The following is an 831,490-nucleotide window of genomic DNA, read 5'->3' as shown; positions in this document are numbered from 1 at the left end:
CATTTTTTTAGACTTTTTTTTCAGATCTTGAAGATTTTTAAAAGAATTTTTCTAAAACAGACAATATTTTTAGCCTAGAACTTATAAAATAATAATAAAATATTGTAATCAAATATTTTGTTAAATATCTTAATAATGCAATTTTTGTAAAAATAAATTTTTTCAACGATTATTTAATCGTTTAGAAAAATGTTTAGAAAAAATGTTTTAGAAAAATTCTTTTAAAAATCTTCAAGATCTGAAAAAAAAGTCTAAAAAAATGACAGGCAATTGAAACAGTCCGATTTCTAGGGAAACGCAGAAATTCTAGAATGCGGGAAATTCTTCTAGAATGAAACGGTCCGAACACGGTGTTCAATTGAGTTTTAAGATGCAACTTGAAGACTGGAAGACAAAAATTCTTCAACACATTATAGAGAAATAATTTATTATTTATCGCAATTTCTTAACGATGTTAAATATACTGATAATGAATTATTTTTTAAATTAATACTAAAATAATATATAGATATTTAATATAACATAAAATAGTATAATAATAATTAGGGATGAGAGGCGAAAAGAGCCGTTGCAAGGTGTTCGTGCATAAAATCGAATTATATTATAGATATAAAATACATTCAAAATCAAACGTTTCTGCCTATATTAGGCCTTCTTCAGTGACATTTACCATAAATTACAAAATAAATACAATGTCTTGATAGTCGGAACATTAAAAATTAAATAAATAAACGCTACGAGCTACGCATTGATTTCTTCCTATAAATTAGAATCCAATGTGAAGATATAATTGGAATTCTAATAGAAGAGCCAGAGATAGATTTTTGTTCCATGATTCGCCTTCAACACTCATAATGAATATTACGTTAAAACTTAAAAACCGAAGTGTCAAAATCATAGGAATAAATGTGTCAACTTGGTCAAATGGTTGAAAAGGTAATCCATATAACTAATTTTAAATTGTTAGTATAATAGTATTTAAATAGAAATTTTAAAAATTCTATGAAAAAGCAAACTCGCTCTAGAGAGTATAATAAAATATCAAGTTTTCTTGTATTTTCACATACCTAAAACTATGGATATTTCGACACATTTTAATAAGAATTTTTACGGGTTTTAATTGGGAAATATGTTCTTAGACTTTCGCAAACTAATGGCGAATCACCCTATATATTGTAAAATGCTGTACCAGGAGGCTTTTTAAATGAGAGAAAGAAAGAGACGGAAAGAGAAGTACAGCAACGGTTTGTGCCTTAAGTTTCTCAATGTTCTGAGTTTCTGAGTTTTTTTTTTTTTTCGATGAGATACACGTCAAGAGGGATGCTAAGAATGAGATTCATACCCCACGAACACGAGCGCTACACGTGATTCAAGGATAGGTACAAGAAAAACGGCAAGAACAGTGGTTTCAGGTTTTGAAGGAAAGTTTGAAGGAAGTAGGAGAGAAGAAGAAGCGTATATGTACAACTATCTTAGGGCTTGTTCGTTTTAGCTACACTGGGGCTGCTCTAGGTCTGCTCTACACAGGATAATACAGGACAGATAAATAGTTTGTCCTGTATTATCTTGTTTAGAGCAGACCCAGAGCTGCCCCAGTGCAGCTAAAACGAACAAGCCCTTACAGAAAGAAAAGAGGACCGACCAGGGCCTGACGGAGCCGACCAGAAACTGACGGAACAGTTAAGAAACAAAATGGCGTGCATGGCAGAATAGATGTTGTAAGGGTATAGTTTATGTGACGTTTGGAGCGTAAGCCACTCTATAAGATCAACAGAATAAAATAGAATATCGTTCGCACAAGAATAATGTGATTAAATGCACGTATATAAGAGGCGTTTTATAGCATTTTAATATGGGTTTAAAGGGAAAACATATATAAAATCGATGTAGAAAATTTGCCAACCAATAACTCATTTAGGAAATTCCTTGTCGTATAGAGACATATATTTCGCACTGGTATTCGGTTTTTCTTTAAAAAAAAACGACAAGAAGAGAAAACAAGAAAGAGGAAAATTAAAAATGTATTAATAACATAAGACAACACTCTGAAGAGACAGACTCAATAGTCTCGAGTGCAACGAGGCGCGATGATTACAATAAGACCCAACGAATTGCAACTCATTATCACGATTGTGTTTCAGGAGAATATGACACATCATGAAAGGAGAAGACGAAAAGCACAGAACGAAAGAAGGAGAGAAAGAAAAAAAAAGAGAGAGAGAGAAGAAACACCAAGAACGAAGAAAAGCAGAAAAGGGACATGGAAATGCGGGAAAAAAGAGCGATGAGAGGAGAAGGAGGAGGCGGCTTGTACGCATTTGTGTGCTGCACGCGTTTACGGACACTCTCTCACTGGCGCACGCACCAGCCTGGATATATAAGCATAAGTATACGTGAGCGCGTGCCCGTGTAACCGACAGCAGATGCGTTCGCAGAGCGCAGCTGTCCTCCTACAAGTGGTTCTCAACTTTTTCTCGATTTTTCTCCCCCCTCTCCCCCTTCGCCCTTGTCAAACGTAAGCGCGCGCGCGAGTTCGGCACAAAGGAAATCGCTGTTGCGACCATCGCGTTTCGTGTCGATAAACATTCGCATTGCAGCTGATCGAGCGATTTCTTTCTCCCTCTTTCTCGTCGAGCGCAGGGGGGCGAGCGCAACGTGCGCGTTAGAAAGAAATAAGACAGATTTCGGGGAATTTTCGAGAAAAAATACGCTTTATCGAGACGTTCGACGAAGAATAATATATGTAAAATGTTTCTGTAATGATTGCACTTTTTCAGTAAGTTTGAGGAATCTTGAGAAGTCGATCGTTGTGTCACAATAACGAGGACAGTGGAACGTTGTTAAAACCTGCACTCGACAAAGGCGAGAAGTAATATGCGTTGAGAATTTGGTATTTAAAACAAGAATCAGTCTTCTTCACGGCGGATTTGATGAATTTTTTCTTTCTTGGAGTCAGACCGATTATTATAAATCGAAGAAACTGAATAATGTATTACAGACTGTTAGAAAAATAAGGTAATAGTAATATAATTTCTAATGAAAATCCAATTGTGTGTGTGTGTGTGTGTGTGTGTGTGTGTGTGTGTGTGTGTGTGTGTGTGTGTGTGTGTGTGTGTGTGTGTGTGGGATATCCAATTAAAATATCGAAAAACGATAGTCAAATAATAATAGATGAAAAATTAATGGCAGAAAAAGAGTCGCAACGTGGATTTCTTTTATCATCAGATTTTAGGCGCAACAAGTTCTTTCCTTTAAGTCGATGTAATGATACGCTTGTCATCGATATGATATTTAAATATTGACAAAAATATTATTTACAGAGTGCATAAGGAGCCACAAAAGGGCAGGATAATGCGCCAATGCTGAAAAGCACGCTGCTGCAATGTCGAGGAGCGTTCCAACCTGTTACAGTGGTGCCTACGCGTTTTTAATGACGCGAACACGTGGTGAACGTAAGTTTCAGCTGTTCCAGGTGATACCGGGACGAGTGCTACTCGCAAAGCCCGACAAAACGCCGAGTTGCTTCAAATCGGGATGTCTCGCGATGGTGTGATATAACGTCCGATTGAAAGTACTACCATTCTTACATATTATTATATTTCGTCGATTTATAATCTGATGATTGATTATCTCATAATGCCCGATCAATTTTTAAGTCTCACCGCGTAAACTGAAATTTATACTAGATATTTCGGGTTAATTGCGAAATGATTATGATCGGGTAACACCCGATTGAAATGCCACAATGCCGTTCTTTCAGATTTTGATTTATTATTTCATCAATCTACAGTCTAATGATCGATCGTTTTTTTTTTATATTACTTATTGCTCGATTAATTTTAAATCTTTACGGTGTGCGAGGATTTATATAAAACATCTTTTGTATTGATCGAAAAAATTGATCTTACGACAAAATCGTCAGTTTTTTTTCTTCAAAATACCGCGAATTTTTCCATATTAAGTTAAAAGTAATTTTAATTTTGCAATCAATATTTCAAATAAATCTTAGAAAAACAGTCGATACAAGTTGAAAACACGCAGAACAAGTTCAAATAACCATGATTATTTGATTTATACGATAGTTTTATACCTAATCAATTTATAAATATTTGTCTATGAGAGATGACTTCAAAGATAATATTGTTCATAATTTTGAGATAGCTGTGTAATTTACATGTGTTTGTAAATGCGGCATGACGAATGCAATGAGCGGGTATATGCAAGTCCTGCGATGCATAAAATTACTGAGTAAACAAGACTAAACACCTTAGTGAGATGACGAGGCAGTCGCGCGGATTACAAAGCGTTACTTATAAAGTACTAACGGGCAAGGCGTTTCGTTACATAGCATGACAAATCGGCCGACGTTACCGCGCGATGAAAACAAATTTGCCGAGAAGCTCGCAGTGCGTGTATATAATTCGACGACGTCCCGAAAGTCGAATAAGAAATGCTTGCAAACATTAGGCAGAGAACACCAGGGCATATAATTTCTCGCTCGCCTCGTGTTTTTACATTCAAGTAGAATTATATGTATATAGCTATGAAACGAAATCAAAACATTTCAGATAAGAAATTGATTCCAAACTTCATATTTTGAAAATGATTATCGCTTCACATCTACTCGATTATATATTTCTTCTACTTATTTTACTTTAATATCAAATTTCACCGAACTTGCTGCAAATTTTGCGAGAATATTTGTCAACTATTCCTAACGTTTTTCAGATCTGTCACGACCGAGATTTTCGACGAGGACACCATTCTTTCCGTCGGTAAATCACAAAGCGATTAATCCGGTGCTGCGTTAAGAAGATGCAAGGGATTCCTCCAATAGGATTCAGTCGCGGTTGCTCAGATGGAAGGAAGGAAGGAAGGAAGGAAGGACGGGGAGGGGAGGGTAAGCAAGCAGGCAGGCAGGCGGGCAGGCAGGCTTGCAGGCGGGCAAACGGGCAAACGGGCAAACGGACAGGACGTAGGAGAAGATTTTCGTACTACGGCGGCGGATATCTGTCACATTCGTCGTAAATCACATACGAATGACACGCAAACCGTCGTCGCGCCTGTGTATAATCGTCGTGCGTTAATTATAATCGTCGTTCCGACGCCCGACGGGGATTCGCTCCGCCCAAAAAGCGAGATCTCTCCCCTGGGTGCGAAACCCAAAATTCTCGCATTCTCGATCTGCCATTGGTTCGTTACCTATACCTTACCTACCTGACGGAAGAGTGGAAACTGGAAGGACAAGGGGCGGTCGCCGCGCGGCTCTCTTGATAGGAGAGTTGAAGGCTCAAGAATCAGGACAGCTGATACAATTTTGGCGGGAGAACAATGCGAGAGAAGCAGAGGGAAAAGAAAAGATGAGAGAGAAAGAATGCACAAGGGATGCTGAGGAGCTGGAGAGAGGTGGGACACAACCGGTGGCGTGAGAAACGAAGAGAAAAGACCCAGCTTCGCCCCAAGAAAAGGGACGAAAAGAAAGGGAAGTTCGCTATTTGGGGCCTTCGCGCCGTTTTGCCGCCGTCGTCGCCACTCTCGCTGTTGCTGTTAAATAAGAGTAAGCCCGGGCGCGTCCCCACCACTTGGGGCCCAAAAAGGATAAGAACACACTCGCACCTGAACACGGCCTCAGATCGCTCAGTTCGCGGTTCGCTTCAACATTCGTCCGAGTGCGCTCCTAACTTTTCTCTCATATTCAATCTTCTCCAATTTTTGATCTCGGCCAGATCGCGCATCTTCGAACATTATTCAGAGCACAGATCGATTATAGTGTTGTGTAGTGGGCAAGAACAAGCTACAAAAGAACTATCTCTTCTTTTCTCTCTCATTTCGGAATACGGCGTCAACGCGATCAAAGGATATAGAGGTAACAAACGGAAGAGTGATCTATCGTGTGTGTGATAGACGTCGATCGGCCCGGCCACAGCGGCTCCTCTCTGTACGATCTAACATCTCGCGCGGCCGATTTATTTCCTGCGTGTGACGCACCTCGATCGAGCGCGCCGTCCGCCGGCGCGGCGCGTCACGTGCCGAAGAATATACGAGGATCGAGAAGGAAGAATAGAAGAAGACGACGACGACGACAACGAAGAGAAGGGGCATTGTGTGAAGAATCGAAAGACGGCGTCACGGCGGATTGACACAGGCGATGATCGTTGGCGCGGCGTCGATTCGCATCTCCGGATCTGCATGCCACACGGACCGCGCGAGTGACGAAAGCCGGGAAAGAGGAAGCGAGAGGCAGGTCGTATAATTCAACACAGCTCGTTCTGGGTAAGATTGTGACGGTAAGATTACAAAAATCTCACTTTACGAAGTACAATAATGATATAATGATTGCTACTGAAATATTTGTAGAATTGTAAATCGAAATATTGAAATATTCCAGTTTCTTTCTCTTCTCATATAAAAACTTGAGATAAAAATGAGGTCAAGTAGCGAAAAGGTCGAGTTAATGGCTGGAAAAAAGATGCGAGTTGCGATGAGCGTAACTCACGATCGTCATTTTTCGCGGCGCTTTGTTTTCACTTTTTTTTTATTTACAAATCTCTGCGTTTGTTTTTGAAAGTACGACACACGCTCGAGAATCTATCGTGCCGCAAGAATTGACGAAAATTCTTCGAGGATTCGTACATAGATTTTTGCGGCGACGATTTTCGATCGCGACGGTGCTCGATATAGCGCGAGGTGCGGGACATTGTTTGCGTTACACGCACCGAGTTGCCGGCGATAGAGATCGAGTTACGAGTTCCGAAGAAACGAGAGGCGCGCGATAAATAACGCGTTTACGTGCGAATATTTGCGCGGCTCGAAGGAGAGTCCGCGTCGAACAAATCGTGTCTTGATAATATTAGATCGCACGGATTCGAGAAGAGATCGAGATTTGCGCGCTGCACACACACACACAAACGCATTTCTGTATTATTTCAAATCAGTCGTCTTGCAAAATTGTGCCACTCTTGTATCGAAAAACCGTTTGCGTGTATGCATATATATATAACGCCGCGCGCGTTGTACGCCTATCTCTGTGTGTATGTGTTAGCAATGTACACGTATACGCGAATTAGCGCGTCGAGAACCCCGGTTTCTCGTTTCACAGAAATTCCGGTGGGCAAGGTCTTAGCAAGGGGGGGCCCTATTTTTCGGGTACGGCCGCGCGAAGCAATAGAGGACCGACCTATGATGTCCACACGAGAGCCGACCTCGGGCTATGATTTGTGATTCGAACGATGTTAGAGGCTCTACGATTTGGAGACTGTTACCAAGGCCACGTCGGAGAGCCCTACCGTACACGCAAGCAAAAGAGAGAGAGAGAGAGGAAGAGACGCACGCATTTCTCGCCCCCATCAATGAGCGAGCGCATGTTACGCTGCGACACGCGTAATCCCGCTCCGCCGTAACCGTTCTAACGAATTGCGCGTGTCGCGAATGGACTCCGCGTGCAATTTCCGGCGACGTTCTCGTCCGCGCGGTCGCTGAAGCGGAAAATTCGTCTCGTCGCGCAAAAATCCGTTGATGCACATTTCATTTAGTAGTTTTTGGTGATCGCAACACGCGCACGGTTTTCGTGCCGCTTTTCGAAAACTGTTAATTCATGTAACGCGTGTATTCCGCGGAAGTTTTTATTCATGAGTTTCATCCGGAAAAAGAATCGAGAACATATAACAATTTAATTGAATGATTAATTAATTTATTACAGTTATTAATTTGTTACAGATTTATTAATTAATTACAGTTACATCTTTTTTCAGTATTATTTCTGAAGGTAAACGCTTGTGCATATTTCATTTTTTTTTTTTTAATTTTATTTATTTTTTTTTATTTGCTGTCGATATTTGATTTTTAACGATTTAACTATTAATGCAAAAATTTATTGATTTCCGATTTTATTATTTGTTTCTCTACAATTTTTACATTTTCCAGACATCATCTAGAATTTTTTTTCTTTTTCCAGCTCCCGGAGAAATAAGCATGTGATCGGACTATGAGAATCGCAGCCGAGTCTTCGATTGAGTTTCAACCCTGGCTTTGACTCACACGATTCTGGATCGCAAATTGCAGCAGAACGATCATCATCGAATTGACAAATACATATCGTCGTTCGGGCAATTCATTAACGCGGGAAAAACTGTTACACATTTTGCATAATAGATAGGTCAGGATTCGTGACAATATTTAGCATTTATCTTAATATTGCACTAGTCCCGGCCTATCGGGATGCATCGTGTCTCATCGAGCGAAACAAAGGATGTGATGACAAATAAGAGAAAATCAAGAGAAAAAGAGATAGTTGTTCGAATTACCAAGCAATTGTCCGAGAGATGGAGATTTTCGAGGATTGGGCAGGTGGGGATGAAGGCAATATTTGTTGATAATATAATCAAATTGCACTCGTCCCGGCCTGCTGAATCTGCTCGACATATCAACGTATCGTCCAGCATCATTCGAACACGATCTTTAATTTTTATTAACAGCCTTCACTGAAGAATATCAATCTGTAAATCTTAACTCAGATTTATTTGATTATTTTTAAGAAATTTCTAATGTTTTGTGAAAGTACAAAATTTTATAAAATGTTATATATATAATGTATAATATAATGTTTTATAATCTACATCGATGAGATCTGTTAAATTTTATCTTGCCTTTAATTCAAAAAATCCCCAAAAAATATATAAAATGTTTCTGAAATTTTTTTTGTTTTTTTTTCTTAATTAGCTAGATTTTATTTTCTGAAGCACTGAATGCAGGAATAATGCAAATCCAATTAATCAAATCTTAGCGTAAAATTTTTCTATTTTATGTAAAATAAAATTCTGATCATAGCTAAATTTAAAAAAGTTAATAAAATTTCTGATCTTTCGATAGTGTTTAAACAATTATGATAAGCAGATTTTAATTTATTTAATTAATTTATTCAAATCGAATTGCGATGTGTGTATATTCGTATATATTTTAAATCTTTACACAATTAATTATATTTGCAACATCGTTGCAGATTGATAAATTTTGCAGAAAATAGATATCTTTTTATATTTTAATATTTTTGCATCGGTATTGCAGCAATGTTAACGTTGATACAATACAGTTAGCGAATTCTGTGCTATGGGATTATTATTGCTTTCAATTACTTGGACCTGTTAAATTCTGACTCGTTGCATACTTGATAATGTAAGAATAAAACGTGTCTTTTGTAAAAATGATACGCGCAAAAATGGGAAGCAATAAAAATTCGATAAAATCGACATATACGGTGTATTTTAGATGTGAATTATTGTTCATTTCCTTCTACTCTTCCCAAGTACATTTAAAGGAATAATCCAGGTATCAAATTGCAAGTAAAAATCAGACAGTTGAATCAGAGATGAAAGAAAAATTAGATCAAGAGCAATCTTTGATAAGGGAGAGCCATTTAAAGATTCAGTTTAAATGTTTGTAAAGTTGCTGCTGTCGACGAAAATGTAACAGACCCGCAATATAAATCACGAATAATAATATGTACGCATATATACACACGCCTGCGTTGCGTTTGCACGCAATTGCTTGTTCGAGAAAAAGAGAAAGAGAGAGAGAGCGAGCGTTTCTTTCGCAGGATGTTGCACGCTCCATGCATTTCCGGTTTCAAGAGAAAGAAAAATGACGACGTCCGCCACCTTCGGCGCGGTTATTAACGATCACACATGAATTCGGAAGGAAGAAAAGAGAAGAGAAAGAGAGGGGGGGGAGGGGGAAAAAAGAAAGCCGCGCATCCCTTTGTGCGGAGACCGAGTGCGATCGCATAACCGTTCTACGAAACGGTCGCACAGGACGGAAGGAAGAGGCAGGAAAAGGAGCGGAGAGGGGAGAACGAGGGAAATGTTCGTCCTCGCAGCGGTTTCTTACCGCTTATTGCCGGCCTCTGAATTTGCGAGACGAGGATTTGGACTCGGGTTTCCTGTCCGAGAGAAGAGACGCTCGCAATTGTGGACATAGTATATTTTTTTTCTCCTTGTTCTCCTTCCTATACGTCACCCCGTTTCCTTCCACGGGAGATGTCACGTGTAAAACGTGACCCTCCCCTCCCCTCCCCCCCAAAAACGCGTCCACTATGCCGCGGAGCGTTTTATAATTCTCTCTCGATGGCGCGGAGACGCACAATGAAAAAGCCGGAAAAAAAAGGAAGAGGGAAAACCCGATATCAAAGAACGAGGGGCAAACCAAGGAGCGCGCAGATGTAGGGGGTGAGGCAAGGGGGTTGCGTTACGTTCGATCGAACAAGGAAACACAATAAAAGTAGTGAGGGCCCCCGAAGTGCGCGGAGGGACGCGAATCCTGTTTTTCATTCGTCCCAGGTCCCTCTTTCCTTCTCTCTCTTTCTCTTGCTCGCCTGTTCGCCGACGACGACGACGATGACGACGACGACGACGACGACGACGACGACGACGACGACGACGAAGCGCGTGTGCACGTCGTGCAAAAGCATCCCTCTCTTAAAGAGAGTCCCACGGTTTGAAATAAAACACCTGGCTTCTCGCCCGTCCGCCCGCCCGCGTGCGTGCGTGCGTGCGTGTATGCGACCGGTGGACGCGCACCGCGATAGAGCTATAAGCTGCATAAAGTGAAAAATATTTCTACTCCACTCGTGTTTGACATCAGTCCCTTTGTATGATTAATGAATGATCGCAAGATAAGATTAAATCTCGGGATTAGTCTTCTTGAATTTTTTGCACGGAAAACATTTTGCGCACACTATATCGTTTATGTGTAATACTTTACGTGGGAGAAATTAAATTTAAAAACTTGAGATGTAATAAAATTGAAATAAAATATAAGCGAGAAAATATTTAGATGAGACACTTGAATAAAATAATCAACGTTTTCTTGAACATTTAAAAATTCGCAATTTTGCAAATATTTTGCAAAATAAAAAAATATTGTCTCCTCTTTTACGTCCAATATTATGAATACTTTCATTAACGATGACAATTTTACATGTTATCGGAGAAAAATATCTACATCATACTGCTTCAAACTTGAAGTATGACTTCTTATAACTTGAAGTGCAAAGTATATTCAGTTAGGATGTGAGATAGTGTATTAAAACTTGCCGTGCAAACTCATATAGCTAACTCCCTGCAGAATAAGAACGTTTCTCTTCGGCCACTCTTGCTCTCCATTGATGTGCATAAGGCCCAGCGTAAGGTATACACGCACGCGTTCTCACGGCGAGAGCCGCGAGAAGAGGGACCTGGGGGTTCCCTTTCCTCCTCTCCTCTCTCATTCTCTCCCGTTCTCTCCGGCCTCTGGCAGAGAGACTGGTTCCCTCTGGGTTTCCTTATAAACTTTATTGAATTCTTTGTAATATGCCAAAGGGTTCACCGTGCAACCGTGAACGCGACGCTCGCGCGCGCCATTCATATGCTAAACAATAAATTCGTTGAAAGAAACGAATCTCTATCTGCCGCTTCTCTTTCCCTCCTTCCATTCGCCGCGGAGAGGAGAGCGGCAGCTGCCGAAAGCAGCGGCTTACGTGTACCTACGTCGTTGTCCGGTTAAAAACCAAGGAGAGGATGGTACCTTGAGCTATTTAATGAAGAAGGTTGCAAGATGTACCCTCTTACCTGATGGCGATCGTGGTGGTGGTGGTGATGGTGGTGACGGTCGTGGTGGTGAGGCCAGCTGTTGCTAGAACGAGGGAACACAATGCGTTTGCCGATGATACACGGTGCTGAACAAGCGCACCCATAAGTGGGTCATCGGGAATCCTAATGTTATGCGGTGGGAATTTAATTTATTTCAGCAGAATTAAATTTTGTGCCACTGTGTTACGTGTTAATTCCTTGCGCAGATGGGATTCAATATCAATCTGAAAAATTACAATTAAGTCAGATTTGTTTTTCTAAAAATCACTTTTCATATGTATACATTTTTTTAATCCAATTTATCATAAAATTTGAAATCATCTGCAGCCTGTTCAGATTCAATTGCTAGAAACTAATAATATGTGCTTACTGTGATTTCTCCAAACTTTTGTACTTCAACATTAACAAAGCATCCCATTTCACATATTGGATATACTATCTCTATCAGCTCTATCATATCTATTTAAAGCGCAAATAAAGCGTAAGCAGTGGTTGGTGCGGTGGTTGACATTGTACATTGAGCTTCTCAATTTCTGAGAAATATATTTCCTGTAAAATTATCAATTAAAGTAATTTATAGTCACATAGCTTGTGCAAATTGTTTCAAAACAATTAACCTCAAATTAGACAAGAAATCTATCACAAGATATAATTCAATAAAAATCAGAGACATCCTGTATACATCTTGTGATATATATTTCCGTTATGAATTTTATACGGAGCTAAGCCTACAGACAGGCAACCAACCAGATGTCAGTCAATACTGCACTACAAAAGATTGACATAAGCTGGCCATGTGAATCCCGTCAACAAATCCCGTACTTATAGATGCAGGCCAGGTGAGCTTTTAGAATGCCGACTTTCAGAATGCAGTTCTAGAATGCTGCCTGAAAATGGAGATATACATCAATACATCAATTTATATGCCATCATGCATAGAATAAACGTTACAAAATTTTGATTCAAAATTTCTTACTTTTATCTATCTTTGAATCTTTTTATCATCTTCTTCCGCTTCTTAAATTTTTTTTTCTAGAAACAGCAGGCTGTTTGATGTAAACGGATGATAATAAAATGTGTTGATATCGACGGTTTCGACTGCACCGAAGATAACTTAGCATTTTAACTTATCAACTTCTGTTTTATCATCGAAAATTTGTAGATTTGTTATGCAGCTTTCCGAGAGTGCCGCATTTACCTAACCTAATCTAAGCGCTAAAAACGTAACCTTTAAAATCGCCGCTTTAAAGGTTAAGAAGCGAAAGCATTTAAGAAAAATTAATTCTTTTTTTAATTTTTAAAACTCACACGATGAATTCTTTAGCGAGAATTTCGCGTAGGTATGTACCGAGCTGCAATTCACTCGACTCATATATGTAAATCAATTACTTTCTCGAATGTAAAATGCCGAAAACACATTCGTTTCTTAAACAATTTAAAAATGTTTAAAGATGTATATAGTGTATGCCGTAAACAATTTTATCCATATTTTGAATATTTGTAGGAAATTATACAAGGAGTTGATGATACGGTTGCAATCGACAACCGCAACGTCATCCTCATCTTCAGAAATTCATATACCAAACAGGATAGAACGTGGCCCAACAGATATCCTAAAAGTGAGTAAAATTACTATATTTTATTTAATTCTTGTGAATAAGAGTAATTTATAAATATTTAATATTATTCATTTGATAGGCTCTTGAAAAAACAATATCCAGGGATTATACAGCACCACATTACAAATTTCACGATGATCCGTATTTGACACCCTTGTCGAAAATGCATGAACGCAATTATGCATTAGCAAAGGAATCTGGAAAGAAAGCTGCGATGTGGATTCGCGAAGAACATCGTGACTTGTTTGATCATAAATTAGCGGAGCCTGAAATACAGGTAATATATTAGAAGTAATTTTGTTGATCAAACATTTACATCCACTTGTTAATTCATAGAATATTCTATTTGTTATTTACAAAAGATGTATTAAGTCGATACATTGTTAAATCATATACATCATTATATTTATACACAGGCGTTTGTGCCACCTCCTATTTACACAGAAGAGAGTAAAGTAACGGAAGAAACATTATTGTATGAGATATCAAATGCTAATGTTGCCAATTCTATCACAATATACGATTTGCTGAAAGGCGAGGTAACAGTATCGACGAAACAGATTCTCTTGGAATTATTGTGTTTTTATAATAATAGCAAACCTACCAGCATGGAATTACTGGAAACTCGTTGGTATCAATTGAATCAGAAACATAAGAAAAACATATGGATGTGAGTTTATAAAATATTGAATACATTATTTCTCATGTTGATATAATATTTATTTCCGCAATTTGGTTTCTAAATTTTGCATGTTATTTTAATTTGTAGAAGCCGCCCACAGATCGACGCCCTGTTTCAATTTTTGAAGCAGCAAGAACCCTCAATAGCAGGCGCTGCGTATAGCGCGATGATATGCGGTTTGGCTAAATTTTTCAGTGTAAGACACTTAATGCGTCCTAAATCAATCATAAACGAAAGTTCATCAACATAGCACAGAGATTTAATGAAATCTTGTCATTTCAGGTGGAGAAGGCTTGGCAATTGTACACAGAATGTCAGGAAAACAAAATAGTGTTATCCATCGATGCACACAACGCTGTGATATGGATAGTGCCACTATTGAGGCAAGGAGAGGAAAATTCGAACACATTGCTAACAGATGTATACCAAACGATAACTTCAAGTGGGATCACTCCAAATATAGATACGTTTAACGCTGTCCTTAATTTAGCGGCTACTTTCCAAGCATCGAACTTTGTCAAAGCAGCTATGATCTTGACGCGCAGCACGCTCGCCGATATCAACAAGTTCGAATTAAAGCCGTCCTTAACTACATATTATTATTTGCTACGAATTTTAAGGAAATTCGGTAATTGAATGATCTCATTCCGCGATGATATTGCGATTGAATGCTCCCAAACTCATTTGAAACTTACTTCGAAACAGGTGACACGTCGTACGGCAACTTTGTGAACATCATGACATCGTTGAAGAACGAGACCCTCACCATCCAAGATGCAAAGGATTTAGATTTCTTCGGCTATGCGATGGAAATAGCATTGAGGCAGTTTTGCAAACGTGAAGCGGGCGAAATGGTGAATGAGTTGCTTCTTACCGGTGAAAATTATAAATTCATCGGTGACAACCTCAGAGTGAGTATCTTTTGATTTTCAACACACACATATTCACATATAAAGTCATTCAATAGTAAACTAAATCAATAGTAAACCGTAAAAGATAGAAATACACGTAAAGAATAATATAATTAAAAGAATTATTAATTTTGATGATTTTTTTCAAAATGGCGTTATTTGGATAAAATTTACAAGACTCTAAAAGTTCAAATACTTAAAGTGCTAATGCTTTATGGCTATTATAACTGCATTCAAAATATTTATCAAGAGACACGGTAGTTGTCGCGCCAAGTTCACGCGCAGCGCGAGACCGACCGTGTATCTTATTACATCATGCAACACATTATGCTTCTTAATTATTTCATTAACATATTGTACATAATTTGATATGTATAATGCGTTATAGCTAATATTTCTTTTTGTTTTAGGAAAATGTCTACTATCGATTTTATCTGGAGCTGATTCTGGCGACAGAAGAACTCGAAACGTTTTTCAAGGTCTACAACAAGCTCGTGCCGCACGTGACTATACCGGAACCTCATGTGATAAACGCTATATTGGAAGCCCTTCAATTACATCCCGCGGAGACCGCCACGCAATATATACCAAAACTCTGGTCGCACATGGTCATGTTCGGTCATTTAAACGTGGAAGGCTTATTAGAGAATATATTACAGTTAATAAGCGTACATTGTAAACCTGCATCCGATTCTCCACTGAACGCGCAGTTCGCAGAGATCGCAGTCACCATTTGGAATCATGTACAAGTAATTGAAATTGGTTTCGACATGCAGAATATTCCACAGTTTAATTTTACGATAAATTCTCTGATAATTCGCAATTTATTTTTGTAAATGTTTGCGACACTTCAGATACTTCAGAGAAACAAATAGATAACGAAATCACAATTAATTAATTTCAAGCAGATTTTAATGGAATTTAATTCTTTGGTATGAAGATAGTCTTGAAAATATTGCAAAAGTATAGTAAATGAAATGTCTCTCGGTACTTTCGTTAAAATCGACTCGAGATTAATCGGAGAATTTATCATTGAATTAAGATCAATGAGATACTTTACGGAATTTGAAAAAAATATTGAACTAATATATCTCATTTTGCAATACAGACTCAAAATACTAAAAGAGTGCAGCACATCATAATGACTCACACATCGACGGGCAATATGATAGTGTTGCTTTTACGCGGAAACAATTTCGACAAGGCAATGGAAGTTTTATCGTTGTTAATTAATTCGCCGCACTTGATAACCGGCACAATTACGACGGATTGTATAGACGAGATATTCGAGATCTGCTTAGCGCAAGCACACGTGCCGATGATTTTCGTAAGTATACATGTGTATTTTAATGTCAATGTAGAGCGTTTTATTCTCCAACGTCATTGTACCTGTGCTTTCAGACTCTCCTGGAGTACGTCACTTCTTGCAATTTGATAGGAGCTGAAGAAATGGCTAAAAAATTGTACAAAACTGTATCTCTTACCTCCACTCAAAAGAATATATTAATCAGCTTAGTAGGCAACGTCCTCCAGTTCTCCGACGAGAATTAGTCCTTCAGATGAAATAGGAACTGCGTATTTAATTCTTGACAATTTTTTATAGCGATTGCAATAATAAAGTAGTAGAAATGTGTACAGACACCAAGGATTATAATACTAATTTCTACAAAGATTCTTCTGAAATATAAAAATATATATCAGTCATTTTTTCTTCATGTAATTAATACATTATTGCAGAATGCGAACACGTGTAGAAGCTGTTAAAAGTATTTATATAAGTATTTTGTTGTACAAAATTGTATATTGTTCCGAAAGAAGATTGATTGACAAAAAGTTCTCTGCGTTGTTCATTATTTCGTGCCGCGCTTCGAAGACTCGGGATAGGAGGGGGATCTAAACGACGAGGCGTATGATTGACATGTATCAATGTCCTTGCCTCTTGGCGTTGGGGGCGTAAATTATTAATGAATTAAATCTGCGACCGGTGGGAGGCGGCAGCCCTCCAGCGCTCTAAGTCCGCTCAAATACTCATTTCCTGCGTCAGACGGCATAACTCTCCGGTCTACCGTGGAGTGTAGAATGTTAAAGCCGGCACTATCCGGAAAAATCGAGAAGGCATTATCAGGATCGTCATTGTATAGAGAGATCGGCGTTTCCGGTGGATCCGTTACAATGATGGACAGCGGCGGTGACGGTAGCAGCAGGCTCACGTTCGACGATGTGCGCGAATTAATTGCCGAGGACGAGCCCGACGTGGAAATTGATAGCTTAGACGAGGAAGAGCCAGGATCGGGAAGAGGCGACAATTACACCTCGATGTTGTATCGGGTGCGGGCGAAGGGGCGCAAGCTGTTGAAAGACGAGGAATGGATCGGTTACGAATGCGCCATCATCTACAAGATTCTGCCGGAGTCGAAGAAACGTCGCGAGGCGTTCAAGAGCGAATTGCTGTTCAGAAATGAGGTCACGTTCTACAAGCACGTGTGGCCCGCGCTGAACCGGCTGCAGTCGAACGGCAAGAGGGTGTTCAGCGGGGTGCCCAAGATATACGCCGCTAGAGCCAATCTTATCGCCATGGAGGACCTGCGAGAGCGAGGCTTTCAGATGGCAGATAGACGGAAAGGGCTCGAGGTGGAAAACTTGAAGCATGTGCTGCAGACTCTAGCGGGCTTCCACGCGCTTAGCTTGACGCTGAAGGAGTTTAGGTGAGATGCAACTATTTTCCATTTTTATATATGCAGGGTGTTTCATAATGTCCGTGCCAATGCTTCTCGTGTGCGGTAAACTGAATAGAAAAGTCCTTTGCCGATTTGCAATTTTCGCAATAATTGAGATATTAATTAAGAAGGATTGACGAATAATCGCGCGTTGCGCGTGGTTAGACCGCTCTAGGCGTGACAGCAACGAGGATCGCACGGCAACAAAAAATAATAATACGTGGCGAGAGCAGGAATAATGCGCGTTATTTTTCGTTGATGTCACGCCTAGAATGTACAGTCCACGGTTTAATTCGTCAATCCTTTTTAATTACTATTTCAATTATTATTGCAAGAATTGCAAATCGGTAAAGGACTTTTCTATTCAGTTCACCGCACTCTACCCGCACACGAGCGTTGGCACGAACATGATGAAACACCCTGTGTAGAAATATTAAAAATAATGAAATTACTATTTTGATGCGGTGAACCAGGTTTTCTCCGAGAGACAAAAAATAAACGCTTGAAAATCATTGTAATATAAAATATATTAATAATATGGAAATATAATAAAAAAAAAATATTAATAAAAGTGATTACCTCTTTTCGCACATAAGCTACATTGTTCTATTACATTCGTCTCCTGATTTTTATGCAAAGATATTACTCTTTGAAGGCCAGAGGAGTTCGCAAAATTAACGAATCCGGAACATGATCAAGGTATACAAGAAACGCTATTCCGACGAGATAACGAGGATTGGTATCGACAGTATTATCGCGTGGCCACAAACAACGCTATTAGAATGGTGTCCGAGGCGCTTCCCTCGCACATAGAACACAGGAGGGAAGAGATAATGACGAAGCTCCGAGCTTTCCTGAATGAGAATGTATTTTTCCGCACCATGAGCGAGCTCGTTTCCACGGAGGGGCCTCTAACTGTATTTTGCCACGGCGATTGTTGGACCAACAATATCCTCTTTCAGGACGAACCAAGCTCAGATACTGAGGTAAATCTTTTATTTTATAAGAAAAGTAAATATATAAGAAAATCGTAGCATATTGCGTGTTTGATGTATCTACAATAAAATGTTGTGTATTCAATGAAATATGATTATCGTGATGATACTTCGTATTTTTACAGATCATTATCTTTCCCCATTGCGCGTGATAACGAAACGTACACGAAAACCCATTTGTTCCATACCACTTTTTATTATATAAATTTATAAGATTCTTAAGTTTATGTTTCAAATATTTTTTTTTCCATCCGCGAGCTTATTAAAAAGACTCCAGTTTAGCGGAATTTTGGTCACACCTAAACCCGTGTAGCCGGTCACAAAGAAAAGACTCTTGCGTTATGTACAATTGCGGTTAAATTAAAGTAAACGTTGAGTTTCAAAAAGAAAGATCAAAATTACCCAATATTCAGAAGTATGAAAGAGTTACGAAAAAAAAAATGTATAATGTACATTTTAGAAGTCGCGTCGATCTTTCCTTCAACTACATACTCGATTTTCCATCCATACTAAACAATTTCAGACGAATCTCGTAGAGAATAGAACAGCTCGTGAAAAATACCAACACAGGAAGCGAAATACAAGATGCAAGAAAAAATATTTACCTCGCACAATTATAATCTAGTAAATCATATTCGAGACTCTGATCATACTGACTGGCACGGGTGAGGTGCGAAATCTCACTGCAAAATCCTCTCCAGACTTTTAATACTGTGTTTCTGCAGGCCGTTTATCTAGTCGACTTTCAACTGACGCGGGTCGGTTCCCTCGCTCTTGATCTTGCGAACTTGCTCTACTGCTGCACGAGTGGCGTTGTTAGGCGGGCTTACATGACACAGCTTCTCCAGCACTACCATTCCCATCTGATGTCGTCCTTGCGTGTCCTCAATCCGGAACAGCCATCGAAAGATCCATCTGTCATGTGGAAATTGTGAGTAGAACCTCGAGATTCGAATTGCGCGTAAAAATGGTTTACGATAATGTGTCTAGTGAAAAGCTTTAAAATATTTTAATAATCATTTTCAAATGTGGATTTGACACATAGACTCTCTGCGATGTTGTCAATTGTTATTCAATAATTATAGACTGAATGAAGAGATGCGAAGATGCGGACGATTCGGATTGGGACTGGCGTTGGACATTCTACCGATTAGCACGTGCACCAGCGACGAGGCACCAAACTTGTACGAAGCGAGCAGCACGGAAACCGGCGAGGAGAAGCACAGCGCGCTGGGAGCACCGCCGCTGAGCGCCGGAGGCGCCGAGTGCGCCCGACTCATGACTGACTTAGTATTGGAATTGATAGACAACGAGGCTTTGTAGATCAGATATCGCATTATTCCAGAATGGTGTATGTATGTTAATAATATGTATAACTAGTGATGGGATTTCAAGACTCTTACTTGCAAATTCCTATGCAAGTCAAGAATGACCGAAGATCAAAAGTGTCAAAACATCTTGCAAGACTGTTGTGACTGTGAAAAAGTCTTGAAAGTCTTGAATGTGTTAAATATTTTGAATAATATAACGAATAACATACACGCATATGCATATACAGATGTATTATAGGCATTCAAGACTTTTCAAGATTTTCAAGTCTTTTTCAAGACTGTCAATCATAAAAGTCTTGCAAGATGTTTCGAGACAATTTGAATCCCATCACTATGTATAACACGTCATATTATTTTTGTAACTCATCATCGAGAAAAGAGTGGGATAGCACACTTGTTCTGCAACAGATTTCTTCGCGTACATATGTGTATATAAGCGATGTACGAAGAAAAATAATTTCTCCCCGCGTGATATTTAATGTATGTCTCTAATAGAAATGAAAAATATGAAAAGGCTTCTGCGAATCTATTCCTTCTTCGAAATGCTAAATTCCTTGTAACGAAATCTACTTCTTTAAAATTAAAATTTTAACTAAATTTCGCTCGTCGTTTTACTTGATATAAAATCAAGGAAACATTCTTCAATTCAGAGGCAGACTATCCTCGCCGAAGAACCACGGAGAAAAATAAGGATCGAAAAGCGTAAAAATTGTACAATAAACGAACAACAAAAGATTCGTACTCACGTAGAATTATGCCTGTTGCGGCGGCGTATGCGACGGCGGTTGCGGTTGCGCCTGAGCTTGCGGACTTGGCGGTTGTTGTTGCTGCTGCTGCGCGCCAGGCGGCTGCCAGGGTGGATGCTGCTGATTCTGCTGTTGTTGCTGCTGCTGTTGCTGCTGCTGCTGCTGCTGCTGCTCCTGAGCCAGCCGCTGGTGAGCTTGTTGCCGCGCCCTAAATTCAGCCGCCTTCAACTGTTCCAAGTGAAATTGTTGTCGCTCAGTGATCAGCTGCTGTCGCTGATATTCGAGACCCTCGCGCTCACGCTCCATTGTGGTTTCCAGTTCCTCGAAATGACGTAACTTGATCTCTAGCTTTTTCATCTGCGTTTCTACTAGTAGCGCAACCAGTGATTTGATTTTGCGTTCCTCCACTGCTGCCAAATGCTTGGCTTTAACAGCAGCGGCTGCTAACGCTGCTGCAGCTGCGGACTGAAGCTGAGCGTCTCTTACAACCTGCGTCAAATATTTCGATAGATAAAATCCTGGCATTCTAAAGATTTCAATGTTTTCATAAAATGTGTAAATCGATTCGCGTCTGTGACGTTTTTACCTTATCCTTCTTCTCTTTCGCCTCTATGGCTTCAGGATCAGTGGTCGACTTTGCATCTTCTTCACTCTCTTTCGCTTCGTCTTCCTTCTTCGCGACATCAACCTGAGACGGTTCTACGTCCATCGCGTCCTTAGATTTCTCCTGTTCCTCTTTCTTCGCTTCAGTTGGTCCTGCCGAGTGGGGAGAGTTGGCAGCACCCGTCAATACGGAAGGAGTCGTCGCGGCGGATGCCGTTGTGTCATCGGGCGGTTCGGGCGGTCCTGTGCCAGCGATGCCCGACTGCGCCAAGCCAGCAGCTGGATCGAACTTGCCTAGAAAAATATATAAATTGTTTTTTATTTTTATAATTCATATACAATGGATTTTTGCAGCTATTATTCCAAAAAAAGTATTCATAGTTTTTGTTATAAAAAACAAGTCATTGCTATTGAATGTAGAAAAGATTACCGTCCGAATTAGCGCTAGCTTGCACGTTTCTTAAATGCTGATCCAGCAACGCGGCCGGTACTTGGTCCTTTATCGCTGCGAACTCCTCCATGGCGGCCTTTGCAGCACTTGCAGCAACTCTCGGGTCCACAACCGATGCGAGGAAAGCAACTGTGCTCATGACAGGATTGCCAGCCTTCGAGAACGGTACCGGCTGATAAGCTAACGGTCCCAATCCTTCGGGTCCGCCCTCTTCCAGATATGGATCTTCTATGGGTAGCCGTAAGAAGTGCAAGATACATTCGTCTTGCGTTCTCGAGCCTACGTGTTCGCATACTTTGTTCCAATCGTCCTTGTGCAACTCCAGTCCCTCCAACAGCAAAAGCGTTTCCTGCTCCGTCCAGTCGCGTGTAGCGCCAGCTGCTTGCTTGTTCTTCAGCACAGCCGGCTTCCTCGAATACTGATCGATCTTCAGGCCGAAGTTCGCCATCGCGCCTGCCGAAGCTTTTTCCTCCGTGCCTATGGCACCCGTTCCACCCGTCGGCTTCTTCTCCAGATCCAGCAGCAACTTCGCGGCGGACGGTTGCGGTGTCTTCGGCGGATTCGGATTGACCGGCGCCAAGCCGGACGGCGTGTCGGATAGAACATGGAAGTGCGAAGTCGGCGGAGGCCCCATGGGTGTCGGTCTCGATTCCGCGTCTACTTGATAATTAATGAGCCCCCATTGTTCCAGAAACGCGTGTACACGCATAATTGCACAAACATCTCCAGCCAAATTTCGTCTAAAAAATATTTTCGTGTACGTACGTGAGAAAACACTTTTTTCATTTTTTAATAACGCCACATTAATGCATTGAGAGTCTAAATTACCTGCAAGCGGTTGACGTGATGTATTCCGTCGGGTTCAGTCGATAGGTGTCAATCATAAAATTCCTATATGCAAGATAAATTTCGGGAGACTTGGATTTATTTTTGCCATTGAAGAATTCCGCTAAGGCTCTCTTTTCGATGGTGTGAATAGAGTTGTAATCGAACCAAGCGGAATAACTAGGAACGACAATGTGATGCGTTTGCTCCGTCACGTTGTCTTCAGGCTCGTCGCCTTTGCCACCTTCGCCTCTTTCTTTACTGGTATCTCTCTCTTCTCTGTCTTGGCCGCCTTGAGAGCTCCCCTTGTCTCCTATGTAATATCGATAGTTTATAGCATCTGTGCATTAGTATATTATTTAAAGGTACTTCTTCGAATCAATATGCACATCACATTGCTGATATTCAGTTACAAATTAAAATTCAATTATCCAGATTTTCTCACGTACCTTCCATTTGTTCATCGAGATCGGTCAAATTGCCAGATTTCAGTGGTTGAAGCTCGCTGTCTTGCTTTTTGCTACCGGTGGATGCCAAAGTGGAGTTGCCCGTTGTTGCATTGCCTTGACCCGTGATTGGCGGATTCGTTGGTGTGGCGACCACCTCGACGATGCGGGGTTCAGCAGGCGGATCCTCCATTCCTTGGGTCAGATCTTCCTCCTCCTCGCCGCCGCGCGATTTCTTCGGTGCCGTCGCCGATGATGCGGACGATGCGCTTTGAATACCCGACGGTGCTCTGCTACTAAAAACGGTAATACACAAAATGAGAGCAGCTTCATTCGAGATGTAACACTTGCTATCTTGTTTCTTCAATCAAACCTCACCTCTTACGTTTGCCGATCTTCGGGGGTGGGCTCGGTGATCGTTTTCGTTTGGGTTTCTTTGCGGGCGGCGGATGAGACGGTTGTGCCATAAAATCTTCTACAGAAAGCCTGTATTTGTGCACTTTCTTCTGACCGCCATCGTCTACTTCGTAATCTTCCTCATTCATCCATTCGTTATATTGATCCAAGTCCAATACCCATGTGGCCGATACTTTGTAAACTGATCTAGAATACAATTTTCAAAATTATTAAGTAAGTTTTGTATAAATATTCTGCTAGAAATTATTTACAATTAACAATGTCAATCAATTTATATAAAAAATCATCAAATACCTTGAATTTGTATTTGCCGGATTTCCTTCGGGAAAATCCCATGGAAGATCCAGTGGCGTCCATGTATCATAACTGTCTGGAAAGTAATACCAGTGAAGTAAAACTGATCTCTCGCGTCTCATGCAAGGGCGTGCATATTCCTCTTCTATCGGATCCACTGGAGGATAAATAATGTGTGTAGCATCTGCTTCATTCTCTGTGACATTTCCCTGGTGTTTTCTAACCATTTCTTTTACTTTTGTAGCTGTGTTCTTGTCGACATCCGGTCTCACAAAAACACTTGGCACAGTCATACACCTGTTTTGTATTAAAGCGCGTTCTGCTGCCATTAGCATGTCCACTGTACGATCGGTGCGAGATCCCGACTATAACAGTAATTTTCTTTATTAGTAATATTATGCGATATGTATTTAATTTTTCTACGAAAAGCAACATCAACAATTTAAAAAAAATATATAAAAGAAATTACTTTTCCTCCGGGAAAATCGAATCTTCGCCATCCTTGTTCCTGTTTAAAACGATATGCTGTTGCAAGTATGTGACATAAGCCACCTCCAGATTTAAAATCCAAGAAACATTTCATCTGAAAATATTAAATTCGTAAACCATTTAAAAACAATATTACATTTATTGTTCAAATCATGTATTTTACATACTGGAATTCTAGTCATAGGTGGTTTAGACACATTCTTGCCTAGATTATCTTCCTGAAATTGCAGAAGTTGCACTACTAATGTAGCTAAACTCTTGTTAGTAGGTGGATCTGTTTGCACATTCTACAAAAAAATCACACAAAAAATTATATAAGAATCATTCACACAGCAACTTTGCTTATGCAATACAACGAATATATAAAAGTAAGAAAACATTTTTCCGTAATACTCAGATTTGTTTCCATATTCAAAATTATACTTTTCTATAAATATTTTGCTAATTTTCTATTCATCTCTTTTATATGTCCATACATATAGCAAAAAATGAGGAAATAATTAACTAAATAGTTAATTCCATGATTACAACTACATTGACAAAGGGTTATCAAAGTGACTCTTGTCTACATTTATATATGGTACAAGTTATATTTGTACTTCATAGAAATATTATCCAAATTCCTTTCCATTTATGTCCGACAGAAACTGGTCATCGGAAAAATTGTGATTAACGGTACTGTACGCCGAAGAAGAAAAACCGAAGCCACTGAAAGATCACGGCGAGTTTTCGACGCCGGTTCCATATTCGCATGAACCAACGTACCTTTTTACAGTTCTTCAGAAGCCACTGCTTAACACCATCAAGCTGGGTGAGTATTTCCGGTGATTCGAAGAACTTGGCGTTGGGGCTGCCGTCCTTTTTTGGGCCTAACGACAGCATCTTTCATAGATTCTCAATGGAAATTCAACGATTCCAACCAGGAAACGCGTTAAGCACAAACATGACACGCCTCTGATGTTGGCTGTGGCTACACTGGGCGCATGTCTACCGCAACGAAATGTATCACTATACGATAAATATTATTGTTTCTCAACTCATCGCGCACGACAAAGTTTTATTAATGTGCAATTTTACGACGCTATAGTCTATTTTCATCGCAAATTTTAGTGCATAAATATTAATAAATATTTAGAAAACAATATAAACTTTACATAAATATTTAAACTACCACAAGGAAGAACACGTGAGTGGTGAACGCATTTTAGTTCATGGCTGCCACGCGAGCAAAAACAAAAATCTAATTCCAGGAACATTTTTCGAAGCGTGTTGGTACGCATGTACAGTTGCGTCGCTGCTATCTGTATGATTCATAACCCACGCGGAGGAGGTTAGGTTTGTTTGCGTCGCGATCGATTTGCTCGTCTTGGAGAGGGATGACTGACATAGCGGGAAACGCCAATTAACCTTGGAGAGAAATAAAGTCTATTTTTAATTATGGGCCTCCTGCGTGAGTTTTTTTATACTAAAAGATAAAAATGCCGAGATCAATAATATACATCCTTTTTTGTATCGCTCGCGTATGTTTTCCCGTGCGTTTCGCACGCGAGAGAACAGACGCACGCCGGGTGGCTTCGCGACTCGAGGACAAAAAAAGGGAATAAAAGGCGTGGATAGGTATAAAAAGTATACACGAACGGCACAGTCATGCCTGTGCTTCGACATCGGCGCTACACTAAATGGGAAAACATGAATTTTTTACAAATATTTATCGATGTTAAACGACTCGTTTTTATTCCAGATTAATTTTACCTAACGGTATATTTGTCTGTGATAAAAATTATCTACATTAAGATATATTTTACAGCGACGCTGTAGTTTTCAGTGTTCTATTTCGGTTGTACAGTTAATCATTAATTAGCATCATAACTACTATCTCTTTCATGCACACATTCATATTGAATGTTTTAATTATTTATTTAATCTCGTAGATTCTATACTTTTATGTATATTCTCTCAATTTGTTATCCTTCAAGTTCCTCTTTGATAAAGATATGAAACGTAAATGCGTTTCTAGAAAGAATACAGGAGAATGTAATTCATATTTACAATTACAAAAGCGTGAATTAAATATTCACTGCAGAGGGTTTTTTGTGGAGAATTCCACTTAAACGAATCGATAATTGTTCACACATACACACGCATCTGAAACTGTATCTGGTAACTGTAAGTAAAAGAAAATAAATTATTCATTACTTTAAATAAATAATTTTCTAACATTAACCAACGATTCGATAATATTTGAGTTAAAGCGTACGTATTTTCATATACAGCCTGCTATGAAGTATAACAATACTCGCATAAATCTAACTATTGTATTGATTCAAGGCTGAAATTGTTTCAACTACATCGACGAAATTCAAGCGTTGAAAATACATACAAATCGCGAGGTCAACGACCTTCACACGCTTGCAACGGGCTCGTAACTATTCGACGGTTTGTTATATGCGACTTTTTTCCCTTGGCTCTTAATGAAAAATGTGCTATAAAATCAACATCACGTTTATCAGCATGTATTTTATCATTTTCTCAATATTTATCGACGTTGGTGGCTTTCCAGCTTGCGACTAGTAAGAATACATAAAATATTATTCTGCTTGTTGCTCAGTGGATATCGAACAAAGACAGAATAATATTTTTGTCGACTTGTGCCATTAGCTAGAAAACAACGATTTTTAGTGAAATTTTTTCACAATACCTATCGAGATCTGTGATCTGATAGTCATCGTTATCCGTGCACCTCCCCTTCTGCATTCATAGTGCACGTAATAACGGCGTGTAACAGCGGAACGCCATTGCACCCGTTCGCGCCCGCTAAATCCCGCGCCGATCCGCGCTCGATTCCGCGCGCGAAATTCCTGCGCGAAGGATCCTGTTTCCTTCGCCGTTCACTCGTGGTGTTGTGAGAGAAAAAAACGACGCGCGAGAGATCCCCCAGAAAACCCACCGCGTCTCTCTCTCGGATCCGGCGTGGCCCGCTCGCTCCACGAGCAAAACGATCGTTTTTGATAGCGCGCGCGATACGCGGTCTTTTGGCGGGAATTCGTTAGCGCGCCACATCGGCCGGCAGCCGGTGGGGGAGAGAGAGTGCTTTAGGCCGGCTCGCAGCTCGCGGCTCAACGAATCGCGTCCCAGTGTATCGTTGTCGGTCAGTTGTAGCTTGCTGTCCCGGTAAGTTAGCTCGCATGCATAGCGTGTATATGTGAGTGTATGTATGTGGCATGTAAATATAAACGTATATTGACGACTCGACTTAACGGACAAACGACTTTGGTTAATTCACCGTCGCTGCCGCCGCCCCCGACGGTTCGTTTTCGCGCGAATCGCGCGCGCAGCGCGAGGGAGACCCTCTCCTCGCGAGCGGAATACCGCTGCCGGCCGGCCCACCGCCGACAGAGGTTGAGCGAGAAGAGCGGAGGCTGCGTTTGGCGGCGGGGCGTTTGCGTATGTATGCATGTGTATGTGTGTGTATGTGTGTTTACGCGCGCGCGATTTACGTGTGTCGGAACACGGCGGCGCCTACTAATATACGGCGATACGGCGGCGAAGCGAGCGTGAGTCGTGAAGCGTGCCGAGTGCACACAACGCGAGTGAGCGAGCAAGCGTGCTAGTATAGTGCAGCGCGAGAGTGCGTTTTGCTAAGGCTCTTACACAACGCAGCATCCCCCGCGATACGATACGATACGACGCAACGCGACGTGACCGCGAGACCGCCACCGACCGCCGCTGCCGCCACGCCACGACGCGCGCAACCAGCCGGCGACGCGAAGAGGATTGCGATATCACCCTTTGTCTCCGCGTAGCGAAGAAAGTGCGGACACCGCACGGCGAGTATTTTTTTCCCCCCGTGTGAGGTGAGTGAGAGTGCGTAAGCCCGCGAGTGAGCCGCGCGTCGAACGTATATCTCGCGCCGCGACATGTATCAGATTAATATTATACAGACGGAATATATTTATTTTGGGCGGTAAGTGCGCGCGACCGCGGTGTAAAAACACGACGGAAAATTCGCCGGGCGCACGACGGATCATTCCGCGGGCCCTACGACACCGTCGCGTCATTACTTGCAGAGATTATCGGCATTGCGAACCCGACGCGTACGTCCACCGACACGGAGAGACGCCGCGAAGCCACACGACTCCCCGACGCCATGATTCGCGCCTCTCTCATGGCGTCCCCCGGCAGCACAGCCGACGCGATCGTCCTGTCACCCGTGAATTTCTCCACGTTTACCACGCGAAGTGTCAGTTCCGCGGGCGCGAAAAATTCGAGAAAAAATCGCCGATTGCGTCGGGCACGTTTTCGCCGCGGGAAACTGTATTTCTCATCGCGCGAACGTTGAGTCGTTGCGTTGGGACTCGATGCGATCGTTTGCAAATTTTGAAAATGGCGGGCGCGGAACTTTCGAGGAGAGAAAGAGCGAGAGAAACGCCTCGATGTAAGCGAGGCTCTCACGGATATTCATGTTGACCCGCGATTATCATCCTCGTCCGCGATTGATTTCCCGACGCGAGAATTTCACCATTCGCCGCGATGCGACGAATAAATTATCGGGTTGTGAATAAATTATTTTTGATTGCATCGCGCAATGGCGCTACATCGCAGCGGTCGTTTTACGACGCAAATTGCGCGTATCTTCCCGTAAACTCGCGAGGCGCGTAATTGATAGTACTGATTTTCGCGGCGCGTTTGCGCATTTCTCCCGCCCGTTGGACGAGAGCGATCCCCGATACTTCGGAGCGCGCGGGACAACAAGCGAGAGGAAATATCGGAAGATCGATAATCGCGCTTGTTTTTTTTTCTGTTTTTCCGAGGTTCGAGAATTATTATTCCTTTCAATTTAGTAGTAACGATACGATTTTGTTTCATGCATACTCATACAAGTTAATACAGCCTCGAAAACAAGCATTTCACATATATTTTATGCACATAGTAGATTAATATCTCTACAATACATTTGGTACATTTTTTTTAATTTTTTTTTTAATGATATTATTGAAGAGAGATGGTAGGAGTGTTTACAAATGAAAGACATATTTGATGTATCTTGATGGAAAATGTTAAATAATGTACTATTTTCATTTTAATTGCACACCATATACACATGTATACACACACAGATGAGTTAGAATTCTTCCCAAAAGTTAGTTGCCACTTTTTGTAATTTATCTCATTGGAGACGATATAATCTGAAAAGAGACAAAACACTTATTTTACAGTGAAACAGGACAATAAATATGTCGGACGACAATGCTGCTGTGGTAGAAGAACAGAAAAAGAAGCGGGGTAGACCTTCTAAGGCAGATAAAAACGCTGCTAAGGAGCCCAAAAAGAGGGGAAGGCCCTCTGTGGAGAAAAATAACTCTGTACGTCCAGCAAAATCTGATAATGAGGATGATGCGCCACCTGGACCTGTCAAAAAGGGAAGAGGTCGACCCAAAGGTTCACACAAGAAGAAGGTACTCAGCGTTTGAATAAACAAAATTTGCATACAACATTAACAAGAACATGAGAACAAATGAGATGAGAAGAAGTCTTCATGTAATATGCTGTAATACTGTTCCTATGCGAGTGCAGTTGTACCATTTATGAGAAAATTTGTTAAATTTTACAGCAAGGACCACCAAAAGGCACGACTACTGCGTCACGCGGTCGCGGTAGACCGAAAAAGGCAGAAGAGAAACCAGAAATAACTGGTGAGGATGAGGACGAGCAGGAAGAGGAGGAGGAAGAGGAAGAGAACTGAAGTATTTGAGAAATTAGGAGAGGACAAAACTAACACAGCTGAATTATCCTTCGAAAGTTTTTAAATGAAATCAATTTTTAATCAAAGATCATGTTTTTTCCAAGTTTGCTTTCTGCATTTTAACCCAGAGACTTTTGAAGTGATGGATATTGTTTTCACCAATTATTGGAGTTTCCTAGAAATTCTAGTTCGCGGTGTACATTGCCATACGCTGACAAATTAAAAAAAATTGCTGGATACAAAAGTTGTGTTACGAATTTAAGTTCTTTTTACATTTACTTCACATTGCTACTATTAATAATAATGAAATCATACTTTTAACTGCTAAGACTACATAAGCGTAACTTTCTTCAACAGTAAGACTGGAATAAGATTGCAGATCTCAAAACTTTTTAATTTACACGAGAAGTGAGATGTTTGATAAACTTTTTCTTAAAAAAAAGAAAAAAATAAGAAAATTGTATCTTACACAGTATAGAGTATTGTGTCACATATTTGCTACCTCCTTTTCTCCTACGTATTACCTGTGTATTACAATTCATGAAGCCAAAAAAAAAAAAAGAACTTCATACTGATCTAATATTGTAAGAGATAGAAAAAGGTACACGAAAAAAAATACTTCTTGTATGTAACATATGCAGGAAATATTCTTTTCTAATAATAACACTATAAATCACATTCTTATGAGTGTATATTACTGTCGTTTTTGAGGCAAGCATATGTGTGAATGTCAAATTTGTATTAAAGTAAATAAACTCAAAGTACTCTTATTAATTCCGTATTATTTTTACATCTTCCCAAGATTCTTCAATAAACGAATTTTTCGTTATAAAGCTACGATGATAGAGATGGTAAAATAAAAATTTGTTTTAAAGAAATGGGATATGAGTAAAATGGGCTATATGAATAATAAAGTTGTGAAAAATTTCATATTTTTTTATATTTCTTATGAAATTAGTTCCATAAAAGTTAAAGTATACGCTTATAATATATACATAATATTGGCCAATATTTTGAAAATTGTAAACATGTCTATGTCATTCAATTTTGAAAAGTCAAAATGCGTTAAATGTGCGGCCTAGATAATATTAAGCTGTGAGAAACAGTTGAACTGGAATATCGTTAAATGTATTTCTAATACTATTCTTTTATAAAATTTCAATTTTCAAGAATTTGTATAAGAAAAAATATAGCCCATATAGGGCTAAAATTGTAAATTTCATTAGGCTTGAAAACTTTGATTCAAGTATATAAGAATGTTACAATAAATTATGAAGATATTTTAGTCTATGACAGTTACAGCATAATGAAAAGGAAAAACAATGATTTAAATGCCATGTGAAAATGTGCTATTAGTGACCACTGAACAGTTCTGCATTCTCTTCAGTATCCATGGATTGGTATCCTTGCTGTAAAATCAATTATTTCTTATTTTCAAAACACTCGCGTAGGTCACAAGTGAAAACAATCTTACACACTCGTCTCTGATGTGAACTATAGCACTCGTCCAGCAGTTCGGTTTCCCAGTCATCCTCCTCCTCTTCTCCAGGATCAAAGTTGTACATTGGCATGAGTCTATGTCTTAAACGCTCCAACTTGCGCTTTCTTGATATAATTAGCACCTTTAAAGACGGAATTGGATGTAAGAGCATGAGAAATCTTATTTATTACCTAACAAGAAAAGCAGGATGTAAAGCTTTTGCCAAAGAAAAATGTTTGCTGCACGATTTCGCGTTTATATGCGATTCTCGTAAGATAATCAATTTGCTATGAAATGAAACATCAAAACAGATATATGCTTATTCAGAACAATGTATCACGTGTGCTGTGTATCTTTTCTAATATTTTGTGCAGAGCTGCATCTGTAAAACGAAAACTGGGCAGGGGAAAAAACGTCACAAGGTAATGACAAAAGTGATATCGCTACCCATACCACAGCTGATAGTATAAGAACAGAGACCACTACACCGAGTGGTACAAAAATATATTCTACTCCTTCCGGCGGACCAAACTCATCGAAGGATTCGGTCGTTGTGTATATCGTAGTACTTTTGGAAGTGTTAAACGGTATAGCTGTAGGCTCAGACAGTGAAGTTACGGCGGTTTTCGACAGATTCCATAATCGTTGATTGTTCTCATTCTCCTGCGTCAGTTCTACGTACGTCGTGGACGTACTCTCGTTGTGGATCGTGCTCGCCATGCTCGTCGAGACTGTCGCAGAATCGTTCATTAGTATAGTGTACAAAATAGAGTCGGTAACATCCGTTGCGTTGAACTCTCTCATCTCATTTGTACCATTATTCTCATGCATTTTAATTTTAGAAAGCTTTATTAATTCTTGTTAAAACTGTTAATCACGTTGAACGATTTCGGAAAGCCGCTTATATGTATGGCACATACTTTTACAGTTTACTCCTGTGTTATAAGACAGTGTTAATAGAATTAGTAGTTCTTAGTAAATAATTAAGTCATGCATAAAATAAGATGCATTTGCTCTCTCTCTCTCTTTTTTTTCAATTGGTGTTATATCTTCGGTCTATATTGAAATAGATATCTAAGATATATGTTGTGCAGAGACGTGGATATCACAAGTCGACTAGTTTTCCTCTCTCGCTCTCTGTCAACAAATGTGCAATGCATTCCCCGCCAGTCGCACCTTCGATAGCTTTGCGTATCATGTGCTGTTCGATGAATACCTTGTCATTCTCCGATATCAATTTACACACGTGTCAAGACAGTGGACAGCAACGTCATTACTCAACACACAAGCATACTCAACAGAGATTTATCAATTATTCACTGTGACGATAAACGGATAACACGAATGTCGTTTTATCGCTGAGCGAGGTCGCGTCGTAAGATTTCACGGCATCTCTATGGATCGTCGATCCAGCTCCGCGTCGCGTCGCATCACATTCAGAATCGATACGCGAGGTTAATTTTACTATCACCCTGAGCGTTGTTGCATCGTCGACGAAGTTATCGTTCGGCGCGTCTCTCAGCGTCGCGCGTTTTCACTTAACATCCCGACAATGCGTACTTGAAACTGGCATTCGCTGCAAGCTGCAAGTGTCGTTCTCTATTGCACGAGAGAGAACGACGGCGCAGATGACAGACGCGAAATGTGAAGCTTCCAGCTTCTTCGCGGCTTTTTGCTGCCACCTGATGTTGCACACTTTACTTTAATGGTAGATTCACACTACACATTTATCGTGTACATACGAAATTCAATATTCAATAATAAAAATGTAGTTTTTACGAACAAATTTACTGTTCACAAAGTCTCTAGAAAATAAATTTTTCTATTGGATATCGGCATACGATACATTAATGTATATTCATAACCAACAAAAATGTAATAGCAGAGCAGCTGAATAAAAAACGTTAAAGTGGTCTATAAAAAGTATGAGAACCACTGATTTTGTGGGTTACTCTGCCCGCCCTATCTATGAATTGTGATTTTGAGCTTAGACGAAAAGCAGACGACAGTCGACCGACTGATTCATATACACTTACTGACGCTTACGTAAGGTGTATACAAAGCACGTGTTTTCTTGCCGGCTTACATCATCCATGTTCATGCTTCATTATGAACGGTGCAAATTCTGAAGCGCACGTACAATTTGAAGTATTTAATATTTTATAATAATTGTCGTAAATATCGATCGTCATGAGTACATGGAGTTTTCTACGCCGAGAAGTCTTCACGCACAATACGAGATAATCTTTTCAATCAGTGGCCACTATTTTCCTTTATCAGCTCAATGACGTTTCTTAAAATCTCGACACTTCTGATCGGATCTTTAGACGCCGAAGAAAAGCAAAAATGTTCCATGAGCAAGAAAAAACCGCAGGGAATCTTTCGAAAAAGGATGTTTTGTTCACGTCATTTATCGTAAGTGTTATTTTTTTCAATAATTATTTGATTGTGATCTTGCTACTTTACCTTACTAATCGATGTGCTAATCGTATCGTATATTAACTATTAACACAAGTTTTATCAATAAATTTGCACGATAATTTTTGTAGGTTTATTATATTTTAAATTAATTTTTATTATTTAAATTTGTCATTGCTTATTACAATATTTTCAATTTTATAAATTTTTAGTTACACATTTTGTACAAATATGTAACTAAAAGTATTAAAATTTTGACACAAAAATCAATCTATTTTCAATGAAAAAATAATCGATATTTGATGTCAGTCAGGTGCTCTTGCAGGGATTGTTTGTGACGTGACACTTTATCCATTGGACACTCTTAAAACTCGCTTACAAAGCCAGCATGGATTTTTTCAATCTGGTGGCTTTAAACATTTGTACAAAGGTATAGGTCCTGTGATACTAGGATCTGCGCCATCAGGTATGTATAGTTTAATATGTACATAAAATCAGAGATATGCAAAGAAAATATTTCTAATATTAATGAACATTATTTCATTACAGCTGCTATATTTTTTATAACTTACGAGGGAATAAAACAGTATTCACAACCATACATATCAGATCAGTATCACTCTATTATACACATGATTGCAGCATCATCTTCTGAAATGGTAAGCAATTGCAACACTGATAATTATAAAATATTGATGTAATTTTAATATATCAAACTTTTATATTATATACAGTAATAGTTATACGATTATATTATATAAATTATATATAATATAAAGTGTTGTACAAGTATTTTAAAAATTACTTAACATGTAGACAGCCTGCTTGATTCGTGTACCAGTAGAGGTGATTAAGCAACGAAGGCAGGCACTTTTGTCTGACCCACATCGATTAAGATTAAGGACATTATATCGGGGCTATGGAAGTACTGTCTTGCGGGATCTGCCGTTCGGTGTGATTCAGATGCCATTGTGGGAATATTTTAAACTTTATTGGTCTCGACACATGCAGCACGAGTGCACACCATTTGAAGGTGCTGTATGTGGAGCTGCGTCAGGTAAGAATTCTAAAACTCGCCTTATGATTCAGTGAAATAAAATAATAATTACAAGCATCGTTACTAATAGAATGTTGATTTTTCAGTTGCTATATCAGCTGCCATAACGACGCCATTAGACGTCGCAAAGACTAGAATTATGTTGTCCAGTACCTCGGCCGAGAAGGAAGAAGTTAAAATTTCCACAATGTTAAAAGAGGTCTACAGAAGTAATGGCGTTAAGGGGTAAGAATTCAGTGAAATTTCTATTTTTAATCTAAATTTGTTTCCGATGTTATAACAGATCATATTTTCAGATTGTTCGCTGGTTTTATCCCAAGAGTAACTGGTTTTACTATTGGTGGATTCATATTCTTTGGAGTTTATGAACAAGCCAGAGAATTTTGTATATCCTACTTTTCGCAATGATTGCGAATAGCCAAAAAATAGATAAAAAGTTAACTTATTGAAGTAATAATTTTTACGGATACTGTGTAGCAGATCGGCAATATCCGGAGTTAATGTCGAAAGGTAATTATAAGTTAATAAAATTGATCAAAATAAATTCTTTATTTACTCGTCTAACAAGTATTAAAGCTTAAGAGATCACATTTATCAGTTTTCAGCCTCTCAAGAAATTTTGGGGAAAGTTATAAGATTTTAAATTTCTATTTAACAATAAGTGCAAAATATCTGCTTTAAGATATGGTACGAAAAAATTTTAAAAGAAAAAAAAAGGTACTGCTTTTCCATATATATTTAAGAATGCGATAACATCGCAACGATCACAATTGTAATAATATATATGAACAAATATCATTCGCCTACGCAATATCAGCTTTAAACTCTGAATAATTAAGAATCATATATTTGAGAATATTTCTCAATAATATATTGCGCAAAGCTGTGATTATGAAAACTTGTATACATATCCTATCGTATATCTTTTTAGAAATTTACTCTTTGCTGAAAGTTCTAATCCAGTTTTACAAATTTGCATCATGTTGTGCTAATAATATCGCAAATACAAAATTTTAAACTATTGAAAGTTACTGAGCAAAACAATATCACATTGGTCTTCAGTAATACATTAAAAATACTATTTTACGTATTATAACGTTGTAATTATCTAACAGAAATTATCTGGTAAAAAAATAAGCTTGTAAGAATATCAATGGCAAGTATTAATACTGATTCTATTAACTCAGTGCACAGCAATACCTTCTCTCGGATTTTCTACTTAAAACAAGTTTCTCTTCCGCTTGTTGCAAATTCTCTGGATTGGACACGAAATCTTGTATAATTTCATCGAACAACTCAACTGTAAAGAAAAATGCACAAATATAAATTTTGCAGATAAAATGAGCAATGAATATTCCCTAAGCATGATGCATCCTTACCTACATTCTCTCCCGTCTTACTAGATGTTACAAAAAGTTTGGTCTGCGTGCCATTTGCATATCTTTCTACAGCATTATGTAGATCTGGATTGTCCGATGCAAGGCCTGCGTCACACAAGTCTTTTTTCGTGGCACAAAGGTACACTTTACAGTTCTCCTCGATGCTTCTGAGCTCCCTCACCCAGTACTTCGCCTTTTGGAATGTATTTGACTTGGTAATGTCGTAACACACTATAGCAGCCTTTGCCCCACGATAATACGTTCTAGTCATCGCATCATATCTAATATTGAATCGAAGTACAAATTATTAATAATATAAATGCATGTTGTACGAATCTTTGAAGATTTTGGAACAGTAATATGATGCAATGAATGTATATTTACTTTTCACTGCCAGCTGTGTCCCATATTCCCATGACAAGTGACACATCGTTCACTTGCACTCGCTTCGCTGCAAACACAGTGCCTATTGTCTGCAGCATAATTTTAACTGCATTAATTTGTATATGATCTCTCCCTTCCATCTAGACGATTCTCAGTGCAAATTTTAATAATGTTACTTTACAATTTTCCTTCCACAATGCTGCGGACTATGAGAAACAAGACGTGCCATGGGTTAGTGTTCGCAAAGTGAACTAGGTCTATTCTTCTTAGCTGCACTTTCCTCCTTGCTCGACATTCTTCTCTTTCCTCTCATCCCTTCTAAATATCGATGGCACAGACGAAAAAGTATTGCAATTGCAAAACTGCAACTTTTCAAAAGATTTCTTTGTACAATAGTTTTCTTTCTGCAAATTGTATATTCGTCACACTGATAGTTACACAAAATTAAATTAGATTCAAGACTATGGATTGGAATGACAATATTTCTTTATAAACATATAACTAGGAAAATAATATTGAAATGATTACAAGTGAAAACGCCCACATGCAGTTGCAACACTTTTTATTGGTGCCGTCGATTATTTTTAATTGACATGCAGAAAGCTAGACCGAGTTCAGCTAAGAGAAACAGTCCTACTGTCGGGAAGGATTCTAAGGATTCTAAGGAACTACTCTTTTTCTTTGTCTCAACAACCCCTTGTGTCGAATCGTCTTTTCCATGTAATAGCGATAATTGTGCTCGAATGAAGATACTTACGTTTTGATAAGGCCGACTGTCATTAAATGTGTCGTGTACATATCGTTCCATTAGACTCGTCTTTCCCACTGTTGCGTTACCCAGTAACACAATTTTTAAGTCCACGCGATTCATGTTTGAATTAGGTGGTAAATATATATCCTTCGGCCACACAAGAGAGCTTTGTTCTCATGAATTCGTGATACACATCCACCAACGTCGACGTTACAAAACCCACTAAGCGAGGCCGACTTTACGCTACACCCGAAAACAATGATTTATTTTATTCTAGATGAGAAACTGGTCTACAAAGTATATCCATTGCTATACATGGACTTGTGGAATTGTTTGGTGGATTTAGAACTGTGTTGCACATACATACATACACGCCGAAGCATCATTATTCAACGGTTGCACAACTGTTGTGTTTCTTAAACCATTATTACTCTACTAAAAAAATGAAAAACATATCAAAATAAAAAAAAATTTCTTAAATTAAATATTTGATAAAAATATCGAAATAAAGAAAAAATAAGTCATATTTTTAATATTTCATTAATATGCACATTTGAGTAAAAGTGAAATTTCATAATTTCTACACACTGGGGTATTGTTATATGTATATTAGACTTTTTTTTTATTTTGCTCACGAGGAATGCTTCTTCAAGCAAGAACGCATCTATCGTTCCTACTTGAACTACATTCTATCACAATGACGAAACTAAAGAATCATAAATACTTTTAATAGACATAACAACAGGTTTTTGTGTTTCGCAGATTGATAAATGTTTTTTCATTTGTATTGTTTCTTTATTTGGCCTTTCCTTGCGCGGCTACTGCGGCCATCGCCGCCTTGACAGTCTCTTCATCACCCAGGAATTTCATCGAAACGACTGGTTTGAAGTTCTCATCCAGTTCGTACACAAATGGGATACCGGTCGGCAGGTTTAGTCCCATAATTTGATCGTCGGTCAATTCTACAAAGAAAAAAATTATAACATACATTATTATTATTGTGATTTCATCAATATACGTCATTTGTATAAAAATGAGCTTTCTTACGATCCAAATGCTTCACTATGCCACGTAAGCTATTGCCATGGGCAGCTATAATGATCTTCTTGCCCTCCTTCAACTGCGGGATAATCGTCTCATTCCAATAAGGTAATGTTCTCTCGATAGTCAACTTGAGGGATTCAAACTTAGGGAATTCCTCAAGCTTTGGTCCGTCGGCGTAACGTGGATCTTTTACTATGGTGTCATAATATTTGTGATCCGTCCCCATCGGTGGTGGTGGCACATCAAACGATCTCCGCCAGATCTGTACTTGCTCTTCACCATATTTGGCTGCTGTCTCTGCCTTGTTCATGCCTGTGAGACCACCATAGTGTCGTTCATTCAAACGCCACGTTTTCTTAACAGGCAGGTTTTCTTGGTCAATCTCCTTCAAGATCGACTTGAGGGTTTCCTGAGCTCTCGTGAGAACCGATGTGTGAGCCAGATCAAATGTGTAACCTGCATCCTTGAGAGCTTTTCCTGCTGACACAGCTTCGCTTTTGCCTGTGAAAAATTTTTTCTTTAATGCAATCTTAATATTCAAAAAATTTCAAATATTTTTACTTTTAATATAGTGTGTGGAGTTTGAATTTAAAGTTTCATAAAATTAAAATATTTAGAATATAAAATAAATAAATAATTTTAATTTTATATACAATTTTATGTTATATATGCAATTTTATATGTTTATATAGAATATCATTTTTTACATCTTACTGTGAATCGCAATAACATTCTTTAGATCACATCGTTTAAAAGATTTTTTAAGGAGGCAGACAAATGCATTACGTCAACAATGTCATTCAAAATTAGGATGTTTCGAAGGTTGAAATCGTGCGACCTTTTGTCCTTGAAATAAGGTCGTTCCAAGTGTAGCCGGGTGATATTTACGCACCCTTGTCCGACAGATCAGCGTCGTACCATCCACAGAAGAGATTTAACTTATTCCATTCGCTCTCGCCGTGGCGAACCATAACAATCCTGTACTTTGACATATTTTCTGCGAAATTACGAGCACCACGGACAATAGAAGAATACGCACGGCGCGGACAATTCAAGATGGTTCGATACTTCTCGCTCAGCTGATTGACTCAAGCCTCCCTTCGCTCCCTTCCCTTATTTATCTCGATGAACGCTCTGTCGAATGAAAATACGAGAAATATTAAGTATGTTCTTTTTAGTCGCACTTTAGTAAACTGCTAACTAAATTTCCTAGAAAATAAATTCTCCCATTGGTTGTCACACTGAAGATCGCTGATCAGTCTCTTATCAAATATCTCATCTAGTTATTTGTGCTTTCTTGGTTCATCTCCGTGCACGGCTATATAACATGTGCCGAGTACGTTGTTTGTCACTATCGATCACTTTAATTCAAAGAGAAGCGAAGAAGAGTTTGTCTCGATGAAAATATTTTTACTTCTGACGACGTGTGTGCGTGGATCGTTGTGAATATATTGCCCTCCAATATCACAGAAGTGCAACAATACGTATCATTTAAAAAAAAGGTGATTGTCGATTGTATATGACTGTATCACTCGACCTACAGTACATATATTTTTTTATATGGATTTAACTTTTGCTTGTTTCCTAGGTTTTTAGATACCATCTACAGTATATCGAGAATTCCTGAAATTATGGAAAGCACGTTGGACGACAACAGAGTCGTCCATACGATCCCTTTTACAAATGCAGTACCTAAGGAGATCGTTCAGAAACATGAAGAAAAAAACCAAAATTTTTTAGTTTCGTGCAATTGGAAAGTTATTAATAACAAGCAGCTTCACAATGCTGTTATCACTGAACTATCACAGAATGTGAATAAACCTCCTGAAACGTAAGTAAATGATTGACGAATAGATTTCTATGTTGATTATTTTCTCACATTGTTGCATTGTGCAATGCCTCCTAAGATGACAGAAGTACCGTCTAATGTACACATTTGTGTAGAATATATTATGAGGAGGTAGCTAATGTGCATACCAGTATTGCTTTACAACGGCCGACTCCTGACGAAGGGCCATGTCTGTTCGAGATTAAGATGACAAACTGCCAGAAGATAAGTCGCATTGGTGTCGTTTCCGAAGGTCATATTTTGGAAATCTTTAAAGAACATTATGAAAATACTATATATCCAGACTTTATAGATGAGGATAATGAGAATAGTGCTTACTTTGGAGATGTCTGCTTTGATCCTCCTACAACAGAAGCTGGTATTAGAGTAAGATTGTTATTTAATAAATTGCTTTGTACTAATAATTTTTATATAATTTTTTAATCTAATCTGTACTATTCCTGTTTTAGTTTCCTAAGACAAAGGACACACTGTGGATATATGGTATAAAACTGTTTTTGACAGAGCCTATAAAAGTAGAACCCAGTGCCTTTGATTATGATAAAATTCAATTTTTAATTGGTAACGCCGATAACCTAATGGATAGAAAGGAAACATTGTTAAGGACAGTTCCTGCTTTTAACAATATTTCTAGGAATAGTGACAAAACTACAAACGAGGATTATTCTAATCTTATGCGCTTTTTAAGAGATGTAGAATCTTCTAATTCCTCTAAATGTAAAAATAAAATTGAAAAAGTAGATAATCAAGAAAAACATTCAAACTGTGAAAATAATTATGAGAAGCCAAGTTCTTTAAAATGTCACAATGGAATCCGAAATGAACAAAAATGTGTGAATATGAATGACAGTTATGCATCCCATGTAGACATAAAAAATTATATTGAGAGTAAACTTGATGACATGGAAGTGAGATTGAGAACAAGGATAGATCAAATGGAAGCAACCATTAACCAAAGATTGGATCATTTTTGTAGTCTTCTTTGCACTTCCAAAACTTTTCAAAAGGATAACTAACTTTTAAATAAATATTTCTATTAAGGATTAACTTTTGATAATAATAAGTATAATAAATATGTATGTATTGCTTCCTTCCTGTAAAATAACCATTTAGTGAGATTTAAGAATATAAAATTTTTTAACAAAATATTGAGTTTTTAAAAATTCTTTTTGTAGTTTTATTAGATTAGACCAAGTTTGTGTATCATGTATCATTATCTCATTTAGATATTTTGTATCAAAACATATAAAACATGTGCAATTTAAAAAATTGCAGATATTTTTAACTTTTATGAAAATTTAACTTTTATCAAGTCACTCGTACAGCAACTGAAAACTGTAAATGTTGCTCCAAAAGACATTAATATACATACATTAATTGATATCTTATTATATTTATACAAACTTGATTATATATACATAAACTAGTTTCCTTGAATACGATTATAAAATGATATAAATGAGAATAAAAATATTATTTCTTATCATTTCTACAAATATCTTAATTCTTATATAATTATTTATAATTACAAATATTTTATTTTAATCTGTTAACCATAAATTATTTTAATTATTTTAAACACAAGAAGCGATACGCAACAAACAGCCTAAATAAAAAGCAACACAATTGCGATATAAATTAAAAAAAAGATACCAGTGGCAGTATTTTAATGAAATGCTAAAATGATTGCAGTTTTTTAATCTGTCTTATCATTTTCCTGAGGAGGATCCCAAGAGTGAAGTTGTTTTCGCCATAACTTTACCATACCATCCCAGCCCCTTCTGCTGTACTTTATATATTTTGGCGGTGTTCTCGGATGTTCCCGTGTACGTTTCTCCCTAAAATGGAAGCAAATAAATGTTAAGATTTAATTTCAATATTACATATTAAATCATAAAATCAATGCCTACTAATCTCATAAGCACTTACTTAGGAATCATCTGAATATATCTGTCATATCCGATAGTGTTTTTTCCATAATCTATTTCTTTTTGTCTACGTGCTAGTACAATTGGATCTGTTTCATACTCTATTTGCTTTTTGCTACTCTCCGATGAATTTGTGGTTGAGCTAGAATCACTGGAATACCGTCTGCTACGAGAAACCTTAACATTCTCGTAATCTGCACTATCTTGTCTCATTCTTTTGCGCCAAACGTGAGAATCTTCTGGCTTATTCATTACACTGTCTTTGTATTCTATGTACTTAACTTTGTTTGTACTCTCTTTAGGCTCTGCCTGAATTTCATTGTTTTGTGCGCTCAAATTTTTATCATTCTGTATATTTAGCTTTTTTTCAGCTTCGATCACAACGCTTTTCTCTGCATTACACGAAACATTGTTTCCTGAATCATCTTCATTCTTCGTGACATTTTGTTCCGATTGAATAATTTCTTTATTGTTCATACATATTACCTCATCAAACAGTTCATCATCCTCGATTTCTATTTCCACTGACGATTCGCGTGAAGATCGATCCATTTTAGTGATATAGCTTCTTATCGACAACTTGACGTCCGATTACCTAAATATATAAAAGTAACATTTAATGTACGTCACATATCACGCTTAAGTTTAAGCGACTTAATTCTACATATATAAAATTGTGATAAAATATAACCTACACAGGTGTAATCACTTCTTATGATAAAATACCAGATATCAACACTGTTCTTAGTGTGCATACGCGCTTATTAGCCGCCTCTATTGCTAGTTTCGTACGTTAATAAATATGATTAAAAGTCGAGAATTTTCTCATCTGGAGTAGAATAACATCGCGAACGTTTCTGAATCTTATTACCTGCTTATTGCACACTTTACCATTCGCTGTGCGCGCCTTTTTGACAATGGTTCGCGCTAAGTTTGCAATTTCGATGCATCGAGAGTCGCACTTTCGATAAATTTCTAACTTCTAGGGACAAAGTGGCATTAGACAGAGTCCATAAAAAGCACGTTTTCCTATTTGATATTCGTGCATCTAAATCTGCATTAATAGGTCTGTTCTTTATAGCTAAACTGGCTGCACTAGTTCAGAGTTTATCTTTTCCCCTTCACATCGGAAGGAGAAAGATAAACTCTGAACTAGTGCAGCCAGTTCAGCTATAAAGAACAAACCTAATATTAGGTAAAATGAAGGGATTTAGGTTAAAAGTTGAGCGTCACTGGTTCGCCGGCGCGTGCGGAATGCTTTGACGACTGCTAAATTTGAATGTCATATTTGAATTGAACTTCCTTTGCGAATGTCGAGTGTGATTGTACTGAGTGATTCGGACGAACCCGCGTCGCCTGTTGAACGCAACGGGATCGAAAATGGATCGGAAGTCAATGGGAAATGTCATTTCGACGATACGAATGAGTTCGACTTTCCGGAAGTACCATTCTGTCGTGAAACCGCGGAAAACTCAGGATCGCAAAGCGACGATCTTCCTGATTTGAATGTCAACAAGCTCACTCATGGATCATCGCATATCACATCGGGTTCTTACGATTCGGAAGATAATCGGGTTAAGAAAATTTCGCGAAAGACGACGGCGCCTAAAAAGGACAAAACAGCGTTGAAGGAGGACCGACGAAAACGTCAACAAACTCTGGCGCAAGAGAAGGCGTTGAAAGCGATCGAGAAGAAGAAATCGAAAGAAATGAAGCCTGGGGAATGTATAAAGTTCATGGAAGTTAATCTTGATCAAGGTATCGATGATCGGAATGGAAATTGTCGAACGGAAATTGAAAGCATGTTGCAAAATGCTGATGTTAAGTTTAATGTAACCACAGAATTAATTCCGAACAGCATTACATGGCGGAGAAACATCGAGGAGAATTATATCGACGAAGATAACGAAGTGTGCGTAAGAAAGGGTACACAGATGGAAGAATTTGCTATAATAATCTGGAGCAGCTACGAAACAGTGACGCATGTAGCGGAGGACACTTTTTGCGCGTCTATCTCAAATATTACGACTCTGTTACCGAATTACAGTATAACTCTGGTTGTCTTCGGCATGGAGGAATATTTTGCATATTTGAAGAAGTCGGGCTCTGGAAGTAACGGTTCCAAAGGTAACACTAAAGGTAAGCGGTTCGAGGCATTTCCAATTATATCAAGACAGCAGCTTGAGATGTGCTTGACTGAAGTTCAGATAGTAGCCAAATGTAGCAGCAGATTAATTGAGAGTGCACAGGACTTGGCTTCAACGGTGTATCAGTATACAAAATCTATTTCGGAGATACCGTATAAGTTGCAGAAGAGAGAAAATCAGGAAAGTAAATTTGTCTGGTATGTTATGGGTGATAATAAGAATACTGTACGCGTGGACAAAGATGGGAATGGACTGAAGAGATTGTGGCAGCAGCAGTTGTGTCAATTTAACTTGAGTAGCTTGGAAACATCAGAGGCAATATGTACCGCTTATCCTAGTCCAGTGCAGCTTATTGAGGTATCGTTATAATTAAACATTGTATTTTATTATCTGATGTTACTAAAACAAAAAAAGAAATTTTATTCTTCACATAATAGAAAATAATCTTATTCTTATCTTTCCAGGCTTACAAAAATTGTACACCTGATGAAGGCATAAATTTATTAAAAGATATACCGGTAAGTTTTAGTTTTATATTTCTTCTTATTAGTAAATTAATATAACAATAAAATTATATTGGATATATTTGAATTGTTTCTGAAAGAAATGTTAATTTTAATTACAAAGATTATATCAATTTAACAGATTAGGAGAGCGGCGGGGCCTCTCACAGCTGTACGCAAAATCGGTCCGGAATTAAGCAAAAAGATATACACGATGTTTACGTCACAAAACGGAAACACTCTGCTAGGTGCTGAAATATAGGTAACCGCGAATTTTTATTCATATATAATTTTATTTGTAAATCTTTACATGTTAAATTTATAATACAAATGCATTATGTAACAGTTGTATAGTACGCAATTTACGAAATAGCAGTATTTTCTGCTATCAGTACTATTTATTTTTCACCTTTCAAATTCTTTGGCCAATTTGGAGTTAATAACGGACGTGCTATATATGGAAGAATATCTATAATTATTAGGCATTTTTCTAAGTTGAATAATAAATATAATTTTTTTTTTATGTGCAGACACATATGTTTTTTCCACTCTCGCGTTTATGCATATGTAACATATAAAGAACAAAGATGAATCACATTTGAATCTCATTATAACAACAAAGTATTAATTATCACTATTAAAGCTTAGAGACCAGTACAGTATGACATATATGATGTATAACATATGCAATAGAAAAAAATTAATCATCGTCATTAATATCATTAATATCGTCATTAATCGTTTATTATAATATTATAAATTAATCTTTAATCTCGAGATTATATAGCTTTCATTAGTCTTGTGATATATCAGTATGTTGTTACACATCTAAATACCGACATTGAAATGATATATTTCACAGGTATCTTCTCGCGTATTGCACAATTAATATATTATCAGCTTTCGTAAAGCGATTGTGTATTCTAGGTTTGCATTTCATTGGCATTATCAAGAGTAGACTGTTCCAGGTCCACCTTCTCGTCCAACTTCGTTTCATTCAAAATATCGCAGTCGTCGTCGTCGAGAGTCGCAAGCGACATCGCGTCAATTGCAGGCGCGGACAGGTACTTGCGTTCAATGATATTCGTCTTAATAGCGTCCTCGATCTCGAGCACGTTATCCGTAAGTGGATTGTTCTCCGTGAGAGGATCGCAAACGCTCGCTGCCTTGGAAGGTTGCGCCTGCACGTATCTGTGCTCGTCCTTCTCGAAGGTCAGGATTTTAGGCGCGCCTATGTCTTCCACAGTCCTCGTCGCGACCAACTGCTCGCTTCTCTCGGTCTGCTGAAGCGACTGCGGGTTTCTCTTCGCCAGGATGATCTTGGTGTACTTCACGGTGGGTTGCACCAGTCGATTTTCCATCGCCATGCCGATTCTGTTCTTCGCCAGGACACCGCTGCTCTGCGCTCGCGTCTGCAATATCAGCTGGTTTAGATTTTGCACGGGCATATTGGGACATATGACGGCTTGCGCGGGAGCTGCTCCGATCTTGTTCGGTGTCTGTTGCAGCTTGTCCTGCTTGTTACTTATCAGAACCACCTTAGTGGTGTTCAACTTCGGCCTCTCCTGAGCCTCCTTGGCCAGCGTCGTCTGCGTCACGACCGGTATCTTGTCGATGTTGCTCAGGTTGTCGTCGTCCTTGGCGAATATTATCGGTATGTCCAATATATTCCCCAAATCGTCATCGATCTCGTTCGCGATACTCTTCTTCTGGACGCCCTGCGGCTTTCCCTTCTGCAGTCTCTGTAAATTGTTGGCGTTGACCGTGATCTTCGGCATGGTCTTTATCGACTTGTGAGAGATCTTTAATTTGTTGGACAAGGGCAAAATGCTGCCGGTGCTTTGGCTGTTAAACGGGACTATCACCGACGAAGGCGCGCTTCTGTTGTGGAGGGAATTCTCGACAATGACTATGTTACCGCATGGCGTACTGTGGGAGTTATCGGTATTGTTGGATGCGGCCGCTTGTCGTGGTAAGTGCGCCAATTTCGATATGTCCAACAAGTGAGAGTCACCGCACATTCCCATCTCCTCCATCGCTACAAAATATATATATGTATATATTTGGCTTTAGATCTAAAAGGAATATATGTATAATATTATCATGTATCATTAACATATATTAATATTTCAGAAATATTTCCAATGTTACACTAGCATTTTAATTTAATATGTTAATACGTTTATGATTACCATAAGTACAGTTTTATTTTTAATGTATTTAATTTTTCAATATTTTAATTACTGTTTTTTTTTTTTTTTTTTTTGACATATTTAATTTTTTTCCGTTAAAATTATTTTTATTTTAGACGCATTTAACGTTTTAGTATTATAAATTAAATAATGTATTGTTTTACTAATATCTAATTATCTCAATATGTTAATTAAAAAGAATAAATAGAAATTTAAACTAAGAGGACTCTTTTATTAACTTTTTATATTAACAAAAAGTGCAAACCTTACTAAGCACGCTAGTGCGAAAGTTTACTGCTATAATAAATACACAAGTGCTTGCCCAATATATTTGATGCAGATAACAATTAAATATCCCAAAAACCAATTGTTTGTGCTCACATTACCTAGACTTGTTAATCGTTTGTTGCTCAATGGACAGGATTATAAGGTCAGGAATTAAACAAATTCGAATTATGTCACAAAAAATATTTATTGAATACAAAATAAAAGTTAATCCGGTGTCATGTTTACAATATTTCTTTTAAATATGCACTTAGAATGATTAACGATGCCTGTTGCTTATCCATGGATGTTAACGTATGTAGAACATAATGTGTGTATATACCTAAATGTAACTTTACTGTGTACATTCACATTATTAATTGAGGAAAAATTTTCTCAAGTTTTTTTTTCACGTACATTTTGGAATGTTTTATCAAAAGAGATTAAATGTCATACATAAATATGAGAGAAGAGATAAATATATATGATATAAATATATATATATTTAAATAATTAAAGGCAACAGAAAGAGAGAAAGAGAGCAGATCTCATTTTGCGGTGCTAACTACTTTGGCTACAAAATTAACAAAAATATATACAACGAGAGAGGAAGAGCTTGCGAAGTAAAATAAATTTAGTATCAAATTAACACTAAACAGCCTTTGGGGAAAGAGGATCTTTTCGCGCAATTGAGGAAAAATTTGGAATAAATATGAATGGAATCGAATAGACACTTATACATTAATATTCCGTTCATAATTTTTGAATTTTTATATACTGTATTTTTTGGAAGCTTTACAGTCAATGTATGAAATCGTAAGTCTTATTTTAGAATGTGTGCTTCGCTTCAATTTTTATTTTTTGTTATTATTATTAGATTATCGTAAATGTGAAATTGTAAGAAATTAAGAGAATTTTTAGTTTGTTTCCCTTGGATGTAATCTATGCATCAAAATCACCCAATTTCGAAAATCATTAGGCAATTTCTAGCGCTATCTTATATACATTTTATTTACAGGTGTAAATGTTTAGTAAAAATTTCCGTTATGTAATATTTCTATTACCCTTTTCTGAAAGACCAAGAAGAAAATTAGAAAAATGTGAGTTTATTGATTGTATACGTTATTTGTCATGTGTGTATATTTATAGGTACATATGTATGTCAGACATTAAATAAGTATTATAAAAATATAAGTCTACTTATCTATAGAGCAGCCAGTTCGATGATTGAAACTAATTTGTAAAATATAAATAAAAATGAATTCCGATTGTCGAAATTAACGTTATGACTATTGGACATGTTAAATACTTTCAATTATTTCGTTAAGTCAAGTGTGTACGTTCAATTCGAACGTACGTCTAATTTGCTAAATATAAAAAAAAAATTCGTTCTAAGTACATTCGTATATAAAACAAATTGTTACATTGGACGTCGCGTATGTAGGCTGAACTACGTTTCGGGCGAACTATTTGATAATTGATTAGATAATGATGATCTACCTTTTGCAACTGTCGATGTGGATGGCGGTATACTATTCGCCGGCGAACTGGTGGTCGTTAGTAGAATACTGGAAGTCGATGACACACGGGCGGAGGATGCGCTCGCGAGCGCAATGGTGCTCTTTCCGTTTTGCAAAAGATTCGATAGCGTGCCACTCGTCGCGGTCGACTTGCCGCTTCCCGCTATTTAATTTCAGAGAAGAAAGAATATGAATATTTCTAGTTATTTTTTTCTTTGAGATTTGTACACTCGTACAGAATGAATCTGCATCTTACCTCCGGAACTTGTATTAACTCTAATTTGATTTCCAGTGGTGAAAATGTTGACCAATTTTGCGTCTCCGTTTTTGTCAGGTATATTGACTTGTCTGTAATTGCTTGATATCATGTTTGAATAAGGTTTGTTAGAAGATACTATCGTCTTCATCTTGGGAATGCCCTGCAGCGCTACGTTTGAAATGATTTTCGGTACTTTGCTGGGCGTCGTCGAAGATTTGGACGCTTTGGGAGGCGATTGGCTGACAGTGGTGGGCGCCAGACGTATCGGCCCTATCGGCGCCAGACTTGCCAGTGTACCAATATTGAGCGTTATGCCATTTTCCGCATTAATGTTTGTCTGCAATAAATGTAAATAATCACATATTTTATTTAAATTGCAGTTATATATACAATGTATGTGTGAGAATTACCTGTCCAGGAAGCTTAGAAGTCTTCATATGTTCCGCGAATTGATTTTTCTGATTGCTCGTGGGTCGTTTTCGTCTGATAGTGGAAGAATGGTTTGTCTGCTGTCCGCTCACTTGCACCAGATTAGATTGGGTGTTGAGTGAACTGATTTTGGAAGTCGAGCTCGACGCCGTGTTCGTCCCAGCCGATAGCGCGGAAGATACCGGCGAGTTCGGTCGGGACTTCTTCGTGACCGGCGAATTAGGCTCGCTTTCCACGGAACTGCTAGTGGAGTTTCTCCGTTTGTGAGACTCCTTCTTGGTCTTGTTATCGCCGTTGGTTGTGATCGTAGGTCGCAGCGGCAATGGATGCGGTTGCAGTAGAATGCTACCGATAAAATCGCCGATCTCATCCAGTATACATTTGTCCACCATACTCTGAGTGATGCCCTCGAGTACTTTCTTGGTCGTGGATATCCTGAGATGATCGTCAGCCGTGCCTACGACCACCAGACTCGTCTGGACCTGTATCCTCTGTCGGAGATCCTCCAAATCGTCCGCTCTAACGAGTGTGGCATTTTGCCCGATGATGAACATAATGGGACAGCGAATATCCATTAACGTGTCGTCGGGCGCGCCACGTTGCCCCTCAGCCGTCGCAAAAGGAAATCCAATGCAAGTAACAGCGGTTACATGTTCCATCTGTGCGACCTATAATAAAAAAAAATGAGATAACGATAGAAAGTGAAATAAATGCAAGATGCAAAAAACATTATGTTGTAAAATTACCTGACAAGCAAGCGCCGAGCCAGTGTTGAAACCCACGAGTATAATCGGCCTGCCTGGACAGTCGCTTCTGACATCTTGTATCTTGGCTCTCGTAGCTTGAACTAATTGATCCATGCACACCAGCATGGTCATTCTGTTGCCCGCCAATCCCATGTGTGTATGAACGGTAACGACCGTACCTAACGTACCTAATTGCGTGATCCACTTGTGCTGACGAGAAGAAACGGTCGGGGAAATGCCGGACGGTACTATTATTAAGATTGGATTTCCGGGCAATTTCTTCTGTAATCGATTATGTTAATTTTCACATACTAAAGCAATATAATGATGCGTAGTAATGATCAAGTGGTCATATTTACAGGTTTAATTCCGTTCAAGCTCGGCGCGATCGGATCCCAGGAACGCTTCAAGAGCGATCCGAGCGTTTCCCACGTTATGGAACCTGTCTTGGAGTTAATATTCGGTTGTACGGCGATCATCTTATCGATTAGTTGAGGAATTTTCAGTCTTAGAACTTGCAAGATATCGAGATAGATGGCCAGATATTCGTGGGACAGATGCTCGAATAATAAATTGTGCAGCCATTGCGCCAGTCTCCAGTCCCATCCTGTAGATGCTAACGTTTCCCGAAATCGCCTCGCCGCGATATCAACCGACGTTCTTCGAAAAATCGATTCCGCCGCATTATCAGTCTTAGCTAATCTGCTGAGCCTTTCCGAGCTCAGTACTCGAGTCACTTTGGAAAATATCCGATTCTGCACTGGAGACCAAAAAGTTTTGTCTATCTTATCCTCCCAGTCTTCGTCTTCCTCAGGCCGCGCAAAGATCGCTAACCGTTCAAATTCGTCCATCATGTGTTGAACTCTGGTGAAGTCAATAGGCGGTATCATTTCGCTATCAACATCTTCCACATTGATTTCTTCATCCTTTCTGTATGTAGCACTAAGATGTAAAGAATAATAACTTTAAACATTTGTTACATTTCGGCAAAGATTAAATATTATGAGTAATCTTACCTTGCTGAAGTGTTTTTTGAGAAAAATAATTTTTTTACAGGTTTCACATAGACATTCTCTGGCTTCCAGTTCCAGGCTCGAGCATAACAATGATCCTTGACTATGACATCAACATCCATCTCATAATTACCAGCGAGATTATTCAGATATGTGATGAAACTATTTAAATTTTCATCGGATATTTCAGTGGTTGGACTCGGTAGCTCAGTGCTACCTACAGAAGTTGATGGTGTCACAGCCATGGCTGCTAGCATTATCTTTTATTCAAAGCTAAATCCACTCAATATAAATGCTTATGCAGTCGATATTTCTGAGTTTTTTCCACGTATCGCGTGTTGTGCAATATTATGAAACTCTTTAATTGGCAAAATTTTTCCTGAAAAAAAAAAATATTGCATCATTACATATCGTACATTAAAAATTGAATAGTATAAGCTCATTGTTCTCACGCAATGCAAACGACTATACTGATTCTATTGTTACGACTTACAGAAATTAGATAATTAAATCACGTTTCTTATATAAGGAATCCGAAAACTAACCCTATTTCTTATATCTGGCATCGCACAATGAACGTTTCTTTACTCAGCAAACTACAACCATGTGATATCACTTATTGCAATTTCGCGATGATACTGCGACTATTCATTTCGCTTCCACGTGTCGCAGGACAAATTAATGTACAAAAGTACAGTTGCAAACGTAATTTTTTAGCACCACTCAACTATGTACAATATGGCAAACGCAAATAATCATAACGATGTCCATTTTGTACAGGCACATTGCACGAGCAGCACGAGAAAATGCAACGGATCCATTTTCGTTTAATCGAATCGACTACTATTTTACTTATTTTATACGAGTATGTTACAAATTTAACCTTAAAACTAGATCGCTTGTTCCAGTTGCACTTTTTTCGTTTAAAATAAGACAGACGTATGTTCAAACTGCGCAAGAGAAAGTGAAGGAGACACGAAGTGCAAAAGTACAGTTAAAACAAACGATTCCACTTCTTGGTCCACGATTATAATGCATAAAATGGGAAAGGAAAGAGAAATTAAAAATACTTTTAAACTTTCTTCTAAAGTAAAATATATATTCGGATAAATATATATTTATCCGAATATATATTTCAGTTCGGTTCCCGTGATCGAGATTCGAGAATCGATAATCGTTCGACTTATTTTAATATCGACGTTTCATCTACCGGGTGTGCTATATAGAGTTGATTGCACTTACGTGTCGTATACAGTTGTGTCGTTATTACACGATGAATTGTTTAAGTTTGACGTTAAGATTTTTATATTTTCTTTACATGAACAAGGAGCATCGGCACGATCTGTTCTTGATTTAAATGCGTAACGTACGGAGATGTCTAAAGTACGTGGACTTCAGCTTTCGATGGGGCTCTGGTTTGACTTTCTGCTACGTATCTTTCTGGCAGTGTTATTCGTGTAAGTTAACATTCAATGGATGTGCAGTTAAACAATCAATATTTCAGAATTAGCGCTGCAATGTGTTATTGAACTTAGTTTAAACAAGATATCCATTACTATTAATTAATAATAATTTTATTCGTATTATATTTTACTTCAAAAGTACATGTTTTGAATTTGTTAATAATTATATTAATATATGATATAATTATTAAAAAATAATAGAGAATTTCTTTGAAAGATACATCTATGCTATACATTAGATATTCATTCCTTTATATCTTTTTTTGAAAAACAGTTGCTTAGTTTTTCTTGTCACAGAATTGTTATCAGTTAAGTAAAATACTTTACATTTGATGGTTTTCAGAGAGCTGGAAAAAGCAGAACCATTTACTAGGAAAATTCATCAAGATGAGCTTTGGCTGTACAAAAATCCAAGAACAGAATCTTTTGTTCCAACTACGATATTATGGGTACGTGTGCATATTAGAAATAAAAAAAAAGACGTAGTATACATCAGATAACGCATTTTAAATGAAATATTCTCTTTCCAGCCCCTTGTATTTATAATGCCAGTTGCTGTAATTTGTTTTTTTTTTATAATACATAGAAATAAAGTTGATCTTCAACAATCAACATTATCTGTAACATTAGCCCTAGGGTTTAATGGTCTTATTACAGATATCTTAAAACTTGTAGTAGGTATGTTATTAATCAAAATATTTAAATGAATTTAAATTGATAAATTTGTATTTTTCTTAATGTCATCCATTGACTTTTTCAGGACGTCCAAGACCAGATTTCTTCTGGCGGTGTTTTCCAGATGGACAAGTGAATCCAACATTCAAATGTACTGGAGATCCGGTTGTTATTAGGGATGGAAAGAAGTCATTCCCAAGCGGACATTCCTCGTGTATGTTAATGTATTGGCAATAATATCTACAAATATGTCTTGCGAATAAGTATATTTCTCTGTGACTGAGATGTTTATAATTTTTCTTTTAGTTGCGTTCGCAAGTTTTGGTTTCATCGCCTTATATCTAGCCGGAAAACTTCATGCATTTAGTTTAGCGGGAAAAGGACAATCGTGGAGATTGTGTATGTTTCTTCTGCCACTTTGCGTCGCTCTTGTTATCGCGTTAAGCAGGACATGTGATTATCACCATCATTGGCAAGGTAAATACATTCTTGTTAAAATAATCAATTTTGTCACAATTTTATTAATACATTACTTGTTTTAGACGTGATGGTAGGGTCAGTAATAGGCTATTGCTTGACCTACATCTGCTACAGACATTATTACCCTTCGTTAGATTCGCCATATTGCGACAAACCGTATGCTGCGCTTACGTTGCAAACTCAATCAGACATTAAATCTAACAAGAATGAACAAATCAAGTGGATATAAAGGTGAAGACTAATACTATAATTGCGCTACATATAACATTTTAAACAGTATTTAACATTTTTGTTAAAAAAACATTTTAGATATGTATTTTGTGTACTTATACCTACGAATAAATCTATGATTAAGGGACGAGCACAAATATAAAAATTATAATAAATTATATAATTAAAAATTAATATATTAAAGATTTGTTTGTCGTTTAATACGTTGCGCGCACCAAGCATTATTTTGAAAATGGCGCGTGTAACTCTATGACAACTCTGATAGGAGATTTGTATTTTAGTGACAAATGTAGCGGTTGATAAAATCCCTAAAAAAATAACCTTTTCTATTGGATATGGAATAATTTGACTTGTTATGTGGACCAATCGTGCACTCTCATTTTTGACATATCGATAGGCTGCAACTCTGAAACGGAGCAGCTTGTGCCGCGTTTCACGCGGCGTTCGTGGCCGCCGTTCGCTTCGAGTCGCTTGCATCGCTTGTCCATTCGTACGCTCGCTCGTCCCAGTTCGGCACAGTCTGCGCTACGAGTGAGTTCGGGAGGTTGCGGATATCGAAAGGAAACTACGTGCTGTCGCGGCGATATCGATATCAATATCCGTCGCGCCGTGAGAAAGAGAATCGAAGCACCTGACGCATCCAGCTCCATTCGTCGCTGAGTGACATAGTTATTTGCGAGCTGTTGTGTTGGTGAAATGTTGTCGCGCCGACTTCCTGTGGTGCATGGCGAGGGCTCGTAGCGAGCGTCGTCGTCGCCGTCGTTTCTGCTGAACGATCCCGAAACGCGGAGCCGCGTTTTCACGCCGAGAGCGGTTACTTCGACGCGGAAACTTATCAGCCATTTTCCAAGAACTTCTGTGCGACCTCGTCGCTCTTATACACTCACCAGTCGCGCGAGAAGCGTGATCGGAGAGCAACGCAAGCTCGAAGTCGCGTGTTAGCGCGGACGTTGCACGCATTCACGATACGAGCGGATAAAAGGATGATCAACATGGAAACGGACAAGATTATCGACGATACGAACGCCAGTCTGCAGGTGAGTGAGAAAGCAGCGGTAGTGTCCCGAGACTATTCGCGCGGCCGAGTAGTCTTCCCTGTCGCGAAAAAAAAACTTACCGCCATCTTGTGCCTTCGCGCGGCTGACCGTCGTCGTCGCTGTCGACGATCGCACGTGTTTCACTCCTGAAGACGCTCCAGGTGTTCGAGGCCGAATCCGAGTCACACGAGTGTCACGAATGTCTCTTCTTAGCGGAAGGAAGACGGGAAATTGTTAGGGACGATGACTCAAACGGGTTCAAATACATACATCGAGTGTTTACGCTCGTCAACATGTGACAGTTATCGCTCTAACGGAGCGGAGATTCGTTTTGCGTCACGATCGATTTTCATCGTGAAATTACTCCTTCAGGATTTGCAAATACGTACTCGTCAGATCTGTCTCAGTTGCGCCTTCCGCATCTTGTTTTCTATTTTTCCCCCCTTTAACTTTTTTTTATTCGAAAATCGGAACGCGCTTCGTATTTCCCTTTAAATACAGAAAATGTTAAGAATGCAGGGACAATGGAATTCATGGTTGCTTGTTTACACAGTCGGACGATGCGAGGAGCTACAGTTTAATTGTCGTCTAACGGGTGTTTGCGGATGCAGATGTTGTCCCTCTCTTTACGGAGAAAGAGAGAGAGAGAGAGATAGCGAACCGCTTCTTTTTCGAGTTTTCGTTTAAATCATTCGATCCTTGGCGCGGCGCCTTTTATAGGTCGTCACGATCGTACGACGTTCTACGCGGATGACGTGTAGCCATTAGGTGTTATAAATGCCTTGACATTCATTACACGCCTGTTATTCGCATCATCGCGTCACGTCCGGATACTGACACATATCGTGATCGGTCGCAGCGAGGTAAACAGTCAATCGTATTCCGTAATTAACCGCTAACTGACTTCACTTGCATCGTGTCACGTTAAGAATACTCAATCAATCGTATATTCTTAGAAAAGATCGATAGAAAGATGGCGGGTTTTAATCGCTTATTTTACATTTTATTTTTCATATTCTTCCTTTTTCCAGGATCGATTTTCAAACGCGCAACACGCAGGAAGGCGCAACTAGAACGCACACGAATCTAACAGTATCTCGCGAGTGACACACATAGGATTCGCTGGAATACGATTGTTTCGCAAATGAGCGCACTACATAATGCATCGATGTTTTAGTTGCTTGCCTTTTCTCGCCCGCAACACGCTCTGCTTTCCTCGATTCGTCACGCGACTTTAGACTCCGCAATTCTTATCTGCATTCTTTTTTTCTTCCCGGAGAAAAGCGCCAATGACAAGTGCAAAAGCATTGACGCAAATTCAGAACTGTAATTGACGTAATAATAATAATTGCAACAATAGTCCATTATTATCATCATTATGCCATTTACTGTTCCGCGCACAATTATTTGTTAGTAGCACGCTCTGATTTAATCTAAATTACTTTTATTCAAAGTCTTGTTTCTCTCCAGTTACGCAATTTCACATAACTTGGAAACGCTGGTTTTGTTTGCCTCCGAAGAATGCATTTTAATTGTACGTCTCTCGCAGTTCCAGTATTTGTTTGACAAGTGTTACGACAGATTGATTAGCGACTCCCAGCCAGGCACAATTAATCCACAGCGCACAATGCATATACGTGTTGTTGTTACGTCGCATGCGATAGTTTTGCGGTCGCGTTATGGACCGTGCGCGATAACAGTCGGTATTCCCTCGTAATTACCGCCGTTACAGTCGGTGCGCCGGAAGTGCACCTACGACTTCTTATCCCTGCGCTCGCGCGCGGACGACGGTCCCTCCTACACTCATTGCGCTCATAAATCATGCATCGCTTTAAACAAGCCGCCGCGTACGTTTTCCTGCGCCGGGAAATAAGACTTTTATTTCGCGGCACACAGAGAAGCGGAACGAACAACGGTTTGGAATTAATTTTAACGTTTCGATAATCTATTTTGTGACGATGAAGTCGCAATTATTCACATTTCCGATCGTGAATTCACAATTATTATATCAGAATATAATTGCGATTATTCTCATAATTGTAAAATCGTTCTGTATCGCGCGCATTTCGTTCTTGACACAGTTGGATATGTGCGTTAAACAGAAATGTTCTCTAATGAGCTAACACGAGATGCTTGTTCGCAAAATGCCTGCACCGTAATTAATCATCGCGCCATTAACTCGATTTCTCCATATTTGTGATTTAGGCCGTCTTCGCTATTGCTCGATAAATAACGATGCTATTTGTAGAAGCGGACGCTCTCAAGCGTCTGTCGATGAAGAGAAAGAGGACGAGGGAGAGGGAGAAAGAGGGAGAAAGAGGGAGTGAGGAACAGATTGCGATCCTTGAACGAGAAGGTCGCGCGAATTTACCTACGTCAATATTCGCAGGCCCATTATTGCTCTCGAGTACTAATGTACGATGTAACAAGCTGATATTTCAAGCCACTTCCGTGATCCTTTATCCGTCGAGGATACGCTTTTGCCATTTTCTGCCAAATTAAAGGTCCGATCAATAAAAGCGGAAAATAAAAATAGAATAACAGTGAGCATGTTTTTCTAATTATCGATAAAAATAGTCATTGTTTATCGCAGTTCACGAAACAATTCTCTTCATCGAATTTTTCTAAAACGTTTCTCGCGATAATTATAATAGACAAAATGACACTACGATAATTATAATTGCACATAATTACGCGACGCGGCGTTCCGCAAACTAATTTTTTATAACGATTCCATGTACAAAGAAACTTTCAAAAAAATATCGTGAGTAGAATTATATATATATATATATAATTTTTTTTTCACTATTCATTACATTAATTATATACAAATTAATTTTATCGGAGTATACATTTTCGAGCATGGAAACTCTAAGAGTCGCAGTTGTTTTTCAGTATTCGGTCTCTTAATTTTACTTCGTTGCAGATTCTAATCACGCACTTCGCTATTATCATTGTGTAATGTGAACTCGTGTACCCGGCGATGCTAACGAACTTTGTATCGCGCGATGAGGAGGACGCGAATTGTCGAAAAAAGCGCGTTCACGATAACGGTAGCAAATTACCGTTTTGCCGTCTGTGAAGTCGAGTCTGCGAATTTTTCTTTTTTTTTTTTGTCTAGATCCTCGCCGCGTCGCGAAGGAGAGAGATTTATCGTATCGAGCGAAAGGCAGTAAATAACGAGGGGAGACACGTGTACGGCGCGGATATATAAATTCGCGGCCGTGGCTTTTGCGTAATGACGCGTGCATGTAAATTCCCGCGTGCGCGTACGGCCGCGGGCCAATGTCACGCGGGAGGAGTGTTCCTTTTTAGGCGTCGCGTTTCGGTGGAGATACACAAGCCGCTGCGAAACGTTGTATTCGATCCGAAGGTAATAAAGCAATCGATTTTTTTTATCACGTTCGAATAATTTTTCCTTAAAGTTTATTCAGTTTTACTGATTAGAGAAATTGACGAAATTTTGACAGCAAGCAGGTTTGCGATCTCTCTTGCTCTTAAATTATATTCGACTTACGCATGATTTTCTGTCATATGTATTGCAGGAATTTTATTTTTAATAATCCGAAGTTAAAACGGCGGCAAATTGCCGATTCGCCGTCTGTGAAAGTTGAGTCTTTTTATTTATATCCGCGCTTTTTGTGCCTCTATCGTGAGAGATTCATCAGATCGGAACGAGACGCGATAAAGAATGACGTAATAAGATCCTACGATTGCCCAGAATAGAAGGAAAATGCTCTTTACGTGTCTTCTGAAGTATTTCTCTTGGCTCTTTTGAAAGAGAAGTCGATAAGAGGAGTTTCCGGGATATTTAGAGATATCTGGCGTTGCCGTGGCTCGAATATTTGCGCGGTGTGTCAGACCATTGTTCATCTTAATATGTTCGCTTTACGCTTTCTAGCGTCGTGATTCCTTGGCGGGCGCTTCTTAGACCTTCAGAAGTTGTCGACCTCTTTGTGCCGGAATAGACGAGCGAATTTGCGGGGCGCGAAAACCTGTTTCGCGTACCATTCCACGAAATCCGAACATTTCGGTCTTGCGACACTACTTCCCTTGTGCGAGCACACTCCGCAGCATTAAAAGACACCGGTTGAGTTTCGTCGAAACACGTTCCTGCAAAATCTGAACAGTCTATTAAAAATACATGAATCACTGCGACTGCAAACAGTTACAACGCGTCATTTGAATTCAGCACGCGAGATCTGAGCTTCGAAAAATTATAAAAAATCAAGCAGTCGTTTATGTATCGAATATTTAAAAAAAAAATTGCATGCAACGCAATTTGTGGACAATCGCAGTTTTAATTTCAATATTGTATGAATGGAATGCTCAATAAATGGAAATATTGATATACCTGGCGACACTTTTTATCGGAAATTAAAATATATTTCTTTCAAAAGATACCTGAACATAAATAATCTTTGTATAAGCGTTTATTCATTGAAAAAAAAATGGCACGCGAATAATTATCCAAATTTAGCCGCATTTCACGTCGAGAGGAATTCGTTGGCGCACATTTGTCACGCTTTAAATCTTCAAAAGCCGCAAATGAATGCCGTCGATTGAGTCGTCGTAAAAAAAAAAAAAGAAAATCGTTTCCGCTTTTGGCAAGGAAAAGGTTCGTTCATCACGCCTGTTGGCCGGACACTCTGCACACTCGCACTTTGACCATGGCAACAGGCGGTGCGGGCACGACAAACCCGGGGAAGACAAAAGAATCAGGAGAGCGTAGATTCGACACGAGTTCGCGATACCGTTACGCCGGGAGCACTCGAAGCGTTTTCAGGTGATCGCGCCGCGCACATCGACGGCCGCTAGACTCGTTCTTCTGTATTCTGTTACATTGACAGAAGGGGTCAACTGCCGCAGGGGGGGAGCTGTCTTTCGAGGGGATGTACAATAGGACCGGCTGCGTAAAGCGCTTTTTTTTGTTTTCAACGTGAACTTTCAGACGTGAACGAGAAATATCGCCATCCCGAAGACGTGGTAAATTTTCCTCCCTTTTCAGGAGAAAATATCCTAAAAATTGTAGGATAATTATCGTAAGACTCGTTTTTTTTTCGGATTTCTCTCGGCAGCTTCGAGTTTCTTGTTAGAAACGCGACGCGTACAGAAAAAAAAATCGCTACACTTGATCGCGCGTTCTCCAGCTGCTTCCACTGCAGTTTAGCTTTCATTAATAAATATTTAACGCAATACGGATCTTTTATGAAGTTTTCACTTCCCGAGGTAGACGCGGCAAGTAGGTCAGCCGCGAAATATGCGATTAGCGATTATTCCAGCTACAAATCGCTGTTAGCTTTAGAGCATAAATGGATTTTCGTATTGTGGCACACTTAGAAAAACGTATGTGTGTGTGTGTGTGTACGACATGTGTTATATTGTAGCAAAGCAGTTCTCCGTAAAATCGGCGGAAAGGGAACACGTTACTTTCTGCGAAATTGATATTAGCGAAAATGCCGGTGACGCGATTTTTCGCAATTTTCAGAATTTTTTAAAAGCGCAGTGATTAAATCTCCAATTAAAATTCTCTTCAAAGCCCGCAAATAGAATGAAGAACAATGCGTTTCATTATTTAACTTTGTCTTTGATGCTTAATTCGCAAAAGCTTTTTCCCTCCCCTCAAGCTTTGCGTGGCTCGAAAAATAACATGTAATCATTTTCCTTCTGTAAAAATGCGTTCGCGCTGACAAAGAGCGACCAGAAATTTCACGACGAATGAACGTGTGCGCTTTCCGCCGTGTGTAGAACGCTGCGTCAGAGTTGAGAAACAACGTGAAAACGGAACGGCATGTGAAAACAGTGACTCGGCACTCGCATAATAGTCTTTTTTTTTTCCTTCTTTCTTTTTTGACAATATCTCCGGCGCGCTCAACAATCGCACGCGTTGAGAATCCTCTTGCGCCGGCGTGTGTTGCGGCATTTATTCTTCCCATTGCACTCGTGGATGCACTTTCTCCGCGCGCGCAAACGTAACCCTTCGATTACAAAAATAACGCCGGCTCGCCGTTCGTACATCTACGTATATGTGCCTTTCAATTCCGTGATAAATTCACCGCCGCACGGTTACTAAGGTTCGTTGCACGAGGAAGCGTACAAACGCACACGTGGGATGATAAGCGACCGATAACGCCCGCGCTTTGTCGGAAGAGGCCCTCCGATTGCTGGAAGCGAGAAGTTAGAGTTGGAAGTAAAGTCAATTCAAAGAGTAATGTCGTACGCCAGTAAAGAAAAGGATAGTTGCGCAAATCGAAGACGAACGATCCGTAATGCATTATCGGTGCGCGCGAGAATAGCGCATTTATTTTGTCGTAGGCGTTTATTATGAGTTTCTCGGAAGAAGTTGATTTTTCAACGATAAAGCTCTGCGCCGATCGCTAGATTATCGGTATCGTTAAATCAAATTAACGCGATAATGTGTGAGTTACATTTATCCAGATTTTATCTGATCTAATCGAATTGAAGTTAGATAACGATAGGCAATTTCCGATGTGATGTGAAATTTTTCTGCGAAGTTGCAAATAATAAGCTTTTCTATCGTGCCTTCGTACGTGATCATTTTCTATTAATATTTGTAATATATATTATGAATATGACCTATTTCGCAATACAATCGATATATAGCTTTTGATGTGTGATTTGCTCTACAGAAAGTCACTATTAAACGTTATCAGATATGGTAGAAAAGATTTCCATGAAGGATACGCGAGGATCACGTCTGATCAATACGTTGCTGCGTTCTATTCTTAGCCGTATCAAAGGATATTTCTTTGATAGTCTCCACAGCTGCATTGTAGCTAACAGTTTATCGGACTATCGGACATCAATGACAAATACCGACGATAAGGACGGCGTAAACAGTGAAAGTGCAAACGTGTGCGACTACTTTCCTCCGTGAGAAGCGCACTTTATGCGCATTTATGCCGCACGTCTGAATTTCTGCTCGAAAGTTGATTAGTCACACACTCGAACTGCTACGTCAACAATCTTAACGATGACACTCATGTAAATTTGCCCCGCGTTCGGCCGGCATCATTATTTGTTCGTGTAATCGTATTTACATTTGCAGAATCAACAGCGCGCTGCGCGCCGGTCTTCTCGATTTTGATGAACGTTCACGTCGAAATTTTGGAACATCGTTATCTCCCGTTCGTAATTATTTGCTAAAAATGAAAATGATTCGTTTACGTGTCACTTAAAATGTGATTAACGGCGATTGCGATATTAACGAGGAAAACGAGATGCCGGCGCAAATCGGGACGCACGTAAACGAATTAATTTGTAAGAGCCCTCGTACGATACGAGCGAGAGAGAATGGAGCAAGAGAGGTCAAGAACCCGGTACTTCGCTCTACAGCTCAAGATGTATCCGCGATTTTAGCTTTGCAAATGTGCGAAATGCACGCTTATTTATCAAGTCAATCTACAAATCAGGAATTTTAGATTTGTTTTTTTTTCGATGAGAACGTACATATATTTTTTATAATATAAATATCCTCATTCACGCGTTATTCTCTGAATTTAGATGGCGCTGTTAAAAAAGTTATTTTTATATTATGCAATATTTATTATTACGTCTTTATGTTAAAAACATTACATTTAAATTTTGTAAGAAATGAATAATCATAGAGGATTGAATTTTATTTAATAAATCTATCAAATATAACATTTATCATATATGATATGCAGAGTTTAAAAGGTTAAATATTGTTGCTTTTCAACAACATTTTTCCCCTTCAGAAATTGATTTGGAGTAATCTGATACTTGAGAAAGTTTTGCACAAGCAGTCGGGTGATCTTTACAAAATGTGATTGGCGCTTTCTGTCTTTTATGGCTTATCTGCATCGTGACTTCGGGAGATAAGCGAGATTAGCAAAAAACAGAATACACATTTTATGTGACATCGATTACATTCGTACTTGCACTTAAGGGAGATAATCTATGAGCATAATTAAACATTTTTTTTCCTTCTATTTGCACCATCATCGATAATAATTATGTCGATACGTAAGAGTTTGTGAGCGTTATTTGCAACTCGAATGCCAATACGGTAGAATTTCAAAACTATCTGTTTTACATTTTGTTTCTCGATATTTTTTGAAGTCTCTGTTAAAAAGAGCGGCAACAATAAAATTAGCTCTCTTGGATCTAGTTTTAAGTTTTGACGAAAAATTGCGCAATAGCAGAACATTATATAAAGAAATCTAGAACTTTCTAAATTTTATTATGTTTATTTATTAATTTCTATCTATTAGTGTATATTTATAATATATTATAATATTTATAATATAATATACATTTATTGATAGTGAAATAATGTAATATTTTTAAAAAATATACATTTAAAAATAATACATTTTGTTATAAATTACGTATTTAAATTTTAATTGCTTTACTTATTAAATTTACACTACTTGATTAACAGTGACGGGAATAATTAAATTAATCGAGTTACGTGTGTGTGAGTGAGTGTACCGATAATGCATACTTTATTTGTAAATTTTGAAGTATAATTATCCATCTTTCATTTCCTCGACATTTCCTCGAAGCCGCGTTTTGCGAAACGCTGCACGTTTCGCACAACTTGTCGATTCTAATCCATTGTACGATGTCTCAACCGCAGTGACTAATCGAAAGACAGTGTTGTATGCATCAACATGCACATTGTGCAGTGATATTCTTAGCTGCATTTATTTTCGCTCCGATTACTTAGAACGCTACTGATCTAGTAAGAGTAAACATCACACACATCGCACGCGTATCTGGAAAAATACATAGAAATACAAAGTGGAAAAAAATATAAATAAAAAAAATGAAAGAATCTAAGCATATTATATTTTTATGATGGCACTTATAAATATAGCAATCCAGTGTCGATAATAAATTAAGACTTTTATCTGCAATCTTTAATGTGCATAGCATCCGGCAGATTTACGATATATTTTTCGCACATTTTAACGTATGGTTATTAATAATCTGTTGCAGTATCCGATGACAATACTGTACGATCCTAGTTGCAAGAAAGAACCGTCTACGGGGGTGTCCACGCAGTATGGACAGGAAAGAGAAATCTGTATGAAGTTCTTCGAAAGATGGACCGAGCCGGAGCAAGTGCACTTTGTCGAACAGCTGTTAGCGCGAATGTGTCATTATCAGCATGGGCATATCAATGCGTATCTCAAGCCGATGTTGCAGAGAGACTTTATCTCACTTTTGCCAAGTTAGTAACAAAATACTGTTTTTATATCGCTTAGATATTGCTATACACTCGATATGTTATCGCCCGCTCTTCCCACGTATTTCTAACTATACCGGATGCGTGTCTTTTTTGCAGAAAAAGGACTGGATCACGTGGCAGAAAGTATTCTCTCGTACTTGGACGCCAAGTCGCTAGTTTCCGCCGAGTTAGTATGCAAGGAATGGCACAGAGTGATCAGCGAAGGGATGCTCTGGAAGAAGTTGATCGAGCGCAAGGTTCGGACGGATTCGGTTTGGAGAGGGTTGGCTGAAAGAAGAGGATGGTAAGTGGATTTACGAAACAAACTTTCAATAGTCTAATATGCATATGCAAAGCGTTTCGCGAAAGTCATGACATACGTACGGAATATGCAAATGATTCTTCACATTTCTTTTATTCATCTTTTATCATAATTTGCTTTCAGGATACAATACCTCTTCAAACCGAGACCGGGCGAGAGTCATCCCAATCACAATTTCTACAGGTCTCTCTATCCGAAAATCGTCAAAGACATCGAAAGTATAGAGAACAACTGGAGAATGGGCCGGTTCAATCTCCAGCGAATCAATTGCCGTAGCGAGAACTCGAAGGGCGTCTACTGCCTGCAATACGACGATCAAAAGATTGTTTCCGGGTTGAGAGACAACACGATTAAGATCTGGGATAGAAATACTTTGCAGTGCATCAAGGTGTTAACGGGACACACGGGTTCCGTACTGTGTTTGCAATATGACGACAAAGCTATAATATCTGGTTCATCGGACAGCACCGTAAGAGTTTGGGATGCTAACACGGGCGAGATGGTCAACACGCTCATTCACCATTGCGAGGCGGTGCTGCATCTTAGATTCAACAACGGCATGATGGTTACTTGTTCAAAGGTCAGCTGATAGAGCGGTGAATTTTTTACACATCTCTCGTCTCAATCCTCCTTATTCAGTCGGATCGTTATTAACGGTTGATCTCTTTCGCAGGATCGTTCAATAGCAGTTTGGGATATGACGTCGCAGACGGAGATTGCGTTGAGAAGAGTGTTAGTGGGACACAGAGCAGCAGTAAACGTGGTCGATTTCGACGAGAAATATATAGTTTCTGCCAGTGGTGATAGGACTATCAAAGTATGGAACACGTCTAACTGCGAGTTCGTGCGAACGTTGAATGGACATAAACGCGGTATAGCGTGTTTGCAATATAGGGATCGCTTAGTAGTTAGTGGTAGTAGTGACAATACTATACGACTGTGGGACATCGAGTGCGGCGCATGCCTACGTGTTCTAGAAGGCCACGAAGAACTAGTGAGATGTATTCGGTTTGATAGCAAGCACATCGTCAGCGGCGCTTACGATGGGTATGTTCAGGAAACCTGAACTTATTAATCCTGACTGTAACTTTGCATTCGCAATATGAGATCAACAATATCTTCAGTGTATAGAAAACTTATATTTCTGAAAATTTTTTGTTCAACTTTTTTCATATTTAAGAAATTAAAATCAATTTTTATTTAAAATTATATCTTTAATATATAAAAAAGCAATTTTCTACATGATTTTTCATACTAAAATATTTTAAAAATTTATTATTGGTATAATATTTGCTGCTATTGTAAGATTGCCTAGAAGTTTTACTCAAAATTCCATTTAATTCAGAGTTAAATTAAAAGACACAATTTTTGCTTTAAGAATACATTAATTTTGTAAACATTATGAAAAAAGGTATTGTATCATTTAACTCATATTTGTTATTACATGTTACAGCAAAATTAAAGTTTGGGATTTGGTAGCAGCTCTAGATCCTCGTGCCGTTGCCAGTACACTTTGCTTGCGCACCTTAGTGGTAAGATTTTTATATTTTTTTGTACATGTTTTTAATCAACAATATTGTTTTATATTAAGTACTGTACGAGTGGCAATCTTTACTCATTACTAATCTTATACTTTTCATTTTAGGAACACACAGGACGTGTATTTCGTCTTCAATTTGACGAGTTCCAGATTGTCTCATCCTCCCACGATGATACGATACTCATTTGGGATTTCCTTAATTACAATCCCTCAAGTGGCAGTGTATGCAGTGGACGTTTACCAATGGATGGAGCGCCAATTCAATCTGACACTAGATCTCCCTCCCGTATGTATCATTTTATATTTACAAATATTTAATAATTGCAGATTTTATGTTGATTATCAAATATATATATTGGAAATAAAAATATCATTTTCATTTGCAGCATTTGAGTGACGCATCAATACGGAGATTCCTTTATTGTGATATAATTGTAAGTATATTTTATGAGGTTATTTGATTATTTTATTTGCAGGTAAGCTTTAGAAACAATCTATTCGATAAAAATATTAACGTAAATATTGAAAGAGAAAATAAATGGTCAGAATTTAATTGCGGGATTTTGAATTTCAGACAAGTGGTTAGTGAGTGAATCCAATGTGTTCACGACTATGTGCGCAAAGAATGAAATGCCGGAATGATGAGGAGTATTCAGTGAGAACGGTAGTTGAATCAGCAGAACAATTAAACGACTACAGAACCGTTTGACGAGAGAGCTTGGTTGGTCAATGACTTTGGTTTATTGTTTGCTGGCAGAAAAAAAAACAGCAAGAAAATTCTCCAAGAAATAGGAAAGTAAAACGAACACTGACCTGCGTGTAACTATAAATTATAATTTATATATGCGCTTGACGCACCCGCGTTTAGGAACGAACAGTATGTTTAAAGCCGCATAAATACATCCTATGGATGTAAACGATTGTCGTCGTTTGCTTTGGCCATATCTGAAATTCTTCTACGCTCTACAACATGATAGAAATCAAGACCATTTTCCTATGATAACAAAAATGAGAGAAAAAAAAGAAAGAAAGACTTACAAATACGTAATGAAACGAAATGTTTTAGGGAGGCTGGATACCATACTTAATAAGATGTTAGATGTATTATAGTAAATTAATAATTTTTTTTATATAATTAATTTATGAGAGATAAGAAAATTGTAAAATGTTTGATTGGAGTACTTATTCTGTGTGAATGTGCAAAAGGAAATTGTTACATGAAAGGATCATCGTGTTGCACCGTCTTTCGAAAATAGCCGATACGACGTGTTATGTATATCCCGTTTAGATTCATAAAAAAAGATCATTAATTGAACGTATAACAATTTTTGTAGACATATTTGAACTTTGTCAGACTTATGTTGTTTAAAAAAGCAATTGAGGAGTCGGCAACCCTCTGCACAGCCGTTTGGCACAATGCCATTTGCATTTAAAATATAAAAATTATTACATCAGGATGTAAATATTATTATTATTATTAATTATTAATTATTATTATTATTATTCATATGGAGAAAGTGTAGTGTGTCATCGTAAAAATGATCTTAGCTATTGTAAAAAAAAGGCAGAAGAAAAGCTACTATTATCATATCTTGACTATTGATCTCGTTTAGATCATTTTATTCGCGTTTTTATACGAGATATAGGTTTCCCATTTTTATATTAGTCTAAATTATCAATTTGTTTGTAATATATATTGATAAATGCTACTTTTTCCTTTAGATTGTTAAATTTTTCAGCGATTTGGTATTTCACTGGAATTTCAAGGAACACTTCAAATTCAACTATTATAAACGCAAATAAACGAAATATATTCCTATTTAGATTTATATTTATGTACATAACTGAGTATATATAAAGACCATACGTAGTCAAGTGTGGCATCACTCTAAAACGCCCGAATGGTTGTGACGTTATGAAATTTCTGCTTCCGCTGTGAGCGCGCCGCTAGTAATAATATATATACATACGACAATCCATATATACAATATTACATTAAAATAATATATGCATTATTAATGTAATATTCTATCATTACTAGCGCGAAGCGTTCGCGAAATAACGGAGCTAAAATTTCGGCGATATCGCACGATATTTTGAGCGTTATCACAGATATCCTCAAATGTTTGATAGTAAACAGTTCTACAGTGTAACTACTGAAAGTGTGATACCGAAAAGCAAAGTGAAATACCGAATTACGTTCTCCAAATATGTAGCGTTTCGTTAATAATGGTCAGTAAAAAAACAGAGCAATCTAATATAACGCTTATAAACATCTATTAATAAATGTAATGGAACACAGAACGATTTTTGTCACGGAAAATAATAATACATATTTCAAGATGTAACATCATAATGATTCGAATGTTTCAGCCCTGCAATAAGACGTTCAATATAAGAAAGAGATTTACATTTTCATTTCAATGTATGTGACATTAATTTCCGAGTTTTATACGAGCTGTGTACACAGAACGCAATTTACATGTTTAATACACGTGGACATAATAAGGCAATATATTGCAGTTCTACATCCAACATTTAGACTATGTGAAATTTGTTTACTCTTATAATATGCAATTTGAAAAAAGAGAAATATAGGTGGATATTTGTATATAATTCGTTTGCGTTGCAAGTGTTTCTACACCGAACAAAAGCGGAAATGAAGATAATAAATTAATCATAATGAGTTTGTGTGCGTGAGCTGGATACAAACATTGTGATTTTGAAAAAAATTAGTCTATTGGGTGGAAATTTTATATAATTTTGAGATATGTACATGTACATATGGAATACAACACGTATGCGAAAAAAAAGGCATACTTCTTTCTTTTGTAGAGTAAGTGGCATACACAGTTCTTGAGTTTGCGACTTATTTTAATAAATAGGGGAGATAAGTGATCATATAGCCAGACATTTAACATAATATCGCATTACGAACATTAACGCGTTCTCTCCATCGTCCCTCTGCTATCCACAGATACGCCTATGTAGGTATTATAAAAGAAGAAAAAAAGAAAAGAAAAAAACACGATTATTTACTCTGTGTCTTCCTGTAATATCGGGATTTCTTTTTCTCTTTCAACTGAAATCTGAAAAATTATTAACTTCTATCGCTTTTGAGAAATGCATTCACACCGAATTGTCTGTTTCGATAACCCAGGAATTCGGAGAATCTAGAAAACGTAAAAAAAAAAAACATACAACATGGAGCCAAATATTTGGAGATACGAGAGATATCGGACATAATAGTTAAGAAAATTATACCATTAAGAGTATCGTACCACACATTGCGATTTGACTGCACGTGGGCGTTTGCAATTGTCGAGAATACCACTGAAATACCCTTAGGAAGATATTGTGATGCTTTATTGTTAATATCGACATGAATCTTCGTGTATGTGAAAATAATTGAATAGAGAGGATACAAAGGCTGTGCAAAAGCTATATTCGAAATATAATACCTACACAAGAATACGGGGAATTTTTTATGGTAAAATCCATTATTGTCATCCTTCTGCATATATGTACATTAGTTATGCCATAAAATTATAATATTGAATAGCCTGAGCGAAAATAAGTATGCCAAACATATCGAAGCATATAAATGATTATCTTGAGTAACGTGAGCTGATAAGAGCGCGATGTTATTATAAAATAATTAGAAAAGCTCCCAGATTTATCATTTTTGTTAAATTTCCGGCTACTTGTTAATGTGTTTCATTTATAATTTTGAAATTGTGGCTATAAACATTCCTCTCTCAAAAAATCTGAATTAAAGCAATAAACATTTTTCATAATTAAAATATATTTAAATATAATTAAAATATATTTAGATATTTAAATATATTTTAATTATATTTAAATATATTTTAATTATATTTAAATATATTTTAATTATGTATATATATATACATTGTGCCGTGTTACATATTTTAATTTATATATACGCACAGTAAAATTTATTATTTGAAAATTCGATGAATTTAGAGTCGAAATCTACACGCCTCGTTTTTGGTATTGTAGTTTATAATTATACGATAATCATAGTGCAGCACACATGGTAACAATATAAACCTATATAAAGTAATGACTAAGCGCAATTATGTGTGCATCCATTATGACTTTTTGTAAATATCAATGACACATCCTTATCACGCTCTTATCAGATAGAAGTGTCTTTGATATAAATAATTTTGTTCAGTAGTTCCTAGATTCAAAAAATATAAGAAATTTAATTGTTTGAACGGTGTTTAATCAATGATGGACGAACGATTGATTTGAAATCAAACAAGCAGAGAATTAGCAATTGCGGGTGTTTTGTCTTTGCATTTCAGTTTGGGACAAATTAAATCTAAAAAGTTGCTTGCATTGTTTCGCTTATCACATGCGACATATATCGGGTCGCATAAAAATAACAACTTTTTGCTAAATATTTATTTTCTCTAAATAAGGATAAGATATTAATATGTAATTATCTTCTTCGGCATCTTTGTGAAGGAGAGACAAATTTTTCCAAATCGCTCAACAAGAAGATTAGGACTGACGAAAACTTTGATTGAAAAACAATCGGTGTTTTCCAGACACCATGTAGATCTTATCAAACACAGGGTGCCAGGCTGGCCAACCGTCGCATAGGTACAATTGTCGCGTGAATAATACAGTTGGGTGCATAAAGAAGACGTCGAAAGCGCCATCCTGCGAGCATTCCTGCGGCGGATCGCGAAGTAAAATACAGGTAAAGCACAGTTAGCAGATCATGGCAGATGGGATTGGCATGTGATCCGGGCTTCATCGTAGATAGGTACTGCGAAAATGGCGGACGAACAGGTGAGTCGCCGATCAAAATAACACGCGTGTTGCGTAGCGGCGCGAGACGCTATTACACGCGACGCCGCGGAGCGACCTCCGCGACGGCCGTAATCCGCCGGCGGAATCCGCGCCGGAGTCCGCGTGTGCCGTCACGTTGTACTTACGCGCCTGTTGTGTGTACACTTGTGCATGGTGCCGCGTTTACATTTTGTAAAAATCGCCACCGTACATTTCCCCGGGGAACCGCGGTGGTTCGTCGCCGGACCTGTGCGTGGCAGGAACGCCCGGATCCGGATAGTTAGTTATTATTTCCTCTCGTAGCGGTCGCGCGCGTTGACATCGAAAAACAACGCGAAATCAAAGCGGAGTCGTGCAGGGACGTGCCGAGATAACGCGCGTCGCGCCGCGCTCGATCCGCACCGCTGTGTTACGCCGTTTATTCTTCCTCGTTTGTGTCAGGACGAGGCTCCTCCCGCGACGCGGACCGACACGGGGACAATTAATCGGGATCGTCGAATTCGCGTTGCGCGTGCGATCGCGCGTCTCCGGCGTGTTTCTCTGTGATAATCACGCTACGTGAAAAAATGTAATGGGCTCGATGCAAATACGGTGAACGCGTGCAAACGTCACGACTGTGTCGCGCATCACGTCGAGTTGTTTATCTTGACGCGTGTTTCGCGCCGGGATACTGTGCATCTGGGGGAGAAAAAAAAAATAAACGAACATTCTATTCGGCGAGCGCACGATCGCGCGCGCCTCGAATTCTCGATTCCTGACGAAATCGCCGTTGGCGCCGATAACATGCGCCGTTATTTACAATCTATCGGTCGTGTATAACCTGTCGCTTCGTACGCGCTTCGTTAAATCTCGCGTGATAGCTGGCACGTTTTGGAAATCTTCCATCTGATAATCGTATCTCGTGCGATCGATCTCGGTGAAACGGACGTGACAATCAGTCAGCACGAGACAAAGATTTTTGCCCTCTTACTTTGTTGCGGCTGTCGTGCGTCTGAAAAAACGAAAGATAACATTGTATTAAGTTATTATTTCAACACGATTGTTTATTCTGAGTCATCAATTTTATTGTGATTGCTCCATTATATATTTCTTTGTGGCTTCTGTATGTACTGGCTATTTTTGACAATTGTTGTATTTATATTTAATTACTTATACATAGTTATACTTTAATGGGATGTCTTATTGGGACTGTTGCACTAGATGACCCTTGTTTACTTTATACAGCTTATGCACATTTGTAAATTGTGTTAATAAAACATTGCCAATGTTGCAATTGAACATCAATTTTAAACTTATTGTTTACTATAAGAAAGTATAACTCTGTCTTGAAATTTCACTCTTTAACACCATCTTTAAGTAAGTTGAAAGCATCAGTTTTGTGATTTGCCAGGTATAATGCGACTATATGGTAAAGTTGTAAATGTTTCGGACAGCAAGTTATTGATAAAGATTTGCGAAGCAAACCATATAAAAGTGGCGACGTTGTCATGAAACTGTTAGAGTTGTCGTACCTAAATGGAAGTAATAAGGAACAGCAGTAGACAGTGTCATTAAAGATGGATCACATACAGGAGGTACGGCAGCTGGAGTTGCTATGCAAGCAATTGTATGAGTCGCAAGATTCGGCGCATCGTGCTGAGGCGGAGAAGGCCCTCGTTGCTTTTCAAAATGCACCAGATACGCTTACTAAGTGCCAGCTTCTCTTGGACCGCGGGGACTCCGCTTATGCTCAATTACTGGCCGCCACCACTTTGACGAAACTGGTGTCGCGTTCGGCGCAGGGACAACTCACAACAACGCTCAGCTTACAGCAGAGGCTGGATATACGTAAGTGACTTCGCGGGCGCGAGATGAATCGTTGAAATTTTTAGCGGAACGATCACTTAATTTGTTGCACGTTGCGTGTTTTGCAGGAAATTATGTACTCAACTACTTAGCAACGCAACCAAAGTTACCGAATTTTGTGATACAGGCTTTGGTTACACTTTTCGCTAGGATATCAAAGCTTGGATGGTTCGATTCCGACAAAGAGGAATTTGTCTTCAGAAATGTAGTCAGTGATGTAGCCAAGTTTCTTCAGGTTTGACACACATTTTAATTAACGTTGCTCTCGTGCATGCTGTAGTTGTGCTATGTTTCTTATTCTATGATTAATAACATTTTATTGTAACAATCAACAAAGGGGTCAGTGGAGCATTGTATGATAGGAGTGCAGTTGCTCTCTCAGTTGACATGCGAAATGAATCAAATCTCAGAAGCTGATGCAAACAGATCTCTGACAAAACATAGAAGAATAGCGAGTAGTTTTAGAGACACACAACTATTTGAAATATTTAGGTTATCGTGTACTTTACTGAGTACAGCCCGCGAAAATTGCAAGAGTTTAAACTTCAATGATGAAGCACAGGTACGGTACGATAATTAACATCCGAGCAGCGGCAATTTTTTCCGAATTGTGCACTAATATGCTCGCTCTCTCCACAGCATGGTTTGATAAGACAACTGTTGAAGCTCGCACAGAACTGCTTGACATTCGACTTTATTGGAACATCAACTGACGAGAGCTCGGACGATCTTAACACAGTACAAATTCCGACAAGCTGGCGACCTGCATTTTTGGACTTCACTTCGTTGAAATTGTTTTTTGATCTGTACCACAGTCTACCTAATACGTTATCGTGTTTAGCGTTATCATGTCTCGTTCAAATTGCATCCGTTAGAAGGAGCCTGTTCTCCAATACCGAAAGGGCGAAATTTCTGACGCACTTAGTCAATGGTATTAAGCATATACTACAAAATCCTCAAGGTCTTAGTGATCCAGGAAACTATCACGAGTTTTGTAGATTATTGTCTCGACTGAAGAGCAATTTCCAACTTGGCGAGTTGGTCCTGGTGGAGGATTATCCCGAAGCAATACAGCTGATCGCGAAGTTCACCGTGCAGAGCTTGCAAATGTGGCAATTTGCGCCCAATAGTTTGCACTATCTCTTGACCCTTTGGCAGAGAATGGTTTCTTCTATGCCGTATGTGAAGGCGGGCGATCCACACTTATTGAATACGTACACGCCGGAAGTGACGAATGCGTATATCACGTCCAGACTCGAGTCAGTGGCAGTGGTGGTCAGAGAGCGTCTCGAGGATCCATTGGATGATTTGGGTGTGGTGCATCATCAGTTGGAACAGATATCTGTCATAGGTAGATGCGAATATCAAAAGACATGCACACTATTAGTCCAATTGTTCGATCAAGCAGCACGAACGTATCAAGAACTGATGGCGCAGACAGTGTCTCCGTCGCAACAAATTGATATCACGGTTCAGGAAGGACAGCTCACCTGGCTCGTGTATATCATCGGTCAGTGCAATCACGCATTATTGATTTGTCACAATTAAAACGAAGTACGCATCATTTCCCTCTTATCTTTCGCAGGTGGTGTTATCGGCGGAAGGGTCGCGTTCAACAGCAACGAGGATTTTGACGCCATGGACGGTGAGTTGGTGTGCAGGGTTCTTCAATTAATGAATTTGACCGATTCAAGGCTCGCGCAGGGTGGCTGTGAGAAATTGGAACTAGCGATGCTGAGCTTCTTCGAACAATTTCGGAAGATTTACGTGGGCGATCAGGTTCAAAAGAATTCTAAAGTATATAGGAGACTGTCCGACGTGTTGGGTCTCAATGACGAAGCCATGGTACTCAGCATTTTTATCCGGAAGATGTAAGTGAAGCGCGCGACGCTCGCGAGCATTGCACACACGCGATCTATTTTAATGCCGCCTCATGATTTGCAGAATAACGAATTTGAAGTATTGGGGCAGGAGCGAGCAAATAATTTCTAAGACGCTACAGCTTTTGAATGATTTATCCGTGGGTTATAGCTGTGTTCGTAAACTCGTTAAATTAGAAGAAGTACAATTCATGCTCAACAATCACACGGTATGTATTATGATCTGCCTCGCCTAACGTTTAACGATTAATTAATTTGGACAAACGTGCGACTAATGCGTTAAATTTTTTGCATCAACAGCGAGAACACTTTCCATTTTTGGGAAACAATGTTGCTGTGTCAGAAATGCGCTGTAGATCAATGTTTTACACGTCTCTTGGTAGATTGTTGATGGTAGATCTAGGCGAGGACGAGGAGAGATTCTATACCTTCATGTTACCTCTCACAAGTAAGGAAAATTGTCAACGTACAGTTCATTCTTTGTCGGAATCGTGCAAAGGACATTTTTTTTGGTACAATTTCAGGTGCATTGGAAAGCCTCGGCCAGCTGATGGGCGCTGCGGATACACCACTCTTCGCAGCGGAGGAAGCGAAGAAAGCGCTAATTGGTTTAGCACGAGATCTGCGAGGCTTGGCTTATGCGTTCAACACCAAGACATCCTACATGATGCTTTTTGATTGGATGTACGTACGCATGAGATACATTTAATGTCTTAATGTCTATTTCAAACGAAGTTATCGATTTTCATTCTAAGAGCTGAGTTTTTTTTTTTTTTTAAATTGAAAAGAGGATTCTACATAATATTTTTGGTTCTGTCATTAGATATCCTAATTACACGCCGATTTTGTTACACGCTGTGGAGCTGTGGCATCACGAACCGCAAGTGACAACGCCCGTCCTAAAACTATTCTCTGAGTTAGTACAAAATAGGAGTCAACGGTTACAGTTCGACGCGTCGTCTCCAAACGGGATTCTGTTGTTCCGCGAGGCCAGCAAAATAATTTGTAGCTACGGCAATCACATATTGAACGTCGAAGTACCGAAGGATCAGATTTATCCGTTGAAACTCAAAGGAATAAGTATATGCTTTAGTATGTTGAAGGCAGCCTTGTGTGGGAGTTACGTGAACTTTGGAGTGTTTAGGCTATACGGCGACGAGGCGTTGGATAATGCGCTCAACACTTTTGTCAAATTGCTCCTTAGTATTCCACAAAGTGACCTATTGGTAAGTATTGATCGCACTATCGACACTTTATTATTTCGATAAATCGATTGATAATCAAAATCAAACTTTGGTTTGCAAAAAATAATTGCATTTCTTTATTATAAAAAAAATATATATCTAAACTTTGCGGAATAATTAAAATTTTGAAGTCGAAATCAGAATTTTCAAGTCCCAAAGTATAAGACTAAAAATATGATCTTATGTTACTTTTACACATTGTTTTTGTTAGCATTATCCGAAACTGTCGGCGACATATTATTTGCTACTCGAATGTCTGGCGCAAGATCACATGGTTTTTTTATCCACCTTGGAGCCGAGAGTTTTTCTCTACATCCTCTCCAGCATCAGCGAAGGCCTCACAGCACTAGGTGCGCAAAAAGACTCCTATACAGGTCTGTGCGGCTGATTCTATCTTGCTACCACTACTCTCTATATCCTCAACGCCACGCCTCGAAGCTAAAATCATTTTAAATCGCTCAAACATATTTCTACAAGTTGAAAAAGTCGCAAAGAAAACTTTCTCTATCTTCCTCAGTTAATTGACAATATAGAAAACAGTTTTTAACATATAGGCTGCCAATTTGTGAAAGACAATAATTTAAACATATTTAATTAACAATTACAGAAATCACAATGAAGCAAAATTGCACGTTAATTTATTTTTAAAATTATATTACAGAAAAATGAGCATGTAATCGATAGAATACATTTTTTTTCAATTATATGATCGGAAAAAATTATTAAGAATTCTTGTAATAGTTTTTTGCATTCAGAATTATTCTTTAAATATTTACTATGTTAGATATTTGTTTTATTATTGTGAAACCAAATACATAAGAATTTGATGATTTTTCTTTTACATTAAACACATCACATGTTTTACCATTTCTTGCTTTTTTTGCATTACTGCTTGGAATGTAAGTCTGCCTATAGATATTAGACACTGCGACAGTTCGAAATGCAAGAAGCAGATATGCATATATTGATTATTTTTTTATGCACAGTGAAGAAAATTACTGAGAACACTTTACAAATAACATTTGGCTATAAGAGGATTGGAGTGCGTGTAGCCTGGACCCTAAATGTGATAAAGTTTGACACGCAAGAGCTACCTAGCTTATATTTTCTATGTCTTACGAGTGTAACGCCGTTTTATATTTCTATTAAGACAAACACAATGGGTCTAGCATAATCAGCCGCACAGCTGACATATTAACATCGTTATTATTAACATTAGAAGTTAGATGATGCGTTTTACAATTACTAATTTAACTAATCACAGTTGCATGTTTTGTTACCATATAATTTAACATAATGACATGATTCAATTTTTAAAATAATTGTATACAATGTGGTATAAAGTATGAAGTAATCAATAACGTCAAACTTGTAAGCTTATTATCAGCACGAACTTTGTTGGTTGCCTGATAAAAAGATATCTTAAGTTTGTAAGTAATTAGATGTCATTGGCTCATTATCTTCTTTTTTTAAAATAAAAGAACCCAAACTTTACAATTTTAATAACGATTATGACTCTGCATCATGGAATGGTAATTGTAAAAATTTTGCATCTTACTTTTACCTCAACAATTATTCTTATCGATACTTTAAATCACTTATAGACGTTATGTATTTTTTATCGGTAAAATAACGAGATCAAACTGTAAGTTTGTGAAATATTAAATATGCAAAGTGGGGAGATAACAAAGCTTGCAATGCTGCCACTTTGATTGCATGTGTTGTCATTTATGTTGTAACTTAAATTATACATGGTTCAAAATTATATATACTTTTTGGATAGTTGATAAAAGGGGATAGCTGTGACATGTGTGATTTCAGATACTATGGTTTGTACTGGTTGTTGTGCAACTCTTGACCACATTGTGACGTATCTGTTCAAGCAACTTTATCAGAAAGGTAAAAAACGTGTCTTTTCAATGAAATTGTGTTGATGCAAGAAATATTGTGCTAATACATACAGCGTGCTTTCAGGATATCCGGGAAGAAAGAACGCAGTCGTTCCCGGAGGGGGAGAGTTATTTTTACAAGTTTTGAAACAGCATCCTGAAATACTTCAACAAATCCTAAGTACTGTTTTAAATGTGATAATGTTTGAGGATTGTAGGAATCAATGGAGCATGTCTCGCCCTTTATTAGGTCTTATATTGTTGAATGAAGAAGTAAGTATTGTTGTAATAATTTCTATAAATATGTTTTTTTTTTTTAATACCTATTTTTCGCACGTCAATTTTTTGTATTAACGTACTATTTATTTGTTTGTAGTATTTTAATCAATTAAGGGAAAATATTATTAGAAGTCAGCCAGTTGACAAGCAAGCAGCCATGGCGCAGTGGTTTGAAAATTTAATGAATGGGATTGAAAGAAATTTACTCACAAAAAATAGAGATAGGTGAGAAGGCGGAGACTGCTTTAATTACGTTGATATGTCGTAAGCGTCTTTGTATAATGTTTTGCTCCCTTGCAGGTTTACACAAAATTTATCAATGTTTAGAAGAGACATAAATGACGCCCTAAAAGGACCTAATGTATCAAATTCAGTCAGTGACATGATGACATCGTAGTGATACTGCTCTCTCTGAATTAGATTCTTCTAGGTTCTTGCCTGCCAAATGCTTGAATGTGTGTGCGAGTGAAAACTCTAAATTAATGGTGAAATTAAGATACTATGGCTTTAGATGAGTATAAAGATAATAAATTAAATACTACTGTTTTACACATAAGCATTACCGCTTGGCTTCCTATTCTTTGTAACTAGTCTTTTAAACCGCTTAATCAACTATATACATCACATAATGATTAATGATCGATTAGTATCACATAACAATATTAAAATTTATATTTTATTCTTTTTGTTGTGCGCTACTTATGATTTTATACATTAATAATTTTAACGCCTGTCCAGAAATCTAAATTCTTTCCTTTTTTTTATTACCTTTATACTCGAAATTCCGTAATCTTATAAAATTATTAGATTTAAATATTTTTATGTATGTGTATTAAATACAAAAAAATTGGCAGTTATATGACTTTTTATATGACCAAAAATATACATTTGCATTTTTTGAAGCAAATCGTCTTTACTCATAGAATTCTCTTTTTACAATCGTTATAAAAATAATATGGACAGTCGTTTCCAAGTTATTATTATCTCAAATATTGCTAATTTATTTAAAATAGACCTTTTATACACGATATAGTTTTTTATAATAGAGATTTTAATTTAAAATCTGTAATTTTGTTAAAATTTCATGGAAAACAAGCAAATCAATTTTTATCTAAATCTAATAATTTTTAAAACGTCTAGAATTATTAGTAAAATTATTGAATCTTAGTCTGTCTACATGTCATTTTATCAATGAAGTTTTCGATATTGTGTTTTAGGATAGGAAGCCAATAACGGTTTTTTTTCTTTTCTTTTTTTGCGATACACTGTTTTATCTTACTTTTAACGCATAGCGGACATCCATTTATTTAAGAGATGTTAGTCGAGTAAGAGTACTGTATATACAAACGTGCAGCTTAAAAAGAGCCGTTTGTAATATTGCAGATTCTTGTATTGACATAACATCATAGAAGAGTAAGAGAGCATGTGAGAGAAAAAAAAACGAGAGCACAGACGCAAATCATTGAAAAATTATACACTAATTATTTAAAATTTATTCGAGTAAAGAGCTGCTATGAAACTATATTATTCAGTGAGTTGCGAATAATATGGATGATGTACATGAGAATGTCATTAAATTTATCATACAAAGACTCACTTAAAAAATATACAATTATTATTATATTATTACGTTATTACTGAGACATTAATTCGTGGAGAAGCAAGATAGATGAACAAAACACGAAATAGATATTACGAGACGTTAAGTGACGTTAAGTGATTCGTTAATTTTACGATATAGTAACTTTAAAATCAATTGTATGTAAAGGAGATTGTCGCATTTCGGGCAGTCGTCTGTTTCGAGCATTGTCTCAATCGTACATCTTACATCATGAACTTCTACATTGATTGAATATTTATTGAATAATAACCGTCGAATGTTCAAAATTTTCATCGATAACTATAGATAAATATCAAATAACTTGATATATTTTATAACAAAACAGGTGATTGGGGGATGACCGAAAAATCAAACACAAGTTGCAAAATAATACAGAATAAGAAAATATGCCGCGTTGGACCATCTTGAATCATCCTCTTTTGTTGTAAATATTATTGCAAAAAATTATTGGCCATAGGAGAGAGGAAACATTCCTTTATATTTTTTTACACATATATATATTCCATCTTTTATAAAATTTTGTAAATTACTTTTATAAGCTTTGTAAAAGTTTACGTGGCCCATTCGCAAAACGGATCGTTGACAGTAGTGAGATATATACATATATATTCCTCAGATTTAGTGCACACGCTATAATTTACGGATGTTCTTTTAACAGTGACTTCCTTTGTGAAAAACAGAAATGCAATAGAGAGGCCGCAACGCCACATTCTCAATCGTGTATGCCGCGTAAAAAATTTATTTGGTGCTCTATGGTGAATATAAAGCAATCAAACGATATAGAATACAGAAAAAAAATCCGATCTAGTTGTCTCTTCGTAATAATTGTATGTGTAATGAAGTTACATATGATAATATTTTCTATAATCGCGGATTGTTAGGCGAAACGCGCAGTTTCGCGATTCCGGTAGTTAAACTACCTTCATCGCTCGTAGGTACCGCGTATGCTACTATTCTTAGCGAGTTGTTGTACTACACTGTGATAGTGATGCTCTAAGACTACGTTATTGTATTATCTGTCGCTCGATCCCGTTCAGCGAACGAAAAAAAAAAAAAAAAAAAAAAGAGAGAAACAGTATCGCATTGAATATAAGACGTACCTGTAAAGTCTACGAGTTCCCACAAACGCGGTGCGCGATATCGCGAAAACAGTCGGATTCTACGATCTCGAGCTGATGATAACACCATTCCCGGTATGCAAATCCGATGTGTCCAACAAACCGTTCTCAGCCTCTTCCGAATTGCATGTGACTCTGTTTGGTATTTACCGAAGGAAACACCCAAGCGTTGCGTTGCGTTGCGTTGCGTTGCGATTGTAGAATCCATAAGAGCTTGTTCCCTTACACGAAGGCTATCATACGAGGCTGCGTGACTTTCTTTCGCTGATGAATGAGAGAATATCTGTGTCCTCAGCACAATCTTAGTTTCTGCGTACGTCCCACCGCGACGGACGTATCAATAGATTTTTATACAGATGCACCTGTGACAAAAAAAAAAAAAAAAGATTATATATCGGACGTGTAAATTTTTCCTACGTACATAAAAATACGAAGCAGCATTACCAAGATTATACGCGAACACTATACGGGTCGATATTCAGCGCTGTACCTTGACCAGATAATATTGTAAATATACATTGAACACAACGTAGTTGTCCCCTCAATCCCGAGTCGCACCTTCTTCTATTAATCTATCTGTAGCGCTTACTAAGCCCTATAATAACAGTTTGTATTAATTCTAGAATCTGTAACAATTCTGAAAATTTTTACAGAATAGCTTGATGTAAATTGCAATCTTGAAGTTCAATTAGTAATTTCTTTAGCAGATTTAATAATTCTGTCGTTTAATGTAATTTTACGTTTTTAGAATACTGTGCTTATTGACAGTGCATTCTTCACATTTACTCAGTTCAGAGCATTAATCTTTGAGCTTTTATTAGCGCGATATGTTCATAATTTCATGACGCGTTGAAATATAAAATATATACAAAAAAATATAATTGTTTCTATTACAATATGACTTTTTTTCTCATGAAGAATAATTGCCTACATCTATCTCATTTGAATATCGAGTGATGTCCTCCTCCCTTCATCCTTCACTCCCAAAACGCATCGAGTATCTAACAAGGAACTCGAATTGTGGAATCCGAGAGTTCATGAAAATTTCTGTCTGGATTTTTGTGTAGTTTTATTACTTTGCGGAAGAGTAAAACGAGTTAATGGTATACATGTGGTAATTGCAACATGTTATAAACTATATATGTTCGTTATGTGCAAAAAACGTAATATCAGATCGCGTATAGGATGTCTTTTGTAATCCCGGTGTGTCATTAGCAGGTTTGCGGTCAGGTCTTAGCCATCAGTTGATGCACCGCCAATTGAACACGCAGTTCCACACAGGCGTCTTTCTCCTCGATAATACTGCGTATGAGTGTCGTCATTTTTTTCTGTAACGAGAGAAACCGGTCAGTACGCGGGAGGGTAAAATTAACGCGGAGGAACATACTTCGAGCAATTGATTTTCTTTGACTAGCTGTATCATAGCCGTCATTTCGGCCTCGTTGGGGGAGTGCGTCCTTTCCTTGGGTTTTTTCTTCTCGGTGCCGAGTTCCGTCACCATTTCTATCAATCGCTTGATCTCGTTCCTCTCCTGGCTGATGCGAGACTTCAGCAGCGCTTGCATGTTCAGCAGCTCCTCGTGGATCAGTCTTTCTCGCAGCTTGTCTATGACGTCCTCCTCTTCAGGCTCTGTGCAGAAATTTGTGTTAATGCTGAACCGAAATTATTAGATTATTATCGTTAATGTACCGTTTGCTTTGTCGTCCGACGTGACGTTTTCTTTTGATTGTGATGCAACCATTGCAGTCTCCGCGGAGTCAACCGTGTCTTTTTCTTGCACATTCACGTTCTGTCCGTTTTGCGTGGCGCTTGCACTTGCCCCCCCCGCCGAGCAGGAGCACTTTTCTTTCGCCTCTTCTGTACCGTGTGGTTTGCCGTCTGTTTTTAACAAGGTCGAATTGGTCGATGTCAGAGAATCGGATTTGGATTGCCCGGAATCTTCGTCTGCAGTCTTTGGCTTTTGCGAGGTGGATTCCACCGAAATATTATCGGATGATTTGATTTCTTCATCCAGACTCTTTTGCGTGGCACCTTCCAATTTTTGAACAGTCTTGTACTTTCTCTGTGAAAAGAAAATTACGTTGATTTTTCTTTTCTTTTTTCCTTTTGAACGTGCAATACATTAATTTTTGAAAGATAATTGTACACCTTTAATTGCGTTATCATTCGCTGCACCTCCCACAATTGTTCCTCGCGAGATTTCGTCACGAAACCGGCGTTCATTTGCATGTGAATTTGGGACAGCAATGACTCCTGCTTGGACAGTTCCGCGGCAATGCCCTCCACGGAATCTGGCAGATTGGTACTGCCGGACGACAGTGGTGGCACGTATTTTGTCAACTGTACATTCGGGAACAAAGCCTTGCAATGGAACAATAAGGCTAACAGTAATCTGTGACTCATCTGCAGCACCGGGCTCAGTGTCATCGAAATCGTTTGCGCGTTCATCTTCGTCACCTTTTCCTATAGCAGAATTATTATTATCACGCACACAGAATAAAATAAATAAATGAAATTCCAATTTTATCAGGAATTATGCAATATATCAAGTTGATGCAAAAAGTTTGTTATTCTATTATTCTTTACTTCAAACAAAATGCAGAATTAAAAAAAAACAAAAAAAAAACAGGGTATTAAATATCATTTTATATGAAGAAAAAAATATGACAGACCTTTTGCACCAGGCTAATAATATTTTGAACATACTCGCGCCGTGACATGATCCAAGTGCAGCGTAACCCACGCCAGAAGAATCCTGTTGCACTCTGGTAATTGCTGCGTCAGCTGCGCCAGTTGCGCTTCCCGCTGCGCGACATCCTTGGTCGATGCGGCTTGTTCGAAGCGCGATATCGTTTCGCTGTTCTCCAGCACGGATTCTGGTAGCTCTCTACATCACCACAATGCGCACTTTTTCGTTTGATCTTAAAACACATGGTGAGAAGGTAGAACTCTCAAATACAAACCTAAGAAAGAGTATCAATAAGCTCGTAGCTACCGTGGGTTCAAATTCGGACATGTTCACCGGTTCTCGGTTATTGTACAATTTTTTCAAATATTGAACTTTTGATTTCACCCCGGGAACTTTGTACAGACCCTCCACGTTCATTCCGTGCTCCTCCACGTAATCGATGCAGTCTCGCACGACCAAGGGCAATTCGACTCCGTCGTGACAACAGCTTCTTTCAACCGCTAAGTGAAGACTAATACCAAAAATCGGTTGTTCCTCTAAAAAACATATATGAATATGGATGAAGATGTTATTGTTTTGTTTGTTAGAAATTATATTTGTGCAAGTTTCAATCTTACCACCGATATCCAAACCTTCGCCGCCAGCATGCTTTCCTTTCTTACGGTCTTTTAATTTTTGTTTAGACTTGTCTTTATCCTTGTCTTTCCGCTTTTCTTTGTCTATATCTTTCTCGTCCTTATCCCTCTTCTTTTTATCCTTTTCCTTCTCAGCATCCTTTTCTTTTGCCTCTTTCTCCCTCGATTTCTCCCGCTTCTCTTTCTTAGATGGAAATTTAAAGGCTTTGGTCTTCTTTGATTTCGAAGGACTTCTGAGCGATAAGTTACACATTAAAAATGAAAGATACCGCAGGAACAGTGGATGATAAATTAATTGTCATTTTGTATGTATATAATTAAGACTCTAATAATGAAATAAATGTTCACTGTACAAATTAGAATCAGTACAAGCAACAGCATCAAATCATAGGCGCTTGAAATAAGTCTGTTTTCCATTTACAAATCAAATATTAAGTATGCAAATATCAGATAGCTTGTGCAGACGAGAAATGCAAAGCATCTGTAAATTGATGGCTACCAATTTTAATTATCAAGCGTTTGTTAATAGTACAGCTTTATTTACACATGACTAACCAATATCAAATAAAAGAATCCGTTAATTGTGTGTTATGTTAGCACTTATTACGCAATATGCAAATTAACAATTTAAAACTTATAAAAATAACATAGTACAAAAATTACTTAGTTTCTTGATCTTCGTCCGGCGAACTTTCACCTTCTAGAGTCGCGTAGCCCCTGTCCTTTCTGTCCTTTTTATCCTTCCGCTTTCCACCCAGTAACTCCTTTTTGGAATGCTTATCATGACTGCCTTCATCACTAACTGCAGTACGAAGATTACCAATTACAAACAATTGTTATCTCATAAATATTTCTGATACATGTTAAACTTTACAATATATTTGTATAGGTATATAATATATGTTAAAATAATAAAAACAGAAACAAATGTACAATCTTTTGTGCAACTAGACTTTGACAGGTGCATAACCTCTCCTTCACAATATCTACTATTTAAAACACAAACGCGAGATGACGATGACCATTACGTACAATCGCTCTCATTGCTTTTCCTAGCCGATTCGGACGCGTATAATCCGGGGAATTCCTTCTCCACGTCAGGACTTTCAAAGTCCATTTTTTTTCAAGTGATGTGTATTTGACACTTCGGAAAAAAAGTAACATTTACACCAAGTGCCATCTAACGGTAGAATGCCATGTTTACGTACGCTACCACTAGATGACACTACTATTAAAAAAAAAAAAAAAAACCATTAAACGCAATGAGGCGTCCGCGGCGTTTGCGGCTGTAAGTCTTTGAATGAAACGAAATATATTTATCTAAGAATTTTTACTTATTAGTTTATTTATTAAATAATAATTACTTGAAAAATGTAAATTTATCATTGAGAGAAATTAATGCACAGAATTGTAGGGCTTATCGATCGGAATACGGAAATTCGTTTATCTGCTCGAATTTTTTAAATACTATCTTGCACAAAATTCTTTTCAAGATTTTGGAAATGGAAATTATCAATATGCACTGAGTGATGCACGCATTGAATAACTTTCTTGTTTTCCATCGTCGCGAATACAAGGTGCCCCATGCAGGAGGCATTTCGTAATTACTTATGTAGGTCACACAGGACTGGTTTTGTTGCGATTTTATACGGCGCGTCTTTGGAATTTTCACTGTGTCTCACCACACCTTGATGAGTTATCTATTTATCATTGATGGAATTTTTTTCTATTTGATCGAAGGTTAGAAACTCAGTTTACGTGAGCGTTAGTTATTATGACTTTAAATCAAAAGTTTGAAATACTAGTGCGAATCTTTATTCTGATTCTGTATCTATGATGTTTCATATATTTTCTATTGTAATTTTCTATTGTATTATAATTAAAATTGTTATAATTAAAATTTGTTTTAATTCGATTTTTTTTACATCAATTCTTTTACAATTCTTTTGTCTAAATCCAAATGCTAGCATTAAATCCGAAAAAAGATAGAAACGAATACAAGTCTGAAATGAAACAAACATTTAAAATTCTACAAATTAATTGATACATTAATTGATACCGCAAAGGAAAGCGTTGATAAGTTGTGTAACACCTTTTGACATCGTTTTAATCGCAACGAACGCAACGAACGCAACAAGTGGTCGACCTTGCCATTTTTTTTCTTTCACCCAATTTTGACTGTGCAATGCAGATGACCGCGAAGGTTTAATTCGCCGATCTCAGTATCGGAACGACTTTCGTAAGATCAACACGAATCTTTTTGTATTATCTGTCAATAATTTGACTTTTCATAAAAATATAGAACTCGGAAAACTTTATCACACGAAGCGACTTATCTGTGCACATGAAAAACATTATTTATTAATTTTTTTATTTAACAAAGTGCGTTCAGCAGAAGTATGCGCTGCAAAGCGCTTAGCAAGCAATTGCATTTTATTGGTACGTTTCAAAATATTTATAGTAATTACTTTGAAATGCACCAATAAAATCCAATTGCTTACTAAGCGCTTACATTCGCTGAACGCCGAAGAAAAAATATACAATTGTGTTTTGTGTAATCATCTGTTGTGATTGTTTTATTTTGCCAATTTAAAAAACGCTTGCAAATATTTGCGTTATCAAAGAAATATAAAAGGTATAATATTTTCCGTGCAGAAGATGGAATGCATAAAGCATCATATAAAGAAGAAATTCTATAGATACTTCACAATTGTCGAATGGTTTTTCGAGATCACATCTTGAAAAAAGTGAAGGTGAGAAAAAGAGAAAAGTGAGAGAATGATAATTGAGTTAAATGACCTAGGATAAGTATGCATTATCGATTTGGGATCGTTACGAAAGAGAGTTCGGCGGACCCGATTATGTGCTTCGCTATGAATCTGTCGTCAGGAAAGAAGATGCAATCGTTCAGTGACACCGGTGCGTTGATATTATTGTCTAAAATCGCCACCTAAAATTCATTAAAAATTTTCACCGAAATTCATTAATTTGAACTATATTTCGACGCGCAAGTTTCGGGAGTAGCTGACATGTAGAGTTAGCGTCCCACTGACACCGCGTAACGCACAGCGAAACCAGCGCGAAGTAGTTGCAACAGAAGGATTATTTGCAAAAGAACCAAAAATGCGACTAATTTTTCGTTATTACGTCACTCTGGAAAAGATCCGTATAAAAACCGCTCCGACTTAGGCAGCGCGATCGTCATTAAGAGTAAGTCAAGAGACACGTTATTGCGTGGGATTCCGCAAATGCGCAAAATACTCTACAGAAGCGAGGTGTAAATCAAAGGAGATCACTTGGGAAATAAAGGTAGGTCCATTACAACTATTCGGCTTCACGAATCATTGGCATCCTGGTTCTTTCTCACACACAGAGCGGCGGATAAAATCCTGAATTCACGGTGCTCTTTTTCCATCCACAACAATAATTTAAAGTCGGATGATTAGTATTCGTTCCGCACTTCTTTCATCGTGCAATCATGATCGTAAGATCTGCAAGCAGACATCAACTGACGTAGACGCGACCCTGTACTATTTAAATGTGCGGGTCTTTCCCGTGCTATCTTGTAAGGCACTGCAGTTGATATTGATCGTTGACATTGGTCGCATCCTGGAGATCAAGATAAAGTCGTCCGGTGTGTCGCGAATTGTCGGTGCTCGAAATCATGTGTCAGTCGTGTTTAATTAGAATTTGTGGTGGCAACGAGAAAACATAAATCTGTGCCTGTAAAGTTACTCGCGATATATATTATAAATTGTATTTAAAAAATGTGAAATTTTAAAATATTTGTATCTAAAAAATTATGTGTTAAAGACCGCGATAAATTTCTCGACGCATTAAAATTGGAAGCATACACAGCGGCGACAAGCAAATGACTTGACAAAACAAATTGTGATTACTACAAACTCAATGGTGTTAAAAAAAAATGTTCTAAAAAATCGTTACGCATCAAAGCTGGTAATCTTCGAAAACAAATTCAAAGAATCATAGAAACACTTTCTATCTTGACTCGACATTTAATATTAAGGTTTTAACTTTCTAAGAAGAAGAAATCAACGTATCATTGCACAAGTTTATCAGAACACACGCATTGCAGCAAAAAGCTGCATATTTCAATTATCTGACGCGGAAGAAAAACGGTTCTGCAATGTTCAAGGTTTGTGTGATAATTTTATTTCTGGGATACGCCGGCGCGATCTTGCCGCCGGCTATTCTCGAGACGATATATCACTTCTTCTCGGGATTTCCGCCGATGCCGAGTGATCTGGTGCAGGACGAGGATGTGATATCCAAGCAATATTCCTTCATCGTGATCGGCGCCGGCTCGGCGGGATCCGTGCTGGCGAACCGCCTGACCGAGAATCCCGACTGGAACGTCCTGCTGCTCGAGCAGGGCAAGGACGAGATCGTTCTCACGGACATTCCCTTTCTGGCGCCGATCCTCCACATCACAGACTACGTCCGCGAGTTCCAGGCCGAGCCGCGGCCGCAGGACGCGGACGGCCGCGGCGGATACTGCATGTCGATGGTCGACGGTCGCTGCAAAATTATAACCGGCAAAGCGATCGGAGGCTCCTCGGTGGTGAATTTTATGCTCTATACGCGGGGAGCGCCGGCCGATTACGACGGCTGGGAGGCACTCGGAAATCCTGGCTGGAGCTACAAGGACGTGCTACCTTATTTCATAAAATCTGAGAAATGCAGGCTGATCGATAAAAATGCGAGGTACGCGGCGAAGTTACGAGATACTTGTGCGAGCCAGTGATCTTAAAGATTGTGGATTTAATCTTCATTTAAATTGAAATATTATTATAATTTTGCAAAATTATTCAATATTATTCCTTTTTATCGCCTTATGTTGCACAATTTTTTTTAGATATCACGGATATAATGGATATCTGGATGTCACAACTCCTCCTTATGCCACTCCTCTGAGAGATCGTTTCTTGAAGGCTGGCCAAGAGCTCGGTTACGATCTGGTTGATTACAACAGCAACAAGCTTATAGGCTTCTCGGCTGTGCAAGCGAATTTGCGAAACGGTCACAGAGTTAGCGCCAATAAAGCCTTCCTTAGACCGATTCGCGACAGAGCGAACTTTTACTTGTCGAAATTTTCGACAGTGACCAAAATCGTTGTTCATTCAGAAACAAAAAAGGCTCTTGGCATTCAATTCGTAAAGAACCATAAAACATATTTTGTTTCTGCTACCAAAGAGATTATACTTTGCGCGGGTATGCATTAGAAACTCTACAACAAAAACAATTAATTTCTTTCATAAACAGATTAATTAAGTTCTATTTTTGTATTTTTTTGTTAAACAGGTGCTTTCGGCTCGCCGCAGTTGCTGATGCTATCCGGAATAGGTCCTAAGGATCATTTGAGTTCCTTGGATATTCCTGTAATTGAAGATCTTCCGGTGGGATTTAACTTACAGGATCATGTGAGCATGGCAGCTTTAACATTTCTAGTCAACGAGAGCGTGACTATCGAACCGCGCGAAGGCTTCAATCCAGTGAACTTCCTGAAATATCTGGTAGAAGGGACGGGTTTTTTGACGATACCTGGAGGCGCCGAAGCGTTAGCTTTCGTTAATACCAAGGCTGACAATTTGATAGCAACGCAGAGAAAAGACTCAAAGCTTAAATACAACCAGCACAAAAATAATGAAAAACTTGGTGAGGATTTTGTATCGCAAAATGGCAGATAATCGAATTGTTTTTACACATAAATCGAAAAAATTAATTTTTTTCTAAAAATTTATTTCTTACTATTTTCAATTCGTAATCCTTTGATATTTATCATGTGATTTGATGCAGAAATCATTTTGTGTATTGTCTTTTGCAGCTTGGACTGTTCCCAATGTGACTTCCATCACCGAAAATCGTGATTTCTTCGAGACGTATCCTTACACGAATGAAGTGTTAACGGAAGACGATTATCCCGATATCGAGCTAGTGTTAGGTGCAAGCTCGTTAGCCAGCGATGTCTCCGGTAGTTTTCGTAGCATGCTCGGATTATCGAAGGAATTTACGGAGGACGTTTTCAGCGATTACGAAGGCTTGGACTCTTTCATGATTATCCCTATCCTTCTGCGGCCGAAGAGTCGCGGCAGAATTACCTTGAGAAGTTCCAATCTATCGGATCCGCCGATCGTGGATATCAATTATTATGATCACGAGGACGATCTGCACACAATGGTGCAAGGAATAAAAATCGTAAGCGTCTTGCTTATATTAATATATTTACGTTGCATTTTTCAATGATTTATTTTTAATTATCTTTTTTTTTTTTTATCGCGCACTGCAGGCAATCGACGTAGCTTCGACGAGAGCGTTCAAGCGTTTCAACGCCACGCTAGTGCCAGTGCCGTTTCCGGGATGCAAACACGTAACTTTCAAGAGCGATGCGTACTGGGCCTGTGCCGCTCGTCATGTGACCACCAATTTGGGTCACTTCGCGGGCACGTGTAGGATGGGCGCGCGAAGGAATTCGAGCGTGGTGGACCACAGGCTACGGGTGCACGGGATCGACGGTCTCAGGGTCGTGGATGTCAGCGTGATGCCGACCCTAATCGCCGGTCACACGAATGCACCGGCGTACATGATCGCCGAGAAAGCCAGCGACATGATCAAGGAGGACTGGAAAGATTTTGTTCCGTGAGAAATGTGTGGGAAGAAAGTGAAGTAACACGTGGGACGCGTTACAGTGATAAGGTCCAAAGATTGTGAAACGAAATAAAAATCACTTCCGTGGATTCACAAAAGAGTGCATTAAAAGGGAACGTTGGTCTTTGTGTCGCAAAGTCTCTCAATACTTTGAGTCGAGGAAGGACGATGGAATATCATATTTGTAGAAAATATTTTATGGAACACGGTGAAGTATTATTGTTACGAAAATAGAACACAATTATACATGATGATTTACGTATGTGAAAAGATTTGCTCACACGTAGCCTAATCAATGACTGATTAAAATGTGCGAGAAAAAGGAGTATCATTAATGATTTAACAGATCCGCTGCTTTCGTAAAAGCACCGCTTCTCTTTGGCTGCTTATACTTGCTAGTTAAAGTACTAAATTTACATTAAGCACGATTTAAATAAATACGATGATACATCTAAATCAGATAAATTAATAAAGCTACAGCTAATTTATATTTAAATATTTTAAATTAATAAACTGGTGAATTCATAAATTTATGAAAAGTGCTGAACACATATTTGTTATTCATCTTTAGCGCACAAGAAATTTCGCGATAAAGATGATCAAGAGTATTCCGTGTATCTGCCGTATCGTTGCACCTATAAAAGAAATTTGATTCAATTAAAAAATTTATAAAATAAATAATTAGATTAATTAAAAAAATTGATTTAAGTATATCAATATTCATTGCGCGTTTTTACGGAATTTTTAATAATGTCGTGCACATTATAATTATATATATACAATATATTATAAATATTTTTACCATTATCGCTGAATTGAATGCAATCTTGCAGCTCATCCATCAATGTATAGCCTTCGGTACAAGCACAAAAGCCTAAGAAGAAGATTGCATTCTTTTAATATCTTTGGATTACGATAAGCCAATATTTGAGTTAAATATTTAAGAAATGATTCAGTACCTTCTACGCAATCCACTTTCGATTTCCAGGTCAAATTGGAATCTTTGAAAGTTCCGGTGATACAATGATGATGAATTTCACAACGGCCGCCTAATTCTAAAACAAAATTTTAGAGTTATTACATATCGATCTAAAAAATTAAAAAATCCGCATTTTTATTTATATTTAACACTAAATGTATGTTATTTGAATTGCATTTTTGAATGTAATTTTTAATTTTATTTATCACACAAGAAATTTGCGCGTTATTTTGGAACAATCCAAAACTCTTATTATTTTTTCCAAATTAAAATTTGTTTGTAAAATTGTTCAAATTTTGCTTTTTGAGACTAACTTCATGTAAATATCGAGTATTTGAGTATTTACCGACATCGACGAAGCACAGATGACCGCGTCTATGCGAGCCAACAACGCAATCGCACGTTTTGTTCACGCTACATTGGCTATGCTTGAATCGACACTGCGATTGCTGCTCGCACTCCTCGTCGATCTGGGTAGCGACTCTCAGACACCGCTGACCGCTCTCGGCCAGCACGTAATTCACTTTGCAGTCACATTTGTTTTCTATGCACTTCGAATTCTCCACAATGCATTCGTCGTCGCTCTTGCAAAGTTCGCCCAATTCTGAAGAAAAAATAGATTTAAAGTTTACAATTAAATTTTATCTTGATTTAAAAATGTACGCGTTTATCGTATTTTTCGTCCCAGAATAATTTATCTATTTCATAAATTAGCTTATTTTGTTTTATATGAAATAATATTTATAAATATACTTACTTGCGCTCGGTAGACAACCGGTGTTCTCAGGATTTGCATGATGGCGTAGCCCACATTTGCAGAAACCGTATTCGCAAAAAGTATTCTTAATATAACAATTGCGATTCGAGCGACAACGTTTTCCCAAACCTAAAAAAATACAATTATAATTAATTATGCGTCGATCGATTACACGTTCATTAATTTAAATAATATTTTTTGTATTAAATTTCATTGAAAACATATACTATAAATATAAATAAATTATATGTAACGAGAATTATTAATATCATCGGTAAAAAGTTATCATAATTGATAACGATTTTGTTCGTAACTTCTTCTCCATTGAATAAACTTTTCGTCGTATTTCTATTCTTCTTATAATTTATTATTGTGAGATATTCATTTTTCTCATAAATATGCATAATGAAGGGGTTGGCTAGTACGGCTTGGGATATTTCCCACAGGAAAGCTATACTCACCAATGGACTCGTAACACCTCCCGTCCGTGAAGTGAGAATCGTGGGCGCATTGACAAGTGCCTTCTCGACATTCCGATTGCGGTGTAAATGTAAACTCACACTGGATGTCCTCCTCGCAGGGATCGCCAATGTGAGTGGCCACTGTTGAAATAACAATTCTTTACAGGTATCTCACAAAAAATAAGGAACACTTTTCAGACACATAAAATTGAGCAATTTTCAAACCTTAAAGTGAATTTAAAAACTTGAAGTTTGTACTTTCACGTGCTTTAAACTGTTTAAAAAAATTTTTATCCTTACGCTTCGAAGCCCAAGAAAAGAATATATTGTTTTGTTTTTAAAATTATGCACGTTAAATATTCGCAGCGTTAAATACTCGATAAAAATATTTTCTCATAAAATTTATGATAAGTATCGAAAACTGCAACTTTTTTTTTTAATTTTCCTTTAATTTTTTTGTCCGAGTTACACAACTTTGAAGCTAAATATTTTTTTCAAGAAATTTCATAGATGATTTAAATATTAATTATTTATGAATAAATAAATTTGCTTTTATTTTCGTTTCAGTCTAGTTAAGTCTGTGATAGCGCACGATCGTGTCGAAAGGGTTGTACTTCGACGGATTTACGCCGTCTTGACTTATTCATAGAAATCATTCGTGATCTCTGTCGGGCCAACAAGCACGGCGAGAGCGACACGCTCCAGGTGAGACGGGACCGTGAGAAAGGAACGGATAGGAACAGGGATGAACGACTATCTCCGCGGAATCTCATTTCTCGAGGTCGATGACATCGTTCCCGAATATTCAGCGATTCGAATTTAGAGCACCGTTCGCTATCTCGGGATTTTTTCCAAAATTTTATTTAATTCCCGATTTAAAAGCGCATTATCGTGTTTGAAGAAACAACAAAGTACCTCTCAGACATCTGTAGTTGTTGTTACTCCTGTACTCGATGTGATTTTCTTTGCACGAGCAGGTCTGCTGGTTCCGGCAATACGCGTTTTCAATACAGTCGACATCATATTTGCATGTTGAGAAAGTTTCTGAAAAAATATTTGCTTTGTTTATAATACAATACATCATTTATATGAATCGAAATATAAACCAAACTTTATTTCTAAAAAAATTTACTTATTTTTTCTTACAATGTTTTACTGTCGAAATCTTATTATTGGTTTTCAACTCACTGATCCGCAATAAAAGAAAAAAGCTTACAATGATAAAATCTTTTTACAGCACGATCGAACTGAAAGATAAAAGAATAAGAGAGATGCTAAGCGGATGAAGCGACCGGCTCAATTATCCGCTGGCTCAATTTACCGTGACACAATAACTACTCTAACGATCGATTGGACACGATCCATGAAGAATTTATGAGAGAAGGATCGTCATATTTTAGCGGCAGCGTGTCGGCGTGTTCCGGTACACTGCTCTCGCAGCTAATTCGCGATCGTATAATAGAGTCAATTAGCGGTGCCGGAGATGTTAATGTTTGATTTAAACTCTGTTTGCTTACTATTTCTGCGATTACTATTACTGCGATCGTCGCATCGCGACGATGAGTCCCCGCTGTGGTCGACGTAGGTGATCGTCGCGCAGACGGTAACGGGTACGAGGACGAGGAGTCCCATGATGCCGCTTACCGTCCACGTCTTCGTCATCCTCGCGATGACGGCGGACGAACGCCGCGTACGAAACGTTTCATCACCGTCGCCGGCCGACTTATTGTCATTTTCGGTCCCGCGAGAGCACGGGAGATCGCCCGGCTCGATTCGATCGCGCCGAAGGCCGCCGCGTCACGATCGGCCGCGGACTCCGTTCAGCTTACGACGGCACTCTCATTGTTTCCACGCTCGTTCGTTGCGCAATCGTAGGCAGGAACACCCTCGGACGGACATCATCGAGGCGTATCCTGCATAATCATCGTCGGACTCCTCGACGCGTCCGCTTATCTCGATCGCTTCTTCGTCTACTCGAGGCGAGGCGTCGGTGAAAACTCTACAATTTAATCCTTTCTTTTTTTTTTCTCGTCCGAATTACGAGATATTGCGCGTGTCATGTGAAAACCTTTGACATTTCAATTTGGATTGTTTGAGAAAAGTTGATTTTTTAAATCAATCTTTCTAAACTGATGAATTCTTAGCGAAAGAAATATTTTCTTGCTCTGCAATTTATGAATAGATTTATGTCAAGATATTTCCACTTCAAGTTCAAGTTAAGGTACAACACACGACATTTTCTCATTATCGTGCAGTTCTAGTTGGGTCTAATTTTAGATGTTCTAATTCACAAGCGGTCGCGTGCAAGTTCGGTCGCTATAGCACCGCATTGTTTCGTCGATTGCGACTGTCGGAAAACACAGTTTTAGCGGACTTCTTCCGCGTCCCGTAACGAATTGAATCTAATTTAAACGTGCAAATATTGCACATTCATCGACGATAATCATTTCAAATAATTTTATGCGCTGAGTTGTCACTGACAAGTGACAGGTGCTAAGTCGTTCTAATGCATCTTGGTCCCGTTCGATATAAATTAGAATTGCACGTCGAAGCATCTAACAGCGAACACGCGGAAGTGTGAATTGAATTATATAACGTTATATTTGTTCAGGACGTAGATTGAACAAAGACTTCAATCAAATAGATCTTTTGATTCGCCACAAATATAAAGTTTAATTTAAAAACATTCTATATATTTTTAATAAAGAATATCGCATTATTTTATAAACTCGTAATTTTTGCGTTTTCACGATTTTATCCCGTAAACGAGGGTCTGTAAAGAATAAAGAACGAGTAATAATTTTTTCGTTGCCTTGAGTCTATCGACGCAAAACGTGGGCGAAGTTCTCTGCGCTGTGGATTTCAATGACAATCCTGTGAATGCCCGAAGGTCGATCGTGCCGAACGAACAAGTTTAGCGCCCTACGTTTCTATAGTTTGGGTTTGCGTTGCGCAACATTGCGCTACATGTATAACAGCGGAAATCATTGTTACGAGCGTTGTATTCAGTAAAAATTATTCGAATATTTTGTGTAATAAATTTTAATTTGTTGCGAATTGAAGCGTGATAACGGGAGATTCGCATTGTCATCAACTCGAATAAAAAAAGAGTTCTCTGAAAAAGATTAATCAATTAAATGAGCCGTTGCAATTAGAGAATAATGATAATAACGTCGATGATAATGAATATAATTACAGCGGTAGTGGATTTTACAGCGCTTCGATTTAATGATGTCCGACGTTATTTGTGCAGTGCAAACGGTTATTTCTGCATACTGCAAGCTTTGTTGAAGACTCGGTATGCCGTAATCCCACTTCTCCAAAACGCATTGTTAAATCGGAATAACAAGCAAGAAAAGGAAACGGAGCCCCTCTCTTTGTTCTTTAATTATGAGCAGTTCTACTCGACATTCACCTAACTGTGAGAACCAGAAGCGTAGATCCGGTCCCCACGACTTCACGATCTTCGCGATTCCTCACGAAGGAGAGGAAAAGATTTCTGGGTCATAAAAATTCTACCTTTCAAACAATCCGCATCTTGCCCAGAACTTCTTTCTTAAATGCATTTAAGCACGACAGTTCAATCTAGTGGAAACCATTTTATTTGTTTCTTTGAACCAATTTATCAATTGATCCAATTAAGCCCAATTATTTTTCAATCAAATTCCGCAAATTAGCACAGTATAAGCATGTCATGCATTAAAAAATAATTAAATGCGCTTTAATTCTTGCGATATACAATAATTTGTTTTATAATATTTTGCGTTTTTACGAAATTGCAATTTGACATTTTGTCGAAACAACATTAAATATTATTTTTTTACGCGCTCTTATGTGAAATAATTTTTAAAAACATATCGACGCAAGCCGCTTGTGATATTGATCTAGAAAGCAGGGTCAGATGACGAAAACTTTACTAGGACACTTTTGCTGTTACGATGATTCACCGACGCTTTGCGATCATATCGCTTAAGTAATACGATTAAATACTATTGATAATATTTTTTTTATTATTATGTGTGTTAATGTATAATTCGATTGATTTTATAAATATTACATCGCACGTCACGATAATTTTTCGGAATTTTTTAATGTTTTGACATCGCAATTATAATTTCAATTTTAATTTACATAATTTTAACTAAAAATTCCTCTAAATTTTTAGCATTATTCAATATTTACATATTCGCGATTAAATTATTAATATGTATTGCATAAAGACATAGTTTTCAATTAACTTTAAAAAAATTATTTAATATCTTTGGTTGCGCGATATTGTAACCGCATTTGTATATCAATTTACACAACTTTTGCGCGATATCTTTCAATATACTTGATTGCTTCGCAACATTCGATTCTTACACTCACAATAATTTTATGTTGCTGAAGTAATTTTATTTGTAAGACATTTTTTTTAGACGTTTTTCTCGATGCTCATTAATTATATTTTTTGCTGCAATATCGCAGCTACTTTTCTCTATCAATATCCGCAATTTTCGCGTAAAATTTCCCGATATTTCTCTCCAATCTCCCGGTAACTTTTGTACAACACTCGACTTTTACACTCACGTCGGCGAGACAGACGTTTGCTCTGGCCGTGCGCGTCGGCGACTGCACTCCGTATAACGAAGCAGAGTATGATCGGCAGTAGAACGTTCCGCAGCTCCCTCATTGGAGAACGTCTCGGCTGGCTCTTCAACTCTACCGTCATTCCCTCGAAGGATTTATCCTTTGAATCGACTTTGAATCCCAGTTAAAGAATCTCGCGAAAATACGAGCTGCAGCTGCGATCGATTTAGTTCTTATCACACGATTTTATCCAATCGTGTCTTTGAACTGATAAGTCTTCCTCGATAATTCTTATTTATCATCTAAATGACTGAATAAAGACTAGAATACGAAGTGTTAAAATTGAGCCTCTTATCGATGAATAAACGTTTTTTATAAGATACTTTTCTTTTTACTAAAACGTGTCGTTCTGTCAAGTTTTATTTCTTCCAAAATGTATGAGAAGTGAGAATAATAATTGTAAGCTTGTCGAGTTTTTTTGTCGCGGTCTTTTTCTGTTTTTTATCCAGATTTTTTATCGGAAATGTGTGACTTGAATATCTTAAAATAATATTTCAAAATTATGAGCTAGAAACGATGCACGCGGCTATTTGTATTTTATGCAATAAAAAGGATAATATATCTTTTTGATTAGATTTAAAATCCATTAAAAATTAGCATGAATCAATGAATCAATCTAATATCAGCATAAATTACGTGTGTGTTAAGAAAAAATAAATCTACTGAATGATACAAAACATCGTTGCACGGTATACTCGTGTGTTTTGTGCGGCTCTTAGAGAAAAAGCATGAGAATACAATGCCGAAAGGTATTATGCAAATCTCTAGTTATTTCCAAACACATTCGGCATGAAGGTAATGTTACAAGTGTTTTTACAAACGCATCTTACTGGGTGAAAAAATAAGCTTGGCTTATATAAAGAAAAGAAAACACACGTATTCGCATCTGTTATAAAATTTAACGTTTAAATAATTTCGAGCTCGTTGTCTCTTAATTATGCTGAATTTAAAATTGTGTTGATATTTTTATAAAATGTACATTGTATATATTTGTAATATAATTTTTACTCTCTTTTCTGTATTCTCGTTGTATCTTTTTGGGTTAATAAAATGTAAATATTTTACTTATGTATTTTTTATTTCAAGTGATATCTAAATTTATTATTAATCTAATTATATTTCGTTGTTTGCAAAAATTGCTAAATTTTGAATATTAATTATTTATGAGTTAAAATTAAAAAACAGAAAAGAATTAATTATAAATTCGTCAAATTGATCCCAAATGAGATTAAAATCTGATCGCGAGGTACAAGCGCATATTAATTATTTGTATAATATAATTAAATTAAAACTATTTATAATTTATAATATCTATTATACAATAAATATGTAACAAAATAATTTGATATATAATTCATTCAGTGTAAAAAATTGGACGTTGGTCTTTTTAAAACCGGATCACAGATACATTCTTACATAGATAGACTGATTATAAATATTGAAAGAATAAAGATTTTATTGTCATTAATTCTGTTGCCTTATTATCAACAATTAATTTAATAAACGCAAAAATAACACAATAAAAAGTTCTTAAAATATTATGGTGCATATAATACAAGTTCTTCATTTTTACCAAGGCTCCAAGTAATTTCCGATTTTCAATTTCATTCACGATGACTATAAATTAAACGAATACTGAATGTTTGTATGGTTCTCATTATTCTTTTCACAATCTGTTTACAGAACTATTTCGGAAAATGCATTAAAGCCTTCGCGTTTAAAAATAAAAATAAAAATAATAATAAATTAATTACTTAAACTATTTAGATTCGTTACGTTAAACTAGCAATTTTGAAGGAAAAAGCCAGTACGAGACAAACCGTTGTTGTGTACGTTCATTATACTGACAAGAGCCTTTCGATTAATATTTATTTAAAAACAATTTTTTATTTTATAATGATATCAATATCATTACACAATTACACAATTACAAAAATGGAGTATCTGAATTTTTTAACAAAGCAAATTTTTATAGAAAATTTATAAATATAAAAAAAATTGATAATGATATTTTTTAAAGAATTTAATAAATTAAAATATATTTACGCGTATTTTATTTTTGCAATAAAATTTAATATAAAAAATAACAATATTTGAAAACTTATATAGTCCTTCTAATATTACAGAATCTTTGAATTTACATTTGCGGAATTTGTCAACACTAATTCTTTAATAAAACAGGTTCTTGCTTAAACACATCGTTTTTAAGGAATTAGAATCAACTAGAAGAGAACTCATTAAAATGTTTTGTAATATTGAAGTGACTAAAAAAATATTGTATTCTGCATCAAATTGTATTATAAAAAATAAAATACGTAAAATATTCTTTAATTGATTAGGTCCTGTAATAATATAATTAGAAAAATTGAATTACATTCGAAAATAAATTGGCTCATACTAGTCTCAACCTTCAAAAAAATAACAATCGAGAACAATTGATTTTCATATCGCGCTTAAAAAAATTGCGCTAATCTATTTTATTTTTTAAATATTACTATAAATACATTATATTAGATATTTTTTAAATATATTACTACAAACAACCATCAAAACACACAAATTGTAATTTTTTATCGCACTCTGGACATGACGCTCGTAATATCTCATCTATTTATTATTTTTTATTTTTTTCCCTTGTTTTTGAACTATAGCATGAGACTTTCAAACATGCACACATGAACACATTTATGCAGAAAATTCGTGCTATTATATATCTTATTTTTTTGAGGTACCAGTTGTTGAATCTAGCGCACGTTAATGTACAATATTTTTATTATTTGTGAGAATTTCATGAGTTTTTCTCATGATAATATGAGTAATTGCAATTTATAATAAACAAAATCTACGGATCAAGTTTGTTTTAGGTACAACGCCGTTTGTTCCTACTTAGGATAAATTATTAAGTTCTTATCACATCAAAATATAGGATTAACGAGATTCTATTCACTTACGACGAGTGGTTTCCTTCTGTAAATTTGTATTTTGCGGCTGATAGAGTTTTACGAGAAAAAGATGCTGTAAATCAGCGATATCACAGACATGATTATTGGCAAGGATGCCATGGACATTGAGCCTAAAAGTGTAAATTGTGCTAAGTAAGAGTTTTTTTTTAAAGCGGATAAAGTCAAAAAAGATAAAATAATTTCTTTTAAGCTAATAAAATATTTAATTTAACGTTTTGTAAAACATATTAGGGAATTATTTTTTTTTTACGAACCAGCACTGACGCACTTATCATTTTCCCTAATATAATGATCGTCGCATGTACATTTGTTGGCTTTGCATATCACAGACTTGATCGAAGGATCTTTCTCATAATCTTCTGCCTGATAACACTCGTAATTATTTGCGCAATCATCGCCAATTCCTGAAAAATTATATAAGCTATAATTAGCAATTGTAATGCGTTTCCTGGCAATGTTTATCTTGTGCGATATTTTTTTGCAGGCGCAAAATAACACTTAAGTTTTCTAACAGTTCTTGAATCAAAAATTTATGAAGAAAATTCGAATACCTTTGTTGGGAAAGCATCTCGATAGATTATGTTCGTAATGATACTCCTCGTCGCACTTGCACATCTTGTCGAGACACAATGAGTGCTCAAATGTCGCTGTGCATTGCACCGATTCCGTACATTCGTCGTCAATCGCTTTTGCAGCGCTCAAACACTTTTTGCCGTCTTCGTTCAACACCATTTCAGCCGCACAATCACATGTCGTATTATTTATGCATATGGCACCTTCGATGTGGGAACATTCTTGATCTGTTGTGCAAGACTCATTGTATGCTGCAATTATGATTACGCTAATTATTCCGAAATCACATTGTAAATAAATCGCAAATCGGTTGCGAACTGCACGGAAAAAACTGATGCAAAAATAAATTTCTAAGGAAATATTCAATTTTTCTTAGAAAAACCATTTTATGGAATAAATTACTCAATTTTATAAATAATTTTTAATATTTTAAATTTAATCAAAAATTACAAAATAATAATTGCAATAAAAATAATTTTTGTAGTAAAAACGATAAAAGTTACTTTATGTCGCAAAAAGAAGTTCCTTATTTATAGTCGCTTTCTTTGTAACAAATAGATTATTATAGCACTTACGGGCCATTTTCCAGCATGCGTTGTCTACGTAATGATAAGAAGGCACGCAAACGCATTTATTAGACTCACAAGAGCTGTTCGCCGAAAACGCTAAACACTGATTTTTATCTTTGCAAGAGGCGTCGAACGAAAAAATCTCTATTAAACAAAAGTAATATAAATTGATAATATAAATTTTAGCTTAATGCTGTAAATCATAGATTAAAAAATATCAATTTATACTTAAAGAAAAAGTTTCTACTGTCTCTTTTATTTTTCATGAGAAACAAGAATCTTTCTATTTTTCCCCACTTACTTTTAATGCAATGAAGCTTGTTGCTCGCCGGCAGATAATCTTTTAAGCAAGCACATTGTCTACTAGTAGTGTTACAATGCCCACCCTCGAAATTGCAATCTTGAGCGTGCGTGCATTGCTTATAGAGCAGAGGACCTGAAAAAGAATTACTTTATGAATAGTTGCATATCGAAAAAGTCAGTAAACAGCGCAAAAAGCACAATATATATTCAAGTTAAATATATTTAAATATATTTATTTATAATATATTTAATTTGGAAAATATATTGGTTGTTTGCAATTGTATCACCTGAAGTTTTATTCGGTGCATGCATATCGGTAAAGCAAGTGCTAACTCCGTTGTCTGCATTAGGGCACATGCAATATCCATCTTTGCAAAAAGCATCGTTCGGAAGACGTATCGTCATGTTTCTACATTCTGTCGTGTTTCTGCATGGAATAGAAATGGCTGCAATCGAATCGTTTCAAAAGCAGTCATAAATGAGGAAATGTATTACAAATACGGAAGCACTTATCTCAGCGATAAGACGCCGATTTTATTAGTTGTTTATTATCAAATCTTCCGTTATAAAAATTATTCATAATCCTCCGTGCGAATATTCTTCACTATATATTTTTAAATTTCTTATAATATTATTTAAAAAGCGATAAATTAATTTCTCCATTTCCTTTAATAAAACTTAACGATTGTATATTTTCTGCAATGATTGATTTAATTAAAAGGATTTAAAATTTAAAATATTTCAACTTGAACATGTGTGAACTAATCGCATGTTTACAAGATTTCTGTAAGATTTCTGGCAAAAATAAATAGCATCCTCGATATCCAGAAAAAAAACATTAATATTTGAATATTCCGCAACTGTTACTGAATAGAAACGAGTAACACGTGTTAATGTTATGATAAGTGATGAATTGCACGTGTATAATTATGATGTTCACGTGTCATAGTAAATTGCGATTTAATAAATGAGTTAATAACACATATAACGAAAACACATAATGAAAATTTTGTCCAACGTCATTAAACAGTTGAGAAATATGTATACGTTCATAAGATGTATTTAAAGAGGTGAGCAATTTTAATTAGAGAATGTTTTACTTAAATGTTAAGGATATGTGTCGTTAGAAATGTATCCGACGATAAGCAAACGCGTGCTCCGCGTCTTGGTCTTTGATAAGAAAATGCTACATTGTTGTAATCTGTGTATCGTAAATCATAATCGTTAAAAGTAGAGCATTTTGTGTAAAATTTTATGCTCAGACAAGTCAAGTATTATAATAATTAACTATGCAAAGTGATCCGGATCTTTCACCCACGAAATCTTTCATCAATTTAACGTCATTTTTTTTAATGAAAAAATCTGAAAATGACGACTCGAAAAGTCTAATACACTGTTTACAGTATGTTGCTTTTAATAATTGCAAAATTATTATTTCTTTATGAACTCCATTAATAACAATATGAAAATTACGGACACGTGAAATTTAGATTTAGCGAAAGTTTGAAGAAAGACGCGAAATATAAATGTCGAAGGAAACTTTCCCGGGAGAAGAGGTCACCTGTACTCAAGTATTGGAACGCGATGTTTACACGACAGCGTAAACATTAATTCCTCGTTCTCTGTAATTGTATCAAGCGAACATGCTTCCATATGCGCCTCGCGAAGCGCGAAAATCCGACGAGTCTCTACAATCGTGTTGCGAATGAATTTTGCGAATGGAATTGAATGAAATGATTAGCAAAGCGATTCAATTGTGTTAATTCTGGGAGAAAATATTTTAGTATACTCACTGATTTTGTCTCCACTGGCATAACTGACCGTCAGCATAATCGCGCTTAGAACTACGTATATCTTCATATTGAATAAATAATCTCTATTTCTAAGTGTGACTAATAAATTACAATACTCTTGATCACCAGATTTCTAACCTCCTTTTAATCGCTCAAATTGCTCTGCGATCGGCTTACGATCCAGCATTAGCAGCCGCGTGCAACTGGCAAACTGACGAATCCGCAGTGCCGAGTATCCGAAGGTCTCTGCTCGTCCCGTTTATTGTCTCTCACCCCGCGACCGTGTCCACAATACATTTCTGTGTTTGTTTCCTCCCGTCCCCTCTATTCTCCCACCATCGTGTCGTTAATTTTCTCTCGACTTCCATACGTCCGAGTATACCGATGAATCTGATCGGCATTTTCGCGCGCGAGCCACGCTCGCGAACGCGACACAAAAGTACGCTAATTAAATTCTCCGATATTACAGACATTTATCGCTGTTATAATTGCGTTTTACAGGATCGTTATTCCGCATTCCTTTGTTTATTATACCGGGCAAGATAATTTGTTAATTATTTTACCTCCAGTTTTTCTGTTAATTCTTGAAAAAGACGCGTCTGTTTTCAACTCGAATAAATAAAGTTCTAAATCTTGCGAATCTTGCTGTTGCGTTGTTAATTAATTTAGGACGATCTATAAATTGCGAAGGAATTTCAGATGGAATTTTTTATTTATAATTTTATAATAGTGCAAAGCACATTTAAATATTGCATATACATATTAAACACTGCTTATAGAGATTCTCTGTCGTTATTAAGCCAACAGCTGCCGCAATATACCAAAGTATTTAACACATTTGCTTCATTTCCTTGTAATTTCCGTATTAGCATTTTGATATGATGCGTTCGCACATCACATTTGAGTTGCCAATCGGACAAACTAAGAAGAATGTAACTTGTGATGCAAATCGTCACTACGAATTAGACGATGTATGTAAAGTTCCACACGAATATAAGTGGATGTAAAGCCACGTTTTTCACATAGTAACCATAATAAAAAAGCGCATTGAATAAAGTCGAATTAGCAGAATTATTGTTTTCATAGCACTACTTTTAATTGAATAAATTTAAAAAACTAGAGTGATGATTATAATAATATTTTTATAATAATATAGTATTATATCGCTTTTCTAAGCTGTGGATGAAGTCAATAGGATTTTATCATAATAAATAATGTTAACGCGCAAACACTTTATACGCAGCATATTCATAAATCGACGACGCAACGTGCTTTTATTTTTACTTTACGTAACAATAATAGAAAATCAATATGCGGTTTTAATATTGTTCATAAACAGCAATTTATATTGCGGCTTCAGGCACATTCATTGTTTGAAATATTTTTTCCGCCCGAAATTAGCGAAATAAATCATCAAGCGCGGTCGAAAATAAAAGTGACTTTCGCGTTCCTCGTTTGAAATAAAAGTAAATTAAAGCGTTCACTCACACCGCTCTTAGATTGGCGATGATGACGGACGCATTTTGCTCGATAAATGAAACCTCTGATTCACGGACTGGATATCACTAGATATCCGTCTAGAGATAAGACATTTATCTCACGAGGGCGTAGAACGTAGCGCAAGGTGCGTATATGAGCTCGTTATCTGGCAGTCACCTGGATATGTTTCACGTTCACACCTGAACGTCGATTTCGACGATTTCCAATGATGCTTCTCATCTGCATATTCTTCCTTTTCTGCGCGCTTGCTGGTTATTCCACCTGTCAGGAGAATAGTGAGTCTTGTCTTTATAAATTATCGCGCAAATATTCCGCAACATAAAACTCATTACGTTCCAGACAATAAAAATATATCTAAAAGATTTAAGTAGATGCAGATTATAAATTTTTTAAATATTTTTAAAAACAATTTAAATATTTAAAGAAATATTTTAATTTTTTAGATGCTTTTAAGAGATTTTAAGAGAAAATTCTAGTTTTTCGAACATCTTTTACACATTTGAGAGAAACTCTAAATGTTTAAACATTTTTGATGTTTACAAAACAGATTTTTATCTTTTAGATATATTTTTCTCAGACGGTTTTCTTTTTTAAGCGCCTTTTAGTTTATTACGCCACTTGAAGTTGTTATCGATGTATTACTGATAGCAAACTGCGATAGATAAAAATTATTAGACCGTTCCTTAATTCGCAAGTACTTTTCTATCAATTGATCGATCATCGGTGTTAATTAAAACTGTTGCTTGTTTTAGCGGGGCATACCTTTGCGTTGGTCGGCGAGAAATGCCAAAGGGACATCGATTGTATCGCAAACGCATTTTGTCGCTGGCAGCAGACCTGCTCGTGCGATCCTTATTACTCACCAAGTCCCGATAAATCAATGTGCATCGCCAGTGAGTTTCCTAGACAATATTTTTTGTGTAGAAGACAATCGGATGGTGTTACGCAAAAGCGAGTTAACATCCGTCGCGAGAAATAGCTCTGTATACATTAACTTTAAAACACAATTCTGGATTTTTCAAATTTTTATACAAGATTTATACATTGATTCTATCATTGGATGAATAATCGCCTTAAGATATATATACGCCTAGATGTTAAATTTATATTTATTTATTTTTTTAATATCGGCATTTTTATCTTTCTTTGAATAACTACAGCCGTTGGATTGAGCTGCGAAAATAACATAGCGTGTCAAACGATGGCAAATGGTGAATGCAGACAAGGCACGTGTGCTTGTAAAGATGATTTCTTTTTAGACAGCGGTAATTCTTCAAATTGCATTAGCCGTGAGTATGCTTTTTATTACAGTAATATAAAGAAGAATGATGAAAAATTCATTATACCGTTTGAATTTAATTCATAATTAAAAAAAATATTACAGGACCTGCTAAGATTGGCGATCGCTGCCAAGTAAACACGGTGTGTCAAGAGAGCTTCAATTTCGCAATGTGCATCAACGAAAAATGCGAGTGTTATACGGGATATCATTTTGTAAACCAAACAAGAAACTGCATTCTGAGCCGAGGTAATATTTTCTTTATTGACAAAAAATCGATAGATTAAGACGCAAAAGGAGATAAGAAAAAAGAAGATTAAAATAAAAAAATTTTAATTTTAATTTAAAATATATTTAAAAAATTAAGAAAAATGTATAGTAAAATAAAAAAAGTAAATAATGAGTATTATATATTTTTAACATATGTATGTTTTTTTTTTTAGATTTGTACAATAGTTGTGATGATGACTATGAATGCTATATAAAAGACATGACTCTGGATACGCTGAAATGTGACAATCATCAATGTGTGTGTAAAGAAGGGGAGTCGTGTGCCAAAGGTTAATTACGCTTAATTGCATCGTTACAAACTAATTCGGTGAAACGCAAGTCTTTCAAGTTGCTCAAGTTATTGCTCTCTTTTCTAGGCTCGCTGATCACGGCTGCCGGAACACTCGTCACAATGTCGTGGTTGCTACAACGAATCGCTCAATAGCGATTAACAAATATAAATTATTCAATTGTGTTTTAATTAGTTTTACAATACCATTATTGACACACAAGATTAAGATAGTCAGAGTAATCATTAAATTACACCTTCGAATTTATAACATGAATATCTAACATGTTCCCTTCATATCATTTTTTATATTGTATTTGTACTTTTAATAAATGCCTATTAAACTAGAAAACTATTTAAGAAAAGAATATAATAAAATTATGTCTGTAAAATAATAGAAAAAAAATTACATAATATGTAAATAAATAGAAATATTTATTTCATATATTTGACAGAGTCGATTTTTTCAATTGTGCTTTCTGCATTTTCCTTGTAATTTCTTTAAATTCTATAATTAGAAATATTTTTAAATATATAAAGCAAGAAAAAGATATGTATATAATCGCAGACAAAATTTATTAAAGACCGACAGAGCTGAATAATTTTTTGTTACTATCCAAGGGGCCCGGAGATAAATGAAGAAATCTAGAAATGCGCCTGCCGACTCTAACACGAAAGCGTTATCATTTAGATAAAACTAAAAATGAGATTGATATTATCGACATAATGTCTGCGTATACGTATTTCTTATCGACTATTGCGCGACACAAGCGCGGCATAAACGATGCATCGTGCAAAGTGATGCATATAGTGCGATATTTCCGATTCGTTTTTCAAAGATGCAATTTTGAAACATAATAAAATTATATATAGTTGAATTCAACGTAAAAAATCGTACCATTTTTGTCGTTACAAAAATTTTGAAATTTGTAAAAATAATAACAAGGAATGGGAGTGAATTAAAAAATATAAGGTTTCTTAAAAATCCAACTATGCGGTTATAAAGTTCATAAAATTTTTATTGGAAACATTTTTTTACATCTCTTAAAGTTTTGATCATATTCTCTTAAAACTAAATATACTGCTTCAGCTTTCAGTAGAATTTTAATCTCTAAACATGGGAGAAAATAGATAAAAAAATGTGTCTGTTATTTTGAGCTATTCTACAACATATTCAAAGCTTGTCAAAATCGAAGGGAAATACTTCTGTCACTTCCTTTGGTTGGTTACAAGATTACATTTGAGTTGCAAAACGTCTCCAAGTATAGAAATTCTATAATTACATACGCAATGATTCTATGCCAATAGATGTAAAAATTGTAGGCTGATTTACGTTCGGTCGGGGAATAACTCATCATAAGTAAAATGTTTCATTATATTGTTAGCAGTTGAGAGAACAAATTTGGAAATAGCTTCTTCTAACGCCGGCGTAAAAGTTGTAAGAATTTCTTTCTCATTATTGCCTATAAAATTCGCAATAATTTCCTGTAATTGGTTTGATTTATCGTTTTCAAATTTAGTTTTAAAACCTTCGATTTCGAGATTTGTCGTTACTTTTGACATGTATAAGTATTTCTTGCCACTTTTGGTTGCCATTTTCAAATCGCAGAGTAAATTCAGATTTAAATAATCTGCAAAAAAACACAATCAGATAATATCAATGTAAAAACGGGTCTTCAATCTTTTATATTAAAATGCGTAGTTTTTAAATAATTTTGTCTTATTCTGGTGGAAAATCGATTATTTTACTTACTTGCAGTAAAAGATAACTGTCCCTTGGTAGCAATAGCCACCATTATACGTATATCGAAATCATATGTGGAATTGAAAAATATATTGTTCAATGTAGCATTGAGTTTTAATGTGAGTTTGTCAAGATCCACATGTACGTCGTTCAAGGTATAACCGCAAATTCCTAATACTTCTAAATCATCGATATATAATTTGATGTTATTCGTCTCGGAAAGGATTAGTTTGGGAAGACGCAATGGTTCCAGCGGCGGTACTTCCAATTCCGGAATTCCTTTGCATAACTTACTCTTCAAATTATTAACACTCTTCATGATACATTGATCAAGATTTGGATCTCTGCGGTTGCATACGTGAAAGTATGAAGCTGCAATTAATTTTAATCATTTTTCTCAATTTCCTAATAACTAATAACTAATAGCTATCGGTAGAATAAAATTGCGATAACATAGAATCTATAATAATGTGTGCAATATTTTTATGATATAATAATAATAATATATATATATAGACACAATAATACATTCATATACAGAGTGTTCCATTAAAGAAAAAACAAAATTGACCTTTATATGATCTTGGCACTTAGGTGTAGGTCAGTGCTCGAAATTAGTTGAACATTTCAGCCGATTTCCGTGGTATACGCCTCCTTTCCTCTTCTTACCGCGCGCGCTGCAGCCGCTAGAGCCAGCGCCGCCGAGCGTTAGGAGCGGCACTATCTGATTATGAGTGGGCTTTTCTCCTTATTTATTAAAATTTAAAAAAATTTATTAAAATTTATTAAAAATAAATTTTTATTTTTAAATTTATTAAGTGGAAATATTTCAATAGATTTCTACGTCACCCATAAAGTACTAATGCTGACGCGTTTTTTTAAAAATAGTGGTTTCTATCTACATTATATTGCATCAATTGTTCATTCTCATAAAAGGCCAAGAAAATGTAATTAAGAAAATCTCTTTTATACAGGGTGTCCGACAATTGCTGAATCACCTCTCGTGTGTAGATAGAGCGGGTTAAACCGAGTAGAAAAGTCCTCTACTGTTTTGCGATTTTTGCAATAACTAATGAGAAATTAATTAAAGAAAATCGGCCAATTCGTGCGAGTTTAAGTGCGCGAGTTTAACCCGCTCTAACTACACCCGAGAGGTGATTCAGCAATTGTCGGACACCCTGTATATATATTTTTTTTAAATTAAAAATTTGTTATTTTTATCTTTAGTGGAATAGGCCTAGTGGAATAGAAGGCGTATAGATCGGAAATCGGCTAAAATGTTCAACTATTCCGAGCACTGCCGTAGGTTAAACCAATGTCACCATTGGATGTTCCCCTCGGAACCCAACAACTTTTGTTTAAAACGTTTTTTTCTAAAACGCTTTTTTAAAAAGATATTCCAATGGGTCTTTTAAAATGGAATACTCTGTATATATAAACGCATTATTTTATTAATTCCGTAAGAAAAAATACATTTTTTTCGCGCGTGTATAAGAAAAAAACGTTTATTTGATCGTTTCTTAAACGTCTTTTGTCGGAAAAATAATGTTTCTCTTAATGTTTTTCGGATTGACATTTTAACCAACAAGAAACGTTTTTAAAAAACGTTATAAAACATTTCGAAAAAACATTTGTGAAACGTTTCTGAAATGAACATGTGCTACCTGGGATAATATAATATTTTGTGAGTAAAAGCAGTAATAAAGTAACTTATAATAAAAAAACATTAAACAGAGTCACTTTGAACAGAGAAATACACTTATAACAAATCGAGTTTATAATACACATTATTGTGCATTGATCTTGTAAGGATACTTTATGAGACGTTCTCTTTAATATGTTACATATCGTATCATAACACATAAATATTCAATTAATAAATTGATGTTAAAGTCAACATTTAATTACAGATTATACTTGCAGATTAAAATGAATAATCTACTTCGAGAAATATTTTATTAGTATGTTATTTTTTAAATATTTTTTCGAAGTCTTATGCAAATTCTTTTATGAGTAAGAGAGCAAAAAAAATTGTACATATATTGTAATAGCAAAATATCTGTCATAACAATATACAATAATATATAATATATAAAAACATAATTCAATTACTTACGTATTTCCGCTGTAACAAATGTTGTAAAAAGCGCAAACGTTATAACTGTAACTAACATTTTTTACGTTGAAAGAGTCGTTTTTCAAGTGTCTACTAAAGCGATGAAGAAAGTTCCACGTGAAGAACGTGAATCAAGACTGACTTAAGCTGACAACTGATCTAGCTTATATATGATTCATCCTCCTTCGATGACGAAATCCATCTTTATTCTAATGACTTGAAATATAAAATTTTTTGTATTTGAAATTTAGTTGCAATTTATTCCGATTCTTTTTTTGTAGATTTATGGCCGGTATTTATAGTTGTTTCTTATATTTCAGATCTTAAATCGTCATCATTACCTTAAAATACCAAAACAGTTTTTATTTGATAACTTTCAATTTTAAGACAATACTTAAGACTATCTTAAATATAAGAACGGACTATGAATACCGCTTTATGATCATATTTCTGTACTAAAAAAAAAGAAAAAAAGATGATCAAAGTAAATTTTACGGATAAATATGAGTTAATAAATATAAATATTTGTTATTAAATAAAAACATTTAAATAAAGAATAAACTATACTTTTTGTATAAACTATACGACACATACATTACAAATAAAGACGTTATTCAAATAAAAATTGATTTAAATATTATAAAAATGTAACTGTTACATCGATATTAAGAGAGTTAATCTAAGAAAATAATTTTTTTAAATAAGTTAAAAATAGAATATCAAGTACACGCATGTTACAAAAAACTTTGATATATATATATGTACAAAAGAAATAATATTAGAAATTAGCATTAAATTCAGAATAAAAAAGGAATACATACATCTATCAAAAGAATGTATAAAAATACAAAATAGTGTTGTTTTAATTAATATAATGAACTTGTGAAGCATTAAAGCAAAAAATAATTTTGATGAAATTTGTTTGTTATAAAACAAACATTGTCGTTCATAAAAATGTTGTTTTATATACAATACATGTTTTATTACATTATCAAAAAAATATTTAATGGAAAAAGATTTGATATAACAACAAACAATAAAAATGAATCATAATCAGTTTAATTAAACGTTTTATATTTTGTTAATTAATGCTATTTTTTAGATTATTTTTTTGTTGTAAATTATATGTATAACAGTGTTTTTATACTTAATGTATAGCGTTTTTGTTTATATTTTTTTAAAGAGTAAAACAAATTATTTTTTAATATTTAAAAATACAAATGTTTGCTATATTAAATACAAATAATTCTCTCTCTCTCTCTCTCTCTCTCTCTCTCTCTCTCATGTTAAAACCTATGTAATATCAACATAAAATGTTTATTATAAAAATACTTTTTTTTACAACCAACTTTTTTTTTAGAGTTGGAAAAATCTTTATAAGATGCTCTCCCCCGTCCTGTAGCGAGGGGTAATGTTGGATTCAATCGATCCTCGCATCATCAGACCGGATATAACGGTTCCCGATTATTTACCAACTAAAAACTGTTTCGATGACCCTGCGACGAGAGACGAACTGGAAGGCTTCGACGGCATGACATTAGTTCGGAATAACCAACTTATTTAAGTAGTACACAAGATGAATATATTAATCGTCAGTAATGATATGTAAACTTAGAGGATAATCAAGTTCTTTTTCTATTTTACTCCGCATAAATGAATGATTACATCACGTTCGATGTAATAAACGCAAAGTGTATGTTGTAATAAGCGTAAATTGATTTTGAGTTATAAGTTAATTATAATCCTTATTTTTAACGTAGCAACCAACTCATTTAACATTGACAGTATAATTAAATATAATTAAAATATGTTTAAAACGGAATTTATTTCATACATATTTGATTTGTAAACAATTTTTTTTTTTTTATTAAATGTTGTAAATGTGTGATATATATAATATCCCAGATAGCACATGTTCGTTTTAGAAATGTTTAACTTCACTTTTCTTAAAAACCTGATGTGAGCAAGTTCGTTGCCGGATTCGGATTCAGCGTACAAAATCACGTAGGAAACGACTTTTCTTTTCCAGAATGCAAAAACAAGTTGAAATGTTGCAGGCTTGTATAATTAATGCGCCAGCATGAGTCATCGATGGTGTATGCGGTCTGACTGAAAAGTTATGCAAAAATATTCCGGCTCGGCATGGAGTATGTTAATAGGTTTTACTTCAATATTGCAAGGTACATTGTAATGAGCAAACTTAATACTTAATGTTACAATTATTAATATAAAATAATGCACATTTATTTGAAAAAAAAAAAAATCAATAATGTATTGAGTTAAACGGAAAGTTCGTTCCGTTTTTTACTAAAAGATAGCATTAATTATAAATACATGCAACTAACTTTATTCCAATTGTCTTAACTTTATATCATTCGACATCTGACATTCCAATATGCATTAAAAAAAAAAATTTTGAAGATTAGTTGTGTTGTAAGTGTTTGATATAAGTTGAAAGATGACCAATAATAATGTGCATTTTTGGCATATTATGCTTTTTTACTTTAAAATAGGCAAGAATGCAACGCAAACTAAAAAAAAAAGTTTTTTTTTCAATTTTTTGCATTGTTGCATTTTTTGAAGTAAAAAAGCATAATGTGCCGAAAATGCACATTATTATTGGCCATCTTTCAACTTATACCAAACACATACAACAATTTATTTTATTATTATGACACGTATTTACGATACACATGTTTATCATAAACTGTATCTTTTAATTTTATAAGCTTTTAGAATATAATTTTCTCAATTAGCTCAAAAAATTCAAAAGTGATATTCAAAAAAATGGTATTCCGTAGAAAAATAAAATAAATATTTTAGAAACAATTTTAACAAATATTTTAGAAAAATATTTATTTTGTGGTATTCCGTAGAAAAATAAAATATTTATTTTATTTTATGAATCAAATTTTGAAATATAATTTTATTTTATTTTACGGAAAAAAGATTTGTAATATTATTCTTATGTGAAAAAAATTGCAGCTTAATAATCAAAATGCACGTATCTTGCAAATTCATAAATCGACGCAGAACATTTAATTGTGAAACAGTTAATTGATCACACTTTAAATATAATTTTTTTTTTTAATAGAGAAAGTGTAAAATGGTATTCTTGCAAAAATGTTTTAATTTAATAATCAAAATATACATATTTTAAGAGATTTTCAGAATTTACATTTATATATAATACGTTGTCACCTTTTTAAATATATTTTTTTGAGTTGTATCAATAAGAATTAACACAGCTTAAAAATCGAAACTATATACCGATTTGAAAGTTGAAAAATAGCTTTTTATTCTGTCAATTTAATATATAATATATACTTATTTTTAAGCAAAAGCACTACGTCAATACTAACTCAGAAAAAATATTAAATTTTTCAGTGTGATATATTTATATGAATTAAATTTTATTAATATATTTTTTTAAATTGCAATCAGATGTGTAAACGTTTTTTATGGTATGTACATTATGATAGTAACGAGTATGTGTCAATCACTCACATGTATTACTACTGTAACATATGTTGTAACAAATGTAAAAATCAAAATTTTAACAAACATTGTCCACACTAAAAAGATGTTTGTAAAACGTATACAAAGGATTGAAAGAAAAACGATTGAATTGATCGACGAATTGATCGAATCAAGACTGATTTAAACGACAAACTCAAGCTTACATGTATCTTGTTAATATATACATATATCTTTTTTATATCCCTCTATCTGTCTATTATATCACTTGATCAGATTTTTTTTACTTAATAATTTAATTTTATGCTAACTTTTTTGTGCTAACTCATTCGTGTGCATAACTGAGGAAAACTCAGAAGAGTTGATAATAAATTGTTTTGCAGAAAATCAATAAACATTGTATCACGTTTAAAAATTTCAAAATAAAATATTGAAAAAAATAATTGATATACTGTGTAACTCAAACTTTATTAACTTTATTAACTTCAAGTGGTTTTTCTTCCATCATAATCAATTTTAAGGAGATCGCGGAGAGTGCCTGATGAACTCCGACGCAATAGCGCCATTATTTCAATGGAACTAAAAATAACATTGATATTATCGGCGTCCATGTATACGTACAAGGTATTACATACGTATTTATTACATAAAAATAAAAATAAGGAAAGCATATAACATTTTCTCAATTAGATGTATGTATAGTATTAAATATATATACATTTCTCAAAGAAAATATTTTATTATATTTAATTTATATCTATTAGACCTTGTATAAGTCTATTTCGACTCGTATGTATATCATACAACCATACAATAAAATTTCAATCGAGTAAAAGAGTGCGAACTTTATAAATTATCTGATAAAACATAAACAGACTATATGTGTAGTGGATTGCTAAAAAGAAATACATAAAAAGAAATACATATTTCTTAAAAATTGCCAGTCCACATTGTCTCTGGCATTATTCATTAAAAATTGTCAACTCACGATAGATTGCCTCTGACAGTATTTATTACAAATTCTCTTCACGCAGATAAATTACCTTTAGCAATATTTATTCTAATTTGCCAGCACATGTTAGGATCGCCTCTGGCTATATTTATTAAAAATTGTCAGCTCACGTGTGATCGCTTCTGACTTTTTTTTTTCTAAATTATTAGTTTATGATAAATCGCTTCTGACAATATCACAAATTATTAGCTTACAAATAAATTATCTCAGACAATATTGATTATGAATTGTCAGCTGACATTAGATCGCCTCTAATTATATATATTAAAATTTGCCAACTCACAGTAGATTACTTCTGCCTTTTCTTATTCTTATTTGTTAGCACACGTTAAATCGCCTCTAGCTATATTTGTTAAAAATCGTTTTCTGCTGTTTTTTCGTCTACTATATCGATATTGGACGTACAGATTACCCAAAATTGTCATTAACGCATATTTTTTATACCAAATTTCTAAGATCAGTTTTGAGAATTCCACGTCGTTTTTCAGTCTTCAATCAGGAAAAATGATAGAAGTTGAATTCAAATACTTTACGCGTGAGTCCGCTATGTTTAATACTGTCGCAAATAATTAATTTTGAAGTTATTGTTTAACCAAGCATAGACATATGAAACTATTTACCGTAAAATCAAGCTTACTTCAGACAATTTATAATTTGCGACAGAATTTGAGACAAAAACCAGTTCATAATATTATTAATAGGAAATATTATTATGAACGCAATTCTTTCTTTCCTCTCTTCTGAAGAATTTGATATTTTTTACTCGTGTCACTTTTCTTGCGGATGTGCAATATGTGCAGTGGTAAATAAAAATTAATTTAAACGTATTCTAAAAATTAAAATGTTGCATTTATTTTAAATTACTTCTGTAAATACATAACTTTGTTTAAAAAATGTTAAATTTCAAATGTATCGTAATATCAGCTTTAAAAAATTGCGAAAAAATAAATGACGGGCTAATTATTTTTTAATAAGAAAATTGCGTTTCTGTAATTTTTGCTGAATACTCATTCTATCAATATTTCTCAATGTTACATCAACAATGACGAGGAAATATCAATATGTTATTTGTACTTATGTAACTGTAATATAAAAAGTATCATAAAAAGTAACATGTTTTTATTCTATGATTTCTTAATAATCATGACAGACCTGCAATTATGTAAAAAAAATATAATCGATAAGGCTTAATTTTTTTCAGACTTTTTATAATATGGCTGTGTGCATAATTTAGTTTCCTCGAATGATTAAAGCAAATTAAAGCAAAAGAAGTTTATGTCAAGGATAATATTTTATATTTGATAATATTTTATATTATTTTTTATATTTTATTTAGTTATTATATTAATATATTATCATATATTATATTAATGGTATGTAAAATACAAGGCATAAAAAGTTAAGGTCAAATATAATAGCCACAAAACAATTTACGTCAAAAATAATGATCTTAATTACCCTAATGTAAAAAATATAGAAGTAAAAAATTATATTGGGCGGGGGGGGGGGGGGGGGGAGATAGAAAACGAGATGATGCTAATGCGGAGAAGCGAAACTTGTTCCGATAATTTGTGGTGCAATTAATATGTTGCTATTGAATATAGCAGTTAGCGAATGAAGTTAATTAGACCAAACAGCCTTTTATCGATCACGGTTTAAGATAAAGTATCATTATCTAATTCAGAATTTCCATTTTCAGAAAAAAAGCAAGCAAACTTGAAGACATTGAAAACGAGAAACAAGTATATCCTGTATTTCAAAGCGTTGAATATAAAAAGTTACATTGATAATCTGTTCGATCTGTTTCATTGACGTGAGTTTTATATGTGTATGAGACTTATCTGTTTTCTCAAACGTGGAGCCAATTAATCACGCAATCACGGCCGAGCTCGTTTCTTCATAACTTTTGCACTTGTTTGCTATATTATAATACTGCAATGTAAATGTTACGATTAAAGAGAGTTTAATTTCAATTATTAAAAATTTAAATAATTTAGTAATTTATAATAGAAAGTTTATTAATAGAATGCTAAAGTAGCAATTATCTCTGAAAACTTATGGTATAAAATTACATCTGTGCTTGTCCTTGCAGTGCAGTGGACTTCGAATTGCGTAGTAGCATACTGAGAGCATTATTAATGCACTGCCATGCGAAAGAAGGTAAATAGCGTTTCCTGATCTGCAGTTGAACAATTAGCTGTCCTTGCATTCAACTTCCGAGTTGATAAATATTAAAGATAATGTAAATATGTGATGTAATTAATATGTATTAAAGTCTGAGGATAAATAAAGACAGGTCTAATAAATGTGGTCTGCAAAAGAATATTTTAAAACACTCAAGTCGCAGAATGAACTGATGATCAATAACAGTGCTCTTTGAAGCGTCTTTGTTATGATCTCCGAATCATCGATTACAAATTACATTTTGCTACGGAAAACTAGGACACTCTTAGATACTTCTTGTAGAAATCTCACGAACATAGTTTCACTTCCTTTGTTTGGATCTGTGTTGCAAGATATAATTGTAATATAATATTGAAAAAAGTTCAGGTTTCTTTGCTGCTTTTAAACACTTCTCACATGAGTAATTAAATGTATTTGTGAATAAATAATAATAAAATATTGCTTTCTTTATTCACTCGCGTCCGACTACGTATCTCGCAACAAATTCGCCAGGAAGCTTTGCAGGAATTATATTGCGAGTCATTGTCAGAACTGCCATTTTTGACCACTCAATATCGAGCGATAGAATACACAAATAAATAATCCAAATAAGATAATTTTTCTGCCATGGAATTGTTATCTGAGATCTTTTAAATATTAAGTAAAAGATATCAAGATTGCTAAATACTTTTTATGTAGCTGAAAAGAATGAAAATGTAACATTATTGCCAAATATTATGTATATTCTGTATTATTAAAACAAGTAAAAAGACAGAGATATTTATGTTAATTGTCATATTTTTACTTAGAAGTAGAAGTTTTATCTTATATTATTAACAATATTTTACAATTTAATAATAAAGTATGATAACATTTACCTCGATAATAACTGAGATAAATATCATATAATTTTAACAATAAATTGTTCTTATGCACTTACGAAAATTATGCAAGTATGTATTTATGCAAATTAAAAGAATTATTCTACTGGAAGAAAAATTATTTATTAATAAAAACGACGTAATTATAACTGCAAGAGAATAAATACAATAGAGATAAAAAAGAGATAATGACGTATATTTGCGCACCCTACAATTAAGGAAAAATAACGATTACCATCGGCAGTAGCATTAGCGTAAAAAATATAGGTTTAGCATCAAAGTTGTGTAACTCAGCTAAAAACATTGTAATAAAATTTAAAGAAACGCGTTTAATAGATAAAATGTTGTAGTTTTTTACATTCGTTAAATTTTGCGAAAACAATTTTTTATCGAGCTACAGAGTGTTGAACGCAATCTTTAGAATAAAACAATATGTTTTTAAACTTAGAAGTGTTAAAATAAAAAGTCAAAAAAAATTGTTTAAAGCTTGTAAAAGTACAAACTTTAAGCATTAAAATGCCTTTATAATTTTTTAACTGCAATGATTTTTGCCGAATTTCAGCAATTAAAAAATGATTCAATATTGTGTGTTGGAAATGTATTCCTTATTTTTTGTGAAGTTATGTATTAGAAATAAGCAATTTCAAGTTAATTTTAAAAGTTAAAAAATAAACAAATTTACGTTTTATTTGTTATTATACAAAACAAATTATATGTATCTTTTTACATTTGATATAGCAGATATATATTTGACCTTTCACATATTTTAATATTGCAATTATTTATTTTTTACTGTTAGTAGATGAATGTATGTATCATTATTTGTTATATTATATATCAAATTTAAAAAAATTCTGGTTGATTTTAAAATACAAACAGATTCTGGTTGAATCTACTAGATTTAATGCAACTTATTAAATCTATATTAATGCATATTAATCTATATTAATCTTATTAATGCAACCAGATTTTGATAGATTCAACAGAATCTGTCTGTATTGTTCAAAATCGACTAAACAGTTTTTCCAATACAGTTATATACATAAAAGTTCATCATACATAAGATTCATCTGTAGTATAATCACCACGACAGTTGCGACTGCTGTGTAGAACTGAAAAAAAATTGTTATTTTAGTCAAAATGAAAATGTAGGTTGCTTGTGTGCGCCCGCGCGCCCGCGTGTGTATATGTATGTACATAGTATGAAAAGAATTTCAATACAAAAAATAAAAAAACAATAAAAAAACACAATTTAGTAACAAACAATGTCGTCATTTCAAAATTTACAGAAATCTGAAAGAGATCGAAAGTAATACTTTATGATTCATCTGTATAATATTTTATATTTTAACAAAATGTAGCACATACCTGACGAATAAAATTGTTACCAAGGTAAAAAAGCCCCATACCAGAAAACTGGACTTTTCTCTGTTTTATTTGTAATATAAATTGTAGAACCTGAGTTAAAAAAAACGGATAAATGCAAAATTTAAACGCATTATGCACATAAGATAGTTGAAAAATATTTATAATCATTTTCATAATTTACTTGCTCACGTAAGACTTTGTCGGGACTGCTATTGGATAATTGGTAAAGAATTACAATTGCTTTATTCGCCTGAAATTATGTTTATATAAAATTAAAACTCGCCGTTTATGTCAAAAGTTTCAAACAAAAGACATAAGATCAAATAACTTGGAAAAAATTATTCAACATTAGCTTTATCCGCTATCTACATTCTTTATTGAGAAATTTGAAATGTTATTAAAGTTTCTATTAATCTTATATTATTATTTATTTGCTATTCAACTTTGTTACCTTTTCACAGACAATCTGACAGACATAATTTAATATGAGAAATATTATGTTACGTTGGATAAACCAAAAACAAACAATCAAGTTATCTAAAGTATGTATGAGTGTAGTTCCACTTCTTAATAATGCTGTATAAATCATGCAACATTCTAGTACGACAAATATAAACATAGTCGTTATTTGTAACGTCATCTGTACACTGAATATTTTGTTCAAGTCGCGTGATATGAGACATAGCTGCAGATGAACGTGCCTGCAATCAAATTATAATTGTCATCAACAAATTAAACAAATACGTACATAAAAAGCAAAAATATTTTGATCGATTAAAATATATTCAATTCAAGCTATAACAAAAATTTTAAATTTACTCGTTTTGTAATTAAATTTTTAAAGTTATTGTAAATATATTATAATCTGTAAAATAATGTATAAAATTACGTTCTTTAAAAACGTGATCAATATATAGTAATTTTAATTATTAATTAAACATATGTAGTAATTTAAAAAAATTACATTATAATCCACATAGATTTCCTACGTTTCTTGATTTTGTTAGCTTTTGTTCTTCGTTGAGATTTCTGATATTCTTCATTTAAAATTAAATTTTCTCGTTTTGTATACTTTATGTCGTTTTTTACCAGACTTTCAAGGTGCTCATTAATTAGCTGGAATCTGGAGCCTATATATCTAAATTTAATAAAGCATTTTAGCTGTAAGATATATATATAATTTTGTATTTGACGATAATTTATTATTCAAGCATCATCATTAATATTGTCTTCTTCTCATTATTTTAATTTTATTTTAGTTCATAAGTACAATTTTATTATTTTGCTAAATTTTATAACATTTGTCAAAATAACAATATTAATCAAATTTTATTGCAAATTATAAAAAATCTCAAAATATTTAAGAAACAAGAAAAAGCTCTATGTCTTATAGATATTTCTTAAATATTCTTATTAGATACATATTTGTCTATTTTGCAATAACTTTACAAAGTACAGATATACTGACCTTAGAATAATTCCCCACATTGCACAACCGAGGACATTGATATGGTCTATATAATTTCCCACGAACGGAATAAATATGTGAGTAATGCTAAAATAGCCGTAATTCAATAAAAAAATGTCCAATGTATCCAAGAAACAAACCAGTGCAATCCATATGATTATTACTCGAACTGTTAATTTATGTAACCACTGGTAATCCTTTGGTTTTCCAAACACTTCTAACGTATTATTTACAATAGAAAGTCTATGTAAACACGTTTTTAATTCCTTAAACATGACATTGATCGATTAAAGGCGTGACGAATAACATTATTATTTCTTAAATATATAATTCACTAATTTAAGATATAAAAATATTTGATATCGATAAATGAAAAAGTCTTTTGAAAATTCGTGTTTATGGCAATCGTTATGGCAAGATAATTAAAAAGAAAAACACACAAAAATTAAGATAAACTGCAAACTCAAAGTATATATTTCAGAAATTTTACCTTGTGGCGTAATAAGTTGACAAGCGTCGATACAAGTATGATGAATATTTCTAATTTACACAACAAATTGAAATATATGAACGCCGTAGGATTAGTATAAATTAAGTGGTAGAAAAGATATGAGTAGAGACTCCATTTGATTAAAAAATACAGGCAAGTAAAATATGGTCTGGATCGTTCAATAAGATATTCTAAATAGCTCAAGCCGCAGAACGAACAAATTATTAATAATGGTGCTAACGCTGACTGAATAGTTTTTGTCATGATTCTCGATTGAATTAAGTATTACATTTTATTTTTAGTAAATTTGTATTACATTTTATCTAAGAGAAACACGAATACTTTTCAATACTTTTCATAAAAATCTCAAAAACGTGTCCACTTTCTTTTCGTTGATCCGCCAAGAAACTTTGCAAGAATTATACTGTAACTTACTGTCAAAAGTATCACACGACCGTCGTTTATCGAACAAAAGAATACATAAATAGATAATCTAGATCAAATAACTTTTACCTTATGGAATAATTATCTATATATGCTTATGCAATTTTACAAAGCTAAAATGTGTATAAACGATTATTCATGCAATAATATAATGGAGTCATTGCAATTTCCCTCTATTTTATTAGCACAATGTCAATATATCAATTTGAATTATATTTAGTTGACATAACTGCACAGACACTTAGGATCTGACATACTTTTCATTTGTGCTATAACTATCACGAATGTTAACACCGTCGTACAAAACTGGAAAAAAAAATTTATTAATTTTTATTAATTATACATAAAAAAGCATTATTTCATTCAAACATATTACAAAATACTTTTTAATGTAAATATATTGTAAAAAAAAACTAAAAAATCTTACATAGCACAAAATTAAAAAATAAATAATAAGAATTTTAATAACATATGATCTTAAATATATAATATATAACGTAAAAATAAAACAAATAAAGATAAAATAAATAAAAATAAAACAAAAAAAACCTTTTGAATAAATACATTGCCGAAACAGAAGAGACCCATCTCGTTGCATTTCAATGGATTTTGCATTGTTTGTAAAGCAAATTGACAAATCTGTAAATAAATAACCATTAGTTAATCTTAAATAATACATTTTAAATATTATTGGCTATTATAAAAATTTAATACCTCTCTTCAAATGTCAGCATATCGAAAAATGTTTGTTGATTGATGAATTACTATGCTAATTTTGTAAGCTTAAAATTTTGAACTTGTTATTTGTAAATATTAGATTGTTCAAAAAGTTCGTAACAATTTCCAATTTCAAGCATTAAAATGCTTTTTTAATTTTTTATTTGCAACGATTTTTGCGGAATTTCAGCAATTTAAAAATAGTTCAATTTTGTGTGTCGGAAATGTATTCCCTATTTTTTGTGAAATTATGTATGTATTAGGAATAAGCAATTTTAAGTTAATTTTAAAAGATAAAAAATAAACAAATTCACATTTTATTTGTTATTATACAAAACAAATTACGTGTATCGTTTTACATTAGATGTAGCAGATATATATTAGAACTTCTACATATTTCAATATTGCAATTATTTATTTTTACTGTTAGTAGATGAATTTATATCATCATACGTTATTTCATATATCACATTAAAAAAAAAATTCTAGTTGATTTTGAAATACAAACAGATTCTGGTTGAATCTACTAGATTTAATGCAACCTAATAAATCTATATTAATGCATATTAATTTATATTAATTCTATTAATGCAACCAGAATCTGGTTTGGCTGCACAATCTATTAAAATCTGATTGCATTAATAGGAAACCTGGTAGATTCAACCAGAATCTGTCTATATCGTTCGAAATCTAGACAGTTTATCCAATACAATTGAATACGTATAAGTTATATTCATCTGTAGTATAATCACGACGACAGTAGCGACTGCTGTATAGAACTGAAAAAAAAAATTGTTATTTTAGTCAAAATGAAAATGTAGGCTGCTTTTGTCTGCACGCGCGCGCGTGAGTGTGTATGCATAGTATAAAAAACAATTTCAATACAACAAATAAAAAACATAATTTAGTAACAAACAATATCGTCATTTCAAAATTTACAGAAATCTGAAAGAGATCAAAAATAATACTTAATGATTCTCTTTTATAGTAATTTATATTTTAACAAACTGTAGAACATACCTGACGAATAAAATTGTTACCAAAGTAAAAAAGTCCCATACCAGAAAACTGGACTTTTCTTTGTTTTATTTGTAATATAAATTGTAGAACCTGAGTTAAAAAAACGGATAAATGTAAAATTTAAAAGCATTATGCACATAAGATGGTTGAAAAATATTTATAATCATTTTTATAATTTACTTGCTCACGTAAGACTTTGTCGGGACTGCTATTGGATAATTGGTAAAGAATTACAATTGCTTTATTCGCCTGAAATTATGTTTATATAAAGTTAAAATTCACCGTTTATGTCAAAAGTTTTATACAAAAGACATAAGATCAAATAACTAGGAAAAAATTATTTAACATAAGCTTTATTCGCTACCTACATTTTTTATTGAGAAATTTGAAATATTATTGAAGTTTTTATTAATTTTTTATTATTATTTATTTGCAATTTAATTTTGTTACCTTTTCACAGACAATCTGACAGACATAATTTAATATAAGAAATATTATGTTCTGTTCGATAAGCCAAAAACAAATGACCGAGTTATCTAAAGTATATATGGGTGTAGTTGTACTTCTTAATAGTGCTGTATAAATCATGCAACATTCTATTACGACTAATATAAAGATAGTCGCCATTTGTAACGTCATCTGCACACTGAATATTTTGTTCAAGTCACGTGATATGAGACATAGCTGCAGATGAACGTGCCTGTAATCAAATTATAATTGTTATTAACAAATTTAACAAATACGTACATAAAAGACAAAAATATTTTGATCGATTAAAATATATTTAATTCAAGCTATAACAAAAATTTTAGATTTACTCATTTTATAATTAAATTTTTAAAGTTATTGTAAATATATTATAATCTGTAAAATAATGTATATAATTACGTTTTTTAAAAACGTGATTAATATATAGTGATTTTAATTATTAATTAAACATATGTAGTAATTTAAAAAAATTACATTATAATCCACATAAATTTCCTGCGTTCCTTGATTTTGTTAGCTTTTATTCTTTGTTGAGATTTCTCATATTCTTCATTTAAAATTAAACTTTTTCGCCTTGTATACTTTATGTCGTCTTTTACCAGACTTTCAAGGTGCTCATTAATTCGCTGGAATCTGGAGCCTATATATCTAAATTTAATAAAGCATTTTAGTAAGATATATATAATTTTGTATTTGACGATAAGTTTATTATTCAAGGTATCATTATTAATATTGTCTTCTTCTCATTATTTTAATTTTATTTTAGTTTATAAGTACAATTTTATTATTTTGCTAAATTTTATAACATTTGTCAAAATAACAATATTAATAAAATTTTATTGCAAATCTCATAAAAAATCTCAAATTATTTAAGAAAAAAGAAAAAAATTTTATGTCTTATCGATATTTCTTAATTATTCTTATTAGACACATATTTGTTTATTTTGCAATAACTTTACAAAGTACAGATATACTGACCTCAGAATAATTCCCCACATTACACAACCGAGGACATTGATATGGTCTATATAATGTCCCACAAACGGAATAAATATGTGAGTAATGCTAAAATAGCCGTAATTCAATAAAAAAATATCCAATGTATCCAAGAAACAAACCAGTGCAATCCACGTGATTATTACTCGAACTGTTAATTTATGTAACCACCGGTAATCCTTTGGTTTTCCAAACACTTCTAACGTATTATTTACAATAGAAAGTTTATGTAAACACGTTTTTAATTCCTTAAAGATAACGTAGATCAATTAAAGTCCTGAATAACATTATTATCTCTTAAAAATGAAAAATATTCGATATCGGTAGATCAAAGGTCTCTTGAAAATTCGTGTTTATGGCAATGGTTATGGCAAAATAATTATTTAAAAAATTACAAAAGAATTAAAATAAACTGCAAACTCGAAGTATATACTTCAGAAATTTTACCTTGTAGCGTAATAAGTTGACAAGCGTCGATACAAGTGTGATGAATATTTCTAATTTACACAACAAATTGAAATATATAAACGCCGTAGGATTAGTATAAATTAAGTAGTAGAAAAGATATGAGTAGAGACTCCATTTGATTAAAAAGTACAGGCAAGTAAAATATGGTCTGGGTCGTTCAATGGGATATTCTAAATAGCTCAAGCCACAGAACGAGCAAATTATTAATAATGGTGCTAGCGCTGACTGAATAGTTTTTGTCATGATTCTCGATTGAATTAAGTATTACATTTTATTTTTAGTAAATTTGTATTACATTTTATCTAAGAGAAACACGAATACTTTTCAATACTTTTCATAAAAATCTCAGAAACGTGTCCACTTTCTTTTCGTTGATCCGCCAAGAAACTTTGCGAGAATTATACTGTGACTTACTGTCAAAAGTATCACACGACCGTCGTTTATCGAACAAGAGAATACACAAATAGATAATCTAGATCAGATGACTTTTACTTTACGTAATAATTATCTATATATGCTTATGCAATTTTACAAGACTTAAATGTGTATAAACGATTATTCCTGTAATAATATAATGAAGTCATTGCAATTTCTCTCTATTTTATTAACACAAGGTCAATATGTTAATTTGAATTATATTTAATTGACATAACTGCAAAGAATTATTTTGTATGGTGTTATACTCACAATAAGTGACATACTTCCTTTCTATTACTTTTTAGAAGCAAACTATCAGATACTTAGGATCTGACATACATTTTCATTTGTGTCGTAAATATCACGAATGTTAACACCGCCGTACAAAACTGGAAGAAAAATTTATTAGTTTTTATTAATTATATTTAAAAAAACATTATTTTATTCAAACACATTATAAAATACTTTTTGATGTAAATATATTGTAAAAAAAGTAAAAATCTTACATAGCACAAAATTAAAAAATAAATAATAAGAATGTTAATAACATATAATCTTAAATTTTATATGATATATACGTGATGATATAACGTAAAAGTAAAACAAATAAATGTAAAGAAAAACCTTTTGAATAAACACGTTGCCGAAATAGAAAAGACCTATCCCGTTGCATTTCAATGGATTTTGCATTGTTTGTAAAGCAAATTGACAAATCTGTAAATAAATAACCATTGGTTAATCTCAAATAATACATTTTACATATTATTGGTTATTAAAAAAGTTTAATACCTCTCTTGAAATGTCAGCATATCGAAAAATGTTTGTCAATTGATGAATTACTATGCTAATTTTGTTAGCCTAAAATTATTATAAATTTGTTATTTCTAAATGTTAGGTTGTTCAAGAAGTTCGTAATAATTTTCAATAAATAGCAGAAGGACATGTTAGTATATGTAAAAGCTATTGAAATCGATAACTGTTATGTCTAAAAATAATCGAAAATAATAGTGCATACGCTTCTAAATAAAAATAGATAAAAAATAAAAACTGTTTTCAATTTTGTCATAAGAATTGATACAAAAACTTACTAAATAACTCAATATATATTTTTATCATTAATATTGCATAAATTTACCTTAACACAGACATTTTCACAGATCAAATTGATAACGCAAAATCTTATAGAATATATAAGAGTCCATATTATTGTAACAGACCTATTGTATATTGGCATTTTAATTTGATATTTCCACATTATATATAAATAATAGCACAATGCTGTTACATGTAACAGTAATGACACCATTTCGAAAGTCATTTGCACTCCAAATATCAAATTTAATTCACGAGTAATGTGACATAATTCTAAATGAAGATGCCTGCCAAAAAAAATTTAATTACAAAATATAGATATTGAAATCTATAATCCATAATTTTTACAATTTATTTATAATTATTTTCACCAATATTAAAATAATACATTATATGATTAGCATATACTCCCGATGTATCTAAACAATACTTGTGCCGATTTACATTGATGTCCATAACGTTTGTTTGTAATTCCATATATATTGATGAAGAAATGTTACATCAGGTTTCTTCCACGTACATCTCAACTGATGATCATTTTTTACTAATAGACATCGCATATGTTTATTTACTTTGTCAAATCTGATGCCGATATGCCTGCGTTGTAATGAATGTCTTAGAAATTGTAGAATGACAGAACGACTAATTATTATCTTCAGAATAAGTTTTTAATATTTTAATAAATATAAATCTAATTATTTGCTTAAATATGTTATAAATAATAAAAAATAATGACATTATCATTAATTAATATTTTATTAACCGTCAAAAATATTTTTTTATAGTTTTTATTAAAGCAAGAATTACTATTTTAATCATGACTACACTTTGCCAATTAATGAAAAAATTAACAAACGCAGATTAAATGTGGAAATAGATTTATACAAAAAAAGCATATGTTAATTTTACATTTCTATACTTTACTTGCATAATTTGTTAATAAATTATAAATACTAATTATAAACTTAAAATTATATATTACAAATATTATACAAACCATAAGAAGATGATGAATAATAATTCAACGAATATATTGATATGAAAACAATGATTTAATATATGAGCTAAAATTAATCCCCAAGATGAAGTTTCTTTCTTATCAATCCAATATTTCGTATCAAAAAAGTTTGTAGTAAGATAGTATATAATCCATCCGATTACCACCCGTTTCGACAATATATGCATCTTCTGATACATTTTTGGAGTGCCTAATTTTTCTAAAGTATCGTCCACAGCAGTAAGCCTCATCATGCACATCTCCAATCTCTAGAAAAATATCAATTAATTATACAAAGGGCATTTACAATGTAATTATATCTTTAGGATATAAAATATGTACAAAATAAAATATTTAAATATATTTTATTGCTGTTATATTGAACTGTCATATATTATAGATTGTTATGTAAAATTGGAGTACTTTACACACACACACACACACACACACACACGCGCGCGCGCACGCATATATATACTACATCTATATTTTTTAAACACATTGTATATCTAATAATAAAAATTAAGTTATACCTTTTGATAAAAAAAGCTCATAATTACGGATGTAATTGTGGTAACAATGTTAGTCATTAACACAACTGTAGTAATAGTGGACCGAAATAATTCTTTTAATGTAAATATGGTTATCGCATAATAAAGAAGATAACCATAAGCAAACCAGATAGTTAAAGAATGCAGAATACTCAAGCATATAATCCTTTGCATTTCTGGCTTTGGTTGTTTTGTGGGATAGACACCTATACCATTTATGAAGCACATAACGAAAAAAGGACGTAAAACCTCTTGAATAGTAGACACCATGACCATTACTATTACAAACTGATGCGAATGTCTGTTGAAACCCATTTAGTTGGAGCATCGTAATTATATCGATTTCCAGATGCTTTTTTATTTTATAATATTAACACTTGTTCATTACAGCACTTACTTGTATTAAAATAATTGAAGCACTTCGTGATGTACGAAAGAGATGATTTATTATTCAGTTTTGAATATTACAAATTATTGAATTGATGCTATGTTAATACATTTTCTATAGTAATTTTCGAAGTGAACACATTCAATTTTGTTCTCATCAATGTAAAATAATATTTTTAATATTTTACGTTGTTGCAATGTTAGTTTTAGTGAGCTATTATTTTTATTATCTTTTAAACGGAAGTCATAAAATATTTTAAAATAATATATGAATACATATAATTTTGTATGCACAATATATATATTTAATTTTATTTCGAAATTAATTTAATTCTTATATTTCAAATTACCAAAAGATCGAATTTTGTTAAATATTAGACTTATTTATAATATAATCATCTCTTAATATAAACCAAATTATATAACCAAATTATGTAACCAATAAAACTTATCTTTTCCGTACGATAGCTTTGTTGTCTCTCTATTTTTGCGCGAATTGTAAAATAATCACAAGAGTCATACAAGATTAATTCTGGTTGAAGAGAATTTGTAAAAAATATCCGTAAAAAATGCAACATTATTTGCACATTATAAATTAATATTACAGTTCTATATCAAATTTACTTACTTGATATATATTATGAATATAAAATATGAATTAAGACGATTAAAATGCAAATTTAAATATTTAAAACAAACTTATTTATACTAATCTTTTATCAATTTATCAGACTGCTATTAGTATAAGTTATAAATATCTAAACAGTTCTAATAAATTTCTAGACAGACAAATTAATTTTTAAAAGCCTGAGCATTGGCTGCTTTAATTATAAAATCAAATCGCAACTTATCTGGTAATTCAGCGAAACTTTCTGATTTTATCACAGCCGTCAGATTATTTATGGCATACTTGAAGCAGAACTCTTCCAGCTTCTGCAAAATTACGTGAAATTTGACGAGCATATAAATAAAGATGTATAAGTATATTGCAATTAACAATAGCGTTAATTTTTACAACTCAACAATCAAGCATATACTCCATATTACATTTTATTCCAACAGTTTAAATATCAAACTATACTTGGCATGAATATTTAATCAAACTACAAAATATAAAATGTTTCATCTAGAAATATGTGTTTAATACTTTATTAAATTGTAAAATATAAAATGTTACTAAAACTGAAAATATGTTATGCATTATAATAAAATACAATGTTTCTTTTACTTTTCAAAATCGAAAATTTTTCATTTTATTATCAAATTGATAAAGAAAATGTTAAATTTATTATAGAGTACGAAAGTGATATTTAAAAAAATTACCATTATTTTCTGTAATATCGCCTCGCCATAAAAATAGATGACATTTGAAATGCTGATCTTTTTCTTTATTATCTTCAGATAATTTTTCTTGAAGATTGCACTGTCGAAATTAGTAGCTAAATAGTACGGCTCTGTAATAAAATGTTGCTTTAGTCACAATTTGTAAGTAATTACAATATCAGATAATGTACTTTACTCGAGCTTACCTAATAATTTCTCGGAAGGTATGTCAATTACACCAGTGTACAAATATTGTAAGAAGATTTTATATGAAATAGCAGAGAAATCCTCTCGGGTGATAACTCTGTTGAGAATACGGTGATATACAACATGAAATAAGTTTAAATTATTCTTAATAAGAACAATATTTTTGTCCTGAATGCGTACCTATCTGTGTAAAACCTGAAAAATTTTGTATACATTTTCGGACAACGAATCATTATGATATTCCTGTGAATGTACAAAGATTGTTGCTCCACAATCAACTCAGTATCGGCGGACGTCTATACAAATAAAAGATGAGAATCATTACAGGCAAAAAAACGAAATATAATATATATATGCAGACTATATGTATGTATATGCAGACTAGAAACAACATTTATTACAAATTTAAAAAATTTTTTAAATTTAAATTAATAATTTTACTTAAAACAGATTTTATCGAGAAAAAACAAATCTAACACATACAAATATTATTAATTATGTACATACAGTAGTTTCAGATTATAAAATCACTGTTCGAAATCAATCAATATGTTATAAAAACATATTGATCGATGAAAAAGGACGCGATTTTTTTATCCTCTAATAATTGATATATCACGTGAATTTTATCAGCAGCAAGTTTTTAGTAGAAACCGAATAAGCTAAGATAAAGTGTTTGATAAGACTGACTTCTTTCTCGCCGAGTACGAGAGCTGGAAATAAATTTTTATATTTCAAGCAAAGAAAAATAATTTTATATCCAACGACTACTGTATATGCATATATTCATTTATGCTAATAAGAATAATTATGTATATGTTTACTAATTATGTAATATAATTTTAGCTATGAAATTATTATTAGGTTTCTGCTATATTTTTTGTTTCTTATCTCTCGTTGCCTGCAACGCTTCTGCAGTAGTAAAGAAAAGTGTTTGCACACTCTCTATCTCTTTTTTGTAATAATTGACTACAAAAAAATTTTACTGAAAGTTATTTCTAACCAAGTGTACCAATCCAAATGTATTCAATTATTTTAATATATGTATCACAAAAGATGCACTTTGAATATCATTCTATTCAAAACTGCCCCAGAAAAACGGGGCAAATCTTGTTCATTATCCATCTATTTTACTTTATACTTTATAATATAAAAATATAAACGAAAATATATACGAAATAAAGAAAGCGACATACGGAATTGTTGAATGCAGTTTTTAAATATTTTTCGGACATTACGTATGAGAATTCTTGGATTTGAGCTAAACTTGTGCAAGGATTTTGCATTTTTATAACGTTTTGGAAATTTATAAATGCATTATCTATGTTGTTAAGGTTAACAACAGTTGGATCAACATTAGTAACACGACCATGATAATAATTATCATCTATGTTGTTAAGGTTGACAACAGTTGGGTTAACTTTAGTAACATGACCATGACAATCATCATAGGTTCCCCATTTGTAGATACGTTTATTTGTATTAATTGCCACACTTTGGCTGGAATCGAATCGAGCGGCGATATCCGTCACCTTCCCGATTTTCTTTGCATCCATCTGTCGATCATCAAACGCTTTAGTTATTGTACACATCTCTTTCTCTATTATTATAACAAATACAACAATAAAGTGATTACCAGAATGGGATAACAGGAGTTATCATAGTTCCCAGTGCCCAATTGTCCACCCTTATTATCACCCCAGACATAGAGCAAACCATCATGGGTAAGTGCCAATGTATGATTAAATCCGCATTCTACTTTCGCTGAAACACCACGATTGCTTGAATGAAATAATTTGCGTCGGCAAGTTTTAGATAAAATAAATGTCACAATAGTCGGACATTCAAATCAATAGTGAATAATTTTTTAAATAATTTTTCCTATCAAAGTAATATTTTTCTCATCTATTTTGTACACACGACAAAGATCAAAATTTACGTAATAGAAGTAAAATCAAAATTAGAATTATTAATTAATAGTTAATTACATATTAACAAAAGATATCAGTATCCAGGCATAATGTAGAATACATGCGCAAGATACTTTTGAAATGAGAAATTTAGAAATTTGTTTTTAAGATTAATTAAAAATGCATTTTTTCAGCGCTATATTAAATATTATTACTTTTAATAAAATAATTAAGGATCAATCTAAAATTGCTTCACATGACATGATCTCATTATCTTATAGCTCATTGTACTAATTATTATGTAATAAATATTATAAAACAATTTCTGATTCATTTTGTATGCAAAACTTAAATTACTAAAGTTCTCTTTTAAATATTAAATTAAAATTAATTAAATTTAATTAATTTTAAATTTTATAAGTATTGAATAGTAATTGTTTTGTTAATAAGTGGTCGAATATTAGAACATGTCTAGCTATTGAGATGTTTACTTCGTCACTTGTTTGCAACAAGCTTTCAAACAAATAAATTACCTATTGCGACGTTTATCATGATTTTCATCGGTTTCCGATGTATCATTGCGCTATTATCTCCAAGTCCAAGCTGACCACACGTATTTTTGCCCCAACCGTAAAGTTTGCCGTCGCAAGTAATAGCCATGCTGAAAGTGGAGCCGCAAGAAATGCTTTGAATGTCCTTTTTACCTAACTCATCCTCAATTATGACTTTCATCGGTGTTGGAACTATGTTAGCATCTGTGTCACCAACTTGCCCATCATAATTTGTTCCCCAACTGTATATCTAAATTTAAAAAATTGTATAATTCACAACAATCATAATTATCATTGTTATATCTTAACTTTACCTCTCTATCTTTGGTGAGCACGAGAACATGTAAATCACCACATTTAATGTCCACTACGCATTTATTTGCTAATTCAAACACTTCAAGAGGATAGGGTATTGTTGCATTAATTGTTCCATGTTCATTCACCATTGCACTACGTCCACATATGCTATTTATATTGGAGCCCCAAGAATATACCTAAAAAAGAGAGTAGATTGTCAGAAATTTCGCTTCCTTATACAAGATATTACAAAAATCGAGTATGAAAATGGAAAAGTTTGGAAGACTCGGCTTGCATCACTCAGCGTGCGGAATGCTATTTAATTTGGAAAGCTTGTAGAAATCTTTGCAAATTCTATAAAATAATCTATGGCTGACTTTTCATATCGGTGAATATACAAAAAATGTAAAGATTTTCTTATATATTCATCTAGCAAAATATTAAATATGCATATAATTAAAATTACATATACAAATAATATTATGAGAATAAATACACAAAACATGCATATTAGTTGCTTTGTCTCGATATTTATCAAATTATCAGAGTATGAAAAGAATGTATCGCAATACATATCTTAACTTTAAAGTTTCATGTTTAATTTCTACTCAACCAAAGAACAAAATCTGTAATCGTTTTACAATGTTGTGCTGTTAATTCCTTTTAAATTTTCCAACTTAAATCTCATAAAAAGAAACTATTTATCTTCAATAAATAAAATCAATATTTTTACAAAAACTCATCAATTTATATTCACGCTTTACCATATTATATATACGATAATTTTTCAGTATACCTTTCCTTGCTCAGTCAGTATGATTGTGCATCCATTAGTATGTATCATGCTTTTAATATTTTTTTGACACAGAGCTTTTACTTTTTGAGTCCGTAGAGTAATCATATTGTCAGTTATTATTTGATTGTTTTTATCGCTCAAACTGTAAACGTTCTTATCTATTGTTATAATTAAAGCCGTATTCCATTGTACAGCTGTTTAAAAAAATATTAAATACAAGTAACAATATCGTCAAAATAAAAATGGCGAAGAAAAAAAAAAAATACAAATCAAATTACGTTCGGCTTTCCATCCATACCACATGATTATTTCAATTTGCAAGAGAAAGTCTGTCTCCAAGATACATAATAGCGGCCAGAGCTTCAAAAACTGGTTTTGCAAATAATGGTTTTGCAAATTTCTATCTTTCTCTATCTCTAACTTTCTTTTCATGCGAGTTATTATCCTGCTAAGTATATTTATTTGCAAATAATGGTTTTGCAAATTTCTTTCTTTCTCTATCTCTAACTTTCTTTTCATGCGAGTTATTATCCTGCTAAATATATTTATTTCACATAACTTTTTGTTCAGATTCTATACATTAACATTCTATACATTTTAACATTAGTTGCACGATGGCAAAGTATTTCTGCTGACTAAAAGATAAAAAGAAAAAGAATAGGCAGCTTACTATTTCTTGCTAATGGATATCAGATTTGTTCGTGTCGCTGTCAATGTATTATTACTACTACTACTACCACTACTACTTGTCGGTAACGCTCTCGGTGACTCTGTCTGTGTTTCTTTCGATATCAATGTTTTTTTTGGTGGTAACTTTACTGCATGTTTTTTCGGTGTTTTGACATTTTTCGGCATGCTGTCCACAATGTTAAATCTTAAAATTTATGACCAAGTTTCGAAAGAGACCTTGTATAATTCCAGTTGTATTTTACATATATCAATGCTGCACACGACAGAACACTAACTGTTTAAATCAAATAACGGTTTTATTTTCAATCTTTACTTTAGCTAGTGTGTATAGCGAAGAAGCAATGATAAAAAACTTTATTGTACGAGCGTCCAGATTACATATGAATTATATGAATATTTTTATGTAATGTAATGAATTTACATTTACGTAAAAATGCTCACGGTAAATTGTGTAAATAAAGTGAAATTTAGCAGTTATTCGACACAAAAGAAAAACTGTATCGCAATATAATAATACAATTATTGAAGCATTTGTACGAATGTATGTTGCGTAATATTAAATTATTTTTATAATAAATAATTATGACAAAAACGAATAAAAGCAGGAGATAGTGCAACTTACCAGCAGATATATACTGGCCAAATACTGACTGATTTCTTAATCCACAGAAGACTGATTTCTTAATCCACGCGTGTATCGTCCTTATTAAACGTAAACAACAACAAAATTGCGCGCACGCGCGAAAGAAAGAGAAATAAACTTGTATTTTCGAAATAAAGCAATATAATATTTAAGTATATATATTTTCTTTCGTCCGTCTCTCTCTTTCATTCTTGTGATCGTTTTTTCTCTTTGTCTATTTACGTGTGCTAGCTACGGTTAGGCAACGCAAGTGCGAGATGCAAGCGTTTGTTCTTTCAGACTAAGCTTTTAAACTCAGTTTTAATAATTTTTTTTTATTCTTTTATATAATCCAAAGAGCGTGAACTAATAATTTTATTACAAATTTACATTTATACAAAATTGTTATATTGAATTAGGAGGAAATAAGAAGAAATTTATATTTTTAATTTTTTTTTGTTTTGATTGTATTATCTGTCTTTACGTTCTAAGTTAGCAGTAATACTTTAATTAGAAAAGAATTTTTTGTTTTAAAAAACCAATAAAAGTTATCTTAATTAAAAATTAAAGCATTTGTCGTCGGTACAACAGAAGACGTTTTCGGTCTACGTACCGCACATGCGCGTTTAATGCTTTTCTCAGCTGATCGCGTGGATGAATAACCTAATATCTTCGAAAGATCACGGTGATTCGAGTGTATGTGTTGTTTATTCCAAAGTATCACATAAATATAAGGATTTATAATTCTAATATACATCATATGGGAAAAGGTAAATTCTCATAAAATTTAATTAATACTTTGTAAATCGCTAAAAAACTTACAGAGAATAAAGAATATTTTGGAAAACTAGGTTATAGTTTATATAAACTGGAGTAAAACTACACACTTCTGTCATTATATTAAATTATTTTTCACAGAAAAATTGCGTGATAAATTATTCATCGGAATAATATATATGTTCTGTTATATCATTCACTCAATATGTCTCTTATTTTTTTTCCAGGATGTCGTGGATCGTGAACTCTGTACGCGCTGCGATAAACACATGGACCCCGCAAGTAACGCCGGTACGATTTCGCTATCACGCGAACAAGTTGGCAAGAGGCCCTTTATTACGGCGATATGGATACGTAGATCCTATAGACATGACAGGTCTCTTACCGCGTAATAGCAATAAAAAACTACCAATGCCGATCTATCGTCCATCAGATGTTTGGTCCGAGAAGAAGGCACTGTTCGGTCAGAACGACTACATCGACATATTGGGCTCCGACAAACTCCATCCGACAAGAATTCTCTATAAAGTACCTTCATGGTTGAGAGGTGTGCACGGCAATGAATTTCAAGTTCTGTTAAGAAAGAAAAAAATGTGGCAGAAAGGTATATATCCAATTGCGAGACCCACAAAGTGGAACCAACTAGAAAAAAGAATACGTTATTTGTATAAATTCCTGAATCGTAAAACGAAGAGTTAGTGTTCGTCTGGCTAAAGTGCAAATGACATATGTATGTATAATAATTTTAATTTAATTCTCAAATCTAGTTGAAATGTTTTCCAACACTTTTTGAATTTTTTTCTTTCTCTTCAGGTGACGTTTTGTAATTGCTATTAGAAACGATTCATTGTTTTTAATAATAATTATGAAAAATATAAAATAATGAATTTATTTATTGACAAATTATCCATCGGATATACGATTATTTCACAACATTGAAGAACGCAAATACTTTTCTCGCTGAGACGCGGATCTTCATCGTAGAAAGATGAGAGGCGTACGATTCCTTTCTATCACATACGATATATATACATAGTCACAGTTGAGATAAATGTCAACAGATATTGCGAAACGACCGCGAAACAAAAACATATCTGGAATAGTCTTTCTGATTAACTATTGTCAATAAATTGAGTATTGTCCATTCTCTTAAAAAGTAGTTAAAAATAACACATCATCGTAGTCATGAGCCTCAACAATAGCTAGAAAAATCTATTTCCAATGTTACTTATTTTTCGCGTTTCGTGATAATTTTACCGTTGAAAATTCGTATTCGGCACATATGGATAAATTACGCATATGTGTGAGTCGTTACAAATTTTCCGCTAGAAATTTATCTTAATGTTAATTACGCGATCGGTTAATTACGTGTATATCGGTAATCCACGTTGTGCTGCTGCGAATACTTTACATTGAAAACGTAATACTATCTTAATAGCCCGACAGAGGCACGTGTTTGTACAGAAACTAATACCTGATCGTCTGAAAGTACGTTTTTTCCGTAAGTTTCCTGTGTGTACATAAATTAATGGCAGTTGCTAAAAATTCGCAAGATCTTGCGTCGACCGACCAAGATCCTCCTACCACTGAACTATTGAACAATGTAAAAAAAAAAAAAAAAAAGAAAGAATATAAGTTCATAAGTGATGCTGCAAGAAGGACAGCAAGGTCGTCTCATAATGTTTGCTGGCGTCTAGACTCCTCAAACTGTGCCTCTCGTTAGGGTAAACCTGCAGCTGATACGGTTTACCAATCTTCACGAGCGCGTTAATCAGTTGGCTGGTGTGGTAGAAATGTACATTCTCATCTATGAGACCGTGAATAATCAACAATCGACTTTCTTCGTCCGGAAACTTGTTTACATATGTCAGCACCGATCCGGCCATATAACCGTGCGGATTGTTCTGCGGCAGATCCATGTAACGCTCAGTATATCCGGTGTCGTAAAAGTTCCACGAGGTAACCGGAGCGCCAGCAATGGCCAGCTGCGAATTGCGATAAAGATACTTTTAAAAATGAGTACATTAAAAAAGGAAGCAAATGCGATCAAGTCATGCGAACCTTGAACACGTCGGGATATTGTATCAAGCCCATTAAGCTCAAATATCCACCGTAAGACCAGCCGTGCAGAGCTACTCGATTGAGATCTATGTATCCTGTGGTCTCCGCCAACCACCTTAATACTTCGACCTGATCGTTCAGCTCTACCGTGCCCATTCTACGTCGTAGGTGGCTCTCGAATATTAGACCTCTATGCTGCGACCCGCGAGAGTCAATTAAAACTACGCAATAGCCTTGAGCAGCAAGCATGTGCATTCGTAAATGTCTTAAGCCCTGCGGAGGATTAAAATTCCAATTTAAATAAAGGTGTTTATTAATATTTATGCTCTGCGGTATTTGGAGTTCACTTACTTTAAACGTATTTGATACAAGTTGTACTTCAGGCCCCCCATAAACGTTCAATATCGTGGGGTATTTGACCCCGGGTTGAAAATTATGTGGCTTGAATATCATCGAGTAGATAGTGTCCCCTGACTTAATTTTATGCGTGAAAATTTCTGGCGCAAACAACTCGGATTCGGGCGCTGATGGCTCTAAGAGATAACCTACAGGCGTGAGCGATATACTCTCTACTGTCCAGTCGGTTTGCGATATTTTGAATACCTGTAAAGCGGAATGATTAGCGACAATGTAAAACAATTGAACTAAATAAAGAGTATTGAACATACTTGGCAAGTAGGCAAGGTTTTAATGGAACTATAAACGGTGACCAACATCGTGCACTCCTTGTTAAAATATATATTATTGTAACTGTAGCCAGGCCGCGTTAAGAGCCGTATCTCCAACGGCCGTCGCAGCGAAACGGCATAAACATGTTGCTCCAACGGCCCTTCCCGCAGTCCGCAGAAGTAGACGATGGAATTCACTTCGTCCACCCATATCTTCTTCCCCAGCACTTCCCAGTCGCCCTGCGTCAGGGCCACTTTGGAAGTGATACGCGGCCGAAGATATACACTATCCATTCTATCCAAAGGCTCTTCCACGCCATTGCTCAGGCCTGCGACGAAACACGCATTACATAAAACGAAGCCTCGAGCGACAAAATGTCGTTGAAAAAAATATAGCGATCAAACCTGCTATACTGGACGTTATGAGATACAAGTGTCGAAACTCGGACTCTTCGCTGCCCCAGATAAACTTCACCTCGTTCGCGTCGTCGGACTTGAGGAAGTACAACAGGTCGTTCACGTTGATCCAAATCGGACTCTGCTCCGAGTATATCACCTGAACGCTCGCCGACGTGGGCGTGAAATGGTTCTCCGTGTTGTACGTGTTCGGCGGCGGCTCGCAGAAGTTGTCTATCGATAATAAAACCAGCTCGAGCTTCTGTTGCTTCCTATCCAACAGTTGCACCCAGACGCTACGTTTCGACAGAGCGACATTATCAACTCGCGTCACAAATATTACGTTATTTATAAATATGTTACGATACTGCGATATTTACGTAGCAGTGGTCGGTCTCCCGTCAAACTTACTATTGAGCATCCGGCGTCCAACCGACCCTCACCATGTATTCCATCCAGGGGAACATGATGTGAAGAGGATACTGAAGCTCCAGGATCTCCACGTCGACAATCTGCAACGACTCCGTCAGCCGGAATTGCACCATCTTCAAGTTACTCCTGGCGTTTGGCATGCCGGCTCTGGGGAATCGAAACTCGTCCACCTCGTCGGAATTCGACGACGAGGGGAAGCAATACATCTTAACGTCGCTCTCGTCCACTTCCTCGTATACTATCCTATAGACACCATCGTACATAGGCTTCGGCTGCCACCAATAGCCGGTGTACCTAAAACAGGCAGAACGGATTTCCCAATTTTCACGCTTTCAGCGGGTGTATGTGCGATGATTAAAGAATCAACCTTGTGAATTCCTCCTGCATAACGTAGGAGGGAGTTCCGGCGGTAAGTGGATCGTCCGTGAGACTCCTGCCTCCTTTTCTAGCGTGTGTTAATCGAACTGAGGAACCTGTGATACTATGAGACAAGTACAGATCTCCTGAACATGTGTGAGCAATCAAAGCGTTATTCCAGGGACAGATCTGAGGACACAGCTTTGCACCGGTGTTTGACATCCTGATCTCCGATGGGAAAAGAGGTCCAGGCTAACAAAAGAATGCATAAAGTTAGACAGTTTTTCTCCCACTGATTGCAGTGATATGTTGACATCACCATAAATCCAGTATCCACACACTGATAAAGACTGCTGGCAGCTGGAAAAACCAGCTTTCCGCTCTCCGCATGGATCTCATAGCTGGTTATGCCCCATGTGGCGAGTCTCTTCCTCTCCCATAATAGCTGCTCCTCCTTTGACAGTCTATTTGTGCTTGACACACTGAAATAAGTGCACGAGGTCCTTATCGTTCCTGTCCTTGGGTATTAATAGCGCATTCAAGTGTCTAAGTCTACGTGTCTTTTTACAGCGGGTGTTTTACCTCTGAAAGTTTGCTTCTATAACGGGCTGCCAATGCAGGCGGTAACCGTTGGCGTGGTCCGCGTGTGCGATGTCCACATAGAGTAGAGTGGTCTCCCACCCATTGCTTGGCGTGCTAAGGAAATAGATTCTAGTCCTGCAAGGGGAGCGGAGGCGTGTTACTCATAAACTTGGCAAACTCAGACAAAAACAGAATCACGCGAAAGGTCACCGCGCGAACGCGCGCGCGACACTTCCTTCTCTTCTCACCGGCCGTCCGGAAGGGATCGGAAAGTTATGGACCCGGGCACAGATCCGGCCGACACGCCGGACAGCTTCCTCCTGAGATCGTTGACGACGGCGCGCAGCTCAAACCAGGATTTCCGCGGCACCGTGCTGTCCGGAGCGGTCTGCTCGCTCCCCGTCTCGCTGCCCGACGTCTCCATATTTTCCACGCGCTGCTCGTGCTGCTGCCGGTTATTTTGCGAAATCATTCGCCGTCCAACGAGCACACCCGCGATCGCCCCGGCACGATCATGTCGACATGTGGACGCGCTCTCCGGGGGGAGAGCGAAAGCGCGGAGAATGTTACGCGCCGCAAAAAGGACGGACCTTAAACGCGAGTGTACGACCCGCACCAGACGGACGATACGCGCGCGATCGCGACGGACGCAACGGAATGAGAGAAACAGAGAGAGAAAGAACAAGCGAGCGAGACTTTATTTTTAGGTTATGCACCGTTCGCGGCGCCGCAACTGAGACTCTCACTTTCACCTTGTCCCCGGCTTTGCTCGGTTTCTCGATGATCTCTCCCTTCTCCCGACGTCGCGGGACATTAAATTTCCCGAAATCACGTTGCACTCACACCACCGTAGTCACACAGCCGTCGCGATTCCTCGTGCCAAGAGTCCGCCGTGCGCCAACAAAGACTCACGCCGAGCTGCCGTTCTGCCACTGTCATCCAAGCGCCTCGCACATGACGGTAACCACGTCGTCGTAGTCGTCTTCGTCGCGCGTCGTCGACGATTCACGTCGGAACGCATCGACGTGATGCGCCGCGGACGCCGCGGCTCGTGTGCGTCCTCGTTTGCGGGGAGAAGCAAAACACGTGAGAAAGATGCGTGCGTACGTGCGATATATATACGCAGGTTAATCTCGGGAGAGCGCCGATGCGCCGCACCGCGTCGCCGCGCCGGTCGCTGCTGCCGTCGTCGCGATGCACCGCGCCACGCCGGGAGTGATAACGACCTTTATCTATCTATCGCACGTGATCGCACGACTCCTGCATTCGCCTCGTTACCTTGAAACAAATCACGCTTTGATGCAGTCGCGCTTCTTTTCATTTATCTACTTCCTTATCTTTGACACTCGCGTAAATTTGCAACTCTGAAAATATTTTTTGATCGGTCAATTATATGTAATTGTGTGTTTATTTATACATTGATTTGCGGTTAAAACTAATTCGGTATTAATTTCGGTAGTAATTTGTATTGATTGGTAGCAACGCTTAATTAAATGTTAACGCGTATCGGCTTATCATTTAATTGTGCATCGGCTATTTTTGGATTTATCGTTATTTGATTCAGAAAAACATATGGAAGCTTGAAAGAAACACTAATATACTATAAGTAAAAGTTCAAAATGTTTTATTTTTCAGCAGAATACACACGTGCAATGCATATTTTTACAGGAAGAGTAATAATATTGAAATGAGAATAAATGCATCGAAGGTAAAAGCGCGCTTTAATTAATTAAATTGAGAAAGAATTTTAAATCTCTTAAAAATATTTTTCGAATTGGAAGCCAAAGAGTTCTATTTGTAATTTCAAAAGTTTACATGCGTTTTTTATTAGTTTTATTGATTAAATGATTAAAAATAGATGTTACCTTAAATTAAATAAATCTTAATTTGAATTTATATTAAAAATCTTATCTACGTTTAATATAATAAAAAAAAATAAAAAGATTAATTAATGAAATATAGTTGGCAAAATAGCATTTGCGAATTTTATCTGAAAAAAAATATTCCTGAAGAAAACTAAACCGCATATACTCGAATGACACAGTCACGTGCGTTCTTCTTACATATTTCAATAACTTCTCTTCGTCGCGACGTCCATTGTGACCTTACACGTTTCTGAATAATTTTCCCCGCCGCTTTCATCGTCGTCGGCGGCAGACTCTCGCGCGTATTATGTAAAAAATCCAGTCCGATAATGCCAAGTTGGTTTTCTGCACAAAAAAAAATTTTCTTGTGCGAGAAAAAAACGCGTAATCTACCGTAAAAGCGAAACAGATACTTTTACGACTCGGTGGTTTATTGCACTAATACCCGAGTAAATTCGTAACGTTACATTTTCCATAAATTCATACCGCTATTTGCCGAGCTAGTTTCGTTCAAGTACAGCGATAAATACTACCGAGTCATTCGATAAACGATATTTGAGATAATCGAAGTGTTCCTGTATGTTTTTCCATAACTTGCTGTTTTATATAATATTTAAAAGCCAAATTTATATGTCTTACGTATCTTAACGTTTTATCAACTATTTAAAACGATCTCTTACTTTAAATAAAAAAATATCGTATTCTAAAATAATCAATTGCTTGAAATAAGGAGAGGGGGATTTTTCATCCTGGAAAATTATGATGATTCTTAAAATGTTTTTTTGCATTTTATTTAAAAATAGATACTTACCATTTAAAACAATATTATAATATATTTTTAAATTTTTTTTGTGAATGAGATAACTTTGATAAAATAATATTAGAAATTGAATGTATACAGAATAATTAAATAAATACTTTTCAGATTGCGATTGGGAACTAATGTCATTTAATGGAATATTATTTTTCACATTTAATTCCACAATCACATTATTATAAATGTTAGTCACCATGTATGCTGCGAATAGGTGTGCGAGTTAAGGGTGACTTCGACAGAAGAGACACGATTAACAAATGAGAAATACAAATATCTCTGACGAGGCATTTATTGATGTTTGGTACACTGTCAAAGCATATGTATATATCAGTTTCCATCAAATTATCCAAATTCGTTTTCCCTACATCGTCGCAAGTGTAACATTACAATATAAACAGCTCGCTTTGGGTAAGCAAAGGATCATATTTCTTCTCTTCATCATTTTACGTCACAGAATACGTGCATTAGTATAATAAACGAATCATTTATCTTGTCCTTGCGTGTGTATTATCTTGTCCTATCATGTGTGAAGCCTTTATAAGCGCTGCATTTTATTCAAGTATTTTATTAAATGATGACAGATTGTGTAATTCAATTAAAATTTTTATAGCAATGTTATAAACTATATTTAAAATTTAATTTGATTATTTTGCCATATTAATTAATATTGCTTGAAATAAGGAGAGAGGGATTTTTCATCCTGGAAAATTATGATGATTCTTAGGATGTTCTTTGTATTTTATTTAAAAATAGATACTTACTATTTAAAACAATATTATGATATATATTTTAATTTTCTTGTGAATGAGATAACTTTGATAAAATAATATTAGAAATTGAATGTATATAGAATAATATATTTGTATTTTGCATGCGATAAATTCTTTTTTTTTTCTAATATTGTGAATATCTCTAATAAATTATTTTCTTTGACTTAATTTCGATATATCTAGATCTTAATTTAGATATTTTTTACAGAAACGCAAAATGTTGGGTCGATTTAGAGTAACAATATATGGTGAAAAACTCAAGTATAAGTCTCAATTATACACTCTTGCATCGCTTAAGAAATGTTTTGAGGTAAGTCCTTTTAACGCAAATTATGCTGTTTATAATAATAAGTTAATTTAAGTTATAAAATTGAATATTCTAATTGAATAGCTTGATGTGAGAATTCTTTTGCTAAAAATACTATCCATATTAATTCAAGGCAATAATCCGTATTAAAACAGCATTTACAATGCAAAGTAAACTAAAAAATTATTTTATGTTAAAAAGGCTTTAAATAAATTTATCAATTCTTTAATTTTGAGAAAATTTTAAGTTCACAAAATTAATGTTATTTAATGAAATTTTAAGTTCAAAAAATTAGATGGAATTTTTCAATATGTGTTAAGCGATTTATTTTTAATTCATAATCAACATCTTTGTAATTTTATGTAAAGGTATGTAATTATTTCAACTTATTATCTGTGCTGTCTTTATTTAAACCTACTATCTTCTATATCACAATATATGCGCATATTTTTTGAATATAATATAATCTAAAATGAACAAAACATCACTTACCTTGAAGTTTCAGTCTTCATTGGGAAATAGGAATAATCGAGTTTACCTAAAAATTCTAGTCTAGGAAAATGTAATCGCAAATACGAAACGTATATCCGCTCGCAAAACTATTTTCTCTCTCAAATTTTTATTCCAACTATTTTACTTTACTTCGCACGTATAGCGAGATCGAATGTCTCGCGGACGACCCACACGTAGGCACAATTTTCCGACGGACTTGCGCTATCAACCCTCTCCTCGCACCCCAAAACCCTTCTCGCCGCTCGTCGGACGATCTACACGAGACCCGTATATTTCCTGAGATACGTTCCGGCGGCGCGAGGCACCGTCCAGAGCTCTCACGGGAGAGACCGAATCCCTTTTTCCCGTGTTCTTTAAGTATTAACGCGGCGAATTTCGTAGGCGATACAGTAAAACTTTCACGAATTAATTCGATATGTAACTAACGTTTCCATTTTCGCCTCCGCACACGGCAGCTAGATAAATAAATCCCATTCTAAGCAAATGATAAAAAAGAAGGATAAAACTTTTTCGATAAAATGAGACATAATACAATACAACATTTCGCCGCGTCTGCTATTTCTACAGAATGATTTCCGTGATTTCTATATATCGTTCTCTTTCCATTTCGCCTACGGGAGAACCCGTGAAAAGAATCGTTCGACGGAAATACGGGGAGAATTGCAGCGAATGTGCATTCGAGGAATGGAAAAGCTGCGCCGCGATCGTATTCTCTCAAAGGACGCATGATTTACGAGACAGTCCGATAAAAACCGATAAAATCAAAAAGGGAAAATGTCGCGGGAGTAAAGAAAGGGCTTGCGCGAATAATTAATATCCTTCGCCGATAAAAGATTGTTGCTGCGCTACCGTCCTCGCGAAATTCCGGTTGCATTCGCATGTTTTATTTCCTCACGACCGAATGTCGATGCTCGCAGAGTCCGGAATCACTGGTGCGGTCTAGAAGGGAGAAAGAGAGAGAAAGAGAGAGAGAGAGAGGAGAGAAGCGTCGGTGGTAGTTGGCATGCAGAGCCCGGTGTGCGACGTACTTTACTCGTCTCAACTTTTTCCTCGCGCCCCTCGCTCGTCCTTACCTTCCATCTCCTCTTCTCTTCCTCGTTCGAGTATCCTGTCCGAGTCCGCTACATAATGCAGCCGGCTATATTGAATATTTCGCCGCGGTAAAATGATAAAGAAATCCTCGGCAAGCTTCTCGGACTTATGTGGATATAGAGACGCTCACGCCGCCTTCCGCGGGAAGGTGCGTGCTCTCGATGTCAACGACCACCGTGCAACAACATCGCGATGTTGACGATTAATTTCAGGGATAACTGAAAGATGTGGTCGTTTCAAAGAGACCAGACGCATCGATGATATTTTACTCCGAGAGAATCGATCCTTCCCTCCCGCATTGCGCGTCGCTGAGTATTTTTTGTCAAATTTGAAATTGGTCAAATTAATTTTACACGTTTGGTCCTTTCAGATCCACAATAATTCAAATATAGATTTTGATATTTTTAATTGTTTACTGCGTGGAACATGCTGCAGAAAATGATGGAAAAATTAATTTCTCACAAATTCGAGGTAGAATACGAAAATTTTACTCATTGTCAGTACGTGTGTTTGACATGCTTTATCATATCTGAATATGAGAATTACCTTTTGTCATTAATGTGTACCTTTAATATGCGTATTTCAGATTTTTTTTTTATACACAGCGTTGCAAAATGACTCTCTTTTAGACTCTGCCCCTCCACCTCACCTCCCATTGTTACTGTTTGCAACGATGGCTGCGCTGATAAATTTCATCCATAAATGTATAGATGATATTCTCTGCATAGGTAATGTTTCTCATAACTTCTAAAACCTAACGCGAGCGGAATAATAGCGAAGGGAATTCCCCTTGGAAGCCTTTACGATCGCAGCTATAAGGCCGTTCATATGGCGCGGCCGTTCGGATATTCCGCGGTGTAATGGTCCTTGATGCAATATTTAATGTTATTCTATCAACATACTGTATGCTTTTATGTGTCGATTCTCGCTTCTGCACTAATTGTTTCTCCAAAAATATGACAGAATGCCCAATTTCGGGTATATGATTCGAACTCTTTGAAATCTAAATGTGCTTTTTTGATTATATTCATTTTTTTACTGATTATTGCAATTAAGACAGTCTCAATTACGAAAGTGCGAAACAATAAACAGACTGTTTCTAATATTTTATTAATTATGCACTCGAATACGCGTCTCATTATTTTAATGCAACCGCGTCAGCGCGAAGAGAATGCATCGAAAAGTTCAAGGATCTGAACGGCGCTGTAGAAAAGACGACATTTTCTGTAGTGCAGTGAGGCATTTCAGGCATTCCCAACGGTATTTAGCACAATAGAGCTCATGTAGCACAGAACCATTTTAAAATTGAAAGAATGAATATATCGGGAGACACAACTATCGCAATTAAAAAAAAAAAAAAAAAAAAAAAAATTTGTCCCATCTTTACTGCATGCTGACATTTTTCGATTTATGTATAACTTTTTGCCTGCAAAGAAATCACAAAGTGTTCACACGAACAATTGAATGTGAGATTTCTCAATTTTCTCTTTAAGGGGCGGGACAAAAGGAAAGGACAGAAAAAAAGGTTACAGGAATTTCAGTAACAGCTTTTCGTACGAGGTAGGGCAAGGGCTGCACTTTAGTTGACATGGGCGTACGTAACGCTGTGCCCCTGGGGGGTCGCAATATCGATTTCCCCCCCGCCCCTCGCATCTTCCGCGACCCGCCGCCACGCCGCACGTTCTCTCGTTCTGCGGCATATCAACAGCGGACAGCTCGAATTGTACAAACCTAATGGAATATATGCCTTCCGAGAAGCCTGTCGTTCTTCCAGGTAGAAAATTTCCGTATTCGGATGAAGCTGAAAATCCGTCGGTGAAATGTTGAGAGAGAGAGTCCAAACGTCGAAGGGATGAGGGTATTTTTTTAGTAGATGCGGTTTGCTTCAATCATTCCCAATCATCTCTATTTTCGACAGGAAAGAAAATAAAAGAAAATTCAGGACGCCTTTGCCGAACGCATCCATCATTTTCGTTTACATCTTTTCGTTGAATTTTTCATCGAAATTTTCTCAAACTGAAAAGTCAAACATATTCGCAAGATAATTTACGGTCAACAAATTTCCGAATGTATAAGGAAGATCGTAGGATCGTGGGAGCAATAGGGGTTTACATGACGTCTGCGTTGATTAAAATATATGTGTATGTATATATGTACATATATATAATAGCGATAATAATAATAATCTCATTAATAATAAAATTAATATGGTATAATGGTAATCAAGTGATCCCTCACGATGGGAATAGTCGACGATGCGCTGCTACCCTCCGAAAAATGGTCTTAGACGCGCTTAGACACACTCTTGCTCTTCGTCGCTCTCCTCTTCCCGTCGTGCGCTGTAGAATGCTGTCCTTGAAAGGAGTGGGGATGTCTTTTTTTTTTTCGCAACTTACTGCCACTCCGCGGCGTGCGCTGTTACGATTTTGGAAAAAACCCTTAATCATCCAGCCAGCTAAAACTTCGACTAAACTTGCAAAAGTTTATCGATCTCTTCGACGGCAATATCACTTAAGAACGTTAAGTGTCACTTAAAGCCCGAGACCTCGCAGGGTTCGATGTGTCGTGATGTACATAGCTAACATGTCGACTATCGGATCAAAAGTTTACGAAGAGAGAGAGAGCCGTTAAAGTGCCTCTCTCAGTAATGTTGCACATTTGCCACAGGATCCTTTCAGTCGAATGACACATCGATGATAGTCGAGATGTTAATGGAAACAACCACGCGCACAAGCAAAGAGAGACTACTGTACATTACAATTCTATTATTACAATTACTTTCCGTCGCTTTGGCGACGAGTCTGAAATCTCCCTACATCGAACGTCGTTCGCGAATAACACCAGGTTTCGCGAATGAATAATCTAATCTAAAATATCATTCGAGAGCCACTTAAGTAAATATATAGTGTGTACTATATGCACAATTTGTACTTGTAGTAAATATATAATAAAAGCATTCATCTATCACTAGCTTCCCTAAGACTTATAAATATAATGCACGCGGAAAAAAGCGTGCACAAGATACTATAAAATAATATCTAAAGTTAGAGATCGTTGTCTCGCGTCTTTGCGAGTTGCTAATGCAATTTATATTTATTGATACAATGCAATTAAATAATATATATATATATATTGATTTTTTGCTCTGTTTGTTCGCATCGCGCTTTTCTTCGCGATGAAACGTGACAGTTCCTATAATAGGTGTAAATCGAAAGCGATCCTTAAGATTATTAAGAATAGAGTCAAGTCGAAATTAAGGATCCAGCTATAATTTTCTCGAATTTTATCACAGACAACGATACCGACGCGTTTTTTATTCTTTTTTTAAATCGGAGATTTGACTAGAAATATGAACGCGTCGGATAACAATATTGAATCTTTGTACAATTCTCTCAGCACATTATTCGGATAACGGAAATTCTGTGTCGAAAAATCAAGCGCTGGGCAGAGTTGAAATTAACGTGATTGACACGAAAACATTTAGCATATCATGTTTCTCTATTTATATGGATTTTTATTTAGTTTATCACATGGTTCCTTGTTTCGTTCTTCATAAAAATTTCTCAAAATATGACACAATGCTACTTCTCGAAAAAGAAAAACTCGAGATATTTCTAATTATCTACTGTCTATCAATAAAAATTTTTATCGAACTTTTACACAGAAAATTCTACCGATTTCTACTTATTCTCGATTTCCTTCCTTTTATATTAGGCCGCATTACAATTGGTAATATCGAGAATTAAACAGATGTGTACTTTGATACTTCGTTGTAAAAACATTGAACCTCCTCATTAACCGTAATTAAGTCTCCCAGTCTCTACTTTGCAATCATTAACTCGTTATACGTCGACCAATTCGCACATGATGGGAATTTCCGCAATTTTCATTTTGTCATTCTATTATACTTTTCAGTAGTTATCGTGGAAATTTCAGATCAATGATTTCCGGCTTCTTCTTCGTCCGATTTATTAATAACGCGTATATATGAAAATCGATGGGGGACATAATGCGGACATCGATCGACGAGGACCTGGTTAATCGCGTATCAAACCGCACCGAATCACGATACACGATATTACGCGGTTACTGTGAAATTTCTGAAGCGTTCGCATAACGACGACCGCCGGAATGTCGACGGTATCAATGTCGTATCAGTAAGTGGGAAAATGAAAATTACGCGTGCGACGATTATATAACGCGGCGGTTTCTGACAGTAGAATTCCAGACTAAACAGATCGAGTCGATAATGAAAATTATGTGTCAAAGGTGTCGGATCTGCGTCATGAATAGTTGCGAAATCATGAGAAATGAATTTTAAAGCTTCTCGACGACACTGACGATGCGATAATGCAATGAGCGCGATTGCCGCGAATAAATTGCGCGATGCAGTTCGATCGATTTTCGACGAGTCACCCAAACATGTAGCGATAAAAAAAAAAAACAATTGTGTTGAAAAAAAAAATAATAACATCCTCTCTCTTTCTATCCCTCGCACTCACCTCTGACGTTTCCGGAGCACCCGCAACAGTGTACATTTACTTCTTCTACTTTCGTAATTAGTAACCATCATACCTACGCATATATTCTACTTATAAACTCGTCGAAGGTGTAATTAAAGTACAATTACGCTCAATACATGCTCCCCGAACAGTTGCGCCCCGAATTTACCGAACTCCCATGTAGAACGAGGGACGCAGGGAGGTCTACGGCGAGAAGAGGAAAAGTAGATACGTACGATGTGTGTACCAATATATTGAGGGGATCAATTAGCTACTACAGCAAGATACTGGTGTTTATACTGTATGTACATACGCGCCGCACGCGGCAGCGGATTCGATCGATCCACCGTATCGCCATTTCACGCTTTATATCCCCGAAATTTCACACGTTTTTCTTCCCCGCAGCAAATCGATCTTCGCAAAGACTTCCGTCACAGAGGACTTTACGGGATTGTACCGGGAATAGATGTCTTTACGTAATAATATATGAACAAGCTGACATCTACATATACAGTGTTTCAATAGGCACGGTTTCAAAAGATACGGTGGGACATTGTAGAGATACTTATCCAGGCGTTATATGTATATATATAAGAGTGATTCAAAACAATCTGATGTCCTTGAAATGTTCTATTCTTAAGACGATTTTCCCAAAATTTTGCCGAAGCTAGTTTTCGAGTTATAATTGAAAATAGTTCGCTATTCACACGAGTCCGATATAACGGGTGCGTACAAAGCATCGTAAGACTAACATAACACTTGACAGTGATGCGTTGTGCCAGACTCGTGAGTAGCGAACTATTTTTCATAACTCAAAAATTAAGCTTTAAATAAGATTTTGCAAAAGGAAAAATCGTCTTAGAAATCGTTCAAGAATATGACATTTCAAAGACATTTTGTTGTTTTGAATCATCCTCCATAGTGACATTTCGAAAATCTAGGATTTAATATGCTAAGGATTTTAATATATAGAATCACTGTCTACTTATCTACGAAAAATACTACAATACCTCGGATTCACGGAATAAACGCACTATTTGAAGACCTTGTAAATTTCTTGTTCGACACTTCATGTATTTCGTAATTAATTTTTTACGATATTGATTTGCTTGATCCGAAAAAGTTTTAAGCTTATTAAATCACGCGAACTGTTTTGAGTGCAAAATATTTTTAAGAGTGCGTGAAGTAAGTTCGAAATATTTAATTCTTAATAGCATTAATTACAAGCTTTTGATAAACTTGATGAAGCTGATAAGCTTGATAAAGCTGAATATACTTGATCAAGCTTATTTGCTACTTATTGTTTTGAGTTCCAAGCTTGTTAACGAATTGTTACAATGTTCTTTCCGCGTTACTCTTCGCTAATGTTTTCTCCGCGAACAGAATTCACCTCAATGAATTGTTTACAAATTTCATTGAACTTAGATTGCAATGTCGTTAAGGAAATTACGTTGGAAATTCTTTTTGTGTGTGCGAAAGACTACCGCGCTTGTCTCTTCGAGGGAATCGCCTCAAATCGCTTTACTGGGACATTTATTTCGTGATCCGGTTTCGTTTGACGTTTCGATTTCAATTATAGGACAATCACTTGTATATGTGGATAAACGGTGAGGGGGGGGGGGGGGAGAAACAAAGTTTTAGTAAAGCGATTAGCATGGAATAAGAGTATTTTTAATGATTTCAACAACAACAGGTACAGTAACCAGTGTTTACCTGCAGTAAATACGTTGGTAATTATTTTTTTCTCACAATTCTCTTTCTCTCTCTCTCACTCTCTCCCTCTCTCTCTCTCTCTCTCTCTTGCACGATGTTTCACCTCGCATTATCCTACTGTCACTTAACGCTAAATCTTATTACCGTCTTTTGCGCTTACCCAGCTATATATACGGATAACCAAATTTTTATTTACGTGATTACTACGTATTGTTACTAGTCGGCTGTCTAGCTAGCTAACTATTTTCTAGCTGTACGTGTGTGTATGTGTGTGTGTGTGTGTGAGTATATGCGTGTTACGAAGTTCGGGTTTTTCCGCTGACAATGATCTCATCATTTTTCTTATGACAGTTTACCGATTCGACGAGCACATACATTATTGAAGAGATGCAAACATCTCGAAGGATTAGAGTGACATTCGAAATGAGACGAGTGTAATTAGTACCATGCGGATCAATACCGTTGTCGCGCTCGCGACAACTCCACGCTTCTACGCGACGAAAATGGTCCGAGAACAATGAGATCATCGTCGGCGGGCGGAATGGGCGAAGGAAGTGCGCTACATCGAAACTTCACCGAAAGAATACGGGAGATACAGAAGTGTCAATCCCACAACTTCGTCCCTTTTTCTTTCCTCAATTAACTTACTACGGAATAAATACTCTCTCTCTGTCAAATAAATAAAATAAGTGCGACTACGTCGTGATCGTCGCGAGCGCGCTCGATACCGCGCGCCTCGGACGCTTTCGCACGCGGCTCCGGTCGCCGAATCGCAGCGATATCGGACGCGCACCGGACTTTCAACAATAATAATACTAATAATAATTAATGGCGTATATCTGATGGAAGAATATGTTGGAGGCTGTTTGATCGATAACAGAGTACATGTCACGTATAAAGCTAATGATATTAGTGATGGAGTAGATCTTTTCAATTATCACGTAAGATATATTGCTACTAAGCTACGTACGCCAAGTGCCGAGGTGGATTCGGTCTTCGAAATCCCTTTCGTCACGCATGAAAACGCGCAGTCCTCTTTATTTTCCGGAGGAAACGCTGGGAGAAAGACTTCTTTCCCCAATATAATCGGCGCTCACGTCGCATCTCGTGATGAAGTTTCTCGAAGAGCGGATCTCACCCCGGTGTGCCGTCGCCTGTCGTCACGAATACGACACACATGCGAAAGTCGATCGACCCGACTCGATGCTTCCGTTCCAGTTTCGTAATATGCGTGTATGTATATGTATATATATATATATATATACATATATATATGTATACATATATATATATATTGTTGACTATACCGTGTCATTTCCTTAAGGACACTATTTTCTAAAGCGTGTCGCAAAGTCATTCGATATTTCGAACTAAATAGAAGAGAAGAAAGTTCACGTAGCGAGCAACAGCAGCAGCAGATCGCGAGAGATTCGATTGCCGACCACTACGTTTTATCACGTTTTATAATGCCTTATCAAATTAACGAACTCACTAGTGCTCCCTCTCTTACTTGGTTAACTCGTCTCTATAATAAATATCATTTTGATATCTCCGAGAGAAAAATATTTACATCGCCTCGTACATTCGAAGAGAAAAAGAGTATTTACAGTGTGAACCATATAAAAGAATAATGCTTCTCTATAATGTTCATCACGAAAAAGTCAACATGTGTGAGAGTTAAGGCGGTAGGATCAACGTAAAGTCGCTCTTGTCTTGGCGAAAGATACGAGTATTATTTTTTTTTTTTTTTTTATTCTTTTTGGAAGACCGCGTTTTTTGATTTCCGATTATTGCCGTGCGACGTAACGCACTGACTTATCGTTCGATAAACGTTAAAATTGTATAGTAAAATATTCTACATGTAACTCACAACGTGGAATCTACAACAAGATAGAAAAGTCTTATGAGAAGAGTCGTGATAGAAAAAAATCTTCTTTTCTTTAATGTAAGGAAATAGAGGCATCAATTCCATCAATTTCTGCATAAAAAAAATAAAGTTTGTTGCAATAATTAAAATACAATCACGATTTAAATAATTATAAAATACAGAAATAATTCGTGCGCGTGAGTTTCAATGAATATTTTAAAATAAAATATTTTTTATCTTGACATATTATCCATTTTAAATTTTATAAAAAAGTTTATTATTTAAATTATACAAAATATCTCGTCTCATAATTCATGATAAAAAATTTTTGATTTTATTTTTGTCGACTCGATGAATGTTTTTGCAAAACGCAACGAGTTAATGAATAATAAAAGAGACAGGGTAATTAATTATCCGCGAATTGCACGCGACAAAAATTATTCTTTGGAATTTATTGCTTGTTTTCATTTTTTAAAACTGTGAATCACAACCCGAGTTACGATTTAGAGCGAATGTTCATCGCGTTGAGGAAATGAATCGATTACTTTTGTAAAAATGTGTACTGTGTCGTCTTAGCCCAGTCGAGTAGACGAGCAAGTAATCCGTTAGACGGAAATCATAGTTATAATTAAAGGTATCGTATTGCGAGCATTATTAAAATTCTCACCGTGCGCGACGCTTCGTCAATTAAGTCACGACATGCACATGATTGCTTTTATCTCGTTCATTAAAATTTATTTCGCTTCGAAAATCTGTGATGCATCTATCTATCGATATCTATCGTTATACGAAACTGTGAATATTCAACGTTACGATTGTTATCGCGTAAATAATAACATTCGGATCTTCACGAATTCGCGCAAGGCGGCCTGCGTCCGAATATGTTAATTATCGCAACATTTCATATCATATAATTACTTTCATTTAGATTATTAAGACACGTCTTTTTATATAATATCAATAAATCGCTGATATGAAGTGATGGATTGTTGCAAAAATGGTCCAAAAATGTCGGGCAACGTAATTGGAAAATAATTACGTTACTAAAAAATATCCAAATATTTGTTGTGGAATGTTCAAATATCTGTTATATTCGCTAAAATAAAATATTGTACGCTTGTGCGCAAAATATTCTCGGGTTCTTGTTATTGATCCACTAATATATGTATGAATATTCGCTATCACCGAAATAATTTTTACGAATTCAACGAACCGGCACAGTCGGCAACGTTGGCGAAGCGTCGCGTAACAAAACGATTCCGTGACATTTTTTCCCAGCACGGAAAATATCGAAAAACTGAACGCTCCTTCGTGAAATCTATATCTACGTTCTAGCGCACGCTCGGCCTTTTCGCCTGTTTTATTAATCGTACAACTGTTATATACGCATAAAAGTATATATATGTATAGATCAATTTTCATAATATATATCTATATATATTTTATATATTTGTTTTTATAAATATAATTACGTGTGTATGCAATGTTGTGTATATGTAATATATATGTGTATGTGTGTGTGTATAATATATATACGTATTGGAAGAACAAGACGCCGTCACGTCACGCGTGGTCGGCCTTAAAAAAGCGCTATGAAAAACGCGTGGGTCCCATTTCGAAAAAGTCACTCGAAAAGTAAAAGAGCAGTCATGGTGCACGCTCTCGTGTTACACAATGCACGATCGTCTCAATGCTCTCTCTTTTATTTTCTTGCTTTATTGTCGTGTCGCGACAATACGTCTTCGTCGGTATCACGCCTTTCTCGCCGTTTCTGTGTCTATCTTATGCAAATGCAAAGACTCTTGATTCGCGCATCGTTCTTACAGGGTGATTCATCGATAACAAGAAATTTTTGCCTGCGATTTGTCGCGAGTATCGCGCGGCATTAAGATTTCCATCGCGTTTCCTCGCCAACTCCCACGTGTCAAATATCGTATAATATTGTCGTTTTGTCACCGATTTTTGAAACATTTTTCAGCCGCACGACGAGCGAGAAACACGCACAAATAGATTTGCAATAGTGTTATGTTGTTTGAATAAATTTATCTTTTTCGAAAAAGCGAGTTTTCAAAGTTGAGTTATTTGATGTATATATATATATATCACCCATGTAAAAATCGATATGTGAGTGCACCACGTCTTTCACACGAGACTTTAAAATCGATTTCTTCAATAATCTCTTGTTGGTAAATGTGACAGTAATGATGGTGATAATGATAATGATAAAGATGATGGTGACAGTGATATTGGATGACAGCAATAACGACGAACCATTACAGATATTCAATGATATATATTTGTTTAAATCACACATGCGATTACGTAAGGCCTCACTGCCTCTTACGACGCGAGTGTCTCGCATCACGATAGAATGCGTCAATGATTGCGATATTATGTTATGTGTCCACCAACTTTTTCCAATAAGCAAGTAAATAAAAGAAAATAAAAAACAAAGTATCTTAAAACGTTTGATGTTGACTTGAAAATTTGCACACAATTGTAATACGAAACGTACGTAATGTAAATAGAAAAATAATGCCTGTAAACATTAATTGCAAATCCAGTTTCAAAAGTATCTTGCTTTTTCGGAACACTTCAATGAAATTTTTTGCTGGCGCAATATCACGGCGAGAACACAACATGGCACTGATTTATTCATTGAGAATCTATCGCGAACGTAGACAGCCGCTCAGAAATATGTTAGTATGTACAAATCGTTACACATGCACGGTGCATTCTCGTTGTAACCTCGATACAGGCGTTTTTCCGTCAACGAGTAGCCCCGATACTGTTATTTTATAATAGTAGACTATCGCCGTAGGAACGATACGTTTCCATTGTTGTATGAATCGCAAAACTGTTGAATTTTCCAGCAAATTTTGCATCACTATGTAACAATTAGTGCAAAAAATTAAATGTATAGTTAATTTTTAATTGAAAAATTCAATGCCTCTCTTTTATCCAACTACATAAAGCAGCTATTGAGAATATTACAGTATAAAATTTTGAAATTGCATCGTCGTTAAATACTCTAATGTTTCTTCCTCTTGCGAAGCGCAATCGAAACGCGATCGTCTCCACGTTGAATATCAGTCAATAACGTAATGCCCAGAATCGGATTCGAAAAAGTCAGATCCGTCGTACTTTGAGATCTCTGTGTAGCTATCACAGGTGGGATTCTTTGGCAAGTGGTTCTCCATGGTGGCAAGAAATCTTGAACTTCCCGATTCGGCGTCGCGAGCTTCCGACGACTTTCGAGTCCGACTCTGCCAGATCACTCCAAAAGTCGCAATTATGCACATAACTACGCCTACACCATCGACGTTTCTCTAGTCGCTAGTACTACGAACGACATTTACATATACAATACGTGATACGTCTTCTCTTCGTATTAACAGCGAGGAGTAAGGTACACTGGAAACGATATTGTTATATCTGATAACACCAATGCTCGCTATACAGAGACCCGCACGCATCGCATCCGTCCCTACAGCTTTCAGAGAACGCGACATATCTATGTCTCTGTGTCTCGCATTGACACATTTTTTTCTATCGATTCGTTCGATGAATGAGAAAAAATTTTCTTTTTTGTTATCACTATTCGTTACGTATTCAGTGTTGAAGACTTGAGACAGTGAACGAAACTGGGAATATTTATTTTTACAAAAAACTTGTTGGACATGTTTAAAGCGTTTGAGCGTCGCAAAGATGCTTTGAGGGAAAGCATGAATATCAAGAGCTGTCTTTACGCGAAACTTCGAACGTAAAATATGTCGCGAGCAGCCCCCGTGGCGACACGCGGTTGCGCCGACGGATGCGATGCTTTCAGAACTCCAAACACATTAGTTCCGATACAATGTCCGAACACAGTGTTTTTCAAACTATTCCCTTGTGCCGTGTGCTCGGGAACTCTTCGCCGAAGTAGACAGTCCACAGATAGTGGTTCGCCCGTTTCGTTTCGCTTTACTGTTGTGCCGCAACGCGTAAAACGCTAAACTGAACCCGCGTCACTCTTGCCGTTCGCACGCGACTGGAGCTCACTCTCTTTTCCCGAATAATTCATGTTTGAGAAGGAAAGAAGTTAACTGCAACGTCTAATCTCGATTTGAGAAACGTGACCGTAATTCTGACGCGTGCTCCTCGACTTTCGATCCCGATCAAGAGAAAGATCTCTCTCGCGGTCGGACCATGCGAAAAGTGTTCCGATTGAAAAACACCAGCTCGACGTGTCTAGGTAAGATCTACGAGGGCAATATCGAAGAAGAAAACAAAAAAAGAAAAAAAGGAGGGGGGGGGAAATGAAAAATAGAAAATAGTCTTACCTGATTCTGCCGTGTGCACCGTCCTTCGGAACAGTCCTCCCGGTTCGCCGGCCTTGTGTTCTCGCGTTCTCTCTAGCAATCGACACTCAATTCTACTGCCTATAGAAATTAATATGCGTCTAAATCGCGGGCGTTCCAGGGCTTTCTCTTCCATTTCTTTTCTTTATTTCTTTCTTTCTTTCGATTAAACGTGGAGAGCAAGATGGGGCATAGAGATCGGATTAAGGCACTCGGGTTTATGTCGAATCGATTGTTACGATCGAGGGGAGAAGATTTTCGACGAGGGGGGGATGAGAGTGATCGCACGGAGAAAGCGGTTGAAAAAGAGGGAAAGGTGCGCGAGAGGTGCGTGTATGTGTGTGTGTGTGTATATACTTTCGTTTATTTCTCCGGGTACACCTCGAAAAATCATACGAGGGGGAGAGGGAAAATCGTGGGAGAATATGACCGCCTCCTAGATTCTTCGGACATACTTCTTCGGCGAATAAAGGGATCTTTTATTTTTTTATCTCTTGTTTCCTTTTCTCTCTCTCTCTCTCTGAGATGAAAAAGTGAGTTGAGATTGGTGAGAGAGACAAGCGTAAAGCAGTAGCTTTAGTTACGCTTTAATCCTCGGCTCGCTGCCTTCGGCTCGCTTTTTATTGCTTCTACAACGTCTGTCGGAGGATAGACTCACTCTACTATCACATTTAGCGAGAATTATTCTTGGCTCTCGTGTATCCGTGAACCACTCCCCCCCGGTGGGGATGAAAAAATGACAAAGAGGGGGCATCGTGTGTTACCGACACGCGCGTGTAAAAAATTCACTACGATCTATTTAGAGTACCCCAGTTCGACTAATTACTCTCTTTCTTTCTCCCCCCCCCCCTCTCTCTCTCTCTCTCTCTTTCATCGCTAGTTGCTCTACTTACGATTAACAAGATTGACGAGATCGCGTCACAATGTACGCATGAGATCACTCTTTTTTTTCAAAGGCAAGACGACATGTGTTACGTCCTCGTGATATATCGTGTCTGATATTGGTCGCTGAGAAGACACGAGTACGAAATACACAGCGGCGGTAGGAAGCGCAGCTGCTTCGCGATTGTTTTCTTTTTGCGTCACGGGGAAAACGGTGTACGGGGCTCTCCGTCTTCTCTCTAAAACGATACTCGGGACTTGAAGGAGTTTCTTTCTCCGTGCTACGGTGGAGCCGTTACGCTCGTATCGGCGAAGCGGGTTTACCAATGAACGGAATTCATCATTCTCTCGCGCGCGTTCTGCTAACTTCTCGGATTATGAATCATTTATATCGCGTTTCTAAAGATCACAATTGCGGTTGTCCGCTTAAATGGCCAATCGATTACTTTCCGCCGCGTGGAAAAAAAAAAAAAAAAACGAAAAGTCTCGCTTCGCAGACTTTACCTTTTCCATAAATGCAACAAACAAGTCCGATAAATTCACGCTTTATCGTACAAATTGAAAAGGAATTTCGATTCTCAGGGAATTGATTGAATCGTTTAATTTGTCGTATCGGAGGAGAAATTAAACATCGCGTTGAGCGCGAGAATGAGAAGATAAAAGATTCGTGGATAAAAACACTTTCCGATCGAGCGCAGGTGAGTTTTGGAGTGGGATCAGGTGTGATCTCGTTGTTTTCGTACGACGAAAGTACGCCTACGCGCCTCCAAAAGCTGATAAAACACACATCTCTACTTCGATAGAAAGTAGCAAATTGTACGCGTTGTTCGGCTATGGATATGTATTATTTTTATACGTAAAAGAGGAGAAATTTGATACGTATTATTTATACTTGTCAGGGGAGACAATAGGGAAAAGAGAAAAGATACGGAAATTAGAGTAAAGGAGAACAATGTGAAGGACGAATATAGCTGGCGGCACCAAAGTCGATTATTATTGTTTCACGTTCAAAGAGATTGCGCAAATCCGCTATTTTTATAACGAAATTATTTTATAATAAAATAATTATTTTTATAATCAAAGCAGATATTTGCCGCAATTTATTCGCTTTTATCCGCAATTTCAATTTTGCGTTTATTATATATTCATTTATCTACTCGATTTATTTTTTATCGAAATCTATTAACATGACTGCAAAGTCTGATTCAATTATTTCTGCGACTTTTACAGCTAACAATCGTGTGTACTAAATATTTATGCATTAATAATTGCGTTCTAGCTCTCACTAGTCCGTTTCTTTTGATCAAAATTTCACAAGATAAATAAATATAAACAACTCACAATGCTTCGCTGCAGCTATATCGTTTCCAAGGAAAGAAAGATGGCTTTTTGTCCGCAATTGATATCAGTTTCGTGGAAGACCGTCAGTTAAGTGCGTTAACTTAACGCGGAAAGTGGAAATGGAAAGTGGATGAGATAAGGAAGGAATGTCAATTAAATACGTCGAGATATACTCTTACTTGCCGGTTAGAGTGCGCCAGAGGTGGTCTAGCTAAGATGCATGCGCTACAACAAATCCGCCGACTGTTTTAAACCATTTAAAAAGCATCAGGGATGATAGGGAAACAGGAAACATAATCATCAAGAGATGGCTATCTAGAGAAAAATGCGCGTTAATCTTTGGTTGGTCGAAACAAACATGGAAAAGATTTCGAATAATCTTTTTCATAAACTCGGTCGACTTTTTTCTGATATATCGACAGGAATCGTGTATCACATCATTATCGCACGAAACTGATAATTTGTAAAGCCGCTGGATGTGATTTGTTCACTAAAAATTTTTGGAATTTTCTGTTCAATTTTCTAATCTGATACATCGGTATCTCATTATCTCACGGAACTGATAACTTGTAAAACTATTTGCTGATTGTTTCACAGATTTTTTTGAAATTTTCTAATTCTGAATTTTACCAAAAAAAAAAACCCTGCGATTTTTGAGTAAGTAATAATTAAAAATAAATATATATATAGCAAAATCATATACCTCTGTTAATGTCAAGTGACTTTTAATAAAACTTGGAGAAGTGTGATTTCTCTCGATATTTTTATCCAAATAAGTAATCTTCAAATTTATTAAAGAAACAGTGGTTGAAGGGATATCCAGCGGTTTTGGGGCACGCTGTATAGCATGCGCGTCAGTAATCCTCTTTACAGACGGAGCGGCAAATAGAGCAACAAGTGATACCGAAGTTGAAAGTCGGTCGGCGTTAGCGAAGTAAATGTAATATTCTTCTTTATGAGATCTGCGCGGGTTTTTGATGTTTCTTGTATATTCGAGGAATATACGAACTCTCTGAGAGAGGAGGAAACGTCATGATCAAAAATCCGGTAGATATCCTCGGTGGTTCAACATCTCGGAGGGAGGTATAACGCCGCGCGATAAATTCAGTTACGCGATTAAATGAATTTTACATCGCGACTGGAGATGGCATAAATTTATATTACTATTTCAGTAGTGGAATATCGCCAATCGCATAATTTCTCAGACAATTGAATTCATGATGCACAAAACAGCGCAAATTTACATGTGAACGTACGAGTTATAAAATTAAATCTTCTTCTGTCTTTACAATCTTAAAAAAAGTTTTAAAAAATCGCATATGTATAAATATAAAAATTTTCACTTTTTTTTCTTCAAAACTTTAGATAACAGATCAGCGTTGTTTCGCATTTCGAATCGGATTTCGAGTTCGCAAACGATTTCTGCCTCATCTCACTCCGCGAGGACGCGACGCGGAATGAGCCATGAGAGTTTGGACCAACCAGAGAGCGGCTCGAAACGAGCGCCCAGCGGGGTTAACGAGACTAATTACGATTTAATATTAATTAGTCAATTAGCGGGTTGCCACCCCCGCGGGGCGCGCGATATCGCATGTTTCATCGAGGTTGGGGGGGGGGGGAAGCGCAAAACACAGGCGCTTGGTCGGGCGTTAGTGATAAGAAATCAAAACAATGATTGTTACGAGGTTAACAACGATTAACAAGAAGGCTGATCGCATACCGTATAACATCGTGCAATCAGCCTTCTTGTTAACTATTCCTCATAACAATTGTTGTTTTGATTTCTTATATATATAAATATATATATATATATTAGACTAAGAAAAAGATAGACAGTAGGAAGGAACAAATAAACGTATACAATAAATAGATAGAATAATCAAATATATACAGCACCAACGCAATTACTTTTTGCCAACAAGTTAGGCAAGAGATACGAGATTTGTCAATAATAAATTACAGAATGGACCGCAGAATGGGATCGGGAGTTCTCCTGGGGAGGAGCGGGGGATCTATAGCTATAGAAGGAATTGGGGGGGGGGGGCGGAGGGGGGGATGGCTGAGTGAGAAAATACAAAGGAGAGATACACAAATAGAGGTTAGCTACAAGTTTTAAACGACTACTTTATTGGCAATTTTTCTAGGCATCAACCTATACTATTTTTACGTTACGTTTTCGTTCGTGTTGTTGCTCTTGGCGTACGCCGTCGAGCGTACTCTTGCGTTAACGTCGTATATTTTCCTGTCCTTTGCACGTGTGTGTGTGTGTGTGTGTGTGTGTGTTTATGTGTGGGTTATGCGTGTTTCACATCGCGAGCGTGCTCCGATGAAAAATTGTCGCCGGGTAATCCGTCGATTTTCCTGTTTCTTCGATCGAAAGATAACGCGCCGGTTAAGTCAAAACAAGCGAATCAAGCGAAGCGGAAAGAAGAGCAAGAGCAAGCAAAACAGAAACGCGTGTGGAATCGGAGAGTTCGAACTTCTCGTTTATTTTGGCCCTCGTGCATCGTTCGTAACTAAAATTGATCTGAAAAAAAAGGGAGGGGGAAACCGAAGCAATCGAGAAAGCAAACGTTTCCTCGAATTTCGAGCCGCGCTACACACGACGCTGGCGACGGTTAGATAAACGGGGACCGCGAACTCCCGTCATCGATCGTTCCCCACTCCGGGGATGACTTTACATGGCGAGTCGCCCTCTCGCACCCTTCGGTCTTCCCGCGATACTTTTTTTTTTTTCTCTCTCTCTCCTCGGGAAGCAATCAGCGGCCAAATCGTTTACGCGCGTCGCGGGCGCGTGCATTAATAGCTTCAGCCTGACAATTATCCCCTTTTATGGCACATACGTGGCTGGCACTAGAAAAATAATGATAACAACAACGGTGTGAAGTGAATTGACGCAGGGGAGCTCCGCGGACGGCGATTGGAAAGGAGAGGCGTTAAAACAGACAGAAGCTGCGTGATCCGCGAAGCACGCACGCGATGCGCCGGTGTTTGTCGAGTGTGTCCGAGTACGAATGTGAATCATGTAGATCGCTAAGAATAATAATCATAATCGTAATCATAATGATAAGCATAATAATGATGTTGATGCGTAATAATAATAATCAATGATGGTAATTAATAGTAATGGTAATAATAATAATTATAATAATGGCGATAATAGTGATAATGAGTAGTAGTAATAGTAGTAGTAGTAGTAGTACGAGTATCAGCGCTTACGCAATTAGACATGGGGAGAATTCTGGAGTGCGTAATATATACAGTTACACAGTTCGATTTCACATTCTCGATCTTTCTCTCTCTCTCCCTCTCGCTCACTCACTCTTTCTCTCTCTCTCTCTTTTTCGCTACTCCCTTAGGATTTTTACCACCCTTTCCGTATGTATCGATTTTTCGTAAGAAAACAGCAGTTTTCGCCATACGTTCGTCCGCGAGTATTTCCGTCTGGATGTTCCAGAGTCGAGTGGATGGTTGGAGAAATCGCATGAATGGAGGAGAGAAATTAGGTGATCGGACGGTGAAGGGGAAGAATATAGGTATAGGGGAGCGGAAATAAAAAGTTCGCGGATATTTATTCACGCGGAAGCGTCTCGGATCTCGTCGACGATCGATCGTGTCGCGCGTTCGTCAGAAATCTCTCTTTTGAGCAAAGTGGATCGATTAAATCTCGAGCGAGAAGGATGGGATTAAGATGCGCGTAACGATTAATTGTACCGAAACCGGCATAATCGCGACCGCGAGAAAATCGAATCGAACAGGAAGAACGCGATGGCGAAGCGGTGACGAACGCATCTGAATTACGAAGCTTCAATACCGAAAGTGCCCTTGTCAGCGCACTGGCAGTCAGTTTTTTTATTATCTTTTTTTTTTTTTAGTTATTTCCTTCTTTTATGTATGTATTCCTACTGAGATGTTCAAGCAGCGACATTTGTATCGATGGGTAAGCAGAACTGCAAGCGAGTCGTAATAAAAAAGAAAGCGGAAGACGGGAAGGAAGAGGCTCGGAGGACTAAAGAGAGAGGCGGATGACGATTAAGTGGAAAGATATTTCAACCAGCATGCTTCACCTACGTTTCATACACAACTAGTGGTGGTTAGCGCTCATCAAAAAATACCAGCTACGCTAATAATTACTGTCAACCATTCGCAATATGAAATACATGATTATCAGAGAATGAGATACAAATATATATATATAAATATGTAATACATACTAAAGGGTTTGCGGAACTGGGACGAAAACCGGGAGAGATCGAGAGGAGTGGGGAGGGGTGGGGGGGACCTGCTGATCGGAAGAGAGAGGTGGTTTTCGCCGTGGTGACACATTTCTCGTATGATGACGATGTTATCTTTGCCACAGAGCAGATATTAGATCGGAGGTAAATATCAGGCAGGGCGAGGCTCGATCATCCGATACCGATGTCGATCTCGTCGTGCGAAAATCGTGGAAGCTTTTTCGTCGTCGACGGTGACGATTTCACGGTAATAATTACATGGCGGTATGATGATTCCACCTTACGAGACGATTGTCAGCGGGCATAATCGCTTAACTCTTTACAGGGCACCGATTTAGCTGCATGGCTTATAATTCACACTGTTGTATTTAATAATCAATAATTTGATAACGAAAAACAAGTCACAAAAACACTGTAAAAAACGAGAGTTTCGTACCAAAAAAAAAAATTGCATTTTATATTTTACTGGTAGAATTTGTTGGTTCTTGGAAATTTATCTTCGACTGCCCTGTAAAGGGTTAATACCACTCGAGCTACTATCGATCTCGCCTCTAAAACTTGACGCCCTTGGCTTCTTCGTCGTTGCAACGCGTCCGATAACATACATAATTACACGTTATGGGCTATAATGGATCAGACTATACCTCAATCATATATCGATTGTGCAATTATAATTTAATATGCAGATTGCATGTTCAAGATGCAACAAATATTTCATATATCGCATAACGAATTGACATTGTATATTGGGCGATACAACTCTCGATTGTAACCGAGTTTATCGAAGGCAATATCGAGTGAGATCAAGAGTTCCGTATTATAGCTCATAACGTTCCGCTGAAGATTGCAAAACCGTTACGGAGAACGCTCGGTAAAATCGTCACATCTCTCTTCGGGGCGATACACGACATCGCGATAAGACAATTCCAAAATGATAGCTCGGAGAAACGCCGAGCGACGCGTCACGACGCGGATAAACGACCCTAAAGTCCGTACGGCTAAAATTTATTGCTGAAATTTCATGAGATATTTTTTCGTTCTTTTTTTCTTTCTCGAGCCGAGAGGAATACCGCGCGCCCTTGATGCCGGATATGCCAGATGCCAAATTTCCGGGGACGCGCGAAGATTTGCAGTCACGGCGATGTCCGACCCGGTAAATTTGTCTCCCCGAGACGACTGAAACTTCGACCCGTATAGAACGTTACAGAAACTAGGCGAAATATTCTATCCTCAATCGGGGAGTGGAGGCGAAAATTTCGGTGCAGCAAAAAAAATTAATGCCAAATTACAATCGTAATGGATAACTTTAGGACCAACTTGTAAGAGCAAATTTCCGTATGTATGTCAATTCACAGATATATATATATATATATCATTATATATATATATATATATATATATATATATATATAAATATATACTTAGATATATTTACTTATGCAATCTCCTTTATTGCAACAATTGGTCGTAAAATCATCCACCGTAATCCAATTGTAGCTTCGCACCGATTTTTTTTACATCGTGATGTCAAATCCGACGTTGCGAACATACGCGAGGAAATAATTTCGACCTCTGACTCGCGAAAACGCGCAAGACGTTCGTCGAAAATCGAGCCCACCGAAAACTACACGTCGCTCCCAATCCCCGACTCTCGCGCTCCGAGAGAAAGTTTCGCGAAACGCGCAAGACGGTACCGTCGAGCGTTCGCAGGCGTCCGTCGCGGAATTTCTGCGTTTCCAGAAGGCAACTTCGAAAATAAATACATCGGGGAACGCTCGTCGGGACGGCTCGACGGTAACAGCTTGGTTCGAGACTTCCTTCGGAACACCCTCGAATAACGCGCCTCTCCTTTCTCCTCTCTCCTTCGCCCGCTCGTAGAAATGGAAGAAGTACTACGGTACTCGGATATTCGAAACTTCGTTTTCCACTTTCGCGGCCGATTCCAGAAGCGAGAGAAGAGAGAGAGAGAGAGAGAGAAAGAGCGAGAGAAGGAAGGGGGAGAAAGATGAAGTGAGAGGTAGATGGATCGAAGGCGGAGAAACGAGAACCAGGATGTATTGATATTAAACGAGGGGTGTCCGCGAAAGAAAGGTCCGTCAAGAGTACTCATACCGCACATTATTGGCATGCGAGTATACAGTAGTTATTGAGAATGAAAACTGGAACCAGACGTACGCCTCTCAGCCGATCCTCGCTCGCAACACTCGCGCGCGTGCACGCGTTTTACCTTCTCACCTCGTCGTCGTTCGTTCCGTTTCGTTCTGTTCGTTTCTCCCTACGTGTCTATTTCGTGTCACTCGTTCGCACGTTTTCTCACTCCTATGTTCGCTCTCTTACTTTGTAATATTTTCCTTAATACGTCATAAATATCACTCGCGAGTTTTGTTATCCTTAACGCTTTACGGTGTATGTATATAATTATATTTTTTTTTGTTCATATATATATATGTATATTAAAGTATATATATATGTATAGTATCACTAGAGAATATTACTTGTTCGGAAGGACCCGGATCCTCCCAATTTCTCGCCGCTCGATCCTTCCTCGCACCCCCTAAGACGCACTACCGTTTCGTTTCGCCGTTTTTTTTTTTTTTTTTTTATTATCCAAATCCTTTCGCTTCGAGTATTTGTTTTGTATAGATATCTAGGATTATCCTTCTATATCGATTACGCGCGCAACAGGCGCAGCCGCGACGTTTTGTATATTATCATTAATAATACTCGTAATAATAGTATAGTTTAAAGTTTGAGTCAATCGCTTATTGCTCGAAATTTCATATATCGCTCACACGATGCCTCGACAGAAACGCCCCGCGCTCGTCTCGCCGACGACGAGTCCTTTTCCTTCTCATCGCACATATTTTCATATTTCTCACACGATCCGACGTGAGATCATTCGGGCGATAATCAGCAAATCAGCGATATATCGCTCTCGACACTTAAAAGCTACTAATACGAAATAAAAAGCGAGAATTAAAAGAAAGTGAAAAAACATAAATTAAGTTAATATCGCACGGATCGCATTAAATACAACTCGAACTTTTACTTACAGACTAAAATACAAATCGATAGCTTCCTGCAACTGTTGATTTTTATGCAGCATTTTAAGAAATAATTTAATAACAAAAAAAAGGAAAAATGTAAAAAAATGATATCAATTGAAAGGAACTTTGCCTATTTACACGAAAGCTTTGCACGCAAGACGAGTTATAGGCGGGGGATCGTCGCGAAAATACTCCGTCGTGGCGAGCAGATCTCAGGGCGTGCTCCAAAACATTCTACGTATAAATTAAACCTTTATAAATACACTCGAAGGCGCGAAAATCTTCGAGTATATTTATAAAGACGCGTAATAGTATCTTTTAAGTATCTGTCTCTCTCTTTCTCTCTCGCGCGCGCACGCCGGGTCATCCCCCCCCCTCCCACGCGGATCGGAGGGGGTCCCTTTTTATTCCTTATTATTAACCGCTTAAATATCTACGTCCGCTATCATCAAGAATGCTATATTCGCTTAAGCTTAACTTAAATAGAATCGCCGACTCTCACATTCTCTACTCTCTTAGGAGCTCATTAAGTGACGCCGTTCACGCCGATCGCGTGCGGCTTGCGTAATGATACTGCTGTAATCAATCCTTAATAACTAAACACGCGTAACTCCACGTACGCGAATTACACTCGCATTTCACGCACTCGTACGTGTTACGTCGCTAAAGTCTTATCTTTATTTTTTTTTTTTTTTTTAACGCGATAGAGAGCGGAGAAATATTGTCTTCCATTATTTGAAGAAAAATATATGTATGTATATACGTATGTGTGTACGTGTGTGTATGTACTTATGCATTATACGCAGTTATATACGTGTCCCCCGTGTCGCTGTGTGTCGTACATACGTAATGTCACGAGAGAGCCTATTCGCTTGCTCGCGGGTGCCGCCGCGCAAAGTGGATTGTGTGTATTGACCTGTTGCCTCTGGAAAGGCGAGAAGACGCGGGTGGTTTCGCCGACGCGCGAGCGGAAGAGGCGCCGTCGCGCGACACGACCGATGAGACACCGGAATTGTCGCTCGTGCCGCGGGAAAGACACGAGAAAGGAAGTTCCGTCGCGCTCAGAAACTGCGAATTACGCGCTCGGCCGTCCGAAGTGATATCCTCCCTTCGATTTTCGTTTGGCACTTGGCGCTTGGCGGATGCGAATCTTAATTTTCTTTGCGTTTAATCTACGATTCGAGTCGTGCTGGGGTCCGAGCGATCGTGTGTTTTGAAGAAATTCAGCGCGTTTTGTATTGTACTTTCCGCAGTCTAATTGAGAGGAGCGTGTGTGCACTTTGCTCGGCGCGTCTTGTAACGTGCCACTTCCGCTGCGGTCGTCGGCGGAGACAACTCGGTCGAATGTTGGCGAATATACGCATACGGAGAAATTCTTAGGGCATTAGTGAATATAACGGAAAGGCAAGGAGCACAGAAATAAGGAGGGGAAACGATCGAGCGTTTTCTCGAGCTTGACGCGCTAAGTCGTTCGCGGCGTTGTTCACGGCCTCTCGGTTTTTCTTTATTTTTTTTTCTTTTTATTGCTTTGGAGTCGAGAGAACGACCGTGGCGGGAACGACCGAGAGGCCGGAGATTGCCGCGAATGCTGTGAAACAAGCGCCGCTAATGGATCGTCTTAATTAATCGCTGATTAACGTAACGGGCGCGGCGACGTGAAAGAGGCGCGATACGCTATACGCGCGTGTTTTCGACTCTACGCGTTAATCTAAATAGGAACCAAAGTGTGCTGAGAACGCAATGACTTGTGGTGATTCTGAGAAATGGTATATGAATCGCGCGAAAGCGAAGGGCAAAAGAAAGAAGAAGAATGATAATTAAAAAAAAAAATAATAATATACATAACGAGATTTCTCAGTCTCGATTTTCATTACAGTCGATACTTGGAAAATAAATTAATGTAACGCACGATGGGAATTGAACGCAAAAAATATGTTCATACTGATTTTCACTTAACACAGTCAATAGAATACAACTACGCAGATAACTCTGATCTTCCAGCTTCTCTCAGTATGTATGCTTCTGTTTCCTCATTCGCTGAGCTTCCGCGGGTGATCGTTCATTCCCTTTGACAATTTTTGCCCTCATCTTTACCGCGCTCTTCGCTCGAGTGCCAATCGATTGAAACTTGAGACTTCTTTCGTCGGGTTCGTTCCGCTTGTCCGCCTTTCGCGGTTCCATTCCGTGACAAACGTATCGACGACTCTATTCCTGCTGACGTCGGTGCCCGGCGATAAGAGGAAACGGCATTCGGAAGCATCGGCAAACGGAAGTCACCTTCGTCCGAGAGTTTACTTCTATTTTTATTATTATCTTCATGCTTGCAGAAGCGCGATGGGGCCATTTCCAGAGACACTGGATTTCCCAGATTCAAAACTTCGGAAACGGATGTGATCTCGCCCAGGATCGATCTTGGAGAACGAATAACCTCGTTATCGTACATAAAGCGGGAATCCTCTGCAAAGAGGATCCGCGTGGGATCCGAGAGATGAGAAGCGCGGGACGCCGCGCGGCATCTCGATATCCTCTCCTTAAACGTACATTCCCATCCCGTACATGGAACCCCAGTCGACGCCCTGGAAGCTCGACATGTCGACGTTGGTGAGCGAGTAGCCCTGATAGGGATTGCCAGGCGCCGCGGCAGCGGCGGCGGCCGCGGCAGGCGACGACGCCGCTGCCGCGGCGGCGGCCGCGGCCGCGGCCGCACCGGGTGCCGGCGCCTGTGCCGTCGGGCCGGTCGGCGCCGCTGCCGCCGCGGCAGCCGCCATCGCCGCCGGTATCGGATAGGGCGCGTATCGATACGCCGAGAGTGCGGGATAGCCGCCGGTCGCTGCGAAGAGTTTGCCGTAACCCGCCACTGCGTTTTGCACCTGCGCCGCCGCCGCCGCCGCGGCAGCCTGCACCTGCGCCGCCTGTGCTTGCGCGGCCACCAGCTGCGAGGCCGCCGCCGCGACCGGCAACGGCGGTTGCGGCGCCAGCCGCACGCCCAGCGCCCCGAGCACTACCCGCTTGCCGAGGGCGAGCGCGCCCGGCTGCACCGCCTCCTTCGGCTGAGCTTTCTTGCACTCGACCTTCTTGTTCTTGATCGTGTGGAAGTGTATCTCGCACACCCGGTCCACCACATCTTCATTCTCGAATGTGACGAAGCCGAAGCCGCGGTGGCGCTTCGTTTGCTGATCCATCAGCATCACTGTCTCCTCCACCTTGCCGAATTGATTGAAGTAGGCCTTGACCTCGTCGCTGCTCGTGTCCTGACTGACACCGCCCACGAAGATCTTCTTCGTGCGATTGGCCTGTTTCGCGCGATTCTTCGGCGTCGCGTGCTTCGGATCGATCTTCTTGCCATCCAGGGTGTGGATGGGACACTTGAGGACTTTGTCCACGCTGCCGGGCTCGGCGAACGTGATGAAGCCGAAACCGCGGCTACGCTGTAACCGAACAAGCCGAGAAACCGGCACGATGCACATGGACCGTCTATTGCGTCTCGACCCGCATTGTTGCCAACTTTGTTCTCGCTCTCGCGATCAAATGCTCCGGCATTCGACTGACTGATTTTGCGACGTTTTTTTTTTTTTATTCGCCTTCGCTCTGTTATCGCAAGACTGACTCGTTTCGGACAAGTTTTCATGACCATCAAAACTTTTCGCGCGATGCTGACGCGATTAGAATGAAACTTAATTTCAATTCAACGATTAATTTATATTTATTATCGCGAGTAAAGCGGCGCACTTTATATTTTCACAATTCTGTCGTGCGTTTCTGATTTTCCCCGCGAATGGTCACCAAAACTGATCCGCTCGTCTTCTCCTAACATAACGAGTTCGATCCGGAATGTAAGAACTAACTCCTAAACGTAGACTCCTAGCTCATTTTGAAATTCTTCACAATCCTATCCTATCGATGATCTCTTAGATCTTGTTATGGACGGTTAACTAGTGCTACCAAACTACCATTTGCATGCAAGACTGTCCAAGCCAATGTTTAAGACAAACATTCTAATGTTACGTGAAACAAAGACTGCGATAAAGACTCAAATCCATTACGAACGTTAAGGAGCTACTGATATGTATATATATATATATACGTATTACATCTGTCCCACCCTGTTCTGATTTCGCGAAGAAAAAAAAAATACCCCGATATTCCACCCCCCGCATTCGACATTTTACGCCTGCAACTCCGACAAAAAAAGAAACTGGCTGCCTCTCCCAATCTTCTTTTAATAATGCGATTAATGCGATTAATATAATACCTAATACAATCTACATCTCTCTGATACTTTATCAGCAATTAATTACACCGATTAGTACAACTTCTCATCTACTACGGTCTACTACGTATATAGTTTCGTGCAAAAGTGGAAGGAGAGATTGCTTGGTGCATCGAATCCTGTAAGGTAAACTTCTTTTCTCTCGCGATGTTTTTGCTTTTCTTTTTTTTTTATTTTATTTCTTTTCGCGGCCGACCCCCGCGAGATGCACGAGAGAGTTGGGGTGGGCCGTTGCGGCAAATCATCTGACGCGGCATGAACGCGATTTGGAAACGCGTGGGCAACGTGTGTATACAAGGCTGTTCTCACTGTAAATTTAATAATGCAAATTTAATTATCCCGAAAGCAATGAATACAAACATAATAAAAAAATCGATAACTTTCGCAAATAAAACACCTCTTTAGACATTTCTACATAGAAAATTTATAATAATAAATATCAAATAAATTTGTGTAAAAAAATAGTTAACGAAATAATTCCATCATAGATTATCATACAACTATATATATGTGATTTCTTCGAATCAGCAGAGAAAAGTAATTAAATAATTCTTTACATAAATTTCTGGAAAGTATTTTTCGCTCGCATTCTTTCAATCAATGCATTTCATTGATGCGGAAATTTTACAAACATTCGATCCACGAAAATATTTAACCAGACACGGACAGAATTTTTGCGATTATTATTATAATTTGGCAGCAAATTAAATTGCGTGCGAACAACCTCGTACAATGAATAACCGTAAATTAATCGGGCGAGCAAGTCGAGAGTTAAATTGGTGAACCGACCTGCGTGACCGGATCCTTCATGATGAGGACATCGGTGACAGTGCCGAACACGCCGAAATATTCCCGCAGTCTCTCGCTGCTCGTCTGCCAGGAAAGGCCGCCCACAAAGAGCTTGCCGGGTGCCGGGTCGCCGCCGTTCGGCGTACTCCTGCCGGAGCTGCCTGAATGGCTACCGTTTATCGGCACCAACGTGTTGTGGAAGTCGTGCTCGATCGCTCCGTTTGTCGCCTCCATGCCGGCGCTGCAAACAATCAAAGATAAATCGATCGTTAGAGGGGGCTATAATTAAATGAAGGTCTGCGTGACATTTTGGCTCGCGATCTCTACGGTAGATCGAACGCCGCTAAGCGCCACTGTTTATATCAGAGACAATTATCGTAAACATACATAATCTAATTTGATAAATCTAGAATTCTTTATACTTTTATTTTCATAATATTTATAAATGTTCACAAGTGAGCGCTTTTTAGTAACTGTGACGTGAGAGCCAAGCATGTTCTTTAATGACTCTCGTGTTGTAACAGCTGCGACAACTCTCTACTTATCACGTCATAGCTATTTCTATGGGAGAAAAAGTGTGCGTGCAGACGGCGATAAGCATCTCACAAATATTCAGCCGGTTTTATTAAGAGGCCGCGCTCGTACTTTTCGTTTCAGATAATACCGGTCGTCTTCATTCAAGCCTGTTCGTTGATCGGCATGCCCCTCATGATGGCCCATCGGGCATTCGTCACCACGATTGATGTTCAGTAAGTAAGCGCGCGTTTCACTGGTGCTTAAACGAAATAAACATCCTCTCTCCGACAAGGTGTGTAAAAATATGTCATTTCGCAAAACGGTCGCGTCAGCAAATCCTGGAAGTTGGACGGAAAATAGCGCGGCCCGTCTATTTCCGTCGGCAATCTACATTCTATGTATAACGCCAATGTGTTAAGGTCACTGTGTCTGCCGAGCCAACGGCCTTGGCACTGCGTTTCACGTCCGCTTCACGAGGAACTTTTACTTATGCCGTGTTACAGGCGATCGCCCGCGTCTGTTAAAAACCGCGAACAATTTTATCGTAAAAAGCGCGCGCGATCGAGAGACGGCCAAGTTTTGTTCGCCGTTTTCCCGATTATCATTTAGAGAGTTTCGCAAATTGCGAAACTAGGCGCGAGAAAGATATATTTTTTCCAAGCGAGCAAAAAGTATTATCGTCTTTCCAGACTGACCAGTTATCAGAGATTTGAGATACCATCCGTGCCGAGATTTTTCGACCTGCGAAAACCTCGTAGTTTGAAGGTAAGCTGTCCGCAAGATTATTTATTAGTATTAAAAAAAAAATTGTTTCGAGTCACGCTATTTTATGATAATTTTTACGATGAATATGAATAAGAAAGTTTTGATTCGGTAAGGTAAGCTTTTAGGCGGAGTTTCGCTCCAAACTACGGAATAATCGATAATTTCGTGAGAAAGGAGCGTAATGAATCTGTTTTGTATCGTAATAAATTTCCGGCCGATATCACTATCGCCATCGAATGTGCTTATATTTTTAGAGACACGGATAAACGCCAACATCGATTATTTATCGTGGACAAAACAAATAGTTAAAATCATTAATTAAATGCAATCTCGGCAACGTAAATAATTGATACGCGTGTCCTGTGTATTTTCAAGCGAGAGCAATCCTGACGAAAGAGAAAGATAGCGGATACCTTAACCTCCATTAATTATTTTTACAATTATATTGATTTATCGCATATCGTGTTATCGTTGCCTTGCCTACGTACGCTTATATTTGACGTCGCTAAATAATTCATGTTATGACTGCTGTGTATCGCGTTTAAAACTCCACGCGCTTTACTGCGAGAGAGCCCTTTTTGTGCAACAACGGCGAACTGCTCGTTTCATAATGCCGTAATTTGATTTTCAATTAAATGTAAAACGCCATCGGCCATATTTCGCCCGCGATAAAGCTTTGTCTTCCGCTTTGTGTTATTTACAACGTGGCGGCGGGCGCGTCGTGTCGCGATTTCCGTTCGCGAAATGAGGACATTCCGCGCGCGATGCACGCGCCGCCGGATGCGCCCTCCTCTCCAGATCAAAGATCTTATACCGCGAGCGGCGATTAATGCCACCGCGGCGGATTCAGGACGGCGGAGCTCGCGCGCGCCCATCCCGCGCGGCGCATGTGACTCGAGAGATACGGACGAAACTAAGAGAAACTACGGTCGCTCCGTCGTGTATATCTAACTTGAGATATACCGTGCCCGTCGCGGTGCCTTTTCCCTCAGGATCCACATAACGCGTCGTACGTTCACCAGTGGCCGTATACGTGGCGGCGGCGGCGGCGGCGGCGGCGGCGGCTGGTGGGTGCACGGGGAGAGAGGTTGCACGAATGGATGGGGCGGCGGGGTGTGTCGTGTAACGATAGGGTGGACGGTCGGAGAGAGGAGTGAGGGGAGTCGCGCGTTAGCCCGGTTCGGATATATCGCCGCGAGCGGCATGGTCGACATGCGCGCAGCGAGGGCTGTCGCGGGGGTGCGGAGCGGCGAGCGGATAGGGTTGAAGCAGGATGGAATAACAGGGTGGAGCGGAAGGTCCCGGCGAGCGAGAGAAAAGAGGAAAGAGCGAGCGAGCGAGCGAGAGGGAGGATGGGAGAACGAGCGAGAGAGGGTGAGCGCCGGGAGGGTCGAAGAGCGAAACGGGCGAGTCGTTTGGGGGTTGGGAGTGGCGCGGCGAAAGGGATGAAGCGGCGCGGGACGACGGGGGCGACGAGGCAACGTCGTGGGGCACGACGCCGACGAGAACGCGCAGCTGGTGGATCAATACACCCCTCCGCGGCGTTTCTTCTCGCCGTGTGCGATTCTCGCTCCGCTCGGCTCGGCGCCGCTCCGGTCATGTTGGCTAACCCCTCCCCCCACTCCCGCTCGCGATATCTCCCTCCATCCTTTTCCCTTCGCAGTCCGCGGAAGCCGCGATCGGCCTCGCCGCGGAAAACGTCTTACGACGCGCCGCCGCCGTTGCCTTTCTTCTCGCTCCTCTCCGTCCTCTTTCCTTTCTCGCGCTTTGCTCGGAGACGGGACGTCGTGATTATTAAACTATTTTTTTTTCTCTCCCACTTCTCGCTCTCCGGTCTTTATATCTTTCCTTCGCGAGAGACGGTTATTATTGTAGGTATCGGAAAATTTTGCCAGACAATTTTTTCTAGCGATTTTGCAAAAAGGATGCGGGTCGGGGAGAAACGTCTGGGTGCGATATATCGTTTATGTCTTCCCTCGCGATTTACCGAACGACCGACCGACGTCCGTTACTCTTAATATTCAATACGTCGGGTTTTTTTCTTCTCGAAACGCGATCTTTTCGGCACGACGGTACTTTCGAATTGTCATCCGAAATTTTCGGTCCGCAGGGAAAATCGATCGATGACACGTTCGCCGCGCGCGTTCGTTCGCCCGCATGCACGCATGTCAAATTGTACAGACGCGAGATATCTCGACGAGATGCCGATGAATAAAGCCGCGGAGGAAAAGCTTGCTGTCATTGGACTCGGCGGGAGATTCACCGTATCGTTTTCATCGACGAACCAGCTGTATTGATCCTTCGACTTTCCCCGATTTTTGGAGTTGCCGCAGCGCGCGTTCCACGCTGCGCTCGCTTTTTAGCTGAAAACAATGCGCTCGTATTTAAAACTTTTATCGACTTGTATATGGTAAGAAATTAAAATATCGCATGCAAAATATGGGTGAAAAATAATCTCGCGCTGCAGATTCGATATTTCTTTTGAAGTGACGTGCGCTTTGCGGTCGTCGAAAGCGCCGCGAAATTGAGATATCGCCGTGTAAAGCGAGATTAAAAAACATTTGATGCGGTCGAGTGGCCGATTGAACAATCAGCCGGCGTGATATAGTTTGTTGATTGTTTAATCAAGCTACATCATCGGAAAAAGTATCCATTCGTTGGATATATTGGTCTCGCGGTGATACGTGACCGAGCGATCTGCGGTCGTTTCGACGCAAAGCCGATCAAACGTGCATTATCAAATTCACGAATGTCCACAATGTGACGAACGATATCCTCTTCTACCGATGACCTCGATCGTCTTACGTTGCGCCGAGGACGGAGAGAGTGGAAAAAAAAAGAAAAAAAAAAAACAAATGAGCGAGAAGGAAGGAGGAAGAGGAGAAAGAGAGGGAGGAAAAAGAGAGACACAAAAGAGAGAATCGAGAGAAAGAGAAGCAGCGATACACACACACACACGCACACATAAAAGGATTGGATGTCGAAGGGGTGGCGATGTGTAGTTTCAGTATTTTCAGTATCGCTAGACATCCCAGTGCCTAGCAGCAGTCTCCGCGTCCGCCCCCAGCAACGTCGAGGGGTTGTACGCGGGGTCCCTCTCTCGCGCTGGCGCTACTCTTCCGTACCCTGAGCCCCCTACATCCCTCCCTGTATGCCGCGACTCTATCGTAACAGACACACACACAGACACACACTCTCTCTCCCTCTCGCGCATGCGTACGTACACACACACACACGCGCGACCGAGGATCATATTGAAGACGTAGAGGGTGAGTTTTCCTCGCTCAGGTGGGGGGAGGTTCGAAGGTAGAAGAGCTCCCCAGTTCTAGTGGGGGTGGGTGGGGAGAGGGCGCGGAGGCGCCGCCACCACCGAGCGACGCAGTGCCGTCGGGACGCTCGACCGAATGATACGGCCTTCGCAAAGGGGGTGTTTTTCGCCGGCCGCCATATCTCGCCACGGCGATCCGTTCGACGGCGATTCGCACGGAAAAGCAGTACAGAGAAACGCAAGCCGAGAGGGAGAGAGAGAGAGAGAGAGAGAGAGAAAGAGAGAGAGAGAGAGAGAGAGAGAAAGAAAACGAGAGGCTGAAGAACCGCGAACTCACGGAAGGGAGAAATGAGCGGAGAGATCAATCCCCATCGGCCGGGGATATTGTCCTGTCACAGCAGTACGCCTTTAAAGAGTTACTGGTGTGATGGGACATTGTCCTCGTCCTGGTGGTCCACTTCTGATCGCCGCCGTCGCCGTCAGGACTCGCCGAAAAGTACGACAGGATGTGGAAAGTGTGTCCCGCGGTTGTAAGTCGAATTCGTGTCGCGCGCTCGCTTGGTTTCTCGCGGCTAGGCCGGGAGGCCAGAGAGAGGGTGAAGGACCCATTCAGTGTGAGACGACACGAACGAGAGACCTTACGAATGTTGTCGTTCGCACTCGCCACTCGACGACGGGTGAATTAATGCGAAACGCGGAAACGCCCGAACGTCGTGTCACGTCGCTTCGAACGCAACCTGAAGATCACGGGAGAGCCAGTTTCTTCGTTCAATTAGCAATTTCTCCGTACAAATCATTATCGTTCCACGCTCGCCAGCGTGGATGCACCATGGCACGGCGATGGTGTTTCCAGTCGATAAAGCAGCTTCCAAGAGGCGCGGCTGATGCCCGTGGTCGATTCAAGGACCCGTTTCGCTTTCCTCGAGAGTCGCATCGCCAGTTCTCTCTCCGTTTCTTTCGTACGCGAAAATAATGTCAGACGATAGTGAAATTCATCCCCGAGCTGATCTGTTAAGGAATCTGTTGACAATATAAAGGAATCACGGAATGACGGAGGCGTTCTGCTATCCGGAACGCATCTACGTTGTGCCTATAGCCCGCAAAATGGCCGGAGCGCGTCCGTGGATATTCCTGCGCGTTATCGTCGCGCAGTGACCTCTCGTCGTGGAGCAACATCGCGTGTTACTCGCGTCGATCCGAATTCACCGCGACCCGGATACATCCCGGAAATTCTCGACGGTCGTCGCGATCGCGAGAAACGAGCGGGAGAGACGCCTCGGATCGAAAGTCGGAGCCCGAAGAAGGTCATAGGTCTCAATGTAGTTTCGGTGGTAGTCGAATGTGTCTGTTTGCCTCGTGCGAGGTCGATATTTGAATAGATAGAAGATTCACGGGGGGGAAAAAAAAAACAAAAAAAAAAAACAGATTTCGTTGGTTATTTGGTGGTTCGTGTACAATTGCGAGAAATTGATTAAAACGAAATTCGAGGATCGTAAAAAAAATTTACAACTCGTCGAAATTCATTTTGCAATTATCGTGTGGTATTTCGAACGCTATTTTGACTTTTTTCCGTAAATATTTCGCGAATACCTCGATACTCTCGTTGTTAATTAATCCCGCCGGTATTAAAAAGACGATCTGGCCTCGTTCATCATGGTTATTTATCTTCTATTAATCGCGCGCCCGTAATAACCGCGCCATTTACTGAGCAATGAGTCGGCCTTGTTTCCGTTTACGACTTAGCACACGGAATTGGAGCGACGCTGCGAAGGGGCGGCGGACTGCGGGGTCGATGAAAAGGTTAACGCTGGGGTTGAGGTCGATTGTAGGCCTTCTGTCTCTTCCCTTTCGCTCTTCCTTTCTCTCTTTCTCTCTGTCTCTCTGTTTATTGTCTTTATCTCTCCTGCGACCGCTTTAATAGTTAAAATGTAATTTTCACGAAATGATATTCTTAATTCGGTTTTTCTGCCGTCTAAAATTCGCAATCTACTTATCCGCAAAGTGTCTCAAAATTGTTCGTATGTAAAACAAGCTCGAAAATCTCATCAGACACTGTAAACAATGAGTCTTGGTACAGGTTTCTGGTGAAACCGAAGCGGACTTATTTTGCTGTTCGATATATTTTACACCGCCATTCTTTTTTCGTCTTAGTAACATGATAAAAAAAAAAAAAAAAAAAAAAAAGACCGAAATAATTGCGTCATCCCAGCAAAAATATTATCGATGCCAATTTGGTCTGTAACCTTTCGGTGGTCCAGAAAGTTTCTCTCGACCGAGTTAGATAACACGGAATATCGATTTCACTTCCAGAAGCGAGGAATTTATATTCCATCGGTAGAAAAACATTGTTCCTTAATTATGAAAATGGTACGAAAATATCGTTTGTTCGTATATTTGCTCCTCTCGGTCGGATAAAAGTTTTGGCGGAGAAAACTTTTCGTAATTTGTTCGGCGGAATTCCATCTGAGATTAAAGCAGAAACTTCGCTGCTCGCAAATTCAAATGTCCGCGTGAATCATTTCAATTTCTTTCATGACAGTTCAATTATATATTCTTCCACGATCATTAATTTTTCCTTACGCAACCCGTCGCATTCTCCGTGCAATATTCTTACGTCACAATTCCGAGTCGCATCACCGGATGCGTTTACTTTTTACTCTTCGAAGTGCAACTCGTCTTTCGATTCTCCGGTTTCTATTCGCGAGTAGCAACAAACCGATGAAGAAATCACGGTATCCCCACGAAGTTGGAGATAAACTTTAACGAGAAGAATTGAAGGCAGTGCGCATTCGGCAACACCGAGATAAAATACGAAAAGCATTAAAGCAACGTTCCTCGAGGCGAGATGTTCTCGCGGGCTGGAGCCCTCAAATGAGCGTGTCGGGTGAAACGGATGTCGGACGCGGCCAGAGCGGCACGTTCACCGAGGTTTGATTAGCCTGTCGCATTAGTCGGGCGAGGCATGTCAACGGGAGGACGGAAAGAGTAACAGCTCGTCGTGCTCGCTCCGCGCCGGCGGAGTTGGATTTCGCGCAGTCGGCAGTGGTGACGCGGTGGTGGTCGTGTGCTCGTTGATGCAAGTGGGGGACGCGGACACGGGTCGTGCCGTGTGTAGGGGTGGGTTTTGTCGTACAATCCCTCCCGGCACGCGGGGAGGAGGAGGGAACGATGGTACAGGGCACCGCCACGCTGTCGTTGATATTGCCTCCGTTCATGGAGGCAGTGTCGACGTCTCGTGACGGTTCCTCCTCCCGCATGCAGCGCAGCGCAGGAAGCGGATCGCTGTTCGCGCCGCGGAAGAGGGTGCACTGCCGGCCTGCGGAATGATCCACGGAAATTTCTTGGCGGCGAGTATGAGCCGGGGAGGAGAGAAAGATGGTGGAGAAGATCGATCGGACGGAGGAAAAGCCGGGGACCGGTGCTACCCATCGAGAGACGCGGAGGAACGCGCCCGGCGGAAAAAGAAAGACAGAGAGGCGAAGGGGAGTGGGCCACGCCATGTTTAAATCCCCGTGAGAGCCTTTAGATAGAGAATCCTATATAAGTGTGTAGCGTATAGAGTATACATTATCTGGCACACGCAGATGTGTTGTGTAGTTTTTTCGTTAGAGTATTATATATATATATATATATATATATTAGATATTCCGCTCTCTCTGTAACACAGTCTGTATACTGATTTTGAATAAATCTTAATCCGATCGGAATTTCTGTTGCTTACTTGGACGCTTTAACTGGTCGCTCCAATTCCGCTTTCGATTAGATTTCGATAACACGTTTATCCGATCAAGTAAAACCGATCCACCATTTAGCTGCGATTTTGTTTTGTTTTTTTTCAAAATAGGCGATTTAAGAAAATTTGAGAAATCTACAAAAATTAAAAAAAAAAAAAAATAAAAAAAAAAACAAACTGTCGATATACGTTTTTCTTGCGAAAATCTATTCGTGGTATTGATACAAATAGGTCGGAGATAGGTGTAAATGATAGAATATTTTAGTGAACGAACGATAAAGTCACATTAAAAACGGTGTATTCATTCGAGCAATTTGCATGCTTTGCACGTTGCGATCAGGGTTGCAATTAGACTGTGCACACATTTTATAAATGTGTTGGACACCGTATTCCAACAAAGCAATGCACTTCTTTTCGCTGTGTCTCCTTTTTCTTAATTTACGTGTCTTACCTGCATACATTCCCTTTTATCTGATAGAAAAAAAAAAAAAAAAAAAAAAATTAGCGCCAAGACTAAATCGCTTCACTCCGCAAATAAAATGTCGCAGCAAAATGCAAAATTGCAATTTCAGCCGAAAAGAGTCAAGACCGAAAAAAAATATTCAGAGTAACTTTTAAAGCGTGAAAAAGTGCAAAAGCAATTACAAGCGAACACACATATATAAATCTCTCATGTGATAACTCGCGCGTGAAAGTACACGGTTGGACGCCGTTATCTTTTTCGTTTTAGCATCCTTTTAAAGACGGCCTTTGGCGAAAACACAGCGGAACGTGAAGTCGAGTTGCCGGCGCGTCTTAATTTATTTTAATTTGGACGATATTAGTTTTAATTAAGGCACACAATTAACGTGGAACACGTCGACGGTTCGCGACACGATGTGCGAGACGAAGATAACGCGGCTTTAAAAGCTTTGAGGGAAACTGTCCGAGTGGAATTCACGGAGGGTGTAAATACTAATTGTGCATTGCGATGCGTATTCATTAGAGAAAACCGTTATCTCGTTTTTTTTTCTGTCCGCATTTTATTTAATACTCTAGCTATTAGAGAGCTTTCTTAGAAACGTGTGCGACAGCTATCGCGCGTAAAAAAAAACTATAGGATTCGTAAAACGGGAGACATGTCAAATGCCGCGCAAAATGTGATTTGATAAAACGTGATAAGAAGTTTTCTCACGCGAGACAGACGTGATACGAAAAAGAATTTAAAACTTCCATGTCGCTATTATTTCTTTCGCGTGAATCCATTGCGCGCTCCAATTTTTCTCGCGTCACAATTTCATACGCTCCTTCTATTTGTATTTCAATCGAATAGCCGCGAGCCGGCTTATTTCCTTTTCCACGCTTTTCGCACGTAATTTAACAGTAACGTCGAACTCGTTCCGGAGTTTCCGTATCTTTCTCTGCCTTTCTCCCGAGCCATCCCAACTTTTCCCTCTCTGGTTCGTGTATCCAGCACTCACGTTATTGGATCAATACGCGGGGTTCCAATTAATCCACGGGGGGTACTCACCCTCGACAGATGGCCGGAAAACGCTATAGTCTACCATACCGACCCTCCCGAAACCGCACACGCGCTACTACTATCATCGTCTTACGCATTATCCGGCGCGCAACGTCTCGGGAAAATGCTCGTGTTCGAAAGTATATGCAAAATATAGGCAAATTAATTAATACATACGGTAGCTTAGTGCACGATAATATATGTCACTCCATATTTGTCTTTAAATATTAACGCAATCAGTGTATTATGTAATATGAGCTATAATATGCGAAATAAAATATTCGAAAGCAATAATACATTATTCGTATTGATGCTTTCTGTTTGATGCTTTTTCTATTTTTAATATACATATTATATATATATTTTTTATACATATATATTTTGTTTAATCCATACAATTTTTATAAAAATTATTAAAAACTGTGTACGGCAAGCAGTGAAATGAAGACGTCGAAAATGAATCGTAAAATATCGATAAAAAAAACAACGTTAAAAGCGTTAAAATTTAAATATTTAAAGATTGGCCGCGCTTTCAATTGATTTGCAGTAATCATTTTATTCTATAAAAAAATTTAAAAACCTATATTAACTTTATGCTATAAAATTTATAGTGCTACGGCTGCATGCAAACGTAGCTTTTTACAGCCATTATCGGTGACTGGTGCGAATGCAAATCGTTCTTTTTCAATCGAGATTGTCTTTTGCTAATGGCATCATTAAGCAGATCGATCGGATGCGATTTTCGCCCGCGGTTACTGCGATTCCATTCTACTCCCGGCGATCGCATTATCTAGTCTAATCTTATGGTCCACCACCTAACATTCTCCCGCTCTTCTTTTTGTCTTCTAACTGAATCTGTCATCGGAATTAAGTCTCCGTAATCGCTTCGCCCGCCTTTTAATGTCCGCTCAATGAAATCTGCATAATCGGCGCGCAATTATGATCATTCGCGAATGCGGTATTTACTTCTTCCACACAATTTCTCTTACGTTCGGTGAAAACTTTTCTTCCGAATAATTTTCACATGGAACTCGAACTCTACTCTCTCGCGGAATCTCTGAATTGATTTGCGCCAGACTCACTTTTCATTTTAGCGCTTGCAAATCTTCATTATCGCGGTGTTTATTTTAAGATTGATAGCGACAAAAAGGGAAAGTCACCCTCTTTAAATGACACGGCGCCGACCTACATTTATCGCGAGATCACGCGTATCCCGTGGAGGATCGGTGGCATCACGTGTCGCCGCGCGGTTAATACGACCGCACGGTTATATATCCGTCTCGCCTCACCTTGCCAAACGGGCGTGGCTGTGTTTGCATTTAATTAATCATCTTGGCGCGGCACAATACCACCGCGTAATTCTATCGATCCGCCGCCCGTCTCGAAATCATTTATTATCTGGTATTATACAGCAGCTCATAACCGCCGGATATTTTCCGACGTATTTTCACACAGCTAAATTTCACTCGCTATGTGCAATACGTGCTCCGACAGTGGAAATCTATATTTCAAGAGTATGACAGAATTAATTTGAATTATTAAGCCGCTGTAATACTTCTATACAATTCAAGATCGTGACTTTAGAATATCTGTTAAATAATTGTGTATTTTTTCACGATTTTATAACTTCTTATTAATTTCATCATTGAAAAATATTCTAATGTTTAGTAATTGTTATTCTTAAATTTACCCCGAATAATAATAATTATCTAAATTAGCACTAAAATTAAATATCAATGTAAATACAATTTTAGATACGTAAAGAAATTTGTTGCTGCATTTTATTGTCAAATTAAAAAAAAAGCTCTACGTCTAAACTGATTATATTATTAAACTCATATCGATTATCACAACAATCGATTTGCGGATAAATAAAAGTGTGTTTTGGAATAGAAAAAAACGCGACAGGTAGCCGGTAATAAATTTATCTGTGGCAGATAAGGTAAAGTATCGCCGGCAATGCGCATTGCCACAACGTTCTACCTTGCCGACGTATGCGTCTTGCTTCCGGTGTACCAGCTGGCAATACTGATAAGCATCGAATGATACCGCAGTTTCATTTCGATATATACATTCGCGACATACACGTGACAACGTGACATATACTGCTGTTTCAACATATTCTTATTAAAAATTCATTTCTGCATTACATCCAAATTCAAATTGAATATTTCAATTAATTATGGTATAATTGCTATATTAACAATCATGTAAATTTATGTAAATTTATGTAAATTAATATATTAAAATAATTGATCAAGAGCATAATCAAAAACATAGAAACATATTGAAAGATATATTAAAATTTAAAACTATTAATAAACGTGTACAATGAGCAAAACGGAATAGCACGGGATTAATTGAAGTTATTCGAAATATGCAGTTTGCGCAAAGGGAAATTAATAGCGGAAACCGCGGGGAACTGTAAACTATCGAATAGTCATTCGACTATTTCGACTATATCGCTATATCGAGGTAGATCGGGCATTCTTCAGTCGTTATCGAGCGCGAGAATCGCGAGAATGCGATTCAATTAAGATACGAGTGGCTCAAAGTCCGGATTAAGTACGCCTGCTTCGGTAATTTTCTGTACTGATTTAAATCAAAGTTATTTCTATGAAAGAAAATTTACTTAACTCAAATTGGCTCTAAGCGACATCGTTATTTAGACCCCGCGACCCTCGTTAGTATAATCCTCTTTCAGGTTTCGGAGCCTTCTAAGTGATCTTCTAAGAAATTTGCGAAAGCCACAAACGTCTGAATTACATCTCTTTTCCGCTTTGCGGAATCTTGATTATACCATCGAAAATTTCAGCAGTGTATACAAGTGTTTTCGTTAATCTGTTCGATATTTAAAATACATAAATCAGCGCAGAATAAAATCTCGAGAAATATACAAATATAATTTTATTACTTCCTTGAGAAGAAGACAGTTTCCTACATTTATCGAATAATTACTTTTCACTAAGGTACGTTTCTCTAAAGTGAGATCTTTTCCTTTACAACTTCAGACTTTAAATGTTCAGTTTCACTTTCTTATTATGTACTAACGCCGCACTGCTAAAGACAAATATTTACGCGACGCCACCGGAACTTGGACGGAAAAGGATAATCTTGCTTAAAGAGCACTTTAATTGGATGTGAACATTTTCTCTGGCGTGGCGTGACTGCACACTGGGTGGGTTAGCAAAATCACGCATTACCAAAACAAAATGCGCGCTATAATATTACACGAATTGCATAATCCATTTTTTAAGCAGAAACAATAACATTTGTATTAATTAACGCGACCTGATCAGGATTGGGTTAACATTCATCGATCGAGGCGCGATTGCGCTGGCGCACGTTTGCCCTGCAATCAGAAAGGCGAACATAACGTACAAGCGGATTGCAGCATGTTCTGACCCCCTTCTTTCCTGCGTATCATAATTAGCATTATCTCCTTTTCAAAGTAAAGATATTTTTTATTTTTCATAAATAAAAGCTAGCTACGGATAAGCTATAGAGATTCAGTAATTAATGGTTAAAGTATGGAATTTCTTTATTGTTCTTATTAATATAATTTTTTTTTTCTATCTGCTAAAGCGAGAATCGTCTCTTATAATACAATAAGACGCTGGAGATTGGCGATGCTGAGACCTCTGAAACAAGCTGCGCATTCATAACCGTGCGCATCTCCATTCCAGCCGTCTAACGTCCAAATAAACTTCGCTCGCTAATCCCATTAGAGAGGTCTAAGAAAACTCGACCGATTTTTCGAGTCACGCAATTTGCTACAGAACCTACGTGGACAAACGAAGGGAGCGGCAATCAAATGTTTCCGCAAACTTCTTCCTACCGTGAAAAGTTCAACCTGTCGAAAGCACGATATTCGACAGCCGGAACAAAAAGATAGAAAGTAATAAAAGGTGAGAAAAAGTTAGGGAAAAAGAGGGACACGGACGTTAACCAACTCACAGCAAAATCAAACAACACGAAACAGACAGAGCAGAGAGGAACGGTATATCGAGACACTACTGTACATTGTATTAGTCTATGGATCAATCGGTGGAGCTACTGTTCAAACAAGATCCAGAGACCTGTGAAATATACAGAGAGAGAGAAAGAGAGAGAGAGAAAGAGAGAGAAAGAGAGAGAGAGAGAATATACGTTACTGCTACAACTGTTACAATTGTCGGCCACTTGCTTTTACTGACCTACCCGATGAACACCTTTTCTCAGCCGATCGGTAGCGAGTAATACGTGTACTCGTGCCTCGTCCTCTTCTTTCCGCCGTTTCTCGACGATCGCACGTGATGGTGGCATCGCGGGTGCGATCTTTTTACCGCTCCCACATCTTCGGCTCGACCGAGCGCGCAAAAAATGTTCTCTCTCTCTCTCTCACGAACGGGAGGGAGATCTCTCTTTCTTTCTCTCTCTCTCTCTCTCTCTTTCTCTCTCTCTCTCTGTGTCTGTTCAATCATGGATCTCTCGTCTCGATCGTATGCGTCTTATCACACCGATCTTCGCGGCTCCCTCGCTCTCTCGATCGTAGATCTCTCTCTCTTTAGAGTCCTCTCAGGTTTTTCCGTGCGTGTCGAGGAGGTTCGAACTTCGCCTTTTCTTTTCTGTCTCGTGTCTCCTCCTTCTTTTATCGTCCGGTGAAGCGAAGTGTGAAAGTCCAAGAGAGAAAGGAAGAGAGACGGAGGGGCGGAGAGGGAGAGGAGAGAAGGGAGAGGCGCCTTGCGTCAACCCTCTCGCAGGGCGTGGAAGGAAACGAGTCGCGCATGAACACCTTCGAGCGTCTCTCTTTTTCTCTTACAATGGGCTTTGTTCCCGGCGTCCTGAATCAGATCCAAATGGAAAATCACTTTATGCCGGACGCCGCGGGCCGGCAGCTAATTGTTCCGTATTCCCGACCATATGCTCGAAAACGAACTAATCGATTTCTACGGCTGAGAACACGATGAACATCGTAGAACCGCGGGAGTTATTTCGATAATGCTCATGCTTTGGTGCGAAGCGCTTATAAATATAAATGTTTATAAAAGGCTGCTTGTGAAAAAGTAGCAGTGCTCGAAGGGATAATTATAGCGATGAAAAAATCTTGCTAAATACTATAAATATTTTCTGAGAAGTTTTTTTTTTTTTTTAATAAAGATATGCAGCGTTAGAAATTGAATCTTTTGATGGCAGCAAACACTATCGATTTCAAATTGATCGAAAAACTTGCTACACGATGCAATAATGCGAATAAAAGTAAGGCATTCTGCGGAGTTTCGACGTCACCGTCGCGTTTCCACGTGAACAAACACGAAGATCATTATCGCACGCCGCAGCATCGAGGTATATAAACTCGTCGGAATGAAAGAAAGTCATACAAGTTCCTGCTTGCGAAACCGCGAAACCGATAATACCGCGTTTTATATGATTACTTATCATTTAAATCGCGACTCGAGCGCTTAGGCGCGCAGCACGAAAATCGCTCGCACTGCAACTTTCCACGATCTCGACAATTTTCACTCGCGCGTTTTCCTTGATCTCACGCGTTCTCGGCACAATCGCGCGGCAGCCGTGGCCTTTGAAGCGAGCAACAGGGTCGATCGTTACGATCTAATTGCTCGATACGAAGGAATCGATTCTCAAAGGGAACTTTGAGCTACTCAGGCCGTGAGACTACAGAGGGAAAGAAATTCCACGCATTTTTCATCGCCAAACGCGGCGTTACATTCTTACTTCGTTCCGAGCTCAAATATTTCTCGTCGACGGAATGCGATAAAAATCGACAAACGATGACGATACTTCAAAGACGCACGCAAGTTAATAATATCGCAACTGACAAAGAGGCATGCTCGCGCGCGCCATTATGCTCCGCGCTGCGGCAACGGACGGCATTAATCCGCTTTGAAAGTCGTTAGAGAGTTAAGGTCCTTCGTGCATTAATTCAGAAATAACGTTTCGCAAAAGTCGGACGTGTCCGCGCCGGAAACTCGTCTCGCACTCGGTTCGTACAGCACCCGCTCGCGGACATTGTAGACAAACTCGTTATCGGAGGGAGCCAATTAAACATACGCGCGTGTGTACGTGTGCATAAATGTTTGTGTGGATATGCACACACACACACACACACAGCGCACACAATGCACTACGTACACGCGCCGTTCGACCAGATCTAACGGTCCATAATCTGGGTCGCTCCAAGATGATTCTCATATCGCCGTTTTATGCACCCGGTGTTCCAGATCTATCGAATGACCCGCTGCAGATTCCTTGATTAATTTGAAATCGATTTTCCTGCATAATAAAAATGGACTGTTCGAGATAGCGATAATTTTGAAGCGTTAAGTGATCAGAATCGAATGTGTTCTTAAAAGTTAAGTTTCGTAAGTGCAAGCAAAATTCGGAGGTTAACAGCAAAATTTTATTTTCCAATTAGTGCCAATTAAATTTGATCTGAAGAAATTTTAGAAATAACTACAGATATATTTAAAATAGGAAATTGGAACACCGAGTCAAGTAATTTTGGTTTAAGGATTTTACAGCATTCAAAGGTGACTAGTTGGATATCCTGCACACATATAGGTATTTTTCTAAACTAGAAATGCTTACCAAAGCATTATCCTATTTCAAGAGAGACGAAAAGAAAAGGAAAAGGAAAAAAAGAGAAAAATGGGAGTATATGCGTACTTGTGCGAGAGCCAAAGATAAAATCGCAATGGACAAGAAAACAGATGAAGAGAGAAAGACAAAGAAGGAAGATAAAGAGAGGAAAAAGACAAGTGTGAAAGCGATCAATATGACGATAAGAGCAACGAATCCTGATCCGCGCCCTGATCGAGTCAACTGTTGTGGAAAAATGGCGCAAGTCAAGGTGATATCCGATGGATAATCGAGCGATATCATCGACATTCCTTTGTCTATAATTAATATTTCGCACTATTCTAAATACAGTAAAATCTCGTATATCAAGAATATCTAATTTTCATAAGTAGACAATTTATAATCTTCCTTCATTTCAACTATGAAAACTATGAAACTTCACTTTCATTTTCAACTATGAAAACTATTGAAATTTTCTCCTCGTAAATGAAAAAATCCAATTAATTAATTCAATATCTAGAAGATTAGCATTTAAGGAGAGTGTTCTTACAATTACGGTTCTGGCGTGCTTGTAGCTGAAAATATGCACATTATCCGATACATGCCTAACGGAACACAACTCGGAATGAAACGTGCAATTCGCACGTTAGACCGCGAAGAAATGTGGAACATGCAATAGTGGAAACAGCGAGCGCAAATTGCAATATTGCAGACGCGAGATTTGAATTCGCAGCGGTCAAGGGATTACGCGTGCATGATAATCAGCGCGCAATTTCAGCTACGGGCGAATTCGTTTGCATCTAATTGGTTCCACAACGCGGATCGACGCGGGGCACCGCCCTCTTCCCCGGCGTCTCCGTCGCAACGCCGCTGCCGCGCTGCCCGCTGCCGTGCCGCGCCGCGCCGCGCCGCGCGACGATGAACAACGACGTGGCCCGTTTGCCTTTCTCTCTTTACCTGAATCTCGAGTCAGGGTCTCTCGGCAAATTCGGAGGGAACTCACGAGAGTTAATGCACCGGGTCCCGATGGTCACCGATGATCCGTCGCCCGTGGCCGCACCTGGTGGTCCACCAGCATGATTTTACCAGACCCGGCGACCGGGAATCGTACCTGCATCCTTGAAAAAAAGAGACAACAGGGGTTCTCAGGTGAAAAACCACTTTGGTGGTGCCGCGGTGTCTTCTAAAGTCGCGTCGCCGCCGCCGCCGCCGCCGCCGCCTATCCTCTTTTTGTCGAGAAAAAGTTCTCGTGGGAATAGAAAAAAAAAAAACAATAAATAAATAAAAGGACAATCGACGGACGCGAGTCGCGAGAACTTTAGCGTACCAAGTTTCTTCCGATCTTTATGCAAATTCACCGAACAAACGTAAAGCGCGGAAAGAGTCGACGCGCCGGAGAGGAAACCCGTCGCGAATGCGGCGAATCGTCGAAAAGAGTGTCGTGGCTCTCTCTATATATATATAGAGAGAGAGAAGCGAGATGCTAATAAAGTAGCGGCGCTGAACTAGTGAACGAGTATAATAAACACATCGATTACTAATTAACTACTACTCAATATACGGGCGCGTAATATTTAACAGTAACGCGAAAACAATAGCTTCAATGCAAGCGAGATATATATATTGTTCTCTAGACCCATTTCGCCGCATATACTACCAGACACATAGTGTGTTTTATGTGTGTATGTGATATGTGTGTGTGTATATATATATATATGTGTGTGTATATGTTGTTTCGCCAATATTAAATTACTAGGAAGACTCGCAGATCAAAGTAAAACAGTTTTCAGCTACAAGCGATACTCTACAACAGCGATCGACCAACGGCGACTTGTCGTTCCATCGCCCATATACAAACGCTCACGCTCGCTACTTTTCGTTAGTCGGTCTCTCTCGTCGGACAAAGCGCACAAATCGTAACTAAACACTCACGACCTCAGCACGGCATTGCAAAACTAATTCAGCGTTCTACAAGAAGGAGTTTTCGTCAAAATCACTATACTAATGGCCCTATTTCGAGAGCTCCGCCTCCCTGTCTTCGTTTGGCAATCTTTCAACTCGACATTTGTACGAGTGTGTGTGTGTATGTGTGTATTTAAAATTATACTATGGAAACTTTTGCTCGAACCTACTTTTACGTAGAAAATCCATATTATTAGATCATAAAGAAATTCCAAGAAATTAATCGACGTTGGAAATTTCCCAAATAAATTCGAGCAGAGAATTAACGAGCTATATTGCGACAACGAAAGGTCGTATCGATTACGTCACAAAACACTTTAAATGTATGAAACATTGTTTAAATATCTGATGTGAAACACAGACGTGACAAATTTGGTATTGTAATAGAGCTGCGTGGAGTAAGGATTGCAATTTAATAAATTGCGCCCACTATCGCGCCCCTGGTGAATTTCCCGGAGGTGGAAAATCGGGGTCATCCGGGGGATTTTCCCGGATTCGCCGTCACCGGTGCAAGGTGGCGGACGCGAATAATGCACGTGGAGCGGCGAACCCACGCGCGCGCTGCCTACGCGGCCAGTTATTCCCGTTGGTGGCGCAGGAAGGTGGTGCGGAAGGGGTCCGACCGCCGCCACCGCCGGTCGATACTCTCCTCCAGGATCGAGGAAATTCCAACCCGTGACTTAGCTAATCCTCCTCCGGCAACCGACGGAACACTTCTGGCAGTGCCCGTCAAACGTTAAAGGGCTTCCCGATTAACTGACATGAGACGTCAAATCGCGCGAATACCCACGCGATTCTGCGAGATTAAGCGATCATTCCGATTGGAATTATTTAGGAGTCGCGCGGATCGAGCTTCGCACAGATTGATTTAATTTTCGAAGCAGAATGGTGTGATGTTTGTTGGTGATGTTATAAACCTCGTTAAAAGAGATAATGAGAAAAAAAAATTTCATTTCCGTTGCATGATTAAAGAAGAGTAAAGTAAAAATCTCGCGGTAACGAAAACGGTATAATTAAGTGACTATAAAGCTGAATAAAAAATGACCAGATCATTTCTAGCGAGTATTCCGCACTATTGGCTTATTTAATTTCCAAAGTAGAATTGATGCAACATTTGTTATGGATGTCATTTAACTCCGTTAAAATAGATAATGGAGATTTCATTTCCGCTGCATGATTAAAGAAGGATGAAAAGATCTTGTGATAATGAAAACGGTGTAACTAAGTGGCTATAAAGCTGAATAAAAAATGACATGATAAATTTCTAAGCGAGTATACCGCACCAAATGTTTTATCGAACGTTTTATTGAACGTCTTACCGGCGAATTTCCAAGTGATAAAATTCTGTACACAATAGCGTTGGTCGTTTATTTGGCTATATCTCTTATAACTCATCCTCATAAACTTGTAGATGGACGTAAGTGTGCGCCGCTAAATTGTTTTAATAAAGAACAAAATATTATTTTGACATTTAAAATTTTAAATTAAAAAAAATCGATACAAAATAAAATTTTGAACCCGATACAAATTCACCGTGAAACTATGAAAAGCATTAAGTTTTTTTAATAAACAGCATTTTACAGCGTAACATAAATATTGTAAATATAAATCACACATTTTATCGAGAAATTTGGAGAAAAAATTTTTCAACATATTTTATTAACACGACTGTGAACATCATTATATTTGTGCAATGTATCGTTAATTCGAAAGCTTGTTACCGCTAATTTGCAGTCATCGTGATGCGATAAAATATTCAATTTAATAAAACGAACAAATATAATTAAACCACATGAGTAATTCAAAATTCATGATCGACAGAGATTCAGAGAGTAAAAGAGAGAGAGAGAGAGAGAGAGAGAGAGAGAGAGAGAGAGAAAGAGAGAGATATTCAAGGTGACATTATAAATTGCGCGTCATTAATATATCAACTAGAAGAATAATGTAACGTCACGGATTGCGCATTTGCATAACCTGTAATTTATCTTTTATAATCTTCTGGTTTTTGGGGGAGGACGATAGTCGGTGTAAAATGGAAGTGTAAATATACATTTCATTATGAAAAAAAGCCGCAACTAGCTAATTCCGTCTCTCCTACCTCATAACGGATCAGCGACTGAAACGTGACATACGTGAGGTCGACGGCGGATTGAGAACCACCTGCGGATCTGTCTGATTCCACACCACCCTGCCGCCCGACCACCGGCACCCTCTTGCAGCCGCTTGCAAACCTCCCGCGAGCCCTCCGCCCCTCGGCAAAACGTTTCCATTCCCCGCTGGCGTGCCTCCTTCCAAGGAGGAAGGTCTAACCACACTCAACGCGGAGACACGTACAGACACACGGACGCGATACACAGCTGCTTACCGCCATGCAAAAGGGAACGGTGACTGTGTATTGCAGATCTGTAATACTCCTACCCCTTCTGAGAGAATAGCGGGCGAACCTCGGTTGCTACCTCTTTCACCCCCTCGCGCCGCCGTTCGAACCGCCGCCGTCGTTGCCGACGCCGCCTTTCCGCCCTCGTCCCCCTCTGACGAAGCCAAGTTCCTGGTCAATAACCTCGGCGGCGTGTACGCGACATAATCGTCAACGTTCGCGATCGGGATAAGTATGTCGTTCGGAAACCACCCTTCCCGCGCCGCGGGACTTCCTCCGTCGCTCCACGTGGCGTCAGACTCGCGGTGCGCGATAATGCGCTCCGATTTGCGTCACCGCACGACCGACGTCGACCGGAGGTGTAATATTTTACGCGGTTTTCTTTTCCCGGGGATTGCGGGGGACGCCCGGTGAGTTCAACACCTGGAGACACGCGGTGAAAATATGTATCTTATGTGCGCTGCCGATTGAATAAACATGACGATTATTTTTAGCCTGTTTAGCATCGGAATGGACTTGTGAAATATTACAAAACGGATTTAGAAAGTATCACCATTTTCAAGCCCCCGTATTTTTACCGCGTGACGCGTACACTAAGGACCTTTCCTCAAAACTTAGTAATATCGTGCTACACGAGAAGATAATAAAAACGCCTTGCCGCAAAGTGAGCTTTCAGAAGTTTGCGCTGTACATCCAGAAAGTTTCCCTTATTTATGTCTGTCTCTTATTAATTATTATGGAATGTAAGTACGAAGTTAATACGAAGTTGCTACGAGTTAGCTCGTAGCAAAGTGTTGGGAAGGATTTCATACAAGATGAATACTTCTTATTTTTATTCCAAAGTACAGCGCGTTTTCTTGAAACAGTTAAAAAAAAATATTTCGGAATCACTATTGCGATTTCCGTGTTTAACATTGCACTCAAAATCCGCACAAATATAATTAATTAAAAACATGAACATTAATTTAACAAATGTACATTTAATTGCTGAACGCTCGAGGTGAAAAATATACATTTGTTTATAGTATTTGTGGAAAATGCAATTTTTTAAGTGGACGGTACACGACAAATTCGAGGGTTTCGAACCGCGAGGCTGCAGGGTGATGCCATCTGTGGCACTTGGCGCGAAACTCGTCTTAAAAATCATCCCCCTGAGATCAATACGCCGTAGGGGTAGACAGCGGGTCTGCAAAATACAACGTAGCGCTCCAGGAATCCAACGTGCTTAATCTTCCGCACAATCGGAGGCGTGCAAAACGGGAGGGTAATATCGTTTACCTTCATTATTTATTAAATTAAACATGCTTGAGCCGAAGCCTTCGAGCGATCGCTGGCTCCAACTTTATATGAAATCTGCTTGAAAATTATTATCGCGTCATAAACTGTATGCTCGCGAAGAAAGCCCCGACGTTTCATTGGCCCTCCAGAGATTAAAAAGTTGCAGGCGCGCAATAGGCTGTCAGCGTGTCAGGTTTTAGTACGTCGCACGTGTATTATATAGAAGCGACGCGATTTATCGGGAGCGAGCACAGTTGGGCCAACCGTGGAGGCCAGTACGCCGTAAAGTCGCGTATCTTGGCTTTCCCGGATATTAGATATTTAGCGCAAAGTCTATCGAAATCTGATCAGCCGATTTGGGGCACACGTACGAGGAACATTTTCCAAAGTGCGGCGAGCTTATACGGCGAACAAATAACAAACTAGTGAGTCGCTCGTTGACGACTGCCGATGCTATGTGTATATGATCAATTATAGCGCAGTCTCAAATAATAGTATAGTCAAATAGAAAAGAAAAACCCTATTGTTTGCGCTCGAATTAGAACACCCGGCTGTCCTCATAAATATTAATTAACGTTAGTCACGATTTCACCAATTCCCTATCTCTGTCCGAAAATAGATTTGGCACCAGACGGACAATTGATTAAATCTCCATTAACTTTAATTTAAATTTATGGGAGTGCATCATACGAACAGTGAACGCGGCCGTGCAAATTTTCATCGTTATATGCGAATCCTTAAGATTTTAATTGCGAAAACAGATTAAGTGTAAAGATAGAAGTGGTTGCGCAATCAACGGGAATCGATTAAGAGTCGCTTTTGAAGCGTATGCTAATTTTTGCGACGCCTTGCGGATGTTACCATTAATCATTTCTGCCGCTTTTTGTCCTCTTTCTAAAAAACCAGCCAAATGGATTATGAAGAAAAAAATTATATTTAGACGATCGCATTATCCGATCTACGCGGCAGAAGCCGTAAAAAAACGATGGTCGATCGAACGAACGACCCGGCGAAGACCCGTGTGTATTCGGGTCAGGCGTTCGGCTTAACAACGAGGAGGTTTCGCAAAGGTTTCCGCGCGAGTGTCTCCTTTGCGGCTTCTAATGAGATAATTCGATTTCCGCGATGCCGCATTAAATCCATATTCGGCGATGTTGCGCGCGCGCTCGTTCGCCCGTCGGTGCCTCGCCTCTCTCTTTCCAAGCTTCCTCGGCTAAAAACGCCTCGCCAAAGACGCAGCCTTTCACCGGACGAACAACATTCACGCAAATCACATCGCTGCCGATCTCCGCCATTAACGCCGATCCACGATTGCGCTTCCGATAGATTTCGTAAAGCGATTGTCGTCACGCTTTCGCCCACGGCAAAAATTCCGCGCGCGGCAAAAGTAGGGCGGTACACGCTTCGATCGTGCCTCGTTCCTCTTGATTTGCCAGCACCGCCAGAGCAAACTTTGCGGAATTAATTAGCGACTGATGCGCGAAAATCAAAATATCTCCCTTACCGCGACGCGTCACGACTTCGATAATAAATACAAGTTCTTCCGCGAAGACTCAACGAGGAGGTGCTACAACGAATCTTGTTTAAGAAGGGCTGGCGCGAAGTCGGCGGCCATTGCTCCGGCACGAGGCAGCTTTTGTGCTTTTTGTTCGGCCGGCCCTTTCATCGCGCCATCCCTTCACGCGCACAAAAGAACTCGAGTAAATACGAAAAACGTCGCGCGGGCACGTCTCGTCGTCGTCCTTGCTTTCGAATCCGAAAAATCTCTTATCGGCGACGATGTCGGATGCTTTAAGGGTCGGAAGAACGGTTGACACGATCGCGAGATAAACGAGACCATCAGTTGACAAACCTATATTCAATTAAAAAAAAAAAGAAAAAGAAAAAGAAAATATGTTACAATTTATAACAGTGCTCAGCGATCAGCTATCATCCGATTATCGGCGTGCGCAATATTGTTCGACGACGCAGCGATTTAGTGTCGCGCAAAGGACAGAGACAGTCGCGATTCTTCCTCGTTCGCGAGCGAGTTCGCCGAGCGATTAATGTCGCTGAGGTCATAATGGCCCTCGTAACTATTGTCGCCATTGGCGCACGTGAAACGCGGCTCGGTTTAATATTGACAGTCGCGACAACGAGAAAGTTCATAGCCCGGAGGGTAGACGGTTTGTCAGAGAGGGATGGGGGATACACGGAGAGTAAGCGGCTTATTGCGAACGACGTCGCCGGGATTTTCGGTAACGACACTGCGCGGCTCTGTCACGTCGACTTTTCGGACGATAATGCGCCATCGTCTTCGCTCTTTTCCGTCTTTCATTAAGAGCCTTGCGTCACGTCGCGATGGTACGTGAGATACGCTTCGCGGAAATTTGACGTATTTCCGAGATAAGTGAATATTAATACAACGGACGTCAATCGATACTCTCGAGGAATTGTCAAACAGGCGGTGATTTTAAAAAATGCACATTCGAATTGATCGATCTTAATTGGTTTGACGAGATTATTCCATTTTTTTTTTATTTTTTTTTTTTTTTTTTTTATTTTTATAGCACTCGGCATACCAGCGTCAATTTATTAAATATTTGTTTTCAGGAAAATAATACACACAAAGCTACGTCAAATAATAAAATTGAATTTAATTAATGTTTCTAAAAATATGCGATGTATCAAAAATACGCAATGTATTGCTGAAAATCATTATCTCTGCTCCCGTATTTGTTTTAGTTCATAACGTTCGCGAAAGTCGATCCAGCGATACATCTGGACAATCGCTACAGGCTAATGAGAAACGAACCGATGTTAGACGCCGACGGTAAGGAAACCGATCGGATTGGAGACGACTGTTAATCGAGAGAGAAACAAGCATCGATAAAATCGGGGGAAGAGAAAAAAGTAACAAACTTAAAAATGTGTTTTAATTATTGCATATTGTAACAATAATGGCACTCGGCGATGATAATTGATGACGGGGAGAGAAATTCGTTAAGTCAATAAAGCGAGATTTAACACACATTGAGATGTCATTCATTCTGCGCACATCGAATATTATTTGTGGAAGACGTCAATCGAACGCGGTATCATGCGAGTCGTCTCTTTGACTACCGGGTTTGTTTATGAATCGATCCGTCCCTACCCCTCCGCGCCTCGCCGTGCCGCTCGATGAAGATACGATGCAAAAATACTGCATACCACTTCCAGGATGTTACGGATTTTAGCGGCCACTCGCGTTTAATCCGATAAAGTGCGCTTCGTGAATAACTGCACGAAAATACCGCATACAGCGGTATGATATTTATATTCTTGCTTAAACTGACATATTTACCGTGTGTAACGTGATTTTTGTCTCGTATTTAGCTGCCCGATTTACACGGATACTCTCGTGCACAGATGCGCGGGCATATATTTATCGTGTTCCGTTCTGAGCGCATTATATTTTAATCAAAATTCTTCCGCAATTTGCAAAATTAATTCTTTTGAACGATAAAACGGAAAGTTAACAATTTAGTGAAACATTTGCCATCCATAAAAAAAAAAGCTCCATAATTTATCACCTATTATTACTTAAAAAAACCACAATGGCACTGTTGCGTGGTGTTTTCCTGATATAACGTACACGTATTAGAGAAGGCCGATATACGCCACGCACATCTTCCTCCCTAATGGCCCTGGTGCACGATGCACAGGGCTTCTCCGCAGGACCGAAAGCAAGGGAAAGGCGCGGAGTGCACGGCCGGATCGAATCGAATCTCCGGCGGTAACCGCCACGTGGTATAAAGGTCCTGGTCTGTGTCAGGCCAGGTGGTAGTTTGCGCGGATCCAGTTACTACCCTATCCACTCTCCCTTCGTGGCCCTACACGCGACCACGCGACAGCTGTTGATCGTCGTTCCGGAGTAATGCGCGAGACTGTACCGATCGGTACACTCTCCTTTCTCATTTTCTCTCTCTCTCTCTCTCCCCCTCTCCCTCTCTCTTTGTAACGGAGCACGAATATCGTCTAAACGAACGACCGGGAGTCAGCTCAGCACCGGTTTCTGACGGCCTGCCTTGCTCCACGCCTTCCTCGGGGTTCTCTCGCCGTCGGCATACAAGCTCGGAAATCCAGTGGAAGCCGATGTCGGCGCCAACGCGCGCGGCTCGCATCATCATCGGCCCCCGGCCGACACAAAGAGCCCATTCAAACGACGTACAACGATCCTCTCTAGGGACTGCCGGCCGGCAGGCGGACCAGGCCGCCTCGCCTGTCTGCTCGCCTGCACAACATCGGCCTTCAGCAGATGCCGACGCGGCACACTCGGCTTGGAATGCATTTTCACGGAACTCGTCGAGTCGCTTTTTCCTTCGGAACGCACCGCCGCTCGGCGAGAGTCGAGACGGCGAACAAGTAGCCTATTTAGGCGATTCAATGGCGTATTAGCGACGCGATAACGAGTCCACTTATCGCGTGATTTATTAATTTTTCGGCACACGTGAAATTTTCTCGAAATAAATTACTAATAAAGAGCAAATGTGGAGTGTAATTGTTATATATTACTCGAATTAATTCTTTAATTAGTGCGAAATAACGATGTCATAAATCACGCCAAATTACGCGGAGTTCGTAATTCTAGTTGAACAGTGCTTAATTCGAGGATAATCCGCGGCGCAACGTATTCATAAGTAGATTTACAGAAAGCGAAAGTAGAGAGGAAACGGGAGAATCGGATGAAAAAGGAGCATTTCAGACAAGCTAGATCTAATCGGCGTTTGTTCTCCGGCAACAGAAACTGAATAGAATTGCAGCTGCAGTTGTATTGCGCAAGTTTGCATAAAACGATACGATAATAGTTGGAAAAGTACCTCTCGTAACACATCACGTAACATTATCTTGCGCGATTTTGCGTAAAAACGAGGAAAGTTCCGATCGATCGACTTTAATTTAATTATTCGCTCGAAAGTTAAGCAAAGCATCGATCGAATTAAATGGAGGAAATATGGAAATGCACATTTCTGTTTTTCCTCTTAACGAGTGTAATCGACTCGATTTACTGTAGGCGATTTCCTACAGAGCCGTCTCGCGGTATCGTCTGGCAGACACGATTAGGCACTTTCCGTAGCAAACTGTACACATTCCTGCACCGGAAGAGACCGCGCCAGCTGGTGAACGAAGCAGCAGGTACGGTCGGGTCTTACTCGACGTCGGAAGTCGGCACACTTTCGTCGTATTTCAAAAACATTTTCATTCGTTTCACATTTAAGAATCTTTTCTTCAAAAGAAAAATGTCGCAGCACGATAGTTAATTTTTTCTCGCACAGTGTACGAAAAAATAGAAAATCGGGAATATTCGCGAGAAAATTTGCAAAGAAAATATTTGAGAGAAGGCCGACGAGAGAATTTGATGTTTATTAATTAAATAAAATAAATAAATGTAAATATGTTAAATTGTTAAATTTTTATACTCATAAATGAGATATATTATATCTGAATATTTACTAGGATCAGATATATATCTTGCTTTATAATTTATGTAAATACGAATGCATTTGCATTGCATCACGATGACTGTATCATTCAGCGCCCGCTGAAAACCGAGGGAGAACGGCCGGCGAAACGCGCCTCGGTAGAGCGATAAATCTATTTCGCATTCGTCATCTTTAAATAAAATGCATCTCGCGCTGGCGCGTATAGAAAGAAGTTTTGCACGTATCCCCAACGCGGTGAGAGAGCAGCTGTTCGCGCACACCTGGCAGAGATTTCGGAGCCCTTGGGACCGCGTGTTGGCTGCTCGAAATTCCTCCGGAACCCACCGCAAAATTCTACATGCCCCGGGCTTTCAACAGCAAGTTGCGAATATCGTGCGTAATATCCATCGCGCATCCATCCAATTATAACGTGAAATTCATTAATGTGCGTTATTAATAAATTTCCCGTCGTATTGTTTTCGCAGCTGTTCGCAGTAGCTCGATCAATAAAATTCGCATTAAGATCCGCGCTGTCGTGCGATATTATATTCCTCTATTGCATTCTTAATAAAGTCACTCGAAATTATGCAAGAAGAACGCGGTAATTTCTAGGGATGAAATTCATATTGCACGCCGACTTTTTCGGACATGTAATAATTTCGAGCGAGTTGCTCGCCCGTAAGATCGGTAATTCGTCCTGGCGTATGTAAAACGCGAGGAAGAAACCAGGAATTATTAACAAAGAGCATAAATAATACACCCTTCATCCGCGGTAATTGAGAATACTTCATAAACGCAAATCCGGATGATAGTTTCAGTCTGCTCGTACGGACTTAATCCATATCGAAGTGAATAATTCGCCGTAATTGGTGGCCAGGTATCAATGAGAAATCGGATTAACGTTAATTATGAGGATATAATTAACAAAGCCTGAACGTCCGCCTTGATCGCGGATGACTCGCGAGTATTCCCCCGGTGGCAAGATAGCAAACGGCATTACGAACGATACTTCTTGCTTATATCCTCTTGCCCACCCCTGCCTCCGAAGACCGCGCCACCAAATCGAGATCGTTGTCGACGACCCGCCCGCGGCGAAGAAACTTCCGAATAGTCGTCGTTCGCGTTAGAGGAACGAGGCGAAACCTCATTGTTCCAGGTATCGGTTCTCGAGGAGCGGCGCGGTCGAAAGGAGAAGAAATACGAGGAGACGCTAAATAAACGAGAAATCGGCGAAGCGAGGACCGTCGCGCGGAGAATCGGACAGAGAGACGGGAAAAAGAGACGAAAAGAAGAAAGAAGGAGGGAGAGAGGGAAGCCGGCGCGCCGCGCGGAGAGGCAAATAAAAGAAGCAAAAATCGAGCGAGGTGAAGGAATGCTCGACCTTGGCGTCTCGTTCGCGAGGACTATGGCACCTCTCCTCAATAAGAGGCCAGATGAAATCGCGAGAAGGACAGCGTGTTCGCTACAGCGAATCTTATCGGCAAACCGCCGCTTTTTCGCGCAATTTGCGATCGTTTACGATTGAACCGATATCTTTTTAGAGTCAACTTCGCTCGAGCACATTTTTCCTTCGCCGTTTTAAGAACATTCTGCAAAGCGACAATAAATCGCGTTATTTGGTGGCTTACTTAAAAAGTATTATAAATTTTATTAAGCTGCAGTTTTACATTTCATTAATTGCGAGCGACGGCTTTTTTTCATGCGCCGCGATACCTGCTGTCAGTTAATTAAAACTGTTGGCGCAAAACTGGGCTAAATTCCAGCAGGAGAAACAAACAATATGTTTACGCGCATGCGGCCGGCTGTTTTTCAAGCATTGTGTGATCCTTATAATCGCATATGGAAAAACCGGTATAATTTAGCCGCATGCGAATTTCAAAAATTAAAAACACGGAAGTTCGACTCGTATCGCACGCATGCAATAAAATTTGCGCGATTTAACGCTGCCGGTGCAAAAAATATCGTGTGTGCTACGCGCGCGTGGGAAGCAATCGCGAACGACAGGCGAAGTGTGACGAAATATAGAATGTAACGCGACGCATATATGCATGTATGCATGTATGCGATCGGTATGCGTGCACGTGTCGCTTTTAGCCGCCTGCACGCATCGCTCCGCGAACTAATCTTTTACAAGTGGACGCGGGGAAAACGCGTGGACTCATAAATCATTCGACATACGCGAAACGATATCGGGCGAAAACGCTACGCGCCTCTTCACCCAGTTCGCTCGTTAAAATGGCACATTTTGCAGACAGGATAAATGCGTCGCGTCAATGCCGCGCGAGAGAAAAAGGAGCGAAAGAAACCGTGGCCGAAAAACTGGCTTTCAACAGCGGCGTAGCGCGAGCCTGACTTTCTTCAAAGGATAACCAACCGCGATTCTCGCTTCTTCGCCTTTATATATCTACACTTGCTTCTGTTACAAATCAAAAACGGAGCCCGCAGTCAGCGCAGAAACGCTATTGTCGTTAGTGATTTCAAGAGCGCAATTCAGAAAGAAGTCAAAGTAAAAGGGAAAAGAACCGCGCGCGCCACTCAACATCGTTCGGATAAAAATGCGCATTTGCTGTGTGATTTTTGACGATAATAAAAATCTCGATCGTGGCGTTTCTCGTTATAATTTACGGTAAAGAGAAATATTGATTTGTAATTCTGCTATTATCATCGCAATGATATCTTTAATTATTACTTTACTATAATTAAACATGCATTTTTTTATAAATTGTTTAATAAATTTTTAACTGAAGCTAAAATTCGATTGCGTGTTTCGAAATGTAGAAGCGTAGAAGAGGCCGCGAAGAAACGTAGGGATTTCCCGGCAAACAGGAATGCAAAAACGCTCGGCAATTTTGCAGTAAGGAACGGCGTTCGTCACGTGATTGCATAATATCGATCGCGAAGCTGCTCCGAGTACAAGATTGTGGAACGCGGTGTGTGTGCAAGCTACCGAAGCCGCCGAGTAACTCGATGCTCGGGTAAAGGTACCTCCATCGAGTCACGTTTCCGAGTGGCATTACGCAAGAGACAATGTCGTCGCCATGACAGCTTTATGATCGATAAAACGGATTCGATCAAATAAGATTCCGGCTACGCTGTCCCGCCAGACTTTAACCACTGTTCGAATTTCAAACCCGATCCACACTCGAGAAATTTCCTCCTCCGGACATTTCACGATGAATTATCAACGCCAGTCAAGTAGAAGACAAGAGAGAGAGAGAGAGAAAGGGAGACAACTACGCGCTCCGTTGAATAACGATAAATCTCGCGATCTCCGTTAATAGATCACCATGCGTCACAGATATTTGTCTCATGGTTCGATGTAAAAAAAACCAATCCTACGCGTGCAATGGCGCAAGGTAAGCTGAATGAACGGTTAGCGCGACATATCATTATTTCTATAGGCACTGTATTATTATTTCTATAGTATATATGAGATAACCTTGCAGAAACTGAAATTATTTTTAGATTTCAGAATTCCGGAAGTTTGAAATGCAAACATATATTTTCGTGATTTCAGTATTTCTTCGACATTTCATTCAAGAGAGAGATTTACACGAGAGATAGTGAAATATATGACACATTACACGATGAGCATTATTGAAATAAGAATGAATACGGCCTACAAAAATCTGCATTTAGATATTATATTTTAAGAAAGATGTATTATAGAATTTAAAGATCGCACTTTTCGCATTATTAAAATCTGTCATATATATTATCAGTGAATGATAAAATAATTTTAGGTCAAACTTTCCACGTTATACCAACCGCTTATTAAGCAACTTCAATTAGGCAGGTGTCGTATGACTAAAATACAATTAGAGATTAACCACGCGATTGTGCAACGATAATGTTATATATAACATCGACATATAACATCGATAATGTTACGTGTAACATCGACACATAACAGCCGATTGAACGACAAAATCTCATGTCGATTGTAGTTTAACGCCCCTTTATACTGTGCCGTAATTTCGCGTATACGCACATTAGTTAAATGCATTACCGAGCTCTCGTTATATTCAGCATTATATCTATATTTAACATTTAGATACTTGCGTTCCATTTTACAGTTTTCACAAAAAGCATACAAAAACTCAACATTCATCCTGCGTTTTGATGTTTCTAATAAAATTAAGAATTTTTATATTTCTAGAATTGTATTTTAGCCACACGACATATGCCTAATTGGAGTTGTAATAAGCGGTTGGTATAACGTGAAAAGACCTATAATTATTTTATCACTCACTAATAACATATGACAGATTTTAATAATACGAAAAGTGCGAACTTTAAATTCTTTAAATATAAGTACGACGAATTCAGAATAAAGATTACAAATAAGCAACCAAAATTCTGCGTTGGCTCCTGATCCTCCTTTTATCTAATTTTTTTTTAATTTTGGGAGCCGAGTTTGACTATTTTATAAAATTTTTATATTTCTATTTATATTTGTTTTGTCCGGATTGAAAAATAACCGTTGATTTCAATCTGCGCAGAGATTTTGCACGGAATAAAAATGAGAAAGTAATCAGCAGAGGAAATGTAAAAGTAAAATTCCGGGAAGCGGAAAGGATGCGGTAAAGGAAGTCGCAACAGAAGAAGCCCGACAATGTTGCGCGTCGACCAAGGTCTATGTCATTGGAAACCCAGATCGATTTTCCTTGTTTTTCTGCGTCCATTTTTTTTGTTCAGTGAATTCTATGTCGAGAATGGGATGATATCGCGTTTCGAACGACTCTCCGAACGACGCACGCGTTGAGCAAAAGTCAACGAGACTAGACAGGCCTTTTGTGCGCGGTGAAACGAGAACGCGAAATCTCGTTCAATTTTGAGAATACACACGTATACACATATAAATCGCCGTGAAACTCGATCAACAATGAAACGCAAGACGAGTCTATTTTGTGACATTGTGTAAATTGTCGGTATCACGCTGCATTCAATGTATCACTCGTTTCATTCAAAACTATCCGTATGTAAAAAAGATATTACATTATTCGCGTGTAAAAGAGCGTGAGTTTAATCTTTAATTTAAAAATGTAATATCATAAAGATTAAAATCATCATGCTCGCTTCGCTTGAAAATTACATATACATAAAATTACGATGTGTAAAACATACTATTTTTCAGACCTAAACATCTCTTACGGTAAACATAAACCCCTGTAAAAATGTGACCCTCGTTTTGACGTTACCGTTATAAAGCTAACGTGAAAAAAAACAATGGGAGAAAAGTTGCCGACTTGATTTAATGCATTGTTTAGAATATATAGAAGACACACAGAAAAGATAAATGGGAAAGATCATTCCAGAACGTGCCTTATCCATTTTGAAATTTACATGAAGATTTATCTTAAAATATAGAAGTCATTTATAAAAACTGCACGGGTTAGTAACCTGCTGATCTTTTGAATCTTTCGAACAATGGAATTTTTAAGAAAATTTGTATTACAAAAGATTAAGAGAAATATACGTATGACGAAGAATACCTTGCTCCAAAAATTTCCACAACTGAAAAAATTGTTTTGAAATGATCTTTATACAGCGTTGGGTTTCACAGACCGAAATGTGCTTCTCGGTAAAAGGATGATGAACATAATATCCTAACATAATATTGACAGAACACTTGCGAATCCATATCGCACAATCTCCAAGATCATCGTCAAGATTCTTCATGCATCGCTCGTTCCGCGTCTTGTTTTGACGTCGCCATGACGACCCGATCTCGCGGCGGACGTGCGATAGAGAAAGAAGGACGAAAGAGTTACCGACCTAACTTAACGTGATCGTGACAGCTCGTCGTCTCGTGCTCTCTCCCCGGCTGGCGGCGCGATATCGCGTTGCCAAGACGACGAAGGAAGCTTTCAGTGAAAAGAAACGAACGTAAAAGAGAGAGCAATCGCTGCCGTCCGGCCAAGAGTCGTGCCTTTTCTCTCCTTTCTTTTTTTTTTCATCCTTTTTCGCACGGAGATCAGTATGACGACTGACAATTTGATCCCTGTCTCTCTTCGAATCAATTCAATTGCGATTCGTCTGAGAAGCGCGACTCGGCGATGAAGCATCGTCGAGAAAATAAGCCGCCGGAACGCATGTACTCGCATAAGATAAATGGCGGAAAGCTATTGTGTGCCAAAAAAGAAAAAAAAATAGGCGAACAATGACGAAAGGCAGACAAAAAGAAAGCAAGCAGGGAGGTCTAACTTTATACCTAATGTCGTAAATATGCTTCCATCACTAAATGAGCATTTCTCAACGGAACTCATTTTACATGATATATTGATAAATTATTACGCGCTGTGAAGAAATACGTACTAACGGAATAGTTAAGTGAGCGATAATTGAAAGCTGACATTTGAGTTGCGTCAATTTCAGTCTCTCACAGCTGGCATTTGATGTGTCAAGAAAAAGGTTATAAGGAACGAGCCGATTAAATCGGTAAAAATATTGACGCTGTACTGTTTTTTATTTTATTTTACAACATAAATTTACCTGAGAACAAATCTCAATCGACGATTAGAAAGCTCCTTGAATGCTCATTTAATGAAGGAACACATTTGCGCCATGTGACGTACCTTTCGAAGGAAATCAGATTCAATACGTCGAACGAATATACACACTCACAACGCGGCAACGATCGCAGGCTGCTCCGTGAGCGCGACAGTGAACAAAAACAAACTGAGAAAAAGGTCGAAAAAGAAAACGTGCGGTAGGCAGCGCGTTCTGCCGTAAAGATTTATGCAGCAACTCTCGCTCGAATGTTTCTCACGAAAACGTCGTCATAAGATTCGTCGACTTTGACCATTCCTGTCACCTGATTCACCACGCTTGCCGGGTCAGCCGAGCGGGGAGTGGTCCATTGTTTCCGGACGAAACAGAAAAGCGCCGGCGGGATGCGAATGTTTCCACGAAAAGAAAAAAAAATTGTTCTCGAAAATATTCAAGCGCGAAATAATGTTGTGAAGCGCGATTACGCGTTTGCCTGGGTTCGACCGATGGAAAAAATTGTCACTGCCAGCGCACTCCGGAGCCGCTCTCGATCGAAAGGATTGTCAATAACGGTTGAGAAAGCGTCCCGGGGATGCCTGAACACGTTTTGCTGATGAAGCTTGACCGTTGTTTCGCGCAAATAAAAACACGTTGTCGGCATACGGCTATTTCTGCATGCGACAGAAGCATCGTTCCCAAAAACATCCGCGAATATCGGTGAGCGTGTTCGTGAACTGACGGGAAAAATCCCGAAATCACATGGCGGAATCGCTTGTGCAGGACACCCCGGGATAAAGAACAAAGAGAGCATCTTACCCCACTGCCGGGAAGGTCGCGTAAGGAAACATCCTTGTCGTTCACCTCCAGGATCCCGATGTCACACCTATATCGCCGGCTCCCGTGTCTCGCTCTTTCTTTTCTCTCTTTCTCTCTCTCTCTCTCTCCTTCTATCACCCTCCCACCCTCGCTGTCGTCTCGGGAGAGGGCGATCGGCCGGAGAACAGGCACAGGCACACAAGTTCAAGGTCGCGGTACAGGGGTAAGTGGGTGGACGAGCGTCGTCTGGAAAACGGCGAGGAAACACCGGCCCGCCGATCACGCCGTTAATATTCACGGCGGAGACGACGCGCGCGGAACAAAGGACCGCCGCTCGTACGCGAACGCGCAGTACAATACACAAAGGGATGAACACCGTACCGCGGCCGGCTTCACGGCCGCCCGGCGTCTCGTATTCCGGCGATTTTTAGGTTAGCGACCAACGCGCACACGACCGGCCGGACGACGGGAACGAACGGCGGCGTCGATGCGCGGTCTTGTGTCTCTTCGCGACGGGCTTCGCGCACTCCGTAACACGACGGTGTGGCAGCTGTACGCGCGCTCCAGACTGTCTTTCTCCGTACGCCGCGCCGATGGTGGGGCGCCAACTGAGAACGACGGAGAGGGGAACAGGGAAACCCGACGGTCGAAGGGTCTTGCGGGGAGGGATAGATGTTAGGTTGGGACGAGGGAGACAACCAGCGCGCCCTTATACAAGCGCGGCAATCGTGCGTACTACGTCGCGAATGCTCACGTGTGTCTGTATGTGAATACGTGTGTTCTGATGCACGCTCGTGCGTTTGTAGCCGTTGCATGCGCCGTGTGTGTATGCACACCGCATCATGCAGACGGAATAGAATGTGTGCCGATATATACCCGCCGGTTCGCAGTTTCGCTGCTCTGCCCTTCGCTCCGTTAAAAGACTGGCGCATGGCGTGCCGTACGCGCGCGCGGGCGCCCAAGGAGCTCTCACAGTGGTGCTCAGTTGCCCGATTCGTGGACTCGTGACAATGGCAATTGTGAAATATCGTTGTGAAAAGATGTTTAAAAGCGGCAGAAGGAACCTCGGTTCGGCTCCTCATAAAATGAGGATGCACTTATGCCAAAAAAAGAACTTGGAAATTTTCACTTGTTGAGTTCACTAGATTTACGAGTAGAAAGTAGTAATAAAAAAATTATTTGTGGTTTTTTCTCAATATCATTTGAATTTAATAAACTGCCTAATAAATCACCTTGCTTGCACTGCCATCAATTTTCTCTTTGTGAAGTGTATGTAAAAATGTAAAACGTCGCGACATCCCAGCTTGCAAATATCGAAAGCTTTCAGATATATTTCTCAATATTTCCTAATTAATAGCGAGATCCAATTAACTGGCGCGACCGCACCTGTCCTCTCTCCCTTTCCGCCCGATTATGTAGTAGAAAATTGATAGTAGATAAAATCTCCAATGCCGCACCCTAGAGCGTAATCAATTTTACAATATCGAATGTTTAATTAGGACGAGCAAATGTACGGATCACTCTGAAGTTGTACGAAACTATTTTTTTCAATTGTTAACGATTTAATTCTTTCACGGCTGACAGTTATTCGCGTGCGTCGGTTGTACATACAACTCTGAGCGGTTCTTCTGAAAAAAATATAAGACGATTTATAATACGATATATTGTCTTGGGGCCGCGCTCGACAATTTCCACGACAAACAACAGGAGAAAATTACCGCCACAGTATTGTTGCGAATCCGGATAACTGCGTGCGAACACAAAGGGACGTGGGCTCGTAACCAGTATGGAAACAACGTAAAGCGAAAGGGTACTGTAGTCCAACGCCATTGATTATGCAATCACGATTACACATGTCGCGCAATAAATATAAGAAAATACGTGTTCTCCGCGTAAAATATTGATCACGTTGTTAAGCCGAAAAGATTACTCGATTCGCACCTCTTCTTTTTTTATTTCTCGAGAAATGAATAATCTAAAGATCACTGTCGCTATTGCTGTCAATTAACTTGGCTACAAAGCTAAGTTAAAAGTGTATTTGCAGCATAAACTTTGAATTACGACACTCGGGAGGTAAACTGTCAACTAGCAAAGTATCTCCAACCCCGTTCAACAATCCTCGACTAATCCTTGGTTAAATAATGACTCAATCTTCGTCCTCTTAACTCGGCTAAACAATTTTAAGAACTTGTAAACACTTGCCGCCGCATTTCAGGAGATAAGAACAGTTCTCCGTGCGCGATCCCCGGGCGCGTTTTACGCGAGAATGCGACTACGCTCGTAGAGCGATTTTGCATAATTGAGAGCGGAAAGACATAAACCGAGGGATGATAGCGTGCGGTACGGAACGTGTGCAGGATGCGGGATGCGAAGTACACGTAACAACAATGGGCTTTATACGCTCAGCCCGCCCGCTCGCCGTTGTTGCAGGACGGGCGTTTATATCGGTTTGAGTGCCTCTGTTTTTCCATACACCCACGTAACCGGTCTCGCGCGCTCTCGCTCTCGGCCACGGCTGTCTCTCTTCGCGGCAGCAAACTCACGCGTGGCACGAAATCGTACGAATGTAACATACGAGAGAGACGTTGCTACAACACGGGGGGCAGGTCAGGATTCAGCGCTTGTTGGCCTGTCTCCAAATCGTTGCGCCGGTCAGATTCTGGATATGCGCGCGCGCGCGCGCGCAAGCTGCTAAGAGACCGGAAGTAAATGAGCCGTCCTTGCTGAACGGATGCGCACAGTCAACGCCAGGATAGTTGAAACGCTTTTTCTTTCGCAACTCTCTTATGGATTTTTATCGCGCGCGCTATCGATTCTTTAAAAAAATGTAAAGTATGTAAAGTGATGCGAATGTAACACAAAGTTATGCAATTTTATTGAATACCTTTTCGATGTTGCTGATTATTTCTCTAGTGTGTTGCATTTATATTTCACATTATATTTAATTTATTGCGAAGATCGTATACATTGAATATTAGTATTATTAATGACTGTATAAATAATTTTAATTGCTTGATATTGATTTAATCTTTTAACGCGGCGGAACTATAACATACGTTATCAACCTGTTTATCTTTCCTTTCCCGCAATCATATTATTGTGCATTTTATATCAATCCGTAGAGTGTTATTCTTGTAAACAGAATCAAATTAGAAGGTGAAGTAATAATCAAATTGCACAAATTAAAAATTTAAATTTATAGTTATAACGATAAGATTTAGAATCTACGAAGTACGTTTGTATAATAAAATAAGTTGAAAAATTAAACGAACTGTAAAAATTAATAATAAATGTGATCGATAAATACAGACACATATATATATAGCAATGAGCCCGAGCGCGCAAAATCTATATTCTCTTCATTTCAATATCTAACTTTAATCGTTTCTAACTCTACACTAAAACTAAAATTGGTTTTGAAATCATATAGAATCTTTAATTTTAATTATCAAATACGCTGTCAAAATGATTTATTTAACATTTTACGTAACAAAGTGCATTTATGAAAGATAGCAGTAATTTATAAGCTCCTCAATAATACTCTAATTTTAAGCATTTAATATTTTCGTATGTTTAAAATTAAATTCCAATTCAAGTCCAAAATAAATGTTATTGAAATTAATTAACACATTTCAAATTTAACACAATATTACGATTATATTTACGGACGACAGTAGTAATTTTGAAGATTTATAATAGTATATATGTTATATTTTTTTTTCTAAAAAGAAATTAAAATATGGGGCACTATATTCTTGGATTAAATAGAAATTGCTCAACTATTCGAGCATCCTTTATATAAATGTAAAGTAGTTGCGTAAAGATAATTATTTCTCGAGGTACTGTTTCTTGCAAAATAACATTTTGTCAGCGCTATTACGACGACGGACACGCTGGAATGTCTCTCACAATATATAGCAAGAAAATTCACTTCGTAATATTCTAACACAATAATCGTCTCTTCAGACGTATCAAAAATGGAGGAAAAAAAAACTTGCAGAAGAACAATAGCAATTTACAAATACGTGTCGCGGAGCGTATTATACCTCGCAGATAGTCGCTTATATCCGCGAATCTTCGAATACGATTACAGCGTCAAAAGTTTGACCTCTTGTAATGCCGCATCTACATCTGTACGCGCTTCACGGAGAAGATTTTCTCAGATAAGAGGCTGTGTGTGCAGTAAGCGAAGATTTCGCGGATGGTATCGCGCGATATAACAGACACGCGAATATACGCGCGAGACTATGCGTGCAAACGATTTCCGCGCGGATCGTCGAAGACAAAGAGCAGGAAATGCCTGCTCTCCTGCAGCCCTTCGTAGCCCTGTAACGCGACTCCACTCGAGATGAGGCAGACACCTGGGAGGGGTTTACCTCCGCACTCGTAGCGCTTCCACTATTCGTTTGGGGAGTTGTAACGCGGGGAGGACCGCCCCGCTTCCGTGAAGACGCTCCGCTTCCCGTTGCGAGTTCCGAGCTCTGAGCTCCGAACCGGGACGGCAGAATCGCGCAATTTTATTACGTAAATTCAATTTGCATAGTGCGACCGGCAGACAGAGCGCGGCAGCTCCACGGCGGCTCGTCGCGACGCTCGTCGTCGCTATATAACCGCGTTTCTTTCCTCTGGGAGATAACAGCGCGTCGAGCTAACGAACTATATTTAAATCGATTTTACTACAAACGAGGTAGGAAAGAGAGGATGTACTATTAGAGAAGCATTGGGTTACTAGCCGTGCAACGGCAGTCGAAAAACGTACCAAGAGAACCCGATCCGACGCTTAGAAAAAAAAATCCTTATCGATTCACATGTTCCGCCCATTCTCTTGTTCCCGAAGTGAAAATATTTTGGTCATATTTGTTCATCTTAATCACGGCGCTCTGATGTTGCGTACGCGAAATTAACGTTGGCTTAAATTAATATTCCACAGCGCGCTCGTATATTCGTCGCTTTCCAGGCACGAGTAACGCGTAGGTAGGTATGTATATTTGGCAAGGATTGTGTTGTATTGTACGTACTCGCTCGGCGAAAACTCCATCGAGGTCGTTTCTGGTTTGATAAATACCACAACCCACGACAATTATCAAAGATACAACAAAACTGATATACGACAAATTGGAACTAAATTAACTCGCAGTGAACACGCGCTGTTGATACTTTAAGTTGACTTTTATTCGGCCAACTACGCCTGTATCTATTAAATAAAAAATACATGAAATTTGTGATTCGAATCATTGTTCAGTAATAAAAGCAGAAAAAATTATCATGCGAATTAGTAACATTTTGTTCCGCTTCGTACGTGCAATTAATTCATAAAACAGACTACGTAACAATTGGAATTGCGAATACAGATGGAATAATCACAGCCGTTTTATTATGCCGCGTTGGAAAAGTAAAAAAAATTGGCGAAAATTCTATGCGTGCTCGCGAGCAAGCTCGATGGCGAGGATTTAGCTGTCGAGTCGTTTAAATATCGCGGAAATTGAACCTATAAATTTCTGAATGCCATAAATTGGTCGACTTACCGCCCGTAAACGGGCGGCCTTCTCTTTCATCTTCCGTCTACCTCCACGTTTCCCACCTTTGAGAACAGGTTGCAAGATGCCGAGATACCGAGGCGAGAAATACGAAGCTGTTATGTTCGTGTGTACCACAAGGAAACCAAATAAGAACCTCGTAAGTAACGCAAAATAACGATTACATGGCCAATGCTAGCCAAGATAAATATGCAATATCGAGAAGTTTTTACTTTCTTTTATGACTCTAGTAAATTGTAAAGAGAAAAAGAGAGAAATATTATATTTCTTGTATTCAAGAATTCTTGAAAATGCAGTTTTACAAATCTATGCAAATTTAATGTAATTTTTGGGAACATATAAACGTGCTAACATATAAAGAAAAATATATTTCGACAAATCGGCAAATCTCTTTCTTAAGATGTTTCGAAACTGACTCGAAACTTATTATTGCAGTAAGTTAAATAATAAATAATTCATAAGAGGAATATGAATTGCGAAATATCGTCTGAAAATGCATAGTTATGTGTGAGCAAGATAACGGGGTAGAACAGGAAGACATTAAACGAGGGCATAAACTGGTCCGCAGCAAAAGAGCTTTTACTAAAGAGAAAGAGAGGGGTGGTTAAGTGCAGCGCACTGTATTGAAGAAAATATACGGGGAAGACGCGCGCGCGCTTTTGCCTCTCGGCAATAATACAGAGTGGTTCGTGCATCTCTCACAGAGCGATTATTTTTCGAAACTCAACGTCCGTTATTGTCATAGTTTAACGAGTACTTGCGCGAGGCAACTCGCCCGACGAAGGGCCGCGGGTTCTGCACTTTTTTGAAATATAAAGATGAGTATTGCCGATGGAGATGCCATTGCAAAAATATCGAGTAATTTTTAGAGAATAAATTTACATTCGTTTTGCATTAAATATGACTTGGTGCATCAAGCCTTATGAAATTCATGGATGATTTGAATGCCAAGTCATTCTGGAACCGGATGTGATAATGATCTGTGACACCTCGCGATGTAACCAGGCCAGATTATTTGGCATGAGTTCGGCATATACATCGTTATAATTCACGTTAACTAGACGTAGTAGAAAATATAATATACACAATGTTTTTTCATATCTTTGCAAGCTGTGTGATCTAAATTTATTAAAAAATTAATATATATATATTTTTGTACTATCTCTTTAATTAAATAAGTAATTAAAGCGTATAATAATGGATTTTCAATGACAAGTGGAAAAAGAAGCGGTTGCGAGCGGATATAGCAGCGGAAGCTTTCTCCCAAGTAGTACAACTCGTTTTGTGCCTGGCGTGCCAGCTGGTACGAACGGCGAGTTCCCCCTTAGAGACAACCATCCATCACACTTTTAAGTTTCCTCACCGTGTAAACAGCGAAGGAATAAATAATTAGCGCGATAGCGCCAAACAAGTAGACGAATCGAGTAGAACACCTTATTCCACTACTGTTTATTTTCACAAATCACGTTGCTATACTTTTAAAAATTATACGAGAGACTAATAATCGATATCGAAAAACTGACAGGTAAAAACGGATTTTATAAAAAACGTTTTCAAGATCGTTAATTATTCAGAAACTATTAGCGTCTCGATATTTTTGTTAAAAAAACCAACTGTGAACTTCTCATTACAATCTGGTCAGATTTTTCGCTCGTTAAAAATTATAATTAAGTCTCTTTAAATTAAAATTCATGTTTAATGGGGAAAACGACGGTAACAAAAGACTACACGCTGACAAATATAATTTTATGATGATCTTGCTAATTGTATAAAAAATCAATATACATGTTTTTTTTATTTTTTAATTTAGTTGAGTTCCACTAGTTTTCTTTATTAAGAATGAAGGCATGAAGGATAATCTGACAGAAAAGATGTGAATTTTTTACAACGGATTACTCGCGTGTGGAGTCGCCTGTATCGCGGTCACATCGGTTTTTGATATCCTGGCGGCGATATCACCGGGAGAAATCGTTACCGAAAGCTTATCGTAACACGGACCCTCTGTTTCGCTTGTCAAGCTTGATATTGTATCGATCTGAGAGGTCACCGCAAAAAGGAAACGCGAGTATATATCCAGATACTTTCGTGACACACGATACGAATACTTTTATTACCTTTTATCTGCTAAATTATACATCGCGAAATATTTTCAGTTTTCATGTAATAAAGAAATTTTTGAAAACACTGGAAACGTTTGGCACTCGATGTGCAAAATGTAATTTTAACCGACGTACGTGATATACGGACAATTTTTAACAGCTGTAACAATGTTACGAGCCCGACAGAAAAATGCAGTCCTGAACAAGGATGTGATATCGAATCGCAAAGAGCGCCGCGGCTATTTCGATGCAACATGTGGGATAACGCTCGCTACATCGTAACGGGACAGTCAGAAATAAAACGTCGAGATTGCACGGTTTATCGGTGGCGATTTTAGACACGGGGATAATGCAGAACAGATTGCGGCCGCGCGGTGTACCATGGCAAAGGCGTAACCGGCCAGGGCAATTCTGCGACACCGGAAACTCGTGGGTCGAGCCACTTCCACCGAAAACTCGTTTATACGACCCTGCTATGTGGTATGTAGGGCCATCGCTGTGGTTTCCCCCGCCGGTGGTACGAGAATGTGCGACACTAGAGGCGATACACCCTCCTTCCGAGCCACTAAGATGGTCCCGAGGATTGTCCCTCGTGCACAGATTACGCGATAAAAGTTACTTCACATAATTTGCTCGCAATAATAGTATTATAAATATCAAACTTCATACATTATTTATTATCGCTACATAAATCATATTATTATCAAAATAACTTGTGCGCAATCAATTAAAAAGATGATTGAAAGACGATGAAAATAGTGATTAATTGTATTTATTCTTGATATATTAAAACGGGCGCGGTAATAATAATTTTTTTTTGTTACGGATACATTGCGTATCAAGCAGACGCATAATGTTTCCATTGGTGATTTTTACGGTAATGAATTTCTTCAGCGAATCAATGCGATAAGCCCCATTTAGCTGTCGGGATTTCTTGTTCCGGATTTACTTTCAAGCTTTTGAGGGATTATGAATGAGTGCATCGGCTTGTGTAAAATTCAAGTTAATGATACTGCGATGTGCAAATCATAGCCGCGCGCGCGCGCGCGCGCGTGAATTAATCCCGTCGCGCTAATAGAATTCCTAACGAAGATCTTGTACACCGATTGAATGGACATCGATCGCGCGGATATCGAAGGTAGGTTTTAAAAGGCTTTATAAGATTATTCCGGATATTTCGTAACACGTGAGAACATTTTTGGAAATATCTGCTTCAAAGAACGAAAAAAAAAAGCTTACGCAAATATCATTGCTATATGAATATCTTGTGGAATAAAGCGGAAATAGTTTGATCACATTTTGATTAGATTTAACGCCTACGTCATGATACAATTAAAAATAAAAAAAAAAACGCAAATTAAAAAAACAAACAAGAAAAATTGACTACAATAGATTTTAATAAAACTGAATATTTGAAAAGATGCAAGTTTATCGAATATTTAAAGCTTTTTTTAAAGTGTCCCTTCGTTAAACTAACTTTAAATCCAATTGAGTAAAAACTGAGAGGTGCGAAAAACAATCTTGTAAGTGAAAGAGGAGAAACAAACGCATCCATTACATTCTGTCAATACGATACGCGATATATCTAAATAAAAGCGAACGTCGGAGATAGCGGCGCAGTATTTCACGAATTCATCAAATATGTAAACTCGTTTAGAAGTTTCTCCGGGAGTTCGAGTGACCGGGCGACTGTCGGCATCGCGATACGACTACTTCCAGCCGTCGGTCGTGTCTCTCTCTCTCTCTCTATCTGGAAAAGTCGGCCAGCAGATATTTCAATCTCCATTTCCGTCGCCGTCGCGCAAATTAATTCCGCGCGCTGCTAGTAAAAATTCGAACGGTTCGTCACCCACGCGGGACGACGGCGGCGACGCGCGTACCGACCGCCGTCCGCGCGCTGGCGTAATATCAATTTACGATGTACGCGCGCGCTAACATCGGCTAATTGTGGACGCCACCTACTCCATCTCGTCGACCGATATACGCCGCGTGGGCGAGCTCACACCTGCCGTCGCCTAACACATACGCGCTTCTAAGTCGCGTCAACCAGAAAGGAACTGTCAACGCACAGCTGTCAGCAGCGCGGGACAGCCACCTTTCTGAATGAACCGTCCGAAAATACAGGCACAGCATTAACGGCCGTTCATGCTCTCTTTCTCTCTCTCTCTCTCTCTCTCTCACTCTCTTTCTCTTTCCCGCAGCAGAGTACAATGAGAATGAATTGCGACGCATTATTCGTCATTTAACATCCTCTCGTTACGTACGTAGGAAGTGCCCAAATGCCAAATATCCCAACGCACAGATGCACACGGATGCCATTTGCACAACAACATATCCGTAAATAGACTAATGCTCGAAGCTCAAAGAATGCTGAAACGAAATAATGTTGTACTCCGGAACACAGTGGGTCAGTGCAATTCCAAGCGTATTTTTGAATACGTCATAATAGGTCGGAATACAATATAAAACTCCAAACAATGTCTGAAAAATATCTCGGAAATATGATGCTTTTTTAAATGCCCCCCAGATATTTGCATTATTCGAAAAGATACGAATAATAATCACATAAGTGCGCTAAAATACTAAAATCACGTTTGAAATTTTTTTTAAGTCAATGTCCGATTTTGAACGATGAATGTCACGCGAGGCATTTTACGCTCATTATGGTGTCTGTCTATTATTAAATTCTTCCAACAAACGCAACATATCGCCGAATTTGGCACGAATCAGTCGCGGTGCACGATATAATTCTTCTCTTCACGCTAATACCGCCAATCGACATTCGAACGATCGATGTGGCATTTAATCGCTAGAATGAAAAGCGCTACAGTACGGCCCATCACATATATAGTTATAAATATCGCAAACATTTCATGATATACACATAATATATATGTATCTTTCTGTGTGTATGTGTGTGTGTGTGTGTGTGTGTATCCAGATATTACAAATTCACGTGTGTTTTAAACATGCGCGACTTCTCAACTATTTCGGGATTTAAAATTACGTCTGCGTGTAGCGCAACGTGACATTTCTCATAACATACCGGCGGCGTTCATCGTTTACCATTTCGTGAATAATCAGTAGTCGGTGCACAGATAACAATAATAATCTGCCTCGCGAACCACCTTAAGAGAACCTTTGCGGCGCAAAGGTCTTTCTGATTACTATTCTTCTCGTTCGATCTTCGGCGAGCGCAGTTCGCGAGTCAGGAACAAAAGGGCGCGTTAGAAGAAAGACCTAATCGCGAATGCAGTACTTCCCCCGTTTCCCTTCCGGCTAGAGAACTACTAGAGAACACGACGGAAATGTCGGAAGGGGTGAAAGAAAGGCGTGCGTGGCGCGCGAGTTTTCATCCGTCTGTATGTCGGTGCACGCGCGTGAGCGAAGAATCGCTATGTTCGCTCTCCACCTAAAGGAACTTTAATCAAAACTGGAAAATAGAAGAAACCTACTTTTTACCCCGCCGCCCTCGCGGGCTGCACCGTTGCAAAACCATTCCATTCCGTCCGCGACGGGCGGTGGATGATAATACGGCGTCTGACCTTCCATGCGAGGTATCTCGAAACGCATATATTACAACAATGCCGTATTGTCTAAGCCACTTTATTGTGCCCCGCGACGTTCAAATATCATGCCGGATCTCTCGACCCGCTTGGATGATACGCTAGAGGATGATTTGCGACTAGCGTATGTAACGAAGCGAGGCGGTCTCCTTAATTAAGATTAAGGCGAAATTAACAAGGAGTTTTACGTGAGATTAAACTTCAAGGGTTGCGCGCGCGCGCGCAAAAGGCGACAGAATTTTTATCGTTGATTAAGTTCAAATAGATTTAAAGTTTAGGAAAATTTTAATTCCTAGTTTAATTAGCAAGATATTTACTGCTGGAGATTAAACAGCTGTAATAAATGATGACTGATGATCTCGCTTAACATTCTTGGCAACCACCCAGAGATACCTCATTGGATGTTGCAGATTATTATGAGTACTCTCATTTCGCACATAGAGATTTTGTGATTCATTAACAATGTCTCGGAGAACATTCAGTTGCAATGATGCGGATAAACTTGTTTCATTTTTAAGCCGCTTGAAAGCATGTCGAGACCATCGTCTCGTCGTCTTGTCGTCGATGCAAATATACAATCTTACAGTGTGTTATCGTGCACTGTGTATATACTGATCGTAAAACAGCTTGAGACAGGAAGTACAAGTTTACGCATTACTGGCATGCAGACATAGCATGAGCCTAATCTATTTGCGATTAAAGCTGAGTTCTCATGCATTAAAATTTATTTATCTTCGATTTGAGGTCGCAAATATAAAATATGTATACTTTTAAAATTAACATTGCCAAGTAAGCCGCAGTTTACATCAAAATAACAAGAATCTAAATGATGACAGTCAAATATATATTATTTACTATAATACGTTTTTATCGAACGCTAAGCGGATTAATAAATCGGAGCAATTTAATCGGAAAGTCCAAGAACAAAAATTGCAATTTGCTTTCGGATTTTCGCTAATTATTTATGACTGCTCATCATAATAAATTATTGTTATCACTAGCGGATCCTGGGGGGGAAATTTTGGGGTTAAACCCCCCCCCCTTCCAAGTTAAAAAAAATCAATTTTGTTGGATCCGTTTCAAGAATTTTGGTAAAAAATGCATCAAAGCAGGTCAAAACCCCCCCCTATTATCGACATCAGGATCCGTTAGTGATTGTTATCAATAAAATAAAGTTCCACAGACATATGTAATAACGTAATTTTTCGTCTTTTTACAAAGATTACTGTAATAATTGGGATATATTATTAATAATAAATCTACTGATGTATTCTGGAATGTAGCGTCACTTCTAGATCTCAGCTTTTCGCGTAATAAAAGAAATAAGCTCGATTTGGTAACAATCTATTATTCATAAAGCACTCACCAATTCTCCAGTACACCGACGTTCGAGAAGTTTGGAGGAAAACTCGCGGCCGCCATCGATGGACTAATATCCGCTGATTCCGTCACTTCCAGATCTTCACAGCCTTAACACGTCACTGAAATGAAATATAAGCGAAAGATCAATATAAAAATATAGAGATGTCAATTAGAGTCGAAATTAGAAAGTTCTGAATTCTATTATTAAAATACTTTTCTGCAGAAAAAAAATTATATATAACTTTTCAGATGACAATCACATTTAAGAGATTGTGATGAAAATGGACAATATTAAATTACATGTACTTCTCTCATTTCGCTTCAAGCAAGAATAAAGATGTCTTTTCATCCGTCATAAATATTTTTATCAACGTGCAATATTTTAATTGATTATTTACAGATAGTTCCTGAAAAGTTAATATAATTTACCCAATTAATTTAATTTATGTAATTTAAGACCGCATGGTTAAATATTTATGTTTATATATTTATTACACGGCAACTGTCAAACAAAGTGGTTAAAAGCGAAGGACGATTTTATAAATTTAAAGCTGTCGGGCGAAATTTCATCGTAATTGCGATCCGTGAAGCTGCTCTCAAAAGGTATGGAGATCCGAAGCGTGACGACGACGACGGCCGCCATCGGCCATCTTTCTTAAAAGTACCATCCTTTTTATACGCCCGCCTCTCGTATTCGTTACGTGTGCACGATGTACTTATACACCCGTGTTTGCGAGGCGAGATCCACACACACATACACACCCACGCGCGTGCGAATGCAGTAGCCCGCCCGCCCCTTCCTCGCATTACTATCTTTCCGCTTTTCGGGGCTCCGGTATCGGTAATGAACGATCTATTGTGCCGGTGGATGCTCTTTCAAGCAGCAAGACGGCGAAAAAGAGAGCGAGCGATGTATAGCGCGGCTAAAAGTGGGCGAGCAAGGGTTGAGGGAGGAAGGAGAGAGGGCGACTACACGAAAGTGCCACAGAGGAGGTATGAAAACGGTACTCGTTAATGGATTCCTACTCTCCGGTACTTTTACTCTCTCTCTCTCTCTCTCTCTCTCTTTACTATCTTCTCCCTTCTTTTCCCTATCACGTTTCCTCCCTCTTCGCTCGCGGATTTTTAACCATCCGCGGCGCGCAAGGAACTCGTTATACATGTAAATCCCCGGGCGCGCTAGTCATACGCGATACCGATTTCGCGACAATCATGCGAACAAATGATCGAAACCATTCTTGACACGCCGCACATCTCAACGGCAATTATTCGATCGACGATATTTCGCTCGGTATATAATAACGAGGGGCTCATCCCCGCCGCGCGGAAATCTCGTTGAGGCTTCCGCGGGATGATTTCCTGAGAGAGTAAGGGTTGACTCACGATTAATGGATTAGCGGAGAACTGCTGTACGCTGTTGTGTTTCCTCGAGGATCGCGTGCGTCGTGCAAATTGCGACACAAAACTTGATAGAATGCGAAAGAAGTTGGGCAATTCGAAATGTTCGGAACGCCCAAATAATTTTAAAAATACTCGGGGCGAGATTTAAAGTTTTCCCTTCGTAATCGAAAAAATTCTACAAACTTGGCGAATTCAAACTCCGGGGCGTTCTGGGTGGACGGCCGTGTCGAAGTGCGGGAGAACGAGTTTTCGTTAATTAGCGAAAATATCCGAATGCGGAGAGGAATGCGTCGCGAGAGAGCGGCGCGGATTAGAGAATACGACAAAATCCATTGTCGTCGATCGAGCGCTGCCATTGTCCGCCGTCATTGTTTGTCCGCTCGTACGGCGGTGATAAGGGGCACGATTCCGCTGCGATTACCCGACTCGCGAATGACAGCGGGCGAGAGACAACGCCATTATCTCGGCAAAATGCCTGACGAGAAAGAGCGCGGCTTATTGCACCGTGCTATTGTCGTCGAAATATTTTCAACATTTCGAGGATAATTGGTAACAGAATGCGGAGAGTCATACATTTTCATCGCGCTCTTTTCAAAATGTGTAAAAATTGATTTTTTCTACATGCACGCGGAATGGAAAATAGATGAATGCGCGTGCGCGCGCGCGCGTGTATGTGTGTATGTGTGTGTGCCTGCGCTCTTAAAATTCATAATACAAAAAGCATTACTATGATCAACTCGCGAAAACGCAAAATGTCGTGATGAATATTTGTTATCGCGCGATCGCGCGAAAATCTGCGCTCGCATCGACGATGATAATCTCTGTCCGAATAATTATCTGTTTATTAACTTGTACGAGAAGCGGCTGCTCGCCGCTCGTCCGAAGTTCCGCGGCGTAAACTTTACTAACTGGCGAACAGGAAGTTGAATGGGATGTACATACGAGAAACAGAAGCTCGAGCGGGCTAATCAACATTGACGGAATCAAAGCGTATTAATTAATATGACCGGCGTGTCATGCGTAACGAAAATACCCGTCCGCATTTGCTCGTCTATGAAAATCGAAGATTCATCAAATTCAATTCAATTGTGTTATTCAATTTTGAAATATCGACAGTCGCGACGTTTAATCGCAAATAGAGTATATTTTTAACCTTCGCGCGTAATATTCCAGCGAAAATGTGGTTTGCAACGGCAATTTTACATTTGTTCGTTTATGAGCATCAAGGATTCACTAAATTTAATTGCACAGAAGTGTGAAATATCGATGATCTTACGACATTTGATCACAATTAAATTAACATCTTCATCTTTTGCTCATATTTCCATCTAAATAATATATCGAGATTTGATATGATTTGCAAACGTATTCGATTTCACGCGGAGACAAATCGACATTCGACTTTCTGTCGAAAATAGCGCGGATACGGCACGTAAACGGAGGCAACGACACGTTGCAGTCGTTAGAAAACGAAACGACTATCGCACATGGGTCGCTCCTGACTATAAACGGAAGACGGCGCGAGCGGCCGGCTGGCGCGGCGCGAACTGCGTCTACTTTCTCTATCTGGTCTGACTAGGAAGTCGTAAATCCCCTTCGCCATTCGCGCGACGCGATGCATTTCATGCAGCGGCAATAAAGCGAACGAACGCAATCGAAATCGGTGCCAGGATACGGGCGACGCGCCGCTCTCTCGTCGCGCAATCTCCTATTGCATGTTTCGCGCGTTGCGGAAACTTTTCCGTACGTAATAACGGAATGATAAGAGTCGAGTGTCTCGCAACGATCGACTGCCGAAATTCGGTGGCCCCGCATAAAAAATTTCCGCATTTACGATTTATTTACAATTCGTTACCTTGCGCTGTAACTACACTAGAATTGAAATGTTAAAACGATCGCGAGGATTTATAGACTAGAGGGAGTTATTTACACATGTGTGTGTGTATGTAGGGGGATGCCCGCAGCTATGCGCCCACAAAGTTACACGCTCAATCGTAAATGCCTTTCGAAAAATCCCGCGCACGTTCCCCGCCTATAAATAACGATCGTTCTCAGAATCCGCTATAATTTACAGGCATCGCGACCGCACTGTTCTCTGAACGTGAAACTCGCAGTGCGAAATAGCGGGTCGTACGACGAAATTGATTTTATCTCGCAACAGTGCGGTTTCCCCATCATTTAATTTTATGAAATTTTCATCGATATGAAGCGCAGTGACATTCAAATGCGCTCGCACGTATCACAAATCCTCCGAGCGGTCGTTTCCATTGGCATTTCCATCCATTGGCGGGAATCGACGTTCGCAAGCTTTGAGAGCTCCTCCAGATCGTTCATTGCTCCAAATTGGCGTGGCGAGTATATTTGGATTTAATATCCGTGCTGTTTGAACGAATGGAGTGCCGTTGCGGTGGTCTCGTGGCGGCGATCCATCATCGGCGTCGCGAAAGTCAACGACAAACGTTCGGCGCGATCGGATACTGCGCCAGAATCGTCGGCGGCGGCGGCGGCGGCGTCGTCGTCGTCGTCGTCGTCGTCACGTGGGCGAACCAGAATGGGCACGGTTTCTCGTTGGTCATGGTCCATGTACCGCACAGCCCGATTAAACCTCGTTCGCGGTTGGACAGACACGCTCTCGCTCAAGTTTTCTCTTCCTCTTCGCCCCTTCATCTTTTTATATATATATATTTTTTTTTCCTGCTCAGTCACAATGCAGCTTTCAGCGGTTGTACATCGAAGTGACAGATCGATAATATAATTATTTCATGTACCTATATTTAATTTCCATACATTGATGTTATTCAGAAGTAATTTGGATGCATCGAATTAATTGAATATTGGTTATAAATAAATCATACTAATTTGCGTGTCATTCTGATACTTCTGATTGGGAAATTTCTCAATTCGAGAGTTTAAATATGTTTTATTGTGTGTATACCGTAATATCTGCAATATTACAAAACTTGAAGATTATATTTGTGGACAGATATTTCTGGAAGAATCCGAAAGATTCGTCTTATTACTCTCGAAACTGCAAATTATTGGTTAAGCGAGGCGCGCTGGAAATCGTGCGTGGTAATTTGGGAGAATTTCAAAAGTCGCGGGAACTTTAATGGATTTCTCGGGTGCGCGCACTTTCGCCCGCCCGTTTTATCTCTCCGCAAATTGGGTTAGTCTCCTTGGCCGCTCGCGTTCTTCCCCGAGTGCCACCTGTCGTCTCCGCGACATCGCTCGCCGATGTAACGAAGCGGACGCGAAAGAGGACCGGACGTCGAACAGCGGCGAATCTTTAATCCGACGGTCTCCTAACTGAACCGAAGTCTATTAAAGGTAGGCGATTAAGATGGTTTAACGGGCGCTTAAATAAATGACGAGAAAAAGCGAACTCTCCCGCCCGGCCGAGTACTGCCAACGTGATTTCCTCCCTCCGATCGGCTCGTTAGTAATTGACGCGACGTTCACAAAGCTTTCATAAAAGTTGCAAATTCGAAAGATCGAGAGTCTTTCTCTCCGCTGCGATTATTTCGCGGAACTTGTCGTATTAATCAGCGTCGTGACAGGTTTCGACGGGGCCTCGATAAATATTAAAATGACGTCTGTTTCTGCCGAAAGGATAAAAAAAAGTGAAAAATAAAACGCGGCCTGACATGCAAAGCGATTAGCCTAAAGTAGCAGAGAGCTGAAATTTATGAAACGCTATACTTGGCTTACACGGCCGGGAATAGACGCGTAAATAGAGATAAATAAGAAATTGGCAAGGCAGACGCAGCCCTTCGCCATACATTTTGCCGTCGTATCGCGCGTATCATGCATCAAACAGTAGCTCTTAGCCTAAGCACGGATAATTATTACACGAGCGTCGTCCATACGCGCGATCGAACACGATAGTGGGCTATCGATCGCGTCCCTCCTATCGGGAATACTTTCCGGACGAATGCGCCTCCGGATATGTCCTTGCGATTCATGCTCGGATCAGGTTCGCCGTTTATGAATACGTTTCTCGATTTCTCGTTTCAGCGGCATAAAGAAATCTGAACGGATTTATCGCCGCAAAGTATCGTAAACCGCGGGAGAACGGGATCGCTGGAAAAGAAATTGGCACAAGCCTTGGACATTCAAATGCCAGGCCCGAGCTGGATCCAGCGCTCTTGAATGCACGCCAAGTCTATCGTTCGATGCATGCACGCGCCTAATTTCGAGTTCGGGTTCGGGTCAGGTTTTCAAAAAACTGCCGACATCGACGTATATTTGTTGATTAATTCGTGGCCTCTGATTCTCCGAATGCCAGAAAAAGGCGGACCCGTGTAGCCGTTAATTTAGATTTCATCGGATCGCGGAGTGTTTCTTTGGCGCCGGACCGCGGCGAAACCCCTCCTCGTCGGAAGGAAACAAGAAGGTGGAAACACGATGACGCAATATTGACACTCTGTAACCTCGTTTTAGTTACGTTCAATCTCGACGGAGATGTGTCCGGGCGGGAGGGGCGCAGAGGACAAGCAGGCGGACGGGAGGGAAATGCGCGAATAGAGGCGGAAGAAAGCGACGGGTGGCGGCACTTCCTCTTTCCGCCGCGAAAAAATCATCGTCGTGTCGACCATTGTCGTGTACCCATCGCGGAACAATCGCGATAATGAGAAAGCTACGCAGTCGAAGACTGTTTCGCTCCCGCTCTCTTTTTTTTTCCCCCACCCACCCACTCGAGCATCCACCTGCAACCCGGAGATGCCAAGCTCGCGCGCTCTCTCTCTCTCTCTCCCCCCTCTCTCTCTCTCTCTCTCTCTCTCTCTCTCGTGTCGCTTTTGTCCTCGAACCGACAACTTCCATCGCGTACGTCATTGGAAACTGCAAGAAACTAACCACCGCGCTAGCGTGACGCGCATTTAGCAAGAAACGTAAGAACGGAATTCCGCGGGGAGATTTCTCGTTTTAACGCAATACCTCATTTCTCATTTTACAATAATATCCAGGATGCGAATCCATCTATTCGCGTATCTCGCTTTCGTAAGATCAGAAATGCACGTCGTCGGATATTAAAGAATTTATTCGTCTAAAACAAAATGTCCCACGATAATTATAAATATTTTATATTTTGCATATACGTTAATACAGATTCTATGTATAGTATCTTTAGAAAAAAGAAACTAAATGATTTACTCTGTGCGTTTTATAAACTTACCAGCAAAACTCTTGTACATACACGACAACCGTGAGAATAAACAAATGTAATCGAACGCAATGACGTGTGAAAGAATTGAACGCAGTTATATCGACAACGCGGACGATTTATTACGTGATTTGAACGTAATCGCTTCGCCTATCAACGACGTCTAGGAGTGATTTGTCGTTCCGCATGACGAACCATAAACTTGGACATTTTACGGTTTTACGACATGCGCGGTAAAGCCGAAACAGCGAAATCAGCAACAGATCGCCACTCTAGAGTTGGCATCCCGCAAGATTCGGACCCGGGTCGACGGTCTTGCGCGCCCTGCACGTATAAATATCCAGAAAACAAAGTTGCGGCGAGTTTTCGGTTTACTCTTTGTTACTCTAGCCTTCGCGAGATCCGTCTTTCAAAGATAAGTGTGTTTAAATAAGCGTGTTTGCGCAAGAAACTAGAAGTAACCACAAGAGGATAGTAAAACAAATTTACGCGTAGACGACTTTGGGCAAACATTATCTCGGCAATCGTTAAATAAATAAATATAATCCCGAAAACATTCGTTATGGGTCAAATCTCCAGCGGAAGATATAGTCGACTGACGTAAACAACATGAACTACAATCCGAAATGCAACTCGATCTCTATTTATGCATCTCGTAAGATCAAAAATATCTTTCAAAAACTTCGTACGCAAGACAAATATTTTTCGCGATAATTATAGAAATGTACATTAAATAATATGTAAGAGCAATAACGTCTGCGTTGTGACTTTACTTTTGTTTTCTAGCCTGTTGAAAGATTTCAAAACGGATTATACGAGATTGTCTTTGAAATCTCGTATGAAGAATCGACTTGCGTTTCAGATCCTTCAAAACTCGACCTTTGCGAAGCGATCCGTGCGTCTCTCTACCGCTTTGAGAAATACTTCTTATCCCACTTGACGTTCCGCCAGAAATACACGCGCTGTCCGTCGTCACAGCACGCGCGCGTCTTACTTGCGAATGTGCGGCGAGCACGCAGCGACCTAGAGCGCGATAAATCCATCAGAATTCGTGACAATGTACAGAACGTTGTTTCTCAAATGCCACGCGTATCCAAACGATCGCGCCCGAAACTTTTCTTTTATATCACTTCCCGTTTTGTTTTAAACAAACAGGAGAAAAGCTCGAGCGATTCATCTAAATTTATAAAGTCCTTCTCGCTTTCTTAAATCTTGGACAGTGAAAAGTGCAAGGTTCTCGCCGATGTGCACCTTTAGAGAGAATGTGCCGTTCAAAAAGAAGGGAAGGAAGGGAGGAATCCCCGGTCTTGACGGTGATCGAGAGTGGCAATAGGGATAGAAAATGGCGCTGTGCATGGTGGTACCAAGAAGCAGAAGGAGAAGAGGGAGGCGAGGAGAAAAGGTCCATGTCGGCGGATGGTACGGATTTAGACAACATCTGGTCCAGTCTGTTTCGCCGGTTCGGCGGGCAAAGCACCACCGATCGAATTCGAAATAACTAACATCGTGTATCTCGCGATTTTCGCCGGTCCGCGCCAGCTATTCAATAAGAGACGTCTGCTCCGATAAGACCAGTCAGTTTAATCGGACATGCGGAATGCGCATCCGAAGCTTTGCGCGATCCGTCACTCATTTAGCGAAAATGTAAACGTTTGCCCCTTCTTTATCCTCCCCCCCCTCCTCCCCTCCTCCTACTATTGCCAAAATATACTCCTGTTCTGCCAATAAAACCGCGCGGCTTTTTACATAAATGTACATATTCACTTCACGTTGAACTGGAGTTTCAATTTTAAACGAATTTCGACGAAGTGTTTTAATATGTTGCAAAATGCGAATCGACGGCAAAAAATAAATTGCGCGCTGTCGGAGTTATATTGCTCTTCGAAAGTCTGCGCGCGCGCGCGTTTACAACGGGGTTACATTATGTACTTATATGTACTGCGGTACCTACATGGAGATACGATGCTGGGACAACGTGATCGGTGGCGATTCTCGGAGCGCCGCGATGCATCAGCACAATTGGGGTTGCACCCGGATTACGATCTCTCTGTATGCGCTGTACACGCCGCATGCTTCTCCCGTGATCCTGCAGTTATGTGGACCGATATCCGCGAGCGGCTGTGTGCATTCCTGGGAAATCACACGCCTTTCTTTTATTCCTCTCGTTTCGCCATTTCGTCCACGTATCCGTCTCCAAGTTTTATTTTTCTGTTTACCGTTTCTCTTTCTATTTTATTCGTCAGCGCGAATTAATGATCTGAATGATCGCACGGGCAAACTTCGTTATAGTCCGCATTAATCGTAACACGTGGCTCTCTCGATGGTGCAGCAAAAAAAAATATGAAAGCAAATTAGCATGCCGCAGCGAAACCGGAATTTGCATAGCGGGACACTGAGGTGTCTCTGGTTAGGAAGTGAATTTGCATCTATATTCAACATAATTACGTTACGGCAATGATATAACCAAAAATGATACGATCTCGCGGCAACCGATCGAGAGGCAAACGTTTCAGATAAGTTGCTTATTTAACCCTTACATTTCTAATTCAATTTAATTGCACGCGCGGTTTCCAAGGTAATTTCCACTGTAAAATAATAGTAATTTATTGAAAGCTAATTATATACCATTATTTAATGTAAACAATGCACACTCTGCTAATGCATTAATTACAATCGAAATGCAAAATGTAAAATGGAGGAACTTTATTTAAAACCTGTAATGCAAACAGGAGGAGAACCAACAAAATATGCAAGCAACATCTTCGACATATCTCATATCTCGCAACATTTTCGGCATCGAAAATCTCATTAGAAATTTAAGGGCTTCGCGTATACGTACGATCCACAATGTCGCGACTCGTGGCGTCGCGTCGCCTTGCGTCGCGTCGCGTCGCGTCGCGTCTGCCAGAACGTTTCGTGTCTGCCCCACAGGTTATCGATTTTGGCTCACGCACGTATACCGAATCTTTGATATCCCAGTACCCGGTTGGAAAAGGACGAAAGCGTTCTGCCAGAATCCCCGGCTGCTCTCGCGCGGCTGGATCGCCGATATCGAATGCCTCGGAATTTCTGAATATTCGCAACTATCGTCGGGCGAGCGCGATAAGAGGCGATGAAATCGCGATGCAGAATGCAATCTGCGAGAAAGCGTTGTCGGCGTTGAATGCGACGAGGCAAACATGCGAATTTATTCGCCCGGCTACTTCCACCCCGCTCGATCGCGAGACGACGAATGATAAAACAGAAGGTGAGGACCATGGAGGAACGAACCTGACACGCGTGCTGCGGTCTCTCTCTCTCCCTCTCTCTCTCTCTCTCTCTCTCTTTCGCGAGAGACGGCGAGATAACGCGTCTCTTTGTGTTTTATCGTACCTCGCGCGTGATACAACGATACGACACGGCAGCATACGCACACGCGCGACACGATATTCGGCTCACGACTGAGTTTGACATCGCCGCCGCCGCCGCCACCGCCGTCGCCGCCGAGGGTGTCCCGCGGAAAAGAGAGGAGAGCTCTACCCCCACCGGCGCTGTTCAGGCGCCACATGGAGCCGCACGCTCTGGGATGGAGGGGATCCCTCTCGATAGAGAGTATGTATAAAGCCTCGAGAGTGATATAACGTTACGTCAGTGCGCTTGCGCTCGGCGTTGGTGCGCTTGCTTCTCGTTCGCTCGCTCGCTCGCTCGCTTTGCCGCAAAGTGGCAACCGGTGGTACCGGCCGCAGCGTCGCTGGGTATTTATGTAGACGATGCATCGCGTCACGCTAATGGGCCCGGCCGCAAGCCGATACAGCCCCGCGCGAGTCAAGTCCTCCCCCGTAGCACGCCGCTCTCGCTGTGTGCGCTGATGACGCACTCAGACACCGCAACTACCTAACCCTTTATTTGGTAATGTTGCTGCACTCGAGCAACTCGAGTTTCTTATCCGCCCCGTCTAACCGCCTGCGCCGAATTTTGATCAACGTCGAGCTATTAAACCGGCATCCCATAAGCCCTTGGCGCGCGGCATCGGTATTTTCCCGTTTGAAGAGCGGCGCCTTCGTTTCAGAGCTCGGCTATTCTTACTTGTATACACTTGTCAATTATAGCCGCATCGCCGAGTAAAATTAATTTTCGAGATTTCGGTGAATTCCGCGGTTTAAGGATGCCAAGAAATAAGAGGATTTTGTTATTTATTGATTCCAGACGAACGTAATAAAATTCCGAGTCTCGAGATAGATCTGCCAAGATAAATTGATTCGTACAAACGTCAAAAATAGCGAAAGACGGCCGATTAATATTAAGATAATTCAAAATTCAATTAAACTCGAGAAATAATAATTTTCTCTCGCTCCTCCAGAATATCTTTCTAAGAATTTATTCTCGTCCGCTGCGGGAAAGAAATGATTTCAGTTTTCGCACTTATTACCGGGCAGCTTGTGCTATCGTGTACCGAGCGAGTATGACATTACCGGGTATGGCACGGCGTATCGTATTAATAAATCAATGCGCGTGCATCGATTTGCGTGCGCTGTCTCCGTCTAGCTGCCAACAGCGTACGCGACGTAGTAGCCTCGGGCGCAACGCGACTCATTTGTTACCGATGAAAGGAATGCGACTTGGACTTGCGTAAAGGGGCAGATAGACTAGATAGAGAACGACGGCAGGCGATAAGCGCGACCGTCTCGCGCTGCCAACACGTGGATCTTAATACAGGACCGACCGGCTTGGCACGCAAAAGCGATCCCGCCTCGCATCGTCGACGTCATCGTGCTCGTATAAATAATAAGAGCACACGCGGGACGCATCAACACTTCAACCACCGCATTATGCGTGTACAATTGCCGCCCGTAATTTCCCGCGAATCGTTACGCGCGCTCGTACGTACGTATCTCGCCACCACTTTGGCATTCGTATATATTTTCGTTTTCGCATAATGCGAGCTCTACGATAGAAAAGAAAAAAATAAATAAATAAAACTCTTGACCACAATGCGAACCACTCGGCACACGTTTTCCAAGGAAATGCAACGGCGATTTCCACGGAATTGCTACGTGGCAGTCGAAATGTTGAATAAAATTGCGGCGATCACCGGCGAGGAATATATCGCCGAGAAAATTCATCCCCGTTTTCCTCCCGGCGCTCCTGCTCTCCCGGCACATTGCTTCCCTCTCGCAACGCCGACCGCGCCAATAACACATCCCTACGCTATGTCCGCATTCTAGATTACGTTGTTATCTCGGCTGCATTTCGTTGCAGCGATGTTACGTCGACGAGCGGGCGGGCGGGCTTCTCGCCGCCGTTATCGGTCTTCCACTCAATAACACAGCGCGCTGCCGCGCGACGACGAATAGTGCGCGCGCGAGCGGGGACGGTATTATTATACGCGCGAGTCCCGTGAAGTGTTAAAAGGCTTATCTGTTGTGCGCGACGGCTACACGCACTTAACGATCTACCCTGTTTCGCGACGTGAAAAAACGCAGCTCGGAAAAATGTCCGTGTCGATGAACGCGGCGCGATCGATGCGCGCAAATACGACACTTCTCGCCGCTTTATAAATATTCTGATACGTTTTCGTCTTCTCAAAGTTATTTGCGTAAACATTATTTGTACCGTTTCAGTTATCTTCTTACTGATCGTTACGTTTTAATGATTTTCCGAAGCACAAATGGTCGCGCGAAGCTTCGCTCTGCATCTCGCGTCGCATTTCAGAAATAAATAGAAGTAGAGAAGCGAAACTCACGTTTTCCAATTTTTATCGGTGCTAAAGCTAAGATAGCACTTTTATTCTCTATCTTTCTGTGCGTTATTTGCAGATAAAAATGTGCAGTAAAAATGAATCAAAATTTCATTGAACTAATTTCAATTTTAGGTAGCAAAAAAGGGCTGCCTTAAATTAATAAAAATTAATTAAGCAAAATGAGATATTTTTGTAATACCGCATGTGAGATCCTTCAATTTTGCAGCGGAAAATATGAATTTCCAACTTTTCTCTCTCCATCCAACCGCCGTCGGTCTGCGTATGCCGGAAGTGTACCGTCGATACACAGCCCAGCACACAAACGTAATTTTTTCACAAGAGATTTCCCGGACAATCTTTCGAGCGCGGCGGTGCAATAAAGGTGAATACTCTCTTCAGCTTGACGGCCGTGTGAAGTACCTACGAGGCGTGTACATAAGTTGCCGCGTTGTTGCAACAGGTGCACTCAATTTGTGACCCTCCGCGACCTGCTTTTATACGATACATATAACTTCTATACGACACTCGCGCCGCGTTAAGAACGCCAAAGCGCAGCCCGGCGTAACCGTATTTTCACAAAATCGCGAGAAACGGATTTACGTCCTTCCTCGCGGCGCTCGACAGAATATATCTTGCTTTATCACTTTATCGGAGAAACTGGAACTCTAATAAAACAAACGCGCTTGCCTGCGTCATTTGTATATTCCAAAGCGTATTTGGGCTCGTGGCGTTGAAATCCGCGCAGCGAAGATGAGAGCGAGATGAAGAAGAGAGCGAAACGCGAAGAGGGCGACGCGGGGGGGAGGAGACCGAGGGGGCGGCCCAACGAAATACCGCATACATCATGCATATTCTTACGTTCGCACGCGTGCCGGTAATTCCGTGATTCGGCGGGTGGCTGCGGCACGGCAAGCCACCCGCGCCCGGGGTATTGTTGCCGCGTTAATTTACGAGCCAATTAATTAGCACCGCCGCCGAGATATTTCGTGGCCGTCGGAACGCGCATACGCGAGCGCTCGATGTACGTGCGCGCGAACAGAGAGGAGGGCGCATTTTCATTCGAACCCGCGCTCGCGATATTTTATACCGCTGAGATAATAATGTCGTTTCTCGGTCAGCGGCAGCCTCGAAAGTTTTCGCGACGGAGAGGAATATCGGCGGAAGAGCGGCGGTGCGTCGCTCGCTTTCGCCAGCCTCTCGGACGACTCGGAACTTGGTCGATTAATTTCTTCCCCTTTATCGGTCTTATAGACAACAAGGTACAAGAAAGCCGGCGAAATTCAGACTCGGCCGAACTTATTTAATTCAGACTGTTATTGCAATCGGGCACGTTTCTCCTTCAACTCCTCGCTAGTGTTATTTTCGCGCGAGAGGACTGAAGTGTTTTCGTGCTACTCGCCGCGCTACTCATAAAGTTCTTCCGGGGAGTCGAGGAGGAGGGCGGGAGCGCGCTTCAGAAAGAATTCCTTCGCGAAAAGAGCGTCGAGACGTAAATGTCACTCGTGCTCGCAGCGGACATTATGGATGACACTGTCAGCGGCAGAGGGTCGACACGGTAGACAGGATAACGTGGCGTCAGTGTCCGAGGGTGCAGAGTGCAAGAGACAACGAATAATTCATCCCTTGCCCGGGTCTCTCGTACCACCCGCCCATCCCTGTCGCCTCCCCTCCCACCCCCTCTTGTCCCCTTGCCAACTCTTTGCCTCGAAAAATGTGCTGCACATGCCACCGCGGTGATGTAGCCGCGCATCGCACAGTGTCTATCGCGGCGTGTGCATCGCGCATCATCGTATTAAAGTACAATCAGTCGGCGCAATTCGCCGTTTTGCCGGAGAATTTTAATCAACTGTCGTGAAGCAGAGTTTCTCGCGGAAAAGCGTGAGATGCGCGAATTAACCAATGACGGCCGCCTGCTGGCGAAAGGTAATAAAAAAAAAAGAACAGTCCTTTAGCGCGTTCTACAATTTTAATAAATTAATGTGCAATAATTATTAATTAATATTTTATATATAAAATTTTATTATATTACACATTAATATTAATATGAGAAATTAAATAAATTTGTTTTACCTTGGTAAAACAGATTTATTGTTTAATTTACGCGTGGCATGCGCCATTCGAGAAAAGAGGTCTTATGACAATTAATTAAAATTCATGTAAAAGAGGTAAATTGCGGTGATTAATTTATTTTGACGCATATGAAGCAACAATACAGACTGGGAAATTTTATTCGTCATTCCATGCGGAAAGATTTTGAGAGATTTAAATTTCAATAGCGGAGAGGTATGTGATTCGATTAGATTCTCATAGTTGGCATTCTTTTGCGGCAGGCCTAACGAATTAATTCCCGACAATGGCGCGACCAAGCGCGTTAAAGTACGCGAGCAGATAAGCGGAAGATAGCGATAACGGCATTGCGAGCCGATAACGACGGCCGGCGCATGATTATTAATCATGTGCAGGTTGCGCGTGCAACTGTCAGCGTAGCATAGGGTCCGCCCGGAGGGTGATCTGACTAATCGTTTCGCCATTACGGTATAATATACTCGCGCGCGCGATGATCCTTTTACTCGCTCTCGTATTCGTCGCCGCGTCGGGCCTAATCGACGCGCAGCGACGCGCGCTCGTATGTCATTTTGCGCGCCGCTGCCCTCGAGAATGCGTCCCGAAAATCATTTTATTCTGGAAATTGCGTCGTAGTTTTCGTATAAGTGATGAGCACACGAAAATGGAAGCAAAATTGATGTCGAAATTAGAAATCGCATGGCTTTCGATGGGAAAAAAAAAAAACAGCGCCACGTTTCGCGAAGTTTTAATGTATAAATATTTGATGTGCTTTGAAGATTTTCATTTGTTACGGACGGTAAACATACGGTAAAAACCTACGATGAAAAACTCCATTAAAAATTCAGTTCAAACAGTCATTGTTAATATTATTCCGCAATTTTTTACTGTTCAAAGTATTTCGCGAATCAGCGAAAATGTATCGTAACAATGCTCGAGCAAAAATGTTCCACTGATTTTCATTTCCGAAAGGCTGCCGGTCTCTTTAGATAATGGAGCTGATAACATCATACGTCGATAGAGTAAAAGATTTTTGTAAAGCTGACTGTTATGTTTCAATTTGCTGCATAATCGTAGTCGTTCATTTTATTAAGAGTCGAAAGAATGTTACGTTGCAAAAGGGAACAAAAGGAGAGAGGCGGAGAAGAGAATAGAATCAGTCTACAGGTAGCGGTCGTTTCCGGTAATGTGGAAACGGGAACGACAACTAGATCCTCTAGATGAGATATCTTTTGGAGAAACGAGGATGAGAGCGAGACAGAGGGAGAGAGAGAGAGAGAAAGAGGGGGGGGGGGGGAAAGAGAGAGTGCAGGATCCTCCGGTAAACCAACAGAATCCTACTCGAGTACCCTTTGCCAGAGGAGGGAAGAGGGTGTATGTATCGTGTCTTTAACCCTCTCTCTTCCCTGCTACTAATGTGGCAATAAACATGCATCTACATAAGGCTGGAGGTTGTAAACTGCACCCTGTCTCGTGCGTACGCCGCCATCACGGCGAAGGAAAGAGAAAATAACACGTGCGAGACTGTCTGTGACTTTGCGTCATTTGCAAGCTTCTACACTCGTTCCCGTGCCTCCGTTTTAACGCTCGTTTAGTATTCAAAATTTATTAACAACAAAAGAGGAGCAGGATAAACACGGAAAAGGAAAATATAAAGAAGTCTTTGCTAAAAAAAAAAAAAAAAAAACAAGATTTATCGATAAACTGTAATGAAAGTTCTGAAACATTGCGTGCAAGAAAGGAAACAATAGAAGACATCGTTGACTCGATAGATAAGATAGGAGAGATTTTGGCAAATAGAATGCATTTCGTTGATAATGGTGCGGCCGCTTTAATGTGAAAATTGTTTTCGCGTGGCGAGACCCGGCTGTCCCTTCCGCGCGACGGACTTTGTCGGCGGAGCCGCGTGCCGAGCATTTCAATCAGATCGTGAACGACTTGCAGAATGCGACAAAGTGATGAGCACGTCTCTTCCGCTCTCCTCGCAAATTATGCGCGCAGGCGCGGTTATTTTAAAAGATTGTCTCCTCCAGACCGATGTCTTTAATCTCGCGATGCGAATATACCCGCTCCACTTACGAATCTTTCCTTTACATTAGCGCGAAGATCTGAGAACATCTAAGTGTATCCTTGCATTTCTCCGACGGCAAACGTTATCTCTCGAAATCGCACGTACGTTACTTCAAATTTATGTTGCGAAAAAAACATAAATTTTATCGACGTGTCAATATCTAAATCAATAACAATAAATTATCATTCTTGAGAAAAAACAAAAGTGCATTCGATAATGTTAATACGATTTTATACATAATGATATTTATCTTATTATATTAATGTTTTATACGCAAATATATGCTCAATTATTAAAATTAAATTATGTTTAAGGCAAATAGCATCACCCCGCAGGATTTCGCTTGAAACAAATAACAATTTTATGCGGTCTTAAATCAACTTTCTGTTGTAATAATAATGTTGGTACAAATTCTATTATAATTATTATGTTATCTCATACATTATTATTATTGTACATTAATATACCCTCTATTTCGACGTGAATAAATGCTTTCTTCTGCATAAATACATATTTAAAGGTACCGTACGATGACGTATTTGGAACGAAGCCTTTTCCGATACAAATACTCTACTTATAACTTTTCTATCGTTAAATATAGCAACCTCAGTGAACTGATGCGTAAAGTTTGAAAAATCTTCGCAGAGATTTTACCAGCTGTAGTCGTAGAAAAAAAAAAAACAATTATCGCAATGTGAATACCGTACGCGATTTTCGATAATTTCACGTTAAGCGACAAAACGCCGTTACGTTTCCCTTTGCGGTTTATCACGACCCGCCCCGTTGCAGCGAGAACTCTCCATCGGCGTAGTGTGTCGGGCCATAACGCTGCGTCCGACAAGCGTGTAATTCACCTACCACGAAAAGTCATCGCGCCGGAAAAAACGTCGCGGTGAGAGTTCAGAAGAAGAGAGAAGAACAACGAGAATTTTCGCTCGATTTCACGAACATTATTAGGACGACAGGAAAATCGGTCTCTGCTGGATAAAGTCGTTTATCTCAGGCGGAATAACAGTCGAGGATACGTCTTAACTCTACAAATGATATCTACTCTTACAGATTTAAATTTAACAATTTTGCATTTACACAATTGAGACTCGTTCAATCTTTGCAAATTAAGCGCTTTTATGGGACCGCGAATTAAACGGTCGCATTAACGAAGCAGGCTCGCTCGCTCGCGCGCTTCTTTCTGCATAACAAAATCGCAAAATAATAATCGCGAAATTTTTTTTAGTCGATATTTATACAGATGACGCCGTCTGGCGGCTGGCCAGAACGGCGGTTCGATAGTGCCTAGTGTCTTCGGCTGGTTTCACCGACTAATCTTCGCATAACACTCGGTTTCCCTAATAGATATCGGGAGATTTATATCGGCCTGCTACCGAAATTAATCTAGCGAAAAGACCCGCGGTAAAGGGTCCGGTTTCCGCCGAGGTTAATATAAGTTGCGGCCTCCCGCCACGGAAAAACGTGCACCTGCGGCTACGACGAGAATTTCCGTCGAGATGGAATTGGATCTGGATGCGGGATGCATATCCAGGCGTATATACGTTTAGTGCCCGTCGCTATATCTAATTCATAGTAACCATCAGCGAAAGTTCCTAGCAAAATAAATTCTCAAGATACAAAATATGCATTTTTCTCGCTTAAGCGGAATCAGTATTAACAGTAATTCTTTTTAATTACAGTTTTTGCGTTTTAATTTTTTGCCGTGACGCGAACCAACGCAATTTTGAATAATGCAAAATTTGAAGATCCAAAAATATATAAAATGCGCAATAAGAGGATAAGGCTGACCAATGCAATTCTTTCCTTCCGTTTAGGATTACACGCAGATTTAATTTCTAATTTCGAATGGAGCTGCGATTAATATCGCGCTTAATTCGCGGCGCGATGTCTTTCCATAAAAAAAAAAAAAAAAAAAAACGTGTGGTTCTTACAATTTCTGTTTCTGTTTGCGGTCTGCTGTAACGGTCTCGCTAACGGCACGGACCAATCTCCATTTCCACCTCGATCATTGCACCCATTAAAATTCACCTGTCGCTGACATCCCACGTAAAACGCGACATTCCGGGTGGAAGGCGCAACCGTTTTGAACAATTCAATTGGTTTGAATACCAGTCATTTGTTTGAATGGTCTCAGACAAATTGCATTCTCTTCCAACAGGACATTTTCGTTGCATTTTTCAAAGAATCGCAAGGTAAAAGAGTCATTCGTTTCATACGAAAGTGTTTTTTTTATAAAAAATTCAGTGCGTCGAGCACCGAAGAATCCATTCGGAAAACCTTAATTCAAACACTCCGGCTGGATTTCTCGAAGCAAACCGATCGTTGTCTGAGGAACGGTAAAAGCATTACTTCTGTTTGGAATATCTGACCCGTATTCTCGCTCGCGAAGTCAACCGCAAATTGGCCCACGGGTTTTTAGCGTTTTTCCACCAGTCGATATCGGTTTCTCTCTCTCTCTTCCTCTCTTCTCTCGCTTTTCTCACAACATTTCATCGCGCTGCGCCCTAACGACCACCTTTGACCCTGTGTCCAATATCCGTAGACGAGCGGAACGACGGTAACAAACAAAGAAAAAAAGAAAAAAGAAAATAAAGAGGGCGGGGGAGAGAGAGAAGGTCTGCATCTGACGGCCTCTCGCACGGCTGATTGAGCCGAATGACCCGAGCGATTTAATGAATGACACAAAAATTATCGTCGCTTTTTTCCGACCGCGTGGCTCATTGTTGCCAGAAGGCCGAATTTATCGGCTGGATTGAATCGGCCGGGTCGGTCGCCAATCGGTCGATCGGTTGGTTGGAACAGCTCTACATCGAGGTGGATGGATAGGTGCACTCTCTCGTTACGTAACCGAACACTTCGATTTTCGATACGCTTGTCGTACGCGATGCTCGCTCTCGCGAGCCAACAAATATTTTTCGATTCCGTTATAATCTACTTTACGCTTAACGTCGTTCCGCTCGTCCGCTTTGAACAAAGCGTCGCAAAATAGCTCGTTAACGTTGCGTTTATTGCAAATGTAAATGTTTTTATTCGGTTACAGACTTAAAGCGCAAACGTTAATTATTAAATTCTTCGCGGAGCAGATGGGAATCACATTAATGAGATTTTATCGCGGGCAATTATATGCGAAATTGGAAAACTCACGTCGCCGAAATTTATTACCGCGTCTCCGTGACGCCCGGGTCAGGCCCGGAAACGTATACGAACGGTTAAAGCCGTATTTTTTTCTCCGCTGAAAGACTGTAAGTCCGAACGGCCGGCATTCAAATTGGAACTTTGCCAGGAACAAATAACCCCGCGTCCGCGCGATAGCTTTGTAACGCAAGTGATTTTCGGTATTCGAGAACATTGTATTTGCCTCTTTCAGCCGCCTGTGGCAGCCCTACGAGCGCAGTGCCCAGCGAGCCCAGCAAGCTGCACAAGCCTCGCCGGCACACCGACGTGCCGTCCTCCCACAAAGCCGGCAGCAGCAGCATGCAAATTGCGTTCCCCACTGCGCGAAACGACGACGACAACGCGCGCGCGTTTAGCCTGTGAATAGCTTTTATGGTAGACCGATAATCGAAACGATACTTCATTACGGAATAAGAATTAACTTTGTTTGCATCGGCGTGCAAAAATTTTCGCGATGAATAATTTTATTGTTTCTTTCTCAGCTAATTAAATAAATCAGTTGTTTCAATATTATTTTAAAACTTGTACTACTTGGAAAACAACATCAACATTCGATAGCATTAATTTGATTATACAAGAGAGTTCTACTACTTTATTACCACTTCAATATCGATGGCTGTAATAGAACCTGTTTTGAACACAAATTGAATTCACATAAAAATAAATAAAAAAAACCTACGTAGAATGAAACACTCCATTTTTTCGACATTTTCAGAATAAAATCTCTTCTAAACTGACTGAGTCAATTGTATTTGAATGTATTTGAAATGTATTTGAAATGTTGTGGATATACAGTTGTGGACAACGAAAAAACAATTTTTCGTACGCAAAACACTATCTCGAGTATTCTTCAATAGAAAAAGGAAACAGAGATAAATACCAATTTTGCAGTACTTTATTTATCAATCTAATCAACTGATCTTACACACGAGAGGCCGTTCTATTCGGCGCGACGAATAAAAACCACTGGAAATTTCATATTGACCGACTGGATTCGGAAAATGTTGGCAAAATAGAGAAAGAGAGAGGAGGTGAAACCGTGCTTAATCTACAGCGAGAATGTTGAAGCCGAGAACCATTCCGGCGGAAGCTCACGAAGTGCAAACAAAGATCGGTTGCGTCGGTACCTAACTGTTCTTTACGTACGACGAAGACTACGAGAGGCACGGAGATGGAGAATATAAAAGGAAAAGGAAGAGATGAGTATTGAAAAGAGTAGAGGGGAAGAGAAGGAAGAGGAAAGATGAAAGACGCGCCGAAAAGCTTCGTAAAATTGCTCATAAAAATCGACTACTTTCGTTGTATCGTCGCGTCCCGCTAGGATTTTACGTATATACCTTCGCGATGCTCTTTCATGAGCGTAAAATTTTACGGCATACATGCGACGCATTAAGTTTCAGGCACGCACAAAGACTGAAAGATTCTCTACGACACTTTGATTGAAAATTCAGTTTTGCAAAAAACAGTTTGCTACGCTAAAGTAATACGCAAACGTGACGCTAAGACATCTGCCTTGAATATAACTAAACTTTAAAATCTTTTTTTATTGTTTAATAAAATTGTATAATAAATAATGAAACAAATAATAATAAATAAATGCTAAATTCTCATTTTAAAGTTGCTCTCGAAATATTAAATATTTTCCAATATCTTAAATATGGCTCGCGGCATTTAGTTTTCAACGCCGCGTTTTCTTTATAACGCAACAGACGCGAAAGAGTAACGCCGCGCGATTGTCGCATTTTTATAATTATTGCTCGTATGATCGCGATATTAATTAATTAATATTTACGCACATGAGTTCCACAAAAGAGCAGCCATCGATGAAGCACGAAGGGGAGAAAAGGCCTGGAGGGCATCGGTGGAGCAACTTTAAAGTGAGTAATTTATTATTTATATATTATTTGCACTACTCGTGGAAATTTCACGTGGTCGAGCACTTTGAACAGTTCGGACTTTGAGATTGAACGTCAAATAGTTCGAGCTTTTCGAACTGAAAGTATGTTCGAACAGTTCGAGCTAACTTTACGAAAACTCGAAAATTATAGTCCGAACACATCAAATTATTAATATTAATAATACACCAAAAAATATTAATAGTAAAAATACTGGCAAAATCATGTTAAGAGTACTTACTTGCTCGGATATTTGTAAACGCTCGTTATTTCATGCGCGTAATAAAGTTTTCAAAGAAATAAAGCGCAAAGTGGAACACATGAAGGTATCTTATTCTCGAGGCGCAGCGGCGCTAATTCGGCACCGCGATTCTAACGTAGCAATTTCTCGCGGCAATTCTGCGAAATTGCATCACGCGACGCTCTCTTCTTCTCTTCTTTCCCCCCCCCTCTCTTTTTTTAACACGTCGCAGTGAAATACGACGCCCCGGTCGAGGGCCCGGCCTCGAAAGGAAAAAAGCACCGTGTAAAGAGTCTTTGTGGATGACGTAATAAAATCTTCCTGTCTCCTTGCGTATAATGAGCAGCGTTCCGGCTACGGATAGTAAGAAAGGACGAGAGAGACGAGGATGACACGACCAGGAATTAGATTTAGCTTCGCGCGCGCGCGCGCGCGTGCTCGCTCGCTTCAGCCCGGCGGGAGAGATAAAGGACCGGAGGGGTTTTATCTCCTCGCGTGATTAAGCCGCGAGGTAGTATATCATCGATTATATTCTCGTTAGACTAAGTAGTCTAACGGGCGACGGGCGTATCCCTGCGCCACTATGCGCAAAGGGGGGGGGGGCGTAGACGGAACCTGGAACGGAGATTCGCCTTTTCCCGTGTGTGCTCACGCGGAAAGATACGCCGTCTTTATTCGCACCCTCGGAACTGCGGCTGCATCATATTTCGATTTACGCGCCGCGAATAATCGATAATCGCGGAAGGTATTTATTTAGTCGTTCATTATGATCCCGGCGGCGCGTATTTCCGAAGAAAAGAAGATAACGCGCGGCGGGTCGTCACCGAAAATCGATATTAAATCGTTTTATTAACGTTAACGTGTGCTAAAATGTGTAATAAAACTCTTTTTTTATATTTAAACAATTTGAGGTATTCAATAATTTTGTCGTGACGTTGCGAGAGCGCTGAATTAGTTTTTGATGAAGCTTTTCATCTAAAAATATTTTCTCCTTTAATACGCGGAACTGAGTCCATTACGGTAACGTTGATGAAATTTTTTGACGCGCGCGTTACGGACGCGAGGTCGATTAAATTTCACACGGTTTCGACCGATGATAGCGTTCGGAGGGAATCAAAGAGAAAGAACCCCTTCGAGATTTAAGTACTCTGCTTCCTCCCCCATTGCACGCGGTACTTGCGGAACCCATAACTCAGCGTTTTCGCCGCTACAGCATTACTTTGCCGAAGCTGAAGAGTCCTTCAACGCGATGAGTAACGGACGATGTGAGTCAGCTTGACAGATATATTAATATTATGCGATTTTGAGAATTTTTCGGAGAATTTATTCGCGTATGCAAATAATTGTACATAATTTATACGTTTAGTAATCAATTCATGATTGATTATCCCTGTGATACCTAGAATGTATCTTTAATATCTGAAAATTTTTAAGACACCGAGGAAAGAAGTAAAAAAAGAAATGACGTCGTTCTTTTTTCATCGAGTGCTTTAGCTTTTAGCGGAAAACTGCTACAGAAGAAAGGACGCTTTCCATCTGTACGTAGAATATTTTTTCGCTTAGGTACAACTGATATCGTTTATCCGTCCTTCCGCAGAAAGCAGGAAGACGAAGTTGCGTCGAGGCAAGTTTCCTAAGTGGATTAGTCGCGAGCCGGATTAAACTGCGGAGTCTATTGTATGACGGATTTACCAAACTACGGGATAGAATGGGAGAGTCGCCCACGCAAAATGAAGAAAATCGGTGGAAGAGCAAAACATTCGCCGATACGCAAGATATCACGTACGACGATTAGGCACGTTTCTTCAAAATTATCAAAATGTTGTGAATTTATTAAAGTGCGAATGATTTATTAGCAAATAATTATTCCATCTGAAGTAAAAAAATATATTACATAAATATATGCATATAAAAAGAAAAGAACATTTTATTTAATTACAAAATATTAGAAAACACGATAGTGGTAGATTACGCACCTTTTATCGTAATCCGCCACTATCATGTTTTCTAATATTTTGTAATTAAATAAAATTTTCTTTTCTTTTTATATACATATATTTATGTGATATATTATTATTAAACTAAGATCACAAAATCTATCAAAATCTATCAAAATGAAAGATTGTATCTTTATTGCAATTATTTTTCTCCAATCATAAATGTGTATTAATGGGATTCAGCTGTCAAATCTATCAAAACCTATCAAAATAAAATATCGTATCTTTACTTACTGTAATTACTTTTCTGCAATCATAATTTGGTATTAATGGATTCAGTTGCAGAGAAAAAAAATAAATATTTCGTGAAAAGATCATCTTTTTCCTACATCTGTTAAACAAGTATTTATTTTTTATCGGTTTATTCAGAACGACGACATCTCCTGCATAACTTCATTTCCCCGAGGAACATTCTTAAATCATTGTTGAGTCGTATAACGAATTCAGAGGACGTCTTCGTCAAGATAAATCAGGTGACGAGAGCAGAGCAGAGTACTCTCGATGAAAGAGGGAGAGGACGATGGAGGGAGAGAAAAGGGTCCGCGTTTCATATAAATTCTCCTTCTGTTGCTTTTTCTGTCGTCGAGCGGAACGTCGAACGTGAAAGGGGCGGCGATAAACTTCACGAACAGATCGCGCACAAGCGTGCGTGCGTGCGCGATATATCGGCACGTAACGGCGCGAGTGAACGCAGCGCGGCAGAAAATTGATGTACAATATCTAATAACGTCTATATCGCGCAGTGTAATTGCGCACGCTTATCAAAGCGATCGAACGGCGAGTGCGATTAATTATTCATCACGCTCGTTAGATAACGCAATTGTCGATATCAATCTTGTATCTCGATGCTATCGGTGTCATTACCATAAAACAGAGACAGATCTCTCGATTTGTGTCGCTATCGCGATCGCTCGTTGTCTTTCTTACGGCGAGTTATCTGAAATTGCCACGAAAATTTTCTGCGCCACGTGCGATATAGCGCGTGCACGCATCTCAGAATATTTACGGCACGGCAGTTTCGCGCTATAAAAACGTCCGCGTCAGGGGCGAACTTACTCTACTCTACTGGCCCGCGAACTTTCCACCAAGTCGTAAGCATTAGCAGCGACTTTGCCCCATTATGTCCATCGTTGACGGCCGGATCGTAAAAAGAGACGCGCGAAACTACGGATACGCGGCGCAATTACGGTGCTTTCAATCGCCTTTTTTTTTCCACTCACTTTTTACTCTCGCCGTCGAGCGCGTAAACTTCGCTTCGCTTCACAGCTTATCAAACGGTCGGCCATTGAAATAGTCGATAATTAAAGGCACTCGGAGATAATAATAATAAACGTATTTAGCATAATAAATCCCGTGCTTGTTACGATACGATATTACGCGCGAATAGAAACCAGCGCAGATCGGAATAGTAATAATATGGTAATTCAATAATAGTTAGCTAAATGTAGAAATCTCTATCTAATTTCTTCGTTTACAGAGCAACTTAGACGATACAAATGAATCATTTAAATTCGATGAAGCTGAGCTTATTTTCCAAAAGTCATACGAAGACTCGCGGACCGTTATAATCGCGCGCAACCACCCGGTACTTTTAATAACATTTTTCCCTGAATATAAAGCCGGTGTACCCGCCACTTTTCCCCCACGACCGACCGTCGCCCACTTTTTACATATTTTCCCAACGGCACTGGAATTTTTATGAAAGTAAGTCGAAGGCCTTTATATACGACCGCACGATAAATTGTTATATTAATTATGAGGTATATATCGACCCACGCCGCTTTTTTTTTCTCCGAAAAAAAAGAGCAAGCAAACAATTCGCGTGATCGATGACTTTGTTTCCGAGGTCGTTACAATCGCGTCGCATTTTTATTTTCATAAAAATGCAACAATAATTAATTCACCGTTGATCGCACTGAAAAAAAAGTAATTAGCATTATAGCGGATATGACGAGAGTTTGTTATTAGAACGTATATGTAGCATGATAAATTAACAAAATCTGCAACAGACACTAGTAGATAACTAATGAGCCACCGCCGTCTGCTGCAACCTGCCAGCTCGCGTGCGAATTGAGCGTCGCAGGTTGATCGCGCGCCGATTACCGCTTATCTCGCTCCGCTGATCTCCGTCGCGGGTTGACCGCGCAAAGTCGCATGTCGCACGCGCACGATTATTTCCATCCGCATACTTACGTTCCTCGAAAACGGCGATTTGTTGATACGCGGCCGCATTATCGAGACTTCGACGGATAAACTGGGCGAGGGAAGAGGAAGACGGAGCGAGCGTCGCTCTCGCGCCGGCCGGAAAGGAAACTTGGCGATTCTCAATTTGCGGGAAGCTTATATAGAGTTCGCCGCGAGAGTAGCGGCCGCGGAGACACCTGGGTACCCTCGGTAAACGATGAAAACTTGGACCGAACTTCCGCTCCGTGTGCTCAAGAACAATCGAGACGCGTAATATCCACCTCGGTGGATATACGGAAAATTCTTAAAATGCACGGAAAATGGCGGACTCGGAAATTCGCGAAGAATTTATTGGCGAGATTTTCCGTCGCGAGTTATTCGCCGTGAGCAACGTCGGAAATGAGAGAGAGAGAGAGAGAGAGAGAGAAGGAAATTCGGTACCGAATCCGCTATGTATATACATGTATATATACATCTCGCAATGATGGAGTTCTGAGCGCGCATTTTATCGATATAACTCAATATACATAGACGTGCCCAATGTATATAACGGTGTGTTCCTCCCCGTCGCCGCATCGCGAAGTATGTAAACGCTATCCGTCCGAGAAGTATGTACCAACTACTTCACATGTCGTACACCGTCTCCGTGTTTTAACGTCAAGCAAGTTTGTTCTGATTTTCGCCCGGGTCTCTAAACTGTTAAGAGACAGTAAACCCTCGGTGCGCACCGCCGACGAGAGTTACAACTTACAACGGACGTCTCTCGTCTTTACGCGGGATTTCACATCCGCCTGCCGCCTGGCGAATCCTCCTACGACGATCTTATTGTTTCCGCCTGTCCCGTCCTTGCCCTCTTCGCTCGCTTCTTTCGTTACGCGTTCGCCGCGCCGTCGTTTTGCACGGCCGTCGCGAGCGTACGGTTTATAGTCGAGTCTCGCGACGTTACTTTTCTCTCCCGAAGCGCGTAGTATTTTCGTGTTTTCTCTTACAGCCGGTGCGGCGCGGCGCGGAAACGCGTCAACGGCGAAATAACTGCGCGGAGGCGTCCTTCGGAAAAGGCGACACCGGCGCGATCGTAACTCACGATTCCGCGAGGATTCCGCGAAGGATCGAAGCTGGCGAAGATCCCCTCGTAATACCCCGGAGGATCGAACGCGAGGTGGAAATATATGTGTAAACCATATGTGGGACAGTCGGTGCGCGGCGGCAGTGTCAGAGGATTTGAACGCCGTTGGCGTACTGCTAGCCTCGTACGTTATTTTGAGGTCGCCGTGTCTATCCTTTTCTCCAGTTTTTGTTCCCTCTCTCTCTCTCTCTCTTCCTTTCTCCCCCTCGTAGTAGTTTCTTACGTATGGTTTCGTTCGATACGCTATGTTTCCAGATGCTGCCGCCGGTTTCTCGTCTTCCGTTATAGACAGACTGGCCGACGCTCGTCAGACAGAATAAGGCGCAATCAAGACAAGGAATCGGGGAAAATGCAATTCTGTACGATACGAAGGAGAAATACCGTGTTGCCCCGCCGGAAAAATGTACCTTCACAGATGCGTGTTCACCTTCGATGCAGCAACGACTGCAATATATCGAGTGGCGCGCTGTATATATCGAGTTACATCAATAAAATCTGTATTAATAGAGTTCTATTATTATGATATATAGCTGAGTATTGATATAATATAATAATTGATGCGATAAAAAACACCGGCGTCAATTTCCCCCTTTTTTTCGTTGATATTCTTTTACTGTACATTATACGTACCTATGTATATACATACATATTTCCATCGTTCGCGCAATTTAAAATAAACAACGAAAGCATGATTTTAATAGCATTTGCCGCAAAAATTCGACTACCGTTGTTTTCGGTATCACAAAGCGAGCGCGATAAAAAGATATTGATTAATTTGGGATGACGGGCCAAAACGGATGCAATTTGTCAGGTTCATTCGAGGTGCGGAACTCAGTGACTGATTAAGAATGCCCGCAAGGTGTCCACCGCCCATAAAGACTACGGTGGGAAATTAATCTCGCGCATCATGGTACATGGACGATGGGGAAGGAAGCTCAACTCAATTACGAGAGGGTCAAACCCGAAGAAGTTCCATAGGGGACGATCGGATGGATAATGTGTCAGGATCGACGCCGTCTGCAAATTGTTTCCCGTCAATTGAATCTCCTTTGTCGTGATGCAATTCAAAATTGTGAAAAATATTTTACAACTCACTTGAAAGAGAAAAGATAAATTTATCCATAAAAAAAAAAAAAAACTTGTCACTCGACGTGACAATCAAATATATTTTTAAAAGAATTACTTAAAGATTACTTTTAAGTATAGACACAAATTTGAAGATGAATACTTTCATCACAATTCTATTTCGCGAAGCTAATTTGAGAATAATGATCGTTCTACCGACATGTTACTTCATCTAGAAGCTAAAACAAACATTTAATGGTTAAAAGAAACTTCAGAATAGTTTAAGATCTTTCAAAATAAAAATAAAAATTTCGAATATAATCGAGTACAATATTTTTTTCGTTAAATATAAGAGAACTTGTTAGTGAATGTCAAAATCAAAGAGGATAGGATGTATCTGTGCGCTGGATCACTTTGTCATATTTGAACGAAATGGCTGGTGTAGTCACTAAGGAAACAAGGTGCGCAAGTGGCAGATGGTTTTAACGACAGCTCGAGTTACTAAAGGGTTCGGCTTTAGCCGTCGACCTTTCACCCGGTCGCATCATCGTGCGCAGGTCTCTAAACAATAAAGTAGCCAACTAATCGCTCCTGCATGACTATGCTTCGTGCAGAAAGGAGATAATCCACTGATAGCCGCATGATGCAGCAGCATACAAAGTAACTAATAATAAGTACAACACAGACTTACGTGTTGTGCCATGCATTCTAATATTTTCGAGCTTTTATTGGCGTAAATATCGAGGCATTAATTTCAAAATTTTATTTTATAGTTTTATAGCAATGGAATCATAATTGATCGAAAAGCAAGAATTTCTAGTAAATTCAAAAATATAAATAACTAGTTCAACGTATAATCTGTTTAATTCGAATCAAATTTGTAATTAAATTTTAGTTTAATGTGATTAGTAACATACTGAATGTTTAAATATAATTTTATACGAAAATTTTGATTGGAAAATTTAATTCAAAAGAAATAGCTGAATGTTTTATATCTGTTCATCATTTGTTTTGGAATACGGTTTTAAATAAATTTGTTCCAAATAAATTTCTTAATTTACCACTAGTGATTAAAAATTTATAACATTTATAAGATTTCAGTAAAAAGTATTCGCAATGCTAAAATTATTCATGACCGACGTGCATAAATGGCATTGGGTTTTGCTCGCGCTTTTAACGCGATTGCGCCTCGCTTTTGCTAAAAACAAGTATTCCTATATCTCAAAACTTTGGCAATAGCCCGCGCGAAATCTACCCGGCCGTGGATTCCCACCCTTTCATATATGAGCATCGAAAACGCATTCTCTGCGAACGATGCTTGGTGTTCGGCCCGAACTTTCGACCCGAAACTGCTATAATTTAGAACCGCGGAGCAGTTTACCAGTGCGGCGCGGACTTTTCGCCGCCATCAGTATGTAGCGTAAAATCGATCGTTGCTTTCTGACAACGCACCCGCACGGTGTATAATTCAATAACCGACTTATGGGATAATCGTCGGTCGAAATAACGTTACGCAAATTTCCATCGGATAACATATTGGCGCATTTAATCATTTTCTGTTTCGGTTTCGCCTGTCTTTAGTGCGCAACATCCATATATTCGTCGATGAGGCAATAAGTAAAGTATCCGTAAAGCCTGGATCGCAATAAGATTGAATGGTGGCAGGTAAATCGTTTGACAAGAGCGACGAGCGACGAGCGAGTGCAAGGAAGGATGAGAGAGAGAGGAGGAGCGAGAGGTAGACAGGGAGAGAGAAAGTGCCGACCATTAACGTTCCTTGTAATTTGACATTAGCTGTCTTCCATCGTCAGCAACGCTAGCTTAATTACATTCCACAATGCTAGCCGCTTATTGTATTCTTGGACGGAGTTATGTTTCCAACAACGCCGACGACACCGCGATGCGACAATGACACGTGTGGACCCGACGTAGATGTAGCGTCGAAAGGGGCGAGTCCAAACGGATCGCTTGGCAACGGCGCGAAGCAAAAAAGACGTAAGTATATAACTATACTAGTTAGATACAAGTTAAATGTCCTTAAGAAACGTGCGATCTATCACTTCAAATTAAATTTGTATCTCTAAGAATAGCGGAAAAGCGAGCGAATTCTCATTTCGTTAAGTTTAGGTTGCACCAGAAACAAATTTTGGCTAGCGTAACAAAATTACGCAATTTTCTGGGACACAATGTTTATAATACAAAAACTAATTACCACGATAAATTATAATAAATATTGTAGCTTTTTGTCTTTTTTTTCCCCCCCCGTTATTTTAATATTTTAATTTTAAACTTTCGGAGCAGACAATTTAACTGTAAAATAAATATTACAAAAAATAAATATTACAAAAAATATGTAAAAATAATAAAAAGTGATTCGTATTAAATCATAACAGAATCGGTCTATTTGTAATAGAAACAATGAAAATGAAAAATACATAGATTATTTTTAGGAATAGTGTGAAAGTATCATTCAATTTTCTTCGACATGCAAGACACTATAATTTAGCTCCGTAAAGTTTGATTAAAAAATGTCACGCAATCCTTGGCTTGCCGCGCGCGCTTCGCCAAATTGCCTGATAACGTAAAAAGAGAGAGCTAGAAAAATGACTCGTAGAGCGAGATAGATCGGATCGGTAGCATCGTCGATCTAATTTTATCCGTGTCACGGTGGACCGAACCCGAAGAGGGAGGACACTCTTTCTCTCTCTCTCTCTCTCTCTCCCTCTCTTTCTCTCTTCTATACCGTGAAAAGGGAAAACCGAGCTTTTGCGCAACCTGCCCACAGCGGGATGGAAAAAGCTGCTCATCGAAGCTTGCGACGACGACGGAAAACAGAAGCGATCGACGTCATCGAGGCTCGTTAGGCCTCCTGGAAGGCTTTGATCGTTCGGCCGGACGCCATCTCTCACCGAAGAGAGACAAAGAGATTGCCGGCCGCGCGTACGTGACGTTATCGTCGATGTATTTGCACGAGGATGAAACGCGAAATTCCGAATTCGGGATCGAGTCCCCTCTATAAATCTCCTCGTATAAATTTCTCCTCGCTACATTTAATTTAATTTTGCTCTCCTTTTTTTTTAACGAGCACCACACCGCTTTTTAGGCGAAGAGCTATGGAAGCTATCGATCTTACTTGAAGAATTGATCGCGACGACCGACGCAGCTTCGCCTGCGACAAGAATCGAACCTTATCGTCTGTTCTTATCGATTTTGACGAATCTGCGCGGAAACGACGTTTCGTAGATAAAATAAAACACGAGAGACAACTAATGACTAAAAGTAAACGGCAAGACACGTGACGAGCCGTCGCGATAAATTGCTCGTTCCGCGCTCGCTCTTTTTGCCGCAGAAAAACGGTGGAAACGACGGATCATTTTCCGTGACTGCACGGCTTTTTGCGGTATTCGGATGATTAGAACCAGAGATAGGAGGAGTTCGAGAACGGATGCGATAAACGCGAAGACATTTCACGTGTTGGTCTATGAAAAAAACTCTCGCAAGCTACAAGCAAAAAACGAAGAACACGCCATTTCGCGGTCGCGTAACGTGCAGAGTAACCAGAAATTGCATTCGCGAGAGATTTCCACTAAAACATCAGCTGACTCGCGAATAATCCGATATAAAACAGTGAAACGGTCATTTCTGCAAAAAAAGATCGAGTCATCAAAAAGATAAGCTCTTTAATAAAGAAAAATTGCAGTAATTATTTGTCGCTACAATTTTTTTTCTTATACAAATAATTATTAAATATAAAAGATAAAAGAAAAACGAAAATGTTAAAGCGCGTTGCAGAAAAATCTTGTTTTAGCCGTTGCTTAAAAGCTTTCTACATGGATGTGACTAATTTAATTTCAGTTTCTGTTTTGTTTTTTTAATGTTACTACAGTAATCCACTTCCATAAAAATTCTTTGTTTTAGTTTCGCGAAAAAGCAATTCGGTGGAAATCATCGATTTAACTGAAACGAGAAAAATCTTGCGAACGCTCGCATCGCTCCGACGTTCGCGCGGGCCAGATCGGTCATCAAAACGACCCGGCGACACGCTTCTTTAGCCTTTTAATTGTCGTCGACGGCATTCCCCGGCTACGCAAATCGCATGACCAGCATGTAATTAGCCCGCCTGTAATTTCTCCTCGCGTAACGCGCATAAAGACCGCATAAAGAAACAAATGGCGGTTTAAAATAAAAAATAAAAAGAAAAAAGGAAGAAAAAAAAAACGACGAAAGCTGACGGGAAAAGGAGGCAGCGAGCTGTAATTATATTCGAGCGATGCGTGTACGCACAATGTTAGTTAGAGACGCGGCTTTTTTTTAATGTCACAAATGCATACCGCGGGGATGCGCACATTATTCGCATCGCACTCGAGCGACGGTAAACATGACTATTTAACGTGCATACACCGAATTAAAACTGCGAAATGCAGAACGAATGCGAGTCCATTTTTTCGACACCGAGTGAATTACGTAAGCTGTTTTATCTTTCCAGTGTACTATCGAAAATGTTGTAACGTGTATTATCTACGAATTTTCGCCGATCGATTGACGTTGTTTGACGTTTCGGGATTTCGATTACGGACAACAATGGTATAAGAACGTGTCCGCCGCGACTTAAGAAGAGCGAGGATTATCTAGACAAGCTCTCCCGCGGCGCTTCTCAGAATTTTTAATAAGCGATATCGACGACGTTCACAGATTTCGTAATAGCGGCGTACATAAATCCGCCACTTGCTCGATTCGAACGCGTAGCAGGAGGGGAGGAGAATAGTCGTTCGCAATGTCGACATTAAAATTGCAAAGCGCACAGACAGAAGGCGCTCTGCGCTCCGGCTTTTCTTCGATTTTCCCCTCTTTCTCTCTCACGGCCCTCTCTCGACGTTACTGGTCCCGCGATTGTCCTCGCAGATCTTGCTTCGACAAGTAGCACTAAATGAAAAACCCGCCGTCTCTCGTGAAAACGCGTTTGCGTTCGCGGATGCGTTATTAAATCCGCTATTGTTCGACAATGGGCACTCGATGACGGAACGAGCTAAAGATAAGAGGAGACCTTCGGCTCGAGGATTCCTTTACTCGCGAAATCGTCTCTCTCCGGGCATCGATTTGCACGAGAGAAACTTAGATGTAATAAAGATAATGAAGACCGATAAAATCGAAATGACTGATAATCCAAACGGTGTGGATGAGGATTACTCTCGGCGGAGTGAAATTTCACTTCGAAATTTCCCGGAAAATCGTCTGAGACGTACCCAACACTAGAGTCTGAAGTAAATTGATTGTAATAGCTAAGAAATTGTGAATGACTACGGGACTTCCAGCGAAAGTTACGGGTGTAAGAAGAAAAATGGAAGAAGTCAGCGTGGGAGCAGAGTAAATCCATAATTCGCAAAGTTTCCTTTAGATGTGACTTTATATCTCGGACCTTAGGAATTATGGATTTACTTCGCTCTTACTCCGACATGGATACTATTTGCCAATTCGCGTTGCATATTCATGGACGCTGTAGAGAATTAAAAAATTGTTAATTTTTGAGCCGCGTGGAGAAAAATGAATACCGCAGGAATTATAATAGAAGAAATAGCAGTCTGAATAATCATCTAAATTATATTACGTCTGCGAGAGAGAGAGAGAGAGAAAAAGAGAGAGAGAATTATAAATATAAAAAACTATGCAGCCGTAAAAACAGCTCGCAAAATAATCAAAATCAAGTAAAAACAGTTCCCACAAAACCGCTGCTACAAAGAGTACAACCATTATTTTTGTTATTCAATAATTATTTATAAAAATACCTTTTTCAAATATATAAAATTTAATAAACTAATATTTAATTTACATTTTTAAATTTAATTTAAAACTAAAAAGATTCAACAAATTAATTTTAGAACTGATTAAAATTAAAACCTTGTCTCACGTGATAAATTTCAATGCGTTCTGTCGAACTGTTTTCTTTTTTCTGAATACTTTAGCAATCTCAGACTTATGTGGCTTAATTAAGAATTCATCGCCAGCGAATCTCCGAAATTGAAATCGGCGAGTTTGGAGTAAAGTCAAGTGGAACGGTGAATTTTCGGATCGCCTGCGCGATACCTTCCGCCTCGCGTTTAAACTCAAAGATCGACGAAATTTCGCGGAACGGAGCACTGGCATACCGAGTCCGAAACGAAGAGCCGCCGCCGGCTGTGGCTCGTTACGTATTTCGGATGGTATCGGCGATCGAAATTTATGGAACGCTTAGAATTGGGCCGCATCGATCGGCGCCGCTGCGCGCGCGATTCGCACGCGTGTTGTTGTCACACTGTATCGGCGCACGGCAGGCGTCACGACGCCGAGAGGTATCGAAACGCGGAAACGGAGACGAGATCGCGCGTAAACAAATCGTTGTCCCCTTCACAACGCGACGTATCAATGCCCGCTATCGTAAACATATCCGTCCGTGTGGCAAATATTTAATGTCGAACGAGAAAAATATTAACTACTTTGATCTCAACTACTTATTCTCAGTTTATGCAATGCTGTTACAATATTTATATATACTTTTGTTTATCATCAAACGCATATTATTATTTATAATCATATCAATTAATCTAAAATCAACTGATCCCTGCTTTCCATATTAAAAGGTCAATAACCAAACCGCAAATCGACCAGCTAATCAATTTAGTTTCGTTGACGTATTTCGCAACAATATGTTAATCACTTTACTAAGTTACGTATATCGGAATGTGTCCTCTCGTTACCGGAATTTAAAAATGCAATAAAAAAGATATGTAATAAAAAGTATAAATGTCGATGTCAAGAACGTATTGACACACTTCCACAAGAATTATTTTTGCTACTACTATTAAAAGTGGAAAAAGAATAGAGAGAAAGAGTGCGATAAAAACACCTGACATTTGACGGTCACTTTTCCGCAACGTTATCCGACAGCTAAACGCTCAATAACTGAACTAGTAGCAAATTTCGAATTTTATCGAAAGCCTCGATGGCACGTCGTGGTAAATAATTGGCAAGCTGATGGAAATTGGTGCGATCGAGACAAGGTTATAGTCATAGCATGTAGCAATTAAACCTGTTCATTTCAGTGAAATTTTCAATACAGTGCGTCTATCCCTCGTGTTCTCTCATTTCACACCAAATGTGGCAAGTACAATGGATTACAGCCGAAACGAACAGACCTATTGCAGCGAGGGATGATCGCGAGGGATGATCGTGTCTTACCTGCGGACATTCGTCTCGAGGAGGCGCGGAACTGCTCCCGAAAGCGAGCACAAGCCGCTTGCCGTAAAGAATCGACGATAGCTAAAATGATCACTACGAGGGAAGCGGCGACGACATAATAGCGTAACGTTACGGTGCGAGGTGACACGAGACACAGATAAAGACGAGCCGGTAGGCCAGCCAGCCGCGCACCAACTGCAAAAGCCGTGTGAAAGCAGCAGCATCTTAGCGAGATTGCGCCTCACCTGATTGCAACTGCCGTCGGTAATGTTGGTGCTTAATCGATATGCACGCGCCTTATTTTACCGCAGTCGGTAAACAAGCGAATGTAATTATCAACGACATATAAAGAATAGTTACGGAAGTCGTAAGGATTGTAAGGGTTGATGACAATGCAAATAATACTATGATAATTTTAGACACCTATAAACGCTATATACATACCTGATGATGATCTTCATGCACCAATTATGCTTTTGCGTATTACGGCGAGAAAGAAGCCTATCGATGATTTTAATCCATTCCGCATACACACACAAAAGCCGGCACACCACAATGGCGATTGTACACGATATTCAACATGTTATGATAAATTGTCCAACATTTTACGAGACACTCGCGATAGATTTTGCGTGTGAGATATACTTTTTCACTTTTTGACGATAACAATTGTGACAGAGATAAAAGGAAAGCGATTAGAATGCGATTCTACAAATCGCCATGACGGACTTCGGCACACAGAAACAAATCGTCGATACGCGAAATCGCGGCGTTGTATAACGCTGATTATATGCGACAATTAATGCATTGCGATGAACATCCGGCACTTTAAAATACACTCGCGATCACTATTCGCGCGTAAGACTCACTTTCGAATAATCACACTCGCGAAAGTACGAAACAATTCAAACGCAACACCGCAGTCCGCCATAACACGATCGACGCCGCACACACAGAAACGAATCGGCACGGAATCGCGGTTTTGATGTATAACGGCGATAACACGCTGCACTTAGTGCGTCATGACAACCATTCGGCACTTTATGAAATACTTGTAGTGGTTATTTGCGCATGAGATTCACTTTTAAATAATAACAAGCACGAGAAATGTAGAGCGATTCTATGACTGTGCAGTCATCGCGCGCGTTTCCGTTACTAATTGCTATTTGAATAAGTTTATCGAAACGTCCAAGATAGCGGACCAATCGCATTGCAGCATTTAGATGTGCACGTTTCAATTGCACATTTTGCACTTAAAATGATGAGAGTACAAAAGCTACTATTAAATACAAAAATAAAATTCGCAGAATTAAAAATTTTATATGTAGGACAAAAATTTTACATGTAGTATTTTTTATTTTATATGTAGGACATATGGGCATTATATTGTTATAAAATTTCTTAATATGATTTTATTCTTATAGAGAAAACATTCTACAAGTCATTATTTTCTTTTGGGCAAAAAGATTTATTACAAAGATCTGATTCAAATCCATTAATCGCGAAGTTTTATTTGGATAATACATTAAAAAAACTTAAGCTTAAGGAATATTTGCAAGATAATCCTTGACGTTAGAAGGATCCAACTTTCTGAATCCGTTCGCGTCGCAAATGCCAACTTCTATATTATCTGCAGTCATCTGTCCTTCGAAACCTTCCTTCAGCGTTAGAATGGCAGTATGAACAGCGTCATCCAATTCCAGATCCTCGCTGTATCTTTTCTCTAGGAAAGTTTTGCCGTTGATAAAGTTTTTACCCATCGCAGTAGCTTTCCACGCGAAATACGTGCCGGACGGATCGCATTGGAATAAATAGGGCCTGTCATTGTCCCAGCCACAGATTAGAAGAGACACTCCGAATGGTCTGACACCTCTATAAATTAACAACAATAATTTCATATTATCACTTGTAATTATCTGATTATTACTTTATCTATTCATTCAAACAGGTTTTTTTTACAATTGGAAATATAACTTTTAATTTAAAGCCTGAATAAAAATACAAATTATAGCGATTAAAAACAAATAGTAAAGACATTATAGAGTATGTGTGTGCGTGTATGTTGTATGTATGATTAATAACTCACCCAGATTGTGTATATTCTTGCATGACCATTGCAACACGCTGTACGAGTTGCGCAGTTGGTATAGGTTCTCGATAAACTAGCAGATACTGTTGTGCCATTTTTCGAGCTTGTTTCACTAATAATCTATAATCTGGACCCATGCCACTGTAGACCATACCAATATGCTTCGTGATCATTTCTACTTTACTGACACTGTGCTCATCATAAAGAATTGATTTGTGCTTGTTTTCCGTGGCAAGAACAACGCCATTCAATGCTTTGATACCCACGCTTGGTGCACCAGCAGCTACTGCAGCCAAGGCATATTCTATCTGCACCAATTTGCCTGACGGACTATAAAATACAATTCATTTCATCATAAGTTCATCAATTGTTCATTGTAAGATACTCAATATAAATTCTGTATTTCAAATATTGTAAATAATATAATGTTTTTTCACAAGTTTTACATTTGACACATACACCTCACTCAATTTGACTAGTCATCCTGTTATGTGTATTATTCAATAGCATATATTTTTCAAACAAGATTAGGCGATTATTGATATGTTTGACAGTAAAACATTAATATGCAAAAAATGCCACTAATTCAACTATAAATTTTCATTCATAATAATTAAAGGATATGCTAAATGTAAACTCGGTTTAGAGGTTAGATTACTATTAAACTTATTCCTAATAGTACTTGTTTCTTTATTTTAAATACAGACATTGTTTCGGATTGCAATAATTCGCACACCATTATTATATTACTGTAAATGTATTTACCTAAAAGTCGTCAATGAAAAACTATACCGCTCCGAAGCCATGACAATTACCTTGCAACAATACTTTACACGAGTACTACTATCATGAAGTCTGTCATGAATTCTTGACGGTACAGCAACCATTACATGCAAAATGTTCCTAGAAAAGTCACGCTGAGAAACCTAATAACATAAAAACATGACGCTAGAAATTTAATTTACATGAAATTTTTTTATTGATTGGCTATCTTCACATGTGTTTTAAAATAAAGGAAGATTTTGTACTTGGTTATAACTTATAACGTATTATATTTTGTAAGTTTTGATAAACGATTTTATGTTACAATCGAAGCTAAATGGCAATATGTTCCAAAATTCTTCTGTAAGTCATACGCGCAACACATTGAAACGTAAAAAATAGTTAATTTGGGAATGTGATTAACGATTATCGATGAAGGAAGGAAAAATGATCGGCGACATGGCACTAAACGAAACGGATAAGGAACTTGACGCATGGATCGACGGGATTACCTTCTCCAGACAGGTGAAAAATTTGTCGAGGGACTTTTCGGATGCTGGTAATTATCGATTTTATTCCGATGTCATCATTTTTTACTTTTTTTTTAATCGATAAATTCAGCTGCGAGAAAAAGTCAAAAAGTAAAATGACACATACATTTTAATCCTGTAAGTAGTATGAAAGAGTTCCATATCTTAAATGTTCTTTTATTTTTTTACTTATTGTATATTTGCAATAGTTCTTATGGCGGAGATTCTGAAGTTCTATTATCCGCGATATGTGGAACTACACAATTATGTGCCAGCAAATAATTACAACACTAAGAAGGAGAATTGGAATACACTGAATCGAAAAGTGCTCACAAAAATTGACATGAAATTAAACAAGGACACAATCCATCATCTAGCAAACGCATCTCAAGGTGCAATCGAGAAGTTGTTGTTAGAACTGAAAATAAAAATTCTGAGAGATAGCGAAGAGTTTCGATTACATAAATCGAAGCTCAAATTTAACATGGAAGGCATCAACGTACAAATATCAAGTAATTGTGTTACTTTACGACTCTTCAAGTAATGTCGTTTATTTTTAAACATATATGCTTTACAGAGAAAAAGATTGTAGACAATTCAATGGACGATAATTCAAAACAACTTGATTTGGACCCAGAAATCTCACAAAAATCCGACAATAAAGAAATTTGTGAATTTAATTCATCGAAATTAAGAAGATTTCGAGGGCTATTTATCATTTTCAGTTGGATTACTTGTTTTTTTCGTATATGGAATATCATTAGTTACTGCAGATTTCCTCGTTTTGGCAAACGTAAGAGTGAGATATTTGTATATAACAATTTAATACACACATGAATTAAATAATTGATGGAAATTTAACAAATTTTTTAACGCATTCAAAGGCAACATACTTGTGGATATAGCAACTGAGCGTATTGAAAGTGCAAATGACGAAAATATTTCATGTGCAATCTATACGGAGTTGAAGCAGCAGTTGCGTGAAAAGGAAGAGATAATATCCACATTAAATCATAAAATCACATATTTAAAGAACTCGATGAAACTCAAAGACTTACGTATTTCTAGCTTAACAACACAAATTCTGCAAAATACCATCGGAATAGATTGTTCGTCAAAATCGCCGTCAAAAGGCAGTGCTCATGCAAAATTGCGCTCACGATCACACAATTTTCACGAAAACAAAACAAATTAAAAACTTGTAGCAATGCGAAAAAAAATTACGAAATTAATGATGTACATCACAAATCGCGTGTGTAAAAATACTACTCTTCTCATTACGACATAATTTAATAGATTTTTATGAAAATTAAATTTAACTTGCATATTTTGATTTATCAAGTAACCGAAATTTTCTAACTAAATAAACAGTCAATGAATCTCTCTGGTTATTAAAAAAAATTCTGATTTTTAATGGAGCAAGAGGTATTGCAATTTTTCATGTACTGAATCCTATTTCAATTCTTGCGTTAATAATTCTATCAGATAATAAATAATTAGTTTTGTTATTTGAGAGAATATTTCATAAAAATATGTATCTGTTAGTTTCCTCAGATTCACTCATCGAGATAAAAACAAAATCGACATCAAAGTTATGCATCACAAGGTCTCTCTTCCAATCACTTTCTCATCATTGTTGACCGCAAAAGGTGGGGAAGGAGTAGTTCGGTCACTCGAAGACTAAAGCCTAGAATCAGTAGTGTGCAACACTTGGATTATAACGGCACGCAAGATATTGGAAAACTTCAAAACAGTTGCAGTAAATGTGAGTATTACTGCGAACTTAATTTTTATCTTGTACTTTTTTTAATATTTTATCTTTGCTTTTATTGTACAGATGTACAACAAAATTACTCTCATTCTACGGAATTAATACAAATAAGAATATAGTGAAAAATCTTATTATCTTAAGCATTTTTAATTACATTATTGAAATCAATATTTTTATTAATAAAATTTAAAATAGAAAACTATCAAAATGATGAGTAAAATTATTATTAAAACTATTGTCGCAAAATTATTGTATTATTATTACAATATAAATTTACATTATATGCATACAAAAAGAATGTTTCACTATAAATTGATAAATTGAGTTGTAATCCTCAGTTAGTATAATTTGCGGCGGAGTTGTTTAAAGATCGATTTAAATTTAAAGGAGAAATGCCTTTGTAGTCCCCTAACTGGTTGGGAGAAAGTGGGAGAAGTCTGCAGATACCAAGAGAGTTCGAATAAGCTGCTTTCAGTGTCAAGTTTAGCAAGGTCCAGTTTGGACAGTTTTATCCGTTGAATAGTTATGCTGCATAGTGTGTATAAGATTATTTTTTTCTAATAACTTGTATTTTAATCGATTAATGAGTTCTAAGAATCAGATCTATTAAGTTCTTTGATCAACACAATATTGAAATCATGGAATAATTCAAGTGCATATGTGTGTTTTAATGAGCATTTTCTTGTGAAAAAAGTAGTTTTTTTACATCAATATCGTTAAGGTCATGCTATATATTGTTGAACTACTTCTTATAAACCACTTCTATTCTATTCTTATAAACTACTTCTTATGAACTTTATAGTTCTTAAACAACTTTATAGTTTCATAAATATATAATTTACAATACTTTCGCTATTTAGTAGCCTTGTGCGTGATAACTGATAATAAGCATGGACATTATTAATAATTGCTTATTATAACTTGAAATTACTCTTCTCTAACTTTGACGTAAAGTTTTATATTGTGTTTACATGAAAAGTTTTATATTGTGTTATGAAAACTTACATCTATTACGCATATTATAGTTTATTAAATAATTTCGTTTAAAATTATTGTATATATTTTAAATAGTTTTATCTTTTTGCTATTTAAGTTTATCTGCATTCTAAAAATATTGATTATTCTTGACAACATAATTTATTAGTTTTTACTCCACGAAACCTTGATTTTAATCTCATGCATGCTTCTGCGCGCAAATAAAATTATTAATTTGCCAGATTTTTAAAATAGGTTGGAAATTTATACTGTAAAGAGTAATTTCAACGTCTCTAACAAACACTACATGATATATCTAAAAAGAACGCAATCAGATTTTTTTATTAAATTTATTTAAATAAATCTGAAAAAAATTATACATGTACTACATATAAAAATGTGATGCGACCACCAAATGTAAGTCGTTCAGTCGCTATAACGGTCCATAAGCTTGGCATTTCCGCAGCGTGCCAATTTATTATTGATAACAATAACGATTGAACGACTTACTGTGGTTGCGTATTACATTTTTACCTATGATATGGTGGTGTAATTTTTTTCAGATTTATTGAAATAAATTTGAGAAACGAAATACCGTTTCTGTTAGACATACTGTACATGGTCAATGACCTTAGTACAGGTGTAGTGGCGGAGAGAATCCAGACATTATACTTTCATGTTCCGGCTGAGTTAGAGATGTGTAAAAATGTGCAGGTTGACCGCGAATTCTTCGTTCCAAGAAGATGCGCTTGAAGCTTTCTCTTCTAAACCGATAATAAGGTGTACTCGCTAAGAAATTAACATTTCGAAAGCCAGCACAAGTTTAATGCAATCTTAATTGTTTTATCGTATAATACATTGATTTGTTTTTTTTTTTTTTCTTTCCATTTTTAAACAGAAAATAACGCAGAAGTAATAATATGCATATTTTAATGTAATTAACGTTGAATTTTATTCGCTCCTATTTTATTTGGAATCTTAACACTTTTATTTTGTTTTGTTTAAGATAATATGATATTTGGTGGCATCCCTTGCACAACGTTGCTTTGCTGGGCTACGGGCATTGTGTTTGGTGGTGCGAGTCTGCTGCTGGTGGGCATTCGTCTCTACGCTTATTTCAGTTCAGGCGTCTGCAAGAGCAAAAGACAAATGAACGGAAAAACGGTGATCATCACAGGATGCACTTCCGGTATTGGCAAGGAGACCGCGAGAGATCTCGCCAAAAGAGGCGCGAGAGTCATTATGGCATGCAGAAACATGGATACCGCTAATCGATTGAAAGGTTTTTCCATTAATGTGATTATTCTAATGAGACATTGTTGAATGGGAACAGCCATAATGAGAATAGAACTATTCTATATATTTTATTCACAAATTTTTATTATTGTACGGCTACTCGGCTATTTTTCCAGAAAACTGAATTTATGTAAACGCAAAGGATGCAGTGTTATTTATTTAATTATTATTCAATCAATTATGTTTTAATAGCATGTTTACGTATATTTTATAGTAATTAATTCGCTGAATGATTTACATACTGTATAATCATCGGCACAATATCGTTTATAATTAGCCGTTCAACAAAGCGTTTTTTATAATCATGTATGTACATTTACATAAAGTTTCTAGGCTACTTGCAATTTTCTGCACTTCCTCGTTCGACGATGCATCGTTTGTTTTATAATATACACTGCGTTTAACAATCATAAATCGGATAAACGACATAATTGACTGATATGTAAAAGGAGATACAATTTTTTACACTTGTTTTAATCAATTTAAATTTATTTAAAACAAATGCAAAGGATAATATTCTGTTGAAATTCTTGAAGCAAAATATCATTAATTTTTGTTTATTATTTTTTAATTCTGACATTAAATAAATAAAAAATAGCACGTTTTACTTATTTATAAAAATAGACATTTTTTAATGTATATTTTTTCTGATAAATAATTTTACTTGTCTTTATTTATGTTTTTTTTATTCACAGATGAGTTTGTAAAAGAGTCGGGCAACAGCAATATCGTAGTCCGCAAATTGGATTTGTCATCGTTGCAATCAGTCAGAGAATTTGCGCGGCAAATAAATCAAGAGGAAAGCAGATTGGACGTGTTGATTCATAATGCCGGAACTGCAGGGGCTTTCCGGAAACAGGTGACTGTAGATGGATTGGAAATGACTATGGGTACCAATTATTTCGGGCCTTTCTTGTTGACTCATCTTTTAATCGGTAAGAAATCATAGAATATAAAGCCATGCAATAAAATAAGAATATATGAATCAATTTGCCTTGCTGATGCGCATGGAATAAATATGTTTGAAATGAATATAAATTATCTCCTACAATAACACATATCATATGTAATACATATTCATACGTACATAGTACAATATAGAGCATTTTATTGATTTGAAATTGTGTATCGATGTCTGACGCAATTCAAAATAATAATGATGAAATTTATGATAAAATGATTCAAAATGATTATACGTGTATATATATGTGTATGTATTTAGTAATTATTTAGTTTTTTACCTAACTTACGCGCGCGCGCGCGCGCGCGTAAAGCCTTCATAAATAATAAAACATACCATTATAATAAAATGACAACCTCGCCTAGTTAATTGATGCATGTACAAAAAATGAAAGTATTATTATATTATTTAACGATGATTTCTCAATGAATAGTGGAATGTGGAAATTTTTTTACAGACTTGTTAAAACGATCGAAACCAAGTCGTATCATAGTGGTTGCGTCAGAGCTTTATCGATTAGCGCGTTTAAATCTCAACAACATCAATCCCACATCAACCTGGCCGGCGTATTTGTATTACGTGTCAAAGTATGCGGATATAGTCTTCACGTTGGAGCTGGCGCGACGATTAGAAGGCTCGGGAGTAACGGCGAATTGCCTGCATCCCGGAATGATAGACAGTGGAATCTGGCGAAATGTACCCATTCCGTTGTCTTGGTTCGTGCACGTTATAGTCAAACTATTCTTCAAGACGCCCGAGCAAGGAGCGCAAACAACTATTCATCTCGCAGTATCCCAAGAACTCAACGGCATTTCGGGAAGATACTTCATGGATTGTTCTGTAAGAATTATATTTTTAAAGTATAATCTCTGAAACAACTTTTTAAAGTTATAAAATATGTAAATATTTTTTTCTGAAAGTCAGCAATATGCATTGATTATACAAGTCTTTGATTTTTTTAAATTTAATATTAAATGTTTTTGAATTAAAAGTTCTTCAGGATATTTTTTCAAACTTTACATAAATTTATTTCAGGAACACAGACTGTCTAATGCTGTGAAAGAGCCTGCTAAAGGCAAAAAATTGTGGGAATTAAGCGAGCCTCTGGTGGAACTGCAACCATCAGATCCGAAGATTTAAACATATATATTTTTTTATTAACTTCTATAAAACTTCTGTCATTTATTATATAATAATGGCCTTCTGCACTTAACATTTTAATTATACTTTTCTAAAACTGAACTCAATTTTATTTAATTATAATTTTGCCACTTATTATCCATACTTTTTAGAAAAATAAGTTTGCAGGGATTGCAATTTAAAGAAATATTTGTTTAGGAAAAAAGAAGAAATTTTTTTTTAAACTGATATAATTGCACTTACCGAGTAATAGAATTATGACATACTTTACTTAATGGTCTAACGGACCATGTATCAATTTATTGTTAATATATTACAGCTTGCGGAACTGATGTTAGGTATCAAACCGATCTCTGTTGCGAATTCAGAGGAAACAAGTTTTCACATTTTTGCATTTTATTGGCAAAAGAACTGGTTGTTATTTTCGATACCGCTGAAATATTTAGTTTTTTTTTTCCAGCACATATGGTTCCCAAATGACGTTGTTTGCTAAAGTCGCAGTTTGCGCAAAGTTTGACTACATGCTTGTCATAAGTTCTACCATGGAAATTTTCGGGTCATTATTTATGAAATATGGAAATTTGATCCACATAAAGAAGATATTGCAAACCGTCGTGGTGCACTACTCTTCTGGAAAATAATAAGATAAATAATGAATTAGCCACAATTTAATTAAAAGACAAATAAAGAGTGTGGGTGTGTGTGCAGGAAACTATTTCAACTTGTAAGAAGTAATATAGGAATAAAAAAATATCGTATGGCGTTCTACATGAAACTGTATCGAAACTGTTAACAAGAAAACAGGTAAGAATAAATCGGTTAATCTGTGTTTTCTGCGATTAATTTCATAGTACACGATGCATTTGAGTTAATATATAGTCGGTTTTGATTTGGAACGCAAAACACAATTATATGTGAAATTATAATAATAATTATATGTGATACATACGCCAATTACAGTAATATTATTAAATCAATGTTATTGTATTAATACTTTGCAATATTTGATGCATAAACGCGTTAATGTAATTTAATAATATTGTTTATAATAATGTACAAATATCAACAAGATCGTTGAAAATGTTCGGGTCAAGTGATTGAGTGTCAAAGTAAAACCGGCGCAAACGGTGCTTATATTTCTGGAACGGCGTGTCACGTTCGTAATTAAAACTGACAAAGGTGAGTCTATACCACTTGTTCAAGTCGTTAATGTACGAATTATTTTCGAGTGCGTGCTGTTTTGCGACGCAAAACTAGACTAGATCGCCCCAACCAAAATTATGTTAGCTAACATATTAATAATTTCTCTAATTTTATCGATTTTTTTTTGTTTTATTCTCAGAATGATTATTTTTAATTTCAAAATTGGAAATTGGAAATTACGTAAAATAATTTCTTACAACCACGCTGCCGAGTTGATCAAAAGGACTTTATCGAATTTCCCTTTTTGAAATAAGATCAAAAGATTGCTCGGACAAAAATCTTTTCACTCCGTGAACTTCTACTATTCCTGACTACATCAACAGCGGATGATTATAATCATTTCCTGGAACATGTAAGTATTTTTCATTTTTCAATCTAAAATTTTATCTGATTGTTTAAAAACGAAATGCATCTCTATTGTACTCTTTTATTCTACGATTATTCTCTAATAGTATTGTTTATTTTATCTCGTTTTTTATCCAATTTATTAAAAAATTATCTTTAATTAAATTATTAATAATTATTTTTTATTTATAAAGTTTTGTTTTATATAGGTATAAATATTCTTTACACTTACAAAAAATTTGTATGGCGTTCGTGAAGTTGGTTGATGGCTTGAATTGTCGAGCCTAATATGAGCAAGAAATTTAGGCACGCAAAATCAAGTTAAACCGGTTAGATGCATATACGTACCGTACGTTTGCACCGGTGAGCTGAAAATTTCAAGGGCGATATAAAGCTTTTTATACCCGTCCGCAAAGAGGAAGACGCGCGCGCAAACCGCAATTACCTTTTCAGGAAATCTGAGTATCACTGTATCTGAGTGTATTTCACAGCATAGATGAGGTCATGCGCGATTTTATAATTTTAATTCGTACATGTATGGAATTTTAAATCTAGATGAAATAATAATTAATGATGTCATTTGCGACGAGAAGTGCAGTGGTTAACGCGCCTCCCGCAAAAATATCATTTATCTCTCACGGTCAGTTTATAACATTTTCATTTTTCTTAGATAAATTTTTTAAACGATACAAACAGTAGTGAGTACAGTGGTATAAATCATATTTTCCTCATTATAGAGAAACTATTATAGTTTAGAGAGATAATAGAAAAAGGAAGAAAATTAAAAATCGATTATTTTATTGGTTTTTTTTATAAATTTTGGAAAATAAAAGATTTTTATTATTTGTACCTCGGAAAATGCATATCTATAAAAAAGATATTCTAATTTTCTCAGTCGTTGCTTAAGCATTTTTGTAAAAGTTTCTTAAATTTTTGTTCGACTTTGCAGAGAAATTGTATAAAATATTTTGTTAACAATAATATTATTTCTTCTTTGACTCTATCAAGGTGCGTTTAGTTTTATCACCATAAGTTTTAGCTGTGTTGGGATAGTTTGGTTCAAAGTTTGAAAAATAATCATTTTGATCGTTGCGAGCTTGTCTCTTCGGTTTAGCAAGTTCGCGCAATCGTTTAGGACAACGTCTATTATTGCTAGCGACGATACGGGCGTAAGTGTCGAGGAGGAAAGTCTTCTTATCAGCTTGTTGCAACGTTCCTTGTTTGCTGTCTATTAATTTAAAAGTTTGACGTTTACCTGAAAATTTGTGATTTACACAGCTGCGATGTTGGGAAGTCCAAGTCGCGGAACAAAATTAATTATCTACGAGCGACTAATTTAAATATATCAACTTTATTTACAAAATATCAACTTAGATATAAATTAAAATTACTCGCAAAATTTTACCTGCTATCGAATTAGTATTTTTTGTAGACGAAGTATGGGGTACCGGCGTTGAGCTAGAATTTGATCTCTGTTTTTGTTTGGTAGATTGATTTAAATTATCGTGCACTCGAGCATTGGATACTCCAGCGATTGTCTGAAATACACAGCCACATACATTAATGTTACACTCTGTATTTTCGATCTTAAATAATTACTTGGAGATTGTCCGGATAATCATGTTTGTGGATTTGTGCATTATGTCCCTTTTTTAGATCATTATATTTCGATTTATTCAATGGTAAAATATCACTGTTCATATCGCTGTTACAAACTATATTTTTTCTTTAATAATGATTTGTTTTCTGATTGATCAAATATTTTAATATGCAATGTTTTAGTTGAAATTACATCATTTCAATTATAAAATGAATAGGAAATTGTAAACTTGAAAAATTTTGATCTAAACATAAGATTTAACATGAGTTTTGACAGCCAAAGCAATGATCTTTTTTTGCATTCGTTATTCAATTGTAATTTCAAAGCTGTTTCAGTTTATTTCCGTCGCTTTGTCATATGAAACGAGCTTTAATGTGTGTTGTAAGTCTTTTTTTTAGATAAATAATAAGAAAACTCGGGTTAAATAGATAATTTATTTATTTATTCTCTTAAGATATTATTTGAACAGTTTAAAGATAAAGTCACATTTGATAAGCATTCTTTGACACCATCTGTGTTCTCCGCGACTATGTGTTCAGGACACGTCGCCGCCTTCTGGCAAACTTGTTTCTAACATTTTAATTGTTTTATAATTTGATTCAATATTACTCAATCATAATTTTGTCACTTATACCTTATAAAAAATAATATACAAAAATTGCAGTATAAAGAAACATTTCTTTTTATTAAAAAAGAAACTTTTCTTAAATTCTGATATAAATGCATTTGTCGAGTAACACAACTATAGCATATTCTTTTGCTTAATGACTTAATCAGATCACTAATTCATCACAACTCGCGAACATATCAAACTAATGCTGATCCTGTTGCGAATTTAGAGGAAACAAGCTTTCCCATTTTTGCATTCTTTCGGGAAAGAATCCAGTCATCATTCTCGGTACCGCGGAGATATTTAAATAGTTATCTTTTTCCAAGTCGTATGGTTCCCAAGTGACGTTGTTCGCTAAAGCCGGAGATACCGGCTGTCCAGTTTGCGCAAAATTCGACCACATATTCGTCATAAGTTCTACCGTAGGAATTTCCGGATCATCGTTCGAGAAGAATGGAAATTTGATCTGCATGAAGAATAGATATTGCAAATCGTCATGATGCACCACTCCTGGAAAATAATTAGATGAGTAATGAATTGGCCATAATTTATTCAGAAGGCAGATAAAGATCGTGTCTGTGTGTATGCAGAAAACTATTTCAACTTGCAAGTAGTAATATAAGAACAAAAAATAATACCGTATGGCGTAGTATCGTTCCACGTGACAAAACTGTATCGTCCTTGATAAGAAAACAGATAAAAGTAAATCGGTTGATCAGTGTTTTCTGCGAGTAATTTTACAGTGCGATGCATTGGTGCTAATACGATGTCCGCTTTGATCTGGAATACAAAACATAGTTATACGCGATCATACAACAAATTAAATATGATTAAATATGATTAAATCTATCTATGACGTTGCATTAATACTTGGCAATATTTGACGCAACGCGTCAATAATTAATAATATAAATATTGTTTATAAAAATGTACAAACTTCGCCGAGACCCTCGTAATTGTTCGGGCCGATCGGTTGGTCGCCAAAGTAAAACTGCCGCAATTCGGTACTTATGTTTCTGGAATCGGGTGTGTCGCGCGAATAAATGAAATTTATGGGCGCGAGTTTGTACCAGTCGTTGTTCAACTCGTTAATGTATGAATCATTTCCGAGCGCATGCTGTTTTACGACGTCTAGAACCAATCAAATTATGTTAGCTTATATATTAATCAATTTCAGCAATTATTTAATTTATATTTAATGATTAATTTAAAACATAGAAGTTGTAGATAAATTCGTACAAGCGACAGCGCCGCCGAACTCGTCTTTAGTGGCTCCTGCGATTAATGGGACCTTTTGGAATTGCCCTTTTTTAATAAGATCAACAGGCTGCTCGGGCAAAAATCTTTCCACACCGTGAACTTCAGGTTCTACTACTGCTGACCATAACAGCAGCGGGTGACCATACCACTCCTGAAACGTGTAAGAGTTCTTCATTTTTATATCTCAAATCTCTCTTATTTTCTTATTTAATTGTTCAAAAATGAAAGATATCTTTATTGTACAAAATTACTATTTAGTCTGCAATATTTCTATACTATTACTTATTCTACCTGATATTCTATTCTTTCATAAAAAAAAAATTACTTTTTATTAGATTATTAATAATTATTTTTCATTTATTAAGCTTTGTTTTACGTAAGTATAATATTCTCTCCACTTACAAAGAATTTCGGCATGGTGTTCGTGAAGTCTTCCACTGGTTTGGAGTTCAAGCAAACTAGCATAGCGCCCGTGGTGTCGGTTGGGCAGTTCAGTAGCTCAGCTTGCTTCTTTGCCAAGTTCGTCTGGTTCGTCGGATACGGTTCCATCGTCATCGAGCCACTCATCATGATAGCCCGATGGAACAATCCCTTGGACATCGGCGAGACCATGTGCAGCAACACGCTGAATCCACCGATGCTATAACCGGATATAGTGACGCTGTGAGGATCGCCACCGAAGGCGGCTATGTTTCGCTGCACCCATCGAAGCGCTACGACCTGATCCTTCATGCCCAAGTTTCCGGGTGCTATCGAGTCGCCGGTGCTTAGAAAGCCTAAAAAGGATAAACACAATTTTTTCTTCAGGTAAAAACGTATTTTTTAATGATGAGCGATAAGATATTATTATTTGATCTGTATTCTTTTTTTTTTTATTTCTTTGGGCGACTTTTTATCGCTCGTATTTGAAATGATCAAGAACGTGATTGCCGGAAATTTACCTAATGATCCCATACGATTGTTTACAGTGACGAGAACGATATCTTTGTCTAGCAAATATTGAGGTCCGTAGTTAGAGCTTTGACCGGAGAAGATGTAAAAAGCACCGGGATGGAAGAATACCAGCACAGGTTTCTTTACAGGCTCGCTCAATGACGGTAACTAGGGAGAGAATTGTTTAATTAGTAAATTTATATGTTTCAGCGAGAGAATACATGCTCAATTACTCACTTTTGTCGTGTAAACGTTCACGCGAAGACAATCCTCCATGATATTCTCCACACCTATTGCCGGGCAGGCGGGTCCTTCCTTGGTCGCATCGAAAACGTCGCTCCAATCTGCCGCTGGAATTGCGACCTAAAAGAAACAGAATTAAGAAAGTAAAAATAATATTCGCCAGAACAAAGTAATATTATCCTTTATGTTGTAATTTATTTTAAAATTTACTTAAACTATTTGCGAAATAATTTTTATGTATTATTACTTGTTATATCACAGTAGATCTTGTCTTTTTATCGGTTACGCTAAATTACCGCTAAATTGCGGTTACGCAAATTTGCGGTAATTTATTACGTTTATTAATTATAAATGCAAATGCACTTTACACAATGAGTTTTTAACGGTACAGTATAAGTTTTAACGGTATTATTATTAAATATCCAGTTGCAATATTTAATACTTTACTTGGAAACGTTGCTGTCCGGTTGGCGGCTCGGCGTATCTCACACCGCGGAAGGCGTAGATTGTTTTGCCAAGTCTGGATGTCAAGGTGGAACCACGAATTTTCCCAATCGGTGCTGTCACTACATGTTCCTCGGTGGAATTGTTGTCGGCGAACACAGCGACGATGTTCAAGACGATGAGGAACAAACGTTTCATGATAGCGGAAAGTAGCTCGCACTAACCGAGCCTGATGCGAGCAGGAAATTTACGCACGCAAAACAGAGTTAAACCGATTAAGTAGTATACGTGCTTTGCACCGGCGAGTACTAATAACTTCAAGGGCGACGTAAGGCCTTTTATACCCGTCTGCGAGAGGGAAGACGTGCGCGCGGACTGTAATTACTTTTCCAGGAAATCTCAGTATACCACACTTACATTTTACACACATACGCGAGGTCACGCATAACTTTGTAATTTAGATTTACACACGTACGAGACTTTAAATCGAGATGAAGTAATAATTACCGTTATATCGTGGCGAGAGAAGTGCACTTGTATATAAAGCGCTTCTCGCAAAAATACCATTATCTTCCACGGTCACAGTTCGTAACATTTTCGTTTCGTGATAAATTTATCACCATCTCTGTATTATCACGTATCGAAGAAAAAAATATGGTTTATATTACACTTTAAGTGTAACATAAACCATATTTTCCTCATTGTGGGAAAAACCTAATATAATTTAGAAAGATAGCATGAAACAGATAAAACTTTAATTTGTCTTTTATTTTAGTAGTTTTTTTTGTATAATTTGATAGAGATTTTTATTTTATATCTCAGAAAATGCAAAGGTATAAAAAAGATATTCTATACGTTTATATGCAATATCTTTCAGTTGAAATTGCATTATTTGAATTATGCAGCGGATAACAAATTTTAAACATGAAAAATTTTTGTTTAAATGTAAGTTTTTCGTGTGCAAATTTCTTGTCAGCCAAAGCAGTGGTTCTTTTTTACGTCCGTTATTCAATTATAATTTCAAAGCAGTTTTTTAAATCTATTTTTAGCGCTTTATTATTCAAAATTTTAATATTTTTTAACGTAAATATGAGAAGCCCGGTCAAATAAGTAATTTACTTATCAATTCTTTTCTTAAGACAATTATTTCATTGCATTACATGTGGAATAACGAAGTCTTATTCTGAAAATTCTTTATAAACTTTATTCAATATTAAATTTATTTAATATAAAAACATTAATGTGGACGGTGTATATAAAATATACATATATCAAATTATTAAAATGTATAATTCTTAAAATTATCTGAATGTTCTCAATTTATATCGTATTTGGACGGATATGTTTAGAGGTTCAACCTCCGTTGGACGGACACAAAGGCACGGAATTTATATATTGAACTCTATCTTTCAGTCATTTGTACTGCTAAAGGGCCACTTTTTCCAACGTCGGTTAACTTTAACCGACTGGTAACTTTTCAGAATAGCCAACTGAAAACTCGAAACTTGTATATGTATATGTATATACAAGTTTCGAGTTTTAAGTTGGCTATTCTGAAAAGTTACCAGTCGGTTAAAGTTAACCGACGTTGGAAAAAGTGGCCTAAGTTACACTTGTAAAATATGTATAAAACAACGTTTGACTAATATTTAGAATATGCCTCATATATAATGTTAGTGCTAGCTTATGTTACAGCGAGAAAATCTACTATGCTGCCAATATGTGATCAAACATACTGTACTAGATCTCTTATTTAACAGATCCTTGTGTTTCATTGGTAATCTCAACACGAATTTTTCGCGTATTCGTGCAGATCTTGTCATAAATCTTGATATTTATCTACCAAATGCAAAAGTGAAAATGATCATAACTATCGTGGCAAATACTGAATAGCTTACAGCGGAGGCGCCAGCGTGGCAATCCACGACTCTCCTAGCTCTCATAAAATCTTGTCCGAGATACGCGCTGTACTCCCGCTTCTCCGGCGGGATGACTATCAACTTTTGGGTAGCGTCTTGGAAGATGAGATCGCTGTAGGGCGGCAGGCTGTAATACATGCTGAAGCTGAACTCGTCCTGTTCCTTCCGGCCGTAGAATTGTTGCGCGTATGTGAGCAGATTGATGTACGCGTTAATCTGCTTATCGTTGTAGCCGTAATAATCGCCACGCGTGACTATAGCGTTAGCGGCCACCTTGCCCAAGTTGCAGTTCTTATAATCCGAGGTAGGGCGACGCGTGCCGTCCATACATAGCAGTTCGAAGTCCTTCGTGAAGGTATTGCGCGCCCAGAACTCTTTGCGCTTGCCGTCGGTGTTCTCCGCGACCGTCGTGTGTTTCACGAAGGCCACGTCCCCGCCTCCCTCCACCAAACATCTAAAAGCACCTGTATAACCAAAGTAATCTTCGGAAGCGTCTCTTCGGCAGTATCTCTGGCTCACTCCATGGCATAAATCGCACATGTTATCGTAAGGCACACCTGTAATAAAATAACAGATGAGAAGAGCTCGATAGAAATCATTTTTCCTACAGAAGATTCTTCTAAGGTTTTTGTTACTTTTAAACTGTTGATATACTGATTTAGAATTTTTTTTTTCAGTCAGCAATTTGAAGTACATAATTTCAGTCACCTATATTGTACTCGGTACTAAGCGCGCCTGGCACGCAAGATTTGCTGAAGTATTCGGCGGCGGCGCGCACGGAATCACAGCCGTATCCTCTGATCAAACTATTAGAGATAAGATGCGCCAATGGATAAACCCAGCCCGCAGCCATGTTGATTCCAGGGTGACAGGTGTTTTTGTCCTTAAGGTACGTGAGATCTGTGTTGTCGTCCTCTTCTTTGGCAACGGCGACGACATAATAATCTGGTGTTTCGAGATTATATACTTCGGACATAAACGGAATCAGATTGTAGTTCAATCCAGCAGTATACACATCACTGGCGTCTAATACAGCTATATCGGACTCTCTAAAAAAAAAAAAAAAAAGAATTATGCACATATAATTTTATACACTTAAATACAATGTGTATTTTATACACATTTTTTTACACACCCGTTATGTATTGATTCCATGCATTTTATCTGACTGTGACTTTTGCGACAATCCAAGTCTGGTTTCAAGAGCTGGGATCTTAAGGCAGTCTGCAACATTTGATGATATTTAAACAATTCTTAAAGCGATATAAGCAGTTTTCTTCTTGTGAAATATGTAGCTTATATCGTACTTTCATTTTTAAACATTTGTCCATTTCCGGCTGGGACGTAACGCACAATATCATCCGATTTACGGGGCAATGACGTATTCCCAATATAAGGTCTAAAGCTTTGCCCAAGTATTTTCCGTACGTTTGCTCTTCTTCAGGCAGTTTTTGAAAATCGATTGTAGAATCCTGGAATAATAATACGTGTATGCGATAAATCAGAATAAATAATAACAAAGTGAATAAACAATTCGTATTGTCTTACAGAAAACATTAAATTGTGCTGTTTTCCATATCTGGGCGCCGATTCGTACAAATCAAATACTTCTATCGGTCGTACTTGCACAGACTCATTGTAGTTTCTGGGAAAGTTGTTGTTATAATTGTTGTTTGTGTTATAATTGTTGTTTGTGTTATAATTGTTGTTTATGTTATAATTGTTGTTTGTATATGTGTCATTGATTCTGCCATCGCTACCAAAGCTTCGATTGTACCCGTTACGATTGTCCCAGTCTATGCTATATTCATTTGGATTGTTGAATCCTCTATTATTATCTTTATTATCTTTATTGTAGTCTGCTGTGCCAATTTTGTTCTTGTTGAATATTTGTGCTGCTTGCAAAAGAAATTGTTGGTATTTTTTAATATCTTCGAAGTTAACCGCGGAAGACGTGACTATCGCGCGAGATGGCACTGTGCCCCAATTGCAGGTTTTGTACTCGTCCACGGATCTGCGAGTGCCGTCTCTGCACAGTAGCTCAAATTGTTCCTTCCTCAAAGCGGCTAATAACAAAAATTAGATAAATACTTTGTTGTCTTCTCTTAAAGTTTTCTTCGTAAAGTTAACTACATACTGAAATCAAACGTCGTTGAAGTCATTTCTTGTACAGTTGTATGTATTAAGAAGGCAATGTCGCCTGCTTCAACTAAGCAGCGGAAGGCTCCCCCGTATCCTGAATAAGGATCTTGATTCGTGCACTTTTGACCAGGTACTTTCCCAATGCATAGACGGCATAGCTGATCGGAATTATCACCTGTGATTGATTTTACAGATTACAATTATAAGATAGAAATGTATATCTATTTTTTTTATGATGTTTTTGTCATCTTAAACTTACCAAGTGGATTATATTTATCAATCAATGAATTTACCGCACAGCTAGGCCCAAAGAAGTTAACCGTTGTCTGCACATGATTGTTACAATCAGTAATGTCCATTCCTCCATACTTCATAAGCTGAACAAACACATTTTATATATATAAACACATTAGAACAAAGGATTTGATTATGATAAAATTTATTTTTCTTTTACTTACAATATTAATAGGAAGAACCCAACCTGCTAATGTTCCTACGCCAGCAAAACAGGCCTTCTTGCCTTTAAGATCGTGCAAAGTTTGTACATCGGGCAGAGAGCCTTTTTTAACCACCGCAACAGCGTATTGATATTTCACACGATTCAGATCTAACTCTTGCATTATCGGTATGAGACTGTGATATCTTCCACCTACAAAGACCTCTCCAGCATCTAATGATGTTATCTTTGCATCTTCGTTCTCCACCAAACTCATACATTCTTCCTTGTTGAAAGCTTGCTTGCAAATCACCTTGAAATAGTTTTCACCAAAGAAGGCTTTTTCACGCTCGACTGCCATAGAAAAATTTGTACATTTGTACTGCTCAGCATTGGAGATAGTGCACCATGTGATATTGCTGTGTTGACTGTATGGATTGTATGAATTGTATGGATTGTATGGATTGTACGGATTGTACGGATTGTTTTGGTTGTATTGAGTATATCGCTGACCTGGAAATAATTAATTAACAATTAGCAATTAAAAATATTTAAGCATGCTATATCCTAATATCCTTCATAACATAAATAAATTGATGTAATCAAATGTTGTAATTATAATAGCGCAAGATCATAATTTATTTAATTTTGTGTGATTATTTTAGAAATTATTAAAGTTTGTAAAAAAAAACTGTTCACAACTTGACGTGCATTGCAGAGAGCAAAACGCGGTTCTGTGGCGTTAATTTCACATTTATAACGTTAATAAAAATAAATTCGTAGTACCATGAATTTGGTAGAACGTAAAACTGCACAAGAACACCAGTATCGCATAATTTTCGGGCCGCATTTTTCCTTTAAACATTGTTTGAATCAATTATGCAGACAACACCCTTAACATGACTCTTCCAGCTGCACCAGAGCTACACCCAAGCATACACAGAGCGTGACGTAATCCATTCATTAAACGAGGATAGAATGAGCAGGACCGACGCTGCAGAGTACGTTCGTTTTAACTGCCTTTCCTTATGCAAGCTTCATACTGCGTCCGACATTCGGTATCCAATAAATGAACGCGCTTTACGACAATTTTATTTAACACTATATTAATCCCTAGAAATTTTTTTATTATATAAATTGTGAATCTTGCATTACTTTCGGTTAATTTCAGAACACTGCAAGTGCACGAACGTGCGAATCGGTGCAAGCAACCTAACAGTAGTGCAAAGTGATCCAGGTTGATTGAAAATTTGCGAATTGTCGATTTGTGGCAGCGAATATGCCACGAGCAGTCGCAAAATAACATGAACAATACGAATCTTGGCAGTTTTGATTTAATATGTGATATAATATCATTGAAATATCGTGATACAATAAGAAACGAGTCGCATGCACAGATATATGATGCTTGCCAGTTCACCGGAGTTGTGTACATTTTGCACGAACATGAGAGATTCAGTCGTTCGAACTAGCGCGACAAACGATTCTCTGAAAACAATAAGAGAAAAATATGAAAAGATTTCAAAGAAAGAAAGAAAAAATTATATTGAGAAATATTGGTGAAACCAATAAAAACAGTATAATTTAATGTATATATCTCATGTTTTACGAGATTCTTACACAAAGATTACTCAGCATGGATAATATATGGAAAAGCATAAGATTTAAATATATCTTCGCTTGCATCTTGATCACCTTTATCACATCTTGCATAATCAGCATATCGCCTATCAATATTGGTTAGTCATTGGTATATAAAAAAAATTGCATTTTAAAGCGGATTCTTTAAATGGGATATTTTTCTTTCAGATGAGTGCAAGTGCGAAGCAAATGTGCAATCAGGTCAACATCTCAAGCAGGCGGCTGATGAGATTAGTAAGAAGAGATCTGTGCATCAATTAGCCATACTGGTGCCATTTAGGGATCGTTTTGAGGAGTTGCTAATGTTTGTACCACATATGCAGAAATTTTTAGACAAGCAGAATATAGATTATCACATATTTGTATTAAATCAGGTATTTATAAAAATATACAGAAGAAATTAATAAATATTAATTATTTGAATATTTCATATACATTGCATCTTTTTAGGTGGATAGGTACAGATTTAATAGAGCATCTCTTATAAATGTAGGCTTCCTCGAAACGGAGAAAGCATTTGATTATATCGCGATGCACGATGTAGATTTATTGCCTATGAACGATCAATTGTCGTATGCATATCCAAGTGCAGGACCTCATCATATATCATCACCAGACTTACATCCCCGTTATCATTACTTCACCTTCATTGGTGGCATACTACTTATTAAAAGGTACATTTTAATCATGACGAAAAGTATGCTAATAAAATATTGTGATATTAACAATCCATGTGCATATTTTCACATTTTAGAGAACATTTCATACAAGTGAACGGAATGTCCAATAAATACTGGGGATGGGGTCTCGAGGATGACGAGTTCTATGTTAGACTGAAAGAAGCTGGTTTAAGCGTCAGTCGGCCTCAAAATGTATCAACAGGCACACATGATACATTCAAGTGAGTATCATTTTATTGGAAAAATATCGATGTGTTTATCGCAAGCTGCAGAATAAAATATTTGATACTTGAATTTGGCAGTTATTAGACATATGGTATCTATTACAGGCATATACATGACAGAAATCATAGGAAGAGAGATATGACAAAGTGTTATAATCAACGCGAAGTCACTAGAAAGCGAGATAGACAGACTGGTTTGAATAATGTCTCGTATAAAATACTAGATACAATTAAGATGACTATATCAGACACTTCTTTAACGGTAATTAACATTTCGTTGCTATGTGATAAATCAAGCACACCTTGGTGCGAATGCGAGAGACTAGTCGGATCGAAGGATCAAGGGAAATCAAAAGAAAAAAAGAAGGCTAATAATAGTAAACTCGCAACTGGTTTATAATCTAATACTGATTCATAATGCTAATAATTTAATTGTTAATAATATTACAAATGTACTCGAGCAACAAACACACTCTTCCATTTTTTATGTACTCGCCTTAGGTAAAAATAAAACAGTTCCCTATAGTTTGTTCATATATCGTTTGTAAGAGAGATTCTGTTATAATACGTTATATATCTCAATAATTTATATAAATTTAATGGTTTATTAGACATTTATCAAAATTATTTTTAAGAAAATGTCAACAAACCATCAACATATATATTACATATCTCAACAATTTGTATAAATTTAATGGTTTATTAGATATTTATCAAAATTATTTTTAACAAAGTGTTAACAAATTATCAATTTTAAACATTTTTATACATTTTGTTATTTATTGTATCCTTTTTAAGTATTTTATTTATATTGAATAAATTGTATATATTTTAATATTTTGTCAATGGCACATTTACCTTAATTACAATTCTGTATGTTTCTGCATGATTTTGGTTTCTAGATCCGTGTGAAGTTTCTGCACGGTTCTAATATGTTTCTTTATATGTTGTTCTGCAGTTGAATTCTCTAAATCGTGGAGTTGCCCTCTTTGGGCTGCTTCCAGAGCTCCTTCAGCGTGCAGATGTCGCAGTTTAAGTAATCTTCCTTCATAGTGCAGTAGTTCTTCCTGCAACATAGCATATATTTCCATAAAATGGAATTAACGAAATCATCAACCCGCATTCAATTTATTTACAGAAATATTAAAAAATTTTATTAACCGTTTTCTTAGAAAAATAAAATTAATTTGATTGCAGTTTAACATGAAACTTATTATTGCTACAACTATATATGAAGAGAAAATCTGTGAGACTGAATTATATCTTACCTTTAAGGATGCTAGCTCTTCAGAAGAGAATTTTGCTTCTAATGCAATTCTCCATAATCCTTGTACTTTAGGTTCTGTGAACTCTCTATGATTTGGTCCTTTTGCAGCAAGCCTATCTAAGCGATCAAATCCATTTCTTATCTCCAAATGTTTTTCACTGAAATAGATACAATAATAAAAACTGTGATTCATAAATATGTATAAAATATTTTGACATATATACCGAAGTAAATTTGCCTTTTCCATGTGGTTTAACTTCTGATTTGGTATATTATTAGATAATTCCTCTTCTTCTTCTAATACATTCCAGCTTTCTGGTTTAAGATGCAGGACATCTAAAAATGTTAGGTATAATATATACACATAAAATATAAAAACCAAATAATCTATATATTTTACTTATATGTGCAATACTAACTTTCTGCTTTTTCTGCATCTCCTGACTGTTCTTTCAATAAGCTCTTGTATTCATCCACTTTGTCTTGATGATGTTGGAATTCTTGCTTTAAAGCATCAAGCTCTTCATCTAGAATATAAGCATATATATGATATATATGCAATGTGTAGACAGCTATTTTTCTATTGATAAAAAATAAACATACCAGTAAAACCAGCCATTTCAGCTTTAGCCCACAATTTGTTCAATCTTTTATCATCAAACATATCCTTTGCAGCATAATTGCTGCCATCATTCAGTGCTTTGTGAATTTTAAGTAATTTTGGATCTTCTGTCTCAGCGAAATGTTCCAGTATACCATATGTGCTCATTATTCCTTTAATAAAATAAAAAGTTACATCAGTGACATTCAGTACAGTAGAATAAATAAAAGTAACAATATAATACAAAATTACCAATGAGTTTCTTCCTCAGGCGTGCTTCTTCTAAGCCATCAGGATCTTTTCCATCAGATTTGAAATGCTTGTATGCGATTTCCTCCTTATCATGAATCTTCAGGTCACTGAAGATTGATTGCAGCTTAGTATCTGTCAGACGCTAAAGTAAAGAGGAAAACTCATATTATTTTTAATTTTAATCTTTAAGCAATCGATTACTTACGTTCTTCGCTTTAGCCCAAAGTATATTTAATTTGGCCATTCTAAATGGTTTATCCAAGTCTCTGAGAGAAGTTGGAAATTGCGAAGAGTCTACATGTTTAGGTTTGTTCGCTTCGGCCGAGTATTTATTTTCTCCTACACTAGTATGTATGGACAATAAACCCAAGTTTATTAACAGTATAAATTGTGCGTTTAAAAGTACCATTTTTATATTTTATTCGAAATTGATCAACCATGTGACAATATGTCTTTCAGTGGACAAATAAAATTGTCGTTACCATCACCCGATTTTTAGCTGGACGGAAGTTAAATTTGATATACATTACATAGCACACCGTGACTGTAGCAATCTTATTACGTGCCACGTCGCAGGTTAGACTTTTGACGTTTGAATTGATATTACCGGTACGTCGGATAAGAATCAGGAGAATTGCGTTCCATAAATAATTGTTTTTATTACAAACTCAGTGAGAGTTAACAATCGCAAAAAATGCCGCCGAAGAAAATAAAGGTTGTATTCATATTTCCTTACACATCAACATTAAATATTTCCTTTTTTTAAAGATCTCTTTTTGAGAAAATGTGATAAGTTAATTTGGAATATCAGATGTCAAGTACAAAAAAATTATGTATTTTATAGGAAAATTTAGTATTCAATAAATTTTATGAAGCAATGTCTAGGAGTATAAATCAGAATCTTTATATATTCTGTGTTTTTAGGAAAATCTAACTTTTCTTGTGAATGTGGGGACTGTACGTCATGGCACACAAAGCAATTCTCGGTTATTAGATAAAGCAAAGTATATCATGAAACATATTATTAAAAAGAAGGTATATTTCTTTTTCTTACATTATTAATGATATTTCTATTCTTGTATCCATATTTTTATAAATTTTCGACAACCATTGTCTAGATTCTTCTACGCCCAAAGGATGAAGTAGGAGTGATGTTGATGGGTTCAGGATCGGATAATGTACAAAAGTTATGCAATATGCAAGTTGGAAACTGGGATTTAATAGAAAGCATTGAGAAATTGGAAACCACAAATCAGAGTTGTTCCTGGATGGAGGCAATTTATCCTGCAGTCGAATATATGAAACAGGAATGTGTGTAAGTATGATTAGGTGCAGTATTAATTTTTTGTTAATACATAAGTAAATTTAGGTTTTTTATTTCAGAGACAATTCTGAAAGGAAAATAATCTTGCTGTCTGATTTCAATGAGGATGAGGACATTGTAAGTCAATTCCAAGCAGATGATATCGCAAGTACATTAAGTTCAGAGAACGTTTTGCTTATAGCAATGTATGTTGAATTAATTTTTTTGACTTTTGCTAAAAGATGCTCATTAAAAATTGGAATAAAAATTGTATGATATCTTGCAGTGGAGAAAGAGCACTGAATAATACAGATAAGGACTCTCAAACAGCTAGTGAAGTATTACTTATGGATGTTCTGCAAGAGGTAATTCAAACAAGTGGAGATTTGCTGAATAATGCTTGTAAGAGAAACATTGCATATATAATATTTCTTTATTTGAAATTAATTTTTTTCTTTAGATTGATGGACAGTATTACACTTTTGAACACACTATGTTTGATGTACGTTTCTACAAACGGCCATCGACTAAACCAATGCCTTGGTCTTGTCTCATGGAGTTAGGTGACTTTCACATACCAATTATTGGGATTTCTAAAGTAAAGCTCTTTTATGTAGATAAAATAATTAATTACAAATTTTTGTACATATTACATTTTGTTTATGTTACAAGATGCCGACTGAAGCAAAATTACCGCAAATGGTATCCATGGCTAAGATCGGTACATTCGATACGTCTGATCAACAAATTAAAAAAGCCGTACAATGGACGGACAATAATCGGACTGTTCACACAAAAGACGATACAATCCGTGGTTACGTGTACGGTGGCAAAGCTATTCCTGTTTCAAGTAATTTATATTCAAATTTACAATATATTTTACTTTACATAATATAGATTTAAACGATTAATGTATCGATTGCAGATGAGGTTAAAGAGTTCATGACTCCCAAAACTAGTGAGAGATGTTATAAGATACACGGTTTTACTGCACGGGAAAATGTTCCTATGGAGTACTGGCTATCAGATGGCTCGTACATTATTGTACCTGCTAACGAGGTAAAGTGACAAGATTATTTTTGTAGCATTTAGTAGCTTTAAAATTCAATAACAATAAATAAGAAATTTCTTACAGTCGGCAAGCGCGCCGTTTTATAGCTTGATGAGAGCTATGGTTGAGAAGAAGGTAGTTGCTATAGTGGAGAAGGTCTACAGGAAAAATTTGGAGGCTAACATGGTGGCATTATTTCCAAGCACCGATGTACCGAATGAACCTTGGGTAAAAATATTTTCTTCAACTGTTCTTATCTCGCTATCGTTAACCGAGTAATTATGTTGATAATGTTTTTGTAACAGTGTTTTATTGAGATCGGTCTGCCATTCGAGCGAGATTACGGTGCAATAGCGCAGAGACCATTGAAATTTATGATGAAGCAACTGTCGAAGGAACAAAGTGATGCTATGGATGACTTGTTAACGTCTTTAGAATTGCCCGATGCGTAAATATATTTATATATATTGCTTACATTTAATTCTCGATGAATACACAATATTAATATTTTTTATTTTATTTTTTCTGCAGTGATGATGATCCAACTGGCGAGAGTGAAAAATATTTGCCAGGCTACATGCCGGATCCTGGAGCGCAACATATGTGGGACATGTTATCAGCTCGTGCGCTTAATCCGGACAAGCCATTACCGCCTGTTGCCGATGATATAAAAAATCTGTTAGAGCAACCCGAGTTTGTGAGAGAGAAATGCAAACCGGTGGCAGAAAGGATAAAAGATTTGTTCTCTTTGGAGAAAAAGAAACCTCTTAAAGCTAAGAAGCGAGTATTCTTCTCACTTCATCATTTTTTCTCAAACAAAATTGAAATAATCAGAAGAAACTCAATACAAATTACTGTTTTAATAAATGTATGTTCTTTTAGACGCGGACGGTCAAGAGAGGAAGATAACACACAATCTGACAATAACGGCGACACGCTCACAACGCAATCAGCCAAAGAAGAGGAGAAGAATATTGACGAAGACGACGACGATGAATCGAACAATATGAAGATAAATGATATATGCGATTTTGATTTTGATGAAGTTGTAAGTACACAAATCTTCGCATACTTTATCTGATTGTATTTTTTTTTAAATATAAATATTATTACAGATGGATGATGCGTAAGACGTTGCTGGCAACGTCTATTTTGGTGATCGTGTATTGTAGCTTTATTTTTTGAATATTGCATATTTTTTATCATACAGTGTGAAAAATATATGTTGATATATTTTTTATACACGAATAGAATTAACAGAGTGATTAATTATGTTTGAATATTTTGCAAAAACTTTATATTTCAATAAGAATGCAATGTATCAATATTTCACTGAGAAATGTATATTATATAATTTTGCAGTAGTTTCGTATTTTTCGATATCTCTTTGTGCCAAGTGTAACGATGACACTATCGCCGACTGAATAAGGCAAAGCCGAGTCCGCTCACCCACATAACGCCTACCTTTTTTTTCCATCTTCAATTTACTAAAAATTCGTCGACGTAACATTGCGGTATACATTTAATTGAATAAGATATTATTGCACGCAGAACTAAATAGGCAAAAGTAACGCGTTACATCTTACAACTTTTACGTCAGTAAACATTTTAAACATTTTAACAATGTTTAATAAAACTTATAGTTGAGAAGTGATAATTTTAAATCTATTTGAGAGAAAAATTGAAATTTTATTTAAGAAAATTACAAGTGTGCAATATTTTTACAAATTTGCTTTTACAACGTACCGCCTTCATCCATTTGGCTCTTCAATTATTTCATTTGACTTGATTCGTGAGATGACGCTGGACGATTCATCCTACATCTATAAAAGGGCAGAGATCCGGCGCGGTGTGTCGCCGATTGTCTGTGAAACGTGGGATTCCTGCATTTGAAGCATCTTGTATCCAGCGATGAATCAAGACATTCTAAGGCCCTTAGATTATCATACACCTACTTATCTCAAGAAATATTTAATTATTTAAACTATTTTATGGAAATTACAGGTAAAAGTTTTACTAACACACATTGATACTAAGATAGATATTATTTAACATCGTTCTTTATATAAAAAGAAATATAAAATTGATTATAATAATAATGTACTACTTTTTTTAATTATTGTAATATTATTTTAAATTTAATTACTGCAATATCATATTTTTTACACTTATTAATTGTCATATTATTTCATTATTATCGTTCATTTTGTGATCTCTTTGTGCGTAAGGCCCCAGAATTGGGTTTATAGTCACTGTCCATGCTATCTAACGGGCGGCCTTCGAGCGGGGAGGAGGTAGCGGTTCAGTCGACGAGGAGACGCCGTGTTGTGAGGATCAACAGGTGCGAACGTACGTCCGTCGCCCGACAACAGCATGGGTAAGTCGAGCGCGACTCAGGTGACTCATAATTAGCCCGGCCCCTTTTTGACATTTACGCTACTATCATCTGATAAAATGGATCGAACATCGGATAACAAAATATCGCGCTTCGCGGATCTCGCGACCTCGCGACGCGTTGCGTTGGAATCCTGCCTTGTTCACCGCGGAGAACGATCTTAGATCCTTAGAATTCCCGCTGTGCAGTATCTAAATTTAAACAAGTTTTACTACGTTCGATCAATTTTTACAGCCGAATGTCAGAAATTTTTTAAAAGATGTTTTTAAAAATGTCGGAAAAGAATCCTGTGCTTTTTCTCAGACGTCTATTAAATATTTTTAATATAATTTTGATTTTTCGATATTACCGTGCGATGAATAATAATTTGAAAGTTATATTTCTAGAATATTTAAAAAAATGTAAAAAGAATATCTTAATTCTTTTTCTACACTTTTATACATTTTTTAGATGTTTTCTGATTTCTGATATTATTACCCGATTAAAACATAAGTATCTCGAAAATTTATTACAATCCAGTAATTTTAATCTAGCTTAGAATATCAGAAATATTAGAGATATCTCTTAGACGCTTTCTTGATTAACACCTTCATGTCTGACATTAATTATTTCAAACATGTGAAGTCCATATAGATGAAAGGATATACGATGAATGTAAAACATTCTGTACATGTAAGTTTAAATTATATATCTCGAGCTGCGAAAAAAAGAACAGTCAGAGAAAAAAGTACATATCCGTCGAACTGCAAGTGTTAGGAAAATTGGAATGTAGGAAAGGAAGAAAATAGAGAACCTTGGCAATTAAATGCCGCAATTATTATTTGATCCATGGATGCTGTACGAAATGCCACGGATAAATCTTTCGTGGTGAAAATGTCATGCTCAACTGCAACCTGGTGCATTTAAACGTTACGCAATCCTGTGCTTCATCTATCAACATTAGCGATATGATTCTTCGTTTCCTATTTATCGAGATGAACTGTTCTGTGTTCTTTTAAGAACAGTGGAATAACACGTTCTGTGTTTTGAATTTTGTGTAGATTTATAGGAATCAGCGAATTTACTCCAATGCGTCGACTGCCCGTTGGAACCAGGATACAATGTACAGAGTGTTTCCGAAGTAGAAGTCCATTGGTTCAAGAGGTCATTCACCTCCCTCTATTTCGGGAACGCGCGGTACAACACATCCTGGTTCACAGGCGGTTGCAGTCGATGCATTAGTGCAAATTCGCGCCACGCGTTACTCAATTGTCACATAAATCTCGACAATTGCGCGTTGCGCAAACGACGGAGAAAGTCCCGTGGGCCGCGCGGCTAATGTCAAAAAGCCGAGACGCTTCGAATTAATTTTGGGTCAGCGTGAAATAAGAGAAACCTTTCGTGACGCTTCGCAGCCGACTCTGGCCGTTGGCCGTGAAAAACGATACGTGTGCAAAGGCTCGTGCGATGCGAAAAAAAAGATACGCCTCGCGACGGTAAACACTGACCTAGAATCGAAAGTGTGGAAACGCGTCTATGCTAATTGGCTTGCGAGATGGAAAGAAGATCCGTACGTCACTTTTTTATCGAGGGTCATAATCGTAATTATATGACTATTACTAGAGGACTTTATTCAAATCTAGATTTTAATTTACGAACAGCTCTGAAGGCTCATACGATCGTAAACGAGATATCTAATACCGCATAAACTATAAAAAAATAAGTTCTTTATATAATTAAGCAATTAAATTACTCAATTGTTACTTAATTATTTGAATAATTCGCTTAGTTCAAAATCAACAGAAGCGATTTAAAAAGTTCCCTCCATTATTTCACATTTATCTGATCGTGTGACCACGTTTAGGATGTAATCATCTTTAGAATTTAATATTAAATTGAAAAAGCAAGTGGGAGACAAAAGATATTTTCTGGTCAAGAGTTGCACATCGAGAAACTTTTCTCTTTAACCAATCTTTAGCACAAATCAGTTCCACTTGTGGCGTTATGTACTGATTTGCATTAATTTGCATCACTATCTTTCGCTATCTCTTGTCTCATTAAAAATTGCTTTAATTATTTTGCTAATTAATACCTACGTTAACTGAAAGAAAATTCATGTTGATTACATCTTTTCACGTATATTCGTCTTTAAAACACAGTTTTTGAGAACTCTTTTATATATGTGTTAATTTTATTAATATTAAACAAATAAATACTCCGTTTAGCCAATTGAATAAATATAGCGAATAAATAGCGATAATTAGAGCGAACAAAAAAATTTTAGCAGAAATTATTCAACGCTATATTCTTGTCCTCGACATATTCTTTATCGACAGAAAATTGCGAGATTTATTTGCGCAAGACCAGTTGCTCCGGTAAATATTCCGGATCCTTTCTCTATTTTTTTCCCATTGTATATAGTAGACCATATTGCGCAGCTGATTTTTCCGCGCTGACTCAGCTTTTTACTTCGTCTTTTGCAGGGAACATTTACATCTGCAGCCTGCTCGTCGTACTCGCCGTAAGTGCTTGGACTTTCATTTGCTGTGAGACGCGTGTACTCAACGAATGCATTTTTCTACGTCTCCTGCTACCGGAAGCCGATTATTCTCTCCGTGCGCACGCCATTAGGCCGGGAATTTCTATGGAAAGATGAAGCGCCGACAATTTATGGCGGATAGGAAATCGCACGATTAATTGTCTGAAAAATAGCACATGAATAATTATTGCTAATCCTCGAAACGAGCGCGAGAAACTTCCTAGTATGAAATTAAAACAATCCTTCCGTAGCTCGTGAATAATTTTGCATTAAATATATATTAATCGTGAAGCATCAGATATAATTTTCTTCAATGTCTCAAATGTACAATTTTTTAATTTTATAGTTTTCGAAATTAGCGATAATATAAAAAATAGGCTAAAATAAATTAGACGAAGATAATTTTCATGCGATTTATAGGAGTTAGTTTTACTTACAATTTGGCATTTTTACAAAACCATGTTGAAGGAAGGAAAATAATCGAATTATTTTAACGGATCTCTTGTATTTGTGCCTACAATAGACGTTTCTCGTCGCGGTGCAATGCGGTGATATAATGCGCAAGAGCATCGTCTTCGACAAAAACACCCCGGACGTGTTTTACTGTCCGCAACACAAGCCGATCGGCTTTGAGAAGATGCTCGTCAAGGCGCAGCCGCTTCGGAAGCTCTGCGAGTTCGAGGGTCGCCCGTTACCCGAGGACTATAAAAGTGATTGTTACAACGACGTCGACGAAACCGAGTACGCTTGCAAGGAAAAGTACAGAATCATGGTGAGTGTCGAGTTTCATTCAAGATCAATTTACGTAAAAGTTGCTGGACACAAAAATCCACGATCAATCGAAATTAAATAATGTATAAATGTAGAATACCTTAAGCAAGTTTATATAAGAGATATATATAAAAAAAAATATCGCTCTCTTGTAAGGTTTTTGAAATTTATTCGATATTTAATTTGGTTAAGGTGCTACCGCTAATTATTAATGAGAGAAGAGCGCGCTGTGAGCTTGCATATTGAATCAAGAATTAATCCTTTAACTGCAAAAAAGATATTTTATTCCATTCACGCCATCATCGTAACATGGAAAGCGCCGCGTGTAACGGATTGGTGTCGGTCTTTTTTCTCGTTGCAGAAGCGATCCGGATGGATCAGTAATCCGGATGCGAAAGCCATCGACAACATCGACTACATCGAGGAAGTTGTCGACTACAAGAAATAGAGCAGGGAATGACGATGCACGGCCGCAAATCCACGCGCACGCAAACCCAAATAAAATCAAAGCCACACCACTACTAATGCCTTGGGGCCGCTACATTGTAGCTCGAAGAGCTCGATATATTCACAGAACAAAATAATACTATAAAATAATACTCAATACGGCGACGTAGATAATTTGTAGTTACTGCCTGAATCGATTGTCCATTTCTTCATGTAACAATGATTAGTAGTTTTTCACGTTGCACACATACTCTTGATAAACAATATAGCCAAGTCACTGTTGCACTGAATAGAAGTCGTGAAAGATTAATAATAGAAACATGATACTCGTAAAATAATTAATTCTCCATAGTGCAAATTTTTCTACGAATTTATCATAGAATACGAGATACAGTAATATCAGTATATTATATTGTTTAAGCTTCGAATTAATTTTTATAACATTATTAATAAAACTAACCGCAATGGAGCTGGGCAATTGATCATTAATCCTTTGCGTTTCGGGAAGTTTGTTGCTTTCAAACGTGAATCCAGATAGTTAGCAAGTTATTAATCACACCGCCATCAGTTAGTTTATAATGCTTAAGTACGATTAGTTGGGACGTTGTCTTGAATTGATCAAATTTCACTGACAATTCACAGTAATCTGAAAGAAATAATCAAATGCACTTAAAATTAAATACGAATCTCATTAACGAAAGGACCAAATTTAATTGTGTAATTTCTGAATAAAACTGTTAATGGTAGAAATTTGCCACCAACCTGTAAAATATTCCATCGCTGTATAAAAATTTTTACTTCCAAGACGCACACAAATAAAACATTTTTGTAGAATATTTTTCATCATATTGAATTATTTCATCGATTTTTATCGTACGATATCGAGGAACGAAAGTCAGGAGCATGTGGTACGTAGTCTTTCAGATTAAATGCAAATAAGTAAAAAAAGTTAATTATCAGTATCTCAAGTGCGAGAGGAAAATATAAATTACACAGATTAATTATTTCCGCTAACATCGTCGTGCGCGTAATTGTCTAACGTCGGCCTTTGTTTTAGATGCGGCTCCATCCGCCGGGAAGTGACACGCCTTATAACGGAACACGCTTGTCCAAGTTCTTGGCCTTCGACAAAGACTTGCCGTATGCGCGAGAAAAGAATCAGGTGTAAAGGAAAGCAGCTGCGTTCAAGGACGACGCGGGGATTTGCGTCCGCGCGAATAGAATGAGAATTCTGCAACTAAAAAGAATATCGCTGAGTTCCTGTAATCCAATTAACGAGAGCTGTTTCCTGATCTCGTACAGTCGATCAGGCCGGGACCTGCTGCTGATTGCTTATTTATGTTACCACTCACTCGTGATACAATGCATTTGTGTTAAACGATTTAATGTTCCTGCTCGGTTTAACGCAAGTGCAAACGCCTTCTCTTTCGAAGCGCAGTGTGATTACTTTTTTGTAACATATGTAAAGTGTTTTGTTTGTAACTTATATAGGCAGAGAGTAATATATTGCAAGGAAATGTATTATCCAAGTTTTTGCACGGTTACCTGTCAATCAATTAATGCAAATCAAAAAGTACGATATACGTAATAAAGTATGCATTTCGTGTAGATCAAAGTACCAGTACATTTATTAAGATGATATTCAAGAATAGTTTTCTAATGTAAAGGAATTACAGTGATTTGTAATGTAGCATTTTATTACAGAAATATATATTGAACGTTAGAATTGCATAGTGATAAAGGTTTGATTCCAGTAAAGTCCAATTAATTGCCGTCGTTGATTAATATTAACATTTGTAATGTTATAAAGTATGTATAAAGCAAAAGGCCTAATTAATAATTTTTTCAAGTAATAAATTTTTCACTTATATTAATGTATCCTATCATTTACGTATTTATCATTATAGTAACGTATTGCGTATTATCGAGTCAATAATGTATCTCTCAATAATGTCTTATTACCACTTCGTTCATTACGCGGCGCACCATCAATACTTTTTGTAAAACTTAAAATTAATGTCCGCTAAAAGTATATTTCTCGATCATCGTAGTTCAACAAACTAAAAGTCAATTGTGAATTTTTGTGCGTCCAATATTCGATTATCCGTTTATTCCTTCGATTATAAGATAAATCGATGTTCTCATTTTTTTAAAATGTATATTGCGATGGTGTTTCGCATTAAATTCTGATCCTTTACAAATCTGTAGGTCGAGACGTTAACATACTCTAGCTTATGCATTACGATTATTGTAATGATAGGTACCCGTAAAATTAATAGAACCTATGACTTCAATGCCGTTATGCTTCACATATAGTACGTTGTACCATATATATTTAATGGGGTAACGCGTAAACTGTACATTGCACAAGGGAATTAACTAGAACTAAGAAATAATACTTTTCTGAAATTGTACATAAATGAAAAATATTGTATAGAGAAATTGATCTGTTTCTAATTTATAAAAACATGAATACATTAGAGAAAATTCTTTCTGTTTCAACTTTCCCTAAATGCACGATCGTATATGCATGCATGAAACGATTCTAATTAACAATCGAGCTGATATATCAAAATAAAGTCGTGCAACCGCGCGTATCGCGACGAATTGAGAAGCGAAGATGTGCGCGATTCGCGCAGTCGGACAACCGCTGCCTTCCGCACTTTACAGGATCAATTTCCCTCCATTCGACGCTCTGATTTGCGCCACCTGTTCCGGCGTGAGTATGAGCTTGCTGCCGTTGGGCAGCGCCAAGGCGTAGTGACTTCCAGTCTCATTTACGACCACCACCAGCTGCGTGTTGCTATTCGCCGACTGCGGCGGCGGAGTGTTCTTCACAGGCGTGATGGATATACCGCCCTGGTTCATTCGCTGAATGATCTGCGGCGGTATGACGGTCTTTCCCGACGTGACGGTGATGTCCGAGGTGATCGTAGGTTTTTGTCTCGACTGGTCTTCATCGGGCGCTGATCGAACTCTGCTCGTCTCTTTCGCTTTCTGCGCGGGAGCTGGAGATTTCTCCGTGATGATCATCTCTATCTCGTCATCGCTATCGCTAATCACGATTAGAGATGTGGTCTTCTGGCCGCTGCTCTCCGCGCTGGACATCTGCGCCGCTTTCTGTCTCGCCGTCGCTCTGGAAGTCGGCATGCGTTGCTGAGGAGCGATGCCTCTCGCGGGCTGCGGATTGATGAATCTTTGACGACCGCCCCGGATGGGCGCGCTGCTGCTTCTTATCACCGCGCCATTAGGATACGGCAAAATCGGTCGTGGTGGATTGATGTTCTGGTTGTATCTGTTCTGCGCTCTCGGATGACCCATATTCTGAGGATTATGGGCCATATAGGGCACGTAACCGTTGTTGTTCACGTACGTCGTTCTTACGTCGGTCGAAACTATCTGCAGTCCGCCCTGCTGCTGAAATATAGGCTGCTGCTGCTGCTGCTGCTGAGGGGCGGGCAGAAAAGTCGGACTCTGGATCACGTAATTTTGCTGCACGCTTGGCTGCACGTAGTAGCTCTGTTGAATCGGCAGCGGGGCGACCCCCTGAACCGTCTGCATCAACGGAGCGGATCCCTGCGGTATGATACTCCCTCCCGCGATTCCAGGATTCTGCGGCGATATCACGTAATAATAGTTTTGCTGGGGATTCGGAGAGTTGTAGTTGCTCTGCACGTAATTGTTCGCCGGATTGGACTCGTAGATCGGACCCTCGTCCTTGATGTCAAGCTCAGAGTGCACGCTACTGACGGATTCGATTTTGCAGATTGCGCTCGTGGAAGACACCACTGCCTTGGAATTCTTCTTGCTCGTTGCAGGCGCGACGACGTTGCCAGAGACCTGCGCGGAGTCGATTCTCTGCGCTTTTCCGACCTCCTTGCTGTCCTGGAGCTTAACCTTAAACTTATCCTTGACAATTTTCACATTGTCAGGTTGAGGTACACTAGACCCTGCGTCGTTCGTATTCTCCGTGATGTTATGCAGCTTGTGTTGGAACGATTTTAGTCTGCGATTAGCGGCTGAAACAGTATATAAAAGTTAGCATACGAAGTGTACAAAATAATAAACAAGATAATGAATTATATTAGACTTTGTGTCCTATCAATCATATATTTTAATGATATATTTCAACGTAAAAAATAGATTTCAAAGAAAAAAAAATCTGTTATCAACGGAACACTCACACGGACGTTTATTTTTCCTTTTGCGAGAGCCCGGTAGAATCCAATCTTGGTCTGAGTCCTCCTCGTCCGACCAGTCGTCAGCGTGTCGGTCTTTTGGAGTAGCGTGAGAAGCGGATGTATCGGCCTGTGCGCCGGGAGCCGCATAGACTGCCTCAACGTCGGTCCATTCCTCCAGCTCGTCCTCCTCGGTCTCGCAATCGGAATATAATTGCTCTGTGTAGGAGGAGATACCGCGCGCCCGTAACACTCGTCGCGTCTGTTGTCCTTCATCTGCGGGAAACATATTTATTGTTGTTTTCGGCGCGAAGAAAGATACAAAACAAACCCGAATGGAAAATAGAGGCGGACGAACCTTTGCCGCTCGACATGCCTTCGTTCGCCTCGCCCTCCCGCTTCTCTCTTCTGTCCTCGACTTGATTTCTTCCCGACGGCGCGCCGACGTCCGGCTGCTTTTCCTCGTTTCTGTCTTGCCGCTTGTCGCTCGTTTCCTCACTCGCATTGTGACTTTGCTCGGAACAGTTTTTGCTCGCACTCTCGTGCTCGCTATTGACTGGTTGCGCCTGCTGTTGCGTGTTTTGGGCACCAAATGGGGATAGGGCAGGTTGCGGTAACGCTTGTAACGTTGCGTCTCCGGTAGTTGACAGTGAATCCCTGCCCTGCGATCCAAGAACCCACCAATTAGAGCTGAGACCACCCTCACCGGATGAATCCTGATCCTCCACACTGCTACAACACACCACCAGCTTGTCTCCATACACGCTCAACAAAAAGTGTTAAAATACGCCGGAAGTTAATGTTACTGGAAAAAGTGTGGTCGGCTGCCACATGTCAAAAATCACACACGAATTGTAGCAATTTCATGAAGCATCAGGTTTGAACTCTCCAATGAAAAACAGAAGCGTGAAAGATGTGCAATGTTGATTTCAGTGAATGTATATATATTGAAGCCAATTGGCGTCCAATTGAAACTTCAATCGAAAGCAATTCATTGCTAATTGAAATTTCGTCAATCTACGTTAATGCCAAAACGTCAAAACCGAACGGTATGAGATTTTGGCACTTTTAATTGCGTTTCTATGAACATTTCGATGTGTGATGATGTATGAGATTGTGAAAAATGACGCCTTATAATTATTTTGTGCATTAAAGTGCGTAAAAACGTGTCGCCATACGTACCCCTCCTTGAAGTTGGACCATTCTCTTTGAAGTTTAGCTTTCGCTTTCCGCGTCGAATCCTTCAAAGTCATTTCTACCGGTTCTAGCGACTTTAGTAATTCAGTCAGCTTTTCCACCAGCTTGACTTCACAAGGAGGATAAACTTCCGCCTGTAAGCGCAACGGAGTTTTCTTAGCAAATAAGTTGCGAAATATTCTCAATGAAATCGATAATCTTAGATTTGTCAGCATCGCGTTGCTCCAACATGCTCTTACTCGCTCCAATCTATAATATTACGTTACGTATACTAGAAATTGAAGCGTATTAGAACAAGTAGGAGCACGTTGAAGTATTGCGACGCGAACAAACCTCTTGTCAAACTTACGCTGTTGGCATTATTGTTTTTCGAATTCTCAAAACTAGCAATGAGATCTCTCAATCCTCCCACGCTGTCGACTACTAGTTGAAACTCGGAAACACTAAGGTCGGACAGCATCTTGTTGAAATGTCGCTTGTGCTCCTCTGTCTTCGGATCCTTGGTTCCTTGCGAATTGTAATCTAAGCTGTTTGTGTCGTCGTCCAAGTTGTCTTCCACGTCTTCCTGCAGTCGCATCTCGCTTGCGGACAAATTTTTTTTATCCGCCTCACTCGTTTTATTATCTTCTTCCGCTTCGGGTTTGCTTTCTTCGTTGTGCTGCGCCGTTCTATGTCGAGTCCGCAGTCTTGTTCTCTTCCTCAAGTTTCTTTCTGGAACAAGATGTTTGGATTCTGACTCTATCGGCGACGTAGAAGCTTCTCTCGAATCTTTACGCTCGGCTATTTTTTCACTATCGCTAGAAGACGCGCGATACGACTTGTGAGGCGTCACTACTTCAGTTAAACTATCTTTATTCATGCTAATATCACTTGTTTTCGTTTCGCTCAACTTCTCGTCATCCGACTTGGACGTCGACGTTGAAATGTCACTCACATTGTCATTGTTGCAGACATTTTTGAGATATAAATCCTCAGACAGCTTGCAACTCTCGGCACTAATTATTTCGTTCAGTTTCTCATCGTCCGTTTTCGAGCTGCTGGACAAATTATCACCTAATTTCTCATTCTCGCTTCTTTCCGCAACTAAAGTTTCGTTACAGGAACCTGTTTTATATGATTCTATGAAGTTTTCTTGCGATTCCCTATTATTGTTGCTCTTATATTCGTTCGTATTCTTCTCTTCGTTGATCTCCGACTTCAGATCGTCTAATATTTCATTGATCAATTCTATTTTGCTATGGTCGTTCTGAGCGTTAGTGAAACCCTTGAACATCTGCGGCGACGTGCAGATAGATTTGTTATCACCGGATGTGTTGGTGTCGTAGCCGCTGGACGACCTCGCGTTGGACAGCGTGCTTTCCTCGGACGTTTTCGACAGACTTCTGGAACGCTTTCTCTTTAAGGTGTCCAAACTTATATTATTGTTATTACTGTATGTGCTGGTACTACTCAAATTCGTATCCTCGCTGATAAACGAACTTGCGGTGCTATCGTTATTGCATTTGTAGCTATTAAGATCCTTATCCTCGATTTTGCAATTGCGCCTGCTCGATCTGCGTTCAGATGAATTATTGCAAGACTGCAATTTCTTTTGTTTGTATCTAGTCAACCTCGCGTTAATTAACTTGATGGTTTCCGTCTCTTGATTTGATTTGACAGACTGCAACGTGAGATAAAAAATTTATTTTTCCATACATAATTTTATGCACTGAGCAATTAAATTGTTTAAAAAATTATATTTAGTAAAGATTTTAATACCATTCTGTTCATCTGACAAATTTTTTAAATTAGATATTATAAAGCGTAATATTCATTCTAACACATATGATTACAAATTTATTCTACGATGGGCAAAATTGCACAAAAATTACAACATGTATTTTTATTATTTTTCCAAAAATATATTTCAAGTTTTAAAAGTTTCAGGGGAATAAGCGAATACCTTGACAGTCGATAGGATTTTATTGTCCAAAGAATGCCTGTAAATTCGGAGATCATTCGGCATAAATTGCGGAAAATAAATGTATCTCGCTCCGTAACGATCAACTCCTAAAACTGTTTCAAATTGGTCCTCCCACGGTTGCTTTGCTATATCTTCCTGAACTGTTTTTCGTGTATGCTTGAAAAATTAAACGACAGTTTAATATCATGGTTTCGTGTTTCTAGAATACTAATACTTTACTGCAAACTCACCATGATAGTATCACAGACGGTTTTCAGCAGCCAAACTCTCTGTTTGAAAGTCAGATCTTCAAAGTCCTTGCCGTTGAGACACAAGACGTCGGGGAAGAGATTCCAAAATTCTGATTCGACGCCGATGGTCTCTAGAACCTAAAAATCTTTGTTCACATCTCTGATCACTGTGGTGCACGCTGTTATGCATGTGTGTATGTTTAAAACACTGTAACATTTAACATAAAGCCATAAATGACGATTATCGGTTTGCAACACAAACTTGCGGAAATACGTACTTTGGTTGCATCTTTGTGCTTCGCGTGATAAACTTTGAACCAGCTGTTCATCTTGTGCGCGAGAATGTTGGTCCAAAATTCATACGGCATCGGCGGTATTTTACGCAGTTTTGCTTTGGTGATTGGTGAACTGCAATTAAAAGCAATCGTCTTGCATTCGTAAATCTTTTTGTCAAACTTGGAATATCGAATTTAAAATAATAACCTCAGCAAACACGTCATAATGTTTGCCAGCTGCTTCGAGGCTCCTGGCATTGACAGCATCCTCTCCATTTCGTATATAGACAGTTGAGGTATACTGAGGGACTCCCGCGCCAGATGAAGAAAGTGAGAAATTTGTGGTATCTGAAAGAAATTATTATAATTGCGAGAGATATTTTTTCACAAGCCTGAAAATTCGACGGATGATCAATTGCGGATGATTTAAATTACCTCCCACATCGTTTCCATCTCCGCTCTCGTCTCGTCGGGGAAAAAATTGTCCTGATCCCCATCGTTTACCTTTGGCTCTTCCTTCTCCACTTTCCGCTTCCTGCCTCTGCGCGACATTTTGCCTGCAACAAATAAAGTATTATCCAAAAATCAAATCGACAACGCTAAACTAATTAGCACTACATATCAATTCTGTTTTCGCCGATCCATTGCGCATGCATGGTTAATTCTTCAAATAAAGATAAATACCGCCATTCCGCCAATTAATCACTCGCTTTATCAGAGCTGAGTCCGAGATCTACTGCGCTCTCTCCCGCGAATCGATACATAATCCGACGAGATAATTATTAATTAAATTGTCGACGACGAGACGAAATGCCGTGGAACATCACAGAGTTCACTGCCGTCGGAATTTTCATAATTTTAATTTTGGACAATTCTATGCCATTAATTGCGTTCATAGAATCACGTGTGTATTTAAAAAGCGCGTCTCTCCGCATAATCATTATCGTCGTTCATGACATCGTCAGCGCAGAACAAACGATGGTGACCTAATAGCGCCGCTGTATAAAGAGTATTATCTTGGAAAAGACTCGACCTTGCTATTGCTCGCCAAGGTTTCTCCATTTAAAGTGTGCAGCTTCGTCTAATTGCTCACATTTTTACGAAATAATATTCCCTCCCCAAAATAATTCCCGCATAATTCGTGTGAATTATTTAGCAGTTTCTGTCGCGAAATATTGTTCATTAATCAGCGGCCGGGGTTTCATGAATAAAAGATTAATTAATCCCCCGTGACTAGCCTACGTAATTGACATATTCAAGCCATCAACTTAGATAAATCAAAGCGTGATGATGAATTGCTGATGTCCATCGAGCAAATTGCTTTCGCTGTTTCGTACAAACGCATCATCGCCGGTTGGCGGGCTGCGAGGAGGGGGATACATTTCGTTTCAAGGTACGACCATCGGCGACTCGCGTGAGGTGCCGCTAAACATCGATAAGGATAACACGAATGTTTGTCTTGTAATTACGCTGAGACGATCCATTAGAGAGGCGACGGTCACGAAACACTTCCACCGCCGGACAAACTCGTAATCATTTTGTCTTATTATGCATTAATGTTGTACGAAACTATCTCGAAACTATCGGTCTCCTGGCTGTTTCATATATCACTTGTAGTTCTTCAGCATTATTTTGTGCTACAACAACATTAAAATTCAATTAGAAGGAAATTATGTTGTACAAATATATTACGGAGCATATTTCCTAGCGCAATTCAAGCAACGTTGTAAAAGTAGAAGGAGAAATCATGATTAATGGCATCAATTTTATTTTAAAACAATGCGGAATGAAAAATTCCGTGCTAATAAAGTGACGTAAAAAACATGCTTATTCACGGTCGTTTTTATTAACTAATGTCATCTTTGCTTAAGGATAGCAATCGCGCAAAAAGAGATCTAGTCTCGTTTGTTACATCGCCGCTAAAACGCATAACAATGCATAATTGTTTGTTTTATGCATTTTTATACACGTCCCATCGATCTATCCTGCTTTGCATCAGTGATATTGTCTCTAGCATGTTCAATACGATGATGATAATAAATTCTCGTGTACTTATGCTTCTGTAATAAAGCGATAAGCCGGATGCACCATTACAGCACGCCGCAACTACATTTTGCATACGATAGCTTTTCGAGAAAAGTGTCGGTTGAAGGAAAATAAATGCTTTCGCGTGATCATCCAGCACGCGATTCGCACTCGATAAAACGCTTATTTCCGATCAAATAAAAATAAAGTGGCCCTGTAATGTCTATAAACTTGATGTCTCATTTCCTCGAAAACGTTTCTTCGCAAATATACCCTTTATTTATTTATTTATAGCGCATTTGTCACGACCGTAACACTGAAGGCAATGTAAAACGCAATTCTAATTGGAGCATTGGATCGCACTATAAATATACAGTATTTGTCGAGGTACATATATCGCTTTTATGTCTCAATTTAAAACATGAGATTCCACGCATAAAGACAATGGTCAAAGATAAGCCGTCAATTTCCTGTTATTTTAGCATAATTATGCTTTCAAGTGACGTTTACTAGGTTTTTTTTCATGTCAACAAAAATAACATTGAACAGCTAATTCAAAAAAGATTACTATTAGGACACGTCACGTACGTCGCAAAAAATATGATCCCTTAGGAACCAATTTTCTTGAAATTGATAATAAAATTTCGAGTAAAATTCACGAACTGAGTTTATCGAGAAATTTTTATTAAAAAAAATTTTTTATTTAAATTTATCAAACCATCAATTAATTAAAGTAACTAAAGATTTTCTACAAAAGATTAAAAAAAACTTGAAACCCTTTCAGTCCGTTTGCGATCATGTCGCATATGACGCTTTATTAGTGTGGAAACATTGGAATAATAATGTCCATTTATCTTGAAAGATCATGGGCGCGCGCACGCACACGAGTATGAGGGTTGCGGTATGAGCACCGTATCGCCAAAGTTGGAAGTTTGCCGCTATTGTTGCACGCCTCAGTCAACTGTCAGCTGTCTTCAGGGATAGTTTGAAAAAGCTTCGTGACAGGGTTGGGGGAGCTTTATCCGTCGCGTAATCAGGCGACAGTATTGTCTTACAAAACTGACGGCGATTCGCTTCGAGTTGTATGTGATAAAGGTAGCGGGACTCATTAAAACCGGAGGAAAAATTTTATGAGTCGAGAATGATTAACATACTTGGATAGCCACCAAGAGAAATATCCTTGTTTATTATTAAAATTCTCAATCAATAGTTTTTGTACAAAAAAAAGTGCGATAATAGATAGCCAAATCTTGTATAAAAACATAAATACAAATTAATATCTTTGAACATTCATTAATTAAAACAATTTCTATCAAGAAAAAAAATTTGTTATTTGATAAAATAGTCAAAGAAGGTAAGATTCAATGTGAAATACTGTGATTATAATGGATTGAAAGACACTGACTGTGAAATGGAGGATTCATCAATTTCGAATCTAAAAAAGAGGAAGTCGACTTTCAATCCATGGAACGATGCGCGAATTTTAACGCACATCATCGGTAAAACGTCTGATATCGCTCATTTGAAGCGTGTTGACGCGAATGTGATGCCGGCGCGAGCCTCCAGCCGCAACACCGCGGACATCGGGAAAGAGAATTACTACAATACCGCCGATAAAGTATCGCTTGGTTACCTGAATGCCAACAATTCCACCCTGCCGTATTCCATCAACACTGTACACCTGCAGAATCCCTATAGGCCGCCTCAGCGATTGGAAGGATTTGCATCTCGGGATCATTCGAAGGTAGGATACCGTCTAAAAAGGAAAAATTTCAAATAAAATATCTTTCATCTTTCAATATCTTGTGTGTATGTGAAAGCATTTGTGTGAATCGCATTGTATGTGTTATGGACAAAGTGATAAATGAGGCATACAATGCATAATGCCTCATTTATCACTTTGTCCATAAAATATGCATTATCAATTAAAATTGTATGTTCAGTTTTTATTCGAACTCGTATGTTCAAAAAAATAATTCATCAATTTAATAAAAAAATTTTCTTTATAACTATTTAACGAAGTTAATGTTTCTTATTGACATATTTAACTTCCAAGTGTTTTGTTATGCGTTTTTATTTCTTTGGATTGTAATTAATGAATGCACATAAAATGAAAATTGTGGAAAGCCATAGGCAACAATAAATATCAGTAAACTTAATTATGTTCAGGATATGTATCGATCGCAAGATTTCACATTGAGATCGAGATATAACAATAATTTGCTTATACCAAGGGAACCAGTCCCAAATAAAAACATCGAACAAGAGAATGAGAAACCCGAAAGGTAAATATGTTCTTTTAAAAAAAGAAACGTCCATTTATACCTTTGTCTAATTATTGCGGTTCCCAGACCGAAGAAAAAGAAGTACTCAATGCTCGCAAAATTCCTTGAGCTCCTCAAGCAATATTGTGCGAACAGCAGCCTTCACGGTTTGCGTTATGTCGGTGATCCGGAACTATCAATTGTAGAAAGGTAAGATCCGTATAGAAATCTGAAAACATTATTACTTAGTGAGTACTTTAATCTACGCAGCTCTCTACAGAATTAGAATTATGCAAAATAGAGATTACACGAAGCTACAGAAATTAAAAAAAAAAGAAAAAGTTTTCTGCGCGTATTATTACATATATAGTATAATGAAATAATACGCACAAATTATAAAATTTGTAATTGTTTACTGTGCAAAATTCTAAGATGGCAATGCACTAGTATTAAAAATTTGTTCTAGAATTTTCTGGATATTGTCGTTCACTGCCGCGTTCGCAACGGCTGTATATTATATATGGTATCTTTATCAGAAGTTGAACTCTGCTCCCATTATCATTTCCTTGAGTCCCGAGCCCGTTTCCCTTAACGAATTTCCATTTCCTTCCGTGACGATATGCAATATGAACAATGTCAAGAAAAGTGAAGCAAAACGGATCGAACGTAGGTAAAGTGTACAACATCAATGATAAATTATTATTAACATAATAATTACGATCGCGTTATTATTCGATTAATGCGAGCCGTTGCTTTCGCTGATTTCTTTGTCAGCTCCGACAGGTTGGACCAACTATTGGTGGAAGATTTCTGCAATTCGGAAAGCAACATAACTTACGACAACGAGGAGCAAGAAATAGAATGGAGCCGGGTGTATCCATTTATGATCAATGTACATAGTACTATTTACACATTTATTGAGAAATAACAATTAAAATAATTATGAGAATTAAAATCACGTTTTTCAACTAAAATTGATAATTGAGATTTTACCTCAATTCTTCTTATTCTGTTGCTCAGGTATCTCAGTCGTGCACAGATATGTTATATTTTTGCGCTTGGGTCGGGAATCAGACGGATTGCGAGAAGATTTTTAATCCCACTATGACCGACGAGGGCATTTGTTGCAATTTCAATTCGGTGAACAAAAAGTATCTCTTCTATAACGCGTGAGTAAAGCTCGATTAATCGAGTTCGATCAATTATGAAATTAATAAATAGCCAAATACATTTTATAATCGAAAATTTGGCTTCTAATCGTTAAGTGTGTCAGTTTTTGATCCGCGTTAATGACATTTTAGACGCGACTGGCCTGAAATGAACATAACATATCCATCCACTAGCATCGATTGGAACGCTGAAGATGGATATAAGGATATGCCGGCGGATGTTGTGCCGTGGAGACCGTACGGCGCTGGACTGTTTTATGGCTTGACTTTGGTCCTTGACGTGGAAGCGGATGAGTATTATTGCTCGTCGACCGCTGGCGCGGGCTTCAAGGTGCGTCCTTTCGCTACGAAAATCCTTTTTCCTACTCCCCCTCTTTATTTCACGCTCATAAGCAAAACTTTGAATGCCACAAGATGATCTCAGGAATATTCGTCTAAAAAACATGATTAATAAACAACGAGCTTCTCCGTTGCAAGTTGAGAATTTAAATTATTTTCGTAGAGATACAACTTCAATTATTTTTTCAGACATCGATTGTGAAGACATCTAGAAGAAATTTTGTCTACAGAGACAAAGTTATTTTCTAATGAAATGATTATGCTAAACAATGACTGATTTTATAGATGTTGCTCCACAGTCCTGTGGAGACACCGAAGATCGCCGATTTCGCGTTCTCGATCACGCCGGGCGAGGAGACCCGCGTGATCATAAGACCACGATTATCGTACGCCAGTCCGTCGATAGTTTCCATACCGAAAAAAAAACGGAAGTGCTTCTTCACGTCCGAGAGGAAGCTCAGGTACTACCGAACGTATACACAGAGGAACTGCATTCTGGAGTGCGAGGCGAACTTTACGCAGACGATCTGCAACTGTGTGCAGTATTACATGCCAAGTAATTATCACTAGCCTTCTTCAAGATCTCCTGATAAATTAAAAAAATTATTAAACAAAAATATTTAATCTTGATGAATTTATGAAACAAAAAATCATGTATTTTTTTTAGATAAAAAAAAGAATATCATTTAATATTTAATAAAAAATATATTTATAAAAGTTATTAAAAACTGCATTCCAGAATTAAAAATACTATCTTTAAAATTGTTATCACATATATTAATATTGAGTTGATCAGAAAGTTTTTTTTAGATTTTTCTTTTAATTCTTATCGAAAAATTCGAAAAAACTGTCCGATTAAGCCAACGTCTAACTAGAAACGCGAAAAAGTAGAGTAAGTCTCTTTTTCATAAGGTGGCAAAATTTTATTTTTGTCTATCTGTAACAATGTTATTTCCAGAATCATCGAAAACGCCGATATGCGGCAAACAGGACGAACAGTGCGCTAAACGCGCTCGACGAGCCATGGAAAACAAACTCTACGACGAGAGTGAATTAACGATTACGCTAAACGTTACAATGTGAGCTCAGAATTTTTAATCAGATTTTGCTAGCGAGGAGAAAATAATATGACTAATGAAATTTTTTTGTTACAGGCCGAGTAGTTGCAACTGCTGGCCAGGCTGCTTCGAGATTAACTATAGAACCGAACTTTCCCAGAACAAGCTATTATCGTCTTTTAACATCGATAAACGATACGTGAAGAAGAACATGAATTATTTTACGTAATTAAATTCGATTTGACGCGAATAAAATGGCAAAAGTCGCAGTAAATGCTCATTAATGCGAATAAAAGAACGCAACAGGTTGACATTTAGACTCCTGAATATGCAGGTGTTCAAAAAATATATAAGTAGACTATCACCGAAGGAATATTTATCCATCGAAATATTCATTATGTTATCACAAATTTAATGTTAATTTTAAAAAATTTATAATCAATGGTTTCTTTTTGCAAAAAAAAATCAAATTCATAGTTAAAATTGGGCTTTTTAAAACTATGCATTCTCGTTAAAGTGCACATTTACAAGCGCCTATTTACTTCGCAGTAAATTTTAATATATTTCTTTGTAATTTATGTGACACTTAATTCTTGAAATTTCTTACACAGGGAAAATATGGCGGTAGTTCACTTATTCTTCGTGGATTCCCAATTCACGAAATACGTGAAAAATGAACTTTTTGGATTCATCGAATTCCTGTGTAAGCATCTTATCTCAATGGCAATTAAAATAAAAAAATCATAAATACGTTTTACAGCAAGCACAGGTGGCTTGTTGGGTCTCTTCCTGGGCTTCAGCTTTTTGTCGTTCATGGAAATCATCTACTTCTTAACTCTACGGATGGGATACCGATGGTACAAACGCCGAAATTCGCCGAGACCCGCCGTGCTTAAGATACACCCGTTAGACGACGGCAAAAAAGTGATCTATCCGTTCACGAATTGAGTTAATTTCTTAAGATGCAATGTAAATAGCGGTTTAATGCGTGAAGTGTATTGTTGACAAATGTATCGAATTTTTAATAAATTAAGAATATTTATGATTCCCGACTCCAGCATAACAATTTTCCACATAAATTACTTTTAGTTAATATTCAGAAATCGGATATATTTAGAACTGATAAGCTGTTCGATATATGCTAAAGTGATCTAGAATTAACTAATCTAGAAAATCGGCTTCTCCGGTTTTAGGGATTAATTACTCATATGTGTAAATATGAATTAATTTCTGGATAAAAGAAGGAAATCTCAGTACGAAGGAAACTACAAAATGTACTACATATTGATTTTTGAGGACGGCTAGTTTTTTATTATATAATATCCATATAAACATATTTCTTTACGAGCACGTGTTACAAATTTTTTGACACACACTTTAACATGTACGTCAAAGTTGCATTAATAATTAACGACACGAAATGACCGAGTCAAATAGTCTAGAATTCAAGACATGGAAAAAAATGCGTTTTGCTGACGATCATATTTCACGAGTAAAATAGAGATTACTTTTGCGTGTCTATGGCATGCAAATCCGAACCTAAAAATCGCGCCGGTTTCAATGACGCTTAATAAATCATAAAATAAACGAGGAACGTTTCGTTGACGAAGAAGCCGAATTTTACTAACGACTTGCCATGTGATCGAAATGCCGAAGTCGGACAAATCGAAAATACGCGATCTGTACATACGCGTCAAAGGACTTCCTCCCTCGTTGTAACGAAACCTTCACCTCTTTTTACTCCGGATTCTCGGCCGTACGAGCCTCAATGATGACTGAGCGATGTCATGATGAATATCGCGACATATCGAAGGTTCTGCATGAGAATTCACAGCGCGGATCTCGTCTCAGTTAAGAGTTTTTACAAGACCGACACTCACGACGACGCCATAACAATTGCGGTTGATTTCACGTCATACGGCGTGACAGTAGCTGATTGATTACGGCGACGTCCGTATCTCATGTGGCGGAAAAGCTGAAATTAATTTGTGCAATTCAAACGTTTTATCTGAAACAATTAAAACTCAAACAATTAAAAAAAATGTCGAAATGGAAACATAATTATTGATATTTTTAAAAAGTAAATTACGCTAGATTTGAATTTTTTGCTGTAACTTTTATAGAAAAATTCATTCCAATCAAAGAATAAAATATTCAAATGCAATGCAAGTTAAATATGTTGAAATAGAAATTTATCAAGAGCTTAGAAGATAGTTCATATATCTGGTCGATTTTAACATTCATTTCGAGGCTAACTTATAAATATTATGTTAAAAAATAATAACTTGCTATTTACATTTCCGCTAAGAATTGTTAAATAATTTTTAAATAAAAGACTTTACAACATTTTAAGATAGCGCTCTGGAACATTCAATTATAAGAATTATAAGAAAATCAATAATTCATAACGAATAAATATAGCATAAAAAAGCTCGATAAAATCGGGTTTGGTTGAATGAAGTGATAAACTTCGCAAATAGTTATTGTGGCCTTACGAAATCTACAAAGTTTTATCTTTCCATAATCATCAATGTATAAAATAACATGTATGTTTCTCTTGACTCATACACGCCCACGCACGCACGCATACGCACGCACACGCATGCACGCACAAACGACGAAAAAATAAAGTTCACTCAGGAGTCTTCAAAAATGAAAATGTCCATCGGACATTATTTATTATTATTACCTAAGGTCTGATATAATCGTGCGCTAGTTTCCTTTTTAATCGGTACGGTTGCTCGTTATCTAGGCAATAGTCAAGTATGATACACGTTACATTCAAAATTATTATTCTAGTTATATTGACAGTAGACTAATCTAAAGTGACATTTTTCTTACGATTTCTCCTCTTTTCCCCTCACATATAAAATTGTGTATACACAAGTAAGTTTTTCGGTGACGGTCACCTCGCAGCCGACTCTTTATCATCCGAAATTAATTAATTTGACCTATATAAAGCAAATTATTTTAATCATTGTCGTTTCGGACTTGCTATTTATCTAAAACACGTTTAAACACGTATAAGATAAAAAAACGGTGTTTTTTTTTTTTTTAGATATCTTTTTGATCTTTTTACTACCTCATATGAATTTGTATTATTTCACATGAGTAATAAAACGCCAAAAAATTTTAGAAGAGTTAAACTAATTTGTTCAAATTTTTTTTAAGTAAAACCAATTATTTTCTGGATGACAAAAAGTCCACCAAGTTCCGGTTGCACTCGCGTGCGTAATAAGCGGAACAATAGGAAAAAAAAGAAAAACAACTTAACAATGGCTCTTCTCGTCGACGTTCGCGAATAAAAATTCTAGCTAGATCTAGATGATAGGTCGACGAAAGAGAAACGGTAGATCGAGAGAGAGAGAGAGAAAGAGAGGCGTGGAAATAGAGATAGAGCATGATAATGAGAGAGAGGGGCGATTTAACTTACATCAAAGCAACGCATTATAGATACATTCTTTCGTACATCATTGTCTTATATGATACAAAGCAGTCGAATTTAAATGATACGAGATAGAAGCGAGTTAAAAAGAAGACCGCGGTGTCCAGTATTCATCTGTAAAACTAATGATAAGAATACCGACGGGTAGTCATAATAATGGCATCCTAATGAAACTAACAGCTTGTATTCCTTCCACTTTACTTCGCTCGCAAGGACGTGCGGAGATATCGCGACGTATTCTTTTCTTTCTTTTTTTTACAATAGCAGACAGAATTCGTAATCGAAATGTTTCCTCGGGATGAGTAAACGTTAAGCCCACACGTCGTCGAGTTCGCGCGAGATAAACGTGTCGTAGATTATCTTAGAAAATTGCAAATTTCTTCGAAGGATCTTTTTTTAGTCTTCTTTACGCGTTACGAGAGGCCATTTTAATCCTATTTTACATTTCGTCGCTCGCGTCAGGTAACGATATCCACAAGTACTCACAATCGATATCCGAGTATTGCCCTTGCAATCGTTACGCTTAGTCGTACGATAAAGAAGAGATAATTCATTAGGAACGTGGTTTATTATCAAAAATTATTACGATCGCTGTTACGTCGTAAATCAATTCGGCAAGGCGTGACAAATTAATCTGCGCGTAGTAATGACCTCTTTCATTCGTACATGATTAGCGAGTCGAATGATCGTCGTTAATTACATTCATTGCGAACCAATCCGATGTAGGATAATAAAATTGTTACAATCAATGGAAACATACAAAAATTCGTGTGGACGCGCGTTATCGCTACACTTGGCGCGAATACAAAATTACAGTAATGCGCAATGAAGAAACGAACTGACGCTTTCTCAGGCCTTTGAAAATTACCCGCTGACAAGGGTCGAATGCTTGAAGGGATTTCGGTGATCGTACGAGGTATTCTTCTGGGAATGCAAGTTGCGTTATCAGACGGATAATTCGGCTTACGTAATCACCACCCCGAAACCTCGACCCTTAAGTGCGCAAGATTACAGTCCTTCTGCGAGTTTGTTCGCCGTTCGCTTGCAGATTCTTACATTCGAGAATATTCGATAATATTAATAAAGTGGTGAAAAAATATCTCCAGGACTTCGCACAGGTCTTTTGTTCTGTTTTACAAATGTATGTACAAACGAAATCGAGAACGAAGCCCCGGCAAATCATAGTACACTCGTGTGAGATTAAGGAAGACGCTTCCAGACGATTTTGATTCAAGCGGAAGCTCTAAGTTCTCTGCCTATGAAATATTATCTCGGAGCACGGAATCGCTGCAGAAAGATGCGCCGTTGAAAAATTACTCTTTTCCTTTTTACTTAATTTATCCAATTAAAAGGTGCATTGTAGAATATGAAATTGATTTCGTTAAAAGAAAACATTTTTATCTAATTATACAGCGATTGCGGAATAACTAAATAAACACTGAAACACGGCGCTGTGTTTGCTGCAACGATTCTTCACAAACTACTTACAAATTACTGACGCGACTAACAGTGTGTAATTACACTCATACACCTGGTATTATCCGATTTCTACAATCTTTCTCTCAATTAGTTCCTTAATTAGAAGTTTGTTGACATAGGTATAAGTATACAAAAGCATTCTTGAAAAAGGGGCTCGCACGCGCGCATTTGTTAACATAAAGTGCTCGCTCGTAAACAGCTTTGAAGTATTTGTCTCATGTTTTGTCGAGGACGCTTATTAAGCCGTGCGCTTGCCGTAAATTTGACCGTCAGATCACAGTTTCGATAGAGATAGAGACGTACTCAAAATAGAGGCTTCTTTTCCCAAAAATATGTTTTATGAAATATTAATTGAAAACGTTGTGTCGCGAGATGATTATCGCTATCAATCGCCATGAAGGGAAATTCTTATTAGTCTTTTACATTCTTCTTTTTACCGCGGGATAAATATACGTTTCTTCGCGATCATTAGAGCCCTCCTAGTTAATTTGGATATATCATTTTTTTTTTCACGGTGACATTTACGCTCTTATTGTATCTGCTCGTAGATGAATGTTTCATATAGATACAGTTCTGTCATTGACCGTACTCAAAATTCCTTGATTCTGCAGCGTAATAAAACTGTGAAGAAAAGAAACTTCGTATTCACGCAATTATAGTTTTACATCTGTGGGATAAAGTTTTTACAATTCGTTCGAGAAAGGCGATAAGATATATAAAAATATTTTCCAATTGTTACGAAATGAAATAAAATATGTAATTAAAGATTTACAGTGTCAGATTGTTATAAAATGGTATGGTTTGATTAACTCTTAACGCTAATATAAAAAAAAGAAAAAAAGAAAAAAAAACCGACTAATATAATTTCTTTTTCGCTGTCATTCGATATATACCCACTTAAAAAAATGAGACGATTGTAAAAATACTGTTTTACGCGTGAAATAATCGAGCTGTGTGCCTGCCGCTCTAAGCGAGTATACAGAATACTGAAATGACAATCCTGCTTCAAGAAACTGATTACAATGGATTATACATAAACGTTTTAAGAAACGAATTCATAGATATGTCGCTTCTTTGCAAAATATACGCAGTATCAAGATTGACAATTATCCTGATTCTTTTTTATCGTAATAATCGAAACGGAAGATCTATTAGTCGATTTAAAACGGAAAGTTTCATATAGATACGTCAGATTTTTTTTCTTTACAAAAACAAAGTTTCACTCAACAATTTTGTAAAACTTACGATGTTGCGTCATACGTACTGACTACACTTTAACTTAAGTGTATCTAATCTGTGACTCGTCAGTTTAGTTTTATGCGCGTGTATCATCACAGTCTACCTATATTTGTTCATGAAAAAATTTCATTTTTAAAAATTATTTTGCTGGAAAAAAATTCTACATCTAAAATCGATAAGAAATAATAATTATAAATACACATACCAATTAGAAGAAAATGAAAATAAGAGACAATATAAATTTCTAAAATCAATTTAGATTTGCTAAAGTTAAGCTGAAAGATACGAAATATTTTTTTACAGTTAGTTAATATTTTGTATATCTTCTGAATTTTCTATTAACACAGAAATCAATATTTTTTTTACATGTTCTTTACAAAGACACCATCACAATCATACTATATGCGCGATCATGCCTTTTGTAAACAGCTTTTTAGCTGAGTATTATATCAAAATTGCTATTCTTTGCATACCATAAAAAACTACAAGAACGACAAAGATAACACGAAGTGGTGATAAATGCGCAATTAATTGCTGACTTTGAGTCACGGCTTAGATAGCTCTACTTCCGTCCGCGAAAGACCGAAAATAAGAATAAGAAATTCAGCACGAAGTTTCTAATCTATTTGAAAATACTGTAACAGGTATTATGATCATATAAAAGTAAAATTATATGATTGCGTACCTTTACTTTACAAGTTAATTAGTAAAACAGAGATATATCCCCTTTTCCGAATTCTGTGCAAATCTCAAGTGACGATTCCATTGAAACTGATTGACGTGTCACATAATAGTCCGTGAATGTAAATAAATCCATTTTGCATAAAAAAAATATTTCGAACATCCTCAAATTATGTGTTTCGTTCGCAATTCTGCCCAAAACTATATCTAAAATTATGCAAAAGAGAGACAAAAACTCGGTGACAAATCCATGAATAAAGACGCCAAAAAAATTAAATAACAGTAAAAAGGAATATTCGCATAAAAAATGCGAGGCAGCTCCAAGAATCGACACTTCCAAGAGTGTTCAAATAATAGCTTGACAAAAGCGATATATCGCGACTATAGCACACAAGTTATCGATCTTGGATTTATATGGGGCTATTCATGTACAATCTATTCGTTTGGTGAATCTTGATACTTAAAAGTAGCGACGGTGCGGAATCGCTTTAACAAGTGGGGATATAAAAATTAATGTATATATATATAATATATAATATATTTATATTTATATATAGATAATCTAGCTTGGCTACCTGTTGTTACAAACTAGCAACTATTTTGTCAACTAATATATTTATATAGTTTGCGAAATCTTAAAATTATAAAACGGATTAGTCTGCCCGCCGATATTCACTATTATTATTGCAACTCCAGCGAGTTATATAGGTATGTCGTTCTATTCTTTCGCCGCCGTTATCGTGATCGTTGTCATCATCTCGGTAATGCAATGCTTTCTGACTGGACGGAAGAGGGCTCGCACAGATCGCGATGTCATTCCGTTCCACGCTACCCGCAAAAGTACGCTGCGTTACGTGGCGCCGTTTCTCGCACTCATTTATCAGACAAATAATTCTCGCGGTCGAAATTACATTTTAATCGAATTTTAGCAATCGAATTTAAAACAGTTTTAATCGAAATGACGTGCAGACTGTTTTTATATCGTAAAACCCGGAAGGGCCGAGGTTTGGGCGTTGAATAATTCTGTTTTTCTCGCTTGAAAAAGAGTCAATGTACATCTTACATTTGTTGAAAAAAAAAAAGAAAAAGGAAAACTCGGTACCCCATACTTGTGCTCTCCATCGCCGAAACGCACGGCGCCGCAATCCTCCGTTGTTACATTCATTCGAAAGTACACTTCGTCATTGATCTAATACCAAAATTTGTCAAAACTATTGCACATTGCCTATTCTCATCGTTATAGAAATGCTGGCAAGACGTCTAATAATTTTTGTTTTCCACAAAAGCATGGTTTTGGAAAGCAATGATTATTACACATATGTAAAAATGATTACAATTGTGGTTTTGTTTTGGAAAACTAATATATACGAAATGTGCCACGATACGATTCAATTCCATTTTTACCATTTTTTTTTTTTTTTCGAATGACAAAATATAAAGTTATATCTCTATTACTTCACAAGGAATTCGTTGATCTTAGCGGTTAGGAGTCGTTCAATAATCTTACGAGCCAAACTCTTCCGAGGATACATTCCACGAAATTTCTCATGACGTAATATCGCAGAATCTTTCCATCTTTTTTTTTGCTTTTTTCCTTTTTTTTTGAAATTTTTATCCATATTTCTAAGTCCAAGCTATCGACAGTCACCAAATATTATTCCACATTATTCTGAGCCGTCGCACATGAAAAAAAAGAGGTGCGCCGCTCGGTCACTCATACCGGACTCACTTGACTCGACAGAGCCATAGTTCTTAATTTTTTTTATATCTTACGACACCCATACGTGAATGTCGCAATTTTTCTTATAATTAATATTTATATTCTTCTGATTAATATTTATTAAAAAAAGGGTTAAAAAAGTTAACTTTTTTTACCAGCTTCTGAAAGGTATTCTCTAGCTGAATCATTTAGGCTCTGGGAAGGCCACCTGACACTTGTAGACCTCGTCGAGCATCACTTGGCCTTGCCCTTGGCTGACGGTGACGGGAGTGGTTGCGTTCACGACCACGACTTGGCCTTGCTGCGTCTGCTGCGGCTGCTGCTGCTGCTGCGGCTGTTGCTGCTGACTACTAGCGTTAGCCTGCTGTGCGTTAGTCGCGTTGTTCGTGTTCTGATTCCGCGACGTCTGACCGTACTTCTCGTGAATTGCACGGTGACGTTTAAGCGCGAAACGATCGGAAAAGCCGATCTCGCATATATCACACCTGGAAAGCGCGAGAGACGATTTACGTTTTAGAAAAGTGTAAATGCGAATTGTTTAATGCTTTAAATGTGAGATTACCTGTGTGGCTTTTCACCAGTATGAACTTTCGCGTGATTCTTAAGATGCGTGGCTTGATTGAAGGCGGAACCACAAATGTTACACCTGTACGGCTTCTCGCCGGTGTGGATTCTTCTGTGATTCCAGAGCGTCGAGTGTCTGGCGAACGTCTTTTCGCAAACTTCGCACTGATAGGGCCGTTCGCCGGAATGAATTCTCTCATGATTCTTTAAGTGCGGGCTTTGCGAGAATTGCATGCCGCAAACACTACACTTGAACGGCTTCTCGCCGGTATGAACTCGTCCGTGATTCTTCAAATAAGCGGCTGAAAAATGATAAAAATTTTACGGCGTAAACTTATCTTATCTTTATTTAGACACTTATAGAAATAAATATATCTCCTCGTTATACACCTTCCGCAGCATAATACTTCGTTTACTCACCCTTGGCAAATGCTAAACCACAGACTTCACACTTGAATGGTTTGTCCCCTGAATGAAGTCTCTTGTGGGACCAAAGTGAAGAATATCGAGAAAATGTACCATCGCAAACGTTACAATGAAACGGCTTTTCCGTTTGGTTCTGACTGTTTTGCTTGCCACCTGAAATTTAAAGTATAAACCAAACTTTAGTTTTCCTCGAAGGGCCAGTTCTACAAAAGTGATGAGCTCGAAGTTGACTCGTGAAGAATCTACGAACGCGGTACGAGCTTTGTTTACATCCAAAAAAAAAGGGATAATGTACATATGGAATATGAAATTACAATATGAAATGGTAATGATTGTTGTGTGAAACAATTTCATCATGCAGGTTGTTGTAAAAGTTAGTGCACTATCAGAAAATCTGTATGCCACAAGCGATATGAAACTTTGCGGCTTTATTCATGAAAAATGGTAAAATCTCTATGGCCTATCGTGAAATAAAATGAAAGAATCATAAACGGTTGAACAGAATGTCAACAGTAGCTATCTTATATAAGGAGACCGTTAAAATTTGGCGGTTTGAATTTATAAAACTGTCCCTTAGGGGAGATTTTATTCTGTGCCATCGTCCTTAAATTTAGATGTCGACAGTTCTACCAAAAAAAGAAGAAAAATAACAGCAAAACAAAATAGTCACAGACAGTCTGAAATCTGATAAAGCGGAAATATTAAACAAACAAAAAAAAAACAAACAAAAGAATATATTTAATCTACCAAAATCATGCAAACAAAAATAAAAAATTATCAACAGGAACGAATAACATCAAATTTGGTGTTTAAAAAATATCAATTTGAATTGATTAATGTTTATTTTTTATGTATTTATTAAAAATACTTCAAATTTCGTTTCGAGTGCTTTTAACAAATACATCAAGAACATATATATCCAATGATTGATTTAGAGCGATTTTTTTTTATAAATGTTAACTTTAAAGAAATCGGATTTTTTAAAATTTATAAAATCAATATTAATATTTCTCTATAGCAAAAGTCCACATTTTTTTATATAAATTATAAAAGTATCGGCGTATTGTTGACTCGAGCACCAATAAAAAACTATACAAATACGGAACATATCGTGAAAAATAAATTTGAACTGTCATCATCCAAGACAGACGGTTATTATTCGGACATACTAATCGCAAAACAGATCCCATACTCTGTGTTGACGGTAATTATATCCGACTTACTTCCTATGATGATGCGGCCTGTAGCCTTGCAGCCGCCACACTTTGCGAGGGAACTGATTCCGGAATCTAGTTTTTCGTCGTGTTTACCTACCATACATCATCCGATGTACGATCATGATAGCAATGAAACGTATGAGGGAGAGAAGAGGTGAAAGATGACCAAATGTTTAAACAAAATGCTGCTGATACAGATATGGTATTATGCGTGCAATTAATTGTAACGACTGTTCCGACAAGCATGAAAACGTAAATTTGAAACTTTGAAAGGGAAATAATGCCGCGTTTTATCAGCAACATCTCTTCGGCCTATCGGTGATATCAAGTGACAAAACCATAAACGATCAAAAGCTCAACAATACTCACCAATAAAAATAATTCCCGTGCCATTGCATTTGTGACATTTGGTGACACTGGTAACACCCCTCCGTTTCACAGGATGATGACCAGGTTTGATAGCTACACAAACGAATATATATTTCTATTTTGTCAAATAAGTTTCGCATGCCCGACTGCAAATAATACTGCAGCGAGACAGATTGTTAGAACTAAAGTAAAATCCATACATTCTAATATCGAATGTAAAGAATTGTACTTATGTTGAGAACAATTATTGTTAAAAATATTACGAGAATTCCTAGCTGCTGCAGAGTAATGTCGATTAAATCCTTTACATTGTCATTTTGAAATCAATGAAAACACCGTGAGATAGACACTGACTATTCGCAATGAATCGCAATGAATTGATAGGAAACATACTCTTTTTAACTTTAGTTGGCTGATGTTCGCATGGATCCTCACTGCCACAATCTTCACAAAGTTGCACCTTAGGTTTCTGATGCATGTTTGTTTTGTGACTTTTTAATTCTCCCGGTAATGCAAAACACGCCCCACAAACGTCACAAGTATACGGTCTGTCCGGCGTGGTGGCGACAGTCACTGTTGTCGGCGTTTGTACCACAATCTGCGGCTGTTGCTGCAGATTGCTAGGCGTTGTGTTGTGAATCCGCTTGTGATGCTGCAGCAGGCTCATGTGGCCGAAGACCAGTCCACAGATATCGCACTTGTACGTAGAGTTGGTAGCGGCAGCGGCAATACTCATCTGATTCAGTAATGTATTATAACCAACAGGTTGCACATCAAAGCGGTAACAACCCTTGTCGTCGGTGATCGCACTGATTGTGCTCACCGCGTTCGTCTGAACCTTCTGCAGCATGTTGACATTGTAGTAGAAAGAGGGCGGGAACTCGGCAGTAGTGGACTGCTGCTGCTGCTGAGACTTGTCATCCTTTTTGTCCGAAGTCACATACATCTGCTGGGATTGCTGCTGCTGCGACTGCTGACCCTGAGCAGCAGCCTGCTGCTGCTGGATCTGTTGTGGATCAAACATTGCTGTTTGTTGCTGCTGTAGAACAATATTTAACATAATTAGATAAAAGTTCTCTCTTTTTTTAAATTCTATATCTTATTTATTGAAAAATAATCAAACAAACCTGTCTTTGATCTCCGTAACTCGAATTACTTTGCTCCGTCTGAGTGAAACTATTAGTTTGCTCTGTTTGAGTAAACATAGAACACTTCAATGGCTGCTGCTCAATCGATTGACTCTGTTGATTAGAGAAAATTGGTCAGATAATGTCAAAAGTGCTAAAAGAGGGAAATTATATTCTGAGAAGTTTATCTTAAACATTGTCTAAATTCTTTTACTACAAACATTATCCGCAACGCTCATCACATACTGAACGCTTGTGAGTGAAATCGACCAGCATTTGATCATTGTTCACAAAAATATACACGCACCCTCGCTCGTCACTAAGCTACCTTGCGCGCAACGCATACCTGCTGTATTTGATCAGGTCGGGTTGTGTTCAACCACACCACGTTGTTGCCATTTGATTCTAGGGCCATTGATGTATTGCCTTTGACCCTGCACAATCAATAGGCGATTCTCATAAACTACCGGCTTATGAAACGTGAACGTGCGAGGTATGCGAGAAGCGGGAGATTCTACGGCGACAAGGACGACGTCCTCCTGATCAAAGTTATACGCCAAGGACAAGGAGAGACGCGACTTTGGCGCGATCGACGTAGCAGGAAGGTGCGATGATGCGAAAAAGATCGAGAGGAAAAACAATAATCGAGAGGCTCATTTGCGCTCGTTCGCGTTTTCTACGGGTTTGCGTAGCGCGCGAAAACGGATGGATGAACGCATAAACATACTCACGTGCGATAGTCCGACAAGCCGCGGGGTTACAGATCCGGCTGCCGTGCGGTAACCGACGATCTTCTAGTTGCCATGACGGCGGCGGCGGCGGCGGCGGCGGCAATGACGATGTAAACTGCCGCGCGGCGGACTCCTCGGAGACGTTGTCGCGTACGTGGGTTACGACGTCCGGGCTGCTGGCTGTGCACTCCAGCATCCGCAATGAGCAGAACGGGCCGGGGGGGAGCGTGCTCTCCCCCTCGTGTTGTGCCGCGCGCGCGACGCTCTCACCGTTACAGAGCGCGGTCGGGCCGTGGTCCCTCGCGGCCGTGCGAGAAATCAATGGCGTTCGATTTCGACGAACGCTTCGACGGACGCTTCCTTCCGGCACAGGATTCCGGCGGCAGACCGCGTCATCCGAAATCACGACGAGTTCGCGCGTACGTCCGTTCGCTCGGTCGCCCGCTGCGTTCGTCCACCTCGCTGGCCGCCTGGTTGGCTGGCTTGGCTAGTCTCGTTGGCTGACGCACACTTTTTTAGCACGCGGTCGTAACGCGCGCGAATATTACCTCTGAAATCACACGCTTGTCAACGGGCAGCGTTGGCCCGCGCAAATCATGGTCGGCCGCGTAGAGCGGCGCGGTGGCGGCGATTGTAGGTACGAAGCGCGCGGCCGCCGCTCCTCCTCGTCGTGTACGTCGTTTTCTCTCTGTCGCTCCTTTCTCCGTCCGTCCCGCTTCAACTCTCGCTCGTTCCCTCGCTCTCTGTCCCGTCTTAACGGCAGCGGTGGCGGCGGCGGCATAAAATTGCCGACGCGGTGCTTCGCGGCCGGACTCGACTCACGGTATATCCGTAGCACGGGCTAGGCCGGGGCCGCAATGTGGCGCGACGCGATTAACGAATGTTCACGGTGGCCATTACACGCGACGAGGACAACAATGGGCGACACAGTACGCGCGCTGCACCCTGATGCTGCCTCTTTCCGAAGCGTTTGCGGGCGCCTACCGTGAACGCAGCCGTTGCGCCCGCCAAGGTCACTGCGCGCCACGGCTGCGTGCTGCAATACGCTCTCTGATTCGTGCGATGCTGATCGCCGCGAAAAGCATACGTGCAGTCTACGTTCACGGAGCACGCTAAGCGTCTTTCATTTGGTCTGTTCTTTTTAGCGGTGCATTATATTGTCTACCTTTATAGTAAATAAATACATATTCAAGACCTGAAAGGAGAAAAGAAAGAGAAAAGTTGTGAAAAGTTTACAGAATCTCATAAAAAAAACCAAACTTTCATCCTTGTAAAAGTTTTTTACATTATATAAAACATTAGTATTTAATTTAATTATTTTTATTTTATCTTGATTATTATTTTAATAAATCTGTTGATAATACATATATAACGTTTATTTTTCGAATGCATTGTACAATTGCATTTCTTTGTATTTTTTATACATATTTTCTTTAACAATTGCTAATAAAAAGCTCATATGATAAATCTTTAAAAATTGCAAGTAATTTCAAAAGTCCGACAACAGATGGAGCTAATCCCACGTTTCTATTTCCGCCTAAACATATGTTTCCTCTCTCCTCTTGCAGTGTTTTAATATAGAATTACTTAGTACATTAAAAAATATTTCTCTATAATTTTAAAAATTATTATAATTATCATTAAAAAAATTTATCCTTATTTTAAATAATCAAGACACGGTAGCATCTGAACGCCATGGCCATGAAGGTAAATTAAATGTTTTAGTAGAAATTAAAATATTTAAATTAAAGGACTGGTTTTCAGGTTTTCAGGTTATAAATACACACAAGCAATGGTTAGAAATAAATATACATATTTCTTTAAATATGTATATATTTTTTAGAATATTTGAAAATTTTTGAAATGAAGCAAATAATGATAATTTTAAAATATCCTGTTATATGTATATTATCTTATTTCATCATTATGACTAATAGAATTATGTCATAGTGACGAACGAAATGCTTTGGTCATAAATTTTAAACTGTCCTTTAGTTTTTAAAGCACAACAGAGTTTCACCGCTAAACTTTGTGTTATTTTTATCACATAGACAGCGATACTTTAATTTTTTTCTTTTGCCGTTATACATGAGTCTTCGAACGGCTATTTCAGGCAGACTTTTTGTAATTTACTTTTTTTTTTTAATCTCGGGGATGCAGCAATACACAAATTTTTTAAAGTCGAAATAAGATGTATAAATATATTGTGCAGTGTGATCATTGGATTCTGAAACAAATATAAGTAAATCGATGTGAAAGAATATGTATTTATAAATAGAATCTGATGCTGGACGTCGCGAACGGGGGCGTACTTTTTGAGTCACCCGTTATTTCGAGAATTAACCCTTTGTGTCGCTCGTATGTCGCCAAGTGAAAATGACTCGAACATGATTTCTATTTCCGCTAAAATTTCGAGAAGCTACAGTGTTCTATAAATACATAGAACGATATTTAGAACCGTCATGAAATTATTATTATTGAGGAAAAGCAATAATCGCTAATTTATATATTATGATATATAATGTAATATATATACAATTTCTGTGATGTATAAATACATCAAATTCTTTATGCGCGCGTACTCCATTTCATATAAGCTTTATTCATGCATATGCTTTATGCTTTGTTACACATGATTAATGATCATATATAACAATGATCCAGTTACTTCACGAGCCTCGAAAGTACGTCGTAAAACGATAAAGCATTCTTGCCGGAGATATAAAGTGGAAAAGGCATGTCATGGTGAGGCACGCGCGAGTCCTACATCTGTCTGACTATAGTTTTGCATTTCCACTACCAATGAAGTGGAGATGTGCATCAAATGTATGCATTACTATTTTTCATGCTTGCCAGTAATCGCACTCGAAGCTTTCATATGCTCTGAATATCCGCTTATGTCGCTTATATATACGTTTATCCTCGCTTCTTGTCCGATTTCCCGATATTAGGTATAAAATCCTAGCGGGACGTTGAAAGCGTGCTTTCAAAATATATTGCAAAGTAATTTGATTTTTGCTCATTTCATATTTACCTTTAATCCTAATTCCTATGCAATAAGGATAGTGATGTTATGTTATGTTCGCAAACGAGTGTTTAAAAAAATAGATTTGCATTCACGATGTATGCGCATTTTTGAAGCATTCTGTACGAATAAAGTGTATGTAAATAAAGTCTACGTTTACACATCAGGCAATATTCTGCAACACCTGCTTCTAGTTATGTTCGAGCGAGTTTCGCAGGAAAATAACACTTTCTTTCTGAGCAACTTGTTTTCTTCAAGGAGATAGAAGCGGAAGCGGAAGACGGAAAGCTAATAATTTTGCGAAACGAGAAAAAATATATTTCTTGCGTTTCTCGCGAGAAAGAGAGAAAAAGAGATTTTCTGTCATAAAACGTTTCTATAAAAATATTATAAAGAAAATGTGGCTGAATTTTATTTTATATCAGAAGTTTTATTTGAGGATATTTCTATAAAGAAAAGAAATGACACAATATGACTATAAGTTACATGTAAACAAATATTTCTTTTTCAATTTAAAATAATAGTAGTTAATAGAAAATAGAAAATTATAAAAAAAACTAATTTTAACATCAATCAGATATTAAATCGAGATATTCTACAGACATCTGCTCTGCACAACAAGGATTTTAATGGAAATGTGCATCAAAGCGTATGAAAGTTCTATGCAAATGCATTCGCTGAATCTATTTTTCTTGCCTTCAACTCACCGCGCTTGTTATTACGATTGGATTCGATAAAACACCAGTTTTCTCACAAATGCGTTTAACGAGGCGATTCATTTCTGCTTTTCCATGTACACGGTGCATGACTGGATTTTCTTCAAAAGACAAAATTATTTTTTCACTGACAGCGTTCAATTATTACATTCGAGAGAACAATGCAAACATTTTTTTATTTTACTTTTCATGAGTCATTTATATCTAATAATAAATCTCCATCACGCACATTAGATTCCCCGAAATGACACCGATCGTCGTAAATCACGATGAGTCACTTTCTCTGGTCCGATTTTCGTTTCAACTCTCTGGGAAGTACATTGAGGTTGTATTGCTGGCAAGCATTTCGTGTTAACTTTCCGGTAGCTATTTCTACGAATATGAATGATGATACAAACTCGGTAGCGATTACGACTCGTTTTGTACGATCGTTTGGAGCATCAAGCGACATTACGAGCAACATCTGCTTGTGTCCTTGCGTTTGTGCTGCAAAAATAGATAACGATAAATGAATTGTAAGTTAACACATAAGTTGAATTTATGTGGTTAATTTTCGGGGAAACAAATGCTTTGTAATTATCGTATACAGATTCACATAAAATTATCATACTTTATTATACTTTGAATCCATAAACGCCCAATTATTATACGTAAAATCTTGTGAAATATTTATTTTTAATATTTTAATACTTTAGTTGCGATAAATTTGATTAAATTAATGGTAATAAAAAAATTTTATAAAATACTATCAAAACATGTAAATTAACAAAATATTTATTAAAAAATAATTGTGTCAATATTGAAAGGTTGAAGGACGTCATTCAATATTTTCTGGATATAAAAATAGTGATATAGATATGCAAAGAACTTTTTAATGTCGCGGCAAAAATTTTTTCGTGAATACACAAAACACTTTTTCGAAAAAAATTAGGTGATACGATTTAATCGATGCATCACAGATCAGGGCCGGGTTATCTATTATATAGAGATGAATAAAAGCTCGATTGAAATCCGACGGTGTATCGCCGAAGTGTGATGTTATTGAGACCGACGTTATTTGGTGTGTTGCTTGCAATTCTGCGCGCACTGGCAGAAATTTTTATCAGAAGCGTAAGTGATATGAAAAGTCGATAGCTGGAGAAAGAATTACGTAATACATTATTTTTATCTAAGTACTTATAGCATCATGTTTGGATATATTTCCGCACGAGATAAGAATGATGAATATAATGCATTGTCAGTGTCTGTTTTCTCGTCAATTACGGTCTCGAGAATTCCCATGTTTATAGGTTTTATCCAATTCTGTCCTCATAAAATAATGAAAGTTCCATCAATTTAATGATGATTATTATCGTCGATGTTAATAATGACTGCTGATATAATTGCAAATTTTTTTCTGTATTTCCACCTATTATTTCCTTGTCCATTAGTTTTTCTCTTCATTATTTTTTTACTACACGGAGAACAAACATGCATTTTCTTCCTAGATGAGTATTCTTTATACCTCAAGATAATGCTTTTCAATTATCTTGAATAAATACGATTGTATTATTTGCGTTTGATTAAAGTGTCAATTGCGGGGAAAAATAAAAAGGATTATTTTGTTTGCGTTCCGGCGAAACAGACAGATGCTTTTGCGAATAAAATTCATTTCAATGAGAGGCCAGCCGAAATCGATACGATGGTATGAGTAAAATGGCAAGGTGTATCCTTCTCATTCTCAAGATATAAAAGTACCCGTTAGCTTTTTTCTGCATTATGAAAGGATTCAATCAACGCCACGAATCCTACCAATTAGTTTACTTGTTTATTTTGCAGATTTTTCTTGCTGCATATTAATTATTACAAACTGTTCCATAATTAGTTTGATAATTATGAAACTATATTAATTAAAAAATTTTTATAGTGTTGCAACACTCGAAAAAAATTTAATATTATTTGCGGAGAAAAAAAAATTAATTTCTCATAAATATTAGTTAATAACATAATTAAATGCGTATAGAGGCTGCGTAGTTTGTATATATTACCTTTAATGAGTTTTCAATGTAGGCGTTACGGCCCTGTGGTTGGTAGCGCCGGTTTCAAAGCCATCCGAGTTCCGGCATCGAATATGCTCCTCAGTTGGCGTCGCGACGCCGCCGTCGGAGGTACGCGGAAGGCGTTTACGGTAGCACCTGACGGCAGCATCCACTCTTATCGGAAAGAAAGTCGCTTGTCTGAAAGAAAATTACTCGGAATATAAATTGTCAGCTGTGTAATTTCTGTTCAAAATTTGGATGTATTAAAAAAAATAAAAATTGCAAAAATATAAGACTATCGTAAAATGTGTCGCAATAGTGCATTTAAGGCCAACGGCTCTATAAAGATCGAGATATAAAAAAAGTGTATCAAGGGAGCAAGGAGCGATCGCGGAAAATTTGAAATTCTCCTTCCGCGGAGAGATTCCGGATATCGTCAATACCTCGGCATCAAGATGACAATTTTTTCACACGTTATTGAACCGTCAACGCATTCCTTCTGGATCACAGAATTCGAAATGATAGGGTAATACGAGATATTCGATCCGTTTTTTACGGGGGATGAAGTCTTCTTCCTTCAAATGTTGTGGAAAAAGATAACACGAAGCACGACGTCAAATGACGAACACGGACCGCCAGAGGAAATCGAAAAGGACATGCGTTGAGGAAGAAGGAAGGGACGACCTTCCTTCGCTGACGGAAATATCGCGACGGGCTTTCCCCAGTAATTTTCTCCCGTTCCGCGTTACTGACTCGATTATTCGAGACGGAAAGTGAATACTCTAGGTGATGTCTTACTGAAGATGATAATTAAAGATAAAAGTGAAAAAAATAAATATAATAAAAGGGAAAATAAAATTATTTGAAATATATACGTAAAAAAATAAAATAAAAAAGTATAAAACTGTTGTGAAGGCAAATTTATGGCGTGTGTAAACTTATAAAAATCGTGCAACGTACACAAAAGTTTTCGCGAAGAAAGTGCATTTGTCCGTTTTACAAAAAAAGTGGCATGATTAATGTGGATCTGAGAACTAATGTAATTTTCTGTAGCAGATGGTATACAACAGAAAATACTGTAGCAATACGGAAAGATTAGTTTCAGCGAAAAAAAAAGAGAGAATAAAAAGAGCAGCATCGACTTGCATCGTTAAGAAAACCGGCGATTTTATTTGCTCGTCGCTCGTACCAGATGATAAATCATCGACGACAATTCCCGCAGGGATGAAAGATCACGTTCGCGGATGTAATATTTTTTATAACGCTTCTATCGATAAGTCGAATCTGAGATGTACGTTTGATTCACGCTTCTATCACACGTTTCTATGTGGATTAAAATTGCTAATTGCGGCAATGAACATAACTGCCTTTGCACAGTCACGCATTATTGTTTGTGAACAGTTATCTCGCTTATACAAATAATTTTTTATAAGATATATTTTTCTTCTATCACATGCGAATGACGAAAAAATAGAAAAAATAGTTACACAGCACACATGTGATTATAAATTCGAATTGAAAACTGATTTAATTAATTTCGGAAAAATACTTCTTTCTCTCAAGTTTCTCTCAAGTCGAATTCCTAGATCATTTTGCAACGAAGATGCAAATTTTCCAAAGCAATAGACATGTTTTACACATTTAAATAAAGGACAGAATAATATTAGTATTTAGAAAATGCCAAATAATATTTTCTGTGCTAGAATGTTTTTCCATGATATTTCACCGCCCACATTCTACATGTGGCGTCACTTGACCGCACGTCGCATATTTTACTGCTTAATGTAATTCGGTTTTACATTCACAGTTTTATAAATGATAAAGCAGAATGTCGCTTTAATCACGTATAGTTTTCGCTTTATGCATTTTTGTATTATGAGCTTTACTGAAGTAAAATCGCGTAATACTGTAGGTAATTGCAACGAAGTGCGATTGCTTGCGTGATATGTTTTCGCGTCTCCGTTACCACTCATTCTGTCTAGTACTTCATACTTAGTCGTACTATCTATTGCTAGAATGCATCCGAGGGGGCCGTCGACCTATGGCTATGTTCGTCGACCGAATAATTTTAGATAGAAACAGGATTCGCGTAATAAGGAATGCAAGTTCGAGATTACAAGAAACACACCTGGCACGGTCGAGATCAATGAACACCTGCAATTGGCACGGTCGTACGCGTTGATTAAGCTGAAATTAATATTCTTTGAATACCGGAATGCTAACAAGCTCAATTGTCTAAAATAATAGCCTTTGAACATGTTAAATAAATGTTTTTAAAGTATTTAATTAATATTTTTTGGATAAATGTTCTTTGAAACAAGAGAGTTAATATTCTCTGGATATTAAAATGCATTAAATATTAAAATATTCGATTATTCAAAAGACATTTTCTACTTTATGAAATATCTCTGTAATTTTTTTGTTAATATCTGGACTGAAAATAAGATCGTTTTAATAAAGATTCATTATGACGATTGATTTATTACTTCCAGCCAATATTGCTTTCTGAGAGGACGACTTTCTTTTCATCGCAATTCTGCTTCTTACTGCAATATTTTAACCGAATTTCAGTTTCTGTTGCCGCGTTAACAACCGTTAACGATGTATTAATGGCTCTTCGCGATCGTTCAGGCCGTTTTGGAAACCGCGAATGACCCCTTTCGTAAACTCTGTGGAGAGACGTGCCGATAGTCACGCGGCACCGTTTTTCGAGACAAATCCCTCGCACGGAATCCTGGCTCTTAAGAGCTTGCCAACATTCTTCCGTCTGTCAGTCTATTTATACAAGCGCTTGGATAAAATTCATAGATCCGCGGAATAACTGATGGGACAAAAAGAGCACAAAGAGTGACACTTAGTCGTTTATATGCCCGACAAATTTATGCAATGTATGTGAACAGTGAATGTACGGATACTGAGTGATTTGGAGGGAATAAGTGGGGATTTTCACGCAAATCGCGTAGATCACGTACAAGCACGCGCGTCACAACCACGTCGAATTTTCTAGTCAACAGCTGAAATCGTGACCACGTATTTCTTGTAGACGACGAGGATTGCATCGAGGTGTTCCACGGGCGAACTGAGAAACAGTTGGAGGAGCAATGCGTCTCTCGGGTGTTCATCCGTCATCGGGCAACTATTCTCCCTCGTGATTCAGCGAGAATCTCCGACGATTAAAGAACCAATTGTGGAAAATCGTCGCATCGCGTAAGGTACCAAGGCACACGCACGCTCGTTTAAGTGTCAAGTGTTTCGTGTCGCACCCTCACAGAAACGGAAAGCTGCACAATACGCCGCGAAAATGTCGAGCTCACCGCGAGTACGGAACCTACCGCCCCGACCTAAGATCACGATTCCGATTCCCGGACAGTACTACCCGCAGCCTGTGACCGGCATGGGCTACGTGTCGACGCCGTACGGGCAAACGCCGATACCGATGACGCCGGTTTCCGGCCATCCGCAGATGATCTACGCCAACCGCGCCAGCAAATTTGTATTCAAGGGGATCAAGGATCTGACTAAGTCCGGGCTCAGTGTGGGGGAGAAGAGCGCCTTCTGGCTCTACGAGAAGGTAGTAAATATTGAATTTATATACTTGTATATTTATATATTTATATATATAGACAATATTTATCAATATTGTGTGCAGGTTAGTTCCTGGAGCAGAAGATGGTTCACGCACATTTTTTTATTCGTTATCGTACTTCTGTACAGCATCGCTGGAGCGATGATTTTCATTACAGTCGAGGGCACGCACGAGGAACTTCTTCATTTCAACATTCGGAAAGAGAGGTATACTCTAGATGTTCGAAGCAAAACGTAAAGTTTATAATTGTTAAGAAAACAGAATAACACAAGATTGAATTACACCCAATTAAAGATATAAAAGCTAGAAATAAAATTATAAAATAATTCCTTTATTACTTTCTCTGATTTAATATAAAGCACGGTAAAACATGTCAAGTACCAAAATATCAGAGTTCGAGAACAGCAAGAAAGCTCTTCAAAAATTTTATTTCTTTTTAAAAGCTCTATTATTTACTCTTTTATTAAAACGCAGTCTATATGGGACACGTGCCAAAAGATGCGCATCGCGATAGAAGAAATTGTTGATCGTTCTGGAAAAATGTGAGACAGATAAGCGAATCGAGTGGATCCTTTGTTGCGAATCAAATAAGTGCCATTTTACACGCGCCGACGATCGCACACAATGGCAATTCTAGCATCCCGGTTACGCGTTAGCTAACGCATGTATAAATTTTAATCTGATCCTCAATGGCGGATGAACTTGACGAGGTTGCGGTTTCGATTTAATTTTGTTGTCAATAATGTCATTCCTGGTCCCGTGATAGTTCTGTACAACAAATATTCACCGTAACCAGTATTGAAATTTGCGGTCGACCAAGCAACATTGTTTGCCGAACTGCTTTAATACTATGTTTTGACTTCACCGTATAATTTCTGTATTTTATAAAGCTTTATCAGTTGTTCCGAAGAATGCACACTCTAAATTGACTTCATTGATCAAAAAATTGCTTCCGCAAATTGTGACAAAGGTAATACATCAATATTAAATTTTTTCCACAGCTCGATAATTTAATAAAACTGATCACGACGATTACTTCTTCTCTGTAAAAAATACAATTGTGAAAAATTCGTGATGTTATTTATTTTCGCGATGATATCGCTAATAGATAATTAATTTTAATTAAATTTAACTGAGGACGAAGTTGCTCACGAGATATCGTAATAATAAATTAAATGTTTACGTGACATTTTTGCGCCGTGTTACTTGGTACTATCGTCACGTCGGCGATACGCGCGGCGTCACGCGCTTTTTTGAACGTGAAATAATCCCCACAATTTTCTAGTTCGATCGATTGACCTTATTGCGAAGGCCGAAAACCACGGTTGTTCTTATCTATAATTGACCTTGCGTGACAGGTGCGGGACGCACGACACGTAGCGTGAACCGGTTAAATGCTCGAACAATTGTACATTCATATGCGCATGATATCAGGAACATGAAAGGTAACGAGAAATGTCGAAATCATTCTTCCTCGACGAAGGCCAGGGTCAATGTTTGCCCCCAATTAATAATCAGAAGAAAGTATAGCCACAGTGCCTAAATAGCATAGTTACATTTTATGATTGGCGTCCCAGTATATTATATCGTGAGTTAAATTTAATCAAGACACAATCTGAAACGTTTGTATGATTCAAATTGGAAAATAACGACTTTTAAGCACTGTTATGATGACGATTACGTATTTAGAGTATATTTGATTGAGCAGAGAACAGATTTAGAACGTTTCCCCTAAAACGAATCCCCGAAATCAAGGAGTGGTTGAAGACGATTCCGCCTTCTCAGTGATAATAAAGTGCCATTAAATCAGATTAGAGTAGAATTGCTCGTTATTGGTCAGACGCGCCTTGTATTTTTCGGATATAAGTGAAATTTGGTAATGTTTTAATTGATATTATCTTCATGATTTTGTATTTCGTTAAAAACATTTGTCTTCATGAGCAAATATTATATTGATAAAATTAATATAGCGGAATCACATTTACACATTCGTTGAATTTTATTGAAAATACAGAGGTAAAAATGTCAATATCAAAGGTTTAAAGGCAATCATCCTTACGATTCGATATCGCCTTTTGTGATCCCTCTGTCAAAGACTTTACGGAAAATTAAATTAGACTGGTTGCTATCGGTGAATTTATGAAAAAGGACAACTCGAGTTTTTTCTCAATCATCAAACTGTATCAATAAGAAACTTAGAAATATATAGGTTTCTAAAATAAATTTTAGAATAATACAGAGAAAAATATAAATAATTTATATTTAATTTAATTAATATTAATATTTAATGTAATTTTTATAAAATGTAAAGAAGGGTTCCTTCAATTTGTATTTATTTTTTACAACTAAATGTTTATATTATCTTCAAATTATAATATGATGGCAATTTGAAATTGAGTCGCAAGCTTTCAGTTTTAATTATCTTAAATTTCGTTTATTGACAGGAACAAAACGCTCGATGTCATTCGCGAACTTTGCAATGACTCGGTGCTTGCGTCAAACACAGAATTTTGGAAAGGACGAGCCGCGGACGAGCTGATGAAGTACGAGGAACATCTGTACGAGTTTTTCAAGCGAGGAGTGACAGATCGCGGCGAGAAAGTGTGGACGTTTTGGAATGCCGTCTTCTACTGCGGCACTATTTACACGACTATTGGTAAGTAGAATATTTTTGCTCGCTTTAATCATCTGTTGGCAGCTCGTCTAGCTTTTTCTAAGACCCTTGGTCTTAGCAATTAGCAAAATAATTCTCAAAATTTTGCAAACATGGTTTTGCAATGATACAAATTAATAGAAAATATTCTGGTATCAAGCCTACATGCGCGACTGTGCACACATCAACGATATTATCTTCATTACGAACAATAAATTTGTCTTCACGGTTCTCTAAGATATTTTTAAATACACAAGATTTGTAGGCTGTATGTTTTTCTTCTCAAGAAAAAAAAACAAGCATGACACTTCTGTCAAAAAGAAAATGGAGTAATAGTGCATGATATACGTCCAGCTCGGAATAGAGCGATTTTTGTGTGTGAGACATATTTCTATCCACACGTCAAGAGCAGAAAAACCGGGCGGTGCTTAAGAGACTCGATTATTATGCTAAAACGTAATTCTGGCAAAACATTTTGCGACATTTTGTGTATGTCGAGTTCGTGCAAAGCTCGTAAGAATTATTTTTATTTATTTTTATACGTTTCTCGAGGAGACTCGGTTTATTTATTTTGCGTTCTTTTTCATGCAGATGACGAATGCTCGTAGTAAATGCAAATCGGAAGAGAAACGTGTATCGCGCTCTGTGTGTATCAATATGCCACATGTGCAACACGACTGATTTCAAGCTCAATTCGAGCGTATTGCCTTGCTCATATCAGATTGCGCGAAGCTCTGGTAATAAACGCATTGCTCTGAAACCTGTTGGATGTAACTAATTCAAGTTTGTTCCATGTGCGCGAGCGTGGCTTCATTACATTATTGATGGAACGTATTAATTGGAAGTCCTTTGCGCAGCGACGTTTTATAAAAACGGAAATGGTATTATTGCTGTTATTTATAACTCTATCAAAGTGATATTAATTTTTTACTGGAGAGATTATTACTTTTTAAATTTTGAATACAACTTTGAATTTCAACTTTGATTTGAATGCTTAATTAATTAATCTTAATGGACCAAGTTGTTTGAAAAATAAAATAATAGTATGTAAGATATATATTTGATGCTTTAATTAAAATGTACAATTTATTTGTGATTGTACAATACTATTAACGAATCTTTTATAATAATGGAAATTTAATAAATTTTATTACAATGAGATCAAATAACACACATTGCTGCAAATTTTTACGCGAATGATTCGCACTACTGGCTGTTATATGACCCAGTTTTGTGAGTGCTTTCCACAATTTTCATTCTCACGCGCATGGTCTATATATTTTTCAAGTATAGGAAATATTTTATTCGCTGACACATCGTCGTTTTGCATGTGACAAGTATACGTTAAAATCTTCTACGATGTATTACCATGCATCGAAGATGCGTTCGATCAATATTTAGACATTTACGAAGACGAAGACGAAGTTGACGGTTTCTTACATGATAAATAAAAGAAAAAATTTTAAACAGTTATTTGCAAGCAGTATGTGAGATTTAAAAATATCTAAATCTTTGCGTCTGTTTAATTACTCTTGTTTTGTATACTCATAATTTCTCACACTCTCAAGAGTGTGCTCATAGACACTTCCAAGACTGATCTAATTTATGATCTCAGACGACCGAGGAAATTCAAAACGAGCGGTGTTAGTCCAGAGAAGCCTGATGACACAGTTTATCTAGGAACATCGGTTTCTTCGTGGTTGTCCACGGATGAACAGATATACGCATACTATTTATATACGCGCTGAGTACACGCGTACTCCGCGTATCCGCATACAAAGTTATTTGAAATAAGCGCAACAATAAATTGATGAAATTAAAATGAAAATAAAAAAAATTTCAATTGTCATTCAAAATTCAAATTAAAATATCTACAATTGTAAAGAAGCATTGCAACTTCTCTGATTGCATTTACAAGCGCACAATACGTTCGTGAGTGAGATGTGTACGCTTCGTGTGTTCTGTTATGTCAATTGTTAAAACTTTGCGATTCAAACGGCGCATATCTATGGTGCAGCTTTCTGCACCAACGAAGACGTTGTATGTCCACGATACTATTTCGAGTTCTCATCATTATATAACGAAAAAGATGGGTAAGATGATCGTACGAAAACAAGGCATCCTATCATTTACGAGTTCTTGACGGATGTACGAAGAGCGAGAGAGAGCTTCTCTCGCAATGTTTTCTCGCTCTCGACCGAATTAAACACATTCATTTGAACGCAATGTTTCGTAATATCGGGTGGAAAATATCGCGTGAAAAAATACGCGTCAATACATTGGACACACCGACATTCAATTAGTAATTAATTCAGATCGTTTGATTATTTAGATGAGAAATCGTTCAGCAAATTGTAATTAAAGCGACCAGGTGCCAAATATTTGAACCAGCGTATTCGAAATTTATATGCACTGTTATATATACGTAAACAAATGTATATTATTTACCGATATGCCTCTTTCCACTCAATAAATAAAATTGGATTTGCTAATAATATTATATAATAAAGAATAATGTAAATTAATAAAACATTAGATTACTGAATTAATTTAGTTTTGCGAAACAATTTTGATTTAAACGATTATACATAATTTTACGCTGATATCTCAAGATTAAATTCGACGTAATCAAATTTTCTATCGGAAAAACCTGCTATTGTGCGCTCTGCCATTTGTGATTCCATCTGCGATAATGGTTATAGATGGATATCGTGTAGCGCGTTGTCGCGGCGACAAAACGAAGAAAGATTGAAAAATATATATATGTATACTTGTTCTGAATGTGGTAGATGAAAACAGATTTCGGTGAATTGTATTTTTAGTTTATAAATTGTAGTCAACCTCGAATCACTAACGAGATGACAGAAGATCCGCACAAGTTTAATGAAAAAGTTCTACTTAAATATATGAATTGTTTAATCTATTTTCTTTTCTTTAAAAAATTTTTGCTTTAATATGATTTAAACGCGTTATGTAAATAATCTCAATTGGTTAATCTTTTTTATTTAAAATCATTTTTTATTTAATTTCTGCAGATGTACGAAAAATGTATACAATTCTGCAAAGCGTCTCTTTCGGATTATTTATAGTCAGTATTTTGCGCGCGAAGCGGATTCATTAATCATTTCAATGTCCTGTCGGAACATTTTAGAAGATTGAGCAATGTATTTAACACTTTGCATTCTTTCTACTCATAAATAAAACTGTTAGGAGATTAGTTCTTCTTCAAGTTGTTGATGTCATTTGAAATCATTGCGCAGTTCTCCCTCTTTTCATTGTTCTCACTGAATTGCTTCATTTGAATTGAATGGTTGTTATTACAATCAGTCCAAATCACCCCAGTATTTGTAATTTTCTCTCTCTTGTGCTAATTGCTTCATTTGAGAGTTTAATCATTATCGATAACATAATAATCCGATTATAAAAAGTTGTGAAGCAATAACAATGTTGATAATCTATACTTTTCCACATGAGAATGCTGTTCATATAATTAGCTATAAAACATTACTTTTATAAATATATAAAATTATATTAAAAATTATTTCTATTCAGTAAACAATTGAATTTTTAACGTCAAACACGTCAACTTTTTTTGTCAATATTAAACTTCCAAAAGCACATTTTCGATGTAATTCACGTCTCGGCTCTGATCCTCAACACAAATACTTCTGATCCTGACGGGGTCACAGGGTCAAACGGTCACCGAGCCTCCTCGAAACCGCAGCGTAAAACGCAGGGTAGCGTAACGGGCTGCGGTGGATGCAGGCGGCGGCGTCGCGACGCCAGAGCGACCGGGCACCGTTGCGCGCGGCGCTTACCGCTCGATATCCGCTGCGGCAAAGCCGGTCGGTCATCCGTTTCCGTCGCGGCTGGTAGCGGCAAACATCACCGACAGTGGTGGGAGCAGCCTCCGTTTTATTTCTGTCCCGGCCTCGCTGCGGGCCGGTCTCGCGAGTGTACGCTTCCTTTCGCTCGCGAGTCGTTCCCGCGTACACGAACTACGACGTCGACAGCGACGACGGAGAGCCGCGCGATGGAAGACAGTTATACGGTACACAGGCGTCGCAAGGCGGCCGCCAGGAAGCGCGAGAAGACGCCCGATCCGTCGTCGAGGGGTGCAGCGACGCGTAGGGACACTACGGACGACGAAGATGAAGAAAGGCGCGCCAGGATGGAGAGAATGGCCGAGGAGGCGGAGAAGATAGAGCAGCAGCAGAAGGAAGGTAAACTGATGAAGCAGGAGCTCTCACCCGCGAAGGAACCAGAGAAACGAGACAGAAAGAAGGACGAAGTGGAGAAGCCTGTCAGAAGAAGAGACAGAACTGACGCGAGAAAATCTGCGAACGTGGATGACATGATCGCTATACGCGCCGAAGTGGCCGCCAAGTCGACGGCGGCTGGGAATAGTCTGAAGACACGTGAGACCGATGTCGTGGCTGACGACAACAGTAGCATGCGACCGGTAAAGCAGGCCACCGAAATGACGACCAAGTCCGATGACGGCATCACGAAAAAAGAGACCGTTAAAACCGAAATCGTTCAAGTTGCCAAAGAAAAGATCGTCCAGGATACGTCGGAGACGCCGCGGGAGACGAACGGCGAGACTGCGCGATCCGTTGAGGTCCGCAAAGTCGAGAGACGATTGAAAAGAAAGTCGAAGGAACGCGCGGAGAGATACAGTCGGTCGACGGACTCGAGCGACGCGGACGAGAAGAGCGAGTCCACTCGAATGAGAACAAAATCTCCGGAAGCTGCGAGGCCTCGAGTGAAGAAGACGAGCGCCAGGAGCCGCGCCAATGATCCGGAAGCGCAGAAGAGGGACGCCGAACGGATGAACCGAGAGAAACGGTCGTCGAGTCGGCAGAAGCTGGAAGATGACTCGCAGACGCAAGACAATGGCGACAAACCACGCGCAAAACCGTACAGTCAGACGGACGACACGGCTGAGGATCTGAAGACAATGAAGAAGAGCGAGACTTTCCCGCGGCCCACGGAGGAGCGAGTGATCAAGCGATCCTCGAGCGAGCTGAAGAAACAGATCATCCCGCTGAGCAACGAGAGTCTGATTGAGGATTTCGCGAAGGCGCAGCGAGAATATCTATTGAGGGAGCGTAGCATCCTGGACCCGGAGCCTGCAGATGTGTTCCAGGAAACAGTCGAAGCCAGTTCCTTGAGGAGACGGAAATTCAGTCTGCCGTACGGCGAGAGCGAAACCGAAGAGATCATTCGGGGTGAAAAGCAGTCCGCCGACGTAGTCGATGAGAAGAAGAAATCGTGGTTCTCCTGGTTGCCTTTCTGGCGCAGGAATAAAGAGGACAAGGAGATTGCAGAAGAAAAGATTGACGAGGAAGAAGAGCAACCGAAACCGGCACCAAAAGTCGAAATTGTCAAAGCGGAGAAGAAAGAAGCTCCGGGGAAGATCACTTTGATGGACTTCTTCAGGGCGCTCAGGGACATCGTCGGCGAATTCAAGGCTTTCGTGGCTCAGCATCCGCACGAGACGACCATCATCCGGCGGCTGCGTAATCGCTGTTTAGCCGGATTGCTGCTCGTGATGATCTACTGCGGTCTCGGCGCCTTTGTCTTCCGGTTCGTCGAGGGCGCCTTTGAGACGTTCTACAAGTGCGGCGTGAAACGCGTCAAGCGAGACTTCCTGGACAGCTTGTGGAACTATAGTCACAATATGAGAGAGGACGATTGGAAGAGTATGGCGCGCAGGAAGCTGATGGAATTCGAAGAGCAGCTTCACACCGCTCACGAGGCCGGTATGCACTCTTACAGCGGCCAGAAGAGTTGGAGTTTCTTGAACGCGGTTGCTTATTGCCTCACCGTCATCACCACCATCGGTGAGAATACGTCCTGAGGAAGGTTCGATGAGGAAACAATTTCTCTAAATTGAAACGATCGACTTCTAATATATTTCTCTTCATTGGTTCTTAAATTTTCGACGAAGTACGATTCTTGAGAGTGAAATAACGCAAGGCTGGGAAGAATATATTCTGGCAGAAGTTCAATCGGAAATCTTCTTTGGATTTCTTTGAATCAAAGAAGTTTTTGGTATTCTGTGAATCTCTATGTGTCTTTGTTTTATTTCAGCGAAGTATAAATGCTGAAGATGCTTTGTTATTTACAATACGAATGTGCAAAGAAAAGCAAAACTTCTATAAAAAGCACAATTTTAAGATAAAATTACATTTTGTGACTAATTTTATTTATTCTTTAACTCGCAAATCCAACACGCTTAAAAGAATTTTCAACGATTCTTCTTTCTAGATTTATATTATTTAATATTATTAATTGAATTAATTAATTAATTAATTGAATATTATTAATATATTATTAATTGAAATAAATATCCTATTAAATTTTTATTAGATAGCTTTCGTATTAACAGTTTAACGTTGACTATCGTGGAAGAAATAATTACTGTTTTATGGAAGAAATGTTTCATTCAATGCGACCACAATGACATGCACACAATTATACGCATCCAATGTGCGAGCCTGCGAATAGCTTTCGCAGTTCGTTTGACGTAAAAGATTTTATGGGTGGTGTATTGATTTTCTGACAGAATGCAGTAGAATTCTGGTATTGTCTATACGCAATATTTTAAAAGAAATGCGCACGCATGTCAATACTGAAACCAAAAACTTTAATAAAAAATGGAAAGTTGATTAAAAATGTTAAAAACCATTTAAAAAATAAAATAAAAGAATTGCATAATAAAATAAAAAATATCATAAATGAGTACTAAATTTACAACATTTTTGTCAATATGTTACGTTTCAAATTCCGATTTGTTGGGATGAATATACGTGTGCATTCGTGTTGTTCAGGTCACCAGGCGATAAATTTGGATCGTGGACGAAAAAGTTTGGGAAGTTCGTCTTCGACTCGCGTTATGTAACGTTCACAGTTCTTCCGATTAAACTCGCAGAAAAGCGCATTAACAGCGCAATCGCATTCTTTGATTCAGTCTTCTCTTATTTGATCATACAATCAAAGTGCATTCAATGTCCGAGAAAATAACCCGCCGCAGGCTCCGTTGCTTTGAACAATCTAAACTTAGATTTACTCGCGACGTGCACAAACAAGCCACTTTTGCGGCACATCAACACAAACAAGATAAATTACTGCGTTTTCATTCGTATATATGCGTATTTAAAATGTGTCAAAGTTTATTTTATATTAATATATCCAAGTGTGACTTTTAATCCAGCTATCGAATTAAATAATTTTGATTTCAGGATAAATATTGCATTAATAAATACAGAATTAATATTCTCGTTAATGTGATAGTGCCATAAACGGAAAGATTTTTTTTATTTCAGGATACGGACACATTTCGCCAAGTACGAATGCAGGAAGAGCCATGACAATTGTCTACGCTATCTTCGGTATTCCCATGTTTCTTATCATTCTGGCTGACTTCGGTAAATTATTTACGCGTGGTATGAAGTTCCTGTGGGCATTCGTGAGGAGGCTATACTACACTGGCAGCTGTCGTAAAGTTCGTCGCACTGGGCCCGTTCAGGTGAGACGATTCAAGTGCTTCGATGAAAATTCTCACACAATTCAAACAAGATATTAAGTCAACTCTTGACCTTCCGGAATTTTTTCCTCTTTAATTTCAAAGATCCCCAAAATATTTTGATATCTTTTCAATATCTTTTACATTTCACTTCTATCTTATTATTTTTTATTTTTCATTGCTTTGTCAATCGATTTATTCAACCGATTATTAATTTCATATCCTGTGTATAAAAAATCGCAGGAAGTCATGAAGGGCGTACAACTGGTCTACGATTTCGCGAAATTCCGGAGGCCATCGCAAATGAATCCCGAGGAGATCGAGGAGATGCAGAGGCAGCAGGTGCAACAACCGCAAACGGTCCTAAATCTAGACGCGAACGCGTCGGACACGCCGGGCACACCGACACTCTCGGCGTTCGCCATCGACGACGAGTTCAATCTGCCGATCTCGGTGGCGATTGTTATTCTTCTGGCTTACATCTTTATAGGGGCCACATTGTACTACATGTGGGAGGATTGGGGTTTCTTCGAGAGCTTCTACTTCGTCTTCATCTCCATGAGCACTATCGGCTTTGGCGATTACGTGCCAAAGGTGATTATCTTCGCACTCAATCGTTCCGTTCAAATAGTTACTCTCTTCGTGACGCGAAAAATCTCCGTAAATTTGTGTAAAAAATTTGTATTGGGATTTTTAGCGATTTTATAGACGCTAATATTGGTTGGTATAAATGGAAAGGTAAATAATGCAGAAGTGAGATGTTAATAGGAATTAGTGGGAGAGCTACATACTTTAGTATTCGTTACAATTCGCTGCTATACGTTATATTCATACGTTATATTCATTTCGCCTAGGGACAAAGCGACGTCCTTGAGCGAATCCGTGAATTTCATTTGATTTGCCCTTAGCGCCTCTTTGAATTCGCTCTCTCGAATTTTATTTGCGGTGCCATGACAGTTGCTATCTTGTACAGTAAATGATTAACTTACTCTCATATTTCTTTCTTTCACGGTGGCGTTCAGATGGTAAGCTTTTTGATACACAAGAACTTTCTCCACGAGAACTGTATATATCATCGTATATGTTCGTTATTTTTCACACGCTTTTTCTTTCGTATATCGTTTTGTTAATTAATGAATTTACAAATCGTGAGATCCATTCGCAGCACTTAATGGATTCATTGATTGATTTAGCACCCCATATACATGATGTGTTCGATAGTATACTTGGTGTTCGGCCTGGCACTCACATCAATGTGCATCAACGTTGTACAGGTGAGTGATGACAATGTTGAAAAATATTTTTTACTTAGAATATATATAATTATTTAGAGAAAAATAGTTCTGCATCAAACGTAGGATAGATGTATTCTAAGCCACAAAAAAATCACAGTTGATCACTATTCTTTAAAAAATTTTCAATTACGATAAATGTAGCTACATATATCAAAACGATCATTTGCTGTTATTATTCATAACATTTTTTTCAGTTTTGTTTCTAAATGGAATAACTTATATTGGTAAATTTTAATTGCGAGTAATATATGAAAAATATGTAATGATATTTCTTGTATAGTTCATATATATATATATATATATATAATTGTTATAATATTCTTATATATATTTATAATTGTGCTAATTTTGACGCAAAAATTAAAATCGACGATGCGGCTACGCATCGGAAAAATTAGTGCTCATAAATCCGATCGAATTAACCCAACCGCATTGTAACAGGTGATGCTGTCCGACTCGTTCAAGCAGGCGAGCCAGAAGATCGGAGCCACGATCGGTTTCGAAGTTGCCGAGGACGACAACTCGGTGAAACCGGCGGTGCCGCCGCCGGTTGAGATCGCGGATGTCCACATGAGCGTGAAAGAGTCCGAGAGTGACGAGAAAATCGCGCCGAAAGCTAAGCAAGAGGATGTCGACCTATAGATGCATTTCTTTCGAAGAAACTACATCCCGATCGAGCGCTCGCTCGTTTCGCGAATCACACGTGCGTTTATTCGGTCTTAAAAAAAAAAAAAAAAAAAAAATTAATCGTACGCTGGCTTACGCAACATACGAGAATAAACACTAATCATCTTGCAACACGCACGCAATCAAGCTTCGCGGCTCGACGAACAATCGTCGTCACGGGATCGTCTTTACGCGTCTCCGCGCCTGAAATCTATTCGATAGACGAGTGATTTTAGAATGTTCGACGTTTTTCAAGATTAAGTTTGTGGATGGATTTCAGTGAAGTCTTATTAATAACTTCAGTTGCTTCTAATTAGCTAACTTGCTATGCCAATTCGCTAATCCAATTTTAATTCCGATTCTCTTCCATCGACATAAAGACGATCTCGATCATTTCGACAGTGAAATTTTTGAAGCACCGTACGCTACTACACGTCCGTCTATCGCTGAAATCGCATCGAACAAACGCGACTCTTTCAAATGTATATATTTCTGAGACGCGCAAAAATGCGGATAGTGATTTTGTGAAACTGGAGATCCGATCGCGTGCGTCCGTCATCACGGTCGGTGATAATACACGATCATTTGCCTGAAGAGTTCTAGACAATGAGTCGATCGAATTTCGCGTGTAAAACGATTGTGCACAATTCAACGAAAGTATCGAAACAAATTTGTTCGAAACTATACGCACAAATGTATTCAGAACGCGTTTCGTCAGGCGCTAAACAAGTGATTTTGAAAGAAGTTTTCACGGAAAGTCGCGCCAATAGTATTGTGGAATATCAATGGCTCTATTTTATTTCGCAATTTGTGAATTTAAAAATAAGAAAATTGATCTTTTAGAATATAACTTATAACTTTGATTTTACAGAATTTTAAATTACGAATACTTATGTAATAATTATTTAAATGTGAATATGTAAGATAAGAGAAAGAGAGGAAATTTAATATTTCTATATATGTAATATTATGTATTATTAGATATCCCACGATGTTATTGGCGAGTTGTAGTGATTTTCGAATCTACGGTATTAAATTTCCGTTTTCGCGATATCTCCAGTGATAGTCTATACCTATTGATACGATGGAATGCGAAATACTATTTTTATCACATGAGTACATCGAACGAAGAAAATATTGCTACTCCGCAAACGCTCTCTTGCCAAATGCTCGCGGGCCAGATATACATCTCGCGACTTATTTTTCGTAGTGTAGTGTCTATTGACAATAAACATAAGGAAATTCGTATTTTGTATATTTTGTAGTTTATCGTGATGTGATTTTCCGCACTAAGTTGACTTTTATATATATATCTCGCGATGTGAATTTAAAAAAATAATCAATTTCCTCGGTAAGCGAATTTTAATCCTTTCTTTGCAACAAATTATTCTATAATTTCTGTAATGATTCTCTCGTTGGAGAACAGGATTGAAAGAAAGCTATAGTAATATATCTTTCTTGTGTAAAAATGTTTAATTTACGTAATAATTGCTAATCCCCCCAATACAGTCTTTCATTATCTATATACATATATATTAAAAATTTCATATTTTAAAAAATTGACAGAAATTGATTCTATAAAAGCGGAATGCTAATTTTAAAATTAAAGATTAGTTTTAAAATCTTGAGACAATAAAAGATCTTTAAGCTAATCACAAATTATAAAAATTAGAAATTATTAATTTTATAGAATAATTTCTTATCATTTTAAAAATCTTTTTTCTTAAATGTTTTAGATGTGTCATTATATGATGTAATAATGGGGGGGGGGGGATTGATCTCTGACGGGAGAATTCCAATTTCTGCGAAAAAAAAAAAAAACACTCGTGCCTTTTTAAAGATGAAACAAATTAGTTATTAAAATTTTATGGTGGATGTGTGGCAAAGATTCCTGCGTGTGATAAAGTTTCACCTTTAATCGTCGCTACTTGGCAGGAATATTATTTTTGTTCTATGTTAAAACAAAAGTGGACGGCTTGATGAATATATGACGTCTTCGCAATTTTACTACTCGTTGAAAATTCGCATTAAATTATGAGAGCTAAGTGTATAAATTTATTGATAATAAGATATTTAATTATATTATTGTAATTATCGAATTATCGAATTTACGTACAAATAAACGTTTAAGTAAGGTTAATATTCATATTTATTTGTTGTTATTCCTTATTTTTCTTGCTTAATAATTTCGATTATCTAATATTTATGATATTTGAGCTTCTTACTTGTAATTAAGCCTCTTCTTCTAAAAATAATGCTTGGTAATTTTTTGAAATAGTTGCTTGATGAATTATTTCAAACAATTGTTACTTAAATGATTTTAGAGACACTCTGTTAGAAGATACTGTAAATCTTGAACTTCTCTGAAGTTCAAATCAACAAAAGTCATCTCGCTTTTCATCAACAATCGATTACTCGAGCGAACAGCTGATCGATCAAAGTTTGCATGCTTTTTTGTTGGCAATCCTGCATGGACGAATGTAGCACCAGAGAGAAGACTGAAGCCGAGAGCACAAGCTTTTACATAATGCGTAATGCATAAGCATAAGGAAATTGATTGGTCTATATATAAGCATAAGCAAATGCATAAGGAAATGGACCAATCAATTTCCTTATGCTTATGCGTTATGCTTTATGCAAAAGTCTGTGCTCCGGCCATGAGAGTGGACATGCCCGCATTTTACGTGTTTTCGTGGGTTAGCGCCTCTATGTGCACAAAACATGCACATTGAACTACGTAGCCAATGTCCACGAATCCCGTAGGCAATGTCTACGATCTTTTGGGTCTCTTCCGTGCTACGTCCACGACTTTTTGGTTTCGATATGTGCTATATCTACAAAGTGTCGGTAATGCATACTTGTAAAACATGATTATGTATAATATACATAATCATGTATAATATACATAATCATGTATAATATACATAATCATGTTTTACAAGTATGCATTACCGACACTTTGTAGATATAGCACATATCGAAACCAAAAAGTCGTGGACGTAGCACGGAAGAGACCCAAAAGATCGTAGACATTGCCTACGGGATTCGTGGACATTGGCTACGTAGTTCAATGTGCATGTTTTGTGCACATAGAGGCGCTAACCCACGAAAACACGTAAAATGCGGGCATGTCCACTCTCAGTCTTCTCTCAGGTAGCACTAGGTAGCACTTTCAGGTTGCGTTCCGTAAAGCGCATTTGCGCTTTACGCAGCTTCAAGGCCATCACACACAAAATGACATAACTGCATATGCATAGCATAAGACCTTCTCGACCAATGAGCATGCTATGTAAATCAATATGGTGCCTTTATGCTAGATGTTCATTGGTCGAAACGGTCTTATGCTATGCATATGCAGTTATGTCATTTTGTGTGTGATGGCCTTCAGTTGGAAGTAGTTGGAAGCCAAGATGGCTGAAGGATGACAACATACAGTTGTGGGTACTTGGCGAAAACGGCTGGTATTTTGGAGGGAAAATGTCTCACGTGCAGTATGTGGATGAATTGGTCAAGGATTATTTGATCTTCAGGGGTTTAACTCAGACACTGAAAGTCTTCGACAATGACTTGAAGGCGGATAAGGAAAAGGGATTTAGGGTGAGAAAAATTGCAAAATAAAAATAAACAATATAACGATAAGGATATCGCTTGTTAAAATGAGTCAAGGTTCAAGATAATCGCGTAATATGTTTCTGTCGGTTTTACATCACTGTTTATCAGTCATGTTCGCTTCATTATGCATATGATATGCTTTGTATGTTTATATGTTTTTTATGCAAAAAGATATGTTATTTTATATATTAACAAAGACCTTACTATTAATTGTGTATATATTTATGCTTAGGAATATTTATGTTAAGCTAGCATAATAGTTTAAAAGTATTCTGCAACGCTCAATTGTTATAATATATAATTGACTAAAAAATTGTTCTGTTTGATAATATTTAACAGGTAGATAAAATGGTTGATCAATTAGTCCAATACATACACAATTATGATTTGACCTCATTGAGAGAACTATGGGGACACTTCGATACTAGAATATTTAGTCGATTAGACAGTTGTTTTACTCTTGCAATCAGGAAATTAGAGAACTCTGTGTTAAAAATGTATTTGGTGAATGCATCCATGAATGGCAAGCAAGATAGGATTCTGGAATTTTTTACTAAAATGGCGCCGGAATTGCAGGGCCACTCAGAATGGAAAGAATGGTTTGGTATGTTTCATATTCATTCACAAAGGACCCCGCAGAATCCTTATGGAAAATGGCTTTCGGTTAAATTTTCTAAAAATTTGCAATGTGATGGTTCTTGATATGTAGATCAAAAGTATCAATGGGCGCAAAATCTGAAAAATTATAGCTTTTGAGTTACAGCCGTTTGAAGTTGGTATTTTGGGCATTTTACAGCAGTATGAGGCATATTGCATTATGATGTGGCGATGCTCCTGAAGCACAGCGTCACGCGCGTGATCGGTGACTCGGCCATTGAGTCTCGAGCGATAGTGCGGAAAAACACCAACTTCGAACGGATATAACTCAAAAACTATAATTTTTCAGACTTTGCACCCATTGACACTTTTGATCTACACATGAAGAACTATCATATTGCAAATTTTCAGAAAATTTAACCGAAAGCCATTTTCCAAAAGAATTCTGCAAGGTCTTTTACGATATCACGGTTTTATAAAATTATAATTTGTATGTTTTGCTATATTACAGCACTCCCCTTTATTAAAAATCCTGAAGACAATCCAACTTATTCCGTTTATTTTAGTAAGCAGTGGCACGATACTATATTGATGTCCTTACATAATTTCCTAGCAACAATTTTTCAAGTAGGTAAAAAGATACCTAAGTTTATTGCATATGTGTTCAAAGTAGAAATATTATTTTCGTTATAAAAATATATCGTTTAAAAAATCAATCAAAATAAATACACACATTATTCCAATGTGTCTTTAAATGAGTATTTTATAATATTAATTTGTTATGTTTTCATATAATGAAGATAAGTTATGCTTATGGTATAAAATATAATACTACAAAATTTAATGTACTCTATTATTTTATAGTGTATGCCAGTGCCGACATTACTCACGATGGACGAGGACACAAATAAGTTAAAACGATTACAAGAGGAGAATGAAATGCTAAAGCAACGGTTATGCGAATCTGTTAGGATAGAAAATGTATTGGATGTAAATCCGGGCCCAACACCTCAACATCCCCCAATTATGGACGATTTTTACATTATTGCTCAGTACGTTCACGTCGATTATACTATAAAAAATAATGATCTATAATCTAACATGCTTAATGATACTTAAATAACAGAGAATCGCCATTACTGGAAAATCCTAAGACCCTGAGGAATCTCATAAGAAACATAGGCGGCGGGTCCAGTCCAATTTTAAGTAGAAAATCTGCAACAAACGCAAAAAGAGTTGCGGAATCTGAAACGATCTCGACGAAGCGGACAAACGTGAAAGGACGGATGAATTCGGTCAGCAAGTCTGAGGCAGTCTCCGCCAAGAGGAGCATCAGCTGTGATTCAAGATTAAGTAGTTCTAGGAAAAGAGACTCTTCTATAGATACTACTGTCGAGAGGAAAACTAAGGAAAAGATGGACTCCAGTTATATCCTTCTAAGTCAGGTGACAAATCATTACTAAACCTGAGAAATTTCTATTGCTACTTAATTCTAATTATTCGTGTATAATGTTTATAGGAGGAATATACCGAGCATAAAACCTCCATAATTCAATGTAAGAGTAACAGTAGTGGATCCTACGTCGCGACGGGAGACGCCGACGGTATCATCAAAATATGGACACCGATTCCTTCACCACAGTAATAACACGTTTACATAATTTTCTCTACAGATACAGCATTGACACGTATTTCTTACTATTAACATTTTATCAGGACTGTTAGGACATTCACTTCCGGCACGACAAATTCCAATAAAGCTATTACTTCGTTGGACTGGGTATCAAAAAACGAACGCTATTTTTTGCACGGCGACAGCAACGGTTTGATCCAGCTGAACGACACTCGAGACTGCAAGACACTCTGGGATATCCAGCACGAGAATTCGCGAATCGTCAATTTGCTTTGCAATCCAATGGAATCGACGTTCATTTGTTCCGTGTCGGATGCCAACGAGGGCAAACTGTTACTGTACGACATTAAAACGAAAAAACTTGAAAGAACATTGCCGCTGGATGAGTGTGCCACCGTTTTATGTTCCACGTTTAATCATAACGGCCAATTACTTATCGCAGGACTGTCTAATGGTAATACATTGGTATATGATCTGAGGCGATACGAGGTATTAGACATTTCCGACTGGCACTCTAGCCCGATAATCGATATAGAGTTAACAAACGACTTTACAAACTTATGTACGCAAAGCGAAGACGGTAATTTAATCAAAAGAAACCTGAATCACCCGAAAAATGTAGTGTGGGAGACCAAAATTGACATCGAGAAAAACCCTGTTCACGGAAAACTGTTCACTTTTGATCAGAGCGGAAATTATATGCTACTCTGCACTCAGGCGGGAGGAAAAATATATAAGGTATAGATTGTTTTATACAGTAACACAAAAATATGTGGATTTTTATAACTTATGCTGATATGTGTGATGTTTCTGTTTGACTAGGTGCCACCAGGCTCACAAGGAAAGAGTTTGGAGTTAGGTGGACACAAGGGTACTTTGTGTTGCGACTGGTCGAGTGCCAATCAATCGGGAATTTGCATAACCGGGGGTGCGGAAGGAAAAGTGCGAGTCTCGACGCTACTCTCACCATGATATAAAAACAAGATTAGCATTTGTGTAAATTCCTAAAACGGATAGTTGCTAATGATATTAATGAAAGATCTTGTAGATATTATCTTATTCACTGTATGAAACTCGCAAAGTATTGATAATTTGTGTAAAAGAAAAAGAAATCCAAATATTTTATGGTAAATACAATGAATGCCAACGTATTACTGGTAGTTGAGAAGTGGTGACTCGAATCATTTGTCTTTTATCTTTGAAAAGCAATCAGGGATACTACAAAATGTGAAATGTACAGAGGATATTATAATTATTATATGGAAGAATGATCTCAGAAATTATCGATACATGACAATTTTACTCACAATCAGTTTTGTAATATAATAAAAAATTAATGGTCTCGTGTAAAATCACGATTAGGGAAGTGAGAAACGTGTCCAAGAGATCAAGAAAATGTCAATAAATACGAGTCAATTTTAAAATTGTATGTGTGATGTATTATTCCCCAAGTTTTTTGTAACTAGATAATTATGATTGTGCAACAGTAATATTTTACGAAGATTTTTTTTCATTGAAATTTTTTAATGATTGACATTATATTGAGCTTCTTACCTTTTTCTTTAGATTTAACAGGAAAGGAGTTTTAAATGCGGTCTTCTCATCGACCATCTGTTGAATGGTCCTGTTATATCTAACTGCGGAGACCAATATCTCCTAAGGGCTTCAGTTATCTCTGAAGGAGTCAGTGCTTTTGTTACAAAGTTCTACAAAGAAAAATATGTAATTTGTCATTTAAAGTTATACATCTTTCAATAATTATAATACGTACTTTTGCATGATAATATGGTTTGTATGTGAACGGATTAATGTAATTGAGTCGTTGCCGATCTATGGCATCGCTACGCATTTTTTCTTGATCTTGCCGAACCAAAAAAGCGAAATCAACAATTTGAGCAACTGTCTCATACGCAAGATAACTTAAGATTGTGTATGCTTGCTTTGATATTGTATAATCGCCTGTAATTACAAAATATAGTTATATAATAATAAATTATACAATATAGTTGATTAAGACATTACCGTCCAAGCAAATCCAATCGCTGAATTTGTGGCGATTTTTGTTCGCAAAGGATACGCGACGGGATTTGCTAAATCTCATGTAACGTATTTCGTCCATTGTTCTTGTCGCAATGTCCGCACGAATGGATCGACGGTGTTTGATTTCATCCACAGTAGATGAATTTTCAAGAAGTTCACCTGTATTGTCAATCTGTTCCAGGAAACTCTGAAATGGCAGTTTCTTTTTGCTGTCTATTTCAGAAGAATCTACAATGTTTTGTGGAATATCACTCGTCAAAATTTTTTGAGCTGAGCTTCCCAGTTCCTTAAGTTCTGAAAAAAGGTGTTATTGTATTTATAAAGAGCAATAATGGATAATATGTGTAACTCAAAGATTTTATTATATTTACCAAGATATCTCACAAGACGCTGAAGCTTGATTTTGTCTTTGCGCAATAAAAAGAGAAGATCTTCTCCGTTAATGATGTTATTCTTTTTTGCAACAGCTCGCCTATCCGCAATTTCATATGCTTTCCTGACAATTGTTCTCATTTGTTGCAACACAACATCCTCTATGATTTTTGCAGACTCATGCAATGGTTCACTATTATCGCCAAATCCATGCATCATTTGTCGAATTTCTATTAAAAAAATATTAGAGATTTAGTGAGCATTTATTTTGTTACATTAATCCTGCAATAGTTATATTCAATAAGGAACCATGTTGTTTTATTAATGTAACAATTTGTGGTAAAGTTAGTCAATAAATGAGAATATAGTTTATTTGAAATTAATTCTTGTTATCTGGATTAATTAAATTTTAATAATTAAAACATGTCAGAAATGTGCTTTCTCTATTTGTTTTCATACTTCTTTTTCTATGTATTCTATGTATATACACGTGAATCAATATCTAACCTCACAAATTATGATTAGCACTCACCAGCAGTGTAATTTAATGTTTCAGTGTCTAGCGGCTTTGAAAATGATGCTTCTGCCATTCTCGTTTATTTGTGTTATATGACAATGACAATTATTGTGAAATATTTTAACAAAAGTAAATTGTATGCACCAACATGCACATAAATATTTACATCTAGACTGCCAGTGCTGCCAATTGTTAAGCGCTAACAATAAACTGACGGAAAAGGAATGGAAAAGGATGAATAAACAGTTCATCATCACTTAAATGTTAAATAAAACAAAAATATAAATAAAAAATTAATTGAAATTGAAGAAGTCGAACTTTTATTAGTCGTTGCAATAAATTACTGATTATTTTCTAGCAGCATTAATTATGCTTATATTAATCATATTATGCTTATGTTATTTATCATATTATGCTTATATTTTTCCACTTTTTGTTTGATTTTCCAAAATTGTTTGATAGTCCAAAATATATAAAAAGAATAATGTATTGTGTGTAATTCATTTGCTATTGGTTTCTGCTACAACATGTTCTGGCACAACTTTAGCAACTTTTCGGAATTCTTTGCTAAAAGATTTTGGGCACTGCATTTGTGTCCAGCTAATTGGTACCATGACATGGCCTGTATAAAATAAATCATTAATAAAACAAATAAAGGGAAGATAAAAAGATATAAAATTCTCACCTTCTTCACTATGAGCTATAACTACTCCTAATTCATTTTCTGCGGTACTCAATTGGTAAGTATGTGCTTCTGTCATTGGCATCTATTGAAAAGTATAGGAAACCACAAAATTGTATAAGTACTCCTGACATATAAATGTCTCATACAAAAGAAATATAGAGTTAAAGGATACAACTCTCGCGAGAATAATATCTCCAGGTCGATAACATTTGTACATTTCTATTCTGTCTTTTTCCAGAATTCTGACATCTTCTTTTCTCAAAATTCCCCTGTAAGGTCTTGTCAATACTATGTCACCTATACACTTGATGCTACATTTACAAAATCTTTGATTCACCACAGTGACCATAGCTGTTACAATGTCCCCTGGTGCGGGAACAATACTTTGCTCCGTTATGCCATGTACTTCAATTGTGCGAGTCTGTAACAATGTGCATTTAAAATTTATTTGTTTCAATATTTTACATACAAGAATGTGCAGGACTTACTTTGTCATCTGTTATTAATTTTACAATTCCAGCAAGCTTTGAATAGATGTAACCTTGCTGCTCATAAGTTCCAGGTCCGGCTATGTTAACTTTGTCAGATACACATAATCTTTGACCTATAAAATATTGAAAAATTTAACAAAATTTAGTTTAAATTTATATAATTAACTTATATAAAATGTCAAAATAATTACCGGGCACACAGATAATAAGTTCTTCGCTTCCGTTCATGATCTTCTATTTTATAATATATAGTAATAATTTAAAGTTTATTTATAGAAAATATTAATTCAGATAATACATTAATAATTTATATAAAAGATATCAAAAAGTATGGGTGTGTATATTATTCATTTTCAAACATGAAATCTAATAAAAATGATATATATTTGACAGAATATAATAGGTTACGTTGACCACGTGTTGTAATTTTTCAGGTTGGCATTATTGCTATAAGTAGTCGCATAGTCACGTGATTGCAAACAGCGCTATGATGCGCGATGGCGGTTCAGTGCAAATAAGTAATTAAAATAGCAGCAACTTCAAAAACCGCAGTATCATTTATGCATAAATTTTTAATCGTGATAGAACGCAGCGCATCACAATTCGCATTCGAATCGAATTTTCTCGCGATTGTTATCGTAAAAGTGACTCTCTCGAAAAACCATTGTAAGTGTCTAATAAAGTGTTCGCATATTCAGTTTTGTGTATCTTATATTGTTTACTGATTGAAGCAGATCTGGTGATACATTGAAAGCGTAATGGATGCATGGTCATCACCAGGTCAGTCGTTGTTTTGTAATCATATTGAACTTTTTCCATCTGCATTTTGACTACTAAGATAACATTTTCTGATTTATTATATATTTTATTACTAATACTAATCCAGTTATAATATATTAAAAATTGCAATTGGAAATGCATTAATGCAAAAAAACTAACCTTACATATGCAGAATTTATAGCACGAGCACAACATAAATTAAAAATTAATGATTTCAAATAAAATCCCAGAATTAGAAAGAGTTAATACAATTTCTAATACTTAGCAGTAGATAGATAAGTAAAAATAATTATTTTACGACATTTTTGGCGAGATATTGTGAAATGTATTTAAGATATTTTGATCAAAGCAATAATTATTTTTTCTTGCTAAAACTCTAAAATTAATATAAGTATAATTAAAAACAGATAACTTGTATTAATCTTATATCGGAAAAATTGCATGGCATATACAAATAATGCACAATAGTATTCAGTGCTTGTAAAGAAAATATTTAAAAGGTTTCACTCGATTCTCGTTGGTCTTTGTGTACAATATCGAGAACCGTTCCCAGTTTTATCGGCGGCTACGAGTTAATCATCGATAAATGATTAATGCGCGTTCCCGAGTAAATTAAAGCTCCTCGTCGTAAAGCTGTGAGTGGATCGCATCGCGCTGCGAATGCCACGGCGAACACATATCAGCGGGGTTTAATAATAAATTTCAACTTAATCAACACGTGGGAAGCTGTGCTGCTCCACGAAACGCGCGCCGATGTATCTCGCGGGTCTCGTTTTGTTGCGTTGCGAAAGATGAGCCGTTAATATGTGAGAAGTCCGGTTTTTAGATGAACGCGCGAGACACATACTGAGTGTCCTAAATGCATCGGATATCTTTTTAATCATTGTTTGACTAATATAAAATCAACGTTTTTTTTAACAAAAAGATCAATTATCAATATTTTTCAAGAAATTAACAATTCAGAATAAAGGTTTTTCCGCAAATAAAAAGTTTTGAGGTAGTAAATAAATAATAAATCAATATGTAGTAATTAAATTTTAATAGAAGTGCAATTTAAAGTTTAGTTACTAAGATACACAAAATTGCAAATTGCAAAATTGCTTGAACTTTTTTCTAAGAAAAAAAATGATTCAACGTATTTATTGAAAACTCGATGATTTCGGGACACTTTGTATATACAATGGGCGGCGATAATAATGTTATCGATATCATTAATCGAAAGAGCGCGACTGGCGGCTAACAGATTATTTTCGGGCATAAATTAATACGGCGTTCTGCTGAAATAAACCGCGATGATTAACAGTCATTTTGTTTGCGATATTTATCAAACTAGGTGCGACAAATCATTCCAAACGCCTCGTTCATCTCGGTGACTCGCTGTGGTGAGTCATTGAAAATTATAGCGAATAATATCGAGGCAACTATGCTGTATCTTTTCACATCAGAAGACGGCAAGCATGCGTGAAGGACATAGAAATTTTTGAGAGATACTTCGTAAATTTTTTTTTTCTTCAACATTCAACGATGAAGCGAGCGCACGAAATTGTAAATATTAAACGTGCGCGCGCGCGGATTTTGCATAACGAATCCGGCGGCGATTCCGGATGATTGATGAAGTATCGTCGAAGAATGCCCTAATCGGCGATCGGTTCCTACTAGGCCTCATTATGAGCGGCTCCGGAGCCAGCTGTACCGCGGCTTTATCTCGGATCTAGGGGAGACTAGCCTTGTTAGCAAGCTGAACTATGGACTATTACATTTATCTGACCTGATCCACCCAAGTCGGAACACCGTCGTGTCGTGGGTTTCTCGGTAAGGCAGTGATGGATACTTCACGGTTAATGTCCTGACACTGTCGCACGGCGAACCGAAAGCCGCGCTCGCTTCGCGCCGCGCCACGACGCGGGGACGTGCCTCGCAAACTTAATTTCGGCCCCGGCCCTTCCTTCACGATCGTCAGGACACGACCCCGGGGTCCCGAATTTTTCAGCCCGACCCTTTTTCGTATCTTATCAAGTATCATACTCTGCCGCGTGCACGCGCGCTTGAAAACCTTTGCTGTTAAAATATAGCTGAAACAACGCTTTTTATATTAAACGTTCGAGGACCTTCTTCGGAAGTATAAGAGCGCAGAAGTAGGAATGCGCGCAAATAAGCGTTACAAAGAGCGTAATTGCGGAGGAGAGGTGAAAATCATTGTGTAATTTATGGAATGGAGACTTCGAGAAAGCGACTGAGCCCGCGAGTCGACGCTCGCGTTATAAATCATCACGCGATCATATTTCATTACATTTGGAAGTCCGAGTCGCTTTTGGCATGATGATAATAATGATGTTCGCGCCGCGCCGAGTGTTCGCTTTGTGCTTTCTCTCCCGCGATTATAATTCAGCACCGCCGAACACAGTTCGATCTCTATTACTCCTTTCGTTATACTATTATCAAGTGTAACGAATCGCCTCGTCGATTTCAAAATCGCCATTAGTGCGCGAAGTCGCCGCGAGCGGGGACGAACGGCGAAAAACGTCGCGACGTTGACTGCGCGCCTGCCGGCTGCCCGGCAGAGAGATAAACTCAGAATTATGATGGTGCCTGTTTAAGACAATTAAGGTGGAACCGGTTAGCAACACGTGTTACAACGAAAGCCTTCCTCCGCGCGTCGGGCTCATAACCCGGCGTCATGTCTTCTAACTAGGGCTCCGCTTAAGCCACCCTTAAACGCGCGGCGAAAGTACTGACCGGTCGGGCTGCGTGTCGACGCGCGGGTTCGCACGACAACCCTTGAGCCGGCTCGGCCGTCCCGGTCGACCGGCCAAGTGTTGTCCAGAATCCGACGGGGCCCGCGGCGCCGTCGGACCCGGCAATACTTGCGCCGTCGCCGTCGTCCGCGAGATGAAGAGATAGCCGGCCCTCGACTATACTGTACGCCCGGTTCGACGATGTCATTTGTTACGGCTGTATCAGATGCTCGCGGATGCGCGACACGTACGCGCGGGACGGGGCGGGGACCGAAATCGCGGCCGCATGACGCGGTGACATGTGCCGAAGAGAACACGCAGCATAAAGGGGCCCCCGCGAGGTCTCCGGCTGAGTCCCTCCTGCCCGGGCCGGCACCGAAGATTCTCCCGCGCGGGAAAGTGAACTGGGTCGTGATGACGGTCGGGTCCGCTTTTCCGGAGACGTTGTAGAAGCGGGAAGGGTCGCGGGGAGATGGAGTTTAGATTAAGAGAGCCCGCTCCGCGATGTTGATCACGTTTCCGACGAATTCGGGAGGACGAAAAGGGCTTGTAGGAACGAGAATTGAGTCGTTTGTGAGTTTTATAGAGTAAACGATACGAGAATGGACTGCTTAAGACCGGTTGAGACATGTGGTTTCTCAGGCAATCAGCGTTTAGCCTGGCTCTTTCCACATTTTTCTTCTAACATCCATGAATATTAACTTCATTCTAAATTTATTCTTATCGGACAAATAATAAGATCTGATAAATTTAAGAAAGTATAAATATGTGAAGCTATTAACAACAATCTGGTGATTAATTTAAGGATTTTAAATATTGGCTGAATAAAATTTAGCGCCGAATATATTAAGTTTCACTTTTTAGTAAAAAAAAAAAAAAAAACGAAATAATCAGACAAGATTAACAATTTTTAAACTACTAAAAATGCGACATTAATTCAATTGAATTGTACGGCACGTCGAAGCGTACAGAAGCGAAGCGTCGATATATAGTGAAAGTCAAAACAGTGCTACTATAGTAGCAAGACAGGATGATCAGGATGATTCGGGAGATTTTGGTGTGGCGCTGCGGAATTCGTCGCGTCACAGGATGACAATCGCAGATACCGCGAAAAGTTTTATTCGTCTGACGTTATTAATAGGCGGCACGTGATGCGCAGTGCCGGATCTACACATAAGCTAGATAAGCTACAGCTTAGGGGCCTCACATTATAAGGGGGCCTCTTTAGTATAGAAAAGATTTAAAAAAATGTATTTTTTGTTAATAAGAGAGGGCCTCCTTAAGATCATAGCTTAGAGGCCACAAAATCGTACATCCGACCCTGGACACAATCCTGCACTAAACATGTTATTTTTTATTCTTTGAACAATTAATATTTGAAGAAATATTATTATTTAATTATTTATATCTTAAATAATTACTGTATCAAATACAATAGAATTTGACAAATGTATTGATATTGCGATAAATGCAAGTCATACACTCAGAAAGATGAATGATAGCAGCAACCCATTTTTATAATGTTTCTTGGCACCGATTATTTTTATAGATGTCCTAACAATATGGTTGATTTTTTGTCAATACAATACGTAAAGGTTATTAAATTGCTAACGTTATACTAACAATTTCTATAAAAATGAGTATCGTGATTACAATTATTAGTATGCTATTATAATCCAAATATTACACAACTTTCTTTCAGTGTACGTAAATTGCAGATATATAAAAATGCGTATTTATCTATACTTTTTTGTATTTTGTCATTTTGCATATATTATGCAATATTTTTATTTTTTTTTTACAAATAATTTGATTTTTTAATGATTTATAAATATTTTGTTAAAACTATATTGCTTAGAATAACATTAATTTTTGTTACATATTTTATTAATATGTTAATGTGATTTCCTTTATTTCGTTTAAAATTTCTGATATAAAGCGGAAATGTAAGTAGAGAAGAAAATTGTGCATAGTTATTCGAAGAAAATCTTTTTAATTTTTTTGTTTTTTAGGGTCATACGAAATATTTGTATAGAATAATCAAATAAAGAATCATTTTTATACGTATATTTTGATGCATATGTATTTGAAGTACAATAATTATTATCGCATGCCATGTATTAACTTCCACACTCAATCTCTAATTACACTTATATTAATACTATTAATTATGCTAAATTATTATAAATTACAAAATGTGTTATTACCATATTTAAAATTATGTATCAAACTGAACATCACGCAAGCATTGACAGCATTAAGTAAGTAATTTAAAAAATTTCAAATAAGCGTAATTTTAAAATAGTAAAATGACTTAATTTTAAAGATATTTGTAATATTTCAGAGATTAATACATAATTTATAGATTTGCTTACATTTCTCCCAATGTATTTAAGTTATAGTTTTTTGAAGTGTCATGATCGCAGCTTACATTTTTAATAAAAAATAATTATAAAGTTTAAAACTCAATGAATTTATAAGTCGTTCAAACCGTTTTAATTTCTTCAATTATATTTTTGATTATAATAATTAAGAAAATGTGTCGTTATAATATTTTGCAGATTTTTGTTGGTTGTAAACATTTGAGAAATCTTGATTGTCGAATTTAACTGACAGGCGTTAGTTTCTGATTAAACAAACGAATAAAAAAGTTACTAAATAAAATAATCAAATAATAAAATTAGCGTTTGTATTGAATATTTTTCAGTTGTATAAAGAAATCATCTCACATCTGTTACAGCATGCATTTCGTTAGTGATAAATTTATATTTTTATTATATTGAAAGCATTATCAATTTTATAGGTCAAATGTAATAAGAAAATTTAAATTTACATACTCGTATTTTACCAATAATCATTATTATATTAGTATCATAGTTCGGAAACCTCTAATATAATATAATAATAATTAAGGAGTCATAATAAGTCTAAATTACCTAAAGTACAATAAATGTTCAGGCTACACATATGACCAAGCTAAACGTAGAAACATAAGAAATTAAGATTAAAATAAAGTATTGTGACTGTGTTGAATAACTTATTGTCGATAAGATAAATTTTGTCTCTACCGAAAACTCGATTGTAAGTTCACAAAACTGTTTTACTTTATAAAATTATAAGTACTGTTTATAAACTTCAAGATAGATTACACATAAGCAAAATATACCAAATACATTCAAATACGTGCTTAATAAATTTAAAAAATGTAACATTGCATCTCCTATAAAACGTAAATTTATAAACATATTTATAATTTTATGAACATGAAACGAATAATCACACGTCAGAGATATATTATTTCATTTTCATATTATAGATTGTTTCAATCATCAAGTTAAGATTGTTTTTTGTACTGGTTGTCGTGCTAGCTGTCATGATCGCCATTAGCATTATTCACCTTTGGATAAACATATATAAACATTTATAAATATTTGTTTGAGAAACCAATTGTCTGTCAAATATATAGTTCTGTTTTGCTAGAATGCGACTCGAATAATGTCTAAGATTAATCATATATATATGTATAATTGTATTAACAATAATTTTAATTAAACTTACTGTCACTCTTTTTCATTTATGGTTGGCTTGCTGATGATCCAGCTATGTCATACGCTCTTTCCGTCAGCTTGTTCAGATCTGTATCTTGACAATGATAGTTTAAAATTATTAATTTAACATCAAGTTTCATTTCAAAGTTACAAAGTTTACATCGTACACGAAAATCATCACTCTTTGTACAGTATTTCCACACCCAATTACTGCTATTATGATCAAAGGGGAATGTGTCATAATGCGTTTTTGTTAAATGATGTTTTAAATAGTCGTCATGAGGCCTTGGAATATTGAAATCTTGACAGAGAAGACATTGTGAATTACATTTGTCATAATATTTGAAATACATCTACGGGTATCCTTCTCCGTTTCTTTTTTCGTATGAAGAAACTTCTTCATGATATTTCGTTACATGTTCTCTAAATTTTGTAGTATCGATATAACATCCTCGAAAAGTGCATCCTTCAAATTTGTAATTTGCTTGAAAATTCTCAAACATTAATGTGTAATTGTGTTATAGTTTCTCCTTATTTGTGACTTTAGTTGGCACACACATTCCGCCCGTTTGCATGTTTTTCAATTTGTTCTTATGACTTTTTAAATGCTGTTTTATATGATTTTGAATACCAAGACGTATAGATTCATTACAATTCAGCAGTATACACTCCACGTCAAAATTATTAATTTGTTTGCAATATTCTCGATTATTTGTTATTATTTGATATTCTATCATTTCTTTTACAGAATGTGAGTTTTGTATGTGATCGGGAAAATTTGCATGAGGAACAATGAGGTTACAAACTAAACATACTGACTTTAATTTGTCGTAATATAAATCTGGCATTTCGCTTCGCTTTTTGTTTACTATGAATTCCAAGTGGTCTGTATGCTTCTGTTTACGTAAATGACTTAAAAAATTTCCAAAATTGATGTAGATCAAAGTTGATTTGCAAAGCTTGCACTCTGCTCGCCAATTCTGCGGATTTTCATAATAATCCCACACGTTGTCTTTAGTTAATTTTACTTGTGACATTGTGTCTGTTTCAACTGACTAGCTGCAGATAACTGAATACGATATACAGGAGCCTTTCTAACGAAGTGTTTGGAAGAAGAAAACAAATGAAGGAACATGCTGTAGTTTTTCATTTGAATGTAAATAATGATACGGCAGTCAAGCCTATTCAATAGGTATCAAGAAATGCGGTGACATCTCACGTTCACTTTGCGTAGCAATGACACAATCAGTGCCGGATCTACACATAAGCTAGATAAGCTACAGCTTAGGGGCCTCACATTATAAGGGGGCTTCTTTAGTGTAGAAAAGATTTAAAAAAATGTATTTTTTGTTAATAAGAGAGGGCCTCTTTAAGATCATAGCTTAGGGACCACAAAATCGTACATTCGGCCCTGGTGATGCGCTCATTCTTTTAGGACGGCAGATGCAAGCCAGATAAGAAAAACGACCCTAACTCGAGTTAACGTTTTATAACATGTTACATAGCAATATGCAAAATTTATTCCAAAGAAAAAAACATTTTCGTAAAGAGGTATTAATTTCTTCATGTATCAAAAATCATAATATATTAACTATAATTTTATTACGAAGTTTACATTGCAAAATTAGACGACTAAATTTGTTGAAAAAGAATTTAATTGATTTGAAACATTTTCGTACGCGCGAGAAATTTTTTTAAAAGTTTGCAAGAAAATCTTTATTACTTTTAGTTAATTTTTTTTCTAATCCCATTGTTTCGCTTTTTTGTATATCCGCGATAAGTCTTACTGCTTCTTTCCGGCGGATAACCGTGTCTGGCTAACGTCTTAATTTACGAAAACATTTTATTGCTCGCGGCAACGGAATGAGCAAGACGAATTGCTGCCGATTTGCATTTAAGCGGCAGATAAAGCATACCCGGGAGCAAATTAATTTGTCGTTTTATTCTTTTTGCGGGCGTGATCGTATCGAGCGAGGTGGCTAATCTTTCGAGAACACGACGTGTATGCATATTCGTGCCCGGCTTAATTCCTCCTCGCTTTTGCAACCGATCGAATTGTCTAACCGACAATTATGCTCAAAATTAATTTATCAAAAAGCCTCCATTATTCATCACATTTGGTCATCAATCTTCTGATATATTTTTTCGAAACAAGGATTGCGCGTGGTGTTAAACAAATTGGAGATTTCTTTGACAGGTTTAAAAATTACAATTTAAAAAAAGAGGAATTAAAAAACAAAAAAATTAAAATTCTTTACAGTTGTTTATTGTTTCAATGGTATTATTAATGATACGCGAAAGCGATATAAGTTCGCACCGTTCGATTTTGTTTTATTTTTATGAAAGTATAACAAGCGTACGCAGATTAACATCTAATGCCAATTAAGCACCGCGATGTAACACAGGAAAACAGCGATGAGAATCGGAAGTATTGTCGTCATCATCGGATGCGATCTCTGGCTGGTTAATCGCGGCGCGGCTTTACATATACACGCGCGCGCATTAGGCGCGGATTTTTTTTCACGGGATATCCGGCTGGCAGGTCATTACGAATATCTGCGCGCAAGAATGACGTTTAATCAACGCGGTGCAGCTACTCGTCTTCGCCGAGGTTACCGACGTGATGAAACGACGTGCAATTATGTAATAATATAGAACGAAGAGTCGCAAATGTGACTTCTCGCGAATGACAACGAGAATGAGTCGCGGACGATTCCATCGATAAAAGTAACATGAGACGGCATGAGTTTGACGTTTCAATTTAGGTTGATTATAATTAATATTTCAACGTTTCTTCGCGCTTGTGAGCAGTATTGATAAATATTTAGGAAAGTAAATTTTTAATTAATTTTTTAATTAATTTTAATTAAAATTGATTTAATCAAATGACAGATAAGATGTAATATAAAACTCATCGCGGCTCAATTTTCGGTGTAAAGACGCGTAGTATCATGCTCACCGAGAAACCTCTCCGCGTCCTTGTGATCCGTCATTGGCGGGGCAGTAACGCTAGTAATTGAGACATACATTATTCATCGGCCGGGATACCGAAAAAAAGATGGAATCAGATAGGCGTAGTCGAAAACGCGTTGTCGTTGCGGAGTCAATCAGACAGTCAATTTGACGACGTCAGCGCGAGAGATCGACTGCTCGTTTGAATGGCCTTACGAACTATCCGAATAGATTCACACCTGCGAGCGTGGGTGTCGTCTTCATTTTCGAGTGGATTTGGAACACTAAACCCGATTCACTCGCCAATGATAAGAATTTATTTACAAAAGATCAATTCTCACAGATTCACTTCTGTAGATTCTTCGATTGAAGACACAAGTTATTATGGAAAAATAATGTGTACGTCGACAGTGAGCTGCATCTGTTGACGACGACGAAAAATGAATATGAATTAACCGTGGCGATAATTGTAATTCGGCGGACATAATTATCGCGAGTTACGTTGTTGATAACGCGCGCGCGATCCTGACACGTTGATATTTCACTACTCGCGACCCGCTCGCCCGCCGACGCCCGTTAAGCCCTCCTCGTCCCCCCGCTTTCTGCCTCGGTGTAATTATATTTGACTTGTATGATTATAGCACGTGCACACATTATTATTTCGGCCTGAATTATTCATGCCGTTCAGTTATGCGAGAGGTGAATTCGCGCATCGCGGCCGAAATTGAAGTTCAGATCGTATATCGCGCGATCTATCAAGATGGGCATTAATCCCCGTCGATATCGTTGTTTATTATTATTATTAGCGTGCACCGCGCCAACTCCCCGTTGTCTGATTTATATTTTTTTTCCCTTTCTTTTCCTTGGCGCATCGTTCGCGGGAGACGACGCGACGCGTCCCAGGTAAGAAGATCGTCGATCTCGATCTCGTTGAGGACACGCCTCGATCCTTCACCCCTCGCATCGCGACGTCTCGTTCTTCGACGATTCGACATTTTTCAACTCTCTCTCTCTCTCTTTCTCTCTCGAGTCAAGCGTTATTTAACTTGCTTGCGTATACAGCAATTCTAAAGCATCTTTTATATTTTAAATTAACACAGATATTATTCTTTTCTTTGATCAAAAGATTAAATAGAAAAGATTTATATAAAGTAATTTAAGGTTTGATCTATCTGTTAACGTGCTTTTATTCCAACATTTACGATATTAACTCTTTCTCGTCTCCTCTCCTTCCCTCCTGATTTAAGGCGGACGAAGAGAAGACGAGGGAGAGATGACTTGTTGTTACATTCGGCTACATTCGAGCCGAGAGATCCATCACGCGACTATTTCGCCCTGTAATCATACGGTTCTCTAACGCCGCGAGACGAGAGTTAGCGACGTTTAGGGTAGCAAGCGGCGATTCTGACGGTAATTAACTTTAATTAAAGACGTAGCGGTTAAAGAATCCTTCAAAATTCATAATCAACGCCCTCTCATTTAACCCCGGGAGACCGCCTGACCTGTACGGCTCTCGGAGAGCTGCCCCTTCTCGGTTCCCTTTCCCTTCGCAACAGTAACGTATTTATCGTGCGACTGTTTTAAATTATTTTTTTCAGCCGAAGAAATTCGCTTCTTATCTAATTCACATCTTATCTCACTTAAAGCTAAACAGTTGGTTAAATATTCCGATAATTATCTTGTCAGAAAAATGATATGCCGATTATCGTGATGATGGATCTGATTAGCATCTCACGCAATCTTGATTTACATAGATTCTTCTTTTTTTTTTTTTTTTTTCCTTTATGTGTACATTGTACACACACTCACTATCATAATTCATTACATGGGAGCAAACTTACGCGAAGATTAATTTTCGAACTGACATTTCGAGGGCCCGCAGCCTCACGTTCCTGACGTCCGCTTGCTGCGAAGCAGCTTTATTCGAACGATATATTAGAGCCGCAGGTTCGGTTCTACTCGAGAAACTATTTTGACATGTTGATTACACCGTGGACTAACACGGGGCCGGGGTCCACCTCCTTTCCTCAGAAGGCAGTAGAAAAACGGAATTCCTACAACGCCGGGCTTTCCCCCTAATTCCGATGGGGGGGGGGACTCCACTAAATATTTCGACCGTGCGCGCGTTATAATGATCTCCATAATACGTTTGTCTAACTATACAGTAACAGTGGAAAAAGAGGAGGGAATAATCGCAGGTGGAAGTCTCGTGTTAAACGCAAGTTGCTTGAACGTCCCAATTTTTCCAGATAGTCCCGCTTTTAGAGGATATTGCTGTCTAATCTCGGGAACTTGATAAATCTCGATAATCAAACGATATTTCAAATGTAATTTAAATAATAAAACCTGCAAAAATTTCTATTTCTATTTTGTCATATTTCTAATTTTGAGGCGACAAGGCAAAATATATTTTGGATCAAAGTTCATAATGCGTTCTACGTTTTGCCTCTGCAATTTAAAAATTCAGGCATTTCAATTAAACGCGTTAATATCTTTTCTTACATGAATATGAGTTACGTTGCTCAATAGCGTATCGTGTATCATGTAGCGTTTTTTTTTTTCGGTGAGGAACGCAACCGCGCGCAGTCTCGTTAGATATGTAAATCGTCGCGTATGTGCTCGCGATAAATAACGTTAATGCGAGTTGAACGGATAATATGCGGCGTTTTCTCAGTTCCTTTATGAAGACATAGACGCCCAATAATATAACGAAGGGAATATTGATACTCACGCAGATAGGACCTACGATGATGAATGCCAGCGAGCCTCCACCAGGTTGCTATCAAATGGCATCTTCAGCAGCTACTCTACGAACAGACCGATGCAAGTCATTCTCTCCGTGTTCGTTCGCGACAGTTGACGTAGGCGGTGGTCACGCATCAGAAAACACATTTTGAAATATCCTCAATCTGAAATTAAAAAAAAAAAATTGGTTATTTTACGTTTTGATCTCGTAAGTAGAAAAGATGGCACAAAAGATTGCAAGTCATAATTTTGACATACATAATGTTTTAATAGAAAAATCAATTCTTTAAAAAATAATATCATAGAATATAATAATTCAATGTAGATAGCTTTATTTTGATTATGTTGGATAAAAACGTTTCAGTTATAATATTTAACAGATATTTTATTTTTATTATAAAACGTATTAAAAATAACGTATTAAAAAAAATTCCTATCTGGAAAATCTCGATTCAACGAAAGTACAGTGGTTAAACAGGAAACTTAAAAAAGAGAGAGAGAGTCAATAAGCATTTATGCTCCGTTACGCGTATTATATGATATTAAATTGATAGCGAAGGATTTCCTCTACTTGAGTGCGGCTAACAGAATTGTGTGTAAATATCGCACAACACAATGTAATTTAATTTACATAGCGCTCGGATAGCTGAATAATTTTCCTTTGCTGTCTGAAACATAATTTATATCATAAAGTATCCATTCATATACTTTTCACAAACGCCTTGCTCCGCACGTTCTTGATATTTCTTCTTAAGAAATATCATGTACAGATAAATCTTAATTTTGATTCACGGTGAGCCTATCTTGATCGGTCTTTCGAACGTTATTTACCGATTCCGATATGTATAATGGTAACACGGTCACGCCGGCGTGACGTGCGATATTGCGTGTAACTTCCGCGATTGATCCTTCGATCCCTCAATTGACGTCGTAGTCCAAATAGCGTCCGCAATAGGAGTCCGGCGATACACGCAGAAATCCGATAGAGCATCGGCAGTCACGCCCCGCGGCTTTAAACTGTTGGTAGATGTGGGAGCGGTTTGTTTTAGACGCGGGTCTAATGCACGAGCAACCTGTAATCATCGCCGGGGGAATGGGTGGGATCGGATATATATCACAGCAAACGAAACGGAATCGGAACCGTCCACCTCGCAGCAACACTCCGGCGTTCGGCCAGAAATACTTTTCGCCCTGGGCTCTAATGATCTCCCTCTCCTCTCGAAAGAAACCAATACAAGTTCCATTGTATTACGCTCGTTCTTTTTTTAATAAATGGAGAATTATCCTTCGCACGTGAAATTGCGAGATGCAGCAGCCAAGCTCGATTTAAAAATTTAATTAGATTTAATTGATTCTTCTGAATTTGATTTTTAAGTTTTCTTAAATCTAAAACTTCTTTCGAAATTCTTTTATTAAATATGCGTAAACGCGAACGAATTTATGTATAAAAATTAAAATTAAAATGATTATAATGCGGGTAGGATCATATTTCGATGTTACAGACATAAATGACTTTTGACGTAGTTTAGCACATCCGCAATATCAGAAATTATGCTCAAGAATTGCTCCGGTGATTATGGCGATTACGCTGATTTACATGATGTTCGCGGTATCGCTCTGAATACCTCTTTACAACGTCCACACGCGTTTCCGCGAAAGTGCCCGCGTTTCGGTGCCAGCCAGTTCGTGCTGAAACGAAGGGAGAAATCGGCATTCACCGGGCGAATTATATTTTCGGCTACTTTGTGGTTCTACCTGCTTGCGGTTCACGAAACGATCGGCTATTCATTAATGACCTGTCATTAAGCATTCTATGAACGATTATCCTGCGGTTCCTCGGAAGTCTCACAATCGGGCCCCCGTTCGCCGATCCTCTTCCTGTCCGCGACGGGACCTTGACATTTAGAATCGATCGCTGCTCCTGAAAGCCTATTGCGGAGTTTGCTCCTCAAATTCCTTCGTCCTGGCTGCCTCTTCCGCAAAACGGTTTACGACATGATTCGTCAAACGATTAGGATACCTTCGTGACTAAGTCGAGCGTCTCTTCGAGGCAGAATCGCCCGGTCATCACGTGGTTCCCGCTCGCGTCTCGAAACTTTACGACGACCGTCGTTCGCGGAATCGTCATTGCGCAAGGCAACGATTTCCTTTTGCGAATTTTTCAAACCGAACGGATTATGTTTGCTATTGTTTGTGCGGAAAGATTTTACATCTCATAAAAATTAAGCGACCGTCCTAAAAAAATAATACACGTCATAAAAGAAAAAATTACAAGGAATACAATTACAATTATTAGGTGTTGTGAATTTTCATATGTAGTGCATAAGAGAGAGGATAAAATTAATTAAGTTTTCAATCAAATTATAGGTAAAGTTGCGAAATGCAGTTTGTTTATAATTAATACAATTGGTTAAAGAAGACAATTGATAATATGAATAGGAACAAAATCGTCTCAGCTCGCGTAAAGGCATGCGAGATCGTGAGATAAGGAGTTTTAAGTGGCAGCTAACTACGCGGATTTCATTTAATATGCAATTAAGTCGCGGGATTCGCAGCTTGCGAGCGGCAACGATCGGCAACGAGCGAATAAAGATCGGCCCTATTCCGTCGACGGGCATAAAACCGCCGATCGCTCCTTGATAACAGTTGAACAGCACGAACAGCACTTGAGAGACGTTCGTGCACGCCGCGTACGTACTAATCGTCGAAACTCCATGCCAGCTGTCTACGAAACTATTAATTTATCTCAGCGAAGAACCGCTAATTCGTACCCCGCGAAGTGAATCCTGAATCCGCGTCTGAGATGCGTGGCATCTCCACGTTGGCTAAGGCCAATTATTCCGAGCCGTCATCGATCACGAAGATCTTTCTCGCAGAAAGATCGAGACGATCGTTCTAAATCGAAATTATACAGATAAATTTAGACGCCGACGGTGGTTGCGTTTCGTAAGCATAAAAAAATATTCTCTATTGTAATTATTGGGGGGGTCCCTGAGTTTTAAATCATCGAGCACTCAAAGTTTATAATTCTAAAATTCCTACTTTTAGTCTTTTGAAAATTTTCTTACGTAAAATCTCGATGTAGGCGTTCATTTCAAATTTTGCTGCTCCTCGACGGAAATACGAACAGCACCTGTTCGCTACTAGGAAATCGTTGAAATTTAGCAATGACGACGAATCGCGATTCGTGCGCCCACGAATTGAACTCTGCGTCCCTGGCAATCGTCGAAACTCCGTGCCCCAGCTGTTATCCGGAGAAACTATTAATTTATTCTCTGCCGAGTGAGTCCTAAGTACGGTGTAAACGCGCTCGGAGGTATGAGATACGCGGTGTATAAGTGCCGATCGGTCGATTCGATGCACGGTCGAAAGATGCACGTTGGAAGAGGAGAGGAGACGAGGAGTGAGAAAGAGGGCCGATAAACCGAAGAGGTATGTTGTGTAGGTTGATTGCAGGGTGCCGCACGGTGTTTGCTTTATAAATCGTGCCTTGAACCACGAGAGAATGAGAGAAGAGTACGGATGCTGTGCTCGAAACGAGGGGTCCTTAAAGCAGGGAGGCGAGTAAGATAAAAGAGAGAGAGAAAGAGAGAAAAAAGAGGGGGGACCGTGCGATTGATATCGCTCTGAAATTGGGTTATGATTTATCGAATTTTCGAGGCCAGTCCCGAGTGCTGTAGAATGTCCGATTGAATATCGTACATTTTGTAAGACCTGAGATAAAGAGTATTTTATTATTACAAATCATTGGGTGCACCGGCAATTGTCGGATGATGCGCGAGAATATCGAAATAAAACCGCGATCTCGTTGGCGTTGAAAGTAGGATTGTTGATAGAAAATCTCTCGGGACAATGAATTTTCGTGACGGTTGCTCTATATAAATCTGGATCCCGATTAATCGATCGGTATAAACAATTATTCTTATCGCGCCAACACTTTCTTCTCACGTGTATTATTATTTTTAAATTCCCTGAAAATTTCACATGTGAAATTTCATGCTTGTATCGTTTTTTTCATAAAACCTTTTTTAATAATCACTTAACGTATTCCTGGAATAAACACATCTTATTACCATAATGATAAGATATCTTCCAAGTTTCGATTGCCGCGATTTCATACCAACTTTGGAAAAGTGCGGTTTAAGGATGATATCAAATCTACGGAAACGGGCGGGTCGAATCCTTTTTTTTCCCCCGCCATTTAGTTTGATATCGGCGCGGCTCTGTTTCCACTTCGATACTTAGGTAATAACCCGGTAATGATGGGCTCCGTTTCGAACGGATTACTTTTTACTCGCTTATCGCCGCGCGCGCAGAGCAAACCAGAACAAACACTCCAGCGCGGAAGATGATGATGATGACCACGATAATGATGATGATGATCGTAACGATAATGAGCGGTTTCGCGCAACTAGCTCACCACCAGCCCGTAAATGCGCATGTCTGCGTAGGTAAACATTTATTTTTCAACATCCAGCGGAAATTTCGATGATAACGCCAGTAATGCGGCGCGTATATTCTCTAATTGGTCAGACATTAACTTTTTATGCAGAATAATGTAACGATAAGATACAACAATAATATAGCAAAGATTAATTAATTTCTACTCGTAATAAATAATAAGCATAAATAAGTTTTGAATAAATACTATTCACGCCTGAGTTATTCAAACATATGTTGCCGAAAACCGTTGCTTTATCGTTTGTGTCGCATTTATTTGTCGAACGCGTGTGCATCTCATCGTTTCCGTTCCTGAAAAATGATTTTTTAATAGCGAATCGAATAGAACTAAATTCAAGCCCATGAAATTCTTCGGTCTCCCGGTTGACTGCCACTGGTCTGCGAGGTACCGCCCCCTTGTTTGAGAAACTAAGAGACGAGACATGCCTGCACGAGTGCCTGTTTCGCCTCTCATTCCTCTCCTCTCGTTACCGCATCGTTCTTCTTCTCTTTCTGCCCCATTTGCTCCTCCCGTCCCTTTCATTCTCTCTGCGTCGCCTTCGAAGAGAACGAGGTTCATCCGCTTCTTCGTCGCTTCTCTTTCTCCCGCGCACACCGGCTCACGGTGTTCCGTCTCTCTCGCGCGCACTCAACCCTCTCGGCCACCTTCCTCGTCGATGGAAGGTGTGCTGGTTCGCGAGGTGGCCAGTAGTTAGCACTCCATTACACATGGTTACCTATCATCAGAGCACGCCAAGCCACACGATTTGCTTCCCCGGACCCTATGGATATTCATGGCCCATAAGTAACGTATTTCGTGGTCATCGTGCGGATACAAGCGACGGAATACCGGCGACACGAATATCGGTGGGCAATATAATCGATCGCAAGGCGATGAAAGTATCAATAACCTGCGATATCTAGATTGCGATGCACTTAGGTGTGTTTGCACGCGATATCTTTCATAAATTAAAATACAAAAATGAAAATTTGAGCAATTAAAACTAGCTCCTGCTCTATCAGCTTGTTGTTTCAAGAATATTATTTTAATAAGAAAAAGAGCTATATATTTATACTATTGTATTTTTAAAATACAAAAAATTTGTACTTTTTTTTTGTAATTTTTATGTAACGTTGATATTTCGTTAATTTTTTTTTAAATTGCCTTCGACGAAGAGTAATAAATAGATTTAAATTGATATAATTTAAAGTAAACATAATTAAAACTTGCGCGCTATTATGTAATTGCCTGGAGATATCGTACTCTCATTAGCCTAATTTTTTTTATATATGCAATACTTGCGGGGTAACGTTCGCTATCTCGGCTTCGCGGTCGGAATAATTAAAGCTCATCAAGAAGTAACGCGGAGCGCATCGAGAAGGTATTTGCTCAAATTGCCGCATAATTGATCTGCCGGACACGTTATGGTTATAATATAAATATAGGCTATTAGATATAATGGCTCCCTGTCTAATTAAAAATGACTGCACGATATCATAGATGGAAGAGAATAAAAATGTGACGATATCTCCATTTGAATTATGATTAAAATTAAAAATTATACGAGATCTCAGGAGCGGAACGGCCGAGTCGACGAGCGTCTCGACGAGTCGTTTTACCTCGAAAATGGAGCTAATTGCGAGTGTAATTAACACCGCCGAGTGACGTAACACTCCGCGCCACTCTCGACCGCGGCTTATGGTTATTCATGAGCAATAAGTAACGTGAAGGATGTTGTTCCTCCAAGTCCTGCGCCGCGCTCTTTAACATAGTACCGCGGACTTAATTGAAATCCTGTCGGCGATAATTATCCGCCGGTATTTACATAAACGCGAAAAACTCATTCATGTTACATGTTACATGAACTTTAAGGAGAAAAATGAGCGCCGGCTACGCATCGCGTGGAAAAACCGAGTTGCTCAATACGACACGTAAAAGTCAATATAAACACGCTCATCTTGATTCTTTGAAGATATTTCATATAAACTTGATGTAAAAATTTGCAATTGCTATAAGCGGTAAATTTATGCAAATGCAATTGAGAATCTCAGATAATAGTATAATGAGCTACTTTTGTTTTGCAAATCACAGAATTATGTTGGAACAAAAATTGAGTATTTTAAAAATATTTGCATTAAGATCTTTAACGTCAATTGTGAGGTTATTATCGTTAATTAATTTCATCATCACATAAATTATCTCAGCAAAACGTTTCGACTGTTTCTAACTCTATTCTAATGTTATTATAATTATTAGCAAAGTGTGTTAGTTTGCGTATTAAACGTACAGTCGACAAGCTCTTATCTCATCTCGAAGAAGATCGCCTGTCTTCTCACGATCAGCTACGCCGCAACACCTTGGGCTTCCGCCTTCTCGCGCGCGCATCTCCGCGTTTTTACGGAGCGCGTAGAAAAAAAGCGTGAGTGCGAACACGGCCGATCAATTTGCCCTAAAGAGCCGTTAATTTTCGGTCGATGCACTCCCACTATCTTCGTGCCTGTCGAAAATTATAATCCGAGCCGGGCGATGTACGAGATGCGGCCGGGGCCCTCACTCTCTCCCGAAGGGTCCCGAGAGGGAGGTCCGCCGCGCACATAATAAGGCCGATCGGGCCTCTTTAATGAGGCATAATGGCCCCGGCAAGTATGCGTAATCGCCGATGATGGCCTCGAACATGATTCCACCGCGTTTTCCAGCCTCACGGCTCGCCCTGCTTGCACGCCCCGTATGCTGCATCGCCGGGCACCGTAGATTTACACGATACACACGGGGCATATTGTGCAAAATAATAAGCGTCGTGGCGACGTACGTTGTATTCAGCATGTATAATAGATTGTTGCATGGCCGTTAACGTTCAAGACTTTCCGGACTGTAAGACGCGCGTGTGATACGTATGTATATATATATATATATATATATTTTTTTTTTTTCTCCTATTTTATCCTATACATATATAATATAAACACGAAATGACTGATTACCATAATGCGCCGCGCAAGCATCAGCCGGTGGCTTCTTACGGGTTGCTGTAAAATTACATTTTGCCATAAATGGTGGGACCTCGGTTTTTTACGCGAGCCAACGCACCTGTAGTTCTTGTTGAGGAATTTTTTCTCGCAACAAAATAAAGTCTTCGACAGTGTCTTTACTGTTTATCTTTTTAATAATTACTCCTGTATTCATTGAATTTTCCGTGCACTTTGTCACGAGATGATTTAAATTTATTTACTTACTGAAGCAAATCGGTCCGCAATCTTTCTTTTGTGCCCTCTTCCGTCCTCCTTTCTTTCCCAAACGTTTGAGTTTGCGAATCAATTTAATCGAGCCGTTGGTCGTTCCGAGAAAATCATAGGTGCCGACCGGTTATTTAAGATACAAGGACCGTGAATCGTCAGTGGTTCTCAGCTTTATTAAAATTCCGCCTCGATATAGCAAATCTGTTATTATTCTGAATCTTTGTCAGATGTCAATCGATATGTGAATCGATGGTATGTACGATCTAAATTGTATATTTTCTTCACCATGCAATGTAATACTTTTTTTCTATAATATAGAACAATTTATATTTCCATGAAACTGATTATGTTACAGCTGCGAATAATGCTAAATCGTAAATTGATAAATTAAGAGTATTATTTTATATATATAAGTTATTTCTATTATATATATTTTTTATATACAAAAATTCTTTATTTATCCAAGAAATTCTTATTTTCGATTTTTTGGATTAGTTTAATGAGGTTTGAAGGAATCTCAATGGCCCGAGGTTGTAAAGAAGAAGCTAGTGATCAAGACTAATTTGAGAAACAGCGGATCGATCACGTATTCGTATCGATGTGTCGAGCCACGATCCGGGATCGTAAAAGACAACGACAGCGGATCTCGCAGGATAAGCCTATCTCATGCATCGTACCTGCGGGTAGAAAACCCCTTCCGTACCACGTACGAGATTTCTTATTAAGGACGATTAGCTTGAAAGTGGGCAGATCAAGTGGATGCACGTATAGCGGGCCTCGCCTATATAAGTGGACGATAATTGAATGTCAGCGTAACCTCGGTACTCCGGGACAGACTTTTATTCCCCGGGACGAAAGTACAGGCGTGCGTTGGCAGGATCGTTGGATACCGCTATCATCGCGCAAGTCCGCGTAGGGGTCATGACTCCTTGCAAAAATGCCGCCCATTATCTAAGCGCCCTTTAACGTCCGTAAAAAAGGCAAAGTGCTATTTTTAACGTCCCACAAAACGGTACAGAGTCAATTGACATCTATCCGGTGTCTTATTAAAGCGCAAAAAACGACGGACGAAATTTGATCTTAATTTTAATATTTTCTCAACATTTTTTAAATCAAATTTTGTGCTACATAATATTCGATTAATATTCAATTAATTGACGAAATGCATACTTTCTGTGAACACGGGATCGAATAAGGAAAGGTGTGAATGCGATCTGAGGTATAATAGAAGCTGAAGAATACCGAAGGTTTTAATATAATGTTTGCACGTATAGCTGGCTCGGCTTTCTCACAGCCCGAGAGAAAAGTGAGAGCGACGTTTTCGGAGGTTCTTTGGGGCGAGTCAACGGTTCCCGACGTCGTTTCATTATGCCGACATTACAAGCTTATTATAATTGCGTCGGACGCGCGCGATACGTATAATGTATAAAATACTGCGTTGAAGACGGCGGGGCCACTGGTAGACGTCTCGGGGGCCACAAAAGCTCCCTCGCTTTTCATACAATCGGGTCGGCCGTTGCTCGGCGAATAAATGGTCTGATTAAGCACGCCATTTTGCCCTGTAATGCAATCCTTAAGCATGCCGGGAGAGAAAGAGAGAGAGAGGGAGAACGAGACTTCGTTCGTCCCGCGCCACCATTGTGCCCTCGCGTACATACGCCTTCGGTCGATCATACCGGCCGGATTAGTCCCGCTCCTCTTTTATATGCTCGATTACATTCGATTCTCTCGCGTAACAGAAGGAACGCGCGCGGAGAGAAGCCGCGCTCTCTCTCTGAGAAATTAATCTTCCCTTACGCGAAACGAGCCTTTATCCCGCGACCGATTCTTAAATCGCCGACGTCTCCGGCAGATTTGCATAATTGTCGGCAGTTGCGATAATGCGTCGTGGTATTCGCGAGCAATGACGTATTTATTTTGAAAGCGACGAAAGTACAATTCTTTATTTTATTCAATTTTTATTTTACTTAATTTAATTGAAGTCTGTAAAACTAAAAATTCTGCCTGTACGTATGTTTTTTAATCTTTATGAATTATCTAGAATTTATTCTGTCAATCTTCTAGCTTCTCTATAAATGTTTTAACAATGACTACGAGCTGTTGGCAAACGTCTTCATTGTGTCACACAAGGTGCAGATTTGTCGAACGTGTGACTTGAAATCAATTGTGCTTTTTCGCGAAGTATCGGAATCTTGATTCATTCACACGTCTGCTCTCAATGTATCGTACAAAGAAAAAAAATTAGATTTCTCCGTTTGTTCGTGACGCGAGAAAATGCGACGTCAATAAAGGGGTCAATTTCAATCGGAATATTTCGATCAGACAGAAAACGCGTGGACAAAAGGAGTGCATTGCTCTGGGGCTATCAAACAATGGTGTGCACAATGCCGATACAATCGGCAATTGTTGCAGTAGCCGTTACTTTTTTCTATTTTTTTAGATCACTCCTTTGCTTTTCATCGTAACAATGGCGATCTAACGATTCTTACTAGTTAACGGAAAATGTCAACGGAGTTTCTACGACTTTTTCACGTAATCCTAGAAACTGACTTTTTTTTTAATAGAATCATGTTTTTTGCGTTTGTAAACGGATATTCTTCGATAACGGTTTTTCCTGTCAGAAGAAAGAAAACTGGATCTAACCGAAAGTTTCTTGAAAAACTCCGACATTTTGTAAAAATGTCTTAGAATCTTGGTACTATTGAGAGGTCAAGTAACACGGTGTGACTTACACGTGTCACAATTCTGTCTATAAAAGAGGGTTGAAGGCGAGGATTGAAAGAACACATAATAGTCTGCACGTTCCGCTATGGGGAAGATAAAAATGTTGTTACATTCTAAAATTTTTATTCTATACTCACAGAAATGGATAGAGATATTGGAGATGAAGTTTATTTCGTAATATATTAATAGCTATGCATTTATATTTAATATTGCATTCTATTATTAACAAAACGATAATCAATATTTAAGCAAAACGACGGAATGAAAACTTGCGATGTCAATTTAACTACGCAATTTCAAAATTTCTATCTTCTTATTAGCAACTTCTTTGCTAAGAAAATTCCATAACCGATATTCTTAGCCCTTCGAGAGATGCGAATAGCTTCATTTCTGGTATCTAAAAAAAGTTAACAGGAGGCGAGAAAATCTCGCGATCGGAGAAAAGACGCGAAGAGAAAGAGGAGGAGGAGGAGGAGAAAGAAGAAGAAGAAGCAGAAGGAGAAGATAGAGTCGAGGGGGCTCAGAAGGAAATAAGAAAGCGACAAGTCGTTGAAACGGGCGTGCTCGCAGCTCGGGCATTGGTGAACGTTATTCACGATGTGAGCACAGTCGCCATGCTGAATATCCCCTCTTCTGCTTCACGTGTCGAGGCACCTACACACGTGCTCGCCACGCCACTGTCGCGGCTACACGCGCCGTCTTCGGTAGGGCGAGAAATCGAGCTTCATCGGCTCCGCCATGGGGGCTGGTTGCCGTGCGCGGCGCGAGGCGGAGAGGGGAAATTGAAAAATACGAGGATTTAAGGGGTTGGATGCAATTTCAGAAAGCCAGCTCTCGCCGCGCAGCCTCCTCTAATAGAAGCGTTCCCGGCGATGTTGCGCATTGTGCGGACAGGATATTTATTAGGACACATGTAGTGTCTTCCCCCTTGCACTTGAATTATGATTGTAACGTACTCTCTGCGAGGGAAAGGAATATTCTTTGGCGCACACACGATAATGCCATTGTACTCTCTCGATTGCGGTCTGAAATTTCGGTCGAACGTGAGTAGCAATTTCGCGGAATTGAATCGATAAATTTCATCAATTACAGAAACCAGCGAGAGATATTAATCTACTGAAATGTACGTTCTGCTTCTCTTAACACAATATCATTTTAACAGAGAGCACACAATATTGCTGCTAAATTAATACGATTGAGAGTGTAATGAGCAAATCGTCGATCGCGAAACGCCTGCATTTGCGCGTGTTGTAAACGCCGTTCGATAACGCTCGAACATATGTAACATTAAAAGTTAATCAATTATTCCTGGTGAAATGGAAGCCCCCGCGATTGAACGTTTGCAATCTCACGCAATATGAAACGTTTCCGATTCCTCGTCCTTTGATATGTCGATTGATTCGTTCTAATCTCGATTAGACGTAGCGATTTAGCGCACGGAATTTATTGTCGCTCCCGCGTCATAATGGAATGTTTCTTCGTATAACATATTGAGCGAGTTAATGTCGATTTACTTGCAAATGTAATTGCAATACGCTTTAATGACAACAAATGTTTTATAAAGCTATGTTTCTAATTAACTATGTCTCTAATTAGCTATGTCTCTAATTAACTGTTACGTTTAAAAACTCCTGTCAGATCATTGACGAAGCCGTGCTTTCTCAAAAAATCACTTCTTTTTAGCAAGTGTACACTATAAAAAAAATTGTAATAATTATGTAAATTTACACAACTAAGATGTAAAAATTATACGATAAATAACAGAAATTTACTAAATATATAATGTAAATTTACATAATTTCACAAATTTTACTATTTATTTAGTATTTTTATATTTCCGTTATTTATCATGTAATTTGTACATCTTAATTGTGTAAACTTAAATAATTATTACAATTTTTTTACAATGTAGATAAAGTTACTTAAAAATTCTAGAATTATTTAAATGAAAAAGAATACTATTTCATAATCTATCAAACATTTAATAACGTAATTATCATCTGTAAATGCGATCTATTAATTATGCACAGAATAAAAGAAACTGACTATCAAACGTTTTCTGTGTAAACGCCAATAAATGTAACTGTAACGATCACATTGTCATACGTTCTAATTTTCAATGCGGCTTCGAGATCAATACTGACTTGATTATAACCGATACTTAAATGTCATCCAGCGATAAATGTCAATTATGAAATATTCGCTCGGTTGACAGCAGATTTTCACGGTGCCGCGAACACAAATGTTTTCAACATGACGGGAGTGTCAATTCCTGCCGTCGGCTGACATCTTAATCGTACAATTAACGTCGATCAAATTTTACGGCGGTGTCCTTTTAGGTATTATCTAAGGTATATAATAGCGCAGATTATCCTATCGTGTTTCTTTATAGTATTAATTTTTTCTTAGAATTTAATTTGTTTTCTCGAGTTGAATTCGCCTTTTCGATCCTCTTCAACCCTTTCTCCTTCAGCTTTTCCGCACGAAAAGACTAAATTATTTCCGAATTGAATTGACAGGCTGAAAATCTAACAATAAGATAGGATTTTTAAATTCTTTCGCTGCTTATGCTTGCAGCGACACGCGGCTCAACACTAAGAAGTTCGTAAAATATTTCTTACAACCAATTCATAAACCGCAATTACAGCTCTACAAAGAGATATTTTGTTTCACGGTGATTTTCCCAGCATCCTTACGGAATCTTTTGACCTCTTCACAGCTTTTTCCTTTCATCCCCGTCACCGGAGGGATTTTATTACTTTCCACAACACAGAAAAGAGCGCCGAAGGAACATGCGAAGTTCGTGCAGTCCGCAAACGAACGAGAACGCTTCTCTTTCGTTTCTCCCGCGGGAGGGAGTGGACGGTGAGGGACGCGGAAGGCAGAGGAGAGGGTTCGCGCGGGGCGGATAACGCGAGCGGAGGGAAACGCGAGTGGGAGAGCGAGAGCGAGAGCCAGACGTATTAATTAAACGACTCATTTTCATCGCATGACAAAAACGTGGATTTAACGCCCATCGCCGACTAATGCGTCGCCCCACTGCAGCTTCTACTGTATACTCACAGGAGCTTCTGCTGCGTCCGGGGCCTGGTATCAGTATCGCATCGCGACTCAACAACCAATCCGCTCGCGTGGTGCACGCCTAGTCTACATGCGACCGCCCATCGTGCGGTCGATTCCGCTTCGGGAGGCGAAACCTCGTACAGCGCAAATGCTCTGGTGGGGTATCGGCCCCTCTATGCGCCCGATTCCAGGCCTGGTCGTATCCCACCACGGCAACTCTCGGCGGTGTGAGCGCCTCGTTTAGCTTGTAATTTAGTCAAAGACTAGCAAGCGCTTGTGGCAGAAACATCGCACAGAGTTGGTGCTCGCTCTCGTCAGCGAGAGCTGAATTTCACAGAAACGCGCGACGTGTGCTTCACTTTCGACGTTTGACGCTCAGAGATCGCGCGAGCTCTTTTCCTAGGTTTATTTTTTTCACCGTGCTCGAGGTCGCGATCGTGCTGCGGATCGATGGAGAGTGTGACGTACGAGTGAGTGTCCGTGAGACTCCAGCCAGTGCGACGGCGGCTTTCGTGTTTACGACGGAGTCACAAGTTACGTCTCTTGATGAAACAAAACGGGACTATGTGAAACACATTTCGCAATCAACGGCAATAATTGTTAGCATTAATGAGCTTTGAGAAAGCCGCAAGGGGACCGTTAGATTTAAGCTGCAATCCATATTTGTCATTCTCGGCGATGTACTAGTCGCTCTCGTGATGTGTGAACAAAAGGTGCCGGGACATGATTGTTTGTTGTGAGTGACTGCCGATACCACCGGTGCCGTGTTACAATAACGATTTTCGTGGATAATGATTGCGATTGTTAGAAGGTACTCTGAGATTTAAAGAGTATTTTCGAAGAGACCGAAAATAATCTGGAAATATAAAAAAAATAGACATCATCGAAGTGGTGAATGTCTCCTGCGGTCTGACGGGAGTTAGTGCGTTCCAGTGATAATCCGTATACAGTGTTGATCGAGAATAGGCACGTCAGGGAGTCAACGATCAGCGGTAAACGCTCGATCGACTCTAAAGAAGACAGTTATCGAAGTCGCCGCGACGATGCGGCGGATCTAATCCGCGAGGCGCTCGCAAATTCTGTTGATCCCGTTAAAGTGGGTTGTCTATTCGGGAAGCGTACGATAATCGTACGATGATGCCGCTCGCGCCGACGCCAATCGTCCCGGTGCCATCTAAGCCGAAGATCGGCTTTAGCATAGACTCGATAGTTGGCGGCGGTGGACAGGGCGGTCGCGAGGATCGTCTGGACCGGCTCGAGCGGGTCGAGATCGAGCGCGACGATGGCAGCCCGATGGAGATAGTCGAGGGCTCTTCGTCGCCACGGGCGCGCCGGGCTGCCGCGAGATCGCCCGGCGCTCACTCCGAAGGTTCCGATCGGCCTGTCTCCAGGAGCTCGTCCGTCGAATCATACCCGAATTCGCGAAGAACGCCATCGCACGCCGCCGGCGGCGGCGGCGGCGGCCATCATCATCATCACAGCGCTAATCATCACAGCCATCCGCACTCTCATCATCATCACAACCTGTCCGCAACGACGCATCTGGATTTCGGTCGGACGACTGTGCACAGTCACAGCGGTGGGTCTACCCCGAACAATAGTCCCAGTCCGCCGCATAGGATACCGCATGGAGACTCACCGGTTGGCGCGCATCCTCAACCACCTCCGGGAGTCGTGAGGCCCAGTCCGAACTACCTCGCGCCACCGCCCAGCGCCGCGACGGCTGCGGCCGTAGCCGCGGAACAGCTCAAGTCTCTTTATGGATTGCCAGGCCACAGTCCGGCGGGTCCGCAAACTGGTCAGAACGAGTATCACACGCAGCAGCAATTGGCCCTGGCCGCGAATCTGGCCGCGGCCCAGCACTTCCAGGCGGCGAATCTTGCGGTAGCGCTCCAGGCGCATCACGGCGCGTCACCTCATGGACCGCCGCATGGGCCTTATTCGCACGGCGGAGCGCCGGGCGGGCCTCATCCGCCGCCCCATCCTCATCAGCCGCCCAGGGACAGCTACCCTTTGTATCCTTGGCTGCTCTCGAGGCACGGCAGGATCTTCCCGCATAGATTTCCGGGAGGTATGTGCTCTTCGAATGTTTGTTTAGTGGCTTGAACAGTGTTTGTATCTGTAGTCTCAAGATACTCGCCGGAAAATCAAGATAGTAATTTCAACGTTAAATGTTCGAGGGATCAGAAGAGGTCAGTTGGAATTGCCCTTCGTCTCGAATTTGACGCAACACTTGACGCATTCGGTGTCCCATGGGAAGTTAGTTGCTGAAACTAATTAGCTGTCATTATTCGACGCACATAGGAAGTAAGAAAAATGAAATATCTTTTAACAGAGGACATTTTGTAGTTTTATTTACGTATAAACTAAAGACAATATTTTTATTTTTCATTAAATAAACGTTTATTAAAAAATGTCAAATATCGCTAATTTTGATGGTATATATTTTTGACGTGCGCACCGTCAGAATTATAATAAAAATTAAGTCGATTTTGAAAATTACAACTGTAACTTTTGTTGCATAAATTTTTTATAGTTTCCAAAAGTGACTTAATTTTTTTGTTATAATTCTAACGGTGCGCATTTCGAAAAAATATATATCATTAAAATTAGCGATATTTGGTATTTTTTAATAAACGTTTATTTAATAATAAAAATATCTCCGATTGTTTTTAGTTTATATGTAAATAAAACTGCAAAATGTCCTCGGTTAGAAAATATTTTTCTTGCTCTCTATGTGTGTTTGAAAATGACAGCTAATTAGTTTCAGCAACTTCCCATGGAACACCCTGTATGATTTATGCGACTTCTCGGCAAAAATCGCAAAGTAAAAACTGCTGCTGTTGCGATACATTTTATTTCCAATTAAATTTCCCTGGAGTGATTTACTTGTAACTCATTGGGATTTACATATCTTGACATTAATAAGTATGAATCATCATTAAATTTGAACTGACGATAACGTTTATTCAAACGGTTGGGGAAAAAATTACCGAGAAATATATCTGTGTTCGGAAGCTGACATCACGTTTCTAAATAGTGCCAATTTGGCAAATATTTTAAGTTCCGGCTGGCCTCATTTCAGCTGATTATATTTATTACGCTTAATGTAAGGCTAAACTTGTGACCGAAGATTTCGGCAATCACTTTGTGGACGTAATTATTAGGCCGGGTTATCTCGCGGTAATTTATCTGCGTGAAAACCGCCATTCACTCGCGTTATCACAAAACATGCGAGATCAGTGTAAGCATAGAAAATACAATAATATTCGTGACAAAACGCGATTTGTCTCGTAGAGAGCGCCGTATAAAATTTCTTTATTTCACACAGTACACGCTATGATAACGTAAAATTATTTAACTATCGTTTTCTACGTTACAGAATGATTATACGGATAAAGCAGCAAGATTGAATCGTAGTACAATAATATAAAAATAACTAACAGTTAAAACTTTCTCATTTTTTGCGCGAGATGCACGGAGCGAAGATTATTCTACGGATTTTCAATAGAAAAATACAAAACTCTGATTATGAAATCTACTGTTCAGTTTATACATATTTATGTCTTAATTTCTGTCTTGACATTCAAGTTATTTATGTTTGTATTTTTCGAAGTCAAAAGACATCGACACACATTTTTTCGAATGTTATCGGACCAACCGTAAATGCCGTCAGACATCGAAATTGAATGAATCGACCGGCGAAACGCGATTGATGCGATCGAGAAAGCGAGATTGCGCGACATCAATTCATGATAATAATAATTATTCTTGTCCGGCGCACGCGCGATGGTCGCTGCGTTACGCAAGCATTTCGTAATTAGGATTTTGTAATATTGTTGTCTCCGACACACTCGCTTCTTATCGCGCGCCACGCCGCGCTGAGCAAAACAAGTGTCACAGTTTTTCCGCATCCCAGCGTAGTAATTAATTTATTTGCCTGTGTTGATATCGTGTCAGTCCAATTACGCGCGCTTATCATCGTTCGTACTATTAATGGGAAACACAGAAGAAATATTATTGCTCTCGGCCTGACTCCCCGCGGTTTGATCGCTTCGTTCGCGCGAAGTCGAAGCACGCATGCACAACTTTATGATGTATGACGCCGCTTATCGGTTACGCCGAGATAGCGATTTCTCTCGCTATCCGATATATATTATTGAACAATCACAAGTATTCCGATTAGACGGTTAATGTTTTTGACACGAAAGAAAGCGAGAAATTGCTGAGAAATTAATCCGACTTTTATTTAAAATATTAAATACTTTCACATATCAAGTTTCACGCTAAACTTGAAAGAAAGGCGTAACACCAACTATTTCCTTTACTATTTAACGCTAATATTAGTATTTTTCGAACTAAAGAATTCATTATAATAGTAAAGAAACAGGCTTATATAACCGCATAAACACATGGAGAAAAGAAAAACACAAGAAGAGTTAAAGTAGGAAAAACATACGATAAAATGGTCGAGATTATATTATCATCTTAAACAGATTATATTATCATCTTAAATAGATGATAATATAATCTCCACAACGGATCATGCGATTGAAATTATGGTTAAAATTGCGACTCTCGACAGATTTAGACGTGAATAATCTGACGGCAATAATGATTCGTAATTTGTGAAGTCCATTTTAAATAAATAGAATTCTGTCTAAACTGGATAAAAAAAATTTTGAAGCCAAGATTGATAATTTGTGCTTTAAGACAACTTTAAAAATAAAAGATTTTACTAAAATAGCCAAAAAAAAAAAAAAATACATTTATAACTAAACGTTGAAGCCGACGTAAATTATTGCGAGATGCATTACATTAGCAGCTGAACGATGGTCTTTAATAATCATTTTGTCGGTGGTGTAGTCGAAAGTTCACATCTCAAACAGATGATAATATAATTTCTACAGCGGACTTATCCGTACAATCGATATCTTATCCCCTTTGCCATTCAATAAATATTCGTCGATTAGTGGTATTAGTGAATATTTGTTGCTGTTGCGAATAATAATTTCGTCAATGATTTAAAACGTGATATTAACATAAGAATAATATGCAATTATAAAAAACAACGAAAAACAACGTCCTTTTTAAAAATAAATGTCAGTTCTGTCACAAATCATCAATCTTGGCTTTAAAAATCTTCTTATTTATTTTATAGACAGAATTTTTTACATTTAAAATAAATCTCATAAATTGCGAATACATTTTTTTATTGTTCCAAAGACTTCAATCGTTAATTAATCGTATGTATTCTGCGCCAAGTTCGTCGAACCTTTATATATCGTGGAAGTTCGTATATCGCTAGCAGCAGGATCGTCTATTTTGCAGACTTTCTGCAAAGCTGCGAGTTTAAAATGCCGGTCGGCGATCAGACAAGAGCTTCGTTTAGAGTTACTTACGGGGTCGGCCAGGCCCACGAGAGTCGAGCTGAGAGAAGATAGAGCATCCCCGGCAGGTAGAGAAGACGATTATCATAAATTTACCGCAATCGGCACGTATATGGGATGAGGCGTGCCACCCGGTAGAGAAATATACGCACAGAGTCGTCGTAAAACTAGTTTCTTCTGAAAAAAGCTCTCCAACCGCAGCCATATTAGTCCTCAACATTTCGCACATTTTTTTTCTGGAGATGTCTTCTTTTTTTGTAAATTATATTAGTGGATTTTGCAAAAAAGCAATGATCATTATTCACGCTATTAATTTAATAACTATTAATCATATTATTTTATTAATTATCATAATTACTAATCATTTTGTCCATTTTTTTCATAATTAAAAACTGATACTGCCGTATAGATAAATTATTTTGTTTTAAACATCTTATCTAGAATTTATACGCAAATATGCACATATTTAGAAATACAGTGTCTTTCGGTGAACATTATTTAATATTTTGAAATATTTTGCATCGATAACTCTCTGATTTACAGCGATTGTCTGTGAATAGCGTCGATCATGTAATAACGCGTGCTCAGAGCAGAGCTATGCGTGCAACATCGCCGTGAATATCTCCTATACTGGAAATTGTGCGAGATCTCGCGCGCCGATCGCGTTTCAACGCAATAAGAGCACCGGGACAGATCGCGATCCAGCCGATCGGAGGTTCAGTCACGTAGATGGGGCAGCCGCTTATCTAGCAATTAGTCGGTATCGGTAATTACTGTTGAGAAGAACGAGAGATCTTCCATACCCTTCGTTATTTCATAGCATACGCGTTGCATACCTCTGAATACACGCACGAATATATACGGATATACGCTTGTTTGCGCGTGATCGTGAAACCGTCTCGATAAATGAGTCTTTGATTATTTTCTCTAACCTATTTCACCTCAGTTCTCTGCCTGCCAACATCCTTAAAGGCTCTTAATAGCGCAAAGAGAATTTCCTCTTCGCCGAGTCTCCTGTATCGCCTCTCTACATTGACGGATATTGCCGCAACAGTTAATTGCGCCCGGCGTTTTTGTCGCGTCGTCACAGATTTTTAAAATCAATATCAGAAATTGAGCCTTGTAGAGTAAATTTTATTTTACGAACTAAGTGCGAGAGTGTGTGAAAACACATTCGTGAACCCCGTGCTTAGATTTTCTGATTTGCTAGCACATATTAAGCTAGCATTTAGTTTAGAATTAACGTTGAATATTATCGTAATTATTGCTTGCTTGTAATATTATTGTATTTGTATTGCGTAAAACATTATTGCGCTTATCAAGATTAATATATTAATTATAATTTTAAGACTGAGTTTTTTTTTTGCGACGTGATGAGAAACGATAGTCCCTCGGCACGGCCGTGTCGTTTGAGTTAGCGGCAATAAATCAAAAGTGTTTATCTTAAACTCTTACTTAGATCGCTTTGAAACTTCTTACAGAGAAATACTCAATAATGTTTCCCATATAAACGCCAGTTGCAGGGCAACAGCGATTCTTGTTTTTCCGGAGAACGTGTAATTTCAGTTAATTCATAGTTAATTCGCGTCCATTTCAAATCCCCGTCAGTCAATGACTAAATACCGCGGAGAACATTCCGCTATCGACGCCGGCGGGTATTAACGTTGCAATTACATCCGAGATCTCGCAGATAACGCGTAGCCTCTCATCCTTGAGAAGAGTCTAATCGTCGACGATGCGAAGACAATGCTATATTTATCGACGTGTCCAGTCGGCAGCGCGGATTGCAAATCCGTTTGAGATAACGTTAAATATCAGTTGGCAAAAACTTTCGTAAATGGAAGCCTCATCTATCATCCTAATGGCGATACGCAGCCGAAGGAAACGATCTTTCCTTCTTTGTACGAGAAAAATTTACTGTTTTTTTCCGCCGCACGATCGCCGCTTGTCGTCCCGCGCGTCGGCAAATCGCTCGCTTTTTCGCGCGGATCGTTATTCTGATTGCATTTCCATCCTTTCACTAGCACTAATTGCTACCGATCGCAAATTGCGTTCGACGAGTCTCCTCGTGCTCGCATTTGACGATTCGATTCGCGGGACACTTTAATGACTATCCCTCGTGGCAGCGAATGACCACCGCGATCACGACGGTTCTAATTGCCTATAATGAAGATGCACAGGACTCGGGGAGGATGCGATCGGGTGGTTGCACGCGGGTCTGCGTGTCGTATCCGCTGGATACCGCACTTAACGCTTATATGGAAAATTGATATTAGCGAGAGAGAAGTGCCACTCGGCGTGGCTATTCCCGAGATTGATCTCCGCGGCTTATTAAGTAGTCTGAAATTTTTTTTTCGCAAAGAAAGACGGGACTCCTGTGTGGTTAAAGATTGTAAACACGCGCGCGAAAATAGGAAAATCGCGTCCGTAATGAAGATCCCGTTCGCGGAAAGGATTGGCGCTAGCGTATCTGGATCTGTCATTATGGTTAACAGCGTTGTGCAATTTTGATCCGACGCGCATAATTGAAACGATATGAGGTATTAATACACCGAGAAAACGATAATTGAATGAACATGGCGGGAAATTTCAGGCGAACGTTTCATCTCGTAAAGCGTACTTTGTTAATGCTAAGCCGCAACTTGCTGGATGAGATACAATATTCGTAATTTGCGTTATATTGAATTACAAAATGTACAAAACGTATAAAGTGCCGCGGAATTATCGTCATTCTCTATTTTTCTGTACAGTCAAATCAATATATCATGAAATTTGTATGAATGTTAATTAAACATTTTTCAAAAATAGATCTATCTTTTACTGTGTATCTATTGTATTTATTTCCCATTTATCTGATGCCCATTCATCGGCATACCTTTTTGCTCTTTCTAAGGAAAATAATACAACTGACCTAGACATTATCTGACTGTTTCCTGACCAAAAAAGTTTCGAAAAATGGGAGTACAATGGCTACTCTTTATTAACATCGTCAAATTACCATTACTTTTAACTGTTGTTAGAAAGTGAGCATCATTTACAAAATGGTCCTATTCCTTTGTCAATTTTAGAGAAACCCTGTATGGATATTTTAGAAAGACCCTGTATAGATATTGATTTAAGGATCCTGGCCATCCTCTTTTGTTATCCTCGTAGCGTTTTCCTTTCAAAGAAAAGTCTACCGTCAGAAAACCTGTGTCGCTGTTATTCACACGAGCTACATTTTTCTGTGGCAACTTTTATCGATTATTTCGTCGCTGATTGGATCGTCGGCGTGCTAACTTGATCGATTTATCACATAATTGTAATGAGTTCTAGGTCGGAGATAAGAATATTCTAATCGATGCCATTTTTTAGTTGAGTTTCCACCTGTGTGCATTTAAATGTCTTCGTAATGGTAATCGCTCCGCGCGCCGACGCTCGTCGATTTTTCATGCGGGAAAGTATGCGATTATGAATGCGCAGGTGATCGAGCTATGCATTGCGTATCTCTCAATGAGAGTGCACGAATGCGTAAAATAAATCGGCGGGAGCAGGCGATAGTGATTGCATATTCTCCGCGACTATCAGCGTTCGCGATTTCACGTCGGCGTAATTCGAACTATTTCACCGAACTTTGAAGGATTTGACTTAAAGAATTTTTTGCGCAGCCGAAAATCATATACGGAAAACTATTCCGAGGTGACGTATGAGCTGTTCGGCGTTTATGCAACTCTTAAATTTTTTAAATCATAATTAATATATTTACAATTTCTACGATTGTGTAATACACAATTATACTTCACAAAAATCCGCAATCGCGCGACTAACACGTAATAACATTACACACTTACATAGATTCTTATTATAGGGATTAGGTGGGATTGCAACGAAGGTAGCGCTCTCTCTAAAGGAACAAATCTTTTACTCGTTTGTGAAACAGCGTCGGATCGTTTTCATTTACGACTATGCGGGCTTAATTGAACGCTATCACGAACGCAGACTAATGCAAGCGACAAGATAGTGTGCCTGAGTGTTAAATAATAACATATATCTGCGACTCTCTGTGATTTCTCGTGGACGTAAAAGCTGTTTCTGCTAACGATTCTTGACTAACGGTTCAGTTCTTCTCGCGGTAACGCGACGCGATTGTCAACAATCGGTCAGGCGTGTGAATTATGGCGTTAATTTTGTCTGCGCCTTTTGCGAATCCGCGTCTGTCGTGCGAGAAATCGCTGATATCCGGTATCGGGGTGAATTCAGGGCGAATTCGTCCGCATATGCTCCGCTGACGTGTAATTAAATAGTAATCATTCGTTCACCAACGCCGTTTGTGTGTTTATTGTGCATACGCGCGGAACCGACTGGTTTTGGATGACCAGCCAAGCGAAATTCTCTAATCTGTTCGCCGATTTAACTCTTTTTGAGCTGAGTTTATGTTCCCGTAAACTTTAAATTCCTACGGTTTATTTTTATATTTCTTGGAAACTTTTTTTAAACAAACAACGTTTACAAATTCAGATTATTTTTGCTTAGAAACAAAATCACATGCGGTACTAAATTTACATATTTTAGAACAACTTTAACAAATTCAAAATTTTTATAAATTATGTCAATCTGTTATTAATAACAAAAATAAAAATTGTGATGAATAGATTTCTATAAATTCAATAAAAATAATTTTTTGCTTTATTAGACCTACATCCTCACTAGCAAAATATGCGTATAAATTCAAGATAAATGTTTCCGTTTAGATCGTTAATATCCCTATTGCTCGCGCTATAATTATTAATTAGGCTGTGTAATTATTAATTAGACTGTGTGACAAATTTAAACTTTTGTTTTAGACCACAAACCAGACAAGATAATTCTTATAGATTTTTTGTCGTTGAAAACGAATCCGTTAATGAAATTACTCTATCACGTCACATTTTAGAGAAAATTGAACTTAAAGGTGCCGAAAATGGCATTTTTGGGTACTTTTGAGTTTCTTAAAAATGTGACGTGATAAGGTAATTTCATTAGTGGATTCGTTTTCAGCGATAGAAAATCTATAAGAATCACTAACTGTATTGACTGCTTTATGCAAGAAGTTAGTTATAAAAATTAAAAGAAAGGAGGACGGTAATGGTCCGCTTTTTATGTGATTTGAATAATCACCTGCACATAACGGTTTCTGGGGTCGGCGATTATGAAACCAAGGTCAAGATTGTCAAATATAATTTGTTTAAATAATCATAATTTAAACAAATTATATTTGTTTAAACAATTGTGAAAAATTATAATTAAAATCAAATTTTTCATAATTGTTTAACGAATCCGTTAATGAAATTGCCTTATCACGTCACATTTTAAAGATACTTAAGCTCAAAAATACCCAAAAATGCCATTTTTGGTACCTTTAGGTCCGATTTTTTCTGTGTGGTTTGTGGTTTAAAATTCGTGTCTCACACACACAGTGTTATAAGCGTTGATTCAGTGAACCGACGAAAAATATCGCTTAAATTGCAGAATTATATATAGATACATTATAATTTACGCCTGTTGCATCGACACCTAGGAAGTTATGAGCGCCATTTACATTTCAAATGGGTGCGCCTACGCGTTTTATGGCATGGGTTAGACGCAGGTTGTTGTCCACATTATCGTGCTGATATCTGCGTAATCGCGCGGCTCATATATCGGGCGAAGTGTTTTATGCAAGTACATGACAGTTTGCAAAACCTTCGTGAATATGGAGCTGCGCGCGACACGGGCTATTTCGATTGTGGCGCAATGTCTATGCAAATGTCATTCCCGGCGATTATCGTCTCTCTGTTTACGCGGTTACGCGATCGCAAAAATGGCGCGCAAGGATACGGCCGGAGTTATTTACGTTTTCGGCGTGTAATAGCTGTATTATGAGGCATCTTTATCGAAGATGATCGTATACACTATCTCTTGAATATTCCTGTTGTTGTAAAAAATGGCGGACATGAAAAACGAGCTACATCGGTTCTCATGCATAATTATTTAAAGTATATAAACTTAAATGTATATATTCCGCATTTTAAACTTTTAGATTTTGTTCTATATATATTTTAAATCTTTCTCTTTCAGTGAAATTTTAGATTTTGTACTGCCGTGTTCGAAGATTGTTATTGATTTCGTTGCGAAATCTGCACGCGCACGCGTTGGCGCTAATAATCACCATTAGCGAATTCGATTATGCTTTAAATAGTCGCTCTCGTAAAACCGGTCGCGCTCGTTTGCATCGAGGCAGATTTTACGACTACGACGTGCCAATCACCCTTTTGTCGCGAGGGAAATGAAATTTTCTCGTGTCGTTTCTATTCCGTTCGCAAATTACCGGTAGCGAAATCAAAGGGGACGGCGACGCCGACCTAATCGATCGCGAGCATTAAAATCATTAAACGGTGCGCGACCGGAAGGGTGACGTTTCGTAATTGCTGAGTCGAATATTTTATTAACTTACCTCTCGATTCCCGGGTGAGTTTATGGTCTCGCAGGATACTACGGTGAGGATACTTAAGCCTACTGCGATAAAGCCGCTTGATGACGGAACAGCGAAATATTATCTTGTCACGATATTAAGCGATCAGTCACCTGTACACAAGAATATTTGAGATGTATTAAATGTTTCACGCTTCACGTTATAATTGTGAGCTTGTGTTGTTCTAAGGCCTAATTAGCTGTATAAAAATACACGATACGAAGAAGCATTCCACTGCAGTCTCATAGCTCAAGGCTACCACAGGCTCGAATTAACTACTGGTTTAACTTTTAATTAACCTTCCGTCGTGTGAGATTAACTCTTCCTCCCGCGCGGTTCTCGATTCGCTGTATTTACGGTCGGTTGCTCTTTTAAATTACCTCGTAAAAAAGTTTGACGATGATTGCCGCTGAAATTACGATAGAAATAACAAAGTCGAGCAATCAGTAAAATGAAGTAATACCGCATTATAATTCCTCTATAATGCCGCAGTCTGACTTCTACTAGAAAAGAAAAAAAATTCTGAGAATCTAGAATGAATATTATATTTGGTACACTTTTTTAAATTTAGTCCCATAAATTTTCTTGAACTTGTTTTCGGTAATTAAGAGAGTTCAAGCGCGATAGTCTAAGCAAGGAATAAATTTGATCATGAGAGTCAGAAAAACAATTTTATCTGGGATTACGTTTCGATAATTTAGTTGATGATGAAATTAGTAATGTCAGAAATGAGACGCGAGTCACACGAAACTGTAGTAAGGAGATGATGTATACAGCGTACGTGTGCTCCGCGAAGCACATGTACGAGGTTCTCGTTGTGTGCGTCGTTCCCTCACTAGTTTCATGTGGCTCGCGTCTCATTTCTCAGCATTATTGAATAAAACTATACTACGCATCATTTTTGTAAACATGACAACGCTGACAAAGTTTATCAACTTTCGAGGCTTATATCTCGATAAATAGATAAAGTAAATAATTTTATACTTTTTTTTTTTATCTTAATTAGGTATTTTTCCATTATGTATTAGTTTTTTTTGACAAAAATCTTAAGAGCCAATCTTTAATTATATAAGACAATATCTCCGACGCACATGTTATGTTACATAAAAGTTAGATAATTTAAGGCAGTGTTATCACTGTGCTAAATTATCTAACTTTGACTCAATTATCTCAAATTCTAACAAGTCAATATAAATGAAAAATTTATAAATAGTTCAGTTTAATCTTAAATAACAAGTACTCTAAATTTCAACAATTTTGTAAAAAAATAAAGTATACGCTAGAACTCTTTTAAGAAGCACATTTCCCTCTTTTGGAAATTCAAGCTCTTCTTTTACGACAGATGTAATAACACAAATTATCGAAGACACGCTGGCGCATCCGCGTCCCCTTATTTGCATTTTCACCTGTTTCGTCGTGCGATCGCGTCGTTGGTTTCGCATGCGATCGTCGACGTCTCGTCGCACGCTTAGCGACAATTAAAAATGCATTAGTACGATCTGACGAGCGCGCGGGAGCGGCTTTCGCGATATCAGAGATAGAGATAGAGCGAATGAAGGAGTACACGGAGACAGAGTAAAGGCGAGAAAGAGAGAGGAAGAGAGAGAGAGAGAGAGAGAGACGGCCCGGGTGAAGCTCGGCTGGTCGCGCAGAGGAACGGGGGGGATATAATTTGATACGTTTACCATTTGGTCTTATTTTTGAGTAATTTCGAGTCGCTCTGGGCGTCTCAGCTGCGAAAGCCGCAGCACAAGCTTCCCGTAATTACAGGCCATTCGACTCGCTTCTTCGTCCTCTGCGCTATGTCGTCCTCGTCGTCGTCGTCGTGGTTTCTTCTTCTTCTTCTTCCTTTCTCGTTTCTTCTCTGCTCGGTTAAGGATGAATTAAACGTGCCGCTCTAGGCGATGTCTAGGAAGCTCCTGAGGAACCGCTAACGACGGAACCACGCGAGAGCGATCCACGACAAAGTATCCATCCTGTGATCTTGCAAGAGGATCGATAGAATCGCGAATCGATCTCTCTCATCCGTGTTTTCACAGATTATCGCTGCATATAAGATCCCGCGATCGTAATTTTCTACTCTTTGCTCGCTCAAGAATGTAAAAAATTGCAAATTTTGTTAAAAATAAAAATATATGTGTATAATTTAAATATCATAATCGAGATATGGCAATAGCTGTACTTCAAATACTGCGATAATAAGCGGTACATTTCGGTAATTTCCGTTCGCCATTGACTGCGAGATTATAAAAGCGCAGGTAACTATTTATCACGCGCGCGCATTATCTCGCACTTTTCTCGCATCGTTAAGCGTATGTACATATAATGCTAGCCGTCCAGCTAACTGATTAATTATTGGTGAAACGCGATTGTTACTTCATGGCTGCGGAACACAGTAGTGGTGCGCGACATATGTCGCGCATTCAAATTCGCGAGCCCAGTCGTCGCAATAAGAGCACAGTCGCAATAAGAGTCACCGCATTACTATTCATTACCCGCATAAATAGCGATTGCTTCACGCACGAGTGCGTTGCTAATGATCCTTTATTCCGTCGCTGTAATTAGTGCCGATCGTGTACCTGCAGAGAATCATCTGCTAGTGTAATTCGATGTAATTTATTTCGATGTAATTTACTTCAGATTCTTTGTTACGGAAAAAAAAAAAAAAACAGAAAAACAAATTATTATAAATTGGTACTTTGCTAATAAAATCATTATTTTTAAATAGTTAATACAGTAGTATTATGTAAATAATTATAAAAATTATGCAATTATCATCAAATCGTGCATTCGTTTAAATTCCCTAAGAACTAGGGATTAACGTGGATCATGCAAATTATGCCGGATTACGTAGACCACGGAAGCGGTCACGTTTTCGCCACCTCGGCGCGGCGCTGATTAATGCGTCTATTCGCACGCGAGGCGCTTTGATCCCGTCAAGGATTCAACCTTCGTCGCGCGATTCCACAAGAATGCGCTCGCACGTGGATGTGTATCCTACTTAAGCAGCACACGCCTGCGCGCACGTACGCGACGTGCTCATTAAGGCGTTCGTTTCGCGATTCTTCTGTGAAAACGCAATTCTAAAGAATGACAATGGCAAATGAGCTGTCGAACAAATTGCCAATGACATAAATCAGCGGCAACAAAAATCGTGCACTTCCAGAGACGTACTGCTTAATTAATTTTGTTGAAAAATATTTTTTCTCCAAGAAAAAACGAAAGGAAAAATAGAATAAATTTATTGCGTTTTCGCAACTTCCTTTATTTCTGGAAATACAGAAGATGCAATTTGTGCGATGTTTACACCGCGACGGAAGGTCGTCTAATGATACGCCTATAAAGTCAGCCATGAAGATTATATGGCGGATACTTTCGCGATGTGAATAAGATTAGTGCTGTCAGTATCGAACGAGTGGTCTCCACTCGAGTATATCGGCATACCCGCCCATTACCCAAAGTCACGGGGGTATCGACATGGGTGTCGAGCATTAAACGAGATGATTTATCGCACGATCGCGATCGACTACCGATCGATGCGTTTGACCTACTTCTGGATCACTTTGTCAGCTCTAACGCTGCAGTCGTGAATTCCACGGCCGGCAAAAATATGGGAAACGTACAGATGGCCGGAGGATATAGCAGTCGCTAGACTGTTCAGCTATTAAGTTGTCAGCCAACTAGAGGATCCTAGCGGATGAATTTTTCGCAATGCAAATGATACGATTCATCGTTGCAACTGGTCGCGTGTACGTTATACCGGTTACTAGCTGTAACCTACTGAGCGTGACTTATTTAGATCACTTTGCGCGCTGACGCTGTAATTTAGAAACCGCAATGAATAATAACACGAATAAATACACGCGGATGCTAATTGATGTCGTTCGTGGAGATCGTTGCGTGAAAAAAAAGAACGGAAAGGTCTACATTTGTTGCGTTTACTTTGAATTGTGAAATTTTTAAACTATAAATATTCATATTAATTTCCATGTAACATTGTCTGAAAACTGACAGATTTTCCGATTAATTTGGAGTCAATATACATATATATATATGTATATTAAATTCTTTGAATCCACACGAATGCTCTATCCATTTTCCGACTCCCTAACGTTCCGATTCCATCCCCGCAATTTCTCCTCGACAATTCCATTGCTAGAAATCGGATTAACACACTGTATAACACACAGTGCGAGAGGTATAGTCACGCGTCGAAGGGAAACCGTGCGGGCGACGTGGCGATTTATCGTCCCGAGCTTTCCGCTAAAGCATCTCGGGTGACTTCCGGCAGACGTGGCTATCGGTCGATCGACATGGCTCTTTCGTGGTAGAATACTCAATTACCTGGCCCCGAGTTCCTGACTCTGTACACCTTCTCTCTCTCTGCGCCTCTCTCTCTCTCGAATAGGTGTTCTGTTTTTTTTCTTCCCCGGGCACGCACAGATCCCGCAGTTTTCGAACGAATTTGTGGCTCGCGCGAGTTTGCGTGCCGATTATTTATTTCCAAGCCGAGGACTACGCTACGGACACCAATCGGATGACGCTGTAGCGTTTAGCAATTAATTAATAGTTAATAAATCGCGCGGCCTCCGCTCCCCCATCTTATGTCTCGCATATATATAAATAATATATTGCTTGTGCCAACCGACTGTCTGATTACGAGAAAACTTTATGCTCCTCGTGTAATTTAATTACGGCTTTAATTTGTCGGCGGTGAGTTACGCGTTTTTACCGTCGCCGATTCATATCGCTGATTCATTATTTAGATTCATTTTCTTTCCCTCTTAATGATATCTCATCAACTTCGTGGTAATTTTATCTCCTGTTTTTCCTTCTATATGTTTATTTCATTTTTTTAATTGAAAATTATTCCTTGATGACTTACATCATTTGTTATATTCACGTTGAGTTTTGTAATATTTATGAAATTAAATTAAATGAAGAAATTTTTGTAACAAAATCTAACACACTGAAAAATTTGAAGTTTTGTTTCAAACCTGTTCGTTTCAGGTCCTGATATACCTGGTTTTCTACTTCAACCCTTCAGAAAACCGAAGAGAATAAGGACTGCCTTCAGCCCGAGTCAACTATTGAAGCTAGAACACGCTTTCGAGAAAAATCATTATGTCGTCGGCGCGGAAAGGAAGCAATTGGCTCAAGCGTTGTCGTTGACGGAAACACAGGTGAGCACCGAAAAGGTATTAATGTTTTAAAACAATCTTAATCTTTTTCGTCTAAAGACAAATTAATTCCAACAATTAAATATAATTTTTAATCAAACACGATAATTCTGAACGCAGTTGGAACTGCTTCGACACTGCAATATCTTGATAAGCCCAATAATAATTACTATTCCGCGCAACGTGAAGATCTTCAAGTAACATCGGCTATCTTATTAATATCATTATATATTCAATAAGATTGAAAATTAATCAATAATTGATTAAGATTGATAATTAGATTAAGATTCTTATCTGACGCATACATGTTTTCTATTAACGAAAGTGGTACGCGGTGCAAACGCCACACTGAATTAATAAAGTGATGTGTCAGCGGCGAGTTGACATTAACATTCTCGCGCCGCGTTAAGCAGGATTGATACTTCTTACAAGGATCACGCGTGAGAAGCGAGATCGCGCATTGCTCGGTCGTGCGTTCGCGTGACGTTCGCGGCCGAACCTCATTGTTTTCTCTGTTCGTTTCGCAGCGATAATCGTCACCTTCACTCGCTACGCCGCTGCACTCTCGATTCATAAATAAAAAAGCAATTACCATATCGCGGCCGATGCAACACCGCCGGCAAGACATGCAAAACTGGTAAAAAATTGCTTTGTATACTCGGCGTATAAATTACGAGCCATGAGAGTGTGAATTGATTTTACACCGAAGTTGATTAATTGTAGTTTAATGGATCTCTCTAGAGCACAAGACCAGTGTAGACACCGGCAATACAGCGATTAGTGCTGCCTGACTTTGGAAGAATCGATTCTACATCGGATTATGCATGCGGAAGAAGCGGAGGGATTGACAATTACATTGATGACTTCATCCACAAGATTTGCTTACAAAGACCTGGCTCTATCGTGTGTCAACGGTATTAACGCAGCATTAGAATATATTCTAATATGGCAGATGTACAAATGCCGGACGCAACGGATTAATGCAAACCGTCGGCAATATTTATCGACGGTATCATTGATATTTATTATCATTGCATTAAGGATTACATTAATCTCACGTTAACGCCGCTGTGAAGATTCGCTCTACAGATTCTTTCTCTGCGCATTAAACAGTACTCTGCGATCCGCAACTGGAGTCTGAAAGACCCGCTTCGGAGCTCGTATGACAAATGGAGTCTCGTTAAAATTTCCAATCCAATTAGTTGGAATTCGCGTGTCAAATAGGGCTGCTTTAAAGCCCGCGGCTATCTGCAGCTAGGATACCAAGGCTCAAAACGAGGCTCGCGATCGAAGGTAACAATGGCTATGTGCTCGCGCGAACTTTAATGGCGCAAATCAAGAGCGCGAAAGAGAGCGCGAGCGAGCGAGAGAGAGAAAGAGATCGCGTCGGGGTTGTATAACGAGGGAATTGATATGCTAATCCGTGACCGAGGGGTGGCCGTGTGTCCTTCGGTGGTGCTCGACGCACATACACGCACAGCAACGAAGACAAACGTAGAATCATACATGGCGCGCTCCAGATGCGCTGTATCGCGCGCTACGTTACGTATTCCATGGGCGTAACGCGCGCCAAAAAAGGGCGAGACAGCGAGGGGCGGTTGATAGTATATATTGGGAATTAAGTCGAGAAAGAGAGAGAAAGAGAAAACGGGGAAACATTGAGAGTAGACGCCATCTTGGGCCGCCGGGATGCTCCAAACAGGCTTCTCCTCTTCGTCCTCTCCTGCGCGTCCGCACTCTTCCTTGTTCGTCGCGCGTCGCGATTATCTCACGCAGAAAATACCAGCCGGACGACAATTTCTTTCGTTTCACTTGTGTTCCCGTGCGCTTTGTTGGCGCAGCGAAATTCGATCACGCGCAGACAGACGCGCGGCGGTGAAATTTTGTAAAACTCATATCCCCCCCTTTACTTTATGAATTAAGAATTCGCATAAAATTTTCATTTCAATCTTAATTGGATAAAATTTTGATCTGCACAAAATTATAACGTCAGATTTTTCTCGGATAATTAAACTTGAACATATAATTGAAAATATTTACTTCCTTGTTCTTTAGACTGATGTCAAGGATGTAGAAGTTACCCTTTCACAGGTGCTAAATGCGAGTAAAATATTCATTATCCTTTTCCACAGTTAGAATCAATATGGATTGAAAAGAAAAGTTGAAGAAAAGAAAGTACTTATAATTTAGAGGAGGTATAGACAAATGACGTGACACATACACTGCCGTAAAAAAAGCTCGTGGCCACTTGGTAATGCAAATCGCTTTTCGTTAAAGTTCGCGCATCGCGAATAACACGCCGAACTGCGCAGAAAATTCATTTAACTGACGTTTTACGTTGTCTTTTCATCAGAAATGAGGTCAGCTCGCGATCTACCCGCCAATTCATTAATTTTTATATCCATTATACGCGTATATTTATAATGAGAACAGGATGGCAAACAAGCAATTACGTAATTTTCCAACTTTGTTATTAAACAGCGCGCGAGAAGAAGTGTGATTACGAATACGGCGATAATGCGCAATCTCGTCAACGTTGTCGTTAAATATCGTTTCGCATGAGGAGGCCTGAGAATAAGCGGTTGGTGCTTTTTTTTCCTCTCCCGGCGGACCGTTTACTCCACCGTGGGCGTCGCGTTAACAAGGCGCGAGCGTCGGTCTGTCGACGGAATTCCACGCTTCCAGGCAAATGCACGCCTCCAGTTCGACAATCTCTCTCACCGCCGCTACACATATCTCTCCCACGTCACACCGGCGCGAGATTCGCTTGAATACATCGGGAAGCACGCTACGCGGCCCGGGGACTATTAACTGTACTTTATTACGTGCTGTCTTCATGGACCGCGTCGTCCCGCGCGACGACGTACATACGTTGTTAATAAGGCGCGAATATATACACGTGGAATTCCGATGATCGGTCCGACGAAGCCTCCTCTTCGCGTGACTCGCGCCTCCGCGGATTATCGGTCGGCGGAGTTTTCGCACGCGGCACGTACACGCTGTCGGCGGTGCTAAGCTGCCTTCACATTACGTACAAATAGCAACAGTCGCAGATTAAGGTGTTTATAAAACTTGGAACAAAATACTGTTAAAATTGAAAAGTCAAGACATTTCGAAAGCCGATTGATTGATTAGACGATTATGTTCAACAATACGCGTAAACGAACGAATGATTTACGAGGTTAATTAAACCTCGATAATTTTTAATTAGTCAAATTGAAGCCTCAAGACAATTATTGCGACATAGCATCCGACGTGATGCGTGCCGAGTATTAGGCGTCACTTTTTTAGCTATTCTCGGCTGAGATGCTTCGGAGAGCGAAACCGCGATGCGACGCGAAGTTCGCGCAATCGCGATTTGGCGACTCGTAATGTATTCCGGGTAATTGCCGGGATAATCGCATGCAATTAGAGGCTCTAATGAGGGCCACCGGGTCGCGTGTAACGCGCGTTCGCCTTATGAATCTTAACAAGCGCGAGAACAACCGGTGTGTGCGTGCGCGCGCGCTCGCGCGCTTGTGTGCGTGCACGCGAAAGCTGAAGGATATAATGTAACTGCTAATTACGCGCCTCTCGCGACGCTGATTGGCTTCCGCGGAGAAGGACGTACCTGAGGGATACAGCTAATGGTGTATCATCTTGATTTGCATAACCGCGGTCGTTCAGGGGACCATTCGAAATGAGAACGAGTTGATCGGTGCGAGAGCGAATTAGCTATCGAAGCAAAATTGATATTAATATTAATGCTATGCTTTTATCTGCATTGTGCCATTTTAATTATAATATTCATAATATTATAAAGACATGTATAGATATTTGTTTAAATCAAATACCATTTTTCTTTTATTCAAGCGAGATAAATCACACGTAAATCGGGTTGATTTACGTGCAAAATGAAGACGCGAAGACGCTGCTTTTACAATTGGACCAGACAGGCCGCGATTTGCACTTAAACAACGAGCGCAGTAGTGTTACGCAATACAACATGGAACAAGTCGAAGAAAGAAAACTGGAAGATAACATAACTCGAATGCGGGCAGGTTTAGTCGGTGAACAATGGCGGATATAGCACATTGCTAGCAACGTAGGAAAGAATCGTATGAATTGATAAAGTTGAGAACACTCACAGATTCTATAAATCAAAATAAATAAGTGAGCTTTAAGAAGACTGCTAGGTGTTCATGTAAGTCTATCTTTATTTATTTTATAACGTCATGTGGTAAAAATAAATATTTTACAATTGCACAACCGATAAAATTAAAGACGGCATTGAAATATTGAAATTATAGAAGTTATTTCTACAATTTCAATATTCTATATAACTTTGATACTGAATAGGCATCAGTTGACCGAAATATTTGTTATTAATACATAGAAATAAAGGCAAATTTGCATGAATACCTGGCGGTGGTCTTAAAATTCAGTCTGTTATTTTGATTTGATAAAAGTTATTTCTTTTTTTTTTTCAATTTTTATTTCAACATTTTCCTCGCAATTGCATCTCGCAACAGCATAGCCTTTAATTCCTATTTTATCTCTCTTTACATCCGCGAGAAAGCAATATATTGTTCTTCCTACAAGCTGCTGCACTCTTAAAAATTGAACCAAGGATTCCATTTATTAACAAACGCAATTATTGCCGTATAATACACGCAATTTTCGCCGGCTTTCTCCGTATTTGCAATAATGTCCGTGCGTGACGTTAATTGCCGTTTGCGAGAATTTATTAGAGAAAGCACGTCGTATTTCGCGGGAATTCGCCGATGACTCGTTATTAATTTATTGTCGATTACGCCGACGCCGTTATTACGGCGACGCTGGCGTTAATCATGCGCGCGGCCTATCGTCGGAATCGACTCCGCGGATTTATCATTTCCCTCGATGAAACGGTGATTAATTATCGCGATTGCCCCGTCGGTATGCGAACGGCGAGAAGAAGCGCGGGCACTATTTAAGACTCATCCGGATCATCAATCTCCCTATTAACTCGATAATTTTTTTCGACAATTGTTTTCGCCAGGCGTGTTTTTTTGCGAATAGAAATGTTCATCGACACTTGACAGCTTTCTTCCATCACATCGGTGACTTTCATCTTTCAGCAGACTTTCTCGGCCCTTTTACCCGAAGTGCTGCGGCTATTTTATTCGATTACAAGTCATTTTCATACGCAGAGGAAATCTCTTAAACGCTTATTTCATAAAAGAAATAACCGTTTTATTATTTACGCAACTTCTGTTGCGCTCGAGGAATGCTCGACTCATTTTCTTTCACACATGTTCCCGCGCTTAACGAGCGGCTGCATTAGAGTATCGGTTGTGTATAAGAGCCATACTTACATGGACGATTGCGCTATCGCGGAAAATTGACGCCAATCAACTCATCGGCCTCCCGTCGATCCGACTAACGATCCGCTCGTACCGGCTAACTGGCGTATTATATTAATTACATCGATACTCTCCAACCGAAAATTCACGATTCAACGGCGCCTTATTGTCAATCGTAATTGCACGACATCTATAATCCAAATTAATTATCTTCGGGAACGATCGACGGGGCACACGATGATTAATGATGCTAAATCGAGGAGTTCATCCGCGACAATCAATAGGCGAGATATAAATCAATAGCGAAATTACCCGCGCGCGTTGCGTTACGTCTTGATATTTTCCTAAGTAATTTATACGAAAGTTTACCTCGTCCGCAAGCAACATTCATCGCGAATATTGCGTACACTTCATTAGCCCCGACGGGCATTGTTTGACCGAAAAATCCACGGACGTCGAGTGGCCGATAAATAAACGTCGCTAACGTTCTCACGCAGCGCCGTAATTTTTCCGCGAGAGCGCGTAAGTGTCCTCCTCCTAAAAAGGATTGTTACACACCGTCGTTGGCTCGCGCGGGGCGAGGAAGGGTGATTATTAACGGCGATAATTAATGACGCGTGTGGCGCGGAAAGAAGGTCAACGATAAATCAGACTGTGTCGCGGCGCAGTCATTCGTCGTTTACAAAATAATCGTTGTGGCCGGCAAGTCAAGTCTGTAAATCATGCTTTTAATTGCTCCTTATCAGCGCGGCCAGGCGAACGCTCTTTCGCTCGCCTTGTCGAAAAACCATCGACGGACAATGGTCGACCGTACGACTGCGAGACGACCTGACAGATCGTTTCGCGACTCCCAAACGAGCCAATAACGGGTTAACTGCCGCATACGGTCGGCGCGGGTGCGTCTTTTTTTCCGCTACGCGGTGGTCCAAGAAATTGTACACATTTATCTCGTAAGAGCGAAAGCACGTGACGCTCTTCGATAAATTCTGCAACAGTGTTTGCCCGACGAATGTATAGAGATTGAATCTTAATTATGTTGACACATCAAGATTTAAGCTACGTTAGGTTACGTTTTACGATTTCGATAATCGTTAACATTGAAATGGAATTTCTATAATCATCGTCGTAACAATTGTTTGAATATTGACTTTAATTTAAGAAAACCATTGCACAAATTTCTTCGAATAAAAACTTAAAATGGGCAAAGTGGAGCAGGACGAGTATCCCTAAGTTGTCGAATCGACCCGGCGAGGAGAATGAACGGCGTCGTATATTTCCGCGACGCAAATGCCCAGTGATACTCGCCGCGGCGTTATTAGCATGCCGCACTGTATATTGCCGGGGCAATTTGCATCCGCGTTCGTGCTGGTGGGCGACTGCCGCGTGTCCCGTTAACAGCCTTTGCAGCGTGAACCATATAACCACGCGTGATAACGCGGATGCGCGAAAAATCGCGAAACATCGTGATTCGACATCTGTTTTTTTTTTTTTCGCTCCAATTTGATTGTTCTGTTCGATTATTTGATGCTCGGCGAAGGTTTGATCATTTCTTTTTCTGCTCCTCTTCGTCTCATTAAACGCGCGTGATACCTCAAACGCAATGATACCTTAAATTACGCGTGATTGTGGACGCACGGTTACAACTTTATAACGAATTTATGGTTCGGTCGTTCTTATCTTGACGCGATCTAAGAATATATTGTTATTATCAATCTTACGTTACCTGGCAAACGCGTCCTCGCCAAGTCGCGGCGCGCCGTAAAGTTCGCGTGCGCGTATGCACGGAATCGTAAACGGTTTATTATGGAAAAAGCGAAGTGCAGTCGCACTTAAGAGCTCTTGTTTCCGTAAAATAAGAAAAAAAAAGGAGTTTAATAGGCGGTGGTGAAAGTTGAAGTAAATCAATTTTCTTAGAATACGCTTTTCATAAATTTCTTATGGCATATTAATTATTCTAAAATACGCGAAATAATTTATAGTGTATAAAAATAATATATATAAAATTTGGAGCCAAGTTCCATTTGAAATGAGAAAGAATTTAAACTCGCATCTAATTGCAAAGTTATTTGATGTTGAAGTGTTGTGCGTATGCGAGCTCTTTCGCGGTATGACGCCAGGAAGAAGAAGGGCCGTGCACGCATCATGCCAGATATATCGGCATGACAGCGCATGCTTTATTGTTAGTCCGACGACGACACGCCTCATTATGCATAGAGAATCCGTACGCGGCCTGCATAATATGTAAAACTTCTTCCATTACCGTCCGCGAGCGAGCGTAATACGCCGGTCGGCAGGTACGCGATCGGCCGGGAATAACAGCCGCGTTATTACGTTATGTCGTTTTACTCTCCTCCCTTTTTCGTTATCGTCGCGAGCATTTCGTGGAGCGTAACGGGACGCGCGAGCGATTTATCAATATTAAGAGCGGGAGAGCGAAGAAAATGGAACTAGAATACCGGTACCGTTACCGTGCCGGCCTCGAGTACACGAATTGAATTATATTGAGATATTAAATTGTATTTGTATTCTCTAAAACAGTGATATTAAATTATAATTAAAATGAAATTTTTTCTCTTTCGCGTGCAAATTGTATTTGTATTATATTTGAGAAGTCCAAATTCGCCGCTGTGAAAATCGCGAGTGAAATTGGGTTCGTCCGCCGCGACGAGAGCGTTGCCTCATAATAAATTGTCATCGATCAAGGCGTAGCTCGGTAACTCAGCATTCGCGGTATGCCGGAACGCGGCAATAATTTCAAGCGCGAGACATTGTCGCGGCGAAGCTTGTCACGCAAAGCGCACGGTCCCACGTCGGTGCTGTCGAGATAGCGCAAACAAACATTATCGGCCGTAATCGGCGCGCCGCGTTTAATCGATTCTATCGACAGCCGTTTAAATCGAATTGCGGAGAGCAGACCATTCGCCCGTCGCCCGTTATCGTCGCCCCGGCATGAGAATAAAATTACGCCAACAATATTGTGCTTATCCCATTTTTATGCGCATTACATCGCCGGCCTATTGAGGCGAACAATGGCTAATTAAAATGGGGAAATTTAAAGTCCCATTAATTTAGCTTTTAAGAGACGCGATGTTGCGACAGTGCCCCCACGGCGCGACTTATCGCTCGCCTAATTGCGCACGGTCGTATTTCACGGTCGCCTGGATATTTATCAATTAATTTCTACGAATTATGGACGATCACCCGAGAGGTCCCGCCCGCTCGCTCGAGCCCGTCCGTTTCGATCTGATACCAAGCGCTTCAAATGATATTTAGATCGTGAAACCTGTAATATATCGATGTAAGTTGACGTTTAATTTAATGAGATCCCGAGGAAATCTCTTAACTGTTTTATGTCGACATTATTTTATTACCCGACCAGCGATATTCCCTATTCCCGTAATTTTGTTCAATGCGCGTCATAAATTAACAATAATCATACGAAAGGTAATTAATGACGATAAGTGATGGTGGAGCTAACAACCTCAATATTCATATCTTTTTCCTTGACATTTATATCGAATATATTTCTATTTTTATTGCAATTATTTTCTATACATAAAATCGTTAATAAAATTATTAAAGTAATGTTTATTTTAGTGTTATCGAAGCAATAGCAGTGCAAATAAATATTCTCGCCGCACGATGGAAATTGTGTTTCGCTTTACGTATCAGCATTCTAATGCGCTGCTTGAGAAAAGAACATTGACGGAAATTTGCAACTTAAATCGCGGCGCGGCGGGGCGCTCAAAGGCAGCGATGTTCAAAGGATTCCGAAACGTGGAAACGCGAATAATACCGATTGGAACGATCGGCGTAAACGATAGTCACCCGGTATCGATTCTCTCGCTTTCGTCACCTCTCCGAGCTGGATAGAGGCAGGATAGAGAGGCTCCTTGGTTTTCTCGTCACGATCCCGGCATGTCAGTGTCATGCGTGTTGTCGACTTCGTGCATACCGTTGACTCGAGGAAGCTCTACGGGTCGATGTAAAATTGGACGATCGTTATTAAAATCAAACTCGTCCTCCGACATATTCTGGATGTTTATCGATTTAATATTTTCTTTTTAACAACGTCACATTAGTTATTTTGTAGAATTTAAAATACGAATTTATTAATATTTTCCGTGATAGTCCTAAAATTAGATTTCCAAAGTTCAACTGAAAAACTTGTAAAAAAAAAAAAAAAAATAACAATGTGTATGAGTGTGAAATGTTTATGTCAGGCACCCCGAAAGACAAATTGTCCTCTTGGATATCGGATGCTGCACGCAGGACACGAACGCACCCTGAATTTGACATGACAGTCATTTTTCTCCGATAAAATACAATTGTTAAACTCTTTTATGCTTCCTACTTTCGCCCGTCATGCGCCGGCGATTTCCCCTGGAAAGCTTCAACACGGCAACGATAACAATAGCGCATCAGGACTGCCAAAAAAAAAAAAAAAAAAAGGAGAGAGAAAAAAAGAAAACTCCGCGTTACGAGAATATGGCGGACGGAGAAACGCATATCCGAGGAAATTGGCGTCCCCTCGCACGAGATCATGCTCAATTTCGTCCTAACAAAACACGCGCCGCTCTTCATCCTGTAATCCACACCCACGTACGCGTCCGCGACGGTTTTTTCGTCCGCGCGAGCTAGCGCGTGCGCGCTTTTGTATCCTCGGAGCCGTGGCAATCGGGCCCGCTCTCTGTCCGCCTCTCTCATCCCTCTCCTCCCCTCTCTCGCTCTCCCTCTCACGTGATGTGTACGCTCGCGACGATTGAAAAATAATATCGCCGGGTTTATTTAGCCCGACGCGTCTCGCGCAATAGCGAGGGGTGGATTGTCGCGACCGTGCGGGGGATTAAAAATAATGTTTCGAGCGTGACCGCCGAGCCCCCGGGGGATTAAGGGGGCGACTAGCTCTCGCGCCGACGATTGGTTACTATCCAGCTGGAGATTTTATTTGAGGGCTCGCTCTCGTGTACATATTACAGGCGGCTCTGCCTCGGTGTCCCTCTCCTCCCCCCTCTCTCTCTCTCTCTCTGTTCGTTCGTGAAAAAAGCGAACACGACGAAAAAAAATCGCTCTGCACACGCCGTGTTGTCGAGCTGCCGTTTGGCACGGCGCGGCCTCGCCAATTATAAATCGCCGACACGACCGGATTTGTAAAGCGCGCCCGGACGGATAAAAAAGCGCTGATTGAAATCGAATACGCGTACGGCACGGTGGTAGGTAATTAAATAGGCGGGTAATAAACGAGGTATTGAGCGAATGAGAGACATGTGTCCTTTGCTCGTAACATTTTAATTCATTCGGTTAAATTTTATTTTAGTTTTAGTTTAAATATTTCATTTAATTTTGATTTTGTCCAATCTGTGTGATATTTTGAGATATATTATTCTTATCGACACCTTTTTAGGTGTTAGTTCATTCAAACATGTCAGAAATTTTAGGACTTCTCAAAAAATAGCTCTCTATCGGTTATATTAAAATTCTAAAATCACATCACACGATTGTAAATGCTTTCCGTACAAGTTCGCGACGCAGCCGGGAAATACGCAGCGAAGTAACGCGGCATTAATTTTCATTAGTGAATATCCAATTTGCGCGCGGGAGTAAAAGCGGCCAATCGGCGAGCGCGGCCGCAATAAACGTAATTATATTTAACGGGGGGACGTAATGGCCTCGATAGATTAGGTCTCTCCTTTCTTATGCCTCCACTTCCTCTTTTCCGCCTTGTTTCTAGCCGAGATTCATTTGTACGGCGCGAGCCTTCCTGATCGGACGCGCGGTCCAGGTCGCGTAATTAGAATATCAATTAATAATCCGGATTAATTAAATCCGCGATTACCGATGCACGCCGTGACACGGCGCGAGCTTTATCCGTGTGTGCGCGCGTACGTACACGCGCTACCGTAGATGGAAGGCAGGCAGATTAGCTCGCGCGAATGCATATGGCTCATGTCACTTTTTTGTCCTTGATGAGTCCAGTGACACATTCGTCCGCGCGCAGTTTATTGCATCGTTCTCGTCGTCGTCGCATTAATTATCTCGCGCGAACAACGCGTCCGATTTGATCCGAAGTAATTTCCTTTTCGGGCGAACGTCTCGCGCTTGTCGCGTACACCTCGGGTGTGATTTGCATACATATAGACAACTATTTGTATCTTTCTATAACAGTTCCTATCGGCGACTTTGAAAGTGTATAAACGCTTGACGTGTATAAAGCGCGAAAGATATCGTGACCGCGATGAAAACGTGTCTGGTGATTCACGATCGGCTACGGACATTGATATGCATAATGCAATCGCGGTACACATCGCAATCTGTACTTTGCTGCGTTAAAATTAGATAATTCTGTTTCAACGAATGTAAAGTTGGAACCTACTTTTTTTTCACCACGGATCGATTACATATTATTGGTTAACGCATTTCTCGGGTGATGTTTCACCCATTTACGACTTTTATTCAAGTACGAAAGCTATATATGGAATAAATTCAAAACTTTACCGTATAAATGATACGTTTGCAAAGTTAGACTTCCTACAAAAGTATAATAAATAAACGGCCAAACGTCAAGTACAATTATAATAAGAATGGTGCATGTAAATAGAAAAAGTGTGAGCAATTTGCATATTAAAAATTATTTTAAAAATTTTGGAAGGTTGCAGTAGAATAAAGATCTCTGAATAAAACACGAACGTCATCAAACGTGACAGTTAATACCGATGCATCGTCAGTCGGTGATTAAAACCGCCAGTTGATGAAAAATTTTCGCGCACGAAGGGGACCGTTCGAACGCGAATGCAGACGAGCAGAAAAGCGTCTGTCGATCTCGCGTGATAACAAGAATGCGGTCTCGCGCGGATATATATATACCGCGGCCGCGCTTACCCGCGTTAACTCGGCTCCTCGCTTACCTGGTCGGCTAACGCGGGATAAAGGCCGGGCATCCGCGCCGGTTACCTTTCAAACGCGTAATTGAAGCTGCTCCCGGAATACCGCGCCTAAGTGACAGGCGAACACCTTATACGCGAAGCGCGGACTCGTGACAGTCGTACGCGCGCGCACGGCGCGCCCGTCCGACGGTCCGCGTCGCTTTAGCGAGACGGGACGCAAAAAGTCGCGATACCGGGAATAAAATGTAATCTAGGCAGTGCGCAATAAGATGATGACCAGAGGATATAGCCAATCAGCGGGCAAATGTGATACAAAAATAAAATACACAAGACGCTCACAGAAATGCTTCAATATTACGATTTTTGTTGGAAATAAAATACGCGATGTCGCCCGGTGAAAGAAAAAATATTTTCGCGATAGCGTTGGTCGTCGCGTCGTTCCGTGAATATTTATTCGAACAGTCTCGTTTATTAACGGTGAATCGAGCTTATTGCGCGCAACGAGACGGACGTTTCAAGATAGTGCGTGCGCGGGGTACGAGAAATCCAGCTGACGCCGGCGTCAGGCCATTTTCCCGTCGATCTCTCTCCTCTCATCCCTCCCGCGCCACTCCCCCCGATAACAGCGAATTCCCAATCGCGCGTTACCGTCGTGCATTAAACTCCGTGGGGTAATATATCAGGGAATAAATCGTCGAACGTGTTGGAAGCTTTTATAGGATTTTTACAACGTGCGCGTCCGTGAAATACTGGCGCGGATGGAGGGTGCGGAGGACGAGAGGGACGGAGATTACGAGGGGTGAGGAACGGTTAAACTGAGTGTAAATCCAGGTGCCGTGTGAAGGATAGAGAGAGGGCGAAAGAGGCTTTTGCGCGACGGGGATGAAGCGTCTGGCTCATCCTGGGAGATGCAGCGCGCGGAAGGGGATGCCCGGGTTTTCGCGTGCGTGCGGATCCGCCAATCGGGCTTCAGGACCGCCCGCGATCGCCATGGCAACCCCGGGGGTCGACGGGAGGCGATTACAGCACGGCGGTGAGAGGAGAGAGGAGGGTAACTCGATTAAGCGCGCGCGACGCCGCTCCCAAAGGCGACGTCCGGGAACGCGCGGGCGCGTAACAGGATGGCTTTCGGGGGTAGGCCCGAAAGTACGGTCTGCCCGAAAGGGGTCGCTCTCTCTATTTGCCCTCTTAATCACCCGTTAAGTGCCGCGACCCCGATGCGGCTCCCCCGGGCACGCAGCGATGAGTTTGCTCCCTGCTTCTTCGCCTCACGATTGGCCGGCGGTGAATAACAAACTCGAGACGGTTTTACGAGGGGTGAGATATATTTAATTCTGGCTTAAAGGCGAAATGTTCCGGTTTGGGGTGCTCTTTAGATCGTTTAGATTGAAAATGACACGGGTCCGATTGAAGGGTTTCATGTAGCACCGGTTTGGCACATTTTTTAAAGAACTCCAGACACAAATCTAATTGAAATTAAATCAACTCTACCGAACTCTTTCAGTCCCGATGCCTTACTCATACTCATATAAATTTTTAACCAATGTTGAACCGTATGATTGTTTATTCGCGTCATATTTATTCATTGATTTTTATGATAAATAAATCTCACGATTGTTTAGCGTAATGTACATCAACAATAATTTTCCAACAGCGCAATATAAATTTGGGACTCAAAAAGTTAATCAGAATATTGTTAAAATAATACGCTGTTTAAAATTGAAAATTTACAAACGATTTAAATTGAACGATTTCTATGTAAAAGAAACGCATTCATTAATATGTATTTTGAAAACGTCACGAGAAATAATAAAAGAATATTGTTCACTAAGAATAGAGCAAATTTTCAATAATATGATAAATTCATATATTATGTATTTCATTCTTCGCAATTTTTATTATTATAGGCTTGAAACGTAAAGTCTTTTGCCTCGATTCGCCGCCGGAAGTTTATCGGCAGCTAATCCGGGTCTTGTCAAAACCGCGCAGCCACCCGAGCTGTTAGACAAACATCCCCGTCGTGACCCCGACTCACCCCTTTTACCGCGCGTGTGTGTCCTCGTGTCACAATGCTGATTTTCCGCGTAGATAGCTTCAAAATGGAGCTCATTCAACTCTTTTCTCACGGGCGGCGCGTATAATCTAACAGTCAATTCGAGGACAATGCCCGGATCAGGGATCCGTCGTTCTTCCCCACCCTTTGCGTTTTCATCCCCCTTTTCTTTTGCGTCAACGACACGTACCATTGTAACCGGATAGTCGCGTTTAGGGGTGGTTCCTTGATACATCAGGGGTTGACCGGGCCAGAGCTTATAACTAGTTGCCACTTAATTTGGCAAGCCCGGCGAGAACGAGGGGCTTCGATTCGCCCTCCCCTGTCGACGGGGGATTGGCCCGCCGAGATCGATTGGCGGATACGTCGGTATTCGCTGGGGACGGCCACGCTCGAATTACCTCTCGTTGAACGTCGCGTATCTTCTGCCTCCATCGGGTTCTTCGAAGAATTATCTTCCAAGACGCGTTCCCTCCGTCAAAATGATCGGAAATTCTTAGCTGCGCTCTCTCTCTTTCTCTCTCGTATGTTTCAGCTCATCGCAAATCAAACGTCTCGAAATATTCGAGTTTCCGTAATAATCGCGACATCAACGATGCTTTTTATTCAATTATTTTATATTGTTGTGAAACAAGCAGGATCTTTCCCCTTTAAGTTGAATAATTTTCACGCATTACGTATAATTTAAGTGATTTAACGCGCTTTGTATGCACAATTTTATATAATTTTTCATCAAGAAGAAGATAATTATCTTTTTCCAATATGAAATGCGAAGAAGTGAGTTATTTTTTGGTAAAATAATTTTGAAATCAAACAAATGATCTAAATATTGCGATTGTTACAGTTATGACATTAGTAATTCGTTAAATTAAAAATTAACACAACAAAATCATTAATGTTTCAGGTGAAAGTATGGTTTCAAAACCGGAGGACAAAACACAAACGGATGCAACAGGAGGAAGAGGCTAAGGCTCAGCAACAATCGGGCGGCGGGGGCGGTAACGGCGGTGGCGGTGGTAATGGAAACGGCAATAACAACAGCAACAATAAGAACACGCATCACGTCAGCAAATGGCAGCAGGAGACCGGTGACTACCATCACGAGGAAGACGAGGAGGAGGAGCACATCGATCCGGAAGCCGAGGAGTGCTCGAGCGGCTCTGAAGCGTAGCTAGACGTTCTCTGCCTGGATTAGGTTCCAGGAATGCATGGAATATCCCGAGTGGAGCTCCGAAAGAGCCTCCGTTTGAGGTGGGACCTGTTTGAGAGATCGCGCGAGACCGACGCGACCGACTTAGACCGCGCGCGGTTCGGATTTTCTCGCGACATTGGCTGCGTATCGAGAAATTGACTTCGCCGTGCGCGAACGAGGCTATCGGTTTGCGACTGTGTTAATCTTCGAGAAGCATGGAAGACAAGTAGTAGTGAGTGAGAATTTCCACGAGTAAGTTCCATCGAAATCGCGGCGCGATCACGACAGAATCACGGCTGTCGTTTTAAGTGCGAATCCCGATGCAGAGGAGAAAAGAAACTGGCAGTCAAAAGTCTCGGCGAGAGCTGTGCTTCGATTGTAGACTGAAACTCTGAACCCTGAAGAGTTCTCTATTAGCAAAATCACCGGGAAGGATTTCGTTAAAAGTTCTGCTTCGAACTTGCCAGATTAGTCGACGGGATAAATACGTAATATAGAATCTCGCATCATCTATCTTTTTTTTTTGTAGAATTCACATATTTTATATATTTTTAAGCGTAAAAACATTAATCTTTGCGAAAAAAATGTCATTTATATCTTGGTTTTTTTATAATCGTGATTAAATGCAGTAATTTTACGCGTACATAAAATATGTGGATAAAAGAATTGGCGATGGGAGCCCTATATTGGATATTTACCGTCGATAGGCGATGCTAGGGGAGAGAAGGGAGTGTTTTTTTTTCTTCTTCTTTTTCTTTCGACGGGAATCACGACGTAGTTCCTCAACGGAGTTCGATCTCCGTTTCGCGGCGTTGCCGAAGGCCAGAGAACGATTGCGGAGATCCGTAAATATCCTCGTGATTAGGACGAGGCATTCTCTCAGGCCAGACTATCTTATAACGGGTCCGGAAAAAGCGACGGAGAAATCGAAGGCGTCCATCGGAAACCGGCTAATGGAGGCATTGTCTGCGAGAGACGACGAAGCTAAATGGACGCGCTTCCGGCGGAAAGCGGCGACGTTCAACGTATCGAGAACGACCAATGCTTACTTTGAGCGAATCATTTTTTTTGTCAACTAAAACTTTAGAATTTTTAAAAGTAAAATTAAACGACAAAAACTTGTTTTCAAGTTTGCTGTAAATTTTATTTAAAAATTATTTAAAATTTTATTTTAAAAAAAACTTTAATTCGCTTGTAAGTTATTCCCGATGATTTTAATTGTAAAATAATTGTTAAAAGTTTATTAGAAATATTTTAGAATGAGGATTGATCGTGAAATATTCTTGATTCGCTTGGACGATGCGCCGATTGCCACCGTCGCGTATCGTTTACACTTGCATTGCCATAAAAAATTCGCCATAAAGACTAACTGTCGTCCGATGGTGTAAATAAAATGTGTAAAATGCCGACGGACGAATTGCAATTCCGGATCCTTTTCGGGAGCATTTCTGACGACACGCTGGACGCGAATGTAAATAGATAATCGACGTGAATCACACAACAAGATGCACTGAGTGCGCGTGTATACGCGTTTATGTACGCAGGAACGTAAGTAAAATAGTGAGTGCCAAACTTCGTACCCTTAGCGAAAGATCCCAGTGTAAACGAGTTGTATTTGCAGTTGTATTTAAGTCGTTGTTCCGCGCGAGCGAGCAGTATTCCTTTCGTCGATCGATGTTTCGAGATATGTACTGACGATTTAAATTATTATTGCTAATATATGTTAGACCGGGATCTCGTGCGCCGTAACCGAGCCGTCATATTTGTAAAATATATATTATATCTTACGTTCCAACCCCTCGAGATCGTAATATTGATATATGGACGTATTTCCTCGATATTTTAATATTACTTTAGCAAACGTGGTATTAACATATCGTATTCTCCCGATATTTTAATATTACCGAGCAGCGCGCCGTGTTTGGCATGAGAGTATTATGATTTAATTCGATAAGTTTGCTTATCGAGTTCAGTTACATGAAAAGAACACTTGCTGAAATATCTAACAATTGTGCCAAATATAGATCTGAAAATAATTTTTGTTAGACAATTAAAATTCATCAACAGAGCACTCGAATTTTTTGCTGCAATATGACCTCATTTTATTTCATTCGTCAACCAGATCGAGTACTTCGATTGGTGCATGAAATCGATAAATTTTGATTGTCCAACAAAAATTATTTTCAAAATTATTTTCCGTATCTGGCACAATTCTTAGACATTTCAGCGAAAGTGTTCTTTCCGTGTAGAGAGTTTATTTCTGAAGCGCTGCGCGTTTAAGTTCCATGCGGCGACGCTTTTCCACTCGCTCAAGAATTCGCTCGATTGCGGCGCAGGGCTTTCGCTTGTAAATAATCTTGTACATAAAAAAGATTATAGAAACTAATAAGTAACGGATATCGAATGAAACAATTCGAGTTCTTTAGCGATATAGCTAAATAAATTATAATACTATATGAAAACGTTCCGCTTTTGTTTCGCCTGCTCCAGTGACCTGCAAATCCCAAAAAAAAAAAATTCTTTGCGCCAACTGTGCTACGAAAATCGAAAGCTTATCAGAAAATTGAAGGTACGTGATGTCATTTTTAATGTATAGGAAGAAAAACATGTGCAATGCGCGAAAGTACTGTTGAACACTGCATTATGGCGGCGCCGTTCCTAATAATCTCGAACGCAACGATGTTCGGAGATGGCGAATCTGATATCGCAAGCGCGAACTCGAGCTCGTAATTTCGAGGCAATAAAACACACACGCAGGCCCGGCCGGAGAAATTGTTTGTTTTCCACGCGCAGTAATTTCTCGCGTAGCGTATTATTTTGGAGGCAGCGCACGGGGGAATTGAATAATTCTCGCCATCGGGCACATCGACGATAAGGAGGACCCGCACCGTGGTAATTCTTAAGCATATGACATTATCGCAATGACCGACCGTAATTACCGATGTGCGGAAAAGGGGGGGTGAGGTGTCTACGAGCGGCAAATTGTTTTTCACGAAGGTATCGTTGGCAACACGATGCATCGATGACGACGACGACGGCGCAGAAAATCGCCCGGGTACATCCCGCCGCGTCTGCGGTAGCGATCCTTGTCGATAATCGCTTTATAATCGCCGCTTCCAAAAGGAATAATTTACTACGTCGGACGTGGAACTCTCTCTCTCTCTTTCTCTTTCTTTCTCTCATTCCCCCGTAATTAAACACGCCGGATCTCTCCTTTCGTGCCCGGAACAACGGATGTGCGGACGCGGCCGATGTCGGTAGATCGTATTCGGAGATTCGCTATCATCGGCCCTTATTATTTTCGCCGAAACGTTGCCCCCACGAGAAATGTTTACGGACGCTGAGAATGAAATACCGCTTTTTTTCGAAACTGTCTGTCTTATTCACGAATTTTATTAATTTAAAGTGTTTTTTTTCTTAATGAAGGAAAAAGTATTGGGTTCTCAATATTTTACGGACAGATAAAAATCTGAGGAATTTTAAGAGATGGTTTTAGGATTTTTTTTTTCCACTCTCATGTATCTGCATTCCACAATGTTGATGGTGTTGCAAAGCAGGATTCGTAATTTACACGATGAAAATTGATGGCACGGTGGTAACGCGACTTGTAGGCGATTATCGATGTATTAATCAGTTCAAGCTAATGAATTTGTAAATTGAAAGTATCCGCAATTATAAACGGTTTGCAAACCTGTAGAATGAAATAAGATTTCATAAGGAAGAGAGAGAGAGAGAGAAAGAGAGAGAGAAATACATAAATTATACAACAAACAACGATATAAAACAAAGTTGGGCGAATTTTTAGAGATGTAATTAATGCAATTAATTTCAGTTTTTTAATTTCCGCTATTAAGGGATTGTTAATTAAGTTTTAACTTTTTCATTAAAAAAGATATTAAGGACAGGTTGTGTGAGTAAATTCTGCTATCGGATATGTCCTTAATGCAATTATTTAATAAGTATTTTCACGCTGCGAACGAATAAGCGCAGTTACAAATATCTCTTCATGTCATCTCGATATTAAATATTTAATGAAGTTTTAACGAAGTACGTCGCGCTAATTCATCCCTAACGTATTCATTAAAAATTTTTTTGCAAATCCTTGTATTCTCACGGTATATTAATCATTAATTGTCTCATTGCGTATTCGATGCGGACTCACTCGTCGGACCGAAAAGAAATTGACGATCGTCAAGATTACCCGACCCATTTCCACGTCGCGCTCGCGGTGCGCTTATTGATCGATCAATTAAGCGGCCAAATTAATCAGCATGTGCGGCAATCGCCGCGCGGCTACGAGGAATCGGACGCCGGGTGCTAATGAAGCGCATTAATTGGAATGTTGACCGGGACTCGTTAATTAAACGGCTCAGCCAAGCAACCGTCGTCAAAGCGACACGCCGTGCGATCGATCGGTCGTACGACGATCGATAATTAATAGATCTCATTGTTCCGCGTCGGTGCGCGTTCCGCTTCTTCTTATTCCCCCCACGTCGTTTTCCCGGATGATTCAGCTTCATTATCACGGGCGCGCCGCGCTCTCGTAATCGCTTATCCGCCAATTAACATGCGACAGCGCACCGCTTACTTCGCGCCGCGAAAGCGATTTTTCGACGTACTCGTTAAACGCAAATTTACGACGCATATATCGATCGCGACTATAAGTGTCGCTCTCGCGATATTACATGTGTTCTAAAACACATGCTTGAGAGGGAGAGATGGAGGGAGGGTAGGGGGACTTGCGCGAGGGAACTTTACTACAGGCGAAGGCGATATCTGCGCGGGAAACCTGATCGGGCGCAATATGATTATGTCGGATTGATAATAAAGTTAATTCCGCAAATATATACGAAATTATTCCGCTGTCTTGGCGCTCGAGACGATGTTAATTGCGCTGGAACGTTGTTGCGATAATGGCGTGGTTAAAAATTATCGAGCGAACTATCGCGAGCCCCCTCCGATGTAGGCCTTATCGTATTTCGCGTGCCGGTAAATGAGTTAAAATAATACGTTTCATTAAGTCCCGCGGGATTAGTTTCACTGTTACGAGCGTACCGGCAGATAAGCGGGCTGGATTACACGCGCAGGGCGCAAGTGCATGAGGAGGATATGCCGCATTCTTGCGGGAGTTGAGTTGTTTGCATGCGCAAATTATTGTTTACCGCGGAGTCACGCGTCAATTTAGCGCCGCCGTGAGTTTCAGCGAGAGTTTCTCCTTGAATGCAGGTGTTGTACGTGCAATATCCAGTTACCACATATTCTACGATCGACTATTGAAAAACACAGACGGTGCAATCTAAAATAGAATACATTGACTTATCTTTCCTTTTTTTTTTATTTATAACCCTTCCGCTTACTTTTTTTTAACAGGTTAATCAAAAATATTGCGCGTTTACGCTAAACTTGATTATCATTTCACGAAGATACGTTTCGCATGAATTTTCTTCGAGACTGATAAGTTCCACGAGTCTCACGATCTAGCGTATCTACGAGGTCGCAATTGATCCCTCGTTTGCCTCTCTGACGGGGTAACGCCTACGCCAATGTGCGAGGGGTAAAACAGAGACGTGTCGGTTTGTTGGGTGAAGAGCACACTACATAAGGCCCGCGGCCAAGCGAGGGAGGGGAGTCAAGGGGGAGACAGACAGCAGCGGTGGAGGCGGAGGCGGCGGGAGCGAGGGGGAAACCAGAGATCAGATGGGGTGGGGGGACGTCCGAGGGTTCAGAACTGCTAATTATGTAAATTGCCGGTGTTGCAAATTACCCTCACAGTTTGCGTTCATTCTGCACACAATCCACACGGTCTCCGCACACCTCGCACGGAATCCATCCACTTGGATACTGTTACTTCCTCCGGCGAAGCGAAGGGGGGAGGAGGCGAGGGAAGATGGCGGCGGATAGAGCGAGATGGATGATCTCCCCGAGGACGGAGCGAGGGGCCTCTCGTTCGAGGTGCCTCCTTCTTACCTCTCATTCATCATCACCGGTACTCGACGATGCGCGGATACCAGTATCCGCTAACAAATACTGATGTCGGACAGCTCGCAGCGAGCGATCGCGAACGTTTTCATCTCGAGTGTCGCGGACTGGAAATGCAAGCCGTTTAACGTAAAACGAGGTAAAATTTAACGGATTAATCAAATCGGATACCTACATTTTTGCGAAAAGAACGTTTTTTTTTTTTGCTAACAATTAACATTGATTTCCCACAAATCAAATATTTTGAATAATTAACTTGTTATTAATTATAATCGAAACTTTATTTTTCGAAACGCTAAGTGAAGAAATAAAATTCAATCAATTTTTAGGAAACTTGGTGTTAAAAAATATTTATTTTATGCGTGTTTCGCTGATTTAACTGTTACTGAACTCTGTTTTTTTAATTCTGTTCCGCGTAAAGTCAATAATGTAAAGCTTATTTGCATATTACAAAGAGGCAAACGAAAAATACGACCATTACAAAAGATATTTTTAGCACTTATAGCGTTTTGAGTTTCCAGCCCGCAATTTGTCTTGTCAATCGTAAACGGCGGATAACGAGACTGATTCGCGATGCGTGCTGCAATGTGGCGACTGTCAAAATCGGACGTTTTCGTCGGGCCAGATGTGTAAAATGCATGCAAATTTGTATTGCGAAACGAGAGAAAGGTGAGAGGGGAGAGAGAGAAAAAGAGAGATGAAAAATAAATTGAGGCAAAGGAGCAGGAAGAGGCGCCAGCGCAGCTCGCCAAGGGAAGAAGCCGGGGTACCTTTCGCGGCCTGCTTCCTTCATGCTTGCCTCATCGAAAAACCGGTACTCAACGAGAGGCACGGATACGCAGTTGAACGTGAAAGGACAGCCGTCGGAAAAGTTAGCGGAATGGCCGTTTTCATTTACGCGAGTCGCAGATGACACCAATTGGGTTGAACAGGACGTGACGCCGGCACGTATCGACGATACAAGTGCAGGCTGCAATCGCGTGACGGCAACGAGTTTCCTCGTTCGCAGGTGACGCCAAGTTAGTTGCATATCACGAAGAACGGATAGCGTTTGGATGTACTTGGACTGAATATGACGATATGAAGGATGCATGCGAAGAGTATATCATTCGAAATAATTGTAGTATGCGATCTGAATACTCTTAATGATCTGAATAAATCACAGTCCGATGCAGACGGCATAATTAGCTGTAATTAACGTCAATAAGCGCGTTAACAAGATACTCATTGCGCGATAGCGGCGTGCCGTAGCATTGTTGGAAGGAGAGCGAACTGACACGTAGTATACTCCGCGTAGCGTAACACCGCGGTGAGAATTTATAGTCGCGGCCGATGTGGGGTGATCCGGACTAAACTGTGAAGATAAGGTCGCAATTAATTACAATTAAGTCTGAGTTGTATTTAGCTGTGCGAGAGGAGGGAATATCCAGAATATGGACGGACGCATTGTCATTCAAATTCGGCGCAGGCCGCGGGAGGTGTTTAACGACACGAAACGTCGTTCAGCGGCGCTGAACGAAGCAAGCTACGTAAATTAGGGAAGATAAGTGGCCGCGCAGAATGAAGAAGTTCGGACACGCAGAGGTCTTTTACCCTCTGCAGGAAGTATTTGATGCCCGGATAATTGAAGAGCCGCGTATCCCGTGTCCGTGCAAACCGCCTTCGACCGATTAACTAAGTTTTACCGATCCATATTCATGGATTCACAGGCGCCGCGAATAAAGAAGAAAAAAAAATAGTAAAGTAGTAACAATAATAATCAGCATCAAGTGCAAAGTGTGCCTCGATATTATTGAAATCTTTTGCACCAATCTAATAATTCAACGTTCGTTTTCAACGGCCTCTTATAAACAATGAACAACTTGGCGCAACAAGTATAAATAGAAAAGATGTGAATAATTCTTCGTTAACGCGATGTAAATCTCGCCGCTTCAATATTTTACGATAATTACGCGCTGTAATTGCCGCTCTGTCCGCGCGAGATTATCGCGAGCGAGCGTTTAGCGGATCGCAGGGCCGAAATTTTATTCGTACAACGTCCGGCGAGCGTAACATTAAGTATCACGTAGGAGACGTCGGCCAATAAAGTAGAACGTGCACACGAACAAATCGTTTAATCCAACTCGAGGCCGATCGAGGTAATGACGGCCATAAACTGCAACGCCGAACAGAGAGAGCTCCAAGGTTTCTGGTCCCAAACGGAATTGGGCTTGACAGGCGAAATGGGCTCGAAGTCCCGGGGCATGTATACCTGGTTCCCCGTCTCGGCCCCCTCGCTCCGTCACTCCGTCTCACGCGTCTTTCTCTCCTTTTCTCCTTTTCTCCTTTTCTCCTTCTCTCTCTCTCTCTCTCTCTCTCTCTCTCTCTCCTCTCCTCCCGGGCCCGCAACTTGGATGCCACAGGCACCGGGCATCTCAGATGGAGAATCCGGTTCCAGGAACCGAGCGTGTAAAACACCGGTTAAAGCCGTGCTTTCCAAGCCGGAATCGATGGGAAAACAATGGCCCGACTGGTCCTAAAGTGTCTGACAAATGTTCCACGCGTGTCGCGAGGTCCGCCGCTCGGGTCCGCGCCTCGAATTTTTCTTTTCCGCCTGCGCGAAACCCCGTGTCCCGCCCGTCAGCATCGGTAATTGTATCGCTGAAACGTTTCGGGATAAGAAACCCTGTTTGACGCAAACGTCGCGTTTGCGACATCGTGATGCAATCTTTGACTTCAGACGCAAGTAAAATAATAGTAAAAGTAAGACACAAGACCGTTCGACGGCGTATAATTTATATTTATATCGGGGAATGTGCACGCCGCGCAAACAGCTTCACATCCCCGGATCGATCAACGTAATTCGCATTCAGATAAAATCCTTCGAATGAAAGTCATTCGATATCCCCGGGCCTTTCTCGGCGAAAGATCGGCGATCGGCGGCGCTAATAAGTCACCGAGTCTCGGGCCGATATCTCCGGGGCGTTGTCTGCATTTGAATAACACGCGAGCGACACGATCCCTTTTCCACGGATGCGTGGCGCGAAACGGATAAATTCACCGGCCAGAAAACCAGGTGAAGAGGCGACCGGACCACCGAGCCGATCAGGTAACGACGCTCGTAAAGTCCAAATTAAAGTTGAATTAAGCGGCCGCGCCGGGATCTGTCGATCGATCGTTGTCGTCGCTCGCTATCGAACGCTCGGTTCCCTGGATCTCCTCCCGTTGTGTTCCTGTCGAGTTTCAGCTTCTCTCGTTCGCCTCGTTATACGACGCGCCGCGCTCTTTTCCCTCGTCCTCGTGATCGATCGATCGCGACCGGACACGTTGTCGATTAAACGAGTCACTCGCCATTTGCAAATTAAGCGTGTAAGACGAGCGAGCGTACGGCTGTCGTTATACATTGAGACATTCGATTTCACCGGAAATTAATCATTTAATTATTGGCAGCTGCGCATAATTATTTTGTATAACGTTGTTAAACGCCGATCCGCGATGTAATCTTGATTTGTCATTGATAACTATCACAATATTCAGGTTATAGAAACTCGCGTTATAAAAAAGATTTGGGTTTATCCAAATTCAATTATTTTAGTTATATGTTGAATTTTGATGGACGAAACTCGGATGGAGTAGAAGTGGAAAATCGAAGACGTGGGTAATTTTTGCAAAAGTTTCGTGCGATTTCTCGCTTACACAATCGTGTAAGCGAGAAATCACAATTCATCACAATCACGTATGATTGCACCGACTAGTCTAGTATTCTAACAAGTTCTCATCGAGAATGCATTTGTAATCGAAGGTATAAACGTTGCCGCGTTCATCGATTTGTTCAGAGTTCCTTCCCGGGTATTATCCCCGATCGTTTCTGTCATTCGGCTCGAGCGTTCGCGGAAGATGGGGTCAAACACCGCGGAATCTCAATACGAGAAATAATCTCGCGAGGTCAATCGGTTGGCGCGGATTCGATTCGTTGCGAAATCAGCGCGCGCACGTCAAGACTGTTATTAGTATAAGTAGAAGCGGGAGAATCCTGCAAAATCAATCGATGCTGTCGAGAAAATAGAATTACTCGATTGTTTCTTTTTTTAACTATTATAATTCAAAACGATGTCGATGAAACATCTCGAAAAACACAGACAAGTCATGCTTTACAACCGCAATTTAGATTTAAGTGAAACGTTTATCTAATTATTCGTCAACTAATTATTCTTAGAAATAAAAGGAAGAATTTTTCTACGGAATTAAATAAATTTTTCCACATAGCAGAAAGACACTTGACCGAAGAACGCAAGAAGGTGAGGCAAAAGTGGAAGAAGAAGAGAAGGACGAGGAGAAAAATGCAGAAATAGAAGGGGCGAGAGGAGAGGAGAAGGCGATGCGTGTGGGTTCAGCGCAGAAGTGTCGGGTTACCAATGAAATAGTGGTACCATTTTGTTTACATTATTGTTGGGGGTGTGCACTGGGGCCGGGTATGTATGTGTGCTGGACTATAAGGAGATGCGGACGATCCGGCACGGACGGTCGCGGACGCGTGTGTTACGCACACCCACTGCAACATCGTGTAGCGTGTCCGAGGTGAAGAATCACGATCAACGCAAAAATTATCCTTCGTTCTTGGACGCGGCTTCGGGGGAGAGTAGTTTCTTGATTGAACCGATCCCGCCGCCAAGATATTTTCCCAGCGTTTCGGTGCGAAAACAGATGGCCGACGAGGGTATCGAGTGCTCTACGTCTCGAACGGATGACACGTGTAAAACTACGTGCGGCTTTGTTCTTCTCCCGCTCGGCGAGGGGGGGAAAGATTAGATTATTTGAGTTTCATACTTGTCTTTCATCACTGCGTCTGATTATCCCGTCAACGTGTTTTCTTATTCGTATTTTCATGCTCGAAATGCTTCAAACATTTAAATATGCATCCTTGAAGGTATTCAAGCTTTTTTCCGTGACACTAGTTCTTGCAGAACTAGGCGAAAAATGTTATACAAATAAGCTATTTATTTATATAAATTATTTTAAGTGATTAATAATTAATGAAATGAAGAAAAACTTTGTTAGAGATTTTTCAAATAAACATATAATTTGGATATTTCAAATATTTATAATAAATGTGTATCTTGCGGTACTTGGCGCTGTTAATAACAGTACCGTTCAAAAGTGTTGATCGCGAAACTGATTATCAGCTCGATCGCTCTCGCTCGCTGAAAGAACACTTCCGTCAGCGAGGCAACCAGCATTGTCAGATTTTTTCGCGCCGGATAATTCGCCCGACCGAATACTTATTCGACTAGCATTACCGCCGCGGGAACAGAAGCGACGGCACTCGTAGAAATGCAAATTCCGGGAGGAAATCCAGAGTGGCGGTATCGCTGGGAAGAGCCGGCGAGGCCGTGGAAGGAGGCAAGAAGAGGGAGCGAGAGAGTCGGAGAGGTTACCTGGGCAAACATGTGGTTACCGGGCCGAGGTTGGCCCAGGTTATGATAGGTTCGCGTGGTTGGCCCACATTAGACAGATCCACGGATCGAGATCTCGAATCGTAGAAACCCCCCCCCCTTCGTCCTTCCCCGCCCTCGACGGAGATGGTACTCGGTTATTAGACGTTACGCGCGGCGGTATCTCAACGCGCGGGGGCCCCACTTCGTCGCCCCTCGTCTTCGTCTGCCGCCACGGACTCACAATCCACGGCGCGACCTCGATGGTCCCCCCGATCGGCGACCTATCGATGGTATATTCCTCGCACGGACCAGGGAATCGTGCGGCAAAATCGTGTAATTCCGCTTCTCGGCTCAATTCTACGATTCCTCGTCGTGGCGCAAATCAGACGTAGAAAATCGCGGGACACTTATACACGTCGTGGAGCTCGTCTTCCGGATCGAGACGGTTCTCAGGTATGAGATCGAGTATCTGACTCCGTGAGAGTGTCTCCCGATATTATCTCGGGTAATCATTGACAGATCGACTATTCGTTTGATGGATATCTCGGCCCATGCGCTTTGTTTGATTCAACGCGTAGATTGTATCGGTCTTTTAAAATTTATAAGTGTACCTCTTTTTTCTTTTATATATATTTTTTCAAGTTTTTCTAGAGATAAACATCTCTATTTTTTAGAGAAGAAGATATATTTTCTTTTTATGTATATTTTAACTTTCTGATATATATATTCTCAATTTTTTAACATTAAAAAGCTTTGACAATTGTGCTTCAAGTTAAAGGCGCGTTTAATAAAAATTAATTGATTAATAAATTTTTCGAGACCATAATTCAGTGAAACTCCTCGCGCTGCTAGATACGCACCGGATATGTATGAAACTATGAAAGGGTCCATTCAGAGCGGCAATCACGCGGCGAGTTTCGCGGGTCATTTACACCGAGGTCCTCCGATCGACACGATTCACTTTATTCGATCGCTGGCAGGCTCGCGCGAGCTCGGGCACACCTCGAGTGCTCGCTCGCCGATCAGACGGGTTGTGAACTGCCATAAAAACCCGCGCACCCGGTTGACGACTAGAGAACGCAGCACCGGATGACGTTTTCTCTTCGCACCGTGACTGAGAATATAAATGGAACCGAACGATTGATTATTTCACAATCGGCACGCACCGATGCTTAACGATGCCCGCGCTTACACGGCGTAATCCTTTCATCAAACACAAATTTTGGTCAATAAAAACTGTTTCAGCCACGAATAGATATATATTTATCTCTCAAATAAACCGGGGAATCCGTAAATATAGGGATAATTCGCCGAATTTAAGAGTCATCTATTTACCACCTTAATTTAAAGTGTTTTTCTTGACGCCACTCATTTTAATTCGGGTTTAATTTTGAAAATTTCGGGTTTGGTCCTGCCGGCGAGTAATACGCGCATCGAGCCGCCTTTCCTTCTCTCTCTCTTTCTCTCAACCTTATTCTCTCCTCTCCAACTGCTGAATCCGAGCGCGTCAATGTATCCGATCGCATTCGAGTGTGCGTGCGCGAACCCGTGGCTACGAGCCCCACCGTAATTACGCGGGGCGACTATTCATTAAACTGATTACACCTTATTCCTTCTGCACTCCTCGCCTTCTCCCCCTCCCCCTCGTTAACTCCCCGCGCGCCGCAGACTCCTCTCTCGCCGCCGAGAGGAGTCGAGAAGCGCCGTTTTCGTTTCCCGCTGCTGGATGCAGAGCTCGGCGGCGCTTCATCTCGCCGCGCGAACTCGACCGCACTCCCTAACCGCGCCGTGTTCGTATTATGCGTGTTGGTGCTGCTTACAGAGTATTGCATATTACAGGCATTGCACGGCGCTGACAGGAATGCAAACAGGCACGTTGTTAGGGTGGATTTTTGCGTTGCGCCTATCGCTCCTAAACGATTGTCTGCACGAGCAGCTTGCTGGCTCGCGAACCCGCTAACATTTCAGATTTCTCGCTGTAATTTATGTCCGTGTTTACGTTCGCGTATGCATGTGTGTGTGTGTGTGTGTGTATGCGTCTGTGGAACACGGGGGGAGTAACTTAGCTGTTTCGCGGCAGCGACGGGCTTAATCGATCGATGCGATCGTGCATCGCCGTGAGGAGTCTCAAGGCGCGATTTCGCACAGGCACGGATTCCGAACTGGAACTCCTTCAAGCGTCACTTCACAACCGCCGAGGCTAAAGTGAAATTACTTGTTCTATCGGAGGCGGATAAGACCATTCGCAAGGATCGCTGAGCTCGGAGCGACGAATTATGTCACCTGGCATTATGTTGTCTAGCTACCATTAGTCCTTTTCACCGTGCGAGTTAATACGATTTTCAATGTTGTATTAAGGAATACCCGATCCGCTGTAATACGCGCGTTCGCGTGATTCATTATGAATATCGCGCGATCGCGAGTGGGCATTTGTCAATCGCGCGTTATCGATAACGGGTTGCATTTACGCGGTGCGTTACGCGAGCGTAACTATTATTACGGCGACGTTTGCGATATCGCTTTGCCCCCCCGTGAACAGACAGACAATCGACCGAGGAAGGGAGGAGGGGCGAGAGGGAGAGGACGATGAAAATATTCGCGCGCGCGTGATTTCCTCAAGGATTAATACGCGTATTACGACGCGGGTGTGGAAGTAGCGGCGCTCCACGTATACGCACGGCGCACACACGCGAACACGCTACCTCGCTGTCCTAGAAGATATACTCGCCGCCATTAACATTATTATGTGCGCCCGGACTCGTCAGTGGGGATAAGTGAACGCGCGCGGCTTATTAAATTGCTGGTGTAACATTACGATTTACAGGGCAATAAGAGAGTTATCCGACCGGCGGGAGGGGGAGGGGAGAGGGGCTCGCGATGTACGTTCGCGCTAATTCCGCGGCTTTTCGCCGCGCGACGCATTTCACGCGACACCGCCGGGGCCACCGGCTGGATCTTTTTTCGCCATTTTTTCTCTTCCTCTTTCTTTCTTCTAAACAATTATATGCGCGTTAGCGTTTTATAACCGTCGAGATTTACGGTACACGGCATCAAACGCGAGATCGCACGGCTGCGACACGATAAATTGGAATCGCGTGCTTCACGAGGGACGTGGGGCAAATCTGCGGGATCTACGGCACTAAGTCGGGCGTTTTATCTCGTTCAAGTGTGATAAGGATGCAGAACTGAGAACTCTCCGTCAAGCGTAAATTTATCGCGAGTTGGTGTAATTGAAAAATTAAGCATCAAATAAACAATTAAATTAAATTAAACATTAATAGCAAATACGAAATTGGAATAATAACAACACTAACACCGCGCAGTAATGCAATTAATTATCATAATTAATTACAGATCAGATTAATTTTGAAGTGACAAGTACGACGTTGAATTCTCGCCGTGAAAATTTAATCAAGCTGGGGAGAATTTGAAAAAGTTAAAGATTCCGCAAACAAAAATGCTTGAGCCAGAGCTCCTAACAGAAATAAAACTGCAAGAACGTCGACACGCTGTATCCTGGACGTTCAGCTTACAACCGGACGAGGATGCATTTTCGAGGGGCGCGCCGAAACGCCACGCGAAGGAAACGCGCGACGTGGCCGCGGGTAGAAGGAACGAGGAAGGATGGAGGGGGGAGGGAGGCGGAATAAAAGGGGCAAAAGGACTCCGTGGGGCCGTAGGGCCCCGGAGGTTGCAGTGACTGCGCGAGAGCTGCTCGTCTAAAAGGAGTCCTAGGCGGGTTATCGCTCGGTAGAGGCCCAACAACGTAGCAATTATCAGCCATTCCTCGCAAATAGCTGATGGTTAGTGATAATTATCTGCCGAGAACGCCACGCCATTGGGCCCAGCATCGCGTACGGCCGATCTATATACCGGGTGCCTAGAGCGAAACTCTCGTCTCGTCTCGCGCTCTCTTTCTCTCTCTCTCTCTCTCTCTCTCTCTCTCTCTCTCTCTCGCGCGCGCGTCCGTTCTCTCTCCTCCTTTTGTCTCTCCCTCTCTTTCCCGCGATCCCTTCATCTCGCTCCCGCTCGGTCCCGGCCATTTCACCTTCTCCTTTCGTCCCGTTGTCCCGACCGTCTCACTCGAAATTGGCAGTAACGTTATGATAATTCCCGTTCTTCGACCGCGGATAAGATCGTTCCGTGGAATTCGTATTTCTTTCGAATCGATCCGGATGTTGCATTAACCGCGAGTTAGCGTAATTTGTATAATTCCCCCGCGAATAATTATGAATGTTAAATGTAAATTTCGCGCGGTCGTTAACGATAGCACGCGTATGGACTTCCGACGATTTTCCGCCTGTCAAACAGCAAACGGCATTGAATATTTCTATTTTCTCCGTCCGCCACCGTATTAGCTATTATCGTTGTACGATAATTTAATCTTTATTTGGATTGAAATGGCCATCGTTCGCGCGTGAACGAGCAAGAAGAGTGCGTAAACGGACGCATTTGCATCCGCGATCGACGTCGCAGCGAGTTCGCCGGATAAAACGGGACACCCGGTCGTTGCCACGGCAAATAAACGACGGATATGTGCGGGCAACAGTGTGTTAAGTACTGGTATTAGGGTAATAAGCGTGCAAAGAGAGCTCTCGGCCTATCGGCGTCGAGATGCACCACAAGTAGGTGCGCGCCTCCACCTACGGCTGAAATTTTCTCTCTCTCCTTTTTCCCTCTTTTTCGTCCTCTCTCTTTTCCCCCTTCTCTCTCTCTCTCTCTCTCGCTCCGCTCTGATCCTGCATCCTCGTCCCGCGCTCATGCACGAATGTATTTCTACCGTATCTCGTTCACCGGTTTCGCGAGCTCGCCGGGAAAATTCTTCGAATGCGCGCGTTTAACGGAGGGTAAAGATCGACGAATGGCAGAGTAGCTGCATGCGAGTTATGCGCACTCGATAATTCGCGCTAGAATGTGGGAACTTTTCGAGAGCGTGACTCCGCGCGATCTATCGAGGCTGCCGAGTGGAGAAGTTACCCCTACTTATCGAATAAAACGTCGAGCGAAATTGGCGAGATGTTTTCTTAACATCAAAGTAATACGGGCTTGAATATGCCTTATTATTTAACAATAAAGATAAGTGGAACAACAACATTAAATATTTATCAACAATTAAAGTGCGTAATTAATGTATCTCAATTTTAGTTTATACGTTTACTCGCATCACAGTCGGTTCGATTCGAGTCTCACGTGTGGTTAGAGCCTTAAGATTTCGAGAGACGCTCTTGGTCGAGCGGCCGGCAGCGGATAGCATCTGAGGAACCAAATTGTTTCGGATTGTTAGTTAATTGGCCGCTTGTTTTGGTCCTGCACTTCGCGCGAAACGAAACCGAGAAGAAGATAAAGAGCTGAGGGAGAGCGAAGGGAAGAGCAAACGGGATAAAGAGAGAAGAGAGAGAGAGAGAGACAGAGGGAACGGGCGCGGGTGGATACCGCTGGATGCCGTCTGTAAATGCTGCCTCCACAGCCTCGCCCACCAACCCCGTGTCTAACCAATAATCGAAGCTCGATAGCGATGCAACCTCGCGTTATCCAATCGTGGACCTCGTTGCCACGCAATTGACAAGCACGTACCCAGGCGTCAGGGGGGGAATTCCCCGGGTGTGTCCGCGTTCCTGGCGGCGTGCAGCCGAACTGAAATTCTCCGGCAGTGTGCAAAAATCGAAACGACACCCACGCGCACGCATAAATCTTCGGTAAACACCGCCGTTTGTTGTACCGCTGTGAAAAATAATGCCGCCACGATGAGCCGCGACGTCGGGACTTTCGCGGGTCTCGCGGAAAATCCGAATAGTTTTTCGCGAGACTTTCCCGTTCGGCTCGAGTTGTATTAATATTCAAGCGCGGATCTGCGTCTACAATTAGTAACAGCATAGTAGTCGATCAGATATCCGCAGGAAGTATGTAAGAAATTTGTTACACTGATTAATTATCGAAAGCGAGAGAGAAAAGATGTTATTATCGATAATAACGACTGGCCGAGTCGCGCGTTAGCGTCCTAGAATGAAACTTCCATCAAACGCGTGTTAGATATTAGATATCAGACATTAGATATTAATACTCGCATAAAGATTGCATTTACAGTCAATCATTGCGGGATCATTGCGAATCTAGAACTGCACGCCGGTTCGCGGCCTGCCTATTGGAATTCAGCGTCTCGCATAAACACCTGTGCAATTAGAGTCTGAGCGATTAAGAACTTCCAGCGCCGTTATCAAGACATATCAAGTGATCTGTGTAATTACCGCGGAAATGTTGCTTCGATATGTAGCTATCGCCTCGTGCAATCTCTCTCTCTCTCTCTCTCTCTCTGTCTCTCTCTCTCTCTCTCTTTCTCGTTTTCTTTCGTTCTTTCCTTTCTCCCATCGGCCGACAAGTATTAAATATCCACAAAATCGCGTTATCGCCGCAGCAATCGCTATTTTCACAGCGCAATCCGGGGTGGGTTAAACTGCCCCGTTAATCGACCCAGAAACGGGCGTTTCGCCCGTCGCGGCGCGCTCCTAGCCTTTGTAACACTCGAATGCACCTGTAATTTCCTGTAAAAGAAACCCAAGTACGATGCAGAATTGTAGATTACGTGCCAACCAATCGCGGCCGGTCGCGGATCGTATGCGCCGAAGATTAAGTGCACCGCAACGAGTGCAAGGTGCAGCCCCACCCCTCGCTCATGCACTCATCGGTGCGTTATATCGCGACTGCGCTCCACGCTAATTGCGCCAATCCCGTCATTTTTCACGGACACGCCGTTCGCGTGCTCGTTATTTAAGACCCGGGGAGAAAACGCGCAAGACGACCGTCGACTGTGGCTTCCTGGTCGCGTTTATGCGATTCTAGATTTAATCGCGCGATCAAGATATAGATGTGGTTCGCGCATCGCCAGTGGAGCGTTGCGTTCACCCGCCCGGATCATCGCTGTCGCGATGCTTTTGTCGGCGTGTATGCGTTTCTAATGCGAGCTACGTCACTGCCGTTGATGCCGAAACGCGGCGGAATCATCGATTAAATAGCGATGCGCTGATTAATTGGCGCGTGCGACACGCGGCAAATTAAGCGCATAGGCGCGACGCGTCGGTGCATTCGCACCGTTCGCATTCGCCGCGACTGTTTTATTTCGCGTACGAGCTTCGTCGCGCATCATTGATCGCGCGGCGACGCATTATTCAGCAGTATCCAGCTGCGTTCGGCGCACTGCCGACCTGCAATCAATTTATACCGACCTAATTGCCGCTAAATAATGAATCGGGACCCGGTCGCGCGCGTTATTAATGGCGCGATTACCGGTATATCTAATTTCCGGAACTCGGTCGAGCGCGTTCACGCATGTTGCTCTTATTCGTTATACACCGTTTTTCGCAAATCTGATACCGGTTTCGCAATCGTCCGGGAGTGACTTTGTTTTTCTCAGTCTTACGCGATTCAATTTCGCGGATTTAATATCTTTCACAAAAATTCTGCAAATATTTGTCAAAAGACAAACAATAACATTATTTGTTGCTTGTTCCTTGATTTTTCACATTAAATTTAAGAAATTTTCAGATGTTAAAAAAATTTATGTATCATTGTTTCGAAAGAAATTAATATGTATCTGCTGCAACTTTATTTGCGTCAATGTTTCATATTTTATCTAATTTCACTCAAATTCCTGCGTTGTAAAACGCGAATCCGGATCGCGATGCATCAGCTGCTCGACTGAATCCGCGGAACGTAGATCGATAAGTCGCGATCGAAAACATACGTTACATTCACTATTGCACGTACGCACAGAAATAAAAATACATAATTATCGTGGCGAATGCGTTCGTATCCTCGAAGGCGACGCACGTAGCAGATAAAACGCGTTTAAGAACGACCGATAAAATCAATTGACGACGAGTTAACTCGCGTATCTTCTGCAATCGGCTCACTCGATCCCCTTCGACTGTCTCAAATGCACCCTGTTTTTAGCATTCGCGAGGGCCGCGCAACCGTCAAAATCGCGCCGGAGAAAGAGAGACGCGGGACAATCATTATCGTTCGGAGCAGATCGATGGGCGTAAGGCGGAGTGCCGATAATTTATAACAGCTTGTCTTACACGTGTCCACCGGTGTAACGGTGAGATAACGAGGCGACTCGCCGTAATTGTCCTTTGTCTAATTACAGTCGCCAGGTCGGCTGACTAATTGTTTCATCGAGCGAAAATAATGGGCCGGCGTCACGCGCGATGCAACATTTCTACCGCTTAAGCGGCGCCCACAACGTACCGTGCTATGAGAAAATCGATCACTTTCGGATCTAGGATTTAAACAATCTATCTAAAGATCTAAAGAATCTGAAAATCTAGGATCTGATCTTGCACGCGTAAAAAGTGGCGTACGTTGTACAATAGATTAGATTGTAATAAAATGTTTTGTGCGACGGAACTTTTTATATTCTCCAATGGCGAAAATAGAACAAAGTATATCGAAGTGAGATCGCAATACATTTTAACGTAACGCTCTTCAATCGACGCTTGCAACTCAACGGAAAAATTCCGCGTTTCTTCGCCTCGCGATTTCGCCCCCGGCGAAATATGGATTTCCACTTGCGTTCGCGAAAGGGCGCCGCTTTTTACGAGCAATAACCGCGAACGAGCGCGCTGCTCGCGATTGGCCGGGATTGTTGACTTAACCGTCGAGCGCGATTTTAGCCGACGAAACTGCCTCGGAGACGGTTAAGTGTCCGGAGTTACGAGCGAGAGTTCTCTTTTCTCTCTCTCTCTCTCCGCCCTTTCCCGCTTCTTCGTCATCTTCCTTTTCGTCCTCGCCTGTCCGTTCATTCCACCGCGCCGTCTCTCTCGCGCTCGTTCGCACCCCGCTGTATCGATCTTTCGCACGCACCCGCCCGTCCCTCCGCTACATCGATCTTCAGCGCTCTCTCTCTCTCTCTCTCTCCCGTCTACCTCGTCCTCGACGCGCTTTTTTCGCCGCACTCCCTCGCTCCCCCCCGGCTCCTTCTCTTTCTGGTAGTCATTACCTCCTTATTACTAGTTATCTCGTTACGTGCTATCCGTCCGCTCCGATGGTCGATCCTCTTACGGGCCAATCGGGCGCACGCAAGCGTGCTGACGCGCACTTTTTAGCGGCGAATGGGCGCAGCGAGTTACGTTAATCGCGCGCAAGAGCCGCGCGTTCTTGAGAATGTTTGATTTACTCGTTAATACGCCAGGTGGTCGTGATTTCCGATTTGTTTTATTTAATAATTACAGCGTAGGTTGTAGTTATTTGCGCGTTTAAAGTATGTCCAAAGCGTTGAAGACGCGTAAAACATGCCATCTCATATCGGAAAACAGCTTCGAATCATGTATCATTATTTTTTCACGAGTTTCTTTCGCGCATTTAATTGGAGGCTTATCAAAGGACTTCAGTTTGCAGAATGCTAAAAATGATATTTCTCCTTCCTAAATTTTAATTCACCGTGTCGTTTCAGCGACTTCGAAGTCGCGATTGTTATCTCTCGTTCCGTCGACTTGTCCACGTAGCTATAAATAGTTAACTAATTACTGTCATTTGTTACACTTCCTCGTAACAACTCTCGATTTTCCGCCCACCCTCGCGCGCGTTTCACTTCCTTTTATACGTCGAAACACGATCCCGCTTATTCAGCGGATGCTGAACGGAAAAATCCTTATCGATGTCTATCTCCGACTCCGAACCGGTCGACGAATTAGATCGATGGACTCGTAGATCCCGGGAGCGCAGCATACACACATATCGGAATGCACCTGCGATATCTAACGTTTCTCGGTTGGGAATCTCTTTATTCCCCATGTCGTACATATACACATATCGCGCGCAGGCACGACCACATAAACACGCAGAGTAAACCGTGGAGCGAGTACGGCCGTCAGTGATAATGTTGATGAATCGGCTCGCTTACACCCGCCTGCGTATCTGGATTTACACACCGTGTGTGTACCGAGAGTATAGACGGGCGCTATATAGCGAGGCATTAATGCTTGCCGCGGATCGTGCGTGACTATGGTGTGTTGGTAGCACGCGTGCACACACGATCGCTCTCTCTCTCTCTCCTCTCGGCTGAGCCCGCACGAACGCTCGCGCGAGCGATTTCGATGCGTACCGAAGCTGGGGCTTAAGGCCGCTTTCACGCCGATCAAGATGGGACTGCGTCTGAATTGTTAATAGGCAAATATTTCTTGTCTAGAAAAATCTTCACGCGGAACGAGCGGTTGTGAAGAAAATGCTACAAAAAGAGTTTAGGTATCGAGTTTTTATGCCGAGCAAAAAAAGCAACAAAAAATATTAGTAAAAAAAAAATCGTACAAATTAATAAAAAAATAATCTCGATTGAGATATTTATAATTATATATTCGAGATTTTTAGTGCCTCTCATAAAAAATATGTATTTAAATCAGCACCACAAAGCTACGCGGAATAAATTGTAAATCAAAGTCAGTGCGTAAAAGTTTTTCTTTAAAACAACGTTTCGCCGTTTACGATGTATCTGTTTAGCATATCACGGCTCGCAAATCGGTGTGAAATGAGCCTAAGGCACTTCCACGGCGCGCACGTACTCGCTCGCGTATATGCGTGGCTCCTTGCGCTCGCGCGAGCGTGTAGATGACCGGTGAGCGATCACTTTCCTCTCCACCCACCCGGGGTCTGACAACATAATCATTGGTTTAACTTCCACTAAACCATAGTTAAGCGGGCATTGCGGTTGGAGTACCTAAAATGTGTGTTTAACGGGCACGGACCTGTCCGCCGCCGCCGCCGCCGCCGCCGTCCCTCGTCCCGCGCTGTTCCTCCCGCGCCGCCGTATTATGCGAATCGTGGTGCGGTTTCCCTCGGCTCTCGATCCCGGGATAAGTTATCGGGATAAGTGGCTCGCTTAAGGTGGATCGCGCTTTCATAGATCCAGTTTAACTACTGCCGTTTCGCGGACGTTTTCTGTACGCAGAGTGCGTACGTGCGTGCGAATCATTTCAGGCTTCGAAGGAATAAATTTGAATAAAGCAGGCACTGCGGCGATTACTTTACGGCGCTATAAATGCTCGATGAATCATGTCGTTTTTGTAACTGAACGCAGTTACGCAAGAAGCGATTACACACGGTTTTTTAGATTTTTTTTAGTTTTTTTTTTCAACGTTGCTAGACAAGATAATATATTCTCGAACGATTGGCTGAACGATAACATTTCAGAGTTCGTCGCTTAATTATGTTCAATTTGTAATATTTTAGTTGAGGAAGAGTCACACTTTCAGCGTGGCGCGTTAATCTTTTCAGTGTCAGATCGGAGGCGCAATTATAAATTTCATATTTTGCGTAATGGAATTCTGCACATTTATCTCCAAATTTCTCGGTGGACACACCACAAGTGTACACGCTTCAAAATTATTACTCGCGAAAGGAAGTTTCGAAAAACTGAAAGATTCAAGCTGTGCACACACGAAACAAAAAGATTCAATCATTAATTAATGAGTGATGTTTCTTATCATATCTTGTCTTCCAGCTGTGACAACAGTTCTGTTAAACTTCTACCGATTCAATGTTAGCCGCGCGCAACACCCCTATACGTTAGCTGGAAGATACGTTAACTGGAGTCCGAAAGCGGTTAGAAAATTGTTGGGTAGAAAGTTTGGGCCCGGAAACCCTCGATGCAAGGACAACGTGTCGTCACACGTGAAAAGAATGAACACGTAATGGGTGCCTGCGGAAAGAGCGAGGTTAGACGAAACGAGTGAACGGGGGAGGGGGCAGAGCAGGTCCCATAAAAACGACGCCAGTAAATTACACGACGTTACGGGGAAATTGATCGTCTAATTATGCTAGAGTACTCGCGGTAGCTAAACAAGCAATTTGCTCGCCGACCAATGCACGGCCGTTCGCCGATTAGGATTCAGGCCGTGTTGCGACGTGCTCAATTTCGTCGGGTCCCCCGGCAGTCCCCTCGCCCCGCGTTCGTCCCCTTACGTGGCGTGTACGCTCGCGGTCTTTACACTGTTGATAATGATGACCGGTGCCAAAAATCAACTGTTAAATATTAATGGACCGATTAGATTAATAAAAGTCCGTTGTGAGAGAAGAGAGAAAGAGAGAGAGAGAGAGAGAGAGATGATTTTGTGACGTTTGTGCGCGCGCCCGGTCTTTCGCGGTTGCACCTCATAAATAAAACATGAGTATTTTGCGGCTCGAAATCTTAGGACACATCGGCGTCACTATAATGACGAATTCGTTTGCGTAGCGCGCGAGTGCGCGCAGTTATTTAATGCCACGACAGCGAATTAAACAACGTCGGGAGATCTGACTTTAAAATATTATTCTATAAATCTCGGACGTTATAAAAATAAATATTTTTACTCGCATGAAGGACGACTGAAATTTATAATAAATCTGAATTTCTACTTACATATCGTGCGTGACGTTGAATATTCAGTAGCGCAATTTGCGGCTAATCGCGAATCGCGATTGAGAACCGCAAGGTTTGCGATTATACACGCACATGCACAATCGTAGATACGATTGATAATTGCGGAGACCGCCTAAGCCCGATCGATACGTATGTGCGGAATGCTATTGAATGATCTCGCGGTACACCGCGAAATAATCTTGGACGCAATGTCGCGTGCACACGGACGCACGCGACGCGATGTCCGTGTATTAAGCTCCCCGGTAAGTCGTATACGGGTTCACGGATACGTGTGTACACAGCACAGGTTACTCTACGCAGTGCCTGAGGCTTGATAGAGCCGTCATGTGCCTCCGTGTAATCAGTGGCTCTCAATTGATGCACTATCCACGAATATCCTTAGACCGCGGCTTTCCGTTTAATCCTGACGGAAGCGCAATGCAGATTCATGAAATATTGAAGAGAAATTTTTCATTTAAAATCAAAACTGTTGCAATAAATTATTTAAACCCGACATATAATGATGAAAAAAAACAAAAAATTTTTATAAATATGTCACTAAAGTGCAAAAATAAATATAGTAATAAAATTATTCAAAACAAAAGCTTCAGTTTTTTTTAGAATTTTTAAAATAACTTAATAGAAAAAAGTGCATTGTATAATGTTTGTATAAAAATGTGAATTTTTTCAAGCACAAAATTTGTTAAAAAAACATTAAAAAATAATCGCTTAATTTTTCTTGTTACGAGTTTCGCGAAATAACGCGGAAAAAAAAACAATAACAAAATTAAGGTTCAATGTTGTAATATCTTTTTAAGATAATTCTCGCGCGCACAGTGTGCTCATCGAATCATGATAACGCAACATGTGCAAAATTTCCGCACGTGTTCCTCTCGCGCAAATATATGTACATACATATTTGCAAATACTTATCGCCGTATTATCTCGCACGGCTGCATTCTTTTTTTCGCCGTTCTTCTCTCCACTTTCTCTCTCACTCTCTCCAGCCGCAGTCGTGAGGCCGAATTCTTGGATCCGACGGGTGGAGAACTTTATTAAAGCTCGATCCGCCATCGAGATATCGGATTCCTTGAACCAAGAGAAAGAGGGAAACGGAGCATTCGGCCGGCTAATGCCACGGAGATGTAACGCGGATAATCCCGCTTTATTAATTAGCCGCTCTAATCTTCCTGGAACTTGTTCCGTGATAACGAGTCGACGACGTATCACGTTTCTCGCGCGTATATCTGCAAAAATAATCGGTGGCTGACTTTATGTACCCCCCGGTCATTCCCGCGCGCTCTCATGCGAATGTATAAATATGCGGCGGCGCGCGCATAAATAACTCGGAAATGCACGAAAAACAATCTAGGATGCAACGTCTCTGTGACTTAACATCGCGCGTGTGAATAAAGTCGGCGTGTTTATTACGTTGTCGGGGGATTTCGTCGCTGATACGGATAGTAGATACGTGCAATGATGCATAATGAACAGTCGCCGATTTATATGCTTGATCAAGAAATGAGTACCAGCTGTGGTCCGATGCTATTTCCATCAAGATGAGAGACAGAATCGGGTTTGATCAGAATTAATATTATCATTATCCACGATATGTGATCGCACATTACTGACTTTGTCGCTGCCTACGCTATATATCGTACTTACGTGACTTTGCTTTTTATTTCGATTACTACTGCTCTATGACAGAAATAGCTCCGGTTTAATCGGTTTCTCAAAAGCTGCATAAAAATTGAGAATAATTATCGCCGTAATTTGCTAGCAATGCGCGATGCGTTGTGTTTAGAAGATTAAAAAATCTCCAAAAATTGTTTTCGATGTTATATATTTATATATATATATTCTACATTTTTATTAATGCTATATGGGGAGTTGAATACCAAGCTTTACTCATGTTCCAGCAGTTTACGGTGGCCCCTTTTACAAGCTACTCCATTGATATATCAATCACCGCGAGTGGAAGCGGTCGCGCGCGCTCAATCGAGGCTCCGGTCGTCATTAAAATTCATTTGCCGCCGATTCACGGTCGCGCTTCACCCGCTTCTTCGTTCTAATCATCTCGACGCGGCGTGGAGTCGGCCGTTCTTCGCGTCGTCGTCGCCGCCGCCGCCGTCGCCGACGACGACGAAGAAGAGGTGCCGATGATCGCGGTGGCCGTACGAGCATCGCAGGCGCGCGTATCGGGCCGACAATGCCGGGGCCCAGCAGGATGATTAATGACGCGCGGGCAGTTCGGGGCCGCGTTAATGAAGCGATGACTCGGCCGACTCGTTAACCATCGTTAACCAGCGCGCCCTTCGCCGCGAGAGCGTGCCGATCGCGCGGCGATCGCCGTGACGTAACGATCCACTATTGCGAGAAATAAGGCGACTCATCGGGACGCGTGCGTGAATACGCTGCGCGGGTTACGCCGCTGCATTACGCGCAAATACTTATCGAACAGAATGTAGATACGGTAAAAATGAAAATTAAGAAGCTTACTCATTTTTTTTTAAACACCTAAATAAAGCTTAAATTGTCCCGTCGTGAAAGAGAAGAATTTTGCATCGAAGCTGGGGCGAAGGCTACATCTCTTTATCTATTTATGTCCTTGAGTCGGGATTAAAGGATGCGATGTCGAAGGGATACACGGCTATGCGGGTACTTTTGAATCCACCTCCGGTAACACCGTTTAATGTCGCGCGGGCGGCTTTATCGCGGTCCCTCGCCTAGCGCTACTCGCATCTCGCTCGCCGCATCTGCATACAATGAATGGCCGATGGAGCTCCCGTGGCACACGGATTCCCCGAACGCAGGAACCGGCATCGCGGGAACACGGTGCCGCGCGGACGGCCTGGCTACGCGACGCCGTCCGTGACTCGGCCGGATTCACGCTGCACGCAGGCTAGGACTTCCCCGCGGGGGGCAAATTAAGTTGTGATTATCTGTCGATGTGATTTAGTCGATTCGCCCGGGACTCGCTCGCTGGAATGGAACGTACGAGGCGGAGGTGGAGGCCTCGAGACGCGGAGGATCATCGGAAGAGGATGACGACGACGACGACGACGACGACGACGACGACGACGATGTCTACGAAGTGAAAAAAAAGAGAAGGAAGAAGATGGAAAGAGAAGAGCGAGAAAGACGTGTTTCTCTCCACCCCTTTCTTCCTCTTCCTCCTCTTCTCCGTCAAGGCAGAAACAAATAGCCATTGTCTGCGGCGTGCAACGGCAGTGCGGGTCCTGAGGAGCATCTATCACCTGCTTATCACGATTATACCACTCGCGCCTCGCCCGTCTCACAGCCTCCAGTGCTCTCTTCTCTCCCTCTCTCTCTCTCTCTCTCTCTCTCTTCTTCCTCATCCTCGCGATGTCTTTCACGATGCGCCTCGACTGCGCCGCGAGTGAGACGTCTTCTCCCTCGGCGCACCTTTTTGTTCGACTTTTGGCTCTGCCAATGACCTCTCCGCGCCTCCGCTCGTGCTCTACCGTGCGGATAAATAATTAGCGGAGGCCCCGCGACTCGGTCTTATCGGCCCCGGCTAGGGTACAGCGGTATCGCGCGTTGTTGCGCGCTCGTACTACACGCGCCTACCGTGCGCGGACGGAACGTCGCCGATAAAATCGCGCCTCACTGCCTTCCTCAAAGTATGTGTAACAAAGTCGATCTCCCGTTGCCACGCGGCCTCGCTCGCCCGCGATCGATCCCGAGATGCGTCGCGGAATTAACTTATCTGCTCCGACGTAACTATCGCTACGCCACGCTACGCGATCGATTTTAAATAAATGATCAGCATACGCGTCCGTGCCGTCCTAGCTTTAGCTCATGGAGATATGTACGCTTGCTTCTCCAGAGATATCGTTTTTAACGGATCGATAAGAATTCTTCCGGTCCGTTTACGATTGTTGAAATATTTGTAACAGCTCGAAAAAATTCGGAAGCGAATAGATATAAAAAGCTACAAATACTAATTTTCACAGATTGTCATGAATTAGCAAGAATATGCGTTTCAGGGAATGTCTTTTATACGTCTGTACATCAAGATAATAAAACGTCTCGGAATGCATTTTAATGCAAGTTGCATATTTATAAAGCGCAATTCCCGACTTCTCGACGACCATCGGCTCTCGATATGTGCAGTATTCGGCCATGTGTCGCCGGAGTAAGATGTCTACGTCCCGCCAAGGACACCGGGACACCCGAGCGGGAGAATCTCGAGTATCGGAGTAACCCGATCCCAGACACGGGGATCAGAATCGCGAGTAATCAGACGACACACGATGTCCAGGCGCGGCCGCGAGCGAGCGATCCTGCCGGGGCCGCGCTGGGGCGAGTCCACCTCCGTGAGCTCTTCTTCGGCTACATTACCAACTTGAGCTACGTATAAATATACGCGCGAGAGCCCGCCGATAGCGATCTGCGGCGGCAGGACCATTTGTTGCCGCCGCGTACGTACGTTTGTCCGTGCGTCCGCCGTTGCTGCTGCCACAGCCCGGGCGAGCCTTCGATCGTTCTGCGAGAACGGAAAGGATCGCCCTCGCGATCATCCTACGGCAGCCTCGTTCAGTCTATCGCGACGCGGGGACGTCGGGAAAGAACGCCGAGAGAATAATGGTATCTGATAAGGAGCGTCCCGACGTTTCGAGGCGCGTCATGCTTGCACTCGTCCTTGCGAATGGTGCCATTAGCGCGATTAATCGCCAAATGAAACTTCCACGATCATTTCTCCCCGTTTCGCGCGGCACCGTATTTATTTCCCCTAATCTTTCGGATCTTTTGCGTTTCTCCTCGCAGATGCAGAAGCGGACGCTCGCGGGCGAGCTTTGCTTTGCGGTTTACGACGTGTATTTTCACGAGGCCGAAGAACGTCACGTGGCGGCGCGGCCGCGGAACCGTTAAGTTTTCAAAACAAAAGGTAATTTGTTCGCCGAACACGTTCCTAAAGAGACCATAGCCACAACGGTACCGGCGAGATCTTGCCGCGGGATAGGATCGCATAACACGCCCGGGGTCCGTCACAGTGGGTCTCTGGGTTCTGGATCGTTCCGAAACTACTTCGTGGAAGCCGTATCTCGACGGAGACATCTGGATCGAGAAAAAGGGCGTCTTACCTGCCCTGAGAGAAGTTTCTTTCCCTCCTGAGTCTTCGGCTCAGAATTTAAATATTAAAATTATTTTGACCAAAGCTATCTTTGACAGTACAGTTTATATTAATTAAAAAAAAATATATTCTAGAGAATTTTTAATAAATTTATTATTATTTCCATAAAATACTTTTTAATGGATAATTTAACGCAATAAATCCAGCAGTTGATGCATTTTTGCCATGAATTGTTTTCCTTCGGTGAGAAAATCGTTGACTATTGAAATAAATTACTGACGTAATTCGTCCAAAGGTCGAGTCGTGGATCAATTTGCATGACTAATGTTCGATACCCATGACAATTCTGATAATGATTAGTTGCCACAGCTGACCTTCGGCTCTATGACCGGCAGGAACGGAAAATTTCGCATTTATCTTAAACGCTTAGGATTTAATGAGGAAGTCCTTGAACTTTAACAGCGCGCGTGTAATAGAATCCCGAGACTTGCAGTAACATCTATTCGTCCGTACGGACATTAAAGCGGGAATCACTATGATTAACGAGACAAAGGTGTTCGATTGTTGCCACAGCGGAGTATCTCGGTAATTATCGATTACTAACATTTTTGCGAGCGCGTAGTCGATGATAATTGGGAGTTTGATCCTTCACCACGTGATCGTTTATTATAAGTGTGCGTTCCATCTCCGCTAAATAGTTGATAGATATAATTTATTGATAGGGTATTGCGAAAGGAGAAAATAGTAGCTTTCTTCAACGATATATAGTATCTTAACCAGGGGAAAATAATGGTCTGAATATTTTTTTATCCTTTTTCAATAAGCCGCGGATTATATACTGAGGCGCGGGGTATTTTAAAATCACGCTTAATTTTAATAAGACTCTTTCATCGATTTGAAGCCCGAGACTGCCGGGATATTTCATACGAATGTGAGAGAGGTGAATTTATGCAACTGTATGTCGATCCGTTAATTCGGCCATCCTACCCACGTCATTATTTTTAATAAACACGGTGTCAGGGGAGATAAATGCTCTTTTGCTCTTTTCGGCGGCGTACAATGAGACCGCCGGCTTACGGCCGAGCCGCCTTACGCGTTGACCCTAACGAGTTAAGTGGGATTCATACTGACGTTGCGTTATCGCCGCCGAAAGGAAGCCGACGTTGATTTTGGAGGAATTAATGAACTCGACGATAGAGACGCGCATCTCGCGATGTAACTTTTTCTAAAGACAGGCATTGTACTTCAAGTACGAGATATCACATGGAAATAAATACATAATTTCAATCATAATTAAGTTCACAACAACTTATTTTAATGTTAAATAAATTTAATAATAGCAAAGATAACAAGAGCTTTAGAATTGATGTACTATTGCACACTTCATATAAATCAAGGGAATACTCGTATCCTGAAGAAGAAATTTATGCGACGCGCAAGGAGGGACGCTTCGCCTACGACAACGCGGCGACTACTCTCGTGTTCGCGGTGCGTTCATTCTCTCGCGGCCAACTCGCTGTCATCGTAACGACCGCGACGACGATCTCGAAGGGCAGCGGCGGGCAATAACAACAGCGGGATTAAACTCACAGCGACGGCCGTTCGTCAGGATCCGCGCGCATAAGTGGGCACTTACGAGCACTACGCCCCATTGACATCGCTAACGGCCGCAGAATCCTGGAACGGTCGTCCTACGAGACATGGTAAGCGCGCATCGCGTCGGAGAAGAGTGCACACGAGAGTTTGCGGAAAGATACGGAAGAAGAAGAAAAATATACTTTTCTTGGCGCAATTCGATTACTTTCCTCACGCCAAACTGGACAGCATTGACTCGGAAAGAAAGAAAATGTTGAAAAACAGCCAAGTGAATCTTATCTTGTTTCGCGCATCGCTTCAAGAAAATAAAAAAACCTTGCAACAAATATACATCAAACACAGATCAGTAATTACAAATTTAGAGAGTTAAAATATATTTTGGCGTGCAGTGCAAACTTTTCCGCCGCCAATTGAAGTAGTTTGAAAATCTCGAGACGCGTGAGCGTCAAGAATAAACCGATATACTTTCATTAAAAATGCAAAAAAAAATAATTTCCATTCTAAGACATTTGCTATAAAAATAAAAATTTGATTATCAAAATGCTGCTGGATTAAGCGCGAGATTTCTTCGTCTGAGATAAAATCATCCTCGGTAAAATCTAACATCGCTTTTCGCGCCGCCTTTCACGCAGAAGTGAATAATACTGCCGCGGGTGAAATCGTTTGTGCAGTTTCCTGCTGCTTCAACATGCAATAGTAATTGTAATCCTACCTTTAACTGCAATCTCTCCTCCACGTCTCAGACGCCCCGAAGATCCTGAAACAACGAATATGTTCGCTGTTAGATAACAAAGGCGTGATTTATTAATCAGACGTATAATAAACAGCACGCGAACATAATGATGGACAATAGCGCGTATTTTGCAATTCTCGCACGCATTAAATTTAATTAGTGTCTAAGAACTCTTTATTACATCGGTTAGATAAACTGTTATAAAGTTTAATAATGTTTTAAATTGAATTATTATTTCAGAACGATAGTTAACGAGTCTCAGAGGAAACTTCTTTCTGCGGCGCACAAAAACGGCACGGAAGTCGTGAAGCTCTTTAAAATTTTGAATGACAAAGGACAGTCTGGCATCGTCCTATTGAAACACCAAGCGAAAGTGTTTTATGGAAAAGACAAAGTGGATTGAATGGTGTGATTGGAGGATGCGCCACGTCAAACTGTCACAAAAACGTTATGAGGTGTGACAGGATCGTCAGCAAACTGACGAAATTGCAGCACATTGCAGTATTTGAGAGTACGAAAAACGTATTATTTCGCGCGCAGCTCGTTACACTGTACACATCTGACATCCCGAACGTGTTAAAAAACATGCAACTTTGTGTAATATCCGGAAGTCGTAAGTTTTGTCACGCCACAAAAAGCGTAAGTGAGCAGCCCGTTCGTCGCTGCTTCTTCGTTTCAGTGAAAAATAACGTCAGTTTTAGAATTTATTGATGCGTGACAATGAAGTCCGTGGTTATCCACTTAACTTCTACGAAGAATAAATTGATTAATCACTATCATTATTGCGTACCCATCTGTCGCGTATATTATTTCTTTGTATGTTAAATTAATTTAATATATTGTATTTTTTATAATGCGCGCCGTATTGTTCACATTTGCATTCCAAATTTAGCGCAAAATGTAGAAAAATAAATAATATTCGAGCTAAAAAAAATATTACGTAAAAGCTTTCAAAATAATTTGAGAAATATATTTAAACTGGAGGAAGGCAAAGCTTGTACAGTTGGCTAACACAATTAACCCGACGATATAATCGCCGACAGTAAGATGCATTACGCGACATAATGCGATTTAATATGAAGCGGAACGAGGGGACACGGCAGAGCGTGATGGTTCGAAGGTGGCAAGGTAGCCGAACGAGTCATTAACCAGCCGCGGCTCTAATGAATTCCGTCTCACTAGAGTGAATCGCTGTGCGCCACGATAGAGAGAAGGAGAGAAGGAGGGCTCCGTCTCTTCCTCCCGCGCGCAGGAATCCTCCACCTTTCTCGTTAATAAAAGCTAAGATGGCGAACGGCGGGGGGTCGGCGAGGCAGCGCAGCCCCCCGCGGCTTTGACGGCTCTATCCCCCGTTCTCTCGTTAGAGTTTAGGAGAATGTTACCGGCGATCCCGGCGCGTCGGCGGCGGGAAGGAGACGCACGAGCTACGAACGGCTCCCGTGGCGCGATGCACGTCGTTGCGGCACGTCACTATCGCGCGCCTAAACACACCTCGTGCATCATTCCGCCGATGCTCCTTTGTTTTCCGACGCGTTCTCCCCGCCGCGGCGCACCACCGATAATCCGTCCGATAAACGCCCCTATATCTCCGGTCTCGCTTGAATTAGTTCATCCGTGCCAGCGGTGCTGCGAGAGTCCGTGTTTTTTTTTCACCCATTTCTTTCAGACACTTGTCGATCGAAAACGCGATCGCGTAAGCGATGCGATGTTTCGAGAGAACGAAGGAGCAATATTATGTACAAAAATATTTTTTTATAATAAAATTCTGTTTAATTTTGCTTGCACATGCGGTGAAAATTCTATGAGAGAGAGAGAGAGAGAGAGAGAGAGAGAGTAGAAACATTATGCATCGATACGCTAACCGAGCTGGCGGGATAACTCACACATCCTCTCTCTTCTGGATGGCTCCTGTGGCGCTGCACGTGATGCAAGACGTTGCTATTACGCGCGTTCAAACGATGTGCCCGTCGGCGCTGCGATGCTTCTTTGTTCCCCGTTGTAATTATATTACTCGCGAGTTAATGTAATCCAGGAACACAGATACTGATTGAGTTGATACCGCTGTGCGCGCTGCTGCTTTATGCCGCGCCCGTGGCGAAGTATAAAGTTTCATATCATATCAATCACGCGGGGCGCAGGGAGGATATTATTACACTTACACCGGTCTCGAATACGGAAGAGATGTTGTTTCAGTTTCTCCAACAATTTCACCTCTCAATGCGCATTAAGCCATTGATTCGCAGTTGATTTAAGATGTAATTGAAAAATTATTCAATTATATATAATAAAAGAATTTCACATGACCCAAAAATTTCAGAAAAAATAATTTTATCAATATTTATATAAAACTTTGGTTACAAATTAAATCGTTAATTAGCAATCTAAAATTTATATTAAAAAATTTTTTTCGTTTAGTTTAATTTTCTATATAATTTTTTTTCAAAGTTCTATCCAATTTTCCATCGACATCGAATTTGTTTGCGAAGCACCACGGTACGTGATTCGCTTCAACGTGAAAGCTAAAGAAATCGTAAAACACACGTCTAGCACTGTGCTCTAGCGTCAGCGTTCTCGAAGCTTGCCATTTTACCTGATTATTGCGGCCCCGATAAATCATGCGGCGATGATCATGTAATTCATGTAAATAGCGACGTGGCAAAACGAAGGTAAGGGTGCATTTGCACACGCAACTATCCTTTGCTTAGGCCTCTATTAGTCTGCTCCTCATCGATCTTCTCCGTCCCGCTTCCGTCCCTTCGAAGCCTTATTATCGATCTTCTGCTCTAGCGACGACGTCACGGCGCTGAGCGTCGTAACGACCCGCGCGAGCTGCATTCGCGCCGGAAGCGGAGAAGAAACTTGAAGAACAAAATAGCAGGCGAGAAGGATATATGGGAAGGACAAGAGGGATGTACAGTGAAAAATGAAGGGGAAGAAGGTGGATATCAGAGACGGTGGTCCGATCGTGAGAGTAGGGTAAATTTAATGAAGCCATAAGGAAACAAGAGAGAGAGACGCAAAAACAAGAAAACAAAACGAGAAAAGGTTACGAATGAAGAAGACAGCTGAAAGTGGCGAATGGTTAATCCATCTAGCGGTTTATTCAGAATGTAGAAAAATAGCGGGAGGGCGTGAGAAGAGAAATTAAGCGAATCGAAATAATAATTTCTATTCAACTTACCACATCAGACTCGTCTATTTCACAGCTTAATGCAGAGACGCAAAAAAAAAGAAGCTATAAAATACGCCGACGTGGTCACGGAAGAAAGGTAAATTTGAAGACGTCGAAGGATGCCACAAATTAATGAAGCGTGTTACGAAACCGGCTGAATGAATCAAAATGAATAAGGAACAAGAGGAGTGAAAACAAACGTGAAAAGAATGAAGCGAAACCGGAGGTAGAGAGGAGTGAAATGAAGATGAAGAGGGCGATATCGGAGGTGAATGCGCGGATAGTTAGCTGGGGGGATAAATTCAGCGCGCGAGAAGGCTTACGAACAACAAGCGGAAGACAAGGGAGACGACGAAGAGGAGGCGCGAGGCAGGAAGGGCGCTTTGCCGAGCAAGGGCGAGGGACGCGAGCAGGCGGAGGGTGTTGAAGGAGGTGGATTCGACGTCTTGGGGAGGGTTTACCGTGGCGGGGAAAAGGAGGGTGAAGAGGCGGGAGAGGACACGGGGTCTTCCTATCGCAGATGAGATCAGATCTCGTCTGCTTCTCGCTCGCTCGCCCAGCCGGCCCGCGTCGGGCCCTCTCCGTCGATCGCACGATCTCGAGGCCTCGCGGCCCGATGTTGGTATAGCAAAACACTGTCGGGTGATGAGCGTCATTACCCCCACCTGTGGTCCGGTAGATCGGGAGGGCCGTACGCGGGCAGCCATCTTGGCATGAAATCGCGGACCCCGACGAAAGCCGCGGACGTACGCTGCCGGCCGGCCGGCTGGCAGGACGTCGTCCTGCACGACGATCGCGTGCCGCCCAGACCGTAATTACGATTCATTAATTAAGGCGTGAGCGGCGACCCCGCGCGCCGAGGTCATTCACTTACGTGCCTCTTGTCAAACGCTTTTAATTTTTAATATTACATGACTCCTGTAATCATAATCCGCTAAAACTACCGCTATCTCCTTTCAACTTGCGCTCTGGTATTTCAGGGAAAATATTTAATGGCTTCGGGACGCTCTCTAGTGACACTGTCACGAGAAAGCACTCCGACAGGGACTGAAATACATTTTTATGATAAGAATCAATACGTCTCTCTCGAGCGACACGCGTCGTAAGAAGACATTGAATAACGCTCCATAATTGCTCTGACGTTCGCGACGCCATTTGCAAACACCGCGGATACTATGTAACAGCGCGAATGAAATTTTGTTATTACATGCTGCACGCTACCGTTGCGACGCGAAATGATGGCGTATCAACTTCTGTCATTGCCGCGGACAGCCCCTCATTAGATCGCTGTCACGTGACATATGCCACGCACCGCCTCTTCCTACGTAGTAAGAGTAGTAAGAGAATGAGACGTTGAAATTATTGTTATCGGGACGGCACGTTCGGCGGACAAACGTATTTCTTACTGTACATTAATTTCCGCAATAACTCCTGTGTTTTTTCTTTTTCTGCCAAGTAACGATCGCCCGGGAGCAAGGTATCGTTCCACTTTCGAATCGCGGTATTATTAGTGCGTGACAAAAAAAAATGGAAATCCATTAAACAGGTGAAAAAATTCAATTATGCGTATTATGCGAACGTTTGGTCGCCAATTAATTATAGGATGCCGACATTGCACTATACTTATGTCCCTCCATTTTGTTATTCAACGGGTACGTCATTCATCCTCGCTTAATGATCGTCGCGGCGCTCAGCACGATGATAGTTAACCGATCGTGGTAGATTATTGCGTATTGACATGCGATGTAGCGAGCCGTCGTAAGAAGTTGTGAAACACGCAGGAAAACATCAATTACGTCATCTTAAAAGTCATCAAATTCTAATCTATGTAGTAATATCGTAATGTGATAAAAACCTGTTGTCCTGAATACTTTCATCAATACTCGGACTTTTTGAAATTATTTTAGAATTATTTTTATTACAAAAATAGTTGAGAATCATTTCAACGAAAAAAGTTACGCGCGTTTTCGCTCGTCCGCCATTGACCGCTCGTTGCCGGATGCCGAAGAGTATTTGTTTTACGCTCGCGATGAGCTCTGTCGCCGTTCCTCACCCTCCGTTCGGTTCTCCCCCACTCGCCGCTTCGACGATCTTCCTCCTTTTGTTCTTGTTCCCGTCGGGGAGAAGCCGCACCTCGCGCCTCTCGTTGCTTCATTTGTTTATCGGCCCTCTTTATTACCTGCAATTTGGCGCTCGCTCGCGCGAGGGTAATTTCATATTGGTTTTCTGCCCCGCTGCCCTCCGTCCCCCAAGCCGTCGCTTCTTCACCTCCTCTATTCTCCTGTCTTCGCCTCTTCCTCATCATCTTCTTCTTCTTCTATGGTTCCTCCGCCTTTCTAGTGGGCGCTCAACGAGCCCGGTTACGAGCGCATTCGGCGTCGATTGTTATGCGAGCGAGAAATGTCGTAAGACGACGAGATGAAATAGCGATAGATTGAACGCGGAATATTGTTGTTTGTATTGCGACGATTATCATAAATTCCGTAATGCCTTCGATCGCAGAACGTGATTAGATTTAGTTTTCATGAAATAGGTGTAATTGTGTATGAGGTTTATGCATTAAAAAATATATAAAAAATTTAAACAATAAATTACTCGAATAAATAAGTTTCAAAAAAACACATTACATCTTTGGAAAAGTTCCAAGTCAATTGAAAGAGCAGCCATTATTTCGCATCTATTCAGCGCACAAATGTCGATAGATGTACGTCTTAAGTCATACACCTCCTCGTACAATATTAACATTAATTCCATAGAGATATCAAGTGCGATAAGATCGCGTAATCTCGTCTTCAATATCTCAGCGCTGCGCAGCGTGCCTCTTTGTGCGCGACATTGCTAAGTGCAACGACTCAGGCGCGATTTCAGTCTCTTATCGGGTCCATCGAGGATGATCGGACGCACCAGTCGACGCGATAACGCATGTATAGACGAAGGCACATAAATCCTAGCGAAGCGTGAGGACGAAGATGAAAAATCAATATCATTGGCGCGCGCTTAACGACTGATCCGACGAATAGGGCACCGTGGAATAATGCAAAATGGAGGCGTATATTGGCGCTCGGTACGAGGTGGTTTGTACTCTCGTGCGTCTCGAGGTGATTTAAAACGCTGAGCGTTTCTCTTCACCACGCCCCTCACCCTTTTCCGACCGTGGCGAGGCCCTCGGGCCCGCGTAAAAAAAAGGCGCAAAAGGGCGGCGACTTTCAGCACGAAAAATCGCCATGCCGCGCGCACGACGGCGAGGGAAAGAGCGAGGGAGCGCGGGTGGCGACGGGCGGGGGAGAAGAGCGACGGGGTGGAGGCATGGGGCCCCGGGTAAATGAAGACGCGAGGTAATCGGGGTCCCCGCGCGGCCCGCAAAAATAATTATCCGCTCTGGGCGCGCCGCTGTTTGTTAAAATGTCAGAGGGGAGTGGGTGGAGCGCGTCGAGACGCTCGCCGTGCGTTTCAGGATCTTCCAGCTCGGGTTCCTCGGGGTCTTCCTCTGAGAGAGATGTGCGTACGCGTTCCCCGCAGTCTTTCGCCACGTTGGCGCTGAGAGAGCTGTATTTATAATTGCGTCTTTGTTGAGAAACTCGAACTCTCGAATCAGCCCCGAGAGATGTCTCGCGGTTTGCATCAAACAATTTTAAGTGTTAATTTGTTATTGTATTTATAATCGTGAGATTTTGCCGCGTAGATGGCGGAGAAGCTAATCACATAAATCTTGAATATTAATCTTATCTTTCATGATGTCACTTTCACAACTGCAATCGTATTAATAAATTTTGCAGAAAAAGTTAGTTTGTAATATAAGAACGTGTTACTGTAAGACAGTAATTTCTTAATTGATATTGATGAAGCTTTGAGAACATTTCGCTTGTAGTGTTAAATTGGCTTCATCCGATCTGAGACTTATATAAGGTGCAATTATTGAATTATCGGCAATTCGAGGCATGGAACTTCATCGTGAACATCTCACCCAATACACTCCGACGATTATAAATACAAACTTAGGAGAGCCGAGCTCTCTCCACGCCGACGCTCAACTTATAGTTTAATTTACGCTCGCGGCTCCTAAGAAACTCTTTGTCTACGGCGTTCAACACGGTAGAGTGGCGTCCGCACCGTAAATCGATGCGTAGGCGCGCGAGATTGCGGCAGCGATTCCGCCGGTTTATCTCGGCGCGAAGGGCGTGCTTTGGAATAGCCATTCTTCCCCGATCTTTCCGCATCGCGTAATTGTGAGGGTACGTCAAATTATGCGCGAATCCTCTTTTTGTAACACGGACAGATTAACGCGGCGGAATTATACTATGCTTCATTCACACGATTACTCCTCTCTTCGTCGCGTGCAAACGTCGGATCATAAATTATAAAATTTCGTGCAATTTTCTATTTTTCTTCAAACATTCTTTTCTCTAATAATTTTGTCGATTAAATGTTTCTTTACATATTTTAACTACAAAATTTTTATATTTATGAACAAATATTACAAACAGGTTATTTTAAAATAATTGCAAGTACCAGCATGATTCTTCCAAATTAATCCAGATCGCTCACAATAATTTATATTACAGGAATTTTCAAATTTCTTTTTCTAATAAACTCTTCCTTTTCATCTCAAACACATAATCACAAGGTACTTCATATCACGTGCGTCGTTTTACGCAATTAAATCGTCGTATCTCGAGAACGACACGTTTCATCTTTCTCCAAAAAAAGAGTTAATAACACATAATGATATTTCTATCGAAACCCGCGCCTTCGCGCTTCGCTTTCGAAGTTAAGATTTATCTTTTCCCGACCCGTCAATCACCGACACGTTAGAGACACGATAGCCTGCCAATTATAGTAATAACTCATCGTTGCGGATGATATCTCCGATAAAAAAAAAGAGAAAGAAAAGGAAAACAGATCTAACAAACACCAAATTTTTCTGTCAAAGCAGCCTATTGAGTCTCTGTCACACAAGGAAGTGTGTAAGATTATCCTTTAGTATCAAATAATATATCAAATCCTCTATAAGACCCTGGTATTTAAAGTTCCGAAAAGGTCCTAGAAAGAAAGAGAAAGGAAAACAGAAAAGAACTGTCAAACAAACTTTCTTTAAGATTTCTAAGATTGAGACTTTCAGGCTTAAAGAGCTTAAAGGCGGGAAATATTACTGAAATAACCATAATAATTTTTTTTTCAACAACCACATGAATGGTTGGTGGACATGGTGAAGAAAGACGAGTGAATAGCCTATAACAAATCTTTATTAGAGTTCAACAAATTTTGGAAATAGCCATTATGCCGCTGTTTATTCTTTTGAAAAGAAAATAGGATGTCTCAGGTAAACAAATATAATATTTGAGAAGAAAAAGGTGAACATTAATCATCACATGTAGTAGATAATATTGGTTGTCGTCACAGTACAAAAGTCATTTTCAAAAGCCACTTGAAAAGCTATAATGCTAAATAAATCAACACAATATTGACACAATGTTGTATCTCCTATCAGAAAACATAATCAATTTTGTTCCTGACACGATTTCTAACACTGCTGTTTTAACTATAAAACAAGATGTAGTCGAAACATGTGTTGTATTCTTGTAGTCGGACAATAAAATTCTTCCTATACAAACATATTCAATTCGGAAATATTTTAGGAAAGAAAGGAAATCCTGGATCAAACAGGATGTTTAGAGAGAAGTTACAAAGACCGGAAGAATGTATTGTACAATAGCGATTATTTTTGACGAGCTCGGGACAACATAAGTTCGAGAAAATATTATTTTATGACATTTATCATAATCAAGGTATTATGCTCTCATTTATTATAACATATATTATAAAAATAAAATATATTACATTTTTCCACTATAATTTGGCACACTATGCGAGTAATCAAGGCATAATAAAAAGCGTGAAAGCTGAAAATTCATTTACTTTTAGCTACGCATGAAAGCAGAAATACTTTTTTCTATATCTTTTCTTTATCCTTAATCAAAGACATTTCAGCCTTGCTCGGAAAGAGATAAGATATGTTTAGATCATCATAAAACCTATCTCTTGTGTGGACAATTCAACGGGTCTATCAAGAGGTCCTACGAAACGCGATTACGCCGAATATGTTAATCGCGGGTGCAGCTGTCCCATTTGTTGCCCTGCGCGTGTTTTCACAGAATTTCAGTCTTAAATACGAGATGTTCCAATGTGTGTTCACGGTGGAATGAGATCGTAAAAAGGGCGCTTACGAGTCGCCGCCCTCGATCGAAAACGCGATGTAGCGGTTTTTATAGTGAGAAGCCAGACGACAGAGAAAGAAAGAAAGAGAGAAAGTGAGAGATCGGAAGGTCCCGATTCTGTTCGGTGTCCAAGACGGTGCTACGTTAGCGCCGATTTATAGCCGGCGGATTTGCGCGACAAATTTTACTGCGAGCTTTCGCGGATGCCTCCTGTATAAGGCGAGATACAAGCTGTTTCTCCTTTTCTCACGCTTTCCCGCACCCTCTTCTCTCTTTTAAACGACCGACGAATTAATTCAACGCCGTGTTAAATTTATGAACCGCAGGTCTAACAAATTTATCTCGGCGACTAATAGCGTGTATTTCTTATTTATTATATTATTTATTATCAGAGAGAGAAATGCAATCTCTTTAAAATAAAAGCAGACCACTATTCATCTTCAATCGTTTATAATTCAAAAATTATGGCATGATAATTTTATTAATAAAAGCCGCTATTAGAATAAAAATCGGAAGTTGTGGAGCATATCTCGTTCGCATCGCTTAAGTACTCGCGCGAGGACAAAAATAATGGAAGTTTACGGCAAGATAATCCAATTAGAAATTGCTACGAAAATTGCCGATTTCCCTATCATCGTCCGCGAAATTATCTTGCCCGCGCGCTCCCATTTAAATACGACAGGAACGGAGATAAGATAATCGGCGATCGGACGATCGCGCCCATCGACTGGCTTTCCTCAATTACCCTCGTCCCCGCCCGGGGCGGGCATGGCAGCCGCGATATCTCGGCGTTTACGCCGTTTTTCCCTAATTCGACGTAACCTCGGAATAAATTGGATAAATTGACGCTAAAGCGAAAACACCGGTCGTTTAAGGGGCACTTGGTGCGCATCGGCGTCGGTTAACGACGCGACGACGATCCTCGTGCGATCGACTTGCGAGCGAGGGAGCGAGCGAGCGAGCGGGCGGGAGAGAAAGGGGAAGACGACGTTCACGTGAAAGCAGCGATGAACTGACATTGTGTGTGCATGTGCACACCTAACATCGACTGTATACACACCGATCCGGGCCGGCAGGCCGGCCGGTGCAACGATGCACCATGATTACAAGCGAGAGTCGGTGCTTACGTTGGTAATATTAATGTCTCGAAGGGATCCTTTACAACCTCATACCCATCAGTCGCACGCACCGTCGCTCCCTAACCAAGTTAAATAATACATACCTGGATGCGCGGCGGCCAGTGGCTCTCAGTTGGATTTCGATCGCAAAAAAAGCCGACGACAGCCGCGTGAGAATCTGTGACACAGAAAATCGCCGATATTCGGAAAGCGCATTGGCGGCATACGACTGATCTAGCCAGTCAGGCCAGATTTAAATAACTGTGAAAGGATTTAGATTCGCAGATTAGGATTGTCGTTAAATAAGACAAATTCTATTGTGCCCGCAACAAATATCGGCTTTCCGAAAGCGTGTAATCTTGATTAGATAAATAAATAAGATTAAATAAATAAATAAAATAAGCAGAGATAAGAAGCAAAGATTAAATTCAAAAGGAATGAACCGGATATGTCAAATGTCTAGAATAAAATGTCATGTAGAGCTTATAATTCTCATCGCTCATGATTCTTAGTTTATGTAGGCAGAAAAAGGTTTTCCTCTTCTCGAGAGTTTACTTTTTGAATCAATCAATGGGAGCGTAAGCGCACAATTACGTTGCAAATACTTTAATGGTGCGTCATTAAAGTGCCTCAAACAAATATAATTATTATCCATCCAAAACACACGCTACGTAATATATATGCACGTGCGATCGGGGGGGCATGCTGATGGCGGTCATTAAAGTCGATCGATTCGCTTATCGTCCCATTCGATTCGATGGGCGAACGGGTATTCGGAAGCGCGAGCGCGTCGCGGACCGCTATTAGATAGAAGACGACGCTAACCAGCCGAGGAAACTGGAAGTCCGTGGATGCAGCAGGTGCAGGCCGGACATAATTTCGGGATATGAGCACCTTTCGGCCGCGAATGGGGTACCGCGCCGCCGGGGCCCCATGAATCACACCCTCGTTAACCTACACGCGTTCTCGCTTTCTCTCTCTATCCCACTTCTCGCCAGAATCAGTCCGTCTTTCTCCTGATCACCCGCCACCTCGGGACGCCGATGCTCTCTTCGTTTCGTGTCTTCGTGTTTCTGCGCGTTCTCCCTCTTCCCCCTTCCCTTTCCTTTCCTTCACGTCTGTTTGTCTTCCCCCCTTTGCCTCTTTCTTGGCCCAACACTCTGAAGCCTCGAGGTTACGACCCGGCAACACCTCCGCATTCGAACAATTCGCTACGAAATCGCTCCAATTAACTGCACAGCTACAATGTTAGACTTGCTTGTTTTTCTCGCCTGTGCCTCAAATTGTAGATTTCCGCTTGAACGATCTCTTTTCGCGATTTCTGGTTGCTCCGTGAAGATTGCCTCTTGTTGGGTAATTTTTATAGGAATAAAACTAGGAGTTTTCTGTTCAATCTACAAGTGAATTTATTTAAAGAATAATTATAGAGTAAATTATGTAAGAATTTCTCTTACAAGTTATAATGTTGTTTTACGAAAATTTTTCAGATTTTCTTTAACTTCTTCTGAATTTGATTAACTTTTTATTACGTCAATATAATTATTATGATTACATTTACTATTTACAAATGAGCCTGATTAAGATGATAAAAACAAATAGAGAAAACTCTCATTTACGCGATGAGAGATATTTTCGAATAATCCCGGGATTTATTTGATGAGTCGGTTGATCGTTAATTAATTGGCATATTGCGCGGCATCTGCTTTAATGAGTTTAATACCTCACTAATTATCGGTAGCGGTGGATTTTTACGAGCGCTAAATGCTCGTCTAAACGATCGTTGTAAATCATAGTCTAATTGGCCGACGAAAAAAAGTACATCGTGGTCCCAAAAGGTGCATACGGGACGGGACGAGACGGAGAGGAGAGAAAATTATGCGGGGACGAAATTCCCTGTGCTCTCGAGTGTTCCAGGACATTAATGGTGTCCCTGCGTTTCGATAAATTAAGATTTACTCGATTGTCGGAACGATGTCATGCAACCCGCGTATCTGAAAGAGAAGAAATTTTACCGACACGCCTAGCTATTGAACATAATTGAAATGTTGAACGATATAGATCTAAATAGAGGAGAAAGAGATTTTCAGAAGATAAGAGAGAGAGAAACGAAACTTAAAAATACGACACGATCTTGTCAGATACTATCACGATGAGCCCGACACGAAATTCAGCCGAGAATCCGAAAATAAAAGATACTGCCGTAATTACGAGACGCCCATAGTGTAAATCTATGCATCGCTATCGTTTGCGTGACTCTTTTCAGCTGGGCTTTCCGGTTTAGTCGCTCTCTCGCGATGATGTATCTTCCCGCGGCGAGCACTCGTCCGTGCTCGAAACGACGCCCCCTCTAATTAACCAGCGTGCTGGCGGATTTTTCGACGCGTAAACACGCTCGCGGACCCGCCGTCGCGTCGCGGAGCAGGAGGGATTAAGAGGCGAAGGGACCCGTGAAGAAAATCCATTTGTCCGGCGATGACGAGGCTGCCGGCCTCGTAACGATCCCTCCCGTACGCTCGTTTTGGCGGTCGATTGAAAAGTCAGCGGCTGACTAATGGACGCGAGCTAATTGCCAACAAAGGCAAATCAATCTCCATCGCCGCGCGCAGCGCGGGCTAGTTGAGTCGTCGTCGCTCCGTCGACGATGTGTAAAGCGTTAAACGGCTCGCGATCGCCTCCCGGACGCGCTGACAGGTACCTTGAGCAATGGCGTAAAGCTCCGTCATAACTTAGGATATAATTATACATATCGCATGAACGAGAGATGCTCTTTCTTTATGCTTCCACCAGCGTTTTAACCAGTAAAATATCAAAGTGTCTAAAGAAAACGCAGGTGAATTGGATTTGTGGGCAGAACGGATCGTTTTCAAATATTTTATAATACTTTTCGCAATCGATCCAGTTCACCTGCGCCTGCCATAATTTATACGATAAATGCAGATAAATAAAATCAATTTTTTAAAATATTATAAAATATTTCGATTAATTCGCATTTATTTTATTTAAATATCACTGAAATACTTTGAATGTTGGATATCACTAAAAATTTTGATGAAACTTTTTTGGTAACGTTTTTAGAATTTATATTAGGCCTAATGTGATCATTGTGTGACTGGCTACAGGTGTAAACAGGTGCCTAGCTCTTTAATTGAAGTCGAATGAGCGCTGAGCATGGGAACTCACAGAAGATGATGGCGAGGTGCAGAAGAAGAAGCGTCGTAAAGAAGAAGGGGGGACAAAGATGAGATTTTATAGGACGTAGATGAAGGAGAGGAGGAGAAGCGAGGGATCTAGGAAGAGTGAAAGAACGGTAGAAAGGGAGAGACAAGGTAGAGAAGCAGGCAAACGATGAGTTTACTTTTTGCCGGACTCTAATTAGAGGCCAATTATATCGAGCAGGCGTTTGCCTCCACACAATGAACCGCGCGTTTAGTATCGATGTAGCCGGCCGATTAACTCCTATTTGTTGCACGTTTTGTTCCCTCCCGGGGTTTTCGGGGCCCGCCGTTGAATAAATACGACCTAAGGGTGCCTGCACACTGACGTGACGTTTACGTGAATGATTTAAACGACGATTAGTATGAAATATGCGAATTTAATAGCGTGCAATATTGTTGAGTCAAATATTTCGCAAAATTGCTTCGTAACATTAAATACGTCTAACATTTTTTGTAATTGAAAACTGCAGAAACATAATTATATACTTTTCGCAATTGTCATATTTTAATATAAAAATAATATCATTGAAAAAACACGGACAGAATCTCTATTAATTTTCACAATTACAGACTTCAAAATATATCATGTTACGCGGCGATAATAAATGCGGAGGTAAACGCGATTAATACATACAGTGGCACGTCGTAAATCTGAAAAATATCCCAACATTAAATGCCTTTACGGCCGTGGTGTATAAAGAGGCCGTCGCTTATGGGGATTTTTCACGCGGCCGCGGTTACGCCATCCATATTTCCTCGCGTTTGTCCGAGGGCATTCGCCAGACGGCCGGCTACACCCGCGGTAAACCATATATCCACGGTAATGCGGAGACGGTAGGGCACGTCCAAAACGAGCAAGGCGGGAAAATGCGTATAAATATGTACAAAGAAACGACGGAAGAGAGGGACCGTTAATCGGGCAACCTGCTTATTGAGCCAATTATAAGAACGTGGACAAATTCAAGCGGCTAATCAGCTTACGGGTATTATAATGCCGCTGGTAGCTGCAGGGGTCTGCGTGGGATCTGATAAAGTCCCTCTTATTTATTATGTACACCCCGTACATTCGTGGCCCGCGTATGTGCGCTCGGGATGCGCGCTATGTATGCGCGTTCACTCGTCCGGACCCACTTCGGTATGTCCACGTGTGCGAGAGAGCCACCGTGCGGAAGAGCCACTGACGGATTGCCAAGTGGGAATTTCGAATTATTAATCTCAAGCGGCATGTAAAATTTCACAGATTGTTACATAGTCGCTAAAAGATAAAACAATTGTATATTGACTGACATATCTAATGTCTTTCCCAATCTGAGTTAAATTTCTTTGCATTAGTGTTTGTAAAAAGCTGTGAAAGATATTTCATGCACAAATGTTTATTTCACTTATATTTTACAATTGAATTATTTTCCCTGAATTTCAACGGCGTACTATATATCTTTTTTTTTTATTGCAAAAATAGTCGAGTATATCGCGATCGAGATTACGCGGGGGCTTATGCGCGATGTCATAATCCGGCACTGGGAGTACGCGTTCCAGAGAGAGGTTACCTGGCGCATCCCACACGGCCGGTTCATATACCACGAGAGCCACCGTATATATATCTATATCTATATATATATATATATATATATATATATATAATACAGATTTCATATGCTAATTCCTTGATTAACAATGCCGGGACGGAGCGTTTCATCATCCCGCGTTACCACCGACGTCTTAATACCGTGGATTTACATGCTAATTCGCCGAAGGACGGCGCGTCTCGCTCTCGCCTCCTCCGCAACGGGGAACGTGTCCGGCTCGCAGCATCCGGAACGGCGGGCGGAACGCGTCCGAGCGTTTATCTCACGGCGCATTATACGGTGCGCGCGAGCGTCGGGAAACGGCCGATTATTTCTTGTCGCCGGTGCCGATGTAACAAAGTTACTGTGGAACACGCCGCGTAATCTCACGATCTTTTAGCGTAATCGATTTGCACGCCGCTTCGTCGCGGATTACGCCGGTCAGTGATAGATCGGCTGTTACGCGCTTTCCTCGATTACCAGCGAGCAAATCGAATTCTCAGGTAGACGAAAGATAATGTACGTGATTGAGACAAAAAGTAAATGAGATGATTTTATCTAAATATGTTTACAAAACGTGAGAAATTGTTTCTAAATTTTTTAATCGAATCTTTGTCGATGCCTTCAATTGTTTAGCGTTGAAGCTGTTTTTAGATTTATGCTTTCATGATTGTGTAGGTACAAATATTTATTTCAGGCTTTTCAAATATATTTATATCCTAATCGCGATGTGTCTCGTAGATAAAAGAATGATTATTTGAAGAAATTTCTCTCGCAACTTTTTCCACACGTACAAGACGTATTTTTTATGGTGATAATTTTTCAGCCCGTCTCCGCCCCTGCATGGAGCGAGTAACGGTGAACGGGCTTAATGTTGAATTAATTCCGGTGCCGCGCGCGGGAGCGATAAGGGTGCGTTGGCGCGCACCTACCGAGGGCACAGGCCAATCAAATTCCCATGATTCCGAATTAGCAGATGCTTTCGCCAGATCGAATGGGCGCCCCGTGGCGACCCTCGAGAAGAAACCCCGTGGAATGCGCGCCCGGCCTTAAGATATTCACGACAACTATATTAGCCGCCACAGATAGGATCGGCATCATACTGCGCCAACGACACGGACTCACGGCTAACCCCAGAAGAACGAGCCGGCCCACGCCGCAGCATCTTTTCTTTCTTTCTCCGCGCCACCTCCTGAGGCCCCTACGAATTGTGCGAATATATACGAAAGCGAAGTCTTTGGCATATTAGTCATTGTCGGTTATTTTCAATACGGGCTCACCGAGATCGCTCTTGTCTCAATGCACAGATCTTGAAAAATTTCTATAGCTTACATTCTTGTCATTCAAAAAAAAAATCTAACGCATTATTACTTAATAAAATTGAACAAAGTAGGTATATTTAAATTAATGACGTCATTCCTAAATTTAATAGAAGATATACGAACAATTTGTTACATTTATAGTGATATAGTTGAATGAACTCGAAGTTTTGAGTAAATTATTAAATTCGTTTCTCGTTTGATTGAAATAATCTCGCGCAACACTCGTAATTTCTTCCACGGACGTAATTACGTCGTGTTATAAATATCGGTGCCATTGGTGCCTGCTAAATTTCATGCTGCGTGCTGATAACGATTGCCGAGTCCCGGGACCGTGAGCCTGACTCGACGGGAATGAGCGTCGAGATCGGACGAGCCGATTTCGCGAGGCGAATTCACTGAGACATTTTTCGCATTTCGTGGAGGACCGCGGACACGTGTTGCCGACACCGCCGCCTCGGTTTTATTGGGATTCGCGAAATTTCTCCGATCGGCGGAACGGCCGCGCGCGTTCCCGAGGGGCCTGAAAAATGCGATCCGTGCCCGGATAGGCGAAGCCACGAGGGGAAAAAAAGCCAGGGGAGAAAGATAGGCCGGTGATTAATTTGACGAGCTGACAGATATATAGCAGAGGAATCGTCGGAATTCCCGCGGAGGGAGGAGGGAAACGCATTAGAATCCCGTCGCCGATCTCGCTGAAATTAATGTTCGCAAACTGCACGGCGAATGTCACATCTCTTCCTTTAAATCTAAGAGTCGTTCAAATTATCCATCGCAGATTAATGCGTTCATAAATGCCACTGTAATCTGTGTTCATCGACCTTAAATGACCTTTTTATTAAAATTCTAGTGGGCATTTATCGTCTATTAAAAAGAAATTCGAAACGTCCTGTCACGGCAATAAAACGTTCGCCCATAAAACAGAGGAAATCGTTATCGCCGTTGAGATTCCTCACGAAATCTAACGCGGTATGCGATGGCTAATTGTGCGCGCGTTACGAGTGTCAATTGGTATTCCGCGTCACTCAAAGATACTTTATCATACTTCCTCCGCGCGTGACGGCTGCGTTACGCGAGCGATCGTGGAAATCTGACGAAAATCTACGATCGATCAACAATGCGCCGAGACTGATATTGCCTACCCGCGGTGATACATCGCTCTCCGTCGCCGCGGACTTCCGGCTTCTGACGACTCAGCAGAGCCCGTCTCGACTGCACTCGATCGCGCATGCAACGCGCGTAGTGAAAACGGTTGAACGATGCAGACGGTGTCAACGGTAAATGGTTATGACGGGGACGCCTTGAATCTTTGATTTCCATGATGTCACATTACACGGAAACGCTCGTCGTCGACACTCGATCGCGTGTACATGATAATAAAGAGGCCCTGATGGATCGCCGGGCATAAATTGCGACTGCAGCGCGCGGCTTATGAATGACCGTTTAATGATCTTGCGGAGTCGCTTATCAATTCCACTTCTCGTTATTTATATTCCACCAATAAGGATTATACATAAAAATTATATACATATAAATATTATATATAAAAATATAATAAAATTAGCTATTTTAAATGTTTTTTTCAGTCTAATAAAACAGCAAGATAATAGAATGTTTCGAATCTTTTTGAGATAACACGCTAGTTCGCTTCCTACAAAGATAAAAGGGAATCTTATCGTGTGACAACGATAATCTGACATCCTGCAGACATAAAGGATCAGTATTAGACTACTAATTAGATGATAATTGCGTTGAGATAGCGGGACTCTAAATGATTTCGTAATTGTGGACGTGACCATTTCGGACAGATAAAGTTAAAAAAAGATAACGTTGACCAACGGAAAAGCAAGAGCATAAATAATCGATCTAATAATCATGTAATCATAAATAAAAATGAAAATATCCCCAATAAATTAAGAATGACAGAATTATATTTCTTATCGTTAATTTTTTGGACATCGGCCCTGACACGAATATCTTTTACTCAGCGTGGTTCTCGAGTGGTTCTCACTTGCGACCGATCGATCGACGACACGGAGCGGGAAACATCGAAACGACGCTCCGCTGCCGCGAAAGAACGGTGACTTACCAATGGATGATTAATCATGAAACAATGGCCGGTGCCAGCGACGGAAGGCCGGCGATGCGTTGCGAAGTCGCCACCAGCCCGAGCATCGACTGACTACCTGGAAGGCCGCCAATTAATCACGAAACCGCGATGCACGCCGTGTGTACCTAACTCGGCGAAGGACCGAGTTAGGACCGCCATAAACAAAACGCTGCTACAGACGGCTACGGACGCGCCCGAGGCGAGTATCGCCTGAAATATCGTCTGGGTGTGACTGACATCGCTGATGAGCGAACCTGGCAGGAAGGAAGTCTCGCGCGGTGTCGCGAAACGCTGCTCTTCGCGACGGACGGACCGAGAGATGTGACGGTTCAAGATGACTCTTTCCGCGAAACTCCTCACGGCAACATCGCGCGATTTTTCAAACGCCGGACAGACATTTAGATGTCATTAGATCAAAGTAATTGTAAATTCAGTCAATTTAAATTCTGCGCATTCGATAAGTTGGTTGATATTTGCTGAATAATATTCCGTGCGTCGACCGTCGACTTAAATTATATATATTTGTGTTGAGTTCTAAATTTAATATCGCTCTTCGATATTCAATACATCATTATGATAGACATTATATAATTAGAGATAGACATGCCTGATATAAATGTGTGTGCGCCTTTAATCGCGAATGCAGACGATAGCTATCATCATAATGAAATTCGTTATGATACCATTGTGATCCTTGTGACATATATTACATAATTATACATCCAGCTGGCTACAAGCGTACCTCTCTACGCCGCGCGCTTTCATTTGCGAATAGCGCAGCGAGCTATGCATTCTGCGCGCCGTTATCCGGCGCGAGGTATCTCGCCCGCGAAATCCGTCTCACCCGACAAAGTCATCGTCGTCGTCGTTTAAAGGACAAGGGGGTAGAACCCGACGCGTCATGTCGCGGGACTAATGATAAATGAACAATTCCGCGAGATGGTATCGTTAATTGCATGTGGCCGGCAACAATGGTGTGATTGTCTTAGACGATACAGCCTTTTCCGCGAGAGAAGCCTGCCCCCTTCTGCCCTTTTTTCCCTCACCCCGTTACGCCCCCGCTGTCCTCCCCGCCGCAGCCACGTTTCTCTTTTCTCGCCGCGCGACCGTTGTGCCCGCTCGCTCGTGCGTCCGCATGCCTGTCGGTGTGCCATTATGATCGCGTCCGTGTGGCAAGGTGGGCGCCAAACTTTTAAATCGACGCCTCCGCAATCAAATTACAGACCGGGACATGAGACGCGGTGCCCATGCATTATTTATGGATCATAGCCGCGTGCCTCGCGACCGAGTCGATATCTCGTACAACGTAAGGGTCCCGCGATGGGCGGAAAAGGGGGGGATTGACGTAAAGAAGGGGGGGGGGAGGAAAAGAGCCCCGGGAGATAGTTGCGAGAGCATATAGGTGTTGATAATTCGATGGCATTATGGAAATGCTAACGAGATTCCTGAATCGCGCGCGCGGCTCGCTCCCAGCGGAATTAAAGCGCGGGAGGGGGGGAGAAGGGGAGTGACGGAGTTGGCGATTAAGCAAACTTTGCTTCTCGATGCAGCGTGTACGTGCTCGGAAAAAATCGAACCTGCAGAGTGCAGAGTGTGCACTGTATTTTTTTTCCGAAGAGGATTATCGCGTATTCGAGAGATTAATTCCCGACCAGCGCGTGTAACGCGCAGTCTCGTTCGACGAGATTATTACGAAAATTTATTTTTTTTTTTTTGCAAGACGATATTAGCACGCGCGTGTAAAAAGATATTCAAATTTCGCCCGATTAACAAATTGATGCATTTGGTTTTTGAAAAGTGTAGAAAGTGCCGATTTCTCACAAGCTTGATGGCGCGAAGAAGGGCAGCTTGGAAAAGAAAATTCTTGCAACTTTATTCTAAAATTAGCAGTGCATTGAGAGTCAGCGAGCTGAATCGTTGCATCATCGTTGATTTTCCCGACCCTCTCGTCTTATCTAACATCGACTGACAATGAGAATAGCTGAGACGTCGATGGAGTTCTTCCGCGAATCGCGCGTGTCCGAATCCTCGCACTTTACAAGTCCCGGCGATTAGTCGGCAATTATTCGCGCGCGAGACTGCGGATCACGTGCCGATGCTTAAGCGTGTTTAACTATTATCGTCGGCGTTCTCGCATGACAGGAATATCTCGGGCCGGGTGCCACCCAGGTGGAGAAGCGCGAACGGTGAGCGAAAGAGCCGGGCGGGCGAGAGGGGAGGCAGGGTCCTCTTCGCGAATATGCACGCTGCCGCGCGCACACCGTACGACGCATACGTACCGTCGCGCATTATTATGGCATGTTCGTAATAAGGCACAGACACATTTCACACCCGGACGCCTTCGATCTCGCCCGCGAGGCATTCTCGGAACGTTCGCACATCGCACGACGATAGATTTATTTCAATTATTTAACGGGCAGCTCGATCTCGAGCGTTTCGCGCCGCGACAATCCCGGAATCGTAATCCAGCTGTTAACAATCTCATAGAAATAACTCAGACGTGACAGTGTGATAGGACTGCCAATGAATTTTAGCAAAGACCATCTGACTTCCGCATTACAATTTGAGTGATAATTTTCTTGTTTGACGCAATCAAATTTTCTTCCACAAAAATATAAAAATAAATTAATTTCCGAATTGCAGCTGTACTTGACAGCTACGAATTGTATACGTTGCAAAGATCATAACGGTATCGTAACTAATTTTTATGAATTATCGTGACGTAAGGAATTTCTTCCACTTGATAAAAAACAAAACTTTTTCTCCTGCTAATAGAACATTCATTAGCTTTTGCTTATTGCACAAATAAATAAATAAAAATATTTTTTGTTATAAAAATAGTTATATAGTACTTGTGACATTTAGGATTGATAGATCACGCACTAAAATCGCGATGCAAAGCCGCGTCGCCGGTCAATTAGCAGTTCATTAGGCTTCCGAACACGTTTTATTGCCTATATTTTCACCTCCTGTGCAGCAGCGACAAGAGCCGGATGGAATTCCAGTCTCGTTGCTCGCTACGTGGGTGTCTCAGTTTCTTTTTGCCATAAGCATTCGTCCTGCCTCCTGTCAGCCGACCGCAGAAAATCGCGCGTTCGAAAACGCGCATCGTAGAAACGCGCGGATGCCAGCACGCTCCGATGACGCCGACATAATCGATTCTCCGAACACTTAGGACACACACCCGTTAGTGACGACGCCGAGAAATGTCTATGTTTTCAGTAGCACAGATTTGGGTAATAATTAAGATCTTAATGAGCTTTAAAATGTCAAAACTAAAATTTACAAAAAAAAAGTAATAAAAAAATGAACTTAAAAAGCAATATAAAAATACAAATCAACTTTGACCACTGTGATATTTATTTTCTGGTATGAATAGTGCAAGATTTAGATGGATCTTTGTGTAAGATTCATCAATGGCTTGCGCCGTATTTTTCACAAAAGGAGCTAAGCGCTCACATTATGTTCAAGTTCGTAATCTCGCTGGCGTGGAAAATCATCGGCGGGCAACGCCCGACTGTGTCCTCGAGGCAAATCAGAAAATTAGATCTGCTCCCTCCGGAAAAGTACAACGGAGGACCGGTGGGCAGGAAGCGACCAAGGACGTCAGGACCTCTTAACTCTGAAGTCAAAACTCGGCGTTTTCGTCCGGCCCATTGTCGCCTTTAACGAGATTAAGCGGTCCCTTTTCAAATCGGTCGCACGAACCGCGGGTCCAGAAAATAAATATTTTGAGGCCCCATTGTCGCGGGGGTCGCGCGAGTGCAGATGCGAAATAATCGTCGGCACACATCGAACGGCCCGGACGACAAAAGAATGTGGGGGATGGCAGAAGTAGCGGAGGGATTCGAGGGAATCTCGTGGTTTTCGGATAATGCACTCGCTCGATATCGGAGCCGCGCGTGACGAGGATTTCGCGGTTTTTGACTCTGAATAGAGGCACTATATACTGAAGATTGAAACGTCACTTCAGTCCGGCATTGTCGGCTAATGTTGGTTTTACGAGCGGCACTTCGTGACTTCGCCGAAAACTCGGGCCCCGTCCACTGAAGCGGAAGTTAAGGGGACGCGTTCTCACGCGGGAAGTCGGAAAGCATACTGTTATTCGTGATGGTTCCGATCTCTCTTCGAATGGCATTACTTATATAGAGTCGCGCGCGCAAAGAAGCAGATCTTCGGTAAATTTCGGATATATTGGCTAGCTCAAGAGTATTTTTTGTAGATTCTTTCTTTATAAGTCAGAGGGTCGAAACGTCCTTATATATATATCTTAACGTATTGAATTTTCTTCAAAAGATAAATGTTTAAGGAAACACGGATTATGAAAGAAAGATTATAATAATATTAAAAAATAATTAATTATCTGTAATAAATAAAAATTTAAGAACAAAAAGTTGCTAAAACATTAAATTATTACATTATTTTTTAATATTCTTTATCATTTAAACCTGTAGTAAATAGCTAACATTTTTACTTTTAAGTTCGCAGCTCGCTGAAATTTTCTATGCCTGAATGAATATTTTCGCATCAAAGCAGTTCTGAAAATAAGCTGAGTCCTAAGACGGCGAATTATCGCTAATTTCGGAGTTTTTCGACGTTGCATTTCTTTGCCGCTACGGAATTCTTTGAATAAAAAAGAAAAACCGAGAGAAGGAAAGAGGGACGTTTTATGTCCGTGCGTTTGACGTGGGATCGGTTACCAATGGTCCACCTGGTGGTCTGCGCTCCTGCACCACCTCTAATCTAATCCGACAGGTCACCGATACAGCAGATTCGGATTAACTAGCGTTTTGTACATGTTAGCCTACCGATTTCGGGCTGATGTCTTCCAACTCCGAGAATCTCTTGCGTACCTTTTTTTTCGCCTGGATGATCACGATAAACTGCGACTTTGTAAGCCGACTTGCAAGAAATGTTTTCTTTCAGTAGAAACTTGTTGGTCGATTTACATGATACGATTCATTAATTAAACATCTAGTTAAAAAATAAAGTTATTTCTACAGAATTTTTCACTTCTTTTCTTTTCTCGTTTCAAAATCCTTTTTTTCTAATTTAAAAAATAATTATGAGTGTTGGAATAAGAATAGAAGCCTATCTTTCGACGCGGCGACTGACAAACGGGATAAAGCAAAGATGGCTTTTTCGAGAACGTGCCCAAAGGTAGGAGACATTTCAAATTCAGTAGTGGTCACCGTCGCGGTATGTAAACAAGAGCTAACCAACGTGATCGCCATAGTCGATCGATCGATCGATCGGCCGCGAGGCAACATCGTTTTCGCGGAACCGATAAAACGCAAGCAATGACTCGGTCACATGATTAGGAACTCCGTGGAATATCTCTTTGTGCACGTTTCTGCGATTTATCCTTCACGGAGATTCTCGTACATTGACCCTAAACAGGATCTGGGTTTTACGAGATCGAGTGCATCGGTGGAAAGATCAAAATTTCAAATTTGTCGAGAAACGGAAAAATTATACAAAATGTTATTTATCTAAATAAAACTTATGTCAGATAGAAATGGTTGTGGAACAATATAAAAGGACAAAACATGTCAAAGAGACAACATTTGTAAGTGTTCTATGGTGTTAAAAGACATCTAACGACTATCATTTCGGATTTTACGGGGATTTTCCTCGAACATAAACAGGGTTTTATGCCCCAGCAGGACTAAACGAATTAGAATCTTCAAAAAGCAACGCCTTTTCAAGTGCTCTTTTGATGATTCCTCTTTTCATCTTTGAATCTTTTCTCCGCACTGGGTGCGATTATGTTTATTCTGTTCGCTTTCGAAATTTCGTCTGCTCGAAGACTTTTTAAACTCGCCTTTTACGGGTTCGTGCTCGCGCCTTAAAAGTCGATGTAGCATGCCAGAGACGACTGGATTTTTCAAATATTTTATCCGCGTAAATTATCGGTGTCCGTAGCTATTTAAGGCGATTATTTACATGAATAAATTGTCGCTTGCGCAACATCGTTGAATCGTTTGACGTCTATATTAAATAACTAGTGTGAAAAATAACATTTTTAATTCGCTTGCAAATTAATAATACCAAGAAAAGACTGTTAACAGCGTAATCTAGATGCCAGCGTTTACAACAATAGACGTAACACAGTTCAATGATTGCGTCAGAAAATTAATGATGCCGGTGGGTTCCGCAGGAACTTTAGAATGATCGATGATGCTGTAACACAATTCACACGGGGTTTCTATAACTCTCTCTCTCTGGAGATCATAAACCTCACCTCACGATCGGATTCCTTTCGTCCCCGCTGCTGCCACAAATAGCTATCCATCGGAAGTCGGAATGGCAGCAACGCGATAACACACAGCCCGTTCGAAAGGCGGGTATTAGCGACGCTGAGAAAAATCGGGCGGAAGGAGATTGTGTTCGAGTCCTGGTTGTAAAGTCGATGGACTACCCACTGCTATTATGCGTCGCAACGCGTTACAGCAACGGAGCGCGCGCGCGTTCGTGTGCGCCGTATAAAAGTGTTACGTGTGTAAATAGTGGCCGACGCCGTCTCGGTCCAAAACCGAGACATTATATGGGGGTTTCTCATTTTCTCCGGTTATATTCAGGGCACCGGGAGATGCTTATCGAAAACCGAAGGCTTTGTGTTAAAGAGCCTAATTCCCAAATGAGTTATTACCTATAAAACGCGCGCGGTCCTTGAGTGGACGGTAATATTACCGCGGTAATAAACGGGCATTTATGGTGAACCGGGCCCCCCCGCCTCCTTCACCGTCTCGGATCACCGTCCCCCTTTCCACAGAAGCGGACGCGTTATACAACAGCGATGTAAAGCTCGACGAGGGTGGATAAAGCTCTCACTGCTTCTCTTTCTTTCCGCGGGCGACGCCGTTAAAATCTTTACGATTGCGGCATCGCGCTTAATTAATTAGCGCCCAACAATGTGAAGCACGGCGAAAGTCGCCCGCGACGTATAATCTGAGAAAATCGCGAATTGTCCATCGCGCAATTAGCGCATACGCTCCTTTTAAGGCGCGACCAATGTCACCGCGCAATGTCGCTTGCAAATAAGAATGTACAATATTTCATTACGTTTGTGAGAAAACATTTGAAAGAAATATTCGTGAGCCTAGTTTCACATAATTATTCCTGTTGATATATTACAAGTTTTTTTAACGCTAAGCGTGATAAATAATGCAGCAGTTTTTTAAAAAAACTTTGTAAAAATTTGTTATTATAATTTTTGAATATTTTGCTGATTATTTTAACAAATGTCAGTGTTGAAAGGTACAAGACATGCAGTTTTAATAAGTATATTAAATAAATTAACGTTGATATTGCTCATATTTCAAAGTGAATGACATTTCTGTTCCCGCTCTTTCGACCCGTAAATCATTTTTTTCCGCGAGAACTTTGCAAAACTGGTCGTAATAAATACGACACCATTTTAGAAACTACGCGTCTGCTAATGAGCCTCTTTAGATCGTTATTAAATTATAAATTATGACAAACTTATTTTCCATTTAATGGACCAGACGTTTTACCAGGGCCGTTAATTTCTCACCGACACTTAGGAGTCCACAAGATATTTCATGGTCTCGAAAAAAACTGGTTCGATCTATTCATTCCCGTCGAAAGAGCGAGGGTACAGAAGTTCCAATCATTTTAAATTCATGCTTTTTACACATCAATATCGATTCATTCCTTTCCATTCCTCCTCTGATAATTTTAAAACTAAAATTGTTATTATTAGAATTATGTCGTTGTAAAACAAGGTAACTTAATTCCATAAAAATTTATGGTTTATAAACAAGTGACCATTAATTTTGTTGAAAGCAAGCCTGATATTCAGCCTCCCAGAGAGTAATGTGTATTCTTCCATTGAGTGCACTCATTTTGTTTATTATTCTCACGGTAATAAAGCCTCGTTATACTGTTCCGTGCAATTACACGTAATTTCAGACAGTAGCGTTGATTGTTCCGAGTGTTTTTACTGGCGTAAAAATCGTAATTTGCGATGTCGCAGCGTATTACCGATTAACCAGCAAACGCACGGTTTCGATGTTCATACTTTATGCACGTCCGGCATTAAATTTTGTGGTGCATCGATATACGAAAATGGCGCGTTTAAACGCGACTAAGACGTAAAAAGCGATTCTTATTGATCCGTATGCGAGAGGGAATACGTATGAATCCGTGGAAACGGTACGAATCTATAGCCTCGTGCGACTTAATCCGATCTCTTGCCATGTGGCGTCCTGCGGTGTGCACGACGCTTTATTAGCCGTCAATTGTTTGTTCAACATTCCCCAAAAACCCCCGTAAACGTTCACAGTCTGATTTACTACCCGCTCGACGGGCCTCACGAGGGCCTGCCCGACCTCTCTCGCCTGTCCGCGCGACGAAGATCTCTAAAAATTCTCCTGGGCCCAGAGAGAAGAGTGACCATCCATATCTCGGACCTACGAAGGCGTTCTTTTCTCCAAGAAATCACCTTAATGTAACCCCACGGCAAATTCCGCTCTCTATCCTTTTTTTCTCGCTCGTATACCTGAACGCAGACCCGATCGATTTCGACCTTTAACCCTCATGCTGCAAATTAATCCCGACACGTGGACCATCAAGCATTTCATTTTAAAATTACCAATATTATTTGACATAATCATCAATTATTATTATTTGGAAAAAACATTTATAAAAAATAACAATTTTTATAAAGTATAATTTCGAAAAATATATTCTTTTAATTAATAAATTTAATTGTGAGCAAATGTGAGTAAAAATATACGGAATTAGAAAATATTATCTTCATCTCAGTGCGAGAAGGTGAGTTCTGTCACGATCGTCAATATTCAACGAGTACCCGAAACGATTTAGATACCATTCCATTGATAATCCCTTCGCGTCTCGCCGGAATCAAGAGGGCGAGCTGCATATAAATATAATAAGCCACCGCACGAGCCCATTAGTTGGATTATTAAATTTCTCGGTCGCGCCGGAGGGGGAGAGGTCCGAAAGCGAGCCAGCAGGTTTCGCGTTTAGGCAGCCATTAGCCCGAGATTTACGCCGCGCCGTAACTCATCGTACTCATTTGTTCGACCTGCTCTCTCTTTTTCTCTCGCGTTCCCTACTACGGCGAGTGAGTATGGTCTCACTCGTTCGGAGTCCACCCTTGGAGCTTCGACAGACTCCATTCACTGTGGCTACGCGATTGGTTGATCCTTCATTCGGCACGTATCGCCCTGTCACGTTTTCGTTATCTCGTATTGGCGTGTAAACAGTCTGTTTTAACGCGTTTCTCTCGTTAGTGGCCTCGAGCTTCCCCGAAGAGCACGGTGGCTTGCGTGAGTGTAAATGGTGGACACCAAAGAGAAGAGTGAGAGACCATTTCGGTATTTTTTGTAGGATGCTTATCGATCTCTGTCCAGTACCATAATCTGCATCTATTTTACGATTGGAATTATACAATTATCATTTTTCCAATTATTATCAATTTTTTATATTGACATTGCTGCTTATTCATGCTAAATTGTGAATTAGAAATACTCTCTTTATGTGAATTGTGTAATATAATATATGTATAATGTATTTTCAATTATAAACTTTCAAACTTCTCTTTGGTGTAATTGACGGATTGCGTATGACAATAGCAAGCGCATGGATTCATACCATGTTGCTTTGTTTCAAGTCGGATCGATAAGCATAAATGGATAGACTAAAAAAGATTAAAAAATATTGACGCATTATAAGAAAAAAATATAATCAGTAACTGTCAGTAGCACTTTTCTATTCAATAGGTAACTTATTTGCAATTCGTCGTATAAAATAATTTCATTTTCAATTTATGATTATCGTATTTTACAAAATTCTTTGAGTATTGTTTTACATCAATTTATATAATATTTAATTCTGAAAAAATAATAAATGTCGAATATTTACCTTAAATATAGGAAATATTTGAGAAAATAATTAATATTATATACAATAAAATATCATGATTATATTGATAAATAATATAAGCTTCATCTTATAAGCATGCATTTTATAATCTGTCCTGGATTATCCATTTTAAGACAATAAATCTATGAAATTTTGTATCTATTTATATGATATTTACGTATACTTTTAAGAGAAATTTTTTAACCCTTTCAAATTGGATATATTTATATACACATATAAAATATGATATTTTTAGAAAATAATTATTACATATATTGGTGTTTTTACTCAAATAGATATTTTGTAGAAAAATTATATAGTTAGTAAGAAAAATATGATTTTTGTATAAATATTTGAAATAATTATAAATATTAAATATGTTCAAAATATTCGCCTTGGTCAAGATAAGTGATTAATATATTTCAAAAACAGTTGATAATAGATAGACGGTAAATTACCTAAAGTTATTCCGCCGATGCCCGATGTTCTCCTCCTCCTCTCAGTTGCCCAGTCGATGGCTTTACACAACGCAACACTCACGAAAACAAGACTAATTGCAATTGAGCAATATTTTTCCGATATTAACCGTGCTTACGACACGAACTTTGTCATTTTATGGCAAAGAAAAAACTCGGGAAAAGCACGAAATCACACAGAATTATAATCACGGCGTCTGGAGAAGACAAGTAAACGACAGAGAGAAATCGAAAAATGATCTTCTTCTAAGCAGTTGATCTTTGTAAACTTCCCAGCTTTCCGTGAAAAATAAAATAAGATATATATTCGCACGAAATAAAATATCTGACTTGCTAGCTATAAGAGTTAATCACTCGTGCAAACAATAAATTGGAAATTATTGATATATAGTTAATATATTAACTATTTATCCTCATAACGCAAATATTTTTAATATATTTAATAATTACAAAAATCATATTTTTCTTGCTAATTCTATAATTTTTCTACAAAATATCTACTTGAGTAAAACAAATAAAAAAGCCAATATGTGTAATATTTATTTAAAAATATAAACTATTTTGACTACGTAGTAATTATAATATATTTATATTTTACAGATTAACGTAGTTTGCGACTCTGCTGTTGCCATCATATACCAGTGAGTTAAATCATTTTATTTAATTAAAGTAACGGATCTGCGAAATTTGTATCAAATAAAATACATTTGCTGATTTGATAAAGTTAAAAAATTTTAAAAGCTTATGTACAAATGTCATATAAATAAATATAAAGTTTTATAGATCCATTCCCAGACAGCACACATGTCCAAAATACATCCAAAGGATATCGAGAGAACGTCCTGTCGTCCCAAAAACGTCTTTGAGATATCCTCTGGACGTCTTTTGGATATGCTGTGCTGTCTGGGTTGTCTTAAAATAGATGAACTTATGCATATGCTAGATTTTCTAGAGAAGCATTTTAAAATATCATGAAGATTTGATATAATAAACATTTTATGTAAACGATTTTAGTATAAATTGTATTACATTTAAGGAAATACGTGAAGAACTCTTTCAAATTTTTTATCCAAAAATTAAAATTTTTATTGTAAAATTTTAAGTGTTATAAATATATAGATAAATGAAACGATAACGTAGAGAAAAGCTAGAAAATATAGTTATCGTATGAAATGTTCACTAACAAAAGTAGTTTCCGTCGATTTGATAAAGCTGTCAGATAAGTGAAGATAAGAAGAGGGAAATAGTAGCGTATAAGGCGAATATAACACGATATAAACCGAGAACGCGAATCCTGTCGCTCTTTTTATTTTACTTATCGCGCACATCGGGATCGACTCGCGTTCTTGCGCGTGGTTGAAGGATGCTTCATGCACTAACGAGATAATGCACGCTTGCGGCGAAAGAAGACAGTGCGGCCGATATATCCTTTTCATCCTCGCGCTTCACGTGCAAAGAAAGCGTTATTACGAAACGCGAGGAAAGAGGCCGGCGAGCCGTAACGTGCGCCCGGTCGATTATATTTGCAACTTTTCAAAAGGCACAGAAAGTTACAGTATACCGTCGGGTGGAATACGAATGCTTTCCCGAGCAAATGAGATAATACGTGGTTTCTGAAAGGAAAATAACTGCAGGCTAATGGCGCGCTCTTCCTTCTCTCTTTCCCGGGAGATACGAGTAAACCACCTCGCCGTGGTGCAACCACACGCGTCTGCCAGCTGCATTTTGGGTCGGCCGAAGGAATTCACGCGAGAAACACCAAATTGAATTCCCAGAAGCGAATTGCCCGGTTGCGAGGTGACGATGTAGCGCGAATAATAACTGTGTTTTCTGCGCCGGTACACAGGTAATAAGTCATAATTGAAGCTCATTCCAAGCTGTTTGCAAATTGAAATTTATTCGTACCGATCCTTTCCTCATCTGGCACGAAGAACCAATTGTGAGAGCCGAACGTGGATCGCGAATTAAACAGAAATGCGCAAGGATCGAGTTGCGGAAAGGGCAGTATTTATCTCTCTGAAAACTAAAACTTTCTCATGAAAAAATGAGAAATAGAGAGCTAAATTAACCGAAAATATTCGTAATTTTCTAATTCGTAAGATTCGCTTTATATCCAAATTATTTAGATATATTATTTTAATGTATATTATTGATTTAGATATATCTCCCACAAATTAAATATTGAATATAATTATAAAAGATATAAGTAAATTTAAAGTGGTCTTAAATAGAAGTTACAAATTATCGTTTGGATTTACTCAAACTCTAAACGTCAGTAATAAGAAAGTGTTATGGTCCGCGTTGATGCTTCCTTCATCGACACGAGCGTCATTATGACGCAAATGACGAACGCCGGCGCGGAATCGTGGACATTGTGCACGACGTTTGACGGATGACGGGCGATAAAGCGGCGCGTTCGTGGGCGCGAACACAGCGCGGGTTCGACGAGTGAGAAAATATCACTGAGGAGTATCGACTTAATGACCGGCGCCATTATCCTTATTTATTGCCACGTTGAGTTGCCAGCATTAAGCATAAATAATCTTAGGTAATTGCGGGTGCGCGGAACCGATACGTTCGAGATTTGGCGTGAGCGATAAGGTTGAATTGGCACTGCCAATCTCTGTATCTGGGGCACTAAATGCGCTTAATAATCGTCAAACTTGATATTCGAAAAAAAAACATGTTACTTTGATACAAAATTTCACAACGAAAAGTGAATAAAACGTATAGTTTCTCATAATTATTATTATTACAGAATCGCGTATATGTATCTGCTTTAGTGATCACTGCCGGTGATGCTAATTACGCTCGTAATGATCGACAGTAATTATTCTTTCTTTCGTGCTGTACAGCGCACGCTCGTCTACTCGCGTGATCAATGTTCGTGTCGACGTAGTCAGTACTTTTGCGGTGATAATAATAGCACGATTTGTTGGAGGGACTTTAAGACACTTAGCGCAACTTCGAAAGATTCAAGAATAACGATTAGCAGCATGCAGTTCCTCGCGAGAAGTTTAAAATCAAAAATGTCTCGATGTCCTTAAGATTTTCAAAATGATAGGCATTCCATTACAAACATCTCTGGCCATTCTCGTGCCAATTGTAAATGGCACGTCCGACGATTCTTTTTGAAAAATCGCGACGAAACATTTATCACGTCATTCGCGCGCGGGCAGCCGGCGAATTTCCCTGGTGCCTCGACAGCGTTTTCGTTCTCGTCGTCCGACAATTTCTGACGTATTTCGTAACGCGCCTATATTTCAGGATCTAGATCAAGCCGGTCTTAAAGCGTCCGTTAAATTCGGGCCGAACGATCGGGCCCTCGAGATGTACTCGCGTCGAAATACTTTTCAACGGATATTTAAGCGGCGGCGATAAACCCCGGGTCAGTCGCCGTTACTCAACACGGCGCCATTAATTCGATAATTTATAAACTCAACGTGAGTTGCGAGAGGCGCCATTACCGCTGTGACGTAAGATATCATTACCGGCGGTTTATATCTGCTCCAAAGCGAACGCCAAAATTTCGCCGGGAACTCCGCGATGAAGACCGACCGGCCGTCAACGGCGTAAGAAAATGATGATGAAGCGAAGAAGAATGGGCAGCGGGGTGGAAGGGAGAGGAAAAAGAGGATGAGGAGTGAAAGACGAGAGGGCGGGATGAAACAGACCCTGAGAGGGGTAACGTGGGGGGGGGGGGGGGGGAGCGCGTATTTTTTACACCGACGAATGTTGGGACTTCGGCTGGGACCGATGATTTGTACGTACGTCGAGGATTGTTTATAGCGGTCTAGGCAATTGTTTAACTTAATTGCACGCTGTTACGTCGGCACGGTTAGTTTCCCCATATAGCAGAACACGCGTGTATAACTAGCGGACAAGCGAGCAAACGAGCTGATCGAGCGGGCAAGTCCGGGAGGATAGAGTTATTACCTGTCCGGGACTTTTAGAGCCCTCTCTCGACACGCCCTTCCAATGTAGCAGTTATTAGTAATGCGGACTATTAGGATTTTTCATGCGGCGCGCGGGAGAGCACCACCACGCTTGAGTGGTCGCGAGAGTGTTGCGCGATACACCCCGTATCGTGCAATTGCCCCCGTGGCTAATCGCGTCGTCGAGACGTTCACGAGAGGTGGAATTGTTCCAACAAGTCCAACAAGTCCTTAAAAATAACGATATAATATATTTCTTCATTCAACAGTTCACGAAACCATTTTATTTATTTAATAAGCAGAATGTTTCAAATTGAGTTTTATAGAGTATGTGAATAAATAAAAATAATTAAGTAATTGAAATATACAGATTGCGTGAGCTGTCGCATGATATTGAGTGCAAATAAATAGAAGAAAATTTGTCAAGTAAATGAAATAAAGCTTATTTATATTTATTCATTGAAAGATTTTAAAGATTTGAAAGATTTTTAAGTAAATAAAATCAAGATTGTACAGACTTTTTATTTTATTTTATTTTTCTTTTATCGCGGCAGCTCAAAGAGTCGTCACTTCAATTACTTGATTCATTGATTTATTTGTTTTTTGTTATTTCTAATCGAAATATACAGGATGTTCCATATCGCTAGGTTTCCTTTGGACTACTGTCTCTGGGACACCCTGTATATTATAAATTTTTCTAACGCGTACGAGAAGAAAAATATATTCATTCTTTCTTTTGACCAAGCAAAGTCAATTCATCGTAGTCCTATTTTCAAAGGGACAAGATCTTTTCTCAAAGAAGTATAAAAGAAGCTGGAGATGTCTTTTATCGCAGAATTTTCTGCCTAATAAAGTGTGCTGGGCGTGGTGGTGTATGGTACGGCGCGTTTGAAGATCGTTTTCGATGAGAATTGAGAATCTTTCTACAAGGTTTATGACGTGGCACACCGTCGTCCCATCGTTTTTATTCGTTCACACATTTTCTCTCGGCGTGCGCAACGACAATGCGAAGTTTGCGCGCGTCGCAGCGACGGTCATTCCTCATCCCGTCTGTGTATTTCGAGCCATTTGTCCGCGTAACTCTTCGTGCTAATCCAAACGTGATTTTTACGAGTGAACGCACTCGAACGGCGTGCCAAAATTCCGCGAGCCAGTGTGCGCGCGTACAAGCGGAATGACTTCCTTAACGTTGGAAAGCGCGACGATTGACCCGGTTAAATTGCTATATACGTTGGCACACGAAATCGGAGATCTTTCTCCGTGTACTATTCCCGAGGAAAGTTACACGTTATTGTAGACGTTGGATGTAATAAAATGTTACGTTTTCCTTTTTACCGCAAGAGAAATTACGCATCAAACATCCACTTCCCTACGACGCTCTTTATTTATGGCGGTGTGAAAAAAAATCCGGAACATTTTGTCATGCAAACGAAAGTGTCGAGACTGATACAATTGTGTCAAGTAATAACAATTCGCGCTGTTCCTCGCCTCTTATTCCAAAGACGCGATCGATCCCATTATAACGTCTCGTCCGTAATTGCGCCTTCTTCATCTCGCCGGCGAAACGATTCTTCCAAATGAATTGCTCCGACGTGACATCTCAATTCGCGGCGTCGCTGCACGCCGAATGAATATTAGATGCTCATGAGAAGCCCATAGAAAATTTGTTTGCATTCATCCGCAGCACCGGCCAATAGCGGCAGGTGATATCTCTCGCTTCGGTCCCTCGTTTTGTCGCCGAAAAGCCAGAACGGGGCGGGAGGGGAAGCAGAGAATCGGGCAGCGTTCGCCGGGAGGAGGGCAACCTGCGAATTTCCACGCGGTCGGTCTCATTGTACCGTGATTTCGTAGCGCACGAAAAGACGAATGTCCCCGCGAGCCATTGTCGCGTCAAGTGTGAATTTCGGGGCCGCCCATTGTCCGGGACTTGAGTGCCTTCTTTACGACGAGCGAGAGAAACTCGTGTTCCGCCGCGATAGCCCCGGCCGACCATTGTCCGAGTCAATCTTTGCCTCGTTAGGCGCTTATTTTCGCGCTTATTTACACGCCCTCGACAATGTCGGCGCAGCCGGGGTGCCTGCGTGGAACCCGGTGTGCCCCGCGCGTAATGTCAGAGCGCGCGTATACACATATACGTCGAGAGAGCTCGCGATTTGTTTGCCTTTCTTCCTGGAAGATGTCATCGAGATCGTTTCTATGGATCGATCAATTTCGTGGAGGGACGCTGTGTATAGATGAAAGGCAGAAGTTATGGATGGATGGCTTCTTTAGGTGTCTTTAGTTCACCAGCGCGTCGAAATGATTATCGCAATATTATCGAATGTTAAAGCTCTGCAATAGTATGGATGATAATTATCTTCTTTACGTATTTTCTGAAAGATTCGAACATTGATAATTTTGAAACGATAAAATTTTCTTTTGGGACCATATTTGAGACCTTTGGGACAAATCTTTTGGGTCAATTCCTTTGAGATTTACATGCTGAAATTTACTCTTTGACTGAGATAAATTCACTCAATGACGCGCAAAAATTCTGACAATTTAAATGAATAGGTTTGTGTATGCGTGTGCGTGTGTGTGTGTGTGTGTGTGAAGGTTTTTTTACGGTTACTTTCCTGAAACAGAATTCTTCTCTTTACAATGGAATAATAAAAATCATTTATCTAAAATAGTTTTACAATAGAATTTACAATAGAGAGATATCTATAATTTTATGGTATCATTTTTCAAAAGAAAATTCTTTGAATTGAAAATTGAAAGTAGGTTATAAATGATCTTTTCTTCTTATACTGGAAATAACATAATCACAGATAATTACTGCAAAAATTTAAATAACTTAATAATGATCCCTTTGAGATCACACAAGAAATACTTTGTATCCATCTTTAAAAAGAATGTCTTAATAAAGAATGTCTTAATAAAAACGGAGACTGAAAATGGTCAAAATACAATTCTTTAACAATGCTTTAAATTATTATTATTAACATGCGTTGATTAATGATGAATAATAATTAACAATCATTAATAATAATTACTAGTATTATTATAGTCTGGTTGGAAAAATATGTTGATAATTCTACATGCTCACACACTCTGCTATTATTTTGTTCAAGCAAGGCAAGCAAATCGCGAGTTCTTTTTATATTTCTCATATCATGCATTTTTTTAATATTATCAGATTTTCCACAATCAGGATATTCGTACGATGAATGACATCTCAATTATTTGGTCGTGTCAAGAGTTTCACGAATGACCAATGCCACTGCATTGAGAATTAATTATGAGACCGAATGGAAATTGATGATTATCTCACAATTAGATATAAAATTTTTAATTCTAACTGTCCATGCATCATATCGTTAAATAGCCAATAACGTCTCCAATAAAAAAAATCGTCGTAATATCGTCGTTTTTTTCATATCGCATCAAAAAAATTCTCATTTGTCGCACTCGTTCGTAATCGTTATTCGGATCGAAAGCGTGCTTAAACGAATCGGCGTGTCAGACTTATCTGACAAGATAGTCCGTTTACGAGTTTCTGTTCTGAACACAGCGGTGTAACCGAACGGTTAGTTACTCCGTCGTCAGTAACCTACACCCCGAATCGCTTTCCCCCCTTTTTTTTTCTTTTCTTCGCAACGAGCGAATTTTTGCCCAGCCGTCTCACCGCGCGTCGCCGAATTTACGGCGCGATGTCGCTGACATATCGGTACCGACGATCTGTACGATCGCGAGTAGAAGCGCAATTTCCACGAAGTCGCACCGCTGTCCGGAAATTTGATGGCAAGCGCATCGGGACCGAGTTCGCCTAAACTATCCCGGCGCGATAATGAACATAAACCGGTGTATAAAAACGGACGTTTGCCGAGTCGCAATAAAATTATGGAATTATGACAGCTCTTTGTAAAATAATCGCGACCAGGTACACTTTTAAAGCTTATCTATCAATTCTCATCTCGCTGTAACCTTTTAATTTTCAATATATTACAATTTAGTAATTTTGTATTCGTTAATAACTTTTATACTTCGGCGTGGCCCAACTGCAACTTTCTTTTGTTCGTGGGCGCGAAACAGGTTCTCAACGCGACTTCGGCGTCCCGCTCGCAGCTGTGCATTGTAAATTAATGCGAAGCACGCCGCACTTAGCGCGGTAGATTGGACTTTCTCGCGTAATCAGGCGGCTTGAAGCCCGCGTGCGCACGGTTCCCGCGTCGATTTATACCGATTAATTCCCGCAAAGCGCCGTTACGATTATTACGAGCGGGCGATCTTGATTTATTAATGAGGCGAAAATAATTAAGAGCCGCCGGCATTATCGTGAGCGAGGCGCTTTCGGTCGGCGCGCGATTAATTTCGGGGAGATCGTAGAATTAAGGTCGGGCCCGGGCCCGACCCGGGTCGCAACAGTAGTATTTAAGGAACCTGTTCGAGAGAGAGAAACAGCGACGGAGGGGGACGCGAGGGGGATATGAGGAACGTTTTGAGAGAGAGCCCGTGAGAGGTGGGGCGGCGGTCTGGCAGCGGGATGAACGTGCTAATATACGTACGGACCATAAACAATCATCATAAATATTTCGGTCGACACATTAGCCGGCTCGTCTGCCAACACTGGGGCCCACCTTTTGCAATCCCGTGCGTCTTTAATCACGCCGAGAAAAGAAGGAGAGATGCGACTCGACACCCGGTGTCTCGAAGGGGGTTTCCGAATGCCTCGTTTCGTTTAATTAAGATAATAACATCGGGCCTGCCATTTATTTAAATTCTCACGAAATCTCGCAATTCCGCGCGATTACACGCGCTCGTTACATTTGATCCTCAAGTGACACATTTGCGGCACGATTGCGTAATTCACGCAAAGAAAAATTAATTTTTGTGATCGTAATCAAGAAAAAATAAAACATCCCAGCAAACACAGAACGTTGCAGTAACATTGCCGCAAATATTGCAGCAACATTACAGCAATATTGCAACATTGCCGCAATGTTACTGCAATGTTCTGTGTTCGCTGGGATGAATATTAGCTAATATCTTAATATTTTTTTGAAAAGGGAGAAAAGTATACTACTGAAATTGGATACATTGTTTACAAAATATTTCGTCTGCCAATGGCAAACGATAATAACTCGAAATCTCGATAACATCGAGCTTTCCCGATACCGAAATTTTTGTCGCACCCTACCGAGCGATAGCAGCGCAATATCTGACTGACCCTTTTCCTCTTTCCAATGGGCGCCGTTTGAATTATTATCGCCATTAGGCGTTGTTATTTTTTCGAAGGAGCTCGACGAGTTCTCCGAGTTGGCAGCGACGAGGATTACAGCTCACGAGAGTCGATCGATGCGCTCACGAAGAGGCGAGGCGCTAATGATATTGAAATGGATGCGAGTTATGTGCCGAGTTCTCCCTCCCTCCCTCCCTCCCTCGGGTCTCTCTCTCTCTCTCTCTCTCTCTCTCTCTCTCTCTCTCTCTCTCTCTCTCTTTGCGTTCTGGACCATTCTTCTCGGTCTTCCCTTCCGCCCTCCCACACCGGCAGCCGCCGGTTCAGCTCCGTTCACTCTTCCCGAGTCCCTGGGGTTAGGTTACCTTGTTAGTTCTGGCTGCCTCCATTGCCCGTGTGCCCTCTGGCCAGCCCGTGGAATTGCTTTCTATTGTAAATAACGGCTCAAAATATATACTGGCACCCCACGAAATTGATTTCTCGTATCAGCCGGCGCGGAAGTAATCGCCCCGCGATCTCGTTCCGCGACGATTTCCGCTGGGACTTGTTGGCATAGGCCTGCGGAAAGATGGTATTCGATGATTCTCTCAAGTGTTGTGGAGAATCTGGAATCCCCGAAATAGTTGAACTGCATTTTTCAAAAGAGACAAATTTACAAATTATCGCGAGACAAACGTTTATGCGTAGAGATTTTAAATGTGAGCAATAAATTAATTTGTCAATCAATAAATAAAATTATATAAATTTATCATACAAAAATACGTTTTAAGAATCTCCAAAAAATGTCTACCATGATCAAAAGCAATTTCTTACTTCAACCGTGCGAAGTTTGCTTTCACCGACTCTCACCACGCATACACGCGTATAATTGCCAAACGTATTAAATTAAACTCGCATAATCGAAGAACGCGATTTCGCGCAAAAGAGAAGTATGCGTGATTTCTACCTCCAGCATTCGTGATCGTTTAATTCACCTTCAATTCGCGCGGCTCGTCCTCAAAGAGCAATCGCGTCTGGAATCGTTATCGCGCCTCGGATCGACGCGAAGTGAGAAAGTTGGATTTCTCTCTGTTCTTTTTGACCCTCGCATAATGTCAAACAACGTGACTAACTCGCTTGATGCAATGTATTCTCGATTATAATCAAGCTTCAACTTAATAATTTCTGATTAAATATCTCTCATCGCGCTAAATTAATTCGCTCCCGCGAAATACGATAAACGCGCGTGTGAACAGTCGGTTTTTTCTTGTATTATAAAGTTTATGATACTTGACCTATTTGCTTTAAGAACATAAATATAAGCGAGATATTTGATACTGACAATGTTGATTGATTAAATTGATAATTTGATTATTAATAAAATATTTACAAAATCTTCCAAATTTTAGTTTTATATTTTATATGGTAATATTTTTTTAATAAATCAGAATAACAATTCTTTAAAATATTAATAATTTTATAAATCAGTATAATCAATCAACATTTCGTTAAAATATTTATTTACATAGCATAAATTAGCTATAAAATATTTAGTTTTAATTTTGTATAACGTATTTGCAAATAATAATAATCATAAGTAATTGCTATTAAGAACAAATAATGCATATAACAAAAATGATAAAGAAAATATATTCCGCGATGCAAGGCATTCAATATCCGCGTATTAATTACATCCGGCGATGCAGGTTCTTAAGCGCCCGCGGATAATTTCGCGCGCCATTGATACAGCTAATTTAGCATGTGTGGAATATTCCGCCTGTCAATGCAAATGGATCAAATCCTTATCGCTGGACTGCATCTCTCCGCGATATCTTTCTCGCTTCCCGCTTTGCGCGTGCGGAAAGAACAGGAAGCCGGAGTCACGCACACAGAGCTCGTTGAACACGCGTTATGAATGCACGGTACGGGCGGAGAGGTGCGTATATTTCAAAAGTTCGTGGCTCATTAAAGTAGCGACGGTAACGGAGTGTATCCTTTTCAAGAAGAACTGTGCGTGGAAGGATTAAACCTGGAAGGCGCGGTCGCCGGTCAAATTTGTAGCCACTAAAATCGCCAGTTTTATGGGATGAAATTTACAGCGTTTTCATGCCCGAAGTAACAAAGTAACCGTCGTTGTCGCTGCCGTCTTCTTCGTCAACGTCATTGTCGCCGTGTCGGGACCGCGTCGGTACGCACGCATCCGGCCATCGAGCGAGCGATTTGATTTAGCGATCTTTTATTATCGCCGATATTGATCACCGTAGCCGCCGTCTCGGGCGCGGACCTTTTGTCGACGTGTCCGTTGCGAATTTCCCTTTGTGCCACTCTCACGCGAAATTGCTGCCGCAAAATGCGCCCGCGCGCGACGCTTCGGTTCAAATTTGTGCGTCCATAAATCTCGGTGCGCGAATGGTCGACGAAGTGAAAAAAACGCTGGTGCAATTTGAAGATTATGAATGGAATGCTTGGATGATGTGTGTGTGTGTGTGTGTGTGTGTATACAGGGTGTCCGGTAACTCACGGACCAACGCTCGTGAGCGGATAGAGCACATTAAACAGAACAGAAAAGTTCTCTATCATTTTGCAATTCTCGCAATAATTATTTAAGTATTAATTAAAAAAGATGGGCGAATGAGCGCGCGTTTCGCGCGGCTACATAGTAGGATGTAGCTCTAGACGTGCCAACGATGAGTGTCGCACGGCAACGAAAAATTTGGTCGCGCGACTAGAGTCGCGGTACGCGGCGCGGGCAGCGAAAAGTTTGGTCGCGCGACGAGAGTCGCGATACGCGCGACCAAACTTTTCGTTGCCGTGCGACACTCATCGCTGGCACGCCTAGAGCTACATCCTACTATGTAGCCGCGCGAAACGCGCGCTCATTCGCCCATCTTTTTTAATTAGTACTTAAATAATTATTGCGAGAATTGCAAAATGGTAAAAGACTTTTCTGTTGTGTTTAATGTGCTCTATCCGCTCACGAGCGTTGGTCCGTGAGTTACCGGACACCCTGATTACTCGCGGACGCGCGCGAGCGCGCGCGGTTTGCGACAGTAACGCATGTTCTATTGAGAGGCATAATTACTTCCAGAGATTTTGAAGAATTTGTTAATTTAAATAAACAAACTAATATAAGATATAAATAGGCATTACTTTTTATTTTTGAAGATTGATAGACTGTAAGCAAAAAATGAGGAAATATTTCAGTAAGGATCGCGTAACTGATAATAATATTCATTTTCGGCAAACTTTGGGACAGCGCGAGGCAACGAATTAAGATAATTGTCGGACAGTCGGATCGCGAATAATAATTTAGCGACGCGTCTCGAGGCCGGACGCGTTTTTGCGCGACGGCCACGCGGAGCGTCATCATTTCGCGATTACGCGTTATTAATGTCGACCATTTCGCGGCGGCAGTGCAAGTTATTAAATCGCGTTATTCAATGAGATATATCATGAATCAAGGAGACAAGGCGGGCGGGCGGGAAAAAGTCGGACGAGAAATTGTTTTGCAGAAAACCGCCGCGAATTGTAGCACGCGAACAATTCGCGTCATTATAAGAGCATTACGTTTTATACGCTCGCCTTCCTTCTTCGGACTTTCCTACTGGTGATTTATGCAGGCGGTGCATATATCACGAATAAAGCATGTAATCCATGTTAACATGCTGCAAATCGACTCTATTTTTCATTATCAACTCGCATAATGGATACACATAAAACTGGAGTTAAATTGGCAAAACTATACGTTCGCGAAACATTGTAAAATGCGATGCAAAACGCGAGCGTCGATCTCGACGCAGTAATTGAGCACTAAAACCCGCGCGCGGAGCGCGGCGTGTTTCGCGTTGAAATTTCCGGCTGGATTTTTTATTCCTGAAACAAGCACGCACGCACCGCTCGTATCCGGGCTGAAACAATTGTTCGCGATGCCGGTGGAGGTGGGCGGCATGCAATTGCGACCGATGACGTCGCCGATAACGGACGATCTGTACACGTGAGGTCACGTGGACTAGGTCCATTAAACGCCCCGCAAAGTGCATTATCTGTGCGCCCGCGCGCCGCTAATGTCAGGCAGATTAAGACGAAAAGGGAGTAAAAAGAAACGGACGTTAGGCCGACGTTAATAAAGCCTGGGGCTCACGCAAGAATAAAATTTCTCGCGAAGGAAACGCGAATCGTCCTACGGAAACGCTACCCACGGAGATCGGGATAACAGGACTGTGTCGAATTAATTAAAAGTATACTTCCGCAAAAGTAAATGTCGAATATTATAGCGTTTAATTAAAACTTAATGGAATAAGATTCAAATAATATTCAGCGTAATAGAATCACGCCTCTTTTCGTCGAAGATGAGAATTGCGCGCACGGTTAAGATAAAATTTACGGGCGATGAATTCACACATGTGAATTAACATAACATCAGAATTCACGCTGCTGCGTTTCGAGACGCGAGCTGAAACGAGCAATTTGAATACATATCAATTAAATTTCCAGCGCGGCGAGGCGTCCCGTTGAAAATTCGCGCGTCTGGAAGATTGTATCAGCGAGCGCGACTCGATATTCAAATTTAACCGGTACCGTGTCAGGAAGACGTAATAATCCGTCCGGAGGCGGACGGTTTCCAGGATGGCACACGGTCGAGAGCCTCCAAGAGCGTACAATTTTCATCGTCGCCGCCTCTCCTTCTGTCTCTCTATCTCTCCCTTTCTCCTCCGAAATCCCCGTGGCGCGACCATTCGTCATGCTTAAGTATACTAATGCAAGCATAACGTATTAATAAACTGAGGCCCGGCTCGACCGCGACCATAAATTCCACGCGAGGCGCGGAGCTCCGCATCGTGCATACTCCGCGGATGCGCGCGTGTATATATCCACATACTTATGCTAATGACAGCGGAGAAGAGAAAGGTGTAAGCCTTTTTCCCACCTGCTGCCCTCCTACGGCGATTACAACTCGTACGGGGAAGCCCCTCCTCCCTTTCTCTCCCCGTCGAGCAACGGCTCGTCCCTTTTTCCCTCGCAAAACGGGCTCTACACCTTTCGACACGAAACACCTCAATTAACAGCGCTTTCGGCTGACATTTTTTTTATAACTACCCGATTGTTCATAAATAAGATAAGAAAATATCCGGGGACTGTTTCGACCTTTGTTCGGAAATAAAAGATTGTCAGGGTGTAGTTTAATCCTATTACAGATTGTTTAGCTTGTAACTGATCCTGGAGCCTGTGTCATAGAGATCTTGACCAGAGATAGTAAAGGCCAAACCGAAAAGAATTTCGAAGCGGTTTTTAGTGACTGAAATACTGAGACTTCTATGAATTAAACTTCGAATATATAAATGGAATTCTTCGTTTAATATTTCAAGCTGACTCGACTTTAACAGAATTTTAATTCGATAATTGATTACAGCGATTCCTGTAATGTTGAACATTAAGACGTGTCTAAACGTCAGCCCGTCGGTTTCTTCGTTTCCTCCTTGCGTTTGCGAGCGCCTTGGCATTTGTTCGTGTCAAACGCGTGTGATATGCTGCCTCGATTAAACCGTTAGCACTGAATTGTACTCTGAGATTAGCGGCAAGAGTGGGACGAGAATGCGCGTCGTTTCCATTCGACGACGATTATTCCAGCCGCGAAATCGATAAAGTGCGCGAAGGTGGCACGGCGGAATTCGCCGTACAGCACTGAACGCCGTCCGGTTCGGCCGGAATACTCACGCGTACAGAAGTGATAATTTCGTGATTGAATATATCGAAGGGGCCCCATGCTGGGTCGAACCCGTCCGAGGCGTTCGGGCCCCATAAGCACGAGCACGGTCCGCATACACATACGCACATAACCGTGGCGCGGTCCGGCCTCGATGGGGGGAGGGTGGTAAGGCATACATACATTATAACGCCATTAAAATACCCCGAGCGAAACACCGTGCGACTTGAACCCTTATTTTACATCCCGCGGCCGCGCCATCGTGCTGCACGTCGTTAAACGCGAGGATGTTTCATCGATTTCTTTTCACGGTTGCGTTTGGCCCTCGACGAAACCGCCGCTCGCGCGATTAGCATTGCAAACGGACACCGAAATTGGAAGACACGCAAATTCTGTTTTTTATTTCGCCAGATAAACTTTCTCATATTTTTTTGCCATGTTCAGATAAAATATGATTGTATTGCAGTTAAGTATGTTACCAAAAGTCCGTTAGTTTTCTTAGAAATACGAGTAGAAAATGACCATTGAACAGGAAAGAAAACTAAGATGCGCTATTCTTCGTGCATATGTATAATGACCATTTCTACCATCATTTCCGTTTTGTTCTAAAGATTCTAGAAACACATTTGCGACACATATCTTTCGCATCCTGGCAGGAAGGCTGCGGAGCGCGTGGCCGGTGGAAGTTTCTTTTACTTTCCGCGCGCGAGGCGTCATTAGATTCCTCTTAGAACGCAATATCTCATATCGCCGTTCCCGCTGCGTGAATTCCCTCATACGAGGTGATAAGTATCGCCGCGATACATCACCTAAACAAACAACTCGCGCGGCGGACCGATGGTGTCGGGCAAGTGAGACAAGAAAGTGAGACAAACGGGCTCGGGGAGGTGGGAAGCGGGCGACGGGGGGACGCGGTTTTATCCCTCGGCATTCGGTGGGCCCCATCGCCGAGAAAGACATCCATCGCTACCGCGGGGGGTCCACGGAGTAATTGTCTGCCCGGCACCGGCACCGGCCAATCCGGTGTGCCCCCCGGCTCGGCCCTTTAGATTAACACCAAACTAAATTCTGACCAGTGGCTCTCACCAGATCTCTATTATACGAATACAATATTGTTGTGCGTTGCTTGCCCGACATTAGTTTATATGACGGGAAAGACCTCATATTTTGTTGTCATTATTTCTTTCTGGGCGTTGTTAAAAAAAAAGATAAATTATGTGCATTGCTTCACGAGTTTAAGTTGCATCTAGGATTGCAGAGTAAGGGATAAGTAGTTTCCGGCGTTCGCATATAATGACCAGTCATCATCATTAACAGAAAATATTAACTTTTCCCTACACTCAAAGGGAATATTCTAAAACTCTCAAAGACTCGTTTTCAAGAGACCAAAGCATTCTCAGGATACTCAGCACTTCTTGCTAGTGATACCGTACATTGCAAATAATAATAACGCAGAAATCGTGAAGTTAATGTGGCTACGATATTGCCGTCTGATGGTTAGAGATTTTCTTCAATAGTTATCGCTATTTAATCGCTATCGATGACCGCATTAACAGCGTAATTATATTCACTAATGCATACGGCTACCATGATTTTAAATTAATGACAACCTGAATTCAACCGATGCACATCGTCGTTACGTCGTCGTCACGCTGTTTGTTTGCCCTCTTTAAGCGCCACCAGGCAAATATCATCCCCGTGGTTCTCACTACATTATTACATGTTATTTATTATAATTAATGCTGCGAGTGCAAAATAATGTTGCGCAGGCTGCAATCATCTTCCCGTTACGAATAGTTTTTAAAATATATATTTCGTTCCCGTCTGCAATCTGTTGGCATCAATTAATTCGTTAGAATTATTTTTTAGAAAGAAACTCTTTCATTGCAATTAAGTTAACTATCAAATAAATAAAGCTTCCAATGAACAACCGTACGCCTTCAAAAATTAATGGAGTCTAATCAATTTGATTAATGCTGATATCTTTTTCTACAAAATTGTTGCGCGAGCAAAATGAATCTGGAGCGTTGTGACGTGAAAATCTTGCCGAGAAGGATGCATTCACATTGAGCACCAGCGGAGCAAGGTGCGCCGAAGGATATCACACGCGATTTAACGCGGACAAATAATATTGTACGGTCCTGCTAACACCACGGAATATTACCATAAGACATACATCCGGCCAACTTCCACGGGTCTTACGAACGTAACGTCGCGGGTCCGATATTTATGCATTTATGTATTCACGCGTGTGCTGCAACGGTGCCCCCGCCGCGTATTGGTATTTATGTGTTTTGTGATGTCCATAGAGAGTCTCTACAGTGCACACACGTACGCGCGTACACACACACACACACACACACACACACACAGGCCGAAGCCTTGCTCGCAACTGCCCGCCGGGTGAGAGCCTACTGGCCCACAATTAAGCTGCCATTATGCGCCATAACCAATGCGTAAAAACTTATTACTTGAGATTTATGAAATCCGCTTCGTATTAACGAGGATGATTTTTACGGGCGGCTTTGCTGGATTCCGGACAACGAACTTTCTCGCGTTCCCCTCCCGCCCCCTCCTTCCACCCGTTCTACTCCCGATTCACGCGAATCTTTTCTTCCGAGACATCGCACGGCGAAAAAGAGACTCTTAATTGGGCATGCACGGTGCATAGGGTTTACTTTGCTGTGCCATAATTGTTTGATTTAAGAGCGACGCTCCTGTGGTTTCTCGCTGCCACTTAGCTGATTAATCGCATAAGTTCGCAGTTGCTTTTATCCACAATGTTGCGAAAAAGTGAATTATAGCTCTCCACACGTTCGTTGAAATATCGCGCGATAACTTAATTACAGTATCTTGAAGTGTATTTTAAGGTTGAAATACATTTTCACTTTTCTTACTTTCACTTGGCCAATCTTGTCAGAAAACTGACAGATCTTATTAAGAAATAATTATGTTTTAATATCGATACTTTCCAAATTGATAAAAAAACCCAATGAATTGAAAGAAATTCGCAATGGAATAAGTATGTAACATAATAATATATGTAAAATTCAATCTAAAGTTGTTACGAATCTTTTAAATAATTTCTATTTAACTATAAAAATAATTATTCCTTAATAAGATCTGTTTGGTTTTCTAACGAGATCGAGTAGTGAAAATAGTAAAGTATTTTTTTTTTTAGATTTTATAATACTAACGAAGATAATATCAAGGAATTTCTTGGGATAAAAACGATAGGCTCTCGTGTAATACAGACGGTAGAGGTGTTAATGATCTAACTAGGCAGTTTTCCACTGTTAACAAATATTTGACCGCCTGACGCTTTTGATCTAATAGACGAAGAGCGCATTCCCGATTTAGCGCATCAATCATCGCTCATAAACTCCCAAGGTACCGTTAACATCTCATTTCTACTTTGTTGGGCTTCATTAGGAAGGTTAATTCAGTTTGATGTGTGTGACCTTTCATCGTGACGCATATTAGGCCTCTCAGGTATGCCGACGCGAGAAAAATTAAATGTGAAATCATTTCGTTTGAAGAAGTGATTAGTCGTTGAACCGGCAAGTGCCGAGCGCGGATTGTCGTCTATACTTATTAATTTTTGAAATCGAAAGTGATTAATGTGGCATGCAGCTTCAGCATTTTTTCCCACCTCTTATAATATTTTTAGAATTAATTAATGTGATTGTAATCAACGTTTCTCTCTCATTTATTCAATAAAACTGCTGATGTATTTTCGTTCAAAATTCTTTTCAAAAAATCACGTTTCTAAGGCTAGGCATGTACCGTGCCATATATATAGGTTAAATCCTTTTGAATTCTTTTAAGACCCCAAGTTATTATGGTCACGAGTTTATTGTAACCTGACTACAAATCTTGCCTTTCTTCGTCACGTTATTAAGAATACCTGAACACCAGGTATAAATACACAAAATACATAACAAATCTTCTCTGTGACCACTGTCATAAAGCTATGATCGATCGTTAGCGAGGGACATTCTCGTCACGTCAGAGAACCTATCATGAAACGGATGCTCTTCCGTGAACACGTTGTAAATCGTCGTAAATCAATCGCCTCAGCCTGTGTTGACCGCAGAGACAATAACGAGAAGGTGTAACAAATCTTGGCGTGAATACTACCTTAATAAACACCTTAATTATTGTTGACGAAATTATAGGAAGAGTCTAGTGGTAGAGTATTTTAGTGGAAGTAAAGAAAAACAAAGATGCATGATGAAAGAAGTGTGAAATATTTGTAAATGAAGAACCTGTTGAAAAATTTCTTATGCTTCGAAATTCAAAGAAAGCTTTTCAAATAAAAGAATTCTTGAGATTCTTTTTTTAATTTTAATTCTTCCGGCACAATGATTGTTCAGAGATTTTCCCGGCTTAAGCGATACAAAGATTTTGTAGAGCAGGTAGAATTATAATAAATGTGTTCTTCGTTATGTGAAGTCACGATTTTCAAGTTTTCTACGAAGCAATTACATTCGAATGCAAAAATCACGTGATTTATTGAGGAATAAAAAGAAGTTTTTTAGTACGTACCATATGCGAAACACACATGCCAAGATTAGATCATTATATAACGGTGAAATCAGAGATAGAACATCGACGCCTGGCTAACAAAACCAAATGCTTAATCGGTGTGATGTCGAGAAAGAGCGCGTGGGCTCACGGATATGTGTTGCCGGTGTGGAGGCAGGCGATATCGCGACGTAAAGACGATTAACTTCGCATCGATTTCATTGTATTAACTCGTCTCTCGGACGCGATCCTAAACCGGTTTAGACCAGCTGGCGTACGAATGCCTGTGTCGGCCGTGGCATCTCGGCTAATTGAACCGGTCGGGGATTAGTTAGCGCGTATGCACGACCTCTAAATATTTTGGCATTAACGACGAATAAATCACCGCGGCTCGCTCGTGTATCCCGCACAAATAAATCCTGGAATTAGTCGAGCATTAGGCGCCTCGTTATGTTGCCCGAAAGCAAAGAGTGCGGATATGTGTGTACGGCTGTATCGCGCGCGTCATGCATTTGTATAAATTACTATGCCGAGAGATTTAAAGATGTGCTCCTTGAGAATAATTTACTATGATACCATCAATTTCTCACTGACAGTTCTTGAATACAATCTTTACGATAAATAATAAGTACTATTTCGCTCTGTTAATGAAACTCTGATACCAAAAAGGATTTATTTACAATAAAATTTCAAAATGCTTGTGCAATTTTTGTTATTATTGTACGCGTTGTTTGAACATTTGGTAGCTGCGCGCTACGTAATTCATGTTCGATCTAGAACAGATTAGTCGCATGAGGTATCAATATCAAGGCGCGGAATCGTGTCTCATTGGACACGTACACGTGCACGATCGAGCAGGTAACTGTTAACCGGCAATAAACCCGATTCACGATCGGTTTCACATGGCGGTCATGCAGCCGGAGAGGATAGCGGAGTGGAATACAAATGGTCACCATTGTTACCCGGCCAAATCGTTTTAATAGGTTCTTATAATAGCAATGCCCTCCCTTCTCATAGTCATACCAGCGGTGCGATCGCTGATTTGACGATCGAAAGAAACCAGATTTCTCGATCGATGAGAGCAGTTACGACTCTCTGTTATATCGCAAGTAATCACCGCGGCCATTAATACGTCTGATATTTTACTGCCGTAAAATAATCGTTTCTCCTATATTAATCACCTCCAAAGTTTCACTATTTCACGCTCCCGATCATTTCGACCTAATTAATCGTCTTTACGAATAGAGCTCATTACGTTGAAATTTAGAAAAAAAAAAAATATGTATAATTGTATGGAAAGCGATGTAAGAAGCGAAGATGACACAAATTAAGAATTAATTGCTAAATTATTAAAAACTTTCGCATAGAATTAAATAAGTTTTTAGAGCTCGTGTTAAAAAAATATCAATATTTAATAAAAGTAAAAATGTTAGAATAAGATTATAATAAAGATAATTTCGAAAGAGTTAAAAATCTGGCCACTTCAATGGCATAGGAGAGACACGCGATGCATGACTCGCCGATCCAGGCTTATCGATAAGGGCGCGAGACGGGCCCGGGTGGATGTACGAGGAGAAGCGTGTTATCGGCGGCACGAAATCGTCGCGTCGGGATGCAGACGTTAAGACGCCATTGTGTCAGGTCGACGCGTGATTAATTTGACGAGGTAATAATTGCCGTTCAAAGCAGATTCGGTAGATACGTACGGAAAGATAAACGGCGCGGAGTCCCGCTGGCGTTCCTTTTTACTTCGAGAACGCGAGAGGGGAGAGGGGGGGGGGGAGAAGGAGATCTCTCTTGGCCCTCGTCACTTCCCCGGTCTGCTCGTCAGAGCATCGATTTATCTTCGAACGATCTAGTAATTAATTTTAAACGCAATATAATTGGCTGCTCGTAATTTAGGCGGTGCTCGCTTTTCCTCCGACGATGATTAGGCCAACGCACTCGCTCGAGAGCCTCTTAATTGACTCGTTGCCCCCTTTCTTGCTACCCCCGTGGCTAGTTCTCCTCACTTTTCTCCCGTCGCCATTATTACATTACGTATGTTGCATGTTGCGAGCGCAGTCCGAAAGATATTTGCATAAATTACTCCGGAATTATGGTTTACTCAATTCTTCCCTTTTCTGACGGACGAAGAAAACTGACGTTTTCGTGCATATTTCAAGCCTCGTGTCAATAAATATCTCGCAACACTTAAAAATATTATTAAACTCGTGATTGTAAAATAATATATGCGCGCGTGCATTTGAATATACAGGGTGTCCGGCAACTCACGGACCAACGCTCGTGAGCGGATAGAGCGCATTAAGCAGAACAGAAAAGTTCTTTACCATTTTGCAATTCTCGCAATAATTATTTAAGTACTAATTAAAAAAGATGGGCGAATGAGCGCGCGTTTCGCGCGGCTACATAGTAGGATGTAGCTCTAAGCGTGCCAGCGATGAGTGTCGCACGGCAGCGAAAAGTTTGGTCGTGCGTATCGCGACTCTCGTCGCGCGACCAAACTTTTCGCTGCTCGCACCGCGTACCGCGACTCTTGTCGCGCGACCAAACTTTTCGTTACCGTGCGACACTCATCGCTGGCACGCCTAGAGCTACATCCTACTATGTAGGATGCGCGAAACGCGCACTCATTCGCCCATCTTTTTTAATTAGTACTTAAATAATTATTGAAAATTGTAAAATGGTAAAGAACTTTTCTGCTGTGTTTAATGTGCTCTATCCGCTCACGAGCGTTGGTCCGTGAGTTACCGGACATGTTACCTGTATTCAAAATTATATTGGTCTAATCGTAAGCAGAAGATACATGCAATATAATATAAATTTATGCTCTAGAAGAAACGTATTATATTTTCAATAGTTTATTAGTTTTCTCGAGTGCTTTCATATTTCTAGTCAATGACCTTGTTCCTTCTTAACTCTAACGCTGTTTCGTTGGCAGTCGACGACGATTCTCATCGCGTTTCTGCGGCCGCAAAAAGCGGCAGCTTGAAGGAATCCGACGTGAATCGAGGCGGTTTCCGCCTGCTTGCTTCGTCTCCGCACATCGAATCTCAGTTTCGGCTCATTTTCTTTTTCTCTGTCTTTTGCCTCGCGTGGAATCCGCGATATTCGCTCTTTCTTCCGCACCGCTGGGCACCCGTCGGCCCGTCCGCATTAAAAATGTATCAATCTCGCCCAGCTGCGGTGTTTTATATAGGTAGCTTGGCGTGGAATCTTAAAGGTGTCGTAAAGAATAACGCTTGCCGAGACTTTAGCGATGACGAGTGAGAAAATATCGCGTCATTTGGAATCCGTGTCTTTTTCTGATACCGAAAACGTTCATATCGGGTGTTGAATTATGTAAATTATGTAAAAAGGCAACATCAGTATTTCCAATTAAATTAATCAAAAGTCTTCACGTATATTTCTATAAACTTTATTGTAAAAATTTATAAACTAAAAAAATAAAATTAATCATTATTATAATTTTCTTCTTTTTCCTTAATTTTGTATTATCTCTCTAATTGATTTTGACTCACTTGATTTATACGATAATCGAAAAACTGAATGGATTTTGTATTTAACAACTTTAAATATGCAAAAATTTTATTAAATAATCTTTAAAAATACAGAGAATTTTATATTTCTGCATTTTTATGCAAAAATTTGTTCCTAAGTTCGTTGCCACAACACTATATGATTTATGATTGCATCTTAGGCTAATTTTATTAAATATTTATCGTTAAAATAAATTTTACGAAACAAATCGAGTCTCATTAATTCAGATGGATGTTCCATCCTTTGACATTGTCTGGAATCTCAGTGTAGCCTTCGGCTTTAAACGAGTATCGCGGCCCGATAGTCGCGCGAGTAGATCTTCCGCCGAATTTTACATCAGGCCGGACCAGCGCCGAATATGGTCCGAGCCTGAGAAAGAGGGGGAAGGGGATGACGAGAAAGGGGCCTCACGGTAGAGGCAGGAACATCACTAAAGTGTCAGCGGCATCACAATTCGCGAGGAGCAAAAGAGCGCTTGTTAGCGGGCTTGGAACCGGCAAAAAAGCCAGCTCGTCGTTCAAGGAGCAAATAAAAATCGGCTGCACCTTCTGGCCTCTTTCCTCCCTCCCCTCCCACCCTCTTTTCCCTCCGTCTCCCGTGCACGCGTCTTTACGTCGGAGAGGAAGACGAAAGATTGAAAGGGAGAACGAGCCGCGCGCTGTTTGTCCAACGAAGGGCCTCAAAAGTCCTCAGCAAGACAAAAGGACGAGTATGCCTTCCTTTGATCCTGTCGAGCGAGTGTAAAACGTATGTTTTACACGCAGAAAAGTTATGCGGAGTTAATAATGTGTCGGAAACAGTTAATTGCAGCTGATTAGATTCTGGGCACAAGTAGAGAACAAAATTCTACGAAATTTGATTGATATCGAAATGCGGGGCAACGAAATCAAGAGGTGAATTCCAACCACTGCGTCTAGCACATCACTTATTAACTTTAGGACTCTACATTTGAACATTATGTTCTATATCGAAACACAAACGTCCGTATTTTTTCGCACTAAGCCTTCACGTAACCACCACTTCATTTCAAACGCGAAGATACATCGTACGCAAACTTCACACGCACCTCACCGCTTCAAATTCTTCGCGTTTCCTCCACGTTCTTCGCGATTCGGTTTTAACGACATGAAGGCCTCCGTCCGTGCCGCGGCAAAAGAGACCTCGAGAAACTCCGCGGTGAAACAAAAGGAGCTCTTCTTCGCCGTGCTCCGTCCTTTTCCGTCTTTCCCCGGATTCCGCCGGATCCCGGGGACTTCCTTTCGCTCCCCCGCCCACCCCCTCCATGTCCAGGGGCCCAGTTTCTTCGGTGTCCACCGCGTTCCTGCCTACGTCGAATTGCAATCGGTCTTTGGCCGGAGCCGACGGCTCCTCTGCGCGATGTTTCGATACAAATTACATGAAGAGCGACACGGAGGGACGGAGGAGAGGAAAAGAGGACCGGGGTCCTGCGACGCAGAGACAGCAGAGACTGATGTTATCATCAACCGTCGCGGGCCCGGTCTTTTTGCACCGTAATGCAACCCTTCTCGCAACTCCTCTCCCTTCGCGTCGCTCTTCGCACTCGCTTGTGCGTTTGTGCGATGCCGATCATTTGCGATACCGGGGAAAGGAACGCGCGATGAATTCGGGACCATCTCTCTCTTTCGGCTCGAGATGATTTATTAATACACGAAAAAGGACCTCGCAAACGCGTAAGGATGTATTTAAAAAAAAAAAATCCGGTGGAAAGAACGTATTATTTTAAATTAATATTTTAAATTAAGTAACAACATTGTTGCAAGTTAGATTAAAAAAATTAATTTCTAAAGTTATATAAATAAAGCTAGTAGCACGATATGAAATAAATTACCGCGAAAAACGGATCTCGCTAAAATTACCTGTTCTTTATTCGATTACCTAACGTGAAATATCTATCCGCCATCACCGAATTACTCGCGATACATCGATCTCTCTATTCCGCGACTATAGAACCAACGCCGCTTTCTGACTGCTCATTATCCCGTTCCCGCGCGAACAGGTAGAAATCGAGCGTACACGCACACTTTTGCACCCGCCGTACACTCGTCCGTCTCGCAATCACTCTAAGTTGGGAATTTGAGTAACGCGGCGTAATTTACGGCGTTCCTTTCCAGCCTCGAGAGGCCGCTCATAATCATTAGCGGCGGATTCGGTCGTTGCAACAGACGTAATAACGATATATCCCCATATCGGCCAAACGGGGAAAACGTCGATGGAGAGATCGAGCTCGCCGGGAGTTTCGCGCGCGGATAGACGAGAGAGACGAGCTCGTAATCCCTCGGCGTGGCAGTTTTGCACGAGTTTATGGGGTTTCTTGCGCCCGTGCTGCCAGTACCGGCACTAACAACCGTCACTAATACGCCCCTCGTTTCACTCTCCGCCCCGCGCTGCACTCCGCGAGTTACTTAACCGAGTAAAGACTCTGTCTCTTTATGGCGATTTAGTGAATCGCTTCATCGCGCTCCGCCACGCGGAAACTCGCCGGTCTCGCTCGACCGCGACTCGAAGAACTTGAAATGTAGTCGGACTGAATAATCTCGGCGAGTGACTCTTTTAACACTTCCCGTACCTTTTATGGAATATTTATGGAAGAGAAATTATTCTACGCGTCACAATTGTACCATGTTTCACGAATCAGAAAATTTAATAAAGGATTAACGTCGCAATATTCAATGAGGAAATTTAATGGAGAATAATGTTTCATTGCTGACTCAATTTCCCGAAATTTTCTAGATTATTATAACATTTTTTATAAATAAAAAATTATTAGTATCTCGAAATAAAACAAAAAATGACATTTTTGGTCTCTAATATTTACGACATAGTTACCGAATGAATAGAAGTGATACGATCGTACGCAGACTCTCCAGCTGCGGCGTACAATTGTCGGGACGACACGGAGAGTCGCGCGAGGAACGTCGGTTACACGCTTTCGTTTCTCGAACACGGCGTGAGGTAAATCACGCCGCCTCTAGCTGGCTGACTAGTCGCGCAAAGATCGGTAACGTGGACGCGTGTATTCCCGCATGCGATATCGTTGTGGCCGTCGTATGTAGCCGTGGCGACCTAAAATCTAGCAAATTGGACGAGCGGCGAGTCTTAATCGTGGATCTGCCGCGGCGAAAGCCGTCGCCGTCGTCACCGTTGTCGTCGCCGATTCCGCCAGTACGATCGTGCGTACGACAAACGCGCGTAATGCGTGTGTCCGGCTCGTTAGTAACGATCTGACTAAATTGGCAAAGCACCAACACTATTCAGAATAACCAGAATAACCAGAATAACGTCTTTGCGGAAAGCAGAACTCGGCGCGATACTATTTAGAATTGTTATATCGATTAATTTAAAAAAGCATGAAAGCATTAATTTATTTGCGCTACATTTCTACAGTATTGTAAATGATGAGATTCTTTGATTAATTTAAATTACATTATCTCGAATAGAAATTTAGTTACAATTGTATCTAATTGTGATTCCGACAAAATTTAAGCGCGCAAAAGAAAAAAACGTACATCTGTCGCATTGCAGTAAAAGCAAATTGTTAACTTTATATTGTCCATCTCTTATTTGCCGAATGCTACTAATTAGATTTGCTTTGCAAGAACAAAAATCTGAATTATTATATACATATTGATAAGTATTTTAATTGTTAATAATAATTAATAGTCAATAATGGCAGTAGTGCAAAGAGAAATATAATAAATCTTGTAAAATGTTATGTCTGACCATGTCTTACTTTTTCTACTTAAAAAAGAATTTTATTTTATAAATTATAAATATTGAACTAAACTCGATCCTTTGATAATTCTAGGTATGTATATGCTTATTTCAAGTACTCAACTATATATAATTCTCTTTTCGTTTCTCTCTCTTAGTTTTTTCTTCACTTTTTAAATCGTTTGAGCTGGTCGTTAGTTACCTCTAGCTATATGCATTATGTATCTCTTTTTTTTTCTTCGTCTTGTAATTAGAGTAATTCCCGGTTAACGAGCGATCAAAGGAGTAGTACAAGTGGTTGCACGCTCACAGCGACTATTATCGTGTTATTTTCTTCTATTTTCGAACGGCGCCGCGGGCAACTACGTGTTTACTTTCACTTACAATGACGTATTGCGCTTATTTATCTCCGCCGTTGTCATTGTTCTTAATAACACGGTAATGAAATTAAACTTAATTATCGTGCCGGCGCAATAATATACACTTTGTGCTTGGAAGATATCCCGTAGTCATGATACTCGATCGTTTGAATCAAGGTAACTGGTATTTACACGGCATAAATTTTAATTCATTATTTAAAAAAAAAATATTTTTCAATTATCTGTGCGGTATAATAACTAGAAAAGTATGTGACGTCACGTACACGATACTTATTCAATATTAATAAAATAAGATGAAGTAAATTGATTAATAAAACAAATTTATTCGATATTAATAAAATAAGATAAAGTAACAGTCCGAACAGATTTCGTAAAATAATTTGAGGCTGCGGATACACTTTGAATGATTAAACGTCGCCGACGGTATATGCAAATATTCCGAGGGATGTCCGGGCAATATCCGGTGCACCTAGGAGGGCCAGGGTGGAATTAAAAGAGCTCGGAAACAGATTGGCCGGCGCGGGTCCGAAGGTAATGGCTGGCTAAACGGTGGCGGCGCCTTGATATGCAAACGCTGGAATTTCCGTGAGCGGCGCGATCGTGCTTCCAGGACACGAAACGAGCGTCGCGGAAAAGAGCGGAAAGGAGAAGGAGAAGAAGAGCTGCATTCTCGTCGGAATGCCGTGCGAGAGCTATTCCGGTAATAGCGTCCGTTTACATCGTCCCTTTAGCGTCCGACGTTTCACGCGCGGCATTTGTCTTCGACCTTCTTCGATGGGAAAGATCACGCGGTTCGAGAGATCGCTTTGATCCTCGTCCGCTCGCGAGAGACGCGGGATTCCGCGGAAATGCGCTCTTTACGTTTTCGCAGACGAGAGAACGTAGCGCCCGGTATCGGATGCATTCCGCTTGAGTGAACACGCTCGCGATGATAAAAGTAGCGTAGACGCCATTAGTCCTAAACGCGGCACTATATCCTGCGAGATACATATCTATTTTTAATTGCTCCGACATGCTGCGAATTAAGCAATCATTCTCCAGCCCATTCTCTGCCTGACTTAATACGCGGCGAACAATGAATAGTGTTTTGCTAACTGCAGCGCATAAATACAACAAGCAATTATGATCGCGAGTTATCGCGATGAAGTAATAGAGTTATCGAGGGGAACCGTGTAATATGGATGTTGATCGCATCTAAAATATCCGACTGACACACGCCGCGAATTGTAAAAAGTGAAAGTATTAACACAAAACGAAATATCCCGCCTTTTTCGTCGCGATCCGATCCGAGTCTAAGCAACGGGATGGAGTCCGATGGAATATCGAGATCTCACTTATTGTTCGCCGCGCATTCTTTCACGTGATATTCCAATTATCTTGTTTCGCGCGGTAGAAAAACGGTCGCGCGTCTAATCCCGCCGCAAGAAAAAGGTTTCATGCAGACCAAAACGACTCGCGGCTACTTTTCGGAATGCACCGACTCTCGCGGAACGCATTCAAATCGCATTCGTCGCTTCGTTTTGCGTCCACCGCCGCATCGGATTGACGTTGAAGGATGACACGTTCTTCTTCGGGCAGCGTGCTTCGGCGGACCCTCGCGCATCGTGAGACCGGTCCCCCCGGAATCGAGTTAAGAGACGAGCCTCGTGAGGGACAGTGATAAAACAGGAGAAAAGACATTTTTTGCTCACAGTTAGAATGCCTAAAAGTAAATTAGTAAGATGCAAAAATTGCATTTGAGCATTTTTTTCAATTTTTTAATCCTAATTATTTCTTTTACAAATGAGAGAAACTACAAAGAATATTTTTGATACATAAAAAGTATAAAAAATAGTTTATAACAAATATTTTGCGTATTGAATTAAAATAAATATTCAGAAAAATTTAAAAAGAAATGGTAGAAATCGAAAAATTGAAAACGTTTATCATCAAACGTTTCTTGCGGTTTTAAGGATTCGGTCGTACGATCGCGCCAGGAATAACATCGCGCGAAGTATATGTAAAAGTCGACGGAATACACCCGAAACCTGTGCAGGTGGAACTTGTCTAATACCGCGGTAGTTTATGATTCGCTCCGCGATCTGTTGTCGTTCGGCGAACGAGGAAGGAGTAAGAAGACGAATCACGGATTCTCGTACAGTAAAAGCTAGAAAAGATGGGTTTGATGAAAGAGCGCGACTTATGCATACCGTGTAAGTGACGCGCATGAATAATTCATTCTAATAAAATAATGCAGCCTGTGCTCGAGTCACGGACGTCGGACTTGAGCGCAAAAACGTTCCGGGATCGGTGAACGCGATGCCGCTACACCGGCGAGCGGACTTTTTAGAATAAGATTCCCCCGATTGATAAGTTCTGTGTTGCACGAGCCCGTAAGAAGATACGTACCGAAATTTAGAACTACTTCCCCGCGTCACGTGCTCGTATATGTCGCGAAGGAATGTCCAAGTTCGCAACAACAAGGCAGTGGACATGTTTTTTGGCGCAAATTACAATTCTTACTTTATAAAAGTTCTCCGACTATCAACGGAATTGCGACGATAAAGTTTTACACCCGATGCGATAATGCAGGTAAGAAAAAGAACACGGCAACAGCCGTCGCATCTCGTTTGCATTCGGAATTATGTTGCATCAGTTGCAGCGAAGTGTTATTGGACAAAAGGGGAAGTCAAGCGTAGGCGGAAAAAGGCAGCGACGGAGTAGAAAAGCTCTAAAAGATACATTTATAGTAAATCGGTAACGATAATAACCGTCGGTTGTGTGAATGGAATTGTTTGTCATGAATTCAAAATTCATGATCATCATACGTGAATTAAAATAGCAAGCATACGAAATATATTTATACTTTTAACTAAATTTATTTATGCATTTTTCAGAGAAAATGGAAATACGGATAAATTACTTATACGATATTTCGCGATCGAAACTATTTATTTTACGCGTTTGGGTTAAAAAACGCGCATGCAAATTGAATTCGACTGAGAAGATGCAGACGATTGCTGCAGGTGTCGCAAAGTGAATCGGAGCGAAGAAGCTTCGAGAGCGGAATACCGAGATAGCTGCGGGACTCCATTTTCCGCAGTCACACAATTCTCGCCGTATAGATTTTTATCCCCTCGCCCTTCGATGTCGGAAAATGGAATTGTTGTTCGGTAAATCGGAAACTATTTTGTCGCCGATCCGAAGCGCCGACCCGAAGCACCGACACGTCCCTTTCGAGATACGAGGGTTATCGAATCGATGTTGAGATGTCTTGATCTAAATTTATAAGAGAACCCGCAAAAAACCCCAAAGTGTCTGCGCTGGAAGGACGAGCTTCTTATAATTTCCCGACCCGCAATTGATAAAGCAATCTTCCCCGCAAATCTTATACGATCGTGCCCATCGTCGAAGTGGATATTACAGAGCATCCCCGATATAAGGGGGATAACCTATCCCATTTTCGTGGCTGGATTCGCCGTAAAGATTTTTATTCCCCGTGCGATGTCGACCGAAGGAAAATAGAATCGTCGCCGCTTTCGAATCGGCCGAATCGCCGGCGCTTTCAATTCCCGCGACACGCGATGGCGGAATGAATCGGGCGGAAAGGAGCGGGAAACGCGAGCCTGCATCGGTGAGAAAAGGGTCCGGAGGTGATACGGCGCAGGATGTCCGCTTGGGGAGACATTCAATCGTTTGGTGGCAAACGCCTTCAAGATGGCGAGTCCGGTCCGATCGGCTCTAATCGCGGCGGCGCGCGGATACGCGGTGGCGGATAAGTTGCTTCGCAGGATTTATAGATTCCTTGGGACGTCCTCTCGCGAAATTGTCTTGTTTATCGGGATACGGTCTTAGAGTACCTGGAGGGCGTTGCCGGAAATCGATCTTCGGAAGGATCCCTCCGCTACGTTTCCCGAGGAAATTCGGATTCGCGTCTTAAACATGCTTAGAAGACGCTATTGTAAAGAAAGATAAAGCCGTATCTAATTTAAAACGTTAATCTATTGCAAGATAAAGGTAGTTGCGCCTTCGAATATTTGAATGACGGGAAACGTGCTCGTATAAAGTATAAAATTTTCGGGATAATTCGAAATTGTCAAACCATCTCTGCTGCTTTCTCATCACACTTAACATCCCCCCTGTTCGAAACCATAAATAGACTATGATCTCGTCCGATTTCGATCTTGATCCCTCGGCCAGCCAGCCTCGAAACAGCCATCGTTCTATCGACAGTTCATCCCCCGGAGAGTATTTTCCCAATTCGCCGGCTGAACACAGGGTCGTCAACGTGGCTACAGAGGAAAGGGGACGATGAGCGGGGACGAAGAGGGGGGACCGCGCGGCAAACATTATAATAAATCAGCGGGGCTGTGACGTGAATGTAAAATTGCCGGAACCGATCTGGTCGTGTATAACACGAGGGGGTTGAAAGGGGATGCGCCAGTGAGCAGCAAGGAGGGTGGCAGGCGGGCGCGGGGGTGGCCGATGGGCCATTGTGAGAGTTATTTGTCATGCTGCCTACGAATCTACGAAAGAGGGGATGGGAATCGACGGCCCGCGAGGGGTGGTCGTTCCTATTGGCCGATTATCGATGGTTATTGCCTGTACTAAGCGCCATATGTAAAGAACGGGGGTTCCTCGAAAGAATGACGAGCCACCCCTTTGCCGATTTCCCGTCCCTCTCCCTCCTTCTATCTCCCTTTCTCTTTCTGTAAGCAACCTCAAACTCGTTTATATTCGATACTCGCTGCTCGTAAATCCAGGAGATAATGTTTGCAAGAGCATAGAATTTTTCCACGGAAAATTTGGAGATTAATAGATTATCGAAAAAGTTTAATAATAATTTTTCACGTGTAGAATAAAATCTCACGAATTTGGTTTGAAAATAAATATAGAAAATTGGGAAGTGTCATTTCAAAACGATTCTTGTCTACTTGTAAAAGTTTTTGGAAAATTGAAAAAAATTGCTTTACATAAGTCATAGTTTAAATAAGTATTTTTAAAATATTTTTGGAACAAATAAAAATACGAGATACTCACATTTTGCATAACTTTATGCGAGTATAAGCTTTCATTTTTGTTTAATATCACACCTAATAATATGACAATGATTTACCAATAACCAGTTCAATAAACTTTTTGAAAAACATGTCGAAGTATTAAGTACTCACCGATTTCGTTGTTCGTTTAATTGCATTACCCGCTGCATCGTTTTCATTTGATATTCGGATCACTGCATTATAAACACCGCAATACATACTTTTGAACCTGTAAATAAATAAAAAAATTGTTAAAATCCTAGTAAAATTTGACATCCAGTGTATTAATATTTAAAAATCAATATAGGCTATTATTTTTCTCATTGTTTCACGACTAACACAAAATAAACCTATCCGTCGCGTTTTTTTAAAATCAACGCGAAATCTCTAGTTGGAAAAAAAATCGGGCAACCATGGCCGGTACTTCGTAATAATTGAGTTACAGGCGCGGTCGGGCGCGCTTTTGTGAGACCGGCCAATTTCGATTTCGGCTCTGCGATTTTCGATTGCGTCGATACACTTTGGCGCGCACGTAGCCGGTATCGACGATATCCAATCCGCCTGTTTGGTTTAAGTTTCGGCGGTTCCCTTTTGTTTGTTATTTCGCGCGTTCCGAATTAAATGTACCACCCGGTTGGGTCCTGGTCCGCGTTCTTTTTGTTCGTGATTTTTTTCAGCTACGCACTCGGATTCTCGTTAACGAGCGCTCTGCAGCGGAAAAAAAGTGGAAGTGCACGTTTTTCGAAGAGAACAGCGCATTATTATTCTTTTTTTTTTAAACAATTTATGATTCTGAATCGTCAGAATAAAAATACAAGATAAATAAATTTAATCTTAAAATTGATAAAATAAAAATTAACGCAGCAAAAATCTTGTAATAAATTGATATAAAAGAATAGAAATAATGGTCAGAGCATAATTTGCAATAATATACATAACTGAATATTTATGCTTGAATTTTCAGCGTTATAAATTTTTACAGAAGAAAAAATCTAATTAGTGCGTGTTTACGAGTCGAGAGTTATCGCGACTTATTCAAAAGATGACGAAATTAGCAGTGCGTTCGCGTGTGTACGCGCGATAATTCATCGGTTCGCATAAACATTCTTATAGTGTCCTTCGAGCAAGGAAATTACAAGGCAGACAGCGCGGTTTGGACGCCGCCTCGACTAATTGACACGCGGGACATTGAATTCGCACCGTTCGAATTTACATGAAGTTCCGATAAGCACCACGAATTCCCGAGCTGATTTAATTAGCCGGGCACGGGCCGGCAAGCAAAAATATTCATACAGATGGTGCGAAAACGCGCGTCGCCGGATGGGGCGACAAGTCGACTTACTCATCGGCAGGCAAATTGACGACGGTTCGCGCGATCAGGTGCAAAGACACTCTCGTCTGTCTCCCTTTTCAGGTTTATTTCGCTTTCATAAAACCGCCTGTAAAAGTTTGTAATAACATTCTTATTGATATTTTTATTAAATTAATGACTATTTTATAAAGATGCGAAAAGAATAAATGTACGTAGAAATAGAATGTACATGTTATTTTACATATATCTTTGCGCGATATTACTTATTCAATTATTTTTTTATATATTTCTATCTCCTTATTTTTCAATTATTTTTCAGTTATTTTTCAATATTTAATTACTTCACACTTATTTCATCTTTTTTAAAGCATTCCTAAAAGTAAGAATTTTATCTCTCGAATATTTTTCAAATATTAAATTTAGTAAATTAATTTTGTTGTAACAAATGCTTCGGTCAATCGTTAAGCGTTTTTCATTTAATTTATGATCTCGTATCGTGTAACTGTTAGAATAGAATTACTTATTGATCCAATTTATCATTTTCGAATGACTTTCTACAGAGCTGATGACAGACATGACGTACTATTACGTATAGAGGGAGCGATTCTCTTTTTTACATCACCGTACGAGCTTTTTTACGTTAACGGCGAGGGTTGACACTTTGACGGAAGAGAGTCGCGAATCCGCGCGGTGATTCGAGTGGCACAAAGGTGCAACACAGGCACCCTCGGGGGGCTTGTGGGAACGCGGCTTGAAGACTTCATTATTTTTGAGGGGAGAAGTGCCCTTTCTTGTTAGAAGATTCCTCGCCCAAGGCGACGCGAGAGACCGTCTTGTTAAAATTCTCCGAACTGCATATAAGCGCTGAACCGAATGCCCACCTCCTTCCTTCTCTGCTCTCCGTTTCTCTCTCTCCTACGTCTCGGTCTTTTCTTTTTCTGCCCTTTCCTCGACCTTCTACCCCGTCGTATTTACAACCTCACAGATTTTTCAAGAAGAGATTGAGAAATCGGCGTCATAATCGCCGTGTGGTGCGTGCATAGTAAATGCGTGGTAATCAGAAGATTCGACAGTAAAGAAAAAGAGAAATACAGACGTGTTAAATAGGATAGATATTTTATGAGTCAAAATTTAACTTTAAATTTAAAAAATATAAAAATTTGAGGCATATAATATTTGTTCCTACTTGTTTCTTACTCAGTATTTTTATTTTGTCTCTCGTTTTAATGCAAATTTTTATTTTATTAAAATGCGACTAGATACATAGTCTTCGACAGTAAGACGTTTAATCAAACTCGCAATCGTCGTTGATTCACGAGATTTCTGTGCGACGCACGTTCGGAAAGCTTATCTGGCTGTCTTCCGCGCGATAAAATCCTCGGAGCTATTCCGGTGACGTCGTCGTTTCCCGAAGGATCCCAATTTGGCGTGATCGCCCTGCCGCACGATAATCGTATCCTCATGCCGTTCCCCACCCTCGAGGAGAATCCGCGAAGGGTCGCCGTAACCACCCCGGTGCAAGCTCGCTGCGATTGGCCAGCCGTTTAGGGGATGAATCGACGCGCGGTGCCGCCGCCGGTTGGCCGGATTTAATTAATCGATCGCACGCATTACCGGCCGACAAATGGTGGGCAAGCGGTTAAAGCGTTCGCAGTTAATGTCGGCGATCGTACGTCATGAAGAATAAACAAGTTCCGCTCACTCGTGGCCGGCCGGCCGTAATTGCGAATTACATTACGCGGATTTCGGGCCGCGCGCTATAACGCGCGTGTGTAAAATTACTCGACCCGAAAGTGCGACGGATCGATTCACGAAACTCCTTAATTTATCGCCGATAAAGATTGAATGCCGAATGCTTTCACGTGAGATTTCAATTTTGTTATCATTCGGGCAATTTTTAAATCCGTTATTGCTCATTCTGAAAAAACGATAGCACAATACGTGACGAGATCCGTTAGACAAACATATTGATTTTATCTTTCAGTTACTTAAAATAATAATGGTTGATAGCCGGTTATATTCAGTAGGCAATTTCTAGCATTGCGCAAGTAGAAACACGAAAAAAAAAATTGCTTTTTATCAAATCCATCGTGCAGTTAGAGAGGATACCAACGCCGTTAATCCCACTTATATGAAAACGTTCCCACTGCGCTGTGCTAAATTTTTTCTTTTACTCATATAGACACGCGAAGTGTCGCCATGACAAGAAGCCGAGTCGCGCATCCAGCCGGCGGGGTTGCGGCAGGGTGAAGCGAGACGGCCGAGAGGAGGGTATGTACGACGGGTTTCATAAGTTATCGATTGGAAGGACGAACAATGGTGGTGGGAAGCACCCTGTGGTCTCCATGACGACCGAACCTGCGCCCTGCGAGTTGGACGTTTACCTTAATGCCCGAGAATTACGGGACGTGATTTTCGCCCCGCTTCTCTGCCGCCCCCTCCCGGTCCCTCATCACGCCGCCTGCCCCTCCTTCGTCGAGGGCGCTTTAGGCGATAATGTAATTTTATCTTCCTCCCCGTGGTATATCCTCCCCCTCGCACTTTCCCGCTCGCACCACTCCTTCCGCGCCGCGGAATGGCGGCGCAAACGTCTTCTTTGACAAACAACGTTAGTTCATTGGCCGTCCGGTGAATTAATTGGATTCCAGGTGAATTAATTGCGGCAGAAGCCACGGCGGGAACGGAAATTAGATCCGACAAAATAGAAGAAGCGCCGCCATTAAGCGGCGGACAAAGCGCGGCTGGAAGAGGCTACTTTTTTTTTGCGACGCTCGCGACGGAGAAAAGCCGCCTCGGCCGATAGTGAGGGAATTAATTGAATTTTAAATAATTAATTGCTCCGACTGCGCCGCGGTATCATTGACGCAGACTGCTTGAGAGCGAAATAATTAAACGTGAATGAAGAGGCATTACGGAATGATGAGAGTGTTTTAGGAACTCGAAAGTAATATTATTACGAGTTTAAGTATAAAAGCAGGAGAAAATTAAAAGTAAAGATATTTTACGGCGATGTGACAATTATAAATTTTTAGGTGCGGCATTTGTGTCTCCGCAATTTATCTCGATTCCAAAGTTGCGTCATATATTACTGTGAAGATTCCGCCCGTGAATTACGCTTTTTCGGATCGTTACCGCGGGCCACGTTTCATCCCTAACTACGTCGACAGAGTTCGAGCCACCCCCTTGGGGGCTGTGCCAACGTAACCCCGCATTAGCTAACTGCGCCCTGATTCGTTGTCGGATCGATCCGAAAAACGAGGAAACTCGGCGCGAATTACAGCACCTTCGGTCAACGCGTTCAGCTAACTGCACTGAACTGAGTAATTAAACTCGAAAAAAAAAAAGATACCTCTCACATTTTTCGTATAGAAAAATAATTTAGAATCCATCTTATTGTGACTTCAATTAATAATAAACATTCCCATCACTTATATGTTAGCATAAAAAGTAAATACATTAGCGTAGATACTTTTATATTTAAACTTCTCTCTTGAAGAAATTTTCATTTCGCGGAGCAAACTGTTGAGAATTTAATTGCAAAATCATCACGTCCGGTAAAGCTACGTAAATGGAAAGTGCATCATTGTACGGGTCTTGATGCGCGTCATTAATTAAGATCCACCGCTTGCAGCACACCGACACGAGCCCTAAACAACCTTATCGCGTTAACGATCGATCTCTTGCGGAGCGTGTTACCCCCGCCTATCCTTTCCGAGAGCACGCTAAAGCTCAGTTCGCGGCAAGGAGTCTGACACGGTTACCATGGAGTTATGTAAATCGCCGGATTACTCGTCCCTGCAAATTGGAAATCGCAGAGGGACGAGGGGGTGAGGGGGAGGGAAGAGGGGCATCCAAGCCCGCCTCTACCCGACTATCACCTCTCGGGCGGATGAGACTGGAGCGAAATGGAGCGGCTCTCGAGGAGGAAGAGAGGGTGTGTAAGGTGCCACCATCTCCGCGGAGTTACGAGCGCACTAACTCGCACACCATTCCCGTTCGAATCATCCCCTGGGCCACGTTACACGCATTAGCTAAACGGCGGCTCTGATTGGCCCGCCTCCACGCCCGGACGTTGATGATCCTCGGAACCTCCTTTACCGCGGAGAGAAGGTCAAAGTGGGGTGCGCTCGACCCCGGGAATGAGAAAGGGATTCTTACGTAAGAGGGAAAACGTGTTAACGCTCTGCAGTTTTCCGCGAATCTTTCCTCCCACGTTTCGTTTTCTCGCGACAGCTATAGTTCATTAAATCAATGTCGTCGAGAAGCGGTTCTAGCTTGTATCGATTAATATTCTTTAATCCAACAAATCCATTAATTAATTGTACAAAATTCTCAAAGTAAAAATTACCAGCTCGACAGATGATTCTTTAAGATGCGAAAACAAGTTTTGATATATTTTCGACTTGTTTGTTTACTGGAATTTCTTTTAGATACATGTTAAAGAAATTATTTTCCATGATTTCTATTTCGGAAACATTTTCTATATAACTATGTAATTATTATACAACGGGAATATCGTTTTCGACAATTTGGAAAAATGACGCTCTCGCTGATCTGAAGCACAATTTCAATGACGTACGGAGACCAGGTGTTTACATAATTCAGATCTTCACAATATTATCTCGGAATAGTTTTGACAACTTTCACTGTTATGTCATGTTTCAATATAACGTTAAAGATCTCAAAATTATGTTTCAGTATAATGTTAAAGACCAATCTACAATGTGCTTTTTGATTTTTGTTTTCTGACTTTTTGCCTTTATATAAAGGTATATTTTTCTTTGGAAATGCATAGAAAGGAGAAATTAGGTTTATTCGTGTCGCGTGCCTCAACATGCTCCTACTCGCTCCAATATGCTCCAATCTATATCATTATGTTACGTATACTATAGTATTGCCAGATCTAATACCAACATTTCCGGGACATGTCTGAGGCGATGGTTAAAAAATGGATTATTAAAGTATTTGAGTTAAATCTTGTATCAGTTAGTGTCCCCATATAAACCATGGTGTAATCATTTTTTAATAACATTTTAAACTAAAATAACTTTTTTTTTAAGATAGAAAGGCAAGAATGTATACGAAAACTAGGATGTATAGTTTTCTTGAAATTTTTTTTCTGATTATTTATATTTTTAATGTAAGTGTCGACGGTTGCGATCGCGAAAAACGGCCTAAAAATATGAAATGAATCCTGGGATTTCGTTATGCATTTCCGGAACAAAAAACTTCAATTACTGGACATGGGATCAACCGACGAATTTCGAGACTTTTCCGGCGACCTAGCAACTCTATTGAGACACGCGATGGACAAATTGTAAATCATGGTGTTTTTTGACTCCTTGCAACAAATACATAAAAGCGAAAATACAAAAGGCAGAAAGCAAATAATACTACAAAAGAAGCACGTTACAATAATTAGGCATGAAGATCGACAAAAGAAAATGCTAATGATTTAGTGACTGACTCGCATTATTAATTAATTTCACATTTCATGGTTGTCAGGCTCTGTTTAAGCCATCTGTGAATCCTGATTAGTGTAGAGAATTGTAGAAAGCAATTAATATTGCTGTTACCTAAATGATATATTATATTGTAACACATAAGCTATTATTAACTATAAGGTGGTTATTTCTATTCTTTTGAAATAATAAATAGTTAAAAGTAAATACATTAAAGAAATCGATTTTATACATCAATATGAATCAGTATATAAATAATGATTATTACCTTCTTTTTAACAAAATGCGTTTTTTAGACGGGATTTGAAAAGGTTCTTTTTCTTTAGTTATTCTTGTTTAGATACAATGGTTTAGCCTAGTAAATTAAATCTGTCCTAGTAAAGTAAAATATGGCCCAAGGAAAATCGTGCCTTATGTGGCCCTTATTAAGAAAATTTACGATGTGCTATGTTGGACATAAATGGAGCATATTTAAGGTGTCTAACAATAAGAATAAGTACTGGTTGCCAACTATAGAATTGGAGAAGAATAGAGAGGAAAAAGAAGAATAAGGAATAGAGGAGTGGGGAATATAGAATACGGAATATAAAAGAAGAAAAATGTAGAAATAAGAAAAATGTAGGGATAAGAATGTAGAAAAGAAAAACAATAAAAAAGTGCCGGTAGTAATTACAAAAAATCCTGGTCAAGGCAATTTTAGAAATATTAGTCAATACTTTATAGCCCGATAAAAAAGTTCTGCACAGAGTTATATGAAAATTATATGAAAAAAATACTTTCACAGAATGGTATTATATTGTATAATATATCTACCACTTTTTTGACTTAAGAAAGAATCCAATTACTAGAATCACTCTGTATGCTGCTATACTAAAAGTGAACCAAAAGTCTGTTTATTTTTGTTTCTAATGAATATTACGTTTGCTTAAATTTTTTAAAGACGTAAATAAATTGTTCGAAATGTCTGAAGTAAACGTATAAAATGTATTTATTCCAAATAGTTTAATCATATCAACTTTTGAATCTTTTGTTTAAGCTTTTAATCAGAATAAAAGTTGCTAATTTTGCAACTTTGCTAAAACATGAGAGATAAAAATAATTATTAAGCTAATAATATTGTTGTTTCAAAACATAATATTATATATTTCGAAATAGTAATTAATCTTTAATTTATTTATGTATAACATAATATAACATAAATGAGACTCAAAGGATACCGAAAGATTCGAAAATGGATATTAAAAAATTGAGTAAACAGAATTGAGTATTAGATTTCGAATTTTAATCAAATGTACGACAAATAAATTGAAATTTGCAATGAAATGCATAATATATGCTTTATGAGTGTTAATTAAGTTAAATGTTTATGTTAAACTGTTTAGTCATTAGCCTAAGAAATGTATATTACTTTAAAATTTATATAATTTTTTCAATGAATGTTTTAAAAAATAGACGAAATGATTAGGTTAATTACTGGAATTAGCGATAACAGGCTTGTAACTCCATGTGGTCGCGTTTAAGATTTTTTACATCTTTCGAGCTCGAATTTCTTTTTTTCTACGAAAACATACGAACTCACTTCACAGTGGGAGGTGACACTAAAATGTATCTCGTGTTTCCATTTATTTTTTTTTTATCAGGCTATAAAGTAAAAAAAATATTCTTATCTGACATTGAATGCGATTAGCCAAAAGTATAGAAATTTATTCAACGCAGTGGAAAATATGTATAAATATGATAATATTCTAAATGTTTTCATTAGAAAAAGATTATTATGTAAAAAATGAGCAATATAATCTTATTTAGAAAATTAAAAAAAATGTTTCATATAAATCATTAAATTAATGTCGCATAAGAGGTTTCAAGGCTTGACTTATACATCGAGTTTTTTACGCGTGTTACGCAAAATATTTCGTCTTGTGTTCCCACATGTTTCAAATGACCTCGGTATCGCCGTTATCCTATCGATGGCTCCTTTTTACGAGCGACCTTTTACTTCTCTACAAGAACTCGTTTTGTTATTTGATATTTGTCATTTGACTAATAGCTTCTTAATGATCAAGTGACATGTCTGAAGTACCGACTACACTTACAATTAAAAAAATCCCCGAAAAATTTTAAGTAACTGTATAGTCCCTGCTGATTTCTTGCCGCAATTTATACCTGCAGTATACTGTATTTTCCGTTATGTTTTTCATTGTAACAAAAATAAGAATATTGCATGGAATATTGTATTATGCATTTTAAAACCACAAAATATTATATTATAATAAAGAATTTTTTTAAATATAATATAATGCAAGAATATAATAAAAGAATAAAAAGTTTTCTTTTTCTATAAGCAGCAAGCGACGACAAATGCAATTGATTCAACTGACGTTTTTTTATATTCGAAGAGATTTTTTTCTCTGCGTAGAAAGAAGGGATGATCACACCATTTTCTAGCGGGATCAACGACTGCACGTTTGCCGCGGCCGACAACTCGTAAAGGCGAGATTGCCTGCTCGTTTTACGATCCTTTCGTCGCGTTTTCGGGATTATTTGAGAAAATGGAATCCTTTGTGAGCCTCAGTCGAGTGGTTTTGGGAGAAACTACGCGTTAAGAAAAAAGGCGCGGATAAAACTATTGCGACATGAGGGCAACAATTCGAGAGGGAAGGAAGAGATGTCAAGAATGCAGCATTCAGCCAGTGACGATTCGAACATAGCAAAAAGGAGCAGAGGAAAATCGACAGAGTAAAGTGGAAGCGAGTAAGAGCGGCTCTAAAATGCAAACCAGCTGGAAAATCGTAAAAGCGAAAACATTACAAATGTAACAACCAGTTCACTCTCGTCGCTCGTTTTGCTTTCTTTCTCTCTCTCTCTCTCTCTCTCTCTCTCTCTCTCTCTCTCTCTCTTTCTCTTTCTCTCTTTTGGCGCCCACCATCCTCCACCGACACCCTCCATCGGCGACGATGGGCGTTGCGAGGTTGCAACCTGCGCGCCCCGTGGAAACCGGCGAAAAAATACCAGATTGCGGGAGGGGTGTGGGTGAGAAGGGCGGCTAGGAGAAGGGGAGAAGGTAGGGAAACGAGAACCCACTCGCATTCGTCAAGTGTTTTATGGCGGCCTGCGTTCTACAAGCCCGGGGAAAACGCCCGGCGTGAAAAGGTCAAAGGCTGTAAAAGCGACCTCAAAAAATGACATATACTTTGTCGCCATCATGTTAAAGTATTTCTCTGTTCTCGCGTTTCTTTCATTTTTTTTTTGTATTTAAGAGTCTGGATAATAACGAGATTTTCTTTTTAAAAGACTTTCCTGTTTTAAAATCTTATACGAATAATAAGATCGGTTGGGTTTCTATCCCAAAGACATTTATTTGGAATTATTTGACAGTTTTTACGATTTTTCCTTTTTTCTATAGGAAAATAGTTACAATGTCTCCAATATTACATTGTGTCTGTGAAAATAATGGCATATTATGTCAAGGGTTTCTAAAATGTTTAGAAAGTTTAGGAAGTTTATAGGAATCAAAATACGAAATAAGTTCACATTGTAGTTATAAACTAGCGGTCTTTAATATTGGATTTAAAAAGTTGTTTCGTAACGAGGACACGGGTGCGTTTTTGTCTATAAATAACCCATAACAAAAACTTATGAAAACTTTTCTACGCACTTAATGCTTGTGTAAATAAAATTAGAGACAAGTTTGCCTTAAGAGATAATCATTTCGTTAATTGAAGAGAAAAGATTTTTTTCGGAAGCTTAAATTTATTGCATTTTTCTGTATATCTCATTATATATTATGATTGTTTGGCTTCCAAATTGAAAAATGCTCAAGAGAGATTGTATTGCAGTTGTAGGGAGCGTGTAGAAGAAAGTTGCATCGGACTGGATGTGATTTAGGATCAATTGCATCCGCGTCCAGCGATCGGACATGACTCGACGGCCGAAGCGGCGCGGCGCGAGCATCGTAAATTCATTAATAAATTACGCGAACCAATTATAATTCTGTCCAATTCCGCGGCGGGCGTGGAGCTAATAAATCACGGCAAAGTAACGCGAAAGCGAGACCGAGAAAGAGAAGGCGAGAAGTGGACACGGAGAACAGAGGGAGATAGAAAATTCATTGTGTCCTGACCGCGCGCACCGACGAGAGAAGTTTCACTTCTCACTTCATATTCAGACGTGAATGACAGATGGATGAGAATATAATTAATTGCAAGATTACGGGAAGTAAAAACGGTGTTATCCGGCATGTCTGGAAAATTAAAAAGCGAAGAACTATAGCTTTCCGATGGATGTTATTCTATTCGGATTTTGTCGTGCTACTTTTTTCTCTTAGAATTTGACAAAAAATCACGGGAAAATTTTTTAGGATAAGTAATTAAATAATTTAAAATATTTAAGTAATTTAATAAATTACCATTATTTACGTCGGCGTGTAAATCTTGCACAAAGCCATCGAGCGCAAACTTATAATAAAGCGTATGGTTAACGAAGCACTTACGTTAAAGTGCCCGGTATTACGGAATAATGATTCTCTCACAAAGGGTACTAATAAAAGGAAAGAAGAGCGCGTTCGAGCCGCCGCTCGAATATCCCCAAACAGTCTGTCAATCACGCGGCGACGCACAATATCGAGGCGTCCGATATAAGAAAAACGAATATAATTTCCATATAATTGCGCCCGCGCGCCGGCCGTGCCAATCTCGTTCCGCGAGTGAATCGAGCCGCAAGAAGGAGAAGCGTGACAAGAGAGCGTGTCTCGGCGATCGACAACGGCAGAATTGCGGCCGGCCTGCTGTATGAATGGAGACGAGGCACCGGTCTCTTTCTCTCCCTCTTTCGCGCGCGCGCTGAGGGAGGTGGTTACGCATCCGGTAGCCGGTCCATTCCGGGCGCTTAAAGCGTCAAGGAGCTTTTTAAAGACGCGCGGCCTGTGCATCGAACGGACGAAACCCGAGGACGGCCTCGCTCACCCCCTCCCCCTCCCCACCCCCCGTTCTTGGCCGACGAGCGCTTACTTTTTGCTCGAAATCAATTTGTAGAGCATAGTCGATTAATTCCGTGGCCTGGCCAGGTGGCTGGCTCTCCGCCGAGAGAAAGAAAGAGAAAGAGAGAAAGAAGGAAAGGAAGCTATAAACGCGACTACGCAGCGCTTACCGTGCGCATATATCGGCCAGGACGCGATCCCGTAAGGTCATCGGGGTTCGCGTTACCAACTGAACGCGTCGGTGTGGTCTTGCATTCGGAAACCGCCCGTCTCACCTAGCTAAACGGTTCCCTCCGTTCCTAGAAGTCGGTAAGGTCGAATAATTAATTAACATTCACGAAAGGTGAGATGAATCATATTTCGCTAGAAATACATTCGCATACAAATTTCTAATTTTTCGAGCGGCCTTTCGAATAAATTCCTAAGGAAGATAAAGCGGACTGCAATCGATCAGAAGACTCTCTAATATTTTCTTTCTTTTTGCAGATTTGCGTATACATCACTGCATAGCTCGCGTAAGATCACGGGAATGTTCGGTACCGGTGGTTCTCATCGCGGAATTGCGGCTGTACGAAGGCGCTAAAATTCGCGGAGGAAATTCGCTCATCTGACTCTCGCTTCTCTTAAATCACCAGAAACCACTCGGTCGCTTCCTCGATTTCGGCGTAGTGCTGGAAGAGCGCGCAGTAAAACCGGCCGCTGAATTGCGACTACAACGCTCGTTTCGCCGCGATCTTGTCAGTTCTCAGCTGCTTTCATCGCCTAGAAGAGATGAAACGTCGACAAAGTGCCGATAACATGGCTGGCCGGCTTCGATAGCTTAGAACTTTACTATGCGTATTCTAAATTTTTCATTAAAACAAATAGATAAAGATAGATAAAAAATATTTATTTATAGATAAAATATTCAAGATACCAATTTGTGCAAAATATAATCAGATTTAGATATCTGAAATATAATTGAAATTAAATAAAAGATGTAAAGAAAATATTTTCACAGTATTTTTCTAATTTTTATACGATAATGTGTATATTATTAATTTTTTTTTCAATTTTATTCTTTACTGTTCAATCTAAAACGTTGAGCTGTTTGCAGCCATGCCAGATGAGGATACTGAGATCGCGCGCGAGGACGAGCGCGAAGTCGAGAGTGGATTTTTCGCGCGCCACACACTACGCGGCATCGTAGAGGAAATTGCGAAAAGCCTCGGCAGTTTTACTGGGCGGAGTGGCGCGTTAAACAAACAGTAGTTGCGCGGTCGAGTAATCACGCGCGGGTTAGCGCAGGATCGTTTCTACCGTGATGGCGGAGAGGGAAGGGGGTTGATCGGTGGGGCCCGCTATGACGAGGCATGCCGGTGCAAGGTGAAAATTGCCGGTTTGCTGCCGCGGCTCCCGCCGAGAATGTCGGTATCCAGCGGGAGGAGGGGAGCGCGGGGGATGGGACTACTCGCTGGTAGTAGCGAACAAGTCGAAGAGCAAAGGCCAGCAGCAACCTTCGGTTTTATCGACTCAAATTGGCCGGAAAGTCGAATATACCGCGCACGTGTGCACGTTCCTTTTGCTGTTCGCGCCCGTTCGTTTCGCGTCTTTTTCCTTCCTCTTTCCGCCCGCGCTTACTCGCGTCTCCGCTCCGCGAACACTCTTTTTCTCTTCTCTTCTCGGTCGAGCGCGTACCGCTAACGCGCTCCGAGATGGTTTGTTTGCACAACGCGGCGTAAGGGTTTCCAGGTCGCCGTAACGAAATGAGCAAGGACGCCGAAGTGGAGATCTCGGTTATGTTCGAAAACATTGCTCTAGAATGAATCACCAGCAGAGAATTCATCATGTGGAATTAAATATTATTTTCCTTCCCCCGTAATTCTATTGTCTATTTATTTATCATTTTATTATTTTGATTTTACATTTTTAAAAACATTTTATCAATTTTTACTGGAATGTTGTAATTATTCTAGAAAATTACGCCTAGAATGCGTTATAGCTTCAGCGCGATCTCGTCTGCCATCATTTATCACATCACCGTATTATTAGCTCATAATTTCGACCAAGAGGCATGTTGATACTTGATACCAAGATTTAATATACCGATTAAAGCATTAAAGACGCGCGTTAGAGCGCGCACCGGCGAGCTGATAGTCATATCGCGATCCTTTTTCCCCGCTAATCGATATTAGACGCAAAATCGTGGATTAAAAGGAGTGGAACGAAGGTGAGCGGACGCTACACAGTGCCCCCGGGAGCGATTTATACGAGGACATAAAAGCTCGCGGCCGATGCTCAAGTTCCCATTAAATCGATGCGCCGCCACGGCCGTGAACATTAATTAAAAGAGCAAAAACCGCTCGATGTTCTGAATTTTTCGGATTAATATCGGCCAAGTGAGGTAGTTCGCACATTGTAGGATGCGATAAAAAGTAAGAAAAGAAGACAGAGAGAAAGGAAGGTGAGTCGTGGGCTCCTCGGCGCGGCCTACGAACGTGTATTATTTATACACACGTATGCGCACCGGCAATAAGCAATAATCGTGTGTCTCGCGTCTCGGGGACGAGATATTTATTATTGCCGGAGGTGGTACGAAAGCGGCGGAGGATAAGTTTAAGATAATACGTCCGAGAAGTGGCAAAAATGACGATTTCGCGGAACCCCCGAAATCGAATTATAAAAAGAATGGAAGATAAAATTTATTTACAGATAAAATTGAAGATATCGAGATCGAATTATCGATCAAGAGATAATGGAAAATTTTTTCACGAGTACGATATTGGAAGATAAAGATAAATAATCCGCTGGTCGCATTCACACGTCCGCGAGAGGAAAATATTCCGCTTGGTAACTAATGTATCCTTAATTAATGATTATGATTTTGTGGAATTTACATATTCCCGTAATTAAAATCTCTTGTCTTCCATTAAAATTCCAAGGAGATGTTTATTATGAAAATAGCATTGTGTGCGCGGCGAGCGAACAATGCGCGTAGATTCGCACGCGATTCAAAGCTGCGAAGATGCAATAGCGCGGGTGTGCACCTATGCGCGCCTGCGTCGATGATATATGTAATTATATTATAGATAATATTGACGCGCGAGGGTCGGGAGATTTATCGCGCATTGTACGCGCGCTGCGTGTGCAGCCCGATAAAAAGCTTTTTGGAGCACAGGCCGCGTAATTGTAGCTTATAAGAGCGACTATTTACGTGCACGCGAGCGCATGCAATAAGCAATAATCGCGAGTGCACGTCGACCGAGATATTTATTGTTGCCCGGGGGAACGAGCGCCGCAAAAGATGCGTGCGGAATAATATCGCCAGAAATTAAATACAGATTAAGAGCAATAAAGCGGAAATCTTCGGGGCGTGTTTTACAAATCGTCGGCCTTTATTCGTTTATTTCATCCGGAAGAGAGTTATCTATCAAAATAAAAAATGTCGGGGGGGAAGGAATATAGATGAGAATAAATCCAAGTTATGAAGACCTTTACGCTCGTAGCGTTCGCAATCGCGTGATTATCTCAACATTACATAGATAACGATCGATTAGAAATTATTTGATGACGTCGAAGGTGTCGCGTTCATCCGCTTCGCGGCCGGCAAAAAGGCGAGCAAAACGATCGAGTTGTTGGTTGAAGGAGCAATCGATTAAACTTACGAGCTCTTAACGAGCGTCTGATCGCGGCTACGACATGAGAGATCCGCGAGAGGAGTCGTAATAATCATTCGAGACGGCGCAATTACGACACATCTTTCCGCGAATGTGTGCCGCGCGCTCGGCGTTCGGATGCTAATGATTAACCTTGAACCGCAGTTCTTTATGATCTTCATTTACGAACACCTGGATTGCCCCTAATCGCTGCTAAGTATCGGCTCGCCGCTTAGGTTGCGTGACGTTTTTACGGCCTAAGTGCATCTTTACGTGACCGATCGAATGTTGTTAATCGCGAGACGCGATGCCCGAAGTGGCAAAACCGCATTTTCCCCCTCGTCGCTAATTTTGCGCAATGATCGTATCTGCCTAATGACGCCCGATCGTCGGACGATCGTTAGACCTTCGCGGCGCGGAAATTGTTTGTCGTTGGCAAACGCGGCACTCGTACCTATATAATTCTGCACGATATTTATTGCTCTTGTGAAAAGATAGTTCTACTGATCATTTCGTGCGAAAGGTAATTCCAACGGTGAAAAAAGATATTAGAAGACAACAATCATCGTTTTTTTTCTGGTGTGATATCGATGTAATTATCTTGGGATTAAAATGGATCGTTACTGTATATTATAGTATTTCACTCGCGATATATATAATTATGAAAATAGATAAGCGTCGGTTCGCTCGGGTTGCGCGAAATTATTTCTCCTTTCGAAAAATTCTTACGGAAGAATTCCGCATCGCAACGCGATCGTTGATGCACGCACGCCTACGCACGCTCGTGCCTCGCGGGAGCCCGGATGCAAGGGGCTGGCAAGAACAACACGACCGTCCGCCCCCACGTCCGCAAGGACAGCGATCGCGTCCCGCCGCACGTAGTACATTACGTATTGTGTGCTTACAGTTTATAGGATGATGCGCGGCTGCAGCGGAGGGCGATCTCATTCGCCCTCTCGCCTCTCCCCCTCGTCTGCAGTTAACTCAAATTGCATTATGGCAGGGCTGGTTGCGTTCTGGATGCCGGATTGGGGTGGGCCCGCGTCTCGCGGAGGGTCACGGGAGGGTAGATACGCACACAGTGTGTGCTCCGCAAACACCGTGGTGCGTCGCCGCGCTTCCATCTTACGTGCATTATGTGCGTGCACCACCGCGTCACGCACGCCGACCCGGCAGCGATCAGGACTATTTGTTTAATAGGGATTATTGTGTCGGTCGGCGGGGATGATAGGGCTGCGAATTGAAATCAAATGACACGTGACGCCCCTCGCCAATGACGGCCTCTTTGTGATGTGATGCACGACGACGCGGCTTGTATACGTTGTTACCGTTGCTCGGGGTGCGCCCCGAGATAAGTGCATGGCGTAATTCGAGAGCCGTTACACGCACCTAAATCGTTTCTCGTTTTATTTACATACGCGTGCTGCAAATCTAGAAATAACGCTGCTTGATTAAGTGAGCGCGCGCGGATTCCGTTGCATAAAATAATATGATCGTAAAATAATGCGATATAATTGCAAAGGTGTGTAATACATAAAAAATTTCGCAAACCCGAAGATACTTTCTTACGATTAATCCTCGCGACGGGGAAGTAAATTACGATGAAATTTAATATATTCGAATCGTGGAGTTAGTCTTACAAATTACACGGGACAGGCGCGGCCGACTTTACGATTATTTCGAATTGGTCGCTCTCTTTTTTTCTCTCTCTTTTCTCCACACTGTGTACACGACGGAGAAAATGACTGCGTTTTACCGAACTGGATTTATAGCGGGCTCCGTATTCGCAGTCCCAAGGATCCGTTATGTTGTAATTGGCCGGCCGTACAATTATCGGAACGAGGCCGCGATTACTTCGCTCCTTCGCTTTAGTGACGTTAAATGCAGGTAAGGGGTGTTGTAACGTTACGGAATTGCTGTGCGCGCGTCGTTACAAGTTCGCAATTATCTGCCGTCGCTCGACGGCGACGCTTCGTCGTCGGTACGGTCGTCACGGATTTTTAGCGCGTCAAATTGCTTCATTATGTAATAGAAAAGGTCGCGCGAAAAGCGGATGGCTCAAAATGGTCAAAAAAACTAAGCTATTTTCCGTTTCGGCTGTTGTAACGTTGTTCCTTCAAATTGACCTTCTTATTACCGAGACGAATAATAAAATTACTTCAGTATTCTATTGTTGACCACGTACATCCTAGAAAGCGTCGTTAATTCTGTATAGTTGGCTATTCTAAAAATATCGTGATGTAACTATTTTAACGATTGACGCAAGTTTCACGATTCCTACAAACACTTGGCGAAATCACTTCGACTATTTCTGTTTTCGATAACATTATTGCGAAACGAGGATAAAAAATAAGCAGCGCTTATCTTATCGGGATGTGTAAGGGTGATAATCGACTGACGCAAAACTCTTTTCGCGTTACGACAATGTCGAGCGCTAATTAGGTAATTTGGTCGGAAATCATTTAATAAATTAATTAAGAAACCGTCGACGCGCGCCGTGAACCGAGACGAGATAATTCAATAAATCATTCCACAACGTTTCGTCATAATTACATCAGCTTGTTCTAGACGGGTGATGATAAGAACATCGATCTCCCGCTTTTTTTCCTTCTCGGCCGCTTAATAACGACTTGTTGTTTTTATCTCGTTATTTATCAATGAGAACGCGTTGCGATTTATCTAATTAGCGGCGTTCAAAGCAGCTTAGAGAAAAAAATAGTCCAACAAGCGGAACAGCGGTAAAATTACTAATGAGCGTCGCTAATGAGATTAATAAATTATGCGATATAGTCGAAGATCGGCAATAATATGTTGCTTAACGTGCGCGCGCGCGCGCGCAATCTATACTCGAAGTTGCATAAACAATAAACTCTTCACGATAAAGCCCACTTGAGACAATCTAATTTACGACAGAATAATTTCAAATAGAGTTCTAATAATAGAGTTTTAATAATAAATTTTATGTATCGTAAAATGCAGAAAAAAATAGAATACACACGGAAACAAAATATATATCAGTGATATCTATTTTGTGTTTATCTATTCCAATTTTTTAATTATTTTCTACTACATAAAAGATTATAAACAGATCTTTGCTTTAAATTTTCTCGCAAATTATAGATTATCTAAAAGGAGTTTTATGACGCAAAAAATTGTTAGAAGGCGCGATAAGGCAGAAATGCGTATGTTTTATCGGCGCTCGTGGAAGCGAGATCGAATGAAATGGACCCGAAGTAACAAGGCATTTTCTTTTTCCGACGGTGGCAGAGTGTAGGAATTTCCTAAAGTGCGATCGCGATGCGGCTATTCGCCGTTCGATCGTACGGAGGCGCGAATCCATCTTTCGGGAGGGCAGCAAGTTTTACCGTTTCGCTGCTAGGAGGCTAGAAGCCAAAGACGAAGGGTAGCCGCGCGAAGAGAGATGGCGAGGGAGGAGCAAGAAAGACGGATAGAAAGAGGAGGCTGGGTGGCAGGCAAATGGAAGTCGGTGAATCACGAAACAAGCGGTATGTAAATCCGCGTAACGGGGCCGTTTATTCGTCCCATAAAAAGGCCAATAAAACCTTCTTTCGCAGTGGAAGATATACTCCCCGGGCCCCTCCTCTATCCACCTCGCGCTTCCGTTCGCCACCCCTCGGCTCCTTCTTACCCCTGGAAAAATGACAGAAAATAAATCGCCGTTGGGATAAAGAATGCGAGACCAGTACAGAAGTGTGAAGGGAAGGATGCCGCTCGCTCTCTCTCTCGCTCTCTCTCTCTCTCTCTCTCTCTTTCTCCCGCTCTCTTTTTCTCTCTCCTCTTTCCAGTTATTCGCCCTCTAGACACGACGGATTTCCAGAAGCCGAGAGAAATCGTTCTACATATTGTCCGGAATTGATCTCGCGTCCCGCTTCCATGCGCCCTCCTGCACGAACTGGTTCTTCTTTTTTTTCTGTCGAGATAGCGAAGCTGCGCGATACACCCCATTCGCCGTGATCTACATGTCGGCGAACGAGAGTGACGAATGAGTCGGGTGATTGTGGAAATTTCCGTGAAATGCGGGAAAATGAAGGCAGTGTTTCTTTAATTAGACATCTCTTGCGCATTGCGGCTTAACTAGTGATTTATAGCGTTTACCGATTGAGATTTATACGCTGAGATATATTTAGAGACCGCCGCGGCCCGAATTAGTTTTATTTTTATTTTAATTGCAGTTTTTATAATATACAAAAAATATATCTAGATATAGCAATTGTATTTGCATTATATTATATAAATTTCCCGAGAGATTGTCGCTTATAAGAATAATTAATTTTGTAAATTTCCAAATATTTTGCATTGTATTGTATATTTAATTTTGCACAATTTGTCTCATTGTATATAATAATTTGCAACAATTCTCGGGAATACAGTGGCGATTTTCCCGCAGTAAATGGACGTGAAAGGCGGCGAGGGACGAGTGGATAATCCGGCGGGTACCGCGTTTACACTGTAAACAACGTCTTGGTGCTGGGAAAATATTATTGTAACGGGGGTTGACAGCTCTATCTGAATCCCCGTGAAAGCGATACAGCAGTTTATATCGGAGCCAGGTGCCAACTTTCGAAGATAATGCTCGGAGCAAATGAAGAAAAAAAATATAACTAGTTGCAGGCAACCTTGCCAATTGTACAACCGACGTCATAATTATTACAAATTAATGCGTCATCTTTCTGCAGTGAAACTATTTTGCTGGCGTTTAATCAGAAGCAAAGAGATTAGAAACGCGTACAATAATTTAGAAAACCAGATGTGAATCTGGAGTACTCAACTATTTTTATTATCTTTTCCGAAGTCGCTTCTACGAAGAAGAAAATTCAAGCGAAAAACGTCATCATTCGAGGAGCCAAAATATAATTAGTATCTCTATTTTGTCTTCATTTACTCCGAATTAGAGAAGATCGATTTTGACGGCGCGACAAGGGGCAGCACGTGCTGTCAGTAATTCGAAACAGATTCTCGCCAGAACTTTCCGAAATATAAATCTAATCTCGTTGGCGATATCTTTCTTGACGTTCTTCTTTTTTCCGACTTTCATAGCGTATTTTGCTTCTACAAAAAGTTATGGTTACGTATACTTTTTTAATTAGCTTAAAAATCATATTAATGGTCATAAGTGGATAGAAATTTGTTAAGCAAGAATTTTTTCCGTTTATGATAGAAAAATTAAAAAAATGCAATATTTAAATTTCAATATATATCATAGAATGATATCATATCATTGATTTAGAGTGCCATCGAAACTTGAGTAGAATGCATCCTAATGATGCACATAAAAAGCGAATACGGCTTACGCTTGACGCGCCACGCAATTAATATAAATCTCACAGTCGCTGAGGCGCGCGACAAATCCCTGTCGTCAATTTCTTGCGCGTATTACCGCCAGATAATATTGCGAACCCGGAGCAGGGTACGAAAGTCATTCCTCGTTCGGGCGTTCATGCGAGCGGAGAAGTTGGAAGTCTCTCTTTCTCTCTCTCTCTCTTTTCCTCTCGCCTTCTCCCGTTCGTCGGTAAACTGCTCGGGGCGTGCTAACGAAACCATCGTATAAGCAGGCACTTCGACAAATTCATAAAGTACAGTTCATAAAACGTGTACTTAAGGCGCGGTGGGACGCGGGCAGGGGAGGACGCGAAGCTCGTAACTCCGGCGTAACCGACCGGCGTGTTAAGTTGAGCGGATAAAACGATGGCGCGTGCAGCGCGAATTTTCTCAACACCGATTCTAGCATTCTCGAACGTCGGAGTATGGGCGTGGTCGGAGGCATCAAAATTGGCATATTTTCATTAGAAAAAAGCTTCAACTCAGAAATGTTTGTTATTAAAACTAAACTAATTTTCTTAATTTTTTATCGAACTTATTATTTGAGTGGAATTAAGCTCCGAATTTCATTGTCAATTTTTAAGATAAGACCAGGATAAAATTTTATACAGTTTTTCATGCCGCCTTTCGCGCAGAAATCGATAGATACCACCGCAAGCAAAATCATCGATGCAGTTACCTGTTTCAATGTGCAATAATAATCGCAACGATTCCTACCGCAGTCTCCTCCATCACCTCCTTCGACGCTCCACGTTAGAGGATGCCTCGAGGATTCTGAAACAACGGATACATTCATTGTTAGACAACAAAGGCGTGATTCATTAATCGCGCATATAGCGGCACGCGAACATAATGACGGACAATGGCGCGTACGCAGCTCGCATGCACATCTTGCCGGCGGTTTCGACCGCTGTAAATTCTGGCGAACGCATCTCCGCGTAACAGGATCCCGGCGCGCAACGCAGGCGAGACGCGTGAGCGTTTGTTTCTGGGAACTTGGACAAAGTAACAATTGTCTGCGAGAAATCGCGGCTCTCTCGTGGCTCTCGCGTGGATGGAGGAGCGATATTAATTACCGTTCGTCTTAGTCGGAAGAGGCCCCGGTAATATTCGTCACCGGAGTGCGCACGGGGGCCCCGGAGGCCCACAAAATATTTATACGGCACTCTCGCCACCAGGGTACAAGAGAGAGGGAGAGGGAGAGAGAGAAAGAGAGAGAGAAAGATCGAGAGTGTGTTAAAATGCATTCTAATGCGTGAATGCGTGCGTGCTGGTCCGCGTGAGCGTGTGCACGATGCTTTAACAAGGGTCTGACAGGCTCGTTGCCGTTGTTATTTATCGGTTATGTCGGCGCATCTCCCATCTCGACGAGAGAAGCCTCCGCTATTCTCTCCTCCTGCCTCTCTCGGCCTTCTCCGTCTTCCACGTTGCACCCCGATTCGCTCCTTCTTCTACTCTCTCTCGCGCTTTCTTCCCCTCTCTCTTTCTCTCACTTTCTGCTGCTGCTGCTCACCCCTCGCTGCGTGTAAAAGTCGTGTGCTCATGTGTGCATACCAACAGCGTAGTCGAGCGGGCTCTACGCAAAGATCGGGTTCGTCGATGGTGGTTAACACGGAATGAGCAATGAGAACATAATTGATCCTACCGTAAAGATTTAGCGCCACGAATATCTGCATTTTGCATGCGGGCAAATTGAAGCTGTTGCCGTTGTGCGAAGAGCGACCTCACTGAATGAATAAAACAATTTCTTTTCGAGAAAGAAATATTATATTTATTACAAGTTGTATTTAAATGCATATTGTATTGTACATATTTCCATAATATAAATGTAATTACCGGAATTTTGCCTTTAGTGTAAAATTAAAAAAAAAAAAAGAGAAATTAATTCTGTCACATTATAATTATTATGTGATTGAGAATTCTGTAAATATTTTTACGTGTAATTTTGACTTATTTAAAAGTAATAGGATTCTGTAGAGAAAAATAAATTTTAATAATTTTTCTGATTTAACCAGGACACAATTTAATATGAATAAATTAAACGTTTCTTTTACGTTTAATTAAACTGTAACAAATTCACATTCGATTCCCACACTGTTACGCCACTGGCAACCATAACGTGGCTTATGGAGACGGCGATTATGGACGAGCGCGTTTCTCGGTGGATCGGTACGCAGCAGTATGCACTACAACTTTTGAAGCAGGGTGGTTGGGGAGAGAGATGGCGAACTGTTGGCCGCTAGCACGTGTTAAAAACATAACCACTTACTTGAATGGGGTTAGGGTTTATTTATCGCGTACCCCCCTCCCCCGCGTCATCCCCGGGGATAATTCGCTCGGTATATAGCTGCGCGCAGCAGCTGAGATTATCGTGGAAAAGCCGCCGCAGCGATCGTCAAAACGCTCTCTCCCGCCCACTGAGTGATTTCGGCACTTAGTGGTGGCAACGATATTGAAGGATGACGGAATTATGACTTCCAGTTGGCCCCTCAGACGGCATCGCATTAATTTCAAAACCGCCCGGTCATAGACACGCTCGCTTTATTTTGGGAATTTATTTCAGGGCGGCAGTTTTTCAACTATCAATCCCGATACCGTTCATATCTCTTGACTTTGGAGTAGTTCAAACGAATTCAAACTAAGAATGAATTAAATTCATAATTTATTTATCGCGTAAGATCAACTTCTCAAAAAATTGATAATTTATATTTATGAGAAATTTTTCACAGCTTTAAAATATAATTCTCAAAAATATGAGAACCAAAGAATCTACATACATACCTAATATTTCTTAATTTTACAGGTAAAATTCAAATCGTCTATACAATTTGCAATAACGATCGCCGGATCGCCGTCGCGTAAAAGAGTGAAAAAAGAGCGCGGTTAACACCAGCCGGACGGATTTATCAGGGGCATATCCCGCGGGAGGTGTCCCGACAGCACGTTGACCGAGAGCTCCCGCGGGAATGCGGCCGCTCATACATGTGAATTGGGAAAATTTTCGCGCTGGAAGCGCGGATTGTAACAACAGCAATCACCGACCGCGACGGCGGGAGGGGGAGGCTCGTTACGGTTTTAATCGTTTCATCAAGTTGTTGTTATCGCGCCGAATGGCTGGCCATTTTGCGGGCGATCGGCCGTCGGTGGAGAGCGACTTGTTTTGTCCCTCGTGCGTTTTCAGGGCGATTTGCGTGGAATATGCGCGAAACGAGGCCGACGACGAGCAAAACGTTGAACGAGCCAGTGGGGAAGTTGGGAAAATGTACAGTAATCGTAGCACGAATTATAGTCGGAAACTCGGTACTTGTACGTGATAACCGAATAAAAATATTTTTAATTATTTTCTTGAAAAAATTTATGTGGATGATGAAATTTATAAGGTAATCAACGTTGAATAATTTCAAAGTTGATTAACATAAATTAACATAGTTTGATAACATAGTGCCAGATTTTCTCAGATTTTATCCCATCTACGATAACACAATCCCAAGATTCGTAACAAAGAGAAGAAATATAGAAAACAGCAGGAAACAGCTTTGGGATTAAACGCCCATTGTTCGCCCGTGCGCATAGATCGCTTAACAATCGCAGTTAATACATCTGCGACGCGTCGTTAATACGAGCCTGCGTAGTGCCGGGGACTTAACGAGGCCGTAAATCGCGTGGAACGTTCTTTTTTTCCGAGAAAGATCGTGAATCTGCGCGCGGAGCTGGTCGGCCGAGCTCGACATTCGATCTGTTTTCGAATTAGACGGGGAGGTAGTCGCTCGTAAAGATAGCGATACGCGTGCAAGCACGACCAAGAGAGAGGTAGATTTTATCTCGTAGAATTATGTCTTTATTAGGCGGAATCTCTGTCCGATGACCATAACGGTTTCCCGAGATGCGAAGAAACGCAGGTGTCTCTCACCAAGATGAAAGCGACAGGGATGTTGGGATTTCGGAAAAAATAGCGGAATAGAAACGACTTGTTTCAATTCGTTTCGACTCGTTTCGACTCGTTTCGGACCTTGAGGGAATACACACATTTTCCAGATGAATATTTAGACTTGCTGTCTTACGATATTATTAGCAATCAAAGAAGTAAAATATGACACTTTTAATTTGCGATTCAATTGATATAAAGATGTAAGAATAAGTAAAAGAAAAAATTTTATATGTTAATTTTAACATGTGGACTTGTTTTCGATGCAAAATTAATCTTCTCGGCGTTTATATGCCAAAGTTTTATTCATTAATAATCATCTGCAATCGATAAATATGTTAATCGCAACCGTCACTGTTATATGGTTTTAATACTTTCGAAGAGCATGAGGGCTTTATACGTGCACGATTTGAATCAAGCCGATGCAGATCGCGGTTACTCAATTCACCATTGACGATTCCAGCTACGAACGATCGAGATAGAATAAGATCTCCGTGGCGTTATTGATAAAGTATGACTAATCGGTAATCATGTTGTACATCGCCGCCATTACGTACAACTGGCAGCAATATCTATCTTGTAAAATTTTTCCGCGAAGCGCTCGACGGAATGAAGCGGGTACGTTTTATTGGATTGCGATCTCAATTTATGCGAACGTTACGTTGTTTGCTTCCGTCAGAAATTGAAAAACAAGTTAATAGCAATGCAAAGATCTCGTAATAGATATTGCACCTTCGAAAAATCGACAATCTAGAAAAGTATTCAAAATCGTACGAGAAATCAAATTTCTGATGCAACGTTCAAGTAAGAATTTCCATAACGAGGCCATTCAGAAAAATAAAGACAGCAAAATTGGACAGATTCCTGTACAGAATCAGATATATTTTTCATTATAGTTGCTTCTCTCTAATCTCCGAGCGATCAGCGACGAGTAAGATCTCTTTCGGACTATTCTCGATCGTCGATCCTTTGATCGGTTTCGGACAATCACGGTAGCTGACCATAAATCCGTCGTCTTTCTCGCCGTTACCGTTAGTCTTCCGTGCATCGTGCCAGCCAGTTAGGTACCTTTCTTCGTAGAAGACTGATATTATTTTTCTTCTGATTCCCGTTGGGGAGAAGAAAAAATATAGCAGTGTCCCGGGAAAGAGCGCGAGATCAGTGAGATAATCGGTGAAATTAGGAAAGTCCCGGTATAACATTTGTCACCCGTACACGGCCGGCCCTCACTGTATCTCTGGACGATCTGTGGCGCAAGAGCTGTGACACTAAAACCTAATCGCCTTCGCGCTTCGATCTCGCGTCCGGCAATCAAATTAGAATCCGCCCAAGAATTTCCAGCAAGCTGGTATAAATATAATCGCGGAGAAATATATATTTTGCGACAGGATTGTGCGTGGATAAAATTTACAAATCCACGTAATCTTATACATCGATTATTGCTACGACAATATTGCATACCCGATCAGCGTTACTAATTCTGCCCTTCTTGGTTAAAATGTCCTATCTGCAAAATTCTCATTTTTCGTCTTTTTGTTTATATTTGTACTTTAACATGTTTTACACCTTTAATCCTCATTTTTCTCGAAAAATTAAAAATGTTAGTTGAGACATTTCAATTAAGAAGAGCAGAATTCTCGTTCTGGGTTCCCACGCACACAATCGGGACCATGTTCATGTGCTGTGCAGCGTTTTGAATAATACGCAAACGGCGTTACCAATTCTCGTCCTCGATTTTCACGCATATAATCGAGGTAGCGCGTGTTAAAAAAACTTAGGTATCTTTCTGCCAATATAAGTGAAAAATGACGGTTTTTAAGTCCATTAAGATCATTAGAAAATGACACATGACACAATAGTAACGAATATTTTCTTTATCTCCCACTGTGAGAAAGGTTTTCTTAACTAAATTTTTGTATCGTAAATTTCCGTTCTTTCATAGTGCCTACTTTTCTATTCGATTTTTTGTATGTGTTACAAATCTGTTTTTTTTTTTGTATTATTAAGAGTAATGTGCAAAAGATACACACACACATTTATGGTAATAAAAGATTTAATAAAAGAATTTCGTTGCGGTCGTTAACCTTTCACGTTACATTAAGAGTTTCTAAAACATTTTTTCTTTTTATTAGAAAAGATGATTAGTGCATTTTTAGCAAAGTTAATGTTTATTTCTATAAGAAAAGCAAACAAGGACGCCCCATAATCTTAACCCGTATAACATGCTAGTCTAAAGGACATTTAAAAGATGTTTCAAAAACGCCAGAAAAAAATATCGGAGAACTTTAAGCGACATTGTTGTCTTCTATTTTCTCGATCCACTCTCTAGGCTAGCTTGCCTTTCACAATTTTAAATTAACTGTGATTATGCGCGATACTTTTGCTGCTAATATTATAGATAATAATATCACTTATTATATGATATTTATTCGTAATGTTTATAACGTCGCGGACGCAGAGATACACGAGAAAGCGGCTTGGCAATTAAGACAATTAATATCTTGTTTATTTAAGCATTCGCGGCGTTGACAACTTAATAATAATTAGCCGAGCGTCCTCATTTGAGAGGTCCGTACCGTAAATATATGTGAACCCGTGCTCCTCAGCGCGCGCGCTCGCGGCCGCCTGTATTTTACAACCAATGCGCAATTTACATACTACGCAGTAATGCGAGTTATGCAAATTTTAATCGGCATAATATACGCACGCAGCAGCACCTGCGTTACCGTTGGCACGTATGTTTACCTTCCTTCGAACCTTAGGCCGGTATCCCTACGCCATTGGCAGCGAGCAATCGAAACGCTATTAGTACCCGATGGCATTAAATGAGCGTGTTCTCCAGCGGGTAGTCATCTCTCCGCGCGGTTGCTTCCACGAAAATTAACTACTCGCGATGCTGCGATTTGAAATTCATTAATTTCCCCCCGCACGCGAAGATGCACGCACGCAGCGACCCGATGCAACGATCACCTGCGGTGTCCGAGCGTCATTAACGCGCCTTCGCCTCATTTCGAAATCGAATTATTGTATCGATTTCCTTCGATTGCTCGTGCACCTAAGTGCGATTAATTAGTCAAGAAATATCAGGTTATTACATCATAAAATGGCCAATTAAAAAGAATAATTTCTTGTCCGCTGTAGAATTCTTCATGAAATATTAATTGAAAATATCACGCATTTTCAATTCAATAAAGCTGTGCTGCATAAATAAAGGTGTGAATGAATCACTCGTCTTTAATTATGTATTCTCCCGCGTGAAAGCTGAATTTCAAAATACACTGGCAGTTATCAGGTATCCACTTGATACGCGATAAGAGCCATCGAGAGCCCACTAATCTCACGTTATATAGCCGCGCTCGCTCGCAGCGAGATCTCGGACGGTCGACGGCTTACGATGGTGACCTAATCGCAGGTTATCTAAATTAATGTAAATCGTCATTTGTCAGCAAATACAATCTATAACGGCCGGACGTCGCGCGGGAGGGGAAACGGGGGAGGGTGTAGATTGTAAAGTCGCGATGTTTCTTAATAGGGAAGCAGATAAGATCACCCCCTCGACTCACGCCCGGCGGATTCACGCGTGACGCTGAATAGGCGTGTTTTTCCTAGGGCATTACGTTTCTTCTCCGGGCTATAAATCGAACGATAACGCCGATAACGTCACCGAATTGAAGGCAAACATTCCATTGGCACGCTCTTCGCTATTGCAACGAGGACAGTTACGCGAGTCGATGATTTGTCAGCTTGCTCGCGCACCCAAGGCGTGGTAGACCACGTTTTCGATGCGAGACTCGAGAATTCAACTAATAAAAGGACGCGCAAATTGATTGCGGTTATGTTAAAAATTAAGATATTTTTAAGAAATTAAAATAAGATAATATTTTAGATTATTTAATCAGACGTTACATTGCTATTTAAAAAATTTTTCTTTTATTTAGTTATTAAAATTATTTAAAAATTTTAACACATCCGGTATAGATTTATGTAAAATAAAATTTAAGAATATCGACGTAAAGTAATTGACATAAATTGCCTGCAACCAGGATATACTTTAGTCGTCCGACTAGTTTTTTGACGTAATTATGTAATATATTGCACGGAACGCTATTTTATAAAATATATTAATGTTTTGAGAAATACATATAATTAAGCATAATCGAGAAACTAGATTATCCAATTTAGATTAAGATAATATAAAGAAAACGATTTAAAGTGGGAAATATCGGCTCGATCCTTTTACAAATTGCGTGTAAAGAGCTAATAGGCAATCTTGTGACGAATCGGCGGAGCGACACGAGCAAAGCGGTCGCACCACTTCAAATGGAACGGCGTGTAATTCATCGTGTATAAATAAATAGGAATATTTACATAATTGCGCGGAAAACTCGTTATCTCGATCCGGTAATGATAGCCCCGCGGGTCGTTGTAATTTAGAACGCTGATAATTAGACGGATAATTACTGAACGCGGCCGCTCGCCCGCACAAGATTTACCAGCGCGTCTAAACGATCTATCGGCACGACCGAAAAATGTATTTTAATATACCGTAACGATGTATCGATTAGCATGACCGAGTGGGGAGCGGTCGGAGCGCGCACGAAGGAAATAGCGAGATCCGCCCTGCAGGCTGCAGCATTAGATGCATTTAATTACGGAGTAGCCACTCGTTAATTACGGAAACCTTGGCCACTCCGAGCAGCAGCAATTTTCCGCTAAGTTCTACAAGGCCTGTGGAAAATATCATTCTAACGGACGATTGTCAATTAGGACGATTCGCACAACAACGTTGAATTGATCATCGAATAACTATGTTCAGTCTTTGTAAAGCTCATGATATACATCTCTTCAGAAACCTTCAATCGCAGGAGTGCATAAATTTTTGTATATTTAAAAAACTTTGATTAAAAAAACATATAAATATTTATCGTCTCTGCAGTCATTCGAGTATGTTATCAATTATTATTAATTTATAGGTATGTATTATCGAGAGATAACGACTCTCTCCGCCTATTAAACAAGGTACGCAAGCATCGCAATTTAATGTCACATTATCGCGCCGTATCATCACCATATTAGGACTTGATGAATTAATCGGGCAAACGGGAATAGGTTAATAAAATCCCGTCACGGTGCTGCCCGCAGCGGGCGTCTTCACCTTTCTTTCCCCGGGCGCGCGTAGCACGTTATTATTATTCATAAACCGGTCTATTCTCACCCTAATCGAAATCAGGACGCGCCATTAAATTCCGGGGGCCGCGCCCTTTAATCGTCGCCTGACAGCGTTACGGGCGCGATTTGTCATCCACGAAATTGAGTCGCATCTGCACGGACGCCAGGAGAGAGAGACGCGCGCGTCCGGGATGCTGCGCTTCCGACGACCCGCAGCACATACATACACATGCGGAGATGGCAGACGCAACTTGTTCGTCCGTGTGAAAGCGTGCGAGCGCATCGTATCCACGTGGAACGCTACCATGAAGGACACAGATTTGGCTGCTGCCGGCTCTAACACTGGCACGCTCGATCCTCGAAGGCGATATAATGTTCGGCCATCGAGTATATACTATACGGGTATACTATACGGACCATTAATATATGGCTGCTGGGGCCATTGTTGCGAATTAGGTGGCATTGAACGACGCATTGTCGATGACAACGGGGGTCCGCCCGAGAATGTAACATGCCCCACGTACGACCAACCGCGTTTTGATAGACCCCATAAGTGGACACCTCCCTTATCCCCGCGACTTCCTTTATGTCGACGTGATACACTTCTCTACCGTTACGAATAAGCATGGAATCACTAAGAGATTAATGGAGCTCAAAATCCGTAAAGTATTATTCGATGAACAATAAATATAGAAATGTTCAGCTGTTTCTCATTTTTCTTTTTTTTCAAATACAAATCTAATAGAGAGTAAAGTCTAAATAATGAAAGATTTATTTTTGATAATGAAAGATTTATTTTTTCTCGGATAATATATTTTTACTGGTCTGGTGAATAATTTATAAATTTAATTTAACATATAATGAACATACGATTCTGATAATATATATAGAAATACAGAAGTATTTTGTTAGTACAAGAAAAGATCAATGATTAGCTAAAAGAATTTTAGCCTATTCAGAGAAAACATGCAACATTTACATAGGATTATCACATAGGTTTAAATTTTTGAAGTTATTGATTGTGCTGGCATCTTTAATGTAAATAGTTCATCACGGAAGTTAAAGTTTTTATATATTTGATGATAATTGAATATTTGATGGTAATTGAAAACTAATATAGCTGACCGTCGGTAATATGGCTATCGACTGCATCGACTGAGATGTAGGGAGATATACGAACAGCAAAGTTTAACTTTAGGACGATAATATATATGTGCATACCTGGTGATGTAGATGAGACCACTCACACATGCGCTGCATTTCTAGGAAAACAATCGAGAATAATTTCGGCGAACTTCTAATACAGAAGCGGCATCGGAATAACGGCTGTTTACAGCACTGATGTTTAGGAAGAAAGTCCTATACTTCCTTAATATCACACGCGATTATTCTTCGCACACGGGATTCAGATTTCAGACAATGATATTCACGAAATACACGGAGCGATTCAAACGCGATTTCGCGGTTTCGCGGTCACTCGCGGCACGATCAATTACGGATACATTAAACGGATTACAGGCACCGAAATCACGATATCAATGTAAAATAACAATTGCACACGATATATATACTATGTTAAACACTTAGTGTGGTTTACGGTAACAAATACAGAACGATTTGAAAGCGGATCTACGAGCGGCCGCAACGCGTTTCACTACTTACAGCCATTTTTAATTAACTGAATATCAATATTGCCAATTGTTAAAAATTAAAATCAGGAACTCGGACCAATGTGATATTTCGATACGGTTTACAGTTATGGTTTGAAACGAAATATATAATTAGTTCGGTTCCAGTTTCGGTTTTTTTGATAAAAAAGAACTGGAACTCTTTAAACAACAGTTTTTTCGGTTCTGATTATGATTTTTCTAAAATTTTGTTAACACGATTAATTTAAATTAAAATTGAAATTTGAGAAAGATATTTGAATAAAATATTCTCTACAGAATTTATAAATCAAAAATAAAAGATTTTTTAAGAAATATTGAATGTAAAACGTAACAAGTGAAATTTTTTGATAGTATTTCATGTAAAATCTGTTTTATAATTATTTTTTTATGATTTTATAAAGAAACAAAATTTAGTTTTATTTCACCAAAATAATATTTTAATGGGGGCATGTAAAATAAAGCTTCATTATTCATTTTTTATTTTTGTTTTATATCCACTGCATGTGCAATGGTTTAAGTAAGACCTAAGCAGTAAGCAAATTAGCTAATCATCGTCGAATTTTTTCGCGATTTTGATCGACCGAAGGTTGATTAATGAGATCATCTCCATCAATAAAAGACATGAATTTATAGTAAAATAGTGATTGATCAACCTGGGTCGATAAAAATCCGTGCAATCGAAAACGCTATTAGGCCGAATTCCCACTGAGCGCGTCACGCGTCGCGTTATCCGCCGCGTCACAAATTAACCAATCAAAACATCCCATTTTAATTATCATTTGCCGCGCGAATTCGACCTTAGGGCAACTACTGTTTTAGAACGTAAGAACAAAAGATTGATTGGCTAGCATGTCGCCTTTAGCCGCGCGTCAACGTGTCTTGTGTGCAAGACCTAAGATATTCAAACAAAATGGATCAATCCTTATGTATGAGTTTATGCAAGTTTATTTGGATGTACCTTTAAAACAATGGAAACTACGGACCAATCGAATTGCAGTAATTGAATCTGTTGTGTTGGTTGCACTTCTTGCATAGAGAAAAAATAAATACAGAAAGTGCAATTAAATTAAAACTGATTCTACTGCTAGGCTCAGAAACAATATTCGAAATGTTTCAATAAATATTAGGAAAATAATTATAAAAGTGATTTATCATTATAAAATGTTTAATGAACGCAACTAATTGTAAACTACCGGAAGACATTAATGAAGAATACATAAATTTGCTTGATGGGCTTTTAGCCAATCATACCTAACGCAACCTGATACCGGGCTACCGGAAAAGGGGATTCATCGTTGCAGAGGCGAAAAGGGTACGTCGAGGAAATTTCTTGATGGAATTAAGTCAATGAAATTACGGAAAAACTGCTTTGTTTGAACTGATAGTATAGCGCTCTCGGTGGAAATATGTGGCTAGAAGAATGCGACAGTTTCGCCGAACTGTGTCGGGGATATTTGCCGTACTATTTATTAATAGTTCTGCCGATTTTCATTATCATCTCTCCGGTTAATCCTGTAGCCGCTTCCCACGAGTTCCCTGTATATCGTATGCATCAGTATGACTTGCACGGAGTTCCACATGGTGAGATATCACTTTTGTCTGTGATAATCTTTAAAGATCGTACGGTTTTTAAAGAATTAATGAAAATTTTCACCAGGTTGTCGAAATGCACCGGTTTCCTTGGAGGCGAGATCATTGACTGGATGGAGTACTTCTAGACACTGCGTTGTTGCAAAAGCTTTGGATATCACGCCGTCTGTCTTCCAGTCCATTAAAAGCAAGGCTGGCGCATTGGTAATTGTTCTGCCTGAGAAAATAAATGAGCTTACAATAGAGGAAGAGCAGGTTGGTAATAAAATTAATACAGCTTTGATGTTTTATAATATTGCTATTGTTAACAATTAAAATGAATTTATTACTAATTAGTTGATAATTTGTTTTAATTTTAGCACATCATGAATCTAGAAGAGGCTATGATGTATGGCTCTGAGACGATGATACCAGTATACTTTGCACTGTGGCATCCAAATCTTCAAACAATTCTGGACGATATTGCAGATGGTTTTATTACTGATGAAAAAGCTGGCACCGCAGCAGAGGCTATGTACAACTCAATTTCCGCCAGTGGTTATCAAGTAGTGGTAACCACTGCACAGGCACTTCCTAAAACAGATGTTAAGGTTGCCACACTGCATGGCAAGTTAACTGGAACTGGCGCTGAGGAGAAATTACCTACTATAGCAATAGTAACACATTATGATAGCATTGGGGTAGTACCTGTAAGTTATTATTAAAATCTACAACTGATTCTTGATACTCACCTGATGTGTGCTAACATGTATATTTCATTGCTATTATAGGAACTGTCCTTTGGTGCAGACAGCAATGCTTCCGGTATAGCTATGTTATTAGAAATAGCGCGACTGTTCTCTGCTTTGTATTCGACAGGTCGATCAAGACCGCAGTATAATATTGTTTTTATTGCAACTGGAGCTGGCAAATTAAACTATCAGGGTAGTAAGAAATGGCTGGAGGATCAATTGGATGGACTTGAAGGATCTATTGTACAGGTAATGCAATGAATTAATATCAATTAATAATACTTATGGTTAATTTTAATATCTCTATTATTTTTAATAAATATAATATATACAATATCTGTTTTGAATATAGGATGCAGCTTATGTAATATGTCTTGACACAGTTTCTGTGAGCGATAATTTATATGTACACGTATCAAAGCCACCTAAAGAGAATTCGTCGGGTGGTTTGTTTTACAAGGAACTGAAAACTGTGTCGCAATCCCTAAATACTGTCAATGTTGAAGGTGTGCATAAGAAGATCAATCTTGCGGAAGAAACATTAGCTTGGGAACACGAAAGATACAGTATTCGGAGATTGCCAGCTGCGACTTTATCCACATTAAAAAGTCACGAAGATCCAATTAGAAGTACTATATTAGACGTTGCTAAGGAAGGACAAGTAGACATATTATACAAGCATACTCAAGTTATATCTGAAGCATTAGCACGACATATATACAACTTAAGTTCTAGTCAAATCTTTTCTGGTTCACTGGTACGATTGTTATAAATTTTTGCGCTCACTGTCTTTATATTCTGTGCATATTTATACGTAAAAAATCTCTCTTTGCAGGATGTGTCGAAAGAATCGCTCTCTTTATGGTTTAATTACTTTGCTTCTCAACCAAGAGCAGCATCTTTACTAGCAGACAAACACAACTTACTAGTCGGTACTTTGAAAGAAGCAATGGCGAGATACTTGGGAGAGGTTAAAATTACTCTCCATACTCCTGATAAACGAGATCCAGAATTCGTATTCTATGATGTCACAAAAGCAAATCTAAATGTATATAGGTAAAGTATAGTCTTCTTATTTTATAACGCATTTGTGATAAATAGTGATTGGCATTAACTGCATATGTTATTTATATTCTATTACAGTGTAAAGCCGGCTGTGTTTGATCTCTTTCTTACATTCGGCATAATCGTGTATTTGGGGATATTTTACATGATTATACATAATTTTCCACGCATTTATTCTCTAGCAACGAGATTTTCTGCAAAGAGCAAGACGGCTTAAATCTTATTTCGCATTTACAAACGAAAATTGAATGTATTGGAGAAAGTTTTTAAAAATTTCCAGTCAGTTAAACGATCAACTTACACTAAAAAGTTGACTGTAGCTCTTAAAGAGTTAATATATTTCCTCCAAAGTGCTATGAGTACTCCAAAATAATTGTATATTGATGTATATTTAGGTAATTGCCAAAGGCGAATAATTTGCGATAAAGGCAAGTATACAAGTTGATTTGTATATTTATTTCATAAACTTTTAATTGTAGAATAACTATGAAGATTACATATTCATAATGCTCAATCGAATATCGCTACCCTCTCGTAATCTCTTCCAGCAATATAACGATATTTAGACATTGAGAAAAAGTATAATATTTTCGTGTAAATAGAAATTGTTCTCTAGTTGAACTGCCATATAAAGAAAGGTGATAATTAAGACCAATTTATGATCGACCAAATAGTGAGATATCAGGATGCAAGTTATGATTTATGAAATAAAGACTGGAAAATTATTACATGGGAACGTAAATCGCTATAAAATTTAATATATGTATCTAATGGTAGATATTTCAAGCCTATATTTATTAAAGATGCTTTATAAGTAATTGTAAATTTATTAATTTTAATATCCTTTAGGAATGAAATCAATTCTTTATTTTTAATGATTAAATAAAACTTTGATCTCATTTTTACTTTTTCTTTATATACATAAAAAAATACGTATACAGAAAGATGTAGAAAAGAAGACAGCTTCACGCTTGATAATATATGGAATAAATATACAATATATAATATAGCATGTATACTTTACAAGTAGATGCAACCAAGAAGAAAGCTTCAAGCTTATTGTTAGTTTTGGTAATTCTAAAAGATGCTCATTAATGTGGTAGCAGCGTAAAAGTTTTCTATATCTTAATTTAACATTTTAGTACAAATCTTGCTTTTTGGTTGAACTACAGTACAATATAAAACTTATTAATGTTAATCTACATTGAATTTTCTTTATAATACAAATAGTTTGCATTAATTATTGTAATGAACTGTTATTTTACTATTGTTTAGTAAAATATGAAACAAATGTTTTAACTACGTACTGCTCACAATCTGTTAAATGCAAATTAGGATTTATGTGACGAGTTAAATATATGAATGTGTGTGTGTGTGTGTGTGTGTGTGTGTGTGTATGTATGTGGAGTACTTAATACATTATTATATATTAATGGGTAAGCAGGTACAGATTTAGATGGAAGTCAAGAAATTTATGGTAAAATTATTAAAATGGTTGAAATATACAAGATAAAAGAATAAATATAATTTTATTTTTGAATTTTAAATACCCTATTAACATGCGATTAATATCGATGCCACTGATATAAAGTATTGTAATTGTAAACTCTAATTCTTCATGGGAATTATTAGAGTTCATAAAGTAGCACTAATAAATCCATGTAGTTTAATAATCATTTCATACATTGCTTAGCATTTGCAATTTTATGTCATGTTGAAAGAAATTTTGAAAAGCATTACTGTTAAGATAGCATTGACTAATAATTGTGATTATTTAAAAAATTACAATACTTTTCATTAGTGGCATCGATATGTAAATCTATTTAAAAATCATTATTTATTATCATCATCATTCAATCATCATTTATTAATTCACAAAAATATCTATCCTGTTATCTCACATATGATGTGACATGTTTACTCGATTTTTATTGTGTAATAATAATTACCCAGCGCACGCAAAGATGTATGACGTTGTAAATATGTGACATACATTTACTATACATGTGTAGATGTAAAACTGGTTTGACTACCTTCTAGATCAAGTCGGATTATTTTCATCTAAAATCAGTTATTTATCAGCATTGATTGGAGTTAAAAGTAGTGAATGATTTTATCGCAATATGTATAGCAAATTTCGGAAAAGTATGTTTATTTCGTGACTATTGTTTACGTAAAATTATTTTAAACGATTATATGATTTAATTTTTTTTTACAATTTTCAAAGTTCAAGATATCAGATGGAACATTCAGCGAACAGTAAGTTCTCTCGTTGCTTGTGTAAAACCCGAATTGGTAGCTATAGAAAAAGCTGGCACATGGAAAAATGAACGCATAATTGCTTCACCTCAACGAACGAGAATTACATTGTCGAACGGGAAAAAGGCGCTCAATTTTTGCGCGAACAATTATTTGGGTCTAGCGGTAAGATAGAATTTTAAAAGAATTATACAAGATTGAACGATTGGCAAGATAAATACATAATGCAATTTTATATTTTCTAAAAATTTGATAAAATTTTGTTAAATTCAGGACAACAAGGATGTTATTAATGCAGCAAAAAATGCATTAGATAAATATGGCGCTGGTTTGAGTTCTGTGAGATTTATATGCGGAACGCAGGAAATACATGTCGAATTAGAAAAGAAAATCGCTATATTTCACGGCAGAGAAGATACAATACTTTATGCATCCTGCTTTGATGCGAATGCTGGTGTTTTTGAAACTTTATTGACTGCTGATGACGCGGTGTTAAGTGACGAGCTAAATCATGCGTCTATCATCGACGGAATACGATTATGTAAAGCAAAAAAATATAGGTGACTTGGTTTATTATTTATTTATAAATGCAAGATTTTCTAAATTGCTGCAATGTCTTTTTTTTTCATTTACAATGTTAAGATACAAACATCGAGATATGACAGATTTGGAAAATAAGCTTCAGGAAAGCAAGTCAGCACGTTTACGCCTTATCGCAACCGATGGTGTATTTTCCATGGACGGTACTGTTGCACCATTGTCGAAAATAATCGAGCTTGCTAAAAAGTATGACGCTATCACATTCGTAGACGATTGCCATGCTACTGGATTTTTTGGCAAAACTGGCAGGTATGTTAAAAAAAATTGTTACCTATTATTTCTCAATATTTTTTATTTCATTTTATTTTAGAGGTACGGAAGAGTATTTTGGTCATCTAGGAGGTATTGACATCATCAATTCTACGTTAGGAAAAGCTCTCGGAGGAGCAGCAGGTGGTTACACGACTAGTAAAAAAGAGATTATCAGTTTGCTAAGACAAAGAAGTAGACCGTATCTGTTCTCAAATTCAGTGCCTCCGCCTGTTGTTGCATCGGCAAGTAAGGTAAATTATTACGTTATGATTAATTAATTAATAATAAATACTGCATATTAATTAAAAGAAAAGCATAAAATAGAAATTATATCAAATCTAAGGCACATCTACGCATTATGAATAGGTGATGGATCTGATAACGGACAGCACAAAGTTTTTGGATCGTTTAGCAGGTAATACTGAGCATTTCAGAGATGCGATGACCAAGGCTGGTTTTACTATCAGCGGCGATAATCATCCTATCTGTCCTGTTATGTTGGGCGATGCGAAATTAGCAACAACATTCGCAGATAAAATGATGGGTATGTGTACATATATATTTTTCAAAAATAATTATAAAATCGTTAAAAATGTTAAATATATGATAAAACATACGGCAGCATTTTTTTCAGTTCTATAATGTTTCGCATAAATAAAAATGTTTTTTACAGAAAAAGGAATTTACGTTATTGGATTTAGTTATCCTGTAGTACCAAAGGATAAAGCAAGAATACGTGTTCAAATTAGTGCAGCGCATTCGACTGAAGACATAAATCATGCCGTAAATGCTTTCATACAAATCGGGAAAGAGTTTACAGTGATTCCATAAAGTCCTATTATATCTTCAATTATGTGAAAGAAATGTTGAATAATTTTGTTTCCAATATGTATTTTTTATCATTATATGCATAAATATTTTTCCGTCTGAAAACTGATTTTTGTATACAATTTTGAATACATTTTTGTACACAAATTAAATGTTGCAAATATTGCAAAAATATTGCAAATATAGTGCGCGCAAATGCAACACTGAATTTGTTAACACGTGCAATAACAAATAGCTTAATAGAGAAATATGATGAAGGTATACGATTCTTTATACAAATATTTCCAACACGCATGATCGCAAGTGTACAAAATTTCAAATTAGATGCAATGTATTGTTATTACACATTAATTATGTAGATGCTAAGGCTTATAAGGTTTGATAAGATTTTCTGAAAATTCCCTGACCTGCTGTACTCCGCGCACTTCCCTCTCCAATAAAGGAAGCCGTGTAACGTTAAACTCTTCATACAGATCCATTATCTTGAAAGAAAATAAGTAATATTTAGTTTGCAGGGTTTTTATAATTTGTTTCACTTTTAATAAAGTATATTAGTGTAGAGTATTTAAAAAAATGTTTAATTACTATAATTAAAAATTGTAAATATAAAAACTTAATAAATAATTTTTGAATTTATTAATATCAATAATAAATTCGATTATTATTTACCTGATCTAGATACTTTTCCTGAATCTTATGCCTCGCGAGACAAAACCGGCATGGACTATCTCCTTCTTTCAAGAATAATAATTGATTCACTATGATATTATGAGTATCAATACCATATTTTGTTAATTCTTGTACAAGTCGTTCTGTTTCATAGAGCGACAGAAATTCTGCTATGCAAACACATATAAAAGTCGTCTGATCGGGATTTTTGAACTGTTCATTAACTTGCCGAATCACAGCGAGCATTTCCTCCATTTTATTAGAAAATATATCCACATTGAAATCTGTCAATCCCAATAATGAACTTATCTACAACATAAAGATTTTTTCAATTTGAATCATTTACAAATGCTTGATACTTTTTTAGTATATATTAATAATTTCTGTATAATCCAAAATGCATTGTCCAACCTGTGTGATGAGAGGACTAATCTTCATTTTCAAACGCATTAATTTTCCCAATCCTTTTTCAACAACTTGTGGAAACGATAGTAACCTTAAAGTATGTCCGGTGGGTGCAGTATCAAATACCACAACAGAAAAGTTCATTCCTTTTACAAGCCTAGAAGCAGAATTCAATATTGATGAAAAATATATATATAATTATATGCTTTAAATAAATTAATTTACTATTGATTTATTATACTCGAAGATAAATTGTTGATTTTACTTCTTCAATTGTAATTGTTTATGCAAAAGCAAGAAAAAATCCTGTTTTAAAACAAGCAAATAAGTAAAAAAAATTTTTTTGAGACATGTATAATTTTAGAGTTGATAACAAAAAATTATTCTCTTAACATTTCACAAAAGTGAGAAATAGAAAAGCATAACTTTACTTCATAACTTCCGCATAGCTCATAGCTTCATCTATACCAGGAAATGCACCAACAATTTCTTGCATGACACTTTTGCCTAATCGCATTGCTTCTCCTCCTGAAACTGATAAAAAGCAAGATTTTTTTATTCTATTATTTCTTGCTGATACAATGACAAATATATTTTTAAAAAATCTTATCTCTAATATTTTATTTTTGTTTTAAATGTACATCAAATATTACCATTATGCTTAATCTTTAGCAAGAGAATTTCTCATTTAGACACATATTAAAAATAAAATAATTTTAACAACAAACCTGCATCACTGTCAAAATATTCCTCTGGCAATTCCGTAACACCAACATTAGGATCAATCTCCATTGCAAATAAATTATCAAAACCTTTCACCTTTGTGGGTATCTTACTAAACTTCTGATCAAATGCATCAGAGATATTATGCGCTGGATCCGTGGATATGATAAGGACACTCTCTCTAACTTTAGACAGCTGTACTGCCAAAGAACAACTGTAAGATAAAGATTAGATCAGTTCTTGCATAATTTTTTAATTATATAAATCATATTTTTTTTTATACTTGAAAAAAAGCAGCAAAAAAATAAGAACTTTAATATATTTTTTTATTTGAAGTAAAATGTAGCTAAATTATTGTAGAATTTTATATAGTTTTATGAAAAAAATTTCTAATATTTTATGTCATAACCAAATATTTATATAGAAAAATGTATATACGTTATATTGGATTTTTATTGATTTATTTCATTGAAATGTTACTGATAAACGATATTTCCCCAGGTTATGTATACCTGCAAGTTGTTTTCCCGACTCCGCCTTTGCCGCCCACGAAGATCCATCGTAAGGAAAGTTGGTCGATTACATTTTTGATGGAGGGTTCGTATTCCTCCATCGCTTCGTTTTCCGTCGTACTCATTTATCGACAATGATGATGCAAATATCGTGAAAACCTGACACGTAATTTTCATGCAATATCCGTCATGTTAACACATCAAACGAATCGAGGAGAGCAGACACGAGTGTGGACTAAAGCCTGGCGCACAACGTGGCAAATTAAGATCTGTTCGTTTAATTATACTTTCTGCACTTCGATTTTCTTCTCTTTCTTCCTCCAAAACATAAATGTATTTCTATTTCATTTCAAAGTTGCAAAAAGTGCAAGAGAGAACGACTAAAGGAAAGATAGTGTGTAAAGTATGTAAAATATAAAATAAGTGTGTGTAATATGTAATAATTAGCAAAATAAATAGCAAAATTTAACATATATTAAGCAATATATTTATAATTATTAATGGAATAAGGAATTCATGATACATTTAGATTTGCCTTTATTTTTCTTTACATATTTTATTTTTCACATTACAATGTTACATTTCACATTACAATTTTACTATTTCCAATTAAATATAACAATTACAAATGGGAATTAAGTAAAGTAATTATATAATATAATTTTATAAAATTACTATCCTATTATTCTCAAACTTATAATTTTTTTATTTATAGGTATTTTTAAATTTGGCGCATATCACATGATCGATAATAATCGCTCGACTGTGACTATCGATTCTCGTAATGGCGTCATCACTCGCCGAAGATTTCAGAGTGTGCTCGTGACGCGGTCGATCGTGCTGCAAGAATCGATTGGAAAATCCTATACGTTACAACACAGTGTCTATACACGATGGACTCGTAGCGATTAGCGGTGCGCACGGCTAATTTGGAAATGAAGTGTTACGTGCGATAGTTCGTGGTGGGTGAATGCGAGAAAAACACACATCGTACCGGTCATCGTATTCCGCAGTAGAGGGAACGGCAGGGAAGAATTGCAACATCGTGTTCAGCAGAGGAGCATGCCGCAGTTTTACAAGATCGAGATCAACAGGACAGAATGGGAGGTACCGGAGCGATATCAATTGCTCACTCCCGTAGGCTCGGGTGCCTATGGCCAAGTCTGGTAAGTGACAACACGAGCGACAATATTTAGCATTGCTGCATTTCATTGCATACGCGCTCAAAATCTTGCCGACATATTTCACACCGTGGCGTCCGGAGGAGATCGCAATCAAGAAATGCTCTAATCTTACTGTGTGCCCTTTAAACTGTTTTTTAGACATCTTTCGCGCTTCTGTATTGTTCGGCTGGTTAACTGTCACTAAACAGGTGACAATTGATCGACTGACAGTTGGAGACTATTGGAGAGAGTATTGGGACGACCGTGAACCGATCACGACCATGACATTTGCGACATTTCTGTTCACATAAAGCGATGAGATTATTGTCACGCGATTATTCTTCGTCGTAGAAAAGGTTCTGGCTATAATTAATACGGGGGATGTATTAATTCTGAGGGATCGCGCATGCGTCTTGTATTTTTGCGAAAATAGAATAAATTTGGAACGATGCACAATGTTTGTCGGCGTTCGAGAGACAAATATGATATATAGTCTTGCATGCAATAGATTAAAATATTCGTCTCAACTTTAATTTTTTATGCTTTTAATATTAAAATGATTATATTGAATCTTTAGGGAAAACTTGAAAAAAAAAAACAAATTATATAAAATAATTCCGAAGATGTATTACTACAAAGTTAATTGAATCTGCAATGCCTGATATTATCATAATTTATAATGTAATTTATAATAATGAATGACAGAAAAGTTTATAATAACTTATTAACAAATTATATATATTTACTCACAATGTATTAATAAGAAAGATGAATGGAATCATGTTATAAAAAATAAAAAATATATGTTTTATATTTCAGTTCAGCCGTGGATACAACCACTGGGCAAAAAGTAGCGATTAAGAAGTTGGCTAGGCCATTTCAGTCAGCTGTACACGCAAAACGCACATACAGGGAGCTGCGTATGCTGAAGCACATGAATCATGAAAATGTGGGTAAACTCAATCAGCGTTATATATTTCTAATCATTTTCAAAGATATATGTTGATGTCTCATAGGTGATAGGACTATTAGACGTATTTCATCCGTCTTCATCTTTGGAAGATTTTCAACATGTGTAAGTATCACTTGACACGCATATGGGGATTAATTTTATCTTGCGATATTAAATTTAACTTGATGTCCATCTGTCTAGATATCTGGTCACACATCTAATGGGTGCTGATCTGAACAATATTGTCAGAACACAAAAGCTCTCAGATGATCATGTACAATTTCTTGTTTATCAAATACTTCGTGGATTGAAATATATTCATTCTGCGGGAATTATACACAGGGTATGATAATGTATTTTATGTTTATGAAAATATATAAAAAGTATGAGAGCAGTTTCTTATAAATTTGATTCAATTTCTAGGACTTGAAGCCATCTAACATAGCTGTCAATGAGGATTGTGAGTTGAAAATACTGGATTTTGGCTTGGCCAGACCCACAGAAAATGAAATGACCGGTTATGTCGCTACTAGGTGGTACAGAGCACCTGAAATCATGCTTAATTGGATGCATTATAATCAAACAGGTTAGCAATTGTATTAAAAAGATATTAGTGAAGAAGGATATATTATGTGCTCTATCTTATAAAATATAGATACTTTAGAATCTTTTATATTACAACATTGTAATATAATTATTATACATTTTAGTCGACATTTGGTCAGTAGGATGCATTATGGCAGAATTGTTAACTGGAAGAACATTATTTCCTGGAACAGATCGTATCCTTTAAGTCATTTGACAAATTTGTGTTGTTACTACTAATCCCCAATATTTTTCACGTCAATATTTCTTTCACGATAAATGTATATTTTATGTTTTTAACACGTTTCTATACTAATTAATCTTGATAAATATTTCACTTTGTTTCGTTTGCTTATAATATTTTTTAATACATATGCTTTTTGCTAAGGATCTACAATAACTGACTTGCTATTATTGTATCGAACTATTAAAGCTAGTATCTCGACATATTCTGCTTAATGCTTTTAGAAAGCAATTTGCTTTGCATTATTATTGCAATATAATCTAAAAGCTGTCTGCAAATTGAGCATGAATATAATATGATGAACACATCCTGCAGATAAAAATATTAATGTTAAATTAAGGGAATATACTCGTTGCATATTGCTTTTAGAAATGATAAAAGATATCTAACAAAGGGGATATTTAGTGTGTTTGAAGAGAAATATAGTGGAGCCTTAGCAAGAGCAGATATTCATCAACTGAATTTAATTATGGAAATTTTGGGTACTCCACGAGACGAGTTCATGAAAAAAATATCATCAGAATCGGTAAGTTATTTTTGCTGATTTTTAGTGATTTATTATTAGAGCATGAAATATGCATGTATTACAAATCTTACATATGAGTTATGCTTATATCTTTCCTTTATTAAATGACACATCAATATTACACTTGGCAAGTTTACGATGAGTTTAATAAATTATTATTGATGCAATTAATACAAATGTAACAAATTTATACTTTGATAACTTGCAACTATATTTTATATGGACGATAATATATATAGTATTAAAGGTAACACATATGCAATTATGTAATTATTATATGTATAAATAGAAAAATTTAAACATAAATTGCAAGATCAATTATGGGATAAGATATGTCTCTTGATCATAATTGTTTGAATGATATACAAAATTCGACATATGTAGATATGGCATATTGATAAAAAATGTATAAAATTAAATTTTGTTGCATACTTCTTTATTCGGATCAGTTCACGCTGTTTTTTTTAACAAATATGCAGCTTGCTTTAGATGCAATGACTTACAATTTATGGGAATGGTTTGATGTATATATCTATCTCTTGATATAGCGTTGTTAAAATCATTTTTCTGTTGTATAATTAATATTGCTTTTAAACATACCTTAACCATAAGCAGACATTGATCACCTAACACGAGTGTTAGTACTTTGTGGTACACCTACAGGTGAAACATTAAGCAAAGTTACTAGCCAAGAGGTAAATTTTTTTTAAAACTCGATATATTAGATTTTGTATTAAGACTCAGTATATAAAAGAAATGTATACATGTGTGTAATTTTTGGACATCTTGATTTCTCATATATTTATTTCATAAAAATAAATCTTATAATTTTTTGGTTACATTATAAAAATTTCCATTAAAACTTCTAAGATCTTTCTACAATATGCAGAACAACTCTACACAGAAAATTTCTATAGATTACACATATCTAACGACTGATAGAAAGAAATATTACAATAAATACAGATTATTGATCTCTCGAAATAGTATGAATGGTGCTATTTTTCTACCACGATTGAATTATGATTACAGGCCAGAAATTATATTCAAAGTTTACCACCACTGAAGAAGAAGAATTTTAAAGAGGTATTTCGTGGAGCTAATCCTTTAGGTAAGTAAAAATTGCTTTTATGAGAATTTTAAAGATACACACGTATTGAACAAGTAAAATAATTTTTAATTTTTATTTAGCCATTGATTTGCTGGAATTGATGTTGGAACTCGACGCAGAAAAAAGAATCACCGCAGAGCAGGCCTTAGCACATTCGTATCTTGCGCAATATGCAGATCCAACTGACGAGCCCGTTTCTTTACCATACGATCAAAGCTTCGAGGATATGGATCTACCAGTGGAGAAGTGGAAGGGTAACTTTTATTATTTCCTATCTCAGTTTAAAACATTTTTACATTTCGAATGACGGACGTTCTCATTTGCAGAACTTGTATATCATGAGGTTGTAAACTTTGTTCCACAACAGCTACCTACATTGTCTGCGACGATTGAAACGACGTCGTAAAAGTATATTTATAGCGCAAGCAATATAGATTTAAGCACAGTAAGATATAATTATATAGAATAAATTAACAATAGATAATCGCGAATGAAGAATAATGCATATATCAAATTGCTATATACAAAAATTGCTGTATATAATTTACAAATAACGTAATTTACCGTTGATTTACCGATTATTTGAACTCATCTATTTAGAAATCTATTTAGAATGTATATTTTTCTTTGAAAAGAAGACAGAACACATTTATTATTTAATTATATAACTCGCGGTTATCAATCGGATATCAGTTTATCAGTAACGTCTTATCTTACACAACATATGTATTGTGTATAAATTTTTTTAGTTATTTTATCAAGTATCAGCTCTAGTCTATGAAGAAGAATTGCAATCCAATTAATCCGTCGTAAAAAAAATAATTGATTATATATCATATAATATTTATGATAAACTTGCCATATGATAACAGTCATATTATATAGTAACTTTAGATTTAAACGTACATAATAATGTAGTGCTTATCATTTTTTAATGATAGTACTATACTAAAAAAATATTTCTAAGCCACCCAAAATTAATAAAACGACCAATATTTACAAGAACTAAAAATAAAAAAAGATACTAATAGACAATAGAACTGTAGCAGTAAGATCAAAATAAATTTACAACAACGAGGCATTGTTATACATCAGAAATTATACACTTGATAACAGCGAAGAATATTGCCATATAAATTATAAAAGAAGAGAAAGATTTACAAACATATTTAATTTATATCGCTAGCATATGTGACACCTGAACAGGAAATATGTATGAAAGTATACTTGAAATAGGTATATAAATGAGATTTGTAATATCGTCTTCTTCAAGCCTTTCATTTATTTCTAATGATACAATGTATCATTCAACTTTTTTTCATGTCTTTAAATTTCCGTGCATTTACGATTAAACAGTACAATGAATGGGCTTGTGATATATTCTTGTTGGCGCACATCTTCCAAGAGATACCATCTTAATATAAATCTAAGAACAAAATGACTAATATATTTAAATATATTTTTTGATATAGATATAGTGTCGATCGAAAAGGTTAAAAATTACCTGATTGATTTATCATAAATTATATTTTTTAATATGCCAAATGCGTGGACTGAGGATGACACCGAAAAATTAGTAGCGCTTTATGGACAGTATCAGTGTTTGTGGAATCCGTTTCATCCCGAGTTCAGTAACAAATCGTCACGTTACAAAGCTTACAAGGAAATCAAAAGTTCTGTCGATATTCCCGGATTAACAATATGCGATTGCATTGAGAGAATTACGAGTGTAAAGAAAGAATACTGTTATGAACTGTCAAAGATTGCTGCAGCTGTATTTTGCGAAAAGTTGTATACACCAAAGGCGAAATGGTTCAAAGGAATGCACATGCTCTTTTTCCCATATAAGTCGTCATCCCACAAAAAGGTACAACATGCAGTATTTAAGGAATTGCTTATTAATTGTTAAGTGCAGCCTTAATTTTTGCTAAGCCACATTTGTGTATGACAATGTAATGCTAATCATAAGATCATAAATAACAATGTCTTATAAAACCAATGTTGCGACTTCCAATTGTGTATGATAGTATCTATTATTGTATGTTATATTTATACGCCACATCTTGCACGAATGTATTTGCAGCTAGACAGCAAAGAGCAAAAATTTAACGATAGCGGTACCCAAGACAATTTCTTTCATTCATCCTTTGAGAAATTAGAAGTTAAACACATTTGCACCAATGACACTTGTGGAACGTGTAAACCGCCAGAGATCAAGTTGCGTTTAACATTGAGGTCGTTTGCTATTTATGTACCTATTTTCTGTACATGTAACGCTAAGGCATCACACAAAATAAAATCACGATATTTTTCAAGTGCAGAGATTCAATTCATTCTGCTCCGAAGCTGCAGGCTGTCTATACTCCTTCCGAAACAGTTGATGTAGCAGCAGGGACTAGTAGGGATATCGCCGAACGCGAGACGCAAACGGATATATTTTATGTTAGAAACGAATAATGAAAGATATATTAATAAATATACGATACAAATGTATTCATTTATATTAATATTACGCAGGAGCAAAAATACGACGTCGCATACGTCAAGGAAGAAAAGAAGGTTTATTAAATAATGATAAATGCAGCAAATTGTTTGAATTATCAACTTTTTAGAAAAAACATAAAATCTTTTATAACAGGATTATTCCACGCGTGTGGACGATACCTCTGTAAGAGCATACAGCAAAAGAAAAACCGAGGATAACTTTGACATATTTGGAAAAAGCGTGGCGTTCCAAATGCGAACTATTGATATTAGTAAGTAAAATCTGCTGATAAGCACGGAGGCAGTCGTCATCACTAAATTAACATAATTTATTTTCAGAAACTGCTATGGAATTGAAGAAAGAAATACAAAGTCTAATAACGAAGGCGCGATTAAAAACTTTAGAATCTAAGCTAATGGATCAGAATATTACCTCAATCTGCTGCTGTGATTGTGGCGATTGTAAAGTAATGTGTAAGGATGAAATTTGCAGTTGTGGCTTAACATTAAAGGAATGTTTACTTTTAACAAAAATCAATAAAGAAAAAAGTTACGGGTTTTCCTACAAATAGCAGGTATGAGCAATAAAAATTTTTGGCAACATTAAAATCATTGTTTTTATGTATTTTAACATTTAATATATAGATAGATAATAAAATCACCACGCCAAACATTAATAAATATATAAAATCTGCAAATAAGTGAATAATATGGTCTTCTTTACTCGAATAGAATAATGTAATATATTAATTCATAAAATGTATATTCTGCACAAGATATTTACTGTACAATCACGTTTAAAACTTTTAGTAAACTGTCGGAATATTCACTGCCTTCAAATAATAGAGAACTTCTCGCTTTTGAATACATACTGATATAAGTAAATATATTCACTTGAGATAATTGCAGTTTCTTTCATGTTGTTGTCGTGTAAAATTGTGCAGGTTTTCCGTCCATAGAATATGTAAATTATAATTATGTCTTATCAATGGAATGAAAATTCTACTTTAATTTTTCTAAACGCGTATAAAAAGTATCCATGTCTTTGGAATCCGTATCATATAAAATATTACAATTGCTCAGCCAAAAATGAAGCACTGAAGAATATTCTTAAAGAACTTAACATACCAGAATTGAACATATCCGATTGTCTAGAACAGATTAAAGTAATCAGGGAAAAGTAAAGCTTTTGTGTAAAATATTTTTTAAAGCGGAAATAAGATGTAGTTATTATATAAATTAAATTTTTTTTAACGTCAATAATACACTATGTACATATTACAATTGAATCATAATTTGCGATGCATCTAAGACTGTGATAAGAATCTTCATACATTTATGCATCCAAAATGAATTAATTTGAAACATCTTTTATATATATTTAGATATGGACAAGAACAAATGCGGATTATCGAAAGATTTCAATCGCAAAAACCATACAAATCTTCTCTTACATGGCTTCCTATAATATCTGAAATGTTAGCAAAAGTAATCATTGATGAAGACAAGTTACAGGTAAAATAAATAGTAATAACATAAATTTCACGTACAAAAGACGTAATATAATTATATAATTTTCATTAAATTTAAATTACATTAAAAATGAAATACAATAATATAAAAATTGAAATTAATTATTTGTTATATAGAAAGGAATGAAAACCATATCTCCTAATATTCTAAAAAATTGTGTCACGTCATGCAAATATAAAAATACAATTAATTTTCCTTGTGCGCAAGAAACGAAACAAGATTATAAAATAAAACACAGGAAGAACATTAAACATACAAAAACTGATAAAGAAATATATTTAAAAAGTAAGCATATAATTCTGAAGTAGCGATTTATTGTTGAATTTATTTATTATTTCCAAAAATTCGACAGAAGATCCTGCCATATTAAATGTCAAAATTAAGGAAGAAAGAAATAATACGGGACTGCTCCAATGCCCGTCTTGTGGTTGGGAAGATATTAACTCTAAAAAACTAAATGTAACTTCTAAGGAAATTTGCGATCAAACTAATTTATTGGATAATGCAGTTCCTAAATATACCGATTTAGCTGATAAACCTTACGAAGGATATAATGCATATCGAACAGGAAACAATACATATTGTCGAAGATACAACGATACAATTCCATGTCCAAATTTTCCGTGTAACTTTCCAAGCTATACCGACTATCCTGCGAATAACAACAATATGCTGATAACAACACATTCATATCATCCGCAACTCCAAGGCACACACAATTACATAAGTCCACTGGCGAAACAAACAGGAAGAAGCATCGAGCATCGCGATGAAGGAATACAAAATACAATTTCCGTATCAAAAACAAATGTCACTCTACTATCTAAAGATGCGACCATGTTGCAAAAACCGAATCATGCTGTGGCAGATACTATACGAAAATGCCATAAAAAAGTCCAAACAAAACCTTTCATAGAAGAATTAAAGCAGGTAGCAGCAAATACGGTGAAACGTACTGATAAAGGAATTCAGAATACAATCTGCGTGTCACGTGAAAACTGCAATAATTGTCAAACTTTTGAAAAATGCTCTTCAGCAATACAAGAATCGAAACAAGTTGGTAGGAAAACTATGCAATGTCCTGAGGATATGCAAAATGTAATTGAAATAAAATTCAAGACTGTCGAATGCTCTGTGCCGAATTTTCTATTAATCTCCAGCGATAGAAATTGTGTTCCTCTAAAACAGACAGATTTTAAATTGAAGCGGTCGACAATTGATAAATGTCAAAATACCGATTTGTGTCAAGATCAGAAAGGTTCTATTAATGTCTCAAAATATTTTGCATTAACAATAATTTTTTGTTTATTTAATTTTAAACTAAAACGTAAGCAATAAAATGTTTAAATATCCATTCAGGAGCAGAGAAAGTTTGCGTTAAAGGAACTTCTCGTAATGCAATAGAGATTATTAAACATAACTCTACGCTGACACAAGCTTTACTTCAATATTTGGAAAAAATAAGACCTTTGCAAGAGAAGACGAAAATGCTTTCTGTTTCATCGCTCGCATTAAAAAAGGATGATGTGAATTCTGATTGTAAACTATTGCTTTTTATATTAACGTAACTTTAGTTTATTTTATAAATATAATAACTTGTATGTATGTTTTTTCCACAGCTTTTGAAACGACTATTTGTGAACCACGCAAATTTGCAAATGATAGTACACACTTTGCTACTAGTTCTGCTATTGAATTAGAAAGTCCAAGTTGTTTATCGTGTCTGAAAGAAACAGAGAAAGATAATGTTATAGCCATATTTATAAAAACTTTTCTAGAATTAATGAAACATGCTCTTGTTTCAGATAACAGAAAACATACCGAGAATAGTTAGTATTTTGATAAAATATTTTTGAAAGTGATAAATTCTAAACAAATTAAAATATATTGTAATTATGTGTTTTATAATTATTTTCAGCTCAAGAAAAATGTGTCAGAAAAGAAAATGCAATCGATACATTTATTATTTTGAACAAAATAAAAGAATGTGCGGATAACATTTTAAAAATATATGCAGCCGCAAACTGTTCAAAGAAACGGTTATCAAATCAGTTTTGTCCCAGATACAAGTCAAAGAGTGAAGGCTCTCCGAAGACTAGCTTGAATTTAAACTCGATTCAGGCTCAAGTCTCAGAAAATAGTACAGATCAATTTACAGCTTTCTATGAAAATTCGAAAGACGTAGAAGTGCTATATGGACCTCCCATGGAGAATCACTCATCTTTGGATCTTCCGGAAAATCGAACCACGTTTGTAGAAGCGGCGGTAGAAAAAAAGCCTTCTGTCAAAGATAAAGAAATTACTGCACATTCAGAGAACCGTGACATTGATGTAACTGTGTCAGCATCACTCCGCAACTCGGGAACTCAGTATACTCCGAGGCAATCGCAAGATGCAGGCGTTGTAACCGAGCACGGGCAGAGCTTTGAGGAAAAGATAAGTGTCGGCACTCAACATGAGTCCGTTTTGCTTCGTATAATAAAATGTAACAACAGTGGAGTTTTATTGTTCGATAAAGAAACGTGTGTCCGCGATGCCCACGTTGCGTGCACGAAAAATCGCACGGCGACGCGTCCCGTCTTGTCGTCGCGTCTGTCAGAAAACCGTCTGTATCGGAAGTACTTGATTAGAGAATGTTATAACGAAGAACTGCTGCATCCTGGCATTTCTCACATACACGAGAAAGAAATGAATTGTATAGATTATCGTATGCCTTCGTTAATGAATAATTATAGACACGATAAAGAATGGAGAAGTTCATTACCGTATAATCAAGATTGGAGAAAAGTGAATATTCCAATTTTTGGATTATCGTCACAACGTGCTTCCAGAATTCCGTTGTATACGAGAGCACACAAATATACGCAGAGGAGGATCGATCGGTATAAAATGTCGCAATCGTACATGTAGTACTTTTAATTTGTGCCACTGTAACAAAATTATTAATTTAATATTTCTAATTGCTGGATGAATCATGTGAGTAGATTTTAAATATTCGATGATCAGGGTTTCTATCAAATGAATTACAATTTTTACCTCAAATCCCGTTTTATTACATGAAAATGTATATGTTCACAATTTGAATATTCCTAATTCCTACATATGTTTGTTTGTTAAAAATTAAAGCAAACGTTTAGACAATTTAATGATATATAATCAGTATTGAAATTTAATAAAATACAATAGTATAAAAGACATTTTCTCGTACTGTTTGTTTTTACATACATATTGCGTAGTTTTGATGCCTTATATACTTGGACTCACAGATGATTTACAGATCAATATTGAAATCATTTAACAGTGAGATTAATAATAATTTTTCCTGAGTACATTCATTTCCTCTGTATAAATATTATGTAACGAGTAAGTAAAACAATTTCATTAATGTAAGATGCTTTAAATCGCTAGGATCCTAACATGCCTTTATACAATAGTAAAAGTTGCATATTACACTATACGATTTGGTAACAAATTTTAAAATCAGCCATTAACAGGTCACGTAAGATGTTTCTATCAAAATTGGCAAGGGGAACACACTTCTGGTTTGCTGATTGAATTAGTGTATCTTATCGTTCTCGACGAATTCAAAATATTCTGCGAATGACACCACACTTACAATTATTAATTAAAACATGAAAGTTTTTACTTGAAAATAATCTGCGGTTCAACGACAATTAAAATAATACTGTAATAGTTGATATTTTTGGACACACACTTTTTAAAAACCGAATATATAACTTCCGCCATTAAAATATATATATATATATGTTAAATTATTGTACTTCCAACATTTGATGATTCATCAAGAGTTATTCAGTATTAATCCCCGTCATCTGACTAGTTTCAAATAGTTTTATTTCATCACTTTTTAAGTAGTTGATGCTTGTGATGATACGTTCTCTGGAAAGGATGATGATACGTCCTTTGAAGAAAATGAATACAGTTAAGACTCAAATATGCGTATATTATGCGTTTTATAATATTAAAAGAAATATTATTATCACGTTTACCGTTATTTAATTTGTCTTCTTAGCGTCCGCCTTTTCGTCTTTAGCTTGGCCACGGCCCAGTAATTTAGCCAGTGAATCCCAAATTCCTCCCAGGAATAAAGCGCAGAACAGATTTTCAAATGGTACAAATGGATCATGAATGCCAAGCAAAATCGATGATAACTGAAAAAAATATTACATTATTATTATCTCATTCAACGATGTTGAATGTATCAATTTGATAAGAACAATTTAATAAGAGCAGAATATAGATTTTACCTTGAAATAGACGAAGAAGATAACAATGCCAAAGTACACAAGAGCGTGTGGTGCAGAGATGAGATCAGTCTTCTTGTCTAACACAAAGATAATCGATGCAACCATGGATGCTTTGGTAGGACTGAAACAAAATTATCATTTGTTATCATTACGTGTGTTTGTTAAAAGATGATAAATATATATTATTTTAATATCTTTTATACATATTGTTTTTTTATGTTATGATTTTAGTAAAATTTGCAAATACTTATACGTTTAGATTAATCGTTGATAACATCGTTTTATACGAACGCTTTTTTGTAAAACGTACAAATACTTGTACGTTTTACAAAAAAGCGTTCGTGTACAACGATATTTAGCAGATACCTATAAATGACGCATAATATGGATTCACAATGAGATAAGTATTCATTAGTTGTATATGCTAATCGAACAGTTTGAACTCGTTCGAAAGATTCAAGCTATTGACGTTCGATTTCGAGAGCTGAACTATCCAAACTGTTCGACCATTTGAAATTTTGGAAATTGAATTTTACGTACAAACTGGGTTGCATAAATTCCATCGCAGTCGGTGTCCATACGCCACGTATGAGACGCTCAAACAATTTTGTAAATCCTGCTCCGTTACCTGCATGAACATACCACAATTATTATATATTAATTTTTGAAAAGTTTATATTTTGCAGAATGTATTTTGATTGTGGAAACAATGATATATACTCTATCTACATTTTATGACCAACCTTTGAGTGTTCCAATCAATATCATAATAAGATATGCATTAGGATAAAGTTTTCCTGCGTGAGTTACTCCGTCGTATACCTTTTTACACCTATAAAAAATAACAGTTGATTTAAATGCAATAAAATTTTAAATTAATTTTACACCCCCTTTTATGTACTAATTTTTTTATAATCATATTACAAAAATAGAATAAAAAAAGATGTTCTAAAAGTTAAGTACTGATATTTACTTGCCTATAGATTTCTTTCATAGCAGCGCACACAACTTTTACTGGTAAAAATTTGGCTACTTTATAACCAATGTCAAAAGGCGTGTAAAATATCACATACCTGAAAAATATAATTTATATAATATAAAAATATATTTATAAGATTTATTTCTTTTAATAGGGAAAGTAATTTCATTTGTTTAATAATATAATTATTTTTTAACTTTCGAAGAGATTTTTAGTATTTTGTAATTAATCTTGACTAATTTTTGTAAAGCTGGTGATTATAAATAAATAACAGATTCTTCATGAAGTGTTATAACAAGAACACAGTTGATACCGACCAAACAATAGTTGCGACTATCACTTGTGGTGTATTTTTCAGAGGTGCAAGAATTGGTTCTCCTAATAATCCATTGCATAGCATACCGCTTGCAAAAACGACCAGCATTGTAGACAGCCAACATGATAAAGGATGTTTGCGAGAAAATGCTTGTGCACCTAAATGAAACATAAATATTATTGCAGTCTTTATAATTCACATCATTTTTCTGGAAAATTTTATTTAAATTTTAAATGTACAAAATTCAAATTTTTAATGCATATCTATTCTAGTTTATATATTAGTATACAAGGTGTTTCATAATGTCACGTGCCAACGCTCGTGTGCGGTAAACTGAATAGAAAAGTCTTTTACCGTTTTGCAATTTTCGCAATAATAATTGAGATATTAAACAAAAAGATTGACGAATAATTACGCATTGCGCACGGCTAGACCATGGGCTGTACACTCTAGGCGTGACAGCAACGAGGATCGCACCGAAAAATTACAATACGTATTACTCCTGCTCTCGTTATGCGTTGTTATTTTTCGTTTATTCGTCAATCCCTTTTAATTGACATCTCAATTATTATTGCGGAAATTGCAAAACGGTAAAAGACTTTTCTATTCAGTTAATCGCACTCTACCCGCACACGAGCATTGGCACGGACATTATGAAACACCCTGTATATTTTATACTGCAAAATATAATTATCTAAAATTATATTAAATTGTAATTTAGATTTTAACAAAATTATTTGTTAAATACTATTTTTAGGAAATAGTTTTATTATAAATTTTTATCATGTTTCAGATATAAGATACGAATTTAATATAAGTGTGTGTACAAAACATATTTGGAAAATGATAAGTATGTGTATAAATATGGAAATGAACACTTTATTATGGTGTGAAACATTGAAGATACATGCTGCTTGAAATAGGTCAGTTCAAGAAACCTTACAAGTACAACACATTCTTTATATAAAAACTTGGAGGTATCGCGAATTCCTACTATTGGTAAAGATAATGATACATTGCATCAAATGCAAATAATAGAAAATGATTATGTTGAAGAAATTCCAATTATACCCTTCACACTTCACTGCATTAGAAAGCTAGCCTGATTGTGAAATAATTTCTTTAAAAAAATAACTATTGTGTTCATTGCAATGCTAACATAATATTAAATTAGTTGGATAAATATTAAAATCAAAATATTATTATAAAATTTTATTTTATATTTTAAGTTATTATAATTTTATTTGAATAAAAAAAATTTCCTTATATAGATAATAATCTAATTTAAATTAAATGTTACGTAAGTAATTAAAAATAATATTATTTAGTGAAAAATAGTTCGAAGAAGCTTCTTTTGAAAGTGCCTTTATTTTGGATGTTCTGGCTGTAACTGGCAAGGTGCATACTGAAATAGATCAGCTGGGTTGTCCGTGTTATTGCCTTGAGATAGAATTATGATAATTGTGCCAAAGAGCGGTATAAAATCAGCTCGATTCCAATTAATTTTAATTTTGACCTACCTATTCCAATTATTTAATAATTTTACATAATTCTTACATATAACTATAGTACAATATAGACAAAAATTATGCATTGATAAATAATGCAACACTTTAAATTATAAATAGATAACAAATAATATATTTTTATCATGCAATTCCTTACATTATTATGTTTTTCATTATCATTTATGTACGTTAGATATTAAAATAACTTTTAAATTATGCAATAGTGATCATAGCATGATGTATAGTATATATAACAATATTAATCAGATAGAAAATATATATAATAAATTCGCGAGATATTACATAAACGAAAGAATTTTCATGTTCAAGAATAATGCGCCTAATATAATTATGAAATTATTTATTAAAAACATTTTAAGAAACTCTCATCGCAATTGCAATATCGCAATGATTTAATCTTTTGCGTCAAAATAATTTCTGAAGAAACATTGATAATAAATATCAAATTGTTCTTGATCTCGTCATTATGCAATACGATAGATCATTATTGTTTAGCGTTTTTACGAAGCACCGGGAAATATTCAATTTGCAAATCGTAATTATTCGTCTAGTATTCTAAACGTGATGAAGTATCTATAATTATATCTGTTGATTTTATCTCTCAACATAGGAAGAATGAATAGGCAAAAAAATGAACGACAAAGAATTTTCCGCGTTTCCACGAGAAATTGTGGAATCGCGAAATCTCGCGCCGGCTATTACATAGCGCGCGCGCGCGTCGGGAAAATTTGACGGGGAATAGAGGGAGAGGCAGAAGAAAAGAAAAAGAAAGCACGATCGTAAATATAAAACACCGCGGAAGCGTGGGACGTGGCCGTCGTCGGTGTCTCGGGAATAGCGAGGCCGCGGCGAGCTATTCCCCGTGAGTTGACGTCGTCGTAGGCCTCGCAGGGAGCGCTACAAATTTAGAAACGGATGGCCACGGACGGCCAGCTTACCGGGTCCTAGATCTTCCCTGACGTGCAGCGTGCACAGTACGCAGTGTGCTATGTCGAAGTACGGGAACATTTTCAGCTTGATGACCTGATTGGCGATGTCCAGGAACGCCTCGGGATCCATGGTGGATGCGGTTGATGCTCTCTTCGGCGCCGGTAGACAAACAACAAATACGGATCACTCGCGCGAGAAAACGACGTTGCGTGCCTCTCTCGCCTCCCCGATTCAAACGCTCGCTACCGAGCGCCCGCGAACGACGCTAGCTATGCGCTGTCTGCTACAGCCACTCGTCCCGTCGTCTGCTAGACTAACCCAACCTCCATCAGCAGCAATTACATAAAAAAAGATTTCGACCTTTCTTATCGGCCGGATGGAGCCAGATCGGTGCTGCTTCTCCATTGACTCTGGCAGATGGCGGAAAGCGACTAATTATCGTCAGTCTATAAAAACGTTTTCTTGTATCTGAATTTTTGAAGTTATCGATTGCTGTATATTTATGCACAAGATAAAAGGTAATTCAAAAGATTGATTTCCGAAAATAGTAACTGAGCATCGGTAATTAATATATTGGCTTAATTTACATCGATCATTTGATACACGTACCAATTAGTATATTAGTGCTAAATTTGTACTAATTAGTTTAACTCGACATTTTATCCATACTTTATTGGTATTCTATTGATACTATAAATTTACCTTTACATCATTCAGATTAATGCCCAGTTCCACCAGCGTAGATTAACTTTAATCTCGGTTCAACTTATTCTTCATCTTTTTTTAATTCTTAGAAGTGAAAAAAGATGACGAGTAAGTTGAACCGAGATTAAAGTTAATCTACATTGGTGGAAATGGGCATAAAACAATCGATGTAAACTAAACCATAATTTGAATTATAGAAGTGAAACCAGTAACAAAAAAAAATAATCTTATTATATTTTTAATTGTATATTATATAATTATAATAATAATTTTAAAAAATAAATAAAATCTTAGAAATTTATTAGGTTAATTGACGTTACTACTATCGTGTAACTTTATTATGCATTCGGCCGTAAAAGTTTTATGCAGAAAAATAAGATAAAAATTTTCTAATGTATCATAATGCTGTATATAGTTTAAGTAATATCACTAAGTATTCGTATTCACTCATTTACAAATGAAATTATTATTACATATAAAATATAATATTGACTTAAAATATAGTTCATATTTACTGCGCATATGTATTATGAGTGATTATCGCATTACTATTCATTATAATGATTGTAATAACATGCAAATGTTCTTTTTTAATGAGGACAGCTAGCTAATATTGTACGAGAAAACGAATAGATAGTGCGTATTATATAAATATGTATCATGAGTGATTGACTTTTTGATGCGATTTTTTGTCGTTATGTAATTGTTATTTAGCATCAGTAGTGTGCAGAACTACTGCATTTATGCGACGTCATCGTGATGTTATCGTGATATTGGCGCAAGTGGAGGTAATTTAAGAGAATTAACGATAACATGTGCATTAAGCGTCATTTTATTTTGAAATTCAGTTGAAAGACGAAGTGCTGAGGTTTGATTGATATCGCGTTGAATGTTTCTTCACATGATGTTGTTAAAGCAATTGTTGATTTTTTGTGTACTAATCGGACTGACGATAGCATCGAAGCCGTTATCAATTTTACTGGTAGAACCTATTATGTCAACCAGTCATCATCTTTGGGCGATGACTCTAGTTAAAGGTTTGCTTCGCAGAGGTCATCATATACACGTAGTGAGCATCCATGAAGCCAACATTGAAGGTCAACTCGCGCAGAACTTAACTTATGCAGTAAGTAAGTTACGAGGTGGAAAAATATATAAAATAATTAGAGTGATAATCATATAGAGTAAGTGATACATGAGTGATGAAGTGATGTATAATGATGTATAAAAAATTAAAAATTTAAGATGTATTAAAGAATTATAAAAAAATTAAATTAAAGAAAAAAGAGTTGTAAGAATCAAAGCGCGGATGTCGGATTATAAAGCGAGGCGTAAAAATTTTTATTATTAATGCAGAAAAATGATTCAAAACATTTGGACCAAAAGATTTCTATATTGGTTTCGTTTCTTTATTCAAATTATAATAATATATATTGCAATTGATAATAATGATCACGTGCGGCAGTGAATTATAGAAAACTGTAGAGAATCTGTACAAAATTAAGCGGAAACGTTCTTGGATTGGTATTCGTATTAGCATCATTATTTTGTATTGAATCATAATAAAATTTTTGCGTTTTGACATCCGCGCTTTGCTTGTTCTTATAGCATTTTTTGAATGAATAATTTATAATTTTTATATGAAACATTGTTTTCTAAGGTTAGTGCTTCCGGAGATATTATTCTTTAATCTTATGTCTTATTTCGCGTAACAAAGATTATTTTTTTCAGGTTTTTGAAGGAGTAATGGAACAAATCACCGAAGATGTGGATTATAATCCAGCTGAATGGGAACAGTATAGTGTACTTTATACGGCATACTTTACATATAATTGGGGATTTCTTTCATGTGAAATGGCAATAAAAACTAAAGCTGCGGAAAAACTGCAAGAAATGATTAAGAATGTCGAATTTGACGTTATAATACAGGATGTAACGCTGAATCAGTGTCTATATAGCTTGTGGGAGGTAGGTAGTAAACAATTTATAAATAAACTTTGATTTTCTGCATTTTTGTTTCCGGATATGTAGAAACGCCGTTTTCCGTTAGCTATCAATATATTGTACTTTCGATGCATGTTCGAGTGTTATTATTTTAGTAAGCGGATTCATTGATTCATTGATTGAATTCAAGGTCCAATTGAACAGAAAGTAATCGAGCCGAATAGTTGTTTTTCTCGCGATGATAGCGAGGAAAATATAATCCGAAAAATAAACGCGAAAATAACGACTAACATAAGTAGACGTGGCGCGCGTAATTCTTATATCAAAATACCTCTTCTGTAATCGATTATTGCTTTCATTAATTAAACACCAAAATAAAAGCTCATGATTTTATTTATCTAATCGGTTCACATCTTACAGACCCCACATTATAATTCCACATATATAATTAACACATATATAATTCACATATATTAACAATATTTTCGTTTTAGATCGCTAAAGGTCGGCCACCTGTAGTGGGCTATATTCCATTCGGTCCTGCACCTTGGTTCAAGGATTACATTGGCGATTTCCATTATCCGACTATACGACCTTATACTCACGCAGCAATTGCGAAACCTACCGGTATCTGGCAAAGAACGTGGAATGCTCTTTATTACGTCGTGGATGATCTCATTCGACACTATTATTACTTGCCCAATCAACAACGCTTGGCTGAACAATATGTAGGTCATGAAATTAGACCACTGCATGAAATAGAGAAAAATATTAGCATCGTACTGATCAATACTCATTCCTCATTCGAATCTGCGATTCCGTTGCCGCCGAACGCCTTGGAAATTGGAGGAATTCATGCTCAAAAAGTACAACCGATTCCTGGCGAAGTGCCTGTAACAATTCCTGAGGTACGAAATATTTTTTTATTCAAAAATAAGTAAAAATATTAAGATTATTGATAAAACAGAGAAAGCAAAATTTCAACGAAATTCTGCTCAGAATTTCTTATTCCTGTATATGTTTGCATTGAATAGACTTATACATAATGTTGTGAAAAAGTTATTTTTAATTCGTTATATTTGAATGATAATTCTATGAAAAAAGAAAATATGTCATATGAATTTCATTTAAATATATTTGATAATGCATGGACTTGATTTTTACTTAGGCGTAATTTGCTTTGTAAATGTGTTCCGATAACAAAGATATTTTGGATTATTATCCAAATATTTATTTTATCTTGTTATCTTGTAGAACATCCGTAAGTTTCTTGATGGTGCCGAAAACGGAGCTATCGCGATATCATTGGGGACAAATGTACAATGGAAAGCAATCGATATGGATAAACTTAAGACTGTTGCATTGGCGTTATCAAAGTTAAAACAACGAGTACTTTGGAAACTTGACATTGAAGTACCATTTCAAATGGCGGACAACGTGATGACTGTGAAGTGGATGCCGCAGGACAAAGTTTTGAGTACGTTTCTCAATAGCATAAAATGTTTGAATTGAAGTCCAATATTGATTGCATCACACAATCATTGAAAATAAAAAATTACTGCAATATATTTTTATTCAGCTCACAAAAATATAAAAGCAATTTGGACACATGGTGGTCTTCTTAGCACGCAGGAAGCTATCTGGAAAGGTGTGCCAATAATCGGAATGCCTTTTTTCATGGATCAAAAATGCAATGTGGATATATTAGTAACCAAAGGCGTGGGTGTATACTTGGACGTCAAAACTTTGTCGACAGAAATCATATTAAGTGCAATTGAAAAAGTACTTTATGATGAAAGGTACGACATTTAAATATATATTTTTAATACATATTTAAATCGTTTATCTTAAATCTTAAAACCACGTATTTTTAAATTAAAATTTACAGTTCTGTCAGTTGTGTCACAATTTTATGTCATATTTCTAATAATAAAATATTGTTTTTTCAGTTATACAAAAAATATGAAACGACTATCCCGTGAATTCCGGGATCGACCAGTGCCGCCTTTAGATTTAGCGATTTGGAGCATCGAATATGCCGTCCGTCATCCAAATGGGAGTTTAGCATCGCCGATGAGATCACAGAGTTGGGTGGAAAAGAATTTAATCGATATCTACGCATTTGTACTTCTTAATCTCATTATAATAACGTCGGTTACATTTTTCGTAACGAAGACATTGTATAAATTTTATTACAATTATGTATATACTGCATCTAAATTGCGCAAAAGCAAACAGTCATAAACCACTCAAATATTAATAATTTTTGCGTATATATTGTTCTTATTGTTAATTTAAAAAAAATTAAATTTTAATTACAAAATTACAGTACAAAATAGAATTCTATTGCAATTGTATTATAGATTGTATAGAAATAAATTATGTATTATCATATGTCTTGCTGTCAGAATCCTTAAAAACGCGATTAAATGGCATGAAATATGTAATTACGGTTTTATTACTGCCGTCGTGAATATACGGAGTTCATGTTCCGTCCACGGCGGAAAGGTTAATGATCTTTTTTTAGAAAGCATTGTTATTTTTTGTTTCTTTGATCGCCGTATCGGACGGAAGCGTAGGCACATGATCGACGCATTGTAATCGCATCGATGAAACGTTTCGAAGCAATGCCGAGAGAACTATTACTTCTGCAAAAGTACATGTTTAAGTTTATTGGTTTCAGAATTAGCAGACTATTCGATTTCATCCTCCGTGAGAAGATTTTATGATTGAATGAAGAAAGACCGAAGTGTACGGGTATCACAAGTATTATATCGCTACAGTAGAACACTCTTTAACGTTTGCAATTGAACATCTTATTTCCTTCAAATATGTGTGGCAAAATCGAAATTATTTTAATCATTTTAGGTATCACGTATCAATGCAGCATATAAAATATTTAATCGTTTTGTAAAGTTGATAACTAGTTAAATTTTACAGAAATTGCACTAATAAGATAAGAACACGTAAAAAAGTATATATTAATGCATACAATTTCGCAGAGCTGTATTGATTATGATTACATATTACTAACATAAAATTGTATCTTTTTTCAGGATTAACTTGTCTGCTGTCGTTCTTGATGAAAGTTCAGCCGTTTCCGGATTAGACAGTTGATGGAGAGGTTTGAATTATTTGTAGGAAACGAAGTAGGATGTGTCCGTTTGCGGATGATATGAGTTAGCGCTTTAACTCGCTTTGCTTCCGGTATGACGATAACAGGATATTGAGTATTAAATCGGAACTTGTCAATCGATGGAAGGAGATAAATAAGGATTCTCGGTGAACGCCGGCGGCTTTTCGTCGATCCAGATCAATCTACATTCTCCGACTGAATCTTTTACTAAAGTAAGAATAGTCGATCTACCTTGCGGTAAGTTTCCTCTATCTTTTCCACTTCTCGTATTCCATTTCACGTTTGAATAAATTGAATCGATATAAATAATAGATATATCTTTGATATTTCTGCTACATTTTACGCTAAATAACAATTACAACTTACGAGCAAGATCGATATAAAATAGAAATTGCAGCCGAAACAAATTGCAATAAAATTGATTAGAAAATATTCAATAAAGTGTACTGTAATAATCAATTTCACAGTAGAATTATTTTATTAAAAGCAATTTTTTATAGATACCGGTAAAATAAATTTTTCTAATGTTTCAACAGGAAATGCGTTTTAATAGGTTTCAATTGCTTTTATTTTATTTTTTTTGTAACGTAACTGGATTTTTTTCTGTTAAAATTTCAAAGCAAATACGATATTCATTTTTCTATTAAAGATATATGGTTAATAAGAATTATTTTATACATGTGAATGCTACGGATTTTAGTGGAAAATACGGTAAAATGCTTGTAAGGAAAGCAGTTGTGGCGCGGTATATTTTTAGTTTCGACGACAATTGAATTTATGATATAAATCAAGCGGACGTTTGTATAGTGTGACAGACGACTTGCTCGCGTAAAACAAAAGAACAAAGTCAGGCGAAATGTGAAAATGCCTGAATATTCTTTATGCAAAAAATAAATGTTTACATAAGCTCAAACAAATATTAAAAAAAAAAATTTATTTTATTTATTGTTAGCAGCATTAAAAAATTCTACGACAAAAGAATTTTTTATATAAATATAACAATATTTACTAAACTGAATCCAATTAATTGCACTTTTGGCATTTGCGTTTGCATTATTTGCGTTTTGTGTTACATTTAAAATAACATAAACATAATATACATACATATTTTATATATTGGATATATTTAATATAACGGATAAAATAAATTAAAATAAATTAAAATAAATTAAAATAGATATAAAAAAGAAATTTATTTTATGGTCAAACGGCATTAAAGAATAAAATAATTATTGTAAGCAATAATAATGGAAGTAAAAAACCTAAATTTGAATTGAGATATTGTAGTCAGCAGGTTTGACGTGAATCTTTGTTAGAAAGTACTTTATATACATATGTAAAGTACGAATGTAAAGTACGAATTGCGTATATCACTCAGTTCTCACAAGTAATGTCGGAGACAATCACTTGAGGATACATTCTTTTCCGAACGTTAGTAACGGTTTGCGGTCGCAGCAAATCGACCGCGAAACGGAAGTCAGTTTTATTTTCTTGCGAATATCGTAGTCGTTTTGTTTCAAACTCCCTAAGGAAAAACCATCCTTCCTTTTTCAGTTGAAAGATTTTAACTTCAGAATCATATACTTGACTCCGCGCTAAAATTACTAGACTCCACCGCGATATGTAAACTGTCACACTTTTCAAGATTTTTAATTACCAAAGTAGCTCATAGTTTTTCGCAAAGGGACAATTAGTAATTTTGTTTTCTGGTTAAGCACAGATCGGGTTTACTTATTTTTATTTGAGACGCGTTTGCCGAGAGATTTAACAATTACAAAGTTGCAGCAAAAGTTGAGTTCTCTTGGTTCTTTTATTCGTGAAAAGACTATTGTTTAATTTGCGAAAGAATTTTTTCAGGTACGTATTTTCCTAAGTCCGTACTTTAACGCCCGGTGATTACGGCAAATCGGCTCTCTTTGTGCGTGATTTGATAGAGGAGATGGAACGCTGAAGATAACGACTATCGACCACACACCGTGGACCAATTCATGGATGTCTACAACGAGGCGGCTTTAATATACATACATCCATAGGCCGTACATGACATACATGTTTTTCTCAAAGGTCAGTGCGACGGTGTCGTCCCCTTGTCTTTTATATAATACGTCAGTTTATAAAAATACCTCGTAAAAGCATTAAGGTGACTTTTTCTTTGTTCGAAGAATTCACGGCGAGAGTAAAGGTGCAAATTGCGAGCGATCGATTGAGAAATTGTCGCTGCTGTTCGAGAAACATAATAAGAGACGTCACTTTAATGGACTTTGAATGATAAGACTTTGGCAGTCGGTCGTACACGTTTGGAGAAATGCAACTACAAAGTTGTGGATTTTTCTTTCTAATTTCGTAATGGCGTTGGACAATATTGATATTCGCTCTCAAAAGACGAATACTCATTTAGCTCTATTTTTCTTCTCGTGATGGACATATTTGTTATTTGCAATATATAAAATGTAAGGCAGACTTATAGCAAATTTTATCGTTTAATATTTTTGTGTGTGTACGTTAAAGCGTTCCAAATTTTTGCCTAAATTTCTTCTCGCTTTTTCTTTATTTAAAAAAAATATTATTACAAATTATAAATTAATTATTACAAAGTGCTTATGCCTGTATAAAATAATATGTTAATAAGTTTATTAACTATATATTAGTGTTATCTTTAAGTGCTCCAATTAATTCCATTTTATTATTTTTTTTTTTACGTTATCGCAACAGTTTTTGTGACAGATGGAAGATAATAGCGAGATATGATAGCAATTGCTTAATGCGAGAACCTCGTTAATCGATAATGTCGAACATATGACACATCCAATAATTGGCAAATGTATTTTTCTCAAAGCGCTATTTAAACATCATGTACCGTCGCATCGATAAACGCTATCAATGCGGTGGTGCATAAATAGCACTTTTGAAGTAAAGTAAAAGCCACCGATATTGCTTTACATTAATCAACAAAACAATAAATTGATACTGATAAGAAACCCAATGTGTGAAATTTCATTCAGTTTTTGATGTTTTAGAACGATAAAGTTTGTACTTACATTCGTTTTATTTTGCATCACAAATCCCCATAAAAATTGTTTATCTTCAGCGATAATAAATGCGAAGCGATTAGTGTACTTTGGGGTTCTAATTTAGTTATCACGTCTACCCTTAAGCAAAATTTATGTTATCTTAATTAAGAACCTCTATTTTTCGATTCAAGCTGACATTATTAAAATATTAAACATAAATATATGTTTTTGCATTAATTATGTACTGACGTCAAAAAGCACAGCATTACATTTTTTTATACTAATTGATCTACTTTAATGGAAAGCTTAGCTGGTAATTTGTGTAGCAAAAAAAGAGACTATAGTCCGAGGCTATTTGCGAGGGTGCTAATAGTACTGTAAACAGCGGTTTGAGTTCTCTTGATAAATAATTCTGGTAAGTAAAATATGAACTTATCGAGAATAATTATGATTCGGTTCTATATAATGTATTCCGGTTGATAGAAAAATAGATATTGTGATGTTTCGCGTTTTTGGCACAACAGCGAAGCCTAATGACACCGGTAAGCTTTTCGAAGGATTTTATAATGACTGTGTTATAAAAACTGTGCTCCTTTATAGTCGTTTGCTTTTATAGGATGTGTCTGCTTCATATCCTGTTGCATCATGTTCACTCTTGCGTGTACATAATTTTATACGTTACAAAGTGTATTAATAACATTAGATTTTTTTTAATGAACATATTCGAGAACGAGTTCTTAAAAAATGATGAGTTATTTTTTTACTTTGTTGTCTGCGATCGATTTTAGCCGCATTAGCTTTTAAAATGTGGAAAAATGTAAGTAATTATTATTCTGTATATTATCTTTATATTATTTTATTTATTATCTTTTCACATTGCACATATGCACATGAAAAGAAGAACTGTATATTCAAACATTTATCCCGTAAATTCCGAATTTGCAAATCGGAAGATAGCTTGTTTCGCTCAAAAAGAACTTTTAAAGCTCTTCCTGAACAAATCGGATTCTCACGTTGTCATTTCGGAAAAAGTATAAAGTGAAAAATTTTGATCCGGATTTGTGTCGAAGGAAAATAGCGTTATTAAAATACGAAAAGAAAAGATTGCTTCAGACGGAAAAAGTTTATATTTTTTCTTAAACTATATAAAACATTAATTGCTTTAATTTAGTGAGAGCAGCAAAGCAAAGCTTTTGCTTTACGCTTATTTTGTAAAAGGCGACACATCCCGTTCTCTAAGACAAGTCAGGTGGTAGCCATCGCTATAACCGAGGCATGAACTATGAGGTCAGGGTTGGTCACTGAAGTAAGCAAACTCGTCATGGCGAACACCGTCTATTTAATAATGGCGAACAGCTTTGTAACACACCTTCCCATTCACAAGCGTGCGAGGGCACGCCAACGACGTCACGGTTGAACATCTTACACGTGGGCGAAATCCGATTGAGGAAGTGAGCAAAACGGCGGAGAGGGAATCACGGGGAAAAGGAGAACGAGCGATCGTCGTTCGAATTGCCGTTCATCCAGGTGTCCGAGATGCAGAGCTCCCCTCGTAACACTCGATGGAGGCTTTTCCACCCCTGTTGGGGGTGCAAGCTCAGTTCTCCGATTGGTCCGTGTACCCCGTGACGTCACCGCGCCGCTGGAGTTACGTATAACTTGAAGCACGCGGAGGTTTAGTTAGTCAGTTGACCGCCGTTTGCGACAGCGAGCAGAACTCACCTTGGGATCTTGAGGAATTGCCGAACGAGCCCGAGACGCCAAGATTCCCAATCACCAACCCATCGATTTACGATTCACGGCTGTTACGTCGCTGCGTGTTTTGACACTCCCGGTCCCATCTTCGAAAGGTAAGTGATTGTCATTTTTAGTACGCTTTACAAGACCCCCGTTGATCTTTTCTTCCCTCTTTTGTTACTATCATTGATTTTTCTGAAATGTATATGTAATTTATAGAATTTATTAACATATATTTTATATCGCACTTAATTAAAAAGTACGCAAGAAAAACAATGAGAACAGTACTTTCTGTCATCTAACCTAAAAGCTTGTATGAAATGGATGACACCGAAACTCATATTTCTCTTTCCTTTCAAAGAGATTGTTATACTTGATATCATATTTTTCACGTTACATATTCGTTATTTGCACATTCTTTGTTGAAAGGAGAAAAATTTTCGTCGACAACTACAATATATTATCAAGTTACAAAAATACGGATTTTTTAAAATATAACATTTTTTATATGTTATTATTATTGATCGATATTAAATATGCTTAACCTATAAAAAACATTAATTACATTTATATTATAAAAGATATATTTGATTCTTTTAAATAAAGTTATAAAATTATTGTATAATGAAAAATTAGGAAGATATAAATTTTCAAATTAAGTAGCGAAATAAATTTTGTTAATCTTTTTGCGGATCAAAAATCGAGTACAATATTTGTGCACAGTTGACAGATATAACATTAGTCTTTTTGGAGTATTTAATTCTACTGCTTTTCAAATTAAAGAGTTAAATTTATGTATTACGCATATTATACTTTGTGTATACATTTGGCTATTGTACTCATTAACTTTCTCCACAAAACGTACGCTTTACTAAAATTGCCTGAAGAGCTTTCACATAAAATTAATTAGTTATTATGCGAACTTTTAGATAGAGAACCAAAAGAACTTTCAAAAGAACAAAAATAGCGAGATTAATAAAAAAATGTAACATAATGAATATGATAGATAATGTTTTAACGATAATAACACATATATTAAGTAGATTTAGAAAAAAAAGTTAAAAATGGAAAAATATTTAAGGTATCAAACTTTTTAAAAAAGTCTCTTTATTTTCTGATTTTTTATTTTTAAATAGAAGATTTTATACATATTTTTATTTGTACTTTCTCTTGCGTAAGCTACTGCGTATTCACTTTGAACTATTTCATATTTCCTTGTGGAGGAAAGAATAAGGATTTTTTTATGCACTCAATAGTTTATATTAATTAAGATTATTATGAATATTGTTTTATACATGTTGGGATATTTAGAGCGAATTTTTCTCATCGATTTTACTTTTGAATATCACATATGCGCTTTACGAATTATGTTATATTCATATATGATAAAAATCTATTAGCAGCCTGAACTAATTTTCAAGCAAATTTAACATCAATCGTTCACTCTGCAGACATGGGCGGACAAGTTTCGTGCCAATGTTCGATTATATCATGGAAGCAACAGGCTTCCGACGTAATACGTAGCTTTAATGTGAGACAACTTTTTTTTTCGACAACATTGATCGACAAATCATGTTTATTTTAAATTAATGTTATTTTACGATTTGTGATTAATATCATATTAAAGATGTCAGTAATTTTATTTTAGAAGTCTTTTAAGCCAAAATATGATACAATTTTTACTTTCTTATGATACTTTATTTCGAAAAATATCAATTACTAAAGCAAAGCGTGAAACAAACTTTAGGTATATATTTTACTAAATAATAATGATACATCTTCTACATAGAGTACGTTTTATATAAGACATATCCTACATAAAGCATTCTATACAAGAAAATAGAAAGAAGAAAAGAACAAAAAAAAATCGCTTTCCCTTGTTATTGATTAGAAATATAATACATGCAACAAGATGTCGAACATTTCTATGTTCGATCTTTATGTTTGATCTTTTTCTTTGATTTCTTGCCGATTGACACATTATTTTCTACTTTCTGTGTTTACTTTATCTTTGAATGTAATCATTTTGCAACGTTTTAATATTCCTTTTTTACTATGTCTTTTGGATTATCAAGAAGTAATAAAAAACTTTTAATTCGTATTTTTTTTAAAAACTTGCATTTCCAATATTTGCCAACCGCAGAAAAAATGTTTAAAGCCTAAATATTTAATAATTTTTAGAGTTTTTAAAGTTATTAGTGAGGTAACTTTTATATGATCACGATTTTTCTATGTATCTTGTACGATTATTTACAAAATCGTAAAGTTAGTTCGTAAATTATTTCTTTATCGTGTTTGTGTTGCGACGCGCAGATTACACAGTACTTTTCTGTAAGATTACGATTTTTTTCCTTAATAAGAAAGTTAAAGATAAAGGTATGTGAAAGGGCGTGGAGTTGTAAGAAACGCCGGGCAATTCTATTTTCCGCGCCGCACGAGGAGCAATTTTGAGAAACGTCAACCGGAATGCAATCTCATCCGGAACGAAACGCAATTTCGCTGAGGGAGAGCTTTAACCAGTGCTTTACAATAACGGTACGCGTGACACGTATTCCCGTGTGATCGCTTTAAATGCGGCTTACATCAAGCGTCGATGAAATACACTTCGCGCCGCCGAAATATCGAGCTAACCACGGCTACCGCCGCTCGTTAGCGCGAGTGGAGGTCGTCCACTATAATGAGCTAACGCGTTCCAAGGGAAGGAACGTTGAATTTATCGGACTCCGCGGAACGCGAACGGCGTAAAGGCCAAAGTTTCTATCGCACAGGGAGCCCGGGTCCCAGGACGCGCAGCAACTTTTAAATTCCATCGCACTCGTCCGCTGTCCATTTCACAAACCTTTCCCGTGTTTTTATTGCTTCGTGACTTGATAGTGTTGTTAAAGTCTCTTGTTCGAGAGTTTCGTGCGAAATCGTCAACGGAATGCTCGGAACTCGTTGTTAAATTATTATAATTTTTCGAACATTTCATGAATGAACGGATTGTTCGTCAGAATAGATGTACATCAGTTTACATTCAATTTACATATCAAATAAGATTATCCTTGCTCTTGCATCAAAATGTAATTTCATGTAATAATTTCGTCTTACGATTTGAAAATATCCCGAAGCTATTTTAGATGCTCTTTATCGATGTTGTGATTATATTAATTGCGATTAGAGCATTAGTTATTTAGCACTTTGTGTTTATGTTTACTTAATCATGTTAATGAATATAGTGTATAATTATATATATTAATATTCCTTATATTATATAATATTATATATATATATATATAATATTTCCTAACATGTTTAGCAAATATTACTCTCTACTGGTTTGGCATAATTAGTTTGGCACTGGAATTACTCAAATATGCAATGTTGAAGTAAGGTCCCTAGCTAGAGGCCATTCTATGAGTTTAGATTGACAGTGATCGTGTATAATTTAATTCGGCTAAAGTATCCCCGTATGTGCGGAAATCAAGAAAGTAATTAACAAGTTTTGTATAATGCATCAAGGTGCAATTCTCTTAAGAGAAATACCTAATCAAGTCGGGCTATTAATCGCAGTGAGAATTTATACGCAATTCATACAAATGTTTCATTATTCTTACGCAACATGCGTGTTATAATATTCCCGTATAATCAATCATTTTAATCACTCGATTACGCAATCACGCGATGGTGAACAGCAAATATACTCGCAATCACATCTCGGCGATAAATAACGTTCTGATATTTCCAGCAAATATTTATGACAATTATCTGTTTAACGCTTCAGTTTTTATTTTTAATATTAGTGTCTCACTTTTATAAAATTCTTTGCATAGAAATTTTCTCGACAAGAGATATTTTGTTATATTCTCGCGCACGAACGTGAAAGAGATCTTTATTATACTTTTGCTCGTTTATGTTGCGATGTATTTGTTTTGTAAGTTTGCAACATATACGGAACATTAATTTCGTTTTACGCATCAATTAATTTTACACACTGTATTCCCTCATGGTTAATCGATTTAATTATCAAAATTATTTTTACAAAAAAGGCATTGATGTTATACGTCGTTAATGGAATATGCAAATGTACATATTTTAGTATTCATGAGAAACAATGGTTGCTAAATGTCATATGAAATTTCATTACAGTTAAATTGAGAGGTCAAGGCCTTCAATTTTGTTAATGCTTCTTAATTTTGCTATAAATTAATTAATTATATACATTAAGTACTACATAAAGGCAGTATAATTCATTTCTTAAAGAAAAATTGTGAGACGCAAGCAGTTCGATGAATGTTTTGTTATCGTCATTCACGATTTGATGAGAAAAAAAGTAAACTTATCGTATACTTACGATTTTTTGGTGGATTTTTATTCGTCGCATTTGCATTGAAAATGGGAGACGTAAAAAGCTACGATTGAATGAGTTTTAAGGGCAACTTGCCAAAGAGATTTCAACTTGGGAAGCGATAAAAGTAAGAAAAGGAATGCAAGATAATAGCAAATTATAGACTCAATTTCCAGAACTTCTTTTCGTAAGAGAATTAGTAATCCACATCAAGATATATGTGTTGAGCGTAATTACGATTGTGATCAGTTGAATAATCCAACAATAATGAATGTTTTAACTTCTGCGAGTCTTGAAGATAAAACAATTATCGCCAATTTGTGCTTCGAAAGCAAATAAAAAGAAATACGTGAATGTTTCATTTTTTGTCTTAAATGAGACGAATAAGTTATTCTAATTTCAGGATATCAAAATTTTATTCTTTTTCCTACAGACAAAAAATACTTGATTTTTTTGATACAATAATATATTTTAATATATGCATATACAAATTATTCCGCGCGAGATATTCGGCAAACTTTCCTAATAAATTATTCCAGATGAAAAAGAATTGTGAATTTATATTCAATAGTAATCAAATTGTCAAAAAAGATTTTATATATATTTTTATAAAATAAAAAAATAGCCTTTTTTACGTCAAATTTAAAAGTAGTGTCAAAACTATCTTTCATTTGCAAACGATATACGTCACGAATGATGTTAGAAATTACGTCGCTGCGGTGGCAATGTTAATTATAACAACGAATAATTTTATATCTGTCGTCAATTTGTGCAATATTTTTAAACCCTATGTAAAGAGATAAAAATGAGAATTTATGTAAAACAGCAATCATACTTGCAGAGAACATATTACAAAATGTAGATTGGTTTTGAGTGTTCTTATTTTAGATTCATGAGAGAGTAGGAAGAAAAGAACTGTTTGTAGAAATGTATGTCATATCGGATTTTGAATAAGAAACAATTAACATTAATGATGCGTTATATCGTTTTGGCACGATTAAAGTTACATCGTACTACTGATTTCGTAGGTAATTGCAGATCACGTATTTCGAACAATTGAATGAAAATGGCTTTGCATTCTTGAGTACATCACAATGCCATGTCGTTCAGTTTCAAAAATTTTCAGAATGCAAATGATATTTTAAAATTTTGTTTATTGGGTTTCGGAATTGGGCGCACGGAGAACATGGGAACGATAACAGGATGAAATGCTTGTTCACACTACATGCTGTAATATGCTATCAGCAGCTTTGCAGATAAGAATCTGATTAAACAAAACTTAAAATTGTTCCAAGAATTTATTTAAAATTTTCAAATCTCAATTTTATTATCAATTAAAATTAATATGATTAATTGTTAAATCTATCTAAGAAACAGTTTTACAAGTACAACGAAATATTAGTGTAAATTCATGCACTAATGAATATAAATGTTAGTTACATCAGTTTATAGATATTAGTCTAATTAGATATATTTTTGTATAAATGCACGGGGGATGAGTGCATTTACATATCTATATTCGTGTCCATTTCTGATTAAAAGATGACCTATTTACAAACGATTCGAGAAACGGACAGCTTGTTTTAATTAGAGAGATAGGAGCGAGATCCTTTGGTTTTTAACTCGTCTCTGTTTTCATTGTTCTGATATTTTAAGTCATGCATATATTTGACAGACAAGAGCTCTTTAGCGATTAAGAAATGCCCGCAATACGAATACATTTATGCGAGCAGATTGTATGCTGACAATGAGAAATCGATAAGTGAACATTGACATCATCGTAGATTTTTAATTGCGTATGACAATTAATTTTTACTGAAATTATTATATTATGCCATTATTTTTAAGTTGATAATCAACTTAAATAGAAAAATGGAACACTTATTCGATCAATTAACTTGTTTTCTTTATGACGGAGGTAAATTAATCTGGCATTTGTGACAACGCCGTGCGACGAAATTGCAAAAATTTACAAACGCGTTCCCTATATTTTCTTTTATATGCCCTGCGGTCTAGAATTAATACGTCTTGTATGTGTGTATGTGCATCGGCGGATGTACGCACAAAGCATGTAGGTGTAGCTATAGGTACTTGTTCGAGATTACTCGTCTTACCTTTGCTCGTAGAATCCTGTGATTTCTCCCAGCTGTATTTGACATTCATGCAGTTCAGCGAATGATGATAATACTGCTTTACAATTCGGAAGACGATTTAGGTCTCTCACATATGATCGTAAATGATAGACTCAACAATAATTTTTTTAAATAAACGTATTATTAGAAAATATAATTACAAACTATTTGTTATTTTTATTATTTTAATTTTAGTAATATATTAAAGTTACGATATTATATGTTAAACTATTATATCAGTTAGTTCGAGTTCAGGGATGATAAAGTTGCGACAGTGCCTTTAATATTTATCGCAACTAAGTTTGCATGTCATATTATTCAGTTTACGAAAGTTTTGACATTTGAAATTTACAATTTGTACCAGCAATATGCAAATTTCCATATCGGGTATTTGCATTGTGCGTATTTTTATCTCGAATTTTTGTCACTCTTTAAATTAGTTCTTTAATTTTATTGTTTGACTTTCTGGCTCTCGTATTTTATTTATACGAGCAAGAGTTATATAATGTTATATATTATTTTGCACAAGAACAAAGGAAAAATTTATAAAATCTAATTCACTGATTTGGAACTGCAATTTATTTTACAAGAGACTATTAATTGTCAATATTTTATCAATATATTATCTGCCTTCGATATTGTGGTTCTCGATTGTGGTGTTCGATATAACAATTCGTATTTTCAACAAAATTTTGTAACTGGGCAATTCACATTTTATAATTCGAGAAATCTAGAGAATGTTCTCCATATAAAAAAAATATTATTTGTGTTAAACCTGTGTAAACCGACACAGATATGCGGTATTGCGGCGGGGAATATTCAATACAAGAGTCGCGCGAAACAATTCTGTACTGCAGATTAGCGTTGGTCTCCGTTAACTTTTAATCCGACTTTCGTACACGAATATCAAGCTTAGATTACAGACAAAAATTCTATCGCATTGTAACAAGTACATTTGCGAGTTATTCTTTTCATACGTGTGCACACGATAATAATTTATCTATGCACATATTAGATATATGTATGTATTGAACCACAAAACGCAAAATTTCAACAAATGTCAAAGTTGCATTTATTGATATTTGTCGAGGTATATCGCGGTTCGCTTATTTGTGCAAATGTGCCACTGCATTGATTCATTTAAATGCGTCTATTTTTATCAAGATAGCCATTGAAATTTCAAGCTTCAATTTTAGACTGTAGGACACGAATCTATTGAGTTATTCGACGATGCTAAATGCCTTGTGGATTTTTGCAGTGATACGACATATCTCTCTGATCGAAACAGCTCTCACGGGACAATTACTTCGCACATCAGAGTTTATCGGCAGCTTCATTCATCACTCTTTATACAATCAAAATTATTTTTTTTATTTACATATTCTTAAACTACCTTACAATTAATTTCTTTTTAACAAGAATTTGATGCAGCATAATGTTTTCCACGTGTTTTTAATCTTTATAATTATACACTTTCGTAATTAAGCGTTGAATTTCGTTGAAGCAAGTTATGAGATGTGATGATAAAAAATCGTAACAGAGTTACTTTACTTGCGAATTTTCTTTTCATAAGTTTGTTAATTGCTCGCAGTTGTTGTAAGCATGTTACGATAGATGGTTGTGTTGTTATCGAAATAAGTTGGTAATCCAGTAATCTTTTCCGTTATGTTGCAAGTTGGACGTAATTGGTTGGATTCTATTGGATTGGAAGTAAAAAATAATTAATCCGTTGGAAAGTAGAAAGGATGCTAATCACGTTTGGACTGTAAAGATGTTAATTAAAAATTTTCCATTGCGGTACGGCATTTACATACTTGATGAGAATTCGCGAAACATCAGCAATAATTAGGATACAAATTAATCGTGGCCTTCTCGTAAAAGGTACCATTATAATTGCATGAAAAATACATGTCAAGCAATAAATTGGGTGGCGCATAACCAGTAGGTCTGACACGCGCGCGCTTGTACTACTAGCAGTAATTTCCGCGTTCTTTGATCTTTAGTAGTTTATGTGTGAGCATAAAACTGATAAACTTTTGAACCTTTTATTGCAAAATTGCTGCTGTTTGCTGTGAAATCCATATAATTTCCGCATATAATTAATTCGCACAGCATTGATGTGCAGCAATAATTAATGTGAACATATAGCTTGTTTTGAATTATTACATATCTATTGAAATTTTCGTATGAATCAAACTTTTATTTTTTTTTAATAAAAAATGAAACTAAAATTATAAAATCATCAAAGATTGAAAGTTAAAGGAATTTGGTAAGTCATGTTTTAAAAATCTTGTTAGATAATAAACTTCATTTTTCAGTTGAATTTTGTTGAATAGAAATTTCAGATTTTCAATTATTAAAATATCAATTACTAATTATGATCAAATATTCTACATATTATCTCATATTTTATTTAGTTTTCAAAAAAAATATGATAAATAGAATTTGTTATTTGATGATGAGGAACAATTCGAAATGTATGTTTAACGATCAGTTTTTCATTGAACGCATTTTCAACGAATGTTATGGCACAATAAAGTTATCTTTAATTTCTATTTTCGTAAAGCGCGAGAAACGGCGGTGGATCGCACGATATGAAAAGTTTGATGTTTAATCGGACTCTGAGAGATGAAAGAGCCGAAGGCTATGGTACACTTGTTGAGTCTCGTACATCGGATCTCACACTTTGCACTGCATATGCAGCGAGATTGTGTAACTGTCTTGCCCATATAATCGCGGTATTGTGGGAACTTTATTAACAACCGGAGCAAAATTAATATCGGCTGCGCTTTTAGTTCATAATGAATTTATGCCCGATTATTATATCAGCTTATAGATTAACGAAATTTGCAAAATGCATACGGCTGAAACAATAATGTGGGGAGCAGAACAAGTTGTGAATGATCACTTAGTTCGATACGTGCGCGATTTTGTTTACTAATTTACTATGACAACACGTATGCGCGCTGCAATGAACATGCGGGTTCATTGTATGCTGGCCGCAATTGTTAAATAATTATTAATAGTCGAGCGGGATATTTCGTGCTACGTGTACGACGAAATTATTCGCGGCTACGAGACGTGCTATATTCCAATTATGTACATATGTTACGACATCTGTCGCTTTGCACTGCGCTTTATCTGTTAGGCAGTAGAAAAGTAGCGAAGTGAAAGCGATTTCAAAATCACTACGTATCCGCGCATGTCATTTTATTTCGTGAATCAATAAGATTTTCTTCCGTTCTAAGAAAAGCGGTACGAAAAATCGTGGTTTATTAGATTTCGCATACGAAGTTTGATCTCTTTCACAGAAATCCCTTGCGGGATGTACAAGGAATTGCCGATGGAAAATATAGATGGAGTTTCTTGACTGTAAGGCAATCTGAAAAACATTTAAAATCCCGGTGGGGTTTGGATAAGATTCAAATATATATATTCTTATATTTGATACGAGCTGTCAGATAAACATCTCGCAATGATAGGGGTATCCTGCAAAAATCCTGGGAGAATCCGCAATTACTCTGGTGAGAAAAAAAAGAGAACAAGAGAGTATCTTTTTGGAAAAGATGCACGTTAGTTTTCTCGTATCAAACAAAAGCAATGAAACGAAAAAGAAGGATTTGTAAGAACGAAGACGGAGCTTTAACTAACGGTTGATATTTCGCCATTAATTAAAAAAAAGAGATATTTCTTCTTCTGCTAATTATTTCATTATATTACATTTTTTAAATTAATTCATACGGAAGTGAATTAAATAGAAATAACGGAATCTGTTTTACATTCATTCGATAGGAAGGAAAAAAAGAACATTTTTTCATCTTTACTTCTTTATAATAGCAGTATTCAGTGTTATATATTGGGGATATATTTTTTTACACAATGAATTTTTAATTAATTTATACTTTTTGCCATTTGTTTCACTGTTGAACCGAGTATCATCTTCGAAGCTGTCTAAAAAGGAGCATGATTTTCTTGGCTGCTTTGATACTTCGGTAAATAAGAGCGGAGGACGCATTATCGATTTTAAAGTTCTCGCGTATTTTGCGACACGCAACAGCTTTGCATACTCACACTTTTGCATTCAGATTGTAGGATATAATTGCGCGCAACCACTTTTTTTTTCTCGTGAAAAGTGCTTCGCACGAAGTTTTCGCTTGTCGAGGCCATAACTTTAAGAAACCGGCGCATTCCGCTACATCTACGAATGGTCGCTTCGCGATGCGAGATATGCACGGCCGAGCACTTGTAATCTCAACACCGACAAACACGACGCCCGCGGATACAGCGGGAATGCTTCATTGATCTATTTTGCGCGTGTCCCAGTGAGACATCATCTCAGTGGGACACGCCGGATCGATCCTGTAATTCAGAAAATTTCGCGCTTTTTTATTGCGCTCGCTCGCTTATCACGCGCAATGATAACGTTATCACTTTGTCACTCTGAGTGCGATATATGTATTTATTTCTCATTTGCATATGCTGATGCGCAGGATTGCTTGCGTGACTGCTGCATTTTAATGAAGCGAACACGAAGGGGAAAAAAAAATGAGAAAAAGTTCTACGTTAACACTATTAAATCATTAAAGAAGTGGTTACATTAAATTACAGACGATATTGATCTTTTAAAAAAGTCGAAGGAGATAAGTTGATTAGATAATTCTGCCATAAAAATTACAATAATTGACAAATTGTTTAGAAAGTAAACTGTTTAAATATTACTATTTGATTATAAAACTAACATCAAACTATTATTGGCACGCCATTGTTTTCTTGGTGGATTAAAAATGTATGCAATTGTAGCTAGGTATTTTTTCAACAGTATGTATGTGTGTGTGAGTGTACCTAGACAGTTTCACACGTGCTGGTGCTACTAAAAGTATTTGCATGGAAAGATTGTTGAATGTTAAAGATAACGGATCGTGGATCCGAAACGATAATACTAGAGAGATTTCAACGCACCGTATGATGAAGTATAAGAAGGGTGTGTGTGACGCACGGCAAATGCCCAATATTTCTAGCTACATGACAAATAAAAGCGTAAGACAGACGAAAATACATGACAGATATTTGAACCATTCTTTGAAAAATCTTAGCAGACGATATCTCCAAGATTTTTCTCTCGGTGAGAATATCGTTGGAAATCCAATATAAAAGATAAAATTTTGATAAAGAAAAGAAAACACAAAAAGTTCACGATAAAAAATTTAATGTAAAACGCTTTGCGGCATACATAGTGATGCTTTAGAGTAGATTATAATTTGACATTTAAGTTGATATCGCAACATAATCGATATATAAATCGAATAGAATTGATTGCCGTCGTATTTAGTTTTAAAATGTAGAATCGCATGTATACTGCACAGGCAAGAGATGAGCGGAGCATCGTGGCAAGATGAGATTCTGATTGGAAGCTCGTTAGAAATTTATGTGGTAAATCGCGGATTACGAGGCTCGAGGTAAATACAATTTGGAGGCTCTTAAGCGGTAATCGTCCTAAGCAGACAAGTTTTCTCATTGCCAGCTAACCGAACGCTAATCTGGCAGTAATTGGATAGCACTCCGTTATTGCTTAAACTTAATCAGCTCCCTAAGCACGGGGACGCAATTAAAAAAAAATAAGACTTTTGTATTCTTCGATCGTAAAGTGACGCGCTTGGTCTGCTGATATCAAATAAATTTAATTATGAGCACAATTTGCTCTTTTTCGAAAGGTTTTCCGAAATCAAATAATACATTATGATTTTAATATCACAAAATTATAATAATTATAATATTATTTACACACACACACACACACACATACGTGTAAAGAAATACAAAGCATAAAATTTAATTCATAAAATTATAGTCTATTATCAACAATTATTAATAAGAACTTTAATAAATTTTGAATTCATATCTCGCTTTCAATATACCATGGCTATTAAGAAAGTTATTTGTATCTGAAACGATAGTTATCTCTTCTCAGAGGATTTTAAAGAGTAATTTAAAGTTTAATCGAAATGCACCGAGAGATAAAAGATTGCAATAAGTAAAAATGAAATGTTCTGTATAATATCGTTTGTAGCTTTAAACAGTGTGTATGTGTATAAATTTAAAGATACGAATGGAATGTAATATAAATGAAATAAGGAGGCGTAATAAATTAGATGTTTTTTTTATAAATGCAAGAGAATTTACAGTTCCTATCATTCGATGTGTTAAATTAAAATTACAAAATAATTGCATATATTATAAAGTATATATAATAATATAATTATTTTGTTTTAAAGAAAATTGCTTACATTTATTATTTTTTGAAAAAGCGTTCATAAACATCTTTATTTTCTCAAAGACATTTTTGTCATGGCATGTAAATGTTTTTGTGATAAACAGCAGAAAAATTAATTGCAAATATAATTCTGGGAAAATGAGTATACGATCTCTGTTTCTCGCAATCTCTGAAAGCAATTCAAATTTCTTTGGTCGCGCGGGGGGTAATGATACATTTGGAAAGGTCGAAAGAAGTATAAGGATAAGGTACATCGGATTGCTTTGTGGTACTTAAGAGAAGCATTATAATTGTAAATTGCTCCTCGATTCTCAATGGTCTTCGGCGAATTTACGATATTTTAAAGCAAATATGAGGTGTTCTCTGAAAACTTTCATCATCGATACAGTTTGCATAGTGTAGTTTGCATAGAAACATTACGCTGAGTTGTTCGATAAATCCTTTCGTGTTATTTAAATGGGATTGGAAAAATGTAGAGAAAAATGAATTTGCACAGAGTATCCGTTTATTGAACTAAAAAGTGTTTAATATTGGATTTTAAAATTCCATCGTACTCTTATTACATTTAAAAAATACTTCACTGCTATGATTTTTAGCAGCACAACATTTTAACGAGTGTAATAGTAATCCACGATGTAGGCTATTAAATTTTGATAGTTACAAATTGGAATTTAATATTGATTGAAATAAAAAAGAAAAAATTTTTTTATTATATTTTATAAAATGTATTTTTTATAAAAGAAATAATTTAAAAAACACAGAATATTTATTAATTATGATGCATTCAAAAATTAATAATTTTTTTCAAGAATAATATGCAGGGTGTCTGGGAGAGATTACGAAACCTTTTGTAAGCGGATAGAGCGCAATAAACTGAGCAAGAAAGTTCTTTATCGTTTTGCAATTTTCGCAATAATTATTGAAATGATAATTAAAGAGGATCATACTTTTTGTTGTTTGACCTAGTCGCGCGAAACGCGCGTTTATTTGCCAATTCTTTTTAATTATTATCTCAATAATTATTGCGAAAATTATTTTGTAATCTTGCTCAGACATCTTGTATATGTTATAAGGTGACGTCACTTTGCCAAGTGTGAACAACAATAAAATATTTGGCCAACAATAAGCCAATTTATTTTTTATTTATATTGAAACACGTGGAATGGGAAAATAGCTGTTTCTTGGGAAAATATGTCTATGTATAGTTTGATTGACAGCAAGTAGATCTGCAAGCACGGATGGTATGTAGATCTTCTTCGGTGAGATACTAGTTGGTTAGACGCCTCACGATCCTTCGTGCCATAATCGTGACGAGAACGCGCCCACCAAGTCACCATATAGACTTAGCTTGCCGGATCTTGTCTGTGTGTAGCGGTAGCTTGTCTCATGCTAATCTGTTCGGTATTGGCCTTTCCATAGTTGCGTAGGCATTTATGAAGCATATCGAAAGTCAAGGTTACAACATTTAAATAATCAAACGACATATAATGATTAATAAATTATATTTGTTAAATTGAACAATAATTGCAAATAATTCTACATTTGTCAAAAAATTCATCACAAAATTGAACTTCTTTATTTTGAGATGCATAGTTCAGTTTTAATTCAACAGATCAATACTCAATTATTAAATTTGATATTTATATTTTGCATAATAAATAATTTTTTGGAGTAATATTATAATTTTGTTAAAAATAGTTTTCTAGTAAAAAAGTGCAACGACCAGAAGATATACATTTTTTTTAAGTTTAATTTATCTTGGAACGCGAATCACGTGTATGCCTCCCGGGGACTATCTTGTAGATTTATGTATCGTCGAGAGAAATGAATATTCTATAAAATCACGTATCAAAATGTATACAAAACGTATATAAATATTCAGAGCAAGGAAAAACAGGAATGAAACATAGAGATAGGACTTTAAAAAATATCACATGTGTTTCTCATATATTTTCACATATTTATATTTTTGATTTTTAACTTTTTTCTCTATGTATCTCTATTTGTATTTTTTAAATAATAATATAAAATAGATACATTTGTATTTATTTATTGTGTATAAATCACATCTTCCTATTACTATATAATGGATATTGACGACAATAGTACTTATTGTTTGTTACATAAAGTTGCAATTATCTACATCGTTACAATTCAATAGATTCTTTTCTGTTTAAAATTGGTTATGTAAAAAATTATTTTCGGAGATACAATAATAAAAAAAATTAATTTAACATTTTTCTACTTCTATTCTTATACTTTTATATTTCATTTTCGTAGTATATGATTTATTTATCTTTTTTATGTAATAAATTATATATACGAAATGATCAAAGCGTCCAATAAATAATTCCTTTATAAACAGAGAATTGTAAAAGATTATTAACAATAAGAATATGTTTTATAAACCATTTCTAAGGTGCAATTTATATAATATTTTATTATTTTTCTCTAAATCGCATATTAAAAAAAAATATGCATTTAGTAGCATAATTCTACACAAATTGTATATATTTATATTAAAATTATATTATTATATTTATATTATTTAAAATAATTATAATACTATAATTTTTAATACATACAATTTATAATAATAAATTAATACGAATAAAATATATATTTATATTATAATTTAAAAAATACGAACATTCTTTTTCACTGCATGATTTTACAACACTTGCATAAAAATATTATATGTGAATTACAATTGGCGCAATTAAAATAAGTTGTCATAATTAAAATAAGTTTTTAATAAAATAATATATTAGTAATTATATTGTCCAATTGACCTATTATTATTGTTCTATTATCATTACAATTTAGAACTAGAAGAAACTAAAAAAGTTAAACGAGAACATATGGTGGAGAGTGATAAAGTACAATTTTGTTGTATTAATTGACGACAAGAGCTGAAATATAGGTGATACATACATGCAACAGTTCTTTATTTTATTGCCAATTTTTCGTCTTCTTTCGTCAAAATGTCGCATTGAGGTAACTGATAAATGATCCGCATCAAATCATCAAAATAGAGAGATTGCAAATTTGGTTTTATTATTGATGTAATTATAACTTTTATATATGCGAACTTTTGCTGAAGTTCATATTTTCCGTTATATTTTCCGAATAAATGTATCTGCGTAGTTTGTGGGTTTCCATCAGAGTGTTGTGGTTTTACTTTGAAACAGATAGATGCACCAAATAAATAATTGTCGAATAATCTAAAAACTTTTAAATAAATTTCAGTTTTTAAATAAACATATTATTTTTCTTATTTATGTATTTACCTTTTAATACAATATCGAGGAAATATATAGTCAGTTAACTCTCTGCAGTCCAACATTATTTTGTTACAGTTGATCAATGGTTGTTTCGTACAATCTGTAAATTTGATTTTATTTAGTAAACTTTTATGTAGACTTATAAAGATTTTTTTAAATTTTATAAAAAATTAATATCTAACAAATTTTTCCATCGTGCAATAGTCGGTCATATAACATTCAATACAAAAGCTAATTTGTATCAACTGATACATCACAAAACAATTAAATGGCAATAAGATAAGGCAATAAAAAAAGATGAAACAAATGAATCGATATCGGCACTTTTCGTTGTTATCCATGAGTGAAACACTCTGCCACATGATGAACGTTTAAAACTAAACTGATACGGTCGACTATGATTTTGTATTAGAAACGTTTGCAAAGAGACACAAATTGTAAACACAGCACGTCAACATATCGAAATATTACAGCTTTTATTTTCTTCTTCAATAGCAAGGTGAGATGAACAGTGCCAACGAGATGGTTGAGAACAAACACACGACCGAGAAATGATAAAAGTCTTTGCAACGAGACATCAAACATAGGACTCCGAGAATTAAAATTATATCATATATTTTTTGCACATTGATTGCATCTTTTACTCAATAATTCGATTTTTGGCAATTACAATAATCAAGAAATTTGCATCTGACGTTTAACAAAGGCTTTTGAAAATTGCTCATACGTTCTTTCAACGTTGTTTAATGTTGAAAGGTGCAAAAGGCAATGTATGTATAATGTTGTAACGGTGGCATTACCTGCTTTACGACTACCGTAGAGCCTTCGTAATTACTGAGTGCAGCACTTCACGCCGCTTATCACGCGCGTCGTTAAATTCTGACTACGACACTAATTATAGGTGTGTGACGTGTGTGTCGAATTTCTGAATGAATATCCACGGAATATGCAACTAAGAATAGAAATAACTATTAATTATAATACAGCAGCGAAGGTTGCGGCAAACTTAATTTTAACATGCACGTTAGAAGCGATGTGATATATATATAATTAATGACATTAGCCGATAAAGATATTATATTAAAAAAGAAAAAATAAATTTTTAAACGAATAAATTTTCAAACGCACAAAGGACAAATATAACCGTGCAGAATTTTTTAGCCGATAATTTTTATGTTAATTTGAAAAATAAAAGACATCGCTAAATATTAAATTAAAACAACTTGGGCAACATCTTATTTATTATAAAATTTTATATTATTAATGAGAGCAATTAAATTATATGGAAATTATAATTTTTATTCGTGGATGAATTCGATTATTAAAAACATAGCATGGTTTTCGTTGGTAAATAATTTTTTCACAGTTTACCATCGAATGTATTTCGTTTCGTTTTTTACGTTAAGCAAATAGTTTTAGTACTGTTTATCATGTACTATGTTATACGAAACTCTCTTTACGCAGAAATAGAAAATATTTAATTTCAAAGCCTCGGTATCTCTGTCTGGATTTGTATTAATATTTATGCGACTTTTGTGCGTCACGCTTTCAATGCTCGCATATTATGGAAACTGTTTTATTGCGCCATTAATATTATTACATTATTATGTTTTTCTATAAAGCTGTGTTACAAAGTGTTCGATGCAAACCGTAGTTGGATTTTCATAAATCGCGTGCGTATGAATAGAGAAATAATATTTTACCGGATTATTATTCTCAGCATTGTCAGAGGTACGCGAGGAATGAATATATTTCTTTTATGACCACAAAAATTGCTTTTTATCGTGCATTGCGTGGCGTTGCACGCTCAAATATCTGTGAATGTAACTCCGTCGGTCTTTTCACACTTCTCCGCACCGTTTTCATATGTATACATAATTCGTCTACATAGCAACGTGTGCTGCTGAATAAGTGGACATAACGCACTCACACAAACACATAGCGTGCTATCGTATCTCTTTCTGAAAGCTCATAAGCTTTAGCAACTTCCACTAGCGAACGAAGCATTCCTGTTCTCGATGTCCTGCCAACAGAGCTTGGCATTGACCACCCGGTCATACGTGGGCGAGAACAAAAGCGTACATCTGGTATTTTTTACTTCTGCACAATGCTGTGCAATACTTTTATGTTAGACGCGTTTCAAATCGCTTAAAAAAAATATGAAGTAATTTTTCAGAAATCAGTTACGAAGATATGTCAAAAAATAAAGAGATATTTAAGGAATCAATCTTTAATACTACTTACAATATTAAAATATAGGTAATATTAAAGGACTTTTTTAATCAAGAGAATCTTTTTAATAAAAAAATCTTCTAATCAAAAAATTTTTATATTTAATTAAAAAGTGCTTTATATTTTTAATTTTTCTCGTATTTAACCTTTTTATAATTCTAATAAATAGGTAAATAATTTTTATGTTAATTAGCTTTAAAGAAATGATGCTGCAACTTATCGCATTATTAAATAATATTGGCCAATTATACGCTTTCTGCCGGTGCACATTTTTGCAGCACAAGCGACAATGAAAAATATACGAATTTCTGTCTTTATTAACAACTTCACGGAAATATAGGTACTGTCGTTTATAAAAGAGTTCTGTAGTGAAACTTTTAATTAGTTAGTAACATTAACTTAAACATTGAAAAAGTAATCCCCTTAAAACTTAAGCAGGAGGGCTCCAAAGAGATATTTTCTTCGAATAACACATATTTCGACTCTTACGTAATTAGAAAGAGAAACGCGAGTAGAGCAAACACGTCAATTATGGATGCATCCGTTGCGACAAAGTGATGGTACCTTAATTGCGCATCTTTAGCGCGTGTTAAATAGCACTAAATGTGTTGGATTCAGAGAAATTTAATCTTATTTGTTTAATATGCAAATATTTGCTTGTAATATAAATATTTAATGAAGAGCACACAACCGCATTTAGTAATTGCAATTTGTATTCGATATAACGAAAATACAGATCCATATTTATGTTTGGCACTGAATGTAGTCATCTGATTTTTAAATTTTATGTGAAGAACTTACGCTGTATCGAGCTGAGAAACAAGTTGCTGCATTTAGCCTTAAATATAAGAAATAAATATAGTTCTTATCGAAAGCAAATTTAATAACAGAGCGAAGAGAAATAAATTGAAAAATTAACATTTAAAGCTACTTAATCACTTTATTAGAGCATATGCTAACTTTCTCGCCAGAGAACAATTATTTCTACGTGTAACATTGTTCGATCCGATTCATATCTTATCATATTTACTCACGTTTTGCATTACTTTTCTAATGTGGAAGATTACGACGCATTTTACAATGCGCGTTATGGGTGATGTAAAACCAATGGCTACTCGCACATTTTCTCGCAGGAAAAAATGTGCTTCTTTCATGTCGCATTGCTTATTGCAACGCTGTAGGGTTTTCATACGTCGGCTTTATACAATGTCGCTCGCGTTTATTTTCCGGTCGTCGTTTTACATTTCCGATGCAAGAACATTACGGAATACGTCAGTTTCCATTCGTAGCGTAGTGGATCTAACATCACAATTTAATCTTGAGCCGTGAAATTACGCAAGCCGGTAAATTAGAATCAGGCGGTTATGGACGGCTATATCGAGTTTGTCGGCGCGGGCGCACGCTTCCCTTAGGCGCTTACCCCAGCAGGAGTGACAGTACAAGTGACTCTTGATGAATTCTCCGCGGTTTGACGGATGTGCGCGCCGATTAAAGCGATTATGGGCGCCTGCTGTCGAATTACATCACGTGAAAGCAATTATCGTAACGTGCACTTTATTACGTACGTATGATTAAAGTTTCCCCGCCGCTCGTGTACACACACCGCTATTTATCTTCGCTACATAGTCTTCCGCTAAAATTTTGCGAGACTTTGTTTGCTGTGAAATCCATTAGATAGTCATACAGGAACACACTTTCTCAGAAAATTAGTGTGCGTTTCCAATCCTTCGAGTCGCGTTGAGGATACGCAGGATGTATTTGGAGCATCGTCTACGCGACGGATATGTACTTATCAAATAGTTACCTACCGCTAACAATTTGGAAAATTAGTTGTGGTGTAGTCTTTTGCAATTGTATAACTTATACTATAAATATTTGTATAACTTTACGTTTCAGTATTAAATAAGGCAATAATGCATTCTAATTTCAGCGTGAATTAAGAATCCAGGAAATATGAATTATTCAATAAGAGAGGAAAGTATTTTGATAACAGAAGGAAATAAAAAACTTCTTATCTAGCGCAAGACACTTTATGAGAAAAGTGCAAGTTAATGAAAAAGTTGAAAATTACAAGGTTCTAATATTGTGTATATAAAAATCTAGATAAAAATGATTAATGCGGTATGTGTAAAAATGTGCCCGAGATTGCTCCGCTTTTGTGTTTGAAGTAATCGAGGTATATATCTCACGATATATCTTGCATAAATAGAAGTAGTCTGTAGATAATGTCTCTTCATAAATAGATTAATCAGCGTCCTGGAAGTGCATAAAAGCACTTTTCGATTCAAGTGTAAATAACTTTGTAAGAAATTTATTCCCTGAGTGTGCAAAAGCATTCGGTTAAGATTATTTCTTCTAATTCTTAACGAGTAGGGGATTGAATAGGGGTTCTATCAATTAATCGTGATGACGCATAAAATATATTCTAGCATATCGTAACATAATGACGTGCATATCCGATATACATTATTGCAGAGTCAATGAAGAAAGGTTTAATGCGTGCACATACGCACCTCACGCGCAGGATAAGACATTACGCTTTTAATATAGATCACAGTTTCTAAATATGTCGTTTCTATAAAAATGCGAACAAATATATTTTCTCACAAATAATTCTTTTAATAATTAAATATAAATCTGAAAATTATAAAAAAACGATAATTGGGAGGTATTTGATTTGGTGATTATATAAAATATTTTATTATTTTTAGTATGGATAAAAAATTATTTTATACACCCAATCGAGATATATGAAACATGTTATTATATTATATCATAATAACATTTTATAAAAGTTATTAATTATTAATTATTACTTATATTTATTTCATTAAAAACACTATATAACGTATATATTTCTAACATTTTCTTCACATATTTTATCGTTGCGTTATTTCGCGAAATAAACGCAGATAGCACATAGTCGTTAGGATGTCAAGAATAGAAGAGAAGGTTATAACGTTTAAATAGTACTGTGTATATCCGAAAGGATCGCTGAGTAGTTGAACCTTTCAAGGGATTTTTTTAACTCCTTTTAAAGCTTGGCGGACCATTTTATAATGCCTGGAAAAGAAAAATAAACTTCAATTATTTTTCATTTGCGTAATTGGAAGAACAGCACTGTATACTAATACCAGTCTTAACTTGTCTTTTCTCAGACATGTTCTCTAATATTTTTGCGTTTTTTTAAAAGATTTCAGCATTAACGTACGTCTTGATATTTTTCAGAATAAGATAAATAAACGTTACAATAGATTTTAGTTGCATATGTTAAACGCTTATATGAAATATTTATTATTCGTTATATCCTCTTTAAAGACACATTCACTTTAAAATATTTATTTTGCGTAGGATTTTACGCGGAATGTATTTTTTTTATTTTAAATCACTGTCTTCTAAAGCGTCTTCATTACACAAATGCACGATTGTTCGGTGTGACATGTTGGAAGAAACTCGTTTCCTTCGTTTAATGATTTTTTTATAGCTACCTTAAAAGCTCTTCAGATACTTTTCTATGTCCGGAAGGTAGTTGAGGTGAAATACTACCGCGGAGGTGAGAAAAAGTAACTGAGAAGAGTGCGATTTTAATCCGTATCTTTAAAAGCTGGCCTTAAAGCTAGAGACGTCTTACGATATTGTACATCCAATGGATTGGTTACTAATTTAATCTAAAAAAGTTCGTCAAGATTATTTTCTACATTTATTTTTAAAATTTGCTGGCCAAGATTATGATAGATTATTTAACGTGAGAAAGTGATGTCAGTCGTTTAAATATTGGCGCAAAGAGCAGATGAAGAATAATAGAGCGTAATGATTAAAGTAATATGATTCATTATTGATATCAATTAAAATTTCAGGCAGTTATTACATCATGAAATCGATGAAATTAAATTGGTCTATTAATCATCGTTTGGTTCGGTTATCGTCAATGTACGTAATAACGGAATTCTGAACATTAGATAAGTATTAATGATACACCGCGACGAACATGTTTTGTCACGTCTCTCAACGTGCTCGTGAAAGCTCGCTCGCAGAGATAAATAACGTTTTGCGATCTCGGTGGAGTGCTCTCGAAAAAGTATATTGTTGGAATTTTATGACAGTATATTTGCAATAAAACATTTCTACGCGAATGTCCGTGTGCTGCAGCGTAGTTTAATTTTCTGATGCAATTGAAAGTGATTTAATTATCTATTTAAAATAATTGATATAATTCATGCATGAATAATCAAGAATGAACACTGTAGTAATCTTTGCAATTTCCTAAGAGGAAAACCAATAAAAAATTTGATTTAATTTATTGCACACTCTTATTTTAAAAAGTGTGTGGAGAATTTTTTGCTACTAATATTTTTCTTTTATGCATACGCAGAATTTTATACATCATAATAGTAATATTAATTTTTATCTTATTTATATATTCGATGTAGTAAGTGAAAAATTTAATATAATAGTATTTTAATAGTTTTTACTGTTTAAGTATATATAAAATATACGGTTGGTAATATAAATAGCATATGTATCATTAAAGTTAGAGATCTGATTTAGGGAAATAAAGCATTACAAGCTTAAAAGCAGCAATCATTATAAATGAAACAACTTTCACCGAGGAAATGTGAAAATCCACTTAAGCTTGAGCATCTCCCTCTGATAAATCGTAATGTCTTTATTGTGGGATTACTTGGGTCCAAATTTTTCATGTTCCCCCCATTTGTTTTATCGTTGTATTTCGAGCTTTTTCGCAAGTCGGTGATTACGATTGAGTTACGCGTCAAGGATCGTAATAACCGCCGGCTGAGATAAAATTAAATATGTAAATATGAAACGCCGTTTATTTCATGCGCGTGACTTGACATCGGATTGTGTCTTGTGATATCAGCCCGTACTAATGTAATGATCTCAGTTAAAATAAAGTTGTTTTATAGAATAAGATAAATATCATATCGCTCTTTTACGACTTATTACTTTTTCAATTGTTTTGTCAATGAGAATTTAAATAAAAGAAGGAAAGGAATCTAAATATTTATTTAAAAATTTCGCAGGAGTAGAAGGTAAAATTTATTCTATAGTTCAAAGAATTTTATTTTATAGTTCAAGAAATTTATTCTATAGTTCAAAGAATGAATTTATCTCTTTAGGAAGTCTTAAATACACAAAATAACGTAAAAATATTTCAGTTTAAGCCATAGATCAGAAATAATCAGATATATGCGTTCTTGCCTAGGCCGAGAAGCATGCATGATTGTATGTGCTTTGAAATCGTAGATTCTTGTGAGCATGAATCATTTATAGATGTCTGTATGTCGGCAGAGTGCAAATGTCATAATGCTTCCTAATGTTATCCGTTATTCGATATCATAGCAATATATACTCTCAGTTTACTTTATGCAATCTGTAATAGAGCTGGATGCAATTTGAAGCGAGTTAACGGTATTCAAAGATGATCCTACGTTTGTATTTGGATATCGTTGACAACTATTTATACACTTCTCTGTCGTTATATATTTTTGTCAATGCAACTACTGTGTGTATAGAATATCTGTATGAGATTTTATTTTTTAAAATATTTTTCATACAGTTTGTTAAATATATTATATCTTACCTAACGGCACAAAAATAAATACATATTTTCTGTCAAAAAATTAATTTTAAATAGAAATTTTATCGGTATGCTATATATATATATATATATTGTGTTTGAAATTTCTTTATAATTACATAAAACTTACAAAAGAAAAGAAAATAATTTGCTAATATCTGCTTTTTATAATTCTTTTTAAAAGTCACGATAAAAGGTGATTAATTTCTTTTTATATCAAACCTTACAATCAACTTATTATATTAAAGTAGCTAGAGTTGAGAATTCTTGAAAAATATTGTTTTATCTCAATATATTCAGTAAGATGTACGTATCTTGAAGAGAAAGATTTTACAAGGCAACCGAGAGAAAAGTTTGTAATTTTTCGTTCATAGTTTCCACAATGTCTTATAGCTTTTGTTGCATTCAGTTGATCTTGCAGTTGTTGGTCGGTTTGTCGAGATTCACCAATATTATTGTACTATTTTCTGTCATTTCATTTCCGAATCAGCTCATTTCCGCGTGTCTTTAATATCTTGTTTTAATTTATAGTTTTCTTTTACTTTTGTAAATTTTTATTTGCCTCACTTATTTTCCGCGGCTATTTATTTAGTAACTTATATTTGTCTTATATATTATTATGCATATTTGGTATTTTTATTATAGTAAATTTAAATTTTTTTATTTACTATTTTTATTTTATAAATTGACATGTTATTGCAAAAATAACTCTATGTGTACCAATTTTGTTTTAATATCAGGAGCGAGAAAGAAACAAACATAGGTGAAAATAGTGAGATAATAGGATTCTACGCACGTACACATAAGTATTGATATTGTGTGAAAAGGCATTATGTATATATAATTTGAAAGCAAAAACTCGTTCAGAAAATTTCGTACAAAAATGTCAAATTATTATCGACAGGAAAAGTGCAGAGAACATTTACGCTAAAAAAAAAACATAACGGGGACCAACAGGTTTTCGCCTGTCGACGAAGAGCGTGTGTGGCACGTATATATATATATATATATATAAGGTGTCCCATATTCGCATTTCGCTTTATGAATGAACTCTGATCAACATAAAGTTGATTATTGTCTAACTAAAATGGCAAAACAATTTAAAATTATATTATAAAGATTGAAAATGTCAAAGTTGCTGCAAATCACATTTTAGGCATATAAATAGACATATAACTTTATTCTTTATTTAATATTATTGTTAAAAAAATTGCTTTAATAGTATTTGAATCAAAATTAAATAAAAATGTATAAAAAAATTAAATTGAATTTTTATGTGTGTAAAAATGTAACGAGTATGAGCGTGATACATATATGTACGTACGTACTATCTAAAACATATGGATGTTGGTGTACTTGCAGTACATAAAATTTATACTCTTTTTTTATTACTTTATCGTACAATAAGTCTATTTATTTATAAGTGTACTACATAATCAAAGAAAACTGTTTCCTCAATACACTTCAGTGGAGAAAAATAATAATGTAAACTAAAACATATTCCGGTTACAAATATATCTTATAATGCTGAAATATTTATTGAGAATATATTCATGATACCGTGATTTTTCTAAAAAATACTCTCTCTTTAGTAAAAAAATTTTATTATCTTTTCTCTTGTGGGTTTTATCAGAGATATCTAAAGTGAGCTATATAGCCTTCGCTGTAAACAACGATTTAGAATCAGTCCAACTATTCGTTTTTTTTTGCTTGGTGCATGTACACGTGTATCCGTCACTGTCGATTTTATCACGGTTCACCCTTTTCTCTAGTTTCTGGACAATTGTAGCACACAACATGCGGACATATGGCCGGAGATCTAATTTATCGTGGCGCGACATGAATTTAAAGTCGTTTATCACTATATTCTAAGATTGATGATAAATCATTCTGTTAATCATGCTAACATGATTAAATATGTTAGTGATTATGAATATAAATATTATATTAATCATATAATATTTATTAATGAAAAAGTTTAAAATTTATTTTAAAAGAATAATTATATTGTCTTACATCAAATATAAGTGGTGGAATGCAATGCATCTATTATTTATTTCACAATTTTTTTTAAACAAGACATAATAAAAATGATTGTATTTTATATATGTTTTGCAAAATAATTTTAACGTTAGACAACAATCTTTAAGTTTTATTTTAAGAAGGGCAATTTTCCAATAAAAGTAAATTAATTTTGCGTAAAAATGCAATGAAAACTGGACGACCGCACGTAGTTTTAGCTATGGTTTACCTTTAAAAGGCTGGAAATTGAATACACGTACATAAAAGCACGTTCATTCGTTTATCGATAGACGAAAAATATTCGATGCGATTAAAGATATAACTCTTTTATGCTCGCCGCCGTTAGTCTCGCTTCGATGTTTCTTTTATAAAATCGTCATTATGTGCGGAACCACGAGAGAAAGAATGAGGGGAGAAAATCGAGATTGGAACACGTTGGTATTTGCATTTGAAAATCAATATGCGTATAAATCCTTTTGCCCTTTCCGATGATGACAAGAAACAATCTTCAAAGTGGTTTGCGCTATTGGTGTGGTTGTGGTAAGTCACGCTCGACAGAATTGGCCAAAGGAATTTAGCTTTTACGTTCAAATACTTTGAATCACTTGTAACAAAAGTAGCAATACTGAGACGGCACAAGACAATATAAGAGATAAGTCAGTAAATTCTTCATTAACAAAAAGTTTCCGATTAAATTGTAAAAGATTGCACAGATTAAATTTCACTTAAGTATAACAAGCAATAAATTTTTTTTCTTGCATATTATATTTTAAATATAAAGATATCTTTGAGAAAAAGTTTCTACGTGATACACTTGCATGTTTATAAAAATAGCTGTCTGAAATTGCTGCCTCTAGACAATCCGCTTTATGCTTAAAAAAATGTTCTTATAAAGCATTCAACACAAAGTACATTAAGCAGTGAATTTTTTCTCGCTTATTTTATTTCGCGTTTAAATAGTACTTTGAAAACAAAAGATTTTTGCGTGATATATTCTGGGTCTTTTTTCCAAAATTACAAATCTGTTAGACGTGATAGTAGTACCGATCCATAACTTGTCTCAAGAGAATTCGCTAATATCTTTGTAAGCTGATCCCTTTGAAAACACCTGCGCACACTACTTGTTATGATCAAGTTGTTGCTTAAGTTGTTTCATAACGTACGACATAGATTACCATATAAATTTATAATTATATATAAATTATTTATTAAAAGACTGCATTATTCTTCTGCTTATTATTCAATTTTATATTAAACAGCGATTTGTATACATGTTCATGAAAATAACTACCCTGGAAATCTAATAATGATAACTTAAATAATTTTATAAAAGTATATTTTTTGTTTGGAAAGTAAGAATTTTTTTATCAAGATTTTTCGATTTCTTAAATATTAAAGAAGAGTTGATTCGTTTCTTTAACAAAGTCTTTTGATCCAACAATTAATAAAATAAATTGGAGATTATTATTAAGTAATCAGCATAATAATGAGTTCTCCCAATTAAACACAAAAAATTTTTTTGTACAACTGAAAATATTTTGTGAAGAAAGAGCAGCGCTTATTGAAACTATGCATAAATTTATCGAAATCAAAAGAGAAATTTAAAACAAATTTTATGTTTAATTGTCATTTTATTGGAAAATGGTGACATTGTGCCACTTTCATGAGTCTATAAGGTCAGTTAACAAGAAAAGTAATTTATTCTAAAGTGTCGTATTCATGCTGAAAAAGCTGTCCGATTTGCTTGCTGAGCTGTTCACAGATAGTACGTCGCTCCCGGTAGTACTGCATAAGTAAATCTCATTTCAGTTTAGAACGTAGGTTGCTAAAATCTGCTTATTCGTCGTATTTGAGATGAGGAGTTACATAGGGGCTTGTAAGAAGATCTACATAAAAGAGACTTTACAAGCGAACATTTGATTTTTTACTTTGTGGGAATAAAATTTGTATATATATTAATGTTTTGCATAATACACATTTTGCGTAACAAAATGTTAAAATTTTTCTTTTAAAAATATAAAAAGATACATGTTGAATGTGTTTTCTACAAATGTTTTTTGAGCATCTTAAACTTAAAAAAATGAAAAAAAATTATTAATTTAACTAAAAATCTAATGTAGATTATATTCTATATAAAAAATATTATAAGTTTTATATGATATTTTTTAATTTACTAATATTTGTGAAGAAAATATTTTGCTGATTATATAATGTTATTAAAATACATATTACATAACAAACATAAAGTTACAATTTTATCATTACAAGTCTACTTGTATAAAACCGATATAAAACAGATCTCAATAACATATGTAGAATAAATGGAACATGAAGAACACTACAGTAAATAACAAAATGCAAATTTAATAAAATAATATTGAGTGAAAAAATATTTATAAAATCCAGTAACAACATGATGAAATATTTATAGAATTTAGTAAAATGTCAATAATATTATTAATTTTCTGGATTTTAACGTAATTGTTTTATATGCGCTTATATGCGTAATAAAATGATACAGTTATTGCAATTATTGATATTTTTATTAATATTTTTATTGTGTTTAAATTAAAAGTTTTTAAACTTAATACTTTTCTCAAAATACGTAAGTATATAAGTACTATAGATATAAAAAATACAAAAATTGTAATTATCTACGAAAAAATAATTATACATTTGTCTGCAAACATTCACGTTATCTGTTATAATGAAAGGGCACATAGTCGACTGCTGTAATTATTAAAGTTACACCTACGCCGATTTCGGGTCACTTATACATCTTTAACGTTCGAAATAGAAAAATATTTTTATACAAAAATGTCATTATAATGAAGTTGTTAACGTGTATGGAATTTTAAAATTAAAACTATACAATTTTAGATTTGAAAATCTATATCGTCTGTTTGTTCTTTAAATTATTATTGCCTGGATTATATTTTGTATGAAACAATTTTTACAAAAACGGAGAAATTTATTGTTAAAAAATAAGCTTTATCTTATATCCCACAACTTTTATCTTTTATAAGACAAGCTTTTTTGCACTTGATCAATTTGATTCGTGCATGCGACCGCCGGGGGAAGTGAAGTGAGATTTACGAATGACGCGAAAACGTATCCACGCTGTACCGTTAACGCAATCGCTCTGCATGATTGCATTCTGTGCAAATTCATCTTCGAAGGGACGGAGATCGATCGGGTTCACCGCTGACTCAGCCGTAATCAGCGGAACAGTCGCATTCCACGTCTGTTTCCCGCGATGGGATTTCCGGCGCGAGGCTGGGCATCCACGTCGGACTCGCGAATTTTTGCACGTATGTCACGCTATAACGAAATCCCGCGTTGCCGTCTCCCTTCACGCGACAGTTTATATTCGACGATTTTTTGTAGAGCGTCAAGGGCGGGCTGTTGTCCCCACGCGGCGGATAAATGAGAATCTTCTCGAGATTCGTTCTGTCACGAATGTGCTTCGGCTTTCCGATTCTCAGACGAGTGGAATCCGCCAACCATTCTTTTTTAATAGATCCTGCGGCTTGTACGCCTCTCATCTGAGCGCTGATCTCGGATGGATCTCGTTCGTTGTTGTCGCCGTGAGAATATTGTCGCGCGTTGATCCTCGCCGCGTTACAACAGGTGGATCTCGACGTTTTGAACGCGTCCTGGTTTACCGCTTTTACTCTCTCGCAGAAAGTCTCGAGCTTCTTTACCGGATCTTCGTCGTTGCAAAAAGGAGCTGACGAACAGCAACAGGCTACCCTTTCCGATGAATCGCTGTCATTATTTTCCGCGCGATTGTTACTTCCAATGCAACTACAAGAACCGGTTAGGCAGGCCGCTGGAGAATCGTGAAAGGGCTCTCTGCATTCACACGTTGATTCTGCGACGTCGTACCTCGTGAAATCCCTCGGCACGAGTTTGCCAGTTTTTATCTCGATAGACGATCCCTTGCCCGAAGGATATCCCCCGGTAATCTTTTTCCGCAACTCCCTCCGCGTCTCTCTCTTTAAATCGTTGCTCGATTTCTTACACTCCCGCGCGAGCTCGTTTAAACGGCGCCTTTGATACGTCCAATCATCCGGAAATGATACCTGGGGCTCTAAATCTTCCAATTCGATCTTATCGCCATAGTCTTTTGTCCTGATATCGTCGGAAACGTCAGAATTGTCGAATGCAAGATAGTCACGTGAGGTTTTAAGCTGCACATTTTCTTCAGCCGATAGATTGAAGTCTGATTCATCTTTAATATTATTTCCCGGCGATTTGGAGAGCGTTTCGCGAAGTGCCGCTTCCCCTTCGGCGTAGTCCGTCCGTTTACTCGTTCCGCGAGGTCGATATGCGCTCTCGCAGCGCATCCAGCAATCACAAGGGGAATCGTTCACGTTTTCCGGACAACGACAATACGTCGCGCAGTCCGCCGTCTCGTTCTGCTCGGCGTCCTCGCAACAACAGCCGAGCAGTTGCTTACCTTCGCGAGTGCGTATCACTTGGCACAGCTTCTCGGATCCCGTTAAGAGCCTGCGACAACACGACGACTCTCGTTCCCCTAAAACACTCGCCGGCTCTCGTCGCCGTTGATTAGTGTTGTTCTTGTATCTCGATTCTCGCGGCCGCTGGTAACTCTCATCGACCGGCGGGGCTCTCATAACGGGGCTGGATGCTTTTAGCGGAGGACCCATCGTTTCATCATCCCTTTGTGAAATTTGCCCTCGCGACAACGAGTTTGCATTCGGCCGCCTCGCCGTCAACCTGTTGGATCGTGAACTCAGACTCCACGAAGTCGGCTGTCTGGCTCTACTTGTGGAATAGCGGTACGCGGAGATAAGTCCTTTGTATTCTCTGCTATTTAACAAAGTCTGATAGGAGCGCGCTGATAATTTATCAACTCCTTCCTGGCCAGGATAAAGCGGTTGATTTAAAAAGCTGCTGATATCACTTTTCTCCTTTAATTCTTTCATCCGCGGATCTTCTTTCCGTTCGTGGACACGATAATAGAGATCTTTTTCCTTTGTTTTAAGTGCGATATCTGGATAGGTATTAATCAAGTTATCCAAGTTTCTTCTGCGCAGTGATTTAAACGTACGAGCTTTCACAGGCTTGCTCTCGATGGTTCTCGATCCGTTAATTCCGGAATCAAGAGTGGCACGTTGAGATCTGTCTTTCACGATCTCAAGACTGGTCGTTTCGGTAACCGTCGGCCACGTTTTGCGATCTCGTTTGGAATACCAGCCGTAGAATCTTGGTGGAAATTCGCGATACTTGTAGAAATCTCGTTTGCTTGACGATTTTGGATATTGATAGGTAAATGTAGCGGACGTGTCAACATCTTTTCTAGGATTTTCTTGAATTGTAAGCTCAGGATTGCTGCAGAAGCGAGATTTACGTGACGAGCAGCAATAATTGGAAGCATTCTTTTTACGACCGGAGGACCGTTTTATCTTTTTTTCCGCGGAAGTCACGTTTTTATTTCTTACCGACGTCACTCTAGATTTTCCTTTCTTCGATGATCGAAATCGTGTACCTGAACACCTTACACTGCAGTTGCTAGATCTTTTTGTGTCGGCATAATCCTCGTCGCCGCTACTCACCTCGAGGCGACAATTCTGTTCAATGTTCTTGATGTATCTTAATATGTCTTCGTTCTTCAGAGTCTCAAAATGATTGATCTTGCTGCGCTGCTCGTAATTTTCAAGGCGCCGAATGTCCTCCTGATTGTCGTTATCATCAAGAGTGTTTGCATCTTTCGACATTACTTATATTTAAAATGACACCTTGACAAAGTTGAATCAGGATTTAACCTCGATATAGCAATGTGTGTTTAAATATTTCTTTGATGATGCAACGAGCAATGTATCATGTTTTTTTGCATCGCGATTTGGGTGTATCTCGACATGTCACTGCTGGTGTTTGCTCGCAAACCTCAAAAGTCCGCAGTAGTAGAAGGTTAGACTGATTGAAGGCCCGTCAATCCCACTGATGTTTTCTGCAGACGTTTTCGATATCGTACGGTCGTGAATATGTGCATAGAAACGTGATTGACTATGATCAATATAAATTTGAATTTAATACAAGACTTTTTGAATATTCTAGATAGTGCAAGAATATGCAACACAAAATTTAAATTTGAAACATGCAATTTTTTTATATTCGATTCTCATAACAAAGTCGAGAAATAGATATTTTATGAAAAAGCAGTAATATAAAAATATAGTAATATCTTTTTTACCATCGGACTTTTTATACATTTTAATTCTCGAATTATATACTTTTTCCTTTGAATGTAATTATACGCCTGGAAATATTGCAATCTTTATTAAATCTCTCAGTATAGAAAGCGCATACATATACCGTCTAAAAACTCTCGTTGTAGCTGCAAGGCGTATATACTTATATTGTACAATAAATGCCGTTTGAAAAATGTTTCTGGTAAATTCATATACATATACATACGCCGTTTGAATCTGTAAATTCAACAACAACGCGACAACGACTGTTATACGCGTTCTTTATGCTTTACAGAAAAATAATTTTATTCAATTTATTATTTGAAATTAATTGTCTTTTTAATTAATCAATGATATATCACGCAAATCAGTTATTCAAGATAAACAATTCTGGACTCATCAGAAATTAGAGTTTTTAAATAAAATTTATTTTAATATGCTGCAATTTTTTTGTGCGAAAATATTAAGATTTATATTGATGTTTCATTGCGAGCGATTCTGATCAACGGCGAAGCCGACCGATGAGGTAGCCACATGACTCTCACTCTATTACTGCTGGCCAGTTGATCAGCTGATCGTAGTAGCGTAATAGCGTAGCAGCTTACGCGCGTTCATTCATGAAAATGCGCGCACGTTGGGGTTTCAAAATGCTATAAATTGACAGCGAAAAATTAACGCTTACTGCATATATTTTCATCACGTACATAAAAGCTTGTATAAAGTATAAATATTCCGTTTGACAGTCACACTGCAGGTTTTTTTTAAAGAAAAATCAGAAATATGAGTTAAACACGTTTTTTATTAATCTTTAACTATTGTATTTTGTATTGATTCACGAATTGTTACAAAAATTATTGATTAATTGTCTCTTGAACGGCGATAATTTGAGATTTTACACGAACGGCGAAAATAGAGTGTCCTAGACATCTCACAAAAAAAAAACTACACTACTCTTATACTATAGAAATCTTCTCATTAACCAAGAACTGTCAAATGTGACAAGAGCTGTCAAATGAGCTGTTGAAATATATAACTTTCGCGATAACAACTGCTCAACAACATGAAATAACGCACAGCGCGCATCGAGATGACTAATCAGATGACTATCGCGGAAAAGCAACAACAATAAAAATTTACAGACCTCTTTTAAGCTAAGAATATTCGTGTTTTAGCTTATGGAGTTTTTAAATTGTAAAGTGTATTAAAAGAAAGACTAAATTTAAATTATTACCAGCTGCATAGTAATATGCACACAATTTCGAAATTGTTACATTAAATTTAATGACAAATTTCGGAGTTACATAGCAATTTCCATGTTTTAATACTCGCTCTTTATGCACACTCTCTGAAGGACTACAGCCGCTTTATCTCGAATAATATGGAAAATATGCTTTTGACAAATTTTACTGTATTTTACTTAACAGCTAAAATTTATTATGAGAAATGAATAGATATCTTTGTAATAAATTTTATAAATAATAAAAATATATAGCTAATTTTTGTGATTTAAAAATTTTTGTGTTTGGATACTTTTCCAAGTAATGTTACAAATTAATAGAAATGTTAATTCCACAACATAATTTTTTTTTAAGTCGTAAATTTTTCTCTTCTATTATGAATGCTGGTAGAGAAACGCTGGATGTAATTTTAGCGGCTAAGACGTCAATACATGCAGTATAAAGTACAAAGCTGCAACTTTTAGTAACACATTTTGCATCCGTCCTGTTGTATAAGCGCTGCATACAATTCGGTGCGCCATATTCAATGTTGTTCTTTTTTTTACACGGTTTTACAGTTAACAGAAATAATTTTCAGTAATAAATAAATGACTCGTAAATGGAAATAAATGTCACTCACATTAGCTGCACTGTACGTCTCGCATATCACGTTAAAAGTAATATTAAACCACTAATCTCTGTTAACATTTCAGTCGTATATTGCCATATTTTATGTATAAGATATATATAAATCGCTTTTGTCGGGTTATTTTTGGTCAATAAATTTATCTCGTAGAAAAAATCGAAGAAGTATTTTTACATTTTATTTAAAGATGTTAATTTAATTTAACGGACTGTTGACTTATTTTTATTTAGTGGGGCATTGATTTAGTTACAATGGTTTAAAAATATTTGGACTTTAATGCAGGTATACATGCATAGAAAAATTGTGAGACGAAAAACAAAGAATATTCCAAATTCTAACTGAGCATATCTTGGCGTTGCAGATAAAATTAAAAAACTTTGTAATTTGTTAAGCAATTTGTAACATCGAGTAAATGGAATTATATACTCCACGAGACAGAAAGCATGGGTGACGATATTATCAAAATGTGCGCTGGAATGGTAATGCTTTACTATATTTTCGAATATATTTGCGTGCATTAACCCAGATATGTCACCGAAAAGTAAGTTTAAAAATTTCTATTCTCCGTCGAATACATTAATTATTAATTATCTTTTGTAATTGGTGTGTTTTGCGGCCTTTTATAATCAGCATAATCATAATTTATAATTAGTGGGTTTTCTCTTCATTTTTAATTAAAATTGCACAAATATCAACTATCGCAAATTGAAACACATCGCATCACTTCTTGAGGTTTTCTAATTGGCATAGTATTTCCTAATTGTATATTCCAGGAATTTATAATTTGAGATATAATACAAACAGACAGCTGAATAAATTTGTTTTTATTCAAATAGATAATATAAATTTTCTAATTGACTAAGAAGTTTGAGGAAAAATATGTAAAATGCAATTTAAAGTCCGTAACTAGAAAGGAGTCTGTTAAACTAATATTAATGTTATTTTATTACACGCTTGTTATTATGGAAAAATCCATTAGAAGTAATTTTTTAATATTTGACAGTAATAACAATTTTGCATTTTTTATATATATTTGAAAAATAATTTTTATAAAAAATATTTTATTTATTTATTGGATTATAGGATTTTAAATGGTATGATGGATCACTGTGCAGGCGCAACGTGCTCGTTGATTTATATTTCTTATAATGTTACTTTATTATTACGATAATTATTTCTGTAAGGATGTTAATCATGAAGACGACAAAGCAGAAAGTTCAAGAAAATAGCAATTTGTTTCATTAAAATTTTAATTTATTTAAATTATTCGTATTATATATATAATAAAAATAAAAAAAATTTTTATAGAACTTAAATACCTTCTTTTATTTGCAAGTAAAGTATTTGTAATACTTTTTTTATTTTTATTATTCTTTTTGATATTTTGCAGTAGGATATTATAAAAGTATGACAAGCAAGGATAAAATATTTATTTTTACTTTATCTTACAAGCATATTAGGTCATCCATTTACAAAAATGCGTCTTCGCCTCAAGACGCTCGCTCTTCTCTTTTGCGGAGTATCCGTTTCGACATCATAACATGGTCTGCAATAATTTAACATTAATGTGTTGTACAATTATTAAAAATTAAATTTCTAAATACTGTTTTAATTAAATGTAAATTTTGATTCTACTTTATAATAATTGTAATTTGACGTAATACCGTAATTTTGTTCCTACATCAATGATGGTTTCTTGCAATCGCTTGATAGCTAAGCGCCACGTTGCCACAGGATTGTCATCCACGACAACTTTACACTCGTGTTCAATCCATGCTCCCATAGTAAGAATTACGATTATTAATACAATTCCTTGTAACGCTAACAACCACTGATTACGATACGCGTCTTTCCAATATTCGCTCGCTGTAATCTGTACAATGTACGTTTCTGATATTAACATAAATTAACAAAAATTTACTCTCGCTTTAAAATCTCCGATATTATTGAAAGAATAGCTATTAAATCTGGGATACTTTATGAATCGTACTTTATTCTTTATGAGGAAGTTCTTTTTGCTACTAAATCTCTTTTAATAATGTGATTATAAAAACAGAAGGCGAGTTAAGTTTGTTTAGTTTTTATTACGGAAGAACAAGTTCTCGGCAAACGGACTTCGTAATTTTTTTTATCCTCACAATTGTGAGAAACACTCTGAGCGTCATTGAATCCGAAAGCTTAAAGGCCCTCTTATTGTACGCGCAAAGTGCGCTGTCACCACGTAGAAATCGCGACACGGCGGCGTTCTGTCGTAGGAATTCTATTTAAAGTTCCTCGACAACCTTTCTATCGATTGCTCAGCTGTCGTTGCAACTTTTGAATCCGTCAACGCATTTTCGCTCCACGACGAAATGCTACCCGCAAGCTATAAAAAATTTTTTTCGCATTGACAAGCTTTACCATTTTTTCTGCTTTTCATATGAATGAATTTACTGGTGTATCCAACGAGACTTGCGTCACATATACCGGATATCCTTCTTATGAATAATACGAGAAGCGAATAATTAAAGTAAAATGCTAAATGTATATCGTTTTAATATTATTAATTAAAAGTTCAGATTAATATTTTCAACCGTTACCGTCCATTTTTTTACGTCGAAACGTTCCATTTTTATAGAAAATAAAATATCAAAAATAAAATATTTTAATATTTTTTTATCTATTACAAATTTATATTTTTGTGACAGAACATATCTGCCTTCATTAAAAGTAAAACAAAACATTTTAACCGAAAATTTGCCGTCAAAGTTATAAAGTACGGCAACAGACTAAGAAGTAACATCGATTATATTAGGTTTCAACACAGAAACTTTCTAACAAGTGTGTTAAACAGAAAATTAATTAAATTTGATCTACGATAAATTATTTTAGTTAGGAGTTGAACCTTAATATGCTTGTATCTTTTGGAAGAGATTTTATCGATACAGTTATTAAAAGTTATTAAAGTTTGTTTAATAATAAAACGACATATTGGAAAGAACATTACGAACAAATTGCAGCGGATAGAATAACCTTTAATTTGCTCCTGTATGAATCTTCATTTCTTTGTATTTGTAGAATTTTAGCAGTTTTATTATCGAAGTCACCACTCTCAGAAATTATTCGCAATTTAGACGCTTTCGAAATACAATTGCTCGACTTACCAAATTTGGCTGTACTGAAAAAATACGGCTATTATTGCTGCTTTTTATCTCATTATGACATATCCAACAAATATAAACAAATATGAAAAATTCGTGTGAAATTATAAAAGTATGATTTTACGTGAATATATTTGAATTATCCTTTGATGTTTTTCTCTTCGGTTTATGGAAGACGCTAAATGGTGAATGAGTTACAAACTTAACCATATTATTATAAACAGAAAATTTAGCGAAAGAGCAAAGATAAGAAATTAAATTGGATATTCAATTTATGCGATATCGATATCGTATTTATTTTTGCTATCGATAGTGTATAGACACCATTATGAAGTTAAATCAATAAGAATTTAATCAATTTAAAATTTTTCCACTTACTTTACAGAAAAATAAAAGCATAATAAAAAAACTATTGTTATTGAATTTGCAATTGTCATTATACAACAATTGCATCAAATAATAATCAGCATGTTGTAACCTCTTGAAAAATGGATATCTCTCTTGATTGAACGGACAGCTATCACGTAACCTACACAGTTTCCGATCGGATACGCTAGTTTCCGACTGGTGAGTTTCCGGCACTATCGCATGTATCTTATCGAGGATCTCAGAATCAATGTTTCATCATTGCGAAACAAAACAAACAGTCACGTCTAATCGCAGCAGGAAGCTTCTTGCTAGAAAAGCGCCAATTTCGTTCTAATCGGAAGTAACATTGCCTTTGCTCTCGAAGTATCGAAAGCTTTCTCAAATGTGTGTGCTCGACAATATTTCTGACTTCTACCCACATTACATTTAATTATATTTTTGTTAAAGTTTCTCGTTCGTGCTTCTTTAATCAAAGCTTTAAGAGTTATTTACTGTCCGCAACGACAGACTTATAAATTTAACAAGAGTTAAATATTTCACAAATGAAATTGTGCATATTTATTTTACTTAAGAATTTCTTAAGAATTTATAGAATTATTTGCGTAGAATATTAATGTCGGAAAATGTCAAATGATAAAGTTGTTCCAATTTCAAATTAACAAACGTAAACGCAACACTTGTGCATATTACACAGAATGTTGGATCTGTTTTCTCAAGGATTAGCACCTTCTCTGTCATTTGCGAGAATTCACCACGCAATATCATTTATAATCCCCCATCGGAATACTAAAGGTTAACACTGGTATTAGCCACAGCTATTAATATGTCATTATATTATTGTCGGCTCGTACAATAGCCGCGTGCAATGACAAAACATGCATTATTCTAATCTAATATGTCGCATATCTAACATACTTGTATATACGGTTTGCTCAATTTATCATGCACAATATTAAACATAATAGCTCAGGTTTCATGTAATAATGGAGCCTTTTATAGAATAAGTGTTAGTCGCGGCGCTAGTTTGAATTACAAAATTTACATGCAATAATATGTGCACATAATCCGCGCATAATCTTCAATACAGCTATTTCGGTCACCTTTTCACTGCAATATGAGGTAAAGCAACACTTGTGTAATTTATTGCCGTTTAAATATTTTGACAAATTGGTCAATGACATACAAAAATTGAAATAATAACCATATATGAATATATTAAATATAAAATAGCTAGCTTAAATATAAAGTAGCTAGATATATCATAGGATACATTAATGTAATATATTATATCGCGCAAAAAGATCCAACATTCTGAAAATGAAGAGCAAACCGTTTGTTTTATTCCCTTGAAAATAAAGCGCAGGTAATCGAGCAGCATGACGCCGAGGAGTGAGCACCGACCGTGCGTCAAATGAGTACGCCCCGGTTGGTTTGATTGCAAAAACAGCTGACCATAGTTCCGACTCGTTTCGCGCACCTTTCTCGCACCTGCAATCAATCTTGTGTTACTTCCTCTGGGATTTCTGCCCACGTCGCCGGAATTACGGATGGCCTTTACTTTTACCATTATACCCATCCTGATATTCACCAGACATTTTGTGCATTTTGTTTTGGGGAATCGGTTTTTTTTTTATCTTTTTCTTTGCGAAATTATCGCGTAGATAAGTAAAGGGAATTTAATGTTTGATAATTGAATATTGGGCGATTGAACATTGGGCGATTAAAGTGATTGAATCTCTCTTTCTTCCTTTCTCTCTCTCTCTCTCTCTCTCTCTCTCTCTCTCTCTCTCGATCGTATGCGACAGGTGAAGACGTGTTCTATCGTCTCGTATCTTGAGAGAAAATATTCTGTGTCGAGTCTTCTTTCTTTATAGCTTTCATTCATTATAGCTCGAAGTTTTTTCAAACATTCTTGTTTCGTAAATATGCGATACAACAAGCTTCGTGTTTGTACCTGTGGCTTTCTACACGAAAAATATAAATACCTAAATAGATTAAAATGAAAAGAAGAGCGTTTTTTCTATTAGTTCTAAAAAAAGTAATTAAAAGCAATTATTAAATTATTTTGTTGGTTTCAAAGTGTTATTGGAATCGTGATTATCGTGACAAAAAGAAAAAAGAAAAGACAATCGGTGAAAGCACAGGGAACATCGATCGCATTAAAAATGAAAAATTATTTTAATTTTATGCCTCCTAGAGTCGAGTGCCATATAAAAAACGACGTCTTGACAACGTGGGACGTAGTAATGCGCGCACGTTGCAAACTGTCGAGGTCAGCCTCTTTGTCGCGCAAAGTAAACGGAGCGAGAATTCTAGCTCGACAAGGGGGCAGAGACGCCAAGAACAACGGGTAGTCATGCCACGGGTAGACAAGATGAGGAAAGTAGCGGTGTGATAAGAGAGAAAGGGGCGGAGGCGGAGGGTGGCGAATATGTGAGAGAGTGCTGATGGCCTATTCCTCGCCGCCGCGATCGGTCACTCGTGTAATCGTTCTAAGCAAGCTTGTCCTACACGTTTACTCCTTTAAAGTCCACGATTGAAAGCTTTCAGTGCTTTCACTTTCGTGCGGCGTGAGATTCACCGAAAATTTGCTTGCGATGTTAAAGATATTCTATAAACATCTCCGATATTTACCTACGATAGATCAATATTACTATCACGTGTCCGCCTCGGATTGAAAGATGTTTATTTAAAATAATTTTTTCATGTCCCAAGTACTTTCTGAAATATCATTAAAATCAGATATCTTGTGTAATATTTTTCTTTGCCATAAAAAAAATTTATTCCTCTCATTCGAGGATTTTCTCATTTCTGATATTCGAGCTGGCGTACACTTATGGTGATGTTTTATCTGACACATTCGTACATTGTTGTCTTAGGGCTATTATATTCAAGAGTGATAATAATCGAAAAGCCAGAAGGGCTATAATAAATCACGTCTTTTGTAAATCAGAAAGAGCCTCATCGATAGAGTTAATATTTTGCTTTTGGAACCATCGGCTGCGCAATCAACTACTTGCTTATGTTAGATCCGATGTTTAGCAAGATTTCTAAGATATAATTCTACACTTTGCACAGTTTTTTGATAATATTTGGTGGATTTCATGTAAGATCTTGATTTGTGATGGGCTGAAAAGTATCTATTTATTTATACGTTTACGGTGTACATATATCATTTCAATATCACGTGTCTACGCACGATATTGAATCGCGCTGAATGGAAGCGTATTAAACTGAAATCGATCAACGCCTCACAATGCGGCGACGAGTAATATACAGGCCGCAAGGGAGAATACAAGGATAACAAAAAAACAACTCGTTCTTTCAGTTTTCGATGGAGTTTATGATTTGATTTTACTACATAGTGCTCAGATCTGTTACATATCATCACATAAATCGTATACAAACCATTATCAATTTATCTTTCTTTTATATTCGCGTAAAATAGTGATAAAATATGAGATTTCGATTATTAGTAAAAATAAAATTTCAAAAAATCTATCAAATAAAATTGGAGCATTATTTCGTTCGAAACCTCGAAAATTCTAAATTACTTCGGTTTTATATAAATGTTTTATATAAATATATAATGATACATATACACTTTCCTGTATACTTTAAATGTGCATTATAATAAAAACAGGAATTTCCAAAAAAATTTTCAAGCATTTGCACATGTTTAAATCTGCAATAAAAATTAGCGTAAAAAAGTTTCTTGCTTTTTATTTCGTGTTATTTCGATTATTGCAAAAAATTGCAAGAACTTTTCTAAAAAATGCTCGTCAAAATTATTGCGCTGTGTAATTTATTGAAAATGTGCTATTTTTTCTTTCAAAATGCTTAAGTAATTTCCAACTTTTAAGCGTTCTCTACTCTTTTTTTCTCTTGAATAAAAATAATTAGTTCATCATATTAATTAAAGAATAAATAAAGTACTACAGACATAATTAATTTGCTTGGTTTGCTTAATTAAACTTAATCAGGCGTATCTCAAAAGAGGAAAAATGTAGAAATTCTAACAAGATGTATGAAGTGCAAAATTTAATAATCATGAAAACTCTGTGTGTGTGTGTGTGTGTGTGTGCGCGTGTGTGTGTGCGCGCGCGTGTGTGTGTGTGTGCACTTGAGAATATTATGGATTATTACATTTCCGATTTAAAGGATAGTGGCAATAACCGCAAAGCAGTAATGTTTTTATTATATGCGTATAAAGGAGAATTATTCTACTGCACTGCGAAAGCAAATAGAGTTCTATTGTGTATGTGGCACAATTTGCATACAATTCAGTCAAAGAAAAGCACATATTATTGTGCTATAAGATTTAATAGCGACAAACAATCGATTGATATATATTAATGTTTCCGCTCGTTCTCGGAGAAAAATGTCAATAAGCCTGCGCAAGCATTTTAATATAAGAATTTAAAACCCGTCCTCGATTAAAATAATTGGAATTTTCTATTTTTTTTCTTTTCCATTTTCTCGGTGGCCGCTTATTGATATTCTTTGTTCTCGCTGTGGCACTTTGGAGTGAATGCTTTGAGAAAGGCGAGCCTTCCATTCGCTAATTATAATGGAGAAATTCTAATCCACGCGGACTATCTGCGATAATCTATTGCCAAATCCGTGCAGATTGACCAGTTGCCGAGAGTTTAGAAATGACAGGAAACTTCAAGTCTACGTGAATTATCTCTTCGAAGTTCTCGGCAATCCGCGCAGATATGTTAATAGATTAGCAGAGATAGTCCACGCGAACTAAGATTTCTTTTCCAAAACTCCTTGCCGATTACAATTTTATAAGACCGAAAACGACTCGAAATTGAGCCGAAACGTTTAATTACTTTATATCTTCTGATAATAAAGAAGCGTTTATTTTGCGCTTTTACATCCGCGCTGTGGCTTTTATAATATTTCTCTTGTTGTCTCTTCTATTTTTTATTGTCTTTAAAAATCGTCGCAGTTAATACATTGTTTAATCGATCTCCGCTTTGAAGAGTAGCGGCACTTTTACACCGGTGTAAAATTGAATAATCTGTTGAGAGGCACGGTAAGAAGAGAAAATTACACGAGCGCCGCTCCATTCGTTGTATTTACGTTCGGCATCGGCGCCGAGTGCTTTCAATTCATAAACTTAAGTATTCAATTATCTTCAAAAGGCGTGCATTTCTTTTCGAATTAATAGACACTATCTCGCAAGTTTCGATTCAACATTCCTTTTAACGTTGCTCCCTATGCATCCTTTAAGATGCTTCTTTTATGCAACACGCAGGTTTTCTTTGCGAAAGCGTTTTCGCCGCTTCCTAAATCTTCAGTATCCGCTTTTATTTTGCACGTTCTATCTTGCGCGAATATTATCTCTCCGCAATATTTTCGTCTACTGTACATTTTTCTCCGCATAACGTAATATTTTATATGAAGAGGGTGTTTTAAGCTTTCTTATGTTTTTCTTATGCAGCGAAAAATTTTTATTTGTATGTACGCAGAAATCACAATTGATCAATGCGAAGAAAAAAGGATTTTTATTACTTGTTTCTTATAGTTTATAGTTTATAGTTTATAGCTTATAGTTTATAGTTTATAGTTTTTCTCTTTTAACAGCTTAGAAATAATTTCTTTTTATGAAATCGTTTTTACATACTTAATAAGTAAAATTGTTACCGTCATTACATATTCTCAAAATTTTTAATAAACGATTAATTAAAAGGGCGGTTATTATATCAATGCGCATTTAATTTATTAAGTAGAGAATTCCATTGGATCAATTAATACGAAATGTTCGATCCACATTGGGTGCTCTTCAGTGGAAATGATGTTGAAGAGGATTTAATACAGATCGAAACATTTCGTATTAATTGATTCACTTTATAATTTTGTGTTTAATGAATTGAATGTGCACTGACGCCAGTGGATGTGCAATCACGCCTTATACAATTTTTATGCCTTATTAGGTTTTTTATTAAGAATTTCGATCTTTCATTTAGAGCCTACTAGAATTTATTGCTTCAAATGCAATGAACCTGTTCGCGTTTCTTGTCGCATTTAAGGCTTTAACAATCATGTGATTGAAATTGGATTGGATTGAGTTTGATTTGATTGAATGTCACTTGAGCATCTGACAGCTGTATCCGACTGATTGTTAGTCTTGGCTAGGTTGCTAATGAACAATCAAATGTGGTTACTTGCCTCGATAAATTACTTCGGCATGTATCTTGTCTTTCGTGTACCTACATACATGCCGGGATGCAACAATGAGAACGGTGGAACGATAACTTGAGCACGTACTGCATACGGAAGCTTGGAAGACGTGCGCGTTTGAGTTGCGCTTCTCGAAGTAGAAATGCCAAAGAAAGAGAGCTTCAACGAGACAAATATTTTTTTTAGATATGCTGATTGTTTTTCTACGTTACGTTTCAGAATGCTTTTCTGCTCGGTACTTTTTCTGGCGGTCTGGATTAATTCGTCGTTTGCCGAAGAATCGTCCTCCAGCGATGCCGCGTCCGCTAAACGAGCGCCAATGGGATTCCAAGGGATGCGCGGGAAAAAGGATCTCGTTCCCACATCTTCGGAAGATAGCGAACTGTCCAAAAGAGCTTTACTGGGTTTCCAGGTAAAGTATTCTCTTTATCGTAGAAAAAGTGAAAGGCAAGAGTCTCACATTTTTCCATGAATTATTTACGAAAAATTTTAATTATTGCGTAGGGTATGCGCGGTAAAAAGACTTTAGATATGCCGGACATTGAGGACAATCCTCTGCAGGACGAGTTTGACAAACGGGCGCCAATGGGTTTTCAAGGCATGAGAGGGAAGAAGGATTACTTTATACCTGATTTCGAAGATTCCTATTTTCATGACGATTACGAAAAACGAGCACCTATGGGATTTCAAGGAATGAGGGGAAAGAAATCACTGGAGGAGGTAAATTCGATTCTTTGATGTTGATTGAATTCTTTTAATAAAAAGTTTAGAATGCTAAAATAATTTATATTCATAAATTTCACACTTTAATCGTATTTTATTTGTATTTCCCAATTTATATTTTCGATCGTTTAAGTATTTTAAATAATCTTTTTTCAATCGGCAATTTTTTATTTAATTAAAATATAACGCTTTATCCGTCTTGTTTAAATAAAATCTGTTAAAATATACAAATAGGTATTGAGCGAAATGGAAAAGAGGGCTGCGATCGGCTTTCAGAATATGAGGGGGACAAAAGGTTACATTTTTGATCCGCAAAGTTACGAAAAGAGACTTCTCGCGATGGGTTTCCAAGGTATGCGCGGAAAGAAACAAGAGTTCCCGGCAGAATGGGAAAAAAGAGCTCCCATGGGATTTCAGGGAATGAGAGGCAAAAAGACGCTATACGACGAGATAGAGGAACTCGAAAAACGAGCCATTATGGGTTTTCAAGTACGTTCAATTAGTTTTGGCAAATCCAACAGATTTCTGAAGAAAGATAAAAATGTGTAAATTAGCATGTTATTGAGCATATGAAAAAATAAACAAAGAAATAAATAATGGAATAGGTGTACCCGCAATTGACCACCTATGCCAAAAAATAATTTCGCTTGTGTAATTAATTATTTAACAAGTTGAATTGATTTAATAATCTTTTACCTCTATTTAATAATCTTATCTTTTACTTACTAATTTTTTTAGGGCATGAGAGGTAAAAAGGACGGCTTTGAAAATTACATAGATTACTATGCAGACCCTCTGGATTTTGACAAGAGAGCACCAATGGGTTTTCAGGGAATGAGAGGCAAGAAAGATTCGGACAAAAGGGCACCAATGGGTTTTCAAGGCATGAGAGGGAAAAGGAACACGGGAGAGCGATTTGGATCTGAGGCAAACTTTGGAATTCGATCATCAAACGGATATCAAGGTAATCAATCTTATTTACATACGGTTCAATTATTAAGAAGAAGAGAAACTTCTGAATTGCTTGTCAAATAATTTTAAAAGCTTTGTGATCGTCGATAACTTGTAAAAGAATTACTGGTTAAACCATTTATCTCAAATATTTATCTACAATGTAAAATCAAATTACTTTTATATAAATTATTACATAAAAATTATTGAAAAAGAAAGCTTATCAGAAATTTTTCTTTTTACACGAGAGGTTTTTAAAAAGCTGGAAACGTTAATTACTCGATAACTAATTGAAAAATATTTGCATACATAAATTTTATGATGGAAATTGCTGAAGAAAACAAATCGGTTAAATCTTCCATCTTATTTAATTAACTATGTTACGACTGAGAAATGTTTTCTTTCGTTTTTATCGCGCACTCGAGAATATTTTGTGAAATAACCCGGCGCTTTTCGAATACCTCTCGTATACGACTAGACAGACGAGTCGAATCGATCGAGTCCATCTCCAATGCAAAGGACGCAGAGAACGAAGGCTTTCTCAAATATTTATCTTATTGTTCACGTGTTTCGCCGAATAAACTTTGTATAGTGAAATGTGACGGGCAATTTTTGTTTTCTTCTTTTGCCTACCGTCCGCGCGATACTGAGTTCGATATGGTCACACTGGCCCACGTTCTATTTCCCCCGAGCAGGAGCGGGCGATAGAAGAAACGCTCTAGCCTCGTGCCAGGTCGAAAAGCGATCGCCCTTCCGATATTTTGAGATGCGCGGTAAGAAAAATCCACGATGGGAGTTACGGGGGATGTTTGTGGGGGTGAGAGGCAAAAAGTGGGCGACAGCCCCGTACGAGGACGACAGCCCGTTCATAAGCATGTTTGATAACACCGAAAGGATCGGCGTGGATGGCGACTCGCCGGCAGCATTAGGTAATTGGCACAGCCAGTTGATATGAAACACTCTCACATCGTACTTTTTTCGATGCTTCGTCTATCCTTCGTATCTAATGGCTGAATAACTATGCTTCTCTACTGCGTGTGAAACGGCTTAATTAGCGATAGCGGGAAAGAGAGAAAGTAACTGAACTCTTTTTCAAAAATATCTTTTTCAAGATATTTTTTATAATATCGAAATATGTACATACACGATATACATGTGCGATATATTGTTCTTGGTAGGCCGAACATTATGTGCTGTCCTATATTTCTTATCTTTATCTTGCATGTAACACGTCAGGCGTTTAAGTGCACTCAGTGTTCTGTAATATTCATCGATATATACGCCTTACGCCTGCTGATAAAGTTTATTTATGCTTCTTCAATTCTCCTACATTCTGTGATTAGCACTTATGATCGTCCGTTTACGAATTATTCCGCACTAGTGATGTTGTGAAAATATTTTTTTTTCCTTGCGATATGGGTGCCAAGTGACATTTAAAACAAAGCTGTGGATTATCTACCTGGCAACTGTGAAACAATAGCAACGCAAAGGTTCGCTTTAAAACTTTCGCGGCACATTGTCGTCGAAAAGTTGCTCATCATTGTGTACTCATGATTTACAAATTTTATTTATCATTAATATTAAGATGACATTTCGTCTAGTTATGAAATCTTATATATCTATACAAAATTTATAAATTAATTATGAGTAAAATTAAGTATGAATTAATTAATTCATTATTTACAATTTACAATAAATTGTAATTAATTCATTATTTACAATATATTATAATTAGTTAATTAAATCTCTAAATTGCGTAAATGCTTTACGTATTTTGAATTGGAAATTAATTTCCTGTAATATCTCAGATAGCTAAATAAATTCATAATAGCTATATTTTTTTAAATTTTCATTTCAACTAATTTTATTTTATTTTAAAATAAATATGAATTAAATATGATTAATTTTTTCTCAGTAAATTTAATAAATATATTCTATGGCATTGACAATAAGAATTAATTTCAAGATAAGATTTATGTGTTCAAAAGTGCTGTCTAATTATACACTAAACACAACTGAACTCCGAATATGACGTCTTTTTCCCAAACATTTCGAAAGGATCATAAATGTCATTTCCTGCTTTATGTTTCAGATTCACAATAATGCAACAGCCCTTAGAAACGATAACTGTTACGAAAAACACATCTTCTCCAAATAATTAAACCGATATAGCTAAAAATCTAAAAAGCGAAGAAGAAAACGTGTCTGTCAGTTACAGTGATAGATGCGAGCGATTGTTGTTCATTTATTAATTTATTATAATTCAATTATTTAATTCAATAATCTGTCAATTGGAGCTTCATAATTATATTTTACATATATCGTTGGCCAATATTTCTCTTCAATGTGCATAGTTTGTCATATGTATGTCATTACATATATTTTGCCGCTAGCGCAAAATTCAGGATCGTGTGCAATGGATGCAAGCCGCAAACTGCAAGTCGTAGATGCAATCACAAGCGGAGGCGTAAACTCAGAATGTACACAATGAACAAAGACATGCATATAGAACAGTTCTAAAGCAGAACTCTTCTTGCGGTTTCCATGAATAACTTCTGCATGCAGAGAAAATCAGATTTATGTTTAATTAAATTAGAATATGTTTGTGAATACTATTACTTAATATTCCGTTCTAATTTGTTTTCAAAACATTTTCTGAATATTTCAACATGGAGACAAATATATTGCTTAAGATTGGCGCGGATCTCGTATAACTGACAATGCGTTGTTCACGCTGAACATGTATGACCCTGTTACGTCAATCAGAATTCTACCCAAATCGATAACACTATTGAAATTTATGTGAGCTTAATTAAAGAGTATGTGCATTAATTTCGCAAAAAAACAATAGAAACATAAGTGTCTCTTTTTATATAATTTGATGTAGCCATCAGAAATGTTGTTTACAGTCACACGTCTACGATTTGTATCTTGTGATCTGCTTTCATTGCAAGCGACATATTCATGGTGTAATTATTTATAGATTGATTAAGACGAAGATATATCTCTTCTGCTGTCTATGATTGTATGTACATGTCAGTAAAGTCTTTCAAAATGCCTATATCAGTATTAATTCGTACAGGGTGTATTATCAAAAGTAGCAATTAGTAGTAGTGATATATTCTTAAACAAATTTCAAGATTATCTTTTAATAATAATTTTAACAAAGATCATAATCGATCACGAACTTTGAATTCTCAACATTGGATCTATATCAGCAATTAAATGTCAAATTAAAATTTCTAAAATGTCAATAGTTTTAAATTAATATAAAAATAAGATTTTACACATATGCACAATTAAATTGATTCATAAAAATGCCTAATTTCAAACAATAATTACGTATTTAAAATATTCAAAGGAATTCGAAGTTCACAAAAAATGCATTTCTACTAATAATCTTTTATGGAACACCCTGTATTAATTTGTCCCGTGCATAGAGCAGAATTTTTTTCATTTCAATTTACAAACGCATATTACGCATCGGCGCAATTACGAAAAGTAATTTCACGTCCTCGATTCCGAGAAATAAAATGTACACGGGAAACAGGTGGTGTGTAAGCTAAGATTGAATAGTGTATAAATATCTAGCATATCGTGACATAGATAGGAATTATATTTTTCTCTGGATGTTAATCGATAATGTTATTGTAGATACAATTATGTTTTCAGTCATCATCCGGATTCTTTGATTCTTGCCTCCTGAGATGTAAATTTATCAATCACGTTGGAAGGTGACCATTTTTGTGGCCATTGGTTGCATCCAACGAGATGACCTTTAATTATTGAGATCCTGCTGATAATTAGAATGTATTTAGATTCTGTCGCGATTTTGATGAACAACATTTTGCTTGATTGATTGATTGATTTATATATATTCTTTTTTATCTTAACGATGATATAACAGTGATCTACCGCACGTGATAAATTCCTGTCAAAAAACTGTAATTCACTAATTTCAATCACGCAGTGTGTGGGATTTATGTTGCCATGTATCTATGTTGCATACCTTGTTATAAAATAATAAATTGCTTGAGGCTCTAATGTTTCTATAGCCCACAATGTTTTATTCATGTCCTTTCTTTGATTATTTTATAGGCGTAGAAATGCGAAGGTTCAATATGATTAGATGTGTAAAATCAGTTTGGGGAGCGTAAATTTTATTCGGTACACTGTAAATTTTTTTGGATCCGTCGTAAATTGAGTGAGAAAACTTACGAAATCTAGAAAAACTACAATGAGAATATTGCAAATCCTGATTGTAATTAGTATAAACAATAATCAATAAATGGCTGTCATAAATGATATATATTTTGTAACTGCATATTTTCCAAACATTATAAATACCCGTTTATATTTATTTACGTGTAAATATATTTGCTAATAAATAATTATATTAGTTAAAAAGATAGCACAAAGCATCGATATATAATCAAAACGTTAATACATCAATCTACATTTAAGAGTAAGATTTGAGTATAACAAGTTAAAATTGCGGTAATTGTAAATGATTGAAAGCGTTTGTGGGGGAATAGAAAAATCGATGTACAAGGGATTTCTTGATCCGTTTGCAGACTAATCTCTTTATGATAATATTTATATTTTTAATTATTCTCCTTCTAAAATGCTTTTTAATGATCTTGTAATTTGTAATATTTCATATTGTAAATGTATGTTCAACGTATTTCTTGCGTGAAAACATATTTTCGAATAATGTATAAGAAATAAATAAAACCTATTAAACTATAACTAAATGATTTACATTAAAAAAAAATCACATAGAGAAAAGATATTCTATAAATATGTGTAATTAAAAAATTTGTTGTGCCTCGATGTATTATTATATAAATTCAATACATGTCTATATATGTACAATTGATGAAATACATATCAATAAAAGCAATTAATTATAATTGTTTAATTATTTGAACAATTTTTGTTTTTTTACTTATTTTGAATATAGTTTTTAAAATTGCATAATTTGAATTATATTTTTCTGCAAGTCTTTTTTAATTTATCTTTCTTTTTAATTGTTTATTTTTTATAAATATAAGTAATGCGATTGAATATAAAGTAGACATGAGCAATGTAGTTTCCAATTTTACCAATTAAAGATCAGCTTAGTTCCATCATTATCGACTTTACGGATTGTCACAATCCTAGTCTAACCTGAGGTGTGTCAGCTGTATGCAAGTGTCAATCAGTATCAGTACAATTTTTGTAAATGCAGATGTTTATCAGGTAACTATTTTTGTTTTACATAATTTTTGTAAATGAATATCGTCACGACAATACATTTGAACGTAAAGTAATCTATATGACGTGTGAACCGGCGAGGTGTTTTTCCAGCAACTATGTTTTTATAGGTTATATTTTATATTTTTAACGGAAAAACGTAAAATAAAGAAAATACGTTAAATTAATTAGCATTAATATGCGAGCAATTAGTGTTTGATAATACATATACAAGCATGTGCCATAAAATATTTTGTAGTTTTACACTTTCATGTGTTTATATATTTATAATTAGTGCTATATTCGAGATACATTTTTTGTCAATTCTCTGATTTATTTGTGCAAATAAAAAAACAATACTTTATATTAATTACAAGAATAAAATAAGAAATGGAACAAGATATTACCAAAGTTTCTTTACTGTTTAACACACTTGCTCTTATATGTATGAAACAAATTTGTTATAACTACATATTAGTCAACCTTTAACATTTTAATATTTATTGCCAATCCTTTAATATATTATAATAAAAAATCATTCTTTCCTTCGTATTACATGGTATTAGTTTATCTATTGAATTTGGCAACATGCAACATGTATAACAGACACTACATTTCAATTCGATTAAATTATCTGAATATAGATATCATTTACATATACAGAAATTTTTCTAAATCTTATGTCTATTTTTCAAATTGCGCATTTATAAATGAAGTCGTGTCTGCAAGCTCGCTTAACTAATTTTTTAATAAGTTTATTTTCCTTTTCAAAAAATTTATCTTATAATTCATTATACGTTGTAATATACATATTTTATTTGAAAAATGATGCGCGAATTGCCGTGTTTGCGTTACAATCAAAGCGGGTGGAACTATGATGGAAGATATTTCCAATGTACGGTGTCTTGCTTCTCTTATTGTAGCGTTATGCAGCCAGAAATCGTATCTATCGCACGACGCGTCTCCTAAGGCCTATTGTTTCGCATCTGTTTCGAACTTCTAATTTCGCAGCAGTCGCGCCTTGGTCAGAAAGTTATTCAAGTTGGCTCGTTTTCCTCTGGCTACGTAGTACGGGTCGTATGGCGCTAAAATTTCATCGAGCTCTCCACGTCGATCCCTCGGTGATATCTTGTCGTTTGACAATTCGGCCACATTAGTATCGTAATTATCATTATTATATTTTTCCGTTAATATCATGTTTAAAAGAGACTTCATTTTAGCGTGATTTGCATCGTTCTTGTTTCGCTTCAGCATTCGGAAGAAACTGTCTTTGAATTCGTGCAAAGCTTTTTTACCTCGGGAAATGATGTAAGGCTCGGTGAGTCGTAGACCTTCTAGAATGTCGCCATGCTTGTCCCTTCGCTCGAAAGACGAATCTTGAATATTCTTCTCAATATTCTTCCACCACAGCTCTTCTTGAAACTGCGAACCCATCTTGCAAGTTTCGCAAGCATTACGCTTTTCCCGATTGTTTGGATAATTCTTTATTCCGAAGGTTTTCGAATCGAACTTGTCTGTTAACTGCGAATCCGTTGTTCCTGTGTCATCGTTGTCGGCTTCTAATTTATTCATTTCGTTTCTTGCTTCCTCTTCGTTTTCCAATTTTTTCCGATGCGCATAATACTTAATTTTCCATAATTTTTCGATGAATTTGTGGTTTGCGTCATTTTTATTTGAGCTGTTTCTCCCGCTGTCGAGCAAATCTTTTCCGCGAGATAAAATAAAAGGATCGTCGTATGTGCTTAAATCGTCTAGCTTGTCGATATAAACTTTATTTTGCTCAAACACATCTGTTCCATTCTTTTCGGCACTTTTCTTGGAGCTCACGTCCACCCAATCGATTTCATAAGTTTTATATCTTTTAGGGTCTTCGGAGAATTTTCTATTCTTTAATAATGCCGATCTTTTATTTCTTTTATTTGTGCCACTAGCAAAATGACTTTTGTTATTAAATCTCTCACTTTCATTAGCTGTGCTATTGTGATTTACAATATTATTAGGATCATTTTCACGCTGTATCTTCTGATCTTGGTCAACAAAGTTTGTAACTATTACATCATCCGAGATTTGATTCTTTTTTGTAAACTTGCGCGGTGGTTGTTTTGCTAAATCCTTCAGCTTATCCTTTTTATATTTTTTAATGGAGACATTATGAGGAACACTTACGTCCTTTTTCTTATTAGTTTTTCTATCCTCAGATTTTTTGTCGATCCTGGAAAACTTCTTATCTCGATTCTTTGTTTTAATCGTATCGATATTGTTTGTATCTTTATTAATATCTCGGAGAAAATTGTGATGGTTTATTTCTTTTTCGTCATTGTTTTCTTTAACTGTGCTATCCTGATAATTTTTATTTATCTCGACAGATCTTCTGACTCTGTTTTTCATCGATGCCATTTTGCTCGGATAATCAATGAACTCGTAATCCTCGATAGTCTTGTCTCCTTCTTCCGAATCCTCAATTCTAAAAATTTTTTTTCCTCTCGTTAGTATATAAGGATCGCCATTTAGATGTCGCGACGAGTCCTTGTATTCGGGATCGATCTCAATCCACCTTGGCTCTTCGACGTAAAACGGTTCTTGAATCTGCCGGTGTTGATTATACTTGCGATAGTTTTTCTTTGCAGTTTTCGAGCAATCGTCTTGTAAATCCTCACTTGTTTTCTTTCTCTCTTGTATGCCGATGGAGATCAGGATCGTCGGTTTGGCGTTTTCGACTTTTGGCTTATCGGAAGATAGGTCGACTTGTGAATACCGTGCCATGTTAGACCGTCTGGAATCAAATTTTATTTTTTATTTAATTTACTTCAGTATTTTATCATACACATAATTTTTCAACTATACTAGTATTTTTTTTCATTAATTTTCAGTCGTTTATTTTTTTAGCAAAAATTTCCAGTATTTTAATGTTTAACATTGATATACTATGCGAGTTTCTAATATCTCTAATTTTTTAATAACACGCAAATAATTACAATTTTGATCAAAATAGATTTTGGACAAAATAGATGTCATTTTAAATAATATTGTGCTTATTTTATTACCTGACAACCGCTATGGGAACTTTGTTTGTTTCGCTAATGAACCGCGCATCCGAAATTCGAGGCAGTTGTCTGTCATCGTCGTAATTCACGAGATCTTCTATTTCGGAAGGAGCATCGCCGTGTAACAATCGCTTTATTTTCTTATTCCAAAATTGCTTGTCACGAATCCATAGCGTTTTTGGTTTTAGATGATTTCCCATCTTGAAGTATAAAAGCAATTTGTAGATATTGCAATCTTTATTCATTTTAAATATGCGCAAAAATATAGCATTATACTAGCTTGCAGCAAAGCTTTGAAAATTTTTTTTTCCGATTAATTTTCATTGAAATCAATGCGATTCTTTGGAACAATTTTTGGTGAAATAATTGCAACATATAATTTTAAATAGTTATAAACAATATTTTAGTTACCAGAATATTTTCAGACATTGCTATTGATAGCAGGGTTGTGGCCAGCAATATTATCTTCATTGCTGAAATTAATGATAGTTCATGATTATATAAATTACATTTTCGCTCATTGCCGTGATTTAATGGAAATATAAAAGTTACATCTTTTAATAGAGATTATAGCAATTTTATTATTATTTTTGTAATTTTATTTTGTTGAAAGATTTATTTGTATAATTATAAAAAGATATTTATTGTTTATAACCGTTTAATTAAATGATATGGAGAATTATTATAACTATTATAAGTATCAATATTGACAATATTATAGAAATCTAATTTCTTCCCATCCATTAACTGTCGTACAAAAAAAGATATACAGAGTATTTCGTTACAAGATTGCATTTCGCTAATGGAGAATTCAGAATAATTTTAATATAAAAATTTCGGAACAAAAGAACAACTTTAATTAAAAATAATTGAAGTTAATAAATGAAGGAACGCTGATTGTAAAAGTTGTTCTTATCAATGTTGGTTAACGTTATTTTATTTGGAAGATGCGAAAAGTATTTTGATTAGAAATCTCTGAAATGTCTAGATGCGATAACTCTCTGTAGCTGCAACTGATATATTTGTCTGCTATTATTATTCGAATTAATTTCCAATTGACATAAGTACTAGTCATGAAAATTATGTATTGTAGAATTCGTGATAATATTTGTTCTAAATCTCGCGGTTAGATCTTACGCGATTAAAAATAGCATTTAGTTCTTTCGGTAGGCCATTATCAAGAAATCCTGCCGGCTTTTCTAGTTTTTTTCCAGAAAAAAAAGAGCTTTTGATTTCTTTGGTGATCATTATTAAAAGCCGATTTTGTTGGTTTTTTCTCGATGAATATAAACTGCGACGAACTGCCACAACACAGTCGCAATGAATCAATTGAATTCAAGTAGCTTGATAAAAATAATGATTTTCAACGGTGTAAACGTACTTCTTAATTTATATATTATCTCTTACATCATTTATGTACCATAAGCCATTATTTATAATAAAATCAAATAAGAAAAATCTACACTATTAAAATTATCGTTCAGTTTTTAAGCAATCAAAATGATTATTATCTTACTGGCTTTCCATCATCAAGTAACTTATTTGTTAAAAAATCTTAAAAAGTCACCTCAAGTTAGTTGCAATTAATTTTATATGATACTTTTGATAGTAATTTCGAATGTAAAATCGCGGAGTATTCATTGACAAGGACTAAACCGTAGAGGAATTTAGTTTCTAACTTAATTATCGGCGCTCTTACCTGTTGCGGCGTTCACCTGTTGACGGATGTCTGGCGTGCGCGACTTCCTCGACTAGAATGGCACTCAGCCCATTTTTCACCGACTATTTATGCTCGCTGGACAAAATTCCCGAGGGCTATCGTCGCGGTCGAAGGCTTAGGCGGATTGAATGGGGAATTCGTTCACAAGACGCTGGCCAATCTACTGCGCCAACGAGTGTAAACATCTTGACGTCCATGTCTGCTCCCCAACTCGTAGCATTATGATACTTATTGTTAAAGATATTATCGGCGTGAGAGAGAGAGATATTGCAAGAGCGACTGTTTCCGCCTACTATTTCTACCCCCGAGGGTACACGGCAAACCCAAAGTATACGTAGTTTGATTGAATGACGTAGATCTCTCCGCGGTTGTACTAGGAGTGAAAGCTTGACAGTGAATTACAGTGATATTGGTTAAGCATTTTTCCTAGAAATGTATAAAACGAATCAATATATTCTGCAATAATTTAAAAGACAATTATATTACAATAGAAAATTATATTTTAAAAATATAAGAAAAATATATTGCGAATTTCTGCTATAATTGCAAGACAACGCCTTACTGCTTATATGAAACTATAGAATTGTTATAATAATAATGTAATTTTAATTGTCGAAAGAATTGATTGCACCATCTGATTTTTAGGTAAAGGGCATAAAGCAATTGTGAACACGAATTAGGAAATTAATCAAGATGGTAAGATTTAATTTACCAAGTCGTTACGATTATTTTGCAAAATTACGATGTCTTGAATAAATAAGATTAGTAAAATGAAAAGTGAACTGTAAGTTTGAACATGTTTTGTAATTAATTATTCACTTAAGTTTTTCTGTTTATTAATAAATTAATTTATTAATACATTATTAATAAATGTATTATTAATTTTAACAACTTCACAAACTCAACTATCTAATATCAGAGATTCAGATTTCTTGGCGATGGCGACTGCCCTGACTGGTTGTTGGCGGAAATCAATACGCTTTCACGAATGGTATATAATTTATGATTTTATAATATATCTGATATATATATATATTTACACAGTTTCTAATTATATGTATAATATATCGGAATTCGAAAATTATACATATTATAAAAAAGATATTAAGACAATTTGTAACATATGTCGATTTTTAATATTTTTTTAGACCTCAATTAAAATGAAAATGCTAGGCCAAGCAGTAGCTAAATATTTAGCCGAAGGAGAACTTGACGTGAGTATAGATCGTGACTTTGTTTAATTTTCAAATAAATGGCTATTAAACTTAGATAAAAATCATATTTTTTATTTTGGAGATATGATAATCATTTTTAATTGCACCACATTCAACTTTTAGGAGGAAAAAGTGAAAAAGATTACACAAGACGCTAAACTTGGTGAGTGTAATTCAGTATATCATTATTATTAAAATCGTGAAGTTAAATCGCGCGAAAATAGCTGATAGATCGAGGAAAGTACAGAGATTTGTTTTATTCAGATGCAAGCGATGGGAAAGCGATGGTAGCCGCTCTCGAATTGATCTTTACATCTTCCGCCCGATACGGCGTTTCTGCCGCTGACTTGAGTAGCGAGTTGCAACAATTGGGATTGCCACGAGAGCACAGCACGGCTGTAGCAAGAATTCATACAGATCACTGTTCTCAGATCACGGCTGTTCTTTCATCGCAATCACTCAGAGGTGAGCAGTCCAAGCTCTTCGTTTTTTATAAAATTTAATTTAAACAATAATGAACTGCCATTAATTAACTTTTAATTTAAAGTTTGGGTCTAAAAAAATCAGTTAGTTCAAGAAATATTAAATTTATATAAACTTTTATTACATAAATAATTTGATGTACGTCAAAATTTATTTTTATTACCTTTGCAGTCAGTCGTTTGTCGTCCATTGAAGTGTTATCTTGCGATAGCGCCTCGCCTGTTTCTACTGTGGCATTAAAGTTAAAGAAAATAGATGGCAATGAAGAAGATTCCACTATAAATATCTCGAAGGACGATGTGCAAGTGTTACTAAAGGGTACGGACAATTTAATTACGACTTTAGATAGAAACCATTTTTTTTAAGATTATTTAATTACAAAAAAAAATTAAAAAATTTACAATTTTTGGAAATTAAATATAATTAAACAATTTATTAATATTTTCTAACATGCTGTTTTTCTTTTTCAGAGTTGAAAAGGGCACGAGCTCTAATGGAAAATTTGTGAATATATGTATTATAAATAAGATATAATATATAATGTCTTTAATATGTCTTACTAAATTTACAATGATTTATTATTAATAATATTTGATATTTGTCTGTGAAAATAAAATTGAAAAAATTAGAACATTGGAATATTTTATTTATTTCCAAGCCGTTAATTTCTAAAAGATCGAGGGTTGGGAAATCAAGTATAGCACGCTGCATCGTCGAATAATTTATTTTTATTCTCTTAGTAAATGAATATACAAAGTTTACATTTAGTTTACTGGTTTATACGATGCATTGAATAATATTGATACGTTGTGACGATAATAGTGTCGCTGTTAATAATCGCGCATGTCATTCTTCCCTCTGCTTTTGCTGCGTTCATACATATTCGAGCACGATGGTCAGAACTTGTCGGATCGGTTTTTCAAGCGTAAAAATCAAGGGAAACATACAAAAAATAACGCAGATTCATTCGAAACATGTTACACATCGAATCCCTGTATCAGCCTTTCGTTCTCCCATATTTTCGCCGCTGTACCCGAAAACACACGCGCCACTGAACAGCGATACGAAGCGAACAAAATCGTAGGCGGGGAAAAGAATGTTTCTTAGAATAGGATTGTGTATATAGGCCAGCAACAAATTCCTCGGGAATCGGAAAACTTGCATGAAAAGCCGGATTACGCTTCGGGGCAATCTGGGGATGAATGATGAATTGATAGCAACGAAAATAGGAAATATCGCGAGCGTGATCAACGACAAGCACGTATCGGCACGCTGTGATCTGCTTAATGGAGAAAAATAGAAGGGGAATCACCTTTGGCATCGTGCTCCGTGAGTATTAAGGGCGCGCAAAGCGATAGCGTTTAATCATTTAAATTCGAATAAATACCAAGGCTAATCTAATCAGTCTTTATACAGTTATTCGTACACATTCGCTGTATATGTGTCCGTTTCGCTCGCGCTCTCGCATGCACGCATTCACTCGCATCTCTCCTCACTCGACGCGGCTCTTAATTATTTACAATATTCTTCGGAGGAGTCGTCGATAATAATGACACGTCGATTAAGCGCTCTCTCGTGATTATACACACGTTTTCTGGGACGCGACTCTTTGGAGGGCTCTGACCGGCTCTTTCTTCAATGCTCTCGATGAGGCGCGGAACCAAGGGTTTCGCACGATCAATGATTAAATAACAAAAAAAAAAAAAGATTTTCAGCCAATTTCTCTCTTGGACCTTGGTGTTGCTACATGGACTTCGTTACCTTAACCCGTGATCTTAAATGTTTCACACTCATTCGGATATTCATGAATATTTTCCACCGAACTTTTTATTCTGACTTTATCGGAAAATGTTCTTCATTTCAGATGATGCGATAAAAGAATCAATGGAATTAGATCAATTGATCTGAGTGGAAATAAAAGTATCAAACAGTGTAATTGTTATAAATAGTTATTATATTATCTTTTCTTTGTGCAATTTTCAGTAGTGCTAATTTTTTTACTATAACGTTGTTGTAATTTCACTCGAAATTCGGTATATTATGCGAAGAAATACAGATGAAAGTTTAGTGATACAATTTTTGCCATATTGCAGTTAAAAATACATTCTCGCGAACGGGTTAACGTACGAGCAATACAGGGCTGCGTGTCACGGCAATAGAGATCTCGCTCTTTGCTCCAGAAACGCCTCCGGTGCGGAGCCTTCCTCGACTGCCTATACGGTCACACTACGTCTAGGTTCTAGCCGGATCTAAAACGAATTACGGTCGCTGACACTAGACGGTAAAAAAATATTTCTGCGAGAGGCAGGCTTTTTTTTTTGTATCTGTCGCCGCGCATGTTTCTCGCATATGTCGATGTCAACTACTACGTGATTTTAATTCGCACGCAAGTATAACGAAGCAAAATCATCGAGAACGGGACAGGCGTACTTGCAAAACATTGGTCGCTAAACACAGAAATGCGATATCAAAATTTTCGAAAACTTAAATATCTAATTAAAAATTGTATTTAATAATTTTTCTATTTAATTCCGGATGGGTGGCGCAACAGATAGATTTGAGTTTAGATTCTGAATTGAATTTTACACTGTAAATTTAATTTTATTGGAACTGAAAATACTGTGTCTTGAATGTCACGATGCATGCCCCGTCGTCGACGATAACTATTTTCTATGATGGTCATCGCGATTACGCCGCAACAACGTCCGCCGTTCAGGGTGCAGTTATCAAAAGATAGGTATTTTTCTTTGTGCTACTACGCTGTTGTGTGCATTTCTCAAAAATTGTATCAGTGGCGGTTGCGGCGGCGCGATCAAGAGTGTATCGATTGTGTGATACGCGAGCTTGCGCTATCAGGAATCTCCGTTGAATGCTTCATAAATTATGGAGGCTGCTCGAGGGAGTTAAGCTGTTATCGTTCCTACGATGTTACGATGCTCAAAAGAGCACTGAAAATGTATAAATAAATAATTTTGTATAAACATAATACAGACGATAAAAAATCTATTTTAAATAAATCGAAAAGAATCAATTATAACATTTTAAATTAAATAACTTTGATCCATAAAAAACTTATTTTTCCTTTTATACTTTATAACAAAAAATAAAAAAGTGAAAAGTTTTAGTAAGAAATAAATGTTAATTAAACTACATTTAAATTTAAATAAGAAAAAGTGTGAAATATAATAACAATTCCGAATTAACATCAAGAATATCGTGTATTCTGAAATTGAAAATGTTTAACGAGTGAATTAAAGATAAAGCGACGTTGCAACGAAGATTCCTTGATAACGGACATACCCGTGAATTTTGTGGAAGAAAGTGTCATGCCGAAGCACTTGCATTGAGAAAAATACGTGATTCTAGCGTTAAGTAACTACTTTGAAACAGAATCAAGGGTAGAGAGCACTATTGGAGACTATACAGGACTATGATCAGGAGAGACAGAATAAATCCTTCGAAATTTAGATCCCAAACTCTTCCTACGAAAATTCTGCCGTCCTTTTTTTCCCTCTACTACCGTATTGAAAATAGTCATTAAAAAATATGTTCGTACCGCGTCGGACATTATTAGAGCTCATTGATCATTAAGAAGTCTGGTCCAGCCCTTGATCGATGCTTCACGCTATTGCTTGAGTATTCTCGAAAATGTCTTCGCGAAATGCATGGTCCTTGCGAGATGATATGTACGATCGGCAATGACGAAGCGCTCGATAAATCGTATAAAAGTGTCTGACTTGCCGCTCGTGATCAATTGGTCGATCTCTTGTGCTTTCATAAGTGCTTTTCACATTTTACTAGACAATACGTTCTTGAAAGAATCGAAACTCAAAATTTTGTCTGCACTACGAATCGATAGATCTCGTGAGTGATTCTCGGTAAAAGCCCATGTGAATGTCTAAATCCTGCTAATGTACTGTAATAAAATGGAGTATGTATTCTTTATAGTACCAAGATCAACCATTACAACCCACTTGATTTGCACTCGGATTACTCATCACATTTCTTCGTGTAATACCTTAAGTAAATGGAAAGCGCAGATTTTCCAGAGTAAAACTCCCTACGATTTTCGTGAGCTATTAGTATCTTCGCTTGTATAACAATTTGTAACAGAAGTATTCTACGGATAAGGCTGAGAGCACTACTACCATTTCTAGCACAACTGGAAGATATTGAAAAATACAGATTATTCGGTTTTATATTGCATTGTCACGTGAGAAGTATGAGTCCTGAACAATGTTCCAAGAACGCTCACACTCTCGTTTTATTGTTACAGTCATCTTTCACGGAATGCGTAAAAATCTTTTTCAATCGCAAACATGTCACATGTCATACAATTCTAACACAATTGGTTCATCAATTGCGTTCGTGTCTTCGTAATCGGTGATTACAAAAAAATTTTTTTTCTTTTTTTCGTGTTCATCAAATAAGTGTAATATTTCATTCGCCTCGAAAAAAATGATACGTACAGTTTTATACAAAGTTTGATAATGCATCATAACATATTTGATGCGCAATAATAACATCGATTTAGAAAAATTTTGTAAATTGACATGAATCTCGCACATTACTTGAATAAACATACAAATCAACCGACTCATTTAATAATACTTTTCATTATTACGTACGTTTAATTACGTATTGAGTGAATTATTCATCTCGATTTTAATTGAAGCAACTTCGTTTGTCTAAATTCAACTTATGTTAGTGTTCCTTCTTAGCCTGTCGCAATCTAACAGAAAGCCAATTCGCTGGCTTAATCGAGTTTGCATCTGTTACAAAAAACGAATCCGATTATATTGTTACAAACAATTCAAAATTGACATAAACTGGGCGGATAAACTGATTTCGAGCGTTGAACTCGAATACGATCTTTCTGGAAGAACTGTCGAAAGTACGAGCGTCGAAAATATCACGCGATATTATTACGTTAGATTGCGAGAAAGACTCGAGGATGTGATGCATTTTCGCGAGACCAGCCACTGCCATCACGCGTCTCATAAAGTGATATATAGTCGCGAAAGAACGCAACTTAGCGAACGTATGCTTCTTTCTTATTTTTTTTTTTAAGCATACGCGTACCATAGCGTACGTACAAGTAAATGCTAGGTACGAGTTAAACGAGTACGGTGATTATTTATATTCACGAAAGGACGAAATAACATGGCAGTTGACGAAACAAGTAAATGTAATAGAGATCTGTAGATCTTCAGTAAGTGGCAGTAATTGTTCCTTAAACCACTTGCGACAGACTGCGTTTGTCTGTCTTCTCTTTACGGCGCCCTAACGATTCCTCTGCATACATTTGCAGGCAATTAAATAAATACTCGTTGTACGATTTTAAATAATATCGAACAGACAGAAATCACATGAAAAAGAAAAAGAAATAAAATGTACGCAATTTCGCATGCATCTTGTACAATTCTTTTAACAAAAGAAAGAATATTAGACTGTACAAATGCTCTGCTCGGTATTCATAGATAAATAAATAGCACACATCGTCCTCGCGGTAAATCGCCATCTTAGCTCTTACTCATAAAGTCGAAGGCTATGAGTAATACCTAATTACATAGAATATTTCCATTCCTGCGATTTGAATCGGCATTATTTCGCTAAATTTGCATTCCGATATTATAAATACGTGAAATTGATCCATATTGCTTACGAACGGTCAGGATTTATTTCAGGTGCTTTTCGCATCGGAATTGAAACATGTCGAAATTGTACCGATCCGGTACATTCTTGCCTGTGATATACGTGTGCTTACTAACTTCGATGGCACTGTATAACATTGCAAATCTTACGACACGATTACCATAACATAGCGGGAGATTATGGTACACCGTTATCAGACCACAAGAAGATTTGATGTAATAGTAAATTTTCAATACACCGTAAATCTTATCAAGGCCAAAAATCGCACGACTGCAATTCGCATTACATTTTACAGTATACAATTCATATAAAACCGCTCGCGTGCTATTTCGCACGTAATTTCTAATATTTAAACATATAACTTATAGAACATTCAAACAAACAAACATTGCGACTATAAAAGAAGAAAAAGAAACAAGACCAAAAGCGAATGAGAGAAAAAACGTATTGCGCATAGTTCGAACGTGCAGTTCACGCACGTGAGAGAATGCTTTTCTTCTTTTCGCCTTAATCGCACGTAAGTGACTCGTCAGAGCCGCACTATAAACAAATGATTAGCAATGTACAAATTACATTTTAACAAAATTTACAATTATCGGTAGAAAAGAGATCTTAATTATTGATACAAAAGCGTGAATGCTTATGAAGGAGCGACCCGAGTTTTTTCCCACATTTTCTCTTACAACCGACTATCCTTACTTCACTCTATACACGTATTTTATTTAGGACAACACGATAACTTTTTTTCCATACCTAAAAATGGGATAACTACATTATTCTCACTCTTCCGCCTGCTGACGATTATCATCTCTGTTGTTATCATATATGGCAAAGCGCTGATTTTCCTTTATGTCGAATACCTCCGCCTCGTGAGATAGTAAAATGAAAATGATGATTTTAACTATAAGCGCGCATCGAAAGACGTTTGCGCAAACTCGAGCAGAGGATCTAGTATTATTTATACTTATCGTAATCTGATTTACTTCTCTTTAAACTGCGATATACGTGCGTTACTTATGCATAATTACTTATTGTTGAATGATTCAGGAGTATTTCGCATTAACCAGGATGAAGATTTCTCGATTGAGTACCTATTGTTTCACTATTTATATCACTAACCGTTTCAGATATTTCATTTTATTGCTGCGTGATTAGAGATTAAATGGGATCACAACGTATATAAGATATGTATGTAACGGAATTGTTTTTAATTATAATTATTAATTACGTTCACCATATAATCATTTATACTTTCCGTGCCTTTTTCGACCATTTACCTTGATGCTCGTTCATCGTTTATTCAAACGAGTGGCATTTTTATATATATGCGGCTTTTGTGCAATAAACTACGTTAATATCATAGACACATCTATTTAAATAATCAGGTAAAATCCGATCGACGTGTCGCGTCCGATCAAATTGTAAAAAAATAGAGGTAGCACGTATATTAAGGAATGCCATACATTTATACATTTAACAAATGGCATTTAACGGCAGAAGTGTGATATGTCGTTTCAACTTTAATCCGATATTTCTTCAAATTTCGGTATACGAGATATAAAATATGTGAAAGCTTCCTCTAACGATTCATACCTGGTAATGCAGCATACTAAATACATATTACAATTTTGCCTAAAGATTTATTTCGGAATAAAATATTCATTCACAACTCGTCTCGAGTTCGCGCAAAGAGCTGCTCTCTGTCTGCCTGCTACACTTCTATCGCTCTCACTCACCTGAATAAGCCCTTAAAAGAAATAACGATCGTCAGTGATACATCGTATCTGGAAACTGCGATGCCCGCTTGATATCGTGATTCCAACGACAAAACGTCATTCACGAAAATACTGAGTATCACCTGACGCACTAAAAGGCGGTACGGAGTTCACCAGCATAATTCGGCCGCGCACACGCTTTTAACGCCTAAATCAGCAGTCCTCGCGCATTTTAGTGCGGTAAACACGTGTCGGAGTCCCCGCTACTGGCCATGGAGAAGTTCGCCGAGTCCCGGTCGCTCTGTCTGATCTGCGCGGTGGCCGTGAGCTTGTTGTTGTTCGGTGGCATCTGCGGGAAGGTGTGATGCCCCGGCAGAGCCCAGGGCTGGGTGTGCAGCTGCACCGGCGGGAACCTCTTGACGAACGGATTGTTAGGATTAGCGCTGGCGTTGTGTAGCAGCCTGACACCGTTGTGATGCGACGGCAGCGTCGTGTGCGCCGGCATCGTAGTGTGAACTTGCGGTGGCACGAACGTGTGCTTCGGCACGGAGCCGCAGCTGCCGGTCGAGCCGCCGCTCATGTTCGCTGTGGCCACGCTGTGGGATGACGCGTGAGGCAGCGGCATCGTGGAGCAGTGCGGATACGTGACGATAGGCTGCGTGGGATAGTGCGGCAGGGTCGCCGAGGAAGCCTGTATGCGGATGTCGTTGCTCTCCGTGAAGGAGGTCATCCTCATGTTGGTGGACCGACCAAACGGTTCCTCGTTTGCGTTCAGCGGATCCGTGAGCTTCGCTCTCGAGAGTTTGCGGCGAATTACGACCGTCGCCTCGTTCGGATTCTCGAGGATGACCGCCGGGCAGCCTGAGCCGATCTCGTTGCCGCCGGCAGCGTTGGCGAACGGCGGCACGTGGTTCACGTATTGCGGCGAGGAAAAGGATTGGCTGGTGCTGGGGCGGCTGTTGGGCGGCGAGAAGGTCGTATTTGCCGTAGGCGGTTGCGTGCCTCGCTGAAGGGAGCAGCTGCGCCACTGCTCGCGCGGTTCCTCGCGCGGCTCGCCGGTCAGATCGTCCACGCTGGTCGCTCGACGACCGGTTTGGGAGCTGGTGTGGCTAGCGTTGCTGGCGTTGCTGGCGTTACTATGCACGCCGCTCGACGTCTCGCTGTTGCTGCTGGTGTTGCTGTGGCCGGTGACCGAACCGGCGCCGCCGCCGCCGCTGCCTACCGCGTCCAAAGGTGGTGAATTCGAGGAGTCCGAGCGCGGTGTCAGTTCATCGTGCGGCATTCCCGAATCCGCGCGACGCAGGCATCGCGGCGTTTGTCCACCGTTCATCTGGAAAAAATTGCATAGAAACTATGAGCAAGAACATTTTCTTCGATTAACAGACGAACTGAGTGTAGTTTCTGCGACGTTACACAAGCAACGGGAACATATAACGAGACTTTGGCTACTATGGATATTAGGAGATCATCAATGCAAAGGTTTCAAAATAATTGTCCAAATATACAGATGCTTTTATAAGTATAGTTCTTTTTAACATTTTTAGTTAACTTTTGACACTTTTGGATGTACTGGGATAACATGGAATTGCATGCAAAGTCTTGAGTTGCAAACGATAGACTGAGACTGTCAATGCACAATTCTAAGAACTAACTAAGATTTAACTAAGTTAAATCTTCAACTAGGTTTGATTAAGGTTTAACTAGGTTTCAACTGAACTTTGTTGATCAATTTGGATGCATGGTACATTATTTAACATAATGACAATCTCGCATTTTCGTCTACGTGAACTAGACAATGCGTGGCTAAGGGTGCTAGTACCTGGACATTTGTAGTTAGTGGCGCCGTGACAATATCAGTGGTTGGTGCGGAGGTTGGAGTCGGAGGGGGCAACGGGAGCGGTTCTTCCTCAACGGGATCAGGTAGAGGATCGGGGGTCAGAAGGGGCGAAGGATCACCTTCCGACGGTTGTAGGTCACGATTCGCACTCGCATAGTAAGTCACCTGATCGTCGTTCACGCACTCGAGCAACTGTCAAAAGGCGGCACCGTTAGTAAAACGCAAATGTTATTTGAATGAAGACGAAGTTTTAGTTCCATGCTCAATGATGAAAATGTGAATAACTAAACGTTGAGAAAAATATTTATGTATTTGTGTAAGATCAGTATTGCGACAGAACTGCCAACTATTCATGTCTATAACTGCCAAGCTGTGAGCTGTGTTTTATTATATGTTAAGTGTTTACGATGACACGTCTATCTCTATATGCATATCAATTAAATATAAACTATTTGTGATTCGTTCATTAAAATTATGTTAAAAATTAAATAATAAAAAATAATTATAAGTCTATACTAATAAATTTGTCGCTTTTGTATAATTACTCATACAAAATTTTCATACTTATATGTATATATGAGTATGAAAGCTTATAAATTATATAAGCTGTTTTATGAAATAATTATATATATACTATTTAATAATAATGTTGCAATTATTTAATAAAAATAAATTAACTAACACTTATTGTCTAGTCATTCTAATAAATTTCAGGAATTACAAGATTTGTTAGTGGACAATCGAAACCACACACGCAGTTAATTGATATTACATCAAAAAGTACAGAAAAAAAAATTTTTTTATCTTACATTCCTGAATTTAGGTATACCGTCCCTACGAGTTATCGGCCATCTTTGCCACTGTTAAATGCAAAAAAAATTCTCTAAAATTAAAGTGGCAGGAAGTGCGATAAAAACAGATTCAGAGAGTAAAATAGAACTCGTTGAACAGAAATAGCTCTGTTACATTTTTACTAATAAATAACAATCCCTCAAATCGCAGAGAGATCGATAAACTGTTTTTATAAGAAAAATCATAATTTCTGACAATGAATGTTTGTGAAAGAAAAAAATATAATGATATCCTATAATTCTTTTTTATGTGAAATAACGACTAATTAAAATATAACTTACTTTGTTTTCTTCAGAGGTGGAATCATCGGCCGGATCTAGCGAGGTGACTAGCGGTAATTCGCGTAATGTGGCGTAATCTCCGTCATCATCAGGCCCGCCGTCAGCGACGCCTCGTCTGGCTTTTCCCTTATTACTAGAAATCATTCGAAGCAATTAAACAATGTCTCATGCTTACGTGCGACATAACGATTGCTGAAGAAGATTGAAATAAGGATAGAGAAACGGTGATAGGTGGCTGGATATTAAGCGGAATGGGTATGCACGCAAATAAAATAGAAAAGCTCTGCAATATCTGTACATTAGCACGCATAGTGATAGTAAAGAACTAATCCTTTTTTTAAAAAAGAGATGTTAAGTTATAGATTTTTAAAAATTTATGTGATACTAATTTTTATTGCTTACAATGAGCATTGAAATCTTATATTTTGAACATAGAAATTGCTTCAAATGTAAAAATGTACACATTTAATTCATTTTTATACCTTAAAATCGTACATCATAACATTTGGTAGGTCTAGAATTTAAAAAATGGCGTAGGATGTTAAAATGTACATTTTATTCATTTTTATGGTTTAGAATTTTACATCATAACATTTGGCAGACTTAGAACTTTACTGCGATGCATTAAAATTTTATATTCTAGAATTCTAATCCATTTTTTTTTAAATATAAGATTTCAATGCATCGCAATAAAGGAAATGTACATTCTAAAATTTTAACCTAACAAATATAACATTATAAAGCATAAAAATAAATAAAATATACATTTTAACATTCTAAACCATTTCTTTCTCTAAAATATAAGATTTCAATACATCACAGCAAAGTTCTAACCTTGTTGAATGATATGATATAAGATTCTACAGCATAAAAATGAATAAAATGTATATCAAAATGTTAAAATATACAATTTGTTCATTGTTATGCCTTAGGATCACATATCACATCATTTGATAGACCTAGAACTTTACATTTCCCAAATATATACCCAAAATACTTGAAGATATATATAGAAATACTACATCGATAAAGAATAGAAGAAGCAAGTAGTAGAATAAGAAAGAGCGCAATATTAAACTATATTTAAAGTGAATACTTTGTGCACATAGCGAATTTCAAGAGTTTAGAATTCGATAGTTTCATAAGACAGTTTCGTGCTTTATCGAAATAAAACTCAAGCTTCCCAAAGTATATTGCCATTCGTAATTGATTCGATAAATATTGATTTATCGTGGAAATGCAGAGGGAAAGGAAACTGGTAAATACTGCTACGAATTAATACTGATACCGAAGAATTTAACTTTGTGTTAAGTACTGCAAACACGCTAAGGAATATACGGGTGAAGTGCTACTTGTGTTACAAGTGTAACGTGGGCAGAGTAGTGAAAGCAGTAGAAACAGATACACAAAGACACCAAGAGGAGGGAGGAGGGTAGTTACCGCGAGCCTGACGTACTAGGCAGGTCGTTAAAGGTGACCTTATGCTTGAGCTTCTTGTTCAGCCAACCCTTGTCGGACGTCGGTGCACCGCTGTTGTCGCTCGGGGATTGCGCGGGCGAAGGACGTAATTTCGGCCTAAGCCAGTAGATCTGCTCATCACCGTCAGCCGTCGATTCGCCGTCGACCCCGTCGACGTTTCCGCCTGCAATGGACGCGGAAAAGGATAAATCGCTTTCAGGTATTAGCCGCGCGTACTTTTCATCGATCAGAGTTTAAGCCCCGCGGCTCGTTCCATTTTATGCCCGGCGGCGTGCATTCGTTGTCTTCTCGACTTCAAATCAAACAAAAAGCGAACGCTACTGTGAAAGCCAATTTTAGTACGGCAATGTATTTCGCGCAAAGAGTCAATTCAATCTTTCAAAAAATGCTGGAGCAAAAGGCGAGGTGTGCATATTTACGGAAGACAAAAATTCGAATTATATTCAATATTCAATTACCTTGCGATCGAGCCTTCTTCTCCATAGCAGCCTTCTGTATCACGTTCATGATAGCCCTCTTCGGCGAGGTGTCGGCGATAGTGTAAGTCCTGCCGTTATCGACGATAAGCAAAGGCGCGCTGGTGCCGTCGTCGTCGTCCTTGGCCGACAGCAGATCGACGTCGGTCACGAGTTTCATCGACCTCGCGGACCTCACGGTGGCGCGACCGATGGTCACGCGCATCTTGAACGTCCAGCGTTGCTTGATGGTAAGGATTATCCAGAGGAGCAGCCAGAGAAGGAGGTGGAGTATCACGCCGATGATGCAGGCGAGGATCGCGCCGTCCAGACTGCCGCGATACACTACCGTGTAATCGTACAGCAGCGGCGCGCCACAAATCGAGATCGCCAGGAATACGACGAGCGCGGCGCAGTGTGGCAGGTAGACCCAGCCGTTGCCCTCGCGGCCGTCCCTCAACAGGATCACGCGACGCTCGCGTTCCTGATTCAGGAAAGCGGTGAACCTACGCATCGCGCGGCGTATAATTAGTTGATGCGAAGCGAGAGAGATGACGAGCGAGAATATTTCGACAGTTTCGCTGGGAATCGCGAGCTGATTTTAACGAATCGAAAAACGAATATAAAAACAAGCAAAAAGCGATACAAAACTGTTAATTTATTTTAGCTCTTGACCGTTTTTTTCCGGAAAATAATTCTCTAATTTTGAAGAGAATAAAAAAAAAAAAAAAATCGGTTTTGCGTTATATAATACAGTGAAAAATTGTTCTTTATATATCTTAGATGAGATTAAACTTATTGTTATATCTTTTAATTCTTTGTCTACTATAGACTACTTCTGCGCTCTTTAAATTAAATTGAAACTTTACTTCTTTTAAAGTCGGTAAGAGATACCCTGTGGTACCGGCGAGATTGTTAATTGCTATCCTTTGTTACATGGTATGGGAAGTCGAGAAAGGAGGATTGAAACGTATTAAGGAAACCATTGAGTTTTATACTGAATAATGATAGTATCGGGGAGGGTATACGTCTGTCTGTCTTACGCGTATAAGTGCTGTTTCAAATTAGCAAGTCAAATAAAAGCGATAAATGGAAAGTAAAATTTACGAGGTCGTTGAATTCTGCAGTAAAAATGCTTTCGCGCACAACTAGAAGACTGAAGCGCGAAATTCAGCGCGAGAGACGTATTAACGCATATAATGAATAAATGTAGCGACTCCACGTTTTAAAGCGGTGTGTTAAAAATGTTCTATGAAAAAAATTAACCGATAAGAATCTGGTATAGCGCGCAGTCCGCACGCATTCCGCTCTTCAGAGCAAACTCATTTATTACTCCGATCTGATAAGAGAGCGGATGGGCTAGATAATTTTCTTTGCGAAAAAAAAAGACCCCGGCAGGTAATCTCAGCTGGAGTTTAATCGATGAGGCAGACTTGGACAACAAGCCTGCCGTGCATAACACGCTAAATATTTACCTGCCGTGAGCGTAGAAGTACATGACCATGCTGGAACAGAGCACCAGGAAAGACGAGAGAGCGAAGAGCACGAGGGTCACGGGAGGATCCAGCAGAAAGTAGGAGTCTCCGAATATTGTCGAGATTGTACTGGTCGTCGCTACGGTGCGATGCCGAAGAAGCGGCAGGGCTTTTAACGCGCCTACCACCTGGACCTGTTAAATGCATATTTCATGATTAGATATATGTTTTTAAAGTACGGATGAATCTTGAACAGCCTAGATATAAATCTTCAAGATTATTACTGTTCCAATTTCGATGCTTAACAGCGTGTTAAATTATTCTTCTTTCTTGACAGAAAGAAATTAGATGGAAGTTTAATTTTATTTAAGCATGAAATTGAGAGATTATTCTTTCGGAGTAATATCGGAAAGTAATATGTATATAATTATAAAGCAAGAATATAAATCTCCAAGATTATTGCTGTTCCAGTTTCGATAACCACTTTATACTTTATTTTCCAACTTTCGAATTTCTTTTTCAACTGTACAAATCAATTTTTCCCGCACAAGACGATCTTATTTCGTAATGTATTTTCCGAGATTTCCGACGTTTACCGGATTCTTAGCGTTTTATTAAGTTTCTTGGAGTATCCGCAAGAGTGGCGTATTCGGGCCGACTGAGACGTACCGAAGTTTCTCCGCGAGTTTTAACTGGCATCGAATACTTTGCGTTGCTTACCTTATAAAGGACGGACATTCCGGCGTAAGCCAGCAGACTCTGCGCTGAATTTATGACCAGTTGCAGACTGAAAATTGTACCCAATGCTTTGTTGCACGACCAGAAGACGGCGGGATACCTTACCGAGTAGACGCCGAGCGCGGCGGCGTAATTCAGATATTCCAGAGTAATCGGACCATATGATTCGGCTAAAAAACGGAATACGTGGCTTGTAAATAATCCTGTTTTACAACGAGCGGATATATTCGCGATATATTCGTTCCATTGCGGCGGAAGTGAAATCTCGCTCTCAGCGCAAATATTTTATAAGATATTATGAAAAATGTGCCGCTCTTTTTCCACTTGTTTTGTCAATGGCTTCATAATTTTTTCATGCGGCCATTATGATGAAATAGAATGCTCTTCCGTTCCCATTTAGTGGCTTTAATAATTATTTTTACAATGTGTGCATTTATCAATCTTCGTTCTAAGGATTTCTCCCGCGTTTTTACTTTGAAATAATTTCCAAAATAAAATCGTAATTAAGTAGAACAATGTAGATCCACGACCGGCTTACCTGTTTGAAGTTCTAGATTCAAATTCTCGGGATGGTCAAGATCCGCTAGGCTGTTCATCGTCAACGACATACTCTGAGCCGTCATGTTTCCGACGGCTCTGGAAGATCTCGTCGTTGTGGATATCCTGGTGAGATTCTTCGCCTTTGACCTCTTCGAATTACTGCTCTTAGTGAAGGTTCTCGCGGTCGGACGTCTCGCGGTGTTGTTCTTCGGCAACATTGTTGTTTTCGAGATCGTCGAAGTCGTTTCGGTGCTCGTAGCAGTAGTAGTAGTAGCAGTGGTAGTAGTTTTGCCGGAAGTTGTACCGGGACTCGGAGTAGTGGTTCGAGACAAAGGTGGATCTGTGACGATTGGGTGGAGAATAGTCGAGAACGTGGTAGTTGTCTCGCCGACGTGAGTCTCGACAACATCCGGAAGCGCCATGTTTGTTAGACCGGGTGTCGAAGTGGTAAACTCGTCGAGGTTCTCATTAATGCCTTCTTCTGGGGTCAGAGTTAAGAAAGGTTGTGGCGTCACCGAGCCGGTCAGGGAGCTTAAGTTGCCGATCGGGTTCATGAAGCTTAATAATACTAGACGATCGCGATGTATTACTATCCAGTCCAAATCGGTTCTCCATATTGCATCTGTAACGAAATAACAAAATGTCTATTTGAGTGCGATAACATATAAAGCACTCGCTGTACGTTTAATCATATAATTTGAATTTTTATGTATATTTAAATATTTTCTTTATATCTCGCATTAAAATTCTCGCTTGGTTATTTTTATGCATCTTATATGCAATCTTATATATAGGGAATTTTCTAATAATATGCGATTGTTCAAGTTCAATGACAGTGCATGAAAGTCACTGCAAGTTCAATTTATCTCAAATATTTTTACAATTTTGTTTCGTATATAAATGCAGAATTTTATAAAATTTGTCTGAGTTTTCCTTTCTTAATACGTCGCTGTCAATTTCCGGGTTTTATCTTTTTGTGAGATGCGACTCAATTCAATTATCCTTCAGCCACTTGGCTGGACGAGTTTTTTTTTTGCAATATCCTGCTTTATAACCGGCTTTATTGCATATAGTAAAGCAGCGGTGAGCTTGAAAAGGGACAATGGCAGAGCACGGAACGTTCCTTCGATCGAGTGACCCTTGAAAGAGTCTCCTCGCAGAGTGTTCCAGAAGAGATAAGTGTCGTCGTGGCCATCGGTTCGTGTCGGTTTGTTTGATTATGGTATTTGGTCAACGCTGAATATCCGGTTTATTCGCGAATAAATGAAAATTGATATGTTATAATTAAAAATGACATAAATATTGTAATAATACTTACAATTAAAAAATTTTATATTAATATTAAATGTTAATAATACAAAAAGAATAATTATAAACATAAAACAATAAATGTAGATTTATCCAATTGTTTTTTAGCTCCATAAATACTCTTTTATAAAGCAATAATGTAACTACACTTTTTAACGCAATGCTGTAGAATTCGCAATTAAATTTTACTCTCACTAGTTTGTACTCACTAAATTTTCACTTGCCACCTTTCACGGAAGCGGTTTGAAAAAAAAGCTCTGAATAAATATTGAAGTGTAAAAGAAAATACCAATACATCGATTTCCTGTCTGAAACAATTCGCTCCCCCTCTTTTTCTTGCATCGATAAGTTCTTTTTTCTTCCTCAGCGCGATTTATCGTAAGATGCTCCTTAGGTTCTCTCAAGTTTCGTTTTTGTCTTGATTTGTTTCTTATTGGCTCCGCTTTCTTTCCTGCCGCTTTTAGTCGCTTTTGAACTTCGCGTGACTATTATCGATTTCATTGAACCGCAATCGCGAGGCAGTATTTTATTCTCTTTTATCTTGAATAACAGGTATAATCGAAACGAGTGACTTTTGAAGCACCCGCATAATATGTAACAAAGCAATTTTTATGTTTACAAAAAAACAATCATGTTCTCTCACAATTAAAATTTCAGTAGTTGAGTATGCTAAAATATGCATGAATTTCTACTAAATAATTAAAACGTCAAAATTAAGAATAGAGCATTAATTTAAATAGCGCAAAATTTTGTAAACCCTATTTCAATTTTTATAGCTTCGTAGACATAATATTTTTATATGATGAAAGAATTAATTCACTCTTTTCATTATCATTGCATCTAAAATGTGATATGTCATCGGATATACGATCGTCCATTATGAATTGATCTTTTCTTGCATAAAATTCATCTCGCTAATATCCTATACATATGAGAAATATGAACCTAGCATTGAATTAATTTTATCGCCGGCGGAAAATTAAATCTGTCCGTCTCAGTAATTGGTTTTAGTTAATGAGCCCTCGACGGTACTTTGCCGTCTGACGCAATATTCGTTCGAATATAATATTGCAACAATATCGGCAATCCACCGTTTCACAATGAATAATTATATTTTAATTATATTTCCGCCAATGCCAATTGAATAATGGGATTAATAGATTTCTTTACGACAAATTTTAATTCGAATAAAAGTAGAAAACGATAGATTATACAGTTAATGAGCTTTCGTATGCTTATTGAAGCTTGAAAACTTCAGTACTTTTTAATTAGAAATTGTATTTGATAAGATAAAGGATTAATATAATTCACGTAAATACACGCAGAACAATACACATTAGCTAATGAGTTTATAAATTTATAATAAATAAATTGTTTGCCGATGTTGTTGGTGCAATACAGATAAAATGTAACTTAATAAAAGAGAGGAATAATTACGTAAATAATAAAATAAATATTACATATTTTACAGATAAGAAAAATATTTAGAATGCTTAATTTTGCTTTTGTAATTTGTGTATGCCATTAAGTGTAATGCTATATTACATTTAAATCTCGGAAATTGTCGGATGTAGCAGATTAAAATGCGCGTAAACCATCGAGATTCCACGTGCCCGCCCGAGCGTTCGCAATTCTCTCACAAATAGACGCACAACGATGAATGCTGAGAGAGCAAAAATCACGCGGGAAACTCAGTCGAAGGTAGAAAATCGTGCTTAATTGACCGTCCCTTACGATCTGCCCGCCCACCCCTCCACCACGGGGTTCGAAATATTTTTAGCCTTGGAATACAGCGTAATTACAGCCAAGGGATTAAACTTCTCTCAACATCCGACGCACCTCGCCCCGTCCTTCACCGCCGAGGTTCCGCATCCTCAGTATCTTTAATCCCGCCGGGGATGACGTAGGAAGGGGTTAAGCCGCGAGAAGGACAAAAATGCGGGTATCCTGCAGCCTTAAGTCAGATTACGTCGCTTTCATTCGACCTTCCTTGTAGCGGCAAGCGCCACCTGGCAATGATTAATTGCGCGAAATATTGCGCCCAAAAGGAAAACAAATCGCAAAAAATGTGTTATAACAAACTGACAGCGTTATTGATAATAATGCTGATATAAAAGAGAAAAGTTTGCCTATCAAATTATTTAACGGCAATAAACTTCGTTCGTAAACATTTTTACGGCTGAATAAAATTCTTAAAAAAATATAATAAAACACTAATACGTCCACTTTAAGCCAAGAGGTTGTTTCAACTTCGAAATTTCTAAAAGTACGTATATAGAAAGCCACGGAGAAACCATCTTTTATTCGAAGTTACTTCACCATATATCTGGTGCGTCAATAGCAAGGAAGAAGTACAGTTGTTCCTCTTCAAAAGACTTTTGAAGAGGAAGAAGAACAATTCTGCCTCTTCAGACAGACTTCTTTTTCTTCAGGCAGACGACAGAGCGATTTTCTTATAATAACTACATCCGTTGTATACCGTGGTAGCACGTGTGTTATGCATGAGAAAACAATCGTCTAAGATTGCGCGAAAATTTGATCTGGAAATTGCAGTTAACGTTTTAACGGTGGTGCGAGCGAGACGAAGCGCTTCAGTTAATTAAAGTATATATCGGTTGGCACAGCATATTAAAATATGTGGACAAAAACAACTGCGCGCATCAATGACTTCATTATGAATTTACCAATTCGACCGTGTAATTCTATTACATAACGATTGCAGGCAGTGAAATTTGCATTCTTGGATGGTCATATTTAATCGACTGGTTTCGCATATTTAATGGCTTATGAAACCACATCGCCGCGTATTTCGAGCATTTTCTGCTTTTGTCATAAAGTTTTCATTGTTTCGAGCTTGTTTGTTGTTTATTGGGATGTGGCGTCGCGTTTCCACAACAATATCGCATTAACAAGCATATGCGTCCTTCGTTTATGTAACTATTATTTACAAGATACTTGCATATAGCGGACACGTCCAGAGATCTCGCATTATTATTGTTGAATCAACCTGAATTTTTGGATTAATAAAATCGAATAAATATCTAATTAATTAATGTGTCAATTGATTTATGACAAAATATTAACTACAAATTCAAATATTCTCTTTCTTTCACCGTTGCATGGTTTACATCGCGACATAAATGCAACTAAATTGCATTATAAAATTCAAAGTGTATTTAACATTATTCCGAAGACAATACATAAAAAATTAGATTCGCGGAGGTCAAAAGTTTTTGCTACGGACGCTCCCGCGGAATATAGATTCCAATCGTGACTTACAACTTTTCTGCGCGTCGGATACGACTGGTCGAACCGCTAACGGTCACGTTCAAGTTCATGAATAGGAGAGTGCAACGTCGAGGCGGAGGGTAGCTGCCGGCAGGTTGCAGCAACTCCTGACCCCCAGGCACCCACCCACTCTTCTCGCGCTGTCGACGAGAGGAGAGGAGGGTCACGACAGTGACCTTTGTAATGGCGTTATCGCGCGCCGACTCGGTATTCCGGCTCGATAGACAAAAGTACCGTGACCGCTCGCGTTACAACGTGCCGATCGTACGGCGTCTTTGTAACCAAATGACTTCTGTGTCGGCGATGCATTAACGCTGCGCGCGAACGCGCTTCACGAAAAGGCGAAGGCCGTGGAATATGTCGATGTTTATCATTCATCGGTCATATCTCTAATTATGTAGCGCACTTTGTACTTTGAAAATAAACAAGGCTGCATAAAAAAAGTGCACAATAAAAAGTTGCGATGTTCGCGATAGTGTATTCTCGCCTTGAGCTGATTGTAAATAGACAAAAAAAAATAAAAATATAAGAAAATAAATGAGAGAATAAAATATAAGATATATGCACTTTATATCATACATAAATTACGAATAATTTGCGAATAAACGAACATTTTGGAGAAAAATTTTATAGGTTTTTTGGCGACATAAAAAAATGATACGTGGATCATATGATATTCCGTACAAACAAACGTTTCCAATCAGCGATGCCATTTTTAAGTCGATCACTTCGCTGTTTAAAAATTATTCACGTTCAAGCAAGTACGCGGATAATGTATTGTTGAAGCGTGTTATTGGCATTATCGTTCGTGTGATGTTCCCGCGTGCGAACGATCTACCACGCAGAGCGGTAATGATAACACGATGCATATTTTACAGGATATCGGGCGTTGGAGGAATTGCCCATGAAACATGTGCGCGGCATTTGAGTCTATGAATATGAGATGCGGCATCGGGAGGTGCACTTGCGTTGTGCAAATGTGCGTATACGATGAGCACATGACATCTTGCGTTCATTTTCATGATGTGAAAGGCATGTTGATTATGATTGAGTGTAAATGTAAAAAACCGATTGATGAACTTAAACGCAGATTTTAGCCACCGATAAAAGTGACATATATTAATACCGATGTTCCTATCCTATTTTTACTGGAAGTAGAATGATTAATTAATAAGCAAAAAAAAAAAAAAAAAACAAAAGATAAACTGTATTAAAGAAAATTGTATTAACAGCGCAAATGTGTATCTAAGCGAACAAACGATATAAGAAATTTACTTTTATTTTTATTATTTGTTTTAAATACTTAATAAATATTATTCAAGTATTTTTGTCACAGTCAATTTCTGTTAACTGTAATGTTTCGGCAGAAGTTTTATATTTTTCGCGAGCTACAAGCGTTCGCCAGTCCGCGAAGAAGAGGGTCGCGAGGCAAGCCGAGATGCGATCGCCTGACAATTACGTTTCCGATTTCGCCGCTTGCGCGTGAGCGAGCATCACACAGCTCATAAACCACCGCCATATCCTGGCACTTCCGACCGTGCGCGGTGCAACGCCCCGTGTGCGGGATGCGTTCAACTAAATCACCGATAATGAAATTGCGTAGCAAGCTGGGCGATAGGCTTTCGAGCGTGTTGTTGGCGTGTCGACCGCGATAGGCAGGTGGCCCCCGTAGGTGCAATCGGTCGGCAGGTCGATCCGGAAGACGGGGCGGCGGCGGACGGCGGTAAGGGCGTGCGGGAGGAAAAGGGCGGAGTCGGTCGTAATTTTATGTAAACTAATTACGCGTTAATTCGGTTATGGTCAACGTGCGCGGAATAGAGCTGTCAGGCGAGCGCGCTGCAATCAACCCCGCAAGGGACAGCGCAGGGCAAACAGAATCAGCGGGGACGGAAGCGAAGAAAAGCAAGAGCCAGTACCCGAGGACAGAGAACGATCCCGTTGAAGCGCGGCTCCCGGTTCGCCGTTCTTGTCGCTTCGCTCCCCGCACTCATTTCCGTCTCGCGAGCGCACGGGAAAACGGAGAGAAATAATCGTTTATAATTCACGACAGCTACAGTTACTTATTAAAATTTTTTTGTTCATTCATCCCGCAACTTCCTGGTGTCTTGTGAGAGGATTTTCTGTCTGAGAAATGATCGCGTCGGGAAACTCATCAAAAATTATTCAAATTTTCATTATTTTTAGTACTCAGGCGGAATTTCGATTGGCTCAGAATTTTATTTAATGCGCTCTTCCATCCAATGTGTTAATTAATAAAAATCTATTTACTTTTAGATTCATATTAATATCCGGTTATTACAAAAATGTTACATATACTTTTTTCTTTGAATTAATTATTATATAAATTAATATTTATTCATTGCAGTTTGCGAAAGAACATAGTATAATTACGCAATGTACGCTTATGCATAAACGTATTTCATTTTTAGCGAAATATGACTTTAATCTGTTTTCTTTTTCATATAATATTCAGTTAACTATTTCTTTTTTTTTTAAGTACAATTGTTATGGCAACATATGTTCGTTTATATAACAGAAACGCCCGCAAATAAACATTTTACATGAAAGAATTATCGTCATTTTAATGCAAAACTAGATGTATGCGCGTTTAACAAAACAATGCTCTTTCGTTAAAAATATCGAGATTTTATGAACTTCCAATTTTGCGAAATATTACAGCACCTTGTTATCCGGCGCAGTAGATGTATTTATAATTGGAAACTGCGTCGCTATTATTTTGCAATATAAAGGCGTCTCTCATGAAACGTATCCGAGGAAAAGCAGTCCGCCGCGGGTGTAAGTTGCGTTGTAAAATTGCATCAATTCTCCGCGAGGGAAACGGGACAGAAATCGCCGCGAGCTCTCAAAGGTTTAAACGAGACGGGGGCGTTCAAGGAGGAGGGATTTTACGAACAGGAAATCCTGCAGCAAACTGTATGCACACACCTGACCGATCAATACACGAGCGAGGACGTAGCCAGGACGAAGTTACCCTGTTACATCCCCGTCCGCCTCTTCATCCCAGCGCGCGAAACTTTCGCGGCGATAACGCAGTTAAAATTGGAAGCCACTTTATTGTCGGTTATTATCATTATATAAAAATAAAAAAAAAAGAAAAAAGAAAAGAAAAAAGTGAAAGATTTATCTCCGGCGACTTAACGGCGCGGAGGGGAGGATCGAAGTATGAGGATTTAAGAAAACTTGGTGACAGAGAAAGATTAATGAATTTTAACCGAAATTGCGTGTTTATCGTGAAATCTTGTACGTGTTGCGCGGGGAATCTTGCGAAAACTTGAAACACGATTTGAATAATTCATGAAATTTTGCGACAAGATTTCAGAAAATAAAACTTTCGGTTTTTAATTTCGAAGTTGGTTAAAAGTCCGCTCGTATTTGCATACTGCGTGACTTCGATGCATTTCGATCTGTGTCAACGGCGCTATTTTTAATACTGAAGATGTCGATAGCGTGCCTATGTTTTTTTTTTTTAGATCTTAGATATTATTAGAATCAGAATATAGAATATAAAAGGGTCGTGCAACGCGTAAACTCTTTTTTTTTGCTCACGGCGCGAAACTTATCGCTCTGCGAATGAAGTAAAGTTTATCGCACACTATTGTTTCATTTCAATTCGCTTAATCCTCGTTTTCCGTATTATTCCGCGCGTCGTATATAAATATTATAACGAAGTGTGCTGCCGGATACTGTCTGACAACTTCTTTGTTTATAAAATCAACAGACGGGGGGGTCCCGACCGCTCTCCCCCTCCCCCCCAGAGTGATTTCAAAAGTTTCACGGCGCGCAATGTTTCATCCATACATTTACGACGAGGGAGGGAGAACGCTTAAATATTTATGACTGTCGAAGTATCCGTCACTCCGCGCCCGCATCTCTTTATTCTGATATTCAAACACACCATCCGTATGATTGCAGGGGGCCGGTAGCCACGTAGTACTCGCAGGCTTACAGAGTTGGTTTATAATGTTTTCACTTTGCAATCATTAAGTGGTAGAACACGATTTCGTTATCCCGAAATCGCGCAATTGCAAATTCTTCATTATAATTTTGCGTTTTTTTTTGCAGAGCAAATATACTGTTCTTTGCAATCAGAAATAAAATTGACGAACTATTAAAAATCAGACGCTCCGATTTTATTGACATTTAATTAAATCGTGTTGAATAAACAAATATTGTTGCACGATTTTATCTTAATCTCAAATAGTCTGAAAATTTGTGATAGTGGATTTTTTCGTCATTTTTGCGGAGTAGCTATGCATTGTGTATGTCCAGAAATTAAATTGGCAATCCATTAAAAATGCATTAATACAGCGATGCTGCCGACCGTATTTTGCATACTCTTGATGCGAAGTTTTGAAGAGCGCGGCACGTTATTTATAACTTTTTCAGAAAATTATTGTTTTGCGCAAAAATGCTCGGTTATTGATAAAATACTTATTGGCTCACATATTTGTTACGTATTAATACATTAACGTATAACAAATGTTTAATAAAACTGATCTAAATTTATCTTTGTGCAAAAATTTCTATTGTGTGATTATAATTTCCTTTTATTCCATGTCTCTGTAAATTCAATTTCTACGATAATGCTATCTAATTATAAGTACAGTTAAAATTCCTGCTTAACAGGCAATGCTGCGTGCGAATAGACACTCCAAGAAAGTTCTCGAATTATACCGACGCATTTGATTCGCTTCATAGTGATTCCATCTCTTTTCTCTCAAGCGCATTCAGTCGACCTCACTGAAACGAAAAGGAATTTCACATTTCACGGTCCTTTAAAGTTCCTAGCAGGCGAATCATTAGCGCGTGATCCCCATTAGCAACAGGTATAATGAGCGAACTTTGACGCCACCCCGCCCGCACCGCCGAGCGGCGAGAGTTTACGTTCGAGAAATCCTCTTTCGAGTTCTACGAGAATCAATCAATGCGTCAGTCGATATCTGCACAGAAAATTGGATACGCCTCGGAGAACCGGTCAGAGGTCGTCGATTGCGAGATTCCAAGCGGAAAAGCACGTCGAAAGTTTTCCTACTACGGCGCGAAAGGGATCGGACATAATGATAACACGGGTTTTCACTTTGACGGCCGGAATCGCGGGGGATACGGGTGTCCCATGCAAGAGCAACAGCCGTCGGTTACCTGCCAGTCTTTCCTGTGACAGCAAGATCGAAGCAGGTGTTGCCGATTTTATGCGAACGTTTTACGTCCCTATTGTACGTGAAATAATTTGATTTTTATGCAAAATTTTTGTCACTATTTACATAGCTAAAAATGATACAGTTTTGTACAATTAAAATAGGAATTATTGATTCTTGCTTCAATTTTTTTAGTAAACTAAATTATTATATTTTTTTGCAAATTTTTTTATATTCATAAATATATTTAAAATTTATATATTCTATTTCGAAGCTTAAAAAAATAAATCAATTCATCAACTTTTAATTTTCGGTGTTAAATTAAACCGAAAATTGCTGATCAAATAAAATTGATTGAACAATATATTCTCTGATAAAAACCGCGTATGATGCATCGCATGTAACGTGTAAAATTTGCACAAGCAAAGTTGTCGTAGTATAATCATAGTAGATAATATTGAACAAGCATATAGTAAAGAAGAATTTCCGCTATAGAAGTAGATGCTAAGAAAAATGTTTACTTTCCATTCTCGACTTCTCGAACAACTTTGCATGTAGCTTTTTGCACGCGACACTAATGAATGTCAACTCTGTTATTGTCAAGAAATGCTGTCTTCCCACCCTTCGCATTTTCTCTCTTAAGTGCGAAACATTGTTTCGAGAGACGTCTTGGAACAAAGAAATTACAGATACATCGAAAGGAATATCCCTAAGAAATTACCGACAAGTCACGAAGGGTCTTTAGGTGATCTTTGTAAATTAAGGTGATGCTAATTCCATTATAGCGCGAAGGGATACAATTCTTTAAGTCTCAATTTCGTCGGGTGCGAGACTTTGAAGTCTCGCTACAAAGTGTCTTATCATTACCGCGATAAAGTACAATCTTGAATCAATCGACGACTGAGGGGATGCAATATCTTAATTGAAAAAGCGGCATCTCTCTTGAAAAGTATTGCGAAAAAGATCGTATTTGAGATATTTGTTCCTTCACTATTTTCAATTTGTAAGTAAATTTTATATAAATTATTTAAAAAATTAAAAATAAGAGTACAATTCACGATCTCTAGAATTTTTACACATCTTTTTATATAAACAATTCTTATGAATTATGGGCTTATTTCACACCCGCTGTGAATTCTACGAATAAAATTGAGTTAAATTATTCTTAAGAGAATTACTGATTTCTCGTACTTGATATGAAAAGGACTAGAATTATTACCTAAAGGTGCAGGCACGAATTGGATTAAATATAGAATAGTTATATCTTTATGACCTTTCATGTGTACGATATTTATGAGACTAATAAAATTTATCGAGAATACGTCTCGTTAACCGATCAGCGTTCGGCGTTCGTGTATCCCAAATTTAAAGCCCTGCTTAACGAGGAGCTTATAATGAAACATAAAATCTATCATTATTTATGACAGCCGGCAGACTAGTGGTCTATGCGGGTTCCAGGTTATTAGCAATTTCATTATTCAGGCTTTGCGTTGTAGCGCAATAACGTCATAATGCTACCGTGTCATCGCGTGATGTAGGCTAATAAAAATGTTCCACAGAAGATTGTTTTCGTCGAACGTAATTCGTGAATGTAAACGTATAATGCGCGTGCGGTGTGTAAAGTGTTGGCCGATTCAAGCACTGCCCGTCCTATTTTTCAAGTGTCGTCGCTCGGGGCACTCAACTCGCTCATTGTCAGACCGCCGCGCACCGCGTCTGACCATTGTCGACACGTACTACTGCGACCAGCGTCGACTTTAACTCGCGCTGTGCTCACGCTGTGGGCGTTGCACACTCAAGTAGAAATATTATTCTTTTTTTTTTTAGATGACACCGATGTAAAATACTTCCACGATAAGAATGAAAATTATTAAACTAATATAAAAAATGCCGTTAAAGAGGCAAAATTACGAAACTTTTAAATTAAAAACTACACATGCAGATGTGTAGATATGAAAGTGTAGAATGTGTAGATATGAATGTGTAGATATGAACTTTAATATGTTTTTATAACTGTGAGAGTAAGCTATAAAAAAAATTACGCGTAAGAAAAAAGTAGCACGTACCTTTAAAAATAAATGCATGTATGATATTTATCTACACAGTTGATATACGCCTATACGCGTATAAATGTCTCTCAAGTGTACCATATTTTCTTTATCTTCTTTATTTTCGTTACTTAGCATATTTCTCTTTATCAACGATAAATATGGAAGCAATATTTACAACAATACTAACGGTGGGTAGGATAAAGAGGAGTATATTGCGCTCGATTATGCCTCCGCTTACATTCCTGAGAACGTTGCTGGCGTATCAAATCTGTTGCACGGCGACGTTATTGCACGTATAATGCAGATTGAAGCGAACAACTATGTATTTTCCATTCACAACGCTAGGCTAGGGAGCTTTTATGAAAGTTAAAGACTTTCTTTTCGAGCGTTCCCCGAGGAGTCTTATTATTCTGCGCGAAACGGTCATTCGAGAATATTTATAATGAAACTTGAAATTTGCATAATTACAGTCGGAAAGTGAAAGGTATCTATGCAGCGCGTTGGTCTCTTTTGTGCGCACTGGAATTGAATATTTGCAAAAAACAAGCTGAAATACTCTAATCCTTATGTGTTTAATTTAGCATATTGCAAATTGTTTAATTTGCATATCCAAATATGATTATTGTTCTATTAACACAATATATGCTCTAAAAAATATTATATATAATTAATATTTAAGAAAAAATTTGTAAAATTTAAAAGTTTAAGATAAATTAAATTCGTTAAATATTGTTTTGTATTCTTTTTATATTTATATATTTTATATTTATATTTTTCTGAACCTAAATTTCTTTTTTTCGTGATTGAATTGCTAAATATCTTTTGAATGCTACAGACAGCGATTGTGAACCAAGCTACCAGGCGATCGATTAAATTACCGTAGCTAGGCATCGTCGTAATTGTCAAAAGCAACAATCGTATCTCATTAGAGCACGTGTCAGTAATCGCAGACTTGGCATTTATTCGACGTGAGTTGAGCGACGAAAAATATGCCATTTACACGATAAAACGCCATAAAGTATCACTGTGTTTTCGTGACCTAGATCTGATACGATTATTACGATTGCGAGGCAGCAATGGTGCACATTAGAAAGAATTAGCAACAAATCTTTGGAAAAATTACTGTCTGCTCTGCAATTCCAATTCTTCATAGAAACTCGATTATATATTCTGCTTTTATCTTATAACTTCTAAACTTTCTGCTATATTCTAAATAAATTAATGTGCAGAATACAAATGCGTATATATTAATAGCACAAAAATTTTTATTACTTTTTATCTGATAATGCTAGAATAATTTTTGGTTAAAAACTTGTAGTTTGAGAATTCCAAATTTAGAATAAAAAAGATAGTAACAATTTATTGCAATTTCTTTTAAATCAATACGTTAACGTTATATTTACACGTTTAATTTATAAACAAATAACTAGAATTTCTATAATAATACATCTTGTAAGATAATCAAGATTTATTTTGTAAGCACGACAAATGTTACATCTCCGTTTATTTTCCTAACCGCAATTGTTTGCTTTGACTGTGGTTGCACTTGTATATATACGTGTATATATACATATATATCTTAAGTATATTAGAGCCACGAAGACGTGGCTTTGCAAGTTTATAGCATGTAGTTATGTCGTGCATAAACATTGCGCCGACAACTTTGGCGCTGTATGCCTCGATAAATCGGATAAATTGCTTTGATGAGATATAACCAAGTTCGCGCGATGTGTACTACATCTATTTAACTAAAATAAGCGCGTACGCGACATCCACACCTGGGCGACGAACTTCATTTCGGCCGTCGGGGAAGAGACAAACCGGATAAAGGACGATAGTTTCTTGGTGTGTCCCGACGTGTGCAATATGTTATAACCTGAGCGGCGTGAATAGGGTTCGTCGAGACACTTTGTGCGCGTCGTGCTAAACTCTCGTAAACGTAAACATGGCCTTGTGTAATACGAACATTAAACTAGCGCAAACTTGCGTGCAATGGCCGAAGTTTTGATCACGCCAGACCAGAGGTTCTCATAGTTTTCTACTCCAAGTTTCGCCTCCGCCCGGATATTTTCGTGCCTTCTACGAGAGCCGTGTTCCCGCTGAAGTGCGCACTCCGGTGATATTTACGTTGCTCTTCTAAATCAACTCAGCGTGTTCTGTTATGAACGAAATTTCCTCGTGTATGGCAAAACACATTCAATTGCCTCGTGGACTCGCAATGTACTAAGTATTAGTATTAGTGTTGAATTCGCGAGAAGCTTTTTACAAACTCCCTTCATTCCACGATTTAATGTATTTAAAATAAAAATTGTTCAAAGTTTGATTTCTTATCGAATGTTCGCTGGAGAAAGATTGATGTCCAAATGGTAAAAAATTTGCCAATTTATCAAAGATGATTTTTTCGATTGTTTTGTAAAAAGTTCCGCCGCGCTCTGTAATTATAATTTCCAGCGTTTGATTAACGTTCGTCGAGGAAAAGTGCAAACTTGCTGCAAGACTGATCTATATGTCCAACTTCCTCCGCTTCGCGCTCTTGAATTTCTTCAGATGTTATACGTGCGATTAATTACGGAGCAAATGGTTAAATGGAGCACTATAATTTATCTCGCTATTCTTCAGACCGTCGCAATTTGCTCTTTTCGCGGAAAGTCGTTGTTTTCCCGTACACACTGAGGCGTGATAAATTGCGCGTATATGTACAATGCTGAATTAAAACAACTACAGTGATTAGAATATAGCTATTATTATTAATAGAATTTTAATAGCAATTACGCAATTTTGCGAATTGAGTTTTCATCGGATAATTTCTTTTTACAAGTTATAAATAGGATCTAATTCAATTTATCAGTCAATTATGTGTTCTTATCGAAAAGCAGCGTACTAAGAATTTAAAGGTTAATAACATACAAGCAAGATCATAATTATATGTTGAAACAACTGCTAACGATTCCCAAACAAATATTTGCCGGTGAAACTTTAATGAACGTTACAAAGCACATATAAAAAAGAATGGAAAGTACGGAAGTATGAAAAACGTTCTTGGCACTTGACATCGTTTGCGTTTCAGTCTATAATTAATCCTGACCCGAGGAAAAAGTCTGTTGCAGGCGCGGAGGACGAAGAACGCGCCGCACGGTTCTAGTTTGTACAACCGGTCTGCGAAGTTAAAGATTTTAATTTTGCGAACAATTCTGCCGGATGAGACATCGCCGGTAATTAAGCGCAGGGAGCTTAGCGCGGAAAAACCGTGGGTACAGAAATATTTCTCAGTCGGATCAAGCTCTTCCTCCTGACAGTCCTCGCGAGCGTGTACGAGAGCCCACGTTGTTGCGAGAGCGACCGCGCATGGACGAGCATTTGCAGTGGCGTTACCGCTCGGGCGTCCCGTCGGAGCCGCCGTACGTACGTCACTTTACTGTAATTACGAGCGAGCTTAATGCGCTCTGCGAATGATACCTATTTGCGAGCGCCGACGGTGCATTACGCCTGATACCTTTCGACGTGCGCGTGTATATTGACCCCTCCCGTATTAATGCGGCTAAAGTTCGAAACACCGCCCGTCTGCATCGATATTTCAAAATCGGCGCGCGAAGCACGCTGGAATTGGTATACGTAGAAATGCGATTAAACGTGATTTTCCGGCATTTAATTACAAATCGTCGGGGAAATGAGTTACCTTCAGTCTCGTTTCATTGATATGCTACAAAAACGTGGACTCTCTCTCTTTGCCGTATTTATAAATACATAATTTAAATTCTACATTTGAATAAATAATGTGTAGATTTTCCACGAATTATGAATAATATTGCAAAAACATTGCGCATAATAATAATATGGCAAATTTAAGAAAAGAGTTTAATATAAATTTTTCAAATATACAGCAATATTTTTATTACGTAAGTAAATGTAATAATTATTAAAAAATATAATTGCAAAATCTTGTAGCTTGTTACTTATTTTTGATAAAAAAGACGTGTTTAGATACTTTTTTCTGTTATTTCTAATAATTCAATAAAAATATACTTTTCTCCATTTTTTTGAATAAATATTGTATATTTTATTTTTATGCTCTCACAACGGAATATCCACACAAATTCATAAAGTATTTATAACGTCTGGAATAAATATCTTATCCCGAAAGCAAATCCATGTACCAGTTACAGATTAATGTGGTTCAGATATATAGAGATGAATAATGCTCATCGTATATATTATCGCGCGCGCAGCTAGAACTTCAAGTAAGTTGCGTCTAAATCTCTCTTATCAATATATGTATTGCACGATCAGATAAAATAAAAAGATGAAAAAGCAATATAATTACAGTATTACTGTCAGTTTTTCTGTAAATAAATTGTAAATTTTATGGATCAATAGATTTTTCTAACGAATTCATGAAAATCTACAAACAAAAAATCCCACTTATGCATTGCTTTCATTAATATTCTTCACTTCACTTTACAAATAAAAAATTGGTCGATTATCAAATGCAATATTTTATATTGCGGTATTTTTCATAATACGACACTAATTTCGAGCAGACGCCATGCACATCTAAAATGAGATAACACATGTAACAATGTAAGCCTGTCAAATTTCTTATTTTATGCCTCAAGGAATCTCGTCGCAAATCGCTGCTTATTGAGTTTATCTTCGACGTAGAAATGCATTTATTCAGGCCGGCGCGATTGCCTGCCAGCGAGATGGGCGAAACCATGTAGAAACTTTCCTTTTACTCGGCGGTTGATGATATTTCCACAGCCGAGATCGAGCTCGGTATTATTATCCTGCCGCCAGACAGGACATGGAAACTTCAACCGCAGCGTAATTTTTGACGCGCGCACCGGTTAATATGTCCGACATGTCCGAAAATTCGTTCAGTTGCTTCGTTTTAACATGTCTGCAGCGAACACATTTACCAGTTTTGGTAATAATAACTTACGTCGGACGCGAGCGTTGTATTTGTTCGACGAACGTGACTTCACGGCGGCGCTTTAATTATGGAGATTATTACGTGCGGGTTGGACATTCGCCGAAATTTACGAATTAACTACATTTAAGTTACGTATGGCTCGACAGCTAAATTTAGACCAAATTTGTGAAATGACTGATCGTTCTGCATCGATAATATCATGGACACGCTATTTTTATTTTGTTCATTAAACATAAATTTAAAAATAAATAAAATAAATTACGAGATAATGAGTCAATAAAATAAAGTTACCGGAAATAATGGAATATTCAGATAGCTATCTTTATATGTATATGTTTATAGTATTATAAACGTATTATCATGTCACGCGATTTCTTGAAACGTGAAAGCGAAAACTCATTTAATGAGAATTGAGATAATTTTGATTGTCAGAAAAAGAATTGAAATGTAAAAACTAAAAATGATAAATTTTAAAAATAAGTTACAAAAGTTCGGTAATTTATAAAATCTTAGATATTACTGCATTTTTCTCTAGCAATTAAATTAACTTATTACAAATTTAAATGATCTAACATTAATGTAATGTAACGGTTCTATTTAGCGAGATTTGTTTGGCTTAAATCAGATTCGCAGATGGATAGATCAGAGAAGTGCGACTTTGAAGTGCGCACTGCATTAACGTACAATAGGAACGTTCCCTCGTCACACCCTTTGTTTGTACAAGCGAGGGTGCTGTACGCAAAATGGAAAGCTCCGGAAAAGTGATCGTGGAAAGATGCTCGGTTTCTCACGTGGATTTCATTGTTTTCCTACGCGTCATATATCCCCCCCACGATGTCCCCGTGAAAACTCAGCGAGCGTGGAATCGTGGTACATCAAAGTGTATCCTTGCTTTTTTTCGACTCCGCTGGGCTCGATTATTACTTATTCAATATTGTCTGAAAATGGCAACAGTGCTTTCAAAGCGGAGTAAAAGCATGCCGCTTGTTTTTATTTAACAAGAGCCTGGATTTACGGAAGAATTACCATCGCGTAATAAAACCAACCTTGAGAATTATTTAACATAAATTTCTTATTCATCGATATATGTTAAGTTTAGAATCATACGAACGTATTTTAGTGCGAAGTATGATATGAATATTATATTCGGGCTAAAATTTCGCATGCATAGAGGCGGAAGGCGGTTGTCTAGCTGCATCAGCTAGATGCAACAAAATCAGTTTCTTTTTACGTCTAGTTCTCAGACCAGAAAAAAAAAACAATCTTCAACATCAAAACTGAAGCAAGTTTCTAACATCAAAAGAACTAAGTCAACAAGAAAACTGGAACGATAACGCGCAACAAAGTTTATATTTAAAGTAGCATGATAAATTTAAGATGACACGTTGGTAAACCTTTTTTGTATTATTTAGGAAATAATGTTATTTTTACGATATTCGCGAGATTAACTTTAGTTAGATAAAAAATGATAAAAGCTAGACGTAAAATCAATAATTTATTCCGCATCCTTCCGGAAGAAGTGCATCTTTCCCCTTTAACCTGCCCTGAAGCAGTATAACGAGTAGCAGTGCAGAGACATTTATATTACCTTTTGGCAGAAATCCAGCGTGTATTAGCCTCGCCTCCATGAGCAAAGAGGGTAGGAGAAAGCACATGGCCGTGCAGAGGTGCACGAAGGCCGCCGTAGGACCGCCGTGTCTCCACAAATTACTTGCCAGACCTAAAAAATCGCAGTTATTGCCATGTTCGTGCGTTTTTCATCTTCTTATACATCGTAATTACAATTAATCGAGCATCTTTAAAATGTGAATTTAATGCTTAATTTTTCATCTACCTGATTTATTACATTTTTTTCTGCTGTCATTTCAAATTTAGTAATTTCTTAACTCAATCAAATATTGACGCAGACAGAATTTTATAACTATTAAAACTAACTGTAAAATTATTAAAACTAACAAACAAATATGAAAAAAATTAAAATACAAGTATAATCGTGGCACAAAATCGCGACAGTAATTAAAACTAGATTTAAGATCCGTCAATATTTTATTTCAAATAAAGAGAGGTAAAAACTGTGTTGATAATTATTTTGTTTGAATTAAATCAAAGATTAATTAACTTTATATCATGTGTCTAAAACTGAAATTATGATTTACTTACTGTTATCGGAATTATTAATATAAAGCGCGGACGGCGGGTCGCGCGAACAAGCGCTCAAATGTCGACCCAATTTTATTCCATCGTTCGCGAGATTGCCGAGCTTCAAACATGCCGCACTAAGAAACACAGGAAGTAGAACGAGTCCCGTGCCCAATAGCGCCAGGCAGACGTACAATTCATTTTCAGGAGGAGGCGCGTCCGCTGCCCATGGAAGTGATATATAAGCTAAAAAAACAATGTAAAATCACACAAATTAAACATGTAAGAAAATGCATTACGCAATTTACAATATACATATATAAAAATAAATCAATAAATTAATATGACACAACGATCTTTTGCAATTCCTAATCATAACTTCTTGTATTGATAACAAAAATTATATTTCTGATATTTCACTGTTAATTTAGTTTTTTTAGTAATTGAGTTAATTTAGTGAGAAAATATAAAATTGTTAGCTTTTATGTAAAAGTTAATTGCGTGAAGTCATTCTTTCTCGTAGAAAAACTAAGAAAAACTAAATTTCTCTTGTATGTATTTAAAACTAATTTTGGTTTTTAATGATTAAACTACTTTCTCGATATGAGAAATTAAATAAGAAGAAATAACAAAGAAAATAAGAATCACTTTCGAATTTGTGGGTAATAAGATTAAAGAATTATCGGAAAATAACATAAGGAAATTTTAATAAGATTGTATCGTGTATGATGCTTTCGATCTATAAATTACTTAATTATCTTTATCACTGATTCTTTGTTAATCTTATTTAGAAAGATGATATTAAAGTCAGTTCTCAGTGTGGGAGGATAGAGAGCACGAAAAATTTCGCTCGGCAATGGCGTCGTTATCGTGCGTCTTCTCGTAATGACTTTCAGTAACGAAAGCTTCGTACCAGTCGCCAAGGAAAGAAATTTACGCAAAGCCGCCACCGGAAACGGTCGGAAAATAAGAAAAGGCAACGAACCATTCGAGACTTCGCCCCAAGTCCTACTGATTAAAGTAACATTAAGCGAGCAGGGAAGAAGAAAAGTCTCCAAAGTCACCAATGTAATTTCATAATCTCTACGTTGTTCTTTTTATCTCATACTATTAATTGGAATTATATAAATTGTATAATTGAGCGAATAAAATCAGTATTGTTATGGATATAATTCCATATTGTCATAAAAAGAACCATTAAAATCACTACTAAAATAGTATCAAATAACATAATATAATATCAGATAAAAAAATCACAAATATAAACAAAAATTTTTATCTATCGGATTTGATTCAATTGCAGAAAGCCATTAGATACTTTGTTCGAAAGTGAAATCACCGGGCCAGTAAATCAGATTTCCGGATAATCGATGTTGCTAATACAATCGAATCTGGGAGCGAGTACAAAGGCGTATTTTAATGGAATAAAATGGAGAAGCGCTATCTTACTTGAGAATCGTCTGGCGCATCTTAGTCCTATGTATGCCTGTAAAGAGACAGCCAGTGTGCCGTACCAGACGGACCAGAGATTGTTTACATGACCAAACGCGCATCTCCTGTCTTTCTTCGTCGATCTTCGTGCTTTTTTCGGTTTGGCCGTGCTCGTAGTCACGCCACTCGAGCTTATGCTCGACACGACTGGCAGCGGCTTCAACGGCTTTTTACACTTGGCCTGGTTCACATCGTTATTATTCTCGTATCCCATTAAGCTTCCAGTCATCGACATTTTGTCCTGCAACATACAATTAATTGTACAATTAGTATAAATCGCTGTACTGGAAATATTGTAAAATATTTAATAAATTACGATTTTTTTTTTATCAATATTGCGTCGATCTTTTCAGTTCAATTAAATGCTATATTTTTTCAAAATCTTTTAGCTCTTTTGGTAACGGAACAGCGCAATGTAGAAACACTCTGTGTGTGGCCGAAATAAAAATAGTGGTAATAAACGCTGTGGGCACATATATGTGTATGTGCCAATAATACTCAAAGGGTTAAAACATCTTTTTTAGAACGTCTTTAAGATGTTTTTTTTAGGATGTCTTTAGAACGTCTTTAACCCTTTCAATACGGAACAGTGCAATAAAGAAACACTCTGTGTGGCCGGAATAAAAATTGTACTAACAAGCGCATATATGCGCCAACAGTACTCAAAGGGTTAAAAACAAAATTGCGTTAGAGAAAGTGACATAATATTAAATAATTAAGTAAAAAAATTGATAAATTTTCCATTTGCGTTCCTACAGCTTATGCAGCATCAACGCAACTATGCAAATCTAATTTAAATTACATGTATAAAAAAATTCAAATTTAAAATGTTTTGAAACTGGAGTTGAGGTATCCTGGAAAAAGCAATTCACATAATCTTCTTTGCTACTGAGCAAAGTCCACCCCAGCTAACTTCGTTCAACTACATTTAAGTGTTTGATAGCGTTCTCATGATTTACGAACTCAATCCAATTCTTAGCGTCTATTTCAATTGTGTCTCACCCTTTACCTAATAATTATCCGAATCGTAACGCTTTATCTCACGAACGACTCGAGTCATTTCCATTTTACTCGACTACACGGGAGTTTCAATGCGTTCCAACGGTTTATCTCTCGTGCGCCATTGAGCCTCCTGGGAGGTTCTTTTCTCCCGCAGTATCTTTCCCGTCTACTTTCGTGGAGAGAGAAAGAGTGAGTTCGCAGCCGGTTCTCCTCATTCGCGCCTCTTTTTCCTTCCCCGGCATTTTACAGTCACGTTGCGCGAAGACGAGGAGAAACCCGCGGATACGGTTATGCTAAAATATTAGGTTGGCGCGAGATTTGCGTCTCTCTCTTTTTCAAATATTAAAAATGCTCCTACGTCTAAAGTAGAATTTCACAAATATTTCTTTTTGTACTGCATATATTTTCCGTGCAGCTTTAAGTACACCGGCATTGTCTAAAGTTAAAAAAAAAAAGCATTTTGTTTCGAGGATTTAATAAATGTTAACATTTCCGAGACACTTTTTTCTATATTATGTTCTCACAAAGTAGAGCAATATCCTGCAACTTTAATTCAGAGTTATAATTTGTTGTAACTTTTTAATTTGATGATTAAGACGGCGTTTTAATATTTTCTTATATTTCTATTATTAAGTTACTGGGTTTAATTAAGTGGAGGCCGCGGAATTTTTGTGAAATAAGGCGCAGTTTGTTTCGCCTGGATCGCGGGGTAAAAGTAATTAAAATATGAACGAGCACAGTTTCCAGTTTATAGGACTTATTGGAGGCATGCGCACCCGGGTGCGCCTATACCTGTTTGGTTATAAGTCCGACCTGCTTCAGCCCCTCAACGTCTTTGGGCTCAGGGGTTGTAAAGTGCAAAGTTTTATGATCGTTTTCGCTGGATTCGTTCCGCGATAAAATTTCAAGGAGGGAATAACGACGGTGCGTGTGAAGAAGCACGTGCGTGACCGTATCAAGGACCTGAGGCGTGTACTCGCCTTCCTGTTTCACGATCTGAGAATTTATAGTTCCCCTGCGTATGGCCAGCCACGAAATCCCCGTTCTACAATGCAAACCTTTCCTTTTACCTTGGCAAGCATGTTCGATGCCTGCACTTATATTATAAAGTGCGATTTCTAACTGCTAATCATAATTGCTAGATATAAAACATAGATACAAATATTAAAACGTAATTCCTCCTTAACGACGTTATGCTATGTTTCATAAATAATGTATGAAAATTGTACCAATTTGTTACAATTAAAAGCCAAATTGCTAATAAAGACAATTTAAAACCTTAATGTAAATATATTCACTAGCATTACGTTTTATCACAGATGTTAATTTTCATTAATTTAAAAAAATTTACAAAACTTATCAACTCAATTAAACACACGTTTTAATTTACGATAGTACACACTAGTTTTTTCGCCAAAAATAAAAAAATGTTTGTTTTAATTAACAGTATGTGTAATTATTAACCATTTTCAAAAAGAATATTTTCATAAAAATATAAAAGATAATTATATAGCAAGATGATTATAAAGCACCAACGTTGTTAGTATTTGCATAGAGACTCACATAGCGTAACACAGAAATTTTCACTTGCTTGTCGAGTCGCTCTTACGCGGCAAGTGGAAATATTAATTAGCAGACGAATCCACATTACGCGCTAGCATCAAAGATAATGTCTGGAAGCGCTGGTCTTTATAGAAGTCCATTTATAGATGAATATAAGCACAAAAGTGCATTTCAATAAAATAATCGATGAGGTTTCCTTGAAATGACATCGTGCAATTAAGATTTAAATAGAGACTTCTCTCGGAAACTTTAATTAATGTTCTCAGCTTATACCATTTTTTCGCACTTCATTGCGACCTTAATACCTTGATAAATAAATTAAAGATCTTGGTAAAAAGATAAAATTTTTATTCATTTGCAATATCTAATAACAAAATAATCATTGAAAAATTTCTTTAAAACACGAATTTATTTTTAAAAAAGTATCTGCTGTATTGTCAAATATATGTATGCGTTATATTGTTTTATAAAAAAATACAAAGAGTAACAATTACTAAAATTTATTACCGAAAAATGTTTTCTTTTATTGTAATTACAGTATTTACGATATATATCAGTTTAAAGAATAGTTAGTTAAAGGATAATTGAACAGCTCCGTGAACGTTTTGCACTTTAAATATTCGGTAAAATCTAAATTCTGCAACTTTTGAAGTATTATCGAAATAAAGCCGCTTGAAATTAGCTTTTACGCTCGAAGGATTATGCCTGAAAGTCGCTAGTAGATTTTAAACATCTTTCATTAAGTCCGCTGATTTGTCGCGGAAGCGTAAAATCCTCGCACACTCAGCTGAAACTTTCGTTCTAGTACGACAGTTTGGTAGACGACGAAAAAGTGTGCGGTTTACGTTTAGCAAGTTTAAAAGTTTAATTGCACACTCTCTGCAAGTATAAATGCTGACAAATCCCTAAAGTAACATGCTATTTACTTTAAAAAAATGAGAAATTTTAAAAATCTATAACGTCAAGTATTTGTATCATGATTGAAAATAATATGTTTTTATCGTGATGAAACAACGTTGGTATGTTTTTATCGTGGCAATAATAAAAAAAAATACTTTACTATTTTCTGTCGTTTTACTTTCATATATAAAAGAGATGATATCATTGGAAAATCCATTATAGAAATTGCTTTGCATATTTTGCACATGTATTGTTCATTCAGGTAATTTTAAAACACAAATAGTTCAATTTACTACAACGTTACAAATTTTTTTCGTTTTACACTCAAGTACTCTTTTCTCGTAGAATCCAATTACAACGTGTCGATGTTTACTCTATCTCACAGAGAAACTTCACTTAAAAACTTTTTAATCAGAAAATCTAACCAATCATTCGATAGTGCGGATAATTTACACTCTTCCCGAGCATAAAACTGATATTGAAGTTACCAGAACTTACCAGATTTCTGCCGAGTCTTCTAAAGTCTCGAGTAGGCTTCTTCGCGATAATTGATTCGAAGATCTAGCATCTTTGGCAGTGGCAGCGCCTGAAACGAACAAATAACAAAATGATGGTTAGTGAAATTCAATCAATAAAGTAAAATAAGATCACAATATAAAAAAGAGGCTATAGAATATGATATGAAAAAATACATATATATATATATTACGGAGTTTTTAAAAATTAACGAAGGCAGACTGTTCTCAACCCGAATAACCTTGATATCCAAATTGCGTTTTCGCATATTCGAATGATAATAACTCTTTCGTATTAATGCCAATGTTTATTGCAGATCCACAAAATAATTGTTTATTATTTATTCACCAACAGTTGAAATCACGCAAACTTTATAATCAGTGATCTCGATTTATGAGATGCAACAACGCCTAGGAACCTTAATGGTCCTGAGTCGCTTGGCAACACCTTGAGACTGTATTATATGTCTTGAGCCTTCGCAATATTGAGTCGCTTGTAAGAGATTCGAACGTTTTGGAAATTCAGAAAATACTGAGGGCGATCACTGCGCGACACCGAATTTATACCCGACTTGATCAATGGCATCAAAGCGCGTGCCGAAAGACTTTGTAATAAACCGACAAATAATACCGACAAGAAACTCTCTTACAAGTCAACTCACAAATACGCATATGTTTTTTTTTATAAACTATCGTCGTGCACGACATATATTAACGCATACCACAGACCTTCATACTTCTGAAAGAATAATTCTGTCAAATAAGAGCATTATTTCAATCCTATTATCCTATTCTCATTCATATCTACACATATTGCGTAAATTCTAATTTTCGTACTGTGTTCGTGTGTGTTTATATCACAAGTACATGGAGCGGCTTCATTAATTAAATTGTCTTCGTGATGTTATTTGCATGGGATTAGATACTGTTTGCCAGCTCGGCGTGTTTATCCTAAAGCAAGAATGTTATATCGAGGAGAACCAGCGTGATTCGCGAGAATCCTTTGTTGATCAATAAAATTTGGTGCTTACACATGGCGAATAATGAGCTTGCACGCGCTTGGACAAACTGCGTTAATTACAAGTTACGTCCGCATTTATAACAACATACAGTTTGCACTCATGCTTCGCATTCCCTTTTATTATACAAAATGACTCGCTTCAGGTACATATCATAATGTGCACATTACTATAACGTATCTCTCTTAAAGTTTACTGTGCAGAGGATACAACGTGGACTTTTAATGCACTAGTTATTTCATATAAAAAGTAATCATATAATGTTTGAAGTCATAATTATAATTACTGTTGAAAATTAATTTTCTCTGCTATTTTTCTATTAAAGATGAAAAATGCAATCTGTTCTGTATTTTTCACAAATTAATCGCAAGATATAAATTTTTATAAGATTATTTATAATTGTTAAGAATAAACATTGTGCGGTGTATCCAATAAAATATTGGAATTATTTTCAAATATAGACACAATTGTTAAAATATTACTCGAGTTCACTTGATATTTTATAAATTTTTTGATGTTATCGATATGACTCAAAACTAAAACAATCCTGTGTCTTATCTTTTTTCTTTTCTTTTCAACGGTCGCACGGTCGATTTCACAAAGAAAAAGATAACATAGTGCCATTAGGCTGATTACAGTTTCGTATTACGTCGCCTGTACACCACCTGAGCTCTTCTAGGATGGTGTTTGGCCATTGTGTGCTCTGGTGGTTCGAGAGTCGAGAAAGGTAAGCTCGTGTAAGAAGGCAAAACCGCGAGTTCATTAATTTTACCCTTCGAGGCAAACCTCGAGCTGCACAAAGCATGCCTGCTTGCGAATTAACGTGCGGTGCACAATACGAATAAATATAGCGGGAAAGTGCGCGGGCTTTGAAGACACATTATGCAATGACAATGCCATTCGAGCGCGCTAAGAATAATTTTTAGTTTCACGATGAAAGGAAGTAATTCTGCCCCAATCAACTCAATCAAGATCGTAATTAAATCAATTCAATCAAATTAAGTACTCGTTAAATTAATTCCATAAAACGATACAACAGCAGTTAGCACAAATTCATTACCACGTTAAAGCGGTAAAATTCAGTAACAGCTATATTGCGTACATTGTACTAACTATATTGTAATCCATCGAACTATTGTGAGAAAAGATAATTCGTCTCATTAACCAACTATTTAATTTATAATTATGATTGTTATCATTATTGTACAATTTCATTGTCAATAAAATAACCACAAATGATTATATTCTGGAGAATACATGAAAATAGATAATGCTCGTTTTAATCCTTCATACACATATTGCTGCTCATGCATCAATTAAATTTTTCATTTACTATTAATGCTAACAGAGTATTTTTAACGTGCACATGCTAGCTTAACGAAGAAAAAAGTAGAAAGGGAGCAGAAATATTGTCCAATAAGTATAACGTGCAAGCGACAGTGACGCGGCAGCCGATCCCTCGGCGTGATCTTTATTAATCATGCCGGAAATTGCCGTAGCTCTAGGTCAATCTCCGTCTCCGCAAAATTCCCGCGTATCGCGAACCTGAACGTGCCGGTAATTACATCACTCGCAATAAATCAGGCCCGCGCACCATGCGGCATTAATTATCCGTCACCGTGTGGCTGAACGGTGCCTGCACGCAGAGTGGCAAAAACTTCCTTCCACGGCGAGAAGAATGCTTACTTTAATAAAATGCCCGCACGACGCTGATTTATCATCCGTGACTTCCGTCACGATACGCGTGTTACAAATACGTGTGAGGATCGAACAAAAGGAATCAAAATAAAAAGCGTTGTCAAAGGAATTATAGTGCGATAAATCCCAGACGGGAGACGGCCGTTTGCTAGCTCTTGTGTACATAGCACAATTCCGCACATATTGAAGGACGTTTAATGAGAAAGAGTATTATTTAATCACGTTTCATCCTTTCTCTCTGCTCCTTCTTCTTTTTACTCGCTTTGACATCAATGCAAATATCAAATTAGACAAGTTCAACCGTAGAACTGTAAATATAAGTTAAATTGCGTTATTCACGGTATTGAACATCGCGATATCAATGCTGGCGAGCTTAAACAATCGCAACGCAGCGAATGAATAGGTTGCTTTTGTAATCGAAGTTTGTTATCGGGTAAATATATCGTTTTCAATTAATAATCGCTGATGAATGCAACAATTCAGGAACACTCATTCTCTCAACGGTGTGGAAAAAAAAATGTGAAACATTTAATCTTTTACATTTCTTTGCAAATAATGTTACCGATTGCAATAAAACGCTCATTGCGCTGCACAGATGAATTTTATAATAAAAGTTACATTTTCTTGACGATTTAGTCGACTATGAAACGGAAATAAAGTTTATTCCATATGTAAGCTTGAAATCCGCGTAAAGTGGAAATAAAAAATTTAATCCGCGCGCGTGGCAACTCGCTGTAAACAAGATTTAGATTGATAAAATGATCCCATAGGGATTATTTATCACGCGCGACATCCGCAGCGAGGCGCGATGCATTCCTAACTTAGCGCGCAAAATCGCACGCGCGTAAAGAGTGCACCGAAAAGATTATTCATCGCGCGGTTTTCTGCATACAAAGACCGGCGCTCCTCGGCGATGTCGTTCGCGCGAGGAAATGAAAATCGTGATTAATTCGCGGTCGACCTTAACATGGCCCTGAGATGAATTATTGTGCGGCAAGGTATCTCGAGAAAACCCTATTATCTCGCTGGAAAGAGTGAAAATTCGAAGATGGAAGGTTGAGATGGATTTCAAGCCTTCGCCATTTTGCCAAGTTTGCGGCTTTCTTCCGAGAGCTGCCGCTCTCTTCTTTCTATTCCCTGTTCATTTCTTCTTTCAAAAGTCGCTCTTATTTCGATTCTTCCAAACTATCGTTTGTCAAGCCAGAGAAAAATCTTCTATTATTTGATATAGTATGGCTTCTCTTGTGATTACAAGAAGAAAAGCCGAAAGAATAAACAAAAAGGAAAAACATCAAAATTAATTCAAAGCAATAAATATTATTTCTATTATTTAAATATTTAGAGAATTTTTATAAGAAAATTTTTTTATCACAAGTGATAAGAAATATACATATTTTAGGAAGAAAAGTTTAGAGTTATGCCATAAAATTTGGTATAATGATTATTGCGTAACGCCGTTTACATTTTAGATGATATATATATTTCCCAAGAGCAGGGGTAACCCGAAAGTCCATTATCCCGTCGGAAAGCGTGAAAATTCGAAAGCGGAAATCGGGATGAGTTTCGGACTTTCGCCGAGCTTGCGGTTCCGCACTCGCAATCGTTTCCCTCTTCCTTCTCGCGTTTCCCCCCTCTCTTCGTTCCTTTTTCATGACGTCTTTCCCATGCGGGCGCGCCGAATTCAACGCCGGTTAGAATTTAAGGAAAGAAGCGCGCGGGAAAGAGAGACTGATTTCGAGAGATTTCCTGAAGTTGGAGAGAAGCTTAAAGCTCCGCAGGCGGGAACCGCTGATTCGGAATTCTCTCGGTGGGGACACGAGCGCGGCGGGGCCGATGCGGTTAGAAGTTTTCGAGATTGTTTGCCGTGCTAGCCGGAATATAAATCGGACTTAACTCGTCGGTTCCCTTTTCGTATGGTTAGGCAAATGTGGCTTTTACGAGCGCCGCGCCGGCAAGAAAACGAACGTTTTTAATTCACTCGGCTTCTCAGCTTTCCGCACTGTCTGAATTCGCTGCCTGAAAGACCATCTTCCTTCCGTCCCGCCTATTTTATTATCATCTTCAAACTATTATTTTACATTTTCGTTAGACTGCGTTATTTCAACGATAACGTTGTTAAATGTTTGTCATAATTATATGCTTTTTTAACAGATAATATTGTTTTAAATTATTTTATATTAATATCAGCAAATCAATAGCTCGTTTATGCACATTTTTACTTTACCAAAAAAAGCAATATTTATTGATTAATATTAATAATCATTTTTGCACTACAAGATGCGAGCACTTTCTAATGTTTTCACTCGATAAAGAATCGTTGAACATATCGCTGAATATACATTCAGCGAGATCGAAAATGCACTTTGCGCAACTTAAAGTGCCCGATTCTAGACAGAACCTAGATGATCTTAGATCCTCGAGAACGTGCGAAGAATAGGCAAGAAGAGGGGCGGTGGTTGATGGAGAAATGTGTATTGTCTGGCTCGGGGAGATAGTTACTTATGGTATCCATTTGTGGGCTTCTCGATGCGTCGTCGTTCTACGGTACATACGCGCAAATGATCATACACGTATACACGCACACCGGACCAGAGAAAGGAGCCGCACAAAAGGGTCTCGAGGTAGAAGCGAGGGTGTGCCGTGATAATTCTAGAGCCCTCACCGTCACGACCCATCGTTCGGAGCCCTTCTCTCTCTCTCGATGCTCTCGAAAGCCCCTACACCGAGGTTAACTGTTGCCCCTTTCTCGTACGGCAATGCACATCGTTTGACGCGTGACGGACTTGTGTTAATTGGGCCCAGGGTGGAGTCCGATAGTGACGAGGGCAAGCGATCGGCAACCGGGGTAGCTTCACTTTCGATAGCGCACTCGGTCACGCTGATATAATCGACGCTTGCATCATTGTACGTCAATGTACCTTCCGCAGAAATACGAAACTCGGCACATTTGACAGAAATATTAATAAAAATACTAAGATATTTTTGAGAAAATAGTATAAAACACAGTGGTAAAAATAGGTAACGCAATAATAGTTTAATAACAATCATTGCAGACGTTTTATGAATGTTATATTATTTTTTTACGCTATAATTTCTATTGATTTTTCCATTCTGCGCGTCTTCAAAGTAACAATTTTTGAACACCTCATGAAATCATTAACAATTTCGCTACTTTGCCGCCGACGCTGTAGAACCTCATGAAATACGTGCATCCGGCTTTTCTCTTAATTAAAAATTCAGGGTATCTTTTTCTCGAAAGGATAATAGCATTGCGCCCTTATTCGTTAAAGAACGGCAGTATTGACGTTAATTATCTTAATTGCTTTAGTGAAGGTAGAAACATTGCCCGTATTTTTTTTTTGTTAATTAACAAATTATTAATAAATATTGATTAAATATTTAATAATCTCAAGATATCTATATACCTTTCAATTCAATTAATAAAACTTAGTTTAAATAAAATATCATTTTCGATATAATATATATTATATCATCTTAATTTTTAAAGTGATTGATTGATGTATTTGTATCCATGAAAGGAGATCAAATGCATTAACCTCCATTAACGCTATTCACACCTGCACGCGATCGATACACGTTTTGTAATATAAAACAGCAAAATATTCTCCTGAAGAGAAAACTTCCGGCGGTAGAAGAGAAAGAGGGAGAGACTGCGGAGAAGAGAGAGGAAATATTGTAGCGAAAAGTCAGACTTGAAAAGCAAAACGAAAATTAGTCCTGATCTCATTAACGTCGTTGTCTGCCGACGTGCATACCGAAATTACATTCAGACTGTAACGGCAGAAGAATCCTGAGATGAAATAATCCGCGAATCGAGTCAGGAAGACGGAAATTGAGGAGGTATGATATAGCGTGAAGTCGACCGTTTGTAGGTGTAAAAGGATTAAGGAAAGGTGAAAAGAGGGAGCAGCGAGAGCTGACACGATGGCAAGAAGATGGGGTTAAAGTCATAGAACGTGGAAGTTCGAGCGATCAATTACATTAAGTCGGTACCCTAATCTTGAGTTTCGTAAGTTATACGGTAATAGTGGGACAGATAGCGTGCGCAATTTACGTGCAATGACAAATTCTTGGGATTTATGACAGAATACTCTCAACTTCGGTAATCTTACGTGAGTTGTATACATAATGAGCTTCAGGTAAATAGAGGAAATTATTTTGGTGACGTACGTACAACATTTTATGCTAATTGCATTAAGTTTATGCGTCGAAAGTTTATCAATATTTTCCGAGAGATATAAAGTTGTGAAGAGATCCGATAAAAGTCAAATTTTCCAATAGTTCAATTATAACTCCATTAATAGCCTCATGTAACAAAAATACCCAATATAAAATTATGTGTTCAAAATATACACAAACATCATATTTATCTTCGCAAATTACTATTAAGTAATCGCAAATTAATTTGTTGGATATATAATCATTAATCAACAGATGAAGAATTAAAAACGTAACAAAAATATAGAGAAAGGTTTCATATAATATCTATAACATTTAAAACTTCGAGATAAATAATAATTTTTTATAAATCTCATAGCTTTTTCTTTAAGATATTTAGAAACTTTATCCATGTAAAATATTTTATCCTGATATCTTCTGTATGTATCATAGTGTAAAACAACGTATTGAAATTTTATATATAAGGTATCAATCATTTGGATAATCGCTCTACTTATTTCATTGTAAATGATAAATGTGGAATCATGACTACCGGTTCTCATCTTTTTATTTGACAGAACGATTAGCAGCGATGTAGCACTATACATTAATCCGTTTGACAGGAAAACCGCATGTACGAGCATTTCACTCATACTGCACAAAAGAGGTTAATAGATATTTGACCTTGCGGTTTTGGCACAGCCAACAGTAACCACCGTACCCATTTGACTCTCCATTTGCTTCGTGAAAGAGCGACACGTGAAGGGTCGGAAGATCAAGGCTTATCAATTCATGCTGCAAGCGCGCGCAATTTGCATTTACCTTGCAAATTGCAAGAAGATTTGAAGAGTACCTTGCCCCGCAAATATGTATGTACTTCTTCAGTATCTAAATTCTGAGATATTTTTCTTATTGTTCAAATAATTGTAAAAATGACATATTTTTTAATAAAAATTTTCTTGTTAACCTATTCCAATGTCATGGTACTAGTAATTTTATAAATTGATGTATGCTTAATTTAATAAATTTTTCTAAAAACCTCGTCTTACAAACAAGCATTTTGTGTAATGCTTCATCGATAATCAATATCTAATAATAATTAGATAGCGCTAGTTATATAAGAAGATTGTTGGACATAAATGTGTCGAATTGTTTGAAATCATTAGCGGTGTAACAAGATCATGTCTACAAGGATGTGTTTGGGCTTATACTTAGTGGTTAGAGAAGGGTCTGACCTGTGGTACATATATATTGGTCTTTCGGATTGAGACCCAAACCCTCTCTCTTTCCCTGGGTTAGCCTTAAATGAAACATGTCCAAATTTAGCCATCGGATCAGATTCATCAATCAGTTTGTTAGTGGATAACCATGTTTTTACGTGATATCTAAACGTAAATATCGAGCAATAAGAAAATAATGACAAGATCGCAGTTGGAAATTATCCAATAAAATATTCCGACGTTTTCAGATATTTATAGATTTATCAAATTGTTAAAAATTAAAGTCATAAATAAAGTTTTATTACACATAATCGTAACGAGATTTGCTGCACTCAAGTTAATTTACTTGTTTGATGAATGTAAACGCTAATTATTCAAGTTAACCGGACAATGTTAACGAGCAGGTATAATTTCGAGAAAATTAGAGAGAGAGAGAAAGTGGCAATTTTTCCGCTGTGAATGAAAATTAAAACCAGAGCAAAATGAACGGCAACTGCGAAAAAAAGAAAAAAAAAAGGCGTTTGCGACCAGCCGGCACAGTCGCGCAAAACTGCCGGTGTTTTCAGGCACATTCGAGGCTGTCCGCTCTCTGGGTTCTCAATTTTTTTCCCTTTTCCTTGCGCAAGAGAGAGCGGCTAGAAAGAGACCTTCCACGAGATGAGGCGGGTCAAGTTCACTCCAGCGCTCGACGACTCTCGGATGGCGAGCATTTTCGCCGGGACTCTTTTTAAAATCGTCCGTCTAAAATAAAGCGGTCGCCGGAAAATTAAGAGAGAATACGCAAAGAAATTCAGACGACCTCAAAAATCAACTTCGTTTTACGCGCTCGATTACAGCGTGGAATGGACAAAATGTAACAGAAAAAGGATGAATCCGTGTATTAGTCGCATTCTAAGTATTTTGTCGCAATGCAGTATTCCCAAATCTCATCACATATGTAGAATGAGATTTTACGAAAACTTAAGTATAAAAATTACATTTCAGTGATTTAACATTTTCAGCGATAATTTTCAAATGTTCCCAATCTGAAATGTGCATTTTAATTAAATGGCCCGTTTTTAAGCGCTACATATTGATTCGCCCAGGCGGCAATTCGCGGGACGAAAGTTTCTTCTTCGCCAACTACTGAATACGAAATAAACGCGTTACTTCGCAAAACGTCTGACTTCGCTACAGCTTTCCACTTTGCGCTTTTGCACTTCGGGCTCATCGTGTTATAAATAAAACTTGTAACAAGAAGCAAGACGCGAAGTGCTAAGCGAAGAATCGCGAAGACGCCAAAGTCGTAAAGTAGGGATGAGTTTTCCTAAAGGCAATGCGTATGTCGAGTCACACTTCGTCGCACTTGGTCATGAATCATCCCCGGCATCGATATTCGATACATTCGGATTCGGAAAGCATCCTCGTGAAAACGGGGGGGGAGGGATCGGCAACGACGGACGCAGGGAAAGTAATTTCGTGCGAGGGGAAGGAGACCTCGCACTTGACATTCAAGTTGCCGTACGTTCGTCGCGTGCAGCAACAGCGAAATCGCATTTGCGCGATGACGAAGGCGACAAATCGGAACTCGCGTAACTCGCCGGTCGAATCGCATTAAGGCGATAAGATGGGAGCCGAAGCCGGTGCTCTCCACTTCGCTACCGACTAACGAGGGTGGGTCCCGCGGGAGGAACGCGAACGTGGATGCGATCTGACGTCGATAAAGTTTGTCCCGTTCGCTTCGTCGTGTTCGATACTGCGAGAAACCGGAGACGCGCCGTGTTTGATGACAGCGGCGCGCCGCGCCGTGCGGATGCGCACTAAGGGTCGATGCACACACCGAGAAACACGCGCCTCGGTCACGCGAATTGCGGCACACCCTCGGCAACGGACGGTCCGTACCGTGGACTATAGCGATAATACGATTACGGGTGCTCCTAGCTGTGTGATATTCGCTTTGCGAGGGTGGGCTATTGAGTTGTAAGTTCCACGAGGAGCAATACGTTTTAGTCACGTGATTTCAGGCACAATGCGCCGGCATGAATCACTCGCGAGAGCGTGTAATGATTCGTTCACTTACGCTCTAATACTGATCTGTCTCCTCGCCGTGCAAATTGCGCAAATTGATGAGCATTCGTTAACCGGCGAAACATAAAATGCTCCGAAATAGCGCATTCAGTTCCCAATTATCCGGATATTTTTAGGATGCTTAATAATTCCTAGTATTAATCAGGAATTAATCAAGAAACCAAACAAATAATTAAAATAATAATGTTAAATATTTAAATAGCACCGGCGCACGAAATAGCATTTGTTATTTAATGCTCGATAGCTGGTTTCGATTCAACCAGTATTTGTTGTACATTTAAAGCTATCTGTTTCGACCAGTATATTTACGTCTCTCAAACTTAAATGTAATTAATTCTATCGCAAATTACTATGAAAACGTAATGTAATATCCACTACCGGAACCTAATTGTAGACAGCTACACACACGTGTCGCGATAAGTCGCACAAGTATCGCTATGGGTATGAATTGAGTCTGACAGTCTAGACATTATTAGTTCGCTGATATCGTTATCGAAACAGCTGTTTCCTACGATTTACAATCCTGATGTTTTGTATCGACCGAAGTACCACTCCTTCGGTGCCTACAAGATAATATCACAATTGTATTTCTACTTATTGTTGGTATCTCGAATGGTACGCATTCTCTTGTGTTTGCAAATTATTTTGTAATTCTGATATTCCAAAATTATTATAATATTTTATATGTACTCTCGCTATATTTCAATAATTTAAAATATTCTAAATCTTGGTATTTTATTGCACGATTTGGCATTAAAATCATTCAAATTTTTTTATTACGATCACATTGTTAAAATCTTTAGTGCTCGATAATTGGATCAAATTAATAAATTGTAAAAATCACTGTAAAAATAGAGATATAATTTTTGCTTATAGGATATGTTTGTGGTAAATCGATTGCTGCAATCTGTTGCGGGATTTTTCTGCTTTGCGCTGGAAATTTCTTACAACTTTTTGCGGATTGCACGAAAAGTTGCAAGCTGTGTCGCGGACTTTAGAAAACTTTGTATCACGATCAAACGTGCTGGAGACTGAGATACGATTCCGTTTTCAAAAACGGTCTATGCGATTTCTGTGAATTTGATAAGCGGTGTTAGCGTGACATATTTGCGCAACCCGCATTACAATGAAATCGCTTGGCGATACCGATAAGCGCTAAGCTTTGTATACTTTCGGGATAATAGTTGCATGACGGAAATAGACAGGAAAGATCGCGATAAAAGTCTGAAAAGCGAGGTAAGTTATACATTACATAACGTACAGCCTGTTTCTGGAATAGATATGTATTTCTGATAATGAAACAGCAATTAATTTCATATTTTTGAAATATCTCGCATTTGATTCACTTAAAGACGTATTTAAAGTCTTATTTATCCAAACCTCGCAATAAATTTCAATTAAAATTCAAATGCAATGTAAAGAGTCATGTTAGATATTAAACCGCATGAAACGAAGATGATTGCTCGCGAGCATATAAAAATAATAAAAATAATAAAAACATGAAGTATGTAAATACTTGAAGCGTCTAGTTTGTAATTCCCATGATGGTTTTTAGAATAAATATGCAGCTACCATGTGGTATATGAAAAACTGTGTAATGTTAAAATAAAAATATAAAAATAAAAATTTCAATTACAAAATTAAAAATTTTTAATATAGTTTATATATCCATGAAACGTGGATTTCGATTCAAATTAACAAATTAGTTATTTACACCTTATTAAAGAGAATTTAATTTACTTGTAAAATATCTGAAGATCAGGTAACTTAAGTAGGCGAACAATAATGAATCACCTTCGCTATTCATTAATCATCCCCTTAAGTTGATATAAAGTGACGGTTTGCATATTTTGCACGTAGACTGAAACGCAGACGCCGAACACCGGTTCAGGTGCGCGCTTTAAACCCACCTCACGCCATCGCTGATGGACTCATTAGCAAGGGATTCTTCGTTTACTTCCACCCTATCGGTTTCCCGCGCCAGTCTCGTGGCGTCGTTCAGCGACGCCTTCTTAATTGATTATAAAATTGCGACGCAGCCTCTCGTCATCGGCGGATTATCCGGCGGGGATTAAATCGATGATTCATTGCGCGGGCACAACGGGGGTTAGTCCTTTGTCCCGGCCAAGTCGATTTCCGCAGATTATATAGCCCGGAAGAATCGAGTGAGCTCCTCTTTCCTCTACGTACGTAGACACGTAAAATGTCGATCCATTTTCCACGACGAAAGCTCGCGCGACGACGACATTCCGGCCTTTTACCGCGACGTTACGTTCCCCGGATACTTGGCTCCGCGGAGACGCCCCGCACGCGATTCGCTTCGAATGCAAGACCCGTGCTCGCGGGTAATTGTAGTTTTCGACATATCGGGGCGCAAGGGAAAGCGTGGAATGATGATTGATCGCGTGTGTGTTGCGCGAAGAAGGAAACTTCTGTGAAAGCGAATTTATACCCTTCACTTTCGACGGCTATTCCGAATAAACTATTCAACATGTAAGTGAAAAATGCAGTCGATACTTATAGGTCTTGGCATGCGAAGAAAAGTAAAGTTGACTTTGCGCTCTTCAAGGTCTCTTTTAATGTGTGAAATATATATGATGGATTGTATTTGTTTTCAAACATAATAATACATTATTAATCCGCAATTTTATCATAGAAGAATCATAAAAATTTCTTATGGGACAGATTTTTGCGAATTATCAAAGATTAATCGGAGAACGAGATAAAGTTCTTTTATAATTGATATTCTGTTAATTGAAATTATATTAGAATTTTAAATTTTATTTTTTCTGAACATGACGTTCCCTCGAGAGTTTAAAATGCAAACTGCGAGGAACCGTATTATTTGCACCGTATCATGACACACCCACCCTTGAAAGAATCCCAAATCGGTCCTGAAACACCGTCAAATCTGCGTTACCCTCGTCAGAGCGTAGTAGGGTGGCGGATAGGAATCATCCCTTCGAATGCGTGGTTCGTTTTCCACAAAATTTCAAGTCCCGAGTTGAAGTTTCGCGCGCGGGAAGGGTTAAACGCTTATCCTTCTTTTGTGACGCGCCCCGTCTCTTCGCCACGCTCTGTCACCCGCGCGAATAAGCTAAGGTGACGCGCGGAGGGGGTGAAACGACGGAGGAGGTAGCGGTAGCGGCGGAACGGTAGCGGAGAGGTATGGGCAAGAAGAGGGGCAACCTTCTAGGATCTTGAACGTTATGAGAGGGAATTGCCGGAGCGTGAGGGGCTGCAAAGTGCGTGACACGCGTGACAAACGCACCCGGATTAAATGCCGGCGCTCGGAACTACCTTTCAGGTTCTAAAGGATGCCTGGGAGTCATCACGCTCTATACAAATGATTTCGCGTCGAGGAGTTCGAGATTTAAGGATTGAAATGCAGAGGTTCTGTACATGTAGTGTTGATAATCTTCCTTCAATCTGAATAAGGCATTCGAATATCAGTGAGTTGAAATTAATTTATGCATGAAGAAGCGAATAAGTTTGATTTAAATTATACGTGCGTATATATTCGAGTATAAAGTTATGTAATTTTAATAAAAATATTCTGACTTGTCTTTCTATACTTTTATACGACGTAATGATTGCAGTAATATTTGTATATTACTCTTCAAATTAAAATGGATTAAAATGGATTAAAATGCGAAAAGTAAGCTACGCGTTTCTTTACGTAAGTTCATGATCGGACCTTTATGTAATTTAAATGATAAGAAAGTCGAAAGCTCTTTCTCATGTCGTTTTTTCCGAACAGCATGTGGATTTTCTTTTGGTCGTCAACGGCTTTCATGAAATAATAAAATCCTCTCTTGTATCAAAGCCAGAATCCCGAAGAAATGATAAAAATCCACCGCCAGTTGGCGTCTTTCGTTCCCTTGCAGCTTTACGTAATCTCGAAGATTTTCCCCTTGCTTTTATTACGTACATGTTCTTAACGTGAGTAAGTCTTTAGTCTCGTCATCAAGAACGATCCCGATGCTATTTTAGCCGACCGATCTTAAGCAGCTCATAAATCTTTATCATCGACAAAAAAATAATGTTAAACGCTGGAAATATTCGTGAGCAACAAAAAGAATCTAATAAGAAGTATAATTAGATTTTCGCAACAAATCACGCAGTGTTAAAATTTATTTTGTTTTAATAGTTGTAAAATTGTGATATTTTTATATCACTATGATTTTAATTTCTTGAACTCATACAATTGCAACTCATGCAATTGCATTCATCAATATACTTGGTCAAATCTTATACTAAACAATACATTTATAAGTATTTAGATATATTTAATTATAAATTATATAAAGGTTTAATTAAACTTCATTAAAATTATAGCGATCTTTCGTAAATCTTTCTGTTGAAGGCAAGCGTGTCTCCGCTGTGGAATAGCGAATTTTACCTTTGAATTTTATTCTTTCATCTTAAAAGCAAATAGATAGGGCCTTTGAGATTATTATTCAAGTAGAACTTTTTCTTTGTTTTCATATCGTCTAGCATTATTTCAGTACAGATTGCAAAAGATAGATATCCGACGCTTCGATACCTCAGAGACTTTCAAAATTGCAAAACTCGAGGGAACCAGAGTTTTGCAGAGAACAAAAAGACACAAGCCTTTTGATGCCCAACTCGCGTTCCTGTCTTTTGTTTTTGCAAAACATGGTCGTATTGCCTTCATCCAGCTGTGATGATAATCCCAATATTAGTGTCCCACATTTCGCAAAAGGATTCAGTAAAGATAGATTAAAGTCTCCATTCTCTTCTAAGATGATCAGCTCCATTGAACTTACGCCCTATTTACTGTGAAAGCGTCTCTCTCGGCAAGAAGATAATAGATCCTTCACTAGTTTTAATGACTTTAACGATTTACCAATTATATCAACAAATTAGAAAAATGTATGGCAACAGCAGAGATTCGTCAAGACGATAGAGATAACATCTTCAATCACGAGACGTTTAACAGCAATTCTCATACCTCTGTTAGTTTTATCGCAAAAAAAATAAAAATATATATATTTGCAGGAATAAGAAAATAATGCAATATAAATAAAAAGATTAAAATAAATGCTATTTATCTGTTGCAATAACATACGAAAATTGACAGAAGAAACCGACCCTTCCACCAAAGATTATCACTCTTCATAAAATGCAACGAAGATGTATTTTCCGAATCGTTAGTACATACCTCGCGTGACTGCGGAGATCAGACAAGACCCTTCAAGGCACAGCACTTTATCTTCGTTACGTCGCTACCAAAAGAATTTCCGACTTTAAGGCCATCTTCTATCATCCCCCCTCCCACTTGGCGTAATAAGTAATGCATACATTTAGAGGATATGTACGGCTTGTTGCCAAAAATATATTGCAGATCTGCATACCTAATGCGGATATTTGTCGCGCGTTGGCCATATATTTGTGACAATTGCTTCTCTTCTGTATAATACTCGACCGATATTATTTAGAACAGTTATTGTTAGCATTTAAAAATCTGTCAGAAACCTTTTGTTGAGTTTGACATTTGCAGAAATCACAATCTCGATATGATCTGCGTTTCTGACAGATACTAATACATTTCGATGCTTTGCATCTGTGAAAATTGGTATTTTTTGAATTCCCTGCAGCTTTATTAAATCAAAATGTTTTCATTGAAAAGTCAATACCATTTTTCCGGATATAAAATGCAATATATATTTTTTCGCTAAATGTCATGATTCAAACTAGTTCATAAAGATACCAGAGAAAAATGATCAAGCAAATATATAAATAAAATATTATTTTAAATGCTGTTATTCTTCTAATTTTCCTGCTATCTATTGAAAGCCACATCTCGTCTTTTCTAATCATTCTTTTTCACGACAATTCTTTATCTTTTTAATAAGAACGGAGAAGTGTAATAAAAAAGCAAAGATTAAATATAGTTTTGCAAAAAATAAACATATATATATATCACGTATCTTTTTATACCTGAGAGCATCTTTATGCTTGTGTTATGAAAGCGGGAGCTCGAGCTCCGGAGGGAAAAGAGAACACGGGCTTTTCCATGTCGTGATGTAGTTTTCTCGGGGTTATAGGACACTGCCAAGGTCATTGCACGGATCACAGTCGCCCGCGGTCCCTTCGCGCGGAATAATAGATCAAGCTGCAAGGAATCCTTCGAAGGATTTTCCGCCCGACTCTCACGCACCATCTTCTTTCCGGCATCGGTGGTCCGTCCTATGAGTCAGCGTGTCACCATGGCTACAGGACATCCCTCGCGTCGGGGTATAGGTGCGTGTACACAATTTTCACCCTCTCTTTATCCCTCCGTGCCCTCTCTCACTCTCTTTCTCTCTCCCGACGTCCCGACGCTTTCCGCGTCGAAGCCGCGTGACCCTTCGATACCTCGCGACAACCTCATAAATGCGGGATTAATTGCGAGCGTATTTAATTTTAACGTCGGCGCGCGAAACAGCACGATGTCGTCCGCGTGACTCTCTGTCTGACAACGGGAATTGCCAATGTGACATCGTAATTGCTTTTACGTTCGTCTATTCTCATCAATCAAGAGACCTGTAATCGATATTTATATTTAAAAAAAAAAAGTAATTTGTTGCAGTTCATCTAGTGACTTCTAGAAATACATAAAATATTATATTTTTCAGTTTAACGTTGAAATATTGAAAAACAATTTTTTAACTTAAATGTTTACTGTCAGAGAGCAAAACACATTCCTGAAATAATATTTGAAATGTAACTCAATCATAGGAAATTGTATTATATTATCGCATTTCTACACAGAGAAATTTTATATAAAAAATTTTATATAAAAAATTACTATGTACGGAATTAACTGCGAATTAACCATGAAGCCGCGGACCGAAAATTTTAACTATATTTCATATGTAAAACTGTAAACTAGTAAAATTTTTTATAATTCTTTCATGGTCCGCGGCTACTACCGGACATAGTAATTTTTGATATAAAATTTTCTCCGTGTACTACTCTCATCTCACAACTCAGCACTATTCAGTGGTAACGCAAAGTTACGTCATATAAAGAAATAATATAATAAGAAATAATATCTTAATAAATACAGTATCGATCGTAACGCGGATCTCGTTGCGCCAATCTCATTCCGGCGAAAACTTACTGTCGCCGTATAACAAATCGAGCGTAGTATCGCGCCCGAGAATATATTCCGGCCAGATAGAGAAAGTGTCCATTTCCCGTATCCTACGGCACGACACCGAGGACCAAATGGAACGCAATAAAGTCATCGACCATTACGATACCCTCGTAGAAATGCAAGCTGGTACTCCGTGTCCCGTCGTATTTCCGTAGACGGATATCCAGGTCGACCCAAATGTTATTTTAATATTTAATTGCTTTAATTTTGGTAATGGAATAGTCTCCCCAAGTTGTACAAACGTTACCCACCGTCGCAGGATGTTTAATAGGCATAGGCATATTTACTCGAGAGAGAGAGAGAGAGAGAGAGAGAGAGGGAGGGAGCAAGAGAAAGAGAGAAAGAGAGAGAGAGAGAGGGAGAAAAGGGAGAGATTTACGAGAATATGCACTTGTTTATAAAAACATACATAATTTTCTAAGAATAAAAAGTACGGCAATTGCAAGCGGTGCGTAATAAAGAAAAAATTGCAAAAATTTGCAAACTTGCAATTTACATTGCAATGCTATCCTCATCAAGAATCGTTTGTGAAATGTACAGAGAGAACTGTTTAAAACTATTTGCCCGGTGAAATAGAAGAGTGGAGCTTCGCCGGCATGAATATCCCTCCTTATAATAACAAGGTTCGAGGAAACAACTTTTAGCACAAACAATATTATACTGTTGGGAGCATCTTGATAAGAAAAAGAACGCCATGCGACGGAATATATTATTAAAGTCCATGCTATTCCCTAGCTCGTAAAAAAAAAAAGAGTAAATGCAGTTAGGGTGTTGGCTTAGTAGACCCTAATCTCGAGAAAATCGATCCGGAAGACTGAATTCCTCTCGACGAGTGACATGTACAAGATAGAAATCCTTTCTATGGAAGAGGGTGTTGTCGAGTGATGACACCGTTCATCCCCGCGATAACGAAAATTCGTTCCAAAACTTTGAAAACTAAAAATATTGTAATAATAGATCTTTTTATAAATTCGAAAGAATTCGCAGTTTTACGTTTAACTCGAATCTAAATAAAAATCGTGAACAGAAAACATATAACATCATAAATTAATTTTATATTATATTTGTATAAAAAAATTGTTTTAAATATTAGTCTGCCGATGGGTTCAATCGTGTGTTCTTTTGATGTAGGTCGAAGAAGATTTACGAGATCAAAGATCTCATTAGCAGCGAAAACATATATCTTTCTTGCTTCTTCCAAATCTATCGACTCGATGTAGCTTGAGAGCCCCCTCATCGGAGTATTTTCCCCAATGTCGAATCATCATTATATGTTTATTCTGACGTTTACTTTCTTGCCTTCGGTATCATAAAAATAAATGTTCTTAGGTATCGCGTAAGGGGAAAGTTATTCCCCTAATCTTAAGAAAATCGATTTCAACAAAAAATAGTGTTCTTAGCTCCTTGCACGTGGACGAATTGCTATCGTTTATCTTTATAATTTCTGTCAAGTCACTATTACATTAAGCAAGAAAGCTGTCAAACGAGAAAAGTTATTAATCATAAATAAAATTTATTTGAAGCATAAATATATATGTTTCATTAAAAAGAAATGCTGAACGTGTCTCACGTTGCGTTATCTCGGATGTAATTAATGTACCTGTATTGCAGTTGTGTAAAATTACTATTAAACTTTATCATTATCACTCCAATATATATTATGTAAATATTTTCATCAAAAAAATTGAATACAAACATGTAGCAGATATTGCTTTAAAATTTTTGCAATTAATACGAAACTAAGAAAATGTGTTATTGCGTACACTGAAGCTCGCTTATCGATCAAAAATTTGATCACAATCTACTTTATCGTTTGTACAAGACGCGATGCGCCGCAATATATTTTTCTCTGCCGTTAGCTCTAAAATCTACTAGAAACTACATACTATATCGCTCTCTTCGCTCGATAGCACTCGTCGACTCTTCTGGGAGTCGTTAGAATAAATGCGACTAGGCTATTTCGTGAGGACTGTGCCGTTCCCCTAGGCGGAAGAAAATCGATTTCTTCGACGGTGAGAGAAAAGATGAGGGAGAGTGGGTAGGATGAATAGGAGGGTATTCTACTTCGCGGATCGCCGATCGGAAAGATGGGACCTCTCCTTTAGGGCGGATAAGACCGCTCCTGCCCGATCACGGCCGTCTGTTTCTACTGAAACTGCACGATCTTCGAAGGGTTCCTAGATCAACTGATCTTTCGCGCATCTCATTCTGCGTCCGCGTAATAGCGCTGCCTATATTTTCCACGTCGCGGAACATCCGATAATGTTGCGCGTTGTACGACTGCGGAAATGACGTTTTAAAATGAATTTGCGGTTCAGAGAAAGCGACCGTTATTCTGTCTCCAGAAAATACTGGATATATATCTAGTTACAATGCAGTCTGCAAGTTCAAACAAATCAAAAAAGAGTAAATCCAAGGGAAACATTATGTTTACACTGGAAATAATGCCATTGTCGTCGTATCTACATCTTCTCATTTAGAAATGTCGTGAATAAATATCTGATAAAAAGATTGCGTGACGCATTAGCGTAGAAGATACACTGATAAAAAGAGCAGTTAATATCTTTCCGAGATGATAAATCCAGTAATTTGTAAGTGCGCTTGATTTATGGTTTAAAAGCATTGTAAAAGGACGCGGAAAATGTGACTTACAGCTCTACTAGTGATTATTGTTAGTGCTGCTGTTGCTTATATCCATTTCTCCCTCCGCGACAGCTTCATTAATAATTTTTTAAATACTTCGTGAATTATTGTATCAATTGGTCAAATATAGACATTACTCAATCGTGCAATAATCTCTTACGATATAAGACTTAATATCCGACTTGACGAAACAATAAGCGTATTGAAAGCGCTCCTTCCATTCTCGGTCGGAAAAAAGTATTAGCTCGCGAATAAGACGCATTGTTACTGAAAAGGGCAATCTTCACGATTCAATAATCCGCCTCAGGCACCGTCTTACGTTAGATTAAGGGAGCAAATGTTTCACGACTGCTGCTGCCATATTACTGTTCTGTGAGCATTAAGGTCTGCTTGTCTTACACTCCCAAGGGGGCAGCAGGAGTCTTGGATAATATGGCACACCATGTGACCCTTGTGTCATTTTTACAGATTCTTAACTCGGAAGAAAATAATAATTGCCAAGGAAAAGAGACTAATGTTTTATCAGACATCGTAAAATCGTAGATCGTTTTTTATGGTCTCTTTACAGTATCTTTACAGAGACCATATTATTTTCCGAGTGTGTGTAAATCTACACGGTTCAGTAAAAATAAGTAAGTGATTAAGATTTATCAAAGAAAACTTACAATTAGTCTGCTGCTAAAACTTCGTTTTATAAAAAGTGTAAAATACATTTAAAAAATCTTTACTGTCAAAATAATTATCATAATTAATATATAAAAATGTGATTACATGCCGCTAAAAAGACAATAAATAGCCTATTAACCATTAGTATTTCCGCAGTAAACTCGATCTACCTGTAGCCTCATCGTTGTTGCAAGATGCGAAAAGCAACACGTAAGCTAAGCACGTAGGCTGTACGCACTAAGAAAGATGTAATTGCGCCCTACGAGGTAGTTAAAAGCACGAAGAGGTTTCCTGTTTACGTGCTTATGTACTTCGGGTCGCAAGTTTCCTTAATAGACAAAGTTCGGTCGTTTTTCCTTGTTAAATTTTCCTCAAATAGCAATTTTGTAATAAAGAATTACTGTTGAACACAATTGTGACACAATATTAAATAATATATTTTTAAACGCATACAGATTTTAGAAATTGTGTCGGATTTGGATAAATTTGCAAGAATATTTGCTGAATTATCGAAAAAGTCTTGAATATTTATATGTTATAAAAATTCTTTGATAATTTTTATTTTATGAATATAGATAGTGAAATATTAATAAGTTTTTTTTTCAGAAAAATGGAGATTTTGACCATTTATTTTTATAAGAACAACAACCTTTTGATAAAGAAAGCAATTATCTAACCAAGGTCTGGGAAGAATCGACATATACAACTGCCACGAGGGAAAAGAAATGGGCGAGTAGGGAGAGCAAAACGGATTTGGTCGAAATTAGAACCTCGAAGCCCATTTCGACTGCGTCGGCAGCTACGTGCGTGATTCGAAGAAGGAAATCACCCCTCAATAACTTCAACAACAACATGGGCGTGCTAACTTGCTCGATTGCTGAAAATGCCATGGTAACTTTTTTTTATCGGCCAAGCAGAACCATTTGTTCAAATTTATAGCGCGGATTTGTGCGATGAAATTGAAATACGGTGAGATTTAAAAACTGGAAGCGCACGAAAAATACTGTAATGGCGATCGTGAAATCCGTGGAAGATCGTGGCCCAGCTTCGAGAAAGACAGTTAAGGCAGTAAAGTCAGAAAGGGGACATGCGATATTTATATCTAAAGTCAATGTTTAATTATCAAGAAATTATTTACTACTTGAAATAAAGATCATCTCCGTAAAATATTAAGAAGTTTTCTAAGAAACAAATATAAAAATTGTGAAGCTAGAAAATGAGTTGTGGAAGATAAAAGGAAACGAAGAGGATAAAGAGATATAAAAAAATGTTCGATAAACGGGAAAGATATTTGCCCTCCGCGGAGAAAGAACGGAACATCTTGAGATTAATTGAGTTTTCGCGCGGAATAAAAAGCATTCACCGATACCGGGTGACGGTGCAGTATCGAGAGCAGCAGCGTGCATTAGTATATTAGATAGGAGAGCAATAGAAGGAGAAAGCAGCGAAGCGATTGAAGCACGGAGGACCGCGCTCACCCCCGGAGGGAGTAGATTAAAAGTTTGTCGAGGTATTTCCCGGCTAAGGGAAGGCAATTCAGCACGATCGCGATGATATCGATTCTCGACGGATCGAGACGGACAGGAGTGAGGAAGGCACGCCGGGTATATAACCGTGTCTCTGCAACTCGACTATTCCGCCGGGTCAGATTCGAGAACTTCCTCGTATTTTCCTGCGATGCTCGAGTTACCGAACGATTGCGTCGGTAAATAGCCGCGCTAGGCCGGCTATGAGAGTTAACTCGGTTTCGACCGTCCGTATCTCCGAAGCCTCCACCGTGAAGTAGAAGCCGGGGGATGCCTCGCCTTCTCTCTCACCTACGCGAGCCTTGAAACTGCGAGTTTGTATGCGACTCGGATTACGGTTGCGCAACGCATCTGTCCCTTGCAATTTTCAATACGATCGGGAATAGCATGTGGACAATTACGGCGCAGACACGGGAAATGCGGACGACAGAGGCACTGCTCTCGCATCTTCCCCAGGGTGGCGCGATAGAGAAGGTATAACATACGAATAGATATATATACTCGTGATATATAATTTATCTAATTGCCGAAGTAATGAACTTACCGAGTAGTAAATCGTCTTCGTATACGAGGATTGGACACCAAACGGACCTGAAACAGAGAGCAAAGTTTTTATTAGATTGGAAGGGACCACGCTCGGCGAACTTGAAGGACGACCGGAAAATACACGGGCCTCCAAAGGGAGTAATTTTATAAATGGCCTTCCGGTGCAAAGTTACATCATCGAAAATTAACTATGCATAGATCCACCGAGCGCAATTTACATATCCTTTTGCCAATTTTGATAGAACGTCGTGCTTATGCGTCGGCGTTATTACCAACAAACGTACCAAAACGTTTCTCGAGTCGAATGTAAATATTCATAAGTGCATAGAACACCGCACTACGGTTATATCGAGAGCTGTGGCGCCGCGGCAAGTTGATTACTATGTCGTGTTAGGCATGATACACCGGCACATCACTTGCAATCAGTTTAAAGTACCCCGTGTTCTAGCGGCCTCGGAACTTTCAAACTCACAGATAAGACCGATACACAGACGCAGCATCTGCGAAACGAAGGCGGGAAAATTGAGCAAGACAACTCCAGCGGTCGGAGTTATTGATCTTGTAATAAGTCAAATACACAAGGCGAAAGTCTTGTAATCTACCTTTTGTGTGACGCGAGGAGAGAGGAATTACAAGAAAATTACTTGAGAAATAAGTTCCAGCCTTCATTAAATAACGTAGCAATATATTACTTTCCAGTTTTATGAAACAAATGTATTTTATAAAATGTAAAATTCGCATTAATGTTTAATAAATTTAATAATTTTCAATTCATTTTTAATACTACTTAAACTCTGTTGTTATATTATATTGCATTAATTATTATTTTAAAATATTAAGTGATATAAATATACTTTTCTCCTAAATTTTTACAACTACGCGACAAATTAATAATTGTGCGAGATATTTCTATCTTCTTACAAATTACACGAACTGCCTGTAAATATTAATTGTGCATAACAAAAGTCCGATTTAATAAATTTAATAATTAATTTAATGCGAGCAATAACTTGGTTCTATGTGGAGAGTGCTTTGTAACTCCTAAATATATCTTCAGCACCCTTCGTATAGTTTACCGACAATTATCTTGTGTTAAACGCAAACTGGTTTCCGCGCCGTCCTAAATTTATCGATCCGGCTCTGTCTCACGACGCAAATACCCGAGAACATTAATTAACCGCCGCGGCGGGCACATCGATCGGCGAAGTCGCTTCTTATCAAGGATGAAGTTCATGCGGCATCACGATTATTAGCGGCTGACCAGCTGCACTGTCAGCGCTGTTCAATTAGCGGGTCGTCTAATTTCCCGATTTCGTGAATTTCTCATATATGATATCGCGGATAACTATATTAATTAAACGAAAGACTTTAGAATCCATTCTAGCATAACTAAACGTATCATAAGGGAAATTGAAGCAGAAATATTATGTTGTCTTCCGCATTTCCAACTTTGATACATTTTTCTGACGTATATTGTTAATTTTCTTCATATTTTCTTCAAAATTATAAATATAGATTCTATAATTTTCTACAGTTCCAACGATACGTCTCTCTGGTATATAATTACTAATTAAATTTTCTAATTACGGATCGGATTTAAAGTAACCTCATGTTACTAGAACCGGCTAGAAAGAGAAATAGAGAGACAGGAATGAGAATAGGAATAAGGCGTGCAGTCGCGTCGTCGAATTATCCACGTGGGCGCATTTCCAAAGTTCTCATTCTGTAATGACACAGTAGGCGACGACCAAATTCCCGTTCGAGCGGAATGTCTCGCGAAGCGTGCGATAATGCGCATCTAATTGTGGCATTATATTTCTATGAGCACAAAGGGAAATGCGGCATTATATTTCCCTGCGACGCGCCGCGCGGAATAACGGCGCAATCTCTATTTCCCGAGAAAGAAATCATCAGTCTCGACTATCCGATTCAGAAAGGACATTTATATTACTTTATGAAAGTGTTGGCACGTATGAGCATTACGCGATAATAGACGAGGGACAGTGGAGACTTCTGACGTAAATCTTATTACCGCACCACGCTGCATAATATCCAAATACATTTCGGTATTGTGGGAGAAATGCTTCGCGGAAGAGATGGAAACGTCCGAGAACATTTAACATTTTTCCATATGTCTATCCCTGTCAAATTTTTCGATGCAACACGCAAGCAGATTTTTCGACGATGCTGATATTACAACCAGCAAGATTAATCTCGCGGGAACGTTGTTGATGGATGGTATCTCGAAGGAAACATCGGAGATTATCCATTAATTACCATTCCACTTTTACGTGCTGCATATTTATTGGATGACGCGAACTTTCTTTCGAGCGTGAAAACGATTGAAGCTATAATTACATTGATCGATTGTAGCAATTTACATGAAACGTACACGTCACGTTTAGCATGATATTAAGAACTGTAATGAGACAGGAGAACTTTCTCCTATTTTATAATACTGATACATAAAAATGCCTTTCTTATGCAATTAATTTATCACTTGAAAGAAAAAGATATAACTTCTGATCTAAAATTTAAAAAATGTATGTATAAAATTTCTGCAAAACATCACAATTATTTATTAAAAAAATTATATTTAATTAAAAAGAAATCAATTTGATCCTCTCGGCTCATATTTTTATAATAAATGTATCACTTGTTTGCATCAGCTTTCAGTAATTTATTATTGCAAAAATATAGTTCTCTTTGATTATCATAAGCTGTATCGACCTCGATATTTTCCAATGAAGTATCGAGCAACATTGGCTCTTGTGGCATTCGATATCATATGAATAAAAATATCAATATCCTATTAAATTTGTGCATCCCGATTGCAATCCGGTTGATTGTACACCAGCGTGCTCGTGTCGATGGACGGCACACGTGGATCGCTCGAACGGGTTTGACACGTTCACAGGTCGAGCGAATCTCGACAGGCTGCACGTTGCATTCGCGTTGCTATTTGCGTTTCGCTGAGGGCACACACGCCGTACATCGTTAATTCCCATACGTTCGTGCCTCCATTTTCGCCTGCCGTGTTTGGACGGCCGCATACACCCAGAATAGCTCGATACGCGCTGCGACCGTAAATTCGCGCCGAATTATACCGACGCGCAATTTGCGAATTCGAGAAACCGCGACGGCGCCAGCGACAAACGAGATTAGTGTCGAAGGACATCGTGGTCGGATCCTAAATATGAAGTACACGAGTTTAATTTGTTTCGATACGGTCTGTTTCGCCCAAGTGAATTTGAATTACGTCTATAGGTTTCAATATCTTGTAAATTATATCTTTCTCTTAATCGCATCTAGAACGTGTCTATAGTAAAATCTTACATTATATCCAATTGAATACATATTATAATATCAAGAGTGCATTCGTGCGTTATATTTGGCGCTAAATGGAATTTATCGAAGTGACAGCGATATTTTTCTCCTCTTTCTGCCGTATCGGATGAAATTTCTTTTTTCTCGTATCGCAAAAATCAAAGATACTGAGATAGGTTTCCGTGTACTTCCAAGTGGTTGTTTTGATATTTACCAGGTAAAATCGCCGGCGCAGCATCGCGGCGCGTAGTATTGGTAAGTGTGCCACGTATTCTGGAAGAAACGTCGGAGACGGTTACATAAACCGCTTTTCCGCCGACGTAGGTAATTCGCGAAGGCGACAAGAGGTGGCGAGGCGATTTTTCATCTGAGTCACGTTTGCGGGAGTCTGGAGCTTTCGGGAAAAAAGAAGCCCGCGTCTCTCCGTCGTCCGCTTTTCGCGCGCGTTCTCGCGCCCTTTCTCCTCCTGACATCAGACTATAGGTGTAAAGGCAACGACGTGACACAACGCTCTTTCATAGTTGTAAGCATACCACCAGCTCCCGGCTCTTTTTCGCTTCTTTACCTTGTGTGCAGCTGTGTGCTCGTCGATTGCAAGAAATCTCTCTATGTACCGAAACAATAGAGGGACAAGCGCTATTGCAAGTATTGAAACGTACCGAGGCAAAAATTGCCTTTGTCGATATTCCTTAAATCGTAAGTTTTTACACAATATAAAATCGTTGCAAAGATACTAAAAATATAACACGTATTTGAAGAAATTATAAAAAATTATGACACAGGTAATATACACCTTTGTATGCAATTGCATGCAGAATTATCGAAAATATCAATAACTGCAAACAATTACAAAATTATATAGAAAACAGTTAAATACAACCTCAAGATAGTTTATACACAGCATGTAGTACCATTAAACATCGGTGCTGTATAATACAGTAAACGTACGAAGAGAAACTGCCCAAGTGCAACCGAATATACGTCAGCTCTCGTGGCTTTATTGAAGCGATCCGTACTCGTCGACTGGAAACGAGTTACCACAGGAAAACTCGACCGCGACTCGTTGAGTTTTCGTTCGGGAAACGCGAATTGGAAGCCGTATGCCGGCGATAGCTTTCGATCGTCGGCGCATTCAGTGCGTCGATCTATTTTCGATTAATCGAACACGGCGGCACGCGTCCTCCGCTTTCCGCCAACTGGAGAGCTCCCGGTAATGGAATTGTCAAGTAAACGCGCACAGCGAGACTGACTCTCCAGAAAGCGAGACACATCCGGGAAAAATGTACTTGGAATGGTAGGGAAGGCAATATCAACGCGCACCAGTTTCCATTTGACAGACAAAATATGAATGAAAATAGCTCAACATCCTTTTTAATGTCTAGCTTGTTCATCGCGTGAATGTCCGAAGCGTGAACAATAGTTTCTTTACTCTTTCATTTGCAGATGCGGTAAGCAATTTTTTTTTTTCATTGAAAATAATTATATTTGATAACAAAACTGTGCAATATCGAAAAAGAAAAGGTGAATTCCTTTTCAGTTTGTACAAGAAAGCGGAACATTGAATGCTAGGATCAACCACTACAATGCTTCAGACATAGACAGTAACAAGAATGGAAATGCGACGGTAGTGGAGAAGGTCTAGCAACTGCTACAGCGAATAACTTGGTGAAACTTTTGATGTGTGTGTTCCAAGTCAAGTACAGAAGTTCCAAGTATAGAAAACTTGCGACAAGTGGAAGCGATTTTCCTAGACGATGTGGTATATATTTGCGCTTACGAACAATAATGAAACGTTACATTATTACACAAATTGTGAGGAAAAAGAACTTTTACGTCTACTTTAAAAAGTGAAAAAAAAAAAGGAATAATTTTACTAACTAAAAATAATCAATTCGGCATTAATCGTAAAAAATTTTACCTATTTTTTAATAACATCTTACTTTCTTGTCATAAAATTTGCTAAGAAATTTCTAAAGAATTCTATTTTTGCAGTAATATTAATTTTATTTGTTTAAACTTTTGTTTAAATATGAAATTAATTGTGTGTTGCGTCTCTCATATTTAATTAAATATTCCACATTTAACTACAGACATGATGTACTAAATTAGATTTAAATACCGTACGCTAAAGATTAAATTTATTATTATTATAACAATTATGTTGCATAATCACGCTGATATGTTGATATTATTGTGCACACACGCAATTTCATTTATGCAATCGTGTAAGTTATATGTAGTCTGCTCATCTCATTACGCGATATTAGCAGTAACTTGATTCGTTATGTTTCAACAAGCTTCACAGGCATTCCTATAATTCCAAAATGATGTCTCGCGTCGTAATTGATATATTCGAGGCTTCAATATCTATTTACACCTCCATTAGTCTATTAGTAAGTCTAAATTAACATATCCATCATTAGACATTAATTCGGCTAGTTTTACGCGCGACGATAATTCGCTTGAATATTTCTGCGCGGTTAGAGATAACATTGAGCGCGAACTCTCTCAATGTTCTAAAAGTGGTAGATAAAGGAATTGTTTCTTCATGCATATGATCGAAACATTTTCATACACCCAATCGAGTTGTGATCGAGTTGCGAACAATATTGGATTGCGTATCGACATCTCTCGACACAATAATACGCTCGTTCCGATAAGTACATATACGAACAAATTTCAAATAAATTTCAGAAAAGTTCTTTGAAAAGGGTATGCATGCGTGTATTTTTTTCCGTACGTAAAAAATCTACATATATATGTTGTACATGTAGATTTTTTACACATATGTACATATATGTACATAATGTGCGAGAGACCAAAACACCCTGTCTTTTTAGGGTGCTTTCGAAATGTGTCGATCATTCGTTGGTTTTTACACATGGTCGAAAGTGATTCGTTTTATCGGTTTTATAACGTGTCGCGCAGCATCCATTATTCTGTTATCCATATGTACATTTTAAAACATGCAAGGTACGTTGCGTGTCATCGTTATCGACATCACGTATCGCGGAATACTTCATTCGAAATTTAGAGTATTGTTGAATATGTATATGAATATAAACAAAAGCCGTCTCTACATAAACGATAATATATAATTTACGAGAATTAACACAACATTTTATGCAGCAAGAATTTTGAGAAAACCAGATACCGTAAGAATTATACAATAAAAATCTTATTAAAACGCGTATCAATATTTTGCAATATTTTATAGTTACACAAAAGCAAGAATAAAAATACATATCGAGTCTATATTGGTCACCTAGTCATAAAAATAAATTCCTATAACAGACGGGGTGAAAATGTGTCAGTTAGCAAATATCGATCAGCCAGCCATCGGTCGTTGGCCTCTTTCTATCTAAACCATGTCTTACGAACGCCCCCTTTATTTACATTTCTACCATGAAATTTTTTCGAGCACTCAGTACAATCGTACTGAGTGGTTTATTCACGAGCCCGCCCCGTGACATTTCGTTACCTTGTAAGTGGAAGTGCAGAATTGATTTTTTAGAAATGCGAAGTAGGAGCATTACAGAGCTCTTCCTGGTACCGGCGCGAGGCTTCGCGGAAGTTGTTCTACTTTTCGTATCGATCGCCACGGTTGAACGACTAAACAATGAAAGCCACGAACGGCGGTATCCGCGTCGCAAGCTATTCTTCACAGGAACATCGATTTTCCATCGAACTGCCTGCGGTAATGAGCGAGAATACGTACGCTCATAGCTACACGGCTGCGAATTTATCGCACAAAGTTTCACGTAGTAAAGAAGAAATGTTTGTCCGCAAAAACACAGCATGATCGTAGTCTATGCAAGTAATGCGCAAGAAATGCGAACTTGCGTTTTGCAGTAATTTGCATCGCCGAATCTATATATAGACGAAGTATCTTCGGCGACGATAATAAGGGATCGCAAGCCGGCGAACAGTTACAGCATCGCAATATTCGCAGGAATATGCGTGTCATCTCGACTGCGCTGAGGGAAAAAAATCTCACTCGAGATGTAATGGGAACGGAGTTTTATGATCGACAGCAGGCAAATACGTATTTTCGTAAGCGCCTGTGCAAAATAAATTTCGTCTTCGCGTTGCGAAGCTGATCATTTATTGGCAGATACGTCGGAGACTGTTATTTCCGGCGATATGTATAGAATGTCTCTGATCAACGTTGATCCTCTTCAGTAATTCATAAACATATGTAAGTTTCTTAGAAAAAAGCGTACCTTAAAAAAATATCATAAAATCGATAAAAATAAATTTCTAAAATGGCGAGCAAAATTTGTTGGAAAAAATCAGTTGAGAAAATAAAGATTTGATGATTTGAATTTTATGGACATTTACATACTTGTCGTGCACTTTGCATATTTTGTGAATATAAGATGCTGCTAACGCTGTGGCTTTGCACCTGCTTCGTACCGATACCTTTACTACGTCATAATTACTCGTCCGTGATAAACAAGTGGAAGAAGACTCGTTTGACACGGCGACGAGTTCTTACGACCGGGATTATATTTAGAGCCTGTAGGTTCAACGGAACCGGTGCTTTGGCGAAACCAGTATGTCGGTTTCGTCGCATCAACACCCCGACCGCTCTCTGTTTAGCCCGCTGGGGCACGCACGTCTCGTACAGTTAATAATTCCGAGGAAAGCAATGATTGTTGGTGCACACGGGTTAAAGGCCTCATTCAGCCACTCGGACGTTTGTCAATACGCAGAAATGTCAATGCGATGTGTACGAGCGCTGATGAACGTTAATATGTTATAAGACGATTCGTGCACGGAATCTGAACATACTCGGAACTCCAAGTAATTGAAGAAATAGATTATGAAATCTTATCCTTTATCTAATTTAAAGTAAACTTTGTTAATAAAACCTTCATCTAAGACTGAAAAAAATATATTGTACAGTTAAATGTAACGATAAAAATTAAAATTTTGCAATGTTTGCTAAAAAAAGATCAACAAATCCGTCCTTAAAACTGAATTGTAGCATATTCGACGTAAGAAGAAGCGAAAATTTCGGAATATTTTATGCGCAGTCTAATCTTCTAATAAAAACGTGAGCGAACAGAAGTTACCACAAAACAGCATTATGATGAGATAAAAGAAAAATTCCAGCTAAGCCAAAATCATTCCGCGCACGTGTTTCCGCGGCATCGCAACGTGAGACGGGGGCCGTTGGAATGCTTGTTTCCTGCTCCGCCCTGCGATGCCGATCGATGCGAGAGTGCCGCGAAGCGTAGGAGAGACCGTGGATACGCCGGCGAAAAGAGCGGGATGAGAGTCTTCCATATCGAATAAATATGGAGATACTCTCTTTAAACGCGCGCTTTTTCGAAACACTGACATTTCCGCTCGAAGTGTCGCGTATCGCCGATTTGCTACAGCAAGAATCTAATTTTTAATTTGTTATAACCGAAAAACTATCGGAACTATCAACTGAAATCGAAAATAATCATAGTTTCTCAAACTTCTAGCATTTTGGAAGAAGTGCGCAGCTTTTGGGTCAGCCGTATATCATTTTACATACAGAGCGGTGAAAAATAAGGAAGGAAGAACGGTAAGGTTCTGCGTCAGATGGGAGGGTGAATTGCCCGGTGAGTCATCCCTTAAACTTCCCCCAATTCCGTCCTGCGGGCGTTTCTAGGGATAGATTCGATATGCGTTCCCGTATCTTCCCAGCCGCTACAAGCCCCAAGTGCTTCAGGTCGTGTACATAATCGCGGGTCGCGATGTTATTTCGACGTGACGGGGAGAGTGGAAAGATGTGTTATCGAGGATATTTGGTGATCACGCGAAAGAAGAATTGATCGCAGAACACATTTTCCACGCTCTATAAATTATACATCGATATACCCATTTCGCCTCGTACGCATTTATTCATAACTTTAAAATTCGCCAAGGGACATGCGAATTAATAGATAAACGAAAAATGTCAATTTTGTTTTGTTTTACAATTGTAACGCGGCTCGTTAAAATTTAATTAGCTAGCAGCTTCTGCGCTTCGACCGCGTAGTTGGCAGTAAAAGCGTATAAAACGCAGATTACGGTTTCTCTTCGTTTAAAACAATTGCATTGCTTGTATCAAGTTGCAGAAATTACCCCTTGGTCATTATAAAACAGCGTTTTATTATTATTTTGCGAAATAATAATAATGCCGTGCCATTATCGTAATGTAATCAAAGAATAACAGAAGTGCTGATTCCATCAGATGTAATTTTATGAAATTCCTCGAATACCAAAAACACAATATTTAATTAATAACGTTATAACGGTATTCTTTCCTTTCGATACGTGCATATTAAAAAAGAACATGTTTAACAAAATAATACGTAGCTGATGTAAAATCAAAAACCGGGCAATTATATATCCAAATCTACAGAACTGTTTGTATAGTTGTGTATCAAGTTACGAAGCAATTAATTTCGTTAACTACCCCTACTTAGGGCCAAGAACTGGCCAACTATTAGCTAACAACTAATTATAACTTTAACATAACGAGTATACCGCACGATCGATTTAGCCGTGTTTGAGCAATTGCAGTCAATACTAAGCCCAGGTGTACAATCATCGCCTTGTGGGAACCTACGACAAGCTTTCCCAGAAATATGGTATAGCCTGTGTTTCTGCTTAATCGCCGGGAATACGGTGGATCGTATTAAGGTCGTTCCTATATGGATTTCGGTTACACGAAACATAGATATAGAGCTAAACCGTGTTGGCGGCTTTCCGGCATCCAGATGTTGCAGCGCATGCCTCCACTGTTATTGCCAGACGTTTGGTATATACAATTTCTCTTGCTGATACTTGCAGAAAACAACAAAAAAAGACCGAAGGAAACATTTCAAAACTTATTTTATTTCACGTGGAAATCGTGAAAATATTATTCGTATCCACACATATCGTAGTTTCATAAATAGATAAAATTCATAAATAATAAAATAGTTTTCTTTCAATTTTCATACAAAATATTCGAGATTGAGGAAAAAATGAAGAGAAAATGCCGCATTTAAAGAAAAAAATATATCTGCCGCGTTGAATTTTTCCACGTAAATATTTTGTACGTGACTCGGAGCTTAATGTGGCGGCAAGGTTGCTCCTCGAGGCATATTCGCTGCTACCTTGGCCTGTGAATTTAGTAGTCACGTATTTATGGGCTTTCGCATTAGATTGGAGATTTCAAGACGAGGATGCGAGCCCATTTTCTGGAATTAAGCAGCATCCAACCCTTTCTGGGTAACTTTGTGGTCTTCCAGACCGTTTGGAAAGGGTACTGCTTTAATGAATATAAACGCAGATACGTATATACCATCCTAGCGAGCCAGTTCCGGAATTAAGGACGACCAGACAATTTGGTTTCATTGACTGACTAGAGCCTCGCAATCAACCTCTAATAAATCACTGAGCGCTTACCCATAAATTGCACAAAAGCGATTCGAATAAAAGAAATGCCCGTGAAAGAAAATGCTGCATACAAAATATTTCAATTCAATTAATTCATGCGTAGAACTGCTTCGAGAAGTCGCAATAGAATTTTGCAAAAATCAAAGGACTATAGAATGGAAAAAATGTTTATTGTCACCGGCAGTTTTTTTTTTCACAAGCGTCGCCGGTGTATGCAAAGGATATTGTGATCTTAAGAATTTTATGCGACGGTACGCATAAGCGTGCGCCAGCCATATTTTTATGGGCATACCGAAAATTTTATGTCGCGGCGCAGCGGAGCCGCTCGTTAATTTAGAGCTCTCGCCGTTATCGCGCACTGTGTTTTACGCACACGGGCTGGTGGTTTTTCACAGCATACCAGAACTGCACGCGGCGTAATACATCCCCGACGCGTGCTTTGCCGAGCGAGTCGCGCGTTTAAGCGCAACAGCACGATATGAATAAGCGGATTTCACACTGACGCCCGTGTTGCGTTACGGCCCCGAGGTCTAAACGATTTCCTTTTTTTTATCCACGTATAGTGTGCACGTCGTGCGCACTCTCCGAACTGTACCAGCCAGCTTCGGACGGGCGGTAAAGCATCGCACAGGTTTATTACTTCTATTTTTTTTACGCGCCAGCAAACTGAATGAATTATATGGACGATTCGTTGTCGCTTGGCGTGACAAAAAGCGAAATGCCGACTTCGAGAAGCTGCTTGGAATATTAAAGATTCTATTCCGATATTCTTTTTTGATCGTAAAATCTTAAAAACGTACGAGTGTGCTCGCATGCATGACGAACATGCATGCGGTGCAATTTTGAAGAAAGGTTTATCTTGAAAAATCCTCGGCGAGATAATGCGTGTCTCAGACATCGTACAGATCAATCTACATATCTCAAGTAATGGGCTATAATCAGCCAAGCAGGTGTTCATATGCAAAGCATACAGATGACGGAGACTGGGTTATGGCGTTTACGATATACAACTGCCAAGCACAAGCACTGGCCTATAAAATATCGCTTATATCGCTTATTTTTATTTAATCTTTTCTTAAAAGTTGTATTTTCAATTAAAACAAAATTTATATTCTGTATTAAAAACTGTTTGAATAAATCTCTTAATATTAAAAAAGTATATTTCCATTAGGCTAAATTTAAAAAAATAGAAACAATTGTTTTAAATTAAAAATGTTAATTTTTACATAAATGCAAAACTTTATCAAGTCATATAAAATAGATCAAATAGCAGATATTTATAAATTTAAGAACTGAATGAATTTGATAGCCTTTTAATATCAAGCAACTCGACTTTATTAAAAGCATTGTTGTACGCAATGCTAATGCTATAATAATTAATCGTAATATATTGCCCTAGCTAAAAGTGGAAAATACATTATGAAATAACTAATAATAAATCATATGAATCATATTCGGAAAGACATTATTCTTGATAATCTAAGTGTATTCTGTGTGCTTCGACAGTAGATATGATATGGGCTTCGAGCCAAAGTGGTGGTAGTCATTCTCACCCCTTCCTTCGCGCCCTTTCGCCATAACCCTTCCGACAGTTTCCAAACTCCCCGCCTTACCTCCCGTTCAATCAATACCCAATGACGCACACTACTAAACGGCACGAATCTACGTCAGTCGGTAGGATACCGGCCATCTCCATCCAGGATTCGACATTCATCCTTTTATAAGCCGATAACGGTTCCCCGGCAACTGAGCTACCAGTGTGCAATCTGTAATCGCAAATGGTACGATTCGCGCAGTCGACAGCCGTCCGACATTCATTTTTCCCTCGAATTTCCATAAAAGTCGTCCGAAAGATATGTTACTTATCATTCTTGAGCTAATATTGAACTTGCGTCACACACACACACACACATACGTACACACACATAATTGTCAAACCGCTCATTTTATACTTATAAAGTTCCAAATATGTAATAGCAAATATCAAAATGTGTATGTATCGCACTTAAAGAATATTATATTTGTAAGAAACATTTTTAAATCCTATTTTAAAAAATATCTTGATATACTGCATCTCGTATTTAATCGATTTTCGCATCAATCCGATGCTCGAGTACGCGTTGAGCTAAATCTCAAGCGAATAATTATCTCGAATTGCTTCGCTATCATATTTAAAAAAAAAAGGACATAGATGCAAAAAATGATTCTAGATCAACATGCCGCGATCATGAAACAAAGAACATTCGCTTCTGTACGGCGATTAAGGCGGTGCCGAGAAAACCGCTTGGTCACTTATCTCATGCGTGGCAAATCATCCCTTCCAAAGCCTGTAGCATAATCCTCGTAATCCTCGAGCGAGATTGGATCGACATCAAGATACGATGCACGAGTATACCTTCCCGCCGAATTCGCCGCAATGCTTCCGACTGACATTTACCATCACGCCCAATAGCCGGGATAGGAATCTCGTAATTACGCAAGAAAAACACCGGCTAACCGGCGACCGAGACACGGCGGATTAATCAGATTTATACCGAGTACTGTCGCACCATCGCATCGTTAACTCGCGTTAGTTTCTGCTTTCCCCCCCCCCCCAAAGATCAACGAAATTGCATCAACGTCGACAGTTAATTAAAAGACTCGTGTATAATGGAGAAGTACGTACAAACTGATACATTTTTAATTTTTCCATTTTCGGCGCGAGCGAGGCGTGCGCGCTGCGTCGAAATCGATATGAATCCGATTCGACCGACGGCACGCGAATACCGACGATTTAATCATCACTGGTCGGGACAAGGTTTGTTAATAGGTTTGCCGAGTAATCCAGTAATTGATTTCGATATTCCGCGCCAACGCAGCAACACGCCCGCGCAGCAGACGGCTTCGAGGGGTTGCGCGTCAATTCTCTCCAGCTAGCCAAAGACTAGGCGGCATTCCATTAGATGGGTCCGATACACGATCATCTTCCTCCCCCCCCCTTCCCCCCCTGTCCCACTATCCCGCGCAGACGTTCACCATCGCGGCCACATTGTCAGCGTGGGGTTCTGCAGGGTATAATTACCGACGCGAACCTAATATACAAAGCCCCTGTTTCGCAGGACTGGGAGTTTACGCCACACCCACGAGTATACGCGCAAATATCGCCCAGTGCGACGCTATGGGCACTTACTCCAAGATCAAACGATATCCGATAGGTGAATGGCTTCGAATAGCGCAATACCGAGCGCGTCGTTGCTTTGATTTTGCGCAGTCGGTGACCTGATATCGCAGATTACGATTATCCACGATTATCCGAATCATTATCAACATACGTTTCAAAGTCGTGAGAATTTTCTTCCTTTGTACAGCGATACCGTTAGAAATACAAATATTCTCACTTTTTTGACATATTTAATCGCTATACTCGTATAAATTTTTGCAGTTAATGCAAGAGTTTAAGTAAATATCAAATAAAATCACTAAGATTTCAATATTATCCAGAAAATAATTTTAAATTAGTCAAGCAATTATTATTGTAGCTAATATAAATGATAATAGATACGATTATTTGTAGAATACATTCTTGACCTCAGTTTATATCGCCCAGGTCGAATCAACGACGACATTGAAACATTCCAGTGCCCTGGTGTATTAAGGAACAGGAAGTTGCATTTCGGAAGCATAATTTCAGGTGCTCGCCCACGCAAAGACAGTAAAGATCTGACAGTGGCTCAACTAACAAGCACATATAGCCGATGTCAGATTACCTGTCAGTTTCATCTAATAAAGAGACTGACAGAGATACGATAATTATCTATTGGGAATTTGAATCTGATAGAAGGGGAGAGCGCCGTCAAGAGAGTGATAGGAGGGTAAGATTTGTATCTCATATCAGATACTCAAACTTGTTCGGAGTACAATAATTATACAATAAATTCCCAAAATTTTCTTTGTGTCACATAAATTTTTATAGTAAGATTCGTATAACATAATATACCGTTTTCATAAATTTGTAGCGTATCATAGAAAATTGTAAAAAAAAATTACTTTTCTAAAACATAAGATTTTTCAACTCAAAAGATTTGAAATTCATTAAAATTCATTAATTCATTAATTCATTAAATGTGACGTAATTAATCTTTTATTTGAATGTTAATATTTAATTCTGATAATTTTTCTAATATTATTCTTTCTAAATTTTATACATATTTGTTTTTATATTAAAAACCGACGTAACCGATTAAATATTAATAATAATAACAATAAATAATCCTAAAGTAAGATGAAGAACAGCACAAGTTCGTAATTTTGTTCCTAAAATATCGTCGAGCAAATGACTCGATTTCGTCGTGGAACGACGCTGCTAACAGAACTGGCGATGACAGCAATGAAGTCCCGATGGGGCATCGACTCGTTCGTCGAGTCAATTATGGGGTGGTATTTTCGTGCCTGACTAGCGATAAAAAAAAGACGCTTATCGCCAAGTCCGCTGCCACGTTATCACGTCCAATTCCGATCGCTACGTCGTAATGCCTCGCATTATGTAAATTACGCGCGCAACTGCTTTGTAGTCACGCTTTTAGCCTCTTTAAACGATATCTTTCGTCTTGCTATGTGGCCTCGCACGTGCATTCGTAAAGAAAATGCGGTCCGAAGGGAGCAGGTACGGAAAGCGGCTTCGAACGTGTGCATTGATTTTCAATACTTATGGATTCGTTTTCTATTCGAGGAATACCGCGGTGTTGAAAAGTAACTAGCGCGTAAAAATGATATTTTAAAAGTGTCCTAATAACAAGGGAAAAATTATTTTCAAATAATAATTAAATGGGACAGCTGGGGGAATTAACAAATTAAGCATGAGAAAACTTTGTGTAAAAAGCTTCTCGGCTATATTTATTTATAGCATTACGTGACGAGGTAATACTACATCCCGCAAAAAATATCAAATTTCTCCGATAGTCTACTTTTTTAGATTTCTTGATCCTAAATTTCATAATATTCAATACATCATTTACTCAACTTTATTTTAATTTCCCCAAAAATATTTTCTTCTTTCTTGACAGTTAAATAAATTATTATTGCAGAATCTATTGATCTACTAGCACGCAATGCTAATATAAACGCGAATATATCACCCTACGGTATATAATGATACATCAGATCCAATTTAATGTTAACAGATTATACTGATAGATAAACAAAATGAATACGCAACGTACATTTATTAGTGGCAATGTAACGATGCCGAAATGTAGATACACATAAAGCAAATAATGTGTATAAATAATGGCAGATGTTCGTGAACCTAGCATATCATTTTCCAGCAGATCAAAAATAAAAGAGAGTTCTTGTCGCATGCAGTCGAGTTCTATAGTTCCTTATAGTTTTTAGTAATAGTTCTGGTGATTTTATCCAAAAAAACACCAATCGAAAAAATGATCTGCTAACTTCCCGTAGCAGATCATTTTCTAGCAGATCAAAAATAAGAGAGAGTTCTTGTCGCATGCAGTCGAGTTCTATAGTTCCTGATAGTTTTTAATGATAGTTCTGGTGATTTTATAAAAAAAAACACCGATCGAAAAAAATGATCTGCTACGGAAAGTTAGCAGATAAAAAATAGAGGACACTGAACATATATGTGATATGCTGGCCGTATATTGATAGTTCTGTTGATAATTAAAGAGTTTTCGTGTAGTTCTGAGCCAGTACATTGCTTTTCCAAAGAGTTCTGACGACTAAAATAATTAGAAAATTTTTTAACAATTATTTTACCCGAAAAACACGCATTTTTGTACATATATGTGATATGCTGGCCGCATATTGATAGTTCTGCTAAAAATTAGACAGTTCTCTTCTAGTTCTGGGCGAGTACATTGCTTTTTCAAAGAGTTCTGACGACTAAAATAATTAGAAAATTTTTTAAACAATTAATTTACCCGAAAAACGCGCATTTTTGAGCATATGTGTGATATGCTGGCCGCATATTGATAGTTCTGCTAAAAATTAGACAGTTCTCTTCTAGTTCTGGGCGAGTACATTGCTTTTCCAAAGAGTTCTGACGACTAAAATAATTAGAAAATTTTTTAAACAATTATTTTACCCGAAAAACACGCATTTTTGAGTATATGTGTGATATGCTGGCCATATATTGATAGTTCTGTTAATAATTAATAATTGTTTAAAAAATTTTCTAATTATTTTAGTCGTCAGAACTCTTTGGAAAAGCAATGTACTTGCCCAGAACTACACGAAAACTCTTTAATTATTAACAGAACTATCAATATACGGCCAGCATATCACACATATACTCAAAAATGCGTGTTTTTCGGGTAAAATAATTGTTTAAAAAATTTTCTAATTATTTTAGTCGTCAGAACTCTTTGGAAAAGCAATGTACTGGCTCAGAACTACACGAAAACTCTTTAATTATCAACAGAACTATCAATATACGGCCAGCATATCACACATATGTTCAGTGTCCTCTATTTTTTATCTGCTAACTTTCCGTAGCAGATCATTTTTTTCGATCGGTGTTTTTTTTTATAAAATCACCAGAACTATTATTAAAAACTATCAGGAACTATAGAACTCGACTGCATGCGACAAGAATTCTCTCTTATTTTTGATCTGCTAGAAAATGATCTGCTACGGGAAGTTAGCAGATCATTTTTTCGATTGGTGTTTTTTTGGATAAAATCACCAGAACTATTACTAAAAACTATAAGGAACTATAGAACTCGACTGCATGTGATAAAAACTCTCTTTTATTTTTGATCTGCTGGAAAATGATATGCTAGGTTCACGAACATTAATGGCAGCAATAGTAATCATTCATGCGTCCAGCGCTATTAAATTGCTTCTTTTCCGAAACATTCATTTACGGCGTGTTCTAATATAAAATAAAAGTTTGTAATATTCCACATTTCCCTGTTCGTCAAAATTTCGCATGTTGTAGAACTCTTTATCGCTGCCGGGTCAAGTATAAGCTTACGGTCAAAGTTTCTGACACACACGCCAACCAACGAGAAAATCGATAGAATAGGTCACCTAGCGTGCGACAATGTAATTTCCGCACGCATCGTCAAAATTCCAACGCACGCAACACGATGTTGCTCGCCTATCGCGCCACATTTCCACACTTTCTTCTGCTTTTCGTGTTTACTGCCTATACATCTGACAATAGAAATAAAAGATATTATTGTCCTGCGTGAACATTGTAACTCTGTGTAAAAGCCTATAAAACAAAGCTTAATGTGACTAATGTGCTTAATGTGATTAAATTTTGTTGATTGATAACTTGATAAACAGGAAATATTTCGGTATTAATTAAGACATTAACTCTATTTTTTAATTTCTTCAAAAAATTTTAATATTGACGCTTACAAGCGCAACGTCCCGTTTCGTTCTGAAAACCCGAGGCACGTAGGAATCAAGCTAGGGAGACTGCTTTACTTCTAAACTAACTGCATCAGAAATCCAGCATCCACCCTAATAATCCGTTCGGAAACCCAAGCTCTTCCTTCCCCTTCCGGCACAATTCAGCCGGAGATATTAATACCTTTATGAATGCAATTAGTTTTGCCGCAACGCGAAGAAAGGAGGAGGGGAGGAGGAACTTGGCGTTTAATCTAATTCGCCTTATTTCCGTAAAAGCTATTTCAACGTCGACGAGTATAGATTATTTCTGTTTCATGTTGAAACAATGAAGTGAAGATAAGCTAGGGATTGTTAGTGAAGATTAAAGCGCCGATGAGCACTGTCAAGAACATAATCTCGTTCAGCAGTCGTGTTCCCCGTATAAAGATTCGAGAGTTTGCCGAAGATGCCATGTACAACACCAAAGCAACAAACTTGCAGGATCTTCGCAGCAAGATCACAGCTGGATGCGCGCTGCTAGTTACTGTCGCACCAAGTCGACCTGGCAAGAAATAGACCACCATCTGGATGTGATCTGTATGCTTGACAAACGGCGTGCATATTGAAAACAAATTGTTTGCGTATGCAAATTATTTTCCATATCGCGCTGTTGCACAAATAAATGTGTTTATTCTCCTATTGGGACAAATATTGTACATACCGTGAAAAATTATATTTGAATAACAAATACCATCCAACCTTTGCTGAAAGTCTTTTCTAAAGTACGGAAGAACAGGAAGCACAAGAACTCGTTCAGAAGAAATATTCGTTAACTTTTCGCATCGTTGTGACATCTGCACTTGATTGCGCCATTGAATCATGTCGGCTACAATGTACGTCTTATTCTTGCAACACGTGCGTTGTTGCACATTATTGAAAAAATAAATCTATCGAATCTGTGAATCTACCAAAAAATAAAGCTTTTTTGATTACTTCAATTTTTTTAAAAAGCAAACGATTTATTTTCGACACTTTTTAACTTCTTTAAACTTCTTTTGAAAAACCGATATTATATATACTGCTCCCCGTTCGGCTATAGAAAAACAAAGTTAAACGTCTTAGCCAAGCGCGCTTCCGTTTGCGACGAAACAGAAATAACGCGCGCAGGAACGATAAAGCGCGCGTAGCAACGACCTTATTATACGGATGTGTATATACTAACGCAACAGGGTTTACGTTTGCATTCGTCTGAACGTGAAAACCGCAACCAGGGCAGAAAAGCTTTTGTAAAATTTCTAGTGCAAATAAGCCCGAGGTACGTGAATATATCGCGTTCGCCCGTTTTCGACATTTTAAAAGCTTTGTATAAAAAATATACCTAGTAAGAATGCGAGTAGCAAAAATAAAAATGTCTAAAAAGGCAATGATATATTGCGATGCGAATTTATATATTTCTACTCTAATAGTGATTTTTAAAATCTTTTAAAAAATTTCATTGAAAAGGCAATGAATAACGAATCAACTAATCGTTATATTATAAATAATTTTTTAGCAATTCGTGTTCTCTTAATCATTGCATTAACCACAGGTTATTTTTTCCTAGAAAAAGTTAAAAAAAGTCATTTATCGTAACTCTTTAATTTTTACCTTGTTATTTACTTCCATATTTTTGTTCAGAAAAAGTTGATTCCAAATCAAGCAAATATTCTGGAGTTACAAGAGCACATCCAGCAGTTTTGAAATACGTTATGTAGTAAAGTGTACCATTACATAACGTTCAGCTGCGCTCGTAGAAAAATATTATTCTAGCAAACCGTCTTTATACATATGTGTGTATAACCGAACACGCGTATTTGTTAAGTAAATGCTCTGCGAGTCTTAATTAGGGAAGCCTGTTGAGGTTTAGCGAAGAGACGTTAGTATATAGTTTGGTAAAGAGAAGGAACTGTATTAAGTTAAAATAAATAATTACCGAAAATTCTTCTACATCCGTCATAATTAACGTCAAATGTGTACTTTCAAAACAAACGACGTGTACATTCTCTTAAATTAATAAAATAATGTAATAAATTTTAGCAATCGGAAAAAATTTAGTAAAAATATGCTACATCGTTCTTCCGTTAATTCGCGTTAAATTTATTTTATAGTAATGTAAGTTAAGACATAAACAAATGTATCATATATTTACTCTTATTAATATCTTTGCTGTTCCGATAAAATTTCTATACAATGATAATAATAGGTTTCACGATGGAAATATAAAGGATGAGTTTGCAGAATAGAAATCTCGTGAAAGGTATAACTCTCTCCCTTTTTGTAAACTGTTACACTTCCATTCTTCCACACTATAAACCACTTACAACTGAGAATGAAAAGCAATAGAAAGGTCTCGATTTTGTTCTTTTTGGTACGAAAATAGAATCGATAGATTTCAGTTCTGTGACAATGGATCGGCAAGCAACAAGAAAAAATGATAAGAAGTTATCAGTCTTCAATGACTAATAATACTATATTAAATCATACGTTTTAGACTTTTTCAGTCAATCTCTTTAATATACAGACGACTCCATTTTTTTGACCCTTTGGATATCTTGCGGCGAAATCCGCAAGAAAAGACGGACGCCGCAAACCTCCCTGGAATTTCGTGATTATCGAATATCGATTTTCGCAGACGCTATATTACCACTGCGAGGGAAACTTTGCCAGCTTTCCACAAATATCGGGACATTCCCACCTCAACCTCGTATAACCGTCCTATCCGATAACTTCGTTCATCTGGCTCGATGCAAGCCGCGGAATTATACAGCGCGACGCTACCTGGCTAGAAATCAAATCGACTCTCGAGTTCGGTATATCGATCTCTCAATCTTTTAATCTTTTGCAGTTGAAATATTTTCATTGTGCCTTTATGAAATATTTTCATTATATTAAATCATGCTGGAAGCTCTCGCGCGATAATTTCAAATTAAATCGAATTCAAATTAAATTAGCTGAAAAGAACAATGTTTTATTATTCAATTTAAATTTTCTCTCTTTAAAGCTTAATTTGCAAATAGCTTTACATTTTGATTAAAAAAACGAATGGTGCTACGACAATTTTATCTTCGAATCAACTCTAAGCAAACATGATTCCCTTGAGTTTTACAGCTTCTAATAATCTCTTCATCTTGCGTGCTGGTATCTGTACGTAAGCTATACTTGTAGAGTATACCGGTATACACGTAGCTAGGCGAACCGCTCATCTTCAAAGTATGTTTTCCTACCGAGCGGGTAATTTTACTCGATATCGAACCGTGCCCGGGACTGCTATGGTTACGGAGATCGGTTAATAATGCTTACGCGCGCGTTTACCCGGGTTTCGGAGCTTAGCGGGCGTTGGACTTGCTTGCAATAATAATTCCGCGGTTAGCCGTTGCATCCGCCATCCGCAGCAACGTGTTGGCAGTACGTCGCAGATGTCGGACGTCCGGACGTCACGTAGTCGGAAAAGCGCGTCGGAAGTCCTAGCTCGCACTGCATACGCCACCGTCGAATGCACACTGGTGAATGCACGTTCACGAATGACGAGTGAGAGATAGAGACGTCGTGTTGCGCGAGTTGAATTTCTCTTCCATGTGTGATTAAAGATAAGATTTACTGTTAATGTATCAGCGTGACGAAAATGCGACATTCGTGTCATTTCTGAATAGAATTACACGTTGAATATGCAAGATTTCGAAAATACGCGTCAATGTTTTACTGATTGTGAGTAAAATTTTTTAATAAAAGTAGAGACAATTTTTTCTCAATATAAAAAAATATTTAATTAAAATGTAACGATTCGCAATAAAAATAGCTTTAAAGCTGAATAAATATAATAAAATGTTTTAAATTAAAAAGCTTCATATTTTGCTTTCCTCTAAATAAATAATTTTCCCCGTTTCATTAAGTATTCATTGTCGTATCAGTCGTTCAATCGTATTCAGATTTATCATCCTAGAACTTCATATAAACGAGAAAATGAGAGAATCTCCAACTATTTCAGTAATGACATCATCTATTGATAATAATGTGTCTATCGCGTGTGCAAAATTATCCTCGCTCGCTGAATCTTGATATAATCCAATAAGATTAATACCACTAAACTGGTTGGTCGCGTACATATAAAGTAAAATACGAGTGAGAATAATGTTATCATTCCACACGAATATTTCACAGTGATGAGGCATTGATACAAATCGCTGGCCATTCGTAATTGGGAGAAATCGCGACGAGTGCTGGGAGCACTCGCTGCCTCTCAGTTCGCGGCAAATTGAAATTTACCGCCGCGCTCAAATATAGCGAGTCGACGTCGCGACTACGATAATATCTATATCGATATATGCACTTTCGATCGATCCGGCCGGAATACGAGGCGACGCGACGCACGCGCAACGCCAGACACAACGTATTTGTATGCGTGTATGCGTCATTGTGCGTCATATGTCGCCTTTGGTCGATTTAAATTTCAAATCAACGCTAAAAAGCGATCTGAGAGCGTCGACATTAATCGATACGCATCGATCAGTCATCGAACCTGAGGTAAGCCTTCCGGCTGTCAATACTGCGAACAACGTGCAATCATGTGCGCCACGAAATTGGACTTTCTCTGCAAGTTACTCGATCATACAGTTTTTCGTGCAACACATTTTCTGTCGATATATGTTTTATAAAATAACTAAAAAAACAATTTTTTTTTCGCACGATAGTATTTTAAATCCTGTTTTATATTAATATAAAAATCCTGTTGTATGTCAAGAATCAATTTTATCATGTAAAAAGTTTAGATTTGGAATTAGAAAATTGCTACAACTTTTATATATACATATATAATTTATATATACATATTTAAATATATATACATATATACATTACTTTTATATATACATATTTAAATACATAAATATTATTCAATATTCACGTTAGGCAATAGCAGAAACGTTACTATTGCATTTATATTTTTCTACAAAAAAAAAGATTATTGTATAAAAGAAATGTATTATTATGGACTTTAATTTTTTTATGTCTTTTTGCGTTCACATCACCCCGGATTATCCAATTCTGTAATGCTACACGAGCTTTGTATCTTTGACAGAGCGTCGTCTAAGAAAAGAAGTTGTTAAAATTGCAAGACTTACCAATGTGCCGAGAGCGTCGGAAGGATCGAGCGTAAATTCTGAAACACAAAAGGAGAGAACTTTTAGATGCCGCAAGGAAAGAGAAAAGCGAAGTCCTCCCCACCAATCGTTAATCTTCCATGAGGGAAACATTCGTCCCGGCTCACGAGTGTTCGAAACTTGAAACCGCCTCCGCCAACCCCCCGATACACGTACAAGGCATTGAGGGTCTACGTCTCCAATGTACCTAGTATTTATCGTTTGAGGAAGACGAATGCGATTCAGTCAAGAAATTCTCGTCGAAGCTGTATTCCCGGCTTCCTATATGTCGAAAGCTTCAAGGAGAAAAAGTTTTGAAGGACAAATTCAATGTATAAAAATATTTATACGGTTGTGTAAAAAGGCGAAATAAAATAATATTAAAATATTGATCGCCAATATTAGACGTAATGTCAGACACACAATCACGCTGTTTAACGATAAGTTTAACAATACAAAAATTTAATTATTACGAAAAATGAAGATCACACGCTGCATTGAAAGATTAAATCTTTTTAAGTGTCAGAAAATACTGCATTTTATGTTTTTAACTTGAAATATCTTCAGCGTTTAGCTTTTAACTTCTAAAGAAACGCTGTACATTGTTTATAAGCATGAATAATAGTCGCGTTAGCATGTTTGGGATCTCACAGTGTTTTCACAACACGACAGATTTCGTCGACATGTGAAAACGACAGATTTTCCTTCGTCATTGATCACAGCCAGCCGAATCGGAAGACAAACGAGGCAAACACGGCCGGCAGATCCGCTGTCGCAGCCACCCTGTTTTGAAAGAGAGGACGAGGACAGATTCCGTTCGCCCGTCGGCAATTACAGGGCATGGATTTGCATGAAAGTGAAAAAAAAACTTTTTTTTCCGTTAGGCATTATCTCTCTCTTTTTTCGTCTTTCTCGCTCGTGATTCGCAATTTTCGGTTACGATCGACGACTACGCGTATTCGAAAAAGTCATGATTATTATGTGTGGGAACAATGAGAAAACCGAAATGGAATGAAAAAAGTTTTCAATCCTAAAAAAATCATAAAAAATGTACAGAATCTCGTATGATAGCTACTGTACTGCCAATTATTGATATGTAAAACCTAAAAGCAGTCAAAATTTGATACTAAGTGTAAGACACTATAATTTAATCAACATAGCTTAAGCAACAGCAAGTTGTTACAAATTTTTTTATTATGCAGTGAAAGCAAATGTGATTTTTCGTCTAAATATTATAAAGTATCAGCTAAACACATATTTGTGCAATATTCGATAAATTACAATTCTTTCTATTTAAATGTTTTTCATTATTTCATTCTCTTTTATCAAATTTTTCGCAAATATATCGTGATTGTATTTTCTCATCTCAATGAGAAAATAATTCTCACGATAAACTCACTGTTAAAGAGTGCGCTTTGTCCACATTGAAAACTGTGATCGATAGCGTCGTAACAACGTGTAACGCCGCGAAAGCGTGCATTCAATACATTAGATCGCAAACAAAGCGAGTCGAGTTCGGTCGAGTTCCGCCCCGGTAACAGATAACACGCGAAATGCGGTTTACGAAGCTTACACTTACTGCCGTGCAGTACATGCGCGCGCGCATGCTCGCACCTCGTATGCATCATTAGGTTTACAAAGGGACCGCAGAGATTTTCCAAAATTAAAGCGCGTTATTATTGAGAGCGCGCGTTCTCACGTATGAACGAACGCCCGGCTGCTGCCGCGCGCGCGCGGGTCCGATTTCACGGGCCCGTAACCCCGGTATCGCGTAAAAGTGTCCGAAAATGTATACAGGCTGACGGCACATGCAGCCATCCAGGAAAATATCACGGAGCTATGGAGCGCTTCCGCGTTCCTCCTTTTTCAAAGGGCTCCCTACGGTATGCCATGTAAAAGACGGCTGCGAGCCGTGTATGTGTTTTTTTATTTTTAGCCTTCTGAATACATCCACTTTCTTGAAGAAGAAATTTGAACTAAACATGAAAGTTGATAAATTATTAGTCTAAGTAATTAATGGAAGTTGATTGCAAAAAGTTAATAATAAAGTTTCAGTGACGGTTATACCGGGAAAAAGTGTATTGATAATTATCAAAAGTAGTTAGCTAGAGTTAAGTGAGTAATAATTAATAAAACAGGGTAATAGAGATGTTCTATTATAGTGATGTTTCGACTAAAATTTTATGAAGAACTCGAATATTTGATAAGATGCCTAACTTATCCTTGTTAATCTTTAACACGGTGGAAAATATGTCGAGTTCATACCGCGCGGGCAAAATTAGCCGGATATGTTTAAAATTTAGATGAAGGCGAGAAGCTTTCCAATTTCATTGCAAATTGCGCGCGACAATGTCAATGTCAGTTACAGCGACTATTGTCAGTGTCAGTCACTTTGACTCAATGCCAATATTAATTATCGCAAAATTCAAGATAACACTTCGCTATTTTGAATTGAATTACGTATAAGAATCGATTTTATATCATTCTTGATCATTTAATTCACACCTTACATATATTTACGAATTTTCTGTCTTTCACTTTCAGACAGTTTTATTATAATTATTTTATTCTTAAGCAGATTGATATCTCATATTTTAATATTCATCAAAAAATTTCTCATTAATTCTTCCAATTAAAGAAAAATAAGAAATCCGCTAGAATAATTATTTTTTAAAAAGGCTTGAAAGAAAAACAGATAATAAAAGTGTAGACAGCGAATAAAAATTGAATTATGTGGACGGACAGAGTAAATCCAATAATTTTCTTTTATCTGCAAAAAAAGTGCTAAAGCTCCAGTTGCACGGATAAGGGTTAAGCCCATAGCATACGGAGCGCATTTACATGCTGACTTCGTTTTCTGCTGCCTTTGCAGATTCAATGCGCATTGCAAGTACAAAGCAAGACTGTCGTGCAGCTGCGGAGTGTCACGAGAATAAATTATAGCAAAACCCGCATTTAACCATAACGTTATGCAATTTTTGTTCAACTTATATCAATTGCACATGGTGAAGTAGATACGCGAAGTATGAAGGAAGGCAAACATCGTCGAGTCAACAAATTTTTACGCGATATAACCGTCCGCTGACGTCTAATTAATCAAGAGATGGAAGTAACTCCAAACATTAAGAATCGTCATTACAACGCTGGATTTCCGCCGGAGTTTGCCGCCATCAAAATGAAACTTGATTAAACGAGAGTGCGCACTTCCTTCCCTCGAATGTAACCCTTGGCTGGATCTAATTAGGAATATCAAAGTCACCGTCACGTATATCCACGTTATCATGTCGCGCTTTCGAGGCTCGCGATTTTCATTTTGCGCCCAGATGTTTATGCTTCGAGCAAATATATGTCGCTGTTAATTCGTGCGTAAGTTCGTTGAATTTCATTGCGCGACCCTCCTTACGCCTCGATCCTCGAGAAATGAGACTACCGGACGACAGCGACGACGTTATTACACTTTAATTCTGCATAGAGACGAAATGCATTGCACAAATATTTCAGTGCGAGAAAAACGTCGAGTCTGTGGCTATCGCTGTCAAAACTGGTAAAAGGATAGGTTGAAATCTGCCAGATATTTCTGTTTCAAAAGAAAAACCGCACGCGGATCGAAATGGATGCTCGTGGTACTTCAACGATATACCCGGTGGCGCGTCTAGCTGCTGTCACCTGTCGTCTCGACTTCTGATGCCCAGGAAAGATAAGGGGCAGCCTGCAGCAGCGCAAAATTCCAAAATCGGATAACTTTGCGTTATATTGGCGATCTCAAATCATTAATTCAATAACACCGGATTTCCAAGTAGAAAATAATATTACAGCTTTTTCAAAAAGAGAAAAAAGAATCTGTCAGATCAACATTGCAAGACGCATCTTTTGCTAGTCATTTTTCATAAGTATGTTTGAGAATATTAAATATAGAATAGAATAATAAAATTAATAAGTCGTGAATGATAAATTTAAGTTCTATTCCAGATTTAACTAATATTTAACGATTAGCCGTCACGAGGGAATATTTCTGCATATCTACCAGCTGTGAGTTAATATAGGTCGGCAAATACTAACGTTTGTCTAACATTCACGGCTATGACATCTTTATTGATCTTGCGGTTACCGAGAACTATGCTGTAGCTCCCGGTAGTGATATTAGCGTTTTACATTAATGCGAGTTGTCATAGTTATGTAATCCGACGTAGGCATATCTAGGTATATCGGTATATATAATGAATCGATACGCCTTCGCGTCTAGAGTTACATTCCAAATTTAGAACGTCCATAATTAGAAGCACCATTTTCCGAAGCAGTGACGATCGAATACCCGCGAGCGGAACTGCTTGTACGACTTCCCCCTCGAAGCTACCACGGAAGCTCGCGCCCACCATCTTCTACAACATCCTGCTAGAAACATATGTGTGAGGCAGACTTATAACATGTGGAATTAACTCACCAATTATCTAACTATAAAATCCTAATTAATTGCAACATACTTATTCGTCGATTAAAAAATGAAGGAATTACGCGCACGTCGCAATTGCAGCGTTAAGCTACACCGATAAGATTTAAAAATGCACACCAAAAAATTAACTTTATCTATCATTATCGAGTATTATTTGCACTTTTATTAAAATTGATAATTGAAATTGATAATCAACTTTAGTATGATGACATTTTACATTGATGGAAAAGTTTTTTGTTTAATAGTAATCAAATATATATTGATTCCTTTTTTGTGCAAGATATATAATAAATATAGACCTATCTTCTTATAAAAGATACATTACGGTCGAAAAAGAACGCAATCACCGTCGACATAACATTGCAAATTGCGAATCCGAAAAACGTATTACAGGAACGCAGAGACTCCATCAACGTACGGCAATACTTCGCCCAGCTGGACGTCTCATCAACCAAACTGCCACCGCAGCGTCATGGAAGCTTTCAGCAGTGTGTCCCGGCAGGGATCGTAGTGACCGAAGAGACAATCGATGCGGCGACCGTTGCCATTAATCCGAATCGACCCGCGCAATGTAGGGACTCGATCCCGGCCGTGCTTTTCCATGTGGAAAATCCACGGTGTAAATGTACTCTCACTTCTCTCCGGAGTCTCCGTTCGGTGGATAGAGGTACGGAAGACGGACTCGAAGAACGACGCGGCAGAGGAGGAGAGGAGTCGATGGAGAGAAGACGAAGTCCCCGTTTAATCCGCTGCAATCGAAGAGTCCTCTACTCGCCCCCTTTTTCACTCGCTTATTCGCTACGCCTCGTACCCACCCCCTCTGTCCTCCCCTCGTCGCGTTGGTAATCCCGGATAAAATCCCAAAGTGATTGCCTCGCTTTTTCCGCGGCACGGCCAAAGGATAGGACGGTCGGCGCTCCTCCTGCGCGCGGATAGATACGTGCGGGCGGCGAGACGGCGGCGGAATTGCAAAGTCTCCAAGTATTCGCGCCGACCGTCGAGATAGAGAAACTCCCGTGGAGAGGACCGGACGAGCGCGTCTGGTAATCCGCGTCGAAGGGCAAACCAAACAGAATCGCGCGCTGCTGCGGACTATCGCGAATAGACGCGCGGCGGCGGTGAGAGATATAAAAGGAGAGCGGGCTTGTAATATCTTACGAGAAATGCGCGCGTCTCGCTTCTTATCTTTTGGCAAACCCTCGCGTTCGACTGCACCCGCCTTCCGTAAGACGTCGGTACATATTTTCCCGCTTTTTGAGGATAAAGCCGCCGCGCGACGGATTGTCGATCGCCGCCGGCCGACGATGTCTATCGAAAAAGGAATAAAATGATCCTTGGACGACAGGGAAAAATATTTCTATTGCGTGGAAACAGATTTTGACTCCGAACAAACTGAATGAACCAATAAAATTGCTATCGAGCGGCAATGTGTGCGAAATAAATATTCGTAAAATATATTTGCGTCAAGCAAAAGTAAATCGCAATGTATGCCCGTATGCCGAGTGCGAACACACCGGTCTCGTTGTCGATGTGACGCGTGACGCGCCGATCATGCATGAAATCCGAATGTTTCAATCGCACGGACATTATCTCGCCGATGTTGCGGCTTAAATGCCTGGCTTATATCGCGTTAAGTAAGTAGCGCCGTCGACATGTGCATTCAACTGTAAATTACTGAAAATGGGACGGACCGTCCACGCGCGGCCGGTCGATGCGGTTTAAAAGGCTCTTGAGATTTCAATGCGGCATAGAGTAAACGTTGGCATATTTTACATAAGCGCGCTCGCGCGCATCTTACATAGCCCCCGCACAATGCGTATGTATTCGTTCACCCGCGCTTATGTACTCACGTCGCACGCGGAAATTTACGCAGCTGCGCGGAAAGTAGCGAGTGCTCGTTACACGGACATCGCAGCTAAAAAGAGGAACCGCGCGACATTTCGCTACACGGCACAATGACGTTCTGCGGTAAATACGGACATTCCGATACCGCCGCAGACAGCGTCAATCCCCCGCGCTTTTCATTCTGTTTTACATTAATCCGCGTGAGAGAAAAAAAATAGACGAAACGTTCAATAATGCGACGCGTAACGGATTTTGCTCTATTCGGATTCAATGTCGCCGAATGAAAACGCTCGAATACTGAAAAATTGGTGTCGTGAAAATATGTCAGAGCGCGTGTAGATGCAATTTATTATACAATTTTACGTCCCGAGTGATATTAATGAAACTAGTTAATAGCCCAGAACGGGACGGTTCTATTAGTTGTTATCTTACATGGGCAGATGCGAGACAGATGTTCCCGCGCGGTTCTAATTAAAGTTTGTAGGATGGTTCAAAGTGTGGGTAAGACCACTCTTCTTAAATAGATGAAACGCGTTACAAGAGGAAATACGCCGTTGCGTGAAAGTAAGGACGTACTTGAATCGAAATAATATGCAAATTTTGCTTTGCGCGTATTAATTCGATAATTACGGCAAAATTTCATCGCACGCGTTTGAGATTAAACATTTCATCGAGCGTACATAAATCGTGAAACTCGCATTTAGCAAGACACGCAACAGCGGATAAGCGACATAATTGCAAGTCAACCGGCATCTCGAGATTCTCGGCTCGGCGAGATAATAGATTAAACGAGGTGTGCCGAGGAATTATGATCGGACGCAAAGCAAGAGGAACGATAACAATGGACGGAGTTGACGACGCCGTTTTTCGACCACTTTGACGGATTTACGTAATCGGCTTCCGTCTCTTCCGACCGCGACGAAGACCGGCTCGGGCTTTTCCCAGCGTAATGAAAGATCTTTTGTCACTCGGGGGAGAATTAACATATTTTTATTCACAGTCATCTCGAATAATAAAAAGACCAAACTGAAGTTTTGCAGCTGTTAAAGCTTATGTCAAAAATTAAGAATATTTTTGTTTCTCTTCTAAAAATGATAAGCTTAATATTAAAATATCCAGAATAGAAACTGTTTCAAAGAATAATTTTTCACATATTTTGTGTAGAAAAAAATTATTTCTGATATCAATGTAAAAATGAATCTCTTTCTTTAAAATTTCTACACAACTAACTGTATTAAAATTAAAATTTTATAAAAATAAGAGTTTAATACTAATTAAAAAAACATTCTTTAATTCCTATTAAAAAGAGAGAGATAAAATTATTTCCAGAATTTTTCTAGCATTTAAATAGAATTTATAATTTTTTAGAATCTTTTATATTCTGCAATGAGTCAACCGCTGTACGAGTAATTTCCGGAGCATCCTGTATATGAAAATCAGTCGTCGTTAACAATTTTTGGGGATGTCCGCGTGTCCGGTCACGTTCATGATTCTCTCGTACGCTTGCCACGTGCATATGGATAACCGCAGATTGCCATCTAATCGTCACCCCTAATTTTGAGGCGCGCTTCGTTCCGCAAGATGCATCGACGCGGCAGCGTGACGCGCCGATTCCCAAAAATCGTTGCATATATGCATGCTAAATTGCGTATGCGCGCTCGACGTGCGATCAACGGCGCCGATCTCTCGTACGATCGGGGATGCATATACCGGGGTACACAAGCGTGTTTATGCGCACGACCGGAAGTGACCGCTCGCCGGCGAGATAACGATAATCAAGCAGACGCAACAAGAGTGCGTAGAGTTCTTAAATAAAATTGCACGTTGCCGCGTGCATGGCGAGAGGTCTGGGATGAAGGAGGAAGGAGGGGAATCGCCGTATTAAATCCTGCACCCTTCCTCTTTAATTTTCTGCTATCTTCACTTTAGCCTGTCTCTTCTCGACTCGCCGAGCTTATGATCTTGATGACGCGCTCGACGACTTACGGCATGACCAAACGGCTGTTTGTGATGTATTTTACTGATTACAACGTATAGAGAATGAGATTATTTTCGATGATACGTTTTTTTTTAATTGAAAGAGGAAACGAAATATTAGGCATGAGATTATTTCTCTTTCATAATTGGGGATTATTTAATATCGTTTCGATTATGTTGACTAAAAGTTAAAAAAATTTAATCCAAGTCAAGTTAAAAATCTAATTCAATTTTAACTGGATTTAAATTTATCAAAAAACATTCTAATTTCTCAGGGACAAATAATTTTTTTCATAAAAATTGTCACTCATATTTTAATGGTATTCTTAAATTGGAATAAATGGAAAAATTGTATCGAAAAAATATTCAGATTCATTAACACGCGCCAATATATCATTTTACTAAAATTGTCATTAGCCATACATGATGTATCATTTAGAAACGCTTTGAAATGCGATGCTATTTTCACGCAACTGTGACTGAATACGCGGCTGTCGAATCGGTGACACGATGCATGCAGTATATGTATCAGCACGTCGAAATGCTGCATTTAAATGATTAATCGCTTCTTCAAAAAATGTTAACAAAATCTTTTCAAACGTAGAGAATTCTGCTTATAGTCACTTATTATTAAAAAAAAGCATTCTGATATTTTAAGAGAATAAATATACATACCGAATTGGTCATCCGCAAGGTAAAAAAGCAAATCAATGCCGTAAATATTGCATTCAACAAAATTACATAGTTTCATTCGCAGCGTGAAATATACTTTGACGTATCTTCATCTTAACATGATGCATTAATGAAGCGCGCGCACGCGAAAGGAAGAGAGAAAGTAAAGCGGCAAGAAGGACGCAAAGAAACAGGAAAATAGCTGGATAAGTAGCAGGAGCGGTTATCATATAACGTAACGCTTGTATCTCATCTATCCGAGCTTTCCGCCTCGCAATTGCAACCACATGCGCGCCGACGCTGCCGCAGCCAACGCATGATTAGAGACGAGCCACGAATAATTTTGCTTGCAAGTTAAATAAGGAACTGTCCCTCTTTATATGCGAATATTCGCGTGGAAGAGAAAAATACAGGAAATGCGAAAGAGTAAAAGAAGAGCGTACGAGAAGAAATAGAGTAATAAACAAAAATTAACGGACCAAGGAATGCCGCGCGAGCATGCAGGAAGAAGGATGTTTAATTAAAAAATAATTGTAGCGGCCCGATTTACATTAAATAACCGATGCTGATATGAGATAAAGCGTCGCAGATCAAACTTAATGAGAAAAGTAGCGACGAAAGGCATTAAACAGTCTGCCAACTACGTGCCGCGATCGCTCGCGATCAGCTAAGCCTCATCCATCACTCATAATTAGTTCCCTTCATGGGAATTTTGGTAAAATTATAATGAACTTGTTGCTAGTGAAACGCATTCGTGTGAAGAGACAGTGAGGATGGAAGAAAAGCTGAAAAATAGAGGAAACTGACATAATGTAATAACGTATTCAAAGATGGGAGAAGAAGAAGCAAACAGAGGAAAGTAGCCGTGAGGCTGCACTTAATCATTGTGCATGTATACATTCGCATACCCGATATCGGTATAGGTACGCGGCGCATCTTTTGTGTGAGATAATGAGAAGAATTCAATTAGTCTGCGGTTGGCGTCTAACGCCTCCCTCTCGATTACAGTTCGAGCACGCGCGACGTGAACGCGGCAATAAAATTTTTACAAAAGCGCAAAACGTTCGCACAATAAAAGATTTTAAAGTTATGAGAAATACGTGTAACAATTATATAAAGAATATTCTAACAACACGATTGATATTTTCGACAAGTTTGAAGTTAATTTTTCCTTCGTTTTAAAAATTAATTTTTCATCACTATTTCCAACGTCGGTTAACGTTGATCGGCAGCTCTAACTTGTTAATATGAAGAGTAAAATATCGTCATTAAAAGAGATAAAAATGTTTAATCTCGTTCTTCTTTGAAGACGATATTTCATTCATATTGGCAATTTTGTCGACAAGTTAGAACCGTCGATTAAAGTTAATCGACGTTGGAAATAGTAGTTTTATATAATAAATGATTTCTTTATGACACTAACATCTAGCTGTGGCTCTGAGCCCTTTAATATTTCCTTTGATTTTTAATAATGTTTTTTAATCAATCAATCCTTCCTTAATAAAAATATTTTATTATAAGAATATATTTATAATTATTGATATTATCGTGCTAATAATCTTTAACGTTGCATACTTTATTATGTTTTTTTATGTAGACGAAAGAGTAAACGAAGGTAAACTCCTAATTATAAAATCTTTGAAGTGCTCCAAGTTCTTATTTTGTAACAGAATCTGCCAGACAAAATTTAACGACTTATGGCTGACATTGCCCGTAAATTACGAAACCTACGACCAGCGGAATATGCGCTCGTTTGTCGCACGTGCTGTCCTGGAGGAAAATTATGACTTCAGAAAATAGTAAGTTCCGAGATGACAGTAGAAATACGACCATCGACCATTAAACAATTGATAAATGAACAAATTTTGCTGACTCTATTGCCGTGGTAATAATATTTAAGACATTTAGAACAATTAACATACAAAGCCTCTAACAATGAAAACTAAAAGATTTAAACATCGATAATTGTATAATTTTTCTTAATTATTTCAATATCTAATTTCAAAAACATTCCTTTCATATAATAACAAGTTTCAAAAGCAAAACATCAAACAAACACATAAAATCGAATCGAATGTCTTCAGCAGTTCGACAAAAGGGCGACAAAATTCCTTAATGTCACGCGCCAAAGTGCGTGCAATCACGCGTAGCTCTGAGTTAGTTCGATCGCCGGAATTTAATTACGGATGGACCGGATAAAGGCGGGCAGATAGCTTTCCGATGGCATTAGCTGTCGGCTATACGATCTCATATCTTCACAAACCTGTCGTATTGACGTTTTACGTGATAGGACACTGAAATCTCATCTTCTTTTTATATTTACAGCAACACAAGCAAAGGTGCGATTACTTTGCAAAGAGTGATCACGATTCTTATCAAATATTTCTCGAAGTACGACAGGCAAAAATAATATCGTATACTTAATAAGCGGAAAAATGAGATAATACAAATACAGAGATTTCAGCCAATGGATTTTCCGATATAATTTAGAATTCACACTTTAGTGCTCTTCTATAAACTACCATGCTAGATTTTAGTGAGTACTCAATGTAATATATTATATAACGAGACTATTACATTTCCTGAATAATTCTAGATGATGTTGAGAAACGATGATAGAGAAAGATATAGATAATTTGACATGACGTGCTTGAACATGCTTGAACATGAAATTTAAATGGTCCCTAAATATACAACTCGAATTAAAAACAGATGCAACTTCGCTGTCTCGAAGTTCTAAAGCGTCAAGCTGGAAATTGTCGACCGGCAAATCTTATATGATATTACAAATCTATAAACTTCTTTAATTAAGAATCTTTTTTATCAAAACAATGCAAATTACTGACGGTAAACATTCTCTCGATCGCGTCTCCAAATATTTGTCTCATTTACACCCGTATACGAATAAATATGGAACAGCCGAAAAGAACGTCAATTAATGACCGGGAAACCAATCTCCACTTTCGATTCTCCAAATTTTCCGAAAGAGGTAATCCTATGTTTATTTAAAAAGTCGCAGGTGTCGATCGCGCGGCTTCCATTTATACCGCGTATACTCGCGCCATAGTGTGTTTTTTTTTTTTTTTTGTTTATCTCCACCCCTTTATCCACCCCTTTAGGTTTACCTCTTTCCTCGCTTTCACTTCCATTTTGCCTTCGTTTTGGCAAAATACCAGAATGCGCCATCAGTTTGCCTTTGACGCACATCAGTCGGAAACACGGTTCGCGTAATTTCATAATCCGCCAGACTGAATGTAGACGGGGAATCTGGCTGGACGTGTGAAATACAATAATATTGAAATATTCCGCGCAGATTTATAATAACGTGCGATATATTATTGAACTTTTCAATTAATTGTTTTTATTTAATATTTATTCGATTTGAGTTTACTTCACAAGTTAACAGAATTGAATCAGAAATTGCAACGAGATGCAACAATACAGCCTGCTACAATAGAACGAGAATTTTTTACTTATTTCGCAATTTTAAATTTGTTAACAGCGTGTCAACAATCAGCGCGCACTTGACATATCGTGCTCTCATAACGCCAGTTAAACCGCTACACTCAATTTTTTGTTGCTGCGTCAGCGGCCAATGGAGAATTTTTCGCCCGCAGATGATGCATGAGGTTATTAACGCCACAGACGCTTCTACCTCGCAAACTTTCAGAAGATCACAAAGTTCAAGAAGCTTTTTCCGGTTCTTACATCTAACTTTTCTAGTCCAGTTTTTTTTCGTGCTCCGCAATTTACAAGAAAAGCATGACACGAGAGTAAACTGCGAATGCTATTCTTGTAAACTGCTTTGCATTTGTTACACCGCTGTTGCTTGTTTTTCATTTTTCGATAAAAAGTGACCTTAACCGTATTGATTTTGATTGATTTTATGCATGTATTGTATTTTAAATTTACATTTAATTAAAACAATATCAATAATTATATTTAAAAATTATAAAAATAAACGCTTTTGTTTTTAGTTCCTTCCTATTTATAAATATCGTTTATCCTTATTATAGAAACTATATAAACTGAAAAAAAACCAGTTTTAAAAGAGAAAAATAATAATTACTCACCAGATGTGATGCTGTCCTTTTAACGGAAAGCCCTCCCGATATCTGTAATTAAAACAATCCGGTTAGTTAGATGTACAAACAACCCGATTAGAAATAAACGTTCAGGAAATGAGCGATCTAAAGATAATCCTGAAACTGTAGGTATACTGACGATACAAATCCCATGAAACGGTAATGTTTACTTTGATGATAGGTATTTTGATTTATAGGGATTAAAGCCAACACATCAGAAAAGCTCTTTACGTAATTGAGCACCAGTCAATCTCATTAAACACGTGCGGTGAGCATCGAGATTCGTATCAAACGAACGCTGCAATATACTCTCGCATGTATAAATGTATATGGAGAACCAGTCAACTTGTAAGCTGATAATCGGAGATATCAATACCTGCTGTAATCAGTATATATGCGTATGGCTCAGCGTGACAGCAAGGTCATACGTCACGCAATAACAAGTGAGCGAACCTGTTCACTTTTGATGCAAATGCAGCTAGAATGAATACAAGAAGGTCTGTCACTCTTTCAATGATTTACTTAAATTTACATCATTAAAGACGTTTTGTTCAGAAAAAGAATTAAAATTAAAATTTGTAAAAAAGTTTACAAATATTAATAGCGTAAGTACTATTCACTCGACGATTGTTTTAGAAGACTTATGCCGCGGGTGCCTATTGAACAATCTTTTCAAAGAGAATCGAATGTTCAGGGCGTTCGTATTGGTGCTTAGGCAAAGTTTCGCAGAATTTCTCAAAGCGGCGGAAAGTTGCACAATGGCAAAACCGGTCTTAAATGCAGTTTCGAACTTGCGCCGTGGCGGTTAAAAGCCGTGCGCTTTGAGAGAGAAACGCACAATATAATAATAAGTCGCTTTACGTACACGTTGGCGCGATGCGTGTCACTTGTACGTAATTAAATGCGGGCGTATCGAGTTGCAAGCAAGTCAGGTGTGAACACGCAAGTAAATACAGAGGCGAGCTCGAGCGAAGTGCAGGAGGCCGAAAATCGAGAACGCTCGTCTCGAGCGAGATACTGGCGATTTTGCAGTTCCGCCTTTCAGCCGCAGCAGCTGCCAATCGACGGCCACCGGTCGTTTTTTGAAGGACATTAATAAGATTACACCTGTTGTCCTATTCAGATTCTGATGTAGCGCGTTTAGTTCTCAAAACGTTAATATTGTGCAGATTGTATAACATGTTATTATACTTTAAATTTATTTATCGTATAAATAATTTATAATGCTCTTTTATAGATCACATTTCGTAACTCGAACAGAATATTTAAAAATGTGTGAGAAATGCGATTAAGATAAATAAAAATAAAATGCTAAAAGTAACATATTGAAGAATATACATATTCACATATGCAAAATTATATGTATATGTGTTTCTGTTGGTAATATTTTTATTTAATTTTGAAATTTGTACAAAATAAATGCAGATATTATATGCATATACATAAACATATGCATATTTAAAATACTTCAAATATATGATGAAAGAATAGATAAACTGAGTAATCTCTGAATTGCTTTAAGCTTCCAAAAAAATTAAATAAATTTCAAATAAATAATATATATTATTAAATTACAAGTATTCAATATTTCAATATAGAGTTAAAACTAATTTTTTAATTAATGGTTATACGGTTTAATAGGTTGGACATTAATATAATAATTGAAATTAATTACTTCCCAGTTTCCCGCATGTGTGACTAACGTAGAACTAATCGGAATTCCTGAAGGGTTTCATGGCTTGGATGGCTAGATCAATGGCATTCATCCCGAGATATTGACCTTCCAGACATATATTGAAGAGCCTAGAGTTCAGAATACAATTTTCGAGATTAGCCCTCAAACGTGTGAGGAAACTTACTTCCTCCGATTAATCAAAGAGCGATCTGACGTGCAAATAATAGTCAAGATCGTATCATTTTCCCAAATTTTTTAATAAAATATATAGTCAAAATAAACAATTTTATCATAATTCTATCAAATGTAATTAAATCAGTGCAAAAATATATAAGTTTTCAACAACGTTTGAAATAATAGAAGAGCAAAATAAGAATTAAAAAATTTTTTTGCGGAATTACGGATCATAAATTCCTTGATGTTCGATATGATGAAAAATCTTATCGTAAAGCGTATATGAAAAAGTATCGATTTTCATTTCCTTCGTGACGTATGAACAGGAAAGGAAGGGGTTAATACACTACACAGGATGACTATAAATCCACACCAATATATCGGACACTGCATGCAGCCGGTGTTCCGTAATACTTCCCACTAGATAGAGGATCGATGCGAGGAGATGAAGAAAATTCCTCGATGCTCGCTGTAAGCGGAATTCTGAGAGTATTTCCCGTCTGCAAACGAAATAAGTTCGTCCGATCTAGTGTGCGAGCAAATTCCTATCTGAAAAGTTTTCGCAATATGCTACCGATAAGGTACACTGTGCGATAAATACATGCGTTATGTCATGCGAAAACATCCGACATTCGTAAACAGCCACTATTTCGTGACGCGTAGTAAGAAACGTGATGAACACATTGCGCGATTAAAATATTTTCAAATATTAAAAAAAAAATTGTACATCTCACAGAATTTACTGTACAGCAATATCAGTGCTCATGTAGTTTATGATTTCTATTTTCTCTTTACGAAGATGACGAAAATACATAATTCTGCTTAAAAAGCAATTTGCGAGTTTATTGCGAATTAGGTGGAGGCAAAAAATCCATTTTCCATCAGCGAATATCTGCAAATTTATGAGACAAACAGGAAACCAGCTATGCGTTACGAGCCAGTCGCTACGAAATATAGAAGCTGACACCTCATTTCGAATGGTTACGGATCAATGCGCAAGGATGAAGAGAGCTCCGATGAATCAGTATAGAGCCGAGAATATTTGCAAACCAGGAATAAAATAAATTGTAAAATTTATCTCGCTTGTGAATCTCATTTGTCAGATTCAGAGAATCAGAATTAAGAGAGAAGCTCCACGCATGAAAAGCGTAATAACGTACATCCTGTGAATTCGTGTGTATGAAATATTATATGCGAGAATGTCATAGCAAGGCTATGAACGTCCAGCATTCCTCAAACAGATTGTTATTCGTAAAGATGATTACTTCAGCTTATTAAACAAGATTTTGTAGTTCTGATATTAAATTAATTAAATTAATAATTAAATTCATTGTTCTATTTCTGCATTGCACGGAAAATGTAATAATATGATGCGCTGTTGATGTAATTAAGATAAAAGATGAGATAAACGTTTATCGGAATTCGACCATGTCGAATGTTATATATGCATTTATAAAAGATAACTTATAAAAATAGCGTACATAAATCTTAACACGGTGAATCCAAATGTATCGGGTACGAAAATTTTTATCGCAACGCTATGCATCAATGTCAAGCGGATATCCGGCGGAATGAACCCGAAGAGCGAACCGGCAAATGATCCACCGATTAATCTCCAACACTCGCGAGAAAAATTCAATTAAATTCGAATTGTGACCGTGGAGTGGGGAAAAAAAATATAATCCACCTCATTGTCTGCGCGTAAGAATTAAACCTCTCGATAAAGTTCGAAATAAAAATTATGCTTCAATTTTATTTCTCATTTTGTTAATACCATATGCAAAATTTCCCGCACAGCGTGCCATAATAAAAGTTTCATATGAAATCCATCGTCAGACGTATTTTTGAATATAGATTGTACAGGGAACGTTCTCTTCGTTCGACGTGAAATATTGCCGCTATTTTAGCAACTGCGTCTATCACTCGCTATTGTTATCGACCATCTTGTAACAAAAACACAGGATATTATTTTTATAGAAAAATTCGTATGCAAAAATTACACATATTTCATACAATACTTGATATACATTGCATACAGATGCGTATTAAATATGCATTGCAAATAAAATTCAATTATCATACGTTCATATTAATCATTGCGCATCTTGATTGTTTTCTGTCTTAAGTGACAAGTGCAATTGGCTTACTCGCTTCGTTCAATTTTCTCACCATTTCTACAGCCGACAGGATCGCAATTTTTATATGGATCCATTACCTTAAAAAATAAGGCCCTCTTTTCTGTCGTGCCGAATAAAAATTAAGGAAGTGCGTTCGCGATCGTGAAAGACGCAGCGTCATTTGTACGAAATGGAAGAAGCGAGGAAGTAATTTGTGCTTGTCCCGCGCGCGCTTGTCGAATCCTGTCGGGAGTAATAATTCATGTCAGTGGCCCCTAGCTACCACTGTCGGGTATTCTTTACCTGATATACCGCGCGGGGCAGAATATATCGACCCGTTAGAAATAGCCTTGCAGGTCAGCACGCAAGTTTTTACATTAACTACCATCGACCCTTCGCGTGGCCGGTTTACTCATGGCTTATGGTATCGTAACTAGCATAAACGTCATGTATTACGTTCCCCTCCTCGTAACGACACCCTATTGGCATACAACGAAATCGTAGATTTTTGTTTCAACTCGAAAACTCGGTGATATCGAATTAACTGTTTAGCGATAAAATCTACTTTTTCAATTCTGCAACGTTCTTGAAATCGATCTTTAAAGTTTTATTTTGTAAATCACTCTGTTCGCGAGTATCGAATTTTTGCATTATTGAGCAATATCGTGATTGCCGGTAAACGGCTTCAAGTTCTCCCACGACGCGTCATTATGCATAAGATATTCATGAAGTGTTAAAGAGGATCGTTTACTTTTTTTCGCGCTCAGACATCAATGCGCAAATTGAGCGAACGTGTTGTTCTTTCATTATCGAAAGTATTTGAGAAAATATTCGCGAAAAGTCCAGGAAATTAGTTTTAAAACAAGAGTAACGTGCATCTGGTACGCGTTGCCCGGCGATAAGCGGGCTTGCTGCCAAGAAAGGGACACGGTGAGAGATGCACAATAAGTGTTGGGTTACGACAAACTTGCGCGGGACAATGGACTAACGAAACTACGGCCCTGCGAAGAATACAGCTAAGCTTTGGCTATCGGGTTACCGGTAGTACCGAGTTACCAAGAATCGTGCAGCTCGAGGATGGTTCAAAGATAAAAGATTGTGAAAAGTGCACGTGGAACCCGTGGGAAATTTCGTCGGGTGTGTACGCACTCTTTGTCTCTCGTCGTGCTAGGTGATACCGCGTGTTGTGATCGATATGACGCGCAGTCGAGATACGTTATATACGTTCACTCGGGGAAAGCGAGATACAACAAAAAAAAAAAAAAAAAAAAAAAATGACAGAACATCGGTATGATGCATCAAAAGTACGGCGCCCCGATGAGAAGCATAATCGAGTGCACTCGCGATGATTGCTGCGATGACCGGGCGCGCATTTCGCGATAATTAATCTTACAACGCTGACAGCGCTTGTGGGGATAACTACGGTCTCTGACGCGCCAGTTTCTCGCGTTTGTATTCATATATTTCGTTGAGGTGTGGCGAAATCGAGCGATCTAATACAGATCAAACGCGCGAGAGGGTCCGGCGCAGGGCGTTTGACAGGCAAACAAGCCTCCTGCTCGGCGACACGCTATTATCTAGTCAACAGCATTATCAAAATCTACTACAACCGAAGTTTCTGCACAGCAATTTAACAACAGTTAAGCGGAGTATAATATTCCCTCATGTCGTGTGGCCAACTTTGTCGATGGAAGCTGCTAACAATTTCTCTGAAACTCTCATGTCATGAGAGATATCCCTGTAATAATCTTTGAGCTATAGTTCTTGCAAAATTCCCGCGACATTTACATGAATTTAGGAAGCGAGTCGTAGTACCGGGGCGAGAGAATTGGCCTGCTCGAGAGTGCAGTAACCGCGATCTGCGTACCGTGAATGAAAACAATAGGCGGCGCGGTAAACGTCATCGCGCGAGAGCGGAGGCCGCGAAATAGCCTCTCCAAGAGGTTCCCTCATGTCCCGATGAAAGCTCGAAAAGTTCTCGCTGTACCGTCACGCAGACGTCCACGTCGTAGGCCAAGCTTTTGAGGAATTTCATAAACTTTTGTCGTCTGGAAAGTTAGAGGCTCGCCGTGAATAGAGATCGCAGCGTGCTCTTTCCTGACCGCCTATATTCGAGATAGGTGAAAAGTATACGCGATAGCGCCCGCTGTACATTTCGCATTCGTTCGACGGCGAAACCGGCTGAATATACAGAGTATTACGATCCGAAGCCGTCTCTTTATATCGATATCAATGGTTCTTGAAAATACAGAGCGACAGGCGTAAACGTTGTTGTCCACTCGATCCGGGATAAACGCTGCTGGAGCATTGCTGCTACACAATCAATGACTTTATTTTTTACTGAACGACATCTAACTCGGATCTTCAGTTGAATTATTCACTTGGGATTGGCACTTTAAAGAAGTGGATATAAATATTTGAAGTACGATAAACGCTATAGAAAATGTATGCGTCAGTGCAAAAATGTATGCGTCAGTGTTTATATGTATAAATTTAAGATGAAATTTATTGTTTTTCCATATGTAAATAAAATTTAAAAAATATTACCATTGATAGATGATTTTCCACTACAATTTGTAATAGATATAAAATTAAAACTGATTTGTTAAAATAAATAATAAACTTTTTTGTTAAAATTAATAAATATTCAACGTAACAGATTGATATAATCTATTTGTGATTGTTTATATTGACTTTTCCCAGACTTTGGCGCCACAGTTAGGCGTTAGAATGGCATTTCGATGCAAAACAGAACGCACACTTACCGCACACGTGCAGGCAATGTCACAGCACGTGCCCGGAGACGCAAGCATGCTCACAAGTAATGCGTTGCGCACGTAAGCCATGTACAGTTCGTGGCATTAATCACCCTTTAAGTCGCTCAATACTCGTGGGAATCAACTCAATTTGATGTGTAAAGTAAAATCAATATAATATATGCAAATTTTAAAATTATATGCAAAATTACATATATAATAAATTGTAACAATCTCTATCCAATATTTTTTATTTAAAAAAATGAAACCATTGTAATTTTTGAACAATGAATTCCATAATTATAAATTATCAGATTGTAAGAATATTTAAAATGTTTAAATAATAATTTTATTCCATTAATAAATATATATTTTTAGAGATTTTGTATAATATATTCAAAAAATCATGTTTACACGAATAAAATAAAAATATCCTCTTATTTGTGTATCGTAATCGTCTTGTTTGACAACTTGTCTAATCACTATACTATGTATATATGTTCTATAATCGATAACACCATGGACGTTGTAAATTTAAACCCGTACCTAATCCCGTAAAATGTAAACGTCGGAGGCAACGCGTCTAGGCGCCTGTGTCTAACTTCCTTGATAATATAATTTGCATACGCGATCTACGAGATCTTCCACTTGAGAAAGTAATGCTTGTAAATTGTCGATACTCACAAACTCACTCAAGCGGCGAGATAAAAGTATCTCAAGGTGAAAAACACGAATAGAAACATGAATAGAAACATGAATATTAATATTAACACTTTCCCAAGAATAGAATTAATATTTTAAACCATACTTGTTTTTTAATCAAATGTCGTATTAGTTTATTTTAAAGTTACATCATACTCTAAATTATTATTTCAAGAAAAAAACAAAATCTTTATAAAATTAAAAACATTTTTATACATTTATAAAATATATTTATAATGTCAAAAACTAAATGTTTATATTTTCATATTAAAAAATTGAAATAAAATAAAAAATGTTATGATTATCGGGATGTAAAATCCGATTCAAATATCAATTCACGTACCGCGTACACGAATCAACCACTGTAAACCGCTTATTGTTATGTTCAGTGGTAAACCGAGCGACATATAAAACCGTCGCATGACCGCGCGCACGACAATCAACGAAAAATCGATCTGTCTGGAATTTTATTCTAACGAGCAACGACCCAGGTGCATACACGTTATATTAGAAAATTCCATTATACGACAGCGCGCATTTAATAGCTTTACGAGAGGCACATTATACGAACGCCTCTAGTATTTTTATGACAACGGCTAATCCGTGACGCCCGGACTCGTTTATCACCCCCGTTATCGCATTACTATACGTTTACGGCGACATAAAGGATATATTCCGCTCAAAGAGAGCGTCGAAGGCTGGCCAGTTGCATACGACGGGCGTCTCGTGTACCTTACGGGGCCACGCAGTGTCAGAATCAAGAGAGAGAAGGGTCGGCAAACATAAATACGTCCGGGGCAGGTGTTCCGTAGTGATTGCCCAGCTCTCCACCGTGTCATTAAGCAACTCTGCTGTGAAAGTTACTTGGCCCGAAATAATCGCAAGCGCGGTTATCGCGAAATGAAAAATATGATGAAACGCAATTGAAAATTTGTATCACACGACCCACCGGTGGCGATCGCCGCGTACTTCTTACGCAACTGACCGCGGAAGGACGAAACCGCGAAGATATTTAATAAGAGAATAGCGATCTAGGCATCCCTCTGAGCCTGTTAATATTATTAGAATCTCGTACTCTACTTTGCAGATATGGGCGAGAAACATGAGTCTGTTAGTCCTGTTCCCGAGTTGTAAGACAGTGCAACAATGTAGCAGAAGGATGTTATCCTTCAAGTAATTAACAGTTTGCTTCCCCAACAAACGAAACTGCTTAACACTGTAACATATTGCCGGCGGGCTTTGCGAATTCCCCGTGTTGTGTGATAGGGAATTCTGGTAGCTCTCGTCTGCAATGTGTTAAGATACAAAAAGACGAGCGGTGCAGCTGCAAGCAGCACAAGGTTACGGAATAAGGCAGATTATAGACGATCCAAGTTTTCACGCTGCAAACGAATCGAGAATTATATTGGCAAAATATTAGCGTAAAATGCAATATATTGAAGAAATTTTATGGAATAACAATTAAAAATGTTGGGTAATGTACAAAGTTGCTAAATTTTTTTTTTACTTAAACATTTTATCATAATATAAATTTCGAAGATAAATTCGTATTATTTGCTTTAATTAGAATAATAATTAGATATCGATTAGATACTGATTTAGTTCATTTATTCGAAAAAATAAGAATCGAAGGAATATAGATGTGCATTCATGAATAATGCGCGTCGCTGTTAACTACATAGATACGCGCAATGCAAATAAGAATTACGATAAAATAACAGGGCAACGAAAACCAATAAAAGAGTTCATTAAACTGAGCGTATCAGAGCAACTGGCAGAGAAAAGCGCAGTAGCCGTGTACGTAGAGTACGAAGGGAAAACCCACAGAAGAACTCAAGCCCGTCTACATTAACGGCATAAGCGCTGAAAAACAAAACTTTCCGAGGCAAGTAAGAAACTGTTGATAATGTTAACTAGGAATGTTAATAGGAAAATCATTGATGCAATGAATTAATACATAGAATTAATATTCTATATATATTAAAAACATTTAGCTTTGTGCATTTTTGCCTATTTCCATTTCCATATGCCATTTTCTTTGTGAATTTATGCAACATTGTAGAGTGCAATCTATAGGGAAACAAAGGATTTTACTTTCAATAAAAGATATAAAAAATATTGTTTGACTCTCTGTGATACGTTTTTCCATATAAAAATTTTTTAACGTTTAAGACGATGCTAAATCACATGAGAAAAAGTCACGTGCGTATGAGATTAATATATGTCCGAGAGAAAATTGAATTGAATAAAACCAAAATTTTAGACTCTTTTAGAAATAGTATACATTAAAAAAGATTCTAAACTAGAAAAATGTACGAGATCTCATTAATAATTGAATGGCCTTTTTCAGTTCCTCGCCTGTCAAAATCGCTCCATGTGGTTTAGCAAGTTTGTGGTTTGGTAGAGTGCTCCGAGTCCTTCAAATATTGTATGGCCACGCAAGAACAGGCTGAACACCCGGCAAACAGGTTTCTCCTGCAGGCGACGCTATTGTGCGGTAATTTAAATCAGTGTGCTTTTCGTCCCTATCCAATAATCATGAATAATATTGTGAATATCGCGGAATGTTTTCGCAGAAAAACCTCAAATTCCTTTGCATGACCGATCATTCCAAAATATATTGTAATTTTACCTTGCTATTTAAAAAAAATTAAAAAAAAATTATTATAGCTTTACGGATTTACATTCCTGTGGCATTTAATTGACATTCGTTCGGTTTAGTAATATGTTAAAAAAAATTTACAAGATTTTTATCGAACGATTGTTATCAATATGAATAAAATTAATTGGATGCGACACTTTTTGTAGAGCTGTCCTACGACTTCCATTTCAAAACAAATGTAAATTTTTGATCACAGCCAGTTTTCTATTGATCACGATGTACGAGAGAATGTTACAAGATATATGCGGCCAACAGGCGCGAAGAACTGTGGAGAGGATCGCATACCTGTGGAGCAGGTGTTCCACCAAAGACCGGCTTTTCGTTCTCTTTCGCTTCGCGCATGCATCTGCACAGTGCTCTTATGATCACTGTATTTACCTACGAGACACTCGCGCACAGATTTTCTGAGCACGACCAATATTACGACGTGCGCTTCATTCGCTTCGTAAGATTTTCTGTACGTGCTACGCGCAAATCCGATTTTCCTCAATTTTGCATTAAACGCGTCGTAGCTGCAACTGCAGAAAGTCTCACTGATCCTTTCGGAGCTCGAGTGTTAGATTCTGTAGACACTGTCGAATATATTTCGATAAACGTAAGAAAACAACAACCTCGGAGCCTACTATATAATTCTTGTACTACAAATTTTTTAATTTAAAATTTGAAATAGGAAGTTTCATCACGCGATGTTAAGCACTTTTACAATAATTTTTATGAAAATTGAGAAAAATATAATACAACGAAGCGGAGAAATTCATACTAACAAAACAACAAAGTTTTTATATAACAGATTTAAAAAATTATAAATTATCTATGTATATTTATCATGTCAAATATGAAAGACTGAGAAATATGACTTTCTGACTGCTCAATAAATTCGATAAATTATGCGACAATTCGAATTAAAATGTGACTGCATTATAAATTCACGAAACCGCTACAATTATGACATACGACGTGTGACGAATTCATTGATTAAATTACATGTCTGCGATTGTACTGACACCCGGAGATACTGCTGTGCAATTAATCGCCGACAATGAGTGGGGGCGAGGGGAGGAAGAGAATCGATACAAGCGAGGTCGTACAAAACATCCGAGTATTTCGCTTGGCCCGCGCTAAAATTTACTGCGTTTTAATTACGCTCTGTAGCCCCGCTCCAATTGTTCCGGCCAATGCACTACACTCTGCGCCTGTTTATTGCGATAAATCGCCGTAAAATTTGAGTAAAACCGATTATCGATTGCTATAAATGTGTTTCGCCCGTCTCCCTTTTTGTCGCGCCCTAAAGCCGAATCGTGTTACAATGAAGCGGAGCTAACATTACATCAGCAGCTTACAGCGTTGCAGAAAACAGAACAAACATTTTGAGTATACGTGCATATCTAGTGACGATGTAGCAATTCATTGACAATGAAGCAACATTATTAAAGATGATTAAAAACATTAACCTAAATCAATAACTGTGTTCGTATTTCAAATAACATTAGAATTTTATGACTAAAGCATTTTAAATTTCATAAAATCGAATATTTGAAACGTTCTGCTTGTTTGATTGCAGCAAGAAACAGAAATAACAATTACGTGGCATTCATTCAAATGGGTTGCGTTTCACACATGTGTGATTTCGCTACGTCGCAAATGATCGCGGGAACGGCTTACGAAAAGAGAAGAAAAAAAGGAGGGAAAGGGAACAGGACGTTGACGCGTGAGCAAGACAATGACGCGAATGGCCGAGCACTGCAACCGCCGAGTGACAATCACGATGTAACGACTGCCGATTGTGGCGCGCGTCGCGAGCAATAATCGGAGAAATAACACATGCGGTCGATATACACGATACGCCGTATTCGCGCCTCGCTCTTTTTTCTCCGAGCCTTCATTACTCTCGATGTGTACCCCAGGCGTTCCTTTCACGCAGCTTCTCTTCCGTCTTGGATACGATCGACGTCGGGATATCCGGAACGACTTACTGCAGCGTGCAACAAAAGGCAAGCGAATACGTGCACCGTAACACAAAAGCCGGTCCGCCGCGGTTCGCGCCACGCCCATTGCTTACCGAGCCGTACAATATAAGAATATGATGCCGTTTATTGTTTAAGTATGCTCTTTTTTCAGCATATGTGCGACGAGAGCGGGCATAGCATGACATATGAGGGGCAGTAATTCGCTTTTAGTCGAGCCTCATTGAGCGCATCGATCTCTTGCATGTCCACGCCACAAGTACATATAGAATCGAGTTCAATGAGTGCCCAAATCCGAATCAATTCAATATATAAGTATTATTTTTATCGGGGTCGATTAAAATTGATGTACTGCGATTCGCGCCACGCCCATTGCTTGCCGAGCTACGCGCGTAAAAAGATATAATGCCGTTTATTGTTAAGTATGCTCTCTTTCTGTATATGCTCGACATGACTAGGACAGAATGATGTATAAAGTATAAAGCCCAGTAATTCACTCTCAGTCTCATTGGGTGCATCAACGTCCAATACGTTCCTGTCATTAGTAGACATACATCAAGCTTAACAATTTATTCAGAAATCTGTACCGATTCAATATGTATTGTTTCAGAGAAGCCGAGTAATATCTGCAAAATGTGTTATTTTATTTTTTCTCCGATTATCCGCGATTTCACGATGAATAAATTTCAGATAGTTTATAAATGTCCTTTCCACTAAAAATATATTATTTTTATGTATACAAGAATTATTTTATTCGTATTTGTATTTTTCCGATTTTATTTACAATGAATAAATTCCAAATACATAATAGTTCTTTTTCTCTAATTTTACTTTCAAATATTGCTCAGGATATTTAAATTATTGATTTAAGAATTATTTGCTTGTTATCCCCTTGGCTTTACGTTGATTTAAATTATTGATTTAAGAATTATTTTATTTATACTAGTTCATACTTGTAATTTTTCTTAATATTTGGAAAGGATATTAAAATCTACACAAATTAACATTTTGTAATACGGAAACGATTGAACGCCGATATTGCACAATTTTTGTAATATTTTCTTTTATTGCGTAAATTTTCTGGATATCTTTCAAATTATTGTAATTCTGCTGTTACAAATTTCTGGTCATGTTAACAAACGTTGACTTTCGTCCAAAAATTTTGACATTGTTAGAAACTTGTATGTAACGAGACAGCACTGTAAACTCTGCGATGACAAATTCGTTTACTGTAGTAAAACCACGGTCTTTACGAGTTATCTCTGTTGTCATAGAAATGAGGGTCATTCAAGTGAAATGTGTGCTTAAATATATGATAGTAAATCATCTAAAACATTCTAGTAACTCTCATATCCCGTTGGATTTGCGATCTGTAGATATCAAGTTTAAGAATAATTATGTATTTTAGACAAAAAATTTACTATTTCCGCTCCTTTCGCATAAAAAATAGAATTTTCTTCCACTTTTTCTTAAGTCTGCAATTAAAATATGATAATTTACGTGAATTTACATTAAAATTTCCTTATTTGATTTACATTAATATATTTTCCACATTTAAAAGGTTTCAACGTTGAATAATAAGGAAAAGAATACGCTGCAATTAGTTATAATTAGTTACCTTTGTCATAATAAATAAAACTGTATAAATTTAATATTTTTATAGACTTCCCAGTTATTACTGAAAAATTTTTTAAATATGGAAAATTGTATATTAATGTAAATCAAATAAGGAAAATTTAATGTAAGTTTACATTATCATATTTTAATTGCAGAATTTAACGAAAAGTTGAACAAAATTCAATTTTTTATGCGAAAGGAGCGGAAATAGTAAATTTTTTGTCTAAAATACATAATTATTCTTAAACTTGATATCTAAATTATAAATTTTATACGTAATAACATTGCAAAACGACACAAAAAGCTAGCTTGTTACAGTTTCGCCAGTTGGCGCAATGATTCGCTACAGTGTAATTTCAAACACAACTTCGAAAGACAGAATCGATCGGCAAAGGCCCAGTCTCCCCCCGCAAAATAAACGGCTCCAATAAACAGGATATGAAGTCATAACCTACATCCGTCGTAGCATACATGTAAGGCAAGAGACGGGAACTTCTGTGGATTTTATTCAAGCGTGTTCATAACGTCAATCTATTTGCACGTCACGTCCAAAGTCGGTAAATACATTCTGTAAGGCGATGTCGATTAGTTCAGGTCTTCAGCCATGAATTGTGAAGCTTGCATAACTTTAATGTGATACAGTGCGGTGTTACGTTGCCGGACTTTAATTTCATGCGTACCATTTCGCCTCACGCAAGGGCGTGCAAGAGTATAAATTCGCTCTCTTTTTCATGACGAACGCGTCGCCCCTCTCGACAGTTAAATTATTATTTCCGTTCGTGAAATTATTACTCCGATTTACGATATAGTACGTTTCCTATCGTTTATATTCAGCGTCGGAAATATTAATTCCAGACAACAGATAATTCCAAATATAAATGGGAGTTACAAAAGATAGTTGCGAAGGTAAGGAAAATACGAAATACGAGGGTAAAGTACGAATTTCGTGTCAGATTATTTGAATTACTGTAATTTGCGCGTCTCCGCGTAATTTTGTGATCGCTTTCAGCGGAATAATTTACGAATTAACGGTTGACGGCGTCTAGATTCAGGAACTTTCGCGGAAAAAAGACCAGATGCTTCGCGTATCTGCAGAGTGCCAGGCGTCTTCCAGGATGAGACTTCGTAATTCTCATATTCAGAAAGCCACCTTCAAAAAGAAAGACGACACGGCGGTATGAAACGAACCAGCAGACTTTCAGCCCTTCGGTAAGTAGCGGTAAAGTCCACCTATCAACAAGCCGACGCCGAGCGTTCGTTAAACGCGCGCCCCGCGCGCCTGTGTACGCGGAGATAGGGAAAAGGACGGTAAATATTATCTGCAGGGTGGAGAAACACAGGCATTTTCACTACCATCTACCCCTCATTCAAGTCGGCAGTATCTTACGATATCGGGGTTGAAGCATGCGTGGTTGGGGATCGCTCACTTTCGCCAGGTCGACCACCCCTGGAAACGTATGACGGCAGCGACCGTATTTTTGGAATGCACGCAATACTGTTTTTTCGCACTAATGAAAGTAAATTGTTTTCGCACCAAAACAATTAACTCAACCATTTGTCCCTTTATCATTTCAACGATTGCACCGTTTCTGTTTTCATCAATCAAACGTACAAACGCGCATTAAAAAGCAAAACAGATTCTCACAATCTACATTTTTCCTGCTTTGTGATATAATGAAATAAAATTTTTAGATATCTGTATCTTTAACAATATAATTTCAAAATATACAGATCGTTAAAAATGTACTTGTATAGGTTTTTTAAGTTAAAGATTTTCACGTATAAATTACGATAGAAATAATCTAATCTAATAATAAATTTTTAATGAATTTTATAAGTAAATGAAGTGAGTTTTCCAAATTGTACTTTTCAACGATTCAGCGTAAAAGAAAAGTTTTCCTTTGTCCATTTTACGTTATTCTGAATCACGCAAATTGCACCGACTCTTGTTCCGGATAACGAATCTAAAATGATCAATAAAGTTTCTATGAATGCGCACTCGGCACGTTCATTCAATGTACTTCTGGACCGTGCAGCGGCGCGAGCTAAGTTTACACACGTTCTCGGTTTCTCAGCTACAAGACGATACAATAACGAGATCCAGGCTGTTTACAGTGACGAAACGTACGTCGCCGCCGTATGCGTCATGAGTCTAAATCGGGATAAGAGGACAACGGAACCGTTGTACGTTTGGAAACACGCGCTCCGTCGCGCTCGGTCTTTTTGAGAGACCTCGCATTTCCCAGAGCGTAATAATCCTTGTTCCTACAATGGACTCGTGCGACACGTGTGTATATGTGTGGATAACCCTATCGTCGCCGCCGTTGTCGTCTCGACCCGAAACCCCCCATTCCGACCGATCGATCTTAATTACGTCGATCGACGATGGTCGCATCGAATGTGTGGGATATACTCCGTAAATGCGCAAAAAAACTCGGCAAAAAGAAATGAGTTGAGAGATTTCGCATTATACGAGTCTCATTAATATAATTCTCGTGATTATCCCTTTCGCCATCAAAAATGTTAAAATTGAGTAGTCCGCGGTATCGAAGGATTCTATTTTCGTCATTATTCGACGCTTCGTCTTATAAAAAAAAAAAAAAAAGATCCGTAAACATCTAAAATTGATTGGACAATGTTTAACGAGATGAATATAGCAAGCTGCTACACTCCAATTATGTTCAGAGAAGATTGACATTACTTGGTAATCAGATTATTAAAAGTCACGTTATCATTCTACAAAAGATATGTTTTGTAAATATCATAAGAAATTATCGCATCTCAAGAAAATATTTGCCTCAACCAAAAATGCTAATTAAAATTTTACATAACCCATAAATTAATAATCTAGAACTTTAATGTCTTTAATGTTTTTGATAACGTTATTCGCATCACACTTGTCCGATAACGTGTTTGGAGTTTAGTCACAGTATGTGTAAACCTTTGTGAGTGAATTAAATGACTCAGCCATAAATGTGGTCATGAACATTTCGCAATCGGATATGCTATGAATGCTCAGCAAGTAAAATTACGACATTTCATGTAATCTTCTTTTCACTAAATTACTAGTAGGTTGGCTTTAAGCACGAAAGATTAATAACGTCGCAACACGGCGTAATGTTTTGGAAAAACATTTATATGGTTTATCACATACTGTAAGTACTAAGCAAACATTTCTTGTGCTAAATAAATTCCAAAATGTAAACAAGCCTGTGCCGACCATTCAGCGCCAGATGGGTTCACTGCACTCTACATTTCATCAATATTTTCGTATTGTCCCTTGAGACCCGTAGATCCCGTATACGACTGTTCGATATCTATCGGCTCGTACATCACGTATAAAATTTCGTGTATTCAGTAAAAACTTTCAACTATCAAAATTTGAAGAAATTTTGTAAATCTTCAACTAATTGAATTTTTAAGACTAAAACCGAAAAGATAAACCGCTGAGAAAAAATATTTATCCTAATTCTTAACATCCGGATGTTACATAGTAATTTTCAATGCTGTTAAGTAATGATATATTGCTGAATAATAATACATCGCGGTTGTTAAATGGTTCACATACGTGCGAAATTTGCTTTAAGAATTTTTTTCTTCAAAACCGTGCGGTAAACCGCTAACCACCAGGTTTATACATTTGTACCAATTCATCATTTTATGCAATACCTGTTAATTTCTACTACTATTACTCTCTCGACCTTGTATAGCACAATTCTCCAGCGGTTTGCCTGTGGTATGTAATATTATATATATAGGGCGAGAAGCGTCAGATGACATTGAATTGCAAATGGTAATATTGAGATCAATTTTCCTTAGCACACGTTTGATAAAAGATATTTGTGACAAATTTGAAATTTTTCACAAAAAATAACCTTTTATTCGCTTGTGCCGATGACAGAATCTTTAATCAATACGGAGTCGTTTGATGAACAATACAGGAACAGCAATACGAAAATTTTATCGCTTGCTTTGAATGTAGTTTATTTCATCAGAATTTTGATTGAAATTACTGATTTATTTTCAGTTAAATGCTAAAAAATTCAGATAAAATGACTCCAAATTGATTAAAAATCTATCATAAAAATGCAGCAGTTTTACGACGTTGTGTAATGCTTTCACGTACCTCTGAATTGTAGGAATTTCGAAGATGTCCTCCAATGCCGCGGCCTTTACGTGAAACACGAATAAAGTCAAATTCTTGGAAGCACTTCAAAACACCACCGCGAACGATTCCGATTTCATCGTTGGTAACCCGACAACGGCGCGGCGCGACGCGGGCGCGCGTGTATTTACATTCCACGACTTTGAGAGATTCGATCGAACGTGACAATGTCAGAAAGGACTCGCGATTGATTAAGATTTAGCACATACCCGCGATCACGTCGTTACACTTGCCGTTCCGGTTCTTCGAACGTGAAACAATACACTCTGTTCTCACAATTCCACCATCAGACAGGCATGCCACTATCTTCGGCATTCGTCAGATTGTACTGCTCCGCGCTGAGTGAAGTTGGTTGAATCGAAATATCGCGCGATCTTAGTAACAATAGTGTCTTCTTATCTGTTGCGCCTTTATAACTTATAACTTATAACTTATATCGGAATCGCGCGTCGTAATGCGTGCACGCATTATCGTTCTTTTACAAATCGAAGCCGCGGCGTTGTCCCGAAATCTCATGCACCGATATGGACCAGCGCGCGGATACCGCGTCGCGTTTCTCGCATGAGAAGACACGAGGACGGAAGGCGGACAGTGAATCGACCGATTAGCACTCGCGTGCGAGCGTGGCGATTGTCCCGCGTCAATGAAATCGAGTTGCGTTCGCGATGCCAGTACGAAAGAAACGGCGAAAATCCGAACGTAAATACCGAGAGATGTACCTCGGCGGACGTCCACGCTCGCTCTGAAGGTCTCAGCGGCTACGATTCTGCGCGCATACGCGCCGCGTCGCGCTTTACGCTCACCCCATTGGCTCGAAAACTACAATCCCCTTCCATCGACCCCGGCAGGGATTCTCTTCAGCAGCGGACAGGAATGTGCCTAGGGATATGCTCAAGGATGCCTGCTCCGTAGGCTCCGTAGGCTCCGTAGTATCGCAGTATCGATACTTTGATTTCAGTGCTGATAATAAAAAAGCGCTTTTGGGCATCAATATATTACTAGCCGATATTACTTGAGAGACGTTATTGAATAAAAAGTTATTGAGAACAAGCATAATAATTTCTTATGATATTATACTTGTGAAATACTTACTCTTTTTCATATTTTTATAACAAATATATTTTTAATTAGGATAAATTTTTATATGCCTAATCTATTTTACTATCAATATTCTTTTTTCATGATTTTTGTGTGTAACACCACGATTTTCCTTTTTCATGATTTTGCGTGATATTGTGAAACATCATTATTTTATAATAAAGTATTAAATAATATTGTGATATTTGATATATCACACACACATACACAGAACAATTTCCGTATAGTACTAAAGTAGGTTATATTTTATTATAATATAATCGAGACATAATTGTGTGTGTGTGTGTGTGTGTGTGTGTGTGTGTGTGTGTGTGTGTGTGTGTGTGCTTTGTTGCTATATGCAGAATGTTTAGTAATTAGCTATGCAATGAGAATAGATAATTTCCTGTCACAGATGCTATCGCACTAATACCTCTGAGACTCCTAGATGCTGTGGGATTTTAGAGATTATGATAACAAGATTTAAAAATAAACAATGGACGTAATTAATTATTCCAACGATTGCTTGATCAGCACTTTGGCTTGCAATAAAACAATATTCTTTATTACAATCTCTTGCCGAGAATCCTTCATTATTGCATAAGAGACTTTCGACCGAAAATATTTTCCCTGGCTGTCCAGGTAGTTATCCAGCTATTACTCATTCGCGGTCCTCTATTATTCTTCTGCTTCGGACAACATCGGACGCAAAGTGCGCAAAGCAATATAAATTCGTTTAACGAAGATATTCATTTCTATTAAAATCAAATGCAAAATAGTTTTCTTCGCAGGAGTTTTTTCCTATTCGAGAGAGATTTTTAAACTTTGCAAATCTAAAATCAATTTCTCAAATTTGCGAATAAAAGTCTTAAAAGTGGCAATAAATAGATTATAAAAATTGCAATAAGTATAAACAGTATAAAGAAAGAAATCTATAAAACAAGATTAAGAGCTGCATAAAATCGTACTTTAAATAAGAATATACATAGTATATTCAAAGATCGTACAGACACAATGGCAAATAAAAATGCTAGTGTCACAAGAAAAATTCTCAGTGCATAAATCAGATAAGAAAGCTTCGAATAACTTGAGTACTTTTATGTTAGCAACATTGGAGAAGAGAAATAGACAAATGGGAGACATGGCAAAGACGTAGTAGCACCTGTAAGGCAAGAAAGAAAAAGTGATGTCCGTACTATTAACCCGGGTGCTAGGAAAGACCTCTGAATGCTCCAGGATCTTCGTTGAGCGCCATTACGTTGAGAATAAGAAATAATTGCGTAGTACAGAGGGTCAGAGTCGTGAGAGCGACCTGCTGCTTGTGATCCGCCACAAGACTGGTAACCTTTAATCTCGTCTCGTCTGTCCCTATTTCTCTCTTTCACTTCAATTCATCTATCTTGTATCCTTATATACTGGCCGCAAATGCGGAAGTTCGAAAACGATTTTGTTGCAATGGATTGAATTGCGAAGTCAATCTTCTTTTTGTACATCGAGACAACTTACAAGATTCGATAATAGAATCGTTTATAGCTTCATCAATTTTCAAAGCATAACTTTACATGAATTATTTGGTTAACTACGATTCCGAAAAGTGCAATTTTAAACCGTACTATGTTTCGAATTAAACTTATTAATAAGGTAAAGTTAAAGATTCATAGATATTGAAATTATATCAATATCAATGATATCAGTCTTTTACGCAATTACGTAAATTTAATAAATAAATCACTTACCAGTCATTGTATCCTAATAAATTATTACACCTTCAAAGAGAGTTTTACCTAAAAAAATTAATATATATTTTAGTTGTAACTATCATACATTTTTCATATATACTTATTATTACGTATTTAAATATTTATGTTTTGATTAAAATATAATTATCAATGAAGTGTAATAAACTGAGTGAATAATTCCTTAAGAATTTTGATAAATATTCAATGTATGTTATGCTCTGAAAATTGACGAATTTATAAACGATTCTGTCATCGAATATTTATCAAATGTTTTAATAAATATAATAAACGTTTTCAAATACCTTACATAATAAATATTTAATAGATTCTAATTTTTTGTTATTACAAGATTACATACATTAAAATATTTAAATAACAGACAACTAATTGTACTTACCAGGTTATTGTAATTTGCTCCATCTGTTGTAGATTCTGCTTGAGATTGCTTCATCATCTACATATGCATCATTTCCATAGAAGAATCGATGAAAAAAACAGGAAAGAAGAAAAACCGCAATTATTGTTAGCTATACTGTAGAATAAAAATCAACTGACATTTACTTATTGTTAGACAAAAATCACAGATTCATATCTCGAATATGGTACGTTGCGTGAAATGCAAATGCGAGATAAAACATTCTGTACTGTAACATGTCCACATACATAATTGTAACTGATATTGTACATGCACTCAGAGCGAGCGGAATAAACGACAACTGTTTTGACGGTCGCATTATCAGATATGGACAGACACACAGCACAACTACGTTTTACTTGATTTAATTCCGAGAGATTGAATTTTCAACATGCTATCCAGTTGAATAGCATACTGTATTGTGCATAGCATATTTATGACGTCAAAATCTGTACTCACCAAAATTGTACCGGTCTCGATTCGCGATGCAACAATCGAGAAAATTGATGTTAATCGTGAACATCAGCAGTAAATAATACATTTCCGCATGCGTCTGTCTCTTTCATCGATAATTCCAACAAAAATTCGCACTGATTATACATTTTTAATACGGATAAAATACACGATTACTCACAAAACATTCAGTCTAAATGTTCCGGACGCGCCGAGGAAAACTAACCGTATTTGATAAATAAGGTAGCGCGTGCAGCGACGAAAGAGAAAAGCTATTCCTTTTTTACCAATTAGTAAGATAATGCGCTGTATTACCAGCCGCTGTATTATAATGTTACCAACACCAGACTTCACTGTTTTATCGACACTTGCTAGTTAGTTGAAAGAAAAATCGCTATTAGCGCTTTGGTTCTAGATAAAAAGTGTGAACGCTTTGAGATTACTGGCATATTTATCTGCATTAAAAATGCAAAACGAGGTTGGCAAAATACGAATTGTTGTCGGGAGTGCCGATTAAAGTGACGGGCGAGTTGGGAACGTATTATTTGCCGTGAATGTTTATGATTGAATTCATCAAATGCTGCATCATGATTTTGAGTCAAGTACAAGGTATACGTCTTTCCCGCGACCGTTAGTCGTTTAATTCGTTCGCTCGTATAATCAGCTATAATTAAGTGCGTGACCGCGTTGCAGCACAAAGTGTGCGTTTGCATTTCGTATTTTGTAAATATGCAACGTGATTCCGCGATTTTCGCGCGAATAAAGTATGCGGGTTGTTTTTATTCAATAGTGTGTGTAATGTAGTGTGTATGTGTGTGCGCGCGCGCTCTGTGTGTATGTAAGTATAATTTTAAACTTTCATCAATTCCTCGATGGACATGACACTATATTATCAATATCAGGGCATCAATCATGTAATTTTTTTTAGGAGCGGAAACGTAAAAAGTGAAAATTTTATGTGAATTCGACAATTCTATTCACATAAAATTTTCACTTTTTACGTTTCCGCTCCTAAAAAAAATTACATGATCGATGCTTAGATTCGCTGTCTTATCGACACTTGCTAGTTAGTTGAAACAACAATCGCTATTAGCGCTTTGATTCCGGATGAAAAGTGTGAACGTTTTGAGATTACTGGCGTACTTATTCGTATTAAAAATGCAAAACGAGGTTTGCGAAGTACGAATTTTTGTCGGGAGTGTCGATTAAAGTGACGGGCGAGTGTTGAGAGTGTATTATTTGCCGCGAATATTTGTGATTAACGTCGATTTCATAAAATGCTGCATCGTGATTTTGAGTCAAGTACAGGGTACACGTCTTTCCCGCGACCGTTAGTCGTTTGATTCGTTCGCTCGTATAATCAGTTATAATTAAGTGCGTGACCGCGTTGCAATACAAAGTGTGCGTTTGCGTTTCGTGTTTTGTAAATATGCGACGCGATTCCGCGATTTTCGCACGAATAAAATATGCAAGTTGTTTTCATTCAGTGGTGCGTATAACGGGGGGTGTGTGTGTGCGCGCGCGTGTTGGTGTGTGTAAGTATGGTTTTCAACATTCATCGATTCCTCGCTGGACGTAATGCAAAGCATTTTCAGGAGGAATTTGCATTGGAGCAAACTGCAATATCCTAGCAGGTAAATACAATTTATCTTTATCAAGTATGTATTAAAAATATTTATCAAAATATTTGTTAAAACATTTATTAAATATTCATCAAAATGTTCATATAATTATTCACGCAATTTATTGTATCTATTATGCACATATCACGTTCAAGGTTATGATTGAATCAAAATGGAAACAATTAAATAATGTATAACAATCACATACATAAAATATATAACAATGCAATTAAAATGTTTATTAATTATCTAGGTATAGCTGGATGGCGTACGTAGTTAGGATACAACGATCGGTGAGTAAATTAATTTATCATACTTTAATTATTCTATAAAATACTGATATTATCTGTTGCTCTTTTATTTATGAATATTTATTACATAGTTGCTAAAGATTATGATAATTATATGAAAAATAATACGTCCTCGCCTGTGATTTGCATTTTTACAAACAAATAATAAAATATAAAATTCTTTCTATCTTGATAATGAAAAATTTCAAATTTTACACAAATTATGTATGGAATTTATTACTCTTTTAAAATTATCAAATATTTATAATATAATTTATATGAAATTAAATTTAAAAATCAAAATTTAAAAAATATAAATTTGAAGAATATAATGTTCAATGTAATTTCAATGTTTATAAATGTATCTTTTACTTATTCTTGTAAAAGAATGAATTATCAAAATACAGTTTCATTTGCACCATTCATTGGTGTGACGAAAAAGCTGTGGTTATATGTATACAGCAATTTATGTAATTGAATTACTTTTATGGAGCGGATTTCATCGACGTTCTAATTATTTTTCTGCAAAACGTCATAAATTTTGAGGGTCTTTTAAAATACACTTCGCAAAATGGCTTTTTCTGCATAACTAAGAAGTATTGGTACATTCTTTCTTATTGCAATTCTATATATTGCAATTCTTTTTTATATTACAATTATTTAATTATTCAAATATAATACATATATCTAGTTATTGCTAAAATTTAATACAGTTTTTAATTGGCAAAATTTTAATTATATTTTCTTTATAATACATATTAATATTAATACTTTAAAGCAGAGCTGAGCGTTTATGCAATAAACAATTCTGTTTTTGTTAATTTTTGTTAATTTGATAAAAGTCCATATATTTTAACACACATTATAATTATAATATAAAAATATTAATAAAATAATAATAATGTTGTACTATAATATTATATATATATATTATATATAATATTATATATAAATTATATAAAACATAAAATATATTCATTAAAAATAAATTTCATATTTTTTATTTAAAATAAAAATTTTGTTAATCTGCTGTGGTAACGTGATAACATTTTTATATAATATAGTCATTTTTTGGAACCTTTCAATTTTAATATATTCATAATTACTCAGATGAGAAATGCTAATTATATAATAATTTAAATATTCATTTATAATAATTTATATAGGTGACATTGCGCACGCGTAAAAACAATCTTTTTGTTTAAACATAATGTTCATAAAACATACACGCAAGATTGATGTAGATATAATCATAAAATTACCAGTTCTGCTTTAAAGTATAAATATCTGTGGTAAGTAAATATTGTATTTGTTATAAAATAAAATAGTTTGCTGCTCACAAGTATCGACATGCAGCGTTCATCAGTCCTTATCAGTTGGTGAAGAGAGAAGTATCTACTACAGATACTATTATCTATCTCTTATGAAACAGTATTCGAGAAGTACCGATATTCGGTATTTTATCGTACTGATTAAATAAAAACTTTTAAATAGCAATACTTATAAATGTTTGCTTTAAATAATTTGCAGAAATATGTAACATAATTATATGTTTATTTAGTATGTTCTATTTTGAGAATTATTAAAAAGTATTTTTACTTATCATACGATTACATCTATGTATCAACTAAATCATAAAAGATGGTGCTGCTTATCTTATCAGTTGTGTTGATAGTGCTATTATTTATTGTTAAATCAAAATTTTGCATACACACAATATTAAAAAAATAATTAATTTTTTTTTTGTAATTGATCTTTTAGTATACGCATAAAATAATTTATAAATTTAATTTCTATGTTATCTTACACAATATAGCCACATTTCTCACAACAATATAGATTCAATCTTTATTAATCATTTATATAACACAAATAATATAAAAATATGTTATAAAGACAAATTATTTTAAGCAAACTGCTGAATACTATGAATATATTATTGCTAAAATTAAACTGAGGTTTGTGACATCATGAATTGACGTGTATAACTGAAAAGTTTATACGGCTAGACTCAGTAGAAGCGCAGTGCCTCGTTTCACCCAGAAGTCTGGACCTTGCGGTCCAGCTTTGAGATCTACGGCGACTACGAACGCGGGTCTTGTTTGGTCGCCACTCCTTTGAGGATAATAATAACATGGGCAGCTATAGAGGTCTGCAAAAGTTAAGTAAATGTGGATTGCAATTAAAATTACACTTTTCCCATTAATATCATACTTGCGCGTTGATTAATGCGTTTATAAAATTCAAATACGGTCAAATAATTTTAATAATTGCACAGGGCTATTCTCTTACCTTTGGCTTTCTTTTTAACTTGCTCGACGGGTCGAAAATGAATTACCGGCATGTTGCATATAAGTTGCATGGGCTCGGGCTCGATGAGAACGGCATTTTCTTTATCCCATCCGGCGCCTTCCAAAAAAATAGAGCGTATATATGCGCCATCCTAAAATGAAACAATATGTAATCGCACGCGTTCATGATTGTCATCATAATCGATTAGAATATGTGTATGTGATTCGGTTAGAATAATATATGTTCTTCGCAATAGGTTGCCATATATTATTATATGTGACAAAAAAAGAGTCATGAGGATCAAAACAAAAATTTTTTACATATAAATTTAAAATATTATTATAGAATAATTAAATATCTTTTTTCGTTTAAAAAGCAATCCTATTGTATGAACAATTTACGTTAACGAGATATTTATTTGAGGAATGAGCAGCTTTATTCCAGCAAGGCAATAAGCTTCTTAGTAGTAGAACAGTGCTTGATATTAGTGGTTCTGGACCAAAGCCGGTCCGATAAGCAATTAGCCTAATCGCTCGTAGTTACCGTGGGTGGCTCGATTATGGCGGACTCGTCCGTTGAAAAGACAGTAAACTCCCATGACAACGAATCGATAGATACGTTCCATAGTCTCGCCGAAGTTTGTAGCACCGCAGTAAGGAAACCTGTCGGAAATGTATATGCTGCTAGCCAGCAGAGCAACGGCGGATGAGTGGTTCGAGCCCAATTGGCGAAGTACTCGACTCGATTGATTAAATCCCTCGTCCAAGCGCCGAGCAGTTTCAAAGACGGATATGCGATCAGCCATAGAGACGGTACCCGGCCTTCGTATATGCACGCGAAGATTTCTTCCAACTCTCGCGACATCACTACTAATCCCATAATTCCGCGTTGAAGTTCTTCCAGACTCTCACGAGTTTTTCTTAACAACGCATTGTAGCGTCCTATCTCTTGCAGAAGCACCACGTCCAATGGTGTCTTATTCGGCCCAATCAGTTTCTCCGTTGTCTCGTAATCGATCGTTACCGGTATTTTTGAGAGAACGTCGTCCACGAGATGCATTACCTGTAAGACACGATGCGAGATCGATCAGTAATTACATTTGCTGTAATATCAGCACAAAATTGCTGAAAGGCAAAATTAACAAAGTTACGATAAGAAAATGTCCGTGATGTAAAAGCAGTGATATCAAGATTGCTTACATTGAATTAAATAATGCAAAGATCAACAGAACCGATGTTCTTATTCCGCGGTATACTTATTTACTCTCTTTTATTTTATCAGATAAGAGGGAAAAGTTTACAAAGTTAAGATAAATAAATTTATAAATCTGTGCTGATTTATCGCCGATGAGATCGAGAGCTTTATTTACTTACTTTTTCTTCTTTCTTCTCATCCATTTCGACGTTGACCTGCTGTATTTGAAGGCTCATCAAAGTCTCAAACATGTTTCTGGTTTCCATTATGAGGCAGGCGATATCCGCGTTTGGATGTTGACCAAACGCTTCCGGCTTGTCGATGTTCGGCAGAATCGCGATAAAGTCGCGGTAGGACTCCAAGGAGCCGTCGCGAGGCACGTAATAGGTGGGCAGTGATGACAAACGATAATGGGGGATAGTCAGGATGTCTTCCGTGAAATATTGCTGGACGTATGTCATCAACAACCGGCGATCCCAGTCGTCGGTCACGTGACCACCATAGCAAACACCTGCTATGAGATATTTCAAAGATTCCCACGGTGTGACTGGATATTCATCCAGGTAAACTTGCAGCAGATTCTCGGAAACCTGCAACAGATATCCGGCTATTATGACAATTGTACTTCTTCATCATCGAGCGTCAGGCTGCGACGAGCCGAATTTAAACGTAAAGAGTGCTGACTTGATTCTCGAGATATCATTTCGCTAAATAAATCGTAAATGAATAAAAAGCTTCCTATAGCGTATGCCGCTTACAATTTTAGCTGGGAAATACCTCGAAATCAGAATCGTTAAAACTGTAGACAATGTTCCAACCGAGTTGTTGGAATTTCTTTCGCTCTAGAAGAATAGAGTGGAAAAAGACCAATGCGAATAACAGCTTTTTATATTTAGACTTTTCTTGGCACAAGTCGAACTGCGTCTCGGTGATTAAACCATAAAGGCGCTTCATGTTGGCTTTTAATCCTTTCGGTGGCTCAGTGGTCATTTTTATCCCGGCTTGAAGGATCGATATAGGAAATTGAGAAGTCGGACTCGAACTAAGCCATAATCTATGAAAAAATTAAACCAGCAATTTTGAAATGTTTGCTGCAATATATCTAATTAATATACAAATACTTGGGGATTCACAATTATATTCTTCGTAAGAAACTTTATTTATTTTTAAATATTTTTAGATTTGCGATAAACTTGAAATTTCTATAATCTATGATTTTTTTGTAGTATGATATATCATGCGAGGAATAATATTGTATAAAGAAATAATATAAGATCATATTTCGTAATTCTGGCTTACCTAAATCTTGGGTGCAAAGTTTGTCGTGAACTAAGCGTTTCCACGATCTTATCGAGTTTGGGCATCCAACTGAGCGAGAGATGACAATTCGCGAGAAATACCCAAGATCCTTCTTTGGCACCGATTTCTATCATGCTGCGCAAAGAATAAAATGATATAAAAATCAATGAGAATATAATTTTACATAATTATAAATTTGACGAATGTTCTTATAATTTACTTTAAATGCTTTATTTTGAGTATTATTATATAAAAAATTTTATTGCATGAACAAAATGGAAAATATAATCACGTATTTAGGTCTTATTTTTTCAAAAGTTCAAAGTATATTTTAAATATTACAATTATACTCTACAATCACAACATATAAGTCTTTTTGCTACTAACTTTGTGGCAATAGGCGCCTGCCCTTGACCTAATGATAACGTCATCAATCGAGCAGTCATGCTCTGACTGTCAGCTAATTGTATGAGTGCACTGATAGGATCCGCGCCGGGCGAAAGCACGAATATCAATGGTGTCTGTGCTATGGAATCATCTAGCACCGCTTTTAGGTCAAGTACAGGAGGTTCTACAAAACGTTGACTGAGATTGCGCATGATATAAGTCGTGATGCAGGAAGATATTCTGTCAGGTCGACAGCTGCGAATGAATAACATTTTCTGAAACTCGGTGCACACTTCCTCCCATTCTCCGACTAGCGGTATAGTTTCCGGCTCCGTGCTGATGTACCTAAACATTAGAGGGATAAAAGGACATCACACAGAAAACATATTTGCTGAAAATATTTCTAACAGACAACGTAATTATATTTAAATAAATAATTGTAATATTTTTCAATGCAATTTTAATTTAATGCGACAGATATCATTTTTTTATATAAAAATTGAATAGCGCAATTATACATAATTTTTTATAATTAATAAGTAACTTCTTTGTGTTTAATTTATGCAAATTTAAATGAAACACAAGGAAGAAAGCTAAAAATCGCATTATAGCAGTAATCTATCAAAAGGGATAAAAGTGTCGAAGTAGCATGACAAAATAATAACATTGTGTAACGTTGTACGCACCAATTGTGCCAGTCTCGCGGGAGTTGTTCAAAAGAAGATACGAGTCCGTGAAATCCGGGCAGCTTGTCGAGTTCGGTGACGTTGTCCCAAGTTTCATCCGGCAGCCAAGGCACGGGTTTGTCCGGCTGATTTTCTCGGTCCAGCACGATCCCGCCGCACAGCAGAAACGCGTATTCTCCTGGGATGATCTTACCCTGCGCATCCAATATCTTGACGCACATGTGAAAAGAGAAAAGTAGCTTGTGCTGCTCGAACAGACCTCGGCACGTGTTCCTATCCGTAAAAATAAAATCCGTCGGATCAATTTTCCTTAGGATTATACATCTCTCTTCTGTATATTTCAAAATATCTGCGACGCAAAGGGATTATAACGGTGTCACATCTCGGCAAGTTTGCACGTCTCAAGCTAACATTTTTCACGAAACGTTGATTTATGATACTATGCAAAAGATAAGGTTCTGGTGGAAGTAAGATACATTTTTCATTAAAAACCTTTTTGCAAAGATTACATATTGCGTTAGTACACTTTCTCTTCTAAATTAATTTCAAGAAATTCTTTTCAAATATTATCACTCGAGATAGTAATGTACGTAGATTTCACATCGCTCTTTGATGCAAATTAGTAATCACTTAATAAAATGATACGACGTATTCGTGAATTTCAGTTGCAATTTTCAATTAGCAAATACCAGAAACGTAGAACTTTGTAGTAAAAATAAAATTGCCATATTTAATCATACCTGTAAACCGCGTAGGTATGATACTCGTTCAAGCTATCGATCCTCTCGGACAAATTTGTTCTTTTGGGGCTCTTGTCGATGGAGAGCATAAACAGAGCGTTGTATGCATCGAGGGAGAACTGATACATGGGATCGATAGCGCTCATGTCGTTCAGGACGAAAAAAAGGATCGCGGCACGTTTCGAGCATGGTCGATATCCCTCTCTCGCTAGATCTATCTCTTTTTCTGTCCGTTCACTAACAGCTAAAGATTCCTGAATGAAGATAGATGTTGCCTTTGATGTCCGCAGGGTGTTCAGCAAGTTTAAATCGTCCAACAGAGATTCTCCCGCCACGCTGAGCAGGCTGACAGAGAAATGTATTTCAAGTATTTTGTTAATTGCCTCAACTAATTACTCGTAAACATCTCTGAGAGTTAATCATCAAGACAAATAATCACGTATTATTGTGGACTGACGTAAAACGTATTGCGTTTGTGTTCGAAACGGAAAACGCTTGGGCTTAAAGCTTAAGATATTTTCTTGTAGATCTTACTGAAGTATTTTGTCCTCTAGTTCTTTGAGGGTCTTTTTATCGGATGCAATCGTAAGGACCAGATTGTCTTTTTGTTCCTCGAGTTGCGGCTTCTCCTTCCTGACCACGATTCCTAGTAGTTGCGCTTCGAGACCTGCACACGGAATAGAGTTATATTCCCTAATCTTATTCTAGCTTTCTCTAAAGTATATGGTAAGACAATTACTTACCCTGCTCCTTAATAGTGAAGTTGCATAATGTCGTTTTAGTTGATATCTCTGGAGCGTAGTGGGGATTTGAGAGTTTTGTAGTCATAAATAGACGGAATTGTTCATTGTAAGTGATCATTCTATCGTTAACTTTGATCATCATTTGGTCACCTGCAACGCGTATCATCGTAAATGCAGAGTAACGAAAAATTGCGGGCAAAATTAAACGAAATTCACTACTGTTGCGTTCTATAGCGAACGTTATTTTTGTTGTATAGCAGACTAATCACATTTTTCAGCAGAATAAGATGGTTAAAAATGTATTAATGAAAATTATTATTAAAAATATATCAATATTTTTGTATATTAGTTCTTTTTAGAAGCGATTTAAATGGGAATTTTATTACTGGTAATTTTTTAGTAGCTCGTAATATTAACGGTTAAAGAAACTTTTTATAATTTCCACGTAAATGTATAACACAATTACGTGAATATAATTATTATATGAAATCGACGTTGAGTTCTACCTGATTTAATGAAAGCTTTTTGGAGAATCGGGTTCAAGCCTGGATCGAGGGTCTCTCCGATATTTTCGAGCAGTACTGGGTTTCCGAACTGAATTGCTTGTTCCAGAACTCTCATAAAGCCCGCTTGACCAAAGTCGATTACTTTCAGTGACTGCGATTGTAATCGTTACGTTAAAATGACAAAGTAAATTCTCGGATTTTTATCGGTTAAAATCTCGATTTATCTCAAATTTGTTATTTAATTTCATATTAAATCCAATATATTGCTGCGGGGATATTAGTTTCTTTGATGGATATCGGTAACGCGGACACGGGACATTTACGTTTTTTGCTTCCATATTTTTGATCCACTTCACCGCTTGACATTGTGGATCGATTACGAGGGGCCAACGCGTTCCTCGCGTCACTATGATGCCGTTCTCCGTGCTAAATCCATCAGACGGTAATCCCTGAATGTTCCACTCCCTGATTGTCGACGGATCAGCTAGGAACTCCCTCACATCTAGATTTGGCGACGTTGATATTTCTCTATCTTGCACCTTAATTGTGCGATAAGTTCACGTATAAATATTGTACTTGTTATTTATTAGATATTTAGATATTTAGATATTTAGATATATTATATGTAGTGCGGTTAAAATAAACTTTCTGTTTTTATATAAAAAAGACCGATCGTTTTATTAATATCGATTGAAATAAAAATAAATAATTATAACAAAATAGAAACAGTAAAAGTCAATTTTCTCGTGCAATTAATTTTGTTCCAATTAATGACTTTTGTTGGGAATATAAATGGCATTCCACGTAATAATTCATTAATCCGCGAATTCTACGCAGATAATTTGCAATGTAAATTGATAGAAAAAGTATGATAAAGAGTACCAAAGACGATTCTCGAACTTACTTCTTTAGACCAAATACTTATTAGTTCCTGTCTATAATTGGACACAAACGGGCCCAGATACGACACGAATCCAGTTGATATCAAGCAATCACCGGGTAGCCACTCGAAAGACTCGGCTAACGACGCCACTGTATTTTCCCATCGAATTCGTTCTTCGGAAAGTCCGTCCACTAGCATCGCCGCACGCTCCAATTTCAGTTTTAACATTTCAGCCTAAAGGAAAAAAGATTTTTACAGATGAAATATAATCCAGCAAATACCAATATCTTTGATTTATTGTCAAAAAAAAGACAAATGTTGAAATATTAATTAAATACAGGTTGCTTTTCTTAATTAATATTAAAATAGCTTATATATTAATGCAAATATTAAGAATCAGGTTTCATTAGAAGTAACTTCTCCATCAACTCTCGAAATTTGCGGTTTCATTCTGCATCAATATGGATGCTAAGATTCTGTTGAAGGGATACATCTTGCCATGGAAACCGAGCGAATGCGAGCTTCTGCAGTTACTAAGGTATAAGTTTATAGAACTATGAGTGTTACTGGTGGACGGAGAGCCGAATTGAACTGGCCGACTTCCTTTACCGGTCCATTCCTTCTTGGCTTTATGTGAGATCATTTCGTCTCTAAAGTACAAGAAACACGGGTGTACTCACCAGCCTAATCAAATCCTCCTTTTCTTTCATCTTCGCGTCGTACATTCTCTGTAATCTCTCGAGCTGTTCGTGTAAGTTCTGCAGCTGCTGCATTGCCTCGTCTAAGGCCATTTCCTTCTGCTTCAGTGACTCTAGCGCGGCCCACAGTTTTTCCCGTTTCGGTGCCACAATCCTACGACGCATCGCGAAAGTGTAAAATTAGGTTGTTATTCGTAAAAGGAGATGATACGACACAGAAATTGATTAATAACAGTCACTTCAATGTAGTTGTTGCTTTGTGGAAATTTTAAAATTTATGAGAAAAAAAAATCAAAGGAATAAAAATATATATTTTTTATTATAGAAATATATTAAATCGCAGATATTTATATTTTGTAGAAGAAAAATGTGAAAAATTTGACGGATTCGCGTGTTGTGAAATTTTGGATAAGTTACTTGTATAGTTTGCCGTATTTTTCCATAGCTATCACCCACATACAAAGCGACTTGGCTGCTACGGAGACCGCACCGACCTTTGCAGGATCGAATTCGGGATTGGATGTGTACTTGGCTATTGTTCGTAGAACTCTGTCCGATATATGATCTTTGTCAAAGTCTCGAAGCTAGAAATCAAATCAGAGTTAGTTTGCGGAACGAGTAGAATAGTCTTGTCGCATACAATCGCAGCATTGTCACTCACTGTATTAATGAAGTTCACGTCGCTAAGTTGGCGTTTTGCTTCCGCCCATGTCGGTTCCGAGTTCTTTAGGATCATCACAGCTTCCATTACCATCTCGACTTTTGGCGGTGGACGCGTAAAAGATTTTATTTCTGCTAAATCTTTTTTGCTCAATGCTTCCAACGCCTAGAATCATCCGCCATTTTCTTATAAATTTATTTCCATCAAATTTTCAGCACATTTATTGCTTTATCAGTAAAATATTCTTCAAAAAGCAAACTGTTAAAAACATGTACGAGATATATTTTGCTTTTTGCTGTCGATTGCAGATTCTTCAATACATTTTTCGAGAATAGAAATTTAATTGAGAGATTAAAGTCCTTTTATCTTCAATCGTTTATAATCCAAAGTTATTGTTACTTCAGCGTTGCATTTATCATGCGAATTCTTTTACCGAAAGAGCTAAATTATTTTATTTAAATTAATAATTTATAAAACACATAAACCGAGAAGATTAAAGAACAAAGCAATCAGAAGTTTTAATATTGTTTGAAATTGGCTAATTCACAGAAAATGATTCGTTAACAACCTTAACGGCTTCGTTCAAAGCAGGTTCGACGGACGCTAAATCAGCTCGCGCAAGCTCCTCGAGCTTTTTGCATTCTTTCTGCTCTTCGGCGATGCGTTGCGATTTGGCAGCGACTTGTTTCTGCGTTTCGTCAGCGTCACGTCGTTGGTTCACTGCGCATCGTAAGCATAACATAAAGGTTAAAAGCGGTGTACGATGCACTCGCCATAGGAAGGGAATACCGTATGATTAATTAAGTGCGCGGGGGAAGTTAGAACCAGCATGGGCGTTAAAAGCAATAAGTTCTTATAGATTAATCTGATAAATGCCGCTGATAATATATCACTGTCGCGTGGCGCCGTGTACCTATCGTTACGAGGAATTCTTCACACTCTCTCGTAGATTTATGAACTTGCTGCTGAGTGACTTCGAGCTCCGCCGCCATTTCTTTAACTTTCACCCGGGTATCGTCGATCTTCGAGAGACCACCGCGAAGTTTGTTCGCTTGATCTGCTAAATCTTGTCTTTTTTCCGCTAACATCCTACGCGATTCGAATACGGATAACACGAGTTTGGTCGAAAGAAGTAATATATCGATTACAAGAGAAGCATTAAGAATATCGAAGTAAATATACTAAATTAACTATGGCTAGAATATTATTATCCCGTTTAATCTTAAATTATAAATTTTCGACGGTTTCGTGCTTTCGCGCAGTTCTTACTTTTTATAGCCGACTACCAATTCGATAAAATTCACGGGAGTCACGTAATTGTAACGCTTCATTTCCGCGGCCATTCTGCGAGAGAATTGGGACACCGTGTCGTGGATCAAAGAGAATGATGCTGCAATTCCATCGCGCATTCGGTCCTGCAATGGTGGCAATGGAATAGCCGTCGCGGATTGCCGCGGTTCCTGCAGAAAAGTGCATTCTCGTAACGTCCGCGTTCGTTATGGCTGCAGTGTAAATTTTTTAACCGGTTGTACGTATCTGTATCCTTGCTTCGCGAACGTGATAAAATGGTTCCCGTGTAAAATGCACTCGTATTGTAAGCCAGGATTAATGGCGATCTTTTATGATAGACGTACATTTTCATCTAATATTCTTTAGATCAAAGTCAATCGCGCTAAATATATAATTATCTCAGATAAATATTTCAGATATGTGATTATTCGCCCATTTTTCACTCGGCGATGTAATATCACTAATTGTAAGAATCATAATTGCGTTAAGATTGAAAGATATGTGAATAGTAAATAATTAGGAAATGATGTTTAAAAAGAGATTCTCACAAATACAAGAAAATTTTATATTTCTAGAAGTTTTATATATTAAATAGAAGAGAATTTTATGAATTTAACGGCAGACCAAACCGACTTCTGCCTGAAGTCTGAATATAACGACTTTTGTATCGTCTTCCTTTTTGATACGATCTTATTGAAGAAGCATGAAATAAAACAATTATTTTGTACGTTTTCGCAAAACAAATTATGACTATCAAATGCATTCTCGCGGAACTCAAACGACCAATCTCGGCTCGGACAGAAAGAAATGCGCCAGACGGCCATATCATCAGAGTGAGGCAAACCGTAGATGGGAAAATAATCGGATTCGCCGAAATGGTCGGCAAGAAGGGCGGGCGGGGAGGGGGCGGAAGATTGGTGGTAGGAAACGCGCGTTGATCGTAAGAATCGAATCGAATGGAATCGATCGCGCGGAAAGGGGAAGGGCGTACCCACCACTTTATTTTCGCCGGTGATAGTGAGCGTCAGATTGAGATTCATGAGGAACTTGTTGCCAACTTCGAGGAGAGCTTCTCTCGGCCATTCCAAGAACCAATCGATGGTCGTGCAATTGATCAGGGCAGGGTACTGCCGTAATCTGTTCCTGAAGGCATCGCCGATCGGGCTCATGCACAGGATCAAATGCATATTGGCACGCGCCCTCTCGATCAGAAAGGAATATACCGTTTCGCTCGTTGGTATCTTTCCAGTCTTCGTTACTTCCTTCGATAGCCTGTTTTTAATCTAGAAATCGGCGACACATCAGTATCCCCGCGGTACCACGCTCTTGTATTGATTTTATTTCCGCCGAGCTGAATTGTGTCGGAGGAACACAATTTGTATCAAAAGTATTTTAAGTGTCCGCGCCGCACGTATCTCGTATTATATTTTTCAAAATTTATTTAAATGGCTCTTGGCATATGTGCAGAGCAATTCATTCACATCATTCATGCAAATTCATTTACTTTATTCACACGGTCTGCAATTATTAAAAAAAAAAAACCCACTTCTGACACGGTAAATACAATGCGACCAAAAAACACTCTAAAATTTTTAACAGTATAAAAAATATTTTTGGATAATACAAAAGTAGCAAATAGAATTTAATGGAGAAACGAAACGGAGAATAATTAAGTGGAATATGAATTCCAGAAATTGGAATAAAAAAGTTGAAAGTACCGCTTCTGTTATCTTTTCAATTTCGCTCATTTTCTTCTTCATATAGAAAGTTCTATACAAAGTAATGTCGCGGATTACGTTCGAATAGAGATGAAACGATGGTGGCGTGGAGCGTATTAACCGACTTACGTCCTCCATTTCGTCGCTCTTGTAGAGATTAGCCACTTCGCCAGTACTCAGCATATTGTTGACAATCTCCAGAAACTGCTCCTCCACCACTTGGGTGTCGTTGAAGAGGAAACTGGTCGGTTTGTTCTCCACTCCAACTATCGAGTACAGAGTCTTGAGATCCTCGCGAAATTCCGGTATTCTATAATGCTCCGTAACGGCAATTTGATAGGTGGACAGATCGCATATGTAACTGGCAATACGTGAAAGCGATTGTCTGCCACTGCCACCAATTCCAACCAGAAGGGCATTACCGCGGGGCTGTCGAAGGACATTATTACAGACTTTTAATACTCGGACGGACCATATATTCGTAGCAGCGAATCGATATCACACCGATCATAATAAGTAAAATACGTAAAAATGTATAGAATTCTATTTCTTTCGTTATTATTTGAATGAAGGGTCGAATTTTTATTAAGATTTTATTTCGCGCGCGGAAACATATGATGTTATAATGACGAACTTGTAATTTTAACACGTACCGTCGGATAAAATGTTTGTTGTTATGTGGTACGCGATACGAATCACTAACCTGCGATATTACACGAACGATGCGACACACATGCTCGATCGCATCGCGAAACAGAATGAGATTGAGGCGCACCACACCGGGAGAAACATTATACTCGTCCATTTGTCCCTCCATGTGGCGTCTTACGGCACTGATATCCGAAAGGTCCTCGTATATGTTCCAGGCGTTCATGAAATTACCTGCAAATATTTGTACAGTAAAAGCTCGATAACCGTAATCATGTTATTAATAATAATGCCGATAATTAAATATCTATTAATTATTAATGTTATTATTATTGATACGTGGTGATCAGAGTGCATTAATATTAATCTGGGATGAAAGTATCGTGTGTGTTTACCAAAAAGAGGACATCTCTTTTCCGGACAGACATTATGAAAGGTCAACTCAAAGTACTTCCCAAGCTGATCGTTCAGCTGAGTCACGAACCACTCTCTGTCCCTGAAAGAAATTGCTCAGCATTTTTTCTTCTCGTGCCCGAGGCTAAATTAAGTTAATGCCTCTTGAGCGCTTACTTCTCGTCAATAAGCCGATCGCAGAAAACTCGGAAACTCTCGTGAACCCACAATCGCAGAAAGGTCTGCCTCGAATACTGATAGTCCTTATGGCTGCGCAACAAACCTTGGAAAACCTATCGCCCATTCGGATCGATACTAATTTTTATATTTGTGTTATCTCCGCTTTCATACGATTTCCGCCAGTTATTTTATGTCGATTTTTAATCTTTGATTCTTTGATTCGATTTTTACCTTCGAAATATCTCGTAGATTAAACAAGTAGTGCATCTTCGTTGGAGTAGGAAGCATCTTCTGGACCACGTAATTGTATAACTCAATAGTGGCACATGTTATCTCGTTTGCTGAAAAAAATGCAATCATAAAATTTATAAAATTATAATTTATAAAATTTATAATTTATAAAAATAACGATTAGATTTAATTGATTTTATTTTGTGCTTACATATCCCTTTCACTTCGGCGTGAAATTCGGAAAGCTGTTGGTTCAACATCGTGCCGTAAATCCTTATAATCTGCTTTTCGGTTGGGAAAGTCACGTTAATGACGTTGAACTTTGTGAGCAATCGATTCGTGATAATGTTGCGACCTCCGCCAGGTGGTCCCATCGCTGCTATTAATTGTATCTTTTGGATGTATTTTCTTGTTTGCTTCGCACGATCGTACCTATCGATTCCGACAATATTTCACACAATTATTGCAACAAATTGTAAACATTCCGATATATATTCTATGACATTCTTGTTTTTTTCCTGATTTGTTTCTATTTATTTTGTATTCGTTACATCTTCTTATATTTAGTGATTACGATATTACCAAAATCCATAATCAATCAACTGTCGAATCAATTCAAGCGGCGGCTGCGAGCCGTATTTCTCTTTCATGGGCATATTGAAATCGTCCATAAAAGCGATCATGGTTTTACCGCCTGTGGGAATGTAAACACCTTTCGTTCGCTTCTCCAGTCTGCTTTCTATGGCATCCTAAATCAAGAGAGCCAATGTAAAACGTTTATCCAATATTTAAAACTATTATCCATTTGATGCACGCTCGCAGTCGTACCTGTACATTATTGGATGTAGTTTGCGCTGACATGTTTACAAGCAGAACAGCGTATTTCGTGTCGTCTAGAAGCTCGAGCGCCGAACGGATAGTGGACGTTTTTCCAGTACCCACTGGACCCACTACGAGTGCCGGAAAACCATTCGATAGCAGGGAACTTACGATGTAATCGTATCGTACCGTGTCCACGGTAGGCACTATTATCTTGTAAAACGGTGCGCTGTAAATTGACTCAGAATTTACTAGCGGCTAGTTCTGTTAGGAGATTGCATAAATTATCAGCAGCTCTATCGATTTGCTCGAAAATGCACAGATACGATTGAATGTGAATATGAGGGCAATTTGAATGATCCGATTTGAATATGTATATAATTTGATATATAGAATTTGAATTCAGCTTAGGAGATTCTAATCTCTATCAAACGTACAATTAATGTATTAAAATTACGATTTATTATATAACTTTTGAAAATATCAAAAATTATTCTAAATAAAATTTATGCTTTGCCACGTTACACTTGAACATTGATTAAATGACACGCGCATTTACTCAGATTGAAATTTCCATGCTGGGGACAATTTTTTCTCCCACGAAATGAAATTACGTTGCCGGAAGTCCACGTAGTACTCGTAAACTGTGTCTCGCAACGGAAAGAAACTTTCGATCTCTCTTATGAAACTGTCTATCTTCTGACGACCTTCCTCGTCGACCGGGGCGCACAGTGACCATATCATGCTGCAACGTTGCGCCCGAATGTAGTTATTTAGTGCTTTCGACCACTATTAGCATGTCATTAACTCGAAACTTATAGTTTAATACGACTTGCGAACCACTAGAGAGAGAACTACAGTATTAATATCACTTGGAGATACCCAGCGGCGACGGCTAGTATCTGAATCTGTGTTGCTCGGAGTTATGAATTTGATCTTCGTTATTCACCTTGTCGAAACGTAGTCGTCGTGTAATATCAGCTATCAAAGTACACGTGAAAGGGAAAATATGCTCAAAATGCCGCACGTACCAAAAGAAAAACCACATTTTGCATATACTAGAGAAGGCATCGCGATCCTCGCCCAATTCAACGCCGTTTTGCGGCGTCGCGAATACTTCGAGAAGTTTGCAGAGCGATTGAACGGCGCTCAATTCGGGAACAGGCACGAGTTCCTCGCAATTCCGCCGCTTAAATTCCAACGTGACGTTAACGTGGCTCGTGAACAGCTGATTCATCTGATTGAAAAGCAATGAACTGTATATGACCCGCCACTCGACTCGAGACGATATCTCACCTCTTCGATGAATTCCGGCTGTGCAGCATACTTTTGCAGCCAGGAATCGACGTACGGACGCCAACCGAGATTCTTGTAATCGTTATAAACCATGCCTGCCCTGGAAACCGTCGCGGGCGAAGCGACAGCCAAGTCTTGCACCTCGAAGAGCAACGACACTTGATCGGGCATGGCGATACGGTCGTTATTTATTAACGTCAGCATCTTAAAATGGAACGATTTTAGTTTCCGGAACACGCTAGTTAGCCTTACGCAATTTTAGCTGTATCAAGGAAAAGCAAGAAGAAGGATGGATGGAGTTATATATACCTTGTTGTCGTCCATGACACTGTTCATGTTCTCAATCCAATCAGCGTCCACGGGTCCGTCAAAGAGGATCCACTTTTCGTCGGCGGTATCCTCTGTCAAAAGAGCACGGAGCTTTACAGTAGCATGCTCTCGGGGCATAAATCACGTTAGCGAAACAAGTTTCCGTCCTAATGATCTCGTTTATATTCACTCGTCCTTTCGATTTTATTTATTGCTCGCAATTACCAGAAATACAGAAATCTCGCGCGCGAATAATATTTTCGTTTTATCCAATTGAAATGTAATACAGTAGCATAGCATTGATATGTCATTTTACACATGCACGTATATCTATACGATATTAGTTATCCGTGTTTTATAATATTTTTTATACTTAAAACAAATATTTTATGACAGGTGAGAATTCTACGATGTCTCTTTTAACGCGTACGTCTGTATTACTTTGCACGAATTATTTCTCTCGCGAGTGTATCCATAGAGCGTGTGACATACTCATTACACTACACATATTACATTGCAATCAATCAAGCGTTTTACCGGAACAAGTTTTCCGCATGATGGACGATATCACCCCGTCGAGCCATTCTCCGGTGGAAAGATTGTACTCGCCGTAGAGTTCACTGAGACTCAGTGCCTTAGGATTAATGGGATGTACGTGAACGGTGTTAAAGCCCGGCTTTCCATCGCTCTTCATCGTCGTCATCGTATTCTGTAAAATCTTCCAGGTTGCGGTTTTTGCGGTGTTTGACGCGCCGACGATCATCGTTGAGTGACGCGAGCTCTTAGTTTCGTACAGCTCGATGACTTTCGTCACCATCATGGGAATTGGCTGTGTGATCCGTGTAATTTGGGCGATTAATTAATCTCGGGATGCCTAACGGAGGCGATTTATCCGGCATGTCCGAACAATTTCTATAACTATTTCCGTTAACGCCGGAAATTAAATTCTAAGGAGAATGATGATCTCAAGCGGATACCGGCGCAGTTTAATATACACGAATTAATATTTATAAGCATTGGATCGAATAATTCCCCGATAAATGCCCTTAGGGCCACGGCGCACGGCGCGTCCATAAAAAACGAGAACGTTGGCACCTTCCAGCTAGCAGAATCGTTGGAGTTACGTTATATCCTTCCTAAGTAGATTACCTGCAGCTTCAGCTTGATTGCCTCGTTGGTTATATAACTGATAATTTCCTCGTAATCCACGGTCGGAATGTCTACGTTGGGGAAAAGATCTGTAGTGATATCGAGAAATAGTGGTAAATCGTCCGAGGTGAGCTTGGCGATGTTCATATCTCTCATTGCGAGAATAATTACCTGGATAACAATTAACTTGATTGATATTTGATTGGTACATGCTAAATGTTACAAAATAAACACAGAATATATATATTGTGCAATTTCATTACTTTGTAAATATTTAAAATAATTGTGCACAAAATATTACATAAGCTGAAAATTATGCTATTTTTTTCGTCAATAAGATTAATGTTCTCTAATCCGTAGTTTTTTAGACAAATTCTAAAATAATGGAAAGTAAAATTTAATTCGGAAACTAGACTGTGAGTCTTACGAGTAATTACCTCGTCATCAGGCAAATTGGGATACAGCCTTTTCTTTTTGCCAGCGTATCGAGTCAGTGTTACTATGCCTCGCAAACCGAAATCATAGTGATTTTGCTTGCTAAGCTGCTGCTGAGCGAGAGAGTATAAAGTAAAGACCTACAAACAAAAATATAATATATACAAAATTTTCGACAAGTTTTTATATTGAAATAAAAATATTTTTTAAATAAATTAAAATAAACTTTAAAATTAACAATTTCGTTACTTGCCATCAACATATTCCACATTGAAAAACAATAAATAAAAAGTATAATTATTTAATAAAATAATACATCTTATAATTGCTGTTTTACAAAATTATTTGTATTTATAATATTGAGAGATTATAAGTTAATTATTATGAATAACCTTTCTGGCCAACACGCGCGTATCTCGAAATCCTTCGCCAAACAGTCTAATTTCGGTGATCATGCTGCTGTCCGGCACCATCATCGAGATTGGTCGGAACATGGACTTTAAATTTTCTGGAAGTTCGGTACGTCCGGCGTAACCAGGATTCATTGTGATGAAGATGCCGCAGGTGTGTACGAGGGCTATATCGGTGCCGTCGAAAATGAATCTCGTAAGTCTCTGGGCGAGAGCGGTCAGTATCGATAGTATTTGTTGCGCCACTACCGATAGCACTTCCACGTTAATTCTGCGATTACGAAAGAAATATTTTTAGTTCTCTCTAATGTACATTCGTCTTGTCTCAGCTGTAGCTTTTACGTATTATGTTAATTATCTACTCTGCATCAATTCTATGTTTATTCTACAATATTTAGCATGTGTTTTATCAATTAAATGATAAAAATATAATAAATATAAAATCAAATAATTACATTTTGAAAAACAAAACTGGCAGAAAAAATTTCTATATATATCTTACGATAAAAAATATATAAACTAGTTGTACCTTCAATTTTAAAACACTATCTATTTCGGCAAATTTGATCATCCGTAAGAGATAAGATTTTTGTTCGTACGAGCAGTACCTAGACTTTAGGGCATTTACCGATTGAATTCGTCGAAGCATCCCCAGGCGCCGGTTTGCGCCAGTCCAGAAAATAATCTACCCATACTTTTGTAGTCCAGCCCTTCCGAGCAATTCTGTACGATTACATTAAAACCGAGCGCTTTTCCCAGATCCTTTACCGTTTCAGTTTTTCCGGTACCAGCAGGTCCCTTTGGGCTCCCGCCACGATATAAATGAAGCGCTGTTGTCAACGTGACATAACATCTATACGAGATAAATGCGAAAAATTATTTCGTTGTTTAATACGTAATAATACGTGACGCGTGTGGAAATGTAAGCTTAACAAGCTTAACAGAAGAGTGCGCTTTCAAATATTTATATCAACCGCAATTATAAAAGCCGCACAATTATTGCATTATACATATTTTACCCATAAATAAATGACATATTTTAAATATACATTTAACAAGCTGAAAATGGATGGCGCGCATTTATCGCGTTTTACGGAGCGCAAAGATTACATTTCTCGCGTGTATGCGACAAAGACTGTCATGCAATTTACGGCGTATTGGCGAACTATCTCGCCCATCAAGCGCCCAGTATTCCAGCGAACACAGCTGCAATCTGGCATTCGACTCGGGGAATACATCAGAAGCGTGTATATGCCCCGGCGCAGTTTGCGATTTAATGCGTCTACTAGAAACAAGGGGGGTAGTTCATCCACCTTTGAGCGGAAGGGAGAATCGTGGGGGTGGAAGGGGGGGGAGAAGGGGGGAGCGCAGAAGATTGAGATTCCTGCAGGCACGGAACGCCGCGGAAAGTGGGGCGCCGTTGTCTTCTTTTCCGCAAGACAAATTCCCGGGACCGCGGGAGCGGACAAACGTATCGAGATGGCAATCGCCGTCTATAAATTAGAACGACCGAGGGCGGTGGCCTTTTATCGCGATTAAATCGATACCACGTTAAGTACGCGGACACGGATATCGCTTGTCCCGCGTCGCAGCTGGCCGCGCTCGGTCCTTTGATGTGCGACATGACGCGCAAACTGTTCCACCCTCCTTCCTCTCCCGAAACCGCTCTTGAGATCGCATCGCATTGTCACCGTCGCATATTACATCGCGGACTGTATCGAGTTATACAGCAACGCGCATTTCGTGATATTACGCGCCGCGCTCCGACCAAAATTGCATTCGCGCGAACTCTCTAACTACGCGCCGCTGATACGACGCGGGCGTTTTGCGGCGAGCATTTCGAGTTCGGGAAGACCAACTCTCTACGTGCGTGAATTACCGTCCCGTTTGTAAAACGCGCATTCTGCTGAAAACGGTTAATGCAACTTTAAGCGCTTTAAGCCGCAAACGTGTGTTCTTTTTACCCGAGTTACAATTTAACTTTTTACATCAGCGCGGAGAACGCTTTCGCCACCGTCTTTTGACGCTTGCCTCTTCATCTTATTGTTTATTTAACATTAGCGCCACGACTAATTCTCTTGCATTTTAATAATCTAATTACCTTTTCTCATAATCTCAACTTAGTCGCGTCAAAATTAAGTATACGAAAGTTCCTCCGCGAGTACACGGAAGGCTCGGAACTTGTGCGTTTGAGCCAACAAAAGCGATCATCATGGCTCTCTCACAACGACATGTGACATTGTTCCCGCGCCAAGGCATAACTAGTTGTATGAAGTATAATATGCGACGAGTATCACAGGCTTGCGACCTTACTTTAATCATGTAACGTGAGCTATTTGGTTGCGATCAGTATCGCAAGTTCTCTCATTAAATACAACGGCGCACTTAAAACTTTACTTAATCGGACATGTGCGGAGCGCGCGGCATCAAGCAATCGCTCTGTAATCGCCGTCGCCTCGCTGACCCTAGCCGGGTTGTATTACATCGTAGCCGATGTGTCGAACAGTAAGCATTGGCCGCGCCGCGCCGTCGTCTGTTGCCCGCGCGCGTGACAGACGAAATTACGGCTGGCCGCGATCTGGTGCCAACTACGTGACTAACTATAACACGAGCGATAACCACTGAGAAACTTCTGTTTCAACATTGCTAAACGGAACGGAGTGCGCCGACCGACTAAATACGTCGTAACGCAACGTCACAAAGTAATTCTGCAAATGGTTCCGCAATCGAGTGCACACATATGCCACTATACAGATTCACTGTGCAAATTCACTTAAACGCTGTATATTTCGCCGAGTAATTGCGGTATAAAGAGTCCGAGTGCATCTGAATAAAATTGTTTCCGTCCTTTTTCGTGATAGCTTAGTAAAAGCTGAAGCAAAAAGCTAAAGTAAAAAGTATCATTCCCTCATATGTTTGTGTTATCTAGTTTTCATTCAAAATTGCACAACATTTTGCTTTTATACCCAACCATGTTATAGAAAAAAACTCGTTTAAATGTGCACAAGAAAAATTTTAGTTTTATATTAAAAAACTTGGAAGATATATAATGTTAAAAATTCAGAAATTGTAAAAAAAAGCGAATTTTTGTTCTATTAATTTCTATTTAAAAAGAAAATTAATGCCATTCTCTGCAGAGTTTGCTCATTAAGAAAAATTAAACAGAGAGTAATTGGAATAATAATCATAAAATTAGCTATCTAATATCTATCGTTTTGCGAACTAAGTGAAATATTTAAAGAAACATACCGATCTGTCAACGGAGTTATTACAAGTCTTCCGGTGTTACCTAAATACTCGTAACCATATACGAAATGAGTGTTCGTTTGCCGGACGATACAATTGTCGATGTCCTTTTCCCAATAGAATCTTAGCTGCGACAGCCATTCGAAAGCAGTCACATCTTTGCAATCTGAAAAATTTGGAAAGTAAATTTGTTTTATTTTGTTTAGTTCCATTTTTTTTTATCAAAATGATAAATAATATATAAGAGCAACGTAGATAGTTTAAGAAAAATTATGCAATTTAAAATACTACTTTACAATATTAATATTATGTTATAAATGTAGAATCTAATCTTTTCTTTTTTAAATTTATTCAGAGTGATAGAAAAAGATATTCGGAATATGTCCGATAAAATAATCTCCGATAAAAAGATTTAAATGCAAAAAGTTAATTACTGAAATTAATTACTTTTACATTAACGACAATCGCCACAAAGAATTAATATGGTAAATTAAAGAATTATTACATCCGCGAAAAGACAGTTTTTCAAAGTAAATTTCTTTTCGATTTTATATTCTGCAGAGGATAAATCATGCTATACATACATATTTTTGGGGACATTCTTTTCGAGATGTTAGCGATATATAAATTTACGAGGGAAACGCACTGGCGTTTTCTCGCTGTGACGCATCATACCGCCAACGATATAACGCCGGAACGTGATGCCGCTGCATCGTATGGTCCATAAAGTTCGTAATTTGTTGGTTACATCCGTGCTTACATTGAGCATATATTTTTTTTTACAAAAAAAAGTATACTGAAAGACTATTGAATAAAGATAAAAAAATGTTTACGGAAAATGGAAAGAGATGTATAAATTTGGACTTAAAACTCACTCATTTTGTACATCAGTTCGATTACATCTCTCGCGTGTATCTCGATAACGACAATGGCCTTGAACTTGAGCCGATCCAGCTTAGTCAGGTCGCCCCGTATAGCTTCCGAGTATTTGTCTAACGCCTGATTCTGTTTCTTCCTCAGCTTTCTCAACGGCTTCTTCGAGTCTGTCATTCTTGAGTATACGAGGGCAAATCAAACAAAACTAATTGGATTGCGAAATACATAGCTAACATACCATTTCGCAGCTATTCTACCCTCCATAATTTATCTGCTCGTTCTTAAGAGTCTTTGGAACGCCTTGGAGGAGAAGGAACCAACTTTTATAACGTTATCTTTACATTTTCGAAAATGTTGTTAGAGTAATGCGAGTGCTGTTGCCTTTTCTTTGTAGTATTATTAATGTACGGTTTCTCGGGCTTTCATAAGGTTTACGCGTCGACTAAAATGTAAGAGAGCGACTCAGCAGGTGGTGCATTTTTAGCGTTATTATTTTTCGCCGTCCGGCACACCCAGCTTATCCTTATTTTCCCGACCCGTGCACGCTGTCTTTGGCATCCCTTTTTTTCCCCGAGACATCCGTGTGCAACGGAAAGGTACGCCGGGCCTCGCGTAACACGAAGCGTTACAGGAGAGTCACGGGGACGCGGGAAAGATTTTATTCGGTAGGGATATGCCCGGCCGCGCGTAGGTGTGGGTTAAATTATTCGCGGTACGGCTAGTATATGCAAATGAGAGGGAGGGGGGGGGGGAGGAGAAAGAGGGTGCTACCCGAGGCGCCGTCGCTGGATCGCAGGACGAGACGTAGAATATGCAAAATTTCTCTTATTAGAGTTGCCGTGTCTCCTGTCTCCTCTCGGTCGTCCTAACCCCCCCCCCCTCCCCCCTCACCCACCTCAGCGAGAGAAAGACCCTTTCTCGTCCGGTACGTCAGTATCTCGTTGTCTCGTTCCCACCAGCCGGCCGTCTCTCGGTGTCCATCAGTGCCGCCCCCCCCCCCTCACGCTTATCCCGTTTCTACCCTTTCCGGTGCCGCCGCGGCCGAAGGTACGACGGCCGCGGCGAGTTCAGCTCGAGCCAGAGCCGACTGTCCACCTCACGTTCCATAACTAACGCGGCTAAATTTCTCATAGGCGACACAGGGGGGGAGGGAGAGGATACTACTCACTTGCAGTGCAGCAGGGTCCGCGTGCAGTCGCTCGTCCATTGGATTTGAGTGGACGTAATGCCCGGCTGGCCCGGCCATTCTTTCACCCACCTGTCGCGTTTCGCGAGCATTTTTCGCAGCGCTGTCCGACACTGCCTCAACACTTCGCGCAGAGTCACCCTCATTGCGGCCTCTGCAATTGCCACCCGCGTTTTATTCACGCTCACTTCCCGCCGCGCGCGTTTTTACCACCGTTTTTCCCCCTCCGACCTTCCGCAACCACCCCGCGCTATTTCGTTCGCGCATTTTTATCTCTCGCAAACAGAAATCGAAGTCGCATGCTACCTCGCGCTGGAGTAATTTACGAGCGCGCGAGGGCCACGTCGGGATTGAGCATAAATTATGGTCAATTTTCTGCGCCGGCTTTTATTTACACACAGCGACCGAACGTGCGCCATTGTAAACGCTACTCAACCGCGCCGAGCGCACCGCGGGATATTGTAAATATTTGATGAGCTCGTGTTCACACGTCGCTGATCTTTCTTCTAGTTTTCCCTGCGACGTGCATGCGAAAGAAGTTTGTCGCTTTCATATTTCAAATGGCGGAGCGCCATTTTCGATTTTGCAAAAAGCGATTTATGATCTTATAAATTCTCGCGTATGTATATTTCAACGTGTATCCGTGCACGCGTGTAGATTTCGAAGATAACAGGAAGTAGGATTTATAGGGATAATACTTAAACTCGCGGAATAGTAACGACTGGGCGTTATAGAAGAATATCAGACTTCGTGATTATATCGACGTGGCTTCGTGTATGACACTTCACGTTTTCTTCAATAAAGCATCATTTGATTATTCATAAAAAATTATTTTAATGAAGCAAACTCACCGGTATTGCGCAGCCAATGTTCGACTTGACCCTCCAAGTAAATCGGATCGACGAATTCAATGTATTCATCGTCGTTGGAATACATGCCATAAGCTATATGTTTTCCAATCACCGACTTAAAAAGAAATGTTAACAATCTCGAGACAATGCGTTCATGTGGAAAAAAGAGCGACAAGAAAGCAAAATAAGATACCTTGCTGAGCTTCAACGACTTGATGTTCGCGAAGAGTTTCCTTATGTGCGGCTGTATGAGGTCCGGTCGTTTAGAGTGTGCTAGGATCTCCAGCAGATCGTCGTTCGAGATGAAGTAGAGCCTCGGGAATACGCGTCTCTTGGTCTCTAGGTATTGCTCAAGCGCTTGCTGCAACGCCTCCAACTTGTCATCGAGTTTGTTCAGGATTTCCAGCAAGCCAGCTAACAGGATCGTCGGGATGGAGAGTGGGGAAAAAAATGCAAATGTTCTCAATGGAATAGATTTACATTATTTTACAGTACGCGTACGCGTCGGCTCGTCGCTCGATCTTTTATCCTCGTTTTTTACTCATTTTCTTTTTTTAGCACCGGTAGCCGACAGGCGGTTTGTACGTATCCATTTACATTAATACCCGGACTTGCTCCTAGCTTAAATAATTTTACTCCTAGTTTAACGCTCGGTGCGATCGCGTACAATAATGGTTTAACAATTTTTCATTACTTAATTATATTTCGCAAATGTGCTTGTTCAACACATTTTATCTCGAAAACGTCACATTAAATCTGCACAAAAAATCTAAAAAAATTCTCCTTTTTTCTTGTTTACAATTATAAGATGTCATTAATGTTTCAAAAATATTTTCTTTAAATTTTATATAGAATATTTTTAATTATTTTGAAGAGTTAGATTACATCGTATACTGTTATTAAGTTTTTATTAATATTAATGCAGAAAAATACTTAATATCTGTGCGAATTCTGTTAATAGTTAGCTAAACGGATTTTGTAGAATATTTCCTTTATAATAGCGTTTTGATGATACATACGCGGATCGTGAGTGGCGGACAATGCCAAGCCATGGGAAGCCATCCTTGACGTAAGCTCAGCCAACATGATTGTGATTTTATCATAATCGTCCGTCTCCTTTGGGAGCTGTTTTCTGATGTCCTCGCTGGTGAATATATTGTCCATATATATGTATTTCCTCTGTACTACCAGCACCATTTCCAAAACTTCGCCGATCGTCGACAGTGTTCGTTCCCAGTAGTCGACTTGCTGCGCAAATGGTTCTACGAATCTAGGAAAATTCAATATAAACTGCTTAATTTCGTATCGTTAGAAATGTAAACAGGAAAATTAGTTTAGCAAACGCAATGCACCTCGTTGACTTCATAGACGAGAGCTGCACCTGATGATCCTCCAAAGTTTGCATGAGGTCGTCTATAGCTTTCAATCTGTATATTCCTTTATCTTTGTACGGAAGCATCGTAATCGATATCGTTTCCCAAGTATCTTTAATATGTTGAAGTCCCTAAATTATTTCGTATTTTAAATCAGTGCCAGTTTTCATAAAATTGCTGTGCAATTAATATATTGCATGATTCGATTATTTCATTGCCATTATTCAAATTACAATTTCAATAGCCAGCTCCATCGTGGCCGCATGAGAGATTTCACTGATCTTCTCCGCAAAATTATGCATTTGCATTTTAGCAATCGCGTCCAAAGTAAAGTTCTCCGACATCTCATCGAAGTCTCGATCAATTGTATCTTTCACTCGCTTCCAATGCCTCGGCTTTATCGCCGGATTCTTCAGTTCCGTTATCAGCGGTAATGTACGTCGAAATTTATCAACCTTCGATCTGTGATTATTTATTATTTTAACATAATCCTTTAGTCTAATTGCATTAATGTTAATATTATTTGCTTATGTACGCAAAGATTTACAAAAAGTTCGATAGGGATTAAAATATATAAAAATATATAATTTTTGATCTTTAAAATTTATATATTATAAAAATATGAATACTTTTTCTCTTCTTATATCGAACAAAGTTCTTCATCATTTGCTTTTGGTTAGTAAAATAACTTGAATTATAGCTACCGGAAAGCTACACAGCCATTTACAGAACGTGTACTTCGTTAGTTCTAGAAAGTATCGTCGAAAGGAGTGGCACAAGTATGCTTGGTAGTTCACGTAAGCCGCGCGCTTTAGCGGTGCAAAGGTTAATAAGCGCCGGTGTGTAACATGTGGGATTAAGCGTATTCTGTCCCCTTTGCATTATTTCTTGCGAACTACTGCGCCAGTCTAAGCGCACGCCGTTCGAGCAAAAAAAGGAGAAGACGGAAAGGCGTGATTATTTTTATCAGCGTTGTTTAGCCGCCATATGCGCATTTCCCAAATCGATGGAACCTTTTTTTTTATCGCCCCCCGAGCCATATGTCGCCGAATGCTGGTAGCGAAAAAGTTAATCCACTCCATACAATGTTCGATATTCGTTGCAACCAACGTACGTTTCAATCATCAACAATTACTGTCGATTACTGTTCCCGCGCGCGCGATCTCTCTCATCTTGCTGTCGTTTTTTGAAAAATGGCTATCAATCGTACGGGCGCAGTTTATACGGTCGACCGGTTTCTAGTTTTCGCGAACGATTGACATCCAGCTAAAGGATGACCCGTGCAAACACACTGCTTTATACTTGGTGAAAAATACACAAAAACGGCATATATTTATCGCGCGCACGAAATTGGATTACAACTAGGTCGCACCTGCTATTCTCGACGATCTCCCAATTCTTTTCCTTGAGCTCCCTGCAGAGTTTCGTGAGTTTCCGGAGGAGGAGATTAGCGGTTGTGTCCATCTCTTCAATTTCTATCGTCCAGAAATTTCCGGTTTTGTAGCGTTCCCAGGCGTCGTTCCATTCGTCCGTCAATTGCCACACCAATTCGATCACAGCTACATCCTTGGCGAGTAGAAAACGTGTTGGGAAGTCGAATAAACACGTAACGTCGTACGAGGACGGGATATACGAGTGACATTTACTTTATCAAGTTGCGCGAGCTCTCGTGAATCCGGATAACTTATGCCAAAAAATGTCAACTGTGATTTTAATAAGCTTTCTCTGTCTCTCAGAGAATGAATCTCCCTCCAGAAATTGGCTAGCCAACTCAAAGCTTCTGTAACGTGATATTAGAATAATTGTACCATAAATATTAAAATAAGATAATGTCCTGAATGAATAATGCATGATTAAAATTAATCTATTTTTTTTTTTTGCGGCAAATTACTGCATTAATCATTTAACGTTTGTGCTCAGGCATAACATGTACGGGCTTGCCATAACGCTGCTCGTGAGTTTACATAGCTAAAGTGCACATGAAAAAAAGCTGGTTCAGTATCGACAAACGCATTTAAAACAGTTGCATGCAGTGCAAAAACGTGCTATGAATACATAGCGCGCTTGTAATTTACAGTAGTAAAAGCTATTGTTAGAATATACATATATATATATATACATATATATATATAAAATTGAAAGAAAGATTTAGAATAGAAATAAATGTATATATTTATTTTAATAAATATATATATTTGGTTCTATTCTAAATCTTTTTTTCAATTTTTGAAACAGGCAATATTGTTATTTAATGAATACTTTGTTAAAATTTAATCTATTAATTGACAAAAGTTAGTTTTTTAATGAAGAGAATGAAAAATTCTCATAATACTCTTCTCTAATATTCTATACATTTCACGCTTTAAACTTTTTCCTCTTAATGTCTTCTCATTCAGTTTATAAATTGCGAGACAGTGTTGACACTTAAAATCGCGAATGTTATTTTATCTCATTCATTGTTACGCAAATCCATTTATACATTTATATACATTTATATACATTGTGAGATACAGCTTAACGCAAGATGTACGTTTACGTCTCGAGGGGAGTGCTCGAAAAGATACGGTAGTTGATTTATGTAGCGACTTGGTGTTATCTCACAATGAACGCGGATTTACACATTGGATGAGAACATGTAAACCAATTTACCCTTTGAATTCCAGTCAGACGTGAAGGGCCCGGTATCATTAAATCTGCGCACCAAGGAGAATGCATCCTCTCGCAACATCGCCACGTTAGTCAGTAATATTTGCTTAAATTCTTCCTGCAATTATATTAAAACAATTGTTAGTTTAGGTTAGTTTAGCTAAAAAATAAAAGTATTAGTACGTAGTTATTTACTGCATAAAACGTTGAATCTTTGTCTCTATCTTAAAATTGTCAGTAAATAAGTAGCAAACATATTTGCTTTTATCATTTTCATATGTAACTCTGTAAATGCTTCAGTCGCATTATGCAAAATTAATTTTCTAGATTGTACAAAAATTCCTCAGACCCGGTGAAGCAGCGTCAAAATTATAAAGAGATTAATTGACATCACATTTTCCTCTTAGTTAGCGTCGACGCCGACGTCGACGCGACTCAATTTTTTATTACAGAGTTTCTAGAAGTTTTCTTTTATGCCGAGGGAATATCGTACTTCTTTTTCGAGCAGAGTAACTTCGCACGTAGCAAGTAACTCCAAGTAAGCTGCCCAAGAACGGTCGATATCTTTCAATTTTCTCCTGAATTCGAAAGTCAGCGGCACTTCGTATTTTCCTGAAAATAATTAAGCACATCATTTCATGATGAGTCATTCATAATTTCTTTTATACGAGCATAAATGGATTAAAATAATGAATATCCGTGCAGAGTTCGAGCTGTAACTAAAGTTGACATATAACGCGGCGCAACTCTCAAAATCCGTAAATTAAAGTTCATATTTCCTGCAAAGCGGCTATGCATTTGCAAAATTCGCAGATTGTATTGCAGACTCTTGAGCAATGCTGCTAGTACATTGGATCTTAGAGTAAACTCCGTCGATTGTACGGCGCATCGACCTCTCCTTATTTAGCACGGAGAAACATTTAGAGGTTTACCCAAAGTTTGGCACTGTTCCTGGATCTTGGGGAACTCTTCCTCCTCTTTCGGAATCTCGGCGGTGAGCCTCTCGAACAATTGCAACGCGGATTGCATGCTGATGAGATCCGTCGGTTCCTTCGTTATTCTGCAAACGAATGAATTCACGTACGATTCAGTTCGAAATTCAAAAAGGCCCGGCGACGGGATTTATGGGAGTGACGCCTCGCGAGCAACGCCTCTCCAATGTTCCGCTCGACTTGAGGAAATTTACATTAATAGTATCGATCGAAAACTGAAAACGAATATAACTGAAAGATTCAATTATGCTATAGAGCGGAATAGATGATCACACGGGCGCTCTAGAGAACCTTTAGCACAGTAATGAGCGTAAAAATGATCTACGAACTGCGAACGTGGTCAATTTTTTTTCGAATTAAAGAGAAAAGTGAAAAATTTCATCGTTTTTTAAAAATACAGTTTTGTACAATGAATATTTAAACGCAAATATTATTAACAATTTACGTTTAATTCATTGTAAAAAACGACTATATGCGATTAAACATTTTGATCCATTTTACTATTTTAGAAACAAACTATCTATCAAATGCAGATACAGGGATAAAAATTCGAGAGTTAAAACGTTTTTTTTGTAATCCTCTTTTTACATCAAATTTTTTCCCCAATTCTAAACGCAATCTCTTCTTTTTATTTTGAATCATGTCCATGCGGACAACTAACTTTGCGGAATTTTCAGCGATGTAATGATAAACGTGATCGACCATTGCATCGGTCATGCGTAATAAAAGCGTGGTAAGCTTCTGCTGCCAGATTGAACAGTGCTCGATGATGGTGGCTTTCAATCCATCAGAATTTATATCCAGGAAATGCACTGTTGTCATCGTTTCCTGTAGTTGGACGCTATCTACCACATCCAGATATTTACTTATGTCCGTTTCGAAAGATGCCGCTGTTGGTTTCAATTTTTCATATCTAATTTACAAAATAAACAATAAGCCACACGTTACAAAAAAGCTAAAATATATGAATATTTTTATATGTATAAAAATCAGAAGATGGAAGATTATTGATTAAATATGGATAATGTAGGCTTTTTTTAATGTTGCAAAAGATTATTTTAATTACGATATTACTTTTTAATTAATTCTTTGTATTACCTTTGGATGAACAGGTCTTTATTCACCTCCCATATATCTTTATAAGGTTCCCAAGTCTTGAGATAATATTGCACTTGAGCAAAACAGTAGCTTACTTCTGCAAGTTGATAAATTAATATTGAATATGCCCATTCCAATAATATAACAAGAAGATAGAAGCAATTTTAAATGAAAATCGATAAGTTAATATCAAATTAAGGAAAATATTAAAGTATGCTTATTAAATTGAAAGAAATTAAATTAAAATAGCATTAAAATGAAAATTTTAGCCACATTGTGAATGATTTCCAATATAGAGGATAATTTTAAATTATTAGCAATGTCTATTAATTTAAATCGTCTGGGATTATCTATTAGATTACATATTGATTATTGAAATAAAAGATAAAAAAGTCAAAAAGTATCATATTTTTTATATAAAATAGCGCAGAATTTGCTATGCGAATGGTATATATAAATATAATAATATTTAGTGAAATAAAATAAAAATGATCGATGCCACTATTGCCAGGCAGAATATATCAATTATAATGTAGCAAAATAAATGGAAAACAGAACAATACGGAAAGTTGTATAGGAAGCAGTATGATACGACCATTATTGAGCTTCTGTTGGAGTTCGATCAGTTCTGGGTCTTCCTTGTACAATTTCAAAAAGGAAAGACTCTCATCTTGAAGCATTTTAAACTTCTTAACTAGCTGTGAGACATCTTTCAACGGCTCCAGCAAAATGTTCGAAATATTTCCTATTACTATAGCTATCTCCAAGAGACTTGGCATTAAGGTTATCTAGATAAATCAATAAACTCTACTTAGCATTTATATTACTGTACTTTTGTTTTATAAATCTTTTTGATGACTTTTTTGTCAAGTTATTGCTATCAATTTACACGAGAACCTCGTCTCTTGTTGTTCAACAGTGTACACGTAATACTTTGGCATAGTATGTTATACATGTTACGCATAGTTACGAACATACTTTGTTATCGATAATATCTGCTTGCACTAATAGAAGAGGTGAAGGTCCTGTCATGCCCGTGCCATGAAGTGCTTCGAACATGATGGTCAAAGAACTTTTCAAACATAATCTAATGGCTTCCTCGATTATTCTATCGATTTTCATTAAATAGTCTCTCCACTCTTCGTGACTCTAAGAAAGAGAATGTATAAAGAAATTATATATATAGTGATATAAAATGGAATCGTAGAACATATAACTAAAAGATATAATCATTTTTATACAAAATGAGAGATTGTTAAATTTATGTAGCAATAAACGAAAACAGTCGTGCATAAAAATTATCTTTAACATGAAATAAACTAGAATAGCCGTATGCGCGAGTTAAAAAATTTATAATAAGGTCATCAATCCTAAACGCGTTAAAGTTGGTAAAGAAAATTTATTTTATAGTAGATCGTTTGTTAAACATTAAAACTTGAAACTTTTTTTTATTGAAACTTTTTGCATAGAATTAGAAGAGTTTTTTTTTATCATATTAATGCTTATTTAAGAAATGTAATATTCGATATACATCTCGTATTTATCAGTTTATTTTTGTTCAGTTGATCTAACGATATTAACTTAGCCAATTTATTATTAATAAATTATAATGAATTGGATGCACGATAAGGGGTCAGTAGCGTTATTCGAGAAAGTGCCCGCTTACAGCCAAATTGCGACTTTTCGAGACTTTTTGAATTAACCGAGAAAGCACGTGCCCGTAGTTGCAGTCACGTTACGCAGCGACATATCATAACATGAATCTGCCGTAAGTACGCCCTTACTTCTCCAACTTTAGTTACTCGAGAATTGCTTTGCGTAGCCTGCGGATGCGCAACATGCAACCATCTCTCCGCCGCGAATATTCTTTCGTCAAAGTTATTTGGTCATTTTCACGTTTGCGTAGACTTTGCAAGAAAATTTCCAACACATCAAAAAATTTGCTGTAGGTTAACAAAAACCCTTGCGGCACTTTATTAAAGTTTAGAGAAAATATTAAAATATTAAACAATTTTTTGCAATTCTTTTAAAACTTAACTTAAATGAAAAGTTTGTCCAAAACATGTCTGTTATCACGCAGACAGTGAAATGCACAGAAAAACTTAAAAACAAGTCCGACTTATAATAATAGTATTGTATATGCAAAGTAATTTTCTCATATAAATATAGAAATAAAGTAAACACGTCATACGTTATAAATTGTCTCAATATTTCTATAATTTAGGCGTACCTGTATGTAGTCAAATTTAATTATTTAGATTTTTCAAATAAGTATTTTATAAAATAAAAACTTCTAATTTTATGTAAAAAGTTTTAATAAAAGTTAAGACTTTTAAAATATAATTTGAATTACGCCAAGTTGTATTAAGGAAATTATACCTCCTCCATCACATGCCTGAAGCCCTCATAGATCTCCATGATGTATAGAAATACCATGTCGAGTCTTTGTGTCACAGCCTGGAACGCTTCATCTCTGTAAAGCGAGAAAGTTCGACTGATGCACGCCTGCCGAGCGTTAAGTTTCAGTCACGCGTCTGAATTTGCCGCAGCGCAATACGAAATGGAAATCCCACCTTACGTGCAAGAGTTCCTCCTCCAGCGCAGACAATGTGTACGTGTAATTAACTCTTATCTTGATCATAGGAATGTCGCAGATGTTCTCGCAGATTCTTACGATCTCGAAGTTCGAGTTCTTGTAAGTGTCGATAAACTCCTGAAACTGCGGAGCGAACAAATAATCTCACGTCTTCGTTAGTAAAGGAACAGTTTGTTCTTTATCAATTTTGCATTTTAGTGCGCATCGCAGCTCAGAGAAAATAGAATAAAAAATAAAAATTATTGGCGTCTTCGAAAGAGATCAATGGATATTCAGCTCAGTATTATTGAGCTCAACATCTTGTGTGTTCTTAGACACGCGCTAATTCATCCTATATAACCGACATCATAATTATTCCGTTTCTGCGTTACATGGGATCCGTAATTAATTGTTCAAACGCAAGCGGATAGCGTGCGGGCTTCTCTCCACTCTCTCTCGCGGGCAGTCCAAAATTAAATTTTACCGCGTGGCGCCGTACATATTGCATAAATTTATACGGACTTCGCACGTAGACGAGGTAAGAGACTGTAAACGTACATTGGCCGTTTCGTTGAAACAATTCTCAATGTATACGTCCACGTAATCCGTGTTCCACGTCAGCTTGGTTAAGCCGGGATTGATCTTCCGGTCGAGCTGCCGAATTAATTCGCGAAACAGCGCACGTTCTGTCAGCGACAATGCTGAAAAATAGAAGTTCCGCTACGTTACAGGAATATCTCACTACTACTGTAAAAAGGGGGAGGGAAACATCATCACGTGTGACTGCAAATACGGGGTATGTCACTTTCATTGCGCGTATTACGGGCACTGTGCGCTGTTCGAATCGTGTCATCATGATATTTGCATAAGTACGTGCATTTTAATTAGAGTACTTTTTCAACATAGCTGAAGACAAGCAAATTTACTGTAAATTTTTGTGTGAATTATATTGTCACAGATATTTTAATAGTTATAAAATGGAATGATATAACGTATAAAACAAGTTGCAGAAAATAATTTCATTAATTTCGTATAATTTTTTAATTACAATTTAAATATTTGGTAGTTGTATATTGTATTGAAAAAATATATATATTAAAAAAAGTAATTTAAAAATAATTAAAAACCCGTCTGTGTGTGTGTATTTTTGTTAATTTGCATCTTTGATTCTTGTCGCAGAACTGTTTAAAATGTTTCAAGTTTTGTATATCATTGATAGTATTTAAAAAGGATCTTTTTTCACTATTATTATATTTTACAAACTATTTTTTATTACTATTTAGCAAGCAATTATTGAAAACAGCGAACCTTCGATAATCTTGTTGTATGCGAGCGTGACGGCGAGGACACTCTCGTATATGAAATGCAGTGTGCTCCACTTGTCGTATATCAATTGTATATGCACGGGTATATTGAATCTCAAGTTGATCCAGTAGGAACACTCGCGGCATAGATTCAGAATATTCCGATCGATATTACACTCCAGTAGGCCGGATTTACTATCGCTCCGCCGCATCAGGAAGCGGTCGAGTCGCGCGCGCGGATTTTCACCGACATCGTGCAGCCATTTTGTGTATAGATCCTTCATAGAGTCCCCGATGGATCTGATCACGATGTCTTCCTGATGATAGATCTCCTCGCTCATGCCGCAATAGGGCATCCACTCGGCCTCCTCTAACATCCTTCGCGTCGATAGCAGGCGGTCACCTTTCAGACGAAGATTCAACGCTCTGCCAGCGTAGTACGGAGTGATTGAAGGATATTCTTCCCTCTCGTGCAGGACCTCCTGCTTTGTCCGTTGAATATCGTTGGCAAAAATCTGCCATATCTGAGCGGAAATATTAAAAGTTGCTAGCTGCTTTCGAATCTCATTTATCTCGTTTTTCAGTAATTTATATAAAATAATTTATTTAAATATTTGAAAGCAAACAGTGGCATAAATGAGTAAAAATAGAATGTTGACATAAATTTTCTTTCTTAAAATATCAGAATTTGTTTTCTATAAAATTTTCTTACGAGTCTTTTTGTCAAGAGCTCATTTCATCTTCATAAAATTTTTAAACGTTTTATTTTAGGTTTTGAAACGCGATCAGAATTATTATATATTAATTCTTTGCTAAAAACCATTTTTGTGTACATATCATTAATATTTCCTTACACTGGTATTCTTGTTCTCAAACAACGGCTTCAAATTCTCACGATTAAGATAATTGTAGAAGCTCCGCAAATTTTCGATCCCCTCCTGAACGTTATTAACGTTCATGAAGACAGAGGCTACTAAGTTTTCGATCATTATCTCGAAATCCCTCATTTCGGAGCGAAATTCGAGCATATTATCACGCCATGTAGAATCGCGAACAGCGAACATTTTGTGAGAATTTGCTTTAATTCTGTGTAAAGCTTCGTAAAAAAGTCTTTCGATCTTCTGACATACTCTTTCGTGTTCTTCGCCATTTGTACCACTGAATTTAGGGCTTGAAATCTCAGTGATCTCGTCTAACCTGCTTTAAAAAGTCATGCTGTAATTCACAAATATTACTATACTATATTTGTACGTACAAATGCAAAATTGGAATATAGCTAGTTTTCAAATTCTATATATAGCAAAATTTAAAACTGAGACATCAATAATATAATAATTTGTGATAATTATTTAATAATAGCAATCATCAAATAAAAATTCTGTAAAAAATAAAACAAAAAGTGAAAAAAAAAAGACATATATTTATGTTTATCCGACAAAGAGAAAGAATAAATTTTGTATGCATAACAGCTAAAATTGAAAAACACTTGACTGACAATCTTCTTAGTAACAAAAATAAAAAGTAAAAAAAAATTGAGATACGTAGTGCATTTTTATCGTTGCTATCCTGTATATTATTTGAACCTTGCAAAATCAATCATTGCTTGACAAATCTCGATCATATTCTGACACCTGCCGATGAAAATGTCGATGTAACGAAATATGCTCTCCGTGTCTAAATCCCAAGGGTGGCGCGTGAGATTGATATGAGCGTTCGCGATCTGTAAATTGTAAAACAAAATATATCAAAAAGAGTTTCTTTCGTTGAGAACAGATCGCATCATTTGATGAACAGTGCGGATTAAAATGTTGTCGAAACCTCTATCTTAAAATAAGTTGTGCTCTTTTAATTTAAAATAGATTATTTTACTTAACTTTGATTACACAAAGTTTCTGAGCCGACTTTCAAGTAATATTTTAAGCGATGTTTAAACATGCGGACGGTGAAAACCACACGCGTTAGCGACCCATGAAAGTATATAACGCGATTGCACAGATTTCTACACGAGAATCTAAGAAGTCGTGTCACCTATCCCTTCGGGCACATGGCGCTCTAACCCCTAGCGCAACTCGAGAACAAGTAGTCAGGAGAGCCGTCACACCGTTTCTCAATTCCCACCTCTATTCTGGTTTATCTGCCCACGGGAAAAAGTCGGTGTTATATTGCAATCTCCACTTAAAGTGAAAGCCTCCTTTCAACCTGCACTTTTGTACTTTTAAACAGCGTTACTTGAGACAGATTATTATTTCGTTTCCCGGACTGATTTTATTAGAAAAACAATTACTTATTTCGTTTTAGATTCGCAGAAAATCATTAGCGATGACAACTTGCGGCTAACTCGCAAGTAGATAGTCGTGTTCTAACCGATGCGCGCTAGGTACATTTTGAAGCCCTAATCACAATTACCGCTGAAAACCAAAATCACTTTGCAACTTTCGCATTAATGGCGGAATTCATCCCCGCGTTGTCCGACAAGAGGTCTAAGTAGCTAAAGTAGCTGTGCACACATAATTTAATGGAAGTTTAACTCACCGGCTGGAAGGTGAATTTGCAGACAGCATAAAGCACTACATTTTATACAACGCTTTTCGTTGTATACGGTCACAAACGGCTTTTGAGCTCACAAGTACTTTAGAGAAACGTACTTTTACTTATTAATTATTAAAACAAATGTATGCAAAGTTTGTGAGGCTGCATGAATATCTCATCAGTATAATTATTGCGGAGTAAAGTTTAATTTGTCAAGTTAATCAAAGTTAATATCTTAAAATTCTATTAAATACAAAATATTTTGTTAATTTAAGCAAACGGAAGTTTTAAACTTAATTAAGTTTTGAATAGAACAGTTACGTCTTAAAAAAAGAGTGCGTACACTATGTATGAATAATTAATGTTGCTTTACAGTTTTATATAAGTTTACAATAAACTTTGCAGGATATCTTATAGGATGCTTTATGTTTCTGTATTGTTTTTATCTATCAAATATATGTTACTGAAAGTTTGACAGAGTAATAGATTGTACTATGTTAAAACTTACTTTGTAGTAGAAAGTTTTATAGTTCTCGCACAGTTTGATACACTCGTCAAGGACCTTCATGCTCTTTCTAGTTTTTCCCGCAAATACTTCTGCCAGATCGATAAAGTCCTTGCACATGACGACGACCTGGTTGCTGAACGCGTTGAAGAGATTGTTTATCCTCTCGCGAGTATTGTAATAGGGCGAGTTGAGCCAAATCGTCCTGAAGAGATGCATCATTTTTGGCAGATATTGAGCCACGCTCGCGGGAGTCGCGCAAGTCTTCAACTCGGCGCAAGTGTCCTTCAAAATGCTCAGAAACTCGATGTTCGATTTCGCTTCGGCTATGCCGTGCTCGATTTCCTCCTTCAACATCTGGAATTGGCGCACGTAAGTGGACTGTGCAGCCAATAATATGTCGATAATGAGCGCCACCGTGTTATTATGCAGCTGGTATTCCAAGCCGCAGAGGTTGTCATCTGAGTAGAAAATTTCGCATATTAAATCAAAGCAATTACGTCGATGGCTTTTTTTTCAAAATCAGTCTTCTCAACATTTCAAAATCCAAATCAGATTAGCTCGCTTGTATCCGCAAAACGGATAAAACGCGCAAGAGCTCCACGCTTATGAACTCCATGAATGTCGTATGATTGAGAGAGAAAGAAAGCTTATAAACGATATTAAGTTTCTTCATAACTCTGTAAGGCACCCGTGACAAAGGGATCCCGCTAAAACGTCGCATTAGAGGAAACTTTCTTCCCTCTCCTGGAAAATCCCCGGACATATATTATCGAGAAACGATTCTATCCTTGCAACCCACTATGTCTCTCTCTCTTTCTCTCTCTCTCTCTCTCTCTCTCTCAGGAGTAAGCACTTACATCGATAAGTCCAGAAGTCATATTCGTCGTCGAGGTGCAGTAACTCGTGCGTCGTCGAATTTTGGTCAGAGAGGGCTATTTTGATTTGGGTGTTCCAGTGCGCCACCACACCCTCCAGCCTCTTCACCAACTCCTTATCGGCGCCGTTCTCCTCCGCGGTGAACTCCCTACTCTCCAGAGGTACATATATCACGGTTAAGCCCAGCATTTTGTACGTGAGGTCCGTTAAATTGCACAGGAAGGTGTCCAGTTTGGTGCAGAAGTCCGCTTTCACACATGTGTTTCGGCGCGATTAAGGAAAAGGAAAATCCAGGAACGTGATACGGCGCCGTACCTCGTTACCGTCCGTTTCTCGATACGACCATTTTTTATACCGTTCGGGGCCGTTGCCCTCTTCGACGTCTATCACATAGAATTGTAGCCTGTGTCCTCGCTACACGTCCGCTGATGGAGATTTATTGAACCGAATTGCTCACTGTGTATATCGAAATGATCGACTACATTGTCACATCAATTTACAATTGAAGCGTGCGATTGCGCGTCTTCGTGTCGAATGCGAAAAATTGGGAGGAGCGAAACCGCGACGGCTTTGTAATTAAATTTCTGCTCTATTCAAAATCTGAAAATTGCGTCGTATATTTTTCACTATTATTACAGGTGCATGCGAAAATTGTTAAAGCCATCATCAATCGAACGCATACATTTTTTTTATAAATATTGTTTGTAAAGGATATGATATTAACTGTGAGTGCGCAGTGGTGAGATTAAAAACTCAAGTTCTGTATCGCAAGACGAGTCAACGATCGCCGCGTACACGAGGGAGAGATAAAATAAAAATGCGACGCGACCAGAGTTGCTGGATGTCCTGACACAATTAGCGGAGCGACGCTTCGATCCGGTTAAAATCCGTTCACGATCCATTAGAAATAATGAAGTGGCTCCCGTCCGAATGCAATGCAATGCAATCGTTTCTAACTCGACAGCGGAGTAATCCCGTTCACGTACGTGGGCAAACATCGACGCTGGATTTACCAGCGGCGGTGAGTTGTGCAGTGCATTTAGCCGAAAATTATGGTAATAATAACTTCGCGCAATTCCCCGGCGTCCTCGCCCCTTTACTTTCCCGTCCTTTCCCGGGCGGACCGGGGGGACCGGAACTTTGTGTCGTGCGTTGCGGTAACGGGATTGCAGCGCTAAAGTTGGAAATTCAGTTGGTAATGTCATCACGTTAGATTGTTATGACCTTAAGCCGGGGCAACCATGGACGATCGCGATGATCGCCCTTGGCATTGCGAGATCGGTCCACCATAGCTCCTTTATCACGGCTGTCGATTGAAACTACAGGCCCTTATCAATCGATCTGTATATGCATATAGGATTATCATTCGGCGTATAACCGATTATCATTCGGCGTACAGCCTGACATACGATTGACATCTGAATTAGGGATTATCTGACCGCATCTGAACCGCGAGAGACACATGGATTAAATTTATTTAAAAAATAGATGTTATAATTATTATCACAGATATTAAATACCTCTAAAAAGATTGAGAGTATTATTAATAGGAGAATATATTAATTATCTATGCAATCTCTAGTCTAAATACACAAAGGGCAGAAATCAAGCAGTAAAGTCGACTGTGGCGGAGTATCCAGAAATCCAATTGCTTTGATTGGATTGAAATTGCTTCGTAGGAAAAAAAATCGATCATATGTCAGTATACAGATATATCGGATTGAATCACGGATTCGCTGCGGGAGATAAAACACGCGATGTCTCCCCTGGGTGTCCTTCGCCGGCGTAGCTTTTTAAACGTACATTTAAATCCGCGAAAAACTTTAAATCACCGCCGACTGCAAAATCAACCGGTCGCGAGGCGGGATTTGAAAGTTAAACAGAATTTACATCGCGGAGGCCGAGGCAAGTGGGTCACTCGGGGAGCCGCGAGAAGACCGACGGGACGTCGTGTCTGGACCCAATTAAAGTTCCGTAACTCGCGATCTGTACACGTACATTATTTGCTGGAACGAAACAAAAAAAAAAGTGGAAGGGGAGCGAGAAAGCGGCGGAAAAACTTCGTGAATCTTTGCCCGTCAATGTCTGTCGTTATACAGTCGACGCTCCATCCTGCAAATTCGTGCCGCTCTCGCGAAAGTTTTTGCGTTAATTACGTGAATTAATTGCCTGGTTTGACGGAGGGAGGCGATGCAATAATAGAGAGAGCAAAGGATACTGTCGGGCCAGGTCTCGATCGTGAAGAAAATCGGCGCAAACACATTCTCGATAACGCCCAGTATGTGACTCTCCACCTTGTCGTTCATCGACCCGAAGAGAATGCGTTCGCGAAAGTTCTCCGGATGGAGAATCTCGTTCGGCTCTCTCACGAAGTAGGTTAGCTCGTGCACCGGCGTCGTAGGAAATGAAAATTCTGTGGTCAGAATGCCGTTCACGTGATAGACGCAGAGGACCGGAATGCTTGGGTCGCGGAAGAACTCGCGGACGTCCACGTCACATTTCCACGTCCAATCGTCGTCCGTCAGACCGCTCAGCGTCGTCATGTCCTTAACGCATTGAATCTGTGAAAGGGTATTATATTTTTCGATATTCCTGCTCTCAGTTCGAATTGAATTAATTTTCATTTCTTAACATTATTCATGACTTGTTTTCGGAAGTATTATATTTGTTTTAATAAATATGGAATTTAATTCCTATTTATTAAAATGTAATTATTTGCTCACATTTAATTTAACTCGCAATCCTTATACATTTTTCTAGAATAAATTCTAGAATAAACGCCATAGGCAGCGGCGTTCCGTAAATATGTGAAAATATTATTTAATCTCGAAATTTTATAGCTCGTGTAAATTAAATGCAGACAAGACACATTAATTCGCCTCGCGCGCGCTCACCAATTCATTTAATTCATCCGTTTCGTATATCGGTCGCAGGGCCTCGTATTCCTCGACTATACCTGCAACAATGTTTATCCCGCTTGATAATCTCCGTCGTAGATTGCGGACGATGCCGCGATTGCTTCGTCGACGTGGATTCTGAAAATGAGATCTGATCTCCCCGCACATTGTGACGCGTATATTGTCTCGTTGAAAGAAGCGACGTCGTAACTAATACGGAACGTTGGAAAGAGGAAACAAATTCCACGGGACACGCCGGCCGTTCGTTAGTCGTCAAATAGAAGAGCGCGACGGATCCTCCTAAATCCGCCAGGCGGGTTAAATAGAAGACATTCGTTCTAAGAGGAGAACTCTCATTCGTCCCGATATCATTCCTCAGGCCTCTTCGCCGTACCGATCCCATCCCGGGTCATTGCCGCCGCCAGTTCGCCATCCGTGCCTTTGCTCTTGGCAATCTAATAGGAACTATAAATCGCAAGTAGCTAGTAAATCGACGGAAGAGGAAACACGTCGCGTCGCGATCGAGACGCTACCGTACGGCCACGTCGGCACGATTTATTTCGCTATGATAGCGGACATTATGCAGATACGACGACGTCTTCTTTCGTGGCATACCGCGGCTTATCAATCTTACGTCTACACTTTTCACCGCGCAGACTATCGCTAGTAGTAAAATTGTTAAATGTTATTTGGTACGCAGATTATAAATTATAATTAATAATTAGCTTCCGCGAGCTAATTATTAATTATAATTTATGATAGATTCATGTTTAATCATTAAGACTTGTGGAAACAAATTAGATGCATATTAATTTTATGTGAAATATCATACATATATATTAAATAATTTTAAAACGAATATATTGGGTTGTGTAATGAGTAATTTCGGATTTTTAAAATAAATTTGTTCACTTTTTTTTCTTGGGCAAAGTGTAGTTTAATTAAGATGTAAATTAGATATTCGTTTGTCGAAGTTGTAATCAAGTTCCGCCCGTGTCATGATTTTTTCACGTTGCGTATAAAAACGTGTTTAAAAACAATAAGATCATTTATTAAAAAAATACGAAATAACTTGTTACATAAATTTTCAAAATTTTATATCAATTTTTAAAATACAATTAATAATATATTATAAATTAAACGGAATAAAAAAATATTGGAATACTGCCATTTAATTTTCCTTCGTCTTTTTTGATGTAAATACAATGAACAAATACTATTCTGCAAATAATTGAATCTACACGTTCTGAATTAATGTGAAATCAGATAAAGCATTTTACTGCGACCAAACAAGGATGAAATCGCCATCCTTCATCCCCACGTAACGTGACGTTAATTGTTTGCGGATTACGGATTCGTAGATTTCACCATTCCTCCGCATCCGTGTTCCCGATGAAGAATAGATTCTGGGTAATAATGTTAGTTCGCGTTCGGCTAGATAGACGTAGGTAGCTTGCATATAGATTATCGGTTTATCTAGTTCACCTACTTTCGGACCGGTACTTTCGTACAAGTACCATGAGAACTCGCGGTGGAGGACGAATTAGGTTCATTTTCCAGCGCGCGGCGGCTGCGATCGAGGTCGAAGGGTAAATTGCCATAATCCCGGGGACAAATTAGGAACCGGGCAACAGCGCGGAATCTGCGAATGACCGATTAATCGCGGCAAGTGGCCGGCTCACATGCACTATATATCACATTTATTGAAATAGAGAAATCCGGCCTCTGTTAATACCAAGAGTACTCTCGATGCGCGATCATACATTCATCACATCTCTTTCGTCTTTAAAGTTGTATAAAGTGGAATTTATGGTTGCCAAATGCGCCCGCGAGAGCATATAAAGCAGCCATTGTAATTGCAAATTGGACGCGACCATCGTCGAATCCGCGTTTCAAATTCGAGCGTGTCGTTGCCGAGTGAACTTGCTTCAAATTAGCCGCATTATGGTTAACGCGGTTATTATTTGCTGCCTTGTTAATATTTGCACAAGTATCGAGGAAATTATGACTCGCCGTAACGACTCGCGCAAACTGGAAAATGAATTAAATAAACCCTTCCTGCTTAATTAATCAACGCCGCGCGCTGCAACGAAATATTCAAATATTTATCAGTTATACGTATCAATCACAAATACTGCGTGCAGCGCGGTAACAAAATACACATATCATGATTTGTGGTTATTCGAAAAAGATGGAGGTTAAAACAAAGCGGATAACAATCTCGCTATTGAAAATAAACCGTCGTCGAAAATGAAAGTATTTCATGTTTCTCTCGCGAATATTACACGCGTCACGAGTCCGACTCTGTCATGTTGTCTTTAGGTTTTAACAGAGAAACTAGAGAAGGCTGCGCGGCGAGATTGTGCGAAACAGAGATTGGAAACGGTGGGCTCGGAGTGTCGAAAATAGGACAGGCGGAGTGAAGAAGCAGTGAGTCGAGCAAGGAACGGAAAATCGGGAGAGTTGAGACGGGGCTGTGTGGGTTGTGTTTAATATTTTTCTCGTAAATCTTACTGCGCCTTTCCGCTTCATCGCTGGACTCGGCGTCCAAGTACTCTCGGCGCGGGTCCGGGGGCGGCTTATCTTTAACTTTATTTCTCCGTCTTTGCATTTTATTGACGGGGTGGCCTGCCGGCGTCGTCACCTCTCTCTCACACGAGTCTGTGCAGTTGATTTATGCGCCCGGTCCGACTGTTACGGCACCGAATCTTTCAGCGTTTTCGCCGTAGATATCCTGAAGCACCGCCGCGAAGTTGCCCGAGAGCAAAGAGAAGTGGTCTCGGCAGTAGATCGGCTTTTGGGCCGATCGCTCGTTGTCAAAAAGGTTCTCAATATTTTACAAAAAAAAATTTTTGTCGCTGCTATTTATTCAATCACAGTTAAAGATGAGGAATCACTGCAAAATATATAATATTTATGAAATATTTTTTATCATTTCTCTAGTTTTTTATTTTTTATACCTTCATTACATAATGATGGCAAATCGTTATCTTTTGTTATTTAGTAACATCTGAGATAAGTTATTAATGCAGCGATTTTATTAAGGCTAACGTTTTATGTAGAAAATGCTATATTATTATTAATTTTATATATTACTTTTATATCTTTCATTGAACATCGTAATAAATATCTATTAAGTTATCTCTTTAGAAAGCTACTGTAAACTTTCCACTTTGTTGCCTACATCACTCATTCTGGTGAGTAAATCGCGGAACTTCATTGTAGCCGCATATTTGTTAAAATTACGTGCGTCACTTCTCGTTTCAAAGCCTCTATTTTATTTTATCGGAAAATAATCATGTGCTTTTTGCAAGGCTTTTTTTAACAAGATACAAACTTTGGGTACAATAAAATTTGCTGCAGCTTTATGTGTTAAAATATTTAATAATATAACAATAGTAATATCTCATTATAATATCTATGATATTATTATTAAACAATTTTTTATATACTAATTGATTTTTATTTCGGTCGTCATATGTGCAACTCTGTCTTAATAATATAAAAAGGAATATTTCTTATTTTTAATTTTGTATTTTTAGAGATCATTTTTAGAGACACTAGAAATAATAAAACAGAAAGTAATAAAAGTTAGAAAAACTTGGATAAAAAAATGTAATTTGAAAGCAGCAATATTAACAAGGTGTCATATAGAAATTTTATTTGTAAATAAATAAAAATTATCGTACGCGTTCTTACAGATATCTAAATTTTAAATATATCGTTACTGAAAATTTCTTTAATAAATTCACGAAATGCGGTTTAAAATGAGGAATATAAGCAAGGACACATGAGACTCACTAATTATTAATATTACTAATTGCTATTTTTAATAAAAATTACTGGTTTTCTGAATAAATTCAACTTTGTCGACATAATGTGTGATAATATCAACTTTCATTTCTTTCGTCTAACATATTAATTATTATTTACTTATATGCTTGCATCGGTATTTAAAAAATTAATCATACACAATCTTTGTGGATGAAGTGAGAATGTTTGCAGTCAGCAAATACGAAAGAAAATAGTTGTTGATATTTGTAGTTTTTTTTTTAATTTTTATATGTTTATATTCTAATAAAAACTATGGTAAATATAAAAAAAAACATCTACAATATGATTTCTGTGTATCGCCGCAAGGTGTGTGAATAAAATGTTTTTTTTTTTTCTTTTTAAAAAAATAATAATGGATATTTATAATTATTCTGAAATGTAAAACTCACACATTTAGCTTGCAGTCTCTTTTACTTTCTGGGCAAATCATAAATCCAACTATTTTTTGCCGTGGTTCTTTGATGCAGCAACGATGAACCGTGTATATGAAAATGTTGTAAAATATTGACTGCTCGAATGTCGCACGGACGAAATATCCTGCTTCGGTTGCACGAGTCATGTTCACTGGTACGTAGTCCTGTGTAGCGCATAGAGCGTCCATCGCGGACATCCGGTTAGATGGACGAACGGACGAAAGGAGAAATTGCACTGGTCGATTATGGAAGGGGCAGGTCGATGGAACGAGATTAAAAGAGGCGAAGCTACAAGATTAAAAGGCAAAGCGGGGGACCTACTCCGAATTGAACGGCATCGGTTGGCTGCTCGCGGAGACATTTACATTCCCGGGAAATCGTTATTGACCGATCAGAGAACTTGAATGGCTTTGTCGTGCCATTCTTCCCTTTCTTTATTTCGCGCACTCTTCCTCTGGAAGGAAACGAGACAGCGCGTGAACATCGACATCTGTCTCGTCAAGGGAAGGGTTCGTCGCAATATCTTCGCACACGCGCGATTGCAATCAAAAGGCGTAATTGTCATCCGAGCGTAAATGTTTTGTGAGGTCGATTTTGTACGGTATTCCGCAGCTTTTCAACGCTAGCAGTTTTTCGTACACAATAGAAAAAAAATATAAACGTGTAAAATATGATTCATTATATAAATAGCAGAGCATAAAAATTCAAATCTTTATATTCGTAAAATAGACATTTAGTACTAGATGTAGTTTTGATCAGGAATAAGAAAATGTTTGCAATGTTTTTCGAAAACGAAGGATTTACAATAGGAAGCATTCCGGTTCTTTGTCACAATTTTCCTCACCAATAGCGACCGGTAGTAATAGTTGTCTGAAATTCCCTCAGAAATATGGGCCGAAATGCCAAAACATACCTATAGACCATACAAACCGGAAAGCGGAAATTGAGCTAGAACGCGAGACGAGTTTCGCCAGGAAGAACTAGTTATGAAACACGACGTATCTCGCGAATTTACGAAGATCGAGGACTTACGTGAAACTTAATCGAGTAAGATAGACACATATTTAAAAGCACTCACAGTAACTGCTACACTCGCGTGCCAGATAAAGTCTCAATATCTTAGAATTTTTTTTTTTTTATGAAAAAGACGTATAAAATACAACGACAGATTCGCAGAAAATTGCAGTTTATTACAACATTTTGTTTTGCTAAAGGATTTGTTTTGTAATATTATGGATAAATATTACTTTTAATAAGTCATCACAAAGCTGCAACGCAAAGACAATTATTATATCTTTAATTTTTTCAGCAGAATTAGAGCGCATTATTTGATAATTAATTTTCATGAACGTAGCATTACATTCTCCCATCTGTCGTTTCCATTGTGTCCTTTGTTTCGTACACAAATAATATATTTATATTTCTTACCTGAAATAAATTATTAATTTATAAAAGCACACGTTTAATATATGTGAATAAGTACGTAAAGATAAATTATTGAATAAATGAATTGATTTGATTTATTATCATTGCTTGGAAGTTATCGTATTTACTGTAGGATGCAAATACTGATTGCATTTCTGAGTTGTGTAACACAAAAACAAATAAACTGCATGAGAATGATACAATTAGGCCAATATATATGTAACAATTTCGCCTATTTAAATTACAAAACGTAAAGTTTATTCAGACAAATTGTGTTCTTTCCATTAATTCGACCTGCGGTGCACGAAAAATAATTAAAAAAATATGAAATATTCCAGGCAAAGTGTATTTCTGTTATTACTCGCCGAATTAATTAACGTCCCGATATTTCTACTTTAAACGAAACTGGGTCGACTGTCGAAGTACATAGTTATCGTATGTATGCTAATTGAATGCGGAACAGACTAAAATGGAACCTGGCAGAGGTTTCTAATTGATTGTCATCGCGAACACTCGCTAGCAGATTCCTTTACGACTTACAATGTAAAAGCTTCTAACATTTATTGTCAAATGCATTTTTATAATAAAAGAAATTTTTTTAGTTTTCATGATTTATCTAAATAATAAAAAAAACCAGTTTAATTATAAAAAGTTTATTTTTGCCATTTAAAAAAATTTCATACAAAATAAATAAATTTATGTTACTAGAATAGAAATTTTCGTGACGTAAATACCGAATTGTCGGCGGCTTCAATTTTTCTATAGAAATCTGTATTTAATTAAAGTTCTACTACAATAAGCTGCACTATATTATTTTAACATGTAATTCACGATTTTTAATGAAGAAATTTACTTCTCCAGAAGATTGATCGACAAATTAGTATATAAGTTTTCCATCGCGTCAAGCACGAGGTGTATCTACAACGTGCAACGTCGATAATGAGAAATTTATTGAAGTGTGAAAAAGCGCGGTCGCGCTTGTCGATACATTCTGTGTTATCGCGCCGCGGCTTTATATTGCGTACATTCTCCGACAGCACTTACGGCGCACTGCGACCGGATTCGAATTTCGATTTAGCGTGCTTCTGTGAAAGAGCGAGTAATAGGTGTGTGCCTACGTACCGTAGCGGCCCCGCAGGTCCACGGTTGTTTGTCGACGAGCGGCGGCGTTTCCGCGAACGCTTTTCTTCAGCAATCGATTGCTCGCCGGACGAACGAGAGATTTTCTCGAGTGCTTTCGCTGTCTCGTGCACGTTGGGCTCCGGTTCGATCAGGCACGAAAGGGGAACTAACTGCTTTTTCTCGCTCGTTCGTATCTGATGAAAAGCCGGTTTAATCGTTCACATCCCGTCGCGATCCTGTTCTCCCAAAAAATTAGTACTCAAATAACGAACAAGATTTGAAAAATGAATGAAATCGTTTATTTAATCTTTATACTCGGATCATATCGAAATCGATGTTTCGTAAACTAATTTATTTATTTTTTTTTTTAATATTGCGTAGCAATGGATAAGTATTCCTCGTGCTTTTCCTGGTGACAATTTCTTGTTGTAATAATTCACATTATAAAATATTCTAGTGAGTTACGTAATATTCCACATATATGGTTGATGAAGATTGTTTTGTACACTAAAAAACCTCATGCACTGTCGGATGATCTGTCACGAGCTCTATTTCGTATATTTAATGTTATAAGTAGAGGTGAAAATATAGCTTATACAAAAGCATAGCCCATCCATCATGCAAGCTGTTGCGTATCATTTGATAGATCGTCTACTGAATATCTGTCAGTAATAATACTCCTTAAATGAGAGCAAGTTCTCAGTTCTGGTGAGTTCATCTGCTGATGCATGCGACAGTTATTACACAAAGTAGTAGAACGCAATGGAATAATTTTTCATAGCTGTATTTAATTTTTCTTAAAAACATTTTATTAAAAATAAGATTATGTATGCACGAGAAAACAAAAAATTAATCACAATCTAAAATTTATAATAAAGTTTACGGTTTACCTTATAATTTCTTAATTAAAAAAATAGATTTCGAGAAAAGAGAGAGAGAGACTTTACAAAGAACTTACGTTCTTTCATAAATGTATAAAATGCGTCGTCCGAAGACAGCTTTAATCGTATTGTTCGATGAACCAAATTGCATGTCAATTCTTTTTTTTTCGTTATGCTCTCTGATCCGATAGGGGAAGTTTTATGAAACGCCGAAAAAATATTTTCCGTTATGTTGCAAACATGACACACCCTTTTTTCTGTTTGACATGCGTTAAAATTTCTTTCCTTCACGACTGTGAAAAGATTTTTCCTGGGGGGCGTTAAGCCAGTAATGTGCCGGACGGTGCATAAAACACATCGTTTTATACCGCGGCGGCACGTTAAAAGTGCTGTGCCGCAGGGGTGATACAGTAACGAAGGGGAAAGACCGAAAGAACTTTGCGATCGCAGGAAATTGCGCCTGTGTAGAAAAGTTCGCGCGTTGCCACGCCGGCGTCAAGCGTAAATTCGCCATTATTGAATTCGACGCAGAAAATTTCGTCAGGGCTCGACCTTTAGAAGAGCGCGAATTGCCCTTCCGAAGATTACAGGAAGTTTAAATAGGTGCGCCGTGCCATGGTTTCAAAATAAATAAGATCTGGAAATTCTATTAAGTGATTTCTTTTGGCGTAACGATCTTCGTGTAATGTTTGTCGGCGGTATTAAGCAAGTCAAATGCAAAACAAATACGCAATACAAATAATTTTATTTCTTTTAACTTTTTCAATGTAAAGGTACTTATACTGTTTGTGTAAGAAGATTAGTGCGTCTCAAAACAAGCCTTTATACGCTATGTTGATGAAGAGATAAAGAAATGATAACAATATCACAAGTACAAGAACTATTTTTTAAAATCTTAAATATTATAGACTATTCATAAATTTGACGCGCCGATCAGTCAATAATTTTAAATCAAAAAGAGTTAATCAAATCATGAAAAAAAAAACAAAAAGAAATAAAGATTAATCACATCATTTTTAATACTGGACACGCGACTCTGAAAATGGTCTGTTATATTCGTCTGTACTGTCAACTTCCGTTGCAATCATGAATTACTCAGCGATATGCATGGCCGTCGATATTTATGGGCCGGTCATTCGTTGTGGATTCACAGAGAAGCTCTCCATAACGGCACGGCGTGCAAGGGAAAGGTGCAAAGAGATAAAAGGGATGAAAATGTCAAAAGGAACGAGGGGGTGAAATCTTGTCACACTTTTAGCGATGGCGGGCGGAGCGCGGGATGCAACGAAATAAATCCTCACGGGATCCGCGTGATATCTCTCTTCGTTGCGGCGCGTTTCTTCCTGGCGTATGTGACAGTTTAAATTGAGTCCGCGTTATGCTTTTTCCATCGAGCGCGCGCGCGCGCTTTTTTGACACCGCCGCAGGATCAAACGCGAAGAGCCGTGATGCAGTTCGATTGTTCCACGGTAAACTTCTGCGCGGACTGTCGGCATTACTTTATTAAATAAAACAGATCAGGATCACTCGAAATCGCTTTTCTCTCAGAGGAACGTATGTTGCGCATCGGCGTACAATATCTCTGACAAGCGTAAGAATCGCGGTACAATCAGATGATTCTCCTTTCCATCAGAATTATATGCTAGCGATTCAGTGTATTGGGCGGAACGCGCGCGATATATATTAGATATCCAGATATTCCTGTTATCGGATATCAGTGATCCGGATTGGTGCGGATATGCGTTTATACGACTGCAGTTTATGTATACGGACATTGTGCTGACTCTTTCCGGAAACGTGCGCCTCGTACGCCTACACGTTAACCGTCTGAATAGAATGCAAATGCTGAAGATATGAGTATGATGGAACAAATGTATTAAAAATAAGTATTTGGAGTAAATATATTAAAACGTACTGTCAACATTCCAATATATTAGACAAATATCACACGATTAAAAAAAATTTTACTTACGTTCCGAATTGGTCTCTTTCGTCATTTTTTTTTTTTATTCGAAAAAGTACTTAGAAAATAGCTGAAACTTTCTATTTGCACGCGCATGGAAATGCAATAGCACGAGCTTCGTTGTTATTGTTATTGTTACATTTTGTGCGCAGTTTATACTTTACATACCCTCTCTGTTGACAGAATCGTATTGTACATCGCGAACATTCGACCGTATGCTCTTTTATCACAATACATCCGCGATCTTTCGCACAGGAATGGCTGTTTGCAAAATTCATACGCGAGCTTTCGCACAACACCGTGTATACGATCGTCTCGGCCTTTAACCTTATTCCGCTCGAAATCGATGACGCGATTTTGAATCGCAGTTGTTAGCATACGCCGGCCCATCGTTCTCCCGAATCCATCCCATCGTTCAATTCCTACAAAGTCTCATTTATTTCCGAATACGCCGCGCGTCGTCCTGTCCGCGAAGAACGGAGGATCTCCGGCGAGCTCGCGCGTGCGAAAGCGCTCCGTGATCCTGAAATAAATCTGGCGCGCCGGTATACAGAACACGGAGCGACGCTCCGACAATTGGCGGGCGGTATAACGGTGTCGCGTTAACGAGAAAGTGTTGATCGTACGGGCGATTAAACGTCTCCGCTTCGACGTGATTTTTATCGTCGGTAAGCGATGGAATTGCGAAATCGCCACTCAAGAACCCGCCCGCTTTGGCGCGGCGCGCTGAAGGAGAGCGAACGAATTTACTGCCGCCATCCGATTCCGCATTCAGTCATCATACTCGGGGCTCTATCTTACGGGCCGCTCTATCGATCGGCGGCAGCTTTTCACAAAGGAATGCGGAGACGGTGTCTCGTCTTATCAGGGTTTGCGTATCTCGACCCCTTGTTTATCTCCGACAACTATCCTCGAGAGTAGAATCTCTTGTTAAGTGTATCTAGCTAACTGGATAATCGATTATCCGAAGCGTCATCAAGAGCTTTCACACCGATTCTCGAATTATAACAAACGCGATCGCGTTCATTAATTCTTGGCGCGCCAAAGCCTTTTTCGCAAAGATTAAACATTTCGATTGAATGGCTGTTAGTAATTCTGTGTTTATTCGATTCTGTATTTATTGTAGTTATTTGTTTTATTTGTGCGGGAATACATGGGATATTTGTATGGATTAAATAAATGTAATAGCATAGTATTAAAACTGATGCTGCATCGTTATTACGTATCAGTGCCAGATATCAGAAATTACAAATCGATCATCGAGAGAGAGAGAGAAAGAGAGAGAGAGAGAGAAAGATTCTCTGCTATTAAAATATATCTAACAAAATATAAAATATATTTAGAAACGGATTAAAAAAGTTTTGAAGCAGAAATAAGTTTGTAAAGAGATAAATGGAAAAAGTTTCAATAGAGATGTTCGGTTACGTTTGTAAAAGCAAAAAAAAAAGATTGCAGAGCGACTACAATTAATCGAGGGCAGAAGGGACATCTCTCCCTTTCGACGAAAAAAAAGGAAGGATTAACGGCGCGATCGGTTATTCAAATCTATTTTCCGAATCACGTGCGCGATCGTACCGACGCACTCTCTCGAAACGAGTGTAAGCAGCGAAATTGAGTTTTGTGGAATCGCTCCTCGTTTACCGCGCAAAATCTCCATCAAATTCCATCAGGTTCGGCGATCGGGCTTGCAGCAACTCGATGGCAACCGTTATACCGTCGAAGACGAGCGCTCGCTCACACAGTCTATTTGTCACCGATTGATTTGATTCGCGGACCGATCCGCGCTACCGGTCCGCTCGATCCGTCAGAGATTAGGTCCGGCGGCATTCCCAAAATCCAGACGGCCGGGCGGAGCTATCCGGGCAATGCGTCCCATCGATTCCCGTCGAGCGCCGTGGCATTTCTCGCGGCAGTAAAATCGAGCCTCGACAAACGCGGCCACGCCAGACTGGAGTACGCGTACAAATGTTTTACGCGCACTGTCGTACATGACGCCATAGAGACGTGGTGACGAAAATGCGGACCACAAAACCGTGAAAGTTGTCACAGTCTCTCTCTCTCTCTCTCTCTCTCTCTCTCTCTCTCTCTCTCTCTCTCTCTCTCTCTCTCTCTTTCCCCTCGCTATTCATTATTTTTGCTCTGAGCTTTTGCTTCATTTAGTCGTTTTCATTTCGCAGAAATTGCATTTGCTATATTTATTTATGCGCGATAAAAATAATTAGATTGTTAGTTATAAAGATTTAGGAATATTTTGCGTACAACTTTCAGGAGGGATGCGTATTTATTAGAATACTATGTATGTACGCAATACTCCGTATTATATATAAGCTGTTTTTTTCACTTTCTTCTGCCATCCTTTTATCCCTAACTTCCATCCGCTAAACTCACTTCGCATCTCCTTGTACTTACCCTCTATTCTTTTCTTTAATGTGCCCCATCACTTTGTCTCTTCTTTCGTTTTATCTCTTTCTTTATACCAGCATTGTACGTTTTCTCTCACTGCGTCATCTTACCGTCTCCGGCAACATCATTTCTCTCGTAAAAATATAGGAATGTTATGATACGCCGATCTATCAAACTTCTCCTTCATTTGTCGGAAACGTTTTATTCCGCTTTTAAGCGGCACCATAAAGAAGATGACAACTTTCCTATATTTAGATATAACATTTGATCGTTTCAGCGGCAGAAGTAAAAGATACGAATGGCCGGAGAAAGGATGTGAATTAAAATGAGCCTGATAAAATTAGTTTGCTTTTTACAGGCAGCTGAAATAACGGCCGTGCACGCGGCGTCGTGCGTTAAATTAACCACATCAGGTTAATGCTATCAAGATCGCGTTCGGGAACCTTACCCAAAGGGTAGAATTAAATTTGAGGGAGATGAAACGAGCCGCGAAGGACGCGAGCTGGAAATGCGGTGCATGTGTTGCTTTTTGCGCTTTTTGCACGATGGTAAACATTCGCGCGAATCGGATAAATATATCAACCGGCGTTGAATAAAGATGTAAATATAACGAGTATGCAACGATAAACCACGTTCGTAACATTCTAAAATTCTATTACGCCGATTCATTAAAATTCATGCTTTTATCCGCGGATTAATATGTTAAAAAAATCTAGATCTACAGCAAGATCTAATTGTTTATATCGATCATCGTAACGTGCTTAATTGAATATTCGAAAGATTAAACAATTCGGTGATTTTATATCCTTGACATTACGTATTTATCATCCGTTAAATTCTCTCGAGATTTTCAATTAAGAGGACAGAAATTAGGGAGCGACGGTGTGGAATTAACTACAATTAGCGAGCGGTGTTGATATCACGTAAACGTTCGCATTGAACTGTCCGTGTGTTTATTGCATCGGATATCGGGTACCTATGTACCTACAAGACGAAGAGAAGGGCGATTAGCACAATCGAGGAATAGAGTGTCCCCTCTACAATGGCTTTCATGGCCACGAGACAGCCTCGAGTGTCGAGGCTCTCGTAGATGGGATCGTCCTCAGGATTTGGCAGCTGAAGGGGATCATGATAGCCGGGGCCCCTTTATGTCCATTCGATAACAGCTCCAGGGTACCACTGGTGCCGTCACACGGTTGTCCTGCTCTGCATACCTGCATCAAATTCCGCGTAAGATGCACCCGCATACCGACAGTCCGACGCACACGTCGTAATATGAATGCCGCCGTACCTGCGGCTATGAATTATGATTTTTCCATATTCCACTATGTACGGACATGCGTACATCGCGGTCACTGCACATATCGACAAGAGAGAAACCCTACGTCGCGTTCAATGTTACTCGAAACGATGCTGCGTGCAAAAAAAGATGACTCTTTTTGCAATTGGCGTTTCAGCAATAATTACGAAAGTATATCATTTATTAAGATTGTTTATTATTTTGAATTTTTTTCCGAATAGAATTGTATTGTTAACGAAAGATACACGCGTTGTGCAACGATTGAATTTTTTTGCCGCTACGAAAGTTCTCGCACATTCGATTACGGGATGCGATCAATTCGCGCGCAATTTATGTTTTTCCTATTAGCGGGGCTTTTGAATCGGAAACGGAGTTTCTTGTTCTTAGGATCCGTCCTTTTGGCATGACCAGCGCGAACTCCGCGAACGTGAATGCATCTACGCCGGTCCTTGCTCTCTCCCGTGGAAGCGCGCAGTAGAGCGGGCGACCACCAATCGGCATTCCGCAACTTGGCGCACTTGCTAATTCGAACTTGTCCGCGGACACATCGGCGAAGTGCGGAATGAGCTGGCAGTCATGTCGTATGTCCCGTGTCTCGTGTTCCCCGTCCTGACGCTTCCTCGGCGAAAGTTCCGGCTAACTTTCCTGCCGAAAACACTTCGTCACACTCCTGCCACATTCATGCATGACGTAATGCTAAGCAAGAGTTTCGGTCATCTGACTCGGTCCGTCGTGGCCGTTTATTGACCGTGCCACTTAATTCCCAGTTAAACGCGCCCGAAAATCGGAGATATTCGATTCGCTATCGATTTGACCACCGTCCGTTTTGCGGTCTGACCAGCTCGTTTGAGTCAACGGACATCTTCGTGTTTGCGCGCGCGGAGAAAAAGAGATCCTGTAAATGACGGTAACTCGAAATATACACGGAGTTGCTGCTCTCTGTAAAAGTTAAAGTTGTTCTCGCAATGCGGATGAATTATTCATTCAGCGCGAGGAACGCTCGGTGAATAATTTCGATATCTGCTAACTAATATTGTTGCGAGGAGGTTTCTTTAATGCATATCGATATTGAAACTTTCATATTTACGAGATTGGAAAAAACCAAGTTAATATCTTATTGTTAATGAACATATTGTTATAAGCATTTTTCAGATTATTATAACAATAATATTCTAAGGAAAATATTACTTTTCCAAATAAACAAATAATTTATATTTAACATGATTGAAATTCTTCTCGAAGGAAATCAATGTAACGTGACTTTAAAAGGGCCTCGTCAGCGAAAAAGAATGGTAAGATAAATGTCCGTGCTATGCTTCAGCTTTAAAAAAGCCTGAGGTTAAATCCTGAATCGTTCATCCGTGGAAGAACAATATTTTATCGCAGACATTTCAATGGTCGGTCCGGTTTAATCCATAGGTCCGGTAGCCTCGGTGTATCAGGAAATTCATACGCCATCGACGGTTATTGGCGCTACGCGCGAATTTTCAGGTTTCCTGATGCCCCGGTATTGGAACACTGAAACGAGTTAATCCTTAAGCCGATAGAGTACGCGAATCACGTTGCAATTTCGTATGGGGGAGTTTGCTGTGTTACGCCGCGTCAGTGAAACCCGGTATTAGTTTTATTAATAACACGCATTATAGCTATTTCCATTACCGATTACACGTGCTTTAACTTTGCGTCTGTCGCTCAAGCCGCTTTATATATGCTCTTCTATATTAGTCAATTTAACTGGAGGTAAGCTTATTAGACATTTTCGTGTTCGAATACGTGTTATGCATATGTTGTATATTAAAATAATTATTTCTTTCGGAGCAGATAAATGTTTTGTTGTCGGGAATAAGACATTACATGGATGACTATGATAAAATAAAACTAGAAAATTACGGGAAAGGATGGGATTTGTTAGACTTATAATTATATTTTTTTTTACGCACTTTCGGATTACTAGAAAAGCTGCGTCAAGTGTTTTAACGGCTAGATAATTGGGCTTTGATGTTATATTGTATAATAAATGTAAGACGTGATCTACATGTGATCACATTTTAATGGTTCGTACTTGCTCTTACGGAACCGACTAAATGGAAAACACTTCGCAGTGGGCGTTTACGTGCTTTCGCACCGTGCTGAAAGAGCGTGAGTCCGTGAACGTATAACTTAGGGAAGAAGGCGGCTCGCGCGTCCCAGAAATTAGGGAGTGCGTTAGTAGCGTAGGATCGACGAGATGTTACTCTAGCTACATTGTTCTAGCGAAAATGTTAATGTCACTTTTCAGGCTGCTATTTCGCAGGATATTTGCAATCACGCGATAACATAGCGCAATAATAAAGTGATGTATTTTTAAAGAAATGCAGTATGAAAGGAGTGATCTTTCATTAAAATTTGCTTGAAGCAGCCGCATGTTTCCTGCGCCACTGGAGTACTTTGCTCTCGAAAATGTCCGATGTTTTAAATGCCGTGTCTTCTTCGAGTGCACCGACATTCGGGAAGAAATGCGATGCGGAACCTCGGAACGTTCGTCGGCTACGATGCTTCATTGTGCAGCCGCAGCGTGCCGTGAGGTTTTAGGAGAGTTCCCAAATGTTCGACCACATACATTCGCCGTGAAGATTTCCCAAGGAATAATGCGAACACTCAGCAAACGTGCCAATAGGTCTTAAAAGCGGAAAGCTCGAAGGACTCGACAAAATCTAATCAAGTGGCTTAATAAGATCCTGCATTAAAATTTTCATCTAATTCAAATTAATCACTTAGATTATCGAGATTAAAAAATCCTTTCGATTAGGATGATTTTTTAATATATTGCTGAAAATATATTTATATTTTCGTCATCGAAACATTTCTGTAATAAATGGACATTTCTACAATTAAGCGAATTTACATGCACGTTTCTGCGTTCAAGTACGAGTAAAGACCGAATCATCGAGAGAGGAGGAGAGAGTTGTGCCCGCATCGAATTAATTGACTACGGTATTACGGCTTTACGATGAGGCGTACTGCAATTTAGGCGACAAACGATGCCAGATTATTAAGCGCCAATTATTCAAGGATAATTACTTGACAATTGCTCGAGAACACTCGGCGAATCGAGAAGCCGGAGATCGCACTGTAACCAATAGATCTTGTCGTACAAATCGATTTCGCAGCATGCCTGGCTGTAATAGCTTTATCGCTCGCTTCCAAATATTACATCCGTTTCTTTATATTTACTTAATTAATGTAATGAGTATGTTTCGTTTTATAAAATAATATTTTATAACATTGCAATGTCATGCAAATATTTGAGTCACTACATATAAAAGAAGAATACAAACATAAAGCGAAAATTGTCAATTGCTCCAATATTAAAAAAAAAAACAAAAAAAAAACAATAAATGTTAAATAAACAGCAGGATATAGCAATATTAACAGAATTTAAGAAATAATCGAAATAAAGAATATTTTTAGATCGTCATTTTTCGATAACGCTCAGATAAGCCGCAGTCGATACTTTTCGAATTTCCGCGATAATCCACTCACACTATAACTATTCATTAATTAGGTAGATATCACGTGGAATTTTCATCAGTAATTTCCGCAGTGTTCTGGCGCGCCGCGAGCGTCAGCCTGGTGGTTGATTTGCATATTATTTCGCGGTAGCGATATCGTTATGCATCGTTTTCGCCACCTGGCTGCCTTCAGGATTATTATGTGTCAGATTAATAGTATCGTATCAATGAAGTGCTTCTCCTCAAGAAAGACTTCTGTGCTCTCGATACATTATTCATTGATTAGGAAATATTTGATAAAATTATGCCGCTTTTAAAAGCAAATGTTTTAGTCTTCTGTAATAATGTAGATCTCGAGGCTCCCTTCTTATGCAAAGGCCAATGCATCTCTTCTATTAAATTTGCATATCATTGCATCCCAGGTAAAATATGAATAGTAGTTGCAAAAGCTAAGTTTTTCGATAAAAATGTAAAGCGCGCTGAAATTAATAAGCGTAATGTGTCACAAATCTGATTTTATCGCATTGCGCCCGAACAGCGGTACATTTTGAACAAATGTAATAGTTTATAGAGAGCTTACTCGCGCTTGTTGATTTTACTTATCCTTTTCCTCCTTGGTCTTTCTAAAGTGACCTGAAGAATCGGAGTAGAGTTTCGGTAGTGCAGCGATGCAGGGACAGTTTTGGTGAAAAGTTTGCGCTTCAAGATTTTCCTCAGAAACTGTTTCACAGTGTAAGGGCTTTTTGCAACTTTACTGTTACGCGAGAAAAACGTTGGAACGTTTCGCGATTAAAGCACCGAGAGTTTTGAAACTTACCGTCGGCCAGCAATCGACGAATTTGAGAGACGAGACGCTCGTTCGTCGAGACGGAGAGACGTCGCTATAAAACAGCGAATGGCTGTCGCGAGAAGATAGGTCGCTGACCACAGGAAGAGTCTCAGGTTCATCTATGACCTAAAGTACCAGAACCGAGCTTCCGTTAAACTTTGCAGCTACACGAACTTCTTACATCTGAATATTGTTTTAACACTTCTTCTTGTATCTCAGAAATGTTTTACTCTTCCTGATATTGTTGACATAATCTTTTATGACCCAAAGTCTCTCTAGAGTAATGTACTTTATATATCTCATAAAAATGGAATATTACGACTAATTTTATTTTTAACTCTTGTCAAACTTTGCAGTATTGCAATTATTTTTAACAAATGTGTATTACATTGAATATCTTTTTTTTCCATATTTTAATTTACATGATATTATATCCGTGCAATTTGTGTAAATCATAATAACGCGCTAAAGGAATATACAATGTAAAAATCATAATAACGTGCTAAAGGAATATACAATGTAAAAAATATACAAGATTTACGAGAAATTTCACAGTTCGCTAATTTGTTATCGTTACAGCAGTAAGTTTATCTCGATACATTTCACTCAATTTTCTTTGCCCTCATCTTTTATCCGTCGTGTAAGGTAAAGTAATTCTTTCTACTCTACACTCGCACAGGATATCGAGCGAAGTGTCGATAGCTCGATAATCTCCGCCCGCCTGTACTGCCGTACATTAACGAGCATATGTAATTAAAATAAATGAGCCTCCTATTCTCCGGGCCGTTCTGCGCTCGAAACCATTCGGAAATTCTAACAAATCGATTGGTCTTCGATAATCCCCGCTTTCCGTTCGCAGAGGTATATTTCCGAAACTCATATAAATCGTTAGAAATAAGGAAAGATTGAAATAACCTAACTTTAGCCTCGAATATATTTTGTTGTTGTTTCAATGCATCAGCCGCTGCGTTTGTATTGTTTATTTTGTAATATCAGTGATAGTTTAGTTGTTATTCAACAAGAAAAAATTTCGAACGATATTAACTCTGTTCTATTTTCTTTTTTTACATGAATTAATCAAATTTATAAAATAATATTGCAAATACAATATAAAATAAAATTTTTCATAAAGCTTTTATTTTGATAGATGTGACATGAGAGTTTTTAAATTATTTTATAATTTCCTATTGTTACAGGTATTGATTGCTGTTTCGAACAATAGCAGCGAACACAGAGGTATGAAGAATATATATTTTTTATTTTTTAAGTCTATCACTCATCCTATTTATAATTTTAATTTAAATAACAATAATTAATTTCTATTCTTTTTTGCTTCGTGTTTTCTTGTCTCGCCGACTCGTACACGCTGTTAATTCTGCTTCCATATTTGATTGCGCGGCGTGCAGTTAATTACATTCACAATTCCGTGTCATTGAATCCTTAATGAATGTTTCAATCGGATCGCGATGCGCCAGTGTTTGTCATAACGAATATAATGAATTTACCAAAAATGTCTGCAGCTTTAATTTCTGATTTGTCGTCGAGCTGAGTGAGCACTGTCTACGTTAAAACATTTAAGCCGGAATATCAAGCTCGTCGAGCGAGGCTTGTGGCAATTAACCGTAAATTGCATTGAGTTCATCGCTCTCAGATTTCACGGCTAAATCCGTCAGACAAATGTTTGTTTTATGGAGACAAGGTCTATTCATCTAGTGGTCTGTCGCGAAGAGGTGTTGTAATGTGAAACAAATTTGAGCCTGAGAATATAGATTATCACTTTATAAGATGATTAAAGAATTTCACATATTTACCGAAAAGGAAGTATTTTATTTTTATTAAATAAGATATTAAAGCATATAAAGTATATAATATTAAATATTATGAGCTGCATAATACAAGTAGTAGCTGAACTAAAAAATAACTGCAATCAAAACTGCAAACTGATTTATGAAATGTTCCAAAATTGCAAGATGATATTTTTGGATTCGACAGATTTCGGAATTACTTTATCTTTGATGAAAATTGAAGCTGATTATAATGTATACAACTTTATAGCAATTTTTGAATTTTTCATATTACATCTTTGTCACAAAATTTGAGATTTACAAATTTATAAAATTAAGTAAACGAAATAATTATAGAACTTTGTTGTTTATCAACGTCTGTGACGTCTGTTATTTTTGAAAAAAGAATGCTAGACGTTCTTACTTATAATTTAAAACAAAATTGATCAAAGGACTCTTCTCTGAAGTATCCCGTGGGTTTCCAACGTACCGCGTAATAAAGCGATAACGTTTACTACTTCCAGAGTCGGTGGAAGTTTCGAGATATAGCTGTTACAGCAGTTATAAACAATACTATGCATTTCGCGCGCGAGTTTATTATTTACGATGCTGTTCGCATCAATTTCGAGAAGAAGAAATATCGATTTTGAAAGACGTCACCGATGTCTATTTCTAGTCACATAATTTGTGGACGTCCTTTAAGCGCGAGACTGTTGCGCATTATAAAAACAACGATGCTCGCGTCCTCGCTTAGAATAAGAGCTGTAATCAAGGGAAGAGCTTTCCCGGAAGATATTCCAAGTTTCACGTTGGCACTTTCCCGAACTTGTATCCCGTTCGTTCTTTGGCGTTCGTAAGTTAGTAACATGTTAAATGGACAACGCGAATAGAACGATCTATTTTGAAGAAGCGGCCGAGAACAAACTCGCTCTCGATTCCGAATCGCATAACAATACTTTACGCGACAGTGGCTGCGCCACTGCCGAGAAGTCGCTGCTGCATCTTGAGATTAACTTTTTATTACCGAAATAAATATTATTCCTCTACTGATTGAATGCGCTGATAATTAAACCAAATTGCACGTAATTATTCGGGTCTGGTTAATTTTTGATTGCAGCACCGCGAACGGATTTGCTGATTATTATCGCATTCTGCTCTTCAAGGATCGTTGCACCTGAACAAGCTGCGCATTTATTTATGCATTAAATTAGCATGCAATTAATGTATATTTTGCATTGAATTAAATATCAACAATACTAAAACTTATCCACGCCGCCGAAGATGTAACGAAATGTCACTTTATTAATTAACAAGCAGGTTCTTGGATAGTAAAATAGTGAGGAAAACTAAAAATTAATTCAAATAACTCTCGTATTCGTTAAAACCGATAATTAAACACCGTTGGCAGAATAATGTTGATAATTTCTCGGTTTCTGTGATTCACAGTGTCACACACTGACCATTGTATGTGTGTTGCATGACGCTTGATGTAAAACGGAAGAAACGCGAGGTCTGGTTGCGCAGACAATCTGACTTGCTAAACCTGAATCCGTGATTCGCTGTCCGTTTCGCAGACCACGGTCCTATCCATAAGCGTCCATTTAAACATTTCCATGACAGGCCGTTCCGCTAACGGCGTGACATATATGTATAACATTACTGTTCACATTTTAACAGTTTCAGTTTTGCCCATTACAATTCAGAACAGCAGAAAATTTCAAATTTATGCACATACACGTCAAATTAAATATACAAAGTAAAGCAACGCATCAAAGGTCGAGAAAACTATCAGGATAAATAAAGAGCTTAATTCGATCGCGAAACATTTCCGCGTTTCAAGATTAATTTGGCGTTACATTCGGTCGTCTAGTTTTCATGGAACTGTCAAAATGATGTTTCTCCGCGTAGCTCGCATGTCCGGTAAATACATTTAACGTTTCAACATATATCGAGTGTTCCGTTTCTGACAACAGATCCGGAATTTCCTCGTTCTCACGGCGGAACTATCCTTAGCACGGTATTTCCATGGCAGCCAGCAAGCTATGCATATACAGGTATACACGTCTGCGCTTCTACGAGGTGTCTCGGCCGCAATGCGATTCTCCTCAGTTGTTGTTCTAATTGTATTATTCTCACTGTGTATCAATGATAATTGTACGTGGCATCGTTATTTAGTTGACTTTCACAGCCATTTTTATCTTTACCTCTGACGGTCTACGTAAACAGTAGTGAATACGTTTTACGCGCCACACCCTGTACGTCGGATGCTGTTACTAGTCATGACCATAGCGATACGTGTGTACCCAAAACAAGACAGAAACTGTACGGGCGAGCGAACGAGCATGTAGGCATTTGCGTACACTCGGCCTGGAAAGTACAGAATAGATAATGCAGTCTCCCATCCTGTCACACTGCTCTTGCATAAAGGGTTATTACATAAATAAACACGCTTTGGAATTCAGGTTTTACGATAGTGCAAAATTATTATTTACTACGTTATGCTGCAATTGCAATACAGCTATTGATCTTATTTTTTTTCCTGCGAAATTAAACATTTTGTCGATAATTTAAGAAAATAATTTTTTTTTCTTCAAAAAATACAAAATAAAAATTCAAGATATATATCGGTTACGTGCATGCGTGTTAAAGCATAAAGAATATTTTTGTGCAACCGTATATTCAAAACAACTGCATGCAAATTTTGCATATGCAGATATAGAAAATATAGGGCATCGTTTATCATATTATTATTATTTATCACTTAACAACAAATTCGTAAAATAATTAATTGTCATCTTTTAATCGTGTACAACAGCTCAGAATCTGTCAAGTGTCAAAAGATATTTGTTACAATCAATATCGCGTAATTAGTACTCATTTTTGCAAATTCACGCGGTTGGTTGTCACCGATCAGTGGAAAATCCACGGACGTTAAAGCTCAAACGGCCAATTAGCGCGCATAAATTCTGTTGCTGAGGCTTTGCCCGACAATGGCAACGACCGTGAATATTTCCGCGCGTGAATTTTCGCTCGTGTCCGCGTTGCGTCGGGCTCATGAGTCCTTATAAAAAGAACCACTCTGATTAATCACGTGGATGGCTATCTCCATTCGTTATTTCCCTATATACACGACCGTAATATCCCATTCAAATGATACGCAGAAGCCAAGTTTATAACTGCGATAAATCCAATGTACGTTTGCGAGCCGGCCGTCGAAACGAGCGGAATAATCAATTACCGCAGGATCATTAATTAACTCGCAAAAGTGCAACGGTTCAACGGCGGGAGAAACGGGACGTAGGTGCGGGTGAGCGTTGTGAACGGGGAAAGGAGATGAACGGTGCGGCGAGGGAGAAAGAGAGAGAGAATGGAGGTGGATGTTGCATACGTATTGCAATTTCGTTGGACCGCGCTGGCGCGCGATGGTGATTCGCCCGCTTTTTCTTGCCCCCTTTTTCCTTGTTGCCCGGGCTTTTTCGTCTTTTTTTTTTAATTTACGCTGTACAACAGGCACACCGGCCTGGTTAACAACGACCAATGAGAACCGTTTCATTATGCTCGTATTTCGGTCGGCCGTGTAGCCCCGCTAACCAGCCAATTTATCGCGTTTGTTTGCGCTCGCGTTCAGCCCGATGATTTCGCCGGACGCGGGAAATCCGCGGGAAATCATCGGTAAATATACGCCGACAGATAACCGGGACGACGCACTTGATGTTTCTACAATATTGTTTAAGGGATTTTCGTAACTGCCAGCCGAGCACGGTTATAGTTAACGAGTTGGGCGCCGCCGATCGCTCCAGGAGGGCGCAAGGCGGATTTCCGTGGGACGGAGAGTTCATTTTAGTCTTACAATAGTGCAATAATCAAATAAATAAAATCAAATAAGCGATGAGAAAAGGAGATACATTACTTGAAGACAGTTCAAACTAACTATTATAATCTAACAAGCATCTAATTTTTGTTAAATGCTTACATCAAAAACGTAGAATGAATAGACAGGATGTCCTAAATAAGAAAATAAATGCAGATATCTCAAAAATAAAACGCTTCGAGAAAAATTTTTCAGATACAAGCTATTTGGTTTCAAGGAGGCAATGAAACGATTTATTCGATCTTGATGGCATCGCCAAAGTGAGATTGAGATCATCATGATTTTTTAAAATAAAAACCTGGTATTTTAAAATACTAGATGTGCCTCCATTAGTTAAAAAAGACATTTGAGACATTTATATTTATTTTCTTATTTGGAACACCCTGTATATGTCAGATATATTGGTTAACATCATCAAATACACTATCTTTTATTTTGATGAGTATATTTTCTTTATTTTGACAACGTTCTCAAGAGAAAAAGAGAGAGAGAGAGAGAGAGAGAGAGAGAGAGAGAGAGAGAGAGAGAGAGAGAGAGAGAGAGAGAGAGAGAGAGAGAGAGAGAGAGAGAGAGAGAGAGAGAGAGAGAGAGAGAGAGAGAGAGCAAGAGAGAATGTCAGTTGCAAGAAAATACATTAGACGTGTTTGCCTTTTCGTAGCATCCATTTTACGGCTTTTACGGATACCGCCCGTTCACAGGCTGTGATCGATCACCATTTTCAGGACAATACCGTTACCCGATGTGTATCGGTTTAACGAAGAAACTTTTGCCAAAAATGCTGGTTCCGGAACCTCCATTGTTACAGGAAGGCAATCGTCCTTCCAGAATCCATGATTGTTTCTCCTCACGAACAGAACGGAGAACGGTTAGGTACTCGCTATTCCTGATCAAATATTGTATCTCCTATTCTTATGGGGCATGTAATTGCGATGTCGCGACACTTGTTACATTTGACCGCGCGTATAATCGTGTGTACATGTGTGGAAAGATAATTTATACGATCGTTCGCACTCAATCTCGCGGTGCTCCTTCCGCCCGAGTTTCTTATTCGTACGTCGAATAAAGATGCGAGAGTCGCCCGCTTTTTACGATCGCGCGTCACCCGCACTTTATTCACCCCCGTTCTATCAGGCTGCAATATTGCATGAGGCGTACGTAAATTCACCCCTTGCAGAAATACGCGTCTCTCTGTGAGTTTTTCAACAGTGTACAAACATTCTGGAAAGATAAAAATATCCGCGGAAATATAATGACGCATAATTATAAAATATAATAATGCGCAGGTATAAATAGGTGTTAATCGCAAACGGCAATTAATCAACAAAGGATATGACATTTTTTAATTTGTCACTTAGTTTGTTAACCTAGTTTAATAACACCCGTATAGCGTATTTATTCTATAAATATTCATATTGGTAAATGTTGGTTTTATTCTGAATTACTGCTGCAGATTAGTATTCATTTTATACGAACTTTTTGATTTTATTTTTCATAGTGAAATATTTTCGCGTACGATGGAAATATAAAAATTGGCGTAAAGTGCCGCTCTTTTTATTGTGTATCGAAATCCTGTTCCGCCATTCGATGAAAAGTGTTTGAACGTGACTATAATTTTCAAGGTCTCTCTAGCGTGCGACGGTTCTATATAGTTTCTGTATCTTCTTCTTCTGGAATATCAGGAGATTTCCATTTCAGCATGCTGTAGAAGTGTGCTTTGATTCTTTTCAATAACTAGCGCAATAACATATTTTACATGTGCATAAATATTTGCCATATTATATATAAAATATTTATCGACATCCGCGATATATTTCCATTTCCAGTCCAGTTTATTATATAAATTATCGCATAATCGGAAAGATCGGAAAACTAAAAATTGAATAATTCTTAATTGAAGGTAATATTTATTCTGCAGTTGAAAAAAACATTTTCAACTCTATGTCGCAGAATTACTGCATATTTACTTAAATTTTAAGCATCTTAAAATGACAAATACATGAGTTGGTATTTCCGCAAGTATAAATATAAACTGTCTCAGAATTTCATTTTTAATTGATTGTTAGCTTTCTCGCTTAAATTGTGAATATCGCACTATGTTTATGAGAAGAGTGCTAGTAAAAACTCATCGTATTCAAAATTGCATAAATGCCCATGCTAATATATGTTATGTGTCCGATCTGTTATCTATTTAACACATAGATCCGATAGCCAACCAGAATCGATCGGTGTTGGCACGATTTAAGCGAACCGTTTGTTCCCTTTGTTTGTTTGAGTTGCTGGTTGCGTTGGTCGTTGCGTTTGCAATATCTTGTACACACACTGTCGTCAATACCCCGAGGAAATCTCCATTGGTTTGTTTAAGGTTTAACTTGGTTCACAACAGGATTTCACACTTTGCTTTATTCAACTACTTGGTCTCAACGATATTCGAGGCGCCAAATATCTTTTTTCTCGATTATCTCATCTACCGATGAGGCACATCTGCTTTCGGACGCGCTAATTGACAGACACTTTTATCCATGATAATTCAACGGGAATTAATAATGCGTTCATTGTATTTTTATCGGTATTCACGTCAATTCGATATATTTCGCAACTCAATTTCTGCACATGTCTGCAGGTTAGATAATAGTGAAATAAATTTTATGGAAACGCGTTAAGACAATAGAAAGTAACAACTGACAAAGTGATAAAGAGTCATAGTAAAGAGATAAAAGTGTTTGAAATAAAATAAAAAACGGCATTAAAGTGATCGTGAAAAAAACAAATAAATTAATTGTAATTGTAAATTTTAGTTCGCACAAATTGACATAACTCAGTATGCGTATTCTCAATTACGCAGCTTTATCCTTTGTCGCAAGCATCATTCGGAATACAGAGCTTGCTGCTATGTTCCGATCGTTTGTACTGGCAATTCCCGGTGAACGCATCCGCACGGATGCACCCGGGATGCTCACATAAGCAATGAGCACTCAGTCTGCGTTGAAATTTGTTGCGGCCTTAATACGATCATGTTTCCTCTCCTTCTCTCTCTCTCTCTCTCTCTCTCTCTCTCTCTCTCTCTCTCTCTCTCTTTCTCTCTCCTCTCGTCGATGTTCTCGCGTTTCCGCGTATAATACGGGGCGAATTCGATGAAGCGGCCGCGCCTCGTACGTCGTCGCGCGACGAGACGCCGGCGGGCGTGGGGATTGTACTCACAGAGGAGCTCTCGTGACGCAGCATTATCTTTACGCGGGGGGAGACGCTCAAATTCGGTAGTTAAATACCCGAGTCTTTCCAGCCACTCTCCACTTCCATCTTCGCCTTTCTCTCATGTTTCGTTAGACGGCGCAAGACGTGTTTGGTCGCGGAACAGTGCGCTAATGTAAACGGCTTAATTCGTGTGACGAATATTATTCGTCTTAATTACGAGACGCTTGTCGTGTTACTCTCTATCTTCCTTTCTCCTTTCCTGTCTTGTCTATCAATGCTCTTATTTGCAACGTATACCCTTCCCGAAAATTATGCTTTTAGCTTTTATGGCAAAAGCCTAATGAACGGGCAGAAATGCTTAGTCTGACTTTATACTTTTCCATTTTCTTTATTTATTTCGTTTCAGATATATTGTTTTGTCGCTGTTTCTCAAGTTTTACGAAATATTTACAAAAAGTTGATATAAATTTTTGAAATCATAAAATAGAATAAATTACTGTTAAATTGTCGCTAAAAATTAAATGCCGAGTAATTTTAATCTTCCACGCAGAAATATATTTTATTAATTTTTAAATAATTTTATTCTCGCTTTTGAATTATATTTCAAAATTTTGAGTTTTCAAACAGAGATTATGTTGCGCCGTATGCAACTTTTCACCCTCGAACATACGTCGGCGTGCCGCGCTCGCGCGCGCGTTAATCACTCTCTATTCTTCTACCCTCTACTTCATGGTGATTAGCTCCATCCAATGATGAGATCGGCTTAAAACTGAGCAAATAGAGAAATAATTTACTGGCTTTCTCCGGCAGAAAATGCTTTCGTGATGACATGCAGACTGGTGTGTGTAGAAAACAAGAACACTAATATAAGAACTAATATAAGAATTAATTAATTCTTTGTATATCAATAATATTATTATATTTTAAAATAAGACAATGCACTCTTCTTTATTAAATTAATTAGATCGGCATCAAAGGATAGCATTAAAGGAAATGAAAAATTGCACAATGTTGTCTGACGACCATGTGCGATCGGTAGTAATTTCTCTCGCTGCACAGCTTTTTTTTTATAAGAGTAATGATGAAAAAAGGGCATCTTCAAGCTAAAGGACAACAAACCCTTTGATTGAAGATCCAGCTGCAGCAGCCGCGCTTTTGTGAAACAAAAATTAAAATCACAAAATTGAAGTTGCTGCGCTGTATGTAATTTAAATCTCAGGAGATTATGCAGTCTTAAGTTTCATCAGCCGGTTTGATCTAAAATCTCTTTGAACCTCACGCTGATAGCTGCAAAGGGCGGAAGACCTTGCGTTCACTATGCACGCGTCGACGACCTTGGGCCGCCGATGTAGATGAGCACTCCCGTCGTTTGTTTGCATAAAGTATATAGCGACGCGGTGAGATCTATCGTTTCCCGTTGGAACGAGTATGAGAGGGTCGTACGGTTGCATTTCACGGTTCATGCTGCACAATCCTGTACACTCGTACCAGTGCCGCGAATCCCGCCCAACATCCGCTTTCGACAGAAAATCGCGGAACGTACTCACGCGACGATACGCGTGAAAGAGCAATACTCCCCATTTCTCTAGTTGAAAGCGACGTACCCGTTGCACGCGAGAAAGATAAGAGCGCGGGGCGCGACAGATGATATTTCATCATGCAAATATCGGATCAATTTGTATTACGATGACACTCTGATTACGAAAATATTTTAGATACATAAAACTCATATAACACAATCTGTATATTTATGTATTACAGATTTTCATGTTGCATTTCTGCGTTTTATAATTACATGATGTTGTGTCGCAAATTGGTAATTTAATCTTAATTTCTTTAACAAAGAATATTAATATATGTATAATGTATAAGTATTATTTTTTTCATAGCAGCGTTTTGAAATCAATTAACCATATATGTCATATAAGCTATATAATTTTTAATTTTCTAAAAAAATTTGATGAAATTATCTGATCCTTAAATCTTAGTCATGCTTTTAAACGGTATTTGCTTGTCGTGCAGTAATTTAGTTTGCTTCGGCATGACTTGGGCTTCACATTGCTCGCCCGCTTGAGGCCCGGGTTTGAGGCTCCAATGCGCTGATGGTAAAGTTTCGAATGGTATCACCCTCGGCGGTTGCCATTGGTTGTCCGCATCTACCGAGGAACTTCGATTATTCCCAACTTCGTCCTAGCGGTGCCGGCCGATCCATCTCGACGTGCCATCGACATAAATTAGCAGATAGAGGAAATTTTAAGATATCACATTCGCCGATGTCTGCCTTCCCCTCTTTGCCGCCTCGGCGTTCTTTTCCCATCTCTGTCTCTTTTATCTCGGGTGTCAGGGTGTAAATCGCGGTGGAATGTTTACGTCCGTATGAATTGGAAAAGAAAGTTCCCGATAAAAGGAGAGTGTTACATTCTTCAAATTGCGCGTCGCATATCCGCGATAAATTACAATATAATTTAAATTTTTTTAATATAATGATTTGTGTTCTTTGCTGTTAAGAAACAAGAGAAAAGAAATATCAATCATTTCATGTAATCTTACAGAATAAAAAGATTGAATTACTTATAATATAGAATATGTGTGTAACATCGTAGAGTTTAATTGATGATAAAAATTTCGATAATAATTATTAAAAATAATTGCAAAAATGTTTGCTCTTTCAAGATATATTATATTTAAAGCAATCATATCTCGCACAGCACAAATAAGTCAACAATGAATCAAGAAGCGAAGTTTTCATAGTTTTCAAACAGTAAGTAATGCGCGTACTTCGTCGAAGTTACATATGAATAGAAGATATTTGCAGCTTTTCGTAAAGTGCAGAAATGTCCACTGGAGGTAGCTGTAAACACATAGATACGTCAAAGCCAATCGCGGTAGAATCGATCCTCATTGTGCCGCGATGGAACTTTCGGTAGAACGGTATTGTACATTTCCGGGGAAAGAGAAATTTATTAAAACAGAAATAATTAAATAAATTCACGGAAAATATTTAATTTTACGCTTCCCGTGTGTTGGAATTTGGAAGCTGCGAAATTTCACAGGAAAACATTACGGTTAAAAATTAAATTGCGATTAACACACATTTAATCCCTTTCAACATTTAAATATTGGATTTTTGCTTATCAAAATTTCACACTAGAGATAAAATAAAATCAAGAAAGAGCATGCAGTAAAATATTCATAATTTTTGCGACTTTCAAAAATTTTATTTTACCCACTAAATTAAATAAAGTTTTATTTTTTTTTATTTATTAGAATGCATGTATGTATAATTTATATCGTATTATTCGATAATTTATATGAAAGTATGGCAATATATATATGTCTTTGCTAAATTTTGTTGAAAGGCAAGCGAGAAAATAGCACAACACTGTATAAATATTATTAAATTCACAATTTTGTATAACAAAATTGCCGCAGCAACTCCTACTACTATCATCTTCGTGCGGTTATCAGAGATACCGTATTCTATTCGATGATCACTTTAGCATCATGCGATAGCGGTAGGTGTTACAGGTTTAATGCCGCGTAAGATCGCCTCTTGCTGCTTAAAGCCCACGTATCACCACGTACATGTGTACCGAACGTGACGCAAACAAGATCAACGTGTAATCGGTTGTCAGACATTTGTATGCGTGACACGGCTGAAATCGTGCATGAAGTCCAGATTATATTCCGTGCTTGAGATAACTCTCAAGTTGGGTATCAACTGATCAGCGACGGGACTAACGCGGTATTGCGTCATTGTTAACTCATTGCTTCACATGTCTCGTATGGTGCGCTTGCGAACAATTAATTGATGTATGCAAGTTATTAAACTTCCATATGCATTATGTGTGGTTTATTAACGTCTAATTATATTTTTTATATCAGTTCAATCAAAGTATGATTTACGATGATGAATACTGTAATAAATAAATACGAATGCAGACAGTATTTTACATTTGCACCAGGTAAGTTAATCGCGGTATTGTAATGCCATATCGTACTACGCGGTAAATAAAAGATGATTTTAACGAGCAATCTCCCACCATTCTGCAATATTTGCATATTTGGATAAAGCAGATTGATCGCGGCTTATCGATGGCAATAATGACATTCATGTCGGCCGTAATCAGCCATGGCTTATTTGAATTGGCGATTTCGTTAAAATTTCGCGACCATGTAAATACATCGCGTTTCTCAGCCGATTTACAATTTCCGTTCTGCACAAAACAAGTAATAGATACCGCAAAATGATGAGACGTGTATTGTGCATAAATGCAGCAAACAATCGCTGACAATATTTATCGTAAATCGCAATAGCCCGCAATAGTCGATAAATAATAAAACCGCTGTAGTAATAAAGCGTTGTATTTTATCGTCTAAGAATTACGATTATACTCGGACGTTTATCAAAAATCTTTTGCTGTTTAATCGGTCGTGAAATTCGATAAGGAATGATATTTCAGTATTTAATCAATATATATTTCTTTTTACTCAACTATAAAAATGATAATCTCTTTATATCAGAACAATGCTTAGCAAGACATAGATAATAATAAATAACAAATAAATTAGATAATGTCATGCCAGCAGATATTGGTATAAGTGTATTAAATTGATTGTGCGTATATTTTAATGATTACGTGTGGGAGCGAAGAAGAAACTTTTCCCCGCGGCAAACGAAACCGGCAAACGGCGGCGGTGCGCTAAGACGTTCGTTAACGCGCGAAACCAAAATTAACCCGAGAACTGAAATAGGCGTCGGGACGTGGAAAGCGTTTGTTTCCTCCGGCCAGGCCGCGGATGCGGTTACACGCGAATACGTAGCCGTCTGCGTGAATTGCGAGGCGCGCAGACGTTACGATACCTTAGCAGCCGCGATTCGTTCGCGTGGCGCTAACTGGGACTCACTGCATTAAAGTTTATCCCGGTTCTTTCTTATCATAATCGCATTTGTGGATAATGGGGCAGGGATAATTTGTTATCGCGGAATGTCATGGAGCAGAAACTTTCTAAATTACTTCGTTCTTCGAAAACTTTTCTTCTCTCCGGCCGCTTCTTTCTCTCTTACCCTTCCTCCGTTCGCCACCCTTTCTTCGCTACCTTCTTCTCCCCGGCTCTTTCTCTCTCTCTCTCTCTCTCTCCCTCTTTCTTTCTCTGGCATTTCATCTCCCGCTTTCATCCACTCTCGTCTCGCCATCCTGCGCGAGCGTGAGAAATATACGGGCATAGTTGAACATTCACGTATGGAGTGCGCATGGGATATTTTTCTGACCATTACTTTCGCTCCGCCACTGCCGCTGCCGACTGTATTCTTTTCGACCTCTCGCCAAGTGCCTCCTTACATCTTTTAAGAAGACGTGTACGGAGAGGGGAGACGTATTCAGTTCGAATACACTACATTCTTAATGTTTCGTGATATGTCGTAAGATACTTGTTTACGTCGGCTGCGTTTCACTCGGCTACACATTCTATTCGTAAATAGGCAATAATTCACCAAACATGTTCCCGTAGGAAACATTTTGCCTGCAGGAAGTAAGACTCTGCGATGAAAGTTTGGCAGAACTATACGTTTTCCAATCATTTTACTACCAGCCAGTATGACTACACAATGCGTTGTACGTATATTGATATACGTATGGATACCGTACTACATTTTGTTCGACCGTTTGATATTGTGATTATCAAATATTTAAATCAAACCACTTATTATCATAAGCAAGCACAACAATTTCGAAGAATAATTTTAAAATAATGGAATTTTTGCGTAATAAAAAGATACAACTTGCGTCTTGCGGACAAAACAAAAATTTGATGCAATATGTTAGAATTAACGCGCGCCTACTGTTTCGAGAAAATTAATGCTCGGAAAGATATAAAATCCCTTTTGAGTAACGTCTGTAAACTGCTTTGACATATCTCGCGGATGTACATGTACAGGGTCACAGGTCTCTTGTCCCGTAAAACTTTCTATTCTTCGTTATATATATAAAAAAAGAGGAGATAGAGAGACCGGAAATGGAAGAGGGATGTGCGGGCGTTGCGGAAAAGGTCACCGAAAACTATAAAATATAATTCTGGTTTGCGCGTCACGTACTTCGCCATGGCCGACGATGCATCCCCGACAGGTACGTGCTGCGGACTTCGAACGCAACATTGTTTCCAGGATTATCGGCGGGCGGGGAAAAAGCGACGACGTTATCCGGGACTGTTCGATTCGCGATCAGTCATCTGTGCGCGCCGCGCGATTCCGTGGCAGCGCGATAGGAAGCGGAGTGACGAGACCAGAGCAGAGAACGCTCCAGGACATTCAGATTTCATGTCAGCATACTTTTCGAAGCGTATCACTAGCGTGTCTGCTCGGTCGAAATCGTCACCGCCTATGGCGACCCGAATTTTCCGGGCATATCTGGGAATGTTAATGTTCGGTAGTGAAGCTCTTTTTGTCTTGCGCGAATTACGTCAGTATTTTACACAAAGATTACGGCCTATGTACAACGCTGTGGGTCGAAAATGCATAAAATCGGACTTGCCTCATAATTGTTCAACAAAATTTCTTTGTAACCTAGTTTCAAATGACAGAAAACGTTGCGTGATAACGCAATGTATTTTTTTATTTTTTTTATTTACAAAGTATATTAGTATGTGAATTATTATAATTCTTATATAATAAATTTAAATAATATTTTTAAATATATGTAAAAAAATAATAATAAATTTGGAATTCTGATGTAACAGAACGCGAGTGTTTGGTAATAATATGCATAAATATAATATATACGCTGTTGAAATCACATATCGCAAAGAGTTGTAGTTTATCTAAAATTTCGTGTAACGAACATCGCGAGAAAGCGTGGTTTACAAACGGATTGAATTGCCAAAGTTTTGCAGAGAGTTATTTCTTTTTATGCGTAACGCATAACCAGAACGAAGTGATATGAAACTTCCAAAATATTAGATCTTTCAAACAATGCAGTAATTCGGAACATAAATAATACCTGAAAAAGTTTTTGAATGTCTCTTTTGGATGTTTTCTAGACTTTTGCAATATCTGATCACAGTTATTATCATTTGATGAAACATATATGTTATTATATTATATTATACTACAGATTTATATAATTTGTGCATTTAATTTGATTATATTTTCAAATGTATATTTTTGACTATTTAAAATAATGTTTATTTTACGTTCTATTTTACACAATTATAAAATAAAATTTGATATATTTGAGTAATAGCATATATCTTTCAGAAATAAAATACATATATTTGTAACACATATTGTTCATATAAATTCATATAATTTTATATAACTTTATTATAAAATTATTTCGTGATAAATTTATAATAATCATTGAGTATTTAAGTTTCAGAAAACAACATATAGATTTCAGAGATAAACAATAGATCCTTTTTTTGCGTAATTAAATGGCAGCAACGTTACGGTATAATTGGAGTGAACTCTGTAGAAAAAAAGAGTGGAACCAACCAACAATCGCAATATTGTTGGTTGATTCTCTAGTACGGGAAGGTGATCCAATTAAGCTGCATATTTTGCAAAATAAAAGAGTGATTTACGCGGCAACGAACGGAAAAATGGCTTCTGGAACCTTTGCAAAGACTCGCTTGTTTTGTTTTGCTTTGCTTCGAGCATTTCACTGGCCTCAATGATTTATTTTTGCCAAGGAGAGCGGGGGTCTTTATCCCTCTCTTGGTCTTAAGTTTTTTTTTCTCTTCCATCGCCGATAGAAAGAAAAGTTATGTGTGCCTCGCAGTAAATTCTCCCACTTGGTAATCCGTTTATGCTGGCCACGACTGATTTATGAGATTGTTCCGCGTTCGCTATACGCTATCGTATATTTTTTTCTCTCTCGCTGTTTCTCTCATCGGGGCTGTTCTGTGCCGCTTTGTGGTTCTAGTTGCGGTGGTTCGCCGCGGCACATTAAATTGACATTATGAATTTTGCAGGCTAGTTATAAAAACCGATATCAGAGTTACGATACGAACATGCAACAATCAGCATGATCACGTATACTTAATATAGAAAATACAGATGAATTATGCGCACGGGTTACGTTATTTCACATATGCATATTTAAATTTCAAATTTTTAATTATTTTAAATTAAAGACATCTGAAAAATGGATTATATTTCGGGGGGGACTATTTTTATAAGAAGAACGTACACTCTAGATACAACATAAAAGCTCATTTCTGAATTGGAATACAGCGACGTTTGGTTTTTACATAAATGATTTGTGTTCTATATATTTGCTAGTCGACATGATAAATCTCGTGCTAATTTCCATCGCAATGTAACGCATTGAACGCAAATGTCTCCTCTTCAATTATTTATCTTTGTCTTCTGCGGGCTAATAGACAGTGCGCGCACGTGGCGCAAGTTTGCATATCTTCTATGATCCGCGAAATCGATCGCAGTCAAGCTTTGTAACCGCCGAACAAACGAGTAAATGAGATTCACGATGTATATCGGGTGCGACCTAGTTCGTTGCCACTATTCGAGGAGAACAATGCCATCGTGCCCGACACACCGTATATCATACACGCGCCCTCCCGTTATGTATGTACAGGGTGTCCCAGAAACCGAATACTTCTTTTCAATCACGTATTGTTTCACAAATTTTGCATTAAGTTAGCCTCGATAACGGTGATAAAACGCGAGCGTCAATTGCGATCATTTCATACTCGACGGGAAATGTTTTGACAACTAAGCTCTTCAAACTGAGCTTATTACTGAAAATTTAACTCTCATGATAATTATATTACATTAACGAAAGTCAACTGAGAAATAAGAGCTTCGCGAGTTTCATTCGTGAAATTACTTTAATTTTGATTAAAGTGGCTGACGCCGCGATGCACCGAGCCACGATGCAAAATTTTGAGAGAGTCAAGATTCGTTAAATACAGTACGTTCCGGCTCTTTAATATCGGTCTGTTTTGAGTCATCCTGTATGCACCACTCGTGTGTAGGACGTGACTGCCAAGAGGGGGAAGGAAAAAAGGAGATACATGATGTACGGCTTGATTTCTTAGCGACGGCGGAAAAAGGCGCGACGCCGTTCCAGAAACAAATCGACCCGCGTCCGTGCGCTTGTACATTTTCCGCCGCTCCTCTCAACCTCCTTTCGACGAGAAGTCTCTCCCTTTCCCCTTCCGTGCCCCCGCCGCCAACAGTCCCCCTTTAGCAACATTATTCTTCTGCAGATACCCGGGATGCAGGTACTTCAAAGAAGGTGTAGCGATACGAATGCGCCCGCGTGTGGATGGGGGGATTGTGCGCCCGCGGACAGACATTGAAGACGGGCGATGTGATCCCGAGGGAATTGCAGGCGCGCGTAATGCATCCGTGTGAACTTCGTGCAAAAATAGGTCCGATGCGGGTTAAAAGCGATTTTGCGACGTTTTTTTAAGAAAAGGCCGTACTCGATATCACTTTGAATTATTAATAATAATAATATCGCTTGGTATATAAATCAAGTAAAAATATGTTCTATGATTACAATCGGATTAAATAATCTTGCAAAATAATGTTTCCCATAATTCACAAATAACACATATAATGGATTTTTCATAATTATCTGATTGATTACGTAGAAACTGTAAATTTTTCATATACTTAAGCTTCATACCGCGCCATCAGTTCCCACAGAAAATTTCACAGCAACATTTATCGTATAATAATAATTGTTTCCATTATTTAAACTGACATTTGATTGACGTGGCACCCACGTGCTTTGTTTTTCGACGATATATCCAAAGCAGAGACCATCGGGCAACGCGATTCGTTTATTTTCTGTTTGAACTGACTCAGTTCGGTATACAGGAACAAAACGAGGAACGCGCAGGTTGCTTCGAGCTATTCGTGCTCGCTAAGCGAATACAAATTTTTACGCGTGTTTGCAGTAAATAAAATATCATAAATAATGTTTTTTGCCTGTTCCTATAACTTTGAATCTCCGATTCCATCGACCGCATTATTTGCTTAATAATCGGCGTTTCAGTTCGATAAAAAATATTGGATTGTATTGATATCCTTGCGTTATTTTAGCAAGCTATTTCAAGTTAGGAAGGTAGGAATGTAAAGCAACACAGATGTATGAATTTTCATGATTGTCCAGTTTCTTGAATTATTCATGAAACGCACAGCACAGAACTCGACTATTTGTTAATTATTAGTTTACGTAATGAAGTTTGGCCGTGTAAAGTATCCACGCATAGATTTCGTATTTTTATATTGTTTATTCAATATTAAATTTAGATTTTATACAATATAATAACTAATTAATAATTACAATAATTAATTTTATCGCATTAACAATGCACATAATAACATAAACAAAGAAAAGTATTTTTTTTACTTTTTATTGTATTTTAAAATCTCTGCGAATATATGTCGGCCGAAAAATCCGAAGAACAGATTTCAATCCAATCGCGACGCATAAGCCGACGTGGAATTCTCGAAATTTTAAAAGTTCGTATTCGTTGTAGAAATTCGCGGGGATGAAAGCGAGTTTATCGGTAAAGGAAGCTGAGGTAACAACATAGGTGCCCGTCGTCGTTCGCGGTTTCGACCACGAGAGCCGATTACTTCTCGGCCCGATTATTACACCACGCGATGAGGATTTTATTGGTTAACGAATTTATGCGGCGCCCGGAGTGCACAGTAAAATCTAACATAACGAGACACAGTTGGCACACGGCTTCGCCACCTCGTAAAACATCGCGGCGCAGCACTGGCTCGGGATACGACACCCCGAGGACGCATGCCGGAATATTTCCACCGTCGAAAAAGAGAGACACGCCATCGCGCTCCATAGCGTTCCGCCGATACTGTACTCCTCTCGTCTATCACTTTTATGCAAACAATCCTCCCGGCATCTTTTTACGCATCAGGTTGATACGCTGCCGGGACTACACTACACGTATCAATTTTACGCAATCAATTTACCGGGTATCTTCTCGTGCAGCCTTTTGACAAGAGCTATACAGTGACAGGCGTAAAGTGTTCAAGCGGATGAGATTGTAAAACAAAGTTAAATAACACACGACGAGAAACGCATCATTACTTACGTTACAACATTGGAGATCTCTTTGTAATCATTAATTGTCGACACGGTAAAAGATAGTTTTTGCATTTTTGTTATTTTACAAGACTTTGCAAAAATATCGTTTAACATACTTTGAAATATCGTAACACAATGTATTATTTAACAACTTCATATAAGCCACCGTGTTAAATTTATGTCGATCGCGAGCAATTACAAAAATTCAATCATGCCGAATGTAAGTATTTGGGAATTGCGACTGACTGAGCACAAGAAATAACGAACATTGAGTCATCTCTGAATTGTGTGAGGATGATCAAGTATATCTATGCGGTACATTTGTCGAAGTGCTGTAAATGAAAGTGAATCATCCATGAGTCATGGTATCCCTGTCGTGGCGTTATACTATCGTGTTAGCATTTCTGCGCTTCCCTGAGGTAATTTCTGTAAATATATGGATCAGCTGCATTGTACTGCATTTAGACGTTATATTATTACGACCCAGTTAGCAAGAGTTACTATAAACTGTTATTTTATTATACGGAGAGAAATATGTGTAAAATAATTAAATTAAATTATTAAATTTTCGGAATTTATTTACGTATATTATTTACGATAAATGTTACATTTCTCTGTTTGTCTTATTTGTTATACTGCAGATACGTATAATCGAGTAATAAAGTACTTATTGAATAAAGCTTCCAATAATTATTTATCGTGATAATCGCTAAATCATATTTATCCGTTCACGTTACATTAAATCTGTTTTTAATCGCATAATGCGTTCCATCGCGAAGGGGGATCGATATACGCATTTGACGTCGTTGATGTCCTTATCTTTTCTGTTTAGGAGAAACAACGCAATTGCTAAACCGTGCGTGTTTCCGTAGACCGTATTATGCACTACTGCCGGCTTATATGGTTGATTCATTCTCCGTTTGATTCAAAGCCCTTCGCGTAATTGGCTGCTGTCGTTCGACACGTCCGAAAATGTAGGCGGATACCGTCGCGACCGACTGATCAATGAATTTTCCTCTGACTAATGCCATACAAGCAAGCCGCATGTCAGCCGCAAGCAAACTGTAATTTGATTCCGTATCGTGGATCCTGAAATCCCACGGGATACACAGCCGAGCCGTTAACGACACGACATCGATGCGCCATATACGGCGAAAAGGCAGAGTTTTGAATGCGGAATTTCGGCCATTAATGCGAATCCGTAAATGTGTGGTGGTGATGGACAGTGGCATATCGTGTTAGATATTGATTTAATTTATCATTCACACATTTCGCGGACACGCTGTTGCGAAACATTGTTGTGATGTTTGAATCAATTTTGAATGTCAAAAGAAATACGCGTGCGAGTTTCGCGAATGCAGAAACTCGCAATATATCTCGTACACGCGCATCATCTTGTACGCAGCAGATGTTAACGAAAAGTGATGGCTTTTAATGGAAGTACAATAGCGCAAGAGAATGTATACACAAGCCAACTGCAGATATAACTCTTGGCTAAAATTGCATATTAAATCCACTTAGAACGGGAACACTTTTGGAATAAATTAAGGGGAAGATTTATATTGCATATTCTTGCGCATGCAACAAGAAAAAAGGTACACAAAATTAGAATATTAAAAAATAGATAAAAAATGTAGTTTGAGAAAATCATTAATAATAATTAGTTGTCGCCTAATTATCTAATCTGTTAATTTACAATCTGGATTCCAGAAAAAGTTAGACAAATGTTATGTAAATTTGACAGACTGTTCTCGCTATTTTTGCATAACTATTATACGCATATTTTGTATAAAATTATATTTAAAAAAAATATACATATAGCGAGTGTCATTTTGATGAGTACTGATTTCGAAATGTGCACAGCACCTATGTAGACTTTTGATACTCAAATTTTGGTTCGGCTTTGCATTGCAAGTTTGATCCTCGGCTTGGTGTTACAAGACAAACAATAGCTGATAAGCCAGAACTACAACAAGATAAGGCCGTGAGTGAATGCAATGCAGAGATCTGCAAGGTGCTAAATTCATTCGCTGTCTAGAGGGTATAAAGTTCTGCATTTTAGAAAACCATCAAACTCTCAAGATCCCTGAAACTTATGGAAAACACTTTGGAATCTGTTTGTACGTGCGAGTTACATTATTGGTAAGAGTATTGGTAAAAATAGAGCGAATCAAGTGCGCAGGACAATGTAAGAACTTTCAGTTTTTCGTAAAAATATTATTGTCGCGTGAAAGAACGCAGAATGGTTTTATTTCATCGGATGGTGTTGGAGTACGTCAGTTTTGTGTAACAAACAAACTGAGCTTTGTGTAACGAACAAACTAAAACTGTGCTTGGATAACTTCGCGAGTTTCGACATTTTCTTTTCTCCTCGAAATTTTCCTGTTCCGAGACCGCTACATGATTCATTTCATTTAATGAGAAAAAGATCTTTCTTTGCGGCTTTAAATAATCAGAAGTCAAATACCTTTAATAACACGATTAAGAAATTTATACAACTAATATTTACCGCTTTTTAGAATTATTAACTGCGATCGTAGTGTAGCGCTCACCATATTAATTCTTGTTAGAAATCTCTATAATTGTAATTAGGAAAAATTTTCGCAGATTATTCATGTATTAATTAATGAGCGGAAAGAGATTGCGCGATTAAAATTACAAACGTTTCCGTCTTAATTTCTTGCGCTTCTTACGTTCGACGGTACCGAAAATTTGATATTAAATTAAGTGTCTAGGTAACCTCGCAAAATTGGATGAAGACTTGGAACGGCCAATAGCTCCGTAGGTCATGCGAGAGTTAAGCGCGGATTAAGCTGGGCTGCCGCCACTTTGGCTTGTTAGAGTTCTCATGGTTAACTGTATCTTCCGTAGCGAAGAAGAATGTGAGAATTGTTCGATGCTCGTGCAAGAAACTAAAGCTATTCTCTTTTCTCGAAACTTTACAAGACGTACTGCGTGAAATTTATACGCTAGTTCGAAAAAGACGTAATATTTTCGTTATATTGTTCAAAACTGGAATTATTACATACTGGAATTATTATATACTCGCAATTAATAAATTGCATAAGCATCACATAATAATTTACATCGCGGTATAGTGATATCACGGTTGGACTGTAGTTGATTTTCCAGTTATTATTCTATTAAAGTTGCACTCAGCTCGATACTTGATACTCGAGAGTGTTGGAATGTCAGAATAACTTGTACAACGCAAAGAGAGCGGAACGAATTTATCCTTTGACAAACCTTCGTTAGCTTTTCATCGTCACTGCGCCGGGATTCGTTTAAAGAATCCCGTCTCCGATTTTCCATCTTGTACAGACGGAGCGCTGAAAGAGAAGATCTGCTCATTAAGGTCTTAGTTAAGAAATTTTGTTCGCTCGTCTGCGAATATTTGTATTTTGTTCCTTCTATTTACTGAAGTTTCTCTTGTGACGATAATTTGTGCTATATCTTTGAGTGTATAACAGTGCGCGTAAGTAATATTCCTCTTTTGTTCTCTCTCTTTTCTTCTATTACTCATATTTTTATTGCATATTGAAATACATCTTTTCCTCTTCACTAGAAAATAGCAGACAAGCGTGTTGCAAATATTTATTTATTTAGTAGTATTGAATTTCATCTGATACAAAATATATTTTGTAACCGCCAGCAAAAAATTTTCATTGTCGACAAATAAGTTTTTTCATTGCGTAATTGGAAAATATTATTGGCGAGATTGTAAACTCAGCTATTTTCTAATCGTTTAGAGAGCAATAATAAACATTTAAATGAAATTAGTGACACTATTACACAGATTATGCGCGATTTAGACAGATAACTCAATTCATTGAATTATTTATTCCTGTCTACAGAGATTGCAATTAATTTAATTAAAGTAACGAGAATATTCCTGAATAAAGATATTCTGCAGAAAATCGAGTGAATATCGCTTAGAAGTGGCACAGAAAATCTATAATCAATAGGATAAATATAATTTTATAAGTAATATTATTGATAATATTACTCTCTTATCTCTGCAAACCACTGTCAGTAGTCGTGCAAGAAACGATGTAGATAGAATTTTTCAGAAATCTAATTTTTCTCTATGTACAATCTTTTTATAGAACAGCTAAAATTTCGTAGAGATAAGAGAATATTTTCGTGGAAATATTGCTTAAGGGATGCAGACTTGCATTGATATTGTATCGGTAATTTTATCCTATATACGCAAGCGATAGAAACATGCCAGTAAGAATTTTTCAAGGCATAAAAATAAATTGGATATTAAATTGCCGATGTCGCAGCGAGCACTTCTCAATTCTTTGATCGAACGCGAAGGAATCGCAGATAATGTAACACGAACGTCGTTAGCATTTCACATTTAAAGCAAACCGGCAGTTCAGGAAATAATTCTCTTTACGTCTATCTTTAACAAAAAAAAAAATTAATAATAATAATATGATTATCTTCTTTTCTAGAACGACTATTTCACTATCTTTTCTTGCAAAGTTTAAGCATGCATTATATAATCTGTGAAATCGCACTTCTATTAATTATTATTATTTCGCCGATAATTTGCGATTATTAGGCAAAAGACCAAAGGCGAAACAATCAAACCCATAATAGGATTATAAAATATAATCGAGTACGAAATGATTGTGCTAATGAACCTAATATCGTACATTAAAATAATTGCTC

General features: G+C 38.1%; 61 protein-coding genes, 7 long non-coding RNA genes and 1 pseudogene across 140 annotated transcripts; 33 read left to right on the top strand and 36 right to left on the bottom strand.

Moving 5' to 3' along the window:
• Positions 1–7,790: 7,790 nt before the first annotated feature.
• LOC136999720 (uncharacterized) lies at positions 7,791–12,736 on the bottom strand. Of its 2 annotated transcripts, XR_010890044.1 has the most exons (5): positions 12,598–12,736; positions 12,239–12,508; positions 11,992–12,170; positions 11,601–11,845; positions 7,791–11,515 (listed from the first exon to the last, which is right to left on the bottom strand). It is a non-coding gene; the product is annotated as an uncharacterized lncRNA (long non-coding RNA). The 2 variants fall into 2 exon arrangements; XR_010890043.1 differs by having other exon boundaries at positions 7,791–11,845.
• A 70-nt stretch (positions 12,737–12,806) lies between these two features.
• Positions 12,807–16,666, top strand: LOC105672587 (small ribosomal subunit protein mS39). The gene is made up of 10 exons (XM_012367625.2): positions 12,807–12,961; positions 13,126–13,240; positions 13,320–13,517; positions 13,657–13,910; positions 14,010–14,118; positions 14,205–14,550; positions 14,628–14,833; positions 15,244–15,582; positions 15,942–16,160; positions 16,235–16,666. The coding sequence occupies exons 1-10, from the start codon at positions 12,933–12,935 to the stop codon at positions 16,382–16,384; spliced, it is 1,965 nt and encodes a 654-aa protein (XP_012223048.1). The 5' UTR covers positions 12,807–12,932; the 3' UTR covers positions 16,385–16,666.
• Positions 16,667–16,767: 101 nt separating this feature from the next.
• On the top strand, positions 16,768–20,392 carry LOC105672588 (uncharacterized). Its single transcript, XM_012367626.2, has 4 exons — positions 16,768–17,538; positions 18,206–18,536; positions 19,271–19,476; positions 19,631–20,392. The coding sequence occupies exons 1-4, from the start codon at positions 16,913–16,915 to the stop codon at positions 19,866–19,868; spliced, it is 1,401 nt and encodes a 466-aa protein (XP_012223049.1). The 5' UTR covers positions 16,768–16,912; the 3' UTR covers positions 19,869–20,392.
• Positions 18,060–25,308, bottom strand: mor (SWI/SNF- related protein mor). Its single transcript, XM_012367624.2, has 11 exons — positions 24,913–25,308; positions 24,315–24,434; positions 24,128–24,241; positions 23,659–24,023; positions 23,326–23,550; positions 22,951–23,243; positions 22,505–22,814; positions 21,656–22,416; positions 21,209–21,519; positions 20,623–21,111; positions 18,060–19,460 (listed from the first exon to the last, which is right to left on the bottom strand). Exons 1-10 carry the CDS (start codon positions 25,027–25,029, stop codon positions 20,629–20,631), a joined length of 3,099 nt encoding a protein of 1,032 aa, XP_012223047.1. The 5' UTR covers positions 25,030–25,308; the 3' UTR covers positions 18,060–19,460; positions 20,623–20,628.
• Positions 25,309–27,158: 1,850 nt separating this feature from the next.
• Positions 27,159–30,664, top strand: LOC105672620 (D1 chromosomal protein). Of its 5 annotated transcripts, none has more exons than XM_067354327.1 (3): positions 27,159–27,318; positions 29,364–29,603; positions 29,759–30,664. In XM_067354327.1, the coding sequence occupies exons 2-3, from the start codon at positions 29,382–29,384 to the stop codon at positions 29,888–29,890; spliced, it is 354 nt and encodes a 117-aa protein (XP_067210428.1). In that variant the 5' UTR covers positions 27,159–27,318; positions 29,364–29,381; the 3' UTR covers positions 29,891–30,664. The 5 variants fall into 5 exon arrangements, with proteins under 5 accessions (XP_067210428.1, XP_012223104.1, XP_012223103.1 ...); XM_012367681.2 differs by lacking the exon at positions 27,159–27,318 and adding an exon at positions 27,442–27,591; XM_012367680.2 differs by lacking the exon at positions 27,159–27,318 and adding an exon at positions 27,666–28,001.
• Positions 29,162–33,084, bottom strand: LOC105672619 (uncharacterized protein C3orf18 homolog). Of its 4 annotated transcripts, none has more exons than XM_012367679.2 (3): positions 31,818–33,082; positions 31,369–31,512; positions 29,162–29,333 (listed from the first exon to the last, which is right to left on the bottom strand). In XM_012367679.2, exons 1-3 carry the CDS (start codon positions 32,199–32,201, stop codon positions 29,310–29,312), a joined length of 552 nt encoding a protein of 183 aa, XP_012223102.1. In that variant the 5' UTR covers positions 32,202–33,082; the 3' UTR covers positions 29,162–29,309. The 4 variants fall into 4 exon arrangements, with proteins under 4 accessions (XP_012223102.1, XP_012223101.1, XP_012223098.1 ...); XM_012367678.2 differs by lacking the exon at positions 29,162–29,333 and adding an exon at positions 29,353–31,299 and having other exon boundaries at positions 31,365–31,512; positions 31,818–33,084; XM_012367675.2 differs by lacking the exon at positions 29,162–29,333 and adding an exon at positions 29,353–31,299 and having other exon boundaries at positions 31,818–33,081.
• Positions 33,085–33,293: 209 nt separating this feature from the next.
• Positions 33,294–36,186, top strand: LOC105672644 (mitochondrial S-adenosylmethionine carrier protein-like). Of its 3 annotated transcripts, none has more exons than XR_001100855.2 (7): positions 33,294–33,785; positions 34,098–34,254; positions 34,338–34,447; positions 34,605–34,845; positions 34,932–35,070; positions 35,142–35,355; positions 35,444–36,186. XR_001100855.2 is itself a non-coding variant. In XM_012367719.2 (6 exons), the coding sequence occupies exons 1-6, from the start codon at positions 33,717–33,719 to the stop codon at positions 35,251–35,253; spliced, it is 828 nt and encodes a 275-aa protein (XP_012223142.1). In that variant the 5' UTR covers positions 33,294–33,716; the 3' UTR covers positions 35,254–36,186. The 3 variants fall into 3 exon arrangements, 1 of the variants encoding a protein (XP_012223142.1); XR_001100856.2 differs by having other exon boundaries at positions 35,422–36,186; XM_012367719.2 differs by having other exon boundaries at positions 35,142–36,186.
• On the bottom strand, positions 35,376–37,807 carry LOC105672645 (RAS oncogene family member Rab11). 3 transcript variants are annotated; one of them, XM_067354319.1, is made up of 5 exons: positions 37,366–37,807; positions 36,790–36,814; positions 36,609–36,697; positions 36,225–36,505; positions 35,376–36,145 (listed from the first exon to the last, which is right to left on the bottom strand). In XM_067354319.1, the coding sequence occupies exons 1-5, from the start codon at positions 37,404–37,406 to the stop codon at positions 36,024–36,026; spliced, it is 558 nt and encodes a 185-aa protein (XP_067210420.1). In that variant the 5' UTR covers positions 37,407–37,807; the 3' UTR covers positions 35,376–36,023. The 3 variants fall into 3 exon arrangements, with proteins under 3 accessions (XP_067210420.1, XP_012223143.1, XP_012223144.1); XM_012367720.2 differs by lacking the exon at positions 36,790–36,814 and having other exon boundaries at positions 36,609–36,748; XM_012367721.2 differs by lacking the exon at positions 36,790–36,814.
• A 145-nt stretch (positions 37,808–37,952) lies between these two features.
• Positions 37,953–39,540, bottom strand: Pglym78 (phosphoglyceromutase 78). The gene is made up of 3 exons (XM_012367391.2): positions 39,296–39,540; positions 38,407–38,904; positions 37,953–38,321 (listed from the first exon to the last, which is right to left on the bottom strand). The coding sequence occupies exons 1-3, from the start codon at positions 39,393–39,395 to the stop codon at positions 38,155–38,157; spliced, it is 765 nt and encodes a 254-aa protein (XP_012222814.1). The 5' UTR covers positions 39,396–39,540; the 3' UTR covers positions 37,953–38,154.
• A 151-nt stretch (positions 39,541–39,691) lies between these two features.
• Positions 39,692–41,398, top strand: LOC105672456 (uncharacterized). Of its 2 annotated transcripts, none has more exons than XM_012367394.2 (4): positions 39,692–39,905; positions 39,992–40,234; positions 40,348–40,618; positions 40,702–41,398. In XM_012367394.2, exons 2-4 carry the CDS (start codon positions 40,035–40,037, stop codon positions 41,266–41,268), a joined length of 1,038 nt encoding a protein of 345 aa, XP_012222817.2. In that variant the 5' UTR covers positions 39,692–39,905; positions 39,992–40,034; the 3' UTR covers positions 41,269–41,398. The 2 variants fall into 2 exon arrangements, with proteins under 2 accessions (XP_012222817.2, XP_012222818.2); XM_012367395.2 differs by having other exon boundaries at positions 40,348–40,610; positions 40,702–40,743.
• A 227-nt stretch (positions 41,399–41,625) lies between these two features.
• Positions 41,626–43,199, bottom strand: Slbp (Stem-loop binding protein). 2 transcript variants are annotated; one of them, XM_012367401.2, is made up of 3 exons: positions 43,052–43,199; positions 42,182–42,775; positions 41,626–42,090 (listed from the first exon to the last, which is right to left on the bottom strand). In XM_012367401.2, the coding sequence occupies exons 2-3, from the start codon at positions 42,730–42,732 to the stop codon at positions 41,949–41,951; spliced, it is 693 nt and encodes a 230-aa protein (XP_012222824.1). In that variant the 5' UTR covers positions 42,733–42,775; positions 43,052–43,199; the 3' UTR covers positions 41,626–41,948. The 2 variants fall into 2 exon arrangements, with proteins under 2 accessions (XP_012222824.1, XP_012222823.1); XM_012367400.2 differs by having other exon boundaries at positions 42,876–43,118.
• Positions 43,200–43,339: 140 nt separating this feature from the next.
• mms4 (Methyl methanesulfonate sensitivity 4) lies at positions 43,340–52,709 on the top strand. Of its 4 annotated transcripts, none has more exons than XM_067354297.1 (4): positions 43,340–43,938; positions 44,023–44,684; positions 44,792–44,845; positions 44,973–45,175. In XM_067354297.1, exons 1-4 carry the CDS (start codon positions 43,491–43,493, stop codon positions 45,090–45,092), a joined length of 1,284 nt encoding a protein of 427 aa, XP_067210398.1. In that variant the 5' UTR covers positions 43,340–43,490; the 3' UTR covers positions 45,093–45,175. The 4 variants fall into 4 exon arrangements, with proteins under 4 accessions (XP_067210398.1, XP_012222934.2, XP_012222935.2 ...); XM_012367511.2 differs by adding an exon at positions 51,297–52,709 and having other exon boundaries at positions 43,343–44,684; positions 44,973–45,092; XM_012367512.2 differs by adding an exon at positions 45,177–45,353 and having other exon boundaries at positions 43,343–44,684; positions 44,973–45,092.
• LOC105672516 (Reduction in Cnn dots 1) lies at positions 45,274–51,510 on the bottom strand. 2 transcript variants are annotated; one of them, XM_012367501.2, is made up of 7 exons: positions 51,257–51,510; positions 50,600–51,182; positions 50,241–50,522; positions 49,476–50,162; positions 49,063–49,402; positions 48,787–48,969; positions 45,274–46,868 (listed from the first exon to the last, which is right to left on the bottom strand). In XM_012367501.2, the coding sequence occupies exons 1-7, from the start codon at positions 51,508–51,510 to the stop codon at positions 45,754–45,756; spliced, it is 3,444 nt and encodes a 1,147-aa protein (XP_012222924.2). In that variant the 3' UTR covers positions 45,274–45,753. The 2 variants fall into 2 exon arrangements, with proteins under 2 accessions (XP_012222924.2, XP_012222925.2); XM_012367502.2 differs by having other exon boundaries at positions 50,241–50,519.
• LOC105672521 (phospholipid phosphatase 5) lies at positions 52,569–54,227 on the top strand. Of its 2 annotated transcripts, XM_067354316.1 has the most exons (7): positions 52,569–52,710; positions 53,060–53,165; positions 53,247–53,394; positions 53,477–53,605; positions 53,698–53,868; positions 53,934–54,102; positions 54,181–54,227. In XM_067354316.1, exons 1-6 carry the CDS (start codon positions 52,628–52,630, stop codon positions 54,098–54,100), a joined length of 804 nt encoding a protein of 267 aa, XP_067210417.1. In that variant the 5' UTR covers positions 52,569–52,627; the 3' UTR covers positions 54,101–54,102; positions 54,181–54,227. The 2 variants fall into 2 exon arrangements, with proteins under 2 accessions (XP_067210417.1, XP_012222937.1); XM_012367514.2 differs by having other exon boundaries at positions 53,934–54,227.
• Positions 54,228–54,540: 313 nt separating this feature from the next.
• On the top strand, positions 54,541–69,690 carry slmb (beta-transducin repeat containing E3 ubiquitin protein ligase slmb). The gene is made up of 9 exons (XM_012367510.2): positions 54,541–55,139; positions 64,125–64,359; positions 64,474–64,660; positions 64,802–65,258; positions 65,352–65,725; positions 66,132–66,210; positions 66,324–66,504; positions 66,605–66,652; positions 66,793–69,690. Exons 1-8 carry the CDS (start codon positions 55,086–55,088, stop codon positions 66,613–66,615), a joined length of 1,578 nt encoding a protein of 525 aa, XP_012222933.1. The 5' UTR covers positions 54,541–55,085; the 3' UTR covers positions 66,616–66,652; positions 66,793–69,690.
• A 1,237-nt stretch (positions 69,691–70,927) lies between these two features.
• On the top strand, positions 70,928–80,876 carry Ranbp16 (Ran-binding protein 16). 6 transcript variants are annotated; one of them, XM_012367504.2, is made up of 15 exons: positions 70,928–71,045; positions 72,436–72,872; positions 72,959–73,125; positions 73,228–73,452; positions 73,530–74,400; positions 74,476–74,761; positions 74,835–74,979; positions 75,071–75,218; positions 75,295–75,454; positions 75,594–75,996; positions 76,226–76,364; positions 77,815–77,913; positions 77,989–78,176; positions 78,280–78,407; positions 78,483–80,876. In XM_012367504.2, the coding sequence occupies exons 2-15, from the start codon at positions 72,602–72,604 to the stop codon at positions 78,577–78,579; spliced, it is 3,327 nt and encodes a 1,108-aa protein (XP_012222927.1). In that variant the 5' UTR covers positions 70,928–71,045; positions 72,436–72,601; the 3' UTR covers positions 78,580–80,876. The 6 variants fall into 6 exon arrangements, with proteins under 6 accessions (XP_012222927.1, XP_012222930.1, XP_012222932.1 ...); XM_012367507.2 differs by having other exon boundaries at positions 70,935–71,045; positions 72,617–72,872; XM_012367509.2 differs by having other exon boundaries at positions 70,937–71,045; positions 72,617–72,872; positions 77,836–77,913.
• Positions 80,877–81,973: 1,097 nt separating this feature from the next.
• Positions 81,974–85,444, bottom strand: Rlip (Ral interacting protein). 3 transcript variants are annotated; one of them, XM_012367691.2, is made up of 9 exons: positions 85,278–85,444; positions 84,909–85,047; positions 84,228–84,478; positions 83,885–84,146; positions 83,628–83,808; positions 83,070–83,384; positions 82,611–82,983; positions 82,309–82,550; positions 81,974–82,249 (listed from the first exon to the last, which is right to left on the bottom strand). In XM_012367691.2, exons 1-9 carry the CDS (start codon positions 85,360–85,362, stop codon positions 82,148–82,150), a joined length of 1,950 nt encoding a protein of 649 aa, XP_012223114.1. In that variant the 5' UTR covers positions 85,363–85,444; the 3' UTR covers positions 81,974–82,147. The 3 variants fall into 3 exon arrangements, with proteins under 3 accessions (XP_012223114.1, XP_067210391.1, XP_012223115.1); XM_067354290.1 differs by having other exon boundaries at positions 84,228–84,475; XM_012367692.2 differs by having other exon boundaries at positions 85,179–85,305.
• Positions 85,445–87,511: 2,067 nt separating this feature from the next.
• Positions 87,512–91,162, top strand: LOC105672640 (glucose dehydrogenase [FAD, quinone]-like). The gene is made up of 5 exons (XM_012367709.2): positions 87,512–88,970; positions 89,122–89,477; positions 89,568–89,921; positions 90,091–90,461; positions 90,553–91,162. The coding sequence occupies exons 1-5, from the start codon at positions 88,393–88,395 to the stop codon at positions 90,904–90,906; spliced, it is 2,013 nt and encodes a 670-aa protein (XP_012223132.2). The 5' UTR covers positions 87,512–88,392; the 3' UTR covers positions 90,907–91,162.
• LOC105672641 (prion-like-(Q/N-rich) domain-bearing protein 25) lies at positions 91,106–97,834 on the bottom strand. Of its 5 annotated transcripts, none has more exons than XM_012367712.2 (9): positions 97,678–97,799; positions 94,626–95,107; positions 94,024–94,152; positions 93,109–93,249; positions 92,648–92,776; positions 92,237–92,494; positions 91,871–91,966; positions 91,714–91,785; positions 91,106–91,546 (listed from the first exon to the last, which is right to left on the bottom strand). In XM_012367712.2, the coding sequence occupies exons 2-9, from the start codon at positions 94,768–94,770 to the stop codon at positions 91,479–91,481; spliced, it is 1,038 nt and encodes a 345-aa protein (XP_012223135.1). In that variant the 5' UTR covers positions 94,771–95,107; positions 97,678–97,799; the 3' UTR covers positions 91,106–91,478. The 5 variants fall into 5 exon arrangements, with proteins under 5 accessions (XP_012223135.1, XP_067210415.1, XP_012223134.1 ...); XM_067354314.1 differs by having other exon boundaries at positions 97,471–97,745; XM_012367711.2 differs by having other exon boundaries at positions 97,477–97,745.
• Positions 97,835–99,173: 1,339 nt separating this feature from the next.
• On the bottom strand, positions 99,174–104,208 carry LOC105672643 (prion-like-(Q/N-rich) domain-bearing protein 25). The gene is made up of 7 exons (XM_012367717.2): positions 103,939–104,208; positions 102,433–102,591; positions 102,144–102,278; positions 101,849–101,986; positions 101,252–101,524; positions 100,955–101,104; positions 99,174–100,810 (listed from the first exon to the last, which is right to left on the bottom strand). Exons 1-7 carry the CDS (start codon positions 104,003–104,005, stop codon positions 100,737–100,739), a joined length of 996 nt encoding a protein of 331 aa, XP_012223140.2. The 5' UTR covers positions 104,006–104,208; the 3' UTR covers positions 99,174–100,736.
• Positions 104,209–105,552: 1,344 nt separating this feature from the next.
• LOC105672463 (prion-like-(Q/N-rich) domain-bearing protein 25) lies at positions 105,553–107,628 on the top strand. The gene is made up of 6 exons (XM_012367406.2): positions 105,553–105,713; positions 106,191–106,331; positions 106,599–106,727; positions 106,823–106,966; positions 107,161–107,277; positions 107,365–107,628. Exons 1-6 carry the CDS (start codon positions 105,644–105,646, stop codon positions 107,430–107,432), a joined length of 669 nt encoding a protein of 222 aa, XP_012222829.1. The 5' UTR covers positions 105,553–105,643; the 3' UTR covers positions 107,433–107,628.
• Positions 107,629–108,274: 646 nt separating this feature from the next.
• LOC105672454 (putative beta-carotene-binding protein) lies at positions 108,275–111,297 on the bottom strand. 2 transcript variants are annotated; one of them, XM_012367392.2, is made up of 3 exons: positions 111,137–111,297; positions 109,030–109,392; positions 108,275–108,907 (listed from the first exon to the last, which is right to left on the bottom strand). In XM_012367392.2, the coding sequence occupies exons 1-3, from the start codon at positions 111,192–111,194 to the stop codon at positions 108,606–108,608; spliced, it is 723 nt and encodes a 240-aa protein (XP_012222815.1). In that variant the 5' UTR covers positions 111,195–111,297; the 3' UTR covers positions 108,275–108,605. The 2 variants fall into 2 exon arrangements, with proteins under 2 accessions (XP_012222815.1, XP_012222816.1); XM_012367393.2 differs by lacking the exon at positions 111,137–111,297 and adding an exon at positions 109,592–109,745.
• Positions 111,298–111,393: 96 nt separating this feature from the next.
• On the bottom strand, positions 111,394–117,548 carry LOC136999722 (uncharacterized). Its single transcript, XR_010890046.1, has 2 exons — positions 114,644–117,548; positions 111,394–113,245 (listed from the first exon to the last, which is right to left on the bottom strand). It is a non-coding gene; the product is annotated as an uncharacterized lncRNA (long non-coding RNA).
• A 1,726-nt stretch (positions 117,549–119,274) lies between these two features.
• Positions 119,275–123,004, bottom strand: LOC105672470 (putative gustatory receptor 28a). Its single transcript, XM_012367414.2, has 7 exons — positions 121,996–123,004; positions 121,506–121,771; positions 121,002–121,175; positions 120,489–120,738; positions 120,219–120,287; positions 120,038–120,127; positions 119,275–119,781 (listed from the first exon to the last, which is right to left on the bottom strand). Exons 1-7 carry the CDS (start codon positions 122,257–122,259, stop codon positions 119,704–119,706), a joined length of 1,191 nt encoding a protein of 396 aa, XP_012222837.2. The 5' UTR covers positions 122,260–123,004; the 3' UTR covers positions 119,275–119,703.
• A 375-nt stretch (positions 123,005–123,379) lies between these two features.
• On the bottom strand, positions 123,380–129,491 carry LOC105672416 (putative gustatory receptor 28a). Of its 3 annotated transcripts, XM_067354302.1 has the most exons (10): positions 129,169–129,491; positions 128,636–128,904; positions 127,682–128,235; positions 125,784–127,404; positions 125,644–125,689; positions 125,140–125,313; positions 124,627–124,876; positions 124,357–124,425; positions 124,177–124,266; positions 123,380–123,935 (listed from the first exon to the last, which is right to left on the bottom strand). In XM_067354302.1, exons 5-10 carry the CDS (start codon positions 125,661–125,663, stop codon positions 123,831–123,833), a joined length of 708 nt encoding a protein of 235 aa, XP_067210403.1. In that variant the 5' UTR covers positions 125,664–125,689; positions 125,784–127,404; positions 127,682–128,235; positions 128,636–128,904; positions 129,169–129,491; the 3' UTR covers positions 123,380–123,830. The 3 variants fall into 3 exon arrangements, with proteins under 3 accessions (XP_067210403.1, XP_067210402.1, XP_067210404.1); XM_067354301.1 differs by lacking the exons at positions 127,682–128,235; positions 128,636–128,904; positions 129,169–129,491 and having other exon boundaries at positions 125,644–125,909; positions 126,109–127,260; positions 127,336–127,583; XM_067354303.1 differs by lacking the exons at positions 127,682–128,235; positions 128,636–128,904; positions 129,169–129,491 and having other exon boundaries at positions 125,644–125,929.
• A 364-nt stretch (positions 129,492–129,855) lies between these two features.
• Positions 129,856–136,212, bottom strand: LOC105672458 (RCC1 and BTB domain-containing protein 1-like). Of its 5 annotated transcripts, none has more exons than XM_067354288.1 (12): positions 135,970–136,211; positions 135,328–135,531; positions 134,936–135,192; positions 134,658–134,851; positions 133,879–134,058; positions 133,547–133,814; positions 132,740–132,867; positions 132,300–132,659; positions 131,284–131,399; positions 131,103–131,200; positions 130,897–131,027; positions 129,856–130,506 (listed from the first exon to the last, which is right to left on the bottom strand). In XM_067354288.1, exons 2-12 carry the CDS (start codon positions 135,510–135,512, stop codon positions 130,366–130,368), a joined length of 2,058 nt encoding a protein of 685 aa, XP_067210389.1. In that variant the 5' UTR covers positions 135,513–135,531; positions 135,970–136,211; the 3' UTR covers positions 129,856–130,365. The 5 variants fall into 5 exon arrangements, with proteins under 5 accessions (XP_067210389.1, XP_067210387.1, XP_012222821.2 ...); XM_067354286.1 differs by having other exon boundaries at positions 135,328–135,621; positions 135,970–136,204; XM_012367398.2 differs by having other exon boundaries at positions 135,328–135,617; positions 135,970–136,204.
• A 322-nt stretch (positions 136,213–136,534) lies between these two features.
• Positions 136,535–139,474, top strand: mRpL51 (mitochondrial ribosomal protein L51). 2 transcript variants are annotated; one of them, XM_012367686.2, is made up of 3 exons: positions 136,535–136,739; positions 136,974–137,476; positions 137,560–139,474. In XM_012367686.2, exon 2 carries the CDS (start codon positions 136,975–136,977, stop codon positions 137,443–137,445), a length of 471 nt encoding a protein of 156 aa, XP_012223109.1. In that variant the 5' UTR covers positions 136,535–136,739; position 136,974; the 3' UTR covers positions 137,446–137,476; positions 137,560–139,474. The 2 variants fall into 2 exon arrangements, with proteins under 2 accessions (XP_012223109.1, XP_012223108.1); XM_012367685.2 differs by having other exon boundaries at positions 136,545–136,739; positions 136,974–139,474.
• Positions 137,620–142,318, bottom strand: LOC105672621 (dipeptidyl peptidase 9). Of its 2 annotated transcripts, XM_012367684.2 has the most exons (10): positions 141,491–142,318; positions 141,243–141,377; positions 140,980–141,142; positions 140,671–140,912; positions 140,283–140,597; positions 139,881–140,167; positions 139,476–139,804; positions 139,159–139,410; positions 138,808–139,080; positions 137,620–138,731 (listed from the first exon to the last, which is right to left on the bottom strand). In XM_012367684.2, exons 1-10 carry the CDS (start codon positions 141,712–141,714, stop codon positions 138,384–138,386), a joined length of 2,568 nt encoding a protein of 855 aa, XP_012223107.1. In that variant the 5' UTR covers positions 141,715–142,318; the 3' UTR covers positions 137,620–138,383. The 2 variants fall into 2 exon arrangements, with proteins under 2 accessions (XP_012223107.1, XP_012223106.1); XM_012367683.2 differs by having other exon boundaries at positions 138,808–139,410.
• LOC136999723 (uncharacterized) lies at positions 142,222–144,189 on the top strand. The gene is made up of 3 exons (XR_010890047.1): positions 142,222–142,341; positions 142,881–142,950; positions 144,033–144,189. It is a non-coding gene; the product is annotated as an uncharacterized lncRNA (long non-coding RNA).
• A 6-nt stretch (positions 144,190–144,195) lies between these two features.
• LOC105672534 (uncharacterized) lies at positions 144,196–241,176 on the top strand. Of its 3 annotated transcripts, none has more exons than XM_067354323.1 (5): positions 144,196–144,332; positions 144,903–145,004; positions 174,250–174,341; positions 174,798–174,873; positions 240,677–241,169. In XM_067354323.1, exons 2-5 carry the CDS (start codon positions 144,912–144,914, stop codon positions 240,848–240,850), a joined length of 435 nt encoding a protein of 144 aa, XP_067210424.1. In that variant the 5' UTR covers positions 144,196–144,332; positions 144,903–144,911; the 3' UTR covers positions 240,851–241,169. The 3 variants fall into 3 exon arrangements, with proteins under 3 accessions (XP_067210424.1, XP_067210425.1, XP_067210426.1); XM_067354324.1 differs by lacking the exon at positions 240,677–241,169 and adding an exon at positions 198,296–198,583; XM_067354325.1 differs by lacking the exons at positions 144,196–144,332; positions 144,903–145,004 and adding an exon at positions 173,749–173,887 and having other exon boundaries at positions 240,677–241,176.
• On the bottom strand, positions 152,758–257,344 carry msi (musashi). Of its 8 annotated transcripts, none has more exons than XM_067354306.1 (5): positions 256,204–256,409; positions 229,398–229,576; positions 220,889–221,003; positions 173,593–173,833; positions 152,758–171,961 (listed from the first exon to the last, which is right to left on the bottom strand). In XM_067354306.1, exons 3-5 carry the CDS (start codon positions 220,942–220,944, stop codon positions 171,065–171,067), a joined length of 1,194 nt encoding a protein of 397 aa, XP_067210407.1. In that variant the 5' UTR covers positions 220,945–221,003; positions 229,398–229,576; positions 256,204–256,409; the 3' UTR covers positions 152,758–171,064. The 8 variants fall into 8 exon arrangements, with proteins under 8 accessions (XP_067210407.1, XP_067210405.1, XP_067210408.1 ...); XM_067354304.1 differs by lacking the exon at positions 256,204–256,409 and adding an exon at positions 230,717–231,126; XM_067354307.1 differs by lacking the exon at positions 256,204–256,409 and adding an exon at positions 230,819–231,126.
• A 344-nt stretch (positions 257,345–257,688) lies between these two features.
• Positions 257,689–259,206, bottom strand: Prosalpha2 (proteasome alpha2 subunit). Its single transcript, XM_012367698.2, has 3 exons — positions 259,058–259,206; positions 258,290–258,622; positions 257,689–258,075 (listed from the first exon to the last, which is right to left on the bottom strand). The coding sequence occupies exons 1-3, from the start codon at positions 259,177–259,179 to the stop codon at positions 257,745–257,747; spliced, it is 786 nt and encodes a 261-aa protein (XP_012223121.2). The 5' UTR covers positions 259,180–259,206; the 3' UTR covers positions 257,689–257,744.
• A 13-nt stretch (positions 259,207–259,219) lies between these two features.
• On the top strand, positions 259,220–261,181 carry LOC105672631 (sperm flagellar protein 1). 2 transcript variants are annotated; one of them, XM_012367697.2, is made up of 6 exons: positions 259,220–259,417; positions 259,493–259,613; positions 259,794–260,096; positions 260,162–260,377; positions 260,469–260,836; positions 261,130–261,181. In XM_012367697.2, the coding sequence occupies exons 1-5, from the start codon at positions 259,373–259,375 to the stop codon at positions 260,777–260,779; spliced, it is 996 nt and encodes a 331-aa protein (XP_012223120.2). In that variant the 5' UTR covers positions 259,220–259,372; the 3' UTR covers positions 260,780–260,836; positions 261,130–261,181. The 2 variants fall into 2 exon arrangements, with proteins under 2 accessions (XP_012223120.2, XP_012223119.2); XM_012367696.2 differs by having other exon boundaries at positions 260,469–261,009.
• Positions 261,182–261,210: 29 nt separating this feature from the next.
• Positions 261,211–265,829, top strand: LOC105672630 (retinol dehydrogenase 14). Of its 2 annotated transcripts, none has more exons than XM_067354315.1 (5): positions 261,211–261,349; positions 263,337–263,612; positions 264,322–264,561; positions 265,045–265,427; positions 265,623–265,829. In XM_067354315.1, exons 2-5 carry the CDS (start codon positions 263,342–263,344, stop codon positions 265,725–265,727), a joined length of 999 nt encoding a protein of 332 aa, XP_067210416.1. In that variant the 5' UTR covers positions 261,211–261,349; positions 263,337–263,341; the 3' UTR covers positions 265,728–265,829. The 2 variants fall into 2 exon arrangements, with proteins under 2 accessions (XP_067210416.1, XP_012223118.2); XM_012367695.2 differs by lacking the exon at positions 261,211–261,349 and adding an exon at positions 261,776–261,890.
• Positions 265,830–268,258: 2,429 nt separating this feature from the next.
• Positions 268,259–269,017, bottom strand: LOC105672414 (uncharacterized). The gene is made up of 3 exons (XM_067354322.1): positions 268,875–269,017; positions 268,681–268,813; positions 268,259–268,530 (listed from the first exon to the last, which is right to left on the bottom strand). Exons 1-3 carry the CDS (start codon positions 268,974–268,976, stop codon positions 268,259–268,261), a joined length of 507 nt encoding a protein of 168 aa, XP_067210423.1. The 5' UTR covers positions 268,977–269,017.
• Positions 269,018–269,295: 278 nt separating this feature from the next.
• LOC105672628 (esterase FE4) lies at positions 269,296–272,889 on the bottom strand. The gene is made up of 8 exons (XM_012367693.2): positions 272,369–272,889; positions 271,916–272,041; positions 271,687–271,846; positions 271,148–271,521; positions 270,725–270,896; positions 270,423–270,616; positions 270,124–270,265; positions 269,296–269,995 (listed from the first exon to the last, which is right to left on the bottom strand). Exons 1-8 carry the CDS (start codon positions 272,561–272,563, stop codon positions 269,688–269,690), a joined length of 1,671 nt encoding a protein of 556 aa, XP_012223116.1. The 5' UTR covers positions 272,564–272,889; the 3' UTR covers positions 269,296–269,687.
• A 654-nt stretch (positions 272,890–273,543) lies between these two features.
• Tsf2 (transferrin 2) lies at positions 273,544–277,811 on the bottom strand. The gene is made up of 10 exons (XM_067354283.1): positions 277,649–277,811; positions 276,885–277,375; positions 276,686–276,803; positions 276,422–276,601; positions 275,833–276,350; positions 275,592–275,756; positions 275,420–275,508; positions 274,993–275,333; positions 273,968–274,841; positions 273,544–273,790 (listed from the first exon to the last, which is right to left on the bottom strand). Exons 1-9 carry the CDS (start codon positions 277,725–277,727, stop codon positions 274,201–274,203), a joined length of 2,622 nt encoding a protein of 873 aa, XP_067210384.1. The 5' UTR covers positions 277,728–277,811; the 3' UTR covers positions 273,544–273,790; positions 273,968–274,200.
• Positions 277,812–278,180: 369 nt separating this feature from the next.
• Positions 278,181–281,936, bottom strand: LOC105672625 (alpha-2-macroglobulin receptor-associated protein). 2 transcript variants are annotated; one of them, XM_012367688.2, is made up of 8 exons: positions 281,733–281,936; positions 281,528–281,669; positions 281,278–281,448; positions 281,094–281,201; positions 280,899–281,010; positions 280,676–280,832; positions 280,266–280,474; positions 278,181–278,350 (listed from the first exon to the last, which is right to left on the bottom strand). In XM_012367688.2, exons 1-7 carry the CDS (start codon positions 281,934–281,936, stop codon positions 280,271–280,273), a joined length of 1,098 nt encoding a protein of 365 aa, XP_012223111.1. In that variant the 3' UTR covers positions 278,181–278,350; positions 280,266–280,270. The 2 variants fall into 2 exon arrangements, with proteins under 2 accessions (XP_012223111.1, XP_067210414.1); XM_067354313.1 differs by lacking the exon at positions 278,181–278,350 and having other exon boundaries at positions 279,780–280,474.
• On the top strand, positions 278,347–279,943 carry beta4GalT7 (beta-1,4-galactosyltransferase 7). The gene is made up of 5 exons (XM_012367689.2): positions 278,347–278,601; positions 278,672–278,877; positions 278,954–279,177; positions 279,258–279,404; positions 279,513–279,943. Exons 1-5 carry the CDS (start codon positions 278,463–278,465, stop codon positions 279,805–279,807), a joined length of 1,011 nt encoding a protein of 336 aa, XP_012223112.1. The 5' UTR covers positions 278,347–278,462; the 3' UTR covers positions 279,808–279,943.
• A 140-nt stretch (positions 281,937–282,076) lies between the features above and the next one.
• On the top strand, positions 282,077–285,245 carry Ku80. The gene is made up of 13 exons (XM_012367687.2): positions 282,077–282,242; positions 282,452–282,562; positions 282,646–282,842; positions 282,911–283,036; positions 283,117–283,195; positions 283,291–283,428; positions 283,503–283,680; positions 283,756–283,889; positions 283,966–284,109; positions 284,187–284,329; positions 284,413–284,661; positions 284,764–284,929; positions 284,997–285,245. Exons 1-13 carry the CDS (start codon positions 282,222–282,224, stop codon positions 285,009–285,011), a joined length of 1,701 nt encoding a protein of 566 aa, XP_012223110.2. The 5' UTR covers positions 282,077–282,221; the 3' UTR covers positions 285,012–285,245.
• An 857-nt stretch (positions 285,246–286,102) lies between these two features.
• On the top strand, positions 286,103–291,882 carry LOC105672511 (uncharacterized). Of its 2 annotated transcripts, none has more exons than XM_012367495.2 (4): positions 286,103–286,258; positions 288,739–288,776; positions 289,318–289,566; positions 291,070–291,882. In XM_012367495.2, exons 1-4 carry the CDS (start codon positions 286,255–286,257, stop codon positions 291,178–291,180), a joined length of 402 nt encoding a protein of 133 aa, XP_012222918.1. In that variant the 5' UTR covers positions 286,103–286,254; the 3' UTR covers positions 291,181–291,882. The 2 variants fall into 2 exon arrangements, with proteins under 2 accessions (XP_012222918.1, XP_012222919.1); XM_012367496.2 differs by lacking the exon at positions 291,070–291,882 and adding an exon at positions 289,927–290,848 and having other exon boundaries at positions 286,110–286,258.
• LOC105672509 (uncharacterized) lies at positions 291,612–301,636 on the bottom strand. 4 transcript variants are annotated; one of them, XM_012367487.2, is made up of 11 exons: positions 301,514–301,636; positions 298,291–298,412; positions 298,064–298,203; positions 297,859–297,988; positions 297,581–297,718; positions 297,330–297,506; positions 295,737–297,047; positions 295,373–295,521; positions 294,549–294,922; positions 294,197–294,466; positions 291,612–294,031 (listed from the first exon to the last, which is right to left on the bottom strand). In XM_012367487.2, exons 2-11 carry the CDS (start codon positions 298,405–298,407, stop codon positions 292,677–292,679), a joined length of 4,161 nt encoding a protein of 1,386 aa, XP_012222910.2. In that variant the 5' UTR covers positions 298,408–298,412; positions 301,514–301,636; the 3' UTR covers positions 291,612–292,676. The 4 variants fall into 4 exon arrangements, with proteins under 4 accessions (XP_012222910.2, XP_067210371.1, XP_067210372.1 ...); XM_067354270.1 differs by having other exon boundaries at positions 294,549–294,919; XM_067354271.1 differs by lacking the exons at positions 298,064–298,203; positions 298,291–298,412; positions 301,514–301,636 and having other exon boundaries at positions 297,581–297,788; positions 297,859–297,990.
• On the top strand, positions 300,810–305,762 carry LOC105672512 (pickpocket protein 28-like). The gene is made up of 12 exons (XM_012367497.2): positions 300,810–301,624; positions 302,050–302,165; positions 302,232–302,354; positions 302,611–302,814; positions 302,919–303,036; positions 303,165–303,313; positions 303,446–303,644; positions 303,938–304,208; positions 304,611–304,731; positions 304,807–304,935; positions 305,322–305,413; positions 305,471–305,762. Exons 1-12 carry the CDS (start codon positions 301,292–301,294, stop codon positions 305,656–305,658), a joined length of 2,043 nt encoding a protein of 680 aa, XP_012222920.2. The 5' UTR covers positions 300,810–301,291; the 3' UTR covers positions 305,659–305,762.
• Positions 305,763–307,190: 1,428 nt separating this feature from the next.
• On the bottom strand, positions 307,191–318,953 carry LOC105672510 (transcription factor Clamp). The gene is made up of 9 exons (XM_012367489.2): positions 317,709–318,953; positions 317,324–317,411; positions 316,978–317,091; positions 316,244–316,889; positions 315,851–315,943; positions 315,488–315,574; positions 314,259–314,417; positions 313,837–314,140; positions 307,191–313,759 (listed from the first exon to the last, which is right to left on the bottom strand). Exons 2-9 carry the CDS (start codon positions 317,390–317,392, stop codon positions 313,459–313,461), a joined length of 1,773 nt encoding a protein of 590 aa, XP_012222912.1. The 5' UTR covers positions 317,393–317,411; positions 317,709–318,953; the 3' UTR covers positions 307,191–313,458.
• A 4,143-nt stretch (positions 318,954–323,096) lies between these two features.
• On the top strand, positions 323,097–332,923 carry LOC136999717 (uncharacterized). The gene is made up of 6 exons (XM_067354317.1): positions 323,097–323,154; positions 323,499–324,713; positions 325,960–327,038; positions 327,117–327,259; positions 329,498–329,709; positions 331,322–332,923. The coding sequence occupies exons 3-6, from the start codon at positions 326,769–326,771 to the stop codon at positions 331,384–331,386; spliced, it is 690 nt and encodes a 229-aa protein (XP_067210418.1). The 5' UTR covers positions 323,097–323,154; positions 323,499–324,713; positions 325,960–326,768; the 3' UTR covers positions 331,387–332,923.
• A 544-nt stretch (positions 332,924–333,467) lies between these two features.
• Positions 333,468–341,338, top strand: LOC105672413 (trichohyalin). 2 transcript variants are annotated; one of them, XM_012367330.2, is made up of 5 exons: positions 333,468–335,552; positions 337,038–337,240; positions 337,481–337,831; positions 338,431–338,511; positions 338,974–341,338. In XM_012367330.2, the coding sequence occupies exons 1-5, from the start codon at positions 333,740–333,742 to the stop codon at positions 339,172–339,174; spliced, it is 2,649 nt and encodes an 882-aa protein (XP_012222753.2). In that variant the 5' UTR covers positions 333,468–333,739; the 3' UTR covers positions 339,175–341,338. The 2 variants fall into 2 exon arrangements, with proteins under 2 accessions (XP_012222753.2, XP_067210386.1); XM_067354285.1 differs by lacking the exon at positions 338,974–341,338 and having other exon boundaries at positions 333,476–335,552; positions 338,260–338,504.
• A 1,132-nt stretch (positions 341,339–342,470) lies between these two features.
• LOC105672581 (WD repeat-containing protein 91) lies at positions 342,471–346,464 on the top strand. Its single transcript, XM_012367616.2, has 8 exons — positions 342,471–342,795; positions 343,150–343,414; positions 343,919–344,034; positions 344,272–344,459; positions 344,534–344,852; positions 344,927–345,048; positions 345,124–345,778; positions 345,863–346,464. The coding sequence occupies exons 1-8, from the start codon at positions 342,676–342,678 to the stop codon at positions 346,010–346,012; spliced, it is 1,935 nt and encodes a 644-aa protein (XP_012223039.1). The 5' UTR covers positions 342,471–342,675; the 3' UTR covers positions 346,013–346,464.
• On the bottom strand, positions 344,371–349,602 carry LOC105672583 (exosome component 1 Csl4). The gene is made up of 9 exons (XM_012367618.2): positions 349,337–349,602; positions 349,143–349,258; positions 348,827–349,075; positions 348,655–348,736; positions 347,452–347,682; positions 347,063–347,374; positions 346,812–346,999; positions 346,595–346,746; positions 344,371–344,622 (listed from the first exon to the last, which is right to left on the bottom strand). Exons 1-8 carry the CDS (start codon positions 349,371–349,373, stop codon positions 346,609–346,611), a joined length of 1,353 nt encoding a protein of 450 aa, XP_012223041.1. The 5' UTR covers positions 349,374–349,602; the 3' UTR covers positions 344,371–344,622; positions 346,595–346,608.
• A 5,110-nt stretch (positions 349,603–354,712) lies between these two features.
• Positions 354,713–531,706, bottom strand: LOC105672584 (uncharacterized). Of its 2 annotated transcripts, none has more exons than XR_001100847.2 (8): positions 531,244–531,706; positions 521,608–521,702; positions 500,337–500,433; positions 439,049–439,093; positions 387,211–387,341; positions 361,892–362,069; positions 356,219–356,296; positions 354,713–356,057 (listed from the first exon to the last, which is right to left on the bottom strand). It is a non-coding gene; the product is annotated as an uncharacterized lncRNA (long non-coding RNA). The 2 variants fall into 2 exon arrangements; XR_010890039.1 differs by having other exon boundaries at positions 521,646–521,702.
• On the top strand, positions 374,988–413,182 carry LOC105672582 (homeotic protein empty spiracles-like). Of its 3 annotated transcripts, XR_010890037.1 has the most exons (4): positions 374,988–377,440; positions 392,239–392,411; positions 396,261–396,591; positions 407,574–407,709. XR_010890037.1 is itself a non-coding variant. In XM_067354294.1 (3 exons), the coding sequence occupies exons 1-3, from the start codon at positions 376,504–376,506 to the stop codon at positions 407,838–407,840; spliced, it is 1,392 nt and encodes a 463-aa protein (XP_067210395.1). In that variant the 5' UTR covers positions 374,990–376,503; the 3' UTR covers positions 407,841–413,182. The 3 variants fall into 3 exon arrangements, 2 of the variants coding, with proteins under 2 accessions (XP_067210395.1, XP_012223040.2); XM_067354294.1 differs by lacking the exon at positions 396,261–396,591 and having other exon boundaries at positions 374,990–377,440; positions 392,239–392,426; positions 407,574–413,182; XM_012367617.2 differs by lacking the exon at positions 396,261–396,591 and having other exon boundaries at positions 375,000–377,440; positions 407,574–413,182.
• Positions 531,707–532,737: 1,031 nt separating the features above from the next.
• Positions 532,738–536,605, top strand: LOC105672603 (BOS complex subunit NCLN). 2 transcript variants are annotated; one of them, XM_067353958.1, is made up of 8 exons: positions 532,738–533,004; positions 533,078–533,273; positions 533,350–533,537; positions 533,642–533,971; positions 534,053–534,262; positions 534,366–534,770; positions 534,849–535,069; positions 535,157–536,605. In XM_067353958.1, the coding sequence occupies exons 2-8, from the start codon at positions 533,099–533,101 to the stop codon at positions 535,293–535,295; spliced, it is 1,668 nt and encodes a 555-aa protein (XP_067210059.1). In that variant the 5' UTR covers positions 532,738–533,004; positions 533,078–533,098; the 3' UTR covers positions 535,296–536,605. The 2 variants fall into 2 exon arrangements, with proteins under 2 accessions (XP_067210059.1, XP_012223073.2); XM_012367650.2 differs by having other exon boundaries at positions 532,739–533,273.
• Positions 536,606–536,755: 150 nt separating this feature from the next.
• Gcat (Glycine C-acetyltransferase) lies at positions 536,756–539,126 on the top strand. Its single transcript, XM_012367651.2, has 7 exons — positions 536,756–537,223; positions 537,306–537,502; positions 537,611–537,897; positions 537,980–538,186; positions 538,248–538,440; positions 538,556–538,733; positions 538,863–539,126. The coding sequence occupies exons 1-7, from the start codon at positions 537,202–537,204 to the stop codon at positions 539,018–539,020; spliced, it is 1,242 nt and encodes a 413-aa protein (XP_012223074.1). The 5' UTR covers positions 536,756–537,201; the 3' UTR covers positions 539,021–539,126.
• LOC105672605 (ATPase ASNA1 homolog) lies at positions 539,064–541,594 on the bottom strand. Its single transcript, XM_012367652.2, has 6 exons — positions 541,327–541,594; positions 540,820–541,028; positions 540,523–540,625; positions 540,098–540,248; positions 539,687–539,995; positions 539,064–539,499 (listed from the first exon to the last, which is right to left on the bottom strand). The coding sequence occupies exons 1-6, from the start codon at positions 541,449–541,451 to the stop codon at positions 539,380–539,382; spliced, it is 1,017 nt and encodes a 338-aa protein (XP_012223075.1). The 5' UTR covers positions 541,452–541,594; the 3' UTR covers positions 539,064–539,379.
• A 545-nt stretch (positions 541,595–542,139) lies between these two features.
• On the top strand, positions 542,140–547,171 carry LOC105672601 (mitogen-activated protein kinase p38b). 3 transcript variants are annotated; one of them, XM_012367646.2, is made up of 11 exons: positions 542,143–542,492; positions 542,649–542,845; positions 543,309–543,438; positions 543,506–543,564; positions 543,643–543,784; positions 543,865–544,027; positions 544,152–544,223; positions 544,717–544,796; positions 545,829–545,907; positions 545,988–546,161; positions 546,234–547,171. In XM_012367646.2, the coding sequence occupies exons 3-11, from the start codon at positions 543,412–543,414 to the stop codon at positions 546,311–546,313; spliced, it is 876 nt and encodes a 291-aa protein (XP_012223069.1). In that variant the 5' UTR covers positions 542,143–542,492; positions 542,649–542,845; positions 543,309–543,411; the 3' UTR covers positions 546,314–547,171. The 3 variants fall into 3 exon arrangements, with proteins under 3 accessions (XP_012223068.1, XP_012223069.1, XP_012223067.1); XM_012367645.2 differs by lacking the exons at positions 542,649–542,845; positions 544,717–544,796 and adding an exon at positions 545,412–545,491 and having other exon boundaries at positions 542,140–542,492; XM_012367644.2 differs by lacking the exon at positions 542,649–542,845.
• A 148-nt stretch (positions 547,172–547,319) lies between these two features.
• On the top strand, positions 547,320–549,000 carry LOC105672412 (uncharacterized). Its single transcript, XM_067353907.1, has 4 exons — positions 547,320–547,811; positions 548,285–548,349; positions 548,546–548,663; positions 548,731–549,000. Exons 1-4 carry the CDS (start codon positions 547,445–547,447, stop codon positions 548,961–548,963), a joined length of 783 nt encoding a protein of 260 aa, XP_067210008.1. The 5' UTR covers positions 547,320–547,444; the 3' UTR covers positions 548,964–549,000.
• On the top strand, positions 548,824–553,437 carry LOC105672600 (uncharacterized). 4 transcript variants are annotated; one of them, XM_067353955.1, is made up of 7 exons: positions 548,824–548,966; positions 549,777–549,906; positions 550,041–550,209; positions 550,277–551,182; positions 551,284–551,463; positions 551,544–551,753; positions 551,843–553,437. In XM_067353955.1, exons 2-7 carry the CDS (start codon positions 549,793–549,795, stop codon positions 552,832–552,834), a joined length of 2,571 nt encoding a protein of 856 aa, XP_067210056.1. In that variant the 5' UTR covers positions 548,824–548,966; positions 549,777–549,792; the 3' UTR covers positions 552,835–553,437. The 4 variants fall into 4 exon arrangements, with proteins under 4 accessions (XP_067210056.1, XP_067210055.1, XP_012223066.2 ...); XM_067353954.1 differs by lacking the exon at positions 548,824–548,966 and adding an exon at positions 549,136–549,571 and having other exon boundaries at positions 550,280–551,182; XM_012367643.2 differs by lacking the exon at positions 548,824–548,966 and adding an exon at positions 549,136–549,571.
• On the bottom strand, positions 552,954–558,274 carry LOC105672602 (trimeric intracellular cation channel type 1B.1). Its single transcript, XM_012367649.2, has 8 exons — positions 557,955–558,274; positions 555,489–555,645; positions 555,170–555,265; positions 554,936–555,024; positions 554,733–554,820; positions 554,193–554,313; positions 553,935–554,096; positions 552,954–553,846 (listed from the first exon to the last, which is right to left on the bottom strand). Exons 1-7 carry the CDS (start codon positions 558,073–558,075, stop codon positions 553,941–553,943), a joined length of 828 nt encoding a protein of 275 aa, XP_012223072.1. The 5' UTR covers positions 558,076–558,274; the 3' UTR covers positions 552,954–553,846; positions 553,935–553,940.
• Positions 558,275–559,443: 1,169 nt separating this feature from the next.
• On the top strand, positions 559,444–562,989 carry LOC105672460 (UDP-glucosyltransferase 2). Its single transcript, XM_012367402.2, has 6 exons — positions 559,444–559,777; positions 560,383–560,619; positions 561,090–561,503; positions 561,850–562,072; positions 562,175–562,394; positions 562,545–562,989. The coding sequence occupies exons 1-6, from the start codon at positions 559,541–559,543 to the stop codon at positions 562,837–562,839; spliced, it is 1,626 nt and encodes a 541-aa protein (XP_012222825.2). The 5' UTR covers positions 559,444–559,540; the 3' UTR covers positions 562,840–562,989.
• A 1,046-nt stretch (positions 562,990–564,035) lies between these two features.
• Positions 564,036–566,847, top strand: LOC136999595 (uncharacterized). The gene is made up of 2 exons (XR_010889914.1): positions 564,036–565,795; positions 565,894–566,847. It is a non-coding gene; the product is annotated as an uncharacterized lncRNA (long non-coding RNA).
• Positions 566,848–568,402: 1,555 nt separating this feature from the next.
• On the top strand, positions 568,403–618,109 carry Tk (Tachykinin). 3 transcript variants are annotated; one of them, XM_067353959.1, is made up of 7 exons: positions 568,403–568,592; positions 612,348–612,540; positions 612,633–612,848; positions 613,128–613,340; positions 613,590–613,815; positions 614,498–614,731; positions 615,895–618,109. In XM_067353959.1, the coding sequence occupies exons 2-7, from the start codon at positions 612,349–612,351 to the stop codon at positions 615,903–615,905; spliced, it is 1,092 nt and encodes a 363-aa protein (XP_067210060.1). In that variant the 5' UTR covers positions 568,403–568,592; position 612,348; the 3' UTR covers positions 615,906–618,109. The 3 variants fall into 3 exon arrangements, with proteins under 3 accessions (XP_067210060.1, XP_012223122.1, XP_012223123.1); XM_012367699.2 differs by having other exon boundaries at positions 613,086–613,340; XM_012367700.2 differs by lacking the exon at positions 614,498–614,731 and having other exon boundaries at positions 568,404–568,592; positions 613,086–613,340.
• Positions 581,844–585,001, bottom strand: LOC105672634 (uncharacterized). The gene is made up of 3 exons (XR_001100854.2): positions 584,676–585,001; positions 584,500–584,593; positions 581,844–584,440 (listed from the first exon to the last, which is right to left on the bottom strand). It is a non-coding gene; the product is annotated as an uncharacterized lncRNA (long non-coding RNA).
• Positions 603,020–606,068, bottom strand: LOC136999594 (uncharacterized). The gene is made up of 4 exons (XM_067353961.1): positions 605,692–606,068; positions 605,440–605,584; positions 604,092–604,300; positions 603,020–603,973 (listed from the first exon to the last, which is right to left on the bottom strand). Exons 1-4 carry the CDS (start codon positions 605,775–605,777, stop codon positions 603,889–603,891), a joined length of 525 nt encoding a protein of 174 aa, XP_067210062.1. The 5' UTR covers positions 605,778–606,068; the 3' UTR covers positions 603,020–603,888.
• An 821-nt stretch (positions 618,110–618,930) lies between the features above and the next one.
• LOC105672651 (COMM domain-containing protein 4) lies at positions 618,931–626,129 on the top strand. 3 transcript variants are annotated; one of them, XM_012367728.2, is made up of 8 exons: positions 618,931–619,043; positions 624,447–624,497; positions 624,721–624,792; positions 624,950–625,015; positions 625,139–625,178; positions 625,280–625,480; positions 625,670–625,816; positions 625,969–626,129. In XM_012367728.2, the coding sequence occupies exons 2-8, from the start codon at positions 624,495–624,497 to the stop codon at positions 626,004–626,006; spliced, it is 567 nt and encodes a 188-aa protein (XP_012223151.1). In that variant the 5' UTR covers positions 618,931–619,043; positions 624,447–624,494; the 3' UTR covers positions 626,007–626,129. The 3 variants fall into 3 exon arrangements, with proteins under 3 accessions (XP_012223151.1, XP_012223152.1, XP_067210061.1); XM_012367729.2 differs by having other exon boundaries at positions 618,932–619,043; positions 624,447–624,585; XM_067353960.1 differs by lacking the exon at positions 624,447–624,497 and having other exon boundaries at positions 618,950–619,043.
• LOC105672650 (DNA ligase 1-like) lies at positions 619,251–624,029 on the bottom strand. The gene is made up of 4 exons (XM_012367726.2): positions 623,781–624,029; positions 622,493–622,554; positions 622,082–622,281; positions 619,251–621,810 (listed from the first exon to the last, which is right to left on the bottom strand). The coding sequence occupies exons 2-4, from the start codon at positions 622,550–622,552 to the stop codon at positions 620,037–620,039; spliced, it is 2,034 nt and encodes a 677-aa protein (XP_012223149.2). The 5' UTR covers positions 622,553–622,554; positions 623,781–624,029; the 3' UTR covers positions 619,251–620,036.
• A 79-nt stretch (positions 626,130–626,208) lies between the features above and the next one.
• tinc (tincar) lies at positions 626,209–687,642 on the bottom strand. Of its 4 annotated transcripts, XM_012367620.2 has the most exons (14): positions 687,596–687,642; positions 664,852–664,939; positions 660,847–661,129; positions 659,419–659,643; positions 658,847–658,978; positions 640,524–641,147; positions 639,968–640,155; positions 639,248–639,441; positions 637,776–638,278; positions 637,279–637,480; positions 635,839–635,971; positions 635,515–635,565; positions 634,688–634,897; positions 626,209–634,198 (listed from the first exon to the last, which is right to left on the bottom strand). In XM_012367620.2, the coding sequence occupies exons 3-14, from the start codon at positions 661,121–661,123 to the stop codon at positions 633,101–633,103; spliced, it is 3,837 nt and encodes a 1,278-aa protein (XP_012223043.1). In that variant the 5' UTR covers positions 661,124–661,129; positions 664,852–664,939; positions 687,596–687,642; the 3' UTR covers positions 626,209–633,100. The 4 variants fall into 4 exon arrangements, with proteins under 4 accessions (XP_012223043.1, XP_012223045.1, XP_012223044.1 ...); XM_012367622.2 differs by lacking the exon at positions 634,688–634,897; XM_012367621.2 differs by lacking the exon at positions 635,515–635,565.
• A 56,744-nt stretch (positions 687,643–744,386) lies between these two features.
• On the bottom strand, positions 744,387–745,597 carry LOC136999406 (uncharacterized). The gene is made up of 3 exons (XR_010889791.1): positions 745,389–745,597; positions 744,912–745,046; positions 744,387–744,559 (listed from the first exon to the last, which is right to left on the bottom strand). It is a non-coding gene; the product is annotated as an uncharacterized lncRNA (long non-coding RNA).
• A 2,656-nt stretch (positions 745,598–748,253) lies between these two features.
• On the bottom strand, positions 748,254–786,522 carry kl-2 (dynein heavy chain 2, axonemal kl-2). The gene is made up of 63 exons (XM_012367635.2): positions 786,303–786,522; positions 785,446–785,903; positions 783,992–784,128; positions 783,263–783,605; positions 782,413–782,932; positions 781,663–781,805; positions 781,103–781,248; positions 780,909–781,002; positions 779,508–779,678; positions 779,125–779,317; positions 778,530–778,626; positions 778,093–778,344; positions 777,372–777,499; positions 776,933–777,051; positions 776,443–776,557; positions 775,440–775,573; positions 775,166–775,359; positions 774,027–774,255; positions 773,773–773,924; positions 773,440–773,690; positions 772,614–772,834; positions 772,421–772,535; positions 771,552–771,723; positions 770,383–770,558; positions 769,511–769,673; positions 766,890–767,114; positions 766,244–766,532; positions 765,854–765,991; positions 765,417–765,587; positions 764,805–765,096; positions 764,268–764,359; positions 763,959–764,162; positions 763,694–763,899; positions 763,222–763,407; positions 762,672–762,891; positions 762,426–762,592; positions 762,055–762,275; positions 761,844–761,953; positions 761,610–761,725; positions 761,435–761,535; positions 761,095–761,273; positions 760,521–760,820; positions 759,669–759,956; positions 758,653–758,843; positions 758,297–758,472; positions 757,952–758,103; positions 757,384–757,548; positions 757,140–757,306; positions 756,705–756,876; positions 756,046–756,258; positions 755,465–755,680; positions 755,142–755,292; positions 754,636–754,785; positions 754,427–754,559; positions 753,893–754,237; positions 753,153–753,425; positions 752,467–752,811; positions 752,080–752,214; positions 751,558–751,834; positions 750,960–751,370; positions 750,130–750,648; positions 749,587–749,737; positions 748,254–749,446 (listed from the first exon to the last, which is right to left on the bottom strand). Exons 1-63 carry the CDS (start codon positions 786,508–786,510, stop codon positions 749,292–749,294), a joined length of 12,933 nt encoding a protein of 4,310 aa, XP_012223058.2. The 5' UTR covers positions 786,511–786,522; the 3' UTR covers positions 748,254–749,291.
• A 1,007-nt stretch (positions 786,523–787,529) lies between these two features.
• LOC105672593 (dynein axonemal heavy chain 2-like) lies at positions 787,530–792,040 on the bottom strand. Its single transcript, XM_067353393.1, has 4 exons — positions 791,733–792,040; positions 789,216–789,277; positions 788,540–788,882; positions 787,530–787,662 (listed from the first exon to the last, which is right to left on the bottom strand). The coding sequence occupies exons 1-4, from the start codon at positions 791,827–791,829 to the stop codon at positions 787,622–787,624; spliced, it is 543 nt and encodes a 180-aa protein (XP_067209494.1). The 5' UTR covers positions 791,830–792,040; the 3' UTR covers positions 787,530–787,621.
• Positions 792,041–795,987: 3,947 nt separating this feature from the next.
• On the bottom strand, positions 795,988–802,606 carry LOC136999569 (uncharacterized; annotated as a pseudogene).
• Positions 802,607–831,490: the final 28,884 nt, after the last annotated feature.

The sequence above is a fragment of the Linepithema humile genome, chromosome 4 (genome assembly GCF_040581485.1).
Source record: "Linepithema humile isolate Giens D197 chromosome 4, Lhum_UNIL_v1.0, whole genome shotgun sequence".
Taxonomy (NCBI): domain Eukaryota; kingdom Metazoa; phylum Arthropoda; class Insecta; order Hymenoptera; family Formicidae; genus Linepithema; species Linepithema humile.
This window is presented reverse-complemented; position numbering and strand designations above follow the sequence as displayed.

Bases quoted from the DNA above. Each gene is read 5' to 3' on its own strand.
- LOC105672603 (XM_067353958.1), top strand. From the start codon at position 533,099: ATGTGGCTAGAAGAATGCGACAGTTTCGCCGAACTGTGTCGGGGATAT. The intron at 533,972-534,052 runs GTAAGTTATTAT...TTGCTATTATAG, and splicing joins ATAGCATTGGGGTAGTACCT to GAACTGTCCTTTGGTGCAGA. The intron at 535,070-535,156 runs GTAAAGTATAGT...ATTCTATTACAG, and splicing joins GCAAATCTAAATGTATATAG to TGTAAAGCCGGCTGTGTTTG.
- LOC105672534 (XM_067354323.1), top strand. From the start codon at position 144,912: ATGTTGGGTCGATTTAGAGTAACAATATATGGTGAAAAACTCAAGTAT. The intron at 145,005-174,249 runs GTAAGTCCTTTT...TTTTCGTTTCAG, and splicing joins CGCTTAAGAAATGTTTTGAG to ATAATACCGGTCGTCTTCAT. The intron at 174,342-174,797 runs GTAAGTAAGCGC...TCGTCTTTCCAG, and splicing joins GTCACCACGATTGATGTTCA to ACTGACCAGTTATCAGAGAT.
- LOC105672512 (XM_012367497.2), top strand. From the start codon at position 301,292: ATGGAGGATTCATCAATTTCGAATCTAAAAAAGAGGAAGTCGACTTTC. The intron at 301,625-302,049 runs GTAGGATACCGT...AATTATGTTCAG, and splicing joins CATCTCGGGATCATTCGAAG to GATATGTATCGATCGCAAGA. The intron at 305,414-305,470 runs GTAAGCATCTTA...TACGTTTTACAG, and splicing joins TGGATTCATCGAATTCCTGT to CAAGCACAGGTGGCTTGTTG.
- LOC105672509 (XM_012367487.2), bottom strand. From the start codon at position 298,407: ATGTCGCGCAGAGGCAGGAAGCGGAAAGTGGAGAAGGAAGAGCCAAAG. The intron at 297,989-298,063 runs GTTATTATTTTA...TTTTAATTGCAG, and splicing joins ATTATGACGTGTTTGCTGAG to TTCACCAATCACCAAAGCAA. The intron at 295,522-295,736 runs GTAAGTTTGACA...TTGCGCTTACAG, and splicing joins AAAACAATAATGCCAACAGC to GCGGAAGTTTATCCTCCTTG.
- LOC105672605 (XM_012367652.2), bottom strand. From the start codon at position 541,451: ATGAGTACGACGGAAAACGAAGCGATGGAGGAATACGAACCCTCCATC. The intron at 541,029-541,326 runs GTATACATAACC...TTTATCTTACAG, and splicing joins GTCGGGAAAACAACTTGCAG to TTGTTCTTTGGCAGTACAGC. The intron at 539,996-540,097 runs GTTGGACAATGC...TTTATGTTGTAG, and splicing joins TTAGTCCTCTCATCACACAG to ATAAGTTCATTATTGGGATT.
- LOC105672588 (XM_012367626.2), top strand. From the start codon at position 16,913: ATGTTAAAGCCGGCACTATCCGGAAAAATCGAGAAGGCATTATCAGGA. The intron at 17,539-18,205 runs GTGAGATGCAAC...TACTCTTTGAAG, and splicing joins TTGACGCTGAAGGAGTTTAG to GCCAGAGGAGTTCGCAAAAT. The intron at 19,477-19,630 runs GTGAGTAGAACC...CAATAATTATAG, and splicing joins CCATCTGTCATGTGGAAATT to ACTGAATGAAGAGATGCGAA.
- LOC105672516 (XM_012367501.2), bottom strand. From the start codon at position 51,510: ATGCTAGCAGCCATGGCTGTGACACCATCAACTTCTGTAGGTAGCACT. The intron at 50,163-50,240 runs GTAATTTTACAA...TTTTTATTATAG, and splicing joins GCTCGGCGCTTGCTTGTCAG to GTCGCACAGATGGAACATGT. The intron at 49,403-49,475 runs GTAATTCTCACA...CATTTATTGCAG, and splicing joins CTTCTAAGCTTCCTGGACAG to ACAAACATTAATGCGGAAAA.
- mRpL51 (XM_012367686.2), top strand. From the start codon at position 136,975: ATGTCGTGGATCGTGAACTCTGTACGCGCTGCGATAAACACATGGACC.
- LOC105672454 (XM_012367392.2), bottom strand. From the start codon at position 111,194: ATGTTAGTTACAGTTATAACGTTTGCGCTTTTTACAACATTTGTTACA. The intron at 109,393-111,136 runs GTAAGTAATTGA...AATTAATTGCAG, and splicing joins ATTTGTTACAGCGGAAATAC to CTTCATACTTTCACGTATGC. The intron at 108,908-109,029 runs GTAAGTAAAATA...GTTTTTTTGCAG, and splicing joins ACAGTTATCTTTTACTGCAA to ATTATTTAAATCTGAATTTA.
- tinc (XM_012367620.2), bottom strand. From the start codon at position 661,123: ATGTCGATGACTGGAAGCTTAATGGGATACGAGAATAATAACGATGTG. The intron at 634,898-635,514 runs GTAAGATAAAAA...GCCTTTTGACAG, and splicing joins GTATACCTAAATTCAGGAAT to TTGCTCGAGTGCGTGAACGA. The intron at 634,199-634,687 runs GTACTAGCACCC...AATTTTTTCCAG, and splicing joins CACTAACTACAAATGTCCAG to ATGAACGGTGGACAAACGCC.
- LOC105672460 (XM_012367402.2), top strand. From the start codon at position 559,541: ATGTTTCTTCACATGATGTTGTTAAAGCAATTGTTGATTTTTTGTGTA. The intron at 559,778-560,382 runs GTAAGTAAGTTA...TATTTTTTTCAG, and splicing joins CGCAGAACTTAACTTATGCA to GTTTTTGAAGGAGTAATGGA. The intron at 560,620-561,089 runs GTAGGTAGTAAA...TTTTCGTTTTAG, and splicing joins GTCTATATAGCTTGTGGGAG to ATCGCTAAAGGTCGGCCACC.
- LOC105672581 (XM_012367616.2), top strand. From the start codon at position 342,676: ATGTCTCACGTGCAGTATGTGGATGAATTGGTCAAGGATTATTTGATC. The intron at 342,796-343,149 runs GTGAGAAAAATT...AATATTTAACAG, and splicing joins ATAAGGAAAAGGGATTTAGG to GTAGATAAAATGGTTGATCA. The intron at 345,779-345,862 runs GTATAGATTGTT...CTGTTTGACTAG, and splicing joins CGGGAGGAAAAATATATAAG to GTGCCACCAGGCTCACAAGG.
- Ku80 (XM_012367687.2), top strand. From the start codon at position 282,222: ATGCCGCCGAAGAAAATAAAG. The intron at 282,843-282,910 runs GTAAGTATGATT...TTTTTATTTCAG, and splicing joins TATATGAAACAGGAATGTGT to AGACAATTCTGAAAGGAAAA. The intron at 283,681-283,755 runs GTAATTTATATT...TATCGATTGCAG, and splicing joins CAAAGCTATTCCTGTTTCAA to ATGAGGTTAAAGAGTTCATG.
- LOC105672621 (XM_012367683.2), bottom strand. From the start codon at position 141,714: ATGATTTCGCAAAATAACCGGCAGCAGCACGAGCAGCGCGTGGAAAAT. The intron at 140,913-140,979 runs GTGATGTCAACA...TTCTTTTGTTAG, and splicing joins GTGTGGATACTGGATTTATG to CCTGGACCTCTTTTCCCATC. The intron at 139,411-139,475 runs GTATGTTCAATA...TCCGCTTTACAG, and splicing joins AAACCTTGCCTACTTGCCAA to GTATTCAAAATATCGCAAAC.
- LOC105672587 (XM_012367625.2), top strand. From the start codon at position 12,933: ATGAATTCTTTAGCGAGAATTTCGCGTAG. The intron at 13,241-13,319 runs GTGAGTAAAATT...TTCATTTGATAG, and splicing joins GCCCAACAGATATCCTAAAA to GCTCTTGAAAAAACAATATC. The intron at 16,161-16,234 runs GTAAGTATACAT...CTGTGCTTTCAG, and splicing joins CACACGTGCCGATGATTTTC to ACTCTCCTGGAGTACGTCAC.
- LOC105672463 (XM_012367406.2), top strand. From the start codon at position 105,644: ATGATGCTTCTCATCTGCATATTCTTCCTTTTCTGCGCGCTTGCTGGT. The intron at 106,728-106,822 runs GTGAGTATGCTT...AAAATATTACAG, and splicing joins TTCTTCAAATTGCATTAGCC to GACCTGCTAAGATTGGCGAT. The intron at 107,278-107,364 runs GTTAATTACGCT...TCTCTTTTCTAG, and splicing joins AGGGGAGTCGTGTGCCAAAG to GCTCGCTGATCACGGCTGCC.
- LOC105672456 (XM_012367394.2), top strand. From the start codon at position 40,035: ATGGAAAGCACGTTGGACGACAACAGAGTCGTCCATACGATCCCTTTT. The intron at 40,235-40,347 runs GTAAGTAAATGA...ACATTTGTGTAG, and splicing joins GTGAATAAACCTCCTGAAAC to AATATATTATGAGGAGGTAG. The intron at 40,619-40,701 runs GTAAGATTGTTA...TTCCTGTTTTAG, and splicing joins CAACAGAAGCTGGTATTAGA to TTTCCTAAGACAAAGGACAC.
- mms4 (XM_012367511.2), top strand. From the start codon at position 43,491: ATGTCGAGTGTGATTGTACTGAGTGATTCGGACGAACCCGCGTCGCCT. The intron at 44,685-44,791 runs GTATCGTTATAA...TTATCTTTCCAG, and splicing joins GTCCAGTGCAGCTTATTGAG to GCTTACAAAAATTGTACACC. The intron at 44,846-44,972 runs GTAAGTTTTAGT...TCAATTTAACAG, and splicing joins ATTTATTAAAAGATATACCG to ATTAGGAGAGCGGCGGGGCC.
- Pglym78 (XM_012367391.2), bottom strand. From the start codon at position 39,395: ATGTCAAAGTACAGGATTGTTATGGTTCGCCACGGCGAGAGCGAATGG. The intron at 38,905-39,295 runs GTGCGTAAATAT...AATTTTTCACAG, and splicing joins CGCTGATCTGTCGGACAAGG to GCAAAAGCGAAGCTGTGTCA. The intron at 38,322-38,406 runs GTAAGAAAGCTC...TTTTCTTTGTAG, and splicing joins CATAGTGAAGCATTTGGATC to AATTGACCGACGATCAAATT.
- LOC105672601 (XM_012367645.2), top strand. From the start codon at position 542,389: ATGCCGCAGTTTTACAAGATCGAGATCAACAGGACAGAATGGGAGGTA. The intron at 543,785-543,864 runs GTATGATAATGT...TTCAATTTCTAG, and splicing joins CTGCGGGAATTATACACAGG to GACTTGAAGCCATCTAACAT. The intron at 545,908-545,987 runs GTAAGTAAAAAT...ATTTTTATTTAG, and splicing joins TCGTGGAGCTAATCCTTTAG to CCATTGATTTGCTGGAATTG.
- LOC105672600 (XM_012367643.2), top strand. From the start codon at position 549,369: ATGTCTTATCAATGGAATGAAAATTCTACTTTAATTTTTCTAAACGCG. The intron at 549,907-550,040 runs GTAAAATAAATA...TTTGTTATATAG, and splicing joins TTGATGAAGACAAGTTACAG to AAAGGAATGAAAACCATATC. The intron at 551,754-551,842 runs GTTAGTATTTTG...AATTATTTTCAG, and splicing joins CAGAAAACATACCGAGAATA to CTCAAGAAAAATGTGTCAGA.
- LOC136999594 (XM_067353961.1), bottom strand. From the start codon at position 605,777: ATGGTTAAGTTTGTAACTCATTCACCATTTAGCGTCTTCCATAAACCG. The intron at 604,301-605,439 runs GTTATTCTATCC...TACATTGTACAG, and splicing joins CATACAGGAGCAAATTAAAG to ATTACAGCGAGCGAATATTG. The intron at 603,974-604,091 runs GTATTACGTCAA...AAATTATTGCAG, and splicing joins GATGTAGGAACAAAATTACG to ACCATGTTATGATGTCGAAA.
- LOC105672510 (XM_012367489.2), bottom strand. From the start codon at position 317,392: ATGGCCCTAGAATCAAATGGCAACAACGTGGTGTGGTTGAACACAACC. The intron at 316,890-316,977 runs GTTTGTTTGATT...ATTGTTCTACAG, and splicing joins GTTACGGAGATCAAAGACAG to CAGCAACAAACAGCAATGTT. The intron at 314,418-315,487 runs GTAAGTCGGATA...TTTAAATTTCAG, and splicing joins AGGCCGCATCATCATAGGAA to GTGGCAAGCAAAACAGTCAG.
- LOC105672651 (XM_067353960.1), top strand. From the start codon at position 618,990: ATGCAAGTGTCAATCAGTATCAGTACAATTTTTGTAAATGCAGATGTT. The intron at 624,793-624,949 runs GTATATAATTTA...ATATTTTTTTAG, and splicing joins TCAATACGCTTTCACGAATG to ACCTCAATTAAAATGAAAAT. The intron at 625,817-625,968 runs GTACGGACAATT...TTTCTTTTTCAG, and splicing joins TGTGCAAGTGTTACTAAAGG to AGTTGAAAAGGGCACGAGCT.
- LOC105672416 (XM_067354301.1), bottom strand. From the start codon at position 126,372: ATGACAAAAACTATTCAGTCAGCGCTAGCACCATTATTAATAATTTGC. The intron at 125,910-126,108 runs GTAAAATTTCTG...GTTATCTTTAAG, and splicing joins TCAACTTATTACGCTACAAG to GAATTAAAAACGTGTTTACA. The intron at 125,314-125,643 runs GTCAGTATATCT...TATTAAATTTAG, and splicing joins ATGTGGGGAATTATTCTGAG to ATATATAGGCTCCAGATTCC.
- Tsf2 (XM_067354283.1), bottom strand. From the start codon at position 277,727: ATGTTTAAAGGAAAAATGCGGCCCGAAAATTATGCGATACTGGTGTTC. The intron at 275,509-275,591 runs GTACGATATAAG...CAAATGTTGCAG, and splicing joins ACAAATGTTTAAAAATGAAA to ACTGCCTTAAGATCCCAGCT. The intron at 274,842-274,992 runs GTGACTGAAATT...ATTTTATTACAG, and splicing joins TAGTACCGAGTACAATATAG to GTGTGCCTTACGATAACATG.
- LOC105672631 (XM_012367697.2), top strand. From the start codon at position 259,373: ATGTTACAATCGAAGCTAAATGGCAATATGTTCCAAAATTCTTCT. The intron at 259,418-259,492 runs GTAAGTCATACG...TTATCGATGAAG, and splicing joins ATATGTTCCAAAATTCTTCT to GAAGGAAAAATGATCGGCGA. The intron at 260,378-260,468 runs GTAAGAGTGAGA...ACGCATTCAAAG, and splicing joins ATTTCCTCGTTTTGGCAAAC to GCAACATACTTGTGGATATA.
- Gcat (XM_012367651.2), top strand. From the start codon at position 537,202: ATGTATAGCAAATTTCGGAAAA. The intron at 537,224-537,305 runs GTATGTTTATTT...CAATTTTCAAAG, and splicing joins GTATAGCAAATTTCGGAAAA to TTCAAGATATCAGATGGAAC. The intron at 538,441-538,555 runs GTAAATTATTAC...CATTATGAATAG, and splicing joins TTGTTGCATCGGCAAGTAAG to GTGATGGATCTGATAACGGA.
- LOC105672625 (XM_012367688.2), bottom strand. From the start codon at position 281,936: ATGGTACTTTTAAACGCACAATTTATACTGTTAATAAACTTGGGTTTA. The intron at 281,670-281,732 runs GTAAGTAATCGA...TCTTTACTTTAG, and splicing joins TTTGGGCTAAAGCGAAGAAC to CGTCTGACAGATACTAAGCT. The intron at 280,475-280,675 runs GTAAGATATAAT...GCTATGTTGCAG, and splicing joins AAGAGCTAGCATCCTTAAAG to GAAGAACTACTGCACTATGA.
- LOC105672644 (XM_012367719.2), top strand. From the start codon at position 33,717: ATGTTCCATGAGCAAGAAAAAACCGCAGGGAATCTTTCGAAAAAGGAT. The intron at 34,448-34,604 runs GTAAGCAATTGC...CTTAACATGTAG, and splicing joins CAGCATCATCTTCTGAAATG to ACAGCCTGCTTGATTCGTGT. The intron at 35,071-35,141 runs GTAAGAATTCAG...TCATATTTTCAG, and splicing joins AGAAGTAATGGCGTTAAGGG to ATTGTTCGCTGGTTTTATCC.
- LOC105672643 (XM_012367717.2), bottom strand. From the start codon at position 104,005: ATGAAGATATACGTAGTTCTAAGCGCGATTATGCTGACGGTCAGTTAT. The intron at 101,525-101,848 runs GTAAGTGCTATA...TCATAATTGCAG, and splicing joins CGCATGCTGGAAAATGGCCC to CATACAATGAGTCTTGCACA. The intron at 101,105-101,251 runs GTATTCGAATTT...ATAATTTTTCAG, and splicing joins GAGATGCTTTCCCAACAAAG to GAATTGGCGATGATTGCGCA.
- mor (XM_012367624.2), bottom strand. From the start codon at position 25,029: ATGCTGTCGTTAGGCCCAAAAAAGGACGGCAGCCCCAACGCCAAGTTC. The intron at 24,242-24,314 runs GTATGTAAAATA...TAATATTTTCAG, and splicing joins CACCTATGACTAGAATTCCA to ATGAAATGTTTCTTGGATTT. The intron at 21,112-21,208 runs GTAAAAACGTCA...TATTTGACGCAG, and splicing joins CGAAAGAGAAGAAGGATAAG to GTTGTAAGAGACGCTCAGCT.
- slmb (XM_012367510.2), top strand. From the start codon at position 55,086: ATGATCAACATGGAAACGGACAAGATTATCGACGATACGAACGCCAGT. The intron at 55,140-64,124 runs GTGAGTGAGAAA...AATCTGTTGCAG, and splicing joins ATACGAACGCCAGTCTGCAG to TATCCGATGACAATACTGTA. The intron at 64,661-64,801 runs GTAAGTGGATTT...ATTTGCTTTCAG, and splicing joins TTGGCTGAAAGAAGAGGATG to GATACAATACCTCTTCAAAC.
- LOC105672413 (XM_012367330.2), top strand. From the start codon at position 333,740: ATGGAAGACAGTTATACGGTACACAGGCGTCGCAAGGCGGCCGCCAGG. The intron at 335,553-337,037 runs GTGAGAATACGT...TTTTTATTTCAG, and splicing joins CACCGTCATCACCACCATCG to GATACGGACACATTTCGCCA. The intron at 338,512-338,973 runs GTGAGTGATGAC...GCATTGTAACAG, and splicing joins TGTGCATCAACGTTGTACAG to GTGATGCTGTCCGACTCGTT.
- LOC105672470 (XM_012367414.2), bottom strand. From the start codon at position 122,259: ATGACAAAAACTATTCAGTCAGCGTTAGCACCATTATTAATAATTTGT. The intron at 121,772-121,995 runs GTAAAATTTCTG...GTCATGTTTAAG, and splicing joins TCAACTTATTACGCCACAAG to GAATTAAAAACGTGTTTACA. The intron at 121,176-121,505 runs GTCAGTATATCT...TATTAAATTTAG, and splicing joins ATGTGGGGAATTATTCTAAG to ATATATAGGCTCCAGATTCC.
- LOC105672412 (XM_067353907.1), top strand. From the start codon at position 547,445: ATGCCAAATGCGTGGACTGAGGATGACACCGAAAAATTAGTAGCGCTT. The intron at 548,350-548,545 runs GTTAGAAACGAA...CTTTTATAACAG, and splicing joins CGCAAACGGATATATTTTAT to GATTATTCCACGCGTGTGGA. The intron at 548,664-548,730 runs GTAAGTAAAATC...ATTTATTTTCAG, and splicing joins AATGCGAACTATTGATATTA to AAACTGCTATGGAATTGAAG.
- msi (XM_067354309.1), bottom strand. From the start codon at position 220,944: ATGGCGGCCGCGAGTTTTCCTCCAAACTTCTCGAACGTCGGTGTACTG. The intron at 173,834-220,888 runs GTGAGTGCTTTA...GATTGTTTGCAG, and splicing joins GTCGGTGTACTGGAGAATTG to CGCCGGCATGGAGGCGACAA. The intron at 171,962-173,592 runs GTCGGTTCACCA...GTTCGGTTACAG, and splicing joins TGAAGGATCCGGTCACGCAG to CGTAGCCGCGGTTTCGGCTT.
- LOC105672583 (XM_012367618.2), bottom strand. From the start codon at position 349,373: ATGAACGGAAGCGAAGAACTTATTATCTGTGTGCCCG. The intron at 347,683-348,654 runs GTGAGAATTTTA...TTTTTTTAATAG, and splicing joins TATAGCTCATAGTGAAGAAG to AAATTCGACAAATGATGCAT. The intron at 347,000-347,062 runs GTAATGTCTTAA...TTGTAATTACAG, and splicing joins CGATTGGATTTGCTTGGACG to GCGATTATACAATATCAAAG.
- LOC105672458 (XM_067354288.1), bottom strand. From the start codon at position 135,512: ATGCCGAAAAATGTCAAAACACCGAAAAAACATGCAGTAAAGTTACCA. The intron at 134,059-134,657 runs GTATACTGAAAA...TCTCTTTTTTAG, and splicing joins TACTGACTGAGCAAGGAAAG to GTATATTCTTGGGGCTCCAA. The intron at 131,201-131,283 runs GTACGCATTCAG...TATTCTCAACAG, and splicing joins TTCAGGTTTTACACAGATAG to AGTTATCACCCGAGAGGATT.
- LOC105672628 (XM_012367693.2), bottom strand. From the start codon at position 272,563: ATGAAACGTTTGTTCCTCATCGTCTTGAACATCGTCGCTGTGTTCGCC. The intron at 270,617-270,724 runs GTACGAATTTAT...GATTGGTTCTAG, and splicing joins GTTCGGCGGCGCTGTCGCTT to ACGTCGTAAAACAGCATGCG. The intron at 270,266-270,422 runs GTTTGTACATTT...TTTGTATTCCAG, and splicing joins ATTACGAGGGTCTCGGCGAA to ATCAAAGCGGACATCGTATT.
- Ranbp16 (XM_012367504.2), top strand. From the start codon at position 72,602: ATGGATCACATACAGGAGGTACGGCAGCTGGAGTTGCTATGCAAGCAA. The intron at 73,453-73,529 runs GTACGGTACGAT...CTCTCTCCACAG, and splicing joins ACTTCAATGATGAAGCACAG to CATGGTTTGATAAGACAACT. The intron at 77,914-77,988 runs GTAAAAAACGTG...GCGTGCTTTCAG, and splicing joins CAAGCAACTTTATCAGAAAG to GATATCCGGGAAGAAAGAAC.
- LOC105672620 (XM_067354327.1), top strand. From the start codon at position 29,382: ATGTCGGACGACAATGCTGCTGTGGTAGAAGAACAGAAAAAGAAGCGG. The intron at 29,604-29,758 runs GTACTCAGCGTT...TAAATTTTACAG, and splicing joins AAGGTTCACACAAGAAGAAG to CAAGGACCACCAAAAGGCAC.
- LOC105672593 (XM_067353393.1), bottom strand. From the start codon at position 791,829: ATGCAAAGACGGAGAAATAAAGTTAAAGATAAGCCGCCCCCGGACCCG. The intron at 789,278-791,732 runs GTAAGATTTACG...ACATTGTTGCAG, and splicing joins CGATGAAGCGGAAAGGCGCA to GTATAGTCGAGGAATACGAG. The intron at 787,663-788,539 runs GTATCCTTTGCT...ATGCATATACAG, and splicing joins GATCGAGACCTGGCCCGACA to ATCGATTGATAAGGGCCTGT.
- Rlip (XM_012367691.2), bottom strand. From the start codon at position 85,362: ATGGACTTTGAAAGTCCTGACGTGGAGAAGGAATTCCCCGGATTATAC. The intron at 85,048-85,277 runs GTACGTAATGGT...TTCGTACTGCAG, and splicing joins GAAAAGCAATGAGAGCGATT to TTAGTGATGAAGGCAGTCAT. The intron at 82,551-82,610 runs GTACATTAACGA...ATTTCTGCACAG, and splicing joins GTCGGACGACAAAGCAAACG to AGCCTGAAGAGGAGGACGTC.
- kl-2 (XM_012367635.2), bottom strand. From the start codon at position 786,510: ATGCTGGGCTTAACCGTGATATATGTACCTCTGGAGAGTAGGGAGTTC. The intron at 782,933-783,262 runs GTAAGGAAATAT...ATTTCCGCTCAG, and splicing joins TTGAGAACAAGAATACCAGT to ATATGGCAGATTTTTGCCAA. The intron at 752,215-752,466 runs GTTAGTAGCAAA...TTCTTTGCGCAG, and splicing joins CAGGCGCCTATTGCCACAAA to CATGATAGAAATCGGTGCCA.
- Prosalpha2 (XM_012367698.2), bottom strand. From the start codon at position 259,179: ATGGTTGCTGTACCGTCAAGAATTCATGACAGACTTCATGATAGTAGT. The intron at 258,623-259,057 runs GTAAATACATTT...TGTATTTTATAG, and splicing joins TTTTCATTGACGACTTTTAG to TCCGTCAGGCAAATTGGTGC. The intron at 258,076-258,289 runs GTGAGTTATTAA...GTTAATTTATAG, and splicing joins CAAGAATATACACAATCTGG to AGGTGTCAGACCATTCGGAG.
- LOC105672511 (XM_012367495.2), top strand. The intron at 288,777-289,317 runs GTAAGTGCTTGG...TGCCTACAATAG, and splicing joins GCCTGCTCGTCGTACTCGCC to ACGTTTCTCGTCGCGGTGCA. The intron at 289,567-291,069 runs GTGAGTGTCGAG...CCTTTGTTTTAG, and splicing joins AGGAAAAGTACAGAATCATG to ATGCGGCTCCATCCGCCGGG.
- Slbp (XM_012367401.2), bottom strand. From the start codon at position 42,732: ATGGATCGATCTTCACGCGAATCGTCAGTGGAAATAGAAATCGAGGAT. The intron at 42,091-42,181 runs GTAAGTGCTTAT...CTTCCATTTTAG, and splicing joins TATATTCAGATGATTCCTAA to GGAGAAACGTACACGGGAAC.
- LOC136999717 (XM_067354317.1), top strand. From the start codon at position 326,769: ATGTCGAGCTCACCGCGAGTACGGAACCTACCGCCCCGACCTAAGATC. The intron at 327,260-329,497 runs GTATACTCTAGA...GTTTATTGACAG, and splicing joins TTCAACATTCGGAAAGAGAG to GAACAAAACGCTCGATGTCA. The intron at 329,710-331,321 runs GTAAGTAGAATA...TTATGATCTCAG, and splicing joins CACTATTTACACGACTATTG to ACGACCGAGGAAATTCAAAA.
- Tk (XM_012367699.2), top strand. From the start codon at position 612,349: ATGCTTTTCTGCTCGGTACTTTTTCTGGCGGTCTGGATTAATTCGTCG. The intron at 612,541-612,632 runs GTAAAGTATTCT...ATTATTGCGTAG, and splicing joins GAGCTTTACTGGGTTTCCAG to GGTATGCGCGGTAAAAAGAC. The intron at 612,849-613,085 runs GTAAATTCGATT...ATATACAAATAG, and splicing joins GAAAGAAATCACTGGAGGAG to GTATTGAGCGAAATGGAAAA.
- LOC105672645 (XM_012367720.2), bottom strand. From the start codon at position 37,479: ATGAATCGCGTGGACTTAAAAATTGTGTTACTGGGTAACGCAACAGTG. The intron at 36,506-36,608 runs GTAAATATACAT...ATTCAATATTAG, and splicing joins GACACAGCTGGCAGTGAAAA to ATATGATGCGATGACTAGAA. The intron at 36,146-36,224 runs GTAAGGATGCAT...TTTTCTTTACAG, and splicing joins TAAGACGGGAGAGAATGTAG to TTGAGTTGTTCGATGAAATT.
- LOC105672630 (XM_012367695.2), top strand. The intron at 263,613-264,321 runs GTTTTTCCATTA...TTTTATTCACAG, and splicing joins TACCGCTAATCGATTGAAAG to ATGAGTTTGTAAAAGAGTCG. The intron at 264,562-265,044 runs GTAAGAAATCAT...ATTTTTTTACAG, and splicing joins GTTGACTCATCTTTTAATCG to ACTTGTTAAAACGATCGAAA.
- LOC105672640 (XM_012367709.2), top strand. From the start codon at position 88,393: ATGTTCAAGGTTTGTGTGATAATTTTATTTCTGGGATACGCCGGCGCG. The intron at 89,478-89,567 runs GTATGCATTAGA...TTTGTTAAACAG, and splicing joins AGAGATTATACTTTGCGCGG to GTGCTTTCGGCTCGCCGCAG. The intron at 90,462-90,552 runs GTAAGCGTCTTG...CGCGCACTGCAG, and splicing joins TGGTGCAAGGAATAAAAATC to GCAATCGACGTAGCTTCGAC.
- LOC105672414 (XM_067354322.1), bottom strand. From the start codon at position 268,976: ATGAACAGTGATATTTTACCATTGAATAAATCGAAATATAATGATCTA. The intron at 268,814-268,874 runs GTAATTATTTAA...TGTGTATTTCAG, and splicing joins ATTATCCGGACAATCTCCAA to ACAATCGCTGGAGTATCCAA. The intron at 268,531-268,680 runs GTAAAATTTTGC...ACAAATTTTCAG, and splicing joins AAATACTAATTCGATAGCAG to GTAAACGTCAAACTTTTAAA.
- LOC105672582 (XM_067354294.1), top strand. From the start codon at position 376,504: ATGATGCCGCTCGCGCCGACGCCAATCGTCCCGGTGCCATCTAAGCCG. The intron at 377,441-392,238 runs GTATGTGCTCTT...TGTTCGTTTCAG, and splicing joins CCCGCATAGATTTCCGGGAG to GTCCTGATATACCTGGTTTT. The intron at 392,427-407,573 runs GTATTAATGTTT...TTAATGTTTCAG, and splicing joins CACAGGTGAGCACCGAAAAG to GTGAAAGTATGGTTTCAAAA.
- LOC105672641 (XM_012367712.2), bottom strand. From the start codon at position 94,770: ATGACGAAGACGTGGACGGTAAGCGGCATCATGGGACTCCTCGTCCTC. The intron at 92,495-92,647 runs GTAAGTATATTT...TTTTTTCTTCAG, and splicing joins CGGTTGTCTACCGAGCGCAA to AATTGGGCGAACTTTGCAAG. The intron at 91,547-91,713 runs GTAAAAATATTT...TTTCTTTTATAG, and splicing joins CATTCAATTCAGCGATAATG to GTGCAACGATACGGCAGATA.
- LOC105672521 (XM_067354316.1), top strand. From the start codon at position 52,628: ATGTCTAAAGTACGTGGACTTCAGCTTTCGATGGGGCTCTGGTTTGAC. The intron at 52,711-53,059 runs GTAAGTTAACAT...GATGGTTTTCAG, and splicing joins TTTCTGGCAGTGTTATTCGT to AGAGCTGGAAAAAGCAGAAC. The intron at 53,869-53,933 runs GTAAATACATTC...TACTTGTTTTAG, and splicing joins TTATCACCATCATTGGCAAG to ACGTGATGGTAGGGTCAGTA.
- LOC105672619 (XM_012367675.2), bottom strand. From the start codon at position 32,201: ATGCATGAGAATAATGGTACAAATGAGATGAGAGAGTTCAACGCAACG. The intron at 31,513-31,817 runs GTAGCGATATCA...CCGTCTTTAAAG, and splicing joins TACTATCAGCTGTGGTATGG to GTGCTAATTATATCAAGAAA. The intron at 31,300-31,368 runs GTGTGTAAGATT...TTGATTTTACAG, and splicing joins ATAGTTCACATCAGAGACGA to CAAGGATACCAATCCATGGA.
- LOC105672602 (XM_012367649.2), bottom strand. From the start codon at position 558,075: ATGGATCCCGAGGCGTTCCTGGACATCGCCAATCAGGTCATCAAGCTG. The intron at 554,821-554,935 runs GTTGGTCATAAA...ATGTTCATGCAG, and splicing joins ATTGATTGGAACACTCAAAG to GTAACGGAGCAGGATTTACA. The intron at 554,314-554,732 runs GTACGTAAAATT...ATTTTGTTTCAG, and splicing joins GAATTTATGCAACCCAGTTT to TCCTACCAAAGCATCCATGG.
- LOC105672650 (XM_012367726.2), bottom strand. From the start codon at position 622,552: ATGAAGATAATATTGCTGGCCACAACCCTGCTATCAATAGCAATGTCT. The intron at 622,282-622,492 runs GTAACTAAAATA...TTATACTTCAAG, and splicing joins CAATGTCTGAAAATATTCTG to ATGGGAAATCATCTAAAACC. The intron at 621,811-622,081 runs GTAATAAAATAA...ATTTGATTCCAG, and splicing joins GTTCCCATAGCGGTTGTCAG to ACGGTCTAACATGGCACGGT.
- beta4GalT7 (XM_012367689.2), top strand. From the start codon at position 278,463: ATGTTTTACGAGATTCTTACACAAAGATTACTCAGCATGGATAATATA. The intron at 278,602-278,671 runs GTTAGTCATTGG...TTTTTCTTTCAG, and splicing joins CATATCGCCTATCAATATTG to ATGAGTGCAAGTGCGAAGCA. The intron at 279,178-279,257 runs GTACATTTTAAT...TTCACATTTTAG, and splicing joins GGCATACTACTTATTAAAAG to AGAACATTTCATACAAGTGA.